The sequence below is a fragment of the Ischnura elegans genome, chromosome 8, assembly GCF_921293095.1.
Source record: "Ischnura elegans chromosome 8, ioIscEleg1.1, whole genome shotgun sequence".
Taxonomy (NCBI): domain Eukaryota; kingdom Metazoa; phylum Arthropoda; class Insecta; order Odonata; family Coenagrionidae; genus Ischnura; species Ischnura elegans.
Genome location: NC_060253.1, coordinates 4950664 through 6081397, shown reverse-complemented (window position 1 = coordinate 6081397; position 1130734 = coordinate 4950664). Strand labels below are relative to the sequence as shown.

General features: G+C 38.6%; 7 protein-coding genes across 11 annotated transcripts; 6 read left to right on the top strand and 1 right to left on the bottom strand.

Annotated features, from left to right (window-relative positions):
- The first annotated feature begins 5263 nt into the window (after positions 1-5263).
- On the top strand, positions 5264-21242 carry LOC124164112 (DNA primase small subunit). Of its 2 annotated transcripts, none has more exons than XM_046541290.1 (9): positions 5264-5323; positions 5636-5753; positions 6167-6323; positions 6707-6879; positions 14104-14290; positions 14876-15095; positions 15811-16028; positions 18412-18593; positions 20970-21242. In XM_046541290.1, the coding sequence occupies exons 2-9, from the start codon at positions 5642-5644 to the stop codon at positions 20987-20989; spliced, it is 1269 nt and encodes a 422-aa protein (XP_046397246.1). In that variant the 5' UTR covers positions 5264-5323; positions 5636-5641; the 3' UTR covers positions 20990-21242. The 2 variants fall into 2 exon arrangements, with proteins under 2 accessions (XP_046397246.1, XP_046397247.1); XM_046541291.1 differs by lacking the exon at positions 5264-5323 and adding an exon at positions 5358-5476.
- Positions 21243-37736: 16494 nt separating this feature from the next.
- LOC124163722 lies at positions 37737-45076 on the top strand. The gene is made up of 4 exons (XM_046540796.1): positions 37737-38053; positions 39014-40111; positions 41293-41398; positions 44924-45076. Exons 1-4 carry the CDS (start codon positions 37947-37949, stop codon positions 45074-45076), a joined length of 1464 nt encoding a protein of 487 aa, XP_046396752.1. The 5' UTR covers positions 37737-37946.
- A 2590-nt stretch (positions 45077-47666) lies between these two features.
- Positions 47667-57700, top strand: LOC124164232 (proline-rich protein 36-like). The gene is made up of 5 exons (XM_046541467.1): positions 47667-47791; positions 50206-50812; positions 51831-52112; positions 52428-52592; positions 53054-57700. The coding sequence occupies exons 1-5, from the start codon at positions 47686-47688 to the stop codon at positions 55659-55661; spliced, it is 3768 nt and encodes a 1255-aa protein (XP_046397423.1). The 5' UTR covers positions 47667-47685; the 3' UTR covers positions 55662-57700.
- A 342-nt stretch (positions 57701-58042) lies between these two features.
- Positions 58043-66236, top strand: LOC124164271. Its single transcript, XM_046541522.1, has 4 exons — positions 58043-58520; positions 58898-59053; positions 59747-59946; positions 63108-66236. Exons 1-4 carry the CDS (start codon positions 58377-58379, stop codon positions 63460-63462), a joined length of 855 nt encoding a protein of 284 aa, XP_046397478.1. The 5' UTR covers positions 58043-58376; the 3' UTR covers positions 63463-66236.
- A 4069-nt stretch (positions 66237-70305) lies between these two features.
- On the bottom strand, positions 70306-79212 carry LOC124163389 (nucleolar protein 58-like). Its single transcript, XM_046540271.1, has 7 exons — positions 78912-79212; positions 78490-78727; positions 78302-78400; positions 76601-76862; positions 75743-75908; positions 73427-73565; positions 70306-72849 (listed from the first exon to the last, which is right to left on the bottom strand). Exons 1-7 carry the CDS (start codon positions 79083-79085, stop codon positions 72791-72793), a joined length of 1137 nt encoding a protein of 378 aa, XP_046396227.1. The 5' UTR covers positions 79086-79212; the 3' UTR covers positions 70306-72790.
- Positions 79213-79310: 98 nt separating this feature from the next.
- On the top strand, positions 79311-145062 carry LOC124163387 (brefeldin A-inhibited guanine nucleotide-exchange protein 1). 4 transcript variants are annotated; one of them, XM_046540268.1, is made up of 32 exons: positions 79311-79662; positions 79817-79998; positions 80091-80237; positions 80373-80552; positions 80701-81022; positions 89442-89611; positions 90545-90687; positions 92100-92334; positions 92438-92607; positions 93240-93418; positions 94077-94347; positions 97368-97527; positions 97629-97786; positions 98112-98359; positions 100588-100739; positions 101333-101461; positions 107080-107209; positions 107875-108117; positions 108550-108677; positions 108916-109211; positions 109354-109526; positions 111353-111513; positions 112211-112426; positions 115301-115351; positions 118016-118048; positions 120902-121037; positions 123623-123723; positions 129304-129630; positions 134164-134304; positions 137076-137253; positions 140030-140286; positions 143130-145062. In XM_046540268.1, exons 1-32 carry the CDS (start codon positions 79539-79541, stop codon positions 143355-143357), a joined length of 5769 nt encoding a protein of 1922 aa, XP_046396224.1. In that variant the 5' UTR covers positions 79311-79538; the 3' UTR covers positions 143358-145062. The 4 variants fall into 4 exon arrangements, with proteins under 4 accessions (XP_046396224.1, XP_046396223.1, XP_046396226.1 ...); XM_046540267.1 differs by having other exon boundaries at positions 137046-137253; XM_046540270.1 differs by lacking the exon at positions 118016-118048.
- An 87993-nt stretch (positions 145063-233055) lies between these two features.
- LOC124163721 (high affinity cGMP-specific 3',5'-cyclic phosphodiesterase 9A) lies at positions 233056-1103546 on the top strand. The gene is made up of 14 exons (XM_046540795.1): positions 233056-236333; positions 291563-292411; positions 719809-719909; positions 845345-845437; positions 845591-845725; positions 1019103-1019324; positions 1034680-1034728; positions 1079554-1079823; positions 1084649-1084886; positions 1085678-1085800; positions 1090114-1090380; positions 1090901-1090990; positions 1099829-1099990; positions 1100447-1103546. The coding sequence occupies exons 2-14, from the start codon at positions 292302-292304 to the stop codon at positions 1102049-1102051; spliced, it is 3465 nt and encodes a 1154-aa protein (XP_046396751.1). The 5' UTR covers positions 233056-236333; positions 291563-292301; the 3' UTR covers positions 1102052-1103546.
- The last annotated feature ends 27188 nt before the right edge of the window (positions 1103547-1130734 follow it).

Here is a 1130734-nt window from a genome sequence, read left to right as displayed (position 1 = left end):
TAAAAAGGCAGAACTGGACTTATTTTGTGGATATCCCATTGGCTAAAGGTACGTACAATAGTTTAAAGATATTTTTTGGGAGCTGAAGGAGGAAAATCACGTTTATTACTTCAAAAGTATTGTGATCACATGCCGGCCGGCCATTAATGGAGGGGAATTGAGAGTGCAACAATACTGGTTTTAAATGGGGAAAAAGAATTATTTTTCTGTACTGTGTTTTGCCTTACGGCAAGTAAAATAGTTAAAAGATATTCTCAGTGTATTGTGAGTGGATATTCAGCAGTATTTCATCCAAAGCATTGCGTCTCTTGGCGGCCGGCCACGAAGGAACATTAAGAGAACACAAATGAAACGAAGTGTATTTGTCGGGTATTTAAATGCTGCGTTGTTTTTTATAATATTATTATTCTTGAGTTAACAGTGATTGCTATATTTGGTTGCCTTATGAATAACTATGTGTAGCTGTATCTATAATAACGTCGTATATTATTGAAGGAAGAATGGCTACTCATTAACTCTATTAATGTTTCTAGGTACTAATGTCATTCATATTTTCCAAACTAATCATGAATGCACTCCTTTTTTTCTGTAATCAGCGAAACTATTTTTATTCATGCAACTTTCCATTGTTTTCATTTAAGGTGCCCAAACGTTATCGTGTGCCATATTGCAGAAGCAACTACCTATCCACCAAGAACAAGGGGTATGTGACTGTGTTCCAGTTCACCAAAGATGAACGCAGTTGACAGAAGTGGCTGAAGAATATCCCTCGGAAGGATTGGAATCTTTCTTCAAGCGCAATAGTTTGCGTCAAGCATTTTGCTGAGCAGGATATCCTACACCGTGTAACTTACATGAATAAGAACGTTGAAGTGAAAAGTTACGAGTTAGATCGCCTAAAGTTGTCCCCTGGTGCTACTCCCACAGTGTTTCAGGCCCTCTCCTCTTCTTAAAACTTCTTATTGTGATCAGTGAACCATGAAAATCTGTGAAAATAAGTAGATGAGTTGTACTTCTAAGAAATGAAATCAGGAAATATTGTATGAATCAGTGGAACAGGAAAAGACTGCTGATGAAATGATAATATTTATCATTATTTCCGAAATACATGCTAATTTGACATCTGGCCGCCTTCTACTACTGAAGGTACATTGGAAAATCAATTGCTACTAAGTGATACGGAATATATAAGTGGTATTTTGAACTAATTCATCTTTCCCTTGCAGGTAGAACTTCTTGTTGTGATCAGTGAACTATGAAAACCTGTGAACATAAGTAGATGTAAATCTTGGAAATGAGATCAACAAATATTTTATGAATCGGTGGAACATGAAAGAACATTGATGAAATGTCAATATTTGTTCTCTTATCGATAAGGGCACCTTAATTGATAATTATCCGCCTTACAATATTCTAGGTATATTGAAAATCCAAGGGTACTGAGTGATATATCTATACGTGGTATTTTTGAACTAATCCATCTTTCTCTTGCAGGTAAAACTCCTTATTGTGATCAGTGAAGCATGAAAATCTGTGGAAATAATTAAAGATGAAATGAACGAATATTGTATGAATTAGTGGAACATGAAAGAACTTCTGAGGAAATGACTATATAAGTTTTCATATTGAAAATACTTAGTAAATTGACGTCTAGCCGCCTTCCAATACAGTAGGTATATTGGAAAATCCATGAGTGCTGAGTGAAATTACATATATGTATGTAGTATTTAGAACAATATAATAATTTTCTCTGCAGCTAAAACTCCCTTTTGAGTGAACGTTTGTTAGTGAACCTTGAAAATTTGGCCATATAATCAATTATGAAGAACCTGTTGTGGCTACCATTATCGAGATTAATTCAATAATTTCCTCTCGTTCGTAAAATTTGATTTTCTTTTAATAAGTATTGAGTTAAATGTTAGTATAATGTTATTTGTTGAGATATTTTTCCAATTCGGAAGTCGTTAATATTATTAGTCGTTTATCTTCCTTGTGGCTTCATATTTTTTAAACGTTGTCCAATTTATATAATGCTAAGACTAGTTTTTTTTATATCACATAGTTTTCTAATTAGCCCTAACATTTGTACTGATCATTTTTTTCCATCAGGTAATGTGGTGCCTGTGAAACTGATAGCTGTTGCTGGTGACGGTTCATCGGTGAACTTCAAATGGCAAGATCTATGGAGGTTGTTTCCAGCTGAAATTGAAATTAAGAACCTGTGGCAGCTTTTATTTATTCCACTTTCTGGAGTAATATTTATGCTTTTATGGCCATGTCTTGTGACATTGTGAGGTTGTTTGACCTCTTCAATATGAAATGTTTACCGGAAAATGTATATATCTGATTTTTAGTTTAAATAAATGTTGTTGAACTTCATAAATTATTTTTCTCTCCTGAAATACCGCGACGAAAGGTGCTAGAAAATAACGAATTACTTTTTAACATGTTAATTTTTTAGGTTATGCAGGGAGGTGAAATGATGTTTATTTAAAAGCCGCTCTTTATTTCTAAGTCAATAAATTTTATAGGGTGTTCTTCCATATTAACAACCAATGGGTTAAGTAGTAAACTAAACGGTATTTCCTTCTTGGTCTGAACTTCTGGGACGTCGATCGCAGTACTTAAATATATTTCCGTGAATAATCTCTCGTATCCCTTGGCTTGTTATTAGTTCTCACGATTACTTTTAATAAATAGCTGTTAAAATACGAAATATAACTACTCTAATAACTCAACCCTACCGTAATTTTTAGCTTAACTTTAGGGAAGGTGAACGGAGGTCCAACCGTATTAACGTCAACAGCTGAGAGGCCGATCCACCGCACCCCAGGCGATGTGCAGAGTAGCACCCCTGACGTCACGTAAAGCGCTGTCGCCAAATTGCATGTTCCGGCCTGTATTATAGGTGGCCATGCCAGGGCAAATAAAACTGAGTAACAGAATTTTTTATTGTTTTGGAACCAAAATGGATAAGGAGTGGAAATATGTTATTCCCCATGAGCCATAACATATTTCTCTTTTCCCCTTTATCTTTTCGTTTCGACAACGTGACTGCTAGAGTGGAGAAAATGAAAAGTGGCAAATTAGCACAAAGTAGAAATGTGTATGAGATGTTTGCTCGCAATACACGGCAACATTACAGAATTGGGCCATGAGAAAAAGCTGATGAGCAATTGATTCCATTTCGAAGAAGATGTTCATATGCGCTTTATTTACCTTCCAACCCCGCAAAATATAGCATCAAAATTTTTGCATGGGCAAATTCGATTGTATTTGAAGATGTACCTACTCAGGGTGGCAACCAGAGGGTCCATTTTTTGGAGATAACAGTCCAAAAGAGGATTTAAAGCGAATTTTTTCTTTTGTAAACAGAAACGGGAGGAACATAATTTGAAGTACTGGTTCAATAATATTCCGCAAGCGGATAAAATTCTAAGCAATAATTTGACGGTTGCGGGAACAGTGCACAAAAAATAAGAGATTTAGCACTGGAAGTCGTATATGTAAAAGAAAGGAGAAAATAGCAGTTTATTCTGGTTTAGGAAGAAAAAGCTCTAGTTTCCTGCGTCGTAAAATGGGCAAAGAATGTAATTCTTTCGCCAACAATTCACACAGCTATTTCTGTCAATGAATCCAAGACGAACAGATAATAAAAGAAAACCGGAAATATTGACCTTTTATAACTGCACTGAAGGAGTTCTAGCCACATTAGACAAAATAGGCAGCGCCTATCATACAAACAGAAACATCAGGAGATGGTCCATGGCCATTTTCTTTCATTTGCCAAACACTGCTGACATCAGTGCATTTGTTATTCCTAGTTATTTCAATTCACTATCACATTACAAAGAAGTTGTCTTCGTGAGATAACTCGATCGTTAACTTTTCCATATAGTAAAATTAGATCGATACTGAACACGATCTCTAGAGACTTGAAAAATAGAGAATTATGCGTAAAATGAGCCTGAGAATAGGATGAGGAGAAAAAAAGAAGAAAAGTTGGAAGATGTGTTTTTTTCCAACTGATATAAAAACAAAAATTTACTGTGAACTGTGTTAGAAACTAATGCGTGGTACACATTTGCTGAAAATTTTGAGAAGTGATTAGAAGCAAGTAAATAATTTACATGATTTATTTTCTACGTTCTTTAGATTCAATAAAACTTTTCAATAGCGCGAAATTGAACTTCTGTTGAGGACTACACATTTGTTAGTTTATCTTTCCAATGCTGTATCTAATTTGTAACAGGAGTATTTCAATAGTTATAAGTGACCGTAATATCATCGTAAATTTTTCCTCGAGAATACATTTTGGAAAATCGAATCAATATCGATAAGTAAATTAATTTTGTACATTTATTAGTATTTACGTAAGGCAAATAGAGGTCGACGCTGAAAACATGATGAGATACAGTGGTTGATGTTTATAAAAGTATATGCCATGTATTTATATCTCAACATTTCAATTGTGTTCTTTGGCTGAAACAAAAATAAATTGGCAATTTTTCCGGAGGAACTGGGACTGCCTACTGGAAAATAGGGTATTCAAAAAATTTTCTTAAAAAAATAAATAAAAGTTGAATTTATGGTTTGAAATATATCGTATAGCCATTCCTAAATAAACAAAGGATACGTCAAGGTGTGAATTTTTTAAATAATATATACTATTTGAAAGAAATTGAAGAAAATCTTTTGGGGTGTCAGAGACACCCCACGCGACCGTTTATGTTCGGAAAATGGGCGCGACTACCGCCGGGTTAAATACATTTGCGATTTTTTCTTCTGGAGGGGGGGAGGCAGCTGCCCCCTGGGTACGCCCATGATGCCAGCAGAATGAGCTTTAAATATTGTTATATATACTGTGCAAGCCTGATATTGACATAGGACAAGAAAAATGGAAAACTATCACCAGGATCGGGATGGAGCCTCAGGGTAGTATGAGTGATGTGGGGACTGAACCATCCGTGGAAACGACTTTATGTGAGAGCAAAAAGTTCTTGCATAAATCATGGTCCTAGAGAGTCTATTGTATATCATTCAGTTGCCCCTCAGGATCAAGAGATTTTCATGGCGAATCTTCTAATACTAGAGTCCAAAGTCGTTTTTTAGAGTCATTTAAATTTGCTATAATTCGATTTTGTTCCTGTAACGGCACAGATTTGAAAGACATTGCGATGATCGTATTCAGTTGGGAGCATCTTGGGATCATCGAAATTTAAAGAATTTAAATAGTCCGCGACAAATATCGATTGTCATTTTAAATAAATAAGGTAAGCAGAGCGCAATAATTTTTCCCTCCAAAAACTGAACTTCAAATCAGGTAAGGTTGCCTCAGTAATAATGAATTTTATTCTCTCGTGTAGTGATTTTTGAGTTTTCATTCTCAGTCTTTCGTATTTGCCAATATTTTTTTACTATCTATATTTAAATTCGTTGGCGTTTAGTGGTTCATCCAACCTTGATCCGACAATCCGTAAGAGTTTCGTTTTCCCTAGGAATGCTATTTACAGTTAATGCGATCAAACGTCATAATTTTCACCAAACTGAAGTCACTCAACGTTTGTTATTGAATTCTATCTGTCCCTCTGCTGCCTTCATTAATATTTGCTGTTCGACATTTTTTCTCCTACAGTTCACAATGGAGACGGAGGACAAGTATGACCCAAACAGTTTGCATGATCTCTTACCTGTATTTTACAAGAGATTATTTCCGTGTGGGCTCTTCTACAAGTGGTTAAACTATGGTGAAGGTAATGCAAACAAATATCAGGGCATCATCAGATTTATGCAAAGACTTATAATTATGCCCTCTAAGAATGTAAAAAAAATTATAAAAAGTTCTCAAAACATTGTTGGCTATGGAAAAATCTCAATGTATTTGATATAAATTTCTCCTATAATGGTTATGTTGACGGTGTAAATTCTCTGTCTTGACGGAATACAATGACCTACATTTATGTAGAGACAAATTGTTTTCATAGCCCAAATATATTCTTGCTGCATTAGTAAACTTACGTAGCTACTCTGATTCTAGGCATCAATATGACATTGAAGGGTTGTTTAGTCGAATGTGCCAAAATAATTGGGGCAATAAATTTGCTCCAGTGATGTAGTATTCAGCAGATTTTCTTTGTTTTAATTGTTCCACACATTTTATTTTCAGTGAAAGGGACGAACTTCAAGTTTAGAGAATTTTCATTTACTTTGGCTACTGATATATACCTAAGGCATTTATCATTTACATCTAAAGATGAAATGGAAAAAGAAATCTTGAGATTATGCCCTCATAAAATAGATATTGGTCCAGTTCTGAATGTGAGGTGAGTGGGAAGATGGCTTGTCGCTAATTCCATAAACAAATAAACTAGATGAGCTATTCCTGTTTTTATTGAGATTAATGGTGAAAGTAGGAGTCATTGCATCTTTTCACTGAAGTCCATATCCGGTTAATCAAAATTATGGGAATTTCCTCTGGAAGTGAATTAGCCTGGTGTGACTATTTGGGTTGGAATTGTACCTTTCTCATTATTTAGAATTGGAGGTTAATTGAATCGGAAATTTTCTGAAAGAAATGGACATCACAAGTTAAACTTACTAGACTGAGCCCAATTTTTCCTATGATATCATTTTAGTGTTGCGTTCATAAGAAAATGATAAAAATTTCAATTTTTTTAATTTAAGCTCTTATTTCTTTTATTTTTAGAGCCAAAGACCACAAAATTGTCATCCCAAAACCTGTTCAAAGAGAGCTTGTTTTTGATATTGATTTGACAGATTACGATGAGATAAGAAGTTGTTGTCAGGGTGGTGATGTATGTACCAAGTGCTGGAAGTTCATGGTGGTTGCTATCAAGGTACTGGACAGGGCTTTGAGAGGTAAGACAATTTAGGCCTTAATATTTCATTGAATATGAACTTAGTCATCTCATGTTATATAGTCATTATTTAATTAGAACTAAAACTTTATCTCAGCCTCAAAATGTGGGTGGATTGGAGGCTTGTTTTATACTTTTTCATTATATGATGTGCTACAGTTAAATGATTTGAAATTGTTTGTCTGGTTGGATTTATGAGTAGCGTGGTTACTCTTCCTATATCCTTGGTGATATCTTTGTTGAAATCTGTTCGATGGGATTAAACCTGGTTAAATTTACCTTAGCGGCTGAGTTGATATGGCTGAAGTAAGTATACGTATACGTAATACGAGAACCATCGTAGCCACTCCCCAGTTAACTCAAGAAAGGCACATTTATCAGCACTGCTAAACATAAGACAAGAGTGGAGAGCATCTGTAGATTAAAATAAACAGAAATCAATATTTATCCACTAAACAAGCACTAAACAGCAAAAAATTATTACTTCTTTAACCTGAAAATGGTGAATATTGACATCTTTCATGAATGGTAAATTAACATTAAGTTGCAAAATTTAAAATTTGCATGAGACAGACTAAGGAGAGGAAGCAGCAGTAAGGGAAGTATTGCATCATAAGTTCACACAATATGTAATGTAAAAGTTATTCATGTCAGCTAGTGTATATAGGTCTTAAATTGGGTCTTATAGGTCTTACCTACATTGGTCTTAAATATCAATAATCCTACAATACATTTCCATGTAAGTCCATCAACATAATACAATTATTGAGAGCTAGATGAAGATAATACTAATAGATTAGTGAGGTCATGAACATTTTAAGACACCGATTCATTTCCATGCAAGAGGGTGAAGTTCTTCAAAAAATAAAAATGTCATTTTTTTGCATGACTAAACACACATTTCTCATTAACAGATTTTGCATTGCTTAAAATATGTAATGAAATATGGAAAGCAAGAAAATTATGATGAACCTGAGAGTATCATGTTTAACAGAACAAACGTTTGGTTCAATTGACAACATTAAATTTAATTCCACTATAATGTGGAGCCTTATATTCCATAAAAAATCGCTTAAGATACACATTATGTGACTTTGGTCTCTAATTGTCCATGAAATTATAAATACCAATGGGCATATGGTGTATGTCTTGAAATCCGTGAAACCCAAGCAATATATATGCCAGATTTGGTTAGTATTTGAGGCACGAACCACAGGACTGTAGATACTGCAAATAAACTCGATTATTTTTGTCCCCTTACTTCTGAGTGAATCGCCTAAGTGCTAAAGTAAATTTTTAGTAATCTGATGGAAAAACTAACGATAGTACGTATCATGCACTCCTTTTGAGCCATCCCCATGGGTTACCTATGCCAATTCTTTGTTTCGTTCCCTCATATCAGAGTGCAACTGTGTTAACATGATTCCTAGTCGAGACTACTCATATTTACTGTTAGCACTTCGCTGCGACAGTTATTCACAAAATAAGTTCGTTAATGATACTTGGTTACAAATTAGTTAATTATGCCTCAAAATGATACCATGAAAGAGAGGGCTAATTCATCATCCAGCGATTAGTTTAGCATTCATGAAATGGTGCTGTTATCATAATTTTATGGCCTTGTTACAATATTAGCATGAACAAAAAAAAGAGTTCATGAATAGATTCACAAACGAAATTAGAACAGGCTCTAAGCCTTGACCAAGAATTTATTACTTCCTTCACATTTTATTGTGGCTATGATTGATTTTGATCGAACATTTTCGCACTCACTCGGTTACATGCATCATATTTGATCCAAGTATTTACATTGGGCAGGAATAACTTAATACGGCATTTACGACCACAATTGGTTCATAAATAGCCGTTGAGAACTTTTACCATACCACACAAGAACAGTTAGAACTAAAATAGTAACATCATACATTCATCCGCTCATAAACAGCGATTGAGAACTTTTACGATATCACACAAGAACAGTTAGCACTAATTGTAAAATAGCATTTCATATATTTTTCTACCAATGTACTTACATTTCATGCTTCTAGATGATTCCGAGGTAACTGGGCTCTCTCCTCTTGTATAAAGTAACGTAAACAACGTGCGATTTGAGCAATGAAATCATAGCAACATGAACACACACAACAACGTCGACGCATGCGTCTCGCTCTTCAATTATTTTTAAATTATTTTAATCAGGGCCTTGGTTAAAATTATGAATTGAAATACTTGAATTAGAATAAACTAGAACTAGATATATTCCTTTACATTAATTATAAAACTAGCATGCAGTATTCGAATCCTGATCGCTGATTTGTCGACGAAATATTTCTCAGAACGCATAGATATTTTCTTGAAAATATGATCAACATATTTCGTTGAACACATGTGGAGCATATGTCTACGTATATATGCTCAACATATTTCGTTGAACACATGTGGAGCATATGTCTACGTATATATGCTCAACATATTTTGTTGAACACATGTGCAGCATATTTCTATGAACATATGCTCAACACATCGTCTGAACATATGCTGGAAATATTTCGAGCATATGTTGAAAACATGTGGTTTTAAACATCTGCTGAACATATTTTCAGCATATGCTAATGTTGTGTGCAAAACATATTTCCCTGACATAATCTGAGCATATGCTCAACATTTCTTGTGCTACTAGGGTATGGGAGGATGTATTTTTGTGAGTCTGTGTGGGGATTGCCAAGAGAGGGAGAGCAGGAGCAAACTTAGGGTAGCTTAATTTACCCTGCCTTCTTTGCTTGTTGAAGAAAATGCATGAATCATGGGTGGCCACAGAAGTTTTGGTCCTGGCTTGGAGGCAATAAACCTATGTACAGTGGCGGAAAAAATTAACGCAAAGCTCGTTGGCATCTGAAAGTGGCCAGTTCAGGAACAATTGTCTTCCAAAATTTTGCCATCGTAATGTTCTCATACAACTCGGAAATTTGAAAGCTCTATGGCCCTTATACCGTGGAAATAATCATATCCGTCGCATTATGACAGCAGCCAAAAGATCCAGCTACGAATTCTTCCCCGTATTCTCTGAAGTATGCTTTGCCCATGAATCATCTAAAATGGAGTTTACTCTTGTCAAGACATTGTGGACACAGCCGACATATTTGGCATTGAGACTGCCTTAGATTGTTCCGGTGGTGTAGTGGGTAAAGTATCGTGCAGCGTCACAGAGGTTCTACGGTTCAAGTTTCAGTGACGGATGCTTGATGCTGCACATACACGGTGGACATTTTTCTCATCTTAAAACTTTGCCAGACCTATCACAGGGACCAGAGGATGTTGCACAGCTATTGAATTCTTACGTGCTTATTTATTTGTTGAAATCCAATTCCTATATTACCCTCACGAGGGTTGGACTCTTTCTTTATGTCTTCCAAGTGACTGTTGTGGCCTACGTTCCTTCCGGTTGGCTTAGGAGACACATGAGGATGCAATGGAAGGCCAGCATTGGGCCTTCACTGAATACTTCTTTCCTTTCTTTAATGAAGTACATATTATCCTACCAAATGTTTTTAACTTGTAGAGGTGTATGAATGTACACCATTTAAAAAATGGGAAAATCGGTCGACACATTGTCAACAATCAATTTTAAAATTTTAATTTATAAACTTCATTAAATTGCTATTTCTTAAATCAATCCACCTGATATCTTTCTCAATTTAAGATCTTTAAAGTTAGCCATTGCATGCTTATGAAGTCTTCTCGGAAAATCAGCTGTGTCGAGATGGCCAATGTTTCGATGGCCTTCTCTACTATTGTCTTGAGGAGGAATGATGGACCTGGTTGGAGCCGAGTTTATAAACATCTGTTGAGGTGGTCAAGTTTTCTCTGATTGGTCCATTTTGGGCACCTTTTGTCTTCTCATCATTCCTATTAATTTGATGATGGGATTCCATGTTTTGCTTCTGTTGAAACCTTCATCTCTATTGTATTCTTTCAGATTTGTGCTTCAATTGCCTCTTTGATTAGCCAATCCCAATATCCACTTGCCTTGCAGAGGATTTTGACATCATTAAACTGAATCCATGATCTTATTGGCTACAGTGATTGGCTTAGGTTACTCAGCCAGGTTACACAGTAGGTACCTGAACATGAAATATTTTCAAATAAAGTAATTCCTGATAATTACGAGAAAGTGCATGAACATTTTAAAGCAGGCAGTCAAAAATGCATTGGGATCCGATTATTTTCTTTATAAATTATCTGAGGACATCTGAAATCAAGGATCTCATCCAGATCTGGATTTGAAAAAATCGTGTTTCTGTCCATCCCTTATACATATATGCCTTATATATAAATTTCCCTTATGTATATATTCATCTCAAGTTAAACGGATGGATGGATGTAATGCTTTTGGGCTTCCAACAGTGGTAGATTTGGTTCCATGCAGACCTTTCAACAGCTAGCTCTGCTGTTGCCATTGGGGTTGATTACTTCAACAAATTTTGGTTGGAATTAGCCCAGGTTGGCAAAGGAGGTGCCACCTGATTACAGCAAACTCCTGATTATCCGGCTGCGGTTTATCCGGGTTGCGGATTATCCGTGCATGGTTTTCACTAGAGATGTGCGAATAGTATCCGCAAATACTCGAATACCTCGAATATTAGAAAGTATTCGATATTCGAGGTTTCGAATAGTTATGCGAAAAGTACCGCCTCGAATACCTCGAATACTTTGAATTACGCGTCATACACTGTCGCACGCACGTCGTTGGTAGTTGACTCGGAAAAATGTAGAGAACTGTAGTCATTTAGTGCTCGCAGCGCCGTTTTACGCAAGTTGACGAATTACATCAAATTCGTGGATTTTAGCGGTGAAAAGAGTTCGACGAGGGGAACCGAAAATGGTCGGGTGAAAAAATCCGAAAATCCCCGATTCCCCCCACCAGGAGAACCTCAGTGCCGTGGGATAGCAACCTTAGGGCATTTCCCACGATCCGCTATCCCCCTCCATTCAGCACTCGCCTCACCCACTCTGACGCTTTCCTCTTCTCCGAAATCAAACAAAAGGTCCCAGCTCGCGCAGGGATCGCATTACGAAGACCCCTGCTTCGAAAAAAATATCGAGTTACGAGAACAATAAAAATGTGTTTCACGCCCTCCCCCCTTTTCTCACCCACTGACCTTTTTCTGGCTACCTGCTTCGAAGTTCCCCATTTCTGGAGGTCAACTGCTGTGTGAGTACCGTGGGATACTTACATTAGCGCATTTCCCAAGGTCCGGTATCCCTCTCCATTCAGCACTAGCCCCCCCCCTCTGAGGCTTTCCTCTTCTTCGAGATAAAAAAATGTCACAGCTCGCGCCGGGATCATATTACGAAGACCTTAGCTTCGAAAAAATACCAAGTTACCCGAGAACAATAGAAACGTGTTTCGGGCCCTCCCTTTTCTCCCCCACTGACCTTTTTTTTCCTACCAGCTTCCAAGTTCCCCATTTCTGTGGAGGTCAACCGCTGCATGAGTCATCTATTAGCACAAAAGGTGTCTAAGAATGACTTTCGTCAATTGATATTACACCTTTATTGAATTGAAATATTAGTGATGTGCGCGTAATTTCAAAAAGAATAAGACCAAACACGACGTATTTTTGAGTTTATTTAAGCATTTTACGCAAAGAAATAAATGTCAAAATACGACGGAGACTTAGCATTCTGGCGAAACTCGATATGAGCAGCAGAGCTTCTCGGAAGTTGATGCGGTATTTTTTTCCGAAAGCAAATATCAAGTTACAATTAATGAGTGGTGCTATAAATCTTTATTGTTACAGTCCCAGACAAAGGGATATTTTCTCAGAATATTTGGTTTCTCCCTGATAGCAATTCCAATTCATCTTCTTATCTCGTGAGAACTCCCAAAGATGGACTGAAAATAATTGAAGAAAATCCGGTGGAATAGAGCTTGTATTTTGCAAAATGCCTCAGATTGTCAGCTAGCACTTGGCAGCAGAAGTGGGGGTAAAGCGATGTTAGTTGAATTAATGATATGCCCAATTGTTTCCATAAAATTAAAATATTCATTAATCATCTAAATTCCTGTTCGAATCATTTAAAGGAAATCAAAATTACTCCCCAAAATCTTGTGTTGCCTTCTGCATAGGCAACCAAGTCAAACATTCCAGCATTCATCATTTAGTATTCGAGGTATTCGAAATTCGAGGTATTCGAATATTCAAGCAATGATTTAATATTCGAATTCGATATTCGAATTCGAGAAATCTGCTATTCGACCCATCTCTAGTTTTCACGCTTGCACAATTATTTCCACAATCTTTTTAAAAAATTGGACAAAAAATCATCGCAATCACGGCATTAATTCTAGGATACACTGTGCTAATTATTTGCGTTAGAAACCCATTCGTAAAACGGAAGCGATCACGCGCTAGCTGCATTCACGGGAGCACCGCGTTCCTGTTTTCCAAGCCTTGCAGTGCGTGATCACAGATACACATCGCAGAGCAGTGGTAACCCGGCAACTTGTGCAAGACGTGGCTACGTGGCGTGATGCCTGACAGTGTAGTTTCCGACGTCGAGCTGTGGTTTTGAAGCATTCATGCGAACCACTTTTCTGTATCCGCGATCACAAAGCCACGGATGTGTGGTTTTCGAAACCAGGCCTTACATGGAGCATTACTAGTATGAGTACAACCATGTTGTCGCCGTTAAAAAGATAGCGAAATGGTGAAGAAAGCTCTCACTGAGTCCGTGAAGCACTATAATAACGGAATAACGGCATAAATAATAATATATTGTTTGTCTTACGTAAATTATGAACATTGCAAAACATTTAAGAGAAAGTTTGGATTATCCATACTTTCTGATTATTCGTGCGGTCTCTCCCCATCATTAGCCATTAGGATCTTTGGGAGTGTACTGTAGTTGAATTTTTCTGCTTCCTTTTCTTGTGATTTACAATTGGTATCCATGTATGTCTCAGTTGAATGCCAGCATCGAAGTTCATTCTATTCTCCTCCAACCTGATGGCAAAAGCTTCTTCTATGTACTATCCAGTCCCAGTAACCAGTGGACTGCCACAGGATATTCAAAAAGTATTTTATTCAAATCTTACAGCCTACTTCCTTAAATATTTTGTTAAATTTCCATGTTTTTTATATTGATTTTATTTATTAAAGCATTTTTTTATAGCATGTTGAGTTATTAAAATGTTCCATTATCTCATTGTATTTTTTTGCAGAGGATTTCGGTTTTCAGCACTTGCTCTGGGTCTTTAGTGGACGTCGAGGTATTCATTGTTGGGTCTGTGATGTTGTTGCTAGAATGCTTGATTCCCAAGGACGAAGTGCTATTGTGGAATATCTTTCAATTTTCCCAACAAAGAAACCTACTCTGACCTCAATTGAATCTTACCATTCATACATAAGGTAAGCATGTAATAATTTATTTAATTATTTCAGACTAATATCATGTCTAATATGAAATATTTTTCCTCCTAATTTTCCTATTAAAAAGGTAAAATTTCTGGCAAAAGATGAAAAGAGATGGGTCTGTTGTGAAGATCTAGTCATTGAGAGTCAGAGTGTTAATGATTAATTACCAATCAAAATTCATTAATCCTAATTTAATGTACACCTGAATTTAACCCCTAAAAATCTTTAAACAGCACGTTAGGGAACATTACCAAAAAGTCAATGAACACTGCATCAATTCATCCCCCAACTCAATGAAATGATCCTTAAATTGCTCCACCGCTGATGCGTCAAAATTGCAGCGAATTTCAACTCACAATTCTGTGCGATTGCTCCTCACCATAATCCAGACTATCAAACAAGGCATCAACCACCACCAAAAATTTTTTTTTCGTACATGATCCATATGAGATCAAAAGACTTGGCTCCTTTTCTAATGTATGTTCCTCTGGGTTTAGTGACACACCTTACGTACCTTTGCCTGTTATTTACTATTTTTTTCACTGGTATTTTTCATTTTCATATTTTTTTTTGTTTCAGACGCTCTTATAAAATTTGTCAGCAGTACTTCAAAACAGTGGTCTTGGAGGAGCAAGATATGTTTGCAGGAGATAAAGGATTAGAGAGGCTGTTATATATGATTGATGAACCTGCTTTCCTGGAAGAAGTCAAAATGCATCTTAATAGAGCTGGAAGCTCAGCTAATTCGACCACCAGATGGGATATCGTGTCAGCTGCTGTGAAGCAGAGGAAAAACAAAGTGAGTATTTTGTTTGATTTTTAAAAATTCCCTTCATTATTTTTCATTGTTTGGCTTTCATCAGTTAGGTGAAAAAAATCACCAGAAACTATTTTAAGCGTCAGTTCATGATGAACGTAGAAAGGCTCATCAAAGCGTTGGAAATTGAGAATTAATGATTGCTCTGGGGATCTCTGAAAAAAAGTTTTTCCAGCCATATTTGTTGTTCTTTACAATCAGGGATTTACTACTCTAGTTTTCCTCCTTTTTCAAATTCTTACTCAAAATTTTTCCTTCAATTATGCTATTAGCACATGAAATACAGTTGAGGACCTCAAACCTAGAATGCTTGGGACCGAAGGGCTTCTGGATTTCTGGTTTTTCTCGATTTCTGGTCTTCATAGTATAAGTAGTGAATTAATTGATTTATACATGTGATCAGGCTCTTGTATTTGATATCCTTATGTGTCCCTGACAAGGTTCTTAGCATATGTCCATAGTATGTGCTAAATTATTTCTCATCCCAGAACAAGGCCAAGGAGAGTGGTGCTATGTATGAGTTGGCAAGTCAAAACACTAGGCAGAGGAATTTTCAAACATTCCGGATTTCTGGTTTTCCGGGTTTCTAGATTCCGGATTTGAGGTCCTCAACTGTATTTTTATCCCTTAGAAGTGAAATTGAAATTGATGAGTGTGATAGTACAGGCTTATAGGCTTATAGTGGTGACTTTTACAGGGTGGAGGTAAGCGTGGAGGCATTTCTGAATCCCTGTTTGAAGAAGAAATGGTTCTAAGATATTTGATGCCACGACTGGATGAACATGTTACTACTGGAATGGGTCACTTGCTCAAAGCACCATTTTGCATCCATCCAAAAACTGGTCGACTAGCCATGCCCATCAATCCCAAGGCAGTCGACAAGTGCGACCCGAATAAAACACCTCCCACCATCACGTAAGTTTCCTTTTCTCTTGTCAAGCGGAGCGAAGTTACTTTTGTTCAAGAAAGATGCTTGCATTGTTGTTTATCAGGGATGTTTTTCAATTTTGGATAAATGTTATCACTATTGTTTTATTTAAAAAAGGTAACTTGCTTTTGAAATTTATTCATTGTTTTTTTTTTAATGTAATTGTTTCATATTCTTTAGTGAACTCCCCGAAACCTAGGTCAAATTCACAATCTGAGCACCTTAACACGTTCAGGGCGGCATGACGCACCGGTGGGTCATGCCGCCCATAGAGCTTAGAAACGCATGAGCTTTATGGGCGGCATGACCCACCGGTGGTCACATTTCCCATGCGAATTAAAGGAGCTTCTGCCCATGTACGCCCATGAGGACGGACTTATTACGTTCTTCATCGCTCATGAAGGTGTTTTTAGTAAACTTTTTACTGATGCCAAACGGAACTTTTTGCCTAGAGAAAGGTAGCAAGTAAAATGACGGGCAATCATGTAAAGATTCAGTATTTGATGTTGTATTTGCATTTGTGCGTGAAATATTTTCAATATTAGTTCAACTAATCGGAAAGATATTCAAATGAACTCGATCATCGGTAATCAACTTCCATAATTTTATGAAATACGTAATTCTTGCATTGCGGGTTGCCTATCCGTCGATTACAGTGGTTAAAAAAAATTCTAGTTGTGTTGCGTACGAAGTTCTCAATCATATCAATTCCACAGGCAGTTTTATGAAGTTTATTCAGTAATAAAAGAAAATAAAGAATATTGCAGTCATATTGAAGGTAGACGAGAGCTACATATAGTTGATTCGTTATTGAGCCATTATTTTCTATGACACGGCAATCTCTAGACATAAATTTTATGTTTTGCATCGTCTATCAAAAGTAAATCGAAATATAAATCAAGTTGGTTTGGCTTTATTTATATTTTACGACGAAGATAGGTTAACTAAAATATTCCTACTATTTACGTGGCATTATGCATCGCTAGAAATGCTTTTTTCGTTTTCAATAAGACTGTAAGATGGCCCTACAAGAAGGACGATTACCTTCCTTGATAACACATTGAAATACTACTACACTCACCGTTTCAATTACATGGCTTTCGCATATCGAAGATGTTCCACTTCCGTAGATATTTAGAGGGTAGCATACACCGAAAAAATTATTTAGATCGGAAACAAAAATGGAGAAAACATTTCAAAACTATAATAAATGTCATTTTCAGTTTGAATATCCTAATTAGGTCAATGGAAACAATTTTCTAAATGGAGAATACAAATTAGCACAACGAAAACTTGCCGAATCTCAAATATAATTTCAAACTATTTTCAATATAATCACTTATTTTCTTTGACAATGTCAATGGTGAATTTTGTTGAAACAATCCAAGCACATTGTAGGGTGTCCATCACATTCCTCACAAAATGTATTTATCTGTGTATCTAAAAGAAGAGTAAATAAATTATTTCATCGTTTTCATATCTAAAAGCACGACTTATTTGTACATTTTGAAGGTATTTACGTGACAGTAAATAAATACAGAAGAAAATAAAACGTGTAATGCGTGGTTGCATATGCAAAAGGGGATTAATTAATAGCTAAATATTGCATTCTGGGCTTATAATAAGAGTAAGTGGATAAATTATTTCATCGTTTCCATATTGTACATTTTGAAAGTATTTTAGGTGACAATAAATAAATACAGAAGAAAATAAAACGTGTAATGCGTGGTTGCATACGCAAAAGGGGATTAATTAATTACTAAATAGCGGTGCATAGGTTTTCCAAAATTTATTGCAATTCATCATTTTCAACTATACCAAAGAAGTGTGCATTAATTTTAACATGATTGGATCGATTTAATTTTTATGAAAATTGACGCCCACGGGGAAGAAACGGCAAATTTCTCGATAGCCGCGAACGTGTTAAGGTTATCAAAATATTTCTATTATTGTGTCATGATCATTATGGAATGATATTAATGCTTTCATTTTAAAATTTAAGGTGAACCAAAATATTGTCTAATAGATTACTCTCTTAATAAAAAATGATGGAGTAAATTATTCTCATATATATTCTCTGAATACTTACAAAATTTTCTATGAATATTGTTTGTTACTGCTTCTGTATTAGTTACTAATTCCTTTTAGAAGTTTTAATTGCTACTAAATTATAATTGATTCAAATTCAAATTGATCACTTATCATAAAGAGCAACTTCAACTTAGCCAACTTACATTTACTTGGTACTCTACCTTTTTTTTTAAAACAATCGTCGATTCCTCTTAAGCTTTAGTGGAAGGCTACTTTATGTTTTGTCCTATCCTTAATGTTTCTGGTTTTCATTGTATTTCTCTTATTATTTACTTTCAGTCAGCTTTTGAAAGAGATTGATGCATTCGATGCTCGTTCAATGGAGATATCGTCAGGTGGTGAAGGTCAACTCAAGGTTAGAGATGCTCGGAAAACTAGCATGCACAAGAGCCTTGTGATTTTTGAGGAATTTCTCAAAGGGCTGGAAAATGAAAGGAAAGAAGATCGCTTAGTTGTCAATGGTTTGTATACATTTCCTTGAAGTTCATGTTTTTCGATTAGATTTATTATATGTATATGATTGTATTATGGGCCCATTTTCTATTTATGGAGACTGTATTGCTGTATTTCTCCGTGTATAGCCCCCTCTGAATTTACTCTCCTCAATTACTTTTACCATGGCCATTATTGGAAAAAAAGGGGGAACTATTCAGATGAATGCAGTATTTTTTTTTGTTAATAATGGAAATTTTTTATCTGCATGCTCAAGATGTTATCATTTGGTCTTATGCATCCTCCTAAGGGTGTCCATTATTTTCCCACTTTTTAAGTGTTCACCTCTCTCCCCCCAATTCTGTTGGAAACCCTCTAAGAATTGCTTCTGCAAAAATGTATCAGATCATTCAGAACATTGCTAGTTGTGCCAAATTGAATATAATCGAACCACATCCAGATTTGCTGAGCTGATTCACCCTCGCTCGGGTCTATCGCGACATGTGGCTAACGTAGCAATTAGTAGTTCTGTAGTTATTAGTTATGCACATCTATTCTACTGTCGGTGTCAATATGATATGCCGCTGTACTTAACAAATTTATATATTTAATTCTGGGCTTGTGCGCATGCTATCATAATGAATAATACGTCATTTTTAATAAAATTAAACTCTGATGTTTTTTTTTATTTTATGAAATATTAAAAACTGTAGACACACCATACAATAAGTGGCTCCGCGCACTGTAAAATTAGCCATTTTGTCAACTTCATGAACTTTGCTACTCAACCTAGGGAAAACTACTGTGTCTACTGCATTCATATTCCACAATAAGTTGCAAACATTTATGTATTAATAAAATGGCTTTTGGGTACTTTTTGAACGCATATTTTGTCCTTAATCAACGAAAATGTTTAAACATTATCTATTCCTAAAGAAACCCCAAAATGTGAAATAAAACTGATAGAAGCACTTGTTAATTTATTTGTAATTTTTCTATGGTCTGATAATACTTGATATACAGGCGGTCCCCGACTTTCGTACACAATGCGTTCCCGAAAACTTGTACGAAAGTCGAACCATTGACTTCCATACTAATTAGGGGTTACGTTCCAAAAGAGCGGAATATAGGTACTAAAACCTTTTTTTTCATGGAATTAATTTCAATTGGCTTAATTTTAATAATATGTTAATAAAACTCCTCAAATCATCTAATTTCTTTCGAAAATACGCATAAAATGCAAATAAAAGTTTAAAAAATAAGAACTCCATTGGCTATCGAGTGAAACTTCCTCTTGGCGTTTAAGTTGACATTCCACTTATTACGTCCACTATAAATAAAAAGACATATCAAGAAGTATAACAAAATGTAGTTGTTGAACCTGCACTCTGGATACCTTTTAATTTTTACACCAAAATTCAATATTCGGCAGGTGACATTCATGATCGCGTATATTTCGCATGTTATTCAAAAAAGACATAAGACAAACGGGATTCGGGTGATATTTCGTGCAATATCGTTGCTGAAGGTGTACATGAATTCATCAGCACTCAAACGAAAAAACACATTTAGAAAGAAGATCTTACTAGTTTTATTGAAAGCTATTTGATGATGTCTAGTCAACTTCTTTTGAAAATTATCTTCAATGAAGGCTTTCTTCTTCTCTTGATAAAGGAGCCTATAGCAGGCAGTCTATCTCCCAAATAAATCACCTAGATTAGAGTCAACTACCAACAATTCCCTTCATTATATACGTTCGTATTGTTCGCATATACTGCCATTTGAAACAATTGAATGTTGGGATGCGCAATAAACACCGCGGGAATTTAAAAAAAATTACGGACCAACGTCCGAAAGTCCGAATTTAGCGTACGAAAGTCAAGTAAAAGGTGTCAATTTTGAATGTACGAAAGTGCGAATTGTACGAAAGTCGAGGACCGCCTGTATGTGCATGTAGCATAAATTATATATGGACATTGAAAAAATAAGCCGGAGTGAACAAATGCTGTGTTGCCAAGTCCGCGTGCAGAACTCAAGAAGAACAATGGAGGGCACTGCGACTGAAACATTTTTCTTAAAGCTTCAGGAAGCTTAGCGACCTTCGGTAAATCTTGGATGGTGATGGACGGATAGGAGTGGGTTATTTGGAGAGACTTTACTGAATCTAAAATGCATTTACACCAGATACAATAGCCATCCAATGAAAAGTGATGCCCTTTGTGAACGACATAAAAGGCACATGTAATTATGCTTGAAATCCATTTTTAAAATTTATTTTTGTTTTTGCTGTGGCCAGGCTGGAATCAAGACTGAATATGTATGAATGTTGACGTTACTCTTATGGATACTCTTAGATGTAACTTATCAATATTTTATATTCACTTTTGGGATTCTTTTCCCCACAGATATGAAGATGGAGTTTTAATGCTGCTACTTTCATTGTCCTCTGTGGAAACAATGCGGTACAAAGTTTTCTGAGGAAAGTATTGAACTTTTTGTGTGTTTGAACTTTTTACTCTTTTCAAAGTAGGTCCTCATGTCTATTTTTTACTGTAATTTTATAAGAATTGATGCTTTTCATAAAAGTTGGAGGACTTTGTACATTGTATATACCAATTGTAATGAATCTTTTTTATCAAAATGTCCATATTTATTACTATTAAAATGTTTTTACTGAGGTTTATGGGTTGCTCTTTTATAGACTTATAGAATTTATAGAATTCATAGTATTCTCTGGGTTTATGCCTTAAATTGTAATTACATGTATGTATGCAGTATATGTGGGATTGTAGTGGTAGTATTCCTGAAATATAGCGTATCTCAAGTAAGGATAGGAGAACGTTTTCTCTGTTTTTCTGGTAAAACAAGCTAGATTCTCTTGTAGATCTATAGACAATTTCATTTGAATGCTATCCCACTTATTCAATAACTGTATTTCTCAAAATATAGTGCCTCTCCAATTTTTGAGAATTCCATGTTGGAAGAATTAAGGTATTTGTGCTTCATTATAATCCCCCGATTACTTTTCTTCTCATAATAATTTTAGACATAAAGAGGTGGAGCCAAGCAATGTTGTAGTGACCTTAAATGTCTTGCCCAAATTGCTTTCCCAATTTTGACGCTCTGAAGGTTCTTTGAGACTTCTTTTTGTTTAAGTTTTTTCCGTTGGGTTAGCTGATTTTATGCGTGATTTCTAAAATTTTGCTCATTTTGTTGTAACTCACAATTTCGTCAATAAGGTATGCCTTTCTATGCCTTGCTTGTTATCAAAACACTTCATTTTACATAGCACAGCATTTACTTGCCCTGATTCTCTTTAAACTGGTTTCTTGTCCTGAAATAATGCTGATTCAACATACGACAGACAGGATTTGCTTTATCATCTGTTCACAGGTACAGATCAACATAGGAAAGCTAGGGTCCACTGTACTTATCGTTGAATTTCATAACCTTCTCTTAGAATATGACAAAATGCATACAGGGACAAGGTCATCGGTGGTAAAGTAGGGACACACATCAGTGGAAAGACTCCAGATTTTATTAAAAGAATACTTAATTATAAGTAATGTGGGTGATTAGAAAGGGAGGTTTGTATGGCAAGGTTTTGGCCTATGGCAGGTACTTCTGTGAGTGGCGGCTGATTGGCTAGAAGCAGTGTCGCCTCGTTTCTTTCGAATGTTCTCCAGGCTGTTCTCCTACGAGGAGTATGTTACCAAAAAGTCGAGGTCACACCCTTCTATGCCTAGCCTTCACAAGGCTAAATACATATTTGTGACTCCTATTGACTGGAGTATCTATGCACCTAGTGCAAGTATCGATCCGTGTGGTGAGTGGTGGTGCAGTACGTTCTCCCACACTCACTCCTCTCCTGTCTCTGACAGGAAGGGGCGTACTCATTCTGCGTAGGTACGTAATTGAATGCAGCATTCCCCTTCTAAGGCTTAACATTGCATATTGATGAAATCATTATCTTTTTAAGCAGTTATGAACTTCTAAGTTTTTTTGTGATTGGGTGACTAAGAAGAATTTTGTGGTGCTAAATCTTTATTACCAACTATTTATGGAAAGGATGAATAGAATTGCGAATTTGGCTTTGAGTAAGTAAATAGCCTCTGGTTGTGTTACTAATTTCAGAGGAAATGCATGAACAATGGGTGGAGAGGGGAAGGGGCTGGATCATTGTTGGAATGTGTCACATAGGCTTAGCGTCAGTTTTCGGGTGAATCGTGCATTTTAACTTCAGATGAATTTCATATAAATACAAATTTTGTATATGCCATGCGCAATGCTATAAAATTGATTGATGACTGGTTGTAGTCATTTCACAGTGTATCTGATTCCACCCCACATGCCTTTATCAAAATTCATGGGCAAGGAAATGCCTTTCTCTTATATTCAGCATTGTTTCATGGAAAATTGATGTGATGCTTTCCCCAGAGGAAGGGACCAAGTATATGGCATTAATAAATTTAATTTATCCTGCGGTCATTATAAACATGATATAGGAAAATTCTAACAAAAAATATAAAAGCGCATAAGAAATAAACAAATCAATCATTAATGAATTCACTGACACTGTAGTATTTTGTCCATTGGAGGATGCTTAACCCTCTTCTTAAAAACAATATCAAATAAGTACCTACATGTATATATATCCTCAAATATCACAGTGTGGAAGATGTCTTAACATACATGCGTACCGGGGTATTTAAATTCATAGGAATTCTGGGTGGAGGTGTTGAGATTGGAAATATGTGCCTAATCGGGCGTTATGCCTTTGCTTTAAACATGAATAAAGCTAATGTTTAGAATATAACTTTACCCAATAAAACGTTATGGTGCATCAATTCATTATGCATCACGAACAACTGAAAACGTACTAACGAATACATATTGTACGCTTTAAAATTGTTTAGGTTGACGTGCCTAAATGACGAGAATCTTCGTCATCTGTCCGGAACGTTTGGGAAAAAAATGACGAGAATTCTCGCCATCTGTACGCGACGTGTTAATGTTGTAAAAGGCATCACATTATTTTTCTATTTCTCCAAATACATAGGCAATACGCAGTATTTTAAGGGCTCTTTGCATTGGTTAGTCAATGTGTGGAGTGAAGATGGGGATTTCAAGTGTGGAAATTTGTTGATGTCAACTTTGGAAGTGGTAGCACTACATAGTACATTTAATTATGTATCTAATAATGTTGTATGCGACTAATTCAAGCAATATTGCATTTAAAGGTCTCCCCTATTTTTATTGAAAACCAAAGAAGCCAGTGTATCACTATTATATTTTCATATGAAGGAAAGTGAATTCTTGAGATCCTGGTGAACCATAGCGGTAAATTCTCTGAATTACCCAAAAGAATTTTTATTGCAGTCATTGATCATCACCTCAAGTTCAAAAAGCTGACATGAGGTGGCATCGTTGAGCCAAAGCATCCTGCTATAGTGAGGTACCCATGTGCTGACCCTAGGGTTGACTTTGGTATGTGCTAGCCGGAATTATGAAAATTTATATTGCCTAACATGAATGTATTCTCATTGTGATGTGTAGATGCCTAACTTGAGAAAATACCAAAATGGAGGCATATAGTGTATCACTGTGTGATGTTGAATTTCCTTGTTTTTACAATCTACATTTTTGCAACTAAACATAGCAGCTGGGTAGTTTGTGCAAAACTAGAAAATAGGTAATCATTGGCTAATCTTACAAGGCGAGTCCACGAAACTTGCTCCGCCTTTTTCAATGCCGTATTTTTTATGGCCTTTGGTATGGTGAACACATCCCTGAACTACTAGTGGTTCCGTTGAATGGTCCTTAGTTTGGCTGTAAGTAATAAATTTTCATGCGGTACTTTTCACAAGCCGCATATAGTTCCATGATATCGCATCACTCAGCAGGCGGGTCAGGTGGAGTAGTGGTAGCGTTTAAGGCTACCACCCAGGGGACCAGGGTTCGGGCCTTCGTGATGGCTGTATATTTTGTTGTCTTCATTGTGATCATACGGCATCAACTTTTTCAGTAATTTTAATTGCAACAAGCATAGACATGAGACTATTTTTTTATCATCATAATGGCGTTTAGGTATTTAAGCAGTGTCATTTCCAACGCGGAGAAGTGAAGGCTCCACTTTCGACTCACCTCAAAAACATACCGAAAGATTAACGGGGGGCTAAAGCAGTGGCTTTTTTTTTTCGAAGAAATGACATTTGTTGGTGGGCATCTTTTTATTATATTTGAAGGGCTACGGAAGATTTTGGGAAGCGGCGAGCACGAGACACATTTGGTGTAATTGTTGCTTTTAACTCTCTTGCGGATGCGACTGTTATTTCTACACAACCGGGCGAATGGCGTACTTTGCCCATGTTATGTACGTATATGATAACCCTCTGTTTTTGTTAAAACTAATCTCTATTTTTAGAAATTAATAAAATCTTGTATATATATAGGAGATACAGATATGAAGGTACACAGGTGGTACACAGCCGGTCGCAAGGTGTAATTTATACGCCACGTGTGACGGGTTCCTCTTGCTGATCTAAAAAATTGGCTACAATACCTCGAACTTTGAAAACTCGCAATATAGACAGTCAAAGTACATTGTAGGAATACACAAGACCATTCTAGCCCAGAATGTACGTACGATGTTGAAATCCTTGGTTTTCGAAGATTGATGTATTTTAACCACCAGCACGCCCGGTCCAGGGTCATCAACTTTTATTTCATCCTATTTATTAATTGAAATTATATTTCGGAATGGTTCTTTTAGCACATAGGTACTGTGTAAGTAAACTCCCTTTGGAGTAAAGTTAATTACAAGTGTTCGAGAAATATGGCATTTTATAATCGTTTTGTGCTCTTATTAATTATGTCTGTACGCATGTTGTTGATCGCCGTGAGCCTTTAATGGCATGTGCTCTCGCAAGAGTGGTTTTCATTTTTAATGCGGAAGTTGATCAGTATAAGCAATGAAAACATTAACATTTTGGCGCACACCAACCCTAGCTAGTGTAGTCGTTGTATCTCCGTGTTTGAAATGGCACTGCTTAAATACCTAAACGCCATTATGATGATATAAAAATAGTCTCATGTTTATGCTTGCCGCAATTAAAATTAATGAAAAAGTTGACGCCGTATGATCACAATGAAGACAACAAAATATACAGCCATAACAAAGCCTCAAACCCTGGTCCTCTGGGTGGTAGCCGTAAACGTTACCACTATTCCACCCGACCCGTCTGTTGAGTGGTGTGATATCATGAAACTATACGCGGCTTGTGAAAGGTACAGCATGAAAATTATGTTATTAATTACAGCCAAACTAAGGCCCATTCAACGGAGCCACTACTAGTTCAGGGATGTGTTCACCATTCCGAAGGCCATAAAAAATACGGCATTGAAAAAGGCGGAGCAAGTTTCATGGTCTCCCCTTGTTAGAAAAAAAGGTATCCATAGAGAAGCATCTTTGTAATTATTCAAGGGACAACTTGAAGAAAAGAGCATAATAGGGAAATTGCATACTTTTTATAAACAGTATGCTGATATACTACAGTAAACACTTAGTACCGCAGTATACTTTTTTCCGCTTAAAATTCAGTTTATACCCTAGAAAATGACTCCCAAAAGTCGCCCGAGTTTCGCGGGCTAAAAAATACCGCCCCCACTAATCTTTGGCTGTGACGTCATAGTTCAGTACGAGTCCAAGATCCAAGCCTAGTAACTGCAGATTTGGAGGAGCCACGTTGCGTTTAAAGGAGAACGTGGGTGAAATAAGGAAAAATTACAAGTGGTGCATTGTTCCTCTGTGCAATAACACCCCAGAAAAAATTTTCGTGTGCATTCCCACGGAGGAAATTAGAAGAAAAGCCTCGATGCAAGCCGTCTGTCGGGATGAGCGTTACGGAAAAATAAGAGTATAACAAACGGAATGATAAACCCGTGTGCTATGTGAGCGAAGATAACTTTGATATAAATAATATTTCCATATTTCATTGACTGAATAACTTGAAACTGAGATTTTTTGATAATTCGGCCGCCGTAGAATAAAAACTCAACTTACGAACAAAAATCAAGATAGGTGTTTCTCGATGGTTACGATGGACTCAAATTATTAAGGCACTTGTTCAATTTCAGTTACGGAAGGACATAGAAAATTCCATGATGTTTAAAATCAAGGGAGGAAATATGAAAATATAGAGCAACGTTGATCCTCATGCATTCGAGTGCCAGCCAAGAAGACAGCGTTTTCTTCTACTATGTCGGCGTCAAAATGATGTGCCGCTGTACTTTGCAAATTTATATCCTGGCTTCACTACATGCTATAAAAATGAACTATACGTCATTTTAAAGGAAATTTTATCCTAAATTCTGATTTATTTTATTACAAAAAAATTGAAAAATGTAGACACGGCCAGTGCAATAAATGACTCCGCGCACCGAAAAATTAGCCGTTTTGTTAACTTCATGAACTTTGCAACTCAACCTAAGGAAAACTACTACGTCTACAGCATTCATCTTCCACATTAATTTACACTCATCAGTGCGGATTAATAAAATGGCTTTAGGGTATTTTTAGAACTTATATTTTGTTATAAATTAATGAAAATATTTAAACATCTTGTCCCATAGTTTACCCCGAAAGATAAAGGAAGTTGTAGATGGAAAAAGAATAGAATCCAGAGGTGGTCACAAAAAATGAATCGCAGCATTCTTTGATTTTATTCTGCGCCGTTGCTTGCTTTTCAAAAAAAAGTTGAGTCACAAGAGGAATGTTCCGCGGCCTTTGGAAATTATGGAGATAAGAATGGACATGTGTGGATCAGCAATTTCCATTTAGATGGTTGTCAGGATAAACCACGGATCCATTTAAAGGTTGTCAGGCCATCGTATAAAGATAGGACTGATGTGCACCACAGGGGAAATGGTGTGTTTGAGGGAAAGTCAAACCCAAAGTTGCCCAAAGAATGTGCAGTTCTATGTTGCTCTTTCCCCAGTTAAAACCAAATAGATATTGGATTGGGATGATATTTTCACCACGGGTTCCAGTGATAGTGAGAGTGCAGGTGATCACGGTCATCGTCGAAAGTCATCCCTCTGGGATTTCCGATACGGAATTTTTAAGTGACAACCGATCGCAATGACGATGAGCTCGCCTTTAGAGAAGGTTTCAGATATATCGTGAGAAAAGCTCCCAAAATGTATTAAAGACTCTGTTTGGAAAACATGCACATTTTTATGCTAATTTAGGAAACACCTGAAGACGTTGTGTTTATTATATTGATCGAAGTGCGATTGACCGATTCTTTCTGCAGAATAGGAAGTGGCTTCGGGGTTTTTAGTCACAAGATGGTAGATTGTGTTGGAAGTTCGTCTATATTATCGCTACTAAATTGAAACATTAATAGTCTGGCTTCCTCAGAGCTTCCTGTCGCCCTCCAGGCAAGGTATTTTTAAGTTGAAAGTATCATCGACAGCTTCGAGGTGGAAATAAGTTCACCATAAGACTACCGGACTGCCAAAAGAATACACATTTCACATGAGTATACGCTTTCGCCAATATTATACGCAAGTCTCACTTTGTTATGAACTATAAAACATTACAGATGCACATCAGCTACCTATCCATTTCTCGGCATCGACTTTCCGAGCCGACGAAGTCTACAGTTTCACTAAAATACCCTGTTATCATGATGGAATCAGTAACAGGAAGCTTGCTAGGATCAGCCTAAGAATAACCATATGCCTTCATCTTTACGCAATCTATCGCTTTCAATGGAGGAGAAATAGATCAAATAATAGCCCTGAAGTCACAATGAACAACTCCGATAAGTCTGCACTTCAATAAATGAATCATAACCACGCCGTCGCATGTATTCAAGTATGCAACCTATACTATGGCCGTGCCGCCGTACCTCGTACTGAACTATGACGTCACTTTTCTACCAGCCAATCATCGGGCGTTTTCGCTTCTCACTTGCATTTGAAAATTCTCGTGAACTTTGATGCATTAAATATCGCAAACCACGTCATAAAATAATAAAAAAACTTTCACCGAGGTATGCAAACATATATTTTTATATAATTTTGGGGCAATTGATTATATCTGAAATATATGCAAGTTCCCTATTACCTGGACAGATTTGATGGAATTTTTCCAAATCAGGTATTCTCACTGCTACTTGATTCAAATCATAGGTGGATCTAGGGGGGGGGGGGGGGTTGAAATGTGTGCATGAAATGGGCACTGGAGCACTTCCCCCCCCCCCCCCCAGACCCTTAAAAAATGTGCAAGATTTTTAATACGGTCCCATGATCATTGTGTTCGTTTTCTATTATGAGGTATCTTTGTGCCCCAGAACAAAATCCTGGATACAGCCTTGCTTGTGCCCCCCCAGAAAGAAATCCTGGATCCTCGGATTCAATTACACAATCTGTTTTGCTAGGTCACACAGAGAAGAAAAAACTTTTGGAGAGGAGACATGTAGCCATAGTGGAGGTGCATTTGGGGGATAACCTAGATGATACAATGCAGTTAAAACTTCTTGGCCCATGCACTGACTTCAATTTTGGGATTGGGTTTATCTGTTTTGGAAAAGCACAATTGTAAGGGAGTATAGGTGAAAGTTGCCATTCTCACTTATGATTTTTAAAAATTAGTTTAAACACTCATCCAGTAGGAAAGATATCTTGAGCTACCTTTACTTTAGTTGTAGCGACAAATAATTAAGTCACGTGCAAAGTTTAAGAAAGTTTTGTTTAAACTGATTATACACATATACCAGACAATGCCATCCTATGATATAAAAAAATTTACATTATTTTAATTTAATTTTACGTTGATTTATGATGCGTAAGTAATCATTGATTTAGTCTTTTACCATTCAGTTTTAGATCTCTGTATACTTTTTTCAAAATTTCTTCCTTTATTTCAGTCTTGTGAATTGATTTATGTACCATTAGATTTAATTCTATTTTAGCTTGTATCTTTTAGTCATTTGAAGGGCTTTATATTCTTGCAGGTTACTTTAAGCATTTATGTTATTTTAGGGAAGACGAAATGTCTTCAAAGGTAGGGGTGGGAAAATCCTTGGAAGTCACGGGCCTTGTGTTAATTTTTATTGCGTGGAAGTTCATGCCGAATGAAGCAGTGGATAGAATAAAAATTCCGTTGAAATGTGTGTATGATTGTGTGGCTACTGCTACTGGTCTTTCAAAATGATTCCAAAAATGGATAGTGATGGAGGGAGCTGCCATTGTTAACGGATGCAAGGAGTCTTGTGGCTGAAGAGATTGCAGTGACTAAATCCACGGAGGATGCTTCCACCATATGCCGATCACTTGAAGAACTTAACCATGCAGTGGTGAACGAACGCCCCACACTCCAAGCTCTTCTATCTATTGTCAGAGAACACACATCTTTTGTTGGAGAACTAGCCACTACAAATTTCAATGAAGGAAATTGAATTCAGGTAAAATTTATGGCCAGTATTTATTTTTTTACGTATTTAAAGTAGTAGTTTATAATAATTTACAATTTTTTTATATTTCATCACAGGTGGAGAAGAACAGAAAATGGTACATAAATATTTACTCATGTGCATGGGACTGTATACAAAGTCGGTCACTTACCTTTATCAAAATTCATGGGCAAGGAAATGCCTTTCTCTTATATTCAGCATTGTTTCATGGAAAATTGATGTGATGCTTTCCTGCTTGCTGCGCTTTGGAAAATGTCCGTCTCCGAGTAGTGACTAAGTAGGGTTTTCCTCTCGGACTGTGCCTTAGTAAGCATGACCTTTGTCTCCTGTGTCACAACATGGAGTCGAGACATCAACATCTTGTTTGGTAAACCCAGTCTGAAATTTGGCTTGGAGGAAGATAGCTTGGTGGTGAAACTGGTTGCTTATGTGACTGGTAAGCGGGAAGGGAAATTTCACCCTTTTACATATTTATCTAACTACGTAGAGGGATATGTTTAGGCCAGGAGGTTTGAATGCTTTAAGTGCCCAAGTGTTTTCCATGTAACTGATTTTTAAATTAATGGAAGAAGCAAAGGTTTCAATAATTGTGAGGGAGGACCAGTTGTCGAAATGGTACGTTGAGGCCAGTTGAATGGGTGGAATCACATTTTAGTGTAATGGAGAAGCAGTGCTTATTCATTTGAAAAGAGAGAGGGATGATGAAATGCCCTATTTAAAAAGAGGAGGAGTATTGATCGTAGGATAGCATCTAGACAATTTTTTTGGAGGAGCAGTTAGCTGCCTACATGAGTGGGTGTGTGGTGAAGGATTGCGGACTGTTAGGATACTTTGAAGTTTTTGATAAGTTTGCTAGTTTTGCTGTGGGGGCAGTTTACATGGGAAGGGTAGATGGGGTGGGTGATTTTTTTTTAATAAGACACGGAGAGACAGGTGGATTTTAAAATGTTATTTAGGCCTGTGGGTTAGAATATTTATTATCTGGAGGTCATTTTTAGAAGACATTGGGGGAGGGTTGGGAGGAGAAATAGGGGGTAACAGCATTTTATTTTTGAGTATAATGTTTTGAGGGTGGGTTTAAGTTCATGCCATCGTCATTTGCCAACCATCTTAAGATTGGTTTCCCGCAGCTCTGCATTCCGGCATGCTCTCCTATCTGCTAGCCTTTTCATAGTGATGTGTTTCTTCTATTTTACATGCTAAAGAACGTACCCTTCGTGACTCATCCGAGGCCTTCCTTTTCCCCTCTTCCCATGCACCTCTCGTTCGACGATTGTCTTCATCAAGCCATCGTGTGTCGTGATGTGGCCAACTAAGTTTTTCCATCTCTTTCGCAGGGTTTTAAAAAGACTTATCTTTCCTTCCACTATTCTAAGCACTTCCTCATTACTTACCTGGTTTCCTCTATTCATCTTATCATTCTTTGGTAGCACCACATTTCAAATGCTTCTGCTCTTGACTTCTCTGCTGCTGTCATATATTAGTCACTGTGGATAATGTGATGTTGATATTAAGGCAGTCAGAAGCTGAGGCTTGTTGTGTTTGGAAGTGAAAGGGAGAATGTTTTCAGGGTATCTCCATTTTTTTAAATGGGGGAATGAAGTAGGAGTTTAATGGGATGAGATATTGGTCTAGTGATTTGGGATTGTTGCAAAGGCAGTGCCCTGAGATAGAGGGGAAGTTGGTGATAGAGCATTTGGTATGGAGTGCACAAGTTGGCAACAGTGGGGTCGGGGATTATGGGGAGAAAGATGTAGGATAGGAGAGAGATTCAAAACGGAGAGGTGCTGTTGTAACGTCATGTCCATGATGTTTGGTGTAATTAATTATGCATTGATATTTAAATTGTTTTTTTTTGTTATTTGTATGCATATTTGTATTAATTTTGGTCTTTTGGAGTTGAGGGCACTATGGTGATGAGGAGTAAACAGAGAGAGAGCCATTTTGGATGGAGGGGATGAAATAAAGCACTTAAGAGTACATATAAGTGATTTTTATTGTCTCAGAGGGAAATGGTGGGGCATCACAAGTGGAGGAGAATAGTGGGCAGCGCTAGAGTCAGAAGTTTGTCGTGAGGGCAAAGATCAGTTTTCTGCCCCCCTCCCCTGATTCTCCTTCGCTCCCACCCTCCCACGCCCTCACTTCTAGAATATTATACATCTGAAAGCTATTTTTTTTTTCAAGTTGTCGCTGTAAGTTGAAATCACACACTAACACACTGTATGTTTGCTTTTAAGAATTTTTATTAACATTATTGTTTCTAATTTAGAATATAATACTTATTTTTAAATAATTCGATTATGAAATTAATTAACTTTTTCTAATAAACTTATCAAATTTTGCCGCACGGGGCATGTGGTACCCCTGACCCGCCCTATTTCTGGGCCTGATAGTGGGCATAAACAAACTGGAATTCAGGATGCACAAATGCTGCAGTTTACTGAGATGCCCTTATCCTTACATTGCTATTACCAAATAGATACGTAGGTATCCTGGTGAGGGCTTTTGCTCCTACGGATGGTGGGATTATCGTGTATCCCTTTTTCCACCTGCCTGCCCAATGGTGCCTTGGACATGTATTGTATCTAGCGGTGGCGTGACTCGGAAAATGCTTTGGTGGAGTATGGGACGACCTGAGGGCGACCCCTTTCCCAAGCAACTGGTCCGGGAAAATTTTTGAAAAATTACATGCCTGGAAGTACATTTTACATCATTTTGGCATTTAAAATTTAACTTTGAGCAGTTGCAGATTTAATATTTCAAAACTAGGCGATAGTTTTAAATGTTTTTTAATTTCTCTGTTGCTTTTGGGGGGGATGTATCCCCCTCACTCTCCCCCCCCCCCCCCCCCACAGCTATGCCATTGGTATTTAGCTACATTTAGGGGTGTCCAGACAGCAGAGTAGTTAACTGACAATTAGAAGGATTATGAGAACGACTGTGAAGTATTGTTTGAGATCTCATCAACTTCAATAGCTCATTCCAGACACATTAGTGATGTGGTGATGAGTGAACTGTTTGAAATAATTTCTTAACGAATGACAGCTGTTTTGGCTATTCCAGGTAATCAGAAATTTCGATACCTATCAAAAAATAAACTGGATATTAAAGAAATTTTTAGCATCAACCATTAAAATTATTTTTTTCCACATTGATAAGATGTGAAGGTCGCACTAGAGTATACCTAATTTTATGAAATATGTACGTAGATGTAGGTTCCTTTGAGGGTGGAACAATAACATTTATTTTTTTTTATAATGGAAACTTTGAGCAAAATAGATGTAGCCCAATGAGGAATAAAACTTCGCAGCTGTACGTAGGTACAGCTATTTAACTTCGCGGCCATTTTCGTATTTTTAAGGTGCCGGTCTCCAAATCATAGTCTCCATTACTCCATTTCCCGCGACATGTGCGCAGGCCATGAACGTGCGTTGTAAAATTAGTAAAATGGGACTTCATCCGTCGCATAATGAACCGTAAAAATGAACAATTTCTGGAACAGAGCTAGTACTGCTGTCGCATGATTTTTAGGGACTAGCGTGTATTCTGGCGGTGGAATATTATTCGAAAATTGTGGCGATCGCACATGTGACTGTCGATTAGGGTTACCCTTTGATACAATTAATCTGCGAGCATTTTTTAAAGCGCCGTGAGTGTCATGGGCTTTTTCGACAACGCGAATTGAACGAGTTTTTTTAACCTTAGAAAATGCCGCGTCGATTTCATTGGAATCATGAAAAACCTCGGAAAACTTATCAAGATTTCGCTCTTGGACGTTGGTCTCTTGCCTTAATTATTGGAGTCATTGCTTGTTTTTCTGCTCGAAAGGTCGAAAGTAACCTAGGGAAATTAAAAACTCCACCTAATGATATAAGTATATCGATTCCTCTCCGGCCAACTTCCTTGGATCAATGCGTGGGAGTGGAACGCGGATGCATGCGGTACCGCAAGGCACGGGTCCTCGCATGGTGTTTATATTTTTATCTCCTAAATTTCCCCTTTTTTGGGCCGTTATGAATAAATCAAATGGGGAACGCTTGTCACCAGCTAGGACGGTCAACCACGTCTTCGCGGGGTTTCGACGCTGGCGTCAATGCCCCCGCATGCTACAACGCCGCCGAAGTTCGGACGGAAGCTTTTGGTCACGATTGTTTATCAATTAATAATCAATATTCAATATCGAGCGCCAGGAAAGGAGGAAGCGATTACGCACAGTCCCTCTTGTCAGCCAAGAATCCGGTGGATTTGAAACAATACTTTTGTCCTAAGGGAACGCTTTTCATTGATCAAATTAAAGACGTGGAGCGCAGTATTTATATAGACGGTAGCTGCGCATTTACTTCGTCATGGATTCTTGAATACGATATTCCGATAAGTCCCATTTGAATACATGCGCGTATCAGCGCAATTTTATTGCAGTTGTGTACGTGGAATTTCGCGGATAATCCCATGCGTTATTAATTCCTTAGGGTCTTAAATTCCGTAGTTACGCCCACGTGCACTTTCTCCGATCGCTACCCAAGATAAAATTCGTGCCATCGATCGAAAAAATTAAATCCGATTCTCGCGCAGTGGGTAACCTGGAATGACCCTCCGAGGGTTACCATGGTTACAAAACAATGTGGATTTGTAGGGAGATTCCTGTGCTAAGTGAAAGCGGTGCGAGCACTTGTTCCCAAATCGAAAGCAGTGGAACTTATACTCGCTGAAAATGGTTTATATCGTCATTTCTAAGATAAAAATCGTCATTAAATAATTTTTTCTTTCGTTTTGTTTATTTTTCTTCTTTTTGTTTCTCCTGATTTTATTGATTTTTGGGCAGTGGTTTTAGAGCTTGCTAAATCCTTTCACCCATTTGGATATAGGGGTCATAGTGTGAGGAAGGGTTTTATATTGTGCACAGCCTTCCTGGAAAGGTTGTACTTTTACCCCTTTGGTAACAGAGACCCTCTGTCAGGAACAAATTGTCACTGGTACTACATGTGTATCCATTAATCGCTGAAAAGCCTCAGGATTTGCGAATTTAACTTGATTTATACGGATTTTACTGTCGTATGTCTCCTAATGTTTTTGTAATGAAGATGCTGTGTGGTACTATACCTAAAGTTTAGGTTTTAAGGTCAGGAAAAGTTGCACTTTGGTGATTTTTGGGAGTAATCATGAGATGCAAAGGAAAATAAATCTTCAAAATGACAACAAGGCATATGTCTCTCCTGGAGCAAAAGAAAATGCAATGGGCCAAAGAACGAGGTATGAAAAATTTGCATGGTTTATTTCATTTAAACATAACTCTTACACAGGAAGTGCAATTTATGATGCAACTTGGTGTTCATGTTTTATGGTTTTGTAAATTTAGTCAAGCACAGTTGGAATGTCACTGCATATGCTTTTCCCTCATATCTCCACACATGTACTGTTTTATTTCATCAGTTGCACTGCTTGCCACTTTACCGTTGCCTGATTTTTTCTCTTCCTGTCCGCTTGCATTTATGTACTGCATTGTGTTCCAGTGGCGCAGCGAGGGGGGGTTTTGGGGGATAAACCCCCCCCCAAGAGCTCAGAGAAATTTTTAAGTTTAATCCATTTTACTGAATTGATGTTACTAACAGAATAGAGTAAGGATCAATGAAATATCCCTCAGAAAGCTGTAATACTCACCATTTTCAACCATTTATCTTGAAATTCTGCAATTTATTAATCTCGCACCTACCAATTATCCTGGTGGGTATACCATACCCCCACACACCCTGGTATTAATTGCACCCACTGGAACCCCCTCCCTCGCCTTAATTCCTAGCTGCACCTGTGTTGTGTTCAATTTGAAGTTGAGTGGATATTCCGTATGATGTTTTATGCTCTCCCCTTGGAAACTTGTGGAAAAAAATTGTTTCATTTGGTTTTGATGAGTTGATTGTTAGTCAATTCCTTCGTGAAGCTGACCAATCTAATTCTATTTTGAATAATTTTATGATTCTCAGTATAGGCATCAATTTCTTTTCCAATTGGCATGGAATGAAATAGTATGAAGTGCACTGAAAATACATTTCCACGTATGCTCCCCTGAGATGGAAAATCCATCTCCACGTATGTTTGAAAGTATGCACAATATGCCGCTGTCTAATTTCTTCTGTAATATTTAATTTATTCATCGCTCAACAAGTTTGATTAGTCATTTTATGGAGTAAAATTTGATTGATTTTTGCAAATGTGAATTTTTGCCGCTTTGGCATAATTTTGCTTTTTAAGCTTGCTTTAGCTTTTGCCTTTTAATTTGCTTAAGCATAATTTTGGTTTGTAGATGATATATCTGGTTTTTTTTTGCTTTTTTAATGACATTTTTTTCACAATTTGGAAAGGATTTTTGTTAATTCTTCTAATATTTAAATGTAAACAACAAACAAGCATCAGTTTTACCAAAACGAGGACGTTTGTTCAAACCCTGGATTTAAGCACTGAATTCTAGATGATTCCTCATTATGTCCTCCTAAAAAATTACCCATCAAATAAGGTGGAAATCACTATGAAGTAAGCCTCAGATAATGGGTTCTATTTTCTTTGTCCGAGGTACATCAAGCTGAAAAGAATACTATAAGAAATTCTAAGCGCTCTTTCTGAATACTTTGACGTGAATTCATTCATTCAGGGCATAACTCTGCAGCTACTGCTGAGAGCACACTTCCTACGTCCACTTGCATCCGAGTAAAGTGTCATGTATTTAATTAAACGTGACATGTGTATTACGCGTGCTCACGTACGTTGTGACCATTTTCAACGAATACTCAGTTTTGATGTTTAAGGGAGCCTGTTGCTATTGAAACCCGATTTTTCAATATGGCTGCCATGCTGTACACATTTCACAGCTTCTTTTCCAGTCGTCCGCCACTGAACCAGCGATACAATTCAGGCCAATTTATTAATGTTTTGGCGATCTAGACATTTGGACGTGGATTTTTAGGGAAAGCATCACTCAAAGCATGAGTTTTTGCTGACTGGAATGCCAAAAATTTGTTTAAACATATTTACTTGCTTTGACAAGTATGTTCAATTAGTCTTATGCGTTTGATAGAGCAAATTCTGCAATGTTAGGATAGTCTGGATTCATTTGCCTTAGGCTCAGTCTGGGATAACTCTAGCCTTACCAATCTTGATCAATCTTAAGGTTAAATCACTGAGTGAGTGACAGTTTCCTGATCTCCGCAAGATCACAGCAAAGTTTATATTCACATGCTACAATGTGGATTGGGAACCTTGATGCCCCCACAGAAAAAGGATGCAGAATTTATTTTTTTTTGTATCAAAAAAGTACCGTGTGTTTAAAGAAGCATGAAGTAAAGACCTTGAGGGTCATATTTTTGATTGTTTTGTTCACGTTTATGTTATGGTCCACCTCAATCAAACCCTTAGAGTATAACCATGCAGCGCCAAGCTGTGCCCCATTCACCTTACTGCCACCTCCTTCAGACATTTCCTCTGTCATTAGAAGTGTATTTGGATCATTAAAATTTTCAATTTGATCGAGGAAAAAGTTTTATTAAATGATTTTATTATCGCCTGGATCTTTATTCCCACTTTTTATTAGGATTTTTAACTTTTTTATACTCCTTTTTTAAGTTTACACTTATCACAATCTAGGAGCCCAAAGTATAACTCATTTTTATGATGCTTGTTATGAATTTGATGGCTAAATTTGAATCTTATGTAGCTATGGGTTAGCCAGCGGCAATATTTGTCAGTAAACCTTATGCAAACATGATCACCTGATGCTCTTCTTATAGTTAAATGCTGACTATTGAATGCCACTTTGCTGAAATATTTCCATTTATAAAAGTAAATGGGATACAGTGTGTAACTTGATGGATATTACATTTTTTCCTAACGCTGAATTATGCTTCACTAGAGGAGATGGCAGGTCTGTGCACTCCGTGGGGCCCGGGAGAAAAAGTCAAACCTCTGAGGAAAAGACTTCCATCCAATCTGCAGGAGGACCCCAACGAAGATTACCAGAGCAGGTAATTAATTGGGGTTTGAATAAGGCATCAAATTGCATTGCTGTTATTTAACCTTTAACCGGTGACGTGCGGTCTGAGAGACCTCTGCATTTTTAAAATTATGAATATTTTCTAAATGGCTGTTTTAAAAATCTAAAATCATCGTTATCTTCATATTTTGTAAAATAAGGATATAACACTATCAAAATTAAACGTTTTTATTATTTTATTCCGTTAATTTACAAATTAATTCGATTGGCGGTCTGAGAGACCTCACGTCACGCCTGCAGAAAGCATCAAGAAAAGGAAGAAACGAGATGAATTCAATTGTTTTCTCTTAGTTAGCCATCTTTCTTTAACATTTAAGGCCTTATTTTGAATTATGCTGAGATATTGACAGTTAAAAGCGATAATAATAACTCATGTGTGTTTGTGACATCAGTTTTTGGATCCTGCTTAAAGTTACTTTTTTCACCGAAAAATTGATTCGCAAAATATATAAAGTTTGGAAGAGTTAGGAGATAAAGAAACATAAACTTAAGCAATAAAAATGCCGTCGCAACATTTTATGAATACATATTTGATTTATTGTGGTCTCCCAGACCGCACGCCACTGGTAGTGTAAAAAATATTTCACGTCACTGGTTAAGGGTTCAATGAGGATGTGGGAAAATCTTTTATCTTCCCAAAAAATGTTAGGTTTTTCAATTCATTTTAGAGATTTCCAGTCACAGGACCATTCCAATGGAAAAACTTTGAAGGGATCTTTAGCCTTTCCACATCCTTTTTTATTATATTTTTATGGTCATTTTTTCTGTTTTTTTGTGTGTGCAGTTTGTGACTTGAAGCGTATAAATTTGGCTATGAATTCCTCGTAGAAATGGTTTGTGTGATCATAATCGTTCCTTCAATTTGAATTAGAATTTGTGTTAAATGGGATTGGTGTTATTTTCTCTCTTTTTCTATATTGTTCCAACACAGGGATGATGATTCAACAATATCGGTGGTTCCACCCCTGAAGGAAATCTATTCAAACCACCAGGTTTTGAGTGTGCCTGGTGACAGTAGAGGGAGAACTCCAAGGGCCCGAAGTGATCCTGAGTCCAGCAGCTCAAATTTACCCCCTGTCAACCACATGGAACAACCTCGGAGAGCATCAGTGCATCGAGCAGATAACATTGCAGAAAAGAACGAGAGATACGACAATTACATGTACTTGAACAACAGCTCTGGTCTTTCAAAGAGTACTGAAAACTTCAGTGTCAGTGAAAGTGATCCAAGGATGAAACGCAAGTCCTTCTTGAGTGGTGATCGTGTGCTCGACATGGGTAGTTACGATAAGATGCCGACTGATCGTTCCCTATACTCATCCTCTTATCAGTTGAGGAACTCAAATCTCTCTCTTGCCACTGACGGCGATGCCACGTGGAGAGAGTGGGGCCTGGGCAGAGGGAACGTGGAGGAAATGCGGCCCAGGTGGGGCGACCGTGGCATAAACACCGGTCAACCCTGGAACGCTGGTGGCCAGCCCCCTCCACCAAGGATTGGTGACAACCCAGGGGGCCCTGACGAGTACCCAACGCCGGGGTGGGTGGAGAGGGGTTTGAGCCGAATGAGTGGCGACGGAAGGGGTCGGGGATCGGCCGAGTCCCCTCGGAATGACCCCGGGATTCGAGTCTTCGTTTCAGATGAAAACGGTGGGGTGCAGAGAGTGAGGGGAAGCATAAGTGAGTCTCAGAATTTGGCCTATATGCCCGCTGGGAGGTTCAGCAATGAAAACTATCCTCCGAGGAACTACGATGGCCATTCATCAGCTTTGCCGTACGTTGGGGAGATGCCCTCCATGCATAGCTCAGCTAGTATGCATCAAAGACACGATGGAAGTTTTGTGGACGAAAGGAAGGGGGAGGGAATGTTTGTTGCAGAGAGAGATGCTTGCAATGCCAGTGACATTAGCCACAGTGGACGTTCCTATGGTTATAATGGTTGCATTAGTGCTCCCAACAACAACCCTCCCATTCAGAAGTTCAAGAAAAATGATGACGTGACAGCATCTCTGCCAAATTTACAGAGTACCAGGTGCGTTAAATGTGTGTTGCTCTCTTCCCTTATAGAATGCATATCTGGATAAAAACTGTGGATTTTTCTCATCATTAAAGCATTTGTGGGTGCTCAATGTGGTAATGAAAAGTTCTGGGCTATGCCTCTGCATCAGGCATTGCATACCCTGAAACTTGCTTCAGGGGTTCTTATGTGGTATGCACTTTGCCTATGTTAGTATGTACTGTATTGCACACATCATAAAAAATTATGTCATTGAAAAATCCAAAAATTTATTTTCAGAATGCCGAAAGTTAAAGGCATTTGTTATTACTGAAATGGCCATATTTACCATGACTCCCAAAAGAGTTTCCACCATTTTCCTGAATCCTATGTAATTTTTAAAATAATTTTAATAACATATCGGGCTTTGGTGGCGGTGGTTTATATTTATCCCTTAATTTTGAAAAAAATTGTATCTTAGGCCATTAGATATCAGTCCATCTCATTTTCACTTGGGGTGGACTTTTTCCAGTAGTTCCCATCCTCCCCACATTCGAATGCTTAAGAACTTAGTGTAAAACTTTTTCTGCTGCTGCAATATCTGCCTGCAGACCAGGTAGTCCATTAAATGATGCACCTGACTCTTTTATTTGCCACAAAGATAATGTTGATACAGTGTTCCCATTCCACCTTGAAAACCGTGAATAAGCCGTGAATTTCATCTACCATGAAAAAACCTGGGAATGAACGTTAATTTTGTCGTAAAACCTTAGAAACCTCCTTGATTGATTGATTGATTCCGCTAAAAAGATCGCGAAATGGTGAAGAAAGCTCTCAATGAGTCCGGGAAGCACTCTTAAAATAGCAGAATAACGGCATAAATAATAATATATTGTTTGTTTTACGTAAATTATGAGCATTGCAAGACATTTAAGTGAAAGTTTGGATTATCCGTACTTTCTGATTATTTGTGCCGTCTCTCCCCATCGTTAATTAGCCCATTGGGATAATCGGGAGTATACTGTACTTCCCAAATTATGCTGATCACATTGTCAAGGAAAATTACAGAAAAATTTACTTGGAAAGGCAACCTTTAAATTGCTTGTCATTTCCCTAAACAAAGCGACCAGTTGGGAAAAATTGGTATCACCCTATGGCCCAAAAGATTTTATTCCCGAGTGGAGTGTTTGTATGAAATTTTTCCTTTGCAATTGCAGCACACACTTAAGAGGGCAGAATGTTCCAGTTGACCCTGAGGTGATTGTCGAAAGAGAGTTGAGAAGATTAAAGGCTATGGAGCTTCAGAAGGCTATTCGCCAGCAGGTAATGAAGATGCATTTTTAGTCTTAGAGTCTTATTTGTCATTGAAGTTTTTGGATGAATGCTCTACCTTTGTGGTTTAAAGTATTGAAAGTCCTTATGGGAATGGTGGAAGGTTGGCGTGTGCATTTGGGTCCATCCATTGTAAATCAACCCGTAATATCTATATGTTCGATTCCTTCTTTTAACCTTGCGTCAGGCGCAATGGATCTGGCAGGCACATCACAATTGTTTTTTCATTTCTCCATGTCACTAGGCAGCATAGATGCTTGATGCTTATTATAGCTTTATGTTTTGATATGCTCTTTGCAACCTTTCACTTTTCGCATTTATGCGGACAGATCAGTGGCGGATTATTCGGCATAGTTAAGAAAAATAATGGCACAATAGAGCAAAATAAAAGCATTATTAGGTAAACTATTATTACGTTAATAAGTTAGCGAAATAAAAAACTCTGATCTTATAGAATACGCATGCTCAAATATATTACAGTAAAACCTCTTTACGTCGTAATGGAGGGGACCAAAATTTGGGCAATTTCATGTATGGAGGTTCAATATAGAGAGGTTTTAGTGATAGGCACTGCTGTCTTTTAAATCATAGTACATATGTATGTGTTTAAACACACATGCATGCATTATTGAACATGTGTATTTATTATTTAACAATAACAGAAAGCGAGCGCTACTGCATGATTTTTACAATGATTCGAGAGAAAACAATGCGAGCTCTCTTAATTCAACAGTTACTTTAAATGATTAGGATAGTTGAATACCTTTTATCCTATTTATTGTTAGGTATGCTTTCATATGGAACAAAATGGCCATAACTAATGGCTTACGTGAAAATTACAGCATATTAAAGGTGTATAAGAAAAAAAATAAGCTTGAAACATTTATCGCTGAAAATGTCATTCCATGTACATAATCGCAGCTGCATTAATGGTCTCTAGTTGTCTCGGTACAATTTGTGGAGGTAGTTCGGCCAACTCGGGGGTGTCTCCTTGGAGTGATAAGTGGAGGTTTTACGAGATAAAGAGGTTTGCCAACATTTACATGTAAATCTGACGGGACCGTAAAGGTGGTATGAAGTATGCAGGTTTACAATGTAAAGAGGTTCATACATAGAGGTTTCACTCTACGTATAGTAATATGTGCTTAATTGCTTAAATAGCACGTTTAATCGCATCTTGCTGGATCAGTCCGAGGCCGTATGACGGTATGTTAAGGGGTCTATGCATAGCACGAAAGACATGTAAGTGTTCAACTACACTTATAATGGTGCTTTAAAGTTTATAGGTATACCAGTGAGCCATGCCAAGAGTTCGTTATGTTTTTTTCACATCTGTGCCTGTGAGGCATATTACGCCTGAACTCAGCAATTCCAATATTGCGCCTGGCGAAAGGTTAATTAATATCACTAAAATTTGCTTTTGCTTTTCTGAAAGGTAAGTGTATTCATTCAGAGAATACACTGGCACTAATTTTACTCATGACATGTCTACTCAGTAAGCATCTTACATCATATTGTCAATCAATTCTAAGTTATTGTTTGTGCCATTGTAGTTATAAGAATATATTTATTTTTTTCATCAACTGCTCTCTGTAGAAAAGCAAAACACCTGAGTTTGAGGAGCTCTGTCGTCCAAATGAAGCAACCAATTTCAGTCCCACAAAAAGGATAACTGAGAGAGACTGTTTATTAATGAATCACATAATATGCTTTAAAATATCATCTGGCCCATAGAATTTCTTTTTGGTAATTTTTTATCCAAAAATTACCCCTTTCTTGCTCATAAAATCTTGTCTCCCGATTTAAATCACTTGGTATTCCCGTAGTTATAATTCCAGCAACTTGCTGTTTTAACCAACAAAAACCTCTGCTGACTTCATTTGATTGATATTGTTATGTGCTGTTTAGTATACTTAATAATAATAATAATAATATTTAATTTCCTGTTGGCTATACAAGTATAACATAGGATTTAGTCAAAAAAGGAAGAAAAGTATATACAAAAGTTACATAGAAATTACAATAAATGATAAGCAGTTAAATACATACATAATTATATTAATTTGTCATTAAGATACTCATCAATGCTATAATAGCATTTCTTAAGTAGCAGTTCTTTTAGCTTATTTTTAAAAGTATTATCACTCACTGCACATTTTATTGGATTTGGAACTTTATTATAAACCATAGAGGCTGAGTGGTGAGGACCTTTTCTGCTTACATTTAAAGGCTGATTATTCAGATGGACATTGTCTTTACCACGTGTCCCGTGGTTATGGATTGACGAGTTGGACATAAACAGGTGCCTATTGTTTCTCACAAAAGTACAGCAATGCAAGATATAAATACAGGGGAGAGTAAGTATTTTAAGTTCTTTGAATAGGGGTCTTCCTGGGGTCCTAATTGAGACCCTTAGCATACTCTTGATAGCCCTCTTTTGTATTGAAAATGCCTTTATTGCAGCACTACTATTACCCCAGAATACAATTCCGTAAACTAAAAAAGAATGGATTTTGGCGAAGTAGATGAGACTTAGAATCTGAGTTGAGGTAGTTTGGGCAAGTTTCCTGATCATATAGATCCCAGTATTCATTTTATTGATTAATTTGGTTATGTGAGGCTGCCAGTCAAGGTTCATATTGAGATATAAACCGAGAAATTTAGTGGTGTCACAGTGAAGTATAGTGATATTTGAGTCTGTTCTGAGAAGAGGGCTTTGAATTGGTGGGTTTGTTTTATTATGAAAATGAATGAAGCATGTTTTGTTTTCATTAAGAAGTAGGTTGTTTGACCGGCACCATTTGGACATAGTTATTAAGGTTTGACGGGCTGCACTGCTAGCATCTAGAAAATTGTCACCTATGTTCAGTGTGGATGTATCATTTGCATATAATATAACTTCATTGTTTGGAAAGTTATTATGTAGATCATTTATGAAAATGATGAATAAAAGAGGTCCTAATATAGAGCCTTGTGGTACACCACAATTGGTTGAGGCAACATCAGATCTAAAAGTACGAGCGTTTGAATTGAGGTTGAGGTTTACCTGCACTAATTGTTTGCGGTCTGAGAGATAAGACTTTAACCAAGATAAGGCATTGCCATTGATCCCAATTTTCCTGAGTTCGGAATAAAGTATGGTGTGGTAGAGAGTTTTATACTAGAATAACAGTAGTATATTAAAGATTGGTTGATATTTATTCATATGTTGAGTGATTTATCCCTATTTTTTTTCGGATGTCTTGCTTTTTTTCAGACAGTAGTTGATAATTTTTTTTCCAAGTTAAGCACTCATTTTATTATTCATTTAAATATTCATTTAATAATGGGATAGGTATTTATTCATCGGAATGATTTGACTAGATGTAATTATTTGAATTTTTGATGGGAATATCACTTATTAACATCTTAACAAAACTCCTTGTTGCTGAATTTGGCTCAGAAAGTTCATTTCGAATAGCCTGCTGTAGAACTTGTGGGCATTCATTTGTGGAAATTGAATTTCTTTGTTTTCAGTTGGAGGAGCGGGAAAAGATGAGACTGCAAGAGAAGGAGTTGAGGATGAAGGAAGAAAGAGCGATTGAGGAGAGGCTGAGGAAGCAACAGGAAGCGGAAAGGTTGAAAAAGGAAGAGGAGGAGAGGAAACAGAGGGAAAAGGAGGTGAGATAAAGCTGTGCACATGCATGCAAATGATAGCTATCATTGGTGGCTTTCAACTCTAAATGAGGATCTATGAATATATGTATGTAAGGGGGGTAATTACGTGAGCTGATTTAGGAGGGAGAGGGTGTCAAGGCGATTCTCACCCAATCTCACATGGAGGAGAGGGGGGTCCTAGCTAATATCACTTAATTGTTTTCTGCTAGAAACAGTGTAAAATGCGAGAATATTTGCTGCATCTGCTGAGGAGCAGCATTGCTGCGAGGTACATAGTTTGCACTGTCCTTTTTTAGTTATCTTCGATGAAAATAATTTAACAAATGTTTTTTTTTGTAAATCTAATGAATTGAAGCATAGATTAACGTATTTACACTGAAAATATGTATTTTGAACTATCTCCAGTGAGATTAGAGGGACCAAAGTTGGGCCAAATCTCACGATATCTAACTGAGGGGGGTCCACAAATTGCCAAAATTACCTAGTCACATAATTAATAGACGAGGGAGACTTCATGAATTGCCATCTTTGCTCCATGAAAGGTGGTGGGATTTCAAATACCACTTATACTCTTACATCCATTTTTCATTGTTTATTATAATTTTTCAGGTCTTTTCATGTTTTATTTTCGATGAAGAGATGTTATTACCTCCATGGTTTGGTGTTGAGGCGAACAAAATATATGAGGGTTTAAACTTTATTTACTTTAACATCCTGCCTGGAATATCAAACAGCTAATGAGGGTCGATAGGTATAAACAGCAGCATGAAAATCAGTGATAAAAATAAACCTGTGAAATTTTAAGTTGGAAAATGCAAGGGCACAGTTTGGTGTCTAATAATCAATGTTTTGGTGATGAAAGAGAACTGATAGAGTCTTGAAGCAAAAAGCTTGGAATAAAAAAATCTTGCATTACTCGGTTTTGTTCAATGAATAGCAGTTCCCCTTGCAAAATCTATTTCTCCCACCAGCACAGGGTTTACGGGAATATCCCATGCAAGAAGATTCACCAATCAAAAGCCCTTAAAGCAATAAGTTAATTTAGTAGCCTCCTAAACAAGTGGTCTCTCAGAATTTCACAGAGGATTGTTACTACTCATTTGTACCAAGAATTAGTTGAATATGAAGCATATGATAACCTGTGTGTGTTCCAAGAGATTTAACTGACACAGAAAACACCTTGAAGCTTATTTGGTATTAAATAAATATATTGGTACCAAGAAAAGTTGTGTGGAATAGATAAAGTTATCAATGTATGTACTCATTTAACTATGAGCAAGTTCCACGAATTTAACTTGCATTGAAGATACAATTTGAGGGTGTCATCGAAAGGGAATGCACTAAGCTCCCAATTATTATTAGTGTACGGATTATTGCATAAGTTTCAACCTCTGTACAAAATAAAATCGGATGCAAAAATGCCATAATTATCACATTTTAATGAATGGATACACAAGGCTTATTATTTCCACTCGAATTCCCTTTGTGAAGCATAATGATATTCTTAACTTGCTGACCAGGAATGTTTCAAGTTTGCTTGAATGTCTGCTCTAGTATTGCAGACAGGAATGAATAGTGGGGGAAAAAACTCATGATTAATTTTATAAGGTATCTTTAATGGACCTATCGTAAATGAAGAAAATTTTCTCTATGACCTTTAAATCTTTTTTGTGATTGCAAATGTGCAATTATTTCTGTGGCCTTGCATGTGGTTGAAAACGGCTCAAGGGAATCGGATTTGTTGCTCTTAGGCATGGTTGTGTTGAGATCAGTCAAGGTCAACTGGAAAGGTAGGGAGTAGTGGAAGTGAGGGCAGTAAGTGGAGACAAAGGAAGTAACGATCGAATGATTGACAGTCTGGTACCCCCCTGTGTAGACAGTTTGCTGCAGTATGCGGAGCAGTAGGAATGTAAGTACAGTGACATTAGTCAAGGTCAGATGGGTGAAGAAAACTCTCAATGAGCTCTTGCGGCAATCTAAAATAACACACTATTTGCATAAGTAATAATTTATTGTTTGATCTGTGTAAATTATGAACTTGAAAGTGAAAGCTGGGATTATCCATATTTTCTGATTCTTTGTGCTGCGTCCCCATCATTTGGTTGGATAATTGGGAGTTTACCGTATTCTTATTGCGGCTTAAAAAAGTGTCTGGCGGGAGTTAGATGGTGGTAATTGTTGTCTGCTTCTTGCAAAATAAACACAGATGCAGGAAAGCAGGAGAGAGATCCCATTAGCCATCAGCGTTACTTCATATGTCCTTTGAATGTTAATTGGTGTACATGATTTGATATGTGTCTTGTCAGCATTTTCTTAATATGCATTTGTGTTGGGAGGTAATTGAGGTTGTGAGTACTTATGAGGAGTGAGCTTTCCCAATGGATGGTCCCTGTGAGGATCTTTTGATGACTGACTCTGCCATCATTTGTGTGGAATTTGGTGTGATTCAAACTGCAGTAGTGTGTCAAAACATTCTGAGTGGAGGCTCAGTCAAGTAGAAAAAAATGCAGGGAGAGTATGAAAAGGTTTGACACATTTTGATACAAGATATGGAATATTACCTTTTATTTTTGAAGTGAAATCTTTTTTTTTAGGAAATGGAGAATAAAAAAGCAGAGGTAATGAGAGAAGCTCTTGAAGCTGCAGAGCAAGATGCCCAAAAACAAAGGAAGAAAAGATCTGGCCATAGAACCGAGGAGAAGATCGTGGAACCTGAGTTAAATAAAGGTCAGAATGATTATTTTTATATTCAAAATATCATTTTGTTTAGTGGGTAGCCAACAACTTGAGGAACATAGGGTTTGCAAATACCCCGTTTACACTACGATCGTATCGACGCTGATCGGAACTACGGCACGTTTACACATCTAAAAGTTACCATCGTAACTCAGTGGTGCCCTCGTTGTGGAATTGTGTCAGATAATAACTGACAATGTGACTGTGTGAGAAAATTGAAATCCTGGAAATTAAGAAGCAAAAGAATTTTAATGTTTTCATGTGCTAAAACTAAAGCTAGACCAAACTGTTGGTAAAAATTTAAAGAGTGTAGGATTCATTATGAGAATCTGTCCAAAATTTAACAATATTCATGCAATAAGGTCAGTAGATATATCGCTTCGCTACGTTCCGAATTATAATATATTGTTAACTGGTCACCGTATTATAATATCGACTCAGTCTGGCTTGAACGTCTCCAAAATAAATTTCTCAAATTAAATAATTACGATTAAGGAATATCTTTGTCTGACTACAGCACTTCATATCTTCAATCCCTTGTCAATTTGAAAACCATTGCATGGCATTATGATCCTCCAACAATGCCCTATTCCTCTCCAAATTTTGAATTACTATGTATTTAGAATGATCCTATCTCCTTTATTAGTAAATTTCAATGAATCCCGTCATAACTATACAAATCCTCACCTGCTTGTTTTTAATTATCATAGAGCAAATTATGTCTTCAACTCCTAGCTATCCAAAATGAAGAGGTATAACTAAAACTTGTCATAACATTCCGTGAAGACTTAAAGAATCCAGATTCTTTGAGAGAATATGTCAAAAAATTTAAGAATATTTACGCATTAAAGACAGTACATATTGCTCTTATTATTTAACTAGAAAAGGCTTAGATTTCGGCTTAATTCGGCACAAGTGTTGATTTCTCCATGTCTTCATCTAAATGTTATAGTTATTTGTGGCGAACTTTATCGTGAAATCCTGTATATGTACAACGATTTTAATTGGTTAACATTTTGTGTATGTTTGTTATTTTCCATCCTCTGTGAAGTATAATGTAAGGATACATGGTTATGGGTTAACCTGTAAATAAAGAAATGTATAAAACTGGTATAGTATAGAATATCCGATATCATTTGCTAAATAGAACATCAGATAAAACTTCCCCTTACATCCTTCCATTACCTGCTCAATAATGTCTTCAATCGTTGCCATATATTTTTGATATGTTAGAGTTATTTATGAAACATCAATTATCTTATCAAGATTGCAACGGCACGAAAGAATCGTAAATGCATCGATTAGTGGCGCCGACTCCATGGGTCCTGAGGGGGCCCAAGCCCCCTCATAAATTTGTTATGGGTGTGAGGAAAAATTGAGTCAGGCTCGTTGATTTTCCCCGAAGTGTCCAGATATCGAGATTTGAGTTATCAGGGTTCTAATGTTAATCATATGACTCTTCTAAAATGCTTAAAAAACTTAAAACTCACTACTTATAAAAATTCCTGGGGCAAGATCCCCAGTTTGGGCCCCCCCAATATTTTTTGTAAGTCGGCACCCCTGGCTTCGATCTTCATTTCCCAACTCTTTTTTCTTGGTGCACTAGCGCTAACCATCGTAAGTTCGGCAGTGTTAGGTACTAAGGCCTACGATGGTAACTCTGTGCGTTTACACGATGTTTTGAGGTTACGCACGTACGGATCAACGTCGATTCGATCGTAGTGTAAACGGGGTATAAATTTAATTTTGCTTCAAGCCTCTTTAGCATGAGACATTTTAATTTATACTTTGGTAAATGTAATGAGGCATTGGCGTATATAGGCGGGGGTACGTGCCCCCCCCAGACACTTAAAAAATAGACAAGATTTTTAATGCGGCTACCATTACGTTCATTTTATTTTGTTAATTACGGAGCCTCAAAAATTTAATTTAATATTTTTAATTCTGGAACTTTCATATCACAACAAAGAGAATTCGTATTTTCTTCAGTAATTGCTGAATATCCTTTGTAATCTTCAATATGAGAAGACCTGTCAGACCGTTGTGCCTCCCAGAAAAAATCCTGGATCCACCCTTTTAATGAGGTGATGCAAAAATTGCATCATATAAAGGGGCAAGTGACCAAAACAATGCATGTACATGAAGCAAAAAATAATCCCTTCTTAAATTGTTCATCTACATACTATCCTGCAAGCCATCTCAATAAGTGAGTGGCAGGAGGAGTCATGGCATTGGCCAATAGTTTTATAGAATACTCATAAAAATTTGCTCATCTTGACAGCTTTGACTGCCTGCCTGCTGGATGCATATTTGTGTACATTATATTAGCCTCTTTGAAAATTGTCTTAAAAATTACAGTTTTATGTTAAAATAATGATGCCCAATTAACTTTTTTCCATTTTTAGATCATCCTGGTATTGATGTAGCCGAGCAGAACAACAATTATGCTGTTTCATCGTGCTGCCCTATCCTAACAGAAGGCACTCCAAAAGCTGAACAAGGAGAATGCCTTGTGGATGACATGGGTAGTGGTCTTCCAGTGAACATGAAATTGGAAGGTAATATGACTCGTGGCAGAAGGCTGGCAGCAGATTATCCAGAGGTGCCTTATCACTCACCCACCGCCCCCGTGGCTCCCTTCAAAATCTCAATCCCGGAGTCGTCAATGCACGGTGGACCCTATGACGTGGGAGGTGACGGCAGTGATCCGAGGCAAGGAGGGGTCCTCATTGTGGGCAGGGATGTTTACTTGCTGCCGTACGTCAACACGGATGTGCTGGCTCCCCAGCATTTCGGTGGCGGTGCCTTCGCAGTTGGACCGGGTGGCGGCATGGAGAGCATTGGGAGTGGGATGCTGGGATCTGCTGATCAGTACGATTTCAGGAGAGAGTGGATCAGTGGGAACCAGAGAGTGAGGCCATCGAAAGATGTGGCCACGCAAACAGAACCGAGTACGCAAGGACCATTGCTGCTCCTCCTTCGATTGGCTGGACCAGATGATTCACAGCCTGAGTGGGTATTCCTCCTCTATAAGTATTTGGGTTGTGTAGAGCCTCAATTATCCTCCATTTGACGAACCGTTTATTGGATTAATGGCCACCCTGGCTGGTGCCACTTTGCACTCCCCTCCTCACCCTTCCTTAATCTCCTCCAATTTCCCTCTCCTACCCTTCTCTCCCTCAAAATTATCTTTTCAGTTCTGTGCTCTTAGTTTATGGCTATAACCATTGGAAAATCCTTGGAATCCAGCTTAAAACATATGTCTACACAATGTGGAGACAAATTGTGACAAAATTTTAATGTAAGACACTGTCTCAGGCGTTACTTTGTGGAATTGCTTCGTATTGAATGAAATAAAATAGCTATGTTTTATTCCACACTTTATTTTAAATCGTACGACCGGTTTCAACACCATCATTCATCAGGTGATGATAACACTAAGTGTTGAAACCGGTCGTACGATTTAAAATAAAGTGTGGAATAAAACATAGCTATTTTATTTCATTCAACAAAATTTTAACCCTGGGTAACTGATGCCTGAGGGAACCAAAATTCCTAATGATGTATAGGTTGAAAATGCACCATTTTTAAAAACTACAGAAACTTAAAGCCGAGCAATTTGATTGGCCACGAGTTTACCCTGCTGCTGGATGCCTTGGATACATTGTGACCTCCAGCAGGCAAAGCATTCCAAGTCATGAGTTGTCCGGCAACATGGCAAACTCGCAGCCAATCAGAGTGCTTGGCTCATTGTTTCTGTTGATTAAAAATGGTGCGTTTTCGACCTAAACATCAGCAGGAATTTTGGTTCCTTCTGGCATCAGATATCCAGGGCTAACATTTTGTGACACAATTTTTCTCCACTTTGTATATTTTTTTTGTGAGTGGTCCAAGGTCAATTTTGCAAGTATGTACATATGTACATGAATAATTTTATTCTCTGGATGACATGATATCATTTTTGATGCTGCAGGGATCTATTGGTTAACAACAAAGATGAGAAATATTTTATTTTGCAATTGTTGTTCAGGTCGGAGCGAAGGAGCAGTGCAGACGACTATTCGAGTCCTGACAATGATAAGGAAGGGAAAGGAAGGGCATTCAGTGAAGGTGATGGTGGGACGGCTTCAAACGATTGCTGCTTCTGCCAGAAAACTCGCTCTCAGTCTCAGCCATCTTGTTCAAAAGGCCCATCTCAAGACTGTCAGCAAAAGCAGCCACAGCAACTCGATCAGAGGCCCAAATGGGGAGCTAACCGCCCAACCAGGAGGTACACTACTCAAAGTGAAAAGGACCCTCATTATTCGTGCAGGTTTGTTTCTTTTCATTGATTGTTCATTCTTTAAAGGGGAATAGTAGAATATTAGAGTTTATAAAGATTTGGATTTTGTGATTATTGTGATAAAATGAAAAATACATTTAAAGTTAATATCAAATTTTTGAATTTAAAAATAATACTAAGAGTTTCAAATATAAACATTTTTTGTTTATCATATTTGGTTTTTGAACTTTGGTTGTTTTAATTTATGCATTCTTATTATTAATTTTTTTTAACCTTTGAGTTAATTAAAAAAAAAGTTACCTCATTGTTTGCATTTTTTTTGCAATCGCAATTCTTTGTCTGCAGGAATGCCAACCAAAAGCGGCCGCCAGTGGGGAGAAGCAAGAGAGAGGTGTCCGAAGCGGAGGAAGCATCTGAAGATGCGGAGCAAGTCAGTAAACCTCCAGCGCGAGTTAAGTCGAAGGCTGAAACCAGTGCCACAAATGCGTCCTCTAGTGGTGCACCGACCAGGTAAACCATAATCCACCCTTTGAAATATTCCTAAGTTGATTGTTTGAAGCGTAACTTGGTGAAAGCGATTCATTATTAAAATTAAAAAGAAGAACTTTGTGCTTTCACATTAATATTTATTCACGACCATGGTTTCAACGTTAGACGTCATCATCAGGTGAACTCTACAGAGGTCCATAACATCCTTTTATACCAGGCTAGGAGGGGGGGGGGGAGGAAGGTAATTAGGTTGAACGGATTGGTCAACAGAGAAGATGGAGGGGGAAAAACTTATGGTCATATGGTATGAAAGAAGTTAGGGGGAGGAGGCTCCCTTAGGGAGGGTATGGCAGGTGGAGGGGGGGTTCAGGTGAGAGAGAGGACGTTTTTTGAATTTTTAAAAAAGTGAATCAATTTGTCCTTTTGCAATTTTTGCCTGTTTATGATTTTTGGTGTTTAATTTGTTGGCCTTCTCATTTCAGAAATACATCCACAAGGAAGAAGAAGGAGTCCTCCAAGAAGAAAAGTGAAAAGGCCAAGGAGGCTGAAGAATCTGTTCCGCAAGCAAGTCAGCAACCTGTGCCGCAATCTCCGCTTCCTGTGCTAGTTCCACCCAGAACCATTGCCCCAAAGAGAGTGCAAGTGGTTAAACCTTCCCTATCCTTTGATCAGGACCTGATGGGAGGCTCAGAATACCAAACTCCGGAACCAACGGGAAGTAGGGCTCATTTACCATATTTCTCCCCTCAGCAGTTTTCCCCCATGCAGATGTTCCCAGACTGCAAGCACTTGCCCCCTCCCGTGCTGTCTCCCCACCAAAGGAGCGCCCTCTCACCAACCAGGTTCACTCCGATGCCTCTGGCTCCAATCAGACTCAGCCCCTCTCCCACGCATCCCATTCGACCCCCTCCGAGCCACCACTCACCCATGCCCACATCGTCAAGGCAGACCCAAACTCCACTGCCTCCGTCATCGCCACCACCGTCAGCCCCACTGCCGCCGCCCCCCCCTAAGAGCAATCGCAACTGTGGGTCACCCCCCGTCCCGGCCGTGCTGTCCAAATTGAGACGGGAGCAAGCCAAATCTCCGCCTCGTCAGTTCTCTTTCATTTCGACGGCTCCTGAGAGGGAGAGACCTCCGCAGCCGCCCCCTTCTCGGAAGGAGTCTCGATCGGGTACTCCATCGTTGAAACCTCAATCTGAATCGTCGAAGCAGCCCTCACCTCGGCCGGAAAGCAAGAACACAGTCGTGGTGATCACGCCTAGTGAGGATGCTGGCAGGAGAAGCCCACTTTTGAAGCCTAAGTGCCCTGTTCCAAAGCCTTTGGTAGAAAATAGTGGCCTGTTGACGACACCAAGGGAAAATATATCGAGGGCATCGTATGTTTCATGTCCAAGTCGTTCATCAGCACACGACAACAGTAATGCCCTGATGATGGTCACCTCTACTGAGGATATCTCCGTAGGATCTCCTGCGCCTCCTCCTTTATTCAACAGCTTTTCGATGGTGGAAGTGGATGGGAATGGCTCGGTGGTTTTGATGACGCACAGCGATGAAATTTCTGTTGGCGTGGATAGTAGGAGTAATGTTACCTTAAGTCGTGCTTCTCAGATATCAGCAGAGGGTATACCTGATGGATTTTGGGAAGATTTCGAAAGTTCAGCTCAAATTTCATCGTCTTTGGCTGAAGTGAGTGTGGCAACATCCATACCTGAAGATTTTATCAATGTGCAGAAGGAAGGGTTGTCTGCCAGATGCATGGAACAAGGAGATGAGACACAAAAGAAAACTGTGCCTAAGGAGTTAGGAAGTAAGGTTAACCAACTGGACATATCCTCTGAAAGGCAGGGCAAACCTACGAAATCTGAAGGACTCACTAAAGATATTAATAAAGAGCAGAAAGAGGGTGAGGAAGGGGTGGTAGAGTCAAAGAATACCGATTCAGTAACAGCTACTGAGAAAGATAATGGTGCAATAGATCCTAAAACAGCTGCAAAAAATGAAGTATCTGTTCATCAGGAGGCAAGAAAAGATACTGGAAAGAAAATTGGTGAAGTTGCTGAAACTAAAGCAGGTTCTGTCAGCACAAAACCAAGCAAAAATGGACCGAAGCAAGAGACCAATGGGTGTGAAGGTGAGGAAACAATCCAAAGACCCACGGAAGTTGAGCCTTTGAACAAAAATAAGACCGTTACCCCTGATGTTAAGGTGGAAAGGAAACGAAGCCAAGAGGTGGATGGAAATTCATATCTGTCTACTGCCATTTCTGCTGTTGAGAAAAGTTGTTTTGAACAACAAAATGAGGATTCCCCTAATGCCATGACCCTTGCTCCTGAAGCTGAAGCAGTTTTACCTGGTGAAATGTTCAACAAGGATATCGAGGCCATGACAGAGTTGGAAAGAAATCAATCGTGTACTGAGGTGGTGGACGTGGCTAAAGCGAGTGATCAGATGGATTCTTCCCAAGACTGCGAAGATGAAAAGATCATAACATCTGAGGGAGGACAATCTCCCAGAATTGAGCAAGGTGCAGGGGGAGAGGGAAAGTCTTCTACTGTCTCCAAGAGTGGAAAAGAAGTTTTATCTAGAGAAAAATTATCGCCTGGAAGTGTCGCATGTGAAATAAAAGAAACCAATGTGGAATCTAAATCACCACCTGAAGGTGCCAATGATGAAAAGGAAACTTTATTGGAAGGCAGAGTACAAACGCCCAGGGTGGGCAAAAATGCAACAGAGATTTATCGTCAGGACAAAGAGCTTTCACCTGGAGATCTTGAAGAAAATAAGGAAAGAAAATCAGAAGTAACAGATACTTTGCCCCTAAATATGAGTGATGAAACAACTCCCAAACTAGGTAAAGAATTGGAGTTACCCATAGATTCCAAAAATGAAAAGAAGGAAACAGAGCTAAAAGTAGAGGGAATGCCATTGACTCATGAAGCGGCAACTGATGCTTCATCGAGAAGAGATTCTCATTCACATGGGAAAGTTGAATTGCTTGAAGCAAAATGTGATGGTGACAATGAGAAGGACAAAATTACTTCCAAAATTGATGTATCAAGTTCAGGTGATTCACAGAAGAAGGAGTAGCATTGTTCTTGCCTGCTTTCACTCTGTATCAGAACTGATTAACCCTTTCCCTGCTAATACTGGATATGCATATCCATCGGTTTTCTGACCAAGGAGACCAACGATGTACACCTATATCCGTCAAAGATTTTCCTTTGGAGGACGGATACATCCGTTGTTTTGTTTTCCCCGTCCATGTGCAGTGCTTCTAGGTTTCAGAACTCAAAACAGGAGGAAAATGGTCCATGCCACTGCAGGAAAATGTGGAGAGTCTCTTCACGGTCCGTACAGCAAGCATTTACGGGAGAAAGTTCCACCGTTGCAAAAGGGTTAAAGATACTTGTGAAATGTCCTTGAAATGAAAATGATGCTTGTGAAACTCATCCAATCATATCTTCTTTTCCATTTTATGAGAGCAAAACTGAATCATGTATTTTGGTGGGAAAGAGTTTTTATGCCAGAAGGGAAAAATGGAGTACGATTTAGCTGGCCGAGAACAATAGAACTGGTTGGACTTTGACGGCTTATTTTGATGCATATCACCATAGTCAGTGGTATTTTGTGTTAGCCAACTGAATGCTGAGTGCCTTATTCATGAATGTATTTATATCTGCATCACCTCTCTGAGTGTGTGTGGTGTTACTGCAGTGGTGGATTCATTCTTATTGCTGGAGCAAGTGAGTGTTTTCATTTGGCCCTCCAATGCGATTAAAGGTTTATGGGGGCTTCAATATGATGCCATATTGAAATGATCAGTTTGACTTAGTTCTGTTGCTCCTCTGGCATCTTCTAGTTTTTCTACAGGTATTGAAAAAAATCTGTAATCATTTTCCTGTCAAATAGGAAGATATATTCCAGTACACGAGTAGTCTATATATTTAGGTTTAGAGAACAGCACGAATTGCTCGAAGCAGAGAACTAATGAAAAGGATGATGCTTCCTTTTTGATATCATCTATGTGTAAATTTCAGAGGAGTAAATTTATTTTACCAGAGAAGTACCTATCTATTCTTAATAATCATTCAAAGAAATAAAATTTCTGATAATATCTTAATTTGAATTTGCAGTTTCATAGTTACAGAAGGACTCATCTGTGAAAATGAGTAGAATTGTGATAGAAAAAGGGCTTCTCATGAAGGAAACATCAGTTACCTTTCAATCACCAAAGTAAGTGTAGGTTGGACATGTCTTCATAAAATATTTGCATATTTGTAAGAGTCATGTATCCTTTCAAAAGGCAGAGAGCAATACATAGTTGCAAAATGAACTCAGTTGTGAAAATGAGATAAGCCTAACTACTGCAACAAAAAATGAGAACTTGCAATTATTGCTTAACCTTTTCTTGTAATGGCTTTTTCTCATATTTTGGATAGTTGCTGTAGGACTGATTATTAACAGGATTTATGTATGCAGAGTAAACTGTGCTGTCCCCAGATGCAAATTCTGACTTAGAATTGCAGCCTTGGGGTGATGATTTTGCTGACAGTACTCTCAGTGTTCAACTTTTACTCAGAAATTGAACTTATGAGATGTGAAATAATACTGCAGCATGTATACATACTTTCCTGCTGTTTGCGTAACTTAGATGAGGGAATTGGATCCTCCACCAAGTCAACATTTGTACATCTGAGTATGTAATTTAATGTGCTAATGATTTTGATTTTCTACCTTCTCTAGAATTTTGTATACTTTTAATCATTACTTAACAAAATATTAGTGCCGCAAACACTGACATTCTGGTGGAAAGTTTTTTATGCTGTAAAAAAATTGTGAGTTGGGAGTTTTTAACTCTTGCCGAATATGTCGATATATGCTAGCTCATTTTATGACTGATGATAATGAGCTTTTTCAAAAAAAATGTTTTTGAAAGAGATTTTTATATACACTGGTGCTAATCAAGGAGTGAAATGTCTCAATGAGGATACCTGGTGATGGGGCATTTATGAACTCATTTCATTGAATTATGGTGCTACAAGCAGCTGTAATAGCAATAGTCTTAATGAAAAATGACATGATGTTGCTTCAGGATGATTTCAAATAAAGGATGTGATATTAATAGTCATAGAAACATCATATTATTAACATTGTACAAATATTCCACCCTTTGCACCTATAGTAGTTCTTGATTTTATTATTCCCATTGAACCAAAAGTGCTGATAATTTATTTTTTTATAACTTTATTTATCATCATGCTTAAATTTTGACTTAAGTTCTCTCTTTTGTGTTTGTCAAGATCACTATATTAATTTAATTTTTAGTATTATTTTCATTGGCAGTTTAGGTGGCTAAGACTAAGTATTATTCATGCATTCTTTGTCAATATTGAATATTTGTTCTGCTCTTTCTCAATGATTATTTATTTGATTTTTTAGAATGAAATATTCCTTCAAAATAATATGTCGTACCATTTCTTCTTCCAGTTGCTGCTGAGTACCATATTTATCCCCATGAAGTTGAGAACTGAAGATATTTAAGGAGAGAAATTCACCTGTTCAGACTATGTGGATGCTGAATTATGAAAGACCTGCGTTGATATATAAGTGCATTCTAATTCACTGCAGAAGAATAGTTGAAATATTTTCATTCTAATACTAATTGTTACTACAAAGCATTATGTTCATTTATCCTGAGATTTCTCCCATCACTCTAATGTGTTGTCTATGCCACATATATTGCTGCTGCATTGCAGTTGTTGGGCCTTATTTCAAAGGATTTAATCTTTGGCAAGAGGGAGTATGTCATTACGTCTGGATGATTTCCTTAGTAAAAAGAAGGAGCCGTCTCCTGTGCTGGACAATTCCACGACTCAAATTACAAGTAAAGAGGATTTTGAGAAGTTTTTAGACAGACTTCCAGAGTACAGGATTCGACCAGAGAAGGTGAGCTGGGACAGCTTAATGTCAAATGCTAATGCGAAACTTTCAAGCTGAATTTACAATGGTCTGAATTTGCCCATATACAATGGAATGAAACTGCCCTTAACCCCCTTATGTACTGCAAATTTCAGGGAAAATTTAATTTTCCAATTACTTATCCAGGGTCACAACAATTGGGGGTGGGGGGAAGAGGTGTGAGTTTCCCCTTTCCACAATGAGGAGTTGTTGCACCTCTAGTTATTGTAAATAATTTGCAATATATATAAATGATACCAATGATTATTGTTTCAGTCAATTAATACTAAGGAATATATGCTAATTTTTAATCACTATGGAATATCTCTCATTGGTAGCTAGTGATGCATATTCTTTTGTCATAGGTCAGGCCAGAGGATGCAAAAGTACGAGATAAAGATTTCAGTTTTCGTTCAAGAAAAAATAAAGTTTTGGACAACCAGCAATGGAAGAAGTCTACCTCTAAAAGCCGTGACGAGGGTTCATCTGCTGAAAGAGTATGGTGCCCTCAAGGGAAGAAGGTAGTTTCCCTCTTCCGATAGAGCTGTGAATTTGTTTCTTAACTCAAATGCATTATGGAGTCACTTAGCATTTACATATATGGTACCCATTTGATGTCAGTCGAAATTCCAACAAGATGAAATGTCGCTCAAAGTCCAGTAATATGTTGCTAGAAAGTGAAGCATAGGAAAATGGAAAATTTTTATAACTTTTGAATTGTTAATTTATTATCATGACTATGAAATATCAAATTTTGAACTGTTTTACTCTTTAGTTCTCTTGTTAGTTTATGAAGACAATTCGTCTCACATTCCATGTCATTTATTATGGATCAATTGAACAAAACAGTCATCTTTCAAGCCAAATATTTCTTTAATGCCTTTAGTTAAGTGAAATTACTATTAAGGATGATATTAGTGAGCTGTAAATTTTTGAAAGACTGGAATGGAAAATTAATTTAAAATTGCTGTAGAAATGATCGTCGATTTAGATTAGCTGTCTTTGTTTATTTTCAATTTGAAATTTACAATTTGAATAGGTACTCAAAGCTATAATGTACAGGAATAGAAAAACTATTAATGCCACTAGCCATCAAATAATTCTTAAGTATGTACATGCATAGTTTACAATGTCTTGGTGGTGGTTTTCATAGATTGCTTGATTAATTGTATGGCATATTTTGATGATGATTTTGTCTTTCTAAACATTCTCAGGGGAAAAAGGACAAGGGTGGAAGTGGTTTCAAGGCAGGCCAAAAAACTAAAGACAGCAAGGGACAATTTCCATTTGCCAATCCTGTGCCGCCGTCCATGCGAAGTATACGCCTCGAAGACTTATGTTCAGTGCCAATCCATTGGAAAATGTTGACCGACCTGAGACCAAAAATCAAAATGGAAGAAGAAATGTTTTCCAAGTGAGATACATTTATGTTTTGTATGCATTAGTGGTATAGTCTTATGACACTTAATGCTTCGGATGGCACAGGATTTTATTACCCACTTCACAATGCACTACAATTAACGGTCGTGAACCAGGGCTGCATCCTGCAACCCGGAAGTTCGTTAGTCACTGCCACTTACTCCTGCTGGACAGGCTGGTATACATGCATAAACAAATGAACATGAAAAAAAACAATAAGGGAACATACATAACAATTGTCATAATCAAATGGGATTTTATTTTTTGCATAAATTATTAAGTTTTCCTTTACCTTAAAATGTGCCCCTCGTTAAGCTTATGAACATTATTAATTTTCAATAACACGAGCCAGTATTTATTAATTGATACCTTTTATATTACATATTTATGGCAAAGACTTTGACATCATGTACGTACATTCCCTAAAATTCTTCTCTAACTTATGAAACTAAATGCAAGAGTTCCACTATGATTTTCACTATAAGTTTCTACACCTATATACTAGCCTGCTAGCAGCCTCATAGGAGTTTGGCGGGGGGTTATAGGCCAACAGCCTCTAACTAAATTAATAAAACAGTGAAGAAGAAGGAGGTGCGTGTATGGAGTCCCACCCTGCATTTCTTAAAGTCCTTTATTGTTTGGAGAAAAATGAATTCATGTACCTATCCGTTATGCAAAACGTCCCTCTCAATTCATCATTTTTGTCAGACCTAGAAAAATATTGAGGTTCTAAGATGATGTTCTTCCTGTTGCTTTTGGAGGTATCTATGGCTCAAGCAAAAATTATAGTACAGTGAAACCTGTATTAAGTGACCACTAACGATAAAAAAAATGGCTGTTAATTGTTTGGAGGGGTGGTCGTTGGACATGGACAAAGTGGTCTGGAAAGGGTTCACCATTGAATTTATGTCATAAATATCAATGAATGGGTGGTTAGTTTAAAGCAATTTGGAGAACTAATGGGCTCTCTGATTGTTTAATGTAATAGGGACCACATCTAAAATTGCTCGCCAATTTGTCAGAAATTTTCTGATTACCTATTAAAAATTCAGTTTGATATTTTCCACTCCTATGCATCGTAGAGGAAAAGTAACGACAAAGTAATATGGTTGGCGAGGAGAGGCAGCTTTTAGATGAGATACGGAGGAGACAGAATATATGGATGGAGTTAGTGCTTAGTGGGGAGGGGATGTTGAAAATGGTGTTAGAGGGTAGAATGTTAGGGAAACGAGGGAGGGGAAGGAAAAGAATAGGATTTTTAGATAGATTGAAAGGGAGTAGGCCTTACAGTGACTTGAAGAAGGTAGCGCTGGAAGGAAAGGGAGGCTCCCAGATCACTTCTTTTGTACTCCATGGAAACCTATCTTAATCGGTAGAATACTAACATAATAATAATGCATAAAATTTCATGTGTCACACGGGAAACAAATTTCAATTGACGGTGTTCAATACTAAATACACGTCTTCAAACCGACTTGTCAAAGGGTGGTAACTTTAATGAAATGAAAAATGCGTAAAGATACTTAGTGGACTGCATTAAGAAATAGAAATGGTTCACATCAGCTGATGCTTCTCGGCTGATGCCACGCTGAACACTTCCCCTTGTCTCTGAGCGTGCAGCCCTCGCACTAAGTCATGTCACCCTAGGGCCTCCTCCCCCGACCCCACCGAAGGCCCCTAACCCAGTCCTCCACTCATAGATCCATCATCCCAACCTCCACTCACCCCAACCCTAACGTCCAAACAGACGGTATAGAGGGTGTTTCAGGACGAATTTGAATTACTTCAGGAGGTGGTAGGGGAGACAATTTTAAGCATTTTTTTTGTAGGGATGGTCGGATCAGATACTTCGGATCCAAATATTTGCAGATATTGCCTTCATTGGATACTTCAGATCCAAATTCACTGAAGGCATCAGATGTGAATCTGAAATTTTAAATGTATGCTTCAGTGACTGCAGTGTCCCATACGAGGGAGTGGAAAGAGTTCTGATTCAACCTTCACATGCATCGTTGCGCTGCGATGCTCGTCATACTCAAGAACCATTTTGTTGAATAGTTCTTGTAGGGGCTATGCAATAGAATTTCAGCTGCGGAATGGTGAGTGACTTACTGGATCCGAAGATGTCTCATTAGTTTTTGGCAATCGGATGACATGCACGAGATTCAAAAAGAATGAGACCAAATGCGTCGCATTTCTCACATATTTAGGTTTTTTAAAGCTTAAATTGACTGAAGAAAAGTTATTCTAGTTACAACAAGACTATAACAACATTCAACATTGCCGAAACAGCACAATTTTCAAAGAAACAGGCATGGCATCAGTACTGTCAAACAAGAAGATACGCCCTGGAAACGCCAACTGTATGTATCACATAGGTCGCCCAGCTTTGCTTTGAAGGCAACGGCGTCACAAAAGATCAAACATGTTCATCTGTGATTCCCTCATTCGTAGTATTGCTGCTTGAAAGACAGATGGACTGCGCTCCTTCCCCTCCACCTCTCCTTCACGCGATTCTGCTACCCACCCCTCAACCCACAACATGGAAGACAATAATGGTAAGATGCAGGAGAGATGGAAAGAAATTCAACATAGTAGACAGGAATACCAAGAAGACTTAGCCAACAGTTTGAAAAGCAGGTTTGTTTCAAATTAGAGGGAAGTTCTAAAGTGGATAAATACATACATCACAGTTAAGCATGTAACATACTCACATACAAATAGAAGATTAGCATACGTGTGACCAGCCAGTGTTTTGCGCTACATTCTATACCCAGAAAGGGGAATTCAGCTCCACTGTGAATGCGTTAAAATGATTAAGATTTTCTTCCCTAGCAGCCAATACGTGTGTTTACTCAAATATTGGGCTTGAGGTGAAATGTTTTGCAACCACTGTTCCCGTGTCCCATTTCGACAGCTCCATTACCCTCTAGTTCTCTTTTAACTCCTATGAGATGACTCACTCTGTCCCACATAGTTTCTGCCTCTGCAGCACAAAACCTTGCTTACATTCCTATGGATGGCTGCAAAGGATGACAATCATGTCTTTTTGAAGGTGAATGATTTGGTTGCAGCAGCTCCAGGAAACATCTTCATTAGTGAAAATGAAATTGCTAGAACCTTCATACAGAAATATTCCTTTTCTCATTTGTTCAGATTCGTCACCATGGGTAAACTTCACCTCCAAAGTGTCCAGCATGACAAGAGGCAAGTTTATTCGGCTCGGCTGGGGAATTCCCGGATGGCGGGCGGCGGGGTGATCAAGCGTTCCAAGAATCGAGCTGGTATTTTGGAGACGAGGGCGCTTGCTTGCACCGAGTGTGGTGAGGAATTCTGTTCTGGTGTGGAGTGCAAAATTTACTCGTACGATGCGTACGTGAGGACTCTGGTCGTGGCGACTCCAGCGGCAAAGGAAGGGGAGCAGAAGAAGAGAGAGGGGGAGGGGGAGAAGAAGAAGGGCAAGAAGCCCAAGAAGAGGAAGAGGAAAAAAGTACCAAAATCTGCAGATTAAGGCAGGGGGTGTCGTACTCCCACCTCAAGTACGTACCTACTGTTTAATGAGATACCTCAAATTTTTATCCTATGATTACTCGCTTCCAAGGTTATCGTTAGGCATACAAAATATGTCTTGGTTTTTAGCTGCTATATAATTAAGAAATATCCACTATTGTTATTATAAGATCAGATGAGAAGATTTGAATTTATTCATCCAAAGGAAATGTGCTCATGGAATAAGACACGTCTAGATATGTACATATGTTAATACATACAACCAAACACAGAGCAATTTGTCGAGAATGTCAAACAGTCAGGTTAATTATTCCTACAGGTATTCATTTTAATGAGTAAAGTAAATTCTCCTGCAGGAAATGCTGTTCAAAATGCACTTAGTGATTGTATGTTTTTTATTTGATTAGGAAGTTTTTTTGAAAATTTAAATTTCCATTGATCATTTGGGCCAAAGCTGGATGCTACAATGTGACTAAAACTACATACTTTGATGGAGATGTTTTGAGATTTGAGTGTCGTACTCATGTAATTCTGCATTTACAACAGACTCCCGATTATCCGGCCGTGTTTTATCCAGGTTGCGGATTATCCGTGCATGAGTTCATGGTCCTTTGAAGTATTCTGTGATCTTTATAAAAAAATAAAAAGCACCAAGATATTAGAATTTTTTACAGTATGAATACGAGTACAATCACGTTATCACCGCGAAAAAGATCGTGGTCGGGAAGAGAAAGCTTTTAATGATTCCGGAAAGCAATCTATAATGATAGACAATGTGCAATGCAATGACAGATACATACAAATTTTGATTTACGTAAATTATGAAAATTACAAGAAATAAAAGTAAAGTTTGGATTATCCGTGTTTTTCGATTATTCGTGGCTCCTCTCCCCAGCATTAGCACGGATAATCGGGAGTGTAGTATGTAATGAATTTGTATTACATACAGTCTTGGCATGGGATTCAAAAACAATACTGTATTACTCTGAATGGAATACTTTCTCTTTGGCCAAAATCTCATGGAGGGAAGTGGTGTGGGAGACTAAAGTCAAGTGGAGGAGACTTTTTTTTTCAAATAATTGATTTCTAAAATATTTTGGGAGGATGTATTGGTAATGTATTCAGAAGTACAAATAAGGTAAGGTATATGAATATCCTGTGGTGTAGCACTACATTTAAAATATCGATTTTTCCATCTTTGTATTTGAGCCAGCTGTAGTGTCTGTTACTCTTGGATTCATTATTCTGACCTTGTTTGCTCCATTAATTTGTTGGCAACTCAAAATGAAGTGCTGTCGAGTAGCCTGTATTTTTCATCTATTGTGGCTCTCACACTGCACTGCTATGTATGTCAGTTTCTGTCAAACTGAAATTTATATTTTTTGGTTTAGCATCTTTGTTCTTTCATTGCCACAGGTGCCTATTCAAACTTATATTTATTGAAGCAATTTTCGTAAGTCATCCTGCCTTGTGGGTTATTACATACATATATATATATATATAAGTAGATGTGGGAGTCATTAAGTAGGAAGCTCAATTTTGTTGAATGAATAATAGTAGAAAACAAGTGCACACATTGAAATTTTCATGAAAATAGCATTTCTCGTGGAAAAAAATTAAATAACTTAAGCATTTAAGGGCTGAATATTATTTGGGATCCCAGAAAAACACTAGTTTTTCATTGAAGCCACCAAAGTTTAATGTTATGCTTCCTTAGGAAATCATGAGTACATACCTATTTAGTTTTTGTTTAGAATTGTATAGGGCTTGGGAACATTTTATGCCAGTGTTTTATTTGGTTTATTCAAGATGTATTTAGAGTTAATTTATAATGTGGCATGCATTAGATGATTACCGCTAAATGAGAAGCAGTTAACATATTTTTTATAAGATCTTATAGAGTTTGTTTCAGAAAGAGCTCTCTAGGGACCAGGTTATGGGTTGGTTAATGATGAGGTAGAATGATAATTTCTAGGTTAATTAATTCTTATGGAGGCTATGGTTTGTTAAATAATTAGATATCAAAATTAGGTTGTGGCAGCTCATGGCTCTGCTGATATGCACACCTGAAATGTGAATTTTCAGCTGTGCCACCATTGTCCTTTGCTCTTACCTGTTCAATGGACCTGTCCATTTCCTAGTCCTGCCAAACACTATCCTCTTCATAACCTCCCTTGTTTTTTTCTTTCCTACCCTCCCGACCTCAAAACCACCAGTTTTTCGATAGAATGGGTGTGAAGGATCCCAAAAAGGACTCGGAAACCACAGAAAATATAGGTTTGGACTAAAGATTGGATTGGACTATCCATCTCTTCTGTTAGTCAATTTCAACTTTCCCCTCCATTACTCTATATAAGCTCTACTGTAATTGAAAACGCAACTTTCAAGGTTACAGTGCAATGTTCTAAGTTTTTTTGTAGTGGATAATTGCATTTCTTTAAATGGATAATAGTTTTTGTCAGGTTGTAAAAATATTTTTGGTCCCTTGAATGCTTTTTTCAGTAAACATTTATAATTCTGTGAAGCTCTTTATGAATTCTCGTCATGTTATGTTATGGTGGAGAGTTTTGGTCAATATTAATTTAACATAGGTGATTTACTGTCTTGTGTTATTTTGCCCTTGAGGAGAGGTGGTTTTAAGGTGGGTTTGTTAGTCTTTACTCAGGGTAGTACAGAAAAACTAGGAATTTCAGAATGGCGACAGAAGAGCTTGCTCGAGACAGGTACTGTCCATTTGTAGGGAAACTGGACGAGTGGTCTCTTATGCAGATGTATCGCAGATGGAAAAAAATTCGCCCTCCCCCAGCTATGTTCTTGGAAGCAGACAGCATTTATTTGGTTGCTGATTGGTGGGTCTGGGATATTAATTGTGGGTGAAGTTGCGGAACACCTCTTAGTAAAAATAGCACAAAGAAGGCCCTTCCAACCTGAATGAATGTCTGTCCAGGTTGAGCTGTGCCATCACCCATCCAAATCCAACTTTGGATTCAATACTGAGTGTGTAGTCAATGCATAGGTGTGACCTGGTCATGGACCTGAAGTTTGACAAAATTAATTGCTCTGGCAAAAAGAATATTTAGCCCATGTAACCTCCAAATGCATGTATTAAAGATATGTGTCCCATTGATTAACTTTCTCAGTTGTAATGTTGCTCGTAGCTGGCAACTCATAAAAGTTTTGTATCATAGGTTCATGGTTAAGCTTTTAGAGTCAAGGCCTCATAAAAACCAGTTGGTATTGCTCAATTAGTAAGAAATTTGGTTAAATTGTCCTTTGCTATGCTCTTTAATGTTCATAACCTATTCCGTGTATTTAACCATCAATAGACAATAATTACAGAGTATCATGTACTTTTCCTATTAATTCTCATGTCATGTAAGATAATTCATCTTGTGTGTTTATGAGGTGGTAAAGAATATAACAATAAAAATTGTTAAGCCTGTTGATTCTGATAGTTATTGTTTTTAAATAATGGTTGTTGTTTATAAATTGTTTAATGAGTTCTAATCAATTGCGTTGGTAATTTTTCTAACATTATTACCTCCTGTCTGTGTCATTTGTCAAACTTTAACCATTTATATATAACATGTGTTTGTATTAACAAATGTGTGTGGAAAAGTTGTTTAAAATGACATATGTATACACAGTCGCCAGGTATCTTGAGCAGTATTGTTACATAGTAAGAGGCTGTGATTTTACGCTGTGCCCATGGATATTTCACAGTTGCTGTTAGTAGAAGTATTGTAGCAGTAGAAAGTTACGAGTTCTGTAATGTGCATATTTCTTTTATGCATTAGAGCTAACCATTTTATGGGTATTTGTCCATTCAAGGTCTCACATTTTTACCATTAATAAAAATATATACAAGATTAAGAAAATTGTGTTGTCTTTGTTTACCTCATCTTCTTTCATGTTTTGTTTACTAAAATTTTCCTATTTTTGTCCCACATACTTCCCTTTGATATAACTTCCACGTGCAAATTTTCAACAGAAAATTAGAATGTACCCGGGCACTATGCAAGCTTTTTTCTGCTACGTCCAATGGTTGTAGAACAGAATTCTTGACCTTAATAAGGGGCTGGCACTGACAAAGTCAGGCAAAGGGCAGAGGTAATTTCCTTCATGAGTGTTGGTGAAGGATGGGCTCTCTGCAGTGAAGGTTACTCGATAGCAGGAGAGGTATTAACTGCACTGAAGGAAGTGGAATGAGAAAAGAAACAAGTTTAACATTGAGCCTTTGTAGAAAGAAATTCTTTTTATTTCCCATGTCATCACTTGGTCACATGTAGTACAACAGAATGGGGTCATTCACTCAGACCTGAAATCACAATTCATGGCAAGAACCCAGTAGAAGGAAGGGAACGATAAGGTATGTCAAAAATGAATCTTCCTCATTCTGCCATTCTCTCATAAGTTCAAAAGAAGAAAACACAGAAGTTGAGGCCCACTTTTCACGAGTTCTAGGTGATGTCATTTGAGTGCTGGTTCATTTAGACGTTCAGGAAGAACTTGTGAAATTGCTGACTGTAAAGAACGATGAAACACACGAGGTCAATGTGTGGAGCAGCTGAGATGTGGGTACCAGCTCAACAGGGGTGTTGGTGTCATTAACTTAGCTTCAAAATGGTTAAGACTGGTGCTTTTTTGCCATTGCTATTTAGTGCGTGTGCCAAGGAAATGGTGAGGGAGGTGACGTCTGAACTAAAGGGAGTAGATGCCACATTGGAAGATGATCAGAGATTCGTCAGCGAATCAGCAAATGGGTTATGAGTACACTGTCACACACAGTAAGTAAACAATCAGAACAATAATGCTAGAGGATTAAACTCTAGAAGACCAAGGTAATATGATTTAGTGACGTTTCGAATGCGGACTTGTAATTCTTATCATAAAACCAGCAACTCAGCATATTCGGAAGAGAATTGTGTTAGCAAAGGGAGGGGTTAGTGAACATGAGGAAGCTGATGAGAGTATCAATTGTTCAAATGTATGTAAATGGGAAAGATTGATAATAAGTGAAATCTGGAGAGTGGAGGACTTTATGGTGCTTGAACATTTATGCCAAGGAAGGAGGTCGAAAAAAGGATGAAAGGAATTTGAGATGTGAGTGTGGAGGAGAATGGAGGAGGATGAAAGTGTCTAGTGGTGGGCGTGGAACCTTGTATGGGTGATGGAGCCAGACGAGATAGGGAGGAGGAACTGAAAACTATGATAGAGTGAAGGGTGCTAAGTGAATGAAGGTGAGGGGGAGAGGATTCATGGATAGGACGAATGGTAATCGGCCTTGCGATGAATTGAAGAGGGGAAGCTCAACGTGGGAGGGGGGACAGGCCAGGGCAAATCTTGAAACATTCCTTTGTCAGCTCACCTTAACGAGTCGCGTATCTTTTACACTTGCTTTTCTTTCTATTGCGTCATATTTTTTCTGCGTATCTTGCAATAAATTCATGCAGTTTCAAAGTTTAAAATAACACACATTATTAACCCTTTTACTGCCAGCCCATTTCAGGTGGGATGTGCGAAGACTGCCAAGGCTATTTAACAGAATTAGCAACATTTCAGATTTAAAAATTTTTCAGCTACTTAATTTTATTTTTATACGTCTAGCTTTTTTCCCAATTCTTAAGATATATTAACATCTTATAACGATAGATAGATTATGGGGGTTTACATAAATTACAGCTGTTGAAAAGGCCACAATCATGAAAAAAAGTGAAATAATTCAGGCCGATAAATGGGCCCCAGGCAGTTTTCGCTCAACCAGTGAGGGCAGATTTTTGGTGGATGACAGTTTCGGACACATTCCAGCTCCCGTCTTCATGTCCATGGTGATTTTGGATCTGAAGACGACAGCTCTAATGCGCCTGAGACTGTCATCTACCAAAAATGAGTAGATGCAGCAATAATAACCCAAAAAACAATTATCGATTTAAGCACCACAGAAGCCTACCAACATGCATTATTCCTTTAATAATTACTAAATGAATCAATTTATTCCAGAATACTTTTCCAACAAATTATTAGGGATTGTTAAATGAATCAATTTACTTCAGAATATTTTTCCCACCACTTACAATATCTGAGTGAAAGACAGAAATAGGCAACAGTTCCCCATTAATATGATTTCACTCTATAATGATTACTATTTGACTCAGACATGAGAGAGTTCACATTTGATTGGCAGATACCCTATCAAAAATTTCTTATCTGAAACTGTAAACAGAAATCTAAAATTGAACACTAGGGGACCAGCATAGAACTAATATGGAAATAGTAGGTAACCAATGAAGAACAAATGAAACTGGTATGGAACTAATAGAGAACAGATATGGAACTGGGTATTGTGTGCATGGGGAAACATATTGGGTAGTATGGAAGCAGAAGGGATCCAGTACAAGCAATGAACGCTTCAGGAACAAATGTCAGACTAAAGAATCTGGTGGGGAGCATCGCAGGTTTCCATGGAAACTGTCAGGCTCCACCAGGGAACAGATATGGAACCTAATACCAGTTTTTTCCCGTACCCACAAGTTTCAGATCAGGAACATTAGTTCCCTAACTGCTCCACATCTGTCTCAACTAATTCCAGGGGTGATTTCAATTGGGAAATGGTATGAAATTTTTGATAGGTTGCGAGTTATAATAATGCTATGGTACTAAGTAGCATAATCATTAGAGTACATTTTAGCGTATCATGCTGGTTTTTGAAGTTCATTCTTACAGTTAAGAAATAATAACTTAAAAGATCAGCAACCATGCATCTTTGCTTAGTTTCCTGTCGTGTGTTCAGAAAAAATACATAGCAATGTCAAATAAGAGGTTAACTCAGGGAAATTAAAGCATGTTAAGTCAAAATCCCTTTATTTGAATGACACATACAAGGTTTCATATCTGGTCCCAACAATGTAAGAGTTCTATTACATTGAATATATTTATTTAATCATTCTTCTGCTTCTTATTTAGAAAAAAAGGTGCATCAAAAGAGTGTTAGTCTCATTCCTTCTTGCAGCAAGCATAAAAAAATTAAGGCATAGGTAAAATCTTTCAACAATCGAGGTGCAAGTAAACCAATAGGTAAAAAAAAATCACAACCTAGATGGATAAGGTTTATTAATAAATTTGGGGATTTAAAACTTAGGAAACCCATATTAATAAAACTCTTGCATCAGAGTACCAAAAAATAACTTTAACCCCACCCGACAAGGAAGAGCTAGGGGAATTAAGGAAATACACGGAACAACATTTTACAAAATTAACTCTTCACATCCAACAAAAAGTAGAGACAAAATAATTCCTGGTATATTAGCACCCGTTCGAAGGAAAATGAAAAATATAAATAATTACTAGAAAAAAAAAACAAAGTTTAACCTCAATCATTAACTAAATCATTGAGGGCAAAAATCACTACATGGTAAATTAATGTATTACCTAAAAAGGAACCAATCGCTCAGTGGGCTACACATTCACGATTAGCGATCACAGATTTTTAGGGGAAAAAGCTCAATCCCTTTGCTAAAAGTAATTTAAAAATTACAAGGGGGGATAAAAATTGACCACAGACTATGAAATCACAAACCATAATTAAAATATAACTGGTGTCACAAGGGTGATGACAGTCACCAACAAGAGTAAAAACCAAAGGGAAGAGTTGCACCACCAGATTTGGTACAATGCAGGACCATTTAAAATTTCCAGAAAATTTCACAGTCAATCTAAAGCCTACATTTTGTCATTGATCAAAAATTTACATCCATACATTTATTTTTACAATACATTTACACGTATAAAACAAGCAAACCATTGGATGAACTCCACAATTTGTTATTTCAGGTATGGAAACATTCCTTTGGGAAGGAGGGTTTCATTTGTATTTCATTTGTGGCCTTTTTCTTGTAAGTAATGCCTTTGTCCAGTGTCTTTAGCTCTCCTGTGGACACAAATTACCATGAGTTCCAGTAACAAATGCTTACGGACACATAACACATGAGGTATTTCAAAGATCAATGAGAGAGAAAAACTTTTACTAATATATATGCACATTCTTTCACTCATAAAAATGAAAAATGTAGCACGAATGAAAACAAATAGCTATGATAAAATATAAAAGAGTGATCGTAAAAGTGTGGGAACAGAAATTTGGAAACATCAATGCTATTTAGGCCTTGCTATTCACATATACTGGAAAACATGGTAGCTTGCACGCTATCCCGCTAGAACTCATGTAAAAAAATTTACGTGGAAGACAACTATACACCAACAACAGGAACAATATTCACAAAAATATAACATTTTTTTCTTCAATAGAAGTGATTTCATGTACAATATTCCATTTTGATCTTCCAGAATGCTCTTCCAAAGCGGTTTTATCCCAGTTGATTACACTAGGACGACAAGGCAGTCAACACCTTCTAGCAATCCCAAAACCTATAATTCAATAAGTTCAGAATCACAAGGAAACATGGCATTCTTTGAATTAGCACAATAATGAGGCCCATGTCTATGTCTTTGTACAGGAAATTCCCACCCGCCAGCCCATAATGGCTGCTCTCATTACTTGTGAATCACAGGGAGTATTTGTAGTATACAAACATTTCAATTCACAATGAGATAAATCTAGCATTATGTGCACATGAATTGGATGGCACTCACCAACTAGTACAAACGAGCAGATGATATGCCATACCCTAAAAGACAAAACCCCGCTTGACCCAACTGCAACACTAAGTGATTTATCTTTCCCTTTGGAAGAACTAACAGACCAGAAAGCGTCACATAATGTTGCACCAAGTTTTCCCAAAAATAATGCTCTCCTCTCATCATGCTACACATAAAACTAAACCTCTGGTGTGTGACATGGAAAGTTTTATTCCTCACCATTTATGACATGAATTTAAGAAGGTTTTTGTCAGAGTTTGTGAATGTACAAGTGCACATAAATAATTCCCTCTTCCAGGTACTAATTTTAGACTATTTCTTTGAACACTTCTTTCCAGATGATAGTGTCAATACTTTACAGAAGATGCTTAACTCAATCCATGAGGCCGAAGTGGGTCTATCCTGGCAAGAACTGCCGTCACCGTTTTTGCCATGAGAGCAGAGGAGCTTGACAGGAGGTTCATGACAAACAAAAGGAATCTTGCAAACCACACCAAAGGTCAGCATATTATGCAATTGCTATACCAAGCTCCAGAAATCCTATTAGGGAGTTCTGAAATAGGGGTTTTTGGAGTGAATTTTGACAAGACCCAATAGCTCCTGGGCAGCACAAATGACCATAAACAGGGAGTAAAATCAAAAATACTTCATAAAGGTCCACGGAAATTGCAATATCACTCTTTGCGAGTTTTCTTCTTGCTTTTCTTGGGCTGCCTCGCCTCCTTCCAAGTATCTGAAATAATAAAATCCAAATGATACCTTAACAGACTAAAAATCATAGTCACGGATGGGAAAAGCAATCGTCAATAAACATCATTCACTTGTCATACAAACTGAATAAATAAAATGACTGTAAATGAGACCATGCATGGAGGCAGCAGCTCAAACGAATAGGTGACCGAAAATGATGGATACTTTTTCTTGACCATCTTCCAAAGAACCTGATTAACCATTTTTTCGTCTCTTTGAGCCACTTCATTGAGGTGCTAATTTATTTCAGCGGTTAGGGAAGGAGAGGGAGTATGACTGGGAGATTAGGAGAGGAATTTGTATGACTGGCTAGTGAAACGATATATCGATACCTCCATTCCACAAATGCACAACAATCGCCCACCGAACCAAATCCGCTCATCTAGTAGCCCTAGCAGTAGTGCTAGATGAGCAGATTTGATTGGGTGGGCGATTGTTGAGCGTTTGTGCAGTGGAGATATCGATATGTTTTACGCAATAAATTGCTAATCAAAAAATGCTTGCAAACTCCAATTTTTTAGCCTTGAAAAATTCAAGCTTGCTGGTGAATGATTACTCACCTCCTAATTCATCAAACACGACATTGGAGTTATCCTCCACTAGCTCTATCGGCTTGGCCGGACTCACAGGAGGCTCCACAACTTTAGGTGGAGGTTCTACCTTCACTTCCACTTTCTTGGCTGGCTCCTTGACTGTTTCCTAAAACAATGGACAATTATGATAGAAAAATACCTAAAACCTAATTAGTTTGAGAAAACACTAATTTACAACAATAGTTTTTTTGTAAAAGGCACGTTTGAAAGCACAGCTACAAAAAATTAAGCCAACAAAACATGTTCTAATTCATCCTCATTATTGCAATAGCTTTAAATTTCAGTTTGGAGGAATGGAAGTATTAATTAATTGGTTATAACAACGCATTTCATAGAACTGAGTCCTATTAAGTCCTCAACTTACACGCCATTATCCTTGATTCAAGCAAAGCAGGCATGGAAATAAAATAAAATCTTCCAACAACGGAACAAATAGACAAAATTAGATGCATTTTTGCATTGATATCAATTGATCAAATGCTAATCCATCACTAAACGCATTAAAATTCCAATTTCTTCATACAAAATAATGCCTGAAATTCTCCTAAAGTATGGGTAATTGCTGCAGAAACTCATGTAATTTTTTGAGTAACAACAGCTATTATATGCTTGACATACGGATTCAGTATTGCTTTTCCAAGTAGGCTTCCCCATGGATTATGATGGTAGGCAGCGATTCTTCCAGGTTTCCTTCTGCATTTATCCATTTTACTGGAAAATACTTTGCCAATGTTCCATTTGGAAAAATATTGTCCTTTAAAAAAAAAAATAAATGCGGCAAGAAACCCAGAAGAAGAAAGCCTACCATCAATATTGCTTACATCTTCAACTGGCTTCCCGGCAGCCCCGATGCAAGGAAATATGAAGTGTAGTGGAAGATGATATCAGTAAATTGTAGAAGAGATTGTAGAAGATAAGGTTTCATTTACCAGCCACAACTATGCCTTTCTTTGATGAAATGCACCTGAAATAAGCTAACAACCATCCTGCTGTTGAAGCTTATGGCTTATGAATATCCCGAGAGTGGTACATCCCGGATAACATGCATGGAGAAATGGACTTGCAAGTACGTACGAGCACTCGTCATTGGTGGATGATTTCCCTATGCTCTTCTACATGAGCTAACCACAAAATAAAATTACTCGCTCCTGTAGCACTACCCTCGGTATAAGCAATACACGTTATACAGTAGACTCTCGTTACCACGAACAACGTTATTACGAAGTTCTCGTTATTACTAAGCAATTAGTTGGTCCCAACGAAAAGGCCTTTCCAATCTATAGAAAAAGAAACGATATTATAAAATTTTTATTATTACAAAATTACAAACCTCGGTCCCAATCCTGGCAGTTACAAAATGAAATTTATTACAAAGTTCCGCAAAAAAGCAACGGCATTTAGGTGGATATACACTTCGCTATGTTATCATCATTGATCAACGTTTAAGTTCTCGTCTTGTACTGTGTCCGAGAGCGTCAATTTTGGTTCTTTCTTCAGTAGGAGATACTTCAATATGCATGCGACATCATGTAATAAGCTTCATACCTGTGGAATTATGATGACCCACTCATTAACGCTCGTTCATTGGACGTACAGTTAGTTCTCTTCCTACGCACATTGGATTTATGAACTTTCAGAGATACGAAGATTTGAAAAATTCAAGTGCGCCCAAAATTTCAAATTTGGCACCTTTGAAGTTTGCCGATGTGACACGACGTGGCGTAGAGGAACTCGCACTTTGGGCATAATCTGAAAAAAGTATCATTTAATCTGGTGTGAAGTCAGGAACTGTTCAGCGTTTCCCCATTCTTTCTTCCCACGGACAAAGATTTCTGTCGGCTCCGGCTATGTTGCAAGCTAGGTCATATCAAGCTAGTTCAGTTGAGTTAATGAACGATTGTGATGCAGTGTTGCATCGAGCAGGATAACCACTCTCCTTGACGCCTTGTATAGGTTTATCAACTAACGAGCAAGGTCTCGAAATGCATCTTCCTCGTATATTAAGGACTTGCGCATAATTTAATCATGTATATTATACACTAGTCTCGGAAGATTATAAATGCAGGAGATTGAAGATACAAGAAATTTTGACAAAGCATGTTTTTTCTTCTATGATTCCTAAAAGAAACGTTCATACTTACTTCATTATTACGAACCTCCGGTTTTTCGGTCCCGTGAACTTCGTAATAATGAGTCTACCGTAGCAACTTCTGCCGCATATTTTAATTAAATTACTTCATCAATACTCAATTTTTTACATCAGTTATCTGTTTCACTCTTTACCTTTTCCGGTGCCTTTTCAACCTCGGCATTGGATTCAGAAACTGTGGGAGTCTTCTTCTTGTTCTTCTTTTTTGATTTAGCAGAGCCATCTGTCGTCTTTGAATCTTCTTCATCTTTCCCTTCAGCTTTCACTGGATTGGTCATGAGCTGTTGCTGCTGCTGAAGACTATTAAAAGAGTTGTCAGAAGAGGATTGCTTTCAACAGATAGCTATCTAAACTCTTGATCTACATCATACAATCCAAAGCAAGATTTGTCTACACCAGGGGCTAATCAGCAGGCTTTAATACTTTCTCAGTGGATGAGATAAGAAAGCTATGACAGAGCTTTTTACCATTACAGGTAAGGTCCAACACCTTCACGTAATTCAATCAATGGCTCATAAAAAATTCAACACCCTAGTTTATCAGCACAAGCAAATACATAAAAAAAACAACATAAATGCAGTAACTAAGTACAATGGGATGGAAAATTACTCATTTTTCTTATGTTTAAAGTGGATTGTAAAAGATGATGAAAGGGTGTTCGAACAGAATGCCATTTTCAGTGCCACTTTTTCCAGCAATGATTTGAAAAGAGAGATAATTCCTGAATCTGTATTATGGAATTCCTCAAACACGTATATTTTAAAATGGTTAACATATCAGGCTCTCTGCATATGAGCCAAAAGGCAATATTTCAAACTGATAAAATTTGTTGAAATCACTCTCGCGATCACGGAGGCAATTTGATCTTCTAAGAATGGGCAACCCCTTCAAGTGCCAACTCACCACCATCATAATCCACTGGCTTTTCTTCAATTTGCTTTTCATTTCGCAAGTTTTTCTCATTTATCAAAATTAAAAATTTATGCACCCACCTATTTTCCTCTTCTTTTTTCTCCTTGTCAACAGTCTCTAAGGCCTCCCCGGCAGCAGGCGACTTCTTATTGGCTTCCTTCTTCTTCTTTTTCTTATCTTCTTTCACATCTTCCTGCTCCTGCTTCTCCTCTTTCACCTCCATTATTTCAGGCTGTTTCTCCTTCACCTCTTCATCAGCAATAATCTTGGCTGGAGCTGCATTATTCTCCTTCTTCTGCTTCTTCTTCTTTTTGGCCGGGCTGCCGTCATCACTGGCAGATCCTAAAAAACCACAAGATATTCATATCACTCCAGTTGATGAATAATGAAAATGAATGAAAATTCTATTGTAAGATAGATGGGCTTTAAATAAATGGTTCCAAAATATTTCATAACTTTCACATGGGTTTACCAATGTGAAAGGGTATACCCCGAAATAAAACAATTAGAATTGATTGAACAATTGATTTCTCGAATTTTATAAAACAAAATTGAGTCAAACCAGTTTTAAAAGACTGAAAAAAGCCATTAGAACATAGCTATACATACTATTCTACCACATAGCTTGCTGCCGCACTTAAGCACATGCTTGATAGGCAATATATACCGTACTCCTCCGAATATAGTCGCCCCCCCCCCCCCTAATTCTGAGGCTTGAGTTTCGGGGAAAAATGAAAAAAAAATGGGTTTGAATATAGTCCCCCCCCTTCCCAGTGAGAAATGGGTGGTGGAATCCACGTTGAGTGGTGGATATTTGGTGGTGGTGGATATTGAGTGGTTGGACCCACGTGGAATCCACGTTGATTTCAAGTGGATTTGTGGTGATTATCATAAAATGTTAAACAGAATTTCTAATTTGTGGAACTTAACTCTCTGGTGACATTGCGTCATTTATCATCCTGAAACCACGCTAGTTATGTGAAAATGTATCGCACATTCTATTTTTATATAATTCATGGAAAGGCAGCCATGAGAGCACATGAAAAATCGTAGACACATATATAAAAGGTTTAGATATAGAGTGGTTGAGGTTTTAATGGTTTTAGGAGAGCACCTACTGCTGTTTTAATTTTTCCACCAAATTTCCACGTGGGTTCCACGTTGATTCCACGACCAAAAACACGTGGTATCCACGTTAATTCTCCACGTGGATTCCACCACCCATTTCTCACTGGGTTTGCTTTTACCACAGGCATTTTTGGAAAAAAAGGGGGGCTATCTTCAGACAAATATGGCATTACTCAAGCTTCCGCATTTCAATTTTTCCATTCCCTTTACATACACCACTTCATTGAGGAACTGATACAAAACTGTTGAAATATGCATTTGTCAATAAAGGGAGGAAGTTTCCATAAATAGGATTATTCATTAGCTTAATTCGTGTTTCGTTGGTTGCACACAATGTTTTTGGGAAAGCTGAACAAATTTCAGGGGGGGCACTCGACCCCCTGTCTCCCTGGCTAAGTGCTTGCTTCCAACTGCAGTTAGGTGATATGAGGTAGTTAATCAGGGGATAATGAGGTTGCCACTTATATCATTTCACAATTAAACCTATAGGGAGCAAGCATCAACATTACCAGCGCGTAAGTCGTCATAGTGAAGTGGATATTGGTTTTTCTTTGGCCATTAAATGCTTTGGGTGGATAACATGCCTCCACGGAAAATTTCATGATGATACTAAGAGATAAGTTTAGAAGACACCTACATAGTCTGAGACTCACCTTGCTTGTCCGAGATTATATCTTTGGCTTCTTCAGCAGATGGCTCTTCCTTCTTGCGATTTTTCTTTTCTTTTCTGGATACTGCTTCAACCCATTTTCCTGGATTGCATATGATGACATAATTAGATCAAATGGTCAACCAAGTGCGACTTTCAGATTTGAGGCAACCCCTTCAAGTGCCAACTCACCATCATCGTAATCCACTGGTTTTTCTTCAATTTGCTTTACTTTCCGCAAGTTTTTCTCATTTTTCTTGTTTTTTAATTCCTCCACTTTGTTCTCTTTTTTATCCTTCTTTACTGGCTTATTTGTTGACTTATTAGATGCCTCCTTGGAATTACTAGGCTCAACTGTTGACTTGGATTTCTTCTCCGAAGTTTTTTCAGAAGAACTATCAGCAGAAACATGACCATTTGCTTGAGATTTCTGAAAAGATTATGTTAAATTAGGAATCTCAATAACGGTCTCTATGCATCAGAGGAAGGGAATACAGAGTTTCTAAAAATGTAAACAAATTGGAGCAAAATGATTGCTATCAAATATGCAGCTCATAACCTTCACGATGTTAAGATATACAATTTAAATATCAGTTAGATTTATGAACAATTACCTTGTCCTTCGGCTTTCGTCTCTTGCCAGCTGTTTTGCGGTCATCGGTCGAAAGTTTATCAAAAGCTGGTTCTTCAGCTCGTTTGAAGCCAAATGCATACAGTAAAAGTAGGCATAAAACAACTAATCCCATGGGAAGAGCATATTGTGTGTGGACTATGTCCATTACCTCCATCGTAGAGTTTGAGGGAATAAACTATTACTTCCTTTCTTGATGTCCTGAGTTCTATGGTTCTTTGCTCTACCTCTCATGAACCAGATGACGCGTCTGTGACGTAGCTGTCTACGTATTCACTCGTGGAGCTCTCGTGGATCCTCGAGGAATATCAGCTCAATCTGCTTGCTCAGTAAAAGTGCCCGGTGATAAGCATCAAAGGGGGGCATGTTTTAACGTAGACAGAATTCTTCATAAAATGAAATTTAAAATATAATATTTTTTTAAGTCCGAACCCTCTTGCAGGATAAATTTTAATTAGATGCCCTGTATTATACATAAGTTTGAGCTTGATTACGTAGTCGGGGAAAATAACATGGCCACCTGAATTAAATCAACCATATACGCGGTATCAGCTGAGATAAACTTTCACTTAACGATTGGGGATAATGACTGTAAATAAGCTAGACAACAATGCAAAGAAGTTCTAAAACCAAAGAAATGTTTATTGTGCGTGCACTAGAAAAGATTTTAAGCGACAAGGACATTAAACGGTCGCACCACTCCCAGCTAAAACGCGCTTGTGAGGTGGCATTAGGTATGTCTAATTTGTTTTTATTCCTCTTTACGAGCAAATATTTCACTTGAGAGGGAAGTTGAAATTATAAATTAGTTAACTAGTTGTAAGGGAGGAGGAGAATTGTGTCTGCTCATAATGTGTGGTTACACCTGACGTTTAATCACTTTAACAGAGGAAATTAGGAATGAATTGAAAGAAGTTGGACAAGATGAGGAAAATTCCAGCTCTGCTCTTCCGCTTCCCAAAGATGACTCAACGAACGTTATTACAGCAGAAAAGTATTTTCTTCCTTTTGAATTGGCGTGCCAAAGCAAAGCCGCCAGAATAGTTGTTACTGCTTTGGATTGTCTTCAGGTCAGTGCTGTTGCATAACACGGCGATGTATTACACGACTTTATTATTAATTTGTTGTCACCTAATACTTTTTACCTCCTTAATATCATCAGAAACTAATTGCATATGGTCACCTAACTGGGAATATCCCCGATTCCACAAGCCCAGGAAAATATTTAATCGACAGAATTGTGGAAACAATATGTGGGTGCTTTAGTGGTCCACAAACGGATGAAGGTGTCCAGTTACAGATAATAAAAGTAAGCTAATTAAATCTTCGTGCCAGATCTGAAAGCTTTGAGCAACTTTTGACATTACACGCTCTGTCTGTATGTTAACATCTTTTGAGAGTGAATGAAATATTTCATGACGTTCCGTTGCTGTTATCGTCTCAGGCCCTGCTGACAGTTGTAACGAGCCAACATGTGGAAGTACACGGCGGTACTTTGCTTATGGCGGTGCGGACTTGCTACAACATTTACCTGGCCTCTCGTAATCTTATTAATCAAACAACCGCCCGGGCTACTCTTACACAGATGCTTAATGTTATATTCACCCGAATGGAAAGTCAAGCGGTGAGTGAATGTATTTTTGCCTACGCAGTGGGTCACTTTATGCATGTTTACTGTTCATAGGTTTTATTCTCTATCGCTTAACCTAAAGTACTTGTATTGAGAGTACTTGGGAAATTGTTTTACCTTATATCGCTTTCCTTTTCATAAGGCTGATGAAGTGACTGTCAGCAAAGAATCAGACTATCAGCAGGCCCCAATTTCTTCGGATGTTGTGGCCCAGGAAACATCTGTTCCTGAGCAACTTAGTCGAAGCAACAGCAAGTCGTCAGCCAAAAGCCTCTGTGATACTGAGTCGAAGCCTGTTGAGGAGGATATCAATTCTAGGGTGGTGGAGGGGGCTGAAGCTGTGTCTTGTAATAGCAATGGACCTGTCACAGTGGATGAAAACTCCTTGGAGAGTGATGTATCAGAAAACCCGAAAGAAATGGTCCGAGTGGTTCTGGAAGGGATTGTTAATCAAGTTTTTGAAGGTATGTTCTTTTCGCCTCATTAATGTTATCAGAGATGGACATAAATGTACGTAATTTTTACTGTCTTTTTTAAAGTGAGAAGTTCTTTTTTACCCTGAGAAGAAGTTAGTGTTTAAGATTTTCTCATTTTTTATATGAAGCCAGTCAGTGTAAGGTCGGGACTGCATTATTATTCCGCAATTGCCGCAACCCTTTGTTGAACAGTGTGGGTCATTGCTTTTCGTTTAAGCTTATGAGGGAATGATGCTTCACGTCGCTCCAAGTTCAGGAAGCAGTTTATATCGACTCTACTTGTGTGTAGGGATCGAAATTGCCAATCTTTTGTCATTAAAATTTCATAATAGTGAATACTGGACCCAATATTAACTAATTTCAATCGCCCCAAATCTATGGCTACGTAGCGTACGATGCCATATGTTTGTCCTCTTGGCCTATCCTCATATATGGCCGATTGCCGTTTTTGTTTTGACGAGACTGCTATTAAAAACAAAGTGAGCGTGGAGCTCCGGATATTGCTGACACGAAGTCGGATTTTCATTAGCCGCGGGGTAAATGTACTCCGTGCTTTTATCGGATTAGTCAGTAATTTATTAGGTTCTGGTTGACGAACCTCCACTGGCAATTTTAATCTTATTTCCCCAGAATTTTAACGAAAAGTGGCGTTGACCTTATTGGGGCGTTAAAATTTTCGTTTTCACGTGACACTGGTTAGGCTAGATATCCGCCCGGGTTCGATGGCCTGTGGTTCGGATAGGGAAGTGAGTAGCTGTCTATGGCTCGTTTAAGAATAAATCGGTTGTGTCTTGCAATTTGATCTTGCTTTTGTCGTTATTAATTGTTGAAAAAAATGGGCTTCAAAGGGGTGAACGGATGAACGGATTCAGTTACCCGCGACGTACATATTATGTAACTTCTAATGTGTTAATGTGTTATTGGGAGCTAAAGCGGTCACAACAGCAACGTAATTTAATTTTCGTTAAGATATTCCGTTACCTTTAGTTAGCAAGAAAAAAATCATTTTATCAATCTAATTTTTTAAGACCGATTTAATTTTTATATTTTTGAATCATTCAACTAACAGCTGTTTACATGTTTTTCTTTTTACTGTTTTCAAATACTTTTACTTAACTTTGAGGCATTATTAATTTATTTCACTTGATGAAAAATGTAAAAGTACATGGTAGAAGGACTTACCCTTAGCATTGTGAGAGCAAATCTAATTATCGATTAGGAATTTTATGAGATATAGCATATTTAAAATATCCTTTGATGTCAGCTTGTTGCAATAATTTCAAGGTAAAATTTGAAAATGGACTTGCTGGTTGCTATCTAGTTTCTCCAGACTCCATAAGTTTACCATCCAATATTTTGATATATGTACTGTTCTCTTGACTTTCCATCTGTTAGTCATGAAGTCGTGTTACTAACTTCCCTTAAATTTGAAGGCTACATTTTCAGGGTTTCACTGTTATCGTTGTGATGCAGACTACAGTTTCTCCATCACAACGACGATGCAGTGCAACCCAGCAAATGCAGCCTACATTACTACAATGCACCACGGAAGCCTTCACACCTATTCCTTTAAATTTGTGGAGAGGTATGAAGAAAAAATTGATACAATTATCATTCTAAAAAAACTAGGCATAGATTTTTTTAGCTTTGTTAATTTCGCACAGATGAGTTGCTATCATTTTTTGCTAAAATACCATAAAAACTAACATGGGGATAACTGCTATACTTTTTAGAAGGGTGAGGAGGGTTGGAAAAATTGAGTTCCTCCTGAGACCACTATCATTGAATTAATATATATGTACAGTGAGTCCTCGTTTAACGTCACTTACCGTTCCTGAAAAATGTGACGATAAACGAAATGACGTTAATCGAAGCACAATATCCCATAAGAAACAATGTAAAAAGTGAATATGGGCTCCTAGACCTCACAATTCCTATGCGAAAAAATTTTAGCGTATCATATTTGTGCCATTTCTTACGATGGGAACGCCAAACTATGGCATGAACACGAGTCCCTGTCTTCATTGACGGCAATACCAGCAGCGACGTACATCCTTTTCCATTTTTGTATCTTCCCGCGTTTGTTTTTTCGGCTTCGCTATGGTGGTCACCTGGGCATCATCATCGCTGAAACATCGTCGCAGTTACAGGAACCAAGATTATTGAGAACACGGTGAAAAAGTGACGACAAATACTCCGAGTTCTACCCGGAAAAATTCCTAGAAATCACTTTTCAGGTTCCAGAAAACCGTTATGTCAAGTAAAATTTGCTAAAACTTTACTTGACATTTACGCACTTAACATTTGCGCACCTACCTAAGAATTCATTTTGCAGAAAATTTGCTATAAACGTAATCGAAATTGACAATAAACACACCGTTTTACACTTCGTTTAGACTGACTGTATTACCGCCCACAAAACTAACAACCTGCAACGCCCGCCGCTTCGCATTTTTTCTCGCGCGAAATTTAAAAGACCTGACCAGACCTGATGTTATCGCAAAGCAAAGGTGCGATGAACGAATGACGGTCTCAAAATTTTCGTGACGTTATCGCGAAATGACGTTAAACGGGGTGACGTAGAACGAGGACTCACTGTATATATAAAATAACTAGCTGACCAGGCAAATGTTGTTTTGCCGTATAAATTATTTCTAGTACCACAGCACCGTTGTCCTTGTCCTTTTTCTGTTAATAGTTCCTATCCCTTTCATTCCTTACCTCTGAATTTATATAATTGACTTTGAAAAACACAGAAACACATACAAAAGAGACACTCGCAGAACACTTTGTGTCTCAAAGCCACAAAAAGACATCGTTTGTCCTTGAGACTTGTCATGCAAATGCCAATCTAATTGGAAATTGAACAAGTTTGTATTCAATTGGCACATCTGTCATAATAATGGGGCTTCGTGGTAAAAATACATCCCTTGGAACATGCCATTCATAATTTATGGTGATAGAAAGAGATTTCAGATGACATAAACAATACTGACGGTTGTCAAGGGGACAGTAAGCCAAAAACGCTAAAATTTCTGCTTTTATTATGTACTTTTCTAAATTCACCGTAAACCATGTGGAAAATGAAATTCAATTGCAAGAATAAGAATGTGCATTTCTCTTTCTTTCCAATGGTATACATTCTCAGTCCTACTAAACATACACACCAAATGTCTTAGGAATCCGTCGAGCCGTTTCGGAGGAATTTGTCCTCAAAAAACCGTGATACGAGAATTTTATATGTTAGAAGTCGAAAATCGTGTTAGTTACACCATTTATAACTCGGGAATAACTGCACTGATTGTAATGATATTTAGTTTCTTGGATTTGTCTCATTCCCGGATAACAGAATATGCATTAAAAATTAGTGAAAATCGAAGAAAAAATAAATCTTTATCTTAGGGTGTATTCTTTTAGGAGTTGGCAACACTACAAAAGCTGTCAATTCGGTCGAAACTAGATGATATGTTTTATTTTTATCATCTTATTTATGACTGAGCTTCATGGTAAAATTAAACCTGAATAAAAATTAAAAGAAATAAGTTAAATTAAAAAAATTAAGTTAAAACCTATTAAAAATATAAAAATAGGTAATATTAAAATAATTTACGAGAAAAAATTCCCCTGGACCGGGAATAGAACCACAGACCTTTGGCTTTCCGGGCCACTGCGCAGACCACTATGCTATCCAGGTTCTTTAATTCCAATGGCAATTATACCGAGGTTCATGGTGCTAGGTGTTAGGCCCTCGCGGTCCATCAAGGATGGCAACGCGAGGCAGAAAGTTTAAAATAATTTATTTTGACCCTCAGTCCAGCTCAAATTGAATTGTCAACAAACATGTCACTACCATGTGTGTAAAATAATCTCCAAGCAATTGTTGACTATTGGTATTGATGATGTTCCTGTCGACGAATCGTGCAAATTGATTTTATTCCCTTGGAATTTTTGCAATCTCATTCTATTGAAAGATGAGGTCATCAACTAAGTGTTCCCAAGCATGATTGATTGGCCATAAAAATCTCAAATGGTTGAGTGAGTGAGCAATTTTGGTAGCCAAGAATGAAGATGTGGGTGGCTTAAACTTCGTAATTCAGAATTAAATCGTAGGTACTCTGCATTCACTCATATCTCTTGACTGTGTAACCAGGGGCGCTGACTTATAAAAAATATTGGGGGGGCCCATATCGGGGGTCTTACCCCGGGAAGAAATTAAATTCAAAGTGTGTCCCAGCACCGTAACACTATCATAATTCACACCACTTGTTTTCACTTAACCTGCTTACTACCTTAAAATTATTTGTTTTAACACATTATTGAATATATTTTAAAAGGTATCTATCGTCAAACATGGGAAAATACCAATATATTTTTGTAATTTCACAAAGCATAATACTTAATTATTTTCTTGAATTATTGAGGGGGCTCCGCCCCCCCTAACGAATTTTTGAGGGGGCCTTGGCCCCCTCAGGCCCCATGAAGTCGGCGCCACTGTGTGTAACAAAGGAAGGCCAAGTCACCAACTATCCATCTGAATTTTTTAACTTCTTGGATGTGCCCTGTTTACCGCCCCACAATAGTTTCCTTCATCAAAGAAAATGTATGGCATTGATTGTGATTTGTTACCCACAAATAGTGTATTCATAATGTACTAATTATTTAATAGAAATCCTAGTTTAGACGAATGTTAATGGCCCATTTTAACCTTGTTGGAAAAAGGCCAGATTGGAGCCCATGCGATGTGACGTCACAGGGACCTAGTTTCTATACGAGTAGATAGGAGTTTTACATCGTCTGAGATTACAATGCACGGATGAGGCACTGAGCTCAGGGAAACATCTATCAATAATCACCTGTTAAAATGCCTAAGGCCCCGGGTACGATACGAGCGGCAAGTGGCGTGAGCGGCACCGCTCTGATATCGGTCCTCATTTAGTTGCGTGTAAATCCATTGAGGGTGGGTACGATATGTTTGAGCGGCGCCGCCCAGTGCCGCTCATGGTTACAAGTACAGACCGATTTCTTTTCCACTGCCGCTCGCCGCTCAGTAGATTCATCCTTCAGTGTAGTTGAAATTGTAAGCAGAGAAACATCAAAGTAGTGAGAATACGGCCAAACAAAGGAAGACTGAGGTTAGAAAAGGTGAGAAACCTGAGCGGTTAGAAAATTGCCGCTCGTATTGTAGCCACCGCTGCCGCTCAGGTTGCCGCTCGTATCGTACTCGAGGCCTTAGGTTGAAAAGTTTCCTTCGTTTGATAGGGTATTAATAATCCTTATTTAAGCCAAGTGCTACCTGCTAGCAGGGTACCTACTCTGCTACCTGCTAGCAGCCTGCATCGTAGGGGTGCTCATAGCCTCGCACCAAGGTGGCCTCACACAGCGGCAGCCAGAACCAGAATGACGTCACACGGGCTTTTCCCAGCATTCATACTTAGCCGTTGCGTTTTCGTGCTCTTTAAAATTTTCACTTTTCATTTTATCGCAAAAAATAGATATCGTCATTTAAAAATCTAATTGTGTGAAATATGTACTCCATGAGTAATAATCTTTTGATTTAGGAAATAAATAAAAATAGGAAACCACCCTATTTACAGCTGAAGGTAGGCTCGGTGATCATGATGCTTCGAAACCTAAACCAACAAAAAGTTGTAATGAAACACGTTTGGTGATTTAAAAACATAAAATCAATGTGATTTACGTGACAACACTCTAAGGAAAGTTCAAAGATGAGGAAGTTCTCATTCCAAGGATTCCCATGATCCTAACGAAATATCTTTTGAGTTTAATGGAATTCAGTTTCCAATTTGTGTTGCATTCGTGATGACGATTAATAAATTTCAAGGTGTTTGTGGTCGGAATCTAGAAAACCCATTTTTTTCTCATGGTTATGTGTATGTGGCATGTTCCCATGTTGGTAAACCATCCGCTTTATTTTTTATAGCACCTGATAATAATACAAAAACTATTGTATATCAGAAGGTACATACCTAAGAGAATGATGCCGAGTGTGTTGGGTCGGTTGGGGCACGTTCAAGCCTGGGGGAGCCTGTGTATGTAGTGCACTTTTCTGCACTGAGTTATAACAAGCGTGCCACATGTCATGACATGCTCCCCCCATGGGCTATTTTCAGGAGATTTTGAGCGTGTCTTGGATTGCGTGAACTTGCCCAAGAAGGGAGCAAGTGCAACAGACTAAAAAAAATTTTTTTGCCGTTATTTTTTTATTCTTTTTTAAGGTACGGATGCTAAAAAAATTTTTTTTGCTGTTCAAAACACATGTAGCCTAACAACTGAATGTATAAAGTTTTCTCTTAATTAACTACTTTATAAGACTACAATATCTAAAATATCCTATGTTAAAAAGTATAAATTTGAAAATTCATTGAAAAAAATCTGCCCGTGTGTACCCTATGTAGATTGAACAATGGAAATGTCTTTTTAACAAGCCATTGTGATACTTATTTTTGTAGTTTTATTGAATTAATATTTTTATTGTATTATAATAGGTCAAAAATTATTAAAATAAGTTCAGCCCAGGGTTCTTACTCAACCTTGAAAACCTGGAAGCCATGATAAGCCGTGAATTTTGCAAACCATGAAAAAAAAAACCTGGAAAAGCCATGAATTTCGTCCGAAAGCCTTGAAAATCTCTCAATCTTGATTTTATGATCGTAGAACTACGATTGACATTTTAAAAGAAAAATGGATATTTTGTTTTATTTCAAGGTTAGTTATGTACAGACATGGCCACTGATTTATCTGAAATTGTATATTTGAAGTGCAATTATTGGTCATGATGACACATTGACCTTAAGCCAATACCAAAGCCGAAAGACTGGTAACCAAAGTGTTCATGAACACTTGCGAAAATTCAGACACTTGTTAACTTCCCTGGCACCCTGGTCCCTCCATTTTCCCACTCCCAACCTTCAGCCGGAGCTGAATTTTGCTAACGCTATGTGACGTCAGGAGAGATGGCACTTTCATTGCTGCGTTTGCATTCACAGTGTCTGTCGTGTTTGTTAAATTTGTAGTTAACTCATTCAATTCGGGCCCAATTTTCTCGGAAGTCGTCAGAATCAGCCGACAAAATAAGAAGGAAAAATAGGGAAGAGGTTTTCATGCCATAACTTCTATTCAAATACGGCTATTTACAAATGGCACACACGGTTCTAAAGAGGGAAGGCCATGAACACGATCGGAAGATTCAGAAGTGGATATTAGTCACGTACGGAGGCGGAGAAAGGCCCCTCTGTCTGACCGGCACAGCATGTAAATTGACGTGCTCCGTATCTCAACTTGGGCAGGACCACGTCAATTGACGTGCTGAATGTGTTAACCGTGAAAACCTGGAAAAAAACATGTAACCAAAAACTGCTCATTTATTATTAGGAGATATGAAGTCCACCGGGCCAGCTAGTTCAATATAAATGTACACTGCTGCTTTCTGTTGTGTAGATCATTGTCTTGCTCAAAATCTTATTCAAGGATTAACCGGGCGCTTCCCGTGTGCCATTTTGGGAATGTACAAAATCGTTTCAGGCTTGACTTTGTGGAATAATGCTATAGCCATGATTGAAACTCCAATGGTAAATTCCACGCTATGTGTGTGTGGAATTTACACCACACGGAATGTATGGACAAAAGTGGAGTGTACAAATTAAAGTGTGAGGAATGTGGTTTGTGTTATGTTGGCCAGACCGGTAGAAGGTTTAAAGACAGAGTGAAGGAACACAGAAGAAGTTTTTCATGTAATGACGGAAAATCTTGTTTTGCTAATCATTTATGCCTGAATAACCACTTCAGCAATTTTGACATAGATATTTTACATTGTATTGACAAAGGGTTGTTGGCAATTAGATTTTATGGAAAAATTTAAAATTGCCAATAGCCCGGATGGACTTTGTATTGATGTTTTATTTTGTACTGACTCACCTTTGTTAAACTTATGTCGTCAAACCCCTGACCTTCACTCATGCTCCTCCTGCTGTATGATGTCTTCTGGTTTCGGCCTTCATTCATTTGTTCACCTAAACTGTTTCCCCCTCCCACTCCCCTCACTCCAATTCCACATGCCCCCCCCCCTCCTACCTTGGCCTGGGTATATACACTGAGAGAGTTTTTGTTGGATTACCTTGAAAATGACACAAAGTGGCGAAACCATGGTCGGTCGTTAAGTGTTAAATTAAATAGTGTGGAAAATGCCATTTGTGTTTTAATCATGGATATTGTGGGAATACTCTCGTTGATTTTCCCTCCTAGTGGTATATAAGCTGCGTAAGTGTTTTGAGTCGGAGGTAGATTATCAAGACACCTCATTTGTTGCACAACATTATACATATTCATTAATTCCTTGTGGGATGCATTGCAATTGTTGCTGTGATGATGAATGATTGTCGTTGTGCAGGGGCGGAACAAGATAGGTGCTCATCCGAAGCCACAGCTGATGGTGAGACCAGCTCTCAGAATAGGTCGGAGTCTCAGGGGAATGAGAGTGAGACGTTGGCTCCACCGGCTGCTCCAGGGAATGCCACGACGACCAGCACCACGCCATCCATCACACGAGTTCCATCTCAGGTAAGGAATAACCACGTCATTTGTCAGGGTGCCACGGAACCTTAAAATGTAGGAAACCTAGGGTTTATTCTTAAATTTCCAGAGCATGGATACTGTGAATTACTCGTGAATTTCTTGTTGGAGTTTGGAATTTCCAAAATATTAATGCCATAAAAAATTTATTATTGGTGGAAATCTGATCTAGAATGTATCTTTTATGAGAACTCCCACTTGGTGGGGCTATTTCTTTTCTGAACACCCATTAATGGTGAATTAAATAAGACTGGTCAAATTGATATTTTACTTCAGGGCCTTTAGATGGTTCCAAAATTTTCCAGGGTACTTAGTTGGGCTTGTAATTCTATAATTTGCAAAAACAAAAGAATGGTCATTAGCAAAATTATTATTATTATTAGCGTGAGTGACGGAAATTAACTAAAGATTTTATCTAATGATTGTAATCTTAATGAACTTTGAAAAGGATAGTAGCCAATAACCAACAACTCCTTAAATTATGCCCTGGTATTGATGTTCAGGTTATCCAATTTTTTACTTGCATTTGCTTATGGTTTCCCTATATTACTTTTTTCACTGAGATTTTAGGAAAAAAAGGAGTGACTCTATTTATGGAAATAAGATCTGTTTTGAGATAGAAAAATTGTAAGCCGTTAAATTTCTTATTTCTCCTCCTCTCGCATTTTACAGTGGGCTCTTGTTATTACAAAGTTCATGGGACTGGAAAACAGGAATTTTTGTAATAGCATTTCTTTTAGGAATCATCGCAAAAGAAAAACATTCCTTGCCAAAATTCCATGTCTCTTCCATCTCCGGTACTTGCTGTGGGAACGTGAACTGATATTTTATTTGTGTTTAATATCGTAATCTGTTAAAAGGTGGAAAAAGGCCGAAGCGGAACGGGAGAGTCAAGTGTTGTGTTTCTCTTGTCACCCTCAGGAAAGCATGGACGTGGGAGGGGAAGGAGATGCTGCTGTGACAGCAAAGTTCACACACATTTTGCAGAAGGATGCCTTCCTGGTGTTCCGAGCCCTCTGTAAGTTGTCGATGAAGCCACTTCCTGAAGGGCAGCCTGATCCCAAGTAAGTGTAATTACCATTTACATTAGCATGATTTTTTGTTGTTTTTTTTTTCATTCTTAATTTTTAAAATTCTTGTTCAGTAGTCTTTTTTTATTTCAAATGAATTGTTTTTAAAATAAGATTTTTGTCAAACTTGAAGTTTATCCTTAAATTAAGTAATTGTCTAAAAAGTACATAATTTAATATTTTCGCAATGTTTCCTTCAGTACTTAATATTGTTTGAAATGAAGGGGCAAAATATGAATATGGGATGAGGATAGGTTCATTGCATGAAAAGTATTCCGGAAACTAATACCAACCTACCACTATCAAATAGGAGTATAATTTAAAATATGCAGACATGTAACTAAGTAATTATGGAAGTGTTAAAAAATCAGGTTCTTAAAACAAAATCAATCAGTATAATCTATATTATAAATATATGCAAAGGTAATGACTTACTTTAATTTTATAAAATTAAAATTAATAGCCTCTCCTAATTGGAAAACAAAGATTTTTTTGCTGTTGAAACTTCTTCAGCATAATGATATTCCATTACGGTCAATCTCTTCTTTAAAAGCTGAAATGTTACTTTTCTAATTCCTGTGGTAGGACAAAATAACTTATGATTCTCTCAAGTTAACCTGAAAAATTGATGGAGTATCAGGAATATTATGAGCTAATTCAATGGTCCTAATTATGTTTGTCTGCAATCCAAAAAAGATATTGAAAGAAAAAGGCAAAATGTTAAAACTTTCTTAGTCCTTGAAGTCCAAGTGATCGTCTTTTGGGTGCACTCATGTCATAATTAAAAATTTCTACCATAAGTTTCTTCTCTGCAGCTGGTGACCCACTAAGGGTAATGACTATTGTTTATGTGCATCAGTGATTTATACCATCAGGCGGTGGAGGTGTGAGAAGGGTTGAGGGTAGTAAAAATAAAGTGTGAAGCTGGGCTGCATATTAGAGATGTGTGGATAATGAATTCACCCACTCACTCAGTGATTCAACCTAAAGGTTGGTTTGCTTAGGTGAGGGTAGAGCTCACCTCAGATTAAGCATGTGAACCTCACTTACTCCTTTCCCTGGGCCACCTCGCATTTGGAGGATTTTGATTTGGAGTGTCCAAAGTCTTCACCAGAGATTTGAACCCATGCCTTGTTTAGTAGCATAGGGCTCTACCCACTAGGCTATCCCCAGGATGATGAATTAGGAGTATAATTTTTCTGTTAGTATTTTTTTGTTTCTTGTATTCATTGAATATATTTTTCCATAGGAATTCCTGAAATAATTTAATAAGCGATGGAAAAATATACACAGCAACATATTGCTGTGATTTATATAATTTTAATGAGTTTCAAGCAAAGGTTATTATTTTATTGCACGATGTCACCTCTAAAGTTTGTGTGGTTGTTTGTGATTGTCTTTTTCAGGTCACATGAACTTCGATCCAAGATCCTGTCATTACAGCTGCTGTTATCAATTCTTCAAAATGCTGGTCCAGTGTTTCGTGCAAATGAAATGTTTGTCACTGCAATCAAGCAGTATTTGTGTGTTGCCATGTCTAAAAATGGAGTTTCTTCTGTTCCTGAAGTCTTCGAACTTTCTCTTGCAATCTTCCTTGCATTGCTGTCACGTTTTAAGATGCATCTCAAGATGCAAATAGAGGTATGTGCATAATGATTAGATTAGTTGCGATTCAATTACATTTTGAGGTGAAGTGAATATTTTCCATGAATTCTTGTTAAGAGGCCATCGTTTTTCCTTACAGGTTTTTTTCAAAGAAATATTCCTCAGTATTCTGGAAACTTCGAGCTCTTCATTTGAGCATAAGTGGATGGTCATTCAAGCATTAACGAGGATATGTGCCGATGCTCAAAGTGTCGTGGACATTTATGTCAATTATGACTGTGACTTTTCAGCTGCCAATATATTTGAGAGGTTGGTTAAATTGTCAGAATATCCACCCTGATTCTTAGTCATGACACCCCTCATTATAGGCCTGATTTAACTCTCAGATGGCTTTTGTCTGGTCATTTGCTTGGCTTGGTGTTGTGTATACAGTGTAGTTAAAATAACCCTACTTGCTGTGAAGATTTTGAAAGTTGAAGATGAAAATAGCAAGTGCGAAAAAGAAATTATTAGTATGTACTCCCAGGGAGTTTTGCCTGCCTATATATGGTGGTTATTAAATATTCGTTTTAAATTCCATTTTTCAGTGAATATGTTATTGTTTAAAGCTCAAGTCAGTCAGTACTCAAAATTCTATTTTGGAAAAATTTCAGTGGGTGGTGTCTAAACTTGCCTTCAAGTCTTCTTAAGGTAGGATGTAATAAAAAAAAAGTTTTATCAGGGGTTCAAGGGTTGGTTGGCTCATTTGGAGGGGGTACGCTTAACTTTATTATCTCCCTAAATCATGGGGTTTTTGAACCCCCAAAAGTCACTGCAGTCTTAAATCATTTGAAAATTTTGAATTTTGGGTGGATTGTGTTGGCTTTACATTCCCTGTGATACTGTGTAATTTGTGAGAGAGATGTTTGATGATTTTTCAACCTTAAATTATTATTTTTCAGGCTTGTGAATGACCTCTCAAAGATAGCGCAAGGCCGGCAAGCCCTTGAACTAGGTGCCACTCCAAATCAGGAGAAGTCGATGCGCATCCGAGGTTTGGAATGTCTCGTCTCAATTCTGAAATGCATGGTAGAGTGGAGCAAGGATCTCTATGTGAACCCCAATTCACAAACCACCCTGGGTGTGCATTTTTCTCTCATTCACTCCCTGAACTGACTGAGTAGATTGGCTAGATATCTAATGTATTATTGACTTGTCATTTTCATGGGGCTCATAAATGATGTTTGAAAGTTGTTTCATTTTTAAGATCGATTTTGTGCTGCCCAATTTATTTTATTACGGCCAGAAATAATTCATTATTTTGAAGGAATATCTCTGAGAGATATGAAAGAGGATAGTCAGCAGAGGTAGCTCAGTTAAACTTTAATTTTATTTCATATTTGGTATAGAGCAGGCTAGCTGATGCCTGGTTTTCTATCCAACCCTCATCCTCCCTTGTCTTCCAAATGGCACAAATGTCTTGATGTTTCGCGTACTCCATAATGCTTAGTTAAGAAGTGAAGTTTCAATTTTATTTTTTATTTGTCATATTGTTTTTCATGATAAAAAAATAACTCGATTTGAAATACATGATTTTAATTTCTTAACTTGCACAGATTTAATTTAGTTAGTTATTTTTTTAAACATGTAAATCAATTACTTTTCATCATGAATATTGTGAACTTCCATAGAATAAAATCTGAAATGATTACTCGTATTGCTAATCAAGCAGCACTTCATATATGCGGTATCATTAACAATTGTGATATTTTATTTTTCCTCTTTATTGAAACAATCAGGTCCAGAGAGAGCCAGAGATGCTGGTAACACGGAAGAGGGTGACGTGGCTGTCCCTGCGATTGGTAGGAATAGCCTGAGGTCTCATGGGGGAAGCAGTGGAAGTCTCAACTCCACCGCTAGCTCAGTGGGAACCAACTTGGCAAATAATCCAAATCCCAGCAGCATTGGGACAACGACGGTCAGAGGGGATCCGACAACGGCACCAGCCACCCCTGAGCAGTTTGAAGTGCAGAAGCAGCAGAAGGAAGTGTGGGAGCATGGAATAAACATGTGAGCATCCAACTGTAACAAAGCGAACCCGTACCGTATTGAAGTAATTTTGTGGGTCATATGTTTAAGTGTGGGTTTTTGCCCGTGGTGTCAGGAAGGGATTCATCACACGCAAAGATTTTTAGTCTTTACCCAAAGTTTATTTCAAATCCAAAATGCAAATCAGTTCAAGGAACAAACATCAAGTAATGAATTTTTATGTCCAGAATAGCTAAAAGTTAAGATATTACCAAAGTCTTGGAAAGGAGAGGAGTTGCTGGTGACTGCACGGGTTGATAGCAAGGCGCTTTGGAAGCATGGGCCATGTGGCCTGTGCTTCGACTCCAACTGACGGCCTCGTTGAGACTGACAACTTACGAGAGACTAGTGACCAGTCTGGAGTGATGACTACAAGTGGCATAGTGCCTACGTCTTCGTAATATGAGCCCTGTGTGAGCTGGGGCCTTAAGTTTGATTTCGGAGAGGAGGAAAGCGTCGGAGGAGGGGCTGAGGGCTGATGGATGGAGGGGGTGGCGGATTTTGGAAATTGTGCTAAGTAAATACTATCCCTTGGCACTGAGGCTCTCCTGGAGGGGGAAACCGGGGATTTTAAGATTTTTTTTCACCCGATCATTTTTGGTTCCCCATGTCGAACTCTTTTCACCGCTCTAAAGCACGAATTTTATGTAGTTCATCAACTTACCTAAAATGGTGCTGCATGCTCTAAATGACTAGAGTTCTCTACATTTTTTCCGAGTCAACTACCAAAGATGTGCGTGCGACAATCCACGAAATTCGAAGTATTCGAGGTATTCGAGATCGTACCTTTAGCATAATTATTTGAGATCTTGAATATCGAATACAGTGCAACCTCGATATAACGACACCCCACGGTGTACTAATAAACACTCGCTATAGTGAATTGTCGCTTTACCGAAGGTGGAGCAAATAATAGCCAATATACCTTTTGCGAACAGATATACAGGAACAGGAGTGGTGCGGCGACAGATAAACATCTATCCGATAAACGTAAGCATAAATCCAGACGAAAGGCGATGTTTTTTTGCATCACTAAATTTCCTAACTCAAACAATGACTAACTATTCAAACAATCTATAAGCGCCGCACTGAATAAAAATCATGGAAAGCATTGTTTTGTCAATCATTATGCCAATGCACAACCGACGAAGCCATTTTTCTATGCACTTAATTAGTTCATTTACGTGATCATTCTATTATTTTGGTATTTTCCACTGAAAATTCAAAAATTAATTGATAAAACAGTATCACGGTTATTTAATGCCTCAAATGTTTCCATTGGTGTATGTTTATTGTTTCTGTACGTTATGCGGCAGTGAAGTGAAATAACGCGTTACATTTGTTTCTACAGGCGAAAACGGTGGAAGGTTGTATAACGTTCCCGCCTTGGAAGACTTTTTCTATCACATAATGTAATACCTACACAATCTACGGTAAAAAATTTGCTAAGCTTGAAAAATGATGTGATTAAAATTGCCGTTGTTGAAAAAAAGTTTCTTTTTGAGTGTTACGCTCGCGACGTATTTGAAGTAATACACCGAGTTTACCACGGCACTGCAAACGAGTTAGTTGTTCTGCGAGTTCTTCCAGCGGCCACCAGGGGATGCTCGGCTACCCACGTGACAAAAGAGAACGCCAGTACGACTCCGACCGCTGACGCTAATAGTTCACCCTTGTAAATCCGCAACGGAGAATAAATACGTCCATCCGGGCAATTCACGCTGAGTATCATTGCTTCGTACATCCTACATCATCGCTAAGGCGCACTACCTACCTTTAGAGGCATCATTGCAAGAAATACCTCATACTGCAAGGGTTTTGTCGGGGAGTTGTATGTAAAAAAGTTCTGTTTCGTCTATGTTATATGACGCGGGGAATACTTCTAAAGATACTTACGATCGGGGTCCTTTCTTCCACGACTTCGGGTTTACACCGCAGGCATGACCAGCAATTATGAGGGGAGATAACGCTTTGGTGCTTCGCATTAGTATAATCAACCTCCTGCACTCTTAAAATTCTCGATTCGCAATCTATCCCTGAAATGTTCCGCTTTAGGCTTGGGCGTAGCCCCTTTCTCAGAAGTTCCCGCAGATTGGAATGGGCAAAACCACCCGAACAAAGCTCCTTATAACTATTCATCGTCTGCATTCCTTGGGCGCTTCTGTGTTTTTATAATTTTGCAGAGCGAATAGGAAGATAAATTAATTTCAACACTCTCATATTACTCCTTTATTTTTATTTTCTTACTTAGACGTGTTTGGTGTTTTTTTGGCCATGGTGACTGCCATCAAATGCTTTCTATTCACGCAACTCACGGACGTGCGGGTATGCTGCCGACTGCTTTCTGCCGTCCGAGGAACAAAAGAAGATGAAGCATTCGCGAATGCTAATGCCACAATATTTTCACCAAAATTAATTACTTATTTATCGAACGACAGTTAACCACATAAATTTGAGACTGAGCACTCCATTAACTTCATATCTAACAGATCGCTAGAAATTATAGAGGTTAAGGAGTCTTGATGAAAGTCTTCCGGCGGTGAAACCTTCGCTATGGCGAGAGGCAGCACCAAAAGGGTGTCGTTAAAACGATTTTTTTAACACGCTTATTATAGGGTCAATTGACGGTGCATCGGCTATCTCTCGTTATAGCGGGAGTGTCGCTATAGCCCGTACTCGCTTTAACGAGGTTCCACTGTACTTTGTAATATTCGAGGTATTCGAGTATTCGCGGATACTATTCGCACATCTCTACTTTTCACATTAGGTAACGGCTGTGACTTAATAAAATTTGTGTTAAATTGGTGAAAATGGTAATAGAGGAGTCAAAGTAGAAGTTTCAGTGGTATTTATTTTTCATTATATGGAGCAAATATAAGGGGAAAATGTTTGTTAAGTAAGATTTTCCATTTTGTGTCAGTTCTATGAGTGTTTGTTTATGGTAACATAATAATTATGTTTGTGATTTGAAACATATTGAATTTCATTCTATGTTTTTATAGGTTTAATCGTAAGCCAAAGAAAGGCATACAGTTTCTGAGGGACCAAGGTTTACTGGGTCCTTCACCAGCAGATGTTGCTGAATTTTTCAGGACAGATGATAGATTAGACAAGACTGTGATAGGAGATTTTCTTGGTGGAAATGATGAAATAAGTAAAGAGGTAGGACCTTGTTTTGTGTTTTTCAGTAAAAGTTAATACTCTGCTTTATTGGTGTTCATTAATCTATTCTAATGCAATGCTGTACTTATATGATTCTTTAGGTTATGTATGCATATGTGGATCAAATGGATTTTGGAGATATGGATTTTGTTACTGCTTTGCGGAATTTTCTAGAAGGATTCCGGCTTCCTGGGGAAGCACAAAAAATTGATAGAATGATGGAGAAATTTGCTGGCCGATACTGTGAATGCAATCCAAAGTGAGTGCCTGTCTTAACGGCAAATCTTTCTCTGTGCTAAAAGATTTTGTATTACAATTTGTTAAATATGTCATGTATGATTAGCAGCTCATTCTGATGGAAATTCTTAATATTTATAAAATGAGACGTTGCATACTATTTGCAACAAATTTATTTTCACACATTGGAGGAATAAATTGTGTTGAAATTGTATGCAATGTTTCATTTTATCAGATTTGTTAAGCATGCCATATCCCGAAAGTGAAATGAATAATTGTATGTTATCCTTATTTCTTCTAATACAATATTTAATCATTCTTAACATAATGTTTTTCTTCTTTATCAGTAATGGCATCTTTGCAAGTGCTGACACTGCTTATGTTTTGGCGTACTCGATAATAATGTTAACCACTGACCTGCATAGCCCTCAAGTGAAGAGTAAAATGACCAAGGAACAATATGTCCGGATGAATAGAGGTATAAATGATTCAAAAGATCTGCCTGAGGAGTATTTGTGTGGTATATACGATGAAATTGCTGGACATGAAATCAAAATGAAGGCTTCCTCAAATATGTCCAAGCCTGGGAAGCAAGGTATGTAATATTTTATGTCATTCTTTCAAAGCTAATGATGATGTTTGTGTCTTCTGGAGATTTCAACTAGATTGAAAGTTCAGATTTTACTTGAGTTACTAGTGATAACTTGTCTCTCTTTAACCCCTCAACGCCGTCATGCGTACCCAGTACGCGCCCTTTAAATTTCGTATGCCGCCGTCATGCATACCCAGTACGCTTCCTGACCTACTGTCTATAATATTTTTTCTCCGCCAGATATTGTATGTTAAATTAAACTAATTACTCTATCTTTTGAAGAAATGTTTTTCCTTTCCAATAAAATATTCATAGCGGTTTTATGCCTTCAAGATTTTTAAAAAATGCTTCAATAAAATTCAGTTTTAAACCAGTGCCTTGACGACTTTGGTCCAAAAACTCAACGCCTTCTTTCAGCTGTTCTATCATGAAAACTTCCGCCTATTCTGCTTGAGAGACGTCTAGAAGGGTCAGCTACTTTAGCTTGAGATACGGTATCTTCTAAGCTCAATGCCATCTCTCCGTCTTCTCCTTGTTTGTCGTCACCTCGAGCCCCAAGTGTGTTTGGTCCGCCTCGTTAGTCCTAAGCGTCCTAAGCGAAGGGGCCATGTGCTTCGCTCTGCATTTATTTTTTTATTTTTTTTCTGGACAGTAATCAATGAAGATAAGATTCCATCTAAACAGTCAGTGTATACCAGGGCCCCTTCGAGATATTTTCTCGTCTCTTGAGGGAGCTTCTAAACCATGAGCTTCAGTCCACCCAGTCCACAAGAGTCATTCATGCCGTGTGGTGTTCGCTCAGGCAGTGTGCTGAAATTCTCATCGGGTGTACTTTCTGTGTGTGGTATTTTTTTATAATTGGGGATCCTAGGAAATGGGAATAGTATTGAAAGGCAAAAAAGAGACTCGGAAGTCTGTTTGTGTGTTAGGCTATAGTAAAATCATTGGTGGGGTGAATTTCAAGGACCTGCTATTGCATTCGTACGTAATGGAAAGAAAACGCCATTACAAGTGATGTATGAAGTTATTTAGGAGACTATTGAAGGAGGCAGTCCTAAATTCATATGTTGTTCACAGGAAAAACATGTATAAAAATTTGACTTATCATTTCGCGTGCCATTGGGCGAGATAATATTTTTGAAATATCCAACGTCATACAAACTGTTTGGACTTGGCCGTCACTCATTACACAATTTTGTACCAAGACTCACAAAAATTGATTTCCTAAAGACAATTCCTGCAGCTGGGAAGAAATCAAAGTCTCAAAGGAGGTGTGCAGTTTGTGCGTAACATGGGAAATGAAGAGTTTGCGTGTACTGTTGTGAAAAATGTGCAGTGGGATTATGTTTGGATTGCTTCAAATCATGTCAGAGCAGATTTTCTAAGGTAAATCATTTGAATATTTGCATATAGACGTTTGAAACATTAGCATGTGATTACCTATATGAAATGATACGGTAATAATGGAACAAAGTCAGAGAAGTGGGCAGAGTGGTAAATTTTCAAGTAGGCGAAACGGGTAATCCTATCGAAAGTATCCAATCTGTTATGGAATTTTCAACCCCAAATAACTAAATTACATCATGTAATTGTATTTTTTAAATGCATCGAATGTTAGATATCTCGTAGCTTATTCGAAACCAAATAAAAATCTTTCAAAATTGAAAATTTATTCATTAGTTCATAAAAAGAGATACATAAAATAATAAATATTTTTTCAAATCGCTCTAAAATTTATTATATAGTAGCGCATTATATTATGCAAGTTTACAAAAATTTTCAACGATACTGATCGTATATTATGAAAGATATAAATTATTGAATGATTGTATACCAAAAAGGCGAAGATTTTTAAATCTCATCCGGCCGCTGAGATGGGATTTAATTAAATGCCTGCCGCGCTTGAGGGGTTAATTGCTGTTAAGCCTTGCCAATAGAATAAATCATTTAATTTCTGAAGGGTATTCATATGGCTTACTATAAAATCGATTTCCCACTAATCCTTTTTTTTACTAAGAATGGAACTATTTGTATTTCTTGATGCAATTCCCAGGTCTTGAGAAATCCAGATTTTAACATAAAATGACTTTTCTGCTGCAAAATTCTTCCCTCTTGATATCTTTGCACATGTGTACACGACTGGAAAAAACAAATTTTTTGTGCAGTGCTATGAATTGTTTGCCCAATCTTTGTTCGTTAAAAAAATTAATTTTTGATCGTTTAATTTGCAGTGATATCAAGTGAGAAAAAGCGGCGTTTCTTGTGGAATATGGAGATGGAGGCTATATCGACAGCAGCCAAGAATCTGATGGAATCTGTCAGTCATTTTCAAGCTCCTTTCACTTCTGCTAAGCATTTAGAACATGTTCGGCCAATGTTTAAGGTCAGTTTTGAATGCATTTGGGTGGTTAAAATACACGCTCAAACGTAGTTGGTTTACAATTGTTTGATTTGGCTCAGGTTTTTAGACTGAGTTTTGATACCCATATTAATTCTTTGTACAGATTATGATGTGATGAAATTTAAATCTGGTGGGTATGACTTAGTAGGTTTTCCCAGTTTATGTATAAGCAAATAAATGAGTGCTTGCTAGGTTTTACGGGAGCGAACAGCTGGTCATATGCCAGCATTTAGAAATTATATTGTTAATAAAACATTGGAAAAGAGTCAACTTTATTTTATTAGAGTATTTGCCCAATATCTTGGAGCACTGTAAATAACATACCAGCCATATTTCTTACTCATGCTAATACTCTATTGTAGCATAACAAAATCCTTCGTCTAAAACCTAATTAGTTGCTAATTTTCTTCCCTATGTTTCTGTAAACTCACATTTTGCTCTTCTTGATGAATTATAGCTCTGATATAGTTCATCCTCTTAATACATAGTTAATGTTTTATAAATGAGCTTCTTTCTATAATTTTTTGCATATAACCAGCAATTGCACTGACTTGAGGTTTGCTTTCCTTCAACAGATGGCCTGGACCCCTTTTTTGGCTGCTTTTAGCGTGGGACTTCAAGACTGTGACGATCCAGAAATAGCATCTCTATGCCTTGACGGAATACGATGTGCTATTCGAATTGCGTGCATATTCCACATGACTGTAAGTTATCCTCATCTCATTTGTGCAGTTTTGTTTTCCTTGTAAGAAAATACACCCATGCTGCACTGAGCGTAAGGGATGCGTTCCTTGGGGTCTTTGCACTACACGAATTTGAGTTATACGAGAGCATTTTATAATTGGGAAGATAGGGATGTGTTGGGTATCGAATTTCCTACAAACTGTATATATTCCTATTAATAGCTATAGGAGACCTTAGTTATAAAAACATTTATAGTTAAAATAATCTCTTAAGATTGTAGGCATGCAATCAAAGATGTTTTTTGTCGTTCAAATAAATTTGTACGGGCTTTTGAAATTCCCACCTTTCGAGCGGGTGGCCTAACATCCAGGAAAAATGCTTGCTACAGTAGACTCGCGTTATTACGAAGTTCGCGGGACCGAAAAACCGGAGGTTTGTAATAACGAAGTTCATATAAACGTTTCTTTTAGGAATCGTAGAAGAAAAAACATACTCTGTCAAAATTTCTTGTCTCTTCAATCTCCGGCACTTAAAATCTTCACAGTCAAGTGTATAATATATGCAATTAAATTATGCGCAAGTCCTCGATTTACAAAGAAGATGCGTTCCAAGACCTTGCTCGTTAGTTGATAAACCTAAAAAAGGCATCGAGGAGAGTGGTTATCCTGCAGAATGGAATACTGCATCACAATCTTGCGTTAACTCACGCTTGTGACGGATGTAGCTTGCAACTTGGCTAAAATGACGTCTAAAACCGTATTCCTGTCAAAAAACTCATTTCCACTAGCTCCAAACTTAATTAATGACCAAAATTAACTGATATTATTCAGTTAAGGAGGCGAGATAAATTTCTTCAGTATGTCGGCTGTCGGGATGCATGACGAGTAATGTTTTTGGTCATTGTGTAGCAATGGATGGAATGGTAGCAATTTGGATGAATATATAAACAGTAGAGATAGGTCGGTTCCAGTGCCCGGTTATCGTTACTGCTGGATCTTGGCTGTGGAACCGGTCGCATAAAGTTGGTACTCTGGAACTGGCTCGGAATGGTGGCAAGGATTTGAATTGGTGCCCAAAGCCGAAATGGTCTGCAGCGTATTTAAGGCCAAAAAGTGAAAAGAGATTTTAAAAATGCATATACACCCATGCCTCGTATAGCGCTAGGGATGCGTTCCTTGGGGTCTTTGCACCATACGAATTTGCTTTATACGAGAGCGTTTTAACATTGGGATGATGGGGATGCGTTCCTGGTAGCATAAGTGTTGGGTATCGAATTTCCTCTAAACCATATATATTCCCATAAATAGCCTTCGAAAACTTTGTTTATATAAATTTTTATTGTTTAAAATATCTTTAAAGATAGGAGGGAATTTAAAGACTTTTATTCACGTAAAAAAAAATTGTACATACGTACGTGCTTTTGAAACTCCCTCCTGTCGTGTGGGTGGGCTAACATCTGCGATATCAGGGGTTCGTTATGCATTGCCAGCAGTTGATGATTTTTCAAACCAGTCTAAAAACAATTATTGTGTCACACAGGCCCTTTTGTCGCTCATGGAAATGACAGGCAAATGCTACTTTGAATGCCATTTCATAGCTAGTGGAGTTTATGAATGATAAATCATTTTAATTTGAAGTCCTCCTAGGCATTAGCAGCTACGTGAAAGTTGTAAAATGCCTTGAAACCTGACCCAGGTTTTTCTTCCCTGAAAATGAATGAACGACATTGCATTCTTTTCCAAAACAATATCGTCTCGTCAACACAAAACCTAGTTGTGGGGGAAAGGAGCCACTTTCAATTAAAGGTTGGAGTTTATCAGAAAATGTTGCAGTGGCTGCGCTATCAACACTTGCAGTTTCATCTGGTATCGCCACACTGAAAAAAACTGCTTGCCGTTTAAAATTCTGAAACCAACCAGAGCTTTCAATAGATGTCTCGGAGCGATTACAACCCTCGTCTTTTTGTACAGATTCACAATGAATTTTACGTATGTCTTGATTGCTTGGTTGAAGTTGGTGCGGCTGAGATAACTGATGTTTTAACTTCGTCTTTATTTAGAATAAGGCATTGTGAGTTTAAAATTCCGCGCAATAATGCTTTGACGCTTTCCATTTTCAAAGAAATTGACCTTGCTCTCAATTTCTCTTTTACGTTCATGGTTTTTCTTGATAACTTCTTGATTTTTCTACCCGCATCCCTATTTTTCTGCCATTGTTGTCTTGGTTTTTACTCTTTATGGCTCTATCTAAATCACCTTCTACTACTGCACTGTATTCCTGAGACGCAGTATTGCTGGAAGGGAATGAAGCCATTGTGTTTGAGACTCTATAGTGGGCTCTTTTATGTGTTGATGCTATTCATACGCAACTCTGCCACCCCTCCATTTCTCCCCCGTGAATACCGATGACCTTGAAGGCTTTAGCTTAGACCCTCTACCTGGAAGTAAATTGCCTGATAACCTATGATGGCAAAAATTACGTATCAAACAGTATTGCTTAAAAAAACTCATTTCCACTAGCTCCACACTTAATTAATTATCTAAATTAACTATTGTCATTCTGTTAACGAGACGAGATAAATCACTTCGGTAGGCCGGCTATCTGGACCCAATGACGAGTAATGCTTTAGGCCATTGCACAGCAATGGATTTCGATTAATATATAAACAAAAAAGAAGATTTGAGGCAAGCCATACTATTAATATGCGTAAAATGATCGCAATTTTTTGTGTACTTAATGTAAGTTCACGTTTTATCATCAGAGCGTTAAAGTTTTTTGATTAGGCTACACTGTGTTGCGATGTTTCCCTGAGGAACGAATTTGCGTTGTATCGAAATTTTGCTAATGGAAATTGGGCTATACGAGGCATGGGTGTATTACTTTCCGATTGCATGGCTTTTTTTTTCTCTTGAAATTTGCTCACTAACTCACGCATTTAAGGGTTTGTTAGTTTGTCACTCTTGCCTACATTATAACATTTCCACAGCCTTTGCATCATCGCAGGGAAATGAGCTTGAAAGTAGTGTTTTATGAATAAAAATTGTAAAATTAGTTAGAAATTGTCTTTTTCATGATAATTTTATATCTGAAGTGGCTATTGATACATTATAATTTAGGATTATTTATCATATGATTAATATATGAATTTTTTATATCCATTTTGATGGATTTTACATCAAGTTCAACTAATTTTTACATGGATTTACTTGCTGGAGGAATATGGTAAAGAATATATACATGAAGTAGTGATGGGTCGGTTCGATTCCTCGATTCTTCGATTCCTCGATTCTCGGCCAAGAACCGGAATCGAAAACGAGTACTTGCCAAGGCGAAAAATCGATTCCGATTCCAGTAGTACTTCAAACAACAAAATATACGACCGCGTTTTCAACAGTCATTTGAATTTTCGCGCCACGTAATCGTAATAACAAAACACATATCTTCTTGGGATGTGCGAGTACTCGAAAATTCAAGTCGATCGAGTAGTTGGTACTGGACTCGAGCGTTTCGAGTAGCATTACGGATGTCGAGTCGAGTAGTTAAGGCAAGGCCCGGGCCATGAGTTAAGGTTACAGAGCTTTCGAGGCTAGTAGGTCCAGCAATCTGCCGACAGGAAGCGCTAATATGAAACTCATGTAATAGTGCAGTTTTTAAAGCCGATAAGTCATTCTAATACCTTGGCCTGGTAGTTTCAGCTTGCCGAATACACTATTGTTGTTTATATCTCGACGTGGGCGCCGAATACCTTTGCGTCAGCCGCGGCGGCCGATCGTCTTCCTACCCCGCGCACACTGGTCCGAAATCGGAAAAAGCTGGAATAAATTCCAAAATGACCTTTTTGGGGATAGAGACTTGAAACTCAGCGTAAATACTCATAAATCATTACCAAATATTGATTTATATGCCATTTTACAGAAATGCGAACCTTTAGTGAGATACAGAGGCCCAAACATGACCAATTTTTCAATGCCACACGAGATATCGTTTTTCCTCAAAAAATCTTTGAATTTATCCAAGTGGTTTTGCGTTGGTATGAGTTTTGTGGAATAAAAAACGCAATATGCCTTTGATCTGGTGCTTTGCCTATACTTTCAATGACTTTTGAAGATTTTGGCTCTCATCTGCCTGGTTTTACAACGCAAAATGGCCGACCCGTTTTTCACGTGAAATTTGACATTAAGTAGACTTTATTTTTCGTTTACGAAAAATATAAGTCGGAAAATTTGAACCACAATATAAAGTAGAGATATCTAAAGAGTACTAAGTAGAAATCTTGAAAAGAAAGTTTGCGACGAAGGAAATAAGAGCGATTTTTCAATCGCGCGTCAAGGCTGACCTACACGCCGCGGACCTCTGAGGCTCGGTAACTGAGGCCGATTTTTCAAGTTTTTTAAAACATTAGTCCTGAAAATCGTCATTTAAAGCATGGATAATCGTCTTCATTGACTTAAAACACTAAACTGAGGATGTTAAAAAGGATTATGTATAGATCGACTGGACCATTTAGCGCGCATTACTCGAGTGAAAATACTAAGGATTGGATATTTTTCGGAACCATCCCGCGCGTAAGAAATATGCCTCGGGTATTGAAGTAAAGTGATGAGATTAAGTCAGTATGCTTAAGAGAGAGAAAAATGAACTGTTTCCGTGAAAGGCAACAAGCGATACCCTTTTTCCCTTTCCACCCTCGCCAAGGTGAGTCGCGCGGTAGGGGGAGTTTTCACACCACAAGGCTCTTTTAGCCTTTTCTATTACTGCGTCCGTCCGATGTAATATTGATTTGTAGCGTTTAGTTTCTTTCTTGAACTTAAAAAAGCAAGATATTTAAAGGTTGATTGAATGACGTGAGAAGTATAGCATTTTTTTTTGCTCTACCAAACTAAAGTTAAGTTCTATAGTTGTTCGCTTCGTCCACTTGAATTCCATTAAGATTCAAGATCCAACAAATCGTTGATATAATTTTTAATAAAAATTCCAAAGTCTCCGAAATCTTGCAATTTTGGTGGGAAATTACTTGCCAGATAACACACATGTGTAGCAAAAGGCAATTTTCTGCAGGCAGTAATACTGTAACATGGAGACGTCAAAACCTGCTGGCTGAGCATGTAGAATAATTGGATTTTCTGCTTGAGAATTTGAGAGGGCCAAATATTACATGATTTATATACGTAGTATGTAATCTTTATTATAGCTATGAAAATTCCTGTACTCAGGGCTCTCCCTTGTAGTTTGGATGTATATATATATATTGTCGACATATTATGAGTGCCAATATTCTAAAGTAATACCTATCATTTAACACCACTTTTCAGGTATGTTCTGTTTTGAAATTTAGCTATTATATTTTAATTGCATAGTAATGACATGAAAGATTCTTTTGTCAACTGACTCTTTCACAGAGTAATATTTTTAAAAGTAGTTTTCTTGTTGCCTGGAATTAAGTGATATTTTTCTTGGAGCCTATGGCATCAGAATCGATGGAATCGGTATCGGTAGAATCGGAATCGAAATGTCAGAATCGGAATCGGGATCGGAATCGATAAAATTTTGGAATCGACCCATCACTAACATGAAGTGTAAATTCTGTTAACATGTTTTTTTTATTTTTATACTTACACTGGTTATTTTTTTCTTACAGCTGGAAAGAGATGCTTATGTGCAAGCCCTTGCACGGTTTACTCTTCTCACTGCAAATTCACCTATAACTGAAATGAAGGCCAAGAACATTGACACTATCAAAACATTAATTACTGTTGCTCATACTGATGGTAAGCGATTTTTATCATTATCTGAGTGAATAAGTTATGATTTTCAGAACTGTAGGAACACCAGGTCTATTGTATAAGAGAATTGTCATAAGTTCAGAGCATGTGCTTTGGATTCATGATATAATTTCATTTGAATCTGTAGATGGTGTGCTATTTTGTAATAACCCTAGGGTAGCATGGCTAGCAATGAGCTGTTAGCTTTGAAAATATGTGATGTTGGGATAGAACCCACTATCAGCCAATCTGAGAGGTTCTTCTTTACTTCTCTCTCATTGTACCAAAGATAAAAGTAGCCCATTATGAGATTTGAATGAACAAATGGAGAGAGATTTGCTCAGCAAAATGCTTCATAATTCAGTGAAAAAATTTCTTGGAAAAAAAAAAGAACAGGGTCATTGCATGAAGACTCAAAAATCTTTAGGAGAAGATGGTTCTAAGTGTAGATGCAGCAGGGATTCAGTGATTTGATCAAATCCTATTATATTCATAGTATTGAGATTCAATTGAATCCATTCATTGAGGAATCGACTGGTAACTAATGTCTAGAGAATGCCTCAAAACTGCATCCATTACCCATTCACGTGCCTGGTACTTGCATTAGTAGTCAGTTTTGCTATTGTCTGTTTTGCTCGCTGTATCTCAAAGTTTTGTTTCAATCGTTTCAGGTAATTACCTAGGCAACTCTTGGCTTGATATTGTCAAGTGTATCTCTCAGCTTGAATTAGCGCAGCTGGTTGGCACGGGAGTGAGGCCACAGTTCATCTCTGGTCCTCGATCCAGCATATCTGGCGGATCGTCCTCATCAAGCATGCACTCTTCATCATCGTTTCTTCTCCACCACAGCTATGATGGAGGCAGCGGAGGAAGCTCTAACTCGGGGCTGAACCTTAATTTAAGTTCTCTCGATCGTAAGTATGTTTTTATTTTACCATCCTCCACCCGTCATTCGTTGGAACATTCGTCTTTTGATGATGCCAATTGGAAATGAAATACTATTTGATTTCAATGGAAGCATATTGGGCAATGTTTCTTGCAAAGCCAGTACAACTGTTCATTGAATTATTAAAAAAATTATGATTGAGTGCCGTTATTGGCTTTGGGAATTGATGTTTCTTGATGCTTAAACACGATGATAAACTTTGTACACTTTGTATTTAGAAAATATAGGTGAAATTAAGCAAAGATTTTTCAGTGTGTATATTGGCAAAAGCAGAAAAAAACAGTACATTAGTATGCCATCATGTAAAAGACAATCATTCTGCATTTTTGCTAACTGGTATTGCTATTTTGGGCCATATTTCAGATATTTTCAGAGGTCATTTTTTTCTTTTAAATTTTAGCCAGTGTAAAAGAGTCAATTGGCGAAACAAGTTCGCAAAGTGTTGTTGTGGCTGTTGATCGTATCTTCACTGGATCTACCAGGCTTGATGGTGATGCTGTTGTGGACTTTGTCCGAGCTTTATGTCAGGTAGGCCTATCAAGTTATTTAATTGAAGAAAATTGCTTTCATATGACAATTGAAAGTACTTATGTCTGTAAAAGTATTGGCTGATGGTTTCTTTAAAACGAGGAATAAATTTTGTGCATCATTAAGCTGATGAAGTTGTTCACATGAGTATGCTTGATTCCAAGAGTTTGGAAACACTAACCGTGTGACTGCTCTGATAACTATTTGTGCATTACATCTGTGCTTGTTTTCATCTCAGGTCTCTCTGGATGAGTTGGCCCACCCTGCCCATCCTAGGATGTTCAGCCTTCAAAAGATTGTCGAAATCTCGTACTATAACATGGGGCGTATTAGATTGCAGTGGTCACGCATTTGGGAGGTTGTCGGTAACCATTTCAACAGGGTCGGTTGTTCTCCAAACGAGGATGTTGCCTTCTTTGCTCTCGATTCGCTCCGACAGCTTTCAATGAAGTTCATCGAAAAAGGAGAGTTTGCAAACTTTAGGTTTCAGAAGGACTTCCTCCGTCCATTTGAACACATAATGAAGAAAAACAGGTGAGCCACATTTGTGTTTGACATAAATATTCATCTTGAATGTGGCTCAGGATTGCTGGTTTCTCTTTAATTTTAACAGTGCCATTTTTTAGTTTTTCCTTGGCGCTTTTGTCCTTATTTTACGAGTATTCTTCTCCCAAAGGTCTCCGACTGTTCGTGATATGGTGGTACGTTGTATAGCACAGATGGTCAACTCCCAAGCTCAAAATATAAGATCTGGTTGGAAAAATATTTTCAGCGTGTTTCATCTTGCTGCCTCTGATCAAGATGAGAGTATTGTAGAGCTTGCTTTCCAGACTACAGGAAAAATCATTAGTAAGTTGTGTAACAATTGTTATTTCGTCCTATAATTGCCTCTTACAAAATCTTCGTACAAACACCAAGACTATTTGAGTTTTGTTATACAATAAGTAATTTAATTAATCGTAGAGGGCGTAACTTGGTGGAAATCCATAATAGCACGAATACAAGGATCAAGAACTTTGCTATTTCCACATAATATTTTATTAGCACCGACCATGGTTTCGTTACAGACTAACATTATCAAGGTGAAGATTTAGGTAAATTGATAGTATATATATATAGCAGGAGTCGTTGGTTAGGGGACATAAAGGACATTGCTGTCAACAATGGCTACAAAGAAAAATTAGTGGATACCATCTTACGACGAAAAAGAACTCAGATGGCAAGACGACTATTATATAAAACGCATAATCCCCCGGAGGGATCTCCTAAATGGTGCCGGATTCCCTTCCTTGGGAATTTGTCATTGAGAGTGCAAAGATTACTTCCCAAAGAAAAAATAAGGCCAGCCTTTTACAACCACAGCACATTAAGGAGCATGCTGGGGTCACCAAAGGATAGGGATATCCCGGAGGAGCGGAGCGGTCGGTGCTAATAAAATATTATGTGGAAATAGCAAAGTTCTTGATCCTTGTATTCGTGCAATAAGTAATTTGTTATATTCAATGGATTTTAATCAATTATTTTTTTTTTTTTTTTAAAGGGTTTGGGAAATGTGTCATTTCTTAAGTTAACATGCAATACATTTGTGTTGTGCCTACATTTGTCTGAAAAATTATTTTACAAACATTTTGTTAAACGTTCCATTGTCATTAGTGATTAATGATATGTTAATGTATTTCCAATTATTAATGTTCAGAAATATTCTCTAACTTTAATATGTGTTTAATAGAAATAATATTAAGTATTTCATACTGTATTTCTTTTGCCTTACTCTGACCATTGGTAGTGACAAAGCAGCAGTAATTTTATTGTTCATTCAGTGAACTGAGGGAAAGGAAACTCTCTTAGGAAAAGTATCTGTTCTCTAACCACTTCTCCCCTCTAGCTAGTGCAGGGTATACCTCCCCATTCTACCTTCACCACTCCGACACTCAATATTTCTCCTTTTGTCTCTATACTTGTGATCCTAGGGAGGCCATTTTTGCTAGGATTATCATTCTTAACCTTCCTTCATCTTCTTGATGTAAAAACTTCCTTCAGAATTGAAGAAATATCTCTCCATCTGTAGACTCTCTTCAAGTATTCTACCATTTACACTGTTGGAAAATATTTTGTTTCCCATCCGCATATTTTATGTCCATTATTGACTTTGCTTGAGTTTTATCTGCTGACCGTTTTATTTTCATTTTTTGCTCTGCTTTTTATGTTTTCAACTTAGGTGTCTGTGATCTGAGATATTTTTTCTCTTAGCCTTCCATTCCTTTTTCCAGCTAATTTTATTTGTAGCAAATGCTCCCCCTAGTAGAAAGCATTTTATCTTTCAGGTACTTAATTATGTGAGCAAAAGAATTGCTCAAGGTACATACTCAAATGGTATGGCAAAAAAATAGTTTTCTGCAAATGTGAGCATTTTAAACAGTACATCTTACTGCAGCCCTTATTGTCGTTCTGTGACAATGTTGTGCCATCACTCATTATTCTGCTTTGGGCAAAATGCTTTGCTTTTTTTGTACGTTTTGCTAGTTCATATTTGGAGAGAATTTTGGGAAATAACTGTAGTATAATTTTCAGTGTATTATTCTTAGGGAATTCATCACGTCATTAGAAGTATTATTATTTATTGGTTGCGCCTTAAGATTATGTTAATGCAGTTTGTTACCTTCTTCGTTCAACAGCACAACTGTATGCTCAGCAGTTTCCAGTCATGATCGATTCTTTCCAAGATGCAGTCAAGTGCCTATCAGAGTTTGCATGCAATGCTAGCTTCCCGGATACAAGTATGGAGGCTATACGTCTGATTCGCAACTGTGCCAAATATGTTGATGAGAAACCTCATGTGAGTGGTATTAAGTTATTCATTCTCTACCTGATGGTGTTTGGCAGTATTTCAGAATGTGAAAGCGACTACATACATGTATGGTTACATTGTGTTTAGTTAATATGGATTCTTCATTTAGGGACGTCTTGGGCTATACTTCCAAGTCTCTTGCCTTTGAAATTATGCATAATTAACTAAATATGATGGTCTTTTACCATTACTTTTTCTAACTTCCTGAGGAATTTGGATGATGTGCACAGTTTTGTGCTGTTAATTTCTGGCTCCAATTTGATAATTTGTTATGATGTCAGTGTGAATTTTTTGGTAAAGTTTTTAAAGCCATTTAGCCAATCTACTTTTTTTTGACAAAACTAGTACTATAAAATTATTCATTCCACATACTTAATATAAGACAAAATGGTGATAGTTAATTTCAAATGAATTTAATGATCACACATGAAAACACCAATTAATAAATCTTTGCCAATCTACTGATAAATTAATTCATCATCAGCACAAAACATGCTCAGCATAAGCTTCGAGGTTTCCTCGAGAAGTTTTTTCGGTTGTGTAATCTCAAAAACTATAAATGACAATTGGTGTAATCTCATAAAAAATGGGGGCATTTGGGGAAGTATGGTAACTTTTTAAAGTTTTTTGTTGTGATGTTTAGTGAAAACTATCTACTATACATGATTTTATTTTCGTCTTTTAGCTGTTCAAGGAGCACAATATGGATGTGGAATTCAGCGCTGCGTGTGAAGAGGACCGTGCGTGGGTGAGGGGATGGTTCCCTCTTCTCTTTGAGCTGTCATGCATTGTCAGCAGATGCAAATTGGACGTTCGAACTCGTGGGCTTACGGTTCTTTTTGAGATCGTGAAAACGCATGGGAATGGGTTTAGGCCTTGTTGGTGGAAAGATTTATTCCAGGTGAGTTAGGATTATTTAAACACTCATTTCAAATAGGCATCAATTTTCCATAAATTGTTTTCTTAACTTTTGCCTTGGTCTATCGTGGTAATAGAAGTAGTATTCACATTATTTTGTGTACTTTAAGTTGTAATAATGTAAAATTTGTTGCTTTTCTTGCATATTTGGCACATGAAGTTTTCGTTAGATATTTGTTTCATAAATAGGTGCTGGGAACTTATCTGAAAAAATTTTCATAGGCGGGCTTCAAATTCTTCAAGATCCAATTGACGTACATTTTAACTGACCCTACCCTGGCACTTTTTTGGTAGAAATATTTCTCATTATAAGTGAGATGACCTTGCTTTATGCAAATGATTAGTTTGGGTAGTTTGATTACAGTAGATTCTCGTTGTAGTGTTGGTCCCAGAGGACGGCATTTGTTCCTATGCTCTTGGCAGCCCTCTGGAGACTAAGGAAAAAACCTTATAAACAAAATTTTAGTGCACATTGATGTGCATAACACAATTCATGAAAGATGTTTTATGGTATAAGTTATTGTCTGCCATCTAGTATTATGGGGGGTTTGCAACTGCTTTGTTTCTCTGGCCAGTTCATCACTTGAGCACTGTTATCGAGAGCTTTTTCCACCTTCCTTTCGTCTTCTTTGAAGTCATTCTCTCTCTCTCACCTTCCAATGACACTGCTCTTCTCTCACAGCTCTGAACTGCAGCCACTATTTTCTCATCAAAGATACGCTGTAGTTTCTCTCTCTTTACACTCTCTCTATCATAAGATCATTCACTATCAGTTTATCAGCAAAAATAATTTCAGCTTCACTCACATCTTCCATGAAACCCAAAAAGTCGCCTTTTCCCTATGTTGGATGTTCTATCACGTGCTTGCATTGTTTACTTCGACCAGCAGTGTTGAACTTAATAGAAGTTATAGTCTTTTGTGCCTTACCAGCATTATAGGCTGTACATCAGGGTAACTGTTTTAAGCAATTGCTCTACTTGCAATTTTGAGATTGTAATGGCAGTGAGTAGTTACTGCCTGTAGTTGTCTTTAAATGCTGTTATAATTCTATAATCCAAGAGCTGAGTTATGACAGTGGTGTTTTTTTGGCTAGAACATTTCCAATTTTTTTACTGTATCGTGTTAAAAAAAAAATCAGAATTGTGTGATGTGAGGTTATCTCTAACAGGAGGTCAGTACACTCCCGGTTACCCTAATGGCTAACGATGGGGAGAGACGGCACGAATAATCAGAAAACACGGACAATCCAAACTTACACTTTAATGTTCATCATTTACTTAAAGCAAAACATGTATTATAATTTTTGCACTTATTCTGTTGTTTTAGAATGCTTCCCGAACTCATTTTTTTCGCCAGACTGCGATCTTTTTAGCGGCGATAACATAGCGGTACTCGTATTCCTACAACTCCATATAAGACATGGTTTCAAAAACCATGCACCCGTGACCGTGTGATCCCGGATAGAGGATTGGGTTGCACGAATGCTTCAAAACCACTGCCCAACGCCGGAAACTACACTGTCGGGCACCACGCCACGTAGTCGCATCTTGCACAAGTTTCCCAGATTGCAACTGCTGCGGGACGTGTATCCGTGATCACGGAGTGTGGTTGTGCACTGCGAGGCTTGGAAAACAGGAACACAGAGCTCTGGTGAATGCAGATAGTGTGCGATCGCTTTCGTTTTACGAAGGGGATTCTCATGGAAATAATAGGGTAGTTTCCTTCATCAAAGAAAACGGAAGGCATTGATTGCGAATAGTGTATTCATAATATACAAATTATTTGGTTTTAGAAATACCAATTCAGACGAATAGCAATGGTCAATTTTAACCTCATTTGAAAAAGGCCAGATTGGCGCCCATGCGATGCCACTCCACGTGACGTCTCAGGGACCTAGATCCTATACGAGTACATAGGAGTTATACATCATCTGAGATTACCAATGCATGCATGAGGCACAGACTTCAGGGAAACATCTCTTAATTATCACCTATTAAAAATGCCTTTAGTTGGAAAGTTTTTTTTCGTTTGATAAGGTATTAATAATCCTTGTTTAAGCCAAGAGCTACCTGCTATCAGGGTACCCTGCTACCTGCTAGCAGCCTGCGTCGTATCAGCGCTCAAAGCCTCGCCCAAGATCACCTCACACGGCGGAAGTGGGAACCAGAATGATGACACACGGGGTTTTCCAAGCATTCACTCTTAGCCATCGCATTTTTGCTTGCTTGAAAATTTTCACTTTTCATTTAATCGCGAAAAATAGATATCGTCATTTGAATATCTTAAAGTGTGAAATTCGTACTCCAGGAGTAATAATATTTCGATTTAGGCAATAAAAAAATAATAGGAAACCACCCTAGCAGCCCTGTATATCCTACCTTTAAAATGCAGTAATTCCGGTATTTTGTGTCCCATTTTATTTTTTTCAAAGATCGCGGAAAGCATTGAGGGAGAGTGAAAATCATGCATGGATAATCCGCAACGCGTGTGAGCCGCAGCCGAGTAATCGGGAGTCTGCTGTACTTTTTCTAATTTGTGTGACCGAATAATCAGTGATGACAGATTTATTGGGCTGCTAGTTGTGTAATATTTATTCCGGAAAATTGCAGTCAAATCCTGGAGATGTTGGGTAGTGGTTGCTCAAAGACATTGAAGGGTGATTTTTAGAATTTTCAACTGCAAAAGAGTTAACCACTGACTTAGTTGTTTTTATGTGAAAATGAAGGTTTAATATGTGTATATGTTGTATCATTATTTTTCACTGATGTGTTATTGATCATACGGTTATGTTTTGCAGTTAAGGGTGATTTCTTTTAATCTATATCTAAACCACTTCTCTCTCTTTTTTTTTTTTAGATATTATTCAGAATTTTTGATAATATGAAGTTGCCTGAGCAGCAGACTGAGGTGAGCTTTATCATTTTAAACATTGAATATATTTACTTCTGATGTAGCTGTAGGAATATTAGGGAATTACTTCACATGTATTGCCTGTTCTAGTATCCTCTCACTGCAAAAATTATATAGTGGATAGTTTGATTCATTTACAGACAAACCATGATATCTAGGTTTTTGATGGCAAATTATATTTTCTCGTGTATTAATTGTTAAGGTCATTCGTACTCTTGTTATGTAAAATAGGCCATTGAGCCTATTTTTAAACTTGTTTTTGTTTTTCAATAGTAATGGTTGATTCTGTGAATTGGTCATTATCATTTCTTTAATGAAAAAATACTTATGCACAAGATATTCGGCACTGTGATCAGTAATTAATTGAATTTGTTTGCCTTGTTTTCATATCATTATGAGAAACATTTTTTCCATTGTAATTTGAAGGTCATGTAAGCAAATGGTTTTATTTGAGTTTTAATTATTTCAATTAACCTCAGTTAATTTGCTTTAGTGAATGAATGCTTTGTTCTGCTTTCTGGAGTACATCCCTCTGAAGATGAATGAGGCTAGCAATGGTTTTTATACTTAGTCATGTTCTTTTTATATGACTTGTGTTTAATTATATCAATTGATTCAAGTCTGAACTTATTGTATGATGGAAACCGCATACAAAGCCATTGTCCAAACCAAACGAAAAGGTTTGTCTGAAAGTGAACACCTATTTTTCTAGTGTTGATTAGATTGTTGGCTTGTTAACTAATCCTTTTGAAAAAGGAAGTATCAGTTGATTGCTTATGAACAATTAGGCACATATTTACTTATCATTTTTTTTAATCTAGTGGCATTGAAAGTTTGCTTGATAAGCTTTAGATCAACTCTTTTGAGTATTTTATTGTATTTTTTGCCCTGAGCCAATTAGATTTCTAAAATGCATTTTTAGTATTATTGGGTGTATTATTTATGTGGTTCAATAATCTGGAATGCATCATGTTACATTGCATGCCAATGGCTCTATGATTTGAAGCCATTTATTTCTGCATTCATTAAGAACTCAAGTTTTGGATTTGCTTGTTCCATTTAGTTTTTTCTGTATCGATTCATAATTGTGGCTATTTTTTTCTAGTTCAGGTGTTGTTCTTGTATATTGTTTCTGTATTAATTTTTTGATCTGACATTTCAGTCCAGTTGAATATTTTCTTTATTTTTAAATCTCAGTCCATTTTTTGCAATTTGCTTTTAAGTTCTTGTGCTCAAAATATATGTTAATTTGCCATTGCACTATTTCAGTAATTTGAGTTCTTACTCGGTGCATTACTCCTTAAAGTGTTTAAGCTTGGTTGTACGGTTCATTAACATGTATGAGTTTGTGAGGGATTTGCATTAGGGTGGGAATGGACAAACAAATCCACCATTCTACCACACCAACACATTCAAATGATGCATAGACATTAGAAAGAGCCTGTTTTTAATACATTCTGCACGGAGCACGTCAATTGACAATGGTCCCGTCCAAGCCGAGATAACGAGCATGTCAATTGACGTGCTCTGCTGGTTTGGCCGGGAGCCCTTTTTCCGCCTCCGCACGTGACTAATATCCACTTCCGAGTCTTCCGATCACATGCATGGCCTTCAGCTAGCTTCCCTCTTACGACCCGTGTGCGCCGTTTGTAAATAGCAGTATTTGAACGGAAGTTATGGCGCGAAAACCTCTATTTTTCTTACTTATTTTATCGGCCGATTCTGACGACTTTCATGAAAATCGGGCCTGCATTGAATGTGTTAATGTGTTGGTGTAGTGAATGGACAGGAGGAGGAATGAGGAAGGGCTGGAAATGGTAGTTGAGGAGAGAGAAATTCTGCTGGAGATTCTACTGAAGGGAAGAGGCTTTGGATGGAGCGAGTACTGAGTGGGAAGGGGATGTTGGAAACCATGTTGGAGGGAAGAATGTCGGGCAAGCGAGGAAAGTGAAGGAAGAGAATTTGCGTTCGTAGATTAGCCGGCCTCAAAGGCGGCAGGGTGAAATCCTTGCCTGCCACGCAAGAGGGCACTGGTTCGAGTCCTGCCTGAGTAGGTTGCCTCTATCAACGGCACGGATGTTTGTGTACGTTTAATTGTGGTTCATGAATTTAAGGAAATGAATGTGAGAAGGCTTTATTATGAATTGATCAGGGAAGTTCAATATGGGAGGGGAGACAGGCTTGGGTGACTTGTAAAAAATGATCCTTTTAAATCTCAACCAATAATGAGTTCATTTAGGTTTGCATAAACAGTTGATATGCATGTACGTAAACAGTTTTAAGATACTTTGGAAAATGGATTCATTGGCAGCTGCAATACCAAATTATGGTGATGCAATGAATGTCTATTAATCCAATTTCAAAATTATTTAAAAAACTGTTTCTGTAGATGTGCATCAACTCGTGTTAATTTATTGTATAACCAAGTCTTTAAGGAATGTGTGAAATTATTGTCGCTGCATCAAAATTCAGGATTATTGATGGCAATAATCGCCCAGATCTGTAGAAGTTATGATGATATATATTTCTTACTTTATTTTTCTTACTCTACCATCTAGCTTATCTATCCTTGTATCTATCTTAATTTTTCTTATTTTCATCAAGACTCATAATTGTTTGTTTTTTTCATTGCTCTTGTCCCTGACTCTTCTGTTTACACAGCCATGTGTGGACATACCTGATCGACTTGCTGAGGTCAGTTGGCTTAATGCTTATGCTGTACGCATCTGAATGCCATGCAAATCAAAATTAACATTATGAAGAAAGGAAGGAATCAAATACTATATTTAAAGAGTGTTCAATCCGTAATTAAATTCATTCTGAGGAATTGTATGAAGCCTTAAATTCACTCGCCTATTTCACAAAACTGCTATCAAATTGGATTCAAATTTTTATGATTTAGTAAATACTCTTTTGTTCACAAATTCATTTGAGTTCATTTTTGATCCTACTCTGTCCATGCAATTGTTGTGTACAATCACATCTTATCTGATTAGTGTTGAGTTTGAAACAAAGGATGCATTTGGTATTCAGACACGTACAGGAACTCGCACTGGAATAATAACACATGTGCTTTATTAATTTTTCCTGTGTATCTTTTAATCTCTCTGTTCAAATTGATAAACTGCATAAATGATTGTGTGAGGCATTAGTTTGCATATTAGCATAATTGTGAACTAATTTCATGTTTACAATTAAAAGTCAATTGCTTGATATTTTAATCTTGCTTGTATTGTGTACATCCTGTTATGTGCTTGCTTGATCTAGCTTTGGCTGTTTCTACTTTTTAACTAGTTTGATTTCACTTGTTAAAATTCTTTTTTCTTTCTTGTAGATCAGAAAGTATAAAGATATAGGGCAATGAATTACGATAGTTAATCTTTTGAGGTATGGTAGTTAACTTTTTTCATCCCCATGGTAGTGTATCGAAATTTTGAAGCATTAGGCTTTGGTCATTTTTCTGAAATATGTAGATGCTGATACAATATTAGCTCGATTGAGAGAAGCATGAAGATGCCTTCTGAAGGTAGGGACCCTGAAATTTTGCAAATACCTAGGTATTTTTGCTAATTTTCTCGTGAGAGCTTAACAGTCATTAATATGTTATTTAAAGCTCTAATAAAATAAATATACAATTTTAGCATAAGTGAAATTCAACAAAATTATCAATTTACTTATGAAAATTGCCAGTTTTTAGCTATTACTTATATTTTTTACACCTAATATCACAATAAACCTGACATGATATCTTGAGGTAAAATACATGACATTTTAGGTGTAGCCAGCGCAGAAGGAAAACACCTATAAAAGCTCTATAGAAAACTAAAGCTCTATAAAGTCTCGGCAGACAGGTATTTCCGAATCTCAGTATTTTTGGATGAAATTGTGTCACCATTTTTCCATAGTTTGATCCGAGGTATTTTTTATCAGAAGAAGTATTCCTGCAGTCCCTGATGCCGAAAAGTGTGTGCAGAATTGATAAATATGGAGTTGTTACAGCTGTTAAATAAATGTCTTTTTCTTTTAACTCCTCTATTGTGAAATGCTAAGATCTTTGAATACATGTCTTAGGCTCGAAGAAATGTTGGAAACTCCTCTGGAATAAATAATTGCTGGAATGAATAACCAAGCTATAGGTAGTAAATTTGAGAGCTGTAAAAATATAACCGTGCTGAACTTAGTAGTGCTTCTATTCTCAATCGCAAAAATAAAACTTTCCATGTTTACAAACTAAACCAAATAAAGTCTGTGTGAGCCCTGATATTATATTTCTTCATATAATGATGAGCATAATTGGATTGACACTGAATATCCTCTTCTTCTTGAAATTCTCTGACTTGTGTAAGTATAGTGTGATTCAAGCAATACACTAAGTCCTCAACATTTGAATAAGATACATTCCCATACCTTGTTCATAAGTTGAAAAACCCAAACAAGGCATTGAAAAATGTAGTTATCCTGCACCATGGAGCACTGCATTACACATTTGCGTTAACTCACAACGGTTACAAAGTGATAAGGTACGATTCTCTATCAGTTTTCTGATGCTCCATGAGTCATACTTAATTACGCTGATTATGAAGCAACATTTTTGAAGGCATATCACCAAATAATAATATCTATATATGTAGTATGATTATATTGTTAACATTCATCAAAGAAGTCATCATGCACACGTTAGGCCCAGAGCCCCATAGTGTGAGTGCCTCCGTGGCGCACTGCCAGTTGCATCAGCCAACTCAAGGGTGCCAAATTGGAAATTTTGGACAATAAAGTTCGTAAGTCAATTGTTTGCAAATAGGGGACTTACTGTAGTTTCACTATGAGGTCATTATTGTTGCTGTTGAGGCCATATGAATTACAATAGGGAAAAGAGCTTTATATTCTTTAGCCGAAGTGTACCCTTTTAGATCAAAGCGACTTAAGCTTAAATATTTATGGCAGTGTTTTTAGATCTCTTTTTCACTCGTCAATTTCATGAATGTGATATGGGAAAATGAAATGTCAATTTTAATTTTTGTGTGACTGATACTTTTTTAATGTATCAATGCACAATTATTTGTGAAAACTTAGCATTATTGTCTAGTTTGGTATGTATCACTTTGCATGTCACTTTTCCCAAGTTCTTTTTTGTGGGACATTGAACTACCTACTTATTGACTTCATTTAGTATTACTACTAGACTGTGTATTACTTTTAGAATCCATATTGCTGTTTTAACTAGCCACCATTTTAGTAGAAGTTCTTAAAATGCCTTTTCAAAGATTAAATATTCTGGAATATTTGGGCTATATCAATGCTTGATGAATCTTTAAGACAATTATATTATATTTAAAGATTTCTTATGATTGTCATTATGTTATGAATCCGTTATTGTCTTTACTTGGTGGATACTGAAGAATGATCTTGGTTAATCCATGAATTCATCCCATTAACACAAGGGGATTATCATCTATTAATTGCTCTGAAATGCTTGTATTTTTAGGAATTCTTTTTTACTAGCAATTGATTATGGTTTTGTCTTTTCATCATTGTTGGCCGTAACAGAAGGCAGAGTGGATGACGACTACTTGCAACCATGCCTTGTATGCCATTGTGGATGTGTTCACTCAGTACTTTGATGTGTTAGGCCCCCTTCTGCTGGATGACCTTTACGTACAACTACATTGGTGTGTTCAACAAGGTTAGAATCTTTCTCTCCTTGATGCTCTAATTATGTGAACACTCATTAGAGTGTTGAGTGGCTGATATTAGGGTTAAGTTTTAATGTAATGTAGTGAATAGATTTAAACCTTAGTTTTCTACTGGAAATATATATTACACTCAAGAAAAATCTTTCTAAAAACTAAAAATAACTAAACATTTAGATATTCGTTCACTATTCTTGAAACTTTCAGTAAAGAAAATATGCTATTGGTAAGATTTAAGCTTGAAATTGTTCAAGATGAATCTATAATTAATATTAATTTAAGTGCAGCAATAACAATTATTTATTTTTATATTTCATCCATTGTTAGCATTAATATTACAAAGTTAATTTCTGCGGTATAATTAGTTTTTGTGGAAGCAAATTGTTAAAGTTGGTCATTTTATGAGATTTTTTTAATAAAATTCAGTTTGAAGTTTTTAAATTTAAGTTTTTAATTTGTAACCATACAATTTAAACATAGACACCTAAATTTGCCTTTGCCAAATCCTTTAAATATATGATGTATTTACTTCTTGACATGGCTCTATATCAATTAGATGATGAGGTTAATTTCCGATGTTACCAGTCATACGTTCCTAAATTTATGACTGTCATTAAAATGCTTATTAAAATCCATTTCATTGCAAATGGTTAACCCATTTTTAATGCGAATTTGGTTTTTTGGTATCGATTCATTTTGGCTTTGGATTGGATCCAATTTTTGCTAAAGAATTGGTGAAACCAAGAATGAAGGAACCGACCTGACCCATAAATGATATTCAAAATAAATGTTTTAAACTATCCAAACATCCAATTGAGCTGGCAATGGAAATTCAAATGATTCATAACAGATACAGTGGAACCTGTTTAGTACGTTTCTGAAGGGACCACAAAAAATGAACGTACTAACCAGGAAAACGTGCTAACGAGGAAAGTAAAAAATAGCAGTCGGGGTAATTGCAATCTGTGGAAAAGTCGTCACAATTACAATTACTATCGGTAGTTCTCGTAGGATCGCCTTCCTGAACTCTTTTCACCTTTAAAATAAAGAAAATGGGCGCTACATTGAAAAACAATACCATGTGAATAAAAAATCACAATGTTTCATAGATTTCCCGAAGACAATTACATGAAAACGGCGTCTTTCTCCCGTGGTTTATCCCATATTTATTTATAGAAAGAGGACGAGTATAACTAAGTCATTTCTTTTTTGTCACAGCATACTCGGAGAATATAAAAACAACCCTGAGTATGTCAACGGGTTGTTTTTAAACATCATAAAAATTGGACAAAATTATATTAACCTTAAATTACGGCAACAGCCGTACACATTCGCGCTTCTGGAATAAAGCCATATCGATTGTTCTAGCGATCGATATATCGAATAATAACACGCAAGATTATTAGACTACGAGGTAATTACAAGAAGATTTTATATTATACAGTCGAAATTTACTTTTAAAATTTGTTTAATGTCGTCTGCTTTCGTGCCGAGATCAAGTATTTTTAAGCTAAGCTTCCCGTGGAGATCCAGAGCATCGTCTGCTCCCGCAGCAGTAGTCAAATACGCACGTACCACGTAGCATTGACGTCGTGCAGTACTGCTTTAGATAAAGTGGGAATTGGATAAGACTCATTTCTTCATCATGATAACTCGTGCAATAGCAACAATTGTCCACTCGTGAAATTTGTGCGCAGTGGGCACTGCAGAGGCAATAGAAGGTGAGGAGCTCGGGGTGGGGAAAATTGCGGCTTCTCATTGGCTGCAGTTTTGCATAGTCAGACATTCCTGATGAATGGCCATATTTTATTATTCATCGCGTCATAACAATTGAGAAATGCATTTGGATAAATCACGGTCGAAGAAAGATATGTGGATGAATGCAAGAATTTTAATGGCTAGTAATAATAAATTAAATCATGAATTCGGAGCTTTACGACCCTTAAGAAGATACTGGAGAACGAATTGCGGGTTGCGTCACGGCTAGCAATTGAGCGTACTAACCAGGAAAGCGCAATTTTTTCAAACGTACTAACCAAATACTTTTACCTGTATTTTGTTCCGATGGTACCGGGACCGAGAGAAATCGTCGTACTAAGGAGGAAAACGTACTAAGGAGGAACGTACTAACCAAGTTCCACTGTATTCGAATACCAATAGACAAAAATGCAGTTCCTTCATGAGTCTAAAAAAATATTCTACAGTATTTTTGTTGAAATAAGCAATGAAATTTGCTATCTTTGGAGAATTTTTCTTAAAAATTTTTAGTCGTTTCTTAAAAATTTTTAGAGTATTGTTGTCCCCAGAGATTTTGTCCAGTAGGGAGGAGACTACAACCACAGCAATGTGGCATTTCTTTTGATTGTTGCCTGCGAGAGACAGTCAGTCTTCAACTAATATTCTAGCAAGGATATTTTGATTTTGATGTGGATTTGTCAACTTTATTATTTTGCATTATGGTTGGGTATTATGAGATTTTAATATGAGGTATGAGTTCATCAGTCAATCGGTTGTTTGTTAATTGGTGATATGTCGTTGAATGAGGGCTTTCTAATGGAGTGACTATTTGCTCTTACAGACAATGAACAGCTTGCAAGGTCTGGGACTAATTGCCTGGAAAACTTGGTCATCTCCAATGGTCCTAAATTTTCTTCATCAACATGGGATAAAACATGCCAGGTAAGCTGATATGGATGCTTGTATTTGGTGACCATTTCTTTTTCAATGGCCATATCAGTAAGATTTTTAAATTTTTATGTATCCTCCGGCTAATTGTGATTTCAGTTATTTCAACATTTTAATTATATATCTTTTTATTCCCATCTCATCAATAACGTAGCATAATGTTATTTCTTGTGTAAAGAATTTGTTTCCACCCTGTGATTGATGCCTTTAATGACCCAAATATTGCGATAAATTCATTCATCTTCAGTTCCTCACCTCTGTTTTAAGCTTCATTTTTGTAGCTAATTGCCTAGGCAACTGGGATAAATTACAAGTTTTCCCATCTGAGGAATGCTTCATAACAGTCATGACATCACTTAAGTGTCCATATCACCTGTGCAACTTTGATTTTACGCAGTTGGAGGGACCAAAATTTGGGCACTGTGTAAAATCAAGAGTTGGTCTTGAGGAGGAGTATAGTTTTCAGTAGAGATGGGTCGAATAGCAGATTTCTCGAATTCGAATATCGAATTCGAATATTAAATCATAGCTCGAATATTCGAATACCTCGAATTTCGAATACCTCGAATACTAAATGATGAATGCTGGAATGTTTGACTCGGTTGCCTATGCAGCAGGCAACACAAGATTTTGGGGAGTAATTTTGATTTCCTTTAAATGATTCGAACAGGAATTTAGCTGATTAATGAATAATTTAATTTTATGGAAACAATTGGGCATATAATTAATTCAACTAACATCGCTTTACCCCCACTCCTGCTGCCAAGTGCTAGCTGACAATCTGAGGCATTTTGCAAAATACAAGCTCTTTTCCACCGGATTTTCTTCAATTATTTTCAGTCCATCTTTGGGAGTTCTCACGAGATAAGAAGATGAATTGGAATTGCTATAAGGGAGAAACCAAATATTCTGAGAAAATATCCTTTTGTCTGTGACTGTAACAATAAAGATTTATAGCACCACTCATAAATTGTAACTTGATACAGTGGAACCTCGTTAAAGCGAGTACGGGCTATAGCGACACCCCCGCTATTACGAGAGATAGCCGATGCACCGTCAATTGACCCTATAATAAGCGTGTTAAAGAATTCGTTTTTACGAGACCCTTTCGGTGTTGGCTCTCGCCATAGCGAGGGTTTTACCGCCGGAAGACTTTCATGAAGACTCCTTAACCTCTGTAATTGCTAGCGATCTGTTAGAAATGAAGTTAATGGAGTGCTCAGTCTCAAATTTATGTGGTAAACTGTCGTTCGATAAATATAATGATGACGAAACAATGCTTTGCATGATTTTCATTCAGTGCGGCGCTTATAAATTGTTTGAATAGTTAGTCGTTATTTAGTAAGGAAATTTAGTGATGCAAAAAAACATCGCCTTTCGTCTGGATTTATGCTTACGTTTATCGGATAGATGTTTATCTGTCGCCGCACCACTCCTGTTCCTGTATATCTGTTCGCAACAGGTATATTGGCTATTATTTGCTCCACCTCCGGTTAAGCGACAATTCGCTATAGCGAGTGTTTATTAGTGCACCGTGGGGTGTCGTTATATCGAGGTTTCACTGTATATGTTTTCGGAAAAAAATATCACATCAACTTCCGAGAAGCTCTGCTGCTCATATCGAGTTTCGCCAGAATGCTAAGCCTCCGTCGTGTTTTGACATTTATTTCTTTGCGTAAAATGCTTAAATAAACTCAGAAATACGTCGTGTTTGGTCTTATTCTTTTTGAAATTACGCGCACATTACTAATATTTCAATTCAATAAAGGTGTAACATCAATTGACGAAAGTCATTCTTAGACACCCTTTGTGCTAATAGATGACTCATGCAGCGGTTGACCTCCACAGAAATGGGGAACTTCGAAGCTGGTAGGAAAAAGAAGGGTCAGTGGGGGAGGAAAGGGAGGGCCCGAAACACGTTTCTATTGTTCTCGCGTATTTTTTCGAAGCTAAGGTCTTCGTAATATGATCCCTGCGCGAGCTGTGACCTTTTTTTTATTTTAAAGAAGAGGAAAGCCTCAGAAGGGGGGCTAGTGCTGAATGGAGAGGGATACCGGACCTTGGGAAATGCGCTTATGTAAGTATCCCACGGTACTCACACAGCAGTTGACCTCCAGAAATGGGGAACTTTGAAGCAGGTAGCCAGAAAAAGGTCAGTGGGTGAGAAAAGGGGGGAGGGCGTGAAACACGTTTATATTGCTCTCGTAACTCGATATTTTTTTCGAAGCAGGGGTCTTCGTAATGCGATCCCTGCGCGAGCTGGGACCTTTTGTTTGATTTCGGAGAAGAGGAAAGCTTCAGAGTGGTTGAGGCGAGTGCTGAATGGAGGAGGATAGAGGATCGTGGGAAATGCCCTAAGGTTGCTATCCCACGGCACTGAGTTTCTCCTGGTGGGGGGAATCGGGGATTTTCGGATTTTTTCACCTGACTATTTTCGGTTCCCCTCGTCGAACACTTTTCACCGCTAAAATCCACGAATTTGATGCAATTCGTCAACTTGCGTAAAACGGCGCTGCGAGCACTAAATGACTACAGTTCTCTACATTTTTCCGAGTCACTACCAACGACGTGCGTGCGACAGTGTATGACGCGAAATTCAAAGTATTCGAGGTATTCGAGGCGGTACTTTTCGCATAACTATTCGAAATCTCGAATATCGAATACTTTCTAGTATTCGAGGTATTCGAGGTATTCGAGTATTCGCGGATACTATTCGCACATCTCTAGTTTTCAGGATAACACGTGCTCATCATTGTTAAAAGGCTTAGTCCTATGCTTTTGTATAGTTCTGATTTGAGCCAGAACCGGAACTAGAAAAAGTCTCATATGTGAGTTTTTGTGGTAAAAGAGCATGAAATCCTTTTCAATTGTATCAGACATATGTTTCCCGGATTCAATTACTCATTTGGAGGCAAGAAAATGAAGCCTATTAATCTTATTTACTCACAAGCAACACCACAGATGACGTGTTACCTTAAGAGAAACAACGTTGCATTCCTGAGCAATGTTTCCCATGTTTGAACAACATGATTGAATTGCTAGCATTTCTGGCACTAAGATTACTTCTGTTACCCAGGAGAAATTTCAAAATGGTGACACTAAATGCTCGCAGAGAAGCTAATTTTCAAAAATATTCTCATTAAAAGCAGTTTTCAGAAAATCTGTTTAACCACCTGTAGACAAACAAAGATAGGAGATTGAAGAAATGAGGTATCTGAGGATAGTCATCAAAATTAACCCCATTAACAGGGAGCAAAATTTTGCTAAAACATCACAAAGGCTTTACACCCTGTGGGCCTGGGTTCAAGTCCTGGCAGTAGCAGAAACTTATCAGAGATGGCCCTATCCTTACTCAAGTGTAATGTGGAGGGCTCTTGCAGTGCACCACTCTGTCCAGCAGATGGGACATTAAGTCCTGGTCCCTTTGGAGCCTATCATTACAACCTGGCTAATGCTAACATAGGGTTCCTATCCCCACAGCCCTTACTTCATGGCGCTAATAACCCCAGCTGTCGGTTACCTCCTTCCAAATAGCATACCATAGATAATACGGAGCACACAGGACCCGAGATATTCGGAAATTTAGATTTTTCTGGTGTTTAGATAATTTTTTTTAAGTGAGCTTTTTAAATAACTGCAACTACCGTCATGCCGCCAGTGATGAATAAAAAAATGATTAATAGCCTGGAACAATTTTCCCTCTATATAATTTTTACAAATTAAAAAAGCATTTTCCAATGAAATTTTAGCATTAGTAGATTGAATCTACCGGGGTATAGCTTTTCTGTCGGCATTCTTCTACGAATTCAGCGCCGGGACCTTCGACCTACAAGCCGTGTGACTCATCTTCACGTAATATTTTGCTTCCCCATATCTGATTACAACACCGGACACTTTTCGTATTTCGATTCAATGGTGCTAAGCCATTCCTGAGTTTAAAGGGACCACCTTATCATTCACGTCTTGAATTTTATTTCAATGATTACATGATGATTGACAACGCGAGTTATTCTCTGAGGGCATTAACTCCTGTTCCGTTAAAAATATGTAAACGCTTGCCACCTAGCGGAGTTAAACTAATAGCTATTCAAGTTCCAATTATGTTTCATTTAAACCCACTGACAATGAGATGCAAGTTGAGTCAGTTCTGATAAGTGCGCCGCGCAAGCAACTTTCCCTCGCCTCCATTCGTCCCTTAGATGTGGGGTTAGGCCGCGGAATGAGACAACGCATGCTGCTTTTACCATCGTGTTGAATCACCATTGACTTACGTCCATACTAGAAGTACTACTATCTTTTTTGGATCACCTTGGAAGCAAAAATTTTGGCACGGGAGGATTTTTAATGGTTCATTTCGCCGTTATATTTCGCTGGGGTGATGAAAAAAATAGCGTTGGCCAAATTCTAGAAAACCTTCCGTTAGGGATAGATATTCCGTAATTCATAATTCCGGATTAACGACCATCTACTGTAATTACAATAAATATGTTATAAACAGCGATATCAATAAGTCGAATAATAAACGAAAGGTGATAATGTTAATATCTCCGGCGGTCATCTGTCTTAATCAAAAGTAGTTATGCATACACGGCGATTACCGTATGTTTTAGGTTTCGATATCCGTCTACGGCAAATTTGAACTAAGAGCGATATTCGCATTCGTAAAGGAGCCTGAAATATTACTGAGAGGGCGCAGGGGGAAGCACGTATTAGATTCGCAATGTTTTTAGTTTCACGCTTAACAGCGTGACGTCATTTCAGCCATTCCTGTACTCATTTTTACTACTCATGACGAATAAATAACCTAACTTCATATTGCTCCAGTCAGGATTTTCAAAAAAGTCGAAAGACAACTGCGTAAAATCAAGATTAGCGGCATCTTTGGGGCTGGGGTCATGCTGCGCAAAATCGAAAAACTGCGTAAAATCAAGAAAAGTTGTAAAATCGAAGTTTCACAATTGCAATTCCTTATGCTTTCCGGCTGGACTTGAGTGTTGCTGCGTAAAAACGAGACTTGGATGTAAAATCAAAGTGCGTAAAATCGAAGTTTTACTGTAATTATAAAGAAATGATCTTTACTGAAATAAAAAAAATATATTTTCCTAAAAATTAGTTGTGAAAATTTTCATGTTATCTCTGAAATTTTAGTTTTTGTCAGAAAAAATACCCTTTGAAAGCTGCAATGTCTATAGTCATTTAAAGTCCATTGTAAAAATAAACTGCTATTCTCTTGAATGCGTGCTTAAATGTAATATTGTAGGAAGCTGAGGAAAAGATTCATATTAGATAATTTTAAAATTGAGTCCAACTCCTTTATTTTAAAAGGAATGGGAAGTGGAAGTGCGGGCTTATCTCAGCCATACAAATGTCTGTCTTGTTATATAACCATTAGACAACTTATAGGCAATAATCGTTGCCCCTGAAGTCAATGGTAGACTGCATCACCTAAATACAAGTGTAGATTTAACTACATAACGTCATGTGGAACTTGAGAACACTCAACATTTATTGGAAAGCCTCTTACAATCATCAGTGCTTTTATTCATGGCTCCTATTATTTTTTTTATTCCTCAGGTCATGTTGGACATCTTTGAGTCCACTCTGCCCAATGCTTTGCTGACGTGGCAGCCTCACAGTGTGAAAATAGCTGACGGAGCTCTGCAAGGAGATGGCACGGAGGTTCCCAACAGTCCGATAATGAGTGGTGCGAACGGCGAGGTGACGCAGCCAGGTTCGCCCACGTCCCCGCAGTACATTGGGTCTCCACATTTGGAGCCGGAGTCGCCCACGGTGCTGCCGAGTGGGGCCCCTTTGCACGGAATCCTGAAGAGGAGCAACAGTGTGCAGAGTGCCACCAGTGTATCATTGGGAGCTGAGGATCTTCGCATCACAAGAGCCAAGGTTTGTGTCATTACACGTTCTTGAAGGTGGAGAAATGAGTTTGTACAATCATACAATGCCAACAAGTGCATTCAACGTACAGTACACTTATCCCAATGGCTAATGATGATGGGGAGAGACGGCACGAATAATCGGAAGACACGGATAAACCAAACTTTCACTTATATGTCTTGCAATGTTATTCATTTACCTAAAACAAACAATATATTGTTATTTATGCAGGTATTCTGTTATTTTAGAGTGCTTCCCGGACTCAATGAGAGCTTTCTTTGCCAGTTCGCAATCTTTTTAGTGGCTATAACATGGTTGTACTTGTAATATTAATGCTTCATGTAAGGCCTGGTTTCAAAAACCACACATCTGTGTGGTCTCGGATACAGAAAATTGGTTTGCACAAATGCTTCAAAACCACTGCTTGATGTCAGAAACTACACTGTCAGGCACCACGCCACGTAGTCGCGTCTCGCACAAGTTGCCCGGGTTGCAACTGCTGTGCAACGTGTATCTGTGATCACGGAGCACGGTCGCGCACTGCGAGGCTTGGAATACAGGAACACGGTACTTCCGTGAATGCAACTAGTGTGCGATCGATTCCGTTTTATGAAGGGGTTCTAACGGAAATAATAAGCCCGGTGTTTCCTCGCATTAATGCAGTAATTTAGATTATTTTGTGTCTGATTTTTTTTTAAGATCGTGGAATAAATTGAGCGAGAGTGAAAATCGTGCACAGATAATCCGCAACACGGATAAACCACAGCCGGATAATCGGGAGTCTGATGTATGTTAGTTAATATTTTTCATGAATGCCATGAGAGGGTCCACCAGGAAAACCCCCTTCGGGCCCACCCCTGGTGACTCATCAACCTGTTCACCATCATTTTATTGTTTAGAGTAATATTGCGCGAAAAGTTAAAGAGACTCGTATTTTTCTGTTTTTGATTGACCTATGATTAGCATCTAAAATGTATGCTGTTTATAGGATGCTCTTTTGGAGTAGGCATTCGCCATTGTGAAAGATTCAATCTTTGGAAAACATTCATCGCTAGTGCTCAGTCGCTGTAATTGATAGCAATCTGTTGGATAAGAAAGTAATATGGAGGGTTAAGTTTAAATTACTCTCTGTTAACTTTCCTTGGATTGTATACCATTAATTTTAAGGAAATTAGTGCAACGTTAAAAGCTGCAAATGTTAGACCTTCTTTTGTTCTCTGGATGGTCCAAATACTCAAACGTGTGTGTCGCTGTCTTTCGTGACTTTCTTTGGATTATTTAGTCCAAACAATCTGAATTTCTTCAACATTATTCCTGAAATGATATTAGATAATATCATTTATGAGATACTTAATTTTTATTTGAATTATTAAGGAGTCGTGCATACCCTCGCCATATTATTTAAATGACTCTTGATTGGCTTAATAAATCTCAAAAAGGACATTTTGAAACAACAGCTATTTCAGTGGTGTTCTTTGCTTGCTCAGTAGATAATTTTTAACTATGGAAAGTACATCAAATCACATCAAATGAAAGAAAACATCATTCAAGACACGATTCTCATTCCTCGGCTTCTTTGTATGCCGAAAAAAATGTAATATGTTACTGAAAATGGTTTCCATGAAACGTGATTACATCAGTTATAGATGCAACAATCTGAGGAAATGGTAAAGGTTGAACAACCACAACATGATTTTGATTACTCAACTGTGTTGATAACAATAGAATAGTGAAATAAATGCATTACGGATAAGTGTAGGTTAGTCGGTTGTGCATTGAGATAAAGGTAAGCATTGTGATAGGTTTTGCGTGTAATGGAGTCTGTATGGAGCATAAACATAGAGGGTTTGTTGGTAAAGTAAGTAAGGTTATGAATTGCCATAAAAATATTCCCCATCTTTCAGCACTTGTCCTTAAGTTTGCTAAATGGGAATACTTCTGCTAACAAACCAACCTAAAAATGTGTTGAAAATATGTATCCTGGACATTATTTGCTCCACCCCTTGTAAGGAAATAGTCTCCCAAAGGGAGGATTTCTTTGTGGGATATAGTTTCCACTGTATTGTAATATAGAGTCAGGAAGATTTATCCTTACCATCATAGAATATCAGGATGAATAATTTTACATGAAATTCTGTTCAGCTTTTGTAATTAATGTTTTGAGTAGTGATGGGTTGGTTCGATTCCTCGATTCTTCGATTCCTCAATTCTTGACCAAGAACCGGAATCGAAAACGAGTACTTGCCAAGGTGAAAAATCGATTCCGGTTCCAGTAGTACTTCAAACAACAAAATATACGACCACGTTTCCAACAGTCATTTGAATTTTCGCGCCACGTAATCGTAATGACAAAATACATATCTTGGGAGGTGCGAGTACTCGAAAATTCAAGTCGATCGAGTAGTTGGTACTCGACTTGAGCGTTTCGAGTAGCATTACGAATGTTGAGTCGAGTAATTAAGGTTACAGAGCTTTCGAGGGTAGTAGGTCCAGCAATCTGCTGACAGGAAGCGCTATCATGAAACTCATGTAATAATGCAGTTTTTAAAGCCGATAAGTCATTCTAATGCCTTGACCTGGTAGTTTCAGCTCGCCGAATACACTATAGTTGTCGATGTGGGCGCCGAATACCTTTACGCCAGCCGCGGCGGCCGATCGTCTTCCTACCCGGTGCACACTGGTCCGAAATCGGAAAAAGCTGGAATAAAGTCCAAAATGACCTATTTGGGGATAGAGGCTTGAAACATAGCGTAAATAATCATAAATAATTACCAGATATAGATTTATATGCCATTTTACATATGTACGAACATTTAGTGAGATACAAAGACCCAAACATGACCAATTTTTCAATGGCACGCGAGATATCGTTTTTCCTCAAAAAATCTTTGAATTTATCCAAGTGGTTTTGCGTTGGTGTGAGTTTTATGGAATATAAAACGAAACATTCCTTTTATCTGGTGCTTTGCCTATACTTCTCATCTGTCTGGTTTTACGACGCAAAATGGCCGACCCGTTTTTCACGTGAAATTTGACATAAAGTAGACATTATCTTTCGTTTACGAAAAATATAACTCGGAAAATTAGAACCACAATATAAAGTAGAGATTTCTAAAGAGTACTAATTAGAAATCTTGGAAAATAAGTCTGCGACGAAGGAAATAAGAGCAATTTTTCAATCGCGTGTCAAAGCTCAGCTACATGCCGCGGAACTCTAAGGCTCGGTAACTGAGGCAGATTTTTAAAATTGAAAATCGTAATTTAAAGCATGGATAATCGTTTTCATTGACTTAAAACACTAAACTGAGGATGTTAAAAAGGATTATGTATAGATTGACTTGAACAATTAGCGCATTACTCAAGTGAAAATACTAAAGATTGGATATTTTTCGGAACTATCCCACGCATAAGAAATATGCCCTGGGCATTGAAGTAAAATGAAGAGATTATTTCAGCATGCTTAAGAAAGAGAAATATGAACTGTTTCGGTGAAAGGCAACAACCGATACCCTTTTTCCCTTTCCAACTTCGCCGAGGTGAGTCGCGCGGAAGGGTAATTTTCACACCACAAGGCTCTTTTAGCCTTTTTTATTACTGCGTCCGTCCGATGTGATATTAATTTGTAGCGTTTAGTTTTTTTCAAGAACTTGAAAAAAAAGCAAGAGATTTTAAGGTTGATTAAATGACGTGAGAAGTATAGAATTTTTGTAGATCTACAAAACTAAAGTTTAGTTCTTTAGTTCGTTCGCTTCGTCCACTTGAATTCCAAGAAGATTCAAGATCCAATAAAATCGTTGATATAATTAATAATAAAAATTCCAAAGTCTCCATAATCTTGCAATTTTGGCAGGAAAGTACTTGCCCAATCACACAAGTGTGTAGCAAAAGGCAATTTTCTGCAGGCAGTAATACTGAAACGTGGAGACGTCAAAACCTGAGTATGTAGAATAATTGGTTTTTCTGCTTGAGAATTTGAAAGGGCCAAATATTACATGATTCATATATGTAGTATGTAATCTTTATTACAGCTATGAAAATTTCTGTACTCAGGGCTCTCCCTTGTAGTTTGAATACATATATATGGTCGACATACTATGAGTGCCAATATTCTAAAGTACTACTTATCATGTAACACCACTTTTCAGGTATTTTCTGTTTTGAAATTTTGCTATTATATTTTAATTACATAGTGATGATATGAAAGATGCTTTTGTCAACTGACTCTTTTATAGAGTGATATTTTTTAAAGTGGTTTTCTTGTTGCCTGGAATTAAGTGATATTTTTCTTGGAGCCTATGGCATCAGAATCGATGGAATCGGTATCGGTAGAATCGGAATCGAAATATCAGAATCGGAATCGGGATCGGAATCGATAAAATTTTGGAATCGACCCATCACTAGTTTTGAGTAATACTCTTTGAACAGAATTGCATCGGAAGAGGGTGAATTTTTTGTCCAAGTCTTCATTTTACCTGATCGCATTTTATGTTTCCTGTAATTTGTTCGCTTAGGCTAATGTCTCTCACTTTCTCCTCTATTTAGATTGGTCCTGATCACAAAGTGTTTTCTGGATTGCTGATTAAGTGTGTCGTTCAGCTTGAGCTCATTCAAACCATTGACAACATAGTGTTTTTCCCTGCGACTTCTCGGAAAGAAGATGCGGAGAACTTGGCTCTGGCTCAGGTAATAATTGCATCGTAGCTTCACTTTCATTCAATTGTCTTGTGATATTGTGAGCAATCACTTTATCCTTGGAAAATGCCGAAGGGCAATTATTATTTGTTGTTATTATTATTATCATCCAATTCCTTAGTAATATTAATAAAATATGGCAAAATGTAATCACCAAAAACCAAGGATTAGATGCACTTTAAGACATATGCCATCCGTTTTTGGGCTGTCAAGTCATCCATGAATAACATGTAAAAATAAACTCTTAACAGGCAGAAAATGAAAACTGAATTAATATATAATGTTTGGAAGGAAATTTCTTAGCTTTTCTACAAAAACACTATTGCCGACTAGTTTCGGTTACACTGTACCATTTTCAAGACTAGTCACTAGTCTTGAAAATGGTACAGTGTAACCGAAACTAGTCGGCAATAAAGTGTGTGTTTTGTAGAAAAGCTAAGAAATTTCCTTCCAAACATTAAATATGGAATTCTACAAAGTAAAGGCCTCAACAATTCAGTGCATGAATTAATATATGCAATTGACATTAAATCATATTTCTAGGAGTATCTTGTTGTGAAAAAGATGATACCTTCTTACCATTTTAACATTTGACAAATATATCATTTTTTGAGAAATTATTTAGCCTGTCTGTCTATGTGATATTGAAGTAAAAAATGGTTTAAGTTAGAGAAAGTGTCTTCTTGTCGTTATCGTAACATTCCTCACACATTTTTTTAAATGCTGTGATAATATGAAATTTATAGGTTTTAGGTGTGTTCTCTTAGACTGTGAGATTAGTTTTAAGCTGAATACCTTACTATGTTTTTGATTATGTTGCTAATGAATGGAAATGAATTACAGGTTTTACTTTTTCATCTTGTGTCTCTTTCATTTTCAATTTGTTTTTTTATTTATTTATGGTGAGGTGGTGAAGTTTTTCTCATAAAGATGGGTTGGTTCTCTTTCTGGTTCATTTTTTGCCATCAGTTCTTGTTATCAATTCTGAGTCTGCAACACTGACAAGTACTAGTATCAAGCCACTCTATGGGATTATAAACATTGAAAAATTGGCTACAAACATACAGTAGAACCCCGTATTTACGTTATCGGAATTTACGTTTTACCGCAAATTGCAAGTTTTTTTCTGGGTCCCATCATATTTCCTATCTCTCCAACGTAAATAGAACCTTGTATTTACGTCGTGTTTTTTTGTTTTCCCGCCATGTGCATCATGACGTGCTGACTAAAAAAAAATTATTTGCCTACTAAAACAATTAATCGTGCATATCAGCTCTTAAAAATTGTCTTTTGGTTTTCTTTTGCGCATTTGTATTTAAAAATACAAGAGAGAGAGAGAGACGTAATTACAACTATTTTTGGGAAGAATTTGAATGCGGCAGGACAAAACACCACCAGTGTCCGAAAGTGGAACTACGTCATCTCGTTTTCTGCTAGCGGCGAAAAGATTCACGATATGAAAGGAGGTTTTTTGAGCTATCCAGCCATGTAATAATTATAATGTAGGAACTCCTGAAGGAATGTTGACAATAATCATGTAGTCAATAATTTGATACAAGAGTTTGAAAGGAAACCAGACGTGGTGAAACGTGATAAATGCCGGAGCTATAAAACTTGACTGACAACTGGGATGATTTGCGCTGACTTCATTCAACAGTTGCGAAGCAATTATGGGTTAATTAAATACTTTAAAAACCTTATTTATACCTGAATTATCCCATTCAAGTCGCAGTGCATCGCAAACTATTGTAACTTTCAAAAATTATGAAGTCGCACGACAGTTTGTACTACTTGATCTCCAAAGAGTAGTTCAGATACTCATGTGTTGCCAAGTTACTCTCAATTAGCACGGGAAATAATCCTGCTTGAAAATGGAAATTCAAGGTGAAAAAGGCTCCGAATCCGATCGGATTGCCAGTCTCAACATTCAATACCGTGGTGAAAAATCGCGATACCATTGTCAAAAATGCAAATATGTATCAAAAAGGAGAAAATATGTAAAGAATTCCAGGTAAGAAGAATTAGAACGAATTATAAACGAGTAGATTTTAGGTGCAAGATCATCAAATGTCCCTGCAAATGGTGTCATCTAAAGGCCTGTTTACATAGTACATTAACCCGTGCGAGTTAATGTCTAAATTTATGAACGTGCGAATGAATACGAAAATGCACCGTGTATTCACCCAACTTGTGCGAATGCATGGACAGAAAATTGAACCTGTTCAAATTTGGTTCATGCATTCATAGTCGGATTTAGGGTAGGGGCACGTGCCCCCCCCAGACCCTTAAAAATTATGCAAGATTTTAATACGGTCCCATTATCATTGTGTTCATTTAGTATTACGAGGTATCCTTGTGCCCCCCCCAGAAAGAAATCCTGGATCTGCCCCTGGCGGTCATCATTACGTTCGATTTGTTTTGTGTATTACGGAGCTCAACCATTTAATTCAAAATTAATAACTTTGATATAAAAATAAAAAGAATTTCGTAAAGTCATTGTTATATTTTGTTTTCAATCTCATGGCAGCTGTTTTGGCATCAATTCTTTTTGGCTTTGGTTCCGTTAGTGGTCAAAACCTCCACTGACTGGTGGAACTGGGAACCAAAGAGCTGGACTCACCCATCCATATTTTTGCATGAGACTTAGAATTTTTTATTCGTGATTTTTTTATGTGGAGTGTTTTGCACAAATGATTGTCTCCAATTTGAAATTGAGTGTTGTTGTTAAACAGCCATTATCCCATTCCAATGGCTTGATGCAGGCAGACATGCTGCACGTTGAGGCGGGAATGTCGGGACAGCAGAAGGAGGAACAGGGCATGTATCCCAATCTGAGTTCAACTCATCTGTTATTGCTCACCGATTGCCTTCTGCGCTCACATCGCTTTGCTAAAGAGTTCAATTCAAATCATGAGCAGAGAAATCTACTGTGGAAAGCTGGTGAGTTTAATTGGATTCAATTATCATATATTGACGTGATGGAGTAGTTTTTAAGGTTGAACATTTTTAAAATTTATTGACCAATATGCCGTTAATGCTTGTATTATTTTTTGCTACTTTGTAGACATGTTTACTATATTTCCATATTGTTCTGACTGGTCAATATCTATCTGTCAGTGTGCTGTTGAGTTCTTCTGTACGGCATTGGGTACTGCAGTGGAATTTTAATCCACGTTAAAATGGTCCACTCCTTCAGAGTTTTTCCTTTTTTATGAAGTGTCTATTGTGAATGCAATAATTAATGTTTAATTCTTTGTGTTTTTATGAAGAATTCTTTTGAATTTTTCTTTCATGTTGTTTACTTGCCTGTAAAAACACATCATTGTTATTCCAATATGAATTTTAAATTAAATATGTTCTGTGCAATTTTTGTCCTTCTTGATCTTAAATTTACTACAGTATGCTCTCGTTATTACGAAGTTCACGGAACTGAAAAAGCGGAGGTTCTTAATAACAAAGTTCTTGTGAACGTTTCTTTCAGGAATCGTGGAAAAAAAACTATGTACAAGAAACGCGATTAAAGTTCGCGCAAACATATATAAAGAGGAAAATTCATTTCAGTTTCTCAATAGAAGAATCGAGGAATATGATGCAATCGAGGGTTCATATCTTCCCAAGTACAGTAAGTCCTCGATGTACGAACTAGATGCGTTCCAACACCTTGTTCATAGGTTGATAAACCTACAGTGCAGTCGCCGAGAGTTGTCCGATGAGAAGCAGAATGGTCTAGGTCTAGGATAGGGGGCAAGGTTGCCAGGTAAGAAAGCACTTGTAAACAATAGAGTTCCGTGAAGAAAGCAGCCAGAAGGGACAACGAGCGTGAACGACCCAAAGGACTCTTGTTTTGGTGATTCGAAGAAAAAGCTCATTTTGGTGCTCCATATGCATTTGACAACGTTGTATGAGTAGGCGAGGGAGTGAGGTGTGTGTTTGGGGGACAGTGATTGGCTGCAAACCGTGATGGCGTAAGGTTTTCCGCCCCTCCTTTTGTGCTGTCATCGGACAACTCTCGCCAGCTGGACTGTATGCAAGTAATTGAGGAGTACGGTTATCCTGCAGAATGCAACACTGCATCACAAACTCACGATTGTGACGAATTGACATAGCTGGGTGTGGGACGCATATGGAGCCGAAAAAAAAAATTGTTCCCCCCGATAAGGAAGAATGGGCAAAACGCTCTGAAAAGTTCCTAAATTCACTCCGGATTCAATGAGACTTTGCTCAGATTGTGCCCAAAGTGCGAGTGGGTCCCTCTACGCCACACCGCATAGCATCGGCCAAATCGAAGGGCCAATCCAAATTCAAAATTTGAAATTTTTGAATTGTCGTATCTCTGAAAGTTCGTAAATCGAGTGTTGGTAGGAAGAGGACTAACTGTACGTCCAATTCACCAGCGGTCAAGAGTGGGTCAGCATGACTACACGGGAATGAAGCTTATTACATGATATTGCGTGTACACTGAAAAAAGAACAGAACACGAGAAGAACTTAAATTTGGTGGGGTTGTTAAAACTTAGCGTATTGTATATCCACCTAAATGCCGTTGCTTATTCGTAGAATTTGGTAATAAAGTTGATTTTATGACCTCCTGGACTGATGTTCGTAATTTAGTAAGAATGAAAATTTTTTAATAATGTTTCTTTTACTATAACTTGGATAGGCCTTTTCGTCGGAACCAACGATTTGCTTTGTAATGACGAGAACTTCTTTTATAACGTTGTTTGTATTAACGAGAGTCTACTGTATCCATGTTATTACACTTTTTTTACGGTCAGGCCTTCTAAATTTATCTTTATTATAACCTTAAGCTCATCAATGTGCCCTACAAGTCCAGCCCCCCCTGTTCCTCGCACTTCCTCTTATTCATTCTTTTCTCCTATTTTCTGGCTTGATTCTCCTTTCATTATTTTATCTTTCCAACTGATCTTCAGCTTTCTGCTGTTGAACAAGTGTTCAAAGGGCCTTTTCTCATCTTCTCTATTGTCCAGATTTTGTGACCATAGAAGGGCATCACTCCTTACATATACTTTTAGTTATCTTTTTCGTATACTGATCCTAGTGTTGCTTCTTTTGCAAGGAGGCATCTTTTTTTAATGTAGGCTATCTTTGTGTGTTTTATTCCCCTTCTGATCACTCTTTTGGTCATCCCGTCGTAAGTTAATTCTGGATAAGTTTAGTGGAAACAAATGTATTCTAGCAATTGAAATTCAGCAGAAACTACTAGACTGGGCCAATGCACTGCATTTTGGAGATGCATCTCAACATGTTTGTTTTCTAAACGCATTGTTTTAGATGTAGACGTTTATGCACTGATGTTTATTTAGTGCAGTTGAATTTATGTGAGCATGTTTGTATGCTGACACAAGTTGCAGCATCCATTTGAATTTCAAGATTGTGAGGGTCAAGAGAGTAGGGTGGATTATTGGGGCATTTGTAAATGCTGCAACTTCTTTCTGGTGTCAAAGTTTTCCATTTAAAAACACGTGTTGAGATACACGTCTCCAAATGCTATTTATGAATTCAATCTTTTGTAGGTTTCATCATTTCAAATGGGTTAAAAAATTTCAATGATAATTTGAATGTTCTGAATGCTGAAATTGGCATTTTTTTAAATCTTTGATCAACATATGTTTTCTGTGAAACATTACATCTAGATCTGTCAAAGTATATGCTTTTTTAGTGCATTTTTCATCACATTTTGATGATTTCCTTTTCAGGTTTCAAAGGTTCCTTGAAGCCTAATCTCCAATTGCAAGAAACTCAAAGTTTAGCATGTGTACTGAGGATATTGTTCAAGATGTACATGGATGAGCGTAGGAGAGAGGCATGGCCTCTGATTCAGCGAAGGCTCATTCATGTTTGTCGAGAAGCCCTTGAATACTTCCTCAGACTTCAGTCTGAAGCACACCGGGATGCGTGGACATCACTACTATTACTTGTGCTCACAAGGATATTTAAAATGTCTGATGAAAGGGTAAGACATGATTTTACGTCGATTGAGTTAGCCATTAGAATTTTGTCTTTTATATTCTAAAGGCCTGGTTACACGGTACATTCGAATGCATGAGATTCTGTACATTTTTCTGAATGGTTTTCTGAACAGATTCTTGTACATTCTCATGGACAAGATCCACGAATAGGTGGTTACACGGTACATTTTTCTGGATATTTTTTAAAATATTTTAAATGCGCAACAAATTATTTCAACTTCAAATATAAACCAATGGGGAACATGCCCACTTTTTTAAAAGTACTAGAATTCAAAGATCTCTTCCTCAAATGTACTTGCTGAAAATTTCGGGGATGAATAATGTTTTTTAGCTGAGTTATGAGTCTTTAAAAAATAATCTTCATTGACTGCTTGAAAACACAACATCATAGGAGCGTGCACGCTTTACATCATGGAACGGTATCCACTGATGACAGACTGAGGAAGTGGATAGAAAAACTATCAATGTAGAGGCTCAAACAAATAAGTCAAATAGAATTGCTGTTTTAACGTCAAACTGCGGATTGTGAATATATTGGGTTGCCAAGGTGTTGAAATAAATAAAGGGGATTGTTTGGGGAGATTTGGAAAGATAAAATTAACATAAGTTGATTGCAGATTGTGATCTATGCTACACACCTACATCATTTGCTTAATGCAGTAAGTGTATTGCAGCATGGACCTTCATTAGAAAACCATATAAATTGTGTATCCCATAAAATCATATAAAGTGCCCTGTCGTCTAGTACCTTAATTTACTCGCTGGAGAAGGTTTTTGCTTGTGTCTCAAAGGACAAAAATAAGAGAAATAAGTGGTTGATGATCTACAGAATGGAGTTGAATACATTATCTATATTGTCAACGGGATATTCTCAACGTAAGTACACTCTTAAATCAGATTCACTGTAGGGTTTTATTGAGTCGCCAATTTTTCTCGAATTTATTTTATTCTCAAACCACCGGATGCAGCTCTTATTGGCCATTTTACACCGGGGTGTTCAACAAATGTAACAAGTAAACGTACACAAACGACCATGCCCTGGACCGGGGAAACCTACCCAGGCGGGACTCGAATCCGCAACCTCTTGTTTGGCTGGCGAGAACGTTACCCCGCCACCACTGAGGCCGGCACCAAATGACCACCAAATTTAGGATGTATCACTTATTTCCCTTTGTAAACAACCCTATAAATGTACTTTTAATTCTACTCATTGTAGGATGAAATTTTAAGGAAAGTGGCTGTTTACGAGAATAAATACTGATTACGATTAAACCATGGGAAAAAATAAGGAATGTAACGGGCAGCTGGCCTCTTGTCGCACGGAGCCCCTAACAAGAAACATTCACAAAGTGTCTTTTGCCGATATCATTCAAATTTGGTAGGATAGTAGTGTTCCATTATAAAGCACATCTTCAAAATTTCTCGTGCCCTTAAGCGGTATGACATTATAAACAGGACATAATAAAGGCAAATGAGTTTAAGACCTGAAAGTGAGTTTGTCGTGATTTCTCTCCATCCTTCTACTGTGAATCGGCTCACGCTACAGGAATATACGAGAAATATGAGGCTTTTGGCAAGGTAAATTCAATATTTACTGCTTTGATGCCCATAATGTTTGCTGCATGTCAACGCAAAACCTAAAATTTCGACTCATTTTTGCAGTAGGTCTCGGCTCAAAAACAGGAACTCGAGTAAATACAGAGTAAATAGTACTTAAAACTCATTTCTTTGTCTAGCAAATGCTTTTTTATTACCTTTTAATGATCATTTGGATCTCAGTCTTGAACAATTACCGCATTTCATACATTCAGCACCTTTCCATGTGATCCTTCCTTTTACCCATCCCCTTTTCTTGTGTTCCATCTTTTCGCTACCCATATGCAGTCAGTGAAAAATCCAAGACAAGCAAGATATCAAAATAACTATCGGAGCCATGGGTAAACAAAGGAGTCTGCAATACAACCCAGATGAAATGAATTTGTCATTTTCGTAGTCTGCCACCAGGTGACGTTGTTATGAGTCCAACTTGTACGATTATCTGAACAAAATCAGAACAGGTGTTCAGAAATTCATACATTTTTACATTTTTGCATGGTTACATGGTGAATTTTCCTGTTCCTTCTGAGATTCAGATATTCTCACATTTTCTTGTACATTCTAATGTACCGTGTAACCAGGCCTTGAGAAAATTTGCTATGTATTTTTCATTTAGTTTTTTAGATTCCAGTGTGTTTCCAAAGAAAATATTAAATAACCCTTATTGCTTACATTTTGACATTGTTTAAACTAATTTCCTCAAAGTTAATCCTGATATAATTATGCAGTAGGAGATTGAAAATCTGGAAATCGCAGGACTAGTGGTATTCTGGAATTTAGATTATTCCAATGTTAAGATAACTCTTTTCTGTGAGCTATGTATTGGACCATGCTACCAAGCCATGCCTAAATAGCTTGATTAATTCTTTGTCGTGACTAATGTTAACCATATTATCATATGATATGGATATTTACCTTTAAGGGCATGCATTTGAAAATGTTTCAAATGTGTTTTGTGGCAAATTGTCTTTATTCAATCAGAAAACTTGAGCCCCTAAGTCTTTTTCTAACACACGCAAGCATTTACAATATATTGCAATGTTGTGAAACTGAAATTTTATGAAAGCATCTTTGCGTTACATGTCATATGTCTGGGTATAGGTAAGATAGAAAAGTGTGCAATGGCTTGTTCAAGAGTGTACCCCATAAATTTCTCTTGGAGGGTTTGAACCTCTTGACCTCATTGGTTTAGAATGTGTGTTGCTTAATGTTTTGGCGTTGTTCTTTTCAGTTTGCCGCCCATGCTTCCAGTTACTACCCTCTCCTGTGTGAAATTATGTGCTTTGATCTGAAACCGGAGCTTCGATCGGTGTTGAGGAGGTTCTTCCTGAGGATAGGACCCGTGTTTGGTATCACTGCGAGTCACAGCTCCACCAATGGAACGGGAAACCCCCTGTCCAACACGCAGAATCCCCCTCCCTCCGCGATCATCCAGGGAGGAGTCAAAACGGAGATATGATGCCGGCCCCCCGATCCCAGAGTGTTGTTCCTCCCATTGCAGCAGCAGCAGCGACAGCAGCAGCAGTATCAGGGCCTCGTGGGCCCCTTCACGAGCCGTCGCAAAGCAGTCCATTGGCAAACTGCCACGGGTATATGAAATCCCCTCTCCACCCCCTTTTGCATTCCAGTGCCTGAAGTCTGGTGGGAGTAATCGTTAGTTGTGGAGGAGACTGCAGGAAGTTCTTCCCTGTGTTTATTCCGTTCCTCTTTGTGGCCACGGAGCCGTAAAGATGTAGGGGATAGTGGGAGGGAAGAGGTAGTCTGGAGGTTAGCTTTCCTAATTGTTAAGTGAGGGGGGAAAGTAGGCTGGTTAATTGATGGAGCATAAAACTCCCGTGCCACCACAAAACATTCGGAAGAAACTAGTAGCCTGAGAGAGCTCTGGTGTTTTTCCATAATTCCCCAAGTCATTTTACTTTGAGAAAGCAATGTCCGTTGTTAAAATTTATTTTAGACCTCTCACAAATTTGTATCTTCTTACTCTATTCCTTCCTTTGTATATTTGTGGTCCTTCTTCGACTGTGGATGATGCTGCAGCAATTGTCCGTTGTTATTTATTAGTTTTTCATTTCCTGTCTCTGTGTTTTCAGGAGCTTGGGAAGAAATAGTGTGGCATAACCATGCAATTGTAACTTTTTTCCTTTGTTAGTTGTGAGAAGCACAGAAACTGGGGATCTTAGGCCAAATTCCGATGCTGGGAACAGCACTTGAATATTTTGTATGTGGCACTCCGTGTACTTGAGGGTGAATGTTATGTCGCCCCTTTTTAGTGGCCTCGGTCACGGTAGCAGTGTGGGGTCATTCAGAACCAGGACTAAGCAGTATTGTTCATAGAAATATTTTATTTGAAAATGCTCCGTTTATTGTATTGTTACTTTTTTGTTGCGCATCAGTAAAGACTGAGGAGAAATGCATTGAATTCTTGCAAGCATTGGTTAATGTGCTGGAATCAAAAATATTTATTACTCACTCTCTTCCCTCCAGCGTACGAAGTCCTATCACCTAAACGTAGTGAGATGTTGAATGAAGTGAGAAGACATAATTTTGGGCTCCCTGGGAAGGAAAGCTAGGGAACAATTGTACATAAGCAGGAAGTGTGAAAATTATAGTCATTATCTACATTTCTGTGATTAAAATCTCCTGAAAGACTTAAAAAGTGTTTATTTATGAATTGAAATTTGTATAAAAAGCTGTCATTTGACGAGGGCCATAAGTGGTTTTGCTGTGAATGGCTTCACCATTACCTTCTCTTCTGAAATGAAGTTAGGAACATGTATTCATTTTGAAGTGGGTTAAAAAAATCATAAAGGATAATACATATATAGTTCGTAAATCCTGATACAAGTGTATATTGTGAAGTTTCAGAGAGTGGTGAAATATTTCTTCTGACATTGCACAAAGGTTTCTTTAATGCCATCGTAAAAATGAACTTTGTTACATCATTCTTTAAAACTTCATGATATGCTATAAACTCATACACAGTTATGGCTGAATGTTTTTTGTAAAATATAAATTTGATATATACACTACATAGGAGTATTAATGGTTTAATTTTAACTATTGAAGAGTTGGTTATTTTTAATCATTGCAAAGTGAAGATGTGTTGTGCCTTTTTGTTTTGGGAAAGGCTTGTAAAATATTAAAATTAAAGATGATAATTATAATTTATTCTTATAATTTGTGCAATAGCTATAGCCTTAACCGTGTTACTAATAAAATCTTTAAACATATTAAACAAGAGATGTTATTATTAAGCTGTAGTATCTCATGCGTGGTACACTGTCAGAGGATATTAATGTGAAACATTACGTGCCATTTGAGTACTTTTTATTAAGTACGAATGTGCAATGCATGGTGAGCAACAGGGTTGCATTAAGCTGATTGTTTTTGGGAGGCTAATTGACCAATTTCAGCATTTATGTGACTGCTTATGCACGAGTGGCTTTTAGATATTCTTCAATAGGGTGGTTTCCTATTATTTTTTCATTGCCTAAATCGAAAGATTATTACTCCTGGAGTACGCATTTCAAGCTCTTAGATTTTTAAATGATGATATCTATTTTTCGCGATTAAATGAAAAGTGAACAATTTCAAGCACGCGAAAACAGCGACGGCTAAGTACGAATGCTGGGAAAAGCCCGTGTGACGTCATTCTGGTTTCGGCTGTTGTCTTGTGAGGCCACCTTGGTGCGAGGCTATGACGAGGCTGCTAGCAGGTAGCGCTTGGCCTAAATAAGGATTATTGATACCCTATAAAACAAAGGAAATATTCTGACCTTAGGCAATTTTAAAAGGTGATTATTAAGAAATGTTTCCCTGAGCTCTGTGCCTCACACATGCATTGGTAATCTCAGACGATGTAAAACTCGTATGCATTCTTATAGAAACTAGGTCCCTGTGACGTCACGTGGAGTGGCATTGCATGGGCGCCTATCTAGCCTTTTTTCCTAGCCTAGTTAAAATTGACCATTGCCATTCGTCTAAACTGTTCTTTCTGAAACCAAATAATTTGTATAATATGAATACACTAATGGTGGGTAACAAATCCCAATCAATGCCTTTCGTTTTCTTTGATGAAGGAAACTACCCTATTATCTTTCAACATTGTTTGTTTAGCCAGTGGAAGAAAAATTTGTATTGGAGCCATTTTTCCTATTCTTCCAGGGATTACTGGGGGTATTTCCTGTAAAAATTCTTCCCTCCCTTCCCCCCTATACATACCCTTAGAGTGTCAGTGGGCCCATCTATCAGTCTTGGGGGCATGTCTGAAGAGGGTCATTGGCTGATCTATTGTTTGGGTTTTTTTACACTCTTGCCTTTTAGTTTTTGTGCTTCTTGTAGCATTTGTAATTCTTTTTTTTTTTTAGTATCTGTCAGTCTTTTCATAGCCGGAAGTATTAACACATCATGGTCCGCACACGTGTTTTTACGTGTTCCGCCGCCAGCGCTTATTTGCCGATCACGCGTTTTTATGTTTTCATGCTGTGCAGTCTCCTGCTGACCTCTACGGATTTATTTGGAACTATTTCGACCTAGTTCTGGTTTGTGCGTCTTTAGGTAGCTTTACCATGCTTTAATGTTTGTTTTTGTGAAAGTTTTTCTTATTGACGTCTTTTTTATCGACGTTATAATAGTTTGAACATATATTGTGGCCTATGGCATATAATATGACCGGCCCCTATGGCTAGTCTAGTTTAAAGGGAGCCGGACCAAGAGGTGTTAAGAGCACATGAAAAAAAAAATAGTTTTAGAAAATGCATTTTAGTCTTTGCATAAATTTTTAAGTGAAAACATACAAATGTGCCAAAAATAACCCCTGGTATTCTTCAGTACATATTATGTATCCGGCAAAATAGGCTCGTACTAAGAGTGTTAAGCCACCTAATGCTAGTGAGGAAATACTTTGAGCGCAAAACTCTTTTATCTTTTTCTTTGTGCCCCCATCTGAATTTTCTGTCTGTTTCTGTCTTTGGCTCATTACCTTCAGCATCTTAACTGTTAGGACCTTTTTCCAACATTAAATGGCAACTGTATTGATTTTTCAAGGAGTACTTCACAGATTCTTCTAATCCATCTGAATGAATAAGCCATAAAAAATGTGTTGAAAATTTACTGACAGATTGCATGTATGTTGCGCTCACTAACTAGCTACAATGAGATTGTTCCATTCTCTTGGGTACATCTCAACCATCTTCCCTCCTTGCTACGGCTTTTGGTTGGGCTGGCAAGGGAAGGGTTCCCTAAAGGGCTTTTTTAGAAAAGTCACTGACCACAGTGACATTCAGTGGCCTTTTTCTCATCAGCAGTGAGGGCGTGTTTGACACTGATTGTAATTATGTTCAATAACTTGATTCCGATTGGTCAGAAACATGATCAAAGTTTGTTGTTCTTTTAAATGTATCACTCCGAGGACTCACTCCGAGGCACTCGTTGGAGAGGGGGGGAGGGAAGGCTTGCCTGGGTTTTGGTGAACGAGGCTCCGACTAACCGAGCAAACTTCAGAAGTGCTTATCTGCTGAGAGAGTGGAGTAGAGATTTTCAGCTCTCTGCTGTGATTGGACTGTAGCCTGTTGGCCTCCGCATTATTAATGGCTTGAGCCTAGGGTTCTGATGAAGCATGGGAAATCTTGTTTCAATTCAGCCCAGTGGTCCAAAAGGTTTTTGCTAGCAAAGTCATGGGATATTTTTGTATTGATCCTGTCTTAATGTTTTAAGAGGCGCAGAATGTGATTCAGCAAATTCTAAGCTTGCTAGCAAACTCTCTTGACGATTGCAAAAAATGCCAAAAGATTGATTATTTTTGGCTGTTTTGTTTGTAGCTAGGTATCTACCAAATTTGAAGGAATAGCTTCTCTGTTCAAAATATTGTACAAAGTTTATTCTCCAAATTTTTTTCTCTGTCGACCGGTAAAAACTCCAGTGCTTTTTAAGAACCTGCATCTTTTGTCTGTCTTCGCAAAAAAAAAACACTTTCTCCTCAATTGCTTAACCCTTTCATTGCGTAACATTTTCTCAGAGATGTTTCACATTGGCGGAGAATTTTTTTTCACTGCATTCACTTTGTTTTTCGAAAATATGAAAACAATTTCATTAAAAAAGGGATTTTTATATTAATTTGACAATTTATTAAACAATTCGTTAATGGCATCACAGTGATGCCATCCGCACCCATGTGATAAATGCTCCGGATTTTTATGCAACCCGTTACACAAACATTAGAAACGACGGACAACATATTTTTACATAGCAACTAAGAACCTTGAAATAATTTCTGAAATGATGGCGGAATTGAATTATAAAATAAGATAAATAATTTTTCAGATGTCATCCACTATCCATGCATCAAATTTTGGGTAAATAAAAGTTTTCGAATTTTAATTTTCACATCTAAATTTTTAAATTTACTAGTAACTTAGATTTGGATGCAAACATATGAAAGTTATTTTATCTTTTTGCCATTTTCTTTTGCGTTAATGCTGCAAATATTAACTAATAATTGTGAAATTCTTTGAAAAAAGGGTTCAAACACAGCCGTGGAACATCTGCACATCATACACCATCAGAGTTATACTGATTCGCCACTTTAGTCGTTCTAAGGACGTGAGGAGGATTATTTCTTCTGTTTGTCCTTAGAGTTTCAGTGGTGTGTCTTTTTGAGTTACTCGATAGATATTTGAACAGATTATTATAATTTTTATGATGATTATAACTGTCCATGTATAAACTCAGTAGAGTAGCCACGGGAGGGGGGGTTATGGGTAACAACCCCCGTTGAGGTGCCAAAAACGGGTAAAATGCCCCCCGCACCCTCCAGAAGGGCCCTCAAACCTCCGGCAAAAACCCCCCATTTCAAAATTGTGGCTACGCGACTGTATAAACTGTGCCCACTGAGGAGAAATCTATCGATTAATTTTCGCACGACTTTGTTTGCATGTCCCCTGCCTCCAACATCAGGATCCTTTGCCCCAGTGTAAATTATTGCATCTTGCACGAGGCCATTAGGCTAAGAAAGCATATATAATGTTATGCCGCGTTTGTGACGCCAAAGCAACATGGACTAATGAAGCAGAGTTCTTTAAACGTGCAATAAATTTCTTTCATTCTTTGAGTGAATAATTTCAAAAGGGGTCGAATTTTATGCAAGGGGTCTCTTGGTATCGGATCATCTACTCCAGGGTTCCTGCCAAACTGCATGCAACGGAAAATTAGTTGAAATCGGTCTCGGTAAAAAGTGCTGTGAAGGAGGGAAAGATCGTAGATATTTTCCTACCTTTTCCAATAATCTGGAATGGATGGCCATCTTACAATACTTCATACAATCATACATTAGGTATATCGGACCAAAAATGTCTCCCATACCCCACGAGTAAGATTCCTATGCTCGGTTATCCTTGAAGAACTGCATGTTGAGAGGCATTGGCAATATGGACCAAAGCCTTTCAGACGACAATATTTCCTCCAGCTCCACATACTTGCATCCTCAACGTAAACCTCAGTTAACACCTATAAAATATACTACAATAAAATACATTACACTTACAAAATGCACAAGACTGATGAGGTTGCTCTTTTGCAGTCAGAAAGAGATGTAAGCGTTAAAGTTTAGAACCGACGTACAAGAAATATCTAAATGTGAATGCTCCAGATAAAACGGCAACGTATTATAATCCAAAAATAATTGTTTCTTTGCGCATAGAAATTTTGCTGACTTTCTTCTCTGATTATAATAGCTCTAGTTGGTCGAAGTAAAATATGTAAATTGCTTCAAAGTTAAAAAAAACCTTCGCCGAGAAGACTCAATGCAGTGTTCCATGCATGCACTAGAGTAAATTGTGCCAGAGGTAGTTTTATTGCGAGGAGATATTCTAAGCCTAGTTGACCAAAGGCTGATACATAAACGGTCTTTGGGGTTTGGAAATAGGAATAAAGTTAAAAATGAAGATGTCTCCCATATCCCACGTAAGTGGCTAAATATATGTAAAATACCAAAATGTCCAATGGAAAAAAGCCATACGGTAATATTAGAAAAAAAATCTCTATAAAGGAGTGAAAATGCACGCAATGGAAAGATGTCCGAAGGAGAGACTGTACTAATAACGAGAGTCGCAAAAACTGAGAAGGGAGAGCTGACCTTTTCTACGACATGCACACAACAGAATAGTTGCATGGCTTTCTAATAAGAATGGCAAAAATACTTCTAAAATAAGCTCTTATAAAATTTTTTTTTTTAAACCAGCCTTTATATTTAGATTACAGGGGATGAGCAACGTTTACATATATGACACAAAGCAAAAAAACTCAGTGACCCCGAAAAACCAAAAGTGACGTATTAAAAAAGTCACTATATTTATTACTACGAATCTGCAGGCGCTCGAAGGGAAGAAAAATTTTTTGACGATTTTCGAAAAAAATCTAAGTGCCGAAAAATTTCAGTCCGAAGCCGGACCCGAGACGACGGAGGGACTGAAAAATTTTCGAAAGCGGGGGTCTCGCCGAGTAAAGCAAGACGAATCCCCCAAGCTAGGGCTGAGTCGATGGGAAATTTTATGGTGGATAACTTTTACTGTGGTCGCAAAACACGAAAATCGACCATTTGGAACTTCTTAGATCAAAAACATGTTTTGGGGGGCTATAGGTTGACTGGGGGGTGGTTAAAGGGGGGTTGGAGAGAAAAAGTTATATTTTCATGTATTGTCATCGGAAATGAAGAAGTGTGCAAAATTTCAGCGTTTTTGCTTCACAGGAAGTGAGTCAAATTTCAGTTACAAGATTTGTACCAGACAAACAGACAGGTTGGTGAGTTGATATAAAGACTAGGTATAATTAGAGATAACAGGCGACACAGAGCGACTTGTAGTCTATTCCGCGGTGACGGAAATCGACTTTTTTATTTGAGCCCCGAAATTCGATCATTTTTTCCCCAAGGATTTCCCCAATTCTAATTTCTCCTTCAAAATGAAAAAAATATAAAAGTTTCCCTAGAACCTTCATTATTTCCCGTGAATAACGAATTTGTGGTCGTAATTATTCCCACCTAGTAACTTTAACAAACTCATACGAAATAAATGAGAAAAAGTTGAAAACTCTATTTCTTCTTCCGTAGCCAATATAATCAGACCCCTATTGAAAGGATCGTTCAGAAAATGAGTGGCAAATATATAATGGAAGAATGTTAGGAGTTATAACGGCATTATGTAAATATTAAGTTTAAACATTAATAAAAACAGCAACAGATTATTCAACTGTGTTTAGCGTGTGTAGGTATAGTGACCGTAATTTGAAATACGAAAATATTTTTCGTCAATGAGATGAAAGGAAATATTGTTTGAAAAATTTTAATAGGACTAAAACGAAAATAATAACCTTCAAATGTGGCAACACTTAGTACAAATATTCAGAAAAGTAAAGAAAATATCACATTAAAATTTTTTGTAATGGCGAAAAATCTTACAAATAAAAAAGTACTCCATAAATGTAAAAAAAATTTACTCAAAAAATATAAACTATTTTAAAAAAACGGAAGGCATATGCAGATAGCCTAATCCATTTTGTGTGCGGGAAACCATCATGAGAGTAGATAGAACAGAGCGGAGGAGCGTAGGGAGCGATTGAAGGACATAGGCCGGCGTGGCATCAATGTGATGCCACCCGCCCGTTGGCAGGACCTACGCTGGGCATCAATGCTATGCCATCCGCACTCAAAGGGTTAAACAACCTTGGTGGAACCTAGGCGATACCTCTGTATTTTACACCACTGATTCTGAAACCACAATCTCTTTTCTTCCGGCTTGTCAAGCATTCCGCCAATGATATGAGATATTAAGAATTTGCAAAATTAAAAGAATAGATGAACTATGCAACGTCAAAAATTGCTCAAAGCATACTTTTTTTTCAGTTTTTATTTTATATATTCTTCATTATTGTTGAATATTTTATCTAAGCTTTATGAGCCTTTAACTTGGATTTGATTGTAACCAATTAGCTGAAATTTATGTTTAGTGCACTACTACATTTATCAATGATTGCTAATATTATTAATTTAAAAAAGGAACATGATTTGTTTGAAAAGCAGTCACCCTTTTCTCCCACCCATTTTAACAAAACATTTGAAGCACAAGTTCAATCTGTTTTGAAGTTTATAAGGATCGCTTCTGCTATTCTTCTCTGTGCCATCCTTGAATCACCAGCTTTTGCCCCATTTCGCTGCGACGTATGCCAATAGTCATCTTCACTGATGTAGCCCAGTTCTTTTTTTAAGCAAATACAGAGATGCCTTCCTGAACGCGTGTGCTACAGTCTGCTGTGATATTACCATATTCACACGATGGCTGAAGTTTTTGATGTCCAAGGAAGAATTAGGTACGAAGCTTCCCATCTTCTTTGACCGAAATTTTCTTAGATCCAAAAGCTTATGAGGAAAAACTACATTTTGACTGGCCTAAGGAGATACACAGGATAAATCAAATTCACCTTTGCTTGAGCTCCACCTTGACCTGCATTTTCAACCTTTGGGTAAGAATAATGGAGAGTCCAATGAAAGGGGGTGTAGCAGCTCACCTCTGTTTTAGTTTGTAGTGAGCTCCACCTTGACCTGAAGGGGGGTGGAGCGGGGCTTCAGCGTTCTCCCTTGTGGCGACCACCACTGATGAGACTTTTAGCCCAGGGGCACTGTGGCACTCCATTTTTTCGATAAAATTAGATTTCATAATATTTGCCAATTACTAAGGATGAATTTATCAAAACTAAATAAACAGGGTGGAGAAAAATAGTGTCGCGAAGTACAGTTTCGTACTTACCCAGCAAGGGGCAGGGGGGGCAGCTGCCTAGAAGTAAAAACCGCAAAAGTCTTAGAAGCAAAATCAGTACTGAATTGAAACGAAAGTATTCAACAAATTTTCTTTAAACCCACGAAAAATGTAGAAAAGAAATTCGCAATTGGCCGTATAATTCGTCCACCTTGCAAGTCGAAAAAATGTTACTGCGTTGGTGTGCGGGAAGGGGGAGCAATTCACCGCAGGGACCAAACACCAGCCTCTCAACCCGAAAGCCCAAAACACACACACTCACTCACAACAAACATACACAACAAGATCCTTTGTGGGGGCTTGTAGGGACCTCCACTAAGGATTCTCGCTCCACAAAAAAAACCGGGAATCTTCACAGGATGGGCCTGTTAGGGATAACCAGGGATTTGTGGAAACACACGCACTCAATAAGCATTCACTCACATATTCACTCACCTATAGATGGCTTCAATTTTCCGGGAGAATAAATATTTCTCCGAGAGTGTCGTCGGGGATCGGCAAGGGGACGAGGAAAACACACGTTTACGTATTTCGGCTACAAAGTAGCCCATCTTCAGCATGCTGGAGGAAGAACCAAAGGCACTTACAACACGAGTCCCTGTCATTCAAAAATCGATTTTAGATTTTAATCGAAATTGATTTTTCCGACGCTAGTTCAGTGACTCACGTCAATCAGCCAGATTTGGTGTGGAATTATTTAGTGCGCATTTGTTTGCGTTGTCAGCGTCTACTTTGCTTGGTGTAAAAAATGCATTCTTCACAACACCCTTAGTTAGATGCGTTCATAATGTGAGGCGCATGGTAAAAAGAAGTTACCAATTTAGGAAAACTGATTTGGCGGAGGGTTTTGTTATGAAAAGGAACTATAAGGACATAAAAGGAAGAAAAAGGAGAGAAGCAAGGAAAGGAGGTGGAGATGAGGGGAAAGGGAAATTTTATAAAAAGATTCGGTAAACGACGAAGAAAAAATATACCTTACTGCCGAAAGAAGTGATGGAATATCGAGATGAAAAAGCGAGGACAGTAACGGGGCATGAAACAGAACTAACGAGGCAGAATACTTAACTTTTATTTCTTGAGAGTGAAGTGAGAAAGTAATATTGTAATTTGCATACACTTTAAGAATCCACACCTTGAAAATGAACGGTCCTTGAGCATATTACAGAATGTATAATCTAGCGAGCACTTAATTCGGCTCTCGACTTTCTCTTCAGTTGCTGTGACAACGAATTGAACGCCGGAATGGAAACCCAAATTTGGTTTTCTAAATTGCATTCGCTGAGATCGTCCCGGTTGGTTTTATTGTTCCCATTAGAGGAAGCATTTTTATGTGTTCGTAATGGCATGTCAAAATGTCCTGATGCTCCATGAAAGTGCCGTTACGAGGAATCATTAATGTAAAAATCCGTGTGCGTCCATTTCGAATCGTAATTTTCCCATCGGAGTGAATTGTGGATTGTTGCTGAAAGCGGAATATCAAGAATCTTCGTCATTGGCACGACATGACTCGGCAGTTTACTCGTTAAAAAAATAGGGATCAACATATTTATGAGCGATTGGAAGGGGGAGCTTTCTTTTCCCCCACCCCACTTCTAACTCAACAATCGATATTGCTGCGTGTGTAGGTACTTTCACACGGAAATGAATTCATCCACACATACATACCTACTACCACGAAAGCCACATCCATCGGCGTATGATGGTTGTGTTAGGAAACCAGCCGTTTACAAAATAAAGAATACATAAAAAAGCAAATGCACGTATTTACCCAGACGGCACAGGAAGTTTTCGTACCTGAATACGAGGGTGGACCATCAAGATACAAAAATCGCGCTTAGGAAGTTACTAAAAAGGTTTTGTTTCTCTATTTCCTTTAATGACGAAAAAAGATGCAAGAGGACTGGCAAATTCATATGCATCGCACGCCGTATCGCACTTTCCTTAACTTTCTTTAGAAGAGAAATATGTGTTTTTTTCATTACAAGTCATTATTTACATTTTTTTGCTTTGGTTACGAATTTATATATTAGAAAGCACTAAAATTGATAAAAGTGTTGTTTGACCATTACGTATTATACTAACCTGTGCCGGAACGGCGTTCCGCCATACCAGTGGCTCCCATCTTATGCTGACTGTCCCAAAGGCCGTGTGTCATTTTTGACCTCTAATTTTACTAGTTTTGAATCGAACAATATTCATGAAAATTGGCATATTTATGGGGAATGGTCCTAAATTTTGTTGAGTGTAAGCAAAAGTTTACAATTATGAACTTTTGACCTCACAATGTGGGTCCAAACAAAAAATTTTAATTTGCCTTTTGGGTTTCAATGTAAAAAAATCGACATAGAAAAAAAGTCTGAATTTCATTGATCAAGATGCCAATTCTTAGATTTTCGGACTCGAAAAAACTGAAAATAACACTTTTATATTCGAAAATTCAACCGTTGACCCAGTAAGGTCACAATCAAGGTCTTCAGTGATGGCAAAAAGAATAGCATACCAACAAAGGTGTCGATCGATGGGTTTTAAGAGGGTGCCCAAGTCAATGGTATTGTCCTAATATCCGTATTATCCACTAATTGACCTCCTAGGTTAATACGGAGGTCAAAGGTCATAGAGGTGTGTCGGGCCATCGTGACAACCAACGTGTCAAACCATTGGTTTAAGGGAATCCCAAGTCTGTTTTGTAGTTCATAGATCCGTATTCTCGATTCTTTGACCTCCGAGGGTCATAATAGGGGTCAAAGGTCATAAAGCTAAACGTCACGTGCATGTGTAAAGGCTGCGAAATACGTACTGTTCGCCTGTAGCAGTTTTTGACGAATCGCGCAGATTTCATCTGTATTTTATTTGGTACACGGATTAAGACTTTCTGCCCTGGATCCCATATCCTCTCTGCAGGGATTAAAACAAAGGAAGTCAGTCAAGGGCTGATGTAAAATAAACTTCAGTGCAATTCCGTGCAATTCACTCGCACTGAAGCACGGTTCGGAGCAGCGGCGCAGCGAGGGGGGGTTTCCAGACCTCAGAGAATTTTTTTAGTTTAATCCATTTTAGTTAATTGGATTGATATTACTAATAGAATAGTGTAAGGATTAATTAAATATCCCCCAGAAAGCCGTAAAACTCACCATTTTGAACCGTTTATCTTAAAATTCCGCAATTTATTAATCTCGCACCTAACGCTTATCCTGGTGGGTATTCCATACCTCCATACACACCGGTATTAGTTACACCTGAACTCCCCCCCACCCCCCAGCCTTAATTCCTATTAGCTGCGCCCCTGGCTCGTAGTATTCGACAGCGGCAATCGGCGATAGCTGAGTACCCTGCTAGCAGGTAGCGCTTGGCTTAATTATTGATAATTAATACCCTATCAAACGAAGGAAACTTTCCGACCTTAGACAATTTTAATAAGTGATTATTAAGAGATGTTTCCCTGAGCTCTGTGCCACATGCATGCATTGGTAATCTCAGACGATGTAAAACTCTTATCTACTCATATAGAAACTAGGTCCCTGTGACGTCACCTGGAGTGGCATCGCATAAGCGCCAATCTGGCCTTTTTCAAATGCGGTTAAAACTGACCACCTCCATTCGTCTAAACTGGGATTTCTAAAACCAAATAATTTGTATATTATTAATACACTAATGGCGGGTAGCGAATCGCAATCAATGCCTTTCATTTTCTTTGATGAAGGAAACTACCCTAATGTCACTTCCCAAAATTTTGTGTAAAATATTTTTTTATTTTTATAGTATATTAATCCTAGATAATCAACGGTAATAATAATGATATTTTTATTATTGAATATATTAAAGAATAGCGTCAACCTTACCCACTGCTTGCTGTTATCTCTTTCGAAATAGTTAGCTATTTTGTTCATACATGTGAACAGACATACACTCAGCGATATCTTGGCTTTGTACACTCTAGTCTGGGCTGAACATCGGATTAAAAAAGTAAAATTTCATTAATATATCCCCGCCCCATTCCACCTTCACTTGCTGCGGAGGAGAAGACGGAGTTTTTTCGGGTTAAAGCGTATGTATAGGTCTTTTCAAGGAACAGCCTTACCGAATTCATGCCTGATTCATCTAACTTTTTAAACTGTGAACCTAGCTATGATTAGTTTAGTATTGATGTTGGCTAGTGCTGAATATGCCATCTATCGGTTGATCATGCCATCAGCGACGACAAGAAGGTAGGCAGACATTTCGATGAGTATCAACTTCCAGCCGTTTTTTATCTTAACCCGCGGCCGGCCGGTGCTGACGTCACACTGGTTACATTCTCACGGGAGGAGCCTATTCATGTTATTGTTTCGTCAGGTACCTAGTGTTTATTTCGAATATCTTTGCGACTGAGAGGCAAGCCAACGTTTTTGGGGGTGAGAGCAGTGGGCGCGTGACTTCCTGAAAACCAATCAAAATGCGATTGGCAAAATCGGGAAATTTTCCTGCCTCTATGCTCTGTTCATTTTATTCTCTGCGGGTGAGCTGGTGTGGCCAAAGCAAGTGGAGATGAGGGGAGGGAAATTTTCTCGACAGGTGACTTTGCCTTTGCCAAACAGCAAACAGTAGGCATGGCCTCAGAGAGTCGCTCTCAGACCTCCGCCGAGTGAACATCTGCTCGTGAAGCAGTGTTGCCAAACCTCACGCGTTCTCCTTGTATGCGACAAGTATGCCTTCCACCAACGGTGCCTCATTCAGCGCGGTAGCTGACAATGTCATGGGCTTCTGTGAAAGGATTATCACCAATGCCTTCCAAAAGAGTAGGCATATTGTCTCGCCGCCGGGGCCAAAATACCTGTGGCCACCTATGACTCACACGATTTCAGTGACAAAGTAGGGCGGCTATGTACATTTGGCAACGTTATGTTCGCTCCTCCTCTCTCTCTCGGTACTACCCCTCCCCTGCCAGCGAAGCCATCCGAGAGTGTCCGGGCTCTCACGAAAGCTCACCCGCAGACATGAAGTGAATAGACTATAGACCTTCATGGTCGTCAGTAAGTTTGCTGTGTGGAAGTAGTTTTTTAACACAGTCTTTCGTTTCGATGCACCGACAAAGACCTTTGAGAAAACATGGCCTCCTAGAGGAAGCGTCCCGAGCCTGCACGAATCGCAAAGATATTTTACAAGGATCATAGTTGAATCAGTCTTTATCCCACTTCACTACTAATATCCGGACAATCGGATTTGATCATCTTGTGATTTAAACCCTCTACCACAATGGAAGCGCTGGTGCATGAACTCCTTCGGATGAAAATGTTAGGATAAATAATGATAAAATCGAACAGAAATCTTACTCCTTTACACATTACCACAACATATTTCAACAGGGCGATTAATGACTAGAATAGACTTCCTTACATTCTGATTAACATATTATGCAGACAGGAGTAGGGTTTCTCATCATTGATGATGATGAAAAATCATACTCCTGTCTGCATTATATGTTAATCAGAATGCAAAAGCCGTCACGTAAAGGTGTCAGATGTAAGCAAAGTTGCTTTTTTCCGCAATTTTATGAATGCGTCAACAAATCATCGACGAAATCTTCTAGATTTCTCAATTAATCAATGAAAACTTGATATTGTTGACACAATCATCCGATGTAAATAAGAGCCGCCATTTTCGTCCTTTTTCTCACTTCATCCAACAAGCAGCTATGTTTTTTTTACATTATTTGATGACATTTTGGCTGCTATTATGGATAAGCGTTGCAAAAAATAGCATATGCTATTCTGCGGGTCATTATTGCAACGACCCCGTATTATGAATGAAGCGTAGTAATAATTTTGTTCGGAATAGCAGCATGCTATTTCTTGCGCGAGCTATTTGGAAGCTCCGCCTCTTCCGGTATGAAAAACTTTCGGCACAGTTTGCGTAACCAATGAGGGAGAAGACATTTTTATATATTTTTCTGTATTTTACGGAATATTGACTTGAAATTATAAATAATTGCTTTATTTACATTTAAAAATTATATTAAACCTTGGAAGTATATAATACGCTTTGAAAATCTCATTTAAGAAATCAGCTGTTTGTTGTGGTTGTGATAATTTCCCAATGGCTTCAGACAAGTGGGTTAAGGTGGGTTAGATCATAATTTCGTTGTTATAATGATGATTTATCGGACATAAATATTCAATGATTTACCTGTATCCGATCGGTCCTTTACCGTGAGATGTATGCTATGCGAAATAATCATTAGAAGCTAAATATGTTTGATTTTCTTCGTAAATGTGTTAGGCTTCGAAGTCTGTTTGTTGCATGTCAGAATTAATATGTATCAACTTTTATTGTATTGCTCGTGACGATATCGTTTTACTGTATGAACTAGAAGCTTTCGTTTCTAATGTTATCTATGTATTATATGACTCCCTAATTTCAGTGTTCATTCTCTGTTTAGGAAATGAAGTAGGTGGCAACGTCACAGCTGTGCTTTCATGTATTATGATGGAATAGTATCGATATTTTAGCTGCATATTTGGAAAAAGTAGAGGGAGGTGATAGTGAATTTGAGGATGGATGGAACAGCTGTGAAAAAGTGAATCTAGCAATAGTGAATCGTGTGGAAAGTGCTGTTGTGTCAGTTATCATTGTTTTCGTATCAGCTGATTTTATTATGTGCTCACTGAAATTTTTGATAGACCCTGAACTGTGCCGATAAACTGAAACTTAATTGTGTGAATAACTTACTTGTCTATAGAGGAAACAATTTGTATTCAATTCCACATGATATATATTGCATTAATGATGTAGTGCATGGATATTCCATTAAACGTTTGTGGTGAATCATATTTGTTCGGAAACTCTATTGGTGTTCGGAGAAATCCTTTGTTTTCAAGCAAGTAATTCAAGTCGACTGCCCGTGTTTATAATTTAGTAAATTTTTAGTTTTAATTGTAGAAGGTAGCGAATAGTGGGGAAAACAATTTCGACTCGTTGTATGTATTTGTATATACTGTCCAATTGAGGAAATGAACGGCTGATCAAAGTATATGGTATTACTATGGTAATATATGGTTTTCATTGAAAGCTATAACTATTAATATATTTGGCGAGTTAGTGTGTTAACACAAGCTTGAAATTTTTCAAGAATCGACCTGATAGCCTACATTGAGGATATTTTTAGTAGCAAGTCAAGTGATGAAATAAAATTATGAATTGTAAATGTGAATACAACACGGAAAATTTGGGCTAATCGTAGTAATTCTTTGCATTAATTGTTATTGTTTTCGTACTGTCGATGAAGCAAGCTTGTGCTTCATATATTAAGCTCGAATGTTAATTTCTAACCAATTCACTTAACTAGTTAAATATTCATCACTTATGGTACTATTATTTAATTAAAATAAAGCAGATATCATTTTATTTTTTGCTATTATTCCATTTTTCAATACTTGATTAGGTTACTTTAACCTCAGAAAAACAATTCGACATCGCAATGCGCACGTTTTCTGGGTTGCAATACCGAATAGCTCGGCCTCGGAGACCGCGTAATATTATTGCAAGCCTATCGGTTGCAATTCGCCGTTCATAATAGTAAATAGCAACGGGCCTATGCTATTCTGATAATTACGTCTTCCGGTGTAGTAAAAACACGAATTGCAACCGTTCGTAATACCAAATAGCATAGGCGTTGCAATACGCTATAGTATAGCAACATCGGTTGCAATATCGAAGAATAGCATAATGCTATTCCATCCATAATAGCAGCCTTTAACTGCCGATTGATCTAATCCGTTGGCCTGACCATTAAGGCCGTTTTACACGGGGCACGGAAAAATGCGCAGGTTAGCACTGCATTTATTTCTCTTTAAAGGACGTTTTACACGGAACACAGAATTACGCAATCTGACGTATGTGCGAAGGCGCAATCAAAATTGCGTCGTGTAAAGCGGTGAATTGCTAGAACACATGCGAGAATGCGTGGATGCGAGACGGCAAAATAGCCCCTGTTCTAATTGCATGCATTCGCGCAATTCCACGCCATTTTAGAAATTAATGCAGCTCTAACCTGCGCAATTCCGTGCCCCGTGAAAAATGACCTTGAGGCGTGGAATTGCGCGAATTCACGAACGGAATTAGAACAGGGGCTATTTTTCCATCTCACATCCGCGCAAACTCGTACGTTTTCTAGCAGTTCACCGCTTCACGCGAGGCGATTTTGACTGCGCCTTCGTGCACACGCCAGATTGCGCAAGTACGTGCCCCGTGTAAAACGGCCTTCACGGGTTACGATGTGTCGACAAACAAATTCACGCAGAGAGAATCCCAGTGTCCTGACAAATCGCAGGTAAAATAATTTCAATCATAGTCTGATGAGCGGGGAACACGCTGGACTCTTTTCTCTCACGAGGGAATGAAAAAAAAACAAGAGACACCGCCACAACGCGTGTTGAAGAGGGCGGAGGTGGCGCCATGCCTTCGCCGGTGGGTCGGTCGGCTTTCCCCTCGGGACGAGACGCCATCGAGTCGCGATCCGCTTTTCCAACAGGACTGGCGCCTATTCAAATTCAACTGCTTCGGTTCCGCTGTGCCACACCTGCCTCCCCCTCCCTCCTAATTTCACCCCTCCTCACCCCCTATGTGTATATATATATGAGAGTCCACCCACCCCACCCAGCGCCGCCGCTGCGTTGTTGTGCGTTCATTTCCCCATCTCCATGGCGACGGAGACTCACCTGCCGTACCGCGCATCACGGCCTCCCAACCCACCAATCATCATCCTCCCCTCACAACTCCATCTCACTCTTATATTGTCTTCTGCCTTCATCTTTCACTTCTTCTCTCTCTTCGCTCGCGAGAAGTAGCTCACTCTCTTTTCATCCTCGCGTCCATAGCTTCAGTCTATCCATTCATTCTATGTTAAAATAGTTCTTGGAGTGTAGGTCAATATATGTTATGCGAAAAAGTTTTAGCCAACGTTTCTGTTTATTTTAAACTATCATCAGGGCTTAGCTTTGCACACATTTATTGATATATTATATTTATATAATTTTTTAAATATTTGTTATCAATAAATATGTGCTGAGCTAAGCCCTGATGATAGTTTAAAATAAACAGAAACGTTCGCTAAAACATTTTTGCATAACATATATTGACCTACACTCCAAGAACTATTTTTACATGAATTAAACGAGGTCAAGATAAGAAAAAAAATAATTATCCATTCAGTCTGTGGGGGATCCGGGATATGGTGAATGGTGTAGCTAACAAGTGGGGGGTTACCTCCCAGCAGTAGTGGGGGGGGGGGGTCCGAACGAAATTACCATTCCATTTAGTGTAAATGGGTTACCCAAAGGGGGGAGGGCCCGAAGCCCCTCACCTCTGGATCTGCCAGTGGATTTTGACGTACGAAAAATGCGTAATATAGACCCTAGATTTCTAATAGAGCTAATTTGTATTTCAGTTCGTTAAAGTAGGTAAAATATGGCAAAATACTTTTGTAAAAAGTGGCTTCCTACGTACAATTTCGATATTTCCTAGGGTGTGTTTTGATCCAATGGGCTATATCCCCCTTAGATCCACCCCCATTGATTCGCCTCTGCATACAAGGCCGGTTTCAGACATTTTTCTAGTGCAAGCGAACATCATTACGGCACCCACTATTAAAAATAAGCTGAGATGTAATAGCAATTCTCTCTTTATACATTTAAATAAATATAAATAGTTTAAGAATAAGGGTAGATACTTAAATATCAGCGTGAACTTATAACGTTCTTGCACTTATATCGGGTGGTGCTTAATACCTAAAATTTTAGGTACCGGAACGCATACTCATACATTTAATCCGCACGCGATTTTCAAAAGCCGTCTCCACCCTAAAACTTACGAATTTTGAAAGTTTAAAGAAACGCTACAATGAGGAATCATGTTTTACCTAATATAAAAAAAAACAATGACTTTTATTACATAACCCAATTTTCTCTGAGAGTTGTCGGAAAGCCGTTCCGGTAAATTCTGGACGAAATTAAGCACTGGACTCCATAGCAACATAACTCCAACTCGAGTAAAGGTCACTTCGTAGAAAAATAATGCCATAAATATGTAATGGGAATCAGGGGCGCAGCGAGGAATTAGGGCTAGGAGGGGTTTTAGGTGCAACTAGTACTAGGTACCCACTAGGGTAAGCAAGAGATGAGGGGGCCCTCCCCAGAAAACTTTTACGATAATTAGTGAGTGTTACGGGTTTCTGAGGGATATTTTATAAGTCCTTACACTGTTCTACAAGTAATATTAAACCAATTAAATAAAATGTATTTAACTTAAAAATTTCCCTGAGTTTTGGGGGAGGAGGAAGTTTATCCCTCGAAAAAGCTGATAGTTACGACTGATGGAAATTGCGAAAAATTATTTTCTCAGCTTCGAGGCAAGGAAATGAGTTGGACTGGACGCCATCTATCATTCTTTAACGGAACTATAACATCATGCCTCACACAAGGCATTGAAGTTGATTCGAGATGTCTCTTGAGGTCAGTTTATATAAAAACTTATAAATTGAGGTCCTGTTCACTCATTGTTCATTCCTTTTCGTCCTATCGGTTGTGTCCGGGGATCGAGTTGTGTGGTGGCTAGATTCAGAGGTTGACTTCCCATACAGGGTTCGAAATTTCGGTAGTATAGAGATTTTTCAGAGACTGCCCGATCCCTGCTCGGGTGCTTTGCGAAGAACAATTCACGTTCAGCACCCCGTCCGTCGGATTGGACGTTAAGCCGTGGTCCCCTTGGCGCCTTTCCTTAAGAGTAGGCCTGTGCTGTAGCTGAGCTTCTCTTCATCTTCAACTTCTACCCTTCCCTCAGACTTTGAATGATTCATTTTCTAATCACAAAATTTCAGTACAATTTAAAGTTCAGTCTTCACCATTTTTGCACGAAAATTCGACGTAAGTGTCACGTATTTTCTTAAAAATTCTTTTCTTGCGTAGATGGAAATTATTTCTGAAATAAAAGTTCCTTTAGCTCACAGACGTAAACGTTAACACACTATGCCGTGCATTGGTTCTCTCATCCGAGGGATGCTGATTGATGATGCTGATGGATTATTTTTTTTCCGAAAAATATGTACTAATTCGTGAGCTGTCTCACGCGACGGTTCACGTGTGGCTTCTTCAGCCCATGTGCCCAGTCGTCCCTTCCCAAGGAGTTATCGCCGTCTGCCACTCAGAAAAATGGATCAGTTGCAATTTTGATTGTTAACCGAAGCGCTCTTAATTCATTTTCCTACCCCTGCACTTTCTCAGGGGGGTTTGCGCTCCGTAAACTCCTTGCAGGAGAAGTCTAGGGTGATGCCCGGAAATCGATTTTGACCCTATTTTGTCTCTTAAAAGCTAGATAGAAGTTAACGAAAATGGCAATTGCGTAAGAAAAAATACTGCGAAAAGTGAGAATTTCTCATCTTATGTGGTATTAATGTATTATGTTACTTATAGTTGTACTAGCTGACCCGGCGAACTTCGTACCGCCTAACATTCAATGAACTTATAGTTTAGTTGCACCATCTTCTTCTTCTCTTCTATATATATAAAAGAAAGTCGAAAATCGTGTTAGAACACTTATAACTCGAGAACGGCTGCACCGATTTTAGTGACATTAGGCTCTTTGGATTCGTCTCAGCCCCGGATAACATATAGAACATTAAAAAATAGGAAAAGTTCACAAAGAAAATTCATCTTTATCTTAGAGATATGTTTTTAGGAGTTGATTGTTAAGACGGTCAAAAAACGGATTTACAGCTACAGGTAGGCTCTGTGTTCATGATCTTTCGAAACCTAAGCCAACCAAAACTATCCAACGGAACGTGTTTGGATATTTAAAAAACTGATAATTAAAGTGATTCACGCCACTATACTCAAAGGAAAATTCAAAGATGAGGAAGTTCTCAATCCGAAGATTCCGTGATCCCAACTTATATGCCCTTTTGAGCTTAAACGTATTCAATTTCCAATTCGTGTTGCATTCGTGATGACGATTAACAAATCGCATGGTCAGTCTTTCAGTTTTTGTGATGTTTGTTCTCATGTGTCAGTGAAAACCCATGATTTTCTCATGGTAAATAATATGCGGTATGTTTACGCGTCGGTAAACCATCCGCTGTATTTCTTCCTTCGCTTCAAGGGCGCAGCTAGGAATTGGGGATAGGCGCAGCTAATACTGGCGGGTCTGTAGGGTATAGAAAACTCGTCAAGGTAAGCGAGAGGTGTGGGGGCCCTCCCCAGACATTTTTTAGGATAAAAGGTTCAAAATGGTAGGTTTTGCGGCTGTGTGAACAGTTAAATATTTTGTGACTCATCCGTCCCCCTAATATTAATAACCAAATGTTTTATAAAAAGATTCTCTGAGCTTTTGGGGGGGTTTTAACCCCCAAAAACCCCCCTTGCTGCGTCCCTGCTTCGCTTTTATTTATTATTATTTATTTATTTTATTATCTATTTAGTGAAAATTTTCCTTGAAATTGCACTGAAATATGAAAAAACTCTAAATAAGTCTTTTCGAATAACCCTTTCAAGAAAGCATAATCTCTTTTATCTTCTGACAACTTCATTTTATTTATTTTTGTTGATCTTTTAATAATTGTATTATAAATCGAATAAAGCAAATAATAAAAACGTTGAATTATTTAATAGCAAAAAAGCTTTGGTTCAAGCAATCTGAGTCTTTTTTTATTACACACTTCATATACTTACGCTTCACAATAGATGAAAGTGTTGAGAGGACCCCTTAAGCTCAGGGCTTTGGCGATTGCCGACCAGCCGAGCTTGCCACAGTGGCGTAGTCAAGGGGGGGGGGGTCCGGACCCCCCCCGAAAGATAAAAACACAATTATTGTCCTTCATAAAAGAAAACAAAATATTGAAAAATCAGGAATTTACAAAATGTTTCTGTAAAAAAATTCAGTTTTTTCGATTATGAAAAGTGTTAAAATTAGTTTAAAACCCATTAATGAGTGCCCGGTTTTTTCAAAAATTCCCCCCCTGGTTTTGGACCCCCACTCCCCCGAACGAAATTCCTGGCTACGCCAGACCGCCCCTGACTCCTTGCGAACGAACGATCTTCTATATTGTCCGTGTTTAGGTATGTTTTGTGATCAGTTTCCTATCGCGAGGTACGACGTGATCGCCATTGTCAGCAATGCGTATCAATGATCACGTCCTATCAGGTTTGTTTTGTTTTGTGCGCCTGCGCGTTAAGTGATGACAGTGCCGAGGGACGCCCGGTGAGCTTTCAACTGAAATTTACATTGAGAGCGCGAGGGATGGCTGTACCTAGTCTGGTCGAATGCCCTTGGAATGGTCATAAAACTGTTTAAACAAGGGAGACGCCTGTCGAAGTTTAATATCTCGCGATTTCGCAAAAATACTCGTATCTTGAGCTTGTATCTTGCAGTGCCGTGTCCGGTGTTGTTCGCCGATAGCACGAGGAAAAAAAACTTGTGAAGTCTTGTTTCATTGTAACTACTTTTTAGAGGCCACGTATGCGAGCAATAAAACCGTTAGACCTCAATGCTTTGTGGTGAATGCCGCATCATATTTTTTCTCTGCTGCATTCTATCCGCCATTTGCGAAGGAGAGGTATCAAGGGTGGAATGCAACACGGGAAATTTCTTGTAAGACATGAAATAGTTAGTGTTGAAGATGACAAAAGTAAATTTTATCATCGCTGTGGATCATAAAGTAGAGTTTTAGTTTTGTACCCATCGTGGAAAAGGCTTCTGTGGAAGACAGTCAACATGGATGAACTTCTTAAGTTTCTCTACAACTAAGACTTTTTAAATTTCTCTGCAACTAAAACTTTGTATTCCAGAACGGACGACAATGTCATTCGGGAAATTCGACTCGATTCACGAGCAGGGAAGTGGCACAAAAATGTTTTTCTTTCTTGATCGTGTTTAAATGTTGAAGGGAAGTGTGTGACTCCCGGAGTTGCGATACATTCTCTCTTCGTTTCAAAGCCAGTCGGTGGTGATATCCGTCCTCGGCCACATCACCAATACTTCACCGCTTGGAGTCGGTGGATCCATCGACGGATAACGGGCCCGAAAGCCGCTACTCTTCCTAGGGGTGAGTTATCAATCCGATCGCCTTCGGCTGCTTTCTTTTGGAATCAATCACTTAAGATTTTGTTTACTTCAATGTATTTCAACCCTTAACGCGTAGAGCTTGACTCTTCACTTTGAAATAAATTCGGAAACTTCCAAGTCAGTTCAGCAGGATCAGGTTCCATTTCACACGGTTCAGGAGCTAAAAATATATTTATTAAAACTGGAATTGAGTTGATGAATTCGCAAAAGTTTTCATGCAGGTGGAGAATTTATTATTTGCCAATCTATGTCGTGGTTCTCCCTTTCCTTTCATTTCCCTTCATTCCAAGAGGGCGATCCACCGGTATTTTCTTCAGTCATAATACTCGCTTTAAACATGCGTCATCATGTGAACATTTTCAGAAGCATGCTGAGATGACCTCGTCAACATATACAGTAGATTCCGTTGAATGGGTCCACCGGTTATTTGGGGCAGATCTTGAAGAACAGAACCCCATAGAGGAATATCCCAGAGTATTCTCCGCTTAATTGGGACAACATGCCACTTTTGGGCCATGAGTCGGCGACATAGACTCTATACTAGCGACGAAATTAATATTTTTTGTTTTCAGAATAGTATTTTTTTATATTTTCCTCCTTTAATTTACTTTTATTTTTCACAAATGTTCCTGTTCTTGCCCTATTTTGAAAACTCTTGTTGTCATATTATCCTCAAGAGGATAGGTCTTTTCTTTAATAGGACTTAGTAAAAGACATTCATTCAGCCTCGCCCGAGGATGTGAAAATTTTTTTTTTTTTAACTACATTGTTATAATGCTTAAAAATCATAATAAGTTAGCTAAACTCGCTGATTTATTAATCGAATTGATAGTTTAATAAACTTATGTTGCATTATAGACATTCTTTAGTCTTCTTACTATCATTTCAACGTTTGTTAATGCCCATATATAGGATAGTTCGCCTAATTGGGGCAGCCGCTTAATTGGGGCAAAGTGCACAAGTCCCGATATGTCCCACTTAACCGGAATCTACTGTACTTGTATCTCACAATTGGATATTAAAATTGTATCTCATTGTTTTATTTTCAGAATTCTGTACTAGAGGTAGAATGTTATATTGAAAAGGGTCCATTCGATGTGCCTTGAAAATTTCAAGATATTAGATTAAGTTTTCAACTATTAATGCGCCAGCAGAAAAGACAAAATGAGTCTGTTTGAGCGATAGTGATTCGTTTTCTAGCCGTAACCTCGAGATAATGGAAATATGCATAACTTATTTCTAATTGTTAAATTATGCCGAGACTTGAAAGTAAACTGCCAAACCTAATTCATAAATGATATAAGAGAACGAAAATACAATTGTATGTATCTGTATAGATAAACTGCCAAAATTATGGGGGCTATTTTTTCTACGTCCAACGGGTAAATAAATAGAAGAGGAAGTGATGGATTAAAAAATTATTTCAATTGTAAATATTAAGCATACCAACACCCGTCGTATCTATATCTTCGTATAGCATATTTCTACCTTTCTATTTAATTGAACGGCTCTTCTGTTGGTTGTTGAACAAGATGTGCCATCTTTTTACGTTTTAGGGTTCTGTGTTATCATTATTATGTAATTTGTACATTGTAGTTTCTAACGAGTGTCCTGCCACAAAAAAGACAAAAAACGTGCGGTAAATCGGGAGTAATATATGCCCCATTAACTCGAATTGGCGGGGATGCTGGGAGGAACTCACTCGAAGCTTCCTCCTATCTATATTTTCCCCTCCTCGCGGTTGACCTTCCCGGACTCTCATCAAAATATTTTATTCGCTCCTTCGGCGAGGAAAATCGAGAAGCCGAGGTAAGCGATAGTCAACTTGTCTCCATCGTTCTTTTTTTCACGTCGAATTTTTATTTTTCGGTATCCTTTACCTTCTCCACGAACCAGGAAGACACACGAAGCGCCGGTGTCGCACACACAGGGAATATATTACGCTATCCTACATTTTTTATAACGTGATTCAAGAAGGGTTCTAGTAGGCTTTGGGAATAAATTCTTATACGTACTGATTTCAGGCTTATTTTTTTAAGTTCGCCCCTCACTCTAATGGCATGCTTTTATGGATTGAATTACCAAAAGGGGCCCGTCGTCATTCGTCAGGCAGTGGCTGACATGTGGCTCTACAATTTTTTATATATTGAGTTACCGTTTGCAGTAAGTTTGTGTAAAAACAGTTTCGATTTTGTAAACGTATTGACTGCTTGTTTACGCCTGGTCGCTACGGTCAATTGTTATTTATGAAACGAAGGAAAATAGATAAATTTGATTTTATAAATAAATAATCAGAATTAAATGAAATGCATGGAAAAATGGATAAATACTGATACTTGCATCATTCCTTTTTCTTCACAAATTATCAACAAATAAGTTAGTTATAAGCATCGTAAAGAAGCAAAAGAGAAAGTGCCTGCACCGCTTTAAATGTCATTCTTAAGGCCTGGTTACACGGTACATTAGAATGTACAAGAATCTGTACATTTTTCTGAATGGTTTTCTGAACAGATTCTTGTACATTCTCATGGACAAGATCCACGAGTAGGTGGTTACTCGGTACATTTTTTCGGACATTTTTTCGTACATTTTTTAATGCGCAACAAATTATTTTAACTTCAATTATAAACCAATGGGGAACATGCAAACTTTTTTAAAAGTACTAGAATAATAAGATCCTTACCTCAAATGTACTTGCCGAAAATTTCGCGGATGAATAATGTTTTATAGCTGAGATATGAGTCATTAAAAATAATCTTCATCGACTGTTTGAAAACACGTGACGGAGCGTGCGCGCGTTACATAACGGCCTGGAATCCACGGATGACAGACTGAGGAAGTGGATAGAAAAACTGTCTATGTGGGGCCTCAAACGCATATTTGGCGAATATAATTGCTGTTTTAACGTCAAACTTCGGATTGTGAATATTTTGGGTTGCCAAGGCGTTGTTGAAATAAATAAAGGCGATTGTTTGGGGGGCTTTGGAAAGATTAAATTAAAATAAGTTGATTGCAGATTGTGATCTACGTTACACACCTACATCATTTGCTTAATGCAGTAAGTATATTGCAGAATGGACCTTCAATAGAAAAAACGTGTGAAAACCATATAAATCGTGTATCCTATAAAACCATATAAAGTGCCCCGACGCACAGTGGTCGGAAATCGAAAAACGCCGGACAAAAGTCCGAAATGGCTTTTTTTGAGGTAGACAATTGAAATTTGGCACTAATACGGGGAAATAGTTGCTGATTTTGAAATAGCAAGTCATTTTTATTAAGTCTCAGCCGTTACGGAGTTACGGAGGCTTAAACATGACGAAATTTCGAAAAACACGCCATTTATCATTTTTCTTCGAAAATGTAAAAAGTTACGCAGATGGTAGAGCAGTGGATGGATTTTCATGAAATTTTTAACATGTTCATCTGTCATTATAGTTTCTTGCCTGTACTTTGCATAAGTTTCAGACATTTTTGTTGATATTTGTGTGCTGTAATGTACCAAAATGGCGGAAGCTTTTTTCAAGCAAAATTTCACTTAAAGCAGTCATTATCTTTTTTATAAGAAATATGTATGTCGAGATATTTCGTAAAAATACTAAGAAAACATATTTAAACGTTTGTCTGCAAAAGGTTTGGGAAAAAGTTTGCGGCCCTGAGAGAAAATTCGAATTTTCGACCGCGCGTCGCGGTCCGGCTCCACGCGGCGGACCCCGGTAATATCGATTGCGTGTGATGGTTGAAGTTGTTTGCACCTAAATTCCTCAAATTTGCCTTTTTCAAGCAAAAAACACTTTTGTGGATTTACTAAGGTTCTATATCGAAGATATTTTGAAAGCAGTATTGGTCATTAGGTCATAAAATGGCGGACATTTTGCTAGGCAAAAGTTAACATAAAGTAGTCATTATCTCTGGTTTTAGAAAAATGTATATCATGATTTTTTGTCAGGGTATCAAGTAAACATAATTTTAAAGTGTTCTGCAAAAATCTGCGGAAAAAGTTTGCGACCCTGAGAAAAAATTCCAATTTTCGATCGCGTTTCGCGGCCCGGCTCGGCTCAGCGCGGTCTCGAAACTCCGACTCCCCGCACTGACGAATTTCTGAGGACCTTAACCCTTTCACTGCTGTGGACGTACCTGGTACGTCCGCACGACAGACTGCGGTGGACGTACTTTTTCTTCCTTCCTGCCATACGGTCAGCACTTCCACGAAGCACTTCGAAGGGATCCACTAATCCAGGACCCTTTCCTCGACGAACTCACCCACGCAAGACCGTCTCATCGGCCCTACCAGCGGGGGCCCTACCTCCGGAAAAGTGACCGCTCTGACTGCAATTTGAAAATCAATCAATCAATCCGATCATCACAATATGATTGGTTTCATCGCACTGCCAATCAAGCAATAAAGTACGTCTTTGAACCGTGTTTCTGCGATGAAAAATAATGATTTTGTTAACTTTGATATAATGGCCATTTTCCGGTGGTCCGCAGCCACGTTTTGTTGCAAAGTTAACAAAATCGTTATTTTTTATCGCAGAGACACGGTTCAAAGACCTACTTGATTGCTTGATTGGCAGGAGTGCGATGAAAACAATCATATTGTGATGATCGGATTGATTGATTGATTTTCAAATTGCAGTCAGAGCGGTCACTTTTCCGGAGGTAGGGCCCCCGCTGGTAGGGCCGATGAGACGGTCCTGCGAGGGTGAGTTCGTCGAGGATAGGGTCGGGGATTAGCGACCCTTCGGAGGGTGTACCACACCCATCCTGGAAGTACCTGCTCCATGGGCCCAAGAGACGCATTTTAACATTTTCGCCGCATGTGAGGAGAAGGTTTCCGCAGATTGAACAGCAGTGAAAGGGTTAATGTCCTGTATTCGCCTTACTCAAGACATCCATGCTGTCAATGATAACCAAATGTCATATATTTATTATCATGGAGGGATACTATATCCAGCGCATGTGTTTGTAGACTGTGATGCCTAACTGTGATGAATATGCTTTTCTTCGGTTACTCCACGGAATTTTCCGAGTAATTATGAACTCCTTCAATTCCTGAGTGCACATGAGGGTGTTTTTTTCCTCATACACTCTTTTTTGGAAGGGTGTTGGGTTGGCTGTTTTCCCTTTCCACTCTCTTTGCATTTTCAAACTGCAAGCCGCCAAATCCCTCCGCCTTCACAGCACCATGCGACTCGGTCCCTGAGGGAATTTTTATGACACCGCGCACCCTTTAACAGTTATGCCTTGTTTCCACTACGAAGGGTCTACAGCGGTTAGGGAATGATGGGTAACCTGACCAGCGTTCCAACGGGAAGTTTGTTCGAATACCCTGCCGGGAACAGAAGTTTGGGGGAGGTAAATAGTTGAGTAACGAATTAGCGTGTGATGAAAATGTAGGTTCAAGTAGCTAGATTGTTGCCTTTGATCAACATTTATTTAATGCTGTGGCGAAATTGGATCCGCCTCCGGAACAAATGGAAGAAGAAATGCGACGGAGGAAGAACCTGAGGGCCTATATTATAAATAGGTTAAGAAGAAAACCCCGGCATTACATAAGAAGAAGTTGACGGTTTGTTAGCAGTCAGGGGTTTTGGGATGGAGATGTTCCCAAATGACCCGATGCATTCAAAAAACATATCGTATCCAGCGGGATAATTTCAAATGCTGTGCAATGGAATAATGACTAGCATCGCTAAAATAAGTACGCGCACGCGAGAAGCTATTCTCGTCTCTTAAGGATAGCGATTGCAATGTACTACCTCAAGTTTGGGTCAGATCTTGCAGTGATGGAGGTATTCTGCGATGTCAACATAGGCCCCTTTTATACCCGAGCAGCTAAGTCTGCCAACACCTGTTTGTGGCCTTTAAATGTACCCCGAAACCTCCGTTGCATATTTTCCTCTTCATAAATCGAGAGCAGGTTCTCCGTCTCGTCGTCTAAAAAATTCTTTCTCTCAGGATTGGCCATCCCCGCTCTTATTTAAAAAAATATGTACTCGCAACGTTTTTCCTGCCTTCGATAATTGTCTGGTCTCGTGGTTGTTATACGAAATACGTTCGTCAATTGCTCACTAGATCCGGAAACTAGCGTTCCCACTACGATTTCTAACCCGCGTTAACTGCTAACCCGCGTCAGCCAACCCGGGTTACAATTCTGACCGGGGTTGGCGCTAACTGCCGTTTCCACAACGATATGTAACCCGGGTCAGCGCAACCCGCGTAAGAAGGGCGTAGTGGAAACAAGGCATTATGATGGGTTTTCCCTGGGTGGACCTTCCCTATCCTTTAAAGAAAATCCATGTTGAGCAGTAGTTCTATCTTGGCATTTGTGGTGAAGTGATGTGGTCAAGTGAATTGGGAGAAATCTGTTCTGAAAAAATATTTTTTTACTCGCGATATTGAGTGTGAGTGATAGGAATCCTTACCGAGTGTTTTTTCTAAGGTTTACATCGGTGTTTTTTTTCGTCAGCAATCCACACCTTATTCGAGGTAAGATATGATTCCATGTGTTTTTGCCTGGTGTTAGTCATTCGTGCTTTTTCGTCCCATTTTTCTTACGTCCCTTGAACTATTTTTTACAAACTTTCTTCAATACCGATTTTTCGCCCCTACTTTCTGGTGTTATGTTGCCTATCGTTGTTGAACAATTTGTGGAATGGGTAGATTCATTCTATTACATTAATTTTCAGACCTTAGAAAAGTTTTTCAGTCCTGACTGGATATGTCTTCCAATTTTATCACACGGCTTGATCTCCATAATACATTGATGGGCGCGCATAAAGCTCAAATCACCAACTGAAAAAATGGAATATTTGGTGGATTTTCTTGTGCGAAGATTTGATTTAGGTCAATTTGATGACGCTATTAGAAGTCTTCGTGAATTTGTCAGAATAAGCTTTTTGTTGCCCTATTTGCAAAGGTGGAATAGAAGTTCTCGGAATAAAAAAACATTTTTAAAGCGAAATAACGCATGGCTCATGGAGTCGATGAACTTTCCTGACACCGTGCGTCAGTACTTGACTAGCACTTCTGCTGAGACAAGTAAGTGCCATCCGGTGAAAACCTTTCTTTTTCATTGAACGACATAATATTTTTATTCTTGGGTTATTTACTTTTAAATAATTACTTCCTAGGTTCACTGGGAAGGCCGGAAATAGATTTTAGTGTTTCCTCGGAGAGATCAAAAAGACGTAAGGTCCAAAATATTAAAATGTCTTCCTCTGCTGCGGAGCTCGCATTGGCAACCTCTCTGAGTTTAAGGGAGGAAGGAGATATTGCGGCCGCCGAACTAATTTCCGAGGTAACGACAACCACTCCTAGTAGGGCGAGAAGAGTTTTGTCTAAATGGAGAAAAAGGGATAATCCCCAGAGGGAAATGACCCCTGAAGAAGCTGTGCCTCTCGTTATTGCAACTGAGCTAACGAAGAGTCAGTACAATACACTGAGGCGCTCGGCTCAAAATTATGGACACAAGCTTTATCCAAGCTACGATAGAGTCCTAAACGCGAAAAGTATGGCATACCCCGAAGGAATCAGAGTAACTGAAAGCATGTGCGAAGTGAGTCTTCAAACTCTCTTAAATCACACAGCTTCGCGAATTCTGTCATACATTTCAACTGCTGAAACCTCATATGATGAAGTAGATTGCACACTAGTGTGCAAATATGGATTTGATGGCAGTTCGGGCCATGCCCAATATAAGCAATTGTGGGAACTATCTGACTCATCAGATGAGTATTTATTTATGAGCTCCCTGGTGCCTCTTAGGTTACTAAATGACAATACAGGTATGAGATTTACGTGTCTATTTTATCTGTAATTTTTCTAATTGGAATCATTACGGGAATTTTTAGTACTTTAGATTTTGCCGGCCTATTCGCCTTCAGTGGCTAAAAGAGACTAGAGAAGTTGCGAAAGCAGAGATAGATTACATCAAAGAACAGATTGATGGATTGGATAAATTGAATTTTAGGGGTTATTCAGTAGCATTCAATTTGCTATTAACAATGATAAACGGAAAAGTAAGGCCAATTCCAATCTCAAATGAAGTAAAATAATATATGGCTTAAATTATTAACCTTAAAAAATATTCTCTTAGGTTTGCAATGTATTGACTGACTGTGCAAGCATGAGATGTTACATCTGCGGAGCAAAAACTTCCGAAATGAATGACATCAATGCGATGAAACGGCGACCGACTGATGTAGACAAGTACTCATTCGGTTTGTCAACTCTGCATTGTTACATCAGATTTTTTGAATGCATCCTACATATAGCCTATCGTATGGATTTTAAACAATGGCAGGTTAGAATGCATTAAAATTACTCTAGATAAAACACAGTACCTCAAAGATGTAAAAGAATAAATCACTACCACTAAATTTCGAAGATTTTCCTCTTTAGGCTCGTGGTCATCTAAAAGAACAAATTTCTAAGAGAAAGACAAAGATACAGAAAGCTTTTAGAGAAAGGATGGGTTTAATTGTTGATGTGCCCAGACCCGGGTCAGGCAATACAAATGATGGGAATACTGCAAGGCGTTTTTTTCATTCCCCAAAACTGTCTTCAGAACTAACAGGTAATGGCTTATATCAAATAAATAATTACTTATAGGTTGGTATCACTTATATCACACCACACGATAGCCTAATTCATTGCTAAATTTTCAATAATGATTTTGCGATGTTTTTATTCCAGGAGTTAGCTATGACCTAGTTCAACATTTTTCAATTATATTGAAGGCCATATCCAGCGGTCTACCACTCAATAACGAGGCGTTTTCGCAGTACTGCATAAGGACTGCAGAATTATATGTGGATCTCTACCCCTGGTATTATATGCCAATCACTGTCCATAAGGTACTCTTTCATGGGGGCGAAATTTCGAAAGAATCAATTCTTCCCTTGGGTCAGCTGTCCGAAGAGGCGATGGAGGCTCGGAATAAAGATAGGAGAAAGTTTCGTGAAAGGTTCACTAGGAAGCACTCCAGAGTTGCCACTAACGACGACCTCTTCAAAAGACTGCTATTAACTTCAGATCCACTGTTTTCCTCTGGTATGCCTTTGGAGCCGAAGAGGCATCGGAGGCTGCCAGGGGAAGGAGAGGACTCCTACACATAGATGACCAAGGAGAGATGGAGTCAGAGAGTGAAAGTGATCAGGATCTGACAGAGGACTAGCAAGTAAGAATTTTGTTTTTCCAATCATTGATGACAGCATGTTCTGAGAATTACGGATAACTTGATATCAGATACCGAATTTCTGTAGACGTCGTAAATGGAAGACAAGGTGGCGTTAATTTCAATGTAATTTCATCATCATCTTATGGATCTCCTAAAATTGAGTCCGTTGCATTAAAAAAAATGGTGGTGAAAATGAGAGAGGGAGATATGATGGTGTTTTGATAAGGATTAAGGGTGTGAAAACGAAACATTTTAGGTAACGAGAAATCCATGAAACAGAGTCTGAGCATGTGTGAATGACCGGGAAAATTAAAAGTATAAGATATCCATTAGGTTAAACTCATAACATAACATCAGTTCCTTCAAAAGAGCTGGGTTCTCTTTCATTGCTTAGTACTTTCACGGAGTAAGGACGAGAAATGGCCTCCCACTTAGCATTAAGCTACGTTAGGGCAATGAGGGTGTGGAAAGGGAAATTCGGGAAAACCCTTGTCTGACCACAAATTTACCATTGAAGGCGCCTTGGGAGTGAGAAGAGAAAGAAGGTTTGACAAAGCCTTATTCTTCTTCCTCACAACCCCGGCTAATCCGCACTTCGAACCTTCTCACTTCGGTCGGGGACAGGAAATACGCCGCGGGACACCATTCTTTCCTCGAAACCCCATGAAAGTACAGGGTAGGCATGTAGAACCCAGCTAATTTGGAGTCGCACAGCAAAATACCAAATCTTATCCGGGAGGTTTACCATGTTTATTATGTAATATTTCGTACCGTAGCATCTAAACGCCCCGCTATTCATCTTATATGAAGTCACATACGCTTATGATTTGAGGAAACATGCCGTAGAGTAACCGAAGAAAAGCATATTCATCACAGTTAGGCATCACAGTCTACAAACACATGCGCTGGATATAGTATCCCTCCATGATAATAAATATATGACATTTGGTTATCATTGACAGCATGGATGTCTTGAGTAAGGCGAATACAGGACATTAAGGTCCTCAGAAATTCGTCAGTGCGGGGAGTCGGAGTTTCGAGACCGCGCTGAGCCGAGCCGGGCCGCGAAACGCGATCGAAAATTGGAATTTTTTCTCAGGGTCGCAAACTTTTTCCGCAGATTTTTGCAGAACACTTTAAAATTATGTTTACTTGATACCCTGACAAAAAATCATGATATACATTTTTCTAAAACCAGAGATAATGACTACTTTATGTTAACTTTTGCCTAGCAAAATGTCCGCCATTTTATGACCTAATGACCAATACTGCTTTCAAAATATCTTCGATATAGAACCTTAGTAAATCCACAAAAGTGTTTTTTGCTTGAAAAAGGCAAATTTGAGGAATTTAGGTGCAAACAACTTCAACCATCACACGCAATCGATATTACCGGGGTCCGCCGCGTGGAGCCGGACCGCGACGCGCGGTCGAAAATTCGAATTTTCTCTCAGGGCCGCAAACTTTTTCCCAAACCTTTTGCAGACAAACGTTTAAATATGTTTTCTTAGTATTTTTACGAAATATCTCGACATACATATTTCTTATAAAAAAGATAATGACTGCTTTAAGTGAAATTTTGCTTGAAAAAAGCTTCCGCCATTTTGGTACATTACAGCACACAAATATCAACAAAAATGTCTGAAACTTATGCAAAGTACAGGCAAGAAACTATAATGACAGATGAACATGTTAAAAATTTCATGAAAATCCATCCACTGCTCTACCATCTGCGTAACTTTTTACATTTTCGAAGAAAAATGATAAATGGCGTGTTTTTCGAAATTTCGTCATGTTTAAGCCTCCGTAACTCCGTAACGGCTGAGACTTAATAAAAATGACTTGCTATTTCAAAATCAGCAACTATTTCCCCGTATTAGTGCCAAATTTCAATTGTCTACCTCAAAAAAAGCCATTTCGGACTTTTGTCCGGCGTTTTTCGATTTCCGACCACTGTGCGACGTCTAGTACCTCTATTTACTCGCCGGAGAAGTTTTTTGCTTGTGTTCGAAGGGACAAAAATAAGAGGAATAGGTGGTTGATGATCCACAGAATGGAGTCAAATACATTATCTATATTGTCAACGGAATATCCTCAACGTAAGTACACTCTTAAATGAGGGTTACCGCAGGATTTCATCAAGTTACTTCTTTCACTTTGTAAACAACTCTTATATGTACCTATCATTCTACCCATTCTAGGATCAAATTATAAGGAAAGTGGCTGTTTACGAGAATAAATACTGATTACGATTAAACCACGGTGAAAAATAAGGAATGTAATGGGCGGCCGGCCTCTCGTCACAAGGAGCCCCTAACAAGGAATATTCACGAAGTGTCTTTCGCCGATATCGTTAAAATTTTGTTGGATAGTAGTGTTCCATAATAAAAGCACATTTTCAAAATTTCTCGTGCCATTAAGCCTTGTGATATAATAAACAGGACATAATAAAGGCAGTTGAATTTTAGTCTTGAAAGCGAGTGTGTCGTGACTTCCCTCCATCCTTCTCCTGTGAATCGGCGCACGCTACAGGAATATACGAGAAATATGAGGCTTTTGGCAAGGTAAATTCAATATTTATTACTGCGATGCCCATAACGTTCGCTGCATGTCAACGCAACACCTAAAATCGACTCGTTTTGCAGTCGGTCTCGATTCAAAAACAGGAACTTGAGTAAATACAGCGTAAATAGTACTTGAATCTTATTTATTTGCCTGTCACATGCTTTTTTTATGACCTATAAACGATCATTTGGATCTCATTCTTGGACAATTCTCGCGGTTCATACATTAATGGCCTTTCCATCTGATCCTTCCTTTTACCCATCCCCTTTTCTTGTGTTCCATTCTTTCGCTACCCATATCCAATCAGTGAGATATCCAAGTCAAGCAAGATCATATCAAATCGAAATAACTATCGGGGCCGTACGTAAACAAAGAAGTCGCCTATACAAGCCAGATGAAATGAATGTGTCGTTTTCGTATTCTTCCACCAGGTGACTCTGAGTTCAAATTGTTTGATTGTCTGAACGAAATTAGAGCAGGCGTTCAGAAATTCATACATTCTTACATTTTGCGTGGTTACACGGTGCATTTTCGCGTTCATTATGAGATTCAGACATTCTCACATTTTCTTGTACATTCTCATGTACCGTGTAATGAGGCCTTTATGGAATTCAATAAGTTAATATTAATGGGTTGAAAACAGCCAAAAAATTGTTTCTCCCAAAACTCCTTTCGTCGTACGCATGTGCCTGACAGACGGGATATATCACGAACATTACATTAGAGGATTCTCTAGTTCTCCGCTAGCATTGTTGTCGCTCCGCTCGGATTAAAATCAGATTTAAAAGACCACCACTCGTGTCACTATCAGCCATCGATATCCACTTTTAACGAGGAAATATGCGACAGTGATACGTAACTGAGCGAATAAATCAATTAAACCATATATTTATCGCTTGAGATATTGTCAACTAAAAAAGACCACCTCCATTACGGTTAATGGTGAAAGTCTCACTGAACGAGATACCGCTGCGTAAAGTCTGTTCACTTCATGTCTGCGGGTGAGCTTTCGTGAGAGCCCGGACACTCTCGGATGGCTTCGCTGGTAGGGGAGGGGTAGTACCGAGAGAGGGAGGAGGAGCGAACAAAACGTTGCCAAATGTACATAGCCGCCTTACTTTGTCACTGAAATCGTGTGAGTCATAGGTGGCCACAGGTATTTTGGCCCCGGCGGCGAGACAATATGCCTACTCTTTTGGAAGGCATTGGTGATAATCCTTTCACAGAAGCCCATGACATTGTCAGCTACCGCGCTGAATGAGGCACCGTTGGTGGAAGGCATACTTGTCGCATACAAGGAGAACGCGTGAGGTTTGGCAACACTGCTTCACGAGCAGATGTTCACTCGGCGGATGTCTGAGAGCGACTCACTGAGGCCATGCCTACTGTTTGCTGATTGGCAAAGGCAAAGTCACCTGTCGAGAAAATTTCCCTCCCCTCATCTCCACTTGCTTTGGCCACACCAGCTCACCCGCAGAGATAAAATGAACAGAGTATAGTAGCTCCACCGAATGAAATGGGCGCGAAACGGCAACATATAATAACGCTTAACCGCCATTTTCTAGGCTCTCCTTTAATGTAATCCCTTAGATCGTGGATGAAGATCTAGCGGGATGAAAAATGAAGTGGATATTTTATGGAATGGTGAGGTAATAAATCGATCGGAAAAGATATCGATGCGGCTCCGAATTTACTTAATACGTCATCACTACATTTCGCGCAACGGTTTTTCTCTCAGTCTGAAGAAGAATGACAAATGGCGTCGGATAGGCTTTTTTCCTCTTAATGCCCCAAATCTGTGAAGCTAATACTTCGCCAAGCATAGGCGGATCTAGGGGGGGCACGGGGGCACGTGCCCCCCCCCCCAGGCTCATAAAAATATGCAAGATTTTTAATATGGTCCCATTATCATTGCGTTCGTTTTGTATTATGAGGTTTCCTTGTGCCCCCCCACAGAACAAAATCCTGGATACGGCCTTGCTTGTGCCCCCCCCAGAAAGAAATCCTGGATCCGCCCCTGTCGCCAAGTGCTTAATTTTACCTTATTGCTAATTTTCCTACGAACCGGGCTGTTCACTTCTAAATTCGCTAACCGTCCTTATTTTGTCTTTGTTCATGGGGCTGATTACACGCAGTAATGGGCCAGTTGCATAAAATTTGTTATGCATCAGATTTTCATCGTTTCCCTTCATTTGTTTCCCTAGAATACGAAAATGTTTATATTAAAGTCGAACAATTCATATTAAAGCTAAATATTAGCCTTTGAATATATAAAAAAGAATTAAAGTATCTTATTGACTGATGGCCCGTATGACGTAGAGCCACTTGAAAATATCGTGAAAAACGCCCGTAACAATAGATCTCCGCTGTCCTTATAATATGTATATCAGCTCGCTGAGGCCAGTTACGTTGTTTGATAGGCGATTACTAATAAATACAAATTATCCGAGGTGTTTATTCACAATGATTAAGGATTTTCCTAGGTCTATATTTTCATATAGCCAAGTAAAAAACAAATCATGCAACTGGCCCATTCCTGCAAATCGGGTAATCGGTGATGTGCGGTATGGCGACGAATTTTTTTTTTTTGAAGTTTTTCATGTTTTGCGTTCATGAACAGGAAGGAGCCTCTGAGAGGATCGTTATGTAAGAGTTTAAAGAAAAGGTTAGTGAAGAGTTTGATCTGGAGTGTAGCGCTCTAAAGTGCGGAAACGTGGACACTGAGGAAGGAAGACGAGAGAAGATTGGAGGTATTCGAGATGTGGGTATGGAGAAGAATGGAGAGGGTGAAATGGACGGGGAGGAAAAGGAACGACGAAGTGCTCGATATGATTGGCGAAGAGAGGCAGCTATTAGATGAGATACGGAGGAGACAGAATGTATGGATGGAGCGAATACTGAGCGGGGAGGGGATGTTGAAAATGGTGTTAGAGGGTAGAATGTTAGGGAAACGAGGGAGGGGAAGGAAAAGAGTAGGATTTTTAGATAAATTGAAAGGGAGTAGGCCTTATAGTGAATTGAAGAAGGCAGCGATGGAAGGAAAGGGAGGCTCCCAGATCAATTCTTTAGTACTTACTCCATGGAAACCTACTAATCGGTAGAATACTGTAATAATAGGTTTCATGTTTTGGACTAGTGAGGTAAATGTTTTAGAAAATTTCGTCGCCGTATAAAATGGAAACGAAACGGCAACAGATATAACGCTTATTCGCCATGTCCTTGAATATACGCTGAAAACGTCGTGTATATATCTCGAGCAGTTTGGTCTGTACGTTTGGCGAGTCTGCTATCGGGAAGCCTCCGTTCGCAGGAGACCCTCTTTCAAGGTGCGAACCGATCCTCCTCCCCCGCCCTCCGCATGCCCACCCTTTCTCTCCGCTCTTGCTTCCGTGGCGAATAGAGTATGTGCACGTTTTTGGGAAGTGATCTTAAAAAAAATGTACACCTCAATTAGGCTAAATTCCGAGTCTGAGAATAGAGAGGTACTTTTTAAGTGAGATATTAATTATTAAAATTTGCAAAATTAATGATGCGCTGAAACACCAGTCGGCCATATTCTCAAGTCTGTGACGTCATTTTGTTCGATGTGTTCTCAGGCATACCTTGTTCTTTAGGGTGAGCCCCTCCACAGCGTAAACTGAGTTTGGAAAGAAGCCATGGAATGGCTTATGAACTAGATTGAAAGTGTGTACATGCCATCATCTACATCTTTTAATTCATTTATTTCTCGGTTACGCAGACGACAGGACTCAGGAGTCAACTTTTCTACCTTGAACTACCTAATCGTATTTCTTACTCCTCGGTTCTCGCATTTGCGTTCGTTTGCAGACTTATAGTGGCATTAAAATTAAGAGACACTTAAACAGTGATGATCCTTGAAAATAGTACGACTTATTTCGCGAAAACTAAGTCACTAATTAGTAACTTACTTAGTAACAGTACCCGTACTTACTATCTAAAAAACGGAAAATTAATTTTCGATAAAAAGTGATAGTTTGGGTATTCAAAATGTTTTCAATTTAATTCCAAACACAGTGATGCTAATATTTTCCAAATCGGATGTGAAATAAGCTCATTATTACGTATCACAAGTCGGGACTACTTTTTGGAAATGCACCGCGCGCAGGAATTCCTCGCTTAGAGCCAATAGATGAGAGTTTTCGTCTGCCCAATATCGTTGCGAAAACAATGCATATTTAATATTAATTATTAAACAAACTAAGCAACAATTAATGCTGTTAATCGAAAGTAATGATATTTACGATACACTTTATCGAATAAACTGCATTTCAACCGTATTCCTCCCGGTTGCACATACTCTATTGTGCGTTGCCCCTAGTGACCATTGAGACCGCGGTCAAATTTGCAAGGGGATGAACAAGTCTCGACAGGCAACCGTGGTGAAAACTAAGTGATTTTCTATTATAAATTCCGTAAAAGATTTCTACTGTTTTGTCCATTTATAACTTATACTATTTGTATAAGTAGTCAAAAAACATAAAAATAACAAGAAACTAGCGCAGAGGGGCAAAGAATTTTATAAAACGATAATATAATATTCTTGTGTGTAGTTCAAAACGAATGTGTGTAAAAAGATAACTGCTGTAGATTACTGACGAATGTGTTTACGTCAAAAAATACTTCAAATTATCTGTTAGCTAAAAACGAAAGTCCTTAAACCAATGTATTTCACAACTTTGTTTTGTTTCTAGTTTCAAACCATCGGTTAATAACTAATTTATCCAACACAAATTATTGCATCCATGTGATTGTAGCAGCAACACACTCTCTAGATGTATTTTTCATTGTTATCGTTATTATGTATACACCATGTTATGGTATTTGGGGGAAGCGACCTCCATTCAAAGCCATTTGGGTTATGAGGGAAAGGTCGGGAATGAAGGGTGGAGAGAAACCCGGCGTCGGTATTTAAACTCTCAACAAATTTTTGTTCTTAACGAGATGCCTCAAGATACCACGGTTTTACGTCCCATCCTACCAAGGTGTACTTGAAGTGTGCACAAAGCAATGAATCAGGTATAAGGCAGCCTCTGAACAATCTCCGCTACCGAAAGGGAACCCGGATCGACAAGGTGAAAATTCAGCACAGTAGCCGCCTCACCAATCCGATTCCCAACATAGATATTATACCCGTGGGTGAAGGTGAACTTATGGCACACAATTCACGATTATTGAAACAGGGAAGAGTATCTGGATGAGGACCATATCGGATTCAGAAAACGAAAAAGGCACAAGATAAGTACTAATGGAGCTTAGAGTAGAGAATGAAAGAGTACAAGCCCAGGGTCGTTGCGTTCGTGGACTTAAAGAAGGCGTTTGACATGGATTGGAATTTTAGAATGCTTAGAATCCTGAAAGGAACTGAAGTTCATTGCAATGACAGATTATGATGATGAGCATCCATTTGTAAGTTTTTATTTCTAATTATTCACGCGGGTATTCTAAGTACATTTTTACACTCAAAAGCGTACCCCGGATCAAAACTATGGGGGGGGGGGGCAAGCCATGGTTTTTCAAGTTTTAGGTAAGATTTAAGCATGGAAAAGGTGAATGAAACCAACATTTTAAGGAAACTGTAACAGCTCTTTATAATTCAGTGAAGAGTTCTCGGGATCGCCACCGGGTCAGGAATTGCATAGCTGCCGACGTTTCGATGTCCGACTGGGCCATCGAAACGTCGGCAGTTTTACAGTTCCTGACCCGGTGGCGATCCGGAGAACTCTTCACTAACTCTATTCGCTGGGGAAGCACGAAATCTTTCTTCAGCTCTTTATAAGTTTCTAAAATTATTAGCTTGAAAAATTATTATTTTCCTTAAAGCCATTTGCGATTTTTGCTTGCACCCATGCTACCGCTCAAAATGCGTATTTTTAGTTTTTTCGAAAGAATAAAAAACTAAAAATATCAAAAAAGAGCAGTAAAAATGGACCGTACCAACAGGAGGAAATAACAGCAATAACAGATTTTTTTCAATCAATCAATCTTTTGGTTCAAATTTAGATTTTTATTGAGAACTCGAGCTCTCAATTTCGATTAAAAATCGATTCGCGAAAAATCGATTTCGACCGGCATTTCACCATCACTGACCGTGTGAAAAGACCTCTTTTTGTCAGCGTGAAAAAGAACTCTGTGTATGCCTTTTTGCATCGGCAATCATCGCTCACGGAGATTCTCACGCTGGAAAATTGGACCGTGTGTTCTTGGTAAACATCTTTAGATCCGAGGAGGGTAAGGGGTGCGATTTTCTTGTCGTAAGGGTTGTTTTTCCACCCCATCATCATGGGATGGGTATCCTCTTCCCTCCTTCCTACCATCATTCTTCTGCTATTCTTCTTCATTTGACCCTATTTGAGAAATTCTCTTTAAACCATTATTAAGGCCTTTCTAAAACGTGCATATGTGTTCGATATTGTAACACGATTCACCTTCTATTTTTTTGTTTCGTGTTACCTTAGGGTAGAGAAACACACTTAATTATGAAATAACATGAACAAAATCAGTTTTACACTTTTGTATTCAAAACATCATAAAGGTAGACTAATTGGGCCCTATTTACAATCGGACATTATAACAAATAGATTGCATAACGTCCCTTTCTATTCCAATGGCCTTTTAACTCTCCCCCTTTTCCTTGTGTATTTATAATAATGATTTAAGTTCCACTCATCGGTTTCGCGGCTCAACGACTTTCCTGAAACACTGCCGAATGGTTCAATTCTCCGCAACTTCACTCACTGCCGGATATCTTCCTCTGCGATCTCTCTCTCTCTCTCTCGAACTCTCTCTTTCACCGTTTTTATTTACGCATCCTTTCTTCTTTCGGTTCTCTCTTGTGGGTGCCTTCTTTTCCATTGCGTCCTCTACTTTTTTTCGGTCGGTCTTTTAAAACACGTCTTTTTCGTAGCTCTCTCAACGCACGACTCCCGTTAGTTTTCTCTCGCGTCCCGCGCTGCTATTGTTACATCCTCACTACGATTGTTAATTTATTTATGGTAACAAACGACACGGCGGTTTGTTTACAATATTATGGATCAGATTGCCCGAGTGAGGCTTTCCTTCGTGAATATTTTGGTCCATTAGCCGTTGATAATTGTAATCAGTCATACAATAATTTTTATCACGCCCCATAAAATTGTTTCTAAAATATTTCTTAAGGCCGTTTTACACGGTACACGGAATTGCGCAGTCTGACGTACGTGTGAAGGCGCAATCAAAATTGCGTCGTGTAAAGCTGTGAATTGCTAGAACACACGCGAGAATGCGTGGATGCGAGACGGCAAAATAGCCCCTGTTCTAATTTCGTTCATGCATTCGCGCAATTCCACGCCATTTTAGAAATTAATGCAGCTCTAACCTGCGCAATTCCGTGTACCGTGTAAAACGGCCTTTAGAATTTCTTAAGGCCGTTTTACATGGGGCACGTCATTGTACAATCTGATGTGTGTACGTACGATAGCGCGGTCATAATTGCGTCGTGTAAAGCGGTGAATTGCTACATAGAACGCATACCAGAAAGCAAGATGGCACAATAGCCCCTGCTCAAATTTAGAGCTCTCATTCACGCAACTTCAACGACTTTTTCAGTTTCAGCCTTCGCAATGACGTGCCCCGTGTAACACTGCTTTTTGGAGTTATTCTCGTACATGTAGTAAATTTTTAAATTGGATATCCTGTGATTCAGTGGCGTAACTATGAGGGGGATGAGGGGGTAGATCCCCCCCCCAAAGACTCAGAGAAATAAAAATATAATTTAAAGTTATTGTCTAGTTTTGACGTATAATAACTGAATCTGATTAAAGTCAAATTTTAAGCGCCAAAATGATATAAAATGCATTTCCAGGCATGTCATTTTTCAAAAATATTCCCAGAACCCTCATTGCCAGGGGGGATCACCCCCTTGGCTCCTTCATCCCCCCCAAACATATTCCTACTTAGTTACGCCACTGTTGTTATTGCTATCACTAAATTTAATGCGTACATTTTCTATGCGGTCTGTAACTTGGAATTAACGCCTCAGCCATCTTGATACTCCTATATCGTCATCGCGCAGAAAGTCTCTGATCATTCCTCTTCTACTTTCCTAATTTTTGCGATTTGATCGACCTTCTTTCTACCGGGTGGTCTTTCTGACTCCCCAATGGGGAAATAGGACGCGGAACGGGTCGCGGCGTGGTGCATCGAACTCTACAGATCCCTGCACTTTTAATGGCGAGCGTCAGGCACGACTTCGGACGTGCTCCCACGGGGTCCGTGTCGATTTCGCACGGTCGATGCTCAACTGTCGGCGGGGCCGGGGATTTTTTTTTTCTTACGGGATGCCGCCAGTGGATACCGGTGGAGTCTGTCTCGCTCCAAGTTCCCATTGATGTGGGGCAAGTTGAATTGTTTAGGAGGCGAGGGGCGCAGCCAGGAATTAAGGATTGGGGGGGGGGGGGTTCAGGCCCAACTAATACTGGGATGTCTTGGGGTATGGCATACCTGCCAGGGTAAGCGGGAGGTGCGAGGGCCCTCCGCCAGCAAAAATTAAGATAAATGGTTAAAAATGGTGAGTTTTACGGCCTTCTGAGGGATATTTTATTAATACTTACACTATAATATAAGTAATATTGATCCAAATAAATAAAATAGATTAAAATTAAAAAATTCTCTGAGCTCTGAGGGGGGAGGGGGGGTTATCCCCCAAACCCCCCCCCCCCCTCGCTGCGCCACTGTAGGAGGCAGTGGGGTTGCGCTAAGCCATGATAAACTACGAATGCAATAACGGAAGAAAATTTGCTTTCTTCAGTTGTTGCATTCGTAAAGGTTGTTTATTGAAACTTAGCCATGAATGTAAACTAAGCCCTCCGCGAAAACTTAGCTTCAGACCTTTCAGACTTTTGGGGCGTTTATAGAAATCAATGCCATTGCGTACTCAATGCCATCTATCATCCTTCTGAAAAAGTAACTGCAAAATGTCGCAAAAACACATCATCATCATCACTGGTCAACAATTCTAGGATTGGTTTGACGTAGCCCTCCATTCAATTTCCCCCAGCTAGTCATTTTCACATCCACGCATTTCGTCTCTTTCACAACCTTCTTTACCTGTTTTATACATTTAATCCGAGGTCTTCCTTTCCCGTTCTTGCCATCTACTTGTCCATAGCAGTGGCGCAGCGAGGGGGGGTTTTGGGCGATAAACCCCCCCCAGAGCTCAGAGAAATTTTTAAGTTTAATCCATTTTACTCAATTGGATTGACATTTACAATAGAATAGTGTAAGGATTAACAAAATATACCTCAGAAAGCCTTAAAACTCACCATTTTGAACCATTTATCTTAAAATTCCGCAATTTATTAATCTCGCACCTACCGCTTATCCTGGTGGGTATACCATACCCCACACACCACGGTATTAGTTGCACCTACTGGAACCCCCTCTCTAGCCTTAATTCCTAACTGCGCCCCTGGTCCCCAGTATATTGTCTTCATTAGGCCATCATGCCTCAAGATATGGTCTAGAAGGTTATTCCGTCTATTTATTAAGGTTTTCATGAGGCTTCTCTTCTCTCCTACTCTTCTTTGGACTTACTCACTTCCGTAAAAGCATATATTATAGGCATTGAGTTGGTTTGAATGAACAAATTACTGGATAAAAGCGCATGAAACGCTAAAACAAATGACGATGTCTATGTGCATCCCTAAGAGTTTGCGATAATTTATCCGTTGATTTAATATTTCGTGGCCTAAACCCCACTCTAGTTTCCTTTGCTAATTTCACCGCGCTATAATGTCCGTGCTAATATTTTCCACGAACGCCGCCAGTGGCGTAAGAGTATTGTAATCTTACGCTGAGTGTGCGCTAAGAATAATTTATTTCTATTAATCGGCTTTAATAATTTCTTCTCTCTTCAATGAGGCCTAAGTCAAAGGTCTTCTCGAAATCTCTAAGATTCAGAAAAAAAACTGTCCGCAACATGTGTAATGCCTCTTTCAGGGCTAATCCATCCATGTACCATCCATTTATGTTTACAATGTTGTGCTATACGTCAGATCCAACATATCTCTATTTGAGAGATTTGAGAACCTCCGCAACCACAACACCCTGTGATCTGAGGATTTGCGTACTATGCAAAGGAATTAAATTAACCCTTTATAACCCAATGCTGCTTCTAAATAACATCAAGAATGTTTAATCTTTCAGCTCTATTCAGGAAACATCTAAACCACCCATTATTTTGTAGCGTAAATTTTAATGATGAAATAGTTAGCTGCCACGATAATTATCATTGAGTGTAAAATTTTCAAGTTTTCAAAACGAAAAATCTTGAAATTTGATTTCTCCCAGAATCAGTTCTGGGTTATAAAGGGTTAAAACAGGAATGGGGTTAAAATTTTATAATGTAATCCCGTGCCATATTAAAAAAGAGACGTCTTTGAATGCCTTCAAAAGACTATAGCATAAGTTTCTCCTTTAGACATATCCCTATTAATTTGAGGACTTATTAATGTGAGCATTTATGTGTAAATATGTTTTTCACTGTTCTCATGATATCTTTTGAAACGAGGTGTTCTATGCATTCTTTATACTGCCTCTAGAACAAATAAACAAATTAATAAGGCGTCATTCATAATTTCGTGGATTTTTCTCAGCAAAGTTTCTTCTCCCTAGAACTCCTGCGGCCTCACGTAATCCACTTTTATTGATTTTCCACCCATCCTATTCAGATTTCTCAGTCAGATATACTCCTGTTTATTTTTCTCCACTACTTTCTGAAGTGGACATTGATATCGTGGCTCCTTCTGTTATTCTACCTCACATACGTTCAGTGATTTCGTATTTCGTTCTGAAATTCACAAGGAATACAACGCACGGATACACACACACTTTCCGGGCTTTATTCTCAGATTTCAATTTTTATTAACTCAACGTACTTTGGCGAAAAAAAACAACGCATAGCTCGATGTCGTCTGAATGCGGCTATCTCAGAAGCAGCCAGGTGAGCGCTAATTAGTTACTAAAATAGCTTAGTAACCATGAACAAACATAGCAGAAAAGGTATTAGTCAATATTCTTATTTATTTTTTGCTTATTTATCACAGAATTTTTCCTTTTTATTTCACCATAAATTATTATGAAACAATTTTATTAACCTATATTTTGTTTTTACCTAAAATTATATCAATTTTCTCTACAAGCCCTAAAGACTGCTAATATATTTCCAAAACGTCTACAAAAAACTGCATTTTAATTTTTTCAACACAAGACGACGAGAAATTAATTCACTGTGATGTAAGTAAATGGATACCTGCTACCAATCAACGTAATTTTTTGTTTATGTTCTGTAATTGGAATGTCACTAGTTTATATGCTCTTGAATGATGACTAAACTGAGCCTGTGAGCAATGTTAGGTACAAGACACGGTCGCAGGCGTTATTTTGTGGAATTGCTTCATTATAAAATAAAATAACTTTGTTTTATTCCACACTTTATTTTAAATAGAACGACCCAGGTTTCAACATCTACCTGATGATAACACTAGATGTTGAAACTCGGGTCGTGCTATTTAAAATAAAGTGTGGAATAAAACGATGTTATTTTATTTTACGATGTTAACAGTTCCAGTTCTGCTCTCGAGCTGAAAGGTTGTCTCCTCAGAGCTCCTGCTTTGCTTTCGCTATGCCTACCTGTTGTGTGTGTAATCAAGGCTCTCGACGTGGTCAAAAGGGCCTGAACTGTGGCGAGTGCAAGTCATTTTTCCATCCGTCTTGTGTTGCTATGTCCGATGGGGACCTGCAAGTTCTGGATGACCTGCAGAAAACCTGGGTGTGTGATTCCTGTACATCTCGGCAACGTGCTTCTCGCTCTGACTCCACGCCCTTAAAACCTGGCATAGGGAAATCTTCCGAAGAGCCTCTTGCTGACCTGGTTAAGGAGCTACTTGGTAGAGTAAAGCAACTTCAAGAGGGTTACTCGGACATAAAATCGTCTCTCTCCGATATCCAAAAGTGCATCACTGATCATGCGGACGCCCTCAAAGGTATTTCGGCTTCTCTCACTAGCCTTAACCAACGCCTTGACAACCTATCTGAAGACAATATCCAAATTTCAAATCGTGTTTCGAGTCTTCAAGTTCAGTTCAATAGGGCTGAGCAAGAGTGGCTACGAAATGTTGTTGAATTTCGTGGTGTTGCCTTCGTCGATGGTGAAACCCTTGACTCTATCGTCTGTAATGTAGGGCAAGCGCTTGGTGTGGACATCGGTGTGTCTGACCTTGATTATTGCGATCGCCTTAAATTGCATGGCAAAGGGTCTGATTCACCTAACCCAGTGATAGTCCGTTTTCTTCGGCATTCACTCGCCTCTAAGGTTGTCGCCGCCCGTAGTGGGAAGAGAAATTTCACTACCAAAGATATAGGCTTCAGCCTCTCTCCTGCGGCCCCAGTGTACGTAAATGAATCCCTTACGCCTTTCAATCGTAAACTGTACTCAGTGGTTCGCGACTTGAAGAAAAATGGCAAAATCAAGTATGTTTGGGTGCGCAATGGAAGGATTTACGCTCGCAAAGAAGACGGTTCCGAGCGCCTCACCATTTCTTCGACGGAGGATACTGATAAACTTTCTTCATTGGTGGATTAGCAACCAACATGTCAACCCAATGGCTGCCATCTGGTTCAAAGAGTTCTTCAATCTAACTGCATTAAGATATGTTGTGTTTATTGCCAATCCTTGTACGCCCATATCGACGAATTCAGACTCTACTTTTCCCAATGTTCTTTTGATATCATATGCCTCACTGAAACTTGGCTTAAACCCGACATCCCTGATGTCCTAGTGTCTTTGCCCAACTTCAATCTTCTGAGGCATGATCGTCTCGGTAAAGTGGGAGGTGGTGTTGGACTATTTATTCGCCAGGATCTTCAGGTCTCAGTCGTTGCCTCTTCTCCCTCAACTTACTGTTCCCGACCGGAGTATCTTTTTGTCGACATCATCAGCCCAAATACTTTAAAGCTATTATTATGTGTTGTTTATCGTCCTCCCAAAATTGGGTTCATGAGTGTTTTCGAAAACGACCTTCTTCGTTTTCTTCCCACCTACAACAACGTTGTGATAACTGGAGATTTTAACTCTGATCTCCTCCAAGTCAAATCTGATAGTCAGCATATTATGAATTTTACCTTGTGTAGCAATCTTCATTTAGTTCCGTTCACTGCAACTCATCATACAGCAACCAGTCATACTTTACTCGATCTGTTTATTGTTGATGACCCTGATAAGGTGATCTCATACTCTCAAATGCCTGTCCCCTTCTTGTCAGCTCATGATCTCATTCACATTTCCTATCCATTTAAACTCTATACTACACCCCCAAAGCCTTTTAAATTCCGTAAACTTAAAAACTTTGACGAATGTATTTTCCAGAATGAACTTGCGGCTCTGGATTGGAGCGATATCTTTAAGTCCGACAGTATTGACCTTAAGGTCGATTGCTTTAATTCTCATTTACTGAAATGTATCAATGCTCTGGCACCTCTAGTGACGTGCTATCCTAAGCGCGTTCACGCACCGTGGTTTAATGAAGAAATCCGTAATCTAATAAGCGAACGTAATCATCTTCGTAGAATATATATTCGCACCAGAAAGCCTGCAGACTTCCAATCATTTAAGGATTATCGCAATATGGTCAAAGCCCGCATAACGGAAGTTAAACACCATTACTATACATCAAAACTCTCGAAACTCGGTGACCAAAAGTCCATATGGCGTGAATTGAGGAACCTCGGGTTAGTACGTCAGCGTTCCAATGCCCTGCCAGGTCATATTGACATTGATCAAATAAATCAATTTTTTACCTCTCTGTCGAGTAGTACCAGCGACACTGCAACAGCTGCACCGACCATTGACGACCTTTATGTTCCGTTTGATGCCAATAATTTCTTTTTTCAACACATCACTCCGGATGTTGCCCTGAAGTACCTTAAGAAGACGAAATCTAATTCCCCAGGTCACGATAATATTTCTATAATGTTTGTTCATAAAGCCACTCAGTTCCTACTTCCATTTATCCTTGAAATCTTTAATTATTCCTTATCCTACGCTCGATTTCCAGCTGCCTGGAAAAAAGGACTTATCACGCCCGTCAGAAAGGTTAACAAGCGCGAAAACCCATCTGATTTCAGGCCCATTTCTATTCTCTGTGCCCTCTCTAAAACACTGGAGAGGATTGTGCACTCTCAAGTCATGGAATTTCTAACATCATCTGGTAAACTAGACCCTTTCCAATCTGGCTTCCGTAAGGGTTTTAGCACACAGACTGCCCTGTTTAAAGTCACTAACGATATTCGTCTCGCCACCGACAAGAAACTGGTAACCATTATGGTTCTATTCGATTTTAGTAAGGCCTTTGATCGAATTAATCATGTAGTTCTCTTACGCAAATTAAAGTCCCTCGATTTTTCCAGCTCTGCCCTAAACTGGTTTAACTCCTACTTGACGGGCAGAAGTCAAGCTGTCAAGGGCTCAGGTGACGAGTTATCCCCATGGCTCCCGATTTCATGCGGCGTACCTCAAGGATCCGTCCTTGTACCTCTCCTCTTTACTTTGTACACCCTGGACCTGGCTAAGTCCATTAGTCACGCCAACTATATGCTCTATGCAGATGATCTGCAAATCTATATTCACTGCTTTCGTGACGAACTTCCGTTTTTTATCGAAACAATTAACAGTGATATTAGCTCCATCATCTCTTGGGCCAATATCAACTGCCTACAATTAAACCCCTTAAAAACTCAAGCAATCATTTTCGGAAATCCATGACTTTTAAATAGCATCCAACATTCGTGTTCACACGAGCATTGTTAGATTCAAAAAAACTGTTCGATACCTTAGCATCACTCTTTCCACTACTTTAAATTGGGATCAGCATGTATTGGAAATGTGCAATAAGGAAAATAAAATTCTCTATGTATTGAAACTTCAAAAGAAAAATTTATCTGTCCACACGAGAATAGCACTTGTAACCTCTTTGATTTTTCCAATCATGGATTATTGTATACTAGTGTATTGTGATTTAACAAATGTTCTTGAAATACGTGTCCAGCGACTAATTAACAGCTGCATTAGATTTATATTCGACCTTCGCAGAGACGATCATGTTTCTGAGCACTTTGTTGCCTTGAAATGGCTGCCTATTGGCTCCCGAAGGAAGTACTTCCTGGGGTCTCTTCTGTTCTCCCTATTTCGTACTCAAACGCCTGAATACCTGTATAACTTATTCACTTACAGGACTAGTGTTTCCCTCCGAAGAACCCGGTCTGACTTTAACCTTCTCCATATACCCCAAGCCCGTACCAACCTTTACCTAAATTCCTTCCAGATCACTGCTTCTAAGTTTTGGAATTCATTACCCCCCTTAATAAAACGCTCCTTCACCCCGGAATCTTTCAAGAGTAAACTGTATGAATATTTAAAACCGTAAATGTATTGTTTTGAGTTGTACAAATCTTTGAGTTGATTAATTTTGTTTATGTTGTGCTATTTCATAATTATTGTATCTTTGAGCAGAATGTTTAATTGTATTTTGGTTTTTTGCTCTTATGGGTTTCCCAGAGCATCAAATAAAGCATTCATTCATTCATTCATTCATTCATGTTAGGTACATTTACTATTATCTTTAGATACCAACTCTGATGAATGAAGTGAAAAATTCTTAGGAGATCTTCACCCTTTGCGAAGTTTTTGCCCTGCCTGCCTGGATCCTGTGGGTATTCGAGGGATGCTAGAATGAAGGAGGGAGGCATTGAGGAAATAGCAGCGTGCGTGCCGTGATTCACGGTTGGACTGGATGCGTGCACGGGGACGGCGACTGGCCTGGTATTCCGTTACTCGTTGGGCTGACTGAGTGGAAGGGGTGGGGATGAAGAGTTTGAGAGTGCGGGTGGAGGATTTGTGCGGAGGTAGATGGCGTGCTCGTCTGTGGGGAGCGAGCGAAATGTGTGGACTCGCCTGGCAGGAGATTTGAACAAACATGAGCAATGTTTGTTGAGATTGCAATACGGTAGTTTCCTATTATTTTTTTACTGCCTAAATCGGCCTTAAAATACTCCTGAAGTACTTATTTCTCACTTTTAGATTTTTAAATGACGATATCTATTTTTAGCGATTGAATGAAAAGTGAAAAATTTCAAGCGCGCGAAAACGCGACGGCTAAGTAGGAATGCTGGGAAAACTCCGTGTGACGTATTTCTGGTTCCAGCTGTCGCCCTGTGAGGTAACCTTGGGGGCGAGGCTTTGAGCGCTGATACGGCGCAGGATGCTGGCAGGTGGCATAGTACCCTGCTAGCAGGTAGCGCTGGGCTTAAATAAGGATTATTAATACCTTATCAAACGAAGAAAACTTTCCAACCTTAGCCAGTTTTAATAGGTGATTATTAAGACATGTTTCCCGGAGCTCTGTGCCTCATGCATGCATTGGTAATCTCAGACGATGTAAAACTCCTATCTACTCGTATAGAAACTAGGTCCCTGTGACGTCACGTGGAGTTGCATTGCATTGGCGCCAATCTGGCCTTTTTCAAATGATGTTAAAAATGACCATTAAAATTCGTCTAAACCGGTATTTCTAAAACCAAATAATTTGCATGTTATGAATACACTAATGGCGTGTAACGAATCTCAATCAATCCTTCTTCACCTGTTACATGTATATTATTCGATTTTTATATAATTGAAGCAAATTTCTATTTTCATGCTTCTTAATTTCTACCTAGAAATAGAGAAAAATGGATATAAAGAATAAGTGTGGAAATAAACAAGTGGTTAATTATCAATGATTTTCACAGAATCGCCCAGAAAACTGTATCTTTTATTTTATTCGAGGTATTCCTTCTCCATTATTGCCATCCACTTCCACCTCCATCAACGATTGTCTTCATCAGGCCTTCATTCTTGCCTTCAGATGTGGTTGCTCCGTCTTCTCGTCACGGTTTTCGCGAGGCTTCTCTTCTCTGACTCTTCTTGGGACTTCCTCATCGCTTGCTCAGTTCATCCATTTGATACTCGTCATTCTCCCGCTGCACCGATTCCAAAAGCACTCTCTTCTCCTATGCTATTCTACCGATAGTTAATTTCTTCCTTGCTCCTTCCATCGCTATTATCCTGCTTCCAAAATTACAGAATTCTTTCACCTCTTCCAGTTTTGCCTTTTCATGCCTTACCTTAGATCCAAATCCTGCGGTGGACTTTTGTCCAATGAGGGCGAAAGTCAATGTCTTTAGTTTTTTTTCCACGTTGGTTCACATCTTTTCTCACTTGGTAAATGTGACTTTGTTCACCGTGATATTTTGTTGTTATTTTTACAGCATTCTTCTTTGTCTCTATTGTTATGATTTGACTGCATATAATTTCAACAGTAAGTTGACAATATATTACAACTGCCACTATTTTAATGTACGACGAGGGTTTGATGGATGATGGGACTTTATAGTCCCTATCTCGCACAATAGAGACGAATCACTATTGTTATTATTAGATAACAATACTTAAATATGCTTACTTACTAATATATTAAAATTAAATTATGCCGGCCTCGGTGGCGGTGGGGTAAAGTCCTCGCCTGCCAAGCCAAAGGTCGCGGGTTCGTATCCCGCCTGGGTAGAAAAAAGATCGGATGCTTTCCCGGTGTATGCTGGTAGTGAAGGCTATTCGAGTTCTCCACGGAGTTTACGGAGAGTACGACTCGTACCCCGAAACGTCGGCAGCCATGAAGGAGATTACACGGTGGAGAACTCGAATAGCCTTCACTACCCGCCTGGGTAGGTTTCCCCTGTCCAGGGCATGGATGTTTGCGCACGTTTGACCGTGAAAAGCCCCGATGTGAAGGGCCGAATAGTGCTGTTTTCGGAGGTGTGGAGATAAATAGATATAGAATACCCTTGGGCGGGGGTCTTCATCCTTTTTGAATGCAAGGGCCAGGAATGGATTTCACATTGTCCGGAGGGCCACGTCAAAATACCACCACATCAATAAAATACATTAAACAAACATATAATTTCATAGAGCAATTATCTTTATTGGTTAAAAATTTCAATCAATCAATGCGATATTTGACATTGTTTACTTTTGTCGAGTGTGTCGATATATATATTTTATATTGTGTGGCGCGATACAATATTTTCTTTAGTCTCTAGGAGCCGTTAGAAGACCCTTGAACATCCTTGTTTTAGGGTAAGCATTTTATAGGCACTCCTGAATAATTGATGCCCACGGTACTAATAACACAGCACGCCCACTCGCTAAGCTAGTCATCAGGTATAATAAACTGAAATTATCCGGTTTCCCGGCTGAACCGACGTCATCGTCCCTTCTCTCAAGACGAGCACTTTGGAAAGATCCCCCCCGTCACTAAGCAACCCGAAAGCAAAAGGGACCCGGAATAAAGTCGACTGCCATCGGCTGTGCCTTCATTTTTTTCCCTCAAGATTTTCGAGGCTCTTTCTTTTTGCTTTCTTGCGAGGTTTGCGTGCCGGAGCCAGTAGGGGAGGAGATGTTCATTTGTTTGCGTGTGTTTAGGCCAAGGGATCGGATGCGTAGGTGCCGATGTATATTAGCTCCGAGGTTGGCGTGAAGAAACAGCTGCTTTCATGCCATGAGTGACAGACTCCGGCAAACTGAATAATAATTTGATCCGCAATTACCTCCGTCTGGGGTTTTTCTTCCGTCAGCTGACGACGGAAAATTCCGTAATCGACGGCGTAAGTTCTTCAGAGAAAGCGGAGGTTTTTGAATATCATCCGTGTGTGAATGCATTCAGTCGGGTTTCATCTCTTTTAGAGATCTCTCTCTTTATGCACTCCTTAATCATGACCTTTTTCTGATCATACTTTTACACGAGTTGTGTTACAGGTAAAGTATTGGCAGATATCCGACTATCACACTGGCTTTTCTCGCAAGAAATAATTGAAAATTTATTTTGATGTTGTTTATTTAAAACACTCTTGCAATAATTTACTGCATTATTATTTTTTTATTGGTATACGTTTTTGTTATTTGATGGTGGCTCAATTCTGGTCCTATGACCATGGAGACCACTTTAAGCTCCTTCTCTTGTTATTTTTTTATTCATATGTAAAAACAAAATGTAGAACTAATTAAATCATTATTATTAAATTATTATTATTATATCACTGCACGTGGTATTTTTTATCGATCATGCACCATCTCGCATTTTTTATGTATCGTTTAACCGGGTATTATTTGAAATTGCAATGCACGTTTATTCAATGGCGTACCCAGGATCAAAACTAGGGGGGAGGGGGCAAGCCATGGTTGTTCAAGTGGTAAGTAAGATTTAAGCATGGGAAAGGTGAATGAAATCAACAATTTAAGGAAACTTTAACAGTTCTTTATTATACAAGAATTGCCATGAGAAAAAATTCCCCTGGGCCGGGAATCGAACCACGGACCTTTGGCTTTCCGGGCCACTGCGCAGACCACTGCGCTATCCAGGTTCTTTAATTGTCATGGCAATTATACCGAGTTGTTTATTAGTTTTTAAAATTATTTACTTGAAAAAATATTATTTTCCTTAAATACATTTGCGATTTTTGCTTCCAGAGGGGGGCAGCTGCCCCTTTCTTGCCTCTCACTGGGTACGCCCTTGCGTTTATTTTGTGTGCGAATAATGGCATGGAATAGAGTTTAATTGATTTAATATTTGGGCTAAAACGCAAGAATCTATTCTCATAAACTGTCAACTGTAAAATCAGCGGGTGACGCATATAGGATAAATACTAATCTCTGTTCTTTGTGAGAATTATGAGGGTTTTATCTACATCTACATAATACCCCGCGAGCCGCCTAAAAGGGGTGTGGCAGGGGGTGTTAGGACACCAGGCGTTTACATATAAAAAAAATGAAGTGCTCTAACGAGGTTGGGACTAGCGTTTATTAAAGTCCTTTATGGATCGGGGGAAAAACGAATTCCCATATCTATCCGTTCGGCAAAACACCTCTCTTAATTTATCGCTTCTATCGAACCTGGAAATATAGTGTGGCTGTAATATTATGTTCTTTGTGTCGCTCTTAAAGATATCCATTCTCAATTGTTCAAGCAATCTAAGCCTAGCGCGCAGCCTCCGAGTCTCCAACGGCTCCTAGCCTAATTCGCTTAACATCTGGGTAACACTGTCTGTACGCCCGTAGCAGTTTTTGACGAAAAGCGCAGCCTTCCTTTGTTTTTTATTCAGTTCGCGGATTAAGTCTTTCTGCACCGGATCCCATACGCTCGCTGCATATTCAAGGTGCGGTCGGACGAGAGCGAAATAGCACCTTTCTTTTACTTTCTCATCCGAAAATCTTCCCACAATACGCTTGACGAATCCTAATTTATTCAGGGCTATGCCGCGAATATTCTTTATGTGTGTTCCCCACGTGAGGTTCGAGGTTATCGTAACTCCCAGGTACTTCACTTCGTCTGTTGCCTTTATGTTAATACCATCCACTGCATAAACATGGCTAGAGTTGGACGAATTCCGCAAGAAATGTACCGCCATGCATTTGCTCAGATTAAATTCGAGTCCCCACTCTTGGCTCCACAAATGAGCGTTGTTTAAGTCAGATGATAGAATTTCATAGTCAGAGTGATCACTAATTTCGCGATAGATGACAGCGTCGCGACGCTGTCGACGCGTCGTCAGTAAATAAACGTATTTTACTGCTAATGCGGGAGCAGAGATCATTAATGTATATAATGAACAACACGGGGCCGATTACGCTTCCTTGTGGAACACCTGATGTAACTTTTACAACATCAGAGCTAATTCCGTCGAGAACTACTTTTTGTTTACGATCTCTGAGAAAGTCGCGTATCCAGTTTACAACTGTTTCGTTTAATCCGCATGACTGTAATTTGTATAAAAGTTTGTTGTGAGGTACAGTGTCGAAAGCTTTCTTAATATCTAGAAATAGTGCGTCAACTTGTCTTTCCGATTCTCCAGATTTTATAACGTAGCGTCGTGAAGAAGGAGCGCGAGCTGTGTTTCGCATGATCTACCTTTTCGGAATCCATGCTGACAGTCATGGAGGAAGTTACGTCTGTCCAAGAAAGTCATGATATTGCTAACGATGATATGCTCAAGTATATTGCATATAATCAATGTTAATGAAATCGGACGGTAGTTGCCTGGGTCATGTCTGTTTCCCTTTTTGAATATGGGTGTAACGCTTGCAATTTTCCAATCTGGCGGTAACTTCCCTTCGGAGAGTGACTTCTTGAATATGATCTCTAAATAAGGTGCGATCTGTGGAGCTAACTCCCTGAGGACACGCGCGGGTATTCCCTCCGGACCCGGAGATTTACTATTCTTAATCGATTGTAGTTGTTTAGTAATCCATTGACGTTGTATAGATATTTCTTCCATCGATTCCTCAGTATATGGAATGTCTAAATTGAATTGAGTATCGTCATAGTAGTGTAGGTATACACTTTCGAAGTGGGAATTTAAAGTGATAGCTTTGTCAATATTTTCGGTGACAAGTTTACCATCTTTATCAAATAACGAATCTACGGTTAAATGATTTCCCTGAAGCTCTCTCGCGTATGACCAAAAGGATTTCGGATTTTCTTCGAGTAATCCACCGAGTACTTTTTTCTTAAACTTTCGCATTGCAGTTCGCATTGTTTTCTTGGTTAATATAGCGTTGTGCAGCGTAACTTTCTTTAGCTTCAAGTTCCTTCGATTTATAACGTGACGTACTGGACTTTCTGTGCAAATTGTATTGTTTTCTCTGTTTCCTAAGTTCCCTTCAGACATCGTTGTTGTACCAGCGAGGTTCCTTATTATCACATTTCAGTTTTTGTGGAATATGATCGTTGATTCCTTGGCGCAGAATTTCTAACAAGTGTTTTCATGTTCCATGTTTGCTTTGGTCCTTTGATGTAACTACGAATTTTTTGTAGGAGTCATTAAGCATCACGCCAAATTTTGTGAAGTTGTATTTATCAAATAAGTAAATATTGCGTTTTGGTTTTACAGGTGATACTACATCAATTTTTAACGTTGCAAAGATTACTCTGTGATCGCTTTTACCGTCAATAATATCGACTTGTTTTATCAACTTAGGATGGCTTACTGCTAAAAGGTCTAATATCTTATTTCCTCTCGTAGGCTTATCAACTACTTGGGCGAGAGAGTGATTTTCAAGTATGCTGAGTAATACCTCGCTGATTCATCTATTTCTTGAATTCGGTTTTACAGTGTAAGTATCCCAGTTTATGGATGGAAGATTAAAATCTCCCCCGATTACTATTACACTTTTGCTGTCTCTCTGAGTAAATGCAGATATTTGATTTTCTAGAAGGTACATAACATCGACTTCGGAGTTCGGCGGTCTATAAAAAGAGCAAACATGAATACTCCTTTTGTTTCGTTGTTTAATTGTACACCATACGCTTTCTATTTCGCTGTCAATTATTTCGTGGGCGGCGCTGTGCAAATGTGATTTAACGGCTATAAAAACTCCGCCACCTGTTCTATGTAAAGAGAATCAGTATCGCAGCCGAGGGGGGGAGGGTTTGGGGGATAAACCCCCCCCCCCCCCAGAGCTCAGAGAAATTTTTAAGTGTAATCCATTTTACTTAATTGGATTAGTATTAATTATAGAATAGTGTTAGGATTAATCAAATATCCCTCAGAAAGCCGTAAAACTCGTCATTTTTGATCCATTATTCTTAAAATTCTGGACCCGCAACTCCCACTTACCCTGGCCGGTATGCAATACCCCCGCACCCTTAAATATTAGTTGCGCACAAACCCCCTCCCCCCCAGCCTTAATTCTTAGCCCTGAAGAGAATGTATATTGAGCTGATGACTAATGATATATCATTGCTGTAAAGGCCGTTTTACACGGGGCACGGAATTGCGCAGGTTAGAGCTGCATTAATTTCTAAAATGGCGTGGAATTGCGCGAATGCATGAACGAAATCAGAGCAGGGGCTATTTAGCCGTCTCGCATCCACGCACTCTCGCATGTGTTCTCGCAATTCACCGCTTTACAAGACGCAATTTTGATTGTGCCTTCGCACGTACGTCAGATTGCGCAATTCCGTGTGCCGTGTAAAATGGGCTTAATTGGGTATGCGCTTAAATAAGCTAGCAGATTTTAATCTCTATCTTAACTTAAGCGAATTGACTAAGCTAATAACGGTCGAAGGAAGTGATATCTATTTTATTTGCGTATCTCATGGGTTCGCAAACCATCCTCTTTGACGTCTGTCTACCATTCGTCTAAGCATTCTGGATGCAATATTTTAATTGCGTGTTTTGGTTTATCGCCGAGCAGCTAATTTTCCGGAGAAAACTCTGGTCAACGCCCCGCTTGAAGGGAGGCGGGTGCCACATTGTGCTCTCCGAATGAGATAAGAGGCATTTGGGTCACTTGCTATGAGATACCCCGCTCCACACTGCAGGGCGGACGCAAGAGCAGAGTCCTCTATATTCCGCTTTTTCAACCACTTGGAGGAGTGGTCGCTTTACGGTAGTTTTCTTCATAAAAGAAAACGAAAGACATTGATTGCGATTCGTCACCCAACATTAGTGTATTCATAATATACAAATTATTTGGTTTTAGAAGTCCCAGTTTAGAGGAATGTTAATGGTAAATTTTAACCTCATTTGAAAAATGCGAGATTGGGGCCCATGCGATGCCACTCCACGTGACGTCACAGGGACCTAGATTTTATTCGAGTAGTCGGGAGTTTTACATCGTCCTAGAATACCAATGCATGCATGAGGCACAGATCTCAGGGGAACATTTCTTAATAAAACTGCCGAATTGCCTAAGTCCCTGTGACGTCACGTGGAGTGGCATCGCATGGGCGCCAATCTGGCCTTTTTCAAATGAGGTGGAAATGGACCATTGCCATTCCTCTAAACTGGGATTTCTAAAACCAAATAATTTGTATATTATGAATACACTAATGGTGTGAAACGAATCGCAATTTCTCTCGTTTTCTTTGATGAAGGCACCTACCCTATTGAGGAAAAGTTTCCTGTACCTCACAGCCGAAGTCGAATGGTAGGCCATTAAATTCTCCATTCGATGCGACACCTAGGAAAACGAATATTTTTTCCAAGTATGGAATTTGCCCTTTGTTAAAAGACCAGTAATGACTTCGGTCACGAGCGGTCAAAATGATCGTGTCGTTCGACGTAGCTATTCCGTTCATTAATAGATCACACGGACGATTTAGTTCGCTCATATTGGTCGCTCACGACAGATCCATCAATACCTATATTGATGACTGAATACGAAAATTTTGATGAGATATGGAAGAATTTGTATCAACCTGTTCTCATATCAGTATAGGATTTGTGTAGGCATTTGCTTATTGAATTGATTAAAAAAATCCAACCGTCAAATTATATCGTAGTAGCTGAAGTTCTTTCCGAAAATGAAAATTAATTTATAAAAAGTTTCAGTTTATAAAAAGTCAATTCCATTCGACGTGGCGACTAAGAATTTTGAGTCCTGGAATGAAGTTCCCATGTTGTCAGTGGCGTAGCCAGGAATTTTGTTCGGGGGGGGGGGGGTCCAAAACCAGGGGGAAATTTTTGAAAAACAGGGTACTAATTAGAGGATTTTAAACTAATTTTAACACTTTTCATAATCGAAAAAACTTCATTTGCTAAAGAAATATTAGGTATGTAAATTTATAATTTTTCAATATTTTCTTTTCTTTTATAAAGAAAAATTAAATGTATTCCTATATTTCGGGGGGGGGGGAGGGGAGGCGTCCGGACCCCCTGGACTCCCCCCCTCCCTTGGCTACGCCACTGCATGCTGTTCTCTTTCACCGATGAAGGCTCACACAGGGCAACGCCAGGAGTAGAACATCAGTCAGCAATATCATCCCTCGTTGAAGCGATGTTTCCCGGAAAAATAGTAAAAATGATAAACGTGAGACTTGAGACAGGAATTACGTGGATGATTTGTGTAGGGGAAGGTTGCCTAAATCTCTCCGATTTTGGAAAAAAACGAATTAACTCAAAAATAAGTGACGCAATATAAGTATTTATGCTGCTTAAAATGAGGTGGAGTGTCTGCTTCTCAATTTTTGGGGACAATCATTTCCAAGTTGAACACACGTATAAAAATTCAATTTCAAACCTCTTCCAATTTCAAATCCCTTAACAGAGCAAACATGTGAACTAAAACACCCGTGACATAAGGAACGAAAAAAGGTAAATAAGTCATATCTTTGACATTAACAATAGATGTTGTTTTTTGTTTAGTAAAAAATCTTTAATAATTGAAACAAAATCAACAAGTCTTTTGTAGAAGTCTTTAGAAAAATCTTTTCATGGCAACTTTTTTAAGACGTCTTACATCGCACGGGTATGGAGGGACGTGGTGCGATTTGGGAGCGACCGCCATTTTAAATTAAATAATTTTCTCTGCCTAAACACGTGATCAAATCACACTATTATTAGCACCAAATGAAATACAACAGACTTCAAACTTTTGACATGTAGATAAAACTATCTAAATACAAATTATTTGTTTTCAATATCCGTGTAAAAAGACGAAAGAAATAGCAGAAGAGACACTTCTTTTCTTAATACCTGTGCATCTGACTTGACACGACACTTGTGGACACAATTGAAGCGTGCTGTGCTTGGTGATGCAGGAAGTTCCAAGTGCAGCCATTTGTTTGCATGCATATAAAATACTTTGTTTTTTAGAAGTTTCTGATGAGTAGAAAATAGTTTCTGGAGGTGCGATTTGGGCAACTCTCCCCTACTACTTCTAAAGCGGCCCATACACATGGGAACATGGTTCGTGGACGTCACTCTCTACACACAGTGGAGGGAAATGTGAGCAACGGTTCGCCATTTCGTCAGTCTGTCCGTGGAATCAGGTGAGATGAGTTGTTCCAAGTCGGCAGCTGCTTTGATTGTGTTGGATGAGTTCGGTTTTTTTAAAAGAAACAGTGTGACTCGATTCGGTTTTTCATAAAATTTAGATCTGCACCGGGAATAGTCTCTCGAGTCAACAGCAACGGATTATTTAATGCGTCGTCCCGCTTATTCCTGTCTCTGTATTCCTCACTCTTTACTTTCCACAAACACGGATGCTCCCTGTGGGCTTCAATAAAGTCTGTTATAAACGAAGGGTTCATTAAATTGGCACTGTCAGCTTCACACATTGTAGCACTGAATCAAAAAGCAAATAATTTAATACGACAATCCGTCCGTTCCACAGCGTCTCCACAGACGAAATGGGCGAACAAAGGTTTGCGTCTTCCACACACGGACGAATTTGGTGCGCCCTGGCGGCGAACCGAACAAATGTTTTCTATCCCGATGGAAGACCAAGTTCGTGACAAAAAAAGACAAACTTCGTTCGTTTACACTCCACACACACGGAAACTTGGTTCATACGAACCAAGTTCGGCGAACCATGTTCCCATGTGTGTGGGCCGCTTAAGTGTGATGAAGTTCTCGGTGGAATTAAACGATTGATTCAGAGATGAGGTGAGATGAAGATGGTGTAACAATCAACTCAAAGGAAATTTACCTTATTTTATTCATCATTATATTGTCAAACCAACATTTCGGAGAAAGAGAAAATTAATTAAATATTTGTATTTGCGGTTTTGAAAAAAAGACCATGAAATAAAACCTTAGGAACATTTAATCATCATGGATACCTCAGACGACTGCATTCAGTCCAATAATCTACATGCTTAAGTTGGACAATTGCTACATCAAAGTCAATGCTGCAGCGAACGGGAAATGGAGGGATATAAGATACCTACTCTGAAAGCGAGAGCAAGTTGTTGGTGTTAAGAGAACATGAATGTTCTACAGCACTAACTGGAAAAGTCTACCATTTTATTAGTGTTTGACTGGATAACCTTGGGTATCAATTATGTGAGAATATTAATTTTCAAATAAAATTCTTGAAATTTTTAAAACGAGTTTCTACGCCACGAAACACTTATACTTTCAAGAAATACTGTGTGAAGGTAAATTTGAAGTGTCAAGATAGGTACTCTATGGAAACTGAAGAGAAGAGATGGTACATGAGGTCGTACCAGCTCTCTTTTCTTCATCTATCTCATACGTCCCTCGTTGGAAGACACAAAATGCCGACCGCAGCCAAGATCCCGCCAGCTTGATTTTTTCGTCGTTCCGATGCGCCAAATGTGGATGTAGTATGGGCACGGATCAATGTCTTATAATTCGTCGGCGGGAACTGGAACCGCTATGAAATAATGCCGCTTATTATTACAGGCCCTAATTTTTAGGCGCATTATGATGCTTTTAATATACATTAATTGAAAACAATTCAACTTCAACGTTTATATTACTTATTTTTGCATAAATTAGGTATTTTAGACGAACATCTAGAGTCATTAAGGCTCTCTTACGCATTTATGCCATGTAAAATAATGCTATACTTACATAAAATCTCTTCCATCGTCGGCAGCTGAAGATATCCCCGTATCAGGCTCAGCTTCCGGCGATTTCAATCTGTTCCTTGGGTTACTCCTTGAAAACTCTTGAAAAACTGAGGTATTTTTCTGCTGCACCGAAGACTTTCTTCAATCGCCTCGAAAATTATCAGTGAAATCTTCTGTGTTGATCGCTAACGCGTCAATGCTCAGAGATGGGGATTGTTGAACGGAAACAGTGGGGGATTGTTGAGCGTTTATGCACTGGAGTAATTTAAGGTTGTCATTTGTTTGAGTTACACATGAGGTAGAAGTCATTTGCTTTTTCTATTTTTAGGTAAAATATTTTAACATGAAATTTACCCGAATATGCCGCAAAAAATGAGTTATAATCCTGAAGTAATTGGTTCCATCTGACGGTAGAGGTTGTCATAATCGGCTTACTGCGGAAAATAGGTCTTTGTTTCCCGCGCGCCCTTCCATCCACTTCCTCTATTGGTGTGAAGATAAACATTGTTGCGTCGACGTGACGTCAAATGCTGCTGTGAACTTTCCGCATTGATGCCTTGGTGGTGTTCATTTTTCAAATGGCTCAGTGTTCATTTGAAAACTGATTTTCCGCGGCAATTTACTCAATCAAAATCGCCTCTAGAATTTCTCGAAAATTATAAGCATCAGCCAGAACGTTTCAAATCAGAATTTGCCTCTAATCTCTCATTTTTGTGGGCAGTATTTGAACCTTTGCTTCCACAGATTAATCGCAGTGCTCTCCGGAAAGCTGTGGTCATTCCCGTGACTATTTCAGGACTAATATATTATTACTAACCAAAGGGATGATATTTGAACGGTATTCTTTATGGTTATTACTTAGAATATAGGTTTGAAATCAAACTCCATAGCTTCAGAGATTGGCTAATGGATTACTAGTTTATTTACTGGATTAATAAATCCGTTGAAGGGCATGAGGTTTAGTGTAATTTAACAAAGGAAAATACTTCTCGTCTGTGTGGGTGTTCAATTCAACTCTATTACACAAATTTAAAGTGGGCGTATTGCAATGGGATGAATACAATCATGGAAAAAGTCTTTGTTATACTATTATGAGATCGTACGTATCATTCGTTACTGTTAGATCCTTTCGGGGAATCCTGAGCCACCACACCCTGCGCAATTATTCGACTTCGGAGCACCGATTCAGTTTTTTTAATTGTTTTTTTTCTACAGAATCGATGTTTCTTCCGGTACGGATTTTCTTTTGAAGTGTTATTTTCCTCATTATCAGTTTTTTTTCTAATATACCGTCGAACCATCCACGTTAACCGTCGAAACCATGGTCGTGATTTCATAAAAAAATTCCGAGAACAAATTTTAAGTTATTCATAGAAATGTTCGGCAAATTCCATAAAGCATCGTGGAAAACATCAACTTTGATATCGGATAGTAAAAGTGACCTGGAAATTCTATCATATATATTATTATAAGAAGGACTAACAGTAGGATTACATGTAAATGAAGATTAAACTAAATATATGAAAATAGGAAGAGTATTAAAGTCCAATACTTCAACGCTAGACGTTGTGGTATAAAACTTAACAATGACTGAATTTTTTTTAGTATTTGGAAGTTACCATCAACTGCCAAAATTAAAAGAAAGAAGTCCTACAAATTAGGGAAAAAAGAAGCTAATAAGATGTTACCAGAGTCTATCAAAATCATTGATGAGTAAGCAACTGTCAATAAATACAAACATTAGATCATCACAGTCAAAATACAGCCAGTTCCCTTGCGTGGTGCAGGGTTTCGGACTTAAACAAAACAGACCCAGGAGACGTCAATCAAATTTGAAAATGAAATGTAAATGAGGAGATATGGGCAAACGTTTGAAGATGTATGGAGAATACTGAATATCAGGGAGCTCAGGAACCTGCACAGAAAGACCAGATATGATGGCTGTGATTATAGTCTGTTCTCTTTATGTCTGCGGGTGAGCTTTCGTGAGAGCCCGGGCACTCTCGGATGTCTTCGCTGATAGGGGAGGGGTAGTACCGAGAGAGAGAGAGGAGGAGCGAACAAAACGTTGCCAAATGTACACAGTCGCCCTACTTTGTCACTGAAAACGTGTGAGTCATAGGTGGCCACAGGTATTTTGGGCCCGGCGCCGAGACAATATACCTACTCATTTAGAAGGCATTGGAGATAATCCTTTCACAGAAGTCCATGACATTGTCACCTACCGCGCTGAATGAGGCACCATTGGTGGAGGGCATACTTAGTCACATACAAGGAGAACGCGTTAGGTTTGGCAACACTGCTCCACGAGCAGATTCACAATGTTTACTCGGCGGAGGTCTGAGAGCGACTCACTGATGCCACGCCTGCTGTCTGATGATTTGCCGAGGGAAAGTCACGTGTCTGGAAACTTTCCCTCCCCTCATCTCCACTTGCTTTGGCCACACCAGCTCACCCGCAGAGGTAAAATGAACATGAGAGCATAGAGGCAGGAGAATTAGGTGGATTGGTCATGTAAGAAGAAGGGCGAAGGATGAAATGGTAGGAAGAGTGTGGAGAGGTCAACCAGAAGGAAGGCGCCCTCGGAGAAGACCAAGATGGAACGATGGAATGACTAAGTGGTTGAGGACACGATTAGACTTGAAGGAGAGGATGACTCGACGGAGGAGAGGGAAGTCTGAAGAGACAAATTATCGGCGAGACCAAAAATCGACTTGGATTTGAGTGACCACAGGAGTGAGTGCGTGTTAACTTAATATTTTTACGCTAACTGAACAGGAAGGAGCCTCTGAGAGGATCGTCATGTAAGAGTTTAAAGAAAAGGTTAGTGAAGAGTTTGATCTGAAGTGTAGCGCTCTACGGAGCGGAAACGTGGACACTGAGGAAAGAAGACGAGAGAAGATTGGAGGCATTCGAGATGTGGGTGTGGAGAAGAATGGAGAGGGTGAAATGGACGGAGAGGAGAAGGAACGACGAAGTGCTGGATATGGTTGGCGAGGAGAGGCAGCTTTTGGATGAGGTACGGAGGAGACAGAAGGTACGGATGGAGTTAGCGCTTAGCGGGAAGGGGATGTTGAAAATGGTGTTAGAGGATAGAATGTTAGGGAAACGAGGGAGGGGAAGGAAAAGAATAGGATTTTAGATAGATTGAAAGGAAGTAGGCTTTACAGTGAATTGAAGAAGGCAGCGCTGGAAGGATAGGGAGGCTTCCAGATCACTTCTTGAATACTGCATGAAAACCTGCCATAATCGGTAGAATACTGTAATAATCACGTTTATTGGTTGAATGTTACGTATTTCTGATGGCGTATAATGCGTTTTCATAAACGTCTCTGAGACATGGGCGTACCCAGCAGCGGCCCCCACCCCTTAGAAGCAAAAATTGCAAACGTCTTAAAGAAAAATGAGTACTGAATTGAAACGAAAGTATTTAACAAAAATTCTTTAAACCCACGAAAAATGATATGTATTAATATAAGATATGTAATAATAATAAACCTATTTTTTCGAGGAAATAATCTCAAAAACTAATGTCACAACTTGGCTTGCCCCCCACCTCCTAGACCATGGCTTGCCCCCCCCCCCCCACCCTAGTTATGATCCTGAGTACGCCCTTGCCGTAAGAAACGAGAAAACCTTATGTGTATTCAAAACGAAGGTCGCGGGTGGCGGAGGGTTATGGAGAGGGAGGTGTGGGAGGGGGTAAGTGACTTTGGACGAAGGGATACTGTGCAACAGGTAGTTGGATTGGCGAACGCGGGTTACTATCACCTGCTGGTATTATAGGTACTGGGTTGGAACAATCCCCAGAGCCATCTGTTGCACTTACTCCGCAGTGCTTCTTGCTCTCTTCTGGCTTTCATTGAATCGGCCAATACCATTTATGTATGCATGTATTCTCACGAGGGGAGATCGCCGCAAAAAAAGGTAGAATGCTGGAATTTAAGCATTTGTATGATATTCAGCCGAAGCTCCATAAGGTCGTGTCATATCGATACCTCCACTGCACAAACGCTCAAAAATCGCCCACCGAATAGAATCCGCTCATCTAGATAGCCCTAATAGTACTAGATGGGCGGATTTTATTCGGTGGGCGATTGTTGAGCGTTTATGCAGTGGAGGTATCGATATATCGTTTTGCTCATTGTTTATTCGACTACAACAATGAATCATTTAAACAATGTTCAGACGTAAACGTTTAGCTTATACGGTCGAAAGATCGAAGAAGAATACACGGATATATGTAGGACGGCGAAATGGTCGTCTTCTTAATCTCGTCGCGAGCAAAATATTTGAATGGTGCATTTCATTGTTTTTTTTTACGGAGAGAACGACATCTTCGCATTACAAACACATTTTCGAAATTAAATTATACCCATTATTTGATCTATTTAAATGTCCGAAAGGTGGATTTCAATTTCCGAGGTAAAGAAAAGAACATGAAATTTGAAGTAACGCATACTATGTGAAAAAAATATTCCCAAACTTTTCGTGTGAGGAAATGTATATATGGTTCCTCTTACTTAAAATATACCGAAAATCGCCATTTTGTTAGCGTGCATTTCCTTGGGGACTGATGGATCAATGGTGGCTGCATGATGATGATGATAATGAGAGCGCGATGAGGCTAGGGCAATGTGTCATATCGTGCATAAGGCTGGCCGCGCGTGCATTGGCAGCCCCTGCTTCAGTGAGTTCTTCATTCCATGTTTCGCGCAAATCTGAGAACTTTCGATGATGCGGTAACGAATCTGACGAGCAAGTACTCGCTTTTGCTGGGAAACCGTCCGACCATTGAGAGAAATTAAGGCGACGCATCACTTGTCCATCCATTCGCATTATTTTAGTTTTTGAATTCATGCAGCCTACCACACTCAAATCCTTCTTCATATTATTTTTTTATATTTTGTATTTTAAAGAAATATAACCACATACAGCATATGCCATTTTATAGTGGCCAGGTAAAAATACATAAATTGGAGGACGAAAAAGCAATATAACAAGTGGAAAACAATAATTAAATTTACAAAAACAAAAGGACAACAAGAATCTGCAGGTACAGCCTACTTCGGTGAGACATAGGATAGGGAAAGGCTTATGAAGGATTTTAATGGAAGTGCAAAGGGGTCGATGTGTGGAGGGAGTGAGTTCAACTAAGGCGTAATGAACAAAGTGTGTCAAGAAGTTTAAACCCTGTGTAGCTTATGCCATTAGCAACCAAAATTACCTGTAATATTTTGGTGGAAAACGCACCATTTTTAAACGACTGAAACTTTGAGCCCAGCGCTTCCATAGGGTGGTTTCCTATTATTTTTTTATTGCCTAAATCGAAAGACTATTACTCCTGGAATACGTATTTCACGCTTTTAGATTTTTAAATAACTATATATATTTTTCGCGATAAAATGAAAAGTAAAAATTTTCAAGCGCGCGAAAACGCGACGGGTAAGTATGAATGCCGGGAAAACTCCGTGTGACGTCGTTCTGGTTCCCGCTGCCGCAACTGAGGTGACCTTGGGGTGAGGCTTTGAGCGCTGATATGACGCAGGATGCTAGAAGGTAGCAGAGTACCCTGTTAGCAAGTAGCGCTTGGCTTAAATAAGGATTATTAATACCTTATCAAACGAAGAAAACTTTCCGACTTTAGCCAGTTTTAATAGGTGATTATTAAGAGATGTTTCCATGAGCCTCATGCATGCATTGGTAATCTCAGACGATGTAAAACTCCTATCTACTCGTATAGAAACTAGGTCCCTGTGACGTCACGTGGAGTGGCATCGCATTGGCGCCAATCTGGCCTTTTTCAAATGAGGATAAAATTACCCTTGCCATTCGTCTAAACCGGTATTTCTAAAACCAAATAATTTGTATATTATGGATACACCAATAGTGAGTAACGAATCGCAATCAATGCCTTTCGTTTTCTTTGATGAAGGAAACCACCGTATTGGCCGCGAGTATGCCCTGTTTCCGGATGTTCTTGGCAACTCATGACTCAAAGAGATGGAAATCCAATTCCTTTTTATATCACTCTGCGCGTCCCTTTTTGCGTCGCGAACCATCGATGGTGTCGTCTTTCAATCAATCAGAACGCACGGCCGCCAACAGCGATTATAACCCCACGCTTGGACAGTGGCGGATACAGAAAACACTCAAGGGGGGGGGGCGCAAAAGATATATTGAGTTGCCTTTACTTTTATCGCGATAAAAAATAATCAAGTCACAGGCAGACTAAAATTAAATTTTAATTAAAGTTATTATACACGTATATAAGACAATGGTAACGAAACCCTTGGGTCGGGTTCGCGGGATACACTCCTGAGGCGAGGACTATAAGCGATTAGCTTTTCTCCTTCTAGAAGGGGAAGGACGGGAAGGAACAAGGAAAGGAGGCGCCACCGCGATAGGAGCCCGACGACGCCTCCAGGGAAAGGACGGGGAAGGAAGGAAGGGACGAGGAATCCTGCACCGTCACAAGGCGGGCAGGTCCTACCATCAGCGAAACCATGCGTACGCAATTGATATTCTAACGACCTTAGAGGATTATTCTATGAGGAAGAATAATCCAACGATCAAATCGTTAGATACGTATATAAGACAATGCCATCTTATGATATAAAAAAGTCACAATCGTGGTTCTGCAATGTTTGCCACAACGGCCGGACCCGCAAGGGAGGGGCGCGCGCCCCCCGCAACCCCCATCTGTATCCGCCACTGCGCTTGGCTATTAATTTGCCTACAGTTGTAAATCCGGAAAGTGGCGGAATAGGCGACGGAAAAAGGGATGGTGAGAAAGACTGTTTGCTTAAAATAATCGAGGAAACGTCTTGCGATCACTTTGGCGGTCCCTGAAAAATCCTATCGCTAGAGCTATCACTCGGAGGGACTGAAAAAATAGTAAGTAATCCAAGTGTGATTTAGGCTTAATATGAGACCATCATTACGTATTTTTGCCCCTGGAAGTTGATTTCCATCGACAGTGACTATTTCTCATATCCAAATACTAATGTCAGTTCTACTTTTATGTAAAGACATCAGTCAGGATTTAACTGTCATTTACACTCATTACAGTATTCTACCGATTAAGATAGGTTTCCATGGAGTACTAAAGAAGTCATCTGGAAGCCTCCCTTTCCTTCCAGCGCTACCTTCTTCAATTCACTGTAAGGCCTACTCCCTTCCAATCTATCTAAAAATCCTATTCTTTTCCTTCCCCTCCCTCGTTTCCCTAACATTCTACCCTCTAACACCATTTTCAACATCCCCTCCCTGCTAAGTATTCACTCCATCCATACATTCTGTTTCCTCCGTACCTCATCTAAAAGCTACCTCTCCTCGCCAACCATATCCAGCACTTCGTCGTTCCTTTTCCTCTCCGTCCATTTCACCCTTTCCATTCTTCTCCATACCCACATCTCGAATGCCTCCAATCTTCTCTCGTCTTCTTTCCTCAATGATTTAACTGTACGATGACAAAATAACTCTGTAACTGCTCACGATCGCGGAAATGGTATGACTTCAGGTAAGTGGCGTAACTATCGGGGGGGGAGGGGTTAGGGGGTTAGATCCCCCCCAAAAAAGCCTCAGAGAAATAAAAAAAATATTTAAAACTATTCTCTATTAATACTCTAAACAGTACTACATCTGCTTAAAGCAAAATTTTAAGCGCCAAAATGATCATCTTCATCATCACTGGTCAACAATCCTAGGATTGGTTTGACGCAGCTCTCCACTCAGTTCTCCTATCAGCTAATCTTTTCACTCCTACGTATTTCTTCTCTTTCACATCCCTCTTTACTTGTTCCATATATTTTGTTCGAGGTCTTCCTTTTCCATTCTTGCCTTCCACCTGTCCTTCGACGATTGTCTTCATCAGGCCATCATGTCTCAAGATGTGGCCTGTAAGGTTGTTCCGTCTTCTTATTAAGGTTTTCATGAGGCTTCTCTTCTCTCCTACCCTTTTTAGGACTTCCTCGTTACTAACTCGGTCGATCCATTTGATTTTCATCATTCTTCTGTAGCACCACATTTCAAAGGCCTCTATCCTTGCTTTCTCCGCTGCGGTCATTGTCCATGCCTCACTTCCGTATAGGAGCATACTCCAGATGTAGGTTCTTATGAATTGTTTCTTTACATCCATATTTAAGTTTCCCACTGTAAGCAGGTCTCTCTTTTGGTGGAATGCTCTCTTCGCCTGGGCTATTCTGCTGATAATTTCTTTCTTGCTTCTCCCGTCACTAGTTATCTTGCTTCCCAAATAACAGAATTCATCCACTTCTATCAGTTTTTGCCTCCCTATTTTAATGTTGGTCTTGACTTCTTCTCTTCTGCTGCATACTAAGATCTTGGATTTCTTCGTGCTTATTTTCAGTTGATATCTACTCATTACCCTACCCATATTAACCAGAATATTTTTCAAATCCTTCTCTGTTTCTGTTATAACGGCTATGTCATCGGCAAATCTTAGCATGCTTATTTTTTCTCCATGGATATTCACTCCCAATGCCTTTTCTTTGATTTCCTTAATGGCTTTTTCAATGTAAACGTTGAAAATTACGGGTGACAATGTACAGCCTTGTCGCACTCCTTTCTTAATTCTTGCTTCTTCACAGCTTGGCCCTGATTTTATCACGGCTACTTGGTTTTTGTATAAACTGTGGATGATTCTTCTGTCATTATAAAGAACCCCAATTTCCTTTAGGATTCCAAGCATTGTGCTCCAATCCACGTTATCAAATGCTTTCTCTAAGTCCACAAACGCAACGAATGTTGGCTTGTTCTTTTCCATTCTCTTTTCTATGAGCAGTCTTAGGGCCAATATTGCTTCCCTTGTGCCTTTGTTTTTTCTGAATCCAAATTGGTCCTCATCCAAGTACTCTTCTGATTTTCGTTCTATTCTTCTATAGATGATCCTTGTCAGTATCTTTGATGCATGTGTAGTAAGGCTTATGGTCCTAAAATCTACGCACTTCTCCGCTCGTTTCTTCTTAGGAATAGGGATTATAATGTTCCTCTCGAAATCCTTAAGTATCTCACCTGTCGTATACATTTCACTAATGATTTTGTATATCTGGTTCAACGTCTTCTCTCCTGAATTTTTGATTAGTTCTGCAGTAATGTCATCAATGCCAGATGCTTTATTTATCCTGAGGTCTCTTACAGCCGCATCAAATTCCGATCTAAAAATTGGGGCTCCTATGTCATCGGCATCCACTTCCCTCTCGTTTTCGATAGCATTCGCTCTGAGGCGACTTCCTTTGTACAAATCTTCCAGATATTCCTTCCATCTCTTCCCTTTTTCTTCGTTTTCAATCAATAGTTCTCCGTTTTTGTCCCTAAGGGTATTACATCTTACGCCCCTTTCCTTAAAGTGGTTTCTCACTATCCTATAAGCGGCCTCTACTTTTCCATGTTTAAGATTGTTTTGCACGCCTTCGCAAATGCTTTTCATCCACGTTTCTCTAGCCTTCCGCGCTTTACGACATATTTCGTTCCTTATCCTCTTGTAACGATTCTGTCCTTCCTCTGTTTTCGCAGCCTTGTGTTTTCTTCTTTCTTCAATGAGATCTAATACTTCCTGCGTGATCCATGGTTTTTTCATAACGACTCTTCTTTTACCAAGAACTTCCTCAGCTGCCGCCTACAGACCACTTCTAATGGTTTTCCAACTCTCTTCCATTGGTTTGTTCGTCGGATCCTCCCCTACTTTATTTTCTACAGCCTCTTTAAAAGCCAGTTGATGCTGAACCTCCCTCAATTTTTCAACCTGCCATATGTTTTTCACGGCTTTCTTCAACTTTTAAAATTTAAGGTGGCATTTCATCATAACTAGGTTATGGTCACTATCGATATCTGCCCCTGGATAGCTTTTGCAGTCCTTCACCTGGTTCCTGAATCTTTGTTTCACTAGAATGTAGTCGATTTGGAATCTTCTACGGTCTCCTGGCATCTTCCACGTGTATCTTCTTCGCAGGGGATTTTTGAATAAAGTGTTGGCAACCACTAGCCTGTGCTCCGTGCAGAATTCAAGTAGCCTTTCTCCTCTTTCATTTCGGTTACCCAACCCATATTTCCCAGTTATTATTCCGTCTTGACCTTCGCCGACGACAGCGTTCCAGTCCCCTAAAATAATAAGATTTTCTTCCCCTCTTACCTGCTTGATAACATCCGCTATATCTTGGTAGACATATTCTACTTCTTCGTCTTCATAATCTGACGTAGGCATGTAAACCTGTACCACTACAGTAGCTACGGGTTTAATATCTATCTTCACCATTACTATCCTTTCATTAAACTGCAGGTAGCTTTTAACACGCATCCCGGCGCTCTTTCTAAGCATTATGCCTACTCCAGCATTACCATTTAGCGATCCCGTGTGTATCATTCTGTAGCTTCCACTCCAAAAGTCTCCTTCCTGGGGCCACTTCATTTCGCTGATGCCTAATACATCGAGGTTCATTCTTCGCATCTCCACCTTCAAGTTCTCGCCAAAATGATATAAGATGTATTTCCAGGCATGTAATTTTTCAAAAATTTTCCCTGGGAGCGGTGGGGCCGCTCACAGGCCCTACCCATCCCCCCCCCCCCCCCAAAGCATTTTCCTAATTACGCCACTGATTCAGGTAATGTGTAGCATTATAGTGTAGACACTCGAGAGAGTAATAACCGCGTGGGACTTCTTTGGTTTTATTTTTCTCTCTATTGATGTTTCCTCCCAGCATCACGCAAATCAACTAAACTCCGAGAAAAGCCGCTTTGACGTGTGACGGCATCGTTATTAATTTCCTCCGGGGTGTGGCAGCACCTGTCATCAACGCAGAGATTTAGTTCCTCTGGGCCAAGACGCGGGAAGTTAAGCCGGAAAATCTGATTCCCGGAAAATCATTCACCTCACGCTTAATGGCATAGCACTGCGCGGAAACTTCCGACTGGATTTGAGCTCTAAACCACTCGCTTAGGCGACACTATGCGGACCCGACCACTGACTGAGCCATCCACTGATTTTTTAAGCAAGAGACGATTTTTGACGGGACCATGACCAAAGCCACGGAATCACGTAATTAAGTCACTAACTCATGTTTAACTATGTTGTGTTCCATTTGAAGTTTTCTTGCATGAATATCTATCACTTATACCATGTCTTTCTTGTCGATAGTTTGGAATAAAAAAAGTTTTAGTTCAGAACAAAGCCTACTAAATTCTGTAGTATACTGGTACCTGTACGTTGACAAAATAATTGTGCTTTGAGATGGAACTGATCGGCAGATGGATATGTTCTTGGGTTTTTTGAATGATATCCAGCCTACAATTTCATTTACCTGTGAAAGAGACTCTAGCCACTGAGTAATTTATCTGGATCTTACAATAAAACTCGATAAATACCGGCATTCCTTCTCAATTTTTTGGAAACCCTGCTATACCGATCTCGTCATCCCAGCAAGTTCAAGACACCATTGCTTTCACAAACTTGTGGCTTTTCATTCCATGATTCATCGCCTGTTAAGCATACCACTATCAAAAGAAGACTTTAAGAAAGAAATTATCACCATCAAACAAATTGCTTCAGCCAATGGTTATTCACAAAATTTAATAGACAAACTAGAGTAAAAAAGCAGAGAAAGAGGCTATCGAACAAATGTTTTCAGCGGACGAAATGTGGAAGCATTGGTGAACAGTGACATATCTGGATGCAGTTTCTCTGAAAATGGCTCATTAGGAGTCCTTGGGTGGTATGCGGGTTGCCTGTACTTGTATTTAGTTTGTAAATATCCACTCATCGGAAAATAATAAATATCTTCAAATAAGGTATACATTTCGTTTGCTTGCATTGTGCTGATTTGTTTTATAATCGTTGATTTTTACCGAAACGACCGTAGTTGTCATGGCTTCGTCTTTGTAGGAGTTTATTTCTAAGTCCGCGTAATATTTCGAAGAAAATTTAAAACTTTGTGGCACTGGTGGCAGTATTTATAAGGGTGTTCTGCGCAGCCCTAAAAAACGGCTTTTGCAGACTGATTTGACGTTGCCAATAGGGTAGTTTCCTTCATCAAAGAAAACGAAAGGAATTGATTGCGATTCGTTACCCACCATTAGTGTATTCATAATACACAAATTATTTGGTTTTTGAAATACTGGTTTAGACGAATGGCAAGGGTCAAATTTTATCCTCATTTGAAAAAGGCCAGATTGGCGCCCATGCGATTCCACTCCGCATGACGTCACAGGGACCTAGTTTCTACACGAGAGGAGAGGAGTTATACATCGTCTGATGTTACCAATGCATGCATGAGGTACAGAGCTCAGGGAAACATGTCTTAATAATCACCTATTAAAACTGGCTAAGTTCGGAAAGTTTTATTCGTTTGATAAGGTATTAATAAACCTTTTTTAAGCCAAGCGCTACCATCCAGCAAGGTACTCAGCTATCCGCTAGCATCCTGCGACGTATCAGCGCTAAGCCTCGCCTCAAGGTCACCTCACCGGGCGGGAGGGGGAACCAGAAATACGACGTACGGAGATATTTCCCGGCATTCATACTTAAGCGTCGCGTTTTCGCGCGCTTGAAAATTTTCACTTTTCATTTAATCGCGAAAAATAGATGTTGTCATTTAAAAATCTAAAAGAGTGAAATACGTACTCCAGGAGTAATAATCTTTCGATTAAAGCAATAAAAAAATAATAGGAAACCACCCTATTGTGAGTTAAGAATCGAATCCAAGGTGTTCAACCTTCACAGATGAGTAGAGAATAGAAACTAAAGATATTTTCCTTAACAATCACTGTGCATCTTTCTTCCTAGAACAGACTTCGAAGCGGCGCAAGTTGCGCAATAACCTCCCATGAGCTATTTTGAATAAATTTCTGATCTGAGACCATGAGCCCTGTCTACAACTTTTGATAGTTTAGATAAAGTCAGATAGAAACTCACACTAGATAAAATCGAAGTGTTTGGAGGTACCACAATCTAAAAAAAGTAGTATTTAGTTATACTTTCGGATATATTTACCTACTTTAACGGATGAAAATACAAATTAACTCTAAACTTAGGACCTATTTTACACGCCTTTGGTTTGATATAACCCAGTGGTAGATCCAGAAAGGGTCTAAGGAGGGGTCAACCCTCTACCCCCTTTGGGCATTCAATTTACACTGGATAGAATCGTAATCTCAGCCCCCCCCCCTTTGTCCCTATCCTGGATCCGCCCCTGGAGAAAGTCAGGGGACAAGAGCCCCTGTATTGGCTAGTTGTTCCTTGAGGAGATGTATGGTGGGCAATCGCTATGTGGGATGAAGTTTCTGAGGAGTGAGGGATGGCAGAAGCCCCACATCAAATCAACCCCACGTGCCCGCACAGTTTTTTGTATTCATATAGGTCACCCAATGTATTCCAGTCAACGAATATAAAAAATGGTCCAAAAGAGGGGAAAAATCATGTTTTCACTAAATTTTGGAGCGGAATTTGATTTTTTGAAAATCTTGAACTATGGGTCGCAGGCTTCTCAACGACTTACCAGGTAATATAAAAATGGATTTGGAAATAGCTCAGTTTTGTGGAAGAGAATTAAGCATCTTCTAATGGACCAACTGTACTACAGTGTCAGTGAATTCGTTAATAATAGATTTTTTTTGCTTTTGTACTTCTATATACTTTTTGCTTGACTTGTCCTACATAGGGTTTATAATGATCGCTGGATTAATAAAATTTATTGGGCATTATTATTTTCGACTTTTTTTCACTATCTCAGCTGGTTCATACCAGCTGGAAATATTCTCCTATCCTAGGGGCAAATTAGGATTAGGCTCGAATGTAGAGGAAGAGAAATGACCCTATCCTAATCTGTCCAATCATACCAGTCCCAAGCATATTCTCTTCTTCTCTAGTAAGCCTGTAGTAAAAGAGTTTTTTGCCCGAGGTTAATCAGGTGTTTTTGAATTCCTAGGTCTTCAATTTATTTTTTGAACCGTTTTGATAAGACTCCCTCTGAGGAGATTATTAGTGGGTGAATGCCGACTCCTTTTAACTTCCAAATATTAATTGTGAATACTTAGTAGCGGGCGTAACTTTGTGGGAATCATTTATCGTAAGAATAGAAGAAATAGAAACTGAAAAAGTTTTTATTTTTCTATTCCTACGATTCCAAGTATTTTTTAGGCGGGGAGCGATTTTAGAAGGAGGGAGAGGCGATATAAAGGTGAGCGCTTGGTCAGGGAAATTCTGGGAGATAACTTTTCAATGCGATAGATTCGTTTATGAAATTCCGCTAAAATATTGGAAACGAGTGAATCTCTCTGCAATCAACTAAGTGCATTTTTGAAGACCGATCAAAAAGCGACCGAAAGTGGCGACAAAAAAAAAAGAATCAACCTTCAATGGGATGGAGAGAGAGGTCTCATTCACATTACGATTGTTCCAGCTATTGTAGGAACTATCGTGCATTCACACGACGATGGTTAAAACCTGTGCTGCCCTCTAGTTCTGACAGATAAAGTGAACGGGAAATAGGGTGGTTTCCTATTATTTTTTTATTGCCTAAATCGAAAGATTATTACTTCAGGAGTACGTATTTCATGCTTTTAGATTTTTAAATGACGATATCTATTTTTAGCGATTAAATGAAAAGTGAAAAATTTCAAGCGCGCGAAAACGCGACGGCTAAATAGGAATGATGGGAAAAGTCCGCGTGACGTGGTAGCTGAGTACCTTGCTAGCAGGTAGCGCTTTGCTTAAATAAAGATTATTATTCCCCTATCAAACGAAGGAAACTTTCCGAACTTAGGTATTTTTAATGCGTAATTATTAAGAGATGTTTCCCTGAGCTCTGTGCCTCATGCATGCATTAGTAATCTCAGACAATATAAAACTCCTATCTACTCGTATAGAAACTAGGTCCCTGTGACGTACCTGCTAGCAGGGTACTCTGCTATTTGTTTGCAGCCTGCATCGTATCAGCGCTCAAAGCCTCGCCCCAAGATTACCTCACACGTCGACAGCGGTGGAGTGGCATCGCATGGGCGCCAATCTGGCCTTTTTCAAATGAGGTTAAAATTGACCGTTGCCATTCGTCTAAACTGGGCTTTCTTTAACCAAATAATTTGAATATTATGAATACACTAATGGTGGGTAACGAATCGCAATCAATGCCTTTCGTTTTCTTTGATGAAGGACACCACCCTATTGCCGGTTAGCAAAGCTGTTGAGATATGCAGGGTCAAGATATTACTGTGTTCGACGTGTATTTAACGAATAATTTTTCTTCCTCTCATATTCTTCCTTGCTTGGACAAATCCATGAATAAAAATAGAGCGAAGAGAGCAATATGAACTATTCGTCTTTCTGTTGTCGCTTCCTCTTCCGGTCCCCCAGCGTCTAACCATCGTAAGGTGGCAACGTTCGGAACTATTGTCAGGATGTCATGCATTCACACGGCTAGTTGGGCCAACTATCGCTCGAACAATCGTAATGTGAACGAGGCAAGAGAGAGGCCTGCTCGGCGTGGTCCACTTCGTCGAGTGCGTTCGTCCTTTTCATCCGCCTGGTGTTTATCTCTTTCGCAGCGGACTAGCGCGCATGCGCGGTGTGATGAGATGGAGAATGGAGGGGAAAGGGAGGGGGGAGTGGGGAAGAGAGGGGTAGGATGGATGCGGAGGGGAGGGAAAGTCTGCTGCTTGCTGCGGAAGAAGAGGAGAGGATTGAAGATGAGAGAAGAGAGAGAGAGAGAGTAGAATGTGTGGAGGAAAATGAAGAAGACAAGAGATTCGATTTGATATATTTCTTCTACCTGGCCCAGATGACGCCACAATCCGGCCCCTTCTTCCTCTGGACCCATGGGCGTACCTAGCGAGGGGCGGGGGGGTGGGGGGGGTGGGGGGGGGGGGGGGGGCAAGTGCACCCCCAGAAGCACAAATTGCAAAGTATTTACAAATTTTCTTTAAACCCGAAAAACCCTTTTCACGAAAAATGATATGTATTAGTATAAGATATGTAACTAAAATAAAACTATTTTTTCAAGGAAATAATGTCATAAACTAAGGGTCTTTAAGACTCTATATCAGTTAAAGCAATTTACACACCTTATCCCCGTCCCTCTTCGCCTTAAATTAGTTGATAGTCTTATTTTCCCTCGTATAGATTATTGCTGCGTGGTATATTCTGACCTTACAAATGAACTAAATCTGAAACTGCAGAGGATTCAGAATTCCTGTATAAGTTAGATATATTTTTGACATCACATATTATGAACATGTGACACCATTTTTGAAAAATTAAGGTGGTTAAAAACACAAGATAGGCGCTTACTTTATAAGGCAACATGTATGTACAAGTTAATTACGATTGAACTTCCCACATATTTACACCAAAATATACAATATAATGCTAAAACAAATTAACGCCCGACACGCCACATGGAAGAACTCTCCTTACCATACCATAGAACATCCATTTACGCTAGGTCTTTCTATATCATCTACTGTGAATTATGGAATCAATTGTCTTACGATTTAAAAAAATCTAAAAATGCAAGTCAATTCAAAAAGAAGTATTATGAAATATTGCTACATGTAAAATGAATATTGTAACTTAACTGATTATTGTGCTAATGCTAAAGTTAACTGATTATTGTTCTGATGCTAAGGTCAATAAAATCAGATGTATTTATGAGTTCATATGTTTGTCTTGCTGATAATTATATATACATATGTATTTTTGTTCTACTCTGTCATAAATTAGTCGCATTCTGTGACATCGATGTATAATGTAAATCTACTTATTCTTGTAATATGTCTGACTCTATAACTATATTATATATATATATATTTATAACCATATATGTTCCTAAGGGAAAAACTTTTCCCGGAATTATAAATTTCATTTTCCATTCTATTCTAAACTGATGTCACAACTTGGCTTTCCCCCTCCCCCGCCCCTCAGATCATGGCTTGCCCCCCCATAGTAATGATCCTGGGTACGCCCTTGTTTGGACCAGGGCTCTTTTACAAGATATGGTATTGAAAAAAGCATGGTAATTGGCACGTATACCCGTAAGTGCATTATATTTTATGCCAGGGTATGCGGTAGAGTCAGGGGTCTGCCGGTGTGGAGAGAGACACTCCCTTGGTCCACCGATGTAATGTAACTGGGGCAGCCTCCGTTGAGTCGGCACCACGGGACTCAGTGGCGCAGCGGATTGGGGGGGGGGGGGGGGTTTGGGGGATAAACCCTCCCTCAGAGCTCAGAGAAATTTTTAAGGTTAATCCATTTTACTTAATTGGATTGATATTACTTATAGAATAGTGTAAGGTTAATAAAATATATCTCAGAAAGTCGTAAAACTCACCATTTTGAAATATTTAACTTAAAATTCCGTAATTTATTAATCTCGCACCTACCGCTTATCCTGGTGGGTATTCCATACCCCCACACACATCGGTATTAGTTGCACCTAATCCCGCCCCCCCCCCCCTAGCCTTAATTAATATCTTCGCACCTGAGGGGACTCACCACATTTGATGTTCACTTGGATAAATAGATGAATAAATTATCATTAGGACGCGTAAATGTTAATACAGACGATTGAGTTAAAACATGTTGACTATATAGTGGGAATTGTGTACAAATCAGAGTTTGGAATAAAAAGTAAGGTAAAAAATTAAAATGTTTACGCCCAATGAAAAAGAGGGAAAGGTTGGGCGAAGAAACTATGAGAGTGTTTTTGTGTTGGTACGATTGAGGACCAATGGATGGATGCGAACAGTGGCGTGACTATGGGGATAGATCCCCCCCTCCCCCAAAAGCCTCAGAGAAATAAAAAAGTCATTTAACACTATTGTCTAGTTTTGACATTTAATAACTGCATCTGCTTAAAGTTAAATCTTTAGTGCCAATATGATGTAAAATTTATTCCAGTCATGTCATCTTTCAAAAATTTTCCCGGATCCCCCGTTGCCTGGGGGTGGGGGTCGCTACCCCAAACTATCCCATCCCCCCTAAAGCATGTTCCTTGTTACGCCACTAGATGCTACGAATGGGTCTTTTCTCCATATCAATGGCTAAGGTATAGCAACACGTATGTTAAATTCGGCCGGTTTGAGACAGGTATCTTGAACAAAGTGTAAAGGCATTAAAAAAATAAAATACAAGCAAAAAACAACCCTTTGTTTGCAAATGAATGCTTCTTTTTCAGTTGTATGAACTTTTGGCTATTAATTTCAGTTTGCAAGTTAATACAATTAAAGTTTTTTTTGCTCTCCTGAAAAGTTGCAATTTTTGAGATACGCGTTGTTAGAACTTAACCATTGATATGTTTAGTGGATGCTTCGAGCGATCTTGGTGGTAAATGTTTGATGCATTCGATGCCAATCGTAGGAACAGAACTATGATATCATTAAATGTGTCCAGTATCGCGAATCGCAAATACTTGGCGATGAAAAAAATCATAGGATGCTGGTGAAGAATTTCCATTATCGTTTGATTATCACTTATCGTATATTGACCTTAGAGCAGTAGACTGTAACCCATTGTTGGCCATTTACCATACTTTCATGTTATTTCGTGACAACCAACCTTTGACGCAAGGAATGGGTGTTTAGTATCGCTTTAAATAACGAATTTTGATGGTGCTGGTTTTTCGGTTTTACACCGCGTTGATACGCGGTGTAAAACCGAAAAACCAGCACCATATAACTAACCGCGGAAGCCTCCGTAATAACGAATTTTGATTTTTTCATTAGTTTACTTAGATTGTGCGAAAAAACCAGAGAGAAAAGATCATTCGCTAAGACCGGGATGCGAACCCGGGTCTCTCGATTTACGGCCAAGTGCTTTAGCCAGTTCAGCCACCGAAGCGTCATTCCCCACTGTAGAAATTTGAGGACTACACCGGACAAGGTGGTATTGACTGCTGAGCATATGATGCGAACAACAGTCCAAATCAAGAAAGATGACGTATCAGTAGATTAACTGACTAAAGCCTGAATCACACGATCATTTCCTTTCGTCGCGAAAAGTGAGCTATCTACTAGAGCTATCGCTTTTCGCGACGGGAATTTAAGTGATCGCTCTAGTGATCATTTTTCTGAATCACACGGTCCCTCCCGCTGTCGCTTTTCGCATCACTTCCAATATCACTGCTCGTTGTCATAGGACCCGCACAACGAAAATAAATAGCGTGTTTGTTTATCTATGTCGTTCCCACGTTTGTCAAACGTTGCGCTGCAATCGCTCCATACGGGAATGCGCTCCGATTGGCTGATATGGGGCTATAGTGACGGTTTTAGCGACGGAAAAAGCGACCGGACCAGTGATGAAAAAAAGTGAAGGGAATCCTCATCGCGATCGTGATCGCGAAAAACAATTGCCGGCGACGATCATTTGCGAGATATCACTATAGTGATCGCGATAGTGATCACTAGGAAATGACGAATAAAATGATCGTGTGATTCAGGCTGAAAGCACTCGGCCGGAAGGCGAGGGATCCGGGTTCGATTCTCGGTCTAGCCAAATGATTTTTTTCTCTGTGTAATTTTCGGACAATGTGTGCATTGTGGGTGACTCCGTAAATTTATCACCGTGGATAGTCCTGTGGATACGGCAAACTATGATTAAAAAAAAGACAGATGGCGTAATAATACACCCGTATCAAAAAATGAAGGATTACAAATGGGGTAATATTACGCCCATGACACGCAGTGTTAAGATGTAGCACAGTGGAATTCCTGGATCATCTCAAACATTTTAGCTGGTATTCTTACTCTCGTCATTGGTGATTTTCTAGTTTTAATTTCTGTTCCCCCTTGTAGTACTTTAGTCGCCGTCCACCAGTCAAGTTAGCTCGTTCTAGCGTTCGCATTGCGACAGTCGATTGTCTATGTCGAGCAAGTGTAACACAGTTATTCGGTGCCTACCGCATGTTCCAATTTTACGTCTAATTAATATCGATTAGATCAACTTTTAATCTTGTTCTGCGAAAAATAAAGCTTTCCGAGGTATCATAGCAACAGACACAAACAAATTGTCTACAGATCCCAAGGATCTCATCATTCATGTAACGATGTTTTCGAACATTCTCCGTTTTTAGTTCCTGTAAATATGGTAAATGATACCATTCTTGGATTATTGCATTGCCAAGGATCGTAATATTCAGTTTTAATGACCTAGTAAAAATGCTATAATTATATTCCCCACTTCTTGCTCACGCCAGTTGTCAGAGCGACGCGAATGCAAAGCTACTCCTAACTGTTCGGCTTTTCTCTTGCGCTCGGCTTCAACTGCGCATGCGTAGTTTTGATTGCTTTAATCCCCGAAGCGAGAGAAACATAATCACGTGAGTACTCCTAGAAGGCCTTTACTGACGTAAGGGGAGGCATTCACATTGTTGTAACGAACAATAGGGTGGTTTACTATTATTATTTTATTGCCTAAATTGAAAGATTATTACTCCTGAAGTACGCATTTCACGCTTTTAGATTTTTTAATGACGATATCTATTTTTAGCGATTAAATGAAAAGTGAAAAATTTCAAGCGCGCGAAAACGCGACGGCTAAATAGGAATGATGGGAAAAGTCCGCGTGACGTGGTAGCTGAGTACCTTGCTAGCAGGTAGCGCTTTGCTGAGATAAAGATTATTATTCCCCTATCAAACGAAGGAAACTTTCCGAACTTAGGTATTTTTAATGCGTAATTATTAAGAGATGTTTCCCTGAGCTCTGTGCCTCATGCATGCATTAGTAATCTCAGACAATGTAAAACTCCCATCTAATCGTATAGAAATTAGGTCCCTGTGACGTCACGTGGAGTGGAATCGCATTGGCGCCAATCTGGCCTTTTTTAAATGAGGTTAAAATTGACCGTTGCCATTCGTCTAAACTGGGATTTCTAAAACAAAATAATTTGTATATTATGAATACACTAATGGTGGGTAAGGAATCGCAATCAATGCATTTCGTTTTCTTTGGTGAAGGAAACTACCCTATTCGTGAACCAAAATGAAATTTAATGAACATTGTTTCAAAACGCCGCTGTAGAATCTTCGGGTCCTGAAGCTGGTCGAATTAATTCATTGCTGCCAAAACTTCCGTTTATCGTTTCGACAGTCGAATCGGCAGCCACGAACTAAGGCGGTGATAGAATCTACATGTACCCACATAATACCGTGCGAGCCACCTCTAGGGTGTTTGGCAGGGGGTGATCAATCACCAGCGTGCAAGGGAACTCCCACATGCACACCACACAGTCATAAAAATGTTACGCTTATTAACAAAATGTACTTCCATATTCATGCGAAGGCAAAACTTGCCAACTGTTCAAAAAGGAAAACTGCCTAAGAAGCTAAAGCATAGCGTTCGAAATACACCGAGCAAATTTAAATATAGTCTAATTTATCTTTTTCCCTCGATACTCGTGCTTCTAGTTTCAATCCGTCCGATTTTGAATATCGGTATGTCAGCTCATATCGAAACTAACAGAAGGTGGAGAACCCGATTAGCCTTGACTGATGATTTGTACCGATAAAGTATTACGTCTAGTTTCAATCAATAGTAAGCACTTCAATATCTTTACTCTGGTTTCAACGCAGTTTTAGAGTCATCCACCAAATAATCTGCATCCCCATCGTCTCGCGGGTGATTGAGGCGCCACTGGTCGCTATGGAATGGAGTCTTCCCATTCGCTCATTACTTCCTCAATTTCAGCTCAGCTCTGATTCATGTCAGTTGTGTACATCCAAGGAACCAGGTGGAGAACCCGGATGCGTCCGATTCCTATTACTTCTTGTTTCCGTTCGACGTTTCGGCCATCGCTACGCCAGCAGTTACGGGCGTATTAACCCGGTGCAGACTCATATGTGCTCTGTTCATTTTATCTCTGCGGGTGAGCTGGTGTGGCCAAAGCAAGTGGAGATGAGGGGAGGGAATGTTTATCGACACGTGACTTTGCCTTTGCCGATCAGCATACAGTAGGCGTGGCCTCAGTGGGTCGCTCTCAGACCCCCGCCGAGTGAGCATCGTGAATTTGCTCGTGGAGCAGTATTGCCAAACCTCACTCGTTCTCCTTGCATGTGACTAAGTATGCCTTCCTCGGGCTTCTGTGAGAGGATTATCCCCAATGCCTTCCAAATGAGGAGCTGTATTGTCTGGGCGCCGGGGCCAAAATACCTGTGGCCACCCTTGACTCACACGTTTTCAGTGACAAAGTAAGGCGGCTATGTACATTTGGCAACGTTGAGTTAGCTCCTCCTCTCTCTCTCTCGATACTACCCCTCCCCTATCAGCGAAGCCATCCGAAGGTGTCCGGGCTCTCACGAAAGCTCACCCGCAGACGTAAAGTGAATAGACTATAGGTGGCCGTGGCACCACGCTGATGCCTGCCGATTCCTTTCCATTAACTTTTCGTGCGGATGAGCTGTTTCATTTGTCACTATCTTCATAGTGGCAGCTGAGGGATAGACGCACTGTTGGAGCGATCCAAGCATTAGTTCGTTCTCTTCATAGTGCCAGCGATGTTAACTCTCCCTGGCGTCGATAGACAGATGATCGCGTGAACATCGCGTCATCAGTTAGGCTAGGATATCCAGAAGTGACATAATTAATCAAAATTTTGAGTATGGACTTCTTGCAATATACCTTAGGCCAAACTTCCCGTTCTCATACAGACTGTCCTTTCGGAGTTGACGTAATTGTTACATATTTTTGGGTTAACTGTTCGAGCGTGGTAAATATAATACATTTAAATTGAAATTTGTTACGCATTGTTTACGGAATTATTAAAAGTTTGCCTGAGGAATTTTCACCCCCGATGGTCCTCCTTCTCAATTGGATACCGCTCGGAATTTTATTTTATTTTTTTCACGAAAAAATTCCAGTTAGAAAAACTAGGATTCTAGTAATATTTTGCCACACAGTTTTGTAAAATATGGGCTAAGTAGATACATCGTCACAATTTATACCGTTTAGTAGAAAGTAATCTTGTTAGATCCACCACTTTTTCTGGCGATTGATATTTTTCATGAAAAGATTTACGGAAAAATTGACGCTGGCTTTACGTGACGGTTAAATCGTCCCGAAGCGTTGTCTGGTGAATTAAACCAGGTTGCCACTACCAAAATTCCGGCTCATAATATTGGACTGGATCTGGCAGCACAAAGCTAGGACTTTGAAAATTTTAACCATGATTTCCGCTATTCCTCACAATAGATGGATTCAACCAGGATCAGTGAGATTGTTTTAACTACACAAATTCCCCCTGTATCCAAAAAATGATGCACTCTTTTCCCCTTACTCGCTTACATAGCACTCTTCCCATTTTCAGCGTCTCTTTAATGTGGAACATACAACTTTGAGTGAAATATTGCAAATTTGTATCCTCCATTCTCAGAAACGAAAGAGCAATATCAGCCGAAGGCAGCAAACATAAATTCACAGCCATTAAAGAATGCACATTGTTTCCACCCGCTGTTGTCATGGTTAAGGTGAAAGGTACTTTTTGTTTTTTAATACTTTCGGCGTTGGCATCGTAACCCTGTTTCGCACTTTTGTTTCAGATCCCTATGATGTAATATAAAGTTGGTGTGCAGTTGATATGGAACATTCATCAGTAAGTACGTCGTATGGCGTATTATGATATGAATTTAAAGGGAGCATTCTCCATTATGTTGACGCATTCAAGCTACTATCATCATAGTCGAGTTGTGGTACCTACTGTCAATGTGTCCTGAGCATACTTAATGAAGTGTGTTTCAAATACAGTTTAGAGAATGCTGTGTTTCACCATAGTACTTAACTCCGTCGTTTAATTTCAGGATTGACTTTGTGGCAGTTACACGAATTCGAAATGAAAGCCACTTGATTTAAGTCCACATTACTTATAGAGATTCAACCTTATAAATATATACCTGTGCATACAAGAGCGCTCAAAGTGACTGCGCAGTTTCTGGTAACCGAGATAACATTGGAACCCCAACTTCAGTATTATCATGTAAAATATAAAAACGAAGTTAGGAAATGAAATTCCTACAAATGTTTTTTTTTACTAAAGTCCTGATACTTCTTCAGTATTCAGTTTGATGGAAATAAAATTCCAAATTTATGTAGACAACAAGGAAACAAACGCTATGGTCGTAGTCAGTAAGGCAGGACCATTAAGCGATCTCCGATGTTGCCGTTTCAATCTTGCCGATAAACATAAAATCGCTCTTTAATATTTTTACTCTGGTTTCAACGCAGTTTTTCCGCCATCCACCGGGTGATCTGAATTCCCATCTTATCCCAGGTGAGTGAGGCACTCCTAGTCGCTATGGAACTAAGTGTTCCAGTAAACGGAGTGATTTCTTTTGCTCTATCATATTCTCACTCTCATGTAATGAATACGTCTTCTACTTCTACTAATATGTCTATGTCTTCTAATTGGATAATTCTCCGTCTCCTAGATAGTATTTCTCTGAGCCGAACTAATCATGGAGTTCCCCGAAACCCACGTTCTCATGTTCTATATCTGTTATACTGAGGGTGTTTGTCTATTCTTCTATCATCATTTCCTCTTTTTTGTATTAATTCCATTATGTTGGGAACCACGCCCCATAGTCGTCTCTTGGCCAACACTGAGGGCGAACTCTGGTGGCTATAATTGCAAAAATCCCTCACTGAAAACATTGGTTATTATTAAAGTAATCTTGGTAGCTCGGTGGTCTAAGCAACTGCCTGGATTGCAGGTGGTCCGTGGTTCGATTCTCGGTCGAGGCGATGCATTTTCATTGCTTTATCGCCCGTTATTTCATCTCCAGGTCCCGACTGTGATGTGCTGGTGAGTCTATCTCTATCTAGGTGACTGTGATGTGCTGGTGAGTCTATCTCTCTGTTTCACCTTTTGTTTGTATTTATGTTCCAATGAACTATAATGAACATAACATAGGATATGCCTGAAACACGATATCCCTGTCTCTCCTGTACTTCATTTCATGGTGTAACTGTGACTTCGCTTTAAGGTGGGTGGATGGATCTTATTGAACAGTACACCAATCCGGGTAATTATACACCCGATTTCGCTAAATAACATAAATATATATTAGAAAAACACGGCCGCATTTAATATTTTCTATGGAAAGTTAAATGTCTTTTATTTTTTTCATTAAAATGAAGGAGAAATGTCATTACGGGTAGATGAGACGGGAGTTCTATTAATCTCACCTCCCGTATACGCCACTGATTTCATGTGATGACCAATATGACCAATTGATGTGACATTCTCCATCTCCTAGATCAGGAGATGATTTATCGCATTACCGAATGAAGTATGGTATAGCGTAGTAAATGCCTGAAGTAGGGTTTTCTTTGTCGATCTCCACTTCGTGTGGTGAACACTACGTTCTTGATTGGTTCATTCTCCATCTCCTAGATCAGGAGATAGCGTTTCGCAATATCAAATTCCGTAAGTACACAATAGAAACCGCAATCTCGGAAATGCGAGGCATACGCAGCCGTTGCATTAGAAACGTACAGGAAACAAAATGAATCAGCCAAAAAATTTTAAAGGTATAATTTTTCATTTAAATACCTGTAGTGACTCCAACTCTCCCTGACGCTTAGTGTGAATCAAGGTAGATAACTTAATTAATAATGACGATTATGGTCGATAGAGGCAGAATAAACCGTGGACACCTCTTATGACTCTGCAAAGAACATTTCTTTTCCCAATTCAGTGGGTCACGTAACCAAAACTTCCTGCAAATTGTGAACTGACGAACACCTACATGCATAATAATACAAAAATAGTACGAATTGAAAAATAGACTGACAAAATTATGTTAGCCAGAAAGAGGTCGCCGGATTACTGGACGTGTCGGATCACCGCAAGGCCGGATTACAGAGATTGTAGTGTACTGTATGGGGCCCTGATTACATTTTTACATGCTTTGGTTTTCATCGTTTTGGTTTTATTAATTGATAGTTTTATCGTGTTTGTATTTTACATTGATAGTTTTGCATTGTTGCTATGCAAGTTACCATGTTTGAAATAAATAAACAAGGGTGAAATAAATAAACGGGCTTGAACGACAATAGAATGAGCTCACTATCAGGGATGGCAAACAAAACTAAACGATGGTCAAAGCGAGTAAAATTCCAATAGTTTCGTTCCTAGGAGTGAAATGTTGAAACGAAACGGATTAAAACCCGGGGAACTAAACTCAGGGTCGAAACGAAATCGGAGTCAAAACTAATTCGGGTCCAAACTAAACTAAAACTCTGGGACGGAACGAAACGCAGATAATGTTTCGCACCGGAGGGACCACATGCTTCACCATCGAACAATTTAGTTTCGATCCACGCTCCGAGTACGAAGTATGGTGGAATGAAATGTAGGTTCGGCTCACCGCCATTAGATGCGAGGGGCATTCATATTTTTACCACTAACAGGAGAGCGGTGAACGCATACCGGCCATTCGATTTTTAAGCTCAACGTTTTAACCTCTTTACACGTATGTCAAACGTAATTGGTCGAAACTATTCCCTCCTATCCCCCTCCAATCAACTTTTGAGATCGAAACATTAGTATGAGCAGCGGAGTTTCGATTAATTTTGTTGCGTTCCCGGGAATAAAGTTTCGTCCCGGGTCGAAACTAAACTCCTTGGTGGTTTTAATGTCGTGCAGGAACGGAACTGATCCTCGCCTCGTTTCCCTCCAGGTCGAAACGAAACCTTTTCGTTTCGTTTAGTTTGCCATCCCTGCTCACTATGTTGTTATTTAACTCTTTTAATTTAATTAAGTTATTATAAATCCCATAAACTGCATAAACGTAGCGTAGTTAAACGCCTGGAACGCGGTCTCGGAATAGTGTGCGTCTCTGGATCTCTCTCTGCTCATGTGTTTGTTGTGTGTGAGGAGGCGGCTGGTTGGAGGAGGGGAGGGGGATGCCAGCGGAAAGTAGGGGCGGGATGTGAGGGGGGAGGGGGAGATAGGACTGCGATGGAGGGGAGGGGAAGGAGGGGAGGGCTGGCTGTGTTGTAAGAGACGTCGTCGGTCGGGAGCGAAGGTTATTAGCTTCGCAGTCGACGTTTGCCCAGCCGACGGGCGGGTGTCTCTCTCACTTGGAGCGCACGCCGTGTATCTCTCCCGTGCTTAATCACTACCTATCTCGAAAGAGAACGACGACTCGCTGCTTCAACAACACCAAAGCGGCGTACAACACACAGATACAAGGAGCGTGTTCCCGAGTAGTAGATATTCATTTTTTCCGTCGTCATCATCAACTTGTTTCCCGGCGACAGTGCGTGCATCTTTTGTTTTAATTATTTTTTGACGGGTGCATCCCGTGCTAACCCGTGTGTGTGGTGATCTGTTTTGTTGTGTTCTCCTCCCCATCCCCCCAATCCAACTCCCCCCCCCCCTGGTTTTATTATTTTGTGCTTCTCCCCCTTCTCCCGCCCCCCAACTCCCCCCCCCAACGTTTTTACGACAACAGGATTTTGGAAAAAGTTTTCTGTTTAGACGAGATTTTGGAGAAGAGTGCTGTTGATAGCAAGCACATCGGATACCAGTGGCGTGTGCACGTTTCCCCGAGTCACACTGCACTCCGCAGACTCCCGACTGGAGGAAGAGGAACGAACGAAGATGGAAGAGGTGGGATGAAGAGGAGAGGAGCTGCAGGAAGAGGACACTTCCAAGTTGGTTAGGTGCGGAAAAATTCGGAGTTCACTTCATCCTGCTCGCAGTGATCTGCCCAGTGAGCAGCTGGTTTGCAATAGCTGGATGCATGTGCTCCCTAACGCTGCCTTTTGAAGCTGCTCCCATCTCGGCAGTGGGAATACACTTGTGTTTAGGAGAGAATAAGGAGGTTGCAGACTGAGAGCAGTAGGGGATAGAAGAAAGCTAGGCTCTGTGCAGTTCTCTGTATATTTTCTGTTTTATCCCAAGGAGTCGGGAGGGACACTTGGTGTCCGTACGGTGGCATACATAGTGTGTGTGATTTTTTTGCTACACTTTGGAAGAGAAGAATAAGAAGGAGAGGAAGCGAGTTGGGTGGTGGCTGATTCCTCCCACATCGAACCATTCCGCCCTCAAAGTCCTTTTTTTCGGCATCTCCCGACATCTTTTCTTTTACGTTTTGGATTTCCGACGAGAGGAAATAGAAAGAATAACTCAATCTGCATCGGCGGCGTCTCTTTGCCTCTCCGTCGTGAAGCGCGGATGAGTGTGTATTGCGGGGAAGTGGGCGTCTTTGAAAAGTTGTTGTCATAACCGATTTCCACGGAGAAAACGGATCAGGAGAAGTTGGTCGAAGAGCTTCCGTCTCTCCCCCTTCGGAGAAAATAAGAGAGAAAAAAATCTGCGGGGATTTCTTGGGAATCCTCCGCCGCTTCGGCTTTTCTCGTGATTTTTTAAAGAAGCATTCTCCCACTTTTTTTTCAGAAGACAGTTTCTTACCACCCAGAACTAGAGCCGTGCAGTGAGTTCGGGCTCACGGAGTCGTCTTTTTTTTTGCCCCATTTCCTTTAAAAAAAAAGCTACGTGGTTGTTTCCGGTAAGAGACCAAACTATCATTGTCTTCAGTCACTGTCCAACCATCTTTCCGGCATACCATCTGCGCCTATTACCCCAGTTTTGGAAGTCAAATGCCTCACGTGAGCGAGGGTTATGCTGGCGACCGTAAAGTTTTATGTTTTTGTTGTGTGACTGGTTGATGCGCTAGGCCGTGTTTATCTTCGCGTCAAGAGATAACGACGTGTTAAGTTGATGACTGTCTTACCAGTGACAAGTGATTGAATGGTACATATTTGTTTTCCCTAAAGCTCCTGCGTCTCATTACTCGTGAATTTCTTGTCAGTTCTGTAAATTTCGTCACGTTGATTGATTAATGTGTTTCCCCATTTTTTTTTGGCGATTATCTCGAACTTGAAACGAGTCCTCGACATTGTCTGATCGACGCAAGACGAGGAAAGAACACGGTTTCAGTGATCCCCGAGAGTTATTGATTGCTTGCGTAGGCCAAGTGACGCATAGAGACCAAAGGAGTACTACAAGTGCCCTGCATAGTTACTCTGCAGCTTCTACACTTCCGCCCTTCGCACTGCGTTCCGCTTTTGTCCATCGTTTTACGTGCTCCCGCTGCACTGTCTTTGGCTGTTGAAAAGATTTCATTCGCTTCCATACAAAGATTCGAGTCTCTTGATACACCTCCGACGAATTTTAAAGTTTCTCGCGTGATAAAATATTTAGAGGTTACCCGCACGATAGTAGAGACAGAGGAAAAGTGTTTAATGCAAAGAAGAGTTTAAAGAATCATTCGTGGGATTCTGAAGAAACAATAAAAACGTGCAAGAAAAGAGAAGGATTTCACGTATTCGTAAATGATAATGATGATGAAAAAAACAAAGCATTCCTGCGGTCCACGTGCTTTTTGCAGGGAGTGAGGAGGTGATCGTAGCTTCGCCTCGATATCTGGACCCGTGCCAAAAACGAGGAGGAGGCGGCAGGAGAGGAGGAAGGGGCTGGTGGAGGAGCTCAGGGGAGAGGGAAGGAGTGAGGAAGTGGACGCGAAAGAAAACCACGTTAATGAAGGACGCGCGGAGTGGGGGACAACAATAGAGGGAGAAGGGGTGGACCGCTTTTTAAACATCTCCCCAGACCAACAGCTTCCCTCCCCCAACCCCCTCTTAAACCGTTTGCCAATCGCCGGTGGTTTTTTATTGTCGAATTCTTTGCATTGAGAACGCAGTTAGGGGAGAGGGGAATAAAAATATATTACTAACCATTCTTGTGCCCCGCCACCCAGAATTCTTCATAGGATCTGCTTCCCTCCTGCTTTTGAAAGTTGGGCAAGTTTGGAAAATGTGACCTAAAGTAGAAGAAGAAGAAATAAAGATTTTGTGTGTGTGTGACAAGAAAAGAGGCTAGTGAAGTGTAACTTATTGGGAGATTCAGGAGGTATTCGGTTGCAATATCTCACACCACCATCGCTATCTCCAATATCTTTCGAGCTGAGTTTCTCCTTATGGTTTATTATTATTAAAAACAACCACCCTCCAACCCGCCTGCTAACTGTGGTGCATTTCCCTCATTGTGGGAGACGTCGTTCCTCGTGGAGGTAGAAGAAGCACAAGTCTTTTCTGATCCGCGAGGAATCGCCTCTTCTGTTCGCGGTGCTCTGCTTATGGTCTTCGCCGCCGCCGCTGTTTCCCCACTCCATACAAGTCCTTTCCTTTTGCCGAGGTGAGGCGGAGGGAAGAGAGGAAAAAAGAGAATTAATAGCGTGGAAGGACGGACTCCTTCCTTCTTCAGCGTATCTCAAAGAGGCGACCACATACAGCCCAGCGACTCTCTGCAAACCTCCCATCGAAGGTATGTTGTCAATCCTATTGCCTCTGTAATGTGTTTGGTACTCGTTAATGTCCCATATCGTGTCGATATACTAGGTACCAGAGGCGGATACAGAAAAAACTCAAGGGGAGAGGCGCAAAAGACATCTTGAGCTACCTTTACGTTAAGAGCGATGAAAAAATAATTAAGTCATATGTTCAAAGTTTAAGAAAGTTTTGTATAAACTGATATTACACTTAATCATACAAGAAAATGCCATCTTATGGCATAAAACAGTTACAATTGTGGTTCTGCAATGTTCGGCAAGTTCCGCAAGAGGGGTCGGGCTCCCCCTTACGTATCCGCCTCCGTATACTACTCGTGTGTGTTTTTAGATCGAGTTGTGTATTTTGTTGGTTAAGAGTCGAAAAATCGATTCTTCTCGCCCTCCCTATCCCATGTCCTCTAATTACGGATGGAATTTTACCGTCTAGAGAGCCTGTATCATACGATGCACTCAAGTAATTCCACAATCTGACGTGTGCTCGAAGGCACAGTCAAAATTGCGTCGTGTAAAGCGGTGAATTGCTAGAAAACATGCGAGAATGCGTGGACGTGAGATGGCAAAATAGCCCCTGCTCTAATTCCGTTCGTGCATACGCGCAATAGCACGCCATCGTGAGAAATTAATGCAGATATAACCTGCGAAATTGCGTGTCACACGTAAAGGTCTTAAGTCGATTTGACTATGATGCTCTGGAAAAATTTCTGTTTCATGTCAATATACCACTCTTGCGTGTTTATAGATGTTTTTGTAATTTGATGGCTGATTGTAGAAAAAATCATGCTAAGTTTTCGTCCTGCTGATCTCATACCACAATACTGCTCGTATTTTTTTGGTCCCAGGCGATTTTAGTTGGTTGAGTATTCTCTTCGTTGTTGTGAATGTCGTCTATGTAACACACCTTCTTTTCAAATCGTGGTAAATTGCTTATGAATTTCTTTCCTCGAAAACCAAAAGTATGGCATCGTGCGAGGTACGTGTATTTTTGCGATGAACATTGGAGAACTCGAAGGAGAGACGGAGGTTGCCTGTTTGTGGGAGTGTAGATGTTGTTCTCTTATGTGAAGTATATCTGGCCTCAATTCCGTGTGGATCGCTTCAGCCTTCTGTCCACGATCTTGTTACAATTGAAGTGATGCTATTTGTAGTAAATATTTCCCATTTATTGACTGCATTGGTTTACGATTTTTATGATTCGGGGCCGAAGCGTTAACCTAAGGGCGCTGGCGGCGATGTGGTCATGGGGACACAACAAAACATATCCACCCTATAAAAATGTCAAAGGAAACATTTTCGGGATAATTTTTTATTATTATTCAATCAAAGCAGTTCAGTTTTCTATTTTAAGTCAGAGCATTGTGAGTTCTTCTGATGCCTAAGAGAACACATTCTCAATTTTAATTCAGATCGTTTTCATCTCTTCTGATGTCTATAAACACGTACAAAATCGAGGGGATAAGAAGCCAACAGGAACAAGCGATGTTTTTCTAAACAGAGTAACGTACATAAATTAGGCAAAGAAATCGAACGAGATGAAATTGATATTTAGTAGTGCATTTGATTTTCCACTCCATGTCAGCACAGAACAGAGACTCACTTGTATCGCCACCCTGGCCACCTAGTTTTTTTTATATTTCTTTTACCAATTTCTGTGCCTAAGTCTGTGTAGAAAAAATCAATTGTACCCCTTGGCTTCCCACCCCGTCAATTGTATTCTTGTGTACCGCAACGGCAACAGTCATTCAACTCATAAACATTTATCAAAATTGTTTTGAGACATAGATTTGTGCAACCCGGAAGTTTTTGTCTTGAATTTAAAGAAAATTCGCTTGCAAGATACTGGGATGTGCATGACAGTCAGCACAAATGTATTGTACCGGTGTGGGCCCTGGTCCATCGTAAAGAGACCCCACTATCCCCAGCGCAGCGGGTAAAACCGCCTGCCCTGGCCAATCCACCCTTGGCGGTCATTTCATTTACCTCCATCAGATCGTATCACCGTTTCACTTATCAGAATCAATATGTGAGGAACTGTGAGACGATGCTTGTGATACCCATCACTCAGGAAATACGTCTCTTCGTATCTTTCCGTTTCGCTAGCTGATCCGTCCGTCGCTTCTTGAGTATTTTGGCGAAGGTGCCCACCGTCCGATATCACTTTTGGATTCACTGTAAAGATGAAGAAATCTGTCAATGAATTCATTCGCTCTTTCGCAGTGAAATATAAAAATACTTCATAAAAACCTCCCACAAACCGTCGTTTAAATGTCTAACGTTGTTTAAATCTCTACTAAGCCGCTAATATCCCAATCGTACCTACTCAAAAAATAGTTTCTCCCGCCTCTTCTCCGTTATCTCCTGAGCTTCGAGTTTATTGTTATCGTTGATTAATGCCTAAGTCAATAATTGGGTATTTTTATTCAACAGGTTTTTAAACTAAATAAATACCTCATAGCGGAGGTGGAGGGATGCTCAAAAATTTCGTGATCATGGTTCAAAGAAAGGTGCTTTTTGGGAGCCACGGTGGGGTCGTTCACTCGGGACTATCAATGTGATAAAAGAAATCAGAATGTAAGTGTAAGGAAAAGATAAGTGACAACTGAAAGGAAAGTCGTCCTTGTTCAGCCATTTGCTCTTAACTGTAAAATGAAAAAAAAAAAAAAAAATTCCGCCAAAATTTCACGAGTTTATGACGTCATTGGAGTTCAGTCGTATTAACTCGCATAGGGAGACGTGATCCTCTACGGAAAGAATCGCTCATTATAGTGAAAAGAAAAGAACCACGAGAGGCAGATGCGCGAGACCAAGGAGTAACGGAGAAGCGTTGAGCCGTTCAGCAAGAGTGAAATTATTAGCGATTTTTCACCTCGGATAGCTAGAGAAGTTGGAGATGGATCAAAAATCGGAGAAATGTGGCTCTTTTAATTTTTAAAACGCTGCATCACAATCGGCTATAAATAACACAGGCCTACGATGAAAACACTTTTTTACTGAAAATACCTTATTCTTATCTTTTTTAGGTTGCTGAATCCAAATATGATGCTTAAAAAGTTGTATAACCCACCGTTTATTCACATTTTATAGTTAAATTTATGAAATCAAGCAATATTTTTAGAATTAAGAAGCTTTTTTATAGTTAAAATAAAATTGAAAAAGTAGGTCTAATGAACGAAGATTATGTTGGTAGCACTGCTGAAGCACATGCTGAACAGCTGGTGCTTTGTTTACTTTCAGCATAACCTAACTTTCCCGTTACCTGTGCATCTTCTCAGTGCAATGTCTAATTGCGGTTTTAAAAACTCTGCTCACAGTTTTTGTTATACTTGTGGTGAGTTTGTTATTAAAAAAACTCCAAAGAAGCATTACAGACTTTGTGAAAAAAGTTTTTAAGTATTTTCTGATGTACAGTCGGAGTGAGATATTTCCCTATATACCGTATAAGGGTATTAGAATATATAATAAAATGCATATTACTTGGAAACTATGGGTGATACAAAAAAAAACGGGCCAGTTTTGGATTCGGCACATAAAAATCTATAAAGATCAGCTCTTAGAATAAAAAAATGTTTCAAACAAAATTTTTTTGTTGGCCTATGTAATTGGTGAACGAGTCCTGTATTACCCGTGATGTATTTTTAGCAAATGAGTTAAGCTGTCGCTTGAATGGCGATGAGAGTCAATTACTTGCCTTGAGAAAAAGTTCACCCCCGGATTGGAAGTTAATGCGATAACGATTGGGTTTCTGGGCTGCCGCATACGTCACCGCACCACGCTATTGCAGAATATATTTTTATAGATTTTTAACAGATGGTCCTTTAATTGATGGCGCTTTCAGAATATTGTATGGCCATCTATTTTTCTAAAACTGGATTAGAATTCAGTGAATGCGATCATGGTTCACTGCGTTACATTTAATTCGACTTGAAGTTCTAATTGCTGTGTTTGCTTGCTTGTCTGGTTTACAAGTGTAGAATCTGAATGAGTATACCTTCTGGAGTAATTAAGCCGATGACCCAGTGCCCTAACGTAGATTGTCCCTGGAAAAAAATGAACATGTTTTAAACTATTTAGACCTCTTGCAAATTTAAGTCAGTAGCAAATATCTTTCGGGGAAAAACTAAAAATTTACTTGCATTCATTGAAGAAATCACACATTTTGCTTGAATTTCATCATTTATATAATTTATAAGAATACGAATTAAAATTTTTTATGGGAGTGAAACTAACTCTTGCGATTTCACGCGATTTCCAATGCAATAGCATTACTCGCCTCTGTCCCTGTTGGTCCGGGTCCGGGGTGCCGACTTACAAAAATATTGGGGGGGGGGGGGGGGGGGGAACCCCGGACCTTGCCCCGGTAAATTTTATAAGTAGTGAATTTTAAGATTTTTAAGCATTTTAGAGGAGTCATATGATCAACATTAGAACCCTGATCTCTCGAATCTCGATATCTGGTCAGTCTGGGGAAAATTGACTAGCCTGACACATTTTTTCCTCTCATTAGTAACGAATTTTTGGGGGGGGGCTCGGGCACCCTCTGGCCCCATGGAGTTGACGCCACTGGTTCGGGTTCGAAAACAGGTGACGGCGGAAATTTATCCCGAGCCCAAGTGCTTTGTGGAGGGTACCTCAAGTACAACGCTCCGTCCGTCGGATGGGACGTTAAGCCGTGGTCCCCTTGGCCTCTTTCGTTAAGATCGGGCTAATACCAACGTTGGGTTTCTCTCCACCCATAAATAAATGGCGCAATTCACCTCAGCTGTCGGTCGGCTCCCACATACCTATGAGGTGCGAATTCGCTCAAGATCTCTCTTTAGGGCCTGACTCTGTGGTGAGTTTGGAATTAAGTTTTCCTTGTCTTGTTTCAGTTTCGCTCTCTCTTGAACGGCGATAGATAGAGAAGCGCAATGTCGTTGCATCATGTTGGGCATCCAATTTCGGCCCCAACTCCGCGGTTCGTGATTGGCTCGTAGATTGGCTGAGCGGTGCATGAACCGGTTCTCGGCTCAGAAAAAAAAGCTTCCACGGCAACGATCACTGATTCCATAGATGGATTCGGTTTTTCCTACCCGAAAAATGTCCGTACCTAAACCCGTTTCTTTGCCGAAATGTCTTTTCTATTCAAAATTTGAAATTCTGCCACTCAATATTTCCGCCTACATTTTGTCACTTCCAAGTTTTTGCAATTTTTTTTAAACTTGTTTTTTTTTAAATGTATCTATTGAAGTTAGAGATTAGTTACTTGATGACTTGATTGTACCATTTCAAACCATTCTTCACGGCCCGGTCTTTGGCATCGGCATCCTCTAATATGTGCCACAACCCTCTTGTTTTTCCTTGCTTTACCCTTCCGCCTCTTGACTACCATAGTCTTCTTCTTCTTCTGCATCCTGTTGACATATCTTCCTTTGTCCACCTATCTTCCTGACCCATTCCATCTTGCTACTAAGAGTCAATTTTGGCATTACTTCTACATAACCCAAACATGCCACCGTAGTGATATGGGGAAGGTCCACCTCTTCTAGAAATATATTTTTCCCTATATTTTCGTGGCTATCCTCCGTAATTTTATTTATTCAATAGGGCCGCATGATCTATATTTCGAATTTCTTAAGAATGTTTTCATAATTTTTCGATAAAGTCCTACTTTTCTTCAAGTGCACAGTGAGCACTTTTGAAATGGATGAAGGCTTCTATGAAACTTTCATCAAATAGGCTATTCTAGAACTAATAGTGTCTAATCGTGCAACTACACATATCGATATACCGAATTCTCATGCAACGCGGCGATGAAATTCACATTTAATGACGTGAGAGATGGAATCTGGACCGGAAATCATTTTACGGGTCTGAAGAGGAGAGTGCCTAACCGTGATGCTTTTGTTTTTTTGATGCATGCGTATTTGTTATTCATATAAATAGCATATTTTGAACGTCAACTCTTTAGGGTATTCGGCTACACCTGACCATGTTAATGGGAGTAATGACGACTTATTAATTTTCCACTTAACGTTTATTTAAGCCTACCAGTTTGGATACTCAGGGTGTCATTCTCAAGGATACAACTCTCTCGGAGAGTACGGAGCTGTCTCCTTGGCAATGGCACATCATGTGTGCAAACCGGTTGGGTTCAATAAACGTCTCGTGGAAAAATAACCAAGTCGTCACTACTCCCATTAACATGGCTAAATGAGCCTGTGAAGCTTTAATCGTTATGTGGTCCATCCAAGAGCTAATAAATCAGATTGTCTTTACGCCAGCTGCAGGCTGATTTACGAATCTCACCCTGTATGGCCCGATATCTTGAATAATAATAATTCGAGAAATCGATATCGGGGTATGTAGAGCACTTTTTGGTGAATAGATACGTTTACCGGCCAGAAGTTAATGCAATAAAAGTCATTAATCACATTATGGGCCTGCAAATTATCACATCATTAATATTAGCCTGCAAAGCTTCAATATTTAAGCGGTCCATCCGTTTCTGTGTAGATACTTTTGAAGGCTCAGGATCACCTCTCAAAATCCCACAGTTAGGCCGATCCGAAGGCGCTTTGCATTAGCTGAACCGGTGATTCAAACTCACCCCAGCCAGCCAGGTTTCATAGGAAATTCAAGACAATGGCGGATGCGCACCGTTGTCAGTGTAGAGTGTTGTCTGTGTGAAGAATGAAATTAAACACTATTGATTTGAAAAAGGTTTACAAAGTATTCAATCATTAGGGTAATTTCCTTCATCAAAGAAAACGAAAGGCAATGATTGCGATTCGTTACCCACTATTACTGTATTCATAATATACAAATAATTTGGTTTTATAAATCCCAGTTCAGACGATTGTTGACGATCAATTTTAACCTCATTTGAAAGAGGCCAGATTGGCGCCCATGCGATGCCACACATGACGTCACAGGGACCTAGTTTCTATACGAGTAGATAGGAGTTTTACATTGTCTGAGATTACCAATGCATGCAGGAGGCACAGACTTCAGGGAAATATCTCTTAATAATCACCTATTAAAACTGCCTCTGGTCGAAAAGTTTCCTTCTTTTGATAGGGTATTAATAATCCTTATTCAAGCCAAGCGCTACCTGCTAGCAGGGGACTCTACGCTACCGCCATGTTCGGCACCGAGCAGCCTGCATCGTAGCGGCGTTCATAGCCTCGCACCAAGGTGGTCTCATACAGATGTCACGCGGGGTTTTCCCAGCATTCATACTTAGCCGTCGCGTTTTCGCGCGCTTGAAAATTTTCACTTTTCATTTAAACGTGAAAAATAATTATCGTCATTTAAAAATCTAAAAGCGTGAAATATGTACTCCAGGAGTATTTTAAGGCCGATTTTGGTAATAAAAAAATGATAGGAAACCACCCTATTTGTTAAGAGGAATCAATATAAATTTTAAATTATTACGGAGGCTTCCGCGGTTAGTTATTTGGTGATGGTTTTCCGGGTTTACACCCGGAAAACCATCACCATATTATAAATTTTACTTAGTTTTTGTATTTTTATAGAATTCGATGTTACGAAATTCGTAATTTTTTATTATTATTATTATTTTCTCTTCATTGGTTTTCCTGGTTAACTTGAAGAAAAACCAGATGAATATTTAAAATTGAACATTAAAATTGAAACCAAAACATTATTAAATAATATACTGTGAACCAGAAAGAGGTTTAGACACACGAAAGACTCATAGGTTATTAACTAATTAAGGCAGTTTAAAGTGTAGAAGAATCAAATGCCCGTAAAAAGTGTGTGAAATTGCCCGTCAGCCCTCATCTTAATCAGTGTGGACAAGAAGACGTTGTGAAAGAAGGTAGGATCTTTTCCTTACTAAAGTGTGCATAGAAGTCCGGTGTACCGATTTCTTTAATCAAATATGTACCGGTCGACCGGTTTGGAGGAAAACCGTGCGTCGAATAGCTTGTGTGCATTCGGAATATCGCCCAACCCGCCCAGTAGATTCGTATGAGTGCAGCGGCGGTAGACGACCTTCTCACGAGACGCAAGATGAGGAACCTCGCTGCCTCTGATGTAATTCCTCCGATGTGAAGTGTGTGGCGAGGCCTTCAATCCCTGTTTGCTTTTTATCGCAACCGCATGATATTTCAGCTCGACAGCGTTGCGTGAGGAATGTTTGCATTGGTTATCTGACGACAGGTTCCCGGGAGCGCAATCAAGGCATTGGGTTTAGGATTTTGTCTTTAGCTGCGGTGGACGTCTTTGTGTGGTCGCCGCTCCATGATACGGGTGGGAGCAACTGTTCTTGCTTCCCCAACCGACCGAATAGTTTTGCATGCGTTTGACCTTTGGTGGGGACGATAGGTTAGGTATTTTGTCAGTATTATGCATTCCATCGGCCGGGCGATGGAATTCAGACCTGGGGAACACATGTAAGGAGAAAATATTGGTGGCATGCCTACCCTGAAAAAGCTAGGATGAATCAAGCGTGTTGCGGGGGTAGTTTTCTTGTACTGCGAAACTCATGAGTGATATCAAAATGAGTCTGTGACATCTTGCATCAATTCAAGGTGTCTGATTTTTCTGCTGAAGTGAAGTCTTTCTTCCCTCTTATTAAATCGGAACTCTATGGCGTGGGGCGTATGAATTTTGCACAATCCGTACCATCGGACTCAAAAATGTGCAAATCGCCGTGAATGAAAGATGTGATTTGTAACTGTTTTGCTTTAAATAGATCATTAAGCAGAACGCGTGACACTGTGGTATCGATTCCAGGGTATCATCAGTCGATGGTTAAATCGCTAATGTCCGCCCGTGAGTATCGTACGTACAATGAGGTACTACAACGATTTTTACTTCTCTTGCCTAGAAAAACGATCAGTTCGTGTCTAAAAGGGAAAATTTACTTCTTATGCGCGCATAATCATTCAAATCCGTGTCCACGGCTGGCAGGTACGGTACTATTTCGTAGTTATGATTATGCCCGTATCCCATTCTGTCACAGGCCCTGGAATCTACTTCACGTTTTGGTAAGATAATGCCATCTTGCCATGCGTATTTGGTGATTAAGGTTTGGAGTTATGAGCTGTTGGGAAAACAAGGCTCGAACAATTGCTGCGACTCCTTTTCTATGATTCGTAGAAAGTTGGCAGTGATAGTTTAGGGAAAGTAATACTAGGAATGGAGCGATGCCGAGTCATTTCACTATTCTGTTCTCTGAGGATCTATCTATTCCTTTTGTTTCCGCGTATTTATGCCCAATAATTTTTCCTTATTTTCGTGATGGTCACAATGTTTGGTGGCTCAGCGAGAGCAATGGTTGAACGTAATTCTAAGTCTTTTTTTCATCACGTTCCGTTGAATTCAATTGGAAGGCTTTTTTTCTTCGATTTTATCTCTCTTCCGACAGTTTGCTACTGGACGTCGCCCCTCCATCTTGAGCCACGAAAAGTTCTTTGGAAGCTCCCTTCGCTCTATTGTTTTCTTGGATTTGTCCTAGGAAGGGAGAATATGGGCGGAAGAAAAATCATTCGTAAAATACACGTTGAACAAAGTAATATTTTAACCCTGCATTCCTCAACAGCTTTGCTAAACGTCAATTTCCCGTTCATTTTAGATGTAAAACCTGACACTAGAGTGCAGCACAGGTTTTAACAATGGTTGTGTGAATGCACGATAGTTCCAACCATTGCTGGAACAATCGTAATGTGAACGAGGCATATATGAAGTAAAATAGAAGTGTTTGTCGTAAAGCAAAATTTAAGTTTTTGTGAAAAATTGGCGGTAACGTTTAATTTATTCATTGATGGAGTAATTTTCAAGCTCTTCCATTTTATCCAATAATGCAACAATCCCTTTTTTTACTTTTTGCTAGCCTGTTTGTTTATTGGTCTCGTATTGTGGTACTTCAGGCGAAGATCACCGCATGGCTGACACTGCTTTAGGACCCTCTTGATGTGTTTCATCTCACTTTACGACAGCTTGCGGGCGGTTCGCGTGGCTTGAATTTAAAAGTTCAAAATGGCCTCCCAGTCTGATGCATAATCAAATTAGTCTTCACGGTCGCGATTTACTCAATTACTAGCGCAGTTAAAATTTTTTTATTCATCTTAAGAATTCTTAAGCATTTCCCCGTCCGACGAGGAACTTTCCTCATGAGATCATGAGAGCTTAGAGTGTTAGCAGTTGTTCGTCTCATTTACTCAGGCAAGGCGTTGGCTCTCCTCTCAATGCCATATCACATTCTTAACGCCCTGAAATTTTATTCCGTGCACTCTACGCCCATTGAGGGCAGGAATGGCGCCGCTTATGATATTTCGGTCTCACTCATTCTCGTGTGGTGTGAGTTCCTTTCCTTTCAACCAGTGCCATCCGGATTCTTTTCTGGCATTCCGAGCATTTCGAGGCAGTCTGAATCGTACTGTGAAGATTCCAATACATTAATTATCCAATACATTCAGTTGGTGAGTATTGAAAAGTATACTGAAAATCAAAGTATCGTCACCCATCATTCCAATGTACAAATAAAAATAATACCATGTTTCAACAATGGACATCTTCTGATAAAACTTAATAATAATAGTTTTCCAGAGAAGGAGATTTCAGAATCATTTCATAGAGTGGTATATTTCTACATTATGACCATATATTATAGTGATCATTGCTAATTACACACACCGACTCGTCGCCAACGGGTCATGATTACTTATTTTCAATCTAGTGACGTATCATCGGGATGTAAACCGGCATTCCATGAAGAGGACGAGGAAGCAACGCTATGATTCCAAAAATCAAAATAAAAAACAATAAGGTCTCATAAGTGGGGTGAAATTAAATCGACGGAACAATTTCTGATAAGCTAAGTCAGTCTGTCGGAGGCAGTCGAGGAAGTCTGTTTTACTCATAGAATTTGACAGCTACAACAGACTATTTTACGCATTCATTTATTAATTAACTGGTAGTGGACGCCGTCTATCTCTCTTCTGAAGAACTAACCGCGAAATGACGCGCACACCGTATTTCAATTGAATTGAGTGTTGTCTTTGCTACCGTGGTGTCTGCTCCTTGAGTTTACCACTAAAATTGTAAATAATTTTATCGTAAAACCTTCTATTGCGAATAGTTTAATGAAAAATATCAAATCTGTTCACGTGTACACCATTTGTGGGCCTATATAAGAATTCGATTACATTATGCATTGGTATCTAGTGATAAGTTTTCATCGTTTGCAACTGATGTGAAAGACTTTGTTCCAATTCCGTATCCCAAATAATAAAATTTATGTAAACGCTCAGGTGATGTGTAAATTTGCCCAAAAACGGTGGGACAAGCTCACTCACGCTCAGCGGCGCTCATATTTTTTTGGGCTGCTGATAACACAAAAAAATAAGTAAGCAAACTATAGTACGTAAACTAGTAAGTTGACTAGGAGGTAGACTAAGTATATACGAAAAGACGCGCAAGGCTGTACTACGTGTTGTGATGTACTTTTTTTTGTTTTTATTTTTGAGTGAGAAGACAAGAACTTTAAATCCTAAATTCATGTAAATGTATCCCCGTCTATTTAGTTAGCGTAGCATTATGATATCCGCAAATCAATGGTGTCTATGGAAAATGTTATCTGTGTACGTTGAAAGTATATTTATTCGCTTTTAGCCATTTTTTTGCAAACTAACCTCAAAAAGGCGAAAGCATTGGCTCAACGACCCTTTCGGAGAGATTGAGTTCCCACGAAGTGTCGGCATCCTTTGAAAGGTTTTCCGCCATTGTGCGCGGATTACCGTTGGTCGTATGGAGTGATGGGGGCAAATCGCTTTAACCCTATCTCCGTGAAGGCGATCATAAAACTTGGATGAGTACGGTCCAGGTCGAGGCGATGGGACGAGCTAAATGCTTTGCCAGAGAACGGAGGACAAATTAAGTTTTTTTTCCTTTGCTCCGAGCGAAACTCCAGCTAATGTCACTGTAAGATCACGAACCCTTTAAACTGGCATCTGGGATTGTTATTCTAGCTGGCGAATTCTTCACAGGGTTTCCACCGGGTGAGCTGCTTGTAGGCCGACGTTTCCATAGCTACCTCCGCCATCGTCTTCAGGGTATATTACGCCCTACCGAATAATATAATCGAAACAATTGCCTATCAGCAACTCACTCGGTGGAAAACCCGAGAAGATTTCGCCAGTATCATACGCCGGGAAAGAATAAAATCATAAATGCTATTCTAGCGTAGCGGTATCAGAGTGGATGGAAAGTTATATGACCAAATTTTTGGTCAAATTCAGGAAATTTCGCAATATTGTTATCGTCTTGGCTACTAATTTGGGTGTTACGTTCACATCAGAACATTATTTGAGCAGGCACGTGGCGTATGGGATATTTGGGGGCGTAAGCCCTCTCCACCCCCCCGAAATTGTTTCCCTATATTCGCACCCGCGCATTTTATCATCAATCGCCGAAACAGCACTACCACTTATGAAAGATCTTTCTCCGTTGTCGGAGCAGAGTTTCGAAGGATGTTTCGGAGCAGAGTTTCCGTCTCTTTTTTTCTGTTTTTAAGCACAGATTTTCCGCCATAAATAGGCCCTCGAAAGTGCATAACTTATGTTGTTTCCTATTCTCTTTTATATTCCCATACTATTTCCACTCCATAGTATCCACCCATCCGTGTATTTTCCCCGTATTTTTTATTTTTATTTTCCTAGTATGTGCTCTATGGCTTTATTTAACCCCGCGATGTTCTTAATGGACGAGTCCAAGAACAATAAATCATATTATTATTATAGTGACTACCTATATCCTCTGAATATCAGTCGGATTTCGGAGGCAAACACCTGTAGAGACGTACCCTAGAAACGCAATTACGGTCGTTTCGGTACACAAACCAGCAATGACTATGAATTCCAGCGATATATAAACATTATCCAGAGCTAATTTGATGAAATCAATGGTTTGACTCCCATGAGTGTGTGTGAATTTACAACAATAGGGTCAAACCTTCATCAAAGAAAACGAAAGGCGTTGATTGCGATTCGTTACCCACCATTAGTGTATTCATAATATACAAATCATTTGGTTTAAGAAATCCCAGTTTAGACGAATGGCAATGGTCAATTTTAACCGCATTTGAAAAAGGCCAGATTGGCGCCAATGCTATTCCACTCCACGTGACGTCATTGGGACCTAGTTTCTATGCGAGGAGTTTTACATCGTCTGAGATTACCAATGTATGCGTGAGGCTCAAAATCTCAGGGAAACATGTCTTAATAATCACCTATTAAAACTGCCTATGGTCGGAAAGTTTCCTTCGTTTGATAAGGTATTTATAATCCTTATTTAAGCCAAGCGCTACCCGCTAGCAGGGTACTATACGCTACATGCTAGCAGCCTGCATCGCAGCGGCGCACGTACCCTCGCCCCAAGGTCACCTCACACGGTGGCAGCAGGAACCAGAACACGGGCTTTTCCCGGCATTCTTATTTTTTCGTGTTTTCGCGTGCTTGAAATTTTTCGCTTTTCATTTAATTCTGAAAAGAAGATATCATGATTTAAAAATCTAAAAGCTTGAAATGCATGCTCCAGGAGTAATATAATCTTTCGATTTAGGCAATAAAAAATAATAGGAAACCACCCTATTTACGAGTGCAGGCAACTCTAACACCATCAAAGCAACTCCCCCTCCCACAAGAAAGTGTCTGACTACTTGTCTGTATAAGTATCAAGGAATGATTTTTATTTCATTCATCCTTAGTACTTTCATCCTAAGATTAGCGTACCGAAGTAGCCTCCCATTTTTCCCTTTCCCGTGGTGTGGGAAGGCTTTCGGATGGAAAATGGTGCTATTTCACATTCGTCCGGCCACACCTTGACTGTGCAGCCAGTATGTGGGATCCGCCGCATTTAATCCGTGAACTGAATATAATAAGATACAAAGTAAAAATGCGCGATTTCTCGAAAACGGCCACACAGATGTACAGAAAGTGCCACACGGATGCTAAACGAATTATACTGAGAGGTTGTGGAGACTCGGAGGCTGCGCGATAGGCTTAGATTGCTTGAGCAATTGAGAATGGATATCTCTCAGAGGGATACGGAGAACATCATATTAGAACCCCACTACAATTTCCAGGTCTAACAGAATAGGTAAATTGAGGAAGATATTTTGCCGAACGAATAGATGTGGGAATTCGTTTTTCCCCGGAACCATGGGCGTACCCAGCAAGGGGCAGCCCCTCCCCCCTCGGAGCAAAAATCGCAAAACCCTTTAAGCAAAATCAGGACTGAATCGAAACGAAAGCATTAGACAAATTTTCTTTAAACCCACGAAAAATGATATGCATTTTTTCAAGGAAATAATCTCATAAACTAATGTCACAACTTGGTTTGCTCCTTCCTAGACCTTGGCTTGCCCCCCCCTAGACGATCGCTTGCTGCCCCACCCCTATACCATGGTTTGCCCCCGCTACTTATGATCCTGGGTACGCCCTTGCCCGGAACAACGAGGGACTTTAATAAATGGCAGTCATGATGCTGTTTGAGTATTTCCTTTTTATTCAACGGCTGGTGTTGTAGCTCCCTCTGCCACACGTCTATTTAGGCGGTTTACGGGGTAGTAAGTAATGGGTAGTTTCCTTCATCAAAGAAAACGAAATGTATTGATTGCTATTCGTTACCCACCATTAGGGTTTTCATAATATACAAATTATTTGGTTTTAGAAATACCGACTTAGACAAATAGCAAGGGTAAATTTTATCCTCATTTGAAAAAGGCCTGATTGGCGCCCATGCGATGCCACTCCACGTGACGTCTCAGGGACCTAGTTTCTACACGAGAGGATAGGAGTTTAAATCGTCTGAGGTTACCAATGCATACATGAGGCACAGAGCTCAGGGAAACATGTCCTAATAATCACCTATTAAAACTGGCTAAGGTCGGAAAGTTTTCTTCGTTTGATAAGGAATAAATAATCCTTATTTAAGCCAAGCGTTACCTGCTAGCAGGGTAGTAGCCTGCATCGTAGCAGCGTCATTGCCTCGAACCCAGGTAGCCTCACACATTTGCGGCCAGACGTCACACGGGCTTCTACCAGCAATCATACTTAGCCGTCGCGTTTTCGCGCGCTTGAAAATGTTCACTTTTCATTTAATCGCGAAAAATAGATATCGTCATTAAAAAATATATGAGCGTAAAATGCGTACTCCAGGAGTAATAATCTTTCAATTTAAGCAATAAAAAAATAATTGGAAACCACCCTATTGTATACTATGAAGCTTGTCCCTGCAGCTCTCCGTCATGAGGTATTTCCTTTTTTTTTTATCTTTCCGAGATACCTATATCTCTACTTTTTGTAGCTCTTATTTAATGAAATCTATCCTACAGGTTTTCCCCCAATTATATTCTTCACGTGAATGCTCTAACATCTTACAATGTGCCTATCTATCCACCTATGGGTCATTCTCTGGCCTTGGCATTTATATGGTATTCCAGAGTTCACTATATTTTCTAATTTATCTGACTCACTTCCTCGCCTTTCATGTTATTCATTTCTCACTTCACTTTTCCACAGCACCTTCCGTCATCACCACGCCATGACCTATCGAAGTCTTTTCGGTTCAGATTGTAGAATTGTGCTAATTTCTTATCCTCAGGGTGCCCACACGGATATTTAAGGTGTTGATTCTTTGTCTCCATTCAAATGTTTGTGGGAAATGCTGAGTGCAATCGTTCTATGAACATTTTTTGTCTTTTAAAAACTCCAAAATAGAAATAACTGATAATAAAAGTCCTCATTGTATTGTCACTAACTTCTTTTACAATCATTTATAATTGTTTTTTGATTAAATTTATGTAATTAATAGGGTCAAGCCAGGATTATGCAATGTGTACTAATTACTCGCAAACATCTCATTGGTTCGTAGAGTAACCGCGACAATTGAGTAAAGACATTTCTCAAACTAAAGCCTCGAAATATTATCTTAGGTTTTCCGGGCGTATCAGGCTCGGAAAAGTTTCTCGGGTTTTCCACCGGTTTATGTCGTCCATGTCTCCCGACGTTTCGATCAGCGAATTGCTGATCATCCGAAGGTGGAAAACCCGAGAAACTTTAAAGCCTTGAAAATTTGGAATTGTGCATGTATTTTGTTATTTTATATAAAATATATTTGTATATATTATTTATTGTGTTTTAGTATTTAATTTTCAGTATTTAATTCTCAAATTAATATTTTGGCCTTTTTTGAGCGGAAAGAATTGCGTAAATCGGAAGACTGGAAGAAATGCTTTTATTTTATTATTATATTTTTATAAACTATCCAATCGTTCTGTATTTTATCTCGAATAATGTATTTTAAACTTTTTTGAACCCGCAGAAAGAATTTTGTAGTAAAATCGCGGTTCAAAAGAGGTAAAAATTTGTATACTTCATGATGAAATACGAAATAATAGCACAATTAAAAAAATTGTTTATATAATAACAAAATATTAGCACAATGGCAAATTTTCGAGGTTTAAGGAAGGAATTCTTCTCGGGTTTTCCACCGGTTGAGGCTTTCCATGGCCGACGTTTCGAGGCTCGACTCGAGCATCGTCATCAGGGCAGTTGAATGTCGGACTGTGGGTTTGATTCCCTTATATATTCCCTTCAAGGTTTTTATAGATTCCCTTCAAGGTTTAGTTTGAAAAATGTTTGGGCAGGAATATTGGGTGTGTTCTGGGAAAGGAAGAGACGCTGGGAAGTGCAATGAAATAACACTTTTTGGTCGTCTCGCGTGGTTCTTGCGTTTCGCTTACCGTGTTGTTTTTTTTTCCTCGTCCGTGCCGTACGCTTTATGCTTCCATTGTGTCCGTCCCATTTGGGGGGGGGGGGGGCGGGTTAGGGGTAGGGGGGGGGGCAGGCCGTAAAGAAAGATGTATGCTTCACCGTTATTCACCCTCCACCTCCTTGCATAATTGTTTCCTTGCGCTTCATTTGCCTAACTCGGCAACTTTAATTTGTTTTGCTCCGTTCCTCCGTTGTCGTTCGTCTTTTTTTCTTAATTCCTCCGCATTGCAATACGCTCTCCGCTGTTTGTTTTCTCCACGAAACTGCCCCTTGCCGGAGACTTTTCAATTTTTTTCCCAGCTTGCATTGCGACATTAATGGGTTTTGCCTTTGCGATGTCTTCCTCCCGTTTTCGTCCTTTCGATGCGAAAGAAACCCTTGTTTTAATCACTTGTGGACTACACGAACACCTGTTGTGCCTACTTCTTTTAATTTTTTTGTGCTACGCGTCGGGAGTCCAATTTGTTTCTATTTTTAATTAATTGAAATTGTTTTCCTTTTCCATTTAAAATTTCCAACGGTTTTTCCTCTTTATGGGGAGATATTTTTGTCCCTGATTAATTGTTGATGAACTAACGAGACGTTCAGTTTAAAAAACCGGACGTGGTAAAGAGATATTTAAGGCATTTATGAGCATAAAGAAAATAATCATTTCAGATAAACCAATATTTGAAAAAAATATGAATAATTGTTCATATTGAGGCAAGTGTATAAAAATTGTTGAAACACACCTTGAGAAGTGTTGAAGATGATTAGTAACTTTTTCAAAAGTTTCCTCATATTGCTTTAAGATTTTAATGGCCGATGAGCGTATGCATTCACGTATAAGTTTTCTAAATTTTCCTAAATCGATCTTACGAATTATTTTTCTTCAAGATATTGATTGGGCCGTACTGATTGAGATTCGTGAGTCAACCAGCAACTGGAATCAGCACAATCAGGTTTATCAGGTCTTGCTGACCATGCATGTTACAGATGTATTCTCTCACACGCCTCATATTTACAAACTCGTGCCGAGTCTTGCTTGTTTCGAATCTCCATGGAAACGGCCAACACGAGAGTTGGGGCATTCACTGCCTCTCGAACAAGGCGAAATGGGAATCAATCGATATCAATCGGTTGTGCGATAGTAAAACAAGAGGAAGCGAAAAGAAAGAATGCAAAGAACCATCGGAGTATGTTGTGAAGGCGAAATAAATTGGACGAGGAACATTGGAACTACTCACTCAAGACTCAAGAGTGGTCTTCTTCACTTTGGAGCCCATCAGGTTTGTCTCACCAATATTAAGATCTCAACTGATCAGGAAATTTGAGTGTGAATGATGCATTCATTCAATTAATTCTTAACTTTGAAGACATTGATTCATTTCTCATTTCGTTTATTTTACCTTCTTCAGTTTGTGTTTTGTTTTTTGACAGAAGAGCGCCGAGCAACATCATTGATAAATTCGAGTTATCAGCAGTGCCATCGCAATGGATTGCGTATATCTATAATAGGGTAGTTTCCTTCATCAAAGAAAACGTAAGGCATTGATTGCGATTCGTTACCCACCATTAGTGTGTTCATAATATACAAATTATTTGGTTTTAGAAATACCAGTTTAGACAAATGGCAATGGTCAATTTTATCCTAATTTAAAAAAGGCTAGATTGGAGCCCATGCGATGCCACTGCACGTGACGTCACAGGGACCTGGTTTCTATACGAGTAGAAAGGAGTTTTACATCGTCTGAGATTATCAATGCATGCATGAGGCACAGAGTCCAGGGAAACATCTCTTAATAATCACCCATTAAAATTACCTAAGTTCGGAAAGTTTACTTCGTTTTACAGGTTAATAATAATCCTTATTTAAGCCGAGCGCTCCTTGCTAGCAGCCTGCATCGCAGTGGCACACGTATCCTCGCCCCAAGGTCACCTCACTTGCGGCAGCGGGAACCAGAATGACTTCACACGGGGTTCTCCCAGCATTCATACTTAGCCGTCGCGTTTCCGCGCGCTTGAAATTTTTCACTTTTCATTTAATCGCAAATAATAGATATCGTCATTTAAAAATCAAAAAGCGTGAAATGCGTACTCCAGGAGTAATAATCTTTCGAGTTAGGCAATAAAAAAATAATAGGAAACCACCCTATTTGTTTAAGCAGAGAATCGATTGCATGTGCGTCTGGATGCGACTTTCATGTTATTTCCCAGAACATTTCGTACGAAGACGTATGGTGTCGGGTTCTTCTTGCTGATCTAGAAACAAATTAGCTACAATACTTTGAGCTTTAAAAATCCACGTGATATACAGTCGAAATGACATTGTAAGAATACATAAGTAAATAGGGTGGTTTTCTATTATTTTTTAATGCCTGAATCGAAAGATTATTACTCATGGAGTACGCATTTCACGCTCTTAGATTTTCGAATGACGATATCTATATTTCGCGATTAAATATAAAGTGAAAATGTTCAATCGCACGAAAACGCGACGGCTAAGTAGGAATGATGGGAAAAGTCCGCGTGACGTTTTTCTGGTTCCAGCTATCGCCCTGTGAGGTGACCTTGGGGCGAGGCTTTAGCGCTGATACGACGCCGGCTGCTACTAGGTAGCTGAGTACCCTGCTAGCAGGTAGCGCTTTGCTTAAATAAGGATTATTATTCCCCTATCAAACGAAGGAAACTTTCCGAACTTAGGTAATTTTAATGGGAGATTATTAAGAGATGTTTTCCTGAGCTATGTGTCTCATTCATGCATTAGTAATCTCAGACAATGCAAAACTCCGATCTACTCGTATTGAAACTAGGTCCCTGTGACATCACGTGGAGTGGAATCGCATGGGCGCCAATCTGGCCTTTTTCAAATGAGGATAAAATTGATCGTTGCCATTCGTATAAACTGGGATTTCTAAAACCAAATAATTTGTATGTTATGAATACACTAATGGAGGGTAAGGAATCGCAATCAATGCATTTCGTTTTTCTTTGATGGAGGAAACTACCCTATTCAAGAAAAACAAAGCACGGGGTACACGACCGGTCGCGCGGAGTACTTTGCACGCCACTGGCGTCGGTTCCTCTTGTCGATCGAAAAAAAATTAGATATCTACTATTTGGATCTAAGGTTTTCCCGGCGAATAGACTGAAGGAAGTGTTCTCGGGTTTCCAGCCGGGTCCAAGGGTTTTTCAGCACCGACGTTTCGAGGGCGAAGGCTGCCATCGTCTTCAGGGTGAGAACTCTTCCTCCATTAGGTGCAATACTTCGAGCATTGAGAACTCGCACTAATTCAGTGGCGCCAACTCCGTTGGGCCCTGAGGGGGCCCGAGCTCCCTCGAAAATTCTTTATGGGTGTGAGGAAAAAATGTGTCAGGCTTGTCGATTTTCCCCGGAGTGTCCTGATATCAGGGTTGTGTATTCGAGTTATCAGGGTTCCCAGACCATAATCTACGTACAATGTTGAAATCCTTGGTTTTCGTAGATTGGCGTATTTTATACGCCAGCGCGCCCGCTCGAGGTTTAGTAATTCTTACTGGCATCAGCTATCCAAGGTTCGTGACATAATATTTTTTCACCCTTTATAATAATAACAATTTTTTCATAACCCCAGCTGGTGGTGCGGTAGATCACATAAGCAGGATATGCCTAGGGAATGAGAAAAAAATACTGTCCTTACAAAAACTAGTGTTACTCGAGTTTGAAGTGTTGCGTCTCGATAACTACTCAATCCGTTGCTATGAAATAGGCTGGAAATGAACAAGAAATCATTCCGCAGTGAAGCAGAAGATGGAAGGCGTCGAAAACGAAGAAGCTAACGCGAAACCCGTCGCATATAAAGCTCTTCGGTCGTCGATATCTCCCACTGGCACACGTACTTCCTCACCGAATTCCACTCCTTATAAGTCAAACGCACTTAAATTCACGCCGTAAAATTGATCTCCACTGTCCGCTTGCCCGCCGACATCATTCGAAATTGAGCGTTCCTAACAGCTTAGTACTTTGCTTCATCCAAACCTCTCCTGCATATCTTTTCATTGTTGCAAAGTAATCGAGTAAAAGTAATCGGATTACTTGTAACGATTGCTTTGCAGTAATTTGTACTTACCACGATTAAGCTTAGGAAATATAATTTTTATTTGTATATTTCATGTAATTTACTCCTTACGGTGAAAGTGGAATCGTTACTTTCGTAGTAATCGTTACGTTCTCGTATTCGGCGATTACTGATTACATTGATTTATCTATAGGCCTACAGAGAAATTCGAGTCATTGACTTCCATAATTTATTTGTTTAGGTACAGCCACTCTTATGTTGTAGTCTACTTATGATGGGCGCAAAATATGACTCCCCTTGTTTTGTTACAGCGTAATAAGTGTATTTATCGCAAGTGAAATTGCAACTTTAACGATTTCTATGATTCAATTATTTCAAATTTTACAGCAATATTTGACAGTTGATTGGTGGTATCTATAGTGAACAATCTTGCATGAATTTATTGAAACTGTAACTATTATCTTACTGATTATTTTTTAAAACCAGTGGTTTGTACGCGTAATTGATTGATTTTGTTACGTAGTGAATGTAATTGTTCCCGATTACTTTTTCTCATTACTTTTATCAACATTGCATCTCCTGTACAAGTTTCCTCGTCTCTTCCACCATGTCAAGCACTTCGTTTCATCATTTCTCTTCATATTAATGTTACTCATCGGATTTTTCCAATGATCAGAAAGACTGATGATAGACAATTTAATTCGGCGCTGCGGTCGTAAAGTGGTTCAAATAATTGCTGTTGCAATTTACTCGTAATGATGAGGGTAATTATAAATTTTCGCTGTAATACTTGACGTCCAATTTTTTTGTCATGGCAACGAGACCATCTTCTTCGTTTCTAATGATAATCTTTGGGAGATTATCCGCTTTCTTTATTTTCTCGCTGTTGCTAGGATGTGTAAAAAAATGACCGCTGTTGAGAAGTCGGAGCGCTCCCGGCGTTACGAAAAAAAATCGCGCTCTCTCGCGTCAATGCCCTCGGTGGGGTACGAACCGGCGACCTCGAACAGGCCAGTCTGGCCGCCTCCTCGCCGTCCGTGATTCGTCCTCCTCTGTTAGTAGTTCCTTTCTCGAACGGTGCGGCGCGTCGGAGGTCGTTTTGTTCCTCGGCCGCCGATTGAGCCAATCCCGGACTGCGAATACTCCTCCGGACCCGATCTTACGCTTCCATCGCGAATATTACCGCTCTACGAGGATTCTCCAGACCTTCGACCTGAAGACGAAAGCAGGATATGGCTTCCGAAACTGTTGTCAATCACAAGCGACGAACGCGGCCGGGGAACCAGGAATTTGGCAGTCATCGCAAATGTGTTGTCAACCACCGCGCGTGTAATTGTGCTTACACAAGTCGCCGCTTGCGTCGCTGACAGATAGAGCGATCCAAATTCCGCAGAGAAATAAGAACATAAACAAAAATAAAAAGTTATCTCCATCACAAACACTTCAAACGAAAATAAAATCATTTTTACCTACCTATATTTTATGGAAGTCTTCTTTAAAAGTCTTTCAACTACAATCGTGTATCGCCAACAAGACACGAACTACAGTCAACAGCACGAATCATCTTTTTTAAATGGCATTATGCATTTGTAAACTATGAAAAAACCACACTTTGGATGCAATATACCAAAAACAATAAGTAATTTCCTACCTTATATTTCTCCGCTTTTCCTTTGAATATGCTTTGATGTAAACAAATGTTTGTTCATGTGGAAAGAAAACGTAAAGAAATAGACATTTCAAAAATGAATTCTAAATTTCCTACCTTATCTTTATCAGTTTTTCGTTTTAATTCCTTAATCTTCTTTTCCAATTTAGATTCTCTTGCTTGCATAAACAAAGGTACTGCTATGATTATTTGTTTGTATGATTGCTGCGCCGGCACTGGATTTTGGTGGCCATTTTTGAACTAATCCCCATACTCAATGTTAATTGAATAGACAGATAGATAATTGGAAATTTATTGTTTTTATAATTTTTCCTGAGGTTTCAGACAATTTTAGAGGGGGACTTCATAAGACTTTTTGCCGTATCTCGTCTCGGTTACCCCAAACATTTGTTGATTGAGTGATTGAATGAACGAGTGGTCGTTAAGGGGCTTTCTAGTATATAGATTGAGAATAAATGGGTGGCACTGGACTCAACGTCATGCTACGGACATTTTTGAAAACCGATTAAAAGCGCCCGAAGTGGCAGCAACAATCTAGCGGAACTCCTCTTTACAGTCTCCTTGGGTTGAATGCACTTGGAGCCAAAGAAGTTTACCAACCAATTCCACAAATTCTTTTGATGAAAAATTAGCTTCTTCTCTTGTTGTATATTATATTCGATATTTATCAAATTTTCTCATCTCATGAGATGAAACAATTTGTTTGGCAACAAAACGCTCTCTGTAGCTTAATATTTAGCACTAAAAGACGATTTTTCCAAGGTATTGACGAATAGTTTGTGTACGTAGTCATGGATACCAGTGTATTTGTTTACTTTTCACTCCGAGAATAGAGTGGAAAGAAGCAAGGAGATTACGTTTCTCTATCAAGCGTGGTTGACTGCACCGTATGATCAATATTATACGGATATTTTGTTTAAATGACTTGCTTTCCCTGAAGCGGTGAACGTCACGAATCTCAACTGAGCTCATTCAATATTACGGTGTTCCAATTTCGATCTTACCGATTGTGACCTTGAAATAATATACAGGTGTAGAGGAAGACAAATATCACCCACGAGCTTATGCGGCATCACTTAATTTGTAAGGAATTTATTTTTACTTATGCTACGCATGCATTGTATGTACAGGCACACGCATTCTGTTACTGTATCCCTAACATTGTAGCGGATAATTAGTCCGTGTAAGCGTTGTAGATCTTATTGTAGATTTTTGGGTTGAGTAGGGTTGTCTACATATCGGACTTGACGAAACAAAGATCGTGTCTTTGGTATGCATATGCATCCTACCCTAGAGCCAACTCAGAAGGGGTCCTAGGACTCCAGCCGTTAAAGTTTTAAAAGGAAATGCTCCAAACTAGTTCCAGCTTGAATTTATTGTAGTCCTTTATTGCTCGGAGGAAAAACGTATTCCCACACGTATCTGTTCGGCAAATGAAGGGTGAGAATAAAGTGCAACCGTGATAATAAAAATTTATTGCAGTATAACTTTTTGTTTTAAGAAGTTTGACATAATTATTTAATAGGGATGTGCGAGTAGTGCTTTTTGATTTCGAGTCGATTATCGAGTCGATATGAAAACTACTCGCGAGTATCGAGTCGAGTCGAGTTTGGTCATTTCTGGATCTGGAAATATGACGATGTATTCACCAACTTATTCTCACTTTTCCATTTCCCTCGTGGATTTGCTATTAGATATGAATGCTTAGCTTGATGTAAAAAGCAAAAGATATTGAGAATTTATATATTCATTATGCACATTAATGCCCTCTGCTCCCGAATTAACAGTAAAATACGTTCATTTGCTGACGACGCTGTCATCTATCGTGAAATTAGTGATCACTCTGACTATGAAATATTATCATCGGATTCAAACAACGTTCATCTGTGGAGCCGAGGGTGGGGACTCGAACTTAATCTGGGCAAATGCATGGCGGTACATTTCTTGCGGAATTCGTCCAACCCTAACCATGTTTATGCAGTGGATGGCATTAACATAAAGGCAACAGACGAAGTGAAATACCTGGGAGTTACGATAACTCCGAACCTCTCGTGAGGAACGCATATAAGGAATATTTGCGGCATAGAACTGAAGAAATTAGGATTCGTCAAGCGTATTGCGGGGAGATATTCGAATGAGAAAATGTGTATCACCCAGCCGACTAGTTAACTACTAAACCAATAAAAAGTAACCTGAGTATGAAAAATCTAGCGGTGAAGATATGTTTTGCACCCGCTGTCGTAACAGGAAAAATATAGTGGAAGCAGGCATTTTGTGATTTATTGAAACTGATATCAATTTTTTTAATCCTTGCATTTACAAATCTAAATGCAACAAAAATGAATACTAAGAGGTTAAAAAAATCCCAAAGTTCTCATCTCTATGCTATCTAGGGAAATAAAAACTAATGCAAGCATGACACTTGCGTGTTGAAACCTCTTCTGTTCTTCTTTTTATAACATTTCCTGATGAATATTGCTTGCTTTGAATCAATTAGTTACAAGAACGGGATTTCTATCTCTGGAAAAAAGTCAAATTCTCATTTAAACAAATCAGATCCCATCTAAAGATAAAAATTTTACACTGCGGTCGCTTTTGAAGTTGTTTAAATTTTTAAACAATATTTAATCGTTGCAAAACAATAAATAATATCTTACTTAACTTATGTGACGTGACTAAACTTGAAAATTATGTCGTACTTCCTGCTTGTCTGCTCCAAATCTTCAGTACCTATGGCTCTCGTGTAAGGTTCGTGAAAAGCATATTTTTGTCAATACAGATAGCAAATATGGCGACATTGATATGAAGACGCAGTGAATGGCGTTTATGAAGAAGCAGCAGGTAATGTTACTATGGTCTGGAGCAGTTATCGCATCCACAGGCTTGTATTGTAAGCCTTTCGAATGGAGGAGCAGGAACTCTGCGCGTGAGAAAAATGTAAATGTTTAAATATTGCCTACAAATCCATGTATGAGGTGCCATTGTATTTTATTTTTAGAAAATTAAGATTGATGGGTCTAAAATTTATCATAAAAGATAGGGTCATTGATGAATGGAATATTTGAGAAAAGTTACTTAACATTAAAAAAAATGGAATAAAAAATAGCAAGGTAGGGAGTTTAGTGGGTATCTTTAAACATATTCAGTTTATTACGCTTACATATTCAAAGCCTTAGCTTTAAAAAGCCATAACTCATGCCGTATAGCCATGACTCATAGCCATGAGTCATGGCTATACGACAATTTGACGGTGAGATAGAAGAAATTATTTGATTCTAGGCACGTTCTTATCGCAAAAATGTGAAAAAAATATATTACGCATGAAACGCACAAAGAATTTTCTTTCATAATATGGTCTCGAGGTATTTATTTTGAAGTGACGGTAGATCCACACAGAAATTTTCATCAAAATCTCAAAACCTAAAGGACAAACGTCTGATTTGAGATTTGGAATGACTCATATCTTTTTGTTGGTAATTTGACTTGTGAATAGTGATCAATCCATATTTTCCCTCTTTCCTCTTCGTGAAAGAATGAGGGAAGTCATGTCGCTCCATTAGAATCGGATTGCTTGTTTATGCATCTTCTCCGTTCCCGTGGCAACCTCAATCCCAGGCGAAGAGCCGTAATTTTTCTGTTTGCGTCCCACCGAAATCGAAGTTTTATAAGATGATTAATATATTTATGAGGATAGTGAGCTCGTATCTTGTTTCATCGGGGGCTTCGTGACCCTTTCGTGGGTTCATGGCTCTCATCGTGTTGGCTCATCTTATCTCCCGGCGTCCTCCCTCGACTCAATCTCATCCCTCGTCTCTTCCGTTGACCTCACTCGTTGATCAAATCTGCCGTCGTCCTCCTTGTTGACCCTTTTTCCGCGAGGGGGCTTCTCTTCTTCCCACGAGTTAACCCAATTGTGCCCCCTATCTCACTCTCTCACTGCTATGCCATTATTGCAGCCAGCCAACGTTCTTTTGCCCTCTCTCCTCCTTTATTCTACTGTTTTGACTCTCCATCTGGCGAGGCGGGATTTAATATCTACCCAACTAGCTTCGGGATTCTCGTCTTTATTAAAATCGATTGGGGATTCTCCATGAAATCATCTTTTTACTGTTTGGATAACTATTACTTATACCAATTTTTTTAAAGAGAGCAACCCCGATTTCAACGAATAATAATCATCGTCTTCAGGCGTAAATTTATTGATAACAAATAAATGTGTTTGATTAATGATCAATTTGCGCCTGCTGGTGACGATGATATTCATCGAACGCCGGGTAGCTTTATTTAAAAATGAAGTGTTATAAGTAATAGTTGTCAATCTATGAAACCTTAAAATGGAATACTACAGTTAAAAATGAGTTTGTGAATTGAATCCTTTTACTATGTTTGGTAATGTTCTAATGCCGTCTTTGGTTTCATTACAATGCCTAGCAAATCCATGGCTTTCGATTATTCGCTTCCTCTTGAAATTACGAGTAATTAATAAAACTTTTGTGTACCAAAATTAGTTTTTCAATGCATTTTTCATAAAATCTTTAGATTAGGCTGTATTTCCTAATTTTCAGTTGCGATCGTGGTGCATATCTTCAAGGATGAATTTATAATGCTTGTGATCAATAACACTTCAAAATTTCTCTAAAACTGCTTACCAGAATTTGCACCCCTTTTGGTTATTTCAGAAATAGTAAAGTGCTCCGTTGTTAAGGTGCTTCAAACATGTTTTATTTAAATTTTTCAAAATGTTATCGTATTTAACTTCGGGCCGGGGCGGGCTTCATCCTCACTACAGCTATTTCCAAACATTTTTTGTCACGCGGCCTTGTATGCCCTGATTATCTCCTCTAGTGACGGCGTAATAGTTAAATTGGTATAATTGGCGTCCATTAATTATGTGAGATGAAATTGGCGGTTTTTCAACCCTCATCCCCCTTGCTGAGATGTTGCGAGGTTCGGCTCAAACCCCTCCCTTTATAATTTCGCGTGATTTATTTCAAAATGCGTGTTTTTAGTGCAAGTGCGTAAAAAATAATTTTTAAAAATATTTATGTTTGATTACTTGCTAAATACTTTTAGGGGCGTAAATAGCGTATGAGAACTCAAACCACAATATCTGGCCGTCACCGGACAGCCGTTGACAACAAAGCATCTCGCTGCGAAAGCCTACGTTCCAATAACTGGCCGGCCTCAGGGGCGCTGTGGTAATGTCCCCGTCTGCCAACCTAAAGACCGCGGGTTCAACTCCCGACTGGGTTGATTCACTATTATCCAGGGCATGGATAGTTATATGTGATTGTCAAACAAGTAAATTCTAAGAAAGGTATTAAGTATTGCTGCGTAGGTAGCATTTTCTTACTCGACGTTTCACTCCTCCTACTGGGAGCGTTTTCAAGAGAATGGGAGGGAAAAAAAGACATAAGACGGAAGAATATCATCCGCGTCTTATACGTGAATCCGTCGAGATAGCGAAAATGCCAAACAATTTCAATAGGGAGGATGGATATAACCTCAGCCGCATATGGAGAGGGTTCCTGGCCCAATCTAATGACCAACGGCTATCGCCTTCCGTGAAAATTCAAAATCGGGTCAACAATTGGTTAACGAAACATACTTTAGCTCAGGACGAGAACGGTTTCCCTCCCATTCTCTTGATAACGCTCCCAGTAGGAGGAGTGAAACGTCGAGCAGATAATATTACCTACGTAGCAATTCCCGAAAACAACCACCTACATTGATAAAAGAAGCTGTGAAAATCTTCATTCTAAAAGGTATTAAGAAGTATCCAGTCCTGAAATCGCAAGTTATAAATACGAAATTATTATTATTGTCAGTGAGAAAAATGAACAGTATAATTCTCTCTAATGCTCTCAATTTTACTTTCTTTTCACGGAAATAAATTACTTGATATTATTTATTTTTATTTTTTATTTTAAAGAAATATAACCACATACAGCATATGCCATTTTATAGTGGCCAGGTAACAATACATAAATTAGCCGAAACCATCCGAAGATTGGGTGAGATTCGCCTCAGCCCCCATATCCCCCCATATCATATTAGTGCAGAAAGACTTGCGGGGTGTTATGTAGATGTAGATCCCTCGTAAACATTTTTAATATCGCTATCCTACGATTCCTTTCCCTTGGGCTACAACCTTGTCGCGGTGGAAATGCTTGCGCGTTCCTATGACCCCTAGAGCTACACTGGCGGGATTAATTCTAAATTAATCCCGGTAGGGCCACCCATGCCAGATAGGTCGAAGGGTAGGAGCCAGACGAAAGGTAGTCCACGTGATGGTGTCACGTGAAAAACAGTGTTGGAATGGAAGTGAGAAACCCTACCAACTATCTCTTCCCTGAAAACATGGAGTACAACCAAATGAGCCTCGGAATCTCATCGCCCGGGACCCGTCCACAAAGGGCGGGTGTCGGGCACGGCAGTGAGGTCGGCAAGGTCCTCGGGGTCGTCAACATGCGAAATCCTTGCAGAGACTTATCATCATCAGCAGCAGCATCAGCAGTGAAGAAGGAAGAACAGAAGACCAAGAAGATGGAGAAGAAGAAGTCGGCTATAAATGTAGGGACGTGGAATGTGAGGACAATGATGAGGGCGGGGAAGTTAGAAAATATCAAAAGGGAAATGGATAAAGGGAGGATAGATATCTTAGGATTATGGGAGGTGAGGTGGAGGGATGGGGGGGACTATTGGAGTGATGGGTAGAGGGTTATATATAGTGGAGGGGAAGAAAGCCAGCGAGGGGTAGCTTTAGTATTAAACGGGAAGATCGGTAAGCGTGTGGTAGGTATAGACCAGGTATAGGATAGGGTTCTGGTGGTAGAAATTGAGGCGCGGCCCACCAACCTTGTGGTGGTCCAAGTTTACATGCCCACTAGCAATCATTGGGAGGAAGAAGTAGATAGGTGTATGAACAGTAAAACGAAACGAAAATATTTCGTGCCAACCCGTTTCTCACCTTATCCGTCCGTGTTACATCTTTATAAGCATCCTCCTCCAGCATCAGGTCTCGAAAGTTCTTTTCCGATCACTTGTTTCTATGATCCAAACTTCTGGTGGTCAAAATCATGGTGTGCCTCCCCTAAACATCACACGCGTATTGAGAGAAGCCCCCTGGGGACCGGTCGTCGTGATACTCTCTTTAAAAAGGCGTTGCCATGGACGCTGCTATTCTGTACTTCCGAATATCGGCTGAAATTTGGATGACGTCACAGATTTAGCCAAAAATGAGGGCATCGCATCGTTTTGAAGTTTTAATTTTAAAGTGGCCGCCGGCATTGCGCGAGTATCGGCTCACTTCCTCACTTGAACGGTTCATTTCCATCGTGTCATCGTCGTTGCCTCGAGTGAATGAATGACTCGTCGAACGATTCATTTGAAGATCCACTGCATATATCCGAATGCGGTATTTTCATTCGGGGGAATTCCCACGGAATAACCGCCCTGCATTCGTGATTTTACTCTTTTTACCTCTCGAGTTCTCTTTAAGGTGCTGGTGCGTTCGCCCTTTGACACCGCCAATTATTATGCGTCGCCCGTGACTTGGTCGTCCGCGTCGAGAGGGCGTTCACGATTTGCGCGCGTGACAGTGACGCTCGCGTGTCGAAACACTCTCCTCAGCGGTTGACGGTTACAATTTCTCCCTAGAACATAAACATAGCCGGCCTATTTCCTTATCAATCGCGAGAATTCTGTCTTCCGTGAGATTGCACTTCCGACTGCCAGTTGGATTTTAATGCGCTATTGTTGAACAGCGTCGCTGTCGGCGCCAGCTAGCGAATGTCTGGCTGACTATAGCCTCATCGGATTATGCGTAGTACACACGCGCCGCTTATTGTGTTGCGGTCCCGTAATAAATACTTCCTCGAATGCGTGTCCAACTGCATTGTGTTTTGAGGGTGGGACGCCACAGTTGTATTGTGGTGATCGGAGATGTATACGATTCCGGCTGTTTAGCTTAAAGTCGTATGCACGAAAGACTCCGCAAAAAGGCTAAGGATCTTAGCCATATGACTGTTCAGGTCTTCAATGGACAAGGAGATTTTAATCAAAAACTACAATCTCTTAATCTTAAAGAAGACAGAAGCATATGCACATTCTGCAAAAAAGAAGAAGAAACTGCTTGGCACCTCTTAACATAATGTAGCACGCTAATAGAAATACGGGAACCCTTAATTGAAAAACTAAGGCAAGATAATCTAAAACTAAACGGGAATTCAGTTACGAATCCAATAGTATTTGAAACAACCAAAGAGGCAATGAGAGAGCTGCTCCTAAGGGCCGCTATACACGTAGAATCATCATGCGCATGATCATGCTGAATGATCACGTGATCATTCACAGGATTATGCGAGCAAAACAGAACATGTTCTAATTTTTAACCGAATGATCCTTCGAATGAAATCATTCTCCGTGTATAGCGGCCTTAAGGAAAGCCACTCTAAAGGCCGTTTTACACGGTACACGGAATTGCGCAATCTGACGTACGTGCGAAGGCGCAATCAAAATTACTTCGTGTAAAGTCGTGAATTGCTATAACACATGCGAGAATGCGTGGATGCGAGACGGCAAAATAGCCCCTGTTCTAATTTCGTTCATGCATTCGCGCAATTCCACGCCATTTTAAAAATTAATGCAGCTCTAACCTGCGCAATTCTGTGCCCCGTGTGAAACGGCCTTAAGAAGCCAAGAAACACCTGTGAATTAAAAGTGAAACAGCCAAAGCCGATCCCAATGATTTTGCCGGAGTAATGCGGGAGGGAAGTGGGACACTAGCCCTGCGTAAGCCGGGGCAAACGGAAAACAGCGCACAGACGATAAATCGGCTGAAAACTCTTATTAACGCCTTGCGCTGCAATGACGAGTCTAGCTCATCAGGAACTTTCGACGCCAAACCGCGAAATGACGAGTGTATCTCGTCATCGGATTTTCATAATTTTAGCACTATTTGGAGGAACAATATAATTACTTTGAAAGCTTAAAAATGTTAAAACATACATAATATAAATAAATAATTCATATTTCTTGAAACATGATGCATTGGAAGGATTAAAATGACTTTTTTCGAGTAGCGATAGCTGTGTTCTCAATGTTTAATAATCACATTTTATTTCACGGTTCTACGTTTATTACAAATTACAAAATATCATTTCATTACCTACCATTTAAAAGAGAACCACAAAAAATAGAGAATAGGAGCACGATGTTCGGAAAATTAATCGCATTGGAAGGAGTTAAAAGTCTGGAAAAGCGGCTCCTAGGAAATGAGTTCCAAACTGGAAACCTATGGGGGGGTGGAGGGGGGTCCGCGGGGGCTTCGCCCCCACCCAGTGTCGCATGCACGGTCATAATCGCTTGTCATTGCAATCAACCTTCGCTATCTTACCAACAGATGGGGCTGGGTTATTGAGGTTTGGTCTTCAGAATTTTGCGTCAACTTTTCACATCACTCTAGCGTCATCAGGTCCTTGCACAAAAACATTATTGATAATACCGGAATATTTGTATCTTGAAATTATATATGCATTAAAAAAATCGAGTGCATGTCGTCTGTTTGGGTGATAAAAATCATACTTAGCCAACGTTGCGTGATTTAACAAATTCCGCCATCACGGGTGCAAAGAAACATCATGCTAATGTTATTTAAGTTCTATGATTCTATTTAGTCAACTTACTCTATGCGTTGTAGATCTATGCAAATATGAAGAAGCAATAATTATGTAACCAGATAGCAACTTCTGAGGTTATTATTCCTCTTAAAATTGTATGTATTTTGTTAAATAAACTATGAGATGTAGGTGCTGTGGTCACTTTTACATGTAGCCCTGATGTTGGAATTCATTTAAGAATGATTTTTTGTCGCCCAAACTGATCTCCTAAGTTAGATATTTTAGCGGATGAAGAGAAACAATAGATCGAGAAGAAGGACACGATAGTATAATACTTTAAATGGTTTCGAGCACATTTAATTTTGCTCCATTAGTTTTGTTGACTCGGTAATGTTTTTGTGCTTGGTCGTGACGACGCTCCGAAATATAGCGAAAGGCTGGTCATTTAAGTTTATGAATAGTTCTAATGACCGAACGACTATAACTCATCCCCATTTATTATAAAGACAAAAGTGGTCAAGAACCAAAACATAGTTAATCACGCTTATGTAACTTGACGTAGCTTGGTAGTGGAGAACTTGAGATACAACTCCTTTTGAGTTGATCGAATGGAAGTTTGGATCAATTTCGAGCGGCTTAAAGCGAGGGTTGGCATTGGCAATATTTGAACGGAGCAAATACTTTCTCTTGAGTGGATGTGTCACAACTCTCCTCCTACTAATTGTATTCGTTTTTTTATCCTAATGAATAGGGTGGTTTCCTATTATTTTTTTATTGCCTAAATCGAAAGGTTATTACTCCTGGAGTACGTATTTAACGCTTTTAGATTTTTAAATGACGACATCTATTTTTCACGATTAAATAAAAAGTGAAAATTTTCAAGCGCGCGAAAACGCGACGGCTAAGTATGAATGCTGGGAAAAGCCCGTGTGACGTCATTCTGGTTCCCGCTGCCGTCGTCTGAGGTGACCTTGGGGCGAGGCTATGAGCGCCAATACGATGGAGGCTGCTAGCAGGTAGCGCTTGGCTTAAATAAGGATTATTAATACCCTCTAAAACGAAGGAAACTTTCCGACCTTAGACAGTTTTAATAAGTGATTATTAAGAGATGTTTCCCTGAGCTCTGTGCCACATGCATGCATTGGTAATCTCAGACGATGTAAAACTCCTATGTACTCGTATAGAAACTATGTCCCTGTGACGTCACGTGGAGTGGCATCGCATGGGCGCCAATGTGGCCTTTTTCAAATGCGGTTAAAATTGACCATTTAACATTGATCTGAACTGTGATTTCTAAAACCAAATAATTTGTATATTATGAATACTTTAATGGTGGGTAAGGAATCGCAATCAATGCCTTTCGTTTTCTTTGATGAAGGAAACTACCCTATTACTTTTTTAACACTTGCCGTTTGATCCTGAAATGTAGGCGTATGTAAAGTTGACTTTTGTCGACATTTGTCTACTACTCGAAAATAAAAATTTTACGTCTGAGAATATACCGAGGTTTTTTTTTGAGATTCATGCAAGTACTGACTTCGCCTCCTCTATACACACCGAAAATTTTAGCGTGATAGATGAAGGTTTTAACGAGTAAGCAAATGATCGCGAGGGATGACTGGGGGTGATGCGTATTATTGATAACAGTTATTATCCAGCCGATAACAAACTAAGTAAGGGGCGACTTTCCTTAAACTATCAAAGGCCCTTCAACATCGATTTCTTGAGTAAGGAGTTGAGTATCGTCATGTTAAGCTGCCGTAAAATGATGCAGCACTTCAGTCTTCGGCGTCTTATCGTGAAAATGCAGTGTTGACTGAGAACAATCATGTATTGGGCGAGGAAATTGTCCACTACGTATGTTTCCGTGCTGATAGCTGTGTGAAAACACTTACATTAGAAACTGCTCTGTTTTATCACGCGAAATAATGATTCAGCGAGAAAGTTATCCCCATAAAAAGTTTGAGAAACTATACACATTCCTCATGTGAGGGTGTTCTTCTTATAAATTTTTCTGCATTGCAACATATCGATGGCTAAGTTCTAACAACACGTATCTCAAAAATAGCAACTTTTCAGGAGGGCAAAAAAACGATTAATTTCTTTTGCTTGTGCACTGAAATTAAAAACCAAAAATTCATAAAAACTGAAAAAAGCTTACGTTTGAAAACAAAGAGTTGTTTTTTGCTTGTATTTTATTTTTTTAATGTTAATGCACTTTGTTTAAGATGCCTATCTCAAACCGGCCGAATTTGAGATACGTGTTGTTAGAACTAAGCCATCGATATATAATGTTGTAGATTTTTTATTGCCCTGGCAGAATAGTTCTAATATCGTTTTAACCGCCGCATTAGCATTGAAATTCCTGAATTATGGAATTTTTTTATGTTTTCTGTGTTTATTTCGTGCGTTATTCATAGAAATTGACTTTGGTGTACCAAAGAATGAATGTGTTATCGAGTGATCAAGGTAACTGCGCAGTTGACAATGCTTAAGGTAACAGAGAAACACCAACCTCAGTGTTATTATTTATTATTGAATTATTTCAAAGATTAAGGTTGGTTTCCATGGAGTTTTCACCAAGTAATCTGGCAGTATCCCCTACTTGCATTGACTTCCCTCTTCAGTTCACTAAGTATAAGGCCTGCTCCCTTTCATTCCGTCACAAAACCCTATTCTTTTTCTTCCCCTCCCTCGTTTAATTAACATTCTACCTATCCTGTATAACACTGTTTTCAACATCCCCTCCCCGCTCAGTGCTCGCTCCATCCATACCTTCTCTCTCCTCCGTATCTCATATAAAAGCTGCCTCTCCTCACCCACCATGTGTAGCACTTCGTCGTTTTTCTTCTTCTCCGTTCACTTCACCTTCTCCATTCTTCTCCGCGCCCACATCTCGAATGCCTCCAGTCCCCTCTCTTCCTCCTTCCGAAGTGTCCACGTTTCCGATCCGTAAAGGGCTCCTCTCCGGATCAGGCTCTTCAGTAGCCTATTCCTTAAACCTATTCATAACGATGCTCTCACCGTCTCCTTCATGTTCATGAACGCCTCATATTATGGGTCATTGCGGGAATTTCTCCTTATGACGAATATTAAAAAAAGGCTTTTCGGGATTTCGGCCGGGTCACAATCTCCATAGCGGCTGACGTTTCTATAAACGAGTTTTCCATCATCATCGGGCATGTGGGAATACACTGTACGGCTATCTGTATGCCTCTTGATGGCATTGGTTCCTAACTTAGTAGCATGCTTGAAGTCTAATTCATGCCCTAATAATGATGGAAGATTCGCTCATCGAAACGTCGGCCGTAATGGTGATTCTGACCCAGCGGAAATACCGAATAACCTTCCGCGTTAGCACATCTTCTGTTTATTCTCCTCCTACGCGAGTATTAAAATTAATAGAATATAAAATTACCAATCAGCCTGAAAACAAACGCAATCGTCGCGGTCAGCCAATCAGAAGAGATCTCGTATTTTGCCATTTAATTCTTGGTCGCATTCGAGATTTTTCCTCTTCTTCATATTTACTCTATATAAATAATCACGTGGTCACATTAGTTGCCCGATCCCGTCCATGATACGTCACCGAGAAACTGATAAAGATGGCCCTGAGCGTCTCGTAAGATTTACTCCTCATGCCTTGTGTTTAACCAACTTATCAAAGCCTTTCCTGCACCTGCCTACGTGTACCGAGACCTTCGGATAATCCCTTTGGTTGCATTTGTTTTGTTACCGCTTAATAGATTATCCGTCATATTTTGTTTCAAGGAAATAGAGGAGGATTATTCACCCCTTTCCCAGAAGTACTTAAGTTCGACATTCCGGCATTATTGCGTTGGTTGTTTTACGTCAATCACCCTGTTATAGCTTTCTCGTCCTGGCTGGCCATACCATGTTTATGCTTCCGTACTGACATAGCAGTTTTCGCCAGCCGCCGTCAGCATTATAGTGGGCCGTTTCGGATAAGCGAGTTACGTAGGTTTTAATCTTATTGGAATTACTTGCTATATTTTTACTTTTTATGAAAACGATATCTTTGCGTTCTCCAATTGGTAGAAGAACTTTTTACGTAGAAGAATCTGTTGTTCAAGCAGCGTGTGATACTGTTGAAGTACTCACGACTCTCCATTTCATCAAAGTTTATCCTTCCTGAGGACGATGTCATAGTTAGGTGTTGAAACGTCGGCGGCCGAAGTCTTTGTTACCCGGTGGAGGAATAGCGTAGACTTCATCTTAAGTTTATAGTAATTGCTATTCTTCATTACACCCGTATTTTCCAAATCGAGTCGTGGAGAATTAGTCAAGTTTAACCTGTGATCTAAATCTACGTACTACCCCTATGCCGCCTAAATAGGCATGTGGTGGGAAGGTGTTAGGACACCTATCGTTTACAAATAAGGAAATATCCGTACGAAGTTCCTCCTAGCAGTTCTTAAAGTGCTTTATTGTTCAGCGTATAAACGAATTCCCATACCTAACTGGTCGGAAAAATATCTCTCTCAATTTATCGTTTATGTAAGACCTTAGTGTTTAGATAGTGGGGCTCTAATATGATGTTTTCCACGTCGCTCTATGAGACATCTGTTCTCAATTGCTCAAGCAATCTAAGCCTAGCGCGCAGCCTCCGAGTCTCTAGCGGCTCCCAGCCTAATTTGTTTGATGTCTGTGTAACGCTTTCCGAGCGCCCGTAGAGGTTTTTGACGAACCGCGCAGCCTTCCTTCGTATTTTATTAAGTTCGCGGATAAAGACTTTCTCCACCGGGTCCCATATACTCAATGCATATTCAAGGTGTGCACGGACAAGTGCGAAGTTGCACCTTTCTTTTACTTATTATTATTATAGTATTCTACCGATTAAGGTAGGTTTCCATGGAGTATTCAAGAAGTGATCTGGGAGCCTCCCTTTCATTCCAGCACTGCCTTCTTTAATTCACTGTAAGGCCTACTCCCTTTCAATCTATCTAAAAATCCTATTCTTTTCCTTCCCCTCCCTCGTTTCTCTAACATTCTACCCTATAACACCTTTTTCATCATCCCCTCCCCGCTAAGTACTTACTCCATTCATACCTGTCTATCATATCTAAAAGCTGCCTCTCCTCACCCACCATGTTCAGTACTTCGTCGTTCCTTTTCCTCTCCGTCCATTTCACCCTCTCCATTCTTCTCCACACCCACATCTCGAATGCCTCCAATCTTCTCTCGTCTTCTTTCCTCAATGTCCACGTTTCCGCACGTTAGAGAGCTACACTCCAGATCGGACTCTTCACTAACCTTTTCTTTAAACTCTTACATAACGATCCTCTACATCCAAATATCTTCCCACTACACGCTTGACGATTCCTATCCTCTTCAGAGCTCTGCCACTGATATTTCTTACATGGTAGAACGTGTGATGTAAAAGCTTTCTCCTATTAAATATTCACGATGCTTCACAGCTTGTGGGAAACTCTCAAGTGAGTGAGGAGTCTGCCGTGCTGTGATGAGGTGCTCCTCCTTTCTCGCCTCTGGGCTCAATGGTGCGACCGTGAGCTTCTCGTCCCGTACGCGGCGTCGCAATGGACAGAATATGAATGGCCGGCGGAAGGAGGGAAATATTTGCGTTTGGCAACTGCCGGGGCACGTAGGTCATTCGCTCTCGACGACTCCGCGAGATACAGGCGTCCGTGCCGTGGGAGTTTTATGTGTTACACGTGGGAAATACTCGTGGGTCCACGTAATGTATACAGTAGGTCTTAGCGTCCCGGAATGTCTCGAATACGTCCATTCTGAAAGCGGAATGTGTAGTAAAAGAAATTTCAGCATTGGAAGGAATTGAATTTATTAATAGAATTAAGTTGTAATTTAGCACTGTTATGGTTGTGGCTTGCACTGATGCTTTTGCGAAAATATATTTTTTTTGGGATTTATTTCGCATTTGTGCTGGACATGTTGAGTAAGGAGAGGCAGCTTCTAAATGAGGTACGGAGGAGACAAATGGTATTTATTGAGCGATTGCTTAGCGGGAAGGGTATGTTTAGAACTATTGGAATTATTTCTTCTTTTGATCCATTAATAACTATTAGCCACAGTATTTGCATAAATAATGATATTATTAATCTCAAATGATACAAGTCGTTGTTGTCTCTTTGACTGATTGATCTTTTCCTTTAACAAATCAATAACTTTTAACCCTTCACAACCCTTTTGCCTATTTAATTTAAATTATAAATTGATTAATTCATTAACTTCAACAAGAAAATTGCTAGAGGGTAGGATGTTCCGTGAACAAGGGAGAGGAAAGAAGAGAATATGATTTTTGTAGATAGAGTAAAAGGGCCTTATTAGGCCTTCTAGTGAATTGAAGAGGGAAGTGCATGAAGGGAGGGGAGGCTCCCGGAATACTTCTCAAGTACTCCATGGAACTCACCTTAGTCGGTAGAATGCTTTAATAATAATAGTTCCGCATTTCATTTTTAACTGTGATAAATATTGCAAAAACCCTCTTGCTATCTTCCTAAAGTGTTTTCTGAATCAGAAATTCTTTAATTATTTTGTGATTTGTAATTTTAGTATTTTGTTCTATACATTTTCGTTTGTTTTACTTCGTTCATTATGTTATTTTAACTACCGGCGACTTTTTCAATTTGTCTTCTCGGGATTTTCACCGGGTTAATAATTTATATTTCACCAAAGTTTCCAGAGACGACTCGTCCATCGGCTTCGAAACGTGGTGATATAAAACGGTGATTAGGTGAAATTAATGCATTTATCCAAGCCGAATAAGTTGCATGGAAATTCTCTTAATATATAAAAATCACTTAATCATAAAAAAGTATCATATACTTTGAAGTAGAGAATCAATTAAGGAGTACCTTATTACCTTCAATCAACTGAAAATCTTAATCTAAAGCTCTGCTTCACATTTGGTCTAACAATTTTTTTATTTAGCATGCATTCAAGTAGATATATTAGTAGATATTTTTAGCGTGCATTCAAGTAGAATATAAAAAGAATTTACATATTACATTGTGTAGAATCACTTTTACACATTAATAGTAATGTTCCAGCAGATCCCGTGCAAGTTGGCTTCTAGCCTGGAAATATTCTTCTGATTGTCGCAAACTTTGAATCCTAATTGATTTCGTAGTTCCATTATGTAACTCTATACCCGGTGAAAATACTGAGAAGTCTTTACAAGAATTTGGTATACATTTTAACTAGAGAACAGTGGCGGCTTGCCCATAAGGACTCTCGGACGCCGCCCCTCCCAAAGATTTGATAAAGGAAAAAAAATAAATAAACAGCCATTCGATTATAATTATACATCTAATTAACCAAAGTATTTTTTTCAATCGTATACATCGAAAATGTAGGAAAACACGCAAAAATAGCGCGAGAAGTTCGCATTTGTAGTCGCGGGGGGCGCTGGCCAGAACGTCCCAATCCATCGCCGTGCAGTTATATGAAGAGTGGTAATGGTGGGGGCTGCTGGTGGTATGACGCGTAAGAGCTTGTGCTTTATGGAAGTCTTGGGACGCCGCCCGAGCATGCGCAGAGCGACGTATCTTGTGAGATGACATCGCTGCTACGGCTGGCGGCATTATAATCTGGCGTGTACTTGGTGCTGCAGTGTTACAGAATACCTTGTTTCGGTTTAAATTTATTATTATAAATATTTAAATTATATTATTTTAAATTAAACAAATTCAATACCTAGATAGCCTTAAAAACTCACTAAAATATACAAAATATTGAAAAATTTTGACCTCCCGGTGAGATGTTGCCCCCCCCCCCCCTATTACTCACGAGTATTTGACTCACGAGCCGCCACTACTAGAGAATGCTATGTTTTTATTATAATTCATCCATTGTTAGTTGATGCTGCATTTTTTCTCTACCCTCTTTTGATGTTCACGCCGAGTCACAGTGTAATCGTTTGCTCGGCTTGTTTCGCTAGGTTTTTTTCTCTCCTTTGCGTGCAAATCGTTTCAGATTTGATTTTTTAAAATTTCGTGGATATCCCCATCAAATCATGTTTTCCGAATGCAATGTTTGCAAGGACCGTGTCCCATGACAACTATGCCTTTTTTCCATGTCCAATTACTGCGATGGATCACTCGTGCTCATTGGTTTGAAACAGCGTGCAAATCTTGCTCTGCATTTTGGTGGTAGTCGAATGAACCTTTGGACTTTTGGTTTCATCTGTTGTTTATTTTATTTTACTGTTTAAGAAAATGGTTTGAAAGTTTTCTGATTTATCTTTTTCCGTACGTCCTCCTCGTAAAGCCTACGATGTATTTGAAAGAATTCTGGGGACTAACAACAGTTACTACGGGGAAGTTATTCCGTTGATTGAAGGACGATGAGTACTTCGATGTGTAATATAAGGGATCCTAAATTTAACTTTATATTTATTTATTTCCAACTTCCCCGTAAACACCACATAGAGGTAAAATTTTAGGTTTTCCCGGCGTATAGATTAATGAAAAATTTCTCGGGATTCCCACCGGGTGTGGTACTGGGTTAATTCTCCCAACGTTTCAATGGCTATGTCTGCCATCGTCTTCAAGGGTTTACTCTTAATGGTAATTTTTTACGGTACTTGTTTATTTATTTATTTAATTTCCATTTTTCTCCGTTCAATAAGGATGTCCAAGAAGGGGATGCATCGGTTATTTTCGACTTCCATTTTCGGTGAATTTAATGTTTGGGTGTACGCCGTTCGTATGTTCGAGGAAATGAGGTCCAATCCATGTAACATGAGACATTTTTCATTCACTACATAGAGGCCTTTTGCAACGGAGGATAAACAATACACAACGCAAACATCCATGCCCTGGATGGGGACCACCTACCCAGGCGGGATTCGAACCCGCGACCTATGGTCTGGCTGGCGAGGACTTTACCCCACCACCACCACCGAGGCATTGTTCGTTTATCATTTAACTTTTAGGACGACAATCTTTGTCGTATATTCGGAAGATATAATATTGGGATACCTTTCATTCATTAAAATAGAACGTTATTGAATTCTTCCACAATTATACAATTTCCACTTTAAGTGTGGAATAAAGCAATTGCGTTTTGTAAAAAATATGCCTAACTTTCAACATATCACGCTTGTGTCGATTGAATTAATACCTTTGATTCATTGGCCACGTTTTGGCTTTCCCGATAACGTAAGAACGTGACGTTGTATTACTCTCAGCGCTTTTTGCGTCTTGAGCCATGCTAACGTTTTAACTTTTAAGCCGATCTGGGCAGTGTTTTGCTAATATTGTGAAGGGATGGTCGATTTTGTCGATTGGGGAGGAGCCGGGATGAAAAGTTTGGCCTCGGACGAAGGAGACGCATAAAAGCATAGCGTGGGAGTAAGATTATAAAGACCGTGCCAGTAATTAGTGACGATGGAATATTGGATGTCGCTTTTGACCGAAAAGAAACTTTGAGTGGGCCGATGAAATGAAAAGAGAATAGATTTTTTCGTGTCACACGTGAAAGGTCAAATGTGAAACGGATTGTGTATCAGACGAATCTGTGTAGGGCGTAGGACGGAGGTTGGGTCGCTTCGTGTGTATGTACAACATTGAGTGAACCGGGAAATATCGGAGAATTTATAATGTGGCCAATTGAGGTCGTGAAATGATCGTGCTATTTAAAAAAATAAACATCGGATCTACTTTAAATCTTCTTATGCTTCCTTGTCATTCTCAGCGTAATGCCAGTAGCTTAACCAGATCCATAATATGTTTCATCTGTCGTTTAATCCTCTCATGTGAACATTTTCCCCCTGCTTTGCGTCATCGATCAAATATTCCATTTATCTAAAGCCTGTACCACACCATCATTTTTTCCGTCCCTCCCAAGCGATAGCTCCAGTGATCCTACCAATGATGTCGGAAAAATGACCGTTTCACACGATAGGGAGGTTTCCTATTATTTTTTTAATTGCCTAAATCGAAAGATTATTACTCCTGGAGTACGCATTTCACGCTTTTAGAATTTTGAATGACGATATCTATTTTTCACGTTTAAATGAAAAGTGAAAATTTTCAAGCGCGCGAAAAGCGACGGCTAAGTATGAATGCTGGGAAAACTCCGCGTGACATCATTCTGGTTCCCGCTTCCCCAGTGAGGGGTGACCTTGGGACGAGTGTATGTGCTTTGCTGCGATGCAGGCTGCTAGCAGGTAGCACAGTACCCTGCTAGCTGGTAGCGCTTGGCTTAAATAAGGATTATATCAAACGAAGGAAACTTTCCGACCATAGGCAATTTCAATAGGTGATTATTAAGAGATGTTTCCCTGAGCTCTGTGCCTCATGCATGCATTGGTAATCTCATACGATGTAAAACTCCTATCTAAGTACTCGTATAGAAACTAGGTCCCTGTGACGTCACGTGGAATGGAATCGCATGGGCGCCAATCTGGCCTTTTTCAAATGAGGTTAATTGACCATTGCCATTCGTCTAAACTGGGATTTGTACAACCAAATAATTCTTATATTATGAATAATGTTGGGTAAGGAATCGCAATCAATGCATTTCGTTTTCTTTGATGAAGGAAACTACCCTATTATTTTCTGCTATGGCTCCAGGGATGGGAATCCCATCCCTTTTTTAATCATTTGGCACGTCCCTTTTTCCGTCGCTGAAACCATCCCCGGTACCGTCCTTCAGCCAATCAGAGCGCACGGCCGAAAGCGGCGAATATAACGCCACGTCTACCTTTTTATCAGAATGACAGTTGTAAATACAGAAAGTGACGGAATGAGCGATGGAAAAAGGGACGGTGGGAATGACGGTGTGATTCAGAAAATGATGTTTCGAGGGATCTATCTTTTGATCCGTGGAAAGCTACCATTGCAGCTATCACTCTGAAGGCCTGTTTACACGGTACATTTACACGTACGGGTTAATGTCTCAATCTATGAACGCGAGAATGAACGCCAAAATGCACCGTGTAACCACCCAACTTGTGCGAATGCATGAACGGAAAATAGAACCTGTTCTAATTTGGTTCATGCATTCGTACATGTTCCGTTCCAATCCACAGAAATCATTCACGCAAACGTACATTAACTCGTACGTGTTAATGTATCGTGTAAACAGGCCTTGAGGGATGGAAAAAATTCCGTGTGGTTCAGGCTTAATGTCAGATCTCCCTTACGCATTTTGCCCCTGGAAGGTCGTTTCCATTGAAAAACCTACGTTACGACGGATACTCAGGACAACTAGACTTCGAATTCTTTCTCTACCGGAGATCGCGATGCATCCAAGGCATTAGACAACAGGGCAAACTCGAGCGCTTGGGTGATAGCTTCTGTAGTTTTCAAATGGTGCGTTTTCGACCTAAACATCATTGTTGATTCTGGTTCCCATTCGCATCAGCTGTCCAAGGTTATAATTTCGTGATATAATTTTTCTCCACCCGTAGTATATCGTCTTACCCGGTCCCGATCTCTTGAAAAAGGCTTAATAAAAGAGTTAGAACGCGTGCAAAGAAGACCTGCCAGGTACGTGAAAGGTCGTTACGATAGTCTTGTTAGTGTAACTGACCTCTTAGATAAACTCGGATGGGAATCTCTGTCAGACCGTAGATTGAAAAATAGAATAAACCTTTTAGATAAATTCAAGAGCAGTGTCTTTTCTAACGAATTTATCCATTTCTTACGGACGCCAACATACTACCGAAGATCAAATCAAATAAATAAAATAAGTGAGATAGACTGTAGAACACGCAGATTCAGAATGCCTTTTTTCCACGATCAATAAGATATTATAACGGCAGCGATTAAACTCTAAATAGATTGCATTACTTGTAGTGTAGCCTACTAACCTATGTAAAACTTAATGCATGTTTCTTAATTTTGTTATTATTTCTAACAGCATATGGTAGTATAATTTGTTCGTATGCGTGACGGTTTTTATACCGTGTGGTGTGCATGTGGGAGTCCAATTGCATGCTGGTGATTGAGGTTGATCACCCCCTACCAAACACCCTAGAGGTGGCTCGCAGGGTATTATGTAGATGTAGATGTCCTTTAAGTATGAACTGCGGTATCTTGCGTTAGCCCAGAGGATGCTAAAAATAGTATATTAGCGAAACTACGGCCAACATGGACCGTCTGACATGTCGTAATACTCGAGAAGCATTGATGCATCCTAGCCATCTGCAGGGAATGCCCGAAATCTATCTTTGCATTTAGAAGCCGACCGGAGAATCCTCTATCGTAATGATCTTGCATAAAACTGTGAAGGTGATCTCTGCATTCTCTTCGGGTTTTCACCGCGTCCGTTGTGTTTTGGCGACAACAGTTTCGCTGACATTGCAGTCAGCGTCTTCATGTCGAAGGTGAGGTAACTCGGAATATTTTCCGCGTTATATAAGCGGCGGCGGCCTCTTCATCCCGCTGCTGCTCTCTCATTGGTCGGTGGTTGTCCATCTTTCATTTTTGGTCTCCCATTGGTTGGTGGTCTGAGAATCCTCTTCCATGCGATATGCAGACGGTAGCCTTGATCCCTGTTGAAATTCGCCGGCGTTTTTGCTATCACAATAGCTTCTCTGATAAGGCGAGGGAAGTATTTAAAAAACAACAGAACGGACGCGGTGAAAACCCGAGGAGAATGCCGAGATCATCTAATCAACGCCGCGAAAATCTTCGAACCTAAACTGTGAAGGTGCCTGCGTCGGTGGTGACCCTGTATGACCTCGTCCTTGACCGAGAACTTGGCACGCCCCCTCATTAGACTACGGAGTGAGTGCTTTTGAGTCGACCTCATCTCAACAAATGCCCACCCCTTCGCGTGACGCAACTCCCCACTTGTTTCCCCAGCGTCTGTGTATTTCCTCTCTTCTTGAGCTCACGCACTCTTATATTTGCTCTCCCCGCGGGGAGTGGCCCAGACTCCAGCCAATCGCGTCGTCCGCTCGTGATGACGTTCCCCCGCCTCTCGTCTCTGCAACCAAACCATCAGCATTGTATGCCTACTTCCTCTTTCGGATTTACTTTAAGAGATGAAAGATGTTTCCTCGTTCACTATAATCAGTTTTGCTCCTTCATTTCGTGTTCGTCGGTCGATGCAATTTTTGAAAACATCTCGAGACGAGCAACAGGGTTGTTTGAAAAAAATGAACTTGAGTAAGTAAGCATTCACTTGAGTGAAGTGTTCGCATGGAAACAAAAGCAACAATCTATACGGACACACCTTGTAGCCCTAAATTTCATATTACCTCAGAATTAAAAAAAAGTATACATGTCTCTGAGGGATGCAACGTTAATGATAGAGAGACATATTTAGCTACACGTACATATTATCCTGTTATCCACCTACAGAGGTGTTTGGGGTGAAACGTCACCAACGTGCGCCAGAGGATTAACATTGACTTTCACGAGCTTGCAATACGCTACATGTAGACTAAATATGACATGTAAGCTATGGGACTATTCTATATCTTACTTCTGAAGGCAATCTGCCATTGAAACTAGAACATGCAAAACATGGTGATAGAAATACTAGGAAAATTCAGAAACATGCATTAAGGAATAAGTAAGTTAGTAAGCCACTCTACCAGTCAACTGACCTGTTTCTGAGTCATATCGCTGCCGTAATAGTCTCTTACCGATAGAGGAAAAAAAGGCATTATAATTATCCCTGTTCTATCGTCTGTTATTTTTTCATGATCTGATCTACCGTAGTACGTTGGAGCTCGAAAGCTATGGTTATTTTTGTTGGAAAATAAACTGATATTGAATTTACATAATAGGTTTAGTCTAGTTTTCAACCTGCGGTCGGGCAGTGATTCCCATCCGAGTTTATCGAAGAGGTCAGTAACTCTGACAAGACTATCGTAACGGCTTCTCATGTGGCTGGATGCTCTTCTCTGTACATGTTCTAAGTCTGTTTTTTAAGCCTATTTCATGAGGATCCCAAATACTGGGATCAGCATATTTCAACTCCGGAACTACCGATGGAGTCATATTCACTCCTTGAGATTTTTATTTATCTGCTCTGACTTACATTTTACGAATTTCGGTCTGAAATTCAGTGACTTTTATTCATTTTTGAAGTATATAGTAATAGGGCTTTGCGATAAAAATAGTTTTAGAAAAAAATATTAGACATTTTTCAAAATTTACCGTTGACTACCAAAGAGAAGAGGTACACCAGCTGTAATAAAAATATTTTTTATTTTATTAAATTACCTCCCCACTTTCTATGTAGCCTACGTAATATTTTTTAAAATATAAACATGTTAATCAAATATGGTGAAAAGTTTATGTTTACTGTTTTATCAAATTCCTCAGTGATTATCCCATTAAAAAAATATAACATGCAAAAAAAAAAAAGAATTTCAAAGCAATGCTGTCGAACCTCGCATTTTAAAACAATATCATTTTTTTGTTCAAACCGCGACTGAAACATTGAACTTATAAACGGAAATGATAAACTAAATCCACGTATCAATAAATACAGATATAAATTGCAAAAATAAGCAATTATAAGGTAGAAGTCAGAAGGACTCCATTCGGTAGTTCTAGGGGGGTTGTCAAGACCGGTATTCCTTGTGTTAAATGGGGTCTAACGAGAGAGAAGTAGCTGATTTCTCTCAATTTGTCGTCGCTCTTTTCTGGTGTTCTTTTAACAAAACCCAATTTACTATTAGCTTGACCTGTTATTTCCGAAAACCTGCGGCAATCTCAAGGATGCCGACTTCCAAAAAATATTGGGGGGGCCCAAACCGGGGATCTTGCCCCGGGAAATTTTATAAGTTGTGAGTTTTCAGTTTTTTGAAGCATTTTAGAAGAGTCATGTGATCAACATTAGAACCCTAATAACTCAAATCGCTATATCTGGACTCTACGGGGAAAATCGACGAGCCTGACACATTTTTTCCTCACACCCATAACGAATTTTTGAGGGGGTTCGGGCCCCCTCAGGCCCCATGGAGTCGGCGCCACTGGGCAATCTTCCTTCATTCATGAATAGAAGCCTTACTTGAACTTAGCACTCTTTTTCTAGGCAAAAAAGTCGTTTAAAACTGAAGATATCATATTTAAATACTCAGAGCATATCGATGGCTAAGTTCTAACCACACGTATCTTGAAATTTGGTCGGTTTGGCACCGGTATCTTGAACAGAACGTAATGACTTTAAATATTAAAATTCAATTGAAAAGCAAATCATTGTTGGCAAATGTCTGCTTCTTTTTCAGTTTTATGAATTTTTGGCCTTTAATTTTAGTGTACAGTTAGAAAAAATTAATCGTTTCTTTGCTCTCCTGAAAAGTTGCTATTTTTGAGATAGGTGTTGTCCCCCCAAATGAGAAATCCTCCGAAGTGCGAGTGGCCTTAGGAAAAGAAACTGCTCTGATTGGCTCGATGTAAGCCGTGAACGATTAGGATGAACGCTGACCATTGTCTAACTGCAATTTGGCTCTCTTGCATTCTACTGCTTACATCTCATTGTAGACGAGGCTTTAACCCCTTATAACCGAGAGAAATTGAACTGCAACTGGGATAAATTGAACTTTAAGACTTCTCATTGAAAAAATTGAAAAATCTTCTACTCTATCATATTTATTGTGGCAGCTACATATTTCGCCATAAAACTTCACCACACAAAATAACCCGTAGTTTACATCTTTCCTGAATACAGCTGAAAATGTTTACAATTTTCGTGTTACTTCGAAGCAACTGTAGTTTATAATGGGTTATAAAGGTTTAAAATGGGGTTTCCTATTATGATTAAATCATTAATAGCTTAAGAAAAGGAAACGCTTGACTGAGAGGTAGACCTGATGCCAGGTAAAAAATCAGAATCAGAACCTACTTATCTTTATGAGAAGCACTTCACCACCTTACCATAAATACAACATGAAAAAGCAAAAAGTGTTATTAATTTCCATTGGTCAGCAACATACAAAACATAATCATAAAGATAGTAAGATATTGGCCTGAACACTAATGTAACGATCTAAGTGAACACACCTAAAACCTATTATTTTCATATCGCCTCCGAATTTAATTTCCCCTTTACCGCTAATGGCTTTACGCTGTGATTTAGGCTGAGGCGAGCTCTTACCTATTTACAGGCGCCTGTATATCAAATTTTACAATTCTACCCCATTCGTTCACCAACGTGAAATTATTAAAGTTGAGATATATACAGACAAATAAGAATAATGGCCTTCTATGTAACCCAAAATTTTTGTGAATGAGATTATTAAAATTGGGTATTATATAATTTTAAGATTATGATTATTATGTAATGTTGTATGTTTTAGATGATTAACACGTCACGGGAAATAACGTAATATACAGAATGTAATGCATCCTCTTAAAAACATCGTCTCGAAGGTTATTCGTCTAAAAAAAGAGCGAAATCCAACGAGTGTTCGCATAGAATCGCATTTCACCGCGGCAGAATCTCCTTTAAGAGGTCGCAACACTTTTACCTTGAGCGATTTATCATTCTTGACGTTATTCAAAACTTGTGTTTATGGCATGCTAATATTTCAGAATATAAATAGATAAGTCCTTTGTCCAAATTTGCCTGCATCTCAAATTTATAAATTTATCCTCGACATTTTATTGGAAATAATCAATAAATACATTAATGGCTTTCGGTTAATAACCCTTCAAGTTAAGTACAATTCATCAGACCATAATCGTACCATAATCACAAGTATAAAAGAGCACATAAATTACACTGTTCTGCAAAAAAATAGTTTAAAAAAATGCCCGGCTACAATTTAGGGTGTTTCGGGCTAATTTTGGGTCGCTGAATCCGAAAATGACCTCCGTTTTTTTCTATCACCCTCCATTTTTACGCAACCCCTAAATTGGGGAAAACAACCCCTTATCTAAACTTATCGCTTTTCAAGGCACTTTTACTAATGTTATCTGCTTCTGATTGAAACAAACTGACGTTTTAAGGCTATCAGGGTCAAGAGAGAGACAAACTTCACCGGGGTTGAAAAAGATTTAGAGAGTGAAAATTGGGGAAAAAAAACTTTAAAAAACATTTAAATAACCATTTTTCTTCGTTTTTTATGGCATACGATATGGTAGCTAATAAAATTTTTTTTAAGGGCTGAATACACTGTTTTGTAAAGGATTAATATAACATAAAATATAACAGGGGTAGGGGAGTATACGAGTGGTATAGGAGGGGGTATAGGAGGTGGTATAAAGGGCTGCCACAATAATCTGGAATATGGGTTTCCTTTAAAACATTGGCATATCCAACAGGAACCGAAGGTAAATCGTGGCCGTTGTTCAGTAAAACAAACATTAAACTTGTCTTCGATCAGTCGATGAATAGCCTCCATTGGTCTGGATCATTCTTAATCGCTAATTCCCTCGTCAGTCCTTCAATATCAGTGCAGAAAATCAGATCATCATTTTCATCATCCGTTGAAGAAAATTGACTGTCTGCCTCTGTAGTAAGAAACATTCACACTATCGGCCAAAAGATTCCACTGCTGCAAATGCGAGCCTAGAAGTTGTGCTTTACCCTTTGGTAAGTCTAAATCTTGTATTAGACCACTTAGGTCCTCGTGTTATGGGATGAGATGCCCTTTTTGACTAGTCTAGGGTTCTTCTACATCAGGGCTGTAATATTCATCTCGATGGCTAGGACCTGCTACCACTTCCGGTGTAGCTTCGTTCACTAAGACATCATAATCATCGAGGGTGCTAGTACCTTGAGCGTTAGGGATGGGAATACCATCAATAGCATCACATCACAATCATCGCTTTCCTTTGGTCTTTAAACACTAAATCTCCACAGGTGTTACAAAATGAATTGGGATGATTGTTGCAGGATCACTGAATGATCGCGAGAAAATACTTTATCGCTCGCAAAATAACATGCTGAATCGAACACACGCTAGAAAATAAAGAAAGAACTTGGAAGATTATAACCCGACACGCAGGAAAGAGGGTGAAGTACTAAATAGACCACTGGTTTATTTAATAGATGAACTTCATCAAGTGCTATCTGCGACTGTCAAGACACATGAAGACACATTAAAACGTATCCAAGCGTGTCAAAACCTGTGATGATTAACTTTTACAGTGTATTTCCCAAATTATCCCAATGCATTTACAATGTATTTCCCAACGTTTTCCAATGTATTGAATGGAAAGGTCTCAGCTCTTACTTTAAAAGTAAGGAGGTCAATGAAGTCAAATCATGAGCCCCCAAACGCTGTTACATTAATATTTTGACAAATCTGATTTGTGTTCAGATTATTTTGGCAGATCTTTATACCACTACCTAGAGGGGAAGGGGGGTATACGAGTGGTATCACTCGTATACCCCCCTCCCCCTCTTATATTTTATGTTATATTAATCCTTTACAAAATGTGTGATGTGAAATGGGGGGATGAACAGTGTATTCATCCCTTAAAAACTTTTTCATTAGCTACCATATCATATGTCATAAAAAACGAAGAAAAATGGTTATTTAAATGTTTTTTAAAGTTTTATTTTTCCAATTTTCACTCTCTAAATCTTTTCAACCCCGGTGAAGTTTGTCTCTCTCTTGACCCTGATAGCCTTAAAACGTCAGTTTGTTTCAATCAGAAGCAGATAACATTAGTAAAAGTGCCTTGAAAAGCGATAAGTTTAGATAAGAGGTTGTTTTCCCCGATTTAGGGGTTGCGTAAAAATGGAGGGTGATAGAAAAAAACGGAGGTCATTTTCGGATTCAGCGACCCAAAATTAGCCAGAAACACCCTAAATTGTAGCGGGGCATTTTTTTAAACTATTTTTTTTGCATAACAGTGTTATTCAGGCATGTAATACCACGCATGTGCTCAATGGCGGGATGATATGTACAAAAGCATTGTTCAATTTAACTATTGTTAAGAAAGGTAAACCAGTGTGAGAACAACTCATTGCAGAGATAGAAATTTTTCCATCCGACACGAAATCTTCTCAAAATTTTGGCTGAAAAGGATGTTTTTGTTGGAATGAATAGAGGCGTTTGCTGGTCTTAAATTCCTTTGCTATATCGTTCCGTAAGTGGGTTGCAGTGGCAGCTTATAGGACTTCAAGAGCACAGTTTCTCGGTGGGCGGGTATTTCAAGACTCGACGGGCTGATTCTAGTTTATATTGTTCTGCTCGTAAGAGGTTGATTAAATTGAGGTCAATGATTCACGAAGGTTTTTTTTTGCAAGCATTGAAAATGTGAAGACGTACAAATTTATAAAGTCAAATTTTTATAATTGATATACGCGCAAATGTTGACTAAGATGGCTCCAATCATGATCCGAGAGTTTGAAGCTTATGTACATAAGATTAAAACGAGTTATTTGTCGCGAAAAAAAGGACATGATCGCGGCCTCCTCTTTACGAACATGCCCTTGAGAAAGGCCGTGACCTTGATGGTGAAGCGTGTGCCCGTCCACACGATACGATAACTGTATTGCAGGAGAAAACAGGAGACAGAATCACTCATTTCATATCCCAACTTCTTTTTCTTCATCTTCGTCTGAGCGATTTACATGTGTACCTTCTTGCACCGTTGCCGTGAATGTGTTTTACCTCAAGAATTAAGAGGAATTTACGTAATCCGGAGCCGATTCGTGAAGTGGTTTTTCTTTTTTTTTTAAATTAGTTTCGGTGGGTACCTCTCATTTTTTTCATGCATATAATGATCTCGTTTAAAGAGTTCTCCCACCGGGTCGTAAAAAGCGTTGGCTTTGAACAGAGAGAGACAGACGGGAGGAAGCGGGACAAGGTCTGGTGGACCGGTTGACCTACCAGCAGCGAATTTCATTAATATTCAGTTTGTTCTTTTTCTTTTTACCAATACGGTCTTTTGGATGTTAACCCGGCGTCCCGTTGTGCCTCAATTACGCGAGAGGAGCCACCGTCCTACGCGCTCATTGCCTTTCAGTCGGACATTTAAACACGCTCTCAGAAACGGGTTGGCGTTTGGCGGCAAATATTTCGTTCCTGCGATTGCATTTGGCCGAATGGCGGCGATCAGGAAGCGTTAGGGCCTTTTTACTCGGGGAACGTGATTGCTTATGGTTAGAACTGCATTTATTTCACTTTTATGGCGTGGAAATTCGCGAATGCACGAGCGAAATTAGAACAGAGGCTAAGTTGCCATCTCACGTCCATGCGTTCTATTATGCGTTCTAGCAATAGGGTAGTTTCCCTCATCAAAGAAAACGAAAGGCATTGATTGCGATTCTTTACCCACCATTAGTGTATTCATAATATACAAATTAATAGGTTTCAGAAATCCCAGATCAGATGAATGGCAATGGTTGATTTTAACCTTATTTGAAAAAGGCCAGATTGGCGTCCATGCGATTCCACTCCACGTGAGTCACAAGAACCTAGTTTCTATACGAGTAGATCGGAGTTTTACATTGTCTGAGATTACCATTGCATGCATGAGGCACAGAGCTCAGGGAAACATCTCTTAATAATCACCTACTGCCTATGGTCGGAAAGTTTCCTTCGTTTGATAAGGTATTAATAATCCATATTTAAGCCAAGCGCTACCTGCTGGCAGCCTGCATCGCACCGGCACACAATAACCTCGCCCCAAGGTCACCTCACACGACGGCAGCAGGAACCAGAATGACGTCACACGGGCTTTTCCCATCATTCCTACTTGGCCGTCGCGTTTCCGTGCGCTTGAAAATTTTCACTTTTCATTTTATCGCGAAAAATAGATATCGTCATTAAAAAATCTAAGAGCTTGAAATGCGTACTCCAGGAGTAATAATCTTTTGATGTAGGCAATAAAAAATAATAAGAAACCACCCTATTCACCGCTTTACACCACTCAATTTTGACTGTGCCTTCGACCACTGCGCCTTCAGGTTGTGCAAGTACGTGCCCCGTGTAAAACGGCCTTTCTATTATGTATTTGCGGTTTGGTTTTGCTGATAGGGGGGGACCGAGTCGCGCTTACACGCGGGGTGCATTCACACTCTGCTCATTGTTCAGAAATCGTGGTGAGGCTCATCTCAGGTTGAGACCATTTTAAGGCCGTTTTCTTTCGGGCCTTTTTCCGACCTTCTCAACGACATACTCGCGATTCCCTTGGTTTGAGGAGAAAAAGAATCGAGAGATTCTTCATGCAAGAAAGTGAAGGGAGATAATTTTGAGGGGAAGATTTCCATTCTTCAGTTAAGAAAGTAAAAATTTTTCTTGCATATATCGGCGGTGATAAGGGAGACAGAACGTAGAAAACATTCTAAATGGTGTAATTATATAAAGGAATGATTAATTATTAACCATTCTCCATGGTAGAACTAACTAAAACATTTGCAATTAATTGGTAGCTAATTTTTATGAAGGGTAATGAAAATCGTTCATCGAGATTGCTTCATCAGTGTCTGCGATGCTAATTTTACACTAGTAAGTTTGGATGTAATCATCATGTAATTTAGGAGAAAAATAGCACAATAGCAATCGTGGATTAAGAAGAAAAACAGCAATAGGGTACTTTTACTCACCGTGACGCCATGGTGTTCATATATAACATACATAAATAATTTTGAACTTTCTTCTTGCGTATAGGTAAAAATTCGCAAATTTAAATTATTGTCATAGATATTTACCTTGTTTCGAATGAAATTGAGCTTAATTACGTCTTATAATGTCATTTTCTTGAATAGTTAACAGAAACATGTGACACCTATACACATGTAAATTATTTTCATGCCTCCATAGGACTTAGATTACATTATTCCTAACTATATCATAATGAATTATCATCGTTTACCACTAGCCTGCAAGGCTTATTACGCATTTCATATCCCAAATCCTAATTACTAAGATACGTGAGCCCGCCCAGTTTGTAAACTTGACTACGGCTGGCTGATAATTTCTATTTTGGGTCTATTAGCAATACATGAGAAACATAAAATACGCCAGAATGTAGCCAAGAAATTACTCTATACTGTTGCGTACATTTGTTCTTTAGAAGCGTTAGAGAAAAAAATACGAACTTCAAAAACCTGATTTCGTACAAATGTGCCCCAATGGTTTCTCTCCCCTAATGTTGTAGGCCCGTTGCAATTCCGCCCTCGCCTGAATTATGAATACCCATGAATGGTGCAGTAGCACTCATCCGGTAATCTTTTGTGCATGCGACGTGTTCCGGCGAGAATGCCTTCATTTGGCGCTTGATGTTGTGGTAATATGTTTGCCATCAAAATACTTATTTATATCCTACAATATAATAAGTATATACTTACTCTATGATTCTACTTATGATCCCTTGTATTGAGATCCTGAATATTTATTGATTACTTTGGCTTATTTTGTTTGCATAAATTTAAGTGTCTCTCATAACTCCAGTGTTCATACAATTTCGTCGGTGACATTATCAGTGGGGATCTTCAATGCAACAGCATATTTATTTTACATCTTAACGGTATTTGTCTAAGAACCTCAATTTTTTGTCGCAATTTTAGAAAAGCTATATTTTATCAAGCTCAAATGTCGAAGATTGACTTCAGTACGATTACATAAATGTGTAAAGTGCGTTGCTACTCGACAACCTAGAAGAAAAAAGTATTTTCTTCTAGGTAGTCGATCGAATGCGAAATAGAATTGCATTTACCAAAACCCTTCTTGGTAAATGCAATGTTTACCGTAAAAATGCATACCCTTAATTTTATATTGGTAATCTTATCATTATAAATATCAGTATAAAATTTATTATACATTTCGGAGTTACATAGAAAATGTTGACGAAAACAGCCCTTTATTGACTTTCATGCATACCCGCATACACAATACGACGAAATAATTTGATTTGATCGATATTTGAGACCATATTTTCAATAATACTTTTCAGTTACGCGGCACTATTAGCATACCTGTGCTGTAGTTTGAATACCATACCATACGGATCCCATTTCCCGAGTCGAGTTATTTATGTCATGGGGAATTTCATTTTGTTTTTTTATGCAGTTTTTTCGGAGGTGAACCAGATGTTGTTGGTTGTATCTTTTTTCATCAGTTTTTGTTGTTTTGTTTTTTGTTTGTTTTGTTAAGTTATTTTGTATTATTTTTGTACTTGCAATTGAAAAGAAAACATGACTGCTCACAATTACATTATCTGTCTCCTGCAGGTACCTCTGGACTAGACAGTTGCACCCTTTAGATTAGAGTTTGCAAAGGAACGGTAGGAAGTCTTCGGAAAAACACCCAGCGACGTCACTTCATGCCGGCGGAAACAACGCGGGACTCCCCACGTAAAAAAAAAACCTCTCGGTAAATATACAGAAGCCAAAAAAAGACAACGCTCTTTAAAGTGCGGGTGGAGGACCACAGTATCACAAGCATTAATTAAGTGTGTACTTTGGTCCCGTAACTGACGTCACACTCTCTTGAGCGTCTTTTGATTGGCTGCGGTGATCGAGGAACGTTGGTTGCCAGGAGATAAATCGTATTGTGCTTCTCTTCCACGCCGTTCTGCAAGCTGAAGTTAGTCGGCCTATTTACGGCTCCTAATTCTGTTTCTGCGCACGTCAACGCGCCTGAATTGGAAGGATTAAAATAAAAAAAATATCAACAAAATAAAAGCGAAGCGGGGTGGAATACATTTAAGTTTGTGAGCAAGATAACAATCTACCAGATGTTCTAACGCATGAAACAATAAGCTCTGGACGTGTTGCTGGCTGCGACGTTTTTTGGCGTTGATACGGCTGCTGGCGGCTCTGATAAGGATATTTCAGGCTGTCCAACCGCACGCAACGTGGTCGATCCTCTCTCTTAATTGGTGGCATAGGAGGAAGTGTTTTGTGAGCGCGAATACGTTTGCTCATCTATGAGAGTGAGTTAACGTCGGCACCGCCCCCTTGCAATGGGATGTTGCTCAAGGGCAAGGAAGACCTGTTGAGGCGGCCGATGGAGTCTTGTCTTGTTTGTCACGTGAGACCCAGGAATTCAACCCTTAATTTCGGCGCCCTGGAAGCCTGGTGAGTACTACTGCTCGCATATCAGAGGAGGAGATCCTCTTACGGTCAGGGTTTGGTGGAGGTGGTGGTGGCGGAATTACAGCGACGATCAGAAGGTTTCGGAAAGTTTCATGCCAAGGTGAATGACGTCAGAAAAATATATTATTTATTTTGTTTTTATTTTAAAGAGATAAAAGCAAATAGTAAGACGAAATTTTACAGTGGCCAAGTTGTAGTACACACATTGTAAGAACTATACTGGCAAAAGCAGCTGAGGCAGCCGAGATGTTGTGGATGTACATTCTTATTCAATAAATAAGAGAGACGGCTATTTTTGACACAGATTTATTGAACAATGTACAACGCGTCAAACGGTTTAATATAAAATAACCACCCACAGGCTATATAAAGGCTATTTTTCATCGTATCATTAGAAATTTATTTTACAATTTTACAAGCACTTGAGAATGACCTGGTGGTCGAAATGTCAGTATTAAATATATTTGTGGTAAAATTGCTCTCTCTCTCTCTTTATTTAAGAAACTACACTGGCAATTTAACCTTAAGAATAAACCGTAATAATGATAAATTGGATGGGTTGTTGGAGAGATGTGCGATTCAGGTGACAGATTCGATAAGGGAGTGGTAGTAAACCTATTTATTGGAGGTGTTGTGGAATAAATTTGTTAGGGGAGGGAGTTCAGCAAAGAGGAGAGGCGATATAAAAGATAACATTGAGTGATGGTAGGTCTAATAAGCGTAATAAGTATAGTTCTAGGTGAGTGCTTGAGAGAGTACTTGTAATTTATTTTTCTTTTGCTTTTATTATATCTGATATCCTTTCGTCTTTGACTTTCATCCACTCCAATACATTTCTTGCTAAACGCAATCCACTTGGCCACACCTCGGTACGGCCTCAGGGAATTCTACTCATTCCACAACTACACAGCCGTAAATGTGCGATCATTGGAATCAACATGTTTTTCCACATTACACCCAGATATAGGAGAAGGGGTAGGGATTTTAAAGTTTTTCTTTCAAATCCTTTCAAGACCCTGTTTCAAATTTCAAATCCTTTGTCACTGATAGAAATGTCGTGCGGATATTATGCTTTTGTGGCGCAGATTTACTACGTATTTTACCATAAAGCATTAAAGTCAGCATCGTCTGTATTGAAACTGGGAATATTATGGGGAAGGGGCATTTAATTACAAATCTACTGAGAAAGGGAGACGAAGATAGCCGACTAATTTTTCGACTCCAATTTCGCTCTTGTTTCGTTGGCAACGGTTATAAACTAGGTTCTGGGATATTAGGGTGAATCTTCCACTATTTCCACGAAGGTAGAGGCTGGATTTTGGTACTTCCTCATGGATTTGGTTACAAAAGCGTAAAATCGTACGAACGTAATCCCTGCGTTCCCAATTTGTAAATAGGAATCTTGATCGTGGAAAGTTATGCTTCCTTGCAGGAGGGCAATCAACTGCGGGATCCCAAAGACAACTCATATTTCTCATTTAAGAGTTACCTGCTAAATAATGCTTATTTAAAAAATTGCCGATGGCGCGTGTGGGTCGGGCTCATTTCTGCAGGATATCAAAGAATAATTCGCTTAAATGTAGCGCCATTCTTCTTCTAAAACTGCGATATCTCGTGCTTGTGGCCTCGAATATTGGGATAGAGGAGTCATCTATAGCCCACCATAAATTTGCTGATCCTTTAAATGGTTTTACTAAAGCCGAAACTCAAGACGCTGGATCGATCAGAAATTTACGGGGAAATAAATGTTAACTATGGCTGTTAGCCGAAACCTGTGTTAAGGATGATCTAATCAATGAAATTCATTGTTAACAAATCGAACGGTTCCAGGTTTTTTGTGTGAAAGTTTTACATTTTGGAAACAAACAATGATTCCAAATTTCACAACAAATACAATTTTAATACATTTTCAGGTAAGGGGAAAGTAACCAGGACCGGGTAAAAATTAAAATTTCCAATTGAAATTTTGAATCTGTAGCTGTTGATTGATATTCATCGTGATTGCAGGCATAGGGAATAAATGCATCACTCTGCAATCAAGCGGATATTTGAAAACCGATTTAAATGCGAGTCAGTTGTCGATATAAATCGAGCGTATACGACACGAATTGTTGCCTCCACCTTGAACGAAGTCCCGTGGTGGCAGCAATAAACACCATCATCATTACCATTACATCCTAAGATTGGTTTGATTCAGCTATCCAATCATTTCTCCTATTTGACACACGTTTCATAGCGACGTATTTCTCCTCATTTACATCCTTTATATAACCCTTTGTCCTATGTAACTCATTCGGGGCCGTCCCTTGCCCTTCTTCCCTTCCAACTGTCCTTGCACGATAGTCTTCATCAGGCCATCTTGCCTCGTTATGTGACCAAGCAAGTTGTCCCGTCTCCTCCTTGAGGTTTTTTTTAGAAGACTTCCCTTTTCTACCACTCATCTTAGCTCTTCCTCATTACTAACTCGGTCGATCTATTTTATCTCCATCACTCCTAAGCAGCGCCACATTTCGGATCCTTTTATTCTTTGACTCCACTCCACTATTGCGCTCAAGCTTCAGCAAGCGTTCGAGCGAAAGTTATAAAATCGACTCCCCCCCGGATAGGATCTTAAAACGCGGCATTCTGCGACGATGCAAGTGATAAGGAAGCCTGCTTGACGCATATTCAATGCCTTACAACGTGACTTAATCAGGTGTTCCTCGCCGTGTGAAGGAGGGAGTTGCGATAAGCTCTCTTTGGCATGTGCCTTCCATGTGTTTCCTTGATGGGCCCGTGTCGGCACGTCACGCATTACGTGAGGCAAATGCTAGGTTTTGGTGTGGCACTTCTCGTGCCTGTGACAATAGTCGTGGACTCAATTATTTTTTCCGCAGCTTTTGGTGAGTGTAACACAGGAATGGATGTCTGAAAAACAAACTGCTTGGACGAATACCTCTTGATTGAGCTTCTCATATCACGCGATTAAGATGTTTTTCACCCCAAATTAATGTTTATCGGTGACAGTAGGCTCCAGTGCACTATTTTGCTGTTTTGTTTATTATTTGTATCTCCTTCGCCCCAAAAACAGCGCATTTAAGGTGCGTAGACTTTTATCGGGATTCCCACCGGGTTAAAAACTCTAGTTTCCGACGTTTCGGACCCCGACTCGGGGCTCATTATAAGGGGGTCTGATTGTCGTTTCATTTGTTTTTTTGCTGCTAATTCACATTGTTACAATTAATTTGGTGTATCAAGCTATAATAAATTTACTAAAAAGCATAATGTCAGTTCCTTAGTGGCAGCTATGTTTTAATCCACATTATTCGCCGGGAAAGCATCAAATCTTGCTTCTGCACATTTGAGAACTTTTAATCAGGGACTTTAATGAATAGCAACGTAGGACGATCACAAATACCCATGCCCTAGAGCTTACAGTGGCGGAACTCGAGCCTTTGGCCTTCGGTTTTGCAGGCGAGGACTTTCTCGACCCCGTCGCCAATAACTGTACGAAAAAGACCTCGGGAACAGAATGACGGTGGAAAAAGATTTATTCATGAATATGGAAGATCTCCCACTTTTTTCTCAATGTGAATTATTGTGAATTTCACTACCGTTAACGCGGCAGTTTAGAAATATCTCGCCTATTACCTTAATTCGCTGCTTCAGCGCAGAGAATGGGCTTTACCACTGATAATGGCTTCTTTTAACCCATATTCCCTTGCGTTTTCATACTTATGGACCACAAGGGCCTAACATTTAGTGCCATGAATCTCAGTAAATTATACAATCAAAAACCCTGGATAGCTTAGAGGTCCGCGCAGTAGCCCGGAAAGCCGAAGGTCCATAGTTCGATTCCCCGTCCAAGGGAATTTTATACCTTCGGTAATTATAGCGAATTTCACCATAGTTCAGGCTGAAGGCTCGGAAAGGGTGGTTTCCTATTACTTTTTTATTGCCTAAATCGAAAGATTATTACTCCTGTAGTACGAATTTCACGCTCTTAGATTTTCGAACGACGATATCTATTTTTCGCGATTAAACGAAAAGTGAAAATTTTCAAGCGTGCGAAAACGCGACGGCGAAGTAGGAATGCTGGGAAAAATCCGAGTGACGTATTTCTGGTTCCAGCTATCGCCCTGTGAGGTGACCTTGGGGCGGGGCTTTGAGCGCTGATACGACGCAGGCTGCCAGCATGTAGCAGAGTACTCTGCTAACAGGTAGCGCTTGGCTTAAATAAGGATTATTATTACCCTATCAAACGAAGGAAACTTCCCGAACTTAGGTAATTTTAATAGGTGATTATTAAGAGATGTTTCCCTGAGCTCTGTGCCTCATGCATGCATTGGTAACCTCAGACGATGTAAAACTCTCCTCTACTCGTGTAGAAACTAGGTCCCTGTGACGTCACGTGGAGTGGAATCGCATGGGCGCCAATCTTGCCTTTTTCAAATGAGGTTAAAATTGACCACTAACAATCGTCTGAACTGGGATTTATAAAACCAAATAATTTGTATCTTATAAATACACTAATGGTGGGTAAGGAATCGCAATCAATGCCTTTCGATTCCTTTCATGAAGGAAACTACCCTAATGTATGTCACAAATAGGGAAGAAGGGCTGAGGAGAGGGTCGTTATGCAAGATTAGAATGAGTTATCTAATTGTCTGATCTGGAGAGAGCTCGGAAACGTGGACGCTGGGGGAAGAGAGAAGGTAGAAGGCTGGAGGACGTCGAGATGTGGGTGTGCAGAAGGTGAAGAAGAAGAGGAGGAACGACAAAGTGCTAGACATGGTGGGGGGCAAAGAGAGGAAGATTCTGATATCAAGAGAGGGTTTGGAAGGAGCGAGCACTGAGCAGGCAGGGTACCTTTAATGACGTTTTTTATGGAAGAATTTTAGGCATGGAATAGGAGGAATATAAAAAGATCTTTTGATAGACTGAAAAGGGATATGCATTAATGGGAATTGATAAGGAAAGTGCAATTCGGGCCGGGAGATAGGCCGAGTTAATTCGCGAAATGCTCATTGTGAATAGTGCTCATGGCCGGCAGAATACTTAGATGAAATATAAAAATAAAATAAATAATGAAGTAATGAAGATAGAGGCATTTGTTCTGATCAGATGATGGCAGTCAGCAAAGGCATGATCGGGAAGAATGGCAGAGGATGTCCTCGTGTGAGATAAGCAGATTAAACGTGTATTCTAAAGAAAATTGTGAAACTTGCCGCTTTCCATATTCCAAATAAAAATATATGGCTTCTCCGTCAACAGGGAGCTTGAGGGCAGCGCAGTTGCTATCTTCATAGTGTGAATGCATTCGTGAATTCTGCGTTCGATAGCGTGCACTATAGTAATGTGAACGGGTAATGCTCAACTAATGCGCGCTCCCTTGACTCCGGGGAGTGTTTTATAAAATTTGGCTCACCGTTTTTAACGCATTCTGCTCGACATTCTTTTTAAGGGAAAGAAATAGAACTAATTTGCCTCGCGATGCACTAAAATTTGGGGGATTTTTTCCGTTGGAAGGGTGAGACTGAAGGCTGACGGGAGATGAAATTGTGCTTCGCTTTCAAGGCATATCTCCTTGCTATCCCACTCAAAATTATGAATCACTCCCTTCAAATGGAGCATGGTTGTGCGTCGTGGGATATACAGTGCGCATTTCGTCCCTCTTCTGTTTTTTGTACTTGCGAGAATCGTTCCTATTATCGTCTGTGCTCACGTAATGGTCTCTCCAGATTGCGAAGGCTTCATAACGATTTTCATGTCACAAATGCACGTCCTGCTTCACGCCACCCTGCGACTTGATCGTGGCACGAATGAATCGCGAAGTACTTCCCTTGGTTTCTTCTTTGGTTTATAATACGCGGAGGAATAATCTTCAGGCGATTGCGATGGATTTTAAATTTCCGATTGATTCAGCCGATAATTTTTAGAAATCTATCGTCTAAGGGTCAGTGATAAATTTTAAGTTCAATATTCTGTCTTAATTCTTACACAAATTATAATAAACTTTCATGCACATAGTAAACCCTTACTTACTTACCTAGAAAACTTCAAAAATTTGTTCCCCAGGCGGAAAATAGTCGGTGCAAGCTATCACGATATCCCATTTCATCACTTAGCATTGGTCATGGAGCAATTGAATGTTTTAGTGTTTGTTTTAAGGTAAGGATGATTTTTTTCTGATGAAAATTGAGGAAAAATGTGTCGAAACTGCTCTTTTTTTAATTTTTATAAATATTAAAACTAAAGGTTTTGGTCCTTCTACGTTCCGGAAATTTATTTTCAGCTTCAAGGCTTAATGTGTGAAAAGACGAGAGATGTGGCGCACTGGTGTGACTATCGATAGTGTATTTCGTTTCTAACGATATGTAACACCGTTTCTGACCACATAATTTGTTTTGGAAGTCCAACGGACCATGTGGAAGTCGGCGACGGCAGACGACGTAATGCTTCGTTTACATGTGCGCTTCAATATACTTTTGAATTGCTTTGACTTTCGGTGGGGTATGACGTACTAAGTAATGAGAGAAATTAGAACGGTACGAATTGATAGCGGATAAACCACTTAAATAAATCGTGCGTTTTGTGATCCCGTAACGAAGTACATAATAAGTTGTTTTCGCTGTAGAGCAACGGTGATTATGCTTCAAGATAGTGCGCTCTAGAACATGATTAAAAGGAAACTTACTCTTCAATTGGCTACCCGAAGTTTTTTCCTTGCGATTCAGTAAATTATAAAGTAAGTGAAAAGATAATTTGGGGCAAAACTGCTCGTTGTTTCTCGCTCTGAAAAATCCTATCTTATAGAGACGAGTCCCGTATTGACGCCGCAGCGCCCAGCTCCAATTAAAAAAAAACACAATAAGGAAAACCTCCACAAGGGTGAAGGCCGGTCGACAATGAATTTTTATGTTTGGAGTCCCTTCGGGTGCACAGTAGGGCGGATCGCAAAAATCGATTTTTTTCAAATCCATCTGGCCCAATGAAAAAAAGTTGTGGGACCGGTCAAAAATAAGGCCTGAAAAATTTGAGACCTCTAAGTGAACCCCTGACCCTCGCTCAAATGCAATTTAGGGGGGGAAGGTCAAAATTCGAAAAATATAAAATTTTATGGTCATTCCCTATAGAACTTGCCGAGTTACTGCCCTTCTAGTGCAAAAATTTCGTGCATTTTGACGTATCTGCCACCGTTTAGCCACAAAATGCCTAATTTGAGTCCGCGCCCGCGAAGAAAATATTACAACGCCCGCGCAGCGTCGCGGATACAAGAGCTGCTAGCCGATCCCGTCCCCTCCCCTATCGCTTCTCCCCCTCCCATGCCTCGAATGCAGCAAAATTCATCTCGCGTGTGCTGCTAGGAGGGCATTTATGTTTGATAATATAAATCGGAAGATGGTAGAAGGTAAAAAACGGTGCGTAGTGAGACGACTTGTCCCTTATTTGGCGCCTCGTCGGCGTTAAACAAATCGATGTTACCAACTTTTAGAGAAGTGATGAAATATTTTTAGATCTGCGAACGCAGGAAAGGAGCCTGCGGTCTACGAAGAGGCCTCTCGAGTGGCTATAAAGGTGTGCGAACTATGGTGACGCGCTTCTCTTCCATTGTGAATGTGACTAAATGGATTGTCTTGTTGGGTTTATCCATTCCCCTGCGAGGGGATCTCTGTCAGACAAACTTTTTGAAAAACTTGTATTCCTCAAGGGGAATAATTCATTCATAGAGAGCAACATTTGATAATTTTTATATTGAAAAATATCAAATGTATATGTGTATGTTAAAATTTTTATATTTATTTATGTGTTAGAACTTTTTAAAAGATGTCTGAGTTTCCTTACAAGTGTATTTTGTATTTTAAAAAGTATTTAAAATACTATTTTGTATTTCAAATACAGAAGCCCAAGGTATTTGGTATTTTGCATTTCAAATACTCCTCGGCCTGTATTTTGCCCAGCCCTGCCTACTGTGGATAAAAAAGGGAGGTTTCATCAAAGGGCTCCATTTTACTGGAACGAAAGACTATACTCTTGTCTGATAAAAAAAGGCAAGAGGACTTATCAATACAAGTTTAGAGGGGAATGTGTGGTGTTAATTGAAGAAACAGGGTCCCACTTTTGGAGGTTTGCCTCCCCCGTCGGAGGATTAGCAAAAGTTATAAAATCTGCGATTATCGATTCCTTTCGGAGTGAAAAGTAGATACACAAAACTAAAAAAGGAGGCATCATCCCTTTGCTATAAGCATAAATCCAACATCCCTTGCAGTGTGGGCAAACTCATCTCGGGGTTCCCACAGGGTTAATTTTTCTGTAATTTATTTATCACATCCCCCGTAAACAGCACATGACGGCCTTTTACAACGAGGGTTTCCAATATTAACAAATTACAACACAAACATCCATGCCCTGGATAGGGATCACCTACCCAGGCGGGATTCGAACCCACGACCTACGGTTTGGCAGGCGAGGACTTTACCCCACCGCCACCGAGGCCGGCTCACAATGGCCAACTTTTCAATCTCCGACTCGGGGCTCATCCTAAGAGATAAATTTTGTTGAATCCCGAAAAGAGTTAACCCACATCATTCGTCGGGAAAGCATTAAATCCGTATTTCATCCCTTACAGTGGTCTATTTGCTAATTGCGCGATGCTGACTTGGATTTGCGACATAAACATAGGGAGGGTAATCTAGGGACCCAATTGGCGTTGCTGCAAGGATGCGTTTGGCGACAAATCCGAGATTTTTTTAATTGCTGGATTTTAATATCGACGTAAAGGACTACACGCTGATGATATATTGGAGAGAGACTCCGGTTCCTTCGGCTATATCTGACATTAGCGCTGTGGAAATGAAAAATCTATTAGTGAACGTTCAAAATTGAAGTTAAATATTCTTTTTATTATACATGCGGACGAGATATTCGTGAAAGAATTCACCAAAAGTTTGTTGAAAGCAGCGAAAGACGAGGAATGACACTGATATAAGAAATACAGACTGGAAAGCAGATAATTGAGTAATTCTTTCGTGATTGTTCCTCACCGGACGATGCTGAAACATCAAATATTAGTAAGGCTAACGAACAACGACGCACTTGGTGTGAATTTTGGTGCATTTGGGGCGTGGAAGAGGCGAGCGGGGAGGGGACGCGAGCGGCCTTCACCCAAAATCCATTTAGACACAGCTGTCGGACAATACCGGAATAGAAGTGTATATCCTAAGTTCCTTATAGCCACTCGAGAGGCCTCTTCGTAGACCGCAGGCTCCTTTCCTGCGTTCGCAGATCTAAAAATATTTCATCACCTCTCTAAAAGTTGGTAACATCGATTTGTTTAACGCCGACGAGGCGCCAAATAAGGGACAAGTCGTCTCACTACGCACCGTTTTTTACCTTCTACCATCTTCCGATTTATATTATCAAACATAAATGCCCTCCTAGCAGCACACGCGAGATGAATTTTGCTGCATTCGAGGCATGGGAGGGGGAGAAGCGATAGGGGAGGGGACGGGATCGGCTAGCAGCTCTTGTATCCGCGACGCTGCGCGGGCGTTGTAATATTTTCTTCGCGGGCGCGGACTCAAATTAGGCATTTTGTGGCTAAACGGTGGCAGATACGTCAAAATGCACGAAAATTTTGCTCTAGAAGGACAGTAACTCGGCAAGTTCTATAGGGAATGACCATAAAATTTTATATTTTTCGAATTTTGACCTTCCCCCCCTAAATTGCATTTGAGCGAGGGTCAGGGGTTCACTTAGAGGTCTCAAATTTTTCAAGCCTTATTTTTGACCGATCCCACAACTTTTTTTCATTGGGCCAGATGGATTTGAAAAAAATCGAATTTTGCGATCCGCCCTAGTGCACAGCCTTCACAGTGCAGAATTCCTGTGCGAGAGAAGCAAGGTAACAGGAAGAGAAAAAAGGAAGGGACTCGTTATTTCCGAAGGAGTGCGCTTCAGCATCCTCCTACTTTCTACAATGAAGTTAGCTCGGTGTTATCTCATTGCTTGCTACTTCCCCATTACCGTAAGGCTACGAATGCTCTCACGATATCTTGTGGGGCATTGCGCGCAATTACAATTAAAGGCTTAATGAGTAGGTACCTAAATTATTCACCACAGAGAATTCACTGTCCTTTAAATATCGATGCAGGGGAAGAAAGTGGACTGTGTCATTCATGGGCTAACTTATGGGGTTTGATCCATGACTTACAGGCAGCCCTGTGAGATTGTGACTTCCCAGGTGGGCCAATATGATGTCATGGCTCGTTTTCGTTCTACTGTGTTCACCAAATAAACAGAGATTTTGTCATTAATTGGGACTCCCACCCCAAACTTTAGCGCTCGAATCATGAAATATAGCTTAATAATTGTAAATTAAACAATATATAGACGCAATCGAGGAGAAAAACGATGTTTTTATTCATTAAATATCCCGAATGTTATTTCCGAATTACCCAGTGTAGACAATTGATGTTTGTGAATTTATGTTCTCTCAAAGTACATATTAATTATTTGAGCTATTTCATGGGTTAATATGCTTCAAAAAGTTTTTATATATGATCTTGAAATTCCGAGGTGGATGCTAATGGCAAGATGGACGCCGTGCGCTCATATCATTCACGGAAATCATTCAAGCAAATTAGAACAGGCCTGAAATTTCATTCGAATGATCATTCGAATGCTGGAAATTTCCGTTATACACGGTGAATGATGGTCATTCGAATTGTGGCCATACGTCGTTAAATCTTCCAGATTGTGAACGTAAGCCCCAGACACAGGGAACTCCGATCGTCTGTCTCTAGCTGGTTGAGGAAAAGACTCCACAAACAAGAATAATCAGCGCTCAAAGAAACAATTGTCACAAAGTTACGAGTCATTTTCAATGAATAACTATTAGAAGTAGAAATATTCAAAATCAGAACTATTGCAGAAAACAACGATTATAACTAAAAATCTCATAGGAAACATTACCAAAGACTAAGTTCAAGCTGTATGATTTTTAAGAGATCACCCATGTCAGCCGAGCAATCTAGCCACTGCCAGCGCCGAAGCAAGAGAGAGCTTGCGAGCTCCGAATCGTGTCAGGGTGGATGGGAGGGAATTTGCAAATGAGTGGAGGGGTAATAGGGCGATGTTCAAGTTAGCTGCATCGGTGGAAATCTGCCGGTAGGCGCCCCTGTTGACTGGCACCACTGCAAAACGTCCGTCATCCAAGCCGGGGTTGGGGGAGAACCGCGTACCGCCAGGTTTTCTCTCCTCTATCTCCTGGGTTGGAGACATAACCAAGTGGAGTGATAGCTGGTAGAGGCAAATCATTGGAATTCAAGGAGGGGAAAGACAAAGTGGGATGAGGTGTTGGAGGGAGAGAGAATTGTGATAGGACAAGGGGAGTACTTCTCACTCCAAACTGCATTCTTATGCCTCAGCACCCACTTCCCCTCGATTGCCAAGGAGTAGGTATTCCTCCGCCGTACTACCTATATAAGTCTTGATCTCAAGGTATGGCTGGTTCGGTTGGCTGATTCGGTAGGCTGATTTCGGAGGGCAGAGTTCGGAGACAAGAGTTCGGAGACAAGAGTTCGGAGACAAGAGTTCGGAGACAAGAGTTCCGAGACTTAAGAGTCTCCGAGCCTTTGAGTCGAAGGGCCTTTGCGCGAAAAAGTTCTGCGGATAAGTTCGGAGGAATTCAGAGGAATTTATGGGGGGGTACCAGAAATTTTTGGAGGGGTACACTGAAAAATGCAACAGAATGATCTTTCGAAAGATCTTTCGAATGATCATTCACCGTGTAAAGCGGCCTTTAAAGTCCTTTATGGTTCGGGGGAAAAACGAATTCCCATAGCTATCCGTTCGGCTTAATATCTTTCTTAATTTATTGCTTTTGTCGGACCTGGAAATATAGTGGGGCTGTAATATTATGTTCTCCGTGTTGCTCTTAAATATATCTATTCTCAATTATTCAAGCAATACCCTAGCGCGCAGACTCGCTCGCAGAATTCGTTTAACATCTTGGTAACGCCGCACAGTGGTCCCAAATCGAAAAAAGCTGGCCAAAATTAATAACGTCGTAATATTACCTAAATTAGCAACAAAAGAGGAAGTCCCTGACTGATTTTGATCGTCTGAATCTGATTTTGGTTTTATTTTTACGATATCTCTTCATTTTAGCATTTTGTGAGCTGTTATTATTTAAACAATTTTTAGAAAATCTCGATATCGATGTCATTGCGATTGGCAATAACTTGGTGTTCTTGGAGAGCTTAAATCAGCATAATTTTAAGGTAAAAGATGTATAAATTGTAGTTAAAAGTCATGATAGAACTTACGACATGAAATAGCCTAGATTCGAACCCGCGACCATTAGCATAGTCGGTGAGATACCAAATTCGGAAATAATACTCACACTTATTCTTTTTTTGCTTCAATGCATTTGATAGGTAATATTAGATGAAATAAAATTACTGATATTAAGGAAATTGAGGAGAATAATGCTCGAATTTCAATAAAATCGCTTTCATAATCACAAAAACGATTTTTAAAAGAATCGTCGTCCGATGTCACCCCATCGAACTGATTGTCGCTCTGCGAATCACTTAAAAGTAGCAAATCGTCACCTCACCTGATAGGCTGACCTCGTTTTTTTTTAACTCTTACTTTAATTAAAATGTATGATTTGGATATTAAAAGGAGTCTTCGAAAGATATCTTCATAATTTAACATTCCTGAGCATTTTCTTGTACGCTCCTCTCGGAATTTCCTCATGTCTATGTTCCTGGCCTCCAATGCTCCGTTAAAACTTCAATTGTAAGAAAGGATTCTTTGGAAATTGCTGTTCCATGTATCAGCACTTTATGTACCAGGAACACCATGTAATACTAACCATAAAGCTCGATGTACAGCTCGGCTATTTCCATGTAACATTGGCTGAAGGCTTCATTATTAATCTCATAGCAGCAGGATAAGGATTTTAATATCACTGAATCTCGATGGGTAAGTCTTTCATCGATACCTGTCATGAAAATTGCAAATCAGATTAATAATTACATTTCATGCACACTCGCAACTCCACTTTTAAAAATATGATGACTGACAATGAATGATTATTTTCATACACTGCATATATTCGCCGACTGTGCATGCACCGTAATCATTTGCACTCACTAGATGTGAGAGGGAGATATTAATATACTTCTGCAGGGAATTTCAATTCCTTCTGCAACCAGCTTTTGAACGTCTCTTTGAAATGCTCATCTGTCCTCATATTCCTTCTTCTTCGCTTATATTCTTTTCTCTCTGTATTTTTATTCAACACCGAAAGGTATGAAAAATTTGCGGCACCCATAATTCAAATGTAACAGGTCTATTTACGGCTGAAACGATGAATGTGATTTCAAAATATTTCCTATTTTTAACCATTAAAACCGGAAATTATGAGTTGACATTGAATAAAATATGCTAAAGCTTAGATAGACTTTCCTCTGAATTTGCGGCGCATTCTTAAATTTAAATGCCAAACATTGGCTAACCGAGTGCTTTTAATTATCTGGACAGAGAAGTTTCTCGAGTTAGTAATGTTATCATATTTCGGAGCACAGCACTTTTTGGCTAAGAAAATCATTAAATAAAATTGAGTGGGAAATATTCACCACATTCGTGCAATGGTCATGGTGAGGGAGGCCGACATCCTCATTCCGTTATTATTAAAAAATGCACTTGCAAGATGCACGCACCCTTGGTGGGTGTAGACGAACTTTTTCCCTCCGCATTCCATTATATCTACATCTAAGGTCTGTTGAAATGATCCTGTGAACAATCCTTGGCGGTACTGGGGCGGCAAGGGGATTAGGGAGCATTTATTTCTCTTAGCCTCAAGACCTTATTTCGGAATAACGTGCTGACAACACTGTACAGCATGTAAGGGATATCTTCTCTATAAAAGTAAGATGAAAGTTTTGCAGAGAAAAGCATGTAGTGGTTACTGTAAGTTTCTCACATAGTGGCTTATGTAGTCGCTTTTGATCACTCATTTTCTCATTAAGTAAGTGCATGAAAACCAGCCCTCATTGGTTTCATGAATATTTGAAGGTTAGTGTACATACGAGAAGTGTGAATACGATAGGCGTGAAACACTTGATGTATGAAATCTCACAGGATGTAGAATTATGTTAATGATACACCATGTGAGTTCAACCACCGATACCGAATATTTGAGCGATAATGCCATTCGGTCTTCCGCCGGCCAGCCGCCCTCAGCGGAGCGGTACACCGCTCAACTTAAAACCCTCTAGATGTCGGATAGGCAAGTATAGGCAAGATTTTTTTTCCTCCATCTTATTGTATATACTCTTCCCAATGATTCTGCATGGGAATCTTTGAGGAGCACGGAGGAGCACAAAACTATATAGACGCATTTTACTAAAAATATGCCCAAAAATAGCTAACATTATAAATAATTAAATATTGTTATAATAGAATCTGAAACGAACAAAACTTACTATAATATTGTGCAAAAATATGTAAACTTACCGTATTAAAATTGACAGATGAATCCCATGAAATTAAAATAGTCATTTATTAAGTTGAATTTCCCTAAAACCGAGTATTTCTACGCGTCGGGCGTTTTAGGCTGAACATGCCCATATTTGACGGGTTACACAGGTCAACATAATAATCACACAGGCCTATCAAATACGAAATATTGTAGATCATATCCTTTAGAATCCGAATACATACTTCAAAACTTCCTCGTAAAAAGCCGAAATAATGACTTTTGGCCAGCTTTTTTCGATTTGGGACCACTGTGCGCCCTCTGTACGCCCGTGTCAGTTTTTGGTGAACCGCCCAGCCTACCATTGTATTTTATTTAGTTCACGGATTAAGTCCTTCTGCTCCGAATCTCATAAGCTCGCTGCATATTCAAGGTGCGGACGGACAGGTGCGAAATAGCACCTTTCTTTTACTTTCTCATCCGAAAATCTTCCCGCAAAACGCTCGACGAAACCTAATTTCTTCAGGGCTATGCCGCAAATATTTCTTAAGTGGGTTCCCCACGAGAGGTTCGAAGTTATCGTAAATCCCAGGTACTGTACTTAGTCTGTTGCCTTTATTTTAATACCATCCGCAGCATAAACATGGTTATCGTTGGACGAACTCTGCAAAAATGTACCGCCGTGTATTTGCTCAGATTAAGTTCGAGTCCCCATTCTTGGCTCCACGGATGAACGTTGTTTAATTCCGACGATAGTGTTTTACAATCAAAGTTATCACTAATTTTACGATAGATGACTGCGTCGTCAACAAATAAGCATATTTTATTGCTAATTCGGGAGCAGTGGTCATTAATGTATATAATGAACAAAAGGGGGCCGATTACGCTTCCTTGTGGAACACCCAATGTCACTTTAACTACATCAAAGCTGATTCCGTCAAGGACTACTTTTTGTGCACGATCATTCAGAAAGTCGCGTATCCATGTTACCACTGTTTCGTTTAATCCGGTTGACTGTAATTTGTACAATAGTTTATTGTAAGGCACCGTGTCGAAAGCTTTATTAAAATCTAGAAATAATGCGTCAACTTGACTTTTCGATTCAGCACATTTGAGAACGTTAACGATGGGTATGCAACGGAAGAGAAGAAGTGAAGACTAGCGTTAAAAAAGGGAAGCGAAAACTGGTAGTTCCTTTTTATTTGGGAAGCAGGATTGTTGGCGATGTGGGAAGCAAGAAAGAAATAATCAGCAGAATAGTCCAGGCGAAGAGAGCATTCCACCAAAATAAATATGTACTTACAGCGGGAGACTTTAAGCCTAGAATTAAGGAAGCAGTTTATCAGAACTTGTATTTGGCGACTGCTTCTCTACGGAAGTGAGGCAAGGATAATGACAGCATCGAAGAAGAGAGTGTCAGCGGCAACGCTTTCGGGGGAGGTGGTGAGCCTCCTTAACGTGGCCCACTTCAATGTGCTCCTTTGAAAGTGTTGCGATGAAAAAAAAGACGCAAACTATTCCGTGGTGTTCCACCTAATCTCCTCCACTATCGTTTCCTCTTCCTCCCTCCCCCCCCCTCCCCCCTGCCTCCCTGTCACAATCCTCATTGTGCTCGTATCTTCATTATCGTGGCATTACAAGCCCCTTCGACACAGCGCGGGTCATCTGAGCTACTTTATCTCTTCCCTTGTGCGCTGGCTGCGTTGCCGCTTTTCCCTCAGACCGATTCACCGAGCTCACTCCCAAAATGTTTCGGACGCGGAATGAATGCGTCGTCGCTCGCGAGGCCAAGCTATGCGCAATTTCTTGTCGTTAATGTTTTTTACAGTTCTCAATAATTTTTCAACGTCTATATCGAGAAAGCCACTAATCAAATCAAAGAAAAAGCCTCGGGAGTGAATGTCGAAGGGGAATCATTCACAGTTTGTGTTGAAGTTAATGAATTAATCAATTGCTAATTTAAATAAAAAGAAATAAGCAAAAGGGTTGTCAAGGGTCGAGAGTTGTTGATTAGTTACGGGACACGATCAATCAGTCAAAGAGACCACAACGACGTGTATAATTTCAGTTAATTAGATCATTATTTACATTAATAGTGTGTCTAATAGTTATTTATGAAGCAGTTATGAATAGTTATTTATAGCTTGTACAAAAACCAAGGAGCGATGATAAAATCATGATCCATTTGTGAAGAAGCAAGAATTGGGAAAGGAGTGAGACAAGGCTGCTCTTTGTCACCCGTAATTTTCATCGTTTACATTGAGAAAGCCATTAATCCAGAAAACGCCTCTGAGTGAATATCCGTGGAGATATAATATGTATGCTACGATTTACCAATGAAATAGTTGTCATAGCGGATACAGAGAAGGATTTGAAAAACATTCCGGTCAATATGGGTAGGGTAATGGGTACAAATCGGTTGGAAATAAGTGCAGATATCGTCAAGATATTGTTATGCTGCCGAAGAGAAGATAAGAACATTAAAATGGGGGCATAAAATTGGTTGAGGCGGATGAATTCTGTCATTTGGGAAGCAGGCGTGTAGGGCGAGTGGGAATTCAATTTTTATATAAAAATTTCACTTTTTACGCACGACTCTCTAGTGTTTTGAAAAATATGAAATGTTGAAAATTCGTGATGGAATAATTAAACTTAGTTCCTCCTTTTTTCTCTTGTAATTCGATTCAAAACTCGCTCGATGCGTTTTACCACACTGTGACATATTCTCCGAATTTAAAATAAAAATCAGTGGAAAATTTTCTAAATGTTATTATTGTGTTGTTAATTTTCTACATTTTTGTCTAGCTGCTTCTGAAGCAATCGATTTTAAGCTAAATACCAGCCTTTAATTTTGTTTTCAGATTATATCTTTTGTGCTTTTGGGTGCAGCTTGTTTTGAGAAGACTTAAATCTGACGTAAGAACTTCCGGTAACTACTATAGAATTTAATCGATTCCATGAAATGTTTATCAGTTCAATGCGAATATTTCTGGGTTATAGTTTTACCCTATAGCAGTACTTGAAATTTTGTTGCCTTTTATATCCATTGAAATTGGTCATTGAAATTTGCAAAAAATCTAATGGTACGGTTTTGTACCCTTGGTAAAAAGGTGTTGGCCAAAATACATATTTTGAATACTTTTTGGTGATGGTTGATATATACCTTATGATTGCTAAGAACAATGAAGTATAACAAATCTCGGTATTGTATTTTGTTCGTCGAAGTTTTTTTAGCAAAGGCCCAAATTGATCTGAAATCTTCTCGGTATTTGTCGCTATGTAAACATTAACCCCTTGCGTGTATTTTCTGAAAATCGGTTTGAATATATTTCAATGGCGTTTAATGCTAATTAATTGTTGTCGGGTTTTCAGCCGGCTGATGCTCTCCATTGTTGCCGACGTTTCCATGGTCGAGTCATCCATCGTCTCATCCCGTCCTGAGGATCATGGTCTATCGAAGCGTCGGCAATTATGGTTGCAAACCCGATTACAATTCATCGACAATATACCCTTGGGAAACATTGTATTTTTCTATGGTGTCATGTGACAAGTATCGTGCTAGATCTATATTGGAGTTAACCCGATTGCTGCCGTGAGTCACTCATCCAGTATTATCTATTTACGCTATTGAGCTTGCGCTCCACTTAGAAAGGTTTTTCTCTCTCAGACATAGTATGTCCATGAAAGTCGCGGCACGGATGACCTAAGTTGCAAAAAAATAGAGAAAACTTGGTCTCTAGAAATTCGTTTTTTTTCAGTCTTTGAGAATCGTTGTCTCTTCCCCACGACTTTATTTTTTTAATCTTTGGCGACGCGTCGCGACGTTGCGTCAGTGCAGTTGCGGTGGAAACCATGCTTTAGCCTCGCGTCGCTGACATCCGATCGAATTTTTCTGCAACTAACTCTTTCGTTTCTCAACACGTAATTTTAATTGGCCTTCTCTGTTAATCGCGGATATCCATTATCAATCAGTGCACCTTGTGGTAAATTAACGCGGTCGAGCGGCCGCTTTCAACCACAATATTCCACATTGCTTCCAGCAACTAGATGTCGCTGGTTTTTCTGCCCCAAGAAATAATATATGCTTCCGTTTCTATAAAAATTGAAGACCCGCGAATATGTTTTCAGTGTTCCTGTAGACTTGGTTAACCTTTTTTATCATGCTAGCTAAACGTCGCGGCGTAGCTCAGCTCAGCAACTTCCAGCTGAGCTACGACGCGTCGTAGCTCAGCTGGAAGCATTGCGTCAAACAACGAAATGCTTCTAGATGAATCAGTCTGACCTCTGTTTATCTCAATAGTTCTTCTCAAGTATCATATCATATAAATGTAACTATTTGAAGATCGACTGAACTTATCTGGGAATCTGTATAGTGTAGAAAACTACTTTTTTCAATATTTTTTTTTACTATTCACCAACACATTTTCCCCTGAAATAGGAATTATCTAGTAATTCTTTCTTGGAACTTTTCTTTGTGCTATGATAAGATAATTAGAAAACTGTTTAACTGGCAACGTAAGAACGTATACCAATCCCTCTACTTCAGTCAATATATGTGGCAATGACTCGATATTTCCCAAATTGTCTAAAGGCGAGGCTATAGTATCACGTCTAAAACATTCTATTAAGTTTCTTTTCTACTAATTCTATATTAATTTCACAATATTTTTTCGGAAAGATGGATGGGAAAAAGTGAGTGTCTGTGATATTTATTTTCGTAACCATAAAAAAATATAATAGTAGAATAAAATTCAGTTTTATCATTTTTTTTGAGCTACCATTGACACAATTGAGGATATTTGAGGGCTTGACTAATCCATGACTTTTTGGTTAGCGGGCATTCTAAATTTGTCGAGAGCTACACTGATGCATTTTCGGCGGCCATCATTCCCTTCATTCCACGCCCTTGTTCAAATTTTTGTGAGCTTCTGAGGAAACTGGAGTGCTCTTGTTATTCCGGTCGCTAATTAGAACCTTCCTATCTGTCCCCCTCCAACGCCACGGATATTCTTCAACATTGTCGGCTGCAAGACGCCCTCCTTGTCTTTATCGGGAGACTCTAATCTGTCATGAAAAAAAAAACAGGAGACTCTAATCTGTCATGAAAAAAAAACAACTGAGACTCAACATATTTTTTTCTGTTCCTCTTATCGCAGATTTCGTTTGTTTGTGACATTAAAGGTCGTTCCCGGTTTCGTAAATCGTATTCGTTTTGTTTCTTAGCTTTTACTTAATACTGGCATGCTTTGAAGTGTTTCAACACTTGCTGACCGAATCAGTTTATTCATTCAGTACTTTTCCATTGCTTGGGGAACGGTTTTATTTTGTGTTCAGTTGGAGGTGCTCTACGTTAGTTTACCCCTTTCCGAAACGAAGATAAATGTCTTTACCCGAAATGTTTTCCTTTCTTATCACGAAAATGGAATAATAAACATTTGATATCCATTATACTCATTCTCTAATTGAGTTTTAGATCAATTACGGTTTTTTCTAAGAAAATAATTGCATCTAACTCTTAAGGATTGTGAAATATTTCACCTTAGATATTGGTTTCGTTTTAAAATTTCTTCTTAAAGATGTTAGAAGGAAATTTTACTGAAAACCTACTTACTTTCATACCAAACAAAAGTATTTCTATCATGACTATGATATCGTAAATATCTCAGTACAAATAGCTGGTGTAAAGGCTGAAGTGCTCATGTATTGGCCAATTTTCTTCCATTTCGCTCTCATTGTCGTATCACCTTAATTTGCATTGGAAAAAGTTCAAATTTCTAAAAATGTCAATCATATCCTCCCTAAACCTTCAAGTGCGGCGTTGCAGCATTCTATGACCAAGAAGTATGACCTGATTAGTTGCAATGCCTCATTGATTGATTAATATGTAAAGATTATAATGATTATTTATGTATTTCCATTACCCCCGAAAGCAGCACAATGAGGCCCTTACATCGGGAGTTTTTAAACAATCAACAGCAGACGATAACACACACCCATGTCCTGGAAGGGAAAACCTATCCAGGCGGGACTCGAACCCACGACCTTTGGTGTGGTAGGCGAGGAATTTTCCCCGCCGCCACCGAGGCCGACTCATTAATCCACATATTGGGAATTCTGAAGATATTTTCGCGTATTTCTTTGCGAAACAGATTCAATCCAATTCGATCCACATTATTATACTTCTGGTGTTTTTTTTCTTGGTCACGGTTGTCTCGACAATGTAATTATTTGGTAGTGTGGGAAGGTCAATATGATAGACACCACTTTTCTTGTTGTGAATACTAATATACGAATATATAATACGAATGATTATCGGCAGTATTGCTGCAATTGTAATTTGATGGTTATCGCAATTACGATTATGGTTGCTTGCGAAACGTCCTCCTGGTTACATACTAGTCGGTATGGATTTCTATAAAATATTATTTCATCCCCTAAACGGAGCGATATTTCGCTTCAAAGTACAGTTACTCACATGGAACTATGACTGACGTATTAGTTATTCGAATTTTCTTCCTTTATTTCTGGAATCGGAAGCATGCTCCAATTTTCACGTTAGATATACCTACAGTGATTATTATCACTCCGATGATTTGAAAAAGAAATGGGAAGTTACCGGGAAATTGGAACGAGGAATGATATTTTAATGCTTCATTTTTGGTCCTAATATTACGTTATCTATATGGCGGAATACTGGCATCTAATAATCTTAATATTCGTAAATTCTCCCGCTAAGGTCAGCTGAAAATCCAATTTAGTTCCACTATAACTTCCAAGTTTTATGAATTTTTTCTAGAGTGTACATCGGAGCACATGAGGCTGTCATTTGAGATTAAAAGTCAAAGGACGCTCGATGTTCCGTTTTGTACGCGCTGTCTCATAAGTTTGGAGTCGTCGAATCGGCATTTGTCGTCGGAGGAGGTGAACCTCCTCGCACATGGAGAGAATCCCAAAGTATACCCCTCTTTTTAATGCTTCAGAAAAGTTATGGAATTTTTGGCCGTATAGTCAGGTATAGTTATTTAGGTGATATAAAAAGCATTCAACTTATCCTCAACTCTTTGCTCTTTAATGCGATTATCATCAGGGTTTTATTATAAGTACAAAGGTAACATTACGTAAAAAAGTTTTGTTGGGTATAGAAAATAATTATGAAATCAATAAAATAAAACATAAAAAATAGTTTAATTTATATTTTTACTTTCAAGTTTGGCATTTTGCTTTCACAAAAACTATTCATACTTACAACAGTAATCATTCATACTTAAAATGGTATTCACCACAAGAAAAGCGGTCCCTACCATACTGACCTTTCCTCATTATCAAATAATTAGGTTGTCGAGACAACCGTAACCTAGGCAAAACCACCAGAAAGGTAATAAAGTGGATAAAATTGAATTGGATCTGTTTCACATAGAAATACGCGAAAGTATGTCCAAAATTCACTTAATTATGGAATGCATGACAACTTGTGATAACCATTACCTATTAATCAATCAAGGAGGCGTTAAAACACATCTGAACATACTTCTTGATCAAATAATGCTGAAATGTCGCACTTGAAGGTTTAGGGAGCATAGTATCGACATTTTTAGTATTTTTATCACCTGGATAAAACTTTTTGAAACTGAAGGTAGGTACTTACAAAATTTACTGTAGCATGATTTTATATTTCGTGTTTGGCATTCAAATAGACAGTAAATAAATTATTAATTTTTTTATATTCTCCTCAATATTCTGTGAAAATTTCTTGTTTATCAGTAATTGTTATCGCTGTAGCGAAAGCAGGACTTCTTAGCTCAGGCCCTAAGTCATGTGGTCGTATTCCTTCCGACTTCTTTTGAGGATATTCGTCGTGGTGGTAAAATCGCCACTTCGTGTTCATTCGAATGCGTCGACTTCTCCATCGAAAAACGTTTCGATTTTCTCCGTGATACGTTCACTCGGTTTAAGGCCTTGATTATCTCTAGTCCGCATGACCTTCCGTCATCGTCAGGGGTGTGGCGTGAGTAGTCTGGTCATAGAAGAGGTATGGTGTAATACGTTGGCCTGTCTCCTTTGAAATCAATTGGTTTCGGTCGTCATAAATTTCCGCGGAATAATGTGGATTCTTAAAATGCCGTTTTAAGTTTTCGAAAAAATTAATTTTGAAACCAACATCCGTCTTCCGGTTCTTTATCCTTGACGACCGTTGCCCTGGCAACATGATTATTTCATTTTTTCAGAAAAAAGTTAGCATGGTAGAGACGGCTTTTGTGGTAGTAAGGCATCGTATTTACCCTTTGTTACTTGACATTATTGCGTTAATGTGTTGTTATTGTATATTTGGACAAAAAATAAGAACGATGTTTACAATTGAATGTTATTTATGGGAAAACTTCGAAATTCGACGGGTATGAAATTCAAATTGTAAAAGATTTTAATTGGAGTTTGCAAAGGATATCAAGTTATTAGCTAAAATTCAATTTCTTTATCATTATGATGAAATATTTTTTGATCGTTTGTCAGCCTATGTTTTGCTTGGTGTGAAAGTGGATAAGTTGATTTGAGTACTTGATTTAGTGATAGTACAGTTCCTCTGCAATGCAACAGTAACACAAAATGTTATTTTTGGTTAATTTATTATATTTGGTGACGAATTGACTGGTCATAGAGATTTTAATTGAGTTAAGTGCTGCTGTTTTCAGCTATTACTAAGCAGTGATTGTAAATGCTAACCAAAATAGTTCCGTAGTTTTCCTTTTTCGCGGCCTACGTCAATTGGCGTCTATGTTTTTTTATGTGTGAAGTGCTTTTTCGCATTTACAACCGAGTTTGAATTTAGAGTTTGCTTAAGACACAGAGAGTAGTTTCAGGGAACATCTGATGGAAATAAAACGCATTTTAACATTAAAAATTAACGGAAAATTTCTAGAATTACTTTTAATTCACTTCATGATCGGTTTCAATGCGTCTTGTATTATCTCCAGGTCTCCATATCATCATGCTCTTCCTAGTGGTATCTACGGCTTTTCTCTATCGTTTATCTGCTTTGTATATTCAGCTCATATTTTGTTTTTGAAAAAATCACGGATAAATTTCCCCACGAACTCGGCCCCGCGATCTGTCCGTTACTTCTTTAGGTCCGAAGCAAAATTCCGATCCATGCTTCTTCGTGTCGACCGCTGGGCGAGGAGTCTATAAACTGCCTCCCTTATCTGTGAGAATTAACGTCTCGTTAATGAGTTCTAATTCGGCCTCGCCATCTTGGTTCAACTCACCTCGCCTATCTTCGCGATTAGTCCGAATGTGACGACAACGCGGATAGCCACGGGCAGGGTGACGAAAGTGGTGCGTGATCTATGAAGGTGTGGATTATGAAGGTGGCGATCGGCGACTGAAGTGATTTTCGCCATGGGGAGGGGAAGAAATGGTGGAGAGAAACCCGGCGCCGGCATTTCTCTTGACGAAAGGCGCCAAGGGAACCACGGCTTAACGTCCCATCCGACGGACGGAGTGATGTACCTCTTCTTTCCCAATGTATCACATTCGATACATCTGATTTTTTTTATCATTTCCTGATCTAATAGTGTCTCCAAGTGCGGAGCGCCGCTTGTGGCGTATTCTATACATTTCGCAAGGCTTAACATTTTTTTAATGGGATTAATATTTTACAGTTCTATATCTGAAAATGCGGAAAACGAAAATTTTCTGCGGGAAATGCACTTTCAGCTCTGAAGAGGGCAAAGTGTCATTCATTATTATTATTATAGTATTCTACCGATCAAGGTAGGTTTCCATGGAGTACTAAAGAAGTGATCTGTTAGCCACCCTTCCCTTCCAGCACTGCCTGCTTCAATTCACTCTAAGGCCTTCTGCCTTCCGTCTATCTAAAAAGCCTATTCTTTTCCTTCCCATCCCTCGATCACCTAACATTCTACCCTCTAACACCGTTTTCAACATCCCCTCCCCGCTAAGTACTCGCTCCATCCAAAAAAAAAAGTTTCCTTTAACTATCAATAAAGGATAGGGCAACCTCTGAAACGTTTCTGCCGTCGCAGGGATTTGAACGAGGGCCCACCGGTTGTGTAACCATCGCTACTCCAATCAACTGCCATATCAATCCAATCCCCACTCTTCCATATTGGAAACGTTAGTTGAAATATTGTTAAAATTCCACAACAGTTTTCAAGTAGATGTATGGCTGACTAGTGAGTAGGGTGGTTTCCTATTATTTTTTATTGCCTAAATCGAAAGATTATTACTCCAGGAGTACGTATTTCACGCTTGCAGATTTTTAAATGACGATATCTATTTTTCGCGATTAAATGAAAAGTGAAAATTTTCAAGCGTGTGGGAACGCGACGGCTAAGTATGAATGCTAGGAAAACCCCGTGTGACGTCGTTCTGGTTCCCTCTGCCGCAACTGAGGTGACCTTGGGGCGAGGATATTGTGCGCCGCACAGTGGGGCCAAATGCTTAAAAGGTGGTCATAATTATTAAATATGTTTGAAATTTGGAATGTAAAAGTTTTCGAGGTCGCTAATTTCGAATATGATATTGAAATATAAAGAAAATTTATATTTTGCCAAAAAATTGGAATTTTTGCTAAAATAAGACAGTAATTGTTCCTTATGTCCAGTAAAAAGGGGGGAATATTTTTAAGTATATTATATTACGAATATGAAACTGATTTTGAAAATTATATGAAATGCATTTCAAAGCTTTAAGGCAATCGATTAATAATTTTATGAATTATTTTAAATAAATATCATCATTTTATGGCTATTTTTAATTTTCAAACATTCTAAACGAATTAATTTCCGATATTGTTACATGTATCTTAATATACACGTTATAAGCATGCATACATACTTATGGCTTAAAAATATATCCCGGAACATAATAAGGTAGCAAAGAAATTATAAACATTATTGTATAACAGTCAGTCAGCGTAGAATATGAACAGGCCCGCGACCACTCACTTAAAAATTGCAAACACTAAATATAATCCGTCTCTAATTCGTCCCATGAATAATTATCTAAGCACAAAACTGCTTAATTGAATAAACCCACTTATTATTCTGAATATTAAATGAAAACTAATAACTTAAATGTCTTTATAAGAATATATAAAACGTTAACAAACATATTTGCATTACACATTATTATATAGTAGGTTTTCTACGTTGAATATGAAAAGAGCTGCGCACACAGGCTTATAAACGTAAACACAAATTTAAATCAGACTTTGTTCCATCCAAAGAATCGTCTACCGATTCCGATGAAGAATCTGATTCTATCAGGTAGGATTCATACAAAATATTCATGGCTGGGGAACATAAAACTGTCGATGACTTGGACCGCATCGCAATCTGACTTAAAATAATCGAGTCGGAATGTAACATCAATCTCACGACCAAGTCCACACCAGTTTTTTCCTGGAGCACTTTCGGGTAAAATCTTCCCTGAATTTCCTCAATAATTTGTTGTACGCTTCCTGCGCTTCCTCTGACATTTTTCCGATTGGTAACAATGAATTTTGTATGGCATTCCTTTCGTGCAACAGTATTTAGGGTAAACATTGTTGGAATGCAAAACCAATGATATAATTCAACAACAGCCGTGCTGTTTAGGTAGAATACACTTTGCAGATATCTATATTTATTCTATAGCCAGAAGACAGTTTGTAAAACAGTATTAAATCTCTGAAGAAGCTCCAAATTGAGGCCTGTTATATTGGCGGAAATTTCAGAGTTCTCGAGCTGTGTTGTCGTCATTACTACTACCAAACACCTGCTTTGGCCGGTTTAAACTAAGCTCCTTTTTGAGGCCTTCTCCTTCTTAAGCTCCTCCACCAATTTTTTAGCTTTTGTACTGCAGATCTACCAAGTTTTAACTTACATTCTGAAAACCCCCTGCAAGCAGCATTCGACATTTCGAATCCATGCATGCAACGTGGTTAAACTACATTAGGGATATCATTCTTTACTGGACGAGATATTATAGCATCAACATTGTATATACTTTGTCTTGAGTCTTTTTTCCGTCAATTTATTGCAAAAGAACTCATTTTATTACGCTGATTATAAAGTAAGTGCTCCCTCTTGCATGCAGCGTGTCAACGAGCTACGCGCTTCGGCGTCCATACGGTTGGAGGTTACTTACGTATTTCTTCATTAATTCACGAAGGGGCGGGTTGGGGCGGTTAATTTTGTTTTGTTTTGATAGCCGAGAGTTGTGGCTACAATAATATAACTATATAAGAGCACTGCAGAGCACTGCTATATAACTTAATGATGTTCGTATTTTTATTTTTGAATAAAAGTTGTGCAATTTATTGGTTAATATTTATGTTAATAATAATTTTAATTTTGTTTCAATGTTATGGTAAAGCAACATTTTTTATCTATGCACATTGCTGCGTTGATTCTATTTTTTAAAATTTAAATTTAGCCAATTGGGTAGCTGATGAGGAGTCTAGAAGATGATGGTATTTCGAAGCGAGAGGGAGGATATGTATACCAGCAGCGCAGCTGTCACTTTGAAAGTGATTTTTACGAAGAGGTGCAAACTTACCTGCTTCTCGAACTTATTTCTCAGCAGCTCAAATAAGTGTCTTCCCAACCATGTAAAAATAAATCATAACCCCGAACTTTAATTTTTCTAATTATGGCCACCTTTTATAGATTTGGCCCCACTGTGCGCCGCGCCGGTGCGATGCTGGCTGCTAGCAGGTAGTAGCGTACCCTGCTAGCAGGTAGAGATGATTCCCTGAGCTTTGTGCCTCATGCATGCATTGGTAGGTAACCTCAGACGATGTAAAACTCCTATCTTCTCGTATAGAAACTAGGTCCCTGTGACGTCACGTGGAGTGGCATCGCATGGGCGCCAATCTGGCCATTTTCAAATGATGATAAAATTGACCATTGCCATTGGTGAAAACCGGTATTTCTAAAACCAAATAATTTGTATATTATGAATACACTAATGGTGGGTAACGAATCGCAATCAATGCCTTTCGTTTTCTTTTATGGAGGAAACTACCCTATTATTTCTTACATTAAACTAGAAGGCAAATTTGGTTCGACGGTATTCGCGATAAAGTTCTAACATTTATTTCCTAAATAGTATCGCTCAGTTTTCCATTTCGCGTCTAACCGTTGCTTTGCTTGTAACCAGTATACTTATGGGCTTCCTCCGACTATTTCATCAGCAGTTTGAATATTTTCTATTCAGAGAAGTCAGTGGTTGTAGTTATTTGTGATTGCGGTGTCTAATTTTATAATTCACGAGAGATCAGTATCTTATTAATAACCTAGACGAGGGAAGTGAAGTTACTGCTGCTCTGCTACTGCTGTTTTCCTTTATCTTGGCGATATGCGATGTGCTTCTTTTACGACGTTTTAGCGACTGAAATTAAAGAGGTCTTCAGTTATCAAATGGAAATTTATCAATCACGGAAAAATTAATAGCTTTGTGACTCTTATCGGACGCAATATTTCCTGGTTTTTACTGGAGATAGTGTCATTCGTATTCGTCAGTGCTTTTTAGTCAGTCATTATATTGATCAAGAGACGTCATCGAATCTTTTTGTCCATTGATATCTTGAATCGAGCTTTGCCTTCATCGTCTGTTAAATGCCCGCTCGCCAGAGGGAATCTGATGTAGGTCACTTGAATGGCTTGGAGGAGACATATCTGAAACATTGAGGGAGACATGCGCAAAGCTTTCCTCTTGACTTAACCATAATAATATGTCATATTCACGAATGTAGTAAGATATATACAATAGTACATTTACATCGCCATCAGCCAGGCACTGCGAAAGCTGTAGAGCAATAACTCCCAAATAGTGAAAGAGAACAGATAATGATGATGAGTAACAAATCTAATTTTTATTTTTAATTGGACTCAGGATTTTACAAAGAATGTATTTTATGGGATTGGGGTAATATCAGCATGAGATTAAGTTAAATAATTTAACAGCGTCCTACATGTACACTGATATTATTCCCTTATTCAATACAATGGCATACCCTGGATCATAACTGGGGGGGGGGAGGGGGCAGCCATAGTCTAGGGAGGGGGCCAAGCCAAGTTGTGACATTAGTTTATGAGATTATTTCCTTGAAAAAATAGTTTTATTCTAGTTACATTTCTTATACTAATACATATCATTTTTCGTGGGTTTAAAGAAAATATGTTGAATACTTTCGTTTCAATTCAGTACCGATTTTTCTTAAAGGCTTCTGTGATTTTTTGGTTCTCTTTGCCCCTCTCTGGGTATGTCCATGATTCAATTGCATGGCCTCAGAATTACATACAGTAATGGAGAAAGTCAAATATTGTCGTAAAGAACAAGTGGCTCCACTTTGTTAGCGGGGGAACTGTTTGGAGTCATAGTGCATGTTGGCATGGGAGTTGCTAGAGAGAGAGAGAGAGAGTGAGAAGGTTAGCTTGCGCTCCGTCGCCATCTTCTTCTTGACTCCTTCGACCTTAGGAGTGTCCCCAGGGACTACATAATGCGTGTTTGTCTCCCTATCAGCGTCCTTTTCATCGCGATCGGAAATTTGTAGCGAGACGCGACCGTTGTCGCCGTCTGGGGACGCGCGGAGGATTGTGGGAAAAAAGTGAGTGACGGAGGGGATGATGATGTAACAACAGTTAAAGGGAGTGGGGATTGGTCGCCTCGTGTCGTAATCGCCAGTGCCACGACCACTCTCTTCTTCCCAGCGCCGTATTATCTTCGAAGCATGCGTACCTACTCTTGTCGCGCCGCGCGATTAAGCATGTAAAGGGATTTTATCTCTTGGAAACAGTCGTTCTTTTTTGATTCTCCTTCTCAAGGAGTTTTCTTGAATCCAAATCGAGCATCTACACTTTGTTCCCTCGAATACAACAACTTTTATTCTCTATTTCTCGCTATAGTGCGTATACCGTAAGTTGGCGCACGGGCCCGCGAAGTACCTGAGTCGCGAGCAGAGGAGGGGAGGAAAGGACCGACAAATAAACTGTATGGGACCGACACAGGTAGCTGGCGGGTCCGTTCACCCGTTGTACTGTTTTGTTTTAACTTTCGACCATTACGTTATTTATGATCAGAGCACTGGGTGTTTTATATCATTCTTCTTAGCTGTTTTAGTACTTTACAACTATGCTATTTCGATTGAGATATTATGAGAAAGTAAAGAAAGTTAATTATTCTATTAGAGGTGCTAATTTACCTTCGTCGGGGGAGGAAAGGGACGGGCGAAAGGACCCGTCAGCTACCTCTGTCGGTCCCATACAGTTTTTTTTTTGTCGGTCCATTCCTCTCCTCCTTTGCTCGTGGCTCAGGTACTTCGCGTGCCCGTGCGCCAACTTACGGTATACGCACTACAGTGAAAAATAGAGAATAAAAGTTGTTGTATTCGAGGGAACAAAATGTAGATGATCGATTTGGATTTAAGAAAACTCCTCGAGAAAGAGAATCAAAAAGAACGACTGTTTCCGAACGAACTGTCTGTGAACGACGGCGGGACTCGAACCCGCGACATACTGTTCGGCAGGCGAGGTCTTTACCCCGCCGCCACCGAGGATGGCAAAGTGAGAAAAAGATATCGAAGAAAATTTGAGAATCTGGCAATTTCATCTACATAATACCCCGCAAGCCGCCTAAAAGTCGTGCGGCAGGGGTGTTAGGACACCAGCCATATACAGATAAAAAATGAAGTGCTCCAACGAAGCTGGGACTAGCGTTTATTAAAGTCCTTTATGGTTCGGGGGAAAAACGAATTCCCGTATCTATCCGTTCGGCAAAACATCTCTCTTAATTTATCGCTTCTATTGGACCCGGAAATATATTGTGGTTCTAGTATTATGTTCTCCGTGTCGCTCTTAAAGATATCCATTCTCAATTATTCAAGCAATCAGCCTAGCGCGCAGCCTCCGAATCTCCAGCGGCTCCCAGCGAAATTCGCTTAACATCTGAGTAACGCTGTCTGTACGCCAAAATAAAATTGTTATGATCGTCTTAGCATGTATGCCATAAAGCAAGGGCCTTCAATCCGCATGCGGCCCGCCGTCTTAATTGCGGCCCCTATAGGCTGAAGAAAATATTGTAATGCGCCGCACCCGCGAACGACGCCAGAAAAATGAAACCAAATATCGACACCGTCGTCAAAAATAAAAAATGTCAAAAAGCGCATTGATTGATTGAAATTTTTAACTTATAGAGATTATTGCACTTTGAAGTTAATGTCATTTAAAATTTATTGGTGTGGTGGTAAAGTTACGAGGAAAATAGGGTAGTGTTTATCAAAGAAAACGAAAGGCATTGATTGCGATTCGTTACCCAACATTGAGTGTATTCGTAATATATTTATATTATTTGGTTTTAGAATTCAAATTGGCGCCCATGCGATGCCATTCCACGTGACGTCACAGGGACCTAGTTTCTATACGAGTAGATAGGAGTTTTACATCGTCTGAGATTACCAATGCATGCATGAGGCACAGAGCTCAGGGAAACATGTCTTAATAATCACCTATTAAAATTGCCTCTGGTCGGAAAGTTTCCTTCGTTTAATAGGGTATTAATAATCCTATTTTAAGCCAAGCGCTACCTGCTAGCGGAGTACTCTCCGCTACCGCCATGCTCGGCAGCAAGCAGCCTGCGTCGTAGCGGCGTTCATAGCCTCGCACCCAGGTGGCCTCACACAGCAGCTGCCACACGCCACATGGGCTTTTCCCAGCATTCATACTTGGCCGTCGCGTTTCGCGCGCTTGAAAGTTTTCGATATCGTCATTTGTAAATCTAAAAGCGTGAAATATGTTCTCCAGGAGTAATAGTCTTTCGATTTAGTCAGTAAAAAGATAAAGAGAAACCACCCTATTGTAGCCCTCCAGACGATGTGAAATTGATTTTTGGCCCTCGAATTAAAAGGTGTTGAAGACTACTGCCCTAATGCGTTCATGATAATCAACTCAAGTTTTAAACGAGAACTTCATTATGAAAGAAAGCGCCAGTGGAGCGGAAGAGATGAGTTCTCTTTAACTCTCCGTGCATTTCTGTTGCAATTCATTGTCTCTTTGTACTGAACTGACAATGTTTATAAAGCACTGAACTCGGCAGCCGTATCAATTTAATATAGATGCCTAATTCCCTAAATTACTGCTTACCAGCTTCGAGTTAGACGAAGCGCAACCTTTCTGCCTGCTAGAGTTAATTGTGTGTGGATTAGAGTAACTCGAAAGAGAGGTGTTTACCTGTGCAGCATATGCTGAATGCAGTCATATTTGCTGGTATCTATCTTTTTGTTTACGATTGTTGGTTCACATGTTTTATTCCTCCTCCAATTCCTAAGATTGTCTTTCATTAGAAAAGTGCGTGATGAGTATAAATTGAAATTATTGCTGGCGTGCTATGAAAGCCACACTCAATATTGTATAATGTCAATCACGTTGCCACGGCAGAGTTATGAAACACTGACCTCACCAAATTTGGTTCGTGATCGACCTCTTCTTGAAGCGAATAAACATCGATGTTCTTATAAAAAACATCACATTATAAATTGTATTAAAGCTGTTTTGCATTATATTTTTAGTTTATGTAAATTATCTGCCTTTGGAGCTCGTTGATCTTGATGGAATATATGGATGCAAAAAATTCTTCCTCAGAATCAGAATCTTTTTCTTGGTACACCGATACGAATATGATCAAAATATTATTTAGTTAATTATATGATCGTTTTGTAATCCTAAATGGTTTTTGGGCAATGTTATGTTATTTTTAGTCTGATTTATTTAGCTTGAAGAATGGTGAAGAGCATTTTAAGATGTACGAATAAACATCGTAGACCTCTTCACTGGAGTAAAGGCAATTAGGTAATAACTGTATGAGGGCCCTTTTTATTAAAAAACCGACTATTTCTTGAGAGAGCATGGATTTAATCCTGAAGGAAACGTCAGAGCTAGAGGGAAAGATGAAATTGATGTATGGATCAGATGTCAATTCGGTGTGTGTGGATAATGATTAGGTATAAGTAGTGGGTGCGGTTGATATTTCCTATCGTAGTTCGTCTAGACGATTGGGTCGATGGCTTGTGCTATCTGTTACGCATGTTATCGAAGGCCACCGTGAATGTTGTGAAAGATCTGTCACAATGTTCATAGTTCGAATGAGTGAAGATAGCGATATATTGACCACACGCTGTCTCTTCCGTCATCAACAGGTCTGTGAAAGGCCGAAATTTCGCCCTAACCCTATGGTGGCCAATCCAATGCCTCTCCAGTTCGACCGTAACTTCCTGGTTGGGAATGCTAACTTATCTTATTGAATTTGTAGCGTGTCAGTCTGTCTGCGTTTTGCGGAGTCACACTTTAGGGTCCATCCCAGTCGTTCCAAGTGCTACAGATTCTCTGCGTGCACATTTACAAAGACTAGTTCCCAGTTCTATAGCTCGACATTTCGTAAAGTTGCGAGTGAAAAACGTGCGAAAACGGACCAAAAACAGCCTGCCCACAAAACGGGAGTGAAATAGTGGCAACTCCCAATGAATTCCTGTCTCCCCGATGCAGTGTTTGTCCTTTGCAGAACTCTAGCAACCAGCAAACAGGTGAAAAACTATGACAGGCAACAGCGCGCCACAATGATAGGCGAAAAGGCAACGACTGTTAGCGCAGCTGGGTCAACCCGACTGTGGAACATGCAGGAGTGGCGAATCTATGGGGGGAGGGTGGATTAGGGGGCTATAGCCCCCCCTTGGGTATCCAATTTACACTAGATAGAATGGTAATTTTTTCCGACCCCCACTACTGCTGGAATTATAACCTCCACTCAGTCCCCCCCCACCTTCTCCCCCTCCTGGATCCGCAACCGCAGGTTGGCACTGATAGTTGTCTTCTTTAATATTGCGTTTTGTAGTCGTTTCTAAGGTACTTTTCGGAGTTTCCCTCAGTATACATAAAAATTCGATTCTAATGACTTTAGCTTTAATCTTCAGCAGTCATCGAATCAAATACTAGTTTGACGCAGCTCTCCACTAAGTACTCTTATTATCAGCTTATCTTTTAACACCTTTATAATAGACCTCTGGACACCTATCAAGGTAAAGACCTTTCTGAAAAGTACGTGTAAATATTAATCTAAATGGCGTAACACTTAGGCCGTATAATCTTGCATTTTTTTATTTCGAGCATTTTAAATAGCTGTCACTTGCCATGCAAGAAGAACGTAATTCGCACCACTGCCATCTTGAATGACGTCAGCACATGCAATAGTGTTGTTCGCGTCCGTGCGCATTACTGTAGAGGAGGTAAAGAATTAGTGATTTTGTGGATATTACGACGTTTCTGTTGTCGTACGTATTTCGTCGATTTGTCGAAGCGCAGCTATAAGTACTGCATTGTGCCTATGTGCAGTAATACTAGTGGAAATGCCTCAAATAAGTATTTTCACACGGTCCCCCAAGACGGTGAATGACGAACTGTTCGGATGAAAAAGTGCCGACGAATTTCAGTCTCTTGATTTATTGGTTCTTATTACGAAAACTCTAATATAATTAACTGAAGTAATTCTTTCTTGAAACTAGGGAAAGACTGGACAATGTTAGAGTAACTCGAATATATGCTTACAAAACCAAATGAATAAGTACCGTAGAACCCTACAGCTCATTGATAGGTAACAAATGTAATAATAATAAGCGGATAGTTTTATCTCCTACATTTTTGCTGTAGGTAAAGAATGTAAGGAACAGCAACAGAAAAAGGGGAATTTTTTTATCCCATTAAGTTACTTAAAAGTGAAATTTTGAGCAAGTGGGCTACTTCGAAGAAGTTCCATATTATATTTTCCACACTTCAGGAAATACTAATTATTATGTCTATTAAATCGGAGATTTCACCACTTAAAATTTTCATCAGGTTGTTCTACACGAATAAATAACGGGAAAATTTGTTTTCCTTATAATGACAAATAAAAAAGATACAATACCACTTAGAGTAAAGTCTTACGTACCCAAACAGGCTATGCAATCCTTACACGAAAGAGTCACAACTTCGCTTTCGCCGCTCTCCTCCAAAAGACGGGCTTCAACAACATAGGCCTTCGATCGAACCTACGAATACGATCACGGACGATGCATTCATTTTTATCACGCTTAACCACGTAACTTATAGCATCATCGCCGTATTCTTCTCGTCTGACTCTATGTGAATAAAAGGATTTAGAAACGTTAACATCAACTAATACCCTAAGAAAATCAATTTCCACTCGTGGTGATATACTCACCTAGCCATCTTCACTCCCCGGGTCTCAGAATTTATGTAGTTACTATTAATTCAGTAGTTACTATTTATACCTATGAATGTAAACATTGAGGCAGTTGAAAATTTAGGCAAGTTTCTCGCGTCTCCCTTATCGAAACCAGGATCCATGATGCCCACGGGAGCAAAATAATATCCCCAGTAACTTTTTCACTCTTCGGAAAAGCACGTCACGGCGATATTATGTTCACTTCTCAAAGTGAAACGCTAACGAAGTGCCGATCCGTGCTGAAGATCTCCTTGCAAATCCGCCGAACCCCCATGAATTTCATGGGACCGCCGCATGGTTGCATGAGCTGACGTCATATTTCCGTCAGCCAATGGAAATACGTATTGAGGTGGGAGTGTCTGCTGATGAGAAAAGCTTCCTTTTCTTGCCATTAAAAAACATTCCATGGAAAATTATTACATATAATAAACGTTTTACGTATATATTTATCCTTATTGATTTTTTTTGAACATATTTGAAGGCAAATTAAAATTTTGTCCAGAGGTCTATTCCTAAAATTCTTCAACGATTTCTTTTGTGCGTTCTCCCCTTATTTCTTCATCGCTTAAAATTTAGTTCGCAAACTGCCAACAGCTGTGTTTTCATGGTAGGTAAAATCATTAATGAGGAAGGCGTTTGCTATTGCCGTTGAATTAATTTTCATCAAGAGAATAAGTCTTCTTTTAGGTAACGTATTTGGCTTCGTGGTAAAGAAATCGTCATTATTAACACCACCTTTTTTTTTAATGAGCCGTGTGTTATCACGAACTTCTTTCTTAATTTATATTCCGAGATGGCCAAAAATTGGTGCAATGAGTTCGTTTTAATATGCACACGTTGTTAAGAAATTTGAAAACAATGGCCGCGAGTGGTGACGAGCGAAATGAAAGGGTCGGCCTTGGTTTTTTTCATCCCGTTGGGCTCACAATACACAGTGAACAAAGTTAATTGAAATTGCATTGAAACTCCTGGAGCATCTCTCCACGTTTTCCGGACAAAAGCAGGAGGAATATGAGGAGCCTGGACCTTATCTCCGGGCTCGGGCGAAAACAGCCACTCCACTCTCTGTAACCGTGGAAGCGGGAAAGAAATGTCTAAAAACGGAAGACGCGGGCCTGGGACACTTATTCGCGAACACAACTCCAGGAATAGCTTGTTCTATATTCCGCAGCAGGATTATGAGGAGTTCAAGGGACACCCTTAAAATATATAGGACGGCCACCTCGCCTTTTATTGTCCTAGCCCATGTTTTGGCGTCCACATCTCGTTCGCGTATTATTTATTTATTTTTTTTCTTTCCCCCTCGAGGGTTCCTTAAATTAAGTTCGGAATGTTTCTCTGTATTGTCGATATTATCGTGCTGACGTATCGAACATTCCGCATTACGTGGTGATTTTTCAAGTCCTAAATTTCTCTCTTTTCTTAAAGAAATTCTTTAGATATTTTATGAGATCAATTTGTTTTATTTCATTAGAAATATGAGTTTAATTATATTAAATGACTTTATGCTTGCAATGGTGTAATTTTCAATATCGATGCGAATCGCGCCTATTTTTATCTTATTTTTAATATCTACACAAATGTAGCTTTATTCGTATTTTACTAGTTTTTGAAATTTTATTTGTAAAATACTGCTTGAAGGTAAAGTTTTAACTTGTCTAAGGTATATTTCTAGGGTTATCTATGTAAATTAAAAATAACTATTGATCATCCTGTACGAAATATTCAAATTAAATAAAAAAATAATCTAATGAAATAGGTATTCGTACGTTATCACTGTTCCCTAGTAATTGCTAATTTTCTCTCATCTGTACCCCTGTCTGGAATGTTAATTGTTTTGTCTGATCGTGAGCCTTTTTATGTAGCGCATACATTTTCCTCCCTCGATTCATTGCCTTTCCTTATGCGTCTGTAAATTCCAATTTATGTTCCAGGACCTAATTACGCGCATTGTGTTCAACTTGTTTTTAAGCGGTCTGCGATTAGTCCACGACGGTATGACATAGTATTTAGATTGTAGGCTTCAAGAGCACCATAATGTGGTTCATTGCTCTTGACGCACAAGCATAGAATAGATATTAATTTTGGTCAGCTTTTTATTTTCGGTTTCATCGCACTGTGCGGCGGCTTAGGAGGGGAGTGTGAGAAATGCGGTAGATGGTAAGGGGAGGGGCGTAAGAGGAGTGGGGTGGGGGTCGCCTCCCCACCTCCCTCCAACGGCGACAGTTCCGTCTCATTAGAGGAAGAGCAGTATTGCGACACAGCAACCACCTTCCCCTTAACGTTGATGGGAGCCATGGTAGTGTTGGACGGTATGGAGAGAGATTGAAAAAACAGCCAAGGGTTGGAGGTGTGGGACAAGGGACTCAGGGCGGAGTAGCAGGGTGAGGTTGTTGGGTTACTGCTCGAAGAAAACTCCTACCAAAGATGAGCAATGATTTACTAAGATTTAATTTACTATGAAAAATCTTGCGAGGGCGTGAAAAGTCAAGGGGTACAAATGATTTTGATTCTAAAAAGAGATGGAAGCAAAAGCACAGAAATTAGAAGGTAAATAAAAAAAAACGAGATAAACACATACTTGAAAGTTTATTTGATTTTCGTAGGTTCGAAAATTTTCGCGGCGTTGATTAGATGATCTCTGCCTTCTCTTCGGGTTTTCACCGCGTCCGTTGGGTTTTGGCGACAACAGTTCCGCTGACATTGCAGGCAGTGTCTTCAGGTTCAGGCTTTCCGCCGTATGTAGGCCTCTTCATCCCGCTGCTGCCCTCTCATTGGTCGGTGGTTGTCCATCTCTCATGCTTGGAGTGAACCTGGACACAACATACTCTTTGAAGACGCCAACATAATAGCAAAAGAAAATAAATACTTCCCTCGCCTTATCAGAGAAGCTGTTGAGATAGCAAAAACGCCGGCGAATTTTAACAGAGATCAAGGCTACAACCTGCATAACGCATGGAAAAGGATTCTCTGACCACCAACCAATGAGAGAGCAGCAGCGGGATGAAGAGGCCTATATAAGGCGGAAAATTTTCCGAGTAAGGAATTTTTTTCATGACAAATTTCATCCTTGTTGTATTTAACTTTGCAGTACAAATCCATAAGTAGCGCATCGGCTTAAGAAATGTAAGCCGTCGCATTACTATGAAGCATACTGTGTAAACTTCTTTGTAAAATGTGAAACAAAGAAAACAAAGATATTGTTTCCATAATTTAAGCAAAAATTACAAAATTATGTATTATCCTTCTAAAACTTAAATGTATGGATATAATAGTATAATCAACATCATTGCTATAGTGGCCATTATTTACTACCTTAAAATATAAATTATGATTGATTTCCAATCATATAGTGTCTCCCTAAACCGGTTATTCTGTTGGGTATAAGTAATAGTATTTACTTTATCGGGTTTGTCGGCGGCCAAGGCCATTTTGCACCACTTACTGGAATGGAGAAGATAATAATAATAACTAATAAAAAAACAAGTCCGATCTTAAAATATGTATGGAAACATTTTAAAATAGTAGCAATTTTATGTTATTAAAAGGGTCATTTGAGCGTAAGAATGTGATGAGTCGAGAAACACATTGGGGGATGTCTCCAAACACTTCAGCTAGGCTTTCCACGAGGTTGTGACTAAACCGCGCGAACCGATATCTTTCACAGTCCTTCGGGAGATGTCGCACTGCAAGTTGACGATCGCAATCTACGCATTTGTGGTCGAATTTTCTCTTTCTTGAAGAGGTATAAATGGGTTAGGACGAAGTGAAACGATTACCTCCCGGCGGACATTCCTCACGATATTCGGTTGTCTGGGCAACCATTATCAAGGAGGAGAATACTCCTTAACCTGTCCGAAAACTTGATTCTCAAGAGTAAGGAGCGTGTATTGCTGATGTGATAAACTCATAAATTTAATTTCAGCCAGCCAGAAGCTACACCCAATTTTGTTTAGATCTCGCGATTTACAAGTAGCCTATTGTTCTGCATGTTGCAGTGGTTAAGAGAGCCTGGCAAGGTACGGAAAGTGGAAAACATGGAGAAAGAGGAGGAAGAAACTATCTATTACGCATACTTGGAGGGAATGCAGTACGGAGGAATTGTTCTTTATGAGTTATTGTGATGGGAATCGAAAACTCTCATTACAGACGGCTCATTGGTCTCCATTAAGTGTAATTAATTCCTTGCCTCTCACATTAAAGTATCCCTCGCATGTGCCATTAAAATTGCGAGCGTGCCGCCTATCGCCGCTTGTTCCCTTAAGGAGGCATGTTCAGTCATAAAGGGCGTAATCATGGCCGCCAGCAATTGCAAACCGGACATAATTCTTTAATATTTTCCGTGATGTTTTGCCCTGTCATGCCTCTTTGTCGTTCTCAGCTGTCGCACTGGCTAATTGCCTCCAGTTGGCATTCCCTCTCTTGGTCGCCGCTTATTTTAAAAGTGGCGCTGCTAGTGTACTCAAGGAAGGCATTCCGTGATTGCACTCGAAGATTACCAGGAAAGTGTTCACGTGGTCCTGATGCTTCGTCCTGTGGTTACTCCCATACGGAAATGGACATGACGTGGACGCAAAAAAAGGATTGGACGAGGCTTCCAGTTTTAATGGGATAAGTGAAAGTTGAAGTATCTAAGGTTTTCCCGGCGGACAGACTGGAGGTAGAGTTCTCGGGTTTCCAGTATCGACGTTTCGAAGGCTAAGTCTGCCATCGTCTTCAGGGTGAATGGATCCCCCCTTCAGTTTTTTCGGGGCTGGTTTCCAAGCACTGATCAGATAGAAGACGGCTGGAAAACCGAGAACTCTTACTCCAAGTGAAGTTGGATGCAATATCAACTGCAACAGATACGGCAGCCATAGCGATTGGGCATAATTATCGTGGGCATGACATAAGTATGTTTTTGCTTGTTTCTTTTAAAAAAATTCCTTCCTTTTTTAAAAATAAATATGCATTTTAAATATCATTGTTATCTTCAATTATTTAACCTATGCGTATCATTTAAGGAATTGGATTTCAAATGATAATGGCCTAATGTGAGTTTAGTCTCTAATGTAGGTAATGAGTAGCGTTGCAAATGACGAATCCCAAAATTTTTGGTAAATGGCCATTTTTTCAACGAAATGCATTGTATAACTCTAATTAACGGTAAAATGTTCGACTGTTCGTCGGAAGTGAAAGTGGCGGTAGAAGTAACGCGAATGGATAATATTGCTGAATTGTTTCGGTAAGCGTTTAGCGGCTTAGGGTAGGGATTATGGGCCCAGAATGAAAACCCAATGTAATTATGCAAATCTAAACATGATGCTTAATTCATCTCAGATTAAAATTTTTGGACTGGAATTCTTTAAAGAAACCTCGGTCTATTTTTTAAAAAATTGCTACGTCTGACGCTTCATCCCTGTCGAATGAAAATATTCTTCAATAGCTTTTCTTTAAGCATGCTTAGAAGGAAATTTTCAATCCTATTGGAGACGTTTTGGTGTTTCTCCGCTATTCCAGTGGTTGTGGCCATTTTTTTAAGGCCTTAAGTTAGATTTGAAAAATATATTTCGATGTTTTTGTGTCGTGAAAACGCTAGTTAAGTTGGTTAAAATGCACCGAAGTAATTTTTTATCCTCGAAAATTGGGGATAACTTACATATAATTCGTGAAAAACAACTTTTGCGAGAAAAAAATGGTCTATTGACGCTGAAATCGGGAAAAAAATCAGTGAAAAGATTTTCCCTTTGGTGCGAAAAATACCTTCGTAGCTCGTGCGAAGATGAGTAATTGAAATATCTTTTGATTTGACGAATGCAATCGTAAAATATATACGGCCGTATTCATAGTTTCCTTAGTAAGCTACTAACGCCCAAGTAGCGTTCTAAGTAGTAGCATACTAGCAAAATGGTATTCATAGATCGTAAGGGCTACTAAGCTTAGTATGCTACTATATTAGTAGCCGGTTCTTAGTCGCCCTCCGGCCTTAAGGGAGTTTAAGGGAGCTACTAAATATGGCGGACCGTTGTGGATGATCGAACTCCGGTTTTATTTGTATACTGTTATAGAGTTTTTATGCATTTGTGCCAAAATGGAATACGAGAATCCATTCTTCAAGTAAGGCAGGCAACGTATGTAGTGTAATTGTTGGCAGGAATTGAAAGTTTTTCGTAGCTGCGAGGAAGCTACGACTTGCAGTGAACTTGTGCCTCTAGTGTAAGTGAACACAATTTGTACATTCAATGCGCCCCTAAGTGAATTGATTGCATGTAGACGATGAAGTAAAGAGTGAAGCGACAAGTGAAGTGATTTGTGAGTGTATGAGCTTCGACAAAATTATTTATTTCTTTCATACTGGTTTAACCATTTCGATCAAAGGTATCTACTAGCTGTTGCGAAGGGGATATGTTTCATATTTGAAGCAGTTGTTCTTTAGGGATACAGCAAACGCTTATAAATTTTCATTCGTTTGTACGCTTATAATTTGTGTTTGATTATATTACTTATTCTAGTCACTTTATCGTGAGCTTTCGGCAGTGTTTACATTTCGCGTATTTCGTTGCGCTGTTGTTTTTGTTTTGGTTACGGTACGAGTGATAGTGGAGAGTGAGATTGGAAGTTTGTTGATGTTACAATTTCTGGCTTAAAAATTTGTTTCAGCCTATTTATTTCATTGTCTACGTAATGGCAATTTTAAATAACATCAACTGATTCTAAATCATTAGTGATGAGTGGGAAGTGAGATATGAAGAATTCTTTCGAACGTCAACGAGTGCAAATTCTTTTGGTGTGTGCAGAGTGATTGGAAAACTGATTATCATTGTTTACTAGAGTTACGTTATAGTGTTTTAAATTAAGTGTGAGTCAAGCTTTTCATTGAACCAGTTGATTCAGAATGTACGGATTATAAGTGTCATAAAGACAGCTCGTGAAATGTGAAGTGAAATGTTGTGTGTGTTGTAGCGCTATTTGTGATATGATCAGCAATAAATAAGTAAAACAAGTTACGTTAATTATGATTTGTTTTTTACATTAACCACCTCTAGTTAACTATATGCCGTATATTTCCGAACGCTGTCAATATTTGAAATATTTAAATGTAGCGAAGCAGATTGTTGTTTCCTTGACTAACATTTTAGGAGTTGCAAACATATGTTACTAATTGCTCGCACGTAGGTGTTTGTAACGTAATAAATGTGTATCATTCACACATTTATCTCAACGTTATTTTCTTAACGATTCATTTCTGCATTGCAAAAGTTTTCGTTTCTACTCCGACATTGAGGTGTATTTCTGCTTTCCGAATACATAATATGTATAGTACTGACGTTGCTAGTAATGTTTTTCCATACTAATCACGCATACACTAATGGAAACAAATATCAGAAGTGCAAACAATACGCAATGTATATGATCAATAAATATACGGCCGTTTGTAAAGCAATAACTGCATCTCAAACATACAAATGCTTCGGTATTACTCATAAATCTACCCTTTCCCAAAGGTATTGCATAATGTTTGTGTACAGCAATCAAAAAATATGTCTGAGATGCGATATCACATCGAATTATCCATTATGAAGTAAAAATTTCAATGCATTTTGCTGAATCAATTTCTTTTGTTTGATAGTGTTACGAATTTTCCGCGCCGCGGAGGAGTCAGATGCAGTGTTGTCAAGCGTAGCCTAGCGGGTTGAACCCAAATCGCTACCGAGTATCGGCTGCCGAGCTGGCTAGTAGCATACTAAGTTAGTAGCTCTTATTAGCTCACGTAATACAATCCATGAATACCATATCTTAGTAGGCGACTAAAAGGTCTTAGTAGCCGACTAAGTTAGTCGCCCTACTAGCGTGTTTTAGCGGAAATCTATGAATACGGCCGATAGAGTTTCTCCGTGTTAACTCCGTTCGAAATTGGTTTTATGAAATGAAATACTCGCGAGTTTTTGTGTATTTTATGGACGGTGAGTGATTGTTTTGAATTTTTATGCTGGATCTGAAATCCTTACCTGGTTTAACTGCTTTTTATACTGCTCGTTTAATTTATTTTACAATAATCAGTCTAGTTAGCCTTCCTCCTGCCAATAGAATTAGAGATGAAAGATGAAATACATTAAAGGGTATATTAGGTATAGTTTTTATAGGAGTTTTTGGTGGTAGAATAATTTCTTGAATTATTTTCCCCACACCTTATATAATTTGTTTACTTTTTTATCTTAAAACCTTAGCTTTTTCAGTAACTCTAGTAGGAGCTTTTATCGGTTATACTTTATCTTTAATCTCTTATACCTAATGAAAATTCCTTAACAATCAATTGGCTTTTACTAACGTTTTTTGCTGGTAGTATACCTTTTATTACAACTTGCGGTGTGAGTCCAACTTTCCTAAAGCTTGGTAGAGGATTAAGTAAGAGTTTTGATCAAGGATGATGTGAATTTTTTGGAGGCCAGGGATTATTTCGTTTATTTCGTAAAAATTCAATTGAAATTCAACTTCTCCTATTGAATTTAGTCAAAATTTATTTATTATCTTTTTTAATTTTTTTATTAATTATTTTAATTTTATTTTGTTTGAATTGCTTAAGTTTAAAGCATTACATTGAAGCTGTAATTATAATACTTATAACTTCAAATATTTATGAAAAGTAATCTTTTATTTTTACATTGAAAATGCAATGTTTGATTAAACTAAATAAACAATACCCTTTTTGTTTGCGTTTCTTCTCTAGGGTCTTTGCATGGCTCTAGGATCATGTAAACCCCTTCAAGTACTTGTGTTGCAACTCCTGATCTTGCTTTTTTAAGCTAGCGATAGAATTTTATTCTGAAATAAAAAAAGGTCCAGCATCGTTACATTGTGCATTTATTCATTGTATTGCAATCCAAAGGTTGATGATACACTGTGACCTCACATATCACACTCGAGTTCCTTTTAGCATTGAGGCGTATCAAAGTTAACTTAACCTAGACTAATGTGTTTGTGCTATAAATATGATCGACGCTAAAAGCTTAAATCAGCTTAAAATACTATCATATTTCACAATACACCTATACGAGCCCTTTAAGGTAACATAAGGTACATTATATTGAGGAAAATTGAAATACGCTGATGCTCCTTCCTCGTTTGGATTTAATATTTCCAATTCAACATCCGATAGAAATCGCTTTACGTACGGTACTCCACAACGGATTGATAACCATACGGCCAGGGTCTTCTTTATGCACATATAGATCTTTTTTTTATGGCAAATAGAATCCTTAATATTATTTAGAAGGATCCCAAGGAGCAGGAACTTAATGAACGCCTCAATTAAATTTTTGGAAAATAAACGCTTTAGTATCTTTTTTTGCTGACGTTGGGGAACGGTTGTAAGCCAGACCATGTTTTAAAGAAGGCAAAAATTTCAGGTGAAATTATTTCTTGGCATTAAGTTCTGTGGGTCCCAAATTTCACGTATCTGTCCTTCCATGAAATATGGGCGCGAACCTCCCGGAAACCTCTTGGAAAATGCTATGAATTATGTACTAGAAATTACCGATTTATCCGCCAGTAAATTGGTACTGTGAAAACGGTTATGTGGTATTCTCAATTGATTTAATCATAGCCTTCTTTCATTTTAATTGTCAATTAAATATATTATAGGTTGTAAATTCCGAAGTAACGTAAAAAGGCCAATAAAAAATTCAACGCCTTAAACTTTCATCCATCCTGTTCATTTAATTTTTTTCTTATGAATTGACAGAAATATTCTGTCAATATATGAATATATGACTATTGGAATATGTATTAATTAAAATTTAAGCTATGATGTCATTATCAATTAAAGCTAGGTGTGAATTCATGCGAGTGCTTGAAAGAGGTCTGTGTGGCTGAACTCCACTTTGGGGAGGGAAGATAGCAAGTAGCAGAGCACTATCCTTTTTCGCGATAATGCGACAAAATTCAATTAAAAAAAATAAGGACAGAACAGAATCACTCCAATTAGTCTTGCTTCTCGAATGAAAAAGCAACTTTTGCTATGGGGGTGATAATGTTTCCACGCTGTTGTGGGCCTTTCTCTTTTTAGCTGAACTGCCTTTTCGCACTTCTGTTTTGCGGAAACCACGCCAGGAATGTTGTGGCTTTACTGTTTCCTCGGCCTTCTCTTAATTTTTTTAACACCCTCCCACACTTAATGCGTGGCTCTCAGCGTTTTCATTGATCGTCTTAAGGCACCGTTTATCCCCAAACTTTCCTCAAAGGGAAGAGGACGCCGCTTGCTTGGAACGTGCTTGCAAAAAGGGTTTTCATCACGTCCCTGCTTAGTTTTGCCCAACTTCCCTTCCACCTGTCTTTCTACGATTGTTTTCATAATGCCTCATAATGGGGCCAACTAAGTTATCCTAACTTCTACTTGAGGGTTTTAGAAGACCTCTATTTTCTCCCACTCTTCTTAGCACTTCCTCATTACGTAATCTGTAGATCTATTTCATCTTCATCATCCTTCGGTGACACCACATTTCAAATGTTTCCACTCTTGTCTTCTCTGCACCTGTAAACGTCCAAGCCTCGCATCCATAGAGAAGCGTAATCCATATCGATGGTCTTAAGTTCTAGCAACAAGTATCTCCAATTTTGGTCGGTTTGACACAGGTATCTTAAACAAAGTGTAATGTAATGACATTTAAAAAATAAAATTCAAGCAAAAAACTACTCTTTGTTTGAAAATGTATGCTTCTTCTTCAGGTTTATGAATGTTTTGTTTTTAATTTCAGTATTCAATTAAAAAAATAAATCGTTTCTTTTGCTCACCTGAAAATTTACTATTTTTGAGATACGTGTTGTTAGAACTTAGCCATCAATATGTAGCAACTGATGAATTGTTTCCTTACTTGTATACTTGTATTCTCAGCTGTAAGAAGATTCTTCTTTTTGTAGAAAGATCTCGTCGCATTTGCTATTCTACTGACTATTTCTGTCTTGCATCTTCCATCGTTGGTGATTCGACTTCCTTGGTATGAGGCAAATTGTTTATGTGCGTCACCGCCGGAGAGAATTCATCTACACCAACCCCAATGCAAGCCTACTCAACAGGGGTGTGGGTACGCCAGCCATCAACAAAATAATTAAAACGAGGTGCGCGTTGGAGATGTCTGACTTACGCCACGTTTTGGCTTTCAACCGAATCACAGTTGTGCATGCGGAAAGTGACGGAATGAGCGATGGAAAAAGGGAATGAGCGTGTGATTAAGAAAATCATGTTTCGAGCTATCACTTTTTTGTCCCTGAAAAGCTGTCGCCTGGGCCATCACTCTGAGGGACTGAAAAAATCATCGTGTGATTCAGTGTTTTGGAATCGAAACGTCAGCGCTATCTTATGAAATTACGTGGTGGAATGCCCGAGATGACTTCGCTCGAATTGTATGTCGGGAAAGCGTGAAGTGTTTTTTTTATTTGGAATGGGGAGTCGGTGGGAACCCTGCGTACGCTTGGAAGGGGAAGAAATAGGATGGATATAGCAGGGAGTCAAGGGTGGAGTGTGGGAGGGGGTGTCGAAGGGGTCGGGGGGTGGGGGTGGGGGAGTAAATCGCGCGTCCTCTGCCGAAGCCTTCGGGAATTTTCCACTCTTCTCCAACCCCCACCCTCATGTCTCTCCTCTCGCTACTCCTCCCCCGCTCTCATCACATTGTCTCCTTTATATATATCCCTTTCATCCCTTTTGCCTTACCCCCCCCCCCCAAGAAATGAGTGCGATACAGTCCCTTTATTTAGAACCCCACCCTCATCTCATCCTCGTCTCTCCTGCCCATCACCGTTTCCCTGAAACACACCTTGCGATTGGAGCATGAATCCGCAACGCTTTCTTTGCGTTTATGACATGCTTTGCGAGCCACTGGAAGAGTGTTTGGTTGGGGATGTGGTTTCATCATGCTATGATTTAATTCGCTTTTCATTTTCCACAGTCTCGACAACATCGTCTTTCCAGTGAAGTATCGCCACAAGATCTCGTTAAAACTTCGAAGAGTATTAGAAAATGAAATTAACAGGAATGTTTGTGTCTGCTAAAGCGTCCAACTGGCTTCCAGTTTTCAAGATATAATAGAAAGAAAAGAAATGCAGTAAACACTTAAGAGTTATGCATCCAGTGGGGCAATAAGTCCAAGGGCGGTTTGTGTGATTCAGGTTGCATAAAGCCAGGAGTTTGTTGGTTCTTTCTGTCTATACTACTTGCCCATTTCCTGTTCGGGCAAAAACTATTAAGATTTAAATTTCCACTCAATGTTATAAATAATTTGAAATTTGGACGCAATCTTGTGTGATGCAGAACTGGCTACACGCTGGTCGTTTGTTTTATGTTTGTGTTCTGATGGTAGAAGGATGGTTTTTCGCCTAAAACTTGCCTCATCATCCATATCGTAGATTTGTGAAATAATAACAAAATTGCAATTACCTGAGCGGCTGTCCTAAAAGACACCGTAGGTTTTTTAAAACATCCTGCTCAATTTTTAGGACAGAAAAATGTAGAGATGGAATTTAAGCTCATTTCTATAGAATTGGAGCTGCCACCAATACACGGGGGTGATTCGGTGATGTTTCGGAGTGTTATATATTTTTCTTTCTTTGAACACTTAATTTCCATTTTTAGGCACATGTATTTTTTGTGTCTGTTTTGCATATTTTGTTTATGTTTTTGCACTCCATAAGTCGGCTGAAAGCGTAAATAAGAGAAAAGACATGAATGCAGCACAGGTCAAATGAAAATTTTAAATAAGGGGTAATTTTTTCAATGAATGAGTCAGAGGCGGTACCCTAAGCAAGGCGAAAGTATCAACGGCTGTCCACGTACATGTTTCATGTATTATTTGTACTTCATCATACATATTTCGTATATTATGAGGAATTGTCAGAATAGAGTGGGAACAAAAAACTGGCCATGCGCCAATTTCTGTGATTATTATGCGAGGAGGGCGAGGAGAAAGCGAGCTGGCACCCTGTGTCGAGTGAGAAAGGAAAAAGGGAGGCCGAAAAATGAAAAGAAAGAAAGGGGTTGTTCCCTTAATCATCTCAGGGTGGAACACGGGAGGGTTGACGTCAGAAGAGGGAGGCAGAAGGAGGAGGGTGAGTTGGTCTCGGAATTAAATGAGAAGAAGAAAAAAAAGAAAGTAAATAAATAAATAAAAAAACTTGAGGGAGGGGGGGGGGGGAGATGTTGGTGGCGAGGGAAAGGAAGGTAGAGAGAGAGAAGGACTACTGAGAAAAACCTCCTCCTCTCTCTCTATTTTTACCTGCATGCGCCAACCTACGACGTCCTAAGAAAAAGGGAAAAAATGAATACCGTCTCCTCGATCCAGATCTCTCTACAATAGGGTGGTTTCCTGTTATTTTTTTATTGCCCAAATCGAAAGATTAATTATTACTCCTGAAGTACGCATTTCACGCTTTTGGATTTTTAAATGATATCTATTTTTCGCGATTAATTGAAAAGTGAAAAATTTCCAGCTCGCGAAAACGCAACGGCTAAGTATGAATGCTGGGAAAACCCCGTGTGACGTCATTCTGGTTCCCGCTGCCGCCGTGTGGGGTGACCTTGAGGCGAGGCTTTGAGCGCTGATACGGTGCAGGCTGCTAGCAGGTAGCAGAGTACCCTGCTAGCTGGTAGCGCATGGCTTAAATAACGATTATTAATACCTTATCAAACGAAGGAAACTTTCAGATCATGGGCAGTTGTAATAGGTGATTATTAAGACATGTTTCCCTGAGCTCTGTGCCTCATGCATGCATTGGTAATCTCAGACGATGTAAAACTCCTATCTACTCGTATAGAATCTAGGTCCCTATGACGTCAGGTGGAGTGGCATCGCATGGGCGCCAATCTGGCCGTTTTCAAATACGGTTAAAATTGACCATTGTTATTCGTCTGAACTGGGGTATCTAAAACCAAATAATTTGTATTTTATGAATACAATAATGGTGGGTAACGAATCGCAATCAATGCCTTTCGTTTTCTTTGATGAAGGAAACTACCCTATTCGCCAGACACTTAAACGAGGGCCTGGAGGAGGCGTGTGGCATGGAATAAGGGGGAGTGCGGATGGGAGAAGGAATGGAGAGTAGTTCAAGTGATGGATGCTGCGAGGGAATTTAAGCTCATTTCCATAGAATTGGAGCTGCCACCAATACACGGGGGTGATTCGGTGATGTTTCGGAGTGTTATATATTTTTCTTTCTTTGAACACTTAATTTCCATTTTTAGGCACATGTATTTTTTGTGTCTGTTGAGCGATAGCGTAATAAGAAGCGCGGCTGAAGACGCTGAGTGGGGAGTATTTCTTCTGTTACCAACTTATTTCACTGCTATGCCATTCTTTCCATTCTCAACTGTGTGAAAAACCACTAAAACATGCCATCGGATACTGTTTATCCCAGTGGCACAGCGAGGGGGGGGGGGGGTTTGGGGGATAAACCCCCCCAGAGCTTAGAGAAATTTATAAGTTAAACGTATTTTACTGAATTGGATTAATATTGCTTGTAGTATAGTGTGAGGATTAACAAAATATCCCTCAGAAGGTCGTAAAACTCAACATTTGGAGCCATTTATCTTATTTGTTTTTCTAGCGGAGGGCCCACGCACCTACTGCTTATCCTGGCAGGTATACCATATACCCAGACACCCTGATATTAGTTGCGCATGAAACCCCCCCTAACCTTAATTCCTAGATGCGCCCCTGGTTTTGCCTGCACCTAAGTTTCAATGTTGCCAATATTCACCTTGAAGATGATGTAATAACATGGAAACCTGATTCGTAATAAATTTTATGAACGTGGAGCATTGCAAATATTTATTTCAATGCCTTTTCTATATGATTGTGTTTGTAGTGAGAGTTTCAATTTTTTTTACGTTTCGCAATGGTCTCGGCTTAAGTCCGAAATTATGAGATTAATTGAATTATCGCGATTGATTTTAGACGTCTCGTCTGCGATTGTAATTTCACTTTTGAAATGGATGGTGCTAATCTCATCATGCAGCTGCCAATTAATTGAACGCGAAATGAGTAACGCATTTTCACCCGAATCATATTGTCTTCTCGTAATCGCCGTTAAAAGTGGCCAAAGAGGCAGCTCGCGAGCAGCGCTGGACAGATTCAAATTGAGGGAGGATAGAGAGCCATCATTCGCCGCTGCCAACGGTACCTAATTGGTTGTAGTGTGAGGGAAAATAATGAAATTAAATTTTGTGCTCGGGGAACGAGATTTATATTTAGCGTGTAATTGTAATTGATCTGTCTGACGCGGGTTTACCTTGCTTCATTTTATAACCGACCACTTTTGTCTGTTCATGATTCGACCGCGGAATTTGCAGTGATGCGCTCAGGGTATTTCAAGAATGTACTTTGAGTTCTCTTGAGCATTTTCGGAAAGCATTTACAACTCACTGACTGCTTCATCAAAGCCATATTGAACTTGCTATGATTGAGGTAATGGCAAACAGTGTTTGTAAGTAGGCTACCCATTTAAGTTGCAGAAACTATTGATAATGTTTTTGGAGCCATATTATCTGTGATTTTGTTAGCCTAAAAAATTACAGTTTCGGACAAACGCCGAGTGTATATAGATTTTACGGAAATGAATAACAAGGCTTTTGAAGTAAGTATAACGATGGAGAGCTTACTTTGGCCTAGCTAATAATATCTACAATGTCTTTGCTATAATGTTACCACAGCAATAATTATAATCACTTCATAATTCATCTGATATCATATACCATCTGATTATATCCTGGTGTGAATTTCAAAGTTAATATCAGTTTTTTAAGTGTGCTTTGGTGCTGATGTTTTCTCGTGATTCTTTATACGGAATTTCGTTTTGCTGTGTCTTCTGGATTCATTTACGTTTAAGCATGGTGAAAGATTTTCCGAATGGTTTGGAGAGGATTAAATTTTCGTATCGCGTGACTTATACCGCCATATTTGATGTATGCATTGATCTAATTTACCACATGGAGGACAGGATGCATGATTTTTTGAAAGCCATATAATTATTCAGTCATCGTGTCTTTCATTGTTGCTGGTATGAGTCATCGGAGTCATACTCATACCCGCACATGATCTTTACATTACAAGAATTTTCTGTCAGCGCTTGCTTTCTCTTCACTTACTTTAGTGATTTATTTTAATATTGGATACGGAATTATCGGAATCGTTTGCGTAATTGACTTGAGTTTCTGCTGCTGCAGTTTCTATCTGGGGTATATCATGATAGGTGGATGCCGTTATTTGGTGGAACTGGGTACCTGGAAACATAATCACATATACTCTAATATTTTATGTTCCAAAAATATTGAATAAAGTTTCTTCTCCTGACCTTCCTTATTATAACAACAATGTAATGTTTATGCTCTTGGAGTATAGGTCATGATAAATTAAACTCACATTTGGCCAACGTTTCGGAGATTTATTCTCCTTCCTCAGGGCTCTTAATTATAATGAATGTTTACAAAGAAAATAAAGAAAGTGCAGCACAAATTCATTGGTAAATTAAAAATTGTGTACAGAATTAAACAACATACCTGTGATAGAAAAGTTTCGTTACTAGGCTAATCATGGTTACTTATAAATATTGATTCATTTGTTAACAAATGGTATCTAAATTATACTAAACAATTTTAATTTCGATGAATTAAATAATAATAAATTTTGCTTAGGTGTTCGATGTCTGATCTTTTATTGCAACTGTTATTTGATTTTGATATGTAAACCATTTCTTTAAATAATCTTTTCTTAAAATTGGTTTCTATGTCTAAAATTTTGGTGTTCTCGAAATCAAAATGATGGTTATAGTCTAGACTGTGATTTGCAAGAGCAGAAAAATAATCCTGATATAATTGTTCTTAAAACTGATAAATCTAACAACACAGTAATAATGCATAAACATGAATATGATAAAAAAATTAAAGAATTACTTGATGATAATGATATCTATACGGAAATTCCCAAAAAGAAAAACTTTACCACTTCACTTCAAGCTAAAGTGAATACTTTTGTTAAAAAGCTTTTTAAAGAAAAGAAAATAGACTTTAAAACGAAATGCACACTAATAAAAAACAATGGCACTCCAACTAAATTGTATGGTTTAGTGAATGATCATAAACCAAATATACCTCTAATTGTAAGACCAGTGGTAAGTTTTGTAAATAGTCCTACATATGAATGCGCCAAATTTATTGCAAAAATTCTTACACATCTATCCTCAGACAAATACAACATTAAAGACTCCTTCCATTTTTTCAATAAAATTAAACAACAAAGAATTCCCCTAAATTATATAATATGCTCACTTGATGTAAAATCATTATTTACGAACATACCACTAGATTTATTAAACAACATTGTGATAGATAATTGGGAAGTAATATCCATTCATACACTTCTAAACAAAGAAGAATTTACTGAATTATTTGATATTGCTGTTAATCAAGGCTATTTGCAGTATAAGGATCGTCAATATCGAATGAATGATGGAGTACCTATGGGTTCCCCAGTGGCGACCATATTAGCTGACCTAACCATGAATCACCTCCTAGACAATATTATCGCTAAATTACCATTTAATATTCCCTTCATTTATAAATTTGTTGATGATTTATATCTAGCATTACCCAGTGATATACACGAGAACACAATTTTAAATTATTTCAATTGCTTCCATCCTAAATTACAATTCACAATAGAATTTGAAAATAATACCACACTTCCATTCCTTGATATGTTGACAATAAGAAATGAAGATGGATCCATAAGTGTGGATTGGTGGAAGAAACCGCATAAATCAGACAGATATCTAAATTTTCATTCTCATCATCCTCTACGACATAAAATAAATATAGCCAATGCACTAAAATTTAGAGCGCTAAATCTGAGTGATAAAATTTTTCACAAAAAAAAACTTAAAAATAATCGAGGACATTCTAATAAAAAACAATTTTCCAAAAAGACTCATTCATTGTATACTAAAAAAAAACAACGCTATATGTCCACAAACACAGAATTCACCAAATAAATTAGCTTTAGCAAACACAACAACGTCCCCATTCCGTGGAATCGTTTATATAAATAAATTATCTGAACAACTTACTAGAGTTTTCAAAAAAATAGATTATAAAATTGCACACAAAATTTCTAACACGCAAAGCAGACTTCTGTACACAAAAATAAAATCAGAAACCCCAAAAAAACTAAATAGTAACATAATATACCACATACCATGCCTCGATTGTAATAGTTGTTACATTGGTCAAACTTCTCAATATTTAAAAAACCGAATATCCCAGCACAAATCATCAATAAAAAATAAAATCACTCTTTCTGCTCTTGCAAATCACAGTCTAGACTATAACCATCATTTTGATTTCGAGAACACCAAAATTTTAGACATAGAAACCAATTTTAAGAAAAGATTATTTAAAGAAATGGTTTACATATCAAAATCAAATAACAGTTGCAATAAAAGATCAGACATCGAACACCTAAGCAAAATTTATTATTATTTAATTCATCGAAATTAAAATTGTTTAGTATAATTTAGCACTTTCTTTATTTTCTTTGTAAACATTCATTATAATTAAGAGCCCTGAGGAAGGAGAATAAATCTCCGAAACGTTGGCCAAATGTGAGTTTAATTTATCATGACCTATACTCCAAGAGCATAAACATTACATTGTTGTCCAAAAATATTGTTAATGCTCTTACCCAGGTTTAAAAGTCATACACTCTAAGACTCTCAAATGTAAGCGGTTTAATGTTCCTTTGAGAATGACATAGGTAGTGTATAGTACCGAAACCTTGGTTAGACTATTAAAAAGCATTTGCCGAAAAACTTATTAAAATCCGTCTTCATTGGATGTGTGCAACCCATCCTTGAATATTGCTCCCCCATTTGGTCAACTGCTTCTCCCACCACACTAAAACTACTCAACCGTCCACTCAATTTCTTCTTAGCATTAGTTCGACACCGCATACCTCATCTCAGATTCATTTCACGTGCCGAGGGGAATTGATTGGGGAATTCCACTGAAAATGGATGGTTATGCAATAAAAAATTATAGTGACAGCAGTTCTTCTCTAACCTACGTATTATTCGCAAAATTCCACTTCGAAAATCGTAAAGTAATCTTGCGCTTCAAACGACCCATCGCCATGTTGGCTGAGCGTGACGTCAGAGTCCAGTAAACAAAACGTTTAAATGGTGCCAGTAGACTGTTTGCCCCAGTTTTAGGAAAAAACCTATGTATCTCTCAGGACTTTTTTCTCACTGCATTTATTTTTTCATATCAAAACATGCTTATTTATCATTAGTCACCTGAAAGGTTTATACTGAATAATTAGGATTTTATTTGTGGTGTCCGACAGCTTCACCCGGGATTTGAACCAAGGACCCTTCAGTCAGTAGCTCTTCTCACTATTCCACCACGCTCTCCCTAATCTAGAAGCAGTGGCGTTTCCACGGGGGCGGGGGGGATTTTCCGGTTTACGACACCCCCCCATTCCCATTTGAGCCTTTAAAATGGCGCCAAAAACGAGGAAGATGGCCTCAATCAATAACTTACAATACTCGTACAAAATGAATGTTTTTGAGTAAAAAAAATCACGTTTTCAACATCGAAAATTCAAACTTTTTCCGGGGTAGGACCCCCATTAGCCCTTGGGTGTATCCATGCATCCCGAAAGGGCCCCGAAATCTCAGGTAAACCCCCCCCCTCATTTCAAAACCCTAACTACGCCACTTTGTTGGAAGTAATAAATCATTTCCTTTGCTGTTGTTCTCCTCCTGTGTGAAGTGAAGTGAAGTTAATGCATATATGAGCTGGTATCCTTTAAAATTAGTAGACTAAGCTAAAATCCGAAGATTTAAGCGTTAATGGAGTGGTAGTAAAGAGTTGCGATTTTCCACGATTATAAAATTTATTACGACCTAGGTTTAGATATTACTACAATTTTGTACCTTAATATAATGTAGAACGTTGAAATATAGGTCGTAATAAATTTTATAATCGTGTAAAGTTTCATGTATTTATTTCGATATATTCTTGTGGCCACTATTTTCTACCCCATGTGTAACATGACTGTGTTACTCCTTGGAAAATAAATCGAATCTCCTGGAAAACCTGGAAATTTGGAATTTTTTAAATTACTACTCTGCGGACTCCCTGTTAGTGCAATCGATGATTGGGAAATGGGTTTCTCACCCGTTTGAGCAATCAGTGTGTCTTGGTTACTGTTGTTGAATATTCACCTTTCATTTCGTTGCTTGCTGTTTGTTTTTCGCCGTCAAATTTGGAGCCACGAGCGATGTCCGACCTCGAGGTATGGCGTTTCAAGTATCCTTCCTCATTTTGATTTATGTGAAGATATGACTGTTGAAAGCGCTGTTAGAAATTGCTTTATCGAGTTCATATCGCATTTATAGTGTCGTAAACCGCTATTCAGGTGCAGTATGGGTTTCGCAAGGCACTTTACCATGCATAGCATACCTTGAAACTAAGGTCTGGGTCGCCATTGTGCATGTTGCAACTCTCCCTTCGTCGGATTATAGCCTTCAGGATCGTATATCTGCTAAGGAAGTTATGCGTTTTTTCTCGATTCGTGGAAGAGGAATGATAGGTACTTCAGGAGCTATAAATTAACTTCATATTCCACCCACTCGGATTACGCCATTATTCACTATCTTCGCGGCGCAGGCTGTTTATTAAATTATGCAGATTAAAATAGCTTATCGAGATGACAGGAACCCTAGAGAATTATTTGCAGGAACTTATCGCCTCTGTGACATTTTTATATGTTCTTGGGAGACTAGCAAGAGTTAAAGTACTCATTGAGTCCACATTTTTGTTATAATCTTCACATATTATTTATTTTATCATGGCGCATGTTGCCAGTAGGAGTTGTTTTATAGCAGTGGTGGGTAATACAAGGTAAAGATTCAGGTATGTACTAGGAAGAGCGAGGTATACACTCTTTTTTATGAATTGGACAGACGGAGAATTTGAAGTCGTGGAATTTCATTGTGTCCGCTAAACCGTGTAATGTTTGGGGGAATTCAGAATAGCTTAGCCATAAAATAATTGCCTTAAAATTAGTGTTTTTTCTTTATCTTCTCAAGTGGAGTATATAGGTTGGTATCTTTAATAATTTAACGATCCTTTCGCAAAATTTACTTCAGGTGGTGGTCTTAAACTATTGATATTCGTTTTTATTTTGTCAATTTTCTCAACGTATTTTATTGGTTATATTTACTGAAATTGATCACATTTTTATCTTAGTTAACATGGGTTACCCATTAAGTGTATAATGCCAAATTCAATGGAAAATGAAAAAAAATTTCATGGAACATTTAGCGAATTAGTTCACACAATTGCACTAATCCGCCAGGGGCACTTTGATAAACCTCTTGAAAATCGGCCGCGCTATTTTTTTTTATCGTCCGATTCCCTGAGGCCTGGGTCGTCAGTGCCGCGCGCGGCATCGGTTACGTCGTCAGCCCCTCGTGAATTTTAAATCAGCTGCTGCAGTGGTTTCCCGAACCTTATAGGTCGAGGGTCGGAATGCCCCATTTATCAGCCACGGCAAGAGAAACAAAAGAGTTTGGAGGAAGAAATCACATCTCCTAGGCGACGCATAAATATTTATGGGGATTGCTTTCCCCGCCATGCGTAATAACTTCTCTCTCCCTCTCTCCCTTTTACGGACTTCCACGGTTTGACTCCCCCTCCTCCCCCCTTGTTGCTTGGCGACGCTTTTTCTTTCTTTGAGGGGGGACAGATGATCCTCCCGCATTTTGAATTCAGTTGGAACTGCACTGGTCCATTGGATATTTATCATCGCTTTTTGGTGCAGAAAGAATGAAGGGTGCTGGTAAATATCGTAGATATGGCGGTACATATTGCAATGGCAGAAAAACGTTTGTATGGCCTACAGGCTTTTATCAACCGTACCTCTTTTCGGCAAAATATGTTATTATCATGGTAGAGCATGAACGTGTTGCGAACTAATGTACACAATAGTTTTGTAGGTGGAAGGGGTGGTTATAAATTGAAGGAGATGTATAAGAGAAGATTATTGAACATTTTTCTGAGGATCAAAGGACTGACGTGTTCGGCTTGAAGTCGAGGAGACACACAGTTGAGATGAGGAGTGTACATAGTAGTAGTGTAATACATATTTTGCATCACCTCTCTTGTTTTAATTGAACGTCGAGTTTCACCTACATTGACAGAATTGCAGGTGGACGTGTTACAGTGCATCTTTTTACCCCGCTACGCTCCCTTGTAACTGATATATGTTCAGGGTTAAATTGTACACGACAAACGATACTAATGCCTTATGTAAAATGACACTATGTTTAACATACAAATAAATGCCTAAATTGTAAACACTTAAGCCACCTTGATAATGATGTAACGGTATCGTAAGCAGGTCGGTGTAAATATATATTGTAATTGGGGAAAAGTAAATTTTAATACCCTATATCATTAACAGTTGTTTCCTCATAACTAGAATGATTTGCCGAAACGGGTAAAAGACAGTGCATTACTGGAAATATTAAAGAGAAAAACTACTCCATATTTACGTACTTGCCAGCGACCCGCAAGTACTGATTATGTAATTTATTTATCTATGTATTGATATGATCAATATTCATTGTTGTTTTTGAGGGAGCAATTTAGTTTTTTTTTCACAACGTTATATCTTGTGTAACGTTGTTACTGAATTGGTACTGTGACTGCGTCAACGAGTTACGTTTTTGATGACTGAGTTAATTAATTTATTTACTTCCGATTTGGTTCATGTTTATTTAGAAGAAACAATGAAGTCCTTTTTTAATATTGTTGAATTATTACGTTGCTATCCGTGTTTATATTTTCAACCCACGCATAGGATGAATTGATAGTATGTTCCAAAGAGGTTCACTCCGAGAACAATAAATGAATTTATTATTATTATACCGTTGATCCACAGAGTCATGACGGAGACCTTAATGGGTGTACAATTCTTTCACATTAGATGTTGAAAACGAAGAGATGAGGGTGTAGGAGGGTGGGTGGTGGTCTGTACTACCCTCCTCCTCTTCTTTCAACCCCCTTTCCACCCCTCAAATCACCCCTCATTCGCTTCCAACCCCCACATCTCCGCTTTCGCTCTCCTTAACCAAATTAAGAGAGGCGTGTCGTTCATCTCTCGTGTTTAGGGGCAGTGTCTGCTTAAGGGCTACCACCCTCGCCCCCCCCCCCCCGACACCGCAGGGCCTGGCGACCACTATCGTTCGTGGTGACCGCTTATTGAGTTTTTTTTGCGCCGGGCGAGAGAGAGGGAGAGAGGTTGGATGGGATCAGTCCAGCTCGGGCAGGTGGGATAAAAGGATGGAAATTTAGGCCACGGCATATAAAAGAGAATTGGGCGCAGACCGCCTTGTGTCGCGAAGGGGACGCCTCGGAAGGAGAAAGAGTTTTTAATTATTTATTTCCTAGTTGGGTGAAGGCATGGCGCGTGGAAACATGGCGATGAAAAGGCGTGGACCGGATCACCAAAATTTCATCATTGCTGATTATGGTAGAGTGAAAGATGAGGCTATTTCTCAGTTATATTTTTTGTTTTTCTTGGTGCCTATTATTAATCATGGTTATCGTCAAAGAGTAGAGGCCTAACAAGAATGGAAGAATGATGTGCAAAACTGTTTGCCAAAGGTTCGATATTTTTTCTTATTATTTCTTCAGGGTTATGAATGATAATCGCTTCATTTAATTATAACATGAAGGCAATAAAGATTATTGCAATGTTTTTACTATAAGGAATAATTCAATTTACAATAATAAAAAGATGCAAAAAGAATTCAGCTGTTCATAATTTTACATTTTCTCAGTTTTTACATTTGTCGCCCACTTCTGGAGATGTTTGCCGATTTTGGTCGACGGAAAAAATGTATTATATCATCCGTTAAGCTCATCGGTTTTATTATTCATAACCAATGCTATCACAGCATGTATGCCCAAACTGCACCTGACTTAGTCCGTGAAATTCCGTAAAACAAAATTTATTGGAAAATATTCGTCCTGTGCAAATAGGAGACCATCAAGTAACGTCTGTTTTTCTCCCGGCGAACAACGGCAGTAAAAATTTCCCGGGTGTCACACCGCGTAAGTGCCATTTCTCATTCCGTGCATCATGCCACCCGGTGTGAAACCCGAGAAATCTTCACTGCTGGAGATCATCCATTCTATTTCCTCATTTATTGTGATTTTTTACCCAGGCTTAATAACATAAAGATCACCCAAATGTCCCTGCGAATTCACTCATTGATTTGGATCATGATATTGGAATGGCAATGAAAAAAGGAACGATAATAGGGTGGGCATTTATGACTTTGTGAACAGTTAAAGCGGAGCCATGTACATACTGAGTTGGGAGACCAAAGATTAAACATAACAAGATCAATGGACATGCGCTAGAAGATGCCGATTAGGCATTTGAGTTTTAATGTTTGGAAAGGAAATTGCTTAGCTTTTCTACAAAACACACACTTTATTGCCGACTAGTTTCGGTTACACTGTACCATTATCAAGACTAGTGATACACATCAGAATTTGCCGGTATATATACTCTGTGGTCGGGTGATTGGAGGGGAAGGGGAGGGGGGAGAGGTAAGTGACGGGGAAGGTGAAGGAGGGAAGAGATAGGGAGAAAAACCAGAGGTAGTTACAAAGTAGAGCGTGGGTTGGCGTCACAAGGATTTTTTGGGGTGTAATAGTGGAATGTCTAGAAGGGGGGAGTGGAAAGGGAAAAGGTGGTCATTAGCAATGGGTTCTTTCCTCTTTACAATTTTTAAAATTTCCAACTGTTCTCTGATGTCCAGCTGTGTTCCTTTTTTGACTCGGTGAAGCAATTCCGGGGTAAAATCCGCTTGGTGGCCTTCCTCCCGAAGATGGGTAGCGAATTGGGACATCCCAGTGTTGTTGTAGTAATCGCGCCGGTGTTCCTCCGCTCGTACGGTCAGACTTCTTCCTGTTTGTCCTATGTATTTGGAGTCACAATCACCACACCTTAATTGGTAGACCCCGCTCTTGAGGGCTGAATCAGTGGGGTCCTTGACTGAAGGTAGCATGCTCTTCAGGTTAGAATTATTGTAAAAGGCCGGTTTTATGTTGATTACTTTGAGTAATTTTTCCAATTTAATAGAAGGTTGGCCTAAATATTTTATGCGTCGCCATGACTGTTGATCCGTGGGGGTGGTAGAGTAAATACCTCTGAGTAAGAATTTTCTCTTTTTGCTTTCAAACAAATCGTTGATCAATTTTTCGGTGTAACCATTGGCTATCGCGATTTTTGTGATGGTGGTAATTTCTGAAAGGAGATCTGAGGGCTCTAAAGGGATCGACAAAGCTCTATGCAGCATGCAATGAAAGGCTGACAATTTTTGGGTTATGGCATGCTTGGAAGTTGCGTGGATGACTTGGTCTGTATGAGTAGACTTTCGGTAAATGGAGAACTTATGCTCGCCGTCTTTAATGGAAATATTTAGATCTAAATAATTTAGAGTGCTGCCCTCTTGTAACTCCATAGTGAACTTGATATTTGAATTTAAAGCATTGATAAGGCGTAAAAAATTTCTTAGTTGCCTCTTCGTTCCCGTCCATAAACAAAGTATGTCATCTACATAGCGGAACCAATAATGAACATTCTTTAGGAGGGGGTGGTCACTATTGAAAAGTTTCTTTTCTAAATTGTTCACAAATATTTCGGATAGCAGAGGTGACAATGGGGAGCCCATAGCTAAACCGTCTCTTTGTAGGTAGAAGTTTCCGTTAAACATGAAATAATTTTGATTTGTACACACTTTCAATAAAGATATTAGTTCGTCGCAAATGAGTTGGGGCGTTTTAGCTTCGTGTAGCACTTCCTTGGCCAGGAGCACTGCTTCATCTCTTGGAACACTCGTGAATAAGTTCACCACGTCAAAGGAAACTAGCATAGAATTTTTAGGCGGTGTTATTTTTGATAACAATGTTGTCAATTCTATGGAATTCTTAATACTGTGTTTTGCAAGGAAATTGGAATGTTCCATGAATTTGCACTTCACCACTTTGGATAGGGAATGCACTGGGGAGCCTATGCCTGAGACCACCGGGCGGATGGGAATGGAAGGTTTGTGCACTTTGGGCATGCCATAAAATCTGGGGGCAGTGGGATTCATCTCTGTTACATTCCACTTTTCACTTGGGGTGAGGACCATTTTTATTTTGGAAATAGCACTTTTACACTCTGCTTGGCATTTCTTGGTGGGATCTTTTTCTAACAGTTGCACATGATTTTTTGCAATAAATTCTAAACATTTGTCAATGTAAATCTGTTGGTCCATGATCACTGTTGCGTTCCCTTTGTCTGCTTTAATGGCTACCACGTTCGCTGCTTTAAATGATTTCTTGATTGAGTTTATTATGGCTCTTTCTCGGTCCCGGGCAGATGGTTTCTCGTTATCATGCCGCCACTCTTTTTTAAACAATGAATTTAAACTATTGGCAAAAACACTCTTGATCATGTGATCTTCTCGTTTTAAAGCGACTTCACAATCCACTACTAGGTCTTCAAAATCTTCGGTTTTGTTTTTAAGATTCGGACAGTATTTAAGGCCTTTTTCAAGTAGTTTAATCTCTACAGGTTGGAACTGGTGCTGTGATAAGTTAATTACTCTTTGGTGGAACGTTTGGGGCATGGGACTTACAGTTGCCATCCTTGTTGATTCTGCAGTTTCTTTCCTTGACGGTGTTGCTGTTTCTCCAGGTTGTTGTCGTCGGTGTTGTTGATTCTCCAGTTGTCTCTCCAAGTTTCGTAGTTTCTTCTTAACCGTCTGCAACTTCTTGTAGGCAATTTCACTTGCCAAACCCCTCACTCGGTCGTCAAACACCGTCCACTCAGCCCAATGAAAGGACTTCGTCAGCTCTGTGTACAGAAGATATCTATATACGGCTACATTGTTTCGTTTCGCGTACCAATATTGCAGTTCCTTCTTGATCCAGGTCTTTTTGGCTGCTTCCAAGGCGTAGAAAGCGGCTGGTGAAGTTGAGTTGCTCCGGAGATTTACAAATTTGGGAATGAGGTTACGGGCTAGACATCTACTGTTGAAATATATGTTAATCATGATAACTCGGAATTTAATAGTCAATTTCTTGTACCACTTGGCCTGTACTGCGGTGCTAGCAGACTTGATGAATTCAATTGTTGAGGCCTTCACTTTGTAGAATTCCATATTTAATGTTTGGAAAGGAAATTGCTTAGCTTTTCTACAAAACACACACTTTATTGCCGACTAGTTTCGGTTACACTGTACCATTATCAAGACTAGTGATACACATCAGAATTTGCCGGTATATATACTCTGTGGTCGGGTGATTGGAGGGGAAGGGGAGGGGGGAGAGGTAAGTGACGGGGAAGGTGAAGGAGGGAAGAGATAGGGAGAAAAACCAGAGGTAGTTACAAAGTAGAGCGTGGGTTGGCGTCACAAGGATTTTTTGGGGTGTAATAGTGGAATGTCTAGAAGGGGGGAGTGGAAAGGGAAAAGGTGGTCATTAGCAATGGGTTCTTTCCTCTTTACAATTTTTAAAATTTCCAACTGTTCTCTGATGTCCAGCTGTGTTCCTTTTTTGACTCGGTGAAGCAATTCCGGGGTAAAATCCGCTTGGTGGCCTTCCTCCCGAAGATGGGTAGCGAATTGGGACATCCCAGTGTTGTTGTAGTAATCGCGCCGGTGTTCCTCCGCTCGTACGGTCAGACTTCTTCCTGTTTGTCCTATGTATTTGGAGTCACAATCACCACACCTTAATTGGTAGACCCCGCTCTTGAGGGCTGAATCAGTGGGGTCCTTGACTGAAGGTAGCATGCTCTTCAGGTTAGAATTATTGTAAAAGGCCGGTTTTATGTTGATTACTTTGAGTAATTTTTCCAATTTAATAGAAGGTTGGCCTAAATATTTTATGCGTCGCCATGACTGTTGATCCGTGGGGGTGGTAGAGTAAATACCTCTGAGTAAGAATTTTCTCTTTTTGCTTTCAAACAAATCGTTGATCAATTTTTCGGTGTAACCATTGGCTATCGCGATTTTTGTGATGGTGGTAATTTCTGAAAGGAGATCTGAGGGCTCTAAAGGGATCGACAAAGCTCTATGCAGCATGCAATGAAAGGCTGACAATTTTTGGGTTATGGCATGCTTGGAAGTTGCGTGGATGACTTGGTCTGTATGAGTAGACTTTCGGTAAATGGAGAACTTATGCTCGCCGTCTTTAATGGAAATATTTAGATCTAAATAATTTAGAGTGCTGCCCTCTTGTAACTCCATAGTGAACTTGATATTTGAATTTAAAGCATTGATAAGGCGTAAAAAATTTCTTAGTTGCCTCTTCGTTCCCGTCCATAAACAAAGTATGTCATCTACATAGCGGAACCAATAATGAACATTCTTTAGGAGGGGGTGGTCACTATTGAAAAGTTTCTTTTCTAAATTGTTCACAAATATTTCGGATAGCAGAGGTGACAATGGGGAGCCCATAGCTAAACCGTCTCTTTGTAGGTAGAAGTTTCCGTTAAACATGAAATAATTTTGATTTGTACACACTTTCAATAAAGATATTAGTTCGTCGCAAATGAGTTGGGGCGTTTTAGCTTCGTGTAGCACTTCCTTGGCCAGGAGCACTGCTTCATCTCTTGGAACACTCGTGAATAAGTTCACCACGTCAAAGGAAACTAGCATAGAATTTTTAGGCGGTGTTATTTTTGATAACAATGTTGTCAATTCTATGGAATTCTTAATACTGTGTTTTGCAAGGAAATTGGAATGTTCCATGAATTTGCACTTCACCACTTTGGATAGGGAATGCACTGGGGAGCCTATGCCTGAGACCACCGGGCGGATGGGAATGGAAGGTTTGTGCACTTTGGGCATGCCATAAAATCTGGGGGCAGTGGGATTCATCTCTGTTACATTCCACTTTTCACTTGGGGTGAGGACCATTTTTATTTTGGAAATAGCACTTTTACACTCTGCTTGGCATTTCTTGGTGGGATCTTTTTCTAACAGTTGCACATGATTTTTTGCAATAAATTCTAAACATTTGTCAATGTAAATCTGTTGGTCCATGATCACTGTTGCGTTCCCTTTGTCTGCTTTAATGGCTACCACGTTCGCTGCTTTAAATGATTTCTTGATTGAGTTTATTATGGCTCTTTCTCGGTCCCGGGCAGATGGTTTCTCGTTATCATGCCGCCACTCTTTTTTAAACAATGAATTTAAACTATTGGCAAAAACACTCTTGATCATGTGATCTTCTCGTTTTAAAGCGACTTCACAATCCACTACTAGGTCTTCAAAATCTTCGGTTTTGTTTTTAAGATTCGGACAGTATTTAAGGCCTTTTTCAAGTAGTTTAATCTCTACAGGTTGGAACTGGTGCTGTGATAAGTTAATTACTCTTTGGTGGAACGTTTGGGGCATGGGACTTACAGTTGCCATCCTTGTTGATTCTGCAGTTTCTTTCCTTGACGGTGTTGCTGTTTCTCCAGGTTGTTGTCGTCGGTGTTGTTGATTCTCCAGTTGTCTCTCCAAGTTTCGTAGTTTCTTCTTAACCGTCTGCAACTTCTTGTAGGCAATTTCACTTGCCAAACCCCTCACTCGGTCGTCAAACACCGTCCACTCAGCCCAATGAAAGGACTTCGTCAGCTCTGTGTACAGAAGATATCTATATACGGCTACATTGTTTCGTTTCGCGTACCAATATTGCAGTTCCTTCTTGATCCAGGTCTTTTTGGCTGCTTCCAAGGCGTAGAAAGCGGCTGGTGAAGTTGAGTTGCTCCGGAGATTTACAAATTTGGGAATGAGGTTACGGGCTAGACATCTACTGTTGAAATATATGTTAATCATGATAACTCGGAATTTAATAGTCAATTTCTTGTACCACTTGGCCTGTACTGCGGTGCTAGCAGACTTGATGAATTCAATTGTTGAGGCCTTCACTTTGTAGAATTCCATATTTAATGTTTGGAAAGGAAATTGCTTAGCTTTTCTACAAAACACACACTTTATTGCCGACTAGTTTCGGTTACACTGTACCATTATCAAGACTAGTGATACACATCAGAATTTGCCGGTATATATACTCTGTGGTCGGGTGATTGGAGGGGAAGGGGAGGGGGGAGAGGTAAGTGACGGGGAAGGTGAAGGAGGGAAGAGATAGGGAGAAAAACCAGAGGTAGTTACAAAGTAGAGCGTGGGTTGGCGTCACAAGGATTTTTTGGGGTGTAATAGTGGAATGTCTAGAAGGGGGGAGTGGAAAGGGAAAAGGTGGTCATTAGCAATGGGTTCTTTCCTCTTTACAATTTTTAAAATTTCCAACTGTTCTCTGATGTCCAGCTGTGTTCCTTTTTTGACTCGGTGAAGCAATTCCGGGGTAAAATCCGCTTGGTGGCCTTCCTCCCGAAGATGGGTAGCGAATTGGGACATCCCAGTGTTGTTGTAGTAATCGCGCCGGTGTTCCTCCGCTCGTACGGTCAGACTTCTTCCTGTTTGTCCTATGTATTTGGAGTCACAATCACCACACCTTAATTGGTAGACCCCGCTCTTGAGGGCTGAATCAGTGGGGTCCCTTGACTGAAGGTAGCATGCTCTTCAGGTTAGAATTATTGTAAAAGGCCGGTTTTATGTTGATTACTTTGAGTAATTTTTCCAATTTAATAGAAGGTTGGCCTAAATATTTTATGCGTCGCCATGACTGTTGATCCGTGGGGGGTGGTAGAGTAAATACCTCTGAGTAAGAATTTTCTCTTTTTGCTTTCAAACAAATCGTTGATCAATTTTTCGGTGTAACCATTGGCTATCGCGATTTTTGTGATGGTGGTAATTTCTGAAGGAGATCTGAGGGCTCTAAAGGGATCGACAAAGCTCTATGCAGCATGCAATGAAAGGCTGACAATTTTTGGGTTATGGCATGCTTGGAAGTTGCGTGGATGACTTGGTCTGTATGAGTAGACTTTCGGTAAATGGAGAACTTATGCTCGCCGTCTTTAATGGAAATATTTAGATCTAAATAATTTAGAGTGCTGCCCTCTTGTAACTCCATAGTGAACTTGATATTTGAATTTAAAGCATTGATAAGGCGTAAAAAATTTCTTAGTTGCCTCTTCGTTCCCGTCCATAAACAAAGTATGTCATCTACATAGCGGAACCAATAATGAACATTCTTTAGGAGGGGGTGGTCACTATTGAAAAGTTTCTTTTCTAAATTGTTCACAAATATTTCGGATAGCAGAGGTGACAATGGGGAGCCCATAGCTAAACCGTCTCTTTGTAGGTAGAAGTTTCCGTTAAACATGAAATAATTTTGATTTGTACACACTTTCAATAAAGATATTAGTTCGTCGCAAATGAGTTGGGGCGTTTTAGCTTCGTGTAGCACTTCCTTGGCCAGGAGCACTGCTTCATCTCTTGGAACACTCGTGAATAAGTTCACCACGTCAAAGGAAACTAGCATAGAATTTTTAGGCGGTGTTATTTTTGATAACAATGTTGTCAATTCTATGGAATTCTTAATACTGTGTTTTGCAAGGAAATTGGAATGTTCCATGAATTTGCACTTCACCACTTTGGATAGGGAATGCACTGGGGAGCCTATGCCTGAGACCACCGGGCGGATGGGAATGGAAGGTTTGTGCACTTTGGGCATGCCATAAAATCTGGGGGCAGTGGAAAGAGAGAAGAGCATGAGACCACTGAAGAGCATGCTACCTTCAGTCAAGGCCCCCACTGATTCAGCCCTCAAGAGCGGGGTCTACCAATTAAGGTGTGGTGATTGTGACTCCAAATACATAGGACAAACAGGAAGAAGTCTGACCGTACGAGCGGAGGAACACCGGCGCGATTACTACAACAACACTGGGATGTCCCAATTCGCTACCCATCTTCGGGAGGAAGGCCACCAAGCGGATTTTACCCCGGAATTGCTTCACCGAGTCAAAAAAGGAACACAGCTGGACATCAGAGAACAGTTGGAAATTTTAAAAATTGTAAAGAGGAAAGAACCCATTGCTAATGACCACCTTTTCCCTTTCCACTCCCCCCTTCTAGACATTCCACTATTACACCCCAAAAAATCCTTGTGACGCCAACCCACGCTCTACTTTGTAACTACCTCTGGTTTTTCTCCCTATCTCTTCCCTCCTTCACCTTCCCCGTCACTTACCTCTCCCCCCTCCCCTTCCCCTCCAATCACCCGACCACAGAGTATATATACCGGCAAATTCTGATGTGTATCACTAGTCTTGATAATGGTACAGTGTAACCGAAACTAGTCGGCAATAAAGTGTGTGTTTTGTAGAAAAGCTAAGCAATTTCCTTTCCAAACATTAAATATGGAATTCTACAAAGTGAAGGCCTCAACAATTGAATTCATCAAGTCTGCTAGCACCGCAGTACAGGCCAAGTGGTACAAGAAATTGACTATTAAATTCCGAGTTATCATGATTAACATATATTTCAACAGTAGATGTCTAGCCCGTAACCTCATTCCCAAATTTGTAAATCTCCGGAGCAACTCAACTTCACCAGCCGCTTTCTACGCCTTGGAAGCAGCCAAAAAGACCTGGATCAAGAAGGAACTGCAATATTGGTACGCGAAACGAAACAATGTAGCCGTATATAGATATCTTCTGTACACAGAGCTGACGAAGTCCTTTCATTGGGCTGAGTGGACGGTGTTTGACGACCGAGTGAGGGGTTTGGCAAGTGAAATTGCCTACAAGAAGTTGCAGACGGTTAAGAAGAAACTACGAAACTTGGAGAGACAACTGGAGAATCAACAACACCGACGACAACAACCTGGAGAAACAGCAACACCGTCAAGGAAAGAAACTGCAGAATCAACAAGGATGGCAACTGTAAGTCCCATGCCCCAAACGTTCCACCAAAGAGTAATTAACTTATCACAGCACCAGTTCCAACCTGTAGAGATTAAACTACTTGAAAAAGGCCTTAAATACTGTCCGAATCTTAAAAACAAAACCGAAGATTTTGAAGACCTAGTAGTGGATTGTGAAGTCGCTTTAAAACGAGAAGATCACATGATCAAGAGTGTTTTTGCCAATAGTTTAAATTCATTGTTTAAAAAAGAGTGGCGGCATGATAACGAGAAACCATCTGCCCGGGACCGAGAAAGAGCCATAATAAACTCAATCAAGAAATCATTTAAAGCAGCGAACGTGGTAGCCATTAAAGCAGACAAAGGGAACGCAACAGTGATCATGGACCAACAGATTTACATTGACAAATGTTTAGAATTTATTGCAAAAAATCATGTGCAACTGTTAGAAAAAGATCCCACCAAGAAATGCCAAGCAGAGTGTAAAAGTGCTATTTCCAAAATAAAAATGGTCCTCACCCCAAGTGAAAAGTGGAATGTAACAGAGATGAATCCCACTGCCCCCAGATTTTATGGCATGCCCAAAGTGCACAAACCTTCCATTCCCATCCGCCCGGTGGTCTCAGGCATAGGCTCCCCAGTGCATTCCCTATCCAAAGTGGTGAAGTGCAAATTCATGGAACATTCCAATTTCCTTGCAAAACACAGTATTAAGAATTCCATAGAATTGACAACATTGTTATCAAAAATAACACCGCCTAAAAATTCTATGCTAGTTTCCTTTGACGTGGTGAACTTATTCACGAGTGTTCCAAGAGATGAAGCAGTGCTCCTGGCCAAGGAAGTGCTACACGAAGCTAAAACGCCCCAACTCATTTGCGACGAACTAATATCTTTATTGAAAGTGTGTACAAATCAAAATTATTTCATGTTTAACGGAAACTTCTACCTACAAAGAGACGGTTTAGCTATGGGCTCCCCATTGTCACCTCTGCTATCCGAAATATTTGTGAACAATTTAGAAAAGAAACTTTTCAATAGTGACCACCCCCTCCTAAAGAATGTTCATTATTGGTTCCGCTATGTAGATGACATACTTTGTTTATGGACGGGAACGAAGAGGCAACTAAGAAATTTTTTACGCCTTATCAATGCTTTAAATTCAAATATCAAGTTCACTATGGAGTTACAAGAGGGCAGCACTCTAAATTATTTAGATCTAAATATTTCCATTAAAGACGGCGAGCATAAGTTCTCCATTTACCGAAAGTCTACTCATACAGACCAAGTCATCCACGCAACTTCCAAGCATGCCATAACCCAAAAATTGTCAGCCTTTCATTGCATGCTGCATAGAGCTTTGTCGATCCCTTTAGAGCCCTCAGATCTCCTTTCAGAAATTACCACCATCACAAAAATCGCGATAGCCAATGGTTACACCGAAAAATTGATCAACGATTTGTTTGAAAGCAAAAAGAGAAAATTCTTACTCAGAGGTATTTACTCTACCACCCCCACGGATCAACAGTCATGGCGACGCATAAAATATTTAGGCCAACCTTCTATTAAATTGGAAAAATTACTCAAAGTAATCAACATAAAACCGGCCTTTTACAATAATTCTAACCTGAAGAGCATGCTACCTTCAGTCAAGGACCCCACTGATTCAGCCCTCAAGAGCGGGGTCTACCAATTAAGGTGTGGTGATTGTGACTCCAAATACATAGGACAAACAGGAAGAAGTCTGACCGTACGAGCGGAGGAACACCGGCGCGATTACTACAACAACACTGGGATGTCCCAATTCGCTACCCATCTTCGGGAGGAAGGCCACCAAGCGGATTTTACCCCGGAATTGCTTCACCGAGTCAAAAAAGGAACACAGCTGGACATCAGAGAACAGTTGGAAATTTTAAAAATTGTAAAGAGGAAAGAACCCATTGCTAATGACCACCTTTTCCCTTTCCACTCCCCCCTTCTAGACATTCCACTATTACACCCCAAAAAATCCTTGTGACGCCAACCCACGCTCTACTTTGTAACTACCTCTGGTTTTTCTCCCTATCTCTTCCCTCCTTCACCTTCCCCGTCACTTACCTCTCCCCCCTCCCCTTCCCCTCCAATCACCCGACCACAGAGTATATATACCGGCAAATTCTGATGTGTATCACTAGTCTTGATAATGGTACAGTGTAACCGAAACTAGTCGGCAATAAAGTGTGTGTTTTGTAGAAAAGCTAAGCAATTTCCTTTCCAAACATTAAATATGGAATTCTACAAAGTGAAGGCCTCAACAATTGAATTCATCAAGTCTGCTAGCACCGCAGTACAGGCCAAGTGGTACAAGAAATTGACTATTAAATTCCGAGTTATCATGATTAACATATATTTCAACAGTAGATGTCTAGCCCGTAACCTCATTCCCAAATTTGTAAATCTCCGGAGCAACTCAACTTCACCAGCCGCTTTCTACGCCTTGGAAGCAGCCAAAAAGACCTGGATCAAGAAGGAACTGCAATATTGGTACGCGAAACGAAACAATGTAGCCGTATATAGATATCTTCTGTACACAGAGCTGACGAAGTCCTTTCATTGGGCTGAGTGGACGGTGTTTGACGACCGAGTGAGGGGTTTGGCAAGTGAAATTGCCTACAAGAAGTTGCAGACGGTTAAGAAGAAACTACGAAACTTGGAGAGACAACTGGAGAATCAACAACACCGACGACAACAACCTGGAGAAACAGCAACACCGTCAAGGAAAGAAACTGCAGAATCAACAAGGATGGCAACTGTAAGTCCCATGCCCCAAACGTTCCACCAAAGAGTAATTAACTTATCACAGCACCAGTTCCAACCTGTAGAGATTAAACTACTTGAAAAAGGCCTTAAATACTGTCCGAATCTTAAAAACAAAACCGAAGATTTTGAAGACCTAGTAGTGGATTGTGAAGTCGCTTTAAAACGAGAAGATCACATGATCAAGAGTGTTTTTGCCAATAGTTTAAATTCATTGTTTAAAAAAGAGTGGCGGCATGATAACGAGAAACCATCTGCCCGGGACCGAGAAAGAGCCATAATAAACTCAATCAAGAAATCATTTAAAGCAGCGAACGTGGTAGCCATTAAAGCAGACAAAGGGAACGCAACAGTGATCATGGACCAACAGATTTACATTGACAAATGTTTAGAATTTATTGCAAAAAATCATGTGCAACTGTTAGAAAAAGATCCCACCAAGAAATGCCAAGCAGAGTGTAAAAGTGCTATTTCCAAAATAAAAATGGTCCTCACCCCAAGTGAAAAGTGGAATGTAACAGAGATGAATCCCACTGCCCCCAGATTTTATGGCATGCCCAAAGTGCACAAACCTTCCATTCCCATCCGCCCGGTGGTCTCAGGCATAGGCTCCCCAGTGCATTCCCTATCCAAAGTGGTGAAGTGCAAATTCATGGAACATTCCAATTTCCTTGCAAAACACAGTATTAAGAATTCCATAGAATTGACAACATTGTTATCAAAAATAACACCGCCTAAAAATTCTATGCTAGTTTCCTTTGACGTGGTGAACTTATTCACGAGTGTTCCAAGAGATGAAGCAGTGCTCCTGGCCAAGGAAGTGCTACACGAAGCTAAAACGCCCCAACTCATTTGCGACGAACTAATATCTTTATTGAAAGTGTGTACAAATCAAAATTATTTCATGTTTAACGGAAACTTCTACCTACAAAGAGACGGTTTAGCTATGGGCTCCCCATTGTCACCTCTGCTATCCGAAATATTTGTGAACAATTTAGAAAAGAAACTTTTCAATAGTGACCACCCCCTCCTAAAGAATGTTCATTATTGGTTCCGCTATGTAGATGACATACTTTGTTTATGGACGGGAACGAAGAGGCAACTAAGAAATTTTTTACGCCTTATCAATGCTTTAAATTCAAATATCAAGTTCACTATGGAGTTACAAGAGGGCAGCACTCTAAATTATTTAGATCTAAATATTTCCATTAAAGACGGCGAGCATAAGTTCTCCATTTACCGAAAGTCTACTCATACAGACCAAGTCATCCACGCAACTTCCAAGCATGCCATAACCCAAAAATTGTCAGCCTTTCATTGCATGCTGCATAGAGCTTTGTCGATCCCTTTAGAGCCCTCAGATCTCCTTTCAGAAATTACCACCATCACAAAAATCGCGATAGCCAATGGTTACACCGAAAAATTGATCAACGATTTGTTTGAAAGCAAAAAGAGAAAATTCTTACTCAGAGGTATTTACTCTACCACCCCCACGGATCAACAGTCATGGCGACGCATAAAATATTTAGGCCAACCTTCTATTAAATTGGAAAAATTACTCAAAGTAATCAACATAAAACCGGCCTTTTACAATAATTCTAACCTGAAGAGCATGCTACCTTCAGTCAAGGACCCCACTGATTCAGCCCTCAAGAGCGGGGTCTACCAATTAAGGTGTGGTGATTGTGACTCCAAATACATAGGACAAACAGGAAGAAGTCTGACCGTACGAGCGGAGGAACACCGGCGCGATTACTACAACAACACTGGGATGTCCCAATTCGCTACCCATCTTCGGGAGGAAGGCCACCAAGCGGATTTTACCCCGGAATTGCTTCACCGAGTCAAAAAAGGAACACAGCTGGACATCAGAGAACAGTTGGAAATTTTAAAAATTGTAAAGAGGAAAGAACCCATTGCTAATGACCACCTTTTCCCTTTCCACTCCCCCCTTCTAGACATTCCACTATTACACCCCAAAAAATCCTTGTGACGCCAACCCACGCTCTACTTTGTAACTACCTCTGGTTTTTCTCCCTATCTCTTCCCTCCTTCACCTTCCCCGTCACTTACCTCTCCCCCCTCCCCTTCCCCTCCAATCACCCGACCACAGAGTATATATACCGGCAAATTCTGATGTGTATCACTAGTCTTGATAATGGTACAGTGTAACCGAAACTAGTCGGCAATAAAGTGTGTGTTTTGTAGAAAAGCTAAGCAATTTCCTTTCCAAACATTAAATATGGAATTCTACAAAGTGAAGGCCTCAACAATTGAATTCATTTGAGTTTTATGAATTCAGAAGGTCAGAAAAGGTTTCCTTTGGTGTATGGCTCAGCTTATGATAATGTTGGTGCGAGAACGAAGAGGTCTTCGAAATAAGCGGATGTGAAATGAGATTGAATCAAGTATATGGGCAGAGACCCTATGCTATAGGGTGCAGTAAGGATTCAAGTCTCCTACGAAGCCATCCAAGTCCTCACTCTTGGTTAGATTGTGATGCAAGTGCTAATTATGACACCACACCAAAAATACATGAATTTTCATGTGATGTTCGACGGTTGTAATGAAACAGGGATTGGGTATTGGAGTCCAGATTCGATGATTGACTTTAGATTTAGATTTTTTAATCGAATTTCTAAAAGATCGTTTTTCTCCAAATGTATCGGAAAATCGAATAATTACTGTTAAATAATAATGTTGTAGTCTGTTGAAATATGGATGCGCTGTTGTAACAAAATGAAAAGTATGGGTTTATCGTGGCACTAAGGTTAAGAACTGAATAATCGTAAATTTAATTTTAAGGGAAAATATTCTAAAAATGTAATCTTAAGGTGCGTCAATCGAAATCAACTTTTTGTAAAGAAAAATTTATCAAAATCTATTTTATCCGATCGATTTTTATCTTGCTACAATTGCATTTAGTCGCATCGCTTTTCTTCGCGCCATTCGCATTTAATCTCTGTTGGGGTGACCTTGGAGGAGACGCTATGCAAACGTAGCGATCAATGTCACACAACATTGGTAATAACGTCTGTCTGTGCGTGCGCACACTAGAAATGTGTGAACGAACCTGCGTACCTCTCATTTCCTAGCCTTGAAATTTTACTATCTTTTCACATCTGCGTATTTCTATTTTTCTTTACCTGCTCCTTGTATTTTATCCGATGTCTTCCTTATCCATTCATGCCATCCACTTTTCCCTCGAACATTGTTTGATCGTTATTGATGAGATTGTCATTGGTATTCTATAACACCAGTAGCGTAGTGAGGGGGAGGTCCGCCCCCCCCCAAAATATAATAAACACAATGCTTTCCTTCATAAAAGAAAACAAAATATTGACAGATCATGAATTTTCAAAAGATTTCTTTGACAAATGAAGTTTTTTCCATTATGAAAAAGTTAGTGAAAGTGTTAAAATTAGTTAAAAATCCTCTACTTATTACTCTATTTTTCATAAATTTCCCCCCTGGTTTTGAACCCCCCCCCCGAACGAAATTCCTTGCTGCTCCACTGAATAACACCATATTTCCAATGCCTCCACCTTGATTTCTCTGCTGCCTTCGTTGTACATGCCTCAGTTCCGCAGGGAAGCGTACTACCCATATAGCCTCTAACGAATAGGCATTTACAAATGTTCAAATATGAATTTTATCTTTAGCTGTCGCATCTATTAAATGTACCGTGTTGTTATCATCATGGAGTTTTTAGGTTGAAAAAGTCACACTAGTTTCAGCATTTAAAAAAATTCATTGATTTATCTAATTAGCCTCCTGAGATCGCTTGTTTTCCTAGGTTTTGTGACTGTTCTTCGTGATGGTTATTGTGTCGCCATGAAATAGATTTTACTGCCCTCGTGACTTTAAAATTATGACTTCAGTCATCATAGCTTACTGTAAACCTCTCCAATTCATACCATATCATGGCATTTATGATGGTATGCATCCGCTATGAGAGTAATTACCTTCGTACTTCTAGGATTTCTAGGAACGAATGGTGATGAAGATATAGGCATCTTAGGCAGCGTACCATAAATCAATTGTATCATGTTGGTAATTAGGTCAACGCAATGAGCGAATACGCCTTATAACTTCCTGAAGTTAACAAGTATTAATAAAGCAGCTGCATACTAATTTTATTTAATGCAGAAATACTGGTAATCTTATATAATATTTGTCTTTTTAGTCCATTGTGTGTACTTGACTACAGATGGTAATTATTCTCATGGTTTTCCGTTGCTAGGTTGGTCCCATCGCAAGGGTCTCGAGTTGGGAATAAAAGATAAAACCCAAATACCTTAATTACTGTGGTTAATAATTATAATATTTTTGCAGTATCCTCATACCACCGAGGTAGAAATTTCTATTTTGTGTTTCCCTCAACATATCCTTGATAATAAGGTGCTTACTAGATACATTTCTTGACATTTTTATATAGTGTGTCGCCATTAAATATCCGTAGAAATACGAGGAAATAATGATTCCTGGAAATACGACTAATGAGCAAATCATATAGCAAGGCCGTCCTGTCGCCTGAGCTGGAATTTTAGGGCGGGTGAGAGGCACGAATGAAGATTTTGTGACTGACAATCGTGTGCCTGAACAGTAGGTACTACGTGAAAATATACGTTGGTTCTGCGGCCTTCTATAGGCCAAAAGCATGTGTCTACTACTCGAATCTTCGTTACTACCAATCCTTGGATTGATGGCTGTTGGTGATAAGGGAAGGAAAAAATAAAATTCACCAACTCATGGTTGACTCTGTGGTATTCCATCATAAGGTTTCTTGGATATTACACAATCACTATTACTATTATGTACTTGAATAGTTTAAAAGTTTGCAATGACCGCCGTGAAGTGGACTCGAGAGAGCAGTTTGAAATTTTAAAAATTTTTGAAAATCAGGACAGTGCTTTTATAAATGCATACATTTATTCATCCTTTTCCCCTATTCTGGCGTCCGTTTTAAAATTCATCAAGTAACTAGGTAACAATAATAAGATAAACGAATCATAATTTGCGTCTGAAGATGATGATGATTCATCGAAACCCGGGTCGCGCTCTGTAAAAAATAAGTGGTATAAGTAATGGTGTAATATCCAAGAAAACTGATTAGAAGAGGAAGGTGTAAAACTGACAGTGATTTAAAAGGCTATGAAATGCTCCGACAAGTTTATCTTACTTGCAATTATTACATCGTGTATTTTTTGTGTTTATCTATCATTTAGGTTATAATACTTTAATTAATCAAAATTTTTTCCTTAATTTGGAGCTAATTACTTACTATGATTAAATATGTTTCTGTGCAAAATCCACGAACCACCCAGGTTGAAATCTTTATTTTGTATTTCTCTCAATACAACCGTAACGATAGCGTGTTCATTTGATATACTTCTTTGATTTTTTTATCGCGTAGTTCAGTAAGTTTTTATCTCAATCGAGTCCCATTACTCGTCGTTTTTCTCTCTCTTTCTGTCGTGAGTTCTTTTTATGCGGAAACGTTTTATTAGCCATTAAAAAAATTAATGCGACAAATATGTTGGGCTAGAAAACGGACTGATTTCACAGTATCAGAGTGAGTGGCTTTTTTATTTCCCATCCTGCGGCCGAGACGTGTGTTTACCCACCGTTTGACCGTAATAACGCACTTCGGCGGTGGTTTGGCTCCCAGCCAATCGGCGCCTCTCCGTCGCGACGCGAGCCGGCTGGGCGGTGATGCTGGAGCTACCGACCGTGACGTATAAATGCCCGTGTGTGCCAGCTGCGCTTTAGCGACTGCTGTGGTGCTATCATTGCGCACTTGAAAGTGGTCGAGGAGTAATGAATGCTTGGTGAAATTAGTGGGGTTGAAATTTTTGGTGATTTAATTATTCACCTAAAAAAACTGAAATAAACTGAGACGTTGGCTAACAACCTTTTTTGCATCATATACATTTGACCTATACTCCAAGAACTATTTTACCATTAATTACCATTAATCACTTCCCACGGATAACACTATGGTCCATAGTAATCAAATGGAGAACGCAACAACAGCTTAAAAAATAAACAAAAAACAAATCCACCAATAGTAATTACGTCACAAAAATAAGTTTAATGTAACCAAATTACTCCATAAAGTACAAATGATGGCATAATGGTGGTGATTAAATAGATAACATGGGATATAAAAATTTTGATGCATAGGTTACAATCTTACTGATTGTCAGTGATGAGATGTAGTACTCGAATGTGGATTAATTTCTGCTAAAATCCCAACTTTTCTTCTGGATGAAGTTGCAGTTTCATGGAATAAATCAATGTGCGTACACTATATGTTCTGAGAAGATGGGTGAGCCCGCTGTAATAGGCGTAGTTTGGATACACTGGATCAGGGAAATAAAGATTTTCAACTTAAGGCTGGATGGCGATACATTGTGGAACTTGGGGACAGGAAATATGATAAAGGTACACTGTTGTATTTTCCACAGAAGTTTTAATAACCGAGCCAGGTTTCGACAATACACACAATACCTTTGAAAATGACATAGTGTAATGTTGAAACCTGGGTAGGTTATTGAAAATTCTATGAAACATGCATCAGCGTATCTTTATTATATTTCTAATGTTGTTCAGGGTGGAGAATAATTATGTCACAAAATTTTAACCCTTGATTGTTTATGCCAGTAGGAAGCGAAATTACCAATGACGTTTCGGTGGAAAACATACCTTTTTAAATTACCTTTTTACTATGGACAAGTTCGAATGCTTTGCTTGCCGGAGATAACGATGTATCCATGACATCCGGCAACAGGGCAAACTCGCGGCCAATCGGAGTGCTTGGCTCAAAGGTCTGTAGTTTAAAAATTGTGCATTTTCGACCGAAACATCATTTTGCAATTTTGGTTCCCACAGCTATCGGCTCTCTTAAAACCGGAACCATGCTTACATCTTACGGCTTACCCTACTACCAGAACCATGATAACACGAGTAATCCTCTTATCTGTATTTTTTATCGCATAAAACCACAATGTTCCATAAATCGTTCGTTCTCAGATCCACCATTGTATGGAATGGAATTCCAAGCGATATTAAAACTTGTACGATTGTGGAATCACTCTAGAGCAAAGGTTACAGATTCCTGCTACATCAATAATGAAATTATTAATTTTTACTTTCTATCACTGTTATTTTAGGAGTATGTAATGATGTCTGTTCTTCATTATGCACATTAATATACGTTTCCATTGTTGTTTTCAATGAATATAAACTCAACATGTTATTTTGCTTTATGCATCAATTATGAAGGGTTATATTTCGCGACACAATTTCTCTCCACCCTGTATAGTTGTATCGGAAGGAGATGTTTTATTTCTTCTCCCATTATCCAATACACCGCCTCGTTCTCACTCTATCCGCCCATTTTATATTTGATAGCCACCTCCAGTACAATGTCTCAGTCTTCTCTGGTCACCAGGTTCCACTATTCATGTGTCTTATTTTCTAGTGGCCCATGTTTCTCATCCTGAAAGGAAAACTCACGCGAATTATTCACATACGGATTCCTGGTCCTCCATTATTATGCTCTAGGAGTACTATAGCGGCCTTTTTGCCTTTAGTTCCGTCGTATCCAAGGCTACACGACGCTTTCCACTTGTTGTTGTCCCTAGTTCACCCATCTACATGCATGGGATAGGCACATGGTAACTCTATAATTGTAAAATGAAAATATTTTGAGGCAAGAAAGCTAGTTTGGGAAGGTATCATTCCTATCCTTATAATTTTATAAATGAGAAGAAGCGAGAATCCAATCTCTTTTTCCAATGAAAAACAAGAGTTATATTGTGTTATCAACTCGCGTTGGATAAGATTTGTTTTTACGCCTTTATCTATAACAGCGCAGTCCATAGATTAATGTTAAAGGTTAAAAATTTGGATGAAACATTGTCTTCAAAACAAGCCTACCCTCTCCTTATCATATTTCCTCCATATCTGCGAACTACCTCTTAAGACGTATCAATTGGTGTGTAGTGGGAGGTGTTGTGATTCTAGCTTTTATCTGGTACAAGAAAATTTATATTCAGAAAAGAAAGTGAAAAAAAATACAGGAGGGAGAGGGTTGATTTCCTGAGTTGGACATAGCATTTATTAAATTTCGTCACTGTTCGGGGTAAGGGGGGGGGGCGGGAGATTCTACACCTATCCGTATTGCGATGTTTTATTACTTCTTTTTTTCACTTAATTATTCTGTCCGACTTGGAAGTATAACATGGTTTCAAGACGACTATAGGTTTTGAGGTCGAGCTCGGGCTGCCCTCCGGGTAAAAAAATCTCCATTGATGTTGACGTTTCGAAGACCGACTGGTTCGAAACGTCGATGTTTCTAGTGGCGCAGCGAGGGGGGGGGTTTGGGGGATAAATACCCCCCTCCCCAAGACCTCGGAGAAATTTTAAAGCTAAATCCCTTTTCCTTAATTACATTAATATTACTTGTAGAATAATATAAGGATTTATAAAATATCCCTCAGAAAGTCGTAAAATTCACTATTTATCCTGAAAATTTCCTGGGGAGGGTCCCGCTGACCCTGGCGGGTATGCCACATCCTCCAGACACCCCAGTATTAGTTGCGCCTAAAACCCCCCCTAAAAGCCCCCCTAGCCTTAATTCCTAGTTGCGCCCCTGGATGTTTCGAAAACAAACCGAGTGGAACAATTAGATGCTCGGGCAGTAGCGAAGGAAAATATGTAATTCCGAAGAATCAATATTCGAGTTAAAAATGTTGTAAATCAATTCTATCTGTAAAATTTAGGTGTATAATGAACTAGAAGGGACCGATATATCTTCCTTGTGGAACACAGGATACTATGCCATTATGCTATTGCAATCCAAAGGTTTGCATTCTGCAGTTCTCCATTTATCGCTATCTCTCCCATGACAGTTCATTTCCTCGCTAATGCTCTTCTCCCAGTCATCATTCTTCATCTGTCTTATGTACTTGTCCCTTGGTCTTCAACTGGGGACTTTTCCATCAATATTCCTTCCATTATATTTTCCGCTTAACTGTTGTGTTTTCTACCGGGGCTAATCCACCGTATTTGTCTTTGGTTTACTGTGATCCACATCTTCTATTCTTCTGTACTCCTCCTCATTTTCACCATATACGTCCATTTCTTCTTCGACTCTCTCCTCCAATGCCAGGTTTCGAAGGCCTCTATTCTTTTCTTGGATAACTCAAGGCCGATCACCGAGTGTCATTTCTCTTCCTCCTTTTCGAAGTTCTTCATTCCCTAAATACTTTCGGATAGGAAGTTTAGTGTAATGGCTATGATATTTATTACCGGGCTTGATACGTAATATTAATGGACACGGCTTCGTGTTAGCTTTGATATGTAGGGATACCGACTTACAAAAAATATAGGGGGCCCAAACCGGGGATCTTGCCCCAGGAAATTTTATAAGTAGTGAGTTTTAAGTTTTTTTAAAAGCATTTTTAGAAGAGTCATATGATCAACATTAGAACCCTGATAACTCGAATCTCGATGTCTGGACACTCGGGGGAAAATCAGCAAGCCTAACACATTTTTTCCTCGCACCCAAAACCAATTTTCGAGGGTGATCGGGCACCCTTAGGCCCCATGGAGTCGGCGCCAATGTTGAAATGGTAAAAGAAAGCAATTCAGGAGAATTAATATTCGAATTGAAATTTTTGAAAATTAATTATACTAGCAAAACTTAGATGCATGATGAACTAGAGGGGACTCTTCCTTGTGGTACACCTGATGTCACTTCTGTCGTTGGTTCATGATTTTTGATTTGTCCACCTCCATCATCGTCATGGCAACCGCAGTGGATATGGAAAACGTCCCAACCAACACCCCTATCATTCCCGCCACCTCTTCTCGTACGTGCGTGGTTCTCTTTCCCCCTCCCTCCCTTCACCCTGCCTTCTTTCCTTCCTTCCTGTTCCACCTTGGCCGGGATTCAGCGATCTGTGCCAGGGATTGCTGTTGAGCAGCAGTGGGAGGGACACGCGAATGCGAACAAGTGTGGCTGAGAAACCGAGCAGACGCGGAGCATGTGTTGCAGACCGCTACATATCATCACAATGTCAATTTTATCGCGTTCAATAATAAATAATTAACCACAGTGTACCCGTGTTCGTTACGGTGATGATAAAATGAATGGTAAACAAAGACACAAATGAAAATACGACTTGGTTGACTTCCACTGATTTGTTTTCTCGGTATACGTCTCGGACACGTTTCGATCCATAGAGGTCATTTTCACGTACAAACATTTTGAATTTTAAACAAGCATATATACTCCTTGAAGGGGATGGGGGAGAGGGTGGAAGGAGTGGGTGTTTTTAGGGGTACGGTTGGGTTGGAAACCCCAAATGGAGGTTACATTGAAAATTGGGAAAAACGAAGGAAAAAGCAGGAACTGCTGATGATTGTATAGCAGTCGAAACAAGTGCTTTGAGCAGTTAAAATAAAATTAGTGGGCAGCACGATATCTTTTTTTATCATTCGATATGTGTTTCCACAGTATCTCTCAGCAAAATGTTGGCTTTATGATGATTACTGTTACTCGTATTATATGATGGGGTGAGGAGCTAAGGGGTACTAGTGATTTTTTAAAAACCGGAGTTAGATACTCCAATTGATGAAGGAAATACAAAAAAAACTTGGTGTCCAAGCGATGCGAGTGTGTGTCTGTTCTGGGCTGATATCCAAGTGGGAAATCGATGGCACTTCTAAGTATCTAGTTCGCCTCGTTTGTTTCCTTCTCCTAATTTCTGTACTTAACTCTGTTTTGAAAAAATCACTTGTACTCCTTGGATTCTTACCCCCTCATGTATCTCCTTTGTCCCGGCACCAGGGCTTTCCGACTTCTTTTGGTGCAGCGGAGCTAAGATCGTTTTCAAAATCGACAAATTCACTTGATGACGTAGAGCAACCATCTCATATGACAATGTACGAGCTATTTCCTACGGAGGTGACATTTGGCGATCATTGCCGCGTTCATGACCTCGAAATTGTGGGTATTATTTAATATTTGATGCTCATTGTTTTTAATTGGGCGATGATCGCTAGATGTCTCTTCCAAAGCAATTCGTTTGTCAACATGAGGTCGCTATCCTTTATCATCAAGCGAACACGAAATTGGTAACTTTACTATGGGCATAATTAGTTGTTACCGGCGTGAATTTATGAAATCTACTTGACATAATGAAAAGTAAAGAAAAATTTGTAATTCCACAATAATATTTAGTGTACCACCTAGGTTTCGATGTGGTACGTCATCGTCGCCAGACGTCGCACATTAAATATTTATGTGGAATTACAAAGTTTTCTTTACTTTTCATCTATTATGGGCGCTTTCAAAAATGCTCCAATTCTCGAGCTGCAATGAGAACTTCATAGTTCAATGTTGTCCCCCTACAAAATCTCTTATTGTTGAAGAAGCATTGATGAGATTATCTCCTGGATTTATTTGTCAATACTGTATCTCTGGAAGATTTTTTGAGTAATACTAATCTTGGTAAGAAAATTATTGTAAGCTAAGAAAATTATTGTATGTACATGTTTTTATAGTTTTCGAATTGTTCACTTCTCAGCCGAGGTGTAAAAAAATGTCGTGAGCCCTCTGAATTTGAATTCAGGTTTGATGCGCGGTTTGTGTTGTGGTTGGAGGAATATGCCATTAATATTATTGTATTTTTCATAATAAGTTTCGCCTATAAAACCCAAATCCTCAGGCTTCAATGGTGGATGCCCACGAAGACGCAAATAAATGATCAATTTTGTTAATTTCGGATTTGTATATAAAGTATCATCCACTGTATTTCTTGTTTGACTTACTTCGATTGATTTCAGTCTTGACCTTGATAATATATGTAATGGGGAAGAATAAAAGACTTTTCAATTTAAAGAAATGAGAGTTTCACTAAATGCTGCAAGGACCGGGATGTGACTCACTAGGAAGTAGAAGAAAACAAATAAATAGGCTTTGCGAACTCTTCCGCAGATTTGAGGAGGAAAAAGCATGGGGGTACTACGAGATAATATTGAAAACCCCAGCTATATAGGTAAGAAATATCACCAGTACAAGATGAAATGCCAGCCACGAAGGACCAACGTGAAAAAAGCTCTCATATTTTAACAGGACGATTGATGATTGAAATGATTGGACGACTCCCTGAAGAGCTTCCCTTTCCTAGCAACGTACTTAAAGATTTTTGAAAATTGGCGCAAAAAATTAATTTTGGAGAACTAATTTCAATTGTAATTTTAAGTTTTCAATTTCACTGATTTAGTTATTTTTGTTGATGTATTTTCAGTACATATTAACCGTTAACACCTGGAAAAGAGCCAAATTGTAACAATTTAACCAATAGTATAAGGACTGAAATTAAATGAAACTATTGGCGGCATTTGATGTACATATAGTGAATTGACAGAGTTTATATTTAATTTTTGTTAATATAGTACAAGTTCATTTTTTGTGAACGAGGGTATGTTTTTGAAAAATCGCCAAGGTGACATTTTCTTCCCTTCTCGGTGGAACATGGTGTCTTTGAGTGCCGAAAGAGGGAAAGAGGGATCTATTTTTCGCGATTAAATGAAAAGTGAAAATTTTCAAGCGTGCGGGAACGCGACGGCTAAGTATGAATGTTCCGCGGAAACCCGCTAAATTTTCTCAACCAAGCGTTTGTGCAGTTTCATTTCCTTATAGGTATTGCATATATCGACGGCTTATCGGACCAAATGTATCTCTTTAATTATCGCTCCTATTTTTCTGTGATGCATTGTACCAAGAAAAAGTTAAAAATCAACGTATTGTCATCTTCTGAGGGTTGCTAAAATGTTGGAGGAAGTAGGTTTTGAAAGAGTGTCAGTATTGCCATTTCGAGAGCTCGTGAATAATGCTCTCGTCAAAACTAATTCCTCGTTGTCTCTGCGATTAGTCATGGCTCGTCTGACACTCGATGCATGTTCATGATGCGCTTCTGCAATTACCATAGAGTTTTACGCCGTCGACCTGATTACGATGGAGTTTGATGATTATAATTCCGGGAATACTCGGGCCGAACTAAACATATCAATCCATTATGCCCGCGTCTACTCCGAAGCTTTAAGCCCTTCGGAGCTGCAAGTACAAAGCAATCATATTTAAGTAAATGAAAGGTCGTAGCACTTTTCATTTACTTAAATATGTCTAACTTCCACCAATTGAAGCCTGAATCTGTTGAACTTACAAAGCAATCAATCGCGAATCGTATTGATTGTTTTATTGATGATGACTAGCCTGTCCATGGCATGGATTATCCATCTTCTATTGATGGTCTCCGGAAAGCTCTGAACGTCATTGGACAACCGTGAACCTCTAAGAGAGAAAAAGTTACGATGTTTTGATGGATTGAAATCGTTATTCTGGTTAACCGTTGTAAAAAATACTTTGTTAGACAAGTAAGACGACGAATTACTTGCGAATAGATTGAATGAAATGAGTTTCGCGACTGTTTGATTTTTACGACGCGATGTGTTGTTAAAATCTCAGAATAGGTTTCTTCTATAATTTGTGATAACATGTTAGAAGGTGCAATATTTTCAGACCTCGATACCAAAGATATTTGAGCTACTCTGCTGTCTACAGGATATTGGAGGATGATTACAAAACATATTATCAAGGTTGGAGAGGTTAATTTACTCATTCCACACGCGAATGATCATAATATGGTCTTCCGCTAAATAATTTATTCACTAACAATCAGATTTCTATCAAAGTATAGTCTAAAATTCGGTACTAAAACATTGCCGTGAATATTATGGGGGTTTGGACGACTTAAAAAAAATCATGTCATCGCTTGGAGGACTCTAAGAAATACATTTTTCTTCCGATGTACATGCAACATGTAGGTGTGAAAAGATAAGCTTACAGAAGAACTGAGTGGATACCTGCGCCTAACCAATCTAAGGATTTTTGGCCAGGGATGATGGTGGTAATGATGATCACTATGATCGCTAATTTCGTCTGAAAACATCAGTTGGAACGAGACTCCTAGGGCGGGATCGCGTGGATACACTCCCGGGGGCAGGGTCTGTAAGCGCTTGCTTTTCACCTCTGCACCCAGAAGGGGGAGGACAGGAAGGAGAAAGGAAGGAGGCGCCGCCGCGATAGGAGCTCGACGACGCCTCCTGGGACGGGATAGGGAAGGAGGGGAAGGTACGAGGAATCCCGCACCGTCATAAAGGCGGGCGGGTCCTACCACTAGCGAAACCAGGTATCAGCTATTTTAACAACTTTGGAGGATTATCCTATGAGGAAGAATAATCCAACGATCAAATCGTTAGAAAACATCGGTGTACGCGTTTAATTGAAGGCCTTAGGTGTGTGTGTGTGGTATGCCTGCTTGCTTTGACCCAGACTTTTCCTCAAAAACAAAGAACGCGGTTGTGTTGCAGACTGCGAGACTCTCTCAGTTGGTTGCTGTGATTTCATCAACGTCGCCTGAACGCTCGTTAAATCCTGGATGGAACATCATGGGGTCAACAACTTCAACTTCTCTTTTTCTCTCGCACAGTCTCTCCATTACTTTATCCCCATTCCTATCTCTCTCTAATTTTCATTTTCCGTCGCGTCTTCGTCCGCTTCTGTGATCCGTAAAACGCGTGTCAAGTTTCTTTTTTTAACGCCCCTTTGCTTTTTTGTCGCGATCCTTAATTGTGCTGTGTGCGCATGCGTCACTCATTTATTCGAACGAAACTTTACGGAATACCTACTTTTGCTTTGCGCGTGGAACGGTTAACAGAGCAAGCCCAATGCGTTGAATTATCGCGAAGAACCCAAAGCAAAGCAAAAACACAATATGAATAACTCTTTAAATTATAATTTTCACATAACTGTTAATGCCTTCATGGAATCTCCTCTTCCAATACCATTCCGTTAAAAGACGATGCACTTGAATAGTTGCTGACTTGATATTACTTACTAATTCAAATTATTAAAGCTAATATTTGGAAACTTGTACGCAGAACTATTCTTCTATCCACCGACTGGAACTAAAAGCACACCCCAATTTCTAAAGAGAAAATTTAATGTCAAAAATATTTTGGTTCAACATCTCTTCGAAGAGGCTATAAACTGCTCTTAATGATATTATTCGTAATGATCAGGAAAATGTGATCTTACCTTGGCAGTCTTTCCTCGTGTGTTTACATGCGAGCTGAAATTTTATAGTATGCGTAGGTATATTGAACCTAATCTAATTGGGGTGAATTGTATGTATAAGTTTCAATAATCTCTAAGTGTAACGAACTTCATTGCCATGATTGCATTAATATTCTTGCGGTAAGTATTTTCTACCCCATGAGCAATATTTACCCAAAATAAATTCTTCTGTGTAGGTCTGGGTATCACTCTGTAAAAAAAAGACCTTCCCCTGGAAAGTCTGGAAATCTCCGGGAATTTTCAATGCCTGCCCATCGGATGACCTGAAATTGGTGGCAAAAGGAGTGTAGTTTCTAGTATCTTTCGAGGTTATACACGTGACAAGTTATACAAGTATATTTTGACAATGTGTGCTTCCGATACAGTTTCTAGAGCAGATATGGACCAACCAATCTTTGGGTTGATACCTTGCTATGATGTTGGTTACCTTCTTCGGTAAAAAGCTGTATTTCCAGCGTAATTTTATAAGAAGATATCGGTGGGGAACTTATTTCTTACTTTTCTGGATGCATTTAAGTGTCCTTTGAAGTACCAGCGGCATTGCTGACCGTAAACCAGTTTCAATGTTGAGCGATTATTCCTACGATTAACTATCCTTAAGTTATAATGGCCACTTTATCCTTGCAGGAGAATTACTAGTTAAATATTTTTGGTCGTAAGTCATATTGCTTACTTTGGTCATCAAAATGTGGTAAAGAGTATTATTTACGATCAAATCCCGCCTCTTGGATATTACTGAGGTATTTAAGCTTAGTCATTTCCGTATAACTCTGGAAAATTCATTATAATCCATTACCAGCGCTCAATCACTTCCTTGTTTCAAGGATGACGTCTCAGTGACGTTGATAATCGTTAAGTTTTCAAAGATTTGAGGTCGTTAGTACTCCTTTTTTATATCCTGGAGACATTTTTATTGGATGGATGTAATTTATGACCGCACTAATCCTAGCTCAATATGCAAAAATGGGGATTGAGCTTCTACGGCCTCGGAATATCAAAGAAAAGAAAGAAAAGAAAATTCTAGCTCAATAACCTACATGCAGAATGAAAGAGAAATTTAACGTACACAAGACACGTTCATTAAATATTAGGAATAATTACAAAATAAATGTCCTAATTGATGCAAGGGAAAAGTTTCCAACGGTTAGTAATTTATATAGCAAATAAATGCAAGTTTAAAACAACGGAAAAATAAAAACATGCTGTGGGTCGCCTAGCGAATGGCACCATTGATTTTATTAATTAAGACACCATTGCTGTCATTAATTGTACGAGGGAAGAATGTCATTTTAATTGTCTATTATTTGCTATTTCCTTATTTCCTTCAGGTGATCACGTCATCGTAGTTGGCAGTAAGTGAAGAAGTGTTTCAGATCGTTTGAGAAAAAAATCTTCTCCGATTTTAGTTAATAAATGTAATCTATGCTTTGGTCTACGCTTCTGTAAATATTCCCATCATGACTCGATCAAAATGTTGGTAAAGCTGCTTTTTTAATCGCAGCAACTCATCACGAATCTAGCCCCCTGCGCTGAACGCTATTGATTTCATCTATGAGTCCTGCTTCCTACCTCTATGAGTCCTACTAACTGTAAGTGTCCCTAATGGCATCGCTGGCATCATATTCTAAGTGAGGCTTTACTTGAGTCTGGCAGTTTATCTCTTTCACCTTCTATGACCGAGAATTCTTTTTACGAATCCCGAAGAATAATGGATCGACCGAGTAAGTAATGAGAAAGTGCAAAAAGAGTGGGAGAAAAGAGAACACTTCTAAAAACTCAGTTGGCCACATTATGAAACAGGATGGCTTGATGAAATCAACCGTAGAAGGACAGGTGGAAGGGAAGAAGGGCAAGGGACGGCCCCGAATGGGTTACATAGGACAAAGGGTTATAAAGGATGTAAAAGAGAAGAAATACGTCGCTATGATAAGGATAGCGGTTAGGGGAGAGAAATGCAGAGCTACGTCAAAATTATTTTAGGATTATTGACTTATGATGATGAATTTTTTCATGGACCATTGAATGAGTGATTCACAGTTTGAATTTACAAAAATCAAGTGAAATCGCGTGAAACACTCGAACAAATGACAACGACTGTGCGAGTTCGTAAGAGATCATGCTAATTTATCCGTTAAGTAATGCAGATTCCGTGACCAAACCCTTCCCTTTTGTCGTGCTAATTTCACCAGATAATGCCCGCGCCGATTCTTCCTCTGAGCGCCCTCATACCGACGTGTGGGCACTGAAATATCTTGCAAAGTGCGATAATTTAGCGTTAATTATTTCTACAAATTGGCCGTTGATCCTCCCGTTAAGTCTTCCCGTGTCGCATTTGAGTCGCGAGTTCCGTGCAGTCGAGATTTCGGCGCTATAACGACGCCGAGCGCTAAAAATAGTTGAATGTTGACGCGCGGCGGCTCCCCATTTCCTCTCGCTACTGTGCCTGCTCGCTGTGTGCCCTAATTACTCTCCTGCCTCCCGAATGAAGCGAGTGACCTCGCGGCCGACAGACGCGGGCTCCCCTAGCGGCGACGGCTGCAACCGCTCCGCACTCCATACGGACGCCCGTCTTCGTGTGATGAATAATGAAAAAGGCAGTAAACGGTGGAGCAATTAAAAGATTACTCTTAAGGTGGAATACGTGGTGATGTGTGCTGAAAAAAATGATCGCGATGAAAAAATAGAGGGACGAAGGATGCTTTGATGAAGGACATTTTGTTTTGCTCGGAATCCTCACGATAACAGGCCTTGTGCCGGTTAGCGGTTGTTAATATGTTGGATAACCACGTGTGCAGTGGCGCCGACTCCATGGGGCCTTAGGGGGTCCGAGAGCCCTCAAAAATTTGTTATGGGTGTGAGGAAAAAATGTGTCAGGCTTGTCGATTTTCCCCGGATTGTACATATATCGAGATTCGAGTTATCATGGTTCTAATGTTTGTCATATGACTCTTCTAAAATGCTTAAAAAACTTAAAACTCACTACTTATACAATTTCCCGGGGCAAGATTCCCGGTTTGGGCCCCGCCAATATTTTTTGTAAGTCGGTATCCCTGCACGTGTGTAAGCATCGCTATCTCCTTTTAGCATGATATGTAGCTTTTACAGGCGCATAGTCAATTGAAAGGTTTTGTGTGATGTAGCTTTGTATCGAGTAACATTTTGGAGTTCGTTATTAGCGATCATTGTTACAAATATTTTCTTTATATCTTTTAGTTATATTTTAATCGTACATGTTTTAGTGTTATATATACGAACTTCCTTTGATATGCAATGCGAATAACTCTCGGTGTTTGTGTAAAAAAGTCTTATTGTTAGTATATTCCGCACAGTATTTAATAACAAAGCCAGGTTTCGTCTACTCCGTGGGCATTATCAAGGCGGAAGTAGCAAGCTCTTTAATATACATAGACAGTAGAGTGGGGAAGTAGAGGGCCTTAAGTTCCGGATCGCTAGTTGAACGTATGCTTTTCAACAAACGCTGCTTCAAACTGGGGGTAAAACCTACCCTCGTATGTATTTGTGCCCAAAAATCCTTCCGAGCTTCAAAAATTGAATAAACTGAAAAGAGGATGTGGATTTAGCAGCAGCTGAGAGGAAGGTGGGCCATAAGAGATTCAATTTCGGACTTCTCACTTAAGTATAATCTTTAGGTCCATCTCGATCTAAAGACGTTAGGTAGACGAAGACGTTATACCAATATATAACATATTGAATTTGTTAGTGAGATAAAACTATACTTACGTGAAAATTGTCAGTACTTTCTATTGTTTATATGCTATTGTTTCACGAAAATAAACCTATCAGCAAGCTTATAAGTGTCGAATTCGAAGCTGAATGCTTACTCCTCGAGGAAGGAGAAAAAGAAAGGGGATGTTAGTCTGGGTGTTGGAGCTTAATAATATCAAGTCGCGCGCAGGGCTTATGTAACTAAGACCATGAATCATCAACTTCGAAAGAAAATATCAAGTTACATGTGAACAATAGAAACCTGTTTTATCCAGATCCCTTTCTCGCCAAATGACCTTTTTCAGTCACCTGCCGCAACGGTCCTCGTGTCTAGAGGCGAACTGTTTCATGAGTCGCCTTTCGGACCCAAAGATGTATAAAGGCCGTTTTACACGGGGCACGGAATCCGAAAAAAATCCTGGATCCGTCCATCCCTAGTTAGAGCTGCATCAATTTCTCAATTTGGCGTGAAATTGCGCGAATGCACTAACAAGTAATTTTGGAACAGGGGCCTTCTCACGTCCACGTATTCTCGCATGCGTTCCAGCGATTCACCGCTTTACACGACGCAAATTTTGACTGCGCCTTCGTACACACGTCAGATTTTGCAATTACGTGCTCCAAGTAAATCGGCCTTAACAATGACCCTCGGAAATAGGCGTTGTGCCTTTAATGGATTGCACGGTAACTAGGGATGGACGGATCCAGGATTTTTTTTCGGATCCGGATTCTGATCGGATCCTTGATTTTCGGAGCCGGATCTTTCGGATCGGATATTTTCGGATCCAAATGTATTTTCAAATTCCTGACGCTATGATTCCCCCAATGATTGTTCAATCTCCTGGGAAGAGTCACACTATGTGTCAGTCGTATTTTGCCTTTTTTATTTTCCACGGCTGAAATTCTCCTACGTAACCTCTGCGAGAGCTTTCAAACAAAACGGTTCATGAGTAGGACAAGAATCGCATGCGACGGCGCATTCGAAGAGAGAATCTTTCCACCCTTATGGGGAGCTGCATTCACTGGAGCTATTATTCAAAATTTCGGATCCAGATCCGATGTCTTCCGCGACTTTGGATCCGATGTATCCGATGAATGGCAATATCCGCGGATATTTGGATCCGAGGTATCCGATCCGACCATCCCTAACGGTAATATGTACTATTCAGTAATATGCACGCACTTTAAAAACGAATGAGGCCAACCGCGATGTATCATTTAGTTTAGCATGTTTCGAAAGGAAATAGTTGCCCAGTGAGATCTTATAAAAGGAAGTGGAATAGGGAGTTGGGAGAGAAAGAGCTAGGAGCTTCTTGGAATGAAAAGGGTTCGCTGTTTGCGGGCGAAAGTTTCAAGCAGTGGCGCCGACTCCGTGGGCCCCGAGCCCCCTCAAAAATTCATTACGGGGGGAGGAAAGGATGTCAGGCTTGTCGATTCTGTATCGAGTTATCGAGAGTCGAGTTTTCAGGGTTCTAATGTTGATCATATCGATGGCTAAGTTCTAACAACACGTATCTCAAATCCGGCCCGTTTGAGACAGGCATCTTAAACAAATTGTTATGACATTAAAAAATTTAACACAAGCAAAAAACAACTATTTGTGTGCAAATGAATGCTTCTTTTTCAGTTTTATGAACTTTTAGTTTTTAATTTCAGCGTGCAAGTAAAAGAAATCAATCGTTCTTTTGCTCTCCTGAAAAGTTGCTATTTTTGAGATAGGTACGTGTTGTTAGAACTTAGCCATCGATATGGCTCTTATGACATGCTAAAAAAACTTTAAAATTCGCTATTTGTAAAATTTCGCGGGGCAATACCCGCGGGGTATGGAACCCCCCAATATTTTTATAAATCGGCACCCCTAGTTTCAAGTTAACTGAGAACATTCGGAAGCGGTTTCTTTCGAAGAATCATGCTGCTAACATGAGTCACCAACTATGTTCTTGGATGACAACGATTAGCTTTCCGCAGTCAGTGTAGTATTTTTCATCAAGTATAATAAAATATGTGTCCAAAAACGGCACATTCCTGACATTAATTAAATTTTTAAGCATTGCACTATAACTTAAATTTATCGATTCGTCCCAGCATCACGAGTTCCTACATTTGACCGCACCCAAAAAAACGCGGAGAAGTTTTCACTGTACAAAAGCATCCCTTTTTTTCATGCCCTTCTTGATGTCCTATGAGCATCATTATTATTTTCATTTCCCCGCTCGAGACGTTTTTTCCCGCAGCATCTTCTTCCTCACTTAACCGCGACAAGACGAAGATACGGCTGGAATCAGTGGCGGATATACCATATGGGGGGCGCAGAGGGCTGCAATGAAGGCCCCTTGCGGAAAACGACCTAACTTTAGCGAAAAACGACCACCATCGATTTTTCCTGAAAATTGCCGACTTTATCCTCTTGCAGTGGTTTCACGAATTGCTTTATTGTAGAACCTGTTGTATCACGTTAATAGCACTTATTTCTCTTCCATTTGGAGCATTTTCAAAGATTTATTTTATTATCAACCTTAGATGTATAAAAAAATGGCAGATCATATTTTCTGCCAACTTTTTTTTACATTAACGTTGAGAAAAAGTTGGTATTTCCACCGAGTCGTGCCAAGTGCCTGTTATCACGCCTTTCCACGAAGCTTCTACATTGCTAAGCCGAGGTAAAATCTCGCTCATACTTGCAACCTCGAATTTGACATCGTCTTTTCGGGCGCGCCGTCGGAATTCTTTGCAATATTGCTCTTTCTCCCTGTAACTACATCCCTATCAAAGCTGCGTGCCTTATCCTAGGTACCTATGGAAACCGGAGCGCTTGAGGACTATTAGTTATTAGAAGATGTTAATGTGCACATTGTTAAAGCAAAACGTATTCTGAAACGATGGTTCTTGTTACACGGAAACTTAACTTGGAATAGCTTGCAGTAGTGTGGCGATTGTCTTTTGATTATTTAAGAAAACACGGAAGGGAGAGGCATTCTTCTTGAGTACTACTCTTCCGAATTGAAATTGTGCTCACGTGCGTCGTCTGTCAAGGTCGCTGCCATCAAAGAATCTGGTTGCAAGGGTTTTCACGACATGTTCCGGTTTCGTATTTCGATATCAACGGAAATTTTTAATTAGAATTACGGGCGGTCTTTTCTTCTTCCGTTTTATCGCTATCAGTGATGTGGAATTCCATACTGACCTACTGCTGACTATGGCTCTTTCTGAACCTGACTAGCGACTATTTATCTCTCCTTCAAGTCGTGTGAAAATCCCGTTGCGAAAAAAGTAATTAATTTGATTTTAATCTTTATTATTTGTTACCTGCCTCACGTGATAATATAATTTGACGAAGAGTTTTAAAATCTCATTCATATTATTTTTAGATAAAAATAATTTTGATCATAAGAAATGCTTTCTGCTTAGTCGAGAACCGAAAATATGTTTAATATAGCTCCTGGAAATGCGTACATTCAATAAGGAAGTCGATTATTTTCCTAAAATGGCCAATGAAAATTATGTTACGATTATCCATATGTTTGTACATATTTTCTGTAGTGAATAAGCGAAATCATTTTGGTATACCTACAGTTGCAATTGATACTTGAAGTTATTATTAAAATTTAAAATTGGTGTTAACGCATTTTTAATATCACTGGTTTCTGCTAGAAAGATTTCCGGATGATAGCCTCCATGCATGTAGTAATTTGGGATTTTTTATGCGCCTCAAGTAATTGTATGTCGAAGTAAATTGTAAGTCGTAAAGTAAAAGTTTTTATTTAATCTCTAAAGTTTGTTTTATGCATGTGTAAATGGTAAAACCATTTTTAGCAGTGTAATCAATGCATTAATAGTAGATAGTGTAGCATTGATAGTGGATATTAATGCATTAATAGTAGATAAGTGAAAGCTATTTGCCGTATAGATCGTTTTTTTCTCTCGTGTATTCTGCACATGTGTTCTATGCATTTCGATGTTTATCGAATTTTCGAAGGGAATTTTCCGTGTAATATTACTGTGATGATATCATTTTAATATGCATTTACTTTTACGATCCGTGTATAAAACATAATTTAAAAATTAATAACTCATTTTAATTCAATATTAAATATTTTCTTTCCAGGTAAGTGGGCTACCTGAAATCAATCCCAAAGATTTATCGAGTTAAAGCGGTAAGATGCCGAATGATTTCTACTCTGCTAGAATGCCAATTTAATTTTATTTGGTGTGATTTTGCATGTTTTATTGATAAAAATGAGTTGTACCTGATATTTTTCCTATGCGCTTGTTTTCACCTAATTTTACTCATATTATTTTCACTTAAACACCCCTCCCCGTATTTTGTCATCATACACCAACCCTCGGCTACACCGTGCAGTGACCCATCAGCGACGTACTTCCCAAACCTACCTTCCCTTCCCTTACCCCCTCCACCAAATAATACACCGCAATTCAAGACACCACTTCTCTCACAAACTATCAGCAATACATTGTATGCTTCACAGATTATGATTGATTCCATTGTCGAATTACAACAGGATGAAGGAGCTAAACACAATCAAACTAATTGCATCCAATAATGGGTACTCCGAAGTTCCCCCCTTTCTCCACCTCCACTCTACCACCCCTCTAACGCCTTCAAGGGTATAAATTCTGTGTACTGATACTTGTAATTGCCAGATGATGATACGCTGTATCGAAACCGTTCGCAATATATTTTATTTTGTGAAACAGCTAAGTGTTTTCTTAACCTTTGTGCATCATATTATTTGAGATATTTTCTCTCTTCCTGGCTAATTTGTAGACGTATTCGCTGACGGATGTTTATGGTATAGAACCCAGACACCTCTGTTTCGTACCAGGGAGCTTTATCTACTGCGCTGTGGCCAACCATCTACGACTTAGTCCTCTTTTAAGTCTTTTGGGGTCTTGCATTCGAAATTTTATCTCTTAGGTGACTAGGACATTGTCCTGGCATCGCACGACGAGTGCCCATGGATTATTATCTATTTGAGAAAGTCCTCTCATGGTGGACCCTTTGAAATTTTCGCGAAATTAGCGTCTCTGCTTTGAGGTACGTCACCATTCGTCATTCGGAATTTATAGGTCCTGAAGTCATTGCGTCACTTCCATCGCTCAAAACTGTCGATCGATGATTTTGGGATCTCTTTGAATAGGACCCGCGGTAAAAATTTGTAAATAGACGAACGACGGCACCTCTTACGAAGGGATTTGGCTCCTGGAAGAACTTTTTGGCTCCTTTCACGATAAAAAATGCGGCGTCGCACGTTTCTCTCCATCGTAGCAATTTAGTCTTCCGCTTAGTTTACCCACAATTCAAGAGTTGGTGACGTTATTAGAGTTCCGGCTCATTTAATCATTCAGGGAGACCCGCTAATTGAGAGAAGGAATCGATAACTGGAGTGTGAATAACAATGACCAACAATTATGATGAGTAGGTAGGAGCAGTAGCTGAGGAACGGCGACTCGTTTGGAGACGTCATCAACTTATTTTCATAAGGTTTGCGTTGCCTTTTTCTCGTTGCTATTCGCGGCGATTATATCGATGGGCTAAATCCTTACGGAGATAAATTGATGGCATCGTGTACTCTATCGGAGCGAGACACTGTGTGCGTCTCAGCGAGCCTTCGGCCTAAACCATAATATCCTTCTACCAATGAGCGGTTCTCTCAGAATGACTGACGAGTCGAAACTCCGATGACGTCACTTACTCATGAAAAGTGGGCTACAACTTTCGCGGGTTTTTAAATTTAAAATTATGGTAAAACGGCTTTTCGAGGAAGATTTTTTTCGTCAATAAGTTTTCTTTTCCTTCCGTCGATCGAAGTCTTGCCATGAATCGCCATGTATTCATTTCGGGCTTCAGTTTAACAGATCCCTTAATGCCATTGTGTAATTGAGGGAAATTATCCCTGTTTCTTAGTCCGATGTCGATGTGTCGGGATCATCGGCGAACCCTCTCATTTGATAATCGCGAAAGAGGGTCCATTCAGAGTGAATCATTCTTTTTGGAAATGCGGGTTGAGAATGCATACAACGCGCGTCATCATTAAGTTCTCCCGAACTGCTCTGGGAGTCTTGGAACTATTTCGAAAATCACATTTTTTTCAGGTACAATCATGGGAATCCTTTTCTTTTAAAATTTAAATCTTTTAATGTTTTCTCGTTTCGACGGCAATTAATGTTTCATGTCTTCTATTTTTGCTTTAAATTTTTTCATCGTTTTACGAGGAATATCGTGATTATCGTAGATCGCGTCGATGTGGTGACTACATTATTGTCTGCCCACCCGGTGGGCCTGGTTTCGATTCACGGCGGGATTAATGAATCTCTTGGCTCCTACTATGTTTTTATCATTTATTTTTTAAATTTTCAGCTTCGCTCTCTTATTTCTCCTTCCAGTTTAGGGATGAGTCGATTACACTTTTTTTCAATTCCGATTCTTTCTAATAGATTCTCGATTCCGATTCCATCTTACTCATATTCATAGGTGGGGTATTGATATGTCAGTAGTATTGCTGTCAATTTAAGATTTGAATGGAATATAATAACAAAGACAATTAACTGGCTCAAAAGGGTGTTAATCAATAATAGTGAGTTATTATTATAGTAAAAATTAACACCTACATTGTTTCAAACAGAAATTGTTAACTTAATAATGTACAATGCGCAAAGACTCAGGTGTGTGCCGGCCCAAGCTTAGGAATGAGTCGATTCTCGATTCCATCGATTCCTGTACACGGAATTGGAATCGATCGCCTAAAGTCGATCTCGATTCAATCGATTTCAGGAAGATAAATATTTTGAAAGTAGACTTTAAGCTTGGGCATAAAGACCGTCACACAACTGAGCCATTGTGCACTGCATAATAATAAGTTAACAATTTATGTCTGAAACGGTTAAAATATTGATTACTTTATTAAAGCTGAGGATATATAATACTAATTCGCTATACATTTTAATTTAATATAATTTTTGGCCCTTTTAATTGCCTTTGTTATTTTATTCCATCCAATTCTTAAATTTTAACTAAGCAATGCTACTGACAAATTAATATCCCACCTGTTATGCCCCGTTTACACCACGATCGTCGCGACGTTGATCGCAACCACTGCACGTTTACACGTCTAAAAGTTACCATCGTAACTCAGTGCTGCCCTCGTTGTGGAATTGTGTCAGAAAACAACTGACGACGACAATGCGTGAGAAAATTGAAATCCTGGAAATTAAGAAGCAAAAGAATATTAATGTTTTCATGTGCTAAAACTGAAGCTAGACCGAACTGTCGGTAAAACGTTAAAGAATGTAGGTTTCTTTATGGGAATCTGTCCAAGGTTTAGCAATATTTATGCGGTTATGACAGTAGATATGTCTCCTTGCTACGTTCCAAATTGTAATAGTTTGCTAACTGGTCACTTTATAATAATATCGACTCAATCCGGATTTAACGTGTCCAAAATAATTTTTTCAAATTAAATAATTACGATTTATTAATCTCTTTGTCTGATTACAACACTTCATATATTCTTTCCCTAGTTAATTTGAAAATTCTTGCACGACCAAGGATCCTCCAACAAAGGCATATTCCTCTACAAAATTATCAATTAATATTTAGATTGTTCCTATCTCCTTTATTAGTAACTTTTAATGGATCCCGTCATAGCTATATAAATCCTCACCTGCTTGTTTTTAATTACCATAGAGCAAATTATGTCTTCAACTCCCAGCTATGATGAGATAAAACTAAAACTAGTCATAACAGTCCGTGAAGTCTTTAAGAAACTAGATTCTTCGAGAGAATATGTCAAAACATTCAAGAATATTCACGCATTAAAGACAGTACATATTGCTGTTATAATTTAACTAGAAAAGGCTTAGATTTCGGCTTGATTCGGCACAAGTATTGATATCTCCACGTCCTCATCTAAATGTTATGGTTATTTCTGGCGAATTTTATTGTGAAATCCTTTATACAATGATTTAATTGGTTAACATTTTGTGCATGTTTGTTATTTTCCATCATCTGTGAAGTATAATGTAAGGATACTTGGGTATGGGTTAACCTGTAAATAAAGAAATACATAAAACTGGTATAGTATAGAATATCCGATATCATTTGGTAAATAGAACATCAGAAAAAACTTTCCCATCACGTCCTTCCATTACCTGCTCAATAATGTCTTCATTCGTTGCCATATATCTTTGATATATTAGAGTTATTTATGAAATATCAATTACTGTATCAAGATTGCAACGGCGCGAAAGAATCGTATATGCATCGATCTTCATTTCGATCTCTTTTTTCTTGGCACACTAGCGCTAACCATCGTAAGTTCGGCAGTGTTAGGTACTAAGGCCTACGATGGTAACTCTGCGCGTCTACACGACGTTTTGAGGTTACGATCGTACGGATCAACGTCCCGACGATCGTTGTGTAAACGGGGCATTAGTATGAATAAGAATCGACGGAATCGAGAATCAAGAATCGATTTGATATATTCGGAATTGGAATCGCAATCGAGAAAAAGTGTAATCAACTCATCATTACCTAGGTTTAAAGACCATTTTCAAACTATTTATGCCTCATTCACATTACGATTGTTCCAGCGATTGTCGGAACTATCGTGCATTCTCACGACGATTGTTAAAACCTGTGCTGCCCTCTAGTGCTGACATCTAAAGTGAACGGGAAATTGACGGTTAGTAAAGTTGTTGAGGTATGCAGGGATAAGATATTACTTTGTTACACGTGTATTTCACGAATGATTTTTCTTCCTTACATATTCTTCCTTATTTGGACAAATCCACGAAAAAAAGAGCGAAGGGAGCTTCACGAACTATTCGTCTTTCTCTTGTCGCTTCCTCTTCCGGTCTCCCAGCGCCTAACCATCGTAAAGTGGCAGCGTTAGGAACTACGTGAAATATTGTCAGGACAAGCATTCACACGGCTAGTTGGGCCAACTATCGTTAGGACGATCGCTCGGACGATCGTAATGTGAACGAGGGAATTCCGGGAATCGATGGAATCGGAATCGACTTCAGGCGATCGATCGATTCTCGATTCCGATTCGTTGGCCGAGTGGAGAATCGACTCATCCGCATTCCAGTATATATCCTGGCCCACCGCCTTGCCTCCCTCCCCCGCCTCCCTGCGGTCGTCTCGCAAGTGTCTGCTCCTCAGCGGTGTCTCTCTCCTTTATTCTTCCTCCGAAGATCGCCCTCTCGACTGCGTCACTTCCTCCTCCTTCTGCGGACGAGGCGAGCCTTGGCACTCGACATCGCAGGCCGACGAACTAAATGTGGCTCCGTCCATTATCACCACTAGACCGTTGGCTCTCACGAATAAATTCTTGTGCGACGACGACCAAATTATTATGCGTTCGGATGCGTCGCGTTTATTGGCCAAAATCCGTATCGTCTCCTTAACCCGGTAACGCCTGAATGAAAAAGCTTCTGCGATTTTTGTGGTGATCAATGAAATATCTAAATATCAATGAAATTCGGAGTTATTAGGTGCAAAATTTATTCTGTTACCACTAATAATTACGCCTTATTGCAAGTTACCACTTATATCGCTACCATGTGGTACCACTAAAATGTTTTGCATCATTACATCCCCAATAATAGGCTCACATCAAATAACCATACTTTATAGGATATGTACATGTTATAAAAACCACAATTTCATAATAAAACCTTTGTATTAACAGTACATAAGGCGTAAGTAAAGAAAATCGTAATACTTGGTCTAAAAATTCCGTTTTTTTTTGGGCTAGTTGATAATTCACAAAAATCAAACGGCTCTAAATGCGATAATTACGGCTTTAAAATACCAAACTTTTCGGAAAAATGTTATTTGTTCGGCAAAATTTTCTGGGGTGAGCCTTACCCCTCACCCAATTAATCTTCCGCTTGTACCATTTGGGTAATATGGGTATGGCTTGTAATATGGGTAGGGTAATGAGTAGATATCAACTGAAAATAAGCACGAAGAAAACCAAGATCTTAGTATGCAGCAGAAGAGAAGAAGTCAAGACCAACATTAAAATAGGGAGGCAAAAACTGATAGAAGTGGATGAATTCTGTTATTTGGGAAGCAAGATAACTAGTGACGGGAGAAGCAAGAAAGAAATTATCAGCAGAATAGCCCAGGCGAAGAGAGCATTCCACCAAAAGAGAGACCTGCTTACAGCGGGAAAATTAAATATGGAAGTAAAGAAACAATTTATAAGAACCTACATCTGGAGTATGCTCCTATACGGAAGTGAGGCATGGACAATGACCGCAGCGGAGAAAGCAAGGATAGAGGCCTTTGAAATGTGGTGCTACAGAAGAATGATGAAAATCAAATGGATCGACCGAGTTAGTAACGAGGAAGTCCTAAGAAGGGTAGGAGAGAAGAGAAGCCTCATGAAAACCTTAATAAGAAGACGGAACAACCTTATAGGCCACATCTTGAGACATGATGGCCTGATGAAGACAATCGTCGAAGGACAAGTGGAAGGCAAGAATGGAAAAGTAATACCTCGAACAAAATATATGGAACAAGTAAAGAGAGATGTGAAAGAGAAGAAATACGTAGGAGTGAAAAGATTAGCTGATAGGAGAACTGAGTGGAGAGCTGCGTCAAACCAATCCTAGGATTGTTGACCAGTGATGATGATGATGATGTACCATTTAGTGAGTGAGAGTATTTTATCTTCCGTCACGTTTTTAACATCTAATCTTAACGGAGATTTCGTGGACCTTCCGGGGTGTATAGTACCTCTGGACAAAGGTGGGGTCCTCTCCCGGAAATTTTTGGGATTTTCTAGGTTGAAAATGTGATTTTTAGGCCATCTGACTCGTTTTTGCGCATTTTTTAAAGGCTCAAGGGGGGGTTGTAACCCGGAAGCCCCCCCCCCCCCCCCCCCGTGGCTCCGACACTCACTCCTCCTACACTGGAGCATGCGAAATGACGGAAAAAGTTTAACGGCAGCTGCCTATCACCAAAAATAGGGCTGATCAAGAGGGATGTGTACTATACTTAGCAGAATTTCCCGAAGGGTTAGTTAAGGTGGCTAGCATGTGGAGTAATTTAAGTGTGAATATTTGTGATATTTTATTGACGGTACACAAATATAAATTGACTCGTAATTTATCACTTTTTAACTCATGGATTATTTCTGGATGAATAGATATTAATATTAATAATGGGGTAGTTTCCTTCATCAAAGAATAGGAAAGGCATTGATTGCGATTCGTTACCCACCATTAGTGTATTCTTATACACTAATTATTTGGTTTTAGAAGTCCCAGTTTAGACGAATGTTGATGGTAAGTTTTAACCTCATTTGAAAAAGGCCAGATTGGCGCCTATGCGATGCCACTCCACGTGACGTCACAGGGACCTAGATTCTATACGAGTAGATAGGAGTTTTACATCGTCTGAGATTACTTACTAATGCATGCATGAGGCACAGAGCTCAGGGAAACAAGACTTAATAATCACCTATTAAAACTGCCTAAGGTCGGAAAGTGTCCTTCGTTTGATAAGGTATTAATAATCGTTATTTAAGCCAAGCGCTACCTGCTACCAGGGTACTCTGCTACCTGCTAGCAGCCTGCATCGTATCAGCGCTCAAAGCCTCGCCCCAAGGTCACCTCACGCGGCGACAGCGGCAGCGGGAACCAGAATGACGTCACACGGGCTTACCCAGAATTAATATCAGCAATATATTAATAATTGTGGCGTAACGTTTCTACAAAAATCAAAATTTTAACCAAAAGATCATTCATTCGAAAAAATCGACGGATATTTAAAAAAATAAAACAGTTTTTATGAAAATTTGTAAATTTATTCGTTCGAGAAACACTCAAAATACACATTTAAGTGGCAGGAAAAATTCATTTAAAATACATGCTCGAATTATTAGCAATAAAAATTAAAAATTCGCGCACATAAAAGTTTTTGGATTACCACTTGGAACCATTAAGATGCATTAAAATTTTTTAAGAAATATCCACCGAATGGGATGCTTTCTTCATGATCGAAGCTTGTCTTTCCATTTTACCTGTCATAGAGGGAAGACTGATATGGGAAGGATGACGTTATCATAGGCCTTAGGTTATGCTTCTGAGAAAAATCGATAGTCTAAGATCATGGCCTGATCTCGATTTCCTCGATCTTTTGCTATAAACAATCGATTTTCGATTTTAATTGAAATCGAGTTTTACATCGCTCTATGGGATATTTTGATAGATATACAATTTCTGAACTCTCGTGGGGTAACGGATGAATTTTCGTGGAGAGGTGGAAAAATGTTGGATACAATAAATGGAATCTCAGGGTCCAAGGGAAAAAATTGCGGAAAGTGAGAGTTTGAGAATATTGTGTGAGTGTGCCGAAGAGACTTTAAAAAGGCGACGACGAATGGGAAGGGCGGAGGAATTTGAGAGTTGGGCGACGTCCAAAAAACGGAGGAATGTGGAATACGAGCAGTAGTGAGGAGCGACCTCTCATCGTGAGTCACCGTCTCAAGAAAAGGTTTCGTTCTCATTGGCCTTGTGTACCCACCACCCGCTCTCCCTGGATACCTGTTTATTTGGGAATTCTCGCAGGACAAATAAATGTCGTTTGAGGAAATGAACTCATAACATTACAATATGATATGAAACGCTTTTTTTAAATTATTAATTTTGTTGTTGGTCAGAATGAATAATTCTCTCCTTAGAAATACGCCAACGTTTGAGTTAATTTATTGCACATTTACCGGAGACTTTTCGATGTTTTTTTTATGTAGAACTCATTAAATTGCAGTAAAAAAACTTTTATGTAAAATGGTTCGTTACTTTTTCATTTCAAACCTTTTTAAATGATATTTTTTCACAGTAATTTATTTAATTCTAATTAGCCCTAATGAAGGTGAATATTACATTCATTGAAACGTTGGCATTGCTCTAAAGAAAAGAGTTATTATTTCCTGATTAAAACTCCTGAGATAACACACCTGACCTCATAATCCATATCTCGAATCATAAAGGATCACTGAATGCTTGATGGGTCTCAGAGCGCGCACATTATTTTCTTTATTCTTTTATTTCTTTGCCATTCTATTTACGGCTGGTGTACCACGTCCAACCCAACACTGCACCCCTATTGAGGCGGCCTACGGGTAGTATGAATATGATGAAGATGACACTTTGCTAGTGTTATTAAAGGCTTTGAGATAACAGCAGCGGCTTCAGAAATAATATTTTTTAACAGGATGCGTAAGTAATATAAATTAAGTGATCGTTTTGAATGCGTTGTTAGGATTTAACATTATGATATGGTAATCGCGCGAATGGTTAGCTACAATTCCACCAGACCTCCTTTTGCTGATATAACAATATCAATTTCATCATTTACGACCGCCATCAGGAAACTTCCTCTTTTCTTTCTTCGCCCAAATAAATAATGAGCGGATGAGGCGTTCATAGAAGTGAAGTATTACGTCATATCTGAGCGTATGTAATCATGTTTTTTTGTTGTTGTTGTTGTTTCTTGTTTTACACTTTATTATTTAACCTTTTGTTTATAAATGCAATGTAAAAGGCTTCATGTACTGTTTTTGGGTTTATTGCAAATAAATAAATAAATGGGGACCTCTTTAATCACTCACTTTGGGGTAGTAAGTTGGGAATGCGTTTGTATCAAGTTCTCCCTAACTACTCCGGGAGTCTTGGCACTACACCAAAACTCAAAACCTTTTGAGTATCTTCAAGAGAATCCTTTGCTTTTAACGTTGAACTCTTTTAGTTATTTTCTCGTTTCAGTAGCACTTACGTTTCATGTCTATTGTTTTTACTGAAACATTTTTTTCATCGTTTTACGTGGAATATCGTTACTTCGGGAGTCTTGGAACTAACCAAAACCCAAAACCTTTTGAGTATCTTCAATATCTTTAGTATCCTTAGTACTTTAGTACCATGTTGTAACTTCATCATTTTGTGAAATCTGTATTTTGTGCTGAAAGTAAGCCCAACCTAAAAGTCTACTTCTATTGAGTTAAATATTAGATGCTAATGGTTCGCCCTGCTCCTGCGTATATACTATATATCCTTATTTCCTTTGGAAATGTTACTGCTTTTTACCTTTGAGTATATTCTTTGTGTGGTTATGGTGGCAAAATTTTATTGGTTTCCCACCCTGTGGGCCCGGTTTCAAATCACGGCAGTAGCAGAGATTTTTCTGGGGCTGCTCGATCACTGCTTGGGTGCATTGTTGAGGGCACCTACAAGTACAGCTCTCCGTCCGTCGGATGGGACGTTGGGCCGTTGTCCCCTTGGCGCCTTCCGTTCAGAGCAGACTAATGCCAATGCCGGGTTTCTCTCCATCCGACCTTCCCCACCCTTTAAAAAAACTCTGATATAGTAATGGAATATTATACCTTGTCATTAAGAAACGACTTGAAAATCAAAATGGCTTGACGAGAAGTTGATGTGTGTGGAAATTAAATGTGAAAAGCAATGCCGCTGAACTTAGGTTGTCGTTAAAACAGGGAGGAACACTAAGACCGAGCGGTGAAATGGTAAAGATAATTTAAATTCATAATATTTAATGATACTGGTGCCGCAATTATGAAAATATGTAATCCATTGGCACTTGCGATTTTGAGGCGATCATGTTCTTTTCTGCTTAATGATTGGCGCAGCCTACGAGAATCAAAATAAATGTCCTCATGTTGTTATGTTTCTTTTCCTTTTCCCTCAATGGCCGTGAAATTATTGCGGAAGGTATTTCATTCTATCCGCTGGCAAAAACTCAATCCCTGCCCAGCACCTTTTGAGGTGGTTCGCAGGTAATTACGTAGATGTAATTGATAAGATGGGTTATGCTGAAATCGATCTGTCTGCAGATTTTACCTTACTGCTTCTTATCAAATAAATGTTAAAGTGTTTGTTTGGTTTTTGAAAGACGACCAGGATAAAGAGGCTTTCTGTGGGATGTTATCTCGTTATTGATTAAATAGCGGATTGGTGAAATTACGAATACGGGCTCTTATGGAGATACATGCCTAAGCACTCCAAAAAAGGTGCTTAATGTTAGAGTATAAATGTCGCTTTGACAAATAGCTGATGCAATGTTCGTTACCCTCTTTAATCCACCGGCTTTGTGTGGCTGTAGCGAGATTTGACTTGGACATTTGAGTAAAATGTGACGAAAAAAATTCTGCGACCTCATGTGTATTTTTATGTAGTTTTATAAAAATTTAATCTTTTAATATCAGTTTACTTTACAATTGGTTTTGATTTTTAAAATTAAAAATTTTAGTTGCTAATTAATTATTTGGTATAGCAACTACCTACCCTCCTCAGTACCGATATATCGTCTCAGAAGCTGTGGAGAAACAGCCAATATATCAGCCGGCAGCGCCAGTAGGGTTGAGATATGAAATGATAAAAATGAAATTTGATTTGGTGTGTTCGGGAGTATTTTTTCAGTCATAAATCAATTCTGCAATAGGGTGGTTTACTATTATTTTTTTATTGCCTAAATCGAAATATTATTACTCCTCGAGTACGTATTTCACGCTTTTAGATTTTTAAAGGACGATATCTATTTTTCGCTATTCAATGAAAAGTGAAAAATTTCAAGCGCGCGAAAACGCGACGGCTAAGTATGAATGCTGGGAAAACTCCGTGTGACGTCGTTCTGGTTCCCGCTGTCGCAAGTGAGGTGACCTTGGGGCGAGGCTTTGAGCGCTGATACGACGCAGGATGCCAGCAGGTAGCAGAGTACATTGCTAGCTGGTAGCGCTTGGCTTAAACAAGGATTATTAATACCCTATACAACGAAGGAAACTTTCCGACCTTAAGCAGTTTTGATAGGTGATTATTAAGACATGTTTCTCTGAGCTCTGTGCCTCATGCATGCATTGGTAATCTCAGACGATGTAAAACTCCAATCTACTCGTATAGAAACTAGTCCCCTGTGACGTCACATGGAGTGGCATTGCATGGGCGCCAATCTGGCCTTTTTCAAATGCGGTTAAAAATTGACCATTTTATTTATATCCGATGTCAAGGTATACACTTTGAAATTGAAACGCTACGTGCCAACAAATGAAAGAGCACCGAAAAATAATACAATAGTAAAAAAATAAGAATGAAACTTTCTCATAATTATGCTTGAAGGAAAATTTTCTGATGGGATTTCAGTTCGGCCAATTCTATTTGATTTGCTGGCAGATGCCATAAAATCTACCATTTAATATTACTTTGTTAGCATAATAGAATACGTGAAGCTATAGTTATAGTACCTACATAAAAATAAAAATATACTATCAGGGAATATACTTTGATAAATTAAAAATTAAATAGCAATTAATAGTGAGCATACATTTTCTTCGCGGAAAAATGAATTTCTCTCTGTAAGAGTAATTGCATTGAATTAAGATATTCCTTTAATCTACATTTTATTTCATTCAATTGCGTTGTGTATTTCAAGCATTATTCTGGTAAGCCATAGTTACTGTTGGTAATGCGAATTTTATTCATGGCGACGTAATATGTCGTATTATAATATGAATGCGTAATGGAAGCCCTCTGTGTAATCGGTCTAGTTAATTCCGCCCGGGCAAGTGAATAATGATCTGGCAGTTAGAAGAGAAGACGGCGATACCAGCCCGAACGAATGTTTCGTAATTCCATTGCATGCGTTTTTACTACGCATCTGCCTCGCTCGATATTATTCCCCTCGGGATCGGATTAATGCTCCTGGACCTATATAGCCGCTGCTCTTCCGAACGTGAAAAATCCCCACGTGTTGCTATCTTGCGTGTGTGGATAAATATATATATATATATTTCCCGAAAACAAATTTTTATCCCCATCAACGCGGAGTAGATTTTGACTCTGTCGTTAAATGGCTTCGGCTAATACAAAAGATCGATTAGCTACCCAAGCACCTCTCGAAATTGGATATTGTGTTTCTGTTGTTATCCCTCTCGCTTAACTTCGTTCCCCGTTGGGCGCGTCGAAAATACGCCGCTATGGAATTGAGAATTCATTTAACTGGCGAAACGTGTTAAAAACACGTGTGTGGGCTGTATTAAACATGTTTGCGAAGATTAAAAATTGTTTGTGGTCGATGGATTATATTCATAATGAATAAACACCTTCTACATGCATGAAAGCCGGCAATTTTCGCACCTGGTGATATTTTCTTTACTGCTCTCTTTATTTGACGCAGAGTATCCGAAAAGTCTACTTTTTCCCAGTGGTATATCATGAGTTCTCATTCATCAAAGCCTCTTAGCATCATGCTCTACGTTTTGTACTTATTCATTTTCTGTAGTTAACTCCAAAAACCTCTGGATTAATTTTCAATAACTTTTATTGATCAGGAAAATAGAATTCATTAATATAGCGAAAAAATAGCGTGCACATGTATCCTATCAAGTTGTTTTGTGTAAATGTACTGAATATGCTGCGCGCTTGGGTGCACTTGTAAAGTGTTTGGAAAATAAAGTGCTATATTTGGAAGTATCTTATAAAGAGAAGGATTTCTTAATTTGTACTGATTTTAACTTTGCCGTCCTCACTTTGGAAGGTAGAACATGTCAGTAGTAAACGCAGGAACTTGTTACTAATAGTTATTTTAATAAGTCCTGTTTTTATTTCCTGTGGTTATTTAAGTCCTGGAAATTACAATTGAATTTCAGTCGCACGCGTTTTTAGCAGTGAGATTTCCCGAACAAAGGAAAGTCCGTCTGTGTTGAATAACTTGAGCTTAGTTTAGGCACACCTCGAAGGGTCGTTCTTTATTACGGCGGGTACGGTCATGTATATTTAGACGCCTACGGGTGCAGCGGCCACATATTTTGACCACGGGGTCGGGACAAGGCCTTCGCGATGCGGAAAGACTTGCACTTGCCATCCAACCTTCTTTCTCCGAATGCGTTGAGTTATTTCTTCATCTTGCTCGCCATTCACTCATCCGCTCAGCTGTTCGGCACTCCTCCTTCTTCTCAACAACCTTACCTATCCTCTCTTTTCTTTCTTGCCTCCCGTTTGCCATATTTCTCGTGAGACCCGATTTTGAGTACAACGCTAGGGACCCGAATGAAAAAAAAATGGTTTCGGATGCGTAGATAAAGATGAAGCAATCTTTTTTGCCAACAATGTACTCTCCTTCCAACTTACTCATGATAATTCCACGACGGATTGATTCAATGAGTTTGTTTACTTAGCATGGCAACGCACTTACAAGGTGGGAATTTGTTTACTTTTCACAAAAATTATGGGGTACTGAGAGCGCATTTTTTCATACTTTATTTCAAATATTGTTTTTAATTTGCTTAATTTTTTCTGCGATGGACGTCATGGATCTCGGTTTAGAGCATGGGACATATCGGTGTTGGAATTTCGATCTTCATACGAGCGGAGTCTGATCCGGAGGGTGCAGTGCGGAAACGTGGACACTAAGGAAGGAGGACGGGAGAAACTGAAGGAATTCGAAATGTGGGAAGAATGAAGAAGGTGAAGTGGACGGAGAGGAGGAGGAACGACGAAGTGCGGGACATGGTGGGTGAGGAGAGACATGTTTTAGATGAGATATGAAGGAGGCAGAAATTGTGGATGGAGGGAGTGCTGCATGTACTATTAACTACTGTATAAATTATCATTAACATAATTTTAATTCCTTAGTTATGAGAGAGGCTGAGTTTAAACTTTAAAGGACTTAAATGAGATGCTGCTCGCTTGTAAATAGGGACATTAACGGCCATATCTCACCAAAAATTTATTGTTCAGAAAAGTGCCGTAAATAAAAATTATGAAATTATAGAAGCAACAATATTCTACCCTAGCATGTTTTCGTATCTCCAGTATTTTTGGAGTTATTATGAAAAAAAGAATTTTTAACGAAATTGAAGAAAATAGTATTTCACTTTTAGGTCACTTTAATTGAGTATTTTAAATTCTTAAAATAAAATTTTTATGATTCAAACATAGTAACTGAATAAAGAGAACTGCAAAAGGAAAACGATCAATTTTATTTAGGATGGTAAATAGGTTGTTGTTTTCACTGATTTTTTTCGTAGTTGAGAGTAGAGACTAACCTAATTTTTTTTATAGCTAGCCCAAATTTCATGATCAGGATTTTTTTAAATATTTCTATTGAAAGATTTTTGTAACTATGTAAAAATGAAAGCAAGAGTGTTCGTAAAAAAATTCATGGTTTTCCCGCTATTTGACATTGAATGTCTAAAATTTAGCGTTTGACAACAAAAATTTCTCCATTAACAAGCTGTGTTTGCGTTAGTGTTGGTCGTCAAGGGAACATAAAAAAGAATTTTCTTTGTTGTTTTATAATCTAAAATTTTGTAATTCACAGTTTTTTTTATAAAGACACATTTTCAAGTTATTTGCGAAAAACCATTAATAACGTCAATTTTTACGTCGACAAACTGTTATTTTAAATCACGAATTACTCGAAAAATATTAATTTTACGAGAAAAATGTCTAGACTAGTTTTTGCTCAGAATTAGTTTCTCCATCGATTTCAATGGTCAAAATGTAATAAAAAATTTTCCTTCACCGAGGTGGGGTGGAAACCACCCCCAGGGTAAAAGCGCCCGTCGGCATATTATATAGTTTGATCCTTGTTCTACTCCCTACCTGCTGACAAAATTTCACGTAAACCGACGGAGTTCGAAAAAATTGCCAGCCAAAGTGCTTCATTTCCTGGACTAAAGTGGCGCTAGTCCAATTGTTGGGAGACCCCTTGTATCTATTGATCATTAACATTTTGTGACTTGATGTGGTGAATCGAAATATCCATTTGAAAGGGTGGCGGGAGGGTTTTTCTCACGCTTAAGATCGTCACTAAGATGTGTACTTTGAATTGAGGGTCAGTGAGTGAGAACGGAAGGATTTAGTGATAGCGTGGACCGCGAGGGCATGGGGTCAGAGGAAAACATGAATTGCGTTCTGGAAGGAACTGGATTCCTTGTGTTTGCTCGTTAAATTGCTCGTAAAATTCTCCCCCTTGTCCATGTTTGTGTTCCTCCCTTTTTTATCGTCTTCCCTTGTGTTAATATCATCGTGTTGCTTGCTCGTCGAGATATTTATCTGTCTTTCGCGTGTTGCAATAAAATTGGGTACATTTTATGAGGTGTCAGTTGGAGTTAGCATTCACTTTCGTCAATTTTTAATGAGTCGTATGAGTGAGTAACTCATAACAGTTACAGGTTTAATCCGGTCTCGCTGGATATACGACCATTTCGGATGAGGTGCCCACTCGACCGTTCTCGTTAGCCTTCGTGCAATCTCGTAAACCGACGTAATGAAAGCTTTAGGGGAGGGAAGATGGACATTACGTAAAAGCTTTAACGCAAAATACGACTGACACACGGCGAGGATCTTCCACAAGAGATGGAACTACCATCGGGAGAAGCTCCCTAGGATAGTAACTGCGTCGCATATTTAATCATTAATTTTAACGAGTACGGATTACAAATTTTGGATCTACTTAAATTGACAAATACAATCTTTTCTACCTCAAACACGGCTACGCTATAATTTAACACTGTCTAAACGGCACTATCTTTGAAATACAAGCGTCGATATCCTAGGTTTCTTCGCTTGATTCAGATTCTGAGCCATCTTCTTCTGGTAAATGTAATGGTTACATAGGCACTGGTACGTTTGGACCGTGAGGGAAAGGAAGTAAAGCCGATACTAGGCTTTGATTGATTGTGCTCTTTTTACTCCTTATATTGAAGCCGTATACACTGGTTTAACGAAAGTGACAATCATCAGTATGAGTTTTTGGCGCTCACCTGGTCATCGAAACGCCGAATTTCAAAGACTGTTGCTCACCCTTTGATCACCGTCTCAGTTCTTTAATACACATATAGCAAGTATAGTGAGATGCCCAAATTTTTCTCTAGATCTCCTAATATAACCAGGAAATATGGGAGTCACACTTACTGCACGAATGGTGTTACTTTCCATTTTTGCCTTGACATCACTAATTCGCCACAATTGTAATAAAAGGAATCTGTAGACTTTTTATAACATCTTGATTCAAAATCAATGCTACCATAATTATGACTTCAAGATAATGCGGTGAGGAAAATGATCCTCTTGGAAAAGGTATGGTTTTGCGAGTAATAACATAAGCAGTTAAGCTAAAGATCCGCTTTAATTAATTAAATAATTGCCTTTTTCAGCGCCAAGATCCCTCAGATCTCACACCAACTTTGCGGAACGCAGGCCAGTGAGTCACTGACTTTTGCTCACTAGCTTCACAGCCTTTCAGATACAACTAGCATGCGTATGCGCGCACAACACACATCAGATAGCACTAATATCTCACATTCTTTTTACAAAATTATTCACATTATAAATATATATTCTTAACAGATCCGAATGAAACCCACCCTTCCAATGGTTTCTCCGAAGTCCTTTTGTGTTCCACTAAGTAAATTTAGAAAGCAAGTAAAAATATAATATGGGAAGAACTTTACGAGGAATCTCGCACAGACATATATTAAGGCTGCTATGCACGGTGAATGATCATGCTGAATGATCACGTGATCATTCACAGAATCATGCGAGCAAAATAGAACATCTAATTTTCACTGAATGATCATGCGCATTGTTTCGCGTATTGTTCCGTCATACACGGTGAATGATCATGCGCATGATCATGCTGAATGAAATCATTCGCCGTGTAAAGCGGCCTTTACCTCCCGAGAGACGATAGTTTTTGAAGTCCCTACGTCAGTTCCGGCGAACCAAACACGAAGCGGAACGTAGGAAACGCTGAAAATGAGAGCGTTGGAAGGGCGAACGAAGGTCGAAGGTCGACCGGTGGAGTTTTTATGTTTAGGGCTCTGTAGGGAAAGGCGGTGCACACACAAACACGAAGCAGTCGAACAAAGACCATTCATGTGCAATAGAAGAATAAAGGTATGGGGAAGGGAAAAAGAAAAGGGCCTGCACTTATGTCCGAAAGAGTGGATTGCAATGTCCTCATCCTTTGTACCATTGCATTAACTCAATGCTATCTCAACGCTTGCTACTTACAAGGGGAGACCACGTACTTTGCTCCGCCTTTTTCGATGCCGTATTTTTTATGGCCTTTGGAACGGTGAACACACCTCTGAACTAATAGTGGATCCGTTGAGTGGGCCTTAGTTTGGCTGTAAATAATTAATTTTCATGCGGTATTTTTCACAAGCCTCATATAATTCCATGATATCGCATTATACAGCAGACGGGTTAGGTGGGGTAGTGGTAGCGTACGGATTCCTACCCTTGGGGGCCAGGGTTCGTGACTTCGTCATGGCAGTTTATTTTGTTGTCTTCATTGTGATCATACGGCGTCAAGTTTTTCATTAATTTTGATTGCAGCAAGCATAGACATGAGACAATTTTTTAATCATATAATGGCGTTTAGGTATTTAAGCAGTGTCATTTCCAACGCGGAGAAGTGAAGCCTACACGTGTTACTCTCCCAAAAACATGCCGAAAGATCAACGGGGGGCTAAAACAGTGGCTTTTTTTTCGAAGAAATGACATTTGTTGGTGGGCCTCTTGTTATTTGATTGGAAGGGCTGCGGAATATTTTGGGAAGTGGCAAACACAAGACTCATTTGGTGTAATTGTTGCCTTTAACCCTCTAGTGTGCGCGACTGTTATTTTTACACGACCGGGCGAATGGTGTACTTTGCCCATGCTATGTGCATATATGATAACACTCGATTTTTGGTCAAATTAATCTTTATTTGTAGAAATTAGTTCGATCTTGTACATTTATAGCTGATACAGTTATAGAGGTACCGGTGGTACACGGCCGGTCGCGCGGCGTAATTTATACGCCATGGGTGACAGGTTCCTCTTGCTGATCTAAAAAAAAAATAACAAACAATACCTCGAACTTTGAGAACTCGCAATATAGACAGTCAAAGTACATTGTAGGAATACACGAGACCATTCTAGCCCAGAATGTACGTACGATATTGAAATCCTTGGTTTTCGTAGATTGACGTATTTTATACGCCAGCGCGCCCAGTCTAGGGTCATCAAATTTTATTTCATCCTATTTGTTAATTGAAATTGTATTTCGGAATGGTTCTTGTAGCACATAGGTACTGTGTAAGTAAACTTCCTTTGGAGTAAAGTGAATTACAAGTGTTCGAGAAGTATGGCATTTTATATTCGTTTTGTGTTCTTATTAATTATGTCTGTACGCATATTTTTGCTCGCCGCGGGCATTTAATGGTATTTGCTCTCGTAAGAGTGGTTTTCATTTTTAATGTGGAAGTTGATCAGCATAAGAAAAGAAAAAGGTTAATATATTAGCGCACACCAACCCTTGCTAGTGTAGTCGTCGTATCTCCGCGTTTGAAATGACTCTGCTTAAATACCTAAACGACATTATGATGATAAAAAATTTCTCATGCCTATGCTTGCTGCAATTAAAATTAATGAAAAACTTGACGCCGTATGATCACAATGAAGACAACAAAATAAACTGCCATGACGAAGCCTCGAACCCTGGCCCCCAGGGTGGGAATCACGTACGCTATCACTACCCCGCCTGATCTGTCTGCTGGATGATGAGAAATTTTGGAATTATATAGGGCTTGTTAAAAATACCGCATGAAAATTAATTCATTATAGCCAAACTAAGGCCCATTCAACGGAACCACTACTAGTTCAGAGGTGTGTTCACCATTCCGAAGGCCATAATAAATATGGCATTGAAAAAGGCGGAGCAAGGTACGTGGTCTCCCCTTGTTAGTAATTTCCGTGAGCGAAAAATAGTCTGCAAGTGTACGAATGCTCTCAAGGTATCTCATGGGAAATAACGCTTACATAATTTCAGCTAAAGTGTTTTGAGTACCTAAGCTACCTCAGAGGATTTTCTGCTCTTCAAAAATCGGTGCAGGGGAAAAAATTGAATGCGTCATTCATGAGCGAGATTTGTGGGCTAGATTCACTTGCATAAGTTAGGCAATATTTGGTATAGGGAATATGGGGTATAGGGGTTTTCCAACACCACATAACTGCTCGTTTTTGTTGAAATATGCTCTCCGGGTATGCAGAGTTTTTGTATTTGATTAAGACTCCCACACCATAATTTTTCGTTCCTACCATATTTTATAGTTTTATAATTTCAAATTATGCGAATGGCCTAAATTTCGCTTAATTTTCCGTTTTACATGTTGAGTGATGCTAATGCGCAATATCATGCGTATGATATTTCGATTCGAATATTTTTAGCTGCGTTAACGACGGTGCCTATTTTTAATGTTTTATCTGTTCCTTTATGTACGAAGTTTAAGTCCTGAAATTCTTGGTCAGAACAAACTGTGCTTTCCCTTCTTGGATACAGCATCAGACCTTCTCGTTGAGCGTCTTCATTTTCGGTGGTGTGAGCTGCAGTTTTCTCTTTAAACAGTTTCCATTTAGCTCCGTTTACATTGAGCGCCAGCGAGCTGCTTGCTGTGAAGAGGTGTTGAAGGCTGTGCACTTTTATTATTTCATCACGAAAATAGCAACCCTTCGGACTGGGCCGAGCTAAAAAAGCTCGCTTTCCTTTTTTATTTTTTTCGGGAGAAATATTTATCGCTTCCTCCGTGGTGCATATTTGATTCATAAATCCATCTTTAGGTCGTTGAAATCTGCGGATTTTTATTTCTTTTGGATTGTTCAATGATCTTGCCGTTGAGTTAATACCTACTAGACACATGAGTGAAATATTTCACCGATCACAGTTCATGCCGTGAAATCGATTGAAGTTATCTTTCGATAGTTCATACGGATTTCTATAAGCAGTGCTGACTTCCTTTCAGTTTGATATGGCGGCACTAAAAGTCTGGTTCGTTCCCGTGCATGACTTTAGAAAACACGTTACGAGACACTATCAGCACCAGTGTGCAAGTTGGCGTAGTGGTAAAGCAGTGGTAAAGTACCTCAAAGCTACGTACTAAAAGTTTATTTATAACTCATTTACATAAATTATTTACAAGAATATATGTTCTACATTCTCTTTGGTGAGAAGCCAGGAATGTGCATTTACGTAACATTTTTACTCAGAATTTTAAATAGCATATGACGGGGTAATACGTTGCAAACCTATGATTGATAATTATAATATCTTTTAAACAACTTCATATTTAAAATTTTAGGTTTTCCCGGCGCATAGATTGATGAAAAATTTCTCGGGATTCCCACCGGATGTGGTATTGGGTTAATTCTCCCAACGTTTCAATGGCTAAGTCTGCCATCGTCTTCAGGGGTTCACTTGTAATGGTACTTCTTAAGGTACTTATTTATTTATTTATTGATATCCCTGGTTGCCGTTATTGTTGAGTGCGGATGTAGCGATTACTTATGGTATTCCAGGCACTGCTCAATTGGAAGCCCTTATCCCTATTCAAGCAAAAAAAATGCGAAGGTTTCGTGCCGCACTTCTAACTATTGGGATAGAATTGTGAAGGAGGCAATTGCTATTAGCCTTGAGGAGAAGAGCTTGAAATATCGAAAAACGTCTGACGGAGCATGAAAGATGCATACGCCTGTTTTATCTGCTAAAGTCGGCGGTAGCGGAGCATTGCTTGGACCTCGGTCATAGGATGGACTTCAAAAATGCGAAGGTTTTGTGCCGCACTTCTAACTATTGGGATAGAATTGTGAAGGAGGCAATTGCTATTAGCCTTGAAAAGAAGAGCTTGAATAGGGATAAGGGCTTCCAACTGAGCAGTGCCTGGAATGCCATAATTAATCGCTACATCCGTACTCAACAATAACGGCAACCAGGGATATCAATAAATAAATAAGTACCGTAAGAAGTACCATTACAAGTGAACCCCTGAAGACGATGGCAGACTCAGCCATTGAAACGTTGGGAGAATTAACCCATTACCACACCCGGTGGGAATCCCAAGAAGTTTTTCTTCAACTTCATATTTGGTTTTCGTACGGGTGTACTTTTTTACACATTCAGATTATCGAGGGAGTGGGGTAGGGAGTCATCTAGATGGCATTGGTGTGTGCGTCAGGATAGCGAGTCGATCGATGCAGTATAAACATACAATCTGCTTTAAGGCCAGAGTTTGATGAGGTCGCGTTAAACAAAGGAAAGAGGAGGACGCGTAAATGCGGCCGGCATGGACAAAGGGTACTGACGCGGAACATTCAACTAGAGATGAGTCAAAAAGAACCCACCCACCTCTGCATTCAATTCAACTTTCCAGGTCGTATTCGAAGGGAGATCGGTCGCAGGTGATGTCAGGGTTGGACGCGGCGTTTGGAGAACACCTTTGCGCAACAGGAGAGGCTACCAATGAGGGAAAGCTTTCGTTTAGAGTGAAAAGGAGAGACTTGCGAATTGTTTAGTGTCACGCGTCGCTTTGTGTGGTGCAGACGCGAGTACCGGCTGTGCTGCAGGAGAAATGGGAACCATCTACGGTCGTCTTAAGAGTAGGAGCGGAGAGGGATGAAGAGACGGTATTATGGGCAAACGAAGAGGTGCCTGAGACCTAGAAAGTGATCGACATGGCTGTCAACGCGAGAGAACCTTTGAAAAAGACGTGGAGTGCTGTAGGTAAGTGGTTAAAGTTTGGATATCGTTAAGGCAAATTGATTTTTTTTGTTTATTCCAGTATGGGAAAAATTGAGTTTTCCTCGTGATTCGTCTAGTTTTCTCTCTTTGAAACGAGCGTGATTTACAATTTCGCTTTTTTCAATAGATCTTGTTTTTCTTATTATGTAGTAATAATTCATATTGTCCCCAAAGCTTATTTTCAAAATTTAGCAAATACCTACTCCTTTTTGTCTTTCTATCCTTATGAAATCAGGGAATTCCCAAATCTGCAATCTATATCATCATCTTGTGGAGTTCTTCCCGTTGGCAGGTCCCCCGCGCCAATGCTGTCTCCATACCCTCCTGTCTCCGACCACCTCCTTGAAGTCTCCGTATCTTCCAGTTTTTATGTTGTCAATGAACTTCAGCCTTCTCCTTCCCCTTCTGACCCCTTCCCTCCTTCTGACCCCTTCCACCGATCCCTCCAAAGCTACTTTCAAAATTCCATTCCCTCTCATCAAATGTCCCAGCCAGTTACCCTTCCTTTCATTTATTTTGTCCATCAACGTTCTTTTCTCATCTATCCTATTTAACACTTGCTCATTCCTTACTCGATCCGTCCACCGTATTCCCTCCATCTTCCTCCAAACCCACATCTTAAACGCCCCAAACCACCTAAAATTTATTAAAATCTATAATCTTGTTTCAATTTGTACTCAGCATATATTTGTCCAAAATAATTTATGCCACGTAGTTCAAATTCTCATGTCTGGATTACTAAGCTCCACGAGGTGTGAGGCAAGGCTGTCGTCTATCGCCGCTGCTTTTTAACGTATACGCTGAGGAGATGGTAAGGGAAGCGTGGGATGAGTTAGAAGCTGGAATAAAAGTGGGAGGAATGATGTTCAAATCAGTGAGATTCGCGGATGATCAGGCTTTGATTAGCCAGTCAGCGAGGGGACTACAGGCTCTAGTGGATGCGTTACAAGAGCGTTGCGAGGAATATGGGATGAGGATTAATCACAAGAAGACCAAGGTTATGCGGTGTTGTAAAGTATCGCGAGCGAGGAATGTTAGACTTAAGATAAAGGTGAGTGGTGAAAAACTTCAGTTCAACAAACAACTTGAGCAGTTCAACTTAGGCAGTACGTTAGAGGAAAACGCATACAGCAGTAAGGACATTAGGAAGAGAATTTCATTAGCAAAGGAGGCGTTCATGAACAGGAAGGTGCTTCTGAGAGGATCGTTATGTAAGAATTTAAAGAAAAGGTTAGTGAAGAGTTTGATCTGGAGTGTAGCTCTCTACGGTGCGGAAACGTGGATATTGAGGAAAGAAGAAGAGAGAAGATTGGAGGCATTCGAGATGTGGGTGTGGAGAAGAATGGAGAGGGTGAAATGGACGGAGAGGAAAAGGAACGACGAAGTGCTGGATATGGTTGGCGAGGAGAGGCAGCTTTTAGAAGATATGCGGAGGAGACAGAAGGTATGGATGGAGGGAGGACTTTGCGGGAAAATGGTGTTAGAGGGTAGAATGTTAGGGAAACGAGAGAGGGGAAGGAAAAGAATGGGATTTTTAGATAGATTGAAAGGGAGTAGGCCTTACTGTGAATTGAAGAAGATGGCGCTGGAAGAGAAGGGATGCTCCCAGATCACTTCTTGAATACTCCATGGAAACCTACCTTAATCGGTAGAATACTATAATAATAATAATACCAAGACGATCTATATTAAAAATTTCGTTTGATTCGTGGTGAATATGGAAAGTAGTTTTTCAAAGGCTTTTAAGGATCATTTCAGTTCCTTAGGTGCTCCCATTTTGAGTAAAGGGGAATCGATTGAAGTAGTAGGCGTTTGTCATTTGCTTTCGTTTCGTGACTTCTCACGAAACCTATCGCAATTCCTGCGAATAGTACTTGGAGAAGAAAATGGAGGACTCTCACTTTGGCAAATGAACCGACCGCCCTCTTTCGCACCGTAAATCTTTTTATACCCTCAGGCCTTCTCAGCTTGAAAGCTTTTGATTGTAATGGACGTGGCCTTCTCCGGCCACCTTCGAACTCTTTCGAAATGCATGCGTGAAATGGGAACAGATGATCAATATGTGGACGTAGGCCGGAACGTGTGTGCTTTTGACCTGGAAGCTAACGATTGGAAATTATGCTAGTGACTACTTATGAAGTCTTTGATGCACATTTTTAAAATTTTAACAATTCCACATCACATTGAATTTTCCTCATGAATAGATGGGTAAACATTTCACAGACGATCCACTCGCAGAAGAAAATCAAAGCAACATGTCTAGCCGCCAAAAAAATCTCTAACCACGTTAACTTTTCGTTTTTCTATTACTAACAGTTATTTTATTCTTGTGAGTAGTTTCTGGTCTGACCGCGTTCCGTTTTCCTGAGTGGCCTTCCAGGTTTTTGTTGACCCTTTCCCAGCTGTTATACATATTCACAGATGATACACTCGCAGAAAAAAATCAAAGCAAGAGCTCTAGCCTCCTAAAAAAATCTCTAACCACGTTAACTCTTCGTTTTTTCTATCACTCACAAGTTGTTTTATTCGCATGGTAGCATGTTCCTTAGCAATTTCTCTTAGTTTTGGTCTGACTGCGTGTTGTTTTCCTGAGTGACCTTCGGGGTTTTCGTTGACTCTTGTCCGGCGAACTAGCGCCTTTCTCATCAAGCACGAGTGCTGTATGTCTGGTGTGGAAACACCCCATGCCACACACTCTGGTGGTGGCTCGCACGCAACCTCGTAGATGTGTACATGAAGAATATGCATAAAAACTTTTCATCCCAAATCCCATGGTTTCAATGGGGTAGTTTCCTTCATCAAAGAAATCGAAAGGCATTGATTGCGATTCGTTGCCCACCATTAGGGTTTTCATAATATATATATTCAAAAAAGGCTATTCGGGCTTCCAGCCGGGTGGTCTCTCTCCATTCTGCAGAATGGAGGAAGACCACCCGGATGGAAACCCGAATAGCCTTTTTTGAATATATTCGCCGGGAAAGCATCAGATATACATATATGTATTATTTGGTTTTAGAAATCCCAATTCAGACGAATGTAATGGTCAATTTTAACCGCATTTGAAAAATGCCAGATTGGCGCCCATGCGATACCACTCTACGTGATGTCGCAGGGAGCTATATGTTATACGAGTAGATAGGAGTTTTATATCGTCTGAGATTACCAATGCATGCACAGAGCTCAGGGAAACATCTCATAATAATCACCTATTAAAACTGCTTAAGGTCGGAAAGTTTCCTTCGTTTGATAGGGTAGTAATAATCCTTATTTAAGCCAAGCGCTACCTGCTAGAAGGGTACTCTGCTACCTGCTAGCAGCCTCCATCGTATCAGCGCTCAAAGCATCGCCCCAAGGTCACCTCACCCGGCAACAGCGGGAACCAGAATGAGGTCACACGGGGTTTTCCCAGCATTCATACTTAGCCGTCGCGTTTTCGTGCGCTTGAAAATTTTCTCTGTTCATTTAATTGCGAAAAATCGATATCGTCATTTAAAAATCTTAAAGCGTGCAGTGCGTACTCCAGGAGTATTAATCTTTCGATTTAGGCAATTAAAAAAATAATAGGAAACCACTCTACGAAAGTTTTTTGCGGACCGAAATGCGCATGGATTTCTCATCATAACAATTTCAGTCACGCTGTCTGCAGGTCATGAATGCAATTTCGGAATCTTTCTTCCTTCTTATTTTGGTAATCATGTAATTCAGAGTTAATATTTGTTTATATAGGAAAGGCACCGCGTATGAAGGAAGAGCGAATGCATCGTCCTGCTGCATGGTATCACAACGTCTATATCTTACGTTAGATATAATTTGTCATTGCGGTTTATAAAAGGTACGTTGCATTAATCTTGTGACTTCAACAGTTTTTGAAATTATTCTTGAAAAAGGTTAACTCGGATTCTTTACAGAGAATGCAAGCTCGTCTCAATGGCTAAATGCAAGACCGTCTCATGGCCAAATTTGAAAAACCATTTTACACGAAGCAGGCCATTTCACCACCTTAGATTCGAGAAGTTAAGCATTTTAACACGCACCGTTTAGAACATGTTGGCTATCTTTTGGAAACTCCACTACTGACTATTATTAGTATACACGAATTTCTTTCTGTGATAAGGTTCTCATGGTCAATATTTTTGGGCTTCCCGTCTCTCTCTAGGCCACATGGCTAAAGAAATGAATCCTCGTTCAGGGTTTCCTTGGATTTCTCTTCCAGAAAACTTCCCATCTTCATAGGGACAAAGAGTAAACGATATTTGTTTGATTTTCCTAATGGGTTGATTTGACGAATGTATGCAGTGCGTGTTGATAAGTTAGTTTTCTTGCTTTTTCTATTATTAAAGCATCATGGACGAGAATTGAAATGAAATTAAAGAGAATCGGTTTCCTTATGTTTCACCTGCAGACATCCATGTACTAATTATCTATGGCAGTGAATGTTTGTTCGCCAAAGTCGCTTTCATTATACAATCATTTTACGCCCTTATCTACTATTTTTTTTGCTTCTTATTCGTCTTTTTCTTACTCGGTGTTCATCTAGGCTCTGGTCTCGTCATTTGCTTGAACCAATTAATGAATGTTTATTGGTGTATTTGCCGAGGGTGGCTCCAGGATTTTATTCTGGGGCAGGTGGGGCACAAGGGTCTTACAGGCAAGCGATCCTCTCATATTTGTGATTAAAACAACATACAACAATATCTGAACGAAGTGTTATCTGTATTTTAATGTGAAATTTATTACCGTGAAAATATTACTAAGCTGCTTTTATAATAACTACAGTTTTCGAGCTCCTTTCCCGTAATATACGAACAAAACGAACGTAGTGATAACCGTATTGAAATTCCTGTCTATTTTGAAGCGTCTTCGTGCGTTCATTTGTCTGATTAAATAGAGCGAATGATGATTGGTCAAAATTATTTTTTAAACACGTGGTATTATGTAATAATGGGGATAATCAGTGTCTTAGGCTACATCTATGTTTTTTTGTCCAGTTTATCTTTTTTCTTTGCCATTATGACTCTACTGTATTTGTATTTCCTTTCCGCTTATATTTAATATTTTAAACCTTCAAACGAATCATCAAATAAAGTCACTCCCTTGTGTAGGCTTTCGCGGTGTGGCGAAGATTCAGGGTGGAGGTTTTCGGGGTTAGCACCGCGTAGATTGGTCTCTGCAGACGACAGTTTCGCCGGCATTGCAGCAGGCTTCTTCAGGTCAATGAAGTGGAGATCCGAGGTATCGCCCGTCTCTTATACACCCCGTCGGAGGCCGGTGTCTTCTCATTGGTTGGTTCATGGGGCTCAGTTGGCTTCTCATTGGTCCGCCCCTCCTGGTGTTGTCTTGTCTCTCTGGGTTTCTTTCTGAGGACTCTTTTCCATGTGTTTGAAAGCTGGTATCCGTCCTCCCTGTTGAGGTTTCTCGGTGTCTTCATTATCTCAATAGCTTCCCTGATGATCCGCGGGAAGTATCTTTTTTCCATAGCAATGACTTTTGCATTGTCGTAGTCGGGATAGTGAATCGGCCCACTCCATGTGTGCTCAGCTATGGCCGAGAGGCGTAGTTGCTGGTTCCTAGTAGCTCTTTGATGTTCTTGCAGCCGCACCTTGAGGGGTCTGCAAGTTTGTCCGATGTATGCACTGCCACAGCTACAATCGACACGGTAAATGGTTTCTTGCGGGGACTTTATCTTTGGCCTTGCTCAGGAAATTGGAGGTTTTTGTGGGACAGGAGAATCTTGTCACTATTCCATGCTTCGATAGCACACGTGCTATCTTTTCACTCGTCCCTCCCACATACGGTAGGAAAGCGAAAGCCGTAGGTTTCTCCACATCTCCTGTTGTAGGTTAGGCGGCCCTTTTAAGGGCCTTGTCAAGCAAAACCTCCACCCTGAAAAGTCACTCCCTATAAGCTACAACCCGGGAATTGGTAATCATATGCGAGGGTAGAGCTCACCATGGACTAAGCCAAGTGTACGTGACATAAACATATTTCTCCACCCCTCCGCTCTACCCCGCTAGCCTCAACAGGTGTGTTGGCGGGGGAGGTATTTGAGCCCCTGACGCCAACCTCTAAGTACGTGAATACTATAACGTAGCACATTACGGGACGGATCGTGAGTCATTTGACTGCCTGAGTCTAACCATGCTTTTATTGAAGTCAAATTTTGTGCGAAAAAAATAATTCTTATTCGTATCGTAGCACCAAGATGATACCGTAAGATATACTCACCACTTGTACACGCAAAACATACGTTGAAATCAGTACATTGGAATCTATGCGATGTGAAATATTTTCCATATTATTTTTTGGGGTTATGACTATGTGTTACATGAATTTCATACGCGGCAGTGATACAGAAATTCCCTTGTGATTTTTTTAAAGTTGGGCCAAGCTGAGGTCACTTTGTCCAATGCATGATATTTCATGGTTATGATACTTGCTTTTATTAATTGGAGTCACCACAAGAAGGAATTTTGCCCATCACATTACTCTTCCATACTTTTTCCATGCATAGGTACCTTGAAAACTATATGAATCTCTTGTTAGTTCTACCGCCTAATGGTAAAAGTATTCAAATTGACAATATGTTGACTGAAATACTGTTTGAAAATATTAAATATCTCTTTAGAGTGTAAGTGAAAGTTTCTCTGATGGGCAAAAGTAACAAAAACTTACGGTAGATCATTTTCCCGTAAAAAAAAGTCAGTCAATCGATGAGAAGATCGTAGATGCCGTTTGGATGACGTACCGCAGGGACCTCTCATGAAACAAATCCGCCTTCATTTGTTTAATTATATGACTGGGTCCTCATCGATAGGTTTTCCTTGATCTATTATGAGAATGGGGGAGGATTTCGTCAATTTTGTTTCATAAATTCATCGAAGTGAAAAGGAAATAATCATTTCATAGTTCTACTAACTTTGCATGACTGCTTTTACATTCCGATTAGCATGTATTGCAAGCACTGGCCTGTGAAATGGTATTTATATTGACTTTAACAATTACGAAGCACAATTTCCCGCTTTATCTACCATGGTTACTCTTTAATTAAAATTCATATTCATGGTTTTAGCGGGAATATCCCTAAAACACGGATTATAATCTTTATATTATCGTAAATACGATTTATGCTCCCACTCCCGATGGAATTAATAAAATCACAAATACTCTGAAGATTTAATAATGCATCTTCAATGATTTTTTCTGACATCGTACAATTTGAAATGTACGAAACCCATACTTTTTATACTCACCTGGCGTCATTTTGCTACCAGTGCGACAAATCATTAGAAATGAATTTTAAGAAACGGTAATAGTATCTATAAACGGTAGTAACGGTATTATCTATAATTGAGGCGATTTTCGGTGATCTAGATAGATAATGGATTCATAATATAGAGAATTTCAGTGAAGTAGTAATTCTTAAGAAATTTTTATTTTATAAATGATTAGTAACAATGCTTTCTACGGGAAATAACCTCTCGTCAGAGTCCATGTTTCGACTGCTTCGTTAATCTAAGATGTTAGTCTTTATTTTAAGATGATAACTGCGCACTTCCCGTCTATAAATTACGTATTTAACTTTATTAACTATGTTAAAATGGGCACAATTTATTGTATTGGTTTTATTCAGTTTTCCGATGTATTAATCCCTTAAAAACGTAGCGATCGGGTCCGCGCGTCACAGAACTTTACTCATATATTCGGTCTTCCTCGTTACCATAGACACCAATAAGGAATCTTGACGCCACGAGGCTAGCAAAACAATTGGATAACAACCTCAGAAAATGTCAATTGCTTGAATCGAATGAAATATTTGGAGATTGTGTTCCATTCTACTGCTGTATGAAGCTAATGCCACTCTTGCGTCGATATCTAGGCTAGTACTTCACTTGAACTAATTGTTGCTATTTCAACCCGCTGCATTCGGTGAACATTGCGATCTCCGTTTTTATATAGGTTACTGAAAATTCCACGAAAGATAACCATTAGTACGACGTATTGGGACGTATCTTCTGATATTTTCATCCATTCCTCTGTGATTATTTTAAATCTCGCTATTGGGGCTGCGGAAAGGTTGACTGTGTCAGTGAAAAAGTATGCCCTGCTTCGAGTTTTAGGAGGTTGAATTCAATATTTTTTGTTGAGGGAAATAGAAGATAATCGTGGATTACTTGTTAGTTTCAAGTGGTGGGATTAAACTTAACTATGTTATCTTTACTTTTGACCCACTTCTGCCTTGTTATCGTCGTGTTCATCCGTTGACGACAAAAGTGAGTTTATCGGTTTTGATCATCTGTTAGCACTTAGGAGGCCATTTGTACACATCACATTGACCCCTGCCGTGCGCGAAGATGATAGGGTTGGCTCCCGGTCGCCTATTTCTGATACCAACCGACATTTTCTTGTCAATATCCCTCACACAGTTAGTAAATTAGTGTTTTCAACTGGTACCATATTGCCCTGTTAATTTGATGGCCGATTATATTCCTTGTAAACGTCAATAACTCATCGCACGGTGGAATGAAATCGAAAAAAACGTGGCCAAAACATCACCAATAATAATCACCTGTAATTGTTTTAATCTTGCAGTCGACACTTCGCATTGACGTGCCCGAAGAAGGCGAGTATGATATGTCCCATATATTTCTCTTGTCTTCGACGCTAGCAATACGCATGGGCTCAAAGCGGAAAAAATTTAGCGGAAAATGCTCTCACTCAATTTTATCGATATATAACCAAATTCATCTCTTTTTGTGCTATAATGCGTAAACTCAGGGAAGAAATATATTAAAATGTCGTGAGGTAAATATATTTCATTCAAATGATGGGTTTTCAAAGGTTTTATTTTATTATTAGGTATTAATTAAATTTTTGCGTACATGTAGAGAAAAAGTATCCGGTGTCGCCTGTTAACCCTGAGCAGCTCATGCTTCGCCGTCTGACGTGCCGTCTCTGTTCGCCTTTTGCGTCCTTCGCTGTCTCCATCTTGTGTTATTAATTTTTTCCACCATCTGGCAGAAGGAGTGTAGCACCCCATCAAAAACGACGAAAGGTGTGTCTATTGTACTGCCTAAAGTGAGAATTAATTCGTCCCTTTCATTTTACCAGTTGGTAATTGATATTTTTAATCTAGAAATTTCGTAAATGGAGTCTTGAATAACCATAATTGGGATAAAGAATTACCTATGTGTTAATCTCTATTTTCTCTCTCAGATTTTTTATGACATCCGACTTCGGTCGTTCAAAAAAAATAGCCGGTTTGCCTTCCATTATTGTTCGTTAAATGACGTGTGATTTTGTATTTATGATGGAGGATGGGTAATATTAAAAAAAAAATAGCCGGCGTTGTTCACAGACGTTGTTAGAACTGCAAATTTTATATAGCAATGTGTTATAGCATTTGATACCTATATGAGTCTTTAGTTACGTTGTTATGCAGTGTTCTTTCATGAAAGAAACATTAATATCGTGGGGCTTGATTCTTTGGAATTGATTCAACCGTGGCTATGATTCACTCTACTCCTCCTCACTTCCGTTTGATTCCGTAAAAGGAATCCGCTGCATTAGTTGATGTAAGATCCACTGAGCGAGCTAGGACAATGAGGAAACGAACAGATTGAATAGCTTGCAACCCGTCACTCTCCGAAAATGTGTAGGTGGCGTCCATTTTCACGGCATAGTGTTTATTCGCTACATCATTTCCTCCGCCTCTGTTATTTATCCTCTTTATCGATATTTTATGCCAATTGGGTAGTTTTCTTCATCAAAGAAAATGAAAGGCGATTCGTTACCCACCATTAGTGTATTCATAATATAAAAATTATTTGGTTTTAGAAATCCCAGTTTAGACGAATGGCAATGGTCAATTTTAACAGCATTTGAAAAAGGTCAGATTGGCGCCCATGCGATGCCACTCCACGTGACGTCACAGGGACCTAGTTTCTACGCGAGAGGATAGGAGTTTACATCGTCTGAGATTACCAATGCATGCATGAGGCACAGAGCTCAAGGAAACATCTCATAATAATCACCTATTAAAACTGCTTAAGGTCGGAAAGTTTCCTTCGTTTGATAGGGTAGTAATAATCCTTATTTAAGCCAAGCGCTACCTGCTAGTCAGGCTACTCTACTACCTGCTTGCAGCCTGCATCGTATCAGTGCTCAAAGCCTCGCCCCAAGGTCATCTCACTTTGCGGCAGCGGAACCATAATGACGTCACACGGGTTTTTCGCAGCAGTCATACTTAGCCATCGCGTTTTTGCGCGCTTGTAATTTTTCACTTTTCATTTAATCGCGAATAATAGATATCGTCATTTAAAAATCTAAAAGTGTGAATTTCGTACTCCAGGAGTAATAATCTTTCGATTTAGGCAATAATAAAATAATAGGAAACCACCCTATTGTCCAGATCAGAACCATTTTCTGCGCTTTTCCTCCTAAGCTGTTTACCTCGCTTCGTATGCATGTGAAGGTGGCGTGTGGATCTTTGTATAAAAATTCTAGCTCATTATATGCTCCACCTCTGACCTGGAGTGTAGCGCTTTACCGTTCGGAAACGTAAACACTGAGGACGGGAGAAGGCTGGGGGCCTTCGAGATGTCAGCGTGGAGATTAATAGACAAGGTGAAGTAAACGGAGGGGAGGAGGAACGACGAAGTGATGGACATGGTGGGGGAAGAGATTCGGCTTTTAGATGAGATACGGAGGAGACAGAATGTGTGGATTGAGGGAATACTAAGCGGGGAGGGGATGTCGAAAACAGTGTTATAGAGGGTAGAATTTTAGGTAAAGGAAGGAGAGGAAGGAAGAAAATGATAGGATTTATACAATGTTAAGATATATGATATATTATTGATTACATATTGATAGGATATGTAAAATGATAGGAATGCAACAGAATAAGCCATATTATAAATTGAAGGGAGAGGTCCAATTTGGGCAATTTCTTTCTTGCTTCGTCCGTTGCTGGTTATTTGTCCACCTAGGTAGCAAAAAAAACGCACAGCCCTTCAAATGTTTTATAATTAAATTTTAGTCTCAGTCTCCTCCCTTTTGCTGAATAATAATAATATATTACAGTTAGTTTAATTTTGTTGATTTTCAGCTGATGTCTGACCATTTTTCTTTTACTATTTCTGTAGAGTAATTAAAGTATACCGGGACTAGCCATGGTGATATCTCTACGGAGGCATCCGCAATGCACGTATTGTGCGAAAAATCTAGAGAGAAAAAAATATTCCCTTTGACCGGGATTCGAACCCCGATCTCCCACTGCTTTAGCCGGTTAAGCTACCAAGGCGTCATTCTCCCCTGTGGAATATTGAGGACTATGCCAGACAAGTCTTCTTCAAACCATTCGTTTCTGCAATGAGTGCTTGGCTCCGTTTTTTCAGCGTTTCCATCGCCCAACGGAAACGGCTTTTTTGGTGTGACTGTTTACATCAACTGGGTTGGAAATCGTAACGTTTGTAAAAATCTAGCCCTTCTACACGGTAGGAAATTTAAAGCACGACTGCATCTCCACTAGTTATCTCAGCGTCTGGAAAATGAATTTTCATAAAATTCTGTGCGACCGAATGTCCTTTCGATTCCGCAGTGTATTTCTGAGAAAGAATTATCCTTAGAAGATAATTAATGGTAATTGCTGTCAGTCGAGGGTTACAATTTACGTTGCCTATTTAAGGAAGGCAAGCAGTAATATCATTCGCCATTGAGCGGTGGAGGACTATTATTTCTATACTTAATGAGGAGAAAATATCATCCTTTTTAAAGTGGCTATAATGGTGGAACTATTATAGAAGAATTCGGAATTCATTGAGCTTGCTAGCTGAAGTTAATGTTTTGTAAGACACGGAGGTCTTCTTCCACTTGATCCGTTTTATTTACTTAGCTATTTATACTTGTTGGTGAGCGTACATACTCACGTTAGCAGCTTTCGTCTTTCAATATTTCATTGTTTTCAGTGATATTTTCTTCTACGACTTAAATTTACTTTTGAATTGCTCTTTGTGTTTACAAATAGATAATTCCATCTAATGAAGTCTTGGAAGATCTTATTAAAGTCAAATCGCCCACTTTTTGATTGCTGATTAACTTTTCCAGAAGTTTGTAAGTTAAGACCCTTGTTAAGAATAAGGTCCTAGTCTCGCTTCTAAAGAAAAGCATGCTCCAATGTGTGGAATCTGATGAAATTTTTCCTCAATTCTATACTTGTATTTTCATCTGTAAGTAGATCCTTTTTTTTGGAGAAAGCCCTCAGCGCCTATGCTATTCTGCTCACTATTTCTTTCTTGCTTCGTTCATCGTTGGTAACAAAACTATTTCACTTCTTCAAGCTTTGTTTTCTTAGTTCAATATTTTCCTTTGCCTCCCCTCCTTTCCTGCATGTCATCTGCCAGTAGTATCGCACTTTATTGCTATTTCTTTAATTCCAAATTTATTTTGAATATAGTCTTATTTTAAATTACTTAACCTCACTTTATATCCAATGCACCTTCACCCAATGCAATCTACCCACACTAATGCCTAATGTCGTCATTGGTGTTGTGGTTTCTTTCGGGCCATTCCTGTTCACAATGTTAGTTATACAGTGTATATGTTGAAATAGTTGTTTGTTGGTCAAGCCTTGTGTCCATTACAAATTTCCAAAAATTGTGGAAAATTAAATTTATCAGTTTTAACTACACGATGGGGGACTTTTTTAGACTTGAAATTTTCATTATAATATTTATTTATTTCCTTACTTACCCGTCAACAGCTAAGAACGGCCTTTTACATCGGGTGATTCAACATTAACAATGGAACATCACAAACATCCATGCCCTGGATAGGAACCACCTACCCAGGCGGGATTCGAACCCGCGACCTACGGATCGGCAGGCGAGGACTATACCCCACCGCCACCGAGGCCGGCTGTTCTAATAAGCTACTCCATCACCTGTTTAAAATTTAGTAATGATTTGGAGCTTGTGTATTGATTCGTTTGGAAAAAATCATTGCCCTGAAGTTCCAAAAAAATTCACTCGCCTTGTGTGTGCTTGCAACGGAGATATTGACTAACGTGAATGAATGTTCATCATAATCATCAGTCAGCAATCCGAAGATAGGGTTGACGCAGTTTTCCACTCTTTTTTCGTATCAGCTAATATTTTCATCACTACTTAACACTTATCTTTTGCACCCTTCATGAACTGCTTTGTGTATATAAACTGAGGCCTCCCTCTGCTATTCTTCCCTTCAAGCTGTCTTTACTCCAACGACTGTTTTCATCAGACCATCGTGTATAATTTTAATGTTGGCTGAAATTAATCCAAGCCGTACAGATTGAAAACTCATCAGACCAGTTAACAGTATTATTCTATTATAGAAGTAAACATATCGTTTTCTGAGAATAAAGATTCACGAATTATCATAATATAATCCTTTAGATGGAAAGATCAAAGGTTTCGCCGTTAAATTTCCCTTTCCTGTATGTCCCTCGCGTGTGATTTCATCTTCTGTATTGGAGACACTATTCTAGGGAAAGATTCTTGCTTGACTCTCCCGCATGTGCTTAACTTTCACCATTTTAATTGGTTTCGTGTGGCTTACTCCTTTATAATTCATCATGATGGAGTCGTCAAAGCGCGAGGTTGAGCTTTCCTCGTCTAGTGTGCGCTCTTGTACGGCTTTAGAGCCGATTGATTCTCGGAACGAGAGGAGCCTTCTTGTGTCGCGAGGAAATTATCTTCCTGTTCGAAAAGTTCGGGAGTTGTGTGCGTGTGTGGGAGTATGCTTGCCTTTAGGACTCGCGCAATCTGCTTTGACGCCATCATTGTCTCGTGTGTGTGTCCCCTATGACCTGTAGCCACCCTAAACTATCATGGGCACCCGTTTTTTCCAATTTACCGCCCTCTCGCAGTTTCGGATTGGCGCAGAGGATATTGTGCACAATAGGGTAGTTTCCTTCATCAAAGAAAACGAAAGGCATTGATTGCGATTCGTTACCCACCATTTGTGTATTCATAATATATAAACTGTCCGCGTAAAACCGACTGTAAGCGGCGTTGACGCTGTTTTCGATGAAAAGAATAAGTCCCCGTGAGCAATTCGTGCGTTGGACGGCGGGAATTTGGGGTCAAGGTCACGTTTTGTGCCGCCTTTCCGACCCGGGTCGATCTGGTTCAAGTCCGTACATATTTCTCATTCTGCGGCGTATCTCCTGTGCACATATAGAGTCCCATTCCTGCCACCTCTACATCTCTCACGAGGGAGGGAGAGCTCAAAAATCCCATCCATTCGGTCTGGAGCGAGAGGAAAAGGATTCGGGGGCGAGATGAATTTTTAAAGATCGCGGAGGAAGAAGCGTGCGTTTTATTGGATATCGGGAGAGCGTTTCGTCCGGAAATAAAAAAAAACTCACCCCTGCTCTGGAAAACCTCACGGGAGTGAACGGCTATGAATTGGAAATAAGAAGTGAAATATGATATAGGTTAAGAGAGGACGTTGTATTTATGTGGAATGAATGATTTAATGAAATTTCTCAATTGTATTGATTCAGGGTTTTCAGTAACCGGGAAAATCGGGAATTATGCGTGAATTTTTAATCCCTGGAGTTATGCATAAATTATTCATGAATTTTTGCTCCGACCTGGAATTCCAAAATATTTTATATCAAGTTCATTTCACATGAAATTTTGTCAGTTCAACACCCATTTTATGGCCTCTTTTATCTACATGTATGCTTTGCAATGAGTTGGTTACATTTTAACTTGCACTAAATAAAAACATATATATTAATCTGTACAACTATTTAAATTATGACGAATGTCGTGAGATTCCAATTGAGACATTCGTAAATTAAATTTAAAATTTCTATTGTTAAGTGTAAGGCTTTAAATTAGGAACATAAAGTAATACAGAAAATGTAACATTACTTAGAAGTAATGAATTATTTTCGGTGTTTTAAAATTCTTATGCAGCGCTGTAATCACCCAAAGTGTCTGCCTGGGGTGGCACGCGCTCACTCTTGGGGCCTTATCTCGGGAACCACTGGTCTCATTTGGATAATATTTGAGATACAGCATGTAAAATGCCCAATGCATCGTTGGTTACCATATAAAATCAGTTGAATAATATCAGCGCCATCTTATCGCCATTCATATCCCAAAAACAGCCAAATATTCCAAAATTTCTCAACTATGAGTGCGATGCGGCGCGTCTTCCCTTTATTCAATTGCGATAATATTTTACAGGATATGTTTTTACACCAGTTGGCGTAAAATGAGGGAGTGTCCCGAAAGAAATTCGAAAAATTGAAAAATAAGGACCACCCTACTGGACCACCTACCTCTGGGACTATGCCCCTTATGAACAAAAATAAATACGATAAAAGATCTTAAGCTTTCCCGGCGAATACTCTTGATAAAATATTTTCTGGTTTTGCACCGGGTAAGGCTGTTTAGGGAAAACGTTTCGACGAGAAACTCCCTCATCTTCTTCAGGGCTAAGACTTACCGCCGAGTTTGGTCCACGCCGGGTAACAAGCTTGCCAAAGGACAGTAGAGACCCATTTAAACTCGGCAGTCAGTTTTGCGTTAGCCCTGATGGCGATGAGGGAGTTGCTCGTATAAACGTTGGCCTTGAACAGCCTTACCCGATGCCAAATCCGGGAAGATTTTATAAAAAATAAATATAAATTATTTTAGCAACATAAATAGAAAATAATACAATTTGGTACTAGCATAGTGAAATATTTAATAAAAATGTGTACAATTTTTCACTATTAAAAAGCTGAATGAATAGTATTTAGGTAATCGTGCAACAAAATTCATCTACATAATTAAAAAAAAAGTTAAAAATACTAGGACTAAATAGTAGGTACCTACTATTATTAAATAGGCAAAGAAAACTACGACAAGAAATTTCTTCAATACGTAAAATCATCATCATTAGTCAACAATCCTAAGATTGGTTTGACGCAGCTCTCCATTTCTCTCTCCTATCCGCTAATCTCTTCATAGCTACATATTTATTCTCTTTTACATCCTTTATAACCTGTCCTATATAACTCATTCGGGGCCGTCCCTTGCCCTTTTTCCCTTCCACTTGTCCTTCAACGATTGTCTTCATATACGTAAAATAATAAAATTAATTATGTTGAGTGATTTCTTATGTTGCGGAAGAAGGAAGATGAGTAATTTATTTGACTAGGTAGTAGTTCTTGACCACTTTTACCTTTGCATCTGATTTGGATGGGTTATTTGGTATTTCGAGTTATCTGTTAGCTTTTTATAAACCACTCATCCATTACACATGAGTCACTATTGCAAAATTCCAAAATTCTAGAAATAATTGTTACATTTACCTTCAGAAAATAATATTTAAGGAAATCATTCATATTTCAAAATCTAAATTTGCGTGTAGCAATAGAGTAGGCGTTAAAAATAGGTCATAATGTAATCTCACTGATGCACTTTTTTCGGTAAATGTTTCTAAAATTTTTAATTCCAAAATAAAAAAATACGTGTGTTTAATTAGTATTGGTGAAATATGAAAAAAATCTTTTTAAAAATTATAGTTGTATTTTTAAATAAAATTATTGAATTTTATTTTGATTTTAAACACTTTTCATTCTATTAGTTTTATTTATATTTATCACGATAAACCCACAATGATTAATGGGTTTTAGTGTTTCTTTTTCTGCTCAGTTTCCAAAACAAAAATTTGAGAAAAAACTTTAGGTACCTACCAATGAAATTTTATTGATTTTTTTAGGGTAGTATAACTTATTATTAATGTAGTTGTACTAAGTGCTGATAATTGTCGAATGATAGAGCGTTACGTTGGTGAAAAGATGGCGAATGGTTCTTAAAACCAAAACGCAGTAACCTATCCCCATTGGAAATTTTAATGCGATATTTGGAAAGTAAACTGAATGCACACTTGACTAGTCAGTGTCATCATTATTTTACTATCATATTATTCTGTATTTTTCTCTTTTTTACATTATTAAATATTCTGTTGATGATTTGAGTGATTCCCAAAACTGTTCCTCAAAAAATGGTAATAATTGTGATTGAAGTGAGAGCCAAAGAATCCTTGGTAAAATTCTAGATAACCGAGTTTGTTGTACTGTGTGTCGAAAATTTTATCAATCCCTTGCAATGAAGTATAGCGTAGTGAAAGGGAATTCATTTATACTTTTCCTCAAATTCATCAGATTTATCCAAGCATTAAGAATCAGCGAATGGAAATGCTTGAAAGGTTGCTTAGGCGTTTAAATCGATAATTATTGAGACAGTTTCTTTTGTGATCCCTTCGCATAAAATCAGTTAAATAAAATACATAAGGATTAGTTTCCAAGGGAAAGGTCTGGATAGAGAAATAGAGGAGGTCAGTGGCGTAGCTAGAAATATGCTATGCGGGGGGGGATTGGAGGGCCTGGGGTGGTGACCCAGACCCGGGAAAATTTTTGGAGAATTACATGCCTGAAAATAACTTTTACGTCATTTGACCCTAAAAATTTAACTTTTTGCAGATGCAGTTTTTAAATGCCAAAACAATGCCATAGTTATAAATATTTTTTTAATTTCTCCGAGGCTTTGAGGGGGGGGGGGATCTCTCCCCTCATCCCCCTCTATAGTTACGCTTCTGGAGGAGCTTATAGTAAGAATTACTCCTCCAGCCCTGGGCATAAAATAATATTTAAAGCTACACGTCATCATCCGCGTCTTTTACGTGAATCCGTCGAGATAGCGAAAAGGCCAAACAACGTCGATAGGGAGGATGGATATAACCTCAGCCGCATATGCAGAGAGGGTTCCTGGCCCAATCTAATGACCAACGGCTATCGCCTTCTGTGTAAATTCAAAATCGGGTCAACAGTGGGTTAACGAAACCTATATAAGCTCGGGACGAGAACGGTTTTCCTCCCATTCTCTTGAAAAAGCTCCCAGTAGGAGGAGTGAAACGTCGAGCAGATAATATTACCTACGCAGCAATTCCCGAAAACAACCACCAACATTGATAAAAGAAGCTGTGAAAATCTTCATACGAAAAAAAAATATTAATTCTTCCAATGCAAATGCGTTGGGGACATGGGGAGTTTGTTGGCAAGACGGGAATTTGAGGTCCTGTTTGTCTGAATCATTAATTTTCTCTTTACGCCCCAAAAGGCTACTTGCATCCAGTCTGCACCGATAATAATACCTTGCCCACGCGCTCCCCTCCACCTCTCTCGTGATGTCATCTCTCCGTCAAAAGCGGTTGGCAATCAGCAAATGGATGCGTGCCTCTAGAAAGGAACCCCTCTCACGCGCCTATTTCTTTGTCCTGGAACGCAGGATATCCCGTTTCATCTCGGAGGAGCGTCTTTTGCGGCTCTGTGCAGCAAGATTGCATCCTATTTCTCTTTGCGGTTCTTCGTTTCTTTTTGGGAAAACTTCTCGTTTAACGTCACCTTTATCCCTTCAGTGCAACATTTTTCGTTCAGTTGTGGGCACATCTCATCAGATTAAATTGTATTAATTATTGAAAACATATAAAACTAGATACGCGCTGGAAATCGATGAAAGGAACACAGAAGTATTTGTCTGCAGTAGATGAGAAGACGCGAATACAAATATTTCTTATATGTATTTCCCACGATAGTTTCGAAACTACCGTAACTCCCAGGTACTTCAATTTAACCGTCGCCTTCATGTTGACACCGCTCAAAGCATATGAATGGGGATAGTTGGACGATCTGCTCACGAAATGTACAACCAATGCCTCTGGTTGATTTTTTTGTTTGAGGATTTTCCAAGCTTACTTTTGTCTGTCTTATGCGTTCCTTTTGGGAAATACCGCGTGGAAATAATTTATCAAATGGGGCGAACAATGGGACACCGGAGACTATATAAGATCGAGACGAGAACGTTGCTCTAATTCTCTTGATAACTCTACCAGTAAGAGGAGGGAAACGTTGAATTAAAATGATTTCCACGCAGCCTTTCCCGAAAGGAACACATTAGATAATCCTCTGATTGGTTAGACGCAGATCTCCATTCCGCTTTTATAACACCAAACCTTTTCCTATTTGTGTATTTATTTTCTATCACATCATAAATAACAGTCATATACAACACATTTTGGATACTTTGCTATTCTTATCGTCATCTTGTTCTTCGACGCTTGCCCACGTCACACCGATGTGGAAGGGTCCATCAATTTTTCTTATCTTCTTCTTTGAGTGTTCAGAAAATTTCTCTTCTCTCCCATTCCTCATTTATTTGGAGAAATGGAAAATTGGAATGTTTTTTTACTCGAAAGTTACGCAAAAGGGTAACTAAATCAGTCACTGTTATGATAGGTGCTACAGAGGCAATGTTAATATATTTTTGAGGCTTTAAGTTGCAATTTTTGACTGTGAAGATGTGGATGATGGCCAAATGGATGGATGGAAAAAATGAATAAAAATGAAGATTAAAAAAAGCATTCTTAAAGTAGCACATTGGAAAAGGGCGTTGAAATTTGTGCCATCGAATGAAATTTAGCTTTGAAAGATCGTGAGATAAGCCGTTGTGCGTGTCGTATTAGCCTTAAAAAAATTACCTACGTTGCCGTGGTAACAAAAATGGAAAACGACGCTAGATGGGTAAATAATCGTAAGACATACACGGTTTTGATGACTACAGGGAAAGAAACAAAATGGATACTTTACTTTTTCGGCATTGATATACGTTGCTGAACATTGTTTAAGGAGTTTTCGTGTGTATAACGCCACTGCATTTATTTCCCTGGACTTACATCTGAGCTTCACGCTTTTACGGCCGAAGCAATCCTTACTTCTCTCCAAATGACCCTGCATTACGACGACATGGCAATGGCTTTTCTTTTACAACCATTAAAATTGTCCTTCTTGTTGGAACCGACGCGTTGCGCAACCGAATCAGGAATTGAATAATTATGCGCGCTCATGAATCGATTAAAATTTCCTTGTACGGAAAGAAATAATTTTTGTTTTCCTCTTCTCCATCCGCTGTGGAACCTTTCGCCTCTCCGGTTGGGAATTCTGCGAAAAGAGACGAAATGGCCTATCCAATTCCAGGAATAACCCAATTAGTATCTGCTAAAGCGGGTAATTTACTCTCCTCTGTTCCGAGAAAGATATTGTTCTCCACACACCATTCGAGCGATGAGGAGTCGTTCGACCGCTTGTTGTGAGCGATACTTTAATCCGCTGGCCCTGCACTACGTCCTTTCTTCCAAGTTTCGAGAAACTAAGTGGCTTAGAACTGTACATTTTTATGGCTGGACAAAAAGTGTTTTATGAAAGCAAAGTTTACGGGAAATTTCCCATAAAACGTTATTTTCACTTCATAAACAGTTTAAATAGAATTTGTATTATCACCTGGTGAACGTTAGAAATTTATCGGATTAAGCCTGAAACTGCTCTCTTCATGCGTTTTTGGATACTCGTCAGCATATCTATAATCGAATGGAATGTTTTTGAAGGGTGCAATACTTTTTTGTTTAAATTATGCATGCATGGATATTTACATGCATTTCTATTCATAGACTATTTGAGGAATAAAATATTTTTTAAAGTTTTGCTGTCCATCAGTGAAAATTTAATCATGCCGATATGAAAATTTTAAAAATTTATCTTTGAATTGGAACAGTTAATTAAAAATTAAATAATCTCTCAGCCTCCACGCGTGGTAACTTTCATTACTTGAGAGAGACGATAGAGGAGGATGATATGTGATTAGGGGCGCCGTTAGGAATTAAGGCTAGGGGGGGTTTTAGGCGCAACTAGACCTGAAGTGTGTGGTATACCCGACAGGATAAGCGGGATCCGCCAAACAATTTGTGTGATAAATGGTTCAAAATTGTGAGTTTTACGGCTTTCTGAGGGATATTTTATTAATCTTTACACTTTTCTATAAGTATATTAATCAAATGAAGTGAAAAGGATGAAACTTAAAAGTTTCTCTTAGCTCTGAGGGGGGGTTATCCCCCTAAACCCCTCGTGGCTACGCCACTGATTAGGACAACGTAGGGAGAGAATGCAGAATAGCGGCGTACACTGTGCAATAAATGCCAAACCATCTCGTTTGTTTTGAGCAAATATAACTTATAATTAATAACTTACACAGTGGGTTCGGGTTCGAATCCCGTCGGAGGTGAACATTTCCCAGACTAATCGATCCCTCTTTGATCCATGTGGAAGGCACTCAAAGCGCAACACTCCGTCCGTCGAATAGTACGTTAAGCCGTTGTCCCCTTGCAGTGGCGTAGCCATGAATTTCGTTCGGGGAGGGGTCCAAAATCAAGGGGTGGGTGGAATTTTTGAAAAACAGGGTACTAAATTATGGGTTTTAAACTAATTTTTACCCATTTTATAGTCTAATTTTTAAAGTTACGATTTTCCAGTATTTTGTTTTCTTTTATGAAGAAAAATAATTGTGTTTTTATATTTCGGAGGGGGGGGGGTTCCGGACCCAGGAATCCCCCCCTGGCTAAGCCATTGTCCCCTTGGCGTCTTTGTTAAGAGTAGGTTAATACCGACTCCGGATTTCTCTCCATCGTTGCTTTCCTCTTGGCGCCAATGACTGAAGTGGATGGAGTCACACGCCCCTGCCGTCGGCAGACGCGCATTCATGTCTCCCGTCGTGCGCCCGTCTGATGACTCTGCGTCGTCTCACTCCACCTGCACTCTCCGTCCAAGGAAACTCACTCACTCTGTTGACTCTCCGCATTCAGCACTCTCTTCTTTTTATGCGGTGTCTTCCTCGCCGCCGGCAGAGCTTTCATGTCGACCGCCTTTGCTCGCGAGAGATTATTCGCATGCATTTTTTTCAGCGTGCCGAGTCCTCGTCATTTTCTATCGCCAATTTTTTTTGTTTCAAATGATGACGTCGTGGACATCCATCCTCCTGTGGTTTTCCCCTCGCAGTGTCGTCGCATATAGCTCTAGCGTCTCACCTGTCGTGGCGACAGATTATAGTCCGCACAACGTGAAGGCCCGAAGTTTCTCGTACATAACTTAATGTGACGGTAAAAAAATGGAGCCACCCAAATATTCTCTAGACAGATGAAAATGTACGCATTTTAAAGTGTTTAATTCCATTTGATGGGTGCGTGGTAAATTGCTCCTATTTTAGTAAGCACAGATCGTGTGGAACTGAAAATAAAAGTCAATTTTTGAAAATGGAATAAACTAATATAAAACTGAGCATGTATCTCTTCGCTGCAATATTTTTTGTTGCCTCTCTTCCGTAGAGAAGCTTACTCTAAATATACGTTCTAATGCATTGTAAGTATATCCTCATTTCTATGTTTGTATTACCCGCTGCAAGCAGATCTTCCTTTCGGTGGATTTCTCTTCGCCTCGGCTATAATTATCTCTAATAAATTCAGTAGATTCTTTAATTTTTCGTGATATGTTTTCCATTCGCGTGTTTGTTTTGATGGAACGTGGATTCTCGGGAAACGCCCTGGGCACACGAGTCGCCGACGAAAAAATGGCCAACAAACTGTATGCGCCAGAGAGGAGGGGGGGCGGGGGGAGTGAGGCGACCTTGATGTTCCGCGTGTTTCGGTGCAAGCGGACTCTAAGAGTGGGGGAGAGGGGTGTTGAGTTGACCTCTGGAGGGTGGGGAGGGAGTGAAGGGGAGAGGGGTTTGGGGAGGAAGGAAATTCCTCCATCGGCCAATGCATCATCGGAAGAGGCACGCACAATGTTTCCATCCCCTCCCCATTTTCCGATCCATTGGCTTCCCTCCCCAAGTTTCTCCCTTCGTTTTCTGCGTTCGCTCTCAACCCAGTTAGCTCTCGCTGCGGCCCTTGAACTTGGCGAGTTACTCAGAAGAACCTCACCGAAATTGAAAAAAAAAGAAACGAACCAAATTTCTCTTTCGCGACACTTAATGAACTCCGTGGCGTTATGCGTTATTTAATCATACGTAAGACGAATAAAAGTCTGTGCGCTATGCTTATTATTACTGTAGTCTACCGATTAAGGTAGGTTTCCATGGAGTATTAAAGAAGTGATCTGGGAGCCTCCCTTTCCTTCCAGCGCTACCTTCTTCAATTCACTGTAAGGCCTACTCCCTTTCAATCTATCTAAAAATCCTATTCTTTTCCTTCCCCGCCCTCGTTTCCCTAACATTATACCCTGTAACACCATTTTAAACATCCCCTCCCCGCTAAGTACTCGCTTCATCCATACATTCTGTTTCCTCCGTACCTCATCTAAAAGCTGCCTCTCCTCGCCAACCATATCCAGCACTTCGTCGTTCCTTTTCCTCTCCGTCCATTTCACCCTCACCATTCTTCTCCATACCCACATCTCGAATGCCTCCAATCTTCTCTCGTCTCGCTAGGCTTATATGGATTGAATAATTGAGAATTCTTTCGGAGAGACATGGAGACGAGGACATAGAATGGCAAATCAGTGGATCCACTGCGATTCGTTTGGCGTATGTTTTGGGAAAATTTTGGATGATAAAATGTGGGCTGCTATTTCACACTCGTCCGACCACACCTTGAATATGCAGTGAGATTACAGCATCCGTAGCAGAAAGACTTAACTTGACAGCATAAAAGTAAAGCTACGCGATTCGTCAAAAACGACCGCGGGCGTACAGCTTTTAGACGAATAAGTCTGGTAGCCGATATGGATTCGAAGGCTAACTACGTGGTAGGCTTAGATTGCTTGAGCAGTTGAGAATAGTTGTCTTTGAGAGCGACACGGAGAACATCAAATTATAACCTTACTGCATTTCTGTTTTCGACGGAAACAATGAATTTAGAATGATATTTTGCCAAACAGATGGATGTGGGAATTCGTTTTTCTCCCGAACAATTAAGGGCTAGATGGAACTTCGGATGGCGGAACTCCGAACTTCGTTTTTATTTGTTAAATGCTGGTATCTTAACACACCCCGCCGCACTCTTATTGATGCGGCTTGCGGGGAAGTATGTAGATGCACTTGCAGATAGATGAACAGATTCGAGAGCGGATAGTTTTTCCATTCTTCCCGAAAACGATGAAAGAATATCGATTATGTTAGAACGATCCAACCTCTATTAGAGCCTTATAGCCACTTGCGCTTGTCTCTTAAATTGCCATTTACATCATCAATCAACCACAACAGCAACATTGGTCGTAGTGTCGGATCAATAGCATCCCGGAGGAAAAAGAGTTCCAGATTTTTTATTTATTTTTACCACATCTGCAACAAGCTCGCAAAAATTGTATAAACAATAGCAATTTGTGACATTCCCTAAAATGGAAATGTTTTCCTATAACGGAGACCTTACTGTGTGTATCTATAAAACTGCCTCACTATCTAAATATGTACGCGTAAAAATGCAGTATGGAAATTTACCTTTTTATTCTGAAAAAAAATAATAAATCTGAATTCTCACCTCATAGAATTTTGAGGTGAAATATATAAATTTGAAAAACAACAGGCAGATGATGACGGGGGTCTACTCTGCCAAGCGTGAAACTTTCAAGAGTGTTGTTTAAAGTGACACGCCGCCCAAAAAGGCAGTTCAAGCAGGAGTGATGCGTCTGCTTAAGGCTGTATTATCCTTCAGGCCATTATTCAACGTGTTCTCAGGACCTCTTTGGAGTGGCGTGTGGCAGCTAGACCATGATGAGAGAGCAAACGCAGCTTTCAATTGTTTCCGCGGCGCGCAACAGGTGCTAGCTCAATTGAGTGCATCTCTCTCCCCGTGGCGTTGCGTTCGAGCTTTTGCGGTGGTCTTACCTTTTCCCTCTTCGCCTTCGGTGCTCTTTGACTGCCCCTCGTAAATCTTTGGCAGCATCGCTGCTGCGCGCATTGTACTACCTAAATCCGTCGAAAGTGAAATTCGCCTGGCCCGTGGCAGCAAGGGGGCGACATACCCATAAGGATAATGCGTATAGGTTTTGATACATCAGTGCCATCTATGCCAGTGATCCAATGCTGCCGCGAAGTTTGAATGCACATCTCGGCGCGTGTTTCAAACTTTTTTTACGCGTCACGATAGGGCGTGCTATTCAGGCTTAATAATGCTACTGCAATTGCGAGAAACTTAAAAGCAATGAACGTAGGAAAATCTTCCCGATGAACTTCCTCAGGTTACTAAACTAGTAACCATAATACAAGATTAATGAACAAAGTCAACTAACGATCTGGTGGTTGGTAAGAATAATGATCTCGGAAACTCACTTCAGTGGACATTGGTATTTATTGATACAATAACTGGTAAAAGAAATACAACAATAACAATTTAAATATGACATACTAGAGATGAAATCTGTGGAAGTTAACAATTCTACAAGCACATGAGATGCACAAGCAACAAGTATCAATGACAACAGTACATTGCAATGAGAGATGAGCAGCCTTTGCGTAATAGGAGAAAGATTCCATCACTTAAGTAAACACTCCACAGTTATAGACAAAGAGAGTGACCCAATTTTCCTTGACGTAGATATATCTTGCAATAGCTCTGGTACAGGGAAAATAATGCTAATCCTGAAACCATAGACCATAACAACACTTCACTAGAAATAAGCATGCAAGTTTGGATATCATTTCATGGAAGATAATTATTTAATTATGAAAGGAGGACATTATTTCGTAGGAAGTTGTTCATGATGAGTACCCATTAAGATATACAACATATCTTGGCAGAGGAGTCTTAAAATGAAAGGTTCTTAGAAGTTAATACCATCACTTATACGAAAGAAAGTATTCCAAAAGTAGAAAACGAGAAAAGTGAAGAATATTTTATACCAATGTAGTAGAAATTAAGTTCTTACTTCAAAATGAAAGAGATTAAAGTTTTAAGAAATGTAAACATCGTAGAACACTTAATGAATTATGCTCAATTGATGACAATAAAACAGTTGAAAGGTCAGAGTTGAAATAGCAAATTACATACATAAGCAACAAAATGATTAGCATTAAACAAACCAAAGCATAGCAGTAGCAATTAATGAGTAGTTTGAACACTAGAAAAACTGCAATTACAATGAAAAACATATTGAAATATAAGGAATACAAGACACCATGAAATTTTGAAAACATGAGAAAAGGTTAGCTCATCACAGGTTGAAATCAAAATGGAATAATGAAGGAAACAGAATTACTCACATTTTCATCACCAAATGCATTTCATACCCATGCAATTTAGCAATAACCAAGATCATTGAGACTCGTATCCTTCATCGAGCACATTCCAAAATCGTAAGGGACCTTGTAAGCAATAAAAAAGTCTGCAGTTAACACTAATAACTATCGATAAGGCTCAATAACACCTTTGTTTACAACGAGATTCAATATGGCAACCCCCAGTTTATTACTGCCCAGCAGACTGCCCGGAAAAACAGGCTACACCAGCGCCTCTATGTTGGGTAGGCAGTTGGACCTCTGGGGCTCCGGAAAAATCAAAACAAAAGAGGTTTTCTATACGATATATCGCAGTTCTGTCGCCCCCTTGGTGGTAGGGTGAAGTATTCGTCACTGCCCTTGAATGTTAACGTCTCGCCCGCTCCAAACTGAAAAATATTTATTAATCCATATTATTTACAACAAAGAAGTAAACAAAATATTGGGAAATTTAAATAACCTTAAAGTCCTAACCTGTGGTTAGATTACCGTCATTATGTAATTATCTTCCATGCATTAGTTTAAACAGCGGAAAAAAACGAACATCAACAAAAATAAATTGATCAAATATATTATTATAATTATCAACTTTCAATTAATAAAATATTTCTTTTTAGTATTATTCTTAAAAGTATTTCTATTTATTAAAGTAAAAAGTGTACCGTTGCAGAGGAGAGCTTTCTGAGGGATCGATTCGTAAAAGACAAGGAAGTGTAGAAGTGTTGCTTACCTGAAAAAAAACTGGAAAATCTGGAATGATGAGGGAATTTTAGTCTTACGGGAAAACTCAGGAAATTTGTCGGGCGTCCTGGAAAAAAGTCAGTTCTTGACGCTGACAGCACTCGGCAAATGCAATGCGTTTATTTATAGCGACGCATTCGCTTTAAAGTAAATGAGGATTTAATGTAGGAGATGGAGGTATGGGTATGTGGACAGCTTATTGAACCTCCTTTAATTGGAGTCACTTGCTCGTGTAAATATGTTTCCGTCATCTCAAATTATTACAACATTAAAATGACAACAAGTCCTATGGCCATTAATTTCTACGCCACGAGAGATTATGTGGACCAACAATTATTGTGTTTAGGAGTGGATATCCCGTAGTAAAGCCGTGAAAAATTGTAAATCGCATCATATTTTTGATTGATACGGAGTGAGCACCCCGATTTTATGTTTGAGTGACGCTTCCGTAGATGAAATTGAAAATCTAAATGTTACAGTACTGCCTTTTCAAATAGGAGACTAAATTTCAGGGAAAACTTTGCCCTGTTGTGTTTGAGGAAAGGAGCTGTAAATCGAGGCAACTCCTTGAGACTTTTACTCCTTTATTTTTATCCCATCAAATTCTTATTTTCTTGAAACTCGTGGAATATATTCAACGGTGTCAGACTAGATGTTTTGTAACATGCTTCAGTATCGATTAAACGTCTTGTACTCAATTAAATGTGGTGTGGATTACTCATTTAATTCAAGTGGAAATTGCAAAATATTTTCTCAAATAATCCTCAGGGAATGTGTTCGAATATCTTGAATGGACACAATGAGTGTGTGGTTGGAAAATTGTGGCTGTTATCTCCTATCGTTCTATCTTACGCATTGTTGGACTTCTGTTTTTTTTGACGTGTCTTTGGACAATTATTTTAGACTCTTGCATGTCTGTGGAAAGTGTTCGACGTACTAATTAATTCTATCCTAAATTTATATTTGTGGCATCATCAGTAAAGCTCCGAATCCTTGGAAGTATCATTTGATTATTAAATGTAAAGAAAATTAGTTTCTTGGGAATAAAAGAACCGCTCATTTCACGTTGTTTTTGGGAGGTTTGACGTTAAATGAAAGTGTCCATGAGGGGTTGCCCTTGCAATTAGCAGTCAAATTGGTTGCTTTTAAGAAATTACTAATTTAGACGTCCTTTTAGCCCGCATCATCGTTTTTCTCCTTTCTTTTCTCTCCGTCATTAGTTCCATTACTGTCTTTTAGCCTGTGCTCCACTTAGGCAAATGCCTAAGGGGAGGGATCGCTATACGAGATGGTGGATGGGGTTCGCATGCCCGCCTGGAAAATTGAAATATTGAGAGAAAACATGTGCTACTTCAGATCTAAGATAAATTGCATGCCAAAACAATGTACTTTGTCAAGAACTTTACTTAAATTATTGAATGTATTAAAAACTCCTGTATGGCTTATTTTGATGACGCGTCTCTAATAGATAATGTGTAAATGGTAGTCGTATTACCATGATAAACTCTATGTAGCGCAGACATAAAATATTCAAAAGTCATCATGTAAAGAAAGAAATAATGGTTCTCGGAAGACAACACTCGATTTGGTTCTAACTAGTCTAGTTCAGTGTTTAAGTGCACTAAGTTCCTTGTGTCATAGCCAAATCCCTAGTATCCATCCCAAGCCAGGTTTTTTGAAAATTCATTCCTAGTATCGGGGTCCTAGTTTGTTGAATGCATAACTTTTTCATTTCAAGAGATCTAAAAATATACTTTCAAAATATTACCTCATGCACCTGCAAAATATCTAGTTAACAATGAAAAAATCAATCTATCTTGTTGATAGTTTGATATTAATTGAAAATGATTCATTGGCCAATTTTCAGTTACCAAATTTGAATGTATGTCATCATCTCTGGTCAAAAATACTGATATTTGTTTAACGCAGCTCTCCACACAATTCTCCTAATTGCTAATCTTTTCACACCTACGCATTTTTTCTCTTTCGCATCCTTCTTTACCTGTTCCATGTATTTCATTCGAGGTCTTCCTCTCCCGTTCTTGCCGTCTAATTGTCCCTCGACGGTTGTTTTCATCAGACCATTATGTCTCGAGATATGGCCTATAAAGTTGTTCCGTCTTCTTACTAAGGTTTTCTTCTCTCCAACTCTTTTTAGGATTTCCTCAATACTTTCTCGATCGATCCGCATCATTATACTGCAGGGCTTAAAGAATAAAGCATCGATTAATAGACTCAATTTGCCTAGGATGGTGGAAATAGTTTTTGTTCTGAAAAATCTTATCTGTAGATATTTTGTTGTTGAAATGACACATTGCAATATTTCCACTTATAGATTTATTTTACACTAGGTACGCGTTTCGTCGTTACAACGACATTTTTAACGTCGTTGTAACGACGAAACGCGTAGTGTAAAATAAATCAGTAAAAAGTAAATAAAAATAAAGTGGAAATATTGCAATGTGTCATTTCAACAATATTACGAACTTCCACCACATCGTGCCTAACATTATACAAGATGTAGATATTTTCATGATATGGCTTGATTCGACGTAACATTTCACAGTATATCTGCTTGTGTGGGCGTTTTTCTGCAGTCAATATCCTTACTTTTTTCCCACGTTTGCTAACATCTTTTTTACACTTGGTAAATGGTAACTTTGTTAACCTATAATTTTATTTGTTGATTGAAAATGGAACTTCTATGTCTCTTTATGTAATTTCTCTGCATATAATTTCATGAGCAACTTCGTTTTGTATTTAACTGCATATATTTCATGTTTGACTAGGGGTTAAATGGAAGATGGGTCTTTCTAGGCCCAATCTCGCCCAATAAACATATATTATTATTATTATAATTATAGCATCACATTTACATGAAATGTTATTTTGTGTACATTTTATATTTTATTGATTTCAGTCCTGTTGGGTTTTTAACTGCAAAAACTCAACGCAGCAGTGCCTTTGACCTCCTTTCGGTGCCTCAAGGGCTGCTCTTACCAAAGAGCAAATGATCTTACGTCCATCTAATTCCCTTTCGTCTCAGGGACGCCTTTTCACTGAATTGACGGTGAAGACGGACGCATTGCGGTTGAATTTCACCAAACCCCTCTTCCCCCTCATTCCTACATCGTTCTCCCATTTGTCCTCTGACGTCGCACGGGGTAACCCTTCGGGGGGAAGCTAAGGGTACCTATCTCGGGTAATCCCGTTCGGAATGTCAACGCGTGACGCAAATTCAATATGGTGGCGAAGGTGACGTTTTGGCGTTGGGATGGAATATGATTGTGTCGCATTTATCCTTATTCGACTGCTGGATGTAAATGTGGTAAAGTATTAGTTTACAGCGACCCTACTGGGGAACGCTTCGCTGCATTAATTTTTTTGATTCAGGGGCGAAATGAAATGACTGTATTTTAACAATTACTGATTCGGTCGTGATGTAGTTGAAGGACATCCTGAGTTAACGAGAAAGAGATCGCACTTTTCCACAAGTACATTGCGTACGCGTTTCGATCGTCTGGTCATTCCAGGGTCAAGGTGTTGCGATTTGTATCAGTCGATGAAACCATCGCTGACGCTCTCTTTCAGCCAATCAGAATATACGGCTACTGCGTTCGTACTTACGGAAATTGTAACGCCACGCTTGCCTTTTAATTGATCAACAGTTACGTGATAGGGAAAATGACGGAATGAGCGATGGAAAAATCGTGGTGGGAATGATAGTGTCATTCTTCGTTAAAACTTACGCGGGTGCTCGTCATTATGACTTAAAACTTTTGGGCTATGTCGCCGCGTCAATTCTTTGGGTGGCCCCAACGTTTCCTGACAGATGATGGTCGCTTTTTCAAGGGATTGTGAAGAGATGAGAATTTAAAATCTTTTATATAGATATCTGTGTCAGGTGGTTGGGGGAGGGGAGCGGGAGGTTGGAGGAGTGGGTTGCTGCTTGTTTAATTTCCTCATTACGGGTTGCCAAGTACGGCTAATTTTAATGCCGGTGTCCCTGTTGAAATTGTTTTATTCTTCTCTGGATATTTCAATAGCTTCTCGGACGAGTCTCTGTTTAAAAACTTTAACTTTTGCAAGGATTTTGGCTTCCTTGAGGTCTATTGTGTGGCCAAGCGCTGTGTGTTTGGCTACCGCGGGCTTGGTTGATTGTCCCAGTCGAATCGCTCTCGCGTGCTCTTCAAGGCGCGTTTTGACTGACCTGCCTGTTTCGCCGATATAGTTCTTCCCGCAGGTCTGGCAAGGAATTTGGTAGACCCCTTCCACTTGTAGTGGAGTTCTATCCTTGACGGTGTTAAGGAGATGTTTTATCTGTATGTACGGCGAGAAGATTGTCCTTATCTGGAATTTTCGTAGGAATTTCATGGATTCGACGACAGAATTATCTCTCGCACATTTAATAAAGTCATCAAAAAGAACGAAATCAAAAACAACACCGCAGAAGCCGCGAATTAACCCACAAATGACCTCAGCGGCCAGAAGAAAGCCTTCCTGCCATACATAAAGGGGACGACGGATGTAATAGGAAAAAAAACAAGCAGCAACCCACTCCTCCAACCTCCCCCTCCCCTCCCCCCACCACCTAACACAGATACCTATATAAAAGATTTTAAATTCTCATCTCTTCATAATCCCTTGAAAAAGCGACCAGCATCGGTCGGGAAACGTTGGGGCCACCCAAAGAATTGACGCGGCGACATAGCCCAAAAGTTTTAAATCATAATGATAGTGTCATTCAGAAAATGATGGTTCGAGTGATCACTCTCTTGATCCCTTTAAGGAGATCACTCTGAGGGACGAAAAAAATGATCCAAGTGTGATTTTAGGCTTAATATGAGCCCTAATCACACTTTGATAATTTTTTTCGTCCCTCAAAGTGATATCATTACAGGGACCGAAAGAGTAGCAGTCCTGAATTCGATCTGAGAAATCCTCTAGTACTATGTAAGGTAAGAATATCAAGCTATTCAAATGGTAGTGGATGCATAAGACACTTAGTGTCAGTGCATGCATTCTTAAAAACGTGCGATTCACGCTTTACTTAATTCAATCATATTTACATGTTGGGAAAAATATGAGGCCTTGACATTTATTAGCCCAAGAACTCAATATTTATTGTTTTATTCAATTAAAAATATCTTAAGCTGGGGTGGATCACCCTAAATACTATATCACGGTTAAATTGTTATGCATAGTTATAAAATGGACTTCTCGTGAGTTTCATTGATATTTTCAAATGGAATTCCTGTTATCGTTATTCCTTATTGCTGCTAGCAGTAGGGTAAGGGTGATCTTAATGAACGAATGTATTCAAGGTTAATTTCTTATCTCTTTTGGTTATATCTTGTTATGCAGTGATAAAAATATGATCTTTTTTCTTTTTTAGGTAAGTTGCAGTCCTGAATCTCAGAAATTATCTAGTATGTAAGGTAAGAATAGACAGCCATTCAAATAATAGTGGATACGATAGATAATCCGTGTTTGGGCATGCATTCTTAAAAACGTAAGATTGAGGATTTACTTAATTTCCTGATGGCAGCATTAGATTTACATTCATGAATTACAAATGTACCAATCTAATAACTAATTGTAAGTTAGAAACAGAAAAGACATCTATAGTTAAAAATTAAAACATTAATTCTAATACATATCATACGACTAACAATTGAAATATGACCCCAATAACTCAAGTCCAAACATTTCATAAAATACATTAATTCTAATATCGTACAACTAACATATGATCATTGACCCAATTAACCCCATTTCACACACTCCCTAATGAACCACTATATGTAATTAACCAATAAATGATGAACACTTATTCCTAAACTTTTCTCATTTGCGGGGAAGATCTTAAAAATATCTTCAGGAAGGCCGTTCCACTCCTTAAGTCCGCTATGTTTAGGAAGGATTTTTTCAAAATGTCTGTTTTCTGTTTTATTTTTAAACTTAATTTTGAATTTATGATCTTTCCTTCCCATGTAGCAGAGTGAGTAGTCCAATTTATTTCCAACCCCGTTCTTTAGTAAAGGCTTTGTACACCCAGCATAACCTATTTATGGTTCTTCTCACTTTTTGAGGTTTCCATCCTAAACACCTTAGCATAACTGTTGCACTTTCCCCCCTTCTATGTTTCCTTAGAGTATACCTGGCTGCCTTTCGCTGAAGCTTTTTTCAAGCCCCAATTGTTTTTATGAAACCCCAGTCGTGCTTTTTCAAATATATATTCAGATATATATTTGAAAAAGCACGACGGGGGTTTCATAAAAATTCAAATATATATGTATATATTCAGTGAAACTTACCAAGTTTATTATTTAGTTGTCCAAAATCAAAAGTTGTGGTCTCAAGACTGTGCGGATGGCGAAGTGATTGGTGGGTCAAGCCCCTTGAAGACCCATTCATGCTCGAGACAAGCGGTGGAGTGGGTGCTAGCGAGGAAAGAATGAGACAGGAAATGAGTAACACTTGGAATCCGGGGAGGGCGCGCGTGAGCAGAACGGGAGATTCGTCTTCGCCGTGCACTCGTGAATGTGCACTGTCCTCATCGCCTTTGATCGCCGCGCCGAAGGAGTGACAGTGACCTCTTGTGATGGATGCATGCCGTTCTCTCGTGGGAGGGGATACTTATGCAACGGGAGCGTTTACTCAAACCCAAATCGGAATTTGTTGAAAGAATTCGGTATATGGAAGGGAAAGATAAGATTTATTTAGTTAGGTATTTATTTATTTCCACACCTCCGAAAATAGCAGTGTTCGGCCTTTACATCGTTTTTTTTAATAACATTTAACATTCAAACGTTCACAAAGATCCATGCCCTGGATAAGGGTAACTTGCCTAGGCGGGACTCGAACCCGCGACCCTTGGTTTGACAGGCGAGGACTTAATTCCGTGGCCATCGATTCTACCTTCATCGTTTATTATTTAAAAAAAATCTTTTGCCATAAAAATCGGTAGTCTGCATAAAGATAGGCAATTCAATCCTTATATTCACGGTGAAATTAATGAGTTAACACTTGCTCCAGCTATATGTATAATTTCTATGTAACTTAACGTGATTTGAATTTATTGGAATGATTCAGCTGCCGATTCAACTCAGGAAGGAGTGCGGAGAACAGGGTTTTATTTTTGCCATTTTTCTTAATTTAAATTGAGCATTCTATCATTTTTTGTCAAAACGGGATAATTAAGTATTAAATAGCATTTTTCGTATTCTCAGAAGAGTATTCCCATTGCACCAGTGGAACTATTAGGACTTTCAGTTAAAAGCACTAGATATTAAAGTTATGAAGACGTACAATTGGCAGTCCTCTGTCGATTATGTCCAAGTTTTGAAATTTTCATGAAAAAACGTATAATGTGTTTACTTTACTTGTACTACTTCGAACAAAATCCCTATTTTTTGGAGAGAGGCAAAGGTACATATGAAATTGAATCTTTCCGGAGGTAAATTGAACACATTGCTCGTGGAAGATCGTTTGCTGACCGCTGTCGAAGGGTAGAATGCCTAAATAATGTAATGGCTACCTTAAACCTGAATCACACGATCATTTTCTTTCGTCGCGAAAAGTGAGCTATCTATTAGAGCGATCGCTTTTCGCGACGGGAATTTAAGTGATCGCTCTAGTGATCATTTTTCTGAATCACACGGTCTCTCCCGCCGTCGCTTCTCACATCACTTCCAATATCACTGCTCGTTTTTATGGGTCCTGCATCACGAAAATATATAGCGTGTTCGTGTTTACCTATGTCGTTCCCACGATTGACAAACGTTGCGCTGCAATCGCGACACACGGGCATGCGTTCTGATTGGCTGATATGGGGTTTCAGTGACGGTTTCTGCGACGGAAAAAGCGACCGGACGAGTGATGAAAAAAACGATGGGAATCCTCATCATTAGAGTGATCGCGAAAAACAATTGCCGGCGACGATCATTTGCGAGTGATCACTCGGAAATAACGGATAAAATTATCGTATGATTCAGAATTTATCTAAATTATCCAATAGTTGGATATCTCTGTATATATATTGTATACATCCCGGTCAGGCCGCATTTTTACCCTCTGATTTTCTGGCTTTTTTCAACTACCACAGCACCGTTGACCTCGCCCTTTTTCTATTACATGTTCCCATCCCTTTCTTTCCTTACTTAAGGCGTCGTGCGGATAAATGAAGTAGTATATGAAATAGGTATATGATCTACAGAATCGTGGAGTGGAGGAGGAAAACCGTAGAAGGAGTTGAAGGATTTCAGAAAAGAGCTCCAGTGTTGATGAGCTTCTCGTTTAATTTTAGAGTCGTGAATTTTTCATGAGTTACGTTATTAGTGGTGACGTTTGAAAGGCCACGGCGTCAGTTTTCGTGAGTGTGATGTTGGATCGTGGTCTTACGAGATGCTGAGAAGAAATAATGCGCCGTCCGTTGTCACCGCTTCGACCGCTCTTTCGGATCGGGTAATGTCATCAGAAGCGTGACTTGATGAGAACTTGAGGAAGACCAGCTTTGGACAGGCGCTCTTGTTTTATTTGTACTTGAGTCTCTTAGATAATATTGTCTGTTATCTCTTCTAAGAAATCACGTTTTTCTTTTAATTCATTCTTGTAAGCCGGATTAAATGGTAGTTGATAATTACAAAAAAAACTTGAGAGGTAAGGCAGGTGGTGGCAATTCTCTCCAAGGCACTAATAACTTTTGATTATGGCTGTTCTTACGTATTCAATGCTTCAATGCCATGAAGAGACCTTTAGAAAGATAGCAATTGCCATTGAATAAATGGATTTATGGATTTTTAAATTTAAAAATTTGATTCTCGATAACTTATCATTACGCATCGTTCGCTGTAAAAAAAACTATTGCACATGGGTTAGCGTGTCTGTTGCGGAACTTTTACTGTTTTTTCTACAACATTGCCGATTTCACGAGCATATAGTGAGATATTTTGCAATTAAATGTTATGACGATCTTTACGTTGGTCAAGATGGTGTCATCGTTAATTTTAATGGAATATTTTTGGCCCTCTCTTGCTGAGAGCATTTTCAGTAAAATTTAAATTTCATCGGTTGGTATATCCAGATAGTTTTAAGTTAAAGATTTCATTGGACATAATTGAGTAATGAATTATAATAGATAGACTCCGTAGTCAACCCTAGTCGAAGCAATAGGTTACATTTTCCTTGATTTCTCATTTCCAGGTTATGCAAGTTAGATCATCCTAGATCGAGTATTTTTTCATGCACGGTCCCATCGAGAGAAATTCTTGTTTCTTTGACTACTGACGACGGCTTTTTATATCAATAATCTCATCAAAATAGTCGAAATGAAAATGTGTCAATAATGTGTATGTCCTCCGATGAATTTGATCCTTAGTGAAGTTTCTAGACCCATTGGAAATCGATATTTATTTCTAAATCATGAAGTGTCTCTGATTATTAAATTTTTCGAGTAATGCAAGCTTATAATTTTATCTGCTTCGAATCGATTAATGCCCTTTTTCGATTTCATTCAAATGGAGAAGTTGATTTTGCATAATTTTCGCCTTCTTATTTGATTTTAACTGTATTAGCTAATGGTTTGTATATAGGCTAGAGAATCGTTATACTTTTCTTGTGAAGAACTTTGCATCAGAAGCAAAAATTCTTTCTTGAATTAATACATGCTTGAGATCGGATTAATGTGATATTTTCGTAATACATTCGGCATAATTTAAGCGTGATGGAGCATAGCGATCGTACGTATATTATTTATGTTGTACGAAACCTACTCAAGTTCCATGGGACCACTAATTTAATAATAATAAACGTTTATTGTCTTGGACACGTAAGGTCCTTAAGACTTTACAGGAATAAAAATTTAGCTTGCTTTAAAAAGTTGACAAATGTTATAAATAGTAATAAATTCCAAATAACTTCAAAAGTCGGCAAAAAATAAATAGCATCTTTCATATTGCCATAACAACTTCCACCACAAATATTTATAGGCATGAAATAAGAGTTTGAGTTTATCTGCAGCGGAATGGAATTTGAGGAAAATATAATGGGAAAAGTTCGCAAAATATTAAAAAAAAGTGACAGAACCGTGATACATAATGGCATACACTAGAGACAACTTATCTGTTTACCATTTACAGGAATTCGAGGTTTTATACAGAAGGATTAAACAGAGCATGCGTTATGTGAATAGCGCAGGATGAAACAATATCTGAATGTGGGATACATTCTGCTTATGAACGGTGTTAGGGTAGACTCTTCGTTTTTCAAAATTACGTAGTTGTGTAATTTTATTTTGAAAGTAGTCACGGATTGGCATAATTATATGTCTTCTGAGAGGGCATTCCATTGCCTTAAATGGAAGGGTGTTTCATTCACATTTCCGGCGAAGGTACGCTCATAATTTAAACGAGTTATAAGTGTACTCTATCCAAGTTATGCTTCTTCAGCATGAGCGCATTTGTAGTGAACTATTTTTTTACGGGAAGATTATGTATGTGCATGCGGCATGTGCCTAGCTCTGGCTCGCTTTCAGTGTTAATCAAGCATCTCATAATCTGTTGACCTAAGACGTCGTTCTCGGCCTTGCTATCTCTGCCATCCTTTCCCTTCTGATTTGTATAGAAAATATTGCTGCGTTCGTGTTTTTACGCGGAGATGAACGAGAAAATTCTGGAAGTGGATGGCGAAAGAGGGAATGGTTGGGAATGATGGTGGATGGAGGAGGTATTTAAAGGAATTTGAAATCCGCTCAAGAGATCCGCAAAAGATGTTTCACTGAAAAGAACGCATCGATTGTGCTCGACCGAGAGAATTTCTGTAATTTCGTAATTCTCCTGTAGAACTTATCGCGATCGCATTCAGCTTTTAGGTGTGTTGGTATATTTTGTATTACCCTTCGTGAACATTACTTTCTATCTGAAATTTAGTGAAAGGAACTGGCTCCCAAACCTTGAATGTATGGTATTATTGCGCTTATTACGTACAGTATTGTGTGTCTTATTGTTTGTCTTGGGTGAGCTGGGGTCAGACTTTAACTTAAACGAGTGCTATGTAGGACTCATGGCGCAAATATTTATTTTTTTTCTTCTCTTCTTTGCTAGCGGGTGGCGTCCGTATACCACTGTTCGTTATGGTGGCTTGCGAGATGGCGTGAAGAATCTAAATACATAGAATGAATGTAGAATTAATATAATAAATATAGAATATATGTAGAATCTGAATATCAGTATTTTAACTTTCTTCTTAAATGTACCGAGAGTAAAAAAACCATTTTCATCATCTCTTCATAAGTGTGCAAAACATTTCATCCCCTAAACTTCCCCTAAACTTTTCGGGTGCAACTAATATCACGCACTCCACTCCACAACTGGTACGCTTTTTCTCTATTTTCGCTATGGCGTCAATCCTCTCGTAATCCTTTGGAAGGTTGGCTGAGGGGACACGGGTGGAACTCGATGGTAGCCACTTCCTCATGGTGAGTCCTGGGTAGTTTACTCACGAAACTAACAGAGAGCTACTTAGTGCAATGCTTGGTGCCCAGGTTCAACTCTTTCTCAGCCTTGGCTGAATTTCTTGTTGAAAATAGCTCCACAGGTCATTTGATTCGTCATTATGATTGATGTTAATTTAAAATTATTTACCTTATTATTACATTTTGCGGGATGACTTAATACCATATGATGACTTATTTACTAAAAAATGAAATTCAATCGAAATAAATATTATTTTATCTGCATTTAGCCCCCAAAATGGAATTTTCGAAACGATGCTCTACAGAGGCAAAAATACGTTGTGTGTGTAAGGGTGGTCTATACTCTACATTGGACATTGTTTGAGCCGTATATTTTGTCAAATAAATTTCAAATTTCATTTTTGTATACTATAAACATGTATTCACTCTTAAATAGTATCCATTATTCCATATTTTCATAATTTTAGTTTCCATAACCGTTTGATTCTGAAATCAGCCTGATTTTTCGCAAAATTTTAAACTACAGAGCTCGGGCGGCAGTGGTTAATATCATCTGATTTGAAAAAAAAAATTGTTTGCGAAATCCTTATATCATTTCACAACTTTCCCGCACAGGGCAAATTTGATCAGGAAAAAAAACTTTTTTCGGCCCCACCCTATTGTAGACTTTGTGTGTGAAGTAACCTGGAACCATTGTCGCTTTCTTTCTTTTGAAAACGACATTTATTCATAAGTATTTCTTATGCGTTTATGTAAGAAAGTTAGTTATCCATGTGTACATTACTGGAATATCACAATTGAATGCAATTGAAAAAAAAACAAATCACTGAATTCAACGAAATAAATTTATTTTCCATGTACGTTAGCACCAGTCCTGATTAAACTGTATGTGATGGTTACCCCAAGACTATTCCACAAGGGGGTACCTATATCATTATTAAAGGGTTTTCCAATATAATGTATTTGAATATGAGTGGAATAAAGTTACATTATTATTATATATATTTTTTTTCTTTAAATATTCTTCAGTTTTCACTGAGTTGTTTTAGTGTAAAGAGCACGGGTTGTCACCAAGGCAACTCTTTACTACTGAATTGCGCTGAGAAATTTACTCGTGATATGGCAGGTTGAAATTATTACAGCCTTTTGCTATTTGATATATGTATTTGGATGGAGGTTGAGTATTTTGAAACTGTTTTTTATATGTTTTGGGATGACACCGGTAGCTGAGATGACAATTGGAGCTATATAAACCTGTTCCATATTATTTTTTTTCTGTCCAATTCTTGACACTTATTTATTTTCCCGGCCATTGTCTTTTCGATGTTATGAGACAGTGGCATAGCAATATCAACTATGTAACAAGTTTTATATTTCTTGTCAATCAAAATTATATTTGGTCTATTATTAACTATAGTTTTTTCTGTTTGGATAGGCAAATCGTAGTAAATTTTAAATGCGCTGTTTTCAAGCACTGTTTCGGCGTGGTACACATAATATGGGGTCTTGGTATCTATTAACTTGGGTTGGTAGGCCAGTTTTTGGTGGATAATGTTTGCTACTTGGTTATGTCTACTTAAATATTCTGTATTAGCTAACATCTTACAGCCATATTTAATGTGTTAGATTGTTTCTGGCACTTGAAAACATCTTCTACATTTGTCATCTGTAATGCTTTTATACCCAGGATGTACTTTGCATAATTTTTAGTGCGGACAACCTGCTCTGCTCTTGTATTGCCAGCATGAACCCTTCATATTATTATGATTTCATCATTTTTATTATTATTATATGTTTGACTCCAGACGGATAATATTGCCTGTTTTTGGTAGAAAATAAATTAATGGCTCATTTTATTGTCACTCATTCCTGAAAACCTTTCATAACGCACCTGTACTTGGCCGCCTACTTGAAAGGTCACTCTCCTTCAACCTCAGTTCGGTGGCCGCTGTAAACAGGTTTACTTAGAATTTGTCTTTGCGTTTATTTTGCGTGGCCAAACCAATTCATTTCAAGTTAGCGATAATCCGTTGTTTTCAGCGCTTACCTTACTTGCAGCCAATATAATTAGCTCATGCGTGAAAATGTTGATTTCCCATCCCTCATTACTGACTATACATTTCTGCTGTTCACATGGTGGAAAATGCCTTTACGCCGTTCGAATAAGTTTAGTCTTATAAGATGGTGTAATAGCGCGTTGTGACATGTTTCTTCGGCTAGTAATGAGCGTATCATTCTCGAACGAAGGTAATGGTAAGTTGCACTGCCTTGAAGCAATTTGCAGTTGGATATAATTGGAACAAATCGCCGATCGACTTCCGCGATAGTTTCGGCGCCAAAGAGTCGACAGCGGAGGGAGGTCATTTAGAAGGGATATCTTTCGATTTTATTTATCCGCGGCGGAAATTTTTTATTTATTTTTTTCGTAAATGGCAATTATTCATTAAAGTATTCTAGTGATTGAGGTAGACCTGCAGGGAGCATTTGTCAATCATTCCGGCCCTTTTCCGCACTATTTACTTAAATTCACAGTGCGGCCCTTTCATTCTAACTAAAAATCCTATCATTTTCCTGCCGTTCCCTCACTTGCCCAACATACTTTACTCTAGAACGGTTTTCAACATCCCCTCCCCGCTAAGTACTCCCTCTATCCACACCTTCTGTCCCCTCTGTATTTTATCTAGAAGTTGCCTCTTCTCACCCACCATGTCCGGCAGTTCGTCGTTCCTCCTCCTCTCCGTCCATTTCACCCTCTCCATTCTTCTCCATACCCACATCTCGAATGCCTCCAATCTTCTCTCGTCTTCATTCCTCAGTGTCCACGTTTCCGCGCCGAAGAGAGCTACACTCCAAATCAAACTCTTCACTAACCTTTTCTTTAAACTCTTGCATAACGATTTTCTCATCAGCTTTTACTGTTCATATATATGTACCTCTTTTGCTAACGCAAATATCTTCCAGCACTTCGTTTTTGCTGTATCCGTTTTCCTGTAATGTGCTTCCCAAAAAGTTGACTTTCTCTAACTGGTCAGGTTTTTTTCCCACCTTTAATCTTGAGCCTTAAATTCCTAGCTCGCGATGCCTTATAAAACAGCATAAATTTGGTCCTGTAGTGATTAATCCTCATTCCACATTTGTCATGGTGATTGTATAGATCGAGATAAAATGTTTTGGATAATTGTTTCTATAATTGTATAAAGCACAGTCTTAGGTGATCACAAATTCATAAAAATGGTAAAAAAATTAATTATGTGTAATGCAAAAAAATCATTCTGATGCAATACATGACACACCCCTGATTTAATTTATTTGAGAAACTATAGCTAAAAATATTAACCATGATAACATGATCTGCAAAATTTCCTCCATTTTTCACCATTTCTCTGACCCTATCACCGGTATTTTTAATGCTGCCAGCCTTCACAGACTGTACGGAGAAGCCAGGCTCATCAGCGAAAACTCGCATCAGAATGGTCATTCCCATTTGCTGGCAGAATTTAAACCCGTTTTTGTTTCCTTCAAATGGAGACACCGCGCGTGATACTCTTCTTTGAAGTATCCTCTCTTTATTATTGAAGGAAAATTTCATGGTAATGTAGCAAGCATATTTTTTAAACAATGGGATAACATTCTGTTCGTTTGCTCCAAATCCGTCATCTCTCATGTGCTGTTATTTGAAAAGAAAATGCCTGCTCATTCAGTTTCTGCCCTGAGCCTCATTGAGTGAACGTGGTAATGCTCTTGAAAAATAATTTACACTTTTCAATAAATGAGAAAAGTCTGATCTAGTTAAATCATAAAAAATAAGGAATAAGGAATTTTTGACCATTAAAAAATTATCAATGAATCATGTACTATGCGAAAGGAGGACGAGAACAGAAATATTGCTATCTACAAAATTTTGCAGTGCTGGTCGTGAGTTGTCTTAGACATATTTAATGTATTCAGGAAATAATGTTGCTATTCGTGATAAAGTAAATCGTGAAATCATGCCCTGAAGCTTTGGAAGAGTTCTGCATTTAAGCATCGTCTTGCAGCCGGATCAGCATTTTTTTTCGTCCAGTTATGTCATCGTATCCTCGAGTTGGAAAATGCTTCAGCTCCGTCGGATTGAGACCCTTGTAATTAGTCGGAAATTCTTGGTTTTTTTCCTCCTCGAGGGGTTTGCTCGCCTTGAGAAGGTAATGCTCCCCTCCTTGTGATCTCTCAGTGCTGCGGTGATATCAAAAGCAGCGGTGTCTCCCTTCGGGAATTTTTATTTTCTTCCGATTTTCATCATTCCCTTATTTATCAGGTTCTCTCTGTCTCTCGCCTTTTCCTTCCTTTGAATTTGTCTCATCTTCTCCCCGTCCTCCTCGAAGGCGAAGTGAGGAGGTGTTCTCGTGAAATGCCAATATCGACGAAGAAATCCCATTTTTTAATATAAAAAAGTTCCGCGATATACAAAGTTAATCGCATCCTGCTCATGGAAGGAATTTAATAGTCTATTTCTGGAGATTTTAAGCCTACGCACCAATTTAATAAGTTGAAAGGTATGCACTTCCTCGTTAGGATATTCCGTCTTCCCCAAAGTTACATACTTCGTTGGATGATCATTCTTCCATCTAGCGACATATTTTGTCAACGCAATCTTATCTCTTCTTAGTTGTATCTCTGACATCCTTGAAATTCACGACGACCGGGAGGAACGTCTTTGATGTGGCTGGAGGCCTTGAAACGTTCTTCGAACCTCCTTGATCTTGGAGTGGTGAGCCAATTTTGTTGCACTTTTTCAGTAGCCGACGCTAGATGGCCTGAAAAAAGCATTTATGGGGCTGAACATGTAGTCGCAACGAAATTTAAATTACAAAATGACGACTTGAAACACTGTATGCATAGATATACTCGTGCTAAAATTTTTCGAAAAATCTACAGAGAAAAAAATCATTCGCCTTGACCAGGATCAGAACACGGATCCCCCGATTTCCGGTCGATTACTTTAGCCAATTAAGACTGAGGCGTCATTCTTCTCTGGGGATATTTGTGGACACTGCCGGACAATGTGTTATGGACTGCTGAGCATATAAATGCCTAACTAAATAAATATACTCACTGGTTTATTGAGCAGATTTTTCCAACCACGCAATTTTTTACTAATGATTTGGTTCCTGCACATTCATGCTTTATGATATTTTTTCTAATTGCTTCAAATATTTCATTAACACTGGTGGACGTGCTCCATAAAATTCCCATCGATAGTCTTTCAGATATTTTAAAAAATTGCCTTTCTATGGTAGAATTTCGTGCGGGCTGAAAAATCCTTTATTCGCTGAAATTGTTTGAAAATAATGCCTTCTCTTTCTCTATTTCCTTTTCATGTCTCAGCAATTTGGCAAAAAATGACTCGTTGGAAGTCCATCACGAATTGACTTCAACTGCAATGTCGAATTAAAAAGCGCTACCAAAGCTTCTTGTCCTCATTATTTTTTGTGTTGTGCGACCCATTTTTTGGGGTTTAACGGCACACTTTTTGAGAAAAAATACTCAACCGTTGCTGATGCTCAGCTGTTTTTCCAGGCATTATTAATTCCAATTTGCATGACAGTATAAAAATTTTATGCTCAGAAAATACGTAGAGAAATTATTTTTAGGCATTATGAATCTAAATAAATATTCGCGATGCCTGAAAATACTTTCTATACCTATTCCCTGAGAATTATATTCGTTGCTTTAAATTTGTGTGCGACTTGAAGGTGGAATCGGGCCTAATGATAGGCAATATTTTTTTCGTTGACCTGGGAAAGAATTGTTTGGTATGCGTTTGCTAAAATAATTATTCGGAAATGATGGAGATGGTCACTAATTTTTTTAAATTAATTGGAAAAAATCACAAATAAATAATTTCCCCACCTTTTATTCGTGTTTCGTCCGTAAATTTCTGGGTTCTCTGGCCATGGTCCAACGCGAGAGAGGCCATAAATATGGAGGTTGTGCTATTACGACGAAGCTTTTAAGAGGGAGCGGATGAAATAGGTGTAATGGTTTATGGCCCTTCGGATTTTTTATCCCCCCAGCACCACCGTGCTGATTTGGCATCATCGGGGACCGCGATCACCTTGGAGACTTTAATCGCAATTGCCCATCCTCGAAGGGTAATTATATTTTGAGTGAATCTGACCTTCCCTATCGGCAAGATGTTGTACTAACCGTTCGTTCCATAGCGACAATTGGATGCATGTTACGGTACGTTTCACAGCCGTTATAGGTAGCATTGGAAACTGAGAAGTGAAACTGAGTGTGGCCCATACATTTATCGTAAGAGATCGTATAACTACCTCTCATTAGATAGCTTCTAGTGACGTTTTGACTCATTTTAAACTTTACGTTTTTTTCGTGAAATTTTCAGGGCTCGGACCGTTGTCCAAATTTACCTGTGTCTCAAGCGTAAAAAAATTAAGCATCTGTGAAAATTCCGAGGTAAAGTTTTCATAATTGCGATACAGGGAAACGATTATGATTGTCTACTTTAAGAAACCTAAATGTTTTCAATCCTAGCGTTTATAATGATAGATAAATATTTAATAAATTTTAAGTATCGAAAAAGGGCGGTTGAGATGGTGTGATACATCAATTTCGGGCATTTTAGAAAGCTCCAACAATCAAGTTAAGTTATCATTCTTTTTATGACGAAGGATCTCGTATGGAATTTTGCCAATTATCTGCAAGGAGACGTCTAAAATGAAATGCAATGAAAAGGTCCTAAATATTGATGGAAATGTGATGTGATGTATTTTATCTTGAAAATCTCTAGTGCATTCCGGTGAAGAAATGGGTTAAAAATCTGACTATAAAGTTTCACATGAAAGTTTATACACTAAAGTTTTATTCATTATTGGTATAATGCCAAAAAATATGAAAATTTAAAGGAATCGAAAGTATTTAGGCATAAATGGAAATATAATTTATATTTTAACCCTTTTTATGCGTCAAAATAACCCATCTCGTCTCTCTTATGTTGACATTCTGTTACTTAGAGTTTTTTTTCCGAATCATTACCATTAAATGGGAGAATCTGACGCGTCCATTATTTCCAATTTGTAAATCTGTTTGACATATTTGGCTCCCTGTTTTGCGTATTAAACATATGTGTGTGAGTGAGATTGTTTTCTCCCTATCCTATTGTCTCATCTCCTTTGAAATCGCATCTGAGTGAGTCTAACAATAAGAGAGGAAGAAGGCAGTTGATCGTTTCTCCCTCTCTTTCATTTGATGCTGGGAAATTCTTTCTCCTCTCTTTGGACTTTTTCAAGAGTTCTTGGTCCCACCGTATCCAGGTTTAAGGGTACAATTAATTAAAGAAACTTTTGTCGCAATCGGAACTACCTAAAAGTTTTTTTTTAAGCACTCCTCTTCTCGAAAATTGAGTTTTTAATATTTTATTTTTTGTCATTTTTATCGCTCACTTTTTTCTTCCTTACCGTCGTCCTTGTTAAAGTGACCCTTTGTCTCCATGGCATCCATTCCGAAGAAGGGATTTAATGAAAAATTGCCCTATATTTTTCTGTAGACCGCAAATTGTGCTTTTTCATATAAGCCTTAGGTATTCGTAGGCAGTTAGAAAAAATATTTTTAGAGAGCTAAACGAGAATTCTGGTCGGCATCTGGGCAATATTTGAGGAATCGCTCGAAGAGTCTTGGCATATTCTTTGACCCGTGCTAAATTTATATTTGCCATAGGACGAAAATATGAATCGTTACGACTCATGTACGTATTGCACGTCATTTTTAATTGAAAAGTTTTTTCATTCATCTATTAAAGGAAAAATATTGCAAGTTTCTCGTTCTGTTATCATTCCATTAACATTTAGTCATATTCTTTTTTATGTATGAAAGCCATAAGTTGCTTAAGAATTGTATTATTTATTAAAAATGCGTAAGAAGCATGTTTTACTAGGCTTCAATCCGATGTCTTAACTTTCAGCGAATGAAAAGTTTTTAACTTGGCTTTTTTTGCAAATTTTCAGGTATTGCCTTTTTTATTGCCATTGCCTTTTTTATTGTTTTTTAATTCGCTTCTAAATCCTGGTCTATGAACTGGAACGGGTAGAACCAAGAACCGGAGAAGCGAAATTCGAGGTTTTGAAATACAGATTTCATGTCAAATTGATAAAGAAAATTCAGGGTGGAAATGGGTGGTGGCGGGTAGATGAGTATTTTTGTAGGGATTATACCGTTTAGGCCAATCTAAGGGAATTAAATCGAACTTTAATAATTGATGATACTTTTTTGGGCGACCTTCTACATCCTTGCATAACCATTTTTACCTCTGAGAAGTAATGATCATCCTAATATTACCATTTCCCTGCAATATCCAACGTTTCTACGCAGTTATTTACCAAGTAGAAGGTATGGAAAAGGCCAGATTTCTCCAGTTGTTTATTAGTGTGTTTTAAGTAGGAATTATTGTGGCCACCCCGTGATCCCGTAGCTAAGACCGTGGGTGGTCTTCATTTCGGGATTCCATCGCCGAATAAGGAATATTGGTACCCTTGATTGAAGAGGGAATATTGGCACGCTTGATTGATTCGAATCGAATTGATTCGCTTTCCGCAAAATTAATATCTGCCCACCCTAGTCGAAAATCATTTTTCCTGACAAATAAGTCCTCTGGTAGAAGTTTTAAACTATAATTATCGAATGGAATGAGAGATTCATATGGTTCTGTTGGTTCATCCCTGTGTCCCCTCCTTAAGAAAGGAATGGCTTTAGCACTCTTTACGGTTTCAAATATCTTTGCTGGTCAGGGTTCCATGCTTAAACGAGTGGGGGTGAGTGGCAAGTAAGTTTCTTGCCGTGCGGCTTTTCTTTAAACAGGCGGGAGACAATCTTAACGCCTTAGAAATTCAGTTGCTCTTTGACCTCTAGACGCTCTTTGATAGCTGACCTCATGAGCCTTTAATTATTCTGCATCCAACCCTTTACATGCTAAATTTTACATTTTAACTTCTCTTTACTTCTTCCCTGCTCCTTCAGTGAAAAGATTGGAAGAAACTGGAAAGATTGTTCTTAAGAAGGATTCTCAAAATTACATGGATAATGAGAATTTCAAACAAAGCTGAGTTTCAGAGAAGAGCGGGCCATGATCGCTTTCGAAGAAATTTAATTGAGAAGAAGAAAATCCCATAACTTGGCCTCGTTCTGAGAAGGAAAAAGTAAGAAATTCTCGTTCTGATCTTGGAAGGGAGAGTTGAAGGAAAAGGCACAAGAGGGAGAAGAAAATGTTCATGGGCACAAAACATCACAAAGATTGGACAGCGATTAGAGATACCGAGTACCTATTTCAGCGGACAACGAGAGCGATGCCTGAGCAGCAAACGCATTGGATAGTGTACGACACCATGAAGAAGAAGAAGACTGTGCTCCTTTGCCAATATTTTCCCCCTCAAGTGTTGGATGCATAAATAAAGCAGTCACCGCAAACTGATAGTTTCCCGCCTGTTTTTCCCCGGGAAGTATTCGAAAAAGTCGGACGTGAATCTCTCTCACACCGTAGACTGAAAAATAGACTAAACCTATTATGTTAATCCAAGAGCAGTCTATTTTCAGACGAATTTGGCCATATCTTATGAACGCCAATGTTAGACGGTAGATCAGACCATATAAATAAAATGACGTGGACTGTAGGAAAGATAGATTCAGAATATCATTTTTTCCACGATCAATAAGAGACTGTCAGGGCAGCGTTAGAACTTATAAATTAGTGTTACCTAATAGCTTATGCATACGTTAATGCATGTTTCTGAATTTTCATGGTATTTCTAACTGTATGTTTTGTGTGATCTTGCGTTATCGGGAAGATTACCTACATGAGTAGGTTTGTCTTAGCATGGACGTGGAAGTATAATTTGTTGGTATGAGTAACATTTTTATGACCGTGCGGAGCGCATGTGGGAATCCTCTTGCATGCTGCATGTTGGTGATTGGTCACCCCCTGCCAAACACCCTACAGGTGGCTCGCGGGGTAGTGTCTGCGAGGATGTAAATGGACGTCGTTTGCTTGGCGATCCGTTTCCCACTTCCCCCGCGCGATAGCAGTTTGGTTTCCCGCGAGCGCTGTCCGTCTCCTCCCCTGCCATTTCCCACTGCCGGCCGCCGAGGGGCCAATTGAGCCTGCCCTCGCGAAGGAAAGGAAAAGCCACTTGAGGCCCACACACACCCGTCCCAAAGGCAACTGCTCTCTCTCTATCTCTCTCTCTCCCGCGGCTTACATCCGTTTTGTCCGAGATCCAAAACCCTCTCTAAATCACGCGCAGCTACATTCGTTCTCCTTCCTCGGGAGCGTCTTAACGCGCCTTTCCGTCGCTGAAATTTTCATGCCTCGTTCCCGTTTCCTGAATTCTGCGGAGAAAGAGATGGTATCCAGACGGAATTCGATAAATTCGATTTGATTTCCTTCCATGGGCGTACCCAGCGAGGGGCAGGAGGGGGCAGCTGCCCCCCACCCCCTAGAAGCGAAAATCGCTAGTGTCTTTAAGGAAAATAATATTTTTTCAATCGAATGATTTTAAAGACTAATAAAGAGCTGTTGCTGTTTCCTTAAAATGTTGATTTCATTCGCCTTTTCCATTCTTAACTCTTACCTACAACTTGAACAACTACAGCTTGCCCCTCCCCATCCCCCCCCCTAGTTTTGATCCGGGGTACGCCCTTGGTTCCCTCTCTATGATGTGGTTACCATTTTACGTAATTCTTACTCATTTCGAAAATTTGAAGCACTACTTTTCTGACCTCTGCTTACGAGATATAATAAAATCTTGTGGTGAAACTGGGAAATTCCTTCCTTCTTATCAGATGCAAAATGATGCATTTCACTTACCTACTCAGTGTTTCAACCCCAACATTGGTTTCGATAGGCGAGGGTAGAGCTCACCACAGTCTAAGCCTCAGGCGTTTGAATATCACACATCGAGGGGAGTGGGCCAGTTTCTTTTCCTGGCCCCCCTCGCACTTCGAATATTTTGATTTGAGGTGTACAAAGCCTTAAACCGGAATTTGAACCCAGGACCCTTCTCTCAGCAGCCAAGTGCTCTACCCACTAACCTACCACGCTTACCCGTTTTGAATTTGAAAGAGGAAAATTTCTTCAGCGATGGAGGTGTTTTACACGTAACGTGATTTTTGAACACTAAAATTGGGGCTTGCTTGACCAACTAATTTATTTTACCCAATATTTAAATATAGTTATTATTACGAGATAAAAGATATCAAGATGAGGAGATTTTGTGCCAATTTAAAAAAAATAAGTAGATCGCAGGAAGTAAATGGAAATTTGAAAAGCAACTGAAATTTTTGTTGGTCTTACATCACTATTAAAGGGAACACATATGTTTAATGAAAGACAGTGGAATTTAAGACTAATTTGATCACATTTTATGTCATAACATCCAAAAATCGATATCAAGTCACCCCAGTTGACGGTACTTATGTCAGAGGCACTTTTTTTTAAACGCGATATTTTCCGTAATTTCTTATCGATCAATAGCGAACTCATTCGTAAAATAAATTGTTTATACTCCTTGTACAGCTCGTCATTGAATAACTTTCAATCGATATGTTAAAAATGTGAAATTCTCTCATTTAGCGGAACATATTTAAGTAAGAACTTGGCTGCACTTGAAAATGTTGCTGTAACAACGAACTTTGAATAAATTCAGAGGAAATATTTCAATGTCTTATTAAACGAACACCTTATCGATGGTTCTAGATTCATCGAAGTCGATCGCTTGTCCTGTGGTTTCCTGTTCCGCTACAATCGACTTCGTCATAAATCCCAGCCAAGTGCGTTCCTTTCGAGGTATTAAAAACCGTGGGTCCTATTCGTATTATTTCATGGTGCTAACTCATTGAAGTTCTTGCAGATAAATTGCTCCTTGTTGTAGGATTCATGTGCACCCACTTAAGCCTTTTTCAATCGGCTCCTGTGTAATTTCCCCTGGTAATTAATTGATTGTCTGTCGGGATTTCAGTTATATGGAAATTTCTTTTGATCGCGTTAGTTAGAAAAACAAGTTACATTTATTAATATTTTGAGGAAGTAATTAATCGGAGCGTGACATGATTTGCGGATTTGTTCTGCCGTGTGTTGCCTAGTTACCGGTGAGTATTTCATCCAGTGAATTCCTCGATTTAATCATTTCCTTTGATGTGGTTGCGCCGAGGGTAATTACGCGCGTGTTACAGAAATCCGTAATTCGACGGCATTCATTACGCCAGGAAGATTAACTGTTGTTTGATTAAATTTGAAACCGACGCGCGTCAGTCAGATCCCTGTTAGCAGTTAATTAGGCATGGAAGTCCTTGTCTGAGATAACTTTAGCATTCCAATCAATGAGATATATTGTCATTGCTCAGGTTTTACGTTCGCGCTATGAATTTTTATGACGAAAAATCTTTTCTCTCTATGACTGAACATTAATTCCGAAAAATAACAAATGAAGGTGATTCAAGGGTCGTCCTCTAGTCTATTTTTTTGCTTCTAGCGAAAGCCATTGCTAATTTTGCTTCGAATTGAACTGAAACAATGACAATTATTGACCCAGTTGTCTTCACGTGTGTTCATGAAACCGGAGATCTCTTGATAAGGTTCATGCTCGCTGATTGGTACACTATTCCCCAATTAGTGGATTCGCATTTATTCGAAGCACTCCTTGTATACACAAAACAGCTACCTCTTCCTATTTATTTTAAAAAAAATTAGTCACCTCATAAAAGCTTCTCTTCGATTAATTGTGCAATTCATATAGTTTAGGGTGTCTGCAGTAGGTGCCGTTGAAGAGTTGTGTTCACTACCTGGAGGTTATTCGCAATAATTATAATTACCCTTCCTCTGCTAGCTAATAATTTTGGTGTCATTTAGTCGAAAGACTTGTGGAATCGGGAGTACATACTATGAATACATTTCTTCAAACATTCTATGCATTGGATTAACAACTTTTTGCTTGTTTTACTTTCATGTTAGTCGGAGTACTTAATTTTTTGAAAATAATTTGACTATAGACATTAAATTTTTAATCTAGAGCTAGTCTAAAATTTTTATTTCATTCACAAATCATATTTATCTGATAATCAAAGCACTTGAAAGAACTTGCTTCTTATGGAAGAGTGTTGTCTCCTGTTTGCATTTCCTCACCTATCCGCCGTCGTCATTAATCATTGTTTCCTTTTAAGAAGGGTAACTTTCTCTTTCTTCCGACCCTCTGGTTCTCTCATACCCTTATCAATATTTTTCTTTCATGTTTTACATGGGTTTTATAATTCTCTTCTTGGTTTCCGAGGCTGCTTTAGAGTGTTAAGCATTGGCTTTTCCATTCCTGAGGGATGATTTTCAAATCCATCATCATTATGAACAGTCATCAATCCTAGGGTTGGTTTGACGCAGCTCTCCACTCAAATTTATTTGGATTTTTCGCATGTAAAACTAATAATTATCTAAAATGGGTAATTGCCAATTTTTGCGTTTAATGACCGATTAATGGGGCAATTACATATCTCGTGTTTTCGAAGAATTTTGGCATTTTCTGTTTTTGTGGAAACAAAATCGAAATGGGACATGGTTACCTTAAGTTTTAATCTCCAATTGTTCTCGTTTATCTACGTCGAAGATTCTGTTTCGCAACTATTTTCTGGTTTAAGGTTATCAATAGGCGATTTCTTAATTTATAGTAAAGAGAAGGACTTAGTCGTAATGGCTGGAAGGAAATTCCTGTAATTTCGTATGCATTCTTTATTTATTTATAAGAAAAAATAGATTGAGGGTAGACTTATTCATGCACAAATTCCATAGCAGTTAGTAAAAGGGGGATTTTTGTAAATATTCTTCATAAAGGGGATGCATTTAAGTTTATTTTCGTTGAGTTTCGAGGAATTAATCTATTTTATCAAGATCTCCATATTATATCGGATACCCCAAGTTTTGTCTCCCCTTTTAGCATTAATGATGTTTCACTCTTGAAGTGGTGCAATGAGACAATAGGGCGAGTCATTGTGAAATTATTATGAGAATTGTGACGCTTCGTGCTTAGGTATTGATTATTCCAAATTTTTTTGCTGTAGCACACGTTGAACGTCTGTTCTCTCTCTGTGTTCAGTTAGAAAGGGCTCTTTTTTCGGCGCCATAGCATTGCTAAATAATTAAAAGTTATCATCAATTTAAAAAAAATACTTTAATTACACTCAACGACCGGCTTCAATGCATTTTGTGATATCTTTAGGTGAATTGGCGAACTTAGTGAAGATTATGCAACATGTTTTGAAATGGGTCATTAAGTGATATTAAAGTATTTGTGTAAAATTGCCGTAAAATTTTATCGTTAATATTTTAGAATTCTACCAGATTAAGCATGAAACACATCTCCATATTCCGATGGTTTGGGGATATAACTTTAAATGTCAATGAAATTAGATTGTGCTTGTCCTGGAGAATTCACTCGTAAGGAATGGGTGGAGGTGGATGATAATCAATTTGCTGGACTAGCAGAATTGTTAGTATTTTTAAAAATGAATGGCAAGCATGAGAACTCATCGAATGAACACATCAGACTTAGTGTAAGAGATTCCAAGCATGATGAACTGTGGTTACAAACAGACGCCGATTTCCTGATTTTAAATGTAACCCTCCCTTAAGTGGTGACATATATCTTTTCAAGTTTTTCTTTTTAAATTTATTTACCCATAAGAACTATTGAACTATTATACCGATATCAAAGTTTTCATTCCGTGACATGGTCCTGAATGTTATCCAGGATTAATGTTTTCCAATCACATCCGGGAATTAGAAATTTGGAGAGTAGTATTATAATCCCCAGATGTGCTCATTATTGCGTTATTCCCTCCAACTCTTTTTTTCATAATTAGAGGTCGCCTTGGTGATTTTTTGCTCTATCTGTTCCTGATCTCGAATGCCATTAAAGAAAATGGGAAAGGTTTTTTTGTTGCGCTTTGATTGTTTTCGACTTTCCTTTGAAATACGAATTTGCGAGGAGCAAAATATAAGTTCACGAGACGCGGTGTGATCATGCGCTCCATCTTTTGATTCACGAGGGTGGAGAGTTTTAAATGAAATTATCCCAACACGTGTAAGCTATCCTGAGTGAAAAGTTTTTTCCTTACTACTTTTGTGTTGTTTTCTTTAAAAGTTTCGAGTGGCATACGCGAAAGGAGTCTTTGTGTATTGAAGTATGAAAATTTCCCGTTTAATGAGAGAACTTCGGTGTAAAAATTTACGGTAGACGATCGTCAAAGACGGACGGGAGAGATCATAAGGGTCGTCGTGTCGTCTTTGATATTTTCCACATCCAGCACATCCTTTGGGCGCGCTCAGTTCTATGGAGCCCACTTCTTTATAGTCAAAGTGATGTACAACTACCTTGCCTTCTATGTTGTCGAGTTTGAAGTTCACAATGATCAGTTGCTGATTCGATCCTTACCGCTTCAGAAGTCTTTCGCTATTGACGGGTCCAAGAATGCGATCGCTGTCATCGGTACCTCTGCTTGTGAGACATACGTCTCATCCCCTTGTCGCCATGGTAATTAGGCCTCTCGAAATCATCATTTCTTATTTTTTACGGCACTATTTGTCTAGAATCGCAGAGAACTTAACTTTAGCGAACACGAGCAAAACTTGGGAGATGCATAAAGAACGACGTAAAAATTACCATTGTTTTTTTCTATTTCCGTAATTGATTAATGTGAAAGTAGCTGGCGTAGCTGTAGATAATTGGAAATAAAGTTTTTTTTCATTTCCACTGGCTTTCAATTTATTTTCTCATTTTTTATACTCATTGAGGTAATTGTATTGACTACATTTATTGTGTATTGAATATCTGATCTTGTTTTGTAGCAAACTTTTTATTCCTCGCAATTGTTTTGTCTAGTTAAATGTGAGTCTGAAAAAGGAATGCTTATCCAGAATACCTACCAACACTAACCTTATATTAACAATTATTTTATAGGAATATATATAGATAAGTGATTTTAACGAAATTTTGAATAAAACAGGAAGTGTAAATAATGTACTGAAAGATTACGTTTCGATGAATGAAATATTATAGACAGTGAAATTAATGAATGCGATGCCAATCCTCTTTCATCCATATGATGATGATGATCAACCCTCGGTCACTACTTGTATAAGCGACGACCGATGTAACATTTTGATCGGTCAAGACCGATATCAGTAGCAACTGACAGTAATATTTTAAGGGCCAAATTACGCGGAAACTTAGGCCTTCTTAAGAAAAAATTTTGAAAAAAAGTTTTAATATTGTTTGATCGTCTTATTATTTTAATAATACGTGCTAAAAATCTTATCAGTTGCAAAAAACACCATCTGAACGCACGTTTTGTAGTTTTTAGCGCAATTAACAAGTGGCGAATGACCGACTTAGGTCGCGGATAATCGAGTAACGGCATCCGTCTTGAGTGAGCAACTACCGACTTCGGGTTCGAACGAACTATTGCATCGTTCACATTACGATTGTTCTAGCAATCGTTGGAACTATCGTGCATTCACGCAACGATGGTTAAAACCTGTGATGCCCTCTAGTGTTGACATCTAAAATTGACGTTTAGCAAAGCTGTTGAGGTATTCAGGGTCAAGATATTACAGTGTTCGACGTGTATTTAACGAATAATTTTTCTTCCGACCATATTCTTCCTTATTTGGAGAAATCCATGAATAAAAAAAAGAGCGAAGGGAGTTTCACGTGCTTTTCGTCTTTCTCTTGTCGCTTCCTCTTCCGGTCTCCCAGTGCCTAATCATCGTAAAGTGGCTACGTTCGGAACTACGTGAACTATTGTCAGGATGTCATGCATTCACACGGCTAGTTCGGACAACTATCTTTAGGACGATCGCTCGGACGATCGTAATGTGAACGAGGCATAAAAGATTATGTCGTTCGTCGGACTGATTCCGTTCATCAGTCGATCACACGAAAGATCACGCGTGTCGATATCTCGCGTCCGACCCATCACTACCCTTGGGTAACCTCTTCTTTCGTGGTGGCCGTGTCGTCGTGTGTGTGCTGGACGCATCGAAAGCCTCGACGCACGTGCAGCGTGTTTGCCGTGACGCTTTAAATGGAGACCATTTCGATTTTGATGAAGGCAGGAAATCGTTTGAGGCGCCGTCGGTGAGGGTTTTGGGTCGGTGTAGGCACATTATCCCCTTCGCGCCTCACTCCTCAGTAACACTTTCGCTTCCTCTTTCAGTCCTGAATGGTTCTCTTGCTTCTCTCTCTTCGACTTCTGTGGCGGCCATTGTGTGACAGAGGTTCTAGGGATGAATATAGATGTATTATTATAGCGTACAGGATCGATTCACCGCGTTGACCTATTAAGTGGACGATAGTTTAAAATGTGGACGAATTAAATTTGTTTAAAGGGAAAGTGGACGAATAAAATTTGAAAAAAAAGCTTTGTAATGAATTTCTGGAAGAAGAATAACTCCCCATGTTGTAGCTATATAAATCGGGGCACCCAATTAAAGACAGTTGAATCCATGAAAAATATCTAGGAGTTAGCCTCAATTATGAGCTATCGTGGAATAAACATATTCGGGAAATAACCGTGTTTGGTCTTCGCCCCCTAAGTCTATTTTCCCTTTTGGCCTAAAGAGGGCAGTGAGGGACTTGCCCCTCATCCCGACACCTGTCGGGATATTTCGTTGATATGTATTGCTTTCCTGGGACCATGAGGCGACGAACCCGGCCTCACTCACGGACGAACCGACGAAAAGGTATCACCATTATCATCCAGACGTCTGACGGTGGAGCTTCTAGCCTGGAGACCTGGAGCAAGTCACTCGATGCTCTCCTGCGGGCCCACTGTCTTTTTTTCTGTTTCTATTTCGTACAGTCCACTTTTCTTTCCGTGATAATTATGAAATGTCCGGCCTATCAGTAGCTCACTCGAATTCCGCCCAATTGCGGACGGAACGAGAGACATATTTTTGGTCCTTCGGGCCGGATATTAATTATCGTGTGAGAGGCTTATCTTGGGAAAGGCAAGTTCGTTTTTCATTTTACCTGTGTTTAACATGGCTTCAGATGACGAAAGGCAAACGAGTGAGTCCCGATCTAATCGTACGTTGAGACGGCAGTTTAATATCTTGAAGCAAAGACGCGATGTCGTAGTTAGAACGATCGAGCGGCTGTTCAAAATTTCATCTAAGGACTTAGAAAAAGAGGAAGATTTATATATATTCCTAAGTAGATTTTCATCTTTGCAAGACGATTATAAATCTTTTCTTGGTCTAACTAACGAGTTGCGCGAGTTAGCATTCGACTTAAATTTAGACGTGGAGGCATCTGAAGTTGATATCGAGGAACGAGTGGAATGCCAATACTATAAAATCAACGCGGTTGCCTATTCGAGTCGAGTGGTAAAGGTGACGCCTGCAACCTCTCGTGGAGGCCAATCTACGGCACTTCCTTCTCTCCGCCTACCGAATACAAGTATTCCATGTTTTGATGGGAACCTGGCAAATTTTAAGCAATTTTTCGGTGTATTTACGAGTTTGATTGACTCAAACCAAAGTCTAAGTGATATAGAGAAACATCATTATCTTTTATCTAGTCTCAGGGCCAGGCGTTAGCTTTAGTTTCAAGTCTTCCTATAATTTCAGACAAGTGCGTGATTGCTTGGCGGACACTAGTCCAGCAATATGAAAATAAAAGATTGCTTGCTTGTAACTATTTGGATAAACACTTCACTGTGCGTGTTCATAGTGATACAGTTGACGCTTTGCAAAACTGTTTTGAAGTCTTTTCGGAAAATGTGAATGCGCTAAACGCGATTAAAATTCCGAATCTGTCTGAGTTTGTTTTGTTTTATGTAGCGGCAAAAGCTCTTGGCAAATCAGTGAAAAAACAGTTTGAAATGGAAAATCATGGCATTGATTTCCCCTCGATATCACACCTGGTAGAGTTTGGGTGTAAATATGTTAACATTCTGAGGAAATATGGTTGCAAGCAAATTAAATATGATGTGTAAAAGAGTTCCACTTGGGCAAAAGGAATGTCTCAGAAAACAACATTAATCTCAGCATCTCAACCGGATCGTGAACGAAGAATAAAATGCCAAATGTGTGATTCACATCATAGGCTCTATCAATGCCCACATTTTAATTCTTTAAGTGTATCGAAAAGAAGGGACTTCATTAAATCCAAAGGCATATGTTTCAATTGTTTAGCCGGTGTTCACAAATCGGCAGAGTGTGCGTTTTAGGCAAAATTAAACTAAAACGAATTGCAGTGGAAAATTTATCAGGTGATTTGAATGGGGAGTTTAATTAGTTGGGATTTTGTGATGCCTCGGAGAAAGGATATGCGGCAGTCGTGTATTTGAGGAGTGGGGAACTCGACAAGCAAGGTCAAGTATCCTTATTCGTGGCTAAAACAAGTGTAACCCCAATGAAAACAGTCTCTATTCCACGTTTGGAACTCCATGGCGCTGTATCGTTATCGGCTGTATAGTTGAGGTTGTCTTTGAATCGTTATCAAAATATATCACCACATCCTCAGTCTATGCATGGAGTGACTCTAACGTCGTATTATCTTGGCTTAAAACACCTCAATATCTTTTGAAAACATTGATGTGCCATAAAGTGCTGCGTATTGTTGATTCTCCAGTTAAAATAACGTGGAATCATATATTTACCAAATGTAACCCCGCGGATTGTGCAAGTCGCCGACTATTGCCCTCACAGCTAATAGATCAAGTTTCGTGGTGGAACGGTCCCTCATGGATATGTTATAGGTTCTCTTCTTTACCAAGGATCCAGAGAGTAATTGCTTATTGTTTGTGATACGCTGCAGTACGTCCACCCTTTGCTTTGAAACCCATTAAATGTCAAATGGTAATTTATATTGAATGTAGGTAAGTTAAATTGGGCCGAATATTTATGCTGTAGCACTCTTTAATATTTCCCCATACATTTCATGAATTTGAAATAATGTAATATTCCGGCATTCAAAAGCATGCACAACTAAGAGTTAGAAATGAAATAAGGAAGACTTGTAACAGTAATAATTTAAATTTATGCCTTATCCAGTGCATTTCATATGCTTTAAAGTATCACAATACTTGTTAGTATTTTTCAAAGGAACTTAAGTTGGCTGAGAGAAACTGATTTCGCTTCTGTATGATTGTTGGATTCTTATTGTATTGAAGTAAGTATATCAGTGCGCTAAATTTATGCTATGATTACAAAAATTTCGCTCATCAATGTATTTTTCATTCATCAATGTATTTTTTGAGTGTAACAAACTTAATGCTGGGTGGGGTGGGGCTCACGCCGTTCTAAGCCGTTGACGTGCATCAATACAGTCTATGCTGCAGAGCGCCTTTTCTCCTTTTTTCCCGAGTGATCTGTCTTTGGCTTTGCGAGAATTCTTATTGAGGTCGACGGGAGGCTTCTCCCAGATTTGAACCCGCGACCTTACATTCCTTAGAAAGCCCTGCATCTGCTCATTATGCCCCCACAGCTCCAACGGTTAATGGCCGTTGAAAAAAAGCAGTGACTTTACCGAGTAGTTTGTGCCACTTACAATGAATCACAGACATTTTGTTTCACTTCACTTAACTCTTTGAACCTTTAGGTCGGCTTCATACTTTGCCATTTTTGCTTCCCTATGCTCTCTGTTAGCCTCCTCCCTCCATCGGTACAGCTGAATTCCACATAGTTGATCCAGGATTAGTCGTAGTGATGACGAGATAAATTGCCAAGCTAGAAATCAATGTTCAAGTTTATTCGTATTCAATATGGTATTATGCGCCTACATGCGGATTTCATTCGCTCAAGATCTGTTTTAGTCCTGATGTCTGATATGTATTTGACGTCGTTCTTTTAAACTCAATATGATTGCCATTTTAATACCCATACGGCAATTCTGACATTAAGTGTTTGGCATAAAACGGAATCAGGTGTTAAAATTGGGGGTAAACATTTCTTAGTCGTATCCAATGGATTTTCCCAAATTGGTTATATTTCTTGAGCTGTGAATATTGGCCTAAATTATGACAGTTTTTCAATTAGGTCCAGTATTTTTTTTAATTTTACAAGGAAGCATTCCTTACTTAGCTTTCGCTTACAAGTGTGTCAGTTTGTGAAAAAATTCTTTCGTGATCCAACATCTTCTCAACTTTGGGGAGTTTGACGAAACCGTGGGCTCTATAAAGATGTACTGTGATTTATTCATTTCTAGCTCGAAAATAATGAAGCCTCAAGCTATTTACGAGGGTATCATTTGGTTTTTTTCAGAATGATATATTTTTCATGCATAACGACCAGGGGAAGTTTACTGCAGAATAGAAAATTTATTGGCAGCCATAAATCAGCCCGTTCGAGCGTTTTAAGACTTGAGTAGCCATTTTTCTTTTAATCTCTTCATTGTCTGCAGCACGGAATCGTCGTAAAAGTGATTGCTTTTCATTACGTTGGCACAGTGGAAAAAAAGAGGGTAAAAAATAATTAATGCCTGGATGGACCATTATTCCACCGTAATAGTACGTTACGGTTGGGAATACATTTCCGCAGTCTGCCCAGGCCGGCGCCAACCGACCAGCATTTGTTATTTACTCGTAAATATGCGGTCAGTTATGTCGCCATGGGGTCTCGACCAATTTAAAATCGATTTTTCGTCGAGGAAATAGGTCGTGAATTTATTAGAGGTGTGATTAATAAGAATGATTGAGATCGCGAGAACGAAACCGTGTTTGTTTTTCTCGCAGCAGCAGTTAAAATGGTGAGAGGAAGCTGTGGTAGGAATGGGAGGAGAAAGAAAACTCTCCCAATGTTTTCCTCTTGGTCTTGTTATATTTGTCAGGAGTCAGTCGCATCAACCACAATTTCCCACAATCTTTTTTTTTCTCGGGGAACCAGTTTTTTGAATGCATAAACGAATCGCCAGCGAATTAGGCTGGTTCGTGAGTGAATGTGGAAGTCTCCTCCGTGGTATCCCTTACTTTTCTTTCTTTCTTTACTTTTTTTGAGTCGGTCGTTGATTATTTACATAATATTTGTACCGTTGATTTTTAAGACGGGGAATGTAATTTGCAGCCGTCAGCCGCCGTAGAAAACTGAGATATCAGAAGAGACTATCTTTTTTTTTCATTTTGCAGATTTTTAAATTAAGGCACGATGCTTTTTTAAATTTGCTTGTGGATAGAGAACTAGTTCCAGTGTCTAAGCATTTATTCTAGTGAGTATTTTTCACACCCCTGACTGACTATAATTTCTCAAAAGACATGGAGTATGCAAGCCGTTCGATAAAGTACCTATCTCTCTTGATGCTGGCTCTCAGCCGAAGTCAAACATTTTGGCCAATCCTATCAATTTAAATGGCGAGGAAAGAGCCAAGTTAACAACCATCCATTCTAGGCTGTATCATTTTTGATTATGGCACATTGTGTTTGGAAATTATAAGCACTTCTTTATTCTCTTGCATCCACTAATTTATGGTATCTAATTATAATTTCTTTGTTTAAAATTCGATGCTGGTATTTTAATTTTGTAGTGTAATTATTTACCTTCGTATTCCCTCACGGTTGCATTACTGTTATGGATCTAAAAATGGGTGAGATTGCTCAGTGGTATTGGTGACACTCGCTCAAAGCTCTCATTTAATTAAGCTCAAACATTGTTTCTAACAATTAAAATCGGAAATTTTCGCCCAACCTTAATTATTTAGCGTTCTAAAAAATTCGTAGTATTCAATAAAATGTCCAAAAGGTTGGATACCTAAGAAAAACCGTTTTCATGGTTACTGCGAAGTGCATCCAAAAAAAGATTTCATTGCCATAGCTCAGAAACTGAAGAGGTGCGACCTCATGTTTAAAAGACAAAAAAATGCTTAAACTTGTCTCCCCTACCACCTTCTGAAATATTGCCGATTCCTACTGAAACAACCTGTATTATTGGGCGCCAATAATCAGTTGTTATTAAAAACGGCTGCTTTTATTCTGGATTTAACAATTTATTTTGTAAGATTTGAAGGTAGTGAACATTTTCTGGTTGTAAGCGCAATTTACTGAAAATAATTGCTTGCAAGCTCGGTTTTTAATTAACAATCAGTGGAGGGCAGTGAGAGAGAGAGATGCATTTTGATGCAATCAACGCTTCTAGTATTTACACCAGATGTTAGCGTTGGCTACGCAATTGTAAACATTAAAACGTGTCATAACGGCCACCTCTAACCCGCAGCTACCTCCACTATTGGCAAAAGATGTTATTCACGATTAACATTTCACGATGGGATTCGATTTCTTTTGATCTCGTGATTCGGCGTTACAAAGGGCATCTAAGGATCGTTCTAAAGTGCTCTGATTTTTTAATACACGTCCGCCACTCCAACTATCTGATTTATCACACCTCTGGAAATAGCGACTTTGATGGACAACTTCAGACTTTTTCTCGCCAAAACATTTGAAGACTGCACGCCGTGCGCCCGTCTATTGCCACTCGTTATGTCGAATGAAATGTGAATCTATCGAGACGAACCTCTGTTTCCATGACTCTCTTTCGATAGCAGATGTTATCACGCCCTCACCGTTAAGGATCTGGTTTAAAATGAATGCAAACGAGTTTGAACTAAGTCGTCATACACGCCGAAGCATGCAGCTATTTTTAACAAAATTAGTGCTCTTCCGTGGTCATTATTGCTGCGTGATAAACAGAAAATTTAAAATGCTGACACTTATTTTAAGTATCGATGCTAATTCGTCTGAAATAAGCATTGAAATGTTATATGGTTTGAAAAGCAGGGGTCTCAGACGAATCCGCCCAGACGTCTGCTGAGTAGTTTTTGGCCGAGGTATCCGGGAGCCTTAAATCCTCAGCTAGATTCTTAAAGCTGACGTGATGAGTCGAGTTCTATGATAGCAAGGTATCTGTGGGCAGCTTATCGGGAAAAGTCCTAATGGCCACCATATACGGAAATCGATGATTGCCCAATGCCCATCCGTCTTATCGCCACTACCGTGATCTACTGGAATACAATCGGCCGTTTTTTCGCATCACTGTTGTCGAGAGCAGGCGATTTCAATGGATTTAAGTATACTGGAACTAGCCACGGAGGCAAATATTTCACTTTTACGGAGTCACCCGCAATGCACAAATTGTGCGAAGAATCCACAGAGGAAAAATCATTCGCCTTAACCGGGATTCGAACCCGGATCCCTCGATTTCCGGCGGAGTGCTATAGCAATTAAAGATACCGAGGCGTCATCACACAGGGGAGAATGACACCTTGGTAGCTTAACCGGAAATCGAGGGATCCGGGTTCGAATCCCGGTCAAGGCAAACGGTTTTTCCTCTGTGGAATTTTCGCACGATTTCAATGGATTTGTCTGTCCTCGGAATTGGCTCCGATCGTGCGTTATGGCAAAAATAATGTTTTACGGTTCAAGAGACCTTACATCGTTGGGAGAAACATGTTATTTTGTCATTACCTGGTGAAAGTGGCTTAAACCAATGGCGTGTTTGGGTAATAATCGTTCACACAGCGAATGGTGGAGAGGTCTCTTTCTCCCTTTAAAATGTCAGGCTGGCATACGTTCCTGTGATTGGAAATGTCGACCATTTATAAAGGGCCTTCTGTTGTTTCTGCCCGAGGGTCGCAGTAACTTTGGCAGCAATTTGGAGGCCTCACTTCAGGATAAAATGAAAAAGAATCAAAATCAAGATGTTGATTTTTATTATTTGCATTATAATGTTAAGTTTGGTTTTATTTCTATGATCCATCTCTAAATGTTTGAATACAATCACAGATAGTAAGCATCGAATAATATATTGCATATTTGCAATAAGATTCAGTGGGAAAGTATGGCGCACTTCTAAATAATGCACGACTGTATTTGATTTCCGTAAAGTTTAACAGGGTGTGTGGCATCCTTGAGGGCAGAGTGCCTCGCTGCTGATCGAAGGGCCCTTACTTCATATCCGTGGGGAATCCTTCGAATACCTACATATAAATTTTTGGAAGTGCGAGGCGACTTTTGAAAAGGAACTGGTCCCTTTAACCTGGAGCATATGATTTTCACACACTTGTGGCTAAGTCTGGGTTGAGCTCTACCCTCACCTATCCAAACCATCCTTCGGGTTGAACCACCGGGTGAGTAAAAATTCTGACGTTCTCGTGGAGCGCGGCTGGTATTCGAAGGGTGTGCGTCGATTCCCCTTAACTTAGGATAAAAACACGAACATTACGAAAGTGGATCTTGAAGTCGGCGTCTACCTCAACTTGAATCCCACCGCGCATTTGAATGGGTTTGCAAAATTCGCCACTCGCGTCGATGGCGGACAGAGTGATCCGAATTTCAGTAAGGTGAAATCAGCGGTTTTAACCAAAATCTATATACTTACATGATGATGTGATCTATCACATTCACAACTTTTCAGTGGCATTCCTCGCAATTATAAACACTGTTCTGCGAAATACAGGAAAAAATTAGATCGCATTGCACTCATCACAGCGCCGCGGACAGTTTTTTTTGGAACCGATGAAAAAATGCGACCGAAGTGGAAACGGAAATCAGACTTCTGTGGGATGGAATTGGAGCCTCCTCCGTGAAGGCCCTTTGGACAAAAATATCTCGCCAGCTCGGATGAGAAGGGCTCGGCTACTGCATCCGACCCGAGGGGACCGTAATTTTTGGGACCTCTTCACAACCGCCCCACATTCAACGGGAAGGAAAAGGGGCGAAGAAGTGCTCGAATTGGTGGGTGAGGAGAAGGAGCGGCTGCGTGAGATTCGTAGGATACAAGAGGGTTTGAATGAGCTGTGATTGAGTCGGGAAGGTATGTTGAAAACAGTTCGAGAGGAAAGAATGATAGTGAAGCGACGGAGGGCGAGGAAGTGATATTGTTTTTTGTTAGATGGAATGAATGCGAGCAAGCAGGTGGAAGTTGCTTTAAAACTATATCTGAATCAAAGGCCTTTCCTTCATCTTTCTTTGGGATTTTTTATTGCCTTTCTTTCTGAATTATTCACGTTTTTCTGTTCCTTCTATCGGATCTTGTTATTGATTTTAAACTACTTCCCAAAGCCGATGACAAATCCAATCATAAGATAAATATAATTTTGTTAAATCGTGCTGTAATTAACTAAATTTCCATTTTTGAATTTTTCGCGATAGATGGCGTTATTAGCTCTGGTTTCAGGGAGGTTGTGAATATCTGGAAGCGCTGTTTCCGAGTTGTTAGTGAGGTCAAAGTTCCGCCATCTTGTTTTACCAATTTTTGGACTTGTTCTCCGACTGATATTTTGAGGACGCTAAGTTTTGTTCTGAAAATGAAATTCATTAAGTGAAAAATGCTATCACAATAATCATTAGTATTTCGCCGGTGATTCTCATCGGATTTTTCCCATAATTCGTGATACTTCTATTAATGTCTAAATTCTGTGTCTGTTAGCCTCTTCACTGGTGCGAATATCCTTGAAAATATTACTGTATTTGTGAGATTTCCGTTGGCTATAATAGGTAAAATACCAGTATAAGTTCAGGTAAATGTCTAGTTTACTCTCGTAAAATTTTATTGTCAGTTGAGCTGGTTGTAGAACGTAACCGTGGTGATTGAAAATAATTTTTCCCTGATGTTTGAGTCACAACTTCGCGGAGCCTACCAATGAAGCAAGAAAAAAGATTAAAATTGTGCGTTCCATAGGTTATTTTAATGTATTAACGAGTTTTCACCTTAACTTTCACCAAATTGTAAGCATTGACCCTTATGGGATTGTCAATGTTTTGGTCATCAAAGTGGGCGTGGCTAATTCTACCCAAGCACTCCATTCCGGCCGCACTTCGCTCCGCGATCGAAACCATTGGCCCAGATATTTACAACCTCCTTGAGTTTAATCGATCACATGAATCACCGTTAAAATTATAGAATAAAACAAAAAAAACTCGCTTTTTCCATAAATCCATAAATTTTTTGAAATGCTCCTTAAAGTAGAGAGTAATCTTTTCATCACTCTGAGTTTAAAGTGTATGTGCTGATTCGGTCTATTAGCATAAGTGTAGAAGAGACAGATGGATGAGTAAGGATTGCCACCCACGTCTTATTCTCAACTGATGAAAAGATTCCTTTTTACTTTTTAATGAATTTATGCAGTTTTTGGGAATATAGTGTATTTATCTTAGTTTATTTTCTTACATCATTTGTGAACTTAAGTGGGAAGTCCATGTTGGGTTGGGAGACAGGCCAGTGTGATTCGTAGAGTCCTTAATGTTAACCAACCTTATGTGATAAAATAATGTCTGTATTTTTATGTTGTTCTAGATTCTTAGTGGGTACAAATGAGGGATAATGTAACGAGAAAGAAATTTGGGAGGGAAGCGTTACTCAGCATTTTCAAAGTAACGCTCTGCCGTACAACTTTGTTGATAATCTTATATAGAGAGTTTCGCCTTTTTAAAGTGTCTACAGGTACTGCGTTGGTACATCTGCAAAAATTTCACTTTGGAAAAATCAATGCTGAAACTTCCGTATGCAGTGATACCTACCATATGGGTCTTCTTCGTTCCTGAATCGAATTGCGAATGGCATAATGACGGAGAAGGCTGCGCGGAATTATTCCGTTTCAAATTAGCAGGATCAGCGAACGAAAACCAAGGCAGCGAAGAAAAAATCGCGCGATTTCGACGCAAAGTGGAAACGCGATATCAAAGGGACCCTCCGCATTACTCTTGAATTTCCTGAGATAACAAGAAAAAGGCAGGTGGAAGGAGACGTACGACTGATCCTCTTAGGAAAACCTAAAAGTTCCCTCCGGGCCGAATCACCCTTACGCTCCTATGGAAACGGAAACTAATTGGGAGATTAACCTAACAATACCGATCTTTTGGAGCGGAAAAAAAGTAAAAACATTTCGATTGATCCATGAAAAAAAGTATTTCTGATTTCGAAGATAACTCAAGTGACAGAAGCACGTTGCCCTGATTTCTAAGGATTCCGTTCTTTGCGGCAAAGATCGATTATCTGTAATCGAAGGAAATCGCCGCGTGGGAGATCGATATGGTCGATACCAATTTCTCTTTTCGATAGTTCACTTTTACTTATATCACTACTAAATTAGTGCTATAAGTAAAAGTGAAAAAGAGCTTAAAATGGAATACCACCAGTTAAGAAAGAGTTAATGAATTTTACGGTCGATATTGTTGGTTCGAATCAGGGTTATTCATTATGGATCACTGATTCGTGATGGCGTAAGTCATGCAGCATTTTCCTTGGAGTATCGTATGTCGTCCGTGACATAGCCAGGAATTTTGTTTGTGGGGGGTACTAAGGGTACCCACCCAGGGTACTAAGTAGAGGGTTTTCAACTAATTTTTATGCTAGTTTAAAGTATACCGGGACTAGCCGCGGTGATAACTTTTACGGGAGTCACCCGCAATGCACAATCGTACGAAACATCCACAGGGGGAAAATCATTGGCCTTGACCGCTCGAAGGCGAATTTCTCTCTGTGCATCTTTCGCATATTTTTAACAATTTTTATAATCGAAAAAAACTGCGTTTTTCAAAGAAATCTTTGGTAAATTCATGATTTTTTAATATTTGGTTTTCTTTTGTGATACAATGTAAGTGTGATTTTATATTTCGGAGGCCGGGGGGGGGGGGGGGGGGGGTCCGGAAACCCCGCTACGCCACTGAATATAATTGTTTACTTTATCTTAAGCCATGGCCCTATTTCTGTGTCAAATCATTGCGTTTTATCATGAACCATATGACAATATATTGGTTCGCGGCAGTGTATTGATTTATTAGAACTGAGAATACGATGAATCATGAAGTATCATCTCATGGGAAGTACATGCGTTGTTTTATTTGTTGTATTTCATAAAGCACGTAATTATTTACTGTGGTCTCTATGCAAACCAAATCACTATAAATTTTCTCCCTTTTAAAAAATTATCATTTCTTTTGGAAACAAATGCTACCGTTTCGTAAAATTCGTTCGTTGGCAGTCATCATTCTCCTCAATGACATGTACCATTTTTTCCGGTAAATTTCGCCGAGCTGGGAATATAAAAAGGAAATCTCGGTGGCCAATGCGCCCGTATCAACGATGCAAATTTTGAATGTGAAATATTCTACCTGCCTTTTTGGAGCGGAATGAGGCTGGGCAAAGTGCTAAATATCCTGGATAAGCCCTTCTGCGACCCGAAGATTATTTACGATGATAGGTGATCGCCCATTAATAATGCATCCGTCTATCGATTATTTGAAGAAAAAATATACCCCACCCCGGCAGGAGAGTCATGAATCTTCGCTTGCGGATTTAGCATTTTTTTTAACGCTTTTTCCGGTGTTTTCCTCCGCGAAATTCCATTAGGGTGTTGACATAACCAATGTTTTTATACACCTTCAGGTATAATGAGTGCGTTTAAAAACTTATTTGGTACTTCAGAGGGCGCGTTAAGCAGGATTTCTAAAATCAACGATCACTTATCCGTAGAGAGAAATTAGTGTGAGTTTCAAGTATATATTTGTCAAAGAAAGAGCTCGTGAGAAAAAAAGAGCACAGCATGGCGAAATTAGCGTGGAACTTTGGAGCACGCAGTGTCGCAGTCATTTTTTTAAACCGAGTTTTAATATCTCCAACCGAGAATCCACGAATATTACATCAGAGGATTATCTAGTTCGCCGCTAGCATTGTTGTCGCTCCGCGCGCAAAATCAGATTTCAAATTCGCCACTGGCGGTGCTACCGGTCACCGATATCCACTTTTCACGAGGAATTAATTACACGGCATTAATGCATAACTGAGCCAATAAATAATATAAACCACACATTGAACGCATGCGAGATGATTGTCGACTAAAAAAGACCTTTACCATTACGGTTAATGGCGAAAGTAGCCCTGAACGAGATACAGCCGACTAGTGTCGCCGCCGAATAAAATGTGTACGAAACATGAACAGATACAACACTTAAGGAGGAACCATTATTTCAGGCATGCTCGGGGACCTCCCTTTACTTTGACACATGTTATTTTCATAATTTTTCCTATCGAATAGTTAATAAACGTTACTATGTCATTGACCTCTATATATTTTTTCAGAAGGGGTTACCGATGTATTAACGTCAGTACTTAAGTTTAAAAACATACATCCAGTTTTCTGCAGATTGAGTAGCCATTATGCTGAGAGGGTAGTGGCGAAGTTGCGAAGTAAAGGCTGGTAAAATATGAAAAGCGATGTTGGAACTGTCGACTGCGTGTTCTAAAAATCACTCATGCATTTTATAAATTCAATTCATTTCTTTAAGTATGATCATAGACTGCATTGCACAAAATTAAAGCTGTGTAATGGGCTCCATGTTCTAGTGCCTCCCTTAATGAAGTTCCCTTGCGTGAATCTTTGAAGAAAATATTTCAAAATTAAAAATAAAATCGTTTGAATGTGGAGTTGCAAAGTAAACTTCGGAAATATATCCAAGTCAACTTCAATACCTTGTGTGCGGCAAATGTCATTTTTTTTTTATTTTGCCGAAAAAATGATTGATGGCGACGAGTACGTATTGTTTTTTTTCTGTAAATTAATTCACATTAAATTAAATAAATCCACATTTTTAATGTTAAATTTAAGTGGAGCTAATTTTGCGTTAAGTGATGAATTTACTCTTATTTCTAGTTGATTTTAACTATAAATCAGACTTTACACCCTCTCAATTGCTCTTTTTTCCGTGACGTGCCACTAATTTAAAACTTACGCTTCCATCTTGAGATTTTCAGGCTGCAAAATGCAGTCTTTTTTCAGCATTTTTTTGCATCTGAAAGTTGAAATTTTTACCTCAGGTTTTTTTATGAGCTGTGAAACATTCATTGTAGAGGTACTTGCAAAGTTGTCAATAGGTTCAATTTATTTACCCTGAACATTTCCAGATTATTGCGATTTTTCATTTTTCTCTAAAGGAATAAAAAAATAACTCGACCATTCGTTTTTTAATGACAGATAGTATGTAGCGTAAACTTATGATCTCATCTTAAAAATTTTGGGGTAAGCAGAGCAGACACAGTAGTAGCAGTGGTACAAATCTTTCCTGCATCACAGAAATGAATAGGGTAGTTTCCTTCATCAAAGAAAACGAAAGGCATTGATTGCGATTCGTTACCCACCATTAGTGTATTCATATTATACAAATTATCTGGTTTTAGAAATCACAGTTTAGACGAATGGCAATGGTTAATTTTAACTGCATTTGAAAAAGGCCAGTTTGGCGCCCATGCGATGCCACTCCATGTGACGTCACAGGGACCTAGTTTCTATACGAGTAGATAGGAGTTTTACATCGTCTGAAATTACCAATGCATGCATGAGGCACAGAGCTCAGGTAAACATCTCTTAATAATCACCTATTAAAACTGCCTATGGTAGGAAAGTTTCCTTCGTTTGATAAGGTATTAATAATCCTCATTTAAGGCTCCCGGATACATCGGCCACTTTCGAGTTGTGGATCTTTCCCCCCACCCCTCAAAAACTCGGCCTAGTGGCTAGCGAGCCTAGCCGACTAGCAACTGGCCTTGGACTCGAGGCAGGGAACATAGGGGGCAGTGTTTAGGGAAGGGAGGGGAGGCGATGTGGAGGGGATGGGTTCAGATGACTGAAATTTTGGGAACCTTCTCGCTCGGGTTTGCGACTGTTGAACAGCCGAGTGTCACCGTGCTCAGCCTCTGCGCCGCATGGAAGTAGACGAATCTCAAGGCAACACGGTGGTCTTCGAGATTGGGAAATGGATATTATTTACGGAAGTGTAGAGCACAGAGATTGGTGAAATTTCGTCTCCAAAAACCCGGAAGTATTCAAAAAATTTCTAATAATTGATTTGGTTACTAATTAAAGCAATCTCATGTAGTAGCGAGAAAATCAGGCAAGTAAGAATTGAAAGGTACAGTTTTATTATTCCTTGACATTTTTGAGAATATCGTTTGTTCTTCATGGTGTTTCAACCCGTCAAAATGTTTTAGAGATTTCGTTTTCAATGAAAAACGTAACTCCCGATACATAAAAATATTAATTTCTTAGTTTTTCCAATTTAAGTATTTCTGGAAGAAGGTAAAATGTTTTTAACTTCTCGTCCATGAGGTTTTCCCATAAAGCCTTGTCCATCTAATTTTTTTATTAAATCCACTTGGAGTACAAAAGAAAAATATACAATGCGTTTCTATATTATTTCGTATATTTCGTGGAGTATTCTGTTTCCCCTGGATTTCAAAGAAACTTTTGATCTTCGCTTCAGATAAATATTTCCTTATCGGATTTCACAGTAATCATCAAGTGTGGAATCTCGGGAGGAAATTTCTTCTTCCTGAAGGTTGCAACTGGACGTTAGGGATAACGAAGACGCATGCTATGGTATTTTAATCACTTATAAAAATTTCATAACTATAATCCGTACAAAAATATGTGCCAAAATTTATATATAATTACTAAAGTAACCTACCGATTAAGGTAGGTTTGTAATGAGTATTTACTAAACATTCTGGCTGTACTTCCTCCTATCATTTCCTCTTCAATTCACTATGAAATTCCTTTCCATCAAATCTCTTATTTCCTTTCTATCTCTCACTTAACCAACATTCTTTCCTGTAACACAGTTTTCTCTCCTCCCTTACTATGTCCTACACTTCGTCGTTCTTCTTCGTCTACGTCCGCTTCACTTTCTCCGTTCTTGTCCACCTACTTTTATCTTGTGTCTCAATCGTAGCTCGTGACTCTTTACGAACCGCATAAATAATAAGTTGACCAATTTATTTTTATTTATCCGTGGAATCATCATTAAGAGCGCATTTCAAATAAATTAGGATAAAGTAGGAATCCCATTTAGGTCTTGCCTGTAGGATACCTCAAAACAAATGACAATACGAATTGAAAAAATTAGTAAGCTGAGACCAGATACGAAACATAATAAATGCTCGAAAAAATAGCAATTTTTGTTAAATCTCAGCCTGCCGTGCAAAAAAAATATATTGAGCATTAAACGCACTATCAACCAATTAATTTATTTGGATTTTCTACAATAAGTTACCACTTACTTAATCTTTAAAAAATATGTTAAACTATTTGATCCTCTTATAATTTCTGACCATCAAGAAAACAATTTCGTCTTACATAGATAAATGAGCGTTTGAACGGAAAAATTACGCGTCGGCAAAATATAAATTTTTGTAGATCTTAAATTTAATGCATTGTTTTCAGCTTCTTCTTTAGGTTTATATCCTCTTATGGGGTAGAAAATTTTGAATACTTAGAAAAGGTTATGATGACGTAAAGGGATAACTGTAAATCTACAAATATAGGTAAGGACGGTTCAAATTATATTTGATAGCAATCAAGCTATTGCTTTTTGGAGAATCAGCAACCAATTGCTCGAACTTTAATACCCCTCCCCAGAAGGTTATCAAGTAGTTTAATTATGATTGTACTAACACATTATTAATTGTTTTAATAAATTTTGGGTAACATCATAGAGTAAGTATATATTCTTACTCTATGGTAACATTTACTTCGGAGGGAGTAAAGCGTTGCGTGGATAATTTTATATTTCCTGGAAATTTGGTTAACTTAATTATGACTTTAGTCTTCTTGTGAGTAATCCTCATGCCATATTCATCGCATCTCTTGTCTAATGCATCCACTATACTCATCAGCCCTCTTGCTGACTGGCTAATCAACGCCTGATCGTCCGTGAACCTTACTGATTTTACATCATTCCTCCCACTTTTACTTCAGTTCCCACCTCATCCCACGCTTCTCTTGCCATCACCTCAGCGTATACTCCAGAAAACAATGGAGATAGTGAAAAGTCTTGCCCTACTACTCGGGCAAAGCTTGCCCTCCCAGTTTCTCCGTCCGCTACCTTCACTTGCGCAGTATTGGCCAAATGAAGATTACAAATGAGTCGCCTATCCCTCCAACTGACGCCTATTTTCTTGAGAATATCCATAATTTTGTCCAGTCCACTCTATGAAATACTTTTTCAAAATCCACGAATAAGGCAAACACAACCTGATTATAGCTTAGGTTCCTCTTCACGAGCGACCTCATAACCGCAATAGCATCTTTACTTACCGAAGAAAGATCTGAGGTTTTCCCGGCAAATGATGTTGTTGAAGTTTATTCGGGATTGCCACCGGATAAGGTTCTCCATCTCTGCCGACGCACAGTGGTCCGAAATCGGAAAAAGCCGGACAAAATTCCAAAATAGCGTTTTTCGAGGTAGAGACTTGAAATTTGACATATATGCTCACAAATGATTGGTGGTCATGAAACAATAAGTCGTTTTTCATAGATCTTATCCGTTGCTAAGATACAGAGGACCAAACACGACCAAATTTCCAAAAACACGCCGATCTCATTTTTCTTCGAAAACCTTGGAAGTTAAGCTGCTCGTAGAGTTTTTGAAGGATTTTAATGCAGTAAAAAACATTATATTCCAGTAATATGATACTTTATCTACATTTTACATTATTTTTAAATATTTTGGTTGATATCGAGGTGGTATAATGTCGCAAAATGGCGGCTCCGTTTTTATGGCAAAACCTGACATAAAGTAGACATTATCTTTAGTTTGAGAAATAATAGTTCTCCAATTTTTACTGATAGTATTTAGTAGAGATAGCTTAAGAGTATAAAGCAAACATCTTGGAAAAAAGTTTGCAGCTGCGGAAATGAGCGCAACTTTTTTATCGCACTTCACGTCCCGGCTCCGCGACGCGGGGCCTTAGAGACTCTGAGACACTGTTGGATATTTCACTTTCTCTGGAACTTAATTATTTAAAGTCGTCGTTTTATGCACAGTAAATAGTCTCTATTGACCCTAAATACTTAATTGAAGATACTCCTAAGATATTTGATCGATATACTATGTTTCTGAACGCGTAAATCTGGTAAACATGCTTTGTTTTTATGCCCAAATATAGTCCCCGCTACACAGGCCTTCCAGTTTTTCGTCATTCCATTGCCCCCACACTTTGAGCCATACATTTCTTTCAATTAACGCTAAATATCAATCGGAGCAACATTCTTCACATTATTGACCGACCAGACGCAAAACTTAACCCCTTAAGCGCGGCTGGCATTTAATTAAATCCCATCCCAGTGGCCGAATGAGATTTAAATTACTTCACCTTTTTGGCATACTATTATTCAATAATTTATATATTTCATAATATACAATCTGTATCATTGAAGATTTTTGTGAACTTGCGTAATATAATGTGCTACTATATAATAATTTTTCGTTCGATTTGAATAAATTTTTATTGTTTATGTATCTCCTTCTATGAACTCATGAATAAATTTTCAGTTTTGAAAGATTTAAATTTGGATTCGAATAAGCTTTGAGATCTCTAACATTCCATGTATTTTTAAAATCCAATTACATGATGTATTTTAGCTATTTGGGGTCGAAAATTTCATAACAGATTGGATACTTTCGATAGGATTACCCGTTACACCTACTTGAAAAGTTATCTCTTCGCCCATTTCTCCGTATTTGTTCTGTAATTACCGTATCATTTCATATAGGTATTCACGTGCTAATGTTTCAAACGTCAATATGTTAATATTCAAATGATTTTACCTTAGAAAATCTGCGTTGTGTGACTTGATTTGAAGCAATCAAAACATAATCCCACTGCACATTTTTCACTCCAGTACACGCAGTCTCTTCATTTCCCATGAACGACTCTAGTGGACTGAAGCGCGTGCGAAACTCCATCAAGAGACGAGAAAACATTTCGAAGGGGTCCTGGTATACGCTGACTGTTTAGGAGGAATCTTATCCTCGTTGATTACTGTCCAGTAAAAAAAATAAAAAAAATAAATGCAGAGCGAGGCATATGGCCCCTTCGCTTAGGACGCTTAGGACTAACGAGGCGAACCAAACACACTTGGGGCTCGAGGTGACGACACACAAGAAAAAGGTGGAGAGAAGGCAGTGGGCTCAGAAGATACCGTATCTCAAGCTAAAGCAGCTGACCTTTCTTGATGTCCCACAAGCAGAATAGGCGGCAGTTTTCTTGATAGAACAGTTGAAGGAAGTCAAGTCTAAGGGCAATATCCTGTGAAATAAGCCTAAAATATGCAGCATTCTCGTAATACTGCCAGAGAACGGCGGAACTGTACGTGGAGCTGTACCCGTGGTACTATATGCCAACCACAGTTCATAAAGTACTGATGCATGGAGGGGAAATTGCAAAGGAGGCAATTCTCTCACTGGGGCAACTTTCCGAAGAGGCATTAGAAGCAAGAAATAAGGACACCAGAAAATTTCGACAAAGATTCACCAGGAAGCACTCAAGAGTGGCCACAAATCACGACATCTTCCAAAGACTTTTGATTACGTCAGATCCGTATATTTCGTCTACCGTGAATTCAAATAAAAAATATCAAGGAAGATGCCTAAAGAATTGAGGGAAGTTTTGGTTTTAGAGGAAGGTGAAGGAGAAGAATCAGATTGTAGTAATGGCCAAGATTCTTCGGAGGACTGAATTCATGAATTTATAGAGTTTCAAACTATGACCATGATTACAAAAAACCAGCGCAGTGTTAGGTAAATTCATTTGTGTACACTTTCTTAGTTCTCTAACCTTCAAGTTCATTGTAAATAATACGTTGGAGTTATATTTAAGTTGTTTTGATTAATGTTTCTTATACCCTGTATTCCCCAGACTGTATTCAGGGCTTTTGACTTCGGTTGTTTCGCATTTTCCGATTTATTTTGGCCAAATTAAGATGAATTTATGGAAAAATATTACATTCATCATATTATATGATTTTCATAATGCGCAGTATACGCAACGCTGGGAAAACTCCGGTCAATAATAACAAAAAAAGTAATTCTTTAAAACTTAGGTTACATATTTTATTTTTTTTCTCTTGATTTGCACACTCGACATCTTCGCCGGGAGTTATCAGTATTCATTTGGAGGAAATTCCCCATTCTGCCTTAACGGACATGCTGGGGTATGTCATTTTTCCTAGGGTGTCTCGTATGTGCGCACCAATTTTTATTATTAACGCCATCAGTCATAAGAATACAATTATATAAATGAAAATGTTGGTGGAAATGACAAAATTAGAACTAGAGATACTTAAAAAAGTTAGTAAATCGAAGAAAAAATTATTCTGGAGTAGAAACTTGTTCTGAGAATTAGGATTCAATAATGTTGCGTTTACGCAACGCTGAGTATTAATGGGTTAATGATTTCAAACTATTCCCTCGAGGAGTCTAAATTCAACATTTTATTCCTATTGTTTTCACGATTTTTATCATTCTGTATTTTTTTAGCATTGAATGAGGCATATAATGTATATATTCTCTATTCTGACGGGATTTTAAAAAGGTAAAACTTTGAATTGTAAAATTATACTAACTGCATGAATTCACATTTTATTATTATATAACAATATTTTCTTTAAAAAACGCTATTAATTCATGTTATTATCCCTTAATAACTATAATTTCCTCGTGGTAGGTTATATGGCATGCTAAACAGGATAGGAAGCGGAAAAACCGTCTTCTTAAATATCCATTGTATAACAACAAAGGCTGCGCGGCATGATAAAATGTCCCTTTTTGGCACGCACCTCCACGGCAAGGTTGAAAAGGGAATTAATTAGTGATAGAATGCCATTTGTTGCCTTTCCTGGTAATTGTACATGTCAGTCGACGCGAGAAAACTTCAATCCTACTCAAATCCTACTCAATACTACTCTGTAATATGCGACCTGATTCCGTTGAGTTTGGAAACCAAAGCATGTTTACCAGATTTACGCGTTCAGAAACATAGTATATCGATCAAATATCTTAGGAGTATCTTCAATTAAGTATTTAGGGTCAATAGAGACTATTTACTGTGCATAAAACGACAACTTTAAATAATTAAGTTCCAGAGAAAGTGAAATATCCAACAGTGTCTCAGAGTCTCTAAGGCCCCGCGTCGCGGAGCCGGGACGTGAAGTGCGATAAAAAAGTTGCGCTCATTTCCGCAGCTGCAAACTTTTTTCCAAGATGTTTGCTTTATACTCTTAAGCTATCTCTACTAAATACTATCAGTAAAAATTGGAGAACTATTATTTCTCAAACTAAAGATAATGTCTACTTTATGTCAGGTTTTGCCATAAAAACGGAGCCGCCATTTTGCGACATTATACCACCTCGATATCAACCAAAATATTTAAAAATAATGTAAAATGTAGATAAAGTATCATATTACTGGAATATAATGTTTTTTACTGCATTAAAATCCTTCAAAAACTCTACGAGCAGCTTAACTTCCAAGGTTTTCGAAGAAAAATGAGATCGGGCGTGTTTTTGGAAATTTGGTCGTGTTTGGTCCTCTGTATCTTAGCAACGGATAAGATCTATGAAAAACGACTTATTGTTTCATGACCACAAATCATTTGTGAGCATATATGTCAAATTTCAAGTCTCTACCTCAAAAAACGCTATTTTGGAATTTTGTCCGGCTTTTTCCGATTTCGGACCACTGTGCGACGTTTCGATGGCCGAGTCGTCCATCGTCATCAGGGCTTGATGACGATGGCCATCGAAACGTCGGCAGAGATGGAGAACCTTATCCGGTGGCAATCCCGAATAAACTTCAACAACATCTTTACTTACCTTTTCTGAATACAAACTGATCTTCGCCCAAGTAATCGATAGTCCTTTTCTCTATTCTTCTCTTTAATATTCTCATTACCACTTTGCCTTATTTTCCATTGTCGCGAAATCAGGGAGACGAAGGTCATATCAGGGAGAGCTCCCTTGATTTCCATGTCTTAGAAGCGGCCTCTTCCTTGGCTCAAGATTATGCCACACCACTGCTTCTTCTACATGTTAAATCTTTCCTGCCTGTTTCCGATGCCATGCAGATCCTCCTCTTTCCCCATCCATCTACTCTGAACTTCGATTTGCTCAGTTAGCATTCTTCCATTTTTAGCATTAATTTTTGACATGGCTTGTCCTCTTTTGCCGCCAGATAGCGACTTCACCTTGACGTACAACGCATCTACCTCTCGTTACTTCTGAATCTTTTCCATTTCCTCGCAGTCTCTCTCCTTGTTTTCCACCAATTCTTTCTCCCTTCTTAGTTTCTCACCGTAATAGATGATTATGTTTACTTAGAATTTTCCCTGTACTGTGTCTACGTTCTTCCACTTCCTTATCACCGCCATTTCTTTTTTAATTTCCTTCGTTATCCAAGTTTCCTTTGTCATACGAATCTCCAGAGGTTTCTAGTAATCTATCCTCACATTCCCATTAAAGTTTCAACGTTCTATTTCCTCACCTTTATTATTTTACGAGTCTTTTGAATATTTCGTTTCGTTTCGTTCACCTTAGGGAGAATGGGATATATTTTTCGCCATTCCTTTACATCTGTTTTACTATTATGTGGTCTTTCTGATGTATCTCCGTATCCCTTGGACTCTTCCTGGTGGACTTTTGCACTTTAGGATAATTGGACTAGGTCTTTGTGACGAATAACTTGTTTCTCCTGCAATATTTTTTTGATTTCTCTTCCCGCTCGTTTCGCGTTTCCTAACCCAAAATCTCCTATTTCCCAGCCCTTCCTCCCTCCCCGACTGAGGCGTTATACTTCCCCATCATTACTTGGTTTTTTTAAACCAGGCATTTCACTTATTATTACCTCGTCTACTTCTATCTCCATACGAATGATAGCGGACTTGTAGACTTGAACTGCTACTAAGTCGGTGGGTCGTTCCTCAAACTCTACAACCAGAATCCATACCGCTTACCGGATTAATTAATACCGTTGTCTTACTCAGCTTCCCAATTAATACTGAAGCTACTTTTGAAGTTAACTTTCCTCTCTACCATAACATATATCCACCACAATATTTATGTGGGATGGGAGGTGGCATAAATTCTACCATCACCATATGGGCAATTTCTGCGTCAGATTTTGTTTTGTTGGTTTGCGGAGTATCTTCTAGATCTGTATTTGTAGCATCTCTGGAGTCACTGTTAATATTATCAATTTGTTCATTACCATATATTACAATGATGCTCGCTGTGAGATATATAAAAATGTTGAGTTATCAGTGCCAGCAATAAAATAAGTTTCGGACAAGGGTGCTATACCACTTCACCAATGCTTTCTTCATGAAAAAATATGCTTTCTTTTCTTTGCTTTTCACTTTTATATCATATTTTTTCATATGTTAATGCAATTTGCATGGCGCTACTCTGTAAAGAAAACTTTCAAATCCCTTTTCAAATGCAATTCCCGGCAGAAGTCTTTCTGGTAAAAACTAACGAAGCATAACATATCTATCGCAAAAAATTAATTTTATATTTTTTTTACTATTTTACTTTTATAAAATGCTACAGATAAATTGACAAATAAGTATCGATGCACGACGGACTCAATAATTTTGGCTATTTTCAGGCGGTGTATCGTTGGAGGACGTTGTTGCCAATGTTAGAATGGGCGTGAATGTTCACATAATCTATTCACGCATGAAAAGTAAATTGATAAAATTGTTAAAAAGTTATTTTATTGGTGAATATGTTCCTTTGTTCTTTGGGAGATTCTGGAGACGATTACTTATTCAACCAAAGCTTTCAGTTCGAGACGTGAGTAAAAAAAATATATCGTTAAAAAATATGCTTTTTGCGGCGTATTTACTGCAAATATTGGCTTCGCAGGTAAATCGACGAAATTGTGTATGGGAAGGTGCACATGTTTTATTAATAATAATAGCGTATAAATTCTAGAGTAAGGAAGGGCTGCCAGAGGTGGAGGACCAAGTGGCAACATCAATGAACACACAAACATCAAGTCAGTCTTCCGCCGCCAACGACCTAAGGCCCAGTGATGTGAACGAGCGGTTCAATAGTTTCCAAGTAAGCTTCCGCGGAGATTATGATGATATCTGGTGATTTTCCGGGTATTCTTCCGCGTTTATCCATTTTTAGGACAATATTTCCCCTACATTTCAGTTGGCTTCCTCAGGTCCACTGAAAAGATGGTAGTCCCATATGTCGTGTATGAGAGTGTTGTCTATTGTATTTAGTGATTTTTCAAATTTGTCCTTTAGGTTGGTTAGGTGTTGGGAGAGGGGAGGAATGTTTAGGTTATTTGCGATATAGTCATTTCTGAGGAACCATGGTGCATCAACAATTCGTCTGAGTATCTTGTTTTGGCTGACGTATAGTTTGCTTAGATTGGAGTATGAAGTCCCTGCCCATGCTGGGTAGCTGTAAGTGAGAAGAGGGCCTAACATGGCAAGGTAGATTGTTCTTTTGGTGTCGAGTTTCATTCGGCTTCTCCTGTTGAGCAGAGGGTTGAGGGAATTGTTTGCTGCTTGTGTCTTATTGGTGGCGTAAGCTATATGATTGTTCTAAGAGAGCTTTGGATCCAGCATTATTCCTAGGAATTTTACCTCCTTGGAATCAGGGATTTCTTCAGTTCCATAGTAGGTTTTTGTGGTGTTTTTATATTTCGCTTTTCTGGCGAAAGTTTTGAAGTCCCAGTCGGTATTTTTGCCATTGAGGTCTCCGCCCAGATGCAAGGATGTTGGGCAAGTTTTTCGATAGTTTTGATGTCACTGAAAAGATGCATAAAGTTGTTCATATTATATACACCCCGTTTTCCGCCTTTTTTGTGGAGGTGTGCCTTGATTGGTTGCGATCTTTGAGGACCCGTTTCCTCGCGCTGGAGAGAGTGTAGCCGTCTTCAAGGTTGAAGTTCTTTGTTGTTGTGGCGATTTCAATTGCCTCCCTGATTATTCTCGGGTAGTAGCGGCCTTCTTTGTTCTTCATCGACACTTCAGTGGACCTAGGAAACCAACTGGAACCTTGGCGAAATATCGTCCTAAAAATGGATAAACGCGGAAGAATACCCGGAAAAATCACCAGATATCACGAACAGTTCAAGATAAGCCCATAATAGCTACTCTGTTTTATCACTTGCGTGATTTGAACTTGTATCGTCTCGGAGGAAGCGTCCAGTGCAACCATATATTCCAATGACTTCCGTCCCAGATTAAAAAAATCTTCGGGCAGTTCCAATCCAAGGGAAATATAAGATTATTCCGATAAAAGAAATAAGCATTTGCCAAGGTGATTTCATTCTAATTTAACCAGAAGTCCTTCACTCGATACCCATGAAAATGTAACATTATTTGAAACTGATGCCTATTTTTTCGATTTATAAGGCTTACTTGATAATGATGAAACTGCGAGCGAACTTGCAGTAAAAACCAAGGGTCTAAGGATTGACGAGAGACGAATAGGACAGTGGGAAGATGAGAATCAAATTATCTCATTTTTATGCTGCAAAATATCAAAATATGCGGTGTTGCGTGGATTGCGATGACGCGAGTGCGGAATCCTTTCCTCATTCGTGCATCCTGTTACCTCTTTAAAAAATTATGGATCCCTGAATCAATTAAATAGTGTGCGATATGATATTCTGTTTAAGTTTAAAATAATGAGAGACACAAAACTAGTCCTAAAATATTTTATCTATTTTTAAGTTTCCAAAAAACGACACTCATTCCACAGAAAAATTAGACCATTACCCTGTATGTAGGAATAACGAATTCGAAAATGCTGCCATATCTTTTGCATTATAACTTACTCATCTAAGTTTCCGGCTCAATTGATCAAATAGACAAAAAAGAAGCCAAGAAAAATTCTATTTTAGGGACCGTAGAGTGCAAGCGTGGGTTGTAAGAGACCGATGTCTTAAATATTTTCCTGTCAATTGACAAATGCATGCACCGAAGAATTAGCATTTTTTATTACAATTGCCAATTTAGAATTAGCAAGTTTTTTATGAATTAAGCAAACATGTTTCCATGCATCATGCATAGTACAAGTTGTCCATGAGTTCTTGACTTGCACGTTATAAAAAACTTCAATTACAAAAAATGGAAAATTTCGGTGATAGAACACACGGATGTAAATCTGCACGCTGGTATACGATGCGTAATCTATGACGTGACTCGAGCTATCAAGAATTATATTTGTTACATAATTTTAGGCATTTAAACTAATGAATTTCTTAAAAAATAAACATTCGAGACTCATAAATATAAAGCTAATCTTTCATTTTTAGCAGAATTAATGTAATTGATCTTATTTTTCGTATAAAATTATGGCAAGGGAGATTGCACCGATGAGAGGAAACTTTTAATCTCGAAATGAACAGATGTATCAGGGTAAAATGCAGTACTGAAGCGGATATAAACTGACCAGGGTCATTTGTAGCAATCCTCCTCGCTGAGAATAAACCGGCATTACCGATAGCAAATGTACGAAGTATATCTCCTCGCATGCAATGTGGGAAATGCATCTTGGTTGTATTGATATGTTTTTTTTTGTAATTGCATCGGAACAAAAGAGTCAGGGAAAAATCATCATGGTATGACAGTATTTTGGCAATAAGGCACTGTTAAATAGTACGTGGCGTTCTGCGCTCCTACCGTGAAACAATTCATGTCCTTTAGCGTGTTGTTGGACAAGATTAAAATTCGGCTCCGAAGCACGCATCACACATACAAGAGCGACCCTCACGCGGCAAAGAGCAATGACGCAGCATTCTCTCCCGCCATACCCGGCAGCTCGGCGGCTGCCGGCGAACTGAAGGCAAGAGACTCCATACAAGCGTTGTCCCCTTCCACTGCCACGATGAGACTCGCTCAGTGGCTGAGGGCGATGTGAACGGGAGAACGTCGCCGCCGTGGAGAGCGCAAAAATAGCGTGCAAAGGTTCGCATAGATTGATTTAGTGCCGCTTCTATGAGGACTACATTAAAATAGTATAAATTAATATGAAGATAAAGGATTAAAGTTTATAAAGACTGTAAAACATTTTGGGTTTCGTCATTATACACGCCGTAGCAGGCAGCCAATTTTACCGGATTTCGTGTTTTTCCGTGGTCAATATTGCAGCGTGAAAAACGAGAAATGAAAAATTACGATAATCTTTTCAAATATCGATCTTTCTTCTTCGTAAATATGCATTCAAATGTTATGTGCATAGAATAACAGAGGCGTCAGACGAATCTGCCCAGACGTCTGCAGCGTAGTTTTTGGACTAGGTATCCGGGAGCCTTAAGCCAAGCGCTACCTGCTATCAAGGTGATCTGCTACCTGCTAGCAGCCTGCATCGCAGCGGCACAAACATCCTCGCCCCAAGTTCACCTCACTTTGCGACAGCGGGAACTAGGATGACGTCACTCAGGATTTTCCCAGCATTCATACTTAGCCGTCGCGTTTTCGCGCGCTTGAAATTTTTCACTTTTCATTTAATCGCGAAAAATAGATAAAATCATTTAAAAATCTAAAATTGTGAAATTCGTACTCCAAGAGTAATAATCTATCGATTTAGGCAATAAAAAGATAAAAGGAAACCACCATATTATTAAATTATGGAAAATTATATAAATTTCACGTGAAAATTATGAAAAGATACAGCGTAAAATTATCAAAATTGGGATTCAGGATTATGTTTTGTATACAGGAAAATGTACTATGTAGGAATATCCTGAATATTTCAAGGAGAAAACACAGGATTTAAGCGAGTAATAGGTCGCAAAAAACAGGCGGAGTAATAAATATAAGGCTAAATATGATAGGCATATTGTGTGAATCTTCCCCAAGGAATGGGACTACCATCGAGAGAAGCTCAGCGGCGCGGCGTTGGCAAGGGAACTCCATGGAAGGAGGCCCAAGAACATGGGCGTAAAGTGTTATACCTGTTGCCGTTTCGCGTCTAATTTATTCCACGGCGCCGCTAGTCAGCTGTATCTCGTTCTGTGTAACTTTCGCCATTTATCGTTAAGAACAGTGGCGGTTAGATGTAGGGGGCGCGCGCCCTCCCTTGTGGGGGCGCCTGTATTGCCAAACACTGCAGAACCACAATTGTAACTTTTTATATCATAAGATGGCTTGTCTTGTATTTTTATACAATCACTTTAATTAAAACTTTCTTAAATTCTGCATATGTCTTGATTATTTTTTATTAGTGTAAAAGTAAAGGTAACCCAAGGTATCTTTTGCGCGCCCCCCCCCTTGAGTTTTTTTCTGTATCGGCTACGGGTTAAGAATGTAGTCATTTTTAGCTGACAATCATCTCGCATGTGTTAAATGTGTGGTTTAATTGATTTATTGGCTCAGTTACACAGTAGTACTTTGTATTTACTCGTTGTGAGCGGATATAGATGACTGTCAGCGCCACGAATCTCCATTTTGAAATCTGATTTTTTTGCGAGCGGAGCGACAACAATCCTAGCGGTAGACTAGAGACTCGTCTTAGTAATATGTAAGTAATATTTGTGGCCGTAAGACTATAGTGACTACGTCGCGCGTTTCCCAATATCCTCTTATCTTCCTCCCATCAGCCATCGGCTCCAGCTATTTTAAATTTCAAATCGTATGGAGATGGGAATTTTGAATTTATCATGGATTCGCTTCTTTCGCAGTGTAGGCAACTTTAATTTAAGCGAAGGTCACGATTTGAGTTGGACCGCGACTGAGTGACGAGTGGAAACGTATTTTTCCACGCATGCCCACCGTTTCAATGATCAACGCGGACGCCGGTGGAATTTCTTTCTTTTTACAATCAAATATGCGTCAGGTGATGGGTGTCCTCTCGCAAAAGGCGTGAATTGGAAGTAGATCATTCAAGCCAGAGCGAATGACGTCCATTTTGGGGAATTGCCCGGAGATGGACTTGGCCCCGGCGACGGGCTGAAATATAACGCTCGCGAGATACCAATCTAATGGGAATCAGCAAGGAGATGAGAAAATCGATTGAAAACTGCACGTTTAACGTTTCGATGATCAACGGGATGGCAGGTGACGGAGTCGCGGGGCCCGAGATTTTGAGTAAAAAAAAGTGTATCAATTTAATTCCTTTTACATATAGCAAAATATCAATAATTCTATTCGGAATGGGGTAGTTCATTCACAGTGGCGCCGACTCCATGGGGCCCGAGGGGGCCCGAGCCCCCTCAAAAATTCATCATGGGTGTGAGGAAAAATGTGTCAGGCTAGTCTAGTGTCCAGATATCGAGAATCGAGTTATCAGGGGTCTAATGCTGATCATATGACTCTTCTAAAATGCTTAAAAAAACTTAAAACTTACTTATAAAATTTGCCGGGGCAAGACCCCCGGTTTGGGCCCCCCCAATATTTTTTAAGTCGGTATCCCTGTTCATTTTACACACAAGCTGTCTACTAACTGTATGCGATATTTTTCAGGGAGAAATAAGCTACGGCGAGAAAAATACTATCCACATTAAGCCTTTATCCATAAATTTAAAAGTGTAAGAAAATGCTAACGGTGCTGCACACTATTCTAATGATTACGTCATTTGAGTTTTGATTCATTCACTCGTTTAGGGGGTGAACGGCTCATTAAGGGAGGCAATATCTCACAAGAGTGTAAACGGAATCCAACCGCGCAAGGCCGTAGAGTTGCTGAGGAACAGTGACCCAATGGACAGAACCGAGTGACCTTATCTGCTTATCTGTTAGGGTGCCTTCACAGTTCGGCGTTGCGTTGACGCCGCGGCTAGCGAGCCAATCAGAGCCCGTCTTTGAGAATTGATGACGTCACGTCTCCAGCTCGCTGCGTCGTCGCAGAAAAACTGAATCTGTCGGATTTTCTCTGCGCGAGGGCGGCAGTACGCCGACAATTTCGAACTGGTGTTTGTTTATGGGAAGCTTAGGTATACAAATATGTAAGATTAGCTCTAATGGGAGTGACAAATGCTATTTATTTCATTATTTACTATTATTTTGAAGCGTTAAGCATAGATATTTCGTAGCTTTCCTAAATATAGGATAAATGTTAACCCTAAATTAGATTATAATGACTGAGGAGCGTAGATTAGCATAACACATACCCGTCAATGGTAGCACAAGCTAAATACAGCGTGAGAGCTCCTTGTTGGTGACTACGGTCGTTCAAATTCCAATTGATATCTAATAATTTTGCCCTCATGATATACTCAGTTGGAGCTATTTAGATAACATGACTAGGAAAATCTGTTTTAACAACAGTTATCATAAAATTATTCCTGATAACATTTCACGTCACTCATGTTCACAAAGTGTATGTAATTAGCTATTTTTCGAATATTCCGAGTTAGGAAATAAAATTTAAAGATCATAAATATGCATAAGCAAGGGCCATCATTACATGCATGATTATCGACATTATGGTCGCCATATTAACTTCAAATGCTATTTATAGTTAAGGAGAATATTTTAAGAAATGAAATTGCGTAAAAATGCACAAAACAACATATTTATTGTGCGTTTGGATCGAAATCACAAGATGATATGCTCCGAGGCCGATTTCTAGGAGCCGACTCTTTTTTCCTTTCATTTGTTTTCGCAACGCAGAGCTGTGAAGGGCAAAATTTGCAGGCGGGGCGGGAGCTCTCGTGGCGTCGACGCAGCGCAGAACTGTGAAGGCACCCTTAACGGGATGATGCCTCGCATTGTTTTCCGCGGGTATATCGTTAAAAGGATATCAAGATTGAAAAAAAAGATTAATACCTTTATATTTATATTTAAAACTCTTATAAAAATCAGGAATAAAACAAGTCGACCTGTATGCAGACCCTAGGCAAATAATAATATACGACCTTATTTCAGCCATGAACATAATTGATAGCGTACAATTAGCGTCAATTCTAATGGAATGAAATTGGTCATCCCAGAGGTGTACTCATTTGGATTTACATGGCAGCTCAGACTAACAAAAATAATTAAGCTTCAAGGGAAGTTTATGCACAAAAATGTTTTCATTATTACAAAAATATCAAAATAAAATATCAAATTCACTGTATGATAACAAGAAAATAGAAGTCGTCACAAAACAATATGGATACTTAAATTGCTTATTGAATAAATCTCTAGGCAAGAGTTTTATAAATACTTTCAAAATTTTGGGGCCAATTACTTCTAATATAGCGTCTCCCCAGGACACAAGAAGTGAGGTTAGAATGAAGAATGTAATTGCTACGGAATCAGTCTAAGATTTCACCAAATAACAAAGGAATTATCCCCTAGGATTCTCCTTGTCGTTTGTTATGGAGCCGTATTTTTAGGCGTCGTGGCATTCATCGAAAAGTTATTCTTGTAGGTTCCTTTCCTCGGGCTGGTAGATTAAAAAAAATATATTTTCCATAGTGTCCACTATGCGTTTCTTTTAAATGGAGGAGATTCAGTTTTTCTTCAGCCAGTAATGAGAAATACGTGATTGCTCGTGTGGCATGGTGGAAGAACACGAGCCTTCTGTGCTGGAAATAAATGTTCTCGAAATGAGTGGCCTCCATTTTCGCTGAAGATGATGAATAGCTGTTGAGAGAGCGTTTTGCAAATACTACTCTTGCGTACGGCGTAGCCGATATCTCGGTGCTGGGAACTCCCCTCCTTTTTCACCTGCCTCTTTTCAAACCGTCTATCAATTTTTTTGCCGGCTAAACTTCCAGGCTCTTCGAGTGTGGGCATTTGCGGAGTGACAGGTGAAGGCTGAAAATCCGAGGCTTTTAATTGCTTCAAAGTGGAGCAGACGAGAGCGAGACGGAAAGTGGATCATCGCTTCGCGGGACAAAGAGCCACTATTCGTGGGGTGAACTCTCTCGTAGATATCCGGTCGGTTGGCTGGCCAACCTATGGTCGATTCTTTTAAAACAAAAGGTGGCGATCGCCTTTTGTTCTGGGATATTTACCGAAGATCATGCAAACAGTAGATGTGTTGTTGTAGCAAATTATTTGCCGCAACATCAAGACTTTTTCATGAGGAAGCGAGAGGAGTTTTACGTGGATCTCTGCCGTCACATGCCCGATGAGTCACTCTGCACATGCGCAATCCGAAATTACTAAATTCAAAATGGCCGATGCGCAAATTGTTTACTCAAATGTGGGCATCAAAAATTCCTATGCTATGAACTCGGGTATTTCTCGAGGTTGCTGTAACTCTTCGACTGTTTGAATTTGTTTATTCCAACGCATAAGCTCTCCTGGTATTCCAAATTACTTCGTTATCGAAAATAATTTATATAATCTGGGGGACGTCGGAATTCCTTAGTAATAATCTCAGGGGCTTTTATTGGTTACGATTCATCGTCAATAATTCGAATTTGTTTATTCTAGCGCGTAAGCTACCATCGTATGGCAAATTATCTCTTTATCTCAAATGATTAATATCATTTGGGGGGTTAATCTTTATTTTCGAATTCGGGCCCAATATTCGTATGGCTTCACAAATTTAGCCGAATTCGGGCGTTGTTAGGAAGTTCAATAAGTGACCGTCTACGGCGCGCGAGTAACGGATCACTTAAAGGAATAGTTCCAATTGGAGGGATTGGTTACATGAAATGACTGCTTCCGTAGCGCATTATGCTTAACATAGTGATTTAATTACTCTTCCTTAAGTTTCATTTAGAATGTTTTTTATTTAAATGTGAGCTCATAGTCAATAGCCTCATTGTTCACCCGATTAAAATCATTTCACAAAAGACTGCATCATATCTTCCATGATCCGCATTCTTTTCATTGACGACTGCAGGACTATGATATACGGTGGAGACAGAATGTATTCATTTCGAAGCGGGAAGGGGATGTAGAAAGCAGTGTTAGAGGGCAGAATGTTGGATGAACGAGGGAAGAGGAAGGTTGGGAAAACGAGGGAATAAAGGAAGAGAATAGTGTAGTTTCCTTCATCAAAGAAAACGAAAGGCATTGATTGCGATTCGTTACCCAAAATCAGCGTATTCATAATTAACAAATTATTTGGTTTTAGAAATCCCAGTTTAGACGAATGGCATTGGTCAATTTTAACCACATTTGAAAACGGCCAGATTGGCGCTCATGCGATGCCACTCCACGTGACGTCACAGGGACCTAGATTCTATACGAGTGGATAGGAATTTTACATCGTTTGAGATTACCAATGCACTCATGACGCACAGAGCTCAGGGAAACATCTCTTAATAATCACCCATCAAAATTACCTAAGTTCGGAAAGTATCCTTCGTTTGATGGGGGAATAATAATCCTTATTTAAGCTAAGCGCTACCTGCTAGCAGCCTGCATCGTAGCGGCGCACATATCCTCGCCCCAAGGTTGCATCACAGGACGACAGAGGGAACCAGAATGACGTCACACGGGCTTTTTCCAGCATTCATACTTAGCCGTCGCGTTTTCGCGCGCTTGAAAATTTTCACTTTTCATTTAATCGCGAAAAATATATATCGTCATTTAAAAATCTAACTGCGTGAAATACGTACTCCAGGAGTAATAATCTTTCGATTTAGACAATAAAAAAATAATAGGAAACCACCCTATAGGATATTTTGATAGAATGAAAAAGGTAGGTCTTGATGAGAATTGAAGAGTGAAGTTGATGTATGCAGGGGGGACAATTAGAATAATTCCTAAACACTCCATGGAAACGGACCATTTTATGTAGAATACCTAGATAATAATAAAATGAATAGAAGGGACGTTGAGACCTTGACCGTTGATGGCTGACATAACTATTGCCGTCATCTCCCGGCTTGGCTTTTCTCTTTTGGTTTGTTGCTTCACATCCGGTGCAGTTGCATGCGTGCATAAACGTCGTGCGGGAGGCCCTCCTCATCTTGTTGCAAAGCAAACGGTGCCCGCCCGTGAAAGTGTATGGGGTGTTTGAGGTCTTGCTACGCTCTCTCTTGGTCCTCTCCCTCTCTTTCTATCTCTCTCCTCGCTGTCCAAACAAACATAGATGCTAATGGAGGACAGGAGCTTCCGGGTCTACCCAACATATATTCTCCCGCCGCCCTCGCTCCTCTTCCTTACCATTTTTCACCACCGGTGTCGTTCCACGTTAATATATCGGTGTTTTTGCTCAAATAGAAAAGAAGCTTTTATATCGTGTTTCCTAGTTAAATGTGAAGCTTTATGTGTCAGCTTCATAATTAACTAGGAAATATTAATAGCTCTATATTTAACTACTAGATTTATTTATTTTACTAGATAAACCATGCGAATATTCCGCACCCTTGCGCTATCTATATGTGCATTCCGTTGTATTTTCATATTTGGGGTCATTTTCCTTTGATAATAATGCCTGTGTACTTTCAACAAGATATTTTTGTGCGAAAAATTTGCATTTTTGTGCATTGCGGGTGACTCCCGTAAAAGTTATCACCGTGGCTAGTCCCGGTATACTTAAAAAAAGAAGATATTTTTCTTTATTCGAGCTGCACATTATCTTTTAAGTTCCTTACATACAATATCTCTTTTAGAGAAGGTTTAACATTATTCATGCTTCTTAGATTTTATTTTTAATATTTTATTATTGCTAATGTTATGTTTCTTTGGTTTAGTTATGGACGTAGCGGGTTTTTAAGCCTTTTTTGAAGTTTATTGAAGTTAAGAAGAATAAAAAATGCGTGGATACTTCGCAGAAGTCATCGACATGGAAAAATGAAAATTTTAAGTTAATTACGAATTAATAATTAAATGGTGACTTTAAAGATTGAGATAGTATTTTTCATCAGAAGCCGGTGATTCATAGTTTAAAATGTTGCTTAAATCATCACTTTAGGTGCAGTATTTACAAAGCATATACGGAATGATAGAAAAATATCTTTCTTATACAATATATATGATGATTATTTCATACTTTGCTATGTTAAACCTCTCCACTATGGAAAATAAAAAAGCATATGTTGTCTATTTTGCGAGTTAACTTTATTCACTTGTTTGCAAAGTTAACCCGCAAAAAATTTATTCGTAAGTTAATAGGCTAAATAAATATGCAGGAAACTATGTCAATTCCACGCAGCTGAATTCGGTTAAAACTTATCCTATTTCAACATTTCCGAGTTATCATCTAGAGGAAATGCTGCTTATTGCGGAAACCATCGCTATTTTCCTCTTAATTATGACATAAAAGGGCTGAAACCACTTGAGCCTGTTCCTAATAAAGGGATCTGGAATTGATAAAATTTCCAATGCATTTATTCCGCTTTCGAAAATTAACAATTTCGTAGATCACTTAAATGGCTTGATGCTGTTTTCATTACTTTCCGTGCTACTAAGCTATGAAAGTCTGGTCTTGCGGATAGAAATTCGTAAATTGAACCGAAAAATGCTATTTTTTTTATTTATTATGATTCGGGCTGCCATCCAAGCTCATCCCTCATCATTGCTATTCCGATTTGAGAGTCGAATCCATTAAATATCGATTATAACTTGAAAAGGGGAGAGTCTGTCCATCGCATATGTATTTCGCGTAGGTTGTGATTTTCCTGTTTTTGTATCTAATGATCTCGCCTTGCCACCATCAAACTACGGTTGAATTTGTTAAAGTTTCAAAGTTGATATGTGATTGACCGCTCCTTTCAATGGCCACTCTGAAGATTGGTCATGGGCGTTCATGTAATTATAGCTCGTAGAAAATGGTATTGTGGTGTTCAGGACCTTTTCTCCATTTCAATATCTCCATTGCCACCAACGTTTCGGCTCTCGACTTGGCCACCTTCTTCAGGGAAATTCTTCATTTTCAATCGGTGACCGTAGCGTCGGAGGCCTTCTAGATATTAGCTCAGCTGGAAACCCGAACAGTTCCTGAACATATTCGCCGGGAAAGCTGAATGTTATATTTCAGTTATTGTAGCCTAAAACAATTCTCTGTATGAGTTTCAGTTCTCAATTATTCTTTTCTTCCGCGCTTTTGTAATTCTTATAATTTCCTTCCCTCCGTGGACTTTACGCTGTGATGGCGCTCCACAGCAGTGAGGTCAATCGAAAAAAAACGCGCGTTTGTCTTCGCTGGGTGTGGCGCGCGTGTGTACCTGGCTAAGGAGATGTGGGGGGAGGGGGGGAAAGGGGACCGCCTTCTCTTTTTCCTCCGTGGCTTGTGCTCTGTTTGTCAAGATTATTTAGCACTTGGGAGAGCTCGTTTGCGCGTGCCTCAATCGCCACGAAGGCACGACTGTGACGAGAACGCCTTTTTTTTTTTAAGTATCCACGATCACCCCCATGTGTAGATGCTACAGCGTATTATTGCGGTCCTCCTATTTGCCTCCTACATCGAGAAAAATACATCTATTACTTTTACTAAATAGATGATATGTGTCAAAAGATATACCTCATTTTGCAATCAATCTTGATAAGAATCATCTGCATGAGAATAGAACGAAAAGCAGATGAGTATCTGGATGGAGACCAGTTTGGAATATTGGCCCTTATCCGACATAAGATGGTGTGGAGCGGTAAGTAAAGTGTGAATAATGAGGAGGTAGAACCAAGGGTCTAAGAAACATAGGTGCAGCTAGGAATTAAGGCTGGGGGGAGGGGGGGTTAGGTGCTACTAATACCGGGGTGCGTGGGGGTTTGGAATACCCACCAGGATAAGCGGTAGGTGCCAGATTAATAAATTGCGTAATTTTAAGATAAATGGTTCAAAATGGTGAGTTTAAGTGAAATGGATTAAAATTAAAAATATTTCGGAGCTCTGGGGGAGGGGGTTTATCCTCCAAACCCCCCCCCTCGCTGTGCCACTGCTAATAACGGAGTGAAGGCGGGTGGCGGGGGGTTAGCGTCTAGTGGTAGCAGCAGGGAAGATTGGGATGATGGGCATTTATTTCACGCAGGGGAAGATCCAGGCGAAGGAGGATTTCTCTTTGAGAACGGGATGTTTAGGAGAGGGAATGGTTAAAGTGCAGTTGTTCATTTAATAAATTTTGGATACTAAAATGTCAAATTGTTCAAGGACGTCCATTGGTTTTCCCTTGCACTTCCACTCCATTGCATTTCCGGTTCAAAATCACACGCACGAGAAGAGTGTAGCACCTGTTTTGAGTAAGTTTATCTATTTTAGAGGATTTATGTTAGAATAAAGTAGTTTCCTTCATCAGAGGAAACGAAAGGAATTTATTGCGATTCGTTACCCACCATTAGTGTATTCATAATATTCAAATTATTTGGTTTTACAAATCCCAGTTTAGACGAATGGCAATGGTCTATTTTAACCGCATTTGAAAAAGGCCAGATTGGCGCCCATGCGATTCCACTCCACGTGACGTCACAGGGACCTAGTATCTATACGAGTAGATGGGAGTTTTACATCGTCTGAGGTTACCAATGCATGCATGAGGCACGGAGCTCAGGGAAAAATCTCTTAATAATCACCTTTTAAAACTGGCTAAGGTCGGAAAGTTTCCTTCGTTTGATAAGGTATTAATAATCCTTATTTAATCCAAGCGCTACCTGCTAGCAGGGTACCAAGCTACCTGCTAGCAGCCTGCGTCGTATCAGCGCTCAAGCCTCGCCCCAAGTTCACCTCACACCGGCAGCGGGAACCAGAAATACGTCACACGGAGTTTTCCCAGCATTCATACTTAGCCGTCGCGTTTTCGCGCGCTTGAATATTTTCATTTTATCGCTAAAAATAGATATCGTCATTTAAAAATGTAAGAGCGTGAAATTCGTACTACAGGAGTAATAATCTTTCGGTTTAGGCAATAAATAAAGTAATAGGAAACCACGCTATTAGGATTTATCGCTTCATGATATTTTTTTACTAAATTTAGTTTTTTAAACGACCACATTTTAAGGTAGGTATATATCGCGAGTCCCCACGATTTTCTCTCATCCATAGACTTAAGCAAGGCATTGTCCAAGATCAGTTTTCCAAATAAAAATTATCCCAAGACAGCACGGGCAGTTCTTAAATTTTCTTGATAACTGCTATCGTAGGGAATGCATCATCGCTGTTTGCTTTTGAATATATATTAGATCAAGAGAAGGCCTCTTAAACGCTCTCTAACGTCCCCCATTACTCTTTTCTGTAAGAACTGTTTTCCATTCAGTCAAGTGAAATATTTTTTCCTTGTTATCCCCCTCCATTAATTTTTGATTTAATGAGTGATTGGAAATTATTATTCATTTTATTAAGTCGTTGGACTTCGTGTAGTTTTATGTAATTGCACCTTATAAGCAAATATATCACTTACCAATCTAATTAATGCTTTACTTTCTTTCGGGTGAGTTCAGTGTTTGCCTGCCTTTTGCAGGGGCTTTGAGTCGTATGACCGGTAAGCAGAAACATTTTCCATTGAGTTACTTCCTAAAGGAGTTGAATTCTTTAATTTATTATGACCGTAACGTGGAGAATTTTCTATTTATGTCTGTGTAATGTATTCAACAGTTATATCAGCCTTTTTTCAATTGATTAAATGTATGTTCAGAAATCAATTATTTAAATAGATTCTTGCGATTCTTTTATTGGTTTTTCCGCTATTTACTTGTTTTGATAAGTTTTTGAACGTTTATTCCTGTTCAATTCTCAGAAATAACTGCTATACGATAAAGAAAGTGGAAATAGGTCTGGTTCTGAAAGAGAATATTTATTCTGCCTTAAGTTTTCGTGACAAAATCTCTTGGGCCTTGCGCAATCTTGCTCAGCTGTCAGAACTTTCATCAATATATTAAAATTTTCCATCTTCGTCTCCCATTGTTCTAAATTTTCTTCGTTCTGAGAATTTCAATTTGATTTTAGAATCCTCAAGAATTGTAAAAGGTGGGATTATTTGGCTGCGAAAGGCTGCTTCAGTTGCTTAAACTAACTCGTGTGCCGACCTGTGTCAATTACAGGATGTGAGAAAGATTATCGGGGTTTGAGAAAGATTTCTCTGTTAAACCGCAAGGCCGTCAAAAGTTTTGTATGTGCGTCAAGCTTCTCAACTGATTATAAAAGTTGGAGTTCAAGGGGAGTCCTTGGCGCGAGGAATTTAGCAGCTGGGTGGAAGGGAAACGGGAGGTGCGGCGCCGATTTTTCCTGGAACGTGCCTGCTCCTGAAAGATGCGGGGAAACTTCTCTCGGTTGGGGGAAGTGTACGAAACCGACTCCCTTTATAGGTGCCTATTTAGCAAATGAATCTCTTCTCTCCGTACCCTAGCCTTTCTACTCTGTTTAACGACCTTCTGGAATGCTTCGATCACCATGGATGTGGCAATCAATGCTAATTTTTTAAAAATTTTAATATTTCTCTATTTAAATGCATACACCGTCTGGTCCCACAAAGCCTGATAGTTGGGTATAGAGTACATTAAAAAACTGATAAGATGAAATGTCGCATGGAGAAACATAAACACAATGTAATTACAAAAGTCAGTGTACATATATACGTTGTACGTACAATTTAAATAAGCATATATACGTTGAAATGTGTTATTTCCTAAAATCATAATCTATTAAAAGAGTTAATCACATTAGGGTAAATATTTAACAGCATGTTTCAAAATAACTTCGATGAGTGCAAAGACCAGCATCAATATTGTACATGGAGAAACCTCACAAAGCCTATTCTTACCATTATCCGTACTATTCTATTTCTTCCTTGCTTCGTCCATCGATGGTAATGTGGCTTTCTAGGAAATGGTATTCACTGTTCTCTGAAACTCGACGTTTACCTATCGCTAGTGTCCCTCTAATTCTCAGAGCTCCTTAGAACACAATGACACAGGCATACTTTCCGCGGTATGCGATGAAATTCTTTCTATCCGATTACTACCGCGTCGGTTTCTGTGATTTAACGAAGCTAAGATAATTGTGAAGCACATATTGCCCCAGAATGATGCGAGAATGCTTTGAAATTGCCCGGATAGACAATTTTTATCGCGACTATGGATAACATCAAGACGCCCCTTCCCGTACTCAAGCGGACTAATGGGGTGCAGCTGCAATAATTGTCGGTAACAGGGCCCTACATGATGAGGCGAAAATTGTGAACCGCCATCTTAGATCTGAAGACGCTGTCAGTAGTGCCAGCGAAACTGTTGTCGTCGCCACAGCAACCGACGCGACGCGGCAGTAACCGGAAATGAAGAACTTGACTATTTATTTCTACCTATGTTAATTTGGCCTCCTAGGAAATGGTCATCCCTACACGTTAAAATTCAACATTTACCTGTGGCCAGTGTCCCTCTTATTCTTCTGAACTCCTTCGGACGTAATGACACAGCCATGCCTTCTCTGCTCCCCCTGCCATTCCTGAAAAACCTACCCCCACTCCCACCCTCTGAGTGCCCATTACAAAAGCACACTCCACCCACCCACCTACCCCCTCGCGCCCCCCACCCCCTTCATCTCCAGCCACGGGAGAGGAACAATACGCACTACCGTTACGTGAGCGAAATAGTTTGTTCTGATCATGAGGCGTCCCTGTTGGGTCGGCGGGGGAGAGGGAGGCGAGGCACTCCGGCTTCCACAGAGAGAGATACGGAAGAAAAGAGGTTGTGTAGAGAAGCAAGAAGATGCTTCCTCACCCCAATGAGACGACGGAGGCGCATGGATCGCAGCATCCACCACGAGATGCCAAGTTTAACTGGGTGTTGCGAAGTTGTGAATGCGTGTCCACTGTGCATATAAAACGATGAACTATAAACAATGCAATTCTGAAACTCACTCGTCATATGAAGCAAAGAAATAGCGAGTCTGAACACTTGAGGAGGAGTAAAATCTGATGCTATATAATGCGGCGAATACATTCGAAAAAGGCTATTCGAGCTTCCAGCCGGGTGGTCTCCCTCCATTCTGCCGACGTTAGCCCTGATGATGGAAACCGACTCGTGTTCCGAAACGTCGGCAGAATGGAGGGAGACCACCCGGCTGGAAGCCCGAATAGCCTTTTTCGAATCTTGAGAAGGACTTCGAGAATTTTGCACCATTTGAACTATCAGAAATTTCAAAGCACTGGAACAAGTGACTTTGTACGCAGTCACGCGAACGGATGCAAAGTTAAATACACCAACGGACGAAGTTCGCCATTAAAAAATATTTGACTTAGCCGGAATTCGAACCCGGATCTCCCGATTGTCGGTCAGGCGTGTTAACCAGTCACACCACCAAGCCATTTTCTCAGAGCGAACTTCAGAGGGATGGGTTTTACCGAACGAGATGTTGACGTGACAAGTCCACACTGGTGGTGGAACTGGTTAACGTACCTGACTGGCAATCGGGTGATCCGGGTTGGAATCCCGGCTGAGTCAAATATTTTTTCATGGCGAACTTCATCCTTTGGTGAATTTAATCAGAAATTTGTCAATTTATTTATTTCTTTACGTCAACATACCGCGAAAACATCTCGCGTAGTCCTTTACATCGAGGTAAACGATATCCAAGAGTTACAGCATAGCTAAAGGATGTTCAACCGAGAAGCGTTATGTCATTTCCATTAAAAACGTATAATGAAAACCCTCTTCATATTTCCTGGTGATTTCATTAATATGCAATTATTAAAGGATTTTTTAACTTGTTTCGAAAGGCATATTATTCTATGATTAACCTCGGTTCTCCAGTATTACCGGCCGTATTTGTTGAAATGGTTAAAAAAAACTCTCCGACACGTTGTCACTAGAAATAAATGTAACCACACCTGTAAACTAGTCGATATAAATTAGGAAAAACGACCGAGCTGTAGTAATTATGTGTCGGTATGAAAACAAGAAATATATCCGCATAATTTTCTGCACGAGATCAGTTGACGCGACGTGCTAGACTGGGAAGAAGATCGTTTTATGGTCGAACGCTTGATTTTATAACTCGGAAAGGGAGAGAAATACACTTTAATTTTACGCCAACATTGCGCTAATGTTTTTTTTTGCTGGACGGGGAAGTGTTTATAGAGTTCAGAGACCCAGAAACGCAAAGGGCAAAGATTATATTTACGTGGCGGGGTCAGTGTGGTCAAGAATGAATGGATTCTTTTGCGTCTTGTTTTAATATTTTTCCTACTTTTTATTCCCCAAATTGTATGGCTTTAATGAAAAAATGCGTTTTTTTATTCATTTATTTATAAAACTTGCAGCATCTTTGATATTAATTCAATTACCTTTACTTTGTGGATCTATACGCAGGCAGCCGGCACTAAGAGATCTTGTTAATGATTTTTGGAGAATATTAACTTTTTATACGAATGTTAACGTTTTCATTTTTTATTGAAGTAATGTATTTTCACCTTATTGAAATGACAAACTTTGCTGTATTCCACAGCTGCCTATGCTGCCTAGCTTGTAACGTTTAAGTATTCTGTTGTGACGCATTCATCTAGCAATGTATTCCGTGAGCCAGGTATTTCCTTCAAATGAACTCCTCTGGAAAAGCTCGTCATCTTTTCCGATATCTTGTTTGGTATGAATTCTATCTTTAAGGGGACGGACTGTGTTGGAATTAAAATCACCTAATTATGGAACAGTAATTATATCCGAGATAGGTCAGGGTAAATTCTGAAGTGCCATTGTTTTTCACCTGTTTCTCGTATTTTTCATTATCTTTGAGGAAAACAAAGGCCTCAAATATTTTTAATCAGTCCCGTGTCCATTCCTCAAAATTATTATTTCTTCTGGCTTCCTAAGGTTACCGTTCTTGGGGAACAGGTGTTTTTTCAACGTGGACCCATGAATAATGCAGGAAAAAAAGGTTTCTCGGAACGAATCTTTCGCAATTCTCACATTTTCGAGCCGAGCTGAATTTGTGATTATCTAAAGGAATGGTTGAAATACCGTAAAAGTCGCGTGAATTGAATTGAAAGTATTGATTGTTATTTTTAAGAGGCATGCCGATGCAATTTTCCATCAAATTACTGGAGCAGGCTGTCGAGAGCTCACGTTTTGAATAATGGAAGCATTGACATGGTTCTTGTTCACTAAGCTTTCACATCGAGGTATCTTTGTCGAAAATCAGTCAAAAGGGCCCTCATTCTCAGTCTTGAAATGACATTGACAACACAAATTCTTCCTTGAATCACGCTTTTGTTCTAACTGACACTTGTTTTGAACAAAATTAATACTTCAAACACTTTCTTCCTCATTGCGCAATTGAACACGCGCTGTGACAGTATTTATGTTTGTGTGAACTGCCTGAAGCAAGAGGTATGTATCGATGGCTAACAACACGTGCCTCAAAATTTGGCCGGTCTGATTTGATACTGCTATTACTGTCAATAAAGTATAAAATTCAAGTAAAAAACTACTCTTTGTTTGCAAATATATGCTTCTTTTTCAGTTTTATTTTTAGTTTTTTATTTCAATTAAAATTATATATAGCTAAAAAATAAATCGTTTATTTTCTCTTCTGAAAAGTTGCTATTTTTGAGATTCGTGTTGTTAGAACTCAGCCTTCGATATGTTTATAAATGTTGCAGGATATATATGTTTCTCTTGGGGATCGGGTTGGTGTGGTTGCTAGAGTGTTGGCTTCCCACCCGGAGGGCCCGGGTTCAAATCCCGGCAGCGGCAGAGAATTTTCAGAGACTACCATATCCCTGCTTGACTGTTGTGTGGAGGATATTTCAAGCGCAACACTCCGTCCGTGGGGTGGGACGTTAAGCCGTGGTCCCCTTGGCGCCTTTCGTAAAGAGCAGGCTAATGCTGACGCCAGGTTTCTCTCCACCCTTCCTTACCTACCCTTTCCTCATGGCGCAAATGACCATAGCTGTCGGTCACCTCCTCCAAATACCATACCATTCCATATGTTTCTCTTGGAAAAAAAGTCAAAAACAGCTCAAAATTGTGAGCAAATGTTACTTTCTGGGACTTTATGTAGCACTACGGAAAATATTAACACTTTTGAGTGTTAATGACTTAATATTACGTTCACGCGAAACTTTATAGAATTACGGGCAACGTAGAATTACGTCCGTTTGAATTTGATCGTCTTTTATATTTCCGCCGTAATATTAGGTTCAGATATCTACCTAGAATTATTCTTTATACGGGTTAGTGCGTAGACAATACAATAAATGAAAGAGTCTTAGATATGGTAGTTTTTATTACAACTTTCTAATTACCATCTTAAAATTACGAAGCCAGGGTTCCCACTCAACCGTGAATAAGCCGTGAATTTCGTCTACCGTGAAAAACCTGGAAATAGCCGTGAATTTCATCATAAAACCTTAAAAATCTCTCAAACTTGATTGTAGAACAACGATAGACGGGTTAAAAGAAAATAAAAACGATATTTCAATCATGTTTCAAGGTCATTCACGTGCAGGCAATGTCCACGCGTTTACCTGCACATGTGTATTCGAAAGAACTATTATTAATTGGTCCGTGTGTGCCATGACGGCACATTGACCTTAAGCCTGCGATTGGAAGACGTTAATCCTGGCAAAAAATCAGGCTCTTCTTCACTTCCCTGCTCTCTCCATTTTCCCACTCACGCCCTTTAGCCGGACCTGAATTTTGCTAACGATAGGTGACGTCATGAGAGATAGCACTGTCATTGCTGCGTTTGCATTCAAGGCATCTGTTGCGTTTGTTATATTTTTAGTTAACGTGCGGCCGATGATTGCTACGTGATCAATATTTCTGCCTAAAATGCCTTATCTACAAACCGTGAATTTGATGACATTTAGACCGTGAAAACCTGGAAAAAACCTTGAATTTTATAATGTAGTTGGTGTGGGAACCCTGGAAGCATTTAAAAAATTTGGCAAAAAATGCCCAGCTCTGAAGTAAGGGATTGGATGTAAAGGCAAACACTAATAGTGTTAATGTGCTTTTAATATCGATTATTTATAGTATTTTTATGTGAACACCGTCATCCGTCCGTCATTACATCCGTCTTATTTCTTTTTACTTGGCTCTCTTATTGCCGGAAGTCCTTCTCTCAGTAAATCACCGATAAGATACAGGACCTCAGGTGTGTGACGAATAGCCTTGCACCCGCCGTATGCTCGCAGAGTGCGTGGCTTCGAGTGCATCTGCTATGTTAATCAATGCTGAATTGCAATTACATTCCGTGACGTTGATTAATCAGGTGGGACGGTTGGATCGTTTAACATTCACATAATGAAGCCGCTGTCTGAGCCAGGCCTTCGCAACAGTTCTTACCCTTGCGGTTATGCCGTAAAGAGCATTTAAAATCCTCAGACATCTACCACATCTCTCTTTCTCTCTGAAAAGTGATAGTCGACTTGATTCAAATGCTTATGAATCCTCTAGGGAGTCCAGAAAGGTTAAAATTTATGTGCGGAAATCTTCCTGGGAGATCATGCCCTAAGGATACCTTTTATTATCTCGTTCACAACAATTTGGTGTAACTTAATATCAACCAGACGTATGAGTGAGGTATTCCGCCAATGTAACTGCTGTGACCGTGCATCAGTCGTGAAGAGAACTATGAATGTTTTATGTGACTATCGATAGTTATCTATCATTACTTTCCTTGTCACTGGCTACTTCCGAGAGATCTTGGTCTTTTTTGAACTGACAGCATTTCCCTGACGAGTTACTCCGCTTTTGTTGTTGTGAACTGCCGCCGCTAAGTGGATGTCATTTAACTCTTCTTTAGTATTCAAATCTGTTGTCACGCTAAGTTTAGTCGAGTGAAGTTGTTGTGAATGGTGCTAAAGCTTGTTCTTAATAATTAATGTAATTATTGTGAAGGCGTGTAGTTAATGGCTGAGAATTATTTACTTGAAGATATTTTCACGAGCGTTCATGCCTCTTACAGTTTTTGATTTCTCTTTTGTTCCGCTGTTTACTTGGATGCGTCTCCATGGCATTGCGTAGAGGGCGAGTGTTTTTCATTTTATGTGCAACGTCATAAGAATACCTGATCAAGCAGTTAATCCGGATTCGCTCCCACCGCGGTAAGAATAATTATTGGCTGTGGAAGGTTCAATTTTGTGTTCAGTGGCATGCCCTTCATTACTCTTGTGGATTTATTTCTAATAATCCATTTTGTTTCCGTCAGAATTTAACTATGCTTAACGTCTAGACTAAAATGAATTGTTTGCCGACCAGATCTTTCATCAGTACTTCCCTTTCTCCTTTTGATTCAGTGAATTGCAGTATTTCCTGCTTTTTTATAATCGTTTTAAATATTCCTGATATTTGAGAAAAATATATTCGCTATGAATTGACTAATTAATATACTCATGTGGCGTTCTAACGTATTAGTCCATGTAAGTTACTACTAATAATCCACGTATACTTAAACATTAACTTCGCTATAGGTTTTAGTCCATTTTGTATTATTTTTTGGTGAATTGTTTTATACTTCTAAGCTGAAGATAATGTATAGTATACTCAGAACAGTATTGAAGTGCATTTAAATTAATTTTAGAAAATTTGCGGGAACTTTAAAAACTTCAATTTGTTTAATTTAAGAGGAAATAATGGTATTCACACTCGTAGATTTAAATCTAACGTGGTGCCATTTTTCTCTAAAAATTGCCTTCCGTATTTACATGAGCAGAGAGAGGCGCCTTTATGATACAGAGAATGCGTCTTCACAACATTGCGTCGTAGGTTTTGTTTATCTTTTTATTAGTTCTTTACCTCCCGCGTCACAAGATTCTCTGGCTCAGGAGTTAATCCGTAATCCCCCCACCTCCCCTAGAGGCAGGAATAATAATTGTTGGCTTCGGTTGCGAGATTCAGCCGCCACCTGTTGAATCCCCTACTACTCGTCGCACACTTACTAGCCTTCGCGCCGTGGGGAGGCTGTCGGGAAGCGGAGCTTTTTCATCTCTGCGTCTCTCTCCTGGACTGCTGCTCCGGCATTCCTCCGCCGCCTGCGGACTCCATCCACGTGTCTGGATTCATCAGTCGTGGTGATTTTCTCCCGTTCTGCCTTCTCGAGTTGCTTCTGCTCATAACATTCGCTTGTCTTTGACGCTTGAGATATGCTACCAAAGAAATTTCTCCATTCCAACATCACACCCGACTCGCGACGAAATTAAATACTAAGATAATATGAAATGACTATAAACAGTTTCCCACCTTCGTTCAAGGACAACTCTTACATGCGGACGACTCTAAATTAGGGGAAGTATCCAATCCCCCCCGGGAATATTATTCTCAATCCTTATAAATAGATTTGTCGAGAAAAGAAATTGAGAAGAATACATAACTTTTTTCGTCGGGAGAGAACTAAATCCTATATCACTGATCTATTTATTCTTCACACTGCATCACAATCGCAAATATAAAAAATTGTTCGTGTATTTGTTTATCCACAAAATTGTATCGTATGAGTGCATCCAATAATATCATTAGCGCACAGGCATGAAGGAATACTTCTTCATTTTTATCTTATTTTTCCCTTTTTAAGCGTTAGTGAATTAGCCCGTCCAAAAAGTCCATTCATGCGAGTAATCATACCCGAGTTGCAAATGGCTGTCGACAGTCGTGCTCCTTACATTTGATTGATGTTCACGGAATGTTCTTCAGTGGCACGATCCTCCACCGCCACCCGTGTCAAAGCGCCAGAATAATCCGTCAATCTCTCGACCGTGAGCGGAGAAAAGGAGGGAATGAAATAATCCTTTGTCCATGTCATTGCTGTCTGCTCGACACGCTGCTGATGATCGAGACGGGCGACCCCCTTGCGGATTTCGCCGAGTGACGACGAAATCTTTTCTTTCATTGCATCGGCGTCCAGTCTGGAGAAATCTCCCGCTCCACAATGTTGAGCGATTAAGGCGGCACACGACCCATTGGCGGATTTAGAGGGGGTTGTGTAAGGAGGGGGGGTGTGTAAATATTAGGGAACTGAAGGAACTTGATTGGGAAAGGGGAAAATAGGAGAAAGAGCTGAAGTACATTACTCTCACTCAGTGATTCATCCTGGAGATTGTTACGATTAGCTGAGGGTGAAGTACATATAGGGTTTGATTTCGGGGCGGGGCAAGGAGGGAAGGGACAGTAATCCTACCATGGGTTTAGGGACTATGGAACACCCTTCATCGAAACGAGGGAATCCCCGAAGCCCTCCCCTGGACAATTTTTTTAAATTAGCCTCTGAACACAGCATTTCAATCACTATCTAAGAATAAAATGTTTTTGTATTAACCTGTGTACAGGTTTCGTACTCATTTCGGACAAAGTACCATTTAGGTTGAGGAACTAGGCTCTCCGTGGTCTCCCCAAAAATTCCGCCCATGCCGAGGGTAGTTACATTTTTTGTCAGCGTTGAAAGCCTTAGAACAAGGGGATCTACCTAACACAACCTAACCGCGTGGCTAACCACACAGTTTAGTTTGAATTTTGTAGATTGCATTGACTGCAAATCATTAATGGGAGTTGTTTCGAAGGATAATTAATTGAAGACAGCTTCGTATGAGAGAATGGTAGATGAGAGTATTGTTTGCTGAATAAATGAAATAACTGTGTGCAGGATTGGTAAAACGTGTTAGATATATCTAGTAATTATATCTGGTTAGTTATATATATCTGTAATACTTTGATGATGATAATAATAATAATAATAATGTATTGATATTTAAATATTTTCTTTCAATTTTCCACTATTATAAAATATATTACGACCTTTGTTTCAATGTTACTACATCTTCTACACGTCATTTTCAATCACCTTAAGGATGATTAAGTAATAAACTTTGAAGCCTATGTAGTAAATTTTATAATCATTGAAAATTGCAAGTATTTATTTAAATATGGAAAAATTTCACTCCATCACGAATGAATCTTCATATTTTATAGTGTATTGATGTCTGGATCATAAATATCTACTCCTGAGCGCCCTATTTCTCAGGTAATCACTGTTCAAACGTTGGAAGTTTTCCTTTACAATTCTATCCTGATGGAGAGGAACTTGCGAACTGGACTCTCGTGAATAGGAGTGTAAATTTAGGTTGATAATAGTGGCGGATTAGAAAAATCAGTGCGCCCTTGAAGTGACCGTTACTTTATCGGTTCTGGCAGTGGAAAAAAGTGGTTGGTGGAATTTCAATTCCCGGCAAACTGAGTTCCATTGTATCGAGTGCCCTGTCTGTTATCGGGGATGGTCTCTCCAAGATGGGCTTGATGAATAATAAATTGTGAGAAATTGTTCTTACCGTTACTTCTTGCTCGCAACTTCTCAAAGGGGCAACACATCGGAGGAATTTTTTTCGTTTTCAAGTTTGTCTGACTTCTATTCTTTCCCGTTAGCCTGGAGCAGTACGTATATTATGTGCAGCTTCCTTTTTTCACCCGTCTTTCTTGGACGTTTCTCGAAGACGGTTACCAACGCGAGAGCTTTCCTGCGCTCACCTCATGTACAACGAAACACCACAACGGCTGCGGTTGGTTGATATTTTTATCCAGGTCGCTCTGGCAGAAATGTAGCTATTTGGTATTTAGTTTTTAGTATGCGGGGGTGCTATCATAGACGGCGAATGACAATGAATAATTTATTCGCTTTCTTGGGATTTTTGTTCGAGTGATTTGATTTTCTTTTCTTCGAATTCTTTCGGTCGTTATTCTTGATATTGGAGCCATTTCAATGCATTCTTCAACATTTCTCCTTTGTGCCCTTAACCTGTTTTGACTGTGGTTGAGACCCCAAATTGGACATGATTAACGGAAGTACATGGTTCGCCTTGGCCGAATGAACGAAAGAGTGTCTTTGATTTGAAGTTATTGTTAAACGTTTCTCAAAAGAAACGATTAATTCAAAGGAACATTTTTTAAGCATAGAAACGTCTGAATGCAAGAGAAAATATAATGAATTCGTCGTTATCGTTAATTCCTAGAGTGGTTGAATTGTTCATTGGAGGCAGATAAAGTGCACAACTAAATTAGGCAACGCTGTATTACATAATGCACGCACGGAATTTTGAAGATATACTGAACCATAAATATTTTAATTCACCAAAACCATGATGCCGGACTTTAATTTATCTGTAAAAATCATTTAATTTTTATGCTTAAATAATTATGGCAAAGCAATGTATTTAGTTAGATCTTACCATTGCGACTATTTGATGTAAATGGTCATTGTGAATAGTAAAATTTCTGTGCACCGTATTTCACTAAGCCGTATTTGTAATATTTATTTCCTATTGCTCTATTACTGTGAAATTTTCGCAAGATTGGCCTACACGACAGCAGAATATTTCGGGTGCAGTTTACCTTAAATACTTAAATGTACCATCTTAAACTCGTTTGATTTAATTTTGACAGTAATTCATTCATTTTCTTGGAATTCCGATGTATTTTAATTTTATTTTATGAAATACTAATACGAATGCTAGAACAATGCTGAAACCTTTTACCTAAACCGATCGATGTGCTGCAAACTTTATGTGGATAATATCTTCAATTGTATGCAAGTTAACTTTTTGGAACTTCGTCAGGCTAAATAAATACATTGGAAACATTTCCTCTTCATAATAACTCGGAGGTTTGAAACCGGTGAGAGATTGTATGAAATAAAGCTGCGCGATGTGGAAAGAGTTATCAATATAATTTGTAAATAGATTAGTTTTTAATAAATTGTTCTTATTATTGTGCTATCATTTTGCGTTAAGAAATACACGCATTCCGAATAAGTTCAACGGACTCAGGCGTGATGCAGTGCAAGTTTGACTTATTGAAATGAATGGCAGTTGCACATTTCCACAATAAGCGTGCGACACGTTTCGACTCACAAGAGCCATCATCTGGTACCATACAGACAGTGCCATACTAATAGTATGATATACAGACAGGCTAATTATCATTGCAAAATATCGCATATATATGAAGCAATACAGAGTTGGAAAATGGAGTTGGAAAGTTTTATCTATGTCTTCAACACACTCTTTAATTATTCTTGGGATTAACGACAGCGATAAGTTCATGACAGTGCCGACAGTCCTGTCTTCTACCAGATGATGGCTGTGTGATGTTTTCTATACACTCTTTAATTAATCTTTGGAATAACGACAGCAATGAGTTCGTGTCAGTACAGACAGTACTGTGTTGTACCAGTTCGAAACTCGACGTTCGCATTAAATTAATGTGGAACAGTGCAACTGCCTTTCATTTCAATATATGTCCACACATTCCTGTAAAATCTTTTGAGTTTCCCTCCGTGTGCACGTGATAGTGGCTCCGGATGATGATGCTTTTGAGTGGGCAGAAGAATGTAGTATCAATCGCTCCTCCCTCTCGTTGGCAGCTCACCTAGCTCTCCTTTCCAATACTCACGTCCATCCTAGTCTGCTCGATTCTCTCCGCGAAGACGGGAAAGAGCTGCTGATTCCTCCGATGCTGTATCTTTTTCCTTCCCCTCCAACAAGCCTCCCCACTCCTCCCCCCATTCACCCCGAGGGGGCAGAGAGAACCACCCCACCCCCTCCAACCCCCCTCCCCGCCGTACTCCCATTTCACGTGATTTTTTTGCACCTTGACGCCGTCTCCGGCGCCAACCCCGCCCTGCCCGCCTTCCCGTCTGACTGCCTCTGCCCCTCCTCCTCCTCCTCCTCTAAAGAAAAAAAGAAGGAAAAGAGAAACACACACTCCTCCTATATACTACTACCACTCTCTCTCTCTCTTGTCTTTTCTCTCGCTCTGGCGCCGTCCCCCTCCCCCTCCCTCCCCTTCTTTTTACGGTTCTCCCCCTCCAGGCCTCAATTCTCTTCCCTTTTCTTCCTTTTCGTCTTTTTCTTTTTTTTCATTTCAAAAAATGAAATAGAAAAATAAAAGCATAAAAACCTCTCACCACAACACCAGCAACCCTTCTTCTCTTCTTTCCACTTCAACTCCATCCTCTTCCTACTCACTGCCATCTTTCCAACCCTTTTATTTTCATGACGTCATCGATTTTCTCCTCTCCTTTTGGCCATCCAATTATTATTTACGTGCTCAAGTGATTTGGTTGTGTGCATGGGAACTTGTTGTTTACGTGGTAACTACGTGGAACATGCTCGTGGCTAACTGAATGTATTGCAGATTTTTCAGTTTATTTTATTTAATAAGTTAAAGTTTCAGTTAGTTAGTTATTTTTTCCTTCTTTCGTTTTGCCATCCAAGTATTATTTACGTGCTCAAGTAAGGTTGTGTATGAAGGGAAATATATCTTCAATTGTTTTCGTGTTGACCATCTGGAACATGCTCATGGCTTACAAAAGGTATTGCAGATGGATTTTTTCAGTTCCACGCACTCTTATTCCGTTCAATCTCTCCACCGGTTCCAGCACGCCTGTGTCATTATCAAGAATAAGCACAAAGCAAATTCAGTACTCTCTCCTGATAATGAAAAAGGAGTGTTTTAATCGGTCGAGGTTGTGCAGAATGAAGCTCTTTGGATTAAACGAACTTTTAAGTATTTGTATTCAGCATTTGATATAGAAAATCGCCTAGTGACCATGCCTTTAAGTCGAAGGAACGATTTTCGAGTGAATCTGATTCCTGATTAAAAAGACGGTGGAGTTTTTTCTTTCACATTCTAGAGACCTCTAAGGAATTTGTTGTAAATGTCCCATTATATGAAACCTCTCCTTTCTGTTTTCTCATTCTTCACCTCAACTTCGTACTCTTTAGCTCTTCTATGCTCTTATCCTACGCTATATATTTTCCTCCTTCCTTCCCATTTCCTTGATGCCATCTATTTCGTTTTACCTTTAGTCTTTTCTCTAATTATCCACTCTACTTCGTCGCTATCTGAGTCTTGGCTATGCCACTGACTCAAAGCATTTATTGTCGAATTTGACCGGTGCCTGGTTGGGAATACATATATGAGTTTTCTTCTATTTTTGGGGTGAATTGAAGATAGTAAGTTTAAATGTCCCATTAAGTGTTGCACCTATACCATTCTGTTATTACCTCAGCCGCTCCCCATTTATTTCTCTACGTTCCCTGCTTTTATTTAAGTCTGTATTTCGGCGTCGTCAGTGTTTTCGTACTTTTTGTGTTTTGCGATATCTTCTTTATGCCTCTTGTGTCGCAGCGTTGAGTTTAGTATCTGTCTGGCTCCGGGTTCGTAAGGCAGTGGAGCTTTATAATTTTTTATTTGAAGGAAAAGCTCAGAAGAAAATATGACATGATGGTAACAATATGATGTATCATCGTCAAAAAAGCAATATTTATTATTTAGCACTTAATTTCACCTTTCATATGTATATTTTTTTGCTTCTTTTTTCATTCTTTTATTTTCGCGTTTTTGTATTTTTATCTCTTTTTCACATTTGCTCACTCCAAAATGGTATGGTACAGTAGTTATGTGAGGCCGGCAATTAAGGTCATTTTCGCCATGAGGAAAGCGCAGGGAGGTAAGGGTGGAGAGAAATCCGAAGTCAACAATAGCCTACGCTCAACAGGAGACGAGGGGACCACGGATTTACGTCCCATCCGACGGAAGGAGATCTATGCTTGAGGTTCCATATTTAAGGCACACAAGCATGTATCGGGAAACCTCCTAAAAGTTCCTGTCACCTCTGGGATCCGGGTCAACTATGTGTTAACCCAACACTCTAGCCACCACACCAATCAGACGATTTAATTTTTTAAAATTTTCGTATTGCTACACATAGTTCACTATTCACACTCACACTCACTTTACATGCTATTCACTGAAAAGTATTCCGAAATGGTTATAATTTTTATTATGGAATGAATCTGATCTGCGGTTGGTGGGATAGTGACGCCGCTTGCTTTTTTCTGGTCGTTGGATGCCTTTGGTAAACTTCGATGAGAGGCGAGGGAATGCCAAAAAATAAATGACTGGTAAAAGTTGGTTATGTGAGGAAGGTAGAGGATGAGAATATGATCATGTTTATAGTGAAAATCCCTGTATCGAATAGAAAAAAGGTACATACTCAGTTTGTGTAAATATGTATGTTGATATATTTTATTCATCTGGGACCTACCCAGTCTTACCTAAGTCATCGATTTTGTCATCTACTTTTTACTTGACTTATGGAAACGAATGTTTGTTATCCTGCGTGACTTCGTGTGTATGTTCCTTCTATCGTTGGAGATCATAAACTAAATAAATTTTATTCACCAAACTGAAAACTATAGCTTCATGTTTTTCCAAATGTTATAGTCTATATGTAACGAGAAAACTACTTCCGGTTCTGATTGGAAATTGTACAGATGCATTTTTGTCATCCTTAATGTTATGCTTCTTTCCGCACACCTGTGAAATGCATGATGGTGTATTGAAGGGTATCTACTAGGTCGTAGAATTTAAGAGAATGCATAAGAAAAAAATCCTCAAATCACTTGTTGTTTTTACTTTTGTCCTGTTGCAAGATAATTCCGATGGCTGTTTTCTCTGTTACTTCCGCTTTTATTATTTTTAAACATGACATGTTTTCTCATTATCGGTTCTTCAACTTCGTCCTCTCCTTTAATAACGGAAAGGATCGTCATATCTTGTGACCTACTTCGCTTCTTTCTTCAGCCTCACGGAGATTACATTCCATAAGGCCCACCATCACTTGCAGTTGGTGCCGAAGGTCTTCGAGTGTGTAAAATGGTAATCTGCCGATCTGATGTATACCCTCGTGATAGTATCCTATGCTGAACCATAGGTTGGGATCAAATCAACCATAGGGTAACCTCCAAGTTACACTCATTAATGGCCACGACCTCTGGCATAATTTTCAACTTGTGGCTATTTTTCGGTGGAATTCATGCGCACGTTTTCGTATTTGATTTGCGTTTCATTCACAATATGCCGAGTTCGCATTGTCTTGAGAAGAAAAATGCGAGCGTTTCCTTTTGAAAGAGAAAATCTCGAGGAAAGAGAGATAAATCGATTATTCGGTCAATTTTTTACTCTAGTTATCGTCATTATTTTATTTTTACCCTTACTGAGGGTTCTTAATGGTAGCTATTTCAGCCTCAGGCCTCATTGGTGACTAAAATATTTCCTATGTACGTAAATTCGTTGCTAGGATACTTGTAATAATAACAGTAGTTGGCTGGCCTGCAGCAGTTGCATCCCACCCTGGCTGAAACAGCTGGAAGTGATTCTCAGGATTCACTTATACAAGAGACCACTGAAGTTGAAAGCGTTTACGCATGAAATGATACCATCAGATTTGCTGCTTCATCGAGGGCATGCACTAACAAGTCAGAAAAATGGAATCCGCAATCACAGAATATCGTTATAGACATACAATTTTATCATGACTTCCGTAGTAACAAATTCGGATGTGCCTTTTCTGTTGCCCGTCATGTCTGTCTGTATCAGAATACTTTTATTCTGATGTTAAAATAATAATAATAATAATAATAATCTACGGGAATCTTCTCTTGATGAAAGTGCACATAATACCTATCATTATCTCTGCCACAGGAGTAGTGCCTCATTCAATCCATCAAAGTCTTCAATCTATTGGACTGCCGAAAAACTTGTCCATTACAATACAAAAAGCGGCAATTTTAAATTCTTGCCGGATTGTCAGAAAATTTTTCAACGCAGAGTAAAAAGACGAGAGTACTTCGTGATGCTCGAACCTCGCCTAAAACCATCAAAAATGCAGTGAAAATATATTTAAAAAAATAATAATTATGATAATGATAATCATAATAATAATGATAAATGATTTTATTTTTTCTTGGTGAATAATATTCAGGTATTCCTCTCGGGATATACCCCAGATCAGTAGTGTCGTATTGTCCGACGTTCCGGGAAACGAAATCTCTTCTATTCTTAGGTGTGTTATTGTCTCAATGTAGGATTTCACACTATTTAGGAGGTAGATTATCAGTGTAAAATCCTGCATTGATAATCTACCTCCGATATAGTGTGAAATCCTGTGTCATTCACCCATAATAATCGTACAAAATTATGTCCATGGACTGCCGTAAAAAAACCAATCCTGTTTAATCGAAACTAAATAAACTGGCATATTATTTTATGTGTCCTTTTACTAAAATTGCAGTTAGTAAAGAATAAAATTATATTCCCCGAATTTAATGCCCATGTTTCGTCATATCCGTGGACAGTCCCACAGTGAACTCCGCAGTCTATGGACATGCCAGATGGTAACGGACATGATGATGCACTATGCCGAGTTGCAGAATATCCAATGTCAAATAAAAGAAACTTTTTCTCCGGAGTAAACGAAATATTCCTCTTCTGCTGTGTCCGTGGACATATATACATATCATGTCCGTATACAACACAGAAGTAAAAATTGAAAACAGTGTATATATTCACCGATTTCTGCCAATTATGTCATTAAATTGTATGATTGACAAACTGTAATTAAATAATTTTTGTTCTAATGTAAACAAAATTTAGTTTTTTAAATTTTGCCTGTAGAAAATGTACGTTATTTGGAGATTGGCCCTCCTACATTGGGACAATAACACGAATAGAGAATGGAAGAGAAGTCGTTTTCCGAAACGTCGGACGATACGACTGAATTGATCTGGTGTAGATCTCGTGTGGAATTACTGTAAATAATAACAATAATGATTTAATTCATACCAAGATGTTCCAGGACGCCGAGATCGTTTCCTTGGTCAGGTCATTGGTTTCGTGCCATCCCATTGCTTATGTGATCGCCGCTACGCGCCGAGTGGATTCGAGATAATCGCCCCCCCCTCTCCCTCCCCTCCGCATTCAACCCCTTTGTTCCCCCCCCCCAGACCCCACCCCCTCCTCCCTCCGGCTGTTTCCGCGACCTTCCTCGCTCCATCCTCTTCTTATTCTTCTTCTTGTATCCCTTCTACAGCACGCTGCACGTAAAGGGATGACTCTCTCCCCCTCCTTTCTGCGGTTTGTGTGACGTGTGCTGTGTGGTCCTGGAGGGGAGGGAAGATGGGGAGGGGGGATGGGGGGTGGTGGTAAGGGGGCGGGAGCCTCACCCTCCTCCGCATACCAGACTGCTCTTCATCCTCTTCTCCCCTTCCACTTTCCTCCCATATTGCTGTTCTCCGCACTATTGTACTTACGGTAGTGGTACGAATGAGCGTTCTCGATGCGAATCGTTTGAACCGAGGAAAGGGAAGGTGGCAGTAAGAAGGAAAGCTTGAATTAAGCAAGAATATTAAAAGCCCAAATAGGACACGAAACAGGAAACGCGGCGCTCAGGAAAGCGGGAATAAAATAGGGTAATTCCCTTCATCAAAGAAAACGAAATGCATTGATTGCGATTCGTTACCCACCATTAATGTATTCATAATATACAATTTATTTGGTTTTATAAATATCGGTTTTGACGAATGGGAATGGTCAATTTTATCCTCATTTTAAAAAGGCCAGATTGGCACCCATGCGATGCCACTCCACGTGACGTCACAGGGAACTAGTTTCTATACGAGTACTAAGATAGGAGTTTTACATCGTCTGAGATTACCAATGCATGCATGAGTCACTGAGCTCAGGGAAACCTCTTAATAATCACCCATTAAAACTGGCTAAGGTCGGAAAGTTTTCTTCGTTTGATAAGGTATTAATAATCCTTATTCAAGCGAAACGTTACCAGTTAGCGGAGTACTCTGCTACCTGCTAGCATCCTGCGTCGTATCAGCGCTCAAGGCCTCCTCAAGGTTACCTCACTTACGGCAGCGAGAACCAGAACGACGTCACAAGAAGTTTTCCCAGCATTCATACTTAGCCGTCGCGTTTTCGCGCGCTTGAAAATTTTCACTTTTCATTTAATCGCGAAAAATAGATATCGTCATTTAAAAATCTAAAAGCGTGAAATACGTACTCCAAGAGTAATAATCTTTCTTTTTTGGCAAAAAAAATAATAGGAAACCACCCTATTGAATAGGAAAGGTAGCGGAATCAGGGGCGAAGGAACAACCAAGCTGACGCGTTTCCGGCGACAAGGCGAATCGGGATTGGTGTGGGGGTGAAGGCCCCACTAAATCCCTCAACGGGAGACAAAGCCATGAAAATGCCCAAATGGCCTCCAGAGCCCTTAAATGTAAAAGGTGGAGAAAAATTATACCAGGAAGTTTTAACCCTGAATAGCTTATGCCAATAGGAGCCAAAATTACTGACGATGTTTAGGTCGAAGGAGTTAGACAGGGTTGCAGCCTATCCCCAACCTTGTTTAATCCATATATAGGTGACGTTCTGAGAATATGGAAAGAGAATAATGTATCACCAGGCATAGAATCGGGACCATCTCAATACTTAAATACAATGCTGTTTGCTGACGATCAGGTTATAATGCAAGATAAAGAGGACAAACTCCAGATAGACAACACCAGTTGAGCAAACTATACGACGTGAGAATTTCAAAAAACAAAACAAAGACTTTGGCATTTTTAGGGATAACCCGATACGAGCAAAAATTGTTATTGAGGATAAAGTCCTCAAGCAAGTGTGGAACTTCCAGTACTTAGGATGCGATATAACATATGACGAGGAAAAAGATATTATAAATAAGGTCAACACTATCCAGAGAATATGTGGAACCATTTGAAGAACTCTAAAAAACAAAACAAGAAAAGAAACGCAAATAAAATTTTACAAAGTGATGGCAGTCCCTACTGTACTCTACGGATCAGAATGTTGGGTACCAAAAAAGAATGAATTAAGGCAGATAGAATCATCGGAAATGAAATTTTTAAGATCAGTAAAAGGCTGCACAAGATTGGATAAAATAAGAAACACTCAAATAAGGGATGAACTGGGCGTCCAGGCAGTCATTGAGAAACTACAAGACTACAAACATAGATGGAAGGAACATTTACTTCGAATGCCAAATGAAAGAATTCCAAAACAAGCAATGGAATTTTAACCATTTGGCAATAGAAGTAGAGGAAGACCAAGGAAAAGATGGTAATGTGGATCCGGAAAAGGCTTAGTAGCCTAATCCTGGAAGGAAGAATAAGAAGAAGTTTAGGTCGAAAACGCAACATTTATTAAACTACAGAAACTTAAAGCCAAGCGTTACTATTTGCAGCGGGTTTGCCCTGTTGCCGGATTGTCTGCAAAACTCATGTCTTCGAATACTCTGCCTGCCGGAGATCGCGATGTATCCATGGCATCCGGCAACAGGGAAAATTCGCGGCAAGTTAAAAAATGGTGTGATTTCGGCCTGAACATCAACAGTAATTTTGGTACCTTCTGGCATCAGCTATTTAGGGTTAACATTTCATGACACAATAATTCTACGCCCTATATTTCCTCAACGCCAACGAAAAAATGTACTATGTCACCTAATTGGAGCCGAAATTCATCCATTCGTCCTAAATACGGTGGGAATTTTGAATGCACGGAGGCGGAGGTTAAGTAGCGAAATGGGAAAACTTGATGGCCTGCAGTAGAGACGTTTTCTCCCGAAGTATTCGGCAGCATTAAAGAATGAGAAACCAAGAAAAAAGAGACGAATAGAAGTAAAGATTCAATAAAGTAGTAGGAGGAAGCAACTTTTCCATCGGAACGTATGTGAAGCCATGATAGCGGCAATCGGATGAGGAAAATATCTGATGGAGAAACGGAGATGACTTGGTCCAATAAGGCTTCCTGAACCAAAGGGCTTTTTCATTCATGAGACAAATTTTCTCCAATACTGAGGAAAAGATTCGCGAAATGATTACCACTGATAACATTAAATCCTAAAAATGGAGAGAGGGCATTCTTAGAGATCAATTCACTTGCGAAATAGAAAAGGATGCTCAAGTTCCTTTTCAGAATATCCACGCAAGAAGCCCCGTGAAACAGATTGGTTTTTTTAACGAAGCCTGGTAGTGGATTGATTCTAAATTGTTTATTTGATTACATTAATTCAAAAACGGGAAATCATCATCGCAAAATGAAAAAAAAAACGGAAAAAAGCCTTCAAAATTCAACGGGAGATATTTTAATTGGAATGATGAACATTCATTGGGAAAACAAGACCATAGGCCGATCTCTCATCGTTCCCCTGGAAACTATGGAAATATTTATCATGGAATTTTCATATATTGCTACGCGATGGTGTCCTGAGTGTTGTATCGAGTTTTCATGTAAAAAAATGGAGATCCAGTCGCTGCTGTTGCTTTTCCATCGTCATGCTTTGCACTGAGGTAAAGTTCCGCCTTTTATAAATACCTGCTTTCTCGCCATCACTCTTTCTTTTTCTCCTTCGCTACTAATTTTCTTCTTATCCTCCTCCTCCTCTTACCTTTCCAACTCTTCACATTGTTGTTGCTGCTTTCGGGATCTGGTGTCTTCTGCATTGTTCTGCCGTGGTTTCGCGAACTTTCTCCTGCTCGTTTTTTTGTCTTTGTCTTTCCACCGTGCGTGGCTGTGTCTTCTTGGGAGTTGGTTGGCGGCTTGGATGTCGTGTCGTGGTTTAACAGTGGCTGAGTGGGGGAAAGGAGCTGGGAAAGGGGAGGGGTTGGGGGTGAGCTATGTAGTGGTTCTACACGAGAAGTTTAACTATCAAAGGAAGGGAGCCATTAGAAAGTTTTAACCGTTGCGGGGTAGGGAGCATTCTGTTGAAGTGGTACTCTTTGTTTATCTTTCAGTGATAAAATCAAGTGATTCTCGGAGTGGAACGTATGAGTAATTTAATATTTCTTCGTTAAAAAACTACTGCTCACGTTCCTTAAAAAAAATCAAGGGAATGTGATCGAAAAGGCGACCAGGATCAGTCGGGAAACTTAGGGGCCACTCAAAGATGGACGTGGCGACGTACGCCAAAACGTTTTTTAGCTTACCATTCAATCGTTGTAGTCGGGACACGAATTGTTTTCAATCTCCTATTAGAAAATGAAATTAATTCAATATTAAGTTGCATGATGTTTACTGATGTTCTTATTTATGACTATGTTTGTATACGACGGTGTTTACCTAGTTTCCAATTTATATTTTTGGATATTTATGTGGTTGTTAAAGGTGCAGCAACATCACGAGACACGATGGAAGGATGTTAATAATAATCGTTGAGGGACAGTTGAAAAGGAAGATCGGCAAAGGTAGCTTTCGGATGAGGTACACAAAGCAGGTGACGAAGGATGAAAGGCAGGAGAATTATGCAGGTGATAAAATGCTAGCCGATAGGGAAGTTGAGTGAAGGGTTGCGTGAAGCCATCTGAGGATTGATGACTCTTGACGAGCCAAAGGTCGTATAATTCAAGATACCTGTTCTTGATTGTTTTTTGTGCGTTTAATATTTCCCCTGCCATTGAATCTTGCAATTGAATCATTATTTTTTATCTAAGCGTCTAGGTCTCGTAGTCTGAATAATTTAAATAAAGTTAGGTTAATTTTTTTGTATATTCCACCCAATTTTTATTTAAAACCCCAGGTTTCTACCGTTTCAGGTATGTATCAAGAGATAACAGAACTAATAATAAGTAATAATGGAGAAATAAGCTCAGTTGCCTCTTGATAGTGGCCTAAAAAAGTTGATCCCAGTAGAGTTTTTATTAAATACTGCGCGGAATATAGCAAAGTTAATTTTTAATCCATTCAGTCACTTTGTGAACTCCAAAAGCATTCATTTGAAATCAGATAAACTTGATTATTCAGCAAGTATTCGGGAAGTGACTGAAGAAGATTCTTTCTCGAGTATGAATGAGTGGATGAGAGGCGATTAAGGGGAAAGGGATACGTTTGCAGGCACATGGCTAATGCCCAAAATTCATTTTCGAGAATAGCCCTTTCCATGGAATAGGATACCTTTTTGCTGTAACTTCTTTTTCCTTAGATTTTTTATTCCTTGCCTTCAGTTTTCGATAAATACTGTGTTAATCCATTGAGTCTAATTCCGCTATATTAATTTGTTTCAGATGTTAGCTTAGAAATTCGGTACCGTGGCAGATATGTATTTCAATATATCTGAAGTCATGTTCTAAGCGTGAGTTAGAACATCGTAACTCCGTCCTTTCTATACGTATGCGATTACGAAATAAAGAAAATCAGTTGCATGTGAAAGCTTTTTTATTCGAATAGGATTAGATCGTATTCGCTGTGGAGGTGATGTGTAGAGAAGCAGCGTGAAGAAAATACTGATGTTAAATCAGTGAGAGATGCCGCACATTTTGTAAAATAACTATATGTTGTTCTATTTTGCAATTTTGATTGAACTAAGTTGGAAATATGGTGGCTAATCTTGTTTATGACGTGCGCACAAAAACGTATACTCATATCATTCTCTTCTTAGCTGTAAGAATAATTAATGTAAAAGATTACCTCGCGACGTCTAATCCGTATGTTGCGGGTTACACCCATGAGGGTAACACGCTGGGTGATCTCTATATTCTGGAGCTCCATCAAAAAACAATTTTGTCCCATTATTGAGTTTATGAGGAAAATAGGCCATGTAATCACTTTTGATATATTTTTACCATTTTTCTAATTAATTGTACATGCCTACGATATAAATGCAACTGAAATGTAGGCTGGAGTTCTAGAGCTATGTTTATGTCATTATATTTTAAACATACAAATGTAAAAACCAATAAATTCAACTAACATGGATAAATTTATCGCATTTTACTGATAATAAGAGTTGAACCGAAGAAAGAATATTAACAGAGGCTTAGTTTAGGAAACGTTTTAGAATTCCACAATACAAGTTGGTAAATAAATTAAGGCAATCAACTTAAGGTATGCCTTGCTTAAGGTAAAACTTACTGTAGCCTACAATATTAGCGTAGTAATATTTAAAAGATGTGCGTACAAAAGAAATAAATAGTCAAAAACACAAAAATTATATTTGCCATGAGAATGCTCACCAAAGCATCTGAAACTTTGTTTAGAATGCGTTATAATTCATTTGAAATCATAATTAATTTCCTGCGGTGTACATCCCGCTTGATAGATGATACGGCATGTGTAAAGAAGTTCATTGCGGTGCCTCTCCCTTTCTCTACGCGAGAGACACCGCACCTCGTGGCTCTATGGTCTTTAAGACCAATAAGGCGTTAATAGACTGAAAACATCCCGATCAGAACATACTGTTGCTGCAAACCTCAAACAATCGTGATATTGCAGCAATTCAACGTCTGATACGAAGGCAAGGCGAGGCAAAAATTTTGAAGGTAAAATACCAGGCTTACGAGGGGAGCCTTTTAGTGTCGGGAATGAAGAAAACTATAAGAGGTATAATAACGCAATTTTTAAATTGGTTTTCAAAGTACTTTCCACGTTATTCAATACACTTTCTCATTCGATGAAACTATTCGTTATAACATTTTTTTCCATTTCAAAGTAGGTGTTGTCAAAATGGCTGTTTTGTAGGCATCAACCGCTTCTTCAGACGTCTGGAAGCGCTTTCCTAGTAGCATATTCTTGATTTTGGGGAATGTAAAAAAATCATTCGGGCTTAAGTCCGAGCTGTATGGAGGATGATCAAGAATGACGACGTTTTGCTGTTCCAAAAACGACTTTGTGACTCGAGCGGTGTGTGAGCTTGCATTGTCATGATAGAGCGTAATGCGTCGATTTGGGTAATCTTTCCGAAGCTCGGCGATCACTTCCGGCAAGGAAATGGTCGTATACCATTGAGCAATAACTGTTCTTTGATTTTAAAGAACAATCGTCGCTAAATGCCCTGATTTGTCTACGAACGATGCGACCATTTTCTTGGAAACGCTGCGAGAGCGAACAACTTTTGTCGGTTTGAGTTCGCTTTGGAAGACCCATACTGAAGATTGGCGTTTTGATTCAGACTCGTAAATAAAGATCCATTACTCATCACCACTTATATTGTTGTGAACGTGCTTTGATTCTCCTGAGTTGAATCGTTGTAGAGTATTTCGATACCATTTGACTCGAGCTGCTTTCTGTTCTTCTGTGAGGAGGTGCGGTATCCAGCGGGAAACCAATTTTTTCACACCTAAATCTTCGTGTAAGATCTTTTGAACCGAGGTCCCTGAGATGTCCAATGATGCCTGAATCTCACGGTATGTAACATGACGATAATCTTTCATAATCATGTTCCGTAAAGCATCCACGTTTTCTTGAGTGAGGGCGGTTTTTGGTCGCCCTTCGCGCGGTTCGTCACTGAGGCTAGAGCGTCCTCGCTGAAACTCTGCGTACCAGCGATAAACGGTTGTCTTTGATGGTGCTTCTTCGCCAAAAACAACAAAAAGTTAAGTAACGCATTCTTACTGGGTGAGGCTTCGTCGAAGGTTATAGAAAATTATGGTGCGGTACTGTTCATGACTTAATTCCATCTCGTACATCGACTTTGGAACTTTGACACGCCACCGTTTTAAAACTATCAGGCCGATCGTAATGAAACTTCGCATGGGCATTAAAACACTCAAAAAGTTGTTTTTAAACACCATTTATGGTTGCTAGGTGATCAGGAACGTTTTATTCCCGACACTTAAAAGGCTACCCATGTATCTCAGTATTTGCGCTTTAAATTCTGTAAAACCAATGAAACACAAACGGGGCATCTTCACTTATTCCCTGGTATCTACTATGCCTCTGCATTGCTAATCCGCCCGTAATCTTTCTGTAAACGCCGAAACTAAGGAGTATGCACAGTGTATCCCGTAAGCGGCGACTCTCCCCGATTTACCCTATCGCCACTAAAAACACTAAGATGTTAACACCAGCACGCCCGACCAATCCTCGCGCCCTATTATGCCCGAGTGGGTCAATTTTACCCAATATGAACATGTTTGCATATTTTACTCAAAATACTTAATTCCTTCCCAGTTTATTTATTAATATTGTTTATAAAGCATTTTTGAGGGTAATAGAGAATGTAATTAGACGAAAAATATTAAAATTGTAGTTGTTCAACAATTTCTATGGTGTTATGGGAAACTAGCTTCCACAAATTTGTGAATACCTATCACTTATCCTCTTATGAGGTATAATGAATTTCAATGGAATCAGATTAAAAAAAAATTACGATAACATTTTGTCAAAAAATCAGTATAAATCATACCGTTACATGGAATACAAAGGAACAGTAGAAAGGCTTCAAATGGATTTGATAGTCTGGGTCAAAATGAGCCATCCGGGTATGGCAGGTAAAAGTGATGAGAAAATTTTGAAAAAATAATTATATCAGGCCTATCTTTTGCACAGCGGTAAACCAAGCTAAATGACTAAGAGTCATGAAATATGAGTGTAAAATGTTTCTTCCTTTCAAATTAATCAACATAAATATTCTCTTTTGAATTGTCAACTTGACGCAGCCGGGCATTCTTGTGTAAAGCAGGCTTACCAAGACACGAATTGTAATTAAGTTCAACATTCATGAAAAGACAAAAAAGTTTTCTTTATAGTGTGCTTATCTATTTTTGGCAACATTTTTTTCGGTATTCTAATGGAATCGTTTACACGTGCGCTGAAACATTTAGATCGTAATTAAAATATAATTTTGGTTTTGGGAGAAAGGCTGATATGATCGCGTTGTAATATGAGTCAAATGATAATTAATTTACCAATATGTCAGTGTGCGCATATTTTGATTATTTTTGGAATTATCAGTTTATTTATTTATTTTTTTCTCTTCTTATCTTGACCTCGTTTAATACATGTTATAATATTTCCTGGAGTTTAGGTCAACGTATTTTATGAAAACAAGTTATAGCCAACGTTTCGATTTGTTTTAAATCATCATCAGGGCTATGGAAGAAAAAAAATAAGAACAATATAAAATACAAAGATAACAACGATATTCAACATTTTTATGTAAAAATATTGTGTATCGTTGTTATATTTGTATTTTATATTGTTCCTATGTTTTTTTTCTTTCATAGCCCTGATGATGGTTTAAAACAAATCGAAACGTTGGCTATAACTTGTTTTCATAAAATACGTTGACCTAAACTCCAGGAAATATTATAACATTTATTTATTTATTTATGGAATTATTAGTTTATTTATCCAGTAGTCAAAGAATGATTACACACTTACACTATTGCATTCTTACTTATTGTTAGCTATAGGAAAGTGGTGCTGAGCTAGGCTCAAATAGATTGATTAAGGAATTTTTAATTTCTTCATACCTAAAATTTAATCATTCACACATTCTTTAATATAATTTTTGCTTTATAATTGCGGAGGATGTCATGAATGAGGAATTGAAAGGTTACTCAACAGCATAATTAGAAAGTAATTGTTTTTGGAGGTGCAGTAACGGTGGAGTATTAGCATCGCCCGCCTGAAACCGTCTCCATGGATTCTTGAGAAAAAAAAAGATGACGCATCTTGGAGAAATGGGCTTTATTCTCTTCTCGTCGGTGTTAATGTATTCCATGATGACTCCCGCATTATTCTGCTAATCGTGAGGTACAAAGATATTAGGGTGCGCGGCGCCAGTAGCTGGTATCGTTTCCCTTTTGTTAAAAGACTGACACATTAATAAATACAATGATAATCTTTTTTTTATTGAAATAGGTGCGGAGGAGGCGGCTTGGGCGTTGCCCGGGCTTCTAGTCTTTGTTTGACTCTCCTTGGATATGGAAATCAATCCGAAAGAAGCCTTTACTGTAAGTAGATGGGAATGGTATTAATAATGCATCAGCAATACAAAGACGTCGCCGTGAAAAATCCTCCTGCGTCGTGGCGCTGCGGTCTAAGTTTCCAGACGGAATAAATAGCTTCGATAAGCTCCCTTCTCCAAGTCGAAAGCGAAAGCTATCTTGATTAGTTTCCGAGTGCCACACGTTCTCCTGAACAACCACGCAATTCGATTTCGCATCTTTTCTAGGAAGGAAGCCTTATGTTTTCACTTATGACTACTTTAACCGCGAATCTTAGTTCTGAAAATCTTCGTCGGAGGTGTGTGGTGAATTTGATCGGCCGATTATTCCAGTCTTCACGGCTCCCCTCCCGGTTATTCCCAGTCTTACGATGGTTTGCGATATTTGTTAAGACGAGCTCGTTAAGTTTCATTGTTATAATTCACGTAAAATGTTAACTCCTAAGAATAATATAGGAGTAGAGAAGCCTCATGAAAACCTTCGAAAATCGTCGAGGTACAAGGACATCTGTTGTGTCCATTGTGTGCATAAGCATAATATATCCGTGTGGCCTTTATTACAAAGAGGCAAGGGCAAATCTCCTTCTTTTCGTTAGTGTGGCATGGGAAAATACAGCAGCGGAGAAATCAGGGAAAGAGGCCCGCGAAATGTGGTTCTGTAGAAGAATGATGAGGTTGGAGAGTATCAACGGAGTTAGTTATGAGGAAATCCTCAGAAAGGTAGGAGAGAAGTCTCATGAAAGCCATAATAAGAAGACGGAACAACCTTATAGGCCACATGTTGAGATACGATGAGCTTGTGAAGACAAGGTGCCGTTATGAAGACAATCGTCGAGGGACTAGTAGATGGCAAGAACGGAAAAGGAATGACTCGAATAAAATTTATGGAACAGGTAAAGAAGGATTCGAAAGAGAAGGAATACGTAGGTGTGAAAAGATTAGTGGATAGGAGAATGCAACGGAGAGTTGCGTCAGACCAATCTTAGGATTATGGACCAGTGATAATCATGATGATGATTGGGATTGAAGTACCTATTGTATCTGTTAAGGTAGGTTTTTATGGAGGATTGTGCTAATCACCCCAACTGTCCCTGTCTCAGAGTGAACTTCCATCTTCCATTCACAATCGAGAGCTATTCCTTTTCATTCCATCTATGAACGCGAGTTACTTACTTCCCATTCCCGTCTTACCTCTCGTTATCCCCCATAACATGGTTTTCTCCAAATTGTGCGAGAAATACACAGAGGAAAAACCATTCGCCTTGACCAGGAACAAGTCTAGAGCGAACACCTCTATGTGGCCTAAGTTCGGGCTTGGCTCTCCGGCTGTGGTGCTGTGCGCAGGATTTGGACTGCCTGTGGCATCATATGCTCAGCAGACCGTACCACGTTGTCCGGTATAGTCCTCAAATGTCCACAGGGGAGAATGACGCCTCGGTAGCTTAACCGGCTAAAGCACTCGGCCCGAAATCGAGGTATCCGGGTTCATTCCCCGGTCAAGGCGAATGATTTATCCTCTGTGGCTTTTTCGCACAATTTGTGCATTGCGGGTGACTCCGTAAAAGTTATCACCGTGGGCAGTCCCGGTATGCTCAAATAATGGTTTTCTCCTCCCCGCTCTGTGCTCGATGCATTCAAACCCTCTTGTCTCCTTCACTTCTCCTCTTAGAAGTTTCCTCTCCTCGCTCACCATTCATGACACTTCGTTGGTCCTCTTCCTATCCGTTCACATCTCCATTCTCATGCACACCAACCCCTATTCAGTCATTTATCTATCCTCATCGACCACGTTTCCGCTACGCAACACTCGTCACACTCATCACTGCCACTAACTCCATTGATGAAGGCGGACCCGTGCTGGAACGTGCGCCCTCCGGCCTGGAAATCTTTGGCGCCCTCCCGTTCCGAAGCTCTCAAAATTTACAGTCAGAATAGCAAAATTGAGCAGTTAACTCGATTTAAATGATGTCTCAATTAACAGCATTATGAACACCGTCTTGAGTTAACAAAATAATGATTAAAATTAATATAATTCAATCTCAGGAGGGTTGGGATTAAAATTTCTAAATTTATTTATTATACTCCACACCCCCACAATTTCCCCGGTAGTCCCCCCCCTGCATAGCGCTGGCGCCCTCTGGCCACGGGCGTCCACCGCCCACCGCTTTACACGGCGAATGATTTCATTCGCATGATCATTCAGCATGACCGTGTATGACGGAACAATTCGCGAATGAACCTTCATGCGCATGATCATTCAGTGAAAATTAGAACATGTTCTATTTAGCTCGCATGATCCTGTGAATGGTCACGTGACCATTCAGCATGATCATGCGCATGATCATTCACCGTGTATGACGGAACAATTCGCGAATGAACCTTCATGCGCATGATCAGTCAGTGAAAATTAGAACATGTTCTATTTTCCTCGCATGATCCTGTGAATGATCACGTGACCGTTCAGCATGATCATTCACCGTGTATAGCGAAGAAGGCGACCAGCGCGGGCCTGGTGATGCTCTCATAAGCTCTTTCCCGTTCATGAAAACTGCCTTTGCTCACAAAATTCTCCCAATGCCATTATTGGAGAAGTGTTGACAACTTTGAAAGGATAATAATAATTTACAACTACATCTACGCACAACCCCGCAATCCGATTGAATGGACGCGTGTCTGGGTGTGTTGGGACACCAGCCGTTGCCAGATGAAAAAGAAAAGGCGTGTACAATTTTCCGCTTAGCATTTATTTGAGTCCTTTAAGGCTCCGGGGAAAACGAATTCCTATATCTATCCCTTCGAAAAATTACCTCTCTTAAAATATCGCTTCTGTCGGATCTGGAAAGATGGATTCGTATAGAATGACCTAGTGTCTCTCTTAAAGATATCTACACTCAATTGGTCAAATAGTCAAAGAAATATGAAGTGAAACACTTTGCACTTTCTGCATAAAAATTTATTAAACTACAGTCGACATGTTTCGCTGCACTGCAGCATTATGAAGACTCACTTTTTTTCTCCGCGGTGGACCACTTATGGCCATTATTATCCTTTCAATAATATCAAAAATTCTCCAATAATGGAGTCTTGATTATGCTGAAGATCAGCGAAACATGTCGACTGTAGTTTAATAAATGTTTATGTGGAAAGTGCGAAGTGTTTCACTTCATATCTCATAATGGATCTCCACACAGTATCTGCCTCATCCGTCCAATTGAACAGTCTAAGTCTAGCGCGTAGCCTCCGAGTCTCTGTCGGCTCCTGGCCTAATGCCCTTAGCATTTGTACTCCCCTAGATGTTTTTTACGAATCGCGTAGCTTTACTTTCTATTTTTTTAAAGTTCTCGGATTAAGTCTTTGTACGCCGGATCCCATATGCTCGCTGCACATTCAAGGCGTGGTCGGACGAGAGGGAAATAGCACATCTCATTTACCATTTCATTCGAAAATCTTCTCGAAACTGACGAATCCTAGCTTCTTCACATGTTTTATATGTGTCTTCCTTACGATAGATTCGATGTTAGCGTACTCTAAATAATTCACTCAATCTGTCTTAGATTGCTTGAGCAATTGAGAATGGATACCTTTAAGAACGACACGGCGAGCATCATATTAGAACCCAATTATATTTCCAGGTCCGCCAGAAACGATAAACTAAGAGATATATTTTTCCGTGCGGATAGGTATGGGAATTTCTTTTTCTCCCACAAGATAACAGACCTCAAGAAATTCTAGGCGTCGTTTCGTTAAAGCATTTCCTATTTATGGGTAAACGGCTGGTGTCCTAACACTCCCACCGACCTATTTAAGCGGCATTGGGGTAGTATGTAGATGTAGAAATGCATGGGGATAGCTGGACGACCTACGCGACAGATGTGACGCCATGCATTTTCTGAGATTACAATTAGTTCCACCAATGAAGGCAGTTTAAGTCGGATGATAGAATTTCAAAGTCAGAGTGATCACTAATTTGTCACTTGTCCTCTCATCGTGTCTCTTAGGCCAGCATGTTCGCAACATTCGAAGGAGCGTTCATTTTTCACGTTGTTGACTCTTAAAGTAATGAACCATGAAAAAAATTCATTTTCCGGTCCTTGGGGAAGACGTGCAAAAAAACGAGCTCTCTGGTGTCCTCGGCAACGGCCTCTGACGATGATACAAGGAAAAAAAGGAGTTAACTCACTCAGCTGGAGTGTGACGTAAACTCCAGCGACGTGGATTCCAGACCCTTTCTGAGAGCTCGGGTTATACACCAATTGTCATAGCTAAAATCTCCTTAATGACAGGTTACCGTTGTTAAAAATGTTCAATAATGGGACGTCTAAAATCGGAGTCATATGTTCCTACATGATACTAATCCGCATGCCAACATTTTGGAATGGACAGTTTCAATGCACAGTTTTGGCATTGTTGCTTCGATTTCTCTCTGTGAATGACTGCGAGTATTACATGGAGTCACGTATCAATTCATTGGTGAAAGGGTAAGTGATGGATGTAGTGATTCTGACGTAGTGCAGAGAAAGCTGTTCGTCTCAGAACTATTCTCAATGGATCTGTGCTATTTAGGATTTCTCGGCTTCAATTTGAAACCGCATGTAACCTGTTGTTCCCCTGACAGAATGAATAAGAAGCTTAAGAAGTTCCGAAAATTAGATTGAAATCTTGCTTCGATAATATTAATTAACTCCTTTTATTGCTACTGTTAGGGAATTCAGTGGTTGTTCATTATTTAATGTGAACCCGATTAAAGCCTAAGTAATAGCGATTAATTCCGATTTCGGAGTTCTTAAGTTTTAAATCCGACTCGACTAATGCCTTATAAATAACGATTTGTTCTGATTTCCGACTTCGTTATTTTTTATCCGAACGCTAGTAAAGGTTATCTGTACACATCTTCTACTTGGGTGCAAATTAAAACTAATGTTATAATACGAATTTGCAACTTCATCGGACAAACTTTTCCCGCGAGAAGTGTGCGGACGATGTTAGCCGTGGAGGTCATGCATTCGATACTCGATTCTTTCGGTGCGTGGCAGTGTCCTTGAAATGTATGGAATCCCAAGCGATCTTTCAGCCTTGCAAAAAAAACATCACGCGAATGGTCACTCCACGTAATTATTTGCACAATAGGGTGGTTTCCTTTTATTTTTTTATTGCCTAAATCGAAAGATTATTACTCCTGGAGTACGAATTTCACGCTCATAGATTTTTAAATGACGATATCTATTTTTCGCGATTAAACGAAAAGTGAAAATTTTCAAGCGCGCGAAAACGCGACGGCTAAGTAGGAATGATGGGAAAACTTCGTTGGTCGTATTCTGTTTCCAGTCGTCGTCATGTGAGGTGACCTTGGGGCGAGGCTTTGAACGCAGATACGACGCAGGCTGCTAGCAGGTAGCTTGGTACCCTGCTAGCAGGTAGCGCTTGGATTAAATAAGGATTATTAATACCTTATCAAACGAAGGAAACTTTCCGACCTTAGCCATTTTTAATAGGTGATTATTAAGAGATTTTTCCCTGAGCTCCGTGCCTCATGCATACATTGGTAATCTCAGACGATGTAAAACTCCTATCTACTCGTATAGAAACTAGGTCCCTGTGACGTCACGTGGAGTGGCATCGCATGGGTGCCAATCTGGCCTTTTTCAAATGCGGTTAAAATAGACCATTGCCATTCGTCTAAACTGGGATTTGTAAAGCCAAATAATTTGTATATTATGAATACACTAATGGTGGGTAAGGAATCGCAATCATTGCATTTCGTTTTCTTTGATGAAGGAAACTACCCTATTGTGCATCATATGCTACGTTTTACTCCACTGATTATGTCTTCATACAATAGGACCATTATTGTTGTTGCATTCTATACTGTGAACGTATGCCTCGTCATTTCCATCAATAGAATCGTAGGCTTTCCGTGCGAACTACTCGCAGAAATTCTTATCGGGTTTTCCATCGATTCAGATTCACTTAAGCCGACGTTTCGATGCTAGACTCACCGATCGTCATCAGGGCAGATGAGTCTCGAATTGAGGCTCCTGATCACCCTTACATTGAAGTCAGGCGCTAACTGATTGGCCAGTAGCAGCCAATCTGGCGTTGGTAGTGCTCCGTAAGTTTTTCAACGCCTTCATCACAGGCTACCAAGCGTTACTAAACTGTCTCGATTGAAAATTTTTCAATCGAATTACGATTGCTTCCTTGATGACCCGATCAGGCGATCAGAAACCTCAGTTCGGCACTCACATGCCCTGATGAAGATGCGCGAATCGAATGTCGAAACTTCGACTGTGGAAAATTTTACCCGGTGGAGATCCAGATAAGGGTTCCTGTTGTGTAAATAAATGCTGTGTTTTGCGTTCGTTTACGCATTTTTTGTTGTGACCAGGGAGTCGGGGAAAAATCAGTATTTTGTCAGTGTTTAAAAATGATATTTGTTTTAATTTTTAAGCTTAAATTAATGTTACCAAAAAACCAAGTCTGAATTGTTTAACCTCGTGAAATAAAGTGTAAAGACTTGGGTTGAATAAGCACCCCAATGTTCCAAAATCATTTTACTGAGAAAATCCGAGACGTGCACCCATCATAATCATCACCAGTCAACAGGGGTTAGGTTGCTATGACGCAGCTCTCCATTCCTCTCTCCTATCCGCTAACCTTTTCATTGCGAGGTATTGCTTCTCTTTCACATCTTGCGTAACCTGCCCTATGTAACTTATCCGGGGCAGTCCCGTATCTTTCTTCCTATCCATCCTTCGACAGTTGTCTATATCATCTAAGTTATCCCGTCTTTTTCTCAGGGTTTTTTCAGAAGACTTCTCTTACATCCCACTATTCTTAGCTTTTTCTCATTTCAAATTTTGTCGATCCACTTCATCTTCATTATTCTTCGGTAGCACCACATTTCGAATGTTTCCACTCTTTTCCGCTGCTGTCAGCGCCCATGTCTCGCTCCCTCAAATAAACATGTTCCATACGTAGCATCTGATGAATTGTTTCCTCACTTCGGATAATAAACAGCGCGGTGAAAGAGCTGGGAAACAATGGTTTCTGACCCTGGACCAATATTTTACGCTTACGCGGGGATATGCGTAATGAACTGGGCATTTGTTGAAGCTCATGCCTAATTTTTATTGAATATCCAAATCACCGCCTCAGAGTTAGTTTTCGTTAAATGTATGTACTTAGTTAAGTAGACGATAAAAAAAATCAAAATAAAATTATATGTAAATAGCTCCAGATGACGATAGTTTCACACAACCAGCAATCGTTGATTTCAAGTATCATCAGACCTCCATTACTTTTTATGCATATTTTATGTACTCGCTACTTTGCAAAAATCCCTCTCCATGTGCAGGAAAGGTTAATCCAATTAAGTTTTAGTAAAATTATTATTATTAATTTTAATATAATTAACATTAATATAAATTATTAATTTTAATTATATTTTGATATTTTTAAATAAATTCCTCTCATACTTTTCTTTTTTTTTCACAGGTGAGTTACGAGTTTTCCAATAATTGGGTTGGTCCCTGAAATACCATTTTCGGTGAGCATTAGTCTTACAATTTTAGTAATTCCTTACATTGTTTCTTCTTGAAACAAAAAACATCGCTCAAAATTATGAAAGAGGATACATATCAACAATTCAAATCCAGTTGAATATTTAAACTGGTTGAATAATGCAATCGCTGGCCACTGAGCGCACATATTAATAGATCTTTGAAGTTATAGGTCCATGATGCATTACAGAACATATTGAGTAGACTTCCGGACTCCTTGATATCGTAGCGGAAGATGCCACGGAATAATTTTATCGGGAATTTTCATTAGAATTTTATTTGACAACTAAAGTGAGAAAACTTCTTGACTCCTTACAATTAAAAACACCAGAATACTTGGTGATTGGAAATGAAGAAATGCCAGATATACCGCTAGCATACCAATACGTGAAGGGTAGCAAGAGCGAAGTGCTTATGAGCGATATATGACATTCATGGCAGCAGTAACCAAGAGATTGACAACAGTTGCGATGGGAAGAATTGCCATTGAATTCTATAGAATAGGATTAACAGTGTCAGGAAGACAAAAGTAAGAATATCCAAAATAGTAGTAGACAGCGTGACGACATGCGGGGCAGAGGCATGGGACATCGAGAAAATAAACAAAAATAGGTGAATGACTATTGAAAGAGATTTCATTAGAAGGAATTTCAGAAAGAGGAGATGGAATTAATTTAGGAATGAAACAATTTTGAAGACAATCTAAAAGGTTCGATGATTTTCGCGGCGTTGATAAGATGATCTCTGCATTCTCTTCGGGTTCTCACCGCGTCCGTTGTGCTTTGGCGACAACAGTTTCGCTGGCATTGCAGTCAGCGTCTTCAGCTCGAAGGTGAGTTAACTTGGAAAATTTTACTAGACTAAAAAAAAATCGAAAAAACCCGAAACCCAGAATTGTGCGTTCAAATACCACTGTAAGAACTAAACTATGTGAAATATGTCCCTATATAAGATGAAGAAGCAGGTATACCGAAAAAAAACCCTATGTGTTTTGGCCTACTGCTGCAGCAGACAATAAAAGCTGAAAGCGGGAAATCGACAACTGCCGCGAACAACCTGCAATATAGGCTTAATACTGGTCTGTGAAGTCAGACTTGGTGGTGAAAAAATTTCATTGTTTGCAAGCGGCAAGTTTCCTTGATATTTTACTTCAATACTCGGTAATCATAATTTACGTGCTATCCATTCGTTTGAAGAAAATCTCTTCGTATGTAATTAATTTATAGGGTGATACACATTATATTTAATTGGCATGCTTATTAAAACTACATTGAATATCTATGTTACTAACTCGGTCAAGTACATGTTTTCTCACTGTTATCTGAGGATATCACAAAGAAACACGTGTGCAAAGTTTTACACATTACTTCAATTTGACAAGAAAACCAGTCAGTGAAAGGGACCTTAAAAGCAATGCTTGCAAATATTGCCTATATAATGGCATTCATCGTTGTCAAAAAGCATTAATAGGTCATAGAGCATGCATATTAATCAATAATTTCATCGTGACGTTCAGCAGATATATTATGGCTTATATGTCATATGACGGAGTACCTGCTTCTTCATCTTATAGGGACATATTTCACATAGTTTAGTTCTTACAGTGGTATTTGAATGCACACGATAATATTTATTTTCCCTGAAATAGTCGCAGCAAAGCATTGCCCTATCAGGCCTTAGAATCTGTCGAATTTTTATTCTCCCTCAAAAATGTAGTGTGGGAATCTGATGTATTAGGTTTGAAATTAAGTAACCGCCTTTATTTTAAGTATATAGTCCTCATTGATCTCAGCTGAATGGTCAGAACGAAGGCATGCATGGAAAATTTCTGCTGCAAAATGATATTTACCTACTATTACCTCGGTAGAATAAAATTTCGGCGTGGTGTATTGAAAACCGTTCCGTGAATTATCTCTGAAAGCCCTGCATATCTATGATCGCCAGAAATGTCTTCTCAGAGTGAGTGAGTCTCCGGGTCCCTCATAAGCCATCTGACACTTCCGATTTTGTCCGCCTTTTCCAATGATGACGTTTCGCGCGGTTGTTTTTTTTTGTTCGCGCAGGAAATACCCGTCTCGTTGCTTTCATTGGGCAAAAAAAAGTTATTTATGCGAGGAAAGAAGAGATGATTCCTTTGAAGCGAGCGAATGTTTTGGAGAAGATATTTCGCGAGGGGTATAAAAAGAGGAGAAGTGTACACTTCCTCCCCCTCCCAAATGGCTTTTGCTCCCCAGCGACGGATGGCGTTAGTCTTTTGAGCAGAACGGTCCAACTGGTCATAACGCTGCAGTCATCTGTGCCCGATAATCTTGACCCTTGATTCCTCGTTTACATGACCCTTTGAGAGGCGCACACTCTGGCGATAATAAGACGAAACACGTGCTGCGAGTACCCCGTCTCGTTTGTACGGTGCGTACTTATTTTAATGTGCATTTTTTTCTGCATGCTTTCAGTCCTGAGGAGGGAGAAGTGTAATTTGTATCTCTGGAAACCAGAGTTAACTCACTTTTCACTCATTTTAAAAGGTAATCCATTCACGTGGGGCCCAAGATCTTCAAGGCTTCGTCGGAAAAATATAAAAAAGGAAGATAATTTCATAAAAAATTTTTTGCTCCGTTAAAACGTGGCTTCTAACTCAGCACGACATTGAAAACGTTTTTAAAACAACTTTGTAACAATTTACATTTTATTTTTGCATAGTTTTTGTAGGCCATTGTTATTATTTATATTTGACGCTCCGACATAAATCGATATATCTGAATGTATACATTTGGGGTTTCCCGCTTTTTCATTTGATCTGTAAATTTATTTCAGAGCAACTTTTGATTTTCATTTAGTACGCAATCTCAACACAGTCAAAAACCTGAATAGATTCCCAAAAACATCCGAATTTGACGTATTGGGAAACTATTTTTTTATAATGTCCGATGGCATTAATATATTATTTCTTTGGTTTCATTTTACCTCCATAGATGTCAAGACAGTCTTCTGAACTTATAAATATCATTTCGGCTTTCAACGATTATGTTTGTGTCATCCCACTTCAAATCGATGTAAAATCTTAGCTTATTATTTCCGGTCCTCTTCGACTACTGCCGCATTTTGAAAAATTTCTCGTTATTTCAATGGATATAAATGCCAATTTGATGATTTCACTACAACTAATGAGAAAGTTTCGGGATATGTATTGAATGGATACTTGATTTTGCAGCTCGAATGTACTACCTCAGTATTCTTTTTCAGCTATAAATCTACATTTTTTAACATCCAATACATGTATCTTGTAGTTACATATCTCGCAACTTTTTAGTTCATTGCAGTGATAATCTTCAAATTGGCTAATATATAAATTGCTATGACGAATAAAACTAGACATTGCGAAAGGAGTCGTAGTTGGTCGTGGTCGTAATTAAAGTGCTAGAGTTTTACATCGATTTGAAGCGGGAAGACGGAAACATTATCATCGTATGTCGATTCTGAAATGTAGGTTGGCACCTTGTTGGGTACTATCATAGAGTTTATATTACTATTAAAATTACTATTGCTGTAGAGTATTTATGGGTGGTAAGTAGATGTGCATGAAAAAAATGAAGAACGATTTACGACTTCTGCGCCCTCGACCTATATTGAAACGATAGGATCCGAGATCACATGATGGGCCTGGTGGGCCTGATTGGCTGAACACGACGGTTGTTCTTGCTTTTGTGCGGTTTATATCAATTGGAGATATAAATTTTATTAAAACTATTTCTAGCGGAGGAGGATCGTTTCTAAAATAAATCAGCTTTCTCTCATTCAGCCTGTTGCCTTTCCTAGTCTCTCTGCCAGTTCTTACGATTTTTTGTCAGTCGTTTATTCCTTAAGTATCGCTTTTTTCGGGATATCTAGCCTACTGAAATTGAATCCTAGGAATGAAGACCAGTTTTTGGCTTCCAGGCTTTCTGGCCTATACAAGGTGTGGACTGATGGCTTCCACAATGACTTTGTTGCCATTCACAAGATTCTCCACGATGTTCAAATTCTTCAACAGTCGATTTTTTGAAAAGCAAATGTCCTCAGAGGTAATGTAGAGGTTAAGGTAATGCCAGAGAGGAAGTTGGCAGTACTGTAGGTACACTGGAACTGTGCACTGTTGGGAACACTGAAAATGTAGCGTTTCGACAATATTTCCAGGGGGTTTCATGGCGATTCTAGAGGGGGTCGATTCTATTAATTTTTTGCGTATCTAGTCTTGTTCCACCCAAATATTTACATGAGTGATTCAGTCAGTTAGCTGTCGGAAGTGGGTTTTATAGTGTATGGATTTATAAACATGTTGTGCTATATGTATTTTGAATATTACATGAGTGACTCATGCTGATATTTCCATACTTTTCCTATTGCCAAGGTAAAAATTCGTCGTTTACGAGTACGAGAGTATCCATGTGAAAGGTCTAGACGAACTCAGCTCTATTAAACAGGCACTAGGTTATTTATTCCCAAATGAGCGAATGACTTATTCTCAAGGAACCAATCTTGAGTTGAATCCAGGGTTGGCAATGAATCGCAATCCGAACGAATGCGTTACCAACGATGGATAGTCCCTGACTACGGTCGGCGCGACCCACACTCAGACAGCATCCGGTTGCAAAATCCTGGACGAGGTCATTGAAGTGCTCCTAGTGTGTTCATAGCAGTCACACGTCTTACATTCTACTCCGCTAGCCGCCTAGATAGGTGTATGGAGGGTTGCTAGGAAACCAGGAGTTTACAAATGGAAAGAAAAAAGCCCTTACGATTTTCATAATGATACTGCTGACGATGACATTCTCGAGTGTCGTGTCTATTGTCGAAGTTAATTATATTGGTTGATAGTTCCCTGGGTCATGTCCTTTCCCTTTTTGAATATTGGTGTAACGTTTGCAATTTTTCAGTTAATTGGTATTTCTCCTTCAAAGAGTGACTTCTTGAATATTACCGCTAAAGGCCGTTTTACACGGTACACGGAATTACGCAATCTGACGTACGTGCGAAGGCGCAATCAAAATTGCGTCGTGTAAAGCAGTGAATTGCTAGAACACATGCGAGAATGCGTGAATGCGAGACGGCAAAATAGCCCCTGTTCTAATTTCGTTCATGCATTCGCGCAATTCCAATCCATTTAAGAAATTAATGCAGCTCTAACTTGCGCAATTCCGTGCCCCGTGTAAAACGGCCTTAAGAACGGTGCATCTTGTTCTGAGCAGTTAGACATCTACCTAGTTTTTATGATCATTTTAGTAGTCATCAGCATCACAGTTCAGCGATGCTAGCAGTGATTTGACGTACCTCACCACTCAACTCTTCTATCACCTAATCTTTTCATATGAAAGTAAAACTTCACGCAGGAGGCTGCAGGCTAAACCATGAAATCGCTGCGGTGAAATATGTGAATACGAAAATATGATTTCGGTGTGAGGGTAAAGTTAAGATACTCAACTCAGCAATTTAATGAAGTAAATATATTTCCCAATAAGTGTTTTTCAGTCAGCGCGTTCCAGCAATATCACCTTTGTATATATTTATACGACTAGAAAGAAATTAAATGAGACATGGAAAAAGAAAGGCAAAATTCTTCCATTAGATACAATTTGAAATTAATAAATAAATAAAAACAGAGTAACCATGGGAATAATATTTAACATCGTTGGTGAAATCATAGAACTGAAATTATAGCAAGAAGACAAAATAAGTTTACCTTGCAATAATTTATCCCGCATAAATTAATGATATTTTATGCTACGAATACTATTGAAATACCCTGTTTTTAAATGTCGAATGTCGATATTCATAATATGAGCTATAAGAAAAATGTCTTGATATCAGGGTTGGCGTGAGTAAATTTAAAGAAAGTCCCGATGTAAATACATTTAGATCGTATTCATAAGCTACTTTTTAAACACTGCATACTTCACCAAATAGGTATCGCTGATTCAAGAGAATAGTAATGAATGATCATGATATCAGAGTCGGTGATGAGGAAATATAGACATACCAAGAGCATAAAAAAGGTTAAACTGAAGTGCATCATTTATGCGATTTCAACGCGCCACTCGACCAGACTCTCTTTGATTATTTTCAACTATTACATTTTAAGTAAATTTTGAGAGTAATGAGAAAATCTCAATACCTTAGAACAATCTTAGAGAGTCTTAGAACAATCAATGAAAATATTGCCGATTACGAAAGAAGGGAAACTAGAAATTGCCAAATAATGAACGCCAGCAAACGGTAGTGTAGCTGATAGACTTGTGATGACGTAATGAATTAATTCTGAATAATTTTTCAGCGATACCTCTGCCTATTTACCTTATGATATTTTAAGAGAACATAGAAAAAATGCGGAAAAAATATATCTTATCATAATAACTTAAATGCGGGTATTTTGAGGTAAGCAGCATCACAGTTATTTCACATTCAAAGATGTTTTCTTCCACGATCCGTAGTTCGGATAAAAAAAAACACGTTTGAAAAGCGCAAGAAACACTCAACTACATGACTACGACTCTGCGTGTTCCGTATGTATCACGATATTTTCTGGTCAATTCGAAATCGATCATATCCAACGCTAATGTTTTATATGAACACCGCTATTGACGTATGGGTAATGCATCTCATACTAACTGCTACCTACGAATAATTTATTATTCACTAAACACCGCATTCAGCGTCTTCGGTAGCTGCACTATCGAGTCTAAGGAAGAAAATCCTAGCACTACTTTCTTCCCTCTCACGTAATCCAAAGAACATATCTTGAAGCATTAAGGAACTGTTTGAAAAAAGTGACTTCGTTTACAGTTTTTAACCGGGCGACAATTCGTACACACCTTGGATAAATTTCGCTATGAAAAATCGTTGGTGCATATAAATTTGAGGCGTTGTTTACAAGTGCGGTTCCGCTTAAATCCGCGGAGTCGCGTACCGACCGCTAGTTTTCGGCTCGCCTGCGTTGGGAAGTTGCCGAAGGAGGGAGCGTGGTTGGCTGCTCATCGAAGGGGTCCTGGGTTCAAATCCCGGATGAAGTCGTCGGAAACTCAAAAGAAATGCTCTAAGTGCGAGGGAAAGGAATTCGAACTTTCACCCATACAGTGAAAAATAAATATTAACAAAATTACAATCAATGGCTCTCAAGTACACTGGAAATATCGGAGTGTACTTGAGAATAATAACCCAACGGTCGAAATGCGTTTTATGATACGCAATAAACTTGTGGAAAAGTTCCGTCTCTTTTTCGCGAAGCCAAGAGTGATTACTGCGATAAAATCCACATGCTGAAAAAAACCACGGAGAGAAAATTCTTGGCCGACAAGGAAAAGAATAGTAACTATTTGATGGTAAATATCAACTTTTTCGAGAAACATTTACAAAAAATTGCTCGTGGGGACGTATTACAAATCCGAGTTCACAGACCTCCTTTGGAAGGGTAATGTTTGGATGATCATGAACCCTGTCTCTTATGTTCATGAAGCAAGCGATGATTGGAGCGAGCAGAGAGCTTCCCAAGAGAGTGTTCGAAGCATCCCCAATGTTGTTCCAACCCTTCCAACCTTTTACTCCGCTGCCCTCCCCTCGTCCGCCAACAATCCTTCCTCCCCCCTCCACGTGTGACCCCATACCAACTCCACCCCTCGCTACAACCCCCTCTATCCAGTTCCACCTCATTATGCAAGCAGCCAAGGCCGTTGTCGGAGCAAGGCCATCCCCACCAAAGCGAGAACCGAACACCCCCTCCCTCGCGAGCGCCATGTGCGTATCTCTCTCCTCCCTCTCGTGTTGTTCCAGACTCCTACCTCACTGGCGCCTGTATCTTTCTCTAAAAAAAAGAAGAAGCATTCATCCCGGAGTGGAAGAAGGGAAAAATAAACGATTCGATGAAAAGAGGGAGGCGATGAGGAAGAAGATGAAATACTTGAGACAGCGTTCGGAATGCGTGTGGAGGAAGAGAGTGGAGGGGGAGGTAGTGTGTGGGGGAAGGGGTACGCGGAGGTTTCCATGGAGTGAAGAAGAAGTCGTGGATATTGTGCACGCGACATAGTATTGCCTCTTTGGATGATGTTACTGCTTAGTAGGCTCTCCCATTGTCCCGTAGTCGTTGTAAAAGTAGTTTGGTAGGGAAAAGTATTACCCATTGCCTTGGTTTAGATAGATAGAAAGATATATAGATAGGGAAACATTTATTGCTCAGGAACAATTCCGTAAAAACAAAAATAATATTAAATTACATAAATAAATGACAATTTGCATTACACTCATTACATTAAATAAAATATAAAAGATTTCGATGATAAATATTTAGAATGATATTCCACTTCATGACATAACCGATAATAGCAAATGCATGAAATATAGTAAAAAACGGCAAATTGAGCTATTTTCCAAGCCAGGTATGCAATTTTTGACATCATTTGGTATCTCATTCCAAATCCGACAAGCAATCGCTTGAATCAATCAGATGGTTGATAAGCATTTTTGAAATTAGTGGGATTAAAATTAAACTTTGTGAACCCTGGGCTGATACGATACCTGCGTCTACCTACCTATTCTCGTGACGCCTGTACTCTACTGATCTTATGGACAAACAATGTCCTGTGGCAGCTAGTTGTTCCACATAGATCCGTCATATCATAACTTTACATCATTAGGTTTATGTGAAGGCAATGGAACCTTTTAAAAAATCGTGTAAAATCTTTTTTACTTGTTAATATTTTAATTGTTTTAACGCCTTCCGAATGATTTCTCGTTTGAAAATGTTATCTCATTCAGGTCCACCTCGAACTCGCGGAAATATCATCTGTTAGGGCGTTGGAACAACTTTATTCTGCCAGCGTGCCTTGTCCTATACCTTGTCTGTATCTTTGAAAAATTAAGCCTACGAATGCAGAAAAGAAAGAGGAAGACGAAAGAGACTTTCGAATGGAAAGAGTGCGAGGGTTGGAGGGTGGGAGAAGAGGAAAGGAAACGAGGAGGATACCTACGCTTGCGTTGAGAATGTACGAAGGAGCTCGAATGAGGAATGTAGGAGACGTGAATGAGGGCAGTTGGAGAAGGGTCTGGAGGGTGGATCGGAGTGAGCGAATGATTTAACGCCGATTCCATCATCATCATCAGTGGTCAACAATCCGAAGATTGGTGTGAGATAGGTAGCTCTCCACTCAATTCTTCTAACAACTTATCTTTTCACACCTACGTATTTCTTCTCTTTCACACCCTTCTTTAACTGTTCCATACATTTCATTCGAGGTCTTCCTTTTCCGTTCTTGCCATCCACTTGTCCCTCTACGATTATCTTCATCAGGTCATCATGTCTCAATGTATGGCCTATAATGTTGTTCCGTCTTTCTGTTAAGCTTTCCGTAAGACTTACTCTTGCTTCTTTTTCGTGACCCTTACTCTTCTTTGGGCTTCCTTATTGCTAACTTGGTTGATCCGTTTGAGCCTTTTCCCATGATTTCTCCGCGGCTCTCATTGTCCATGCCTCACTACCATAGGAAAAAGGCCGAATTATTGAAAATTAAAATAGTAATTTCAATCCCATCTAAATCATGCACTTCGCGAAAAATTATCTTCACATACCTTTGGGGCGTTCATGGAAAAACATGCACGCGCACTCGACGCCATCTTTTATTCTTCTGCACAACTAATAAAGAACTCTCGCGCACGCATTGAAATTTATTAGAGTTGTTTCTTAGCCGCATCGATGTCTTGACCGGAGTTCGTTTCTCAATTTCATATTATAATCCTCTAAATGTGATGCAAACCACAACAAATTTAAATGGGTTTACAGATGTCGCCACTCGCGTCGCTGACGGACAAAGTGATCCCAGTTGCACGGGGACGTAAGGTATAGTTAGGGATTTTAACCGATATGAAGATGTGATCTATGAAGTTCATTACTTTTCAATGCTATCCCTCGCAATTACAAACAATCTACAGCAAAATATTGGAAAAAAAGTTGATGGCGTTGCGCTCATCACAGCGCCGAAGACACTTTTGAAAACCGCTTAATTTGCGACCGAAGTGGCAACAGAAATCAGCCTTCAATGGGATGTATTCTCTATGCAGGCTCCTTGATTCATGGTTAGAGATAACAAAACACAGATGCAAAGTGCATGAAAAAATTACTCCAACGATGCGCATTCTATGATTTCATGCCGTGATTCCAAAATCGCCCCACGCTATGAATAAACAGATTCGTAACTACGGGTACTGTTTACATTAATTGCCATTGGTAAATTCCCCTGGACTGGCAAACTGAACCAAGCAAGGGCGTACCCAGAATCAAAACTATGGGGGGGGGGGGGCAAGCCATGGCTTTTCAAGTTATAGGTAAGATTTAAGCATGGAAAAGGTGAATGAAACCAACATTTTAAGGAAACTATAACAGCTCTTTAATAGTTTTTAAAATTATTTGCTTAAAAAAATATTATTTCCCTTAAAGGCATTTGTGAATTTTGCTTGTCGCTGGGTACGCCCGCGGAACCAAGTACCCTCGTATTTCCGATTCAGTGCGCTGGCCATTACGTAAATTTCCACGCTGATTTATACCGTTTGCATCAAATAACCCGGATAGCGTAGTGGTTTGCGCAGTTGAATGGAAAGCCAAAGGTCCGTGGTTCGATTCCTGATCCAGGGGAATCAATTCCGATGGCAATTTATGGGAATTACTCCACCGTTCACGCGGTGGACTCTAAACAGTACACCATGCCCTTTTGGGCGGATTTATCGAAGATTTGAGGCTCTCATGCAGTTGTGGCCTCATTGAAGTTCTCTCTCTCCTCGGTGTTGCCATCCTTGATGGACGACAATTAGGTACTTAATGTGTGCGTCGTGACAATTTAATGAGCTGTTTGAAATATATATCACAAGTTGCTACTCCAAAAAACTGTTTCCATCAGCTGTTGCTGTTAGTTTGCTTAAGGTGTTAGTTTTAAAGGTGAAGAATGCCGATTATATTTGGGTCGGCAGCTTCTCCAATTTCTTCGCTGCCTTTGATGATGGCACTTCCGATGCAATCTCTTCGACTCCTCCGTCGTTTCCCTTCGAGCATCATGGCGGTCGTCGGACATGGCCCGATGGAAGGGAACAAGCAATCTTTTTTTTCCGCCGAAATAAACGCCCTCTTTAATTAAGTGTATTCCTGGTCCCTTTGATCTCCGGGCGCAGCAGTTTGCGCGGCGAAACCCGAGCAGCCACTCATCCTCTCTTTACTTCTCTCCACCTTTAAATGTTTTCCTTGTACCTCCTCCCTCGCCGCAACGGATTCGGACGCGGTTATTGTAATAGAGGATACAATCGTCGACCTCCAATAGGGTGGTTTCCTATTATTTTTTTATTGCTTGAATCGAAAGATTATTACTCTTGGAGTACTCATTTCACGCTTTTAGATTTTCGAATGACGATATCTATTTGTCGCGATTAAATGAAAAGGGAAAATTTTCGAGCGCGCGAAAACGCGACGACCAATTATGAACGCTGGGAAAAGCCCGTATGACGTCGTTCTGGTTCCAGCTTGCGGCGTGTGAGGTGACCTTAGGGCGAGGCTTTCAGCGCTAATACGACGCATGCTGCTAGATGGTAGCGCTTGGCTTAAATAAGGGTTATTAATACCTTATCAAGCGAAGGAAACTTTCCGACCATAGGCAATTTTAATGGGTGATTATCAAGAGATGTTTCTCTGAGCTCTGTGCGTCTTGAGTGCATTGGTAATCTCAGACGATGTAAAATTCCTATCCACTCGTATAGAATATAGGTCCCTGTGACGTCACGTGGAGTGGCATCGCATAAGCGCCAATCTGGCCGTTTTCAAATGCGGTTTAAATTGACCATTGCCATTCGTCTAAACTGGGATTTCTAAAACCAAATGATTTGTATATTATGAATACACTAATGGTGGGTAACAAATCGCAATCAATGCCTTTCGTTTTCTTTGTTGAAGGAAACTACCCTATTGCGTGTTTATCCCCAGCTCATTGGAATGGGTTTTCTAGTACTATAGTAGTGTAGGCAACTATGGTGGTTAGATCGTTCAGAAATTCACGGAGAAATAAGCTTTAATTGGGTTTTTTAACCAAAATTTATATTCCTGGTGATGTGATCTTTCAAATTTTTAAAACTTCAATGCTATTCATTGCGATTGTTCAACTCGACTGCAAAAAATATTCTTACTTTTCGCTATTGAAAATACCCTATATTACTAATATTGAAAGTAAATGCACTTTGCACTTATCGCCGCGCTATTTAAATTTTTGAAATCCGATTGAAACGCTCTCAAAGTGGTAAGATTAGTCAATCTTAAACGTGGCGGACTAGAACCTAGCCTCCGTGGTAGCCTTGGTTGAATAGCTGCGTCTCTTCATAAGGTTAACATCTGAATAATGACCAGAAAATATCGAAACCGGATTGAATTTCTATTGAATTTAAAGAAGGATGCTACAAAGTTAACCATTTAATCTGTCATGCTACCTTTCCATAAATTTAACTCGCAAAGCATTGATTTTAGAGTGAGTGAGGCTTTAGAAGGAATAATATTGGCAGCATGTATGTATGTCTCTATATGTGATGCCCTTGGCCAGATTATCATAGTCACAGAGCTCAGCCAGAATATAGGGGTATTGTTTGTTGGAGGAATCTGATGTTTTGGGCTATAGACCCGAATGTTACAATAGACGGTTCTTCCGTCGGCTATTAGGTGTTTTTTTTACATCCACCGTGCATTTAAATGAGTTTTCACAAGTCGTCACTCATGTCGCTGATGGTAGAGCTGTCCTCTGTTCGCGGAGAAATAAGTTATTATTAAAGGGAATATCTATTCTTAGTGATATCACACAGGGTGTAGAAAAGTTTTGTCACGAAATTTTACCCCTGGATAGTTGATGGCGGTAGGAACCAAAATTACTAACGATGCCTAGGTTCCAAACGCACCATTTTTAAACTACAGAAACTTTGAACAAATTGTTTGAAGTATTTAAGAAAAATTATGTCACTAAATTTTAACCCTGGATAGCTAATTCTGGTAGGAACCAAAATTATTAATAATGATGTTTGAGTCGAAAATGCACCATTGTTAGCTATAGAAACTTCGAGCCAAACGCACCAATTGGCCGCGAGTTTGCCCCGTTGCCGGATGCTCTGGACAATTCTTGCATTCGAATGCTTTTCCTGCCGGAGATCGCGATGAATCCAAGGCATCCGGCAACGGGGAAAACTCGCGGCCAATCGGAGTGGTTGGCTCGAAGTTTCTATAGCTAAAAATGGTGCATTTTCGACTCAACACATCATTATTAATAATTTTGGTTCCTACCAGAATTAGCTATCCAGGGTTAAAATTTAGTGACATAATTTTTCGCCTCCCTGCAAATGAGTTTCTAAACATTTTAATGCTTCTTCTTGCGATTGAAAATACTCTATTGCCAATATTGAGGGTAAATGGATCGCTTTGCCGTCATGGTTACTATTGGCTGCAAGCATCAGTGGGTCTCCTGGACTGGTGCCTCATCGTATGTGCTTAGTCTCCTCTGCTTCGGAAATCAATGAAGGTCCTTGTTGCTTTAGCGACGCGATGCTCCTCTGTTTCTGATAGGGGGCGTACCTATCAGCGTTTGCATTCTCGTTTCGCTCGTGTGCGCCGTCCGCAACAATCTGCCTGCTAGCTCCTCCGCTCTGTATATGTACTAGTTGAGCAGGGCCGTGGCAGGTTTTTGGCGAAAGGGGTTCCGCTATTTGGGAAGCGAAGGGTTTGTCTTTGAGGGTGCGTACCCTGGGCCATTAGCGAAGCAATCGCAGCTCCTGTGGTCGACGAAGCGGAAGGTTGACTTCAAGGGACCGGGAGGAAGGGATGGCTGAGAACATGTTGGCCGTATAGAGTGACAAAGTTCACGGAAAATAAAAGATTCGCTCGCCAATAGCATCGATCGAGACGCAGAAGTATCTCGAGTTACGCTTACGCTGTCTGGCATAGAATTGTTGTCCCTGGCCAGTGTTATTTTCTGCATCACAATTAACCCTTTCACTGCCAACAGGCCGATATATATCGGCCCTCGCTGGTTGAGCGAAAACTGCCAGGGGCCGATTTATCGTCCCGACTTATTTCACTTTTTTTTCGTGATTGTGGCCTTTTCACCGGCTGTAATTAATGTAAACCCCCATAATCTATCTATGGTTATAAGATATAAATATATATTAAGAATTGGGAAAATATCTAGACGTATTAAATAAAATCAAGCAGCTGAAAATTTTTTAAATCTGAAATGTTGCTAATTCCGGAAAATAGCCTCGGCAGTCATCGTACATGCCACCTGAAATGGGCTGGCAGTAATAGGGTTAGAGGTATAATACCGTTAAGGGCAGGTTTAAATGGGATATATTGCTAGTGGCTGATTACCATGTATATTATGGAATATTATAGTTGATACATTGAAACAGAAACAATGAATACAGTCACGAACAAAGAACAAGAAATGATGATAGAAACTTTTAATTGCTGATTTCATATTTTCGTTGATGGAAGCGGTTAATTTACGATCTATATGAAAGACATTATACTTGTGTGTTTCAGCAAAGATTTATGGATATGACAAAAATATAGATGCTAAGGAAATTCGGAACTCATTTTTCTTTCTACGTCCAATTAAAAGCGGAGTATTTGCCATAATTATTGCTTCAAAACATGCCACTATTAATGGAAAATGGTAATCAAATAAAATTTGTGACCTTTTTGTAATGACACTGACGCCGATTATGACTGTGTTGCTTTTACTATCGGAGTCATATTTGCACCTTTATGCCTAGAAAATGACTGTAGCGCCGTAAAATATGGGTTGGTGTCTTAATAAATCTATCAAACCGAATGTAAATGGTCGATTTATCGCTTTATTTTTTTATCATTTCTTTATGTCGGTATTTTTTTACGCATTGCTTTGACGTATTACCATCCAAATATTCGCGCTATAATGTAGATATTTTTACAGTTAGCCTTGTTTAATATTTGCTTGTAACTGAATTTTTTTAAAATTTGCCTCAATATATTATGAAATGTAATATTGTGATACAGTTTGAAGCTGGTAGGGGTTTACTCTTGTTACCACGAATATTTTAGTAATAGTATTGGTAAGCATTAAACGAATAATTTGCCGTGGAAATAGAGAGATAACTATCGGCCGACTAGGAGTTAGGCGTCCTTTCGGCTTAGATTTGCACAAAGTTACGGCAATTGGCATCTGACCAGCAATAGAGTTTACTTTACTATTTGGCGTAAAAACGATGGTAGTAATAATGACTATTATAATCAGTAATTTTTCACGCACTATTTATTTAACCTAATCGGATAAATTAACGGATCCGACTTACTACTAGGTTTTTTTTTCTCCAAAACTACCAGGTTTCTTTTTCGTAAATTTTATGAGATTTCATCGGCAATAACTCAAAAAAGTATTGATTAGTCATAAAAAAATCGCTTAAAATTTTGTTGTCTATCCATTTCCGGTTTTGTTTAAGGAAAACAATTCCATCCTCCGAGAAGGGGTGGAAAGCATCCCAAAGGAGGAAGCGTCTCTCGGCGCTGTGACACTCATGACTTACTTATTGATACATTCTTAGTGTTTTAATTCAATTGGTTTATTTTCAAAGAATTTGGGGAATAAAAAAATCTTAAATGACTAAGAAAAAGGTAGAATGACACATTAAGTACCGGTTGGGCTTAAATAAGCGTAAAATGGGAAAACGGATACCGCAGTAAGGGTATCAGGAAGGGAATTGCATTAAAAAGAGGGAGGGGTTCATGAGCAGGATGGAGCCTCTCAGAGGATCATAATGTAAGTGTTTAAAGAAAAGGCTGGTGAAGAGTCTGATCTGGAGAGTAGCGCTTAACGGAAACGTGGACACTTAGGAAGGAGGGAGAGAGAAGACTGGAGGCATTCGAGATGTGGGTGTGGAGAATAATGGAGAATGTGGTCGAAGAGAAAGTGGTACGACGAAGTGTTGGATATGGTGGATGAGGAAAGGCAGTTTTTAGATGAGATACGGAGGAGAGAGAAGGTATGGATGGCGTTAGTGCTTAGCGGGGAGGGGATGTTGAAAATGGTGTTAGAGGGTAGAATGTTAGGGAAACGAGGGAGGGGAAGGAAGAGAATGGAAGAGAATAGGGTTTATAGATAGATTGAAAGGGAGTAGGCCTTATGTGAATTGAAGAGGGAAGTTCATGAAGGAAGGGGATTTTTCCGGAATGCTCAAATTCTCCATGTATACCTACTTAAATCGGTAGAATACTTTAATGATAATGTGGAGATTTGCCATGTCGTTATTGCTCATGACAACATTCTATATAGTTGACGCAGCAACGATTGAATTCTGGACGCTTGTCTCGGTAGCCTTTCACGTTAGCGATAAATAACTGTGCTAATGAGTTGATTTCTGTGTTGGCCCACCCGCGGTTCAATCACACCCTTGTATTCGCTTTTCTCGACTCGACGCCTCAAAAGCGATCGCACAAGGAGCGCTGTGTAGTGAGTCGCCCGCTGCACCGCCGCGCCTTCCCACGGCGAACCCAGACGCACGCCCACGCCGCACGGCTGTCCAGCCGGGTGATGGATGCCTCCTCAGCGGGGAAAGCTGACCGCCTTTGAGCGCACTTCATTCGTTCGAGTCCTAAATCGGAGAGTTGCTCTCGCAGCCCATAGAGTAAGTAACCTCAATGATCGATCCGCGTCCTTGGTCCCGAAACATTGGCATGGATGTCTCGTTCGGAGATTGTTTGCGGCACAATCGAAATCCATATGAGAACAATAGGGTAGTTTACTTCATCAGAGAAAACGAAAAGCATTGATTCGATGCGATTCCTTACCCACCATTAGTGTAGTCATAATATACAAATTATTTGGTTTTAGAATTCTCAGTTTAGACGAATGGGATTGGTCAATTTTATCCTCATTTGAAAAAGGCCAGATTGGTGCCCATGCCATGCCACTCCACGTGACGTCACAGGTACCTAGTTTCTATACGAGTAGATAGGAGTTTTACATCGTCTGAGATTACCAATGCATGCATGAGGCACAGAGCTCAGGGAAACAACTCTTAATAATCACCCATTAAAATTGCCTAAGATCGGAAAAATTTCCTTCGTTTGATAGGGTAATAATTACCCTTATTTAAGCCAAGCGCTACCTGCTAGCAGGGTACTCTGCTACCTGGTAGCAGCTTGCATCGTATCAGCGCTAAAAGCCTCGCTCCAAGGTCACCTCACTCTGCGGCAGCGGGAACCAGAATGACGTAACACGGGCTATTCCCAGCATTCCTTATTAGCCGTCGGGTTTTCCGGCGATTGTAAATTTTCACTTTTCGTTTAATCGCGAAAAATAGATATCGTCATTTAAAAATCTAAGAGCGTGAAATGCGTACTCCAGGAGTAATAATCTTTCCATTTAAGCAGTAAAAAAATAAAAGGAAACCACCCTATTGGATCTTCAATCGCCAATGAAAGTTGGTTCAAATTTCATGCTTATATAAGCGATATTGAAATAAATTATTTTCAGTTGTCCACGATCAAAACAATATTACGACCTTTACAGTTTCGACGTTATAGCATCGAAAATAAGGTCCTAATCAATTTAATAATCGTTGAAAATGGGGCAGCTTAGGTTTCGATACTAATGCATCATATTCACCGTGAAGATGATGTAGCTACATAGAAACCTCGGTCGTAGTAACTTTTATAATTGTGAAAAATTTCTGAATATTTATTTCAATGCGGAAAAAATCCACTCCATTACGCTTGAGTCTTCGGATTTCATTATTTTAGCGGTGGTGTATCATAAAAAATCCACCAAATTACGGAATGCCCAAAAACTTTTGACTTGTGGTTTATTAGGCTCATTTCTTAGGAAATTTGAGAGCTATTTAATATGCAAAAAATGTATCTTGGTAGATTTGACATAGAAGTATGTGTCGAAGGCTTCCTACGTTATCGTGGTTAAGAAGAACCAAACCTGAGAACTCACGATAGTTTTCAGTTTTCTTAAGATTTATCTATTGTTCCGTTGACAATTACAAGACATATTTATTTCTTTATATTTTAACAGACGTGTAGTTCACTATGATTGGCAATAGTCAAGTAAATTACTGAGTACAAAGCAATTGCGCCTGATACATCACGTAAGAGTATCGTGATGGGATTTTTATATCGGTTTTCTTGGTGGAATTAGTTTTTTTGGCCTCATAAATTCTCCTCCATTTATTCTCCTGTCAGAAAGACCGTTGGGTGGTGGGAACCAGGTTACGAAACTGCCACAATATTGTGGCACGTTTTTGATGGAATAGTGATCGTTATCTTTGGAAATAGCCCGCCGAATCATCAGGGAGGACCCCCGATGGTTATTATCTATTATGCTATGATGCCCTAAATTCTCCAGTGTGACGCGCGCATCATTCGTAGCATAGTTTTCGACGTCATTTGATACGCATCACTCATAAAAATTACGAGGTAGGTACTTCGTCAAAATATCTTCAAATATTCAGTTATTTAATCACTGACAAAGATGATATCGCTTGCAAATTTTAAAGTTTCCGAAAGTATGGATTTCAGTGGTCAAGCTTTTGTGTGAGTTCCGCGATTTATACATGAGTACGCTGAACAGTTGAAAATTTTGAGACAAGCGAATACTAATTGCCCTGCGCGTTGTACTTGGGAATTTTTAGGTACCACTGTTATATTTTTTAGGCTGTTTTTTTATAGGTGTCCAACGTCTCAGTGCCAACTTGCTGTAAGTGTAATCCTCGTATTATCGTAAGCATATTTATCATCCGAAAGCGTTATTAGTTTATTTCACGATTAGTTCTTATTCTTTCGTTGAGATTTGTGTGAAGAAAGCGCAAACCTTTGGCATATAATACTTATGTTTTTATTAATTAATTACAGTAAATTTTCCACCGTTGCTTTAATTTCACGAACGTTCTCAGTAAATTTAGTGTTATCTTCAGTTGACTTCTACTCAGGCCTTTTCGTTTAATTACCCAGATTGGGATGAATACCCGAAGTCTGTTGAAGAATTCCCGGGAAGATAATGAAAAATCTATTGAAACTAGTCGTGAAATAACTGTGGATAATGACCTGTAACTTTTATTTAATGAATATTTTAGGATTCCAGCAGATTAATCCTGAAAGAGCTCTACTTTTTTCTCTCTACTTACTATTGTTTCTTCTTTTTTGATATCTAGTACCTCCAATTCCAAAAAATTTCCCTCCTATAACTTAGAGCGTCAAGTTTTGTTCCTGAACTTAAAGATACGCGTTTGGCTGTCGGCACCCAGTCTAAAGGCCGTTTTACACGGCACACGGAATTGCGCAGTCTGACGTACGTGCGAAGGCACAATGAAAGATGCGTCGTGTAAAGTGGTGAATTTGCTAGAACACATGCGAGACTGCGTAGATGCGAGACGGCAAAATAGCCCCTGTTCTAATTTCGTTCATGATTTCGCGCAATTACACGATATTTTAGAAATAAATGCAGCTCTAACCTGCGCAATTCTGTGCCCCGCGTAAAACGGCCTTAAGGATAAAAAACTCACCTAATATACGGTGTTAACATTTTCAAGTGATATATTTAGAATTTAATTTGAATGTGGTTTGAACGGGCGTTTATTTCGTAATACCTATCTATTTATATTTGTAGTAAACGTTTGTGCTTTTCCAAAAATGATTGTAGGACGCAGGTTGAACTATAGATTAATGCTCAGGAAAAATCTAGGTGAATATTCATGTAGGTACCTTAGCTATTTTTGAGTCCGGAGAGTTGCCCACACCGTGATGATTGAGTTTGAAAATTATTCTCCTTCGTTTCCCATTGGCAGTTTCTATTCAGATGAGCCTTGCACAAAAATAGCATCTTTTTAAGCATCCATTAAGGCTTTAAGGATCACCCGTGAACAAGAAACATCCTGGAATCAGTGTCCAATCTTCGGATGGATAAAACCCCGATGACATTTTCAAATCAGTCCTCCTGGATGGGAGGCATTTTCGCGAGACAGCGTTCGAGGATTTTTTTATTCGTATTTTTCCGCGTTGAGGTTATCCAGTGGAAGAAGTGTCGATGTGTCGCAGCGGTGGGGATTATCCCCCCGGGGGGCCCTGTCGACCCCTGCAAACGTCGAAGCGGCATCCGGGCTTCACTAACGCAATCATCGACTCCGCGGTCACGTCCCCTTTCGCGGCACGACTGTCAACTGTCGCTCGTACATACACGCTCGCTCCCTTTAGTCCCCTGTCGTCGTGTCATCCACGTCGAGCAGGAAAAAAAAGAAAATAAAAATGAATTCGTTCGCGGTAGGTACTCTTTCCTTCCTGAGTCTTTCCGAAAATCATCGCGTGATTGGTGGGTGGCGCTGTGGTCTCTCTTCTCTCGATCACACGTCGCGAATCGACAACATTTAAGCGATACGTTATTGGCTTGCTGGTTTTATCTCATACCGCGGTTGAATTATTCGCATGAATATACAGTTATTCCTCACTTAACGCGAATTCGCTGTTCACCATCACACGAGTGGCTCCCAAAAATCGCTTTCACCTTGTTTAAGCTATCTTCCGCGTTTACTCAATAATGAAAGCAGTCACATTATGCCATCTCTTTATAAAGATGATGTATGCAAAAAAAGCCGATGGAACGTATTTTATCTCTATGAAAAGCACAAACTATTTCATCTTATCCTCACCTGAACAAATGAAACTGGGGTGGTTACTCTTTCCTAATTCCTCCAAAAAGTGTGTCAATTACTGTTCCGGACGAGACAGTGAATTTAAGACGCTGATTATGTGGGTATTCAAATGTAAGGGAACGACGCACCCGGGTATAGGTGTTGAGATTGAAAATATGTGCCAATTTATGCGAACTGCCTTTGTTTGAAACATGGCTGAAAGGCCAATGCACACCAAGTGTTCCTACCAATGAAACTAGTACCTAAGAAAGGTTTTAAAGTAACGTGCGCGACCGCTTGACTTAACGCTACTTCAAATATTACGAACCACAAAAATAGCGGACGTATTTCCGTGAGTTGCACCAGAATTCCACTCGCCGGGAAAGCACCGAGTCATCTTTCTCCGGTACTGAATCTTTTAAACCGAGGGTTACTTTCGAGAGGTGAGAATTGAGCTCATCCCAGACTAAGCACCCGTAGCTCAGGCGTGCGATTGTTAACAGATTCAAAGCATAGAGGGGGCCATTTGCTTTACCTGGCCCAACTCACCATTCAAGATTTGACCAATTATATATATCGGGTCTCCGTGGGCATCAATATAGGTTTGAAATCGAAACCCTTAAGTGCGAAGTGAAGCATTCTATCTACAAGACAATCATTCTATCCCTGTACAGTGTATAGAGGCGGTCAGGTAGAATTTGTTGTAATTAAATATATCCCATACATCCTATATACTGGGGAAGAATACGACGGATCTATCATTTAAATGTCGTTTCAATCGGCTTTGTAGTTTTTGAGTGATTGAGTTACAGATAGACAGATACCGCTCAATTTTTATATAGTACTATAGATCAATAAATAAAAATTTAGCGACAATTTTCCACAACTACTCTTATTTACGACGATTTTCCATACATTTTGAATCTAACCCTAAATCCATTGAAACCACTCGTGGAATTGACGGATTTGTGGTAGATTGCTTGTGACTATTTATTTTATTACCCTGTTTAGTGGTTAATGAAGACTCAAAGGCCTTAGAGTCCGTGTAGAAAAATCTTGCAAATTTGTGAGCCCTATTCCCTCTACCTCCCATCCTTTTTTCAATATATTTATATCTTGTGCGCATGCCCCACGATAACTCAGACGCCGAATGGATTTCATATACATTATCACGATCCTTGTTGCCCCATCATTCGCTGCCCTGAGCGAGATTCAAACCCATGACCTTTGTGTTGCCCGGCAGAAGTCGCGTCGGACCAGTATGAGAACCGGTTTTCATCAAGATACAAAGGCGATCCCGGTTTATGGTGACGAATTGAGTTCTTGCGAGTAGTTTACAAGGGGAGTCATTGCACAGGAATGGGGATTGATGTTTGCTCACTTAGTGCTCATGCCGTGTTGAAAAATCGCAAAAAATATACATGAAAGCAGATTGCACGAGTTGATACTATGTCGCCAAGTTACATTTGGTTAAGAAGTTATTTTTTTATTTGTATGAAATGCTATATTTATTTTAGAAACCTCGTTACGGCGTTCATTCTATGGAATAAATTGACTGTGCCATGCTTTCAAAGCGGCCTAAGCGATAGCACGTGCTTCCTAACCAGGTAATGTGGCTTTGAAATGATTATTGCGCAGACCAAACATCAGCTATTAGTATAAAAATTGAAGATGGCAAAACAAAGTATTCCAATGCTGTTGAAGACATTAAATCAAGTAACAGGAATGTGCGTCAAAATTTGAGAGACGTTTATGTTTTGTAAGGGTCCGTATATATTGTATTCATCACGGTGTATTTGAATGGTTTTGAATACTCGGACGTGATTCAGCGGGGTATCTTTTATCCTACGAAACCTGTTGTTTCGGATGTGCCTAATAGGTTGCATTGGCGTGAACAATCGTTTGCACTATTTGACTATCGAATTAGCCTAGCAATTACTATAACCCAAAGCTGAATCACAGAAATATTAGTGATTCCTAGTGATTGGTTCCAGGTTATTACTGCTTCTTCCTGATGAATATATAATACAAGCGGCTACGAATAAACAAAGGCTGGGTTAAGTAATCACGTTCCGGAGGCACTAGCAATGTCATTTCAATTTCTCAAATTTTGAACTTTATCCCTACTCTTAGTATTGATATATGCAGAAGCACTGCATCATTTACTTTGTAAACTTTAACATTCACCCTCATGAGTGAAAATTAAGCTTAAGATATACTTACGTACAATCGATTTACCACGGTATCCCAAACATGAATGTCCCGTGTTCTGGTTTGAGAACCAATTCTTTTCACAGCGCCCGCTGCGAGAGTATGGCACGGAACAGTCGTATTTATTTATAAGAAAGTTTTTAAGGACGTGCATTTTATAAAAAATTATTATTCAAATGAAACTTAACATGTTCTACACTCAATTCAATTTGCTTCTCTATATTTTTCCGTATGTACACAACACAATGTGTGCAATTAAAAAAAATGTGTTTATTTTCTTCTTGATCTCAAGCTGATATTGAAGCATGAAATCTTCATTTAGGTCCTTTAAATAGGCTTATGACATCTATAAAAAACATTTTCTGGCATTTTGTAAGTTTATGTTTGAATTTCAAGGCTTATTATATAAAAACATTGTGTTGCAATAATTAATAAAGTGGTAAACTCTTAAAAAATTAATTTTTAAATGAAAAAATCCAATAAAGCATATTGGCAAATGGATGTAATTTTTTTTAAACAAATTAAGAATATGATTGATTGATTTTAAGTACCTTTTATGTAGCAGCTTAGTTTGTGTGTTGGTGGCTATGTTTCAGTATTTTAATTATATTTTATATTTTAATCAATTTTGATTATGTCACAATATATTTTGATTAAACCATCTATTTCCGTTTTTACGCAGGAAATAAATAAATGTGTAGAATATAAATAATAATATTGCATTAATTGTTATACCACTAGTATTGTCATCAGATGGAACACCGTGGATTGGACCTTACGTAACGTTCATTCTGAAATGTATTGAGACCTAAGGAATTTCCGTAGGTACCTATGCTGTGGTATAACTGATACAATTACGATTTCAGTGAATTACAAAGCTTAAATGGTGGCACCTTTGTCACATTGATTCACTGTGAGCGTGCTGGAAATAAGTACCTATAGTTTATGCTTTTGATATTCAGTAACGTAGAGTTTTTGAATGTAACTTTTAATTGCGGAATCGAAGTTCTGAAATAGGATAAAAAGCCCGGGGGAATGGGGCGATTGACGCTTGGTGGTTCTAAACAGTGGCATCGGAGGAATCAAGCCGATACCCGACCAATGTTCGCTTGGAAATCGAAAGTGATTAGGAAATGTTCATGTAATTTTGGTTTAGTTGTACAGAAATAGTACATTATCATTGATTTGATCCTCCTTTGAGGTCAGCGGGCTCTTCTACATAAATGCTTGCCGTCAATAATAATAAGGCGGATTCCGGTTTCAATCATCCCTCATGCTCCTTTTAATTAGCTATTCCATTCTTTGGCATTTATCTTTCTTTGATGGAGATTAATCTTTTTTGTCCCTCGTGTTGTTTTCCTTGGATTACAGCGTTGTCCTGGCTGAAAGATTTACGTTTTACTGACCTCTGGAACTGGACTGATGGCAGAAGAAATTATTGTCTCCGGAAGTGACTGTGTTGTGTCTGCCTGGAATCGCCAGCCTTTTCAAACCTTCAGTCCGCTCTTGTGTAGGTTGCCATGGCTATTCGAAACGAAAATACTCGTATTTTTATGAGACCTTTAGCTGGATACACAATTAGCATGATTGTTTAAACTTTTTTAATCCGGTATAATTTAGTTCGTAAAATGTGTCAGTAGGCTCTCACAAAATCTATACTTCTAAATTATTAAGAGCTTGATTTTGATGGAGATTTTAATTTGACGGTGTTTCTTGTGGTAGTAGTTTCTTGATTGATTAAGATAGTTTTATAAATAATCGCATTAGTCGAGGTACGAAATTATTAATCGCAAATTGACTCTCGTATTTAATGATAACACACACTTGGTACATTCGTCCGGTAGCTGGGTTGGATATGTAGAGGGTAAAGCTCACCCTAGACTATGCCGCAAGCGTGTGAATATCATAAATTCAGGGTGGTGGGGCAGGTTCCATTCCCTGGGTCACCTACTAATGTGTTATGAAACCCAAATTCTTCATTTTTCCAGTATATTTCCTTTCAGCGATATTTCTTTCCAGTTGAAGTCTGTGAAGACTAAAAATTCTCTCGAAGTAATGATTGATAGGCCAGAGAATTTTATGGCCGGAGTCATTGGGTTCGTGTGGATGTAGAACGTAAATGATTTTGAAGGAAACCGCTAAGATTTTCTTTCCGAGTCTCTGTGCTTTCATCTTTTCCTGTGTGGAGTTATAACTTCTCGCGTCCTTGCGTCATAGGGATGAAAGGAAGATCCTCTCCACGAATGGTGGGTCTCTTTCTCCCCACTTTTTCTCTCTTTTTATTTTTTTACTCTTGTGAGTTTTCCATTGAATGGATTCGTTGCCTCGGCGGATTGGAAGAAATTACGTGAATGGGAAATTCGCGCCGGAGAACTGACGAGTCTTCTTTTCAAGTCACACGGGCATCTGGAAGGATGTTCAGTCAGCTATTGTGGCTTGATTTTACGTTTTTACTCCGTGAAAGGTCGTAAATAGCTATCGGTAGGATATATATGCGATGCTTTGTTGCATTGGCACGGCGTTGGTCGTGCAGGGCAACGTGAAATACCACTATCTTTCTATGTTTATTGGCAAAAAACCTATTTTAAGCCATGGAAGACTAAATACGACAGAAAATATGTAAATCAATTATTAGTTTTTTTGAGTTAAAATGTATAGCGGGAGAATTTCCCTGCGTAAATTCTCTTCTGAACGCAAATAGGTAAGCCAACCTCGAAATTCTAACGTGATGATTTTTTTGAGGCTGTATTTGTACATTCATTCGTGCCAGAAGCTGGAATAGGTTCTGAGCAACAAATTGGAAACATTGGGATTTGCAATCGGTTATGAATATTAAGGCACATGCATGGTATCTCCTGGAAATCATCGGATGTGAAAATTCAGGTCGGCCTTTCTTCTGAAATGACTTAGAAGTCCTTGAAAAATTACTACCTGGAAATTCACGGTATGTTTGGGGAAATTACAAAAACAAATGTAGAAAAATTGTACGTGCTTGTCACGCATACCTCCGCGAGGATAAAAATTGACGAATGGTGGTTCAGAGTGAAAATGATAAAAATGCTATTTGGATTGATTTTCAAGACAGAATGGATTTAATATCGGCCAGCAATTACTTTCACGATACTTGAGAGACAGGGTTGGACCAATTTTGGGAGTCTGTCTCTCCCTGCCGGAACTTGCTCCTAGTTCGTCGCGGTGGTCTGGTTGCTGGGGAAGGATAACAACGTGCAATATGCGAAGGTTGGAAAGCAGTCGGGGAATTTATCGTCTCTAGAACTGGCTTGGAATTACTCCTTTGGTGGTGAAGTCTACAGAAGTCTTAATTTTAATTTTATCTTAATTTTTCACTCCACTCTACGTAATAGGGTGGTTTCTATTATTTATTTATTGCCTAAATCGAAAGATTATTACTCCTGCAGTACGTATTTCACGCTTTTAGATTTTTAAATGGCGTTATTTAATTTTCGCGATCAAATGAAAAGTGAGAATTTTAAAGCGCGCGAAAACGCGACGCGTAAGTATGTGGTGGGAAAAATCCGTGTGACGTCGTTCTGGTTCCCGCTGCCGCCTTGTGAGGTGACCTTGGGGCGAGGCTTTGAGCGCTGATACGACGCAGGATGCTAGCAGGTAGCAGAGTACCCTGCTAGCAGGTAGCATTGGCTTAAATAAGGATTATTAATACCTTATCAAACGAAGAAAACTTTCCGACCTTAGGCAGTTTTAATAGGTGATTATTAAGACATGTTACCTGAGCTCTGTGGCTCATTCATGCATTGGCAATCTTAGACTATGTAAAACTCCTGTGTACTCGTATAGCATCTAGGTCCCTGTGACGTCACGTGGAGTGGCATCGCATGGGCGCCAATCTTGCCTTTTTCAAATGAGGTTAAAATTGACCATTGCCATTCATCTAAACTAGGATTTCTAAAACCAAAAAAATTGTATATTATAAATACACTAATGGTGGGTAAAGAATCGCAATCAATGCCTTTCGTTTTCTTTGATGAAGGAAACTACCCTATTGCTGTCTGCTAAATGATAATCCATCGGATTGGGCGTTATAGGATATTAGTTTATTTTTCCGATAGATATGGGAATTCTTTCCCCCCCCCGAGCCGTAAATGACTTCAATGAATACTGGTCGTAATTTTTTGTTTGAGCATTTGAATTTTTGCAGGCCTCGGTGGCGGCGAGATAAATTCCTCGCCTGCCAAACACGAGGTCCCGGGTTCGAGTCCCGCCTCGGGAGGTTTCCCCTATCTACAGCGTGGTTGCTGGTGTGTGTTTGTCATTGATAAGTTTGTTGAATACCTCGTTATAAAATGGCCGATATTACCTGTATTTTGTGGTTAGTGGTTATGAAATAAAAAATAAAATAAATAAATAAAATGTGTATATGACTGGTGACATGAGAGCCCCTGCCGCACGGTTTTTCAGGCGGCTTGAGGTAGGATATGTATATGTGAACCTGGAAATGGGGGACAGGAGTGCCAGAAAGAAGCAAAAGATAAAAAAAGCGGCGCCTTTAATCCGTTTCGGAGGAGGATTGATACGTTTTGTGGTTTCAGCCGTCTCATTGTCTGTAGACGAAGGAAAAGGGACCATCTCATCCCATTCCATCCATTCTCCTCTGCTCTTTGTCATTTTTTATGATCCCTTTCATGTTGACCCTCACGTCTGACGTTATTCCTCAATATTCGTCCCCAGGGTCCGGAAGGATAAAGTTGTCCGTCTGTATTTCCCAAATCCTTAGCAGTTGCGGATAAAGGAAAAACTCAAGGGGGGGCGCTAATATCTTGTGTTGTCTTGACTTTTATCGTAATAAAATATGAGCAAGTCACAGGCAGAGTATAAGAAAATTTTATTTAAAGTGATTATACACATGTAAACGACAATACCATCTTATGATATAAAAAGTTACAACAGGGTAGTTTCCTTCATCAAAGAAAACGAAAGGCATTGATTGCGATTCGTTACCCACCATTAGTGTATTTATAATATACAAATTATTTGGTTTTAGATATACCGGTTTAGACGAATGGCAATGGTCAATTTTAACCTCATTTGAAAAAGGCCAGATTGGCGGCCATGCGATGCCACTCCAAGTGACGCCACAGGGGCCTAGTTTCTATACGAGTAGATAGGAGTTTACATTGTCTGAGATTATCAATGCATGAATGAGGCACAGAGCTCAGGGAAACATCTCTTAATAATCACTTATTAAAATTGCCTATAGTCGGAAAGTTCCCTTCGTTTGATAGGGTAATAATAATCCTTATTTAAGCCAAGCGGTACCTGCTAGCAGCCTGTGTCGTATCAGCGTTCAAGCCTCGCCCCAAGGTCACCTCACACGGCGACAGCTGGAACCAGAAATACGTCACACGGACTTTTCCCAGCATTCCTACTTAGCCGTCGCGTTTTCGCGTGCTTGAAAATTTTCACTTTTCTTTTAACAGCTGAAAATAGATATCGTTATTCAAAAATCTAACAGCGTGAAATGTGTGCTACAGGAGTAAAAATCGTTCGATTTAGGAAGCATAACAATAAAAGGAAACCACCCTATTGTGGTTTTGAAATGTTTGGCAATACGGTAGGACCCGCAAAAGGGGAGGAGGCGCTCGCCCCCGCGCCCCCCCTCTGTATCCGCCACTGATCCTTAGTATACATTTATGCCTAGGTACGTGCTACCCCGCAGGCTGTCTCAATATTCGGTTCAACCTCGACCTGTTTCAATACTCCGAGTAATTAAAGAGCAAATTCAAATGATTAGGTACTCTCGATAATGATGCAGAAGTGTACAAATCGGTCGAGTGTCTCCTCCTTGTCTTGGTCGACTCCTATTTTCTTGCTACCGCAGTAACATTACGATTGTATTAATGTATTCTACCTATTAAGATAGGTTTCCATGGAATATTTTAGAAGTACTCTGGTACCGTCTTCAATTCACAGCAAGGCGTACTCCCTTTCATTCTACCGACATATGCTTTTCTTTTCCTTCCTCTCCAGCGAACACTATTTTCAACGTCCCCTCCCCGCTCAGTACTCCTTCCATCTATAGATTTTATCCTCCGTATCTCATCTAAAAGCTGCCTCTCCTCACCCACCATATCAAGCACTTCGTGGTTCCTCCCTCACTCCCACATATCGAACACCTCCAATCTTCTCTCGTCCTAAGTGTCCATTTTTCCTTACCATAAAGTGTTACTCTCCAAATCAGATTCTCAACTAAACTTTTCTTTGATTCTCTCATAAGCTCATTCCTGTTCCTAGCTCGCAATGGTTTACTAAACTGAATAACTTTGGTGTTCTGTTGATTTATCCCCATGTCCACACAAACCTTTTGCAAAGCATTGCACTAGAGCCTGTAGTATGGTTTTTTAGACTTTAGACGAGTCTGCGATTGTTTTACGAAATGATACTTTAGGGTGGCTTTAAGGTCTCGTGGAAGAGAGGATCACGGGATGTAGTGGCGAGGAACCTTTGCGGATATGAGAATGTTTGCGACAGGTGAGAAGAGGGAGTCTTGTTGGAGAAGGGATCGCGAGCGGTCATTTGTCAAGTCCAGTCCCATCTGTCAGAGGCGACTCGTAATGTTCGACCGCAGCTTAGGGAGAGGTGTGGTGGCGCTTCAGGCCTCCCTGCCCCTTTTCTCTCCCTCTCTCTCTGAGCCACGGTTTCCATGGTCACCACTGAGCGGTTGCCATTTAAGTTTGGCAAGGTCTCAAACAGATCCTAAACGCGAGTTTTTTGTGCCCTTTTGTAATTGCAAATTAATATTTGGCATGACGTATCTATTTAATCGTGCTGTTTATGAAAATAATATTTCATACGTGTGTTAAAAAGCGACTATCAGAGAAATATACCCGGTATGAAGATAGGTCTTCATGAATCTCTGCAATTGGCACCAATTGAATTATAAAAGATGTCCAGCACCTTGATGAAGAACTGCATTAGACTGCAATGACAAAAGAATAATCTACTGCCTCCACCATGACCAGGTGGTTCCGAAGCAAGTGCAGAAAGGAAGAATGTGGAGGCCAATATTAATAAAAGGGGTCCAACAAGAATGAAACCCATTATCAAATCTCTTCAAAACGTACATGGAGGTATCAGTGAAAGAAATTGGTGAATGATGAATCAAAATAATCGGGTCGAACAAAGAAGAAATCATCAATATCAATCATCAATCAGTGGTCAATCACCACAAGATTCGTTTGAAGCAGCCATCCAATTGCCTTGTCAGCTTTGCATATATTTGCACCCTTTCGTTTCATCTATAAATGCTCTCCTATTTCTACCCCTTCCCAATATACCTGACATTCTTTCCTCGAAGACGGTTTTCAACCTTCCTTCACGCTTCGCACTCTCTCTATCCTAATATTTTCTTGCTTTATCTTTTCAGTTTCTTCCTGTTCACCTTGTTCACTATGTCGCCATTGGTCTTCCTCCCCGTCCAATGTCAGTGTATTATGTCGATTAAATTGATAGAGTGGTTTTTCGAGGCATTTCTATCTGCGTGATAACCTGAGAGCCACCTCATTATGTTCGCAGAGTTCCCTTCGCCATCGTTTGTATTTATGGGAATGAGAGTTACTCCTATATAGCCTTCGCTTTATTAGATGCCTTTAGCTCAATGAATGCGATCTGTTTATTTGCATTAATCAATATGCTAGCTTTAGAGAGAGACAGTGCCGGATCCAGGAGAGGGATAAGGGGGCTGAGTGGAGGGGTAACCACCGTGCAGTAGTAGGGGGTCCGAACAAAATTACCATTCCATCTAGTGTAAATTATATATCGAACCCTCACCCCCATCGATCTCCCACTGGAGTGAGATCAAAATATTCGTTCTACAACGGTTGTCTGGAGAAGAAGTAGGAGTTTTTATGATTTGAAGCACGTGTTTGGCTTAAATGTGAAAAAATCAAATTGTGCATAAGCGGAGCAAATTTTTAAATTTAGAGAGGAGAGGCGATATAAAGGTGAGCGCTTGGTCAGGGAAATTCTGGGAATAACAGGCAGGTGGAGTAGGGAGAGCGAGCGGGTGGAACGAGTCGGTATTCTAAAATTCAACAGAGAGAGGTGTTCAGGGCAGTCAAAAGTCTAGTTTAAGATATTGTGTTGAAAGTTGAATTCCGGATAGGTATGGGAATTCGTTTTTCCTCTGAACAAGAAAGGACTTTAATAAATACTTGGCAGAATATTGTGATAGTATTTCCTATCTGTTTATTACCGGCTGGAGTTCTAACATCCCTCACACCAGCAGAGTATTATGTCGATGTAATCACCCGTCTATGACGTCAGGGGAAGGGAGCGATGCTCAGCTGCCCAATTGATTGGAGTGTTCCGAGTCGTGTTGTTGCTGGTGACAGCAGTCTGCAGATGGGGAAGTCTCGCGGGTGTCGTCCAGCGAACGGGATACATCATGGCACACGCGTAGCACTTGGCGTTTCTCAAGGCATCAAGTGATGGAAAAACTGGAACACCTAGGGAACTTCGCTCCTCTGTGAAAAAAACTCATGGATTTCGGCGTAGCTTCGTTGGTAATAGGGTAGTTTCCTTCATCAAAGAAAACGAAAGGCATTGATTGCTACTCGTTACCCACCATTAGTGTATTCATTATATAAAAATTATTTGATTTTAGAAATAGCGGTTTAGACGAATGGCAATGGTCAATTTTATCCTCATTTGAAAAAGGCCAGATTTGCGCCCATGCGATGCCACTCCACGTGACGTCACAGGGACCTAGTTTCTATACGAGTTGATATGAGTTTTACATCGTCTGAGATTACCAATGCATGCATGAGGCACAGAGCTCAGGTAAACATGTCTTAATAATCACCTATTAAAACTGCCTAAGTTCGGAAAGTTTCCTTTGTTTGATAGGGTAATATTAATCCTTATTTAAGCCAATGATACCTGCTGGCAGGGTAATCTGCTACCTACTAGCATCCTACGTCGTATCAGCGCTCAAAGCCTCGCCCCAAGGTCACCTCACAAGGCGGCAGCGGGAACCAGAAAGACGTCACACGGAGTTTTTCCACCATTCATACCTATGCGTCGCGTTTTCGCGCGCTTGAAAATTTTCACTTTTCATTAAATCGCGAAAAATAGATATTGTCATTTAAAAATCAAGAAGCGTGAAATACGTTCTCCAGGAGTAATGATTTATCGATTTAGGCAATAAAAAAAATAGGAAACCACCCTATTGACATTTCCTACTTATCTGTCTCGGTGGTGGTGGGGTAAAGTCCTCGCTTGCCAAACCGTAGGTCGTGGGTTCAAATCCCGCCTGGGTAGGTGGTCCCTATCCAGGGCATGGATGTTTGTGTTGTGCTTTGTTAATCCGTCGATGCAATGGCCTTTATGCGCCTTTTACGAGGCAGTTGGAAATAAATAAATAAATATAGTAAAATAAATAAAAGTACAGCTCAAAAACTATTTGGCTTTACTTCTCTGCAGTAGTGATCTTGACTTGAATTACAGATTACTGCAGTATGTATGTCGACTATTTTATGATGTTAAATTCACTGTCTTTTTGAGATAAGTAAGGGGTAAAATTTTTTTAGCAATCAAGAAAGAGTAAACGCTCTATCATCATTTTTTCAGAATAGAATAATATTTTATAGTCTGTGCTGTTTTTTTCCTCTTGAGTTAAAATATTTGAGGTGGAATTTTTAAAATGTACCTAACCGTATTAATGAACCCCATCAAATCGCAATATCTTACATTTTATATCATACAGAGGTGTTTAACGCAGCATAAAAATGACTTATCGGCTATTATTTAGTCAGTGTCTTCTACTCCTTTAAGAGTACTAACTCAAAAATGCTTATGTTTAAGATTAGATATCACCTTACAGAAGAAGCAGTTCCCCTGGGAATAACTGGGAATTTTGTAAATGCTACATTGTGTACTTGTTTTGTTTTACAAATTGTCATCAACTTAGAATGGTTCATCATCGGCTGAATAATATCTTTCAGCTAAGTCCAATTTTTTTCTCAGCGTTGTAAATTTAAATTATACAGTAATATTCATGTGCAGTCACATGGTAGACTTCAATTTGATCATCCCATTATCAATATGTTTTTGAATTCATGTTTCATGAATTCATTCAAGGCGCCGTAAATTACCAGAGCATGTAGGTATGCCATATGAAAACAGTCGCGCAGCTTCGTTAGTTTGGGTCGCGATTAAGGTGCGCACAAAATGCCAATGTCCTTGACGGTATTTTCATCGGGTTCTGTTGGCGTTGATTTTCGGGTCTAAACCCGAAGGCAATGCGGCCATTTAATAATTTCGGAAGCCTCCGTACCCTCTCTACCACTGTTATTAATGATCTAATCGACATTTTTCGGACACATTAATTATATCGAAGGAATATTTATTCTAATTGCCTGTTCTATCAAAGATATGGATAACTTTAGTATTATTTTTAATGCATCTAAAATCGTATAAATGAATAGTTTCTTTTTGTAATTACCATAGTAAAATATTTTGGAACTTATTTTGCTTCCCCATTAAGTCGTTCAGATGTTTTTTTTTACTGGAATTGCTTGTCCCATAATTTACTTAATGTTATGTAGAGTTCGTAGAAAAAGATTAGCTTCATTTTAATTAAGTGATCACATTATTCTTCCAACACCTGTCCATTATTTTGTCGTGACCATGTCAGCCTTTCAATTTCATCAAAGTTCCATTTTTGAAATGGGTGTGGCAAACAAAACGTGCTAATTAATAAGAACTCTCTTCTAGACCAAACAGAAATTAAATTAAAGTGATCATACTCATCATTCTTGTCTGTGTGCTGCGTGACTCAAATGTAGATCTTGATTACTCTCTAGATCCCTAGGGTTCGAGGGCTTAATTGAAGTATTTTGCCTCCCACTTTTAGTGATTATCATTCTGTGTGCCCAAAGTATTTTTCATCTGGTTTTAATTAAATTTCCTCATAATAGTGGATTTACTCATAATAATGGGAGTGGACAATATCCCGTTGGAGTTTCTGAAGAATTTAGGGAAGGCAGGAAGGAGAATGTTTTTCAAAATAGCCTCTAGGATTGTTGGGTAAGGGACTAAGCCGTAGGATTTCGTGAAGACAGTCCAAATTTGAATAACGAGAAAGATGAAAGCACTAGAATTCGAAGAATATAGGACTCGCAGTCCATTTAGAAGCGAAAGACAGGTTGGGTTTAATCGGAAAACACAATGGGTAAACCAACCCTAACCGGCGGAAAACCTAAATATATTCTACAGCAACACAATTTTGCTGTCCTCTTTAATCTTTCTAATTGATTCTATTTTCTTGTTATTTTCAGGTGAGTACGAGGAAATCAAACCCAAATATCCGATGCCTTCATCCAAGCATGTTGCTTCACCCGTTCACTTGTAAGTAAATTCATATTTAAAAAGCGTATTTTTAGACTCAGATTCTAATTTCTCATTCTTACAATAATCCCAGCCAAGGCGAATAGTTTTCCCTCTGTGGAATGACGCACCATATTTATACTTTACGTGTAACGTATCTGAGCATCTGTGGATTAAAAATATAATTGCATTTTTAGTTCTCGAAAATGGCAATGGGTATTCTGACGGCCTGATTGGTTGAAAACTACTCTCTTATTTCTCCTTTGATGATATTCTCACATTATGTGCAAGTGTTTGTTGAATTTCTTAAAGATTCTCACAAGGAAAAAGATTTTCCGAAGATTTCATGGGACCTTTTATTTTGTAGCATTGATTATTGTTGGAATATTAATCCGAAACTCTTCTTTGATGATTTAACTTTGATTAGTCTAATATTTTATGAATAATGCACACAAGTAATAGTTTTTCATAGCATCATATACGATAATTCCGATGACAGATCATTCATTTGTGCCGATAATCAAGTTGTCTGCCCAGAAGGCAGACTTGCACTCAAAATGTGGTAAATTTATGTCTTCCTATCTCAAAATCACTGAAATCAAGTTTATATTTTTACGATAAAATTATATTACTCTACAATAGGGAGAACCTGAGGGCCCCTTATAAGGTTTATGGGATCGAAAAAACTCTTTTTCGATTTCAAACTTAAAGGTATTTTGGGCCGGAATTTCGTTTGTATTTACGTATCTAGGCGTTTATTAGATATAGTGCCCCGAAATCTGATCCATTCCTCATTCTCCCCCTACAGTGCCACTCATCACCAGGACGACGCATAAGTTCCAAGCTATATATAAGTATGAGTATTAGCGCGAGAGTATAGCGGTAATTTGGAGAGTGGAGAACATGGCTAGTCCAACTTCTTAATAATGGAATCTCCATTGCAATTCTCCTTCAGCGCTGAGCCTCATATCAGCGACTAGGCTGCAGTAGGCAACGTTTGCGGATATTCCTGAGTTGTTTGTACTTATCTCAAAGAATCATGCGTGAGTTTAGACCGTAGGTATTCACAGAAACATTTAGGAACTATTAAACATTAGGCTTCGATAGTATCATCGCCCACATTGGTAATCTGAATTCTTTTGACACCAGCGTATTCGTATCCATTAAAAATCCAGAGACAATGGAAAAAATATTTCGTACATGGAGAGGTAAAGGGAACCCTCCAGAATGATAGTATTCTGAAAATATTCTTTTATTAAGAATATTCCCCTGACCAAGGAGACTGCATAGAGGAGGACCAATTCCATCCCACAGAAGGCTGATTTCTGTTGCCATTTCGGTCGCATTTTTATCTGCTTTCAGAAATATTCGCGGCGTGGCGATGAATGCAATGCGATCCACTTTTTTCCCAATATATTGAAGTATGATGTTTGTAAATGCGAGGAATAGCATTGAATATTTATGAACTTGATTGATCACATCGCCTCGTATATAAATTCCCGTTGATACCCCTAATTATATCTTTTTCCCCGTGCAGGTCGGATCAACTTGTTCGTCAGCGACACGGTTGGCGACTTTGGCAAACACATTAAATGCGCGGTGAGCGACAACACATTCGGAGGCAGACTTGAGAATCCTCTTTTGTAGAGGTCGTGCCCCTGACATTGAATTACGTGCTTCATCCGTAAATTAAGAGTACTGAACATCTTGGGACATAATTTTAAATGAGAATATTATCTTGAATCGTATACTTGAATATTTTTCCTATGGATACCCTGAGAAATTGCAAAAATTTAGCAAACGTCCTAACTTAGAATATTGTCTTAGACTCAACAAGTTTTAGGCTGCAAACACTGATAATAGATAAGTTATTATTCAATCTGATGGGATGATCCCCGAAAATATTAAATCAATTCGTTAATTTCAGCGTTAAGAATACCTGCTCCATTATTTGATGAAACTCTTTTTATCGATGTGCGTTTGTAATAGCAGTTTAATGGTTGGATACATTGAAGGATTTTTCTGCATTCTACGATCAAGCATGAAGTTGAATTTATCCTTTTGATGCGTATTTGAAGAGGCCTTAACGTTCATTATTTCGATCGACTATTCATTACTCAGAGGTGGAGGTTTGATTGATGTTCTTGAAAATTTTTAAATTTTCGAGCGAATTATCGGACGGCTGAATACAATTGAAATTAAATTCCTATTCTTACACGTGTAGTTTTCAAATTTCAAGGGGAAACTTCATGCTGAATCTTTCGTGAATGACATATATTCTATCGTTATATGTAATTTGCTCCGCTGTACCTATTGGGTATAATTTTTCCAGAATTAGCTAAGAAAACTGTTTTATTATTGTGAGTATTCCATACTTCCGTTCGATTTCGGTTTTGAATTGTTTCGGGGGTGAAATCACATGCACTACTTTTTATGAGAATAAACATTTCTCCCGTCTGGATGTAGCAGGAAGATGTATCGAGTTCTATCTTATCGATACTGTGTATCTCTCGAGGGCTGGGAAATCCGACCCGTCGTCCAGTTGTGCTGGAGTTTCATTGTTGTAAAGGCGTCTGTATCCTTCCCTACCAATGTCATTAATCACGGCTTGTATTGATCTGAACCGACAAAGGAAGACGAAGACCGCGTTATCAATCACTTGCTTAAGAAGGAAGGGACGTAAACTGGATCTCCTTACATCAGGAGTGAAAAATTTCGTATCTCTCCGCTTTCTTCATCTCTGTCAGTTCATGGAGAGTTATTTTTGCTTGCGCAGAGGAAAAATTCACAAAACACTAATGAGGTGGCTCTTTTTACTCCACTGAAAATAGAAATTCGGCGGAATATCGTGTTACAATTTTTTCTCCGCTTTCCGGTTTTATGGGTAGTAATGATTTATCAGATTAATTCCGGGTTTCAATTGAAAACATGGTTATTTCCAACTTTATTTTACACGAGGTTCACATTTGGTAGTTCAATTGTAATGCAACGCATTTTTTTCTGACCCGGGGGGGTTGTTTTATTCAGTATTCAAATGCAGTATGTTGTACCCCAATCTTTTAGTATCATAACACTATTTTTCAACGCATCTCTATTCAGTGCTAAGGCTTGACGCCGCCTTGAAGAGAGATCCAGCATGCCTGCACAATACCATTCCACTGGTGAGTGTCGGAGCTAACGTCGTACTATATCTATAACTTCATCATCCCCGTAGCGGCGATGATGATACAAAACGCGTTTCTCAACGAATCACCGTGCTTCTTCCCAACACCAAACTACACTATATTTACACCAAAATGTACAATATAACGCTAGTATAAATAAACATCCAACACGTCACATGGAAGAACGTTACATACCTCACTGTCTAAAATCTATTTACGATAGGTCTTTCCGTGTCACCTCCTGCGAAGTCTGGAATCAATTGTCCCACGATGTAAAAAATCTAAAAATGCGATACAATTCCAAAAGAAATACTATGAAATGCTGCTACGTGTGAATTGAATATTGTAAGTAAACTGAATATTGTGCTACAGGTGACAAAATCAGATGTGTTTCTGAGTATTCATGCGTTTGTCTGGCTGATAATTACATATAAACATTTTATTTTTTGTTATATTTTGTCATATATTAAGTCTCATTCTGTGATATAGATGTTTAATGTAAATATACATATTGTTTGTAATATTTCTGACTCTATTATATCTATAAGCATGTATGTTCCTAAGGGACACTCTTCTCCCGGAATAATAACTATCATTTTCGATTCTATTCTATTTCTTTTTTACCAGATCACCGTAGACATGCTGCTAGCGTCTATGAATATGTGAGATACCTTGTTTTTCCGCCAAAAACAAATCACAGCCCGTCGATAGGAGCGCACCTCAGTTACAGACGCCATTTCAACAGCTCCACATAGCTCGACCAGTTATCCGAAGGAAATGCAACTACACGAGACAAAGGAAAAAAAATCATCAAGAAATGACAAGTTTCGTCGACCAGAATTGGCCGTGAAAAAAAAAATTGCTGCATTATATAATGAATTCACCTCGTATCATTTTGAACGTTTTTTTTCATGTCTCTTCTGTTATAGTCTGTTTAGGTAACCATAGCCGTGGTAGCCATAATAGGATAGTTTCTTCGGTCGAAGAAAACGAAAGGCAATGATTGCGATTCGTTACCCACCATTAGTTTATTCATAATATAAAAATTATTTGGCTTTAGAAATCCCAGTTTAGACGAATGACTATGGTCAATTTTAACCTCATTTGAAAACGGCCAGATTGGCGCCCATGCGATGCCACTCCACTTGACGTCACAGGGACCTAGTTTCTATGCAAGTAGATAGGAGTTAAAAATCGTCTGAGATTACCAATGCATGCATAAGGCACAGAGCTCAGGTAAACATCTCTTTATAATCACCTATTAAAACAGCCTATGGTCGGAAAGTTTCCTTCGTTTGATAAGGTATTAATATAATCCTTATTTAAGCCAAGCGCTACCTGCTAGCAGGGTACTCTGCTACCTGCAAGCAGCCTGTATCGTATCAGCGCTCAAAGCCTCGCCCCAAGGTCACTTCACTTTGCGTCAGCGGGAAACAGAATGACGTCACACGGGCTTTTCCCAGCATTCATACTTACCCGTCGCGTTTTCGCGCGCTTGAAATTTTTCACTTTTCCTTTAATCGCGAAAAATAGATCTTGTCATTAAAAAACTTAAAAGTGTGAAATGCGTACTCCAGAAGTAATAATATTTTGATTTAGGCAATAAAAAAATAATAGGAAACCACCCTATTGAATAAAAATCAGACGTACCTTAGTAAGTAGAAATTGACGAATGCTTTTTTCTGTTACCATTGCGTTGGCTATGTTATACGCACGAGTAATCCAGAGATTGAATTTAATTATTTTTTCTCTTATTCTTGTAATATCGTGTAATTTTCATCCTTTTTGTAACTATGAATTACTATTTTCGACAGTTTTCGGGATGACTCCTCCAATTGAATAATCTTGGGCGTTTTATAATTTTTCAAGTGTGTCTGTCTTTCTTTCAAGCTATTTTTTTCGTGGAGAAACCGAGTATGTCCTTATCTCGACCTTTTTTAGTCGGTAGTAACAGAAAAAATATTTCTTCGATCATTGAATAATTTTTTTTTCAGGGTTAGGTTGAAATAAGTAGAGTGTAGCTGAATACAAAAAATCCGTATTTTCACAACTGGAAAAAGTCATTCATATTCATTCATGGTTTAAACCGCGGACAGGTGCATTGTAGCAGCCACTTTGCACGTAGCCGAATCTGTCCTGCGTGACACCCCGCTTAGCTTAAAGCAGGAATAGTGTTCTAATACGCTACCCTCCATAGCTAAGGTAATTATCGAGATGATCACGTGTATGAATACGTAAAAGCTTGGATGAAGGGTTTTGAAGTTTTCCGACATCTGGCTACGGATTCTCAACCGAATGTAAAATTATTAAATGACAGAGTTTTGGCGGACAAATAAATCTGCCACAACCGTCGTGGGCCACATGCTTGTCTGTCTCAAATTTTGATTTTCCTCTTTCCTCGCAGGGGAGTGAGGGGCAAGAGTCCGTATGGGGCAAGATTCCTTTTCCGAAATATTTCTCTAAATACCTGGATGATGTCACTTGTAGTCACTCAGTTTCATTAACGTGACCAAATGTAACAAAGGGGTGCGTTCAGTGGAAGACAACGAGCGACAGAACGTGAGTTTTTCTTATTTTTCAGTTTTACGCAACGTTTATCTAATTTGTTGGGCCGCGTAAAATTTATACGTGCTTTGGGTATTTATTTAATTGCTGCGTTTCTCTAGCATTCCTTTATATCCATTCTTTGCCTATAAAATCATGCAGTCAGCAGGTTCGCAGCCCACTCTGTGGTTGTGTTATGGCTAATTAGGTGCTTTTGGGGCAAGAGTCCTGGGGTAAGAGTCCTGGGGCAAGTGTCCGCATGCGGACTCTTGCCCCACGGGCGCTGACTGAAAAAGTGATTATGAATATGTAGGTTGTGGAAAATTGTACTGAGATCCGTCAATTGTTAATTGGATAATGTGTTATGAGTGTAAAACATGGAGGAAAGAACCTTGCACCTCATTATATGGAAAGAGAAAGTTAGCATGTGAAAACTGTGATTAGGACTCTTGCCTCATAATGGGAGGACTCTTGCCCCACGTGAGGGGCAAGTTTCCTATTTGATTTTCTCTTACATTAATTGTTTGTTAGATGCGTACTCTTGCCCCACATTCCCCTATATCGGTCGGTCCTTTTTTTCTGAAAAATAAATTATCTGCATAAAATGCCGATGCTTGCCTGATTACGGTAGCGTGGTCAGCCACAGAAACTCGGCATATTATAATAGTTTCATATGGTAGGAGTACGATGAAATTTCTTTGAAATTTCTTTGATGAAACTCCTTTCCGGGATATTCGTGCTCATAATAAGGGCCATCTGCTGTAATGACTTAATGACACCAAATGTCAACTTTTTGATTAATTTATTATTTTTAGTTTTACTCATCAACTTGAGTGTTTTTTTTTTTGAAGGGAAGGCGAGGGCTCTTCTGAATGAGGCCATTTACTCCCACGCGCGGCATCCGATGATTCTCAGACGGTCACCAGGACGGTACGCTACCCAACCTTTTCCGCTGACCTTCGCACGTTCCTTTGCGACCCGATATTGAAGTAGAACAGATATCTTCGACTTGCGGGCGTAGTTTTGACTTCTGTTAATTCTTCCCTTTTAAGTTTCAGTCATTGGTCGTCGTAAATCCAGCCCTTGGGGGGAAAAAAGAGACAGGCACCAGAGCCTTTTGGTCCGTTTTCTCTTGGCGGTGAGATGATAAGTTTCCAATATTCCGAAAATATCACTTCGGAGGGCCATCTGTTTAGTGGTCACCAGTCTGTATTTTCCTTAGTCTGAGTTAATATCCGATTTTTACATTATATGTGCGTCATCAGTTCGGCTTCTGTCCAGTTTTTATATTCCCTCCCATGTGGGAACAAAAATATTTACGTCTTTGGTTTGTCCTCAAAAGTGTCTCTGTAGTTCTGAGTGAGGTTGGATTTACTTCGGTTTGAAATCGAGGTTGCTCTTCGAGGCTTTCGGTAAATAAAATTCTGAATTTGGGCTCCTCATTTTTTTGGTGATGACGTTGGGAGGTGGAGATCGTTGGATGTATTGCGACCGCGGTGTTTGCTTTGACAAAGCTAAACCCACCCTCTGGAATGCTTTCGAAGGCTTTTGAAGCTTCACAATTAAGCTTATATTAAATTAATATACCAATATTTAATGATCATAATACATTTTTATTTCTCCTTTCGATGAAATGCAATACTAGGTTGTCGTATTGACACACCGAAGCCGTTGACGAGGGTTCAATAGGGTGGTTTCCTATTATTTTTTTATTGCCTAATTCGAAACATTATTACTCCTGGAGTACGTATTTCACGCTTTTAGATTTTTAAATGACGATATCTATTTTTCGCGATCAAATGAAAAGTGAAAAATTTCAAGCGCGCGAAAACGCGACGGCTAAGTAGGAATGCTGGCAAAAGTCCGTGTGACGTCGTTCTGGTTCCCGCTGCCGTAAGTGAGGTGACCTTAGGGTGAGGCTTTGAGCGCTGATACGACGCAGGCTGCTAGCAGGTATCAGAGTACCCTGCTAGCTGGTAGAGCTTGGCTTAAATAAGGATTATTAATACCCTATCAAACGAAGGAAACTTTCCGACCTTAGCCAGTTTTAATAGGTGATTATTAAGACATGTTTCCCTGAGCTCTGTGCCTCATGCATGCATTGGTAATCTCAGACGAAGTAAAACTCCCAATCGCATGGGCGCCAAACTGGCCTTTTTCAAATGAGGTTAAAATTGACCATTGCCATTCGTCTGAACTGGGATTTCTGAAACCAAATAATTTGTATATTATAAATACTCTAATGGTGGGAAACGAATCGCAATCAATGCCTTTCGTTTTCTTTGACCAAGGAAACTACCCTATTATGCATTTTTTCCTCCAATCAAGGCTTTCTCAGAAGGGCACTTTTATTCAAAAAGTGGCATTTTCGCTGATAAACTGGGAAAAGGGAGACATTGAGACCCTCTGCCTGAACTGCGACATTAAATGTTTATACGGATTTAGGCACATGGTGATGCTAATATTTTTTGTAAGTACAAAACTAGAGTCAACCGTTTACGTAAGAAAGTTAGTGTTCCTCATTAACTCAGAAAATAGAGGTACGATTCTTTACAAAATGAGGCAGGTACTCACTCTTTCATATCGTCGATAAATAAGTTTACGTCACTAAAAATGAAGTACAAAGTATCATACTATACGCTTAAAATCCTGTCTCAAAAATGACCCGAACACCAACATGATAGCCTTCTTATTTTTCTCTGCATCTTTCATTCCTTATAGTTACTTATTTGATCATATGCAAACGCCATTTAAATTCATTAAGTATATTTATGAAAACTGTTTACATCATACTTTTTGTATATTTTCTATATTATTGACCAGTAAATATCCCATTATCATTGCATTACTGTATCGTATTGATACGATGAAAATGTGGTAATTTGTAAATTAGATCGGAATGTAGCCAAGACTTGCCACTATCTTCCAATGATAATTTCTTTCCTCTCGTGGGAACACTTCTTCGTGATTTTTTTTCACTCGCTTTACAATTCCACTGTCGCGCAGTGATCTGATATAAAAAAAGGCTGGACAAAACCTCAAGAATGTTTTTTTGGAGTATGGAATTCGAAACTTTGCCCAGTTGTTGTCAATAAATCAATATATGTTTTGACGTAATTTTTTTTCATAGATAACTTTTGTAAACAAATTAAATTACCTCTATTTTGAGAAAATTTCGCCAAAGTTTTCTGAGTAGAATTTTTTTCCAAATTCAGCATGCTAAAACTATGCCATTGCAGCACGGCCGCTGCCGCGAGTTCGAAAAATAGATTTTAGTTCCGGCGTCGGAGGCGGTCGCAACGCATCTCTAATTAAGGATAATTACACTCTACAGGATATTTTGTATATGTGGTAAATATCTTGAGTTAACTCGGTGATCCTTTTTATAACGCAATATAAACACAAAATTTCGACGAAAAACAAGGCCCACCACTTTGTATCGAATCGCTTACAAATACGACAACTAATTGGTGAAAGTAAATGAAAATCAACAATAGTAAACTTTTTAATAATATTGTAAATTTTTGTTGCTTTTGAATGACTAAAAAGGTATGGTATTTGTTTAAATATGCTGGAATTTAAAACATAATTCAACGCGGGCAATGTTTGCGAAATTCGCTCAATATAGAGGTCGTTTAATTTGTTTGAAAGAGGAACGTACGAAAAAAAAATGCTAGCGCCAAAAAATACAGTAATATATTGGCAGTTTCATATGTGAAAAGTTTCTAATTCCATGCCTAAAGAAACCGCTTTTGAGGTTTTGTCCAGCTTTTTTCGATTTAAACCCACTGTGCGTCGTCGCGTTATTTCTCCTCTTCGCCGTAGCTGATCGTGTCGTCCTTATTTGCATCGCATGGGCTCATGAGCTCATCGGCGAGCGGCAACAGCTAACTTCCAGTAGTGCGTCGACTGTTTTACGGTGAGTATGCTCCGATCTGCGCTGATTTAACTGCCCTCTTCCGGTGACGCAAGTGCTTCTCCTTCTTGTGTTCATCGCCTCACAGGAATAGAAGTCCCGTGTTCGGGAAGGCGTTCGCGAAATGAGCGGGAAAGTGCATTCACTTCCCAGTTGCAGACCCTCGACTGCTTATAGCGGTGAATAGGGTAGTTTCCTTCATCAAAGAAAACGAAATGCATTGATTGCTACTCGTTACCCACCATGAGGGTTTTCATTATTACAAATTATTTGGTTTTAGAAAGCCCGGTTTAAACGAATGGCAATGGTCAATTTTAACCTCGTTTGAAAAAGGCCAGATTGGCGCCCATGCGATTCCACTCCACGTGACGTCACAGGAACCTAGTTTCTATACGAGTAGATAGGAGTTTTACATCGCCTGAGATTACCAATGCATGCATGAGGCACAGAGCTCAGGGATACATCTCTTAATAATCACTTATTATAATTGTCTAAGGTCGGAAAGGTTCCTTCGTTTGATAGGGTATTAATAATCCTTATTTAAACCAAGTACTACCATCTAGCAGGGTACTCTGATACCTGCTAGCAGCCTGCGTCGTATCAGCGCTCAAGCCTCGCCTCAAGGTCACCTCACAGGGCGGCAGCGGGAACCAGAACGACGTCACACGGACTTTTCCCAGCATTCCTACTTAGCCGTCGCGTTTTCGCGCTCTTGAAAATTTTCACTTTTCGTTTAACATATTACCGGCCAAGTGAAGAAATAGTTGAAAATATATAATTGTTTCTCTTCATTTTACCTAATAATATGCTAAATAAGGTAAATTGAAAATTTGGGCCTTCAAAAAAATTTGCTTATGGTAAAAAAAAAATGTTGCGTTTTCGCAACGTTGCACAGTGGGCTAGAATCGAAAAAAGCTGGCCAAAACCTCAAAATCGATTTTAAGTGCATTCAGTGGAGAATGGACTTAAATCGCGTGCTTTAAGTGGGGAAACGGACTCTTTTACTAACTAACAAGCTCTATTTCAAGGCAAGAGCCCTCGATGATCCATGGCCTCCACTTCCTAACCTGCCATACATATTTAAAGGCCTTCTGACAACGGTCGTTTTATAGTATTGTTGTAGTGCCGAGCCCTTCGAACTTGTTTTTGGTTTGAACTCCTGCTAGCTTTAAAAGTTTCGGAAGGCATATTACTCACATCGAATAATGTATTCTTTCTAAGAAATACAGTTCATTTTAATCTATGTCTTATGCTCAATTTAAAGTATTGATTTAAATCTCTTACCTATATATCCACGTCATTATTCTTAATAAACTGTGCTGCTGACAGAATGGTTATTTTTCTTAAATATTTTACCATACAAACATAACACAAACAAAAGCAACACAATTTACACTTTTCCCAACTAACATACTGCAATTAGCACTGTCAGCAATAAAAGATTACTGTTTTTCATTCACTATCTGACGAGTTTTTATCACTTTCATTGTCTGAGCTAAAGCATAGTTTTCCTTTTTCAAAAACAGATCCCTTACATTTTTCGGCAAGCTGTGAGTTTCCTCCAGTTTAATTGCCGTAATTTTTGTCATTATCAGTTATGACATTAGGAGTTGTTTTCGGAATAAAAACCTATTTGTGGCCACTCGTGCCATTTTTCTAGTCAACCATTCACGGAACTTTCTCACGTCCTTATACCGTGCCTATATTGCTTCCCCTGACAGTTGTCGCAATTAAGAATGGACTCTTTTGCAATGTCAGCTCCGTGAATGAAGACCTTATGTACGGTTGGTGGCATAGCAAAATTGTTTTTAAAGCGCCAGTAAGAGAGAGAGAAAATTAAATTATTTGGAGAGGAAATCTGGAATAATTGTGATGGCTTTTGATTACTCGTGCCTCTTTCATGCTTCGCCAAACGAACAGCATTTTTTACCAAAACAAGAAGGCACAAAGGTGCTCACGAGCAATAATTCATGAGATATAGGCCCTCGTTCTCACCTGCGATTATATGGCGCATGTCCTAACTGCTGTCAAAGCCGTGTTTGCAAATTAATGTGCACTTTATATTCGACGCGAAACTTGGATCTGTGGAAATACACGTTAAGATTCGAGTCGCAGTAAGATGCAGAACCATTTTTGGAAACTTCTTATATAACCTCTGCTACAATTATTTCACTCGGGTAAATGAAATCATATGCTCGCGTCACTCTCTCATCGCTGGGGTTAATATTATATCCCTGGCATTTCAGATTTTCGAAGACCCTTACACCGAAATTGTGTGAGCTGCATGGAAAGTGAGAGGGCCTCTTAATCTGACATAACATAATACTTGGGGTTGCATTTTATCCACTTAGCAAGAGTTCTTCTTGCCTCCGAGGATGGTCACTGTATCTTCCTTTTGCATTCGTTTTCCTCCTATTCGTTCTCTCGATACAACCCTGAAAACATGAATTGACGTCCATCTGCACTGGCTAAACTAGAGCAACATGTAAATTGTGCTGCATAAGGAATAGTTATTAATTGCTTTAAATCAAGAATATAAACTAAATAACCTTACTGGATAAGAATTATGAACTCTTCAAGCACCAAGACAGTACTTGATTTGGGAAAATTCGGCAAAATGAAGTACTGTATTGAGCCATTTTCCATCACGTTTAAGGAATATATTAATTGTTATTGTTAAAGAGTTTATTAGTTAGTAAAAGAGTCCGTTTCCCCACTTAAAGCACGCGATTTAAGTCCATTCTCCACGGAATGCACTCAAAGAAAGAAACCTTTCAGTGCACCTCTTGCAGTGCCCAGCGATTGCATAATGAGAGTCATTCGTAGCAATGTTTATTAATTTTACTTTCTGGTGATTATTTTCTGTCACTAATATATCTGTTATCCACACATAAAAATGAATGAGACCATATTGCATCCACCCGCTTGCCGCGTCGCCGTACTCTCCGCCGCCGCCGGCCAGAACCGGAGTCGTCCGTGCGTTCGAAAAAACGATTTAAAATTCGGGGTTGCAAATTGGTGCAAGGTTTGACTTTAGATTCACAATATAGAAGCTTCAAAGAACGACATGATATAAGTTACTTAGTGTAAGCCGGTGACAATGTCTACTTTTTTTCTACGTTTATGTAAAAAAATGGGTTGAAAAAAGGCTCCGCCATTTTGTTATGTATCTATGGTTATTGATGAAACAAAATCTTTAAAAACCCTTCAAATGAAAGAATAAGAAGTGCCAATTAAGATGGTATAACAGTTTATTCGATAAAACTATTTATAAAACCACTGCACGAGGATAAAGTCGGCAATTTTCAGAAAAATTCGAGGGTGGTCGTTTTTCGCTAAATTTGCTCAACTTTGACCTCACATATACTGTTAAAGTGAAAACACAGGACCAAAATAATCTGGGTAGTAATGCACTATTTATTTGAGAATGTGTATGCGAAGTTTCAACTTCCTAGCTCAAAAAAATCGATTTTGAGGTTTTGGCCAGCTTTTTTCGATTCTAGCCCACTGTGCGTTGGCCGAATCCGGTATCTGTATGCAGTTATGCACCCCGCATTACAATACATTGCCGTCTCATAGGAATATGCTGTTTTTACTGTCGGATATAATCCTATACCTTTTTATGCCACGTATATGACAAGTATCGTCATATTGGATAAATAAAATCCTTAGATATTATGTTTTTAATGAGATGTTGTTGCTATTTGACCTAAATCCACTATAAAATAGACATACTTTACGATTTGAAAAAAATAAGTCAAAGGGAAAATTTTCTCAGAAGAGCATGTATTTCACATTTTTTCATTGACTTTAATTGTATTATTGCAGATTGAATTACAACAATTAATGGCTAGTTATGAAATACTCAAGCATTTTGGGTGAAATAGAACATAAAATTTCGTACATTCATGCATGGTTTGGCTTTTACACTGTTTCGGCAACTACTGAATTTTTTTTAACTCTATGGCCAAGTTCGTCCTTTCAGGCTTCACGAATCCGCGATGAATTACATAGCCTAAATTTTTCTATGTTTAAGGACGCGAATTGTATAGGGGTGCGTCACTAATGACTGATTCACTTCACTTTTTAGATGCGTCCCTGCTAGATACGATTTGAAGTCTACCAGTGAAATTTACTTCCGTTGCATAACCTGTACAATCTCCTGGCGTTAGTACAAACGCTGTCCAGTAAGTTGATAAGCTAGGACCTTTTTTCCCCTGAATTCTTGTGCGGTAATTTGCATTATCAAGTAGGTCCACAACTCCCATGTATTTAGTATACTCCCAAATAACACGAATAGTATTTTCTTTTATTAACATGGAATAGTATGTGAAATAGTATTTTCTTTTTTCTGCTGAAACTTTTCCCTGTGCCCAATAGAAGCGAAAAACTTGTATTGCTGTCTACAGGGACAATCTAGTTATCATTCCATCGAACAATACTAAGACCTTCGGCTTTATCAAATGTTTGTTTTCATGTTCCTCTCGGTTTCACGTCGATGGTTTTATTATATTCTATCAGGCACTCCTCCGTTATATTTTCATGGATGGCTCCAGTGAAAAATAATCCTTTTTCTTTCAAAGCAATAAATAGTCTTCTTATCGGAAAACATACGATGATTCGAGGGATCAGGGATAACCTTGAGAAATTCCAGAATAACACTTGCATCCAAGCCTAAATTTCGATGGAAGTGATTTTCTATCGCCTGGTTGAACCCTAAAACCGTCTGAATAACATAAGCACCAAAGTTAAAAGTAAAATCTAAAAGGCTTGTTTTAAAAGAACATTTATTCACTGTAGTGACCAGAGTAAGGTACCATTTTCTCGTTATTTCAAAATTCATGCGCAAATATTCCAATTTGTAATAATTTTTAATTAAAGTCGTCAAATTGAGGTCATAATTTACAAATCTGTCATTTTTGTCGAGACAGGAATTGTCTGAAAAGTGTAGATTATTTTTTATTAATCTGAATATGTTTTGGTTCAATCGTTACTGAACCAAATCTACGCCTTAACGTCTTCTTTCACCCAATATAGTGTTGTGGAAGTCGGTGATATCGCTGAATCGTGAAGTAAGGAAGGACTAATTTGGATTGAATGTACAAAGTTTTGTGTTCCATTGCACCCGAAATGCTTTCATGTAATTCATAAATAGTCATTATTTGTTGTAATTCAATCTGTTGTTATAAAAATTTCAATTGAAAACTGGAAAATACATTATCTTCTGTAAAAATATTCACTTTGACTCATTTCTTTCAAGCCGTAATGCATCTCTAATTTATATTGGATTTAGGTAAAATAATGCAGCATCTCATTGGAAATGTAATATCTAAGAATTTTAATTATAAAATATGACGATATCTCTCAAATACGAGGCATAAAAAAGGCGTAGGATTATATCTGACAGTAAAAACGGCATAATCCTACGAGACGGAAATATGTGGTAACGCGGGTTGCATAATTGCCTATAGATACCGGATTTGGCCAACGCAACGTTGCGAAAACGCAACATTATTTTCCGGATCTGATTTTTGCTTAATGTTGACTCCCTGACGAAATATAAGCTTTAATATCTATTAATTGAAATTTCTGCGTCCACATGGAGGAATAAAAAACTTAATAAAGGGAATAGTTACTCTTAGGAAAAATTATTTATCTTGCTTATCAGGAGACTCGAAAATTGACACATTTTGAGTATTTTTATAAGTATCGAAATACTTATTAAATGTCATAATAATGTCCCTAAAAATCAGTATACACTTATTTTTATTGAAAAAAGCGAATTCTACATGAATAAAATTCTATTGAAACATTTTTTTTGCATTCCTCAATAATGTTGCGTTTTCGCAACGTTGGCCGTAAATGGGTTAAGCGCGAAAAATAGATATCGTCATTCGAAAATCTAAGAGCGTGAAATTCGTACTCCAGGGGAAATAATCTTTCGATTTGGGCAATGAAAAAATAATAGGAAACCACCCTATAATCTCAGCTCTCATGCTAATCTTAATGTACATCGATGGGCAAGTGTAGATTTCAACGAAAACTGTAGTATTAATTACAAATGGTTTGCGAGTTCACTTCGTGGAATAATGGTACATAATAGATTTAATAATAAACATTATTATGTTTCACAAAGTATTTATTTAAAAATCTCTTCCTGTTTGGACCTTCTTAGGTCATTATCGATAGGTAAAAGAACATTTGTACAAAAAAGAACACTTTTAGTAATTGAAATATATTTTTACAATTAAGTTCAAAAAAGTTTCATGAATAAAGAACATCAGTTGCTCATTAGTTTCTTTAAAATAAATACTCAGTGAAAAATAATTAGTTTTATTTTGGAACCGCATTTATTTCACTTCACCGGGCATCACAAGATTCAAGTCGTTACACTCACTCAATACAACCTTGAAGCTCCCAAAGTTTTTGCTGGAAGGCTGCTACAGCAACGTGCTGCAATGCAAAAAGAATAGAATTAGTGCTATTTGCAATTAGTGTTATTGTGATGTGCTTATTATGTTAATTGTATCTTCTGATTTTTGAATGAATTGTAAATGTAACAGGTTTGGCAGCCCAGCGCGAAAGAGCTCTGTGATCGGAGGGTCCCGGGTTCAAATATCGGAGGAACATTTCTCGCACCCCAAGCTTAAATCATCGAAGGGCGAGTTCGCATAGGAAACCTCACCCCCACCTTCCCAGAATGTATGATATTTTCACGCCTGTGGTTTTGTCTGTGGTGAGCTCTACGCTCACCTACCCTTATCAACGTGTGGCCGCGGATTGGATAACTGAGTTAGTGTGATTAGTTTACGTGAGAGGAAGGCAATAGATTATTCATAATCATGTAATTCTTTTTGAGTATTTCCTGAATCTGTTTTTGTTGCGACTTCAGTTCTCTTGAATCCACGACTCAAAATGTTTTGATTGGAGAATATAATTTTTTTTAAATAAATTTAAATGAATTTCTTAACATCCCCTGCGTTTCTTAGCAGCCTTTTCAGCCAGCTGCAAACTAATTCACATTTATCGTGGCAGACTGCCGTGAAAAGTTATTTGTCATAACACTAGAACATTTCCTTTTTCATTTCGTGCCTGAAGATAGATCATGGCTTCAAAAATTTTCTGTGGGCTAGATAAAGGCTGAAAGTACGAATTATCCGGCTTTGGGGAGATTTTAGATCTCTTAGGTCAAGGAATTATCGAATTTTCAGGGCCACATATTTTGTAAAATAAGTTTGGAAAATTAAGAAGAAATTTTGAAGGACGTGATGAGGGCTGTCACACTATACTTTGTTCAGTTTCCCGTATATGAATTTAGTTCTTATAATTTTAAATTAGTTTGTTGAGTGTTAGAACTAATATTTGAGTTGATATGATCGAATAAAATAAAAACATGGTAGAGTAGTCCAAAATTTTTAATTAAAAAAATATTTGTTGAAAAGTAAAGAAGAAATATTGTCCGTTATTTTTAACAGCTTGTGAATCAATGCTACTTATCCGGTTCAAGCATCCGCAGAAATTCAGTGCTTGTTTTAAAATCTACCAATTTTGAGCGCTATCATTTACTTTTGGTCTAAAAAAAAAGTGGACCATAAATGTTGAAATTTACAAATTGCGCAATCATAAATTAAATGATGCAGATCTTACCCGATACGCAAAAAGAGAAGCTTACTCACCGGTCGCATTTCACAGTGTATTTCGTGAGTGGAAAGAGAGGGTGATTGATTCACCGTGACCAAATGAAATGAATCAGTCAAAAACGAAACAAACAGTGTCGTAATGTGGTACCTGGATGCCTAATGGTTTCCCCAGAATAATGATGTCATAACCTCGAAAAAGGAAGCCGATGACGACACCTTAAAGCCATACATTTGAAGTCGGGACATGAAGATCAAAATGTGAGGGGTCTTTTCTGAAATGAGAGCGTCATAAAAATAGGAAAATAAAAATTAGTGACTTGATCCTATTCGAATCGGTTGCATGTATTCGAAAGGCTGAAAAAATCTGTGGAAGGCTTTCTGCTCAGAGTAAGGATTGGTTGAGGACGAGTTGCTGGTACTATATTTCAGATCCAACAGAAACGAGAAATTGGGAGAGGTAATTAGGCCAACGACACGTAGGGTAAATCCGTTTTTCTCCGAACAATTAAAGACTTGTATAAAAAACTAGTTGGTATCATAATTTATTAGAATGGTTCTGACATTCATTACTCACTAATGCATCAACTTTTTCAATTTCACAGTACCCTTACTATCTATTTATAATTATTAGCCATGGTAACAAGGCGATCAGAGCTCCTAGTTGCCAACCAATCAATTATGCTTGAGTAAATGCATATTAAAAGCAGTATATTCATGGGAAGATTGCCTTCATGGGTATTGGCAACTTTTGCCTTTGCATGAATGTGGAATTACAATTTTTACTATGCGGAGGTAACATTTTTATGACCGCGTGATGTGCTTGTGGGAATCCTCTTGCATGCTGCATGCAGGCGATTGATCATCCTGTGCCAAACACCATGGAGGTTCCTCGTGTGCACGACCTTAGAGTAAGGATAGTTGGGGACGGGTAGCCAGGGTCCTCCTCTGTAAACACGTAAACCCAACGTATGTATCACTTGACGTAGGTAACTTAAACGCAAATTAGACCGGGGAGAAAAATTAGGCTCGTATTAAAGTTAAAAACAATATGTATATAAATATATTTGAAAAGTTTCTCACCAATATAAGGTCACTGAGTTTCTTATGAATGGGAAATCTTGGCATCACAATGCACGGCAATATGCAATATTTCGAAACATTCCGCGTGAATGGCGGACAAATCTAGATGAAATGCTATTAGAAAAAATTCCCCCGTACCGGAAATAGAACTGTAGGACATTTGGCTTTTCGGATCAATTCGCAGACCACTATGCCATCGAAGTTCCTAAACTTCTAAGTTACAATAGAGTATTTTCCTTCATAAAAAAACGAAAGGCATTGTTTGCGATTTGTTACCCACGATTAGTGTATTTATTATATACAAATTATTTGTTTTTAGAAATACCGGTTTAGACGAATGGCAATGGTCAATTTTAGCCTCATTTGAAAAAGGCCAGATTGGCGCCCATGCGATTCCACTCCACGTGGCGTCACAGGGACCTAGTTTCTATACGAGTAGATAGGAGCTTTACATCATTTGAGAATACTTATGCATGCATGAGGCACATATCTTAGGGAGACATCTCTTAATAATCACCTATTAAAATGCCAATGGTCGGAAAGTTTCCTTCGTTTGATAAGGTATTAATAATCCTCATTTAAGCAAAGCACTACCTGCTAGTAGGATACTCTACGCTACCGCCATGCTCGGCAGCGAGCAGCCTGCATCGTAACAGCGTTCATAGCCTTGCACCCAGGTGGCCTCACACAGCAGCAGCCACGTCACACGGGGTTTTCCCAGCATTCATACTTAGCCGTCGCGTTTTCTCGCGCTTGAAATTTTCCATTTTCCATTTAATCGCGAAAAATAGATATCGTCATTTAAAAATCTAAAAGCATGAAAAACCAGTAGTAATAATCCAGGAGTAATAATCTTTATATTTAGGCAATAAAAAAATAGGAAACCACCCTATTGCCATTGAATTTAGGATCGTAGATAGCGTAGAGGTCTCCGCAGTGACCTGGAAAGCCGTAGATCCAATGTTTTTTCATAGTTTTCTCGTAGAAATTTATGCTTATTGCACAGAAAGAGTTTACCATTCGCTAAACGTATGGAAGATGCGTGAATTAAAGCAGCATTGCAATTGAGACGCATGCGGTACGTTGGGTATTAAGTAGTGACGTCACTCGCCCTCGAATTTTCTTACTTAATGGATTTCTGGAGTGAATAGGGTGGTTTCCTATTATTTTTTTATTGCCTAAATCGAAAGATTATTACTCCTGGAGTACGAAATTCACACTTTTAGATTTTTAAATGACGGTATCTATTTTTTTACGATTAAATGAAAAGTGAAAATTTTCAAGCGCGCGAAAACGCGACGGCTAAGAATGAATGCTGGGAAAACCCTGTGCGACGTCATTCTGGTGTCCGCTGCCGCAAAGTTAAGTGATCTTGGAGCGAGGCTTTGAGTGCTGATACGACGTAGGATGCTAGCAGGTAGCAGAGTACCCTGCTAGATGGTAGCACTTGGTTTAAATAAGGATTATGAATACCCTATCAAACGAAGGAACCTTTCCGATCTCAGACAATTTTAATAAGTGATTATTAAGAGATGTTTCCCTGAGCTCTGTGCCTCATGCATGCATTGATAATCTCAGACGATGTAAAACTCCTATCTACTGGTATAGAAAGTAGGTCCCTGTGACGTCACGTGTAGTGGCATCGCATGGGCGCCAAAATGGCCTTTTTTTCAAAGGCAGTTAAAATTGGCCACTGCCATTCGTCTAAACTGGGATTTCTAAAACCCAATGATTTGTATATTATGAATACACTAATGGTGGGTAAGGAATCACAATCAATGCATTTCGTTTTCATTGATGAAGCAAACCACCCTATTGTGCCAGCACCTATATCGGAGACACATGCTTGGTTAAAAGCACAGTCCAATATGCTTTCACCCTTGAGGTGCATTTAATAATTGACTCCTCCGCGATCCTTGCACACGTTGCAGGGAATATCGGATTATGCTTAGCTTGACGCGCTGCAAAGCGTTCGTAGCCTTAGATCTTCGAGAGCTCAATAACCGTGACCGAATTTCCTATTACCGTTGCTTCGAGGGCAATCCGGGAAAAAATGAATCCCGAGATGGATAGGTTATCCGTTTTTCATCCCTCCTCGCTTTTTCAGCGTTTTTATTATTTTTCAATGTGACCTATATCCTTGAGACTTCGTGTCTGTTTGTTTTTGCCAGCGAAGGAAGTGATTGAAATATTCTCTTTCCCATGTCGGCGGCGTCTTAAGAGTTTATCCCTCAGTCAGGCGGGAGAATTCGCTCCATTTTCTCACAATTCACTAGAAATTGGATGATTTTTTTTCGGTGCCTGATTACGGGTGTACCTGTTAATTCCATCGCACCTTAGCAACTGAAAGCCTGAATCTATTTCGTTTCACGGACCATTGTTCGAATCGTTGATTTCTTGCTGAGTGGAGAGAGTACCTTAGCTGTATTTCAATCTATGATTACTTCTAGTGACTAAGTAGTGATTGGTTGTAAAATACGTTTGCACCTGTATTCAATTCATGTGGTTCAGCGCCTGCAGGGGTTTCGATTGACGAACAAGTCGGTGAGATCGTGTAAATACCCCGCAATATCCAAAGCATTCTGCTGATTTATCGATTTCATATTTTCGGATGAGGGCTTTCTCATAATGTCACCGCGAAGAAAAAGGTGGCTCTTCCGCTGACAAAATTGGTGCTTAGAGTCTCTGAAACCCTGTACCTGAACTGTACCGTGAAATGTAATTTCGGCTTTGAGAATACGCTAGCGGTTGTTATTTAATAAAAAAAAGCTTTTTATTCTTCTCGCTATGTTAAATTCGTTATTGGTAAGCCGTCGCTTACTATTTCTCAATTTTTGTCAACCTAAAAATCGAAGTGTCTGTTCCCATTAGGGTAGTTGGATTCGAAAGTTATGCGGGTGAAATAAACCTAGTTGAACGTAGACTTAAGTTTTCCGACGCGATTTAAGTAGAAAAAATGAGATATTAATCTCCTCTGTCCCAACCAACCTTCGGTAAAAATCTCTGAGTGAGTGAGTTTTATATTGAATAAATTAATGCATCAAAATTAATGGAGTGGTATAAAGCTATGAAAAAATGTCCAGGTTTACGAAAAAAACTATATAAATTGCAATCTAGATTCTGTTAATATTATTCTCAGTATTTTAAATATAAGCGAATATCAGAATAGTTTTTTTTTTTAATCCGTTCACGTTCGTCTATTTTAGCATCTATTTCTGGAAGACCAGTTATTCCTGATGCCTTGCCCGCATTTGTTTAGCGGCGTTGGTGGAAGGGGCTGAAATATCCTATTTCCAATCTTGTCCCGGGGCATCTTATGGGTTTATTCCTCCGTCAGCCGGGAAATTCACCCTAGTTTTGTTTTTTTTCTTCCTGTTTGAGAGGCTGCTGTCGTGTCGATTTCCTTGTCATCGCGAGCGGTCAAGTAAAAACAATCTGGGTCGTCCCTAGGTACCCTGGAAACGCGCGCCCTCTTCAGGGTTTCAAGATGATGGGATGGGTGCGTGTTTTGTGAATCGCTTTTTTCCGTCAGATGTCACCTCTGTTCCCTTCGTTTCGCTTCTTTACTAGAGCGTCAGGTTCATGCAAACTGGAGTACGTGTATCTACTCGTGCGTGAATTTCTCGCACGGCCCTAAGTCAGGGTCTCTTGCGTTCGATGGGTGAACGAGTGGGAGAGGAACAGATCTTTTTTTTTTTAAGTAAGTTATATTTTTTACGCTATGCTTACACAGGGATTACCTTGATGGGCTCTGGGAGATGGAATCATTCGAGTGAGACGGAATGGTTCAGAGAGTTCACGAGGTAAATATATTTCCGAAAATAAGGATTATTCGAATGTTAAATCTCGAATTCATTATGACTAGCGGTAATTAGTTAAAAAATAGGAAAGTATTCATATATATATGTATTGAAACCTAATCTCCTTCACTTACAGTGGTATAATTTAGAGTTGGTTTAGACAGTTCATTTTGATGAACCGTTAACTTTGATTCTATTTAGTAAAAACAACAGCTCAAAATATCTGTTCCTGGCTAACAATCAGGATCATTTGGGTAAAAAATACTGTTTTACCGGCGTTTAGGGTACATAAAAGCTTAGTGTGGTATCGTATGGTTTGTGTGGCGTGTTATGATTATTTCAAGCAAATTCTGTCCCAGACCTATAGTTGGTTATCCGTGCGTAAAATTATATGCTGTCCATTTTTAGAAGCCAGAATTAATATATATCAACTCAGCATTTGATGTTTAGCGCCAGAAGAGTTTTTAAATGCTCCTCTTATGAGCAACTTAGACTTTTATATACAGCTAGCCGTTCTCAATAAATATTTCGAGTTGACCCAGTTGATATTGACCTATCTCTGGTATAATTCTTTAACCACGCGGTTTAATAGTTCTTAGCTGTCAAAATCTACTGTATTGGAAAACTAAAATTGTTATCATAAATCGTTTTTCAGAACTTTTGTTAGGTTATTTATATGTACCTACAGTGTTAACTGTTGGTAATTGGATGTTTGGGAAATGCATTTTGAATGTATAATTTTAAGAACGATATTCATTGCTGTCGTCTTAACAGCTCAATTTTTGCTATGTGAGACCCTGATCTTTTAAAGGGACAAATTAAAACTTCGAGCTTAAGTTTAACCGACAAAAAATATTCCAATTCTAAAATTGTTGGCACAGTAATATGCACTAAGTTCAGGCTATGCAATCATTACCATCTTTGAATTTTGACAATCCTCTGACGCTGCTTTCCATACTTATGGATTCCTACGAGGGGTTAGTTAGTTCCCGTACCCGGTATTTTTTACTTATCCTCGATAAAACGTAGTTGACTTAAAATTGAATATTTATTGGAGTTTTCTAGGTGATTCGGAATCCATTATCTACGTAGATATTGTTATATTCCAACTTAAAACGCCTTTACGAAGCACATTTTCCATTTCTATTCATTTATTTCGTCTTTTTGTCACACAGGGTAAAGAGTGACGCAAAGTAGGTATAAAAATATTTGTTTGGAGCATTAAAATTTTTATTATCTCGACAGAAACCATAAAAAAATTAAAAATTTATTGATAAGAGTACTCATGATGCTATAAATTCCATCAGAAGTTGGTGCAGTGATACTTACGTAAAAGCGGGTGTAAGGATATTCACGTTACACCTAGGCTTATAATTATGATTTAAAAGAGCTACTACAGTGTTAGAAATCCCATTTCAATGGCCGGTGTCTGCAGTAGATGTTTTTCGAATCTAAAAGCAAGTATGTAGAGGTTGTGGAAGTATTCAAGTTGCTTTCCTGTTAAATTATTTGATTATATAATCTATATATTGACGAAGTCTTCTCGTATTCTCAATGAACCAATAAAGCTTATTGATGTTGACCCAATCTCCTAATGTAAACAAAAAAATGGTTTCTCGTGTACGTTTATTTGTTTAACTTGTTGAATACCCCGATATTAAATGACATATGAGAGCTGTATTCGGTGGTTTTAGAATAAAATAAAACAAAAGAAATTAAAAATAAGCCACCCAATTCGTTTTTTAAGGGTCCCTCCGGTACCTGACCCCACTTTCTCCAATCGGCAACTTCTGGATTTGTAACGGCCAAACGATCGATATAAATAATTGTTCAGAATATAGAAATGTGTGCAAGGTGAAACGAAAGTCTGAAAGAAATACCACCCGTTACTGCTCGCTGCTGGAAACTAAAGCTGCGAAGTGAAGGAAAAAGCATCATTAAAATCTATACTTGGACGTATGGCCGTGCTTCTTGGGTTTGAACGACGACGGAGCGCTGGAAATTTCCTGATACGGACATTTGTAATCGTAGTATGATGGAAACATAATGAACTGCGATATCCATCAATTAAGAAATTCGTAGAAATCATGGGTGAAGAAGAGGAGTTTCGTGAAAGTCGCGGAGCAATACGGTGGCATTTTTCCTTTTTGAAATACCTTTGAGGACTAAAGTTTCTTGGAAAACGGAGAAGGAAGAGGAATAGAAGTGTAGGTCGTACCTTTATTGAGGAATGTTTGAGTAAGTGAAGTGTGCATTTATGGCAAAAATTGAAAACTTCGTGGGAGTAGACTCATCATTAAGATAAGAGAGGCCGGGTAAAATGAAGGAAGATATCGTTCTTTTCCGCCAAATCATTTAATAATTTTTTCTCTGTTATGTTTGTCTTTGGAATTATGAAGTTTTTCAATAAATGAGACTGGATTGGTTCGCTCAGCACGCCACCTACCCTACGCTCCTCAAGCTTCACTTGTTTAGCTCGGAGGGAGTTGTCTCCTTACCCTGCCGCCGGCCGGTCTCTCTTAAAATCTCTCAGTTGAACTCTTAAAACCACGGTGTCTATGTCACACATACGGTGGCATTTTTCCTTTTTGAATACCTTTGTGGACTAAAGCTTAGAAAACGGAGGAGAAAGAAGAATACCTGTGTAGGTTGCACCTCTATTGAAGGACGTATGACTGAGTGAAGTGTGCATTTATGGCGCAAATATAAACCTTCGTGGGAGTGGATTTATCTTTAGATAAGAGAGAGAGACGGGGTTAATTGAAGGAAGATGCCGTTCTTTGCCGCCTAATGACTTAATAAATTTTTCTCTGGTTGTCAACCGGTGAGGTGGGTAATCATATCCGAAATTTCGAAGGATCATAATGTGATGATTCCGTAATGTGATTTGTAAATTAATGTGATGATGCTCTAAAGAGGTAATTTCTCCCACTGCGGGATTAAAGTTGTATCGTCGTCATAAGGCAATAATTGTAGGATTGGTTTGACGCAGCTCTCCTCTCCCTTCTCCTATCTGCTGCTACTGCCATAGAGGCTAAATCCTTCTCTCTTACATGCATTGTAATTTGCCCAATGGAGCTCATTCGGGGCCGTCCCTTGCATTACTTCCCTTCCTCCTGTCCTTCTACGATTGTTTTCATCAGGCCATCACGCCTCATGATGTGGCGTCTTCTCCTTAAGGTTTTTGGAGAATTCGTCTTTCCTACCACTCTTCTCAGCACTTCCTCATTGGTTACTTCGTCGATCCATTCTATCTTTATAATTCTTGAGTATCATCTCGTTTGAAATGTTTTCGTTCTTCTCTGCTGATCTTGACGTCCAAACTTCGCTCCCATACTGCAGCATACTCTAGATTCAGCTTCAAAGCTTTCATAAATGTTATTTTTTTAAGCTGTGCCAAAACAGACGAAAGGAATTTAGGTTAAAGTAAGACTTTTGGTGGGAAAAAACGTGGTTAGTTATACGCATTGTTATTCATAGTTAAGATTAGATTCACAGCTAATACTTTTTTCAGCTACATATACGAGCCGACCATGTCCTCACTAACATGCAACTAGTGTGATCTGGCTTCAGTTATACACAGCTTCAGTTATTGTAAAGCGTTCGTTTTCTATTTACTCAATGTGTTCCTCGGTTGCTAGCCCAAATTTTATTGATGTCATGATTGTAAAGGTGAAAGGAACATTATATCAGTGCTTTTTTTCTGGAAGGCATTTATATTCTAGCGTTAGTCAACTTTTTTCGCATGCTTAGAGAAAATCTCGTCGAAGGAAAAATGAAAGCTTTCAAATACAGTTTTTAGAAATCACAGCACTGAAATCCGATGTATTTTTGGCGTTCAGTGGAGGAAGTGCGGTGAGGAGAGCATAAATATTTTGAAATTTTCTTGAAAATTACCTTGCATATTGGACCAACCAAATTGTTTTTTTTTCGAAAATATTTTCATAAGATAATTGTGCAGTGGTGTCAGTCAAATAGAATTATTCTCAATCATCTCGAATCCACGAATCTGATGGCTTTTTACTTGTTGTCCATCTTAAAATGGATGAAAAGATAGCGGCAATGTATTCATTTGCTTTTCTTTGTCCTTTCCCATCCCTGCCCGGAATTTGAAGTCGGGAATCCGAAACGTAATGTGCTCATCAGCATAGACTTAGACGAAGCTACAGCATAGACTTAGACGGGCATAAGTTATGATACAGTATTTAACATTCATTCATAGAAATAGACTCGAAACAACGGCCCCGAGGGTATATAAATAGAAACTCCTTGTCTTGAATTTTGACCCATTAGTCTTGTGCCGTTTTGAAAATCATCAGCCTCACAGAGCGCATGCGCGCGTGGGAACAGGACGGAATATCACGAAGAATTTAAGGAATTTCTGTAGTTTTATAAATTGAAGGGGATCGTGGTAGCCTAGTAGGAGGCACAGCGCTTGGTCAAAGGGTCTCGGGTTGAAATCTCGGATGAAGTCTTCGGGCTCTAAATGTTTAATATTCACACGTATGTGGCTAGGACTGGGGTGAGCTCCACCCTCACTTATACAAACAAACCTTCAGGTTGATTTAATGACTGAGTATTATAAGTTAACCCAATATTTCGCCTTAGTGTACGCAGTTTGACTTTGAGAAAATTCAATTAAATATTCACGGTTTAGCCAACCGTGGGGTACCTACTGACGAGGATTGATACCTGCTATGGCATTCTTCGTGTCACGTTCCAGGGATGAGATGGAATGCATTCGTCTTGGGCTTCGCAGGGACTTTGCTCCTTGACGCTAAGAAATGTTCGCATATATCGTTCCATTTCCGCGATCCCGTGGCGTGTGACGATTGCAAAGAATTCGCGATTCACTCCGTAGTCATCCGATATTTGCAACCCCTCCTTACGCTCCTTGACTGCTCATATTCCACGGATTCATATTCCCTCCTCACTGGAGCGTACCGAAGAATGCTCCCTTGCCTGCTCACCCTCGCGCCCACTGTACCTACGGCTCGTGGCGACGATAACCCTTGGTTCAGTAAGGAGGGAAAGAAATCACCTCATCCTTTCCAAAGAAATGCGAGAGATAGATAAAATGTATGGTGAGACCCAGGACGAACACGAAAATTGCAACAAAATTGTTAAAGGCTTGAATGGAGGGAGGGGATATTGAAAACTATTTCAGAGGAAAGAGTGTTAGGCAATCAGGGAAGGGAGGATAAGGAAGTAGGTTTTTCGAGATGGAATAAAGGGTAGACCCCAATCTGAATTGAAGTGGGGATATCGATTTGGGAAGGTGGCGTAGAGGAGACGATTCGTAAAGGTACGTGTACGCTATGTAACATTAGGGTGGTCCTTATTTTTAAAGTTTTCGAATTTCTTTTGGGACGCCCCCCCCCAGTTTTGTTCCATTTGGTGAGAAAATAAATCATGAAAATTATTTTTGCTATTGGATACCGGGAAAACGTGCCGCATCTCACTTAAAGTTTTGAAAATTTGGTATATTTGGGTGTTTTCCGGACATAGCTGAAGATGATGTCACTCTCATTATTCTATCACTTCTCTGCTTTTTACGAAGACTCGTTAGACATTGGCAGTGTATTATCTCAAATATCTTCCATTTCTGCCGTTCGGTTCCCGAGATATCGCACCGAGAGTGAGCGCGCGCCACCCCAGTCAGACGTTTGGGGTGCCACGCGGGTTGCATACTCTCAACATTTGTCGATCATTCTGTCGTCGTATACGCATAAAATTCTTTAGATAAACATTCAACTTCGTCAATATAACCTTGAATGCTATATTTATCACTGTGTGTTGCCAAAACGTTTTGTAACCACGCCAATTGTAACATGTTATGTAAACGTGTTACATGTAACAGGCTACTTGTAACACTTGTTTTATAAAAAGAGTCCAGCGGAGCCAAAAATGCATGTATAATATGTTACTGATTCAGTCGCAGCCCACCCCCGTCAACTGGCTATCCCCATCTTTATGCGTCTCACCTCTTTTCTGTAACATGTTTCACATTTTTCCACTTCGTGTGGGAAGCCAAAAACTTGTAATAAAACACGAATTTTGGTATTGTAACACAATGTTACATATAACTTGTTCATGGATTTGTAACTTTTTCGTAAAACATGTTATATGTAACTAGTTTATGTAACATGTTACATTAGTGTAATCGCACCTTTAGAGCTCCATGCTAAGCTACCCTGCTTGTTATTGTAACTTTAAGTATCTGAATAAATTAGCGTTCATGATTTTTTAAATGCTCGAATTATCAATGAAGAAACATCAGTAATTCCTACCCCATGTTGAAATGTACTCAGTTGATAAAATCTGACGATGTATTTCAGCTCAAAATGTCTATTTATGAGTCAACAAACCTAATATTGGTTTGAAGAACTTCTTTATTCCGCTCTCTCTCTTATCCGATTTCCTTTACGTATTGAGTTATTCCCTCTATTTTACCTGGTATTTAGAAAATTGCAGTAGCTGCGGTTCATCGGGATCATAATGTGGCGGTTGCCCCTTGATTCTCACATAGGAGTACTACAGCCGTTAAAGTAAACCTTACCATGCCTGCTGGAAAATGAGTGTCGCTGTACCACTGTGGTCCACCTTGACTATTATGAAGGAGAACTGCTGCCCTCCCCCCCTGGTGATTAGAAGCGTAATTGTTGGCGCACTCCCGTAGCCAAGTCACGGCGTATTCACGGGCTTTCATCATGTATGGTCTATCTTACTCAAGGATACCTCTTCGGTATGCCTTCGTTTTTTGCCCACGACTGCTCATTCGACAAGTAAACTGGCTTGTATCGCAGCTCGCCTTTATACACTGGTTGGAGAGAGGAACAATTTGTCATGAAATTTAACACGAGTTAGCTGAAGCCAGTGGCAGCCAAAATTACTCTTTATGTTTAGGTCGCCAAAGCAACCATTTTAAACTGCCGAAATTTTGAGCCAAACGCTCCGATTTGCCGCGAGGAGGGAGGGGCCGCTGTTGCGGGATGCCTTGTATGCATCGCGATATCCGGCAGTTAAAGCCACGAAAATTGCAATAGAGGATCCTTAAGTCGGCCTCTAAATGTGTTGTCGACCACCTCACATTTAAATGTGCTTACAGAAGTCGCCACTCGCGTCGCTGACGAACAAAGTGATCCGAGTTTCACGGGGAAATAAGGTATAATGGTTTAGCGGTTTTAACGGAAATTTATTCGCATGATGATGTGATTTATGATATTCATTACTCTTCAATGCAATTCCGCACATTTGCAAAGACCAAACTGGAAAATATTGGAAAAAGTGTGCGATTATAATTGCATTCATCACCGCGTCGCGGACATTTTTGAAAACCGATTAAAATGCGACCGAAGCGGCAACAGATATCAGCATTCTGTGGGATGGAATTGGGCCTCCTGTAAGCAGTCCCCTTGGTTAAAGCATTCAATGTCACGAGTTGTCCAGAACATTCGGTAACAGGGCAAACTCGCGGCCAACCGGTGCGCTTGGCTCAAAGTTTGTGTAGTTTAAAAATGGTGCATTTTCGACATAAACATCATTAGCAATTTTGGGTCCTACTAGTATCAGTTATCCATGGTTAAAATTTCTTGATAAAATATTTCTCCACCCTGTATGTATAGAGGTTGACCCACCATCCGCAACCCGGTGGACGCACTAGGTTACTTACTCTCAGAGTCCTCTGGATTGTTGATAATACACTGCAATGAGGGAGTAGTGTAGAGAACTGCCATCCAGAGGACTCTGCTTACTCTTAACCTTAGCCGCGAGAAAACAGTCGCATCAAACGGAATGTGAATCCTCTGGGCCTTCGCTAACTTCAATCTCGCTATTTCGCCGTGTCGCTGTCCAAATTATTCCGTTGCCATGCATCGTAGCGTAGCAACGGATTAAAAAGTCATATGACCGTGTGGGTGGGTACACCCTCATATACATATATTCAGCTAACTCGCGACCTACATTCCTCTCATTCCTCATGGTTACCTCTAACTATATTGGCCCTGTTGTTTTGTGAAAATTTTATTCAGCGTGTGCCGTTCTGCTGGTAGCACTCTGCTATCTGTATCTTCGGGGGAAATGGCTGTTCTTTTTTTTTTAGTTTCTCGCATATTTCCTCTGCTTTTCAGTTTTTCTCAGTTTAATTGCTCGGGATTAATTTAGCAAGCCCCGGGTGCATGTATACTTTCTGAATGTTTTTGTGAGAATAATGTTTGGTGAGCTAGGGAGGGAAAGAAGCAGAAGGATTTATAGATTGGAGAAAAGGTAATTTGCCCTTTGAGATAGGTCGGGCAAATCTGCCAAATCTTCATGTGTACCTAACCTTAGCGGTCGAGTACTTCAGTGATACTTCTACAAAGTTACGTGTTCATTTCCGAAGATAATTCAAGATAGGTATTATGAATTTTTTCACTAGTTTTCTGAAACGTATTCCTTAAAGAGCATTCAATTTACTAGGCCCTTAGCCACGAATGACGCTGGAACTGTGAATGTTTTCTGTAGCTACGAATGTGTATTCTCGTAATTCTTGTAAAGACGTGAAGTTTTTTTGTATAAATATCAATAATATTTGGAAATAAGTATCAATTTAAGCAGGAAGTTTTTGACTATGATATTGTTGGTATTGTAACTCTCTTACTTTGATAACACCGAAATTTTAGATGCAGAACATGATTTATCAAAGACATTGTTTAAAGGAAGGATCCTTGTCGAAACAGATCTTTTTGTGATAAATCTATGTTGAAAAACTAAGTTACACGGCGTCCTATCTTCATTATTGTTTGGTTAATATTTCCAACTCCAGTATTTCAGAGATCTCGATTTAATAATGTTTTGAATAATCATTTTTACATATTTTCTTTGCAAAGGACTTAGTTTGCATGGATAAATATTCATTCTGGCTTCGACGGCGATACAGTGCACATTCTATTGAACTTTGGTGTTCTTATTTCGGGCTTGTATTAATAATAATTAAGTTCTAAGAACCATTAGTCATTATGGTTATTAAAAAAAATTGCGACTGTGTTGATAGCGGGGAAGGAGCAGGTGCGCGATGGCTGAAGTCGTTCGCGGCGACGAGGCGGAGTAGTTTATCGAATTGCCGCGAGAGGGCGCACATCATCTTGATTCGCTCGCGAGTGAGTCCATTTTGGGGCGGAAATAATTCCCACGGGGGGTTGGCGGGGGAGCTAGGCGAGGATAGGCAGATAGGCAGGCAGAAGAAGCGATGGCGTGACAGACTGAACGGTGGGTGCTCAAGTTTCTCCCCTCCGCCGCTAGAGGACGACGCCCTCGCCTCACGGGAGATCCCTTATAGACTCTGCCAAGGGGAATGAATGCATATTGGCTGACTGCATGGGGGACGCACCCTCAATCCATTCCTTGTTAGTTTTATTTATTCTGCCACTTTTAATCGGTTGTCTGAAATGTCCCCAGTGCGACGATGAATCCACACCGGTCCATTTATCCCCAATGTTTCTAATGTAATATTAGTGTATAAGGTAAATTTCCATTGTCTGCTTCTATCCTAGTTCAAGATTTGCTGGTGTTGTTTGTCCACAGTTATCAACCTTAAAACTGTCTTCGGGTTTCTCGCTGAAATTGCCTCAGGACTATCAATGGTCACTTTAAATAATATTTGAGTCATTCGAAGGTTGGGTGAATAAGGTTAAGGGATGTGGCATGTGATAGAGAATCTCTAGGAACAAAAACAGCAGCAATATTAGATCAGGTATTGACTGCCGCCTTTCTCTTGGGCTACAACCTTGTCGCGGTGGAAAGGCTTGCGCGTTCCTATGACCCCTAGAGCTGCACTGGCGGGATTAATTCTAAATTATTCCCGGTAGGGCCACCCATGCCAGATAGGTCGAAGGGTAGGAGCCAGACGAAAGGTAGTCCACGTGATGGTGTCACGTGAAAAACACTGTTGGAATGGAAGTGGGAAACCCTACCAACTATCTCTTCCCTGAACACATGGAGTACAACCAAATGAGCCTCGGAATCTCATCGCCCGGGACCCGTCCGCAAAGGGCGGGTGTCGGGCACGGCAGCGAGGTCGGCAAGGTCCTCGGGGTCGCCAACATGCGAAATCCTTGCAGAGACATATCATCATCACCATCAGCGGCAGCAGCAATGAAGAAAGAAGAAAAGAAGACCTAGAAGATGGAGAAGAAGAAGTCGGCTATAAATGTGGGGACGTGGAATGTGAGGACTATGATGAGGGCGGGAAAGTTAGAAAATATCAAAGGGAAATGGATAATGGGAGGATAGATATCTTAGGATTATGCGAGGTGAGGTGGAGGGATGGGGGGGGGGACTATTGGAGTGATGGGTATAGGGTTATATATGGTGGAGGGGAAGAAAGCCAGCGAGGGGTAGCATTAGTAATAAACGGGAAGATGGGTAAGCGTGTGGTAGGTATAGACCAGGTAAACGATAGGATTCTGGTGGTTGAAATTGAGGCGCGGCCCGCCAACCTTGTGGTGGTCCAAGTTTACATGCCCACTAGCAATCATAGGGAGGAAGAAGTTGATGAGGTGTACGAACAGCTCGAGGAAATAATTAGAGACACACCGGGTAAGAAAAATCTGGTAGTGATGGGGGACTGGAACGCTTCAGTCTGGGAAGGTAGGGATGGAAACGAAATAGGAGAATTTCGATTAGGAATTCGAAACGACAGGGGCGAGAAAGTAGCAGAATTTTGCAAGAGAAACAAGTTAATTATCACAAACACGTGGTTCAAACATCATAAAGGGCGAAGGTACACGTGGAAAAGTCCAGGGGATGTAGGCAGATATCAAATAGACTACATTATGGTAAGACAGAGGTTTAGGAATAGTGTGAAAAACTCGCGCAGCTTCCCAGCAGCAGTTGCGGATTCAGACCACAATTTAGTACTTATGAAATGCAATGTAAGATTCAAAAGGCTCATGAAAGGCAGGAGGGTGAGGAAATGGAATGTAGAATCACTGAAGGGGAGTATGAGGAGAGAATATCGGGAACTAGTGGACATCAGTGTACGGGAGATTGAAGGTACGAAGTCTGTTGAGGAAAGATGGGATAATATTAAAACTGGAATAGCTAATGCGGCGGAGAAGTCAATTGGCTACGTTGACAGTAGAAGGATAAAGAAGCCTTGGGTTACGGAGGCGGTGGTAAAAGAAATGGAGGAGAGAAGGAAGTGGAAGAGCGTAGACACAGAGAAGGGAAAAAGAATGTATAGAGAACTAAATAATCGATTACGTCGTGAAACTAAGAGGGCAAGGGAGGCTTGGTGGAAAATACAGTGTGAGGAAATGGAAAAGTTCCAGAAGGATGGAGAAATAGGCACGTTGTACGCCAAAGTTAAGTCACTATCGTGCGGCAAAAGAGGACAAGCCATGTTTAAAATTAAGGCTAAAGATGGGAGGGTGCTAACCGAGCGAGAAGAGGTACAGAGTAGATGGAAGGAATACGTGGAGGATCTGTATGACGGAAGAAACAGGCCGGAGAGGTTGAGTTTAGAGGATGAAAGTGCAGTGGAGGAGGACAATCTTGGGCCGGGGATATTAGATTCAGAAATAGAGAGAGCACTTCGTGATATGAAGGCTAGGGAAGCAGTAGGAGTTGACAATATCCCGTGTGAACTTCTGAAGAGTCTAGGGAAGGATAGTAAGAAAAGGTTTTTCGAACTAGTTCGCAGAATCTATGAGGAGGGGTGTTGGCCGGAAAATTTCGTGAAGACGGTTCTAATTCCGCTTCCGAAAAAGAAGAAAGCTGTGGAATGCGGAGATTATAGAACTATCAACCTAATATCGCATGCGGCGAAGGTGGTACTGAGGATATTGAACAGACGAATGGAGGCAAGGGCAAACGAGTATTTGGGCGAAGATCAATTTGGTTTCAGAAAAGGGAAATCAACTCGTGATGCAATAGCAGTAATGAGGTCCCTCGTCGAGAGGAACCTAGAATATGACCAAGACGTATATGCGTGTTTCGTGGACTTTGAGAAAGCATTTGATAGGGTGAACTGGGTTAAGCTGATGGATATTCTCAAGAGAATAGGTGTTGATTGGAGGGATAGACGACTGATTCGTAATCTTTATATGGCCCAGTCTGCGCAAGTGAGGGTAGCGGGCGAGGAATCTGGGTGGGCAAGCATTGGCCGAGGTGTAAGGCAAGGCTGTCCTCTATCGCCGCTGCTTTTTAACGTATACGCTGAGGAGATGGTAAGAGAAGCGTGGGACGAGTTGGAAGCTGGAGTGAAAGTGGGAGGAATGATGTTGAAATCGGTAATGTTCGCGGATGATCAGGCGCTGATTAGCCAGTCAGCGAGGGGGCTTCTGGCTCTAGTGGATGCGTTATACGAGCGGTGCGAGGAGTATGGGACGAGGATTAATCACAAGAAGACTAAGGTAATGCGGTTTTGTAAAGTATCGCGAGCGAGGAATGTGAGACTCAAGATCAAAGTAGGTGGGGAAAAACTTGAACAGGTAGAGCAGTTTAACTATTTGGGCAGCACATTAGAGGAAAACGGACACAGTAGCAAGGAAATCAGGAAGCGAATTGCACTAGCAAAGGAGGCGTTCATGAACAGGAAGGAGCTTATGAGAGGATCGTTATGTAAAAGTTTAAAGAAAAGGTTAGTGAAGAGTTTGATTTGGAGTATAGCTCTCTATGGTGCCGAAACATGGACACTGAGGAAAGAAGACGAGAGAAGATTGGAGGCATTCGAGGTGTGGGTATGGAGAAGAATGGAGAGGGTGAAATGGACGGAGAGGAAAAGGAACGACGAAGTGCTGGATCTGGTGGGCGAGGAGAAGCATCTTTTGGATGAGATACGGAGGAGACAGAAGGTATGGATGGAGGGAGTACTCAGCGGGGAGGGGATGTTGAAAAAGGTGTTAGAGGGTAGAATGTTAGGGAAACGAGGGAGGGGAAGGAAAAGAGTAGGATTTTTGGATAGATTGAAGGGGAGTAGGCCTTACAGTGAATTGAAGAAGGCGGTAATGGAAGGAAAGGAAGGCTCCCAGATCACTTCTTTAGTACTCCATGCAAACCTACCTTAATCGGTAGAATACTCTAATAATAATTGACTGCCGAAGTAGAATGTATTTCTATTTAACGAAACCATATTGATGGTAACTATGATATACACTTGGCTAGTTATAATAAGTAAGCAAGTCATTGCAAAAAAGGTATGTCATAATTCTTGACTCTTCTTTTTTAATTTATGTCAATTGAATTATTTTTTATTGTTAAACAAAATTTCTTGCCTTTACGCCAAGGGCGTACCCAGGATCATAACTAGGGGGGGGGGGAGCGATGGTCTAGGGGGAGGGGGGGGGGGGGCAAGCCAAGTTGTGACATTAGCTTATGAGATTATTTGCTTGAAAAAATAGTTTTATTTTAGTTCTATATCTTATACTAATACATATCATTTTTCTTGGGTTTAAAGTAAATTAGTTGAATGCTTTCGTTTTAATTCAGTACTCATTTTGCTTAAAGACTTATGCGATTTTTGCTTCTAGGGGGGGTTAGCTGCCCCCCACCTGCCCCTCACTGGGTAGGCCCATGCTTCACGCATCAGTTACATGTAATCCTAATCATTCGTAACTCTGAAAGTGGTATTAGAAAAATATATCGAAATGTTGGCCAAAAAATTTGCGTTTCATTCTTAGTAAGACTTATACTCCGAGATGCTGATACACATTATTAAAAAAATTGCCGATAATGAAAGCTGGGTTCGATGGGCGTTTGTTTCCCATTTTCTTCCCTCAATTACGCAAGCTCTCACTTTCCTTTTTCGTTCGTGTTGGTGGGTCTTGGAGGTTCTACTCTGCGGAGAAGTGGAGTGGTGTGAGACCCCTTCAATGGAACATCTCAAGCCGGACGTGAGAGAGCTTTCGGGGGTGTGTGTTTGTTTACTCTAGTGGTTCAGGGGGCGGCCGGGGGGTGAGTGGAGGGGGGAGGGGGGGGGGTGACTGGGATAAGGCTCTCCCTCGTCGGATGAGTGCGTTTGGACCAATTTCCGTTTCGCACTCCACGCCTTCACTTTTTTTCCACCCTCCTCCCTCGCATCGACTGCGCTCCTCCATTTCCTCCTACCTCTCTTCTTCTTCCTCCTTTTCTTTATTTTTTCTCGCGTGTGGATTGCAGGATGTCCTTGAAGCAATCTTCTACTCTTTACTTCCGCTGCGCCGCCTTCTGGGCAGTTCGTATGAATGAGTTCGTTCACTCAATGTCAGATCCTTAAATCTTAATTCATTGAAAGAATTCGGTAAATAAAAAGTAGGAGATGAACCACCTCGAAAAATAAAAATATGCACATTCAGTCATTTGTTTGCAAGTGTAAGGGTAAAAGCTGTGACCAAAACCACGGGGTTCCGGCAAGAGGCGCGCCAGAGTCATTAGAGGATTGACAAATTCGCCGCTAGAGTTGTTGCCGTTCCGCGCACCTTAAAATCAGATTTCAGATATTGGCACTCGCAGCGCTGCCAGTCATTGATCTCAAATTTTCACAAGGAAATACACCGCAATAATACGTAACTTAGCCAATTAGTCATAATAACCATACATGTACCGTATGCGAGACGATTGCCGACTGAATAGACCACTTCCTCTATGGTTAACGGCGATTGTCACGCTGGACGAGGTACCGCTGACTGGTGGCGCCGACGAATAAAATGCACGCGAAACAGCAACAAATGAATCGCTTAACCGCCATGTTCTTGGGCCTCCTTCAATGGAGTCTCCTTGAGAATGACAGTAACGAGTATCAGTGGGGGATCAGCGCAGGCTGAGCAGGAATGTTTTGTACGTGGTCAAACAATTGTGGCGACCAAACGCATACAAACAGTCGATTTCTATTTTACGCTACGCTACGGTAAATATGGCAACTGCTATCAGTTATGTTTTCGATGTTCAGCCGTTGCTCGTAATCGACGTTTTGGATTTTTATTTTGTGTGTGGCGGCATTATTTTATATGGCTATGTTTTTTGTTTTACTGTATTGGGCGTGTGATTGCGGTTTTTTGATCTTGAATATTTAAAGTGTGGATTGACCGTGTAACTCCAAAGCGGTGTCAGTAGGGTGTTTTGGGTTTTGTTGAGTGAATGTTGGAATGCTTTTGCAATATCTTTAAGGCATTGTGTCATTGTGTTTATTTTTAGGTTTCCGTTTATGTACGTGAAAATATATTCAAAAATTAATTCTAAGATGCGAGAGCATGTCCGATTTTCCAGTGAATTTTGAATCGCACAATGAAGAAAAACGTATGTACTCTTGGTGAGGATCGGCACAAAGTTAAATGGAAACGGTCCGAAAAAGGAATGAGAAAATGATAATGGCCCCTCTCGCTGCGTTATCTTCAATCCCGTCTGCGCCGAAAGAGTCCAAACAGACAAGAGCCCAAACTTGGAACACGGGGAGCAGCAACAGACGGTAGGATAAAAACCACAGGCGATGTCCGTAATACGCTGCGTTACGCCAATGAGTAGAAAAGCGGAAGTTGCCGTCGTCACCAACACATTTTTCCTGGGCTGGTGACGTCAATAAAGGTCTGGCTCAGTTTATAAAGTAATGAATTACAATAATTTGGACAACAATAAGCTACTCGGGGCCCATGCACAACGCCAAGGAGTAACTTATATGCCGCTACCAGTAACGTCCTTTCCCTTGGGCTACAACCTTGTCGCGGTGGAAAGGCTTGCGCGCTCCTATGACCCCTTGAGCTGCACTGGCGGGATTAATTCTAAATTATTCCCGGTAGGGCCACCCATGCCAGATAGGTCGAAGGGTAGGAGCCAGACGAAAGGTAGTCCACGTGATGGTGTCACGTGAAAAACACTGTTGGAATGGAAGTGGGAAACCCTACCAACTATCTCTTCCCTGAACACATGGAGTACAACCAAATGAGCCTCGGAATCTCATCGCGCGGGACCCGTCCGCAAAGGGCGGGTGTCGGGCACGGCAACGAGGTCGGCAAGGTCCTCGGGGTCGTCAACATGCGAAATCCTTGCAGAGACTTATCATCATCAACATCAGTGGCAGCAGCAATGAAGAAAGAAGAAAAGAAGACCAAGAAGATGGAGAAGAAGAAGTCTGCTATAAATGTGGGGACGTGGAATGTGAGGACTATGATGAGGGCGGGAAAGTTAGAAAATATCAAAAGGGAAATGGATAAAGGGAGGATAGATATCTTAGGATTATGCGAGGAGAGGTGGAGGGATGGGGGGGACTATTGGAGTGATGGGTATAGGGTTATATATAGTGGAGGGGAAGAAAGCCAGCGAGGGGTAGCATTAGTAATAAACGGGAAGATGGGTAAGCGTGTGGTAGGTATAGACCAGGTAAGCGATAGGATTCTGGTGGTAGAAATTGAGGCGCGGCCCACCAACCTTGTGGTGGTCCAGGTTTACATGCCCACTAGCAATCATAGGGAGGAAGAATTAGACGAGGTGTATGAACTGCTCGAGGAAATAATTAGAGACACACCGGGTAAGAAAAATCTGGTAGTGATGGGGGACTGGAACGCCTCAGTCGGGGAAGGGAGGGATGGAAACGAAATAGGAGATTTTGGTCTAGGAATACGGAACAACAGGGGAGAGAAAGCAGCAGAATTTTGTAGGAGAAACAAATTATTCATCACAAACACGTGGTTCAATCATCATAAAGGGCGAAGGTACACGTGGAAAAGTCCAGGGGATGCGGGGAGATATCAAATAGACTACATTATGGTAAGACAGAGGTTTAGGAACAGTGTGAAAAACTCGCGCAGCTTCCCTGCAGCGGATGCGGATTCGGACCACAATCTAGTGCTCATGAAATGCAACGTAAGATTCAAAAGACTTATGAAAGTTAGGAAGGGGAAGAAATGGAACGTAGAAGCCCTGAAGGGGAGTATGAGGAGAGAATATCAGGAGCTAGTGGACATTAGTATACGGGAGATTGAAAGTACCAAGACGGTAGAGGAAAGATGGGATAATTTAAAAACAGGAATAGTCAAAGCGGCGGAGAAGTCAATTGGTTACGTTGACAGTAGAAGGATAAAGAAGCCGTGGATAACTGAGGCAATGGTAAATGAAATGGAGGAGAGGAGGAAGTGGAAGAACGTGGACACAGAACAGGGCAAAAGAATGTATAGGGAATTGAATAATCGATTACGACGTGAAACTAAGAGGGCAAGGGAGGCTTGGTGGAAAAGACAGTGCGAGGAAATGGAAAAGTTCCAGAAGGATGGAGAAGTAGGCGCGTTGTACGCCAAAGTTAAGTCGCTATCGGGCGGCAAAAGAGGACAAGCCATGTCTAAAATTAAGGCTAAAGATGGGAGGATGCTAACCGAGCGAGAAGAGGTACAGGGTAGGTGGAAGGAATACGTGGAGGACCTGTATGACGGAACGAACAGACCAGAGAGATTGACTCTAGAGGAGGAAAGTGCAGTGGAGGAGGATAATCTTGGGCCGGAGATATTAGATTCAGAAATAGAGAGAGCACTCCGTGATATGAAGGCTAGGAAAGCAGTAGGCGTGGACAACATCCCGTGCGAGCTTCTGAAGAGTCTAGGGAAGGAAGGTAAGAAAAGGTTTTTCGAACTAGTGCGCAAGATCTATGAGGAGGGATGTTGGCCGGAGGATTCCGTGTAGACGGTTTTAATTCCGCTTCCGAAAAAGAAGAAAGCTGTGGAATGCGGAGATTATAGGACTATCAGCCTAATATCCCATGCGGCTAAAGTAGTGCTGAGGATATTGAACAGACGAATGGAGGCGAGGGCAAACGAGTATTTGGGCGAAGATCAGTTTGGTTTCAGAAAAGGGAAGTCAACTCGCGATGCAATAGCAATAATGAGGGCCCTCGTGGAGAGGAACCTAGAATATGAGCAGGACGTATATGTGTGTTTCGTGGATTTTGAAAAAGCGTTTGATAGGGTGAACTGGGTAAAGTTAATGGATATTCTCAAGAGAATAGGTGTAGACTGGAGGGATAGACGACTGATTTGTAATCTGTATATGGCCCAGACTGCGCAAGTGAGGATAGCGGACGGAGAATCTGGGTGGGCAAGCATTGGCCGAGGTGTGAGGCAAGGCTGTCCTCTATCGCCACTGCTCTTTAACGTGTATGCTGAAGAGATGGTAAGGGAAGCGTGGGATGAGTTAGAAGCTGGGATAAAAGTGGGAGGAATGATGTTCAAATCAGTGAGATTCGCGGATGACCAGGCGTTGATCAGTCAGTCAGCAAGGGGGCTTCAGGCCCTAGTGGATGCGTTATACGAACGTTGCGAGGAGTTTGGGATGAGGATTAATCACAAGAAAACTAAGGTAATGCGGTTTTGTAAAGCATCACGAGCGAGGAATGTGAGACTCAAGATAAAGGTGGGTGGTGAAAAACTTGAGCAGGTTGAGCAATTCAACTATTTAGGCAGTACGTTAGAGGAAAACGGATACAGTAGTAAGGACATCAGGAAGAGAATAGCATTAGCGAAGGAGGCGTTCATGAGCAGGAAGGAGCTTCTGAGAGGATCGTTGTGTAAGAGTTTAAAGAAATGGTTAGTGAAGAGTTTGGTTTGGAGTGTAGCTCTCTACGGTGCGGAAACGTGGACTCTGAGGAAAGAAGACGAGAGAAGATTGGAGGCGTTCGAGATGTGGGTATGGAGAAGAATGGAGAGGGTGAAATGGACGGAGAGGAAAAGGAACGACGAAGTGCTGGATATGGTTGGCGAGGAGAGAAAGCTTTTAGATGAGATACGCAGGAGACAGAAGGTTTGGATGGAGTTAGTGCTTAGCGGTGAGGGGATGTTGAAAATGGTGTTGGAGGGTAGAATGTTGGGGAAACGAGGGAGGGGAAGGAAAAGAATAGGATTTTTAGATAGATTGAAAGAGAGTAGGCCTTACAGTGAATTAAAGAAGGCAGTGCTGGAAGGAAAGGGAGGCTCCCAGATCACCTCTTTAGTACTCCATGGAAACCTACCTTAATCGGTAGAATACTATAATAACCAGTAACGTATGAGTTCGTGACGTCAACAAATTATCTGCAGAAGGGTTTAAGGCTCTCGTTATTTCAGAGATTTGTATTGTGTGATTGCTAGAGTGTTGGCTTCCCAACCCGTGTACATATGTTCAAATCCAGGCGGTGGCAGAGATTTTTCAGAGACTGTTAAATCCCTGCTTGAGTGCTTTATGGAGGGCACTACAAATGTTGCACTTAATCCGTCGAATGGGACGTTGAACTGTGGTACCCTAGGCGATTTTCGTTAAGAGCAAGCCAATGCCGACGCAGGGTTTCTGTCCACCCTTCCCTCCTTACCCTTCCCAATGGCGCAAATGATCTTAGCTTTCGGTCGCCTGCTCTAAATACCATTCCATTCTGTCGATTTTCCTCCGCGAATAACTCTAGCGGAGTAATCTACGTATAGAAAAAACAGAAAGGTAAAGGTGTCTCTATATTTTTCAAACTCAACCACAACGGCCGAGAAGGCCAAAGGTCCGTGGCTCGATTTCCGGCTATGGAGAATTTTTTACCACGGAAATTCGACAAAAAATTATTCTTGTATCACCGAAAGCAGCACCATTAGCCTTTTACGCAGGGTGTTTTAACTCAATAATTGAACGTACGCAAGCATCCTTGTCCTAGAGAGGGGGAAGCTACCCAGGAGGGACTCTTATACGAAACCTCTTTATTGGCAGGCAATTATCCTGGCTCCATCAAGGACAGCCAAAAATTAAAGTGACCTATCGCGTAATACAGTGTTTTCTTTCGCAAGGGATTGGGAGGGCAGTAAGTTTACGCTAGCTTGATTAGTTGGAGACCTGCCCTCACCTACAGAAAACACAAACCCAGCACCCTCTCCGCCTCCACCTGGCAATAGAGCAAAAGGCAGGCAGAGTTGTTTATACATGTGCATACCGAGTTGCCCTTGCGTCGTTGATACTCTTGGTCCTTCGGTTGGGAAGCTGTCCTTTGCCAAACAAAACGTAAAACCTGAAATTCACATTGCATTCAACCATCCTATACAAATTCAAATACATATCGATTGCTAAGTTTTAACATCACGTATCTCAAAAATAGCAAATTTTCAGGAGAGCCGAAGAAACGTTTTACATTTTTAATTATACACTGAAATTAAAAACCAAAAATTCATAAAACTGAAAAAAGCATACGTTTGCAAACAAAGAGTTGTTTTTTGCTTGAATTTTATTTTTTAAATGTCATTACACTTTTTTTAAGATACCCGTCTCAAACTGGCTAAATTTTGAGACACGTTTTGTTAGAATTTAGTCATCGATATGTATCTTTATGTGTTACAGAAATTTTAATGGTTCAAAGCGTCAGTGGAATCAGGAAGCAGTCATGAAATATACGAATTAGGAAGATATCTAGTACTACTCGAATCTACCCGAATTTTCCTCTCAACGCACACTGATTGAGTGAAGCTATAACGATTTTTTCCCCTTCACGAGTGTAATGTTCTTGCATAATAAAAATGCTTTTGGAAATGAGATATTATTATTATTATAGTATTCTACCGATTAAGGTAGGTTTCCATGGAATGTTCAAGAAGTGATCTGGGAGCCTCCCTTTCCTTCCAGCACTACCTTCTTTAATTCACAGTAAGGCCTAATCCCTTTCAATCTATCTAAAAATCCCATTCTTTTCCCTCCCCTCCCTCGTTTCCCCAACACTCTACCCTCTAACACCATTTTCAACATCACCTCCCCGCTAAGTACTCCTCCCATCCATACCTTCTGTCTCCTCCGTACCTCATCTAAAAGCTGCCTCTCCTCGTCAACCATATCCACCACTTCGTCTTTCCTTTTCCTCTCCGTCCATTTCACCCTCTCCATTCTTCTCCATACCCACATCTCGAATGCCTCCAATCTCTCGTCTTCTTTCCTCAATGTCCACGTTTCCGCACCGTAGAGCGCTACACTCCAGATCAAACTCTTCACTAACCTTTTCTTTAAACTCTTACATAACGATCCTCTCAGAAGCTCCTTCCTGTTCATGAACGCCAAATGAGATATGACCACTTTAAAATTTCACGAGTCTCGGTGAGGTGACCGTCGATGGGGCTCGCATGTTGCGTTGTTTCTGCCGGTCGATCCTCTTTTCCGCAATGCCCTTTCCTTGCTCTGTGTCGTGGAATTTTAATGCCTAGACGTGAGGGGCCGTGGCCTCTCGTGGCGCCATCCATGCGCCTATGAGCCAAATGGTTGCCTCGTCATGCGGTATTCATCGCCCATGAATGAAATACGGCGCAGTAAAAACCGCCCACTCCAGTGGGCTGTGGCGCTTTCAGCGGTTTATGCCCGGCCCGAGGCGTGCTGAAGCACGGATTTGAGCCGATTTAATGGCTAGACGCCGCGTGCGGAAGCACCCCTCATCAAACTAGCGCTGAGCCGCAGCGGTGGGAAACATTAATAACTTTCGATCATGTTGTGCCGTGACACGTTTTCATTGCTGGGGTTGAACTGGGAACAAAAGAAGTTAATGTTAATTGATCGCAAATTCAAAATCTATTCATCTGGTTTAAATTCATCGACTTAACGGCCACAAAAGATAGGTATTTCGTGTTATTTTTTACGGACATTTTATTTAAAGGCCTGTTTACACGATACATTAACACGCACGAGTTAATGTCTGTTTTCATGAATGATTTTTGTGGGCCGGGGTGGAAAATGTACGAATGCATGAACCAAATAAGAACAGATTCTATTTTCTGTGCATGCATTTGTACAAGTTGGGTGGATATTGGTGCATTTTGGTGTTCATTCTCGCATTCATACATTTAGACATTAACCCGTACGTGTTAATGTATCGTGTAAACAGGCCTTTAAATAGTTCTTATCTACGCGCAAAGTAAATTTTTGAGTGCTCATCCAATGTTGGCGGACAAAGTTATTGTGGATTTCGTTCAAGCGTCAAACTCTTGAGCGAACGATAATCTCCGCGTGTGTCAGGCGTACGAGATGTTGGTAATTCTTTCTTTCCTCCTTATTTGGGCTGAAATCCTTTCGTGCAGCGCATATTAACTTCTTTAGCGTCCGTCCGCGGATCATATTCACCACCCCGCGTGCAATTTACGCTCCTCTGACTTCACATGACTAGAATTGCGTTTAAGGACTATTCTTAACTTCAGTCCACGCTGTTCAGCGAGAGTTCTCCTCGAAGTCACGTACTGTTCTTCCGGTTGACTGCATGAAGTTGGTCTGCTTTCGGAGGAAATGGTGATGACCCGGCAAAATTCCCTTTTGCAGATGAATTTTTATTGGAGTTAAAGCTCGAATCCTGATGATTATTTATCTTTGAAACATTTATGAGGCTCTCTAAAACGTGTGTTCTTAGGTTTCCCCGGTGTATCAGGTGCAGATAAGTTTCTCGGGTTTTCCACCGGTTGATGTTTTCCATGTCTCCCGACGTGTCGAGCAGTTACTTGCTTTTCTGAATCTTCTAATTCATAAGATTATAGAATTCAGATAATCCCCTGAGGATGAACAGCAAGTCGCTGCTCGAAACGTCGGAAGACATGGAAAACATCAACCGGTGGAAAACCCGAGATACTTTTCTGTTCTCTCGACAATGGGTGACGGCAGTGGTAGGTTAAGCGTGTATTGTCACCTTCATACTTGTAGGAAAAAAGGAGAATGATTGTAACTGAGATTTAATCTTCATCTTGTGAACACCACCATTAAAAAAAGTTTCTAGAATCTATGATGCATATTTTTTTGTTGACGATGGTTCTGAATGGTTTGAGCATGTAAGTAGTTAAAATTCCAAAGTTGGTCGATCGGGAAAATTCTTATTTCTTTCTCATCGCCAATTATATTTAAGCTGAATTTCAATCTGGGAATAAAAAAACTGCATCATATTTAGGTGCGGGGGTAAACTTTTACCTGGATTCCCACCGGGTATATTCTCCATTTTAGCCACCGTCCCGGAGTGAGAGCTCTAAACGTTGGTTAAAATGGAAAATTTAACCTTGTGGTAATCCCGAGAAGTTTACCCACATTATTCGCAGGGAAAGAATCAAATATTTCAAACAAATTCCTTCATGTTTAGCTGTTCAAGAGCTTAGTTTTCTTAAGTAAACGGATAACTGTCCGATTCTACTTTTAGTGCTATTATGGCGACATAAGTTGTACTCAATGTTAAGAATGTTGAAATCGGCTTGTCTTTGATAGTATTTTTTAATGCTAATTTTTTATTTAAGTCAAGTATTTTATTAAATTACTTTATATTTATTGCTTTAAAATTACCGACTGTGATGGATTAAATAAAATGAAGAATAATCCAGTTTTCCATCTCTCGATCTCGTGCAGTTTGTGGAGAAAAATCGACGACCTCAACCGTTTCGCAGATAAGTTGATAACGTCATCAACTCACGTCTCTCGTATCTCCGTTTTTCCGCTACCCCTCGGTCTTGTGGGCTACCTCCCGTCATTCTTAGCTGTTTTTCTCTCTCTTGTGAGTGATTATTACCTTCAACCAAAGAATCACACAGAACGAGATTTTTAACCAGAAATTTAATGACGTCATAGACTCACGAAAAGCGGGCGTTAAATTTAGATTTTTTTCATTTCAAGCATAAGACAGAATTGATGAATGAGGAACTTTTTTCCTTATGTTTTTCTGTCCATCCTTGAATTATTAAAATGAATTGAAATAATGGTAATTGCGAAATTTCTGTCTTGTCATATTAAAGTTTTGACCTCCTCAAAGTCGATATTCATGTTATCCACAACTTTAAAATTGATTTTATTTTTCCAATTTTGTGATATTTGCCATTTTGAACTTAGGGGATATTACTTCCCCGGTTCTATCAATTTTATTTCTTGATTGATTTAATATCTGAAGAAGCGTGCTAAGTTAAGAAGGGAGTGAATTGTAAGGATTCAGCTACTGATTTCAACAGTTTCACATTGTACTTAATACGGAGCTGACGATCGAAACGCGTCGTACATTAATTTAAGTATACCGGAACTAGCCACGGTAATAATGTTTTCGCAACACTGAGGTATATTATTGAAGTAAGGGTCTCGTAGGTTAAGATGGTGAAAAGCTCACCCAGATATTTTGAAAATAAAAAATATACACTTAAAGCTCATCAAAAATTATATTTCCCTAAAGTTTCACGCCTCAACAATGGCAACTAACCCCCCAAAAAAATTGAAACACGATTTTTAGTATTTAGCCTTATTTCCAGTTTTTATTTTTGGAAAATACGTTTTCTTGATTTTAAAATGTGTATTCTATTACGTTCTATCATTTTCGGCATACTTTGTATTTCTCAAAGCTTGAAGAAATTAACAAAATGGCTATAAGCATTAATTAAGATTATTATTAGAGTGATAGGCATTGTTGTTGTCAATGTTTAATCTCAATCAAAAATATTACAAACTGATCAGTAATCGTTTCTTTCAACTATCAAATTAAATTCCTCGTGGAATGCATAGATGTAAATGGCGCAAAGCCGTTATTCGTGTTTTTTAGCGTGTTCCACCAATTTTACATATCTGAAAAATTAGAAATTTGCTTTGATGCAGGGGAATCAACATATATGTTTTCGGCGTGTCTATTTTTTTCCTAAAATTTTTAATTTAATTTTGTAATTTTCATACCTACGTAGAATTATATGTTTGGGAAGAAAATTTTTGAAAAAAAAATCAGGATGGTAGAACTTGATAGCATATACATTTTAAAATCAAGAGAAAAAAATTTACAAAAATAAAAACTGAGGATAAGATTAAAAAACTAAAAATTGTGTTTAAATTTTTTGGGGGTTAATTGCCATTTTTGAGGCCTGAAACTTTGGGGCAACTCATAATTTTGGATGCGCTTCAAGTGTATATATATATTTTTTTCAAAATATCTGGGGGCACTCCTCACCGTATTGACCTGCAAGACACTTTGTGGAAAATAGCCATCTATCTTTTTCACTAACCCCTTCCAATTCGATTAATTTTCCGAACATCGTGCTCCTATTCTCTATTTTTTGTGGTTCTCTTTTAAATGGTATGTAATGAACTGATATTTTGTAATTTGTAATAAACGTAGAACCGTGAAATAAAATGTGATCATTAAACATGGAGAACACAGCTATCGCTACTCGAATAAAATCATTTTAATCTTTGCAATGCATCATGTTTCATGAAATACGAATTGTTTATGCATGCTATGAATGTTTTAAAATTTTTTAGATTTCAAAATAATTACATTATTCCCCAAATAGTGCTTAACTTATAATACTCCGATGACCAGATACACTCGTCATTTCGCGGTTTGGCGTCGAAAGTTCATGACGATTTGGACTCGTCATTACTGCGCAAGGCGTTAAATAAGAAGAAAGGAGAATAGAACGAGTTGCGAACTGAGCGAGTACGTTTATTGCTCTCCTTGCAGATTCCCATAATATGCTCTTGCGTTTCATTTCCCGCCGTTTTAAAGGTTAATGATGAAATAGCGCACTTGTGGAGTCGACCGCAGCGCACCCTGAATTCGTCCTTTGTTGCTCGAGGCCGTGTCGCGGGGAATGGGACGAGGAAGATGGTCCCTGCTTGGGGAATCAAGTGTGCGATGCTCGGAGGCTAAACTCTCCCCTCGAGAGAGAGATTCCTCTTGGCCACGACGTTGCGATAAAGCTCGCGGGAATCCGTTTGACAGGCAGCACTCCCTCACGCACGCCCCCTAACCCTTCTTCTTCTCGGAGGCGGCGCTGTGCAAAGAGAGGAGCAACTCGACGATCGGCGAGTGTGGTTCGCATCAACGTCAGCGGGTGCCGCTCCCTCGAGAACGGGAGCCAAGGCTGAAAAGAAAATGTGCGAGTAAACGGTTTAAGGGAGAGGATGCATCTCACTCCTCATGGAAACGCTCCCATTTTGCTGTCTCTTTTTTTTCTTGCTACGATTTACTCCTGTTCAGGGGCGCAGCTAGGAATTAAGGCTGGGTGGGGAGTTTAGGTGCAACTAATACCGGGGTGAGCGGGGGAATACCCACCATGATAAGCGGTAGGTGAGTGATTAATATATTGCGGAATTTTAAGATAAACGGTTCAAAACGGTGAGTTTTACGGCTTTCTGAGGGATATTTTATTAATCCTAACACTATTCTATTAGTAATATCAATCCAATTAAGTAAAATATATTAAAATTAAAATTTTATTTGAGCTCTGGGAGGGGTTTTAACCCCCAAAACCCTCCCTCGCTGCGCCACTGCTCCTGTTAACCCTATCTAACCCACTGCTGATCCTTGGAGAAATCAAGTTTCGATATTTTTCATATTGAAAATTTGATAATTTTTTCGCGCGGCCATAATCATTGTGGCAGCTTAAAATTTCCTAATTAAAAATTACACCACAAAATAACGCGTAGTTTAAATATTTTCTAAATGGGACTGAAAATGCATTCATTTTTGATGTTGCTTAGAAGGAACATTGGGTTATGATGGGTTAAAATTTAAGTCATCACGAAACTGGTTGCTTCAGGTTATATACGGCAAGACCCAAGGGTGCAGTTAGGAATTAAGGCTGGGGGGGGGGGGGGGTTGGGGTGCAACAAATACTGGGGAGTCCGGGGGTGTGGTATACCCACCAGGGTAAGCGGGAGGTGCGGGGACCCTCCGCCAGAAAAAAATCAAAATGTTGAGTTTTACGGCCTTCTGAGGGATATTTTGTTAATGCCCACACTATTCTATAAGCAATGTCAATCTAATTAAGTAAAATAGATACAACTTAAAAATTTCTCTGAGCTCTGGGGGGGATTTATCCCCCAAAACCCCCCCTCGCTGCGTCACTGGTAAGACCATTGCATCTTTCATGAATGAGATCTCGCTAGTTCCACGGAGAAATTAGATAAGTTATACATTGATTATAATCATCAATGAATCATATGAATATATCATAAATGAAAAAGATATCGCATGTTTCACTTAAAAACGTAATTCACTACACTACACGACGTGATACTACGCTTTCATATCTCACAATATGTATAATCGAAAATGATGCGAGAGTATGGAAACGTAACGTGTGGTGTGGTGAATAATGTTTTTCAGTGGATATCTTGTATCATATGTGGCGCAATGTGATGGAAGTTTTTAATATAATATTATTTAAGTAAGACATTGCAATAATTCACTGAATTTATTTGCTTACGACGCGTCTCGTTGTTACGGCAACATTTTTGCTAATGTTGTTTCTAAAATAATTTTTTACAACATTTTTCAATTTATTTTTACGTCATATTTTGAAAATATTGTTGAAATAACAACGGAAATGCGTCGTCAGACAGAAAAATTCAGTGGAAATTTTGCAATGTCTTGCTTATATGAATAAATCCCGCCATATTGAGACGCAAATCATACTAGATATCCACTATAAAACTTTATTCACTGCCCTGCACGTCACGTTTCCTGGCTTTCGCATAAATTTTGATTATATTGCGAGACGTGAAAGCATAGTATCACCTCATTTAGTGTAGTTGGTTACATTTTAAGTGAAAAATGAGATCTCTTTCATTTATCACATGAAATTATTACTTGTATTGAAATTTGCATTGCACATTGAGTGAATACCTTTTACAAAATGTTTCTTAATTCATAATATTAAAATTTTACTTCTGAAAAAAATACTAAGGAAATATTTTCGATTTTGAGGTACAGGCAAATGTTCGCAAGTCTGCTCTATGTACCTACTGGGAAAATTTGTTGAAAGGCATAGATTATTTGGGCAGTTAAGAACAGTTATATTTCAGAGCGACGCGGACAACATTGGAGAACCTCACTTTACTTCTATGAGCGAGACAAACGATAATTATGCCGAACGGATAGGAATTCCCAGCTTGCACCTAAATTTATTTTCCTCTCGTACGGCTGGTGTCCTAACAATACATCCTTATATGTGTTACGCGCCAATCGAGGCGACTTGCGGGTTGGTACGTGTAGTATGTAGATGCGCTCCTGATCATCAAGTTTGCTTGCTCTTTAAACTCCATCCATGACTTGTGCGGTCCGAATTTACGCCATTAAGCGAACGTGTTGTCGGACCTTGTTCGCGCAAATCCCCCTCCGCCCTGGGCTGCAGGGATGCTGGGTCCAGATGACGCGGACGGGAACCCCTCCCCTCGGAGCAAACTGCGCGAATTCGCGTCACGTCCTGCCGTCATCTCAGATATTCGGGCGTGGGTTCCACCAAGGCCAATCCTACGCTCTCTTCCTTTATACCGTGAGCGCATCTCCTTAAGTTCTATAGCGGGAAATAACTCACTTTCTAATGTTCCTCAAAACCTAAGTATTCAGCCCCTGGGTTTAAACAGCTAGATAGCCATTATTAAGGTGTCTATCCAGCAGTTGAATAGATAGATAGTAATTTTTAAGAAGACTATCTAGTAGTTGAAATCCAAAGTGTATGTATTTACAAAGAGTGCTACTTCGCACTAGAGAAAGATATTTGGTTCCACCAAGTGAAGCCTGAATATTTGATATGTTTTCTTGAAGTCCTCACATAAATTCATGCCCATTTAGATGCGTGCACAGAGTAGGGGAGGCGGACTTTTAAAGTTGGGGTTGTAGGAAATAAACGTAGGGGATGATTAGTACCCAAGTACGCGACTCTTAGAGTGACCACATAGCGTGTAAAAATAGATGTGTTATTTAGTGCCTTGTTGAACAAATCGACTTAGGAATTATTTATAAATGTTGGTATTATATTCTTAACTATTTAAGTTCCAGTGTGTGGTCAGTGATTCAAAACATTCTGATGGTTGCCGTGAACCCCCTAAACTCACTATTGGTGATCTCAATCTCCCCTAAACACCTTAAATTTGTGTTATTAATATTCCTGTATTTAATTTTTTTGTAGCAGAAAATACTATTCAGCGGAGAGGCTGACGGGATATGCACTCCGCCATCGCTCATTTAAAAGAGTTTTCAAAAATCGCCACTCACGTCACTGACGGCAGAATGATACAAATTTTTTGGAGAAATAAGCTTTAATGAAGAATAAATACTGAAATATAAATTGTTAATTCTTCAATGCTATTCCCGGCGATTACAAATAATCTATTGCAAATATTGAGAATAACTGTATCGATCTCTCCTCGACGTCGCACTGTGGACCTTTTTGAAAATCGTTGAAAATGCGCCTGTCTACGATGCATCTAACCTCCCGCATCTACATATCGCCTATCCATTTATCTATCTATGATGCTCTTGGTCAGATTATGATAGTCATAGAGCACAGCAAGAGTTAAGGGGTGGTCGCTATGGGTTGGAGGAATCTGAATTCAGTGTTGAGTGGTGGATCCGAATGTTACAATGGAAGATTGTTCCGTCGGTCATTCGATGTTTGACAGCGCATCTAAATTGGTTTCCATGAGTCGCCACTCATGTCACTGACGGCAGGGCGGGTCGTAGTTCGCGGAAAAATTAATTATTATTAAAGGATGTATTTATTCTTGGTGATATTGTGTAAGACTTTCATAACTTTTTAATGCTACTGGGGCGTTCGGGTTGGTTCGGTGGTTAGAGTGGTGGTTTACTTCCGACCCCTTGGGCTCGGGTCGCCCGTCCGTCCGTCGGATGGGACGTTAAGCCGTGGTCCCCTTGGCGCCTTTCGTGAAGAGCAGGCTAATGCAGACGCCGTGTTTCTCTCCTCCCTCCCTTCCCTCATGGCAGAAAGGCCTCAGCTGTCGGTCGCCTCCTAGAAATACCATGCGATTATGCCACGTAATACGATTGTAAATACTCAATGCCAATATTGAAAGTAAATGGATCGCTCTGGACTCAGTGCCGCGTCGTGGACAGTTTTTCAAAACCGATTAAAATTCGTCCTATGTGGGTACACACTTCAAACTTCTGAAGGGTGGACCGGGCACTCCTGTTCGTAGTCCCCTTGGTGATAGAACGAGCAGGGATGAGAGGCAACGCCGCCCTTCACCCAAAAGCCGCAACAGACTGTCGTCTGTTTTGTCAGCCACATCCGCTTCAGGGTGTGGGAGGGGGGATGATAAAAATCGCCTGATGGTGGGGCGGGGGTGGAGTGAAGTGGAATGGGGAGAGAGAGAGAGAGAGAGAGACGAGCTGTCTCTCGATACGCCGCCGGAGTTGAACGCGGTCCTCATGTATTTTTTTTAGCACGGTCTCTTTTTTTGCCGAAGATTAAGGCTCTGCCCCCACTGTACTCGAAATCTTCCTCCCCTCGTGGTCTTCCGCCAACCAGAGGCGCAAGGGAAGACATCCACTTCTTCCCACGCGACAGCGTCGTTTCCGCATCGACACTTTTATTTCAAAGTCCCACCCTCTCTCACCTTTTCAATGAGCGCACTATACAGGCTGAAGAAATATTGTGTAACGGAGTTTTAACCCTGGATAAGTGATGTCATAAGAGGGAATAAGTATTGGTGGACTGAAAATAAGATGCATTAGATATGCTGATGATGTGGTGGTTTTAGCCGAGGACACAGAGTCTTTGCAGATAACAGCGTTGGAGGAGGGAATGGAAACATATGGAATGAAAATAAACGTTAAGAAGACTAAGGTGATAAAAGTGAGAAATGTAGATGGTATGAGGGTGAAGGCAAAAGAAGGTGAAATACAGAGAGTGAGAACCTACAGCTACTTGGAAACTTTGTTAACTGAAGACTGGAAAAGTGTAGGGGAAATAAAAAGAAGGATAGGAATGGCGAAAGAAGTTTTCAAGAAGAAGAAGAGAGCCTTGTGTAACAAGGCACTGGAATTAAAATTGAGGAAGAGATTGGTGAAATACTATGTGTGGAGTGTGTTTATGTATGGATGTGAGACTTGGACGATGGGGAAGAGAGACAGGGACAGGATTGGGGCGTTTGAGATGTGGGTTTGGAGGAAGATGGAGGGAATACGGTGGACGGATAGAGTTAGGAATGAGCAAATGTTAAATAGGATGGATGAGAAAAGAACGTTGATGGACAGAATAAATCAACGGAGGGGTAAGTGGCTGGGACATTTGATGAGAGGGAATGGAATTTTGAAAGTAGCTTTGGAGGGAACGGTGGAAGGGATCAGAAGAAGAGGAATGAGAAGGCTGAAGTTTATCGACAACGTAAAAATTGGAAGATATGGAGACTTCAAGGAGATGGCCGGAGGCAGGAGGGAATGGAGACAGCATTGGCGAGGGGGTGACCTGCCGACGGGCAGAACACCATAGGGATGATGATGAACTAATGTCAGAATGAACCAGGATAGGGTAGTTTCCTTCATCAAAGAAAACGAAAGGCATTGATTGCGATTCGTTACCCACCATTAGTATATTCATAACATACAAATTACTTGGTTTTAGAAATCCCAGTTTAGACGAATGGCAATGGTCAATTTTAACCGCATTTGAAAACGGCCATATTAGCGCCCATGCGATGCCACTCCACGTGACGTCACAGGGACCTAGTTTCTATACGAGTGGATAGGAGTTTTACATCGTCTGAGATTACCAATGCATGCACGAGGCAAAGAGCTCAGGGAAACATCTCTTAATAATCACCTATTAAAACTGGCTAAGGTCGGAAAGTTTCCTTCGCTTGGTAAGGTATTAATAATCCTTGTTTAAGTCAAGCGCTACCTGCTAGCAGGGTACTCTACTACCTGCTAGCAGCCTGCATCGTATCAGCGCTCAAAGCCTCGCCCCAAGGTCACCTAATACTGCGGCAGCGGGAACCAGAATGACGTCACACGCACTTTTCCCAGCATTCATTCTTAGCCGTCGCGTTTTCGCGCGCTTGAAAATTTTCACTTTTCATTTAATTGCGAAAAATAGATATCGTCATATAAAAATCTGAAAGTGTGAAATACGTACTCCAGGAGTATAAATCTTTCAATTTAGGCAATAAAAAAAATAGGAAACCAACCTATTCAGGAAAATATTGAAAAATAACATGACTGAAAATGCATTTTACATAATTTTTGCTCTTATAAATTAACTTAAAGCTGAAGCAGATGCTTTGTATCAAATCCAGACCAGATTTTTAAATAATTTTTCGATTTCTCTGAGGCTTTGGGGGGTGGAACATCCCCTCATCCCCCCCATAGTTATGCCACTACTCTAGAGATATATACGTTGGAGTAACGGGAATGACCATCTAGACGACACTCTTAGTGCATGGGGATCGGGTTAGTGTGGTAGCTAGATTGTTGGCTTCCCACCCCGTGGGCTGGGGTTCAAATCTCGGCGGGGGTAGAGATATTATAGGGACTAGCCGATCCCTGCTTGAATGTTATGGGAAGGCCATTTCAAAGCGTCAACACACCGTCCTTCGAATGGGACGTTAAGCCGTGGTCCCCTTGGCGCATTTCTTTTAAGAGCAGGCTAATGCCGACGCCGGGTTTCTCTCCACCCTTCCTTCCATACCCTTCCCTCATGGCGCAAATGACTTCAGCTGTCGAACACCTCCTCCAAATACCTTACTATACTCGAAGAACATGAGATTTTCAGGATCCTACCAAGAAAAACGCTCCCATTTTGTTTTGTCAGATTATTTTGGATTAAAATCGACTCTGCACGGGCATTATCCCATCCAAAGATTCTCCTATATAGCAGTGAAGTTTTCTCGGGTTTTGCACCGGGTCAGGTCCTCCATTTCTCCTTCCAACGTTTCGACGGACATCTCGCCCATCGTCATCAGGGATTCAGGAATCCAAATTCAGGAATCCAAATTGATGCGAAACCCGAGAAAACTTCACTGCAATTGTTCGCAAAAAAAAACAAAAATTATATCATTCTCTTACTCTAGTGGGGGTGAATAAATTTGTATCTCAACTAAACACTCACGGCACTTGAGCTCCTTGTCTTTAATCCCTTTCTTCTAATAGGTAAATGATAGCTAATTCCTTCCAAGAAGCAAACACCCATCCAGCAACTTGTCTGATCGTCAATAAATATTTCTGTCAAGAGGGAACTGGGCTAGAGTTGACATATCATGTAGAAATCAAAAATGTGTCGAGGTTTGCCAAGAATTGTTTTGTCATGTCTTCGCGGCCTCTTCTTTCTTAAGGTAAAAATTTAATTGTGTAACTGAGAGTAATCACTTTTCCTTGTGACTATCCTTAAGTTCAATACTATTTCTGTATTTATAATGGCGAAGGGAGTCAAATAAAAAATCCGGAATTTAGTCAGAGAAGAGCCGATCAGCTGGCCGGAATTCCAGGAATATTTCTCCGATTGCGAAGGACCAAAAAGTGATTGAGCCCTAATTGAGTGTAGCATTTTAATTGATATCTTATTCGCTCTTATTTTGATTTAATATTGTTTTGTTGGCCATATTGTTTTGCAAAGTGGAGAAAGTAAGTGGACGTATCTTATCAAAACTAGTTTTCCTAATTCATCTCACGTGGCGTCGTAGTTTGGAAGGGCAAGTATTTTAATATCTCTCTTCGTCGTTACGACGCTGGCGTAAACCAATCGATGCATTCGAAGTCGAAATGACATTTCCCAAGGTTTGTTCACTTTCTCTCGAAAAAACCGAATGGTATAGAAATGGAATATTAGTACCGACGTATTTTAATGCGCTTTTGGCTTCTTAACTTATCGTAGAATTCATATTGCTGATTTTATATCACTACTCCAAGGTTTCTTTACTGACCTGTCCTATATCATAATGGTTTGGTGTTTCAGTTAATGTTATTGCTTTCTTTGCTTAGCCGGCGTGATCTAAGCCTTTTTAACTTAAAGTCGGCTAAGAGGAAATGTCCAAATGTTCCTTTTTTTCTGATCGTGAAAATTTCTTCTCAGTCTTCACTCCTCTAAGTTTAAGGCCATTGACTGTCCTAACTAGTAATCAAATACTTTTAATTTGTGCCTAAAAATTCTTTTATCTTATCTCCTCTAAACTAAATTTAGAGCGAGTGCAATTTTTCTCACTATTTTAAGATTCCCATACTGCCCTGCCGCTTGGCTACGTGATTTGGTAAATATATTTTTCCCAAATCTCTTCTTTTCCGACTTTCTCATTTAATTGGTATGCCGATTCGAGTCACGCCACCCTGTGGACCAGAACAAGCTCTTCTTTCAAGTTTTTTACTCCTTTTTTACGTCTATTAAAGTTAAATTTTAGTGAATGATGCTAATCTCTGTCAAAGTAAAACTGGCTTAGTGAAAAATGCGATGGTGGCTTAGTGAAAATACGGACGTTCGCTCAAAAGTTTCTTAACTGTTGCAGATTTTGCGAGAAGGAACATCTCTCTCCTCTCCCAAAAAAAACCGCATGCCATAGGATACTTTTTCATCTCCCTCATTTCCGAATATTTGCCCCACTTAGTTAGCTCAGGTTTTTCCACCGAATCATGACTGACCACTTCAGGTCTGACGACATTTTCCCAATGTTCTCCCTCCGTGTTCCTTCCCGTAAAATACGGAACTCGTCTCTTTTCCGTCTACCTCACTACCTTTTATCTGTGACTCAGAGATCCCTTACCTACCTCCCTCCTTAAAGTCTATCAAAACTCCACCTGTTGGTATAATATCATCAATTTCATAATGTGCGACCCACAGCAGAGGACTTCCCTCTAAATCTCTCTTATATTCCCTTCCCTCGCTAAATTACAAAAAGAGCTGATGGGGGTGTCATTTTAGTGATATAATACGTGATAACTAAGTTTGTTTAAAGAGTGATTATTATTTCGTTTGCTGAAATCTATAATTTAACCTATGTTTATAAATCCAATGTAAAAGGTATTCTTGACTGTCATTGTAGTTTGTGCAATGTATATATGACGTCTAATACGAAGACGCTTTCGTAAAATTTATTTCAGCTTTAAATCATTATAATGTATTCGAAACCATTGCATGCATTACAATAAGAATTAAGGGTTTTCGTTTTGTAACGAAATGAATAAGATTTGACGGTCGAAATTGGCATTAGCGGTACCGGTAAAAGCGAACCAATACAAGTGTAGGTTTCGGTGTATTGACCGGTCCTAATTGTAAGTTAGTACCATACGAAATTATTCAATTCAGGCGTGTGTTGAATTCCTAGTCCACAACTGAAAATCGCACGCGTAACAACTGAGCCCTATAATCGTATCTGAAATTTACGGGCTTTGTGGACTGGTATTCTGAATTACGATTTGAATGAGCGAAATTTTAGGTACGATTTTAAGGCTTAAATTTTACAAAAACAATATTCTGGATAATAATTTCAAGATATGCTTAGTAGAATGATTTTTCGAGATAATACTTTACAGCGGTCAATATGGTACTTGTGAACGATATATCACGTATATGGTTATTTGTAAAATTATTTTTGTAACTAGATAAAGGGAAACATATAAACTAGGTAAAGGGGCTTGTCCAAAGGTTTCTTAACTGCTACAAGTGTCGTGAGAGAAGGAACATAATTTTTTCTTCTCCTGCCCAACGAGTTAGTACATTTAATCTCATCCAGTTTTAAGGTATTTTGGCTTAGTTTCCGCTGGCTAAGCAATGAAAGGAGCTGAATTACATGCAGTACTAAACCGCGATGCCGTGCGGGAGGGCAGCAAAGAAACCTTGGAATCGTGCGAAAAAATCCACAGGGTAAATTCTACGATGTGTTAAGAAGCGGAAAGAATATTAAAGTATGTAATCAACATGCAAATTCTATAGTTGTTTTGCAAAAAATATGTCTATTACCAGGTAAAGGGATATAATCCGAAACGTTGGGAAAAACTTTTGCGTTATATGACCTATACTCCAGGAATTTTTGGTCATTAATCAAAAGAGGTCAAGACGAGAGAAAAAGATAAAGGGAAACGTATAAACCAGATAAAGGTGCACGTCCAAAGGTCTTTTTAACTTTTGCAGAATATGTTGTCAAATCGTTCTTATTTCATTAAAAACGGAAACCCCAAAGTCTTATTGTAATACATGCAACGATTTAAAATACATTGCAACGATGTACGTCTTAAAGTTGAAATAAGTTTTGCGAACCCGTCTCTGCATTAGTCGTCACATTTAAATGCATCAAATTCAAAAACAGTCAACAATTTTTCTCTACCCTGTAAAATTATTTTGGAAAATCATTTTTATGGCTAAAAATATATATATATATATATGTGTATGTATGCACACGTCCGAAGGTTTCTTAACTGCTGTAGGCCGTGAGAGAAGGAACATCTTTTTTCTTCTTCTCCTTCCCAAAAACCGCGGCTTAAGACTGTCAAGTTGATCGGCGTCTCTCCTTCTTCACTCTGCGTTCTGCCTCATCCGTTCGCACGTCTTTCATTTCTTCGGATTAGATGTGAGCCTGGAGGTCGGCTGGAGTGGGATTTTGTGCCGAAGGGAGGATTTCGGCTGAGGGTCGGATATTTATAGGATTCGAGGGATGCAATCCACTCATTCCGGGGAGGATGGATTTATGAAATATTCCACCAAATAAATGATGGGCCCACAGTCCGAGCTGAAAGCTTTTCCTTCTTTTAAGCCTTAGTTTACTCTTACGCTTTCGTCTGTCTTTTTTCGTTTTCTTTTGAAGTTCCTTTTCGACTTGCCTTGTCTTTCGCATCCATCCTTACTGTATCAGATCCACTGTTCTCTTCATCCATTCATATTATCTAGTTTTTTTTCAGATATTTCCCTCCATCACCCAACCGTTTAACCACACTAATTTATAGTATGCGCGAGTTTTATTGAGTATATATTTTTTCGTACCCATTTTGTGAAGTTCCTTAGAGTTTCTAATGTAACCTAGCGGTTAACAAACTTCCCTACCCAACTTTAACCTGTATTCACAAATAATCATCAGGGCGTATAATACCATGGCAACAAAACAAAGCAAAAAAGTAAAGATACACGAAACTGAAACTTTAAAAAGAATACGACTGATTTAGTAATTCTTTATCTTATTAAAATTAAAAAAAAACACGCCTTCCGTCGGCACAGCATTGCCGAAAATTTTCTAACAGTGGCATAAAAAATGACAAACAGTTGCAGACTAGCGTTAATATGCTTATACTACAAAAATTATTTTGACTCTTAACTTTCCTGTCATGGGCCATGAAGAAACGTTTGGACTTAATTTTTTAACTATAATATTTTTTCCAAATATAGGGCGGAGGTAACTAGGTTGTATGAGAGTAGCAGCAGTTTAAAGCGTTTCCGTAATTATTGGTTAAGAAAAAATAGAATTAAGTTGGCTATTTATCATGTTTAATTTATGAATGGTATACAAATCCTGGTTGAATTTACTTATTATTCAAAGATTTTCAGAGAGTTACTTACTCAGAGCTTCAACCCGAAGGTTGATTTGAATAGGTGAGGGTAGAGCTCACCTCGAACTAAGACACATGCATGAGATTATAAAACATTCAGGGTAATTATATAGGCTCTATCGATATATTTTTTTCGTAACTCTTATTTTTGCAAAGATTTTTATTATAACACACATGTATTTTACATAAAATATTGAAAAAACATTTTTTATTCATGAAATTTAGAAAACTTTCCCGGGCCACCAAGAACCTAAATGATATTCTGTTTGTGGCTATCGAATGGCTTCACCGCGGATTGAACCAGGGACGCCTCGATCGGAAGCCAGCTCTCAATTTTTAGACTACCCACGCCCCACTTTTACATATTTTGTGGGAGTTACTTCTTATTATGTGCCATGAGGTAGGGAATAAGGAAATGAAAACCATTTGATTTATTCTACTCCATCGTCGCCATGAAGGAAAATGAGTAATAACTCGTTTTCCAAAGATTTAGATACAAAGAAATATTTACGTATGTTTAATGGCCATATAAAGCTGAAAAATAACAGAATGCCAATTGTTACGTATGATATTTAGATATCGTCAAAGATATTTCCGTAGAAAGCTATCATCATGAACTTTGTGATATTCAATCAAGGCATGCGTACAAAATCAATTAAGTACATAAAATTCATAAATTCACGAAAATTTCTTCTAAAGGAATAAATAGAAATTCTGAATGGCGAACACAAAGCTGAAAAGTGAACAAAATTATATTTATTAAAAATTTTCAAGCAATTGAAGACAAAATTTTTAAAATGTTTTCTTGAAAACGAATTCCATACAATTAAGCCATTTCGTATCTTAAAAAAATGACCTTTTGTTTTGATAACCTATTTAAGCACGTCTTTCCTTTGCTATCATCTAATGTACTTTTAAATTTACTTCTGTATAACTCTCTGACTTGCCCCTGACTTATTTTTGTGAAATGTAGGCTATCTAATGAGGTTCCAATGCGTTTATGTAATACAAAATTCTCAGTTGCCATTGCGTTCTTGACTAGTAAGGGAGGCTGGGAGGGTCTTATGGTTGAAACCTTTCCCGTCTTTTTTAAATATTAAAAGTATGTCATTGGAATTTTATCGCAGTACTTCTACTCTTAATGTCGTCATGAACGTAAAAAGGGCAATGAACTGGTATTTTGAAATATTACCTATGCTATTATCAGGTGTAATTTTGTCAATTATTATTATAACTTATCATTTTCAATCTAATCTCTCCGCATGTAATCCTACTAGGCTCTTTGATAACGCACACCCTATTTTAATGTGTCTGGGAGTGAACTTTTCCTTTAGTGTGTCATCGATTGATAATTAATGGTCGTCGGATCCGATATCAGCGTATTCTCAGTAATGAAATCGGCCTCAAATTCTGATGAAAGGTCTGGTTTATGGGGGGATATTGCTTGCTTTCGAACTGAGAGCGTTTAAGGATATCTCATACCAGATAAAGTACTCATTTTATCATATTTCAGAGATGAAAAAGTCCAGTGGATTGTTACAATACACCGATTAAGGAAATGACATATTATATCATTACTATTACTTAATTTGAAACACCAGACAGCCACGAGGAGAGGGGGTTTACAGGGCATTACAGGAGGAATCTGCAATTCTTCAGGAGATGATAGGGAGGACAAATTTAACCATATTTTGTCCATAAACATGGGATCGCAACTCCTTAGTTACCGAGCTATTACAATTTAAACATTGTTTTGGATGCACTTTGCAATTACCATGAAAACGGTTTGTCATCGTTACCCAGCCTTCTCGAGAGTGTATTCAATACGCTGAATTTTTAAAGACATAAAATGATTAAGATTGGACGAAAATGTGTGATCATAATCGTCTGAAACAATTAATATTTGAGCTTGATTACACGAGCGAATATCTACAATATGATCGAACAATCTAACCCTATTATTATCCCGTATGTAGCAAAATAGTACATTCCAGGTAACGAACATTGTCAATTAACGTGAAATTAACGAACAACGTGAAGTTAACCTCAACTTCAATATATGATATTGTGTTCACTTAGTTCTCAATATTCTCCTATCATATGAAACTGCCAATACATGTGATGAAATTTAAATATCCAAATATGTACAGAGAGAGACTCATAAGATGGGCAAATATGCAGAGAATGATGTAGCTCTGGAGCAGAAGGTGAAGAAGTTGCCCAGTTATTTGTCCGATCGCTCACTTGACCTCAACGGTCCAAGAAATATGGCAATGACCTCAGCCATTAGACAGCAGGACCAAGGATTTGGCAATGGGTCTAAGCAGAGGTAAATTGTTATTTCTTTCCTTTTTCTGTCGCATAAAGGGAGTCCAGCCCTGTATCTTATTTCAATCTTCTAAGTAGCTTGTTCTTTTTTAAATTAGCGGTGGAGATCCTAACTGAGGCAAGGAGCTCCATGTATTTATTGACGTGGGAATAGATGCATTTGAGAATATTACAGAAATTCCTGAAAATGCAGGTTTGATGGAACCGTATGTACAGTAGGGCGGATCGCAAAAATCGATTTTTTTCAAATCCATCTGGCCCAATGAAAAAAAGTTGTGGGACCGATCAAAAATGAGGCCTGAAAAATTTGAGACCTGTACGTGAACCCCTGACCCTCGCTCAAATGCAATTTAGGGGGGGAGGGTCAAAATTCGAAAAATATAATATTTTATGGTCATTCCCTATAGATTTTGCCGAGTTACTGGCCTTTTAGGAGAAAAATTTCGTGCATTTTGACGTATCTGCCACTGTTTAGCCACAAAATGACTAATTTGAGTCCGCGTCCGCGAAGAAAATATTCCAACGCCCACGCAGTGTCGCGGATACCAGAGCCGCAGGCCGATCCCTTCCCCTCCACGCTCGCTTCTCCCCCTCCCACGCCTCTAACACAGCAAAATTCATCCCGCGCATGCTGCTAGGAGGTCGTTTATCTTTCATAATATAAATTAGAAGATGGTAGACGGTAAAAAAAGATGCGTAGTGAGACGACTTGTCCCTTATTTGGCGCCTCGTCGGCGTTAAACAAATCGATGTTACCAACTTTTAGAGAAGTGATGAAATAATTTTAGACCTGCGCACGCAAGAAAGGAGACTACGGTCTATGAAGACGCCTGTCGAGTGGCTATGAAGGTGTGCGAACTACGGTGACGCGATTCTCTTCCATTATGAATGTGACTAAATAGATTTAGCGGTACCACAGGAAGTACTAAAACTTACGGAAAATCTAATACTACTAATAGGCCATAAGTAGGGTTTTATTGAAGTATAAGACTCAAACAGTTTTTAAGGAACATTTTAAATTATGCGATATTTTTGCGTGTAAGTGCATGGAGGAGCATAAGGTTCCCCCAATGAGAAGTATTTTGAGAGACAATCTGACGAAAAGAAAGATGATGGCTGCTGGATTGAACCCTAAAGAAATTCGACAACTTAGGAAAAAAGGGAATCGTAGGCGAGCTATGAGTCATCATCGTCAATTCTTGCACGGGAAAATAGTATCAAAAGTTTTCTTCATCAATTCATCCGAAGAAAATTAAAATGGCGAGAAATTAGCCGATTTGTATCTCTTCTTTCCTCATGAAATAAACATTAAGGACTATAACGTCAAATTGGAACTTCTTCGGGGAAAATGCGTCTGCCAACTGTGATAGAGGTATATGTAAGAACCAAGCAACAGCAATGATCGTTCCCGCAACTTTAGCTGACGCAAAAGTCATAACTTCGTAAGATATATCAAAGCTAGTGTACCGGAATTACTTACGTAGACAGAAAAAGATGCTAATTACTGTGAATAAGAAAAGAGAGGTGTCATCAAAGGGTCTCATTTTATTGGAATGAAAGACTATACTCTTGTCTGATGAAAAAAGGGAAGAGGACTTATCAATACAAGTTTATAGGGGAATGTGTGGTGTTAGTTGAAGAAACAGGGTCCCACTTTTGGAGGTTTGCCTCTCCCGTGGAGGATTAGCAAAAGTTATAAAATCTGCGATTATCGATTCCTTTCAGAGTGAAAATTAGATACACAGAATTAAAAAGGATTTGATTATGATGATACCAAGCGAATACCGCCCAAAAAGGAGGCATCATCCCTTTGCTATAAGCATAATTCCAACATCCCTTGCAGTGTGGGTAGACTCTTCTCGGGATTCCCACCGGGTTAATTTTTCCATAATGGCCAACATTTCAAGCTCCGACTGGGGGCTCATCCTAAGAGATAAATTTTGTTGAACCCCAAAAAGAGTTTACCCACATCATTCGCCGGGAAAGCATCAAATCGTATTTCATCCCTTACAGTGGTCTATTTGCTAATTGCACAATGTTGACTTGGATTTGCGACATAAACGTTGGGAGGGTAATCTAGGGACCCAATATGCGTTTCCGCAAGGATGCGTTTGGCGACCAATCCGAGATATTTTTTAATTGCTGGATTTTAATATCGACGTAAAGTACTACCCGCTGATGATATATTGGAGAGAGACTCCGGTTCCTTCGGCTATATCCGAGCATAGCGCTGTGGAATTTAAAAATCTATTGATTAAAGTTCAAATTTAAATTTCAATATTCCTTTTATTATACATACGGACGAGAGATTCGCGTAAGAATTTACCAAAACTTTGTTGACAGCAGCAAAAGACAAGGAATGACAATAACATAAAAAATACAGACTGGAAAGCAGGTAATTGAATAATTCCTTCGTGATTGTTCCTCACTGGACGATGCTGATACATCAAATATTAGTAAGACTAACGAAGAAAGACGCACTTGGTGTGAATTTTGCTGCATCTAGGGCGTTCGAGAGGGGAGCGGGGAGGGTACGCCGCGGCGCGCCGGCGGCCTTCACCCTTATTCATCCATTTAGTCACAGCTGTCGGACAATACCGGAATAGAAGTGCATAACCAAAGTTCCCAAATCTTCATTGCCACTCGAGAGGCGTCTTCAAGACCGTAGTCTCCTTTCCTGCGCGCGCAGGTCTAAAATTATTTCATCACTTCTCTAAAAGTTGGTAACATCGATTTGTTTAACGCCGACGAGGCGCCAAATAAGGGACAAGTCGTCTCACTACGCATCGTTTTTTACCGTCTACCATCTTCTGATTTATATTATGAAGATAAACGACCTCCTAGCAGCATGCGCGGGATGAATTTTGCTGTGTTAGAGGCGTGGGAGGGGGAGAAGCGAGCGTGGAGGGGAAGGGATCGGCCTGCGGCTCTGGTATCCGCGACACTGCGTGGGCGTTGGAATATTTTCTTCGCGGACGCGGACTCAAATTAGGCATTTTGCAGGTAAACAGTGGCAGATACGTCAAAATGCACGAAATTTTTCTCCTAAAAGGCCAGTAACTCGGCAAAATCTATAGGGAATGACCATAAAATATTATATTTTTCGAATTTTGACCCTCCCCCCCTAAATTGCATTTGAGCGAGGGTCAGGGGTTCACGTACAGGTCTCAAATTTTTCAGGCCTTATTTTTGATCGGTCCCACAACTTTTTTTCATTGGGCCAGATGGATTTGAAAAAAATCGATTTTTGCGATCCGCCCTACTGTACAGTGTACATACGGTTCCATCAATTACATTGTACAGTTTGTTTCCATGTGAATTTAAATGCTGTAAATATAGTCTAGTGTATATAGAAAACATGTAATGTAATGTAATGTAATAATGTGTGTATAATGTAATGTTGTAATAAATATATTAATTCTTTTTTGATGAGCTTAATGGATATCTTTGAATTGGAAATAATTTAATGCTCCTATTGCATTGGCAGATGCATTTAATTTAAGGCCAAAAGTAAAAAACTAACGCTCCAGATTTGCATCCAATTTTTCATATTTTACTTCAATATGAAGAGAAAAACTCACGCAATCACGTCATTATTTGTCCATGGAATCTTGCCATCTGCAGATGTGGTATACATAGTTAGGTTATTCATTGTACATTCGAGGTAAAGGCTTTTTTATTTGGATTAGGTATTTGGAGTATAAGTTTCATCCATTCCTTTGCCTTATTTGCCCCAATACAGTTGTGAAGGTATGAAGTTATATTTGTGTTAAGGTAGGGCACCACCATTTCCTATATTGGACTTGTTTGATATTATAGTCATTGTCTTGAGCTTATGGAAGATTTGAACTGCAAAAGCCTTGCTTTCACTGGTAATTCAGTTTTATTTTACAGTAATTTTTATTCGCTATTCGTTTACGTTTCAGTTTGACAGAAAAATGAATCTTATTGATGAATTAACGATTTACCTTTATACTTACTTTAATATTTGGATACTATGCCTTCTCTTTAAACATTTACGTTTTTTTTGCTTTTATTCGTTTAAGACCCAATTAAACTTGAATATTTGTTTCATTGTGTTTCGATTTAATTTTGGTAAAGACAGCTGTACATGCGAGTGCATGAGAAAACCTACGCCTACGCTCCATCGGCTTCATTCACTCCTCAATCGTTCCCTCTACTCCCCTAGTACTTCCCGCTCACTTCCCATTTACGCTGGCTATACTTTCCTTCTACTCCCGCGCGTTAGTCAAACTAACTCTCCATCGACTCTCCACTAACGCTCCATCTACGCTACGCTAACCCTCCAGGCGTACGCTTCGCTTACTCTTCGATGTTCCACTTTACGCTTCCCTGACTCTTCCTTTGCTCTCCGTTGGCGCTTGAAGAACGCTCAGTTCACGTTCTGGTCGACTCTTCGTTGACGCTCCCCTTACGCTATATTTTCGCCTGGGAATCACATCGCTGCCGTAGGATTTTTGTGGCAATGCTTTGAACCAATCGCCATTTTTAATTTTAAATTCTGAATAAGAATAAAGATATAGTTAAAATCATTTAAAAGTGTAAGATTATTGGATTGTCACCTGGTTCTGACTTGTACTGAAACTTTCAGCTTCATAGCAAATCGGAAACAGGGTTAAAATTCAGTTGCAAGGTTTGATTCGGAAAAGATGACAGCCAACAAATCGAGTTAATAAAAAAATAATGAAATGGCCTATGATCCAATTCCTTGCCCAACTGCGAAAGGTGCTCTGTACCTAACTCTGTTCAGAGAAAATCACTTGAACCCCTTGGCTTCTAACCCCCTCTATTATTTAATGATGATTAACGTCTAGGGTCATTCTTTGCCCTCTCTGCGTTGGGTGGGACTTCACTCCACCTTTACAGCTTCGTAATGATTTTTCGTTGGAGGGCAGTACTTTATCCGTTGGGATATTATATGAAGGAATCTTCGGAAGTAGGTGTCTGTCCTCCATCCATATTTCTAAGTTGTGAGAGCATTTACTATCACCTTGTTTAATACCACCCTTCAGTCAATATGTTTGGGGGGAAACACTCTATAGGGTAAGGACTCTTAAATAATGTTAGAAAAGCTGGAATTGGGAAGGGGAAAAAGTATTTACAGGTGGAATCAAAGCGATGACATCTTATTGTCAATTTGAGGGTGAAGATGAATACGGGAGAAGGACATGATTCGTATCTGAATGGATTATTAAAATTTCGTATCGTAAAAAAAATATTCGTATCCTAAACAGATCGAATACCTTTAGAAAAATACTAATTCGGAGTGCAGGTCTGAGAGTGATGTGCAAAACTTTTTGCCGACTTTTCGATGTATTCCTTACACCTTCTTCGTGGATGAGAATGATAGTGGTTACATTGAATTGGCAATTGAATAAAAACGGCGAAAGAGCCCGATCGTTGCCCAGCAGCGAAAGGTGTACCGCCAAGCAGAGCCGTGCGCGCAGAGGATGTTGGGATTGCGCTGTGGAGGGCGTCGCTTTCGTTGCGTGTATCGGCGTGGGTGTGTATACAGGGGAAGGGGCAAGGGGGGGGGGTGAACGGAATGGCGAGAATCCGACCTTGGCAAGGTCGCCTTGGTCCAGCGACTGCGAGTGCCTCTGGAGGGGAAGACCGGCTTCGAGAGTAGTGAGCGGAGGCAGAAAGAGCTCTGCTGCCCACGGAGAGGGCGTTGTGGTAGCGGCGGCTTCGGATATGTAAAAGGTCCCAACGGGGGGGAGGACCGGGGGGGATGGAGGCGACGCAGTGCGAAACAAAAGAAGGGCGAAAACATTTGATCGTCGGAATTCCTCTCCCCCGCTATCTTGCGAAATCGATCTCGGATTTTGTGCGAATACTATTTCATAGTGTGCAGTGAAACTCGGTTATAACGAAATTCCTCCTAAAACGGGATGGACTGTAACTCCTATAACGAGACTCAGTCTGGACTTTCTTATGATAGCCAATGTTAATTTACTCGCATGTAACGAGTACGGATGAACGGAATCCTTACTATTACGAACTATTTTTTGGTCCCTTCGTAAATTGTTGTGGACCTGTTGTTTGAATGTAAGAAGATTTACTGAATATTAGCCTATTGTATTACGAAATCCCGTTTAATGCGAAATAGAATGGTGGTCTCCTGAAATTCGTTATAAGCGAGTTTTGCTGTACTTGAATACCAACAATGGTGCGAAACAAAAGAAGGGCGAAAGCATTCGATCGTCGGAATTCCTCTCCCCCGCTATCTTGCGAAATCGATCTCGGATTTTGTGCGAATACTATTTCATAGTGTGCAGTGAAACTCGGTTATAACGAAATTTCTCCTATAACGAAATGAGTTCCAAGTCTGGACTTTCCTGTGATTGCCAATGTTAATTTACCCGCATGTAACGAGTACGGATGAACGGAATCCTTACTGTTACGAACTATTTTTCGGAAAATGTGTCGGACCTGTTGTTTGAATGCAGGGAGATTTACTGAACATTGGCCTATTGGATTACGAAATCCCGTTTTTAGGAAAATAAAACGGTTGTGTCCTGAAATTCGATATAAGCGAATTTTGCTGTACTTGAATACCACCATTGGTGTACTACCGCCTTCAATTTCTCCCTTATTCAAGATAAATCCTGCAGTTATCTGGTCTTCTCACTAGTGTTCTTCTTTATCTTATCTAAACTGTTCCCTCTATGCATTTACATCATTTTTTTCCCTCCATTATATTCCTGTCATCATTGCTGGTTGATATGCGTACGATAATGGCTAGATATCATCTGAAAGTAAGCACAAAGGAAACCAAGGTATTAGGATGCAGCAAAAGAGAAGAAGTCGAGACTAAAAGTAAAAAGGGAAACAAAAACTGGTAGAAGTGGATGAATTCTGTTATTTTGGAAGCAGGATTTTTAGCGATGGGAGAAGTAAGAACGAAATTAACAGCAGAATGGCCCAGGCGAAGGAAGCAATCCAGCAAAAGAAAGATCTACTTACTGCGGGAAATATATACATAGAAGTAAGGAAATTAATCATCAGAACTTGCTTGTGAAGTATGGTTTTCTGCGGAAGTGAGGCATGGGTAATGATAGACGCGGAGAAATCAAGGAGAGAGGCCTCCGAAATGTGGTGCTACAGAAGAATGATGACGATCAAATGGATCGACCGAGATATTAATGAGTCTTACGAAGAGTAGGAGAGAAGAGAATCCTCATGAAAACCTAGACAAGGAGACGGAAAAACCTCCTAGGCCACTTATATGCCATTAAGAGTGGGTGTGGCGTCTGCAAATATTGCGCAAAAGGTTACAGGCCAGCGGGTTTTCGTCGCGAATAACTCGAGAATTCGGCGCCGGATCGGCAAACGAAAAAATTAAGTGTGTCCTTTTTTTGTTTATACAGGGTGGGAAAAGCTATGTCAAGAAATTTTAACCTTGGGTAGCTGATTCTTGTAGGAATCAAAATTACGGATGATTTTTTTTGGTATAGTCACGACCTGGCCGCGCCGAAGGCGCGATTTAAAGCTGTTCCGGTGAGCCTTGGCTTGCGAAATCAATCTCGGATTTTGTGCGAATACTATTTCATAGAGCAGTGAAACTCACTTACAACGAAAATCCTCCTATAACGAGGATTTCTCACACCAACCAGCGATCAATTAAAAATGGCGCACGTGTTCCGTTGTGGGTGTAATGTGTTGTTCGTGTGAAACGTATAACTAAAACATTTTAATACAGAAATTTTGGCTCTTTTTTGTTGCCATTACATTGATATAGCATTAATGATGTCATTAAATTATATGAATATTTTTTCGTTTATTTATTATTATAATATTTTTTTATATTATTTTTTAATATTTTATTATTTTTTGCAATTTCTTCATCCTTTTTATGTAATTAAAAAAATAATCTTTGCTTTAGGTCGAAAACGCACCATTTTTAAACTAAGTACATTAACTTTGAGCCAAGCACTCCGGATTGCTGCAGGTTTGCTCTGTTGCCAGATGCTCTGGACTACACATGACTCCGAATGCCACGCCTGCATTTGCTTTTGTCTTTGTTCAGAGCATCCGGCAACAGTGCAATCTCGTGGCCAATCGGAGCACTTTGCACTTAGTTTCTGCAGTTTAAAAATGGTGCGATTTCGACGAAAACATCAACGATGATTTTGGTTTCTACAGTCATCAGCTATCAAGGGTCATAATTCTCTGCATAATTTTCTTCACTCTGTATAATCAAACTGTTTGAGAGGCCATAAAATTCTATATGTGTATGGGTGATGTGATTGTGCTCAATTTCATTAAAAATAAAATCATTATCGATGCTAATAATATGGACTTGGCAAATTTGCACAGCAATAGTTTATCGCATGCAAGAATCCTCGCGGCTGAGCTTTAAGCCACCGAGTGCGTCCACCGGGTTGCGGATGGTGGGTCGACCTTTAGATATAGAGGTTAGCTGCGAGATAAGCGAGTTCTCTCGTCGAATAAGCAGTCGTGGACAAAAAGCGGCGGTATTCTGAGGGGGTATTGGGCTACCCTTGGGTAAGGTAGACCATTCAAAAGATACCAAAACCTGTGAAGATACCGTGACTTGGCGACTGGGGGCCGCCAACAATTATGCCTCTCATCACCCGGGGGGGAGGGCAGCAGCTCTTCTTCACATGTGCGAAGGTGGAGACCATACTGGTCGGTACAGCGACACACATTCCACTACGGGCGTGGTAACATTTACTTTAACGGCTGTAGTACTGCGATGTGGAAGGCAAGGGGAAACCACCACATTATCATCCCGAGGAGTCACAGCTACTCCACTCAATTTATATAATGACATGATGGAATTCTCTCGGGTAAAATATTCCGGAGGTAAACTAGTCCAGCATTCGGATCTCCGGGCGGGGACTACTCGAGAGGGTACATCGGTCAAACGAGATTGAATGTTACGGAAAGGAACATGGAACGTCAGATCACTTCGTACCTGCGGTAAGCTAGAGAACTTGAAGGTGGAGATGCGAAGAATGAACCTCGATGTATTTGGCATCAGCGAAATGAAGTGGCCCCAGGAAGGAGACTTTGGAGTGGAAGCTACAGAATGATACAAACGGGATCGCTATATGGTAATGCTGGAGTAGGCATAATGCTTAGAAAGAGCGCCGGGATGCGTGTTAAAAGCTACCTGCAGTTTAATGAAAGGATAGTAATGGTGAAGATAGATACTAAACCCGTAGCTAAGAAGGAAGAGATGGAAGGAATATCTGGAAGATTTGTACAAAGGAAGTCGCCTCAGAACGAATGCTATCGAAAACGAGAGGGAAGTGGATGCCGATGACATGGGAGCACCAATTTTAAGATCGGAATTTGATGCGGCTGTAAGAGACCTCAGGATAAATAAAGCGTCTGGCATTGATGACATTCCTGCAGAACTAATTAAAAATTCAGGAGAGAAGACGTTGAACCAGCTATACAAAATCAATAGTGAAATGTATACGACAGGTGAGATACCAAAGGATTTCGGGAGGAGCATTATAATCCCTATTCCTAAGAAGAAAAGAGCGGAGAAGTGCGAAGATTTTAGGTCCATAAGCCTTACTACACATGCGTCAAAGATACTGACAAGGATCATCTATAGAAGAATAGAACGAAAAGCAGAAGAGTACTTGGATGAGTACCAATTTGGATTCAGAAAAAACAAAGGCACAAGGGAAGCAATATTGGCCCTAAGACTGCTCATAGAGAAGAGAATGGAAAAGAACAAGCCAATATACGTTGCGTTTGTGGACTTAGAGAAAGCATTTGACAACGTGGATTGGAGCACAATGCTCGGAATCCTAAAGGAAATTGGGGTTCTTTATAATGACAGAAAAATCATCCACAGTTTATACAAAAACCAAGTAGCGGTGATAAAATCAGGGCCCAGCTGTGAAGAAGCAAGAATTAAGAAAGGAGTGCGACAAGGCTGTACATTGTCACCCGTAATTTTCACCGTTTACATTGAAAAAGCCATGAATGAAATCAAAGAAAAGGAATTGGGAGTGAATATCCATGGAGAAAAAATTAGTATGCTAAGATTTGCCGATGATATAGCCGTTATAGCAGAAACAGAGAAGGATTTGAAAAATATTCTGGTTAATATGGGTAGGGTAATGAGTAGATATCAACTGAAAATAAGCACGAAGAAAACCAAGATCTTAGTATGCAGCAGAAGAGAAGAAGTCAAGACCAACATTAAAATAGGGAGGCAAAAACTGATAGAGGTGGATGAATTCTGTTATTTGGGAAGCAAGATGACTAGTGACGGGAGAAGCAAGAAAGAAATTATCAGCAGAATAGCCCAGGCGAAGAGAGCATTCCACCAAAAGACAGACCTGCTTACAGCGGGAAACTTAAATATGGAAGTAAAGAAACAATTTATAAGAACCTACATCTGGAGTATGCTCCTATACGGAAGTGAGGCATGGACAATGACCGCAGCGGAGAAAGCAAGGATAGAGGCCTTTGAAATGTGGTGCTACAGAAGAATGATGAAAATCAAATGGATCGACCGAGTTAGTAACGAGGAAGTCCTAAGGAGGGTAGGAGAGAAGAGAAGCCTCATGAAAACCTTAATAAGAAGACGGAACAACATTATAGGCCACATCTTGAGACATGATGGCTTGATGAAGACAATCGTCGAAGGACAGGTGGAAGGCAAGAATGGAAAAGAAAGACCCCGAACAAAATATATGGAACAAGTAAAGAGAGATGTGAAAGAGAAGAAATACGTAGGAGTGAAAAGATTAGCTGATAGGAGAACTGAGTGGAGAGCTGCGTCAAACCAATCCTAGGATTGTTGACCAGTGATGATGATGATGATGATGATGCAAGAATCAATAGCGATTTACCGTTGAGGCGATAGAGTTATGTTGGGACGAATGTGGTGACGTCGATTGCCCTTCATGTATACTTACTCTAAAATTACATTTACCTTTATCTTTAATGTTTTGTTCTTATGACGGCTGGTGTACTAACATCCCCTGCCACACGCCTATTGGGGTGGCACTTGGTCGCTGTAGTTGTGTGGACGGGTAGGACAGTGAATGCGGTGGCGCTACATTCCGTCTCTGCTCTCGCCCTGATTCGCCGCATGGGAGAGGTTCACTTTGGCGGAAGGCGTCTGTCTGCCTGCTCCAACCCAACCGCTCGCTCAGGTGTCGCCGCCTCCGTAATCGAATGGTCGACGGATTTTTCCCGCGCCGGACCTGTGGAGGCTGCTGCGTTCCGAAGAAGGAGGCTGAGAGTGCTTTTGCGAGCGGACGTCTGCGTGGCTATCGGGTCTCATGAATCGAGCTCAGCTGACGGTTGCGACGGAGTGGCATAACTATGGGGAAGGGATGTTTCCCCCCCCCCCAAAGCCTCAGATAAATAAAAAAATATTTAAAAATCTCGCCTGGATTTGATATACAATAACTGCATCTGCTTAAAGTTGAATTTAACATGCCAAAATGATGTAAAATATATATTCAGGCATGTTGTTTTTTTTAATTTTTCCTGACCTCCATGTTTCCTGGGGGGCTAGCCCCCCACTAGCCCCTCTCATCCCCCCCCAAAGCATATTCCTAGTTACGCCTCTGTACCGGCGTATTATACGGAGATCACTCATGCTGGACACCCTCCATCTATCCTTATGTTCTCTTATATATTTTTTCCTTAAAAACACGGATATTCAATTTGGGTTTCTGTAAACTAATCTTTTTGTTTGATAAATCGAAAGAGTCAAGCGTGATGGAATAGTATTATTCCGTATTGTAATAAAAACTTGCTTTTATCCACTTTGTAATATTTGATACGACCTAGGCTTCAAGGATGTAGTGACATTGATACCGAGGTCGTAATAAATTTTATAGTGCTCGAAAATTGCAAATATTTATTTCGATACCTACACTACTACTAGACTTAAACTACAAAAAAATCAGGGACAGTGTAATTGAAAAGTTAACTGGACAAAAAACACGAACGGATCGGGTGTCCACGTCTAATCATCATCGTGTGGCACAAATTATGCTATTTGTAAAAGTCAGCTTCTGACTGAGCTGTGTATATGTGTATAGAGTTTATCATACGGGGAAAAGGAAGAGAGCTTTTTGTGAATTTAGTGAGAGAGGCCATTATCAATAAAATGTAGGTTATGTGCTTTCGAGCGAATTATCCTATCAGCTAATCTTTTCACCGCTACGAATTTCCTCTCTATCCCGTCCTTATTTATATGCTCCGTATATTTTATCCAACATCTTCCTTTTCGATTCTTGCGATCCAATTGTCCTTTGAAAATTTTCATCATCAGGTAGCATCAAGTCATCCTACCTCAACAGATGGTCGAAGATATGGCCACCCACTTTGGTCGTTCCATCTTCTCATCAAGATTTTCATGAGGCTTTTCCTCTCTTCTGCTCTCCTTAAATTTCCTTAATTACTTAATCAGTCGATAAATTTTATGCTCATCCTTCATCTGTCTTACTAAATTTCGAAAGCCTGTACTCTTGATTTTTCCGCTGCTGTCATTGCCCATGCCTCACCTCCGCTGGGAAACAAGATCACAATCTAAGTTCTGATGAAAAGTTTCGTTACTTTTATTTTTAAATTACCCGTTGAATGTAATTCTTTCTTTTAGGGCTAATGTTCTCTTTGCGTTCTACTCATATTTCCTCCCTACTACTTCCTTTGCAAGTTATTATGACCCTTATGCTCAATATATGGGGTATATGAATAAAAAATAACTGCGTATTGACAGGTACAGTAATATGGCAACAAAATTTATCTCAAGAATACCAAAGTTATGCGATTTCATGAAGCTTCGCTAGCAAGGAATGCGAGGCTTAAAATAAGAGCTGATGGATACAACATTCGTTAAATGGAGCATTGATGGGTCCTCTTTACGACTAAAGTATCTATAGAAATTTTCTAGCCTTTATAGCCTTTTTCGTCGTTGATGCGGGCTGTAGGGTCTTTCTTTGCCCTCTCTGCGTTGGGTGGGACTTCACTTCACCTTTAGAGCTTCGTAATGGTTTCTCGTTGGAGGGCAGTACCTTATTCGTTGGGATATTAAATGAAGGAATCTTCGGAAGTAGGTGTCTGTCCTCCATCCATATTTCTAAGTTGTGAGAGCATTTACTTTCATCTTGTTTAATACCACCCTTCAGTCAATGTGTTTGGGGGGAAACACTCTCTAGGGTAAGGCCTCTTAAATAATGTTAGACAAGCAGGAATCGGGAAGGGGAAAAAAGTATTTACAGGTGGAATCAAAGCGATGACATCTTATTGTCAATTTGAGGGTGAAGATGAATTCGGGAGAAGGACATGATTCGTATCTGAATTGATTATTTACCTAAACAGATCGAATGTCTTTAGAAATATACTAATTTTAACTGCTATTTTAATTACCTGTAGCTCTAAGTGAAAATGCGTATATCACCCCGTCCATGCTGCTACCGCTAAGATCCATATTCGTTTGAAAAATAATCTCCTATTTCTTCCGTCTCCGAAGTTTTTTATTATTGCCGTATTTGTACAGCTTCTTCTTCTCTGCGGTGGTGTTAATTTCCGGTGGTATAGTCGGAATGTTGAAACTTACCTCCAAAGCGACTCGATCAAGGAATAACGTCCATTGATTCGCATTAACGCGGCGTCAGCACAATCTCAAAGACTGCAGTTTGAGGGCTGAGTTCTGGAAGGAACATGCTTAACCCAGATTTTGCCGAATGTGTCCGCGACAAATCAATAAATTTCATTTCGCTTTGCTGTCGTTTTTCGTCTTGGTCGCGATGCCTACGTTGCCAGTAAAAAAAGAATAAAATCAAAGTATCTTATGTAGGTTAGTAATGGCATCACATTGAATCGATACAAAATGTAATGAAAATTTCAAGTTTTTGCGTGTAGATGAAAATTAATATTGCCGCCGATGAACCAATCAATATCCCTTGATTGGGTTTTCGTCGCCTTCTTGCTTTTAGATGAATCGAAGAAAAAATATTATGATTGAGAATTTTCAGGACATTTATCCGGCTTTATATTGTTTTAATAATACAAAAACCATAAGTACGCTACAATAAAAAGTGATTTCTTGTCCACCCACTGGTGTATTTAGTTTTTTGTTCATGTCATCTTAAGAGTCCCAATAAAAATTATTAGCTAGCCGTAGTCTCGTGTGTAAACTTGCCCATTCTATCGGGATATCTTACAACCTCCTGGTTTACACTTCTTAAAATGTGGGTTTGGGATATGAAATATGTACAAGGTTATATACGCCTGTTTTAAACGATGAAAACTTATAATTAAATCGCTAATTATTAATAATAGGCAATCGCAACGTGTGCTAGGCAATAGGCAACGTGTACTTTATTGACTCCAATGAATACAACACAAATATTCTCTGTCTTGACTTGAAATTGGTAAAATTCTCCTCAGGCGAAGAATTTTGTGAGCATGGAGCTGTAAAGTTGGAAAAGGGTTCGTTAGGAAATTGCAGGGAAATGGTCTGACATGTGCTTGAATCTTCCTTGCGGATTTTGAACAATGACCAGTTTTTAAAGGTATACCCCACATATAAACAGTTCCCGGTCTCTTCCACAGCCATGGCAACGAGTAATACACCAAGTGATCACATGCAGGGTGTATTCCGAAAGTAATTCAATAGGGTGGTTTCCTATTGTTTTACTGCCTGAATCGAAAGTTAATTACTCCCGGATTACGTATTTCACGCTTTTAGATTTTTAAATGACAATATCTATTTTTCGCGATTTAATGAAAAGTGAAAAATTTCAAGCACGCGAAAACGTGACGGCTAAGTATGAATGCTGGGAAAAGCCCGTGTGACGTCTGGCCGCTGCTGTGTGAGGTCACCTGGGTGCGAGACTATGAACGCCGCTATGATGCAGGCTGCTTGCTGCCGAGCATGGCGGTAGCGTAGAGTATCCTGCTAGCAGGTAGCGCTGGGCTTAAATGAGGATTATTAATACCCTATCAAGCGAATGAAACTTTCCGACCTTAGGCAATTTTAATAGGTGATTACTAAGAGATGTTTCCCTGAGCTCTGTGCCTCATACGTGTATTGGTAATCTCAGGCGATGTAAAACTCCTATCTACTCGTATAGAAACTAGGTCCCTGTGACGTCACGTGGAGTGGCATCGCATGGCCGCCAAGCTGGCCTTTTTCAAATGAGGTTAAAATTCACCATTTAAATTCGTCTAAACCTGTATTTCTAAAACCAAATAATTTGTATATTATGAATACACTAATGGTGGGTAACGAATCGCAATCAATGCCTTTCGTTTTCTCTGATGAAGGAAACTACCCTACTGATTTTCCTGCGTTGCTCCCGTTCATTGGAGTGGGATCATATCACTTGGTGTTGGTGAAGTGAACGCCAACCTTTTCCGAAAAATCGGTCTCTGTGCCCTCCAAGCCTTGGGAGGGGCCTGACGGGAAAGAGCATATAAAAACTGAAATCAGCGTCCGTTGTCTTTTAATACAGAAAAGTTGTGGTTTTTAAGGAATTTGTTTCTCAAAGAAATATAGTTAACGTTAGCAGAAATATTCTTTCCTGCATGTCTTCATAATCTAGCGCACTAACGCCATGTACCTTTATAGACAAGTAGCTGCGTGAGCATTTCCATCTTAATTGAGTGAAGAAATGAATGATGGCTTCCTTAAGAAATTTTTACGTTTGTAAATATTTACAGATAGGCTTCTCTGCTTTCACTCAATTCTGCAATTACGGGCGTAAAGAATGCGTTCCAAATATGAATCACTAACTGCAGAAAGGCATAATGTCCAAGTTGGGCGATTTTTCTTTTTTCTTTTTTAAGTTGTTGCTAGTATTTACATGTGAAGGACTTCTTAATTCTTTATGTGGCGTACCTTTCTCTGTGACATTACTCTTATCTTATTACTCTTATTATCTTACTTATAAGATTTTATTGCAGGAACGACATATAGTATTTTTCTGTGTACACTTATTCAATAATTTCCACTAGAGGTTCTCCAGATCGGTGAATATATTTCTGGTACATATTAACATTTTATACTAAAATATTTTGGTAAAGATGAAAGTAGATTTAATTCTTTTGGAATATGAAATTAGAAGGACATATTTTGAAAATTTCACCAAGGTGATGCTCAAATCTTTTCTCGGTGGAAAATCCTTATCAACCTCCATCACTGTTTTCTCATCATAATTAGGACATTTCAAATTACGTTCCCCGAAGTAGTTCATATTCGCCGGTTTTAGAAAAAAGATGATTCTCTCTGTCACTCATCCTGTGAACTGGGTCGCTCGGCTTTAATTCCATTTTTTATACAGAAGAGGGCGCGAGGGGAAAAATCTTTAAAGGTGGTTGCTTATTTATTTTTTTTCTGTCCTTGCGTCACCGAGGAGGGTGAAGGACTCCGCTGTGACAATTGATCCCTTTTGTTTGTTAGCAAACCAACCGTGCACGTCGACGAGGTAATATAACGAGAGATGCCACCCCAGCCCTGCTCAGTGTGGCTGTGTGTAAAAATCTTTTTTTTCTATATTGTTCCGTGTAGAACCTTCTGGCTAACGTTCCCCTCCCTCTCGTTAATGTTCCGTTCGCCGCGCCGTGGTTCTCCCCGCAGCGGGGAAATTTACGGATGCCAACGACGGTGTCACCGAATGCGAATGCGTTACACCCCGAGTGACCTCAAATGCTCCTTTTTTGCCTCTCTGCATTCTGGAAATTGTCATATCGATGAGCGATTAAAGTGCTTTTAAATCGTGGTACATTTTATTGCCTCGCGTGCCGTTAGGTGCGTGTAAGTGGGAGTAAAATTCGTGGTGGAGTTTCTTAGAAAACCAGCCTTAGAGAATGTCAGCGTTATCGCACAATTTTTTGATCCTGCTGATTCGGTTTTGTGAATTTAGGCTGTGTTTTAAAGAAAATTATCTTCTCTGGGTGTTTCGGGTTTCATCTCTAGACATAAGGTTATCAGTTACAGAGAAATCTGAAGGACAGTCTTAACTTCGAAGGGATTGAAAATTGTTTGTAGAAAATTTAATCTTACTTCGACCAAAATATTCCTATACTTGAGAAAAATTACCACGAAACTGAGTCCTAATTAATCACTACTGAATTTGGAGATCATTTTTTGCACGTGTCAATGACGTAATTAAGTGTCTAATGAGAGGAACGCCCATTTATTATCAATGGAATGGGATAAAAAGGAATGAAATTCACCCTAAAATTATATCACGTGGTTTTTTATCGGTTTGGAAATGATAATAAGTGTACCCTCACTGTCTCTGTTTTACCATTCTTCTAGGTTAGTTATTCTTGCTAAATCGTTCGGAATTTGATGATTTCCCGTTGGCTAAAAAATTGAGTCGGATGTCACGAAAAGAAAAGCGTAAACGTCCGAGTCATTGCGCCCTGTGCAGCTGCACCAATTAGGGTTTGCGGATCGCTGACATGAAAAGGGTGTTTAAGCTAAAATGTATTCGTTGCTTCTTCCCTTGCCTTAGTTGAACGCATAATGTTGAGATTTGAAAAAAAACTTTCTGCGGTATCTCAGGAGTATCCTGCTACTTATGATGGTCGGTTCCTGAAACTTTTCATCTCTTGTGTTTTCATTTCTTCCTGTCCTTGCTATTTCTCATATTTGATTGTTAGATAATATTAATGCAGGGTTATAGGTAATGCTTTGAGAATTTCTTGCCTTTTACCCCTGTTTAAATTTTTTTCTCTTTATTTTCCAGGTGAGTTAACATCTTTTACTTACTGGTCCTGTGCTGTCGTGGTAAGATCTGAAATCTATTTAATTTCTGTGTTAAATTGAACAATGAGGAATTGATCGATGGAACAAAATTGAGGCAAAATGAAGCATACCTCTGCTGGTAGCTCATTCTGGTCTGGTGATTTTATTTTGATAGAGCGCGTCGAATTCTTATGCTCATATCCTCAACGCAATATTTTAATATATTTGTGTGTGTGTAATGTGCACGTATAGTGTGCCCCTCTTACTTCGGGATCGGTTTTTCCGGTATTCGGTGGTAAGGTATAATGAATAAATCCCCAATCTTTTTCCTATGAGGAGTATCCTCCCAAAGAGACGAGATACAGATGAGCATCAATGAAAATTTTAGTACGTAAACAGTGTCAAATGACAGCGATATACTAAAATAAGTCGTGAAACATGTTCTTCGCACAATATAAATCAATATGTTCTACGTTTTTTACAGAAAAAATTAAAATAATTTTTACTTATTTATGCGTGAAATACCATCTAAAATGTTTGCACTAGTAAATACAAAATTCATAATTCTTTAATTTCAAACTACCCAACAGCGCCTAGAGGCCTTTGCAACGGAGGATTAACGAAGCACGGCACTAACTGCCACGCCCTTGGTTAGGGATCACTTACCCTGACGGGATTCTAACCCGCGACCTACGGTTTGGGAGGCGAGGACTTTACCCCCACTGCCACCGAGTTCGGCTGTTGACATCGCTTATTACGATTTTGGATTAAAGCGGATTCTGTTGCGACGCCTCCAGCAAACCGTTATAACCGAGGTTGACTGTAACTGCTCATGGCCTAAATGAATCTGCGGCATTTTTTTCTGTCGACACCTAGAAGTCGGAGTATGTTTCCCCCCTATCAATACCCATCGCTTTGAATATATAACTTTTCCGATTCTTGTCTTCGCTTTGTATGGCTGTGGATACTACATAATTTTCCAGTCGTGTTGACCGGCTTCCTTTTTTCTCTTATTTTTTTCTACTGGACTGTTTGTCATAGTGATGGAAGAAATGGACTTTGAGAAAACACGTATTTTTTGAGCTGATTTTAGAGATAGGATTCGGATGTTTTGTTTTGAGGCAAACTTGAGGTTTTATTTAGTCGATTTATAGCGAAAATAGGGATGTACTGCAATGCTTATCACCCGCATTTATTTTTTCAATTGTTCAATATGTTTAAAATTAAAATGATAGGTTCGGAAGTTAGTATTAGTATAAGCATTAAAGTGAATATGAAAAGTTAGCTATTATACGACGCATAACCCTCTGATTCAGTGATAAAATGCTTTTAATTGTAAAAATGAATTTATGCTCCCATAATTAAGTCGTCGTGTGTGAATATATGTATTACATTGCGCTGTGAGTGTAAAATTGTTTTTAGAGGGATATTCATGGTCAATTATAAGAATTAAATACTATTTATAGACAGAAATGGGGAAGCACTGAAGGTAATTTCCTAATGTCGTTTAATCTCGGAAAATATGTTATGACCGAATGACACCTAGTGATGCCTAAGTTTAGCGGTGCATTCATTGATTTTTCGTTATAATAGCTCCGATGTTTTGCAAACGGGCGGTGCGCCATTGAGGTGACATAAGTGCCTTCGCAGCCTTCAGCCCTTATAGCGTATTGTGCGTTAATTTACCGTTCGCTCTCGTCCATATTTTACCTCCATAAATTTGTGACTGACAAATGAATGAGGATTAACGATTCAAATTAGCCATGCTAATGGATTTGCAGGTGTTGTTTGAAAAACCAACTCCATCGAATGGAGGGCGCAGTGCGAAATGACTGATAATCAAATGCTGGAAGTTCGCGAAAAGAATGTGGGCTCGTTAATTGGTCCCTTCGACATAGGGGCACCCTCCAACAAACCCTGTTATTCTCCCCCCCCCTAATTATCATCGCGAGTGTTTCGCATTTTTAAACGATTTAGGAGCTAGTGCCCCCATGGCAGACGTTCTGGAGTTCTATAATTCATGCTCAATCGTACGCATTCCATTTTTTTATTAACGGACGAATATATAAATGACACTTCTTATTAAGAACATTTCTAGCGGTTTCGTTACCGAAAATATATTGCTTTCGACAGCAGGAGAGAAAAGTATTGCGTCCATAACATATTTCAAGGCCTATAGCAATCTTGTGTTTCCGTCATCTATTTCTGCATCACAGAAGAATCATTGAAGTAGCGTTTTGAAATGAAACGAATGAATTTTAATACGTACGGCAAAGACTAAAATTAATGAGGGCAGATTATTTTGTACTTAAAATTAAAGTGGGATTGATTTTAGGCTTAAAAATGAAATCTTCTTATCTGTTTATTTTATCCATATTTTTTATTTGCTCGTATACTCGCTTTGATAATTAGTATTTGGACATATCTTTCACAGAAGGGACGAAAAAAAGCTTAGAGGTAGGTGATATGGCGAAAAATGTTTATTCTTCTTTGATTGATGTGTGAATGAAAATGGTATGGTGATATAGCAATTTTTATCTGAAAAACTATGCATATTTATTATAGAAACTCTTCAAGTAAATCATCATTTGTTTAATGGCGTCGTGGTTTTGATTCGCAGCACTATTACGCCGTATCCGATTCGTAACTTTTCAAAAGCTGTTATTGCATAGTTATGCTTATAACGTCACTCTTAATGGTCCATCGTGAAATGATACCTTTTTTTGTATTTCACGTGCGCGTTTAGTTTTAGCTAATTTCATGCATATGAGGACTAATTATGGATGCTATTAAATACCACTAATATTCAACAGATGACTTTCCAAAGATAACAAAAGTACCTATCAATAATCACCAGCGAGTATCCTGTATTAAGCTGATGAATTAGATATTCGGATACTAGTTGAAAACTGATAATCGTTTAACTCTCATATTCCCGTTTTTCGTCAATAAATGGGCATGGTGGTTCAAAATGGTACACTCTTATTTCACTCTCTTTTAATTTTTTATGAACATTCTTGGAATTCTAATTCTATTCTTTCTATTATACATTCTAATTTTTTATAAAAATCTTGTATGCTGAAGATAAGCATTTGTGTGGGATATTAGTCATACTAGTGTCTGTGTGTTGTACTATTTCAAGCCGATAGTCCGTATCTTGAGTCGCATTAATATTGTTATTCCATTTCCAAAGCAGTTAATACGAGTTTTAGAATGGAGTTGCGTCCCCTCGTTGATTTCGTCACCTTTGGTAGCTGGTAAAACTTCGTACACATAGCCGCTAAAATCATCGAGATCGTTGATTGGAAAGTTTTAAGCCAAACTGGCGTTTTCAAGCGGATTGCTTTAGTTCTCTCCATCAACGATCAGCGCTTCTGTTCTGTTAGCACCTTTTCCGTCCTCATCTTACGAATTTTCAAACTTCGTCCGCAGTGACTTCCATCACACCTTTTGAACGCAGGAGTGTGCGTGGGAGTTGTAGAATGTTCCCTTGAGTTTCTAATTCCACCTCCTGGTAGTTTTTCGGTTTCAGTAACTTAATTTTTAAGTTGCAGGAAAGAGGAAATTAGATGGAAACTAAGTTATACCTCGCTCGTTACGTTAATGCGAAAAGTTTTCGTATTTATGGAGACGCAAGGATTTTTCTCAGCATGCGACACTCGGGAGCGAGGTAATTTTTTTGTGATTAAAGGACTTCTAGTTACGGCTTCAAGCCCTCTGTGTTCTCTGTCACGCTATGCGTATCGGAGGCTTTCTGTCATTTTCTCTTCTTCTGTCCATTTAATTTCTCAGTCCTTTATTTCATTTTACTTTTAGTTTAAGACTTTTTCTAGGAAAATGTCCTGCTTGAAAATACCTTTATTTTTTCACTTATAAATTGCTTGGTGAGAATTTTCTTCCCAATGGTCCATTTGATTTGAATTTAATTAACACTTTATTCAAACTAACTGAAACTAAAATTTTCAATCACGCGGGTACTTCGTCTTCTACACTCGCGTTCGCATATGGAAAGCTTTATGATATCTTGGTTTGTAGTACGTAATATGACTTGCCAAAATGAAGTTATTCAACATTAAAAATATTCATTTTGTAAAACTTTTCTTGAATTGAACGCTATGCAAAAAATATGTTTTTAAAATCTTATATAACTTTTTCGATACCAATCTGTATTGCCTTGTTTTAATTTGTTGCGAAGCCTATCCTGCCTTGGCGTAAGGATTGGTGATATTATGGCTTCTAATTGAAGAAATAAGATACTTTTGTAGCAGTCAATTTTGGATTTATAATGGCTTTAATTCGTTACTTAGTCACTGAGTGTTATTCTTTATAAGCAGGTTTGAGGAAAAAATGTGTGACGGAATTTCATTCCTGGATGGCTGAGGCCAGTACTAACAAAAATTACTGACGATGTATAGGCCGAACACTTGAAAAATTAACTCATTACTTCGAATGTCTGCCGGAGTTCGCGATGCATCCAATGCATCTGTAAACAGAGCAAACTCGCGGCCAAGTGAAGCGCTTGGGTCATAGCTTATGTAGTTTAAAAATTGTGCGTTTTTGTAGCAAAACATCGTTAGTAATTTTGGTTCCTTCTGGAATCAGCTATCCAGGGTTAAAATTTCGTGACAGCATTTTTCTTCACCTTATTATGTAATAGTTTTATTTCATGTAATGACAATTAATTTTTTTTCTTCTGATCTTGACCTCATTAATTAATGGTAAAATATTTCTTGGAGTGTAGGTCAAATGTATATAATGCAAAAAAGTTTTAGCCAACGTTTCTGTTTATTTAAAACTATCATCAGGGCTATGAATGGAAACATGAGAAAAATATAAAATACAATGATGTACTACAATATTTTTACATAAATAAGTGTTACGAAAGAGTTTTTTTACAATAATATAATTAAAAAAAAAAATATATATATATATGTATAAAGAAGCGAAGACACAAAAATGTTGACATACCTTAGCTTTGTACATATTTATTGATATTACGTTACTAAGCTATTATCAAACCTAGTTACCATTAATTTTGATTAATTAAATGAACATTAATTTTGCTAAGGTTTTCATTGTGTTTTTTAATTAAAAAAAATGACATGAAATTGAAATGTTTTGTTATGATAATCTCATGTACTCATTCTGTTTCATGAAGGTAAAGCTGTAGTAGTAATTATAGTTTCCCAAGTCGATTTGGATGCAGGTAATAACTTTTCCCGTTCAATTCGTATCAACATCCATAGTTTTGCGACTGAGGTAAAATGCTATTATCGTAGGTGGTGGAATAATTGTATTGTTGGACTTCAAAATTGAAAATATTTGAGGCTCTTTTCAATTATTGGCATTTTCGTTTTCGATCGTCCATGAAAGATTGTTTTTGAATTTGCCCGGTTCCGTATAACTCTGTGGGTCTTTGAACATCCTGAGGGATTCTCTCACTAATATAAAAAAAAGACTTTTTCGTCCATTGAGAGTTATCATCCTGAAGTGTTCCTCTGGTGACGGGCACTTGAGTATCGCATGACATCTACGTCATTCAGAATTGAAATTGAAAAATCCAAGGACGCTTACCTGCGCAAGATATGAAATATAAAACCTTACTGTTGCAAGCGTCTACGTCATTCGTCTCCTACTGACGGCAAAAAAGTAAGGAATTGTCGGCAATGATCTCACTGTAAAAAAAGGAAGAATAAGCAATCATCCCTGACAACCAGTAAAATTGTCGATTTTAAATGAATTGGATAATTTTACGCCGATTTTCTTCAGCATTTTCATGGGGCAAGGCATTTTATGGTGTGCTTGCGCTGTGAAAATAATGCCATTAAAACTCCTTTCATACGATTTTTGTTGTACCTAATTGTTCCAATTAAAATTTTGACTCGATCGATGCTAACTTTATCTTTCCTATCATTCCGCTACTGTTGCTGCTATTCTGTGTTTCGATATATTTTTTCAATCTTATTTATTAACTTCGTAGCTATTGTTTTTTTCACGAGAGCAGCGTCGTTACTTTTTGCTAAAAAATAGCCTTGGAAATTAAAGCTTGTCGTGAAATAATGAAGCAGTTTTTATTCCTGGGTAGCTTTTTTAGTTGGATATAATTAAATTTTATATGTATTATAGTAATTCATTTCTGTCGGTTCCTTGTAAGCTTTCTTCTTGTTCCGCATTCATCTTCTGGGGGAAGAAGAAAATAACCGGAGGAAGCTACCTAAGTAATGCCGATAATATGAAATGGTTCGGTCATACAAGGTTAATATCAGATTTAAGGCAATGAGAGCTTTTCTGCTAAAAAAAAGTTTGGAAGAGTAATCTTCAGTCGTGCATCAAGTGTCGCCGCACTTCATTTATTGTATTTCGCAGCCTTTAAAACTCTCTTTGTTGGCAGGAAGAACGGAAATTTAACATTCATCCGTGTTTCAATCTAGTTATTCTTTTACGTTCCTCGTGTAATCATTTCCACCGTGTTCTGATTGCTACAGCACCCCTACTTAACGTCGTCTAAAAATAAATCTGCAGTGCTAAGGTAAACGCAATTATTTTTAAAAAGACAGGCACAATGAACCAACCTCCCGATAAGACTCCCAGTGACTTGGGTTGACGTCACAACATGGCGAGGTGTTTTGAGTGTGCCTTTTCTTATTATTACTTTTTTTATTTTGAGGGCACGTGGGAAGGACACGGGATTCCCCTCCCCTGTTTTTTGGGGGGAGGGGGGGCAGGGGGTTTTGGAGGAGAGAGAGGACCCTTGTGCCCTTAAGCAGCTCGCGTGGGGGAAAAATCCCTGACAGCTGCGCTTTTTCGTCAAGAGGCTGCGAGAGGAGGAGACAGCCTCTAGGGTCACGGGGGACAAATTAGCCAAGGAGGAGACGGCGATGGCTGGCGGCAGACTCTTGGAGGGGTGTTCCATTGCACCTCGAGCACGTTGGAGCACACAAATCACGTCGCGGCGTGATACAACATGTATTCGCAACAAAGTTTTACCTCCGTTTACAAGTCTCCGCTATTCGAGACTCAAATCACCGATGGCGGCGCTGATGGCAGTGACGTAATTTGCCAACATGGCCGACGCATCGAGAATTTTTTTTGTAATGATAACATACGTGTAATAGGATGATTCGTTGAGCCACTGCGAAAAATAAAGTAGAAAATATCAAGGTAGATTTTCCTTGGCTTTGAGGATGCATTTCGATACCTAGGGGCAACAGCAAATAGCAGTAAATATTCAGGAATTAATAAATTACGGCTGAAATATCCTCTACTACTTCACGGTGAGTACTCAAAGACTTCCTAATATCCGTGACTCGCGTAAAAACACTATTATTAGCAGAGTAGAAAAGAAAAGTTGAATACTTAGGCTACCTTACACGCCTTAAACCAACAAACCGCCGTAAAAGTAAATGATGAATTGTTGCAATGTAGGGCAACTAAACGGCATTGTACATAAATATAAATGCATAAAATATATTAATTACAACGTTTTGATAGGTTATTACCAAAAATATATTCATAAAAATCAGTAAATACCCATAAGTCCCAATGATTTGTCAATGTGATTTCCTGTGGTAAATGCTTGGCATCCTCGGAGCTCTACTTCCGAATCCGACCGATAGTTGGCGTATTGCTCGTCTGGATTCTCAAATTCTATCATCCAGGGAAACTATCGATTTAAAAGGTATCGGATAATTTATCACCGATTTTCTTCGGTATGCGCGTATGGCGCAGTTCATTGTGTAGTGTACGGGCATGGAAGGAAGGGTGGAGAGAAACCCGGCGTCGTGATCATACTGCTTACGAAAGGCGCCAAAAGGGACCGCGGCTTAACGTCCCATCCGACGGAGGGAGTATTGCGTTTGAAATATCATCCGCAAAACATTCAAGTAGATACCGGACAGTCTCTGAAAATTCTCTGCCACCGCCGGCATATGAACCGGAGCCCGCGAGGTGGGAAGCCGACACTCTAGCCACCACAATAATTCGATCCTCGCTTGTCCTGGTTGTGTAGTTGTGATAATTTCATGGCCGTCTCTTGGAGAATAGGTATCTTATTTTTATTGCATTAATGTAACATTTTTTGTCAGGCCACCGTTTTGGTATTTGTTGTTCGATATCATGCGAAAAGTTGTCTTTGCCAAATGTCTCGTACATGCGACCTTGGTCACCTTCTCGGTAACAGCCAACGTGCATTCAGAATGACCATGGTTACCCAGTGCTGCCCTCGTGTGCCGAAGTTGTAAAGATCGTATGGATGTGAAATACCATTAAAAAAAATGTATTTCTGTGTGAATAACCTCACTTACCTTTGTTGAAAATCACTTTACAACGCTGCAGCTTCTTCTCCAATACATTTTCGCTCTCAATTCTTTGAAATGATCGTATCGTTTTTATCTTTGTACCTTCTTTTTCCGGTTTCGGCCGCGCCAACACCGCTGACCGCGGTTAGGTGGTAGCGGTACGGACTACTAATTATAATAGTGACACTAATATTGATAACTATTGGCAACCAGCACGCGTTCAGCCGATGGTTAAGGGATCTCGGATACGATCAAGGTTGTGTGAACATTACTAATTAATGTGTTTATTGCTAATGGTTAGTTAGCATTGACAACTCTCTGTATGGAAGTCTTTTTTTTTAAGAAAAAGAAACAAAGTTTTATTCTCAAACCAATCATGATTTTTCACAAAATTAAGGCCATAAGTAGGTATCCCGTATACTTCATTTGCTTTTTAAAGCTTTTCCCATTGCAGTTATCTTTTCAACGTGCACTATTATAACTTTATCCAGACCGGTCATCGTTATCCGCATGTGTAGTGTTTCCAGATGCTCACTCATTCCTTTCACTAATAAATCCTTCAGGTGACATTTAATCCGTTTCTTGCCTGGTTTTATCTAGCTATCTTTATTCTCAAAGGACATTTTACTGTTTCTAATGGAGCCTATCATCTATCTTGTGGATTCCGGGTTTGTTATCTGTTGGGATCTGGATGTTCTCACTCTCAAAGTTCACCATTTCTCTCACTTTCCATTAACTTCTCCTTTGCTCCGTTTTCTGTCATTTTAGTGTGTGATACGTTTGTCTGTCATTACCGATTTGTAGCCTCGTTCACTGACACTTGACTTGAACTTTTCATGGCTTATCTTTGGAGTTGAAAATTTTAGTATGGCGCCTGCTGGTTCGCAACAGCTTTAAACGACCTAAATCTATGCCACGTGGCCGCTAGTTTTGACAACCTCGAATTTTCCTTGAATTTGGAAATAAGTTTGGAAGGTATTTACGCTTATACAGAGACAAATTTTCATGTCATATTCCCTTGAATTTGGAAGGGAGCTTGGAAGATATTTACATTCATGCAGTCATTTTTATGTCGTAATCTCTTTAAAATCCAGTTCGCGATAGATTGAGTGGTCTCAGCTGTATTTGATTGAATGTTTTAGCTATATAACTTAGGGATGTGTGAGTACTCGACAATTCGAGACGAGTAGCTGGTACTTTACTCGAGTGTTTGGAGTAGCATTACGAGTGTCGAGTCTAGTAGCTTCGGTTACAGAGCTGTCGATGCTATAAGTTCAGAAAACTGCCGACAAGAGGCCCTATCACGAAATTCATGTAATAATATCGTGTTTACATTTGATAAGTCGTTCTAATGCCTTGGCCTGAGAGTTTCAGCTTGATGTATACGTAGCATATAACCACTATAGTAGTCATCGTGGGCTCCGAGAGCGGCCGCCGAACGTCTTCCGACTCGGCTACGTATTCGGAGTAGACCGTTACATCGCTCATACTTTTCTTATGCGATACTTTTACACCCCACTCTCTTTACTCAATCGCCGAGAGAATACGTAAAAATTGTTAAGATTCCTGTAAAAAATGTAAATTCTAGGGTTTAGCGTACAATACCGGTTTTTCCCGGTGTTGAACGTCGTGAGTGGTGCCTTCTTTTCGCACATGTGAGTACTACCTATGTCCGATGTTACTTTTCGTTTATTCCTTTGTTGCGTTTAGTTTCCATCTTGAACTTACACATAAAAGGAGTTGCTAAGGTTAATTAAAGGAAGTGGGCAATAAAGATTTTTTTGTCTACAAAACTAAAGTTAAGCTCTATTTCGTTCGCTTCGTCCACTTAAATTCCGTTAAGATATAACATCCGTAAAAATTGTGGATATAATTTTTAATTAAAATTCCCAAGGTTCCCAGATGTTGCAATTTTGGCCATAAAGTACTTTTACAGCCAAAAAAGTGTGTAACGAATGACAATTTTCTGCTGGCAGTAATACTGTGATATGGAGACGTCAAAAACTCCTGCTTGAAAATTTAGAGCAATTAGTTTTTCTGAATGAGATTTTTTATTGGATCAAATATTAAATGATTTATTTACGCATATAATCATTATTAAAATTTTGCAAATGCACTTACTCAGGAGTATTCCTAGCAATTTGGATACATGTATAAGTTATAGTGTCGACATATTACTCAAAATTAATTCATTTCAATAGTACTTAAAGAAATGTTTAAGAGTTATTAATTTTCAATCATCTCCTAATTCTGACACCATTGCCATCAACATTCCTTATTATCCTTTCCTTTTTACATCAAGTGAAGCATTCAGAATATAAATTTCTCAAGGGAATTGGTAAAATGAGAATATGCCAGAACATGCGTTGCTGTATTGCCTGGTCCAAAAATTACCGTACTCGACTCGACTCGATACTCGTGAGTAGATTTCAACTCGACTCGATACTCGACTCGAGATCAAAAAGTACTACTGGAACAGCCCTAATAGTTCTGAGTCATATTTGGCAAGATATTAGGACATGCTCTTGTTAAGCGTAGCATAACTCGTAGAATGATATTGAAAATAATGGCAACGAATTAGTTGAATGAGAAATTACGGAATTTTTAATGAATTTATTTTCGTTCTACGCGTTTCGTAGTTAAAACAGCATTCTAAAGTGCGCCATGATCAGCTTCTCCTGCAAGTACTTCATTAACTATGTCCTACGGCTAATGGGGTAGGGGGTATAAGGAATAATGGGGTTTGGGTGTCGGGGGGTGGGAATATTGGAGTTTGTAAGGGAGAGGGCCGTTATTTAGGGTCTCTGGAGAGGAAAGGGAGGGGAGAAGGTTCCAGGGTGAGTTTGGCACCATTGAGTACTTAGAAAATTTATCTCTATGGCACGTATACCATTCCTCTTGTCTACTCCTCAATATTTCGCTCCGTAAGACTAGAATAGAGAAGAATTTAAGATATAGATATAGAGAACTTTGTAGAATACGCTGCCAGTGTTTGGGACCCTCATGAAAAAGGCTTTCTAACAGAGTTAAAACGCGTGCAAAGAAGAGCTGCCAGGTATGTGAAAGGTCGTTACGATAGTCTTGTTAGTGTAACTGACCTCTTAGATAAAATCGGATGGGAATCTCTGTCGGACCGTAGATTGAAAAATAGACTAAACCTTTTAGATAAATTCAAGAGCAGTGTCTTTTCTAACGAAGTTAACCATATCTTACGGACGCCAACATGCTACGGAAGATCAGATCATATAAATAAAATAAGAGAGATAGATTGTTGAACAGACAGATACAGAATGCCTTTTTTTCCACGATCAATAAGAGATTATAACGGCAGCGATGGAACTCATAAATAGATTGCATGACTTGTAGTGTAGCCTACTAACTTATGTAAAACTTAATGCATGTTTCTTAATTTTATTATTAATTCTAACAGCATATGGTAGTGTAATTTGTTAGTATACGTGACGTTTTTTGGACCGTGTGGTGTGCATGTGGGAGTCCAATTGCATACTGCATGCTGGTGATTGATCACCCCCTGCCAAACAACCTAGAGGTGGCTCGCAGGGTATTATGTAGATGTATATGTAGATGTAGATGAAGAATAAGCTGTAATCAGTCGTTTGCAGTAATCGGTATGGACCCTTCACTGCCTTCTTCTTTTTTCTAGTTTTATCTGTCATTCTCTCTCTTTTTCTGAGGAAGCGCGCACCTGTTCCAATCCTCGCCTTTCCAAATACTCACTCCGCCGTGCTATTCGCCTTTTTTTCATTTAAGCCACTGGATCCCATTCCCAATTTTTCCTATAATCCGATTTCGCTGCGGAAGGATTAGACGCTAAGTGGGGTCTAGGACGTCTCTTGTGGCGCCAGTCTCCTTAGTTTGCCGATGTAATGAACGTAACGGGAGAGAGACTACTTTTTGGTGATTGTAAATAATGTATCAATTTATCTCGAATTCCAGTACTCTTATTTCTGGGGTTTTATCGCTTTAGAGCCCATTATTTATGTGTCTCTCTTTAAGAAAAGTAGTTAAAACATTATAAGTACTGCATTTGGTGGAAAATTCACTCCGTGATAAAATTATTTCACCCTTTCTGCCATAGTGTTTTTTAATTGAAATGGACATGACTTTTAGGGGATTTTAATATTACAATGTACATACTTGGCCATAATTATGGGCATAGACCATAAAATTAACTTCGCAAAGAATAGCCAATTTTTGCAAAGCGTTCATGACACCATGATTAAGTTTAAATAGGAAAAAAATAATTTTATTTACGCAGGGAAAAAAATATCTGACCGAAACGGTTAATTAGAAAAGAAAACTTTTGTATCTCAAACCAAGCATTAAATTTCACGATGTGGACAAGTTCATATGTACTGCTTAACGAATTCTGCTCTTTAGCTTTGTTCGTTTTGCTAATTAATTTTTCTTTTCCTCATTAATATGAATTCTCCATTTTTTACATGACTCCCTGCCAAACTTCGTACAAGTGTAGTTGTGTTTTCTTGCACACACAGAGTGGAAATTTAGGCAATTATTGACCACATTTCAGCGCTCGTGCAACACGTGAATTCGTTTTTGTTGAATCTTCTTTATAATAAAATTTACGAAACTCTTGTTTTTCATTGACCCCTCAGCGAGTGTACTTCATGCCTGAAGTTATCCTGTGCGCGAACATGGTGCGGTAGAAAGAACCTCAGCGCTCCAAATTTAAGTTACATATCTGAATAGTTAATGAAGAAAAATAATTATCCCTTAAGCCATTTGGTAAAGCAGCGTGTAATTTAGTTTCCCATCGCATCTTTTCGTGTAGTTTTGCGCGCCTTTTTTGGCTCAGTTTTACTTTAAGTTTGCCCTTTTAGGTTATTTTGTGATCATTTTGGGAGAAAATATTACTTTTTCGATTAGTATCAAGTTATCTGGGTGTTTACCTGTTCGAATTGGTTCCATTACTTCCTAGTCTGGATAGTCGGTCGTCAACTGTATTTAATTTACTCTAGAAAATATATAACTCTGCAAAGCAATTATTTTTAATTTTATTTGAGCAATGCGATCAGAATAAATCAAAAATATTTTAAAGTTTAAAAATATTCCTCCCCTAAAGATAATATTATATTATGTTCACGGTACGAATCACTTCTCCTCAAAATATGTATTTGATCTTTTTTCTTGTTTTTATTTTTTTTAACGTAAGCTATCATATTGAAATATCAGGTATGACTCTAGTTAAAACTTACCTGTATTTCAATTGTGAAGGTTTTGCATCTTATTAAATATTGCAAGGTAAAATCATACAATTTGAGACACCGTCGAATTTGCAAAGGCGATTTATCGTGCAGACCAGCATAACTTCAATCTGATACGCCAAACCGTTCGTGATTCGATTTCCGGCCTACTGGAATTTTTTCTCACGGTAATTGATGAGACACTAACCGCCCTTCGCGATGCAGGATTAAAAATATTTTACTTCAATATGATATTCTTATTTTTGAACGATAGATGTGCCACGAGAAAAGACTGGTCGAACAGGAGCGATCTCAACCATGTCCTCTCGCCAATGTGAAGGTGTTCAGGTGTTTCGCTATTAGCCGATTTGCGTTATCCTTTTGAAATATTTTGGCGTTGCATCCATCAAACAGTTTCCTCAGAATTACCCATTGCCATACGGGTACACGGAGCGGTAACGGTGTCAAAATCTAATGTGACCGATTTCCTAGTGACATGAAAAAAGGATTAAATCTTCGGCGTAGTTTTGGATGTTGGAAAGAAAACTGTTAAAAATCCAGTGTTCCCATTTGGGAACATATTTATAAAAATTCATGAAAATTACATTTCGTATCTGTGATTATTTTTATAGCTTTTGTTTTGTAAATAAAGTGTGGAAGTAATTTTTAAAATGAATCGCATGACTTGCATATTCATTGGTCGCCGATTATACCTTTTCAAAATTGGTTATTTTCATCACCCCTGCATATATATATTTTACACTCTCCAGAAAGAAATGCTCATTTCCTCAATAGTCAACACATATGTATCGAATTGTTAAACTTAGTTTTTTGGTCAAGTGTATATTTATTCTTCAAGCGACAGCAAGTCTTTGCGGTGTGTTCCCATTTGGGAACATTCTTGACAACGCATTTAACATTTTTTGTTCGGGTTTTGTTTCATAATATCTCTAAATTAGTTTTAAAATAAATAAGATATGCAAGAATTTTATAAAAATCAGGTGGTAAGCTAGTTCGGTCTCTTTTCCTCATTAATATGAATTCTCCATTTTTTACATTAATTACGTTAATTACATAATTATAATTAATTTAATATTACGGAGGCTTCCGCGGTGATTAAATTGATGATCAGCAGAAAATGAGTCGACGCGACATTACCCCGAAAGATAATCATCAGTAGGTGTCTATATTGAAATTTCGATGTGCACACATTACTTTCAGCAAATGGTGTTATTTCTAACAGGTTCAAGTGTAAAATAATTGACGGATTAAAAATTAACAAATCATAAATCAGCGTATTTGCATCAATTTTAAACGAAGTAGTGGGCAGTTTTTCATCAAGAGCCTCATTTTCCCGGCATGGTAGGGTGTAGACACATGGATACGGTATGGGTTAAGATGACTATCGCTGAACACCAGCGATTCGTAGACGAACAACGTGAATGTAAACTCTCGAAAATGATACCAGCAGTGGAAGCCGTGGAAGTAATTAACCATCATAAACTTCACATCAGTATTCTCCACCGTTCGTAAAACTTGGTGAATAAACGTCCGTTTTAATGAATGAGGGCCCCTCTTTTTTGTAGCTTTTGATCTATAAAAAAACACGTAATGCTTTCACTTTCACAAGTCCAGCTTTAACTGTGTGCGCTACGGAGGATTTAAAAGTGTTATCACCCTGGCTTTTTCGACGGAAAAAAAGTCGAAGCGAGAGAATTAAAAAAAAAAATTTTTCGATAAAAATTTCCGCACGCATGAGTTGAAGGAGAGCGTTGCTTGCCACACTGGCGCCAGGGCGCCTCAGGGGCGCCTGTCGCTTTTCAGAAAGAGAAAAAGACGTGAAGAGGAGGGAGGGGTTGGTTGTTTTTGTGTGTGGTGCGAGCATCGTCGGTGAGAGATTCGCGAATCGGACGTAAAAGCCTGGAGGTAGATGAAGGGGGTTGGTTGGCGGGGAAAGGAAGATATCAGGGGGAGGGAGAGAGGGAGGGCGCGAGGTAGATTTCATTTGTTATTTTTTTTACTTTTGAGGAGAAGGTGAAGTGGAAGGAGAGGAAGAAGGGTAAAGAAGTACTCGGCATGGCGGGCGAGGAGAATCAACTTTTGTTTGAGAAACTGAGATAAATATTTGCAATTTTCCACGTTTATAAAATTTATTACGACCTAGGTTTCAAAAAAGTGCAAATGATGTGTAATGCATTCAATTTATACAATACTATTTGTAGTGCATTCAATATACTCAATACAACAACTGGATTAGAATATTAAAAGAAAACGGCTCATTTCAGGGACAGGCACCGCGGAAGTTTTCGTGTGAACTGGAGTAATAGTATTATTAAGTACTCACACTAGTGTTGGCAGAGGGAGGTAAAGTCCTCAGTGTGACAAGCTGAGGCAAATATCTCATCAAGGTTTGTGTATTGGCAGTGCCTAACTTTAAAACTTAAGGTAGACCTCGAATAAAATGTAATGATTCTGCCACTTGAAGTAGGCCTTGACGGTAGTGGGGCCTTCACTCAAGTGGCAGAAGGGCCGGCTGAGGGCCGGTTGGTTAGCTGGGAATGGTATTGGAGAAAGAGCGAAGGGAAATTTCTAAATAATAAATTTTTTGGATCGTTCCATGTATTACTTTTAAAGAATTTGAAGAAAATCTTTATGTGCATCTTTTTTTCTGTATTTGTCGGACTTGCTAAGTGTTGGATAACATTATTTCTTTTAAAAAAATCCTAATTAGGTTTTGCATGAATTGTTTTTACTTTTATATGGACACTATATATTGACCTTATCATATTTCTAGTTATGAACAGGAAATGCGAGTTTGGAATTCAACTACACCAGTATTCTTAAATCTTTCTTACGATAACATCATCCTTCATTAAAATTATTGGTTTGAGGCTTAACTTTATGAATGAAGAACAAAAAAGAAGAAACTGAACTTCCACATCCTGAAATAGTCGGTTACTGTTATTTCTTAAAATTTTCCTAGGAGACTTTTGGAGAATATCTGTGATTTTTCCGGTTACGAGTTTAAGTTGCAGTTCCTAAACTGTTATCCGATACATTTAGATTTTAAAGGAATAGAAATCCGTCTTATGATGAAAATAAATATTTTCTTTTCATTCTGTAAAAAAGAGTAAAATAAATCTGCATAGAAAATTTTGGAAAAGCAATGTAGAAAAGCAATGTCTGTATGTCGCTTTTTTTGTTTCTATTTGCTTTTTCAATGTTTATTTATATTGAGGCGAAGGGCGACTAAGAAAAACTAAAATGTCGAAATAGCTGCTTATTTGGCCAACGTTTTACCTCGAGTGCTTTGCTAGTACATTGGTACGGATTGTCACGGAACTACAATTTACTAACCTTTCAAATTCGTGACTCAGGAATGGCTTGAATTCCGTGAAGTGCTCTAAGGATTCGACTCGCTCAGAAATTTTCTCTCGAATAAAAAAAGCTATTTTATTTATTTCCATACCACCGAAAACAGCTCTATACGGCCTTTTATCTCGGGGTCATTAACATGCTAACAATTTAACGTAAACAGACAACCATGCCTTGGACAGGGGTAACTTACCCAGGCGGGACTCGAACTCGCGATCTCCTTATTGGCAGGCGAAGACTTTACCCCGCCGCCACCGAGGCCTGCGAGGTAAATTATTTTAAATTATTAGTAAAAATTTGTTCTTTATTGTGAGCCTGAAATATGGTGAGATTCGTTTTTTTTTCGTTACGTGGCCCACTTTTCAAGTTGTTTGTGGCGAAAAGAATGTCAAAACACCTTAGTAGGTAAGTTGATGACGTAACAAGCTCATGACGAGCGGATCAACCTATTCTCAGATATTCCTCGATCTCGCGTGCTTCTTTGTTGTCTTCGCCCATGTTAGCGATTGTTAGTTTCCGTCAATGTAAGCGTATCCCTGGGAAGGAAATGAGTGAAGGAAACGGGTTTGTGTGTCTAATCCATTGTTTCAAATTTCCCCACCATTGGGGTTCAGTGTTCTGATCTGTTAAGCAGTTAAGTACTATTCCTGGCGTTGCTTCGATGAAATGCTTTATTCGTAGATATTACGAAGAAAAGATTAACCACGCATCGCTCTCCTGGGTGAAATAAGACCCGTAGCAGAGCGCTCTACGGGAGAGGATGCGTCGAAGAAATGGGTCAAGCGAATTTCTGTTCTTGGTATATTGCTTGCGCAGGACGTGATTTTTTTATGGCTCCGATGAACGTCAATATTTCGCCTTTGCTTTATATTTTCTGCGCATCACCGTCAACGTGGGTACGAATCTTTAAATCTGCCTTCCATACTTTCATAGATGGGTACCGGGGACGATGTCATGGACGGGTGTATAACTGCGTTTCTACATAATTTCAACTTTCGAAATTTCAAATGTCATTACCGGCGAAGTCGAGTTGACACTGAGAGGGATGAGAAGCGGTTGATGTGGAATTTTCTCGAAACAACTCGTAAAGTATATCTTTACGTCATGTCATACCCGAGGGATAGATAAGGGAACGAACATTTTAATGACTTCCCTGTTGGTTTAGCGAATGACGTCGCAAAGTTCAGTATTGTTGTAGGAAATGGAGGAAAAGATAGCCAATAAGTAGAGAACTTTTTTTAAATTTTATTTGTCCAGATATTTTAGAAGCAACTATAGGGCTTATCACATGATACACGCAATGCAGTTAGACATAAAAATGCATGAGATACACAAAATTATAATTATATAAAAAAAAGTGGAGTGATATACAATGATAAACTGACAGGCAAAAGAATCGATGACTATCAGCAGTTTTTAATGAATTCATCGACACTTTCGAATTCAGTTAATAGCTAAATAAACCTTGAGATAGCGTTGAGATACATTACGTTATTTTAATTACTTGAAGGCAGCAGCCAATTTATTATAAAACCTTATATCAATGGCTAAGGGACTGTGAAACGTTATTGTTGAGAGATGATGTAAATGAATGTTAGGGAAGCGTGGACATGTTACTTGATATGGATGTTATTAAATTCCTAATACTTCTCCTTTTGTTAGCATTACAATTAATATCAATAGAATTCAGTAATAGATCGTGTGAAGAAAAGTGTTGTAATCGCGGCAGAGAATCTAGACCATCACGTGATTTTCTAACTTTGACGCCCAATGGTTACTGGTCTTCTACTTTAGTCGAAGTTCCCTAGCCCCCACCGGGAGTGATATATCACCCCTTTTTTACCTTGGATGGCCATTCAGCTGCACCCCCTCTTACCTATTTCATTTAGCCTCGCAAATGCGAAAAACACTCCAAAAACTTTAAGAGTAGTACTCCTAAGAATTACACAGTATGTGTTAAAACTGGTTGGGTCAAATAAAACATTGAGAGGAAAAATTACTATTATTCGTAATAACGCCCACTAATATAACTATATTCCAAGAAATTGAGCTTTTTTTAAGCTTAAAATAATAGATCTCAATCGAAACTTGAAGCACGTACGAGGTGGAAGGGCTCCATATTAATAATGAAAGACATTTCGTTTCTTCCACGAGTTTATCAAAATTTCTATTTTATTACCGGTTTCGGCTGTTGCGCCATTATCAAATACTGATAATGGTGTAGCTATGCAGCTTCCAATAGTGTTTAAAATGTTTTTCACTGATGATATATTAGGGTGGTATCTTATGAGTTCCGTCTTTACGCCAAATATTTGGGGAGATTCATCGGGGTCATATGAAACCCTTAATTGCGAGTAAGTTGCTTAAATGAGAGGAAACTGGTTTTTTTATTACTTATTTAAATTGCTACATTATCATTTGAAATTAATTATTAATTGTCAGTACCAAATGTCTTTGTAACACCACTAATGCTTTTCATTCACCTTTGATGATGAAGAATTTAGATTATTTACGGTATTTGATGTCTCTTGAAGTTTATTGGTCCACTCATGCTCTGTTTCACGCTGTTCCTATCATTTTCCGTTCGGGACCTATTTCGCTGCAACATCTAACAAGTCGTCTTCACGTACGAAGCCCACGCTTCTATGAAAATGCGATGATGCCTCCCTGTGCGCCGGTGTTACGATCCGGTGCGACGACATCACGACGTTGAGTGAATCCACGCCAAATGCATCTTCAGGCACGAAGTTTTATCTGCTTCAATGCAGATTCGCATTTGTTTTCCGTGGAAACCGCGTAAAACGTGAGCATCATACCGCGTAACTTCTGTGGGGGAGACGGTCATAGTGAAGGGACTGTATTAACGTTAGGTATTAGCATTTTAATTGAAGCCAAAACCACTTCTCTAATGATATAGACGGCCATTCTGACTTACGGCCACTATTAATGAAACGCGTCCTTGGAAAGAAGTGTGAACAGTACTACAAGTACAATACCTTAGGATAGAGCAGTGGCGGATCCAGAAAGGGGCTAGGGTGGGCTATAGCCTTCTCATTGGGTATCCAATTTGCACGATAAATAATGGCATAGTTTGTACACCGTAAGTAGTTGGCGCACGGCCCCGCGAAGTACCTGAGCCGCGAGCAGAGGAGGGGAGGAAAGGACCGACAAATAAACTGTATGGGACCGACACAGGTAGCTGGCGGGTCCGTTCATCCGTTATACTGTGTTTTGTTTTATCTTTTTACCATTACGTTATTTATGATCAGAGCATTTGGTGTTTTATATCATTCTTGTTAGCTTTTTTAGTACTTTTCAACTATGCTATTTCGATTGAGATATTATGAGTACGTAAAGAAAGTTAATAATTTTATTAGAGGTGCTATTTGCCTTCATCGGGAGGGGGTGGGAAAGGGAGGGGCGAACGGACCCGCCAGCTACCTGTGTCTGTCGGTCCCATACAGTTTTTTTGTCACTCCTTTCCTCCCCTCCTTTGCTCGCGTCTCAGGGTCTGCGCGGGCCCGTACGCCAACTTACGGTATACACACTATAATTTTGTTCGGACCCCCACTAATGCTGGGAGGTTACCCCCATTCTCCCCACCAACCCCCTCGCCTTATCCCTTACTCTGGATCCGAAGCTGGTAAAGAGGAATTTTTATTGATTCGAAAATATTTACGTGCTAATTTTTTGGCTAGGCCCTACACTTATATTTTATACGTATGTATTGTATTTTAAATTTCTTAGACAACTTATTTTTTCGCTACGAAACCTGCTCCAGCCTTATCGGATGTCTGCTATGCGGGCGAAGTGCGTTCAGGTCCGCCCCTTTCCTCGTTCCACGCCGCTTGCGTCGTCGTCCTGCGGATTGGAATTCTGTGCTCGCAGCCCCGCGCTTCATTTGTCTTTCGGGTCATGTCTTTCCCGTCTACTCTGTGTGAGTGTGTGTGTGTCTGTGCGAGAGAGAGAGAGTGAGTGGTCTTGCCTCTCTCTCTTTCGTCCTCTCTCCGCGTATCTCACATTTCCTTTCATTTCTATGCGTCCTTTCTTTCACTTCTTCGTCCTCCTCTTCTTTTCGGGTGGAGAAAACTTTTATCCGCAGCAAGTCGGACCGCGCGCGTGACGGAAACTGTAAAAGCGGATCGCGAGTGGTGAGCGGTCAGCGGTGGCAACGAAAGCGACTTTGGTGTATTTTTGTTTTTTCAACGGAACAAAAATCGTGGTTTAAATAGGGTGGTTTCCTATTATTTTTTATTGCCTAAATCGATAGATTACTTTTCCTGGAGTACGCATTTCACGCTTTTAGATTTTTAAAGGACGATATCTATTTTTCGCGATTAAATTAAAAGTGAAATTAACGGAAATTAATTAATAAAAAGGAAAATTAACAAACTTTGCTTTCTACGAATTAACCTCTAACCGTCGACTAGTTTCTGTTAAAGACTAGTGGTACAAAATACATAGATAGTTGATTATTTAGGTGGTCGAGGGGGTGAGTGGTGGTGTAGGAGAGAGGGGAGGAGATGCAAGATGGGGAAGGGGTAGCATATGGAAAACAATGCAAATATGTGATTATTCTAGGGAGCATATTACGGTGAAATACCTCAGTTACATGCCATGTAGGTATTCATCCTGGAAAATATTCCTTTCAGACACAACGTAGGGCGTGCAGCCGCCATCATATCGTGAGGTCGTTTAACAGGTCGGGAATTTCAAATGTGTGGGATCAATCCTTTACCCTAGAAACAATCCTTTACCCTTTTGGCTCGTATTTAATCGTAGTTCAGACTTAAATTCACCCTTAAATGCAGCCTTAGGGTAACCTTGGAATGTTCTAAGTACACAGATAGGTTTATGATATTTTTTTTGCTATGATTTATTGCGTTGCCGGTCTGTACATATTTGAATTGAGCGGGAAAATATTAATCCAAAATATGTTTGTAAGTCCTATATTTTATGATTCCATAACGCTGGCCCAGACTGCGCAAGTGAGGGTAGCGGACGGAGAATCTGGGTGGGCAAGCATCGGCCGAGGTGTGAGGCAAGGCTGTCTATCGCCGCTGCCTTTTAACGTATACGCTGAGGAGATGGTAAGAGAAGCGTGGGACGAGTTGGAAGCTGGGGTGAAAGTGGGAGGAATGATCGGTTAGGTTCGCGGATGATCAGGCGTTGATTAGTGAGTCAGCGAGGGGACTGCATGCTCTAGTGGTTGCGTTAGACGAGTGGCGCGAGGAGTATGGGATGAGGATTAATCACAAGAAGACTAAGGTAATGCGATTTTGTAAAGTATCGCGAGCGAGGAATGTGAGACTCAAGATGGGGAATGTAGGTGGGGAAAAACTTGAGCAGGTTGAGCAATTCAACTATTTGGACAGCACATTAGAGGAAAACGGACACAGTTGTAAGGACATCAGGAAGCGAATTGCACCAGCAAAGGACACTGAGGAAAGAAGACGAGAGAAGATTGGAGGCATTCGAGATGTGGGTTTGGAGAAGAATGGAGAGGGCGAAATGGACGGAGAGGAAAAGGAACGACGAAGTGCTGGACATGGTGGGTGAGGAGAGGCAGCTTTTAGATGAGATACGTAGGAGATAGAATATATGGATGGAGGGAGTACTTAGCGGGGAGGAGATGTTGAAAATGGTGCTAGAGGGTAGAGTGTTAGGGAAGCGAGGGAGGGGAAGGAAAAGAATAGGATTATTAGATAGATTGAAAGGGATTAGGCCTCACAGTGAATTAAAGAAGTCAGTGCTGGAAGGAAAGGGAGGCTCCCAGATCACTTCTTGAATACTCAATGGTAACCTACATTAATCGGTAGAATACTATAATAATAAACGCGTTCAAGTGGAAGGGGCCTTAATAACATTGCATCGCTGTTGTGTCGTATCTCAAGTTGCGTAAATCTAGACGTTTTTACTACTACTGATTTTTATTGTTAATATCTTGGAAACCACTTGAAAACCAATGTGGGACTCTAGCAAAATCGCGCGTGTGTCAAAATTTCATTTTTTATCAAAATGCGACGTTAAAATGCGATCTACAAGTGACACTTGGGTCCATGTGAGAGAATATTGCGGGATTCCACGCCTCCGATAGCTTGCGCACGATTATGATCGATTATTGATTTAAACTCAAAACTTTATGCACAAAGTGAATTCTGCGTTGAAAAAAATAGGAATTGAAGAATGGGTGTTATGATTAGCTTAGAATTCTGTTCGCGATTGAGGAAGACTGACATATTTATGAAGACATAAGCGACGTTCCCCGATGCGTCGATATGTATTACTAGATTTTTCTTAGCCATTCCTCGCAGGCCGTCCGTCAAGTTGGTTGCGATTCGCTCCATTCCTCGCTGTCTTCATCTCTATTCTTTGTGTCTGTCGTTCCTCTCGTTAAACCAGTTTACATCACTCCCTGTTCATCCCATCACTCCCAACAGAATACCGAAGCATTTTGTTTTCCACGCGTTCTCGAAATTCTTCTGTGTTACTTGTCCTCCGTTTGAAATATAGAAAAGCTCTCGGAAAAAACACAGCCTTGTTGGCGTTCATCCGTTTTGATTGATTTGTGAAGGTGATGCCTCCTGTCATTCACTCATTCAATTAAACTACGAGCATCGATATTATTGACAGTTTGATTACATTCATTCATCTGTGCTCGAAAGAATGATAGTCAATGACTTGGAGAAATTCATGTTTAAATTTTTTCTGAAATTTTTGTTGGATTACCCTACCGTCGCTTCAACTATTCGATAATTATTTTAATTATGATGGAAGTTTAACAGAGAGAGAGAGTAAAACTTCTGAGAAGGCATAACATTTTTGTTCCTGTTATTTGTCCATCAAGAAATGTGCTTGCCTATCCCGAGCTATTTTGTTGTCAATTTTTATGAAAACTTTCATATAAATTATTACGTAAATAATTATATGGTCAAGGGAATGGGATTTTTGTTAGATTACAAAAAAAAATTAATTTGGAGTACGTGGACAGAAATTGATTCTAAAGTGAAGAATTTGATGAATTTATTGCGCAGAAAAGTTTTGTTCTTGGAATTTTCGGAGATTTCTTCGGTGAAAACTTTTATCATGTAAATTTAGAGCTCTAAATGCTATTGTTTTCGCTTTATTTATTTTGCATTTTAATGGGTTGTTGGATTGAAAATTTAAAATTCTGTTTGATTTATATAGTTTCATCCACCACTCTATAATTTTAATGTGTTAATTTAATTTAAATTTATTATTTAAAATGCTTTATCAGATAATTTTGTATTCTTAAATCAATTTTATTACTTAACTTGCGTTTGTAAAAATCATACCTCTCGTCTTTTGAATGGTAATGGTCTTGAGAATAGAAAGTTAATTTCTGATTCGTCGGAAAACATAATTTTTATGTTAGACCTACACTCAAAGATTTTCATATTTATACTGCTAATAAACCGCTGGTAGTTTTAATAATTGTGATCCTATTCTTTAAAACTGTTCAATTTACTGGTATATGGGTACAAATTTGAAAAAATTAGTTAAAAATATGCGAATTTACTATTGTTCGTACGAAAAATTAAAAAGAAGGAACTTAGTGCTTTCACATGAAATATTTATTCGCACCGTTCACTTGTTTTCAGCGTAAGACCTGACCTGATGATGACCCCTTACGTTGAAACCATGTGAACGGTGTGAATAAATATTTCATGTGAAAGTACATAGTTTCTTCTTTTTAATTTTTCATAATGAATCGCTTTCACAGAGTTACGCCTCAAGCCATTAATCTTATTGTTTGTAAAATGTTTATTGCTGGCACCTTTAGTGTGAAAATCCTATCAAGAAATATTCGTTGGGGGTTTTCTTTAGCCGTTGCATTCATGACCGTTGCGTTCATTCAAAAGGTTTAGCGACAATAGATTAGCATTCAGGATCGTATGCTGTTTCTAGGACAGTACTTACCTCATTCCCACTTGCCTACCACACTCCCTTACAGTTTTTTTTCGTATAAATTTCCCGCTTTAATCTCGCAATGCACACCTATGCGCTCACCATTCTGTTAAATTATTCAGGCCTTGGTTTTTTTAATTTTTTCCATGCGTTGCCTCTCACGTCAATCCGGAAAATTTTTATATCTCTTTAGAATTTCGAATGCCGTGCGGGATTCTTCTGACGAACTATTTAAAAGGGGATATAAATAAATAAAAAAAGAGATCCCTCTCTTCCGTTTGGTGCTGTACCGACGTGATAAATGAGGTCTCCGCGACGAATGATTTCTCTGGGGACTTTTTTTTTTTTTTTTTGCGCGCGCGGGCGGACTTATGTAATTCCGCGGTGTGTGTGTATGTGGGGCTTTGCAGCGATTCAGGAAGTTTGGACTTGCGGAGGAGGCAAACGAGTGTTGAAAAGCGGTCGATTTAAGGTCGGTATGGAATTAGAATGAATGAAAAGAGAGGAGAGATGAGCGAATTAAAGCGAAAGGTGTTCCATTTCCTCCGCGGCATCTGCCGAGTGTTAGAGACGGACACTTGGTAATTATATATTGTCGCCGAAGCTGCATAGGGAATGTCTCGCCTACACGTTTCTCCTCTGTTTCTTGGGAAATCGGATTGGTGTGGTGGCTTAGAGTGTTGGCTTCCAAAGAGTCTGAAGAAATCATGTCATTTAAGTAGTGATTAAGGCCGTTAAAATCAATTTAATATCTACTTTTATAGATTGACAAATTATGCATTGTTGCAATACATAATAATGGTTTATTCCACGAGGGCTGTTTTTTTTTAGTAAGGGCCGTTTTGCCGTAACTGTAGCAGTTCCCACGCAGTCCGTAACAAGTGTGCGCGCCCCCTACCGGCATTCTTTGCGAACAACCAAGCGTCAGTTGAAATAGGGTGGTTTCCTATTATTTTTTTATTGCCTAAATCGAAAGACTATTACTCCTGGAGTACGTATTTCACGCTTTTAGATTTTTAAATGACGATATCTATTTTTCGTGATTAAACGAAAAGTGAAAAATTTCAAGCGCGCGAAAACGCGACGGCTAAGTATGAATGCTGGGAAAACTTCTTGTGACGTCGTTCTGGTTCTCGCTGCCGTAAGTGAGGTGACCTTGAGGAGGCCTTGAGCGCTGATACGACGCAGGATGCTAGCAGGTAGCAGAGTACTCCGCTAACTGGTAACGCTTCGCTTGAATAAGGATTATTAATACCTTATCAAACGAAGAAAACTTTCCGACCTTAGCCAGTTTTAATAGGTGATTATTAAGAGATGTTTCCCTGACCTCTGTGCCTTATGCATGCATTGTTAATCTCAGACGATGTAAAATTTGACGATGACGATGACGACGACGATGTAAAACTCCTATCTACTCGTATAGAAACTAGATCCCTGTGACGTCACGTGGAGTGGCATCGCATGGGTGCCAATCTGGCCTTTTTCAAATGAGGATAAAGTTGACCATTGCCATTCGTCTAAACTGTGATTTCTAAAACCAAATCATTTGTTTATTATGAATACACTAATGGTGGGTAACGAATCGCAATCAATGCCTTTCGTTTTCTTTGATGAAGGAAACTACCCTATTCTGTATCTAACCTTTACGCTTTACTGCGGATCTTATAAATGTTTAAGATTATTGAATTGCCCGCCGCGATTGAGATTCGGTCTGATATACCATTTTTTACTGCAAGAAACATGTCGGCTGCTGAGATTCACCCTCAGCTTTTTGAAGTGGATGCTGCTAATGCAATGAGTGAAGGTAAAGTGTGAAAATGGGTCGGATAATTCAAAGATGGCCGCGAAAATGTTCACGATGATGATCGCTCAGGACGGCCATCTTTGATCACAGTGGCGCCGACTCCATGGGCCCGAGCCCCCTCAAAAATTCGTTACGGGTGTGAGGAAAAAATGTGTAAGGCTTGACGATTTTCCCCGGAGTGTCCAGATATCGAGATTCGAGTTAGCAGGGTTCTAATGTTGATCTTATGACTCTTCTAAAATGCTTAATAATCTTAAAACTCACTACTTATAAAACTTCCCGGGGCAAGATCCCCGGTTTGGGCCCCCCCAATATTCAAGCCCCCAATATTTTGCAAGTCGGCGTCCCTGTTTGATCACAAACGTTGTCACGCTGCAAAATCCAGGCAACGGTGTTGTTCTGGGACAGGCGCAGTGTTTTGCTAGTGGACTTTTTGACACGAGGAATGACGATCATTGCAGAAAATCTACTGTGCATCCCTGGCCACTCCGACGCGCCATTCAGAGCAAAAGACTGTTGAGAGTTGAGAAAGAAAGTTGAGAGGGCTGGCGGCAAACTTCTTTAAAGAGTGGTTTCAAAACTTAGTTTTAAGGTATGATAAGTGCCTAAAAAAACAAGGTAACTATGTGGAAACATAAAGAAAAGTATGAAAAATCAAAAATAAAAGAATTTTGAAAAAATTATTTATGGTTTATTTTATTTAAAAAACGGCCCTCGTATAAACTTTCAGGTGGGCTGTCGATTGCCGGGCAGTGGCCCAGGCTCATAACTTGCGCTGCCGTTCACATTCACTCCAGAGGAAACGTCTTCGGATGAGAAAAAAGAAACCGTCGGCGGGATTTGTGATTTCTGATTCCGACCACGGAGGGCGCTGCTGCCGATCGTGCTCAGCAGGATCTCATCATCTTCTTCTCCCCCATTCCCAACGCCCTCCCTCGCCGCTGCTTTAAGTAATTCACCTCGATATCCACACCTTCTTCTTTTTTCCCTGCTTATCCCTTCCATCTGATCCCATCGAAGTTGTACCGTGGAGCTCTTCAAAGGGATATTCCTTCCATAAGATGATCCTTTACGAAAATACCTTCCACCTGAGATGAGGCGAGCTCTCTGCTCCGATTGGGTGCGGCTCTTTTCCTCCTCCTCTTTCATCGTGATTAGGTCCCCGTATAGATCTTCCCCTTGCGTGAAATTAAAAGCGTGTAATAGTTTCTGGTTTATTTTGGATACCAGATGTGAATCTTAAAAAAATTTCGTTAGTACTTTAAGGGCATTTTGGAAGCGTGCTTCTTTCACTGGTCTAGTGGGTGGCTTCTATTCCATGGTACCGAAATTTGCCCCTTTATCGGTGAATATCTTGTTTCCTTGACATCATGAAGTCTTTATCCACCATATAACGTCTGCCACTGTTAATTTTAATTAATATTTTCTTTTAAGAACGGACTTTGCAGTTTCTGTTGCTATCTTCCTGAATTTTTATAATTTTTTGCGTACATTCTGACGAAATGAATGTTTTAGTTTCACTCAGTCAATTTTTAAGTCGAACACGTATCTTTTTTTAAACCACCACTTCTCCTTTAAAATATTAGTTTATGTTAACCAAGGGCTTGTTTATGTTAATAATGTGGCCTGGTAGTCAATTGTGACCGACATATATTTCTTTAAAGCAATTTCATAAATTCATATATTTTATACCATATAATGGGACGTAAAGCCGAAGACCCAAGTTATTAACTGAACAATTCATGTATATGTTTAATCGTAACCTATTGTTCTCGTGCCTGAGAAGTGTATTTTTAAATATCAAAATCAATTGCTGCCAAAGAGGCACTCCCTCAAAGAGGCGTCACTGCCTGAGAGTTTCATATTTTTATATTGTTATTGAATTTTATTATACTGAGTTATTTTTACAATAATATCTCATGAAGTCCTCCTTTTGCAATTATTGTGTCAATATGGCTGCATTAGGAATTAGTTACTTATCAGGAATAATCCTTTACCATTATGGCGCGAGCATTAAGGTTCGGATGAATACATAGTAGAATTTGTTATTCAAATGTCGATTTCCCTTCTCCTTCCTCTGTCTTGGTTCCCCTGTGATACCTACTGAACAAAAAACACATATTTATCCCCAATAAACTATCCCTCCATTTCGGTGCTTATAAGTTCTGAGGTCTCTCTGTAGGGAATAGAATCTTTACAATAGCAAAGATGATTTTTCAATGGGCCCTATTTTTCTGAAGACGGATTAGTGTCTTTTAGAGTATCCGCAGCAGTCACTGCCAAAAATCCCTGTCGGTCGCCGTCTGCATATTACATATTTTTAATTTTTCATTAGAATATCGTGAAAGATTTTGTTTAAAATAGAATCTTGTTTCCCTATATTAATTATGGTATCTCGTTATATTTTTTAATGAGAAATAATTACATCAATATGGCTACATTTGCGATTTACTCCTGAACATATACCAGATTCCCTCGAACATTGAGCATCTGATGGCTGTTTAAGTTAACATTGTGATTCAAATGTTGTCTTTCTCTTCCTTTTATATTTGATCGTACTATTGTCTGTATCATTCCCTTTGAGTGAGAGACAGACACGTATTAATACGCCCAGTGACCTATCCCTGAATTGATTCCTTCCTGTTAGTTCTGAGACATCGCAGCCGAGAATAGAATCTTCATAGGGGGCGTGGCAACGCCTTTCGTGTACCTTTCCAGTTTTGCTCGAGACGTGCCGCCAATATTTGAAATAGCTGCATTTCGAAGAATTTCATTCTCTCCTTCCTTCATCTACGATGCGGGTGTTTCCCTCTTACAGTCAAGAAGTATCGGGTGTTATCGTATCGAGGAACATTTTGACGCATGTCTCGATGAAATACTTCTCCTCAGTGGATATGCCTTCATGACTGGACGGTCGGTATTGAAGTATTATCGCATTGTTCGCGCTACGGCGGGGGTCTTTTGCGTGACATCGCAAGACAGCCCGTGTCGCGTCATCATCGTCTCCCGCTAGGATTGAGTGCCAAGTGTTGCTATAGCGATGTGTTATTTTCGATTGTCTCTCTTTTTTTTCAATCGGACATGTTTCTTCGGTATTCATGAAACCTTTTAGTATTCGCTTTAGAGAGAGAGAGCTTCCCTTATCCTTGTTTTTGGTCTTTACTCGTGAGAATGATGATCCCTCAAGTTGGTGGGATTCTGAGTTCTTTCCGCAAATGTTAAATGTTATTTTGAGTACCTCTGCCCCCATGTATTTATAATTCCTCTGTATTCTTAAAAGTATCTTTGGAATCTTCGTTCTGAAGGTTTATGTTTTTATCCTAATTTCAATAATTCACCTGTGATCCTTGATGCATAAAGCACCTTGGTTGGCAGACCTGTGTTTGGTCAGGTAGGCGATTTTGTGTGACACCCAATACATACCCCCTATGTTGTTGTCATGGTTGCTTGCTCTGGGTTGTATCAAATCTGTTAGTGACACTGTGACAAGTTCCTTAAGAGGCTACAACTTAAATACAACATGACGCAGTCGAGTGGATAATTTAGTTGACGCGGGAGAAGCGAAATATTATAAATACACGGAGTCAAATGTGCGGATAGATCCTATGGCGTGTGAGTAAATAAAACTTCCTACATCATACGAGCGTCGATTTCGATAGCGCCTTTACGCAAGCGGCATGGTCCAGCTTTGTCTTAGAATTTGAAAACTTTTTATGGCAACTAAAAATATTCAACCTAAGTACAGCAACCCTTCCTTAGTTAAGGCATCGAGGGTCCTTTTGAGATCCGTGCAAGGGTGGCAAAGGAAATGTAGCTGCTGTGTAGGACTACAACTGGGAGATAATAGTCTATACTCTTTATACGTTGCAGACGAACAAATTATGATTTCAGGAGACGCGGGTGATATGAGCTACAGGGTTGGGAAAATTAAGGATACGTATGAGCAGTGTGAGCTATGATGTCGTTGGAATCCCAAGAAAACTTCAAGCCAAGATTGTGCATTTTCCTAACATTTTTTCACAGAAAAAAAAGTGCATGACTAAGGTAGCAAATTGTATACCTTTGGTCCTACATACAAAAAGCATCTTTCAAACAACGTTAAATTTGGTTTTGGCAGGGTATACTTTTTAACGCAAGGTAAAGGGAGGTAACATTTGTAGGCGTAATCGGGTATTCGAGGATTCCTTGAATACAGAGTCGTATCTCTATAATTTTGTGTTAAGCCTCGCCCTACATGCATATCCACATTTTTATATATATTTGGGTTTGAAAAGAGAGATTTACGAGATTTGCTGACCGGTTCATGAGTCCATCCGGAACGCCTTCATCCTTTCCCACGCTTCGTCGATCCGCAACTTCCACGAGAAGCATTTTTCCCTCCATCTCCACCTTTCCCGCCCTTCCGTCATCAGTAACTGTTTCCATAGAATTTTTCCCTCCGTTTCGCCGCTTCCTCTTAAACATTCAATCCACATCAATTCTCACAATGCATACTTTCGATGTTTGGAGTTTGTTTAGTGAAATCGGGATTATTTATTCTTGTATTGATTTTAATATTAGCCAAACAGTTTCGTTTATTCTCTGCTAAACACTGCGAAACTCTGGTTTTAGTAATGACTATCACAAATTAAAGGAGAAAGCGATAAGGTCCAAGGAGACCCAGACAAGCTGCATGGCATCACAGCGGCCATCAAAATTTGGCCAACGCGTTTCAAATATTAAGCAAATGAATGTTTATCATAATATTAAATTTATTTTTTTTTGCCACATAATGATCAATTATTTTCATATTTAGATCAAAGTTAAATACATTCAATTAAGTTTTAAATAAACGATATAATATTTCTTGGAGTTTAGGTCAATTTTAAAACAAGTTTCAGCCAACGTTTAACCCAACCCAAAATAAAGAGATCAGAATATAGACGTCATTTGTGACGTTTCAGAATTTTACGAGGCGTCGCTTGTCCCGCTCTATTGGACAATATATGTAATAATAATAATACCTTGCATGAAAATAGTTCAGGTCTGTCAGCCTTTTGATATTCACTGGCGAATAAATGGTACCAATCAATAGTTATGCCAATCAATTCGAAGCTGTTGATGACAGAATGATGCTGAAATTATCGGAATAACCCCGGCTTTTCTCTGCCATTTGAGCACACAATCAAAAGCGTTCCATGGGCGTACAGCTGTAATTGTGGCCCATTTTAGCTTCTCCCTCGGTATCAGTCATTAGTGCAATTGCAAACCATGGGAAATATTAAATTCACGCGATTGAGCGAAGTTGCTAAATTTATCTCTAGGAAACGGCTCGATCAAATAGTGTAGCATACCAAAGTATCTAACTGTTTTAAGAGAATTTTTATCTGCGAATTTCAGAAATTATTGTGGTTTTCCCGGTAAATGATACTGCCAAAGTCGAATGCCCAAATATCGGGAGCTGACCTTTCTTCCGCATTTTTGCACTCCAGATATATACATGTATGTCCGTTTAAAAAAACTTTATTAAATTTTAACAGATGACGAGGGATACTGGTTGCCAGGTACACGTTTGATGCCAACGGAGGAAAATTGTGAGCTTCATTCCTTCGAAATAATGAATGTGAGTTTTATGACGTTTCCACTAGTTTCCATGGACACCGCTCATTAAAAAGTTGCCTTTTACTACGTAAACGAGAAAGATTGCAAACTGCTATTTCATATTTTCACCTGAGGAGGCCTGGACGACCTAACCTTGAACTAGGCCTTTTGGATTGCGAATACGTAGTGCGACTCACATGGCTTGAGGCGCAAATTGTCAAAAGAAAGGTTCTAATGATTCCAAGTTTTCTCTTCGCAACACTTAAAATTTAGCGCAAGCAACTCATCTTCTGTTTGAATGATCTAAAGAATGAGCAACAAGAAAAATTGGTGATATACACTTGGTCCTCATTAAAGCCTCGTCGACAATAACGAAAATTCCATTAATTCCCACTTTGACAGTCCTGATATTGTTTCCCTTATCAACTTAAGAGTATCATCCCGCAAAACCCGTTGGAACTCCCAACTGCACATGCTAATATCCAGGCTAAGAATAATTAAGCGTACTCTTTTCCGCCGTCTTTCCGCATTAATTAATTCTCTCCCGACTGATATTCATGCCTTTTCTTCATCGATTAAAATTTTTACTGGCTTGTCAACACCTCATTTTGTGCAAAATAACCAAACAACTTCCTTACATTAAGGATATGGCTACCGTATATGCTAATTTTTTAGTTTTTTACTGTTTGATTTGTAATTTTATTTGCTCCTCTGCTTAATTTTTACTTGTTTTAAGTGCACTTCAAATTGGCATTCTTGCCATATGTCTACCATTTTCTTTAAAATAAAATAAAAGCATATCCTAATGCATTAAGTTATTTTCATATCTTGATTTTTTATTCTGCCATAATAAAAAAAACACGGAAGGGAAGCGTGGAATCAATTGATTGTGCGCTATGAAGAAATTTCTCGCTTATTAGAAATCGATTAAAACATCACTCTATCCGTATCGGTTTATTGTTTAATTTGTATTTTTTAGCTTCTTTGTTTCATTTTTAATATTGTAAGTGCACTTTTAATTGAAATTTTAGCTGAATTTGCACCATTTTCTTTAAAATAAAAATGTTGAACGGGAAAAGAACCCAAATGCTTACCTACCTGCAGTGCCGGAGTGAGGTCCCAAAGCAAGATAGGCAAAGAGGACCCCCCGCACAAACCTTTAGCCCCTCCATCCCCCCGAACTTCTTCCCCTCCGACCCCATTATCCTGTGTTCCCACATTACCTGTGGTGGAAATGTTAAATATGGCACTGTAGAACTAAAATATAGTACTTCAATATTTTTTACGTTTTAAAAGGAATGTTTAGAAAAATCCTATAAGAACACAGTCCCTTCAGTTTGCTGTGCAGTCACTTCAACAAAACGGCGCTGCATTGACAACCCTAAATTTCAACAGTTGCTATGTTTTTATTTTATAAGTTGTCTTGCCACCACAAAAATCCAAGGTGTGTTTTGCGGCATTTGTAAATTTAAAATAGATATTCACATTGTTTCAAATTAAATGTCAATTTTTTCCTTGATCCTGCGAGTCCCTAAGCCATCGCTTTCCTCGCCTAGTGCCAAATCCGGCACTGCCAACCTATTGTAAAACATGGCATTTAGCCTAACAAGAACTTCCGAATCACAAGTAGGAAGCACGATGGATACCGCTGCCTCCCGCCTCGTCTGGAGGGCTTTCCTTAATCCCCTGTTCCTTGAGCGACGGCGGATGGATAATCCGCTCAGAGCGAAACGGCTGAAGCATGCATATTCAACCGCGCGATTAATCTCTTCCCTTCACGACGGTTCTTATACGCATGCGGTTCATGGGGAAGGAACACGCTCAGAAGGGCTCTCCTGCGAAACTGTGTGTGTACCTACTCCGCCGCTCACGCGAGGGGCAAACCGCAGGTTCGTCCGCAATTTGCGATCCGCCTCCTCACGTGGGCGAAAGCAGCGTGTTCATGAATTTGGTCCCGAAACTATGGCAGTGAGTCGCCGCAAAGACATTGGGAGAGACAGCGAATAGTGGCAGCCGCTTGAGCGTAAAAAAACGGAAGATTGCGAGAAAACATACTCAGATGGCAGGTCTCTTTTTTACTAAATAATTATGCATGTACATCACTTGATAAACGTTTTCAATTATCTGTGGGAGAGGTTAATGGTACCTATTATTTTTTTGAGTTCATAGGAAAAGGTTCTTTCAAAGCCATTATTCATGGCTTCGTCTTTTTGATTGGTCCTCATTTACGAGGGCGACGCTAATGAGATCAGTTTTATCACACGCAATTTTTAATAAGGATATTTAAACACGCTATCACTTATATATTAGTCAGTTATAATAGAAGTACTGTTGGGTGGAGTATCCAGTAAATCCTAGAGAGTTTTATTCAAATAATAATCTGTTGAAGGCGCAACTTGGATGGTTTTTGCAAATCCATTAAAAATAGCGAAAATTTCCGTTAGTTCTGGAACCTTTTGTGTACCCTCTTTGAGCCTCACCGGGAAAATCGTCATAAAAACTCAAAATATTAAAAGGTCCAATAGTAATAATCATTAAGATAGATTTTGTCGAACGGTCAGGTATCGAAATTCGTTTTTTTCCCGAACAATGAAGAATGCTGGGTTGGACTCAGTATACGCTTTTAATTTTTTATAAACGGCTTGTGTACTAATATCACCCGCCACGCGCATGTTAAGATGCCTGTAGGGGTGGTATGTAAATGTGGATGAACCTCATAGTAGTTTAAAATGCCCTGAAATGCTTCCCCACGAGATGTAGTGCGATGCGTCTCAAAAGTCAATGATACGAGTTCGCAAACACTTCCAAAGAGGCGCGGGAAGGCGTATCAATGCGCCTTTGTCGATCGCCAGTATAAAGAGAGAGAGAAAGTAGGGGAAGCTATCCCTCCAATCCCTCCGCCTGCTACGTACAATCGCCCCCCCTGGCGGTGTGTAGCCACGGTGCACATCTGGCGCCCCCTCTGGCAGATCCGCGCACTTGCTGAATGAATCTCCCCCCACCCTGCCTGGGCCCGGTGCCCAAAGAGGAAGGGTTGGAACAAAGGAACAGGCTGACGGCGATGCTGCTTGAATTGCCCATGGAAGGGAGGTGTATATACCCCTGGGTGGCCGAGCAGTTTCACTCGTACGTGTGATGCTACGGAAGAAATGATGAAATCACAATGATCGACCATCTTGAGAAAGCACTGAAAAATCCCAAGGAGAGTGATAGAAAGAAGAAGAGCCTAATGAATACCTTAAGAAGACGCGTGGTCCTCGCAATTCTTATTTGACTGAAAACGTTTTATTTTAATTGCCGCAAAGTCATGAGACATTAATTTAGGAAGCTAAAAGTACATCTGCTTTTCACAGTATTAGGTGTACTACACATTTTTTTCCCAAGAAATGTGGCGAATACAAGAAAAAATGACGTTGATCGTATATTTACAGTTTCGGAGTTTTTACTGAATGTTAAAAAATCTAGAGAAATCAAATGACGTAGGACAATGCCCTCAGTTAAAATCAAATTATCATAATATTCCGAATAAATTTGATGAAACAGGCCCACAGGATTTCCTGAGTTTAATTAATAGATTTTTTTCAGAAAAAGCGGCGACAGCATTTTTCGTGTGGCTTTAAAGGCCCTTTCCTGCTTTATAGAAAGTTAGTATAATTAAGTTTATGAAATAAATATGGAATTCGCTTTACCTGTGCAAGCAGGCACAATTTGGAGCCACTTGAAGAATGTTGCTCACCAAGAAAAATTGTTTGCGGTTCTCGAATAAAATCCTTCACGTTAAACCGAGAAATAAGAGCTCTTACCATGCCCTATGTCTAGATATGTTTAATTAAGTCAAACGAGAGTCAAAGACCTCTCATCCGCGATGCGTGACATTTATTTATATGTCTCTCAATGCTCCCTTTACACATTTTTTTCCATTTTGTGAGTCTTCACTGATCTCCAATCCGAATTCTTCAATGTGTGGAGTATATATTATTTACAATCATATTATAAACTATCCTCTGCCTCGCATTGTCTTAATTCAAATATCCTACATTAGTCTTTCGTTCGAACATTTCCTGTTGAATTTACTCTCTAAGGGAGACCGGGAATTTTAGGCATGTATGAGGAAATGTCCAATGGCATTTTTCTTTTTTGGTGTGGGACGCGATGAAATCTAATTCTCATACGTACTTTGGATAAGTCAGATTAACGCAGGACATATTTTTCCGTCACGGGATGGGTGTTTTCTCGATGTTCAGAATACTGGATTCCCTGGATATTCATAGCCCCGTTTGCAATTGCTTTGTGTACACCATCCACTCGGCATACTTCACTAGTGTTCTACACTACTAGGCTTAGATTGCTTGAACAATTGAGAATGGATATCTATAAGAGCGACACTGAGAATATAATATTAGAGCCCCATGTATATTTCCAGGTCCAACAGAAACGATAAATTAAGAGATATATTTTGCTGAACGGATAGGTATGGAGTTCATTTTTTCCCCTTACCATGGACTTAAATAAATGCCAGTCATCATTTCCTTAGAGCATTTCCTTTTTTTGTGCAAATGTTTGGTGACCTAACACCCACTGCCACACTCCTCTTAGGCGGCTTGCGGGTTAGTATGTAGATGTACCCTGGCGTGGGAGCTGCCTCATGTGCACAGGACGGCGGGTGTTATTAAATAGCAAATGTTTTGATTAATATAGAAAACAAAAAGTATTTTATGATAACCCACATTGTTGGTTGATTTGGTTGGGCGTGGTTAGACCTCACGCCTGACCTAGCCATGGGCTAATCAATTTCGTATGTTCGTAGATGGATTTAAAGGAAAGTAGTCCGAGAATGAAGTAAGGAAAGTATTTTTCCTAAGAGGTTGGAAGAGAAATTCGAGTTTCTCTCAACCAACTGAGGACATAGGTGTTAGGCCGACCTCAAGCTTTCAAAACTATATCAAGGCGCATCTGTTTTATTGCATATCATATCGGTACCGGAGTACATTTCCAAGGCGGGCAGAAGCGATAAAATTAGATAGAAATTTTGTCCAGCACAGAAAAAGGAATTTGTTTTTCCCTCAAACAATTAGGAACTGATAAATTTTAGACCGTTGTCTAATCATTCTGCTAACGTATACATCAATTTTTTTCTAAATTACGTATACGCATTGCGTAAATGGCTAATGCCCTAGCACTTCCCCCCACTCGCCTTATGAGGCGTTTTTGCAGCCCAATGTGTAGATTTAGGTTGGCCAGTTCTCTCCGTGGGCTACATCGCGTTGCGGTTATTTTCTTTAAAAAAAATAGTTAAAACCTTAGCCCGAGAATTGAACCAAAGATTTTTATTGTCAGGTTAAAAGTCCACCCATCGGGATGCGTCAGACACCATGTAAATAGTGGAAGCTCTATAGACAGTACCGCTTCATCACCAAATACTCACTTATTCATGACTGAGCCGCAGTAGTGGATTCATTCCCTTAGGATCGTGAGGGGATTCTCCTTTAAGCTTCCTGCAATAGCAGCATGATCAGTCTCATTTTGAATTTTTTCAAAGTCATCATTTGGATTTGTTCATTTTTTGATGTGAAACATTATTGTTACCTTCGAGCCACTTTTAGATTGCATGACAGAGGGATGGGATTGCATGATATGATATAATACAATTAGTTCTCTTTTTTGTAATTTAGCATGCACTGAGTTACATTTACTTAGTTTTAGTCAATACCATAATAGCCCTCCAGCAATTGAGGGCTTGAAGAAATAATTAATTGGTCGATCTTATGAAGTACAAAGCGCCTAAAATGATTAGTATATTATCTTAGAATTGCAGTTAATTTTCAGTGCCGACAGAAACAATAGTTAAGAGAGAAATATTCACCCTAGCGTGTAGATATACCAGGTATTAGTAAATTTCTCACACTGCGAAGTGTGTAAAAGCACATATTATGGGTGTTTAACAAAAAACTGTTCATAGCTTAGTTTGTAGAATATATTTTCCAGAGCAGAGTTTCTTTCGCGCTGTCTTCCCTCTTTTCACTGCACCCTTGTTATTTTTACGCGACTCTCGTTATCTTCCAGTTACTTCTTTTTATTTTACGATATATAAGGCGCCTTCGCTTTTTTCCTTCTTTTTAAAACCTCCCCGTCGTTATCGCCACGACAACGGTGAAGATGAGCGGATGATGTTGTGGGGTTTGTTAGAGGGTGGAAGGATAAAAAGAGCGTTGCTGGGCGTCGGAGTGGTATCTAGTTACCCCATCGCTTTGTTCCCCGATGTCTTCCTCACTCGGGCGCTTCCTCACTTTCACTGCGACGGACCGCTCTCTTCTCAAACTCCCACACATCATCTCTTCTCCATCCGCCGACTCCCTCCCTCCGATCAACTTCGTCTTTATTTTTTCGAGTCCATTCAAGCCTTCCTCATCTTGCCGCTTCCTCCATGACGTGCTTGACCATCTTCCCCATCAGCTCATGCCAAACCTCCCTCTCGCATTCAGTCTTTTCTTCCCCTTTCGCGCACTCTTGTCTGGAAACTTATCCCCGCTTATCCCTCCTGGATAAAATAATTATGGTTCTTCTTGATAGGGCGAGGTTGGGTGAAGAAAGCCTCATGTTCCATCTACCCCTCGTTATACATAAAATATTTATGAAGCGATGGATTTTCAAGTTACTCTTGGAGTTAAATGCACGAGGGAGATTTTTTTCCAACCTTCGATCGCTCATCAAAATCACCATTCAAGAGACAGGCGGGTTCTGCGCAGGTGGGGAGATAGCGCGTCCTCCGCACCACACGCTCAAGACACTTCTGACCGTAAGTTGTTAGTAGCAATCTCATTAACTACACTGCCTCAATTGATTCTCCCGCCAAGTGTGCACTTCGGAGAGACAACCACTAAACTAGCCGAATGGATTCAGCATTGACATGTCTTGACATTTATGCCGATAAAAGAGATTTTTTAATGCACTGTGGCTAGAGTATGAAACAGTGTGAAAGATTACGTCCATTCCCATTCAAAACAAAAGAAGAGACGTGCCGAATTCCGGAAGTGTTCTGTTCCATGACAACGCCCGTGCTATCAGCGCTGATGCAGCCCAACCGGTCCTTGAGCAATTTCAATGTGACGTTTTCGATCACCTGCCGTGCCATTCTGACCTATTGCCGTGTGACTTTCATCTTTACGCTGAATTGAAGATGTGGCTACAAAGGAAGCATTTTCAAACGGGCGATGAGTAACAGGACAAAGGCAAAATTCGTAGGAAGTCATTGGTACACATCCTATGAAGGAGGTGTAGTAAAACTTGTCCACAGGCACGATCAATAAATCAATCGTCAAGGCGATTATGTCGAAAGGACATCACAATTGTGCTCAACATTTAGCTATAGTATAATAGCTATAGTTAATTAGCTATAATATATTTCATATATGAAATAATTTTTAATCGATCACTTCGTCTTCTGTTCATGACCACCGGAGGTTGAAAAAACATCTCCCTCGTAGTTCAAATATAACAAAAGAAATATACTTTAAATATACTGTAAACTGAAATGCTGCTACATGATTTTCAAGGAAGATGATGTACTAACGATGAATCCTTGGTCATCATGCTAGTATTGCAATTTATTTTTTCAACTTGGAAAATTTACAATCCATCACGCTTCAATCGTCGGATTTTGTTATATAGTATATTATAAAATTTATTACGGCCTAGGTTTCATTGTTACTACATCATATTCCTTGAAAATGATGCGTTAACATTGTAATCTAGGTCGTAATAAATTCTATAAACGCGGAAAATTGCATTATTTTCAATATTGAAAAAGTCCACTCCAGATGCTACATATGGAGTATGTTTCTCTATGGAAGCGAGGCCTGGACGTTGACAGCAGCAGAGAAGTCAAGAGTGGAAGCATTCGAAATGTGGTGCTACCGAAGAATGGTGAAGATAAAATAGATCGACACTGTAAGTAATGAGGAAGTTCTAAAAAAGAGTAGGAGAAAAGAGAAGCCTCCTAAAAACATTAAGCAGAAGACGGGACAACTTAGTTGTCCACATTTTGAGGTACGACGGCCTGATGAAGACTATCGTTGAAGGACAGGTGGAAGGGAGGAAGGACAAGGGACGGCCCCGAATGAGATGCATACGACGGGTTACTAAGCATGTAAAAGACAAGAAATACGTCGCTATGAAAAGGTTAGCGGAAAGAAGAGAGAAATGGAGAGCTGCGTCAAACCAATCTTAGGATTTTTGACTAATGATGACGGTGATGATGAGTTTTATTTAGAAGAAGTATAGTGTCAAAGTTGCTAGAATTGTAGTCCAGTCTATCTGGAAAACCTATCTCAATCGGTAGGTTAATTTGTCTGATGGATTGCTATATCGTCTCCCTTAGTTCGCTTACCATATTCCTATTGTTTTTATATAGCTCCATTCACTTCCTCTAAAATTGTTCTCTTCGCTAACAGCGGGTCGGATTTTCTCCAATCGTCTATCTCTTTTCGCCCGCATTTCTTCTCTTACGTGTTCGGTGCTTTCGTTTCCCTTTCACGAGGGGGAGCGGCCGGCGGCGCGTCTTTCATGTTAATTGGCTCCATCGCTCTGTAAATTAAGTTCAAATTGTGCCATCCCCTGACTTTCATGGCGTTCTGCTTTGTGGGTGGCTGCACCTAATAGGTCTCCCCATGGGCGTGTTAGTGTCATCATAGTAAGCAAGCTGAGTCGTCTATGGTGGAAAGTTATCGTTTTATTCAGTATTTTTTTATACGTCTAAGCATTATTTACCGTGTTATGTGAACATAATTTTTCAAATTTATTTATTTTTATATCTGTGTTAACTAATTTCCGCCCAGAGAACCTTTTGCTTACGGTTGTGAGGTTTTCTTTCAGGTATGTTGCTCCTATTATCCTCATTAGTTATCCACTGAAATATTTTGATCATAAAAGTACTTGTTTCCTCAGAATATCTTGTAGGGGAATGCGCGGGGAATGGATGTCAGAAATCGTCTCGGAGGAAGGAATGACCGGCGGGCGGGGAAGGGTGAGGAAGAGAGTAGAATTTGTGGAATAGAATAGCAAGGAACAAACCTTATTGTGAACTGAGAGAAAAAGAGTGAAAAAGAGGGAACTGTATAAAACTCTATAATTTTACGTAAATTAGGATAGCAGCACACGTAATCATCTAATAAAATACTCTAGTAAAAATTATGAAAGTACCCCATGCAAATCTACCTTATTCCGTAAAAATACTTATTGCTTTATTATTACTCATGCCCTGATGAAGATGGACGACTCGTGAATCGAAACTTTGGCCGAGATGGAGAATCTAACCCGGTGGAAATCCCGAGTAAGCTTCCACGGTGAAAATACTTCGTCGTCTCCGGCATGACTTTGTGATATCGGCACATCACAATGAAATGTAAAAAAAAACTTTACAATTCCATTTACACTAAGATTACAACACACGTCATCATCCGTTATACTACCCTTATAAAAATAATGTCTTGCAATCGTCTTCAATATTCTCCCCCTGTTTTTATTCGGAAGAATTTATAACTCATCCCTCCCCGTGAGATTTTTTGAGAGCCCTTGCCATTGGCTGTTCCCTTGGCTGCCGGATTAAGAGTTCCCTCGGGATGTTCCACAAAGTTGCTTTTTCTGGAGCGGCGACAATCGTTTTTTCACTTTTCGCTTTGCATGAAAGGAGCGAGGAAAGAAGAGATGTGCCAATTCCTTTTTCTCCGCCTTTCCCCGAACACTTCGAGGAAAATATTTGCTCTCGGGTTTTATTTCATCGCGGCCGTTCCAGGAAATTGTGTATTTCCTCCGCCATCTCTCGTTTGTTCCCCGAAAGATGCGCTTTGCGAAGCTCAGATGTTTGCCCTCTCCTCCAAACCCTTTCTCGTCATCCGCGGCCGATTTTCTCGGGAAGTAAAGCAATCGAGTGAGGCGACGGGAAGCATTCGAGTAAAGTGCCTCTTGCCCCATCCAAATCTGTTACCAGGAAGATGCTGCTGTGCATTGAACAATCGCAATTTTATTTTTACTATCTATCCGATAACGTTTTATTCAGGAGTGTATTTTGTTGGTGCGAGTGATAACAATAAAAAATAATTATATTTCATTCTTCAAAAAAAAAAAACAAATGGATTCATGCAGTATTTATTTATAGCGTATTTAGAAGATAGAAATAGATAAATAAAATTCCCTGAAATAAAAAAAATATGTCTGGGCTGTCCCACTGACTGTAACAAATCAATGATAATAATTTATTCTGCCCCAAAAACTAATGGTATCATGTAGTATTTATAAATACATTTAGAAGTTAGATAACCTATTAGGTATAATGGCTGTTTTATGGTACCAACATGTTTTACATGCATTAGTCAAATGATGTGAAGGTATTTCATTATATGTTAGAATATTTTAGCAGAAACAGCAAATTAATTTTTTTAGTATACAGCTTGACTCTGGAAAAAATAAAGAAGATCGATAAAAGGAGAATTTTTTAAAATTTAACCGAGGCACTAAAGATTCTTGACCTTGATTTCAACTGTTCCTTCTCTTCGAATATGAAATCTTTTTTAATGATATCTCTCTTTTCCCTCTGAAAATGAATGATTTTTGGACTGATTAATCGTACCACGCACTCATCAATGCTCGTGGTCCAAAATTCTGAATATGGGTACAGAAATTAATTTTTCAGGATGTATTTATTGTGCTTATTTAAGGCGCATTATTAAAAGATCCTGCGAGAAAGAATTTGTGGAGTGCGCGTATCTCCCATGCGTGTTTTGTCCTGACGAATTTTCACTTAAAATTATTTTTTCTATGGACAAGTTGAAATGAAAATAGTATGTTATTCCACCATTTTATAATTTTAATTATTATATTCTGGTACATTAAATCAATTTGTACCGTTTCTTCATTCTAGCTTTTATTGTAATTTAGAATGATGCGATAGTAGTATCTGTAGTACTTATTCCAAAATTGGTGGTTTAGTTGCTTAAAGAAACTTGCCGTAGAATTGCATGCATGTGAAATAATTGTATGTAAAAATGTGGTGATTTTGAGTAATATTTTCATTTGTTCACAATATGTAAACCTACTTGTTGTGAATAAGGTTGTTATATCTAACCCGTCGTTATCTTTTGATAACGATCGAAATAATTTTGTTTCCATATCTAAATACGATAGTCTTAAAATGTTTGCGAGTTAATTTTGTGAAACTTGCTTATGAATAAATGAATGTGTATGAAAAACCCAATGTCCCCAAATCCCAAAAGGTTGGCATAGAATGATTCTTTTAATCATCTTACCTGACGACACTTACTCGATATTTTGAATGGATGAAACAATCAGGTGGTCTAAAAGGAAGATATGTTCTATATTCCTTAAAAAAATTGCCAGAAACTGGTCCGAGATTTCGTAACATCAGCTCCTGTCGAGATAAAGGCATTCCGCATCGTCTTTGTTTTATTTTTTATCTTTGATTTTTTTCTATCTCGTTCACCATGGCAACATCCCCATATCGACTTGCAGGGTGCGAACGAATGAATGAGGACCAGGGGATGCAACGCGATTCAAACCGTTCCTTAAAAGCGTCAGTCGAGGTGAAAAGATTTCTAGCACCCGGCAAAGAGCTCCCACGTGATGCATTTATATATATGTATATAGTGTGGATGGATGGATGGAGGGGCGAATGAGCGCTCTACGTACCGCCGATGACGACCTGGATTCGAGAGGGAATAAAAAAAAATGCAGAGACGGGAGGGAGCAGCAGAAGCGTGAGACATTTTGAGACTGAGCAAAACGCTTTTCGAATCGCATGGCGCCGTGAACTACTTCGAGAGGAGACGTGGCTTTATATTCGATCTGCACGCGGCCGAGGGATAGCCTCTAACATCTATCCTTAAAAATTTAAAAAAAATTGAAATTTTTCTGTCACTAGTTTTAAGCACACCGGGTTTGCGCACGATTTAGGGTCAATCCATTTCAAATCACCCAGGCCATGTCGCTCAACATTTTTTATTGTCCTGATTTTTTTATTATTGGTTCCCTGCAAGTAGAAAATCACAAAACACCATTTGAAAAAAATTTAGAAGCCATACTTTTATTTGGCAGCTATTTTTAAAAGGGCGGATCAAATTTAGATGAAAAACGTGGTTTGTATAAAGTTTAATTTCGAAGCTATTTTAAAAGATATCAGAATAATTCAAAAACCAGTATGTTTATCATAAAAATAACTTTTGGAAACCATTTGTTCAATTTTTCTATCATAAAATACGGTCAGTCAAAATCTTTCCGTAAAAACTCGGGAAAAATTTGTCCATACTAACTTTTTAACGGCATAAATTTTTATGAAGGAAACGAGATTCACTAATAATATGTTATTTCCGAGTAACCAATGTTAGTTCGAACCAATAATAAAAAAATCAGGATAATTAAAAAAGTAGAGCAACAAATTTAATTCATATTGGGTGATTTGAAATGGAATGATCTTTTACTGTGACCTATTCTAATAAATTGTGCATATTTCTTTTGATAAATTAATTTGGTATTCTCAGCTAACAACGCCGGAGGTAGCGTCAGCAGCCATTTTGTGGATAATAATTGAGTCATTGAAAATCGCGTTCAAATGAGTTCTTGGGTATGAGCTCAAGTAAACTTTGGGGTACAAAACCAGATTAAAGTCAAAGAAATCGAATCCATTCGTAACCATTTGAAGTAATGATCGAAATAAATTTACATTCGAATGGTGAAGAAGTTATAGTTTCATAATGTATTTGGACAGAAATGTCTTATGTCAAAACAGCATTTATAATGATCAATATATTTTCGTTGTATATATTTATCGATTTAAAAATATATCGATAACATGCAATTTTTCCTCCTTTTTTAATTTTTTTAATTCTAAATTTTAAAAATATTAGACGGTCGCTAATAGTTCCATTGTTAGCTTATATTTTTTCTGTCACTTCTAAACATAATGCGGAATTGTTTTTATGATAATTGTTTAATTTATTAGTAAGTATTATTTAGTATTATTAGTAGTATATATGTATTATTAATGAATTTGAACTTAGAATTTGGTCTATTTCTTATGGCATTATCAAGTATTTAACTTATACTTTGCTTAATATTTCGGTTTTTATTAGAACCATCATCAGAAATTCAGAAATTTATAGTTTCCACCTTTTAGTACAAATACTTGGTTAGCTTACTTTTTATCGGCACATTTTTGCTTTTTTCTTGGCAAAGCAATATTCCCGAACTGAAGGCGGCTGGGTGGAAAATAGAAAGTAGCCAATGGGAAGCGCTGCCCCTTCCACCTCTCCGTTCCCCTCCATCCCCTTCCCTTTTCCATTCCGCTCCCCTCCATCCGGTCGACCAGTGTTGCCAGCCTTGGGAGTAACGGTACTTTCGGGGGCAGCAGAACGAGCGCTCGGCGATCTCCAAAGATTCGGCTTGGCAACACTGCCAGCTGGAGAGCGATGTGCACTGCTCGGAGTTCGGAGAGAGACTGCGGGCTCTTGCACACTTTCTCCTGTCGCTCTTCTGTGATTGGCTAGAAGAGTGGGTGGGTTGCGAGCACGCTCAAGGTCAGCCGCCTTCAGTTCGGGAATAAGGTATAATTTGTAATTATCTCTGGTAATTCATCGTTTTAGTCTTCTCTGGAAATATGGTGCTATTTTAATATGATGATGCCGTGTCGCTATTAAAGATATCTGTTCTCAATTCCTCGAGCAATCTAAAGCCAGCGCGCAGCCTCCGAGTCTCTAGCGGCTCCCAGTCTAATTCGTTGAACATCCGTATAACATTTTCTGTACACCGGAAGAAGTTTGAGATGAATCGCGCACCTTTCCTATGTGTTTTGTTGAATTCATGAATTTGAGTGTTTTTTCACTTGATCCCATGTTATTGCAGTGGATTCTGGGCGTGGTCGGACGAGTGCGAAATAGCAGCTCTCTTTTGATTTTTCGTTCGAAAATCTTCACACGTCACCCTTGACGAATCCATGCTTCTTCAGGGCATTCGCACAAATATTTCTTATGTATGTTTCCCCACAATAGGTTCGAAATTATCATTACTCCCTATTATTTCTATATTTGTTTGTTGTTTTAGCTAGGGTTAGGATAGAATTTTTTTATTTCTCATTGTAAGTTTTCATTCGGATTAGAATGAAGTCCATTAAGGGGCAAAAATGTCTCTCAACAAGATGTAGGTATTGAGAGAAATTTCAGTTATAAAAAACGATAATTATGTGTGTTAGGACCTATCATTCGTGATTGATATTTTATTTTGAAAAAGTAGGGGGTCCCTTAAGCTACTTTAAGCATTGGATCAATAATGATTATTCTTAAATTTGTTGTGAAAATATTCCCTCATTTTCTATTCTTGTTTTCATGCATGGCCCATTATAAAAGTATACGAACAATTCCGGAAATTCACTTCGAGAGAATATTTTCTGTGTTCTAAATTACATTAGAGAGTTACAGAAATATGGGCTGACTGAGTGTAAGGTGTTCTTTGTAGAGTTCTTACATCATAATCATTTCAAATTCGAACATGGAGAATGCATTGCTGGCTTCAAATGGTTATGTCAATTGTGAAGTGATTTCATTTAAAAAAAATGATTTCCAACCAGTACCTTGATATTATCATTAATTGATGTTTTAATTGATCGTCGATCGGCAACGTAGTTTTGTTTTTAGAGGTAATATTAAAAAACATCCAATCCATCCTGATATCCTCTTGTCTGCGACACTAAACTTGTTCTACATGTAGGTGAGGTTTTAGAATGTCTGGTTAGGTACTTTCCAATTTGAAAACCGGAAGTAGGGTGGTTTCCTATTATTTTTTATTGCCTAAATCGAGAGATTATTACTCCTGGAGTACTATTTCACGCTTTTAGATTTTTTAATGACGATATCTATTTTTCGCAATTAAATGAAAAGTGAAAATTTTCAAGCGCCTGAAAACGCGACGACTAAGTATGAGTGCCGAGAAAACTCCGTGTGACGCCGTTCTGGTTCCCGCTGCCGCAAGTGAGATGACATTGGGGCGAGGCTTTGAGCGCTGATACGACGCAAGATGCTATCAGGTAGCTGAGTACCATGCTAGCTGGTAGCGCTTGGCTTAAATAAGGATTATTAATACCTTATCAAACGAAGAAAACTTTCCGACCTTAGCCAGTTTTAATAGGTGATTATTAAGAGATGTTTCCCTGACCTCTGTGCCTTATGCATGCATTGTTAATCTCAGACGATGTAAAACTTTTATCTACTCGTATAGAAAATAGGTCCCTGTGACGTCACGTGGAGTGGAATCGTATGGGCGCCAATCTGTCCATTTTCAAATGAGGTTGAAACTAACCATTGCCATTCGTCTAAACCGGTATTTCTAAAACCAAATAATTTGTTCATTATGAATACACTAATGGTGGGTAACGAATCGCAATCAATGCCATTCGTTTTCTTAGATGAAGGGAACTACCATGTTGTCAAATTATTCTCATATTAGGTTTCTTATTTAAGTGACCGTGATAATGCATCAATTTTGCCGTTGCGAATCTTGAAAGAATAATCTCAAGTTAAGGTTTAATGATGCATTAACTCTCGGTTTACGTTAATCAGGCGTTATCAAATCCGCCCTTCTCGATGCTGGCCTATAATACCTCTCTCCTCTCGACATGTATGAGAACCCTCTTTTGCCCAAAAAACTTACCCTGGTTCAGCAATCCATCAAGTGACCCAGAAATATGAATTGCTCTAAAAGATTGGAACGAGGTATCGGGCCGATGAGTGAGCCTTTGGCCGATGGGTGAAAGGGTAAACCACGCATCGATTTTGGTCCCAGGGAGTTATATCTCGTGGAATATGGCAGGGAAATAAGAAAAAAAACAACTCTCCCAGCAGATAATGCGGGGCGGGCACAAGTTTTTCAAGGAGAGGGGTGGGGGAGAGCTCGAGGTAAAAAATTAAAATAAATAATAAATATGCCGCTTCGCGTTACTCATATTTTTTTAAATTTTTATTTTTCGCCGTCTCTTCGGGATCCCATTAAGGTAATGGATATCGAACGAGTGACGTAGATGTAAGTATTTTTTTCATCCTCTTCTGCTGCCTTCTCATTGGTTTTAAAGGAGAGGTGAGTATTTTTTTTCCGGCGGATCGGAAAAGGCTTTCTCATTTGAGTCGCATATAGCGTCGGCTGAATTTATCGACGAGGGAAAATTCCTAGGCGAGCGTTTCTAATTGCCCGTGGAGCCATTGGTGGGATGAAACGTGGCGGCGGGCAGCGCTCTGCATTTTGATTGAGCAGCAGTGGACGGACGCTCGTCACAGGCACTCCTTTGGAAAAGAAAGCAAAAAAAGAAGCACAGGAAAGAGTAATGGACGAACGTACTGAGGATGTAACTCAAACTGTGGGGAATATTCTCAGTCATGAAATTCAAGTGCGACCATTTGGCTTGTTGAAAGTGACCGTGCAGCGAGGCATTAGGACGAGCAAGAACTACTTTTTTTTGGCAATATTGGCTGTGTGGCATTATTAACGGCTTAGCATGCATTGTTTTATACATTGTAAAAAAAAGAACCTGAAATAATTCCGTAAACGCCATAGTTTAAGAGAAAGAGAACCCAGTCATTCATGTAGTCATTTAACCATCAAGTAATCACAGAGTGGCGTTGTGAGGGTCCGAACCCCCCCCGCGCGAAATATGAAAAGAAAATTATTTTCCTTCATAAAGGAATGGAAATATCGAAAAATCTTGAGTTCATAAAATATTTCTTTAACAAATGAAGTTTTTTCGATCATAAAAAGTGTTAAAAATAGATTAGAACCCTCTTCTTTGTACCCTGTTTTTCTAAATTTTCCCCCCTAGTTTTGGACCCTCCCCCCCGAACGAATTCCTGGCTACGCCACTGTATCCTATCTATATACAGCCCTCGTGGTGACTGACTCACTGATGGATACAAATTCCCGACCACTTCTAGAAGTGCTGGAGAGCTGAAATTTGGCACGCGTGCGGGAAACCGGAAATGATTCGGAGGAAAAATCCGAAAACCGGAAGTTTCCGCCACGTGTCGTCGCTAGGACGACAAAATGGCCGAAATCGCGCTTTATCCGGGGACCGTCTTCCGGTTTTTATTTTACTGCGCGCGAACCGTGCGTGCCACACGGATCGTTAATGCATTTTTTGAAAGCTGGTAAATGTAGTAACGTAATTATGTTATGTTATAAGTTTCTTCTTAAGAAATTTGCTGCCAAAATGGCGTCCAAAAATTGGTTTTTCGAAAAATATTTCATAACTTCCGCTCCCTTAGTCGTAATTACAGGTGTAGGATATTGAAAATGATTATTATATATGCTCATAACATAGTCTATGAAATGTAGGTAACGTTTTTCTTTCATCGTCCTTGGTTACTGAGAATAAAATTAAAATATTCCGAAAATCACCGAAAATTACGATTTTCAAAAGATTAACACAAGGTTTTGTCAATTTTAACTCAACCGATTTCTTTCAAACTTTGTAGTTACATACAGCTATGCATTGTCTTTCAGAAAACATAAACATTTTAATAATAATTTAATGGATTTAAACGCGAAAAAATAAAAAAGGCGGGCACTGCTAACATTTTTCAGGGACTGGTTTGCTTTTTATTGTATTACTTTCGAAATATGGATGTCATAGGGCACAATTCTTTTAGACATGACAGTAAATGAATGTGACCATATAGTACCGTATCTTTTAACCCCCCGAAACCCCCTAAAAAATTAAAATTAGCATATAAGTAGCCTTGTCGGGTACCTTTCGTCACAATTCCGCCGCTTTTCCAATCCTTACCATTCATCGCTACGGAATTGATGTGGACGATTGATGACCGCTGGCAGTAAAAACCTATAAACCCCCGGTAAACCCACATACACCCCCCCCCCCAAAAAAAATAAAATTTTCAAATAAGTCTACTTTTTCGGTACTTTTCGTGACTATTCCACCGCCCCCAACGACTCATCCCCCCGAAATTTATGTGAATGGATGGTGACCGCCAGGAGTACACACATTTAAACCCCCGGTATCCCCGTGAAATCCCCCCCAAATGTAAAATGTGTCATTTAGTCTCCTATTTGGGAACTTCTCGCAAACATTACGCCGCACTACCCGTCCCCTCTGAGCTCTAGATCCGGAATATTTGGTGAGGGCGAGCCACCGTAAACCATACGGGAAAAAATACCAGAACACCCCCGATTACCTCCTGGAACATCGCCGAAAAAAAAATAAAACAAATTTAAACTCGCCTTTCCGAATAGTTTTCGACACAATTTAACCGGTGCCCCTACCACTTATTAAAACCCCCGATAACCCCGTGAAACCTCCCAAAAAATTTCTACTAAAGAGCCTCTCCAGGGAAAAGAATCGTAAGACCACTCTTCCGGTCCCCTAGGACTTATCGGCACGGAATTTATGAGAACTTTTAGTGACCACTGGTTTAACACAAGTATAAAACCCCCGGTATTCCGTAGGAACCCCCCGAAAAAAAAATGAAAAACTTGCCATTGAGTCTTCTTTAATGGGTACTTATCGCCACTATTAATCCGCATTGCACTACCTTTTACAATCATCGCTACATGATCACTGTGGACTTTTGGTGACCGCATGCATAACACATTAAAATCCCCGAATCCCCCTGGGCACCCATCTCGGTGGGGAAGACCATTTATAATGACTAGGCGGAGCAGCCGCGGGGGGGCTCCTCAACCCCAAGGCGGCGAAGCCGCCCCACAACGAGGAACTGGCGTAGGCGAGGGGGAGCTTCAGCAACCCCCGGGCGGCGTAGCCGCCCCGATGTTCAAGCGGCGCAACCGCTGTGGACTCCCCCCACCTCTGGGCGGCGAAGCCGCCCCTTAAACGAATGACGGTGAAACAGTTCCGAAATGCCCTCGTCCTCTGGCACACTAAACCCCCGGGCGGCGAAGCCGCCCTTCAGCGAGGAACGGCGAAGCCGTTCCGAGGAATGAGTGGGGCACCTCCCTACCCCCTGGCCGGCGAAGCCGGCCCCTAGCCGTGTTGAGATTATTCGAACTTCAAAAGTCTTCGAACGACCACAAATGTAGACGGCGAAGCCGGAACCGGGGTTTTAAGGGGCGGAGCCCCTTAACGAGCGCGCGGAGCGTGCGAGTCCTATCTATATACAGCCCTCGTGGTGACTGACTCACTGATGGATACAAATTCCCGACCACTTCTAGAAGTGCTGGAGAGCTGAAATTTGGCACGCGTGCGGGAAACCGGAAATGATTCGGAGGAAAAATCCGAAAACCGGAAGTTTCCGCCACGTGTCGTCGCTAGGACGACAAAATGGCCGAAATCGCGCTTTATCCGGGGACCGTCTTCCGGTTTTTATTTTACTGCGCGCGAACCGTGCGTGCCACACGGATCGTTAATGCATTTTTTGAAAGCTGGTAAATGTAGTAACGTAATTATGTTATGTTATAAGTTTCTTCTTAAGAAATTTGCTGCCAAAATGGCGTCCAAAAATTGGTTTTTCGAAAAATATTTCATAACTTCCGCTCCCTTAGTCGTAATTACAGGTGTAGGATATTGAAAATGATTATTATATATGCTCATAACATAGTCTATGAAATGTAGGTAACGTTTTTCTTTCATCGTCCTTGGTTACTGAGAATAAAATTAAAATATTCCGAAAATCACCGAAAATTACGATTTTCAAAAGATTAACACAAGGTTTTGTCAATTTTAACTCAACCGATTTCTTTCAAACTTTGTAGTTACATACAGCTATGCATTGTCTTTCAGAAAACATAAACATTTTAATAATAATTTAATGGATTTAAACGCGAAAAAATAAAAAAGGCGGGCACTGCTAACATTTTTCAGGGACTGGTTTGCTTTTTATTGTATTACTTTCGAAATATGGATGTCATAGGGCACAATTCTTTTAGACATGACAGTAAATGAATGTGACCATATAGTACCGTATCTTTTAACCCCCCGAAACCCCCTAAAAAATTAAAATTAGCATATAAGTAGCCTTGTCGGGTACCTTTCGTCACAATTCCGCCGCTTTTCCAATCCTTACCATTCATCGCTACGGAATTGATGTGGACGATTGATGACCGCTGGCAGTAAAAACCTATAAACCCCCGGTAAACCCACATACACCCCCCCCCCCAAAAAAAATAAAATTTTCAAATAAGTCTACTTTTTCGGTACTTTTCGTGACTATTCCACCGCCCCCAACGACTCATCCCCCCGAAATTTATGTGAATGGATGGTGACCGCCAGGAGTACACACATTTAAACCCCCGGTATCCCCGTGAAATCCCCCCCAAATGTAAAATGTGTCATTTAGTCTCCTATTTGGGAACTTCTCGCAAACATTACGCCGCACTACCCGTCCCCTCTGAGCTCTAGATCCGGAATATTTGGTGAGGGCGAGCCACCGTAAACCATACGGGAAAAAATACCAGAACACCCCCGATTACCTCCTGGAACATCGCCGAAAAAAAAATAAAACAAATTTAAACTCGCCTTTCCGAATAGTTTTCGACACAATTTAACCGGTGCCCCTACCACTTATTAAAACCCCCGATAACCCCGTGAAACCTCCCAAAAAATTTCTACTAAAGAGCCTCTCCAGGGAAAAGAATCGTAAGACCACTCTTCCGGTCCCCTAGGACTTATCGGCACGGAATTTATGAGAACTTTTAGTGACCACTGGTTTAACACAAGTATAAAACCCCCGGTATTCCGTAGGAACCCCCCGAAAAAAAAATGAAAAACTTGCCATTGAGTCTTCTTTAATGGGTACTTATCGCCACTATTAATCCGCATTGCACTACCTTTTACAATCATCGCTACATGATCACTGTGGACTTTTGGTGACCGCATGCATAACACATTAAAATCCCCGAATCCCCCTGGGCACCCATCTCGGTGGGGAAGACCATTTATAATGACTAGGCGGAGCAGCCGCGGGGGGGCTCCTCAACCCCAAGGCGGCGAAGCCGCCCCACAACGAGGAACTGGCGTAGGCGAGGGGGAGCTTCAGCAACCCCCGGGCGGCGTAGCCGCCCCGATGTTCAAGCGGCGCAACCGCTGTGGACTCCCCCCACCTCTGGGCGGCGAAGCCGCCCCTTAAACGAATGACGGTGAAACAGTTCCGAAATGCCCTCGTCCTCTGGCACACTAAACCCCCGGGCGGCGAAGCCGCCCTTCAGCGAGGAACGGCGAAGCCGTTCCGAGGAATGAGTGGGGCACCTCCCTACCCCCTGGCCGGCGAAGCCGGCCCCTAGCCGTGTTGAGATTATTCGAACTTCAAAAGTCTTCGAACGACCACAAATGTAGACGGCGAAGCCGGAACCGGGGTTTTAAGGGGCGGAGCCCCTTAACGAGCGCGCGGAGCGTGCGAGTTCATCAGATATAAAGTAGCTAAACCACTCGCGTCGGTTCATATTGACCCAGAGTTAAAACCTTTTAAGTAATAATGGTCACATGATTGGAAATGAATCTAGGTATTAGTACTTAGAAATATATAACTATTTAAAGTATTTTATATTGTTTTTCTGTAAGATTCTGTGGTCTGATGAGTAGTTTTATAGATTACTCGCAAGTAGGTACTATCTTCTTGTCTCAAAATTGTCTGATAAACGAGTCGGAGAGCGTTATTATTCAAGTTGCAAATATTCACGTCGAGTATAAATGCTAAATTATGATACATAATACATATATCCGGGCGCAAAATGGCATGGAAAGAAATGGAAAAGTACATTATGAGATGACATGAGACCTTAATAAAACTTATTTAATCTAGTCGTATCGGGTTACATAGAACCGATGCGACTGCTTACGAGTTAATATCTAGTTTGGAAAAGCATTCTAGGCCATGAAAGTCAAGTTCAAGCATTTTGTTGTGAGAATATTCCGTTTTAAATAAACCGGGAGCCAGCTACGCAATCAGACATTGGAAAAAAGATCTCCTTTCGTGAAATAGGGTTAAGTCATCGTTATCTGTTTCTTGTGAAGCGTACATTTTTCTTTAATCGTTAACTAATTCAGTGATATTCTGTAAAACCACGTAAAAGTTCTGAAAGTCTAGTTCAGTATTTTTGGTGGTCATTCACGCTGGGTGAGAGATAAAGAGGACCAGAAAACAAGAACGTAATGTTATGCTACGAATATTTAGGCCAGCGTGGTGTCTCAGAAAATAATTATAGATGACGATTACGAAAGTCTTTCTCACAGCTTGATTTCACTTGGCGTAACTATAGAAAAGTTTTTATAGAAAGGTTTTCGGAAAAACTCAAATTTATTTCGACACTAATCAGTAGTTAGGAATAGTTTTTTCGATAGAGAGGCGTACAAGCTTTTTAGGTCATAGAACATCAGTTTATGGTTGATTTGCGGCTTCTGTTTTGATTAGGGGCTTGTCAAACAAGCTTTGCTGCTACAAAAAAGACTATAAAGGTTATTGCTGATGCTATCCCACGCGGTCATTGCACGCCATTTTTTTCTCAGCTGAATCTGTGTACAGCGGATATGCTTTCAAAGAATTCGGCACTTTAAAAAATCTAGACAAACTATTAGATATAATGTTCACAACTCTATCACGAAGAGTAGCAACGATTTGAATTTTGAATTTACGAAATATACTTAAATTATAATACTTTCCATAGGGTTAATATCAGATTTTTCAACATTTTGCCAACTCTTATTGGAGGAGAAAATGTTTATAATTTTAAAAGGAGATTAAGTGTTTGGCTGCTGAGATGTCTCCTTTAATCTCGAAAGGAGTATTTTGAACCAACTTTTAATTGGCGTTTGAATGTGAAATGTGTTTGTAGGTGAGAATGTAAAATTATGTGAATGCTTGTCTAAGTAGCCATGTATTTGGCGACACCTAATATGGCAGGCAACATTTGTCAAAGTGTATATAATAATAATAATTATTACAGAGATGTATAATTGATTGATATAGTTCATGAGCAGAGAAACTTAGGCCGAGCTAGGGAGCGTGGTAGTCTAGTGGGTAGAGTGCTTGGCTGCTCATCGAGTGGTCCGTGGTTCATTTATTAGTTGCAGCCCTCGGAATCTCCCGATCAAAATCCCAGAAGTGGCCTAGGGAAAGAAACTGTCCCCCATACCCCGAACGTGCGAAGTTCACATTCCTGTGGCTTAGTCTGGGGTTAGCTCTACCCTCACCTATCCAACCCATCCTACAGGTTGAGTATCACTGAGTAAGTGAAGCCAAGGCATATTTTAATGAGCAGGACTCCAAGTTACTGTTACGTCAGCTCAAAAGAAGTTACTGCATGAAAGTGGGAATGCGTGGGAATTGAATTTTTGAAAAAGCACAAGTGTTTCCCGGATCCTCAAGAGTACGTTCATCTCTTCCCGTCCCCAGTTATCTCCTGTAGTCATGTAAGTTAGGGAATGAATTATATTTTATTCTGAAATAAACGCTTATCCGCTATTATAAGATTTATTCCGACTTAGGTATCGAACATCATTTTCAAGGTAAAAATGTAGATTAAAATTATGTGTACTTTGAAGATGATGAAATAACATCAAAACTTAGATCGGAATAAGTTTCATAATCGTGGAAAATTGCAGGTGTTTATTTCAATATGGATCACGCTTCATGGATCGTCGGAAATTATATATTAGATTTTTCGGTATTAAATATAAATCATTTTTATTATCCCAGAGGCATAGAAACGTTCTATCCTTTACACCATGCCAATTACAGAAACCTGCATTATTAAGAGAGTATCCGCCGATTTACCGAATTACGATTTACGGACATGGATGGACTAATAGAAAATTGAAGGCATGATAATTTCTATGTGTATTGGCCTCTCACTTATTAATTTCATGAATGTATTAAGCATACCTAAAGTTCTAGACACAAGAACAAGATCCAGAATTAGAGTCCGAATGCATAGCTCAGCGCCCAAAAAATCCCGGTGCCTCGTCAAGTTCAGAAACGGCAATGATTGCGCAATCAGTCATATTTTATAATGGTGTTACCTGATTCGAACATCTAAACGTTTTTAATGAATAATTTGAGCTGGTGGAGAACCAAATAGGGATTTCTAAAATTAGTTATCGGGGAAGGCCTATGAATTTATTCCGGCCACCATATCTATTTTAAAAATAGTACTCATTTAAATTAAAATCCGACAATTCAAGCGTGGTGGGGTGGAATTATTCTATGGTGAAATACGTGCCTGCAATTTACCATGACAATTACATTTTTTCGATCTATGTTTCCATGTTATTACATCATGTGTACCTTGCAGATAATGTAGTAATATTCCAGATGATCACTTTGGTTGATCACCTTGCAGATAATGTAGTAACATTGAAACATAAATTTCATAATTTTGGAAAATTGCAGGTATTTTATCATTTTGTGAGTTTAAAAATTCCATCCAATCATCTTAGAGGGCAATACATTTTTTCAAACTGTATTATCGTGGGGGTTGGAATTCCTCGTTTATTTGGACTCATCGCCTTAAATGCAAAACTAAAAGGTTCTGAAGATTGTAACTTGGCCACTTTCCTTTCTTGGGAATCAGTTTATTCTTAACGTCGAAACACGGCGCCTTTAGTCCATTATAAGCGCCTTAATTCCATCCCAAGAAGATTGGGAGGGATGTGAGATTCAAATACATCAGTTTGCCGTGCGAATAACTTATCCCCGGCTCGGGGGGATGTTTTGGGGAGAGTTTCTGGAGAATTGGATAAACCTGGTTCACGTCTAATAATCCACTTATTAGGAACACCCCTTTGGAGTCTGGGATCCACGGGTAGACGACATTAGTTGATGCGAGGGGAAGGGGGCGGGGGACAACTTTGAAAGGGATGGGAACAGGAGGAGACGTCGCCATGGAAACCGTTTCCCGTAAACAAAATCTTAGGAAACATCAATATATACTCGGGTATTTAAAGTGCGCTTTAGTTGAAATTGGTATGCTACCGTCAAATGGTATAACTTTGGCCCAAGTTTTCGCGATTTCTCGGAAACAAACAAACGTATTTAGTTTTTATAATTAATAAACAATATATGTAAAATAGTTAAAATTATTGGTAGTGCATGTACCTAATTTATGGCTGTTTCTGAACCTCTATTTTTACAACTAGGATTTTTTTAATTTAAAAATTTGGTCCGAAGTAGGATCTGGGTAACTTTGGCCCGGTCTAATAAAAACATACAAATTTAGTTCTAAACAGTTAGTTGAAGCAAATATACTACGCACAAAATATCTCATAGTATATTATTTTCAATTGTTCCTTGATTTGAAACTGTTAATTTGTTTTATTTGGGTAGAAATGAAAAATAAAATTGTAATAAAATATGTATACAGTTCCTTGAGCTGTTGGATATTCTTTTTCCCTAACCATTAAGTGACGAATATTTTTCTGGAACCATTGTCGTATATAATTACGTTGCGTTACGTTAGGAAGACTTTCTCCTTGGTGCATATGGGATGTGTTCTTTTAATATGACTCCCGTTCAAGCACTTTTAAAATCCTTTTTTTTTCTCTTTTTTCTTGTTTTAAGATCCTCCTCCGTCTTTGGCTTTGTCGGGACTTCGCCGCGAGCCGACACCATTTCCTCCTCTGTCGCCACCGCGCACTCATCCAAACGATTTTCCTCCGGCCTCCTTTAGAGAATTTCCCGAGGCGCCCATTGCTAATTTCTCCGCAACTTTGTGAAAGGGGAGGATGCCGCGGATACGCTGATTGCCCGAGGCTTTATGGGGGCAAACGAGGAATTAAGTTCAAGAAAATCTACTCGCTAACTACTTGAAGAATGGAGAAAAAAAAATGTTTCGGTGTATCAGGAAAAAGCCCATTTCTGAGGACACAAGTGAGGGTAGATTCGCGAATCTAATTTCCGATGATAGCAGCTACATCACCAATGGACGTCCTTAGAGGCATTTTCGCGATCAGCGATATCTCCGAGTTCAGTTGAGTTCAGATTATTCTTTCATCATCATCACATTATCACCGGTCAACAACCCTAATATTGGTTTGACGCAGATCTCCACTCAATTCTCTTATAGGCTAATCTTTTCACACCTATGAATTTATTTTCTTTCACATCCTTCTTTACCAGCTCTATATATTTCATTTGAGGTATTCCTTTTCCTTTCTTTGCCGTCTCATTCTTGCTTACGTGCCTCTCGACGATTGTCGTCATCAGGCCCAAAATATGACCTATAAGGTTAGTGGGGTAGCCAGGAATTTCGATCGGGGGGGAGGTCCTAAACCAAGGGGGAAGTTTTTGAAAAACAGGGTACTAAGTAGAAGGTTTTAAACTAATTTCCTCATTACTAACTCGGTCGATCCATTTGATCATCATCATTCTTCAGTAGCACCACATTTCGAAGGCCTCTCCTCTTGTTTTCTCCGTGGCTGTCATTGTCCATACCTCACTACCGTGGAGAAGCAGATTTTTCTTTGCCAAACGTTTATAGCGTGGGCCACACGGATATGTCATGCTTATGCATGCAAGGAAGACAGTTTACGTTACATTACCACTCACCACTACTCAAAGTTTGGTTTGGATAGGTATGGGTCGAGCTCACCTGAAGCTAACCCACAGGCGTGAGAATTTCACGGTATTGGGGGGCAGTTTCTTTCCCTATGCCCCCTCGCATTTGGAGGAATTATTTGGAATGGTCCGATGGATACGAGTATTGCTGAAGTATACCGTACTTAAAATTGGTATTCACGAAAAGTCGTTGCGTCTAGTGATCGGATGTGAACGGCCATATATATTACGTGTTGGTGACTGGTGTTCTTGTTGAAATTTAGCCATAAATTAAATGTTTTAGTTTGTAAAATGCATCGAGGTTGTCCACAAGGCTTAGACAAAATCTTTCGATTTCGATGTAGTAATAAATTACAGGTGGAATAAACGATACCTCGTCTGAAGGAGTTTCTATCGACGGGAATGTACTCCAGACAGATAAATACAATAGGAAACTTCCTGGTATCATATAGTCTATCTCGTCAGCGAGCCATGCCAAATTCAAAGCTAAGCAAATGGACGCTGGTTCGTTAAGGCGTAACCATATTATCACCAGACAATTCGTCCCTATTTCAGCTTTTACCAGCACTTTTTCTAAACTCAAACCGTGAATCTTGGATGAAGGAATCTTAGAATCATAAATAATATTGTTGTTATAAAAATACGCTATGGGCACAATCGAAACAAATTTACGATACGCTGCTTAGCACTCGACTAATTTTTTTTCCTACTCGAAGGACTCCATAGCGAACGGTGCCACATTAGAAGGAATTCAATTGTGGAGGAGGCTGGATTATCAATTAAAGCGGGTGAAGTACCGCGAACTGAGAATGTAAGCTTCAAGATAGATGGGCAAATATATGAGCAGACGGAGCAATTCAACTATTTAGGCAGCATATTAGAGGAAAACGGATACAGGAGTAAGGACATCAGGAAGGGAACTGCGTTAGCAACAGAGAGTGATATGGGCTGTAGCTCAGAGAAAAGACATAGGACATTTTGAAGATTCATCTTTGTATTTTTATTACGTGGAGGCCTTAATGGGATTAAATTTAAGTCCAAGAGGCTAACCTTATGTCATTTTCGTTAGAAATTTAATAAAAGATCTTCTTATTCATGTACATCTACATAATACCCCGCAAGCCGTGTAGCAGGGGGTGTTAGGACACCAGCCGTTTAAAAATAAAATGGAAGTGCTATAAGGAATTTGCGACTAGCATTCATTGAAATCTCTTATGGTTCCGGGGGAAAAACGAATTCCCATATCTATCCGATCGGCAAAAAATCTCTTAATTTTGTCGCTGGACCTGGAAATATAGTGATGCTCTAATATTATGTTCTCCGTGTCGCTCTTAAAGATATCCATTCTCAATTGTTCAAGCAATCTAAGCCTAGCGCGCAGCCTCCGAGTCTCCAGCGGCTCCCAGCCTAATTGTGCTCAATCGGCAGCCATAAAAAATAAGTTTATCAGATAGAAGAGCGGTATGGAGAGCTGTGGCGAACTAATCTTACTATTGTTGACTTAAGATGGTGATGGAGCGAGCTGTTCGAGGGTGGAAGGGGTTAAGTATGATGTCTGGTGAGAAGGAAATAGTGGGCAGCGCGGCGTTGCGTTTAGAGGAAGTTCAAAGAGGGAGATATGGAGAGGGGGGGAGAGGTTTGGTGGATGGGTCGAGGGAAGTAGAAGTTGAAGAAGAGAGAAAGGAAGAAGCGTCGTCATCTCCTCGTCTCGAAATGACCGCGAGCGGAAATACTCGCAATGCTGTGTCGTCGCGTGAGTGCAAGTGTTGAGTTTGCTCGACTGCCGGGTGACACTGCTGTGTTCTCCGTTGCTTCTGCTCTCGTGGTCCGCGCGTGGGCGTGCCTAATGCGAAGGGAGGAGGGCTTAGAGGGGACCTTCCTGGTTGTGTGGGCACCAGGATATGCCCAATTGTGAGAGCGGCTGATTTAGGGGGGGGAGGAGAGGGGAGGCAGGAAGAGTGGGCAAGGGGTGGGGGCGGGAGGGGGAGAGTGGAGGGGAGGAAGGAGACAGACATTAAGGATATGCGAGGGGGTAGGAGGGGAATCACATTAATGTGTGTGTAATGGTGGGGAGGTTTTTTAAATGAATGATTTGAAAGAAAATAGCAAATTGGGAGGTTGACGAGCTTAATTTTATTCTATGCTTGCTGACGGATACACGGTGGAACATTTCGACATTAAACACACGAAAGAATGAAGTTCGCGATGAAAAAATATTTGACGTAGCCGGGATTCGAACCCGGATCTCCCGATTGCCGATCAGGTGTTTTAGCCAATTTCACCGCCAAGCCATTTTCTTAGAGCGAACTTCGGGGTGGGTTTTACCGATTCGTTCTATCTAAATACCCTTATTCGTTTCCTTCATCTCCCTCGTTTACCCAACATTATGCCCTCCAACACTGTTTTCAACATCCTCTCCCCGCTCAGAACTTGCTCCATCTATATTAATATATTTTTTCATGACGAACTTCATCCGTTGGTGTAGTTAACTTTGCACCCGTGCGCGTGACTGCGTACAAAGTCACTCGTTCTTGCAGTGCTATGTCGATATTTGACGAAAACATTTCCCGGGTTTCCTTGCGGGTTATATCCTCTATCTCCATCCTATCCGACGTGAGTTTCAATGAATGACTTGTTCATCATCAACGGCCATGATGACGATGAATAAGTTATTCATCGAAACTTCGGCAAGGATGGAGAGTCTAACCCGCTTGGAAACCCGGAAACTGTTTACCTCAACCATTCGCCGGGGGAAAGTTAAACCTTTATACCAGTCGATGTTATTTTTAAGTATTCTACCGGTTAAGATAGGTTGACGTGGAGAATTTTGCGAGTAACCCCTTGCTTGTCTTCCTACCAAATTGGGCATCCATTTTCAATTCACAGTTGGGATAAATTCCTTACATTCTATCTAAAAATCCTATATTCTTTTCCTTCCTCTCCCTCGTTTACCCAGCATTCTATCCTCTAACACTGCTTTCAACATCTACTCTTTGAGTGCTCGATCCATCCATACCTTGTGTCTCCTCCGTATCTCATCTAAAAGCTGCCTCTCCTCACCCACCATGTCCCGCACTTCGTCGTTCTTCTTTCTCTCCCTCCACTTCACCTTCTACATTCTTCTCCATTCGCTCATCTTAAACGTCTCCAGTCTCCTTTCGTTCTCCTTCCAAAGTGTCCGAGTTTCTGCGAAGCGCCACACATCAGATCATACTCTTTACTAGCAGTTTATTCAAAGCCCTAAGTCCGTTTTATACGGAACACGTTATTGCGCAGGTTAGAACTGCATTAATTTCTAAAATGGGGTGGAATTGCAAAAACGCATGAACGAAATTAGGTCAGGGATTATATTGCCATGCCACATCCATGCATTCTCGCTTGCGTTCTAGCAATTCACCGTTTTACGCGACGCAAACTTGACTGCGCCTCCCTGCACACGTCAGATTGTGCAATGACGTGCCACGTGCAAAACGGCCTTTATAAAATCCTCTCATGGGCTCCATCCAATGAACGAACGTCGTTTCATGCAGGAAGTATATTTGCTGCTATTCCATTAATGCACGTGGCCATTGGTCATCGATTTCGTTTGATCCGCTTCTTCGATATCAGCCCTACCACATTCCACTCTCTCCATCGCTTCTCCTGCCAGCCCTCATCTCCTACTCTTTTTTTCTTCCCTCATCGAATTTCGCCCATTCTGACTGAGTCGATATATATACTCGCACGCTCCGCGCGCTCGTTAAGGGGCTCCGCCCCTTAAAACCCCGGTTCCGGCTTCGCCGTCTACATTTGTGGTCGTTCGAAGACTTTTGAAGTTCGAATAATCTCAACACGGCTAGGGGCCGGCTTCGCCGGCCAGGGGGTAGGGAGGTGCCCCACTCATTCCTCGGAACGGCTTCGCCGTTCCTCGCTGAAGGGCGGCTTCGCCGCCCGGGGGTTTAGTGTGCCAGAGGACGAGGGCATTTCGGAACTGTTTCACCGTCATTCGTTTAAGGGGCGGCTTCGCCGCCCAGAGGTGGGGGGAGTCCACAGCGGTTGCGCCGCTTGAACATCGGGGCGGCTACGCCGCCCGGGGGTTGCTGAAGCTCCCCCTCGCCTACGCCAGTTCCTCGTTGTGGGGCGGCTTCGCCGCCTTGGGGTTGAGGAGCCCCCCCGCGGCTGCTCCGCCTAGTCATTATAAATGGTCTTCCCCACCGAGATGGGTGCCCAGGGGGATTCGGGGATTTTAATGTGTTATGCATGCGGTCACCAAAAGTCCACAGTGATCATGTAGCGATGATTGTAAAAGGTAGTGCAATGCGGATTAATAGTGGCGATAAGTACCCATTAAAGAAGACTCAATGGCAAGTTTTTCATTTTTTTTTCGGGGGGTTCCTACGGAATACCGGGGGTTTTATACTTGTGTTAAACCAGTGGTCACTAAAAGTTCTCATAAATTCCGTGCCGATAAGTCCTAGGGGACCGGAAGAGTGGTCTTACGATTCTTTTCCCTGGAGAGGCTCTTTAGTAGAAATTTTTTGGGAGGTTTCACGGGGTTATCGGGGGTTTTAATAAGTGGTAGGGGCACCGGTTAAATTGTGTCGAAAACTATTCGGAAAGGCGAGTTTAAATTTGTTTTATTTTTTTTTCGGCGATGTTCCAGGAGGTAATCGGGGGTGTTCTGGTATTTTTTCCCGTATGGTTTACGGTGGCTCGCCCTCACCAAATATTCCGGATCTAGAGCTCAGAGGGGACGGGTAGTGCGGCGTAATGTTTGCGAGAAGTTCCCAAATAGGAGACTAAATGACACATTTTACATTTGGGGGGGGATTTCACGGGGATACCGGGGGTTTAAATGTGTGTACTCCTGGCGGTCACCATCCATTCACATAAATTTCGGGGGGATGAGTCGTTGGGGGCGGTGGAATAGTCACGAAAAGTACCGAAAAAGTAGACTTATTTGAAAATTTTATTTTTTTTGGGGGGGGGGGGTGTATGTGGGTTTACCGGGGGTTTATAGGTTTTTACTGCCAGCGGTCATCAATCGTCCACATCAATTCCGTAGCGATGAATGGTAAGGATTGGAAAAGCGGCGGAATTGTGACGAAAGGTACCCGACAAGGCTACTTATATGCTAATTTTAATTTTTTAGGGGGTTTCGGGGGGTTAAAAGATACGGTACTATATGGTCACATTCATTTACTGTCATGTCTAAAAGAATTGTGCCCTATGACATCCATATTTCGAAAGTAATACAATAAAAAGCAAACCAGTCCCTGAAAAATGTTAGCAGTGCCCGCCTTTTTTATTTTTTCGCGTTTAAATCCATTAAATTATTATTAAAATGTTTATGTTTTCTGAAAGACAATGCATAGCTGTATGTAACTACAAAGTTTGAAAGAAATCGGTTGAGTTAAAATTGACAAAACCTTGTGTTAATCTTTTGAAAATCGTAATTTTCGGTGATTTTCGGAATATTTTAATTTTATTCTCAGTAACCAAGGACGATGAAAGAAAAACGTTACCTACATTTCATAGACTATGTTATGAGCATATATAATAATCATTTTCAATATCCTACACCTGTAATTACGACTAAGGGAGCGGAAGTTATGAAATATTTTTCGAAAAACCAATTTTTGGACGCCATTTTGGCAGCAAATTTCTTAAGAAGAAACTTATAACATAACATAATTACGTTACTACATTTACCAGCTTTCAAAAAATGCATTAACGATCCGTGTGGCACGCACGGTTCGCGCGCAGTAAAATAAAAACCGGAAGACGGTCCCCGGATAAAGCGCGATTTCGGCCATTTTGTCGTCCTAGCGACGACACGTGGCGGAAACTTCCGGTTTTCGGATTTTTCCTCCGAATCATTTCCGGTTTCCCGCACGCGTGCCAAATTTCAGCTCTCCAGCACTTCTAGAAGTGGTCGGGAATTTGTATCCATCAGTGAGTCAGTCACCACGAGGGCTGTATATAGATAGGATCTCCCTCACCCTCACTCCCCCCCCTACTCAACCCCCTATCCACCCAGTTTCCCCATCTCAACATCTTTTCCCCTCAACATCTCCTTTTCCTTCATCCATCGAACTGACGGCGGCGGCGCGCACGGATGCGATAACAATCCTCACTTACGTCCAAATCAGCTACTATTCGCCAGAAAGGGTGAGGTGTGATTCGCTTGCATTGCTCGTCAATTAACGGGGGTAACTAGCTGCAAATAGTACCCAATGATGCAAGATGTACCCAATGCTCCTTGTCCATTGAGCGGAGCAAATACCGTATGGGTATTGTTTGTGTAAAAGATCCGATTGGCCATATGACTCCTGGAGTTTATTAAATCCCCTGTGAGTGTGGTAATGTCTGCTTGGGGGAGACTGGGCGAACAATATCTACTCATCTCAAAGAACATCAAAGGCATTTCCAACCGGAAAAATCAGCCATAGTCGAGCGTAGCCTGGATGAGGACCATAAAATACGGTGGGGTGACACCAGAGTTTTATGGCGATCAAATCGATTTTGGGATCGTTTAACTAAAGAGGCTATTGAAATAAGACTTGAGAATAAGAATGTAAACAGAGAGACCGGATTTTATATCAGCAGCTCTTGGAATAGAACTCTTAATTGATTTATGCTTGCCAGAGCTATCTATGTCTTCGCTGGTCCACGGTCCTCCGCGACTACAATCGGGACTCGACCAATCCGGCCCCTCCTAATGCTGAGGTTCAACGGTCACTTCAAATTTTCTGTCAGTAGCCGTGAGAATGGCTAGCGAGTCGGTACCCGAAACGTCGGCGCTCTCATATAATCTTACCCGCGCGGTATCCCGAGAAGAGTTTTTACCGCATGGGTATTCGCCCGAGATTCGCCCCCGACGAAGCCAAAGATTTGCGTCGTGGGGGGAGCTTTGATGGTATGAGGTTGCCTATACTCACAAACTTTTGTCAATTCGTAATCATTAGAAAACCATGCGCTTGATTAACTCAACTGTATATTTCGATTGCGTAGAGATGTAAGTAAAATCATTGGTTAATGGCAGACAATATAAAATGTAACTAAAGCGTGTGATAGTTCCATATAAAAAAAATGATTCACCCTGATCTGGATTCGTATCCCCCGATTATCGGTCGAATGCTTGATCGAGAAAAGCTATCGATGCTACATTCCCTATCATTCATTTTTGGCTGTGTGCGTGCGAAAATTTCCACAAATTGAGGGGAATGATGCCTCGGTAGCTTAATTGGCTAAATCACACCATCGGAAATTCGTGTGTCCGGGTTCGCATATAGGCGAAGGCGAGTGATTGTTTCTTTTATGGAATTTGTTCATTGTGGGTGACTACTTGAAAGTTATCATCCTGGCTAGTCCCGCTATACTTAAATTAGTAACCAAAGCAAAAATTGGTTTGCCAGAATATAGATGGCCGTGAGAAAAAGGGAACAAATTTCGGCTTGTCTCCCTCAGTGATCTCTTTCTAAAAATAAGTGATTAAACCCATTGGTTGTTAAGTTTAGAGTAGAGCTCTCCCATGACTAAGCCTTTGACAATTTGTAAATAATAAGTCATTTTTCGCTAATTCAGAGAAACTGGGTCGTTTTTTTTCCCTCGCCCACCTCGTCTTGCACGATTCATATTTTATTTCTGATTTTATTCCGGCTTCCGACGCCGGCTAAATTTAGTCTTGTTAATCTTAGAGTGCTTTTGCACGCGCTCACTAGAAGCCTGTCTTTCTAATTCTCCTTCACTTACACTGGAAAGGTTGCACTGGCCCCGTTACACTTGTATCGTCATTTTTGTCCCGCACACGCACTTGGCGTATATTCTTGTGATGAGCGGAACTGTGATTTTCCAATCACTTCGATACCTGTGACTGCTACTCATCAGTGACGGTGATTTTTAACTGTGGTTGCGATCACCGACAAGAATCACTCTTTAAAGTAAGCGGTGATTTGTAGCGCTGCTATTCCTGCTACTTTGTCCAATTCCAATGGATGAGCTCTCCGCAAAAGGAACGAATAAACTTATTGAAAATTGGAAAATTAGGCGAAATATTTTTTTTAGGGATTTATTCTGATTCAGAGTTTATATTTCGATAATTAAGTTAATCCGATATGCTAAAGGAATCGATAAGGGGCAATCATTAAAATACCGTCGGCATTTTTTTTAACATATTTTATATTCAAACCGTTAGCTGTATATTTCGTAAATATTGTCTTAAAAATTATTAAAGATGAATAAGACATCTTTTATTATACTGTTGGTAGCAGTGGTAGCAGTCAAAGCTATCTTCATCGTATTCACAGTCGCAGTGATTTCGAGTATTTAGTGATTTAGTCACCGGCAGTGATCGGCTACCGAATCCAATCTCAGTGATTTCGAATATTAAATCACCGACAGTGATTGCTACTTTTCAGTAACGGTGATTCAATCACAGTTAGCGATATATCGCTCATCACTAGTGTATTCATCGCTGCTGAGGAGGTGGTATATATACTCACCGGCAGCTGGACCGTCCACAGGTATATAACCCGATCAATTTGAGGTGTGAGTGAGTGAGTATTCTTCATGTGTTTGCAAACCTTTAGCGGTACTAAATTCAATTCAATCAAAAGAAAAATTTGGAATTAGGTTCCTCATAGGCTGGAGCAAGCTTTGTCTGAACCGGGTCTTCGGGTAACAGGCAACAATATACAACCACCAAATAATAAAAATAAAATATATGCGATAAAGAACAGCCGACCCTGAGCCAAATATCACAAATACAACATCATCATAGCAAATATAGAACACCTATATTTGATATAGTATGATGATATGATGATATGGGATACCTTTTAAATATAAAAGATAAATATCACCCATTTGCCTTATTGAATACCATAAAAACTTTACCCAGGAACGAGAAATCTTTATTGTGGACGCTATCGGTTAAGATATCAAAGAAAATTGAGTAAAAGGAACGGGTATGAGTAATAGTTGGTTTTAAGCACGGATTTGTGGAGAATATGTAAAAATAATGTCAATGTGCTCGCTATCTAAATTTTGGCCAAAATGTGAGAATCAGAGAGACCTATGCATCCATACTCAAATAGGGTAGTTTCCTTCATCAAAGAAAACGAAAGGCGTTGATTGCGATTCGTAAACCACCATTAGTGTATTCATAATATGCAAATTATTTGGTTTTAGAAATACCGGTTTAGACGAATGGCAATGGTCCATTTTTATCCTCATTTGAAAACAGCCATATTGGCGCCCATGCGATGCCATTCCACGTGGCGTCACAGGGACCTAGTTTCTATACGAGTAGATAGGAGTTATACATCGTCTGAGATAACCAATACATGCATGAGGCACAGAGCTCAGGGAAACATCTCTTAATGATCACCTATTAAAACTACCTAAGGTCCGAAAGTTTCTTTCGTTTGATAAGGTATTAATAATCCTTATTTAAGCCAAGCGCTACCTGCTAGCATCCTGTATCGCAGCGGCGGTCACATCCTCGCCCCAAGGTCACCTCACTTTGCGGCAGCGGGAACCAGAATGACGTCACACGGGGTTTTCCCAGCATTCATAGTTAGCCTTCGCGTTTTCGCGCGCTTGAAAATTTTCACTTTTCATTGAATCGTGAAAAATAGATATCGTCATTTAAAAATCCAAAAGCGTGAAATATATTCTCCAGGAGTAATAATCCTCGATTTAGGCAATAAAAAATAAAAGGGCACCACCCTATTGCGATCGAAATCAACGTAAAATGCAACAATTGATTCCTTTTCTCCTGCGAAAGTGTGTTAAATAATTTAAGAATTTGCTGCGTTTGAAATTATTTCCACCCACATGATTAGAATGGGGTTCAGGTTACAATGATCGTTGTTTTTCACTTTTTTAATTTTTTTTTCTCTATCATTTGCAGGTTTCGTCGCGAGTCCAGTGGTCGGAGCCACGTGACCTCAACAGCCAATGGCAAGCGTCACCCGTCTTCATCTTCTAGCTGCGACTCCATCTCTCCTGCTGGTGAGCCATCTCAATTGTTACTTATTTTCACTTCCTATTCACTCTTTCCGCTCCTTTCATTCCGCAATATCCCCTGCGCAGTGTCATCGGCTGTTTATCCAACGGATTTAAGTGCAGAAATTATTCGGAGGAAAAGCATATTGCCATGACCGAGATGAGAACCCGGAATTTACTCATTCGCGACCCGAGTCCTAGTAATTTGACTGCCAAGGTATTTTTTACCCTGGGCATAAAGCAGGAAATGTTTATTTTTACGCTTAAATTCTACCTCTTCATAATATCCTGCGAGCCACCCCTAGGGTATTTGGCAGTGAGTGACAAATCACCAACATGCAGCATGCAAGAGGGCTGCCACATGCACACACCGTACGGCCATAGAAATATTACGCATACTAGCAAAATGTACATGCATATTCATTAAAAAAAACTTGCTAATGGTTATTAATTCCTAGAGCAAACATATGCAAGGTTAGAACTTTGGAAAAAAACATTCAATGAGTCGTCCTCGTGAGTGACGCCATTAATCCTATCAGTTGAGACAACGTTGCTATCCTTAAAACTTCTACATCCACGTAATACCCTGCGAGCCACCTCTAAGGTTTCTGGCAGGGGGTTTTAGGCATAATTGAACATTAAAAAAAAAACAAATGTTTTGTTTTACATTGGGGTCTCCAAATTTTCCCATTCAGATTGTCATGAGTTGTGCATCTAAAGGATCATCGCGAAAATCACTTAAAAGGAAAGGTCAATTACCATGACCGATATAAGAACTGTGGTCTTTCGAATACGTGCCAGGAATCCTACCACTCTCCCTACACTTTTTACCTGTACGGACATCGTACTGTATAGGTATTAATATTATTGGTGGCTGGCACAATGGACATACATGTCAAGGTGCTCTTTCCCAGAGATTGATCTCACCAAAAAGCACTATCAACAATCAAATGCATTGATTCGCAAAATGCACTAATCAATGTTCACGTACCTTAAACGGTAGAATTTATTTGATAATGACGTTTTTAATTCGTTTGAAAAATATCATTTTTCGTCAACTCCGCGATTATATATTTTTTATTCGTACCCCAAAAACTGCTCGCAGCGACCTTTAAATCGAGGATTCCAGGAAGGAGCAACTGTAAAAGCACGAACATTTATGTCCTGGATGTAGGAAACTTACCCAGGCGGGACTCGAACTTGCGACCTTCGGAATAGCAGGCCGGCTACACCGCCGCCTCCGAGGCTGGCTGTGAGAAAGATGTCTTATTACGTTCGCTCCGAGTTTTCTTAGGAATTACCGATGCTGTTGATGTCACTTTAAAAGATTAATTTCCAATTACTAGAGCACTTAAATACGCGTGTTTAGATCTGGGGGTGGATGCTTAGAGACTTGGCCAAATTTTTTAATATCATGTGCGAAAAATGAAAAAAAAACATTCGCAAATTCTGATTCATTCCGATGCAGTCAGTCAGCTGTTTGAGTATATCTTTCGGAGATACGGGAAACTTGATTAAATCGGAGGACAAAGTCACAAACGTCTTCCTCCATTACACAGGCCAACGAAGAAAAAACTTTTTTACTGAAAATACCTTATTCTTATGTTTTTTATGTTGCTGAATTCAATTGTGATGCTTAAAAAGTTGTATCACCCAATATTTATTCACATTTTACTGTTAAATTTATGAAATCAAGCAATATATTTAGAATCTAACAACTTTTTTATAGTTAAAATAAAATTGAAAAAGTAGGTCTAATGAACGAAGATAATGGGGGATTACTGTTGGTACTTCACCGAGAAGTTCAGCTAGCGATTATTCGCAGGAAAAGCTATGCAAGAAGCTTCAAGGAAAAAAATGGACCAAAAGGGAAAATGTGAACCAATTCCAGTTGACAAGTGAACCCTATTTTGTCATGCTACATTACTATTATTAGTAATTTTACAGTAAATACAAACAATTTTATGATGTAACACAATGTTTCATTGATTTCCCTATATACCGTATTGGGGTATTGCTGGGAAACTATGGGTGATACAAATAAACTAAGGCAAGGTTTGGATTCGGCACATAAAAATCTATAAAGATCAGCTTTAAAATAAAAAAGTATAAAAAAAGTTTTCAAACAATATTGTTTTGTTGGCCTGTGTTATTTACTTTCCGCCTCCTCGACGCGGCGATGGAGACAGACCTTCGTGCGCCTCTACAGTGTCAACTGTTCCTTTTTTTTGTGTGGTCCAAGCGCGTTGGGAGTCCGTCCGCCCTACTTGCACTGAAGTGTCCGGTCTGGTCCAGTTTGTGTAGAAGCCTCCCTTCCTCGAATGCGTTGCTCCTTTTGCGATCGCCGCTGCCCTTCCTTCCTCGTGTGTGGGGATCGCAGCGCAATTGGTGGTCCCGAAGAACCGCAGCGGGTCGATTGAATGAATCATCCCTCGATGAATCACTCTTCGTTCCATTCCACGGCGGCCGTCCATTGTCGGGCCTCCTACTGCTCACGGGAGATGGGTGCTATTAAACTAGGAACGGACGAGTGGATTCCACCTTTTTTTTCGATTCCGATTCTTTCGAATCGATTCCCGACTCTCGATTCAAATGCATCGATTTTTATTCATACTAACGGGTGGGGTATCGATTTGTCAGTAGCATTGTTGCGTTATAATTTTGGAATGGAACGGAATAAAAAGACAAAGACAAATAAGTGGCCCAAGAAAACTCGAAAAGCAAAACTGGTCCCTTAAACTTGATGCGTCATTTGTTACCTCCGTGTGCAGTAAACGCTCTATAAATACCACTGAAGAGGCGGTATATATATAATCACCTGCAGCTGGACTGAGTTGAGTAGTGTGTGAATGCATGTACTACAACCTAATCTGGTATTGTTTCTATTTTGTAGCAAAGGGCAGCTGCCAGCTAGTTAATAGTTTTAAGGTCCACCCAGGGGCTACTAACAACATATTATTAACAGACATTTGGAGTTATGATCTTTCAATTCCAACTTCATATACACTGCCTATTCAAGCAACTCTTCTCTGAGGAGTATATCCTATGTCTATCCTTCTTCTAGTTTTATTGTTTTCTCGCCTGAATTGACGAAATTGCTTAATTATTTGTTGGAAGAAGTCCAACCATGAAAAAAAAGAACCAAAAGAAAGGACTAAAAAATATCAAAACAGAAAAAATTACTGCTAGCTATGTAAAAAAATAAAATAATTTAAGAAAAAGAAAAAAATGGTTAAAATATTATAAAATTTGTAGAAAAAAGTAAAATCGTTCAGATAAATATGTGAATTTATCACTGTTTTCAATTTAGTATTTAAGTATCTGCTATCGCAAACAACACACTGCACACACAACACAAACAGATGCACACATTATTTATTGTACTGGTAAGTGGCTGGTAACTTGGTACACCGCGATGGCTGACACTTGCCTGCGGCCCATCGAATAGCGTGAGATAATGAGAGACTTGAGACGTATTGGAGATGGCGAGGATAATGTAGAGATACGTGAGGGTAGTGGTCGGAGAATATTGGCGTTGAGTATGATGGGGATAGTGTTATCTTCAAAGAGAGGAGTGAGTCATTAGGATATCGTTGAAGTAATTGTTTGAAATGGGTCAGCTGTTCCTGATTATATTTGGAATGAGAAAGTTAAAAATTTAAGGTAAGGAATACCAACTCTACATTATCCAAATTCCTTTCTTGTGTATCCAAAACGAGGGTTGATGTCAGCCTACTGCGCTTACTTGACATGTGATCAATCTACTGATAAAAATTCTTACGAATAACATATGAGAGTAATGTGGTGAGATCTGCACTGTTATATATTTTTTGAGGTTTTTGCATTTTTTTTTGCCTTTTGAACTCTCTCAGCAATGGCATGAAGGATTTTTTTATGGACTCTATTGAAAATAATCTGGCCTTTCTTTATTTTTTGGAGCCCCACGATATGCTCTGTGGCCCACTTTGAAGGGGAAGTGAAATGTACGAGAGAAGTGAAAATTACCGCCATTTGCGCCCCTTCCATCCACGTAATAACTTTCTGGTCGTCGTCTGTCTTTTGTTTCCTTGGAGTCCGCGATTTGTAATTCGACGGCAGCGCTATTGCCGTGAATAGGTGTCACCTTGTACCCCTCACTTTGAAAAATATTTCAGGTCAGCAGTTTTTTCCGTGGTTTCATTGACCTCGCCTCGCTACGTGCAATTTCGTCGCCAGGTGTGTAATGTTTTACAATTCTCCTTTCTTTGTTCTGTCTTGTTCCCACTTGTGTTCTCTTGCTTCATTTAGAAATCTACGTCATGTATTTCGCGTGTAGCACGGTTAACATATAAGAAATTATTTTGCTGACAAAACTGCTAGTCGCTTGCGTGAAATTTTCTCAGGTTTCTCACCGGGTGAGTCACTCCATTTTCGTCGACGTTTCGATTACCGACTCATTCGTCATCATCAGGACTTCCATTGCGCCGACTTCTCCGCCTGGAATGAGACGCCTTCGCTTGAATATAATATATTTATAAATGGCTAAAATAAGCATGTGCCTATTAAAATGTAAAGAAAGAGGCACCAGTTACATTTTTGTTCTCAATTTTAAGGAATTCTTCGGCAGTTTCCTAAGATAATATTGGTATAAAACTGGAATATATATTTAAAATTACTTAAAAAATTGCAAACTGCTTCGTGTATACGTTTTTTGTCCTTAGCGAATTATTCCTGTGGAATCAGATTTATGTTAGGTGTTGTCTCTTGTAATTATATCATTGTGTGAAAGGTCCATTTGGCTTGTGAAGTCGTATGGCTTTTGCTTTCTCATCTCGCTTAAGCTCCAAGCATTTGTGACGCATGGCTCTTTGAGTATTCGAATCATTTCGTTTAACCGCGTGGAATGTATGCATCCACATTGCAATATCAAGCATTTGGCTTTATTCTGGGGAGTTTCTTGTCACCGTCAGGGCTTCTTATGGTCGTCAGCCTCTGCTTAAAGCTCTCTATGTTAAAGCTTCTGGTTTTTCTCTTCCCTTTCCAGCCGTGCTTGCGTGCTTCTGAATCCGCGTAATCCAATTGCCCCTCCGCGACAATGCACCGCGACAACTGGTGCATCCATCTGGGTTCAGTAAGCGCCAACCGCTGTTACGAATATGTGGCGTGCTATATTACCCTCGCACTGTCTTTTTACATCAGTTACTTCTTCTGCAAACAGAGTAATTGTCCAGGCTGAAAGGTATAAATTTACTTTAACAGACACTGAACAATTTACACTCTCCTAAACACTCGCTACTTCTATGAGTATTTCGTTTATCCTAATCTTCTTTTAATCATAGGTTATGTTGTAAATTCATTAATTGTTAGAAATTTGAGGGAAAATTTCACCAAACAAGAGAAAAGATACCAAAACAATTGGAAAATGAAAGATATTCGCCTTTGCGATTTCAAGTTAAACAAAAAATGGAAAATACATGGTAAATAAAAACCAGTTAAGTAGTAAAAAATTATTTTATATTGTTTTATTGTATTTGCACTATTAATTCTCGTAAATTGTTTAAAAATCATCAATTTTTGGTTTCCTTATCACACAAACATCACATTTTACTGTCAACAGAAACATATCACCAATTGTTTGTTTTTCATTTTTTTTTAACCGGCTGATTTGGGTTAATTTTACTCACTGAGACAGCTATCTGTTACGCGACTTCGGCGTGGTCCTACACATGATTGGATCAGAGATCCTTCTATTCCAACAAGTACCCTGCCTGTTCAAGCAAGGCTACTACGTATGGGTCTCTCCTATGTCTTTCCTTCTTCTGGCTTTAATTTTCTCAAGCGCTGTAATGATTAAATATTTTTTGGAATATGTCTAACCAAAAGAGATATATTTTTACTTATGTAAAAGACGAGAATCAAAATAAAAAAGAAGCAGATCATCAAAATGGTAAAAATTGCTTCCTGGAAATTAATAAAATTATTTAGAAAGGAAAATAATGAAGTACAAAATAATATATAATCTGCAACATTAAATTTAATCTTTCTCTTAATAATGTGAAATCATAAATGTAATCAATATACTGTTCATTGTTTCTGCTATCACAAACCACTCACTACACACAAAACGCAAACAAATGCGCACAAAAACTAATGTGCTCTAAACTGGCTGGTTGTGGTGAATTTGATTTACCGATACGGCGCGCTAAATAATCTCTCAGTGCGTCAGCAAAAAGTTAATGTTTGTTTTTTGTGCATTAAGTTTGTTAGTTCCATTAGCAGAATTTGACTTCTTTGAAAAGAAGAGTGTCGAAGGAGCATGGTCGGATCTTGAATTTACAATAAAAAGCATAATTTTTTGTTAAAAAACCACGTTATAAATATTGCAATAATAAAAAAATTAAATAAATGAAGCAGTTTATCTATAAAAGAAGAGATAATGTTAAAAGTATAACAAAAATAAGTTAGGATTGGAATTGACCCCTTTCGGTAAATACAGGAGGAGCTACATGTCCGGGTATTCCTAGCGATAAGAAAGGCCATTACAACGCGTTATGTCTGCCTCATTCAGATACAGTTACTTATTCCATATTTTCGTAAGAATTATAATAAAGAATTCTAAATTTTAGCGTGTGGAAGTTTTTAGGGATCATAGCTGGGCTTAGCGGGCAGTCAATGAATATAACATTTAAATATCACATTTTCCAGAACTGAAAAAAAAACATTTCTATTGCAACCTGGGATTTTGTACTTTTTCGAGTATCTTCTGATGAAAGCATTGCGTCCAAACATCAGTTTCCCATTCCACCGATGAAAAAAAATGCTAATGGCGCAAAATTAAATAAATATTCAATCGCAACCTGGGTTTTACAGTCCGGAAGATGCTATGAAAAGCGCATACCGGGTAGCTAATTTTGTGAAATTGATATTATTTTGATAATGTAGTGATCAATAAGGTCAATTCCTGATCCTGAGTTAAAATCAACTCGGTTTCCACATTTTTGCTGCGAGAAATATAATGAATTCCAAAGCTCAATCAGACCACACCGTTGATATGTTCATGTAGACTCGTCTACTCTATTAGAGTTCGCAGTCACCTTATCAACGTTTGAAGAAGTCCGCGATCATCGCCTAACGTTTTTGACTTGAAAGTAATTCCAGATGTGCTCTTACACACCAGTTTTTGATGAGCGGTAGACCATTAGTTAGGGGCAGTCATCAAACAACTTTTTTCGAAATTCAAAATTCGACGGACGTCAAAATGTAGCATGAGGTACCGGATGAACAGAAAAAAATTTGTTCCTGTAGGTTGATATCCTGCGGTGGCAACAAAGTCATTTGTGTTTAGTGTGGGCAACCCGCAACAGAAGCCCTCTTTTTACGCTATTTCGGCTGTAAATGTCGTGATTTTAATATTTTTCAGCCGATTCTGCACCATTCACGTCTGAAATTGTTGACGTAAGCCACAAAGATCTAATAGTCACGTTTTGTATACAATAACCTGTCTTAAAATGTAAAGAAACGTAAAAAACTTTGAAATTTTTACAATTAATAGCATGGCATGAGTGTTAGGAGGTTAGGTAAATGGGTGAATTTGACCCCTGAAAGTCGCCACAATCACTCTAGCTCAAGTGAGTTGATTTGACATTAGTTATTAAGTACGAACTCCAACTTGACTTGAGTCTGACTGACTTTTAAGGACCTAGGTGAGGACTCAAGTTTGAGTTACGTGATTGCTCTAAAGGTGCGTTTAAACTGTGTAACATGTTATATAAACATATTATATGAAACAATTTACCTGTAAAATGTGTTTTATATAACATTTGTTTTATAACAAGAGTCCAGTGGAGCCAAAAATGCATGAATAACATGTTACAGATTCAGTCCTAGTCCACTCGTCAACTGGCTATCCCCACCATACGCCTCACCTCTTTTCTGTAGCATGTTACACATTTTCCCTCTTCGTACGGAAAGCCCAAAACTTGTTATATAATAAGGGTTTTGGTATTGTTATACAATGTTACATGTGACTTATCCACGTTTTTATAACTTTTTCGTAAAACATGTGATATGTATCTTGTTTATATAACATGTTACACAGAGAATGAGGGCCCAGCGGAGCCGTGCGAGGATAAAACGAACGAACCGGGGCCGGGACCCAGCAGTCGTGCCGATTCGCCCGATCTCCCGGGGAGGGGGTTGGAAAGGAAGGAAAAAAAGGAAAGAGGCGCCGCCGCGACAAGGAGGCCGACGACGCCGACCGGGGTAGGGAAAGGGACGGAAGGGATGGGACGGGGTAAAACACCTTAACGCTATAGAAGCGGAAAGGACCCACACACTAGCAAAACCGGGCATCAGCCGTTAATGTGCCAACGGTTTTGGAGGATTTTCCTATACAAGAGAAAATTCCATCGATCAAATTGTTGGATAACAAATCGTTGGATACATGTTACACAAATGGAACGTGACTCCTAGGGCGGACTCAAAGGATACACTCCTGGGGCAGGGCCTATAAGCGCGAGGTATTTTACCTCCTCCCCACAGAAGGGGAAGGACAGGAAGGAGAAGGGAAGGAGGCGCTGCCGCGATGGGAGCCCGACGACGCCTCCTGAGAGGGGATAGGGAAGGAAGGGATGGGACGAGGAATCCCGCACCGCCACAGAGGCGGGCGGGTCCTACCATCAGCGAAACTGAGCAACAGCAATTGCTATTCTAACGATTTTGGTGGATTATCCTATGAGGAAGAATAATCCAACGATCAAATCGTTAGATGATACATGTTACACAGTGTAAGCGCACCTTGAGGTTAGTGGCACCGGAGTGCGCTCCCTGCTTCCTACGGTCGCACTGAAGTCCCATTCCACCACCGCGGCCAATCGACCGAACGGGAATATCCGAACATTTTCGCCTCCTCGGGCGAATATTGACCGTTTGGAGCGTCAAGGCTTCGTCCGTTGGATGCTGTCTCTTTCTTTTGTGGTCCATCTCTCTCCTACCTTCCCCCCCTACCTCACCAAATGGGATTGAAATCTCATCCGAGGGGATAAAAGAACGTGCCCCAAACCAAAACACGACGTTCTCTCCATAGTCTTAGCGTGGATTTTTTTAGGACAAATTTTCTTCACATCTTTGGGACGTTTATAGAAACAATTGAGGTGAAACACTTGAACATGGCTTACTGCAGAAGAATAATAGATTCTCTCTCATTATAACAAAGCATAACAAATGCATGTATCTAAGTAATAAAAACTAATAAGAGTTTCGCACCAAGCCGGATTTGATGCCACAAAAAAGAAATCATGAATTTTCAACTAAACAAATAACAGAATGTTACCGCTAAAAAGGAACCATAGTGACAAAAATAAAAATTTGAAAAAAAAGATTAACACCTTGAGTGCGGCATGACGTGATATCACGTCATGATGCGCTATCCCCTGGTGCTGATGACGTGATATCACGTCATGTGTACCCCGAGGGTTCCGGCCCTCCGTAAGAGCTCGGTTCAGTTCTATTATGACATTTTGCCCCCCTAAGTTGCTCAGCAGGGATCTAGCAGCGCATTTGTGAACGCCGTTTCAAGCAACCTTTCCTGGGAGGATCGGGAGAAATTTTTTCTTTTATCTTAAGGTAAGCCAATTTCCATTCATTTTCCCCCTGTATTTTAGGCTATTATTTTTATTTATTTCTATTAATGCGTGAATATGGCAATATTTATTTGAGTTTTATTTTACAAATCATAACTATTTACTACCTGGAACTTAATTATGTGTGTTTATTAATTTTCTATTCTGTTTTAATAATGTTTAGCGAGAATATAGATATTTTTTTCCATCCTTCTTTTTTTTCTTCTTGCGAGCCTAGTATTTTTCGAACCTTTGTTGTCTGATGTTAATAAGTTTTATTCAATTAATACATGAAGTATTGTGATTAGTTAAACTTTAATGTAATTTGAAAATGCCATTATATTTTATTTATGCAACGTAACATATCTCTAGCTTTTGCACCCTTCCTTTGTTTGTCAGTGCAGCTCCTAAGCAGGGAGGGGATCGACAAGCAGCAATATTACGAGAGTGAAGAAAGTTATTTACGGAAAAAGTGTAAGTTTTTTATAACCTTTATTGTTGATATACGTATATCATGCACCTATGAACATTCTTATCATAATTGCAAATAACTGTTTGCACATTATCCCATGGATTTGTGATGAAGTGCTAAGGAGTTGCTTTATAAAAATGCTTTTATTTTCTCGATAACTGTGAAATCAATGGCTTATGGGTGCTCTCAATTATTTTTCTCGCCATTGTGAATATTAAGTTCCTAAACATATTTTTACATTAGTAAAGCTGTTTGTAGCATTTCAGCTTTGGCCTATTTCACCGAGAGTGTGTATTTTGATCCTGTTATTTGTCGGAATTTTGACAAAAAAATGCAATGTATTTATTGCAGATGGTACAGAAGCGAGGAGTAAAACGGAAAATTTTTCATGCTGGCCGGTAGTCGATGCCACCAGAAAGAGGTGAAATTCTCTATTCATCAGCTTTTGCAGATGATCAGCAGTCTTCGACCTTCCATCACGACCTGCAGCCATCGACGTCTAGGGAGGAAACCTCCGCAAGGACACAAACATTTCCTTGTTAGCTCTCTGCCTTCTCTAGACGAATGTACACGAAGAAGGAATAGTGGGAGCTCCTGGAAGAGAGCGGGATCAGGCATTCTCTGAAGACTCAGAGCTAGAAATTAGGGAGGAGGAGGGTGGGGAGGAGGTTGAACCCTCAAAGTCAGGTACTCCGTTGCCTCCTTCTACGCTAGATCCTTTTATGTCAATCACTGGCCCATCCCCTTTGTCCTATTCTTTCCCTGAACCCTCCAACAATACCGTCAGTCCTTCTTCATCCGAACGTCCTTTGCGGTGTACCCGTAATTCAGTGATCCCTCAAAATATCACTTCCATCGAAAACCCAGCTCTCACCACTCCACCCCCTTCCAACGACCCAAGTGTTTTTTGCGTTTCCTTTTTCCAGACACCCTCTTTCGTATACAGACATACTTTCTTATAATCTCCATAAGAATAGGTTAGGAATTGGAAACAATTGACCTATGAAGAGTTTTACCTTTATAGGCCTAATATTTCTCAAGGTATTCCTATAACCAATATATCCGACTAATGGAGCATTACTGTCTTATTTGACCTGCTTTGCTTTCGGAAATACATGAGTTGTGATTGATTATTTAGCATTCTTCAAGCCCTTCATTTTTCACCGACGCAAACGATTCAGAGCCTGAGTATTTCCTCTAAAAAATTCGTCCCTTTTAGATTCATTTCACTCCTCCATTGATTCCCTAATAATTCCTTCCCGAAAGCTATGCACGCTTTTCCATTTATCGTGAACCCGCCGGAAAGATTTCCCTTTATAAATTCCGTCTTTCTGTCATTAGATCCTTTATTCTGCCATCCTACATTCCTTATCCCAAACCACCTTTACCATCAATATCTCAATCTCACTTCCCTGAACTCATCCAAGAGGAAGGTGGCAGAAAGAAGAATCGATGGTGCAAGTATTGCACTATTGCGGTGCAAGCATTCTTGGGCGTAGGAAAAAGACCGCAGATATCTACATTGGTTGCTAGGTCTCCTCTACTCTGTCCCGAGCTTTTTTCTTTCTTTCATGAGAAGGTATAAATAGTATTATATATTTTTGTATCATGTATTGCAATAGTATTATAGGTTAAATATATTGCTATAAAATTTGTGAGAGAGGTATTTCCTACATTGGTAAAACATACATGACTGTACTTAGTTGTATATAAGATATAATTTGAAAATGGTCATCATTTCAATTGTAATGAATTTGTCTTGGGTAAATATAATACTTTTTTCATGCCATGTGATTCCTTTTTTCAATAGACTACGGCTCTTAGATAAATAAGAAGTAACTAGAGATTTCCAAGCACGATGGAATTAGTCTTTCCTCGCGTAATTAGAAAGAAAATGCCATCGTTGCTTTCGGTAATCGGGTAAGTAATAAAGGGCATAGATGCTGCAAATCTATTCCTAGCAATACGTATTATTGAATGGTTTACTCGAATTGATATTATTATTCACCAAATGAAAAAATATTATTGCGGTAAAAATTTACATAATTTTCAGATTTCCGCAGAATATTCGTAGTAAGAACCGCGATACGTGGCCTAAATGAAGACTAATTGTAAGATGTTTGCTTGCAAATACTATTAGTTCCAGTTTTTATGCATTGATTTCTAACTCGGTAACATCATATTGCAAAAATATGTTATTGGCTTGAGTTCAGAAGATAGTAATGAGGAAGTTATGGGTTGATTATTTCTGTTTCCACATCCATTTTTATTTCGGCAACGGAGTCTATACCCCAATGACCCAAAAAGGAGACGTATCAGCAAAATCTTTCCCCATCTTTTTGATGTGCCGATGGCACTTCCAAAAAAGTTATTCCTAGTTCTTACAAGTGGACCGACTAAATCTTACTCTCACCCCTCGCTTCATCTCCGTACCCCCTTCAACCTTAGAACAGCCAGCAGGAGTGGTGCACGTCAAGAAACACCCTAATACACCGTCGGATAATAATCTCGAAAGCGGAGTGCCACCCATCTCAACAATAGACTTTTACCTGCAGTAAAGGGAATACATAACGGCATGTGAAAACCATTTTTGTTAAATATCTGATGCTTACGGGTGGTCGTATGGGAAGAAAGGAATTGGAGCTGAAAACATGAAACGAGAGAAGGAATTTGTGACGAGAATAGTGGATTCAGAAGAAAATGTAGAAATTAGTCAATATGATTGAACCCTACCCCGATACTTAGGATTACTAGTACAAGGAATACGCGGAAATATCTTGCATAGAATTACCATCACAATCAAACAGCAGTTCACGGCGATTCCTTGTACTTATAACTTGCATTACATCCATCTAAGCCAAAAACTTCCCTATGACAGAGGCAAAATACTAATGGCGATACCAGTAGAACATAACAAATTCATTTTCCTCGTATTTTTTGGGATACATAGCGCAGAAAAAAAATTGAAAGAAAACGGTGGCGCGGGGAAAAAGCCGACCGTATGCAACCCGCATTACGTTAATATCCCGCTGTGCGGGTGACGTGATATCACGTCATAAATAAAAAAATTCATAGCTAACAAATTAAGGCCAAGAAAATTTTTTCATTATTTTTCCCAGCTCTTTTGGCACCCATGCATGCGTTTTGCATTAAAAAACGACAGCCGCACCAGGGGTCGATTTTGAGTTTTACATGGTCAGCATTGAAAGTGTTAACTTATGTTTTTCTCGAAATAATCATAATATTTTAATGTAATTGTTTTTACAGATATGCAATATATATGAAGTTGATGCGTAGTTTTCCGCGGCGTTGTCTAGATGATGTCTCCATGTTCCTGGGCTTCACCGCGTGGATTTTTCTTTATGACGACAGTTTCTCCGGTATTCCAACCGGCGTCTTCAGGTCGACCTGAAGACGCCGGAGACATCATGCAATATATATCTTCAGTTGTCACCTCATTCTGTATATAATACTTACGCCGAATCAACTTATTATTCCTCTGCAGAATATACAGAAAATTGCCGCGCATTAGGTATTGAAATTGAGAGGGTGAGAAGTGGTGCAAGTAATTTTTTTCTTCTAGGCAGAGTTAGGAACAGAAATTAGGCAAAGGTTACAAACGAGATGAACTAGATAGTTAGAAGTACATTTATTTTCCACGCATTATCAGCAACTAGTAGAGACTCGTTCGTTTTGCTTAGCCACCAAGTTTTTGTAAATTTCTTCTATCAGTTTGCCAAAAAAAGTAATTCATGTAATATTGTCCAAATATTCTTATGAACTCTCATCTCCGGTGGTCGTGGCCCTAAAATTGTTGCCACAAATGCATCCGTATTTATTCAAAGTCCTAAAATTGTTTTATGCCGAGTGAATGTGATTTATAAATACAAATAGAATTTAAGGAGTGAGCCATGTGTGGTAGCAAACAGACCAAGGTTAACATTATATAAACGTTGTTTTCTTTATTTGGGGCCAAAGTTATTTCAGTTACTGCCCACTAAAGTTATAAAAAATTAAATCATCAAATAAAATGTTAAGACTTGCCAAAGATTGGCTTTTCTCACAAGAAATAATTAAACATTTACGTTGATGTTATTTCTTAAAAAAAAACTCATGTATTAATCACTGCATTATTATTTTCTTTTGTTTTGGCATACGTTTTTGTTACTTGATGGTGGCTCAATTCTGGTCCTATGACCTTGGAGACCACCCAAAGCTCCCTCTCTTTGTTATCTTATTACTCAGCTGTAAAATAATAATGTAGGAGTAAATTTCTGTTCCTAACTCTGTTTGTAAAGAACATCTCTCGTACTCCTAGGCTTCTCATCCACTCAATAGAGGTCTCTGTTTGCCTCATCGGTCATTTCCGTAGTTTGCACTCATAGCTAATGTTATACTTGTGACATTCTTCATCCCGAGATTTCTTCTTCCATAATTCATGATTATAGCTAACAAATGACGGATGAAAAGCGAGTGAAAAAATGACGGCGACAGTGCGCATTCCGGAATTTCATGCTATTTTCCCATTATTTTAGCCATGTTGCGAACCAATATTTTGTACGGGCGCCGTTCATTGAAATACGGCTACTATAATCTCACGCTAAGTGTTCTCTACGGATGATTTAATGTTTTTTCACTACGCCCGTAAGCCTTAGGTGTGTCATTACGAATGAGGTTATTTTTCCTAAACAGATGGTCGTTCGGGCAGGAAAATTAGTAAGCATCCTATTTTCGTAGTCCTTATTTCGCGTGTACACGGCAAAAAAAAATTGGCCGAAAATATTAATGGAGTCATCTTTTTCACTGTTACTTATCACGATTCAAAATGACTCACGGAAGGAACTTGAACACAATATTTATTGAACAACGATTTGCACAAAAGCTAGCTCACAAAATAATAGGGTATTTGTATTCTTTCTAACCCTGCCGCGTGAACGGCGGTGAAATATACAAGAACTGCCATGAGAAATAATTCCCGGGACTGGGCATCGAACCACAGACCTTTGGCTTTCCGGGTCACTGCGCAGACCATCACGCTATCCAGGTTCTTTAATTCCCGTGGCAATTATACCGAGGCTCATAGTACTAGCTCTAACACCTAGTACCATGAGCCTCGGTATAATTGGCATGGAAATTATAGAACCTGAATAGCGTAATGGTCTAAGCAGTGACTCGGAAACCCTAAGGTCCATGGCTCGATTCCCGGTCCAGGGAAATTTTTTCTCATGACAATTCTTGTGTAATAGGGGTGTTTGGATTAAATACTGGAGAAATGCAATCAAATATTTTTAGTTTCTCTCGATACAAATATCAAAGCTTGAAAAATAATATAAAAGTATCACATTAGTCCACTACGAAATGAACAGGGGTAATGACTTTATTTCATTCATTTACATAATTCATTGCATTAAATAGCCATTATTATTATTATTATAGAATGAAATTACGCACCCCGGTAGAGCAGTCTTTTGTTCGGGTTCCCATCCGATAAATACGGCAGCCCAAGCAAGCAAAAATAAGTTTGCATCAAGGCGAGTCAATGCACAGAAAAGTGTCCATTACTACAAAAATATCAAAATCAGTGCACAATCACAACAAAATTGAAATCAACATGACGAAACATTCATGGATACTTAAATTGCCTATAAAATCAATCCACAGTCAAGGGTTTTAAAACAAGCTGTCAATATTCTCCTCAAGTCTTGAGTTTCATCTTATATATTGAAGAAGAAATTGTAGGGTATTTGGTTGCTAATCTTATCTCTGACATTTTAATATCATCCAGTATATAAAGTCAACTTTTTGCGGATAGATATCGTGGGAAAAAGTATATAATGATAAACAAAGATATCGTACTGCTCACTAATTTAAAATAACCGGTCACAACTCGTATTTAGATTGCAATACAATCATATTTGTGTTCTAGGAATTTGTTAGTCAGCTAACAAATTTGTTTATATGCTGTACAGTCATCATCAGGTGCTAGGAATTTGTTGGCTAACTAATATGATGATTGGATGATTTAATAGCAATCGAAACACGTCTTGTGAGATGCTTAAATAAAATTAGTGGGCAGTGCGATAACTTTGTTTATCTTTTAATAGATAATATGAAACTCATAACAGAATAGGGTAGTTTCCTTCATCAAAGAAAACGAAAGGTATTGATTGCGATTCGTTACCCACCATTACTGTATTCATAATATAAAAATTATTTCGTTTTAGAAATACCCCACGTGACGTCACAGGGACCTAGTTTCTACACGAGAGGATAGGAGTTATGCATCGTCTGAGGTTACCAGTGCATGCATGAGGCACAGAGCTCAGGGAAACATGTCTTAATAATCACCTACTAAAACTGGCTAAGGTCGGAAAGTTTTCTTTGTTTGATAAGGTATTAATAAACCTTTTTTAAGCCAAGCGCTACCTTTCAGCAAGGTACCCAGCTACCCGCTGGCAGCCTGCGACGTATCAGCGCTAAGCCTCGCCTGAAGGTCACCTCACCGGGCGGGAGGGGGAACCAGAAATACGACGTACGGAGATATTTCCCGGCATTCATACTTGAGCGTCGCGTTTTCGCGCGCTTGAAAATTTTCACTTTTCATTTAATCGCGAAAAATAGATGTTGTCATTTAAAAATCTAAAAGCGTGAAATACGTACTCCAGGAGTAATAATCTTTCGATTAAGGCAATAAAAAAATAATAGGAAACCACCCTATTAGAATATTGACTGTGCTTTTAAAACTCTTGACTGGGAATTGATTTGATAATCAATTAAAGCATCCATAGCATTTTTTGTCATATTGATTGCTATCTTGTTGTTGTTGTGCTTATGTGTTGAAGATGAAATTGGATAGCATATTAAAATGCCATAGAGTAATATGGAAATGAGTGAGGGATGTTTTTATTTCAGTTGGTTATTTTGGGTGGCCAATCTGCGCACGGCTAAGGGGATGGGGGTTTTGAAATCCCATCGGAAGGGAGCTCACGTGCCTCAAACCACGACGCCATTGTCCGTCGGGATCGTGTGGTTTTCCGAGGATGAAAGAATGAGGGTGCTGACGAAACTTTAAGGGTGAAAGCGGTCGTGTATTATGGGAACCTCTCGAGTGGCGTTAAGAGGACCGTGTATATCGATCGAAAGGAGACGACGTCGCTTTGACGAGTAGTCCTTTGCCGGTTGTGAACCTCCCCCTCTTTTCTCCAAGACATCAGACCACTGATGGTGAATCGATTACATTGAGATCGTCCTCTCCGAAGCTTTTACGTCACTCGTTATTCGGAAATAAAAGCTCAGAAGTGGTATCCATGACTTCCGAATTGATGAAGGGGTGATAGAGAGAAACGTATGGACCAAGTTCCGAGAAATTCAAAATTAATTGCGAGATATATTTGGGAGAAAAGGGAAGAACGATTCTAAAATATAAAGGTCATCGGTATCATCGTTGAAAGAGCATTTTTTTATGCGGAGTTCCAATTCTTTCTTTCCGTCTTGGGTGTCACCAATTTTAAGTCCTTTTCTAATCTTGATTCATATTGGAATTAAAACACGCGGATGGCTGCGGTGGCTAGTGTGTTGGCTTCACAACCAGTGGGCTCGGGTTCATGCATCGTCTGATCCAGGATTAAGTTGGTATGGTTTGCAAACCCTTACAATGGACTTTCTTTCAGTGCGATAGTAGGAAGAAGCTGTGTTGAGTTATTATTGTCAAGTTTTTATAATTCGTTATAATATATAATATATTATGTTATAATTTTCATGAACATTTATCGATTTTTAGGAAGCGTATGAGTGCATCAATGGAAATGAAATGTGGAAATGCCTCCAACAGATGGGTATCCCAGACAAACTAATTTACCCAGCAAAAAATAGGTTCATATTAATATAGAGGTTAAGTTCGAATCAATTAGGAATTCCCAAGGAAATTCAGTGTGCTAACTGGGGTCAGGCGAGAATATGTCAGTAAGTATAAGTATATAATATATAATAGTATATAATATAAGTAATTTCTCTTTCACTATTTAATCTGTCTTTTGAAAGCTCCCCTTAAAAGTTAAATCGCAAGATTGAGGAACAGAAAAAAGACAATAGTTTTAAATGTATCATTTGCGGAGGACTAGGGTGGAATGAATAGCATTGTGAGTATTCTGTTAGGAGAGGCAGAGAGGTTGGTTTCTGATCCCATTGAACAGAGGACCACTGGGTAAGCCGAACCATGAGCAGTGTGAGTGGCTGTGTAAGGGTGGAATTGATTACGTGTGAAAGAGTAACTGAATTTAAGTATTTAGGAGTCAACATTGACGAGGCACACCGAGAGGAAACAGAAATAAATGCCAGAATATAAAATGCTGTCGAATTCTACTGAGCTGTACAAGGGCTTCTAAATAGCTTGATATTGTCTAGAAAAACGAAACTACGGATCTTTAAAAGATCACCGTAAATCCGGAGGTCTTGCATGAATTAGAAAATGGAAATTGTCTAAAGAGACATAATAAAGCTGGCACTTATAGAATATAAAATTGTAAGTTGCAGAAAAGGTCAGGTGAGGACAGAATGTGGATAATCTGAACCTTCAATGAACTAAGGTAGCTATATATGGACCAATATGATGATTACACTTAGCAGAAGCAAAATGTCAAAGAGGTACGAAGGCAAAGAGTCGAAAGCTGAAGACTGAGATGGACCGGCAATGCGTGGAGAATAGTAGATACAATGATACTAATAGAACAGTGTCAAGAGCCTAAATAGATGAGAGCGACCTTTGCGACGACCACGATTACTCTGGAAAGACGAGAACAAAACAGGTCTAAGAAGAATGGGCGCAAAAGTTGCCTGAATGGAAGATCGAAAGAAGTGGCGAGGAGTTGTTGGTGAGGCCAAAAAACCACCTGAGATTTCTGTGTCCAAAAAATATGGAGACTTATTATTGTGTGGATGGTTGTGTCAAATAAATATCATACTGATCAACCTTCAGCCAATGTTTTACACTTAAAATTACCGATTCATCAAATCTATAAAAGCGCGAAAAGTTGTTGGAAATTTTATAAATATGAATAAATTAGTGCTCAAATAAATATATTAAGTACTGTCAGTTTTATAATGTGGTATCCAACGTTGGCTGAAGGTTAATAAATAAATAGATTTACTTCACTAACCCTCCATTTCATATTTCAAGAAGGTACGCGTGTAGGTATTTCTTTATGGAACCCATTGTTGTTTATCGAAAACTGCCGTATCCCTGGGAACGTTTAGAGGTTGATCCGCGGGTGTTTGAAATATTTTGGGAAGTAGTTGGAAGGAAAAGGAGCTATTGACGGAGAGGAAAACTTGTGACGAAGTCCAAGTTGTGGTCCCCGAGGGGAGAAAACTTCTGTAAGGGATGAGAAACCAAGTTGGTGCGATGGGTCGTGGTAGAGGGAAGGAAGAGAAATGTTTTTGTGAATTGGGTGATTAGGGGTAGATATGCTTCCCAGTTGAAGCGAGGCCTTACAGGTACAGCTCTTTGGCATGCCTCAGGTTTTGTTATTTCAGAAATTTTACTTTTGCTTATTGAAGGTGGTGTCATCGTGGTGTTTTCAGGGTAATCAGATTGGACCATTGTAGGAATTTGATAGTTGTACCGGTTGCCTTTTGATCATTTTGTCAGGAGTAATTTTTTTAAATAACTAAGATACAAGAAAATGTGGAGCTAGGTCGGTTCTACTCACCCTGAAGATTTCTGGAGGTTACCAAGTGTTTTACTCGAAATACCAAATACAACCGTTCGTCATACAGTTAACCTCTTTTAATTGCTTTTGCAAGGATTGGATTGCACGTACCTCTATTAGCCACTCAAGTACTCCTGCAGCACCATTGCGCAAAGATGGTTCCATATGGTGTAATGAAGGTTCTCATTTCCAAGGATTGCAAATTCTTTCTTCTACTCAGTAAAATTTGTTTTCTTACTGGGGATACTTTCACCCGTGGTAATAAAATTTATGCACTTCCCCCAAAACATTTTCCCAACATATAGGGTTATATGCCCCATTTCCATGTATAGTTATTTAACAGTTATAATGTGACCTGACGTTGCACTTCTGGCATTCGATATATCCTGACAGAGATATCACACCCTGCGACTATTTCTAATGGGGTTATGTGAAGGACGCTGTTTACTTCCCGCCTCTACTCCGAATGATCTGCGGAACGGGATCACTGCTGCCGTACACTCGATTATTTACAGCAGATGCTACGCTTTCGCGAGTGTGGAACGAATGTGCCAACGGTGGCTACATTGAACATTTATAAAATTGATCATATTTATAATTATGAAATAAATATTTGAAATTGATGAAATAAGTAATTAATCAATTTGCTGCCCTAGGTGGCGGCGGGGTTAAGTCCTCACCTGCCAAACCGATGCACACGAGGCTGAAATCGAAAAAAGCTGAACAAAACCACAAAAATGATTTTTTTGAGTGCGGAATTCGAAACTTTGCACAGTTGTTGTCAATACACTAGTGCATTTTTTGACGCAAACCGTTTTTATTTGGTAAATTTTTAAACAAATTACTTGGCCTCAAAATTGAACAAATTTCGCAAATTTGCCCTCATTGAATTTTTTTCGATTCTCAGCATGTTAAAATTAATGCCACACCTTCTGTAGTAATTCAATAGAAACAAAAATTTACAATTTTATTATGTGGTTTATTATTGTTAATTCTTGGTAACTTTCACGACTCAGTTGTAATATGTGTTACCGATACGATACAAAATGGCGGACCCTGTTTTTCGTCGAAATTTTGTGTTCATGCAGGATTTAAAAAAAAGTATCACCGAGTTACCTCGAGATATTTACACCACACATACAACAAAACATATAGAGTGTGCTACCAGAAGGACAGCTGCGACCACCTGCGACGCCGAAATTAAGATCGATTTTTCGAACGTGCGGCACAGTTCGCAGCTCGCTGGTGGCCACGGGGAATACCGTGCTCGACGGACGTTGGAAAGTGAATCTTTTAGCTAGTGATTATGTATAAGATATAATGTATTTAGTGCCACATTTATTTTACATTTCGTATAACCTAGTTTCTCGGCTGTCTTGCGATATTTATGGTCGATACGATACTAATTGCAGGGCTCTATTTTTCATCGAAATTTTAACATGCTGGTTTTCGAAAAAAATTCAATGAGGGCAATTTTTGCAAAATTTGTTCAATTTTGGGGCCAAGTAATTTGTTTAAAAATTTACCAAATAAAAACGGTTTGCGTCAAAAAATGCACCAGTGTATTGACAACAACTGTGCAAAGTTTCGAATTCCGCACTCAAAAAAATCATTTTTGTGGTTTTGTTCAGCTTTTTTCGATTTCAGCCCACTATGCGATGGTCGCATGTTCAAACCCCATCTGGCCATGGGTATTTTTAATGGTGTAAGGTAATTTTTAATTACCTTGAAGATAACAGGGCACCCGGCGTTACTCGGAAGGATAGTGCACAGAGAAATGGGAAACCTGGAATTCATGATCACATGGTAGGATTTTAACGTTTTCCTCTTTGAGCGTGTCAAGTGATGTGCTCACCCAGCAGGATGTCAAATTGCAGAAGTTGTAAGTAAGGAGAGGTAACGAGGAAATGACACAAATGACGTGTCGGACGCAGTCGAAAGTAGCACAACAGAGTTCGGGAGCATGAGATGCACTACTACATACTGCATCATCTTTGGTTGCAAACGGTGCAGCCGTAACGAAACAAATAGCGGACAGACTAACAGATATCCTCTTTTATATATGCATAGATGATCATAATTGGGGGATCCTGTGATCATCACATACATTATTGTTATTATTTTTAAATAAATATGTATAAAGCTAAGCCCTGGTGGTAGTTAAAAATAAAGAGAAACGTTGGCTAAAACTTTTTTGCATCACATACATTGACCTATACTCCGACAACTATTTTTACCATGAATAAAACGAGGTCATGATAAAAAAAAATATTTTTAAAGTATTATATTTATGAAATTGATATCGTGCGTGAGAAAAAAATTGAAACTTCCTATTTTCATTGGTATAAAGCTAGTACTTTATTACTTACGTAGCTTTGTACTTTAAGAAATTCGATGTTTTGAAAATAGGTCCATTTTTTTAGAATTACTCTGATCTTTTGGATGCAACCAGTCACTGCCACGGCATGGAAATGTGCTGGAAAACGTTCTCATCATTTTTCCTAAGACGCATTTTTCCCCTGGCCTTTAATGCAGGCGACTGAAGGACGTCCGCCTGAATGGGATGTCGCGTGCGCAAGTTCGAACCGAGTGTATGATGCGATGAAAGAGCGAAGACTCTCCGTCATCGGTTTATTGACGCCTCGGAGGGCCAAGATGAAGATAGGCGGTGCAAAAGGGCCGAGTTTTCCCTCTCCGCCCTTTCAATCTCACGTCGCGATTGGCAGGCGCAGGCGAAGTGCTAAAGTGAAAGGAAGAGGATGTTGATTTATTTTTTACCCGAAGGTTCTATGCGATTCGGCAGAACGTATTTGTTGTAGCCACTGTAATTATAGTAAAACTTTATTGAACTCAAAAGAAGTGCCGCAGTTGTTTTTCTCAGATTCAGCCGAGAATATTATTTTTCTTCCCCACGATGCATAAGAGAATACAAAGAACGTTTCCATTAGTTTTACGGGAAGTTGACTTAAGTTTTGCCTTCTGGAGAAAGTAAGGATTCGCTGGGTTTTCTTGCCTATATCCACATCTACATAGTACTCTGGGTGCCACTTCAAGTGTGTTTGGCAGGGGGTGATCTATCACTAGCATTCAGCATGCAATAGTATTCCCTCATGTACGCACACCACACGGTCATAAAAATGTAACGCACACTAACAAAATATACTTTTACATTCATGCAAAGGCAAAAATTGCCAGCCGCTCATAAGGGAAACCTGCCTTTGAAGCTAGAACATGGAAAAAATTCTGTTAAAAATATGAGGAAAATTCAGAAAGGTGCATTAAGGAATACAAAAGTTATTAGGCTACACTACAAGTCAACCAACCTATTAGTAAGTCCTAACGCTGCGGTAATAGCCTGTAATTGATCGTGGGAAAAAGGAATCTATTATCTATTCAAACATTCTGAATCTATTATCTATTCATTCATTAGGTCGTCCACGTACGGCATACTTGCCAGTTTGCAGTGGCACAATCTAACAAATATAGAAAAGTGCATATTCCATTAAACATAATAAATTCAAATAAACTAAAATCCATTAAATGTAATCATATTGGCCTAAAAATTTTCTATTAAGATAGGAAAAAGCGCAGTTGGTAAAAGCGTGTTTAGGAAGTGGGAAGTGGTCTATGTGATCTGGAAGAGAATTTATGAGGGTGGAGAGGCGGAAATGGAGGGAACTTTCCGTCTGTGACAATCTAGGAATGGGAGCAAGTGGGTCTGCATGGAATTTTAAGGGTTAAATTCGAGATGAGATCGGGACAGTCTATGCCAGACTTTAGAATGCTATCTATTAATTTTAAATCGGATTTGAGGATTAAATTTCGAATGTTAGATGTAGAAAGTGTAAGCAAAACAGTATCAGCTGGTATATTGTGAACATTAGGGACTCTGTACCTTATGTATTTTAGTGAATAAATTTGTCTCACCTTTTTAGAGCCAAAATATTTGATGGAGCAGAGATGGTCCAAATGGGGAATGATGAATGAATGTGATAACTGGAACGGCAATAGTTGAAAAGTATGCGCGTAATGCAAGCAGGTCTGCAATTTCTGAGAAGCAGTAGAAGAGGCCAAGGCTTTTATTCAACACAATGTTCTACAGTTTATCTCTCTTGTTTAATTTCTATGATCTTATCAACCGTAGTATGTAGCGTTTGTAAGATAAACATACCCTAATAACCTAAGGGGGAACCTTAGTAAGGCACCCTCGGAAGAGTCATCTGTTAATTACAGTTCGAATTATTCCATTGTTCTTTTACGATACTTCATTACGACATGAATGCTGATCTTAATTTGAGAAAGGTACCGTCAGATTACCTAAATACTGTTCCTCTATCCCCTGTGCCTATCGTATTGGTTGTGGGCATTATTTGACTGAGGTAATGACTATTCACCTGCAACATATTATTTTGATTTAATTTGAAAACATTCCGTGAGGTGCGGCTGATAAAATCAATAAGCCGGTACTCGGAATGCAATTAACTCGACTCGGTGACCCATTTTCTGTGGATGAGGGCTCTTGTTACAGCAATGCGGGGGAGTAATTACTTCTGCATTTAGTGAAATACTGCTATTTTCATGTCATTTGGTAATCTCATCGTTTCGTAAGTGAATAGCCTCTTTGGAGGTGATTCTGAGGTAAATATTCTGGCACACATTTTGGCATTTGGAATGAATTACTGTTTTCGATCCCAATTTGTCGCTCTCAATTTACGAAGTTCCTCGGGAAAATTTCGCATGAATAACGGGAAATCAAGGACTGGTTGAAATACAATGGTGGAATGAAATTTATTCGTGATCTCTTGTTTATATTTCAATGTGAACTCTGGAGGTTTAGGCCTAAGCGAAAATAAAAGGTATGCTGGCCGATGTTTTAAATTTTCATTCCATTTTCAGCGCTTTCTGTATGAAAAGATGAAATGACCAATAGATGCAATAGTGGTCAAGCACTAAAAATAAATTTTACGTTGCAAAAAATATTTTAAAAAACACTTGAAGAAGTAGATATAAATATAAACTAACAAGATAAATTGTGGTGACGTACCTTTTTTGTAGTTGTTTATTTTTTTAGTTGCTATGTTAAAGTAATATATTCATTTTTTTATATTTAAATTAATTTTGATTACGGGAATTGAGGAATGATATTTATTTAGAGGAGCATTGTTGTGTGAAATGCTTTGGTATACTCCAGTATCTGTACCTGGTACTTGAGTTTTTTCACAAGCCTGCTGGAAGGTTTATATTAAGTTACCGGGACGTGGTGTGCTCATATCTGCAAATCAACTTCCTCCCATCTAAGTTCTCTTCCTCGCTTGGAATACATTTTTTTTAGGCTGGATATTTGATCTTACGAGTCGTGGCGCTTAGTAATGACAGAAAGTTCTGGTGCCACAGAAATCAATTTTCAATCTCCTTTGCCCCTCTTCAACACCGAAGAGCAAATTGTCTGAAGGCAATGAACTTTTCTACTGGATGCTTCGGTGCTTCTACCTTGCAATATCTTCTTACCTAATATGACCTTACTCATTTACTAAAAGCCAGATCAGTGGAGAATTGTTTTCAATTGTGTGAAGTAAGCCATGAACTTGAAATTAGCTGTTCATCGTAAGCTTAAATTTGCACGTTAAACTTACTAACCTGGTGAGTATACGGAGTCGCCTATTTGGAAATTGATTCCTGGCGTGAATTATAACTGGATAAATTACAAGTATACTGACTGAGGAAAACAGTACATTGCTCTCAATAAAAAATTTACATGTTTATTTAAAAAAGTTAATTCCAAGTCAATGTGTTAGATTAAAAATTTAGTTTGGATTTATTTTCGCTGGTATTGTTCTGCAAATAAATATTTCCATTTTTTCGCGATAAACTTTGACAGACTTATGGTATACAAGTAATATGCAAGTAGTTTTAGGCGACTGTGATTACATAAAATGTCTGCATTTTATTTTGGTCCCATTATAATTTATTTTCTAAAAAGATTACTTTTTGACACGCAAGCATGCGTTCTTCAATGTATAATACATTTCCCCAACTCCAACCAGAAATGCGTGAGTGCATGTCAATTAAAATTGATTTATTTTTGATTTGACATTAATATTTCATTTCATCTCCGCAAGAGCAGGAATTAAAAAAGGCACTAAACTGCTGTATACGCTTGAATGAGTAATGAATAATTATTTGATCCATTGCATAAGCGCTTGCATCAAGTGAATTCTCTTAGAAAAAGTGTCCAGCAACGGCCAAAAGCCGAATGTTCACGCGGAAACACATCACCAGCAGCTACAATAACCCGTGAGAACTTCATCCAAGAAATAAGGATAGTATGTTATGTGATTTACCTTTTATGTAGCTGTTTAGTTTTTTAGTTGCTATGTTACAGTATTATGTTTATATTTTTTATATTTACACCATTACGGGAATTGATATACAAATGCTCGAATGAGTGATAAATATTTATTTGATTCAATTTTGAGTAAGTGCTTTAATACTGTAGGTGATGCGATTCAACCCTAAATTTTCTCACGCGCCCTAAAAATAGCCCGTCGCGATGGCAGCAGTAGGCTTCGGATTCGAAGGGAAGATGTTTGGGAGAGGGTGGGTTGGGTGGGGGAGGAGTTTCTCTTTCAAGGGGTGGGAGGGGGTTGTGGAGGGGGTGGTAGATGGAGGCAAGTGGCAGGTAAGAGGGGTGCGCGGAGGGTTGCTTCCAGGCGACAGATCTCTTGTGCAGCGTTTGGAGAATAGGGTGAGGGGCATTGCACGACTCTTGTACAGTAAAGGATGGCAGCGTGCTTTTTAAGGGTGTTGGTCCGAGAAAGGAAGAATGTGTTTAATTACTATAGATAGCAGGCCACTCGGCGTTGACCGGGAAAGATAGTACCCGGAGAATAGGGTAGTTTCCTTCATCAAAGAAAACAAAATGCATTGATTGCATTTCGTTACCACCGTTAGTGTATTCATAATATACAAATTATTTGGTTTTAGAAACCCCAGTTCAGACGAATGGCAATGGTCAATTTTAACCTCATTTGAAAAAGGTCAGATTGGCGCCCATGCGATGCCACTCCGCGTGACGTCACAGGGACCTAGTTTCTATACGAGTGGATAGGAGTTTTACTTCGTCTGAGATTACCAATGCATGCATAAGGCACAGACATGATGGAAACGTCTCTTAAATATCACCTATTAAAATTTGCTGCCTAGGGTCGGACAGTTTCCTTCGTTTGATAAGGTATTAATAATCCTTATTTCAGCCATGCGCTACCAGGTAGCAGGGTACTCTGCTACCTGCTAGCATCCTGCGATCCTGCGTCGTATCAGCGCTCAAAGCCTCGCACCAAGGTTACCTCACTTGCGACAGCGGGAACCAGAACGACGTCACATCGGGTTTTCTCAGCATTCACACTTAGCCGTCGCGTTTTCGCGCGCTTGACAATTTTCACTTTTCATTTAATCGCGAAAAATAGATATCGTCATTTAAAAATCTAAAAGCGTGAAATGCGTACTCCAGGAGTAATAATCTTTCGATTTAGGCAATAAAAAAAAGAGGAAACCACCCTTTTTGGAAATTTGGACATTTGGAATTCATGGTCACATAACATGATTTTTAGGCACGCTGAACGGAAAACAAAAGAAAACAAGGAAATTATATCCGTATATTGTGCGTGGGATCATCTTACACCGCGATCCACAACATTGGTCGTTAAGGCCGTATTACACGGGGCATGGATTTGCGCACGTTAGAACTGCATTAATTTCTAAAATGGCGTCGAATTGCGCGAATGCACGAACGAAATTAGAACAGGGGCTATTTTGCCATCACACGTCGACGCATTCTCGCATGTATTCTAGCAATTCACCTCTTTACACGACGCAATTTCGACTGCGCTGCGACGTCAGATTGTGCAAGAACATGCCCCGTGTAAAACGGCATTTATGTGTGTCCGTACGTGCGTAGACCAAAAACCTCTTGTGAACTCATACCCCAACGAGAAAGGTTGCACCGAGAGTATTGCTAGGCTACTGCAGTATCCTGTGAGTTATGTTTTCTCTTTAATAGGAGTAAAGAGGTGTGGCTACTTGTCAGGATGTCCAGTCGCAGAAATAGCATGTATGACGTAAAGTAACTAATGGTAATGAGAAAACGGCGCAAAGGACGCATCGGACGCAACCGAAAGTAGCACTCTGTGCTTTTGGAGCTTAAGATGCACCGTTGCACTAACCGTGGTCACAATCGGTGCTGTCGTATGCAAACGCATAGTGGACAGACAAACAGACAACTCTTTTGTACATATAAATATAATTTTTACGTATGTATTAGGCCATTGACCTGACTCGAATGGCATGGACGTGAACATACGAGGAAAACGATTGGAAAAATCATCAAAAATACCATAAAACCTATTACTTTCCATATTTATTAAAATAAATAACTTTTTCGTGATGGGCTCAAGTATTTTTCTGGTTGGTCGTTCCAGTCCCGAATAGCCTTGTTCATTTAGGAGAACTGCATTGCATTTGCTATTTGTGATCGGCACTTTACTTTGAACTAGTGATAATTTTTATCCACAGGCTTGGGTTTTATTATGCCCTTCCCTAATCCACCCAATAATTTTTCCTAACCTTCTTTTTTGTACATTCCACATAGCCTACTCGTTTTCCTCCGCTTTTGTGAATTCTCCCATCCAAATATACTCTATTTCATTTTTCACTCAAAATGTGGTATAGACCTGAACTTAGTTTGTGACTTCCTACCTCAAAAAATTGCCTTCCTTGGGGTCCGAATCTCTTTTTAATTATGCTGTAACACATTGCGCAACGCCAAGTCACTTGTCATCCGGCTGATTCTAATTTTTCGAATCTCGCCTCCTATTTGAGCTAATTAATCTTGTGATAAGAAGGTAATTTCAGGGGTGGCGTATAGAATTGCTGATTCCAACTCACCATTCGCCATGATCACACGGAGCTACAATGACATAAAGGGCGATAGAAGTGCGCACCCCTGTTGGTCTTTGGGAAATGCAAAAAATATCTGCATTCGTATCACAATAGGTGAGGGCCTGACATCTCTACGGAAACATGTTATTCGGAGATAACCTCGCGAGGTATGCGTATACATTTTATACTTTATTTTTCTTGTATTTTATTCTACGATTGGCGTCCCCGAAAACCTGAGTGCCGGAAACCTACGTTGAAATTTGTTCCTCAGAGAAAATGTACCGAGTGAGGTAAGTGGGTGAGTGCGTGTTTTTGTCTTTTTCAATTTTTTTCCGGCCCTGCTCTCAGAGACCTGTGCTAAATCAGCTTGCCTTTTCCTGCCCAATACTTTTCTTTAACCGTATATTATCCTTGTCCACTGAAGAGTGCGACCGTGGGAAATTATATCACTGGATTATGAAACGGCCTTGGAGGGGTCGTTAATTTACGTTGCAATATCTGTCCAAAAATATGGACAATTTCGATCGCAGTTGGTGTGTAGATATTATTTTGACAAAAACTGATATATTACTCGTTATATATGTATGAATCATAGTAAAAACAAAACTTTCGCTCGTCCCATTCTGTTTTTTGAGTAATCAAGTAATATTTGAATAAGAAAAAGTCTTATAGGTACATAAATCGGACTTTTGATGCATTGATAATATAAAGTGGAAATATACGTATAAAAAATGATACAGTAAATAAAATTTAAGCATTTAAAAACGTCGTGGATACAAAACCGGGTCGTAGCTTTAGTTGACGCCAGAGGTTTTTTTGCCTGCGGGTGGGATATAATTGCACGGATAGACAAAAGGCGAGAGGTTCCTTTGGTGCTGGGGTAGTGAAGCAAAGGTGAATGGTTTCCAGGGGGTGTGTGAGGTCGGGGGAGAAAGTTTGAGCACGTATTAGTGAGGGTGGGCCCTTGTGGAATGGGTCGGATGAGAGTGAGTAGCGCCCGTTGAAGGCTGCTGAGCCGGTGTACGGCACGGCGCCGCTGGTTGGTCGGCAGAGAGGCTCCTGAAGAGCTCTGTTGGTTTGGAGGAGGCGGTGGAGGTGGAGGGGGGGAGGAGGAGACCTCGTGACGTATGACCCGGTGAGGAGGCTTTTGGAGGAGGAGGTGTGGAGTAGGGAGAAAGAGAATATATAGGAGGAAGAGGAGGGAGTTGGTTGTTACGTGGCTGTGAGGTGGTGGCGGGTGAGGTGGGAGGGGGAGGGTTGGTATTCCTGCTTCCCACAAGGGGGGGAGGAGGTTGAAACGTAAGAAGGCAGGGCTGCCAACGTCGTGGAGTTTTTTCTATAATCCCTCCCTGGGGTGGGCGTTTGTTTCCGAAGGGAAATAAGAAGGTTTTGTCGCGCTCGTAGGATGCACGGTGGCGGACAGCCGCCCGGCCGATGGCGGCTGACTCTCCTCGGCGTCATGCTCACCCTCCTCGGCCTGTTCCTGCGTCTCTGCGGGAAGCTGCTCGTCTGCCTCATCACGGGATGCGTCAGCCTCGTCCGCCGGCACAGCGGTGCGCCGTGCCAGACGGAGCGGGGCCAGGACAACGACGGCGCCTGGTCCATTGACGCCCGCGGTACGTCAGGGGTCGTCCTCGAACAAGCTCTCTTCTTTCCATTCCTCGAATTTTCTCTCGAAGACTCCGGAAGGATTCTGGTCGGTGTCGTGGATCTTTTTGAGTGTTGCCTTCCCACCCTGTGGACCCAGGTTTATGTCCTGGCGGAGGTTTAGCAGACATTTCGCCCGGTACCCACTTGAGTGCTGTTTGATGGCGTCTTGAGTGCAGCCCTCCGTCCGTCGAATGGGAAGTTATGCTGTGGTCTCTTTGGCGCCTTTCTGTAAGAGGGGGTTAATCCCCATTCCGTGAAGTCACCGGAGGTATCTGGCTGTTTTTTTTCAGAGAGTTGACTTCCTACCACGTGGATCTGGGTTCAAATACCGATAGAGATTTTCAAGAGATTGCCCAATCCGTGTGCTGTGTAGTGGGCACTTGGGTGCAACACTGTGTCCGTCAGATGGGACGTTAAGCCGTGGACTCCATGGTGACAGATGGCTAATGCTGATACCATGGACTTCGGAAGGAATGGGCTGGCGTTGAGGCTTAGTTTGTTGCCGTCTCACCCCGTGAACCCGGGTTCGAATCCTGGTGATATTTTAGAAATTGCCCAATTCCTACTTGTGTGTTGCGTAGAGGGAACTTCAATATGAGCTTTATGTCCGTCGAGAGGGATGTTCAGCCATGAACCCCTCGGCGCCATTGGTCGAGAAGAGTGTAGAGCCTTCTCCTGCTTTTCTTTTCACCCTTCCATCTGGTCGACGCAATTCTCACCACAAAAAAGGCGCCAATATTCCTCCTCCTCCTCCCCTTCATTTCTTGGTGGGCTACGTTTCGGTGTTTCCTTCCATATATCGTGGTTGTGTGTGCGTCCGTGTGTTTATTATTGTCTTGCGAATGCGTGTGATTGGAGTGTGCCTATGAGTGCCTTAAGTGTTCCTCTTAAGTGGTGATCACCATCTGATTGCTTCCATTTGGGAGTGTAGTGATATAAAGGTCAGTCGTAAACCATCCGCCGAGTGGAGAAGTGTTGTGTTGAACTCAGTGGCTATCTAAGAGTGTTTGCTTTTACTTGTTTTCGAGTATATTTTTTTGCGAGTGTTCTAGAGACTTTAGACCCAGTTTATCATACTTCCCCGAGATTTTTTCGTAACGTTTTCAAAAGCTCATTGAAGGAATTGATTGGAATCTGAAACGAATTGAAATAACTAAGTTGTTATCGATTATGCAGGTCTCGCTTTGGAATGCCAGTTTTCTTATTATTATTGATTGAGGGCAGTTTATTTAATATCACTTTCCCAGTTAATGTCGTCGTGCTGAGTTTGATCTCTAGCAAAATTTTGCGACAAAGCATTGAATCTACTTGTGGCGTGGTCTATGGGAGTTATTATTTTATTTTGTAAAAGCTCTTTGAATGTTTATTAAAGCGTGTCAAATGAGTGTTCCACTAAAATTGGGTGAGTTTACCAGTTCTTGTAATGACTTGTCGTAATTAAGTCATTCACAGAAACATCAGTTGAAGCCGGAATGAAATGAATATGTGTATGTCGTCCATGCAGACTAGTAGAAAGATATTGCTCTGAGTGTGATAAGGAATGTAACAGATTGTTATTATTTTCTTGTGCAGTGTGCTGTTATAGATACGCCGTAAACTGTCTTTCTTGGAGAAGTGTTGATTTAGCTGGGAGGGAACTGAGAAATTACAGCTCAAATTCGATTATTTCCAAATAAATCAATGCATATTTCACTATTCAACAAATTGGCTGAAATGAATATTGCTGGCATGGGGTTCGTTACCCCGAGTAGGAAGGTTTCAAAGCTAGAATTTTTCTATTCGTTACGGTCATGTTCAGTTGACAGGAATCCTTAGTGAAGCTTGATAGGAGTTTTGATTAAGGATGTGTCGGAAGTGAGTATATTCAAATATAAGCAAATTATTAGTCGCATAATAAGTGCTTTTCAAAATGGATCTTACTCAAGTTCATCATGTTCAGTGGAAATGAAAATGGTGCAGAGAGCGAGGTGAATTCAGGATGGTTGAACGACGGATGGTAATGTACAGGTTTCTTTTTTACTTTTACTCTCCTAGCTTGTTATCGTTTCAGTCGTGGTAAAGCAAGAAATCAAGTTTAAAAAAAATAGGTGCTGTAAAATTTTTTGGAGCATGCGTATATATATATATGCACGAATAATGTATTAGGTTTATCCCAATCGGAAATTTTTTTGTGTACTTTCAATTATGAGTTTCATTTTGAAGATATGTCTCACGTTTCGCCGAATGTTTATGGAATAACCTAAGAATGTTTGTTGTTTAATAATCCTTTAATTCAGTCAATTTGTTAAATAATTAAAATGGCAACTCGTTTATCAAATTTTAATTTACTCGTACTTACTTGATATCCTTCAGTTTATTATGTCCTTAATGCTAATTTTCTGCGTCTATCCTCTTACCGTTTCCTCTGCTGAATTTTCAGTCAGAATGTTTTTATGTCGTAAACATATTGTTTTTATATCGCAGTGTTGTGATTTATTAAAAGTTCTCTTTGTCTTTTATTCTGGTTACCTTGGAAAATACTGTCGATATTAACTTACTGTCTCCCGAATGTTCTACACGACTCTTAAATAGCCATGCTAACCATTATGACGAAGTCTTCATACTGCATGCTAAGTTTTTTTTCTGGGAGATAATATGCTTGCGATTTCTCTTACAGAATCACTTGCGGAAAAGGTTTAAAATATGTCCAAAATCATTGCAATGGGAACCAACTTAAGCGCTTGATTGCCGTTTTGATATCTGGAGTAAGCAAAAACTAATTTCGCAGAATCAGCAAAATTAGCAAACCCGCATGCATTTAAAGCCCTCGGAAATTGCATCTCATTAAGTAATTAGTTAGCGAACGTTCTAACCAGCTGTTGTTGCGAGATGTTTAGAAGAAGGCCAATTTAACACTTTCAAATGAATGAAAAAATAAGACATATTTTGTTACGCAACAAGTATTTATGCTCACTTTGCCCTTTATTGTATTCCATTAGTTTATCCTCGAAGACTAAAGTGAGTAGTACTGATACTGACTTGCAGGCAGTTGTTTCAACTTTTATTGCGTCAGACCTTCGCCCAAAGCTTCCTCCTTTGTCACTAATGAAATAATTAGTTAGCTCATTAATTATTTACGGTTTTTCGTGGAAAGGCAAGTTCTTCTCGAGACCTATTTTTTTATCGCATTGCACCGTCCCATACATTTTTGCGCAAGTCCCATCCAATGCTGACCATGTTATTTTTTTACGGCTCATTATGCTGTGACAATAGGTAGAATTAATTGAGGTTGGCCTTAAGATATCCCTTCCGTCTGGCTTCCTTTCTCGATCGATCAATGGTTCAATGATTCATTGAAACTTCCGTGTTGGATATCGGAGGTATTTACTAATTTATATAACAGTATTGTCACCGCCTTCATTTTGCCTCCACAATCTCTTTCGGAAGCAATACCGAAGAGTAAGTGTTGACAATTCCTTTCCGCAATCGTCCTCTTGATGACCAACGTATTTCCGGGGAATAATGATGAAGTTAGTTCGCTCTTACCATATCGACCTTCCACGTTTTGTCAATGAATTTTACCTCCCTTTTTTGGTGCCATTATAATCGGAATTGATGGTATAGTATAACACGTAGACGTATGGAGGTGCTTAACTGTTGAATATACATTCTCTTTTCATGGGATGTGTTCTCTTATGGACTAAATGCGTGATTTAAAAGGGCGGTGAGAACTTCTCGCGAATTGGAGTTAGTGTTTTTGAACTATTTCGATACTATTTTTCCAGCAAATAAATTTTTTTATGTATCCTTGGATAATTATGACGAGTTCATCTTCAGAAAAATCACGCATCGCAATGAGTAGGCAATATCAGGTAAAATTTCACTTAGCCCTAATTCGGGCAACATATTATTCTGACGTAATCGGGCAAGGTGAGTCCAATGGACTCTTTTAACTTTTGCTTTTAATTTAAACTATTAAACAGTGAAAAATATTACTTTTCACATCAATTTGTACATATTGTGCACCTTAGAATCATTTAACATAAAATTGATTATTATTTGTCAACAAAAGTTTTACATTACTTATTAATTTCATACATGGTCAAACAGCGAGTTCAGTGGACTCTTTTGACTAATTGTTTCTGTTTTCACTACATAATACACCAAATATTTATCGTTACATGTACATAGTGCTAATTTTACATTATTTTGACAATTCAAATCAAATATTTATAAAATGCAAATTACTTTTTGCATTTCGTGCACACAGACTCACCTTGCCCGGATATGTGGGAATTCAGGGAAAATAATTATTTCTAAGCTACTTTGATTCCGAAAAAAGTTTGAATTACTCTTATTTATAGGAAATTTACCATTAGAAGAAGTAAAAAATTTACAACATGCTGACATTTCAATAACATAATAAAATTTTCAAAAATGTGATGCGATGAGTCCAAGAGACTCACCTTGCCCGTATTAGGGTTAAAAATATTTTGTCTGAACTTTAATAATTTTTGAAAAATTCACGGGAATGAAAACAATCCACTCGATTCGTCGACAGGAACACTGCGATTACCTATAGTAAACAATTGCTTGGAGATTTGTTTGTAAACACGATAGTGATTCGTCAAATCGAGCTGGGCTTCTCTCGATTTAATTGTTTTTTATACAATTATAATATTTTTAATTCGTTTTGACAATTATTTTTTATATTATTAAGAAGCTCAGCCAATAAATTGGTAAAAACAGAACAATTATTAAAGTTTCGACTGAGTTCACAGCTTTTACAGTGTAATCAACTCCAAGAAATATACCCCTTATAGAAAGATTAACTTTTTTGTGAATTTTTACTAATGTTTAATGTTTATTCTGTTACCCGGGACTGAGGCAAATATCATTGAAAACATAATATCATTAAAATTGGTACAGGCGTTCTCGAGTTATAAATGGTGTAGCTAACACAATTTTTGACTTTCTTTTATGTGTATACATTGGGGGATTTATTTAGTAATACCAATTTCTTTTGTGCTCATTAGTTTTTGGCAATTAGTATCATTTTACTACATAGACGAATCACATTTAAATTCATGGCAACTCTTGAGCGATTCAAACCCGCTCACCTCGGTTTGGCGGGCGACGACCGAACCCCACCGCCACCCAGTCCGGAATATTTTCAATAGTAAGTTTATCTGTTTCTATATATCTGCCTGAAAGTTCCCTGCTAATCGTGATGGAATCCCTCCATTTTTTCCTGACGTGGATCATCCCTCTTGTCGAACCTTATGTTTCTGTCTGAAAAGTTTGACCCGTCAATTTTGGTTATCAAACACTAACCGGTTACCGAGTTTTCGATTTCTTAAGTATTCGTTCGGTAGTGGCAGTGTCTTTGAAAGAATAATTCCAAAAGGCCGATTTTAGCTTTTTTATTTACAGTGTGGATTATATATGTATATAATATCGTGCTTAATGCATGCTCTTTGGAGTCATTCTTCACATTAACCTTAAATTTTCAATCAACAGGTACTCTCATCACTCTCAATCTCATTCAACAGGTACAAATGTCTCAGAAATAAAACGAAGCAGCTAGTAAGGAATGCAAAAATTAAATTTTTTCAAACTGCTACTAAATCTAAAAATTCACCAACCATTCTCTGGAAGCAACTTAACTCAATCGGCATAGGTAAAAGCAAGAACATTCCCAGCCCAACGAATGTATCCCTTGATAGATTAAATCAAACATTTTCACAGCCACCAAATGAAATTCCAAATGAGGACAAGGAGCGAGTCATACAAACATACTCCATCAAATCAGCCGCGACACATAACCATACTAAGAAGCTTACTTGGAAACCTGTGACTCAAATGCAAGTACACTCTGCGTTTAAGTGTATCAAGTCTAAAGCTCAAGGCTCAGATGGTATTCCCCTTGAATTCATTAAATCATTACTCCCATTAATTCTACCATACCTCACCAACATTTTCAACTCGTCACTATCACAAGATCATTTTCCCATTCAATGGAAATATGCCCTAGTTAAACCCATACCAAAAAAGGGAAACACTCAAGATCAATTAACTTTTCGCCCAATTTCTTTTCTTTCAATCATTTCTAAGGCTCTAGAAAAACTTGTTCACGAACAAATCACTACCTTTCTTAAGCAAAATAAAATACTCAATGATTATCAATCTGGCTTTCTGCACGGACATAGTACCACCACTGCTTTAGTTAAAATAACGGATGATATGCGACGCTCCATGGACAAGAAAGAGATCACAGCACTCGTACTGCTAGACTTTAGTAAAGCCTTTGACTCGTTAGACAAAGACATTCTTGCAGCTAAAATCCATTGCATGGGTTTTTCTCCTTCTGTTGTTAAATGGATTACTTCTTATCTCTCTGATCGGAAACAGAAAGTAATTGCTAATAATTTGGAATCCTCTTGGATCCACCTTACTAGAGGAGCCCCATAAGGCTCCATCCTCGGTCCACTTCTATTCTCACTTTACATCAATGATTGCTCATCAGGACTAAATTGCAAGTATCACCTCTATGCAGACGATCTACAAATCTATTTGCATTCCACAGTCAATAATTTAAGCAATAGCTTGATGTCTATCAATGATGACTTAGCATACCTCCAAGAATGGTGCAATAATAACTTCCTATGCATAAATCCTAATAAATCTCAAGCAATACTAATTGGTTACCCAAGAATATTAGCGAGAGTGCAGAGGGATAAACTGCCAAATTTACGTATCGCCGATTCCCCAATTTCTTTTTGCGATGAAGTCAGAAACTTAGGATTAATTATTGATCAAAATCTCTCTTGGGCATCACATGTAAATAAAATCACTAAATCTGTTAATCAATCACTTTATCCCCTATTAAAATTTAAATATGTCATCCCTACATCTCTTAAAGCGCAATTAGTATCTAATTTAATATTACCTTTATTTGACTATTCTGACATTGCCTACCAGGACCTTTCTCAAGAACTTAGTCTTAAGCTTCAACGTTCCATGAACAGATGCATTAGATTCATATTTAACTTACAATTATCGGATCATATAACCGATTATATTAATAAACTGTCATGGCTGAAACTTGACTCTCGACGCCGGCTGCATACTCTTTCTCTCCTATATCAAATTCTAAACACAAAAACACCTCCTTACCTATCATGCGAATTCAGGAGTCTTGACACTGTCCATATGACTAACATAAGAGGAAATCACAATCTTGTTATACCTCATCACCGAACTGTCATTTACAACAAATCATTTACCGTTACTGCATGTAGGGAATGGAATAATCTTAACCTTTCAATTAGGAACTCATCATCATTGGCATCTTTTAAGAGGAGGCTACACAAAGCACTTTTCACCTCACAACAAGTAGGTATACATGACACTGAGCAGCACCTGCGACAAAGTGATATGCATCACTGAATGCTTGTATATATATACATGTTATATTTTATATCTTAATTGCTTGTGTAATATTTGTGTATCCTATGTATCTCATGAACTATGTTGTATTTTGCATGTAACATGACATTAGCTTTCACTCAGTAGGTTTTCGCAGGTTTTTCACGCCCCCCTTCTTGTGTGGGCGTTTTCCTGCAGTGGGTTTTTTCGCTGAAGGATATTACACCCTTATCCTCATGTTTTTTCCCACCAACTTAAATCTTTTCTACACAAAAATTTCACATATAGTTGTTTATATTTTTTGACATTTCACAAACAGTGTATATTGTATATTCTTGGTACTGTAAACGTTTGTCTAATATTTTATAATATGCTTGCATTGACGTTATCGAGGGGTTAGGTGGAAGAGGGGACTTTCCAGTCTCAACCTCGCCCGAATAAAGGCATTTTATTATTATGCTTTTTCTTAAATTTTCTTCAGTTTTCACTGAGTAGTTTTCACTTATTATTATTATTATTATTATTAAATTTTTGACGATTTTAAACCATGAATTTTTTGGTGTTTAGCATAATACTAGTTTCTTATTGATTTTGCATTAGTCGTCTTTACTGTGTTTATCTTCTAGGCGTTTGTGATCGTCTGTTTGAGTACCATTGGAAAAGCACGAATTAGTTTCTCTTCTCATATCAGTGCCATTATTGATTGGCAGTTTTGCTTCCCCGCTCACTTGACCATTATATTGTCCTTTCGCATTCTGTCCTTGGCAGGGAACAATGAAGCCATTGTTCACGTCTTGGTCATATCTAACCCCCCTTTAGCCCCCAGACAATGGACCATTTCCATCCTAAATGACGGGAGTTAGTAGCTCCTTTTCCTTCCTCACTACTACCACTGCCATTGTTACGTCTTCATTCATTTCGCCTCGTCGTCGTCTCGGTGACCTCCTTCAATGCGACACTTCGCTCACCTCCCTCGGATATCTTGCATGAATTTTACCCCACTCTTCCTCCTTGGGGTCGTCACATCTTATGGCAATGAACGGTCTATTCGGACTGCAATCATCCGTTTGAACTTCTGTTCTTAAGGGATTTTTGACCTCTTTTCTTATCCTCGAATAGCATTCCGTCGTTGAAAATGGAGTGGCATTATGTCGCAAGTCAAAGCAATCGTAAAATTCTTTACCTTCCTCATCAATATTGCTCGCTGTATCTAATTATTTTCAAATTAAGGACAACTCTATTGCATCCTTTCAACTTATTGACGGAGTACAGCCCCGTGCTATCCATACAAAAGTACAATTTGAGCATTTACAAAATTATTTACAAAAAAGGCTGTTATTTACAAAAAAGGCTTTCCCAACACAGACGACAACAATCAAAGAAAATATTCAAAATAAGGGTTTGTTAATGATTAAATACTAATACTTTCAAGTGAAAACTTTTTTATGTTATATAAGCCAAAGTTGTACGGTTTTGTGAAGTATTAGGGGATAGAAATGTGAGACTCGAGGTACGAGTGGACTTGCAAAAGTTTGACCTGGTAGAGGAATACAACTATTTAGGCCGAACATTAGGGGAAAACGGATACGGCTGTAATGACCTCAGGAAAATAGTTGCATTAGCAAAGGAGGCGTTGAGGAACAGGAAGGAGCTTATTAAAGGATAGTTATTAGGGCGGGTCGGAAAAATCGATTTTTACAAATCCATCTGGCCCAATGAAAAAAAAAGCTGTGGGAATGATCAAAAATAAGGCCTGAAAATTTGACACTTCTAGGTGAACCCCTGACCCTCGCCCTTAAATGCCATTTATAGGGGGAGAGTCAAAAATGGAAAAATTTAATGTTTTATGGTCATTCCGTAGAGATTTTGCCGAGTTTCTGCCCTTGGCAGTGCTAGTAGACAGGTAGAGCTCCCAGAAAGCTTCTTAAGTACTCCATGGAAATCTATCTTAATAATAGTAATCGAAAATTTAACCATGCAACTAACGTGATTTGAGTTCAATTGCAGGTTCGTTCGCTGATTGCCGAAAGGTAGCACGGTGAAAAGTCCGTATTTGTTTTTCGTCGTGATTCTTTTAGTGTGATGGAGATGATATGATGTCTTTGTCAAAGCAGATTCAGGCAATAACCAATATATTGATTTGCTTTGGTAAGCACTCCCATTTGATCCTTTTCAGTTTACTATAAATATTATTTTTAACATGATTGTCATGCTATAACCAGTATTAACTATATATCAATGAGTGATAACGAGATGCCTAACATGTTCAAACATTGATTGAAAAAAATTCTTGTTGTTTGGGAATGATCATCTTAGTAGCCTGTTTAGAAATTCGGATTTTAAAATGCAATTTCCGGGAATCATAGCGCAGAAAGACTTCTATTTTTAGCTATCAATCGGTAGTGTTAGGAGGGTATAATTTGAAATTTTGCATTAAAGATACAGTTTTCGACCTAATTCGGTGGAAATCTTTGCTACTTAGCAAATTGAAAAGTACTTGTCTATTCCTACTCTCATTTATTTCTACCGACCCAGTTTTCGGCAAATAAATCCATTTTCAAGCTTTTAGTTTGGTTGTCGTAATTATTTACCTTGGAAATGGCAATGTGTGCCGAAACCCGAGTCGATTGGAATTAGTAAGTGTGAAAATAGACGAATACTTTTCATTATGTTACATTTGAGATTTTCGCGAAAATGATGAATCGTTTTTCGCTCAACCTCCTCCACTTCCCTCCACTTCTTTCGCGTGGATCATCCTTTCTCCCCTCCTCCCTTCGTCCTTGCATCGTCCTTTATCCCCCCTTGTCTCTCTCCTCACTTCTCGACCGATGATTCAGCTCGCGTTGGGATGGGGAGAGGGTGGAATCCACGCACCAGATCCTTACAAGGACTCGGATCGTCCACTCCATCTCAACCCCTCCTTCTCACCCCTCCACCCCCTCCCCTCTCTCCCCCGCCCCTCCTCCTTGCTATTGCTCTCTCTCTCTCACTCTCACCCCGTTTTTCCCTCTGCTTACGCTCCGACGCTCTTTCCCTCACAGAAATCGCAATCTGACCACTTTTTCCATCCCTATTGAGTGATAGCCTCAGCTATAGGGTTTGAGGGACCAATAGAATGATCCCTCGACCCATCATTGTCAGAATCACGATGTCATTCTCGCTGTCCACATGTAAAAACCCTTGAAATTGTATAATTTTTCGTTGTTTCTTCTTGTCTTTTATGTTCTCATGCTATTTTAACCCTTTGTAACCTAGAGCTACTTTTGGAAAAATTCAAATTTCAAGATTTTTCATTATGAAAACTTGAAAATTTTGCAATCAATCATAATTATCGTGGCAGCTGAATATGTCGTCATTACAATTTGCAACACAAAAGAATGCGTAGTTAAGATATTTCCTAAACAGAGCATATAATATGTACATTTTTGATGTTGCTTAGAAGCAACATTGGGTTATAATGGGTTAACAATAATGTATCCACCCATCCTTATACTTTCTCTATATTTATTCGTCTCCAAACCACCGAAAAAGTCTCTATAAGGCCTTTTACATCGGGGTTACTAACATGTTAACAGTTTAGCGTGCACATAAAAACCATGCCCTGGATTATGGTAACTTAATCAGGCGGGACTTGAATCCGCGACTGTTTGGATGGCGAGGGCACTATCCAACCGCCACCGAGGCCGGCACGTTCATATTTATTACTCGTCTTTTATAAGCGTGGCGTTAAAATCGCAGTTAGCGGCCGTGCTTTTCGATTGGCTGGACGAAGTTGCCGGCGATGTTTTCAGTGACGGAAAAAGGGACGTACGAAGGGAGTGACGAATGAAAGGGATGGAATCTCCATCTAAGAGTCACCGCGTGAAGTGATTGCGGGAAACGGCCATATTTTCACCATCATCGGAGCGATCTCTCTTTAACGTGTACGCTGAAGAGATGGTAAAGGAAGCGTGGGATGAGTTAGAAGCTGGAATGAAAGTGGGAGGATGATGTTCAAATCAGTGAGATTTGCGGATGATCAGGCGTTGATTAGCCAGTCAGCAAGGGGGCTTCAGGCTCTAGTGGATGCGTTATACGAGCGTTGCGAGGAGTATGGGATGAGGATTAAATACAAGAAAACTAAGGTTATGCGGTTTTGTTTAGCATCACGAGCGAGACTTAAGATAAAAGTGGGTGGTGAAAAACTTGAGCAGGTTGAGCAGTTCAACTACATGGGCAGTACGTTAGAGGAAAACGGATACATTAGTAAGGGCATTAGGAAGAGAATTGCTCTAGCAAAGGAGGCGTTCATGAACAGAAAGGAGCTTCTGAGAGGATCGTTATGTAAGAGTTTAAAGAAAAGGTTAGTGAAGAGTTTGATCTGGAGTGTAGCTCTCTACGGTGCGGAAACGTGGACTCTGAGGAAAGAAGACGAGAGAAGATTGGAGGCATTCGAGATGTGGGTGTGGAGAAGAATGGAGAGGGTGAAATGGACGGAGAGGAGAAGGAACGACGAAGTGCTGGATATGGTTGGCGAGGAGAAGCAGCTTTTAGATGATATACGGAGGAGACAGAAGGTATGGGTGGAGCGAATACTTAGCGGGGAGGGGATGTTGAAAATGGTGTTAGAGGGTAGAATGTTAGGGAAACGAGGGAGGGGAAGGAAAAGAATAGGATTTTTAAATAGATTGAAAGAGAGTAGGCCTTACAGTGAATTGAAGAAGGTAGCGCTGGAAGGAAAGGGAGGCTCCCAGATCACTTCTTTAGTACTCCATGGAAACATACCTTAATCGGTAGAATACTGCAATAATCGGAGCGATCGCTGAAAGTAACGCTCCAAAAGGACGGAGGAAATAGAGTGATCGTGGGATGAGTTTTTTAGTAAAGTTAATTAGGTTTTTTTTAAATTAGATTTTCTTTTTTATCTTGTCTTTAACTCTTTTAATTAATGACCAAAAAATAATATCACTGCTCTTGCTAGCCATAGCATAAAAATGGCCATGTTTTCGATTTTGACAACGCCGAAATTTTAGATCTTCTGGTTAATTTGAGAAAAAAAAACTTCAAAGAAATGGCTCACATATCTAGATCAATTAACAGCTGTAATAAAAAAGCAGACATTGAAAACCTTAGCGAAATGTATTTTTATGTAATTAATCGAAGAAAATAACTAAGTTTTGTATATTCCCTTCTCATTTAAAAAAATCATATTATTGTAAAAAAAACTGTTTTGTAACCTTTATTTATGTATCAATATTGTACTCATTTTGCATTCATCGCCCTGAGGAAGGTTTGAAAATAAATCGAAACGTTGGCGAAAAACTTTTTGCATTACATTATATTCCAGGAATATTTTGATCGTTAAGGTTTTTATACGAATTTTTGGGCGGGTTAGTCTAACCGTTAACAAATATTAGCTTTCTATGCTAGTTTATTTTTGCTTTTGTCTCGTGTTGAAGTGAAAGATGCGCGCTGGCTGGTAGCTCACACCACCTGCTTGAATGTATACGTTTACTCTATCATAGTATTGCAGATCTAAGATTGTTATACATCCTATCCAATAATAATTATTTTACATCCCCGTGACTTTTCTTCACCACATCCTTCTTTATCTTTCCTAAGTATTTCTCACTTGGTCTTCCACTGGGAATTTTCCATCATTTTTCTATCCATTATGTTTCCTACGTAACTTCTGTGTCTCCTTACGTGTTCACCAATCCAACGTGCTCATCTTTTTCGAGCAGTTATCAATAGTTTCCTTTCTTCTCCTAATATTCTCCGTTGTTCCTCATTTTTCACCCTATGGAATAATATTGTAATATGATAACAAGTTTCAATTTGATGTGAGTGTAAAACTTTAAGTAGTGCATTTTTAATCACCGTGTAGAGTGCAGGCGAGGAAATAGTCATTCCTGTCAATCACCCAAGTGGTGTCTCGCATGATATTATCTAAATGTAGATATTTGATATGGTCTTTCACTGACTCACAAGAGGCGGGGGTTTCTTGCCTGGGAAACTATCAAGTGCACAAAAATATTGTATCGTAGATACATAGATGGGCTACTGAGAAACTAACAGTAATCCTTTTGTGTTGAATGTGAAAATAGAGTTATATACCATTAGCCAGCGATAATCTTAATCGCGTTGACTTAAAAATGACGAATCTCTCCCCCAGACTAGTCGTATTTTGTCTATCTTCTCAGCACTAGTTTAAAGCTTGCGTCTGATGCATATTTTTGAGTCTTTCAACATGTTTATTAATGGGGGGAATTTGTACATGATGAGGTAGTTTTGAAAAATTGATCTATACATGATCAGAGAATTAAGAATATGGAGATATTCGTAGGAAAAGGAATTGATTCGTGCAGTCAGCTGAATCGAATGCGATCTACTAAACGGTCACGCTTGAATGCTAATGATCGACCGTTTGATTTGCAATTTCCAACAAATCAACGTCTTCATTCGATATCTCGAGCGTGTTCTCAAGAGCGCTGTGTGAGTAGCGGGTGGGCTAATTGGAAGACGTTGCTCTAACTGCATTCAGAGCACGAGCTGAGAAATGGTCGAGTCTTCACATTCTTCCTTCGCTAATTGAAAAGGGAATGATGCCGAGGACAGTTCGGTCATCTATGTCAATCAAGCCGATCGATGCTCGATTCCAATTACTGCGTTCAGCTCCAGATGTGCGTCTTGTCTTTTTGACGGTGCTATTGACAAAGAGTGGGAACAAGTGAATCATGAAGCATTTATCACGTTTATCTATCGAATGAATGAATTAAATCATCATTTTTATGCACATTATGCTCTAATATACCTTAGTTCTCTCCCTGTAAGTTGTATCGGATGAAAATCATCTTACTTTGGTCTAAGGCCATCGCCGTCGAAACATCTTGCTCGTGCACTTGCCGTTTTTAAAATTCTATCGAACGAATTAAGGGAGAAGGGAAAAAACTTATTTGAATGATGTTCAAGTTTTTTATTCATAATAAGAAATTAGAAAACTATTTTTAGTAGAACATTTTGCACAAGTATAACCTGGAAAGCTCATTTGGTACAAATATTTCGTTTTCTTAAAAATTATTTGTCTGATAACGTCAGTCATTTGTATACAACTACTTCAAAGCCGTAGACCAATCATTCCTTGATGTAATTAGATTAGGAAACTCATTATCAAAGAGCTAGGCATTGTGTGGGAATTTAATGAATAATTTCAATATTCTATCTATATCATGTGATGCGTTACCCGTAATGAGTCCGGCTTTACTTGGTGCTATTCTCGCCCTTGTGCAGCATAAAGGAACTGTGTATCGGGTTCATACGTTGGGAATAGCCCTGTTATAGCATGATCTGGGGCATTCCTTTCGCTGCTTTGCTGGTGCCTCGCCAATCCCCTTCCTCTGAGCAGTAGCCGATTTTCCCACGCTTTGTTTTCGCGATGACTGAGATGCGTCACCATAGCAATTGTTCGATTCCTTTTTTTCCACTGAGCAAGATATCAGGTTGAAACGCGTGGACGTATGTGATGACATCGATGCACCTTATAAGTTCATGGCGAACGATCACAATTTTTTCCTTCCAGTCGAAATTTTGATATCCTGAAAACTATATTCACATTTTGGTTTGGGAATTATTTTTTTATTAAATAAATGGTTCATAATGGAATAATCATTAGATACAAAAACTTGGAAATATATTTGGCGGAATATTACTAGTGACTTCAGGCTTTGTTCAGTGAAAACTTTCCGCTGTGGAAATTAAAGAAAAAACACCTGGTAATTTTCACTATTTGCGCTTAATGAGCACGACCTCAGTTTCGTAACATAGTCTTCAGTTAGGGCCCGAAAGTACATAAGGATAAGTAATGGAACCCTGTTTATGCTCGTTGAGCATAAAAAATCAACCTTGCGGAGTGTAATACCTTAGTTTTCCGCATTTAGCGAATATAAATACGCAACTACAAGTCTAAGTTGCAAGTTGACTTCTACCGTGTATCTATTGCATTGTTTTAGATGAAATAGTGGTGCCAGGTGAGTTGTTACGAAATTATTCCATCACAAATGAAATAAAGTTCACAGGTTCCAATTAAAATCATTATTCAGCACATTACTCGAAATGTTTCCATGCTGTTACAACATTATTTTGTGAAAGAGGTTATCACGTTACATTTGCCAATGATTTGAAAAATCAAAACGCGTCACAAAATTGTGATGAATAACGTTTTTTATAGCGAAACTCGCAATATCTCTTTCATTTATTATTAAACTGGATTGGTAATAATTATTCAGTCTTAAATTATCATGAATTATTTAAATAATTACATTTTTCGATCGCGATGTTCCCAGTTAAAGTTAAAATTTTGAAAATATTGCGTTCGCCCTTGTATCGCACAGGAGTTAAATTTATTCTATAACAAAATTGTTATTTTGGAGGTATGATAACTTCTGTTTTTTGATTCGGTAATATGAGAAAAACATACCCCTGAAATCGGTCACAGCCGTTTTCAGGCGGTAATTATCCATGCCATTGTCTTCATTTCTGAGCTTCTGTGAAATCGATGCGAAATTATTATTCTGCGGAGATTGCAAGTATCTAAGCTATCTCTGTGAAGAATTAGTAATATTGTGCGATGGAAAATTGGGTTTCTATGTGAATGAGCTGGTGTCATTTCGAAGCTCACCTCGGAATGTGAGAAGCGTTTACGCTAATGGAACCAATAATCCAGCTCCAGGTAGCTGCTTTTGAAAAACTGTGCCATCTCGTGGCCGAAAAGGCATTTCAAGAATGAAAAGAAAGAGGAAATATCAGACAGTGCTATAATACCATCCCACGCAAGGGTAGAGTTCCCTCCTTTTTGCTCTCTGTGTTCATTTTTGTGCGTCCCGCCGAATGTAAATGCCTCTCTCATTTCATAAAAATGTAAATGGCTCAATGGTATTAATTTTAATGTGCTCAATATGTAAATCTAGTTTTCGCTTTGGGATAAAAAGAAAGAAAATTATGCGGAAGAGGTAATTTTGATTCCACAAACATCCGGAGGAATTTTCCTCCAGTTTTTGCCTGGTTAAATAATGTTAATGTAACTTCGCGTATTCATGATGAATAAATTACGTGAAGTATGGAATTTTTCATTTTTTAGTAGTGACCTCACTGTAATCTTCCCAATGGGCCAGTATAATATAAACATGGTTCCACATCCTTTACAGAAGAAGATGGCGGAGTTAGCCCTCGAAACGTCAGTGTAAACGAAATTATCACACGGTGGGATACCTGAGAACTATTCCTAATCTAGCTTTCTTCATGCACTTCTTTCTCAAGGTATTTTACTTAGCTTATGCGATCAGGCCCAGTGGCACTCATGACGTCAAAACCAAGGCTTCTCTCGACTCTTCTCTTCTTCACTAATCACTTCCCGGGATTTCATCCGTCGCAGATCTTCCATTTTGTGATATATCCACCTATTCTTCGGTATTCCTCATGGTCTTCTTCCCTCCGACACCATATAATTTGCTAATTTAGGATATCTTTCGTTATAATCCATTCCATATGCCTTAACCAATCCTATCATTTGCTTTTTGATAATCCCAGTGTCTTAATGTCCACGTTAAGATTGCATAATTCCTGATCGTGTCGATTTCTCGAAAAGATAATTTTAATTGTTTACATCTACAACACAGCCGCGCAATCTCCCTCAACAGACGATGTGGCCGGATGTGTCGGGACACCGGGCCGTTTGGAGGGTGCTTAATTTAGTGCACATTGTTAGCCCTTAACCGGTGACGTGCGGTCTGAGAGACCTCTGCGTTTTTAAAATTATCAATATTTTCAAATCAAACAAATATTTCTTGTCGCTGGTTAAGGGTTAGAAATAACCCTACCTGAGTTCGAAATTGCCTTTAGGGAAGGTCTTATTGCCCGTGGGAAAAACATATTCCCATACTTCCCATCCTTCGGCAAAATATCTATTAATCAATCGTTTCTGTCGGACTGGAAATATGGTGTGGTTCAAAGGTTATGTTCACCGTATTGCTCTGAAATATATCTTCCCTTCATTTCACGACCAATATAAGCTTAGTGCATGATCTTCGAGTCTACCCTGGTTCTCAGCGTAAAAGGTTGGTATCCTATAATTTTTTTATTGCCTAAATCGAAAGAATATTACTCCTGGAGTACGCATTTCACGCTCTTAGATTTTCAAATGACGATATCTATTTTTCGCATTCGCTATTTCTAAAGTGAACATTTTCAAGCGCGCGAAAACGCGACGGCTAATTGTAAGTAGGAATGATGGGAAAAGTCCGTGTGACGTATTTCTGGTTCCCGCTGCCGCCCTGTGAGGTGACCTTGAGGCGAGGCTTGAGCGCTTATACGACGCAGGCTGCTAGCAGGTAGTAGAGTACCCTGCTAGCAGGTACCGCTTGGCTTCAATAAGGATTATTAATACCATATCAAACGAAGGAAACTTTCCGACCTTAAGCAGTTTTAATAGGTGATCATTAAGAGATGTTTCCCTGAGCTCTGTGCCTCATGCATGCATTGGTAATCTCAGACGATGTAAAACTCCTATCTACTCGTATAATTATTCTTTTACTAATCAACGAAATAATATCTATGAATTTGGGTATAAACACTTAAATTCTCAAGTTTAACGCGCACATTATACTTACATGCTTTTTCTGCGAAGTTGTCGAAGCCATTTGATGAGATTTGTAGCATGAATTTCGGTAATCAACGTTCTGTGGGTGTCCTGAGTGTGCAATATACTTGAAATGGTGGACATTAATGGATAATGGCTAAAGGCTAACCTACGCGTAATAAATGCATACTGAATGTACTTGGGACTCAGGTATACGTGGGAATTGAGACATTTCAGAGGTTCTAACTTAAAATCTGGAGAATTTCTTTAATAGAAGGCAATAATTATAATGGCGATCTCTCGTAAAGGTGTTCAATCAACCTGGATGGAGTTGAGAAATGCTATAGAAGTATCCAGCGGTCAATATAATTTATAAATTTGACTTACTGTCCTCTTTGCGAATAATACCTAGATGATTTTTTTTATTTCACTTAGCGGACGCGGCTTTGCAATTGTGCCCGCAATAAGCTTACGGCTACGGGGTCTAGATTGTGCCCGGTGTCCCTTTATATTGAAATGGGGTTTCCCTTCGTGGGGTTTTTATTGATCATTATATCGCCGTGGATCGTGCATCCTCCTAAGCATCAGCGCATGCCTTTCGATGACCGTTATTGTGTTTTCCATATGGGCTTAACGATGACATTCGTAGGTATGCCATTGAGAAGGTCGCAGTGCCCACCCATCACGCCATCAATCTTCTTCGGCGGTAGTCTCTCGCTGTTAGACGGACGTGCTTATCGTGCGCGCCACAGAATCAGCGTCTTCCGTAAACAGAGCTCGGGAGACGGTCGAGTCGTGACGCGTCATCTGCATGTCGCATCGTTCACGAATCCCATTCACGGGGCTCGCTTCGGAGCGCGTGTCGTCTAGAGGTGAGCGCCGGCCATAAACATTGTGGTGTCTGTAGCTCGATGCCAATAGGATAGTTTCTCTTATCAAAGAAAACGAAAGGCATTGATTGCGATTCGTTACCCACCATTAGTGTATTCATAATAAACAAATTATTTGGTTTTAGAAATACCGGTTTAGACAAATGGCAATTGTTAATTTTAACTGCATTTGAAAAAGGCCTGATTGGCGCCCATGCGATTCCACTCCACGTGACGTCACAGGGACCTAGTTTCTATACGAGAGGATAGGAGTTTTACATCGTCTGAGATTACCAATTCATGCATGAGGCACAGACCTCAAGGAAACATCTCTCAATAATCACCTGTTAAAACTGCCTATGCTCGTAAAGTTTTCTTCGTTTGATAAGGTATTAATAATCCTTATTTAAGCCAAGCGCTACCTGCTAGCAGGGCATTCTGCTACCTGCTAGCAGCCTGCATCGCAGCGGCGCACATATTCTCACCCCAAATTCACCTCACACGACGGCAGCGGGAACCAGAATTGCGTCACATGGGGTTTTCCCAGCATTCATACTTAGCCGTCACGTTTTCGCGCGCTTGAAAACTGTCACTTTTCATTTAATCGCGAAAAATAGATATCGTCATTTAAAATTCTAAAAGCGTGAAATGAGTACTCCAGGAGAGAAAAAACAGATTTAGGCAATAAAAAAGTAATAGGAAACCACCCTATTCTGCTGAATTTGGGATTTATTTGTAGACTCTTTCTCTTCATTTTTTATTTTAATAAAAAATATGTCCGTCAGTGGTGTCATAGGCGGAGTGCGCCGGAACTCCGCAAAATGGTCCCTTTACATTTAACATTTATATAGCCTTTTAATTATTTAAACATTTCTTAGAAAATCCCGATATCGAATTTATGGCTATTGGTGATAACTTTTTGTATATGGAGGACTTAAAGCAGTATAATGTTTTAGGTTTGGTTTCGTTTGCCCACTGGAAAAGAATAGGCCTTCAAAAACGGGCCAACAAAGGCCGAGGGTTTGACGGCAAAGCTTTCTCACTGGTGCACTTTTTTTATTTGGGACCACTGCGCGCTGTTCCGGCACTAGTTAAAAAAAAGACATTATAGTCGAATAACACGTTTATCAAATTTTTTGCCTCAAAATTTCTAATGCATACATTCGTAAACAAAGCAATAGATTTGTAATAAAATTTAAACAGTAAGTTGTAATAAAAAACAGAATAATATTTCAATTCTAAAATAAAGTTAAGGAAAGTGCCTTCCGGCACTGCTCTTTTTTTCATGACGTCACTTATGTTTGGCTACCGTTTCGAATTTTATTTCTCCGTTATTAAGGATTTAATGAAGATATGTGGGCTAAAAATTATAGTGATATAAATCATTTAAAGGCTGTAAGCATGTTTTTAAGGTATTTTACAATGTAAAAGTAAATGGGGTTAACAAAGTTTGGCAAAAACAATGCCACGGGAAGCTTGTGCCTGAAATTCGTGAATTTTACTTATAGTATTTTCATTGGTGAATAATATTACTAATTAAGATAACGCTTTCATGATGGTAACGCTATCCTTAAAGAAGTAATTTGAAGTGAAGGAGAAAAAATTGACAGTGGAGTAATGAAGGTAATGCTTTCTCTGAATTATATTTTTTGGGTAGCATCAATATAAAAATACCGCTTTTCCATGAGATATAACTGCATAAAATTTGTAAATCAGTCTTAAGTATCTTAGCATCTTAAGCACAGCAGCTCTCATACAATATTTTTTAATAAAATTAACCAAATATGTGCAGCAACAACAACTTTCACTGTGGTCGTTACCAAAGAGTCTTTTGCAATGAATTATCATTGTCGAAAAAAATGGTGGGGAATAAATTATAGCTATGAAAGGTACAAAGTGAATCTTAATTCCATATTTGAAGACGCATTGCTTCTATGGTAAAGGCTCGTATTTTTTTAGCCTTATGTAATAACATTTTGTACTGAGATAAAGCATTTTTGCCTGAATGTTGCTACATTGCATCCACTGCACTCTTTCACAATTTCCTTACGATAGTTTCGTCTGTGGTACTAGTTTCCTAACACTTTGAAACAGTAATTATTTTAGCGAAGATAAAATTGTGACATTCTTTTTGGTGGGGGGAAGGCTTTGAAAAGAGTAGTGAGTAGAATGAATAGTAATTCCTCTCATGACGAACTGGAGAAGCATCATGCGATGGCTATATGGATGGGTAGTATTACTACGTGTTAGGAGGTTTATAAAGGCAGCGAATGAACTCGCCACGCGCTGGGTGATTATTTGGGCGCACCTTTCTCCGCAGATTAGCCACCACCGCCTCGAGGTGTGTGGTCCGCACCTGGGCTGAGGAGACAAAACCATTGTAATCAATTTAGGACGGCGGAAATGAAAGCGAAGACAATTGCCGGCGATCGCGCGCACACGTGCGACCCCATCCCGAAGAGCGGAGGCCAAAGAATGAGGTTTACTGCGCGGCTTAAGTTCCACGTCATACCATTCAATGCCCACAAATGGCTACTGCTCATTATCATAAATATCGCGTATGTATTCTCATTACGGCCATTACCGCTTCCGGGCGCGGAGCGTAATTGCCAATTGGGCAAAACAATACCGCAGCTCAATAATACGCTCGCTAAGTATCAAAACAACACGTCATAACAATAAAAATGAACGAAATAATTCTCTCAAGTTCAGTGTCCTCGTACAAAGACCCAAATAAATTATAACTCTGTGTTATATTAATGACACACGCAATTTCAACTATATGAAATGACCAGAAAGTTACCTAATTTTTACATAAATTACTGATAAGGAATGAGTAACAATGCGATTTTCAAAAAGAATTTCACAAAAAATGATGTTTTGTGAGATTCTTGTTGAGAAAATAAAGTTTATAATCATAATATATATTTATTCCACATTATGGTACATGAAATTATAACAGCTTACTTAAGCATGAGTTTTTACATGGTGGAATATTGGCACCCCTGTGGTAAGAACCAGGGTTGGGGTTGCCACCTCTTAAATTAACAAGCTGACAGCTGGCTGGTGCGGCCAAAAACAAAATAATATACCATAAGTAATGAGTCATAGTACGCTTTTCTTTAACGTGTGTTCCTTTGAGAATATTATGAAAGATTGAAACATAAAAATAAATGAAAACAAATACATTAATTACCATGATACATAGAAATATTCCATACACTGTACAGAAATCAGATTAATAACATAAAATGTTAAAATAATGTGCAAAGATAGTATTTACGAGTACTCTTCAATATTTTCTATGGAGAACAACCATATTTTCAATTCACGTAAAAACAATGTGAAGGACTTTATAGAGGTGATATGAAATGGTAGAAGGTTAAACATCTTAGTAACACAATATGAATAAGACCTTCTAAAAGCTTCGTTATTCGGTTTTGGAATAGGTACTCTATTCCGTGGCTCTATTATTCTTCAATATTTATCGTTGAAAGATGTGTTTTTAAACCTGGTTTGATCAATCAATGCCCCATCATTAAATTCTGAAGAGGCGATTTCAATATAATTTCCACTAAAAACATACTCTGTGTTCTGGATTAATACTAAAAAATTTCAAATATCACAAAATGTACGCCATGTTTAAAATGGAACTGTTTCGGGGGTAATTTTGTGAAAATGTTTGTAAGATGGAGTTCAAAGACAGCTTTAAAATTTCACTTATGAGTTGCTCTTACGTATCCTTTAGAATGTTTATCGTAGTTTTGTTACATATCACGAAATAAAAAACGGTAAACGACCGTTCGATATGAAAGTATGAATTCTCTTCAAGGGGTTCTTTTCCAATGCATAAAAAAGTTGAATTTTCTGACAATATGACCGCAACAACACCACTTTCCCTTCCCGAGAATGCGCTGGAATGCGGAACACTGCAAACGGATATTTCGTTAATCCTCGTGTTCGATAAGACGACGACAGTTGAAGGGGAAGGCCGCGGAAACTTTGCAGGTGGTTTGGTGTGCATTAAAAGTGTTCCAGAGGAGCGAGGGATGAATGCTTTTAGGGGGGTGGGGGGTCCACAAGAAACGTTGAATTCATTTCCATTGAAAATTGAAAAACATGATCGTCCAAGTGCACTTCATCACTGTCCACCAAATATATGCATTCTGTGCCAAATTTTCTTGATAATACATATGAGTGCCTCGCAGTGGCGGATCCAGGATGTGGACGGTGTAGGGGTTAAAATTCCAGCAGTAGTTGGGGTCGAAAAAATTACCATTCTATCTACTTAGTGTAAATTGGATGCCCAAGGGGGTGGGCTACAGCCCCAAAAAGATCCGCCTCTCATGGCTTGGAAGCCAAGGGGCACAAGCGATTTCTTTTTTCTAAACACAATTAGGTACAGAAATTTGGTATAAAAAACAAACGAGATGAATTAGATATTTGATATAGTGCAATTGATTTTCCACTCGATGTCAGCACAGAACAGAGACTCACTCGTATCCCTTGGCAACCAATTGTTGTGTATTTCATCTGACAATTACCTTCACCTAACTCAGTTGAGAGAAAAAAATCACTTGTACTCCTTGGCTTCTCACCCCCTCATAAAGGATTGTGCATTTTTATTCCGAATGCCGTGGTGGTAATCGTGAGACTATAGAAAAAAATCTTGATTAATTGCTCGCATGGAAACGTCATATTAATATCTAACTGATATAGTGATGGAAATAAAACAAACGATGCAAATTCAAATAAGAGATCAAAATAATATACCCGAGTCGTGTGTTAATTTGGACTAATATGTGAAATTTGCTAGTTTTGTTGCAATACCATCGTGTAAAAAATGCCCAAAAATACCTAGGAGTCGACCCGATATTTTGACTGATATTTTTCCCACCATGTGGCTATGGCTATAAACAATATGTGGTAACAGTACCACCCTAATACTTTGTGAGTTAAGGCGACGAGAGCCAAGGGGAGCGAAGATTACACGGGGGGGATGGTCGCATGCGTTGTAAATCGATGCAAGCGAGGGAGTCCACTGGTGACGGTTTACGCCCCTCTTCTGTTGGCGCTGCCCGTTGGCGGTGTATTGCGGAAGGAGAGCAGTCGATGCGATCGGACGAAAAAGAAGAAGACCCGCAAAGGCGGCACAACAAACCAGTGTCGAGGGGGGCGGGCGTCACGCCCACCACCACCCACCCACCCACTGACAAGACTAACCCCTTTCCTGAATGAAAGATAGAGTACGTGCCGGATAGAAAGGAAAGAAGGGAAGGAAATTGTGAACACTCAACACTGTAGCCACCACACCAACCCGAAGTCCTTTAACCATTCCGACGTTAAGTTGATGACGTCACAAATTCATGCGCAGCTGGTTGCCGCTACCCCAGTTAATATTAGGCCTTTGTGTATGGGCCATGTGCGGTTTTTTTGTTTTTCACACTCTTATGATCGATCACTTTCTTTATTGAGCGGCTCTCCATGTACGAGAAACTGAGACAGACGCCTAATGACGTCACCAACTCATGAAATGTGGGCGGCAACTTTCGCTTTTTTACTTTTTACGCTTATTTGTTCCTGAATGCTAAGGTTATTTTTCCCTCCATTTGATAGCTGGAGCGATAGGTTGGAAGCTGCAATCCTTTAAGCCACACGTGATGTCCTCCTCTGACATTATGCCAAAATGTAATGGAAACTCCTTCTCCCCCTCCCTCCCCTTTCAACCCCCTCCACTTCATGAACCCTTAAGGCCGTTTTACACGGGGCACGGAATTTCGCAGGTTAGAACTACATTAATTCTAAAATGGCGAGGAATTGCGCAAATGCATGAACGAATTTAGAACAGGGGCTATTTTGCCATCTCACGTCCACGCATTCTCGCATGTGCTCCAGCAATTCGCCGCTTTACACGACGCAATTATGATTGAGCCTTCACACACTCGTCAGATTTTGCAAATACGTGCCCCGTGTAGAAACGGCCTTTATAAATACCCTCCACGAAAAAGCTATCCTTATTCCCGAAGAAAAAGTGATCAGCAATGGCCACGAAACGTCGGGCTACGCACCGAATAAGCACGCGGAGCACACCCGAAAAAATATCACCGACAGTTACAGCATGACCGCGATAGCTTCAACGAAGAAATACTCTGGGATTGCCGATCCTTGAGTGAGAGTTCTCTTGTGCATCAGTAGGGAAGGGTACCTGTTGAATGGGGAACATGCAGGAAATTTGTTTATCATGCTAGTACGTCTCATTGAATAGACAATTTTCTCACGAGTCCAAATATGTAAGTCAAAACTCTCCTAGCCCTCCACAGACGTCAGACCCTCCATGCTTATTAAAAGTGCTCGAATATCGCTTGATGCCACGTGACCTGAAACGCCTTCTGCCGTCATCGCACGGTACACCATTAATTCGCTAAGAGAGTAGAGGGGCAGACTCTTGATTGCAATATATCAAAGTAAAAATCATCAACGAGCTTTGTAGAAGTTCCTCAAAGGACAAGTTGACTTAAGAGGGATATAAGAAAGCACAAGACGACAGTTTACTTTTGGTCGACTCCGTTATGCCGGCTGATTTTCTGAAAAATAGTGATTGCTTCCAAATCTCATCAAACAGTTCCCTTCATTTGTTTCAGTAGCACCTTGGCAACAATCTGCTATTTGACGTTGCAACGGCAATTATTTTCGCCAAATTTGCGTTTGAGTCCCTGCACAGACCGATTTTCTATCCATTTCCTCAGTCTGTCATCAGTGGATTCCGTGTCGTGACATCACGCTCCGATGACGTCGTGTTTTCAAGCAGCCGATGGAGATTAATTTTCAAAGACTCATAACTCAGCTAAAAAACAGTATTCATCCGCGAAAATTTCGGCGAGTATATTTGAGGTATTGACCATCTTATTCTAATACTTTGAAAAAATTGTGCATGTTCCCTATTTCGACGGGCAGTGACGACTGCATAATGGGTTTACCATTATTAAAAGAGGGGTGTATTGTTTACAACAGGCTTAAGTAAAAGCACCATCGCTTTTATATGTGTTTCGAATGAATATTTTGGCGTGATTTCTACTTCCAATTTATGTAGTTGAAATAAAAGAAAAATGGATCGATTTTTAATGAAAAATGAAGTAGTCTGAAGGAAGTGAAGCGAATAGAAAAATTAAACAACCATTTATTTTAAGGATGTTGATTTAAGTTGTTAAATTAGTTGTGCTGCCCTCAGAATATGATTTATGGCAAACTATAAAATGACAATCGAAAGATAAGCTTTTACGCCATGATTACCGTACTTACTTGATATGAGAAGCATACCGGATTTTTACTTACGCTTTTCCCCAACTTAATTCCCCGAGTCACTTTTGGGGGAAGATTTCGATGAAAAGTGGTGAATAGTTTTTTTTTAACCATTCATGTATTCCCTAGAGACTCGGAGATATATCTGGAAGAATATAATATACATTTTACCGCATAATGACACATTTTTTTCCAATATCGTATGTGTAAGCGACTGACCTCTCTAATGTATGTGACCGACCTAACCTTCATATTAGGACGCCAAATCTTTATCGCTAAAATGTGGCCAAATGTAACTGCGTCGGTTTCCTGCGCTATATCATGATTTTTATACTAAATATCAATCTTTATTAACAAAATTTAGTAAAAAAACCTGAAAAATATGTTTCCATGAATAATAAATAAAAAATTAAAGTTATTATAGTACTCAAAGATGTTCTGAATATTTTCACCTAAAAGATCGAACTCATAAATACAGTGCATTCAATCACGACGACCTGTTTCAAGCATACTGTTTTCATAGGAGGACGTAAAAATTTAGCAATTATATGGCCAAAATATTCATTATAACTATATCACTTCAATTTTTGAGAGGGTTAATAAAGAAAAGGAATAAATATCTGCGCAGATATCAATCTTTTTTGTGAGAGTCAAGACGTAAAAGTAAATGGAGTATAGAAAGGCCTCTTTCTCATAAAAAAATTTTCAGTGCAGTCGTGGCATTAAATCTTCAAAATGTCGTTGCTACTTCTTCAGTAGTTTGGGCTCCACGTGAATGAATCAGTCAGTAAGTCAGTCAGGACGCGTTGCCGTAAATAAGAGATTTACTCCCACCGTTCTTATTGCGCCCGCGAGAAGCCTTCTCGGGTTGACTGGCCCGTGACGCAACCTGTGGCCTATTTTTTTTATACATATACATACATCTCGACCTTCCCTCCTCCAGGTGGGTAAACCTCATCAATCTTTTCGCCTCCATTTCCCGATGCTTCGAGCAGGGTAGGCGGGCAAGGCGACCTCTAGGCGTAGACCACCCCAATCACTTCCATAGAGAGAGAAATCGATGCCTTGAGTCCAATCCATTTTTTATTCTTCTCATCGTTCCGCCCGACGCCGCACAGTTTTTGGAACAGTATTTTGGCCAGAAATTCGTGATAAAAATATTTGCCACTCAGGGATGTATGGGTATATTTGTGGTGTGAAATTAGTTGTGTCGCACTCAAAATATCGTATTAAAGTAAACCAAACGATAAATCGACACAATCACAAAAAAGAGCCTCAATGTACCCTATGATTGTAATTAAATGTACTTGGTTAATGTGAAAATCATAACGTCCTAATTTATGCTCTTTCTCAACTTGCTTACGTTAGTGAGTTATGGGCGAATACTTCGATAGAAATTAATTGTAAATAGTTTTTTTTATCCATTCACGTATTCCCTATAAATATTACGAATAGTACAAATAGTGCTTTAGCATAAGAGTTAAACGAGGTAGATACCTATTGTTTCGAGAAAATTTCACTTCAGTGAATGGATATTGAAATTTATGTTTGGTATTTGGTGCATGTAATTTTGGATTTCGACAAGTTAGCTTTATAAAATTAAATCAAAAATAAATATAAAATAGTTAAAAATAATTTATTTTCTCCATAGAATAACAAGATTAGCAATTATGCGATGGTTTAACACAATGAAATTGGTTAATCTTAATAAAAAAATCCTTCTTTACTACCATAATCTAACATTTCACCTTATTCAGCTTCGTAGTTTTTCTGAGATTTCCTTGAGTTTATACATATGGAAACTAGGTCGTCAGATATCATTTAATTTCAACCGTATTGCAAACAAAAGTCTGAATGAGTTCAGCAGATTTGGCGGTTTAGTCGACCTCTGTCTTAAGCCACTCGTATCATCTCCGCAAAAATCGATTCCTTAGGTCCAATTCATTTTTTATTCTTCTCATCGTTCCCCTCGTCGCCGTTATTATTGGACCTGGCGTCTGACGTCCATGGAGACGGGTTATGTATTTTTTCGGATTCACGCATATGGTTTTATGTGTCCAAAAAATTAATGACTGTTCAGTTACGTCCGTTTTCGTCGTAGTTACGCGAATATTTACGGCGGCGATGTATCCTTGGCGTCCAGGAGGAGATGGCATGGATATTATTATTGACTTTCCCTTTCATCGTTGGCCCCATAGCTGCTTCTTCTTCTCTCCACTACAATCTTATTAGCTATCAAAGGAACAGGATGGCTATTGGCCCGACCTCGGTCGGGGGGGGGGAGGGGGGAAGGGGTCGATATCATTATATTTCATCACGAAGGTATTTCTACGTTATTTCTTTCATGTCCGTGACATTTTCTCGTGTCTCGTAAATTGTCATGAATGAAACTCGAGTGTACCTATCCCTCGCAGAATGTTGTATTCACCCTTCGCATTAACAAAGACTGCGCTCCAATTATTTGAAGAGCCGTTGTTTAACCGTTTGTTGCTGCTTTTTGGCGGCTTGCCTTTAGAGGTTTTGGGTCATCATTTTACGTTGGATTCGGCGATTTAAAGCTTACATTTCAAAACTTGAAGGGTCTTCGGTATCGCAGGTATTAACACGTGTAATATATTTCATTACTTAATATAAACTTATGGATTATATCATTTTTGCTCTTATATTCATGTTCCCATATGAGTCTCAGGATTATTTTCTTAAATTTCCTTGGTTATTGATATGTAATTTGACTGTTTACATTGTATTACTCAATTCAATTTCATGTGATTGCAGTTTTCAATTTCACTTGTATTTACTGCATTATTATTTTAACAGTATGACGTGGACTATCTCTGTATATCCTTTCATATGGCCACTAAAGTTATTTTCTACGTTCGCATTGCTGATTGTAAGCACTTTATTTAACACATGTCGTTGAAACTTAAATGATTACTCCTTCAAATGTTAGGCATGCAGGAATTGAGAATTTTGTCGAAATTATATCACTTTCAAGTTGTTACTGCAATTTTGAACAAAATTACATTTTTTTAAGTTCTTTCGGGTTCTTATGTCTTATCTTAGCTTGCCAAAGCTGTTATTTTCCACGGAAAACTATTTCCTGATGAATATTTGGACATCAGGATTATGTGATGAAAATTTGCACGAGATGCAAAAAACAAGGTCGCTTGGGATATCGCTATAAAAATATGCGCCTTAAGACAATTACGACCATGGAATTAATGGTTTAAGATACCAAACTATTCGAAATGTTTTTTTAATCGACTAATTCATGTATAAAAATGTATAGTATTCTTATTATTAAAAAAATCGTATGAGGTCACTCTTTCTACAAATGACAAATCCTCGTTGTTTGTGGCGCTATCTTCCTTCGTTTAACTGTAGTTTCATCGTGAAATGGACAGGTAACGGTAGAGACAGTTTGTCTCAAGGAATCAGGCAGTTGTTTTTATTAAACATAAGTCTCATTATTCACATTGTATCTTGATATTTTTGACAAGACTTTTCTTCGCGCTGGAATCAGTTAGTTAACGTAATGCTGTGTTTAGCTCCCCATTATTCCTCATCTGATGTTTTTTCACTACTGTCATAGATGGTGCTAATAACACTCCCGATTTATAGCAGTCTTTCATGTTCTACTAATCTACCCGTCATCTATTTAAAGTTCCTTCATTTTCTTCCGTCGTAAGACAACAGTAATTTATTCGTGGACGTTTCGTGTTGTTATTTTCTTCCTTAGCCTATAATGGTATGCAGTGAAAAATAGTTCCCAGGAATATGCCCTAATACTCCTTCCTCTTTCCGGGAATAGGTGCAAGGTGATTGTGGGAATGGTAAAACAACATTCATTTTTTACCGACTTCGCTGTTGTGCATACCGCTGCTTGCATGCCATCATGTCATTTTAATGGAAATATGTTGCACGCCTAATTTCATCGCTACAATATGGCCAGCCATCTGGCGTCATAATAAATAGTACTACAAGCTCAGGCCGGAGATTCATTGCATTCAGTTCAGTTTTGTATTTTTTATCGTTTTTATAAACTCGCTTTGTTGTTTATCATCTTGTCCGAGTCAAATCTTGTGATTAGTTTCCACTTTCCTATTAGTTACAAAGCTGACATTTTCTGGGTAACTCATAGTCAATTGAAATTGCTATATTGTATCACTTTTGTTATGACTATAACTGTGTCTCGATTATTATTAAGAATATAAATTTAAGGCGGCGCTGCGATCACTTAAAGAAACGAGAATGATATAAACTCATAGCAACAAATTTGTTTGCATCACAGTTCATTGAAAAATTGTTTGAACAAAAATTTACTGGAAAGAGAAGAAGAAGAATGAACTAAAACAAAAAGAGGAGATAGATAAGGTAGGAAAATCACTAATTTTTGAAGAATCATTTCTTCATGGCTTGAGTTCATATGAGCAATGTCACGCTGAAAAATTTGTTGTTGTAATCAATTTAAGCTCCATACTTATTTTATCATTCCGATTGTTGGAAAATTATTATAAAATAATAATAAAAAATCTTACCAGGGGAAAATCATTGAATCTTTCGAGACATAGCGGTGGAGGTGGTTAATAAAGATCAGGTGTAATGATTGGGTGAGGAAAGAGTTGATGTACCTAATATATATTTAGAGAAGACGGGGAACTGTGGAGTCGGAGGAGGACCCGGTGGGTGGACCATATACTATGAAACATTAATTACGGTAGAAAAAATTAATTGAGTGAGAAAGAAAGAAAATTTCTCGGAAGAAATCCAAGAGATAAGTATTTGGGGCAGGTAGAGAACTATCTCTTTAAAAGGGCACTAGGAGAAGGCTTGATTCTTTTTCTTTATCTTGGCCTCTATGTTTGACGTTGATTCATTGTCTGAGAGTGCAGCTCTTGAAGAATTTAAATAGATACGCTCGCCAACGTTTAGATCTGTTATTTTATATCTTCTTCAGGGCTATGAATGAATATGATTAAATAAAGTTGATACATAAAGGCATAAAAGGTCATTATAATGTGCTTTGGAATAATAATAGAAAAAGCGAATTCCATTGTGAATGAATGAAAACGAGAGACTCGAATTTTGACATAATTTTAACATTTTTTATTATTACAATTTTACATATAAATAATGAAATATATAAAATACCATGCCTCGGTTGTAATAGTGCCTAGTTGCTTCATAGGACAGGTATCGTAGACTTTAAATAACAGGATTTACTTCACAAATCATCCATAAATAATAGAATTACACCATGTGCACGTGCAAATCACACTGTAAGCATAATTTTGACTCCGAAAATTCCGAAATTTTTGATTTTGAAAGTAATAAAAATTAATTAATTGCAGAAATGATACATATTTTCAAAAAGAAAAAGTTGTCATTAAAGATTATGCGTCAATAATTTGGGAAAAATTTATTTTTATTTAATAAATCAAAATTAATAGGCAACTTTGAACTTTATTAGCTTAGTTACCATTAATAAACAAATCCAATTCGTTGCAGTCTAGAAACGAGTTAAAGAGGGAACTGAAAGAACTAGATCGTAAAAGGAAGAAATGAGTGTTATTCCAGCCGTATATTTTTGATGGATATCAGTATTTAGTCTTCTCAACCTCAAATATATATCTAGGTACAGTTTCAACTGCGGTGATACCTGTAATGTAGAAGCCGAAACCAACTCTTTCTTGTCCTGACTGCGAAAAAATGTATTTCCATTATTGGCTCAGCGCGTTAGATACTAATCCAATGCCAACTCGAGTTACGTCAAGCGTAGTTACGTCGTGTTACTGTTACAGTGTTACACGCATCGTAGTTCTGGACGTTAGACCTACGCGGAAAAACCTATTTGTATGGCCTCCGTTTGGTTGTACGTAGTAGCGACCCTGAAATTCTGTACACCCTTATTTTGTCTCTCATCACATCTCTTTTACCTATGTCTTTCAAATCGCTTTTTGCCGTCATTCTTGTTTTTCCGTATTTAGATCTTATCGGCTGATTTCTAAACCGTTTCGATTGCATCACAATGATTACATTACACAAATCAATTTTTATGTCTCCTGGGTGACAGGTTTTGGCTGAATAAAGTAAATCAGGGTCATTTTATTTTCTATGCACCCATGGGAGTACCCAACGAGGGCCAGCTTGCCCCCCTCCTAGAAGCAAAGATTGCAAAAGTCAGTTCTAAATTGAAGCGAAAGTATTCAACAACTTTTCTTTAAACCCACGAAAATGATATGTATTAGTATAAGACATGTAACTAAAATAAAAATATTTTTTAAAGGAAATAATCTCATAAACTAATGTCACAACTTGGCTTCCCTCCCCCTAGACCATGGCTTGTCCCCCCCCCCCCAGTTATGATCCTGGGTACTCCCTTGTCTTTACCTGCGTAATTTTTTGTTATAACCTTGCTGTCATCTCAATATTAAAATGTCTCGAGAAGCGTGGCACATAGGAATCGCTATTATTTTTCTAGTGTGATATTAAATTAATTTTAGAATTATTACGTCTCTCTTACAGGTAAATAGATAAATAAACTTGAAATGTACACCAAATTTACCTACATTTATGCAATACTTTCTCCACGGAACAATGCGACACTCGCCTTTTTTCTGATGATTCGTCGGCTGAAGTATTTCATGTACATTTCTTATCTCTTCTCGTAATCTCCTTCCTCTTCTCTTCGAGGGTCTCCTTCGGGTTGCGGGTCTTTGTGAGCGGCGGCATTTCAGTCGAGTGCTTAGCCAAACAGCGAAATGAAGCGATAAAGAGCCCCTTGCGAATTCTCCACGGCAACCGCGAGATAGCAGTCGATCCACAATCCCATACCTACGCCGGTAGTCTATCTATCCATGAACTTCACTCACGATCACTACATACGTGGATTTTATCTGCTTGAGAGCTTAATTCGCTCGGGCCAGCATAACTAAACTAATGCACGTATCGTGATTTAATTGCAATGGTGGTATTGAATGGTGCTTACTGAAGAATTATGAAGGTAAAATGGATCGACCGAGTAAGTGTTGAGTAAGTGATAAAAAGAATGGGAGGAAAGAGAAGTACTCTAAAAACTTAAACAAGAAGACGGGGCAACCTGGTTGGCCATATCATGTGGTACGGTGGCCTGATGATCTCCTGACTTATCGGTATTTGGCTAGCCCGCAGAGGAACAAAAAACTATCCAGAACGATATATCTGGTGGCTGAAATTATTTACTTGATGTTGATGATGACGGAAACGTATTTTTTATGAATAAGGAAAGATTATTACAAAAAAACTTGTCCTTAGAATGCATAAAAAGAGATGAATTACTCACGACACTACCCCTCCTCTGACCTATCGGTATTTGACTTACATTAGACAACAGTGGAACCAAAATCTGTCCGTGATGATATAAGTGGAGGCTAAGATTATTTCCTTGACGATGGTGGTGATGATAAAAACAGATTGGTTATAAATAAAGGAAGACTCGGGCGGTCATCCCACGAACGATGTTAATAATAATGGAACGCGGAAATTTCACACGTGCCCTGAAACAGGCATTGATGGCCCCCGCGATAGACAGAGAGGGTAAACATTGGAATATGGCAGTTAACCCGCTTAACCTGCCGTTTGGGGGAGCGGGGGGGAGGGCAGCGGCTGTTCCCGGCGATTGACCCCATCGTCTCCGGCGTCTCTCCTCCGCTCCGTGCCCAGTTAATTGAATCTCACGCTGTCGATCCTCCGTCCAACAGACTATCGCACGTTGATTGGCTTACAGATCCGCTGCGACCTCCTCGGGTCACGTCTTGCGAGACGACGGCGACGGGTTTTGATACCGAAAAAGGGTGCAGATGGGGAGCATGATGATAAAAAAAAACGAATTCCTATTCGTCCGAAGGGAAAGGGGTTAATCAGGGCCACAGAGCCGAGAACTACTGAGTGGCGAAGGAGCGTGCGGATAAAAACAAATTGGTGGATTTGATGTGCAGAGAAGAGCATGAGGAAACGAGAATTGAACGAACTAAAGGCTGCTGTTTAGGACATAATATGGTACCGTCCAAGACGAATTATTATGGGGAGATCGGAGAAAATGACACAGTCATGAACTATGCAGCGTGGAGAAAAATTGTCACGAAATTTTAACCATGGGTAGCTGATGCCAATGGGGAACTAAATTACTTAAGATGCTCAGGTTCCTCACCAGGTCATACATCAAACTGGTAGTTGACGAGTTGACTTTGTGGAAGGTCATGGATAGTGATAATTGAAACAGCAGTAGTATTTTTCCACACTTTTTTATTTTTTCTCTCAGAGAAAGAATAAAAAAAGTGTGGAAAAATGCTACTGCTATTTCAATTATCGCGATTATTTATACTGTTCCGGTGATTCCTTTCTCATGAGGCTTTTCCGCGTTGGTCTGAGGTCCAGAGCTACGATAAAGTGTAACAGTAATAGGACGTCAGTTTACAGAAAGCAATGAAAATTATGTTTTGGCTGAAAATTCACCGTTTTCGAACAGCAGAAACTTCGAGCCAAACGCTGCGATTGGCTGCGAGTTGGCGCTGTTGCCGGATGCTCTGGAAAACTCAAAGTCTTGGAATGCTTTGCTTTTCGGAGATCGTGATGTGTCCAAGGCATCCGGCAACAGAGGAAACTCGCGGCCAATCGGAGACCTTGGCTAAAAGTTTCTGTTGTTTAAAAATTGAGCGCTTACTAAGGAAACAACATTGGTTATTTTAGTTCCTGTTGACGTCAGATATCTAGGATTAAAATTTCGTGACACCATCTTTCTTCACCCTTAACATTTTTAGTGGGGAAATAACGATTGTTAAAGAGTAGGAGATCGGATTGGATTGGGCATGTGGAACGGATGATTTACGAAAGATATTCAAAATTAGCAAATTATTTGTTCCGGGAGGGAAGAAGAACAGTTGCAAGACCGGAGAGTAGGTGGAAGCATAACATAATAGAAGATGTGCCATGAAATAAAGCGTGGGAGGATTGGAGGAAGTTTCCAGAAGAAGAGAATTGTGGAGAGCCTTTGGTTATGACGTCGTGCGGTGCACTGGTCCTGATCGCGTAAAGTAAGAAAGATGCGTTGAGAAAGACGTACGCGAGGAAGTGGTGGAATAGTATGAATATTTCTCGGGCTTCCCACCGGGTGTTAATTTCGTTCGATACCTTCGTTTTGAGGAATAATTCCACCATCGCCTTGTGAACCAAGTCTTGTTCCGTTTACAATCATACTCAATTCAGTTGAGCTTCTACTGATTTGAGAATGAGAAATTCCACAAGTATATACGCATTTTTCAGGATCAGGAATTTTTCCGAGATTTTTACAGAATTTACTTTTACACGCTTAGCACAATTTCACTTTTCATTGATACCATTCGATTAACTGCGTTTGCGATTCCAACATTTTAGCACAGAAAAGGATAATGAAGCCAACATTTAAAAAAATGACAGCTTTATCAGTTTTTTAAAGTATTTGCTTGAAAAATTAAGGCTCTTTATTTCAATTGAAAATTTAATTGCACAATGCACATTGCACATTGCATCGCTGCAAAACTTCTTTTTAACAAAACACGAGGAAACTATTTTGTATTGTACTGAGCAAATATGACGGAACAACCTTTAAGCTTAAAGCTTTATGCATGCGACGCAAAAAGATGAACTTGAAAATAAGATATTGGTCCTGGGAAGAGAGAGCTTCTTTCATATTATTTCACCATTCCACTCAAGGTTAGCTGTCACCGTCAGTACAGCTATAATGCAACATCGTTTACATCTCTGTGCATGAAAACGCTGATTTGCAGAGGGGTTATAATTTACGCTCTGAAGGCATTTGTAAATGTGCATCGTGCATAGTCGCAAAACTTTTTACAACGTTTTTATAGTCGCTTTTCTGTTTGTCATCCCGCCCAGTTAAAATCTGGAAACTCAATCTTAACCCGCTTTCCCATTAAGCTGAATTTTCAGGATAACTGAGACCCAATCAGAAAATTCAGTATTATATTGCAATCGAAGCCATATCTCGATTATTATCCAGAATTTAGTACTAAATACGGAGATAAGTTTAAAAAAAAATGCCACCGAAATCCGATGACGGCGATATGATCACTACAACGAAGGAGAATGATAGAAAATGTTGGCAACGAATTTGGTTACATCCAAATTTATTTAGAAATTGACGCGAAAAATTGTTTTTTTATAGAAATTACTTTAATATCGCAATATTTTATTTAGAACAAATACGAGAAAAATGTTTTGTGTTGAACCATGATGGTATATGCTTAAAACATAGAAGTTGCTGCAGTATCGATCCATTTTTTTAATGTCGTCTCCATTGGGATGGGCTATGTTTTTTTTTCTTGCACCCAAGCCATTTTTCATCAACCCCCACCCAGTTGAGTGCGTTTTGGGGTGAGGGGAGGAGCAAGCAGGTTGTTTTAGGTGTGTGTGGGACCCGCATAACTCGATTCGAGATGATCGCCGTTTTCGACTGATTGCCCTCGCCTGGAGTTCATGGAAGGTCGTTTCAAAGTCGGGTTGCCGGGGAAACACAGTGTAACGGTCGACGGTCTTGCAACAATGGTGGCGCCGATCGGAATGTGGGCGTTGCGAATCTCTTCTACCACCCGCCTCACATGGCGGCGGAAGGCTTTTCGGAAGGTTGGTCGTTTCTCCTTTTTCATATCCCTTTGCGACGACGCACGCGACTTTCCAGCGGCCCATTCTTGCTCTTGTGGAAATGAGGGTTCTTAGAACTTAATTCAAAATATAAATCGGGAATAAAAACACCAAAACTCAACTTGAAATATAAATTTGACTGCGATGACCACTCTAACGTCGTCAGAGCCAGAATGAATATTCTTTTTTTCACAAACAAAATAATTTGCCTACCAACAATGTAAAAATGACTATATACATAAAATGATATGCTCAAAAAGCCATAAATTAAATAATAATAATAGTGTGTAATAATGAAGTTAGGACGCCGCAGACATCATTTGTTTCCCAAATATACGGTGAATATTTATATACGATAGTTATTAGTATCGGAGCTTGGCTCTTCAATGAGCACAGGTCCCAGCGACGTAACTGGCGTAGCAGTACTAATTAAGAACGTCATCAATGGAAGCCGAACTACTGAAATGGAAGCGTGATTTACAAAACAGTACCTGTTCATTCTGCACAGTTTTGAAAAAAAATACCACGTACTCGACGTTCAATTTAGATTGCAACAAAGCCATCACTTCCGCGGGAGATGAAAATTCTCATCGTGCATTCAGCACTTACACATCCTTACCTACCATTGTTTGGGCAATATAGTGTCATTATCGAGGTAAAAAATCAAGAAGCCCATTCCTTAAATACTCTTAAATTGTGAGGGTTAAGGGTATACAGGGTATTTCTGGAGGAATCTGGAAGTCTCAGGAGGCGGTAGGGGAGACAATTTAAAGCATTTTTTGTTCATAAACATGGAATTGTAAATCCTTAATGACTGGACGTTTGATGAATCGTTGAGTTTAATTAAACGATAGCTTGGAGCGAGTATCATAGGTACGATTGCAAATCTCACCCATTTTGAGATTAATTGTTTCAGACGATCATAGTCGCACATTTTGGTCCAAAATTATTTATTTTAATGCCCTTATAAAACCAGAGTATAAAATAAAAATGTTGAAAAGGCTGGATGCCCAAGAAAAACTGTGGTAAATGCGAAGTGCGTTCAGATAAATGTTTGCGTTGCTATAACTCAGTAGCTAAGGAGTTGTGACACCATTTCTATGGACAAAAATGTTTAAAATTGTCTCCCCTACCACCTCGTGAAGCAACCTTGAAGATTTCTTTTGAGACACCCTGTATAAGAGACGTACTTTCATAATTTTTACGCGTTGGTAATAAAAATTTTCTGCGGAGAAAACGGTAGGGAATAAGTAGTAGTGTGGAATTGTGATTGTGGTATTCATTTCCCATTTCGTGGGCCCACTTAGTAAAGCTGCATATGTTTCACAATGTTACAACTGAGAAACTTTGGGTAAACAAGCAAAATAAAAGCTCATATTTATGAAAAATATTCGGGAATATTGGACTATAATATGCAAATTTGTTAGCTCAACATGCCGGACAGAAAAACAAGGTTTTGAAAACGCGGCAAATTAATTAAAAAAAATAAAGTCTACATTATTGTTATCTTGTGTTGAATTTAGGATTATATGAAAGGCACTGTTGCCTAACGCGTTCATCGAAATCAATGGTTATGAATGGAGAATATTATGTACATTTTATCTTAAATAATTTAATTTTCATTTGTATCCGGAACATGCTGTTTTTTATGAGATTAGAACGAAATTATTTTATATTAAATATGTTATTAGCTGAAAAAGATTATGTGTTCCTTTCTGCACCATATTCACTGCTGCCCTGGTGTTTCATGAGGGTATTAGGCATCAAAAAGGGTGGTTTCCAACTATTTTTTATTGCCTAAATTGAATGATTATTACTCCTGGAGTACGCATTTCGCGTTTTAGATTTTTGAATGACGATATCTATTTTTTGCGATTAAATAAAAAGTGAAAATTTTCAAGCGCGCGAAAACGCGACGGCAAAGTATGAATGCCGGGAAAAGCCCGTGTGACGTCATTCTGGTACCCGCTGCCGCAAAGGTGAGGTGACCTTGGGGCGAGGACATATGCGCCGCTAGGCGCAGGCTGCTGATGCAGTATGCTAGCAGGTAGCAGAGTACCCTGCTAGCAGGTAGCGCTTGGCTTAAATAAGAATTATTAATACCCTATCAAACGAAGAAAACTTTCCGACCTTTGGCAGTTTTAATAGGTGATTATTAAGACATGTTTCCCTGAGCTCTGTGTCTCATGCATGTATTGGTAATCTCAGAAGATATAAAATTCCTATCTACTCGTATAGAGACTAGGTCCCTGTGACGTCACGTGGAGTGGCATCGCATGGGCGCCAATCTGGACTTTTTCAAATGTGGTTAAAATTTAACATTACCATTCGTCTGAACTGGGATTTCTAAAACCAAATAATTTGTATATTATGAATACACTGATGGTGGGTAACGAATCGCAATCAATATCTTTCGTTTTCTTTGATGAAGGAAACGACCCTATTGCTAAACAAATGATTCGGTGCCCTTCTCAGTGAAACAAATAATTCGAAACCTTTTTACGACCACTGTCGTGCCACTGCGCATGTTTTATACCCACCCCTCAAGCCCACATGATGATGTCGTCACGGCTATCTGTTGAAATCTGGGTCCCTCCCTCCTGCCGAATGGCGTGTCCTAATGAAGCACGCATCATTCCCCCCCTCCCCTTCCCCAATTCCTTACAATATATCCTCTGCCCAAACCTCCTCACTCTTCCTCGCTCAATATCCGTCGTCGTTTGCACGTCTCTTGCATCTAGCCAATAGAATGACCCAGCCATGGTTTATGTTTCTTTATCTCACTTATTGTGAGTATGCATAATTGATATGTGTCGCACTCAATTTGATCCGGTTACAGGTATTGAGTACGTGAGAGGTTGAAAAGCCAAGGGGTACAAGTGATATTTTTCTCAACAGAGTTAAGTTTATTGTTGGAAGAAATACAAAGAAACTTGGTTGCCAAGGTGATACGAGTGAGTCTCGGTTCTGTGCTGACATCGAGTGGAAAAATCAAATGCACTAAGTACTAAACATCTAATTGATCTCGTTTGTTTTCTATACCTAATTTCTATACCTAACACTGTATAGAAAAAAGAAATCACTTTTACCCCTTGGTTTCTCAACCACTCGTATGAAAAACTACCTGATATCCATTCATAAAAAAAAAACTCGAAACCATAGGATGGGTAAACTACAGAGTAAATTCTTCCCACCCACACACACCGTGCGTCCACCAAGTCTTAGTTTGTACAAAAAAACTGTTTGTGCTGATTTGGTGTCTATTAAATGTAACAAGGTGGTGACCGAATGTCATGAATAATTTACTGCACTACTGTAATTAATCATATTACAGGGAGCGTGGAAGCCTATCTGGGTAGAGAATTTGGCTGATGCTTAAAAAGGTCCTGGGTTCAAATCTCGGGCGAAATTTTCTGGACTTCCTATCCTGAATTCGTGTTATTCACACGCCTGTAACTAAGTCTGGGGTGAGCTCTACCCTCAAATCCAAACCAACCGTCGTATCAAATCATGGAGTGAGTAATATAGTGTTTGCCTTGTTGCGGTAGAAAGCCAACTCTTTGAATGATTGCATGTAATAATGGAACAATAGTATATCCGAAATGCTGGGAGTAAATTTTTTTAAATAAAAAAATAATAGGTCAGGAAATAAGTGTCGGTATGTATGTGAAGGAATAACTGAAAGATCAATATATACCTATATAGACGTTTAGCTGTCAAGAGAATTTGAACGGAAATGCTATAACATTTCAAAATCAATCACCAATCATGCGTCTTATGTACTTTTTACTCCTCAAATGACGTATGCTTTTACCCCTAAACAAATGAGGAGTACTTAGCTAATAAAATGTGAAAATCATCGCTCAACCTAATTAGAATGGCAATGATATAGCATTTCCAACTCACTCACCAATTACTGTCCATAGCCGCAATCACTTAGTATTAATAACCTTCTAATGTAATGCAATGATTACGATTTATGAGAAAGATGTGATATTTCGCAGAAAAACATGATTTTTCAAAATAAGTGAATTTTAAAAGATTATAGGCGGGTGGAATTAAGAACTTCATTAATTCAACGTTCAATAAGAATTCCCCAGCCTTCTCATATTGAGGGGAAGTTTTTCTATAATTATCAGCTTATGGACCGCCAAAGGGAGGGAGGCTTTTGAAGATAGTATGAAAACATTCTGCTGTAAATGTGCTGATGGCGCCGATGTCTATTGATATCTTAGATTCAAACTGGGTCTTCTATATTGTTTGAAATTCCGGTTTTGTTGAATAAAATACCAGTGCATTATATTAACTGCATAGAGTGCTTGGTGTAAGTTCACCAAGCCCGTCGGTGAATTGCGGCGTACATGGAAAACATTAGCGTGAATTCTAATTAATAAATTTTCCGTTTTTCATTTTCTTAAGGTTTGGTCAATTTTGAATTGACGTGAGAACTCTCTCGAGGAGAAATCGTGATAATAATTGATTTCAGCACATTTCTTTCGATCTTGCCCGTGATGGGACCGCACCAGTTTGCTCATAGCGCCGTGAGGTGTGAATTTAAACAAATGATTGCTCCGAATGCAGCTTTAAATCCCCTTTTCTCTTTTGCGGGGCACATTCCTTTATTCCCTTCCATTCGGCGATCCCAATAAGAGTTGGGGGCGCGAGAGGGGATGAATGGTGGTACAGGGGAGGGCGCGCAGGAATTCATTCCCTTGGGGAGGTTTGCTCGGGTGATAGAATGTTGGAGGGAGGTGTGTTTGGAAAACTTTGCATTAGGACTGAAAAAAAATGCGCAAATGGTTGTGGAATTTGCATGGTGGCGCTGCATTCCTTGGGGATCTGAATTTGAATTTCCATGCTCTCTTCTTTAGCTTCCGAAAGCCTCCGCTGACCTAAGTATAAGGAAAAAGCATCGGATATAAGTTGAAATTTTTATGGAGATTGTTTTCTTAGATCCTCAGATGGGATATTTTATTATTTCATCATCTATTTGTGTAAAAATTCCACAGAGAAAAGAATCAATAGCGGTCCAACGTCGAGGTTGGCTCGACAAGTCTAGTGCTACAAGCACTTGGCTTGACGTAGCATCAGGTCTTACTTCGAGTTGAGCTCGACATCAAGGAGAAGCGATTTATACAAGGGCAATGTTTCAAGAGATTGCCTGATTTGCCGTCAACTTGAAGTTAGACCTGATGCTACGACAAGCCTTGTTCTCGTAGCACTAGACTGGTCGAGCCAGCCTCGACGTTGGATTGCAAATGGTTAATCGATATTCGAAGCCGGATTCCCCAATTTCCAGTCGATAGCTTTAACCAGTTGAGCTACTTCAATTGGCATAGTTTGTGCACTGAGGGTGACACCATGAAATTTTTACCGTGGCTAGTTCAGGTATACTTACTTTTACCATCTAATTTACAAATCGCGTCATCAGGAGGTCATGTACCCTCGGAAGTTACATTGGATCTAATTAGTTTAAGGATATTTCAAAAGATTCACATTTTCATAAGAATAAGCATCATATAAAATTACTGAAGGTTAAGTTGACAATTTTTTCAATCCCAATTCTATCAAATTGTCTTCACAATAGCAACGCAATAGAATGTAAATTACCGACATAGTGGAGAAACTAGAATAATTGTATAATATTTGCAAATATCAGTGCAAACAAAGCGAGTTTTCTTGGGATCAGCCATTTGACTTTGATTACCGGTCATGTAACACGGAATTGCTTCGCCAAAATATTGCCTTGCAATGTTGTTACTGCTTTTTAATGTCAAAATGTACTGAATGTCGTTACAAACTGACTTCCATACGAGAAAATAACAATTGCTCTTTCATGTACCCAAATCGGACACGGGATCTGCGACGGTTAAATTTCTCTGAATGGTTGATGGTTGGTGAATTAACTTTGTTGAAACAAATATAATTATTACCGGGAAAATCCACGGTGATAATTTTACGGAGACACCCGCAAAGTTGAAGGATTCGCATAAAATAAAATAATGGATAAAGCGTTGCATACATAATCAAAATTATTGTGAACAGACTGGAAAAACTGTATTTTATTGAAGGTTCAAGAGCTAAAATAGAAAAAAATATTTAGAAATACATTTAAAGAACGAGAAAAATTCCTCTCATAATTAATTTTCTTTTAATAATTAATTTTGTTGGATGGCATTGCACAAATTTTGATTTCAGAAGATCCCGTTCAGAACAGTAAATGTTTCATCTATTCAGTTTTCACTACTACTTCATTAGGGCGACACAAACGAAAATTACGTGTGTATATAGCATATTTGGGCTAAGGGTTTCAAAAGGATTATCTCGGAATCGGAAAGGGTTTCTTTTAAAAAATAAATACTTTAAATAATACCTTTTTCGCATGCAGGTTGACTCTACTGCGCTACCGGTCTTTGCCTTGTCGCATATAGTTGCGGCGCACTGTTGCCTATCATAGTTTTTCACCTGTGCTGGTTGCTATAGTTTTGCAAAGGACAACCACTGCAGTGGGGAGACAGGAATTACTGTCGGCGTCAAAATGATGTGCCGCTGTATTTTGCAAATTTATATCTAGACTTAAGTGCATGCCACAATAATGAATGATACGTCATTTTAAAGCAAATTTCATTTTCAATTTAATTTATTTTTTGTTTAATGAATAATTCAAAAATCAAGACACGGTAGTGCAATAAATGACTCCGGACACAATAAAATTAGCCTATTAGTGAACTTCATGAAATTTGCAACTCAACCCAGGGACAAATTACTACGTCTACAACATTCATCTTCTACAATAAGTTGCAAACATTAATTTATATTAATAAAATGGCTTTTGCGTATTTTTAGAACGCATATTTCGTTGTAAAATAACGAAAATGTTTAAACACTATCTAGTCCTACAGTTTAATACGAAAGAAAAGATAAAATTGTTAGAAACACTTTTTAATTTATTTGCAATTTTTATATGATCCGAAAATGCATGATTTTGATGAAGTATAGATTATATATGGGCATGAAAAAATACGCATGAGCGTGCTGCGTTGCCACGTCTTGCACGCGAAACTTCCTGGTAACCGGCACTTGCGCGGCGCAGCCCCGTTTGGAAGCATGACATTTATATAAGTTAATAATATTCTCAAATATAAATATTTTTATAGATTATGGATCAAAGAAAAATTGAAAATAAATTAAGAAGTTTTTCTATCAGTTTTATTTTTTATTTCGTGTTAAACTTTAGGACTAGATAGCGTTTAAACATTTTCGTTACTTTACAGCGAAATATGCGTTCTAAAAATACGCAAAAGCCATTTTATTAATATAAATTAATGTTTGCAACTTATTGTAGAAGATGAATGTTGTAGACGTAGTAACTTGTCCCTGGGTTGAGTTTCAAATTTCATGAAGTTCACTAAAAGGCTAATTTTATGGTGTCCGGAGTCATTTATTGCACTACCGTGTCTTGATTTTTGAATTATTCATTAAACAAAAAATAAATTAAATTGAAAATGAAATTTGCTTTAAAATGACGTATCATTCATTATTGTGGCATGCACTTAAGTCTAGATATAAATTTGCAAAATACAGCGGCACATCATTTTGACGCTGACAGTAATTTTTGCTTGCCAATGTTTTTCTCCCGTTTTGTGGACAAGCTGTTTTTGGACCGTTATTGCAACTATTTTTCCCGCGAGTTACTTTAGTATCCTGTGAATCATGTTGTCCACTGATATAGTAAAGAGGTGTGCCTACTTGTCAGGATGACCAACCATAGAAGTTGTTTGACGAAACGTGACGTAACAAATGGTAATGAGAAAACGACGCAAAGGATGCATCGTACACAATCGGAAGTAGCACTATAGGCTTTGGGAGCATAAGATGCACCTTGGGACTAACTTTGGAATCAATCCGTGCAGCGGTTTGGAAATGCACAGCGGACAGACAAACAGACATCCTCTTTTGTATACAGATTAGGGATGGTCGGATCGAATACCTCGGATCCAAATATCCGCGGATAAGCCCTTCATCGGATATGTCGGATCCAAAGTCACGGAAGACATCGGATGTTGATCCTAAATTTTAAATAATAGCTTCAGTGAATGCAACGCCCCATAAGGGTGCAAAGAGTTCCGCTTCTATATTCGAATGCGATTCTTGTCCTACTCATGAATCGTTTTGTTCGAAAGTTCTCGCAGAGCTTACGCAAGAGAATTACAGCCGTGGAAAATATAAATAGCAGAATACGACTGGCACACAGTGTGACTCTTCCCAGGAGATTAAACAATCATCGGGAGAATCTCAGCGTCAGGAATTTGAAAATGCATTAGGATCCGAAAATATCCGATCCGAAAGATCCGGCTCCGAAAATCAAGGATCCGATCCGAATCCGGATCCGAAAAAAATACTGGGTCCGTCGATCCCTAATACAGATATAGATAGATTGTGATCGCAAGGGCCGATGTTTTCATTGAAGAATGACGGCATTGCGTGAAATACCGTGAGATCCCTCCTCCGCTTCCCAGGAATCCTCTTTTTCTAGGCTTCCTCGATAGAAATAAGGGTGGGGCGAGGTTACGTTTTGTTTGGGGGCGTTTATGACGTCGGGAGATGAAGAATGATCGAAGATGAGCATCAGCGCCCATTCACGAGGACTCGGGGAACTTCCTGGGCTCTAGCTAGGTCTCGCATTTTTACCCCCTTTCCCGAAAACATTTACGATTCTGATCGATGCTCTGTTCTGTGTGAGAGAGAATATTCTAGTTGAAACAAATTTAAGTATACCGGGAGATTAGCCACGGTGATAACACGGTGAGTCACCCGGAATGCACGAAATGTTCGAAAAGTCCACATTATAAACGTGGAATTTTCGCGCTAGTGGAAGCATTTTTACCCGGGTAAATAAATGTAGTAAGCTGATAGCGGAGAAAATTTTCTTCATTTATTAGCCATATTGCTGTACGCAGTTGCTTATTCACATGTTTTTTTAAATTCAATTTAGCAATTCGATAAAATTCAATAGTTCCAATCCGTAACAGGTACTTCTTGGAAGAGCATCAGATACATTTTGTCATAGGATTACATTTTTCCACGACTTTTTCGGCAATATATTTTTGGTGGATTGGCTCTGAATGAGTGGCTTGTTTATCTTGATCTCATTTACATATTCAAAGATTAGCTGATATACGTAGGATTTCAATGCATTTCACTATGCTGTAGCTTATAATGGCTGGTATTTTTTTGTGTACAAATATTACCTAATAGTACATAATATATGTTATACCCTATACATCTACATGCCACCCCAATAGCTGTTAAAAAGGCGTGTGGCAGGGTGTTTTTGGACACCACCCGGTTAATATGAAGCAAATACTCAAACAAAATTACGAATAGCATTTATTGAAGTCCTTTATTAGAGTCGGGGGAAAAATAATTCCCATATCTATGCGTACGGCAAATTATCTCTCATAAATTATCGCTTCTGTCTGACCTGGAAATATATTGGAGTTCTATTATGGTGTTCTTCGTGTCGCTCTTAAAGATCTTTATTTCTCAAGCAATCTAAGCCTATCGCGCTCTCCGCGCGCTCCCAGCCTAATTCGTATAACATCTGGGTAACGCAGTATAGATGGCTGAATCTGGAATTCATGCTCCAAATTTTTATATTTTGTGTATTTTTGCAGCCTCCTGGAAACAGGTAAGTGGTGTCAATGGGCCCGTGGAAGTTTTGGCTTCAAAGGAGTAATCAATAAATGGAGTGGAGTCGTTCATTAAGACCTTAAATAGCATTTTCATAAAAGAATGCTGTAGGTGGAAGGCTAAATGAGTTACGACGATAAAAAATATATTACTTATTCATGCAATATTTTATCAGTTTATATAATTGAAAACAACGCGGAAGTACATTTTCGATGAGGCATGATTTCATTGGAGTTCTAGTTCATTTACACGTTCGAAAAGAATCGCTCATTTTGTGAATGAATCTCAAACGAGAACGTTAATATCAATTAACCACGCAAGAAGGCGAGAATGTGATGACGGGAAGATTCGCTGAGAAGCTAGGCCGGATTATTTGACGTAATGAGCGTATCTATCTGGGTGAGGGTTAAGGAAGGCCGCACACATTTATCTGCGAAAAGCGTGAGAAGCAGGCGACGGATTTAGAAACGGAAAAGTAGTGTTTTTTTATTAACTGTATCACATTTGTCGAAATTTGATCGTATCATATTGTGTCTTCACGTGTCGCTAACCGGGTCTGTAATTCGGGACTTGGCTTGGCTGATCAGCGTAGTTTTGCAAAGTAAATTTTTATTTTCCATTATTTGCAAAAGATTAACGCTGAAGCGTTAGCGAATGCTTTTAACATAAATTCTAATTTCATTAATAGTTTTTGTTCTCTGCTTTCTCATTCATCAAATCCTTGTCTTTATGAATGATATTAGCATCTCGTCTTTCCCATCTCTCTGACATCTGGTCATCTCTCGAATTAGATTGTCCTTCTTTGGTAAGGCTAATAAATGCAGCGAATAAATTGCAGTGACACAAGTCCTACAAAAAGTCAGGGCAAGATATTCTAGCAACCGATTCATCTGTGTATTAAAAATGGAGAATGACCACTGCCCATATTTGATTCGTTACTCCGATGAAACGCTTACCAGCTTGTGGTACCGGGATAAGAGTATTTCTTTCATTTCACCCCATAAATTCTGGTTTCGGAAATGCTTTCTCCAGGGATTCGATGGCTGTGGTCGGAATAGAGTGCCACTAAATCATTGCATAACAGCACATTTATCTACCTTGGTTGAAGAGATTAAAAACTGTTCACCGGCAAAGCCTGCGGTTGAGTTCGATTATTTAGGAACCATTTTGAAAGGTATAATTCCTGATTCTACTGCCCTGTTAATCGCGTCACTTTCTCTGGAAATAATCTATGACATTACCAAGATTTTGACGGCTTACAAGGGTTAGGTGCTGAAAGTGGTTTAAAGGTTAATCTGGAATGAGACAAAATCAGTCATTGCATCAACTACTCTCTACAAACTGATCAGATGGTGGGGAAAACTTATCTGTCGGCTCGTTGTGTGCCTAATGGTTGATGGTGGGTATATTTAAGACGGGAAAAAGCTTGTTTACTGCCTCTTCTATTATATGTAGATATTTTTATGCAATCTCAGACTAAAAGCGCGACTACTTGCAATTTAACCTCTAATTCCCGATATTCATTTTTAATTCTTGCATCTTCAAAACGCCGAATTTCGCGGAATGAGGGTCATTACAATGGATAAGTTGCATCGATTTAAGACAGAAATAATACTATGGAGGACTCTCTATTGGGCCACAGAAATTCACCCAGCGTACATTTAAAAGGGTTTGCAAAAGTCAACACTTGTGTTGATGAAATCTTCTCGGGAAATCAGCCGGGTGAAAATGGCCATTGCTGCCAACGTTTCGATGGCCTTCTATGCCATCGTCTTCAGGGCGAAACCCTCTCGCCCTGAAGACGATGGCAGAGAAGGCCATCGAAACGTTGGCAGCAATGGCCATCATCACCCGGCTGATTTCCCGAGAAGATTTCATCAACAGCATTCGCCGGGAAAGAACCAAATCCTTCTTCAACACTTGTGTTGCTAACGTCGAGCGATCCGAATTTCACGGAGAAATAAGCTATAACTTGGGCTGTTTACCAATATTTATGTTCACGATGATGTGATCCCTCAAATTCACAACTTTTCAGTGATAATGATACGAGGTACGTTTTAAATTTCCGTTCCCAACCAGGCAGTTTACGTTCAAGCATTGATTTTTAACGCATTTATCCTTATTGTAGGTGTTAGGTGTGGTATGTGTGAAAAAGGAAACTTTACTAGTGACCATTAATATTTGCGTGAAATCTAGAGATATGAATAGATTGCAGTCTAATAAATTTTTATAAAATGATATTTGATATTTATCTATAGTTGACTTTCTTTTTTCATTTTTCAATATAGAAAGAAATAAAGAAAAAGTACCTGTGTTGTATAAAAATTATCTACGTGTAAAAAGACTTGTTTTAACTTAAGTTTTAACTTTGTTAAAAGTGTTGACTTTTTTTATTCATGCAAAACTGGTACTTTTTTCTTTTAATTTCTTTTTTTTTTTGTTTTCAAGCGATTTAGCCAATTCCGAATTCAAGATATTTTCGTGTACTTTTTTCCGTTTTCTCCAATGTTAAACATTACCCACGTTTTTAAGATTATGAGGAGGGTTTGATGTAGGATAGAGTGATTTGTTGAGGTATTGCTTTGGGCATTTATTGATTCCCTATTTAACCCTCGGCCTCCACCTGCTCAATACTAACGTGAACTCCACCTGGGGTCTTTTTTGACCCCATGCCGTAAATTTATTAGCAAATAGGTATTTCTTAGGATATTTTGAATTATACAGTTTTTAATCATAACAAAGACATAAATAAGTAATTTAATGTCTTTATCAAGTAATATTAACATTTTGAACTGCAATAACATTTATCCTAACATTTATCCTAGAGAACTCAACAAATTATTGTTCATCCAGAAAATTTCTCCTATAATTTTTCGTTACAGTCCAAGACAAATACAAATATTTTTATAAATTTATGTATTGAAATAGTAACTGATCTATCGTACAATCCTTGACATTTTCTGCAGGATATAATGATATTTGCATGATCATTACAAACAAAGACTCCACATTTTTCACACCTACGATTCATTTTCCTACCGGATTATCTCGGACAAAATGAACAGCGTCCACGTTTTTTTCTACGTAGTTGCAAATCCCTTCTACGCTGCAGTGGAATAAATAAATGTTCACATCCTGCTGAGGTAAATGCTTCCCTAATTACTTGCATTCGTGTCCGAGGAGTTTTCAATCGTCTTCTTATCTCTGGTTCTACTAACTCCTTTGCCAATTCAATAAGAAATTTTCTCCTTGCTCCCTTCCCTGTTTCCCCGTTGAACCTCTTTGAATTAAAAACAAAAGCAATTATTGCTGCAATATCAATAAAATAAAAATAGAGCAAGAGGTCATATTCTTGTCCTACGCTTTACTGAGTAATGCATTGTCATAAGATCTACAGTGTCGACGCCGGATCTTGTATGATAATAAAATAAAATTACTTTTTTATGTTTACCGCGACAAATATCAAATGACTGGCGTTGAGTTGAATGTAGACGAACTGCCTTTCTTGGGTTTGGGATATATGAAACCATTAGCGTATTCTTTGCATAAGAAAAAATACTTGAATGCTCTTCTCAATGCTTGGCGGGTAACATCACCCTCGGAATTCCTACGCGATTTGATCTTAGTGTACCTACTAATGTTAATTTCCTTTTTATGAGTTCCTGACCCAGTTCATTGCTTGTGAAGAAATTATCCGTAATTATATTACTTCTACTGCCATAAAAGTGGCAAACCAAATCTAGCACTGCACGTTTACCTTGATTCACTTCCCGGGATCCTTCAATTTTTCCAGTGTATATTTGTGCATTTACAATATGCTGAGTTTCGAGTCAATGGCTGCCCATACTTTCATTCCATACTCCCCGTCTTTGATGGTATGCACGCTTTGAATATAAATCTACCTCTAAATTTGCACAAATGCTCATCAACTGTAATGTTTGAGGATGGTTTGTACGATAAATGCAGGCCTCTGTAAACATTTGAAACACAGTTCTTATTGCCTACACTATTTTTTGATACCTCTTGCTTAGCCGCACGAGTCTCATTATCAAATCGGAGACACCTAATAATATCTTGAAACCGGTGACGAGACCTTGTAGCTCTAAATATTGGTGAGCGATAGTCTGGTAGCGGCTTTCCTCGTCCTCTCTGAGCACCAGACATAATCAGAAGACCAAGGAAAGAATTTAGCTCTATGATATCCAAATCAACCCATTTAGATAGCTGAAAGTAACATATTTATATTTTTATTAATGTTTTGGATATCACTTGAAAAATATCAATGAAATATAATGGCAAAATATCAATCAAAATGAAAATATATACATATTTACTACAACGTTTTGAAGGTACAATTTTTTACTGATCCCACAAATCGCTTGCGATATGGACTATGCACCTACGGAGCTGAAACGAAAATAAGGCCTTTCCTCCTTGACATGAGAGTTTTGTGAAAGACAGCGGTGGCTAGTTTGAAAATGAGGAGGATAGGGAAATCCTGCGACAAAGTAAAGGTGAAGTTGAGGCAAATTGTCCCATAGATTATTTTCTTTTTCTTCTCTCAATGCACCCACTGATGACATAGGATTACGATGATCTAAGAGGCCAAATAGTGCCTTAGACATAGGCGTTAATTGCTTTCAACATCGGCGTTACAAGCTGTTATTATTTCATGAGTGAAAATGCTAAGTCTTTGACATGGAATAATATGAGGATAATACATCAACATGATACCCTCCGAGAGAACTCAGGCAGGCGGTGGCTATTTTCACTCAATCTTCACTGGGTCCCCGTACAATATCTGTGATATTTTATATTCAAAATATAGCACTAAACGGAGGAAAAGATATTGGATTTTACAAACATCTTCGGCAGGAAAGACGGGAACCAGCTACCCAACTCATGGAAAATAGTGCACGTTGAGTAAAACATACTCACCCCCTGCCTAAAACCTTAGAGATGGCTAGGAGTTTATCATGTAGATTTAGATGTTGAACAGAATGCTCCAACAAAATACGGAAAAAAATTATAGGGAAAAAAGGAAAAAACGAGGAAGGATTGACCAATGATATGAGCCCAGACTTGAACAAATGATACAAAAGACGATCTCTACCTCCTCTCTGCACTTGGTGACCTAAAGATGCTAGCTGCAATGCCGGCGAAACTGTTGTATATGAAGAAAGACACACGCGGTGTATAACCCGGAAACTTTGCATCTGAATCTTCATCCCACCATAAAAACCTACATAAGGATTATCTACCTTTCAACACGTTTTATCAATTATATTTCCATAGATATACGTTTCAAAATTTAATACCTGCACAGTCTCCACCTGGGGTCAAATTTGACCCCATCCAGGAAAAAAATTCCCATCCATTTATAACTCAAAATTTTAATTTCAAATTATTATGAATTTGAAGACAAAACATGCGGGAAGGCATATCTGTAACATGGAAAGATTATCTGAATCGAGTCAAAAATTGCAAGCATTTTATCAACCCTGGGGTCAAAAAAGACCCCAGGTGGAGTCGGAGGGTTAAAAGCTCTCGCGAGGACGGAGCATTTGTCACAGGGGACGGAAGGCAATGCAGACCCCGTCGTCCATTTAGCCCCCTCGGTCGTGGCAAAGAGTCGACTCAATGAGATAAGGGAGTTGTGGACCGTGAGTGGCCTTAAATGAGTCACGAAAATACGATTCCAGTGCACGAACATTGGCGTGCACGGAGACTGTTTCAATGCGACCGCGATCATTCATCCGAATAGTTAACATTACTCTAGGGAGAGGAGGAATAGCCGAGACTATGACTAGAAACTTTCTCTTCTCCCTCGGCCCCTTTTAGAAATCGTGAGCGTAGGAGGAGAGGAGATATAAGGACGATCCCTCTCTGAAAATATAAATATATACGAGAGATATTTTAGAATTCAACTACATCTACATACTACCCCGCAAGCCGCCAAAAAGGCGTGTGGCAGGCGGTGTTAGGACTCACAGCCATTTGCACATAAAAAGGAAACGCTCCAACGAAATTACGACCGGCAATTATCTATAAGTCTCCGAGTCTATAAGCGGCTACCATTCTATTTCATTAAACATCTACCTAACAATTTAAGTGGATAAGATTGGTTTTGAGAAGTTGTGAATTTTAGAGGACTAACCACCATGAATATGCGAAAGGAGTTGAATAAGTAATGCTAAGTATTTTTTCTGAAACAGGGGTTGTTTTATTCAGCATTCAAATGCATAAATTATTCCCCAATCTTCTAGGTTATATGACCTATTTTTAAACGTAATCTCCATGCAGTACTACGGCTTGATGGCACGTAAAAAGGAGGGCCTGTATGTCTTCATGGTACCATTGTATTGGTCAATGTCGTAGCCAACGTTGTATTGCACCAATAACTTCTTCATCGTTCCCGTAGCGGCGATGATGAAACACGCGTTGCCCAACGACTTACCAGGCTTTTTTCCACTATCAGATTACTGTAGACATGCTGCAATCGTCTATGATTACATGTGATACTCAGGTTATCCGCGAAAAGAAACTCGATCTCAGCCAGTTGTCAGGAACACACCTCCGTCACAGACGCCATTTTAACCAGGGATGGCAAGTGAAACGAAACGAAAATGTTTTGTTTCGACCCGAAGCGAAACGAAAATACGAGGCATAGGTTTAGTTTTCGTTGTATTTCGTTTCGTCCCAAGTTTAAGTTTCGACCAGAAGTAGTTTTGACTCCGATTTCGTTTTGACCCTGAGTTTAGCTCCCTGGTTTTAAATCTATTTCGTTTCGTTTCTACATTTCGCTCCCGGGAACGAAACTATGTATTGAAATTTTACTGGTTTTTACTTTCGTTTCGTTTCACTTGCCAACATCCCTGATTTCAACAGCTCTGTACAATGCGGTCACTGATAGGAAGTCAATGCATCTATTCGAGACTGAGGGGGAAAGTTTGAAAATGTCCCACAAGAGATGCCAAGTTTCTTCGATCAAAATTAGTCGTAAAAAATGTGTTGCATTGGTTATTGAACTAAACCTGGTAAATATCGGCTGACAGCCGTAACTATAGATCTTTTCTTTGTATAATGCGGATCCCTCTGCCCTTTAGCGATGCAATGAGGGACTTTTTCGAACACATTTAAAAGCTCTGTGGGTGGCAGCGGTTGGAGAATCCTATATTCGTGATGTTCGTGGTGCAAAATCTCAGGTGGGGCAATCCCTAAGGAGCCTGTTTACTCTGATTGTGAGGTAGAGATCATTATCGTCTTTATTTTGTCGACTGGGCATTTTACTGAAAATAATTTTTAATATTCAACCAATCATCAATAACCAACAATCAATATCCATCATTCAATGAATAAGCAACCAAAGAGAAGGAATCAGGATTTTAATGGAATCTATTTATTCTCAATTCATTGTCTAACTTTTTCCATTCTCCCTTTAGGACGTCATACCGTGCATTCACTCATACACCTATATATGCAGTGGTTGCACAAAGTGAAGCATACGAAAAATTATCGGCGTACCCTTGTTCGTCAAAAACCAAAATATCAGAAAGGATCTCCAAATCACCCTTATCTTATCAAAACTCACAGACTCGATGGAAAATTTCTCCAAATCTTTTAAAGCTACTGAGAACTCTCTATTAGTAAATCTATGGGACTCCCTTCCCCCACTGAAACCAAAACACCGCCTTCTTTACCCCTAGAGTGCCGGATAGCACTATTGCACTCCTCCTGCCTCTCGCGAAAAGTGCCTCATGCAATGTCACCCTTAGATGCTGATAATTAACTAATCATACAATTTTCAATATTCGTTTTATTTTGACGTTAACTATTTTCTTCAAATTATAAAAATTAACTCATATTACTAAAATTCGTCAAATAATATAATAAAAAGGTGAAACTGCATGTAATAAAATATCCTAAAGTTTTTGAACACATACCTTTACTTGTTTTTGAGACCTAATTTTTTTCCTAGCCTACTGCAAAATCAGCAATCTCATATTCCCATCCCTTAATACCTCTTGCAATAATGCTACGAATTTGATTCAACCACCGAGATTTTTAATGTTCCTGAAATCATTTTTCAATGCAACCGTCAGGGGGCAAGTTTCAGCTGGTAACTGAGACCTCATAATTCAAGTGATACTCAGCGTAGCGTAAGACGTGAGCCTCATGCAGCTTGCGCTATTCAAGATAACGTATTGGTTGTTAGTGGTCCGAAAATCCTAAGGCCGGTGGCTTCAATACTCGATCGTGAGGAAATTTTCCCCCATCGCAGTTACTGTGAATTTTGCTCCGTTCACTCCCCGGACAGCATTGAAATGCGCCGCGCTCTCATTAATATTCACTCGGAGTAGCTCTTTTGGCGAACACGTGAATTCCGGAATATTTTGGATCACGCTTATAGCCGCCCGATGATCGACGATTATCGGTGTTCATGCTTTTGAGCGCGTGAAGGTAAGAGGAGCCGAAGGTGGATTTTCTCGAAGGCGACGTTTCTGAAAACGTGCCTTTAAAATTCGTTCTTAGAGTAGTTTCTTCTCGACAACACGCAGATGGCGAAAGAGTCTGAAAATAATGCGCGCCCGTTGTCAAGGGGACACGCTCCTGCTAGGTCCACGAGAACTCCCAACTTTAGCCCTGTAAACGAACTCGCTTTCAGAAAATTGAGTTTTTGCTCGACACAGAATGAGAGGGAAAGAATCTGTGCCGAGAGAAAATTTTGCTAATTTTTTTCGCCTTCGTTTCAAAAATTAAGTGGAACGTGCAGATAGAAAATAAAATATAGAGACACCTTCTCTGGAAATACTGTGCATCGAAATAGTTTAGTGGCTCACTTAGACTCCAGTACCTTATTGTATCTCTCCTGCTTGTTCCATAAAAAAACCAGCGTGAGTTCATCGCATTCTATCAGAAAAAGAATTTCAGATAGCAGCGGCACAGTATTCTGATAGTAGGAATAAAAAGTTGTTTTCATTTGAAGTAAACGTAAGCATTATTTTTAAATTTTATCAGCGAATTTAGTTCTTGTGTTGAACATATTAAAATATAGTTTTTTTTGCAAACGTTTGGGAAATTTATCTTCCTTCGAGAGGGCTTAAAATGAAAATGGATGGGTATATTTTCTTTTGCAAACAAAATAAAGGGTTATATTCATATTTGCTGGTATTAATTAAATTATAAATTTCAATTGGAAAAGGAAAATATTATTAATTAGGATTAAAAGTAATAAAAAATAAATATATGCGGGGAAATGACTTGAAGTGTGACTATTAGTCAGTTGTGTAACCCATTTCATAATCGGATGTTCCTTCAAATAAAATACCCGGGACGTCTTTTCCATTGAAGGAAGTTGTTTGAGTTGAGTTATTTTTACATTTCGTTGCTAGCAAATATCTCTAGCAAAATTCATGTTGCAGTGTTTTTCTTATTAATTATTTATCTCTGACAAACGGCAAATGCCCAAAGGGCAACGATCCTAAGTCCCTTACGGTTGGACTATTTTAGTTTCGTCTCTTTAGTGAGTTTGAAACAAAATAAAGCGATTATAGATGGCTTTGTCGTTTAAATTACCATAAAATGTGCAATCAAACACCGAAGAACCTCACTTCGTCGAAGTTTAGCCGCATCAGATCCGACTTGTTTTTGAAGAAGCGAAACGTAGTCTTTTACTATTAATTGCGGACAAAATTGTAATTTAATGGTGTTCCCGAAGTTTTTCCCAAAATTCAAAAAGATCAGTCGTGTATATCTGCATCCAATTTCGGGATGTGGATGTCGGGGCAACCGATAAATTGTAATTGAGATCCTTAAATTGGCCGAAAATATATACTGGCTAATATTTTGGACGGCGGGTCTAAAAGGGTTAATATGCAATTCAAGGATGATTGTTGGCAGTATTGTGGTTAAAAGCATATTTTTGAAAAATCACGATAATATTTCCTCCTATAATTACTTTTCTAACTGTGCGAAAAATCCGCGTAGAAAAAAACATTCGTCTTGACCAGGAGTAGCGGAACGTGGAATCAATTAGTAAAGTGATTTTAGGAGGAAAAATGATCGTGCCTTGTATTAAATATGCTTTTAACTACACTAATACAATAACCCATCTTTGAATTGCATATTGACCCTTTTAGACCCGCCGTCCAATATATTATCCTGGTCAAGGCGAATGATGTGGATTTTTCGCACAATTTGTGCATTGCGGGTGACTTTCGTGAAAGTTATCACTGCGGCTAGTCCCGGAGTACTTAAATTACTTTACTAATGATAAAAAAGATACCGTACTGCCCACTAATTTTATATAACATATTACCTGACGATGATTGCATAGCAATCGAAACACGTGTTGTAAGCTGTCAAAATGAAATTTGCGGGCAGCACGATATCTTTGTTTACAATTCGATATGTTGTTCCACGATAATTCTCCGCAAATAGTTGACTTTACTTCACCCACTTAAAATTTAGCCGATTACACCATGGAATAATGCAAATGCTTGCATGCTAAACTTAGCGACCAAGATGAGGAAAAGAAGTCTGACTAAAAATAAAAGACGGAGGTAATTGGGAAAGACGTTGGAGCACGTGGGCGAGTGGTAAGGGAGGGGAGACGTTGAGGCGATTGAAATTTAAATCGCGCCACGAGGGATGAAGTTGTGAATGGAATTACGCGCTCATATTTTTCGAGGAGGAGTCCCCAGAGAGAGCACCCGACGGAAAGATGACAACGAAATCAGATATCTTTTGACGTCGTTTGCGAGGCAGATGGGAAAAAATGAGGGGGCGGGTGGGATGAGGGGGAGGAGGGGGTTGAAAGGGGTAAAGGCGGGGAATCCGTGGAGAGGGGGGGGAGCGAAAGAAGAAGACATTTAATGCGATGGCAGTCGTAAGATGGGGGGGGGGGAGAAAAATAAATAAACACGGGTGCCACCTTAACAATTTAGTTAAGACGTTCCTTTCGGGAATTTAGAATGTACACGTTTAAGGAAAAATAGAGCCAAGGTCACTTTATGCCAGTTTAGTTTAAGTTTTTGGTAATATTCTCTTGAGTTTTCCAATTTCAATTCAGATTCTTGTAATTTTTCACGATTGTTAAATAAATTCGTGGAAAATTGCAGGTCTTTTTTTAATATAAATACTAAAACTATTACTCAGGGAATATTATCAGAAACGTTTCGTATGGTTTTTTCCTTAAACCTGTACATAATGTATTCCCTAAAAGAGCGTTTAAAATTTTCAGTCGCACCTTGAAGATGATGTAGTATCTTCAAAACTTAGGCCGGAATAAGTATTATAGTAGCGGAAAATTGTAAATGTTTGTTTCAATATGGAAAATTCAATATCGAAATAAACATTCGCCTCAGTGAAGGGGCATGAGGTACTGGGTGAGGACGCAGTGACCTATTGTTAAACGTACTAAAACGATTTCTTCCCGAGGGGCATCCCTCACGAAGGTCTTCCGCGCAGGTTTTACATTCTTAGTTTCACGAAGTTTGATGCTGAGGATTATTATAAGTCATTGGGTCTTCCAATATGGCCGAAGATATTCTCAGCGTGTCTACTCTACCGACTATCTTTGAAGAATTAATAAGAATAAATAAATATCTCCATATCTTATAACTTTGCTAATTGCTTCAGAGCATCCGCAAATTTTCTGAAGAAGCCTGTAGAAAGCTTTTAATGTGCGAGGAAAAAGAAAATTACTATTTGAATATAAACGGCGTGTCACAGGAAATCACAGAGAATCGTTGTAATAGTACAAGTAAGGCACATGAACGTTCTTTTTTTAAAATAAACGGGTGAATACCGCGATTGAAGGTGAATGAGATTGGTGCTGCATCGTCGTCTTAGAACAGGCGGTAGAGTGGTGATTTATTAAAATACAACTAAAAAATAGTAAATGCAATTCCATCGCGAATTTCATTTGTGCAATAGGGTGGTTTCCTATTATTTTTTTATTGGCTAAATCGAAATATTTTTACTCCCGAAGTACGTATTTCACGCATTTAGATTTTTAAATGACGATATCTATTTTTCGCGGTTAAATGAAAAGTTCAAGCGCGCAAAAAAGGGGCCGAGTAAGTAGGAATGATGGGAAATCTCCGTGTGACGTCGTTCTGGTTCCCGATGCCGCAAGTGAGGTGACCAAGGGGCGAGGCTTTAAGCGCTGATTCGACGCAGGAAGCTGGCAGGTAGCAGAGTACCCTGCTAGCAGGTAGCGCTTGGCTTAAATAAGGATTATTAATCTCTTATCAAACAAAGAAAACTTTCCGACCTTAGCCAGTTTTAATATGTGATTATTAAGACATGTTTCCCTGAGCTCAGTGCCTCATGCATGCATTGATAATCTCAGTCGATGTAAAACTCCTATCTACTCGTATAGAAACTAGGTCCCTGTGACGTCACGTGGAGTGGCATCGCATGGGCGCCAATCTGGCCTTTTTCAAATGAGGATAAAAATTAACCGTTGCCATTCGTCTAAACTGGGATTTCTGATACCAAATAATTTTTATATTATGAATACAATAATGGTGGGTAACGAATCGCAATTAATATCTTTCGTTTTCTTTGATGAAGGAAACTACCCTTTTAAGGAAATGCGCCCCTCACTTTGCCAACTACCTTTTTACTTATTTGCAACTTATTGCACTTTTCGAGGACAAAATACGCTGTTCAATCGAAGTATTCTTTGCACTCGGATTAAATCCTTGGAGTTATTCACTCAAACAAGAGTTCCATGTCTGCTATTTCACCTAATTGTTGATTTTCGAATAGAAAGTGTTACACCTTAGAAGCCCAGTCGTTTGGTAAGTTTTTCTGTATGGAAACACCATTTTTGAAGAAATGCATTGATTTTAATGAGTTTTTCCTGCAGCCGAGAGGTTTACATGTACTGTATTGCATGCTGCGTGGTAGTGAAAACTAACTTGCCCTCCTTTTTGATTATTAAAATGAAACGTAAATTTTGGTTTTAATTTTGATTTTCGTAATAGCATCTCAACTTCTCAAAAAAATCACGTACTAAACGCATCCTTTTCGCTTCCCAGAATCATCGTGATTTGAACGAGAAAAATGGAGAAAAAATGGAACAGTCAACGTAAAGATAAGGCGTACGGTGATGTATTCGTTGCTGGAGTTTCATAATAAATCCAAAGTCCAATATAACGAGGATAGGATTTCCTGATCCAATTAAGGGCTAAGTGAAGAATCTCATCCGCCCACCGCCTTACGGATTCGAGAAGTGCCTTATAAAATTCTCAAAACTTCGCGCATTGAAAAAAGAGCCAATTTCTGAAGTGACGCATGGTATATTTCTCGCCGTGAGGAAATGAGAATGGCTATAGCATCTAAACATGAGGTTAATTAAAAAAATATTTCGTACCGAACATTTGGATCACACCTTCCTCAAGGTTTTGAAGTATTGCTTCGTTTATATCATAGCGAGTTCGGCGATTTAATCGTCCAAGAAAAGCATATCAGACCAAATTTTTATTTCTGATTAGCTCCTATTCTTCCTATTATAAAACAAGGAGAAGCCTGTTTTTCCTATACATGGATTGCTTTTTCATTCATTCTATAACTTTGTATAGATTTTTCACCGTGTCCTACTTAACATGATACCTTGGTCATTTCAAAGACTTTTACGTTTAGTACTTTATTTCACGCATTAAAAAAGACATTTTTGGAGAATTTAGCCTTAAAAACCTACCTCGGAGATATAAGTAACACACAATGAAGGCTCGGGGTTTTTTTCGCTTTGAAGTGAAGGATTGAGTATTTTTTCGTGGTTTTGTGTATTAAAGTTCTAAAAAGTTCATTTTCACATGCTGGCAAGCATCCCATTGCATTAAAATGTGTTGCATGCGCAAATAAACTCACGTATTTTATCAGTGACTATGAAATATAACCAATAGGTATGTAAAGATTGCTTAAAAGAACATTACTTTTTACTACATTTTCAAGACAAGCTAGAGAAAGAAACACCCTTTGCTTCAAGTAGTGTTATTGTAAACCCTGTTGCTAGCTTTCCCAATATTATTCACTAAAGCCAGATCATTCACATTTGTAGCTACGTATTCTACGCTCACACAGATATATACATTGGTCCCCAAGTGTATCTCTCTTGCGAACTGTGCCCATGAATTTTTCTCTAATTTTTTATGTATATGCTTCCTTTTAAATTTTCAAAACCTTGATGAACTTTGCCGACTGGAATCTCTTTTTTGGTGAAAATTACAGGCAAATTATAGATATTCCTCTCCTATTTTTAAAGTTATACCCTTTTAGATCCGTTTAAAATTGGTATAATAGCATCTTTTGTGAAGAGTAATGCTGTTTTCTGTGCTGAATTTTGATTACGTACTTTCAATGCCTCGACATCCATCTTCTTCAAGCTTCTTCGCTGTTTTCCTTGATGAAGACGTTGGTGGCGATATAATCAAATATTTTTTCCTCAAGATTAGTGTCCTTGTATCTACTTGTGCCATATTTGGCGTATCCTTATCTTAGGTACTTGTATCACCTGATGGACAAAACTATAATTTCTCACTGAAAATTTAAATTATGTTCTAGCAACTTTATCAACCAAATTTCTGAAATTACCGTTATAAATTTAGATGCGAAGAAACTCTCATCTCTTATGTTGAAATGTGATGAAATATTTTCGTCATTTGGCGTTGCATACACCGTGTTTTTTTTTCAAGAGTGTTGGAAAAAATTTCATGCGTGACTCTTTGTCGAAGGATTGGATTGGAAAACTTTCTCCTCCTTGTCATCGAGAATGAGGGCGTGGTTATCGCTTCGTTTATTTGAGATGAATCGGAACGATTTGAATGGAGTGTAATGGATATTCCCTCTCTCTCTCTCCCTGCCAATATCTCGACTCTTGATTTATCCCTTGCCAGTCGCTCATTTCGCGCGGAACGTCTACGCACACTCGCGAGATGATGATGTCCTTACCATCGCGATGATGGCCATTAATTCATTCGTTCATATGTAAACCTTTCTCCCGATTGTAGGTGAGGAGATTTTTTTCTTTACGAGGTCATAAAAACAAGGGCCCTTCACCTGTATCGTACGAGGCTCTTTCACTACAGCGAAAGATGCCTTCAAATTATATCCTCCCTTATCGCTCTCGATGTCATGACTCGATGTCTCGATGACCCTCTGGGGAAGAAAGCTCTATCTTTTCTGTCTTCCTCACGTCGCGACTCAACTTTATTGATTCCCTCAAGCTGACTCACTTTCCTTGCTCATTGTTTCATCAGTTGGAGGAGAAAGTCAAGCGATCCTGTGTATATCATTCCCCCTCATAAAATCAATCAATTATGAATTCTTCCTTTTATTGCTTCGCACATGATTCGTTTGGTAATGATAACATTTATTTCAGCCGAGTTATGATGTATTCTGCATTGTTGGTGCAGGATTGGCTGTTGACTAAAACGTGATTAGTTTAGGGGGAAATAATTTCATCTTAAGATGGAAAGATGTCGCAGAATAGTCTCTCGTATTGAAGAATAAAAGTGCTGTACACTGGTTATTTTTGATACCGCGCGTGTCTGCGAATAGACGTCATTAGCATCATTAAGCAGCTTTCGTTTAAGTCCTGCTGATGATGTTGGTAAAATTATGCTAAGAGAATCCCGGTGATGAGCGGGATCATATAATTTACAAATGGTCACATTTAATTGGTTATATTCGTCATTTATAAGTTTAAATTCTAATTGATAACCATTTCAGTTAACCAAACAAATATTTATAAGTTAATTTTTACCAACAATAGTAAAAATGAAGCATATTTTTAACGCAATATGTTTTATAACAAAATATATCCATTTTCATTTGAACCCCAGACAAAGGAAGATAATGTTGGGGGAAAAATTACATTTCAAATTCTTCAACGCAAGACCTACACTTCAAGGAACTCATTCACTATTAAATATGAGGTCAAGATAAGAAAGAAAATAAATAAAAAATGCAATGTATATTTCAATTCAATTATGACTTACTGTCTGTTATCGTTGAAAGATTGGCCGTTAAATAAAACGTTTGCGAAAAAACTTGTTTCAGGTTTTAAATGGCGATATATCTCTGATTAGCATCTTTAATGAAGGAAGAGTGATGCTGTTCTGCTAATCTGAATTCTGATTCGTTTTAATGCCTCATCGTCCATCTTCTTCTGCCAACTCCTATGCAGTTTTCCTTGATGGTGACGCCGTAGGCGTAATATTCAAATATTTATTCACCTAGATTAGTGTTTTATTTGTCTAGTTTTACTTGAATAGACTGATGGGATCAGCGTCAGTGGCTTTTTGACAATCGTAATAATTTTCTAGTGCCTTTTGCCAACTAAATTTAGGAAAGTACGGTAATAATAACAGATGCAAATGAACTATTTTATGAACTCTTTTGAAATTTCATGAAGTATTTTCACGAGGCTGTCGGCGTTGCATGCTCGGTGTTCTTTCGTGGAGTAAATTTGTTAAAATTTCGTATTATTATCAAATGCCTGTATAGATTTCGACCATAATTGTCAAACAAGTAGATACATCGTATTATACGATTCCTCTCCTTAAAATTCGCCCGTGTTTACTTACTCGGCAATCCTTTTTTCACTTCCATTGTCTTCTTCTCTATAAGTTGAATTCCTTCCCTTCTCGATGTAAGCTTGAAGCAATCGTCGGACTCTTCTTTTAGACCTTAGAGTCTTTTCTCATCCTCCCTCTTAATTCTTTCTTCACCTCCAGGTAAGGTATTAATCGTTTTATTGGGTGAAATAAGCGAATGATCCTAGGTAGGAATATGAAAATACTCTCTCGGACTTGGTCTTTGAAATGTCGAAAACAATTAATGAGACTATATTGCCATTAGTGTCACCATAATAAGGTGTAGATTAAATACTGATTTGGGTAAAACACTCTCTAAAAACTCACATAGAAAACTTACTTGGTTAAATTATTATAAAATATGGATGAATTTTATTTTCGATCATGTTTATTTCAAGTCATATTTTCTCGTAATTGAAAGAGTTGGAAAATGAGGTGTCAGTTGCAGATGCATTTTTTAGAATTTGAATGGGATATTGAGGCGTTTGCACAGTGGCTTCAACAAAAATGGAAGAGACACATTAAATGAAACGTGTACATTCTGCCATCTCAAATGCTCCAACTTTAATCATTATTATGCCTGACTATGTAAACAATTCATCAACGTGCTGAGCTTGTTCCTCGATTAGCAGAGGCAATCTTCGAGTCCTTTGTTCCCGCCAGTCTTTTCTTCTCCTTCCAGCTGCATCCAATACGTCTCCTTTCCTTTCTCTCGCGTGGAATTAAGCGATGGCGGAAGGATCCTAGTGGTCTCATGGGAGGTCTTGAGTGAGGAGGGAACGGCGTGCGGTTCCTCAACTCTTAACCCCCTTCCCACCCTCCAAACCCCATCAAGGCTCAACACACTAAATCCATTACCATCCCCGACCGCCTCGCCGCTTGAGGGAGGACCATGAATTTTCTTGGAGCCGTTTCATCCACTGCCGCATTAACCACCTAAGGCACCAACTCTCGCGGCCACTTGGGATCGGAGGCATCGATGCATACTTAGCTGACCAGGTTTTTGTTTCATATCGATATATTTGACTAGATGTGACTTAAGCAGGAATAATACCATAGCGGATTCCCTTGTCCTCTTCAGATGTTTTCACCCGTCTCGCTTTTAATTGGGTTTACAAAAGTCGTCACTCGCGTCGCTGATGGGCTAAGCGGTCCGAATTTCACGGGCAGTTAATCTGTACTAAGCATTTATTCCTTAATATGTATAGTATTAATTATAATATAACATAATATAATATAATATAATATAATATAATATAATATAATATAATATAATATAATATAATATAATATAATATAATATAATATAATATAATATAATATAATATAATATAATATAATATAATATAATATAATATAATATAATATAATATAATATAATATAATATAATATAATATAATATAATATAATATAATATAATATAATATAATATAATATAATATAATATAATATAATATAATATAATATAATATAATATAATATAATATAATATAATATAATATAATATAATATAATATACTATAATATAACATAATATAATATAACAATATAGTATAAAATTAGAAAATTAAATAGTAAAGAATAGTTAAGAATAAATTAGTAAAAATATTCTAGTATTCCAATCGTGCTAAACATATTTCTAGGTTAAGTTTTGATATTTTGCTATTTGTAAGTATTTTCAATCAATATTATTATACATAATTCTCTTCTGCTGCAACATAATTTTTCCTGGACACACGGAGATGAAAATAATTAATAGAGATTTTGGTATATCAGTGATTCTTCGACTACAGAATAAATAAAAAACGACGGTTTTGTTTAGTTAGTGCTCTTCATCTACGGTCGACAATGATATTCAATATATACTACTGTGCAGAGTCGATCTTAGGAGTTGTATTTAATGCTGTTCTTGAAGTGCAGCACTTGACGATGACGCTTAAATGCGGGGTGTTTCCCATCACGTTTTTGGCAGCAGGATGATCTTCCACACTCACCGTGCGCGTTCGTAGTCCATCGGCTTCGTCCGCCGTCGAGTGGTGAGGGCCTTCGCTTGGCACACACTTCGGACCACACACACATGCGGTTAATCGCTCGGGAGAAGTACCCGCATGCCCTCTTCCGACCGTGTCCTGCATCCCGGATGCGATTGTATACGGGGAACGATAGCAGATGGGGGAGGCCGTTAAAAACGCGCTCAAAAGCAGCCGATCATTATGTGAGAAGTAGTATCCTGCCATGCATGCCGCTACGAGCCCAGTTTTCAGGAAGTGGAATAAAAATTTAAAAAGAAGCGATAATGTTTATTTTTTTTACGAGGCCAAGAGCCAAGACGAGCAAGTGTGCGTGGGGGGATTATTATGTTGCGACTGTATGGTGTCGTCTGCCTTTTCTGGGAACACCCGAGAGCAATCACGCGTGGATGTCACGACTTAATTATCATCGCTTTCACGCTCTCCGGTGACTGTGATGGGTTTGATATGCCTCTTCTGCCTATCCGTCGCAGTCCCACATACCCTCAATGGGTCTCTTCTCAATTGTCTTTGCGTGAGCACATTGCCGTTTACTGAGCCGGGATATCCTCCGATCTGTTTAAAACATCAACTGAGGTTCCAATTAATATTTATTGGTCTTTCATGAGTGAAACTCGGCTAATGTTCTGCCAGCGAATATTTTCTTATCATTTAGTATGAAAAATATTTCGGAAAGTAAGTTTAATATTATGAATGGCCATTGTTTTCTAGTTTTTTATTTATTTAATTTATTTAAGGAGTTGCTCACATACAGCATTTCTGCTAATTTATATTGACGCAGTAACAAACATAAAATTTTAACATAAAAAATCAGTTTGTTCGGTTTTTCCGATCTTAGCTTCATGGTAATTAAGAGTTTTTTGTGCTCATTGTTAAAAGAATGGTAAATGGAAAAGGGGGGCGTAAAACAAAATTATTAAGTGCGTGCTTTTATTGTCAAAAATATTTGTCGTATTTTATTTTATCTGTATTCGAAAAATCACCGATATACCAAAATCTCAATTAATTATTTTCATCTCCGTGTGTCCAGGAAAAATTATGTTGTAGCATAAGAGAATTATGTATAATAATATTGATTGAAAATACTCACAGAAAGCAAAATATTAAAACTTAACCTAGAAATATGTTTAGTACGATTGGAATACTAGAATATTTTTACTCTTCTCTGTGAATAAGTGCATAAATATGACTGAAGATGAATGAAGACTGCCAAGTGGTATCACTTTTAAAGGAGTAATTCACCCCGCAAAATCGCCGGTTTAGCGGAAGTGACGCTTCGTGTTAAGGTGCAAAAACTCAATCTGCGGGCTTCGTCTCCGGACTTCTCTGAGAAGTTCGCGAAACTTGGATATTCGAACATTTGGGAAATATTTCTGCTTAAATTTGTCCTTAACAGTCCACCATCGACCTATGCGATTGGCTTTTTTGCTGGACACGGGACGAAGTGTGATTTTATGCGTACGGTTACAGGATCTGCTCAATTAAATCAATTAAGTGCTTTCGTCTTTTGAATTTTAGATCATTTCGCTATCTAAAAGTCATTTGTTAAGAAGGAAAATTACTTCATTATTAACGAATGTACTGCAAATTACATTTTTAATCTTAACTGAGGATACTGTCTTAACTTCAATGGGAAAGCGAGTTGACGTTTTATTCTAATATCTCTGCGGCTTTTTAATTGAAGAATTAGTCTATAGCGAAAAGAGCTGTTTCTTCCACGTTACCTCGGAATAAATTGACAAATTATCCCTAACGGACGAGGATAGCGGAAACAACTGGACATTCTTTTCTCAACTGTAAGAAAAAAATCCTTCTCATAAAAAAATGGTCTGAATTAAGTCACGCGGAACATGGCTCAGTGTCTGAATGACAGCGTAAACGGGATTTCAAGACTGCCTTCGGTGTCATTCAGACCGCGTCCTAGAAATTCGCATTGCTCTTACCCCACTGTAGTATCCCTTTTTAAGAGAATTTATTTCGCGAGCAAGATCATACGTTGGATAAGAAACGCTCGCTGGACGTCATTAATCGACAGCGCAGCGGAGGAACTGAGGGAAATTACCGCGACCGTATGGCGCCGTGTCCGGAATGCCTAGACGCGAACGAATCCTGGAACGGATTCCGAAGCGTGCGCACTCGACAGAAAAACAGAATGGGATCGAAATGTGCCGCGGCGTAGTAGGTACATGTGGGAGAATGGACGGGTTTACGTCAACCTTTAGTGGCGCCATCCTCGAAGCATGATTCGTCTCTCGGGAGACTCGTGGTTGAGCGAAGTAAATAAACAGAAAAACATGTATAAAAATATAAAATTACGTATAGAGCGGTGGGAGTAAGGGTGCCTAAAACAAAGAAATAAAGAAAATAAAAACAAATTACTCACCGACATTTGGAATTCAAGCAATCTTTCCATGACTCTATCCTATGCCTTTCCTTCTTCTTGTCTTAAAGATTTTCATATTGATTGATCGTATTGGTTTATTACTGTTGAATAAGTCCAACCATTATAAAAAACAGCAAGGCAAGTGAATGAAAAGGAGAAGCAAAAAATAGGCTCAAAAGAAAAGAAAAACGCTAAAAATAGCTTTTTGCATTAGAAAAAAAATAAAATTACTTGAGAAAATGAAAAAATAAATATAATCTGCAATTCAGAAATTTTTTCTCATCTGAATTTTAATGCACCGATGTTTTAAAAAAATATCAATTTTAGTGTCCCCAAGTTTTCGCAAGCACTAAGAACATTCTACACCAGTGGCGTAGCCAGGGGGAGGGTTCAGGGGGTCCGCACCACCCCCTTAAATATAAATACAATTATTTACCTTCATAAAAGAAAACAAAACATTGAAAAATCATGAATTTACGTAATATTTCTTTTAAAATAATGAAGTTTTTTCGATTACGAAAAGTGTTCAAATTAGTTTAAAACCCAATACTCAGTACTCTGTTTTTTTTAAATCTTCTCCCCTGGTTTTCGGTTCCCCCTGAACGAAATTCTAGGCTACGCAACAGCACTACAAACACAACGCAAACGTATTCGCACAATATATTGTAAGCTGGCTGGTAGTGGTGAACTAGGTTTACCGGTATGGCTGAGACGCGCCTGCTGCACTTCAAATGGTGTGAGGAAGTAGAAGTGCGTTCTTTTCGTTTCGCCGCATAGAAGTGGAGAGAAGGGGGAGATAGCGGTGTAGTTGATTGGTGGACGAGTCCAAGGAATGTCAGCCACTGATGCGATACAAATGGCGGGGTATCAAAGCTCTGTGTCTATCTCTTTCTCATCAGGGCGGTTCTCGACAAATGTTCAATACTTTATCGAGTTGGTTATGGAGGTCGTTTCAACCATCATATCCTGTTTATTCATGACCGTTTAGTGTCTATGTGAGAAAAATCCTTTTTTTACCGCGCTTTTTCGAAGTCTTTTCCCCGTTTGTTTGTCCATGCGGGCAAAATCTTTCAGCTTAAACTACTTGCGGATTTGCCATCGGGTTGAAATTGAAGTAAAACCGGATGGCAATGCATTCTTATTATATGTATTTCTAGGTCTTCAGAGTTGGTGGTTTCCGGCGATACTTTGTGGAATTTGATGAAAATTTTGAAAGAATATCTTAAACTTTGTTTTTCACTGAATTTTTATTACGACCTTGGTTCGACGATAAACGTCATATTATCAAGATTTAATGAAAAATTCGGTGGAAAAACAAAGTTAAGGTTATTATTTCAAAAACGTCTACAGAGGTAGAATGAGCCACTTTTTTTGACTTGTATTTATCACTCAGCTACGGGACAAGTTGGAATGATATAATTCTTGGTCATTAAAACAAGTTCCTCCGGGCACAACGGATGACGCTTCCTTTCTAAGCAATAGAAGATTGCACGATTGATTTCTGACACAGTGGTTACTTGTTCTTTATACTTCTACTGTTTTATGCAAGTTTGCCTTGTCTCTCTTCCATCGTTATTTCGCACTTTTTGTGTAGAAGATTTTGGTAGCTTTAGAGGAATCACATATATGAAATAAAATTATGACAATAGCATTAGAATAGGCAAAAAATAATCTAAAATAACTCTTTATCAATAAAAATTAAAAGTAGAAAACATCACTATATTTTCTAAATTATTTTTAAAACTGATGTTTTTATTCAAACCATAGAGAATAACATTATCTTTGTTGCCTTGGATCGAGGTCCCGCATTTAAATTGCACTGATACAATACTACATATTCAAAACGAAAAACATGGTTCGCAACAATTTCAGCATCTTAAAACGAATTCTTTCTCTGAAAATATTGTTTAAGTTATTACGGCTGAAATCTCAATTGTGTGATGGTGAAATTATCTCACCCCTAGAAATTTTCTCCCAAATTCCACCGACTGCGATTTGCACTCAATGCAAATTACGCAATATCATACTGATGGAATTTCTACTGGATTAATGTGAACAGTCCACCTTAAAATTTTGTTCTATAAAAGTTGTTCCTCAAAATTATTATTCCTTCTTCAGGATTATGTTTTATTATTTTTTCATCACTTAATAATTTTTTCTGTCTATGTATCACCAATAAATAGATTTTAAAGTCGAAATTAGTAAAATATCTATCCGATTTGTTATTTCCCGAGTAACGAGTATTATCATTGAAAATTTTTTCCGTTTTGTCCGTGATTATAACGATAGCGATTGTTATAACATAAATTAATTCGATTGAAAAGTTTATTTTGGCTGGATGAGGGTGATGAAAAAGAGACGCCTGTTAGTGCACAGTGGAATGCAGACTGAGTGCAGGAGTATACAGCGTAGATTTTGTAGATTTGTAGATGTAGATTTTGAGATTTGGCGGTCATGCATAATGTATGTTTATTCTAAAATGTGGGAAAATACGTTCAATATCTATGAAAATGAAAGCTTTATTATTTGTGCTGGGCTGTATTTCAAATAAAAATATTTTGAAATACGTATTTGAAATACATTTGTAATTTGTATTTCGTATTTCAAATACACGATCTGAGTGTATCTTTTATTCTGTATTTCTAAAACAGGTATTTGGAATTTTCGCATTCTAAATTAAAAACACGTTTGTAGAATACTTTTGAAGCAGCTCTGATTACACTTCTGTGACATTATACTTAAGAGATTACATCGTTTTCGTTAGAATGGTTGCCTTCATGTTCTCAGCTATGCATAACGTGCCAAGGTAGGTTATATATTCTTAAGATCTCTTAGTTTCCATATAATTGTGTTTTGTATTGTATTTTTATATTGTTTTGAGGAATCTTTGTTTCCATAAAATTGTATTTTGTATTTTAAAATGTACTTTAAATACTATTTTGTAGTTTGTTTTTCGACACCCCAAGCCAAAGGTATTTTGTATTTCAAGTACTCCTCGGCCTGCATTTTGTCCAGCCCTGCTTTTTTATTATCCTAAGGCAGGGGTATCCAAACTATGGCCCACATCCGGTCCGCCAAACAAATCCCCATGTCTTACTTTTTACATTACTTACAAGTCTTACTTTTGGCTCATCTAATTTGGTTCCTGATTTTAATGAAAATTTGAAGTCAAAACGGGAGTATTATTCGTCAAAATAATTTGGTTCCATAAAAATTTAGGTAGGAATCGATTTAGTTCACCCCTAATTTTTCTAACAAGATTTTATTTTAATTTTTCCTTGTAAATACTCTTAATTTTTGAGTAAATTAAATTCCTGGCACTGGTTTGTTAACTATTATTTTCTATTCCTTCAGCATGCATGAATGTGGGAAATGTATTATATGGCCCTTACATTGAAAAGTTTGGAGACCCCTGGCCTAAGGAAACGTCGCGAATTTCCCAGTTCCTTCTCCATTCACAGCTCCCCATTCCATTAGCTGGAAGTTCGAAGTCCATTGAGGAAATGGGGATTCGTCCCTTACCCGTTTATTTCACATCGAATATCTCTCTTCGCGTATTATACTGTACCCTCTCCTCCTCCTCCTTCCGCCACTGCGCAAACTCCATTATTTCGCCTGCCGCGTCTCCTTTGTTTGTTCCCTCTTGATCGACGCCGCTTCCCTTCTGCGAGGAGGAATTGTGTGAATGGTCGGGAGACGGGGTGAGATTGATGGATGGACGGCGCTTCGGGTTTCCCTCGTCCGAGGGCGTATTTCAGACCCCCCCCCCCCCTTTCCCCCCTTCTCCCCTTCAAGCAGTCTACCTTCGCCGCACGTGTGCGCACCGAATGGGAATTCTTTCTGCGAAGGAAAACGCGTCCGATGTATACATGTCTATCTATGTATTGACGAGAAAAATAACTCTCCATTACTGCGATGCTTACTCGATTCAATATGAAGGCAACATGTGCGGAGCATCAAGGACCTCAGTATAAATCTATATCCACATCTACGAGGTACCCTACGAAGATCACGTGTTACTTTACCAAGACCTAACCTTACGCTGTATAAACGTTGTTTCTTGTTTATAGGCCCAAAAGTGTATAACTTATTACCTGATTCATGTCTGAAAGGAAAAAATGATAACGCAATTATGAAAAATATTCAGTCTTGGTTGTTTAGAATGCAAAGTATGGAGGATGTTTTTCTTTGATATTTTTCTTTGATATAATACCATGTTGTACATGTACGTATTTACTCCTTTTTATGTAATTAATTCTATTCTGTAAATGTTTTTTTGAGTAATAAAACAGCTAGCCTTAATCAGAAACGCGCTCGTTCGCAAGACACGGGCCAGGCACTCAGGGCAACGACACGCGGTCAGACCAGAAACTAAGAGTGCTGAGGACTGCATCTACATCAGTATTTACATCATCGTGTGGATAAAAATGTGGGAGGTGCAATTTATTTAATGTAAAATAATATAAATGATTCAGGTTAATATTGTGATTAAATATTAGGAATGGTCGACTACAGCGCAAAATTGAAATGAAAAATTCCAAGATTGGTTTGATTGGCTGATTGTGACGGCTGTTATATCATCGTTTATTTCGATTGAAATATTGATTTTCGTTTAATGAGGGTGGTGTAAAATAACGCCTGCTAGTGCACTGTGGAAGGACTTAATAGGGGAGTATACAGGTCTTTAATGAGATGTTACCAAGAATGTTATCATGAAATAACAGATAAATTAATTGATTCACGTATTATCTATTTTCATCTGAATGAAATCATACCATCTTGCTATAAATTAATGAAAATAAGCAAAGAAAAGTTCCATCGAATTGAACTCACGAAAGAGAAGGAGTGTCAGGATTCTAATAAAATGTATTTAAAGTATTTATTTGCTGGAAATTCCCTTTCTCGTTCGAGTAGTTACTAAAAATGGTAAATGTTGGTAGGTATTGTATTAGGTTAAGGCGACGGACATCTAAGGTTATTTGGACCATGAAGTTAGGAGGGAAGGGTGGAGAGAAACCCGGCGTTGCCAATAGTGATATAATAACGATAGGCGCCAAGGGGACCACGGCTTAACGTCCCATCCGACGGACGGATTGTAGCACTTGTGGTGTCGTCCATGCAAAAATCAAGCACCGATCGGGCAGTCTATGAAAAATCTGTGCCACTGCCTGGATTGGAACCTGGGTCCACGGTTAGTGAAGCCATCAGCGTTAGCCACCACACCAATCTGATCTCCCATTGAAGATGCCCTCTGATGTGTATACTAGGAAAATTTCAAGATGATATCAAAACGGTTAAACGATAAACGCATACCCCAAAAAGACTATAAGAACAGGAGTGATGTACTCTCTTAATATCGGAATTCCAACGAAACCTCCATTCTTTCTCCATTTTCTCCAAGTACATTCTATGCAGTTTAGCAAAACAATTTCGACAGATGAAAAGTTATACATTTCAGATACGGGACGATGTTTACCAAGGTCTCCTCCGTATGCCCTAAACATTTCAAGGTGGTAACAGTGGTGGACAAGGGGGGTGCTAAGTATAGGGTAACCTCCCAGCAGTTGTGGGGTCCGAAAAAATTTTCCATTCTATGTAGTGTAAATTGGATATCGAAGGGGGGGGGGGGTGCTATAGCCCCCTTAGGCCTCCCTCATTGATCATCCACTGGGTGGTACCCAATGTTAACATCAAGTAAGTAATACGTCAAGGAAAAAGGCAAAATGCCGTCGGTTGAGAAAAAGTTTTCTAAATGCGAGCGTTGTTTGGATGTACTTAAATGGGTCAGTAACCAAATAAAATCATGTAGTCGCATGCTGAGAATACTATGGAGGAGTTCCGAAGGCTTTGGCGATATTCAAAATTCAACACCGGATTACGATATTCTTTTAGTATCGGTAGTTGGCAGTTGCGATAACTAACATCGGGTGCGATATATAACAGAACCGATTGCTATAACAGATGGTCTATTCTCGCATTGACGATAAAAAAATCGAGTCAGTTGTCGTTTTCATGTCTAAAAATATTTTTCTAATTGAAACTTTTTTTACCGTCAATGTAATTGCATGAGAAGAAAATAGTAGGTATTTTGTAATTAGCAGTAGTACTGTTTACCCGCTTCTCTTACTGTAGGCTAATGTCTTTATTAACCGGTCATTATTTATGTTTAAGAAAGCCATTTGTTTATGTAGTTTGACATAGCAACACTATTTACTGCCCTACAATGCTTTATTTACTGCAATACTATGCACCTTTTCCTGCATTATTAAGTGCGCGAGAACTTTATTTTATTTCAACTTAGCTAGGGGTAAAAAAAGCTTTATATTTAAGCTTTTCGTGTCCGTGGAAAGATAAAAGGAAACTTATTGGATGTGTTCGCGTAGGGGTCTGCTCAAACTCCCTTTCCAACTTCCCCATCTCAGTTGTAGCTGCCATCGCCTTGATAGGAAGGCCTCCGAGGGTGCGTTGGGAGGCAATTAACAGGAGCAATAATGGAGTCTGCCCCGAGTTTGGAAGGAATGCGGAGAGCGGTGGAGCGGATATACCTACTGATGGACGGACGGAGGCGGGGCCATGGCTATACGCCGCTAATGGAGGGGAACGCGTTGTCTCAGGGAACGAGCCAAAGATTTATTAATTCTGTCCAAGTATGCACGCCTTTAATTAATCAGGGGAGCGTGTGCAGGAGCAGGTTATTACCCAAGAGCCCCTGCGGCGATGTGGTATCACTCACTCAGTTATTCAACCAAAAGGTTGGTGTGGAAAGGTGATGGTAGAGGTCCCCCCGAACTTAGCCTCTGGCGTGCGAATGTCACACATTCAGGTTAAGAGGGGCCAGATCCTTTCCCTCGGCCACCTCGCTCTTCGAGGCTTTTCGAAGATAGGAGGTGTCACTTTTAGGCTTCACCCGAGATTTTGACCCGGGACCTCGGGACATTCGAGAATGCGGTCAGCATGACATCATGAAGCACGCTGACCTAGTGATAGTAATCGTCGTCGAATGGTAGGTGGACGGGAAGAAAGGGTGGCCTCGAATGAGTTGAACAGGAATATTTATTAACCCTCAACTACCTGCGTGGTTTTTTTGACACGTCAGCACTGCCGTCGGGACATACCAGATCCCCAAAGTAATTATTTAATTTTTTAACAACTGCTTATATTTTCTTGAAACCACCATGCATTTTTGAAAGTTTAAATTGTTCCCAACAGCTGTAGATTATTAGATTTTGATGTATTCATTATTTAATATTTTTTCCTGTTTTCAGAAAAAAACCTTGGATTTTGTTGTGAAAACGTAAAATCATATTTAATTTTCTCTTCATTCAATTATTATAACAACATGCAAAATCATGTAATGTACACCGTAATTAATGGTAGCGGGCGTAACTTGGTGGAAATCCATAATCGCAGGAATAGAAGCATCAACAACTTCGCTAATTCCACATAGTAACTTATTGACACCGACCATGGTCTCGGTACAGAGTAACATTATCAAGGTGTACATTATCAATCACCTTGATAATGTTACTCTGTAAAGAAACCATGGTCGGTGTCAATAAATTACTCTGTGGAATTAGCAAAGTTGTTGACCCTTCTATTCCTGCGGTAATATACACCACTTCACTTCACAATGGTAATTACTTCAATGCAGAAAAACGAGGTATCTATGACGCAACTAGTGTCGCGGGGACATAACCGAGTCCTCAGATCACTTTGCACGATGGGGACTTCGCAAGGGTGAGATAGACTGACAAAAACCAGTTTTTAGGGAGGGGGAGAGGAGTACACTTGAAGCCACTAAGTAGCCAAGTGATAGAGCCAAATCACTCTGGCAATAAATAACAAATTTACCAGCTTGGGAATCCACCATCACCCCGCGCTAGTAGTTAAAGGAGAAGTACACCATCATGGAAAGGATAGCCGAATAGCCAATAGGAGAGCAGAATGGAACCAATCTTCGGATTGTTAACTCATCGTGATGATGATGATTGAATTTAACATTGGTATCACTACATTTATTTTCCAGCAAATATAACACAGACAGCCAACTTCATCTGCCCTTCTGTCAATAAAGTACATTACATATCATAATTGAAAAATTTTCTTGAAATTTCTGCATGCTTATTTCAGACATCCTTCTTAATTGCACTTAATTATATTAATGCCGTTAATATCTTAGTCGTCCTAGCGTCGTTTAAGTCGTGTGGCCTTTTTAATCCTCCAGAATTTGTTTGCTTGAGACAGTGGAGTAAATTTTAATCGTGTTCGTGATTCAGATGGACGCCTAACTCGAGGTCGGATGTCCAAGTTTTCGCACAGGGAGACAGATCGCGTCTTTGGACGCAATCAGAAACTGGGTCGTCGCCAGTGCTCTATGACTCGGAATGCGGAATCCATAATTGTTCCTGGGAAATTGCTGATTCCTGGGAATCCACGTCAACACAGTTCGCAGGACTCTAATCGATTATTCACCGTGCGATCCATGCCTCCCAAGGGAAGGGTCTAGTGCATCCCGCGTTTCAGTGTATCTTGGAATCCATATTCCATTCTTGAATTCTTCTTCTACTGGGCTATGTTAATGCTTGATTATAAATAATTGTAATACTATTTTCCACGATACAGCCAGGAAGTATAAAGAAAAATTAAGATATTTTGATTTCTAAGTATTTTTTTGTGACGAAACACTGTAAAATGAGTGCGACAAATTAGAGGAATGTGTTTACTTGCTCTCATACATCGGTTCTGTGTACACATAGTACTTCTGGCTTGTAATATTTTTTGTTACACCCCATAAAAATGCACTTGTAGATTGAATAATGGCTTTAATACAAATTACCATGCGTAAAATGGTAAGAGAAAGCTGTCATGTAATATGAAATTGAGAAATATAGACTTAATCAGTCTCGCAGGCTGAAAAAACCAAGAATTTGAGTGAGTATCACCAGAAAATATTTTCTAATAATCGTCACTCACTCATTCAGTGAACCAACCTGAAGGTTGATTTTGATCCTTTGAAATCTTGTCATGGAATTTGATCGTTATTTATGAAATATTTTTATGCGTAGGGAATCAGCTAAATTGACATATTTTAAGATAATTTTACCAATTATTTTTCAATTAACTGTAGTGTGTTTGACTTGTCCAAAACAGGTATAGATTTTCAGACCATTAAAGTTTTTTTTTGACTTCCCGTTTTGATTGGTTTTAAAAACATTTTCAAGTGCTTATGTTTTTCTAAAATTTAATTGGCTGAACCTGCAACGCACTGCAAATCCTGCTCGGTGGGTACATTTTTAAATATTCCGGAAAACAAACTGTGAGTCGTAAAAATGTTTGTAGGCGAAGATCGCTGTGCGTTGCTAAAACAAACAAATGCCTGTGGAGGGGTTTGGTGGAGCGGAGTGATTCAAGGAGGACGATGCAAGATCTCCATGGTCGCATGGTAATGCTTCGATCAAGAGGCGAAAGGAAAATAAATGAGCCTATTGTATTCAATGGCACAACTCAGTCAGTCCGCTTCTACCCTCACGTCCCTTCCGAAGAAGTTTGATGCGTCGGAAGTGTGGTCACGGTGATGGCTTTGCTCAATAAGGAACGGGTAATCGCTTAACGTTCAATTTAGAAAGGAATCGATCATGCCTCTTCGAGTCCACCATTTTAGTTTCGTGTATTCATGGAACATGTGCTATATTTTTGGCTGTACCGAGGGAATCGTGAATATTCCGCCAATTAATAGTGTTTTAAAGTCTCCTTAGAATCGTATTTTCCGTCGCGGTTGGGGTCTTAATTTTCTGTGTCACGTACGTGTTTCGTAATTGGTTAATTGAGTTTTTTTCCTTTATCTTGCCCTCAATTTTAAACTTTGATCTGTACCATGGAGTGTAGGTCTTTAAGCATTAATTGAAAAATTTTTGGTCTACGTTACGGCGTATTTTCATCTATTCTTCTGGGCTTTAATGTAATGAATACGATTTTTTTATGGTTGTAACTCATAATAATGTTGCTGCAATCTATAAAAATCTCATTCATTGCAAAGAAAAGCCCAGAAGAAGGCATAAAGAAATACCGAAAACTTGGTCAAAAATGTTGCATTTAATTCTTAAATACCTACACTCCAAGGTACTTATCAACGTAATTCCTCAAGATACATACATATTTGAAGGTTCTTTGATGTTTGGTTCTCTTTTCTTCATTTGAAGCCTTTTTCTCGCATTTAATTTAGTACTTAAGAGATTTAATCATTCTCCAGAATATTCCAAACATTTTCTGCTATTTATTCAACCTGACTGCTAGGTTTCAGTAAAACAATTGTAGTCGGGTCTCGATCAGGCTGGAACAGTTATAACCGTAATATGCGCGTAAAAAAATGATTTTTCCCTCGTAAACGTGCAATATATCCGAGTTTACGTGCAATATTTTAGGTTCACTTTTACTTTAGCTCGAAATTCCTTTGAGGGCAGGGCAGACTGCTATAATACCCCTTAAAGTGTCCGTTGAATCTTACTTATATCCATAGAATACCTTAATTGCGTGGGGAGGGGATGTTGAAAACAGTGCTAGAGAGTAGAATGTTGGGTAATCGAGGGAGAGGAAGGAAGGGAAGAGGATTTATTGATAAAATGAAAGGGAATAGGCGTTATTATGAATTTAAGTGGGAAGTACATGAAAGAAGGAAAGCCTGCCAGGGCACACTTTAAATTCTTCATGGAAACCTACCTTAATCAGTAGAATACTTCGATGAAATAAGATAATAGGTGGGGGATGGTCGGTCTCCACTCTCAGCCCACCCTCTTAATCCGCAACTGTGTCTAGTTGATGTAAGTTTGGGGGATCAATCGCTTTTATGTGCATCGCCCTCTTCCACTGTTTATAGTGTCCGAGGTCACTTCGATGGAAGCCTTAATGGGAGAATGAAGAGTGACGCTCCACTTTGACGTCGAGGCTCACTCTCTCTCTGTTCGTGCACCGGTCTGGCGATGTCTTTCCCTCTAGTGTGTGTGTGTGCAGTTCGATCGAGTGGTTAGCGGTGGAATTCAGTGACACCGTTGCCCAGATCTGGTGCTGGTGTTTGTATGTGGGTGGCGGGACTTCACAGGGTGGATAGGGATGGGGAGGGTTAGAGAGAGAGAGAGAGGTTCTAGCCAATGCAAGTGCACTCTCCGTTGCGACACTGAGTACCCCCTCCTCTGCACTACGTCCGACCACACTGAGACTACATCATTTAGCGCGCTTCAGCCTTACCAGTAAACCAAGTTCACCAGTGGCGAATCGAATTAAGTAATCTTGTAGCGTGTGAAGCATTTGCCTACTGTTACGGCAATGAAACAGTTGCTTTTTGGGGCAAAAGATGGCATACAGATGCCGGGAGAGACATGAGTTAGTGAGTGGTGCCCCGGAAGGGGATGGACCGTCTATGGTGCCCGGAAAGGGGGTTGTATTGTCTGGGGTGCCTCGGAATGGGAAGGGAGAAGAGACAATAAGGAGTGAAGGGACTGGATGAGACGCAAGAACAGAAGCAACACTCCAATTATCAACCCTTCTGTCATATTCGCGCAATAATAACCAGATTGGCTCAAATGCTGGCGATAACTTCATGGTTAATTAGAGTCAGGAGATTATATTTTAGAGTCGGACGATTAATCTAAGTGTGATAGGCATTGATCACGTTTATTAACTTAATCCATAATATAACAAACTGATCTACAATCTTTGCTGTCAACAATCAAATCAAATATCCTCCGGGAATACATAGATGCAAATGGCGCAAAGCAGTTGTCCGTGTTTTTGACCGTGTTCCACCAATTTTAAAAATCTGAAAAAAATTAGGATTAGATTTTGATGTAGGGGTAACGACAAATATATTTTTTCGGCGTGTCTATTTTTTCCTAAAATTTTAAAAATTTCAAATTTACGTAAAAGTTTAGTTTTCAGTTAAAAAAATTTAGAAAAAATTGGGATCGTAGAACTTTATAGCACATACATTTTAAAATCAAGAAAATTAATTTAAAAAAATGAAAACCGGAGATATGGTTAAAAAACTAAAATATTGTTTCAATTTTTTTGGGGTTAATTTCCATTGCTATGACCTGAAACTTTGGGGAAACAAAATTTTCGATGCAATTTATGCGTGTATTTTTTTATTTTTCAAAATATCTGGGGGCAATTCTCACCATCTAAACCTGCCAGACTCTTTTCCGTTGCACGTTAACACAATTTCTCCATTTCTCAAGTGAGTTGAGATGAAGTCAGTTTCGATAAATGAAGAGTCTAACTCAGCTTTAATTTGAGATCTGAACCACGGAGGTGAGGACACAATATTGAAACTGATTGTGGAATATGGCCCAGAGTGTCAAAGGGCGCCTGGATATTGTAGCGCTTAAGAAGGTTGCTGGTATGATATCTCCCTGGTAGTAACTCCACTGTATCTCTTCTATCTTCGGAGCCATTAGAATCATTCTCTACCATTTTCAGCTCCATCCGTTGGAGGGACAGCTCTTGTAGAAGTCGCTTCGTCTCACGCCAGCCTTCTTGAAACTCCCATCGACGTAATGGTATTGGAAAACGTGTATCTTAAAAAAAACGGATGAAAGTATAACTTTTTTTTTCCTTTTTCATCCACTCCAAAGGCTGGAATTGGATGTGCTGCTTGATGCTAGAATGGAGTAGTGGGAGGGATAGCAATGGAATCGATATATTGACTCCATGTAATATTGGAAGATATGCATCGACTCTTTTCCAGAGATTTAATGCCCCAATTATACGTGTAATATTTTATTTTCCTTACCTCGTGTAAGACGTGTTGACGTCATTTCTACGTTCTCTCTCCTATAGGCTTTCTATATTTCCCTCCGCAAATATAATGATTGTCATCGCCTAAATAATAATAAATATCTTGCAGTACGGATAAATATAAACTTTTCACTCATTTAAGGTGGTCAATTCTCAGGTTCAGTTCATACCGTACTGTACTCAATATGTTTTCGTAAATACGCAATTAAGTCATTTTAACGGGTCATCTTCACTCTCGGTGGATGGCGAAGAGTTATAAAATGAGCGTCGGAAACTTGAATTACTCTCAAGTCTGAATTATACCCTTCGCATTCAGTTCTTTCTATAAATGTATTCTTTTACTCTTGCACTATACGCAACTTGTAGCTCAAAGCCATTCTTAATTCTTAACTGTTCAATGCTCATCCCTTACTTTTACCAGTCATCGTCACGAAAATCAGGCATACTAACTGAAGTGAAATGTAAGTGTTCTTTGTAGTTAATGATTTGATTGAGAGATAGCGCTGTGGCTCCAATTCGATACGGTCCTATATATGTGGCTGTTAACAAATAATCAAGGACGCAACCAGAGTATTTAACAAAGCAGCATTAGTGCATACTACCGTCTACATTATACTGAATAAGTCATGAAAAACTGTACATTTCAGCGTTCTTGAAGGAAAATAGCTAGGATCTACTTAACCGATTTGCAAAGGGAGGAAAACCACTTAAATAAAAACATTATTAACAGTATTATCAATCATTGAAGGTTTTTGCGTCATTTCTCTTACCTTCTTACGTTGTATGTCCGATATAACGATTACGATAATAAAGTTAATTTGATAAGGTAATGGAATTGATTAGGGGCAATCATTAAAATACCGTCGGCAATTTTTCAAACATATTTTACATTCAAGCCGTTAGCTGTATATTTCGTGAAGAATGTCTTATTCATCATTAAAGATGAATGAAACATCTTTTATTATTCTGTTGATAGCACTGGTAGCAGTCGAAGCTATCTTAATCGTATTCACACTCTCAGTGATTTCGAGTATTTAGTGATTTAGTCACCGGTAGTGATCGGCTACCGAATCCAGTGATCCAATCATAGTGCTTTCGAGTGTTAAGTCAGCGACAGTGACTGCTACTTTTCAATAACGGTGATTCAATCACAGTTAGTGATATATCGCTCAACTCTACTACTCGGTATTAGCACATCAGTTAGTGGTTACTTCTGATTAGTTACTCGGTATTCATTAGTCGTTTGTTCCGTTAGCTAACGCCGCCACCGTTCCTAATGTTTTTGGTCGTCTGCCAGATGAAACGGTTGTTTATTGTAAGTGGCTTAATCGGTGAATGGTCATTTATACTATAATATTTAGTCACTGTAGTCTTAGCATTTTTATGTGCTGCATAATTTTTTTACTCGCTCCTTTCGTGTGCATTTACCGTAATAAAACCCTTCTTGCAGCAAACCATGTACCCGCCAGTAATTTAGTTGTTTCTGATTCGTAGGAAAGGATGAAGTGAAGATCGGATGTTAGCGAAATCAACTCTCTAATGTCAAAAATACTCATGCAGATGTCAATTATTGCTTATTTTCTTCGTATATAAGCGCTTCGAGTTCCTTTACTAGTAGCGCTGACATAACCATTGCCACTGGTCTCAAACATTTAATCCAGAGCAATGGTTATTTTATTTAATTTACTGCTTACTTTTATTCTAGAAATAATGACGTGAGTATGCCTATTTCACTCGTGAGATAATTATGGGTGATGGGTCTATGCCATCAGTTGGTCCAATCCCTGAATATATTCACAATCAGCGGATATTACCACGAATTTGTCACTTTGCTCAGTGCTATTCTCAGATTAGTGATGCAGATCAACAAATAACTATGAAAACCTTGAGCTAAAGAATTTAACAATCAATTTAATAGTTAATGAAATGCCGTCCATATATTGATGATGCTAACATGGCACTGTAAGGAACTATACAACATTGAGACAAATGATGGATCAATTGGATATACAATCAATTTGTCACGTCCCAATACTAAGGAGTAGCATGCGTTACAGTGCCGGCAGCTATTAGCTGGGTTATAAATTCGTAAATTTTTAAGGGCGAAGGGGATGTGTCGTTTTGAAGTAATGCGTAAAACACTTTCACTCGTTCACCCCTCCCACCCTATTCGACCGCCTCATATCTTGTACTCCATGTTTAGGCTGTTGCAAATGCATCATAAGTTACAAATTCTATTTAGCTTGCAGAGTCTCAGGTAGCAAAGCTTGCGGTTGTTCAATAAATAAACTTCCATCGGTATTCCCACCGCGTTTGAAATTACTTGGAAAATACTGCTGAAATCTTTTAGGGTTCTACACCGGTTCAGTTGCTTGTAGGCGGACGTTTTGATGGCTGCTTTTGCCATATTCCTCAGGGCATCAAACCCCCTGGTCCAGATGCCCTGAGGACGATGTCAGAGGCAGCCATGGAAACGTCGGCCTACAAGAAACTAACCCGGTGGAAAACCCGTAAAATTTTCTACAGTATCATACGACGGGAAAGAAAAAAATCATATATAGATATTATTTTATTTTTTAATTAGAATTTATTGTTTTTTCTCACCTGTTACTATTAGCCTTTTTTGCTGAACAGGCAAGTCAATTTTCGGTACCACTCCTTACATCATCGAGAGTATTATCTTATATCTGCGTCATCAAAGATATCTTTAGGTACTCTGACCATATTCAAGCCATGATATTGTCAATGAAATGAAAAACTTTGTTGTTTTCCACCAATTCATTTTAAGGTACGACTAGTTTCGACGCAGCGGTGTCATCATTAGGTACCTAGTAGGAAATAGTCGTGCCTAAAAATAAATGGATGGAATACAACAAAGATTTTCATTTCAGCAACGTTAAAATGAACTTTTAGAAAGTTAAACCTGAGACGATTGAGAAAAGCCATGATATGTTCAAGATTACGCTGTTAATCTTTTCATTTCATGGCATCGGTGGCCTATTTTTCCCTTTTTTTCGTTTCCGTCTTGGCTTGTCCAATATACTTTCGGTCAACGCTAGAATTCCTATTTTTCTCCTCTTTGAAGAAAGTCGTCTGAAGGAGAAGAACAGACCGCCCGACATGTAATGGGATTGGCCGCGTCCATTGCGCGATTCGTCTTTCATTTGTCCAGCGGCGACCCTCTGCATTAGTTTGTTTTCCGCTTCTCCTGACAAAAAAGGGTTTTCATCCCCTTGAACTATGCCCTATTTTTTCAGTGCGGTGCGTCGTCATGGGTACTTAATTATTTACCTGATTCATGGCCGTCTTGAATCATCTTCATATTTTGTCCGTATCGCTATCCACTAATCAGACACTTTAGCAGTTACGTTTTTGGCACAATGTAATGTAGAGTAGTTTTGTTGCTTCTTCATATTATATATTTAATCGTCCTTGTCAAATTATTGTGTTTATGGAAAAAAACAGAAAAAATCCAAATTCAGCACTGAAACATAAACTTTCCGGCCGCGGAGGCGTTGGGGTTGTCTTCGCCTGCCAAACCGGTGGTCTCGGGTTTGAGCCCCGTCTGGGAATGAGTGTTTTTTAATGCGTTCTCCAGTTTTATAAAAGTGATCGTAATTTGGGAAGATCTGTAATCATTACAGGCATTAGTATTATGATTATTTTCAATTGGTTTCACATATTAGGGTGTTTAAAAAGAAACGACGTTGACACGCTCTCGACGCCGTCTATGTTTTTTTTGCGGAACTAAATTTTGCGCGCATCGTGTTGTATTCGGGTTGTTTCTTGGCCTTATTGTTGTCTTTTCCGGAGTTTATTTCTAAATTACATAGTGAAGTCATGTTAATTTCCATCCCAATATGTCCTCTTCCATGATCCATGGATTCATGGCATGACATTACGGATGAAAAGTGGGTGTGAAAAAAATGACTCCCACCTTGCGCGTTCCAAAATTTAATGATCATGTTGCCTTTTTAAACCAATATCGGATAAACTTTCTTTATTGGAATTTTTGCTTTTTGATCGGGCCATTGGTAAAGAACCAACCCACAGGATATTTGCCTTGTTCACATAAATGTTTTATAATGGGTGGTATTTTTAAGTTAAGGGCGGGAATGGTGTCCTTGGCAAACGAATTGAAATAAAACCTCCAGTGATTTATATTGGACTATGCCGAGCCATTTTCCCAGGGGTCTGGGATGGATGTGTGCTAAGATCTGATGGCTAGTTGGGAGTCTGCGGCTGTGGCCTTTAATCCCGATGCCCGTCATTCCAATTTCCACTATTTGTACTCATCTCGCTACTGTTAGCTCGCCAGATGGGGTCCACGAAAAGCCCGATTCCCCATCGATATCCCCGAGGAAAGCTTTTGCGTGGACCCTACGTTCTGCATGGGATAGTAACTTTGTACGCAGTCAAGCGCACGGATTAAAAATCATTTACACCAAAGATCACGGCGATCTGGTGGGCGTGAAATTATTATAAGTAAATCAATAAAATGGTGAAAATGTTTTGAGCTTTTTAATTGCTAATGTATCATTTTTATTATTTCAATTCAAGTGTTAGTGATACGTTACGTATTGTTTTCGAATAATTAAAGAGTCATATGGGGTACTGAAAATAAATTCTGAAGGCCTCAGGATGCGCAACGAGATGATTAACTAATTTTATTTGTCATTAAGTTCGAAAATTACCACAACGAATGATTTTTACTCTTTGTAGAGAAAAGTGATGGCAAACTAGGGAAAATGGACGAAGATGGATAAGTAGCATACTCAGAGAATTAAAATTAACGGTGATGAATAGTAAAACTTATCTATGCTGAAAATTGCGCCGAGACATCACTTGATAATCGATTTCTGGGATGATGAACCCTTATGGCATGCTCAACGAGTCTGCCGGTGACCGGAAATTATCTCTACACAATTCCCCTCGCCCCATGGCATATGTCATGACCGCATTTTAAGGGAAATGTATCGTATTATTTTTGTAATTTCATATTCCTGCCTGTTTAGACTTAATGAGTTTTGAAATGTGCTCGTAATTGGTCAGTGACTTTGACGCATCTGGGTCATTTTATCGTGCGAGGGCATTCACGAACTAATTAATCCAAGTCGGATCAGCTGGGCGATAGGGTCCATGGTGCATTCAAATATCTTGAACGATGAGATACACATATCATCTGATTGCAATTTCGGATGTTCCTTTTGAAGCATGGGTTCTGCAGTTTGGATAAGCCGAGTTATTACTGTGACATATCTGAATGATCTGACGGGGTGTTATTACGCTTGTCTATCACTAGAAATTAAAAGTCGTTCTTAAGTATTTAATCGAGTATTCTGACAATTTTATATCTTGCGTTTTCATGCCGTAATCTTTTTCGTCTTCAGTGAAGGTAAATCAGTTTATTTATCGCAATTTTTCGATGCTCTCTCGCATTATTTTCCGCTTTGTTCTGAGTTATCGGTGATAAAGCAATTGTTTATAGTCATAGCAACGCTTTTTCTTGTTTAATCAATTCTTGGATAGCTCACACGGTAAGAAAATCCACTTTAACATATCAAAAAGTTTTTAAGTCATTCGCAAAAATTTCATCGAATATTTTTACAATTTTACATCGGGTGTCAAATTTCCAAAAGCAATTGCATCTTCAGCCTTCTATGAGTTATTTTTTGACTTGGAAGTAGCTGGTGGCTTGGTGCTAAATAGGCGACTTCTCACTAATTTACGAGGGTGCCTTTGCTTTGGTTGCTCCATCAAATATTTCATGTTCCCACGTACAATTTGGGCAATTTCAAACCCATTTTGACTATGTCTATTTAAATGAAAAATTATCTAGCAAGTAGTATTTTCTATTGGTGGTACCATTTCCCGTTTCCCGCAGGTATGTAAGTTCAATCTTTAAGATGTGCTCTAATTCTATGAAAATAGATAAATGCTTTGTTTTCTTACTCTGTAAATGAAATCAACTGGAAGGCCACCTGAGAAGGTCTTGTAATATTTAATTACCGAGAAACGATGCTCCAGGAGGTATTAATCTTGTTGCAGTGGAATTTATGGTGGCGAACTAACAAGGGAAGGCATAGCGCAAGAAAATGTATTTGAAAACGATTACTTTATTACATTTACATGAGAATGCTTTTTATGAATTATGAATGATTTTTACTTATTGTGCTACGTCTTAGAAATAAAAATGGAAGAATCTTTAAGTATCGGTTTTCAATTTTCATTTATGTTGCCATTTATTTGTAAATGAGCCATGCATGCTGTTTACATTCGATGTGAATAAAGCTAATTTTTGCAGCTATGATACGCGATATCTCTACTTCTTCCGCTGAAGCTACATGAAAGTACACGTAGGTAGAGGGTAAAAACCTCAGTGTAGTCTATTTTTCTTAGATAAAGCGCAAGAATCAATGACGTGATCATGTTAAGATATCGATTGCAATGATCGAGCTTTCAGAGACAACTTATCGATTGATGAATCACCTCAATACTTATCAGTCATCTCCCTATTTGTGTCAATTTGCGTGTGCCCTGCGTCAGAAATGCGTCCATAAATTCATAATCATGAATGCACAGATAATTAAACGCATAGATAACTCATACTTACTTTCAGCTTTAAAAAGAACAAGGCTGGGAGCCGCTAGGGACTCGGAGTATACGTGATAGGCTTAGATTGCTTTTAAGCAATTGAAAATAGCTATTTGTAGCGAAACACGGAGAACATCATCTTAGAATCTCTTTTGTAGGTATTTCTAGGTCCATCAGTTGAGTCCATTTTTCTCACAAGGGGAGTGTCTTAAAAGTGAGTCTCAGATTTCAATCAAATTTTTGTGTAGTAATCCATCGCGAGTTGTCCAGGAATCACCCACCATATGGAGTTATATAACCAATAGTTTAAACGAAAAACGCAGTCAAACATGTGCAGGTTAATTATATTCTCTTAGAAAGGAGGAATTATTCAACGAAGAGCGGTGGTTACGGTGTTTGACTCCTACTCGGAGGTCCTAGGATCGATTATAGGTCGCTACATTTTTTCACAATTTGTTTCTCCCTTTCATTTAAAAAAAAAGCCTACTTTTCATTATTATTTCCATGATTTTCAATGAAAATTTTATTTTTCTGCTTAAAAATCTTTTTCTGCAGAGCGAAAGCGTCACACGTTTTCCCATTTAACTGCGTTTTTTGTTTAAACTATCGGTTATATTACCCCGTATGGGGATTGATTCGTGGATATCTCCCGATGGACTTAAAGTTTGATTGAAATCTGAGACCCACTTTTGTGACATTCCCCTTGTCAAATTCGACGAAAAAATCACGACGCGATCATGTTTGAATATCGATAGTAATGATCGAATTTTCAGAGGCAAATTATCGATTGATGAATGACTCCGATACTCATTTGGTCATCCCTAGTTGCGTACATTTGCGTGTTCTGCGTCATTTTTCATCTTCATTACCGCCCCTGGAGGATATGTGTGTCCCTTACGTCTCATGGGAGCCGAGTAGGGTCATCGTCCACTTTATCCACTGTGCTCTTCGTTGATTAGTTTTGTTTTTTTTTTACGGGTGACTCCGTGCCCATCCAAAATTCTATCCCTAGGTCTTTCTCACTCTATTTTTTATCTTTTAATTTATTTACACGCGAGGCATTGTCATCCTTTTAGTGTTCACAACAATTCAAACAATCATGCCGGGATAGACCTCCCTCCGAATTACGTAGTTGATTTCTCTCAGCTGTCGATGTTTATTCGTTGTTCCAGAAGCATTGCTTTGTCTTTGTATTTATTCTTCAACCCGTCATTGGGTAAATTCCGGATTCCTATTTTGTTGGTGAGGATCGTACATCTGTCCGTAAATTTAATTCGAAAATACGTGACCTTACTCGAGTTCTCGCTGCAGTACCTTGCTAAGCGTGGTAAAAATGTTGATTACTGCTCGAATGGATGTTTCGTTTGATTAAAAGGTCGTTTTTTCTTTTGAACCATTGTAAAAAGGAAACTTTCGCATCACCTAACTACTTATTGTGCTTTTGGAAAATGTATTCTAACATATCTGTAAACTTACGTTTATTCGTAAAATTGCAATCAGGCCGCCTCCTGCAGCTGGACAAATTGTTGACTCAGAAATATGAGGATTGAATTATTGAAATTCATTGTACCCTGCCTTCACTTTTTAACTCCATGTTTATCGCCTGTTGAAGCAAAACTTTATTTTGATTACACCTGAATGGGAGTACCTATGTTTAATAATGCCTATGTTTAATGACTCCTAATTTTTGAAAGGCGAACCAACATCTCTGCGTTATTTTTATGCAATTGCGACTAAGCTATATTGTGAGGTGGATTCTGGCCAATCGTTCGTGACTTACATGGAAAGAAATCACCTCAATATAGCAAGAATGTGAATTTATGAGGCTAAGGATGTATACTGTTATCTTTCATATTGTTTCCACGCACAAAATTAATGATTATCTAATTTATGCTCAGAGATTATGAAAATATTTTACACGTACATCATACCCTGTATTCCGAACCAATGGGCATGTGACGGGGAGTGTTAAGACACCAGCTGTTGGAAGAAAAGTAAAATGACACGTGCGTGGTCGGTCCCACCCAGTTCTCTATTGTTCGGGGAAAAAACGAATTCACATAACTATCCGTTAGGAAAAGTACTTTTCTTAATTTGTCGGTTCTGTCGGACCTAGAAATACAGTGAGGTTCTAAGATGATGTTCTCTGTGTCTCTCTGAAAAATAACTATGCTGAATTGCTTAAAAACAATCTAGGCCTATCACGCAGCCTCGAAGTCCCAGCCTTACACGTGCTGAAAGTCAACATGAGGATTTCATTATCTATGAATCCATGGCTATAAATCCGTGAAGGCATGCGCAACACAGCGCACAGGCAAATTGGCGCAATTTTGGATGCCCGTTAAGTTTCGGAGTGATTTATTAATTGATAATTTGTCTCTTAGACTTGAATCGATAATCGATATTTAAACATAAAAAATGATAATTATGAGAGTTAAAGTAGTAATTTTCCGGCAATCGGGAGAGATCTAAATGAATTGTTTTTTCATGACGAACTTCATCCGTTGGTGTAGTTAACTTTGCACCCGTGCGCGTGACTGCGTACAAAGTCACTTGTTCCTGCAGTGCTTTGAAATTCGTCGTTGCAGACTACCGACAAAATAAGGGTTTTTCACCCCGACAGTGGCTTAGTAAGTACGACCCTCGCACCATGTGCCACAGTGTGGACTTGTGACGTCAACATCTTCTTCGGTGAAACCCATCCCGAAGTTCGCTCTGAGAAAATGGCTTGATGGTGGAACTGGCCAACACACCTGACCAGCAATCGGGAGATCCGGGTTCGAATCCCGGCTACGTCAAATATTTTTTCATGGCGAACTTCATCCGTTGGTGTAGTTAATTTTACAAAGACGTTATTGATTTTCGCGTCGAGTTTACATGGCTTCTCACTGTCAACGCTCATATTTTGCGATTCATTTTAAATACTTTTTAAGAACAAATATCAATTTCCTATTCCCAAATTGCAACTTTACCCTCACATTGAAAGGGAAGGAATTAAAAAATTTGCGGATCTTTTCTACCATTTTTTACAATTGATATCAAAATGTCATAAACTTGACATGTGGTGTATCACTTTTTACGTTTGTCTGAGGGACATGGCCTCAGTTGCTTTTCTCAAGGGTCTAAGACGACAACGCAATCGACTTTTACGGTGGATTAAAGAAGGTGTATGGCTTCAATGGGCTACGTTATTAACATGGAAACCTTTAGAACTTGAATGTGATCAGCGCATATTACCCTCAAGGGTTTAGGGAGGTCCTTGGAGAAAAGATGTTGTCAGATGAAAGCGTGTCGGAGGACATTTCAGAGCAAAGAGGAGCACGAAAGCGGAGAGAGATTAGGACGTCCATTGGGAAATTGGCCCAGCACGTACCTATCATAAATGTAGATCGATGTGCTAATGTTGACAGGCTGAAATGAAGAATGGCTCCAAGAGAATAGACAAAATATGACGTAGCGTGTGAGTAGTTTGAAAAATATTATAGTGCATTAGTCATTATAACCGTAGATGTGGTTATTGATGCAATTAGTAGTGAATTCAATGCAGCATTGATTTGGATTTTAAATCCATAAGAACTTGGTTATGGAAGGAAAATTTGATATTCTTCAGCTTAAATTGCATTCGGGGTCATCCCTTCCATTTGTACTTCTACAATCTCGCTTAATCAGTTCTTAGTCGCTCATTGTGAAGCTTCCTTTGCCCTTATTCCCTTCCACCTATTCTTCGCCTACTGCTTTCATCAAACCATCATGCCTCATAATGTAGCCAAAAAAATTGTCTCGTTTTCTCCTTAAGGTTTTTAGAAGACTTCTTACCACTTCCTCATCAATGACTCGGATTTAATCTTCATCGTTCTTCGGTAGCAATCCATTTCGAATGCTCTTGAGTGCTCAACTGATATCAACGTCAATACGTAGATCACTCATAAAATTTGACGCTTATTCTAGTCCAAAAACTCATATGCTAATTTTTCCTTTATTTTCCCCTTTTTGATTTTCCGATACATTGATCTAAGAACGCTGCCATGGATTCGCAAGCATTGTAACCTCACGATAAGTACGTACAATGGTCGACACTGGGCTATAATTTAACCCATCTCTTACTTAAAATAAGGCTTCCACTCATCGAGAATACTGTGATGGAGCCCCGCAATGCCCTCTGTCTTTGCTCTGAGCTACAGCCAACATCACGAATAGCCTAGTCCTTCCCGATTAAATTCCATCCGTTGTGAGGCCGCCGCCCGCCACGCTGCGCGCACAGTCAATTGTTTCGCGAGGACGTTGGGCCGGAATGACGCCACTGCGGTATTGGTTTAGAGGTGCCATGCACTTCGGTGTCTCCCGAGGACGGGCAACAGCGTCGTCCCGCCGAAGTCCGTGCCTCTGTTTAATGAAATACTTCACCTGCTTCGCTCGCATTATCACCCAGATTGGTAGATGCTTGAGAAGAAGCTCTTGTCATCGCTTGCGAATGGGCGCTGTGACATTCAGACTCTTGAGTTCCAGCTTTATACGTTTACATCTTAGCTCGCAGTCACCTCAGTATGCGTGTTCTGAAACCAGCCGCAAATAAAAGTCAAAATGGAAAAGGAAATGCTTTAAAGAAGTCTGCCTACCATTAATTAAAGTCCTCTGTGGCTCTGGGGAAAAACGAATTGTCTATTCCAGTCCATCCGGCAAAATATCTCTCGTAAAAAGGCACAAATAATAAGTCCGAAATCTATCATGACGGGAGAAAAAATCATCAATGGTCGACACATTTTCACGAAACAGCTCCCACTTAGGTTTCAACAGTAAACCTGCGTTATAATTAGTAAACAATGGAAATTGTAATTCTCTTCTTGGATAGATTATTTGGACGAGAGCTGAAGAGCTTGGTAAAACATTAGGGTTTTCTTCGGTTCCACATACACATGCGTATTATGTGTTGTGATATATTATAGCCCATATTGCTCCGAAACCAGAATATTATTCGAGTGAATGAAAATGCAAATAAAAAAATATCTTCCCAGTTTTGTAAAAATAATGGTTATTCATACATTTTTGCTAACTCACGTACACATCATAGTTTTTATGATGATTAAATATATCAGCTATATGATTAGCTATTTCGTGCCTTGCATAACGATGAACCTGAATTCATTTACGTACTCTCCACTTGACCAAAATAGTACATAAATAACCAATGTTAAAGGCTCACTTGGTTATAGCTAGAAAGGTACACTGTTCCTCATAGACCCATCCAAAGAGTTAAATTTAAAGTTGCGGATAGGTTTAAAATAGTTTGAAGCATTCGTTATAAACTATGAGTTGCACTCATAATTTCTTTGCTGTTCATCTAAGATGACACCATAAACATTCTCTATGCCTTTCTTTATCAGGAAATTGAAATATGTCGTATAATTAATTCACTTTCTTGTGTTAAACCTGAAATAAATTCCTGAGGCACAATTTACGATGGCACTCCACTATTAACCTCTTCCTTGCTAATTATTTTTTCTATGAATGCATCCCAGATGAATATATAAGTGGATTCTTTTGAATTAGTCTCGTGCGTGCTTGAAAATTATCAAGGATGAATTCTATTTAAGTGACTCAAGAGATACACCAATCACGGCTCGTGCATTTTAGGAATGTCAAAAATTTTATCAGGCGTACTTAATTTGACGGTAAATATTTTCAGAGAAGGTTTTATTGAATCGAAACTTGAAGCTTGTACGTGGTGGAAGAAAAGAAGAAGAAAAGAAGCCCACATACTGTGACGTTATCTTTAATATTTTATAATGCTCATAACTGGCAGTTACCAGGAAGACTGGGCTATATCTTCTTGAATTTCAGAGTTACCTGAAGTTGTAATATATTGTAATATGTTATGGTGTCATCCATATTATCAATAAATAACACTTTGTTACCCCCTAAATAATTTATATTTTATGACCGATTTCGTAAGTTACACCATTATCATATACATAAAATATGATATTTTCTTATACTTTTTCAAATATATAATGTTTTCTGACGGTTTTATTATTAGACGCTCGTCTTTTGACGGAAATCTGTGTCACAATATTTGTAAAAAAAAGAAGCCGGCGTAATTAAAGCTTGGAAAGTAAAGTTAGACACGAGAACTCGTTTAAAAAAATGTTTTCTATCTCCACTTGTTCATCTTAAAGGGAACAATAACTCTAGCAAACAATGCCTCTTGTCTCCCATCTTAAAGGTTTGTGCACTTTCTTCTACCATAGTACAATATTTCAATTATTACCATTGCAAAGGGATCGATTCTAACCTGCGGTGAGATTTGAAGTCATTTTTAAAATGATTGTCTCGCAATATCCCGGCACTAAACACAAATGTTATTATGGATGTTATTTCAGCTTTCTTTACCAGAAAAACGCATTCAATGCATATGGGATACTTCAAATAATCTTCAGAAAACTCCGCTATCAAATAGCTCCAGTATGCAGTTCTCTTCTGGTCATTGTGCTTTATGAATACCTTTCCACCGGGAAAATACTCTCTTTTGCATTATTCTCTTGCGTGTTGGAAAATTGGCGATAAACAACGCTATTTGTTTGGAGTTGAGAGTAGCTATTTTAATCATGATTCTTGCCGTCATTTCAGCTTCTTTAAAAATTAAGAATGTGCCTCACAAATGCGGCAGTAGATATTTTTGGAGAGGTCATGAATTATTTCATTTTTATATCCTTTGGTAGAGTCCTGTTCCATGATTTTTGTCAAAAAGCCACTGTAATCAAACCTCGGGAGGAGAATTTAGAAACGGGAACTCGTTTTGAAAAGTTGTGTTTAATATTTCTCTCTTTTTCGCATCTAAAGGGTACGATCAAATGAGCATGCATTGTTGCTTCCCCGGGGTTTAAATCACCACGGATGACATCATGACCTACATTCCGGGATTAAAATTTCTCCAGAATTAAACGGGAGGATTTTATGAAATGCATTCATTTTACGCGCACTCGAAATCTCAGGTGGAAAAAATACTTCGCTCTCCTACGCAGATTACAATAACCGGAATTTCGCTGCAATAGCGGTTCCCCTCCGTGAGGCTATAAAATAGGAGAGGAGCATTCACCATTACCCTTCAGCACTTTTCCGTCGTACGCAAGCCACGCTCTTTATCTTTAATCCGACTGTGGTCAGATTTGAATCTCTTTTCTAGGGAGAAAAACTCATAAACATTTACATTAACAATTATTCAGTGCTAGTGATATAGGTCATAGCCGGTATCCAGCAGTTGGGTTTAAAAAAATGTTCTTGGTGAAACGAATACTGGTGGTAGGTTTTTTCACTAGACTGATATTTCCTCCTCTTAAAAATATGTACTGCTACAATGTAGGTACTTTAAATATTTCACTTAAGAAGCGGCAATGTGCCTTGAGAAATGAACGGGAATATTATGCTTAATCGTCATAAAGGATACTGGGTCCGTATGCCTAAAATGTCTCACGTTTTACAAAATATCCCATCTCTTTCTCTTTCGTTTCCATCTCATCATCATTTTCAAGGATTCGTGGTTATCATGGGTTCTACAAGCTATGGCATTTTCAACACCTTGAAAAAGACAGATTGTGACGAAACCACGGACGGTTGAGGAGCTATAGATTTGAGTTTGAAAATTACCATTTGAGGTGGTGAGAAGAAAGGGGTACACGTGATTTTCTTTCTAAACCGAGTTAGGTATGCAAATTGATAAAAGAAATATTAAAAAATTTCGTTGCCATGAGGAATGAGTGAGTCTCTGTTCTGTGCTGACATCGGGTGTAAAATCAATCACACTGTTAAATAACTAGTTGATATCGTTTGGTATCTATGCCTAATTTCTGTGCTTGACTCTGTTTTGAAAAACATCACCTGTATCACTTCGCTTCTCACCCCCTCATTTGTTGCTTATATTTTTGTACATAATATATTTAATATCATGGCGAGTCCTGGACGTTTCTAAGGAATTTAGCTTTTCCTAGGTTCTGTGCCATATAGTTGACAGGTGATCGCTTGATTCATATGTTGTTTGTTATATGTTCTGGTTCATCTCCATTGCATCTGCATTGAAATCCCTCTCCTAATCGTCCCGTTTCTCTTTGATTCCCATCGCAGGTGGAGGAAACGACCTTGCTGGGGGTGCGGCGGCCGATCGTCGAGTCGAGGCCCTAGTTCAGGAGTCGGTCGTCTGCGGCGGTGCGAGTAGCGGTGGGTGGGGGGAGAGGGGGAAGGTGGAGGGAGGGAAGGTGGAGGAGGAGGAGGGGGCGGAGGAGGGGCGGAGAGCGGGAGATGAGGAGGGGGGGATGGAAGGGGAGGGGAAGAAGAGGCGGGTGGTGCTCTACTTGTCGGTGGGAGGGGAAGGAGGGGTGTGGGGAGCCGAACAGGGGGAGGGGGGAGGGGCAGGAGGGGAGGGGGAAGAGGGGGGCAAGGAGCCGGACGAGGAGGAGGTGGTGGCCGTCGAGTTCTCTGAGGACATCACCACTGAGGAGCTAAAGGGTGAGTCTATGACGTCAACAACTCTCTCACATCTTACCTTCTATTAGTGCCGTATTCCAGAACATTACTCAAGCTTTGATCCTGAATTGCAATGTAAAAATATCGGTTAAAAATCGATTCTTCGAGTTTTCTGAGGACTTCACCGCTGATGAGTTAAATGGTGAGTTTATGGCATCACTAACTCTCTCACATCTTATTCCGGCCGTATTCCAGACCAATACTCAAGCTCAGGTTCTAACTAGTGATAAAAAAAATCTCGTTTAAAAAGATATTTCGAGCAATGGATTTTATATTGAAATTAAGCGCTCGACTTTTCAACAAATATTAAAATTTGAGCAGAAGGATTGATTCATTCAATTTTAATCGATATCGACTTTTCCATCACTAGTAGGTGTTGCGAGACCTCATTCGAGTCCCGACGCTCGCTCAGACCAAACTTCACAGTTTCCAATGACATTGAGGTCCTACTCATTTTGAATGGCCAATTTCACGGATGTCCCCCGCCGTCTCCTCACCTTTGAAAAATGAAATGTCACTCGTACAAGAACTTACTCATGTGATATTGTAATTCGGCAATGCAAGGTGTTCTGAGTGGAGACTGTGAGCGGCAAGAATTTAAGCTAATGTTTTGTAAATTGCACAATCGTACTTTAACGTGGGCACTCAGGCAAGAAAATATTGAGCTCAGTTGATGCTAATTTCGGAAATCCGAACTCCAGCTTAGACTCAACTTGAGCCTTGAAATCTGAGACTCCTAGGTAGGATGAGAACTAAAGATTCAGACAGATTCTGAAATTGCGCTTCATCTTGCGCCCACCGTCCCTTCATCACCCGTCCGAACCACCTCACTCTCAGCACCATATCCTTAGGGGTTGTCCTTATTGAATGCACGTACTTACTCGTGCCATTCCACAACAAAGTTTGGGGAATAATTCGAACCGTTCGGTAATTTTAATCTAGAAAACGTGCGTCGTTTAGAACATTATTATATGATTCCGAATACTCTGTATCTGGTCCGCAGAACTCGATGTTAGATGCAGACACCACATCTGTAATAATACGACCCCGGGACCTAGGGTATGAAACGGATGTTAATAATTCTAATCGAGTTCAGGCCTCATATTATAAAATATAAATATTGTTGTTTGTTGAAAATGGTGTCCCGTAAGGTTCCGTCTATGTAATTTACTCACTTTATATACACCTTTACGCACTTCATGTCGTATTGAATATTCACCTTTTTCGAAATAAATCTGCGAAGAGTGCTTATGTTTTGTGGTTTGCAGTCTCTTGTACCCGCATTAAAATTCAACTCAATCAAATAATATCTTCAGGGCACCCTTTTTGTCAGTATTTCCAATTTTTTTAATGAAACGCAAATAAAACGAAAATGTTCGTTCTGGGTTCTCGCTGTCCCAGGAGTGATTTTATACCAAAAAATTACTTCTAAAGCCACAAAATTCAAGTACCAGCCGCGTAGTGATATCGGAAACAGAGGTAGTTCATAAAACTGACTTTTTTGAACACGATATTTTTTAGCTCACAATTCTGTTCTCTCGCCAAGTTAAGCCAAATTAAGCGGATTTTAAAGGCTTTATTAAGAGGGGTATCTTCCAGGGAACTCAAGAAGAGATCCCGGTTCGTCCCGTGGAATTTTTATTTATGTTGCCATTGTATGCACATTTCAAGCGAGAGATCCATGTATTCTATATATTTTTAATGTAATATCTACATCTACATACTACCCCGCAAGCCGCCTAACAGGCTTGTGGTAGGGGGTGTCAGGATATAGCCCTTTACATATAAAAAGAAAATGCTCAAACAAGATTGCGACTGGCATTTATTAAAGCCCTTTATCGTTCGGGGTGAAAATGAACTCCCATAAAAACCCAATCGTGAGGAATGACATTGAAAACTTATGAAATTGTTAGATCACGCCAACACGAATACAAATTTCGGTTATAAGTCGTGGTCCTATCTTATTTCTCCATGAAACTCGGACCTTACTGCCCGTCAGTGACGAAAGTGGCGGTATCTGTGAATCCATTTCAATGCGCGGTGTGTGAAAACACGTCTATGGGTCGACAGCAGAGTCCTGTATTGTAATATTCGGGGGTTGATGCCGTGGCTATAGATGGAAATCCTGGCGCCACAATCTCCAGTCGATGATGGAGCTCTCTTAACTGTTTTCTCGCCTGTAGTCCGCCAGGGGGGGGCCTTGAGAGGGGGGATGATGATGGAAGTGTATTATTTTGCGAGGGTGGCGGCGACGCGTGGAGATAGAGTGAGCTCCTCTCTCTCCGTGGGTGCAGATTGGAGGGTTGATAATGATTGGCACTCCGTCGTCTCGCGGTGGGTGGGATATTGGCTGCCTCCAGAGTGCCATTACGCCCATATGGACCCCAACAACATCTGCCCACTACTCCCATCTATTATTCTGCGGCGCTTTCTTTGGAGGAATTATAATCACACCAAGGTTGTACCCATCCATTTCTCTATGAAGCGTTTAATTTTCGAAAGGCGCTATTGCGCCTTTAAGGGGCGCAAGGTAAGGGGCAATATAAGCGGTATCGCAGGAAAAAATAGAAAAGAATCAATGTTAAGGCACGCGCAGCGTGAGATTACAGAACCCTTACTTCAATGACGGTATCGCGGGATGAAAAAGGAACGATGTTCATACAACTATAACCCGAAGGACCAGTGAAATACAACGCACTTTTAAATATTAAAAAAATATATGTATTCATAACTTTAACAATATCATGAAAATAGTGAATAATAATGGGGGGAATTTCACTTATCAGTATAATAATGGGGGAAATTTCACTTATCAGTCAGTCTTCAGTCAGTAAGCCTCCTTGTCTGCAGTTCCGCCGACACTTGAGCACACTTGGGTCTAAATCTAAATAAATTCTGAAAGCGTGAAATACGTATTCTAGGAGTAATAATCTTTCGATTTAGGCAATTAAAAAAAATAGGAAACCACCCTGTTGCGATATGTTATGAATTCCCCGATGTAAGCCTATTACCACTGTTTTTGGTTTTGTGGAATTAAATAGATATAATAAATAAAAATAATGTTTTTGTGGAAAGTTACGTATAATTTTTATTTACAAATATATTACAGAGATAGCGGGGAAGCGTTAACTTGATGTGAAATCGTCTCTGTGATACGGAATGGTGTGTGAAGTCTTGGAGAACCACGAGGTCGCAGCGGATGCGACGTTTCGCGGGTGAACAGGGAACTATTAGTTTTGATTGATGCGCCGCGCGGTGCGCTGCGGTCTCCCCGCTGCTAGGCTCGACGTGCCGCCGCCGCGTCACGTCGCTGCACGGCTTGGTGCACGGGGAAGAAGAAGCTAAGAACAGCGGCGGCCGAGAGTCATATTTCATTCCTTTGAGCGCCGAGCCATCGCCCGAGTGGGCTGTGTTTGTTTGTTGGTCGCGTGGCAATGGCGAGAGACACGAGACAGGTCGAGTCCTCCATCAACGCCTCTCTCCTTCAACCAATGCGCGGTTCTCGGCATCCAACCCATGCCGAACCACTTTTATTTTTCACGTGGCTGCTTTCGGCTTCCATCGACACCATCGCATCAGGTGTGATTTGGAGGAAATGAAGCTATTATCTAGTGTAATCTTCAGGCAAAAGTAGATTTGATTAGCTAAATTACTCTAAATTTTTGCAAAAAAATTAGCTTTAAAATGATAACTGTACAGCTTCCGCTATTATCAAATATAATATTTAGGTAAAAGTAGGTTTGATTTGCGAAAGTAGGCTTAATATAAAAAAATGAAGCTTTGGAATGATAATTATAGACCTTCAGGTATAATCAAAGAAATCGCCACCAAAAAGTAGATTCGATTATCTAAAGTAGGCTTAATTTAGCAAAAAAAAGCTTTGAAGTGACAAGTCCCTAGTTTTAGCTATTAACAAATATAATCTTTAGGTAAAAGTTAGTTTGATCGGCTAAGCTAAACTTTATTTTTAAAAACTTTAGCTTTGAAATGACAGATCTTTAGCTTCTGCTATCATCAAATGTAATCTTCAGGTAAAAGTAAGTTTGTTTTGCTAAATCAGGCTTAATTTTTCGCAAGCAATTTTTGCAAGCCTTGAAATGATAACTCTATAGCTTCAGCTATTTTAAAATGTGATCCTCGGGTAAAAGTATGTGTGATTAGCAAAAGTAAGCGTCATTCCTGGAAAAATTTAAAAGATCGTAATTTTTATGGTGACTCTCCAATTTCATTTTTTATTTCAATTGCGTAATAAACAAAGTTTTAAAGAAATTGATGAATATCTGGAAGCCACTTGTCTACTCATATCAGACTTCAGGCGCTTTATCGCTCAGAGATATTTCATACCGACAATGGACCCAGGGAAATACGGCTGAAGAAGGTGATGCACCAGCCACAAATATTTGGGCCTTTGAATTACAAAAACAAACAAACTTGCCGTGGAAAGGAAAAAATAAAAAAAATTTAAGGACAGCTTAGCTTAAGTTGGGTGCAACACCAAGGTTGGATAGAGTTGTCACATCGAATATTTTCGTCCACAATAGGGCCCTCTATGGACTGTAGGTACTCCAGTTTCTTTTGTTTGAAGGGGTACTGTAATCACTATTCGCATTGTGACACCGTTGTTTTGTTTTTCTGTTTTACTCCCGAGAGTGATGAATTTTGTTTTCCCTGGGAATGGTGTCGGCTTGTCCTTGTTATGTTTATTTTAGTCCGCAGGAGGAGTCCACGTTTTTCATTTCTGAGCATAGCGCGTGCTCAGGCACTAATTTCCGAAGAGGAAGATTTACTCGGTGAGGAACCGATTCTCTCTCCTTTGAATGAATGAACTGCTTCAGTTATTGTTTTTCCCGTCTTTCTACTCGAATTAAAAAGGCCATTTTTTTCTTTTATCACGTATGTTAAACAAAATTTGGGGAATTCAAAATTACATCGACGGGAACACGCGTAAGTACTACATGTTGAGCTGTTTTTTGGCCTTGCACCACTATCCAGGGCAATAAGTAAATTGCCAATGTTGACGAAATTTTGTGATCATCAAGCAGTTGTGAAATTTATATTGTGATTCTTATTCAACTGCAGCATTGATAATTAATAAAATATGAAGAAATAACGTCGAAAAATAAGAATTATTCATGATTTTTTCCTGATTGTGATTCAAATTATATGCATTTTAAAATTCACTGTTTTCCCAAGATTGCCAGAGTGGTAATTTTTTGAGCTCTATCATGAAAAATAGCTTTCCATGAATATTAATGTAGAAAACATAAAAGTACCAATTTTTAGGCAAATAATATAGCTTTACAACGTATATTTTAAAAAATATCCACAATGGTATACGTGCACCTTTTGCATGACTTAGATTGGAAAGGTACTTAAATTCTAGTTTATTTTACAGAGAGAATAATTGTGTATTTGTTTATTTTAATTTCGGGTAAAAGGAAAAAAATGTTATCTCTGGCATTATCTGTACAGACGATGGGCCGACGTTTACCTCTATGACCCTTAACCCCCATTGTGATCTCCGAAGGTCAAAAAATCAACAATGCTGATAAATGAACTGCAAAACTTGGGCTACATGACTTGGGCACCCTTTAAAACCTATGGTTCGACACGTTGGTTGTCACGATGTCCAGACGTTTACCTCTATAACCCTTGACCTCATCCTTGGAGGTCAAATAGTGGATAAGACGAGTATTTAGACAATACCAGTGACTTGGGCACCCTTTAAATCCCATAGATCGACACCTTTGTTAGTTTCCTATTCTTTATGCCACCCTTATGACCTTGACTGTGACCTTACTGGGTCAATGGTAGAATTTTCGTAAATAAAAGTATTATTTTCGGTTTTCTCGTGTACTAAAATCTAAGAATTGACATCTTGGCCAATGAAATTCAGACTTTTTTCTATCTCGATTTTTTTACATTCAAACCCTATAAGGAAAGTTCAAAATTTTGGTTTGGCCCCACATTGTGAGGTCAAAAGGTCAAAATTTTAAAAATTTATTTACAATTAACAAAACATAAGACCTTTCCCCATAAGTATGCCAATTTTCAAGAATATTGCTCAAGGGGAAGTTACTAAAATTAGAGGTGAAAAATGACACACGACCATTATGACAGTCCGGATAAAATCTTATAAGCTGCAACGGGTCGCTAATAAAGATAATGTGGAATTACATAGTTTTCGTTTTCATTCATTTAAAAACAATGCGGATTGATTAGGTCGCTTTTATAACTAAGAATCTCTTTATCTTTTGGGATTAGTTGCGCTTTATTGAGGACCTTTTCATCATCGCACAGGCCTGACCTTTTAAGACCTTTGTGATAGTCTTCTGACCCTGATATCCAGCTGGGATAGTGCAGTAGGGGTGGTATAAATGCGATATCTGAGACGAGTGCGACAGGGTTTTGGTCTCACGGTAAATGCGTGCCGCTTGTCGCTCCACGGGGTCTCTGCTCTTCGCACGGCTCGTCCATTGCGTCCGTCGGTCGCGAGTGAAGTTGCGTGTCACGCCTTCTTTTCCCGATCCGTCACTGCAGCCAATCACGCATTAGGGCTTCTCGTGTACATCGATGCTCTCCGGAGGGGTTCGTCTCGCATTCTGGCCAATTCAGCTAAGTAACCTTCCGCGATATGTTGATCCTCCTCATGATCAGAATGTTCTTCGTAGAGCGATAGTTGTGCACAGAATATCCTTACGTTTTCGTTCCATGTGCTCGCTAAATTACGCATGATAAAAATATTTTTATGGATAGTAAAAAAATCATAATTTTATATAGATAATAAAAAAATGATTTATTATCATGCAACTTACATAGGTGCATCCTTTGGTGACATAACAATTTCACGCAATTTTTGTTAATTTGGTAAAAAATGTATTTAATTTTAAATCTTTATTCGAGCATTATACGTAACTGTGACCTAGATTTTCGAAAACCAGGCAATTAAAAAATATATAATTTTGATAGATTAGATATTATTCATCTGGTGTAAATATACTGGGGCCTTGTCATAAGTAGCTACCTGATGCAGTGTTTTAAAAATCTTTGGCATGTATTTCTCACATTTTCATCTTATAGAAGGGGATTATATACTGACGTTAAAAGGACCATTAAAGTAAACATTTGTGAGGCACTATAACCGGGGCTACCAAGGCTAAATTTTTGTAAATTATCTTTCTAAAATGTCACTCATTAATTTATCTGTAGCTTTCCACTCCCGTCAGTCGATGTTTACTACTCGTACTCTGATACAATAGCATGCATTTCATCAATTTACACATTTTAGATTATAATTGCAACAGTTTTCGAAGCAGTAAATCTTATTAAGTGGGTTTGTGTTTTTCTCCCATTTCGGTACTTTGGACAGACTACATGTATCAAAGCTTTTCAATATTTTTCACACACCTTTACTAGTAAAATGCCTCTAAAACATATGAAAAAAGTCTTTTTGTGTATTTCATGTGTCACATTTTATTTTTAAGACGTTGTAACCTACCCCAAGTGCTTTATGAAATTGAAAATCTTTCATGAAAACTGTCAAAGCCAACAACATGTATACAAGGAATTTCTCTGTACGCTAGTGTACACTTCATCAACAAAAAATACTTTAAAATATGCTTGATTATATACAAAAATTAAAAAATCTGAATCTGTACAAATAGGCCCTGGTCTCCCCTACTCCCATTTGTGTTTTTAGAAATGCCTTGGTAAGACACCTGGATAAATACCAGTTATCAATATCCTACCCATTAACTTTTATCCAGAACACATCCCTTGCTTTGTGGCATTACGATACGTGAAATTCCGAACCCTAGGACTGTGTGTCTCCTAGGCTCTGGCTAGCAAGAGTGGCAATCGAGCAATAGTCTCCTGCGTAGAGGCTAATGGAATACGCGGCGGGAGATTGATATTGATTGGCAAACACACGCCGATGGAACTTCCCCCTCATATCACGTTACCAGAAGAAACATACCTTCCACAGCCACCCCTGTTGTTGCTCAAAGAGGACGTCCCGGTCTCTCAAGTTAGAGGAACCTAAAGGACATTTATAGAAAAATTAGCAATGCATTATCCGTAGGGAAAACTTGGCGTGAGATTGCAGTACTCTCCCGTCAATGTCGGAGTTGTTCTTGCTCCAGTTGGAATAGCTATTACCCGTGAATGATGAAAGAAATAATCGGCACAGTTTCCTGTTATTTCTGCAGAAGAATGAAAGATGGAAAAAAATCGTCGTGGAACCTGGCTTTATTAGAATGGTGTTTGGTTTATTCTGAATTATAGGGAAAGTCAGCGTGAAAAATGGAACAAAAAGTGTTGTAGTCATTTTTTAAAATGCACTTTTCATCCATTTTTGTGTTACTCTAGTCGCGAATTGCAAATTCGATGTCTCTAGTCGTGAATGATGAATGAAAACACGAATATTAAAAAAGAGGATCCTCAAGTCAGCCTCTAAATGTGTTGTCAACCACCGCGCATGGAAGTGAGTTTACAAAAGTCGTCACTCGCGGCGCTGATGGACAAGTTGATCCGAGTTTCACCGGGAAAGAAGGTATAATTAGGGACATTTGCCGAAATTAATACATGTGATGATGTGATCTATCAAATTCAGAACTCTTCAATACTATTCCTCGCAATTGCAAACATTAGACTTGCAAAATATAGGAAAAAAAGTTGATCACATTGCACTCATCACCGCGCCGCGGTCATTTTTGAAAAGCGATGAAAATACGACCGAAGTGGCAACAGAAATCAGCCTTCTGTGGAATGGAATTGGGCCTCCTCTATGCAGTCCGCCTGAATGAAAACATCTCGGGATGAAATGGATGAATTGCGGAATTGGGATGTAAACTTCACGAAAAAAATCGATGCAGCCGAGAAAAACTCCGGAAATTTTGGGTTTCTGGAACTGGCGAAAATAATTCATCCCATCCGACAAAAAGCAATTCCCGCGAAATCGAGGATAATTATTCAAACGTGAATCCCTTCCTTCTTCAGATCGGCATCAAATTCTATCCAACCCAACTTGAAGCACCTTGAGTGCGCAATTAGAAGGGATATCTACATCTACATAATACCCCGCAAGCCGCTTAAAAGGCGTGTGGCAGGGGGTTTTTGGACACCAGCCGTTTACACATAAAAATGAAGTGCTCTAACGATGTTGGGGCTAGCGTTTATTAAATTACTTAATGGTTCGGGGGAAAAAAGAATTTCCATATCTATCCGTTTGGAAAAATATCTCTCTTAATTTGTCGCTTCTATCGGACCTGGAAATATAGTGCGGCTTTAATAATATGTTCTCCTTGTCACTATTAGAGATATTCATTCTCAATTGTTCAAGAAATAGAAGCCTAGCGCTTGGGATAAAGCAATGGGTGTGAATTTCTGATAGTAATAGATACTAAATTGATATTGCGACTGATGCAATTTAGGTTTCAACAAACCAATGCGGAAACTATTTTTCAACATATGATTATTATAATTCCTAAATTCCACAAAGAATGCCACGCATTTGCATGATTGACTGAGTAATTACTATCACTAGATCCATTGGATATTCTTCATGGAATAATAGATAAAAATGGCTAGTCATCTTTGGCGTTGTGTGAAACATTGACGGAGACAGGGTTTTACAGGGTGGAGATAGGCCAGAGGAGGGAGACTGATACGCACGCGAAAATCGCAATTCGAGCGCCTGATGTCGCGTTTCCGTGTCTTCAGTTCGGAAGGACAAAGGCCGTGCGTGAGTTCATATGCGTTCATTGCATGTCGGTGAAGCGACCCTAAGTGCGTGCGTGAGCTATTAAATGGGTTTGTGTGTCAGTCGAGGAGTCGGAATTTATAAATTTATATCGAGTATTCGCGGAATGAAACGAAGCTCCGAAGGTGACAAGTGAGTGAATCTGGGATGGTGTGCACTGTGCTCGCCGGAGTCTAAAGTTGTAGTGCTGGTGGAGGGGTGGATGGGCGAGGAAAACAATCGAACAGAAGTCAATTACCATGGTAATATTACTAATACTAGGTAGGTCGTTGCGCATCTAGTGGTGACGTCATTTGAGTGTACATACAATTTTGTATCAACAGGTGCATATCAACGGCTTGGTTCCCAAGGAGTGTTATTTACTTACTCAAGGAAAAAGGTCGTTTATTTACATTTCTCACGAATTTCAACCTATTTCTACACCATTAATGGAGCTGGGTTAGAAGTGTTATGTTATTCTACATTATTTTAGATTCAGAACAAATAGAGGAAGCTATTTTTAATACAGCCGTAGGATATGCACGGAGAAATTAATGATACTTGTATTTTGTTAACATGTTAATACCGTGTTAGCGTCGACTCGATACGGTATAACAATAATAAAATGAAAAATTTCTTAAACAACCTGTTATTGCTACTAATGCCATAAATCGAAAAATTGGAGATTTCTTAGTTTAAAATGAATGATAAAACGTGTCATAAATACAAAGAGGATTCCCGGTACGTTGAACTGATGCCAACTTAACGCAGTGTAAAGAGTCTAAAGAAACTTTATATTTTTTCTGAATGACCGGAAAATGAGTTAGAAAATGGCCATAGAAATCGAGAAAATTGGATGGTGTGGTGGTTAATGTTGCGGCTAAGAAAGGCAAAGGCCTGGGGTTTGATACCCGATCCTAAGGAATATTGTCTCGTGGCAGTTATTGTGAATCAAGTAGGAAAAATGAGCAATAGAAATTTAATGTATATGCAAAGGTATGATGTATCTCCGTAGGTATAATATTCTGTAATGCCCATGAACGTACATTTTTCGAGCTGAAGTTTGATAAATGTTTTAAAAATGCTATGATTTTTATTACGTACGTCTGGAATGTAGTCAATTCACTCTTTTTAGTCAACTGAAGCATAAAGAGATTAATGAAATATATTATCATTTCAAATGATTTTACCGCAAACACAATATTGTTTCGTGTAAAAATACTTTCCATAATCAAATTAATATTTTTGACAGGTTTTGGTCTCTACAAATCTGGATTTTTATGATATTTAGTCCATCAGAACTTCAGTCCTCAGCGTGTTGTTACCTCAAAATAAATCATCCGTTCTTGGCAATATTCTGTAAACGTTTTTTATTATATATTTTATTCGGAAATCGTTCAAATAAACGGTATAAAATTTATACAAGTGCAGTCCATTACTTTGTACAAATAAATACGAGAATTAGCAAATTGGTGAAATAAAACTCTTCAATCCAATTAAATATACGTGAAAATCGAGTGATGTGCCGTAGTTTGAAGGCTAATAACTTCCACGCTACGAGCGCAGGATCAAGTGGGCGTGTGTCTGAGGACGCGTCTTTGTTGATGCCAATCCATATCGTCCCATCTCTCCCCCTCGTGGCGCTCGCCTTGTGGGCGGTGCACCTTTTAGCAAGATTGCATTCATATCACGTGCTGCACGGGATTGATATGAAAGATCTCGTCTGGCCGCATTTGATCTAGCCTGATCTCTCCTAGCCCACATACACGCGGTCTCAAGTCCTTCGGAAGCAAGGAATATTTATTCTCCTCCTCTTTCCAGGAGCTCTCCCCTGCAAACAAGATTCGTACATTGTCGATGAGGATCAATATCATCTTCAGGAAAATAAGGCGGTTTCCGCCGTCAGTAAATGCAGCTTTTTCAGTCAGTAAACTTATGTGAAAAAATGTGTTTTTTTGCGCTAAATATCTCACAATATTTGGCCTTTATGATATGATATTTAAATATTTTTTATTTATTGATCATACCTTTCATGGAAAAGGTAACTTTACGCTAATCAGGGGGGAAAGAGTTTTAAAAATTGTATGATGATGAGGAGATGGAGGCATTGTTGCGTAAAAAGTCACATCTTCCCCTTTTGAGTCTTTAGATTCATGTATACCTTTTGCGTGACTTCAATTGCATGGAATTGGCACTCCGTTGACTCTCTTTTAATGAGAGAGAAAATGAAGACGCCTCGCGACACCATTTCGGGGTTATCTTATCACCTTATCATTATATTATTGGACAATAGGGTGGCTTTTTATTATTTTTTCATTGCCTAAATCGAAAGATTATTACTCCTGGAGTACGTATTTCACGCTTTTATATTTTTAAATGACTATATCTATTTTTCGCGATAAAATGAGAAGTGAAAATTTTCAAGCGCGCGAAAACGCGACGGCTAAGTATGAATGCTAGGAAAACGCCGTGTGACGTCGTTCTGGCTCCCGCTGCCGCCAAGTGAGGTGACCTTGGGGCGAGGCTTTGAGCGCTGATACGGCGCAGGCTGCAAGCAAGTAGCAGAGTACCCTGCTAGCAAGTAGCGCTTGGCTTAAATAAGGATTATTAATACCTTATCAAACGAAGGAAACTTTCCGACCTTAGCCAGTTTTAATAGGTGATTATTAAGACATGTTTCCCTGAGCCTGTGCCTCGTGCATGCATTGGTTATCTCAGACGATGTAAAATCCTATCTACTCCAATAGAAACGAGGTCCCTGTGACGGCATCGCATGGGCGCCAATTTGGCCTTTTTCAAATGCGGTTAAATTTGACCATGGCCATTCATCTAAACTGGGATTTATAAAACCATATAATTTGTATATTATGAGTACACTAATGGTGGGTAACGAATTGCCTTTCGTTTTCTTTGATGAAGGAAACTACCCTATTTGACTTGATTTTACAACAACAGGGGTGTTAGTTCAAAATGGTTGTCATCAAGCTGCGCTCATTCCAGCATTCTTTTCTCGGGATATTACCATAATTATATGAATTATGTAGGAACGGGCCATACCATTAAAGTGCCAAATGAAAAAGTCTTCAATGCATTTGTTCCCACTCTCGCTGATGATGAAGTGATGCGTACGTTCTAGTTATTTAGCTACATGTAGCACCTTGTAAAATTGCAATCGCCGATAGGCGGCTAGTCCCGGATTGTATGTCGCTCCTTAGGGGAACTGGAATGGCAAGAAAAAATGAGGGAATCGACTACATTATTTTATGAATGAATTTAAGCTCAGTAATTCGTAATTTCAGTGATTATTACTCAGATCATCTCCCTGCCTTCCGTCCTTTGATACGCATGGCTATTGGATGGAAGGCAAAGTGTTTTTGCATGAAAATCATAGAAAAAAGTATTTAAAATCCTGTGAAAACTTTTCTAAATGAGCTGTGGGCTTATGATTATATTTTAATCAGTGTTAAAATTTGCTAGGCTTGTATTTCATATGAATCAGTAGCAAGGGAAGCATTTATAGCTTTCCTCATTCCGAGGTCAATCTATCTTAGCTCTGATTGTTCACATTAAATGTTTCCGCTGCTCATCGTTGGGTGTCAGCTTCCTTCTGTAGACTCAAAGCTTGGTTTCCATTTTCTCGCTCTCTCCTGTTCCATCGTGGTTACCTCATCCGCACTCGACCACGTCTCAGCGGCTAGTTTGGCCGAATGCATGAACCAGTGCCCGTCAAGTCCCAGTTGGAAGTGAAATGGTGCTTGAATCATAGTTGACGTGCGTTCTGCCTGGCTCAAGATGAATGATGACAGCTCGAAAGTTATATGCGCCTGGTTCCTTATTTGCGGTCTATTTTTTTCTCTCTTTGTTAAATTTTGAGGATGCATTTATCTCATTTGTTTCATTGATCGCGCCCTAAAATGAGGAAAAGCTTCAGGTGGATTATTTCCTATTCTACTCGGCATCCTTGCGGTGAAAACTTCGTGAGTTTATGTGAAACAATATTTATTAGTGTATAAAGGAATAAAATATACATAAGCCTTGATTTTGTGTCAGTTTCTCAGTAAAATCTTCTTCTATAGTTTCTTTTGATTATATTCAAGTTATATACTAGATAGTAATACTAAATAGTATTTACTTAGATAATATTTATATAATCAAGCATGCACACTATAGGCATTAAGCCTTTTTCGTGTAATTAATTTGAAAATTAACCTAACAATGTACGGAAAATGTGTGTTCTCTTTAGAGTCTGCCTTAAACAGGCCATACACATTCCCCTTATTTTATGAGACATTCGTTTTAGTTATTTCAAGAGGACACAATACCAGCAATCCAGAAATATCTCTTCCATCACTGATCATTGATAAAGCAAGTATCATGTAGGCCAACCAGCACTCAATAACCAAATGATGGATCTGTGAGCCGAAACGCCTTGTACGCATTGAATGACGATTCCCAACGATAGTTGCCTAGTAAATCGAAAATCGGTTACGGAGGCACACATTCATATGTAATTTGGCTTAGGGAAATACACATTTTAATCTCGATACACGGCTGTAGGTACGCGCTAATGACGCTTTTGCTTATGATTGCGTACCCGTCATCAGTCGTATTATCTCTTATTTTGGAATGTTTGCTTTTTTACGGAGAATAATTTTCTGCGTAAAGATAGCTGGCGGACAGTCTTAAATCATCTTTTTGCGATTATTAACGAAAGATTTACTTCATCCCTTCCTCAGAATTATAAGCCAGCTGAAGCATACACTATAAAATTGCTTAATCATCCTGTTAATGCGTTTCACCTGGAGAAAAAAATATACTTTCAAAAATTCGTATTATATTTTCATATTAAATGCTCACATCCTTCTGATCGCGAAATATTTCCCACGTATCGTATGTTTTTCTCATGCCCTACCTCAAAATTGGTCGTTCGGAGATTAATTGAGTTCACCCAGATTCATCTGCTTCAGCCCGTCGCTTCGGGGGATGATCGCCATGGTAACCAAATGAGGGCTTCGGGGAACCTCCGCTAGAGCGACCAGCCTGCCTCTCGGTCCATTCCCATCTCAACGCTCTCTTCTTCTCCAGCCCTGATAGGGTGTGATTTTTTTCCATCTGACCCGACCCTAATCGCATGGCTGCCCCGGTGGTTTTTAGTGCGTGAAGATTTTTCACCACTCTCATGAATTTTTCATCTCGCCGTTCGTTTGCAAATACGCGCCCGTTTGGGAGTCTCACCAGACTTTTGATGCGTATCTCGTGTTTTTTTCACTTTCGGAATCCAGCACCGTTGAGACTCGTAAAGTAAAAGAAAGTAAAGACACCATGCGTTGGGATAAGGTGGCTTAAATTCCGTATGTAATCATTTTTTCGTAACATTTATTTTACTAGAATGGAGTATGTATAAGACTTTTTCAACTTGTGCTCAGTATTTCTTGTTGAGCACATCTATTAATTTGAAGGTAGAATTCGTAGAGAATTTTTGTCGTAGTATTTGAATGATCATCTCCTTTCTTAAACATTTCCTTGATAATTGAATATGTTGTTTCTAAGGTGTAGAACTTTTGGAAACTTTGTCAACAGAAGTACTTATTGTGTGAAATATATTATATTTATGCATGTTAATATGGTTTGCAGCGTAAAACTTACATTTTGTACTGTTTTAGACCTTAATAACAGATATCGTGAAGCATAGGCTAAAATTGATATTGATCATGCGAATACTGCGATAAATACTCCTTACAAATTACATCCTTAAGTGAGAGCTGCTGCGCATTTGCTTTACTCCACTAATTAACACACACACGTTGAAACGTTAAATATCCTTTAGAAGTCACGTTATGTATGTAGTGCTTTGAAAAACGTCCGTCGCGGAATAGCGACTAAGGGGGATTTATTCTCTGGTAGTGGTTTGATAGGAAATATATCCGTCTTCTGAGCCACGGTGAGATGTCAGCACCTTGCTCGGTTAACCCATTCCGAGATTCGCCTTGGAAGAAATTTGCTTAGTAATGTGTATTGTGTTTAATTACATTATAACTAAAGTGGTGTAATCGGTAGCGTACCTGACCGGCTATCGGCAGATTCTGGTTCGAATCCCGGCTAAGCTAAATTATTTCTTCCATGGCAAGTTCCATCCTTTGTTTATCTCATACAGAGTTAGTTTCGAGTAATATTTTACGCAGTAATTACTCCGAATTTGACTGCCAATGTTAAGCTTTGGCAGTCAAATTCGGAGTTATGCATGTTCGGAGCAGAGCATGTTGATTTCTGTACCTGGGATTAACATTTTTTATAAATGATGAAATCACTGCTTAATCTATAGTTTATAGTCTATGCTCGGCTTTTTTATCCCTGGATTATTGGCCGCCGAAGGACCTGGATGGCTTTGGTGACCTCACACCTCTTTCCTTGGACGCTGAAACTACGTGAACTTTAACGTGAAAGACCTCTCGGGAACACTGCAGTGCATATGTTTTTCTTCTCGCACTCGTTCACGATATTATATTGTAATTAACAAGATACAATTCTGCTTGCTTTTATGTTATGTTTTATCAGGGATGAGTCGATTCAATTTTTTTAAATTCCGATTCTTTCAAATCGATTCTTAATTCCGACTCCATCGATTCTGATTTACACTAAAATGTGGGATATTAATTTGTCAGTGGCATTGCTGTAAATTTTAGAAATGAATAACACACACAATACAACAACAAGAATAAAATAACAACTACAGTTAAGTGGCCCATAAGTGTACTTATTTATTAAAATAGCGAATTAGTATCATGGTAATATATCCTCAGCTTTAATGTGATGAAAAACACTCAAAACTGTTTCAGACATAAATTCTTAACTGAATAATGTAGATACATTCCAATATGGATCAGGTATGTGGCGGCCTTTATGCTCCAAGCTTAAGAGTCCATTTTCAAAATATTTATCTTACTTGAATCGATGGCATCCGAATCGACTTTAGGCGATCGATTCTGTAATGCGATTCTTTGCCCGAGAATGTGTGGAATTCATAATCGACATTGGGAATCGACTCATTCCTAATTCTCACATTTTAACCTGCTTGCTTTTTTTAGAATAAAACTCGCTCATCCAAAACTGTTATTAATTTTTTTCAAGGGTCGTATTTGCCCTTTTGGGACATTTGATCACGTTTCCGCCCGGGACCCTTTGGGAATCAGTCCACCCCTGGTTGGGAACAATATATGGCTGTTTCAATGCAGCGCATCTAGTGTTTATGTGATCTAAGTTAGGGGATTAAAAAAGTTGAAATGCACGATGCGCATTGGATGAAGGAGGATGAACCTTCCACTTCACCCCGCGCGACTGTCTTCTTTTTTCTGTGCCCCTCTCTTTCTCTCTCTGCGCTTCGTTGCTTCTTTCTCACGCCGTGCACGGATCATCGATTCACTCTTCTGGGCTCCGTGGCCAAAGGCTGCTCATTGTGCATCCTGCGGTGCACGCAACACACACAACACCTATGTTGCGAAGGAGTGCCTAAGCAATAATACCGTGTCGAACGTTATATTTTAATGCCAGCATCTACTGTCGACTATACTCAACCAATGGGGATGATTAGGGATCATTTTTAACCCCACGTCATCTTGATTTGCGCCGGTGTGCCGAAAAATTACCAGTCTGATGATTGTTTCAGGAGACTGCGTATTCAATTTAAACCACTTTTAATACTTAATGTATATTATACCAGACGTTATCACCGGCAGTTGAAGATTTATGTATAGTATAGGTATCTTATGTCAATTTAATGTACTTACGGTACATAATCGGGCCCAGTGGATTATCGGAACCAAAGCTTTTCACTATTCTTTTTTCTGGCTACTTCCTTTCAATCGTGCCGAACTTCCTTTCATTGCAGATTTTCAATTAAGTTATCCATCCAGTTTTTCTTGGGTCATTCTTCAGGTCCTCCTCCCTCCTTAACCGTATACTTCGCTGATTTAGGGTATATTTCGTTATTCAACCGTTCCACATGCCTTATCCAATCCAATATCCTGCTTTTTAATAATCCCTCTATTGTGTTTTCCCAATAAAGATAACATTCAATATTAAAATGTTATTTTTTCGAGAATAATAAATTAGTCATGAAAAAATGGCTAATTAACTGCTTTCAGTTGCCTAAAATTACATCAGGAAAACAAATTTCTCTGCTGAAGAATAATTTCGGAGACAGAGCTAATTATATTTGTCTTTTTACACTCATAGTTTATTCTTTGCATAACACTTAAGTTGTCATCCTTAAATATTCAGACTGTTTAAACATAAATATGCATATAAAATAACAATATTTTATCCCCTTGAATAAACAAAGATATAATTTCACTAATTTGATACCATGGTGAACGTTGAAAAGCGTCCACTGTTTATATCCTTAAAATAACAAGGTGATACTTAATGTATTTAAAGGATAATCTTACCATAAAATACACCAAATGAGCAGAATGTGTGCCTTCTTTCGCGAATAATAATGCTAAGTTGACAAATATGAAATAAAATCTGTTTGCCATGAAATATACATGAAGTTACAGGACGTATTATCCGTTGAGAGGAGTGTAAAATCAGCTTGAATAATTGACTTAAATCCGTTTTGTTTGTGGAGTATTTAGGCCAATTCTCCTCGTTGTCCTTTCATTTTCGTAAATTTTTGCATTTTCGTAGTTGGAAAAATGACGTTCATTCATTTAATTTTTTCATTCATCTCGACTAATCGTTCTGGCTATTTTTTACACCTTTGTTTTGGCGAAACAAATTCAAATTTATCCCGTGGGAATTGTCAAAGGAAAATCTGTTGTTGGCTTGGAAAGGTCGCCAATTAATTGCTGGAGAGTAAAGGTATCGTGGGCGGCGTGGTGAAGTGGTTGTGGAGCCTTAGGTCTTGTGTGTATGCAGACTCTGGTCCTTATCGGCTTACTCTCCACCGGCAACATTGAATAGCGGATTTTGGGCTGTAATCTCATCAACTTTGAGAGTATACAGGAAGTTGAATTTTGGTTTCCTGGAAAATCTGCCTTCCTTCTCTTTCGTTCGCTACCTATTAAATCGTCGCGGCCTGCGTTTAAGCTCCTACGACAAATAAATACCAAAAATTTATACGTTACGTAGCTATTGAATACCCGAAAGGTTTCCAACGGTTTTTATCTGCCTTGTGAACGTCTCTACTCTCGCATTCTCCTCGGAGTTATTTACGTGTTCGTATGAAACAAAGACTACCTCGTGTAACCTTTCCTAATTTAGAGTTAATTTACTTGGTGATATAAGTATTACCCTGAATCTTGAATTACAATATTACTTTACGTGTGATGTTACGGCGTGGTTTGTGTGATGATGTAAAAGGCAGACTATATGGTTTCCTAATTTAGGTATAATTTACATGAAGATGTAAAATTTAAACTTGAATCTTGAAAGGTAATTATGATTTACAAGTGAAGTTCGTGCGTGTTTTCCGTGATAATGTAAATGGAAAACCACATATTGAAAAATTACCTAATTTAGTTATAATTTATTTGATTATGTAAATATAATCTTGAGTATATCTATATTATCATGAAAAGGGTGAATATCTTTTGATATTGATTGAGATTTTAATTTTTATGCTTTCTGGATAAATTTCCTTTGTTTTTTGGAAACATACGAAGCAGCGTCATCGCGGAATAATGCATTTCATAATTCGTACGCATTTCCTAAATCCCGGCTGAAAAATATGTTCTCGCGTGTACACCTTGCGTAGATGTTTGGATGATAGTAATCAAAGAAGGAAGAACTAAGTATGAGTCCAAATCTGGCCTTTTTTTTTTTGAGAAGAGACTATTTTTTCTCGTATATTATGAAATTGTTTTGTGAAAAATAATATTTATCAAATATCATCAAACAAAAAAGTCTTTGCACCCTAAAATTTGAAAAAAATCATATAAAAATGAACCCTTTCAAATGTAAGATTTTGCATTTTCAAACTGTCTCATTCTTGAAGGGGAAATTGCGCATCACCATTAGAAGGTTGATTTGGAAGATTAATTCGTTGGAGAAAAGCCGCCAAGCCAGTTTTTTTTCCAATTTGTGAAATATTATATTCGTCAAATTGAGCAAATTTTCCGAAATCATTCTTCCATATTTGCCCATTTTCAGTTTCTGTGGACGTAATTGCTGAGGAGGGAGAACGGGCTGAGAGTAAAGTCGTTTGATGTGTCAGTTTTGATGGAGAAGGAAAATGATTGGGATCACAGATAAATTCACACATAGAATTGAAGCAGAAAAATAATTATTTTGAGTTGAAAAGGAAAGCCTGAGAAGGAGTAGAGGAAAGGGACTTCGGGAATGGAGATAGGTAGGAGTAATTCGAAAAATACCCCCTGTGAAATTACATGGACTGGTAGAATAGTATATTATTTATTGGTGGCTGTGTATTTTACTATTAAAACAGATCAAATTAAAGTGAAAAATTTGCCACGACCTTGATGAAATAGCTATGAGCTTATTTGCGTAAATGCGGTCTGTCGTTTTCAGGATTGAATCGATGGATTTTGTGGTTCGTTTTTTTGGAATCGATTTCCTAACCCTTTGCCTTTAATCTCAATCTGGGCTCATCGTCCTCCAAGCCCATTCAGAGCGTGATTTCGAGGCAGTCGTCTCCCGAGCGTGGTCTTTGCTGATCGTGACGCTGGAAAATTAATCCATGGAGTGAAGGGACTCAATTTTCTCTCGGCGACCATGCGTTCCGTCATTTTTCGTTCATCTCTTTCACGTTTAATTTCCACCATCAGCATTTTCTTATAGCGCCATTTTCTTTCGCCATCCCTTTCATCAGCAATGTCCATTTATCAGGAAGACTGTCTTACTGATTGGCTGGAGATGGGTGAATTATTCGTTTTGTCTTCTATTCGTCAAGAAGACATTTTTTCTACTCTCTTAATAATTTAAAACTCAATTGTTTTCTTCAAGTTCATTTCCGGGTTGGCTCGAAGAAAACGAGTTACGCAATCATCGTTCTAATAACTGTTATCCACTCTTTTCATCATAAAGTATATATTGGGAATTTCCTCTACATTTTATTAATTTTTTTACCGCTTATATTTTTCTATTAAGTTTTGCACAGATTTTTTGCTTTTACAAGAGGTATTTGACTAGTTTTCATGTATTTATCTCTATCTACATGACTACAAAGTATTTTTTTTATTTTGTGAATTCAATTTGTCTCTTGTCTATCTAACAACTGTAATTAAATGTGATTTTCATCTATAAAATTTCGGACAATCGAAAATCTACTGTTTTCTTCAAGTTCATATCCGGTTGGCATGAAAAAAACGAGTTAATTTTTATTTTTTTGTAATTTCCAAATGTATTAAACCTTATCGGTAGTCGACCGCAAAAAAGTCGACTTTCAACATCCTGTACTATTTGTAATGAAAAGTGTACTTTATGGCCCTCATTTTCTTATTTTCAAGTTTACCTTAAAAATGGCATTATGTGCCAAAGCCTTAATCGGTTGAAATAAATAAGTGTGAAAATAGACAAATAATTTTCATTATATTAAGTATTAAAGATTTCCACCGGATGACGCCAGAAACACTGCGTCTTACTTACCCTGCCCTTTTCTCGTCGCAAGCGTCTTTCCATGGCCCCATTCCTCTTTTATTCGCCACCTGCGTGGAGCGAAGGCAGGTCTACGTTGCGGTGGGGTCGGAGAGGTCTTTGCCGGTACTAATGTCGTCATAGTGAAGGGAGGGAGCGTAGCAAATGGAGAGAGGGTGCTTTTATAAAACGCGTCAATTCAACTGGCCGATGCGATGGGGGAAAAGTCTCCCGAGTGGTGTGGTGAGAGGCGCCGCTGGTCGGTCGCCGCAGCCCTAAACCTGGAAAGGGCGCGGCTCCTCCCTGTCTGGGTGCGGGCGAAAGCGTTGTGTTGGTGGGTGGTGTGGGAATGGTGCGGTCGTGGCAAAAGGATCGGAGGCAGAGTGAGCCGGCGATTGGTTCAGTCGCTCGGACTAAAGAGGTCGCACGCGTCGCATCCATTGTGCCGGTGGGGGGTGTCCCTTGCGAATGTGTTTCTGAACGCGTGTCTGCGTGCGTTTTTTTGTAAGGAGAGGGGAATAGGTCGAAAGTTGACAGGTATGGAGGCTTCTATTGAGTGGTGCTTTTGTAGGGAATAGGGGTAGGTCCACGTGGATGGGAGGAGTTTCGAGTTGTCTAGATTTTTTTGTAACAGTGTTTTTGGAAGGAGAATTTTTGGAAATTTACATATTTTGATTGTTGTCATTCTATTTTGAATGGAGTAAAATTTGGGTAACTTGTTCGTGCTTCTAGATGCGTGTGTCTGTGAACTTATTTGGGAGGAGAGGAGAGTGAGAGGAATATGAAAGGTTTCTACACGGCAGTGGCGGTGATTACGCTATCTTGATTCTTCCACGTCAAGGATTGACTCGTGTCTTCTGGATGATAGAGGGATCGAAGATATTGGTGTGTCGTCCACGTGGCAGGTGCGGTGATTAAACCGTCTCGGTTCTTAGGCGTTTCTTTTTTTTTGAGTGTAGAAAGTAATTCGGAAAACCGTCCGTCGTGTGCTCTGATTTATGTAGTGCTGCGTACTGTCTTTCTTCACGTCAGGCTTGAATCGTGTCCATATCTTTCAAAATTAATTTTTTTTGGATGGGTTGGAAGGGTAGTGGTGTCGCTTCCACGTGGCAGATGTGGCAGTCATGCCCTATTGATGTTCAGCTGTTTTTTATGCGCTGAAAGTATTTTGGAATATTATTTTACAAATCGTAGAGTTTGTGCAGTTCTCCCTACTCAGATTTTTACCCCGTTAAAGTTCTTGTGCATCGTGTCCTTGTTTTATGGTGTAGCTGGGAAGTAAATGAGATGATTTTGTTTTGAGTTATGTATGAGGGGTGTTTAGTTTTTATTCCATGTGGCTGGTTGTGCTATTAGGACATATCGATTCATTGATTTTTTTTTCGATGCTGTTTTTAAAGTGATTGTTTTTCGATAAGCTACAGTCTTGGTAATTTTTTTGCGTAGGGGACGATTAAGTTCTTTACTTATATTTTTTATGGTTAATAGGGAGGGAGTTTAAAAGACTAGTAACTTTATGTTTTGGGACACGTTGGTTCTTATAAAGGTATTGCTTATGTTAAAAAGAGCGTGAAAAAAGATTGAACTATAGTTTTTCGTGGCAATTACACCCTTTCAATTCTTTTACTTCTTTTTGGGGTAGTTTCTGATGCACAGACCCTGTTCATTCTATTTTAAGGGTTCACGTCATCTGCTCGTTCTCGATTCCATTTTTGCAGGAATTTTCCCGTTATAAGAGAGATTTTATATAGACTATAGTTTTTGTGATATTTTCTTCCATTTTTGTGATTATTTCCACCCTGGATTTCTACCGTTCCTCTTATGCGCGGTTTCTCAAGTACTGTTGTGAAGAATTTAAAGATTTTTTCGGAGAATCATCGGTTCAATCATCGAATTTTGTGCCGCAGTGTTCTTCCACGCCTCGTGTGCGTGTGCTAAGCTTCCACCCTTATGTCCCCTCAGGGAAGGGGAAATAGGTCGAGAGTGACGGGGGTGGAAGTTTCTATTGAGTGGTGCCTTTGTACGGAATAGGGGTGGGTGCACGTGGCTGTTAAGACGTTCGAGTTGCCTATATCATTTTGTTTTTTGCGCTGTATTGCACCAGAGTTTTTGGAAGGATATTTTTTAGAGGATCATATATATTGATTGCTGCCGTTCTATTATGAGTGGAGGAAACTTTTGGTGAGTTTTCCATGATTCTGTTCGTGTGTCTGTGTGCTTATTTGGAAGGAGAGTAGAGTACAGTGAGAGGAATAAGAAAGGTTTCCACATGACACTGGGTGTTATTACACTTTTTGACTCTCGGGCGTTTTATTGAAATGTCGAAAGTATTTTGTGAAACCGCCGGTGGAATCTTTTTGTTCATTTAGCACGTTCTGTGTCCATTCTCCTCTCATGAATGCGTCCCCTCCTTATTATCCGATATTTTGCTTTATGGAGGCAAAAATAATTGGGGAGAAAAAGAGGTTGCTTGTGTTAAGCAGGCAGCGTGGTGGTCTAGTGTGTAGAACGCTGTTGATCGATAGGACGCTTGGTTATTGATCGATACATCCCGGATTTAAATCCCGGAAGAAACCGAAGAATACCTTAAATACAAATCATTAAAGTGCTAGGTATCACAGAGAAATCGACTCGCCCGTCCTAAATTTGTGGAATCCATCGATCCTTAGCTTAGTCCGAGATGAGATCTACCCTCCCATGTCCCAACCAACCTTCGGATTGCATCACTGGGCGAGTGTATTCATAAGTGCGTGAGTATTGCCCAGAAGTGACAGATCAAACGAGTAGGCCTTCTTTTGTACTTAAATGCTGTACGGAAGTATTTGGTTCGACTTCATTTTTTTAGATAAGATATTTTATGTAGATTTTGTTTTAATTTTCTTAGCGTAGAAGGATATGTGTTTCCTGCCTGTATTTTTACGAATGGATATAAAAGTGTATTAATTAGGTTGTGGGGGTGAAATAGAGTGGCGTCTGTTGATGGGTGGCGTGTGTATAGTCGTGCGTGAATAGGGGGTGGAGTAAGAATTGTATACGTGGCAGTTCAGTTCGTCTCAACTGTATTGTGTTTGTGCTCTTTGAAAGGCTCTTTGATCGGAATTAGTTATGTTTCTGGAAAATCTTCCGTCGATCGTAATAGTTCATTTTTGTAAGCTAGCGCGTTCTTCCACTCATGATATGGTTTTTGAGGAGGCGTCCGAAAGTTGAGGTCATTTGCTCCAATGAGAGAATGATGAGGAAGGAAAGATGGGGTAAAATCTGGCTTCGGCATCATCCTGCTCTTAACGAAACGCGCCAAGGGGGACCATAGCTTAACGTCCCATCCGACGGACGGAGTGCTGTGATTGAAGTATTATACACATAGCATTCAAGAATGTATCGGGTATTCTTCTTTGAACAATTTATGCCATCTGTCGAGATCTGAACCCTGACTCCCTCGCACTAAAGCCAATATACGAGCTTCCACGCCGACAAGATCCCTTTTTTCACGTATCATGTTAGACTTCGGGAGGATGGTTGGATAGCTGGGATAAGTGTTCTTTTATTCGCGTTCCTTCGAGTTTCACGTATGTGACGGAGGAATGGTTGATGAATTGTGAATATATATACATATATATATGGCCTTGGATTGTATCATACAGAGCGTATGAATAGAATGGAGTTAGGCTTTCGTATCATGCAGGTCTTGATTCGTCCATTTTTCAGCTTTTTGGAAAATAGGGAATAAAATGTTGGAGTGCACTCAGTGTTTTTCACGTCTCTTGCGTTAATCCATTCCCTGTTTTTTTTAGAAAACTCTAAAGTCGAGGCACTTTTTGAGAAGTTTCAAGCGATCGTTTGATTTAGTTTATGTTTCTTCACAGTATTTGCAGTTTCATTTCACGTTTCTTTTTCTCTAACTTGCAAAATTTCCGATAGCTAATGATGGGGGTCCTGTGTTACATCCTTAGATGACCAGCAGTTTAGTTATTTTCCATTATCGTTGTTTCTCTAATTAACGATTGTTGATCACCTTGCTGTCTCATCGATTCTTCCACTTCAAAAGTATCTATGTTCTCAGGTTTCTTTCAGATTTTCACATTGTCTTTTTCCAGTTGTAACATGTGCATCGTGTATCATTTCTCCTCGTTTTTATAGCCGTATTACACTGCTGATATTAACAGTGGAATCGTTTTGGGAAACTCCACGGTTCACTTACGATTTGTTCTCATGCTTTCTAGTCCATCGTTTTTTTGGCCTTCCAGTTCAAGTCAATGAATCGTTCGCTCAACATTACCGTCTATCGAAGATCTTAATTTTTAGGGTGTGAGAGGAGCGTCTTGAAGAATCAGCTATCGATTACTGTTTAAGTTTCTTTATTCTTTCGTTCCCATACTGTCGTTTTTCTAGCTCGGGTATGCATGTTACCTTGCCATTTTCATCCCTCTAACTACCCCCGAAACCATCGTTTGTAATTGTGAGATTCTTTGAAAAAATAGTTTTATAGCCGTTTCCATCTCACCGTGCTGAGTTTCTGCAGTTTTCCCATGCAAAGATTTTTCTCCTCAAGTTCCATTGTTTTCCGTTTTCCACGGCAAGTTTTGGAGAGTAAACCAGCGTTGTGGTCACAGTTTTGTTCCATTTCTTGTTTCTATTACCTCTTCAAATATTTTTATGTCGCCAACGTCTTTATAGGTCCCACCTTTTATGAGAGTATTCCAATAAAACAGTTGGTAGACCGGTAACAAACTCTAGCGATTAATATTGCATTTGAGTTTGGTGTGAGTTATTTTGAATCAGTTTGGTATGAGATATTTTGAATCAAAAAATGATAAACCGAGCATATTTGGAATTTCAAAGAAATCTATATTTATATAGGAGCCATGGCTGGGTTTTACCCCTGTTAGGTGATTGCAAACAGTGATTCTAAAGGTTGAATTGTTGTTGATGTCGATTATAGTTTGGATAAATGAGTTTGAAAACATAAATTATGTTTGATATTCGAACATTCATTGTTTGAATAAACTTTTTAAATTTGTTACACCAAGAGCTTCGGCTGTTATCACCATTTGGATAATGCAATAAGTGAAGCTAGAGGGCTAATTTATTTGTTCACTCTATTTAGCCAACGCTAATAATTACCGGAAAAAACTTCCTGGCGTCCCAAATTACACAAATGTGGCTAAGTACCAGCTCGGGTTGCATTGCATTAGGGAACTAAGTTAACTAGATACCCGTAGGTTTTAATACCTCATTTTATTGTTTCACTTCATCGTCTTCCAATTCTCCCCAGCACATTATATGCACCACAACCTCTTAATATACCTCTGTAACATCCACTCTCTCATGCCTCCTTTGCGTTTAAATCGCCGCATTCGAGACGGGAAATAAAAAGGCGCCGAAGGAGTGAGTTTTGAGGGGAAAAGAGACATTCGGGGAACGTTCTCTTTGCGCGTCAGTGATCTCAGACGACGTGCGTGTGTGTTGTTGTTTGTCCGTTCGTGGTGGCTTTCCTCTCCTAAAAAAATACTCGTTCGTTTGTGATATTGTCGCTTTAATATCCGAGGAAATGTGCGGAAAGTGCTGTTTTTGCGGAAAGACGCTTGAAGTGGTGTCATAGACACGAGTCTCGAAGAAGTTCCTATTCAAATTTTTATCACGGCAGTGCTGCGCGGGATGTTATTTACGTGAGTGTGGATTCTTCGACAGCCCCGGTTGTGACCCGCGAGGATACGAAACTTCACAGGTTTGCATACATTGTCAATCGACTTATATTAGGTGTGGAAATCATGCCAAGGGTGGCGATGGATATTCTTACGTTTTCTTCTTATCATTGGGCAATTGTTTCTTAGAAATTAATTTTCTTTTCAGACTCTTATTTCTGGTGGTCTTTGCTGATTTTTTTTCAGATTCACGATCACGTTATGTACAAACTCTTCTCGCGATACCGCGCGGGTAAGACTATTGGCGCTCTCATATAATCTTACCCGCGCGGTATCCCGAGAAGAGTTTTTACATGTTGTTCGCCGGGAAAGAGTAAAATCATAGATCACGTTTTGTTTAAACTGTCGTTCGCTGTGTGCCGAATCGCATGGTAATTATTTTGATTAGACACCTGAAAATGGTGCGTAGTCATTTAAATCGATTGGGATATATACTGTATCTAATGCACTAAGTCCGTTTCATTAACCATGTTTTATTCTCGTAATTGAGCGAAGTAACGCCTTCCTTCAGTGGGTAGTTTAACAGCGATACATGTTTCTATAGACGCGTTCCTTGAGTGAAAATTCCAGTTTTTCAGGGAATTTAAGGTATGTCATCTAATTGAATCTCATGCCTCTGTTCAAATGCGGATAATAGGACACTTGGTGCAATATGATTCACCACAAAGTTTTGGTGTGGATTTATCTTTGAATATTTTTTCATTGTCATCCGCGGTAATCACCTACATCTGTTCGTATATATTACGCACGCTTATTTCATGAAATTCCGTGAACGAAATACATCGATCAACCCATTCCGATACCTTTGTATTGGGAAAGGAACTGTCGAGCTCAAAATGAATGTGTGAAATAAACATCTCTGAGATTTAGTCTGGGTTTTGCTCTTACCTTATCATTCCAATCCTCTGCTTTGTAATTTTCAGTCATTATATCTACCTGTATTGGAATTTTTTCTGCATATCTTATTCCTACTCACGAATTTTTTTCGCATATAGTATCCAGGGTTACTTATGTCCAAAAAGTGATTGCTGATTATAGGACTATTTTCGAATGGGATTTTTGTACCATTTAATTTTTTCTACGCCTCACGAATGCAATTTTTTTCCTCTGTTTTTCATTAAGTGTCCTTGGATTTCTCTTTAAATATTTTCTCCTTTAGAAAGAGGCACGCGCCGTATTCTTAGAATAGAATGGAGAGGCATTACTGTATTATTTCTTAAACAACAGAGGAAAACAAAAGTGACTTTTCTGGAGGGAGCAGAAGACAACAGTGATATATATGTCTATCAATATCTATGTTAAATTATATCAGCTGAAGTGATATACAACACATTGTCCGCCTCTTTATTTATGATCTCCGGTAGATGCGTCAGTGGTGGTCTGAATTCTTGATGCTTATCTTTCCTGTTTGACGGGCATCGACGTAAATACCTTTTGATACCTCCTTGACGTGAAGTTATGTCGCCAATTTGATTTTTAATTCTAATAGCGTAATTAATTTGACATGTGATTTTCCTCATTCCTGGAAAGCAGTCGATGGAAAAATATTTTTCGTATTCTATTCGTGTTATTCTTTGATATTTTTATGCAACCAGTAATTGAGATCTTAATTGCTCAGGTAATTGAGATGTATGTTTGATTGATTTTATATTATTTCATTAAAGAGAGTTTCTTGGGCACGTATAAAGAACGTAAAAATTAAAATATATCTTGAGAAGTTCTTGAGAATAATATTAAGTATGCCTTGTAAGCAAGGGGCAACATTATAGATGAAGTGGAGTTTTTATTTCATGTTCAATCCGGTCTTCTTCGAGGAGGTCAACTGTTAGATGTTTATTTCAACGGCATCAGCAGCTGGAAACAAATTTTAATGTGAACTAATCAATGCCATCGCAATAAGTTGTGCAGTATATTTTGGCACATTATGACTTGATTTTATAACTGCTATGCTACTTTGGTGTCAAAGAACAGCATTCTACGAGAACTGCAAAAACTAGAAATATCTACCCATATACTGAGACTGGAAATATCTACCCAAAAGTTACTAGTTGGAAGAAAATGTGTGAATTTATTCCCGATTTTAACCCAACTGTATGTGCGGATACATACGGTTCGTATCATTCTGCATACATACACTGAATATACGGTGCATAAAATTTATGATTCATAATTTGGAATTACCACTTCTGTTTGACAAAATTTGTTTTCCAGCTTTCACTTAAATGTTGCCATCTAATCTTCGATATCGTGTGCGCATAAAGAGTGACTAAGAAAGTGTGTACAACGAGTATACTTCATATCTTACATGATTGTACATACATTAATGGATTAAGGCTATCATTTGTTTCAATTAAGGACATTTGGCGTGGTAAGCAAAAGAAAATGATACATTCCACACAGTGCAGGGTGTTTCAGTGGGTATCTGCAGAACTTCAGGAGGTGGTAGGGGAGACAATTTTAAGCATTTTTTTATCCTTGTAAACATGGGGTCGCAACTCCTTAGTTACTGAGCCATGGCAACGCTAAAATATTTTGGAATCACTTTGCAGTTAGGTACCATGAAAACGGTTTTTATTGGGTATCCAGCTTTTTTGTATTTTATTTATTAATCTGAATATATTGAAGGACATTAAATAATCAGGTTGAGCGAAAATGTACTATTGTAATTTTCTAAAACAATTAATATTTTACAGCTTAATTAAACGAGAGCTTTGAGTGATTATCAAAAATACGATTGCGCAATTTATCCCATTTAGAGAGTAATTGTGTCAGACAATAATTTATAGTAGCACATTTTCGCTGAGCCTTAGCAATTTAATGTCCTTAAAAATTCAAATATTTTAAAGGCTGAATCCCCAAGAAAAACCGTTTCCATGGCAACTGCAAGGTGCATTCAAAAAATGTTGGCGTTGCCATACCTAAGTAACTAGGGAATTGCGACCCCATGTTTATAGGACAAAAAATACTTTTAAAAATGTCTCCCCCATACGACCTTATGAAATGTCGTAGATTCCTCCTGAAACATTCTGCATATAAAAATAGTGGATTGTAATAACTTACATTTAGCAAGCTTCATATTAGTGTTTTCTTGAATGAGCCATCCGCGAACGAGATTTTCCTCCGTAAGTAGTACTCGCTTTTGTCGTCTGCGTTTTCGTGAATCTTTGGTGTATGCACTTTAGTAACCCTCAACCGGTGATGTGCGGTCTGAGAGACCTCTGCGTTTTAAAATTATGAATATTTTCAAATTGGCTGTTTTTAAATGCCTAAATCATCGTTAGCTTCAAATTTTTGTATCATAAGTATTTAACACTATTAAAATTATACGTTTTTATCATTTAATTCTGTAAATTTACAAGTTAATTCGATTTGCGGTCTGAGAGACCTTCACGTCCCGTCTGCAGAATGCTTTAAGAAAAGGATTGAACGAGATGAATTCAAATGTTTTCTATTGGCTAGCAATCTTTCTTTGGCATTTAAGGCCTTCTTTTGAAATTTGGCTAGATAATGACACTTAAAAACGATATTAATAACTCAAATGCTTTAGATATCAGTTTTTAGGTCCTGTTTTAAATTAATTTTTTTTACCGAAAAATTGATTCGTATTGGTGACGCATTAAATATAAAGTTTGTAATAGTTTAGAAGATAAAGAAACATAAAATTAAGCAATAAAAATTCCGTCGCAACATTTTATGAATATTTGATTTATTGTGGTCTTCAAGGCCACACGCCACCGGTAGTGTAACAAATACTTCACGTCACTGGTTTAAGGGTTAATCATTTAATCAATTTTTTCCCCTCGTGTTGCTATCCTTTCGAGTGTTATTTTCCAATGACGGCGTGATAAGGCGCAGGGGAGATATACAGGCTAAAGAGGCTTTCGCCCAGCTCACCTCTCCTCTCTTGGGACCATCGCAATCTCCACGAGCGGCGCTAACATCGTAGCGTCAAGATCTCGGCGTATTGACGTCATCACGTCTCTCTTCCCAATTAAAATTATCTCCATTGGATGTGCACGAGGGACTTGAAGCACGAAGGGAACAATGAGAGAGAGAGAGGGGGAGAGAGAGAGAGAGAGAAGGGTGGCGGTTTGGTTTAAAAAAAATTTAGGGAATAGGCATCACTCAACGGTTATTCCTCGAGGAGATCGCTCCAATCATCGAATTTCCCCGTCGCTTCTTTCTTCGCTTCAACACCGAGACGTCTTGTGCTAGAGATATATACGTATTTTTCCCTTTCGCCCTCCCGTGCTTTCCCTCTGGTGTGCTACCGCCAGGGGGCATTAGATTCTCCCTTCCGTTGCGGTAATCTCGGGAACAATGAGCGGCTATTTTGGGAACGTGCTGCTTTCAGCAGTTTTCCCCTCACGCGAAAACGATTTTTTTCTTCCGTTTTTTATTTATTTTTCGCGAGAACAATAAAAAAATTGTCACGGGCCCTCGTCTCCCCTTCTCCCGATTCTGTACCCCACCCTACTCCGACTAAAAGTTTTTTTTTCGATTAATTTTCAGCGTTCCTTCCAAAGTTAGAACCCTAGATTTAGGCCAGTAGTGTATGGCATAAAAGAGTTCTAAAGGCTTATTCTTATTGAAGGTTTTTTTTAGGCGTCGAAGCACTCCCGATAGTTTTATTCCTGTTTCCACCCTCTCCGAAACTGAGCCTTTTAGGGTAAATGTCATTAACATATCCATACTATAGGAAAATCGGTTTGGATGGTATAGCTACGAGAGAGGTTCTCCATGAACTAGATAGTGCTGTTTAATGTCTGTTGTTGTAGTAATGTTTAATGTCCTCGGTCCCTCTTGTGGCATCAGTCTTAATCTTTCTGATCCAATTAATAGAGACACGTGAAAATCGCACTTTCGTTTTTATTTTACCGCACTTTCAATAACAGTTTATCGCATTTTGTAGCGTCTATTTTTATTTTCATAATGAGGTAGATAACGATAAAATGTAGTGAAACACAGATGTATGACAAAATACAGAATATTTTAAATAATTATGTTGTAGAACAATAATATTAAGGAATAAGACATAAACTGGCGGAGGGGTAGCTTGCCCGCGCCCACTTGTAGTTCGCGGCCACGAAGAGTCCCAGCCAACTAGAAGCTGGCCAGTCGCACACATGCTTCAAGCGGAGCATTTAAACTGCGCTCGGCACAAAATGTACGAATTTTGCCGTCTGAAAGACAAATTTGCGTAAAAATGTCATAAAAGTCCAGTCATCTGTATCACATTTATTTGCGCACATTGCATCTATATATCCATACTACTTCCCCTCTTAGGTATTTCCACATCTACATAATGCCCTGAGGCCACTTCAAGGATGTTTGGCAGCCGCCTCTATCTAAAAAACATGTCCAATAGTACGCAATGTGTTCTACATTTACGTACTTGAAGTCGGTCACGTGTGAATAATAGGTATTTTGGAAAATAGCAATTAATTTTAATTAACAGGATGTTTAAATTCCACTATATTAAGCCTGAATTAACTCTTTATAAATTAGGACGATAGGTAAAACGTTATTCCACATCTGGTTAATATCTTGCGAGCAGGGCCGGTTTTTGTGGAAAGCAAAGTACGTGGCCGCGTAAAACTCCAAGCAAAAGCAGGCACCAAAGCGCTCTGTCAAATGTTCAGCACCAATCAAACACGGAAGTAAGGTCCACGTCACACTCGCGTGGACGGAATTGCATTGTCGCAATGAGAAGGAACGCATGGCAAGAGATCAGCAAAAACATTTTCCCTGATTTGGAGAGTTTCAATGGGACATATCAAACCAAGTGCGGTAAGTCATTTTTATTTTCTCTATTCAGGAAATACAACCGTCGAAGGATACATAAATTCTGGCAGTTTCCTTGCCCCACATATAAATTGCAATACATTAACAAATTGTGCACAATTGTCTAGTTTTTAAAATTTAAAATCGTGCATTAACTCTTGTTAATTTAATGTAATTTGCTTTTATTCGTTGAACTTTCGATTCCTGCTAAGGTATAGCCCTAGTCCCAACAAAGTACTCAGCAAACTTGTCTGGCACAGAATTTACCGCTCTGTTGGAGTAAACAGTTTCTCCCTCATCCCCGGAACCGATAACGTACAGGGTGTCCTCTAATGGGTAACAGTCTCGCGGCCTTACAAAGTTACGCAGAATGCGTCAGTAATTGCTACCGCTAATTCAACATTAACATTCAAGGGTCTGTTCGCCACTTGTTACTCAAAATTCCTAAAAAGCGTTCAAAAAATCTACGGGTTCGATAAAGTCGATAATTAAAAATCTTTTTCTTGCGATTCAGGTTTTTCCGCGCGTATGATCTCAAAACATTATCTGATGAAGGAAAAGCTTCATCCGCTACAATTACATTTGGCAAAAGGGGGTTTCGTGTACCTGGGAGTGGTTCTGGTCTAGGCAACTCATACGTATTATTTTCTATTTTTTTCTAAAAAGCGCTGCTTGTAAATACACAACACATGAAAAAGGCCTAATAACAGAGTTAGAACGCGTGCAAAGAAGAGCTGCCAGGTAAGTGAAAGGTCGTTACGATAGTCTTGTTAGTGTAACTGACCTCTTAGATAAACTCGGATGTGAATCTCTGTCGGACCGTAGATTGAAAAATAGACTAAACCTTTTAGATAAATTCAAGAGCAGTGTCTTTTCTAACGAAGTTAACCATATCTTACGGACGCCAAAATGCTACGGAAGATCAGATCATATAAATAAAATAAGAGAGATAGATTGTAGAACAGACAGGTATGGAATGTCATTTTTTCCACGATCAATAAGAGATTATAACGGCAGCAATAGAACTCGTAAATAGATTGCATGACTTGTAGTGTAGCCTACTAACCTATGTAAAACTTAATGCAAGTTTCTTAATTCAATCATTATTTCTAACAGCATATGGTAGTATAGTTTGATATTATACGGGACGTTTTTTGGACGGTATGGTATGCATGCGGGAGTCCAAATGCATGCTGCATGCTGGTGATTGATCACCCCCTGCCAAACACCCTAGAGGTTGCTCGCAGGGTATTATGTAGATGTAGATGTAGGTATATCGCATTTATCGCATTTGCGATTTTCACGCATCTCTACCAATTAATGCAAGGTTTCTTGGATGGAAAAATATTGCTCACACCACTTCATCTTTTTGACACGGGCGTCGATGAATATTAATCATCACCAGACATTAATTCTAGGCTTTTTATATTCTTGTTGTAACCTTAGCTAAGTAACCGGTGAAGAGATGTATTTTGAAACGGAGCGAGTTAGTGAGTGAGAATTTTATGAGAGCGTTTTCCTGATTAATATTTTTTGAATAATTTTTCGCTTCTCTCTTGAATCTAAAAAGAATTGATGTAAGTAATCCATCCCAAAAGCCTTAAAATGGATTTGCACTCGGTTAAAAATGAGTCAGGGAATCCTATTATTATAGTTTACATACCTTTTGTCTCCAAACCCTGCTCGTTTGTTTTTTTGCCATTCGTCGGTTGCAAATCCTCTTTAGCGAAAGAACAGAGAAAGGTTGATGAAAAATTTCTCGGGATTCCCACCGGGTGTGGTATTGGGTTAATTCTCCCAACGTTTCAATAGCTGAGTCTGCCATCGTCTTCAGGGGTTTGCTCTTAATGGTACTTTTTTGCGGTACTTATTTATTTTTTCATATCCCTGGTTGCCGTTATTGTTGTGTGTAACAATCCCGAGATTGTGGGAATCCCGAGAAATTTTTCATCAATCTATACGCCGGGAAAACCTAAAATTTTACAACAGAGAAAGGTGTTCGAGTCCTGGCTGATTTTTTTCATTTTCAATTTCCGATGGCAGTGGGCGTCGATATTGCATTTAGATGCACGTTGAGTTCATTGCATCTGTCTTCCTCCCCCACTTCTAGCGTCTCATGCCGAGCGCTTTCGTCTCCAAGCCAACCGACCCCTCCACTCGTCTCGTCTCGTCAGAAACCGAATTCCATCGAACGCAAAAAAAAACTTCAAGTGAAAAAATTCATTTCTAACCCACGGCAGCAAAACTCATCCGCGAGTACCCATCTTCTCTTTCCCGGTCTTCGGAGGAAAGTAATATTTAAGAAAGGATTTTCCCTCTCAAACTTCCCTGCCTTATCTTTGCACCCATAGACGGTGGTTTCTGTTTTATCTTCATCTTCCTTCTCGTCCATAAATTCATATATTCTTCTGTCATTGCCTTGGATTTGTTTCTCATTCGTTGAATCTATAAAGTCATTCCTATATCGAATTCTGTCATCTCACCAGATGTTTTCGTGTTGCCAAGGATAAATTACGTAGGGTGTAGACTTCAAAATTAACCTGCTTGCCTGTATCGCCTAATAAAATTACGTACTTTATATTCTCACTTCACTTTGTTAGTGCGAATGTCCTCTTTTAGCGAATAGTAAGTGGAAATACATGAAATATACCTAGCGATTTTAGCAGCGTTATGCTTGAGCCATTTTAAAACATGTTGTTCCCTTTTCTAGTCTCCTGCGTGGATTTCCCCTATCCGTGGCAGGGAGGTTCGTGTGCGTTTAATTGTTGACCCATTGAGAAACTCCGATGTAAAAGACTAATTTTTTGCTGTTTCCCCGGTGATATAGTAAATAGAAAAAATATTAAGGATTAATGAAAATGGACTAAATCTTAAACGCATATCAATAAAACAAACCTTCTTCCCCTGGAAGTTTTCAGGCATAATTTTGAATTCTATTCCATTTTAAACAGGTTTTATTAGGAAGATATCAACTTATTTGAATCGATTGAACTCGTAAAGTTAAATTATCTCATAATTAGATCACACATGAGTGGTCATTTTATGACTTACTGTCAGTGGCCCCGACTCCATGGGGCCTGAGGTGACCCGAGCCCCCTCAAAAATTCCTCATGGGTGTGAGGTAAAAATGCGTCAGGCTTGTCGATTATCCCCTGAGTGTCCAGATATCGACATTCGAGTTATCAGGGTTCCAATGTTGGTCATATGACTCTTCCAAAATGCTTAATAATCAACTCACTACTTATAAAATTTCCCGGGGCAAGATCCCCGGTTTGGGCCCCCCCAATATTTTTTGGAAGCCAGCATCCCTGCTTACAGTTGACGAACGCAGTTTCGGCTCTAATAAGGAAGACATCCTCGTCTCTAAGAGTCGAAAATATTTTACTCTGTAGTCTACTCTCAGGGAAGGAGTATGAATAATTTTCCCAAGATGCAGTGGAACTTTCCTTTGGGGAGCCCTGCTCTATCTCCGCACCCTCGTCCGCAGCCCTGCTCTATCTCCCCCCCCCCTCCTTATCTCGCTCTCCACATCCTCCCTCCTTTCACTTCTCCCACTTCACTCTCTCTTCACCCTTCTCCTCCATCATCTCTCCTCTTCCCCTTCCACTCTCCACCTCTCTCCTCCTCTGTTCTTTCACTTTCCCCTCCCTCTCAATTTACATTTCACTCCCAATGCTCAAAACTGAACCTGCGAGAAAATCAGTGGCTGAATATTATCACGTCCTAATTGACCCATTTCCGCCCAGTGCAGGACATAGGATATACATGCATGTAGATCATAAAATTCTGAGCATATATAAGGCTTTTGAAGAAATCCCCCACTCTTTCTGCTGCGAAGTTGTCAAAAATATGTTTTCGAAGCTTGCAATAAATTAATCCACCGATTAGTTTACTTTTGAAGCCCGTCGAAATAAGTCCACTGACGGAAATAGACGGCTGCGATTGGAAATTAAATATGTACGCCTGTCGTATGTGAATTACATCCAAGTATCATAAATGTAAACATAAAATGATATTTTATTGATTATTTTAACATTCCTTCATCCAAAAATAATGCTCTCCCTGAAGTTTCATTTTTTAATCAATGTCACTCGTAAAAATATAACAAAATTAGATTATGACCTTGTTGCCACTCTTTACAGTTATAGCTATGGCTACTGCTCATTCTGAAGAAACAAGATGAAGTGTCACCAAAATATCGCTGGATTAAAAAAGACGACTGTAGGAACAACGCACCGAAATGTCTTCAAAATCGCTAGCAGAAAGTTTTCTTATGAGTGGAAATGGGTTCAGGTTAAACTTTGTTGTCCTTTGTCTTACCAAACTACTTCTAATCAATCTTTTCGTCAATGAAAAGCATCGAAGGATGAAATTAGTAATTAAATAAACGATGCATTCATTCATAGTATTGCAAAATCCTTGGGATGGCATTCTACAGCCTTCTATTTCTCCTGGTGTTTCTCTTCTACAGCTATGATTGGAGTCCTTCTCCTACCTCTGGTTTTTCCGTATCTGTTGGGTTGTTTTCTCACCACGGTACTTCTGTTTCCCACCCCACCCTCAAACTTGTCGAATACTTCCTCACATCTTTCTCAAATGTGTACATGTAATGCTCTCATTTGCTGTGATGTCTTGTAAAGATAATGACTCGTTGGGCTGAAACTTAATTACGTAAGCTATTGCGTCTACTATTGTTAACTTCAAAAAAGTGTACAGATGAATGTTGTGAAACGATGTCCTAAATACCTTGTATTCAGCTTTTCAATTGTGGAAACTTCATTGATTTATATTCAATTTCTTACTGTGTTTGTTCCGAATTGTTGATTTTTCTACTTATATTGCTCAAAAATTTATATTTTTTTTGTCCTCAAAGGGTCTAGCCCCAGAACAATTAATTAATTTCATTCATGAAATTGTGATTGCCACCTTTCCGCAAAATACCTTCTTATTCTTTTGAATTTGTTTGCTGTATTTTTCTTCGTTTCAATCAACAACTCACGTCCTACGTGATTCAATCGAGCGGCGCTCGGAGCTAAAGCCATTAAGTCGCCTTTCGGAACGTGAGGAAGAAACGAATCGGAGCTGGGAATACGAATACGAGTATATTTATTACGCTCCCGTTCCCTCAACTGCCTCCGTCTAGTCCCCAATGACTTCCTCCCCGAAGAACAAATTGCTCTCCGCCTCACCTACTACTCCCCCCCGTTTCTCCCCTCTCCGATAGAGCTTCGCTCCTCTCTCTCTCTCTCGCATTGGAATCGCACCTTGCGGGGAAGGCGATCTTTTAAAACCCTTCGTCGTCGTTCTACTTCCCCAACGGCGTATCCTTTACCCTAACCCTGGGGATACATCCCTCACTGGAGATTAATCGGAGCATTGAAGAGAATAGCTCCTCAAATATCACGTCTCTTGGGCAACCGGTAGTACGTTGCTGGTTGTTTTTTATTGAATCTATGTTTATTCATTGGCGTTGTCGTTTATGCGTACTTTGTGCAAATATAATATACACACGAAATGGTTTACGATCGTATTAATGTGATATAATATAGTGAATAACTTTGTTATTTCAAAATATTGTTACAAGTATTGAGATGGACTTCTCTTGATCAATTAAAGGATAGCGCAGCTATTGTTCCAAAAATATCAGATCGTAGTTGCTAGGAATTATTATAAAAATCATGAAAAATATTTATAATATAGGTATTTGTTAGCAATCTCGGCCTAATCTATTTAGTCCGCGTTGTTTTCAGAGGGGTAATTTGTCGTCCCCCCCGAATTGAAATCAGAAAAATAGTCCTTGTATACATTTGCTAATGAATAAAGTTTATTTGAGAGCCAAAATGATGCCTTTCACTAATCTTTCGCTGTCATCAACAGTACCTTGTCCTTGTTCTGCCCTTCCGCACGATTGTTTTCATCGGTCTAACATGCCTCATAATGTGGCCAACTATTTGTAAGTTGTCCCGTATTCTCCTCAAGGTTTTTGGAGGACTGCTGTTGCTTACTCGGTCGATCCATTTTATCATCATCGTTCTTCGATAGCACCACATTAAGAAAGCTCTTAAATTTTCTTCTGCTGAAAGCGTTCAAGCCACGCTCCAACAAAGAAACGTGCTCCAAGATATGTTTTACGTTTGATTTACATTTTTATCGTGTTACTTTGTTACACATATGATCATTAATGATGCTGAAGATTGCAGGAGAATGCTAGTGGAGACAACGAAATGAGAACCTTCTGAAAAGTTATATAATGTAATAATCTTGTGTGAAAATCTGTTATTCTGATGAATTGATATCAAGATGTAACAGTTTTAAGTTTTATGCATATATTTTTCTTCTAAATATAGTTATTTTATCTTAAATTTTCGGCCACATTGAGTTTTTTGGTACTTTTAAACTTATTTATTTCGTTGCATTCGTCGCGCTTTATTTATTTCTCTGTGTCCTCATTTTTAGCTTTAGAAGATCCACTTAAGTTTTCTATGCCTCTCCTCGTCTTCTCCTCTTTCTCTTTCCCCATCCGTCCCATTCCCTCTCTCTCAAAGAACAAACAGTCTCCTTTTTCCTCTTCGCCGTATTCCGCATTCGATGACTCTTCTTCGAGTGATTCAGTATTTCCTCCATCTCTCCTCCGTTCAAGTGTCTGAGCGAGAGAAGAGTGGAATAATGGGGGATGGAATTCAACCGTTAAATCTTCGATCCGAGGCAAATAGAGTGAAGGTTCTCTCTCTCAAGGCCCCCGGAGGCACTGCTTATTCTTCAGTTTCTCCTCGGATTCGTCGCCATAACTACCTACCTTCTCTTACAATGACGGAAAGTAACCATGTTTCAATCGGTTGTCGATTCTATTCATATCTTTGTGAGCCCAAGATCATACAGTTTTTTTTTACGGCGATACGCTTCGATTAACTTTCTGTTGGACCTTTTTCTCATTCTTGGATGCCTAAGCATAAGATTGAGTGAAATAATTATATCCCCATTGCCTTTAAATATTTATAATTTGATCACAGAACTTGTTATTTGACAGGATTTTTGAATGTGCATTCTACACCGTATGGATCCAAGGTATTTCATTAACGAGAGTCATAAACTCTTTGAGACTGTCTAATTTTATCGGTAGAAGCAATTTGAAGAAATGAGGTATCGATTAAATTCAATGAAGGGATATAACATAAGGATGTTACCTTATGGGATATTGCCTTTTTGATGCAATAAGGAAATGCATATCAATATTTATAAATATTCTCCTTATTTTTGGGATGGATTTATGAAATACGGTGTCTACAATTATATAGTATACGGTATGTATCGCCTTATTCTATGCGTAGCTGCAGTTTCATTGGTAAAATAGTATCTAAGGATTGTTTTATTGTTTTACACTATAAAACCATTGTTAAAGCTAACATATATTTTATTTGGACCATCGGTTTCTTGATGATGACGTACCGGGATGAAACCGGCCATCCAAAATACTTGGAGTGATACTTACAAAATTATTTTATTTAAAATTGAAATTTAGTGTTTTCACCAAGTGAGCCTCAACATATTGATTCTACCATATGGTTGCCTTGTTATGGAAGTAATGGAAAAGTATATAGCGGTAGTGTCCCACGCCACATTAGTCGTACTGCGCTAGCGGAACCCCAAACAGCCAGCCCAAACCATGTCGCAGACTCCTGAGGTGACAACATAATGTGACGTGTGTAATAGGGGTTTATCATAGGAAAAACTACCTTCCGTGGTATAGTTTATAAAGGGGCATATCGTATTACGCATATGACATAAAAAGACTACAATAATCGCCCAATAATGCTGTCGCTAGAGTAACAATAGCAGGAGGATTGATGACGTCCGATCTTTTTATTGGAATGCAGGGAATATCTATTGGCGACCAGGCGTTTGCGAAAACCCTATCACTCGGTTTTGACGGGACGAATGAAGACGAGGAATGGAATTGGAAGGAGGTCGAAGCACAAAGCGTTGATGGAAGGAGAGACGATGGAGCGACAGCAGAAGAACTTCGACGTGGATAATGGGCGTTCACCGCTTTTCCTCCTTTGTCTGCACGTTTTATTTTTGCTCTCTCGCGTCCGAAATTTGTCATGTATCGGATTTCGATCGATCGATCTAGTTATATCGCGGTTAAGTTTTAAGCGGGAGAAAGGATATACCCTTAAGAGAACCAGTCAACCTCTCCCGACCAGTTTTTTTTTGTTTAAAAGATGTTACTGTTTTCTAAAGTATCGTTTTGCATAAAATTTTTAGCGAATTCCTACCATAAATTTAAATTTCAATCAGTCCCTCTAAGTTTCCCGCCCGCCACAAAACCCATACGCTATTGTGGTTATGGGCATTCCAGAATCAACTGACTGAGCGTATAGTTACCATATTCCTCTCTGTTGTTACCGGACCACTGCCGCCCTTGCGAGGTTAGTATTTGTTTGTTTGCCAAAACATTCCGTATTTTTTTCCGTTCAAAGTTTTTCATAAGCTAGATTTAAAACTGTTCCATTCCCTTTGGGTCTTCTACTTCTTTAACCGTGGAGGGTGCGAAGTATTCTCCCTCGAAGTAGTCTTTTGTACAGTCAGATAACTTATTCAGATGATCACTGGCAAGCTTTGACCTTATGCAGGTATATGAGATAGTTTCGATTGTTCCTAAGAACGGTGGAGTTGTATCTACGTCAGGTCAGATATTATATGCAAACTTCAATGCGGTTACACAATTTCCGTTTCCTTGTTAATTTCTGGAATTGGAAATTATTTTGAAATGAAATTTTCCTACGAAATTTTCTGCCTCTACCGATTTTCTGTCTTGCCATCTGCGCTCCTGAAATGATAACCCGATTAAAAAAAAAACTTTCGTAATTTTAGCAGAAAATCATGCTTTGGTTCACGCACATCTGCATTTACATACTACCTCCCAAGCTGGGCGTTTGACGTGGGTGTCAGGGGTTTGACTCCAGCCGTCAAAATATGAAAAGGAATTGGTCTAACGAAATTACTCGTAGTATTTGTGAAAGACCTTTATCTATCTTTATTTTCCGCTTCTATCGAACGCGGAAATGTTGTGGGGTTCTAATACATATTATGTCCTCCTTGTCGCTCTAAACCTATATTCCCCAGACCGCACATAGGGCTTTTAACTCCAGTTATTTCGTATTTTACGGTTAATTATGGCCTAATTAAGATTAATTTTCGAACAAAATTAATATATTCAGCATAATATATGATTTGCATAATGTTGCGTTTACGCAACGCTGGGAAAACTCCGGAAAATAAAAGCAAAAAAAAAATTTGAGAACTTAGGTTGCATATTTTATTTTTAATCGTCTTTTCTGATGTAATGTTCAATAATATGCTGCTCGGAATTAAACGTAGCGCTTTGAACAACATAATTTTCCTTGATTTGCAAATTTGACATCTTCGCCGGGAATTATATGTAGCCTGCGGATGAAATGCCCTATTCTCTCTTGACGGGCATGCTGCGGTTAACCCCACATGCATGTTATTTTTCCTAAGGTGTCCCGCATGTGGACATCGATTTTTATGCCAAATGTCATCAGCCATTGTATTGGAAACGATTTCTAGTCTCAGTAAAGTTTTACGATCTCGGACCGAAATTCTAACTGAGGAATTGCTTTGCCCGTGACTTAGGCGTAAAATCACCACTGCACTGTCAACCCCTTTTTGGAATAGAGGCCACCTCCATTTTTTTGCTCATAAAGTGGTTACGGTAACATACAACATAATTATCGAGAAAATCTACCCCTCCCATTCCCTGATTGTAACCGTTGATGATATTTCAATTTTCTACGGGAATCTCCGGGAATATCTTTTCGTCCTTACTATGGGTACCATATTCCCATAATTCAAAGCAACAGCGATGACAGAGTTATCCTGCCATCGCACGAAGAGAATATTTTTTGACCTGTCAAACGAATAGTAGAAATCCCCGTTAGGTTTTTTTGTCAAATCTCTCGAAGACATGAGTGCGCAGTTTTCCGTTCTATTTCCTCTTGCTTTTCCCGTTGAAAAATAACAATTATCTCTTAAGAGTTACTAATAGATTGTAACTGATGAAGAAATTATCAAAATACTTGGCAAGAATTTTCGGAGACTGACAAAAAAATTCAGCTAATTTATTACAACCATTTCTTCTAGTGAACTTACAAATCCTAGGCATATCACTTTCAAGTTCCGCCTCACCATATGGCAAAAATTGATTGAGATAGCCCGTAGATGAGGTCAGACACCACAATGTATAACCTACTCTAAATTTTTCCCCACGAATGAACATTTTAGCTGCGTGCTACCTGAAATATGAAACCATTTGTTGGGAAAATTCCTAACTGAATGGAATTTTGGTTAAGTCTATTGAGAAAAAGTCCAACTATCAAAAATGTATCACTTTGTGTAGCTGAGAATTATCGGAGAGCTGTCGATATTTTTTAATTCGTCAAACCAAATCCTCGTCATAAATTGCCTCACAATGCGACAGACATCTCCTCTTGGCTTGTCCAGTACAACTTAGTGCGTGGTAATACATGATACCCCGACAACATTACCATTCCAATTATTTTTTTATATCTGCCTCACTCTGAATAAATGTATGGTTATTTATCTCCTCAGCGTAATTATTGAGTAGCTCAAAATTAATTCAATTAATTTTCCGCTGAGAAATAAGTGACGGAGCTCAATTGGTGGGTGGCCTCCATACTGAGTAATAAATGTTTCTATTCCCTTTTTCACACAGAAATTCGGGACTCCTACGGAGATAGATTCTATTTTTTCACATTTAGATGAACCGCTGTTTGTTCTCTGCATCTTTTACCTGGGCGTGCGCGTTTACTGGACGATTTTTCTTTTGATACTGCTTGAGTAAAATATGATTTACCTTGCAGCACCTCCTGCAATATTCGAAACACTGAGAAGATGTATTCCCCATTGTAGTTCCTAAGTTAAGAAAATATTATAAATCGCCTCTCCTGTCAATTTATATTCTTCAGTTACCTTCTTGACGCTTCTTATAAAGTATACGCCTGAGGCGTAGAAATAACGAATAAAATTTTCTTCAATTTTAAATCTGAAGGAAACCCCTGAATAAATTATTTTGCAAAAAGCCGAGCAAAAACTACTGCGGTATGATTGATATAATTACTGGATGAGAATTAAAGATGCATTTCAGAGGACAATTTCACTGATACGAACCCAACTGAAGCTATATTATTAGCCTTACATCACCTAAGCGATAGAAGAAAAAATAGGTAACTCAGGATTGCACGGAGAAAATTCCAATGAGCGACTAGAGGAACGCTCCACATTCCATCACAATCCTGCTTCAACTGATAGGTTTCTCACCCTCTCATTCTACCATCTCTGAAAATGAATGCATCTGAAGCTGAATTTAACGTCAACGAAGTAATCCTTTCACTCAACGACATGGGAATGACATTGCCCTGTATCGGTTCCACGTGTGCGCGCAACAGTTTGACTCCACGAAGTACCAGAGTGTTCGATGTAAAATTCGTACCGATGGCAATGTTGGAATTCAAGATACCATTCACCCTTTACTATGCAAACTCACAACCTGTGAGTGCCACAAATGCATCTAAACTGCCTCCAAAAGAATACGTTGTCGATTTAAAGCCATATTGACGATTTTCGTTTCGTTATGCTTTGAGACAAGCCCTCTGGTCTACCAGAGAATTCCCATCGTTGCGTAAATGCAACATTATTTACAACAACCATATTTATACCAGTAGCGATGAAAGTTCGTGACAAAAATAAACATGATGAATAAAGAAGCTTAGAACTAAGAGAAAACATTACCTCTAGCAAGATCGCCCAATGAATCTTTGTAAAAAAATATTTACAGTTTGTAGTACTTCAGCGCTTCGAAATAGGCAAATTTCGCAGTAAAATAAAAATTATTATTTCAATGAATATTCTTCCAAAAATAACTGAAAAAGAGCGAATGGTATTTCAGGAATTCAGAAACCCTGAGAAAAAATTATCCTGAAGCAAAGGTTTTTTATAATAATTTCAATTCAATAATGTTGCGTTTACACAACGCTGGGGATTAATGGGTTAAAGATGCCCATAATCAACTGCTCAAGCTATGTAAACCTAGCATGCAGCCTCTTGAGTCTCTTGCGGCTCCCAAACTAATTCCATCAGCATCTGTGTAACGTTTTCTGTACTCCCTTGAATCGCTTCATAATGTGTAAGCAACTTCGGAAACAAAGGAAGCAAGGAAAATAGTTATTCTATCAAGGTAAGAGAGGGAGGGCTGTGCTTCCGTAAGATGTGAAATTTTTTTATGTGTACCAGTATTATTGCCACTACACTTCTCCTTATTCTGTCCCACCGTTTCCTTAAATGATAGGTTTTAATACTGCGCCTACGTTGTAATAATCTTCACAGTTTCACAAATACGACGATGAAGATGGCATCGTCTTAAAATCCCATCAAGTGGCGATCTTTCAAATGCGCGTACTGGAACATCGCAGGACAAAACAGTACACTCTCCTAAATGAGAGCCCCACGAGTTTCATAGGATAGGTTATAAAGGACGTAAAAGAAAATAAATACGTCGCTATGAAAAGGATAGCGGATAGGAAAGCGAAATGGAGAGATATTTCAAACCAATCCCACAATTGTTGACTCATGATTATGATGGCCAGCATTCCTGAGATTAAATTTCTACTTCCTCTTTTCCACTGCCTAATTTGCATATGATTTTCCATATTTGCATGCCACTGTTATATATTGTGGAAATAAGTCTAGTTTTTGGTCCTTAAATGCCGTACAATCTTATACAGTTCTTGCTCAATCAGAATACTTCGAACGCAATTATTTACAGTGTTAACTATGGTAATGGATTCGTTCACCAATTTTTTATTGCCGATAGTGATAGTGGTTGAAGAATTAAAAGAGCCGTATTTTTTCATTTTTCGATCCGTGTCCAACTTTTCGAGCCATTCATTCGATCGGTGAAAAATCGCCGGATCGTTAAATAACGGATCTCTCTGAGCGATTCAATGATCCTAAACACCAATGACGTCATAAACTCATTGAGAAGGGCAGCAATTTTCGCAATTTCTAATTTTAAAGGGGATGAAGGAAAAAGACACTTCGCCTGAGTCCTGATACTTCGTAGAGTCCTGTTGATGCTGCAGGGCAGTGAAACATCTTCAAATAAATATTTATGTGGAAAAGCGCAAAGTACCTATCTTAACTTCATATCCTACAATGGACTTCCAAAAATTACCAACCTTCACCATTCGTTTCATCTGATTTTACAGTATTGAGAAAATGGCTGATCTAAGAAGACTATTCTTTTCGTCGCATCTTTTCTTCCATTTGCTGAATCCTCTTCTTAAATTGCGATTCGGAGCGACCCCATTCCATAGAGTGTTGCCTTTTTGTCACTCAAGTCACTAGTCATCGTGTACAGGAAAGCATGTAGATACTACCAGTTTCCATGACGTTTAATTGTTGCGTTCCCAACAAGACAGTATCAACAACGTGTACTTGAATCCTTCATTTCCGTGGGGTCTCCTGTCTTCTTTGTTTGGTATACGGAGAGCGAAGTGTTTCCTCTCGGTGACAAATGACGCAGGAAAACCGCGGAAAGACCTTATTTCTCACTTTTTGCTAGTTTTTTTTTCATTCTTGCCGCAAAAAGGTGTGTTTTTCCAGTAATCCATCTGTTTGGACGTTTTTTTTTATTTGGGGACCGTTTGGTCGTGGTGAGGAATGGCCATTAATTTCTCCTTGTCCCTTTTAGAACGTTCCCGAAGCTGTGATCAATTGCCTCGTTGCTATGGTGACCCGCTAACTCGAGATATCGTACGTTTCAGATTATTTGATATTGGTGGCGCCAGTAATTGGATATTGAGCTATCCTTGGTTGGGAGACCTAGCACAATGTTGATATATACATTGTATCCTATGTATATACTGGAGTAGCATGGGCGTATTTCATGTCAGCTGGTAATCCGGTCTTTGATCCAAAAAGGAGGAGGTCTTAATTTTTTCTTGATGATTATTTTCACACAGCAGTGAGGAAATCATGGAAAAATTTGCGTTAAACAGGGAGGCGTGTGCGAATTGAAGATCTAAGACTGCGAAGAGGATCGATGTTTAAGGGCGGAAAGTACATGCTTCCTGTGAAGAGAGTGATTTGGAGTGTGGTGCTTAACGGTGCTGAAACGTGGACGCAGAGAAATCAAGACGAGAAAAGTCTTTCGAGATGTGAGTGTGGAGGAAAATGGGGAGATGAAATGGACGGATAGGGAGAGAAAAGACGAAATACTTGGTGTATAGTGGAAGCTCTAGGTGAGACATGGAGGAGACAGGTGTGGGTGTAGAGGGTTCCGAGGGAAAATTGGATATAGTGTGTTACTTTGGAGGAGGTGACCGACATTTGAGGTCGTTTTCGCCTCAATCCTTAACCAGTGACGTGAAATATTTGTTACTCTACCAGTGGCGTACGGTCTTGGAGACCACAATAAATCAAATATTCATAAAATGATTCGATGGCATTTTTATTGCTAAAGTTTATGTTTCTTTATCTTTTAAACTATTATAAAACTTATATTTTATATTATGCATTCCCAATTAGAACCAAGTTTTTCAGTTTAAAAAAGTAATTTAAAGCAGCATCCAAAAACTGATATCAAACACACTTTAATTATTTTTATCGTTTTTAAGCGTCAATATCTCGCCGTTATTCAAAATAACGCCTTAAACGTCAAAAAAAGATGACTAACTAATAGAAAACAATTGAATTTATCGTGTTCACTCCTTTTCTTGATGGATTCTGCAGGCGTGACGTGAAGTTGCTCAGACCGCTAATCGAATTTATTTGTAAATTTTCAGAATCAAATAATTAAAACCTTTAATTTTAATAGTTTCATATTCTTATCATACAAAAATTTGAAGCTAACGATGATTTTAGATACTTAAAAACAACCAATTTGAAAATATTCATAATTTTAAAAACGCAGAGGTCTCTCAGACAGCACGTCACCGGTTGAGGGTGAAGGGAAGGGAGGAGATGATATTGACATCGGCGTTAGTGTATTCTCAGCGAAAGGCGGCAAGGGGCGCCGCGCCGTGGCTTTTGCCTGCGTATCCAATGGCGCTTCTTGGTTCCAAGAATACGACATACTTGGAGATGCGATTCCTAAATAGTCGGGAAAGAGTATATTTAACTAAATTCCAGTGAAGAAAATTATATGTATTTCTTTAACGATTTTTTAGCAGCCATAATTGAATATCACTGAATATCACTTACGAATGTCAAATTGCGTCCTTCGGGGAAACCATAGCTAAAAATCATGCCGAATATGTGAATAATTTAATGATTTTAGTGCCTGTCATTATCTTTTTTGATTCCTCAACAGCGTCACCCCCAAATAATTAATGCAGTGCTTGAAAAGAATCATCTGCTGTATAATGTAAGCCGTAAGGGTGTGAATCATTCTTCTAATACCGTTGGATGTAAATTGCACGCAGGTTGTAGGTACCAATGGATAAGCATTCTTGCGGATTTATCGAAATGTATCGAATTATAGCAATTCATGGGGTGATCAAAGTTTGAATAGCCGCTTGATTATATCCATTGATAAGAAATCTCTTCCTTTTGGGGGGATCAACGCGCTCGTGATAGTCTGTTAGGGATGTGCGAGTACGCGAAAATTCGAGTAGTTGCTACTCGAATCGAGTGTTTCGAGTAGTGTTACAAATGTCGAGTCGAGTCGAGTAGTTTCAGTTACAGAGCTGTCGAGACCAGTGAGTTCAGAAATCTGCCGACAGGAGGCGCTATCATGAAACTCATGCAATAATATCGTTTTTAACCCTTTCACTGCTGTGAAAGTACTTTTCCTTCCTCCGTGCCATGCACTTTCGCAAAAGCACTTCGAAGGGTCGCTAATCCCTAAGGGACCCTTCGAAGTGCTTTTGAGGTGAATTCATATCAATTGTGCTTATGGAACTGCTCAACGATTATGAACTGATTGATTTCTATTATTCTTCTAATTCTGACAAAAATTTGGATCAATGTTCCTCCTAATTTTTCCTTTTTACATCGAGTAAAGAATTATTAATAGAAAATTTAGGGATAGGAAAATATAGCGTTAGGAAAAATGAGAATATGTTGTAACATGCATTGCCTGGTACAGAAATTTCCCAAATCGAATCGATCCTCGCGAGTGGCTTTCAACTCGACTCGAGATCAAAAAGCACTACTCGCACATCCCTATAGTGTGTTTTACTGATTTGCACGCTCTTCGTTGGCGCTATTGATCTCTAGCCTAGAAGCTCTCCGGGCAGACGCCTAGGCTTCATTCATCCATCCTCCTATTACTGTTTGGGCTTCTATGTTTGTATTCTTACTGTCTGCCTTTTCTATGAGAGGTTACATTTTTAATCCTTTCCTTCTAGTGCAGCGTTCAATTTCGTCCATTCACCTCGTGCTTGGTTTTTTTCTCCTTTCTTGTGCGACGCTTCATTGTTTATTGAGCTCTCTCAGTTTTGGAGGAACGAATTTTCCAGGTCTCTCATGCCTTTTATGTGTACCTTGAAGGTATTTCTGTAGTATATCATCATTTTTAATTCCATTCAGAGATATATTTTCGCTAATCTTGCGCAGCTAGTACATTGAAGAAGGATTTCAGATTGAAAATGCTTTAATCTCTCGTAGAATATGGAAAAAAATATGAAATAAAATTGAAATATGAAACGAATTCGAAATTTTAACGGAATTTTCCCATTCGTTTGGCGTTGTACTTGGTTTTGGCTGTTTTACCCTCTTGCATCTGCTGGAACGAATTAATCGAAGAGATACATGCATTCTGATGCATTTACCTCTTTTTTCGCCTGATACCGTTGTTTTGGTAACGCTTTTTTTGGGAATTTCAATTATTTTCTGGGTTTACGTGGCCATGCGTATCGAGAAAACTATTCCTCGAATTATTGAAGTGAACTGTTATGGTGTTCATGTGGAGTAAACTGTAAACCTGATGGAAATGCTGTATACTCATATGTTTGCTTTTTACGAACTTGATGCTAGAATTATAGATAGACTTCGCCGTTTGGCTTAAAGAGTTATGGATTTTGTTTATAGTCACCGTAAAAGTAAATTTAAAAAATAAATTTTGCCCTTCTATTTCAGTACTGATATTAGTGCATAAGCTAAAGAAGTACCGGTTTTTCAAGCCTTTTTTAAGTAAACATAAACTTTAAACATTGGTCTACGTTAAGCGTGAATTAAATAAATTCACCAAATTTTTATATGTTACTCTTTTGGCATCAATGAAGTTTCATACGTCTCTCGAAATTACCACAATCGTTATTGAATTTTTTATGGAATATTATTTTATAAGCAACTGTTGCTCGTACGTGATGAATTTTGGCACTTGTCATTGGCTAGTCCAGCGGCGCAGCTAGGAATTAAGGGTAGGGGGGATTTTAGGGTCAAATGATACTGGGAGTCTGGGGGTTAAAGGACAGGTAAGTGAGAGGTGTCGGGGCCCTTCCCCAGAAAAAAATTACGATAAATAGTTCAAAAGAATGAGTTTTAAGGCTTTCTGAGGGATCTTTTAATAATCCTTACTCTATTCCATAAGTAATATGAATCCAATTAAGTAAATAGGATTAGACTTAAAAATTTCAGTGAACTCTGGGGTGTGATTTGATCCCCCAAAATCCCCCCTCGCTGCGCCACTGGGCTAGTCTACCGTATTTTTGTACATGCGTTATCAAGTATTTGCAAATATGCGTCGATTTTCAGTTGAATTGGGAAAATTTGCTTCAAACTCGAGTCTCTATAATATTGGATCGGACAGTAGCGTTCCATTCGATGGATGGAGGAGTACTGTGCTTAGTGCAGTAGCTTTAAGTACCCTCGTCAAAGCATTCAACAAAGGATCAGGTGACCTCTGAGAAATCTCTGCCACTGCTGTTAATTGAACCAGGACCCTCGGGGTGGGAAGCTAGCACTCTAGTCCCCAAGCTTACCCAATCGTCCACATTCTTTTCTTTTGCCATAATGAATGCCTCTTAATAATTCAGGACGGCCTACTATGAGTAAATTTATGGCTTGTCGATTTTTTCAAATTCCGACCCTCTGTAGGTAATGATGGAATGTTTAATGCGACCGTTTAACTTCCTGAATCGCTTCATCAATTAAGACTGATCAGGAAAAAAAACTTGTTATTCTTCACCCATTTAAGTACGTTTAGGTACCTACGTGTAATGATATTCCTTTGTGGGAGGTATATTATTCACTCAGCGTCTGTCCTTGAAGTGTGGCTGACAGCGGCGACGGAAAACTGCTTAAAAAAATATTCCAGTCTGAATAGCTGGATCTTTGGTGGGAAAACATGTGTTTGTTTCATGCTCGTCGTAAATCTTGTTGGTTACGCCAGCTCGATTGTTTTGCTCAACTAGAATATCAAGGAGGATGTTTATATACCGTAGCTTTAAACTAAGTATACCTAATGAATTACTTTAAATGATGTCATTCTTCTTAGGTAATCGGGTTATAAAAAAAGGCCTTTGAAGGCGGTACTTTTTATTTGCCCTCCGTTTTGTAATGACTGAAAGTTTTCACGTTTAATAATGATGATTTGGAAATTTTTACCCGCTATAGTGCTACTTGATATTCATTTTCTTTTCCAAGTATGTTACTACCCAAAAGTAATAGCCCATGGATAAAATTTTCTCTTAGGCGTCCGTTTCTGTGAAAGCATCCACTAAGGACAACGTATTGCAAATTTAATTTAAATGACAGGTCTTTATCATCATTGAAACATAAAAATTAGTCGTATTTTCATTTATTTTCTTAAATGCATTCTTATGATGTTTTTAAACTCCGGAAAAGGAAATCGAAGAATAACCCTAGTTGAACACTATTAAAACTTAATTATATCATGTATAGAAAACGGAAAGGTAGGATGAAATTTCTTAGGGCTCTTAAAAGTTAAAAATTGGTACAGTACCTATAAATATGAATAATTCAAACGTAATTACAATATTTCAGTGTAGTTTTATTTCACTATTACTTCTGTATTATGATTAATTCTGTTGTAATTAGCCCAAAAGAAGCTCGAATGAATGAGCAAAACGTTTCCGGTTGAAGCACACTCATTATTCTAAACTTCAAATTTCAAACACAACCGCAAAATTTCGACGAGACTACGCGACAACTTTTGCACGTTTTCACTCGTACGATTCGACATTTTTAGCATAAACTGAAACGGATGACGTCACGACGTAGCTTCTACCATCCTTTGGTTATGTCTTCAAAAAACTCTGTAATTTGTATTTAATATGAACAACTATTAATGGAAAACGTTGACAACATTTTTCTTGGGTACAAAGAATGGTTAAAAAATAATTTTACAATTTCGGCCAATCAAAAACTTCATCTACGTAATTTTCAAGTGTTTTATTCTTTGGCAAAGCTACAGCTACAATGACCAAACCTTTTATCTCTTTGTTTCTATTCGACTAAGTGTCTCGATGAATATTGAATCTAAAAGAAGAAAAAATGAGCGCATAAAACTTATACACGGTATTGCAATCCGGACTTAATTATATAATAGTGAACCTTTCAAAGTTTAATTCCTTTTTTTCCAATATGGAGAGATTTCACATAGTAAAGCCTGAAGTCATCTGTTATATTAATTTTTATTCCTTAAAAAGCAGAGAAAAAAAGCGTTTTAAAGGTATATGAGAGAAAAAAGTTGCAAAAAATCTAAATATTATCAGAATTTTAAGAAGCTAGGCTTTAATTTTGTACAAACCCTTCCTTTACCAAGGAAAATTCCAGCAGTGGCACATCGGTTTAAAAACCCGTTTTATAACAGTAATGTTGGTATGAATGGCCACTTACCTTTTAGATGCTGCTCATAGGGCCATTTTCTTTGTTAAAACCAATTTCAAGCCCATAATAACGTATTTGGAGAGTAATTTCTGTAGGATCAAGCACCCAACTTCCTTTCACTATTGAAAAGACAAAAAAAGATAAAATATACCCTAAAACCATGGTGGGGTGACTTTTTTACTAGCTCACGTGTCACAAAGTCATCCCTTATGTGATGCATTCCAGTTTTTCCCTTAGCGAAAAAACTGTTGGATTTTAACAGTTACTCTTGAATTTTCCACAGTTGGTGTTGGACTTCAACAATTACTGTTGGACAGTTATTGTTGAGTTTCAACAGCTACTGTTGAATATTCTGCAGTTACTGTTGGATTCAACAGTGGTCCCAATTGACTGTTGAAATTTTCAACAGTTTTTTTAGAGTTTTTTCGCTAAGCGTTGTCTCATGTGTTCAACAAAAACAGCTTGAATAAATTATTCTAGAATAATTTGCCCAACATACTCTTAAACAAATTTACATACCTTTTTTAGATGTGTCTTTAACAGAAATATTTTCACGATACAAAGTTTCCCTCCTTTTCCGAAAGAATAATAAAAATAGTATTGCCAGACAGTGGCGTCAGAAAGAACTACACGTGCTAAGAAGCTCCATATGGGCTGCCGCAACATGTCGCAGCATGTCTGACGATTGAAATGCACAGTACATATGTTTCATGAGACAAACGGTCACGGCGGAGCCTTTAAAATATGAAAAATGGACCACTTGTCACAAATTCACCTCACCAGTCACAAAGTCACCCCACCAGTCACAAAGTCACCCCATTTTACGGATTCCCTATCGATTATTAACAAAACATGGTGGAAAAACAATGGCACAGTTATTGTTTCAATGAATTTATGAATGAATGAAGTTTATTCATGCTCTTGGTTTCCCCACAAGAGCAATTGCAAATACATACGAACATATTCAATTTCTACTCGAAGTATAAAGAAATTCTGGGCGCAATCATCGTGGAATTAGAAATCAATAATATTATGCCGAAGTTGAATTACACTTGAAAAGAACACACATTAATAATCAGGAGGAAGAGAAATACATGTTAAAATTTCCCAGATGGTATGCAGTAACATACAAAAAAAATAAAATTTGCCTATGTAAGTTTTAAAACACAGAGAGGAGGTGTAAGTGAAAATAGGGATGATAAATTGTTCATGGACGACGGCAAGGAATTTGAGAGATCACAACCACAGGTAAGAAAAGATTTACGATATGTATTAGTGCGAGGTAACAGAAGGAATGTGGATTGTGATGTTGGAGGGAGGTCACTTAAAAAAATAGTGGTAAAATATTTCTATTATACTTATATTTGCTATTATTTATGTATATTTTTCTATTTATATGCAAATTTTTGTTACTAAATTTTATAATTCCATAGTTAAACGACTAGTGGATACAATTGATGCATGCAATCCGTATTATTTATAAAAGTCTTTCGCGAATTTTTCAGGTGAATTATTGCGTGGAATTCCAAAGGGATATTTTAAATTGGTAGGGCCTATTCTTTGATTACCTTTGGTATTTTCTTCGCACGGAACATATCTAGTAGCGCTTTGGATTCTTGAGAACCGTGGTCGTAATTCCGTGGCATTGACGCCTACTCCTGCTTCGCAATATGATGGATGGAGCCCATTGAGGTGGATTAACGGCCCAGCCCTTATTGCGGCACCATCATATTTCCCGGAAAATTTACGACCACGTAATGCCATTACCCTATATCTGTTACGAATCGTAATTCTATGCTTTGATTTGCCGAGCGTTTGTTCCGTGTGCGCTCATCCAAGTCGAACGTTGGTTCGTCGATCGAGGGAAAATAGACTACAAGCTTATAGGGCTCGCAGTCTTGCCTATAATGTTGCATTCGCCTATTATGCGTCGTTTATGTTTTAGGCATCGATAAGAGGGTGGAGATCCAGGGATAAGTGAGTAACATAATTCAGTGTCCGGCGATATTTGGTGGAAATGTTTTATATCCATGGGAATAAAATAAAATGGTAAACTTCCACACAATTTTATTTACAAAGTACCGACCCGGTTTCGACGCGTAGTGTCATTATCAATTATTAACCTTGATAATGACACTACGTGTCGAAACCGGGTCGGTACTTTGTTAGTAAAATTGTGTGGAAGTTTACCATTTTATTTTGTTCTCATGGATGTAAATGATTGAGCTCAGTTAATATTTTTCTCTTTTTTGGCCTGCCTTCAATAATATCAGGATAATTATCATGCCAATAAAAGAAGTGTCTTTACTGGCGGCTGAGTTAAAGGAAAAGAGCAATGTCTACTTAAATTCTTCGTCATAGATATCACCTCTGCCTACAAGGACGTTAGTATTCCAGTGGTCAAAAACTATTTGGAATTTGTATTTCTTAAAGCAAAAGGTGAATTTTCTTTTATACGCAAACGGTTTCCATTGTACACTTTAGGAAACAAATCTGAAAAGAAACCACGATATTAAAACGTCCAAGTCTAGATCTAGAACATAATTTTACAAAAGGCTACATAGGGAAAGAGATTATACTTAAAAAGAACGATAAATGATCTGGAAGTATGCTTTTTAGTAAATTTATCATAGCATGATACACCAAATTAAGTTAGCTACCAAAAAATCAAATAAAACGACATTCAGCATCCCTGAGGATAATCACCGAGTCGTAGCTCGAAACGTCGGTTAAAGTGGATTATTTTAACCCGGTAGGAAATTTTTCCCAAACGAAGTTGCTGTTTCGCTAGTTCTCTTGTATGTATTTTTAATACATCATCAATTATTAAAGACAAGGAACTGTCGAACGTACATTTTAACGCCGAATTTATATGCTCTGAGAAGTCAGTGCGCGGCACTTAATTGCATCGCACTTTATCTTGACGCTTCACTTTTAGCACACTGTACATTTCATACTCACCCGGTGATTCCACCTTGAGATTGGTTCTGGATAGGTGAGGTAGAGCTCACCCCGGACTGAAATTTACAAATTCAGGGTTTGGGAGTCAGTTATTTTTACCGGTGCCACCTCGCGTATAGTTTTTTTTTTTGTGATATCAGCTGTCTTAAATCGGGATCTGAACCTGGGACTCCTGTTAAAAGCTCAATGCTTAGCTTAATTGCTGCCTCTCTCGTCAATGTATTTTTTATTGACCCATAATTCAATTTATTTTATCCATAATACTCCCTGTGAAAATTATATTTAATTCTTTCTCGCCGCCAATTGCTGCGATGCCTTAGTTGCAGATCTGCCAATATCGCGTGTGAGCTGTGCCTTCATCCCCAAATCTCATTATCATAAAGTTAACTCGGGCGATTTTTTTTAGTTCCGAGTGTAAATCTTCCATGTATATCATTTTCAAAGTCCTTATTATGTTGATGGGGAATTTTCGATTATCTCCATACAGTTTTCAAGCATAATTGCAAGCAAAACATCACAAGTGATTAACAGCTAGTTAAAGAACATACAGAAGGAAATAACCTTCTATGATAAAAATGAGTTTCGTGGAGGAAAATAAATTTCCATTCCTGCCGTACACTTCTTGTTTTTACACACTCAGTCACTTGTAAGGTAAAAGTTAATTTTAAAAAACTAATAAAATGAGTGTTCAATATTAAGCAGAGAATTATTTCCTTATTTCTTCTGATTCCAGCTCACAAAACTCAATTTGGATTAATAGTATTGATGATATTTCCTTAGGAAATGGAGCCTTATTTAGCTGAGGAAGTGGAATATAGCGACTGATTCGAGTGCGCTCACTTTCAGGCCAGCTTGTGCGGAGTATTGTATTCCGACGTAACTATTACTATCACTTAAAGTGGTATCTGCGATTTTCCTAGTAATCCTTATCCGTCAAACGCTCATAAAGAAAGTTCATTTTTGGGTCAGAGCCTTATATTCTTGGTCCTTGGACCACTGTGTACCGGTTAGGCTGTATTTCCTTTGTCTCAGTCATCTGCTGGCATACTGATATCTTCGTTGGCTGAGTCGATATCGAGGATAGTGATACGCAAAGAAGTTAAGTAGACATCGCTCGTTCCTTTTTCCTCAACCACCAGCAAGATACTCTTTGTTGTTGCCATGGTGAACACAAGTTTTTTTAATCATTTGTATAGTACGTTGGTCTGTTCTTATTATTTACTCATGCGAAGCGAATACGTGAGTCGACATGTTGTGCTCTCTTCTTCAACGGGAATGGAGAGTGCAATTTCGGTGAGGGGTCCCTCCATCTCTCCGTACCCCCGCAGTTGCTCCCGCGTGAGTCGCTTTGTTTCAGACGTGGGCTTATGTTCAAGAGAAGCGACCCGAAAGAAACACGCGGGCTTGATTCATTGTCTCCCTTGCTCTCTCTCCTTTGCCCACGAAAAAAACCCCTCGTACTCATCATTCGTTTCTCGCTCAACCTAAATATAGAGGGGGTATGTGGTTGGCTTGCTGCGCGCGCGGCCATGATTGAAGAAAACTGAAGTCGCGTGACATAGTAGTACTCCATACCCTGTCTTTTCCATCGCATTGTGTAGTCAGCGTTGAGTTAACTTATTTTGAGTCAACGTTTTATTTTTCTGAAACTTGAGCTCTCTTATGATTTTATAAGCATCGTGGCTAAAGATGGCGAGGCTTAATATGAGACTCAATAGGCCCAGAGGCAGCTATAGCTTTTCAACGAATTCTAGCGAAAGACCATACAGAATGTTAATCATCGGTGGGAAAATTATATGAAGAGCATTTTAAAACTAAGAACTAATTTGGATATCAGGAAGAGAATGCTTTATCAGAGGAAGCGTTCATGAATAGATATGAGCTGGCTAGAGGATTGTCATGTTGGTGTGTCAACGAAAGACTAAACATCGGATAAGTCCGGATATTATCGGCTTACAGTGAGTACGCTGAGGTAGGAGGACGAGAAAAGACTGAAGGCGTTCGAGAAGTGGGTGTGGAGGAGCGTGGAGAAGTTGACGTGGACAGAGAGGAAGGTATACGAAAAAGTGCCATGCGTGGTGGACATGGAGGAGAAGAAACCTCCGGATGAGATGTGGAAAAGACAAAGAGTATAGATGAAGCGAATAAGCGTAAGCGGGGAGGAGGTGATAAAAACAGTGTTTGTGGGAATGATGTTAGGCAAGCGAGGAAAGAGAAAGAAGGTAACACGGTTTACAGGCAACATGAAAGGAAATATGCCATACTGTAGAGGGGGACAGCCATGGTTTTTTGAAATGTACTCTATGCAACTTAGTTTAGACAGTGTTACTGTATTAGTAGTATTGTTAGAGAACGGACGACAGGAGTTATATTATATTTTTATGAAAAAACTACTTTTGCGCTTAAATTCAGGAAATAAAACATGATTATAGATCATTTCTATGTTCCCATTCCCATTCCCCATTTCTTAAAGGAAATCTGAGTTGGGGTTTCTATCACATATATGGGGGAGACCCGGGCAATGAGTGATAAGGGTAGGTGTAAACAAAAAAGCTCAATTTTATGTACAACAGAACTTCCTTCATTGATTAATCTATACTTTGTTTCACCAACTTATGACTGAGCTATTAAAAAAATGAGAACTTAAACATACGTTCAAACCTTAGCAAAACTCTTAAGAAAACAGCAGAAATCGTCCTTATTCACTTGATCGACAGACGCGCGTCTATTATGTTTTGTTTTAACTGTTATGGCGTCGCCGAACCGATCAGCTTCGATCGGCGCACAATATGCTCGCCCCAAGGTCACCTCGCACGGCGGAAGTGGGAACCAGAACGACGTCACACGCAGTTTTCCCAGCATTCCTACTTAGCCGTCGCGTTTTCGCGCGCTTGAAAATTTTCACTTTTCATTTAATCGCGAAAAATAGATATCGTCATTAAAAAATCTAAAAGCTTGAAATACGTACTCCAGGAGTAATAATCTTTCGTTTTAGGCAATAAAAAAATAATAGGAAACCACCCTATTGCTGGAACAATCGTAATGTGAACGAGGCATTACTGCCCAGCCACGAAGCGAGCTCTCGTTTTCAAATTTTCTCCGTAGGTGCAGCCGAAGTTATCCGGGCCCGTCTCATGCTATTTTTAATTCGTAGCGCCGTCGCTCGTCGATATAGTATTTCGCCCCGCGTGTGTTTCGCAACCTCGTCCCTCCCAGCATGCACTTGCACCAATGCGCACCCGACCATTCCCCACGACGTATCTCTTCTCTTCGATCGCTCCACTTGTCGTCGTCGTCGTCTGCTGCTCGTGTGTACGAGTTACAGCGGGAGCACCCTCCCCCCCCCTCGTCAGCGCACGGAGCGTGAAGTAATCGATTGTGGGGCTCCTCACGAGCTTCACGAGGGGTTCACGAGTCGAGAGAAGTGCTTAAATAGCCGTCACCCGTGAGAAAATTGAGGGTGAATGGAGCTGAGTGGAGAAAAATATGCATTGGGAGCATTTGAAACCTACAATACAGCTCCAAATTGATTGGTGTGCATATGCCGTGACCTAACTTAATAAATTTAGGAAATAAAGAAATAAAACTTTGCAAGGTTCACCATTATTTTAGTATGAGCACTACCCGGGTTTCGTAACTTGGTTACATCTTCAGGTGACTGATCTTACATGCATCTTATATTTATGCGCACATATGACAGTGAGGGTATCTATCGGAAAAGGGAAAGGACTGGTTTAGAGGGTGGTGGTGGAGGTTAAGCAGGAAATGGAAGTTGGGGGGGGGGGGTGAGAAGGGGCAGCCTTGATTTGGGACGAGGGTTTTTTCCTGTGAGGATAGGTATCTGACCAGCGAGGGGAGGGCGGGGTTGAAGTGGGTGAGGAGACGAGAGCTGAGGAAGATATAATAAATTCATTTAAAGACTGAACTATGCAGCTATAAATGTTCTTGGTGTATTCATGACTTAAAAAATGATCGTATTTTCCCATATCACGCAAGGTAGAAATTATTTAGGGTTTTAACGAAAAGAAATTAAAAAACAATTCGTGGCCAGCGTTTCGGAAACATAGATATAGTTCCCCTCTTCAGATCTATAGAATTCAAACACATTTAGCTGCTCAATTATGAATTTGATTAGCCTTTGGTGGGTAAGCAATTCAGTGCATATTCATCAGTTTTCTAAGATTTGTTGGACGCAATCCTCCATTAAACTACCATGTGAGTTTACCTTTGAACACCTAATTATGTAGTTCTTATGTTTTACATCAATCCTCATCTTCTCTGGATGCATAGATCTTCGACCTTTGTGTTGAAGTCAATTGCTGTAACTCTGGATATTATATTATTATTATATATGTATTTTGCTATAAAATATTTTTCCTGGTTCGAGCCAAAAAGTCCTTAGTATGGTAGCGAAGAACCTTCTTTTAACGTAGTGGGGGAACTGGTATTTTCATCGCCTCGTCTTATTCTCTGCCTGTTGCTATTAATGCCGCTCTTTGTCTCACTGCGACGCGAAAGAAAAAAGATGAAAGACTCCGCGCTCCATGCCAATTAACGCCTGATCGAGGTAATCACGCCTCGACCCTTGGAGTGAGCCGCTAATTGATGTCGGTAATTGGTACTTATGATGCCCAGTAAGGTGTCATTTCGATTGTTGGACTATATACTCCCTCCTGGAAACTTAGAAAATTATACCGTAAAAACAGACGGATAGTTTTTTTCTGCATACGATAAAAAACGCATATGCGATGCGTTCTTTCGTTAATTGCAGCTTTATCCGTAGGATTTTAAAGTGGATGCAAGGAACTTCATCATAAATAGCATGAATAGGGTGGTTTCCTATTATTTTTTTATTGCTTTAATCGAAAGATTATTACTCCTGGAGTACGTATTTCACGCTTTTAGATTTTTAAATGACAACATCTATTTTTCGCGATTAAATGAAAAGTGAAAATTTTCAAGCGCGCGAAAACGAGACGCTTAAGTATGAATGTCGGGAAATATCTCCGTACGTCGTATTTCTGGTTCCCCCTCCCGCCCGGTGAGGTGACCTTGAGGCGAGGCTTAGCGCTGATACGTCGCAGGATGCTAGCGGATAGCTGAGTACCTTGCTGCATGGTAGCGCTTGGCTTAAAAAAGGTTTATTAATACCTTATCAAACGAAGAAAACTTTCCGACCTTAGCCAGCTTTAGTAGGTGATTATTAAGACATGTTTCCCTGAGCTCTGTGCCTCATGCATGCAATGGTAACCTCAGACCATGTATAACTCCTATCCTCTCGTGTAGAAACTAGGTCCCTGTGACGTCATGCGGAGTGGAATCGCATGGGCGCCAATCTGGCCTTTTTCAAATGAGGATAAAATTTGACCCTTGCCATTCGTCTAAACCGGTATTTCAAAAACCAAATAATTTGTAAATTATGAATACACTAATGGTGGGTAACGAATCGCAATCAATGCCTTTCGTTTTCTTTGATGAAGGAAACTACCCTATTCCTGACTTTTTATGCTTTTTGTAGATCCGGATCCGGAGTTTTATTTACTCTCCAGCAAAATTGTTATGTCTTCATTCACAAAGTTGGATTTTTGCAGTGTCGTATTTGATATTTTTTATTTATTTTTTTATTGTAATCAGAATTTACCTTTTTGGGGCCGACATTTCGGAACTTTTGGGGAAAAATGTGCTGCAAAAAATATAAACCAATTTATCCCTGCATAATATCATCCTTTTTTTATACAAAAACCCGCGGTTTGAAAATTTTCCCTTTTTAAATTATATAAATGCGGTCATGTATCATACATATGACTGATTAGGTAATGTTTTCTATGGATTCATAATCTGGAGGATTTTGGAAATGTCGTATTATTATTTTCTACATTCTTTCCATGTACTTTTTCTCCGCAAATATGCATAAGTATTGATTGAAAATCGGCTACAGCATATTTTTGTGTACCAAGAGCTCATAGTTTGACGAAATCTTTGTAAAAATAACAATTGTAAGCGTTACTGCATGATAAATGGGGTGATTATTTTTCCATTTTTTTCTGTTTATATCGTACATTACTTTTTGTGAGAGGTTTATTTTGCTTCCTTGTCAATAGATTCTAAAATGGTTATTTTAATCAATTTGTCCAACATTGACTGCGTGTATTTAAATGTGCAACACAAGGATGAAATAATCCCTAAACGTGGCAAATTTATATTCACTATACATTATACCCAAATCATAAGTTGTGAAAATATAATTGTGATGTTTTGGCATTGTAAGTATGTAGCCCTGTGGATTTTTCTGGCCTTTTGGAAAACTGTGACGGCTACGGACTAGTAGTTGAAACTCATAGAAACATATGCCTCAAATCTGATGCGGTTACCATATAACTGGCCTATTTCAAATTATTTTTTTTAATCTTTAAGATATATATAAATTTTTACATGGGTATTTTATATTCCCTAAAAAATTCAAGGTGACAGCGTAAGATTTGAACGAGTTATACTTCACCGAAAAGTGCCGGTCGGTCTTACTTTGGGATTACTATTATAAACTGAGATCTGCCATTTTTAGTTCTGCATAAAATATAATTATGAAATAAATTAGAACGACGAATATACAACAACGCCTCTGGTAAATTAAGCAGTCACAATTATAGTTTTTATCAGGTTGATTTCCATCATGCCATCTTCCTTCCAATGTAGTGCGATAGTGTTTAAGTGAGTGTAGGATTAATTAGAAATGTGCTTAAAAGTCAATTTGAGTATATTTGCGAGATGTTTAAATTTTTGTTATTAGTAAACTGAGACGTTGCAATATTTCCCCAGGATCTATTTGAGCACGACGAGTTTAGATGTCACAACAGGATTATAAACAACCTTTTTTGCATCGAAACGCGTCGTATTCGAGTAAATCCTGTCTAAGTATTCCAAAGTTTCATTTAATTAATTATTTAGAAAATGAAAAGGAGACTTCGTTGATTTCCACTAATTTATTTTGTCCGTACGACATGTTTCGAACCATAGAGGCCATTATCAAGTACATCAAGTACATAACCCATGTGATTGATAATCATCTCTATGGTTCGAAACATGTCGTACGGACAAAATAAATCAGTGGAAATCAACGAAGTCTTCTTTTCATTTTCGAGTATTAACTTCCACATAGTCGAGCCTATTACAATTGAACGAATTATTTAGAACTTTCACCACTTCGTGCCGAATGTCATACAATATATTTCAACTTTGAAATGAAAAAAGAAAGTCGTTTTTCGATGTTGTGGGTAGCATTTTTTCGATTCCACCCCTTAGTTCCTTTAGTTATTTCGATTGTTTCCGCGTGAGCATTGCTTGCACCGTCTTTCGCTCGTCGCATGTCCCTTGTCGTCGTGGGGCCAATCGGGGCGCTGTCTGCTATTCCTCCGAGGCCGTCATGTCCTCCGCCTGCGCCATCTATTATTTAGCGGCTACCCCCGACTCCTGCCTCCCTCAGCCTAACCATCGATTGCAACCCATTCTACGGCCAACCTCTATGTTTTGAGGGGAATCCGTAGTTTTCTTCACTTGTACCCGCGCAATTGGAAATGAATATAAGCACAGTAAATTTGGGGCGAAATAATTGAAGATTACAATTCAGAATTTACTCAGGACGCAAATATTAACATATCATCGCCAAGATATATTTTTTCTCTGGAAATTTCAAGTTGATAGCGTGAGATTTGAGCTTGATAAATCTTGACCAATTATAAGGGAAAAATTCGCTCGTTTAGATGATGCGATGTAGATCTTCACGGCTACTATAAAAGATTGAGATTTGCCATTTGGAGCTGCTAGTAAAATAATGATTAAATAATAAATTATAGTTAATGAATACTTTAATAAAGACGGCCCTGTTAAAGAAAACAATTACTTTTCCTTCACTTGTGCCCATGCCCCTCACAATCAATGTAAGCATAGTAAAGTTGGGGCCAAAGATATTTACTCAGGACGCATGAATTCACATTAAATGAACAAAATATATTTTCCCGGTGTAATTACGATTGATGCCTTTACTTGATCTCCGAAATTCTCTTTCACTTCGTGATGCTTGTCACAAGGATTCACAACGAGGGTTTAGCCACACGAAGGATTTCTTGAAGTTTAAATGACCGTACTAAAGTGGTGCTAGTACTTGGTGGGGCTTTACTAGTGCTAGGTCCTAGTACTTTAATGCATATATGCTGAGCTCAAACGCTCTCTTTTGTGAGAATATGTGAGTGACTGTGAAAGAAGGTAACGATTGTCGAAGCAGGTTAGGAATAATGATTAATATATTTTGCGTATTTTATTAAGAAATTGAAAATTAGGCACTATTATGTTGTCTTCCTGCTCAGGAAAAATGGAAAGTTAGGAAACATTGGGGGAAACAGTTATTTTTAATTATATATCTTATCATTGTAATTGTATGCCACTTTTGGGATTCCATTACTATGAATGATTGAATGAATAACTAATCTCATCATAATTCATATCATATCCTTAGAGATACCAATATTAGAATTTCAGTAATACGAATGAACTAAATAAACGAAATACCTACAAGAATGTGGATCCATATTCTACCCCTGAAGAAAATTGCAGACTCAGCCTTCGAAACGCTGGGACCAATTATATAAACCTCACCCGGATGAAAACCCGATAATTATTCCTTCAAAGGTCAACTCTGTTAGTTGTATTGAGTAAGTCTCGGGGATTCGTGATATTAAATAACTAATAGAGAACTTGAATGGCTTAATTATTCTCGATCAAATCGAGTGGTTACCGCGAGAATATTAAATGGCCGAGTCCCTTTTTCTCTTGCCTGCCCTTCCAGAACCTTTCCCCTCGCCCTATTCGCTCTCATTTCCTCATTCTTATGCCCAAATCTCGCCTCTTCTTCACCCGAAGGCAACTGTGACCTCGCCCTCCCTCGGGCCAATTTATTCCTGTCACTTTACCACCATTTCCCTTCTTTCCTCTCCATTTCTCACTCTGAAACATTTTCCTCCTCTTCAGTGGCATGAAGCCATTCCATCATCGTCCTATCTCTCTCTCACCTCCATCCTTCATCTTTCTTAAGTCTATTTCAGGCCGGACGCACAATTTACTTTTATTGCTTGTAATTTTGAATCTTTTAAGCTATTAATGTTTTAAAAACTTTCCGGCGTATTTCTCATCTAACGCAATAATTTCTTTGTATATTTCGATGCATGTTTTCAAAAACTGATCCATGGAATGGGTAATATATCAGAATATTATTGAGCGGGAATATGTAAATATAAAAAAATGAAAAAAATGCCTTTCCAGGTAAATAAAAACTCCAATAAAGGGACAAAATAAGGAAAAGAACATGGCAAAAGACTTGTTCATAACATAAAAATGCATTTTACCAATATTTGAAGGTTGATGTCAGCAGTTTCCCACTAGGCGATTTATCCTCGTTTCCATTTCTTGTCTCTATCCTTCCGTACATGCATGGAGTTACTATAAGCATCCTTCAATGGTTTTCCTACCGGGGTTGTTCTTCTCCTACTGACGTTTCAAGGGCTAAGCCCGGCCATTGTGCTATGGTAGTTGATGTCTGGTGACGATTTTGTCGCCTTTATACAGGGTTAAGAAAAATGATGTCACGAAATTTTAACCTATGATAGCTGATATATGTATCAATGATATACGTATCATTGATACCAAAAGTATCAATGATGTTTAGGTCGAAGCTGCGAGTTTTCCCTGTTGCGGTAAGCTCTGGACAACTCGTAACCTCTAACGCTATGCTTATCGGAGATCGCATTCTTAAACGTCAGAAACTTTGAGCCAATCGGAGCACTTGCCTCAAAGTTTCTGTGGTTAAAAAAATGTTGCTTTTGGCCTTTACATCATCAGTAATTTTGATTCCTACTGCCATCAGCCGTCCAGGGTTCGCACACGCACACAACGACACAATTATTCTCCACCCTGTATATATGTATAGTGAGAAGAACCATAAATAGGCTATGCGGGGTGTACAAAGCCTTCACAAATGTGCGGGGTTGGAGAGAAATAGGTCTGAAGCTGGATTCGCCCTGCTACATAGGAAGGAAAGATCATAAATTCAAAATTAAGTTTAAAACACAGAAAACAGACATTTTGAAAAAATCCTTCCTATTCATAGAGGAATAATGGAGTGGAATGACCTACCTGAAGTTATTTTAAGATCTTCCCAGCATATGCCAAAATTTTTAGGAAGAAGTGTGCATCACTTGTTGATTAATTAAATAGTGGTTTAAAAGGGAGATTGTGAAATTGGGTCAATGTTCATTTTTTTGTTGTATTATATTAGAATTAATGTATTTAATGGATTGTTTGAAATTGGTTTATTGGGACAATGTTAAATTCTTAGTTGTATGAGTTTAGAATTAGTGTATTTTTTTACCATGGGTGTCTCTTCTGTTTCTAAACTTTGTATTAGATAGATAGAAACTTGGTATGTACACATTTGTTATTCATGTACATTTAATGCTGCCACCAGGATATAGCCTACCTGCAGCAATGTATAATAATAATGTATAATGTATTTCCTTAGTGTCAAATGTACAACGTTTCCACATGGCAGCCAAAGTTCATAGCCCCTCCAAACACGCTGAAACATTTGAATTCACCAAAGCCATAGTGAAATAGCGAAATGGGGAAACTTGACGGCCTGCAATGGAGACGTTTTCGGCCCAGGTATTGAGAACACTTAAAGAATGAGAAGCCAAGAAATAAAGAGAATTTAAGATTCGATAAAGTGGCAGGAGGGAGCAACTTCACCATGGGAACGTTTGTGAAGCCCTGATACCACCAATCGGATGAGAAAAGTAGTATCTGGTGGAGAAACGGAGATGAATGCGACGAATAAGGCTTCCTGAACAAAAGAGGGCTTTTTCATTAATGAGGAAAATTTGCCAATCTTTCATTCATAAGGAAATGCTTTTTCATTCATGAGTAAAATTGACCAATTCCGATATATTCAAAGCAATATCCTGAAACAGTGCGAACTCGCGGTCAATAGGAGCGCTTGGCTCAAAATTACTGGTGTTTGGAAAAGGTGCGTTTTCGACATTAACATCATCAGTAATTTTGGTTCTTACTGGCGTAAGCTATTTAAGGTTAAACATTTGTGGAATAGTTTTTTTCTACCCTGTATATCTTTCGTATCTGTTCATGTATGACTACTGATAAGTTCGTTCCGAAGCCGCAACGTGCAAGTACACGGCGCGAGCTCTTCGATAGAGGTTCTCGCGCGCGGCTCCTCGCGGAACGGATGAGTAGTCAGCGCTGAACCCCCGCGTTTCTCTGCGGGAGAAGAGGGTGACGAAAGAGTTGAGTGAGGGTTGTATGGAATGAGGGGAATGCCTTCCTCAAAGTCGACCGCCCACAGCCCCCATGACGCACGTGGTGGCGTCAACCCCCCACCCACTGGCGCCACCCCCACCCACATGCTCCGGCAACAATCGATCCTCACCCCTTATTCCACCCTCCGGATAGGATTATATCATCACCATCTAACGATCAGATCGTTGGATTATTCTTCCTCATAGAATAATCCTCCAAGATCGTTAGAACACTAAAGGCTTGCCTGGTTTCGCTTATAGTAGGGCCTTCTTCGCTTCTATAGCGTTGAGGTGTTTTTCCCCGTCCCGTTCCTTCCGCTCCTATCCTTTCCCAGAGGCGTCGACGGGCTCCTATCGCGGCGGCGCCTCTATCCTTTTCCCTTCCTCTCCAGCCCCTCCCCGGGTGATCGGGTGTATAAGTCACGGGCTTGGTTCCCGGCCCCGGTGTGCTGTATCCTCGAAGGGATCCCCTGAGCCCTCATTGGTTATTTCATCAGCATCATCGATTTGATGGTGGTGATAGTCGTGATTGTAGGAAGCGCCTCAGTGTGATGAGTGCGGATGTCTTTTAAGTATCCTGACAGAGTGCGACAAATACCGTGACGCGTGGATTCGGCTCAATATAGGGGAGGACCTTGAATCCTTCCTCGGAGACAACCCGACTAATCTCAATGGTATAATTTTGTTTATCAGGGAAACGGGTCTGTTTAATAAAATTTAAATTTTAATGAATAATGTCTGATTGTTTCTAATCTATATAAATAAATTATGCACTGACGATCCTTCTAATATACGACTTGAATCTACTGACTGAGTAGTGGTTCAGAATGACATAGCCGTCGACGCACTCTAACGATAAATACTACTACTACTACGATAGTCGTAATTGAGTTTTGATTGCTTGCAGCCAAAATGAACACCCATAATCAAAGTATAACACATTTTCTATACACCATAAATATCAATTAAGGCGATCAAGCATGACAAGCAAAAATTAGCATAAACAGAAGTATTCCTTCCAGACATAACCTATTGTTTTTATTCAAATATTCTACCGATTATGGTAGGTTTCCTTGTTGTAATTAAGAATTCTAGGAGCATTCCCTTCCTTTAAGATCTTCCCTCTTAAATTCACAATAATGCCAACTCCCAATCATTCTATCAAAAAATCCTATTGTCTTCCTTCCTCTCCCTCGTTTACCCGACATTCTACCATGCTACACTCTTTCCAACATCCTCTCATCGGTCAGTACTCGCTCCATCCATGCCTGCTCTCACCCGCGTATCTCATCTAGTTACGATCGCACTTATAATAATACTCTTCATCCTAATTAGGAAGCCTTTCCTCACCCACCATGTGTAACACTTCGTCGTTTCTCTTCCTCTCCATCCACTTCACCTTCTCCATTGTTCTCGCAAAAATTGCCTTCATAGAATTTTTTTCGAAATTCGGCATGTAAAAACTAATGACACACCCTCTGTAGTTATTCAATAGAAACAAAAATTTACAATATTATTATTCGGTTTATTATTGTTAATTCTTGGCAATCTTCACGACTAATTTGTATTCTTTGTTGCTGATATGATACAAAATGGTGAACCCTGTTTTCCGTCGAAATTTTGTGTTCATGTACGATTATAAAAAAAAGATCACCGTTTTACACCTTATATAAAAATAGTTTTTGAGGTTATGTCCAGCTTTTTTCGATTTCAGCCCACTGTGCGTCTGTCCAATGTAAGACGCCATACAATCTCCACACTTTGGCCTATAAATTCCACTTCGATTCCTGATATCGACAGCGTCTGGGAAGCAAATATTTTAGGTTCTTTTTCTTGAGGAAGGCTGGTTTGATGCCAAGCTGATTTTAAAGTTTACCTACTCTTAGAGTAGCACCACCTTTGTAATTTATGCTTTGGGTCGAGTTGCTGGGTACCCGATTGAGACAAGATCACTGCCACCGGTAGATATTTTATTTACCCCCTTTCCCCGCGATCTTTTACATTCAATCACACGCTCCACTATGCCAAGGAAGGTTGGTTTTTGTGTCTGACTTATTTGAACCAGGTGGCCCAACCCGGCCCTGAACTTAATGTATGAATATTGATCACCACCGAGCATCCAGGTGGTTGGGCGGGAGACGATTTACGGCACTTCCGCTACACTTTTTGGAGGGGAAAACTTTTGGGGGGAAGTGTCACTTGAATTGTTATTTGCATCACTCCTGGGAGGAGATCCTGTTAATGTTGGAATTTCACATGGGAGACATGATTTTACTTGATTAATTAGGTTAGGGTAAACTTTATCTGTTATACCAAAAGAACAATGCTCATAGCAAGGATTTATGAGATAATTATATACCTCGAATTAGACTCTACCATAGAATTTATTTTATTTCGAAGTTATCACGTCTTAGTAGTACATGCATTAAATTCTTTGTGAAAGAACATTAGAATGAATTTGTTTGGGTACTATGAATCAGTTTACCGATTTTGATAATTTCAAGCAGTACACCCGAGAATGAAAAAAATTCATTTTTTCATTCTCGGGTGTTTCATTCATCTTAATTTGATCTCCTAATATATCCTTAGAATTGCGCTCTGTCAAGTGCCTCTCAACTTTGCTCTCGAAGGTATAGATTTAGAAATAACATCCGCAAATTTCCTTAGTTTACTGCATAAATGCATGTCAATTCGCATTCATAGATGTTAAAGAGAGATGAAATTTCCCCGTTGGAAATAGCTGCCGCATCATATACAAATTTATAAATATACCCTGTGAATGAATCTGGCTGAATAAAACGCGTCTTGAATCGATGAAAATGGATGTAAGGCATGAAAACATTAAAAAATGTATTTTGTTTATACAAATTCCTTCTGAGACGCTTCAGGTTTGATATAAATATGTCGAAAGTCTTATCAAAAGATTTCGTAGATGAAGTGTGATGGTTAAAAATTTAAGTAGGCCGCACAGTGGGGCGAAAACCGTTTTGGTCTGCCAAAACCCAAAAATTCATAATGTCCGGATTTTATTTAAACATTTTTTCTTAGGTATTATAATGTCAGGAGCAATGGAATCTGAAGAAATATTTCCGTTTCAATCATTTATGTAGAGACAGCAACCCTACAAACATGAGTGATGCAGAAATGCATCGCCAGCACGCGCAGATTTTGGTTTCATTCGTCAAGTTCTTCACGGCCACTGCTAAGTACCAGCAAAAAGTGTTTCTCTCCACGAGATAACCAATACTTGATGATCACTACCTTTAAATATCAGGCCCTAGTACTTCTAGAAGAAGTCATTTTTTGGGCCTTCATAACATGTGCTACAAGTTTCAGAATAACACAAAATGTCACTTGAGCTACAAAAAATGTCTAACGATGTCGGATCGATATATTACTTTGAATCAAATGTTTGTTATGTGCTCGAAGTGCCAGAAAAAAATTGGGTGCTGGTTCGCGCAGGTTTTTGAGATAATTGCTTTAGAGTGCAACTATGTATTACTTTGGTAAGCGCTCCGCGGCGCGCGCCGCGGTATAGGAAGCAACAAAACCTCTCACATATCGCCACCGAGAAGATTTTGTTCATTACTATTTCGATGGTGATTGAGATAGGGCCAGTGGTAGTAGGGTTCTCCGGTGTTCTAAAACGTGCTCGTGGTTATGTTAACGATATCGAGGCATGAGTTATATAAGCTGTTGATGACGGAAAAACGTCTTCCATGGAAAGAACGTTACCAGCGTGTATATCTTCATTTGGATGAAGTATTTGGTTTTCCAAAAGACAATGTGATAGAGGAGAAAATGAAAAGGACGGTGCGGGGGCTTTGTGGGGAAGTGCGAAAGAAATGGATGGAATCTCACCGCATTGAAAAGGACTTTCTTCGCTACCATGGAGATTGGCTGGATGCGAAAATTGTGATCAATATTCCTGGAACTACAAAAACGACCACAAAAACTTCAGGTATTTATAATATTTTCAACGTAATAATTTTGTATTTACATTCTAATTAAAATATTTTGATCGACATATTACTTGTACTGTTGCACACTATAATGTATTTGTATATTCAATCAAATTGCTGGTTACATTTTTGCAGGCAGCGGTCGGTCAAGAAGAGGCTTTGAGGAGAGTAGCTACCGCAGTAAGATGAGAATGGTGAAGGAAATGACGGCAACTACGAGTACACCGGCCCTAACGTTTGCGACCGAAAAGGCTCTCCGTGCTCAAGGCAGGGATGCAGAGGCTGGACTGGTGAAAGAGGCTCTCCACTCTACTCCCACTCGAGCATCAAAAATAGCAGATGCTTGGAAAAAGTCTCAGTCGAAAGAGAGTAAGTTCATCCATCCATACTCCCCTGATGAAGCCCTTTCTCTCATGATTGAAGCCGATTTGTCTCACAAATCATATCAAACCTTACGATCGCAGGCGATAGAAAGGGGATTAGATTTATATCCCTCTTATAAGAAGGTCCTTTTAGCCAAACAGAAGTGTTATCCGTGCAACACTGCGGTCATAATCACTGAACGTAAGGCTGAAGTTAACGTACAGGCCTTACTTGACATAACTGTTTCCAGAATCGCCATGCTGCAAGCGGACGTTATGGAGCCCCTTTCTCCCATCGTTCTCCAAAATTTACATTTGATCTGCGAGTGGGGGCTTGATGGTAGCAGCTCCCAATCCATGTAAAAACAGGTCTCTAAAGACAACTTTATCGACAGTGATCTTATAATGACGTGTGTCGTCCCTCTTCAGTTGTACTACAAAGAAGACAATAGTGCAAAGGTAGTGGTGTGGCAGAATGTTCGCCCTTCATGTACAAGGTATTGCAGGATTTATAAGCTAGAGTTTAAAAAAGAAAATAAGGAAACAATACTTTATGAACAGCAAAACGTTCAGACACAAATTGATAGACTAGAACCTTCGAATGTTGTCATACTGAGTTGTGGTCTATTCAAGTACGCCATACAATGATAATGTCAATGATTGACGGTAAGGTATGCAACGCCATTACACACACTTCGTCTCAACGGTGCTGCCTTTGTGGCGCACTCCCCTGGGAAATGAACAACATCGACAAAGTTCTGGAAAGGGGAGTTAATACAGAATCGTTTCGATATGGACTTTCAACTCTCCATGCCTATATTCGATTCTTTGAACGGCTTTTACACGTAAGCTACCGGTTAGAGACTCTAGAATGGAAAAAAACTACAGATACTAAAGATCTAATACAGAGAAGGAAAATTGAAATTCAAAAAAAGTTCAAGTCTGAGATGGGTCTTCTAGTAGACATCGTCAAGCAAGGTAGCGGCAATAGTAACGACGGAAATACTGCGCGTCGTTTCTTCCTGAACGCTTCAAAGTCAGCCGCAGTAACTGAATTAGATGAGGAACTAATTAGCCGGTGTGACATTATCCTACGAACTCTCTTCTGTGGTTACGCTGTTTATTTGCAAGCATTCCAAGAGTATGCAATTCATACAGCTAGGCACTATGTCCGTCTCTACCCATGGTATCCAATGCCCGCATCAGTTCACCGAATATTAATTCATGGTTCGGATGTAATAGCAGTTGCATTTCTTCCCATAAGAATGTTAAGTGAAGAGGCTATGGAGGCGAGCAATGAAGATTTCAGGAGATTCCGGGAAAAAAGATGCAGAAAAACCTCCAGAGAAGATACTAATAGAGATCTTTTCAAAATTTTAATGGTATCGTCAGATCCACTTATCTCATCCTTGCGGCCATTACCTCCGAGAAAGAATGGAAGTCTAAAACCGGATGTCTACGCTCTTTTTCAGAGTGTTAGTAGATCTACAACGGACAGTGAAAGCGAAGACAGCGATTAATAAAAATTCAAAGTGAATCAAATTTTTTTCTGATACATATTTAAGAATTTGTTTAGCGTTTAACTTGTTAATATTAGAATTTATTTTGAAAGAGGGTATTATCTGTATTAAGAAGTGATTGATTTGATATTTTACTTGAAATTTATGTAGTGAAAGCTATATTGGAAGTTGAATTTTTACATCTTAAACTATTAATTGTCTTGTAAAACAATATTTATAAAATTTATAAACATATAAATGTGATTATATATGTCCACGTGTTTTTCTCAAGGTTATTATATGATATTATTTCCGTTCTCAGTAAAAAAAACAATTAAAAGTTCAATGAATTTTTTAAAATTTGTTTATAATTTTTCCGCTTTTCCTTTTCTTAAAATTTTATTGCATATTCCTAATAACCAGCCCATAATATGCAATCATATGAATTTTTATGCAAATCAGACAAGTCCTTGATATTTTGCCGACTTTCTCCGAATTTGGCCCCACTGTGGGCCGTAGTAAACTATTTGGGTGGGGATATCACCATTATTATGCATTATACAAGGATTCTCCAATCTTTCAGTCAATGTTCTTTCCTCCACCGTGCATTGCAATGGATTTCCCAAAGCCGAAAGTTTGGTCTGAGAAAATTTACGCCGCATTCGCTTCACTTTTTAGGAGAGAAACTTTTGGAAAGTGTCACTTGAATTATTATTTGCATTACACTTGGGATGAGGCACTCTTTATTTTGCTGACATCGTTGATGCCTGAGTGATCCGAACTTAGAGGCATACATTTGGCTGGGATCATAATCACAATTTATATTCGCTATGATATGGTCAATTAAGAACGTTTCGATTTTATTTCTCGCGAGTGGAAATTACGCTCCTTTGGAGATTTTCAAAATAAAGTGATCACCCTTGACTCATCGCCGTGATGCTATCGCAATATGCTTACGATTAACAAAAACCAAATACAAAGCCCCCAAAGTGGTGAAATAAATTAATCTTGTACGAGACGAATCGGAGCCTCTTTTGTGTAGTCTTTTATCTCATTTGTAAATTCTGCATTCTGAGGGGGAAAATAAATAATGTAGAATGTGAAGAGGATGAAAATATTCTAAAGTGCAATGTCACAAGTCCTGACAGAGGGAAATGGGGGTTAAACACGTGAGCGATGAAGCCTTATGTGATATTAATTAGTTATTTCCCTTTAGTATTATTCATCAAAACTTATATTTATAGAAAATTCAAAGTCGAACAAAAAAAGAAAACTACGAATTTTTCTGCAATTCTTTCGCAAAGTTAGTTGCATCTATCAAAACTTCATGTTGTAATTCACTAACATGCTTTTTCTCCGAGAAATATCTAGAGTGCCATTTAGATCTGTTGCTGCTCTTTAAAATTTTCAATTCGCCTCTTTTTTTTGTAAACAATCAATCGTTGAAACAACTCACTTTTTTCAAATTTCTTTGGAAATGTATATTTAAAATTGCTCACCTTCCTTGTTATATATGCATGCATGCCAGAAGATGTTCGAGAAGTCCCTGGAAAACTTACGAAGGATTATGACATTGAAGTACACGGAAGTACTAATAACAGTTTATCTTTTGCAATAAAATAACTAGATGCGAGTTTCGTTTGGTTAAAGACCATTCAGGGCTGTCTTATTGCCCGCTTCTAAATCTTGAATCCCCTATTGATACGCATACCTGCATGTGGAGTGATCCCCTGCTTATTTAGACTTGCTTGGAGAGTTCACTCTGCGATGCGGTTCGTTTCATCTGATAGCGCTGTGTTGCCATTGGCACTCTCGTCATGCGGTGGTCTATAGGGTTCTTGGTTTGGCCGTCGGTGGCGGTCGTGGGAACTCGGTGATTGCGGGTCGCGTCGAGAATAGCGTTGCCCTGGGGACGCCCGTGACCAGAATTCAGTTTGAGATGATGGCTGCGGTTTTTGGGGTTGGTCGTCGGAGGGGTCAGCGTGAAGGGTAGGGGTCGGATGGGGTCGACTATGCTTGTGTGCGCGGGGTCATGATGAGGCCGTCCAAAAACACTAGAGAAGAGGAGAGGACCCATGCTATTCCGTTGAAGAGGGTTTTATGTTGCCTTATTTGGTCTTAATTTTACCGGGTACCAAAAATGTCCACAAGATGGCAATGTTCGCAGAGCAATCTAATTATTCTCTTTATTTACAGTAAAGGGTTTTTGCCCGCAAGTAATTCATTGAAAAGTAATGAATATGATTGATCACATCATCTTGTTTTTATGTCAAGTCAACACCCCTCGTTAAAGGGAAAGCCTTCGTGAAATTTGGATCGCTTTAACCGTCAGCGACCTCAGTGGTGACTTTTGAAAACTATTTATAATAACCATATGTTCATACCAATAATAATAACCGGTAAATGTATTTTGTATAGCATTGTCCAGCATTGTTAATGGATGTTTCTCCGTTGTCCGTGTTCTCATTATTGTTGCCACTATGGTATTTGTTTTTGCTGAGAGCCTTGGAATTTATTTATACCAGAAGTGGCAGTATGCGGAGCGTATGTGATAAATTTAAATACATTATTATGGGCGAGTCAATCATTGTAACAAACAAACCAACAATAACTTTATATAAACGTCGCTTTTTCTGTATGGGGCCAAAATATTTAAATTACTTTCAAAAATATTTGATTTACTATAAATAATTAATTTACCATATTTACTATTTACCCGCGGAAGAAAAATAAATTGTTAAGTAAAATGTTTAAACTTTCCAAACTGGCTTTTTTCTCAAGAAAAAATTGAAAATATATTTTAATGTTATTTCATTAGAAATATATTTATGTAATAGTTACTGCGTTTATTTTTTTGGCATACATTTTTGTTATTTACTGTTTGCTCGATTCTGGTCTTATGACATTGGTAACCGCTTAATACTCCCTCTCCCTTTGCTATTACCAGTTTGTGCAGTATAAATTTGGGAGTAAATAAATTATTATATTTAAATGCGCGGTGTATGTATTTTGGTGTCCCCAGGAGTATCCTCTCTTGTATCTCGGTGCGGTACTTCGATCTCGTACATTAGCCGTTTATAATATCTCTGCAACAAAGAGATGGAACTAAGGTTTTTACCCCTCACGAGAATACTCCAGCATTATTTCCCGATGACAAACCGAGTCAGGCGTATCAAGGGGAATATTCATCGGTCCCAGTCAATTTTTTTTCAAATTTTATTACGTATTATAAATAGTTAAAATTGCTCACCTGCATCGCTTGATATGCAAGCATGTTCGATCCTGGTGTGAATATGTTCAAAATGTCCCTGCAAACTTACCAAGAACTTTGAAATTAAAGTATTCAGGAGTGTTAAATGAAGTGACTGCTTGTTTGTTTTCCATCCTGCGTCCGTCGTAAATATTAAGACGTGTCTTTCTGTTGCGTGTTTTCCTTTAGTCGCATTACTCTTTTAATACCAACGCCGACACCTTAATATTTTCAGGGTATGTAGTGAAGAACTTTCTTAAAACTTACCTTAACCTCTACGGCAAAATTTAATCCTAGAGAATATTGGGGAAAAATACACGGATTCGTTCACTCACAAACGAAATAGCATTTCATTAAAAGATTCCGGTTAATTCTAAGGGGAAGAAAACTAGCTGTGAAAGTTTCCCACCACAGTCAAGTGTTATGCTTTCTCATTGGATCAGCAATTTTGGAGTTTTTTCACAACAATCCCACCACTGGTAAACACCATGGTGATGCTTCGTGACGGGCCTGGTCGTCCGCTGGATATCTCATCTTTGATTGGCCCACGGTTCCTCCATAACGAATCGCCACCAATCAGCGGGGTTTGGCGTTATAGGAGTGCCTCAAAGTGGCCAAACACCCTAATTAGTTTTCCTCCCTTCTCCGACCGTTATCAGGGGAAGTCTTTTAGGTTATTAGCCGCAGCGCGGCTCTTTATCTGCACCCACCGATAATGAGAAAAACCTTCTTATGGATGGATTTTCCCCACGTCTTGCGTTTCCCCCGCAGCGGTGATGGCCTGTCTAGGGTCCGATAGGCGTTGAGAAGCAGGGGAAGAGGATTTCCTTCATCATCCATCTCGTAACCACTACACGCGAAGGTCTTCGGAAAAATTTCTGGTTACATTGGTCCCTTGTTCCGGTAAGGCCGTAGAGAGCTAGGAGAGTTTCATGGGTTCATCCACCCCCTCCGAAATTCTTGGGAAATAAATTCTTAAGTGTGCCCTTTCCAACTTATCTTCAACCTCAGAAATGTCATTTCCTCTGCATCAAACCTCATAAATTTATTTCTAACGCTGAGATTAAGTCAGAGTGTGTAATAGCGTGTGGTAGGGGTCGCCTTCAGCTAATATAATTTTCTTCATTGGTTGTAGAAATGGGTCAGAAATATCCTAACTGTGATAACAAACTGTGAAATGCACTGGTTTTACAAATGAATATCCATGAATAAATGTAAACAAAAAATCGTAATTTCCACCACGTTTTAGGCACTCATTTTTAAGGTAAGGTTGACCCTTAAAATGACATAAAATTTCGAAATTATGGTTCGAAGTGGATTTACGAATTTAAGGGTGAAAATTAACATTTTTTTGTTTATACTTTCGCATTGATGTATCGCATTTACACCGCTTCAAGCCTCAAATGATTTTAAACGTTAGAAAATGAATTTTCCTCCGTAACTCTGTATTGAGGTTCGTTCACCAGCTCGTAGTCTTTGCCGCTGCTCAAAGTGAAATCAAAATTCGAACTAAAAATTACTTGTGCCGGAATGCCTCGTCAAAGCGAGATGTGGAGCAAAAATATTTAAGTTTTTTTTTCACAATTGATATTGTATTTGCATTAGGTATGCTTATAGATTGATTTAAGTGTATATCACTCTGCGTTACTTAAAACGGTTATGAGATATCAATAATTAGATGGAAAATTAATTTTTTATAGTTTTCCACAGTTTAATTTTCAAGTCATTTTCTGCTATATTAAATTGTAAATTGGCAACAAAGGATAAGCACTTACAACCCGACCTTAAGAAGTCCACGGAAGTATGTATTCAGTATTAACGGAGTAATGAAAAAATAAATTTGTACACCAGATCTATTAAATACCTTGGAAATATTTCTGTTGAACAGGGTACTATTAGTCTTGGTCAAAGCGCCCAAGTACGGCTTCAGCGCGTGGTATTTGGAGGTGGATGACGGCTAAAATCAATGGGCGGAGAATGGAAGAAAGGGTGATATCTCTCTATATTATACGGCCAATGGACACTTGAGCCAAGTAATGTCATTTTTTAGGACACTGAGAAGTTTGCACGCGGTATTATTGCTACACTTGAATAAATTCCGTCTAAAGTGATTTCTCAGGGTGCTGTAGTTCGATCCTTTTCCTATCAAAGGTCATAATACTTTTAATTTCAATTAGATGATAGAGAGATTTGATAGTGAGTAGAGGCAGAAATTTAAAATTATATCCGCGTGGCGGCATGTATTGATCATTTTTTTCGGAATTGAGTGTGTTGAAGACGGAGTTATAGCGTGTTCAGAGAAGGGCTGCCAGGTACGTGAAATATCGTTACGATATCGATACGTTGCATCCAACGATTTGATCTTTGAATTTTACTTACTTGGATATGGTTGGCGAGGAGAGGCAGCTTTTAGATGAGATGCGGAGGAGACAAAATGTATGGTTGGAGTTAGTGCTTAGCGGGGAGGGGATGTTGAAAATGGGGTTAGAGGGTAGAATGTTAGGGAAACGAGGGAGGGGAAGGAAAAGAATAGGATTTTTAGACAGATTGAAAGGGAGTAGGCCTTACAGTGTATTGAAGAGGGCAGTGCTGGAAGGAAAGGGAGGCTCCCAGATCACTTATTTAGTACTCCATGGAAATCTACCTTAATCGGTAGAATACTATAATTATAATGATCCTCTCTTACTTTGCGATGTTAATGATGAGATGTATTTTTTTATTTTTCCCCTAGTATTTTATGAAGCATGTGCATATTTATTTTCGGAAACATCACAATTGATCTTCCATAGCCATACATAACCGTCCATATCTGAACCAATGTGATTGTCTCTGGATCGTGGAACACGCCCTTGAATGTTTTAATCGTTAATATGAGCGCTTCTGCTTTCATGTAGATCGCTGGTCCGTGATGACAAGACAATAATGGCTAATCCTTTAACATCAATCAGTACGCTAATCTGTTCTTTATGGGCTCGCAACGCGTGAGGAAGATAAATTATGAATATGAATCAACCTTATCTTTTCGCTGTGATGATTTGGATTGCGATATTAAGGCCTAAAGACTTGAGATTTATTATTTAACGGAGACGATATGAACTTCTTTTCTTATTTCCAAGGGATGCAATATTTTCATCAATTTCCCCTTTGCTTTTAGTGATGGAGTTTTATCCAAGAAATAGTTCTCTTCCTGGTAAAATATGGACGAATCTAAATCAAATCTAAATCTTGTCATAAAGGATTGTCATAAATACTCTGTTCACTTTAAGATTTTTTGTCAGTGTCATTTTTTTTTAGTTTAGCCATGTTTTTGTGATTTAGTTTTATTCATAAACTGTTCCATAGAAAAAAAGATAAGAAAAACGAATTTTCCGTAATCCTAAATTTGCCTTGTTGTTCCCAAGCCTTATGATTTCTATTCCTGGCCACTGTTTATGAAAAAGAGGAAATTGAGACCCTAAAATTTTGTTTTTGCTCTTAGTGATCGAATGCGAATAGTTAATTACTCGATTAAATCATTTAAGATCATTCCACAGAGAAATCGGTCGTAGTTTTTTGATATAATGCTGAGTTATGACGAGAATTCTCCTTTTCAATTGAGTAATATCGGACCGACGCGTGGATAAATCCGGAAAGCAACACATTTCACGAGGTGTGTTGACTGATATTAGCTACAGCGTCAGATGTGAGGCATTATTAAGAATATTCACTAGTTATAAATTTTCTGTTCTGTAGCACAAAATTATCATCGCAAATAGCTGTTCGATCGGATAAAATATTTAGCTTACTTGACCACTTTTATGCTTATGGTAGCACTCAGATTTTCGTATAATAAGCCTTGAAAATGGAAAATACATTTCCGACGTCGGTATATTTGTATTTTTTATAATTGACCTAAACCTAAATAATTCATATTTATTAATGAACAAAAGGTCAAGAAAAATTAAAAATACTATCTTTTCCGTTATTTCCGTAAGATTTTTTTGTCATTTATTGGCTTCCTTTTACTATTTGCCTTATTATGTCTATATATATGTAAGTACTAGCTTGATTATCCCCCATTCCTTTGTAAGTTGATTGTAATAAACGTTGGTTGGTTGGTACTTAAACTTTGGCACTACTCTGCTTGTTGCACCGACGAGGGTAAATCAGTTCTACTATCGTTACCATTTTTTGGTATATGGTGAGTTGATTATGTTCTGTTAATATAATCGGCATATGGGACTTCTTGTTAGATGTGGAATTGTCTACGGAGGTCCTGTGTAAAAGTAAATACAAATTAGTTTAAAAACCTGCTCTCTTCTCACTGCTGCAATAAAAAAATTGTTAATAAGTATATTATACAAAGCATTTCCTTATGCGATCTAAATATGTCATCAGTCATCTGTAAAAATCTGCAAATATTATTTTACTGAGCTTATTTTTTTGTAGAAATATATATTTTTTGTTTAGGTTATTAATATAAAATGAAGCAGTTTTATGTTACTTTTTCCGTGTTCAAACTCCCATGGCGGCATATAAATGAATGTATATGTAATATTAATGGTAATCGTTAATGAATATCGGTAAATCAATTTGGCATTTCAATTTACTCTTTAAGATTAATATACGAGTTTGGGTGTTCAAGCGTTAAGATTATTTGGGTGAAATGATTTCGATGTAGTGAAGATCTTTTTTTGTCTTTCATGAGTTTACGGAATGGAGGATTCACGAATTTAAAATCGAATTCAATACATCTGCGCTTGGACCGAGGAAAAAATCGATATTTCGCTAGAGAAATCATCCCGTGTAATATTTTAATGCGTTCTTTGAATCACATACACACTATTTATCTCTCACTTAGTGCATCGATATTTCGCTTTTTTTTAGTTCAGCAAGAAGCGCTTCCTATGAATGGATTTGTGTGGACTCAAGATATGCCACCACAGCTAAAAAAGATTTGACTTTCTAAAGCCGTTCCGTTAGGTACCTTCCATTTATCATCTTGACGTTCATTATGCCTTCATACGCAGTTCTCGTAAAACCTGTTTACTTCTAAAAAGAACCGCATTTGTCGACGAGTTTTTCACAAAAGGTTAGTACAAATCACTTGGATGGATGACTCAAATTGTTCCCTTTGCGCCTTCGTTTAAGTCTTTTTAAGTTTTTCTAAAAATTAATCTGAAAATCCACTGGATGTATTCGGCTCATTTTTTTAGTTCTCTGATTATTTGATGGTTTACTCTCTAGTGTTTGTCTTTGCTTGTGAAATACGGATATTGTTACTTTTCCTGGCTTGATAGTTTAAAAAAATCAGGAAAGCCTTAACATTTGGAAAGGTTTGAATGTTTTCGGTATCATTATTGGGTGTTTGATTTTTTTAGCATTTATAACCCACAGTGTTCTTTTCATGTTGCTATACTGTTTTTGCTCACAGATATTTCTCATTTGCCTTACTTAAAATATCTGTGGAAGGATGATGTGAAATTTTAAAAATCAGAGTTTGAGTAATATGTGTTACTAATTGTACATGTTATACAGTATTAAAATGTATTTAAAGTAATTACATTATATTAATTCGAACGAAATAACAGTTAAATTATCGCATTGGAGAAATGACATTGGAAAAATGGTAAATTTTTCTCATTTATTGCATCAATATCCTTTCAGCGTTTTGGATATTTACTTATTCAGGGTTTTTAATTCAATAAGTGAGAGAAATCATCCCGTGTAATATTTTAATGCGTTCTTTGAATCACATACACACTATTTATCTCTCACTTAGTGCATAAAAAAACCTTAAATGGATGAGAATATCGACTCAAATCAGGGTATTTAGCACAATGCGTGAGAGAAAATTTCAGTAAAAAATAATAATATATATAAATTGAATATAAGTATAGGTATGTGACATTTTTCATTTTATTTTCGCCGTCATAACCTCATTTAGTTCGGTCTGTCGCAGCCGTCGTGCGCGCCCTTGTTGAATTATTATCTTTATTCTCGCTCGCGACGCCGAAGGGATTGAGGAAAGGGGTTAAACTCATTCCGTGTCAACAGGTGGTGGATAAATCCCTCGTGGAAGGAAAGCGGGCAGTGAGGCATCATGGGGATTTCCGCCTTACTCATTATTATGGGTTTAATCCCGTCGGGCGTAAAATTGGGGTCGCTCGTGGCACATTCGTTTAAAATCTTGTTTGCTTGACGCTCGACATTCTTCTTACCGACCTACATTTGTTTTTTTCTTTGTTATTCGGATATTTCTTAGATCGTATTTCTGAAGAGATGGAACCACCCCTCAATAATTTCTACCGCAGAGGTTTTTCCCCATCAATATCAATGCGGGCCGAATTCGTCACTTTACTTAAATTTTCAACTTTTATGACCTGCTTAATGAAGTGTAAAAAGTTTATAATGCCTAATAAATTCCATAAGTTTCATAAGTAGCGCGTCACCATCTGGTCCATTTGCATCGATCTAGGGGAAAGTTGCCTAAATCGCACCAATCTTGGAAAAAACGAATCAACTCAAAAATAAGTGACGCAATATAAGTTTTAAATGCTGCTTAATATGATGTGGAGTGTCTGCTTCTCTCACAATTTTTGGGGACAATCAATTCCAAGTTGAACGCACGTATAAAAATTCAATTTCAAACCTCTGCTAACGGTGCGAATAAGGCAACCGGTTTCCCAAATCGCACCACTGGAGGCCAAAATTAGGAAATGATATTTCAACGAAAATGAGAGGCAAGTTATTTGAGGTTATTTTTATATCCCTTAACAGAGAAAAAAATTTGGCTTCAACTTTCCTCAAATTACTTGTTTGTAGTGTAGTCAGACATCGAAGCACTTGGTACTCTTTTGGAGGAAGTTACGGACGCATATTTCCATCATTATCGAAGAAATGAAAACAATAGGTATATCATCTACGGCGATTTTATTTGATGATTTTAGATGTTTCGCGTCGCGACATTTTATGTATTTTATTGTGACTACTTAGCTTTGCACATAAATACACCTCAATAGGACTAACTCTTCCTTTGCTTTCCATGTTAAATATTTAAATATGCTATATAATTACACGGGTGTAACATATTTTACTATTTTTTTACATTCTATCAAAAGTAATAATTTAGCAATGAAACTACACGGAAAAAAGTTTAGTTAGAAGTTATAACTATCGAATTCTGATGAAATTCATCAAACTTTTGGGTTCATATGGCACATTGAAAAATTCTGTAATTATTACCAATAGAATTTATCAAACTGGTTTGGTAATTGTTACCGAAATGGCCACAGCAGTTCGATAAAAACTATCAAAATCGAAAGGGTAATAAAACCGACGTAGCGTGCACATGTGAAAGATTTTCAACCCAGAAAACACTATTCTGATTGAAAATCATAAAATTAGGAGTTTGACGTAAGTTTCTGCAAAAGAAACACAAAAAAAATAAAAGTGGAAAAATGAAAAGCTAATATGAAGCATTGAACGTGGGCCCTCCGCGTAGTAGCAGCGGACTCTAACTACTAGTCCAAATTGGTTGCCATAATAATTGCTTACTTGAACGCTGTAATGTATTATTATTGTAAGTATTTAACCTTTGTTTTGAAATGTGAATAAGAAGTGACTACAGTTTCCCTTTGTATGCTTAAGAGGAATACTTGATGCACACAATTGCATTACGTAGTTACTCCATATGAATATCTAGTGCAGATGCGCAAGAAAACTTTATTTGCAGGCTTTTTACATCGATATAGAGATGGCTTTAACGTGCTGGGTGATATCCTTAGCATGGATTGGGTCTACATGGAAAAAAAAGATTTGATTAAAACTATCGAACTGGCGTGATAGGGAGTATTTTTGTTAAATATACTTAAACTTTGATGCAAATTATTAAGCACTTGATTTATTTTACCAAACGCTAGCGTGAGCTCTTGATATATTTCATCAAACATTTTGGTATTGCATAATTTGGTCAATTGTACGGAAGAGTTTCGTAAAAATAACCGAATTAATTCAATACGATTCTGAGTTTGATAACTTTTATCGAAGTTATGATTAATTTTACGAAGGTGATTGCTTAAGCAATTGTTTGGTAAAAATTATCAAACTCTACATTGCTATGCAAATTTTGTTTGATAGAATTTACCAAGTGTTTCGTAATCTATCGAACGGTCTATCGTTCCTCTTATGTTTATACCAATGCACATTTGCAGTTGAAAGATTCTTAAACAGGCCTTACATAAAAGATAAGTTGGTAGAAATGATTTTGTTTTCATTATTTGTGATGGCGATAACGTTTTAATTTTGTTTACGTTCATTTTTCTGTTTTTTCCTGCTTTAAATTGCAATACTACCCGTTAGCTGGTGAATCAAAGACATTGATTGAATCGCATATTATCATAGATATTAAAGCTGTAAGGAGATGTTTGTGTATTTCGACACATTAAAACTTTAATTAGAGGTATTCCTGAGGTATAATCATTCGCGATCATGTTTAATAACATGTGATAAAAGCCGTGATACTAGACCCAATCCATGCTAAGGATATCACCCAACACGTTAAAGCCATCTCTACATCGATGTAATAAGCCTGCAAATAAAGTTTTCTTGCGCATCTGCACTAGATATCCATATGGAGTAACTACGTAATGCAATTGTGTGCATCAAGTATTCCTCATAAGCATACAAAGCGAAACTGTAGTCACACCTTATTCACATTTCAAAACAAAGGTTAAATAGTTACAATAATAATATATTATAGCGTTTAAGTTAGCAATTATTAGGACAACCGAATTAGACTAGTTTTTAGAGTCCGCTGTTACCACGCGGAGGGCCCACGTTCAATGCTTCATGCAGGCTTGTTATTTTTCCACTTTTTTTTTGTATTTTTTTTTGCAGAAACTTACGCCAAACTCCTAATTTTATTATTTTCAATCATAATAGTGTTTTCTGGGTTGAAAATCTTTCACATGTGCACGCTACGTCGATTTTATTACCCTTTCAATTTTGATAGTTTTTATCGAACTGCTGTAGCCATTTCGGTAACAATTACCAAATCAGTTTGATAGAATTTATCAAACTGGTTTGGTAATAATTACTGAATTTTTTAATGTGCCATATGAACCCAAAAGTTTGATAAATTTCATCAGAATTCGATTGTTCTAACTAAACTTTTTTTTCCGTGTAGTATCACGGCTTTTATCACATGTTATTAAACATGATCTCGAATGATTATACCTCAAGAATGCCTCTAATAATGGTTTTTATGTGTCGAAATACACAAACATCTCCTTACTGCTTTAATATCTATGATAATGTTCTATTCAATCAATGTCTTTGATGCACCAGCTAACGGGTAGTATTGCAATTTAAAACAGGAAAAAAACAGAAAAATGAACGTAAACAAAATTAAAACGTTATCGCCATCACAAATAATGAAAACAAAATCATTTCTACCAACCTATCTTTTATGTAAGGCCTGTTTAAGAATATTTCAACTGCAAATGTGTATTGGCATAAACATAAGAGATTACGAAACACTTGGTAAATTGTATCAAACCAAATTTGCATGGCAATATAGAGTTTGATAATTTTTACCGAACAAGCAATCACCTTCGTAAAATTAAGCATAAGTTCGATAAAAGTTACCAAACTCAGAATCGTATTGAATTAATTCGGTTATTTATACGAAACTCTACCGTAGGTACAATTGACCAAATTATGCAATACCAAAATGTTTGATGAAATATATCAAGAGATCACGCTAGCGTTTGGTAATGTAAATCAAGTGCTTAATAATTTGCATCAAAGTTTAAGTATATTTACCAAAAATACTCCCTATCACTCCAGTTCGATAGTTTTAATCAAATCGTTTTTTCCGTGTAGTTATTTCTCAGTCTTACGCATGCCATTATTGACATTTAATTGCATCGTTAGAGTGGATAGATATCTGATACAGGCTGTAACGAGGAGAAAATATCGATGTCTTACCGAGGAGTTACAAATGACGTGTCTACTAAAAATATTTGTAAAGAACAGTTAGCTGAGTATGAAAGTCTAAATTTCTCATAAGAGCAGCGTTTAAAAAGTTTTCTGGTACTAAGTAAGCGAATAACATCAGACGCTGGGTTGATAAATATTAATTCTGGCTTATTCTACAGGTGGACAGCACATATTGTCCTCCACGCGGACAACCAAGGAAAGGCCCGGGAAAGAATTTGATCGAAATTACTATGACAAGCTGCGCAAACCAAATGATACCACACTAAGCTTTAATTTACTCTAAACGCCCGATAAAGAGTATTTTCTACTTGAATGGCCTTGACTCTTCACTATGAACAGATAGTTTGAACTGTTCTTTTTACTGAACAGCTTCAAAGTGAACGGTTCATCAAAATGAACAGTTCAACCCACCTCTATTATCTACATACCTACTACCCCGCACCCGCCACCTCGGTGGCGGCGGGGTAAAGTCCTCGCTTGCCAAACCAAAGGTCGCGGGTTCGAGTCCCGCCTGGGTAAGTTACCCTAATCCAGGGCAGGGGCGTGTGTGAATCTCCTCCATTGTTAATTGTTAATACCCCATTGTAAGAGGCCTTAAATGTGCTGTTTATGGGGTAATGGAAATAAATAAATAAATAAAAAGTCCTTTGACAAGGGATGTTAGGAGGCCAGTGGTTTATTTGTAAGAGCAAATGCTCAAACAAAAGTGCAATGTTATAAATTTAGAAAAAAGAGATTAAGGAAGTTAATGCGGAGAAAAGCACGAATTAAGGGTATCTTTAAAGCTATATCCTGCTCGGAGGCATCTAAAAAACCAGGGAAAAAGGACCTAGTTATTTGTCGGGGAAGGATCATAGTACCTCCGAGGCAGCTCTCAAGTAAATAAATTTTTCTTCCTATAGCGGGTGATAGATGAGCAGAATGGTTTACCTGAAGAAATATTGGAGCTCTTACCAATTGAAACTTAGTTTTTTTTATGACGAGGCTGAAAAATAATTAATTAAATTTTTAGGATATTTTTTAATTTAGAATTTTACATTCTGAATGTTGAACTTAATATATTTTTGTGCTGTACGTTACCACCTGAGCACGGTTGACTTGAAAAAGTATGTTTATGCATAATAATTTAATCTGTAATAATAATAGTATTGTTAATAATAGCAATGGCAATAATATGTAACATAGTAATACGAAAAAATTATAATAGAAATCGAGATCGGAGAAATGTATTAACACCAATTTACACCAACTTTACTCACGCGGCCGCTTGCTCAAGACCACATATCCGCCCATAAATACTCTACACTCTATGTATCCGCCAATGAGGGTGCTGCCACCTGGCGTCAGCTAATCGATTCACGAATGGTGAATTTTTAAATAGATGGCGTAAGTGAAAATTACTTTTAAATCACGCTTTATACTCTGTATCCTTTCTCCTACTTTACATGTGTTTTTTTTAATCAGAGAAGTATTTAAATAAAATAAGTAAATTTTAATGTATATAAGCTCAGAGTATGTGTATTAATTGTCTTTTTAGCATTGGAAGAATTTTATTTTGAAAAAGCTTTAGAATACTATAGAAAATATTTATTTTTTGTAATTAAACTGGTTTGGCACTTTACGCTGCTACCTTGTTCGTGTCTTGCACTGAGTCATTGCTCATTCACTATTCTGGGTGAAGAGAGAGAGAGAGTAGTTTCTACAAATTTCTCCTAACGAAATGCTTGAAATGAGGAAAGATTATGCTTGTAACAACCATCACTGTGTATTAATCATTCATCATGCAAATTGACCACGAAAGAGAATGACTTAAACACGAAACTCATCGCTCAGCGCAAAGAGGACGTTAATCTGAGATAGTAAGTTATAGGACACAAATAAAAAGGAGTCGGTTAACCAAGATTTGAAAACGCTCTGCATTTGATGTTGAATGTCTCCTATTCATCGCCCTTTATTTCATGTTCCTTGGACTTCCATTCGAGCAATTTATCATGACATACGTTGATTTGCACTTTTATTCCTATTGAGGATTAATTTATGGAATATGGCGGGTTTATGCCTTTATGTTTATGTCTTAAATCTAATGGTTTTCAAAAAGATACATATCTAGTAACAACAACCATCGTTAATATGGCACACGACCCGTCACAAATAAGTATTTTTGTGCCACAATGGAAAACGTGTCTTTGGATTGGCTGGAAGTATTCTTCGTAAATAGTAGTAAAATTAGAAAAATGTGAACGATTCGAGGCTAGAAATTAAGTAGGGAAGGAAATGGAGAGCGACTAGGTGCATTAAGAACAAAGCTGGGAGGCTCTCGAATGAATAAAACAAAAAACAATCGGTGGAGAAGAGGAACAAGTCGTCACTCTGAAATAAACAAAGTTAGAGTATATTTACAGGCATTTTTGGTAGTTTATTTTCGTCGATTTAATAAATTTTCTAAATGATATTTTCTTGTTCATTTTACAGTCTTATATTTAATCTTACTTAGGTACCTGCCATTTCTCTTAATAAAATATTTATTATGCTCCTCTTTCATTTACAGGTAAGCAGCAAAAGCAGCTTTCCTAATCCTATGTTGACACTGTTTCTCCCAAGGTAAGCCTATTTTTTTTTTAATTCCTCGCTAAAGTTTATGACGCTGAGGAACATTAGAACCTCAGATTTTGCTTTGGCTTTTAATGATCGATCGATGTATATGTATATCGTCGAGCAGTCTTGTTACAGTTGTGGCTGGATGAAGCCGGAGTCAGCGTATTGAAAATATCCCAAAATATATGTATTTGTTATATCACAAGTGACGCTGTTTTTGTCCAGTGCCTGTCATAGTCACTTACATGAAATACTTCTTCAAATTCTATTGAAACGCTTCATGTCTTAGACTTCTGAATGTTCCATTTATTGGGAACTGAAGTGCGCCCTATGTATACGTTTGAATCCTAATCGAACAATGGTAGCAGAAAAAACGAGTTTGAATGCTCTTGCTTCGTTCACTTTTTCACAGCCACGAATAGTACCGAACCGAAGTAATAGGACGGAATGGGCGAAACAATGTTTTGAGTTTTGAATTTCACTCCATCGTTGTTTTTTTCCGCTATGAATGTGATGAAAAATTACGGAGTAAATTCCTTGTAAGTACTTCTGATCGTTGACACTTTTAATTTTCCCTTTGCCAATATTCACCTCGTTTTTCAAATGCGTATTTTTGGAAGTATTGCAGATCATTTTTATTTATTCGAGACTGAACAATGAATTCATACGTATCAATGAGTAACACAAACATTGCCAACGCTTGATGTCACTGTGATGGACATTATCGCCTAAATGGGTAGTAAAAAGATACTATATCCATTTTATCTGGTGAAATAAAGTGGATAAACATAATTCGCATGAAAAGTAATAATTTAAACTTTGTTAATCCGCATATGTTTAATGCACAACTAATGTCCGACCTGCTATATTAAAATAAATAACATTACTTTCATTTAATGCAATGAAAATGCTAATAAATATAAATAATCAGCTTTGTGAATTAAACAATGTGGAATAATAGAGTTATTGCTCTTACTTATCATATGATAATTCGTAAATTCCACACAGTTACTTCTGAAACAGTGCTATTAAGCAAAAATTTGAATTGTTGGACGGAAAAAGAATGAGCAGGCCTTTCAAACTGGTCCAGAGGGTTATATATTATATTTATAATAAAAGCATTCAATAAGATTAATTTACCCTAAAGTGGAGAAATCGGAGGGTAATTAACTAATGAAACTATTGTGGAAGGGTAAAACATTAATTCAGATGAAATAGTTTTAGAATTTTTCCTATCTGCTTCTACAAATTACGGTGAAAACCATTGCCAGGTCTCTATGGATGTTTCCCAGTTTGGGAAACAATTGTTATCAACTCTTGCTGGTCACCTATGTATTCTATCTATATACGACAAAGTTCCTTTTCTTTACGAGTACAATAGACAAGCAGTGTACTCCAAATGTCAAGCTGTCCTAGTGCTTAACTATCGCAAGTATTAATTATCTACCGGTTCTTCATTCTATTCCCCAAATATTATCCATATTATCTCGTCTACCATTATTAATAGACTCTCTCAAAATATATTGAACGTCAGGCACATAAGGGGGCGCCCTAGCGTTTGAATTTCCCAATTTAACAGCTCACGAAGGCCTCTTGCCGCAGCGCCGCACAGTGGGCTGAAATAGAAAAAAGCTGTCCAAAAATCGCTGTAGCCTAAAGTACTGCTAAATTAATGAAACTTTTTGCGAATTGGGTATTTTATGGACAAAATGAAACTTAATTAGGATGATTTAGTCCAGAAAATTGTTTAGGAGGGCAATAAAATTTAAAAATAGTGAAAAGTTATGCGGGAACCATAGTTACCAGGGGCAAGTCGAAATTTTGATATGGGAATATCATAGGAAAAACAGAATTTCTTCCATGTTTATCTATGTTTAAGCTATCTCGTAGCTTTTCATAAGGTATGTGATGATTGAAAATTGCTATTGAGCCTTTTAAACCTGAAATTTCGGTCAATGAAACGTAATAATAAAAATTAATACCATTGACAAATATTTTATTGCAAATTTCTCAAAACAAAGGTGTGCCACATTTAATTCTATTCCGAGTCAGAGGATGAAGACTCCTCATATTCTAAAATATTTTCGCTATTCACTAGTAGATTTTTCTCCTCCTCTGGTAATTTTTTTACTTTAGTGGGAACCCCCGCAGAGTAAGAAATGAAAGGATCTAACCTAAGCAGAAGCCTACGGTAAAGCTAATAGTTTGTGGCTATTCTAGAAACTGGTATATTTTTCGCGATATTCTCTTATATCCTTGTGTCGGGCTTCCAACGCCTCTTCGGAAAGCTGTCCAATGGGAAGTATGGCATTTTTCACAATTAACGCTCCATGCAGTTAAATTTTGTGAAGAGTTGGCGGCATATGAAACCATGGATAGAGTTTTACATAGATTTTAGCTGTTATAAGACAATAAGCTGAGAAAATTTGATCATTTACTCGAATTCCAGTCGAGACAGCTCTCAAAATTACCGAGAAGCGGGTAATTAGGTCTACAGAAATTCCTGGAGGAAAATTGTATATGGCGTACTATTATGATTGTCGATTACTAATAATTTGCCACTCACGTAATAATAAAATCCTAACTGATTAACGATTGAGAAAACCCATAAAGTTGACTAAGTGAATTCCCTGGAGTAAAAATACTATTTCCACTTCAATATATTTAATAGCATTTAAAATCAATATCTACTTTCGACCATTTTTAATTTCAACTTCCAATTGCTTACATTAGAATATTTTTGTAACAAACTGCTTCGTGTATCTCTTATCATATCACTGAAGGAAATATTACAATTTACCTGAAATTTCAGCTGATAGCGCTGGATTTACGAAGTAGCATCTCGTAGTATTGCCGTCATTGGTCGTACCAAAACCTGCCTTTGGTAGATCAACAGTAAGACCCAATCTGGACAGGAATGCGTTTTGAACAATTTTTTTCATTAATTCATTCATAAATATGATTCAACTTCAGAAATCTACTATTCACTCTGGTGCACTTTCGAAAGTATTGACGCAAGCAATATTTTTATTTTCTTATCTCCCAAAAAAGATTTTTTTGTGTAAAAATTCCAATATGATTTCTTCTGCTTGATGGTCCCCCTTCTATTTTCCAAGATCACACTATGTAAATATTGGCGAGTCACTAATGCTGTATCCATAACTGGGCAACTAAAATGTGAACGTCCTTCGGCACCCACTTCAACAAGGAATACTGAAGGGAGACTGATGCTGAGCACTCGGCTAGAAAGCGTGCCAATCGCATAGACGGCATATTTTGGGAATACCCAATTTTTAGAATGAAAACACTTGCACGTGTTTATAGCAGAAGAGCAAATCTGGGTGCATAAAGGGTAGCCGCCGAGGACAAAGGGCTTGGAGAGCGCGCGAACCGTTAGGTTTTTTACCATCCGCACGCGGCTCCCGTGGAAAGACCCAGGGGTATAATCGTCAGAAGAGGGTACAAACCATAAATACACCGCAAATAACATTTAGTTGAGTACGATGCACTCACAATTAAGGGAAAATCCAGTCTCTCAAACGGACTACGACGCATGTCATCCTAAGTTCCCGAGTGTCTACGCTGTGTATTGCGGGTCATGGAGCGCGACAACCGCCCGACATCATTTTGCTTTACCACGAAAAAATCGAAGGGGAGCAAGTTGGAGCAAGATTTTTCTTTTCCGTCTAATAATATAGACTTCAGTTTAACTCCTGGTGTAAATATCTTAGGAGCGGAAAGCGGCGGTAACTACTTTTATCCTAGCATTAGGTAAAAAAATCAACGAAAAACAGTGTTATTTTTAACAAATCATAAAGTTAATAAAAAACAATTGACTACAACAAAAGTCCGCTCTTAATTAACTAAAAGAGTTGTACTATCAATAAATATACTCAAAAACTCTGAATTATTAACTGTATTCCATTGCATGGGGAACAAACTTTGAACTTTTTCGTATAAATCGCGCACTCACGATTTCATAGATTTTTGTTGATTTTTGGCGAGCTATAAAAATTAAACAAAACATTTTGACCAAAAATTAACTTCAGTTTTACATGCCCTGGACCTTCTAAAATGATGTTGTACTATTCCCGGTTCGAAATGAAAAAGTCGATATTTTGATTTTTGGCCAGGTTTTTTCGATTTCAGCCCACTGTGCGCCGGGACATGGAGATGGAAGCCGAAGCGCCGCGAGGGAGAGAAAGGGGGGGGGGAAAGGCAACTCCACTCCCAACTTCACCCGCGACGACTCCGAGGAGAAATTTGATACTCAGGATAAATTTGATACGGGTCACTGGAACAGGGGTCGCAGTCGGAGGTGATATGTGACACCTAAGTGGCGGCGAGCCAATTAAAAATAGTAGAAGCCAACTTCTGGTTCCTCTCTCATGCGCTGAAAAAATAGGCCTGTGAATGCGAAGGTCCTTTTGAGTTTACACCTTTTCCGAAATTGTTGGCGATGGTATCTTCATTATGTAAACAGGCATTTCGTCAACATCACTCCGCCGACCTCGGTGGCGGCTGGGTAATGTCCTCGCCTGTCTAACAGGAAATCGCGTGTTCGAGTACCGCCTGGGTAGGTTTCCCCTATCCATGGCTTGGTTGTTCGTGTAAATATTGTTAAACTTTTTGAACACTCAATATAAAATGGCTCAATTTGAGCTGTATTCGGTGGTTTGGGAATAAAACAAAATTTAAAAAATAAAATTTCAGTATTGAATTGAGGCTTATGGTGTTATTTTAACGGAATGTAGTCTTTTTACGCAGGTAATGAAGATATCATCGGAAGGAAAAAACGGGTGGCAAACGAAAAATGGAGAGGTTTCTCATTTGATATGTATGTACTTACGTGAAATATATTCAACTAACATAATTAATTATTAATAAAATGTAACAATATATGTCAGCTAGCTTGCTTGAAAATTAAACTTCGATGCGAAAAGCAATGATTACTGAAGTTGCTGCTAGAAATATTTTTTTATTAGCACCGATGAAAAGAAGCAATAAAACAGAACATGATGAAAAAAATTCTGTGAGAGAGCCAAAATCACCGTTTCAAGACAAAAGTAGTACTTAATTAATAGTTGAAATTTGTGTCATCATTTTTTATGATATAGCACTCATCAGAAATCACCATATTTTGAAAATGCAATGGAGAACATGAAATTATATGTGAGGCATTATAAATTAACAAAAGTATTTAAATTATAAGAAAACGTCAAGAATAAGTTCACCAGCTCCACAACTAGTTTTCATTTGCATGCAAGGGAAAAGTTGACCCCGTGATCATCACTGAATCTTGGCATTGATGCTATGACGTACGAGGCTGTGTGGTTCAGAAGCCCTTGAACATCCACTGTAATTTTTTTCTTCCACTGATGTCCCCTCTGGGTATGAAGATTTTTTTTCGTCTTGTCCTTTCAAAACTAGGATAAAGATGATAGTCACAGATCTTTGCAGTCTTACGAATAATTTTGGATAGAAATTTTGTTAAATTGCCATCAACAATCAGCGAAATAGCTTCTTCTGGCGTCAGTTCATTTTGAATTGTAGGTTTTTTCCTCCATTTATGTAATATCCGTTTCCCTCGGGTGGGGGTGGTCGTGATCATTTCCGTGATTATCTTCGCTGCCGCATTATTCCCTTGCGAGCGCAGTGTCACAGATGTGGCTAGCGATAGCTCAGCTGCTGTTGCTTTCTCAAACCAGTCACTTTTCTGCTCTTATTGTTAGACCTATCACTAGACCTAATAAAGTCTTTCTAAGGCCTTTCTTTGCTGCTTTACCCAGAAAAACCAGGAATTAGATAGCAACAGTGATATTAAATCGCCTAGGAGGAATGTAAAGCAAATACGAATACGTTAAATAATAATAGGTTACAAACTGTCTCAAGGAGATTATTATGCATGTCAGGTGGGTATACCCTTCTCTAACCAACATCGACGTTTCTTTCAACCCTGTCGCTGGTTCTCTTGCATTCGTCCCATTTCTGGAAATACGTATTGAAAAAGTATTTGTTCATGACATTCTGCATTACCTACTTCCTCCGTCTTCACTTCCTGCTCCCAGTTAAACTCATTGAGAAGACATTGAACGGCAAATTTACGTTTTGAGGACAACGAATTTCCACTTCCATTAACAATAACGTCATGTATTTCTTTTCGTGTTACTTTCATTCGCTCAATTTTTCTTATCCGAAATATCAACAATCTGAATCCTCAAAGATGAAAATCGAAATTAGAATATAATACCCTGCATAATACAACACGAAAATAGTGAGATATTTATCTTGGAAAACATAGGTTACCTTTTTATCGTGCGAGATATCCTCCAGTAGTGGTAGTTCGTCCTCAATGCTGAAATCTCACGCTCTAGGGAAAATAGACCTTGGCTCCTCGCTTCCGTTGACACTAGTAAAAGTTGACTAATTTGCTCGGTAAAATCTTGAAAGGAATGTTTTTTCAATCAATTGGGAAGAAGCATTTGTGGAAAACTCCGTGCTAGCCACCTCGTAGAAATCACCTGTATCGAAGATAATCGATCCTCAAAATGGCAAAAACCCTTCATATAACGAGGCAATAAAGCAGTTAGCGGCATTTCTACAAACGGACAGCTATGCTTTTAGTAGAAAACTTTTTTAACGCTAGATAAATCGTAAGACTGAGGTAGGGTTTACGGTCACAATAGGGGTTACCGCGGTAGGCAGGGTAGTGCCCGCCGCCACTCTTGAGCCCTTTCCAATGTTTGAGCTGATGGGAGCTATGAAAGACCTAGGAGAATGTGGTTAGCAAAATGCGGGTGCATTGCGGTAAGATATGGGTTCTCCAAGAATAAGACACTATTTCCTTGCAGCCGCGCGCTTTCCAAGACAATCTTCTGACTTTCCAGCGCAATCGTTGAGTCCGTAACATAATTCTCATGAATAAAATCGTAATTTGCACATTAAAAAATCAAAAAATAACACTTATATGGAATTTATAATGTATGCAAGTGTAGAGAAATATGCTCAACTACAAGTAATGCTGAACAAATTTCCGTATCTAATCACCGCGTCGGGTGGTTGGACACTCGGGCACATAACTTGATGGGGTGGCAGCTTGGTGCAAGATTTCCCTATTGAGAAACAAAGTTTTGAATTTTCTTTTTTTTATGCGGTGTAATATCTTATGCGTAGCAATGTGAAAAAGGTTTTTCTCAAACCATGTTATCAAGATGTGAAAAATAAAACATTTTAATCGTTTCATGAAAAATAATAGAAACTATCAATAGAAAAGAAATTTTCACTACTACGGAATCTAAACATATTCATTCCTGTTAAGGCATCCTTAAAACTTACTCATTTTAAAACAAAACGCAACTGTAGACATATACTTCTGACAATTTTATCAAAAGATAAGAAAACATTATTGAGATCATTTAATGTTAAATTGACAGAAGTATCTTTTTGTTGCACATCTTCCTTTACCAAGGCTTCTATTCTTTTCGACGGCGTCGTTTCCCTCGGGGCTTGCTAGACTCTTCCATCGCACCACAAAAAGAAATACGCAAAAGAACGACGATGCGACCTCAAAATCAAGCAGCTAAGAAAACGTGTGACCGGCCGGCTGCCGGTGTTGCTGTTGAGGGGAGGGCCTGCGCGCTGTGGAGGGAGGGCCAGGTGGGGAGGCACAGGAGTGAAGGAAGACTCGCGGAAGAAGGATAGGTGTTTAGGATGAATCGAAACGACTGCGCGTTATCGAAAAACTGGCTGCAAGGTCTCACAATTTCCCAAATTGTAGCTTTGATTTACGACGTGTGGCATACGTGCAGCCTTTGCTTGTAGTTGAAGGATTATATTATGCTTTGGCTGGTTGGATTTTCTTTACATGATTTTGCGCCGTGGTGATAGTCATTGAAAAAAATCGAAATTCGTGAAATTAAGCGTCAAGTATCTCCTATTGGAAACCTAGAAAAAGACCCGTCTTTGTCTCAAGGCACAGATTTAACCTTTATATATATTCTGAGTCAAGAAACCGCTATGTACCTATAACGAGCGAAGCACAAACTGGTTATTAGAAAGGGTCTGCATCGCCTTCCGCGACCGAGCTAGGGCGCCCCCTTAACTTGAAATTTCCGAAAAAGATTTAATCGTAAATTTTCATGTCGATCGGTTAGACTATCCGATTCTAAATTCCAAAGGAATTCAGTTACACTACTGCGTTTGTCGTAGCAATTTTTAATAATCTTGCCGCTCACCTCTATATTCTGTCTGTATCAGAAACCATTCCTTTTTTAATACGGCTACCATTCACAAGTACATACACATGCTCCAGATGAGCTCTCCAGAGAATAATAACATCGTTCTTTTACCTTTTCATCAAAATTACCTAGAATTCTTTACATTTTGCCCGCCCATAAGTTTCCTGAATGTGCTTTACGCAGGATAAGTCCTGGGTGAAATTTACTCCTTTATACTTGGTCCACTCTAATTTTAAAACTGTGCTTCATTAATTGAATGAATTTTGCTGGGAAAATTTCTTTTCCAAAAATCACAACAACAACTTTTACAACACATCTGTTAATATTTCATTCTAATTGCTAAGTATCACACCAGTCGTTTAAAACATTGAGCGCAATTCTGTCGCCCCCGGTGTTTATATCCCCATATTTAATAGGACTGCATCGTCCACGATGAGTCGAATTCTACTTGATGCAACGGTACTGATATCATTAATACATAAAATGAGTAATAAGGGACCAATGGCACTTACCTGGGGTACACCGGATGTGACCTACGCCGTATCGGAACAAACGCCACGAAGAACTACCAGGAAGAACTGTTTAAGAAATTTAAATCCAAATATGATATCGTATTATAATCGATAGGTTTCTGGCTTAATTAATAATTTTGCTTGCGGAACTTTAATGAAAGCTTTTATAAAATCTAAAAATTTCGCGTCCACTTGAATGTGCCAATATCACCCTTAAATTGTGATTAAACGAAAAGCAATGCATATGGAAAATGTTAACGACGTATAAAAAAATTGGATTGCATGAATAATATTTCAGAAAAAAAGGAGATAATTGGAAGTAATTTCTCTTTCGATTTTTTTCCGATTGTTCAGAGAAAAAGAAAAACAGGAAAAAATGCCTTGAATTATTTACTACCAAATCTAAAATGCCTCAAAATATAATCAGTTGGAATATTGTATCTACAGATGAGAAAGTTAGTGTCGGCTGCGAATAAAAAAATAATAATGCTCAACAATGCTGCCTCGAGATGGATAGATCTAAAACTGTAATATTTTCACCTTGAGCTTAGTTTCCTACGGGCAGGCTTCACCAAAGACCGCGAACGGAAAGCGAAAAAAAAAAACAAATGAACGATTAAGAGTGCACCCTCTCCACACGGCGGAACGCGAGATCTTTGTGACCAGGCCGCGCCATTTTTTAAAAGCTGTCGTTATAAGGCCTCTCTCTCCGTTGGTTGGTGGTGCTGCTCGCAGGCCTTAAATGAAGGGTCACTCCGGTGTGTGTGCGTGGCGGTGCGAGGGTCGGGCACTGCGTCTGTTCGTCACACGGAATAACGACTGTTATTATCTCTCGTGTGTGCTGGGAGAGCGGGTATCAAAAGGTCCCCCTCCCAAGGCAACAGACGAGAGCGCACGTTATGGCTTCCGGTGACCAACCAGCGCACACACTACTTCACCTTTATCCCATAACATCATTTCCTACTCCAACAGGTACGGCCATAACTCAATTCACGACGCGCGCGCCCTCTCTGACGACTGTAATAAAAAAAACCGGGATCGCCCGTGGATACGGGATGACGTCATCTCCGTAATCAACCAATTGGGGTCCAATGTCTCCTTCCACCGACGTACCACCTTCCAACTCTTCAGAGCGACAAGGGTAACATCATACCATAGCCTAATAATATTTCTAGCTCCTATAGAAATGATGAATTTAGGCAGATAAATTTCCCGGACGGGTAAGAATTCATATTCCATTAAATTCCTATTGTAGTTATAACTACGTTTGACTAGTGCCTTGTAATGTAGGTCATTAAGATTTGAATGCAATTTTTTTCTAAACGTTGGTATATTATCATTCCTTTATCAGGGCGTTTTTGCAATGAATATGATTTATTATTCTACCTACTACACTGTCTAAGATAGAATATATGACTCGACCTACACGCCAAGACACTTGTCAGCGTTTAAACTTGAGCTCAGGGGAAAAAAACCCTATTTTTAATTACCACTGAAATAAAATTAGGAATACATTGTTTTTATTTGGCGAATAAAACATTGCAGGCGCCGGGAAAGCTGATCCAGAGGATCATAAATGTGATTCATGTGAAAAATGTTTGGCATGGTCAACGTTACCAAAATTTGTGAAATCAGATAATCAGTACATGTTGCAGAGGAGTATTCAATTTCGTATTTTGTAGTAGTTTAGTACATAATAGAAGTAAATCGATAGGAAAAGTATAGGAATACGTTTTCCCTTAACAGTAAATGAATCTAATCAATGCCAGGTAGGGTTCGGCATATCCTTTTTTTGATAACGGTTAAAAGATTGACACCCCCCGCCACACGCCGGTAAGTCGGCTAGGGGTGCACTTAATATACAGATATAGATATCGGTCCTTGGAGGAAGTAACAACTCAACATCAACAAGTACCCTGCTACTTCCCGACGGAGCTCATGTTCATATTGCCACTTCTGGAGCGCGCGCTGAAATTAAATAATTAATAATTATAATTAATTTTATGATGTTGAAATATTCTCAATATTTGCAACAGATTATTAGCAATCGCGATAAATATCATTGGCAAGTTATTTATTTGATGGATTCCATCATCGTGAGCATTTAAATCGGTTAATAGACCTAATCTTCTATGTTATTTCTACTGTATAGATACCTTTTTCTCAACTTATACGCAACCACACTCTACAAATGAGGTACCAAAACGCACAGAATTTATCAGAGAACATGCGACGGCATATCTTACTTCCTAAATATTGCTATTGTTTCATAAAATTGGTTTTTAAATAATAAAAAAATACAAAAAAAACGGTAAATATTTCTGACGTTAACGGCGCACAAACTGATACATTTGTTCATTTGCAACAATATCTCGCATTCTTTAAATAACTTTTATCAAAATGCGGCTGATTTCACATTCAAGTCTCCTGTTGATACGTAGGTATGAGTCATCATGTGCGTTTAACAGAGGATAGTGTAATTACTTCCAATGCTGTGTTTAAAGAGGTCCTCTGACCTCAATTTGTACATGAACATTCCAATGAATTTGTACATAAGACCCTGCCTTTTTTTCTACATTTTAAAATTAGAAACGCGCCTATCCCTCAGTGGACCTTGAAAAGAGCGGGGGAACCCCGCTGGGAGCGGGCGCATCACGCTCGTCATAGCTTATTTCCTCGTGAAATTCGGGTCGCTTTGCCGTAAGCTACGACGCACAGTGGTCCGGATCGCGAAAAAGTGGGACAAAAATCAGATTTTCGTTGGATGTCTTTAAAAATTGCTCCCTACATGTTTTTTGGCGAGCTATTTTCATTTCTGCAGTTATTTTTACGAAAAAACTATTATTTCATGCGATATCGTGGAACTTTATCTTATTAACTGGCTAATTGTAACGCTGACTGCATAGATAAACGGTAATCATAAAATATTAAAATAAATGATAATTAGTTGTGTAGAATGAGTTAATGATCTTTCAAATTAGTCAATAAACAAAAAAAAACGGCTAAAAGTAGGGTTTTTGGGTGCATTGACTTACGTTAAAGAGGTGCGATTTCCAGATTTCGTGAGATTCTTCTGTATGGACTAAAAAGTAATTACTAAATAAGTGTCAAAATAGTATTTAAGTGACTCTTTTATTCTCATAAAATCATAGTTTATTCCTCATATATTTAAAATTATGTATTATAATTGTTCAGCATCAGATTCTTCTGAATCCCACCCATCCTCCTCTTCTCATTCACTCGAAGAATTTTGAGACTCTTGCAAGACCAAGAGATCACGAACCTCCTGCGGAAGATCTTTAAGGCCCCGGCATTTGTTTAGTTCAGTTCCTAATGTGCTAGTAAAAGGATCTGATATTAGGATCAGTCTCCGGAAAATATCCTCATTAGTGTGAAGTCGAGATATTTTTCTCGCGTTATGCTCGCGATATATTCTAATGTCTTTATTGCGAGATTCCTGGGCCTCCTCCGACAGTTCTCCAATAGGAAGAAGAGCCGACTCGATGACATCTGCACCATGTATTAACACTTTGTGCACAGTGGGTGGCATGTAAAACCAACCATAATGTCTCACAAAATTTTCCGCTGTATCCGAGCAGAACTTTTTAAATTTTACTGAATCAATCAAAAATCCGCAAGACAAAGACCTTAAAATTGTTGAGTATTGAAAGATTAACTCTTCCTCTACTCCTGAAAATTAATTAACTATGTTATTTCATGTGAAAAGTGCTGCATAAAGCAATAATAAAAAGATGTTATATTGCAACAATGAAAAGAAAGCATTCAAAAATATTGACCCTCACCAGTAATTTCAGCCGATAGGCGAGAATTTTTGAAGAAGCGCCTAGCTGAGTTTCCATCACTGGATGTACCATATTTTGGCTTCGGCACATCAACTAAAAGGCCCATTCTCTTTTTAAATTCGTAGGTACCTATTAAAAAATAAGACTGATAGAACAATATCCCAGGGTACCCCATATCACCATTAGAATACCAGGAAAATACGAACCTGAGGTGCTTTGAAGGTTGCGAAATACATCAGGGAAATCAACAATTTTGTCCAACCAAGTGCAATTTCTCTTCAAAAAAGAAGAGTTTGATCGCGAACTAGCTCGCCATCCTCTCTCGTTGGAATAAAAAAAAATTCATGTTTAAAAAGTTATTAAGCTCTAGTTTTGCCTCCTCGTCTCCGTGTAATCTAAAAAAACTCTCTAGATATGCATTCAAATTCCTTTTTCGAGCATCTATGGTTTTCTCTTTTTTCTCCAGCATTTTTTCGTGCAGTTTACGCCGCGTAAATGCCCATGACATTGTTGACAGTCAACAATAAAACACAGGTTTGCAAAAAGCTACACAACAGTCTTCTTTCTAAAAAGTTTAAATATCAAATAGAGGGAAAATATGAAAAATTAGAGCGGTGCCTCGTCTCAGACCAATTTAAAAAAAAACGGAAACAAGAAACGGAAACAAGAAACGGAAATAAATGAAACATAGTATACCTGCTCCATAATCCTTATTTTTGTGGTTGTCAGGAACTAATAAATCACTTAATCACAATTTTTTTAGTTATCACAACACTATAACTTCTTTGCGAGATCACTGTAAATCACAAAAACTTAAGTCAAAATAGGACTTCGCAATTAGTGATGGGTATGTGTTCACATCGACAGAGAAGTTGAAACTGAAGGGTACCAAAATGTTTCGACCGAAATTTGGATGGTGTTAAAAAGAGGAGTAATCTTTACCAACGGAAATGTGGGTATTCCCCTGGATAACTTGTTGGGGTAGGGTTGGACCCCGTAAAGAAAATGTGAAATGTTTGGATTTTGAGCGAAAATGCATACTAGCGGCGGACCTGCAATAAAATCCGTCCAAAAGGAAGCGGGTGGAGGGTAAAGACCTCATCTATCAACACGTGCAGCTTCACTTGCAAGCCAGACCGCCCCTAGAAAAGCAATAAACTCAAGTTGGGTGGTGCGCCAAGTGGCAAAATAGCAAAATGACAAAAGATGGCAAAATGTCCCGACTAAAGACCCCTTCCCACTTCCCTGAGGTCCGACACGTGTTCGGGTAACGGGTCTCTTGCCCGTTCGGATTGAAAGAAAGGGAAGACGGTTGTGGGTTTTCCCGGTAGCAGTGCATGTAGCCTGTCGTATTTACTTCAATCTATTACCAAATCGCGATTGAAGTCGTTCTGAGAAGCGATCGACGAAAATATTTTATCTCCTCTCCCAGCGTCCAAACTGCGCTTAACCTAATTCATATTGTTCCGAAATTATTCTATTGGTCCACACACAGATAAAGTTTGGATGATTACAAAGTATAAAATAGGTTTTAAAATGCTAAAATTCTTATTTTTGTGATTCTGGCCCATGAAACAGTGGGAGACACATTTTACCATGTGCCTACACTGCGCTGATGCTAGCGTGTCGACGCTCACGTCTACCGCGGCTAGGAACATAAATCGTTGTTATTCGCTGACTCGCACAGATTTGCAGTTAATTTCTTTACTAATATCTTTATAATACTGTACTTTATTGTCACCAATAGCCGAATTCGCGCAAATCGACGTCACTTTTTTTATAACTCAACATTTATGCGAATTTTTCCGAAAAAAATTACTCCCCTTCAAATAATTCTACAGCAATCATCAACATCTCTATAAGGTTGAAATATATATTTTATGACAGTTAAATGTCTATATTACTATAGTGCAAAGTTAGTTTACGAATATAATTGGCGGCGTAAAGCCAAAAATAAATCTAAAATGCGTAATTTTCGAAAAAACGGAAAAATCAAGTTACCATTAGAAATAGTGCTACTTTGACGCAATATATCTAAGCAAGCAAATTTTTTTATAAAAAAGTAAGCATGAAAGGTGATACCCCAGACATATTACTGCATAACTTCTATAGTCTAAGTGAGATTCAAGAAAGTCGAAAAAATGATTTTTGTCCACCTTTTTCCGGATCCGGACCACTGTGCGACGCACAGTGGGCTGAAATCGAAAAAAGCTGGCCAAAAATCTGAATATCGATTTTTTCATTTCGCACCGGGAGTAGTATGCCATAATTTAAGAATGTCCAGGGCATCTAAAGCTGAAGATTGTATTTTTTCAAAATAATTTGTTTAGGATTTATAGCTGGCCAAAAATCAATAAAAATCTACGAAGTCTTGAGTGCGCGTTTTTTACGAAAAAGTTCAATGTTTGTTCCCCAAGCAATGAAATACAATCAATAATTCGGAATATTTGAGGATATCCATTGATAGTGGCAATCTTTTAGCTAATTAAAAGTGAACTTTTAATTGATTCCTTTATTGAAAATTAACTTAATGATTTGTTTAAAATATCACCGGTTTTCGTTAATATTTCACCTAATGCCAGGATGAAAGTAGTTACCGCCGCTTTCCGCTCCTGAGAATTTAACACTAGGAGTTAGACTGAAGTCTATATTAATACGCGGGAAAGAAAATCTTGCTCCAGCTTGCTCCCCTCGGAATGTTTTTAGGTAAATCAAAATGATGTCGGGCGTTTGTCGTCCCCCGCAATGCACGTGGCGGCAAGCGGCGGTGGTGACTTTTGGAGCTCCATTTGTGCGATGCGTGTTGGGTGAGAGCACATTTGATGACCAACGCCTATATTCATGTTCGGGAGAATAAATACTGAGGAGCGTGTATCATTGCTGCGCAAAAACTGTAAGCCTCATCATTGAAACCACTACTTCCGTAATATTTCGGGAAATGGAGACTTATGGCAAAGTATGCACTTATTAATTACGTTTTATAAAATCCTGATACTTTTACTTCTTCTTGGGTTCTTAATTTTGTATGAAGTAAGATTTTTAATTTTTTTTAAATAGAAAATACCCAGTATTAATACTCATCAAATGAAAGGACTCTGTAGTTAACCGCTAAGTCGTTAAGTACTTTTTAGCAGGTGACCTCATTTAAGTATAGACGTTTTAGAAACATTTCTATTTTTTTATATTTAGCATACCATTCCGTAACTCAATGTACAATGAAATATACATTTTATATACCTAACAAACAAAGAAACATTCAATTCCAATATCAATACACTATGAAATAAGGAAAACCTTTTTTATTTGTTGACAATATTTGTAAATTTATTCGTATTTCAACTCAGTCCAATTTTATTTTAGTGAAAATAATATAATTACTTAACCATCTTTAAATTTTGACCTTAATTTACGATAAACGTAATTAACAACATGAAAACAAATTCTTCAGCCAATTACGCCCGTTGTAATCGTCACGAGATCCAAGTTTTTTGCCTTTTCGATCTCGGCTCCGCACGCACAGAGGGCCGCCGCTCTCTTGTAAATATGTCCTCGAAGGTCTCGTCTCAACGATCGCAATGAAAACTGTAGGGGCGCGGTGACGTCATCCGCGTAATCAACCAATCGGGTTCGAGCTGTCTCCTCCCGCCCACGCCTTCCATCTCTGTCCATCTTCATGGCAACAGTCCGAGTGACTTTATCGCTCGATACTCTCCTCCATTGTTGCGGTATCTATATGAGCGAATGCACTCAACGACGGGGAGGTTTACCCTTAGGGTTAGATGGAATGGGTGCGCTAGGGTTTTTAAGGCTCCCTCAAACATCCCCTTTTATTGGCGAGTGGGAGACGGGCATTAAGTTGGGTCATTCCGGTCTCTCTCGAATTCCAATTTTCGCAAAGGCCGAGGCATTTTTACAGCTTCCAACCTCCCACAGTGCCTTTCTCTCCAGAGTAAGAGCGCGTAAAAATGAGAGGGGATGATGTGGAGAGAAGAATGAGTGACGGCCATTGAATAGGCCACGGATTAGATGTTAGTGTTTACAGGACGTGAACGAAAGAAGAGAACTGTACAGATTTAGTTTGCCTGCGAGAAGGGTCAGTCAATTTTTTTTTTACAAATTATGCAATAAATGTAATTTTTTCCCTTATTTGGTACATCTAAGTGTAAGCTTATGGGGTCTAGCGATTTGATTGTTGGATTATTCTTCCTCATAGTATAATCCTCTAAATTCGCTGGCACATTAATGGCTTTGCCTGGTTTCGCTATTTAGTTGGGCCCTTTCCGCTTCGATAGTGTTAAGGTATTTTCCCCGTCCCGTCCCTTCCGCACCTTTCCTCTTCCAGAGGCGTCGTCGGGCTCCTATCGCGGCGGCGCCGCTTTCCTTTTCCCTTCCTCTCCTCCCCCTCCCCGGGTGATCGGGCGTATAAGCCACGGACTTGGTTCCCGGCCCCGGTGTGTTGTATCCTCGAAGGGCTCCCCTGAGCCCTCATTCTCTGGAAGCTTATGAGTTGGTTCTTGGTTCACGGAAAAAAAAAGATTTGATTAAAACTATCGAACTGGTGTGATAGGGAGTATTTTTGTTAAATATACTTAAACTTTGATGCAAATTATTAAGCACTTGATTTATTTTACCAAACGCTAGCGTGAGCTCTTGATATATTTCATCAAACATTTTGGTATTGCATAATTTGGTCAATTGTACCTACGGTAGAGTTTCGAAAAAATAACCGAATTAATTCAATACGATTCTGAGTTTGATAACTTTTATCGAAGTTATGATTAATTTTACGAAGGTGATTGCTTGTTTGGTAAAAATTATCAAACTCTACATTGCTATGCAAATTTGGTTTGATATAATTTACTAAGTGTTTCGTAATCTATCGAACGGTCTATCGTTCCTCTTATGTTTACACCAATACACATTTGCAGTTGAAAGATTCTTAAACAGGCCTTACATAAAAGATAAGTTGGTAGAAATGGTTTTGTTTTCATTATTTGTGATGGCGATAACGTTTTAATTTTGTTTACGTTCATTTTTCTGTTTTTTCCTGCTTTAAATTGCAATACTACCCGTTAGCTGGTGCATCAAAGACATTGATTGAATAGAACATTATCATAGATATTAAAGCAGTAAGGAGATGTTTGTGTATTTCGACACATAAAAACCATTATTAGAGGCATTCCTGAGGTATAGTCATTCGAGATCATGTTTAATAACATGTGATAAAAGCCGTGATACTAGACCCAATCCATGCTAAGGATATCACCCAGCACGTTAAAGCCATCTCTATATCGATGTAAAAAGCCTGCAAATAAAGTTTTCTTGCGCATCTGCACTAGATATTCATATGGAGTAACTACGTAATGCAATTGTGTGCATCAAGTATTCCTCTTAAGCATACAAAGGGAATCTGTAGTCACACCTTATTCACATTTCAAAACAAAGGTTAAATACTTACAATAATAACACTGGTCAACAGTGATTTTGTTGACAATTAATTTTCAGTGAATATAGGATAACTTCATGGCCCAGAATTGGAATATGTCACTTGTTTTGCTAGATTAGGCTCTATTTATTGTTATAACGTACAATATGTAGATTAAAAAAAAAACTTCAAAATATTAATTGGGATTCATTGTGCACACAAGCAAATGAAAATGAGAAAACATATGAAAATAATCACAAAAATGTTGATCCATTGTTCATTCAGCATGTAACAGAAAAAGAAAGACAAAAAATAGTCTTTTAAAAATATTGCAATTAGCATCTCGAAAAACTTCGCCTGTGTGATTTTCTTTTGTGTTGAACATCAGGACAGTCACGCTGAAGATTCCAACAGTAGCCTGCCATCATGTGCTGGTTCCATCTACCTTGATATCGTTCTTCCATCACCTAAAAATCTTGATGGGATCTTTCACCTTGTTCCTCGCTGTAGTCACCAAGATTTTCCGGAAATCTATCAAGATGGCTGTGGAGGTAGTGAATCTTAATGCTCATATTGGCCCCCAAGGTTTTAAAGTTTCTGAGCATGTTTTTCACCAGTTCCTCATAATTATGTGCTTTGTAGTTACCTAAGAAATTCTTGACAACAGATACAAAACTGCTCCACGCAGATGCTCTAATGCAATTCATAACTTTAATGAATTCCAAATCATGCATAAGTTTCCGAATTTGGGGACCATCGAATATACCAGCTTTTAATTTTTCATTACTGAGTCCAGGGAATGATTTGCATATATAATTGAAAGAAGTCACCATTTTTGTCCAATGCTTTCACAAATTGCTTCATTAGACCAAGCTTGATATGAAGTGGTGGAAGAATGATTTTGTCCCTATCAACTAATGGTTCTTTTAGGATATTAGCTGTTCCTATAGTAAAGGTGTCTCTTGATGGCCATGAAACTTTCTCCCAGTGATCATGCTTTGCTCTGCTGTCCCACATGCAGATAAAGCAGGGGAATTTTGTGTATCCACTTTGCTGTCCAAGCAAAAAGTTAACCATTTTCAAATCAACACAGATAGACCATTGGTGTTAGTTATAACGAAGTTTCTGGAGAATCATCTGGATATTTTCGTACTCCTCATGAAGTTTTGTTGAGTGGCCAATTGGAATGGATGCATAGCGGTTACCATTATGCAACAACACACATTTTAGGCTTCTGCTTGAGCAATCGATAAAAAGCCTCCAGTCTTGAGGTTGATATTTTGTTAGTCCCAGTTTCAGTAGTATACCAGGAATGTGACTGCAGTAAACAAGTTCATCTTGTTGACTGAAGTATGGAAGTAGATCTGCTTCTCTTGTCAGGTAAGCTGTGATTTTAGTTTCTGGTTGCAGGCAATTCTTCTCATTAAGCCTAGATGCCAAGAGTTCAGAAGACTGTTTAGAAAGTCCGAGATCTCTTATCAAATCGTTAAGCTCTTCCTGACTGAAGAGCTGATGTCTTGTGGAGCTTCCTTCGTATTCACATTCACTACTACTTGTGTTCACGTGCTGCAAATGATCGTCATCTGAAGGGAGTAGTTTTGGCAGAGTGGTGAAGACTGGTACAGGAATTTCATCGTTGTGTGGCACTGGTCGCCTTGCTGATTCTAAATCGGGATATTCCCACTTATGCTTCTTGTAGCGATTGAAACCTTTTACATTGACCATGCAAAAATAGCAATCATTATGGTGGTTTTTTGGCTCTCGCCACACCATTGGCACTCCAAAGTTTAAACCCCTTCGTTTCCCATTAGTCCACAGTCGTAAAGACTCCACACAGCGTTTGCAAACTTTATGAGGAGCCCAATGTTTATCTTGGTCTCCCAGTTTAACACCAAAATATGCTAGATAGGCCTGTTTCACAAAGTCAGTAATGTTCTTCCGTTGTTCTTGCAGAGTGTATTCTCCACAGATATAGCAGAACTAATCAGGAGAGTTGAAACAACCTTTACGCGAAGAACTCATGTTAATCTATGAAAAGAATAAAATAAAATAAAAAATATATTTTCCAAAATATTGTAAATATGGTAAGGTGGAACTAATAGGACAATATTTATAACAATAGTATCTATATGTTAAATTTAACTAAGAATATAATGTAGTAACTAATCGCGACATACCTTTTTCTTGATACTGTGAACGAGAAATTCTTCACTAGGAAAACTTTTAATGGCTATTACACAAACTGCGTCCTCTCACACGCTCGTCCCTCTCTCGACTGCCGTTGTTCGCTTTAGAAATTCGTATTTTCCAACGAAATGTCCAAAGGGTGGGTTACGTACAGAAATGAAAACACGAAATTGAGAATGGTTTGTGGACTGTATTACGATAGTGGTTCACATCACTGGATAGGTCACACTCGCTCGTCTGACGCCGCGCCGAAGACTGACAATGAGCGCTCCGTGTCCGTGTCTCTGAGCCGACAAAGCCCGTCGAACAGAGTCACCTCTTGTCACGCCTGCCTCCATATCCCATCCCAATGGTCCCAACAGCCGTTCTGCGCACGACCCTGACCTTCACTGCACCAGTGTCACTAATTGACGCTCCTTGAAATTGTGAGACACATGAGGGTGTCTTAAATTACTACCACGTCCCATAATCTCACCTTCTCCTCTATATTGTGTAATATATAAGATATTACATTGGTACACACGGAGTTACAAAATATAAAATGAATAGGCATACAGAATTGAGGAATCACAACCGATTTACTGATAATTTAACGATTAAACGCTACATGTCAGAGATAGCCTATATCTAAGAAACTATAGCCAATTGGGGAAATCCGTTTTCAGATTCAGATTCAGCATACCAAATATACCCAGTACTCGTTGAAATATCTCCGGCTACAACAAAAAAAAATTTTTTTGTAGAGCTCAGTAATATATTAGAGCGTTTAAGTTAGCAATTATTATGAAAACCGATTTAGACTAGTTGTTAGAGTCCGTTGCTACCACGCGGAGGGCCCACGTTTAATGCTTCCTGCAGGTTAGTTATTTTTCCACTTTTTTTTGCATTTTTTTGCAGAAACTTACGCCAAACTCCTAATTTTATTATTTTCAATCACAATAGTGTTTTCTGGGTTGAAAATCTTTCCCATGTGCACGCTACGTCGATTTTATTACCCTTTCGATTTTGATAGTTTTTATCGAACTGCTGTAGCCATTTCGGTAACAATTACCAAATCAGTTTGATAGAAATTATCAAACTGGTTTGGTAATAATTACTGAATTTTTCAATGTGCCATATGGACCCAAAAGTTTGATAAATTTCATCAGAATTCGATAGTTCTAACTAAACTTTTTTTTCCGTGTTTACCATGAGAGGTGCCCCAATAAACTACGATTCTTCTATAAACACACCCTCAAATTGAGAAAAATACTTGTGCATAGATATGTATCTGTACAAATTTAATACACCAACGGATGAAGTTCGCCATGAAATCCGTTGGTGTAGTTAACTTTGCACCCGTGCGCGTGACTGCGTTCAAAGTCACTTGTTCCTGCAGTGCTTTGTATAGTTGATGATCATAGTTTTACTTGTCACATTTCGTGTGAACATAATCCGTCAATATATCATTGAGAAAAATCATGTCTATCAATATGATTTTGATACTTCAATGGTTTTTCACCATATGCCAATGCTAAGTTTATTTATATTATACGTTCGAATAGCGTGGATATATGTTTCAACGACTATCTGGTCAAGGTGGAATGAGATAATACATATTTGGATATGTTTTAACTTTATTTTTCGGGTACATGTGTTAGAAGATTCAGCTTATATTCATCGTAAATATTTTATTGGAAACGAACTGGGTAACCTGTGTCTCTAAGATAACCCTAATGCGTAGCTTATAGTAAATACAAACGAAAGAGGGATGCACATATCCAGGAGGAGAAGCTGAATTAGTGGCCAATACTTCCTCTCGTACCCTTTTGTTTTCCTTTATGCATTAATTTCTAACGCAGTGTTCCACCACTCAGTTTCAGTATGCTGAATATTAAAAAAAATGAAAATAATCCTTTGTTGATTATGATCATGTAGTTAGGTTGGTAGGATGTTCAAAGTAATGAATTGCATACTCCACAAAAAATAATCTTTTGAACCATTAGAAAAGCGAAGTACTCGTGTGAAACTTGGCGAGAGATTCGGGAAATGTAACAGCTATTTTCAACAGTATAAAATTATTATTTGTGGATCGATTTTAATTTTGAAAAGTTATTTTCAATCTCATTAGTGCCTTATATAATCCTCCATATTTTTAAACACGGTTGTGAAATACTTAAATTTTCGATAGCTTCATCAAAATCTTAGGCGCACAATTTATGTAATTGGCCTTCAAGTAATTTTCATAAGACCAAAAATATACAAATTCCTTGGATTTCCACCGTGAAATTACTGATGCTAATATTATCGATGACTATAGTCTATAATAAGATTTCATATTTGCTGGCGAAACAAATTCTTTCGTTATTCCAACATTCAGTTGCTGGTTTGGCAAAGTGATTTGCAATCGTAACGTGGGCTTGTAGCTGTCGAAAATTGTGTCTCCTTACCATCTCCTCTGCCATCCTCAGATACTTTTCGTACGTGACACTTGTTTCGGAAAGTTGGGTGTCTGTCACAGGAGGACCCTTCACCTCCGAGGGACGCAGGTGGAGGGTGTTTGACGATGCCACAGGATGCTCTGGAGGTTTTGTATTCGCTAATGGTCCTCGCAGGTGCCTCTTGATAGCATTTTGATGAGTGCAAGTCTTGATAGTCGCTCTGCGGCGTGTGAGGGAGGAACAAACTCCGGCCGTGATCACTATGGCTAATGGATATCAGTCTTGATGGAGGTCGCACAGTTTGGAGCGGGTTGAAGGGCGAAGGTCTTGGTAGTTTGAGTGATGTTAGCCTCCCAAATCGTTCCCCAAATCACCTGCGACGAAAGATAACGGCTGCGAATTTCTCTTTGAATCTCAATTTTCACTGTCTATAATTTAAGACTTCAAAATTTTCGTGAATCAAGGTAACATTGGTACAGATTAATGAATGACAATGTTTTTCTCCACGATTTAAGCGTAGGCTAAATGGAAACTTTCATTGAAGTGTTTAGTATACAGTAGAAATGTAGGGGTAATCTGATGCACTAAGAGAGCCCAAAATGATTTTAGTGAAATATTTTTATATATACCAGTTTAATTATCCGTTTTGTTTTCTTAAAACATCAGGAAAAACTAACTTTTTATACTAAATTGTGAGTCTTACTTAAAAGCTTTATTTTTTTGTGCCATTGGAAAAATTTGATTTCGTTGTGATGGTGGCATTAATTTTTCCTACGATAATCCCTGAATCTTCTGAATCTCAAAGCCTTCATACCCGTATTATATTCGTTTTCAATGGCTCACATCAAGGGAGTAAGACGTTAACAGCGAAAACTTTTGCCAACCTTTTCCTTATTTATTCAGTGAGTCAACCTGTGGTTTTTTTTGGATAGGCGAGGGTAGAATTCTCCCCTTATTAGTTGTATAATAGGTATCATCTTTTAGTGAACTAATGAATATCTTGCTTGATATCAATCAAGCTTAATATGTTGGCAGTATAAGAATTTATTAAATAAATATTCTAAAAATAGTAGACATTCCACACACTAAGTTAATTTGCCACACTTTCCAGCGTTATTCACACTGAAAAAAATGAAACAGAGGCTTACATGAGTGCAAAAGGTTTTCATCAATTCGTCCCCCGAGAAACGAGGAAAACCTTTTGCATTTAAGATGGCTACCATTCTCTCCGGGCAGCTGTCATAGTACCTCCTATATATCTACTACTTACTCATTCCCTCACTGACTCAACCGTAAGATTGATTAGGATAGATAGTGGGTTAGTATTAGGCAAGTACGCGTCCATCCTAAATTTTATTTCTTTGTCCACAGTTTGAGGTGACCATCGACCAAAATGATGTATTTATTCTAGATAAAACTCACCCCATACAAAGCTACATGCGTATGAATTTCACGTGTTCAGAGTAATCAATTAATGAATGATTTGGGTAATCAGGGAGTCAATTCCTTACTCTGGGTCACCTCGATCTCGGAGGATTTTTGTTTGGGGATGTCCGAAAGGTTTGTCCAGCAATTTGATCTCTGGATCCTTTGATCAGAAGTCAATCGCTCTACCCACTAAACTACCACGCTTCCCACAACATTTTTTTACCCCTCTTTCCTAATTTTATGATAAAGAGTCAATGCCATTAGTAATTATCTCAATGTCTTATCATCACGTTCAATCTCCTCAAGAATGTAGTATTTAATGGATGTTTTTCTCACAAGTTGTAAAAACACGAATGTTATGTCAAGAGAAGGCTTGTTCTTTTTGTATGACTCCCAGTTCCAGGCAACTACGGTGCAAAAATCATTTACACTCGTTGCTCAAAACTAAGGAATGATTTGCCGATATACAGGCCGTGCTTCACTGGAAATATTTAAGAGACAGGCTACCACACTCTTACTTTCTAGTGACCATAAACGTTGACTGAGTTAGTTATTTGTTTCTGACTTAGTTAATGGATTTATTTGTTTTTGGATATTTTTAATGTTTATTTAGCGTTAGAAGGAGAAATTCAGATCTTTCCTATATACCCTTATACTATATGCTCCCTTTGTTACCCCAATGTATATTGTCAACGAGCACCTTGTAAATTGATACAGGGTTCCAAAAGAGTTCAGGCTCCTTGGTTAATTAATGATTTTATTATTATTATTATCTCTCTTTTCGCCTCAATTCATCGTCATTATGCTACCGCAGTATATGACTACACTGTGGAAGATATCCAATATGGATTTTTATAGCCTAGGCGTTGAGTAGTACCTGGAATTGATCATAGGACAATTCGTCTTTCAGAGCCGCCCGGGTGGGAACTAATTCATGGTCACATTATCGCATTTAACGGCGTCAAAAATTGCCAGGAATTTCATTTCGTCCATCGCCTGGCATAAAAATCCGCGGAATGAGATATTTCTGAGAATTTCTGAAGAGAGAAGGAATTTATGCCGAAGCCGTAATCTGTTATGGTGTCCCATGGATTCCAGTTACCAAGGAGACTGTGTATAATCCAAAAACAAAAGCTATATCCTTACGTTCGTAGTCGGCAGACAACATTCTTGGTCCAAGATATTTTGTGATTTTCCGTGTCTTGACTTTCACTCAGATTCACACTTTCGAGAATATTTGTTTGTATTCCTTGTGAATGCCATGTTCTCCTCAGCTCAAGTTGTTCTTTCTTTTGGAGCAATTAGAAGTAATAAGATTTTCCGGACGGTGATTGATTTCAAGCGTTGAAAGAGGATGCTTTCAAATCTCTCGAGTGTATAAAATCAAGGTTCGTATGTTCACTTCGTGGAATGGTGACTTGATTAATTCAAAAATGAACGTTGTAATATTCCAGGCAGTATTTATTGAAAAATATACCGGTTTCGACCTTTATAAGTCATTATCAGCATTCGGCATTAAGAGTGGTTTGTTACCTCTTATTATTAGATTTGTCAGTTGTTTTCTTTACCGTTCAGTACACTATTTCTGTCTATTTGATGGATTAAGCTAGATTCGCGAAATTTGCATTATTGGAAAAATTCTGGGAGCTCAGTGCTTCAAAACTTGTCTCGCAATGTATATTTTTTTTCAAATATATGTTTCGTATTATAAGGCGGGATTTTTTTGAAGAACGTTTTTTTCGCCAGTGCAAATATGATTTTTATCCGTGATTTTATCGTTTCAAATCTGAGCTGACCTCACTTTGTGCTCTAATGTAGCGTTTCTCATTTTTTGTCATTAATTTATTGATCTCCACCCCCATCTTTTGCTTTAGCTTTAGGCAACTCCCTTTAGCGATTTCAGGATTGTTCTCTCGAATTATCTGTGCAACCAACATGAACATTTGCTTATGCAAATATTTCCTCCAATTCCTTTGTTGCGGTTACCAATAGCATCTTTCGCGCTTATAAGCATTAAGACAAAAGCCATCCTCACGAATTGTATGTACTATGAGGCATTTTTTTGCTATTGACAATCTCTTGTTCATTCGGCCAGTATAAAGTTCCATTTATAGCTGATGCATTGTGAAGAATATTATTTTGCATCATCCCTTTGCATTTTTCATTGCATCATTTTATTTCACTCGCTAGAAATTTTTCCGTTGATCCTCATTCTTAAAATATGGCGTTGTCGTTTGCATAATCTAAGTAAAAAGGGTTAAAAGAGTATAGCTGAACCTCCATCCAATGGATAATTTATAGAGAAATAGATACAAATCTATTTTCATCCAGCAAATTACCCTTTCAATTTCATTTTAACGTCCATTGACCCATACATATTTGCGGAATGATTCGGATGAATGGGCCAGCCGCTCAATTGGGGCAAAAGTAAGCACAAATTGCACCTGTCCGTCATGCGTCAAAATCGACCGTATTTTGCTGCATAACTTTGGTGGGGGATTGAATTGGGGTGGTGGATAGAGGGCCTACGTAACACCACTCAGTACTGCAAATCCCAGCGGTGGCATAGATTGTTCAAATTTTGGCCGATCCCTACTTGATAGCTATGAAGTGGCCAACACAAACGCAGCATTCCGTACGTTAGAGGGGATATTAAACCGTGGTCCCCTTGTCGCATTTAGTTGAGAGGTGCGCAATGATGACGCCGGGTTTCCCTCCATCCTTCCCTCTTCGCCCAAACGACCTCAGCTGTCGGTCGCACCTCATCCAGATACTATATCATGTCTGAGCTGTATAATATTTGTGGTATAATATGTATTTATTATCACATAATGCTACGGGAAGGCTATTGCCTGGTGATGGCATGAGATTCAAAATAATTGAATGAGATGTCTGCCTATCTGAGAGCAAAATAAAGGGACAGAAAATACATCTAAGCACACAAAAATGCATTCATTCGAATACCATACTACTGAAAAATAAAGTTTGAAAGAAATAACCCATTTCTCAACTCTCCCCCATAAATCACATTGACCTAGTAAACCAAGAATCGATGAAAATTAAGATTTTAAAATTTTAGTATTTGCGCGGAAGATCTTCAAAATGTCTTCATTTAGTTCGTTCCACTTCTTTATTTCTCTAAGCAGAAAGGATTTTTTCAAAATGTACGTTTTCTGCTTCTTGAACTTTATGCCCGCATTTAGAAATAAATAATAGTGGATAGCAGCACATTAGAAATACAATGCGTGCAAGAGCAAGCCATCGTTTTGCTGTTACATGCTCTTGTGCGGAGGTATGGCTCTTGTGGGGGTGGGAAAATATATTCATCACCCCCAGAGGGTGTCCCCTGTGTCTCCTCTCGCCGCAAAGTCGTTTCCTGCGGCCAGGCGGCGGCCTACGAACTCATTTCGCCCGCTAACGGGAATGTACTGCACGGGTCTCCGCGCTCTAGCACTGAGGGGTCGAGAATGTAGCCTTTTAGGGACGTAGGGGTTACAGCACCCCCAGGTGTAGTTGGGGTGGTCGCCGTGGTGACTGCGGTGTCGCCTCTCTGCGGTCGTTCCCTCAGTTAACCACGTTGTTAACCCCTGACGAAATTGTGAATACCACGATAGGAGATTGGAGAGAAATTTTCAGACTCCCAACTTAGCGGGTTTCACTCCCACTTGATGATTGCGCAAGGCAATCTAAAAACCTCTTTCGGAGATATATTTCCTTCCAACATTAGTTTACATTTTAATTCCATGTCTTGGGACTTATTTATTATTGTGAAGTGTTGGATTGTGTAAAATTTCAGGGAAAATTATCGTTTTCTCCAGTCAAAATACTATTTATTTTCATATTCGTTCATTCAATAAAGTATCATCATTCTTTCAAAATCTTAGACAAAATTTTATTTTCCAATTTTTTTACAAAGTAAACTTTATAAAGATACTTTAAAATTGTATTACCCTCAGGTTTTTGCTGTTGTGATTTTATTTAAAGAAGAATCAAAACTAAAAAAACAGGGCAAAGCAATCGTGCGAATACTATACTCTATTTACGCATCAATTAAATTCTTTATCTTACGGTATTCATGATGTCAATCAGTTCTTATATTGGATATTGTATTTATTGGTTTCCTTTTCCATCTGGCAGTCGTTTAGAAATTATTTAGGCATCTCAAAAAAAAAACACAACTACTTATAATTTGTTGGGCTTTTTGGCCAGGTCTCTTGGCACTCCAGTGTGTCCACAAATTCATGTTGAAAATCAGTTCTTATGTCGGATACAGGGATGCCGACTCACAAAAATATTGGGGGGCCCAAACTGGGGATCTTGCTTCAGTAAATTTTATAAGTAGTGAGTTTTAAGTTTTTAAGCATTTTAGAAGAGTCATATGAACAACATTAGAACCCTGATAACTCAAATCTCGATATCTAGACACTCCGAGGAAAATCTACAAGCCTGACACATTTTTTCCTCACACCCATAACGAATTTTCGAGGGGGCTCGGGCCCCCTCAGGCCCCATGGAGTGCAGGCGCCACTGGTCGGACATCGTACGTGTGATGGAATATTTTCCATTTGTACTATTTTAGAAATTTATTTGAACACGGGGGATCGGGTTGGTGTGGTGGCTAGAGTGTTGGTTTCCCACCCGGTGGCCCCGGGTTCAAATCCCGGCATCGGTGGAGAATTTTCAGAGACTGCCCGATCCCTGCTTGAGTGTTGTGTGGAGGCATTTCAAAGTCGGATCGGATTTCCGTCGGATGGGACGTTAAGTCGTGGTCCCCTTGGCGCCTCTCGTTTAGAGCAGGCTAAATGCAGGCGCCGGGTTTCTCTCCACCCTTCCTTCCATACCCTTCCCTCATGGCGCAAATGATCTCAGCTGTCGGTCGCCTCCTCCAAATACCTTTCCACCATACCATAATTTGAACTCCCGAAAAATAAATTTATTTTGTACTTTTGGCCTTTGAGTTATAGTTTACTCCAATCGGCGACAGCACGAGGATTGAGTTTGAGCAATGCGTTCGGAGCAATAGGACAGTTTCCTTCATCAAAGAAAACGAAAGGCATTGATTGCGATTCATTACCCACTATTAGTATATTCATAATACACAAATTATTTGGTTTTAGAATTACCGGTTTAGACGAATGGCAACGGTCAATTTTAACTGCATTTGAAAAAGGCCAGATTGGCGCCCATGCGATGCCACTCCACGTGACGTCACAGGAACCTAGTTTCTATACGCGTAGATAGGATGTTTACATTGTCTGAGATTGCCAATGCATGCATGAGGCACAGAGCTCAGGGAAACATGCCTTAATAATCACCTATTAAAACTGGCTATGGTCAGAAAGTTTCCTTCGTTTGAGAAGGTATTAATAATCCTCATTTAAGTCAAGCGCTACCTGCTAGCAGGCTACTCCGCAACCTGCTAGCACCCTGCGTCGTATCAGCGCTCACGCCTCGCCCCAAGGTCACCTCACACGCCGACAGCTGGAACCAGAATGACGTCACACAGACTTTTCCCATCATTCCTACTTAGCCGTCGCGTTTTCGCGCGCTTGAATATTTTCACTTTACGGTTAATCTCGAAAAATAGATATCGTCATTTGAAAATCTAAGATCGTGAAATGCGTACTCCAGGAGTAATAATATTTCGATTTTGGCAGTGAAAAAATGATAGGAAACCACCCTATTCCTTTCTTCCGACTTGTGTATCGACGTCGAACTCTATGTGGCAGTGATATGTGACCACGCCCCTCTTCTCTTTCTAAGAAGGGTCCGTACCGGAAACAAATGTGAGGCCATATGATGGGCGCAGCGTCGCATCCTTTCTCGACCAAATGGCGTAAATCTTCCCTCTTGGTGTCGCATCCACCGTGGACCCCAATCTGTCACTGCTCGTCCGCCCGCAGCCCTTGTCAGAAATCATCTGGATCCCAATGCATTGATGGTGATTGTCCCGGAGTGCGGTATATTGACCGTCGCATCCCATTCTCTTCCTTCCTCCCGCCAAGTCTCATAATACAGTGCATTGTCATACGATTTTGAAATAAACACTTGCAATTTAAGGAAATATAAAATGATAAACCCAATTCAGGTATACCTTTATTCCACTTTATTTTTTCATTTATTGTATAAATGTACTTTTTAATCTTTGAAAAAGTGGGATAAATATAATTGTTAATATTTACTATCTTTTTCCAATATTGGAAATAAATAAATAAAACTTTGTAAGGTTCGCTTCAATTATTAGTTGTGAACCTTGCACATTTTTGCCTAGTTTTACCTGTACATAGTGAACCGTACAAAGTTTTATTTCTCTATTTCCAATATGTAGTGGTTTCACAAAGTTAAGCCTGACGTTATCAGATATATTTTGCCAAGATTATAAACTTTCATTCCGACATTGTTTTCGATGTTACCACATTGTCTTCAAGGTACCAAATGGTTTATAGTGCATTCGATTTATACAGTTTTCAGCTGGAGTGAGGGAGGGAGGAGGGGAAGGAGATGGAAAACCTGAAGAAAAAAGTGAACTTAATAGAGAGTGGAGAGTAAGAAAAGAGGGGAAGATGGATGATGAGTGGAAAAACCGGAGAAAGAGGTGGTGGGGGTCAAAATTCTTCTTCGGATTGTTTCACCCTCCCCCCCCTCCCGCAATAGTCACAGAAAATGTATAGATTCAATGCACTACTCACCATTTCGAACCATTTTGTACTTTGAAGACGATTTAGTAACATCTAAACGTAGGTTGGAATGAAAGTTTATATTCGTGGGAAATTGCAAGTGTCTATTTCATTATAAAAAAAACTCCACTCCATCATGCTTGCTTCTTCAGATTTAAGCAGACGATTGTTTTCCTAAAAACCACTTTATTTTCTTCAAATTACAGTTTTTAATTGTATCAATCCGTCAAGCAACTTTCTCTCTTGCTTAACTTCCCAACAATCCCTATCCCTATCATTTCTGTCAACAACTCTCTGAGAACAGTAAATAACATATTTAATTTCAAACGTTAACAACAGTGAACCTTGCCTCCCGGATATTCTTGGGATAATTTGCATTATCGATTACATTTGTATCGCATCTAGATATGTATTTTATATTTACCTGTTGTTTCTGGCGCCTTTCGTGGCTTTAAGTATGTGCGAGAAAATAATTATGCATAGGCCTGTACGGCAGCTATTTTTGGCCCGCTAAGTAACTATAGGGGAAAACCTTGCATGAAATATAATACCATGTGATGGAAGTTCTTTACTGCAAACGATGCATTAGAAAATGTTGTCGAAAAATAAAGCAAACAAAGCGCGCCAAGTGAAAATAAATGAGTTGGAAATATTGCAATGGCTTATTTAACTGATGTAGGTGAAGAAATGGAGGATGACTAAGCCTATCCCCATACTTAGTCGGAGTTTTATATAACTATCATAAAAATTATTTTTAATTCTCCGAAATTTCCTTAATTTAATCTCATAAAATCTGTGAAGCTTGTGTGCGATAGTGAGGTAGACGACCTCGGATCTATGCTTCCAAAGTTTCCTCAGATGGAATACCTTAAATAAGAAAAAATCTTCGTTGGCAACAGAGAAGTTCGAGGAAAATTATTCAAAGTCTCGACCGAACGTAGCTTCCATAGTGTTTACTTTTAGCCTTTCTTAAAATTTTAATATTCGGGAAGGCTTTATGAATCACGCCAACCATGTCGACTTCAAGAAGCACTTGCGGTATCTTTAAGTTCCGATCTTGCGACTGTGATGGCTTATCAAATCTCCCTCACTCTCTTGAAGGCTTAAGATATCTTGGAACCCTAACTTCTCCTTTTGACGGAGAAAAGCTGCAAGAATACACACAAGCTCTTTCGCCTCCCTTGTTATTTTTCCTCACCCTGCTGTGGAAAGAATTCGCCCTTTCACTCTCTTACTTTAATGCCCTTCTCTTTTGGTGATTTTCTGTTAAAAACGTATGAAAATTACCAATCATGAGTTTTTTTGGAGGTTAGATATTTTTTCCACCCTAGATACCGGTTTTACGTGCTTGATTCCGCGTTGGCCCATTCGACATTTTTCCTCTAAAGGTCTTTTTCATTTCAGAATCCATCTTACGTATGCTATTTCAGTAGTGAGTGTAATTCTTCCGTATAAATACAATTATCCTAATAATTACTATGCATTAAAATAATATTATTTATTTATTTCTATGCCACCAAAAACATCTCTATAAGACCTTTTGCATCGGGATTATTAATATGCTAGGGTCAATCCATCTCAAATCACCCAGGCCATGTTGCTCAGCATTTTTAATTGCCTTGATTTTTTTTATCAATGGGTCCCTACAAGTAGACAATCACAAAACACCATTCGAAAAAATTTAGAAGGTACCGTAACAATAAGTAATGTTTAAAACTATTATAATTACATTTTAATTACATTTATAATAAATATTACTTAAAAATAGAAATATTTTGCATGACCTGAATCGTGATTGTCATCTGTTGTAACCACAACGCACTTGCGGGAGTAAGCTGCAGTACAAAATGTTTGCAACAGATGGCCTTCACGATGCAAAAAGTCCTAAATATTTTTCTATGCTTAAGTAAATTCTCATTATAAATTAAATTTTAGTTTAAACGAAAATTATAGTTTAAGTAATTATTTAATGAAGCCCCTGAGTGTTAACTTGCACTGCTCGAGCCCTTGTTTGCCTTGCAGGAGCATGTAAAGTGGTTGCATTTTTATTGAAATTCACTGCTCCACTGCTCTAAATGTAGTTGAGCCTCAGTCATTAATTTTTTGTGAGATATTTATATGTGTATAAAGAACATTCAGTAAAATTTTAACTTGTTTTCATGAAGTCCCTTTTTAGATATTGACCTGCGAAAATCGACGTTAAAAGGCTTTCGGCATTGTTTGACAAGCCCAAAAAAAAGGAGTGCATTCTCAGCGCTACAACTGCAAGTAGTTTTTTTTAAATATTCAACTAAAAATTAACATTTTATTTGTAAGTCTCGTTTCCTTCATAAAAATTTATGGCGTTAAAAAGTTAGTATCGACGAATTAATTTCCCGAGTTTTTATGGAAAGATTTTGACTGACTGTATTGTATGATAGAAAAATTAAAAAATTGGTATCCAAAAGATGATTACATGATGAACAAACTGGTTTTTTAATTATTCTGATATCTTTTAAAATAGCTTCGAATATTTACTTTATGCTAACCACGTTTTTCATCAAAATATTCCCAGCCGCCCTTTTAAAAATGGCTGCCAAAATAACGTATGGCTTCTAAATTTTCTTCAAATGGTGTTTTGTGATTGTCTACTTGTAGGAAACTAATGATAAAAAAATCAGGATTATTAAAAATGCCGAGCAACAAATTTTATTCATATTGGGTGATTTGAAATGGAATGACCCGCTAACAGTGTAACGCACACGAGCAACTTTGCCCTGTGTAGGGGTAATTATCCCAAGCGGGACTCGAACCCTCAGGCGAGGACCTCTCCCCGCCGCCAATGAGCCCGGCAAAAGTTAAATTTAAGTTCCTTGAGGAGTAGTTTTTAATGGAATATGCAGCTGATTATTGATGCAAAATCGATCTTATTTCTAACACATAGAAGTTTTTGGACTTCTACTTAGATAGCACAAAATTTTCCATTTTTTTCTTTGCGAATGGATATCGTTCGGAGAACGCGAAGTCCGTAAAAATTTCCAAAAGCGACCCACAGTGTTCGATGTCGGACCTTCTCAAGGTTTTGTCGCATCACCGCCATTCGAGAAGAAATATTTAAGGACAAAACGTATACTAAAGATTTTGTCTTCCTTTGTTATCGGTGCCAGGGAAACGGTTACTCGCGGGAGGGGCGACAATATCTCGAGAGCGGACGATTCGAGTCCGTCTCAAGAGTTAAAGAGGACGAGGACAAAGAGAAACCAAAAGGAGATGGACCAAATGAAGGAATGTGGAAGGGAGACGCCTCCACCGGCCACAATGAGAATTAAGCATGGTAGTATGGTATTTAGAGAAGACGACCTTCGCTTCACATCAACGTTTACGTACTTGTACGATAAAAGATACAGTTTCTATTCGATGGAAATCATTGATATTTTATTTAACACGTTGAAAATTACTTGTTTATTTTCACTCTTATTTGTTCTAACCGACCGAGACGTCGGCAAAATATTCCATTTTCAAACCACATACCTATCGATGTCACCCATAGGAAAGTGATTTGAAAAGGGCATAATAATTGCACCGATACCTGGTTCGGTTGGAACAAATAAGTGTGGAAATATACAAGTGCTTTCTACATGCTACCCCGCCAGCCGCTAATATAGACGTACGGCAGGGGGTGCGAGAACATCAAGTGTTAGCGAATGAAATGTAATGCTCTAAATTAATTCCGCGTACCATTTACCCATAACTCCTTTTTAAATATTTCGGATTTAACTCTTTTTTTATTTTCGGGGAAAAGAACAAATTCCAATACCTATTCGTTCGGCAAAATGTATCTATTAATTTATCGCTTCTGTCTGATCTGGAAATATAGAGGGGCTCTAATATGATGTTTTTAGTGCCTCTCTTAAAGATATCCATTCTCAATTGCTCAAGCAATCTAAGCCTAGGGCGTAGCCTCCGAGTCTCCAGCGGCTCCCAGCCTAATTCGCTTAACATTTGGGTAACGCTGTCTGCACGCCCGTGGCAGTTTTTGACTAAACGCGCAGCCTTCCTTTGTATTTTATTAAGTACGCGGATTAAGTCTTTCCCATTTGCTCGCTGCATATTCAAGTTGTTGTCGGAACAGTGCGATTGAGCACCTTTCTTTTACTTTCTCATCAAAAATCCCACAATGCGATTGATATCTATGAATGTATTATAATTTTTCGTCTCTTATTTTAATGGAAAATGCATTTCGTTGTAAATATTTAATATTAGTTCGGTGACATTAGGTTTTAATGGACGATGGGGCTTCACAGTCTCAATACCGTCCTAATGAAGGCGTTTTATTATTACTCACTAACTCTTGGTGATCATATAACCGCAGTAAAATCCCTGGGTGTAGTTTTTCTTTGCGTGTTTCCACTCGAATGACTAATTTCATGGCTACTTGGCGTTGCCAGGTACGTTACGATAGCTACAATCGAATCACTCATCAAGCTGAGAATTGGAGAAAACTCCCTACGTATCATAAATCTTTACCATCTTGAGGTGTAAGCCGTTACACTGCACTCACATTTTGCTAAGTTACCTTGCTGCACGTGAAAGCGGCAGTTCCTTAAGAGTTGTTTTCTTGTGGTGCCTTGCCATACAGCGATATATTTCTGCCTATCGTATCCCATATGACGTAGATTTAAAGCTTTAGCATTGGAAGATGGTACTAAATTTGTTTGTGAGTTGGATATTTTCATGCACGAATGCTTTTTTAGGGGAGTGCATGAGAGGCAGTTGAAACCTTTAGTATATGCCTCGGCCTTTTTTTTCGCGATTATTTGGTCTTCTCGATTTTTTTTGGGATTACATGGTCCTGCTCGTATTTTCAGGGGATGGCATACGGTATGCTTAGCTTTAAATACTAGCGTTTTCTGAAAGATATTTTTTCCTACGGCTCCTGCTGGGTGAGTTTTCTGCTCTTCCACCGAGGAAAGGAAGTATGGGATCCTTGGGGAGTCCTCAATGCTTTTGGAATCATTCCTTTATCCCTCTGTTCACTGTCCACAAGTGGAAAAATATTTACACCCACTCTAACTAAATGTTTATTGGCAAAATAGACACCTGAAAGAAATGTATCGGTTGTCCGTTGCTTACAATAGGATGGGAGAATTTTTGGAGCGAATTATACTGTTTGTGTATCATCCCGCTGCGAAAGTATTGTTTATTTTTTTTTGGTGAGACGCATTGGCTCCTGTAGAAAATAGTAAGAAATTCATAAAGAAATTCCACCTCACTGCCTTAATTTACAAGAAAAACCTTTGAATTAAAACGTGTAAAGCAATGGGATATGAGATTGTTTTCCTATTTTGATAGTGATTTTCAAATTTCCATTGGCAAATATTTTTGCGAATGATGCATTTAATCTTCAAAGTCTGCTGGTAAAGGCCCTCTTGAAACCAACATTTTAGTATCGTATTACATTGATAGTTTCACTGGCATACGTAAATTTTAATGTAGTTTCTCTTTAGCTACTCATATTATTGTAAATAACATGGATAGTATAAATTAATCTGTAAATTATTTTGACTCATGAAAATATCATCATTTAAAGCCCAAGTAATGAGTGAGAATAATAGCACCAGCATCAAACTTGATGGTTTAGTGCCGTATTTCATATTGTAAAATAAATGCTATGACTTATTCGCCTAATGTCATTAGGGTAAGATATTCTTGTGCCCCCTTATGATTTAACTTGCTTGGTGAGTCATTTTATTTTATTCCTGAGTAAATGTTTTAATCATGAATCTTGCATTACGTTAGTTATCGTTGAGAGGGTCTATTGTGTGAACATGTTCTATGATGGGGCTGTATATTTTTTTAGACGTGCTGTGGAAAAGGATTAAAATGTGGTTAATTCATTTACCTTCTATTTCCACTTGGCCATTAATTTTTAAGGATTTTCACACACGGGCGACAAGGGACGCGTCTTTCGTATCGGTCGGCAAGTTTGTGTATTTTTTTCACGATGAGCATTGACTCATTTTAACTTGTCACCTTCATATTTTCCGTGTGCATACTGAGGGTAGCCTTTAAAAAAAATATATTCCTGCATCTGTGGTATAAAAATTTCACATTTCAGAAAGTGACGAGTTAAAAATTTTAAACCTTACATGCATCTGCTCTATATTCTTTGATAATATCAAGATGATAGTGCAATTTTTCCGTGAATTATTCGTCTCTAAATAAAGCCAATCTAACGGCCGTCCTCTTGATGGAAAATAAGTCCACAGTGGCCGCGTTCAACTCTAGTATTTCTTTTCTGGATGCAAATTTCTTCGGATTCAATAGTAAAAAGTATATTATCAAATTACCATCATAACTGGTCAACAATCGTGAGATTGATTGGACGCAGCTCTCCACACAATTCTCCTTTCTGCTTTATCTTTTTACACCTCCATCTTCTTTTTCACATCCTTCTTTACCAATTCTATACATTTTATTTGAGATCTTCATTTTCCGTTCTTGGCATCCACTTGTTCCTCGGTGATCGTCTTCATCAGGCTGAAGATATGGCCTACGAAGTTGGTCCGCCTTCTGATTGAGGAGTTTTCATATGGCTTCTCTTCTCGTCCACTTTTCTGAAGATTTTCTCATTGCTCATTCGGTCGATCCAATTGATTCTCATCATTCTTCTGTAGTACCACATTTCGAAAACTTCCGCCCTTAATTTCTCTGCTTTTGTCATTGTCCATAACCCACTTCCATAGAGAAGTAGAAGTAGGTACAGCAGATGTAAGTTTAGATAAATTGTTTCCTCACTTATAAGCTTAAATATCCCGTTGTAAGTACGTTTTTTTGATGGAATACTCTCATCACCTGGGCATTTTTGCAATCAGTTAGGAAATGAAAACCTATACTGTTTTGATAATGGCTCCTTCCGTTCGAGATTAGTGGGTAATGTGCTCATTGGGCCGGCCCGTTAAGTCACTCAGCGTCGTGATCCGAACATCATTCAACCCTTACGAAGGAAACAGGAGGTAATGCACCCCTGAGCCCACCAAACCCCTTGCAAACTGCTTTCAGCGCCCCTTATTGTTCTCGGGACATCGTGGATCCTTTCTAGCGAGCGGTCATTTGAGCTTCGGTGTCTCTCTCGCATGCTGTTCCATTGTTGGTTCTCTGGGATCTCCCGGCCGCTTCTGGAAAGTTAAGGAAGAATAGAAGGTAGGGTTTTGCGTCAGTCACCATTTTCCACCGATTTCTAGTGGCTACAGTGGGATTTTTGGCTAGTCTTAACCCTTTCAGTAAGACCTTTTCTCTCCGCGTCGGTATAAATTTATTTTTGCTGTTGTAATTAATATGTGGTCTTATGAAAAATTATGCCAAAAAGTTTCGATATCTTTCATACCGCAACTTTTGTGGTCCATGTTCGTTATGATGGCCAGATGTACTTACGCGGGAGTGACAATCTCCTTAAGGTCATGTCCATTTTTATGGACATTACGACCTAAAGGAGTTTTTTTTTTTCAAAGTTTCCGTTTCTGGTTCTGAATAATTTTTATTCGTTGTATCCACTAGCCACGGATAAAATAATCTTCCTTCTTTCACAGTGTGATAAAGAGAGGACGCAATTTGCGGACGGATAGTATCCAGGATTCCGTTCGGTTGGCCTACCCCATGTTTCGATAGCTTGCCAACTCCCCCTCCCCCTCCTGCTTCAACCCTTACGTGGAACTAAATATTAACCCTGTAACCCTTTGGAGTTATATCTTATCACTTATACATATCTCCTGCGATAAATTACTGGAAATAGTAGAGCGTTTTATGCTCGATCACTCGGACATTGCGATAGAAACGATAGCATTATCGCCATCATCCGTACCAATTACACCCGGTGTAAGGGATGATAATCAAAAACGACGAAGAGAAGATAACGCTAATTAGCTAGGGCACGCAGGGCATCACCCTTAAAGGTAAAATAGGAATACTGAAGGGGGGGATAACCTGAGACCCTTCCATTTTTTATGTTTATTACTATATTTATAGGTTATTATTGAAATAACGATTTAAATTTTCAATATTTTCTCTATTCTAGTCATTAAGTCATAGCATCATTCCTCTACTCTTCCCACTTACAATCTCTTCCGAAAGTAGAAAAAAGTTAATAATCGATCTAATTATAATAATAAAAACATAATAAAATAGATAATAATAATAATATGCTTCAAAAAGTTGAGTAGAAGCTCCAAGATGAGATTAAAATCCTTGTGGCAAATATTTCGGCAGCCATATCATTAAGCGTCTTCAAGGATGAAAATTGTAGATGAAAATGAATCAGTCTTTAGTCACCCCGATGGATACCTGGAAAGCCTCCGTGCATCGCGTCGTCTTGTCATCTCTTAAGACGATGGTAGAGTAAGCGTATGAGGTGTTAGGGGTCGTAGATCTAATTCATATAACAGCTAAAGTTTCTCCGAACAACACATATCTTGTAATTAATCACCAAAGACAGTATAGAAGCGTTCTCACGAACTACGTCGATGAAGCTGCCGATAATTCAATTCAACCGCGCCAACTTAAAGTAAAAGGGATGTAACCTTAAAAATCCGCCTCTTCGGCCGGCTTTGAGAATTTCTACGTCGCATTTTCTCTCCTAATTCAATTTGAGTCTTGATATTTGGTGGCTTTTCAACGATATTCCTTGTACTTGATGTAATTTGCAATGAATTCTACATCAATTACCAGTTACACAATTTACTTACTTTAAGTCTAAAACTGGTCATTTTATTTGATTAAAACGCTTACTCTGTTATGAAAGGTAGGGCTATGTCAATAGCGTCGCTCTAATAGCCAAGAGAAAGTGTATTCCTGTTGTATGCATTGGCGTCTAATTACAATTGTCAACTATGTAGCTACTTTAACTTGTAAATTTTGAGCAATTGAAAAACCATAGAATGCTAAGAAGTCGGTGTCTGTAAGATTATTTGATGAGTAGTATGAAGCCAGAGCATAAGAGTCCAACAACTAATTTTAAATTCTTTTTCTTTTAGATAAGACACAAGTGTACTCAAGACAAAATGTCTTCGAAAACAAGACTCTCCTTTGAGTCTTGGCTTCCGGGCGTTCCTCCGCGTTTAGATGTCCATAAGTGACGACAGTTTCTACAGCCATACTGCTGGCGTCTTCAGGTCAGAAGTCTTCCGGATCAGGAGCAGGATGGCTGGAGAAACTGTCGTCACTTATGGACATCTAAACGCGGAGGAACGCCCGGAAGCCAAGACTCGTATGAAGACACGCCGCGGAAACCTCAGATCAAACTTAAGACTCTCCTTTTTCCGGTATCGGGGTTGCAAGTATTGCCAACTAATTTTACCGTATACACAGTCCCTTACACGGTCAACCTAAAGGTACTAGGGTACTAGCGTTTAAGCTCCCTTCGTCTTTCACGCGGAGTTATGTCTAAGCCAGTTGCAGAAATTTTGGATGAAATGGAGCATGGCGATTACCTTGCAAATATTACTCCTTATCTGGAAAGAAAATTTAATAAGTCTTTTTGTCTATTTTAGTCTTTTATCTTCAATTATTAATTTTTACTTTACTGTAAGTTCAACAGATTCATGCTTCAATTGGTGGAATTTAGACATATTTAAATAAATAAAAGATCGTGGCACTTTTCCATAATTTTAATTTTTTTACTGCGTAGAACACGTTTCGGCTCACTGAGCCAGCTCGGTCTTGTACCAGGTGATGGCTCACTGAGCCGAAACGCGTTGCACGCTGTAAAACAAAAATTGTGGAAAAGTTCCACGATCTTTTATTAATTTAAATTATGCTTTACTGGTGACACTTTAAAATTTTTTCTATTTATGATGAAAATTTTGAGTTTTATGTTTGTAATTTAATAATTCTTGCTTTCCTGGTTAAGATGCCTATACTAATATTTTATCTTTGATCGATGAAGGTGGATCATTTCATACTTGATCACTGGGATATTGCGTTTGAAACGGTAGCAATAATCGCCTCATCCTTACCAATTACACCCGGTGTAGGGTGATGAGTAAAAACAACAAAGAGAAGCTGTCGCTAACTAACTAGGGCACGCAGAACATCGCCCTGAAATGTTATAGGGAGGGAGGAGGCCTTTTCGCGAAGGGGTTGAAGCATGGGGAGGGGGGGGAGAGAAGAATAATTTCCTCAGCCACGTACGCGCGGCAGAAGGCTTCCTTTCCATCAGCGAATCTATTTTCACCCGTGCATTGTCGGAAGGGACCATTGTGGAACCGGCGTTCACCTGTGCTGTGTTGCCACTCCATCCTTCCCTTCCGAACCTCCATTTCGCATCCAAACCTAATATCCCTTTTCCTCAGAGCCCCTCAAACAGACGTCCTACATAATTGCCAACGGCGAGGTCCCGCTGGGAGTGAATTTTAACCATCTCGACGTTGCGTGTGGAGGGGAGGACAAATAGTGCCGAACTGTAGTTCGGCGTGAACATTACATGATGAATTGCAACAAACCACAGCATGAAAAAAGTGAATTTGCACGCAGTCACGCGCTCGGGTGCAAATTTATATATAAGCGAAGGAAAAAAGTTCGTCATGAAAAATATTGGGCTCAGCCCCGGGATTCGAACCCGGATCTCCCGATTGCTTGGTGGTGTAATTGCCTAAATGATGATCGGAAAATCCGGTTTCGAATCATATATACATTTTTTTTATAGCAAACTTCATCCATGGTGTGTATGAATTGTGTCTAATTATTGAGTGCGAATAACTATCATTCTAGTTGATATTAGGGTGAGAATATATCATGAAAATCAACTAAATTAATCGCAGGAGTTTTCTTTCTCCTCCATCTGAAATGGAAGGAAATCCAACTTATAGATTGGTTGTCGGAGAAGCATGAATTTAGCGTGGTACCGTCAGGACATTATGTCAGCAGAGGCGGACAGGGATTTTAAGTATTCAGTTAAGAATTCAGTAAATACCACAAAAGTAATTACATTGAAATTTAGGCTAAAATAAATATGCACAAAAATATGCATATTTTATTCGAAAATGCAAAAGTTGATAATACTAAAATAAATCAAATGAAAAATGGGCCTCGAATTATTAAGGGTAGAATATTTGACCTGTAATTTGGAGGTTTTAGTGCGAATCCTTGCTAAGCCAAATGTTCTTTCATGGCGAATTACAGTACTATATGAAGGCTCCTGAAGAGTAAGCTAGCCTAAGTCATCCTTTGCTATAATGCTATGCAGGGAAGGCATGTTAATGGGAAAAATGATAAAATAATTTACATCAAGAGCTAATTTAGCAAATAAAAATTTGTTTTAGGTAAGAATTGTAAAACGGTTTGCCAAAAAAAATCCCTTGGTGTAAGAAAGAGAAATTGCATAATAAGCGATAATAACCAATGTTCCTGTAATTTAAATAAATGGTATATGTCAAAAGATGAGTTCATCTTGTGCTTTCGAATTTATCGTATGGCTTGGGGACAGCCTCCTTAATGTACGCTTATATATCAATGACCCTCGCTCGATGTCTCCTCACCAATTCACAGAATTAGGCCATTGGGCGGGGCGTATGCTCTTCAATTCAAATATCAATCCTTCCGGCCTATTGCCAGCGGAATCATTCCCCTCGCTCCCATTAATTGAGCCAATCAATTCTTTTGATTTCGCCTCGGTCCAGCCACTTGAAGCCACTGTCTTCTTCGGAGCAAGAGAAAACATTCGTGTCCTCTTTGTGGCCTAAAGCAGGAAGAGAATATGAGTGTAAAAGCGAGTGGAAGAAAATAGAAAACATTAACCCATTTATGCCTAGTGTTCCATTTTTGGAACACCTGACGCGACTTTCTAATTTACTGACTACGACTCATTGCACACCGATATGTCATGGTTTTTCTTTCTATGCCTCTTTATAAAGGTATATTGCACTACGGGGTGCAAAGAATTAGTCAGTTTTGCCAACCCATTGCAGCCAGTGTGTTGAGAAATATCGGTCATTTTTTCCAAGGCAGTTTTTCCGTGACCATCTCTAATGTTATATTAATAACTTTTTGCCATTACGCCCAAATGTTGTAAATTTTTCCCTGCATGTTCAGTAATAGTTAACCTACAGTCCTCAGTAAAGAAATTTTTGAAACAACGTATTTTGTTTTAGTTATAAGCTTTTATTTAACAGTGTTCCATTTTTGGAACACTAGGCAAATCCACTACTATTATGCGTACATTCAGGCGCACTGAAATATTCACTTTAATTTTAAATCAAGTAAGTAGTTAGATGTGGAACAATTAATAATCTTCCCAGTTCATTGCTGCGCGCTTCTTCTCACCTCATTCATGGTTCTTCTGACAAGAACTTTTACCTTTTTCTGATACCGGATACTACTGAAAATGGCGGTGCATCGGCTTCTGCTTCGCCTCAACCTCTTCTTGCTCAAAGAAAAAAGTAACCAATGTTGTGCGCAAATGGAAGAAAGCCGGTCTGACTGCCCAGTCAGTAGGAGGTAGAGTTTCAGAAGAACAAATCACGAGAATGAAAACTCCTACAGAATATTTAGAACTCTTTCTGGATATTGAAGTGAACTTTGAACTGACTTTCGGTATTTTTTGGGGATGATTTTCCTGAGTGGTTACGTCTCTCTTCCGAGACGACTTATGCTTTGGGAGCAAAGATTCGCATAATTCTCTAGTTAGTGGTGCAATGAAACATGACACAATATTTGAAACAATATTTTCAAATTTGCATTTTGCTGACAATTGTAACTTGAACCACACGGACAAGTTTTCCAAGGTGCGACCTCTAACTGAGCGTCTGAATGACAGATGTATGAAATTTGCACCAAATGAAATACATATACTTCAGCTTTGATGAAGCCATGATTCCTTATTTCGGTCGCGACAGGTGCAAGAAGTTCATTCAGGGTAAGGCTATTCGGTTTGGGTATAAACTCTGGTGCGTCTAGGCTACATTTGCTGGTTTCAGCCTTATCAAGGAAAAAAAACCCAAACACTCAATACCATTAATATGGTGTAGGTGCTTCAATTGTTTTGCAATTCACTTAGGCACTAACAACGCAGCATCCCGGTAAATACCATTTTGTGTTCAACAACTTGTTTACAAGCATTGCACTCCTTGATAAACTTCATTCAATGGGCCACCAAACAAGAGGCATAGCGAGAAGAGATTGCGTAGACAAACCTCCTTTACTATCTGATGCTACCCTAAATTAAAAAAAGATTGGGGCACATTCGATTACCGAATCGGTGGAAAAGGCAATATTGTTTGTAGATGAAATGATATAAGTGTTGTAATTGTTGCATCTTCTGGTCCCGCTGTCTATCCTTTGCAACAGTAGGTCGTTATTCTCAAAAGCAGTAAAAAAGATACAAGTTACTCTGCCAAATTCAATCAAGCTCTATCAGTATATCAATCAGTGTATGGGAGGATTGTACCGAGCTGATGAAAATATTGACAAGTATCAAGCATCAAACCGTGGAAAGAAATGGTACTCAAGTCTTCCGGTTATTCTGCTTTTAGCTGGCTTTACAAAATGCTTGGCAATTGCATAAAATAAACGATGTGAAGCCAATGGATCTTCTTAAATTTTGTCACCGTGTGATCTGTCACTATATGGAGACATGCGGTAATTCTGCTGAGCCTGATGGGAAAGGGAGACCATGACATCTATTATGAATCGTAAACTTGACTCACGTCATGACGGCATGAATCATTAGAATGTAAAGCAGGGAAAGCAACCTCGCTATGTCAAATGCCATAAAAATACCACTTTTCAATGTAAAAATTGCAATGTATCCTTGCATGTTAAGTTTTCACCTGGATATTATTCTTAATAAAGAGTTAATAAAAGTCTGAATCAAGTTTTTTGCATGCTATCAATGAGTACGTCATAGTAGTGGATTTGCCTAGTGTTCCATTTTTGGAACACCTCGTAATTAATAATTGGCAAGAGATACATTGTTTTTTCTTTCGGATATCATTTTCATACGTATTTTTATCGACAATATGTAAAAATCAGGGTAAAATTCGCATGTTTCAAACCTTCGGCATAAATGGGTCAATGTGACATCTGCGCTACGTTTTAATGATTTATTTAGTGCATCGATAAAATTTAAGGATCTGCAGCTGCTTCAACCCTTAGCTGCATTGATTTCTAAGCATGTGCAAAAAATTTATTTTCAAAATATATACAGAAACGCTTTATTAATGAATTTTAATAACTCTTTAAGTTATTTTTTTATTTTTTATTGATGCGTGTGATACAATATGTTTGTAGACAACTTTTACATTAAATGAATAGGTATGTATCATAGATTTAGCAATTTACCACAAAAGGTTTCCATTTCACATACTCGTTGAAAAATTCTCTTTGTCTCCCGTGCCTTTACTAATTTCATGTATAGGTATCACTCGCGTAAATCCTCTTACTCGATTCTCATACGAGGAGATGACTTCCATCAAAATAATCAGAAGCTGATCATCTTTTGTACCTGCTGACTGCCTCGAGAACCACACAGTTGAACGACGGGGTGTATTATATCTGATACACAATGCGTTAGAGAGGAATTGAACCCTTCAGAAATAATCGGCTAAGAGTCTAGGTTATCATGTGTGATACAAAATGCAGTGAAGGGTGAACATGATTCATTTATGGCAATGTGATCATAGTATTTGACTTGTTTGTCATCATTCAAATCATCAGTTCCCCGATGTTATTTTTGTGTCCATCCTGTGTATGACAGAGATCTCTTCGTTTTCAAAAACCCGTGTCTTTTAACCTTTTGATTGAGATTTGTGCATGAAGTTAAACTTTTGAATCCATAGCCAGATAATCATTTCAGTTTCAGAGAGAACATCAATTTTCGTTGGTGGTTGTTTTCGGGAATTTCTGCGTAGGTAATATTTTCTTACTCAACGTTGGCCTTTTCGCTATCTCGACGGATTCACGTGTAAGACGCGGGTGATATTCTTCTTGGCCAAACAATTTCAATGGGGAGGATGGATGTAACCTCAGCCGCGTATGGAGAGGGTTCCTGGCCCAATCTAATGACCAACGGTTATCGCCTTCCGTGAAAATTCAAAATCGAGTCAACAGTGGGTTAACGAAACATATAAAAGCTCGGTACGAGAACGGTTTCCCTCCTATTCTCTTGAAAACGCTCTCATTAGGAGGAGTGAAACGTCGAGTAAGAAAATGTTACCTGCGCAGCAATTCCCGAAAACAGCCACCAACATTGATAAAAGAAGCTGTGAAAATCTTCATACGAAAATCACTTTTGTTAAATCGAATCATCAATAATTCCTAAAAATCCTTGCATCTACCACCTCTGTTCTGTAATCACTTCCATAAGCGGCCTCTTTCCTTAGACCCGTTCGGTGTGCGCTCAAGACAGTTTTCAAGGTAATTATCCACAAGGTAAGAAGAAAACGACCTTTTATTTGTATAACACGGAGACTTCCGTAAGGGGCTAGTGCACTTTTCGGTAACACTGAACGGATATCTTCGGTATCGGAAGATATAACTTCAACCACATTCCATGCTCACAGTATAAAAAAAATATCCTTCGTGATTTAAATTTGGGCAATGCATTACTAATTTTAATTTTGTTAAAACATAGGCATCTCATTAGTTTTGATCCTTGGACCATGTTTTCGTTCTTTTTTTATAATTCCTCTTTTTTGATTAATTTGAAATTTATTCGTTGGAAGTATCCTGCCCAAATTGTGATACTTTCCCACAATACAGGCATTTATTTTCGCTATCTTTTTTCTCTTCATCAGTCTTTTGGAGAAAATCCGATCAATCTTTTTGATTTCACGAAAAATGACTGTAAGCAACATCGTGATACAGCCAAAATTAATTTTTTCCGGATAATGATACTAATTGATACCATTTGATAATTTTCATTTCACTTAAGTAAATATTACGAGGGCCATCGATACTTTTTGTTCCCAGTTTTGGAGTATGCGCTTTTGTCTTCTGTCGCTTGCTGCCATGACATAGGTGTTACGTCACGAGCACGAACCTAGCTAATTCCACCTTTTTATTTCATACGCTGAAATAATAGCCGTTGAAAATATGCCGTCTTGAACGTTGACCAGTTCGCATTTACCGCCTTGGAGAAAAATTGTTTTCTTTTTTCGCGACTCCTAAAGAGTTGTGGACTTTGGTGGTGGTGGTGGTGGCCGTAGATTTCTCGACGAGGACGAAAAAAAGAGGTTAATGTTTCACTCGACGAAGTCGCTTTCTGGGTCCGTCTTTAAGGGTCCATTTAAGGGTCTGTAGACACTGCGGTTCCCTTCCACTCCCGCACCCAGAATGACACAATTATCGCTAAGTGTATCCCCCCCCCCTCGTGCGGGAGCCAGGGGTTTACTCCTCGACGCTTTGGTGGTGCCGAGGCCATTAAAAAGGGTCACGGAAAATCATTCGGCTCGGTCTCTCATTCCTCGAGTGCTCTGACCTGACCTCTCAATGCTTGTGCATACGTCTCCAATTTCAAGGGGTGATAACGCGGTTTACTGCTAAAGGGACGAGTGATTCTACATGAAAAATTTATAATAATAATAATAATAATAGCCAGATATAATGTTGATTGACAAGAAATATAGAACTTGTAACTAAAGTAACTCAATTATTCTTCATAACTATACACGATGTTGTTGTCTCTTTTAATTTATTTATTCAACTGCTCTGGTAACTTATCAACAACGTTTTACCCTTGACAACACTTTGCTTATTTATAAACTTCAACGCTTAATGTTGTTGATTTAAATTAATATTTTGTTAAAATAATAATTATTAACTTCAACAGTTACACAGTTCATATTGGTGTGCCACTGTCGCATAACATCGGAAAGACAACAACCGGAAAAATAAATAAGTTCCAAGAATTGGTAATAGAAATAAAAAGAATATGGAATATGAAACAGGGGTCTATAGCTCCAATTGTCATCTCAGCTAACGGTATGATCCCAAAACATGTACAAAATACTCATCCTTCATCCAAATACATACATCAAATTGCAAAAGGCTGTAATAATTTCAACCTGTCATATCACGAGAAAATTTCTCAACGCAATTCAGTAGTAAAGAGTTACCTTGGTTAGAACCCGTGCTGTTTACACTAAAAGAACTCGGTGAAAACTGAAGAAAATTTAAAGGAAAGTAAAGAATAATAATAACTGCCTTAATTTGCGCATACAACTTGGTCTTTCCAAGCCATAAGGCTTGTCAGAAGGTTCCATTCATCCTGATCAGAGTGGCGTATTGCAAGCATGACATTTATATTACATTTCAAGTTTCAACATTTTTAACAGATTTAAAAATTGACATGAAACAATTTTTTTAGGGACTTTGAAACCTAAATAGAAGAATTTTATAATAAATACTCTTAAATCTCATGTTATTTAAAGGTGCTAAAATCTCACAGTTTCGATAGTTAATCATTGCTTCACTTTTCTTTTAATTCCGGTCGAAGGTTTTGGATTGATTAAAGCATTTGGCATACTACAATTAAAGGTACAAGGTACAGCATACTTTTACAATCTTTTACCACATTTATTCTTTTAACAATATGTTTTCAACGAAGGACCGTCACGTTTATCCATGAAATGTGTGATATTACATGGTATTTTGTGTTTTAATAGTTCCCTGTAATTTGAGCTATTTTAACATTCTAATCACTGTCAATAAAAATTTAAAAATTAAACTACGCGCAATAACGTAGCTAATTTTATTATTGTTTTCTTGAAGAAAAATAGAAATTATTGATGTAAAAGAAGAAAAAAGTATTAATTTTGCCGATGACATATCTGCAATACTTTTTAATGATTTCTCTAGTGCATCGATAAAATGAAAAGACATCGTTAACATTCCGGCTACTCTAGAATTATTCATTCATAGTTATTCACTTTGAGTTGGCGTGGTTGAATGAATTCTTGGAATTCTTGGCAGATTCATTGCTATAGTTCGTGTGTACGCCACTCTACTGTTTCTGGTGATTTAGTGCAAGTGATGTGTTGTTTGAAGAGACTTAAGCGGTTTTATGAATTGAATCTACGACCTCTGACGCTTCACGCACTTTCACTTCCGCCTACATATTCAGAGATGATAACACGACACAATGTGCACGGAGGCTTTCCAGATTTCCATCCTGGTAACTGACGGAATATTTAATCTTGAATATACGTTTACGTCTGAGGATGCTTGAAGAAAGGAGCGATAAGATAGTGGTAAAAGTTAACGAATGATTATAACTCAGATGAACAAACCTCGATAGCTAATGCGCGTGCCACATGAAATGAAACGGTGGTCAACAACCAAAACATTTTAAGTAAAAGTTGATTATTTACAATAAATTGTTTTAATATATTTATTTTAATTCATAATGTTTTCATTCGAAGTAATGAGTTTCCCTATCAGAAGCAAGGGGTAACAAGCTTGGATATTTTTCAAAAATATTTATGTTGTCGATTTGTAAGAATGGTGTACAAAATTATCCACTTTTTACTCTCTAATACTTTACAGATTATCCACTCGTTCTGAAGTTAAATACATGTTTAAAATATCACAAAAACTGTCCATGTTGACGCGGGAGGAAAATATTTTCAATTTTTTTAACTTGGGCAATATCTAGACTAAAACCCTAAAAAGTGGTTTATTCTTATGTGATGGCTACCTATTTGTGCCTATTTTAAAAGCTTTTTTAGAAATTAATATCTCTGAATTGGGCTTCGTTTGTTGTTTTTTACATCTAAAGCGTCACCGGTGAGTGTACGTAAGGTCTTTTTCTTTACGAAAATTGGATGGATACATGCTTGAGATCATGTCTTAGGTTTTAATCAGGAAAGATATACTTTTATAAAATAAATTAATTCATCATGTAATGCGGAATGATATCCTCTTGGTTGCATCTGACATCGTAACAATTACAATTTAGCCACTTCTCGGCCTATAGTTTATACATGCTTTAGAGATCTGCCGCTAATACCTCGAGAAGTAGGGCAAGGATCGCAACATTATGACTAGCATATATTAAACTCATTTGCTGTTCGGGGGAAAAACGAATTCTCATACCTATCCGTTCGGCAAAATAGGCATCTCTCTTAATTAATCATTTCTGATGGACCTAGAAATATACTGGGGATCTAATCTGACGTTCTCCGTGCAGCTCTTCAAGGTATTTATTCTAAATTGCTGAAGCAATCTAAGCCTAGCGCGCAGCCGCCGAGTCTCTAGCAGCTCCCAGTCTAATTCGCCTAACATGTGTGTAACGCCTCCTGTAACTTTCGCATACCTTTATAGGGATTTCTTTATTTTTCGAACTCTTATGACTATCGATAGTATAAAAAAATTACGATAGAGCCCATAATCGACTGCGCGCTCGAAAGAGCTATTAAGACAGTGATATTTACTGCAAAAAAAGAACGGAAGAGAGGCTTTCACGTATCAAGCGGAGTGGAATGTGACTACAGTCGACAGTTCTGATGTGATTATGCTCCGAAGGTATGATGCATCTATAAACGGAAAAAGAAAAGCGAATTCGTTCTCGTCTCCTGTCGTCCGGAAGGATAAGCACACCATCTAGGCTTCGATGTTCCACGTCGTAAAAATCTTCCGTTGGCTTTGCATATGAAGGCCGTAGAAACAAGGGTACGCGCAGCATTTGAAAAGGGAAAAAAAACAACAAAAATTATCGACTCCACGTGCATGACCTCGTATTGCACTTTGCGTAAAACAGGTGAATAATGGCAGGAAGATTTTAGGTGTTTGGCAGGGGATGTTCGGTATGAGATGCATTGGCAGTTTACCCCATGGATGCCTAGGCCAGCAATGAATTTAGGGTTTAATATCCTTCCATAAACACTAAACAGTGTTAAGCTTCTTAATATGTTCCCTGAACCTTTCTTCCCATTCTGCGAGTAGTGAATAAAAAATCAATGTCGATTAAAATCGAAATTCGAGTTTTAAATTGCAAAGATCGAGGAAATCGACATCGATCTTTGACTTTAGAGTTTCGATCAAAACTCGATTTTTCGACCACGATCTTCACCCTTTCTTTTCTTCTCAACAGCATCACTACTAGCCTATGTTCACACCATCCGACCTAAGCTAAAGACTTCTATCAACGGACGGCAAAATTATAAAGTACTTTCTCGAACACTAAGAAATCTTTAAAAAATCTTCCTAAAAAAATTAGTGAAGGCGAATGGTTCCAAGCGGTGATCCCAAAACTTATATGTGGGAACATTTGTAAACTTTTACCACTAATAATTCAAGCTTGAATTTTAATTAGATTTGTGTGATTCTTTTCTAAATCTCAAATGAATATTTCGAGTGTTTTTCGAATATACGATAAACAATGTTTGTGCAAACTGCATTTTTAAAATATTATCAGATTTTTTCGATTATTCAATTTTCGGTTCAAATTTCGTATTTTGATGAAAAGTCGAGCTTTTAATTTCGGTTTATAATTGATCGCTCGAAAAATCGATTTCGACCAATATTTTCCATCACTATCTGTGTGTTGGGTAGGATCATCTTCTGCACCCTGCCTTGACGTGATGCCTAGGATTCGGGGGCAGATGGGAGCGAGCAGAAGGTTTTAAGTACGTAAACATAAGGCAGCTTCCGTTCGTATCCACTGCAGCTGAGGGCCCATCACTTTCAGGCCCTCGCATTCCGGAAGAATACGAGGGCCTGAAAGTGTGTACATGCCAATTTGTGGGCTTCTACATCTTTTCTTGAAAATTGATTTCTTTATTGATTTCCGATTGGTTAACGATCTCCGTGCAAGAGAAAGTGTGTGTCTATGTCTATGTAAACTTGTGTTCCAGAAATCCACGGAAATACTCAAATTTACTTTGGCTAACAACCTTTTCAATGCAATACTGGCTCCCATGATCTTGTCACAGGCACATAATGTTGTCATGCAAAGAGTGTCAAACAATCGGGTCTGGAATTTTGATGAAGTTTGGCAGGGAGATATTTATATACGATTCATCCTCATTATTGGGTTATACACCCAATAGGTGAGTCAATAAACGAAGTTGAATTTTACTCTGTAACCGGGAAACTCAAGTCGTATTCGCGCCAGCCACGAAAATTATTCTCTTAGCTGCTGAGGGCACTTTTAACTGTTATCAAAAAGAAATGATAAAATCGACTTTTTGAGGTACTATTTTATTTTTAGCGATATAATATCGTGAACAATCATTAATTGAAGCTGAGACATAGTTCATACTTTAACAAATCCGTAAATGAATAATACAATGTTATATATTTCTAATAAAAGCAATTTAAGAAAGCAATGTAATGAAAATCTGCATGACATACAGTGCTTTTTATTTGGAATTTCAGGTCAATATTGATGGTTTAATAAGTACTGAGGCATTTTTTCGCAATTATTTATTTATATTGATTTTCTATTGCATTACGTTCTGATGAAGTCTTCTCGGGAAATCAGTCAGGTCAGGATGGACATTGCTGCCAACGTTTCGACGACCTTCTCTGCTATCGTCATCTGGGAAATCATTCATTATTTTTTTAAATGATCGAGCAGATAATTTTGCCTTATATGGGAAACTTAAAAAGAAATCAATTAATAATATATTGCAGGCAAAATTATCTGTTGTATTGTTAGAAGTATACTTTTTCTTTAGCTTAGATTGTGTGTGGTGTGACATTGAAGTTGTGGGTTGTCCCTGCGTTGTTCTCTGCTCTTCTTATTCGGAGATAAATTACAAATCGAGCGTCACGGGATTAACTGAATAGGAGGATACCTCGAAGTGTTCACCTTATTTCGGCTAGAAGATGATCGTGGTGCGGAGGATGCTGTGACGATATTTATCGCCTAGCATACGCGTTGACGGCGTGTCTTAATGGCATATTAACAAATTATTTCCTCGGACGTTGCGGTGAGTGTATAATGTATACAGCTATTTAAAATGAATTCTTATTAAAAACACACATCACATTCGGTAATTCTGTCACAGTAATTCCGTCACACTCGAATAAGGATTTTTGAGGGAACCTAATATTAAAACCTTAAAGGATGTCAGAAACTACCTTTCCAGGAGGAAAATTAAATCTCTATGGTGTGAAATGGTGATAGAATAAAAACAATTTAGAGTTTTTGTGATGGAATTACCATTTATACATGTTCTCTAACATACTTATTTTAAAGTCTTCGTACATTGCATATTTACGTTGATGTTTGTTTTAAAACGTTGCCAAAGTTATGCAAAGTAAAACACAAAATTCAATAAGACACTTTACCTTGTTTGTTGATGCATATTACTCTTTAAGCTATGATGAAATAGTTCATTACCAATGCCTGGCAGCCATATTGAATTCAACAATCACCAAATGACTACCTAAGTTATTTCAACAAATTTAATATCTTATATATATAAAAGAAAGTCGAAAATCGTGTTAGTTAGAACACTTATAACTCGAGAACGGCTGCACCGATTTCAATGAGATTTGGTTCTTTGGATTCGTCTCAGGCGGGGTTAACATATAGGCTATTAAAAAAAGGATAATTTCACACAAAAAATTCATCTCTTTCCTATGGACATGCTTTTAGGAGTTATAGTAACACAACAATTGTTAAGTCGGTCAAAACTACAAAATAAATAATTTGTTTTGCTTTTACCACTTTAATAACTGAATTTAGTAACAATATAACATTTTAATTACTAAATATATTCAAAATATTAATTAAATTGAAATTACACAGTACATAAATTACATTCGAGCTAATTGTAAGCCCAGCCGTGGCCAAGCTCGAGTTGACACTTCACTACCGTGTTTGTAAACAAATCTCCAAGCAATTGTTGACAAACGGTAATGTCCGTGTTCCTGTCGAGGAATCGAGTAGTTTTAACTCATTTCCTTGGAATGATTGCAAATTAGTTTCAGTGAGTTCATCAACAAAGAGTTCCAGAATATGATTGATCACCAAAAGAATCAAAGATGGTTGATTTAGCGAGCAAGAACGAAGATGCGGATGACTAAAACGAGGTAAATTCAAATAGTTCGTACTCTGCATGAATTCGAATCTTTTAAATGTGTAACAAACGAAGACGAAATCACCAACTACCTATCTGAATATTTTAAGTCCTTGGACATACCTAGCTTACCAAGGCACGATTTACAGAAAAATGTAGTTTCTGTGTTCATGATCTTTCGAAGCCTAAACCAACCATAACTATCCAACGGAACGTGTTTGGTGATTAAAATAATTGGTAATGAATGTGATTCACGCAACTTACTCAAAGAAAAATTCAAAGGTGAGGAAGTCCTTATTCCGTAGATTCCATTATCTCAACTCATATGCCCTTTTGAGATTAAACGTATTCAATTTCCAATTCGTGTTGCATTCGTGATAACGATTAAAAAATCGCATGGTCAGTCTTTCAGTTTTTGTGTTGTTTGTGCTCATGTGCTAATGAAAACCCATGATTTTCTCATGGTCAATTTAACGTGCTATGTTCACGAGTCGATAAACCATCCTCTGTATTTCTTCCTTCGCTTCAAGTGCGTAGCTAGGATAGGGGGTTTTGGGCGCAGCTAATACCACGGGTCTGTAGGGTATAGAAAACTCGCTAAGGTAAGCGGGAAGTGTGGGGGCACTTCCCCCAGATATTTTTTAAGATAAATGGTTCAAAATAGTGGGTTTTGCGTCCGTGCGAATAGTTAAATATGTTTTGTTTGTTAGTCATCCGTCCCCCTAATATTAATAACAAAATCTTTCATAAAAAAATTCTCTAAGCTCTTGGGGGGGGGGGGGTTATCCCCCAAAACCTCCCCTCGCTGCGTCACTGCTTTGCTTCACTATATTTATTTAGCTTCATCCGCTTCATCTTGCGCCTGATAACAAAACAAAAACTGTTGTTTATCAGAAGGTGCTTGACGCAAGAAATTTAACCCGAATGTGTAGAGCTCACCGTGGTGCGTTTACGCATGCAGTACGTTTACGCAGTGCATTTTTTTCAAACAGAGATACTAAAACTGGCGCGCCTTAAGTCATTTAATGCGAATGCTGCCTCATAGGGGCTCTTCTTGCACGATTTTGAGCATCAGTCAAGCGTCGGTCTGGGGTTGTGTCAACCTCCCCCCTGAATGGGCCAAGTGTATGCAACAGACTTGGACCTAAAAACATTTTTTTACAGCTAATAACGCAAATAGCCAACAACTGAATGCGTATAATTTTTATTTCATGAACTGCTTTATTAAACCACGATGCCCAAAATTTCTTAAGCTAAAACGTAAGAAAATTTGCTGAAAAATATCCGCGTAGACGTGCTCCGATCCACCCTATATAGATTCAATAAAGAAAATTTCCTTCTGACAATCAATTTTGGTACTGATTTACGTAGTTTAGTTGAATTTGTATCCTTATTTCATTATAATAAATTAAACATGATTAAAAACGATACAGCCGCTCTTGATTTATAAATGGTGTAAGTAAACTTTAAGTTCATTGATTCTTAGGCGATACGAAGTTCGCCGGGTCAGCTAGTCATTTTCATAAAATTCAATCATTTAACTGTTGATTTATCAAAATAAAATATTTCTAGCCTATATTTAAATTTGAGAGAAAAAGTTGACATTTTCATGGAAATGCCCATATCCCATCCTTGTCGGGGATGGGCGTGCTTCAGTGAAACCCTTAGCTGACGGTATCATCATCCGGACTCGCGAATCCACCTTCCTTGCGTTTGTCTGCTAAGGGGAACTGCTATCCTTCTCCTTCCTCTTGTGATCCGATCAAATTCCTTGTGGCGGATGACAGGCTGCCGAACATTCTTGTAACTAATGTGGGTGGGTTTTTGAATTTTAGTCTTTGAAACTATCCTCCAACTCTTCACCAACGATTCGAGTTTCATTAGAGATGAGTAAAAAATAAAAATAGTGTAGTTGTAGTGGTATAATGAAGTAATAGTAAACAAGGCTTTGGGTACCTTTTAATTTTTGCTCCAATAGTTTTGGTAACTAGTTAAACAGAAAACGTAACGAAAATGATACTCTAATATTAAAAAATACTTGGTCTGTACCTGTTGAAATGTTAAATCAATCGTGTAAATAATCGTCAAAAATATTAAAAATAATAATTTAAGAATAAGTATATAAATTTTACATTCGAATTACAACATTCACGAATAAACGTGTCGTGTTCGTACTTTTTATGTAGGGAGATCCAAGTTCCGTATTATTCTTTTGAATCGTAACTATTGTTGATTTCAGGAATCCTTCTCGGGCTCTACACCACGTTACAGCCCGGAAGAATTTCTGAATATTACTCGCCAGGAAAAATTAAAATCTATTATTATTGATTTGATAAACATCTTCTTTTGAACGAATAATTTCTGAAGTCGTGTAACATTTGGTACTCAATATTTCGAACCAGTTTAAGTTTTCAATGATCTTTTTCTATTACTTACATTATTAGTATTTCTCATTTAAGTTTTAACGATATATTCAAAGCGCCAGTTATAATGTTCTATCGAGTAGTAGGTTTGTGGCGTTTCCAAATAGTCCTTCGATGAATCTTTAATCGCACGGGTATTAAAATTATTGGTTTCCATTATTCATTAGCTCAATGCACTAAAACGCATCGTGACAATGGACTTGGAATAATCGATAGTGATCATTAAAAAAATCCTGTATGAGTATCAATTTATTAATTCAAATTTATTGTTGATCCGGTCCTGCAAAATGACGTGGTGAAGACTCAATGTTTAAAGCGCTTATTCCCGTTGTGGTTAATTCATTCGTCTTTAATTCCTCTCCTCTGTCTCAAGCTTACATTGTTAGAGCTAACCACCTCGGAAACGTGGGGAAATTACCACTCCCTCCATATACGAGGAATTCAGTATAACAGTCATGGCATCACCTGAGTTTCCATATCATCCGTGCAAATAGAAAGTTGATGATAGAAAAAATGATAGAAAATTGATGTTTACTGCAATAAGTCAAATCTATTCTCCTAAAAATTAGTAATGAAAATTTTATGTTATCTCTGAAAATAAGACCTTTATTGTAATAAATGCTCCTTTGAAAGTTGAAATGCCTACGGTTATTCGGAGTCCACTGTAAAAATAAACTTCCATTCTCTTTATGGATAGCATAACATGAACGACCCATATCTCATGCACAATCAGCACAAATCCCTTCCATCACTGCACGTGACGTCATTCTGTGTTTCTATGGTGACTGCAATGTGTATCCAGCAAAATATGTGCATTGCCATTTCTCAGTAACTATGGAATCGCGACCCCATGTTTATAGGGGAAAAAATGCGAAACATTGTCTTTTGACCCGCGCATAGTCCCTGGAGGCCAACAAGTCGACACCACGGGCATGTGGACTGTAACATTTACATGGGCACTCCTGAAAACCTGGGGTTCATCACATTGTTGGCCACATTTTTCATTTCCTACCACTCTGACTTTGGTTATGACCCCCCCCTGTAACCTAGCAAGTGTCTCCGTTGGATTATTTTAGTAAATAATAGGGAATTGTTTTTTCCCTGCCCTAAGACCTATAAAATGACATTTTCACCAAGCCAATCATTGCGTTTGCCGCACAATGTTTGAATGTAATGAACGTTCAATATAGATTGCCTTAAAGTTATTTAAGCTTGGATAGGGTAATTATTGGATAGATTAAGCTAGCTTTCCCTGCGATAAATCATAGTTGGTATTTCTTGCGAGGAAAGAGTTCTGTGAGTGAATATTCATATAATATGCTTTCAAAGCTCACGATAGTGGATATTTACTTAGGTGGTAGCCTGTGAATCGCACATCGAAATATATATTTATATAATTGATGATTTGAGTCGTAACTTTGTGAAAGCGATTCATTATAAATATTGAAAAAGGAGAAGCTTTGTGCTTTCACATGAAAAGAGTGGTATAAATATTTCATGTGAAAGCACAGGTTTTCTTATTTTTCAATTTTCGTATATTTTACAAAAAAAGAGAAAATTCATTCAACGTGGGAAATGGCCTAGAGTACGCATGCGAAGCGTGTTTTTTTTCGGAGCATTGCAGAACAGTCCGCATCCTTTAATGTCATCATCTTGATTCGTCCTGAAGGACGTTTTTCTCATTTCATTCTTTCGGTCCCAACTGCTCGTCCACCTGAGCTTTCGACCCATTTTTGCGGAAGGCCTTTCCTCCTTTCCTTCCTTCCTTCCTTCCTCCTTGACCCGATTGCTCGTAAACGCTTTTCTCCCGCTACTGGAGTGGGCCTCAAACGACGGGGGGAATCTTGTGCCCTTACGCATCAGAAAAGAGGACGATGTTTTGACATCATCTAAAAGTGAGGTGTACTCGAAAATATGCATGAATCATGAGTCGTAAGCCTGAAGATGCCACTTCAAAGCAAATTTGACGGGTTGACTGTGTTTTATCCACTTATTGCTATTTATTACGTATAGAAAATTATTATAACATATTAACGAGTCGTATTGATAGAAAATATAGTCATCCTCGTGAGAAATATGAAAGTCATGAAACAATTTTATTATAACAATTATACAACCGTCCTTCCTTCACCCTACGAAGATCACGTATTACTTTACCAAGACCTAGCCTTACTCTGCATAAACGTTGTTTCTTGTTTATAGGCCCAAAAGTGTATAATTTATTACCTGATTCATGTCTGAAAGCAAAAAATAATAACGCAATTATGAAAAATACACAATCTTGGTTGTTTAGAATGCAAAGTATGGAGGACATTTTTCTTTGATATAATAGTATGTAATACATGTACGTATTTACTTCAATTCAAATGCTGTGCCTAAAATGTTTCAATGTCTGCATGACCCTTTTTAAATGATGGTAGCCATAAAACAGGTTGTCCCTAATGGCTACCTAAAGTTACTCCTTTTTATGTAATTAATTCTATTCTGTACTTTTTACATTTTTTGAAGTAATAAAACCATTTTATTATTTACTTTATTTAGGTTAAGTTTACCTCCTTTTAAGTTAACAAATAGTGAATGGCTTATGTCACTAAAAATATGAAATTAACAAGCTAATACGCTGGATGTAACATTCACGGGCTTCCAACCGGGTCAGATTTGGCTCTATGCCGACGTTTTGACAGCTTACTACTCTAGCGAGTACCTTGACAAATTTTGATTGGCCTTACGGAGGCCAGGTCCGATCAATCCAGGTGGATCTTTGGTCCTGACCAAGCTGATTCCCAATTTGGAATGCGGTAGGTGGAATATATTTGATCCGGTGTTTTCATAGGATTTACGAGCTTCTACCTGATATAATAAAAATAAACGGGTCAAAATAAACCCTGGCCACCGTTCCATCATGGTCCTTGAAATTCTCTGTCACCGCCGGGGATGTGATCCGGAGCCCATGTGGTTTGAAGTCAAACCTCCAGCCGCCATACCAACCCGATCTCCACACGTCCTTTTGCAATACCCAAAATAGGTATCATAGAAAGGCATTTATCATACGCAGTACCTATTGCACTGTATTTACAAGAGCACATTTTTTTAAATTCATGCTGACTAGGTATTCGCTCCCTCCCTCCCTGGCTTTTTCACTCGGCTTCATTTTCTTTTTCTATGATGCTTATGGTTCCCATTTTTCTTGCTGGTGCTTTTCTCTTCCGCATATTACGCTGGGAGGTGTCGCGCGGCGCGGATTCTAACGCATTTGCCTCTTGTCGTCTTCCTCTTTCCATTTTCCCATCCTTTGCTTTCAACCGCTGTATTGGGTATAGCGGACGTATCACTGACTATCACGTATCACTCCCTCTCAACCAGTTGCGTCATTTTTTACTGTTCGCTTATTGATTTTAAACTTTCGTATCATCTTTATATTCTCAGAGTATATTATTATATTTATTCTTTCTATTCTCTTATTCTTATATTTATTCTTGCTACTCTTTATATTTGACTTTTTCTCAAATTAATAGCAGCTACATAACAATATTGCATTTGTTATAACGCTGGGATGAAAATTTCTAATTTAACATCGGTTGATAATCAAATTTAGGGTCATGTTGACAAGGATATAATTTTTAAAGTTATGAAATTCAAGACGATTACATAAGTTTCAAACAGTGCAGGCTTTTTTTTTTACTACAAATTGGCTTATCTTGGCGCAACCGTGGAGTTGAAATTTTTTTAAGATCGGCTACTGGTTCAGAATAGCGTTGTCATAGCGGCATCATTCGAATCGTAATGCTCAATAGTGCAAAAAAGCTGAAGATCTCTTGGAAGTAGCCAGCGGCAAGGAAGATAATAATAATGGTTATGGAGCCATATGATGAGCCATTTATAGTCATATGATATATTCAAAGTATTCTTCACGATTAGTACTAGGTCTGGGCTTATTATTTTATTTTAATAAAAATGCATACTTGCAGCAATATTGCCAATTCGCAGTTGCCCGATAATAAGCAAATGTATATAATTTTTTTTCTCCCGGTGAACAATTAAAGTGAAGTTTTCTCGGGTTTCACACCGGGTCAGGTCCTCCATTTCTCCTTCCAACGTTTCGATAAGCGACTCGTCCATCGCCTTCAGGGATTCAGGAATCCAATGGCATTTCCTCCAAGCCTCAGGGTATATATTCCTGATGATGATAGGCGAGTTGCTCATTGAAACGTTGGAAGGAGACATAGAGGCCCTGATTCGGTGAAAAACCCTAGAAAACTTTAGTTTAAGCAAATATATAAAATATAACGAAAAAAAATGCGTGAAATGTGATGAGAATCAAATGCGTATTACATATAACGAGAATCAAATCTTTAAAAGTACTGAAAACCAATAATGATATTTTTTCTTCTTATCTTGACCTTGATTAATTAATGGTAAAATAGTTCTTGGAGTATAGGTCCAGTATATGTGATGCATAAAAGTTTTAGCCAACGTTTCAGTTTATTTAAAAGTATCATCAGGGCTATGAATGAAAACATGAGAACAATATAAAATACAATGATATACAATATTTTCACATAAATAAATGTTACGATAGAATTTTTTTTACAATAATATAATTAAAAAAATATATATAGGAACAGAATACACAAAAAATATAACATACCTTAGCTTTGTACATATATATTGATATTACGTTACTAAGCTATTACCAAACCTAGTTACCATTAATTTGATTAGTTAAATTTTAAAAATGTTTGCTAAGGTTTTCAATGTCTGTTTTTCTATTACAACTGTTAATCGATTTAGAAGAAATTATTATTAGAATTACCGAGCAATTGGTAATTTAGGATACGATCACATTTCAACCTCGTTAAGTTCTTACTTTTTTTCTCAATTATTATTATTATTATTAGTATTTATTTCGATAGTAATAAAGAGATTCGGAGCATTGGAAAAAGGCTATAGAAAGTGATGATATTGATGATCGGAGAGGTGAGATATATAGCGAACTTTGTGAAGACGTTCGGGAATAGAGAAAAGGGATCAACGTTCGGAGGAAGGGAATTGAGAAGTGAAGGGATGCGGTAAAAAAAGTGTGCGTTGGATGATTGGTGGTAGTCTGGAGAGTGTGTTGAATATGTGGAGTAGCAGTGAGTGGTTGTGCGAAGGACGGAATTGAAATTTAGAAAAGAGGAAGTTCCGCACCGTCTATGATTTGAGTTGAGGATATTTTGGATTAATGTAAGGTCGTCTTTAGAGATGCGTGAAAATCGCAAATGCGATGAGCGCAAATAAATACTACGTAGATGCGATGACTGGACATTTATCATATTTTTACGCAAATTTGCCTTTTCGACGGCAAAATTCGTACATTTTGTGCCGAGCGCAGTTTAAATACTCCGCCGACACTCACAGCTGGTGAGCGACTGGCCAGCTGTTAGTTGGCTGGGACTCCACGTGACCGCGAACTACAAGTGGGCGCGGGCAAGCTTCACCTCCGCCACTTTATGTCTTATTTCTTAATACGCTATTGTTCTACAACAAAATTATTAAAAATATTCTGTATTTGATCATATAACTGTGTTTCAATACATTTTATCGTCATCTACAACATCATGAAAATAAAAAATAGATGCTATAAAATGCGATAAACTTTTATTAAAAGTGCGATAAAATAAAAATAAAAGCGCGATTTTCACGTATCCCTAGTCATCTTTAAGGCGTAGAAAAGGAAGATCGTGGATAACTCGCTAATTATATGGGCAGAATAACTCACGTTAAGTTCTGGTTGATATTAAGTCAAATTATACCAAACGATTGGTATTAAGTTGTCGTGATCGGGGCTTTATTAGTCACACAAAAAGAACGATTCAGTGGGATTGAGGCGTTCTTTTAAATCCAACCACTCCACTCGTGGAATATCCTCTCTCGTTGTACGCATTTTTCCACCATTATTTCCTCCCTCTCTCTCTCTCTCTCTCCTTACCCTGTCAAACTTCCTCTCACTATCTCAGGTTAGAGGACCACTTTTCTCGGTTCCTGGCGACGGTAAACGTGTAATTTTTTCTCATCGCAGGTCGGTAAGTGGAGAGGGCGAGCGAGTCGTAATTTAGAATACGATCTCATTTCAACCTCGTTAAGTTCTTACTTTTTTCCCCCTCAGCCTTCTCCGGTTGGTCCAACGTCTTCTCGCCTATCCATGTCTTGCTTGCCCTGGCGTTCCTGCTGTCTTGCATATTGGGTCAATAACGTCCCTCTACCAACAGCTGCTGGGGTACTTAGCCGTGATAGTTTGAAAATCTCATCTACACGAGCGATTTATGAATAGTCAGAAGGATAAATAATTGTCCATCGTCTTTTAAAAACTTGGGAACTTTATGGGAAGGATGTTTAGAAAGAGTAGACTTGATTAAGTTAAAATGATGAATTAATATAGATGATGGAAATGGAAAACGAAATATTCGACAAGGTAGAAAGGAAGAAGTAAGTGTTTCGGTTTGGCTATGTTAATAGGATGGATGGCGTCAGAAAGCCCAAGCAAACATTGGAATGGCGACTTCTAGAAAAACTGAAAAGAGGAAGGCTAAGAGTGAATTGGAGAATGCAGGGAATACTGTCAGCGAGTCAAAAATGAGGAACAAGTGTAATGATAGAGAGTGCAGGAAAACGACGACAGTTGTGAAAACCCCATGTGTTACTAAAATTACTTTTGCCCTTCTTTGGATGTGTGAAAAGATAGAATTGAGAAGACCACCATTAGAATGAAGTCCACAGAAAATACCCCAGCTGTACGGAATGATCTGTGATATTCACGGCTTCGGTTTGTGGAGATTTATTAGGTACTAACCAAGTACCATTACATCCATTGTTTTAAACTCGCAGGGTTAAAATACGTCGTACAATCATGCATAGTAAAAAACCAACGTAATTAAATGACATTATAAATGAATATCAATGAAAATAACATGTTATCTAGATGATCAATTCATTTGAAGAATTAAGAATATTTCTTGGAAGAGCGAGGAACTACTTTGCGATCTTACGATAAAGTAATTGCTTCTGTATTTTATGAAAATTTCACATTGTTTTATGGATCATTACACCTCATATAAACTGTGCCTCGTAGTGTGTCAGACGTGTTTTTGACTCTAAAGGGAAAACGTTTCTTTATTTGAGACTTAATGAACCACATTAATCATTAAAAGAACATCATTAAACACATAAAAAATTATTATGTTGGAGAAAACTGTCCATGATACTGCAAAATTTACACAAAAATTCTTAAATCGTAAAATAGATCAACAAAAAAATATAATTTAGGTATATTTGTCACGAAATCGTTTTTATCCATCTTTTCGCGTTATAATTCAGCTATTCCGTATTAAAAATTTTCCTAAGTCCATGAGATATTTGTGTAGATCTACTGCCGTTTGTTGTGAATAATAAATTTTATTTTTGTTTTCTTTTTTGGAATAATTTAGGTCATATTTATGCAATGACCTCATACGGTATGATTGATATTTGTCATATCTATTTACGTGTGAATGATTTTTACCATTTTCAATGAGGAATTAGGCTTATTTCTAGTTCCATTGTATTTATTAAGCAAAGGTGAATACAGGATGATTTTTTAACAAAAGGTGGGTGCATCTTGTCGTAGCTTTGCCTCGTGTTTCGCGAAATTAAATATACAAGCCTAATTGATGACTGTAAAAGTGTGGTGAAAATTTGGTGCCTCATGTAACACGAATCAAACTTGGTGCATTAGGGTACGGTAAATATCGTCGTCATATCTCCTGCGTAATTTTATTATACTGGACTATACTAATTTTATTATACTATACTATATTATACTAATTAATATTTACTGGACTTTGAAAGCAGACTTGATGAAAATAATTTTTTCTTGGCAGAAATAAATTTAAAACTGATTTTCCATTTGAAATTAATGAAACTGTTGAAATAAATGAATGTGATTCCTATCTCTCTAGAGATACTTTTTTTCGGCCGGCGGACGTGACTTGCTAATTAATTAAGGAATAATAAATATTCCATCAGCCTTATTCGTCCCTACAACGTAACCTCATTATGGATTTTCCGCGACGTCCTGAATCCACAAATTCATCATTTCTTATTTTTGCTCATCCCACGCGTCGCCATGAATCTTCATGCTCGCGTCCATTTCGGGAATCGTAGTTCAGGTCTCCTCCCGCGCCTACGCACGCGTCGCTGCTATCTGTCACACACCCGGGAAATCTATTTCCGTGGCGTATATGCGGGGGCATATGTCATGTGTGCATTACGGAGAAGCCGAGGCGAACTACTTTCATGGTACTGGGAATTCAGGAATCTGTCAAGAAGCTACGCAGAGTGCATTTCACGGAGTGCTCTCTCTGTACTGCGCGATAGTTGAAAAATGACAATACAGAGGACTCTGCACGGGTGAGTTCCTGCCTGCCATCTCTAGGGCATAATCCTCACTCCCTGATATTCTTGGATGCTCATGAGAGGACGTATTATTCCTGCTCTATTTGATGCATCCAGTCATTTTTTTCGCAAAAAATTACTCGTTAAAAACTTACGTTATCGTCTGCAATGTTTTACGCGATATAGAGTAAAATTCCATCGATGTTTATCTGTAATTCAAGCATAAAAATTTTTCAACAGAAAAAAGTTTAAGTGAAACTTTTAAATTTGAGATGCAAGCAAATTTTGGCAAGTATATTTTCGATTTAACTTGTATATTCCAGGATGATAAGGTGGTACAAAAAGCAGACTCCACTTTTAGCTGATGATACAAAGGTGAAAGTAAGGAAACAATTCATTAGGCGTTGCTTAAGGATTTCTTCTTATTACGAATTTCTTTATGGGAGCAAGGCATGGGCATTGACAGCAAAATGCAGTGATAGGCAATTATTTGTGATGGCTATGATTTTTTTTTCGTTTTCGATTAATGTATAGTTTTTTATGAAATCATTGATTATTTTAACTGGAACCTTTTTTTCGAGATCTTCACGCAGTCCTTATTGCGAATTGTGGAAATTTTTCCTAACCTAAGTCGTATTTAGCGTAAATATATGCGTGTATTTCATTAATATTTCCCATTGGAATTGTTGTGGAAGTATTAATCTAAATCTCTTATTATTTGTGATAGTAAATCTATTAGTAAGTGTGGAAGTAATAATCTAAATCTGCAATTACACTTTCCTTTTTGAATTTTAAATATTGCCATGGCAACTTGGCTTTTCATGCAAGTAATTCTAGATGAAGAAAAAAATGCTAAAACTTTATCCTCAGTAGGTTTAACAATAGTTAACATGTGTTAACAGTAGTTAATAATAGTTAACAGACATTAACAGTAGTTAACATGTGTTTTAGCGGCATATCGTTAAAACTTTCGAAGCCTTTTCGTGGCATAAACTTCATATTTCGTGTATATAGTACTTTTGCATGGCGTAAAACCTTTATCATTGATGTTGGTGGTTTTCGGGTATTGCTGTGTAGAAAACATTTTAACTCGACGTTTCACTCCTCCTACTGGGAGCGTTATCAAGAGAATGGAAGATCATTGATTGATCTTACCAGATTGATTGATCTTTATCATTGATCTTACCAGAGAGAAACCTGTAACTCTTCAATTTACTTCCCCTCATTCAGAAGTGAATTGCGTGATTATTAATAATCTTTCATCTTCCTGGATCTCCAACCGAGTTATTGAAATCCAATTTCTGCGAAGTGTTTCTCCGAGTTTTCATTATGACGATACTTCGAATGAAAAGCTCTTCCGCGAAACCTTTCCTGGATTCTATGCCTATGGGGTTAACCAATCTCTTTGTCGATTTCATGTAAGGGATTATACGTAAGCTTATTTTTAGGTGGACTTTACATCATTCAGCTCAGTCCTGCGTAGGGCGATGGTGAGATAAATTTATTGTCGATTTGCTTTTGATGTGCGTGAAGACCATAAGGAACTCAATCCTTTCAAAGAGAAGGTGGAAGTAACCTTAACCTCACTAATTTAGCTTTGTTCGTTTTATTTTTATCTTTTGAATTATTTAACTCTCTTTTGATATAGAGAATGCTTATTCATTCTTCATATCCCGAATCTCCATTCCTTATGCGTCAGCTCTGATTAAATATTTTGTGGAGTGGAAGTAAAAGATTTTTTAAACATGGTTGGTGAATACGTAAACTTGATAAAACTGCAAAGATACTGAAAAACTTAGGTTATCCATCGCAATAGAACATATAAGGTATCTTGTATTATCATTTAATCATGCTAAAATTATGGGCTATATTCTGCCCAGCAATGTGTACGAATGCGGGAATGCTTTTAAGCTCCTAGTAATGCGGTTTGCTATCTGCAAACTTCTCCGTGACGTTCTGAAATTTAAGGTATTTTTTATTCCATTGTAACTGGACAAATGGTATTTTTTCACCATGGATGTTTTCAGCTGTGAAGTTTTCGATTACTAATGTTTCATCAATTATCAATAAATCAGAATGCTGTATTTATGAGGCAATCAATCGGCTACAGATTTAATGTTGCAAAACTCACCCTGTGTTATATGATAATGAGGCTTCAACATGCTCTACATCCGAGTTTTTAATTCAACATAAAAAGCAATAATAACTGTCTTCGGATAAATCTTTCCCGTTGTCGGTAACCTGATTTCAATTCCCTTTTTTCGAACTAATGCCGTTGAAAGTTTAACTTTTTCCTCGTATTTTTCTCCATTAACGTAACAAAATATTCTTCTTCATTCATATTTATTCAAACCCTGCTGGTATGAGCTATACTTTAGGTCATTAATGTGAATATAAAAAGCGATTTCGACGTATTGTGGTAAATGGCGACAAAATATTCTATTTATTTTGTTTTAGTTTGCTTCTAACAATCAATGATTCAAAACTCCATACTATATGATATGAAGTCAGTTTTTCATCAGGAAATGCCTTATAATTCGTAAAAAAAATTATCCTGCTAATATATTTATTTTAGTTATTTCAAAATGTAAAATATTCAAAAAGTGAAATCCTAAGCACATGTTTCATCATCATGTTGCTGTTTCTCGTCCATACGCCATAGAAGGTTTGTTTTGGAATCCAGGAGCTAGGAGCAAGTTTACTCTACTATTTACTTTTCATTCTTGGAATCCTCGTCAGTTTTTCCAACGCTTATGTATTTAATGAAAATTAAATGCTTGAAAAATATCACGTTAGTCTATGCGGCTAATGTTTTTTTTCTTTTCGGTAGACCTGAGTCGAATGCCGTTTATCATCCCTAAGCGGTTGAATATATGAGACATTTTTCTTCATCTTTCAAGAGAACTCTCTTCTCTTGCGATCCAGGGTCTTTTGTTCCAGTTTTTCCACAGATAACTTCTAAATTTATCCCTTTTTCCCTTCCATCACCTTTTTTTCTCCTCTCTTCCAAGGATGAAAGTACGTGCCATCCGTTAGGATGACGTCTTGAAGCCCTTCTCCAATGGGAGGTCAGCGGATGGTGATCGGTTGGAGGTTTTATTATCATTATTATTTTGTTTTTTTGAAACCCGGAATATTTTCGCGGTCCCTCGCGCTGTGCTCTTTTTACTCTCTCAGGGGCTGATAACATGAGTTTGAGCTGCCCTGAGCCTCGCTTCCTCACCGCCAAAAAGCTTTTCATTCACCGAAGTGGTCTCAGCACTCCCGCGATCCATCGTATCTCTTTATTGTCTCCAGCCTTGCCTTGGAGGAAGGGTGGAAGTTAGGAGGGGGATTGTTTTAGAGAAGACGGGTGGATGGAGGAAATATGCCCTTCATAAGATGGCGGGCTCGCGGAATCGGTCGGGTCAAGTTTTCGCCTAAAAATAAGAAAGATGTCCGACCGTTTCTGCTTGGGAACCTTTTTTTTTTCTTCATCCATTCGCAGGAGACTTCTCGCTCTTTTACACATTTCCTACCTCTTTTTTTTCACGAAATCATTCTATTTATTTGTGGAAAAATTCTTCTCCGGGAGTTTTTGAGACGATTTTTGAGTGACCGTTGACCTCGTTTCCACCGAATCGCGTATGGACTGGAAATTTCTGGAGTCTCTTTAGCAATCGTTCTTTTTTTCCTTTTTAAGGAAGAGCTTCGCTGTCTCATTCACTGCAATATTACGTATGAAGGGAATATTTGATAGCCACGACGAGTGTCTTGTGACGTGTCAGGGGTTATTTTTGTAGCGTCTTGTTTTTTTTATATATATTTCGGAGGAAATCACCGCCGATGGTCTTCACGATCTATTTTTTGTTATCATTTACCTTAAATTCTTTGTGTTATTCGTAATTAAGGATGATTTGTGCAGCCATATCGACAAAGTGTTCATTTTAGGGTTGACATTGAGGAAAAATAGGCTTTAAACTTACGCTTTTCACCAGTTTTCCGCAATTAATTTATGTAGTTTCAGCTCCACAAATGAAGGTATCATATAGCAACTGCATATTGGTCCTTGCATTACTGCATATTTTGACTAGAAAGTGCAAAATTAAGTGTGCATATTGTTATATCATGAAATTTCATTGAATTATTGACGAAACTCAGTATGCGTCACTTATTGAGAAAAATTAGTTTTTTTTCTTCAAATTCAAAATGCATGATTTTACGCAAAGTATCAACGTTACTATTATCAATAACGTAAAGATTGACCATGTAATATGTTCAATAAATTTTTTTTTTAAATATGGTGGGAAAATGCTGAAAAATTTTAATGTGGTTAATATTTAGGGTTACGTACGACTGGGTTTATGAAAGATATTCTTTTTCATTACCTTCTCGAATCTGTTGAATTTTTAATGCGTTTTTGCCGTGGTTAAATTTTTCAAATTTCAATTACTTAGCGTTGTTTGTAAGCGCTGTCTATGATATTTGAGTACTGAGTTGGGTCCGCAGGTGATGAGCAACTGTTATTTAGCTCAATTTTCGTTTGCAACATTAGTTCGTTCTTTGAAAAAAGGTTTTAATCTTTCTCAAAATAAGCTTTGAATTGTTTCAATTATCCTGCTGGTAACCGTAATTTAATATTGACCATAATGGAAAACCTCTCTGTGTCTCAAATTGTGTTACCTTTTCGAAAGATTTGTAAACGGTTTACGTGCATATAAAGTATCGTAAAAATATTTATTTTTTTGTTTTAATTTAATGTGTTTGATGCTTAAATCTTTCTTTGAAGATGCAAAGAATCATTTAGCCTCTCGCTTTACATTTATTTTTGATGACATTATATTTTATACGTTAAACATAATTTTCATTTTTAAACGGAGATTCCATGCCAAATAAAAAGAAATGGTCTTCTGTTGGGGATGATAATTTTTTTAAAGATTTTAGTTAAGTAAGATAAAGTTTTTATTAACCCACGTTTTTGAATTCTCTGCATGGGATATTGCCTCCTGGTAAAACATCTTGTTGACAGTTTAGAGTTATTTTTTCTCTGGGTTACTCAGGCCTCTCAAATCGTGATGTTATATTTTTTCTCGTTTAATCTTGACGCAATCAAGTCGGTACAAAGCGTCTTAAAGACATGCCGCACATAATATTCGCCTTCCACTTTCCTACCATCCCGTTTCCCTTTTAGTTTGTGGTTGCCACTCCTTCTAAAGTTCTTCTACCTTCCGCTCCACGCTTCCTTCCTGCCAGCTTTCTGGAATAAAAATATCTGTTTAAACCAGTTGATAATTGTTTGAAGCAAAATTTAAATCGTATAATTTTGAAATTATTCATAAGATGGTCTTTTAATAAGACATTTCCTTGTTTTAGAGGATTTGACAAGTTTTAAATCGTATACTTTTGAAATTATCCGTAAGATGGTCTTTTAATAAGACATTTCCTTGTTATAGGGGATTTGACATTAATGATGATTAACGCCTCGGAGTATAGGTCTGAGAATGCAAAGAAAAATTGTTTGGCTACCTTTAGATATAATCCTTATATCTTCTTCCGGACTAGGAATGATAATGATTACAATAAATTGACACATGAAGGCATGAAAATTTTTTAGAATGTTTCTTTTTCAAATAAAAAATATAAAAAGAATTAATTTTACATAAATGTAAAATAAAAGAGAAGAATTTTGACATACTTTATTCGCACAAATTTGTTTGCGGATTGTAAGTGAGCCAGTTCAATATCATAGTTGCCATCAATTTGGATTTATTAAATGAAAATAAACATTATTATTATTACAGCCTCCCTCATCGTGGCGCTTTTTTGAATCTAGTGCACGTTTAATTTTCCGCGTATCTTGACGCAATTAATTCAGCATTAAGTGTCTCCAAGACCGGCCACGCATAATTTTTGTCCTTCCACTTCCTCCGCCGTCCGGCCAGTTTCCTTTTAACTTGTGATGGCGACTCGCCCCTTCAACGCTTCCCCCCCCCCCCCTCAATCCTTTCGCTCCGCACGGCATTGCAAACATTAACGAGAGGCTGGCACGAGGGGTGAGAAGTTTAAGGACGAGGTCCGTCCCTTTCTCCGGCGTCCCAGGGTCCGCTCCGGTGTCCCTCGCCAACCTTGAGAAGCTCCCTCACACGTAAGTACTCACCCCTTCAGCTCGAGGCATGAGCAAACTGTTTCCTTCGCCCACAGATTTCCGTTCATTTATTCCTGCGCACACTCAAGTTTCCAAGGAAGTTCCCTCGCCAGTCGAGGACATGGACGTCCTGAAGAGGTACGAAAGAGAGACCTTTCTCAGGACTCAGTCCTTTTGCCCTGGAAATGGCACGTGCATGCTGTCAACAGAATTGTACATACACGAGAAAAATAAAACCTACCCCTTGTACGAAGGTTACTATTGAAGGCTTCGAATACATCTGCTGAAACATTTATATAAATTCTCGCATGGTAACAAAAATAAGTCTATTTTATTTCTGTTTGTTGATGAATGTATAACGTTCACGCGTAGAGCCAGGAAAGGGGACTGCTTTTCATCTGGCGCTGTCCATACGCCTGTAGCAGTTTTTGACTAACCGCGCAGCCTTCCTTTGCATTTCATTCAGTTCTTGGATTATGTCTTTCTGACCTGGATCCCATACACTCGCTGCATATTCAAGGTGCGGTCGGACAAGTCCGAAATAGCACCTTTCTTTCACTTTCTCATCCGAAAATCTTCCCACAATCTTGACGAATCCTAATTTCCTCACGGCTATGCCGCAAATATTCCTAGCATGTGTTCCCCATGAAAGGTTATCGTAACTCCTAGGTACTTCACTTCGTCTGTTACCTATATGCTAATACCCTCCAAAGCATAAACATGGTTAAAATTGGACGAACTCTGTAAAAAATCCACCTACATGCATTTGCTCAGATTAAGTTCGAGTCCCCGCTTTTGACTCCACAAATAAACGTTGTCTTTTCTTTCAAGAAGCCGATATTGCCGAGTTTGAAGTGCTGTTTCTCGGTTACTACTCAATCAGGTGTAATGAAATAAACTGAAAACAAAAGGAATTTATGTATACTTTTTTCATCAATATCGTCAGGAAGTCATGCTCATCTTGACAATTTTTATCCGACTTTTTATGGAAAACAGGAAGCTCGGGGCAACTCATGACCTTGAATGCTTTGGAGACCGCGATATATCCTAGGTATTAGTCAGAAGGTCAAACTCGCGGTCAATTAAATGGCTTGGGTCATAGTTTCCGCAGTTTAAAAATGGCAATTTTTCGACCAAACATTTTTATTAATTCTGGTTCCTACTGGCATCAGCTCTAGTAAAACCAGAACCATACTTACATCTTACGTCTTATCCGACAACCAGAACCATGATAACAGGAAGTGAACCCTCTAATCCGTAATTCCCATCACTTAAAACTGTAATGTTCCATAAATCTTTCGTCGTCAGGTCTACCGTTGTATGGAATGAAATTCAAAACGATATAAAAACTTGTACCATTGTGGAATCACTCTAGAGCAAATTTGGCAGATTCCTGCTAAACCAATAATGAAATTATTAATTTTTACTTTCTATCACTGTTTTAGGAGTATGCAATCATGTCTCTTCTTCATGATACCTATCATTATTCGCTTCCAGTTTTGTTTTTAATTAATATAAACTCCAAATGTCATTTTAATATATGTATTTGTTCTTCTAAGGAGTATGTATCCAGAACATTGAATAAATTTCATTTTATTTCATCTTGGGTTAAAATTTCGTTACATTTTTTTTCTGCACCCTGTAGATCTTGGTTCATTCGAAAGTTAATTATTTAGGATTGCCACCGTCATATCCATACCATGAGTTGATTTTGGGTCGTCTTTTCTCAAATTTTAGGCGGAAACCTCCCTTAAGGTACAATTCTTGGCCTTTTCCTTCTCATTCCTCATCTCAAGTGCTTTCCCCTCCCCATGGAAACAGCGAAATTATACTCTCGCCTCTCATTGTCACCTGTTTTAACCTCCGGCCATTCGCCCTGCGTATCTTTCAGCCAAAAGTGTGCCTTTTGCTTCGTGGAGTTTTCCTTGGGCCGAGAGAATGTTCAACTTAGCTCCATTAAAAAATTCTTTTACGGTTCCCGGACGGGGAACTTGAGTGTTTAAAAAGCTGCGCGGGAAATAATTTCTTTGACCGATTATCCCATGAACCTGTTACATTTTTAGCCGCAGCTTAAATTCACGCATGGTATTTTACACTTTCCAGATGTTTAAGTACTTTAGTTATTAAATAATGTCTTTAAATTGTCGGAGAGAGTTTTTTGAGCCGTTAAAATTCGAAATAAAACGGGAGCTCTTTAGCTGTTGCCATATGGACCCTTACAAGTTGGGCAAAGGCAAGCTGAAAGATTTGCTACGATAAACATGTTAGTGTCGCTGAATTAATTAGGAATTTATAATCGAAAAGTCTAACCTATCGATGGGAAAATTTTTGATTAAATATTTACGGAAATTTCAGGTATTTACGGACATTTTGTTCAAGACATTTAGAGCTTAAATATTATGGCTGCTCTAGAATAGTTTTATTCGGACAAGAAAAAATGCATGAATTGTTAATAACTAATTATCAATGTGAGTAGTAGCTATCTGCATATATTTCTGGGCATGTTATAGCTCATGCATTACTCACTTACTACGCTAACTTTTCGTTTTATATTGCTAAGTAATAGTTTTACTTGTATCTTGCTGGTTACCTTTAGAGACTCGTAGGCTACGTGCTCGGCATAAATTTCTTGAGTATCTAGGTGCCTATATTTTTCAGAGATACGCGTTGAACATCATTTTAGGACCTCGCTATAAGTCCCAAGTCTGATGAAATGAGAAAGGTATTTTGCCTAACTGATAGGAATAGGAATTTGATTTCTTTTCCACAGTGAAGGAATTTATTAGAATTAGTTGGGAATTACACTTATTTATCGAACTCACAGTTTGTTAATTTTCTTTATTATTTTTGTAAAAGGGTGGTTTCCCAGCACCCTTGCCACGCCCATTGAGGTGACTTGCGGAATAGCATGTAGGAGTACATGATAAAAACCCATTTTTGACCAACTTTCTACTTTAGTTTTCTATTTGCTCGTCTAATAGAATTATGCATGCATGTTTAAAAGCGCGTCCGGCGGTTTTAATTTTAATTGTGATTCTGGATATTCTATGCGCTCCTCATAGGGAAATTAAAACTTATTGTTAGTTCATTTATTTCGATGCAAAATGATCCGCGATCGATATAAAGATATATCTCAGTCAACGGTAAGGAATAAAATCGTATCCGGCTCGACTTTGTGGAAGTTCTTTATATCCATGATAAAAAGAAGAACGCAATGGTAATTTCCACACTTTCAATGTCACAACTCAGCAACCTACCATGGTTTCAACACGTAAGATAATATCAACGTATATATTACTTACGTGTTGAAACCATGGTCGTTTGCTGAGTTTTGACATTAAAAGTGTAGAAATTACCATTGTGTTCTTCTTTTTATCATGGACAACAGTAGCGAAACCTAGGTCAAACTTCAAATTGAGTGGTGTCATAAGGTTGGCTGTCATTATGGCCACGCTAGAGCTTGAATTTGCTGATGTCAGGAATTTCATGGTTCAGCCAACAGTTACTACCTGTCCAGCCATGTTTCCTTCTTCCTTTGGTTTTTCTGACTCTCTTTTCTGACTCTGATATTCTCTATTCATAAATGTGTGTTTGTGCCTCTTAGGGTTAACCCTGATGATGGAATTCCACGTACAGTCGGGGAAATATATAGCTAAGAATCACAAAATCTAAGACTAGCTTATCACATCATCACTAAATTCCAACAATCACGCCGGAGGCCCCTGCAAATCTTTCCCTGTTTGAGTGTTCGCAAAACAGCCGTATTTATCTCCTCTAAGCACTCACTCCGTGATTAAACCCGAATGTTGGTTTCGATAGGTTAGGGTAGAGCTCACCCCAGAATTAGATATAGGCGTGTGAATATCACAAATTCGGGAGAGAAGGGCTGGTTACTTTTCCCGTTTCATCTCGCACTGCGAGACAGTTTTGGGTGTCTCCGAAAGCTTGGTTTGAATAGGCGAGAGTAGAGCTCACCCCAGAATTAGATACAGGCGCGGCGTGAGGGTATCAAACATTTAGGACATTTCCTTTCCTTGGCACACACCACACCTTTGGATTATTTGATTTGGGGGGCCTCCAAAGGCTCGGTGAGGCTAAGCAAGGGGAGAGCTCACCCCAGACTAAGTAAGAGGCGTGTTGATATCACGCATTCGTCAAGGGGGGATGGGGCAGTTCCTATTCCTGGGACGCCTCACACTTGGAATATTTTTTTTGGGGGTGCCCTACGGTTTTTAGCCGAGATTTGAACCTTACGATCTGCAGCCTGCTACTCACTCAATTACCACGTTCCCATATCTCATCTCATAATGTTCTCCAAAACGTTCTCGATTTCATTGCATACAGCCCTTATTGACTCCTCCCGTTATTACTAGCATTAGTTTCGTTTGTTCTCCTCGCCAACCAATTGATAAAAAGGACAGCCCCTCCACCACTCGCATCCCGTAACGAAGCCTCTATCCTATTTACTCGGTTAGGGTAGAGGTCACACCAGACCAAGTCACAGGCACGTGAATATCACACATTCAGAGAAGGGCCTGTTCTTTTCTCTGGGCTATATCGCACTACTTGGATTTTGTTTGGGGGTCGCCAAGGTTTGTTAAGGATAGGTGAGGGAAGAGCTCAACCCAGACTAAGCCACACGTGTTGATATCACGCATTTAGGGCAGGGAGATGTTCCTTTTCTTGTTATGTCGATGTCGTAATCAATAATCGTGGAAAATCGCAAGTATTTGTTTCAATGATTTTAACCCATTCTAACCTTCATTCAACTTAACATTCTGCTTCTGAGAGAAATCCAATTTCAAATATTCTCATTTCAAAATGTGAAAAATTTCCGCCCAATTATAATTATTGTGGCAGCTACATATTTTTCCGATGAACGTTACATCACAAAGGAACACGTAGTTTAAATCTTTACAGGATGGAGCTGAAATTTTATGTATTTTTGATGTTACTCAGAAGACCATTAGCTTATAATGGGTTAAACTAAGACCTCTTGAGCAGAAACTTCTTTTGATCGTCCAAATGGTTTCTCTGGCCTTACCTATTCGTGCTCTAATCTCGCCGGGGCTGTCATTTTCCTCCTTTGACCTCGGCTCACGCCTCTGACCGAATCCAACCCCATTTTGCCCCCAACCTCATCGGCCACCCCCACCATGCCGCGTGCCCTGATACACCCCCGCATCCCGTTGCGAACCCTATATCCCTCCCGCGGAGGGAGTCCAAATCCCAACCAACACCCATCAATGTTCCATCCCTTACCCCACCCTCCTCCTACCCCTTCCTCTATCCTCCCCCCCCCCACCCATGTAACCGACCGAGCGGCAAGTGGAGCGGGATGACGTCATCGTCTTGTAGCTATGGCAACCACTGATGCAAGAGTAGATAGATGGCGGTGGTGGTGGTGGTGGTTGTAGGGGGATTTTTAAGCCTAGGGGGCGAGCGGTTAGTTTTACGGGCGTGAAAGGTATATATGAATGAACGTTGAAACAAAGCGGATGAGCGGGGATTCCATTAAAGGGTGTTAATAACGTTTCCATTGTTTTGTGGTTATCGGCTCGGACTAACTGCCACTGGATATTGAAAATTGCCCCTTCAATTCAGTTGTAATAATGTTGGCTCAGTTTTCCGGGACTTAGCTTTGCAGATTCTGTGAACCCTCTCATTTACGGACACTTTTACGGTCCTCGGAAATATGTCCGTAATTGAGAGGTGTCCGTGAGTCGGAGGTGATCTCAAGGAAATCTCATTTTTAAGCTTAATATTACCCCGCAAGTATTATAGTGTAGGAGTTTATGCCAATGGAATGAAACCCTTTAATTAAATAAAACTCAATATTTTTTAGGGATCGGTCAGAAAACCCATAGCGATAGTGTCCACAAGAGAGTAAAATTGAGCCTGAAATGTTTCTGTATCCTTTAGTCTGAGATTACGTATTCTATCCTTCTACAAACGTATATTCCTCTGCCCGAGAATCGAATAATGTCCTTGAGTCAAAGTGCCCGTTAGACAGAGGTGTCCGTGAACAGAGTTTTCGCTGTAAATTCACGTTGATGAATTTTTTCGCCGGGTTTGCGGTCGATTTGGTTCAGGCTCTCGATTTTTGCCTACGTTTCGATAGCTGAGTCGTCGATTGTCGTTGGGGTTGGATTAACACCATGCCCCGGGAAAACTTCTAATTTTTCTTCAGATGTCACCATGGTTTCCGGATGATTTCAACGCGTTGAAATTTATTCGGAGGCGAAATTTGCGCTGATATTTCCAATCTGCGGAGTCACTCCAGGTAAAATTCCGGTTGGGGTTTTACGAAAGATACTTTTGGCGCCAATTTTATTAATCTCGATTGATGATTGGTGAAAAGTCTACTTTACTGTAGAGTGCTCTTCCATGAGCGGTGAAGAGTCGATTCCTTCAGGCAGTGGCGTAGCCAGGAATTTCGTTCAGGGGGAAGGGGGGGAAATCCAAAACCAGGGGGGAATTTTTTTGAAAAACAGGGTACTAAGTGGAGGGTTTTAAACTAATTTTAACACTATTCATAATCGAAAAAACTTCATTTTTTGAATAAATATGCTGTAAATTCATATTTTTTCAATACTTTGTTTTCTTCTATGTAGGAAAATAATTTTGTTTTTTTATTTTTGGGTGGGGGGGGGGTCCGGACCCCCCGGACCCTCCTCCCCCCAGTTACGCCACTGCTTTCAGGGGGTTTATTCCTTTTTCCGAGTCTGGGCTCAAATTTATATGTCGTCCCTTCCACTTCGCACTTCGATTCATTTTCCGAATATCGTACTCCTATTCTCCATTTACTTTTTCTTTGGTTCTCTTTTAAATGGGAGGTAATGAAACGATATTTTTTATTTTGTAATGAACGTAGTACCATGAAATAAAATGTGATTATTAAACATGGAAAACCTAGCTATCGCTCGAATATTATCATTTTAATCCTTCCAAAGCATCATGTTTCATGAAATATGAATTATTTATGTACACTATGTATGTTTTAACATTTTTAAGCTTTCGTAATAATTATATCGTTCCTCTAAATAGTGCTGAAATTATGAAAATCCGATGACGAGATACATTCGTCACTGCGCGGTTTGGCGTCGAAAGTTCATGACGATTTAGACTCGTCATTACAGCGCAAGGGGTTAAGAAATATATGGGCATTTTATGGGAGTTGCACTGTGCGCGAGTAACGGCTCACTTGCATTGCAACGAGCAATGAGTGACTCATCGAACGATATTTTTGAAGTTCCTAAAGCTTTCGAATGTTGTTATTTCCTTTCGGAATCCCCCCAACCGTAAAGGGAATCCAGAAAAATTGTCGACTCGGAATAAATTTCGATATGTTGGGTGCGAGAAGCCACGGTGAAATCAGTGTATTTAAATTGTGTTGGATTGGAGTTTGATTGGAGTGAGTTGGTCCTGAGCGGGGAGGGGATATTAGAAGCCATAGTAATGGGAAGAGTATTAGGTGTTGGTGGGAGGATAAGGAAGGGAATATGATTTATAGATGGGATGAAAGGCCTTACTGGGAATTGAAGAGGAAAATTCAACTTGTGGGTTGGGTGCAGTCAAGGAGATTTGCAAATTGATCTATGTTAACCTTAACCAGAAGGATACCTTGAATACAGAAATCGACACTCATGTATTAATATACCGCACCAGGTTTTAAATAACCTGCATTCATTGTCAGAGTGATTGCTCATGGGAGGACTCGAAATTACTGAATAGTTGAAGTATATGTTGTTTATTTAATAGGCCCTACAATTTGTAATGGTGATATTTTCCTGATAAGTTGGGACTGAATCAACAAAACTCTACAATACTACTTAAAATATTTTATTGTGCGACACGACATTCAATGCAACGTAGAATCTTTAGTTCGCACCCTGGTTGCACAAAAATATTTTATGTGGAGTTGTAATGTTTAATTTATTTTGCCTCCATGGCCGAGAAATTTCACTGGGTGACGTCGGAAAATGTTTAATTCGGTCCACAAAATATTATAGTCAACAATTACTAAATAATGGATTTAAAATAAAAGAAAAAGTAAAAAATTGATGTAACAAAGCTTTTATATTGTTATTTAGTTTTACTTAGGTGCCATTTTACGATATTATATTTATATTTTTCATATCTTCCTTAACTTTGATTAATTATAATAGAAAATATTTTTTGTTTAAACCATGCATGTCAGTTCTTTTATTACAATTTTTTATGCGTTTGCAATTACATGACATTCTATAAATAATCTTATTGATAAATCACATTCTGTATATAAAATTTAGGTGTTATCAAAATCGAAAGTGTGTTTTTTTAATAATTTAATGGTAAACAGTGTATATATGTTTACCTTATATAACTGTATGGGAAAAATGATTTATATTGTAAATTCCTCTTTTTTACGCATTGTGAAGTTTAAATGACAACCCATAAAAAGTCCATTTTAACTTGGAGAACGATGAAATGTCGAGAATATTTTTAAAACTCTCCCATGTAGATGAAGCCTCGCTGTGTATTTGTCAGTCAGGGCTAGAGCTAGTCGGACGATATATATTCTATTGTCCTCCTCCCCATCTGACGTTGAGTGGACCAACGGCTCCTGTGGCTCACTCTGGCGGGGGCGCCAAAAGGTCACAGGTGTCACCCCACCTCATCCTCTAATGATTGCTTCTCTTCCCTCACAGCCGCGAGACCATCCGATTGGTCGGCTCAGGCCTACTATTTCCCCCCACCCCCTCCTGAAACTAATTGGATCTGCGTCTATTCCTGCTCATCCGTTTTCGCCAGTCTTTCTCTCTCGCTCCCTTCGCATATCGTGTCCTTCCGATGTTCGGGGTTGGTTGGTTGGTTGGAGTCGGCTCCGGTTGCTCTGGGAACCGGATCGATGCGCGCTGAAATTATTGAGGGGCTAATGCTCAAAGCTCTCTGTGAAAAGGAATGAATGTAATGCACAGCAATTACTCCCACTCGAACGGAGGCATTTTGTCGTTTTTCGTTGCGTGATTCATCTTGTTTCATTAGATAACTCCACATTCTAAACTAGTTATTTTACTCTCTTCTTCCACGTTGAAAGAAACATTTGCAATCTTCCGCGATTATAAAATGTATTCCGACCCAGGTTTCGCTGTTACCTCCCCCAAGCGGCAATCAATATCCCAAAGACATCCAGACAACATTGCTGGCGTTAACATATGACATCCATGCAATGCATGCATGCATCCATGTTGAGCCAATTAACTTTGGATGGATATCTGTAAAATATCCAAGGGGCCCGCCGAGCAACAACGTCGGAGCGATGCCCAACATTAGTGGACATGGAGGTCCGTATCACAACATCTCTTTGATATCTTCAAAGCATCGAATTAGTAGATAATAGTTATGCTAATTATGGTTTTTGATAATCCCCAAACCAAACAGCACACAGACAAAAAAATTGTGCTCTTTCATTCTACTTAGATCATATTTTACCTATGTATATTGTTTGGAATGCATTTTTTTAAGGTAATAAGTAAGTACTACTTCTTGAATTGATGGTAATGGTGATAAAAAAGAACAAGTATATTAACTTTTTCCACAATATTTTTACTAACCCTTATTTTGTTAAGACTTAGTCATCTTCGTTTCCTTAATTTAATAATTATAGAATTTAGCTATTAAATTTTAATTAAAAATATCAGGAATATTACAACTTGGATATCCAAGGAACGCCATTTCACAACTTGCCATGGACGTAACAAAGGGGATATATATGTAACGTTGTCAAAATACCCATTGTGTAATAAAAACGTGTTTTGGATATATTTAAATCTTATTAAATATCCGCTGGATATCGTCTGCTGCTTGGTACATCATCTTCAAAGTGCGAAATGGTTCAAAATGGTGTGTATTGCATTGAAGTCTTACAGTTTTTTAACTGTAGTGGGGGAAAGTACGGGGAGTAAAGAGGGGGATGAGATGGGAAAACCTAAAAGGAAGAAAGTGAACGGAATAGAATAGAGAGGAGAGAGTGAAAGAGGGGAAGAGGATGATGGGTGGAAAAACCGGAGAAAGAAGTGGTGGGGATAAGTAAGGGAGGGAGCAAAGGGAAATACAGGTTGTTTTTTTTTTGGGTTAACAAAATTTTTCCACGGAAACATTCAAGCATCCACGTGGCAATGTTCCTTTATGGTGGAGCTCGAAGTCTTTGTTTCAATATGAAAAATTCCACTCCATCACGCCGTGATTTTCTGGTTTTATACTCTTCTTCCAAGCATTCTTCTTCATCTGTCCCAGGTGTTCATCTCTTGGTCTTCAACTGGCAAGTTTTCCATTGATTTCTCCTTCGCAGTAATGCAATACAATGCTAATTGCTATGAATGCTAAAGCATTCCACTTCTCCTATGTTGGTTGTTGTTTACGCTTACGTATCCTTATCATACGACTCTGCGGCACTTCTTCACTCTGTTCTAGATATTTGTCCCCTGGTCATCCTCTGCGGGCTTTTCCATCAATTTTCCCTTCTATCATCACCATTTCCTACATAACGGCCTTACGTGTCAAATCCATCGTGTTCTTCTTTGGAGTGCAGTGATCGCGAAGCACTACTAGTCTAAAATAGTGCTCTCAAATTGAAATTTTTATTAATCAAGTAAACAATTATCATCATAATTCTTCGTTAAAACTTTCGCGGGTACTCGTCATGTTAAATAAAAACTTTTTGGGCTATGTTTTATCCAATGACATCCATGTTGTATCAAGCAACCTATTCGTCCAACCTCCCGCTCCCCTCACCCCCACCACCTGACACGGATACCTATATATAAGAATTTAAATTCCCAACTCCTCAGAATCCCTTGAGAAAGCGACCAGCTTCGGTCGGGAAACGTTGGGACCACCCAAAAATTGACGCGGCGACACAGCCCAAAAGTTTTTTTAGCATGAAAAATCATCATCGTGATATATAGTTTACAGCGTAATGCGGTGGATATTCTTGATATTTAACTTAATTAAAAGTACTTTTCTATTTCCACGGTTATTTATTCAAACCTATGCAGATTTCGGCACATAATGCCATTTTGTAGGCCTTCAATGCCTTCACTTAAGGAATAGATTTAATTGGAATATTGATATTCATTTTTATTAATGAATATTAAATTTAACGGAACAATCATTTCCAATCGAAAAAATGCTATGGAAATAAATGCTATCGTTGTAGTTCGTCGATATGGGAGCAACCACTTGAAGAATATTGCGTATTAGTTATTGTTTTACCCTTTCCTCTGTGAGAAAATCTATTCATTGTTTACATTTTCGTCGTTTCGAAATTCAATTCCCTCGTCCTATTTCATTTCATCCGATATCATTGATGCAAATACGAGAATATTTGCTGGGGCTTCGCTAACTCATTGTCATAATTTCTAAGGTGCTCGTGATCTTTACATTACTCAGCCACCTATCTCCAATTAAAGCATAGCCGTCTTCGAATCACTGAGCTGAAGTAATGATGGTTCTCACAATTGGAGTTTGCACGCGCCCTTGTGATTATATTGAAGCAGAGAGAGAGAATTCTTCGAACCTCAAGAAAACGCGAAACCCTTAAGACGATTTTAACGTTTGAAATTTCTCACAAAAACATGTTTTCGTTTGAGTTGAAAAAAAAACATTTGTTTTTCTCGTGAAATATTCTCTGTGAAATTGGAAGGTTGCCTCCTCGATCATCTAGAAATCATCTCAACCAGTTGATCTTTCTAAACATTTAGTGAGGCCAAATGGTTCCAAACAGTGATCCCAAAAGTTTCATTTGCGTGCATTTGTAAATATTTACTGCTAATAATTAAATTATTTATTCTAAGTAGATTTTTTATCCTACGAAAATGTGTATTTTGAGTGTTTTTCAAACGAATAAATACCAGTAGAAACTGCACTATTGTAATTCATTTTCGGGAATACGTCTGCGTGCTTAATATTTAACTCATAATATAATATTAATATTTAATATTTTATTTAATATTTATTTTATTTATTTGAGTTAAATATTAAGCACGCAGACGTATTCCCGAAAATGAATTACAATAGTGCATCTAATCGCTGCGAAAACCTTAAAACTAAAACCAGTAGAAACTATTTTTTAAGAACCATCGATTTTTTCGATTGCTCGAAAAATTGATTTCTACCGACATCTTTCCTATAAAAGCTACCAATAGGCTTCCACGCTCCCAAGTATTATAATTATTTGAAAAATGAACGCTATATCAAGAAACTTCAAAATTTTTCACAAATTTCTTCTCCGAGTGGCAATTAAAAATTTCCCCGAATCAATGATTGGAGATGGAAAGAATGATGGAGTTCTCCTTAAGGCCTAAATGATGGTGACGGAATTGTAGCCAGGAAATCTGACTTTTTAGGAAAATCTAATGCGGGGAGGATAATTCAGAAGTGTCTAGGGGGGTGTTGCCCCCACTCCCTTGCACCTAAATAGGATGAAGTCGAGCAGCTGGGTGTGAAATCATGGTCCACGTGGAAAGGGCTCAGCTTCTCCAATTCCATAATGGAAGGATTAATGTTTGCAGGTCACCGATGATGAGTTAATCGGGATTAACGTGGGAAAAGATTCTCATAATGATTGCCGTGCGGATCGTCGACTATTCTGGGAATATAACCATATTATACTGCTCGGAATTTGCTTTACTCTCTTGAGATTTGACTGTGCCCGAAGTTATCGAATCGTGAAGGCGAAAAAATAAAGTTTTTTGGAAAAAATTTGAAGATGATACTTCAATTTACGTCCGTGTTAATGATTTTCGCGAACTATCTTGTCATTTGATGTATATGAATGGATTTTCCATCGCAATTTGATTAGTATTTCTATTTTCACTTCCATTATGCTTTAATTCTCATTGTTGGATGTAAAAAGCTGATTTTTCTCCTCTCCAAGATTTATGAAATACTGTACACATTTTTATCGAATTACTGAAATATTAGGAAATAAAAATAAGAGTTGAAATTAGGCTACGAGAAGCATTATTTTTAAGTTGATGACGTGGCTTCCAAATGTACGCTGCTTTTTTCTTGGAAGGGAAGGAAGATATGATGCACTCATGAATTATTGAGTTGTAAAAGGTCTCATGTCTAGCTTAAAAAGGAAATTAGGTGTAACTAACTGTGTTCATTAATAAAGTGAAAGGTAATTATTCTAATACCGAATTAAAGAAGGGTTCAATGCGGGCAGGGGTACAGGCAGTGGTGATGGGTTATATTTTTTTCTGGCTTTTCATGTAAGCCTAGAACGAGGAAAGACAGGAGGCGTTAGAGATGAGGGTATGGAGATGAATGGAGAAAGTGGATGGAAAGTAGGAAGAAGGACGAAGGGCTGGTCATGGTGGGCGGGGAGAGGCAGATTCTCTAGGAGATACGGAGGGAAGAGAAGGTTTGGATGGAGCGAGTGCTGAGCTGAGAAGGGATGTTGAAAATAGTTTTAGAGGGTGGAATTTTAGGTAAATAAGGGAGAGGAAGGCTGAGAATAGGATTTTCAGATAGAAGGAAAGGGAGTAGGTCTTAATGTGAATTTGAGAGTGAACTGCTTGCTAGGAGGGGAGATAATCTGATGTGATCGGCAATTTACTACGCAAAAACTGCCTTGACCGGCAGAATACTTTTAATAATAATTAATGTAAGGCTATCTCTATCCTCAACTTTCGTTTTTGTGGAGGTTCACTTTATCGTCCATGAAATGAATGAAATTGTCGTATTGCGCAAATTTATTTTTAGGTATGACTAATTTCGATGCATCAGTACCTGAGGATGACGCCGCTGCGTCGAAACTAGTCATACCTATAAATAAATACGTGGAATGCAACTAAATATTTCATTTTATTGACGATAATGTAAGCCTACCTAATTTGGTAGATTTTGCCACTTTTGCTTGACGCTTTGGCCCACGTAACCTTAACGTATCAATAACTTTTTCCCAAACCATATTTCTATTTCATCGAATGCGGATTCTGCTTTTCTATGAAGCCTAAATTATTTTGTTTCTTTCTTTCATGTCAGCGCTCTTGAGGAACGCGGCGAGGGCCGGCCCTGCGGACGTGGTGAAGGTGTTCGACCGGGAGGGTCGCATTCTGCCGCTGTTCGGTAAGCTGCTGCCCTCCAACGGGCCTGACAGGCCCTACTCCCTCCGAGTCATTGTCTCGACGGCCGCCTCGGCTCGGAACTGCAAGGGCACCTCGCATCCAGAAGCTCCGACAGGCCTCCTCATCCCCAGGAACTACGGTGAGACGAACTCACACCACTCCACACGACATCATCGACATCTCTCATATCTTCATCCATCCCTGTGCAGAACGTTTCATGTGGCGACTGTAATACTTTAGGAGGTGGTAGGGGAGACAATTTTAAGTAATATTTTTGTCCATAAATACACGGGGTCGCAACTCCTTGGTTACTGAGCCATTGCAACGCAAACATTTTTTTATGCTCTTTATACCTTGAAAACGGCTTTTCTTGGGTATCCAGCCTTTACAACATTTATTTAATACTCTGGATTTTAAGGGCATGTAATAATTAAGATTTGACAAAAATGTGCTATTATAATTGTTTTAAGCAATAAATCTGAAAATGTGCGAGGTTGCACAGTCTTATCGTAGATACTCGCTGAAAACTCTGGTTTAATTAAACTCAAAGATTGAATGTTTCAGACAATTTCAATTGCACATTTCCCCACAGTTTCATTTTCGGCATTGTAAAATTTCCAACCCTAATTCTTTGATGTCCTTAAAAATATAGAGTACTAAATAAAATGTCTGAATGCTTGGGTACCAAAGAAAACCAGTTTCTATGGTAACTGCAAATCATTTAAAAAAATGTTTGCGTCGCCGTAGCTCAGTAACCAAGAAGTTGCACCCAACATTTATTGGACAAGAAAATTGCCAAAATGTTATTCCCTACCACCTCTTGTAGTATTGCAAATTCCTCCTGAAACAACTTGTATATCACCTCACAAATAAATCGTATACTGACTGCATTAAGTTAGCCTCGAACCGTATCAGATTTCTTCCCTCAGCTCTTCCCGAAGTTGTTGTCATATCTCCAATTGCTTCTTCTTCAATGCATTTTATTAAAGAAGGCCTCGGTGACGGCGGGTTTAAGTCTTCATGCCGAACAAGAGGTCGCGGGTTCGATTCCCGCCAGCAGATTTCGGTGGTATGGGAGTTTAAAAAATGAATAAATAAATTAATAATTGTTTTTAAGGAATTCGACATAATTTGGCGAAATAAATACATGGATTCATTATAAAACAATCAGGCAACCATTTAATTAAAAAAATTCGGGGTGACATTTTAAAAAGAAACTTATTATCAATAAAATAAACCATTTAATGACAAATACTATGATTGACAAAGATGATATCGTAAGGAGTAGGTGTCGATGAAAAACATTCCTGAGAACAGGCATCTCGTCACACCTAATTTATAATACCAATTCATATTCATCATTTTGTATTGTTACACTAGTAATATCATAATTGAATGACAACCATCACAAATTTTAGCAATAATTTCAATAGAAAACTATTCATTTTTATTTATGATTTATGTGCGACGTGGAATGCTGAATCTTGTGATCACCCAATTTTAGCTGACTTTGTGAGACTATATTTAAGATTTCAAGGTGGTGCTCTTGGTTCATAATGTGAAATGAGCCTCTTAAATTTTCTCTCATCCGCGGGAATGATTTCGTTGACAGTCAGAGATTATTGAGTTTTCTTATACATTATTTATTGGGTTAGTTTTGTCATCTACCCTGGAATACAGTTTCCTTGTCAGTTTCTTCCTTTCATTGATGTCCTTGTCGGAGGTCTGTTGAGCCGATGGCTTGGTTGGTAAATATTCTTGATTGGCTTTTTTTCCGCTTGGCCTGCACTTTTTAACCTTAACCCCCTAAGCATTCAAGCTTTTAGAATGTAATAATTTCGCAGTTTTTTTGGTTTCTGATTTCTAACTAACCTAACAAGTCGAAGCATTGAAAATGATTACGTGCTTACATATGGTTATTATTAAATGCTTTTATTCGCTATTTTTGCCTTTTTGCTAACATTTTTTATGTTTATAACGTTAAGCGGCTTTAAATTTCCTACCTTATTTGGAAATAATTTGTTATCAAGAAACCAAATCTGTAGATAAAGTGTATTAATAATGCAGCGCAATTAAGTAACATTTGAAAGCGGTCGTTATGAAATAAATTAGGAAAATTTTGTTTAGTTTGTTCGTTATTATTTTTCATTCGTTTTTTTTTATTTTTGGTGATTTGATTAATTATTTTCATATCACGTAGTTAGTTAAATTTTATGGATTATTAATACTTCTCTTCTTAAATTCTTTGCTTAGAAAAATTATGTTTAGTATTTTTCCACCCTTTTCGGTAATTTGTGCAAGGTTAAATTATTTTATCGTTCCCTTATATTTATATTTCTTTGTACCGCCAAAAATGGTTATAATCAGTGCATTGACTCCTACTTCAAATTGTGCTCCTGGAATCAAAGACGAGCTCTCCTATTTCTTAAATTTTATTCATATATCTTGTGCGTGAGGATAATGTTGTAAATATGCATCGTTTTTAAAAATGTTTTTGATCTATAAAATTAGTGCGAATGCAGTATGCCATTGCGCTCTGCTGCATCGGTTAGTGGTTGTGATTAAGTATTGATGAAGAAAATGGGGAAAGGTGTAGTTGTTCTCTTTATTTTTTCTTACTCCTCTTGATTAGAATTACTCACTCTCTATGAAAATACCTCTTTTACTTCTGTATTCCAAAATTAATCTTTTGAAGTAAAAGGCACAAGCTTATTTTTTAGAATGTGTTAGTGCTCTGCGCATGTTGCGTACTTAGAAAGGATGTTACTGCCATACAATTTAGCTAAAGCTTTTAAGTCACTTCGCATCCACTTTATATCTGCATAAAAATGTTTGACACGGCTTCACGATGTGTTTATAATTTCATATTGGGTGTTTTCGTCCAGAAGATGGATGCTCCCTGTTTTTGGGTAATATGAGGCAGTATAATCTTTTGCGCGGTGCTTTAATTTGAAATAAAACACTTTTATTTCTCGCATCTCTCTTACGACCTCTTCATTTTTCTTGTGCTTATTTTTATTTTTTTTCGCCTAGGCTTCCATTTGTCTAGTAGATATGTGTGTAATTATTGAGGTTGTTTAGTGACTAAAGTCATTGTTTGAATTCTCAGTGTTGACACGTTCATGCAGGTGGGTTTCTTTTTATTTTTATCTGGTCAAAAATATTATTATATGATCGATGAAGAAATTTATAAATTGATGATTTATTGTCGCTTGGAACGAAATTCGAAATATTTTATCTTGCCATATTTTGTGTATTAATTTTTACTCATTTCTCTCTCAATTTTTATTTCATTATCTCTTGCTGCTTTATAATATTTGACTATTTTGTAACTTCTTTGAAACATGTAGTGATGTATCGTTTCGTTGTTTACTATATATTATATTATGGGTTTTACTCCTATGCTCTTAATGTTAGCTCATTGATATGGTGTGAAAATCAGGATAAAATGTTTTATTTTTATAATAGCGTTTACTTCCTCTGTATGACGTCTTTTATAGTCAGTAGTTCATTGTGCGTCCACATTTTTAACATATTGAATGTATTTTTTCAGTTAGCTTTGATAATAGCCATTGTCAGTGAAGGCATCACCCACATTTACACAAAAACTAAAAATCCTTCAGGGATTTAGGTCATAGCAGCCGCTCAGCCTCTGTTGATACTTTGTGAACTTCTTTGGATTCTTAGGATAGGTCCTTGTCTTTTCTCACACTTCAATGTATTTGGCTTGAAAAAATTCTTCAAGCCCAATGAATTAATTTATTAAACCAATGATGAGATAAAGTCCCTCGAACTCAGATCGAACAAAAGGAAGTAGCATCAAATAAAAAAAATAGAAATTCATAGAGCATCATATGAAAATTGCCACAAATAATAATTAAAATAATAGTACATATGATAAAAAATAAAATTCAAATGATAATCTCCACACTAAAACTAAACTACTGTAATGGAAACTACCATTCGTTGTTCCATTCCATTATTGGAGTTTTATATTATTGTGGGAATTACCGTTTTTTATCGTGGATATATTGCATTTCCACCACGACAATCCTGAAACGATTTCATACGTCAAGAATGAAAAACTATCCTTATCAGTTTAAAAAAAATGTGCGAACTACGACTCCTACTACTGCGTTCAAATGAGTACCACTATTTCACCCTCGTCCAACCACACCTTGAATATGGAACGAGCAAATAGGACCCGGCGAAGAAAGGCTTAATAGGTGAACTTAAAAAAATAATACAAAGGGAAAATGTACGGTTCGTCAAAAACGGCTGAGGACATACAATGTTACAAACACGTTAAAAGAATTAGGCTGTGAGCCGCTGGAGACTCGGAGGCTGAAAGCTGGACTTTCATTTCGGTTAAAGAAGAATCAAACCAAATTATTATTTAAAGAAAAAGTAGAAGGTAAAATCAAACATGCTCATGAGAAAAGAAAAAAAAAACTTGATAAATAATATTCTTCCCATTAAAAAAATATAGGACGTTACAATTAAAGCTCTATCTTGCTCCACGTGAAATTATTAGAGCAACAGGTCAAAGATCCTCAAATGAAGCATGAATAGAAGTAGAAGGTCAGTATACTGTCGATTCGCCTTGCGGTATTGTGGCTTCTCGCAGGAGTGACCCACTCAATCATCTAACGATAGGGTGATATCCGGCTCGTCTTTGTAGAAATTTAGTGCGTCTCAAGAGGCGTTCGTATTTGAATGTTAGCTCGGAGCGCAGATAAAACTTTTAACCCATTACCTCCCAGTGATCTCATATGAGATCCCATGAAAATTAACAGATTTCAGGCGAAAGCTTGTGTATCAATTAATGGAAAGCGAAAATGTTCAAAATCTCATGAGGATATCAGAGAATAGGGTAGTTTCCTTCATCACAGAAAACGAAAGGCATTGATTGCCATTCGTTACCCACCATTCGTGTGTCCATAATATAAAAATTATTTGGTTTTAGAAATACCGGCTCAGACGAATGGCAAGGGTTAATTTTATCCTCATTTGAAAAAGGCCAGATTGGCGCCCATGCGATGCCACTCCACGTGACGTCATAGGGACCTAGTTTCTATACGAGTAGATACATCTTCTCATCTGAGTTTTACATCGTCTGAGATTACCAATGCATGCATGAGGCACAAGGCTTAGGGAAACATGTCTTAATAATCACCTATTAAAACTGGCTAAGGTTGAAAAGTTTCCTTCGTTTGATAAGGTATTAATAATCCTTATTTAAGCCAACCTACCAACTAGCATGGTACTCTGCTACCTGCTAGCATCCTGCGTCATATCAGCGCTCAAAGCCTCGCCCCAAGGTCACCTCACTTGCGGCAGCGGGAACCTGAACGACGTCACACGGAGTTTTCCCGGCATTCAAACTTAGCCGTCGCGTTTTCGCGCGCTTGAAAATCTTCACTTTTCATTTAATCGCGAAAAATAGATAACGTCATTCGAAAATCTAAAAGCATGAAATACGTACTCCACGAGTAATAATCTTTCAATTTAGGCAATAGCAAATAATAGGAAACCATCCTATTATACCTAATAAATGTGGCATGGAGGTTAGATGTGCATATATACAGACAGATAATAACGAAATTGCTATTTTTTAAGTGGTCTCGTGTGAGATCTTCTAAAGGTAATGTGTGAAGTCTAGTTCCCCTTATTTATGTGTCTTTTCTTTCTTCTTCGGAGGGATGACTTCTTTCTTCTCCTATGCAGTCAAATCCAGCAAACTCATTCATTATGCTTCGCGGGGAGAAACGTCGGGGACGGAGATTGCGAACCCTTGGCCTTGTCCAATAGTTAGGGCACCCTTTAAGCTCATTTGAAAATGTTTATGGAATACATATAAGCTAAAGAGAAAACTCATAAAAAGTTAGATGGCGTTGGCATCTTAAGTTATTATGAACACTATAATGAATATTTCTTCAAGATTTATTGTTAATATATATTTGTAACTTCTAGAAGGTGTACTATTTTATTTAATGAAATTAACTTATACTCTTACCGACTGCGAAAAATATTCTGCATATCCAGGGCTTCAGAATATTTTATTAACCAACCCATGTAAGTGACGCCATTTGAAATGATAAAAACACAGTTTGATGTAATAATATTCTCTGAGTATTCCTATCAAACAATTTTCGTCACTTATTTGCAAGTAACTGAAGTAGCACGAAGGTATGGTACTGTAATAGGCGGTACTGTGATATTTCAGTCACTTCGCTACCTGTGACAGCTACTAATTAGTAACGGTTATTCCTAACTGTGAATGCGATCATGGACGAGAATCACTCATATATATGTTAGCAGTTATTTGTGACGCTGGTAATCTTACTATTTTGTCTAATTCAAATGAATGACCTCTCCGCAATAGGAACGAATAAACTTATTGAAAATTGGAAAATTAGGCAAAATAATTTTTTTTAGGGAATAGTTCTGTTTCTGAGTTTAGGTATATTACGATAATTAAGTAAATTTTATATGGTAAAGGAATTGATTCGTGGCAATCGTTAAAATCCCGTCGGCATTTTTTTAAACATTTTATATTCAAACCTTTGGCTGAATATTTCGTATGACCTTTTATGATGATGTTTTCGTATGTATCTTTAATGATGAATAAGGTATCCTTTATTATGCGAAACATTGCGGCAGTTGGAATGAGCCAATTCACCAAAACTATCTTCACCGTATTCACAGTCGCAGTGATTTCGTGTATTTAATGATTTAGTCACCGGGCGTGATCGGCTACTTCTCTTCAATCACAGATCAATATATCGCAGGTATGGTATTTGGTGGAGGCGACCGACAGCTGAGGTCATTTGCACCATGAGGGAAGGGTAGGTAAGGAAGGGTGGAGAGAAACCCGGCGTCTGCATTAGCCTGCTCTTTACGAAAGGCGCCAAGGGGACCACGGCTTAACGTCCCAACCGACGGACGGAGTGTTGCGCTTGAAATATCCTCCACACAACATTCAAGCAGGGATCGGGCAGTCTCTGAAAATTCTCCGCCGATGCTGGGATTTGAACCCGGGGCCACCGGGTGGGAAACCAACACTCTAGTAACCACACCAACTCGATCACCCTCAATATATCGCCCATCACTTGGTAGCAGCCTGAGCTATCTTCAACGAATGCACAGCCACAGTGATGTCGAGTAATGAGTCACCAGCAGGGGCTGATGCTTTCCAGTAGCGGTTATTCAATCACAGTTATATACAGATATATTGCTCATCTCTAGAATGGTGTATGATTTATGGAATTTATTTTAAATCCCATAATTTTATTCTAGTTTTTCTGGGAGAGACCAGTTTGTCATTTCATGGCTCTCTAATATTTTATTTGTGTACCGAGGTGGGAAGATGAAGTCAGCTCTAGCCTTCATTAACTTGACCTTACTAGTTGTTATCTAGTGACTTTATTATTTCCCCCTCGTAATCGCTACGGGAAAAATCTTATAATTAAAAATATGATGCCTAGTCGTGTGTTATTTCTCAGTTGCTCTCGTCGTTATTAGCATCCAATTTCCCTCCAGTTTCCGAAAGGGGGAGAAAGCAAAATTATGAAGCGCCAAAAGGAAGGTCATTATTTCTTCGAACTAATTAAATAAGAGCGTTGGCTGAATTTTTTCGAAAGGGACCCAAAAGAAGTCTTCTTCGCCATGAATATATATTTTATATAATTATGTTAGGAATACATGGCTTAGGAAGGTTTTTGTGAGAGCCGCTAGGGGTGATTGCTAAAGCATTCATATAATAATATAGCACAAGAAAATAGGCTCATTACGACAACGTTAAGAACTCGCATACCGAATTAAAATGCTCAAAAAATAGGAACTTTCCTGGTAAAAGAACACGAGATTGCCTCAATTTCAGAGGCATGTTGCTTATTTTCGCTGATTAGTGTCTTGAAAATCTAAGCAAAATTTATTATTCCCTAATAAATCAAAATAGATAGGTAACTACGACCTGCATAAGCTTAGTTACAATCAACAAACAAATAATATTCATTGAAGAATAGGTATGTCAAAATTCCTGTAACTTCTTTTCCAAAATTTACGATTGATTTATTTTTCTTTCTTATTTTATTAATGCACGAAAAATTGTAATGACCTTTCATGCCTTTTTTTGTACAAATTAATGTAATCATATTAATTCATAACCCTGATGAAGGTATAGATATATACCGAAACGCGTCCAAAATTTTGCATATAATTCTTAAAGACCTACACTCTAAGACGCTAAGCAACGTTAAAAATTGTGGTCAAGAACAAGAAATAAACTCAGTTTCTTATTTTGATAAAAATATAGCACACGGAAGATAATTCTTAAAGGTTTCATCTGTGATGTTCGGCCAATAACGTCTTATTCCTATTCTCAGGGGAGGGTTAGTTCCCGACGAATAAAATTCCTCGCGTTTTCAAACTTTTACAGGGGGTTGGTTGGGATTGGATGAGATGCGTGGCCTTCAGACGTTCTTCGATTAAATAAGCCGCTTCTCTTGTGTAAAATGAATGAATAAAATTCGCTAGTTTCACTTATATATCTGAACAAACTCAATCCGGGTTACAAAACATGGTTACATCGTCTGATGCGTCGATCATGCATGCATCTCATTAAACATCAGGTCCGATGGGATAGTAATGGCACTTAGAAACACGCACTTAGGTGTTACCCCAAGTTTCAAGCACTTTTTGTTGAAAAAAAATTACAAATTTTCAAAAAATGATGTTCCGCAAAGTTAAACCTGAAATCAACAGTTATATTTTGGAAGTCAGACGGAGCAGGCGAATTTGTATTTCAAATTGTTGATCAAACGTCGCATAGCATCTTTGAATATTTTTTTCGACAACAAGTGCTTTGAAATTGAGGTAACTACTAAGTACGTATCTGTATGTCCTTACTTTCTCACCGGACTTGATATTTTAGTAGATACATTCATGGCCGATGCACCTGACGATGTCACCATTCTATGAAACCCCAGTCGTGCTTTTTCATATATATTAGGGAACAAAGTCCATTTTTTCGCTTTCCAGTATGGAAAGGTGAAAAATTATTTACGCCTGAAATCATCAGTTAAACATCTCTTGTACTTTATCTTGGACAGAACCGAGATCACATAAGGCCGATAAAAATTCAAAACTTGGTGTTTTTGTAATCACGTATAGCCAGCACTACCAATGCCTCCATTTCCTCTCTTTTCTTTCTTCACCTCGGTATAATACCACCCTCTTCATCTTCATCATTAATTCTATTCTCTAGCTCTTCCTTCCCTGTTTTTACCAACATTCTTAGCTTTGTCACGGTTTTCAGCTACTCCTTGCCCTTTACGTAGTACACGTGAATTGAAGTTGACAATGCGATGCTCAGATTGGGGAATAGCCATCAGGAATACAGGATTAGACTTAGCTTTTCCGCCATCTTGACGGTAATATATAATTAATAAACGATATGGTAAATTAATAAACTTAAGAGCCCATTTTGAAAGTTTTAGTCCTGAAGTATGTAATTCCATTCTTAAAATTCAACACCGGATAAATGTTGGATAATTTGGAAATATTTGGGTCTCTTAAAAAAAAAAAGAAACTTGAATGACACCGTCCATTTGATGACAACATTTCAAGGAAATTCATAATATTTTACAGACATTCCATATTATTAATAACTTTTATTCTTAACTTATACTAATTGCCCAAAAAATTATAATTTTTTTACCCCTTGATAATGATCTGAAAATCGAAACCGATAGTTTAATTTAAATAAATACTGTGTGGAGTAAACAAAGTTCATTTTTGAATCTATCATTTAACCATTCCACGAAGTAAACTAGCAAACCATCCATTTCATTTGACAGTGAATTGATATCACTCCATAGTCAAATGTAAAGCAAATGCGCGCCGCGTTTTTGGCCTTCAATCTTTTATCAGTAGATACAAGCGTGGAACTTTGACTCAGTGATGGGTGTTTTATTTTCTTCTTTTTAGTTCGAATAAAAACGTGGGTTTTTAAATAAACTATTTAATGTATAGTAATAAGTAATGCTAGCGTTTATTTTTTTCGTTTTTTACGATTGTATGTTTTTTACGCCTGGTTTAGCAATTATATAATTTCCTCTAACTTCATTAGTAAATTGTTCATTCGCTGCACGATCTCTAAAGAATTTCCTCCGGTGAGGCGGCATACAAAAGGTTAGTCGTTGACGTCATTGCTTGCGATGCATCAATTGGTCTGACACTTTGTTATGCCTGGAGGATTAAAAATTGAAACGACAGGATTGTGGGAACGCTACGTCATTCACGGGTGCGCGGAGCCGATGTTGCATTGTTTCCAGGGTGGATCAGCGGGATTGCTTGTCGCCATGACGATACCGATTTCCGTGTCATTTTGATTGTTTAAGGCGGAGGAACTGCGCGTGGCATTGCGGGTATTCGCTGTAAATTCCGCTTTCCAAATCCCCGTGGGCCGGTAATCCCCTTGTCACAATTCTTACCTCATCCCTGTGTCTGTCCATGATGTTGATTTTTTTTTCGCCGTCTTTTCTGGAACATAGGAATCCCATCGCATTTCAAAAATACATCCTTTCCAGAGCGAGGCTGGCACCGAAACCTGCCAATGATATCTCAACTTGATGAAGTTACCTTTGCACGCAATGAACTCTTTTTGCTCGTTTGTGATTTTGGATGCCGCAGACGAGAAGTACATCACTAAGCTCTCACCTCTTGCATAATTTTTTTATATCACCTTTTTTTCTTTTAAAAACAGCAGCAGTAGATTTGGGTCACGCACTCTCTTAAATTCCGAACTCTGCGTCAGCCATTGCGGTTTTCAAAAAAATGTTTGTCTTTCTCAAATTCAACGGAATAATCGTTTTTATTCATTTAATTTGAAAATCGATTATCTTCTCACTTTAAATGAGATGTGTTTTAAATCCCATCCTGAAGTGCCATTGACGAAAAAACAGAGGTTAAGGAGAAAATATTGCATGGACAACTTCGTGGTACTTTTGAATACGTCTGTATTACAACGACATCTTGTCCACAGATCAGCAAAGTTTATACAGTTAAAAGAACAACAATATGTGAATTTAAAAAAAAATGTGCAGACGATATACTGCTCAACGTAGATGACGTTTTTCTCTCTCCTAAAGCGTTCTTAACTTTGATATTTTTCTGTGCCGCTGATTAATTTTTAACGTTGGGTCGTTTCTTAGGTGGGTGGGGGGATTGTAAAAATGAGCTTGCTTTGTTTTCTGTCATGGTTTAAGATTAAACATTTCTGCATTTCAACCGGTATTTATTTTGTGACGAATTATTTGTTTCAAACATTCGTCTTCTTGAAGAATGATCGTAGGCTTTCCCGGTGTATAGAATTGTGGAAGGTTACACGGGATTTATAAGATCATGCCCTGAAGACGATGGACAACTCGCCCATCGAAACGTCGGCCGAGATGGAGTTGGAGAACCTGACCCGGTGGAAATCCCGAGTAACCTTCCACAATTCGTCTTCTTCTTGAAATATTTTGGTTGTATATCATAATTTACTGTCATCATTTTCCTATTCCTCCAAATCGAAAATTTTAGTGCGGTATTTTCTCAGATGTAAACCTTTTATTTTATAAATCAATGATTGGGTTTTTGGTGGTGTGTTTTAATTGTATAAATTATTTTGCTGTCGTTTCAGTTAACTTTTTAACCATTTTCAGTGCTCTAACGTAAAATGTAAGCATTAAACAACTGGAATTGACGATGACAGTAACAATTGATAATTTTACAATGTTACCGTTGAAAATTAATGTTGATTTATTATTATTACTAACCAAAATATAAGAATTGGTTTATGCAACATAAATTGTTGCTAATAATTACCGAATCATAATTTTTTATGCTTATGACTTGTGGCAAATATTGAGATGGTTTACCTATTTTTAACCGTGTAAAATTTAAAGACGATGCATTAGTTTTCATTTTCGAAGTTTCTGATTTTTGGGCGCTTCTTTCCATTGCTTATTTATTTGAATTACTTAGAGGGAAAATCATTACTTTCAGATAATACCGAATTTTGGAGAAAGCTGCAAATGAGCTGGTGCTAAACTTCATCGGAGTCAACTATCATATAAATTCGTCAGTCTTAGTGACGTCCTCTATTTGATATCCTTCTCATAGACTCCCATGTAATAAATTCAGTGGCGTCGCTAGGGCGCATTTTTAGCGGCGTTCACGGAAATGGTCTCAGCGGCGCGAATAACTTATTAACGATGAAAAATTGAGTATCGTATTGTTCGGGGTAAAACTATAATGTTCACTTTCACATCACAAATAAAATAAACACAAATTCAGAGCACAATTGTTCTGGATTATTACGCACTAAGAAATTACTTAGAACTATTCGGGAGCAACGACACGTACCATTACTTCACCAATTATTATTAATACAAATTGAAAACACAATTCACAAGTGTCCAGGATGGTAAATCTGAAGCAACGACGCTTGCGGCCGAACACCAGCATTTTCATTACATCACTCATTTTTTGTTTATTTTAGCGTCGTCAACTAGAATAATTATTGTTGACGACGTTAAGTGTTGATTACTGTCCATTCTTATTTGACTCCCATTGTAATCCCCCGTCGTCAAGGAGAATTGCTCCAAAACTATGATTGAATATTGAATTTTATTCTAGTCCCAAGTAAATTCTGGAAGATAATTATCTTATTTTCCATAACGGCGTGACCTAGTTTTTGGCGGAGCCGACCTCTACTCCATCGTCTAGCTTGTGTGGAGCTAATAACTCTAAAAAAATAAACTCACGAACCTTATCTAGGTAAAGAATTTAGGTATTGTGCCGATTACGGTCGGTTTTTAATGGAGTATTTAAAGAGTATTCTGGCAGTTTCCCCTCCATTCATGAACATCCCTCACAAAATTCACAATATGGCTTTCTACCTTTCATTCTATCTAAAAATGCTATTCTATTCTTTTCCTACCTCTCCCTCGTTCACCCAACACTCTAGCCTCTTCACTGTTTTCAACATCCCATCCTCGCTAAGTACTCAGTTGGGTTAGCGACCGCTGATTAGCTGGTTACAGGCAGAGTACAAGCTCTGATTGTCTCTTGCAAACGAAGTTCAAACAGACCCCTTTCCCAGTGGCTGCAATGATGCTACTAAGCCAGCTACTTATCATTATTACATAAATTGTTACAAGCCGACCATGAAGTCGGGTGGTAACATAAAATCAGGAAATACATAAAGATAAAATATAGAATGAAAAGTACCAGCTTGGTTGATAGGTTACATCACACGCAAAAATATACAAAAACCAAAATACAAAACAAAATACTAAGTACAAAAATATTTTTTTAAAGCCCTCAAAAACATTTTTTACACAATATATGTCCCCATGTAAATAGCACCAAGTCAGCAAAAATATACATGTCTACATTAACCTCAAAATCCATTTTTACACAATAATCTACGAAGACCAAATCAAAAAAACATAAAACACCAAATTCAAAAAATGAACGTTTAGAAAAGCCCTCAGAATTCAATTTTATTTAACCTGTTGATAAATATTTTGGCGTTAGTTGGGAAGGGCTTAAAAAATCTTTTCTCCGGTAAACATTCCAATCTTCTATTCCAATAATAATGTATTAAATTTTCCTCTACTGTAACGTACATGTTTTTGTACAATAAATTTGGTACTTTAGGTGACCTCAAAGTTGTCTCCTGAATGGACCTTTGTAAAATAAATAGCATTCATTGCTGGCACTCTACCAAGCATTTTCCTAAGCACAAAATAAAAAAAATGTTTGATATGAACGTCTTAGTGTTCCCAAAACATGAAGAACCGTACGATGACGATAAAGCATTGAACAAAATGTGGAAAAAAATACATACAAAACTAGAAATAATAGTCAGATGTAATTTCTTTATGGGCATTACGTAATGTGATGGGTTTTCATTTTGATATAGTATTATAGAGTTTTGCTTTTGCTATACATTTTCATTCAGTTTCCTCGCCATGGCTGTCCCTCGTAACTGTGGCCTGGGAATAATTCGCGTGGGGTTCACTGGTGGCGCTGTCGCAGCGAGCAACGGTCTATATGTGAAATTATGTGCCGCGGACGTGTTAGTGGAGGTAGCGAAGGGTATTGTCCCCTGGGTCTTTGATTAAGATAAATGGTGCGTTCAAATAGAAATCGCAGACACCCACGGACTAATTTTGGGAGCGGAAGATTAGTTTTTCCGCCTGATACAAGGGAGAAAAGATCCAAGAGACATGGATGGTGCGGTGCCCTAACTACATTACTATATGATTCGGTTTTATCACTTTGCTTTTTATCGTTTTATCGTGTTTGTAGTTTTATTTTGGTCATTTTGGCATTGTTGCTATGCTATTATATCAGTTTGAAATAGATAAACATACATTCGTGTTTTAGCGACAATAGAGTGAACATCACACTTAGTTTGTTCTTACTTCGTTCTTTATATTTTAATTAAGTTTTAAGAACCCTAACGTGGTATACGGAAAATTGCTCAATGGTGTGTTCAGAGCCTGTATTATATTACATCAATTTTACGTCGTAAAACTGGTGCTTTTCACCATAATGTCGTTTATAATGCCATCTATTTAAAATATTAATAACTGGGGTTATTTTTAAATAGAATGCAATCGATTATTGTTTCAATTAACGAGGTTCTAACTGAAACTTAATCCGAAGATGACGTCTTGCGATTGAACACGTTGGATCTATGATTAGCATGAAATAGTGACAGATTTGTACATACTTCTCCCAATCTCTCTTGCATTATTGCATTTTTAGTGTTCCTTTGAAATTGGTTAAAAAAAAATTAGGATTTCAAACGCGACTAAAAAAATTACTCCGGTAAAAATTCCTGCATTGACGCCAACAGGTTGAAGCTGTAGTCGATGAGGATTTATTTTGTAATTGTGTGCCTATGTGGCTATAATTTTAGCTAAATAAATACAATTTAGGCGCTGACTCTCCTTGGCGCTACGTTGCGTATAACGCTAGTTAACATCAGATAAGAAGTGAATGCTAAAATTAGTTAATTTAGTAATTCATTTTCATGCCTGTCTAAATTAAAATTAATATATTTGCCTTTACTCTCAATTAATGATAAATATTCGTTTTTTCACATCTTCAAAGTCTTTCGCGGGGAAATGAAACTGAGAATACCGCAAAAACAAGTAATTATTCCCTTGCGGTCCCTAATGAGCGTAGCCACTAATGGCGGTGTACCTCTGATGAAATTTTTAATCATACTCCCGCCCGCTAATGGAGTCAAAAGCAACTGGCAAAGTGTAGAGCCGAGGCCTTTTTCAGAGGCTTTTTATATAATCCATTTCTTCTCCCAAATTTTGTTTTGATGTATGCAAATGCTTTATAATATGTGGTGTTTGAGCTTTGCATGGCGTGACTCAGTTGCTTTGAGAATTAATTAATGAATGCATTTTGTTATTTCGCAGATATGGTGCGGGACGCCATCGGCTTTGACCTGGGAGGTGTGGAGAGAAGGTGAGTGTTAAAAGTTTAAGCATTACGTAAGCATATTTTTGGTCCTGCTTGACCCCTAACCTTCTTAGCAAAATAAGAATTTTTCGACGCCTACACCTTAGTACATAAAATTATTCTTTTTTATTTCCTCCATGTAAGGAAAACTAAATATTTTGTATCGTGGAAGGTTGTTCGGGATTTCCATCGGGTCAGGTTCTCCGATCCGAACGTCCCTCTGTCTTCCGGTAAATGTTAGCAGTGTATGACAAGTGTAGACAACTGTAATTTAGTCTCACTTTTAGCGAATTATCTTCGACTACAACTCGTGAACAAATGTTCGCATCTAACCACCGCGTCGGGCGGTTGGACATTCACGCATATAACTTGACAGGAGAGGCGGGGTGGCAAATAGGGGCAGGATTTTTCAATTGATAACTAAAGTTGACACTTTATTTTATAATGTGGTGCTAAAAACTTCGTGAAGCAAAGTGAAAAACATAAGGTTTTTCTCTACATTATGTTAAAAATAAGTGAAAAATAGGACATTTTAATTGTTTAAATAAAAGTAATAAAATTATCGCTAGAGTATATAATTTCACTACAACGGATTCAAAAAACGTTCATTTTTATTATGTAATGATTTAAATTTAGGCATTTTATTGCATAGCACAACAGTAGCTAAAAACTTCAGTCAATTTTTTTCAAAAATGGGAAAAATATTTTGAGATCGTTTTTCATTAAATTGACGGACATCTCCTGCTTTGAAAAAATGAGTTATACATAAAATTATTTCATTAATGTGGTCACTGGTCATTCTATAATTTGAAAATATAATATTTTTCTCTAAATTAAAAAGTGAAAAGAAAATCATTTCTGGCCAGCTTTTTTCGATTTTAGCCCACTGTGCGACATTTCGATGAACGACTCGTCTGTCGTGATCATGGCTTGCCTTGCCCGGATGAAGATGGACGACTCGTTCATCGAAACATCAGCCTTGATGTATTGAAATTCAATTATTTTTTTATTTTCAATTTCCATTGAATGTGACGTGGAGCGCATTAAAAAACCATTGGTGCCTTTAGATGGCGGCATTTTGAACTTCACTCAATATTATTTCGTATCTATTTTCTTGTCGAAACATGCTGAAACCCCTTTATACTCTCCTGGTATTTAGCGACTCAAAGAGTGCCCTCCGGGCCATTACCGACTATTGAAGCATGCTCTCAGTATTCCAATGAGGTACGTCCCGCCCTTTTACCATTAGCGAATATCCCACCCTCTTGCCTTGAGTCCCTGGTCACGTAAGAATGACCCCCAGCGAAAAAGCCGACCAAAGAGCTACAAAGGGTTACAAACACAAGGCGAGCTACTTTAAATGTTTGTACTATTACTCCAAATGTACCTAAAGGTGTACCTGAGGTGTATGGAGAGCCTAAAGACTACTCAAAGAAAAACATAGGGGAGACCGGAATGCAATTACTCGGATTAAGGTTTTGGTTTTTGTACGTTTTCTCGATGTTAAAAAATAACAAAGTGCTCCCTAATATAGACCAATTTCTTGCCTAGCTACTGGTATATATTTTATTTCCATTCTTTATCTCCTAAAAGTATTATTAAGCCCCTAAAAAGTATTATCCAATAGCCCAAGTTAAATGATGTTACTTTTTTAAAGTATTATCTCCTCAGTATGATTGTTGTAGTGATTGCTCCTGCTTAAAGTGGAATTAGGATTCAATGGTTATGATAAGGTATTGGTGATAAAATTATTTTATATCAACTTAAGGCCAACATCACTTGTGAAAAAGGCATGCGCGAGCAAATGCGAGATTTCCTTCATGTTTTATCCAAGCCTAGTGCACATAATGGGATATCCGAACCCGTTTTACCGGAGTCCAATTTCTTTTGTTTTATTGTTTACCATGCGGTAAAGCAGTATTTAATATGTTAATGCATTTAAAATTTCGCTTTCCATCTCTTTGCATAATTTAGTCTATTCGCAATCTCGCTTTTCCGATTTTTTTTCCTTTAGGAGAACCGAAGTTTTGGAAGGAGTGCGTGGTGTGCTTTCATTACTTTTGACCCAATCAACACGATGCCACGCATTCATCGCCCCGATCTTGATGGCGCTTTGCTTTTAAGTGCTCCTTAAAACAGTTTTCCGTGTGTCGGCATCAATCAGTGCTTCTTTACTCCCGGCAAAATTACATTTGCGACGCGGAAAAGTTGAATGAGGCGAGCGAACGCCGTACTTGAAGCGCTTTGTGAAGACCTTTTCCCCTTTCCGTCGTCAGACGTCGAGCTCCCGACCTGAGTAATATCCTCTCCCGATAAATGCCATCTTCCGAGCAATTATTTATGGTTGATGTTTTTCTTAGAATCAAGGTGACTTGAAGTTCCGTTTAACACCCTCATAAGGAAGGCCTTTGTCCTGTCCTTGGGGACTCAGTGCGGCGCCTCGCTTTACACGGCCGTATTTCTTTCCGTTTTGTCACCGTAGTGACTAGATGTTGTTTTCCCAATGATTTCCAGACGTTAATCAAGTCGAATATAATCGATTATTCATGCGAGGGTGGGGAGTTCAAAATGAAAATAGTTTACACTTGTAATTATCTAACTCCTCTGATTACGACGTTTAAATAGATAAAACTTTCAGCCCCTCTATGCCAAAAAAACTAACGAAAATAACTAGAATGTTTTCATTAAAAAGAAGAACTTGGTGCTTTCACATTAATGTTAATTATGAATCGCTTTCACCAAGTTACGCCTCAAACAATCAATTTTAGATTGTTTCATGTAATATTTTTTATGATCTCTCCATTCTATTTGGGTTTTCACCGCGTCCGTTGTGCTTTGGCGACAACAGTTTCGCTGACATTGCAGTCAGCGTCTTCAGGTTGAAACTGTTGTCGCCAAAGCACAACGGACGCGGTGAAAACCCGAAGAGAATGCAGAGATCATCTAATCAACGCCGCGAAAATCTTAGAACCTATAATATTTTTTAAGTATAATTATTACAACGATTGATTTACTAGCCCAACTTAATGTAATTTGCCGGCTTGAGTCTTTAGGACAACCTATTTTAGTCCATTATTACCTGCCATATATTTGATCCTTTGCGTTTTATGTTATTGTGCCGTACAGAAACTGTTAAAAATGCTGATGGACTTAGGCTGCACGCCTTCAAGTCGCAAGTTTCATCCATGGAAAAAACATTTCAGCCTGGTGACCCATCAAATTGGAAAGAAGGAAAGTGACCATATATCGGTTGTACTTTTAATTTTCAATTTCAAAATTCCAGCGAAGTAATTTTTTTACAGTTTTCTCTTCCCCCAAGATTACTTTTTTCCTTTATAGACGTATCGCTCTAAAGCTTTTTTCCATTATGGATATGGAATGTTCTTTATCCCACCTTTCTTCGGCGAGGCGTCGTTTGATTTATGGTATGGATACCAAATGCTAATTACCTATTTTTTCTTATTATCACATAGTATGGTGCTCCCTCCATTTATTTATCATTCCAGATATTTTTCTGTTTACAACAGTCATTTTTGTTAATTTAGTTGATACGCTCTTTCGTATCGAACCTGTCGAAAATATGATAGTTTATTTTCTTATTATAAATCATGTTTGTTTCCCCAGTTAGTTGGCAACATGATGTTTATGCTACTGTTGTTATTAACTTTCATTATGTAAGTATATCCTAATCGAAAGAGTCCTCATGATTATGTTAAAAGTTTATTTTCTCTGATTTACTCTAGTTAACTTGTCTCTGCCAATAGAACGTTTTGATTTGAGGTACTTTAACAGTGGTAAAATCTAACGATCATAGTATTTCCGCGCGGAGGGTGCTGTGTTCAAATCCCGGATTAGGCCTTATAGCACCTCCAAATAACATCCTCGAATTAGTAATGAAAAATCACACTGTCAAGTGATTAATTCCTTTGGAAAACACTTAATTTTTCTCTGAATCCAATGCTAATATTTAGATCCACTCAGAATTTCTCTGCTGCTTACATTTGCTTAATTTACCCTACCCTCTTCTTATGAAATTTTTCTTGGGGATCGTAACAACAGGGATGACAAACTTGTCATGAATGATAGGTTCAAACTTGTATTCGTACCTTTAACAATTATCCCTTAAAATGTGTTGCTTGAGTATTTAATTACATCGACTAATACGTGTGCCTCTAATGTTTTCGCTATACTCCGGCATCCATGAAATCAAATGGGAGAACTTTAAATAAATACCTGCATGTTTAGAGTTGATTGTTACTTCCGATTTGCGGTCACTTGACATAATAGTTAGTTTTCCTGAGTTTTTTTAAGGTTTTATTTGAATATTCGTAGGTTACCACAACGTAATTTAAAATAAAAGGGCTGTGAATCAAATAACTTGTTCAATACTGGACCTCAAATGGACAGCAATACTCCATCACTATGGAAAAATTCCTATGGCGATATAAAGTTTATCCATATGTGAGATACGTACCGAATGTGTGGAGCAAGTATTTAAATTATAGTATCTATATTACTTTTACTATTTTGGTACAGCCTAGTCCATATCATGGATTAGTTATTTTTTTATTTAAGTAAATTACTTGTTCGCGAGAACCCCAGGTTCGCGACTTTTTTATTTATTTGGCAAGAGTTACCATGGTGATGGTTTGGTCGGTCATTGCATTGCTGAATGACCAAGGTGATTATTGGGGTCAGTGTCCCAGTGGAATAGTGAGGAGAGGCCAAGGGCAGTTAAATGCTCATTGCTCATGTGTCAGCCTGAAGATCCAATTGGCCGGCCTCCAATCCCTCGGAGTTCCCACCACTTGTGGAATCAACCACTAAATTATCACTCACTCAATTTTAATTTTTCATCATAATTAAGTCTAAGCATTGATGGTTAGTGTATTGGTCAACAGGAGTGCATTGAAAGCCAAAGGTCCGTGGTTCGATTCCCGGTCCAGGGGAATTTTTTCTCATGGCAATTCTTGTACAGTAGTGCATTGGTTCATGTCCTAAGTCATCTGGTCTATTTTTTTCCACGCTCTATTCAATATCGATCAAATAGTGGGAAAACGTTAGTGACGTATGTTTGAAGGAGGCATCAACGTAAAAAAAAAGTTTTTCATATCAGTCACCAACTCCATCGCTATTCGGTCTACAAATAAAAAAAACGTAATTTTCACCCTTTAAAAAAAATAAGGATTAGATCACAATTGAAAACTAACCTTTTCTTTTTGTGAATCAGTCTATAAATATTGTAATGGGCAGAAGATACACAAAGGGAGTCTTTTCCTCCTTTCAACGAGATATATATTGGTAATTTCTCTTCATGTCACATTCAATGAGGCTATCTGTCTGAGAGACAGCAATGAGTTCTTTTTTTATGATCATCACTGCTATGGGAATCAGCTGTTACCCCTTCTATCCTTTCGTGAATGATTGATTACTTGAGACCCGAAATGGATGTTTCGGATGGCAGTCATGAAGGGGGAGTCCAAATTGGCAGGATTAACGACGAAATTAACGCGTTCGCGATGATCGACGAAAATATGTGAAACGATCAATATCGATTAAGGGATTTGTCCGCTCAATATCTGGATGAGGTATTTTGGGAGATTAAATTCACTTTTTTTCTCCTTTTCGATTTCATTTCTTAAGAGGAACGCAGCCTCGAAACCGAATATGCAATGAAAAATTTAATAGTTTTATGCCTTTGCGTTCTGAATTAGCTTATACTCAACGCTATGTTCTTCCCTCGGTTGTTTTGGTGAGCTCTAAGTTGTCATGAACCTATTGAAGAATTTTAATTGTGTCCATGACTTATTCCTCCTTGAGGCAATTTCAGCGATTAAAGGTGCTTGGCCCTACGTGACTCCGTGCAAAGTTGCTTGTTTTATGGAATACTTAATCATCATTTTTTATACGTAGTCGCAACTTCACGTTCCTGTTATTGTGTTCGGATATTTTAAGGGAATCACTCACTCAATGATTCAACACTGAGGTTGGTTGGGGTAGGTTAGGGTAAAGCTCACTGGTGCATTTCCTCTCCCTGTGACACTTCGCTGAGTAAGGAATGGAATTCGAAGACTTATCCCGCGACTTGGACCCGGAACCCTTCGTTCAATGAGGCAAGCCTTCCAACTAATGGGATACGAGGCCCCCTTATTCTTGATAATACCTGGAGTAGCCTGCAGCAAGTCTTGGTGGAGTCATCCAGAAGTCCACACTATTTTTTTAATGCTGTTCAATTTTTCGCCTGTATTATAACGCGTACTTGAAATAGCAGAAAATAATTCTCCGCTTAAATAGCACATTTTTTGACACTGTTGCTAAACGGTTGAGGAGCATTCCATTTTAAGCATCCATACGTCATACTTGACTTAAATTAAACTTATTTTCGATGATTATTTACAGATTCTCATAAAAATCATCAGATCTTAATGTCATTATATCCTTCAAAAAAGTTTTTAAAACCCTGGGATTGAAGAAATACTTTCATGAAGTTCTTAATTTCAGGTTATTACCTCGTCGGATACTATTGCAATGACATCAGTTTCGCTGGCTGTCAGCGTCTTCAGGTCGAAGAATTTGCTGTCATTGCCGCAGCAACCGACGCGGTAGTAACCATAAATGTAGAATTTCATCGATATCGCGGGAATCTAAATTCCCACAAATGCTTTCATATCATTGATAGTTTTAATCTATCACTAGCACGCATTCTTAACGCGTATTCAAAGCTAAACCAGGCTGAGTTTATGAGTGAGGATTTTGACGTGCAACTCTTTCAAAGGAAATTTCGAAAACCTTGAGAAAGTGGGAAATGAATTCGTCCGCATTTAAATGAAAATAAAATGTATGCACGCATATAAAAAAAGGAAATACTTGAGTCTCTCCTTATCTCCGCACGTTCTTCCCTTTTCCTCTTGGGCTGCGGAGGGTCGCACTCGCCCTGAAGTAGACTAAACCAATTAGGAGGGCGCAATAGAATGTTGAGTGGTGCTAGTTGGAGGGAGGAGGCTGCAAACCCCGTCATCCCTCTGGACTCGTTTTCTTTCTGACTCGGGGAAGAAATCTTCCCGGAACGCGGGAGAAAATTACTTACTTTTAAAACATGGTGTTTCCTTCATAGTTATACAATCATGAGATCAATGTACTACAGCTATACATTTCTTTTTTTCTTGAGCTAATTCTCTTAGTTCGCTGATTTTCCACTTCCTTGTGTATTTGTCTTCTTACGAGGACTTATCCTTAAATTTTTTGCCCGTCATTTTTCTCACGGAGCTGCTATTTCTCATGACTTGCCCATTCATCAGATCTCTCTCTTGCGTATGGCTCTTCGCAGCTCACTTTCTTCTCCTAGTCGGGAACACTCAATCTACCTACAATATCTGCCTATCAATACTTTTCTTGAACATTTACCCGTTGGGCCCCGCTAGCGACACGGTGCACCTTATTTTATGCTGATATCCATTGTGAAAAAAATGCGTACAATTATTTCGCGACTACTTTCAAAAAATTTCAGTTCAGAGAAATGCAGAATAAGCATTCGATATAGGTAAAGTTACGATATAAAATAGTACTAAAAATTGGACCGGCCGAGCTAACGCCTCTAGCAATAATGTTTATCGCCTGGTTGGCTATCATATCATGTTCGAGATACTTTAATTTTCATCTTCACCTGCTTGGTCATGAGTTTCTCATTAATTATATATACACTCCGTTTACAACTTGGTCAGCCCTATGCAGACGTCGGTATTGGACACAGACGAGTGCATTTGGAAGAAGTACCGTCACACCTGGGTGTAGGTTAAAATTGCTATTCGATACCTAAGTTCTAACAGCACGTATCTCAAATTCGGCCGGTTTGAGACATGTATCTTTAACAAAGTGTAATAACATTTTAAAAAATAAAATACAAGCAAAAAAACAACTCTTTGTTTGAAAATGAATGCTTCTTTTTCAGTTTTATGAACTTTTGGTGTTTAATTTCAGTGAGCAGGTAAAAAAATTAATCGTTTTATTGCTCTCATGAAAGGTTGCTATTTTTGAGATGCGTGTTGTTAGAACTTAGCCATCGTATCGTTGTTTGGGACTCTATTCCATTAAAGATCCATGCTTGACTCAGTCAGAAGCGTATTTCCTCCCCTCCGGTTTTCCCCACCCTCTTTCCCCACTTTCTCCTCCCCTCGCGTGTGTTCTGCGCATCTGGGACCGCCAAGTTTTCACCGGAATATACTCATTCTCGTTTCATGATCTATGCACCCACCTGTGCTTAGTAGGTTCATAATTTTCGGCCGTGACGATGAAAACTTTTTAGTTTCTCGCCACATCAACGTTCTCTAGTCTGAAATCCTTTCACCCATTGGATCATTCATTCGAATAAATAAACTGTCTATTGCTCGAGGAGTAGCGTGATGATCTTGTAAGTTCCATACTACTCGAAGGGTCCGCGATTCATGCGAAGGAAAGATGTACGATTTGTCAAAAACTTCTGCAGACGTACAGAAGCGTTATACAGATGTTAAACTAACAAGGCTAGAAGCCGCTAGAGACTCGGAGGCTTCGCGCTAGGCTTAAATTGATTGAGCAATCGAGAAATGATATCTTTCAGAGTGACACAAAGAACATCATATCAGATCCCAACTTTGTATCCAGAAGCATAAATTTAGAAAGATATTTACCGAACGAATGGATATGTCAATTCGTTTTATCCCGATCAAGAAAGGACTTTAATAAATGTTAGCCGGAACTTCGTTAGAGCATTTATTTTTTATTAATGATAAAAAATTCCTGGAGTATAGGTCATATGATGCAAAACGTTTTTTGCCAACGTTTCGGTTTGTTTTAAAACCTTCATCAGGGCTATGAATGAAAAGAGAGTGCAATAAAATAATATACAATATTGGTACATAAATAAAGGTCACAAAACAGTTTTTTTACAATAATATAATTGAAAAAATGAGAAGAGAATACACAAGAATTTTGACATACCTTAGTTTTGCACATACTAGTTTATTGACAGTAGGAAACTAAGCTTTTACCTTACTTAGTTACCATTTATTTCGATTAATTAAATAAAAATAAATTTCGCTAAGGTTTTCATGTCTGTAAAACAGTTTTTTTTATTGTGTTATAGCAAAAAAAACTGTTTTGTAACCTTTATTTGCGTATCAATATTGTATATTATTGTATATTATTATACTCTCATTTTTTCAGTCATAGTGGTGAGGAAGGTTTTAAAATAAATCGAAACGTTGGCAAAAACGTTTTGCATTATAAGAAGTATAATCCAGGAATTTTTTATCATTAATTAAAATAGGTCAAGACAAGAGAAAAAAGAAAATTTATTTTTTATGTGATAACTGCTAGTGTCCCATATTGAGGCGTCAACTACTTTTAGTCGTGTTATCCTTTACTGAGGTTTTTCCGTCTTCCTATCGGGAGAAAACATCACGTGAGTCGTAGTTGTAGTAGGTTGGTGGGTGGACGGTGAACCTGTTTTATTTTCGATGCGGAGAGTTTAATTACATTTCAACTTCTCCTCGAGACGCTGCTCGTTAGTGGTCTCTCAAGAGCGGACGGTGAGAAGAGGCTCGACTTTCTCTCCTTTCTGAAGGCTGCTCGTCTCCGTTTGCGAACGGAATAAACGCAGTGAAATAATCATTGCCGTCTTCTTTACCTGCAGTTGCTCTTTCCATGCAGTAGTAGGAGTGATCAGTCCTAAATCATTGCGGACTTAATTTTGAGAATAGTTTCTTATACATATCTCTTTATTTGAGGTCTCAGCTCATATGCTTAGAGCAAAATGAAACTTCTCGACTGTCTAGTAAACTACAGTTGTAGTACACTACACTACTACTACTGTTGTAATAAACTACAGTGGAGGAAAATAGATGGATGGTTTTTCCTCTGAAAATATGCTTTCATGTTTCTCGGAAAATTTTAAAATTACTTTCTCTACTCAACAGTTTTTTTTTAGTAGAAGTGATTAGGTACTTCACGACATTTGGTCACGTTCACATTTGTGTCATTGTTGATTTCATTTTTAGTGCTTGTAGCCCTTGCCATTTCTCCCGAAATCAATTCAACCTTAGTTGAAAATGGGTTATTTTTTTCTCTTATATCTTAGATTGTTCCATTTCGTTGTGTTTCTGGGATGAGTATTTAATTGCTTTCCTGAATATAATTTACTTCCCTTTATTGGGGGTGTTCAAGGTAATTGGTCGATGCGTTTCCGCAAAAAGAAGAATTATTCCCTAATTTCAGTATTGCATTAAACGTCATTACACGAGTAAATACTTCCTAGTCATATTTATTCGTATACTTGGAGTTTTTCCTGAATCTATTTTTCCAGTGGTTTAAATCCATAGGGAAACAAGGGGAGATACAAAAGTGACCTATATATTTTTAGTGAGAGCTACGAAGGTTTTTTTTAAAGCCCTTTTTTTTGTGAGCTTCCCCAAATCAATCACTGAGAGTAGTAACTCATGTCTCGATTCCAACTTGTCAAACGCCATGACTATTGTTTCCATTGCACTGTTCTCCTTTGTCCTCGCCCCGACTCGGCTCAAACTGCTCGGGAAGGTGCGTGAACCTTGCTTCAGAATCGTAATGAAATCCCGTTCCCTCAGAGCGAGATAGTCCTCCTCGTCTCCCGTGAGTTTTTTGGGTGCTAAGGGGTGGATAAGTAGTCTCGTGCTCACGTCGAGGTCGCGGGCACGGGATGGAATATAATTGCATCGCCTGCGAGCACGGCTGGAAAAAGCACGAACGTAATTTCGTGCATACTTTTATTCTAGACCATTCCTGAGCTTTAAATTTCGCAGATGTGAGAGCATTAGTAAAGCGGAATAATAGCGTCTCGTGCATGCAAGATGGGAACTTCCCATGATGGACTCAAATGACTGTGAATGTGGGGTAAATATATAATAATAACTTCTCCCACTTTGCTTTCCTCCCCCACCTAACTGTATCTCTTTATTGCCATTGATCTCTCATTTATATTTTTACACTCCTCATTCAATCCAATGGTGGCGTAATGGGTTGGGGCGCCGAGCTAATGGTACCGGGTTCCAAATATTGAATGAAGACTTTGGGTGCACACTCCTGTAGATAAATCATCACCGGGCGAAGGGGCCTATGGAATGGATATGCCCCCTTACATTTGCCCTGAATTTGTGGAAATCATCTCCTGTTTAATGCTATACTTTAAAAAGAGTTTATGTAAATATAGATCGTAAAATGAATAGCTGACTTGCTTCGTATTTTAAACCCTCTGTAATTGCTAGACCTCGTCCGGTTTCTTTGCGTGAAGTTTCTTTACATGAGTTGAAATGGGACAAATTGTCATGGTATCCATAGGTTGGGAACTGTAATTAAGTGTCAGGCATCCAGACTTTGCGAGCATAGATGATTTCCAGAATTAAATAAGCAATGAATTGCGATTCTGAGGAATGAAAATCCTATTAATTGACCATAAATATCAGTAAACCCTCACACTACTTTACATTGCTTGAAGATAATATAAAATATATTGAAACTGATGGTGAGATGAAATGCAAAACAAGACATTTGTGAAAAATTTCCATTAGCTTCCAATTTACTTCGAAAAGGTTCCCATTTCGACATTTCTTTATCTTCTGGACATTTAACCCTTGGAATATTGTCTACCTTATGTCCATAAAAAAGAGAGATTTTTGTAATTTCAGGGGCTTCGGATCCGTAAAGAGGCAATACATGATAATCCATCCATTCTCTGGAGAGAAATGTTTCCTTTCAAGAGGATCTTGAGTAATGGCAGATAACTCCTTTCCATTGGTCATGAAAGAAATTCCATCATTTGGTTAACGTTTAATTACATTTTAAAAGTCTTATGGTGGTGCATCATGCAACCGTAATTACCGTTTTGTAGCCTTGGAAATTAATTAATCCTCTTAAAGTGCGTGCTTGTATCTTGCAGGGCAATCAGTACATTTTCCTTCAGAGATCGAAATTCATTCCACATATCTATGACATTCCTTTTCCTCAGTTGTGTTTTTCTCCACATTGAGTTGGGTATTTTAATTCACTCTATTTCAATCATAATGGTCAAAATTTATCAAGTGAAAGTATATATGAACTTCAGAAAGTTTTTTATCTGTTCATTTAACCGTAAGAGTGGGAGAGGCTGAAATTTGATTACTTAAGTGATTAAATGATGACTGCTTTCTTATTTTTGTGTTAGCTAAAGCTAAATATTGACCTTGTACCATTTTATTTATTGTTTTGCTTATTAAAAAAATAATTTTAATCAATAAAATAAAATATTTTGGGCGAATACTCATGTGATATTTTTCTGGCGCTGATAGCAGTTGTTACCTTAGTTCATCGCTTTTGCCTTTTTGTCTTAGCGCTGTGAATGTATGCTGTCGTTTTGTCGAAAAATCATTAACCATCTAAGTCGCGACGGAAGTGTACAATTAAAGAACGCTTCCTCAGAATATTTACAATACTGATTTTTGGCAGTTTTTCCGGTGGTACCACTTATTGGCAAAAAAAGGAGATAGGATATAAATAAATCCATCACCTTTTCATCGCTTTGAGTGTCTCCTGATAACATATATTTCACTTTGAGAAAGCGTCGCTTGAATCCTTTGAAGGTTTTGCTCCGTCCCGCTTCTTCTTTTTCCAATATGCTCTGCAAACGTTTGATTAGCGTTTCGATGCGTTTGCTTGCCTGGAGCACCATCTGGTGTCGTACGCGGAATCTCTTTCGAGATGTGACGTCGACGTGTGCGTTTCGTTCTAAAGCTCCATGACTTCAATGTGGCGTTAGTCGCCGATTCATATGTTTATGTCATCGGAAGGATAGCGTTTTTTCCAGTTAGCCAAATATCTGAGCTCTGATCCGACGTGCCGAACGTCGTAATTTTCGTATGCTTCTGCGAATGAATCATCACGCCTTCTTAATAAAGGCTTATAACTTTATGCTAAAGAAGAATCGTTTATTAGGCATCCTGATTCACGCAAAAAATGGTTTTTAGATGCAATTAACGGCGATGATAAAGAATAGCAATCCTGTAAATCAGCAATAAATACTGAACCCCCATGCTACTTTACATTAGCTAACTGCATTTGATCAGTAAGCTAGCATTTTCAATTCTGAAATAATAAGCGTGTAATATTTTAATGTGGCCCTTTTTTATAGTTTTTCCTTGGATAATAGAATTTCCTTGATCCAAAATATTCTTGTTATTCATGTACTTTGGTACGTAACATTCCTAGGCCTCACTTATGGAACCAATTCGCTCTTTTTACGGTGATGACTTTCCTATGAAATGTTTAAAATAATTTTTTTATTTGCTCATCGGTTTTGGCTTTTTACAAGACATTATCAGAATGATATTAAATTATTACATAAGACCTGTCTTCCTGGCGAATTATTTGGATGAATGCAGTCATCCAGATCAGAAAGACTCATAACTGGCAGAAGCTTATGTCGGTAAATAAGAAATTTCTGTGGATTATTGCCACCTGGATTCATTTCCGAGTATCGATTCTACTTATATTATTTTTACATAATTAATAGTTTTGTAGATCTTTTTAAAATTTACTTCTTTATTGAAACTTTGTTCACCTTATAGTATTAATACTGACACCTTTCTACGCAGTGGTTTTCCCGATGCTTAATGGTAAAAATGATTCTCAACACCAATGTAAATCCTTTATTTGAGAAGTAATGTTCGCACAAGGCCAAAAGAGTTTTCCTTTTTGAGTGTAGAAAAATCTTTTATTTTAATTCTGTCGTCTTGGAGAATTACTCGCTGAGGGCTTTCATTGCAGGGGGGTTTCCGCCAAGGTCGCAGCCTCCTTTTCTCACTTTTCTCCCGAGCGAGCCCTAGAGGCTTTCATCCTGATTCCAAACAGTCTAAAATAATTCCCTCGCTTGGGGAGCTTAGACTCGAAGAATAAGGAGCGAGTCCAGCACTTAAAAAAATATTTCTTAGCGTTTCTCCGCTCGTTCTATTCCCGTTGAAATTCCCGCATTCTAAAAACGACTCGGATATGGCTCTTTCTTAGGAAGCTACGTTGAGACTTAGCGAATCAATACAGAAGTAAGCAATTTAATGGTATCGCTTTCACTGGTGACAGTTTTTTAAAAATCTATCGTAAAGCTGAATCAAAGTTCTACACATTGTGGGTAATTTCAAGCCTGTTGCGAGAACGGCGGTGAAATTTTCATTAATTACCTGGAGAACTGCATTGGGAGAACAAAATACTAACACTGAGAATTGCTTTCATCTCACTGAAAATCATCATATATGGCTCATAGGGATATTTCATATTGACCATGTGAATGAATTCTCATTAGGATTTCAGCCATTTTTCGTGGCTATTATGAAAACGTCACACCGTTACTAGTAGATAGCATGTATTCCGGATCTGAAGGGTTAACTTGCATTTGTTTCACATAGTTTCATTTGATTTTCATTTCAAATCCACCCTTTTCTGGGCGGTTATTGATAAACATACAAAGGTACGCTATACTTACTTAAATATGAAGTTTTAGGGGTTGTAAGGGACTGAAAGAGGAGTACTTGCACCCAGGTTTTGGCATATTTTATTCTGCTTAGGGAGGCTGAACAATGCAGAAGTTTACCCAGGGGCTTACCTCTGCTCTGGGGAAGCCACCTTTGTCATTCATCATTGTCGTCTTCACTCCCACTGGGAAACACAACGACCAAAGTAAGGTAGAAATTTCGTAACTAGCTGTTGTTAAGATACTTAAGAAATTTTTAACCAATTAAAATAAGTGTTAAAAAATATATAATATAGAAGGTAAAAATTTCACCAAAGTAAGGTGGAAATTTCTTAACTAGCTGATGTTAAAATATTTAAGAAATTTTTAACCAATTAAAATAAGTGTTAAATAATGAATAATATAGGTATTATATAATATTGATTTTAAGTATTAAATAGTTTCCTTGGTGTTGGTTTTCGAATTGAACGGACATTTTTGAATTAACATCATTCAATAGTGTTTTTGTAGACTTTTAGCCCACAAAATATCGTAATTTCACTGAATATCCAGTCCACTAATCAGCCCCTTAATAGGTCCCCCATGAGAAACTTCCTGAAAAGGTTTGGAAAGGAATCGCTATGGTATTTGCCTGCTCTGTCCCTCCCGGCAAAAGAAAACCTCGGGCTTCCTTGGAAGAAAACTTGCGCAAAATTATGCCTTACGATATAGCTACGCAGCTGAGAGGTTGAAGAAGTGTGTCATCGGCGTGAAGCATCATCCTTTTAATCCTCCTGTGTCCCTCAAATCATCTTTTTCTTCAATTTTCACCGCAAACATTTTACTATCCCTCGCGTCTGCGTAACCCATATCCATTACATGCAAATCTTGCATCTGACACGTATGCGAGGGATTCTCACCCGAAGCCGATGCAATAGAGAACCTGTCGGTCTCATTTATTTCCGGAAGCCCGACCTGTCATTTCAGCTAGGATTACACCTACAAATTAAGTGACAGGATCGATTTTCGTTTGATAAGTCTAATCTTGCTACAAGTCGTGTTTGCCTACAATCGTGAAGGCCTTTCTTGCTTGTCGGGTCTTTCAATGCCTTTTTATAATCCCTCGGCAAATACTGTTAAAAATCATTTTTTTAACTGGAGAGCAAAATTCACGTCACGGAACAAGAGTTCAATATTTGCCCCTATAATTTTCGTTAATTCCCATGTATTACAAGCCACTTGTACTCTTTTATGCTCATTAATAGTGATAGTTTTATTAATATAATTATTTTATTTGAAAATAGCTATCTATAAATGATGCCAGTAGTGAATTTAGAAGAGACTTTATGTGATAGTAGAAGACAATGACTGAGTTGGAAAAATGATTATCATTTAATCCCTGCAGTGGCTAGCTAATAACTGTTGATCGTATTATATCTCTGAGTACAGTAGAAATAGCAATGTATAATACGCTTTTTATAGATTACGTATTTATGATGAGTTACAAAAACATCATTAGTGTCTGGATGGTGGTGATGAAAATGCCACTTGGCTTATTCTCAGTTAATAAAAATATCCCATTGTTTTTTCAAGCCTTCGTTAGCAAAAAATATCTTGAAAATCATATCTTCACCTTTATATAATCTAAAAATAAGGCAAATATAATCATAAAGCACTAACGATCCTCTTAAGTTTCGTTTATTTACACATTTCTAATCACTTTGCGGTATAGGATCTGGTGAAGCATTAGTATTTCGACGTCTGAACCACGTCGTGGTTATTGTAATGACCAGATGTGGCTATTTTAGTCCGATTAAGAGCCCTCCGTTTCTCCGAAAATTTCAGGAAAGTCATACCACCAACTGCTCACGATTATAGGCACGACTTGCGCAGAGTCCCTCTGTAATGGTTGACCGCTTTAAACTAACGACCTCTGCACATTATTCCGTCTTGAATACCAGTTGTTGTCTCGATGTTTTCCACCATACTGGGAACTGAATTCAGCGAGGCCAGCACCCCCCTGCGGTAGAGTGGACTAATTCGTACTAATTGGGACCGAATCTTGTTCTGATTACTTGATTGTTCAGATCTGTTAAAAAAAGAGTGAAACAAAGGTTGGAAACGGAAGAAAAAAATTAAAACCGCACGCATTGCCTACGACCGCGTAACTGGGCAAGGCTATACTCTCCCTACCCCTTCTTTGACGCACTAAACCCACGCTGACAACTCATGGCCGCCCGTGGCACGTTTGACAGGCGTCACTTCCCATCAGTTTGTGACTGTCGATGCTTTTAACCGATTGTGGCTTCTTGGAAGTCCTTTCTCCCTCGGTATAATTGCCATGAGAATTGAAGAACCTGGATAGCGTAGTGGTCTCCGCAGTGGCCCGGAAAGCCAAAGGTCCGTGGTTCCATTCCCGGTCCAGGGGAATTTTTTCTCATGGCAACTCTTGTATATTTCACCGCCGTTCACGCGGCAGGGTTAGAAATGTTACACAGTTTATCGTATGTTGCTAAGCTTCTCTCACTCGAGATATCTTGAACAAGGAACGAAGTGTAAGTCGTCGGGAACGCTAAAATGAGATTCAAGATAATTAGACTTCAAGAAATATAGTTCAACCTATCTTGAATCGAGTTAAACGGCCTTTCAAACTGTTTTAGAAAGCTTAAATTTACTCAAAGAACGGCAGATAACATAATCGACGAATAAATAACGTAAAGCGAGATCAATAGGGACTTAAAGTCATAATTTTGCTAAAAGGCAACAAATTTGTATCAAATCCTTGAAATGCCTATCTGCTCTTATGCTTCATGTGGTATTTCACATCTTTTTTTAAACGAATGAGGTGTTTATCTCCTAAGCGTCCATGGCGTCAATCCCATCTTTAATGACTCATCATCTAGTTACAATTTTTTGGACGTACGGGTGTGGTCAAATAAATAACCCACCACCCAATTGAGACAATGCATTGATAGCAGTCGTGCTCGAGACGCGCTCTAATTGCCGACCAGTAAACCATAAGAATGAACATTCTTTCTTATGTCTCATTGTAGACCAACCTTAAATTTTATTTAAATTTAAACTCATTGAAGTGGAGATGTACCTACGAGGTTTTTCAATGGGTATGTTTTTTTCGTATTTCATTTCTTTTAATTGCACCCAATAGAATTGAAGCTAAGTTTGAAGTGGTTGGCCTCAGCTTTTTTTTGCTGCGAAGACACCTTGAATGGTCCCCCATATACATTTGCTCTTGAGTGTCCTCCATTTTGGAAAATGGCTCCGGCGACCCCAACGCCTCCCGCGGTAGTTTCTCGAGTCTCGCAGAGTGGACTTTTTTCCCGCTTCCCTTTTCATCTCGACCCAGAGCAAAACTTTTCCGTCGGTCCATTTTTAGCATTCGTCGTAGCGCTCTCATATGAAAGAAGTTTTTCCCTTTACATTTCAATTCCGCCGCCGTTCTGCTCACGGAATGACCTCAGGGACCACAGGGTATGGGGGTTGCCTGCCTACTTGTACCCTTAGGAATACCCGGGGAGCAACGTAGGGTGTGCATGGAAACTTTTTATATTTAAACTCTTTTAAGTATATGGTATAAATTGGAATTTTTCGTCTACAAAATAACGTGATAGCCTCCTCAATAATATGGGTGAGTACAAGATGCAAGGTAAAGTTTACATGCTTTTACCAAAATAAGAAACGCATCATTGGACGAATATTTTGTGGGTCATTTTGCAATATTATGAAGTCATAACCAAGTCTTTTTTCCACCATTTTGTACTTTAAAATGCTACAGAATTTTTTAGTGACTAATTAATAAATTTGATTCTATTGTACTTTAAATGCATTGTTGAAATTTCACAAGTATGCCCTATGATACCCTTTCTTTTGGGAGATGTGAGATAATTTTTTTCTGATTAAGTTGGTAGCTTTATTAATATCTAAATTTATATTCATGCTAAAGTATTTCGATTTATTTTATTGAATCTGAATCAGTGGCTGAAGTCATAACCAAGTCTTACGAATGTGACAGAATTTTTTCTAGTGGCCATGTTGTAGAAAACGATCACTCAAGTCAAGGAAAACGATTTTTGTGGATGTTAATCTTGAAGTTCATTTAAGGTTCATAGTAGCCTCGCCTTCGGAAACTTGGCGGTATTATGGCTTATTTTTCACCAATTTACTTGAATATGTGCACCTATTCCATATATGGTCTCAGAGCACACTTTTAATTGTATTAAAAAATATTTTCTACGGTTAAGGTGTTACACCATTCGTTTTTGACCTTGGCGTTGTTGGCAGCATGTACGCTAAGCCAGGTGTTTTTTGATTACCAATGAATACATACTTAATAATGAATGGTTAAAATGAAATTAAAGAGCTTTTCTGAACCATTCAAGCTATTAGCTTTTCTCTTATGTTCATAATAAAACACAATTATAAACTTCTCACTTTAATATTAATGAACCAGGGTTTTAGTGCCATATTAGGTCCAATGTCCTTAAAAATGGTACTGAGCTGCAAAAAATCGGGTTGGTTATATTGAACTAGGCGTGTAATTTACATTTGTGTTTTATTATGAAGATCAACGACTTCCACAAATTAACGCCGGAGAAAATTTCTTATATTTTATTTGATAGACTAAAATGATGGTTCTAGCAATTCGTTCCATTTAGTAACTCAATTTCGTGGTAAAAATAATTTATTGGAATTGAAATTCTGTCTTAATTCTGTCTTTGTAGCTTTTTTCACACTTCTGCTGTAAAAGATAGCAAAAATCCTGCACAATAATAAGTGCCAATAATATATCTTATCTTCAGATAATTCATTTTCTAGGATTTCTGTACGATAAAACCAGTTCAAACCAAAAAGTCATTAATATTGTAAGCATTATTGGAACTGTCCCTTTTTCTTTCGCATGGAAGTTTAATTATTTTTATCCCGACATTTCCAATTCATAATTCATTATCTTAGAAACATTAATCATATGGAAGACTTCACACTTTCCCGGCGAACAATATGTACTAACTCTTCTCGGAATACCGCGCGGGTAAGATTTTGTAAGAGCGCCGACGTTTCGGGTACCGACTCGTTACCCATTCTCACTCCTATTGGTAACCGGTACCCGAGACGTCGAAACATAAATCATATGAGTTTTTTTTGTTCACTACGTCTTGATTTTTGGGATTGATTCTTCACATTTTTTCATGTTCCCGTGTTGAAAGAAGAGAACCAAGATAGCCGATGAAGTATTTTATCTTTAATATTTTTCGTGTGTACGTTAATTTGTTATGCTACTTGTTGGTAACGTTGTATGATTATTCCAGATAATCTGTACACCAATGTGGTCAACTTTAGGTTGGTTGTATGTTAATACCGTTCATCATTAATATTTTTACTCAACCTTAATTTTGGCTAAACATTCTATCGTTTAATTCACAGACATGGTCCTTCCGAAAATTATTCCTCACCTTTTTCTGCCCAATCAAAGATTGACATTCGATACACGGGTATTTTGAATTAATCGTTTATTTAAACTCATTTCAATCTATCCCTTATATTTCATTCAGGATTATACATTTATTTGCACCTCAAACCTGAAAACTACTCTCTAATCTCTCTGCCTGATTACTCGCTCGTAACTCCGGCCATTAGCAATAAAAACTACAGGTTGCTTATACTTACCTTTACCATTAGCTGCCGAGTTTCCAGGCGTTTAATTTTGAATGTATGAACAAAGCATTAACTTACTCTGGAAAATAATCTACACGTTGCAAATTGAAATCTCCTGTAATTATCTCCGTTATAGCATAGCTTGAAATTGAACTTCGGGACGAGGATGCGTTGTATAATTGGCTTTTAATGGTTTTAGGGGTGACTTATGGAATTTACTCATATTGAATAAAAATTTAGCAATGCTTTTCCACATAAAGTAATCCAAATGTTACGTGGAAAAACATTGTTTAATTTTCATTCAATATAAATAAAGACCATTATGTGGAGCCCATAGGGATATTTATTTTCTTCGAGTTTTTTTTTAGCTTGGGAAGTGTGTATCGGTAGGTTTCAAAAAATCATAAATTAAACTTTTCCAACACTTTATGCAAATGTACTATCAGTACCTATCTTAGAACCTTATATCAACTAGTTTTTTTCATCTGAAATGCGCTATTAGCCGTAGATTTTTCGAGTTCGAGTTTACAAATTAAATATTATTAATTAAATTCTGGCATAAATATATTCACCCTGGAAAAGTTGAATCCCTGTCTGTTTGTTTTTTTAATATTTTAAGTCGATTTCCATAAATGGTGCGATAATTATGTGGCACTTACGTTTAGTGCACTTGCTTATCATAAACAATGCCGCCATTGTTTCAGAAGAAAATACATAATTTGACTGCAGTTGGATTGCTTTATTATCAATATGCTCCTACAGACTGGGTCAGTTATCATATAAAAGCCGTTAAATCTATAGTTTCAGAGACGTGGTCATCGAATGTATCGACAATTGTCAATGTTGGTGTTTATTGACAAATGTTATATAATGACTACCAGCAAAAAGGAATGCTGGTGTTCATTATATATGTTTAGTGTTCATGATCTCTGTGGTCTACGCGAAGACACAGTTAAAGCCAAGTTTAAGCACGTCTAAAAATGGGAATCGCTCAAAGTTTTAATCGATTGAAAATAGAGGAGTGTATTTTGTGGTAAAAATAACTGTCGGATGTGATTATTCTAATTTATTCAATAATTTAATTTAATTATTTTTTAATATAGACGTAATCACAAGATGGCAAGTTGAGATATTACTTGTCTTCACTTTGGGAGAATATTATAGCCCTCCATTGTTGCCCCCACTTGACAATGGACACTAATGTCGTCTATGACATTTATGTAACTAACCCATTGGATATTATTACCGATCCGATCGCTAACGTGAGTTATCGACCGCTGATAATAAGCAAAATGAACGCCATGGTAATTTTCGGGATTTTGGTCTTGTAAAGATTGAGCTTCTTCAACTTACTTGACAAACATATTATTACCTCTTTTTCTACCATACCGAAAAAATTCATTCATTAATTTTCAATTCCTGGTTCGAGGCCTTTTTTTGTTTTTTTTTTCATTTGTTTAAAGATTTCAATTTATTATCAAACTAAGACGATTTACTGACGGCTGAGCTATAAACAGTTTGTTAACAATGTTCAAATATGATGTAATAAATTATGAACAATAAATTATTGTATTAGTGGTGATTAAGATGTGTCATTTGAGGTTCATCCGCGGTAATAACTTGATTTTGGGACAGTCGGACGGCCGCGAACAGCTTATCAGCTGGAGCGTATTTGGGTGGGCCCAACTCTCATGACGTCCGTACGGCATAGGACGAAATGAGGGAATATCGAGACAATTGACCGAGGCAAATCCCTCTTGTGGAAGTGACGCCTTGAGGTACAGGCAACCCATCAGCAACTTTCGCATTGCGGGTCGCTTACGTTCACGGCGCGCTGTTCGGGAAATTCGTGGAACAGCGGCCTCCGCTATGAGGAAGGCGAGGTCAAGGGAGCAGAAGGCGGCGGCTGCGGCTGCTCCGCACCCATCGACCCCCTACACATGGGAGCAAGGGATAAGGTGCGGTTTTGCTTGCATAACTCCGCAGATGTCGGTGAGGGCTTAGATGAAAAATCACCACTCCAGGGAGTTGGGAGATGTTCGAAATTCAGTGTTACTTCGCGATGTGAAATGGAAGTCGGAATAGCTGCGGGCACAATGCATCATTTTAAGCAGCAAACACTTAAATGTGTAACACCATTGAACCTGGAAAACCCAACATTGAAAATGACAAAGCAGAGTAAAAGAGCAGAGAGCTCAAACCCCCCTTCGGGCCTTCCCGGTTTTCTGTGTTTCTTCCCACGTGTCATTATTTTACAGTTATACCTAGAGTGCTCCTTCCACCTTGGGTTTCCCGCATCTCTGTAGTTTCTTATCATCTCTGTAGTATCCTTTCTCAACCGTCTCCACTCTGTACGCCTGTTTCCCACCCCTTCTTCAAACAAGTGACATCCTCCTCCACCCCTTTCTCAAAGATATAATGGTGATGTGTACATGTAAGACAGAGTCTTGTACCTGATAATGGCTCTGTGAGCCGAAACGTGTCGTACGCATTAAAATATTGTGGAAAAGTGCAACCATCTTTTATTGAAATATGTCGAACTTCCACCACGTAACGCCTAAGTCTGTTGAACTTACAAGGCAACTGCATTTTGCTGTGATACTTGGCACCCGTGACCATCACGGAGTGATATTGAATTTCAAAAATCTTAGCTTTAAAATAAGCCACTAATCCTGAATATGTGTCAATTTGGTAGAGAAATATAAGGAATTATACTATTCAAGGGAATTCGTTTTTGGGAAAATGTGAAGAAATTAAAATGCTTAAATAACGCATTGGAATATTTTTTGCAAACTGGTCATGGGTAATTTTATTCGCGGTGGAAATAGAGTCATGCAGAATTTTTCATCAAAATGTGAAACCCAAAGAGCAAAAAGCGTTGGTTCATTTGAGGTGAAATCACCCATATTGACAGTATAGGTCAAATATCATCGTGAAGTGGTTTTAATAGTATGAATCTAAGATGCTAGTGTTTCAAAGAGTATACGTGGATAAAAATCCCTTCAACATTACTACGTAAGAATAAATGTGGCCTTGCAATGAAACTTGTCGTATTAATTATGATTTCTTGCTTAATATGGAGCACACTCGCAATGAAAACTGATCTTTCATCATTCATCTGTTACCTCATTACCTCATTTAATACTTTTCGTATAATTATTGTGCTCTATTGATCACATTTGTGTTCAAAATACCTGAAATAATTCCACATGATGTGTCGTATACTATGAGAAATTTCATAGTTATTTATTGATTTTCAAGATCGATTCATGTATCTGTCACTTTCCTATGCTCCGGACTTATTCATTTTGCCTAACTCTGTGGTAATTCGTGCATAACTATGAACGGAATGCAAATAGAGCTGCAATTTTCATCGTATTCATGATAAATGTAGACAAATAATGGTAAATTCTGCACTTTAATATACACAACTCCATGCCGACACCGAATAACTCCACTACCGACCATGGTTTCGACTACTTTTGAATGCCAAAGGTTTTGTTTTTTCATTTTTTACCTAGGAAATTACATGGTCGAAGCCATGTACGGTAGTGGTTTTATGTATAGAAGGTTTGATTATTTGGTTGTTTATATTTTATCATGGATATATATTGCATTTCCATCACGTCGAGCTGACACGATTTCATACGTAATGTGTATTGTGTTTGAAAAAGGATACAGTCTGTAGGAGAGTGAGCTAGTGGACTTTAAAACTGTACTTGTGTATATGAAATAAGTATAATTATATGCAATAAGGATATACAAAACAAACAACAAACTTTCGACACTCTAAACCTGTCGAAACCATGGTCGGTAGGGGAGTTATATATTTAAGTTAGGGGCTCACCTGTTTTTTTTTTAATATTTTAACATGGATAAAATGCACACTGCAGATCTATTTTCAGTCCATTTATTGTCAGTATAATGTTTGGTTAATTTTTAATTACGGAAGGAAAGTGCATTTGTTAATTACTGAATGTGATGTTAGGATATGTTTGTTATTCGGGCTGTACCGTTAGCAGCTCACTTTAACTCACCTGTTTTACTCTTACCTTACCTTCCCTCCGTCGCCGACAATCTGAGTGGAATACGTGTCTCCGTGGACGCAGTGTTCTTTTCTTCTTCTTTTTTTTTCTCTTCCCGTCTACACTCTTTGCCGCCACCGCACATGCCCTTCCACGCGATATCATTGGAACACGTGACTAGGCCCCCCCTCCGCCAAGGCGTCCCTCCTCTTTACCCTAATTAAAGGCTGGCTGGCTCTCACCTGACTGCCCCCTAGGGGCTGCTGAGGGAAACACTCGCCCACGCGCGACTCGGACGAAATCGTGCCAGGGATAGAGATGGAGAGATTCAATCTCTCTCTCTATCGAGGCGGACTTGTTATTTTTGTCTTCATCTCGCCAAATTGCAGCGGGTTACCTACTGCTCTTCTGCATCTCAGTTTGTGCTCTTTTGTGAGCAAGGTACTGCCTTTTATCCACTCTAATTACTGCAATACTCGGCGGCTTTTCACTAACAACAACATTTTTATTCACAACCACATACTCTCCTACCTAACTTTGATGAAGGTGGATGTATACCACCAAAAATTTAGTTATGCGAGTGTTTTTAAAAATCTTTTTGTGTCCTGTGCTTCTGCCCTACCTGGGATATTTTTATGTTATTTACCTCATATATATACATATATCGCCACAGGCGAATATACAATCATAACATAAGATAGAAATTGAAACAAAGAGACAGAAACCTAAATACAGGACGATGACACAGTGTGACGTGGAGATGGAATGAAGGTCGGAAACACATGGAAATATTTCACCTGAACCGGGAATCGAACCACGGACCTTCTGCTTTCCGGGCAGATGCTCAGACCACGAAGCTATCCACGCTAATCTTATATCCAGGGTTTTCGGTAGGGGTTTATGCAACCAATTCCCCCAAGATGTAGCCCAATGAGTCTGCTGGATTGCTGGATATATGCCTTGAATATTTTATCTAACTTCTACAGAAAAAGAATATTTTTAAGGCAATTTTACACGACGCACTTAATTGCTCAATCTGACCTGTGTGCGAAGGCGCAGTCATAATTGCGTCGTGTAAAAAAGAACTTCCTAAAACGCGTACGAGAATGCATGGACGTGAAATGGCAAAATATCCCTTGTTCTAATTTCTTTCGTGCTCTCGCAAATTCCACGCCATAATGAGAAATTAATGGAGTTGTAACCTGCACAATTGCGTGCCCTGTATAAAACGGCCTTTAAAAAAGTAAAGCCGCCTTCAGGAGCATAATTGTTTTTTTAGTCCCTTTATCATCTTCTAAGATGTTTAAAATCAATATTTTTATCGTGTACTTAATTTAATTTAATATCAGAGTTTAAAATGTCAAAAAATAACATTTATGACTATAGTAATTCGGAAGGAAAATATCTTTTAATTAATAATTATTGAATGCATTTTTTGTTAAAAGAAAACAAAAAATCTTTGGAATTATATATATTTAATAGACCAGAATTTTATCCAATATTTTCATTGAAAATGTCAATAAATTTCATATATGTCCTTAATTTTACGAAAGGAAAATATTACGCTATTTTTTTAATGAATCATAATAGATTCCAATTTATAATAGAATTTCTGGCTAAAATAAGACGAAATATCAATGGAATTATATTAATATATCTCATAGCATATTTTCAAGACAATAATAATTTTATCCTGATTGAAGTTTGTCTGCCACCTGAGTGCCCTCTAGGGAAAGGTATGGCAAACACTCACTCACGTGCGGGAAGGACGAAATCGTGTCAGGGTGCTGGTCTCTTGTGGCGGGATTGTTCGTTTTGTATTTGTCTTCAAACTGAGGCGGGCCCTTAGATCTCCCTGCAATCAAAGGAACCCTTTTGTGCTCTTTTGGTTGCTAAGTAGCGACTATTAACGACTCTGATAATTACATCGCCCTACGGTTACCTCTATTTATATATGTACGAATATCACCATTAATCCTTTATAACCGAATGTTGCTTCTAAGCAGCATCAAAAATGTTTAATATTTCAGCTCTACTCAGGAGATATCTATTATACCCATTATTTTGAGGTGTAAATTGTAATGACGAAATATTTAACTGTCACGATAATTATCATTGATTGTAAAATTTTCATGTTCTTAAAATGAAAAATCTTGATATTTGATTTCTCCCCGGATCAGTTCTGGGTTCGGAAGGGTTAACCTAGTATAATTCAACAAATGATTATTGTCTTATATGTTAATGCAACTTATGCATAAATTTATTTTGCAAAGAAAAAAATCCTATGAAAAAATGATCCAAAATTAAATCCACAGTCTTCGCTAATTGTTTTATTTATTTGAAAAATAAAGGCATTGGTGTAGTTATTTTATATTTTATTTAAATGTATTTCACCTTTTAAATTAAATTCAATCTCCGTATTTAAATGAAAATAATAAAAAAATTATGTTTAAATGGCGTCAAACGGTTTGAATCAATTACAACTGATTTCAATATCTGAATTCTGAAGCAGAAATGTTTGTATTCCAATTGATGAAATCTAGCAGTAATGAGCTAGATAAGTCTGTAATCACGGTCCAATCTCAAAATGTATGGAATCTCAAATCTTATGTAAAAATGGTTAATAAAAGTAAAATTAATTTGTTGCCAGAATTTAGCCGAACTTAGAGAGTTGCCAAAGTTAGAGAGAAACATCTTAAAGTTAGGAAAACTGAACGTAAGTAAATCACAATTTTGCCTTTTAATTTTGCCCAATGGGAGCTTTGGGGGTAGTTTTCTTTTTTTTCATAATCAGAGAGGAAATATTATTTAGCAATTAAATTATAGTCACCACCTACTTTTGTATCTATTTCTAGTATTAAAGTATTCATTTGAGTACTTCTAAGATCAACAAGATTTGTTTCGTGCACAAGTTTGTAAAAATTTCTATTTTATTACCGGTTTCGGCTATTACACCATTATCAAATACCCTTACCAAATTTCATTATTAATATGTAGCCCTTTCACCACGTACGTGCTTCAAGTTTCGATTTAACCATAGAAGTCTTTCAGGATTTCAAGGATGAGCGAAATTCCACAGAGGAAAAATCATTCGCCTTGACCGGGATTCGAACCCAAATTCTGGCCGAGTGCATTAGCTAGTTAAGCTAAGCGTCACTCGAGGTATTTGGGTTTGAATCCCGGTAAAGGCGAATGATTTTTCCGGTGTGGGATTTTGCACATGTGAATATGGCGGAAGACTTTGTAAGATTATCACCGTAGCTAGTCCCAGTAGGCGAATTGTTTTTCCTCTTTAGAATTTCGCATATTTGTGCATCGCGGGTAGCTTTATAAAATTATGATGGCTAGTCTCGATGTAATAGAATCAAATACCAGGACTTGTTTCTTAAATATTTATCTATTATCTATAATTCACGTCTTCTGGTATTGATTGAATAAGCACTTAACTCCATAGAATGAGTGATTTTGATGTTTTCTTTTTATTTGGGCTATTGATTCGCCGTTTTTAGTGTTCATCTTTCTGATATTTCTTATATTTGGCTCTAACGTGGCCTCATCCAGAACTTTTTTTAAAGCTTTTCGTCCTCGAAGCTTCTTGTATGAATCAATAATTTTTCTTTCTAATATAAGTTTTGGCCTTGCCATCCCTTGCAAATAATTCCAATCTTTGAGGGAAAATTGTAAATTTTTCCTCAAAGATTTGCAAGAAGGTGGTTATATAGATGTGGGATAGTTTCAGTCAAATGCTAAGCACAGCGTTGTTGAAATTGTTTTTTACAAGTATTCACGCAAAAGGCACGCAAAAATGGTTGTTTGATAGTCTAAATAAAATGCGGTGAACGAAAAATACTCACCGAAACTGCGGTGCATAAAGAGGAACCCGGGGTGTCGTCTACCGCCCAGCGCATCCCTTCAACTTATTTTGACAGAGATTTCTATTTTCGCGAATTCCCTCACTCGTATCTGTCTTCGGGTCTAGAGTCTTTCAAGACGGGGTGAGGAAGTTTTTCCTATCTCGAGTTTTGATTTCTTCTGGGGTCTTTTCGTGAGGCTCCTTTTGAGAGATGAAATTTCTTTACATCTTGATAACTTTTCCTGGAATTCTCCGTACCCCAAAACCTCCTGCATATTTTTATTTCACAGATCATTTTCCGTGAAAATCGTCCATAATTATATTTCTGAGCGATTTCTTATTAAAGTGTATTTCAACTTAATCGTACGTGCACTACGCTCGTGAAATTATGCCTCTAATTTTTCGTTCTTCGTTGTTTCCTATATGATTTATTACACTTTTGAGACTTTTCATGGTTTTTTTCAATTCAAAAGGTTTCTCAGGTACAGTACATGTTAGTCGAATTTCTTCTGAGGTACATTATTTTAGTTAGTCGAATTGGCTGTTGATATTTTCAGGTATCTTGGATGGATAATTATTCATTACACCACATCTTTTTTAAATGTTAAGTAACCCGGGTTTCGATGAATGACGATAATCATGTGGCCGAAGTTCTCAGCTATATATCTTATTATTGTAACCGTAGCTACGTAACGGAAGATGAGAAGAGTTTTGAAATGGATGCCAAAATAGGGGAAAAACATGGGTAAATGTATTTTTTATTATATATTTATTATTATATAGTCCTGTTTATAATTTTTTTAAACATTTATAACTGTTGTCTAGAATCTAATTCAATAAATGAATTAGATGTGTTCCCTATTTCTTCGTAATGGTCGCAGTTCAATATGTTTTAATGAATTTTTAGTAACGCTAGTGGAATTTTGTCACGCGTATTCCACGAGTACTCAAAGTTAAGTCATGTTATCATCGTATATCATGCATAATTGCGACACAATGTTTGATGAACTGTTAAATATTTTGACTTACGCAGGTGTCATAGGTTTTTACTTACATGGCCGGCGATATGAAATATTTTTTAACGATTTCCAAAAAAAAAAGAGAAAGTTTTCGTTTCCTTGAGTTTAATTCTAAATATTATCGGAATATTACTTCCCCAATAGCAAGTTGTAAGTCGTGTTCTTTAAGTTTTATCGTCACGTTCCCTTGCGTGTATTTCTATTTACTATCGGAAAATTACTTACTGCCCTCACTTACTCTAGCATCATTTGGGTTAGAGCAATGAGTGACTGATTCATCATGAGTAGTAGTCGTGTTATTAATTTTTTTCTCTTCTTCGTTAATGGACGATGCGTTCTTGATTATTATTAATTTCGCGGCCATGGAATCCATGGTAACCCCTCTCGTGATACATCTAGCGCATGGCTGCATTTCTTGGGTCAATTTTAATTCTTTTTCTCTGCCCAAAATGGTCTCGTAATCTGATCATCTCGTCACGTACAACTCATTACCTTAATGCATTAGACAAGAGGAATTTCATCTCTATAATGGCATTCTGGCTCCACAAAGCTTGCAGTATTGTAGGATGTGGTTCTTGTTTTTGCTGAGCTAATTGGTTTCTTTATTTTCTTGTTTTTTAAAATATTTTTTTCTTTGCAATATAGCTTTATGTTTTCCTTTATTTTTCGGTGAAAGAGGGTTTGAGTGTAATTTAATCCTATTAAGAGGCATACTTTAGATTTTTTAGAGCATTTCTGGTAAAATCACAGCTATAAATGGTTTTATTTCCAGTTATGATTACAAGTAATGCTCATGCAATGCTCATTTTTTTTCAACCTCATTTAGGCTTAAAACTTCATGCAATTTGTTCTTATTTGTTTGCTTAATTTACTGCAACTGGTTAAAGTTTCCATTCTTTGAAGGAAGTGGCTGGTGCAGGCGAATGGAGTTATCGTATAAATTATAAAAATAGTAAATATCTCGAAGTAGAATTGGTTGGTCTAAATTTACCCTCACCTTCATCGAATTCATTGCCGGCTACTTGTCTGACTTTTATGGTTCAGTAAATAATTGACATTACGAAAAAAATAAACTAAAGTTTTATTTTCAGTTTTATTAATTTGGTAATGAATAACTGGAGGATAATGTTGGTAGTGAAAGAAAGCTGTTATTAGCAGGGATTTGCTATCAAAACTAAACGAAAGTCAAAACGAGTAAAATTTCAATAGCTTCGTTGCCGGGGGCGAAATGCGAAATTCAAAAATGTATATTTATAAAGCCCTCAAAATTCAATTTTATTTTTCCTATTGCTAAATATATTGGCGTTAGTGTGGAAGGGCTCAAAAACAATTTCCTCCGGTAAACCATTCCAATCCTCTATCCCCCGATGTAGGAAGGAAAATTTTAGTCTGGGTAATTAAATTAAAAAATTAGTAATTTAAATTTTAGTAATGGGTCGAAATTACTCCCTCTATAAATCCGAGAAACTCGCCATGGATTTAGTTTCTCCCCCTCCACTCAACTTCTGGGATCGAAACTTTACTATAAGAAGCAGAGTTACGATTCATTTAGTTTCGTTCCCGGGAGTAAAGTATCGTCCCGGGTCGAAACTAGTCTCCTTGGAGGTTTTAATTTCGTGCTGGAACGAAACTAAACCTAAGCCTCGTATTATCGTTTCTTTTCACTTGCCATCCCTCGCAATTACCCGTGGAAATCGGCTGATGAATTTCCATCATAAAAGCAGTCACCTTTCTGAAAGTGGTAAATAATATACCAGCGGTGAGAATTCTGACCTATGGATGGAATTTACGTTTTCGGAACATTTTTAGTATTTTAAAGCGGATTTTATGGAAGGACTGCATAATAATATAACTGTAAATCTCACTAAGCTCTCTATTTTTTCTGATTCTCCAAACCCCTGCTTCAGATATAGGTCCGAATATTTTTCTTGGTACTTTTCTCTCAAAGGTAATGAACTTTTAAAATCACATTCTAACATATATTAAAAAAGACTACTGCTTATTGCTTCGTGATTGCAATCCAAGGATTGTTATGGTTGCTCCCCTCCGTTCCCCTTTATCTCATACAAGTTTTTTTTACTGTCCTGTGTCTTTTTAGATCTGCCATTTATTGGTCGTCTTACGAATACACTCGCTTCAATTTAATCTCCATCAATTTTCCCTCTTATTTCTCGAGCTCATAAAATCAGATATCTCATTTCAATGTACGCAGCAATAAAAAGTACTGTTTTTAATCAATATTAAAATGTGATTTTAAAAGCTCATATACCTGCATCATACAGCTGTTCACCTTAGTGAACAAAAGTACCTACTAAATAAAATATTTTGGCCTATTTATGAAGCACGTATTTGGAGAACCAGAAAAAAATGGAGTAATCGGAGAGATTTGGATGTATTCTCATACCCAGGGTAAATATCCGAGTAAATACACATTCTATTGATTTAAAAACTGTGTATTTCTCATGTTAAAAAAGGAATATTGCAACGGAATCCCCACAGGGTAGACGAATAGATAAATAGTTGGGGCATATGGAGCTAGGTGGAAGTTCATTTGATAAATTAGACCAGCTTTGAAAATAAGGAAATGCATTGAACCAAAAAAGAGGAATTCAATGGAATGAATGAACAGAAGGTGTTTTCGGAAGAGTCGATAATTGAAGGCGTTCAGTTGATGGCGTAGGACAAAAACCCGAGTTTCAAAACATGTGCATCGAACACTTATAGTAGTTACTGATTAGTAATCAGGATTACTGGTGCCAAAGTCATAACGTGGCAATGACCGCTAGATGACTCCCCCTTCGAGGCAGATCGTCAATTAAATTGCGAAGATTCCAGCGTAATGGAGTGGAATTTTTTCAATTTAAAAAAAAATACTTAACACAATTTTTCACGGTTATAAAATTTATTACGACCTAGATCCTAGATATTACTTTATAGTTTTCAATGTCTACCTCATCGTTACCTTGAAGGTGGTGTAGTAATATTGAAACCCTAGTCGTAATAAATTTTATTATCTCGGAAAAAGCTGAAGTATTTATTTCAATAAGTTCGTCAATTGTCATGGTCGATCATTGCTCTTTGTCATCATCTGAACTCGAAATCAAGTTAAATTGATTCTTGCCGCTTGTGAGAACGTCCTGAGTATGTACCTTGCCCTTATCACTAAATAAGTCGGGTACTGTATAGAAGGGTCGTTTTTAAATCCATGGAACTACTCTACTTCTCGTGTCGATGCATACAAACTCGGTCATGTCCCCGTCAATCTTTGTCTATTCCGACCCCGCGCACAGCGGAGCGATTTTCCTAGTTGCCACGACTTCTTTCATGGATGATTTTTTTCCTTCGTGTTTAAACTTCATAAAGCACCCTCACCGCCGTGGGAGTTCTAAGTTTTTTTTCCGGAAGCTCTTAGTCTGAAGTTTCTCGGTGGAGTCTAGAGACTTTTCAAGTTTGCATTTCAGCCTTCTTTTGTTTCCGGCCGCGTCTATTTTGTTTTCCTTACTCATAGCAACCGTCAAGTTGCCACGTAAATCTTACTTGCATAACTTTATTACCAGTATCAATGTCTCTCGAGGCCTTATGGAGCGTAAATATTTTCTTGTTTTTTTTTACCGACTTGAGCATGCTTCTTTTTTTTAATTTCGCGACGGCTTCCCTCATCTCGCATTCCTGACTCTGCGACCTCTGGAATTGCATTGTTTTTATATTCACTTAAAAGTTCTCCGAGTGAAATCCATTTGCTAAGAAAAATACAATAAAATTGCGCTTCTTAAGTTAAAGTTTCTTCGGCCTTAAAATTGTTTTCTGTGTGAGAAAGGAATAAGAACTGTTTTGCACCATTCCTTAACTACCTCAGCTGTTACGAAGTAACCCTCGTGGAATTTTTCTTTACATTCTTAATTAATTTGCGAATTCATTAGAGTTTAATTCTGTTTCTATGCTGGCATTATGCTCGCTACTGAACAAGCGTAATAAAGACGGATTCCGTATTGAATTAGGACCGAAGAAGGCAAATAAAGTGTTATTTCTCTTGGAAAAATTTCTCAAAAGGCATGGAGAGTTTAAGATATTAATTTAAGCTAGTGAAGCACGTTTGTTTACTTTGAAAAGTGATTAATAATACGTATGAATTGCGAAGGAGAGAAGCAAATACTCTGAGCATTTTGGTGGTTACGTCTACACCCACCAAGCAGCCTCTATAGACGTGTGGTGGGAGGTGTTAGGACTCCATCCGTTAACGTGTGCGTGCGTGGATACAAATAGAATTAGGCCGGTGTTGTGAGAGACTTGGCTGCCTGATTTCGATATTGCATTTATTTAAAATATTTCGACCTGATGTCGACAGGGTCCGGAGGTTAACGAATTCCTGCAATTATCCTATCGGCAAAATGCTTCTCTTATTTTATCGTTTCTGCTGGGCCTGAAAGTATATTATGCAGACTTAAGGTGATGCTCGGAGTCTCACTCTGAAATTGAGAAAGATTTTACCCTGGATAGCTGACGCCAATAGGAACCCAAATTACTGCTAATTTTTGGGTAGAAAACGCACCATTTTTAAACTACGGGAAGTTTTAGCCAAACTCTCCGATTGGCCCCGAGTTTGTCCTGTCGCCGCTTGCCTTGGAAACGTCATGATATTCAACAAGCAAAGCATTCCAAATCATGATTTTTTCATAGCATCCGCCAACAGGGCACTCTCGCGGCCATCCAGACCATTTAGCTCAATTTTTAAAAAATCTTTCCTGTCCGTAGACACATTAAAGAAGCTAGAAGCAGCCCACCCTGCCCTAATGACGGCTTTGGGATTTTCCTATCCTCTCCTTCCGACCCTTTCCTCACCCCGGAGGGGTCGTACCCTGTCGATTTCTGTATCAACAATGCCTGTTCTCTGTCCGTTTGAAGTCTGTTGATAGCCTGTTGGAGATTTAGTGAACAGAGTACGAACAGCCTACGAACAATCTCGGGCCACACACAAATGGGAACAACTTAAGAACAGCCTTCCAACAGTTTGTACTCTATTTGCAGCTTGTTCCTTAACAGGCAGGCAACAAGAATTTTGGATACAATAGTGAACAAGCTCTCAACATGCAGGAGCCGGTTGGTTGTATGCTTCACCATACAGGGAACGAACTTGTCTAATTGTTTAATTTTTATAGCTCGCCAAAAATCAATAAAAATCTTTGAAATCGTGAGTGCGCGATTTATACGCAAAAGTTCAACGTTTGTTCCCCATGCAATGGAAAACAGTTAATAATTCGGAATTTTTGAGGATATTTATTGATATTACCACTCTTTTACTCTTTTTGTTAAATAATAGCGGACTTTTGATTTAGTCAATTTTTATTTATTAACTTTATGAATTGTTCAAAATATCACTGTTTTTCGTTAATTTAATACGCGTCGGCGGGCTTCTAATCGCGGCGGCGCACAGTTGGCTGAAATCGAAAAAAGCTGGCAAAAACCTCAAAAAGGATTTTTTGAGCTAGGAAGTTTTAAATTCGCACAACTATTTTCAAATAAATTTTGCAAAAGTTGCTCCAATTATTCTTTCCTGTGCCGTCATGTTATCAAATTATATGATGTTTATGGAACCAAATTTTGCGAAAAACGACCAGCTTCAACTTTTTCAGAAAAATGTCAACTTTATCCTCGTGCAGTGGTTTTATGAATTGCTTTATAGACGAAACTGTTAAACCATGGTAATAAACGCTTCTTTATTTTTCATTTGGAGGTTTTTCAAAGATTTTTTTAATTATTAACCTCAGATATATAAAAACTAAAACCTCAAAAGTCGGAGCCCACCCTGAGTCCTCTACCGCTTCCATGGAGATCCATGGTTAAAATTTCGTGACACAATTTTTCTCCGTTCATCATATCTCTTCTTAATTACTCAAGCTACGATAGCCTCTGATCTTTTCTCTCCCCTCAAAGTCGGCATTTCCGCACCCTTAAGTCAAGCAATCCCTATCCTTCACTAAACTTCTCTTTTCACTCTTACTCTACGATCTGCTCTTTCCTCTAAATAAACGCCTTCTTTGCTAAAAGTATACTCTAAATTTAATCTTCACCGACTTGTTTTTCTTCCTTTTTTACACGACCCATGTTGTTAAATTGCTCAACCTGATAGCCTTATTATTGTGTCCGTTTTCCTCTAGTTCGCTTCCCAAACAGTTTGACTGCTTTTTTCCTCCAATTTGTGCCCATCAACATCTATTTCAAGTCTCAAAATCCCAGCAAAATTCGGTCTTAGGGCTTTTTTCTTACTGTGGTATTGATTATTAGATTATTCATGCCGTATTTTATTTCTGTTTGCCTATCGTATTCACACCTGCGAATTCTGCCCCTTCGCTACATGTGTAAGCGGAATAATTCCATAAAGAGCGTGGAGGTTTTAGCTAATTCCATTTTACTTGATAAAATGACTGCAGAATCTAGGTTATTTTGTGTTTTTAAACACTCTCTCGCTGTCCTTGTCCTTTATCGATCACAGCAGCTCCCGCGGAATTTTCTGGAAACTTTGACTTCATTTATCAGATGGGTTTCGCTTGTTCTCCTCGTTTGGTTCTGTCCAGCATTAATTTAATCTTATATAATTGCCCTTGTCCTGGATTCTAAGTTAAAAATGAGGGCTAACCACAACGGATATTAATCTTCAGTCATTTCTTTTTCTGAGCATGAATTAAATACTCCATTCAATTTTTATAAATGGCATATGTTACATAATTATTTTTCATGACGATTTTTTTTCGTGCCTAAATTGAGGCCTGAGACGGGATCCAAAACGTCGGCAGCCATGTCAAAATTGACCAGGTGGAAAGCCCGAGCAACCCTTCAAGACTCTATATAAGCCGAGAAGACACCAAAGGATACTAAAGGCCTTATAATACGATGCATTAACACGCACAAAATTGTGTGAACGTAGGAACAATTTTGGTGCACTGGAACGGAACATTGACGAATGGATGAACCTTATAACAGATTAAAAAAGAGTAACGTATGCCACGTGACGTAATGGTGATAGAGCCATAGAAATAAAGAAGAACAACTATAACAGAGATACGGGACTGAGAATCAGCAGTAGGTACTTGGAATCCAGTCATCCGCAACATTTCGTTATCTTCTCCCTCCGGTTCTAACTCCTCACACCCTCCGCCCACCCCTCCCACCTGAAACATAAAAAAGGCAGCGAAAACCAAATCCCAAACAGCATCATTCCCTTGAAGAAGTGACCAGCAGTCGGTCGCGAAACGTCGCATAGTGGGCTAGAATTGAAAAAAGCTGGCCAAAACCTCAAAATCGATTTTTTTGAGCTAGGAAGTTGAAACTTCGCATACACATTCTCAAATAAATTGTGCATAACTACCCAGATTATTTTGGTCCTGTGTTTTCATTTTAACAATATATGTGAGGTCAAAGTTGAGCAAATTTAGCGAAAAACGACCACCCTCGATTTTTTCTGAAAATTACCGACTTTATCCTCGTGCAGTGGTTTTATAAATAGTTTTATTTAACTGTTATACCATCTTAATTGACACTTCTTATTCTTTCATTTGAAGGATTTTTAAAGATTTTGTTTCATCAATAACCATAGATACATAGCAAAATGGGGGAGCCTGTTTTCAACCCATTTTTTACATAAACGTAGAAAAAAAGTAGACATTGTCACCGGCTTACACTTAGTAACTTATATCATGTCGTTCTTTGAAGCTTCTATATTGTGAATCTAAAGTCAAACGTTGCACCAATTTGCAACCCCGAATTTTAAATCGTTTTTTCGAACGCACGGACGACTCCGGTTCTGGCAGGCGGCGGCGGAGAGTACGGCGACGCGGCAAGCGGGAGGATGCAATACGGTCTCATTCACTTTTACGTGTGGATAACAGATATATTAGTGACATAAAATAATCACTAGAAAGTAAAATTAATAAATATTGCTACGAATGACTCTCATTATGCGATCGCTGGGCACTGCAAGAGGTGCACTGAAAGGTTTCTTTCTTTGAGTGCATTCCATGGAGAATGGACTTAAATCGCGTGCTTAAAGTGGAGAAACGGACTCTTTTATTAACAAACAAGCTCAATTTCTAGGCAAGAGCCCTCGATGATCCATGGCCTCCTCTTTCTAACCTGCCATACATATTTTAAGGCCTTCTGACAACAGTCGTTTTATAGTATTGTTGTAGTGTACCGATCCCTTCGAACTTGTTTTTGGTTTGAACTCCTGCTAGCTTTAAAAGTTTCGGAAGGCATATTACTCACATCGAATAATGTATTCGTTCTAAGAAATACAGTTCATTTTGAACTATGCCTTATGCTCAATTTAAAGTATTGATTTAAATCTCTTACCTATATATCAACGTCATTATTCTTAATAAACTGCGCTGCTGACAAAATGGTTATTTTTCAGAAATATTTTACCATACATACATAACATAAACAAAAGCAACACAATTTACACTTTTCCCAATTAACATACTGCAATTAGCACTGTCAGCAATAAAAGGTTACTGTATTTCATTCACTATCTGACGAGTTTTTATCACTTTCACTGTCTGAGCTAAAGCATTGTTTTCCTTTTTCAAAAACAGATCCATTACATTTTTCGGCAAGTTATGTGTTTCCTCCAGTTTAATTGGCGTAATTTTTGTCATTATCAGTTATTACATCAGGAGTTGTCTTCGGAATAAATCCCTATTTGTGGTCACTCGTGCCATTTTTCTAGTCAACCGTTCACGGAACTTTCTCACGTCCTTATACCGTGCCTATATTGCTTCCCCTGACAGTTGTCGCAATTAAGAATGGACTCTGTTGCAATGTCAGCTCCTTGAATGAAGACCTTATGTACGTTTGTTGGCATACCATAATTGTATTTAAAGCGTCAGTGAGAGAGAAAATTAAATTATTTGGAGAGGAAATCTAGAATAATTGTGATGACTTTTGAATACTCGTGCCTGTTTCATGCTTCGCCTAACGAACAGCATTTTTTACCTAAACAAGAAGGCACAAAGGTGCTCACGAGCAATAATTCATGAGACATAGGCCCTCGTTCCCACGTGCAATTATATTTCGCATGTCCTCACTGCTATCAAAGCCGTGTTTGCAAATTAAAGTGCACTTTATATGCGACGCGAAACTAGGATCTGTGGAAATGCACGTTAAGATTCGAGTCGCAGTAAGATGCAGAACCATTTTTGGAAACTTCTTATATAACCTCTGCTACAATAATTTCACTCGGGTAAATGAAATCATATGCTCGCGTCACTCTCTCATCGCTGGGGTTAATATTATATCCCTGGCATTTCCGATTTTCGAAGACCCTTGCACCGAAATTTTGTGAGCTGCATGGACACAATTTCTTAGTGAGAGGGCCTCTTAATCTGACATAACATAATACTCGGGGTTGCATTTTATCCACTTGGCAAGAGTTCTTCTTGCCTCCGAGGATGGTCACTGTATCTTCCTTTTGCATTCGTTTTCATCCTATTCGTTCTCTCGATACAGCCCTGAAAACATGAATTGACGTCCATCTGCACTGGCTAAACTAGAGCAACATGTAAATTGTGCTGCATAAGGAATAATTATTAATTGATTTTTAATCAAGAATATAAACTAAATAACCTTACTGGATAAAAATAATGAACTCTTCAAGCACCAAGACAGTGCTTGATTTGGGAAAATTCGGCAAAATCAAGTACTGTATTGAGCCATTTTCCATCACGTTTAAGGAATATATTAATTGTTATTGTTAAAAAGTTTATTAGTTAGTAAAAGAGTCCGTTTCCCCACTTTAAGCACGCGATTTAAGTCCATTCTCCATGGAATGCACTCAAAGAAAGAAACCTTTCAGTGCACCTCTTGCAGTGCCCAGCGATCGCATAATGAGAGTCATTCGTAGCAATATTTATTAATTTTACTTTCTAGTGATTATTTTATGTCACTAATATATCTGTTATCCACACGTAAAAGTGAATGAGACCGTATTGCATCCTCCCGCTTGCCGCGTCGCCGTACTCTCCGCCGCCGCCTGCCAGAACCGGAGTCGTCCGTGCGTTCGAAAAAACGATTTAAAATTCGGGGTTGCAAATTGGTGCAACGTTTGACTTTAGATTCACAATATAGAAGCTTCAAAGAACGACATGATATAAGTTACTAAGTGTAAGCCGGTGACAATGTCTACTTTTTTTCTACGTTTATGTAAAAAATGGGTTGAAAACAGGCTCCCCCATTTTGCTATGTATCTATGGTTATTGATGAAACAAAATCTTTAAAAATCCTTCAAATGAAAGAATAAGAAGTGTCAATTAAGATGGTATAACAGTTAAATAAAACTATTTATAAAACCACTGCACGAGGATAAAGTCGGTAATTTTCAGAAAAAATCGAGGGTGGTCGTTTTTCGCTAAATTTGCTCAACTTTGACCTCACATATATTGTTAAAATGAAAACACAGGACCAAAATAATCTGGGTAGTTATGCACAATTTATTTGAGAATGTGTATGCGAAGTTTCAACTTCCTAGCTCAAAAAAATCGATTTTGAGGTTTCGATTCTAGCCCACTGTGCGTCGGGGCAATCTCTATTACGACACGCGGCATAACACCCCTATGTCGCTCTTTTTTAATCACCATAAGTCGCGAAAGCTTCAATCAACAACTGATTAGAACAGGTTCTTTATTCTGTTCATACACTCGTATAATTTGGGTTGTTACTCGGTGCATTTTGGCGTTCATTCTCGCGTTCATGCGTTTAGGCATTAATAGTGGAAGGAACGAGGTCTTTAGGCTACCAAGAGGGACCATTACCCGTCATTTTATAACGGACAGTAATCGTTTTAAATATTTCTTCGTTTATGTTTTAATTGATTGATAGTTTCACTAGATATAACCTTTTTATTAATTTATCAATAATAACTGAGTAATATTAAAAAATTCACGATAAACATTTAAAATGAATGTCGCTCCTGTTTTTCCCTGCCCTTGCCTACCATATGCCTCTCGGTTTGGCGTATATGATGCTTATTTCAATTCAAAATATAGTGAGGAATGTTAAATGCTTAAATTCGATACCTGAAACATCAAAATGGCCTAGTTAATATAATGTCATTATTTCCTGAATAAAACACGCGTTACCTTCACAGATACTATAGAAATGCTTAACACCGTCCTTTGGAGGGGTGTTTGTCGATTTAGGTAGACAGGTGGTATAACTGCATTTGTCTGTGAAAAAAATTAAATTATATTTTAACAGAATACATAACATAAAAAATAAATAATATTCGTAAAAAAATGAAAGAGACAGAAATAAAATTCTAGGCAATATTAATAAGTAATTAGAGGTTACACGTCAAAATGACGGCTTCTTCTAGTGCTGACTAGCACGGGTTAATGTATCGGTAATCAGGCCTATAGTAAATTGTGTGATCACACTTTTTCTCCTGGGAAAAATGGAAGATGATGGAATCACGGCTGCATTTGAGCTCGAAAATTACTCCTTATAACTCATAGGATCTTAAATGTGTTTAATGTGATGAACAATTTATTTTTCGCAGGAATAGCACTTCGGATAGACGTCATTCCACATTTCAGCGACTTAAATTGACTCTTCGGGAGTCACGTTCGCTCCTTTATGAATCCCATTGAATTCTTTTCTCGTCCGTGGATTTAATTGTTTGGATGACGTCACGGCTGGTATCCATGCGTCATAGGTTGCAGCCTCTACACCTCCTTCTCGATTGGATATCGCGGCAATCCGAAAGAAATTCCTCCCACGGAGAAGACACAAAAACCCGGATACACGCACCTCCTACCTTTCCAATCAGGTACATCCCACTCTAATCTTTAGCTGAGAAAATAAAATAAAATATTGATGGAGTATCATCTCGAAATTTCCCTCGTATTCTTTCCGCCGCGGCGCATTTGGTGGTACTGGATCCCAAATTATTGATCACCACATGTAAATTTTTATAAGAGATTATATTAATTTGAAACCAATATGCTATGTAAGTAGTATATCGGTTTCAAATTTTATACATTTATAGGATTTATTGGTAGTGAAGTGTGAATTGAGAAGCTAAAAATTAATTTTTTAAATCTAATAATACTGTTTCTATTCAGAAAAATATGCATGGATTGTTTTCCAATGTTTTATGGATAGGTATCGGTTTCAAACTTTATGCTATTATCTAGGTTTTATTCATTGTGAAGTGTAAATTAAAAGTAAAATAATTGAAAACTTAAATTTTTTCAGACAAAAAAACTAAACAATAGTTTCTATTCAGAAAAATATGTATGGATTGTTTGATTTTTTTTTGCGGATAGTATTCTTCCTCTATCGAGTTAAAAATTAAAATTTTTAAAATTAGTTTTTGCCATTGTTTGCATTGAAAAATATTGCTGCTCGCGTCAAGAAAATATAATTCACTGTTGCATTATTAACCTGTTATAACTGCTTTTTGAAAATAAATTTGGTGAACTGCCCATGGATTGTGTACGAGATGACAAGTGAGGGGACAATATAATATTGGATAAATACCCCTTACCATGGCTCTCTTTCCATGCTCTCATGTTACCCTCTTCTGTCCTCATCAAGTTCATCTTATGTAATGGAAAAAGTTGAGGAAAATAGCTGAAACATTGCTATTCTATCTTCAGATCTTAGAAACTAAAACTTATCCTTTATCCACTGTCAATTTTCTCTCCTATCTTTCCTTTCTTCTCCCATTTCGCCTGTCTTGTCTAGGCCATTTTGTATTGAGGATTTTTTGGTTACATGTATAGGATTTGTTTGTACCCGTAAGGTCTGCTTCCCATGTCAACGAGTCTCAAATAATGTAAATAGAGGGCCACAAAAGTTTACCCAAATGGCCTCTAATTCAGATGGCAAAAATAACTCTAACGAAATGGCTGCAAATTGATGGGCAGTGATGTGACAGTTGATGCGACAGGTATTTGCCTGAATGTGTCGACTTCCTCTGGCATCCACTCCTTCATGATGACTTCTCTCGCAAATGTTCCAATCGGTGATTCTCCAGTCTGGCGCTTGATGTGCCCAAGGCACTTTTAAGTGTGCAAAAGTTGCCACCAGCGACACTGACAGCATTGCGATCCGAATGTATGGGAAGAATTGGTATGGTTAAGACCCTTAACCGAAATTCATATTTGTGATATGTGGCATCCATCCATCAAATTCATAATTTTTCAATCTAAATGCACAATATTTCATGATTTAGGCATCACCTTTGGCCCAAAATAAACCCTCTACAATCACATAAAAACCATTGCGAACAAGGATATGGCAGTGGTTGGGACCCCATACCATCTGAACGAGATATCCGAATCGACAGCTTTACTGTTGGATGTGTGCAACCAATCGTAGAATATTGCTCTCCCATTTGGTTAGCTGCTTCTCCCACCACACTAAAACCACTCAACCGTCCACTCAATTTCTTCATAGCTATATTTCGACATCGCATACCTCACCTCAGACTCTTTTCACGTGAAGAAATAGTACACTCACTACGATTATTACACCCCACCCACTGCCGATTGACGTCCGACATCAAAGTTCTTCACTGCATCATGAATGGGTCCTTTGGATGCATTGATCTCCTGACATTCTTTCCACCCCACATTCCATCTCACAAAACCTGCTATATTGAAACTCTACACCAGCCCAAATTCCGACTGTCAATATCCCACCGATCCCTTTTTTACCATTTGCCTTCTCTTTTCAATTCCATCACAAATACTACTTCTTCTTCTCTTGACCTCTTTGCCTCCCACACCAATTTCAATCGCCAATTGCAAAGACTTTCTTTCTGATACCCACCTTTTGTATGTATTGTATATGTAAAAAATTATTGTTATTTATGAGATTATTTTTATACTTGTTTTTTAAATTATATTTACATAAATTATTTTGTTGACAAAACCCAGTGTAAAGGCCTCAGTGTTGTTTTGGTGTTAAATAAATAAATAAATGATTTTAAATATTATGTGGTAAGAATATTGAAAATAAATGGGTTGTTCTGCACTCAATACCTTGCGCAGAAATTTTTGAAAACTGATTGAAATGCGTCCCGTCATCATCAACTGGTTCTCTGGCTTTCACTGGCAGATGTGTCCCAAACACCATAGTCGTGTCCATATCACTCTGTCCAAGGCCTCCTTTTTAGTGCCCTTATACCTAATTCCTAACCTCACTGCATCTGTTATCATCCAATGATTTCATTGATGGGTTTTTCTTATTTATTGGAAAATTCTCCAAAATTGTTGGCACATTAATAGCTGAGCCAGGTTTCGTTAGTTAGTTAGTGGGCCCTTTCCGCTTCTATAGTGGTGAGGTGTTTACCCTGTCTCTCCTTCAAACCCTATTCCTATCGCAGAGGCGTCGTCAGGCTCCTATCGTGGTGGCGCCTCTTTCCTTTTTCCTTCCTTTCCAAACCCCTCCCCGGGAGCGTAGGCATATCAGTTGTAGCACTTTGTCCCAGCCTCCGTGGTTGTAACCCTGAAAGAACCCCCCTTTGGGTTCTCATTGGTGCATCTGTTGTCTTCATCCTTTTTTTTCTCTCTTCTCTTTCCAACCTCCACTGTTCCCTCTACTGCTGTACAAAAATCCCCTTCCCTCTTAAAGTACGCACGATCCAATTCCCCTTTCTCATTGCTCTAATTTCATTTTTGGATTTGCACACTTAAATTTAATGTGCGTACCATGTGGCAACATAAATAAAGCTTCACCATGACTGACTAGTGTCTCCTCTATATATGGTTTTCCTAAATTTTGACTTTCAATCTCCCAGCGTTCACGATTCCTCTGTTTTCGTAAAATCTCCATCTCTCTGACCTGCAATCATCCTCCCTTGACCTCTTCTCTCCAATCAATGCAAATCCTCCCACTTAATTCACGTGTGCTGATGTCCACCTTCCAACTTCTTCATGTTGTTATTTTTCTTGTCAATTTGTTATTTGTGTGTGTTTATTTGTTCTGTTGATTTTATAAATTATGTTATTTTCTATAATTTATGTGTTAATGTGTTAAAGTCAATCAAATGGTTAAAGTGTTTGTGCCGTTTGTGGGACTTTTCAGATAATTGGGTGATTTCCTATTATTTTTTTACTGCCTAATTGGAAATATTAATACTCCTGGAGTACGCATTTCACGCTCTCAGATTTTTAAATGACGGTATCTATTTTTTGCGATTAAATGAAAAGTGAAAAATTTCAAGAACGTGAAAACGTGATGGCTAAGTATGAATGCTGGGAAAAGCCCACCTGACGTCGTTCTGGTTCCAGCTTCCACTTTTTGAGGCCACCTTGGCGTGAGGCTATGAGCTCCAATACGATGCAGGCTGCTAGCAGGTAGCAGAGTACTTTGATAGCAGGTAGCGCTTGGCTAAATAAGGATTATTAATACCCTATCAATCGAAGGAAACTTTCCAACCTTAGGGAGTTTTAATAGGTGATTATTCAGAGATGTTTCCCTGGGCTCTGTGCCTCATGCATGCATTGGCAATCTCAGACGATGTAAAACTCCTATCTTCTCGTATAGAAACTAGGTCCCTGTGACGTCACGTGGAGTGGAATCGCATGGGCACCAATCTGGCCTTTTTCAAATGAGGTTAAAATTGACCGTTGCCATTCGTCTAAACTGGGTTTTCTAAAACCAAATAATTTGTATATTATGAATGTGCTAATGATGGGTAACGAATCGCAATCAATGCCATTTGTTTTCTCCGATGAAGGAAACTATCCTATTAAATAATAATGAAATTTCTTTGCTTCCAGGCTGGAGCACTTGGAGAAGCACATATGTTCAGACTCAGGGGAGGTTCCCGTCATCCTGAAGGAACTCCGAGAAGAGATGGAAGCACTCAGAGCAAGATTGCAGAACCCGGATGCTTTGGCATTGCGGAAATCTTCACAGGAGAACGCGACGTCCAACACGGTCTCGTCTGGGGGGAAACGGAAAAAGAGGGTGATGGGGAAGCATCAGCCGTACGGGAGGCGAGATCCCGAAGCAGCAAGGCAGGTGTACCTGAGGTTCATGGAAATTAGGTAAGTGCCCATTCGTAGTGCTCTCTCAGCCGCTTGCATTTATTATCACATGTCTATTAGGTTGGCAACTAACTTCCAGACATTTTTTAAGTTTATTTTTCATGAATTAATCAATTATGCATTTTATTTGTTGCTTACTACTTTTTTCCAATGTTCCGAAAAATGTTTTCAATAACTCATCGGTAGAAAGACTCACTCTTCAATGAACTCAACTGGATGGCCTGAGAAATTTTGAGGTCAAAAATTCCTTTTTTGAGTTTGGCATACCAATCACAAGTGGTTCTTTTAGTTATAGCACCCACTCCATACACAGCACAAATGTTGTGAGAAGCTTCCCCGGCCTTAGAGGCTTGATTAACTGTAGATTACTAAACCTGGCTGAGGGTCACGTGGTCACTTACCTTTATCATTTTGATAATTCTATATATTTTACCTTCCAATCAGGTTATTTTTGTGCTTATGTAATACCAATTTACATAAAGTTTTATTATATTTAATGTATATTTTAAAATTTAAATCATATGTCCTTCATAGATAATATTTTTTCTGTGATCTTTTTACTATTCTTTTTAACAAAAAAATTATGCAAGCTACTGACGAAAAATATTTAAAATACATAATTTTTTACTATAAAATGCATTTTCCAAAACTTTGGAAATATTAATTTGGCTCGTCGTAAAAATTACGAAGATTTAGTGACGTAGAGTCGCAAGCAAAAAGGAAGTTCTGAAAATGCTCATTTTTCTCAACTTAACATTCCATTTTAACAATTTGAAAAGTTACACAAATTCATGTTACAAAAATAAATATAAGTATATGCCGGTAGAAAAAATTATTCTCTTTCAAATGACTTAAAGGCTGTAATACATGGGGCACGTACTTGCACAATCTGACATATGTACGAAGGCACAGTCAAAATTGTGTCGTGTAAAAGGGTGAATTGCTAGAACACATGTGAGAATGCAGATGGACGTGAGATGGCAAAATAGCCACTGTTCTAATTTAGTTCATGCATTCATGCAATATCACGCCATTTTAGAAATTAACGCAGTTCTAACCTGAGCAATGCGGTGCCCCGAGTAAACAGCCTTAAAACGTTTAATGAATGCAGAATGTTACTATGTAAACAAACGGTGGAATTAGTCGTATGGGTGCATCCTCTCACCCCATTCACCCACCGACTCACACTAGGAAAAAATTAATTAATGCCTTAGCATTTCCCCATTTGGACTATTGTTCCTTGGTATTTGGTGATCTAACTGATGAACTTAATGAGAGACTTCAGAGGACCCAAAACTCTTGTATTTGATTTATTTTTAACCTCCGCTATGATGAACATGTGTCCTCTTATAGGGAACATGTGTCCTCTTGTCTTTGAATGACATGCTAATATACTACTTGATAAAATGGTGTAAAAGGCTTCATGAGTTATCAGTAGTTATTGCTTGATAACTATGATAATCATTGCTTAGATATGTACCGTACTAATCAAATATTAACTGGCCAATTAGTGTTAAATAAGAAAATTTTCAGTGTGACTCTTTAAGGGCATGCATAAAAACAGATCTGCTAATTTCAAATAGGTCAGAATTGAAATTCATATTTTCTGGTCTATATGTCTTGGAGGCTACTTAATATCAATGATCGGCTAGCCCCTACATTAGTTGATGACATGTGAAGTTTGGCATGGGAAATTGCCATTTGTGAGAATAGAAAATATGTACATATTACTATCCACATTGTTTCTTAAGTTTCCATGTTGGCTTCCTTGGAAATTTTGATTTTAGGCAGTGATTCTTCGGGGTTTCCCTCCGTGTTTATCCTGGACAATATTTTGCATTTCAGTTGGCTTTGTAAGATACACTGAAGTGATGAAGCAGAATTTGGTCATCTTTATATATGTACAGTCACTTTCAAAAGTAGGTCCCCATGGCCAGCGCGAGCAACTACGATTTCTCGGAGGTCGAACTTCGGGTATTGGCCATGCCTTCTGTGTCTTGAACGGGCCAGTTTGACTTACTCTCACCGTCCGCGCAAGTCTTCCCGAGGCATTCTTCACTATTCCTAAATTCTTCGCGACTTCCCCGACTCCCAGTGCCACAACACAAGGCGAAGCATATGTTCTCAGTCATGGGATTCCCACCCTGATAGTATTCTGAGATGGATATTCCGAGTAGTCTGGCTTGCACTAAAAAATAACGAGACGTATCTGTTTCGCAACGCACATATGAGGAAGAAACGAAAATTGGAATTTACGTCTGAAAGAGTATTCAAAAAGTTTCCTACAAAATAACCTTCTAGATTATACCTTTAACACATTATTACCAACACCATCAATATATATTGCTCTATGTTTAAGTATTTCAAACACACTGTTTGGCGCATTCATTATTCCTAACCATTTTCTTAGGATATATATGTTTACCATGGTTTATACTACATTTTTCTACGTGTCTCATCACGCGAGAAATCAAAAATATTAATGTGCGCTAAATTGTAATGTTTAATTCTGTATCATATTTATTCCAGTCGTTACTAACATATCCTATATGAACAAATATTTAAATAATGCTTTATACATTCGAGGTATCAGGAAGTAATTAACCGACATCTTTATGTTCATCGAAAGTTCGAATGTCTTAATAGTTACCATAAATATATTTTCTATAATTAAAATACCAACGGAAGCATTAATTACATGACTTGTGTCATTTCTTTGTGACTTACATGACTTGTGACATTTCTTGCCATTTAAAGGCACATTAATACTATATGTTTTATCTTTGCCCCTTCATTGAGAGGTTAACCTGAGTCTTCCCCCTTTTTCGTTTCTTTTTTTTCTGCTAAAACCAGTCGTAATTGGCGCCTGCTGATATCATGCAGGGCAATATCCTACACATTATTATGTATAAGTGGTTTTACATCATAAATAGAGCTTACACTGATGTAATGAATACCTTGAGTCAGTCTTACGTGCGAACAAATACTGATCATATTCCTACTGACACTAAACTACGCACGCATAATATTCATCCGATAAAAATATACAGTGTTGGGTACCTAATGACTATTTCTGCATTATTAATACAAATTAAACTTATGAGCTGCCAAATATACTGCTTGGGATGTAGCGTTTGACGGTATGGAAACTTAGGCGACGACAAAAGAGGGACAAGAAAAGAATGAAGGCATCCGAGATGTGAGTATAAAAAAGAAAGGAAAAGGTGAGAAGGATGGAGAGGAAAAAAAGAAGAAGTGCTATCCATGGTCGAGAGATTTTTGGTAAGGGGGGAGGGGAAGGATGAAAGTAAGGATATGGTTAGAATGAAAGGGCCTAATGCGAATGGGCGTCACTTTTAATTAAAGGGGTAAGTTCAAGTTGGGAGGGGCGCAGGCACGGTGATTCGTAAAATCTTCAATTCAGAAGGGCAGGTAAATGATGTTTTTCTATGACCACCATAACTGGTTGACTCACCATCATAACTCCACGCACATGTTGCTTGTACTGTTTTTCTTAAAAAAATGAACAATATTAATGTAAGAGTATTTCCCATAAACAAAAGGACAACACTTCCTACGACGCATTATGGTCTAACAGCCTGCCATTTCACTTGATGCCAATATACATCTCGCTGCTTCTTTAAGTGAAAATTTATGTTTATCTTAGAAGCAATTCAATAAAATTTAAAGACAATCCAATTGCTTATTCGAAAAAATAATGCAAAATTATCTTCTCCCATAAAAAAATTGCCGTACCGGTAGTTTTGACCGGTAAAAATTCAAAAACTTCTTCTGATTTTCTGTTCACAGTATGGGAATAAGTTGCGTTATTCAAAATGTAGGCACTACTTGTAGTGCCAATAACCTACTACTTGGGGAGTGACTGCTATTTAACTTGTAAACATTGAAAAAATGTCTGAAAATCTTTAACCGCCGGCATGGATGAACGCGATGACGGATGGTAACCGTGACGCAAATGACAATATTTACATAGGCGTATATATTTACGTATTTTTCACCAGGCGATGTGAAGAAAAAATATTGGAGTAAATTGCTCGAAATGCTCCGAAAATTTATTTGCACAATATGTTTTGTATAAGTTTACCAAACTACACAGATGTCTCCTCTCTTCCTCGTGCGATGGGTTACTTGCCGTAAAAACCCATATGTTCTTCTCCGCTTTCTTCGGCGGTGGAATTGTTTGGCTGTGTGGGGGGGGGGGGGAGGAGGTTCACGCGGCCTTCCTACCTCTGAAATCGTGCGTGGGGCTCTTGACGACGGTTAAAGTAGTCAAGTTGCACCATTTTTACTACCTGATCAAGTCGAATCGATCCCCAGTGGACAAGGAACGTGTAAGCAATACGCGAAGGTCAACTTCGGAGAATAACGGAGACGGCTGCGCCAGGTATGGGGACCGACTTTTGAAAGTGACTGTACACCGAATTGGGCACGTTTCTTGTGAAGCTGTGCTCTGATTGGTCAAAGTGCTTGAGGACCCATTTCCACACGCTGGCGAGGAGATAGTGGTTGAAGTTTCTCAGTGTTTTTGCAATTTCAATTGCCTCCCTGATGACCCTTGAGTAGTAGTGGCCAATTTGGTTTATTCAATAAAGGGGCCATGTCCACCTGAGTAAGCCAACTAGAACGTTAGCAATGTTATGTCCAGAAAAATGGATAAAAATTGAAGGAAACCCCAAATAATCACGGCTTATTTTTCTTGGTCTCATATTTTCTATGAAAAACCCATTTTAAAGGTAAAAATGTCGTGCATGGTATTGGATGTAATGTTGGCCTTTGTTGAATTGTCTTTTGACTGGGATTGCAGCGAGGGGAGCGCCTGTCAAGGTGTTCGTCACTGGCTGCGCCAAGCGTCCTTTGAGAGTGACTCGTGGTCGGATGAGGAGCTGCTCCTGCTCCTGCAGCACATGTACCTCGACTTGGGCCTCCCTTCCCACTTTGGCATCACAATGCCTGTCCTCAGGAGGTTCCTCTTCGCTGTCTACGACAACTACAATGATGTCCCCTTCCACAACTTCAGACACTGCTTCTGTGTGGCACAAATGGTAAGGACCCTCAAATTTATTTTCCCCTCTCTTTTGTCAAAATTAAATATGTACTTTACTTTATGTTGAGTAATGAGGTAATCATTAAATGATAAATTGTAGATGTTCATAATTCATCAAAAATTCTTTGCAAGGGTTGAATTTTGGAGAATTTGCCTTGCATTAGCCTTCAAAATAATGTAATACTTGCCTCTCATGAAGTGCCCAGTGAAGGTTGTGCAGTGATATTGTTTATGCAAAAAAAGAAAATTTGAGGTTTAGGTTTTTCACAAATATTGTGATGAATTTAGCAGCAATAAACCACATGCATAAAATACTAACAACATCTCGTTTAGTTTCTTATTGCCATTTGCATGGAGTGGCTCTATACAGAAATGCCAAGGATACAAGTTGAAATGTAATCCCTTCAAAAAACAAATTTCTGTGATGCCATTATATTGGTATGTCAACATGCTGTTCTGCTTTTTATCTGACTCATATAATTAATTTTAAAGTATACAATTCAAAATTTTAGGTGCTGCATCATTATTAGTTTGAACAATAGCATATCTCAAAAGCCAATACATTTATTGGCACTTTTCAGTTCAGTGGCACTTCTCTGCTGAAAAGAGAAAGATAATATTTGGCCTAAGCACTAAGAGGGTTAATCATTGTGTTGGTATAAAATTGCAAAGATTTTCTTGCATTTATGTTTATTAAGGTTATGGATTGAGCTATAAAATTGAACAACTTTTGGCGGAGTCTCAGAGGTGCTTTGAATGAAAATGAATTTTTCTTTCATTTCTTTGCAGATGTATGCAATGATATGCAAAGCTCAGCTGATGCCTCGCATTGGTGATCTGGAGGCTTTTATCTTGATAACATCATGCATTTGTCATGACTTGGACCATCCTGGGTACAATAATATTTATCAGGTAAAGTGAAATACATATAATTGGTTTTCAATTGCTGAACTCTTCATTCCTGTGGCCTCACAATCAGTAATACTTGTGAGGCAACAAGAATTAAGAGTAAAGTGAGTCCTCGTTCTACGTCACCCCGTTTAACGTCATTTCGCGATATCGTAACGAAAATTTTGAGATCGTCATTCGTTTATCGCACCTTCGCTTCGCGATAACGTCAAGTCTTTTAAATTTCGCGCGAGAAAAAAGGCGAAGCGGCGGGCGTAGCAGATTGTTCGTTTTGTGGGCGGTAATTCAGTAAGTCTAAACAAAGTGTAAAACGGTGTGTTTATTAATAATTGCGATTACGGTTTTAGCAAATTTGCTGCAAAATGGATTCTTAGGTAGGTGCGCAAGTTTTTACTTGACATAATGGTTTTCAGGAACCTAAAAAGTGATTTCAAGGCACTTTTCCGTGTAGAATTCGGGAGTTTTTGTCGTCACTTTTTTCGCCGTGTTCACAATAATTTTGGTTCCTGTAACTGCGACGATGTTTCAGCGATGATGATGCCCAGGCGACGCTCGCACCATAGCGAAGCCAAAAAGCAAATGCGGGAAGATAAAAAAATGGAGAAGGATTCACGTCACAGCTGCTATTGTCGTCGATGAAGGCGGGATTTATGCCACATTTTGTCATTCCCATCGTAAAAAATGCCCCAGGTATGATACGCTAAAATTTTTTGCTTAACAATTGTGAGGTCTAGGAGCCGATATTCACTTTTTACATTGTTTCATATGTGATATTATGTTTCGATTAACGTCATTTCGTTTATCGTCACATTTTTCAGGAACGGTGAAAAGTGGACTTAAAGTGACGTGAAAAGAGGACTCACTGTATGTATTATCATAGTGAATAATGAGAAGTTGGGCAAATGGATTTCTTCAGTTTTTTATTTGGAATGACTTTATGTGTTTCAGATTGATTACTGACAGATTTTTACTGTACTGAATGTAGAAAAGCATAATTGGCTCAAAATTATAGCCAAACATAGTACTCTCTTCTAATGAGTTACATTTTTAGGCTCTTATGTCATTATTCAAACATTGCAATGCATGCAGTACAGACCACTGGTTAGGATCCACTAGCTTAAAATAACTACAAGAGGCTATTGAGGACTGCAGCCTCTTTCATGGCCACAAAATCTATCTTGCCATCAGAAAATGAAAAGAATATATGAGTTTTGGTGTCCACTGGCAAGGACACATCCGAGATGTACTTGATAGATTTTGATCAAAATTCATAGGATGGTAGTGTTTGGTAATAAATGCACATACCTATGTGAAATTTAAAATGCCAAGAAGCCTTTTTAACGAAGATATTAGGTCCCAAAGTTCCACAATATCCATCAAATTTTTTTGCTAAGGGTCCCCTTGCCTCGTAGCAAGGCAACTGGCAGCAAAAGCAGAGGTGGAAGGTGTCCATGCCAGCTGAGATATTCCCACACTGATGGACGGGATTTGGGAGACAAGAGATGACAATGAGAATCATTACTTGATTAGTGTGATAATTTTATATGGTTTTGACACTTACTTAGGGACTTACAGGCTCACTAAAGATCGTACAGTCACTGAAAAAACAAAAAAAATTTACTCTCTCACCAACTCTTTTGAATTTCTTAATACAAGCCTCATTGGTCATAGTATGCAGGAAGATGAATTTAGCTGTAACCCCCCCATCACTATAGTGTACAGCACTCATATATGAGTTGAAAAGAATGTGAATAAAAATTTGGGCTGCACAATTACATAATCATAGAGTAGTGAAATTTGCAACTATCAATCTCTATGCATCAATTTTTAAATGTGGCATTACTTCCTATTTTTTCTTTTCTTTGTGTGCACAAAAAAGGCAGGAAAATCACTGTCGTTTACCCGATTCTGAGTTGTTTTCTGTTTCTTGCATCTCTTTTTCAGGGTTAAAGCTTCACCATAATGCCTAAGAATACTTGTAGTGCTTTGGACTGCCTTAATCTATTCCTTGCATGTAGATTTGGCTCTGCGTTATCCCTTGCCATGTCGTCATTCCAACCAACCAATGGACTCCATCCTTCCTTTTTACATTACTAATTGCTTTCACTAGATGGGGGTTCCAGGCCTCAGAAAACTCCCCTTGAAAAGGCCTGCTACCTTTATGGCCTCTCTGCCAGTTCTTATTACAATGTTGTCTGCCGTTTGTTCCCCATGGATTAATTATTTCAGTAATACAATCTAACCTGATTTTAGAGGGGGTCGATTTTACGATTTTTTTGTCATATCTTGTTTCACTCATCGCAAATTCCCCCTAAAATTATAGATGTAGAGGCAGTTGGCAGCATAGCACTGGATAGAAAATAGAAAATTTACTGTTTTGAGTGTTTTTCCCATTGGGTTTCAGATTACATATTTTAGAAGGGATCAATCGTATGACTTTTTGTTGCATCTTGTCTCGTTCTCTCCAAATATGTGTATGAATCAGTCAGTCAGTCATTGGTAATGACCTCAATAATATCTAGAGTAATGCTTGGGTCCTAGATGACGGGCTTAGCTAGGAGTTAAGGCTAGGGGCGGTTTTAGGTGCAACTTGACCTAGGGTGTGTGGTATACCCGCCAGGATAAGGGGGAGGTGCGGGGGCCTTTCCCCAGAAAATGTTTTATGATAAATAGTTCAAAATGGCGATTTTATGGCTTTCTGAGGGATATTTTATTAATCCTTATACTCTTCTATCCCAGCCGGCACAAACCATCAAATTTCTTTTTGGCAGCTGGATGTCATCCAGATGCAAAGAGTATGAGTGCATCCTTTTATACAGATGCCATCCATATGCCGGTCCACTGCCGAGGGGATGCGGAAGAGATGAACCGCCGCACTTAGAGAGATGCCATGAGGATGCACGAAAGTGCTGCCATCTAACGGCGGAAAATTGAACTCGGTCGAACTAGTATTCCTATATTGCTTGTCTGGTTCTCTTTATCTCGTGATTGTTTTACACTACTCGGGATAAATCAGAGCACGTTTTATTTCATGAATATAACTTTAATGACTCAGCATAAAACAAGAGACAGGCGAACACAGGAATACAGGCGTACACAAGACAACATATGAGAACTTCAGTACAACATTGCTATCCATCGGAGTCCAAAACAAACGCAAGAGTTCAAATCCAGGAAAGTAGAGGCCAATGAGTGAGCGAGGGTCGACACCGGGAGATTAGTCAAAATTGCTGCAATGGTCAGAATTAAAAATATCACTATAAAACACGCCCAACACAACACTCAATCTACGAGGTACAACATAGTTATCCATCGGAATCCAAAACAAACGCAGATTTCAAATCCAGGAGAGTAGAGGCCAATGAGTGAGCGAGGGTCGACACCGGGAGATTAGTCAAAATTGCTGCAATGGTCAGAATTAAAAATATCACTATAAAACACGCCCAACACAACACTCAATCTACGAGGCTCCAACACGTCGAGATAGGGAAATATGGCTACCAAACACCAAGTCCATACCTACTGCTGTAGTCATTGGTAGTACCGTATGTTCGTGAAAATCTTGAATAAAATGAATAATTATAATAATAATAGTTCTTGAAATTTTATAATAATTAATGCGAGGATTTGCAGATATTTTTAAGTATTATACCACATCATGAAAAATATGGCATTCATAGGCGCAGCTAGCTAAGGATGACAGAAGGATATTTAAGGTACCTAAGGCATCCTGTCACACATGCATCCTCTTTGCATCCACTTCACATATAGATGCAGTATGGGCTGTGCCGGCTGGGATTAGTATATGTGCTAATCAAATGAAGTAAAATAGATTAAACTTAAAAGTTTCTCTGAACTCTGGGGGGTCTAATTCCCCAAAACCCCCCATTCGCTGCACCACTGCTACTTTTAAATAATATGATTGCGACAATGATGTAAAATTTTTTGATTATCTTTTGAAACTCTGATTGACCTAAAATAATTGAATAATTCCGAATTACTGTATTTTTGTATCCAAAAATCATGGAACTCTGAGCCAAAGAATAAAAAAAAAACAGAATTCAAATACAGGAACAAGCTTGCCTTCCATTTATTGAAACTCAGTATGTGTTATCATAGATACGTTGTTGTACTTGCCCATTACTTTGCAATGAGGCCAAAATTCATAATATTCCAACATTTTCCCTAATACTTCTTCTTATATGGGGGGAATGCTTATTCACCTAGAGCAATGAATATTTTTAGGAGTATTTTTTGCTTTTTGACTGCTCTTATTATTACTAATTTTCCCTCCTTAACACTCCTTCTCTTCACAGATCAATGCAAGGACGGAGCTGGCTCTCCGCTACAATGACATTAGCCCCCTGGAGAATCATCACTGCTCTGTTGCTTTTAGGATCCTTGAGGAGGATCCTGATTGTGATATTTTTGCAAACCTCTCGCCCACCGACTACAAGAGGGTGCGAGAGGGAGTCATCAGGTGTATACTCGCCACTGACATGGCAAGGCACAATGAAATCCTTGCACAATTTCGGGAGATAACTCCTACCTTTGACTATGCAAACCCAGCACACATAAATTTGGTAAGTGTCCACTCTACCTATTTTTAGCGTTAAATTTGATAGACTTGAGATACTGGGAAATGTATTGCATCCGGGTAAATTCTGAACAGCATATTTCTTAGGGATGAGTCGATTCCAATAATAATGATAATAATAATAATAAGATGTCTTTATTTGGGCAAGGTTCAGACTAAGAAGTCCTCTCTTACACCCTAAGCCCCTCAATTTTATATCGGTTCCGATTGCAATTCTGATTCTTTCTTATCAATTTCCAGGTCACGATTCTGTTTCCATTGATTCTTATTCATGCTAGAATACTGGCATGTGGTGGAATATGGATTTGTCAGTAGTATTGCTGTCAAATGGTATCAAAAATTGACGTTTGGAATCGACTCATCGCTAGTATTTATTAATCATCATTCTTAAAATTTGGAAAATTTAAAGCTTGAAATTTTTAAAAACAAATTTTGATAACACTTTTAAATTTTTCTCTTCCTTGATGTCATTTGTTAATTGCTGCATTGCTTTTATTTTTTCATAGCTGTCAATGGTCCTGATTAAAGTTGCTGATATCTCCAATGAAGCACGTCCTATGAATGTTGCTGAGCCATGGCTTGACCGTCTCCTACAGGTAAGCTCATTATTACGTCTTATGTTTACATTTTACATTGCTACATATTTTATGCCCGTTTAGTTTTTTACTTTATGACCTATTACTTTATTTGTTATGCCATATTAGTTATATTTGATATAATCTATCTATATATATTAACGAGTCAATTGTCACTTGAACTCATCAAGCGGGTTTTGGAGGGGGGTGGGAACATATTTGTGTCACATGTGTTCTAGTATTGGGTCCATAAGCTGCTTAAAAAGTGGGAAAAACCACTCAAAATGCCGTTGAAATGGGTGGAATGGACGAACAACATGCTCATTCGCCCTCAACAATACTTAAGGTCGTCTTAGTAACCACAATGATGGAAGCGTTGAGAGAACTTTTTGAATTGAATACATATTTACGTAATGGAGAGAAATATAAAATTAATGACACGTGAACTTGCGAATTATCGCCGATTTTTCGTATTTTAGCCCTTACCCTAGGATTATAGCGCCTCTATTTCTTATTATGAGGGTATGCTAAAGTTAATTTCTAAGACATAATCCCAAAAACCAAGGATCTTATTTATTTTTATGAACAAATTAAATTAAACACAGCATAAAAAGATGCACAACATGTGTGTGGACAATAGTACTGAATTAATCCTAACTTTTTCCGCTTACAAGAATCGTGTACTCTAATCAAATATTTAAAACCACTTTAGAGTAATCCCTATCCTGCAGTGGCATAAGAGGCAACATCTTTTTAATGTATTTTGTCTTCATATCGCTTATATCTCCATTGTTTTTATGAACTTTAGGTTTTAAGTTGAACACACTACATAGTTGTAGGCACATTTGACTGTTGACTCTTTGCACTGCAATTCCTTTTAGGAGTGAATTCCTTGCACTTGAGGTTCCCTAGGTTCACAGGTTCAAAAGCCAAATGGGAAGTCTTGAACTCAACCTCGTGATAGGTAAGTGTAAAATGTAACTGAGCAAATTTTGTGAACGGTACGCTTTTGTTGTTCATCAACTTTGAAATTCCTGAAAAGTCTTTAAAATCTGATTCTTTCATCTGAATTATTCGGAACGGTTTTTTTGATGTTAGCTAGCTTCAATACTCTTATTAAGCTGACTGGAGACTAAGATTCAAATTTTTGCATTGCTTTTTCTATCAAGCTGTGAGCATCATCTATCAGCTGAAGGCATGAATGTCCTGGCACAGAATACTTCACAGTGACAGAGTTTATTTCCTCATGTTCCTCAAGGCATTCCTCAGGTTCCTTTAAATGTTGATCATGGCATAGGACATCATCGAATTTCTGTTTTGGGGAACACATGAATCTGACCATGTAGTCAAGTTTGATAAGTCATTCTCTTCAGCTACCACATCGAGAATCTTTCTTACTGCACTTGCGATGTCGTTGCCCTCCCTACTAGCCATGGTTTCTGTTCACAGGGCGCAGTAGACCTGGTTTGCAACACTGTACACAGCTGTCATGTTATAAACATTTAATTTCCTTGAATAAAAAAAGAGCTTATCGCAGCTCGTGGGCAATTGATGACATTTTCTAAGAAAAAAATAGAACAGGAGTTTTAGAGTCCTTATCTTTTTTGGCTTCTTCACACATTGCGGTTTTCTCAATTATGTGGGCAATATACTCATCATTTAGATCTACAGATAATTTACCAGTTTTCTCTGTCATTTTGAATTTCTCACACAAATCACAGCGGTCGCTTTTAGGTTGATGAAAATCTAAGTTGTACTCCGTAACAAATATTTTGTTATGCATGGAGAGTTTGACCGGGACAGTTGATGTATCGTTACACTTTTCAAGATAAAGCTTTATATATGGTCATATAATTTTGAAATTCTCAAATTTTATCCCAAGTATTCTCGTTTGGTTCTAGACCGACAATATAGTGAGACTCAACCTTTGGGATGCTTTTAATATGTTCCCGAGCAAAAGTAGGGTCACCAATAGACGTTCTTCTACTGCTGCATGATTGACCTCTTTTATCTGGTTGAGGTGTGTTTGTTTCTTTGTTTTTGGACAAGTGTGCATTGTAAACTGGTTTCTGTGATATATCCATAGTGCCAAGGTAAAAACTCTTACACACCTGAATCTTCTGTCCATTCACGGTAAAATAATATTTAAAGGAATATTCCCTTTTTAATCCGTAGTGGATCTCTTAGGCCTTGATGTTAAAACTCTGTCGGATGATGCAATTATAAAATGTCTTTTTTCATTATATGGTAAAGCAAAGTAAGACGTGTGGAGTTCTTCTCGTTCAGTATTTGAAATGTTAGTGCTGCACTTGAACTTACATTTGAAGCAGTCTTTTAAAGTTTTTACGGCCTTTGAACTTACAGCCTTACCTCTTCGACTGATGTAAGGCTCTCCAGATTGGTGTTTCTGTTTCCTGATGTTGCGCTTCCATTTTGTAGGATTTGAAACAACTTTCCGTGGTTTTTTATTTGGCGTGTCAGGTTTCAAACAGTTATTTGGAGGTAGTATCACATCCCTGGAAATACAGCTAACCATTTGAAACATAAAAATTGAGAAGAAGATAAAATATAAAAATTTAAACATGCAAGCAAAACTATCATTTTATGTGGCCGGATATTTCCTTGATGTTGTACATTAATTAGGCACACAATAAAATATAAAACACAATCTTACCAGGATTTGTATAAAATTGTAAATTCTTCATCTGAATCATCTTCTGATGTTGGTAATGCATAATCATCTTCTGAGTTGTCACCAAACAAATCACTCATACTACTCAAACTGGCATCAGGCATTTCATCATTTAAGTTATCGTTGAATGATGAATTTGGTATTTTACTGTCAATTATAACTCAATGCTTACGTCAATGCTTACACCAAGTAATAAATAAACTAACAAACATAACCTCTCGATACCATAACAAACAAAGACAGAGTTTCTTTTCTTTCAATTTAATCAGCTGACCATATGCCACCAAAAATTTTCAGTTGGAACCTTGTCATACCAAATATTAGTTTTTTCTCCTTGCAGTTGGAACTTTGTCACTGTTCTAAATCTTATTTTGCATAGAGGAATAAATATCGGTGCAACACAAAGAGAAACATAAACTTAGTTATATTGGGTGAAAACACCAAATTTAGCAAAATGTTAGTTAGAACCTTGTCAAACCAAGGTAGCGAATAGCTAAAACATGTTTTTATTGTTACGGTATAGATGGCGCCACGAACGCAAATCAGTGTTAGATGGTTTTCACAAATGGAAGCACAAGATATTTTCATAATCACTACACATTCACTGCAAATTATTTTTGCGGGATATATTCAATTTTTGGCTCTGGCATTCATTTATTGTGACGCCTTACGCGACCTTCATTAGATATCGGTTCCCTATTACTTGAATCCCATACAATTCCCGTGTAAAACATTCTTTAATCATGAATTACTTGACAAAATGGTCTCCGTAACATAAACGGTTAGCGTCGTTAAACAGCATTAGGCGAATTGGAGTTGGATAACCTGGCTTCAACAATCACATCTAGCCTTAGCAACCACATCGAAAATGTGAATTCAATCATACGTAAAATGATCACAGCATTATTTCCTTACCTTACACTGAAAATAGGTATCATTATTATATGATTACAAAAAAGGGGCCCAAAGTATTATGGACGATTACTTATGAAATATTCACAGCATCATAATTATCTATTAATTAAGGATACGTGCCTATAATACTACAGGAGATATTTGATGGTATCGATATATATTTTAAGCAATATATCTCAACACTTTAGCAATATGGGTAATAATAAGTGATAAGTACCATTAATATATTGCTGTCCAATTACACTCTATGAATTTAATTTCCATACCCACAGTAGTGATGCTGCTGTGTGCAACTATCAATTGTACCATTTTATGGGCCAAAACTTTATTTACACTACCATTATATGCAAGATTTAACAATAATTTTATTGGGTTGCTTAATAATAACATTCAATGTGAGTTTCAGCCTTTTATCTCATGGAATGAAAAAAATATGAGCAAAAAGTCGAATCAAAACAAAGTCAATCTGATCTTACACGCAGAAAAATTGATTATTTGGAGCGCCCATCATTCACAAATGTTATGTACGTGATAAGGATTATACCATTAAAATGTCGTTCATCTCCAATAAATAGAATCGTATTGAGAAGGATTTGAGGTTTTTCCCTTTTACTTTGCATTTCTATTCGATATCGATATAATATGAAAACTATGGTTGGCAAGAAGACGCAATTTTCACTAAATAATCATATTATTAATAAGATATGACGCTGAAAATTTCAGACGGGTAAGGTCAATATCATAGGAGAAAATGAAACCTATGGATATAACTTCATATCGATATATCTTCATAAGGAAATGTATCACATCAAAATAATTTATATTTATGAAGAGTACATTGCTCTCTTAACATAATGGTTAAAGTCTTATCCCAATTACTGTTGAAATATGTCTGGAGAAGGGATCTATCGAATGCTCACTTGTATGGATTATAACTTCGACTTTAATAGCTGCATTAGTTTTCTTTAACTTTTACATCATTTTGTATTATAATATTATATTTCAGCAAGAGTTTCAGTCCCTTGCCTAAATAAATAAAAAATATATTAGGTAAAAATCGAATTCCAGGATTTTCGATATGATTTTTCTTGCTGGTTAATAGATGGAGCGGAATGTCCATCATTGCTAATTGTGACCTCAGTGATAAGGATTATATCCTTAAATTTTTGTTTATCTCGTAAAAGGGGAAACTTGTATAAAATGATTTCAGTGTATCCCCATTCACTTTACATTGAAATTAAATGCCGATATAAAATGAAAACTATGGTTGCTATGGAGCACCTATTATAACGAAACATTTATGTAGCCAGTCAGGTACTACCCTGAAAATTTCGGACAGGTATGGTCAATAGTAAAGGAGAAAATGAGTCCTATTGATATAAATTCATATCGATATATTTTCATTAGGAATCGTTACCCATCAAAATTATTTACATGTCTGCATAAAGCTTTTCTATATTACCAAATTATTAAAATTTATATCCCCGTAACTATCTTAATAAGTCAGAAAAAGGGATCTATCGAATGCACACTTCGATCGACAATAACATCGGCTCTAATCATTCAATTGGATTGATTAAACCTTTGTCGGATAAAACATGTTAACTGTGGTATTATATATGACTTTCATATTCAAAGCTTGCTTCACAAAAAAGTTATTAGCAAATAAAACGTATCCAAGGAGATTGGTATCGATATAACTTGCATGTGAATCAATCGAGTAAGATGGCCATCATTGCAAAAGTTGTCCTTATTGATAAAAGTATTACCCTGAAAATTTCAGTCATCTAGCTTGAATGGTTGCTAAGATATTCAAAATCGTATGCTCCACAAAAACATGGCGACAATGATTTTTCACGTGCAGGACATTTTTCGGAATTTAATTATGAATTAACCAAGAGGGTTATGGGGATAGTAGGATTAAACGCTAGGTTTTTCATGGAGATTCCAAATTTTTATATGGCACATGTCTCAAGACCGAAATCCGAGTTTGAAAATTGGCCCATCATGATGTAAAATCGAAATCGTTTATTCCTCGGATTTGTTTCGACGTATGACAATTCCAAGATAGCCAAAAAATCAACCAAAAAGTCCTCCACCTTATATTTCAAGGAATTTGTTGTACGATTATTGCAAGTTGGTCAAAAAAAATCCTAAGAAATTTCCGTAAGAAAAGCATAGAAAACGTTCAAAAAATAATAAAAAATACTAAATATCAATTTGCCGCAATGGCAACCGTACCAAAAAATCAACCAAAAAATCTAGTTTATGTCCATTGAATATCATGTTCCTCAGAAGTTTAAAAGTGCAAAATAAAAGCGAAAACATTTTAGTCCCATAAGGCTCCCATGTTAATTCAAGTTGATGTATCTCGAAAACTAATCAATTTTTCAAAGTTTTCAGATTTTTTCTCCCGATGAATTTTTAAAAAAATTTTACGTCCAGTAAGCCAAATACCCACATCCATCACCGTTTGGGCTGTAGGTTTGTATCAATGAGTCAGTGGTTAACCAAAATGGCGATATATATTTATTATATGTATAAACATATTTTGTTCGGTTGGAGAGAATTTTCGTCACTTTTTTCCCGAGCGTTCCGGGTGGATGACATAGATTCTTGTCATTTAGGCGTGTCTACTTAAACAGTTTTGAAGCTTAAGGTAGATTTTTGGTTGTAAATTTTTTGTCATTGTTCGTTACTTATAATAATGAATGGACGTATTGCTTGATAAGTTAAATAAGATATATTTGATAAGTTAAAGTAACATTTTAAACATTAGATTTTTAACCGTGTTTAAACCAAAGGCAGTTTGCCTATATTGGCACATATTTTCAATCTGAATTCCTCTACCCAGGCATGATGTTCCTCTGTATTTAAAAACATCAGTTTGTAGCATGTCTGCATGGTCTCACTTTAGGGTCTATCTTAGTCGTACATACCAAGTGCCATAAGGATGGGGTTTGGTGCGTACAATGCAGAATATCTGCACTCACATTTTAGACTTGGTCCTTGTGTTGCAAAATTTGCCAACTCATAATTAACTTTGTGGTATTCCATTATAAGTTTTCTTCGATATTACACTATTACATGTACCACTTCTTATGTACGTAATGCGACCTGGGTTTCGATGAATTATCATCATCTTCTGGTGCAAATTTTGATCATATTTTGTGTCTGAGGATGATGATAATTCTTCGAAACTTGGGTTGCGTTATGTAAAAAAGAAGTGGTACATATCAGTAATAGTGTAATATCCAAGAAAATCTAGTGTTGCAGCCTTACATTGTGTAAAGTTGTGGGTAAAAATATGCCAAAGAGGGGCAATTGTAGCTGGAACTTACTTCGAAGGACTGCATTTCATTGTCGCATTCAGTGCCACCGGACCATTTCAACTACAGCCATAAATCACCTTCTTGCCACTATGATGTGGTGTGGATTATTCAATTCCTGCTGTTCTTGACACCTGCCATGGTGGGTGCGAGACAGGGGGTCATGTAGTATGAAACCAAAAATTCTCGCCATCAGGTTCGTGTAGAGAGACAAGTAAATTGGCGCTCATATGACAGGATGCATGCTTTTAAAAACACGTTACATAGTCTACCTCAGACAGAGTGCATTCATGTTTGCAATACACTAACAAAGCTCACGCTAATTCCTACAAGTAGAAAAAATGAGCATCTTGGTGCTACCTTGTGAATGGAGTGAAGTGGAAATCGCATTTACTGCAAGGAAGTGATAAATTAATACATATCTTCCATGTATTCATGTAAGAACTGTGGAACAGGCAGGTTGGCACTGCTATTTCTTAATGAGGCTTGTAAATTATAATGTAACAACATTAATGTAAACATTGGAATGTGAGCATTTTAGCATTGAGACTTTTTTTCTTTATTCCTGTACGTCTACGCTAGAGAGTGACTGTTGTGGTATTGAGATGTCAGCATCATGCGCAGTATGTTAATTCATTAAACAGCACATGGCCATTAACACTTTAGTGATTGCATCGTCGTATTTGATTCTGGGGTACCATTCAGTGGCGCCGACTCCATGGGGTCTGAGGGGGCTCGAGTCCCCTCTAAAATTTGCTATGGGCGAGAGGAAAGAAATTTGCCAGGCTTGTTGATTTTCCCCAGAGTGTCCAGATATCGAGATTCAAGTTATCGGATTTGATCATATGACTCTTCTAAAATGCTTAAAAAACTTAAAACTCACTACTTATGAAAATTCCCGAGGCAAGATCCCCGGTTTGGGCCCCCCCAATAATTTTTGTAAGTTGGCATCCCTGGTACCGTTGTTTGTTAGAATGCACTTTCAAATGGTGGTTCCATTGTTCTGATGGAACATGATGGCACTTTTAGTGACAGTTCTAAAGGAATTGTTTTAGAAAATTCCTATTTCTTCAGTAATTTGAAATCAGTATTTTTGTATCATTAATGATCATGTTGGCTGCCCTTGAATGAAGTCATTTTTATCCGTCTTAAAGTAAATATTCACTGGTACAATTTCCACACCTTTAATCACTGCACCTCCAGCATGGCGTGGCACTTACCATGAGGATGGTATAATTTGCTGAAAGCCTGGATAGAGGCGTGGTGAGCAAAAGTATGGAACTTGCACCAGTGATTACTTAATTGTGGGTACCATTTGTTTCCATAAATTCAATGTTAATACGCTTCACATAAGGCATATTTTTGAATCTTACGGATGTATGTTAATGTTCTTACTAAATATGTTTCCATGTTCCCTTCCAAAATTGAAGAGTGATTTTCTAATATTATTATTGAAAAAAATGGTGACCTTTTGGATGGTTTATTGTTCTCTCATAATATCAAAATGAGGTACATATTAATCCTTCTCTATTGACATGACTCTTTAAGAGCCACCAAAGCTATTATGTGTTCTGATAATATAAGCACCTCCTGATAATCTACAGGCTAATAAGAAAATATAAACGAAAAATATTTCATGAATATCATGAAATATTTTTCGTTTGAATGTGAATGACATTTTATTGTAAGTTTTGAATTGTACATTGTTGTCTATTATGTGAGAACATTTTTAAATCATATTTTATAATAATTACCTATTTTCCATAATTTATTGGTTGCAATTCTTTTTATGAATTTTTTTAATGATTTTGAAGCAATTGATTAATTATATTTTAACATTTTAACAAATAGTACCAATTGTGACTATGCAGATTAATAACTGTATAAACTAAAAAAAATGTGAATGACATTTTCTTCTTCCAGGAGTTCTTCTCTCAAAGTGATGCAGAGAAAATGGAAGGCCTGCCTGTGACACCTTTCATGGACCGGGACAAGGTCACCAAGCCCTCCTCACAGTGCTCCTTCATCGGATATGTCGTTCTTCCTCTCTTTGAAGCGCTTGGTGACTTGCTGCCAGAACTCCAGGTAGTGTGTGATGCTAACTCTTTCCCTATGAATTATGTGTTCACCTGTTTAAGTCCAGAGGCAGAGCTGGTAAGCTGGAAGTGCAATACTAAAGTCATGTTTCATTTTATCTGTCAATATTCTTTGCAGCTCATGAGAATTCAACATCTATTAGTAGGCATTGAAGTATGTGGTGCTTAAAAGTATGCCTCCTAAAAGTTTTATTTAATGCCTCTAAAAAACGAACCATTGAAAAACGAACAGTTTATAGTTTGCATAAACAAACCTGACTTCTATTACTTTATATGCTATGATATTGGCTCAAATCTGCTCTACTTTATCTTGAGTCTAGGTCTATACTCACTTGCAAGTGATTCAGCCAAATAGTTGGTTTGCTTTCCTTTGACATAGATGATCATGGTTGTGGTTTTGTGGCTGCTGAACTTATCAAGATTTCTCCTCTGGAATTTTTTCCAGGACTTGATCATCACACCTGTCCGAGAGGCGTTGGACTATTATCGCAGACTGAACGAGGCTTCCAAAGAGGAGAGACACCGGCGCAGCATGGATGCCGCTTCCGGAGGTGGGAGGAGTTCCAAGGGGGACATCGGGACCAGCAGCGAGGACGGCTCCGGCCCCGCCCTACTCGACCCCCACGTCCCCTCCGTGCACCACAGTGGAGGCCACCTGCTGACCAAATCGGGCAGTGCGCACAGCATGCGCTCCAAGCGCAGTCTCCAGTGGATGAGGTCGCACTCTCACTCCCACTCGAGGTCGTACGATGGAGGGGGAGACTACGACGCAGCAGTGCACTCGGGCGTGGGCGAGAAGGCAAGGAGCTCTGATGGCACGGTCGAGGAGTCGCTGGGGGAGATGCTCGAGTCGCAGAACAGGGCGATCAACGAGGAGCGGGACGAGGACGACTCGGACGAAGAGGACGAGGACGAAGAAGGGGAGGAGACGGTGACGGAGGTGGAAGTCAGCGAGAAAACTCTCAAGTTCAAGATATCGACGGAGGGTGCGTCGACCGTCGTTCCCCCTTCGGGTGGTCGGAAGAGGAGGGAGTCACGGGTGGAATCGAGGGCCCGCACAGAGTGGGAGAGCGAGATGGCTGCTCAGGGGGGAGAGGACGGTGCGTCGTTGGCGGCGAGTAGCAGGGCAAGGGCGACGCAGGACGTCCCCCAGGCTGAACCCGTGCCGGTGACGGACCAGGAAGAAAGTGAAGGCGATGCCGGTTCACAGCCGGGTCGGCCAAAGCGAAACCACTCCATCATGTCCCGTCTGTGGCACTTTACGGAAAGACTATCCCTTGGTGGTGGTGGCAGTGAAGGCCACGGAAAGCGCATGGCACAAGGCATTCCGTCTCCTCCCGGTACGCCTCCCAGGCCCCACTCGGACTGCTCCGGCACGACCAGGGGCCGAGCATCGCCCCTGGCCATGCAGAGGAAGTCTGCATCGCTGGGGAGGGAGGGACACGGGGGAAGAGTGTGCCGCGGTTGGCGGTCCCTCCTCGTGAGCAGCAAGGGGGGCGGTCAGTCCTCTCCCGCCCCGGACGACATCGACCCCGCGGACCCAACCAAACCGTTCCTCACCCCAGGGTCGCCAGAGGAATTGGGGAACGGCACAGCTGGTGCTTCGCCTTCGGCAGTCTCATCTGCGTCGTCCTCTTCGGCACACTCATCCCGCAAAAAGAAGGGGAAGGGCCATGAGTGTGAGGTTGAGGAGGAAGTCACGAGTGAGGGTTCGTTGGCACGGAGCCTGGACAGTATGCTTCAGAGGGATCACAGCAAGTGGTGGCAACACCAGCGTGTTGGTAGATCCGGAGGGCCCAGCCCGTCGTCAAAGCAGCGAGGCTTCTTCTTGTTTTCGTCGGCCAGGTCAAGGGGGGAGAAGGGCCTTGGGGGGAGGGGAGCCGTGAGCGAAGCAAAAGGCGGCGTTACTGGCGGAAGCAGCAAGAACCCCCCTTTGCTCGGTGGGAGCATCCGGCGGAGGAAGCTCAGCTCTGGAGGCCAGAAATCGTCTGGTCAGGGGAAAGTGACGGTGCCTCTCGGTGATGGTGTGGCGTGTGACAGTGCCAACTGAATCAAGAAAAACTTTGAAATGAACTTGACGCGAATACAATTGGAGACTTGGGTTAGTTGACAATCTTCAGTTGACAAAAGAGGCTTACGAAGGCTTTGAGAAGTCTTTGTCTCTTTCGGAAGAGCCAGAGTGAAAAATCTTTCGCCACTTTCCTCTCTTTGTACATATCTTAACTAAATGACGTGCAATCGGCTTGGCTCAAGATGACGAATGAAAAGAGGAAACTGTGGGTGAATATGTGGCCATGTGAATTGGTGAGTAATTTATAAAAGATTGAAGCAATCGGAGATTGACATTGGCCTTGACGTGTGATTCAAGCCATGTGGAATTGCGCTTAATTTCAGTATTTTAATTGTTAAGATGAGGCTCATGGTTTAAAATGTTTGTAACGATTTACATTATCAAGGTGATAAGAGCAAATATTTCCAGAGCATTCAGGGTAAGTTACTAAATAACCAGAGAAGAAAGAATTTTTTTTTCTGATCAGCTGAGCTGATTAAGTGAAAGGAGTCAGGGTTTGGTTTCCTTGGCGATCCCATGCTTGACATGGATTTACATCTGAGGTGTTTCTGTGAAATTGCGTGTATTAAAGAATATAATATTGAAAAAAAGCATGAATACTAGGAGAACTTTCAAATAGCTAATGAAGTCATTCCAGGACTATTTAGAAACAAATTGGTGAGGCAATTGATGTAAAAAAAGCAATTTATGTGCACAATTAGGTATTATATTTGGTTAAAAGTAAAGTTGTTGAATCTCAAATGCTAGTAACTAATATGAGGATCAAAAAATGAATGTGAACTGCAAGTCACTAAAAACTGATGCTAGTCTGTCATTACCACCTTGTTTCATGCTGGTTAATGAATGTAATAGAGATTTCTTGTCAATATAAGAGACGTTAGAAATTATTTTTATCCTATGAACTGGAGGATATTAGAAGGATCATTTGCCAAAATGACTTAAAAGTCAGGAATCAGATGGTATAAAATGTTTTTAAAGAAAAAAAAACTTCACTTCCCAACTGAATAGATTGTATAAATGTCATTCGATGAGATGTGGTGTTGCATTTAATTGTAATTTCTGATTTGGTATCGGAAGCATAATGTTTGCTTGAATTGTACCTCTTTATCTTTGTCATGTATTCTCAGAAGATGAAGATCATGTCAAAGGAATAGCATCTCTGCATTACCAGCCCATTCATTCAGTTGGATAACTTTTTATAGTGACGAGACGTATTTCAGTGAACATGAGAACGTAAGAGTATAGTTCTTTATGAATTACTTTCTAAAAAATAACCATGTGCCTCATGAGGTTTGTGTGATGAAAATGCTTTGTTTGTTGCATTAACAATTGCACTGATATAAAAAAATGTTTCATTAGTGTATTTTTAAACAGTAAATATTGTGATCATACTGACTCTGAAACAGTCGCAGTGTAAAAACGTTGCAAATGTGTATGTTGGAATCAAAGAGTTTAATGAAAATAATACTTATAACCTGACTTAATACTTTCAAGAGAAAAATTGATACCCTGGTATTATTTCTGAATATAATTTGACTATTAAAATTGCTCTTTATTCAAAATATACCAGCAGCAATGTGAAATTGCGTGAATAATTCATGCCTTTCCATTTCCATCAATTTGCCCTCCCCACACAAAAGTTATTTTTTTCCCTCGCATAATGATTTCTATGAAGAGGTTGCATCCAAGCCCATTCTAGGTCTGGGCTCCTGTTCACCACAGCAAGAAAGCTCTTGGAATGAAAAATATGTATCGTTTTGATAGAATTTTCACTCATGGGCTGAAATTAATGTACAAAGATTGCCCCGAAAGTATTGCACTATATTTTTTTCTCCGACATTTATTCATTACACATAATGAGAATTACACACACTAAAGAATGTTTTTTCAACTACACATCCTTCTTTTCCATGCTTCCTCAGTTCCGTTTTCTGGCTCTCCTCCAGCGCAAAACAGGGGCATGCTTGCCCTACTGGCACCAATCCATATTCTGGTCCCCAACAACAGAAAATCTTGCAGCATAGCCAAACCGCCTTCTGAATTCAGCGACTAACTGTACTCCTATTGACAGCAGATACTCCATAGACTTTGCACAAACGTTTTTGAATTTTCCCTACAGTTTCCTTCCCTACAATGAGGAATTCAATGATGGCTTGCTGCTTGCAACCTACATAACTCACACAAGCCATTTTGAAATGGTCCTGCATCTATGCTATCTGTCATAGGAGCCAGAAATTTTACGCGGGTATTCATGAAAGTTCAGATAATGCATATGTGATGTTTCGCATTGTTGCCGGCTGAGAAACAAATTGTTGTGTATTACTTCCTTGGCAACCCATGTAATTTTGTTTGGAAGCTATTTGACCTAAAAGCTTATTGATTCTTTTAAATTTAAAATTGATTCTTCTTGCTGAAAAATTATATTTCTACAATATTATGTACAATAGGTATATGTAGTCTATTACAGTCTATGTGCAGCCAGTTGTCTCCCTGTTGCCTAGAGCATAATAATCAGGGCCAGTTCAGTTTGAGCTAAATGTTTGGCAGTGTTAAGTGTGTGGCCGAGGGTTTTAGTGAAAGAGCTTGGATACAACCTTGAGGAAAAAAATGAGCTTTTATGTAAATCTTTTAATGAAGTACTAATTTATCAGTTTCACCATCAGCCTTTATTTAAAAATACTGCTATTCTCATTACAAAGAAAATTCTACCCATCAAATTACAAAAGCACGAAAACAAAAAATTCATTAATTTACAATTCATTGTCTTACCTCTGCCTCAAATCTATCTAAGCACAGCTCACCCTTTACGTAATTTTCTGATGCAATACATAAAAAAAAAATACAGAGCTTTGTCTACCTGATTTGTTTACAAAAAGAATACGAAAATTATGCTCACCTCTGATGGCATATATATGAATACACATTACCATTTGTGTTCATTAATTGTTAAATAAGGTGGCATTAGCTCAAGTTTAATTTTATGAATAGATTTTCTATTTCCAATTCCAATGTTGGACGTTTAGCCAATTGAGATGACTAAGCAATACATCAATCTTGTTAATTTTGCCTCATTTAAGGATAATTCTGTAGCTCTGTTATTTGTAGTCTGTAGTTTTCATGCAATATAATCTTGCATCATAAACAATGTTTTACTGAGCCTAAAATGTGGCAAGACAATTAATCTATTGCTTTAGTCAATAATCAATTTTCCTTGCACTTATTTTGCCAAAAACTAGCTTATCCTTGATAGAAAGCCAATTTTCTTGGCAGTCTTTTTACACATGAAATCTATACGTCCAGCAAACCTTAAATTCCCATCAATTGTAACCCCAAGATGTTAGTACTTTCTTTCAGTGAACATGATCTCTGCATCATCAATGGCAATTCTTAACTCCACTTCAACCCTCTTATGGTTTGTTTCAAGTATATTGAGTGAGTGAGAGGCAGGCCCAAGTTTTCTTGGAGTGAGGGAGGGGGCGTGTGACTTCCTAAAAATCAACCAAAATGCAGACCAAGGATCCAGGAAATTCAGTCTCTTTCAGACCCCTGTGGTGTGTTCGACCTATGTGAGTAAGTTAGCTGTGTTGCCATGCATCCCCTGCCTCTGTTTATTTATATAAAATAGAATTGCTTAACCCATCACTATGCTGGGTGCTGATCTTTTAACCTGGATCCTCTCAATGTAACAAAAATGTACCACATGGTATTGTCCATGGACATTCTGAAATTTTATACTTTGTCAGAAAGAGGAAGATTAGGGCTTTATCTCAGTATATGACTCTTCTAGTGAGAGTGAACATATATCCTACAAGCACTCCTGCTTCCCCGGTGCCATCCCTGAACACTGAAAATGGACATTCCCTTTGTGTAAGTACATTTTCAATTTTTTCATTACTTAATTAGGTATATTAGGTTACTGCAACTATTTTTTGTCTATATTGACATAATGATTCTAAATTATTGATATCACATTATTGTATTTGGTATTGCTTTTCATTGCTGAAATATCATCTAAATATATAATTATAAATGCTGCTCTAAGTTAAAAGTCAGATTGGGTGGATCCCTATTGAAATCTTCAAATTTAAACTTCCCATAAAATTTAAAGCTTTTTTGATTTTCTGATGGAGGAATCAGGTAAGTATGCCACATTTATTGGTTGTTGAGGAGGAGATGAAAGTTTTCATTGGAATCTTACTTTTAAGAGGTTATTATTGGGTTCCATTAAAGTGAAGCCACTGGGAAGATTCTGGGGATTTTTACAACTCAATGGTCGCTGGAGCCATGCAGAGGAATATGTTCCTTGAGGTACGCCAATTTCTACACTGAGCAGACTTCACCACCATTTTTTCCACCAAATAGTGGTAGTACCAAATACTCACTCACACACAAATACTCACCACTCTGCAGTTACAAATAAAAGATGATGTCAATGTGCAGGAGAACAAATATTGCTTTTCTGTTTACCACTCACATGACCGACACGAAAGACAAATGATGGAAGCTACACATCCATTGATCACTTAATTCAAAAAACATTTCAGGAGGATGTTTCCTACCGAATAAAATCTCTCTTTTGACGAGAGTATGATTGATTATTTTAGTATCCATTCCTGCAAGCAATTTATTCAAGGGAAGCCAATCCATTTTGGTTGCAAGGTCTGGTGTTTGAATACTTCTAGTGGGTACTTAGTTGATTTTGATGTTTATTAAGGTAAAAACCTACATTCCAACCTTGCATATGAAAGAGATTTTGGAAAATGCACCACACCCTTGCTTTCGATGTTAGATGATTTCCCGTATGAAAAACAAGTATTTTGACCATTTTGACTATGTTTTGATGACTTATTTTCAGGCGTAAGCCTCCTAACTCATTTGAATTCCCGTGGACATGGTGCATCAGGCACTCTTAGAGAGAATAAATAGATTACCTAAAGATTATCCTTTGAAAGAAAGTAACTTTAGTCAAAAATCTGAAAGAGGCTCATACAAATACTATAAAAGTGATGCTGATGAAGTTTTCGTTACAAGGTGGGTGGATAATTCTGTTGTCTCCATTGTCTCGACTTGTCATGGGGTCTACCCTATGAAAAAAGTGGACCGTTACTGCAGAATAAAAAAGTGGAGAGTGGCCCAGTCGAATATGTTTTGGGAGTGCTATAAAAATATGGGCGGCACGGATCACATGGACCAAAATATTACTGATGTGAGAATTTCTATGAAAGAAGAAAAAATGGTGGTGAAGTATTTTTTCTTGGCTCTTAGATGTAGCTTTGTTCACAATGCTTGGCAGATTGGTTCACAATGCTTGGAGGAAATCTAGTCCTGGTATGTCAGATTTAAGGCGTGCAATAGCCCAAACATACCTGACCTTATATTGGTGTCAAGCTGCATCACTTCATTATCATTAAAGGCAGCCAATGAAACATGTTACTATGGTAAAGACCATTTAGTCTCTGTAGCACCAAATTAAAGATGATGTCAATGTGCAGGAGAAAAAATATTGCTTTTCTGTTTACCACTCCAAATAATATATAGGTACTTGATTTCAACTATAATTAAATATTTAGTTTATTTGCAACAAAGTGATTAATATTTTATTCAATTTTATGGTATATTATACTTGTGGTATCTAATACCTTTTTAGTGCTGTGACAATATTTTCAAGTATGTATGGGGGCAAGCCAAATATTATCTGCAATTTAGGTACATATGTCTCTATATTTAGTTATTTTTACCTGTGTTTATTTTGGTACTACAAACCAGTGGCGCAGGGGGATAAAACCACCTCCAACCACTCCACCACCAACAGAGCTCAGAGAAATTTTTAAGTTTAATTCATTTTACTTATTTTGATTGATATTACTAATAGCATAGTGTAAGGATTAATAAAATATCCCTCAGAAAGTGTAAAACTCGCCATTTTGAACCATATATCTTAAAATTCTGCAATTTATAAATCTTGCACCTACCTCTTATCCTGGTGGGTATACCATACCCCCACATACCCCAGTATTTGTTGCACTTAAACCCCCCCCCCCCCCCCAGTAATTCCCTGCTACATACTATCGTTTTACTTTGATGACAGATGCTTTGGTTATTTGTTGTTATGTTTTTGCAAGTTTCAAGCTGCTTGGTTAGTTTCGTTATCACTGTTGCGCTTCTTATAATGTCTATGAATGGATTGAAAAATTCCAAAATGGTCGCACAAGTGTTACAAACGAGGAATTGGATGACCAGTTACCGCCACAAATGAAGAAAACATTGTGAAATGATTGTCTTAGACAGACGAGTAACTGTTGAGGAAGTGGCACGTTGTCTGCAAATTAGATGATTCTGGCTATGATGCCATGTATAAAATTTGAAGGCAGTATTGTAGTATTATGTATATAAAATTTTATAACTACATTGCAGATAATAATTGACTTACCATCATATTTTTTCCATGCATTTTCCAAGGTAAGAGAAAAATATTTTTAATTCTTTTATTTATTTTCCGTGAAAAAATATAGGTAATTTAAATGTACCTACCCTTCAATTAATCAATGGATTTTGTCAATTCAAGGTTCTATAATTTCATGGAATTTTTACATAAATTTTAAAGTAATTTTTCCTTATACATATTTAATTAACAAATTTGTATGACAAACATTATAAGTTGAAATATAGCCATATTTGTAGCATTTGTGAAATAGCAGTGGCAAAATCTAGCAAATTTGTTCATTGTAAAACATGACACTTTTGAAGGAAAATACATGAGGCACAGAAAATGAAACGCTAAAATTTATTGTTGAATTTTTAATAACATACTTTACATTCAAATAAAAATTTGTAAATTATTTACATAAATTATATTAAAATACATAATATAACTCATGCAAAATAAACATGTTTCCAATGTTTTTGATCATTTAAATAAACTATGAAGTAAAAATACGAGAAAAGTGATCTATATTTAGGGAAATATTAGCTTGTACCAAAAGACAATGGATCTGCTCAATGTGACATTTATACCACATCCTCCCAGACAACACAGAATTTGTATTATATCTGTCAATCAATACCACATCAATAATGCATGAAAAATATGTGACCAAATGCATAGTTAAATGATGGAATATGATTGTATTACATCTGTTATTTATGAGTATAAGTGCTTCAAAAGTCCCTCATGGTGTATGTATATGTGCGTATTACAAAATGTAAATCTGAGTACCCATGCATGAAATATTCATGTGTATCCACAGAGGATGTACAGGATTATACAAATTGATTTTCTGGCCTAATTAATATACATATTCATAATAAGGGGCATGAGTGCAAAATTTACAGAAGTTACACCCTCTGTTGGTTAATTAAGTCAGAGGGAATTTATTCTGTTCAAACTTTCTTCAATTTTCATGCACCTCAGAAATAGGCACATAAAATTTTTTGATCATCCTTTAGCCCTTGGTTAGCATATAAAGGAATGGATAGCAAATCTATTTATTGTTTATTCAATTGACTTAAAAGCATCTTTAGCTAATAAAAAATGGCACAGCATAGTAATTAAAAGCACAGTGAATGTGTTATATAAAAATTCACAGAAATGAGGAACTCAATAGTATTGATCATATGGAGGAATAAAGATGTAATTCCAGTACATACAGGTAGCTAAAAATTTATTCAGAAAGAAAAAATAAAATAATTCATACAAAGAACAATTGTGACCATGAAAATCTCTAACAGGCGTTAAAGGTCCAACAAACAGGAGGTGAAAATTAGAGAAAAAAGTGGCACAAAGATAAATCAGGACAAACAATTGTTTAAGTTAGAAAGTTGCAAAAATATTAACAAGGAGGAAGCGTTGTAATCCATTGTACAGGATGCAACTTGAATTGAGGAAACCAAGTCTGCATCATCAGCCACTTCCTGAGAGGAGACAAGAAGAAGTCAAGTTTAAAAGTCATGCCCTTTTTAAGGTCTGATTTTCATTTTGCCTTTCAATTTGACCATGATTCATGTAGCCAGTCAGTATTCTGTGAAGTCTTTATTTTTTGTATCAATTCTGAATGCAAATGAAAGTTTGTTCCCTTCCAGATTCGAGACATAAGTTTTTAATTTTTTACTATGTCAAGGTAATGCTTAAAGGATGACACTGACTAGCTTTTAGGAACGGTGATATCAACTGCAACACAGCCAACAACAATGATTTTGAATTGCTTGTTTTGATATGCTTTCATCATACAAAATGAATAAGATCATTAACTACTTTAAAATATACATTAACAAGGCACTTGAAAATAGATAACTATAAAAAATTACAAAGACATTGACATTTAAGATTAACAAAAATATATTTTGTTCACTTTATTATTATTATTCTGTCAGCAGTATTCAACTCAAGCTTTAAACCTCTCCAGAAAAATTAGGTTCCCTATCACAAATATTGCACCAGATCACACGTTGTACGAGCCACATCAAAACCTTGGTCGTACGTATTGTGTGTGGAATTACAAAGTTTTCTTTACCCTTTATTATGTTCATTAGATTTCATTTGAAATTCCATAGAAGAAAACTTGGCAATGCCACACAAAGTTTGTACCCTATGATGATATGCCATGTCCAAACCTAGGTCATACATTTTATATTTATGTGGAATTACAAAGTTTATTTACTTTCCAGTAAATTCCATAAAGTCACACCTAAAACAACGGGAGTACCTATCAATGGAAAGTAGTTTAAGCACTTAATGAATGCAATTTTAGTAAATATTTCAATAAGATATTACATAGTTGTTAATAGAGGCCAAACACCAACCAAAAATGTGGCAAAAATTATTCTGTGTAAGGGAAATCTTGAAAAACCAACTGCAGCCTATTTTTATCCCACAAAAATAGTTTAAAATATCTTTAAATTGATAATAAACGGCTAATGATAGTATGTATAATTATTCGAGAAAATTAAACATAACTGAATTATTTTGTGTAAGAGATTATTTGGTGACTTAAACATTAAGCATGAAAATAATGAGAGATTTTCTAAAAAATACTTTGTAAGTAATTAAATAATTAGAAATGGCAAGGTTAAAATTTATAGACCAAAAACATTTTTTGACGTAAAGAAATGATGTTTGAAAGAAACATTCAGTGAAAATAGTTTTACCATGCTTTCATTGGAATTCAATGTTGTAAAATGTAAAAAGGAGTGTTTTATTGAAAGTATAATGCTGAATATTTTGTAAATGTACGAAAATTGTGGGAAGGATTAAAAAAAAAAAAAAATTATAAATTACTGCTTCGCCGGGATTTAAGTACAATAATTGCAAAAAATGAAGTGAAGAAATCAACATCATATTATAATGAAATCATATGAATTATTATTATTATGATTTTATGTCACTGAAAAGTAGCAATTGAGACAAAACTAATGGGGAATTTTCACATTTTTTGAAAACTATATCAAAATGTAGTAAACCTCTAGGAAAGAATATCTACCGGGGGAAATTTCAATACAAGCGTTAATTTTCAAGATATTAAAGGTCAAAGTGGAGGAGTGGGGGGTGCGAACGAAAGTAGTGTGTCCAAGAGGAGTGACGTCATTTCTCCCCAAACAGAGTTGCTAACGTCCGAGGCGTGGAGCTTCCAGATTGTTGCGGTATACGTACGCCAGGAAGACGGTATGTTTACCTACGTGAAGCGCTGTTTATAATATCGAATAATAAATATTACGTGGTGCCTATGCGTTCAAATACATCTCGAAATTCTAATAAAATATTCGTCCTTATGTCGAATAATAAAGCGAGAAGAAAGAAGTGGGTTAAGGCGATGAAGAGAAAGAACGATCTGTCGACGAAAACGACGGGATTTGTTCGTGAAGATCACTTTACCTTAAGTAATTACGACAGAATTATGCTGAGAAATGACTTGAGCGTGTGGTGCGGAGGACATGCAGTTGCCCTGTTCGCGCAGTACCCGCCTGTCGCTTGCATGCTGTTTTTGCTGAGTTATCGTAGGTTGACGGCCCTCGTAGTACCCGATGCCTTATAATTATTGTATGTTTTGAATTCGTCAATGATTGTCAAAGTCATGCCAATTGAAACCAGAATCAAAAATTGTTGGTGTTCAGAAAATAACCCTGTTTCCGCCAATGCTGTTACTTCTCCTATGAATATGATAAGTGACTGACATGGAATCAGACAGGGAGATATGTAGCCAAAGGGTCAAGTATATTGTGTTTTTCTTGGAAAAAAGGCAGCATTGTATTTAAGAGTAGATTGTGAAAATTATTTTATTGTCGATATGCTATCAGGAAAGACTGGGTTACCTGTTATTGCTATGTTCAGGAAAATTATACTCAACAAATCCTTCAATATTTTAGCCTAGAAGATCTCAATGTCTCACCCTCGACAGCGGCACGATATTTCTCTGCTTCCATTATTCCGGTGGCTAGTCTTTTGAAAAATGTTTTTAAATTTTTGGGTTGACAAAAATAAGATGTTGCTTAATATGCCAATTCCCTTTCCTGCTCGCCTTCACATGTAGAGTCAACTATTGATTGTGCGAAAAATCCACAGAGAAAAAATCATTCGCCTTGACCGGGATTCGAACCCGGATCCCTCGATTTCCGGCCGAGTGCTTTAGCCAGTTAAGCTACCGAGGCGTCATTCATCCCTGTGGAAATTTCATCCGGGTTCGAATCCCGGTCAAGGCGAATGATTTTTTTTCTCTGTGGATTTTTCGCACAATTGTGCATTGCGGGTGACTCCCGTAAAAGTTATCACCGTGGCCAGTCCCGGTATACTTAAATTCAACTATTGATTGTTTAGAAATAGAAATAGAAAAGCCAGGTAACCCAATTTGGCAAAGTTTAACCTGAATTGGAGCATAAAAAAATAGATCAGTACTCACTGTAGTGAGTGGCATTTTGTATTGTATGGATCAGTTCTTTTTACTGCGATCAGTATAACAAATTGCGCTTAGTTTATTACGCTGCGATAGGTATAAAGTAAAAAAGTGAATTGCTAAGGAAACTCTAAATCCGTTTTTTTACAGTACTAATCAGTGCATTATATTGCTGATTCTGAAGAAAAATAGAAATAATGTTTTTTCAAACGCAATTATTTCAAAAGGAATCATTTTTAACATTACTATAAAATCAATGAATTGTTTATAGCTCAAATATTTCTATTTAAACTCAATAAAAAAAATCATATGATTCTTCTTTAGAAAATTTCATTTCGAGGGGTAATGGTGGCTGGGCAATAGACTGCTTATATAGGGCAATAGACTCATTCGCATCAACTGAATTTCTTGAGCAAATTCTATAAGGCTGTGGGGTAAAAGTAGATCGCACGTTCAAACTAACTGTTCACTCATTCGTTGGTAAAATTTGATAGTTAATTAGACCACCAAGAGTTTCCAAGAATGTAGAGAGCTCTCAAGATGAAGTTAAGCTAACTAAGCAAATAGAAAGCTTTAGGACCCATGTGGAGAGAGTAATAAGAAAGGTCAGGGAATACAAGTTGCTTGTCCTTCATTCCTGCATTGACAACCGTTTGGTGCAAAACAGCAGGATTAGAGGATAGCTTTAAAAGACAATCACTTCTACCATAACGATATTCGGGCCCTGCCTCAATGATGGGGAAATTTTTTAGGAAGCGACGGAAAATACTTTGAATGATTCATTTATAACCTTTTTTTAAAAAAAGATGTATTTTTCATTTAAAAAACATCGAGAGATTAGTTGCGCACCTAATACTATTTAACATAAATGATTGAATTTTGTCATACGTTTGCTAAATAGCTTATAATTATTTTGTAGGCTTCTGATAGAAGTTTCATAGCTAACATTAAAAGCTGTATTATCTTATGCTTATGCCTATTGTTAAGCAGCCACTATAAAATCGGCTACAAAAGTTCATAACCTGTCAAAACCTGTACACACTTCAGACAGTATGCATACAGAACACACCTTAAAACTGTACAAAGTATGATGTGCATAATGTGTACAGAAAAATTACCTTAAATCTGTGCACAGAAAGCATTTCACATCATACTGAATCAAAAGCTGATATCATACAGAAAGCAAAAAATCATAACTTGTACCATATAAACTATATTTGCACTAACTATATGCATCCACATTTCATGCAGAAATTTTCAACGGAGGCCGAGTAGCTACTACTGTATTCGTAAAAGCTGGTCCAGTAATGCCATAATAGACTAGAAAAACTTACCGCGAAGCCTTCACTTCTCTAAATTCTGCAGCCAAAAAGTCTGGGTTACTTTTAAAATATAATGCCATCATTATGGAATTCACCTCTGGGAGATTATCGCAACAGCCTTTTCACGAAATCGTCTTCCATTTCGCATATATTCTTGTTCTACGAATACAGAAAATGGATAAAATATACTTGACGTGACTAAATAACGTCATAAAATGTCTGAGAGAAAACACGGATTAAAAAAATACCGAAATATTCACTTACTCAACGACTGCTTCATTGTAGCTCCTCGGCCGTGCATGCAAAACGAAAACGCCGTAGGGAGAAATGACGTCACCAACAATCAGAGTTAACTTCGCGTTTGCAGACGGATTTCACTGTTTTAAATGAATTTCATGATAAAATCAATGGTTTACGAGAAGTTTGATTGGTGAAAATGGATTACTGGTGAAAATTTCTATAATAATCATATATTATTTCGATGAAAAAAATTTCATGCAACTTCCCCATTGTGTTATAAATAACCGATACCGTGAAAATAGAATGTGAAAAAAATGACAGCAATAAATGTGAGCGAAAAATTTGCAATAGAGGAATTTGATTACAATTTATGATAAAATCGATTGTAAGATTTGTAAAATTGTAAAAGACCTTAATTGAATTTCAAGTGTGAAATATATGCGACATGATTGAAAATGCAATCAATGCAAAAAAATTTTGTAAGTCATTTGAAAGGTTTAGAAAGCATTGAAAAATATTTCGTTATTACAAGATAGGTTAGATATATGTGTGAATGGAATTTTGAAGGCTTAAAATCATGCGAACTGATTGAAAATGAAATGCCGGAGTATTAAATTAACATGAAAAAGAGTTGAATGCGAGTGTAAAAAATTATGTGAAACGGTGTAAAATAGTGCTGAAATGAAAGTCAAATTTGAAACACAATGCGATACGTTTAAAATACAAGGCATGAATTATTAATTAGTTAGGTATATGGATGGAATGGAATGGAATTCCGAGTGCTTAAAATCCTATGAAATAGTTAAAAATGAAATGCAGGAATATATAATCAACAAGATAAAGATGTAAATATAAACGCGAGCATAAAAAATCATGGTTTAAAATACATTAAAAAATTTTAAGGTTTACAAATTGTGTTGAAATGGATGTCAAATTATAATATCATGCGATACGTTTAAAATGCAATAGAGTGAGTGAATAGAGAGTGCAAAATATTAGTTCATTAGAAATAATTAGGAAAGGAATTTTGAGTGCATTAAATCATGCAATATGGTTTAAAATGAAATGCGGGAATATTTATTTAACGAGGAAAATATGTGATTATAAACCGAGTAAAACAATCATGTGAAACGGTGTAAAATGCTATGAAAAAACTTTAAGTTACATGTAAAAATAAATGTTGAAATTAAAGTCATATTTTAAAACCATGCGATGCGTTTAAAATGCAAGGCAGGAATTATTATTTAGTTAATATAATTGTGGATGGAATTTTGAGTGCTTTCCAAATGGTTTAAAATGAAATGAAGGAATATTTTATCAACAAGAAAAGATATGATATAAATGCGAGTGGAAAAAAACCATGTGTAACGGTGTGAAATACACTGAAAAAATTTAAGGCATAAAAATAGTGTTGGAATGAAAGTAAAATTATAAAAACCATGCGATGCTTTTAAAATGCATTACAGGAATTATTAGTCAGTTAGATATTATTATTAATGTAAGGATTTTTCAGTGCATATAATCATGCGAATTGTTCAAAATTAAGAGCAGTAATATTTATTTAACAGGAAAAAATGGTGAATACAAATGCGATCATAAAAAATCATATAAAACGGCTTAAAATGCATTGAAAAATTTTAAGATATAAAAAATAGTTTTAAAAAATTTTAAATTTAATTTTAAAAGTAATTTTAAAAATTACGTGATTAAAATGCATCGAAAAAAAATTTATAGTTTAAAATAATAATGTTGAAATAAAAGTCAAAATTTAAAAACCATGATCAAAATACTATGCAATTAGTTAAATATACATGCTAACGTAAATTTGAGTACATTAAATCATGCGAAATTGTTTAAAATGGAATGGAGTAATTTTTATTAACAAAAAAAAATTTGATTATAAATGCGAGAGTAGTCAATCACGTGAAACGGTGTACAATGAATTGAAAAAAGTGTAAGCTATAAAAAATTTGTGTTGAAATGAAAGTAAATTATAATACCACCTGATGCGTTTAAAATGTAACGAAGGAATTAAAAGTAAGTTAAATATACATGTGAATGGAATTTTTTATGCCTAAAAATTTGCTATAACAGATCTATACAAACTATTGCTATTATAAATTGCATATACACATTTTTTTCACTTGTCATTTCAAATTGTCCACTCGTGCATTGTAACCGAAATCTAAATAAATGTTTTAACATTATGGTTATACATTAAGAATTGTTTATGCACTGATTGTAGAATAGAATTAACAGTATAGATAGAACAATAGAATTTAAATTACCAGTTTTTATAACTTGTCATTTCGCATTGTCCTCTCATGCATTGCAATCGAAATCTAATTAAATGTTTTAACATTATGGTTTTATATTGAGAATTTTTTTGTGCACTGATATCGATTTTAAATTAACAGTTTTTTATCACTCGTCATTTCGAATTTTTGTTCTCATGACTTGTAATCGAAAATGAAATAAATGTTTTAACTTTACATTCAGAAATTTATTATTCATGTGCACTTTAATCGAGTTTAAATTTTTCTTTAACGAGTTAAATTTTTTCTTTATCCTGTCACTTCGAATTTTTCTTCTCGTGAATTTAATCGAAATAAAAATAATTGCTTTTCAATTCAGAATCTTTTTCTTGTGCTCTAAAATCGAGATTAAATTATCATTTTATTCTTTCTCTTGTCATTTCGAATTTTTCTCCTCGTGAATTGGACAGGATTTAGAAATAAATGTTTTAACTTTAGCGATTACATTGAGGATTTTATATTTCTTGTCTCCTAAAATTTATTATAATTAAACAGTTATACTCTTTCACCTGGCATTTCGAATTTTTCTTTTCCTGCATTGTAATGAAAATAAAAATTAATCTTTTTTACTTTATGGAGATTCATTTCGAATTTTTCTTCTCATTGTAATCGAGCTAGAAATATATGTTTTAACTTTACGGCTATAGATTTAGAATTTTTTTTTCTTGTCTCCTAAAATGATTATGATTGAACATTTTAATTTTCACTTGGCATGTCGAATTAATCTTCTCGTTCATTGTAATCGAAATATAAATAAACATTTTAACTGTTTGGTTTTAGATTCAGAATTTTTTTTCTTGTGCACTATAATCGAGTTCAATTTATGATTTTTTTTCACTTGTCATTTCGAATTTTTCTTCCCGTGCATTATCTTGCTAAAAATGTTTTAACTTTAGCGATTAAATTCTTGTCTCTTAAAATATAGGATTTTATTTTTTCTTGTCTCTTAAAAATGGTTATAATTGAACAGTTAATTGTTTCACTTGTGTTTTTGAATTTTTCTACTCCTGTATTGTAATCGAAATAAAAATAAATATGTTTTAAATTTACGGTTTTGCATTCAGACATTTTTTTCTTGTGCACTAAAATCGACTTTCAATTATCTTTTTATTCTTTCACTTGTCATATCGAATTTTACTTCTCGTGCATTGTAATTTAGCAAGAAATAAATGTTTTAACTTAAGCGATTACATTCAGAATTATATTTTTCTTGTCTCCGAAAAGTGATTCCGAATTTTTCTTTTCCTTTAATGTAATCGAAATAAAATTAAATATTTTTTACTTTATGGAGTTTCATTTGAATTTTTTTCTTGTGCACAAAAATCGAGTGTAAATAAACAGTTTTTCTTTCACCTGTCATTTCAAATTTTCTTGTCGTGCATTACAATTGAAATAATAAGAAATTTTTTAACTTTACGGTTTTGCTTTCAGACTTTTTTTCAGTGCACCAAAATCGATTTTAAATAAATATGTTATTCTATCATTTGTTTTTTCGAATTTTTCTTCTCGTGGATTGTAATCGAAATTAAAATAAATGTTTTGATATTTTGGCTTTAGATACAGAAATTTTACTTTTGTGTACGAAAATCGAGTTTAATTATCATTTTTCTCTTCCACTTGTCATTTCGTTTTCTTCTTCTCGTGCTATGTAATCTAGCTAAAATAAAACTTTAACTTAAGCGATAGAATGCAGAATTTTATTTGTCTTATGTTCTAAGATTGATTAAAATGGAAATTTATTTTTTCACTTGCCATTTCGAATTTTCTTCTCGAGTTATGTAATCGAAATATAACTAAATGTTTTAACTGTTTTGTTTTAGTTTCAGAATTTTTTTCTCGTGCACTAAAATCGAGTGTAAATTATCATTTTATTCTTTCACTTGTCATTTTAAATTTTTCTTCTCCTGAATTGTATTCGATCTAGAATTAATTGTTTAAACTTTAGCGTTTAAATTTAGATTTTTTTCTTTTCCTAAATAAATAAATTGATTATAATTAAACAGTTTATTCTTTCAATTGTCTATTGGAATTTTTCTATTCTTTTATTGTAATCGAAATAAAAATAAATATGTTTTCAATTTATGGTTTTGCATTCAAACTTTTTTTGTGCACTAAAATCGAGTTTTGATTACCATTTAATTCTTTCACCTGGCATTGCGAATTTTTCCTCTCCTGTATTGTAACTCAAATAAAAATAAATATTTTTTACTTTGTGGAGTTTCATTTGAAATGTTTTCTTGTGCACTGAAATCGAGTGTAAATAAACAGTTTTTCTCTCTCCTGTCATTTTAACATTTCTTCTCGTGGTTTGTATTTGAAATATAAATAAATGAAACTTTGTGCAGTTAAATCGAGTTTAAATTATAATTTTGTTCTTTCACTTGTATTGTCAAATTTTTCTTCTCGTGAATTGTAATTGAAATAAAAATAAATGTTATGAAATTATGGCTTTAGATTCAGATTTTTTTTATTGTGTACTAAAATCGAGTTTAATTATCATTTTATTCACCCACTTTACAATTCGAATTTTTCTTCTTGTGCGTTATAATCGAGGTAAAAACAAATATTTCAACTTCAGCTATTAAATTCAGAATTTTTTTTTTCTTGTTTCTAAAATTTTCTTGCGGACTAAAATTGTGTATTATATATCATTTTTTTCTTTCACTGGTCATTTCGAATTCTTCTTCTCGTATTGTAATCTAGCTAAAAAATTAAACTTTAGCGATTACATTCAGAATTTTATTTTTCCTATATCCTAAAATTGATTATAATGGTATAGTTTATTTTTTCACTTGCCATTTCGAATTTTACTTCCTGACATTTGTCTTTGGCTTTATGGCTATAGATTCAGAAATTTTTTCTTGTGCTCTAAAATCGAGTTTTAATTATGATTTTTATTCTTTGAGTTAGTATAGTATATGAGTTTTAATTCTTTCACTTGTCATTTCAAGTTTTTATTCTCGTCATTGTAATCTAGCTAATAATAAATGTTTTAACTTTAGAGATTAAAATCACAATTTTATTTTTCTACTTTCCGAAAATAAGGGATTTTATGTTTCTTGTCTCAATGAGCATGTTTCACTAGGCATTTCGTATTTTTCCTCTCGTGTTTTGTAATAGAAATATAAATATATTAAATAACTGCATGGTCTTAGATTCAGAATTTTTTTATTAAGTACTGAAATCGAGTTTAATTTTTCGTTTTATTCTTCCACTGGAAATTTCGATATTTTTCTTTCACATTTCATATCGAATAATTGAACAGTTTATTCTTTGACTTGGCATTTTTAATTTTTCTTGTCCTGTTTTGTAATCGAAATAAAAATAAATCTTTTTTACTTTATGGAGTTTCATTTCGTATTTTTCTTCTCGTGTTTTGTAATAGAAATAATAAATAAATGTAATAACTGCATGGTCTTAGATTCAGAATTTTTTTTATTAAGTACTAAAATCGAGTTTAAATTATCGTTTTATTCTTCCACTGGAAATTTCGAATTTTTCTTCTTGTACGTTATAATCGAAGCAGATATAAATGTTTTAGCTTTAGCGTTTAAATTAAGACAATTTTTTCTTGTATCCTAAAATTGACTATAATTGAAGAGTTTAATTTTAAAATTTGCTTTTCGAATTTTTCTTCCCGGCTTTTGTAATTTAAGTGCAAATAAATGTATTAACTTTATGGCTATAGATTTATAATTTTTTTCTTGTGCACTAAAATCGAGTTTAAATTATGATTTTTTTTCACTTGTCACTTCGAAGTTTTCTTCTCGAGCATTGTAATCTAGCTAAAAAGAAATGTTTCAAACTTTTGCGATTAAATACATAATTGTATTTTTTCTGTCTTCTAAAATATATGATTTTATTTTTTCGTGTCTCATAAAATTCATTATTAATGAAGAGTATATTTTCACTAGGCATTTCGAATTTCTCTTCTCCTGTATTTTAATGGAAATAAATATAAATATTTAACTTATGGGGTTTGATTTCGAATTTTTCTTCTCGTGCATTGTCATACAGCTAGAAATATGTTTTTACTTTGACAATTAAGTTCAGAATTATTTTTTTCTTCTCTCCTAAAATTGATTATAAATGAGTAGGTTTAACTAGGAATTTCGAATTTTTCTTCTCGTGTTTTGTAATAAAAATATAAATAAATTAAATAACTGCATGGTCTTATATTCAGAATTTTTTTATTAAGTACTAAAACCGAGTTTAATTTTTCGTTCTATTCTTCCACTGGAAATTTCGATATTTTTCTTTCACATTTCATTTCTAATTTTTCTGCTCGTGCATTGAATTCTAGCTGGAAAATATGTCTCAAACTAAGCGGATAAATTCAGAATTTTATTATTTTTGTATCGTAAAATTGATTGTAATAGAACAGTTTAATTTTCACCTAGCATTTCTATATTTTCTTTCCGTGCATTGTAATCAAAATATAAATAAACGTTTTAACTGTTTAGGTTTTACATTCAAAATGTTTTTCCTCGTGCACTAAAATCGGGTTTAAATAATCATTTGGTTTTTCAACTTGTCATTTCAAATTTGTCTTCTCGTCAATCGTAATCGATCTGGAAATAATTGTTTTAACTTAAGTTTAAATTTAGAATTTTTATCCTGTCCTTAAATAAAATAATTGATTTTAATTTAACACCTCAATCTTTCACTTGTATTTTCGAATTTTTCTACTCCTGTATTGTAATCGAAATAAATGCAAATATGTTTTAAAAATACGGTTTTGCATTCAAACTTATTTTTGTGCACTAAAATCCATTTAAAATTATAATTTTATTCTTTCACTTATAATTTCAAAATTTTCTTCCCGTGGGCTGTAATCGAAATGAAAAAATAATTATATGACATTATGTTTTTCAATTAAAATTATTTTTATTTGGTACTGAAATAGACATTAAATTATTATTTTATTCTTTCACTTGTCATTTCGAATTTTTCTTCTCGTGCATTGAGATCTAGGTTGAAATATGTGTTTTAAATTAGGCGATTAAAATCAGAATAATATTTTTCTTGTCTCCTTAAATTGATTTTAAATGAACATTTTAATTTTCACTTGGCATTTCTAATTTTTCTTATTGGATTTTGCAATTGAAATAAAAATAAATGTTTTAACTGTTTGGTTTTCGATACAGTATATTTTTTCTTGTCACAATAAACGAGTTTCAATTATCTTTTGTTCTTTCAATTGTCATTTCGAATTTTACTTCTTGTAAATTCTAGCTTGAAATAAGTATTTTACCTTTGGCGAATAAATTCAGAATATTATTTTCCTGTCTCCTAAAATTGAATTTAATTGAACAGTTTAATTTTCGCTCGGCGTTTAGAATTTTTCTTTTCGTGTATTGTAAACAATATATAAATAAATATTTTACCTGTTAAGTTTTAGATATAGAATAACGAGTTTTAATTATCATTTTATTCTTTCACTTGTCATTTCAATTTTTTATTCTCCTGCATTAAATTCTAGCAAGAAACAAGTGTTTTAGCATAAGAATATTTTTTTCAGAATATTATTTTCTTGTCTCCTTAATTTGATAATAATTGAAGAATTTTATTTTCACATGGCATTTCGAATTTTTCTTCTCGTATATTGTAATCTAGGTAAAATTAATATTTTACTTTAACGATTAAATTCAGAATTTTATATTATTACATCCTAAAATTGATTTTAAATGACAGTTTAATTTTCCCTTGGTATTTCGAATTTTTCTTCTCGTGCATTGTAATCGAAATATAAATTAATATTTTAACTGTCTCGTTTTCGATACAGAATATTTTTTCTTCTGCATTAAATATGAGTTTTAAATTTTGTTCCTTGACTTGTCATTTCACATTTTTCTTCTGCTGCATTGCATCTTTGATGTGAATGTTTTAACTTAAGCGTTAAATTCAGAATATTATTTTTCTTTTCTCTTAAAATAGGATATAACTGAACAGTTTACTTTTCAATTAGCATTTCGTATTTTTCTTTTTGGATTTTGTAATTGAAATATAAATAAATGTTTGGCATATAATAACCTTTTGGCGTTAGACACAGAATTTTTTTTCATACCACTCAAAACGAGTTTTAATTAACAGTTTGTTCTTTCAATTGTAGTTTTCAATTTTTTCTTCTTCTGCATTGCATCTACATTAAATTACTTAAGCGTTTAAATTCAAATTTTTTTTTCATGTTTCCCGAAATTGAATATAACTGAACAGTTTAATTTTCACTTGGCATTTCGAATTTTTATTCTCATGCATTACTATTTAAATGGAAATAAATTTTTTAACTGTTTGACTTTAGATACAGAATTTTTATTTCTTCTGCAGTAAAAACGAGTTTTTTATTACCATATTGTTCTTTCCCCTGTCATTTCATATTTTTCTTTTCCTGCATTGCATCTAGATGCGAATGCTTTAACGTTAGCGTTGAAATTCAGTTTTTTTTCTCTTTCCTAAACTTGTGTATAACAGTTCAATTTCATCGGCATTTCGATTTTTTCTTCTCGTACATTGTCATCGATATATTTAAATTTTAAAGCATTTGGTTTAATATTCGGAATTAATCGTTGTGTACTAAAAACGAGTTTGAATTATCATTATTTTCTATCAAATTTCATATCAAATTTTTTTCTGCTCGTGCATTGAATTCTAGCTTAAAAATATGTTTCAAACTAAGCGGATAAATTCAGATTTTTATTATTCTTGTATCGTAAAATTGATTGAAATAGAACAGTTTAATTTAATTAAACAGTTAATAATAAGGCATTTCGAATTTTTCATTTCGTGCATTGTAATCAAAATATAAATAAGTGTTTTAACTGTTTGGTTTAAGATTCTGAATTTTTTTCCTCGTGCACTAAAATCGAGTTTAAATAATCATTTGGTTCTTTCACTTGTCATTTCAAATTTTTCTTCTCGTGAATTATAATCGATCTGGAAATAATTGCTTTTACTTTAGTATAAATTTAGAATTTTTTACCTGTCCTTTAATAAAAAAATTGATTTGAATTTCACACTTTATTCTTTCACTTGTCTTTTCGAATTTTCTACTCCTGTATTGTAATCGAAATAAATATAAATATGTTTTACATTTACGGTTTTGCATTCAAACTTATTTTTGTGCACTAAAATCCATTTAAAATTATAATTTTATTCTTTCACCTGTCATTTCAAAATTTTCTTCTCGTGGGCTGTAATCGAAATGAAAAAATAATTATATGACATTATGTTTTTCAATTAAAATTATTTTTATTTGGTACTGAAATAGACATTAAATTATTATTTTATTCTTTCACTTGTCATTTCGAATGTTTCTTCTCGTGCATAGAGATGAAGCTAATAATAAGTGTTTTAAATTAGGCGATTAAAATCAGAGTAATATTTTTCTCGTCTCCTTATATTGATTTTAAATGAACAGTTTAATTTTCTTTGGCATTTCTAATTTTTCTTATTGGATTTTGTAATTGAAATATAAATAATTGTTTTAAAAGTTCGGTTTCAGATAAAGAATTTTTTTCTTGTCACAAAAATCGAGTTTTAATATCTTTTGTTCTTTCAATTGTCATTTCGAATTTTACTTCTCGTGCATTGAATTCTAGCTTGAATAAGTATTTTAACTTAAGGGATTAAATTCAGAAATTTTATTTTTCTTGTCTCCTTAATTTGATTATAATCGAACAGTTTAATTTTCACTCTGTGATAAGAATTTATCTTCTCGTGCATTGTAAACAAAATATAAATAAATATTTTTCCTGTTATGTTTTAGATGAAGAATATTTTTTCTTGTCGCAAAAAACGAGTTTTAATTATCATTTACTTGTCATTTCAATTCTTTAATCTCCTGCATTGAATTCTAGCTAGAAACAAGTGTTTAAACTTAAGAGATTAAATTCAGAATGTTATTTTCTTGTCTCCCTAATTTGATTATTATTGAACAGTAATTTTCACTTGGCATTTCGAATTTTTTTCTCGTGCATTGCAATCGAAATATAAATAAATATTTTAACTGTTTGGTTTTAGTTGCAGAATATTTTTTCTTTTGCACTAAAAATGAGTTTTAAATTTTGCTCGTTCAGTTGTCATATCAAATTTATCTTCTGCTGCTATGCATCTAGAGGTGAATGGTTTAACTTAAGCGTTTAAATTCAGAATTTTATTATTCTTTTCTCTTAAAATAGGATATAATTGAACAGTTTAATTTTAACTTGGTATTTCGATTTTTTCTTTCGGATTTTATAATTGAAATGTAAGTTTTAACTGTTCGGTATTAAACACAGATTTGTTTCTCTTGCCACTCAAAACGAGTTTTAATTATCATTTGTTCTTTCAATTGGCATTTTCAAATTTTTCTTCTTCTGCATTGCATCTAGATGTGAATGTTTTTACTTAAGCGTTTTAATTCAAATTTTGTCTCCCAAAATTGTCTCCCAAAACGAGTTTTTACTACCATTTTGTTCTTCCAAATGTCATTTCATATTTTTCTTCTCCTGCATTGCAACTAGATGTGAATGTTTTAACTTCATCGTTTGAATTCAGAATTTTTTTCTTGTGTCCTAAAATTTTTTTTAATTGAATAGCTTATTTTCACTTGGAATTTTGAATTTTTCTTCTCGTGTATTGCAATCTAGCTAAAAAAGTATTTAACTTTAACTATTAAATTCATATTTTTATTATATCCTTAAATTGATAATAATTGAACAGTGTAATTTTCCTTTTGGTATTTCGAATTTTTCTTCTAGGATTTTGTAATGGAAATATAAATAAATGTTTTAACTGAATGGTTTTAGATAGAGAATATTTTTCTCGTGCACTTAAAACGACTTTCGATTATAACTTTGTTCTTTCACTTGTCATCACAATTTTCTCTTCTCCTGCATTGCATATAGATGTATATGTTTTAACTTTAGCTTTTAAATTCAGAATTTTTTTTCTTGTCTCCTTAAAATTGATTATAGTGGAAAAGTTTTTTATAATTCCTATTTTGCACCAGAAGAAATATTTGAATTTTCACTTGGAAATAGTGAAAATTCAAATTTTTCTTCTGGTGCATTGCAATCGAAATATAAAAAATGTTTTAACTGTTTGATTTAGATACAGAATGTTTTTATTCTTGTCACTAAAAACGAGTTTTAATTATCATTTTGTCCTTTCGATTGTCATTTCAAATTTTTTTCCTCATGCAATTCATCTACATGTGAATATTTTAACGTTAGCGTTTCATATCGAATTTTTTGATCGTGCATTAAATTCTAGCTTCAAAATATGATTCAAACTAAGCGATTAAATTCAGAATTTTATTATTCTTGTCTCCTAAAATTGATTATAATTGAAAAGTTTTACTTTCACTTGGTATTTCGAATTTTGTTTCTCGTGCACTGTAATCGAAATATAAATAAATGTTTTAACTGTTTGGTTTTAGATTCAGAATTTTTTATCTTGTGCACAAAAATCGAGTTAAAATGATATTTTTGTTCTTTCACTTGTCATGTGAAATTTTTCCTATCGTAAATTGTAATTGAAATAAAAATAAATGTTTACACATTACGGTTTTAGATTCAGAATTTTTTTATGGTGTACTAAAGTCGAGTTAAATTGTTATTTTATTCTTCCACATGACATTTTGAATTTTTCTTCTTGTACGTTAGAATTGAGGTAGATTTTAATGTTTTAACATTAGCGATCAAATTCAGAATTTTATTTTTCTTATCTCCTAAAATTGATTATGACGGAACTGTTTTTTTCACTTTAAATTTTCAATTTTTCTTATTGAGTTTTGCAATTGAAATTTGCAATACACTTTTCAACTTCATGGCGATAGATTTAGTTTGTTTTCTTGTCCACTAAAAATTAGTTTTAATTATATATCAATATATTCTTTTACTTGTTATTTGGAATTCTTCTTCTCGTGCATTGTAAATTACCTAAAAAAATTTAACTAAAGCAATTAAATTCGGAATTTTATTTTTCCTGTCTCCTAAAATTGACAGGTTATTTTTCACTTTACATTTCATATTTTTTACTCTACTGTATTGTAATAGAAATATAAACAAATGTTTTAACTGCATAGATTCATTATTTAATTTTATTCGAGTATACATTATCATTTTATTCTTCCACTGGAAATTTGAAATTTTTTATGTTGTGAGTTAATATCGAGGTAGAATTAAATGTTTCAGGTTTGGAGTTTAATTTCATAATTTTTTTCTTTTATTCTAAAATTAATTATAATTGAACAGTTTAGAATTAAAATTTTTAACGTATGGGATTAAATTCAGAATTATTTTTTGCCTCCTAAAATTCATTAACAGTGAACAGTTTCATTTTCACTTGGCATGTCGAATTTTTCTTATCGTGCATTGTAATCGAAATATAAACAAATGTTTTAATTGTATGGTTTTTGATTAAGATGTTTTTTCTTTTAACTTAATGGCTGTTGATTTATAATTTTTTTGTGCACTAAAATTGAGTTCAAATTATGATTTTATTTTTCACTTGTCATTTAAATTTTTCTTCTCGTGTATTGTAATCGAATAAATGTTAACTTTAAAATAAATGTTTTAACTTTAGCAAATAAATTCAAAATTTTATTTTTTGTATTCTAAAATAGATTATTATCGAACAATGTGTATTTTCATTTGCCATTTCGAATTTTTCCTCTAGTTTTGTAATTGATATCTTTCGATTTAACTAAAGTTTTTATAGCTTTATAATAAATATTTTAACATTTAGCTAATGATTCAGAATTTTTTTCTTGTGTACTTAAATCGAGTTTTTATTATAATGTTTTTTTCTTTCAGTCGCCATTCCGATTTTTTCTTCTCGTGCGTTGAACTCTAGCTTTAAATAAATGTTTTAACTTAGGCAAATAAATTCAGAATTTAATTTTTCTTGTCTCCAACAATTGATTATGAATGAACAGTTTAAGTTTTCAGTTGGTATTTTGAATTTTTCTTCTCGTGCATCGTAATCGAAATATGAATTATTGTTTTAACTTTATGGCTTTTATGGCTATTAAGAATTTTTTTCTTGTGCACTAAAATCGAGTTTAAGTTACCATTGTATTCTTTCACTTATCATTTCGAATCTTCGTATCGAGAATTTTTACCGATGTAAAAATAAATGTTATAACTTTATCGATTAAATTTCGAATTCAATTTTTTTACCTAAAAATGATTATAATTGGACAGTTTATCCTTTCACTTGGCATTTCGAATTCTTGTTCTCCTGTATTAAAACATAAATGTTTTTTACATTATGGAGTTTAATTTGAATTTTATTTCTTGTGCTGTGAAATGGATAATAAATAAACAGTTTTTCCCTCACCTGTCATTTCAAATTTTCTTATCGTCCCTTAGGTATAATCGAAATATAAATATGTAAATGTGTTATTTTTACTGTTTTACATTCAGAATTTTTTCTTGGACACTAAATTCGATTTTTAATTAACAGTATTTTCTTTCACTGGTTTTTCGAATTTTTCTTCTCTTGGATTGTATTCGAAATAAAAATGAAAATTTTGAACTTACAGTTTTACATTTACACCTTTATGTTTTAATTAAATGGAGTTTAAATACACAGCTTTTGCGTTTCAAATGTTCTTCTCGTACATTTTAATCGAAGTATAAATAAATGCTTTAACTATAGGGTTTTACATTTAGACTTTTTTCATATGCTCTAAAATCCTATTTAAGTTAGCACTTTTTTTTATGTCACTTGTCATTTCGAATTTTTCATCTCGCGCATTGTAATGGAAATAAAAATTGTGGTTTTAACCTTATGATTATCCGTTTAGACTTTTATTTTTCATCTGCACTAAAATCTTGTTCAAATTAGGTCTATGTCTTTCACTTGTTTTTCCGAATTTTTTCTTGTCGTGCATTTTAAACGAGCTAAACATAATTGTTTTATCTATATCGATGAAATTCAGAGTTATATATTTTTTCCATTAATATCGAATTTCATTGAACAGTTTTTTCTTTCACTTGTAATTACGAATTTTTTTCTCGAGTATTGTTATGGAAAGAAAAATAAATGTTTTAACCTAATGGTTTTAAAGTTTTGTTTCTCATGTGCACCCATATCAAGTTACAACCAACAGCATTTTCTTTTACATGTTATTTCTCACTTGTTGCACTTGATGCACATAATATAATTTTAATCAACAGTTTTCTATCACATATATTTTCAACTTTTTTAGTGCATCGAAGAAGAAATAAAAAAAGACTTTCCATGCATACATATCTTTTACATAGGCTTGTCTATCGGAATTTATTTTCTTTGGCACTAAAATCGAGTAATACGATCATTTTTTTTTACTTGTCATTTCGATCTTGTCATTTTATAATGCATTGCATCGAATTTAAGTCAACAGTTTATTCTATCACTTGCCTTCCGTATTTTTTTTCGTCCATTCTATTGGAAACATATATGTTTTAACTTTAAATTCAGAATTTTATTTTTCATGTGCACTTAAATCGAGTTAAAATAAAAATTTGTTTCCTCGAAGGTAATTTTCAATTTTTCTATTCAACCATCGCAATCGAATTAAAAATAAATGTTTTATTGATTAAATTCAGACATTCATTTTTCTTGTCAACTAAAATCGAGTACAATTTCAGTTTATTCTTCACCTTGTACTTTCGAAATGTTATTCTTGTGTATTGTAATAGAAATATAAATGAATGTTTTGACTTTATGCCTTAAGATTCAGATGTTTTTTTCTTGTGTACTAAAATCGAGTTTAAATTATCATTTCTTTCTTCCACTTGTCATCACGAATTTTTCTTCTCGTGCGTTGTAATCCAGCTAGAAATAAATGTTTTAACTTTAGCGATTAAATTCAGAATTCTCTTTTTCTTGTCTCCTAAAATTGATTGTAATTAAACAGTTTAATTTTCACTTGGCATTTCGAATTTTTCTTCTCCAGTGTTGTAATCGAAATAAAAAGTGTTTGTTTTAAACTTGTGGTTCTAAATTCAGTCTTTTATTTTTCATTAGAACTTAAATCGAGTTTAAATGCACAGTTTTTTATTTCACATGTTATTTCAAATTTTCTTCTCTAACTTAAATACATATAAATGTTTTAAATTTATGGTTTTATATTCAAAATATGTATGGTGCACTATAATTGAGTTTAAGTTTTTCTTTATCCTGTCATCTCAAATTTTTTTCTCTCGTGGATTGTAATCAAAATAAAAATTAATATTTTAAGAATATGGTTTTAAATACAGGCTTTTTTCTTGTGCTCCGCAATCAAGTTAAAATTAATAACTCTTTATTTCACTTGTCATTTCGAAGTTTTCATATCGTCCATCACAATTGAAATATAAATAAATGTTTTAACTTTGTGATTGTAGATTAAAAATGTTTTTCTTATGCACTAAAATCATGTCATTATCATTTTCAAAATAATTCAAAATTTATCATTTTATTCTTTTACTTGTCATTTCGAATTTTTCTTCTTCTGAATTTTAATCGATCTAGAAATAAATGTTTTAATTTAAGCGTTTAAAGTCAGAATTTTATTTTTCTTCACTCCAAAAATTGATATAATTGACCATTTTATTCTTTCACCTGGCATTTCGAATTTTTCCTCTCCTGTTTTGTTATCAAAATAAAAATAAATGTTTTTTACTTATGATTTTCTTTTGAATTTTTTTCTGGTGCACTAAAATTGAGTGTGAATAAATGAATTCTTTTTTCTCTCACCTTCATTTCAAATTTTCTTATCGTGCATTATGATTAAAATATAAATAAGTATTTTAACTTTGCGCTTTTACATTCAGACATTTTTTCTGGTGCACTAAAATCGACTTTAATTTAACAGTTTCTTATTTTACTTGTCTTTTCGAATTTTTCTCCTCTTGAATTGTAAACGAAATAAAAATAAATCTTTTAAACTTA

Coding starts and splice junctions, on each gene's coding strand:
- LOC124164271 (XM_046541522.1), top strand. CDS start 58,377: ATGTCATTACGTCTGGATGATTTCCTTAGTAAAAAGAAGGAGCCGTCT. Junction 58,521..58,897: donor ACAGGATTCGACCAGAGAAG/GTGAGCTGGGAC, acceptor CTTTTGTCATAG/GTCAGGCCAGAGGATGCAAA. Junction 59,054..59,746: donor GGTGCCCTCAAGGGAAGAAG/GTAGTTTCCCTC, acceptor AAACATTCTCAG/GGGAAAAAGGACAAGGGTGG.
- LOC124163721 (XM_046540795.1), top strand. CDS start 292,302: ATGTTGCTCAAGGGCAAGGAAGACCTGTTGAGGCGGCCGATGGAGTCT. Junction 719,910..845,344: donor CGACTCCATCTCTCCTGCTG/GTGAGCCATCTC, acceptor TTCCCATCGCAG/GTGGAGGAAACGACCTTGCT. Junction 1,099,991..1,100,446: donor ACTTGCTGCCAGAACTCCAG/GTAGTGTGTGAT, acceptor AATTTTTTCCAG/GACTTGATCATCACACCTGT.
- LOC124163387 (XM_046540267.1), top strand. CDS start 79,539: ATGCAAAGAAGTTCTAAAACCAAAGAAATGTTTATTGTGCGTGCACTA. Junction 79,663..79,816: donor CGCTTGTGAGGTGGCATTAG/GTATGTCTAATT, acceptor TCACTTTAACAG/AGGAAATTAGGAATGAATTG. Junction 101,462..107,079: donor CGTGCATATTCCACATGACT/GTAAGTTATCCT, acceptor TTTTTCTTACAG/CTGGAAAGAGATGCTTATGT.
- LOC124163722 (XM_046540796.1), top strand. CDS start 37,947: ATGGCAGGTCTGTGCACTCCGTGGGGCCCGGGAGAAAAAGTCAAACCT. Junction 40,112..41,292: donor CCAAATTTACAGAGTACCAG/GTGCGTTAAATG, acceptor TTGCAATTGCAG/CACACACTTAAGAGGGCAGA. Junction 41,399..44,923: donor AGAAGGCTATTCGCCAGCAG/GTAATGAAGATG, acceptor CTTTGTTTTCAG/TTGGAGGAGCGGGAAAAGAT.
- LOC124163389 (XM_046540271.1), bottom strand. CDS start 79,085: ATGGAGGTAATGGACATAGTCCACACACAATATGCTCTTCCCATGGGA. Junction 78,728..78,911: donor GACGAAAGCCGAAGGACAAG/GTAATTGTTCAT, acceptor TAATCTTTTCAG/AAATCTCAAGCAAATGGTCA. Junction 73,566..75,742: donor TTGAAAAGGCACCGGAAAAG/GTAAAGAGTGAA, acceptor CCATTGTTTTAG/GAAACAGTCAAGGAGCCAGC.
- LOC124164112 (XM_046541290.1), top strand. CDS start 5,642: ATGGAGACGGAGGACAAGTATGACCCAAACAGTTTGCATGATCTCTTA. Junction 14,291..14,875: donor TCTTACCATTCATACATAAG/GTAAGCATGTAA, acceptor TTTTTGTTTCAG/ACGCTCTTATAAAATTTGTC. Junction 15,096..15,810: donor TGAAGCAGAGGAAAAACAAA/GTGAGTATTTTG, acceptor TGACTTTTACAG/GGTGGAGGTAAGCGTGGAGG.
- LOC124164232 (XM_046541467.1), top strand. CDS start 47,686: ATGAGAGAAGCTCTTGAAGCTGCAGAGCAAGATGCCCAAAAACAAAGG. Junction 52,113..52,427: donor GACCCTCATTATTCGTGCAG/GTTTGTTTCTTT, acceptor CTTTGTCTGCAG/GAATGCCAACCAAAAGCGGC. Junction 52,593..53,053: donor TCTAGTGGTGCACCGACCAG/GTAAACCATAAT, acceptor TTCTCATTTCAG/AAATACATCCACAAGGAAGA.